Source organism: Pipistrellus kuhlii, unplaced genomic scaffold, assembly GCF_014108245.1.
Source record: "Pipistrellus kuhlii isolate mPipKuh1 unplaced genomic scaffold, mPipKuh1.p scaffold_m20_p_40, whole genome shotgun sequence".
NCBI lineage: Eukaryota > Metazoa > Chordata > Mammalia > Chiroptera > Vespertilionidae > Pipistrellus > Pipistrellus kuhlii.
Genome location: NW_023425541.1, coordinates 1,383,903 through 2,530,335, shown reverse-complemented (window position 1 = coordinate 2,530,335; position 1,146,433 = coordinate 1,383,903). Strand labels below are relative to the sequence as shown.

General features: G+C 40.6%; 9 protein-coding genes, 4 long non-coding RNA genes and 8 pseudogenes across 27 annotated transcripts; 10 read left to right on the top strand and 11 right to left on the bottom strand.

The window, feature by feature from the left end:
* The first annotated feature begins 25,185 nt into the window (after positions 1–25,185).
* P2RY4 (pyrimidinergic receptor P2Y4) lies at positions 25,186–30,048 on the top strand. The gene is given in 3 exon segments (XM_036411561.2): positions 25,186–25,273; positions 25,791–26,849; positions 26,852–30,048. Coding segments are annotated over 2 exon segments (1,095 nt in total). The 5' UTR covers positions 25,186–25,273; positions 25,791–25,798; the 3' UTR covers positions 26,896–30,048.
* Positions 30,049–46,308: 16,260 nt separating this feature from the next.
* Positions 46,309–52,513, bottom strand: AWAT1 (acyl-CoA wax alcohol acyltransferase 1). Its single transcript, XM_036411563.2, has 7 exons — positions 52,327–52,513; positions 51,319–51,426; positions 50,986–51,056; positions 49,931–50,135; positions 49,041–49,212; positions 47,118–47,317; positions 46,309–46,906 (listed from the first exon to the last, which is right to left on the bottom strand). Exons 1-7 carry the CDS (start codon positions 52,400–52,402, stop codon positions 46,752–46,754), a joined length of 987 nt encoding a protein of 328 aa, XP_036267456.1. The 5' UTR covers positions 52,403–52,513; the 3' UTR covers positions 46,309–46,751.
* A 24,218-nt stretch (positions 52,514–76,731) lies between these two features.
* DGAT2L6 (diacylglycerol O-acyltransferase 2 like 6) lies at positions 76,732–110,442 on the bottom strand. The gene is made up of 7 exons (XM_036411567.2): positions 110,258–110,442; positions 86,268–86,378; positions 85,517–85,587; positions 84,973–85,177; positions 83,375–83,549; positions 77,866–78,077; positions 76,732–77,439 (listed from the first exon to the last, which is right to left on the bottom strand). The coding sequence occupies exons 1-7, from the start codon at positions 110,340–110,342 to the stop codon at positions 77,285–77,287; spliced, it is 1,014 nt and encodes a 337-aa protein (XP_036267460.1). The 5' UTR covers positions 110,343–110,442; the 3' UTR covers positions 76,732–77,284.
* Positions 77,821–94,119, top strand: LOC118704180. Its single transcript, XR_004983319.1, has 3 exons — positions 77,821–77,936; positions 78,054–78,143; positions 93,767–94,119. It is a non-coding gene; the product is annotated as an uncharacterized LOC118704180 (long non-coding RNA).
* A 14,110-nt stretch (positions 110,443–124,552) lies between the features above and the next one.
* LOC118704129 (60S ribosomal protein L38-like) lies at positions 124,553–124,840 on the top strand. Its single transcript, XM_036411469.2, has one exon. It carries the CDS (start codon positions 124,593–124,595, stop codon positions 124,803–124,805), a length of 213 nt encoding a protein of 70 aa, XP_036267362.1. The 5' UTR covers positions 124,553–124,592; the 3' UTR covers positions 124,806–124,840.
* An 8,032-nt stretch (positions 124,841–132,872) lies between these two features.
* On the bottom strand, positions 132,873–173,332 carry IGBP1 (immunoglobulin binding protein 1). 5 transcript variants are annotated; one of them, XM_036411464.2, is made up of 7 exons: positions 172,713–173,332; positions 172,055–172,348; positions 163,709–163,904; positions 161,640–161,719; positions 160,635–160,747; positions 152,973–152,975; positions 144,434–144,483 (listed from the first exon to the last, which is right to left on the bottom strand). In XM_036411464.2, exons 1-7 carry the CDS (start codon positions 172,904–172,906, stop codon positions 144,449–144,451), a joined length of 915 nt encoding a protein of 304 aa, XP_036267357.1. In that variant the 5' UTR covers positions 172,907–173,332; the 3' UTR covers positions 144,434–144,448. The 5 variants fall into 5 exon arrangements, with proteins under 5 accessions (XP_036267355.1, XP_036267360.1, XP_036267358.1 ...); XM_036411462.2 differs by lacking the exons at positions 144,434–144,483; positions 152,973–152,975 and adding an exon at positions 132,873–133,167; XM_036411463.2 differs by lacking the exons at positions 144,434–144,483; positions 152,973–152,975 and adding an exon at positions 160,453–160,547.
* Positions 144,359–170,031, top strand: LOC118704131. The gene is made up of 3 exons (XR_004983300.2): positions 144,359–144,472; positions 156,617–156,637; positions 170,021–170,031. It is a non-coding gene; the product is annotated as an uncharacterized LOC118704131 (long non-coding RNA).
* Positions 173,333–178,266: 4,934 nt separating the features above from the next.
* On the bottom strand, positions 178,267–179,157 carry OTUD6A (OTU deubiquitinase 6A). The gene has a single exon (XM_036411468.2). It carries the CDS (start codon positions 179,155–179,157, stop codon positions 178,267–178,269), a length of 891 nt encoding a protein of 296 aa, XP_036267361.1.
* A 21,436-nt stretch (positions 179,158–200,593) lies between these two features.
* EDA (ectodysplasin A) lies at positions 200,594–685,274 on the bottom strand. 11 transcript variants are annotated; one of them, XR_006739840.1, is made up of 9 exons: positions 684,635–685,268; positions 271,658–271,763; positions 229,945–229,968; positions 224,447–224,626; positions 222,857–222,891; positions 221,894–221,945; positions 219,247–219,377; positions 215,593–217,514; positions 200,594–200,604 (listed from the first exon to the last, which is right to left on the bottom strand). XR_006739840.1 is itself a non-coding variant. In XM_036411452.2 (8 exons), exons 1-8 carry the CDS (start codon positions 685,028–685,030, stop codon positions 217,263–217,265), a joined length of 1,176 nt encoding a protein of 391 aa, XP_036267345.1. In that variant the 5' UTR covers positions 685,031–685,274; the 3' UTR covers positions 213,572–217,262. The 11 variants fall into 11 exon arrangements, 10 of the variants coding, with proteins under 10 accessions (XP_036267345.1, XP_036267346.1, XP_036267350.1 ...); XM_036411452.2 differs by lacking the exon at positions 200,594–200,604 and having other exon boundaries at positions 213,572–217,514; positions 684,635–685,274; XM_036411453.2 differs by lacking the exon at positions 200,594–200,604 and having other exon boundaries at positions 213,572–217,514; positions 219,253–219,377.
* Positions 204,458–211,591, top strand: LOC118704101 (acyl-CoA wax alcohol acyltransferase 2-like). Its single transcript, XM_036411407.1, is given in 9 exon segments — positions 204,458–204,542; positions 206,999–207,059; positions 207,990–208,068; positions 209,917–210,112; positions 210,354–210,484; positions 210,486–210,538; positions 211,094–211,200; positions 211,203–211,289; positions 211,464–211,591. Coding segments are annotated over 9 exon segments (927 nt in total).
* LOC118704127 lies at positions 334,872–335,670 on the top strand (annotated as a pseudogene).
* On the top strand, positions 656,276–657,102 carry LOC118704125 (annotated as a pseudogene).
* A 32,947-nt stretch (positions 685,275–718,221) lies between the features above and the next one.
* LOC118704128 lies at positions 718,222–718,731 on the bottom strand (annotated as a pseudogene).
* Positions 718,732–723,614: 4,883 nt separating this feature from the next.
* LOC118704126 lies at positions 723,615–724,847 on the bottom strand (annotated as a pseudogene).
* Positions 724,848–746,640: 21,793 nt separating this feature from the next.
* LOC123651249 lies at positions 746,641–753,592 on the top strand. The gene is made up of 3 exons (XR_006739839.1): positions 746,641–746,654; positions 747,074–747,075; positions 753,225–753,592. It is a non-coding gene; the product is annotated as an uncharacterized LOC123651249 (long non-coding RNA).
* A 2,738-nt stretch (positions 753,593–756,330) lies between these two features.
* On the bottom strand, positions 756,331–757,191 carry LOC118704100 (annotated as a pseudogene).
* Positions 757,192–770,245: 13,054 nt separating this feature from the next.
* On the top strand, positions 770,246–809,832 carry LOC118704099 (annotated as a pseudogene).
* Positions 809,833–837,325: 27,493 nt separating this feature from the next.
* On the bottom strand, positions 837,326–874,700 carry NALF2 (NALCN channel auxiliary factor 2). Its single transcript, XM_036411451.2, has 3 exons — positions 872,975–874,700; positions 840,625–840,796; positions 837,326–840,212 (listed from the first exon to the last, which is right to left on the bottom strand). Exons 1-3 carry the CDS (start codon positions 873,827–873,829, stop codon positions 839,827–839,829), a joined length of 1,413 nt encoding a protein of 470 aa, XP_036267344.1. The 5' UTR covers positions 873,830–874,700; the 3' UTR covers positions 837,326–839,826.
* A 62,820-nt stretch (positions 874,701–937,520) lies between these two features.
* On the top strand, positions 937,521–946,494 carry LOC118704098 (annotated as a pseudogene).
* Positions 946,495–1,053,718: 107,224 nt separating this feature from the next.
* On the bottom strand, positions 1,053,719–1,054,859 carry LOC123651247. Its single transcript, XR_006739837.1, has 2 exons — positions 1,054,147–1,054,859; positions 1,053,719–1,053,902 (listed from the first exon to the last, which is right to left on the bottom strand). It is a non-coding gene; the product is annotated as an uncharacterized LOC123651247 (long non-coding RNA).
* A 4-nt stretch (positions 1,054,860–1,054,863) lies between these two features.
* On the bottom strand, positions 1,054,864–1,058,254 carry LOC118704097 (annotated as a pseudogene).
* Between the last annotated feature and the right edge of the window lie 88,179 nt (positions 1,058,255–1,146,433).

The window sequence follows — 1,146,433 nt, the reverse complement described above, 5'->3', positions numbered from 1 at the left end:
ATGCAGTTGAACCTGCATAAAACAAAGGTGGAGAAAGATAGACAAGAAACTAGCCCTTTAAAGGGTAGGACTTAAAGGCAAAATAAAAAGAGTCAAGGAATCTCGGTCCCTTAATACTGGCTACTATGGCCACAAACCAAGTGACCTACCATTCTAGGACAGATCCAATGTTAATACTGTTTTGATTAAGGAAAACCCTGTAGAGCAGCAGATTAAGACTTCAAGGCCTCTTGGATTTTGTCTGTGTTACTGTTGAAGTTTAAATAAGGACAGAGAACAAGAAACAGAACAGGGCTGCTTCATGCTTTCCCCTTTATCCATAAATAATCTGGGGTAATGAGAAATTATGTAAGGGACCAAGTAGTGATAAGACTACCCCATTGTGACCCATATGCCCAAGTGATTGAGGTATAGGGTTAATGATATGAGGGTGAACATTCACTATTTAGTCCTCCAAGTACATTATCTTAGAAAGTCAATCCAATGGTTGCCTGTAAATAGAGATACTTTGTACTCCTCTCCCCCAATACCAGACAGCCTTAGAACTATAGTGGAGAATGGCCCTTGAAAAGGTTGTCCTGCTCAACTTCTCAACACTTACAATAGATCACTTTGAGCAGAATGCCTGGGTGAAAGGGCCAAGAAAGGGGGCAAAAATGTACCTCATGATGCCTTGGTGGAGGGCTCACTTGACCAGTGCAGTTGAAGCTTAATCATTGAAGCAAGTGGTGATTGATGTCTTCCCCACTGTGAGATAGAGGAGTAAGCCATTTGTCACCATGGGCGAACCAGAGCAGCTTCTACCCAATTCCATACTGTCACACCTCCTTATCCCCCAAGCCCAACACAAACCTCCATCACTCTGCTCTCCCAGGAACAGGAGTTTGGCTTTACGCAGAGACCTGTACTGGGGTCTCTCCTAGGTTTCCAGGCGGAAGACTCTCAGAGCTCTCAGTCCAACTGCTATTCAAAACATCAGTGGACATGCATAGCACTGTCCACTGGCAGGCAGCTCTAGCTGTTCCTTTCTCTGTGGCAATGGGTGATCACGGTGGGAGTAGGGATGGGGGCGGTGGGGGCGAGGATAGACAGTATCTGAGGGAAAGTTGAAGGACTCACCAAGGGAACAGTGTGCCAGAAGGAAGTCAGGGGATCATTTAGGGGGAAAACACCTGCTATATGGTAATATAATCACTAATGGGGAAGGGAGTGCTCCTTCTGGTAGTTCCATTACCCTCCCGGAGGAGGAAATATCAAAGAGAATGCCAGCCATGTCTGGACAAGCTGATTTATTAGAGCATTACAATGAGGCTCACACACAAGCGCCAGAGCCAGCTGCTCAGCTCCCCTTGTCCCCCTCCATGGACAAAGCCTTCTGACTCTCCTTGATGCAGCCACTGCTGAGGCTCCTGCCAGGTAAACTCCTGGATGACTATGTACTCAGAGCGTGCAGAAGCAGCAAAGGGGACTGGAGGGTTAGGAACAAGGTTCTGGGCATCCTCTACATTCCCTCTTCCTAATCCCAGAGAAGTAATCCCTTTCCTGTCTCCTGGCTCAGATCCTTGGCCGCCTCTGGGTAGCCCCCCTGCACTCCCAGATCAACCATGTGAGATTGTTTCCCTTCACTCACCCCTTCCTTAACCACTAAAACACAAATGTTGCTTGAGTACCGAAAGGGAAATTAGAATGGAGGGATGGATGGAGGAAAGGGATCGAAGAATGAAAGAGGGAAGTAAAGGCAAGAGGGCAGGCTAGAATGGAAGAGAAGGGGGGGGATCCCTAGAGGAGCAGGGGTGGTGAGTGAGGGGTGCAGGAAGGGAAAGGAGAGTGGCTGAAAAGCATTGAACTATTACAGGAAGCTAAACCATAAGTCTTCACTATAAATGTATTGAAAGCAACATTCCTAGGAGTTTTTTTTTTACATTTCCACTGTCAAAAAATGGAGGATGGCAGTGGGAAAAGGAGGATGGGACTCCCAGGCTTCTCATTTCCTTACCTAGTGGCCTCTGGGGCAAGCCAGGAGAGGGAGGAAAAATGAAGCTGAAGCTAATTAGGAGCTCTTTGGTTTCTGAAGAAATGTCTTCCCCCTTTTTATTTATTTATTTTTTTCTTTTTAAAAATTTATCTTGCCCTAGCCAGTTTGGCTCAGTGGATAGAACGTTGGCCTGTGAACTGAAAGGTCCCAGGTTCAATTCTGGTCAAAGGCACATGCCTGGGTTGTGGGCTCCATCCCTTATGGGAGACTTGCAGGAGGCAACCGATCCATGATTCTCTCTCATCATGGATGTTTCTATCTCTCTCTTCCTCTTCCTTCCTCTCTGAAATAAATTTAAAAAATTATTTTAAAAAGTTATCTTTATTGTTGAAAGTGTGACAGATGTCCCTTTTTTCCCCCCATTTACCTCTTCCGCCCCCAATCCCTCCCCATTCTGTGTCCATGAGCTATGCATATAAGTTTCCCCTTCCTTTTTAACCTTCTCCCTCTCACACAACACACACACACACACACACACACACACACACACACACACACTACCTCCCCTGAAAACCTAGACACTTAACCTGCCTATTGTTGTCTCCACCCAAACTGCTAGTCCCCATCCATGAGATCAGAACTGTTTGGTCCCCAACAGGAAGACCCACCATTCCTGTGAGTCCCACCTGGTCACTCACCATGAGATGGCTTTGGATGCATCAGGATCAGGGGCAGCTCCACACCAACATCATTTAAGAATTCCAAGGCAAAATAACAGATTTCCCTCCAAATCCACTGTTGAGCCTCTCTCCCTCAGTTTTCCTGTCCTGGGATGGCCTCAGACTCCCTCATTACTCTTTTGGTCTCCTTATCTTCTCATCCTCCTCTCTTGTCCTGGTCCTCCACTCTCTTATGTGGCTGTCAGGTTGCATAGGATGCTAAGGGTAGAATGACGCCATAAAATTAGCAGCTGGAAATGGAAAAAGGTAATCTATTTTTACTGGGGGATGAGGGAATCCTAAAACCAAGTTAGCCCCAGAACGGTTTTTGTTTTTTTTTTGAAGGAAAGGTGGTTTTCTTACTGAGCTCACAGGGAACCTGATCTGGGAGAATGGTAAGGGAACAGCTTGATTGGCTCAGTCAAACTGGGAGGAAAACAGAAGTTTTAGGAAAAGACCTATGGATTCAGGAACAGGTGCAGGGGGGTAGGAAAAGAAGTTAACCTGAAATCTTGATTTTTTTTTTTTTATGATCTTGCTTGGTGGAGTTGTTGATAGAAACATTGACAGAGATGGGTTGGCCATGATAGTGAATATGAAGTTGAAAGAGAGAGGTCCATCATAAGGTTGGAGGGAGAATGCCAACATCAAGACCTAAAATTCCTGTTTCCTTAGCACTGTTGCAACCCGGCTTCCATCCCTGTCTACCCAAGTAGTAAATCAGTGAAGGAAGGGTTTCAGAGGGACTGTGGTGTAGAGGGCAAGAAGTGGGGTCACAAACCTCTCTCTCCATCCAGGCCTGAAGTTGTAGGGGCTGAGCTGACAGAAGAAAGTTGCAGATGGTTTGAGTTCAGGGACCATGGCCTGGTTCCAGGGGTGCAAACTGTATTTTCCAACTCACCAGCTTCAGAGTCTGAGTAGAGACCAAAGGATTAGGCAGAGCCTTTCCTTTGTGACCCACAGATGTTTCCCATGACAATCCTATACCCCAGTCCTTGCTTGGACAGTGGATCTGGGTGAAGGCATGCCTCAGAAAACTCCTTTATGTCCTTGATGTGGGCATCTAGACCAGTGGTTGGCAGACTGTGGCTCTTTGGCCCCTTGAGTATGGCTCTTCCACAAAATACCACATGTGGGCGCGCACATACAGTGCGATTGTAACTTCATGGCCCATGCCCAGAAGTCTGTTTTCGGCTCTCAAAAGAAATTTCAATCATTGTATTGTTTATATTTGGCTCTGTTGACTAATGAGTTTGCCGACTACTGATCTAGACCATCGGTCAGCAAAATATTGCTCACTGGCCAAATCTGGCCTGCTACCTGTTTTCTATCGCCCAGAAGCTAAGAATGATTATTATGTTTCTCAATGTTTGAAAAAAAATAAAAGAACAATAATATTTCATGACATGTGAGGATTATATAAAATTCAAATTTAGTATCCGTAAATAAAGTTGTATTGGAACACAGTCATGCTCATTCATTTTTGTGCTATCACACTACAGTGGAACAGTTGAGTAGTTGCAAGAGAAAATAAATGGTTCGCAAAGGCTAGCTGTTTTTTGGCCCTTTACATGAAAGTTTGCTGACCCTTGCCTTGTTTAGAGCAAAGCAGAGAATTCAGAGGGGAATCAGAACCAGGAGATACATATGAAAATACCCATTGTCTCAATGTTTGTCATAGCATAAAATTGGAAATAATTTAAATATCTGCCAATGGGTAATACAGTTGTGCTATATTTATATAATGGAATACTAAACTGAGATTCAAATAAATGAACTAGAACTTCATGTGTTAATATGGTTAAATATTAAAAAAATGAGTAAAACAAGCTAGCTGCAGAATGATGTGCTTATAAAAGTTTATGTTTATAAAATTTAAAGACATATATCAATATAATAATACCAAGGTTGCTCAAAGATATATAAATATAAAATAGGAATGTAGAAACATCATGGGAATGCCGTATTTTTCGGACCATAAGACGCACCGGACCATAAGACGCACCAGTTTTTAGAGAAGGGAAATGAAGAAAAACAGATTCTGAAACAAATAGTGTCCTAAAATAGTTTATGTGCATTAAAACCTAACATCACAGTCATCAACACATGTAATCAAACCTGTAAAGTAAACAGCAGCATTTAGAACCATTTTAGAGCCGGGCAAGCACACAGAGACCACACAGAGCCGGGCAAGTAAAAAAACTTTTTTTTTAAAGTATATGTGTAGGCTATATTTGGACCATAAGACGCAGGGACTTTTTCCCCCGACTTCTGGGGGGAAAAAAGTGCGTCTTATGATCCGAAAAATACGGTAATAAACAAATTTGGGCTAGTGGACGGAAGTGGGGTGGGGTGAGGAGAGAAGGAAGAGGGAGGGAGGAAGGGAATGGGATCAGGGAACTACACATGGGAGACTTCAGTTGTTTCTGTAATTGTGTTTATGTGTGTGTGTGTGTGTGTGTAAAAGTCTTATTTTATTTCTCTATAAGACTAAATTAGCTCTTTTTAATTTATTAATTTATTATTTTTATTATTGACAGTATTAGAGATGACCCCCATTTCTCCCTCCATTGGCCCACCTCTGCCCTACCCATGCCCCATCCTAGGCCTTTACCACACTATTGTCTGTGTACAGGGCTATGTATATATGTATACAAGTTCTTTGGTTAATCTCTTCCAGTCCCCCCAACCTCTCCCCCTCTGAGATCTGTCAGTCTGTTCCATGAATCAATACCTTTGGACATACTTTGTTCATCAGTTTATTTTGTTCATTAGATTCCACATATAAGTGAGATGATATGGCACTTATCTTTCTCTGACTGGCTTATTTTCCTTAGCATAATACTCTCCAGGTCCCTCCATGCTCTGCAAAGCTAGTTGGTATTTGTTACAGAATTCTCTAGGGTCAGAATACCTGGGCTTGAATATGACTTATAGAAATCCCTCTAGTTATCTAAGCCTATTATTTCACCTGTCAATAACGGGACTGCATTAGGAATTCTACATATGTTTTTAAGACATCACAGCATTCCTCTGAAATAGTATCCCCACTTTACAGGCAGAGAAAATGAGCTCACAGTAGTTAAGTGATGGCCCAGGATTTCAAGCCAGGCCTGTCTGACTCCAAAACCCAGACTTATACATGCCCAACCTTAACGCATAAGACAGTTGTGAGGAGTTGATGTATAGAAAATTATAAAGTAATTATAGATGGGGATGATGATGATGATGATGATGGGAATATTGGCAGAAATGGAACAGTTAGAGGTGAACTCATACTTTGCAGTTGTTACCTAAGATTAGTGGCAAATAGAAAGCGGCTAGAATGTACTAATGGAGTGTGGGATGAGGTACAGAGGGATAACTGTCCAACAACATTCCAAATCACCAGCGTCACAGAGTCTGAGGAACATAGTGACACAGATTGAGGAAAGGAAGGCTGTAGAACAGAGGTGGGCAATCTTAATTCTATCAGGAACCCTGAGCCACAGAAAATTACTGATAGCCCCACACTAGTATAGAGCAACTTAATTCAGTATTTTTGAGAGAAACAAAATATGGAACAGCCAGATTATCTGCTTTTAAAATGAAGAACAAAGAAAATGAACCTACATTCAAAATACACAGCAAAGACTGAAAGTAGTGATAATGGTTGTGCTTATAAGAACTGGGGCAATGGGAAGCCTCACACATTGCGAGAGGAAGAGTTAATTGGTAAACCACTTCGGAGGGCAATTTGACAAAAGAAAGCTTAATACACGTAGAATGCCCTTTGACCATTCGTTCCTTTTCTAGGCATTTAGTCTAAAGAAATAATGGGGGTGGGGGGAGATGGCAACTGGTAGGAAGGTAGGGAGGTAGGGTGTGTGAGATAGTGAGCGAGTGATAGAGCTGTGTGTGGACCTGAGTGGGTGTGTGTGTGAGTGAAAAAGGGACAATTAGACTCTGCAGGTCCTCCAAGGGGCTGCCAATCTGGGCAGCCTTAGATGGCAAAGCCCCACTGCTGCTGCAGACACTCCGGGGAGAACACTGGCGGCACAGAGACCACGCCATCTTGAAGAACAGAACTGCTTGAGAATAGGATCCTAGCCTTGCCACCACCCAATTTGGTCTCAGAAGCAAGCCGGGACCCTACAGCCACTCTGGTAGAAGACCTAAGACCACAGCTGCAGACACCAAGGCTCCAGGCACCCCGGCTGCAGATTTCTGTGAGTCACAAAGCCAATCCCCTTCACCACCGCCCCACTGTGGCAGAGGATAGGAACTCCCGGATAGGAACGGCAGCACAATAGGGTTTTCTGTGCACACACACAGCAGTGACAGCTCTATCTGACTTTAAGCCTTGGTTTCTGACATGGGAAGTTTGTTTCCCATGAGCAGAGTCTGTGCCAAGGCAAGGAGGCTGCTGAATTTGACCCTAAGTGCGAATCTTTGGACAGATTGTTTGCTGTGACCAGAACCCACGCCCACGCAGGGCAGGGAGACAGCGCTGAATTTGAGCCTGAATGCACAGAATAGGGGAATTTGTCTCCCACAACTAGGCTCCATACCCAGGTAGGAAGGCTGTGCTGAATTTGAGCATAGGTGCCCAACTTTGGGGAGGTTGTTTGCTGCGACCAGATCCTGCACCCATGTGGGGAGACATCACTGAATTTGAGCCTGGGGGTGCAAACCCAGAGAGTTTGTTTCCCACGACCAAACCCTGCACCCTAGAAGAGACGCTGCACTGAATTTGAACCTGGACATGTGAACCCAGAGAGTTTGTTTCCCTCACCCAGGCTCCATGGCCAGGCAGGGAGGATGTGCTGAATTTGAGCTGTGGTACACAACCTTGGGGGAGTTGTTTTCCATGACCAAATCCCGCACCCACGTGGGGAGACAGCGCTGAATTTGAGCCTGGGGGTGCGAACCTGGGGAGTTTGTTTCCCAAGATCAGACCCTGCACCCAAGCAGGGAGGCTGCACTGAATTTGAACCTGAATGTGAGAACTCGGGGAGGTTGATCCCCAAGACCAGACCCCATGCACACACTTTTAAGATTCTTACTTTGTTGTTGGTGTTTGCCAATTTAACTATAATGTGCCTTGGCATCGATCTTTTGAGGTTCATTTTGCTTGGGACTCTGCGAGCTTCTTGGATTTGTGTGGGTTTTTTCTTCCCTTTATTAGGAAAGTTTTCTGTCATTATTTCTTCAAACAGGTTATTTATTCCTTGCTCAGTTTCCTCTCCTTCTGGAATCCCTATTTTTCAAATGTTGTTTTGTTTCTTGTTGTCCCAAAGTCCCCTTAGGCTCTCCACCTGCTTTTTAATTTAATTTAATTTAATTTAATTTAATTTAATTTAATTTAATTTTTTTGAGAAGCTGCTCTACTTGGGTATTTTTTTTTCCCATCTTGTCTTCTAGCTCACTGATGTGGTCTTCTGCTTCTTCTAGTCTACTCTTGATGCTTTCTATTGAGTTCTTTACAGTAGCGATGTCATTTTTCATTCCTTCTTGGTTCTTCTTCATTTCCTCTTGGTTCTTACTCATGTTGTCAAATTTGTCTTCCATTCTTTTTAGCCACCTTATGACAATTTCTCTGAATTCTTGCTCTTATAGGTTGCTTGCCTCTAATTTGTTTACTTCCTTTTCTGGTGATACCTGCTTTTCTTTCAAATGTGGGCTATTTCTTTGTCTTCCCATTGTCTCTCTCCTCAAGATGTCTGGTATGTAGTTCTCTCTCTCCTGTGTTGATTTAAAGGCACAAAATACAATACAACCAGGTACAACACACAAGGCACTGAACAGAAATGTATTCACAATATTAATAACCTCCAATAAAAGTGACCACTGGAGAAAGCCAAATTAGAAGATAAGAGAGAAAGAAGAAGAAAAAGAAAAGAAAAAAAAAAGGAGTGTCAAAATGAAATTGGGAAATGGAAAAAAGAAAAATAAGAGAGACAAGAACGAGACTAAGAGAGAAAGGGGGAACAAACTATATATCAATATATGGAGAGACAATTCCAATAGAACAACCACCAATCCCAGCAAATGCCAGCAACAAGTACATGGAGATTAATACAAACTACAACACCAACTAATATCAAGCGAGGCAAGGGAAAACAGAAGTAAAAAACAAAGAAAAACAGAGCAAATAAAAAAATATCAAACACAAAAAAGAATAAGCAAAACAATCTCACAAAAAGCATAACAATTTGATATAATCAACATTCAAGCAAACAACAACAAAAGGACAGAGAGAAAAACAATTTTTGATAGTTAAGACAGTGAAGAGAGTGGTGTGTATGCACTTGGAGCAGGGGATTGGAAATTATATATATAAGTAGAGTGAAATTTTAGCAAGGGGTAAACAGAAAGAATAGGGAAAATCTGAAGTAGGAAAGGGTTAAGATAAACAGGACACCAAAAGGGGAAAGGTTAGGAATAGAGTAATGGCATAAAGGTCATGTTGAGTAGGGCAAAATGATGCTAAAGGAAAGATGAAAATAGAATGTAGAACACTAATCCCAAAGTAAAATAAAGAGAAAATAAAGTGACACTTTTTTAAAAAAGGAAGAAAAGGTAAAATATCAGTAGTAATCTGATTGAAAATAAAAATGTAATAATTAAAAAGGTAAAATCAAGTGAGGAAAAAAGAAAAAAATTCATTTCTTAAGTAAAAAAATGCAAAAAATGAAAATAAAAAAATGAAAATAAAAAAAGTGTGTAATACTGAAGGTCATTCACTTCCTCTATTGTTCTGTTTGGCGTGCCTGTTTCTCAGTCTGGACAGTATTGCAGTTCCCTGTGTTCCACTGCTCCTCAGTGTTGTAAGCCAGTCTTGATTTTTTAGTAGGCAGTAATAATTTCTTGTATTCCTTTATTTTTTATTAAATAAAAAAATAATTTAAAAAGTCAGTTTGTGATTCAGCCCCTAGGTGGCAGTGTTTCTGGATTGGCTTCCCAGTCTCTTTGGCTGCTCTCGCCTTTTTCTGTGGCACTCAATACCGGTTTGTGGAGGTGGGCTGCCTCAGAGCTGGGTCTCTGATGGTCTCTCCCTACTCTGGTCCCCAGTTTCCAGAAAAACAACTTCCCCCTGCAGTCTCCCAGAGTATGCCAAACTGGGTGATCCTTGCTTATTAATCAGAAGCAAGGGAATGAAGAGGAAAAAGCCCAAGTGTGCGAATGATGGGTCTGCACACAAGTTTAAACAGCCTGCACACCTTTCAAATTCTTATGCTCTCCCTTCGTGTCAGATCGAAAGGGGTTGCTTTTTAGAGATCCCTCTGTTAGCAGCTTTGAGGACCCCCTTCCACATTCACGGATCACACTAGCCCCAACAGCCATCGACTTTTCTAGGCCCAGACTTCCCCGGTCCTCCAGGTCCCGCAGTGCACGTATTTCTCTCTCTCGCAGCCAGGACCCAGATACCTCACCTTATCTCTGGCGAAATCTGACCTTTCCCTGGTGGAGTGAAGAGTTCCCTTGAATCCCCGTGTTTGCACTGATTGGGGACTGTTGTTCTGAGGATCACAGCTGTTTGGTGGTCACCACAGTTGTGGATTTTCAGGCTTCTGGTAAGATCCACTTTTTCTTGCAAGATGGCACAGTTTTCTATCTGAGCCCATAGCTCCAGAAGAGGACCCAGCACTGCTTGGTCAGGGAACCCCATCTAGCAGTCCCCGCCTTCTCCTAGAGTTTTGCTGTCCCTTAGCTTGCCAACAAACACTCCACGTGTGACCCTCAGCAGTTCCTTCTATCTGCTCTGGGACAAGGCTCAGAACACATCTGTCTATTCTGCCACCATTTTCTCCTCCAGATGATTTGTTCTTAAATCCCGCTGTTTGCATGTGGAGAGGGCATCACTTTGTCCCTTAAGATCTTATTGGCTCTCAAGCAGTTTAGAATTATCTTTTGTTTGTGCTAGGACATATCTTGTTTTTATTTTTTTTTTAATTCAACATCTACTCTAAAGTTAGTAATTTATATATGTGTTTATTATGCTAATAATACATATTGTGTGAAAATGAGAAAATACAAACAAAAAGATAACTCAAACTCTGCCATCATATATCATATTTCAGAAATAACTTCTGTTTATAATTGTTGAATTTGTTTCTCAACTTTGTTTCTATAATTAAGCTTAAGATCACTTTAGACATTTATGACTTCCCTCTCACTGCCTTTTTTAAATTAAACTTTTTATTTTGAGACCATTGTAGTTTCACATGCAGTTGTAAGAAATAATAGAAATCCTGGATAGATTTTTAATAGACAATATTTCACTCACACAACCACATATACTGCCCAAGAACTGGCCTTTAATTTCTTAATGGTCTAGAATAAGCATATTTTACATCAACAAATGCACCTTGATAGAAGAAAAACATTTTATAAAATATGATGCAAATAAGATTATCTTCATAAAAGTAACAAAACAAAATAGCTAAGGAATTCACTTAAGAAATGTACTCAACTTAAGTGAATAACAATATCAAACTCTACTAAGGGACATACAAATGATGAGAATAAAAGGAAAAATATATTCCTGGACCAACATGCATTTTTTTAAACTAAAGATTTCTTTCTGTAGGTTATTCTGAAGATTTTGTAGGAATGCAAAAAATGATTTAAGCTTTAGAAATAAAGAGCAATTGAGAATCTTAAATAAGTTGCTTAATTTACTGGCTATACCCCAATATTTCTCTGATATTTAAAACTGGCTGGTCTGCTTATTCATACTGCTTAATCTGACAGATTAAGACAGTTTTATTCTGCAATATCTAAAGGTTACATCTGAATTAGTATTTATTAATCTGTTCTGAGCCTTCTGTTTTTTAAAAATATATATTTCTTTATTAATTTCAGAGAGGAAGGGGGATGGAGAGAGAGATAGAAACATCAATGATAGAAAGAATCCTGCATGCCCCTAGTGGGGATGAAGCCTGCAACCCAGGCATGTGTCCTTGGCCAGAATCAAACCTGGGACCACAGGCTGACGCTCTATCCACTGAGTCAAGCTGGCTAGGGCTGTTCTGAGCCTTTTTCAAAATCAAATAGAATTTTCAATCAAGTAAGATCACAGAGTAAGAATTAAAAGAAAATAAAAAGCAGTGAAAAAATATTTCAGTGTAATTTTGATTTCTAGTACTGTAGCCAAAGTATTGTTTCTTGATGCTATTTACTGTGGCTATTGTTTTGTTTACTTATTTGTTTGGGATTTTTTTTTAATGGAAAAAATAGGAGGTTTCTCAACACAAAAGGAGAGACAGAAAGACATACCACAGGTTTCAAAATGGCAACCTTAAGGTCACAGCCAGCTTATGGAAAAATAGTTTTCAAAAATGTGTCCAGGCCTTAAAAAATCTTTTAATTAGTTGCCAACATTTGAAAATCAGGAATTTTGTATAAAGAGATGGATTTCTGACATATTAAATCTTTCCATAGGCAGTCTAAACCCATGTTCTGATAAGCAGTGAAGCAGGGGCACCACCAACAGTAATGGAAAAAATCAGAAATTTTAGAAACTATTTAAATTTTAGCATGCATTCAAATTGTGTGTAATTTTGAAAAATAACATTTTATTTTTGCTTTAAAATTATATCTATTTTTAAATATTATTTGGGGAAGTGGCACCATAATCTTTCAGATTTGGGGCCTCTAAAGGTCTTATTCTGAGCTTCATTTCCCGTTTCTCTTTAACAATCAGAAAATTTGGCCCCACTGGGCTGGAATTCCCAGTTGTTAGCCCCCACCAGACAAGGCATTCATAGTTGCGACCACTAATTTGGCTTTTTTTATATCCCTCTGGTCCACTTGTCTAGTCCACTCATTCAGGTTACTTGTCTGACATGTGTGACATTTCAGTTTGAGGCCCTTGACACAAAGACCAACAGGATTTTTTCTTACTCTTTAGAACAAGCATGTCAAACTTGTGGCCTGCCAGCTGCGAGTTTAACATGCTTGCTTTAGAGCAGTGGTCGGCACATTCATTAGTCAACAGAGCCAAATATCAACAGTACAACGATTGAAATTTCTTTTGAGAGCCAAATTTTTTAAACTTAAACTTCTAACGCCACTTCTTCAAAATAGACTCGCCCAGGCCGTGGTACTTTGTGGAAGAGCAACACTCAAGGGGCCAAAGAGCCACATGTGGTTTGAAAGCCGCAGTTTGCCGACCTCGGCTTTAGACCTTTTAAATAATCAGGGTCAACAAGGACTACACTATCTATGGAGAGAAGGAGCAAAGGCATACCTGGTCAGAAAAAGCTCTCACACCATGAAGCAGAAGTGGATATGTGAAATGGTTCCTCTCATTTCCCCCTTTAATTGCCCTTCTCATTTGCATGGTCCTTTCTTTTATTTATTTATTTTAAATTTAATAAAACTTTATTGTTTAGATTATTACAATTGTTTCTCCTTTCCCCCCATAACTCTCCTCCACCGGGTTCCCACCCCACCCTCTGCCCTTACCCACCCCCCCACTATCGTCATCCATAGATGTACGATTTTTGTCCAGTATCTTCCCGAACCTCCCACACCCTTTCCCCCCTGAGAATTATCAATCCACTCCCATTCTATGCCCCTGATTCTATTATATTCATGTTTATTCTGTTTCTCAGATTTTTAATTCACTTGAATTTTAGATTCACTTGTTGATAGATATGTATTTGTTGTTCATAATTTTTATCTTTACTTTTTTTCTTCTTTCTCTTCTTAAAGAATACCTTTCAGCATTTCATGTAATATCGGTTTGGTGGTGATGAACTCTTTTAGCTTTTTCTTATCTGCGAAGCTCTTTATCTGACCTTCAATTCTGAATTACAGCTTTGCTGGGTCAAATAATCTTGGTTGTAGGTTTTTGCTATTCATCACTTTGAATATTTCTTGCCACTCCCTTCTGGCCTGCATAGTTTCTGTTGAGAAATCAGCTGACAATTGTATGGGTGCTCCCTTGTAGGTAATTAACTGTTTTTCTCTTGCTGCTTTTAATATTCTCTCTTTGTCTTTTGCCCTTGGCATTTTAATGATGATGTGTCTTGGTGTGATCCTCTTTGGATTCCTTTTGTTTGGGGTTCCGTATGCTTCCTGGACTTGTATTTCTTTCACCAGGTGGGGGAAGTTTTCAGTCATTATTTCTTCAAATAGGTTTTCAGTATCTTGCTCTTTGTCTTCTTCTGGCACCCCCATAATTCTGATGTTGGTATGCTTGAAGTTGTCCCAGAGGCTTCTTACACTATCTTCAAATTTTTGGGTTCTTTTTTTCTTTTTTCTTTCCCAGTTGAGTGTTTTTTGCTTCTTTGTATTTCAAATCATTGACTTGATTCTTGCATTCCTCTAGTCTGCTGTTGGGTCTCTGTATAATATTTTTTATTTCAGTCAGTGTATGTTTAAATTTCTAGTTGGTCTTTTTTCATATCCTTGAGGGTTTCACTAAATTTATCGGCCTTTTCTAGGAAATTCTTGAAAAACCTCATAACCGTGGTTTTGAACTCTATATGCAGTCTTTTGTTCTCCTCCATTTCTTTCATTTGTGATCTGTTTCTTTGTCTCCACATTTTCGCTGCTTCCCTGAGTTGTTAGGGTGGCTTTGTGTGGTACATGTCCTATATGGCCCAGTGGGTCGGCCTCCCAGTTACCTGAGGTGGACACTTATGGTGCTCCCCTTTGTGGAATGTGTGTACAGCCTTGTTGTAGTTAAGTCTTGATTGTTGTTGGTGTCACTGGGAGGAATTGACCTCCAGGCCAATTGGCTGTGAGTACTCACTCTGTCTATAATGGAAGAACTGCTATGCTGGAGACATGCTTATGGGGCAGGACTTGTTTCAGGGGGGCTTTGTTGCTTACTGAGTCTTCCTCTTGAATGTGTCACTTATGAATGTGAGGAGTTGAAATCTAGTGTCATCTCACATTGACCACTAGATACACTAGCTTCTGGATCTCCAATGGGGTGCAGGTCAGCTACTGTCTGAGTCCACCCAGCAAGAGCTACAGCAAGAACTACAGTTTTCTTCTCTTTACTTGGGGTTTGGAGGTTTTGGAGATGTCTGACCAGAGCTGCAGTTTGTTAGGTTAAGCTGCGATAGGGCAGGACATTTATATGCAAAAGCCACTGCTTGGAGCTTGGGTGGGTTTGTAGATTGTGTGTGTGTGTGTGGAGGGGGGGTCTCAGGGAGTCACTAGGCTAGGGTGTGGCAAAGAGTGATGGCTGCCATTCAGCCATCTCTGCATTTCAGCATTTTCAAGTCCTCGCATCCTATGCCCCAGCGCAATAAACAAGGATTGCTGGGGGCACCTCTGCAAGAAAGTCACCCTCACTTTCTGACCCGATGGCAGACAGTCCAGCTTCTCCCTGTAGGAGTTTGTATCCCCATCATCTCCCCAGAAACTAGAGTTCAGAGTAATCGGGAGCTTGTCTTCCTTCAGGTTGAAAAAAAGCAGCGTGCCCAGTTGCCTGCTGCCAGCCTGATTCGAGCGCCTCCGTACCTCAGCTTTTCAGTGCTTGTGCACGTCTTAATGCTCTTTTCTCTTTCCTTCTAGTTGAAGAACTTCCACTCAGCCAGTTTTCCTGTGGTTGTGGGTGACAGATATTTTGTCTTTTAGTTGTAGTTTTAAAATTGTTGTGTGAGGCAGCAGTTTAGTTGTTTACCTATGCTGTCATCTTGGTTTCTCTCCATGGTCCTTTCTTAGCTCCCCCCCCCCCCCCCCCCCCACTCCCTGGCTTCCATTCCCTTCTCCCCAGGCTCTTTCCCTTTTTGGACTCAAATGGTCCATGAAGTCCTATTTCCCCAGGTAGATGGAAAGTTGTTGTGGAACAACCTCCTATATTATTATCATAATCATTTTTAACATAGTCATCTGAATCCTTCAACCCAAAACACTGAGACCTTGAAGGATGTACCCAACTATCCTTTTTTCCCTCTCTTCTCTTCTCTTCCCATTGGAGCAGATCTTCCTAAACACCCTATGAGGAGAAAACCAGAAAGAGGATAGAGTGGAAGATTGGAAGAGAATGGAAGAGGAGAGGAAGGGAGAGGAAAGAGATTAAGTGGTGAGAAAAGGAAATATTCCTAGGATTAAAACAGGCATAGGAGCATGAATGGTGAAAAGATGGAGGTTGGAAACCCCTATGCCCCAAAGGTAAGTGCTTGGATTTGGGTAGGGGAAAAGTCACAGAATCATAGAATTAGAAGTTCTTACTTACCTGGAAATGTTGGCCATGGAGTTGATGTAGAGCCTTTTCTGGGAGAGGGGAAGATGGAGGAAGGCTCAAGAATTTGGCCACTAGTTTTAATCCTTTTTACTATATCATCCAGGCACACCTGTATAATGTAACCTTCCTTCTCCCTTTAGATAGACAATCTTCTCCCCCATGAAATGATTTTTCTATTTCCTCTCTTGCTAAAGATACTTATTCAGCCATATTTTCACCCATCCAGTACATGGGGGGAAATCCTCCCTATTTTTATTTTTTACAAATTGTTGGCTAACTACACTGTTTATTCTTCAGAAAGTGCTGGCTTCCCTGGAGTAGCTGGGGAACTCTTGAAAGCCTTAGAGCCAAGAAACTTGTCTAATGGGGCAATAGATAAGCCTCTATCCAGCAAAGTGTGAGGAAAATTGAACTGGATGAGACTGGACATCAAATACCACACAGCGGGCTCTACATCATGTTTGGTAGCTACCCAATTGAATGAAAAAACAAAAACAGATGCTTTTGCACCTACAGTGGATTCTGAGCCTGATTTAACTTCACAGTGGCCTTATCCCTCAGCTAAGAAAGGAGAACTGAGGGGGAAAGATGGTTGGTGCCCTCATGCTCTTTGTTGTTGGTGGCAGATACCTCTATGGAGGTTGAAAACATTTCTTGAACCTTTTCATCACTCTTATCACTCTCTCCAGATTTCCCCGTCATTTTCTTTATCCATATCTTAGGTGCTAGGCCTCAGAGAAGGGTAGCATTAAAGAGAGAAAGATATCTCTGTAGTGCTTCTCATTGATTCATATTAGGTCTGACCCTAGGGTGAGATTAGGGGAGCTTCCAGTGGTCTCTTGCAGTGTCTCTCAGCCTGAGTGCATGCTGGATGTGCCAGGAAAGGTGCCCCTCAACTATTATTAAGAAGAATTCTAAAGGCAAGTGGTGTGGGTCATTTTTGGGGCTATAAATAGAGGAGTTTGAACTATTACCTGGAGAGAAAGATGACGCTCACATCAGTCTCCAGCTCTGGTTGCTATGCCTCTCTCCCCAGTCTCTTATACCCAAGGTCCTCTGAGTGCTCAGATTGGTGGAGGTCAGGGGAAAAGAATAGGCTTATGATGGGGGATAGGGAAGTTAGCATGAAATGCTGCTTTATAAATAGCTCTGGTGCCAAGAATTTGGAAAGCAGGTTAGTGTCTATAAGATTAGTGGCTAAAAGATTAGCAGGCTCTTCATAGTGTGAAGAGGGTGGGGCAGTGGTTTGAATCTGATAATGTTAAAGGCAGGGGAGCTTGAGAAGGGGAAATATAGGGCTTTGGCCATGTGAGGCTTTGAAAGTGTGGACTGGAATCAAAGGGAATCAGAGGCCTTAAAGGAAAAGCATGGTGAGGGATAGAAATAGGAGGACTTAAAGTATAATATAAGCGTTTGTGTTTCTGAAAAGAGCTTTGAATCACTCTCCTCTTTCTATATCTCTTGATTAGCTCTTACAAGCCACAACAAAGCCAAGGATATGGAAAAGAATATTCTTTCCTCAGCCCCCCACCACTTGAGACTTGAGACTCATGAAGCAGAAGTTTAGAAGCACTGATTATCTCAACTTATGTGCACAGCAGAAATCAGTCTCTGGTAAGACGGAGTGGAGGTAGAGGAGGGGGCAATGAGTGCATTGAGCTGTACGTGTACAAGTCTGTGAGCCTGAACTTCTTTTCTTGTTGGAAAGAAGGTAACAAAGGATTCTTGGCCCAAGAACAGGTTCTCCTGGCATAATTTTGCATGTGGAGAGAATAGGCAGTTGACATATGCATCACCTTCACTTAGAGTAAACCCTTCCTATCCCCCCACCCAAGCTCTCGACTCTCCAATCCCTAAAACTAAGTCCATGCTATAGCATATGTCTGTTCTACAGTCGCCAGTACCCCCTATAAATATTTCTCTCTTTTCTGTGCCTAATGTGGCTAGAGTGGTCTGGTTCCTGAGTAAATCTGCGGGGGATTGAGAAAATGAAAGAAAGAGATAGACACAGAGATAGAAGGAAAAAGCTGGGGCCAGGTAAGTCAGCTGTCCGCTGATGGAGAGACAGTGACCCAGAGCTGATACAGTGCATCTATTTTATACAGCAAAATGCCAGGAAGTTTTACTAAAGCCCAAGACACAGGAGATTATGTGCATTCTGTGGCTTCTTTGTAATTGTCACTTCTGGGTGGGCCCAGATAATTGTGTTTGTTCCTGGTGCTTGGCTGGATTTAAATAATGAATCCCACCCCCTGACACCTGAGCTAAAGGTCAGGCTGACAACACACCTGCCTCTGGCAAGGCATGTTTCCAGGACATGTCTCTGCCAATGCCACTGGATTCAGCTGACAATAATTAAAGAAACGCTCATGTGCCTTTCCAGGTGCTCTCTACAACCCCCATAATGGCAGCAACAAAATTAATCTTCCTTACTTGACTGTCTTTTCCACAAGGCCCACGCCTAGACTTCCTAGACAGGAAGAATGTAGAAACAGAATCTCCAAGATCTGGGGATATAGGACCCTACCCTCCTCATCTCCTCTTAGAGCTGGCTGGTCTTTAGTATCTATCCACAGATGCAGTGTTCAATCCTCCACAATCATATGTTCTTTCCTCAGAGGGTGGCTCAGAGGGCTGGTTAAGGCCTTCCCTACTTCCTGCTCCCCACTGTAAGTACTGAATAGCTGTCCTGTATTCCCTTTGCACAGCTAGCTCTGTTAGCCCTTGTCATTCCTTGCCAGCATGCATCCCAGAGCCTTGTCTTTTAGTGGCTGTAACTCTCTCCTTCTCAGGGATTTTCAGGTAGAGCTAGAAGCCCAGGCTCTACAGGGATCATAGAGTGATTGAAACAAATGCTGGACATACAGAAAAGAGTCACATAACACAATATAGTGTACAGATGGTGTGTTGTGGAATTGTGCAACTGAAACTTGTATAATTTTGTTAACCCGTGTCACCCCAATAAATTCAATAAAAAGAAAAGAGTCATATACTTGCCACAGTTGATGTCTGTGGGGAGGGTGAAAAGTCCAGTATACTTTTGGACTAGCCTTCAGCCCATTTTTTTGTCTTCAGAGCCATACTTGAGGCTCATTACTCTTTCAACTTAGGTCTATGGTACTCTCAGCAGGAGTAGATCTGGCAGGTCTTTAATTCATTATTATGCTTGAACTTAAACCATCATGTCTTTTCCAGGAGTGTATGCATTTCTTGACTGGGGTATAATTTACAAACAGCAAAATGCAGTAATCTTAATTGCACAGCTTGATGAATTTTGACCTACTGTGGAAGGCATAACAATGGCCCTCAAAGATGTTAGGACCTAATCCCTGGAACCTATGAATGTTACCTTGTATGGCAAAAGGGACCTTGCAGGTATGATTAAACTAAGAATCTTGACATGGGGAAATTATTCTGGATCATCTGGGTGGGCCCTAAATATAATCACTGATCTCTTTATGAGAGGGAGGCAGAGGGCGATAGGAAAAAAAGTTAACTACAGAGCCAAAAGGATATGTGAGGACTGAAACAAGCTGTTATGCTGCTGGCTTTGAAGATGGAGAAAGGGTCAACAGTAGAGGAATGTAGCTCTAGAAGTTGGAAAAGTCAAGGAAACAGGTTCTCCCCTATGGTTTCTCATGGCTGCAAGTTTGTAGTTCAGGTGCAGTCCTGCTGACACATTGATTTTGTCCCAGTGAAAGTGTTTTTGATCATTTTCAGGTCCTTACTCCCACTTACTCTGCACAACTCAATAATATTCCCAACCAGTCCTTCCAGTTAGGAAGTGATCACATCTCTAAGTGAGGAAAAGATCTGTTATTCAGTAAGGGATTGTAGCAGACAGGATTATTTATCAAATTATTAGCCATATCCCCTTCCTTTTTGTGGGCAGAACCCCCATTTTGGGGGTACTCCATCTTCTACTTGGTGTTCTGCTCTTCTAAGCTAGTCATGGTCATTTCATCCTTCTTTCCAGTGATAGATTTAATTATATGCTAATTATAGGCATGATAGGATTCAGGCCACTGAGATGTGAGGGAAGTATGCTGGGGATATTTTGGGAAAGATTTACTGAGTGATAAAAATAAGTGCACAGAATAGAGGCTTTCCTCTCCTACCTCTAAATATTACCATGTTTGGATGTAATGCCTGAGCTGCAGTAGTCACCTTGTGACCATGAGAGTTACTAAACAACATGTTGAGGGTTGCAGATCAGAAATATGGAAAGAAAGAAGAATTTTTTTTATAACAGTGTTGAACTAGCCAACTCCAAAGTTGCCCACTCCTGGGCTTAGATGCAATATAATGCATTTCCTTATTTTAAAGCCAGAAGAGTTTGAATTTTCTGTTATTGCAACGGAAGGCATACCAGAAAACTTAAGTGGGTTCTGGATCAGGGCATTGGCTCAGTGAGGGAGAATGGAAAGGAGACAGATGAATCAAATGGTAGAAAGAGAGACTTCCCATGCTGTCCTAGTTGCTGGACACAGCAGTACTGATCACTACCCTAAAGTTGTTAATAGCCTTGCTGGAGAGAAAGAATAAAGATTTAGAAAGCTACAGAAAAGACACTGGAACAAAACTAACTTTAATACAATCATACTAGTGGCCTGGTGCATGAAATTTGTGCAATTAAAAAGGGATTAATTAGAGGATATATTTTAATATTGCTATTTGCCCTTTCTCTATAATAAAAGTGTCAGAGATGAGAGAAAATTAGTAAAATGTATATGAACATCTTCCTCTTGTCAGAGTCTGAGGCATGCCACGGAACAGAGTCAAGTCCCCACCTACCTGCGGCACCTCAAAATTACAGGAGACCCAGACCCTGCTGACCCCACCCCATTGGGTGAGATCCAGACCCAGCTGGCCCCACCCTTGTGGGGGGGCACAGCCTCAGGGCCCGTGACAAGCCCTGCAGGTTTGGGGGGCGCAGCCTCAGGTTCCCGTAAGGCCCCGCTGGGTGAGGGGTGCAACCTTAGGTCCACTGTCAAACCCTGCCTGGCCAGGAGGCACAGCCTCAGGTCCCCCGGACCAGCACCCGGCAGGGGGTGCGGCCTTGGGACCCCCAGCACACCCTTAGGTCCCCTGGTTTGGCGCCAGGGCAGGGGGTGCTGCTTGAGGTCCCTTGGCCTGGCGCCAGAGTGGGTGGCACAACCTGAAGTCCCACAGCTTGGGCCGGGGTGAGGGGTGTGCTTTTGAGGGCCCCTGTCAAGCTCTGCCGGGTGGAGGACATGGTCTGAAATCCCCTGTCTAGCCCCACCGGGCAGGGAGCATGGTCTGAGGTCCTCCATTAAGCCCTGATGGGTGGGGGCCTTGGTCTGAGGTCCCCCATCAAGCCCCACCTGCTGAGGGGCCTAGGCTCAGGTCCCCCAGCCCCGGGGTGGGGGAATGCGGCCTGAGATCCCCCAGCCCAGGGCGGGGAGTGCACCTTGAGGTCCCCCATCAAGCCCTGCCCCTGCCTCCACCTCAGAAAAAGAGATTAGAAATCATGCCTTTCCCTTCTTTATGCCCCAAGGAAATAGCAACTATTGCAGAGAATTTGAGGGGCAAAGAGGGAAGGACTGGAAAAGACTAGAGAGTAGGAGAATGGAAGGATACCAACAATAATAGTATTTATACACTTATTTATCTTAGTAAGGGGAAAAAAGGTAATACACTTTGCCTGATATACTAAATTCTAGATATCAATGAGATAGCCAAGTGGATATGTCCCACAACAAACAATATATGGGAATCATTCAATTCAACAAACTATTAGTGAGTCATTCATTCACTTAACAGACACTTAATTGAACACCTAATATGTGAAAGATATCTGTTTTGTTATCTGTAAGCTAGAAGGAACATTTTTGAACCACAAGATATATAAATTTGGAGGGAAATACCTGGAAAATGCTTGAAAGACTTTGGAAAAGACAGAGGTAAAACCAGTTGTTTGTCCTCAAGGAGCTCTGGGTCTGGTGTGGGAAGAAATGAACAAAAACACTAGTGGGTATAATTCTAGGTAGTTTATGGTAAGTTTCATAATTTCAGTAGAAATCTTATTTAATAAAGAGGGAATATGCTAATTGACTGCCACACCCTCAAAGATGGTGGCTCCCACAGTCACAAGATGGCAGCGCCCAGTACCCCAGCCCGCCAGCCACCCAGGGCTGGCCCAAGATACAGGCAAGCCTCCGATGGTGGCTGCCCAGTCGCCCAGAGCCAATCCAAGGTTCAGGTAACCAGGGCTGGCAAAGGCATGTCAGCAGATGTGTGATGGGGCGTTGCCTTCCCCTGATCGCCTGGTCGCCACCTGTCCCTGAGGGCTCCTGGACTATGAGAGGGGGCAGGCTGGGCTGAGGAATCCCCCCTCCAGTGCATGAATTTTCATGTGCCAGGCCTCTAGTAAAATATAATACGAATATGAGATTAATTTTGATTATAGAGAGATCTGTATGTTGGTGCCTCATATGTCAATATAATTATTCATAACTTCTAAGTTAAATCTTGAGAGTGGATGTTGAGAGGGGGAGATAGATGAGAGGGCGTGGCAAAAGGGGAAGAGAGAAGAGGGGGAGGAGATTAGAAAAGGGGAGTGGAGGCTTTCGGAATAAGCCTTGGGGAAGGGTCCCACTTGGGGAAAGGAGGACAATAAGGAACCAGGGAAGGAGTCTGAAAGAATATCCACAGGAACAGGAGAACCAGAGTAATCCCTAAATCACAGTTACAAAAGTGAGGAAGAGCTTTGTAGAAGAGAGCAAGTCTGGACATCAGCATTGCATAAGGCACAAATAATTTCTTCTGGCCTCTGTAGCTTTAGCAGAAGCTGATTGGGGAACTTTGGAAGAGATCTTTTCCTGAAGTAGCCACTGGATGGTAGTGGCGGCAGCAGTGGCAGCTGTAGCTGTTTCCAGTAGAAACCTAGCAGAGTTAAGCCAGCTTGAAGCAGTGGGAACCAGGAGCTGGCTTAGTCTAGGGCTTTCCTAGTGTAGCTGATATTGGACTGACCCTTTGGGTCTATGCCATGCCTCAAATCACACTTGTCCACTGAAGTGGCCACCTCCATCCCTGGGAGCAAAGTAATGATACAAAATACTTTATGGATTAAGCAGCATTTTATGGTTTACAAAGTGCTTTCACACCTATTAACCAATTCAATATTCAGGAAACCCTAAATGGTTGGTATTATTATCCCCATTTCACTGGTGAGGACACTGAGTTAAAAGTGGTGTTCAGGGTCACACAACTCAAACAAGGAAGAACAAGAATTTGAATTCAACTCCATCTGGCTCCAAACACCTGATGCAGTATCACCATCTTCTATGTATCAAAGCTGTCAGCTGTTCAGGACTCAGGCTATAACTGCTTCCTCCATGCCTACCTTTTATTTGCCCCATACTGTGACACAGAGCAAAGAACTCCACATTTCCCCCATCCAGGTTTTCGGGCCTTCCAGGAGTTCTGAATTCTATATTCTAGAGTCTCTCTTGTAGGCCTGCCTCCTCCTCTCACTTGTAGGATCCAGCTGGGCAGCATTCTTAGGACTTGAAGATCAGGTTCAGAGTCCCCATTGTTTGCCAGTTCCCTTCAGAGTAGATCCTGCTCTAGCCTGCTCCCTTTCCCCAAGCACTACCCACTTTATCCTCAAAGGCCTACAGGCCCAGAGCTTGCCTCCTGTGCTTAAGACCTCCATAATCACTAAAACTGTAGATAGCCCCAAGAGCCCTGGGGTCCAGAACTCCTGACAATTAGGCATTCCTGGACACATGACTCTCAAACATTTAGGCTTTATCTGCTATATTTAGACCAGTATTGCCTGTAGTGATAGAGAGAGATGAGTTGATGTGTAGAAAGGGATGGAATCTGTAAGGGAGTTGGCTAGCATACGTGGAGAAGAGAAAACTGCCTCCTGGCCATCTCCTCTGACATAAAGTAATAAACATCTTGAAATATTGACAGGCTGAACATTGAACTCCCGATCCTTCCTCTTATAGTCGTCAATAACTCCATCTCTGTCAACATTAACTCATTCTTCCAGTTGCTCAGGCCAGAAATCTTGTAGTCATTCTTGACTCATCATCCCTTTTTTCACACACCCCACATCAGGAAATCTGGTATCTACTTTGAAAATCTCGCCATAATCTGACCACTTCACACCACTTTCACCAGCCTGGTCCACCATCATCTCTATTGGAAACAGCCTTGGAATTATTCTGCTTCCTGTGTCCCCAGCCCTGCAATCTATTCTCAACCTGGAGCTAGCCAGTGATTCTTCTGAAGTGTACATCAGTTTTCTCTTCTAAGCCCTACATGGCTTCCTATTCACTGAAAGTAAATGCCAAGAAGTCCTCACAATGGCTTCCAAGGACCTTCTAGATCTGGCCCCTGCCAAAGTCTCTGTCCTCATTTCTATGTTTCCTCTTCCTCACAACTTTTTATTCAAAAGTCACCTTAATATTTAAAACAGCAATCCTCTCTTCCTTCAGCATTCCCCTTTCCTCCTTTATTTTTTCTCTATAATAATGATCAAAATCTATTTTTACTTTGTTAATTTTATCTTTTCTCTTCCGCTAGTGTGTAAGCTTCATTAAAGTAGGAGTTTTTGTCTGTTCTGTTTACTAGAGTTGGGCCAAGTACATAGTTATCTCTCAGGATATATTTGCTTATCCATCAGTGGTTTATGGCCAGTGACTTAGAGAAGTGACTAAGCATAGTAATTAAGTACATGGATGCTAGAGCTTGGTTCAAGGGAAGGCCTGCTTGGGTTCAAATCTTAGTTCTATCACTAATTAACAAAATACTTAAACTCTCTGTGCCTTAGTTTTCTCATCAGCAAAATAGGAACAATAATATTACCCACTTCAATAGAGATCCTGGGGGCCATTAATAAGTGTAAAGCACTTAGTGCCTTGCACAGAGAAGGTGCTACATAAGCATTTGCTATAATCATATGTACATGGAGTTAAGATTTATATGAGAAGCTTAGATTTTATAAAATCTTTCAGTGTGTTATCTTGTAGTTGCCCATGTTAACATTTATTTCTCCTGTTCCTTCTCACACAGATTTTATGATCATCTTGTAGTTTTATTTAACTCAAGTAGCCTGGCTCTTTATCTGTTAACTTAGACGTTTCCTTGTGTACTCTCTCCCACAGTCATTTAGAAGCTGTTAAATAGTAATCTCGCTGGGCCTCTTTTGCAATCTATACAATGAGTGGGTTGGACTAGATAATCTTGATGGGCCCTTCTGGCTCTGACAGCCGCCCAGGACAGGAAGAGGGACAGGCCCCACCCCAACCCCGCCCCCAGGAATAGGCCCTCTGCCTGCTGAGGAGGAGGGTGACAGAGTCAGCTGGGCTCAGCTTCAAGGGGACAAGGTAGGAGACCTGCCAAATTTCTTGGGTAAGAGTGGTGATGGGGTTCCTGGGCTGGAGCAGGCATCAGAAGTAACTGTAGTACAAAGATTCTGGGAGCAGGGTGAGAGGAGAGGTGAAGTTCCCTAAAGGAGAGATGTTCTCTTCACAGGGACACAGCTGCTGTGATAGCTAGGAGGTAATTTGAGAGGTTGGGCATCTTCTCACGTTAGAGAGTCCTAGTAGGCCTCTACTCCCTTCAGCTAGCCAAGATCTGGAAGACAGAGTCAGCCCTAGAATAAGAATAACCAAAAAAAAAAATAAAATACTGACTGTCTTCCCAGCACTGCCTGCTACTCACCACTCCCCTGGCTGAACCAAGGGAATTTGGCCAGGGGCACAGCTGGCCTGGGTTACACCCAGATTTACTCCTCTCAGCTCAGCTCCTACTAATGCTTCAACCATTGCCCTCCCTGTTCTCCCCCCACCCCACCCCCCTGATCAGGACTGGGGGTAGGAGGGACAGGGAAGTCCAGTACCCTCACTTCTGCCTTTTTCACCTCTAGGAGGGACCATGGCCAGTGCAGAATCCTCACTGCTCACAACCCCAGGGCCCAACTCAGATCCTGGCAACAGTGAGGTGGAGCTGGACTGCTGGTTTGATGAAGAGTTCAAGTTCATCCTGCTGCCTGTGAGCTACGCAATTGTCTTCGTGCTGGGTCTAGTCCTCAATGCTCCAACTCTCTGGCTCTTCCTCTTTCACCTCCGACCCTGGGATGCAACGACCACCTACATGTTCCACTTGGCTTTGTCAGACACTTTGTATGTGCTGTCACTGCCCACCCTCGTCTACTATTATGCAGCCAGAAACCACTGGCCCTTTGGCACTGAGCTCTGCAAGTTCATCCGCTTCCTCTTCTACTGGAACCTCTACTGCAGTGTCCTTTTCCTCACCTGCATCAGTGTGCACCGCTACCTTGGAATCTGCCACCCCCTGAGAGCAATACGTTGGGGCCGCCCAAGACTTGCAGGCCTTCTCTGCCTGGCAGTTTGGTTGGTTGTAGCCAGCTGTCTTGTACCCAATCTGTTCTTTGTCACAACCAGCTCCAGGGGGGATACCATCCTGTGCCATGACACCACTCGGCCTGAGGAGTTTGACCATTATGTCCACTTCAGCTCAATAATCATGGTGCTGCTCTTTGGCATACCCTGCGTGGTCACTCTTGTCTGCTATGGGCTCATGGCCCGGCGCCTGTATCGGCCTTTGCCAGGGGCTGCCCAGTCATCTTCTCGTCTGCGTTCTCTCCGCACCATTGCAGTGGTTCTGACTGTCTTTGCTGTATGCTTTGTGCCTTTCCACATCACCCGCACCATTTATTACATGGCAAGGCTGTTGGAAGCTGATTGCCAGGTGCTGAACATTGTCAATGTGGTATACAAAGTGACCCGGCCTCTGGCCAGCGCCAATAGCTGCCTGGATCCTGTGCTCTACTTGCTCACTGGGGACAAGTATCGTAGGCAGCTCTGGAGGCTCTGTAGTGGTGGTACCTCCCAGCCCCCCAGGGCTGCCTCCTCCCTGGCACTAGTGTCCCTGCCTGAGAGTAGCAGCTACAGGAGGACAACAGCTTCCAGGACAGTGGCTGCGCTACCCCTAGGGCAGAAAAATTGTAGCACTGGAAGCCTGGAAGGAAGAGAAAAGGGGGTGAGTGCAGGGCAGAGGTGAGGGATCCTCATGGTGACAACTCAAATTGTTGCCTCCTCTTCATTCCCAGGTTCTGGTGAGAGACCCTCCCTCTGAGGGTTAGGGGGAGCCAGGAAAATCATGTGTGATCCCCATCTCTCATAAATCCTTCAGTTGTCCTCTACTTTTTAGCCAAAGGCAGTAGCAGCCACTCTTTCTCCTCTACATCTTCCTCTAAGTTTCCTTGGGCCATTGGTCCTGTTTCTTGATCCTAGGAGACTTCCTGGAACCCTTCCCCAGCTTTCCTTTCTCCCACATCCTTGTATAGCATGCTTTACTCCAGTCAGACCAGAGCATTCAAGTGGAAGAGTGGAGAAGCTGGAGTAATCTCAGGGTTGGCCTGATTTATCTGACAGTGACAGCCAGAACCAGGAGGTAGGGGCACTAGCATGTCACAAATGCCAAGGATCTGACATATGTAGCTCCCATAACCACTTCCTGGTTTCCCTGTGAGGACAAGATAGTCTGGCCTACTTAGATGCTGAAATAGGGCACAATCCAAGACAGCCTGCAGGGTCTCCACATGCAGCTGGAGGCATGGCACTGTTGAACTGGTGTGTAGCTGTAGGTAGAGAGGGAACCCTGAGTCTTACCATGGGCTGGGAATTTTGAAGAGCTTCGAGGGCAGGGCCCAATCTGATAAAAGACTTTGGAACAGGAATGTGACAGGACCTCCTTTATGAAGTTTGCTGAGAGCATATTTGACACTTCTGTATGTAATGAAAGGAGGAGGGGAATGGCTCAGAATGGGAGGGAAGATCTTTCATGTCTATGGCTGTAAGTTCCAGCATCAAGGGTAGAGCAGGTTTGTGCAGAGGTTGGGGGTGGTGACAGGGATTGACGTCAGTGTTCACTGGTTTCTTCCATTTCTCTAGCTCCTGCCCTAGATAAAAAATAAACCTGTCACCAGTTATTTCAGATCAGGATTTAGTGTTTTGAGGCCAGAGAAGGGCACTGGACCAGGACAGCTCCCCCTCAGAGTCTCCCATTTAGTCACCCACCCTCTCCCAGCTGCGTCTTAGTGCTTAAGGGCTTATGGATATGGGGCGGGGGGAGGTTATGGAACTTGGGGAGCTAATTCCCAAGCATTGGGAAGTAAGAGTTTCTGGGCAGGCTTTCATGAGAAGGGTGGAATCACATTTCTAGGAAACCCCTTCTGAAATGGCCTTCCAGCCCATTGGTCTCCTGAGTCTTCAGCTTTCCTTTTCTTTTGCCCCACCCTTGCTGACCTGCCTCTGATCTTCACTTATCTATTAGCTTACTCAGTCTTACTAGTTCTCTCTGGAAAGGAAGGTTGGGACTGGTCTGGAGAAATAAAATGACTTCAATGCCCCCGAGTTCCCTTTTCCATTCCTTTTAAGTGTGCTCTTTTCCTCCCTAGATATCCAGGACCCTGCTGCTACCTGAGACCCTTTCTTTTAGGAGTAAATGAACTGGCCTTCTTACTAGTCTCCCAGTCTCATAGCCACTGCCTAAACTGTTACACAACCTGCTCCTCATCTGTACTCACTTCCTTTTATCCCTATGACCACAGCCTCCTTGTCCATTACCTCTCCTACCCACAATCTCCACCCATGAAAGCTGCTCTTTCCATTATAACAGACCCAGCCTCCTCCATTTCACCATTTCATTTAACTCCCATATGCTTAATTGAGACTAAATCCCCAGACTTTGTGGTCTGCTAGTTTAAGACTACCTTTCCTCTTACTCCAACCTTAGTTAAATATCTTGATTTTCACCGTGTGCCAACCTTCTCCTCTCTCCTAGACTGTAGGATACTGCATATGAAGCCAGAACACAAGTATGGCTTAACCCACTAAAACTTTTTGTCTTGGAATTTCATCTAAACCTCCATCCTTTTTAGTCTGCTGAGTTCCTAATGAACATTCCAGAGAGATTGTTTCCTATCTTTCCCACTTTCTCAAGACACCAATTTCATCCTACCCTATGATCTCTTAAGATTTACTTGCCTCCTGGGCCATTGGTTCTGTTTCTTGAGGCTTCCTAGAATTGAGAAACTAATACCTCAACTTCTTTCTGCTTCATTTAGGATAACTCTAGTTCTATATCCATCCCATCTTTCTCCCTTTCTTCCCTGAAGTCTCAGAATAAGAGATGGCCTCTTGTTTTTTTCTTTTGTGTATATCTTTCTTCATCATTTTTCATTTCTTCCATAACTAATTTTGTTCTGTCTTAAAATACACAAACACACACACACCAAAAGGCAACCAAATGAAAATAAAGCATTACCACTGACATCTTAATTCTGCCGTCTCTTCTAGCTATCATTCTATTTATCTTATTCATTTCACTGTCATTTCTAGAAAGAGTACCATAAAGCTTGTTTCCTCACCACAAAGTCACCTCTTAACTCTCTTAATTTGGTTTCCTTTCTATACTTTTTTTTTTTGTATCTAGAACACAAATTACCTTATAAGATCTTTAATGATCTTTTTTTCTACCATTATTGTTTTTGACTTCTCTATGATGTCCTTTTGCATATTCCCTTTAAATTTTTTTGTGTATTTTATTTTTAAAATTTATCTTTATTGCTGAAAGTATTACAGATGTCCTCTTTTCCCTCCTATTGATTCCCTCCACCTCACTCCCTCCCCCCCCCCCCAGGCCTTCACCGCACTATTGTCTGAATCCATGGGTTATGCACATGTAAATTCTCTGGTTAATCTCTTCCTGCATAAAAACAGCACTAAAAATTCCACTATGACAACATCAAAGGAAATTTTTAAAGAAAATAATCACCTGTATTTTGAAGCTCTCAACAATTGCTTTCATTTTTTCATGTCCATGCTTTTTCAGTTTGTATAATACATACATATTTTATATAAGTATAATCATAGTGGACATATTTTTTGAAATTCTGCAAAAATATTTTATTGTAAATAGTCTCTTTATGCTGCAGTCTTTCCTGTTCATCATTTTCAATGACTGCATAAAATTGTACCTATCAGTAGATTATACTTTATTAGACTATTCCCCTATTATTGGACATTTAGGTGACTCTCAATTTTTCTGTGCTTTGAATATCTTAATGCATATGGCTTTTTTCTTCTTTGTAATTCTATTCCTAGGACAAGTTCCCAGGAGTGGAACTGCCAGATCCAAGAACATGAACATTTTCAAAAGGACTGCACAAATCTGCAACACCACAATGATACATGAGTTTTTCCAGTTTTCTTACAGCTCTAGCATTGGACTTGATAATAAATCTTTTGGAGTGATTTAAACATTAATTTGTTAATTTCACTGCTTTGGCTACTCATGGGATTGAACACTTTCCCATGTGTTTACCATTTGCATTTCCTCTTGTGTTAACTATTTGTTCACATCCTTCTTCAATGGGCATTTTAGTGGTATTCTTGTGTATCTAAATATATTCTTTAACATACATATTAACCCTTATCATATTTGAGATATATAATTTCTTCCATTTATTGTAGTACTTTTAATTTTAGTTTCTTATTTTATCCCCCTGGTTTAAAATTTATCTACTTCTACTTTTATCTCTCTCATTACTTCCTCTCTCTTTGCTGGATTCTCTTTATCCTTTACTCCCTAAAGTGGACAAAATTACAAGCTCTGTCATAGTAATAGCATTTGGGGATTATTTAACCCCACCCCCTATCAGATCCTTGATTTTTTTTTTTTGGAGAAAAAAAAAATATATATATATATACACACACAGGAATACAACTTAATTGACTCATAATCCTTGAATACTGTAAAAATCTTTCAGGGCCTGAGCACTCCCTCATTTTAAAGAGGACAAAACAGGCCCATAGATATGACTTGCCAGTGACTTATCAAATTAGTGGCAGAGCAGGGACTAAGTTTCAGGTTTCCTGATTCCCAGAGATCCTTCCATAAGCTTGAAAACTTTCAGGCAACTTAATCTGTTCTCCCTGTTCCATGAGATTCTGGAATTTCTTTCTTCATCATGTCAATTACAATTTTATTATCTCAGCGCTATCATTCTAATATTGGCTCTTGTCACTTTATCCTTGACTGACAGTCTCAGCCTCCTAATTGATCTTACTCACCTCCAGTCTCTTCTCACAAGATTGCATCATATACAATGCATAATGCCAGATGAATTGGCCCAAACACTGCTTTCACTCTATTACTCAATAGTCTTTCATGGTTCACCTATGTCTACAAGACAAATTGAAATTCTTTAGTCAGAAATTCAAGAGGGCTTTTTTCAATCTTATTTTCCATTCTTCCCAAATACAAATTTATTTTCTTCCACTCATTTGATCTCCTCATTCTTTCTCCAAATAAAACTTGCACTTTCCTACCTCTGTACCTTTATTCTTCCTAGACTAGAATGCTTTACCTTTATGCCTCCCCACACTAGAATGCCTTCCTTTCCTTCTCCCACTGTCTTTTTTTCTACTTCGTTACCAAGGCCACTTCCTCTTTGAGACCTTCTCTGCAGAATCTCACCCAGTGAACTTTCTAGTCACTCCTATGGTTATTATATCTATAAGTCATTTGTCACTTTTATTGTCTTTTGCTATCTTTTTTTTTTTTTTTTCTTCTTCTTCTTCTTCTTCTTTGGGGAGAGATGTCTGTGACGGATCCTGGTGAGGGGTCTATCTTTTGCTATCTTATATAATAAAAGGGTAATATGCAAATTGATTGAATTGTGGAATGACCGGTAACTAGGATGCACACTGACCACCAGGGGCAGACGTTCAATGCAGGAACTGCCCCCTGGTGGTCAGTGTACTCCCACAGGGAGAGCGCTGCTCAGCCCAAAGCTGGGATGATGACTGGTGATTGCAGCAGAAGTGGTGGGAGTCGGACATTCCCCAAGGGCTCCCAGGCTGCGAAAGGGCACAGGCTGGCCTGAGGGACCCCCACACCAGAGTGCATGAATGTGGTGCACCGGGTCTTTAGTTATTTATACTATTATCATGTTAAATAGCAATTTAACTCTTGATGCATGTCTGTTTGGGTTCCCACCTGTAAACACCTTGATTTACTGTGATAGAAAGAAAAGAGCATAGGACGGAAAGTCAGAAGACCCAAGTTTGAGCCCTGGTTATGAAGTGGGACTCGTGTGTGTGACTGGGACGAGTCGCTCAGACTCTCTGAGCCACAATTTGATCATCTGTAAAATGAGGATCATGTCAGCTTTAAGTATTTCAAATTGTGGCCATCTCTGCAAATTTAGAGATTTAAGCAAATATAAGTAGTTGTTATTATATCATCTCATTTGCTTAATAAATGATGCTTAATAAATATTTGTTGAATGATTACATGTCAATAATTCAGTTTAATGTTTCTTCTCGGGTATATTCCCATGTTAAAGGGCCGCAGGAACCCTAAGTGCATCTTTAGTAACAGTGGGAGTAGGGAGGGCATTGTATTTGAAGAAAAGTAGGAACTGTTCAGGATCTCTCACATCCCACTACATGGCTATTCACTACTTGGTCCATCGGTAAGGCTAGATCTGAAGTGAAGAATAGGAGAAGGTGGTACACCTGAACTTTCACTTTCCCCACATTTTCTACTTTTTACTTATTTATTTTTTAAATATATTTTATTGATTTTTTTACAGAGACGAAGAGAGAGGGATAGAGAGTTGGAAATATCGATCAGCTGCCTCCTGCCCACCCCCTACTGGGGATGTGCCCGCAACCAAGGCACATGCCCCTGACGGGAATTGAACCCGGGACCCTTCAGTCCACAGACCGAAGCTCCACCACTGAGCCAAACCGGTTTCGGCACATTTTCTACTTTTTAATCCTACAATCCCTAACTACCATGTTTTCCCGAAAATAAGACCTACTTACAGGTTTCCTTCTGAGTGAAATATAAGGCATCCCCCCGAAAATAAGGACCCCCCTAGGCTAAACATGAGAGATTTGGTCCACTGATTCTGAAAGAAATGGAGTCACAAGAAATTCACCAGGAAATTCAGGAATTGGATTGTTATGATGATGTTCCAGAAGATGATGACATGATTGTCATTGAATAAATGAGTAAATTCTTGATACTATAGGATTCACAGTTTGTCTGATTTGTGTTGACAACTATCGTATTACCGTACCATATACAGGTAATAAATTTCCTTTATTTTCATTTAACAATAAATGTGTTCCGTATTCTTCTTCATGGAAAAATAAGACATCCCCTGAAAATAAGACCTAGCACATCTTTGGGAGCAAAAATTAATATAAGACACTGTCTTATTTTTGGGGAAACAGGGTAGTTAGGCTAAATGCTTCACCTGAGACTGTTCTCCTTCATTGATGGGATGAAAGCTAGCATTTTGGTGAAGGAAGTGATGAGTAGTAGAGATAATAAGCAATTGTAGTCAGACAACCAGACTTGGCTTTGAATCATTGATGTTCAGTTTCTTAATCTCTCTGGGATTCAGTTTTCTCATTGGTAAATTGGGGATAGTAATAGGTCTTTGGCAGGGCTGTTGTGAAGTGTTAATGGAATAATAAAATAAATAAACATTACTTATAGTGCCTGTGCATAGAAACCTCCTTTCACCAGTTCTCAACTTTAGTGTAGCTGGACAAGGAATCAGAATTCTAGATTTTGATTTGGTGCTGCTTAGTAGTGATAGTCAAGATCATGATAAAGAATGAACCCTTGAGTGTGAGAAGCTGAAGGCTAATAATTGATCACTGAGAGATGACCACAGTGATGGATAGGGAGGAGATAGCATTGTACCAAGGGATAAGAGAGTTTCAAAAAAGAAGGACTTATATAAGTTTTTTTTTTAATCTCTTTGAACAAAAGAAAAATATTAAGAAATCAAGCAAAGGGAATGGAGGAGGCAGGTGTTTGATATTTCTCTCTCTCCCTCTCCTTTTCACTCTCTAAAATAAATGAAAACATACTTAGAAAAAGAAAGCAAGCAACAATATCAAATGCCTAAAAGAATTTTGGGAGGATGAGACACTCAGAAAGATAATGAAAAATACTTGATTTCCTGCCAACCTGAATCTATACATACAAAGGATATTAGCCAATGGCATTATCTAAAGAGGCTAATCTCAACTTTTGTAACCAAGATCTGTTCACATGTGTTTATATTCCTCTTTCCCTTTGAGTTCCCTAGGTGCCTTTACCTCTTTCCATAGATGTAAGAATAACCCACTTGAATGGTGACTTGCTGAAACCTACAGAGCTAATATTCCCAGTATGAGCTGAGTTGTGGTTTGTCACTAAAAGAAAGTGCAACCAAAAACCGAGTCTGTCTATGAGGGCACTCTTATGTATTTGATTGCAAGAGCTTATGTATTTAGGTCACAAAGAACGAAGAAGACAAATTATTTCTCCTGAATTAAACTGTAAATTATTAAAATATGACAACTCTTCAAGAGAAGTAGAGAGATGAAATCTTTTCTGGGGCTGGCTGGTTATTACTGTAAAATTTGTACCACAATTTGAGGCCATACCCATACTCTTATATCTACAGTTGGAAAGAAGAAATCAAATGTACTTGGAAAACTCAAGAGAAAAATCAACTCATGCTCTCTCAGAAGACATCATGCTGCTGGCACCTGGTCAATTTGTGTATTTCATTAATATTTAACTCACTGCTCATTGTAAGCCTCATTCTCTTTACTACCAATAGTCCTTTACCTACAATGTTAATAAAACATTTCTTTTTACTCATTCAGACTTGCAAGATTCCTTTCCAGAAGATAGCAATGGTTCTTTGAGGATTTGATCTAAGTTTTTTGTCTTTATTTATAAGTTTTTTTTTGGTCTTTATTCATTTCTCTAATACACTCTCTCAAAACACACATTCCAGGATGGTAATTGGTATTACTAAGTTTTTAAAGGATTGGGTTAAGCAATAAGAAGAATTCTTTAGAGCACATGTGTCAAACACAAGGCCCGTGGGCCAAATCCGTCCCGCCAGGCCTTGCAATGTGGCCCACACCGCGCTGTCATCACTGCACTCCGCTGCGTTTCCATCACAATGACAGTTTATGACTGTTCAGTAAACCATTCGGCCCACGATTTAGGCTGGATTTTAGATTTTGGCCCCTTCTCTGATTGAGTTCGACACCCCTACTTTAGAGCCTTTAACTTCATAATATCCATGGTGACTTTCTAAGAGGAAGGGTTTCTATATGTGATATCTACCAAACTTACTGACCAATGGAACTTTACTTCTTCTTTCCTGAGGTTCATCTCAAGTACTTACTGCTCTAGAAATGGAAATCTAATATTTTGATCCTACTTGATCAAAGGACAGGAGTTACCTTATGTTTCCTGTTCTCCTAGATTTCTTGCTCTCCACCATGGGCAGATACAGAACTGGAAAAGAAAAGTACTTTCTTGCCCAGCTGGTGTGCTTCAGTAGTTGAGCAGCATCCTATGAACCAGGAAGTCACAGTTTGATTCTTGGTCAGAGCACATGTCTGGGTTGTAGGCTTGATCCCCAGTAGGGAGTGTACAGAAGTCATCACTGGTGTTTCCATCTCTTGCTCCCTCTCACTTCCTCTCTGAAATCAATAAAAATATTTTTTTAAAAAGAGAAAATACTTATTCTTTTAAATTTAATAAATATTTATTGCTCAGATTATTACAATTGTTTCTCCTTCCCTCTACCCAGTTCTCACCCCACCCTCTGGCCTTATCTCCCCCTCCTTTGTCCTCATCCATAGGTGTATGATTTTAGTCCAGTCTCTTCCTGTACCCCCCACACCCCTTTCCCCTGATAATTATCAATACATTCCCTTTCCTTGCCCCCGATTCTATTCACCAGTTTATTCTGTTCCTCAGATTTTTAATTCACTTGATTTTTAGATTCACTTGTTGGTAGGTATGTATTTGTTGATCATAATTTTTATCTTTACTTTCTTCTTCTTCTTCCTCTTCTTAAAGAATACCTTTCAGCATTTCATGTAATACTGGTTTGGTGGTGATGAACTCCTTTAGCTTTTTCTTATCTGTGAAGCTCTTTATCTGACCTTCAATTCTGAATGATAACTTTGCTGGGTAGAGTAATCTTGGTTGTAGGTTCTTGCTATTCAACACTTTGAATATTTCTTGCCACTTCCATCTGGCCTGCATAGTTTCTGTTGAGAAATCAGCTGACAGTCTTATGGGTGCTCCCTTGTAGGTAATTAACTTTTTCTCTTGCTGTTTGTAAGATTCTCTCTTTGTCTTTTGCCCTTGGCATTTTAATGATGATGTGTCTTGGTGTGATCCTCTTTGGATTCCTTTTGTTTGGGGTTCCGTGTGCTTCCTGGACTTGTAAGTCTATTTCTTTCACCAGCTGGGGGAAGTTTTTGCTCATTATTTCTTCAAATAGGTTTTTAGTATCTTGCTCTCTGTCTTCTTCTGGCACCCCCATAATTCTGATGTTGGAATGCTTGAAGTTGTCCCAGAGGCTTCTTACACTATCTTCAACTTTCTGGATTATCTTCTCTTTTTGCTTCTCTGGAGGAGTGCCCTTTGTCTCTTTGTATTTCAAATCTTTGACTTGATTCTTGCATTCCTCTAGTCTGCTATTGGGTCTCTGTATATTTTTTATTTCAGTCAGTGTATGTTTAATTTCTAGTTGGTCTTTTTTTTCATATCCTCGAGGGTCTCCTTAAATTTATTGGTCTTTTCTAGGAAATTCTTGAAAAACCTTATAACCGTGGTTTTGAACTCTATATCCAGTCTTTTGTTCTCCTCCATTTCTTTCATTTGTGATCTGTTTCCTTGTCTCCTCTTTTTCGCTACTTCCTTGAGTTGGTAGGGTGGCTTTGTGTGCTTGGTGTCTTATATGGCCCAGTGGGTCAGCCTCCCAGTTACCTGAGGTGGACACTCTTAGTGCACCCCTTTGTGGACTGTGTGTACAGCCTTGTTGTACAATAGTTAAGTCTTGATTGTTGTTGGTATCACTGGGAGGAATTGACCTCCAGGCCAATTGGATGTGAGTATCAGCTGTGTCTATGCTGAGATACCTTCTGTATTGGAAACAGTTTTATAGGACCAGACTTGCAAAATTGCAAAAGTTTTTGTGCTCAGCTTGGATAAGGCAGAGTCTCAGGGCTGAGCTGACAGTCTTGGCTACCCATCAGCCCTGCCCTTGTGCATGCGCCTCAGACCTCTGCCTTCCATGGATCCCCTGAGTTTCTGCCTAAGAGTCCAGGTTCCCCCTGTAAGAGTGTGGGTCCCACAGGGGCTCACCTGGAACTGGGTTTCAGTGTAGTTGGAACTGGGATTCAGTGCAGTCAGGAGCTTCTGACTCCTTCCGCTACGGAGGGGCTGTGGCAACCTCCACAGTCAGACCTCTCTGTGTGCACTTAACGCATGTGTGTGTGCCTCTAGAGCCTGCCTTCTGTGTCTCCCGGCTCTCCTGAATCTCCCAGTCTCTGAGTCTCCAGGTGCCTTTCTCTACAGTCCAGACTCCACCCGTACGAGCCTGGGTCCACAGGGTTTGGGCTGGAACTGGGGTTCAATGCAGTCAGAACTGAGGTTCAGTGCAGTTGGGGGATTCCTTTCCCCTCTTGCCAGCCAGGCACTTGTCCACCCTTTCTTTCTGCTCTTGAGCTCGCATCTCCCTAACTCAGCACTTTGTGGCTCTTCTGATTCGTGAGCCTTTCTCTTTCTTTCTCGTTATAGAGTTTCTACTCAGCCAGCTTTCCTGTGATTTTGGATGATGTCCTTTCTGTCTTTTAGTTGTTGTTTTGAAATCGTTGTGCAAGGTGGCAGTTTAGGTGCTTACCTAGGCCGCCATCTTGGTTTCTCCAAAAATACTTCTTTTTGCAGGAAATACCCTTGCTTTTCAAATCCAAAGAAAGACTCCTTCTTCTCCTAACAAAACATAAAATATTTTTCCTGCAAATCTTTCTCTTTTCTCTCTCTTTTGTTAATCCTCACTTGAAGATCTCTCTCTCTTTCTCTCTCCCTCTCCAAAGACAACCAATAACATATCTGTAGTTGAACAAATTGTGTTTATTACTCATTTCTGTGTGGGAGAACACATGTCATGGGAACCATGGGATGTTTCAGTGAGAGGGTTTGGGGGAGGCTCTAAGGAGGTGAGGGTTCACTCTAGATTGAATACTGTGAAAAACTGGGGAAAATTCAATGATTAGTTATCTCAATGAATCTTATTTACAGAGAGGAGAACAAGGATAAAGATTTTATAATTTTTAAAATTGATTTTAGAGGGTGTCCCAGATAAGGGTGGGGTTCCCTTGGGGCAGGGGGCGGACTGAGCAAGGGGCCTATGGTGGTTTGCAGGCTGGCCACGCCCCCCAGCTACCCAAGTGGAGACCCTGGTATCTGGGATATAGTTATTTTCTACAATTGAAACTTTGTAGCCTTGAGCAGAGCCAAGCCTCCTGCTTGCTCCATGGCAACCAGCCCTTTCTGTTTGGATTTGTTTACCTTCTATAATTGAAACTTTGTAGCCTTGATAGGAGGCTTAGGCCAGCAAGGGCAGGTGGAAATCTTGGCTTCCTCCATTGCCTGGGAAATGCCTCTCTCCTGCTCTCTGTGGTTATAGCCATCTTGGTTGGTTTTATTTGCATACTCGCTCTGATTGGCTTGTGGGCGTGGCTTGTGGGCATGGCGGTGGAGCGGATTGATGGTTAATTTATATATTACTCTTTTATTACCCTGCTTCCCCCAAAATAAGACAGTGTCTTATATTAATTTTTTCTCTCAAAGTTGCGGTAGGTCTTATTTTCAGGGGATGTCTTATCTTTCCATGCACGAGGTCTTATTTTCAGAGGATGTCTTATTTTCGGGGAAACACGATAGATAGAATATAAACTATAATTTATTTTTTCTATTTTTTTCTTTATTGATTAAGGTATTACAAAAGTGTCCTTATTGCCCATTGTTCCCCCATCCCTCCAGTCCTGCCCTCACCCTCACCCCCTGTTGTCTGCATCCATCGCTTATGCTTATTTGCATTCATACAAGTCTTTTGGTTGATCTCTCCCCCTTACCCCAACCCTCCCCTACCTTTCCTCTGAGGTTTAAGCATATGATCAATGTTTCTCTGTCTCTAGATCTGTTTTTGTTCATTGTTTTTTGATGAGTGAGATCATGTGATATTTATATTTCTCTGACTGACTTATTTCTCTTAACATAATGCTCTCCAGCTCCATCTATGCTGTTGCAAATGGTAGGAGTTCCTTCCTTTTTAAAAAAAATATATATTATTGATGTTTTACAGAGAGGAAGAGAGAGGGATAGAGAGTTAGAAACATCAATGAGAGGGAATCATTGATCACTGCCTCTTGCACACCCCCTACTGGGGATGTGCCTGCAACCAAGGTACATGCCCTTGACTGGAATCGAACCCAGGACCCTTCAGTCTGCAGGCTGATGCTCTATCCACTGAGCTAAACCCGTTTCAGCAGGAGTTCCTTCCTTTTAATAGAAGCATAGTATTCCGTTGTGTAGATGTACCAAAGTATTTTAATCCACTCATCTGCACATGGGCACTTAGGCTGTTTCCAAATCTTATCTATGGTAAATTGTGCTTCTATGAACATAGGGGTGCATATGTCCTTTCTGATTGGTGTTTCTAGTTTCTTGGGATATATTCCTAGAAGTGGTATCACTGGATCAAATGGGAGTTCCATTTTTAGTTTTATGAAGAAACTCCATACTGTTCTCCATAGTGGCTGCACCAGTCTGCATTCCTACCAGTAGTGCACAAGGGTTTCTTTTTCTCTGCATCCTCAACAGCATTTGTTATTTGTTGATTTGTTGATGATAGCCATTCTGACAAGCTTGAGATGGTACCACATTGTTGTTTTGATTTGCATCTTTCAGATGATTAGTGACTTTGAATATGTTTTTATATTCTCTTGGCCTTCCTTATGTCTTCTTTTGAAAAGTATCTATTTAGGTCTGTTGCTCATTTTTTGATTTTTTTTTCCTTTTGTTAAGTTGTATGAGTTCCCTGTAAATATTGGAGATTAAACCCTTATCAGAGATATCGTTAGCAAATATGTTCTCCCATGCAGTGGGTTGTCTTGTTATTTTGGTGATGGTTTCTTTTGCTGTGCAGAAGCTTTTTATTTTAATGTAGTCCCATTTGTTTATTTTCTATTTAGTTTCCATTGCCCTAGGAGCTGTGTTGGTGAAGATATTGCTTCAGCAGATATCTTAGATTTTGCTGCTTGTGTATTCCTATAATATTTTTATGGTTCCCTATCTTATGTTTAGGTCCTGTATCCATTTTCAGTTTATTTTTGTTTATGGTGTAAGTTGGCGGTCTAGTTTCATTTTTTTGCATGTGTCTGACCAAATTTTGTAGCACCATTTATCGAAGAAACTGTATTGACTCCATTTTATGTTCTTGCCTCCTTTGTCAAATATTAATTGAGCATAGTGGTTTGGGTCGATTTCTGGGTTCTCTATTCTATTCCATTGGTCTATATGTCTGTTTTTGTGCCAGTACCAGGCAGTTTGGTATTGAGATCCCTCCTACTTTTTTCTTTCTCAGGATCATTGCAGCTATTTGGGGTTTTTATAAACAGTAATTTAAATAAAATTAAAATATATAATAAAAAAAAGAAAAAGTTCAACACTGACTATTATAGGAATAAGAACATTTACTCTTCTAGAAAAATAGATGTTGGGTTCTTTTTTTAAAAGAAATTCTACAACGTTATTTTTATTTATTTTTATTTTTTATTTTTATTTTTTAAAATATATTTTATTGATTTTTCACAGAGAGGAAGGGAGAGTGATAGAGAGCCAGAAACGTCGATGAGAGAGAATCATCGATCAGCTGCTTCTTGCACACTCCCTACTGGGGATGTGCCCTCAACCAAGGTATATGCCCTTGACTGGAACCTTTCAGTCTGCAGGCCGATGCTCTATCCACTGAGCCAAACCAGTGCTAGCCGATGTCACTTTTATTGGTTACATAATATTCCACTACATAGATGTACTTAAATTCACCTTTTATTTATTTAACCTTTTCCCTATTGGTGCACATTTAAATGGTTTCCATCAATTTGCTATTGTACACCTGACAGCGTAAACTCTACTGGTTGAAAACCAATAAAAGTCTAGATTCTGACATGGAATATTTCTTAGTTCTGAAAGCAATCTTTTTATGCTCTGGGTGTGACATGGGGTCTGTTATGAATTAAATTTTATGTTCTCAGAAAATTCATGTGTTCAAGCACTAACCCCCAGTGTAGATGTATGGAGATGGGGCCTGTAAGAAAGTAATAAAAGTTAAATGAGATCCTAAGGTTGGAGCCTGATCCAATAGGATAGTGTCCTTAGAAAAAGAAACATCAGAGTGTGAGCTCTCTTGCACACAATGAGGAAAGACAATATGAAGACAGAGAGATTACTGTCTATGAGCCAGGAAGATAGCTTTTGCCAGGAACCAAATTTGTCAGCAACTTTATCTTGTATTTATCAGACTCCAGAACTATGGGGAAATAAATTCCAGTTGTTTCAGCCACCCAGTCTATAGTATTTTCTTATAGTAGCTTCAGCAGACTACAGTGTTCATTGGCCAAATTCTAAAAATCTATCTGAGATTTATTTTATATATTTATATTTAACAATTACACATTTACAGCATATAAATATCCTATATAATAAAAAGGTAATATGCAAATCGATCATCACTCTAACACACAAGATGCCCGCCCCCATGTGGTCAAAGAGGCTGCCCCCATGTGGACATAAGATAGCTGCCACAAGATGGCCAGCAGGGGAGGGCAGTTTGAGGGACCGGGTCTGCAAGGGAAGGCAGTTGGGGGCAATGAGCACTTCAGAGGAGGGCAGTTAGGGATGACTGGGCTGGCAGAGGAGGGCAGTTTAGGGCAACAAGGTCTGCAGTTGGGGTGAACCAGGCCTGCAGTTGGGAGGAACCAGGCCTGCAGGAGAGAGCAGTTGGGGGCCACCAGGCTGGCAGGGGAGGGCCGTTAGGGGTAACTGGGCCAGCAGAGGAGGGCATTTGGGGGTGACTGGGCCATCAGGGGAGCTGTTAGGCATTGATCAGGTTGGCAGGAGAGTGGTTAGGGAGCAATTAGGCAGGCAGGCAGACTAGCGATTGGGAGCCAGCAGTCCTGTATTGTGAGAGGGATGTCTGACTGCCTGTTTATGCCTGATCCCACTGGACATCCCTCAAGGGGTCCCAGATTGAAGAGGGTACAGGGTGGGCTGTAGACAACACCCCTCGCCCTGTGCATGAATTTTGTGCACCAGGCCTCTAAAATATATATATATTGTATTATATATATCTCTCTATCTATCTATCTATCTATCTATATTTATTATATCTATCTATATATATAGATATAGATATATATAGATATTTTTTATTTATTTATACACACAAACTTGTATTCATTTTCTATATATTCTAATTTATATACAGGGGTTGGAAAATGTATGTATATAGTTGTGAGTATAGGAAACACAAAATTTATTCTTGAATTATCATTTATTAATTATTGTATTATTTTCTACATGAACAACTATTAATTTTGTCCACTCCTGTATTCTAATTAATTAGTGAACTTTCCTTTCACTTTTTAAACTTTTCAGGTAGGAGTATAATTAATTGCTCTCTCTACTTTTATTATTAATGTAAACATTTAAAAGTTTCCTCTCAGTATTAGTTTGGCATCAACTCACACATTTTTAATATTTTTATTGACTTTTATAGAGAGAGGAAGACAGAGGGAGAGAGAAATAGTAACATTTATGTGAGAACAGATGATCCATCTGCTGCTTCCTGAACACCCCCTACCAGGGATCGAGCCCACAACCCAGGGATATGCCCTGACCAGGAATTGAACATATTTGTCCTGATGGCCTGATTGCCACATAGTGCACAGGACTATGTCCAACCAACTGAGTCACACCAGTCAGGGCAACTCATACATTTTAAAAAATAAACTTTATTTTGAAATGATTTTACACTTACAGAGAAAACTGCAAAGATCATATACAGTTCCCATATAACCCTCACTCGGTTTCTCCTAATGTTAATATCTTCTATAACCACAGTAAATTTGTCAAAACTAAGAAATTGGCATTGGTACATTACTATTAATTAAACTCCACACTTTACTGGGATGTCACCATTTTTTTTCACTAACATTTAGGATACCGCATTGCATTTAGTCATCATGTCTTTTTAGTTTTCTAGTGTGTGATTTCCTTTTCTTGTTTCCATGACTTCAATGATTTTCATGAGTACTGATTAGGTATTTTATAAAGTATTCTCTACTTGGGCTTTTATGATGTTTTTCTCATAGTTAGACTGGGTTTGTGGGATTGGAAAAGAATACTATAGAGGTGAATGCCTTTTTCATTACATGATATCAACATGGCTTGTGTGTTCACCTTGACTGGCTAGTTTAGTCTGTGTTTGCCTCATTTTTTCCACTGGAAAGATTTTTCCTTTCCACACTCTATTCTTTGGAATTGAATCACTAAGTCTAGTGCAAGCTTGGAGGTGGCATGAGGATCAAGCTCCATCTACTGGAAGGGAGAGTATCTACATATATTTTTTGTAATTCTGTAAGGAATTACAGAATTGCCATTTATCTATTTATTCAATCATTTATTTAGGTCAGTATAAACCTGTGTATATTTATTTTATTCTTTGTTTTTAAAATACTTTTATTGACTTTTAGAGAGAGAAGAAGAGAGATAGGGAGATAGACACATGGATGAAAAACATCATCAATCAGCTGTCTCCTGCACGCCCCCTACTGGGGATCAGCTTGCAACCAGGGTATGTGCCCTGACTGGGAATAGAATCAATGACTTCTTGGTTCATGGCTCAATGTTCAACTACTGAGCCACATGAGCAGGGTTATTTTATACTTTCAATAATAATCCAATACTACATTATTTATCTTGTTGCTCCAATTGTTCCAGCTTTGGCCATTGAGAGCTCTTCTTGGTTGCTCCTATATATCCTTTTAACATGGCTCCATCATTTTATATTTTGAGCACTTCCTTGCTGTATTTATATTTTGTTTGTTTCTCCTAACATATTATATTAAGGGCCTAGTGCATGAATTCATGAACCTTGAAAGGAACTGTGGGCCTCAAGGCTGCAGTAGGCACAGGGATGGGTCTCAGCCCATCCTCTGAACCCCTGCCTGGCCCCTATCCCCTTTCTGCCAGCAGCCACATGCACTGACAGCACCAGCCCTGCTTTCATATGGTGACAGTGTGGAGTGATTTGGGCCAGCGCCAGCAGCGGGTGTTAGTGGGGCCAGTGCCGAAAGCGGGTGTGAGCAGTGGCACTGGGAGTGGATGTGAGCAGCAGCTCCAGCGCCAGCAGTGGGTGCAAGCAGGCTGTCCCCAGCAATGGGTGCAAAAGGCGACTGCCGGCCTTTATCGCCCCTCAGGAGTAGGGGAGGTGGAGAGCCCTCAGGGGTCATCAGGACAAGCAGCTGCCGCTCGCACCCACTGATGGTGCGGAGTGATCAGCACTAGTGCTGGGCACTCGCAGTAGGTGCAAGCACTGGGCAGGACTGATGCGCATGGGAGCAAAGAATTTTCAGTAACCACCAGAGACTTGCCCCAATGACAGAGACGGGTGCCCCGCCTTGGTTTGGTGCCCCCTTTCACCTGTTCCACCATCCTGCTGGCCAATGCCTGCCATGTTCAGCACTCTGCCACCTGCTGCTGTTGCCCACTATGTTTTTCATGTGCCCCCTGGTGGTCAGTGTATGTCATAGTGACCAGTTGTTCGGTTGTTCCTCTGTTCTGTCTATTTGCATATTAGGATTATATATACACACACACACACACACACACACACACACATACATATACACTAGAGGTCCAGTGGATGAAATTCGTGAATGGAGGAGGGGTGTCCCTCAGCCCAGCCTGCACCCTCTCCAATCTGGGACATCCTTCTCACAATCCAGGAATGCTGGTTTACAATTGCTTACCTGCCTGCCTTCCTGATTGCCCCTAACTGCTTCTGCCTGCCAGCCTGATCACCCCTAACCACTCCCCTGCCAGCCTGATTGACACCTAACTGCTCCCCTGAAGGCCTGATTGCCCCTAACTGCTATCCCTTGCAGGCCTGGTTTCCCCCCCCCCCCAACTGCCCTTCCCTGTTGGCCTGGTCACCCCCAGGCGAGCAGTTGGGAGCCAGCAGTCCTGAATTGTGAGAGGGATATCCGACTGCTCATTTAAACCAGATCTCACCAGGATCGGGTCTAAACGGGCAGTCAGACATCCCTTGATGGGTCCCAGATTGAAGAGGGTGCAGGCTGGGCTGAGGGACACCCCCCTCCCCGTGCATGAATTTTGTGCACTGGGCCTCTAGTAAAGATATAAAGTGGATCCCCTGTAATAAACTCCTAGGAAAGAGGCAAATACCTTGTGATTATGGTGTTAGAACAAAATGAGGACAAAGTGGCCTATGTAAAATACCTCTGATAACTGAAAAAAACAAACAAACCCTAAATAAGATGCCTTTGATCTACCGTGTTTCCCTGAAAATAAGACCTACTTACAGGTTTCCTTCTGAGTGAAATATAAGGCATCCCTTCGAAAATAAGGCCACCCTCCCCAGGCTAAACATGAGAGATTTGGTCCACTGATTCTGAAAGAAATGGAGTCACAAGAAATTCACCAGGAAATTCAGGAATTGGATTGTTATGATGATGTTCCAGAAGATGATGACATGATTGTCATTGAACAAATGAGTAAATTCTTGATACTGTAGGATTCACAGTTTGTCTGGTTTGTGTTGACAACTACCGTACTACCGTACCGTATTCAGGTAATAAATTTCCTGTATTTTTATTTAAAAATAAATGTGTACGTATTCTTCATGGAAAAATAAGACATCCCCTGAAAATAAGACCTAGTGCATCTTTGGGAGCAAAAATTAATATAAGACACTGTCTTATTTTTGGGGAAACAGGGTATCTAAAGGCTTGCTTGTTGCTCAGTGGTATGGACATAAGGTAAGCTTTGGTATTTGGAGACAGCAGTTTACCTCACAAATGTACAGGAATGTTTATAGCAGCATTATTCATAATAGCCCCAAACTGAAAACAACTCAAAAAGTCCATCAGCCAATGAATGGAGAAAAAATGTGGTGTATATGTACAATGAAATATTATTACTCAGCCACAAAAAGAAATGAATTACTGATACTTGCTACAACAATGGTGAACCTGGAAAACATTATGATAAATGAAAGAAGCCAGACATAAAAGACCACATATTTTATGATTCCATTATATGGCATGTCCAAAATTGACAAATCCAGAGACAGAAAGTGGATTAGTGGTTGCCAGTGTATGGGTGAGATGCAGGAATGAGGAGTGACAGGTAATGTGAACTGGATTTCTTTTTTAGGGGGTCTAAAATCAGATAGTGGTAGCAGTTGCACAATTCTGTGAATATAATAAATACTGAATTTCATACTTAAACAGATTAAATTTATGGGATGCAAAATATATGTCAATTTTTAAAATGCACAAAGACAACAATAGCAACTAGAGTGGTGGCTACTCAGGCTGCTTGGCAGTCACTTGAGCCCTCCAGGCCCTGAGAGGTTGGCCTCAGAGAGGAAAGCCAGTAGGAAGCCCAGCAGGGAGCATGCGTGTCTGGGTCTGAAGGGCCTCAGGATGTCTTCATCTGAATAACAACTGGGTGAAGCAACTCAGGGATAGCAATTACAAGGACTCTGTGCCAAGAAAGGAATTCCTGATACCCTCCCTGACCACACATAGTCCTTCTTCATCTTCCTTTTCCCACTTTTGGGAAGTAGCAAATGAGTCTCCTCTTCAAGGCACAGTCTCTTCAGTCATAGGAAAAGCAGCTTTTGAGTCTTTGAGCTGCCCAACAGGGTCTTGTGCTGGTCAAACAGTTTGTGCAGGGCTTCCATATAGAGTGTGTGGAATTTGTCCACCACCTCCTGGCTCGGCTTCTCAATCTTGGGCACTGGCAGAGGCTCCCCAACTGCCAAGAGACATGAGAAAAAGTTAAGTGTTAGAATCTTGTGTTCCATAAACCTCCTTCTTTCTACCTGGGCCTGATCCTCTCACATCTCAAATTAACTCCCAGCTTTTCCCCATCTACTGCCCTCTTCTTTGGTGGGAGCAGGACGGTCAGGGTTCAGGTGGAAGTTGAGAAAGAGCTGAGGTGCCCTTGGGCTGAGACCAGCACTTACCCACGGTGGTGATAGGCAGCGGGTATGGCAGGAGCCCAGTAGAGCCTCTGCTGAAGCCTAGTCCGTAGAAGACACAACAATAGAAACCAAAGAGACGGCGGAAACAGCTCTGAAACTTATACATCCAGCTGTCCTTATCATACAACACCTGCTCATACACCTCAGTTTCTCCAAAAGTAAAGGTAGGGATCAGATGAGCCCTGTAAGAAAATCCCAATTTATTTCTCAGACACAGTCTAGAGTGGAAACCACCCAGGAAAAACACTTGTTCGTGGCCAGGCCCCCATCCATTATGAAATCCCTGTGGCATAAAGTATATCTTCTTGCACTAAACAGGGCTCCCACACTTAGTGTCAATTATCCTGGAATTTTCAAGGCCAGTGAAAGTGCTACCCTGTTTCCCCAAAAATAAGACAGTGTCTTATATTAATTTTTTTCTCCCAAAGTTGCACTAGGTCTTATTTTCAGGGGATGTCTTATCTTTCCATGCGCTAGGTCTTATTTTCGGAGGATGTCTTATTTTCAGGGAAACACGGTATATCTGGGCCAGGATTACAAGGGCAAAATATGGGGAGTGCAGGGAAGAAATTATAGTTTAGGCAGAGATCCCTAGAGACCCACATAATGCAAAGAAAAGCTTCCAGAAGGGGTCTGGTGGGGTTGGGGGGAGGAAGAGCTGACTCTGTTTCTACTAGTAGGATGCACAGAGATGACATTAATTTTGCACATACATGTCTGTACAATATGCCTCTCACCCACAGGGACTATGCATAACATATTCTGTCCTTGGGTCTTTGGATTAGTGCAGAGAAAAGTTATTCCCTTCTCATAGGCCATGGGAATCCACCCTGACAGTGTCCCAGGTTGAGAATCAGGCTCCTTAAGTCTTCTTGTGAGAGAAATGTAAAGAGAACACAATCTCTCTTATACAAATCTTTGTGAGTTACTAATGGTAATCTCTCAGCACTCTGACCTGTGTTACCTTACTGGCTCTTCATAGCAGAGACAGTGAAGGACACAGTGGGGGGTTATTTTCGTTACCTTCCAGATCCAGAAGCCCAGGTTCAGAAGTGGGAAGGTCATCAGGTAGTCAGTGAGTGGCAGGACTTGGACTAGGACCCCAAGACTCCTTCCTCTGAGCTCAGAAAACTATCCACCTACATTTGCTCTAAACTAATCAACAGAGCACTCAGGCAAGGTCATTAGAACAAATGCTTCCCTCTTTTCTGAGTCTGTAGTAGGACAATTGTTCCTGTGTTCAGTGCAACTGCCTGCTGATCTGGTGGGACACTCCACAGTTCCAGCCTTGGGCTCCAGCTCCTTATCTCCTCTGTTTTCTCCTATGTCAGTGTGACTAATGTGTATCCATTGCTTACTGTGTGCCAGGCACATAGTCAGTGTTTTATGAACATGAATTCATTCAAACCCCACAAGAATCCAATGAAGTACATACAATTATTAGTAGCCACTTTATAAAGATGAAAGCATGAAGGCTCAGAATAGTTAAGTAAGCTATTCCAGAGTGGAGGGTAAGTCATGGATGCTAGGACTTTCAATCAGGCCCCTGACTCCAGATCCTGGTGTATACGGACCATACTGTACTACCTCTTGCACTTAACATTAAGGGAAAATGTAGATATTGAGGTTGATAGAGATAATGTAGGAGTCCTCTATATACCAGGGCAGCTCTAGCTAACTCCCATCATAATGAATCTGGGTTTGTGCTTTGGCTTGCTGGGACAATATCCTGTTAGCTCAGAAGGAGTATCTGACTTGAATCTTTTTGAAATTCTATAACCATCTCCCCTACTCACTAGTAAATTCAATGAGAGCAAGAGTCATGTCTCATTTATCTTGGCATTGCTTACCAGGACATGCTGCTCAGAGAAGGCCACCCACCCTTGCCCTGGGAAGAACACCTACCCATGCTGAAGGGCAGTACGCACAAACCCTTTGCGCTTCTGGAGGATGAGGGTGGTGGTGTTGGGCACACTTTGCAAGGCCTCACCCACACCTCCCACTACAATGCCCACAAGGTTGCCAGTGCCATGGCTCAGCAGGTAGTCGATGGCTGGCTGACTCACGGAGCACACACCTGAAAGAATCAAGGAGCACAGACAAGAGCAAAATGATCAGGAGAGGAGAAAAGGCTGAGAGGGAGCACTCTCTGCTCTTCTCATCACTGGCTTGTTTGTGTGCCCTTTATTCCCGGGTGTCCCAGGAGGAGAGGTAATGAGATGGGACAAAAGTTGTGGAGAAGAAAAGGCTGTGGGCAAACAAGACATTTCACTTTGAGGCAATATCTCCACTTCTGTAGGAGGCACTGGGTCAAAACTGTAGCAGGAGGGTTTTCAGTGGGACAACCAGGACTTTCTGAATTCTATTATAATTCTACTATTTTCCTTCATCACAATTAATTTCAACAACGATTATTTATGGAGCACATATTCTTTGGCAGACACTATATTGCACACTTGATTTGTATTGTCACATTTAGTCATCATACCACATCTGAGGTCAGACAATCAACAGCAGCACCACTTTACATATGAGGAAACTGAGACCAATAGAGATTTGGTAGATTGCCCTCCAAGCATGTCAACTTTGCGGCCTTAAGGCATGTGGCCTACTGGCCACGAGTTTGACATGCTTGCAAGACCACAGTTAAGCTACAGAACATATACTTTTAACTACTATGCTATAATGACAGGGGAGAAGATGAGAGGTGGTTGAGAGACAGGCTATTGGAGGCTTAAAAAGGTTCATCTCCAAGCAGAGAAATGGGTGAGAAGATCTAGTATGGTCAGAAGCACCTTTAGCCATGAGGTAGTCCCTAATCAAGGGGATCTTGAAGAACCAGGACAGCGTGGCCAAGTGGGGAGTAATGCCTGGGAAGATCTTCGAGAAGCCTGTGGCCTCAGTGCAGAAGTTGCAGAAGGCGCCAAAGGTCAAGAGGCCATGGGGATGAACCCCCATGAGGTAGTTGTGCTCAGGTGACAGGTCTTTAGTCTTCAGGATCTGAAGTCAAGGAGAGAAATTACAGAGATGGTGGGATGATATCACATGGGAAGCAAAGGTGGAGACACTTCAGGGATCAGGGCACTCTCTAAACCAGAGCTTTCAAACACATAGGCCATGAGTGGGTTTCAGGGGTTGAAGTATTGGTCTCTGAAGTCCTTGAGAAACCAAGTAGAATCTGGGGCAGCTGAACTGCTGGGTCTCTTGCCTATGGCTGCAAGGAGTCTCGACCATTTATGTCAGTGCACTTCATGAATGGTATCATTTTCTGAGTGCTCTTAAGTGGAAAAGATCAGCAAGCTCTGCTCTAAAAATCAGGGAAGTGTTTGTTGTCTGTTCCAAAGTGTGCTCAGAGGATCAGTGTAGCAGTATATTTATAGAACCTCTTCCTGGTATTTTCTTCCCATTTCAGTGCCCACCTAAGTAACTTTTATTGAGTGCCTTTCCTTATCCATCACTTGAACTACTTGTGTACCTTGTACTAAACCATAAATATACAATCTGTCCTCCCCATTAGATGTGAGCACCTTGATGGCAGAGGATGGTATTCCACTTACTTCTATGTACCCCAAACATGTGGCACAAAGTAGGCTTTCAATCAATGTTTGTTAAACCGAACTGAACTGCATTTCCATTTCTGCCTATGTCATCTAGTAGGCCATGCCAAGGGCATCCAAAGTGTCCTAGCAGAATAATGAGCACTTGGCAGCAATGTTGGATCATAAAGTATGTCTAGCCTGGACTGAGATTTGTGTGGGGTGCTCATTTCCCCTATGGACAACAATAATCATTTGACATAAATGCCTAGTATTTGGGTAACTGTGAAGGGTGCTAAGGAAGAGACACTTACCGTGATGGGGAAATAGTCCCTGATCTGGGTCCAGACATACCAGTTCCTTACCCAGGTGGATCGCCTGCCACCTGAGACAGAAATATCAGCAGGGATAATGTCTGTGTATGTAAATCCAACCATTCCCAGGGCTTTTCCTAGCAGCATAAAGGGACTGTGGCTTTGCTAGAGAGCTGGAAAAGAAAGAAACCCCAGGATGGTCCTGGCTGACCCAGTTCCTACAGCTCTGAGAACTGTGATGAAAGGCCTTTGGTATGGTGCATGGGACTCCCTAGTTACAGGTTAAGATGGAACATTCTTAGGTCCTGTTCTTTCTAAGCCCATGAGTCTTACCTTGTTCTGGGGTCTTCCAGTCCAGGAAAAACCAGACAAAGTAAAGGGCTGGTAGCGGCCACAAGGATGTAAACAACAGGTAAATGAATAATGGCTGCACGATCCAAACTGATGAGAGAGCAAGTAAGACTAAATTTGTGCTGCTAGCAGAACTTGACCACGTTCAGCCCCATAAAGAAACTACACAAGCCTCTGGTCCTGCCCTTATGCACAATTCAGCTCATTCCCATCCACTATCCATGTCTACTTGTCTTTCAAATATTCCCTCTATCATCTAGCACACATCAGCCCTATTTCTTTGCTTACCTGTCACTGCAGTCTACCTGCCTTCCTGCCGATCCACCATCCCACTACTCCTTCTCCCTGTCTGCACCAGCTTTTACGCAGCTCCCATTTGCCCACCATCTTGCTTTTCTTGTCTCCCTCCCTACCCATTATCCCTGAACCCTATTAAACCACTATCCCACCCTCCCTTGCTCATATTCTGTCCATATCTCCCCACATCCCACCCAAATAACATCTGTATCTCATCCACTATTCTTGTCTTCTGGTGCTTAACCATTACTTCCACTATCTCTATTCTCTATATCCCTCCCCCCATATTCATTCAAACACAGGCTATATACTTCTCTTAAGTCTGTAATGCTAATGCTTCCTCTTTCTCACTCCCCATGCTTCCTTATGATCATAAACTTATGCCTATTTCCTGGACCTCCTTTCCCTTCTCCAGATAGCAAGGGTTAGGAAGTGGCTGAAAGGAGCTAAAGCTACTCATATCCATCATGAACCTTGTTCTACCCCCTTCCTGTCTTTACAGTCCCTGGGGTTCTATCTTTTCCTTCTCCGGGGCACCCATGAAACTCCAGACTCCTTGCCTTTACTCTGCCGTACCATCTGAGATGATGAAAGGCCAGAGATGAAATTTTTTATGAACTTAAAAATCACCCCAGATCTGGCCCTGACCCCTGACTCTGGCTTCTTGCCATGCATTCTTAGATTAGTACTCACATAAGGCAAGGTAGCTCAAGGGCCAATGCAGAAGTATGAGACTCTGGAAATGTTTAGGCTGCTTAAAACAAGGCATGATGCCCAGGAGCCTGACAGAGGTAAAGATCCCAGAACAGTGTTCCAAACAAAGGTGCCACCAGCCTCTGGAAGCTCACTCAGTAGTGACTATGAGGCTTTTTACCTGCTGTCTTCCCTTCTTGTGCTGTCCCACACCTACCACCCGCTTCAGGGGCAGGCTCTGGAGTACTAAGGATTGCCCTATCAGATCTGAGCCCTGGCCTCTGCAAATTTGCCCTTTGGCTCTTCCTTCTGCGATTATTGGGAAATCAGGATAGAGAAAATTGAGGACTGCAATCTAGTCCTACTGACCCAGAAATCTAGAGAAGAAAAACACCTTTCACAGGCCACTTCGAGAGTACAGAGTTTGTGACCTCAGGAAGATGGAGGTGGGAGGGGAGATCTGGAGGTTTGTTGGGGTTGGGAGCACCTGGGATTAGGTCTCTGTTGCAACTGACTGTTGACCTGAGGCAGCCTGTTTTGGGGCTGTTCCCTCTTTTAACTTTCTATTATAAAAATTTCCAAACACACACAAAACTAGAGAAAGCAACAAATTTTCATCTTTGTGTTCATATTTATACTCTTAATATTTTGCCATACTTGTTTCATTTATCTCCTCACTTTCTTTTTTTTCTTGGAGGGTTTTTAAGAGATTCTAAGGCATGTCATTTCACCCCTAAATACTTCACTATGCATTAACAAAAATATGGATTTTTCTTCCATAATAACACTGCCACTATCAGCCTGAACAAATTTACTAATTCTGTAATAACATCTAATAGCCAGTTCATATTCAAATATATTTTTTACTAGAGGCTTGGTGCACAAAATTTGTGCAAAGGGAGGGTAGTCCCCTCAGCCCAGCCTGCACCCTCTCCAATCTGGACCCCTCAGGCGATGTCCAACTGCCGGTTTAGGCCCAATCCCTGCTCACAATCCAGGACCGCTGGCTCCTAGCTGCTCACCTGCCTGCCTGATTGCCCCTAACTGCTCCTCCTGCAAGCCTGATTACCCCTAACTGCCTCTGCCTGCCAGCCTGGTCACCCCCAACTGCCCTCCCCTGCTGACCATCTTGTGGTGGCCATCTTGTGATGATGTGGGGGTGGCCATCTAGTGATGATGTGAGAGCATCACGTGAAGGTGTGAGGGCAACCTAGGCTTTTATTAGTATAAATAGTTGGTTCATTTGAATCAGGATCCTAATAAGATCCACTGATTATATTTAGATGCTGTATCTCTTAAGTTTTTTTCACTCTCTACTTTTTTTTATTGTGAAATAAAACTCAAATAACAAAAAACTACCTAAAACAAATGTATAGCTTAATGAATTATTATACAATAAGATAAACACCTTGCAGCCACCACTAGGTCAAGAAAGAAAACATTTCCACCCACTCCAGAAGCCTCCTCCTGTGCCCCATTTCAATGATAACCCTCTTTCTTTTCCCAAACTAACAATTATCTTGCCATTTAGAGTAATTTTTCCTTGCATTTCTATAGTTTTATTACTCAAATGTACTTCCCTAAGGACTATGGTTTAGTCTTTCCCATAAAAATAGATATGTCCCTTAAATTTTTTGATTTAATTTTTTAAATTTCAGAATAATTTTAGATGTATGGGAGAGTTCAAAGATAATACAGAGAGTTCCCTATCCCTTCATCTAGCTTCCCCTTGTTAACATCTTAAATAACCGTCATATAGCTATCACAGATTATTTATCCCTATACAGATTATCTGTTGAAGAACCCTTGACATTTGATCTAGAGCAGTGGTCTGAAAACTGTGGCTCTCGAGCCACATGCGGCTCTTTCGTCCCTTGAGTGTGGCTCTTCCACAAAATACCACATGCGGGTACACACATACAGTGCGATTGAAACTTCATGGCCCATGTGCAGAAGTCGGTTTTCAGCTCTCAAAAGAAATTTCAGTCACTGTACTGTTGATATTTGGCTCTGTTGACTAATGAGTTTGCCGACCACTGCTCTAGGTCAAATGCCATGGGTTCTTCAATAAATAAATTCTCTAGGTCCTAGAGAATTGCCCACAGCCTGGATTTTGTTTACTGCATGCTTATGGTGCTTTTCAGCAGGTTCCTAGGGATTTCCAGTAGAATGGCAGTTGGATTCAAAGACTAAATTGGACTCAGGTGTCAGCCCTTTAGTACGATCTTTATTTGCCTTCTTTTCTTTTTCTTTTTTTTCTTTTCTTTTTTTTCTTGTGTGTGTGTGTGTGTGTGTGTGTGTGTGTGTGTGTGTGTGTTAGCTCTCACCTGAAGACTTTTTTCCCATTGATTTTTAGAGAGAGTAGAGGGAGGGGACAGAGAGAAAGCATCAATGTGAGAGAGACACATCGATCAGTTGCCTCCCGTACTTGCCCCAATTGGGGTCAGGGATCTAATCTGCAATCCAGGTACATGCCCTTGACTTGGAATTGAACACACAACCATTCGGTGCATGGGCTGGTGCTCTAACCACTGAGCAACAAGGGCCAGTGCTTTATTTGCTTTTAATACAAAACAATCCCCCTTCCTACCAGCTATTTTTTTTTTTTCATCATGCCATTGACCTATTGAAAACTGTTCTCACTTGGAGTAAGCCAGTTTTCCAAACATTAGCACCAGCTCTCATCAGTGTGAGTGTGGAACCTGGTTCCTGGGTGAGTAGTTCCAAATACAGGCCAAAGTGGGAGGGGGAAAAGGAAACCCCACATCTTTCTCTGACTCCTCTTACCTTGTAACTTTATGCTCACTGAAGCAAGTAGGGTTGTGGGGTTGTTTTATGTTTATGTTGTTTTTAAATATACTTTTATTAATTTCAGAGAGGAAGGGAGAGGGAGAGAGAGATAGAAACATCAATGATGAGAGAGAATCATTGATTGGCTGCCTCCTGCATGCCCTGCACTGGGGATCGAGCCCAAAGCCTGGGCATGTGCCCTTGACCGGAATCTAACCCAGAACACCTCAGTCCTCAGGCCAAAGTTCTATCCACTGAGCCAAACCAGCTAGGGCTTCTGTTTATGTTTTTGGTGAAGCTATTTTGTTTGTTTGCTTTTGCTTTTCACACCTGAAGACTATGCTTCTAAAGTTGTAGATTTTATTATCAGTGCATCTGCCCCCAATGCCTGGAAAGTCTAGGTCCTCACTAAGTATCTTAGTTTGAGGTCAGTGATCAGGATGGTTTCTTATGGGTAATGTGATTACAGGAGTTCTTTGGAGAAGTATGTCCTAGAGACTTTGAGTAGGGGAGAAGAGGCTGCCCAGAAATAGAGGGCAAAGGACACATTACAAAAGGAAAGAAGAATGAGAGAAAGGAAGGCAGGTGCTAACCTTTGAGTCGGTTTGGCAAAAGACAAAATTCTGCTTACTTTGCCTCCTCTACACCTGGGGGCCTGCCCCACTCCAGGTGATTTTGCTGATTGTATACTAGCCTGGCCCTCCAGCAAATGTCAGCTCTTGGGTATTGCAGCACCTCCGCTCTACTTAACTGTTGACAATCCCTGTGGTTGAGGTTGGAAACTAGCCCATGGCTATACAGGGGAGATTAGAATTCTGTCTTTACATGATAGAATTTTCTGGGCCTACATCAACTCCTTCTCTATTCTCTCTCATCCTTGTAAATTGTCTTCTCCAGGACTTCTCCTGGATTAAGTTTCAATAATGTGTGCTTTTTCAGTTTTCCCCTCTATTTCTTCCTGTCCCCACTCCATAAAAAGGAAGTAAGATGTTGATAACACACTCAAACTACAGAAAGTTGATCTATACATACACTTTCCCTCTTAGCAGCAGGTCCCCATCCCTTGCTTTTGTATTTTAATGCTTAAAATGTCACAGACTTCCACATGATAATGGTTGTATTTTTAATATCTATTGATTGATAAATTTATAATTAACTCAAGGACTATAGGTGCACATTATGGCAGTATACATCATGACATTTGAAAAAGACCTATGTAGAAGCACATTATGTATTCCTTCTAGATAGTGCTTGGGCCATGTAGGAATTTCCAAAAACCTTGTAATAAAGTTACTTCCCCCATTTGCCACCAGTCTGCTGCCTACAGATTGGAAACAATGGCTTGTTTGCTTTATTCAAAATGGAAATTGATTTATTGTTTTTCCTGATTATAAAAATAATCCATGTAAATCATGAAAATGTCAGACTACTCAGGAAAGCATAAAGGGAACCAAAGTCACTCATAATCTTGCTACCCAGAAATAACCAGTTAACTGTCAACATCATGGTGTCTTTCTTCACTTTTTTTCTGTACAAATATAGACATAGATAGAGTTAATTGTGAAGAGTTTGGGCTCTTGACTTCAACATATCTGCCACTTAAGTGAACGATGGCAAATTAATTTTTATTGCCTCAGTTTTCTCACCTGTAGAAGAATGAATATAATACCTATGTACACCATAAAGTAATTAATGTAAAACATTACTTAGTACCTTGTATGTATGTATGTATGTGTATATATATATATATATATATATATATATATATATAATTGCTCATATTTTATTAGTTATTATGAAGCATCCATCTTATATGAAAACTGCTGTTTGAAATTTTAACCCTGCTAATTGGCTTCTGTAAATTCTTACTTGCTATGACTACTCCCACTTTATAGGCCATTAAACTTTCCCTAGACAAGGTTATCAGTGCTGGCGCCAGGCTAGGCCTTTGGTTGAGGTCTCAAGACCCAGCACATACGGGCTCTTTAAGAACTTGCAGAAGGGGCCGGAAACACTCCATATTTAGGAGACAAAGAAAGTAAAATCATATAAATAGGGAGAATTCCTGCATTTTGGGGCCCAGAATTTGAGAGACATTTTCCTCTGTACCCGTGCATAATAAATATAACTCCATCTCTCTGGTATTGCTTTGTTCTTCTTCGGTTTTCTGTATCAATTATGTATAATTTATTAACCAAACTAGAATCACATTATAATGTTATGTGTCCTGCTTTTTCACCTAATGGTACATCTTAGATATTTTTTATGTCAATATTCTTCTATAACATTACACAGAGCATTTCATTGTATGGATATGCCATGGTTCATTTAACCAATCTCCTGTTATGGAGGAAGCACTAATTTTTAGGCATGCCTGTTCCACCAACTGGTCAGATTTCTAGGTCTTTTAATGGTAGGTGAAAAGTCACTGATCAAAAACCCTCTTACCCACAGCCCTTTCTGTGGCACTGCTCAGTTTCCTCTCTCCCAGAAGGTTTTAGGATTTACTGGTGCAGAAGGTACCACTTCTTCAAGCCTCCATTAACCTGAGTAAGGTCTAGGAACCAGATAGCCTGGTCAGTAGAATTGGCCTCTCCCCCAGAGGAGATAACTGGGTCTAAAGAAAGAGATTGAACCTCTTATTCAAACAGGTCTGGCAACAAATTTCTTCATGAAGACCCCTCCAAATCCTACTAGACCTGGCAAGGCTGCTGCATAGATTCACCTCAGCTCAAGTTGAGAGAATGTTCAAATGCAAGTTAAGTCCAAGACTGACTGAAGTGTGGAAAATGAGATTTGTTAGCTTTAGATCATTGAAATCTGCCTGTACCCTGGAAAAACTAAGGTAAAAACTCTGTTCTATCACTATGTTGGTTTTTATACTTTCATATTGTTTTCTTTTTTGAGAAAAAAAAAAGAGTCAGTTCTCACCTGAACTAAAGGTGAGAGTGATTGGAATTTCCTAGGCTAGAGTCTTTCTTGGTATGTGGGTGGTCCTGGCCACCCTACACTGTCAAAGAAAATTGAATGGTAGCCAAAGAAATGAGGAAACCTGGGAATGTGAGAACCTGTTGTTAGTAAGTACACTGGTCCTTACTTTTTTTTTTTTAACGTGATCTCACAGAATTGTATTAATCATACTCCTTGGTTGATGACACACTCGCATCATTGTTTTATAGATGTCCTCTTCTCTATCTATCTTTATTTATCCACATTTTACAATAGGGACTTTCCTCTTTAGCGCTATACATGAGAAGTATTGTGCTTGCCCTGGGTCACAATTTAGCAGCTAATTGTCTGATCTTGGACTTCACTTCCTTCCCAGAGGCCTGCAGGTATCTTCTTGATACTACAGCTTTGGAGTTCTTCTTTCCCTTATCTTTAGCCCCTGACCTGGTAAGGATTTATCTGAGCAGCATCAAAACCTCAAGTGAATTCTGTCACAATAGGATGTGGGCAGCAAATAACTAAAGCAGGTCACAGAGAAATATTAACAGGCATCAATATTATGCCTAAGCAAAAATAAATGCCTGGTCATATGGAGATCTAGGTATCAGAAACAAATTGAAATTCTAAGATCTGGGAGGTCAGCAAGGTGTGGAGATCAAATCACCAAAGAAAAAACCAAAAAAGAATAAATCAAAAAGGCAAGACCATTCTCAAAGGTTACACAGCCAGTGAAAACCACCCAGGTCTAGTCTTAGGTCAAGGGTGAGTAGAGATGAAAGGTAAGTGATCTTGATCTCTTAGTTCAGGTGATTAGAACAATCAGACATGGGTCTTGCCATTTCCCCACCTGCTTCAGCCTGCTGGTCCAGCCTGTCATGCAGTGTCACTGACCAACCTCAGATTATCCCCCAATGGACACTGCCTGCCTCTGGCTATCAGCCTGTCCATTCTAAGCCTGTTTTGCCTACTAAACAATTAGATGAATTCATGCTGTACGATGTGTACAGAAATAACCAAGCTGGGGGTGATAGGGATCAAGGATTTGTTTAGTGCAATGTGATAACTGTGGGAGTGAAAACCAGAGTTTGCAAAGAAAGCACATGTCATATCACTGAACATGGCTAGAAAAATGCTAACTGGGAAGCTGCTTCGGGTTCCCTAATGTCATTGGACTCTGAGAAATAAGAAATGATCAGTCTGTAGAGGAATGGTTTCTTGCCTTAAAATGCTGTGCCTGTGCATCCTCAATGAATTATTTTCACTCCTAAGTCCAAGCAGAGGTAACAGTAATTTATCTCATCCACTAGAGGCCCAGGTGCATGAAATTTGTGCACTCAGTGGTGGGGTGGAGGGTGGGGGCTCCCTCAGCCCAGCCTGTGCCCTGTTGCAGTCCAGGAGCCCTCAGGAGATGTCCAACTGCCTAATCTGGCAGTCAGACATCCTTAGCCTTGCTGCAGAGGCAGGAAAGGCTCCCGCCACCGCCCCTGCACTCGCCAGTCATGAGCCCAGCTTCTGGCTGAGCAGCACTTCCCCTGTGGGAGTGCACTGACCACCAGCGGGCAGCTCCCGCATTGAGCTTCTGCCCCCGGGTGGTCAGTTCGCATCATAGCAAGCAGTCGTTCTGCTATTTGGTCGATTGTATATTAGTTTTTTATTATATAGGACTAGAGGCCTGGTGCATGAAAATTCATGCACTGGGGGGAGAGGTCCCTCAGTCCAGCCTGCACCCTCTCACAGTCCAGAGTTTTTCTTTCTGTTTTCTTTGTGTTACTGAGAAATATATTCTATGTAATAAAAGGGTAATATGCAAATTGACCATCACTCCAACACACAAGATGGCCACCCCCATGTGAGATAGATACATTGATCAATTGCCTCCCATACACACCCTGACTGGATACTAAGCCCATAATCTAGGTATGTGCCCTGACTGGGAATCAAACCTTCGACCTTTCTTGCACAGGAAGACACTCCAACCAATTGAGCCACACTGGCCAGGGCTCAGGGATGAGTTTTCCATTCTAGCCCTCCCTTCTTCACCTCTGTTGACTCATACTTTTCTTCAGTCAACACTCCTTAAGGTACTGGTAAAAGGATTTAAGTGAAATCTATTTAATATCTCATTCATTCATTCAACAAATACTTATTGTGTGGCAGCTATGTTTTATGCAGTGTTTTAGGTGTTGGAGTTATACTTACATGTTGATGCTTTTAGTGTAGGGAGGGAAAACAACAAAAATCAAGTTAACATATAATATAATGTAAAATGGTGATACGTTTTGTGAAGTAAAATAAATCCAAGTAAGGGAAATGGGCAATGGGTTGCCATTTTAGGTAGATTGGTTAGGGAAGGCATTTGGCTATCTAGAGGAAGAATCATTTCAGACAGAGGAAACACCAAGTACAAAGGCCCTCCAGGCAGGAGCATACTTGTTCAAGGAATTATTTAAGGAACAGCAAGCTGGAGTGGAGTTGGCAAAATGTAGAGAATATAGTAAGAAGTGGGGTTTGAGAGTTAGTCATGGTAAGTAATTGAGAAAATAAGTTCTCTTGGGTCATCAGTGACTACCTGTTGGATAGAAACAAGGCATAAACCTGGGTTCCTATTTTGGTCTCCTGGTCTCTGGTTTATCTTCCTTTCTGTACTATCACTCACTTAATCTTTTGAAAATTCCTATTATCACCTTCAGGGGCTCTCTATTGCTTATAAATTAGAGGCTAAATTACACAGCCTCTGAAACCTCATCTAGAATATTCCCTCTACCGGGAACACCTTCTCAGCTCTTCTTTGCTTAAGGTCATATTATCAATAGAATCAAGTTGTTTTGACTTCCAGTCATGGAATTTAGAACTAGAATGATTTGCACTAAGTAGGATGTAGGTTTAGTGCATGTGACAGAGATACAAAATAAAATGTAGCTTAAATAAGATAAAATATATATTTCTCTCTCTTTCAGACATTGTGAGATGTCTGAGCTGTTGTGCAGGTCTACTTAGTGAAGTTGACAGGATCCCAGGCCCTTTCATCCCTAGGGTGTTGGGATGATTCAAGATGTCTCATCACATTTTCCTAAATAATTGTAGCGCCTCTTAATGATCTCTATGCTTTGGCATTTGCTCTTTTTAAATCTATTTTTTTATAAGCCAGTCAGAGGAAGACTCTAAACTATAAGTCAGATTTTGCCATTCTCTTGCTCAAAACCAATAACGAGGAAGCTCTTCCTCCAACAATGAAGAAGATCTAGAGATACAGATATAGAGTGATTTCCAGGATGTAGTTAAGTTGAAAAAGGAAGATGCAGAATAGCATGTATAGTAATGCAACTTTTGTCAAAAACGAGAGGTAGAAATACAAATATATATGTATATATGCTAATGTATATAATACAAATGCTTCTAATTGCAAAAAGAACTCTAGTAGGGGGAAAATCCTCAAATTAATAAAAATGCTTACCTATAGGGAGAGGGGAGGGAGATTAGAAGGGGTAGAGTTGGAAGTGAGACTTGTCAATATATGGCATTATGGCTCTGACTGGGTAGCTCAGTTGGTTAGAATGTAGTCCTGATAAGCCAAGGTTGTAGGTTGGATCCCCAGTCAGGGCACATGCAAGAATTGACCAATGAATGCATAAATAAGTGGAACAACAACTGATGTTTCTCTTGCTTACTTTCTTTCCCTCCTTTTCTCTAAAAATCGATAAAACATATATTTTAAAAATGCATTAAGTGAGCTAATAAGTGTGGATGAAATGATAGAATAGAAAATATTGTAAAACCTCTTATGAAAGAATTGTGTCATGCAATGATTATCATTGATTGCTAAAACCATGAGGTGAAAGGTTGATGTGGAATGTCACAATGAAAAAGATCAGGCTATTACCATCCACACTTTCAATCAATCTTACAAGTACTAAAAGGGGGATAGCCCCAGTATAAATATATATAGTACCTATATCTACCTATAATGTATTCTTTCTTTTAAAGTTGATTGTGAATCTAAACAAGACTCTGGCTAACTTCCAGTTTACATGAAATAGGAGGAATAAAGAAACAAGTTAGACACCATAAGAAGGCTAACAGACAAACACAGAATATGGGACTTTTACAAGATTCCTCAATAAGATATTGATATTTTAAAAATGGGGGAAGGGAAAGGGAGGATTGTTCTACATTAAAATAATTATAGAATGCCATAAGCCAACTGTAAAAAAAAACATTTTGAAGGCAATGAGGGAAATTTGACTATGGACTGAATATCGGATGACACTAGGGAGCTATAGCCATTTTTTAAGGTGTGATATTGGCTTTATTGTTATGTAAGAAAATGGTCAATTTTTAAGATGTGAGATACATAGAGTAAAATTTGTTTTAAAACATTTCTGCTAAAAAAAAGGAAAAGTTGGAATAGATGAAATAAATGGCAGTATCTTGATAATTGTTGAACCCATGTGACATTTATGCAGGTTCATTATACTATTTTCTCTAGTTTTGTTTATCTTTAAAATGTTTCATTAAAAAAAATTTTTTTTAAACATTCCAACAACTCCTTACCTCACTTAATGGAAAATCCAAAGCCATCACATTGGCTTATGAGGGTCTACTTGATCTTTACCTCTCTCACCTTGACACTGGGTGGCACCCAGGGAGGCAAAGGGAGGTCTGAACCCCATCTAACTTTCTGTCATGGCCCAAGAAGGAATTCGAGAGTGTGACAGAAAAATTTAGTAAAGCACAGCAAAATTATTAAAGTGATACTATGAATTTAAGAAGTGAGGGTGGTTGACATCAGAGAATCAGATGTCTGATGGGGTCTGGGTATAGGGTTTTTATTATATGTGGGAAGGATGGGTTAGGGTGGTCCTCTGCTTCTCACGCTGGTGGGGTGACTGCCCATGAAGCTGGTCCTTGTCTCTCTTCTTCAGATAGAGATTTCTTTTTGATCTCCCAATTAGAGGTAATTGGGGAAGGGGAAGGGGGGAACTGGTGGTCAGTGAAGGTCTGGTCTATGATTGTTCCATCCAAGACGGAGAAAGGGAGGGTTAGAGCTTGAGGTCTTGGCTCCCTCATATAACTTTCCTGCCTCCATCTCATCTTCCATTCTCCCAGTTCACTCCACTCTAACAAGTTACCAGGCAATCTTGCTGTTGGTTGAGTCTGCCAAGTAGATTTCCTCTTACGCTTTTTGTCCTCGCTGGTCTACCCCCAGTGTTAACATGACTGGCTGCCTCACTTCATTCAGATGTTTGTTCAAATAGAACCTTTCCAAGGAAGTTCTCCCTTACAACCCTTGCTGAAATAGGACTCCTCATCACACACTGATCCTTTTATCGACTTTCTTTTTCTTCATGGCACTTCTCAGTATCTGGTGGCGTTGCTTGCTTGATAAGTGTTGTGAGGGCAGGGTCTTTGTTTTATTCACTGCTACATCTAAAATAGTGCCTGTCACATTGTAAGAATGCCATAAGCATTTATTAAAATAGTGAAAAAATCATGTTGTGATAGCTTGAAAGCATTGAGTGAGGTGGGACAGAAAGCAATTCAGCTTCACACATTTGCTGAACTACTAATCCTCTACAAACAGCAGGTGCTGTAATGACCCATATATGTCATATGGTGTGAGAGATCTTGGGGATAAGGAGTGAGGCATCTCCCAGACTCTGCTTGTGTTCAGGGAGGACTTGTTTGCACAGATGCTTTTGGCCTGTGGCCCCTGGCTTACCTCCAGGCAGTTGGGTTTGCCAAGAGGGTGGAGTCCCCCTCCAGCTATCATCTTAACTGCTGTTTTCTGACTCACCAATTCCCAGTCCCACGCCATCCTTAAGTTCAATTTGCCTCCAGTTACTGGGGGAAAGGACACTGGTTATTGAGAAAAGCTCCACCAGGTCCTGAGATACTGAGATTAGGCTCTAAAAGCATCTTAGTTTTTCCTCAGACATTATGTCTTGAAACTGTCCTGTGGTGGTTTCTTTGTGGATACCCCAAAAGAGTGAGTTCCCTATGATAGTCTTGGGCATGGGAGCTCTTTCCTCCCCCACCTTCACAATAAGGAAACCTCCTCTTTATTTTCCCTCTAACCTCTCTCCATTGGACCTCTTGATGCTCTCTTGTTATGTTATGCAGCCACAAGACAGAAATGAGCTTGGGCTTGTGGCACTTGAGGAAAGCCTGTTCAGGGATGCCTGTGCAGAGCCCCAATTCAGTTCTTCAGCTCAACAAATTCTGAGGGACCTTGGGCACTGATTTTATTGCACACTGAGACAACAGTGTTTTGCATTGGGTTTGGCTCTTGCTTTTGCCTAGAAAACACCAAGGCCAAGGAAAAGCTTCTTGAGGGAAGAGAACTATAACAGAGAGATTAAACCCTGAGCCCATTTCCTGAGGTTCCCACATTTTCTTCTGCTATTTTTATGGTTTAAAGCTATAAATTAAATTCTTAAATCTAATTAGAGTATAAAGGGTGGGGCAAAAGCAGTTTTGCAGTTGTTCATATGAAAAATAATATAATAATTAATAATACAAAAATAAACTGTGTTTTGTAAACCTACTTTTGCCCCACCCTGTATTTAGGTACATTATCAAGTGACATTATAGCTCATTCCTCAGATACATATTTCTACTATAATACCATTTATTGAACAATCCATCCCTTCCCATTTATTAGTGAGGCCTTCTTTATCTTGTGTCCAGTCTACGCATACCTTGTTTTATTGCACTTTGCAGATACTGCATTTTCATCAACATTGAAGCAAGAATATTATACCTTGCTGAAGACTCAGATAATGGTTGGCATTGTTTAGCAATAAAATATTTTAATTAAATTAGATACATTTTTAGGCATAATGCTATTGCATACTTAATAGACTACCATATAGAGTGAACATAATTTTTATATGCACTAGGAAATAAAAAAATGTGTAATACCCTTTATTGTGAACCTGTAATATTTCCAAGATATGGCATGATAGACTAATATGATATATAGTAAATCTATCTGTCTCTCTCTGTTTCTGTGTTCTATTTCATTGACATATGTATCTATTATTGTACCAATACTATTTTGTTTTAATGTTTGAATATTTATAATGTGTTTTAACATCTAGATGTGCTAGTTCCTCCTCATTACCCTTCATTTCCGAAAATTGTCTGGGTATTTTTAAAATATATTTTATTGATTTTTTACAGAGAGGAAGGGATAGGGATAGAAGGTTAGAAACATCGATGAGAGAGAATCATCAATCAGCAGCCTCTTGCACACCCCGTACTGGGGATGTGCCCGCAACAAAGGTACATGCCCTTGACCAGAATTGAACCTGAAATCCTTCAGTTCTCAGGCCGACCCTCTATCCACTGAGCCAAACCGGTTTCGGCTGTTGGGGTATTTTGGATGAATTTTAGAATAACTTCAAGTGCCAAAACCCTATTAGAATTTTAATTGGCAGTGCATTAAACATTCAATTTAATTTGGAAATAATATCTTCACAATACTGGGTTTTCTTATCTGGGAACATGGTATATCTCCCCATTTATTTACCCATTCCTTTATATGTCACAATAAAATTTTGTAATATCTTTCTTAGTCTATTTGTTCCTATTTTTATTAAGGTATTACATGTGTACATATCTTCCTATTGCCCCCACCAACTCCCATGCATGTCCTCCCTCCGCCCAGTGTCTTGTGTTCATTGGTTATGCTTATATGCATGCATACAAGTCCTTCAGTTGATCTCTTAAAAAAAATAAATCTTTATTGTTCAGATTATTACAGGTGTTCCTCTCCCCCCCCCCCCCCACATAGCTTCCCTTCACCTGATTCCCCACCCCACCCATTCCCTTATTTCCAGCCACTGACTTTATCCATAGGTGTAAGATTTTAGTCCAGTCTCTTACTGCACCCCTCATACCCCTTACCCCCTGACATTTGTCAGTCCACTCCCTTTCTATGTCCCTGATTCTATAATATTCATCAGTCCATTCTGTTCATCAGATTTTTTATTCACTTGATTTTTAGATTCACTTGTTGGTAGGTATGTATTTGTTGTCATTTTGTTGTTCATAATTTTTATTTTAACTTTTTTCTTCTTCTTCATCTTCTTAAAGAATACCCTTCAGCATTTCATATAATCCTGGTTTGCTGGTGATGAACTCCTTTAGCTTTTTCTTATCTGTGAAGCTCTTTATCTGACCTTCAATTCTGAATGATAACTTTGCTGAGTAGAGTAATCTTGGTTGTAGGTTCTTGCTGTTCATCACTTTGAATATTTCTTGCTACTCCCTTCTGGCCTGCATAGTTTCTGTTGAGAAATCAGCTGACAGTCATATGGGTACTCCCTTCTAGGTAACTAACTGTTTTTCTCTTGCTGCTTTCAATATTCTTTCTTTGTCTTTTGCCCTTGGCATTTTAATGATTATGTGTCTTGCTGTGATCCTCTTTGGATTCCTTTTGTTTGGGGTTCTGTGCACTTCCTGGACTTGTAAGTCTATTTCTTTCACCAGGTAGGGAAATTTTTCTGTCATTATTTCTTCAAATAAGTTTTCAATATTTTGCTCTCTCTCTTCTTCTGGCACCCCAATAATTTGGATGTTGATATGCTTAAAGTTGTTCCAGAGGCTCCTTACACTAACTTCATATTTTTGGATTCTTTTTTCTTTTCTTTTCTTTTATTTCTTTTTTTTTTTTCTTTTGGTTGGGTGTTTTTTGTTTCCTCATATTTCAGATCTTTGGTTTGATTCTTGGGGTCCTTTGATCTACAGTTGAATTTCTGTATATTCTTTATTTCAGACAGTGTATACTTAATTTCTGACTGGTCCTTTTCCATTTTTTTGGCATTCTCATTAAGGTCCCTGAAGGTCTCACTAAGCTCCTCTGAGGTCTCATCAGGTTTCTCGGCAGTTTTTAGAAGATTCTTGAGTAACCTTATAAATGTGGTTTTGAACTCTATGTCCAGTAGTTTGATTTCCTCTCTTTCTTTCATTCATGACATATTTCTTTGTCTCCACATTTTGGATGCTTCCCTGTGTTGATGGAGTATCTTTGTGTGGTAGGTGACCTATAGGGGCCAGTGGCTCAGCCTCCCCAATCACCTTAGGTGGACATTCTTGGTGCACACCTTTGCGGGATGAGTGCAAAGTCTTGGTGTAGTTAATCCTTGATTGCTGTTGGTACACTGGAAGGAATTGACCTCTAGGCCAATTGGCTTTGAGGACACGCTGTGTCTATAATGGAAGAACTGCTATGCTGGAGACATGCTTATGGGGCAGGACTTGTTTCAGGGGGGCTTTGGTGCTCACTGAGTATACCTCTTGAATGTGTCACTTATGGATGTGAGGAGTTGAAATCTGGTGTCATCTCACACTGATCCCTGGGTACACTGGCTCCTGGAACTCCAATGGGGTGCAGGTCAGCTACGGTCTGAGGCTTCCCCAGCAGAAGCTACAGTGAGAACTACAGTTTTCTCTTATTTGCTTGGGATTTGGAGATTTTGGAGATGTCTGATCACAGCTGTAGTTTGTTAGGTTAAGCTGTGATAGGGCAGGCCATTCATATGCAAAAGCTGCTCACTGGAGCTCATGTGGGTTTGTAAATTGTGTGGGGAGTCACTAGACTAGGGTGTGGCAAACAACAATGGCTACCAGTCAGCTGTCTCTGCATCTCCAAATTTCCAAGTCCCCATGTCTCACACCCCAGTGCAGTAAACAATGATTCCTGTGTGCAGTTCTGCATGCAAACCCCCTCACTTTCAGACCCAATGTCAGACAGTCCAGCTTCTCCCTGTAGGAGTTTGGGTCCCCAGTGTCTCCCCAGAAACTGGAGTTCAGAATAATCAAGATCTTGTCTCCCTTCGGGTAGAAAAAAGTAATGCCTACTGCCAGCCCAGTTTGCATGCCTCATAATTTAGCTTTTCAGTACTTATTTATGTCTCAATGCTCATTTCTCTTTCCTTCTAGTTGTGGAACTTCCACTCAGCCAGCTTTTCCATGGTTCTGGGTGATAGACATTTTGTCTTTTAGTTGTAGTTTTGAAATTGTTGTGTGAGGAAGCAGTTTAGGTATTACCTATGCCTCTATCTTCCTGATGAGTCTTGTTTGATCTCTTATCTCCTCCACCTCTTCCTAACCTTCCCACTGTAATTGGACAGTCTATTTGATGCTTTACTGCCTCTGCATCTATTTTTTTGTTTATCAGTCTATAATGTTCTTTATTATCCACAAATGAGTGAGATCATGTGGTATTTTTCTTACATTGACTGGCTTATTTCACTTAACATAATGTTCTTAGTTCCATCCAGGTTGCTGCAAAAGGTAAGAATTACTTCTTTTTTATGGCAGCATAGTATTCCATTGTGTAGATATACCATAGTTTTCTGATCCAGTCATCTGCTGACGGGCACCTAGGCTGCTTCCAAATCTTAGCTACTGTAAATTGTGCTGCTATGAACGTAGGGGTGCATGTATCCTTTCTGATTGATATTTCCAATTTCTTAGGATATACTTCTAAGAGTGAGATTACTGGGTCAAAGACAGGAAACCATAAAAATACTAGAGGAATTCACAGGCAGCAAAATCTCAGACATATGCCGAGAGAACTTCTTCACTGATACTGCCCCTAGGTCAATGGAAGCTAAAGAGAAAATAAACAAATGGGACTACATCAAAATAAAAAGCTTTTTTAGAGCAAAAGAAACCATCAACAAAACAACAAGAAAGCCCACTGTATGGGAGAACATATTTGCAAATATTATCACTAATAAAGGTTTAATCTACAACATCTACAGACAACTTATACAACTTAATAAAAGGAAGATAAATGATCCAATAAAAAAATGCACAACGGACCTAAATAGAATCTTTTCAAAAGAAGACAGAAGGAAGGCCCAGAGACACATGAAAACATGCTCAAAGTCACTAATTATCTGAGAGATGCAAACCAAGAAGAGCGGTACCATCTCACACCTGTCAGAATGGCTATCATCAACAAATCAGCAAACGACAAGTGCTGGTGGAGAAAAAGGAACCCTCATGCACTCCTGGTGGGAATACAGACTGATGCAGCCACTGTGGAGAACAGTATGGAGTTTCTTAGTCTATTTTAATTGCTTATTATTAGTTACAGGAAAATTGATTTTTGTATATATTATGTATTTAGCTATACTGCACTGAACTCATCAATTCTAACAATTTCTCAGTTTATTCTCTTGAGTTTTTAAATAATCATAGTTTGCAAGTAACTTGTAGACTCTTGGTTCCTGGACCAAGTTCAGTAATCAAGTTCTTATAAGATAAACTCATATTCTATATTCCAGTATAATACAGGCATAATTTGAGACTTCGAAGGTTGAATTCTAAGACCACTGTGATAAAGGGAGTATCACAATAAATCAAGTTGTGATCTTTTTGCTGGTGGTGGGCCGGTCTTGCCTTTGATTTATAAAAGATGTACCGTATTTTCCGGCATATAAGACAACCCCCTAATTTTACAGTTAAAACATAGGTTTAGGCCTATATTCGCTGTATAAGACTACCCCCCATTTCCGAGGCAACACCAGTTCTTTTTTAATTAAATTTTTAATGAATGACATTTTTTGAACATACCGTAATATACCATACATTGATACGATAAATGGAAGGTCTCTTCACAAATGGCAATGCCATGAACTTGACCGAGAAATAAGAAATCCAAAAGAGAACATTAACTATGATATACTTGGTGTATAAGACGACCCCCATTTTTCGCTTGACTTTTTTTCAATTTCAAAGTCGTCTTATACTCCGGAAAATACGGTGACATTGTTACCAAACCAAAGTCCATGTGCCCATGCTTGAAAGGCCAAAACTCAAAACATCAGAGTTTGGAATAAGGAAAGGTTTATTGATCAAGAAGGTGCCAATAAAGAAGATAGGAGACTTAATGATGCCTCAAATCCTTGTTCCAGGTCAAGGACTGAGGGAACAGGTCTGTGGAAGTGCTGGTGGGGCGATTTTTAATTGGAAGACCTTGGAACTTGGCCATTTAAAGTAAAGGGGCATCAACACTAGATCTTCCTGTACAATAGACCCTGTTAGCTTCTGAAAGGGTTCCAGTGTTCAAATTCCAGTTATTTCCAGGCCCCTTGGTTCTCAGTGTGGGGGTGGGGAATGGGGGTGGGAGGCAAGAGATTTTGGTTCTGGATGCAGCTGGAGGCCAATGTTCTCTCCTCTGCACATACTGCAGCTGTGACTTTTGGTTTTGTTCTGTTGTCTCTGGACCACTCAGCACCTCATCAAGTAGGATAGGACCATTTTGATCTGGTTTTGTAGATGCAACATCTGTGAAGTCCAAGAATGCAAAACACAATAAAAAGAGGGATGCTTGTTCATAAAAACTCATTTCACACTATAAAAATACCAAAATTGATAATGAAAAGAAAATACAAATATGTTTTTTTATACCTTTATTAACTATGCAAAGAAAAACACTACTAGAAATGATGTATCATAAATACTTCTTTTGGAGGTTATTTTCCTTCATGGGCTGGTTTGTCTAAAATGTCCATTGTAATTATGTTGGGGGGGGAACCCCACACTTGATTGTATACTTTTGAAAGGTGAATTATATGGCCTGTGAATTATGTTTCAATTTTTAAAAGAAAGAATATTGAAGTTTGGAATTAAGGTGTCACATTTTTCTGCTAAATATTCCTTGAATAAGCATAGGTATTCTTTATTACTCTCAAGACTTTCCAAGTGCATTTTATTTTTATTTTTTAAAATATATTTTATTGATTTTTTACAGAGAGGAAGAGAGAGGGATAGAGAGTTAGAAACATCGATCAGCTGCCTCTTGCACATCCCCTACTGGGGATGTGCCCACAACCAAGGTACATGCCCTTGACCGGAATCAAACCTGCGACCTTTCAGTCCGCAGGCTGATGCTCTATCCACTGAGCCAAACCGGTTTCGGCTCCAAGTGCATTTTAGAATAGGTTCATCTTTCTGGAAAGTTTTTGTTGATGACATGTGTATTGATACATGATTAATATATAGAGTAGGCTCATTTTTATGGCAACTCTAACAGTGACCTCTTGCTCTGCCATTTCAATAAAATCTTTATAGCCGAGATCTTTTGAAAATCTACCAATTCAAAGCCCTCTGCTTTGTACCCAGGCCTTGATTTGTATTTCTTTGGATTATGGATTTGTGATAACATTAGATTACACAAAGTCCTGTTTCATTGATATTAGACACCTATTTGGATATAGTTGCCTTCCTCTTCAATGACTTCAGTTAACTGTGCCAGGAACTTTTTCAATGCTTCTTTGATGGGACCTGCAGATACCCCTTCTCCCAATTCTGATGTTACAACAAACAGTTCTCTTCTTGTCCCTGATAAATCAGAAGTACACTTTGCTCAGGATAAAAGTTTTCCTTGGAGAGCTCATGCTGGTTGTTTTGTGTGTTCTTTAAGCAAGATGGTGTGTTTTTTTGTTGGGTGGTTTTTTTGTTTTGTTTGTTTTTGGCTCATTGTTGCTTGGCTCATTATGCATTAATGGAGTCAAAATACAATATTTTAATTTCAAGTTATAGCTTTTCTTTCTTACTGATTTATTTTTTCATATATTGGGAAGAGTAAAAAAAATTAAAGAAAGGTGACCAAACTATAATTGAAGAGTATTTTTTAAAAATGGATCAAATATTTTATTTCCCTATACAAAACTTTTCAGTGGTTTTCCATATAACTCAGAATAGCATCCAAAGTACTTACCATGACCTCCAACACCTTGTATAATTTGATTCCTGCTTATCTCTCCTACCCTGTTCTTATTCTTCTCCCATACTTCAGCTTATTATCAATTGATGTTGTATCAGTATACATAAGGATTTGGATATTACTGTGAGGACTTTAGTTTTGATAATAAAGGAATAACTTCTAAACATAATTTTGGTGCCTTCCTTCCTATATGTATTCCTCTCAACTGTTTCATTTTATGAAAGAGAAAAACATAGGCCCAAAATGGTATCACTTATGTTAAAGCTTATGACACCAAACCTGGATTTAATATCTGACTTAATTGCTGTTTCAACTTCTCCCAGACACAAAACCTTAAATCAACCAGTCTGGAATTTTCTGGTCAACACCAATGAAGTAATTTATCGAGACTAGTATTCTCCAACCCCTCCCCATAAAAAGAAGAGGCAATCTGCATGTAAAAACAAACAAACAAAAACCTTTGCCTGTTTGTTTCCCTCTCCCCCAAAAGAAAATGTTCTGATTAGAAAATAATCCTTGCCGAAACCGGTTTGGCTCAGTGGATAGAGCGTCAGTCTGCGGACTGAAAGGTCCCAGGTTCGATTCCGGTCAAGGGCATTCCAGTAGGGAGTGTGCAAGAGGCAGCTGATCGATGATTCTCTCTCATCAATGTTTCTAACTCTCTATCCCTCTATCTTTCTCTCTGTAAAAAAATCAATTATATATATATATATATATATATATATATATATATATATATATATATATACATATATATATATGATCTTTTTCTTTTGTTAATAGCTCTCTTGCCCTACTCTTCTTCCTATAAAAACCTTCCATTTTGTACAACCCCTTGAACACTCATCTAGTTGCTAGGTGGGATGCTACCTGATTCATGAATTGATTAATAAATTGCTTAAGTAGGTCTTTAAATGTACTCATTTGAATTTTATTTTATTTTTTAAAAATATATTTTATTGATTTTTTACAGAGAGGAAGGAGAGGGATAGAGAGTTAGAAACGTCTATGAGAGAGAAACATTGACCAGCTGCCTCGTGCACACCCCATCAGGGATGTGCCCACAACCAATGTACATGCCCTTGATCGGAACTGAACCTGGGACCTTTCAGTCCGCGGACCGACGCTCTATCCACTGAGCCAAACCGGTTTCAGATAAATTTTATTTTTAATGACTTGTTACTTTGGCCAGAAATTTATAAAGAGTGATGAATAACTATATTGGTAAGGGACATTTTTTGGTCTGTTTCTGATTTTAATAGAAATATCTATAGGGTTTCATTATTATATTATCTTGGCTATTGATTTGAGATGCATACCATTTATAATATTATAGAAGTATCTTCTATTTGTATATTTTAGAGTTTTTGTTCAAGAATGGGCATTTATTTTATGTGTTTTAATATGTATTAAGGTAATTGCACAGTTTTTCTTTGTTGACCCATTGTTATGTCATAGGAATAGATTTTCTAATATTTAATCATATTTGAATTCTTAGGATAAATCCTTCTTGATAGTGAACCTTTTGTTAAGATAATTTTGATTCAGATTTATTCTTATTTTATTTAAGAGATTTACATCTTTGTTTATAAGTAATATTATTCTATAGTTTCTTTTTTGGCATGTGTGTTGTCTCTGTTTTGTATCAGGTACTGTCAATGAAAACACTTGAAGGAAATGAACCATCTTTGTGGTATTCTCTGAGGGAGGTACAGTGGTTCCATTTGCTCTGGATTACACTTTGTACATAATGAAAAATTTATTATTTCCTTATCATTTATATAAAAGTTAATTCAAAATGAACCATGAGCTTAAATGTAAAAACATGAAACTAAAAAATTTTAGAAAAACACATGGAAGAAAATCATGGGGACCTAGGGCTTGGAGAAGTGTTCTTAGACATTACACCAAAACAAGAGCTATGTTGTAGGCTGAAGAATGGTTTCCCCCACCAAATGCCCACATCCTAATTCCTGGAATTTAAAATTTTCACCTTACATGGCTAAAGGGACTTTGCAGATATGGTTGAAAGATGGGGAGATTATCCTGAATAATTTATGTGGGCCCAATGTAATTACCGGGGTCCTTATAAGAGGGAGCCAAGAAGGTAAGAGGCAGAGAAGATGTGACAATAAAAGCAGAGCTCAGAATGATGCCTTTGCTGGAAGAGGGTCATGAATCTGACACAATAGGGACTTGGGTCTGAGAATGAAACAATACTGAATGTCTAGGAAGCAAAGTTAAGACCAGGTAGCCAGAAAATGTTAAAACCACTCTTCCACATGCACAGTTGATTAAGGATTGGCCACTATATGACTTTCCTGGGGTGGTGGTAATGAGCAACACCACCATCTTCTCTTTTCTCTCTTTGTTTTGTTTCTTTGTTTGGTTGCTATTGTTTTAATTTTAAAATATTTTTTATTGATTTCAGAGAGGAAGGGAGAGGGAGAGAGAGAGATAGAAACATCAGTGATGAGAAAGAATCATTGATTGGCCGCCTCCTGCACTCCCCCTACTGGAGATTGAGTTTGTAACCCGGTCATGTGCACTTGACTGGAATGGAACCCAGGACCCTTCAATCTGCAGGCTGACACTCTATTCACTGAGCCAAACCAGAGGGCTATTGTTTTAATTTTTTAAAAATTTATCTTTATTGCTGAAAGTATTACCGATGTCCCCTTTTTTCCCAGTTGACTCCCTCCACCCCACTCCTGCCCATCCCCAGGTCTTCTCCACACTATTGTCTGTTCATGGGCTATACATATATGCATATAAACTCATTGGTTAATCTTCTTCTGTCCCCTTCTCCCTTCTGAAATGCATTAGTCTATTGCATGCTTCAATGTTTCTGACCTTTTTTGTTCATCAGTTATTTTGTTCATTAAATTCCACATATGGGTGAGATCGTGTGATACTGTCTTTCTCTGACTGGCTTATTTCACTTAGATAATACTCTCCAGGTCCCTCCATACTGTTTCCAGGGATAAGAGATCCTAATTTTTTTTTTTTTTTTTTTTTTTTTTTTTTTTTTTTTTACAGCTGCTTCGTATTCCATTGGCAACACCACCATCTTGTCCCAACAGTGCAGGTGTGGAGATGCGGATATAGATGCCAAGCACCTTTACAGAAGGAGAAAGTAACCCCACTGTGGCATGGAAAATTTCACTCCTGAACCCTACACAAGCCTGCCTTTTAGAGCAACCCCACTTTGTCCCCAGCTTATAAAAACAGCCTAGTAGAAGCGGCCCCCAAGCCAGTTCAGAGGGACTTCCTTTCCTCTGTGCTGCCTCCCTTGTGCTCAAGCATAAATTTAATAAAATCTGTCTGGGGTTTCTCTGGGGTTTCCTCTTTATTTCTATCTTGGGTAATCTAAGAACACCAACACAAGTGACAAAGTGAGGAATATGGACAGTTTTTAAAAGCAGAATTTTAAGATAATAAATTTGTTGTTTTAAGTAGCTAAGTTTGTGGTAATTTGTTATAGCTCCAATGTAAACTGATACATTAACAAAATAAAAAATTGAGTGGGAATTAAAGCATGGGAGGGAGAAGCAGGGTCACTCAAAAACTCAGTTACTAGGTCACCCTGGACTTTCTAAAAGGGAAATTTCTTGGATGGAGTGGCCTGGCTCTTTATCTGATTAAGTAGCTTCCAATATGTTTATTTGAGATGAATGTCTCTGAAATGAATGCCTTGGCAATCAAAAAAGATACATTTTTGACACTTACATTACAATTAAAAAAGCTAATTATCAGGCACTTTTACTACAATCTTCCTAATAGCTAATGATATTGAACATCTTTTTGTGTGCTTATTTGCTGTCTATAAATCCTCTTCAGTGAAATGTCTCTTCATGTCTTTTGCTCATTTTCTAATTGGATTGATTAGATTTTTGTTTATTTGTTTGTTTTACTGCTGAGGGTTATTTATATAGTCTAGACACTAGTCCTTTGTTGAATATATGGTTTGCAGATGCTTTCTCCCAGTGTATAGCTTGCTTTTTCACCCTCCTTAACAGGGTCTTTTGCAGATAAAATATTTTTAGTTTTGGTGAAGTTCAATTTATCAAATTTTCCTTTTGTTAATGTGAATATATAATTGCTCCTGCATCATTTATTGAAAAGAGTATTCTTTCCCTCCATTGAACTGTCTTGGAACCCTTGGCAAAAAGCAGTTGAGCATGAATGTATGGGTTTGCTTCTGGACTCTCAATTCATTCTATTGATGTAGAAATGTTTGTGTGTTTCTTTCATTAATGTTATTTTTTTCTGAGGGGGACCACTCTGAGTAGAATCCATGTCATCCCTCCCCCCCCACACACACACTTATGAGCTAATTTAAGTGGGGTGCCATGCAACCTCATTGAGGAAAATTAAGCTGATTAATAGGTCTCCAGGAAATGAGAAATAGAAAGTGTGGTGATTGGTGCATTAGAAAGAATTTTGGATTGGAATTAACAAGACCTGTATTTGGATGACAGTTCTATCCAGAGCTACAGACAAGTTACTTAACCTCTATGAGTTTTAGCTACTGTGAAATGGAGATGGTGGCAATCTTGCAGGGTTGGTGTTTGCATTAAGAGACAAAGGTTTGGAAAATGATGGCATAGTTCTTGGTACACAGTAAGTACTTTACATAAAGCAGATTCACAGCTGGTGGATGGTCTGTGGCTCCCTTCTTTGTGACCCAGGATAGTTATGTGGGATCAGGAGGGATGGGCTCCTCAGTGTCAGTCCCCGCCATTCTGCTCCTATCTCCTGCACTGTGCAGCAGTTATGGTTCCATTCCCTCACATTTTCTGTCAGGAGCAGTATAAAGGGCAGATGAAGAGGAAAATGGCTCTTCACAGACCAGCTTTCTGGCTAGATTACAGGGAAGTACAATAGTGAACTGCAAAGTAAGTAGGAAATAGTCATATCTGGTTTTACATATCTAGAGCTTTATTTTAATAAAAGAAACAGCATAACTGCATGCAACACAGTTCTTGTTAATGTGGAATTGTGTCACAACTGAGGGAATCTTCCCTGCTTGGGTCAAGAAACCACAGTGTAAGTTCCCAGTTTATCTTGTGGTGGTCTCAGATTGTAAGGAAGAGGTTTAGGAGGAAACAAACCATCCCTGTTTTCAATAAGTCTAAGTATAAACCCAAATAGTGATGGTGTCACTAAGGCTCAGGAGAAAGGAGCATTGTGTTCTTTGGCTTCTCATTCTTCTGATTAGAGAGTTGGTTGAAGTCATGGGGCAAAAAAGATCTGTTGACTCACAAGACTGCTTGCTCAACTGGGTTGTTGCCCAGTCTTCTCCTGTTCCTCTAATTCCTTTCCCCAAATCTGATTCATTGAGCACTTTCTGGCTTGGTTAGCTCCTATCTCACACCTGAGATCCTCTACTCTCTCCAAATTCTTCCTTCCATGTGACCTTACTTGGACCCCTCAATGCTTTGAGAGTTCAATAATAAGGATATCCAGCTCTTGTTATATGATTGTCAGCTCCTGGGTCTCAGGAAGGCCATACTGAACTTTGTGCTGGTCAAACAACTTGCGCACAGCATTGATGTAGAGTGTGTGGTATTTGTCCACGGTCTTCTTGTCTGGACTCTTAATCATGGGGATTGGCAGGGGCTCCCCAACTGTGGGGAAGAAGAGACAAGCATCAGAACTCCCTCCCAACTCAAATTACCCATCCCTCAAAGGGGACCACATACTGAAACTCAATGTCTGGGTCCCCTTCCCTTTCTTTTTTTTTTGCTTTTTTTTTTTTTTTGCTTTTTTTCTGCCCAAACCTTATCCTTTGCCATGATTTCCAAATACCTAACCTCACACATGCTCAAGAGAATGAGAATAAGCTCAGGAGAGTGCTGATGGAATAATTATGCTCTCATGATAGCTGTTGAACTCTGTCTTACTGTGAATGGCCATAACTCTTATCTGTTCAGTTGTTCTACCCACCCAGCTCTCAACCACACCCAATGGACTTTCCATTGTCCATCAAAGCTGTGTTCCAGGTTCCCTGGGAATCAAGGACCAGGGTAGTTGAGAGATAGTAGAAATCTTACCAACAGTGGTAATGGGCCGATTGAAAGGCAGGAAGCCCCAAGATTCTTGAGTGAAGCCTCGGCCATGGAAGGTACAGAAATTTAGTCCCAGGATTTTTTTGAATGTGTCCTGGAAGCCTTTTTGAAAGAACCTTAACCATGTGCCCTCAGGGAAGGTCTCTTGATTGTACACCTCATTCTCTCCAAAGGAATAAGAAGGGACAAGGTGTGCTCTGCAAAGAAAAGGACAAAAGTGTAAGTTCTCCCAGGAAACTTCCTCTAGTGAAATCCTAGCCAAGGTGGGAAACCTGTAAATCTCTCCATTATAGGACAAGAACCCAAATATCTTCAGCCTGTGTCTCATTCTTGCCATCCCCCATTCTCCCAACTGAACCTTTTGTGGGTAGCTGCTACACATTTCCCCATGATTGGAAGAAACTAATATCAGGCAACCTAATTGCCTTTATTGCACCTAGCACCCAGAGGGATCTTCCTAAACTACATAGCTGGACCCCTCACTTTAAAACTCTTCCAGAGCAACCAACTTTACCCCAATTGCTTAACATGGCCTCTTTTCTGTAGCCCTACCTACCTGGCTAGCTTCCCCTCTCCCCACCTCTTTTTTGCAATCTGCTAAGCCATACTACGTGTGCCAAGCTCTTTGTCTGTGCGTCTTTGTATTCTGCTCCCTCTGATGGAAATGTCTTCCATCTGTCTTCACTTGGTTAATTATATTTTGCCTTTCAATACTCAGTTCTGATTTCATCCCCTGAAGAAACTTTGACCACCTCCAATTCCTTTCCCCACAATGTGGATTAGGTACTCCTTGCCTAATGCTTACCTTTTTCCTGCACCAACAGTGTCTTAACTCTAATATAGTCATCTTCTTATCTGTCTGACTCCCCAGTTATCTGTCAAACTAATTAAAGTTGGGAACTGTATCCTTTACCTATGAATTCCTAGGGCCTGGCATAGTGCCTGATATTAAAAATTCCCAAGTTCTTTCTCTCTTTTGGTCTGACCAGCAAATCCTACTGATATTTCAATTCACAATTCAGATATCACCCATTAATGAAACTTTTACTTTGGGTGAAAATCTTTCCTTCAACCAGTACTTTCATGACACTTTGTACATATATCCATTATAACACATCATTCATTCAATACATATTTATTAAATTCTTTCTATGTGCCAGTACTGTTTTAAGCCCTGAAGATACATCATTGAACACAATGGATTAAAAAAAAAAATCTCTGTCATCATGGAGTTTATCTTTTATTTAGGGAAGATAGATAATAAACAATAATAACAAATAAATAAAAGCTGATATATAAATCAAAGTGGTACTATATAAGCAAATGATAAGTGCAATGGGGAAAAGAAAGCAGGATAGTAGGGATAGACTTTACTGAGAAGACAGCCAGCTATAGCACAGGCTCTAAGGCAGGAGCGTATAGCTTGTTAGAGGGACAGCAAGGAAGCCAGTATAGCTCTAATGGAGTGAACAAGGGGGAGATCAGTAGGTGATGAGATCAGAGAGGTGGCCAATGGTAAGATTATTTAAGGCACATGTGTCAAACACAAGGCCCGCGGGCCAAATCTGTCCCGCCAGGCCTTGCAATGTGGCCCGCACCTCGCTGTCATCACTGCACTCCGCTGCGTTTCCATCACAATGACAGTTTATGACTGTTCAGTAAACCATTCGGCCCGCGATTTAGGCTGGATTTTAGATTTTGGCCCCTTCTCTGATTGAGTTCGACACCCCTAATTTAAGGTCTTGCAGGATTTTGGAAAGACTTTGGCTTTTGCTTGTAGTGAAATGGGAGTTGTTGGGACATTTGGAATAGTGACATGATTTGGCTTATGTTAATAGGATCATCCTGATAGAGGGAGCATACTTCAACATAATGAAGACCATATATGATAAACCCACAGCCAGCATCATACTCGATGGGCAAAAACTAAAAGTGTTTCCCTTGAGATCAAGAACAAAACAGTGATGTCCACTTCACCAGTCTATTCAACATAGTACTGGAAGTCCTAGCCACAGTAATCAGACAAGAAGAAGAAACAAAAGGCAACTAAGCTGAAACCGGTTTGGCTCAGTGTAGAGCGTCGGTCTGCGGACTGAAAGGTCCCAGGTTCGATTCTGGTCAAGGGCATGTACCTTGGTTACAGGCACATCCCCGGAAGGGGGTGTGCAGGAGGCAGCTGGTCTATGTTTCTCTCTCATCAACATTTCTAGCTCTCTATTTCTCTCCCTTCCTCTCTGTAAAAAAATCAATAAAATATATATTTTTTTAAAAAGGCAACTAAATTGGAAAGGAATAAAACTGTCATTATTTTCAGATTACATGATATGTATATATAAAACCTTAAAGATTCCACCAAAAAAATACTAGATTTAATAAATGAATTTAGCAAAGTAGCAGGACACAAAATTAATATTCAGAAATTGTATATACCAATAGTGAACTATCAGAAAGAGAAATGAAGAAAACAATCCCATGTGCTATTGCAACACAAAAAGGTACCTAGGAATAAATTTAACCAAGGAGGTAAAAGATTCATACTTGGAAAATTATAAGATACCGAAGAAAGAAATTAAAGAAGATACAAATAAGTGGAAGCATATACCATGTTCATGGATAGAAAAATTAACATAATTAAAATGTCTATGTTATCCCAAACAATCTACAGATTCAACACAATTACTATTCAAATAGCAGTGCCATATCTCACAGATATAGAACAAATATTCCAAAAATTTCTATGAATTCACAAAAGACCCCAAATAGCATAGCAATCTTGAGAAAAAAAAACAAGGTTGGAGGGATCACACTACTCGGTATCAAACTATACTACAAATCCATAGTAATCAAAACAGCATGGCATTGGCATGATAACAGGCATATAAAGCAGTGTAACATAATAGAAAGCACAGAAATAAACTCAAGCCTTTATGGTCTATTAATATTTTACAGTCTCTTCAATAAATGGCACTAGGAAAATTAGAAACATGCAAAAAAGGGAAACTAGACTACCTTTTTACACCATACACAACAACAAACTTCAAATGGATTAAAGACTTACATGTACAGCATGAAACCATAAAAATCTTAGAAGAAAGCGTAGGCAGTAAAATTTCAGATATTTATTATAGTAATGTTTTTGCCAATATATCTCCTTAGACAAGGGAAACAAAGAAAAAGTAAACAAATAAAACTAAAAACTTTTTTTCACAGCAAAGGAAACCATCAACAGAATGAAAAAACAACTTACTGAATAGAAGAACATGTTCCCTAATGACACATCTAATAAGGAGTTTGTATAAAAAATTTATAAATAACATACAGCTCAACACCAAGAAACATAAACAATCCAATTAAAAAATAGGCAAAAGACCTTCCAAAGAGGACATGTGGATGGCCAGCAGAAAAGATGTTCAATGTCATTAATCATCAGAGAGATGCAAATTAAAACAGCAATGAGATCTCACCTCACACCTATCAGAATGGTGATCATAAATAAATTCACAAGGGTGTAGGGAGAAGGGAACCCTCGTGCATCATTGGTAGGAATGCATATTAGTATAACCACTGTAGAAAACAGTATTAAGTTTCCTCAAAAAATAAAAAAATGGAACTGCCTTTGACCTGTGATCCCATTTCTGGAAATATATCCCAAGAAACCCAAAACACTAATTCAAAAGAATATATGCACCCATGTGTTCATTGCAGCATTATTTACAACTAGAGGCCCGAAACATGAAATTCATGCAAGAGAAGGCCTTCCTTCTCCCCTTGCCCCAGCAGTGGCTTCCCTTGAAGTCCCGGCTTCATCCAGAAGGTCATCCAGAAGGACATCTGGTCTAATTAGCATATTATGCTTTTATTATTATAGATAGCCAAGATTTGGAAACAGTCCAACTGCCCATCAGCAAATGAGTGGATAAATAAGCTGTGGTACATCTACACAATGAAATACTGCCTGGCTATAAAAGAGAATGAACTCTTACCTTTTGTAACAGCATGGATGGACCTGGAGATTATTATGCTAAGTGAAATAAGCCAGTCAGAGAAAGGCAAGTGCCATATGATCTCAGTTATATGTGAAATCCAATGAACAAAATAAACTGATGAACAAAATAGAAACAGAGGCATGGAACAAACTGACAGCTGTGAGAGCAGAGGGGGTTGAGGGCTGGATGAAAGAAGATGAATATATATATATATATATATATATATATATATTTCACAAATATATATATATTTCACAAATATATATATATTTCACAAATATATATATATTTCACAAATATATATATATTTCACAAATATATATATATTTCACAAATATATATATATTTCAAAAATATATATATATTTCACAAATATATATATATTTCACAAATATATATATATTTCACAAATATATATATATTTCACATAGACACAGACAACAGACAACAATGTGGTGATAACCAGAGGGGGAAAGGGGGTAGGTAGAGGTAGGAAAAGGGGTATACATGGATATGAAAAGAGACTTTGCTTGAGGCTAAGGGTGCATGGTGCAATGTGCTGATGGCATTTTGCTGAGTGGTACAATTGAAACCTATATGGTTTTGTGAATCAATGTCACCCTAATAAATTCAATTAAAAATAGGACCATCCTAGCTACAGTTGGGAGTAGACTTTCGGATATGGGGGAGACAAAGATGGAAAGTGGTTGGCTTTTGGATGTATTTTGTAATTATATGTGCATACCAGTATGTCTGTCTTCCCTATTGGACTGAGTTCCTTAAAGGCAAGGACTATGTCTTTTTTATTTTTATATAGTCAATGCATTGCACTATGTCTAGCAGAGATCAGGTGTTCAATAACTACTGAATAAATTTATTCTATTTCTCAAACCAGATTATATGCTCTTTGGTGGTGAAGGCAGTAATCACATCTTTGTAAAATAAATGTTATTGAGGTAACATTGGTGAATAAAATTATATAGTTTTCAGGTATTCAATTCTTACAATATTATATATTATCGGTATATTGTATTGTGGGTTTACAACCCCTACTCAAGTCTCCTTTCATCAGCATTTATACCCTCTTTGTCCTCTTTTACCTCCTCCCATCCTGCCTTCCCTTAGTAAACATGTCTTATTCATTTTTGCAATCTCTACAACATTAAGCCTAGTGTCTTCCTTGCCCTGAGTAAGATCTCTCTGCCTCTCAGATAATAGGTTGATATAGAGTAAATCTGCATTTTCCACATCCCCAGCCAGAAGGCTAATGAATAGAAGATAAAAGTATCCTTCTATTGTTCTTTCTCCAACTTCAAGTAAAATAGTGCCCACTGAAACCTGTCTGGAGGCTAAAACACCTTTAAGATACAATGTGAAGAAGTAGAATAATTAATCAGAGTGAAGAGGGAGTCCCCTTTAATAGGTTTCCAAGGAAAAACACGTTCTGGAGATGTGCTACAGAGGATCTATGGCACCCAGACAATAGGACACAGAACTTAAGGACCCACCCTGTCTTCAGTGCCAATTTCACAAAACCTTTACGATGTTTAAGGAAGATGGTAGAAACTCCTGGCCGGCATAAAAGGGCTTCAGCAGCTCCGCCCACCACGATAACCACGGCATTGCCTGAGCCTTTCTGAGACAGCAAATACTTCACGGCCAATTCACTCACGGGGCACACACCTGTGAAACCAAAGAGTCAACAAACTTGATGTCTGAGGATGGGGTAAAGGGATTCCTCTCTGCTATTAATGATGGAGACAGTTCTGTTTCCTGACTACTGTTTCACTCTTCTGTTTTTAATCTCCACATCTTGGGTTACCTTTAGTCTGAGGTTGGTTCTTAGGGTCAGTTGCTTGTGTTGGGAGTCTATGCTACTACAGTTTAGGAGACATTGAGTTCCTCTGCCCACTTCCTCTTACTTCAATATAAATGTTATTGAAGTAAGTATTTATACTAGACTATCCCTTATCTCTCTACTCATGAACCACTCTCCCCAGAGTGACAACACTGGAGACTCACCAGAGTTCTTTCTACTAGGGTGATCAGGACTAGCCACCACCAACCTACTTCCTTCCTAGAGCACCTGCTGAAGGGGAGCCATTGAGTGGGGTTTCTTGAGAGTAGGCAGGCCCAGGAGCCTGCCCAAACCAAATTGAAATGTAAATGAACCATGGAATTAGGATGACACCCTATTGTTCATTCAACAACAGTCACAGAGTCTTTCTTCACTCCTGCTTCCCATCTTTGCCCTGAACTTACCTTCTATTCTCTCCTAGGATGGCAGAAATTACCTCCAGGCCTCAGTGATTGAGAGAAACTGCTGCTCCAGGTTCATGCCAACTTCAGAGGAGAGTAGAACCATCCTCTGGGAATCTAGTGTTCCCACTTGATCCCTCCAGATAAATGTATCTTACCTTTTAATATTTGGCTTTAGTTGTTTTCTGGTTTCCAGAGGATGGATATTTATCCAGAGAGAAGGACATTTGTCACAGTACCCTGGCTTGAAGCCTGGCATGGGGAGGTTGTCCTTGATTCTGATGGATGTTTATTCTTTATCGATTGATGTCTTATGCAAGTTTGAAGGGGTTCCCAGGAAATGAAGGTCATGTGCCAGGAAAATGCCAGCTAATATGAAAGACTTAAAAATGTCTTTAAGACTCCATGGGATGAGAGCTGCTTTATAAATGACTGCCATGAGAAGCTAATTGATGACCCAGAAAGAATCTGGCAAAATTCATCTGAGTTACCACTTTCATGACCAATTTTCCCAGACATTTGGGTGTGATATTTGGCATTTGCCTCCTGCTTTCCACTTGGGCTTTGTTCCTCAACTCCATCCTTCTCTTTCCTCCTCCTAATGTATTCATGATAAATCTTATGAATGCCAGTAATTTATCTTGTTGCCTAATCAAACCCTGCCTCCCAGATCTTGGACAGAATCTGATGCTTAGCCATATACTCCCCTTACTGGTCCAGTGGGTTCTGGACTCATTTTCTACTAAGTCCTCTTCCAGCAGGGAGTAAGAATTAGACTGACTCTCAGAGCTTAGTGGTGCTGGAGCCCTGAGATAGGTCAGAGAATGGAATGATTTCTTATACTCACCCAAAGACATCACATATTCTCTCACAATTGGGATCCAGAAGATCCATTCCAAGGTTGCTACAGAAGGAGTGATGTCTGGGAAAATCCGAGCAACGTCAGTGGCTTCAGTGGCAAAGTTGATGAAGACACCGTATGAGACAATACCATGGGGGTGGTTGACAATGATATAGTTGTGTTTAGGAGAAAGGTCATGAGTCTTCACCAGCTGTCAAAGGGAGATTAAGTCAGAACAGTGGATAGGAAGAAGGAAAAGAGGACATGCAGATTCACCCCATCAGGTAACCTGTGTTTCCCCTAAGGAGTCCAAATTCCTGTTCATTGGGATGTCACCAGGGGTTATGGTGCTCAGAGAGACTGACTTAGGTTTGTCACTGTTAGGAAAGGCTGCTATCCTGCCATTTCCTCACCTGCCCATCCATTTTGGGCCCAGCCTCTGAGCTTTGACCTTCAACTACTAGCCACCAAACCCTTTGAAAACATGAAGCTGAGTGGAAAGGGAGAATCTGAGCAACAGGGTCCAAATGCACCCAGAAGGGGTAGTCACCTTTATTGGGAAGTAATTTCGGAAATATTTCCAGAGGGTCCATTTTCGTACCCAAGCTGAACGCCTACCACCTGTGGGTACAGAAGAAAAGGGAAGAGCAGGTGAGATACTGCCAATTCTTCTACCTTTCCCAGAGGTGGATGATTCTTCCTATAGTCCTCAGGTCAAAAAAAAGGGGGCCTTCCATATTTCTAGGGCACAGAGCTGTAGTTACTGTTCCTGGATCCAACCATGGGAAGCCCCTGCATCTGTCCCAAAACCTCAACTTTTTTTGTTTGTTTTGTTAACCCTCACATTTTCCATTGATTTTTAAAGAGAGTGGAAAAAGAGAGACACACACAGAAAAAAAATCTATATGAGACACTTCAATTGGTTGCCTCCGCATGTGGTCCCTGACCTAGGATCAAACCTGCAACTGAGGTAGGTGCCCTTGACTGGAATCGAACCCAGGACCCTTAAATCCTTGTGCTGTATTGACTGAGCTAAATCTCAACCTTTTAATTCTTCCTGGGAAACCTGGCAGAGACCTCTGTTCTCTACCGACCTTGCTGCCCTCTCTCCCTCCCCTTCTGCTCTCTCTAACCCCCTGTTGCACCTCTCCCCTTTCCATCACCCTCTCCTTTCCTTTCCCTTTCTTTCCTCTCCCCAGTCTTTCTCCCTCTGCCTCTCCTATTCTTTCCCTCCACCTCCCTCCATGTAGTTAAACCCTTGTCATAGACAGACAAGGACCACCACTCTTCCGGTCTCTTACCTTGACTGTGGGTGTTCCAATCATAGGCGAGCCAGGCTAAGGTGAGCACGGGCAAGGTCCAGAAATTAGTGAACACCAGAAAGTAGGGTATAAAGACAATGGGAATAATTCCTGAGGGGACACAAAGGGTTCATGCTCTTCAGTTCTCTTCAATTTTAATATGCCTCTCAAAACTCTGATCTTTGCTCTATACTGAAGGAGCAGGTCAAGACTAGTGTGAGACCCATCTCTCCTCCCCCAATCTCCATCTAGTTCTTCTGTGGTCCGGGCTGGCTGCTGAGTCCCTGGATCTGGGTCCCCTTGATGGGTGAGATCTTAATTGAGGAAACAGCAGAACCAACTTAGCACATTCCAGTGGAGAGGGGCTGCCTGTGGTGCACAGGCTGTTTGTTGCTGAGAGAAAAACTTTTTAGAAACTGCTTTTTACTAAGTTCAATTTTGGATCATTAAAAATGTCTCAAAGGTTCATTGGGGGAGGGGGGACTGTGACCTCTATTAGCAAAGGGCCACAGAATGCTGTGAAATGCAAATGTGGTACATCTTATAGCAGTTGGAATTGAACTCCATTTTAAAATCTGCATTCATGAGAAAGGGGCTAAGTACACATCTACATACTAAAAGCATAATATGCAAACAGAGGAATGGCCTGTCACTATGATGCTCAATGCAGGAGCTACACCCTAGTGGTCAGTGCACTTCTCAGCCAGAAATTGGGCTCATGGCTGGCAAGTGCTGGGGCGGTAGCTGGTAGCAGGAGCCTCTCCTGCCTCTCCTGCAGGCAGACATCCCCTGATGGGTCCCGGACTGCCCATGAGAGGGCACAGGCGGGGCTGAGCCTCCCCCAGCGCCCCCCCCCCCACAGTGCACGAATCTCATGCACTGGGCCCCTCTGGTATTGTGAATAAAAAAAGAGCCAGCTAAGGGAATGACTTCTTTGACCAGGAAACTACATTGTGGTAGAAATATTTCAGAGAAGAAGAAAATCAAGAATTACTTACCCATAGGTTTGTCTCTTACCTTTTGAGATAAAAATAAAACAAAACAAAATGACATAATGGGCATTTCTTTAAAAAATCATGTTGCCAAAACAGGTTTGGCTCAGTGGAGAGCATTGATCTGCGGACTGAAGGGTCCCAGGTTCGATTCCAGTCAAGGGCATGTTCCTTGGTTGGGGGCACATCCCCAGAAGGGGGTGTGCAAGAGGCAGCTGGTTGGTGTTTCTCTCCCATTGATGTTTCTAGCTCTCTATCCCTCTCCCTCTCTGTGGAAAATCAATAAAATAGAGAACTTCTTCACTGATACTGCCCCTAGGGCAATGGAAGCTAAAGAGAAAATAAACAAATGGGACTTCATCAAAATAAAAAGCTTTTTTACAGCAAAAGAAATCATCAACAAAACAACAAGAAAACCCACTGTATGGGAGAACATATTTGCAAATGTTATCACTGATAAAGGTTTAATCTCCAACATCTACAGACAGCTTATACAACTAAATAAAAGAAAAATGAATGATCCAATTAAAAAATGGGCAATGGACCTAAATAGAATATTTTCAAAAGAAGACAGGAGGAAGGCCAAGAGGCACATGAAAACATGCTCAAAGTCACTAATTATCTGAGAGATGCAAATCAAAACAACAATGCCATACCATCTCACACCTGTCAGAATGGCCAACATCAACAAATCAACAAACGACAAGTGCTGGTGAGGTTGCGAGGTTGCGGAGAAAAAGGAACCCTTGTGCACTGCTGGTGGGAATGCAGACTGGTGCAACCACTGTGGAGAACAGTATGGAGTTTCCTCAAAAAACTGAAAATGGAACTCGCATTTGACCCAGTATTTCCACTCCTAAGATTATATCCCAAGAAACTTGAAACACCAATCAGAAAGGATATATGTACCCCTATGTTCATAGCAGCACAATCTACAATAGCTAGGATTTGGAAACAGCCCAGGTGCCCGTCAGCAGATGATTGGATCAAAAAACTATGGTATATCTATACAATGGAATACTATGCTGCCATAAAAAAGAAGGAATTCTCATCATTTGCAGCAACCTGGATGGAATTGGAGAACATCATGCTGAGTGAAATAAGCCAGTCAATGAAAGAGAAACATCACATGACTTCACTCATTTATGGATAATAAAGAACATTATAAAATGATGAACCAAAAGATAGATATAGAGACAGTAAAGCAACAAGCAGACTTTCAAATTACAGCGGGGAGGGGAGGGAGATCTGGGGGAGATAAGAGATCAACCGAAGGACTTGTATATATGCATGTAAGTACAACCAATGGACACAAAACTCTGGGGAGGGTGGGTATGTATGAAAGGGGGGGCAATGTTAAAATATGTACACAGATAATAATTTAATAAAAAAATAAAATTAAAAAAAGAGAGAGAGATACATCAACCAGCTGCCTCTTGCACACCCCCCACTGAGGATGTGCCTGCAACCAAGGTATGTGCCCTTTGACTGGAATTGAACCCGGGACCTTTCAGTCTGCAGGCCGACGCTCTATCCACTGAGCCAAACGGGTTTCGGCTGAACTGAATTAATTTTCTTTTTTTTTTTTTTTTTTTTTTTTTTTTTTTTTTTAAATATATTTTATTGATTTTTGTACAGAGAGGAAGGGAGAGAGATAGAGAGTTAGAAACATCAATGAGAGAGAGTCATTGATCAGCTGCCTCTTGCACACCCCCTACTGGGGATATGCCCACAACCAAGGTACATGCCCTTGACCGGAATCGAACCTGGGGCCCTTCAGTCCCCAAGCCGACGCTCTATCCATTGAGCCAAACCGGTCCCGGCTGAATTAATTTTCTTTACCATCTTCCATCTCTCTCCATGTATGAGTGATTTAAATTTTATAAAATAAAACCAGAGTGCAAATATTAAAAAAAGAAAATCAATAATATATATATTAAAAAGTAATGTTATGGAATAGAAGAAACCTTAGTGATGGGCTGAATTCCCTTTGTAAGAGCTGGCTGAGATGGTTGTTGTAAGCATGCTGATTAAATAGGAGATAGTGGTGGGAGGGATTTTATGAGAAACTTGTCATGGATGAGAGTCTTAACACCTCTGACCCTCCTGAAATATGAGAGTTAATTTGCTGGATAAGCTTCAGAAAAAAACTTGATAAAATTTAATAAGAATGATTATTAATTAAAGGTAGTCTAAGTGTATCCTTTCTTTGATATCTTTCTTCAAATAAATTTACTTTGTATCCCTAACATTTAAAATGAGCCTTACACACAGGTGTTTAACAAATATCTGTAGATGACTGAAGGATAAATGTTTTCTCTTTTCAAGAGTAGGTGAACTTAAATGATTAGTGTTTAGTAAGCATTTATGTTATTTAAGTGATCTGTTGTTTTTTAAAAGCATAGATGGATTAATTGTGTGTCTTATATCCAATCTCTTTCAACTACCCACAAGTCCCAAAGGTAATCTAAAAGAGCCATACCTGGAGAAATATCACCCCCCCTTGTGGAATCTATTTGAACTGCAGGTGTGGCATCTCAGGAGACCATAAGTGTCTATGAGGGCAAGCCTGCCAGACCCAGCCTGTGTGAATGTGTAACCATTGTCACTCAAGGTGACAGAAGTGGGATTTAAAGAAGTAGGAGGAACAGAAGCCAAACATGGAAGAGCTAAAGCTCATGGAATGAGAAGTTCCTTCACAAAAAGTGAGGGAATCTGAGGCAAGAATGATGAAGAACAACCATTTGTATGTATGTATGTATGTATGTGTGACCTTTCCTTAGATATTATGGCCTTGATACCAGGAGATGCTTCCAGAATCTTGTCCACGTTCAAGGGAGAACTCTTGGAGTGGATTATCAATGAGAAAGTTCACAAAGAATAAGCTCCTAATTTAGTTTTTACTAAATATAGTTAAGCAGTTCTACTAGATATGTACTGTGGTATCTCATCATAATTGTAGCTTGTCTTTTCCTAATATAGTTAAACTCTATTCTAGAGGATTCATTCCAAAAGGTTGTTCAAAAACGATTTGTTTGAAAACTAAATTACCTTTCCCATTGGAAATAATGTAATTTGAATTAATCCATTCCAGACCCCCCAAATGATTCCCTGTTTTAACCATTATTATATAGAGTACATGTCTAATGTACTGTTTAATCTATAAACACTTCTTTCCTTAAATTTATCAAACTACCACTACTAGCCTTAAATGAATTTTTCTATTTAAAAAAATAAATCTTTATTGTTCAGATTATTACAGTTGTTCCTCCCACACCTCATAATTCCCCTCCACCCAGTTCCCATCCCACCCTTTGCCCTTACCCCCCTCCACTCTCTTCATCCTTAGGTGTACAATTTTTGTCCAATCTCTTCCTGAACCCTCCACACCCCTTTCCCCCTGAGAATTATCAGTCCACTCTCTTTCAATGCCTATGATTCTATTATATTCACCAGTTTTTTCAGTTCATCAGATTTTTTATTCACTTGATTTTTAGATTCACTTGATAGATATGTATTTGTTGTTCATTATTTTTATTTTAACCTTTTTCTTCTTCCTCTTCTTAAAGAATACCTTTCAGCATTTCATATTATACTGGTTTGGCAATGCTGAACTCTTTTAGCTTTTTCTTATCTGTGAAGCTCTTTATCTGACCTTCAATTCTGAATTATAGCTTTGCTGGGTCAAATAATCTTGGTTGTAGGTTCTTGCTATTCATCACTTTGAATATTTCTTGCCACTCCCTTCTGGCCTGCATAGTTTCTGTTGAGAAATCAGCTGACAGTCATATGGGTACTCCCTTGTAGGTAATTAACTGTTTTTCTCTTGCTGCTTTCTCTTTGTCTTTTGCTCTTGGCATTTTAATTTTAATATTTTCTCTTTGTCTTTTGCTCTTGGCATTTTAATTATGATGTGTCTTGGTGTAGTCCTCTTTGGATTCATTTTGTTTGGGGTTCTGTGCACTTCCTGGACTTGTAAGTCTATTTCTTTCACCAGGTAGGGGAAGTTTTATGTCATTATTTCTTCAAATAGGTTTTCAATATTTTGCTCTCTTTATTCTTCTGGCATCCCCATAATTCGGATGTTGGTATGCTTGAAGTTGTCCTAGAGGCTCCTTACACTATCTTCATATTTTTGGATTCTTTTTTCTTTTTTCTTTTCTGGTTGGGTATTTTTTTGCTTCTTCGTATTTCAAATCTTTGACTTGATTCTTGTGATCCTCTCATATGCTGTTGGATCTCTGTATATTATTCTTTATTTCAGCCAGTGTATTCTTAATTTCTAGTTGGTCCCTTTTCATATCCTTGAGGGTCTCACTAAATTTATTGGCCATTTATAGAAAATTCTTGAAAAATCTTTAACCGTGGTTTTGAACTCTATATCCAGAAGTTTGCTTTTCTCTATTTCTTTCTTTTGTGACCTGTTTCTTTGTCTTCACATTTTGGCTGCTTCCCTGAGTTGATAGAGTGGCTTTGTGTGCTAGGGTGTTCTATGGGGCCCAGTGGTTCAGCCTCCCTAGTTACCTGAGGTGGACACTTTTGGTGCACCCCTTTGTGGGTTGTGTGCACAGTCTTGTTGTAGTTAAGCCTTGATTGTTGGTATCACTGGGAGGAATTGGCTGTGAGAATCAGCTGTGTCTATTATGGGAGAACTTCTGTGCTGGAGACACCATTATGGGGCAAGACCTGGTTCAGTGGGCTTGGTGCTCACTGAGTCTGCCCCCTGAGGGTGTCCCTTATGGATCTGAGGAATTGTAATCTGGATAGTTCCACTCTGACCACTGGGTACACTGGCTCTTGGGTCTTTAAGGAGGTGCTAATTTAGCCTCTGCCTGAGGCCACCCAGCAGGAGCTGCAGAGAGATCTGCAGATTCCTCTTTTTTGTTTGGGGTTTGGAGATGCCCAGATGAGGCCCAGCTGTGAAGCAATGCAAGCTTCTGTGAGGCCTTGGCCCTTTTTTTGAATATTCTGGGTGCCTTAAATGAATTTTTTCATATATTAATGCCTCCAAAATGCTATCACCAGTTAACTGCTTTTCATTTATCCAATCAACAACAGTTTTTCTACCTATTCAATTGCCTGTGGTTGTTGTTTTGTGAGCACTTTCACACCCTTAGAAATATTGTCATTCTTGATGGTCTCTTTGTTTTAAAATTGTGCTAATCTTTGACTTCTTCAGCAACAAAAGCATTCTCTCATTTGTTGCCTCAGAGACTCTTTTTGTCTTGCTGAGGTATCAGCATGAAAGGGTTATCAGGTCAAAAACTGAAGTTTTGGTCCACAACCGAAACATTTTTTCCCCCCGTGAACAACTTGATGGAGAATTGAATTGTTCAAGGTGGGAGACACTGGAGAACTGAAGTTTGAGTGTATTTAATGATGCTTAACACATTTTCATGTGCTTATCTGCCTTCTGTATACCCTCTTTGGTAAAGTGTTTGTTCAAATATTTGGCCAATTTTTCAATCAGCTTGTTTGTTTTCTCACTGTGAGGTTTTGAAAGTTCTTTATATATTCTGGATACAAGTTCTTTGTTGGATATGTGCTTTGCAAACATTTTATCCCAGCCTGTGCTTTTCTTTTCATTCTTCTAACAATGTCGTTCTTAAAGCAACACCTTTAAAATTTGATGAAGTCCAATTTATCATTTTTTGATTTGTTTTTGTTTTTACATATTGTGCGTTTGATGTTAAATCCAAGAACTCTTTAAAAAATATATATATATATTGTTATTGTTATTTTATTTCAGAGAGGGAGAGAGATAGAAACATCAATGATGAGAGAGAATCGTTGATTGCTGCCTCCTGCACTTCCCCAACTGGGGACTGAGTCTGCAACCCGGGCATGTGCCCTTGATCAGAATCAAACCTGGGACCCTTCAGTCCACAGACCAACGCTCTATCCACTGAGCCAAGCCAGCTAGGGCAATCTAAGAACTCTTTACCTAGTCACGGGTCATAAAAGGTTTCTCCTATGTTTTTTACTAAAAGTTTTACAGTTTTGTGTTTTACATTTAGATCTGTAATCTAATTAGTTAGTTTTGAGTTAATTTCTTAATTAAATATGAGGTTTTCGTCAATGTTTTTTTTATTATATATGAATATTCAATTGTTTCAACATCATTTGTTAAAAAGACAATCCCTCCTCCATTGAATTGATTTGCATCTTTGTCAAAAATGATATGGCCAGGACTTCCAGTCAAGCTGCTGGCATAGGTAAAATGCAATACTTGCATCCTTCCATAACCATATCAAAATTAAACTAAACTACAGAACAACTGTCATTCAAACTAAGGTAGACAAACAGACATAAGCAGAGCAAGGATGATGGGTCAGACAGAGAAGTTCACCAGGTGGAAAGCCCCGGGTGCCTAGCAAAATTCAATTGTAGGATGGGACCTTGCCCCTAGGGTGACTTTTCCTCCCCTAGCATATTGTTGGTCATGGGGTTTGGACCTCCTGACCTTTCCTCTCTAGAGATAATATCTAAGCCTCAGTTTTATTTCAGCTCCAGGACCAGATAAGCAACAAAAGCAGCCACAGCTGACCTCAGGACCAGCTCCATTGGATAATGACCCCACCTCCCGCCTCTGGTGCCAGCCAATCAATCAGTGGAGACCACTACCCTGAAAGGACACACCTGGAAAACTGCTGAACAGTCTGAGACCTCCCCTAGAATCTCCACTCTTAAAACTCTTAGGACAGAGTACCCAGTGCTCTCTCCTTTTTGGGAACATGCCTGCCCCTTTCCCTATCCTGCTCCCCAACCACAGGCACATTACCATTACCTTCCTCATCCCCAAGCTCCAATTTATAAATTTTTTCCTAAGCCTACCTATTCTACAAATTACTTGTTCCAGTTCTGTGATTTTTATAAATAAATTTTCATTTATAGTTTGAGTCTTGGCTCTGAATTCTTTCCCAGCCAGAATGCAAGCTCTGAGGTTGCTGAACCCAGGTCTGTTCTAAATACACAAGCCTATTGCTATTCCTGCTGCCTACAACAAAACTGTCTGAAATATAGTTGCATAGAAGTCCTACAACTAGGAATATAAAGAAGCCACATTGAGACTGGTAGGAGGAGCGGAGATATGGCCTCACACCCGCATGTGGTGGGTAAAAATCAGGAGTGATATCTCAACTGCAGAGGTTCCCCCTGAGAAGTGATGAATCCCAGTCCCACATCAGGCCCCCAAGCCTAGGGTTCCAGTGCTGGGAAGAGAAGTCCCCATAACTTCTGGCTTTAAAAACCAGTGGGAATTGAGGCTGAGTGAGATGAAGGGCTGCTGAAATACCAGGCAATTTCTCTTAAAGGACCCATCACAGACTTAGACTCACTCAATCTGAGCTCCAGCACTGGGGCAGCAGTTCAAAAGGCACCAGGGACATATGGGAGAAACTGAACTGTCTGGCATCAGGGTGAGAGCTCAGGGGACAGCTTTCTTCCAGACAGAAGTGCAGGCAGAGGTCATTGTTCCTTTGATGAGATGACCCCTCTCCCCCACAGAGCCAGCAGGTGGGCACTATATCTAGACTCAATCAACGTATCACTGTTTGCCCAGCCCTGGTGATTCTCTGAGACCACAGCCCACCCAACTTGTGAGCCCACCAAAGCACTATCCAATGCCTTTACCATGTGAATTACCTGTCTTGGTTCACACTTCAGACTTTCCTAAAAGCTCTCAAACAAGCAGCATCTGGCCTCAGCTTACCCTGTACCTTTGGCTAACTGCCCCCATACCTGGCACAAGCAGCAGCTTGCTGTGTTTTGTAACTTGGCATCTTCATCTTCAAGCCCAGCACAAGTGGCAGGCAGTTGCAGGCTGCTTTGTAGCTCAAGCCCGGTGGCCATGGCAGAACATAAACAGCACTGACATTGTCCTACACTTCCTGGAAGGCTCCAGAGTCAGCACACTTGGTGGGCAGCTTCAGACAATGTCCACGCACCACCCAACCATCTTCACAAGTGACATATTCAAGGGGTGGACTCAGCGGGAACCAGGCCCTGCTGAAGTAAGTCTCACTCCATAGGGTGGGACCCTGCATAGCTGGTTTTCCATGGTGATACAGTCAGTCCTTGCAGTGGATCAGCCTGTGGATAATAACTGCAACTAATATGCCAACAGAAATCAATGCTCACTGCAATAGGAGGGTGTACACAGCCCACATGGGGTGAGGGGAGAAACAAGAGTGCCCAGCTTGGGTGATCAGAGAGGCTGTGCCACTGGAACCTACAGTACACCTACTGCACAAGACTACTCTACCAATCTTGGAAGACGTAGCAGTTCTACCCAATATACAGAAACAAACACAGAAGCTGCCAAAATGAGGATGCAAAGAAACACAACCTTAAGAAAAAAACAAACAAACAAAATGGAGACAACCAATATACTAGATACAGAGTTTAAAACACTGGTTATAAAGATGCTCAATGAATTTAGCGGAAGAATAGATGAATGCGTGAGGACTTCAACAAAGAGATAGGAAACATAAAAATGAAAATAGGAAACATAAAAAGAGCAAGTCAGAAATAAAGGATACACTACATGAAATGATGAATGGTTTGCAGGGAATCAACAGTAGAGTAGATTAAGCTAAGAATCAAATCAGTGATTTGGAATATAAGGAAGCAAAAAACACCCAATCAGAACATAAAAATTTTCAAAAAATGAAGATGATATAAGGAGCCTTTGGAACATCTTCAAGTGTACCAACATTTGCATCATGGAGTGCTGGAATAAGAAGAGAGAGAACAAGAAATTGAAAGCCTATTTGAAAAAATAACAGAAATTTTCCCTAAACTGGTGAAGGAAATAAACATGGAAGTGCATAATGTCCCAATTAAGATGAACTCAAAGAGGCTCACACCAAGACACATTAGGATTAGAATGCCAAATTTTAATGACTAAGAGAGAAACTTAAAAGCGGTAAGAGAAAAAGCAGTTAGTTACCTGCAAGGAAGCTCCCATAAGACTGTCAGCTGATTTCTCAGCAGAAACTTTTCAGGCCAAAAGGGATTTTCAAGAAATAAAGTGATGAAAAGCAAGGAACTATAAACAAGGTTATGCTACCCAGCAAAGCTGTCATTTAGAATTGAAGATTAGATAAAGAACTTTCCAGACAAGAAAAAGCTAAAGGAATTTATCACCACCAAACCAGTATTACATGCAAAGTTAAAAAGTCTTCTTTAAGAAAAAAAAAAAAAAAAAGGAAAAGAAGATAAAAAATATGAACAATAAAATGGCAATAAATGCATATCTATCAACACTTTAATTTTAAAAACAAAATGAATGAAAAGGCAGAACAGAAACAGATTTATAAATACAGAGAACATTTTTTAAAAAAATCCTCGCCAGAGGATATTTTTTCCCATTGTTTTTTTTTTTTAATTTTTTATTTTTTTTAGAGAAAAGGGAAGGAAAGGAGAGAAGGGGGAGAGAAAGAAAGAGAAACATTAACATGAGAGACACATATTGATTGGTTGCCTCCCACTCATGCCACAAAAAGGGCTGGGGATGAACCTGCAACCTAGGTATGTGCCCTTGGCCTGGAATTGAACCCATGACCTTTTGGTCCACAGGCTGACACTCTAACCACTGAGAAAACTGGCCAGGGCACAAAGAACATTAAAAAAAGATTTTTATTGACTTTTAGAATGAGAAGGGGAGAGGGGGGGAGGGTCAGAGAGTAACATCAATCGGCTGCCTCCTGCATGCCCTCTGTTAGGGATTGAGCCTAAAACCTGGGCATGTGACCTGACTGGGAATTAAACCTTAACTGTTCCGTGCATGGGACAATTTTTATCCAGCTAAGCTACACAGACCAGGGCTATACAGAGAACGTTTTGACAGTTGTCAGATGGGAGAGTATTGGGGGATGAGTGAAAAGGGTGAAGGGATTAAGTACAAATTGGTAGTTACAGAATAGTCATGGGATATAAAGTATAGCATAGGAAATATAGTCAGCAATCCTATATAATAAAAGCCTAATATGCTAAATGTCTGGTCAACCAGTCAGCCATTCAACCAATCAAAGCGTAATATGATAATGATATGTTAAGGCCACTCAACTGCTGGCTAGGACATGCACTGACCACCAAGGGGCAGACACTCTGACCTGTAGGTTACCTTGCTGCTGGGGTCCAGCTGATAGGGACTAGGTGAGACAGGCCAGACATGCCCTGGAGCCCTCCTGCAGTCCCTCCCCAGCTGGCCAACCTCCGCATCTTTCCCCTGCCTCGATTGTGTACTGGTGGGGTCTCTTGGCCTGGCTTGCACCCTATCACAATCTGGGACCCCTCAGGGGATGTTTGAGAGCCAGTTTGGGAGGATCAGGCATCAGCTAGCAAGCAGACATCTCCTGAGGGGTTCCAGACTGTGAGAGGGCACAGGCTGGGCTGAGGGGAACCTGCCCTCCCAGTGCACAAATTTCGTGCACTGGGCCTCTAGTATTCTAATAACTCTGTATGGTGTCAGATGGGTACTATATTTTTGGGGATGATCACTTTGTAAGTTGTATAAATATCTAATCATTGGGGTGTACACCAGAAACTAATATAATATTGTATGTCAACTATAATTGAAAAAATGTTTAATTATTTAAAATTTTAAAAATACAGTAAAATAAAATAATAAAGCCAGGTTGGCATAGCTCAGAGGTTGAGTGTTGACCTATGAACCAAGATGTCACAGTTTAATTCCCAGTCAGGGCACATGCCTGGGTTGTGGACTCAATCCCCATTAAGGAGTATACAGGAGGTAGCTGACCAATGATTCTCTCTCTCATCAATGATGTTTCTATCTCTCCCTTCCTCTCTCTTAAATCAATAAAAATATATTAAAAAATAAAATTAAGAGGTATGCTTGACACAATAAAACAAATAATCTTGAGCTTAAAATAATCAATTGGCTCTGTTCATGTGGATCTATTTCTGCACTCTACATTCTGTCTATCCCTTCACCAACAATAACTATCTTGATTACTGTAGTGTTATACTGTCTTAAGATCAGATAGTATGATTTTTCAATTTATTATTTTTCAAAAATTTTAGTTGTAGTTCTTTTCTTTTTTCTACATCAATTTTGTCTATGTCTACAAAAACTCCTGATGGGAATTTTTAAATTAAACGTTTTTGTTTTTTTTAAACTTTAGATCAACAGAAAATTTTCAAGAATCTATATATATATATATAAGGCTAATATGCTAAGTGTCCACCAGGGTAATGATGTCACATAGCAACACCCTGCTTCCTCTCTCTAGTGACTAGCCTCCTTGGAGTTTCTTCAGCCCTGGAACATGACTTGCTTTATAGCCAGGTGGAAACATTTTACACTGGAACCAAATGTCTATGAAATGTTTTCCTGTGTCTCATGTCATTTGATCCTCACAGAAGTCCTGGAATAAGTAGATAGGAGACTCGGTGGAATCCTATTTTCTTTTCATTAGCTGGAAAACGAAGATTTAGAAAGCTTAGAAACTTGACCCAACTGAAAAGAGGTAAGAAGTGGTGGACCTTAAAAATGACTTCAGGTTTTCTCACTGTGAAAAAAAATATAGTCAAAGACTGCTGCAGTTAAATATTTTACCCTTTATTCTCCCTGCATGATCTACAATAATAATCTGCTTTGTGTTGATATTTACTTCTGTGTTGCTGACAATTACCTGAAAGAGAAGTTGGGGTGCTTCGCTGGGCTGGAAAAAGTTCAGCTACATCAGAGAGCAGGTCTAATTAAGCAAGTTTTTTCTATATATATATATAAAAGGCTAAGTTGAATCACACATGCACGATACATATAAAGCTCTCACTGACGACAATCACATACATGTGTTTCTATCTGTCATTGTTGATCGTGAATTTAGTTGACACTTCTGCTATAGAGAAAGGGCAAATAGTGATATTAAAATATTTCTTCTAATTAATTTCCTTTCAATGTGCATGAATTCATGCACTAGGCCACTAATATTTTGATAAAATCCCATATAACCTTCACCTATATCTACCTCTTGTTAACATTTTACATTTGATTTATCTCTAAATATAAATAAACTAGAGGCCCAGTACACAAAATTTGTGCAGTGGAGGGGGGGGGAGTGTCCCTCAGCCCAGCCTGAACCCTCTCCAACCTGGGACCGCTGACTCCCAACTGCTTGCCTGCCTTCCAGCCTGATCACCCTCTAACCACTCCCCTTTCGCCTGATCAACACCTAACTGCTCCTCTGCTGGCCTGGTAAACCCCAACTGCCCTCCCCTGCTGTCTCAGTCACCCCTAATTGCCCTCCCCTGCAGGTCTGGTCACCCCCAACTGCCCTCCCCTGCTGGCCTGGTTGCCTCTAACTGCCATCTCCTGCTGGCCTGATCACCCACAATTACCCACCCCTGTTGGCCATCTTGTGGTGGCCATCTTTGACCACATGGGGGGGGGTGGCCATCTTGTGTGAGGGTTTGAGGGTCAATTTGCAGATTACCTCTTTATTATATAGGATATAAATATATATCTTTGTATTTGAGAGTACATTGCAGAAATGACAACACTTTGCCTCTAAATACCTAAGTGCCTATTTTCTAAAAATAGACTTTCTCTTCCCTTATAACACTCATAGTGTTTTATTAAATTTGGAAGTTTTAATATTTATGCAAAATTCTTATCTAATACACTCTGCTTGGATTTTCACTTGAATTGTATTACATTTATAGATCAATTAAGGGAGAATTGACATCTTTACTATACTGAGTTTTGCAATCTATGAACACAGTATAACTCTAACTGTTTAGGTCTTTGATTGTTTTCATTAATATTTGATAGATTTCAGCCTACAAATACTGTAAAGGTTTTGTTAAATCTATTCATACATATTTCATTTTTTGGAAGTATTGAAACGGTATTATTTTTTAAGTTTCTAATTTAAATTTTCAATTGTTCTCTACTAGTATATAGAAATGTAGTTAATTTTGTCTCCATTATTTAAATTCTTTATTGTTTGAAGTATTAAATATCCTCCTTTTCCCCCATTGACCTCTACCTGGCCACTCCCATCCCCCAGCACATGCCCTCACCCCCCTACTGTCTGTGTCCATTGGGTATGCTATAAGCATTGCATAAAAATCCTTTGGTTGATCTCCCCCCATACACCCTCCCCTGCCTTTCCTCTGAGGTTTGATCTCCCCCCAAATACCCCCCTCTAGTGTACTTATATTTAGAGATAAGTCTGTTTAATGTTTCTGTGTCTCTGGATCTATTTTTGTTCATCAGTTTATGTTCTTTATTATATTACACAAATACATGAGATCGTGTGATATTTCTCTTTCTCCACTGGCTTATTTTGCTTAGCATAATACTCCCCTGGTCCATCCATGCTGATGTGAATGAGTACTTTCTTTTTACAGCATCATAGTATTCCATCAAGTAGATGTACCACAGGTTTCTAATTCACTCATCTGCTGATGGGCACTTAGGCTGCTTCCAAGTCTTAGTTATTGTAAATTGTACTGCTGTGAACATAGTGGTACATATATCTTTTCTGATTGGTGTTTTTGATTTCTTTTTTATATGTGACTTGTATCCTGTCATTTTGCTAACCTGATTTGTTAGTTCTTGGCAGGGATTTTGTTTTTGTTTTTAGTAAATTCCTTGGGATTTTCTACATAATAATATCATCTATGAATTAGGACAGTCATAGATCTTTTTTTTTTTTCAATCTGCATGCTTTTTTTTTTTCTTGCCCTATTGCCATTGCTAGTGTGATGTTGAATGTATATGGTAAGAGTGGATGTCTTGCTTTGCTCCCAATCTGAGGAAGAAAGCTTTAAGTCTTTCACCATTAGCATAACATTAACTTTAGGGGTTTTTTTTGTTTGTGTTTTTTTTTTTTTTTTTTTTTTTTTTTTTTTGTAGATGGTCTTTATCAAGTTGAGGAAGTTTTCTACTATTCCTAGTTTACTGAGAGTGCTTATCATGATTGCAGTTGATGTCTGTCAACTGTTTTTTCTACATCATAATGTGTTTTTTTTCTTTCTTGGATGGTTAATAGTTTACATTGATTAATTTTCAAGTATTTACACTTGCATTCCTGGAATAAAACTCACTTGGTTGTGTCATATTATGCTTTGTAATATATTGCTGGATTTAATTTGCTGGGATTTTGTTGAGAATTTTTGGATTTTTATTCATGAGGAATAGTGGTCTATAGGTTTTTTGTGTACTGTTTTTGTCTGGCCTTGGCATCACAGATTTGCCTCATAAGAGAGTTGGCAAGTATTCCTCTTCTATTTTCTGGATAAGATTGTGTAGAATCTGTGCTATATATCCTTTAAATTGTTTGGTGAAATCCATTTAGGCCTGCAGATTACTATTTTGAAAAGTTTTTATTTTTTTGTATTTTTTATTTATTATTTTTTTAATTAAATTATTATCTGTGTACATATCTTACCATTGCCCCCTCCATTTTGAAAAGTTTTTAAACTTCCATAATTAATATTTAATTTAATTAATAGTTGTAGATTACCTATCTTATCTAGAGTGGGTTTTGGTTGTTTGTAGTTTTTGAGAAAGTCTCCAAATACCATTGCTGATTTGTCTGTTTTTCTTTTCAGTTCTGTCAGTTGTTGTTTCATATATTTTGAAGCTCTATTGTTAGGTGCATACAGTTAGGATACCTATGTCTTCTTGGTAAATTGACCCTTTTATCATTATGTAATATATCTCTGGTGCTGACTTTCTTAAACCTGTACAGCCTCAAATTACAAAAGATTACTTAAAGATAGTACCAATATGATGCTAAGTTTGTCCTCTCTTCAAGTCATCTTTGATTCATCTCACTTGCTCACTTTCCCCATATAGTAATAGCCACTATTTACTATATACTCATTATGTAAAACTGTTTTACATGCATATTTTATTTAATATTTGTACATACCTCATTAGGACAGTAATTCTCATTTTGTGGATGAGAAACTCAGGCTAAGAGAGGTTAAATAACCATCTGAGGTCACATAGCTAGCTTGTAGGGAAGCCAGGGTTGAGAACACAATGTGTCTTATTCCAGAGACTGTACCTTTAACCATTAACCTGTTGTTATTGCTTCCTGTCAGTTCTGTCTTCCAAACATCTTTCAAATTATCCTATTCCCTGTCTCCATGTTACTACCTTGTTCAAACTTTTATCACCTATCTCCTGGATGACTGCCACTATTCCTAAGTAGGCCCTTTGCTTCTTTGAGCCATGACACAGTAGCAAGCTGAATAAAAATTAGAGTCTGTCCCTCTGCCACATATAACCAAAAATGGCTGGCTTATCAAAGAGGCATTTCTTTGGCTTTGTGATTACTTAGTAGATCTAAATTAACTATAGACATCATAAGCTGTGGGAATAAATGCTGATTTAAAAAAATCAACAACTAACATGTCTTCCCATCACTCTTAGGATCAAGTCCAGTCTTGTAATCTCGGTTTCAAAGGCCATCCATGATGGAGCCCCAGCCACCCCTTTGTTCTCTGCATGTCACCATCCTGTTCTGTCTGTTTTCAACTCTGCAAGTTTTTTTTTCCTAGAAGATGCTTTCCTCAGCTTTTTGCCTGACTAGTTGCTATTCATTTTTCAGACCTCGGGGAAAAAAATCTCAGTTTCAATATTTTGGAGCTGTTGTTGACTTTACTTAAAAAAAAAAAAAAAAAAAAAAAAAAAAAAAAAAAAAATCTCTCCAATTCACCCTCCTGCCTCTGTCTCCATTGCTACTTCTTTGGTCCAGGACTTGAAATCCTCTGGTCTAGATTGCAGTCGTGTGTCTATTCTTTGTCTTCTAATCTCTTCCTCTCAAGTCCATTTTACATACTACTTACAGATAATTTTTTAAAGAACAGTCATAATGTCCTTTGCTTCCTCAGAAACCTTCAATATTTTCCTACTGCTGACGAAATAAAGTCTGAACATGTTATATTGGCATTTAAGGCTGTCTATGGACTGCCCCTCGCCCCCCCCCCCCCCCCGCCACTTTCCTAGCCTCATTTCTCAGTACCTGCATTCAAGCCCTTTATGCTTTAGCCGAGTATTCCTCAAAGTGTGGTCCCATACCACTGAAAGGACACTGGATGATGTGAGTTGCTGTATGGATAAAAAGTTATTTTAATGTGTAATGAATAAAAGTGAATTCATGGCAGTGATATGAAGTTTCTGGTTGAAATACATAAATTTAGTTTACATAAATGAACCAATTTGTTCAGTAATAATAACATAGGAGGTATTCAGCCATGGATAGAGCCATAAGGTGGGATGTAAATGGCTGAAGTATGGGAAACAGGGGTTTAACTACCTTAGTTTACTCCTATTTCCTCAGTCCATCATGTAATTTTATATCTTTATGCCTTTGGGAATGCTATTCTTATTCTGATTACCCTATCCTCAACATTCTACCTATCAAAATTCTTCCAACTTTTAAGGCTTAGCTCACATGATACCTCTTTGGTGATATGTTTGCTGCTTCTCTAGTCAGAATTAAGGGCTTCCTCTTCCACATACCCACAGCACATTATTTATGCTTCTACTTGCCCTGTTTGATTTTGCTGCTTGTGTAGTTAGTAGCTTACATGTATGACCCTTTCCCTGCCAGACAGTAAGATTCCTGAAAACTGCTATTAGCACAGCGCCAAGCAGGGGCAAGATGACCCATAATAAAATGTTACATTAAATTGTACCACTGGTAGAAGTTTAATTTCAAAATTCTCCAGGAATAGGTGAAAGCTAAGAGTAAGAGAAACCACCAATACCCATATTCCAAACAAGGAAAGGCCTTCTGAGGTTCCAGGGTGTGCATGTGTGTATAAGGCTATAGGCAATCAGTTATTTCCAGTGTAAAGCAAAGATCCAGTATTCTAATCAAAGCCTTAAAAAAATCTAAAAACGTGGCTGATGTGTCCAAGATGAGTATCTGTGGTTTTGTGGTTACTTTTTGGATCCAAATTAATTATAGATCTAAGAATCTGTGGGAATCAAAGGTAATCTAATAATTCAACAAATATTGAATGAGCACACCTCATGTAAAATCTCTGTCCGAGAGGCTGTGCAGACAGGGTTGGGGACTAGAAGGAGGAAGGCAAATATGAAAATTATGAAAATAATTTAAGTACAGTCATTGATACCATGTACCCAGCATTTTAAATTAAGAAACACTTAAGGTACATTATCTCATTTAATCCTCTCATGACCCTGAGAGTAGTTAATTTTATCATCCCTATTTTACATATGAAGAAGCTGAGGCTCAGAGAGGTCATGTACCTTCACTCCTTCAAGCTTTGGGGGAGAAAGTGTAGTGTTTGTTGAGTCTTTATTATGTGCCAAGAGCTATTTTAAGCACAATGTGTGTGTTAACTTATATTAACACATGTAGAAAATAAATTTCTTGCTTTTCAGAAATTCATGGTCTAGTGGGGGAGACTGAACCATAAATACATCCCAGAGAGTAAGAACTATGTAGTCAGAGCTCCAATGTCATTTTATGAGAACCTAAGGAAAAGACTATTCATTATTAATGGAGAATCAAGAAAAACTTTACGTAGAAGGGGAGATTTAAGTTGAATTTTTGGAAGAAGAATATAATTTTCACATATAGATTAGTGAAGGAAGAGCCTTCCATGCACAAGGAAGAAAGTTAGCAAAGATCTTGAGGTAGAGGAGTCTAAAGCCCATGAGCAGCCCCATAACCTCCAAACTCAGGAAGCCATGGATAGTTGATGAAGCTGGGAAGGAAGCTGGGTAGATTAGGCCTGGTGCTGAAGGGAATGAGACACCAGTAAAGGTTATTAAGCAGCGGAGTAGTATGATCATATCTGTGTATCAGGAAGGTATTTTGGCTAACTGGGAACAAGAGAAACCGTAGGCAGGGAGATAAGCTAAGAGTTGCAACAATTTAGGTGAGAGGCAATGGGAACCTAAAATGGGTTGCTAGTGACCAAATCATTTTGAAAGATAATATGGTGGTAGAATTTTCAGGGTTTGGTGATTGATTGTATGTATAGGGTGAAGGAAAAGGATTAGTGAATAATGCTTTGAAGGGGCCTGTGAGAATGCTGGCAATGTATCAAAGTCTCTATTTCCCTAATTTTCTAAGATCTAGTTAATGCCAACTTCTATAACAGAAGGAAAGAAAATAAATATCTATTAAGGATTTTCTTGCTTCTTTGATTTTTGGAATGGTCTTCAAAGGCAGGTATTATGCTCTGTTTCTACAGTGGTGGAGGGTGAATGACTTGCTCAAAGTCACATAGAAAATAATAGTGACTTATATATACGGGGTCACATAGCAAGTAAGTGGCAGACCTGGTCTGTGTGACTTCCAAGACAATGATCTGTTTTTGTAGTATCAGAAACTAGAAACATAAGTAATGCATATTTATAAAAATGATTTAAAAAAAAGGAACTAGAGAAAGAAGACACACACACACACATGCACAGATGTTCAGGAGAGAGAGAAAAAAAAGAAGAAGAGATGGACTTAAAAGTCTCTACTGAGGAAGCAGAAATCTGGAAGAATTGTCAATTTAGTGTCAAGTCTGATCTTAGGAGAAATATAATAATGACAAGGCATGGCTGGCTCCTGTTCTCATGGAGCTTATTGGGTATAAGGGGACAACAAATATAAAGGCTGCTACCCAACCTGTTTGTACAAAATGCTCTGGATTTGCAGAATTGATGTAGTCTGGCTGACTGGGAAACATTGTAGAGAAGCTGTGACTTAAGCAATATCTGAAAGGAAGGGTTGTCTGTGGATAATCCAGGAAGAATGGAGGAAATAGAGCAGAGATGAGGCAGTGGGAGAGTACCATTAGTGTTTGTTTTGTGAATAGATTGCCTGGAAGACAAGCTTCATATAGGGGGAGAATAGGAGGATGAGCTGGTAAAGAGAGCCAGGGAGTAAAGGAGAGCCTTGAATGTCCAAGCTAACACATTTATGCTTCATTTATAGGAAACCACTGACTATTTTTGAGCAAGAGAGGGCTGTAATTAAAAAATATATATATTTTTTTAATTGGTTTTTTTTTTTTTACAGAGAGGAAGAGAGAGGGATAGAGAATTAGAAACATTGATGAGAGAGAATCATCGATCAGCTGCCTCTTGCACACCCCCTACTGGGGATGTGCCTGCAACCAATGTACATGCCCTTGACCGGAATCGAACCAGGGACCTTTCAGTCTGCAGGCCAACGCTCTATCCACTGAGCCAAACCGGTTTCAGCAAGAAAGGGCTGTAATTAAAGATGCTTTTGAAAGATTCTTCTGGGAGCAGGCAGTGGAGTAGATTGGAGAGGGTAGAGAGTAGAGAATAGAGGGCTAGGAAAGAAGATGCTGTAACATTTTAGGTAGATCATGATATATTAGTAAGCCCAGAAAAGAAGAGACAGATTGAAAGCCATCTTCTATATAGGAGCTGGCTTTCAGAGGGCTCTCAGGACTGTTGCCTAATTCTAAGGGTCATGGGCATTTATATTCCACATCTCCCTCAAACAGTTTTTTAATTCCTTTCTTCTCACTTCTTCCTTTCCTCCTTCTTGTCTCTTTGCCTTTTTCTTCCCCTTTTCCATTTTTCCTCTCCCATCACTTTCAGTAATTAGCCATGATTCTGAACATCATTTGGGAAGGAGAAACACTGAGAGATGCTCTGAGCAAGACAGAAGAATAAAGGAAAGAGGGTGAGAAAGAGAAAGAAGGAAATTGGAAGGAAGGAAGGAAGGAAGGAAGGAAGGAAGGAAGGAAGGAAGGAAGGAAGGAAGAAAGGAAGGAAGGAAGAGAGAAAGGAAGGGGAGGAGGAAGGGAGGAGAGGGGGGAGGAAGGACATTTTTTTTTTTTTTTTTTGGTATGGAGCATTTACTGTGGACCAGGCTAGAGGATGGAGATACTGAGGTATCAAGAGGTTATAGTACTTGTCTGAAGTCACACAGTTAATTGTTTTATATCCAAGTCTGACAAACTCCAGAACCCACATCCTGTTCATCATGCCACACTGCTTTTCTTTTCTGCCTTCCCTGATCCTCTCAACTTAGTGTAATAATTTCTTTTTTGAAACCCTAATATCAATTTGTTGTGGCTCTTTCTTTCACTTACTACAGTCTGTCCTACATTGTAGTGACCTATGCATATATCTAGCATGACATAAAATGAACAATGGTGAACAATGGTGGAATGAGTTTATCTTTGTTACTAGATAGTAAGAGCATGGACAGCCAAGATCTTATAATAAGTATTTTCTCTATTACTGCTGATACATCTGTGCACATCACAACTGTTAGATGCTTGATAACCTCCAACATTCAGGATTCGTGTTGTAATTTCCAGCATAATCACTAAAATAATAGAAACAGAATGTATAATACCTAAACCAGTAGAGGAAGACAAATGGAATGATAAAGATAATCAAACTGAAAAAATTCAAGACAAATGGCCAACAAGCATATGAAAAGATAAAAACACTGATCATTAGGAAAATGCAAATTAAAATGAGAAGGAGATGTCATCTCACATCCATTAAGATGGTTACTATAACAAAGAAAATAAAGAAATGTTGGCAAGGATGTGGAGAAATTCAAACTCTGTGCACTGTTGGTGGGAATGTAAAATGGTGCAACTGCTATGGAAAACAGTATAGCAGTTTTTAAATTTTTTTAATGGAATTACCATATGATCCAGCAATTTCACTTCTGGGTATATACCCAAAATAATTGAAATCATGTCTCAAAGAGATAGTTGAACACCCATCTTCACAGCAGCACTATTCACAATAGCCAAGAGATGGAAGCAACCCAAACATCCATCTATAGAAGAATGGATAAACAAAATGTGATATTTACAGACATTGGAATATTATTCAGGCTTAAAAAGGAAAGAAATCCTGTCACATACTTTAACATGGATGAGTCTTGAAGACATTATGCTAAATGAAATAAGCCAGTCACAAAAGAACAAATAGTGTATGAGTCCACTTATATGAAGTACTCAGTGTAGATAAATTCACAGAGACAGAAAGTAGAAGGCTGGTTGCCACCGGCTGGGAGGAGGTGAGAATGGAGATGGTTGTTTAATGGGTACAGAGTTTCAGATTTGCATGATGAAAGAGTTCTGGTGATGGATGGTGGTGATAGTAGCACAACACTGTGAATGTACCTAATGTCACTGAATTGTACACTTAAAAATGGTTAAGTTGGTAGATTTTATGTTATGTATATTTTAGCACGATTTTTAAAAACTTTAAAAAATGCAGGTGAAAGAAAACATTCACATTTATATTAGTGTTTTTACATAAGACACATCAATGCCATCATTTGTCCCTGACATCCTCAGTCCACTTCTCCAGCTCTTTCAGGATTACTATAAGCTGATAAGATTGGGGGTGGGCATTACCAGGAAGTGAGCTCTCACCTTCTTGGACCCTTACATATTCAGTGTTAGATATGCCTTCTACCTTATCCTTGTCCAGAAACAGTATCCTTTGAGAGGAGAAAGGAAGAGAAAAAAATGTTTAAGAATAAACTTTTTTTCTGGGAGAAAAGTGAGAACATTTTTTGAAGACTGCTCCCCAGAAGAGCCAGAACAATATGAGCCCTTGTGTCAAGTACCATACAAAAGCTTTCTGTGGTGGGATAAACCCAACACCTAAAGAGGACAGCTCACATAGCTCTTTCTCTTTTGACCTTCTCTTCCTGCTCTCTTTGCTCCATCTTTCTGGGATCCAGACTTGAAATGGTGGCTGCCATCACAATGACAAGTCTCTTAGGACATTCCTGTGCCCCTCACTTCCCTAGCTCAGGGCTGGAACTTATCAAAGGGGTCTTTTAGAGGAAGTTAAGATGAATACAAAGGAAAACAGGAAGAAAATATGAAACAATAGAAACAAATACATTTATAGAAAAAGTGCTTCCTTCTATTATTACCAGAGTCAAGCCTATGATGGACTTGATTTGACTTCAATAAAGCTCAATAAATTTTTATCTTTTGGGGGGTGATGGGCCCCTTTGGCAGTCCAGTGAAGCCTATGGACCCTTTCCTGAATAATATTTTAATTCACAAAATAAAATACAGATTTATAAATGAAACTCAACATATTAAAGCACAGTTATTGAAACATTACAAAAAAGTGATATAGTAACATGGGGGTTCATGATTTATGCATTAAATAACCATACTTAATGGTAGTTCAAATATCTATAAGAATTTTTAAACAGTCATGAGCATAAATGAAATATCTGCAGCAACTGGCATATGATGTGCACATCTCTGCGATGTCTATTACTAACACATTCACAGGTACTGCTAACACTTCTGTGGTTTGCTGTCTACACTCATCAATTCTATTTGAAAATAGTGATAATAAAGAGGCATTTTTCCCCCCATCCAAATTCAAAGTGACCCAACCCCCAATTCGAGGCCCTGGTTAAGAACCTCTGCTCTAAGGGGTCATACAGCCAACTGCCCATGGATTGGAATAGGCTGCCTCCTACTTGTCTCATCCTTGGGGATGACATTTCTCCCTGTCCAGTTTTAAGTTTGCCCCTTAATTGGCTACCCACAAAGTCCTGGTTTCTGACTGGGAGTCCACTGAACAACTGGTCTTTTATCAAAATTCTGTCTAATGAGTTACTCAGGAAGCCCTGAGATTTTTCAGAATTCTCTCACCATTACCTTATATTGGGAAATCACTTTACACCCACCTAAGTAACACCAATGCTGCAAGCCACCAACACCTTTGCCCCAGTCCGTAAATCTGACTCTGAGCTTGAGGGGGCAGTCTTGAAAAGGCTGGGTGATCTTTAAACTAGAACAACTACAGCCTCATTCCTGGCCTTCACATCCCTCAGTTGGAAGGAGAGAAATCCAGTGAATTCAACAAGTAGCCATATCTTGAGTGAGGAGGCACAGTCCTTCCCAGAGGGAGGGTACCAACCAAATGATCTTTTTGTAGCCCTCCTCATTTGTAGATTCCTGGCCTCTTTCTTGGCCTGTTTCCATGTGTTCACTCACCTAAAAATATGTAGACTGGGAGCCACTGCAGAACTGAGATGGTTTGAAGGATCTCCTGAAGATTCTGTCGGGAGAGGAAGGCCATGACCTTGGTGCTGTTCTGTTGTGGCAAGAAGCCCAAACGGAAGGCCAGCGTCTCTAAAGCTGAGGTGCTTACAGGTGCTTTGCTTTAATCAGTTTTCACTGAGTCCCTTTAGCTGCTGGAGATTTTAGGGTTGACCTAAACTTTCCTCCAGTCTTCTCTGTTTCTCTGCCCCGCCCCAACTTCCTACACACATCAGATTTCATATCCTACGATCTAATCTCCCTAATATACACATATCCTTTCTCCATGGGTGCTCAGTTGCAATTAAGCAGAAATGGCCTTGGGGTGGTTCTAGCTACATGTGTGTGGGGAGGGAGTCCCTGATAAATTTGTGCAGAGAAAAGAATGGCGTAAGCCCCAAATAGGACTTCTGAAAGCAACCTGTTACCTTTCACTTCTTAAGAAAGGGGACCTAGAAACTACATTTGTTTCTGCCCTAGTAGCTACTCTTTGCCCCCTCCTGTCTCCTGGTCTTTTTCTGCACTGATATCTATACTTCTCAAATCCCTCTTTGTGCCTCTATTTACAGGGTTTCTGTATCAGTGGTCAGACACCATATGATAGAGTGGGAAAAACATTTCACAGAGAGCAGACCTAAGTTCCAGTCCTAGCTCCACTATGTTTTTCCTACTACACCTTTGGAAATTGCTCATCTCTCTACAACTTAGTTTGACCATTCATTGTTGGGAGGCAGTGTACTGGTTAGGGACATGGACTTCAGAGCCAGATAGCTGGGGTTCAAATATCAGTTCTGACACTTACAAATTGGTAAGACTTTGTGTTTTGATTTCCCTTATCTATAAAATGGCAATAATAATAATAATAATAATAATAATAATACCTACTTCATAGGGTTGTTCTGAGAATTAAGTGAGTGAATAAATGAATATGAAGTGCTTAGCACAGGGCCTGTACACAATAGGCATTAAGTGTATCCTGTTACTATAATTTGTCTATTGACTATCTACTAGGTTCCAGGGTAAGAGGCTTTCTCCTGCATACCAGCCTTTGCAAAATTAAAGATTGTCCCCAGGTCCCAGACTGCTGGACTCATTTTTTAAAATTATTTATTGAGTGACTGTTCTTTGCTGTACACTATTTCTGGTGTTGAGGATTCAGTGGGGAAGAAGATGGACATGATTCATGTCTTCACTGAATATACAGTCTAGTTAAGGAGACTGTACAAACAAAAATCATGAAAATGTCTATACACTTGAATTTGTGATTGTGTCATAAAAAAAAGACTAGTATTCTCAGCATAAGGCCTTGTGTGTGCAAGGTGTTAAAAAAACAACAACACTTTTGAATGTCACTAAAAGGGTTGCTAGGAAAATCAAATACAAAAATACTATCAAGTGTCCTACAAGTGCAAGGAAATATTGAGTCCTTATCTTTCTCTAGGGAGGTAAGCAGAACTCTGCCTTTCCTCCTCCCAACCCCCCAACTCTGGCTTGGGTCTCCTGATTAGACTGACTAATACTACTCTTCAGAGTTGGGCTTAGACAACTTTTCTTGGTATGTTTGGGCAGGGGAATGCTTTCATTCTCCAATGTACCCTAGATGGCCATATGACATGTTGCCCCTTTTTCCTCCTCCTCCTCCTCCTCCTCCTCCTCCTCCTCCTCCTTCTCTTCTTCTTCTTCTTCTTCTTCTTCTTCTTCTTCTTCTTCTTCTTCTTCTTCTTCTTCTTCTTCTTCCTTTCCCATAGCTGCAGTTCTTATGCTTCTTCTTGGGGCTACTTGACTACATACACGATGAGATGTATTGGAGCATGTCTACTCAGAATTTTCAGGGGAGGAGGAAGAAAGGTAAGAGAGGCAAGCCTGCCTCTTCTAACGAAAGCACAGATGTGAAGAGGGGTGGAGTATTCAGGATAAACAAGATGTCCGATGTTGATAGCTCTAAGTCTCCTTATAGATCAGGCCTCTACCCACTTCACTTTCATCCTAGAAAGGACTCAAGATCATATAGGGCACCAGAGGCAGTGCAAGTATAGACCAATTTTTATTTCTGTTCCCCCAAAAGTGTGACTCATAGCCTGATACAAAGTAGACACCGAATTAAATGCTTGTGGAACAAATGAAGAAGATCTGGTCTCCTGGTTCTGTGAGTAAGAGTGACTGGCAGGGCTTGGCCCAGACTCTGATTGGCCACCTTTTCCTCCACTGAGCAGAGAGTGCCATTTGAGCTGCAGTCCTCTCTTTAAATTTTTTTTTTTTTATTGATTGCAGAGAGGAAGGAGAGGGAGAGGAAGACAGAAACATAAATAATAAGAGAGAATCATTGAATGGCTTCCTACAGCACATCCCACACTGAGAATTGAGCCTGCAACCCGGGAATGTGCCCTGACCAGGAATTGAACCATGACCTCCTGGTTCATAGGTCGGGGCTCAACTGCTGAGCCATGCTGGCCAGGTGAGCTGCAATTCTCTTGAGCCAAATGGACAAGTGTAAAGAACCAGGGAGTATACAAAAAGCAAGAAGAAGATAAGTAAGCTAGCAGAAAAACCCTGAACAGCCAGCACTCATATGTCCCAATTACAATTCAACCAACCAGAAAGCAAAAATTTAGCTGCCTCAGAGAAAGCAGTACCAAGGGAATGGTGGCCCCAAAGTACAAAAGATCTTCCAATTCCATTCGCAAAAAGTTAGGGCTGACATGATTGTAACCCTGGAGAAATTCACACTCCAGTGTCCAAGGTAGACAGACACAAGCCCAGACACCTGTATGGGGAACCATGGGGTGAGCAGGTGAAAAGCAGCCACTAGCCCAAGGTGATCTGGCAAGGCTTGATGGAGCAAGGGCTGCTGCAATGAACAGAAATGGATTGGACACAAAAGAGCAGTCCAGGGTAGACTGCAATAGTCTGCCCAACCAGAAAGAATGGGGAGTCTGGGATAAGCTGTGAAGCTAAGAAGCTCCTAGGGAGCAAGACATGAGAGAGAGAAAGAGAGAAAGAAAGAGAGAGAGAGAGAGAGAGAGAGAGAGAGAGAGAGAGAGAGAGAGAGAGAGAGAAAGAGAGAGAGAGAGAACAAGAATAAAAGGAAAAGAAGGTGAAGGGGACCAGGCAGCTCAGAAGGAGTGGTGGAAGTGAGGGTAGCTGAGGGGAAAAACAAACAAACAAACAAACAAACAACAGTCCCAGGATTATTCTTCTCAGGTTCAAAGGTTCAACCTCATCATTTAGAATGATTCATTTCCTGAAAGCTTTGGGTAGCTGAAGTTTTGCCACAGTGTGTTTTCTTCTGATATTCCTCCTCTGACATACTCTTATTTGGTCAGATGTTGCAACTACAGCTCAATTAAAAGAATTTTGTGGTGAATCTATTTAATGCCAGGCACCAGGCTACATAGTCCTTTCATTCACCAAATTTCTATTGTGGTCCTACTAGTCATAGTAAGTATTATTCTAGGTAGTCTAGTTTTGTTCTAGGTTGGCAATTGTGTGTGTGATTGGTTCTGGGGGCAGGTAGAGAGTGAAAGAAGTGCATACATCATCAATACAAAGATTGGGGCCACTGTTACGGAGCGAATCCCCAAGAGATGGACCACCGAAGCCAATTTGATTAAGCCAGCAAGAATTTATTACAGATTCGAATCTGGGCTCAAACCGTGGCTGACGCAGCAGCCGGCAAACACCCAGATAAGAGCCCTGATGGAGGGGCAGTCCCTCCAGAGCGCTCACACAAAAACACAGACAAACACACACCTACCGCGGCCAATCAGACTCTCCGGATCGGGGTCCCTCATGGTCCTGGCTGGGGATCCCAGACAAATTCCTGATCCCCAAGGACCACCAGGGAGCCGAGTCCGATGCAATAAACAAAAGAGCCTTTTCCATGCTAGCATGGGCTCTGTCCCACTCAAGCCGGCAGCATGGCAGAAGGGGGCAAATTTCGCCCAGTCCAGGGGTTTTACTCAGGTCGGTGGTGAGGTCACTGCCTCGGCTAACCCTGATTGGCCCCTCAGGACAAAGAACTGGCCGTCCTTATCTGTTCCTAAATCCTAAAGACTAAATTCTAAAGACTGGGGATAGCCTGCAGGGTTGGTTCCCAGTCACACCCTGCTGGACATTGGAATGTGGCCCTATCTTGCCCATAATACAAAAGCAGAACTGAAGGTTATCTATAGTTTCTACCCCTCAAGCTACTGAGTCAGTGGGAGTCAATCTCCTGTAACTACCCTATTGTTTAAGCAAGTAATCGAAGGTCGAAGTCAGATAGCAAGGTTAAAATTCAAACAGCAGTTTTTACCCAAGTATGACTGCTACCATATTTCAGCCACCAGAGAATTACAAAGAAGACAGAGGGGAAGGCTAGTAGTTGTGTGACCTTAAACAAGACACTTCCCCTCTCTGAGTCTCAGTTTCCTTATGTGGAAAAAGGGACTAGTCACATTTATTTGCTGTGAGGATTAGTGGTAATTTTTGAGATGCTCCTCTGGAGATATCTAACACCCAGACACTGCTCTACAGAACTGGTATTGACTTGTGGGGAGGTGGTATTTGCTACAGGCTCCAGCAGACAGAGAAATAGAGAACATGACCTTTCCTGTAGTGGCTCAATGGACACAAAAGTCTAAAGGTTTGTTTTGGCACAGAAACTAGTTGAGTTTAACTGGAGCCTCAGTTTTGTGGAGGGAAATAGGAAAAAAGGCTAGAAATTAGTAAGTGGCGATATTTTTCTCAAAAATCTCTTATGTCTAGAGGTCAATGGGTTTAGAATCAGTTAAAATCAACCCAGGAGTGGTGGTTCAAGGAAGGGCCTATAATGGTAGAGGGTAGGGTGTAATTGGGTGGGTATTTCATAGTCTCCTGGAAGTCACTGGGTCACTTCTCAGGGTAGGTAGGCCTGCAGTAGCAGGTTAGGGTGACCAATCATCTCTGTTTGCTAGGGACTGAGTAGTTGACCAGGATAGCTGGTTCTCTAGTTCTGTCCTTGCCACTGTGTCCTGGACATCAACAGGCTATTCCCCAGGGGCTCCCTTCCTTTGGTCCCCATGTTGCTGCTAGAGGATCACTGTCACACACAGCTCTTTGAAAATTCCCTATTTCAAAACCTCCAAACTCTCCCATTGCCTCCACAATTAAGTTCAGACCCAAGAGCCTGGCACCCACATCTGTGACTACACTGATTTCTGTCTTCCTTTAAAGTCTCATTTTTAATCATTGTCACCCCACATTAGATATAGCATCCTTCCCCAAACAGAAAATGCCCTTTCCTATCCTGGGTCTCTTCCCACAATGGTCTCTTACCAGTTGGACCAACTCCTACCCAAGCTTCAAGGTTCAGTGAAAATGTCATTCCCTGCCCACTTTTCTCCTCTGGGTTCCTAAGGCACATTAGATATTCTTTTGGGACAGCCCTTATGAGGGAGTTAGCTTGGAACATAGACCACAGCTCTAAATCCAGCTTCCAGGGCACTGCTTAGTAACAATTGGTATCTGTATTTTGAAAAGTCAGACTATTCATATAACTCAAAATTCAAGAGGAATGATAGGGAATTCTGTGGAAAGTTTCCTTCCCACTCCTGGCCTCTAACAGCCAACACCGCTCCTTCTCCAGGGATATTTTATATACACACAAGCAAATAATGTAATTTGCTTTGTTAAATGAATAAAGGAACAAATAGTAAAAACCTAGAAATAATCCAAATCTTCAAACTCTGTGGCTGGCTAAGAAATCCATTATATAGCAACATCATAAACTAACCTGCAGTCATTAAAATGATTGTAAAGCAGACTCTAGTATATGATATGTTAAAAGCAAAATATAAAGCAGTCCCCACTTTATATATCCATTGATTGCACTTTGTAAAAATGTGTTCTCTTCATTGTTAACATGAAAGGCCTGAGAGAGAAAGGATTGCTGCTTTAAGGGGAGGGATTCTGGGTATCCTTTATGTAAAATTGAATTTGTAAAGAAAAGGGTAGATTATTGTGAACCTGCATGATGAAGAAGTGTGATTCATGATGAGACTCATTCATTCAGTAATTCATTCCACAAACATTGAATGCTTGCTTTGTCAAAAGGAAGAAGGCAAAAATAATGCTAAGCTTTTCAGGATAGACACTGAATACGCAATGGGGGCATAAGAACCTCTGATGGAAAGAGGGGTGGGGAATGTGATGAGCTCATTTTAAGACTTGATTTTGAGTTATGTTTCTTCACCACAAAGAGCTGCGTAGCAGATGGTAGGATACAGGTGCGAGAGCTGAGCAGGAAGGTCAGGGCTAGTGCTTGCCCACTGTGCACATGTGGTCAGGAAGCCGGAGGTGGGCTGGAACTTACCCAGGGAGAAGGTAGACAAAGAAGAGAAAAGACAGTAAAGCTGGAGAGAAGTCTTTCTGTAACTGTCTCTGAACCAGAGTCAATGGCACCAAGGTAGCAGATGTAGTATATGTCAGTGTTGAAGGGTCTCATAGTTCAGGTAGAAACTCTTAATCCCACCTTCTGACCCCCAAGGCTCATGCACTCATGGCCTGTGTCTGGTTTTAGTCACCTGTGAAAGCCTGGTGGACCAAGGGGGCTTCCACTGGCTTAGAAACTTATAGGAACCCTTAAGTGAGAGACTGTCATAAAGGGTTTAAAATATTTACTTATACAAGAGATTTAAAATGGCAGTGAAGTAAGTGGATGCTGCATAAACATGTTTTCAGGACCAAACTGGAATTACAACTAAAACACAGAAAAACTCTCTAAATAATCAACTGAAGACTCATTGGAGAGAACCATGATAACCAAGGACAGAAAGTGGAGACTGCTTAGAGACTTATAGGAGGGGCAGAGATGTGAAAGGGCTGGTAGGCCCCCACAGACAGCAACTGAAGTTCTGGAGAGATATCTCAGCTGTGGGGGGTTGCCACTGAGAATTCTAGGATCTAATCCCCAAGCTGTGCCCTCAAACCAGAACTTAAAGGTATCCATAACATCTGGGTGACAAAAGCAGCAGGTTTGCTATCTGCCAGGGAGAGATGGCTGTAGATGCAGGCACCCATGTAAAGAGCCAATGCACAAAATTCCCTGTGGAACCACTCACATTGTGCTCCAGCAGACAGAGGGCAGAGTGGACTGGAGCTGTGTGAGCAGAAGCCAGGGTTGGGGGCTCTGGGATTCGAGCTCAGAAGGGAGGCACACTGGATTCCTGTGGTAAGTCATTCCCTCGTGGTGAGAAAATGCAGATAATTGCTATCCAGGCAGTTTTGCCTGGGATGAAGATAGTTGACTCACCCTATTGGAAAACACCTGGACCCATGGTGCAGAGCTTCTGAGGCCCATTTAGAGACTGAGAATAACAATCAGCAGCCTTGAGGCAGAAACAATATCCCCACCCTGTTGAGAAAAACTCATAGCACGCTGATGGACAGTTGTCTGAGGGCTACTCAAGACTGAATCAAATCAGTCGGCAGGCAGATGTGGTTTCTGGACATTTTGAAACTTTGCCTGACCTAATGAGTTGGAATCAGCATTTGACACTGTCTTGCACTAGAGATTGAATGGCATAGCAGATCTGCCTAGTACATCATCACAGACCCAAATAGGCACCAAAATGGGGAGACAAAGACACAACACCCAATGAAAGAACAAAAGAATTCAGCAGAAGAAGAGATAAATAAAATGGAGATAAGAAATTTATCTGATATAGAATTCAGAATAGTGATGGTAAAGATACTCAACAGCATGAGAAAAGATACAGTGACCATGAAAACGGAAATAAAAAAAAGACATAGCACAAATATAGAACACACTGGACGAAATACATAGCAGATTAGGGGAAATTGAGGATCGTATCAGTGAATTAGAAGACAGGGTAGAAAGAAATCCCTCAATCAGAGAACCAAAAAGAAAAAAAAACAATTAAAAAATAAGAGGACAGCTTAAGGGAGCTAAGGGACAACATGAAACATAACAATATTCATATAGTAAGTGTGTCAGAAGAGGCAGAAAGGGAAGAAGGGATAGAGAATGTGTTTGGGGGAAAAAATGGCAGGAACCATTCCTAACATGTGAAGGAAAAAGGTCACACAAGTTCAGGAGGCACAGAGAGTCCCAAGCAAGAAGATTCTAAACAGGGTCATACCCAGACACATCATAATTGAAATGCCAAAATTAAAGAAAAAGAATCTTAAAGGCAGCAAGACAAAAAGCAAACTATTACCTACAAAAGAGCTCCAATAAGGATAACACCTGACTTCTTTTTTAAAAAATATATTTTATTGATTTTTTACAGAGAGGAAGGGAGAGAGATAGATAGCTAGAAATATTGATGAGAGAGAAACATCTATCAGCTGCCTCTTGCACACCCTCCACTGGGGATGTGCCTGCAACCAATGTACGTGCCCTTGACAGGAATCGAACCTGGGGCCTTTCAGTCCACAGGCCGACGCTCTACCACTGAGCCAAACCGGTTTTGGCAACACCTGACTTCTTATCAAAAACTCTACAGACCATAATAAAATGGCATGAAATATTCAAGGTAATGGAAAGCAAGGATCTGAAACCAAGATTACTATGTCCAGCAAGGTTATTATACAAAATGCATGGTGAAATAAGAAGCTTCATGGACAAAAAAAAAAAAAAAAAAAAAAAAAAAAAAAAAAAAAAAAAAAAAAAAGGCGGGGGGGGGGGGGGTTATAAAGGTGTATATCACCACCAAGCCAACATTATAAGAAATGCTAAAGGTGAGAAGAAGAAATAGAGAAACCTAGCCATACAGAATTAAAGTGGCAATAAATAAGTACCTATTAATAATAACCTTAAATGTAAATAGATTAAATGCTCCAATCAAGAGGCATAGGGTAGCTGAATGGATATAAAAACATGACCCAACTGTAAGCTGTCTACAAAAGACCTACTTCAGAATAAAAGACTCACCTAGGATGAGAGTGAAGGGATGAAAAAATTTTTTCCATGCAAATGGAAAAGAAAAAAAAAGCTGGGGTAGCAATATTTATATCTGACAAAATAGATTTCAAAATGAAGGCCATCATAAGGGAAAACAAAGGTCACTACTAATACTAAAGGGATTGATACAACAAGAGGATATAATCCTGATAACCATATATGTACCCAATATAGAAGCATCTAAATATATTTAAAAAAAAAAAAAAAAAAAAAAAAAGCAAAAGTTCTGTAGGACTTTAAGGGAGAGATCGACAACAATATAGTCTGGGACTCTAGCACCCCGCTGACTTTACTGGATAGATCTTCCAGATGAAAAATTAACAAGGATACAGTGCCTTTAAATGATACACTGGATCAGATGGATTTTATTGACATTTATAGACCATTTCACCCCAAAGCTTCTCAAGTCCACATGGGTCATTCACAAAGATAGACCACATATTAGGACACAAAACAAGTCTCTAGAAGTTCAAGAAGGTTTAAATCACATCGAGCATCATCTCAGGTCACAGTGGAATAAAGTTAAAAATCAACTACAGCAAAAACACCCCAGAAAACATTCAAACACATGGATGACACATAGTATGTTATTAAACATACTATAAAAAATGGTTTATCAACAAGATCAAGGGGGAAAAAAATTTAAAAACTCTCTGGAAACAAAAGAAAAGGAACACACAACAACATAAAATCTATGAAAAATAGCAAAAACAGTCCTGAGAGGGAAGTTCATAGTATTACAGGCTACCTCAAAACAACAACAGCAAAAACAAATAAAGTTAATAACAAACTATTTATCCTGCAACTTAAACAATTAGAAAGAGAACAAGAACAGCCCAGAGTAAGTAAAAAGAAAATAGTAAAGATTAGAGCAGAAATAAATGACATAGAGATTACAAAAACAATACAAAAAATAAATGTAACCAAGAGCAGGGTCTTTGAAAGGATAAACAAAATTGATGAACTGTTAGCCAGACTCATCAAGAAACAGAGAGGACCCAAATAAAATAAAAAATGAATGTGGGGAAGTAACCACTGACACCACAGAAATACAAAGGATTTTAAGAAAATAGTATGAACAACTACTGTGTTTCCCCGAAAATAAGACCTACTTACAGGCTTCCTTCTGAGTGAAATATAAGGCATCCCTTCGAAAATAAGGCCACCCTCCCCAGGCTAACCATGAGAGATTTGGTCCACTGATTCTGAAAGAAATGGAGTCACAAGAAATTCACCAGGAAATTCAGGAATTGGATTGTTATGATGATGTTCCAGAAGATGATGACACAATTGTCATTGAATAAATGAGTAAATTCTTGATACTGTAGGATTCACAGTTTGTCTGGTTTGTGTTGACAACTACCGTACTACCATACCGTATACAGGTAATAAATTTCCTTTATTTTCATTTAACAATAAATGTGTATCGTATTCTTCTTCATGGAAAAATAAGACATCCCCTGAAAATAAGACCTAGCGCATCTTTAGGAGCAAAAATTAATATAAGACACTGTCTTATTTTCGGGGAAACAGGGTATATGTGGATGAAATGGACAAATTCCTGGAAAAATACAATTTCCCAGAAATGAACAAGAAGAATCAGAAAACCTGAATAGGCCAATAATAACTGATGAAATAGAAGCAGTAATAATAATAATTTAAAAAAAAAAAAACTCCCAGCAAACAAAAGCCTGTGTCTGGATGACTTTACCAAACATTCAAAGAAGAACTAACATCTTTACTTCTCAAACTTTTTTAAAACCCAAGAGGAAGGAGCACTTCCAAGCTCTCTTTATGAGGCCAGCATTATCCTAATTCCAAAACCAGATAAACACTGCAAAGAAAAAAAAATTACAGGCCAATATCCCTAATGAACATAGATGCTAAAATTCTCAACAAGGCTGAACAGAAGATGGTGACCAGCAGGAAGAAAGGGAGGAAGGGAGTGTTAGAGAGTGCGGGAGTGATAGAGGAGTGTGTGGACATGTGCGGTGTGTGTGTGTGTGTGTGTGTGTGTGTGTGTGTGTGTGTGTGAGCTAGGGGCAGTTATATTCTGTAGGTCTTCCTAGAGGCTGCCAAACTGGGCAATCTTATAGAGTGGTGTTTTGTGCACAATGCAGACACTTCTGGGCAGCCATCGCAGGCACAGAGACCATGCCATCTTGAGAAACAGAGCTGCTTGAGATTAGGATCCTGGCCTCAGCACCATCTAATCTGGTCTCAGATGCAAACCAGGACCCTGCTGCCACCAGGGACAAAGACCTGTGACCATAACTGCAGACCAACAGACAACAAGAATCCAGACATCCTAGCAGCAGATTTCTGTGAGTCAAGGAGCCTATCCCCCTCCCTGTAGGCTCATGGGCAATGCCATAGTAACTGATAGACCTGCCTCTTGCATGGGTGCAGTGCCGCTATAGGAATTTGAGCCTGTGCACGCATGGACACTGGGAATCTACTCCCCACAACATAATCGGGTGACCAAACCCGAAGCCCACGCAGGGCGGCAGTAACACCTGACTTCGATTCTGGGCAAGTGCACATGGAAGTCTGTTTTCCTCAGCACAAGAGCAGACCTTTGGCCAACACAGCGCTTCTGTGCAACTCAGTTCCTCAAGCTGACCAGGACCCCAATTCTCTGAGCGGGAGGCAGCACTGAGAATCACTGACTTGACTCTGTTTCTTACCATGTGTGCCTGGGATCTCTGACTCCCAGTGCACTCCCACTAAGAGGCAGTATCTCCAATTCTTGGTGCATGTACACACAGGGACCCTGATTCTCAGTGAGAGGCTGCATGAACCAACAGAGATTCTGATACTCTATTCTTGGTGTAGACATAGGGAAACTTTGACTCCTGGCATGTGCTAGGGGACTCTAATTTCGGCACATTTCAGCACGTGCAGTGCAGGAGGGTCCCTGATTCTAGGTGCGCTCACAAGAACACACTGAGTGCTGGTAACAATGACCCTGGGTGAGCATGGTTCCCACCAACCCATGGCAGCTTCATGTCTTAGTGCTGAAGCACTTTAGTGACACTCAGGTGGTGTGAAGCTCCCACTGCGCACGGCCCAGGTCCACACAACTAGAAGTTTGAACCTTTTGGTGATAGTCAGAATGGGGACATGACACAATCCCCAGAGGAAAGAAAATGAGGAGTAACCAAGAAAGGAAATTGGTGAAATTGAAGCATGCAACATGACCAAAAAAAATTCAGAGTAAGAGTTGTGCAATTCATACATCGGATGGATAAGAAAATCAACAATCTATGCAAGAATCAGAAAGAAATTAAAAGTGATATAGCTACAATCAAAAGCACCATGGAAAGTTTCAACAGTAGACTGGAAGAAGCAGAGGACTGAATTAGTGAGTTAGAAGATAAGGAAGAGAAACAAGCTCAATCTGAACAGCAACTGGAGAAAAAAATTAAAAAGCAGAAGGAGAGCCTAAGGGGGCTTTGGGACAACATGAAACGAAGTAACATATGTATAATAGGGCTTCCAGAAGGACAAGAAGAGCAGCAAAGATTAGAAAACCTAATGAAGAAATAATGACAGAAAACTTCCAGGATATGAGGAAGAAAAAAGTTAAAGTACAGAGAGACCCAAACAAGATGAATCCCAAAAGACCCACACCAAGTCCCACCATAATTACAATGGCAAATGTTAATGACAAAGATAGAATCCTAAAGGCTGCAAGAGAGAGACAGAGAGTTACCTACAAAGGATCCCCCATCAGATTACCAAATTATTTCTCAACAGAAACACATCAAGCTAGAAGGGAATTGAAGGAGGTATACAAAGTGTTGCACAGCAAAGGACTGAATCCAAGAATATTCTATCCAGCAAAACTGTCAATCAAAATTGAAGGGGAAATCAGGAGGCTCACAAAAAAAAAAAAAAAAAGGCTAAGGGAGTTAATCACCACCAAACCAGAAATGCAAGAAATGCTAAAGGGAATGCTATAAAGAGAAGAAGTAAAAAGGTAAGAAGGAACACAGGCACAAAAATAGAAATGACTACAAACAAGTACATTTCAGTAATAACTAAACGTAAATGAACAAATGCTCCAATCAAAAGACATCGAGTGGCTGAATGGATAAAAACACCAAAATGACCCATATATATGCTGTCTATAAAGAGACCCATTTTAGAACAAGGGACTCACACAGACTGAAAGTGAAGGGATAAAAAAATATCTTTCAGGCAAATGGAAATGAAAAAAAGCTGAGGTAGCAATATTTCTGACAAAATAGACCTCAAAGTGAAGGACATAACAAGAGATAATGAAGGCCACTTCATAATACTAAAGGGATCGATACAACAACAGGATATATCCCTGATAAACACATATGCACCAGATTCAGGAGCATCCAAATACATAACAAAACTTCTGGAAGATATCAAGGGAGAGGTCGAGAACAATACAATCATAGTAGGGGACTTTAATACACTATTGACATAAATGGTTACATTCTCTAGATAAAAAATCAGCAAAGATACAGCAATCCTAAATGACTCACTAGATCAGACTGACTTAACTGACATCTTCAGAACATTTCACCCCAAAGCCACAGAATATGCATCTTCTCAAGTGCACATGGGATGTTTTAAAAAATAGACCACATATTGGGTCACAAGCAAAGTCTCCCCAAATTCAAGAAGATAGAAATCATACAAACATCTTCTCATACCACAATGGGATAAAATTAGAAATAAACTACAATCCAAACAACTCAAACACTTGGAAGCTGAATAGCATGCTATTAAAAACGATTGTGTTACCAAGGAGATCAAAGAAGAAATTAAAAACATCCTGGAAACTAATGACAATAAAAACACCACATCTAAAATCTATGGGATACAATAAAAGCAGACCTGAGAGGGAAGTTTATAGCTCTACAGGCCTACCTAAAACAAACAAACACAAACGGAAAAAAAAAAAAAAAAAAAAAAAAACCCAAGAAAAAAATGGTATATAAATCATCTAACTCTACAACGCAAGGAATTAGAGAGCAACAAGAAAATCCCATAGTGAGCAGAAGGAAGGAGATAATAAAGATCAGAGCAGTAATAAATTACATAGAGACCACACACACACACACAAAAAGAAATAATACAAAAGATCAATGAAACCAGGAGCTGGTTCTTTGAAAGGATAAACAAGGTTGATGAACCTCTAGAAGCAAAGAGAGAGAACTCAAACAAAATCAGAAATGAGAGAGGCAAAATAACAACAAACCCCACAGAAATAAAAGGATTTAAAAAAAAATACTATGAACTGGGCGGTACACAGGGAATAGTGGGGACAATCCGAGGCACCAGCCGCACGCTCTGTGCCTCGAAGCCATGCCTCGCAAGATTGAGGAGATTAAGGACTTCCTGCGCACAGCCCAGTGGAAGGACGCCAAATCCGTCAAGATCAAGAAGAATAAGGATAATGTGAAGTTCAAAGTCCGACGCAGCAGGTATCTGTACACCTTGGTCATCACGGACAAAGAGAAGGCTGAGAAGCTGAAGCAGTCCCTGCCCCCTGGTTTGGTGGTGAAGGAGCTGAAATGAACCCAACATGCTGACCTGTATTAAAACGTTAAAAACTCTAAAAGAAAAAAAATACTATGAACAACTCTACTCCCACAAACTAGACAACCTGGAGGAATAGGACATATTCCTAGGAAAATACAACCTTCCAAAACTCAATCAGGAAGATTCTAAAAATCTCAAAAGGCCAATAACTATGGTATAAATTGAAGCAGGAATCAAAAAGCTTCCAGCACACAAAAGCCCAGGGCCAGACAGCTTCACAGTGGAGTTATATCAAACACTCAAGGAAGAATTAAAACCTATACTCCTCAAAAAATTCAAGAGGAACACCAAGTTTCTTTTATGAAGCCAGCATCACCCTAATACCAAAACTAAATAAAGACAACACAATGAAAGAGAATGACCCAAACCACTATGCCCAATTAATATTTGACAAAGGAGGCATGAACATAAAATGGAGTCAAGACTGTCTCTTCAACAAATGGTGTTGGGAAAATTGGACAGATACATGCAAAAAAAAAAAAATGAAACTAGACCACCAACTTACACCATACACAAAAATAAGCTCAAATTGGATAAATGACTTAAACATCAGACAAGAAACCATAAAAATACTAGAGGAATCCACAGACAGCGGAATCTCAGACATATGCCAAAGCAATTTCTTCACTAATACTGCTCCTAGGGCAATGGATACTAAAGAGAAAATAAACAAATGGGACTACATCAAAATAAAAAGCTTTTTCACAGCAAAAGAAACCATCAACAAAACAACAAAGAAACCCACTGCATGGGAGAACATATTTGTCAATGTCATCACTGATAAGAGTGTAATCTCCATCATTTAGAGGGAACTCATACAACTTAACAAAAGGAAGATAAACAATTCAATCAAAAAATGGACAACAGACCTAAATAGAATCTTTTTGAAAGAAGACAGGCCAAGAGACACATGAAAACGTGTTTAAAAGTCACTAATTATCCAAGAGATGCAACTCAAAATGTCAATGAGGTATCATCTCACATCTGTCAGAATGGCTATCATCAACAAACCATCAAATGACAAGTGTTAGCGATGATATGAAGAAAAAGGTATTCTTTTGCATTGCTGGTGGGGAAGGCAGACTGCTGCAGCTACTGTGTAGAACAGTATGGAGTTTCCTCAAAAAACTAAAAATGGAACTCCCATTTGACCCAGTAATCCCACTCCTAGGAATATATCCTAAGAATCTAGAAACACCAATCAGAAAGGATATATGCAGCCCTATGTTCATAGCAGCACATTTTACAATAGTTGATTTGGAAACAGCTTAGGTGACTGTCAGCAGATGACTGGATCAGAAAACTATGGTATCTACACAATGGAATACTATGCTGCCATAAAAAAGAAAGAATTCTTATCATTTGCAGCAACCTGGATGGAATTGGAGAATATTATGCTGAGTGAAATAAGCCAGTCATAAAAGAAAAACACCACATGATCTCACTCATTTATGGATAACAAAGAACATTATAAACTGATGAACAAAAAGATAAATACAGAGATAGTAAAACAACAAACAGACTGTCAAATTACAGTGGGGAGGGGAGGGAGATATGGGGAAGATAAGAGTTCAACCAAAGGACTTGTATGCATGCATATAAGCATAACCAATGGACACAAACACCAAGGGGGTGAGGTCATGAGTGGTGGGGTGGTTTGGGGTTTAATTGAGGGATTAGGACACATATGTAATACTTTAATCAATAAAGACATTTTTAAAAATAAAATTCTCAACAAAATACAAGCATATCGGATCAAGCAATATATTAAAAAGATCATACTCTATGACCAAGTGGGATTTATTCCAAGTGCGAAAGGCTGGTACAATATTTTCAAATAAAAAAAATGATATATCATATAAACAAATTTAAAAATAAAAATCATATGATCGTATCAATAGACACAGAAAAAGCTTTTGACAAAATCCAACACCCATTTTTGATAAAAACTCTCAGCAAAGTGGGAATTGAAGGAGCATATCTCAGCATGATCAAGGCTATACATGACAAACCTACAGCCAACATTATACTTAATGAGCAAAAAGCTAAAACCATTTCCCCTAAGAACAGGAACAAGACAGGGATGTCCATTTTCACCACTCCTGTTCAACAATAGTACTGGAAGTCTTAGCCACAGCATTGAAACAAGAAGAAATAAAAATTATCCAAATTGAAAAGGAGGAAGTAAAACTCTCATTATTTGCAGATGACATGATATTGTACATAGAAAACCCTAAAGACTCCACCAAAAATGTACTAGAATTAATAAATCAATTTGGCAATGTAGGAAGATACAAAATGAACATCCAAAAATCAATAGCTTTTTTTATACACCAACTAGAGGCCCAGTGCACGAATTCATGCACATGTGGGGTCCCTCAGCCTGGCTGGTGATCAGAGCCAGTGGGCGGGGTAGGGGTAAGGGACAATGGGAGGTTGGCCAGCCGTGGGAGGTTGGCTGTGGAAGTGCACTGACCACTAGGGGGCAGCTCCTCTATTGAGTGTCTGCCCCTGGTGGTCAGTGCATGTCATAGCTATCTGCTGGTCATCTGGTCATCTGGTTGTTCAGTCCTAAGGATCACTTAGGCTTTTATATATATAGATAATGAATTCTCAGAAATGGAAACTAAACAAAAACTCCATTTACTATTGCCACAAAAAAATTAAAATTCTTAGGAATAAACTTAACCAAGTCAAATTTATAGAAAATATTCCTTTATTAACTTTTGGTCTAGAATATGTTTGTATATTTTCAGAAAACAACTCTGAGACCATGTGGATTCTGGCAACAGAGAGGAATTGACAGGACTACTCCAGCCATGAAGACAGAAGAGAAACAGTCCAGAGATTGAAGACGCTGATGATGCCTTGCCATAATAACAGTCAGCAGCTGTGTATCACTGCAGGTTGCCCAGGACCAAACCAAAAAGGGTTGGACCTGCATTGCCACCATTTGCCCACCATCCAGAAATGAAATATTGCTGACATGTACACATAAGGAACTGTTTGACATTGAAATTGGGTCTCAAAAGAACTGGGGGCCCAGAAAAAAACTCACTACAGACTGATTCATATGCCTTTCAGCATAAGGATTATTGCTTGTCTCATTTTTTATTCTAAGTATATTTCCAGTAGGACATGATCTTACTCATCTAGGGGAAATAGTGAACAACATAGACTGATGAACAAGAACAGACCCAGAGATAAGGAGCCATGGGTCAGACTGTTGGACCTCAAAGGGAGGGTGGGGATAAAAGGGAGAGATCAAAGTACTTATGTGCACACATATGAGCCTAACCAGTGGTTGAGGACAATAGGGGGGTGGAGGTATAAGTGGGGGAGGAGGGGGATTGGAATGGGGGGTTGAGGACAAATATGTGATACCTTAATGAATAAAGAAATTAAAAAAAATAAAATAAAATAAAAATTACATATATGTTTTGCTACATCAAGTCAAACAACCGGAAAATGCAAGCTCATTAAGCATATTTTAATCATCTCGCTACTTCTGTGGCATGGGTGGATATAAATAATTTTAATTGTTCTACAGTTTAAGTAAAGCATTTGAAAAGAAAAAGAATATATATAAAGTAAAATATTTACTTGTACAAAGATCAGCTAGGTCTGAAAGGGCAGAGGTGGGCCTGGCACTGGGAGCAGGAAGGTTCCCTTGTGGCTTGCAGGATTGGGGGATGTGAGGTCCCAGGAAGGGGAAATTTCAAAGGAGTGGGGATTCCCCTGGTGAGCAGGTCTCACAAGTGCCCTTGAAGGCCTAGCAGGCAAAGCTGATGAACTGTTGCTCAAAACTTAGAGAAAGGGGAGAGGTTGTCTTTAGAGCAGTGTGCTACCAATGTTGCCCCCTTCCTGTGTCCCCTGTACTTTGTGCTTCCTAGAGAAGCAGTTTAGTAGACCTTGGAATCAGGCCAACTAGTAATCACTCTTTCGAGTCTCACTTTCCTCATATACTAGTATAAATTGAGGCTACAACACCATCGACCTTGGGTTGTTGTGAGGATTAGGAATAATGCAAAGCTCCTAATATACAGTGGGTGCTCAATAGATGACCACAAGGATGTACCTGCATGGCTACTATTTTTATTTGTGCTACCACCAAGAATAGGCAGGCCCAAGTTATTGCTGAGCTGTACTCTCTTTGAGAGATGCTCATCGCCAGCTGGGACAAAACACTGAATTCTAAGACTGTTCACCACCCTTTCACATATATTTGTCAAAGGTGTCTTGGCAGGCAGATATATAAAAACTTGTTCCTGGTGCCCATTGCACGTAATAATTCTCTTTGTTGCTTGTTTCAGCACACAAAGAAAAGTATTTCACAAACCTTCTGCTGCTGGTGATATATAGTAGATAGATTGAGAAATCATTAGAGGGGCAGGGATTAAATAACGTTGTGAAACAGTGATGAAGAAAAAACTGCATTTGCTCTCTGTCCCCCTAGCCTATCAACAGTCTGCTACTCTCACTCCTTGTTCCTGTGCCCCATTTTAGAACCGTTCAAAAAGGCTTCCAAGTATGAATTTCATTTGCTGCTCACTCTAGTCTGTGAGGTAAGTAGGGCATTTGTTGCCTGCAACAGAGGAGCTAAGGTAATGACAGAATTGGGATTTGGAGCCAGGTCTCCTTGTTACAGAACATGAGTGAACTGTACCAGGTTCAACTGTACCTTGGATGAATGGGTTCAAAGCAACCTGTGGGGAAATGATGTTTTGCAAGGAGATAGTGATAACAACAGCACCTTGCTGTAGAGTGTCCAAAAGAGATAGTGACAACACATCTGTTCTATTGATGAGCAAACTAGAGGCCCAGGGGAAGCAGAGGACAACTTTGGAGTTCAGATGACACAGAAAGGTGGATTTATTTCAAACGTTTCACTTTTTCAAGTTTTAAATGACATAAGTGATGCAGGTGACTTGGATGCTCCAGGGTCACCCAGCTAGGGAGTGGCAGAGCCCCCAGGATTAAGACTCTAACTCAGGGCTCTTAATTGCTTCTGGGGCTTGGAATCAGCTCCTTCAGTCCCTCGGCCTTTCTCACAAGGGTGTTGAGAGGGAACAAGAGTGGAAAGGACAAAGCACTGCATAATAGTATTAAAAGAAATACTGCTCCAAGTTCACCTTTCCTAGTCAAATGGGCCTCCAGGTGAGAGCTATTGAGAACAAATGTGGCTACACTGATATGCTTGCACTGTCTACTTACCATGTTTCCCCGAAAATAAGACATCCTCCGAAAATAAGACCTAGCGCAACTTTGGGAGAAAAAAATTAATATAAGACACTGTCTTATTTTCAGGGAAACAGGGTACTAGCTGTGTGACTGAAGTAAGTTACCCACTTCATTTTCCAGCGCTAGCTTCCTTCTCTGTAAGATGAAGACATCAATTCCTGTCTGACAGATTGTGGAAATGAAATAAGCAGCATATGTGAAAGCATTTTGTAAACTATGGAGCAGTATTATTATCTAGCTGAAAGCGTTGTATCCTCACTTCCCAGAGTCCCCCAAACCCAGCTCACTCTAGGTCCCTGAAAGGCCTGCCTCTGGTGGGAGTAGAGAAGGTGGTTCTATTTTGGTCTCTCCAGCCTGTAGACCAGAGAGGAAAATGGGGCTGCTCACAGCCTGTCTTCTTATCCCCCAGCTGAGGGGGGAAAACAAGGGAGCTGGCGTAACTTCTTTGGTGAGTCAGCTAAGAAAGAATTTCTAGAGCTCCAATTATGTATAAGTTTTGGTTTAGGTTTGGATTTTTAAAGCTGCTTCCACCTTTAAAGCAGCTTTAAGACATAACTAAAAGCACAAGTAATTGGCAAACATGGAAAATGATAGAAGCACAGCTTCTTACTAGTGTGAACTTGAGAAAATTATTCAGCTTCTCTGGGCCTGTTTTCTCATCTGTAAAATGGGGGACACTGCAGGGTCATTGTATTAATAGAATGTGAAAGTGCTGGGTCCAATGCCTGGCACACAATCGAGGCCCAATACCTGTCCATTTTCTTTCCCTTCCTAGTGGACAGACTGTGGTCATTGAGCTCAGAGGAACAGAAAGCGCTTACTCTTCAGTTGCTTGATTCTATTATAGTGGCTGCCATTACTCATTTAATTTTCACAACCCCATGAGATAGCTCATCTACAGACATCAGGAGAGATCAGAGTTTTATTGCCCAAGATCACACACCTTGTGAAATTTTTATTGACTTTGAGAGAAACTGATATATTGTTCCACTTACTTATGCATTCATTGGTTGATTCTTATATGTACCCTGACTGGGAACCAAACCCACAACCTTGACATGTTGGCTGAAGCTCTAACCAAGTGAACTACCTAGCCAGCGCCAGCTTGCAATTTTAAATCCTCACCCGAGGATATTTTTTCATTGATTTTTAGAGAAGGAAAGAGAGAAATATCCATGTGAAAGAAACACATCAATTAGTTGCCTCCTGCGTGTGCCCCTACCAGGGCCTGGGCTGGGGAGGAGCCTGCAACCCAGGTACATGCCCTTGACTGGAATTGAACCTGGGACCCTTTGGTAGCAGGCCAAACTCTATCCACTGAGACAGACTAGCTAGGGCCAGTTTGCAATTTTTAAAGGCAGGATCCACCATGTCTGGTTTGCTTTTTTGATAAAATGTACGAGGGGGTTTAATCATGCTGGATCTTCTGGAAGGCTCATCTTTAGAGTTGGATCAATAGGGTAACCCCAAACTGGCCCATTTTGAGAATAAATTCAAAGTAGAGCTTCAAGGACAGGAAACAGGCCATTGCCAGAGGCAGTCTGGCAGTAATTGAAAGAGCTAAAAACCGAGTGTTTTCTTCCCAAATTCTGGGGAATTTAATGTGTTCTATCAGTTTCAGGAGCTTATGTTGTGAGGGTGAGATGAGTCCTTTATTAAGCAGTATACAAATATATAATCGGTAGTCTTCTGTCATCTCCCACTAAACACAACCTCCTACTCATCACTTGACAGCCCTCCATTTCCCTCCCTAAAAATAAGAGGGAACTGAGTCTCCTCTTCAAACCCCTCTCCTAAGCTAGACTGCAGAAGTGAGAATAGGAAGGTTGAGTCATCCTCCTCTTAGAAAATTTAAGTGTACCAAAGGCACTAGAACAAAGTGTTTTTTATACATATCTTTAACACATGGCTGCTTTTTAAAGCTATCAACCCAAGGGCTGAGGACATGTCTTCTTTCTACTGCATAAAGTAGGTACTTCTCCGTGTCATCTGTACCAGCAGTAGCCAACCTTTTGGACCCCATGTACCACCAGTTGGAAACCGCTAATCTGCCCCACACCCAGTCAACCGCCCCTTATTCATCAGCAAAATGACTGCCTTGGCACAAGTATCACTTCAGACTGTGTCAGGTATTGCACATCACAGGTAAGAAGGGCCAAAATGCTCCATGGCGGCCCATTCAAGAGCTACGTTATAGCCTGAGGTGCTCTTCTCCCTAAGTAAGAGTTATGGCAAATAGTTCCACGAGGGTAAAGACCCCAGCCTCATATGCATACCAAAGATGGCTCTCATAACACTTGATCTATTTATCTCATTTCTCCTGGCCAAGGCAAGGAAGACCAGTTAGGATTGTTAAGATCCATTCATTTACATCTCTAATTCCTGAAAAAAAGTGTGTGGCAGAGCAAGTCCTGGGTTTTGTACTCACCCCTTGTAGAGCGGTATTAAGTTATTTCACAGTGCTAGGTTGGAAGAGTGAAAGCCCCAGCTCTGCAGATCTGAGGTTGGGAAACTCACTGCCCAGTTCAAAGGCAGACAACCAGGATCTCTCCATAAGCCCAGGGACCCACTCCTGACCCCCGTCCCCTCTACAAGCACACACAAAACCAGCTGACACCAGTATTGCTGTATAGTTATAATAGAAAGGACTTTATTTTTAAGGAAAATTCATTCAGCCACTGATTATAGAGTCATTTCTCAGTACTCCTTATCTTCCTATGTAAGAATCTGAAATACAACATGATTACGATAATGCAAAAATAAGAATCACTGGTTCATCACCTAGGGAACAAAACATACTTAATTGCTTGACACTTTATTGAACGCAAAGCAAGATTAGGTGTCTTTGCCTTCCTGGTAGAGCTGAAGCAGGAGCCCAGAGAGGGGAAGACTGCGCAGTTTTCCTTTGTGGGGAAGATGTGTGCCCCCTGTCGTCTCATCTTGTTGTGGAAAGACTAACCCATGTTCTTTCGGTTGCCATAGCCCCTAGGATGGGTGTCCTTCCAGTCATCCCACTCCCGAGCTCGGTGGAGTGTTTGCTCATCCTCCTCTTCCTCCCTTTGTTCTTGATCTTCTTGTTGATCCGCTCTTTTGGCCTCTGCCAAAGTAGAAAAATGAGAAAGTGACAGAATGTCAGGAACCTCAGAGCCATTCTAAACACAATCACATTAAATGAGAACAAGGCATATGGCTGTCCGCCTGCCTGGGGCCAGCAGAAGCAGGGAGAGCACTTAGATACCTAACAGAGGACATGTTCAACAGTAAGAAAGGGTGCTCTGAGTACTTTTCATAAGAAAGCTAAAACATAAAAGTTGTCCCTCAGGAGGAATTCTATTTTGGGAAAGAATTATTACTAAAATGGCTAAATATCCCTGTCAGCCCCCCAAAAAGAAAAAGACCCCCAAAAAAGCAAACTACCAAGTGACCAACAAAATCTCAGCAAGCCAAAACACTAAAGTAAAAAAATATGTATTTTATAATTTGTGATATGCTAAGGAGCAGGAACTATATATAAGTGACTTCCCCTCCTGCATCCATTTCCTGTTACCGTGTTTCCCCGAAAATAAGACATCCACCGAAAATAAGACCTAGCGCATGGAAAGATAAGACATCCCCTGAAAATAAGACCTCGCACAACTTTGGGAGAAAAATTAATATAAGACACTGTCTTTATTTTTGGGGAAACAGGGTAGTCACACAATTTTGCTTGTGTGTAAAATTGGAAATCACAGGGCAGTTGAACCTACCAGAAGAGAATATTTGTGTTATTCTGCACATGACTGGAACAGGGTCTAAGGTCCAAATGGCACTTGTCAAGCAGTGTACACCCAAAAGAAATTGAACCAACTGCTATATCTCTTTGGCACTAATTGTTTTCTCTTCCAAGGTAAAAAACATATCCTGTTGACTCTGAGTTTGCTTATGAGAAACAGTTTCATGACTATGATAAAGAATGAAATGTGTGGGGATCTGATCTACTCTAATAGTTTAGGAGCCTTGTGTTCTTTAAAAACACTTTTATTGTAAAATAAAGAATACTACTGTAAATCATATATATTTAACTTTCATTTTCACAAGGAGGCTATATCTATATAGCCTCCATCTGGATCAAAACATCTTCTGTACTCATCCCAAAGCTTCTCCATGAGCATCTTCCAAATTACAACACTCTCTCCCCTCTGCCCCAAAGGTAACCACTGTACCACCTTTTATAGAAATAACTTTCTGGACTTCATTACAGCTTTATAATCCAAATGTGCATCCCAAGACACCAGTTGTCCATTTGTACATTCACATTTTACTCAATGACTTCTAGTATGGAGTTGGGACTTCATCACCACAATCTAATTAGAAAATTATATTACCCCGAAAAGACCCCTTGTGCCCATTTACAGTTAATTCACATTCCCTCCCTTCTTCCAGCCCCTGGAAATCACTATTCTGCGTTCTTTCTCTATAGATTTGTCTATTACTAGTGGCCTGGTGCACGAAGTTCGTGAACAGAGGGGAAGGGTTCCCTTAGCCCAGCCTGCATCCTTTCCAATCTGGGACCCCTCAGGGGATGTCTGACTGCCGGACAAGGATTGGGCCTAAACTGGCAGTTGGACATCCCTCTTACAACCCGGGACCACTGACTCCTAACTGCTCACCTGCCTGCCTGATCTCACCCCCAACTGCTCTCCCTTGCCAGCCTGATCTCACCCCCAACTGCTTTCCCTTGCCAGCCTGATCTCACACCCAACTGCCTCTGCCTTCCTGATCACCCCTAATTGCCCTCTCTTGCTGGCCTGATATCACCCACAAGTAATACCCCCCCACCTCCCCGCCTGCCTGATCACACCCCCAACTGCCCTCCCCTGCTGGCCTGGCTGCCCCCAATTGCCCTTTCCTGCTGGCCTGATCTCGCCCCAACGGCTCTCCCCTGCCAGGCAATTTGGTTCTGATTGGTCAGTTTCTATGCCAGTCAGCATCAAAAGCTCTACCTACTAGGTAGCCATTGGCCCCTCAAAGTTCACACAGATTTGGTTCTGACTGGTCAGTTTCTATGCCAGTCAGTGTATCCGGGCCTCTCTCCAGGCCTGATCAGAGAGGCGGGGTTGATCAGCAGCCCCCATGGAGGCCTGGAGGAGAGCAATGGTGGGGGGGAAAGGAACATTTGTAATAATATGAACAATAAAAATTTATTAAAAAAAAGAAAGAAAGAAAGAGGTGTAGCTGCTGGTGAAGAGAGGCAAAGGCTAATCAACAGTCCCCTCAGCAGCCAGAGCTGGGTTACCTCGCCCGCACTGGCAGTAGTTAGTGCTTGGTCTCCACGGCAACCCAGCACTGACTGCAGGACTGACTTCCAGTGTTCAGTCGAGCTTTTGGTCGGTCATTATGGACTCTGGGTTTTTATAGTGTAGGATGGGCATTTCAAAGAAACAGAATCAAGTAATATATAGTCTTGTATTTCATTTCTTTTACTTAGCCAACTATTTCTTAGTTTACTCTTGCCCATTTAAAATATTTTGGTATCTTTTTGTTTTTTGTTGTTAATCCTCACCTAAGGATATTTTTCTACTGATTTTTATTTATGATGTATTTATTTATTTATTTATTTATTTTGGTTAATCCTCACCCAAGGATATTTTTCCATTGATTTTTAGAGAGAGTGGAAGGGAGGAGGAGAGACAGAGAGAAACATCAATTTGAGAGATACACATCGATTGGCTGCCTCCTGCACATGCTCCAATCAGGACCAGGGATTGTGCCAGGGATGTGCCCTTGATCAGAATCAAGCCTGGTACCCTTCAGTCCTCGGGTAAATACCCTATCCACTGAGCCAAACCAGCTAGAGCTATTTTGTTATCTTTTTAATCTAGAGCACGTGTGTCAAACACAAGGCCCGCGGGCCAAATCCGTCCCGCCAGGCCTTGCAATGTGGCCCGCACCGCGCTGTCATCACTGCACTCCGCTGCGTTTCCATCACAATGACAGTTTATGACTGTTCAGTAAACCATTCGGCCCGCGATTTAGGCTGGATTTTAGATTTTGGCTCCTTCTCTGATTGAGTTTGACACCCCTAATCTAGAGGTTCCTCTTCCATTCTTTCCTTTCTTTAAATGTTGTCTTGAAGAAGCTGGGGGTATCAGATCTGTAGAGTTTCCTCAAATCTTGGATTTTGTTAATTGAATAGTCATGATGCAGTCCAACATATTCTTTTGAAATTCTGTAGATTAGCAAGTTCATACAGAGGCTTGATCTGATTCAGGTTGATCCCTTCATCATGATTATAGGAGGTGCTGCCTTCCCTCATCAGGTGGCACAGCTGTTGATGCACAATGTCTAGATTCATTAATTTCCCATATGTTTCAAAAAGGTAACACACTTACTTTTAACATTTCCTTTTTATTAACTAGAATACATTTATAAAGAGAGGTTTACCCTCATCTACTACTATTTGATTACCCAGGAGAAAAACAAAATAAATGTTTGATACTTTCACATTATTTACCACTTTTCAAGATAATTGGTTCCTCCAGAACTACTACTCCCAGAATTCCTGGTGCTCCCCGTGCTCTGGGTGTTCCCTTCTTGCTCTGTCTCTGTCCCATGGCATTCTGCTCTGCCAAGTCCTCCACACAACCAGCTCTCCCCCTCTGCTCTCTGCCTGGTGCTTGTGTATACAAATTAACCCACCATCTTTGGTTAATTTGCATACTCACTCCTGATTGGCTGGTGAGAGTAGCAGAGGTATGGTCAATTTACATGTTTTTCTTATATAGGATGCTTGCCACCAGTCCTCATGTTAATGTCTCTCTCATCACTTTGGTTGTCTGAAGCTCATTCTCTAGCAATTTCCTCAGAAAGAAATCATGGGAACAGTAGCTCTTAAGTTACTGCATACTGATAAATCTCTGTACCCTTCACTTAAAAGACAGTTTTAGCAGGTATATGTCCTTGGCTCACATTTCCCTCCTTGAATATTGTAATATCTGTTACTCCACTTTTTTTTGGCATGAAATGTTAGTGTCAAAGTTTCAGGGTGATCTAATTTTCTTCCCTTTATAAACCACCTGTTTTGTTTGTTTGTTTGTTTGTTTGTTTTGGCTGAAATTTCCACAGTAGTTTTTCTTCTTTCCAGCCTAGTACTTTTATTATCATTTGTTGGTCATTTTGGGTCAGAATTCTCAGGTACACAGTACACTTTTTATTTATTTTTATTTATTTATTTATTATTTTTAGAAATACATATTTTATTGATATTTTACAGAGAGAAAGAGAGAGGGATAGAGAGTTAGAAAGATCGATGAGAGAGAATCATCGATTAGCTGCCTCTTGCACACCCCCTACCGGGGATGTGCCCGCAACCAAGGTACATGCCCTTGACCGGAATCGAACCTGGGACCTTTCAGTCCGCTGGTCAATGCTCTATCCACTGAGCCAAACCGGTCTCAGCTCACAGTACACTTTTTATAATAAAATCTTTTTCTTTAAGATTCAGGAAAATCTCCTATTAGTTTTTAGCATTTATTCTTTTTTCTTGCTTTGGTTTTCTTCTTCAGTTAATCCTATCCTATGCCAGGTCTTCCTGACTTCCTTTGATATGTCAAATCTTTTTAAAACATGTTCCTTTTTACTTTAGTAGGGCATTTCCTATCACTTTCCTCTGCTGCAGCCTTCATTTCTGAAACATTTTTTAAAAAAATTATCTTTATTGTTGAAAGTATTACAAATGTCTCCTTTGTTTTTTTCCATTGGGCCCCTCCACCCTGCGCTTGCCCCTCCAGACCTTCACCACTCTATTGTCTGTGTCCATGGGCTATTCATATCCTATATAATAAAAGCCTAATATGCAAACTGTCTCGTTGGGCGGTTGACCACTTGCTATGACATGTGTTGACCACCAGGAGGTGGCACAGAACATAATGGGTGTTGGATGATGCGCTGCAACCTCTCACTGGCTATCTGGGAGCAGGGGTGAAGGGGATGGAGGTGCACTGAGAATGCAGGGTGTCTAAGCTTGCTCTCACTCCCCCTACTACTTTCAATTAGAACACCAGGGCTTGCATACTGGGGAAGTCACCACACTCAGGTGCTGGGTGCCCGTGAGGAACCAACACTGCATTTGCGCAGCTTCTTCTGGATAAGCTAGGCTGCAACCAAGAGGACTGTAGGGACCAGTTGGGTTCCCCATGGGTTTGTGCAGGAGCTGGTCTGTGAGGCCAGCTGGGAGAGAGCGTGCTGCATGTCCAGCTTCCATGTGGCACTGCTGGGCAGCCCAGAGGCCCATGCTGAGCCCCGGCCTGCAGCATCCAGCCAAGCTGACCACCATCTTTGTTTGGAGGCTTGGTCACCATGACTGAGGTGGAGGGGGTTGTGGGGGCTCAGGATCCCAGGTGCTGCCCAGAGGTCAGCTGGGACCCGTCTTTTCATGCCAGATGCTCACACTTCGATTGCCAGCAAGGCATCAGGACTGCACCTGTGCAAAAATATTGTGCACTGGGCCTCTAATATGCATATAAGTTCCCTGATTAATCACTCCCTACCCATCCTCTCATTCCCACCTTCCCTCTAAAATTTCTCAGTCTGTTCCATGATTCTATGTCTCTGCACCTACTTTGTTTATGTTTATTTTGTTCATTAGATTCCACATATGAGTGAGATCATACGATACTTATCTTTCTCTGACTGACTCATTCTGCTTAGCATAGTATTCTCCAGGTCCATTCATGTTGTTGCAAATGGCAAGAATTTTCCATTGTGTAGATGTACTATAGTTTTCTGATCCAGTCATCTGCTGACGGGCACCTACGCTGTTTCCAAACCTTAGCTATTGCAAATTGTGCTGCTATGAACATAGGGGTGCATATATCCTTTCTGATTAGTGTTTTTTGGTTTCTTGGGATATATTCCCAGAAGTGGGATCACTGGGTCAAATGGGAGTCCTATTTTTAATTTTCTGAGGAAATGCCATATTGTTTTGAACAGTGGCTGCCCCAGTCTGCATCCTCCACCAGCAGTGTACTAAAATTCCCTTTTTTTTAAAGTATGTTTTATTAATTTCAGAGAAGAGAGGAGAGAGGAATAGAAAAATCGATAAGAGAAACATCACCAATTAGCTACCCCCCAAATGCCCCCATTGGTGATCGAGCCTGCAACCAGGCATGTGTCCTGACTGGGAATCGAACTGTGATCTCTTGGCTCATAGGTCCTAAGCCACACTCTCCAGGCAAAATTATTCTTTCTTTTTTAATTTCCCTAAGTTGTCACCACATTTTCGAGTTCTTCTAACCTGGCTTAATACTATTCTTCCATGTCTTATATAATTTTCTTAATGTCTTTCAACTTATTTTTAAAAAGTATATTTTAGATTTGCTGTTTTTTGAAATGCTCTTGATTCTTTTTCCCCTTATAGTAATTTTGTGTGAACTTTGGCCTTGATAATCTTGTTCACTTTCTAACAGCTTTATTGTATACATTTCACATACTATAAAATAAAATTCACCGATTTAAAGTGTACAGATCAGCAAGGTTTTTTGTTTGTTTGTTTGTTTTGTATATTCAGAGCTGTGCAACAATCACTGCAGCCTATTATTAATTCTGATGTGTGGTTAAGTCGTCCTTTACTTTTAGAAAGAAGTAGGTTCAGGGTGGCTTTTCTAACTTCACAGAAGTTGTCTTTCTGTTGTTAAAGAAATAGGCCTTGTTTAATTAGTTCTTGATTCTGGTCCTTTCTTACACTTTTATCTCGACTTTCTCTTTCCTTCTTTTCGTTATTGTTTCAATTCTATTCTCAGCAATTTCTCCTCAGAGGAGAACCCTGTCCTGGAAGGGAGATCTGGTGGGTCATTTTCAAAAGTTCACTAAGGACTAGACTACTCCACCCCTATCAGACCTTCTAACGAAAGCCCTTTATATTTACCCAGGTGTTTTTTTAATCTTCACCTGAGGATATGCTTTTTAACATTGACTTTAGAGAAAAAGGGAGAGGGAGAGAAAAAATCAATGTGAGAGTGAAACATCACACAAGCCCTGACTGGGATTCAAACCCAAACCCTTTCAGTGCACAGGATAACACGTCAGTGTGAGCACGCTGGACTCAACCAGTTTTTATTGGTGGCAAAAACTGCTCCTATTTCAAGTGTTGTTCTTAAATGGACTGCCATGCTTTTTAGTGAATACCTGTTTGCTGTTTGGAATTCTTGTGTTTGTCCAGTTGTTCATATGGTCTGTCTGTCAATTCTTCTGCTTCCTTCCACACAGATGCCAATCACCTATTGATCTTGTACTGAGGGTGATTTCCCTTACCTGCTTAGTGTGAGAGTCATGGGAATAAATTGTCACCTAGTTCTGTTGTGAATATTATCTGTCAGTTGTCTTTTGTATTTTTATTAAAGTACTAGAGGCCCGGTGCATGAAATTCATGCATGGGTGGGGCCCCTAGGTCTGGCTGGTGATCAGAGACGATAGGAGCCAGGCCGATCAGGGTCAGGCTGGAGAGGAGGCGACAGCTGCTGGGCCGGATGCAGAAGGAACAGATGCTGGATATGGATGCCACTATAGTCAGCGCTCCATCACCATGCGGTTCCCTACCTCCTTCCCTCACTGCCACACTGCCACCACAGTGGGAAGGCAGCAGGGTCTGTCAGCTGGAGAGGGGGGGGGTGGACAGGGCAAAGGAAGTTGGCCACTGGCCTAGAGGAGGAAACCAGCCCTTGGCCCCCCTGGGAAAAGAACCGCATCTGCCCCCACCCACCCCTGGCTCCCCATCCCAGCCCAGGGCGGCTGGGTTGGGAGAGGAAGTGACAGTTGCTGGGCTGGGCGTGGAAGGAACAGATGCCAGATGCCTACACCACCGTCAGTGCTCTGCCATCACACAGTTCTCCACCTCCCCCACTCCTCTTTCTCTTGCCACCACACTGTCACTGTGGTGGGTGGATGGCAGGCTGATTGGAACGTGCAGGTGGGGGGAGGAACAGGGTACTGGAGGTTGGTTGCCAGTCCCAAGGAGAAAGCCAGCTCTCAGCCACCATGGGAAAAGAACCTCATCTACTGCCACCCATCCCAGCCCAGGGGCTAGCCCCAATCAGGCAATTAGGGCCTCCCGGCTGGGGAAAGGGACACAGGGGGTTGGCCAGCTGGGGGAGGATGGCTGTGGGAGCACACTGACCAGCAGGGGACAGATCCTGCGTTGAGTGCCTGCCTCCTGGTGGTCAGTGCATGTCATAGCAACCGGTCGTTCTGGTCATTCTGGTCACTTAGGCTTTTATATATATAGGTAACATATCAGGTCTAGTAATACTTAATGTCGTTTTTTAACATTCGTTTAAAATCTTGCTTGGCTTTGACTTGTATTGACATAACCTTCAAACACGTGGTATCTACAGAACGTGTGAAGTGCAATTAACAAGTTTTGCTTGAAAAAGTTAGTGTTTGGTTTGGTTTTTGTTGCAAAACTAGGGCTAAGAAGATGGCGGATGAAGAGCATATTCGGCACTGCATGCTTTACGAGTTCCAATTAGAAAGAAAAGCAAGTGAGGCTGCAAAAAACATCTGTAGTGCTCTTGGTCAAGATGCAGTTAGCGCCAGAAAATGCCAGCGTTGGTTTGAGAAATTTCTCAAGGGAAATTTTTCGTTAGATGACAAGAGTGGTCGAGGCCGTGTGTCCAATTTTGATCAAGAAGCTCTTCAAGCTCTTTTGATGCAAAATCCTCAAATTACCCAACAAGAGCTTGCGACAACTTTAAATTGTTCACAAAAAACAATTTCCAATCAATTGCGCACTTGGCAAAGTCCAAAAGTTTGGAAAATGGGTTCCTCATGAGTTGACCGACAACAACCGTAATCATAGTCACAATTTGCAGTTCGCTCCTCTCTCGTCAAAACCGTTTGCCATTTTTAGAGCAAATTGTTACCGGAGATGAAAAATGGGTGCTGTATGTTAATTTGAAAAGGCGGCCTCAATGGTTGGACAAAAATGAGGCTCCGCAGCCCACGCCAAAACCTGACTTGCATGCGAAAAAAGTGATGTTGTGTGTTTGGTGGAATTTTAAAGGAATTCTTCATTATGAACTTTTACCATCTAACCAAACCATTACAAGTGCAGTGTATAGTGCCCAATTGGAAAGGTTAGCCCAAGCTTTAAGAGAAAAAGAACCCGCGCTGATTAATCGGAAGGGCGTAATTCTTCACCACGATAACGCACGACCGCATACTGCAAGAATCACTGCTGAAAAACTGCGCCAGTTGGAATGGGAAGTTCTCCCTCAACCTGCATATTCTCCTGATATTGCCCCTTCCGATGACCATTTGTTTCGTTCTTTGCAAAACTTTCTTCTTGGAAAAAAAGTTGATAATGAAGAATGCCTCAAAAATGCATTGACCGAATTTTTTGCATCAAAATCACAAGAATTTTACAACAGAGGGATTAAAATGCTTCCTGAGCGTTGGGCACAAGTAGTAGAAAACAACAGCAACTATATTGTTGATTAAATTTTGTTGTATTGTTTAAATAAATTCGATTTTAAAAAAGTATTAGAAAACGACATTAATTATTACTAGACCTAACACATGTAGAAAAAACATAGTATATAGCTCAATAAAATTTTATATCTGAACATATCTATGTAATCAGTACCCAGATCAAGATAGAAAACAGTACTCATTCCTTAGAAGTCCTCTTAAGGTCCCATTCCATTCATAAGCCCCCACTAAGGATGAACACCATACAGGCTTTTAATCAGCAAATAGAATCTTCATCTGTTTAAACTCTATACAAATGGAATCATACAGTATATACTCTTTTGTGTCCGGCTTTCTTCACTCATAAATATGTTTACAAAATTCAGCTATATTTGTTTCTTATGGCTGAAAAACTACCATTAGTATAAATGTTTTGCTAAGTAGAATTTTATTGTGTGAATATAGCAACAATTATTTATTTATTCTATTATGTATGTGCATTTGAGTAGTGTCCAGTTTGGGGTATTAGAAGCAATGCTGCTAGGAACATTATTGTGCAAGTCTTTTGTGAATGTATAGTCTCACACTCTTAACTATATATCTAACAGTGAAACTGCCAGGTCATAGGGTTGTACATTATGTTCAACTTTTTTGCATCACTATCACTACCACACCACTAGACTCTATTTTTGTTCCCTTATTCTATGTACTTTGAGATTATTCTGTTCTTGTTTCCCTCAAATTCTTAAGGTAGGGCCTCAGATAATTGATTTTTTATATTTTTTTCTAATGTAAGTACTGAGGAAGAAACTGGTCTTGCAAGGCATGTCAGGCCATAAAAACTGTGAACAATGCACTGTCCTGGGGGAGGGGGGTTGTTACCGCTGGCCCCAGAACAGATCACTGGATATGGCCTGGGGACCTCCAACACCTGGGGGCCTTCCTATAAGCCGAGGAAGGGGGGCAGAAACATATCTGCAAGACAAAAAACCCAGAAGGTTATAAAAAGTGAAGCCCTCTGCGTGTTTCTTCACTCTGATTTGGAAATTATTCCGAGTCCACTAGTGTTAATAAACGGGATCCCTCCCTTTCTCTAGGAAGCATGCGTGTTATTTCTTTGGTGTCCTGCAACATTTGTTTCCTGACCAGGTACCTATTGAACTGGGGGGGGGGGGGGGGGGGGGGAAACAGAACCTCCAGGCGCTCCCAGACCTCAGCCCAGGACCCGGCTGGCATCTGGAGAAAGTGTACGGACACCTCTGGACTTGTCTACAGAATCGGTAAGGTTGGGGCCCCAGTCAGTCTGGCGTACTCCAAGTGAGAGGAAGGGGGAGCTTGATTATTTCCCCAGAAGTCATAGGACTTCATCAGGTAAATCAGGAATCAGAACTATGGAGGTGAGTGAATTCAGATTCAATTAAGGAATTATGGGTTCAATCTTGTTTGTTTTTGTGTGGGACTAGCCCATTTGTTACCGAGAAGGAAGGCTGGATGCAGTCTTAACTCATCTGGCAGGTTCTCACTGAGACATTGGTTGAGAATTCTGTTCTGGGGCGTAGGTGCCGGGAGTGCCCCCATGCCCATCTGGGGAGTTGGGCATTATCTGCACAGCTCCAGGCTGGACTAGTTTACTGAGAGAGTGTGAGTACAGATGTTTGTCTGTCTGCAGCAGATTAACTGGTCTGTGTGAAAGGGAAAGCTACTTTGATTTTGTTTGTTCATCTGGTTAAAACGTTTGATTTACTAAAGGCTGAACTTGTGACAATCTGCAAAAGTCTCAAGCAGCACTGTTGAGTTAGTTTTCTCAGAGATGTTTGCTCTCTATCATGGAGAGATAGATGATAAAAATTTTGTCTATGTTTGTGTACTAGGGGCTTTGATTTGCTCTGTGATTTTGTTTTGTTGGGTTGAAATTTTAGAATTCTGGGGTAGATTTAAAGGTATTTGCAGCTTTTCTTGTCTCTTTTGGCTGACTGAAACTTTCAGGGGCAGGGCTCCCAGCTCCACAGGGTGAGAGATTTTACTTGCCCTGGTCCTGCCTGTGCTGATTAAGGATCTTTTCTTTAAGGAGACCTTCCAGGCTTGTAGCTTTGGGTCCGGTTCTGTAAGTATTTTTTTTAGTATTAGAAGAAAAGAAACAGGTCTCTCAGAAGGGAACCCAACCCCTTGTTCTGCCAGGATCCCCTGAGGAAGTCCCGCAAGTTTTGCCATCTCCATATGTGCCACAGGCAGCACCAAGTGCTTCCCCAGCTGGTCTGAAAGGTCCAGAAACACTGCCCCCTTCCGTTTCTCCTCAACCAGGGTCTCCAGAGCCAGTTGGGCAGCGCTTGTGTTAAGCCGATCAAGGGCCCAGGTCACAACCAGCACGTAAGATGCCTCTAAAAGAGATTCGGGTGCCAAAGTAGTTGGTAGAGATGGGACCTTGCATGAGGGAGGGCCAGTCTATTATTATCAGCCCTTTACCACCAGTGACATGTTGGAAACATCACACCCCAGCTTATTCTGAAAAGCCTCAGGCCATGATAGACCTCCTAGAAACAATCTTCTCCTAGAAGCCCACCTGGGTGGACTGCAAGCAGCTCCTTTTCACGTTCTTTAACACTGAGGAGCGCATGAGAGTAGTAACAGAGGCTCGGAAGTGGCTCCAGACCCAGTCCCCAGCAGGAATATTAGATACAGACAGATGGGCCAGGGAGGCCTTCTCAGATGAGGAACCCGATTGGAACCTGAACTCAGAAGATGGAAGGACCGGGCTAGAAAGATATTATCTATCTGGTCTTCCTCCAGGGGGTCAGGGCCAGAGCCAAGAAGCCCACCAACATGGTTAAAATCTCTGAGGTTTTCCAGAAGCCTGATGAAAGTCCAGCAGCTTTCTGTGAGAGACTATGGGAGGCATACCGGATATACACCCCCTTTAGACCTGAGGCTCCAGAAAATTAAACCATGGTAAATGCCGTCTTTGTAGGCCAAGCTCAACCTGACATCAGGAGAAAATTATAGAAACTGGAAGGGATTGAAGGAAAGAATGCTACCAGATAACTAACAAGGTTTTCATCGATCGGCGAGACAGTGCAGCAAGGAAGGAGGAAGAAAAGAGAATACAAAGAAAGGCCAAGATAATAGCAGCAGCTTTTAGAGGCTCAGGCTTCCAGACAGATCAGCAAGGATACAGACCTGGGGGAAAAGAAAGAGCGAGCCTGAGACGAGACAGACCAGTGTGCCTATTGTAAGGAGACAGGGCACTGGAAGAATGAATGTCCCAAACGACAAAGTAAAAAGACTGGGCCCCTTTTTCCGCCCAGTTGCTATCAATCAGAGTCACCAGAAGCAGATCTCATTGGGCTAGCAATGGCTGATTCCGACTAGGACAGACGGGGCTCACTTCAGCTAGGACCCCAGGAACCCACGGACAGAATGAAAACAGGGGGCCATATTGTGGACTTTATGGTTGATACTAGAGCTAAGCACTCAGTAGTCACTCAGAAAGTAGTGCCTCTCTCAGGAAAGGGGGTCACCATTATTGAAGCTACTGGGGACCAGACCCATCAGCCATTCTGCCGCCCTCACCAATGCCAACTTGGCGGTCAAGTAATTCATGAATTCCTGTACTTGCCAGACTGTCCAGTGCCTCTAATAAGCAGATACCTTTTAGCCAAAATGGAGGCAGAAATCACTTTTGCCCCAGATGGCTCAGCACAGCTTCACCTAGGTGAGGAGACCTCCCCAATGATCCTGTCCCTAGAAGTGCCGAGGGAGGAAGAATGGAGACTTTATACCCCCCAGACAAAGGCCTCACCATTAGAACCTGAATTAGAGAAGGAATTTCCACTGGTCTGGGCAGAATAAAATTCTCCAGGCCTGGCTAAGGACCATGCGCAGTGCTAAATGAGTTAAAGCCTGGGGCACAGCCTGTCAAAATCTGCCAATATCCAATTCTGAGAGAAGCATGCCTACGAATCCAGGTCCACTCAGACCAGCTGCTTCAGTGGGGACTTGTTAAACGATGCAGGTCTCCATGGAACACACCTCTTTTGCCTGTCAAAAAGCCTGGGACTAATGACTACGGCCCAGTGCAGGATCTACGGGCTATTAATGAGGCTGTTATAACCCTGCATTCAGCACTGCCAAACCCCTACATTCTTCTGGGACTCATCCCATCAGAGGCAGAATAGTTTACATGCCTAGATCTGAAAGATGCCTTTTTCTATCTTCGACTAGCACCTTCCAGTCAGAGTCTCTTCGCTTTTGAATGGGAAAACCCAATTACAGAGGCCAAGGAGCAGTTCACCTGGACTAGACTGCCATAAGGGTTTAAGAATTCCCCTACTCTTTTTAGTGGAGCACTAGCATCTGAGGTCTTGGGGGTGTGTTCTACTCCAGTATGTAGACGACCTCCTACTGGCCAGCTCTACATGAGCTCAGTGCTGGGAGGGAACACGAGCCCTTCTGAGATTACTAACTGAAACAGGTTATTGGGTGTCTAAGAAAAAGACACTGATTTGTCAGAAAGAAGTCAAGTATCTATGCTTCCAGATCACCCAAGGGAAATGAAGGCTAGGGACTGAAAGGAAGCGGGCAGCATGTGCCATCCCAGTCCCTAGCACCCAGCAGCAGATTCGGGAATTCCTGGGAGCGGCAGGATTCTGTCAAATTTGGACCCTAGGGTTTTCAGGCCTGGCCAAGCCTCTCTATGAAGCTTTAAAAGAAGAAAAGGCACCCATCAACTGGGGTCCCAAACAGGAGAAAGCCTTCATCACCATAAAGGCAAAGCTCACTGAGGCCCCGGCACTAGGGCTACCAGACTTTAATCTTTTTGTTCTTGAGAACAGCGGGGTAGCCCTAGGAGTTCTAACCCAGGAGTTTGGACCCTGGCAAAGTCCACTAGCCTCTCTCCAAGCGGATTGACCCAGTTGCCTCCGGGTGGCCCCCGTCCTCTGGGCCCTTGCAGCCAAGGCATTATTAGTCAAGGAAGAGGATAAGCTTACCTTAGGAAAAAACTTAAATGTAAAAGTACCTCATGCTGTTGTCACCCTGATGGAAGCAAGGGGGAAACACTGGCTGACTCGTGTTCGAAAGACTCAGCATCAAGTGCTGTTATATGAGAATCCGCAGGTAAGGTATTAGAAGCAATGAGAACACTTAATCTTGCCACCTTTCTACCCATCACTGAGGGGGCTCATGAGCATGATTGCCTGGCAGTCCTAGAGGAGGTTTATTCCAGCCGGCCAGATCTAACGAATAGGCCCCTGCCAAACCCGGACTTGGTATTGTTCAGAGATGGCAGCAGCTTCTTAGATGAAGGAGAAGACGAACCGGATATGCAGTGGTATCAAACTTTGAGACAACTGAAACACAGGCTCTACCTGAAGGATGGACAGTGCAGAGGGCAGAACTCTGGGCCCTAGTAAGAGCCCTAGAACTCAGTAAGAATAAGCATACCAACATCTACACTGACTCATGCTATGCCTTTGCAACCCTGCATGTCCATGGGGCCATATATAAGGAAAGGGGGCTCTTGACAGCAGGAGGAAAAGGAATAAACAATCAGAATGAGATTTTAAAGTTACTAGAAGCAGTCTGGGAGCCTAAGGAAATAAATAGCCATCTGAATTGCATTCATTGCAAAGGTCACCAGAAATGGAAAGACTCAGTATCAGAAGGAAACCAACGTGCTGATGCCACAGCCAAGCTGGCTGCTAAAGAACAAGCAACACCGTCACGAATCATGTTGGCCTCCAAAATACACTCCTCCTGAACCTCCAAAATACACTCCTCAGGAAGAGAAATGGGCCCAGAAAGAAGGGGGCAAGAGAACGAAGGAAGGCTGGTGGATGCTCCCAGATCATAGGGCCCATGTTCCAGAACAGTTAGCCCGTAAGGTAGTCCTCCAGCAGCATGAACTCACTCATTTAGAAAAGGCTGCCCTAGAAACTTTGTTAGGCAGGTACTACCTAATTGCCCATCTACCCTCCTTGTGTAACTTAGTCTCTCAGCGTTGCCTCCTCTGTGCTCAGAACAATGCTAAACAGGATCCTGTGGGACCAATAGGAAGGAGTTCAGCGATGGGCAAGCTCCTTTTGAGAACTTAGAAATAGATTTTACAGAAATAGGGCCACCAGAGGGAATAAATACCTGCTAGTCTTTGTTTGTATCTTTTCAGGTTGGATAGAGGTATATCCCACTCGCACTGAAAAGGCGAGAGAAGTCAATAAGGCATTGCTGAAGGATATAATTCGACGGTATGGAATGCCTCTGACCATAGGATCTAATAATGGCCCAGCCTTTGTAGCAGAAAGAGTACAAGTAGCCAAGGCTTTAAGAATTAAATGAAATCTACATACAGCCTACAGGCCTCAGAGTTCAGGGGAAATGGAGTGCATGAACCACTCTCTAAAGCAGGTTATGGCTAAGCTGTGCCAAGAGACAACCTTACCCTGGACAGATATCTTGCCTCTTGTACTCCTGGGGGTATGCTGTGCCCCGAGGGCCAGGGTGGGTTTCTCTCCCTTTGAAATTCCATAAGGTATATATACTGCCTCCCTTAATTCGGCCAAAGGGAGATTTGGGGGAAATAGGGAACTTAGAAATCCAGAAACAACTACAAGGATTTGGAAAAACTGTCTTTGAGTGGGTTACTGACTATCCATCTCTCTAGAAACAGCTATGCATCCTTATAAACCAGGAGACCAGGTTTGGGTAAAGGAAGGGACCCTTTCCAGTCATATTAACCATCCCCACAGCTCTCAAGATTGCAGGACTAAACACCTGGATCCACCACTCCCAGGTGAAGGCAACCCACCAGCCGAGTGACATCCAGTCTGACCTCTGACCAGAAACACCCCCTTCGGATCACTCTCAATAAGACAGCAGACCTGGCCGAGCAACCTGCTCCAAGGAATTCAGATAATACTCTGCTGAATTCTCCATAATACTAATCTTTCTTTCTTATCTCCTCCTAATATAATATGCTCTAGTATTTCTGGATAATCACTGGTTTTATCTAGTAATTTTTATTTTGTCTTTTTATGAGTGCCAACGGAATCTGAGACTAGTACCAGGAGAACTCATCTGCTCTTGCTGGGACACAGAAGCACCATAAAATTACTGTTCCTCACACAGCAAGGAAATAAAGGCCTTATCATAAATTATTAGATCTCTGTCAAGGTCACATACGTTGGTTGCAGGTTTGATCCCAGGTCCTGGTTGGGGTGCATGCAGGAGGCAACAAGTCAATGTGTCTCTCTCACATTGATGTTTCTGTCTTTCCCCCTCCCTTCCTCTCTCTCTAAAAATCAATAGAAAAATAGCCTCCGGTGAGGATTAATAGCAACAAAAAATTTAAGGATTTCGTAAAGTGTTATTGATTGCTAATTGAATTCCATTGTGGTCAGAGAACATTTTCAGTGTGATTTCAATCTTTGAAAGTTTATTGAGACTTAATAGATGGCCCAGAATATGGCTTGGTAATTGTACAATCATGTGTTTGAAAAAAGGTACATTTTGCAATTGTTGGATATATTTTCTATAAATGTCAATAGGTAAGGTGGCTGCTAGTGTTGTAGAGATGTTATGTCTTTATTAATTTTCTGTCTAGTAATTGTATCAGTTACTAAAAGAGAAGTGTTAAAATCTCCAACTAGGATTGTATATTTGTCTATTTCTTCATTTAATTCTGTTAACTTTTTCTTCATGTAATTTGAAGCTTATTAGGCACAAACATGTTTATGATTGCTATGTCTTCCTAATAAAGTGCCCCTTTTATCAGTATGAAATGTCTTTTTTTATATCTAGTAATATCTTTTGTCTTGAAGTCTACTTTTATCTGATCTAACTGTACCTACTAATGCTTTTTGTTAGCACAATATATTTTTTATAATTTTTTACTATCCACCAATTTGTGTCCTTATACTTAAAATGCATCTTGTACCTCATGTAGCAATATGTTTTCAGATAAACCCCCTGCAGGCGTCTTCAAACTTTTTAAAGTGGGGGCCAGATCACGGTCCCTCAGAGAGCTGGAGGGCCGGACTATATGAACTACTAATTCCTACTGTAACACCTCGGCTGCACTCACTGCCCAAAAAACCTGGCGGGCCGGATCAGACTCCTCTGCGTGCCGCATGTGGCCCGCGGGCCGTAGTTTGAAGACGCCTGTCTAGGGCAAAGGAAACTAAGGAGAAAATAAACAAATGGGACTACATCAAAATAAACAGCTTCTGCACAGCAAAAGAAACTACCATCAAAATGAAAAGAGAACCCACTGAATGGGAGAACATATTTGCCAATGATATATCTGATAAAGGTTAATATCCAAAATATATGAAGTACTCATACAACTCAACAAAAAGGAAGACAAACAATACAATTAAAAAATGGGCAGGGGACCTGAATAGACATTTCTCCAAAGAGGACATACAAATGGCCAAGAGACACATGAAAAAATGATCAAAGTCACTAATCATCAGAAAAATGCAAATTAAAACCACAATGAGATATCACTTCACATCTGTCAGATGGCTATCATCAACAAACAAGTGCTGGCGAGGATGTTGAGAAAAGGGAACCCTAGTTCACTGCTGGTGGGAATGCAAATTGATGCAGCCACTATGGAAAACAATATGGAGTTTCCTCAAAAAAATAAAAATGGAATTTCCATTTGACCCAGAGATCCCACTTCTGGGAATATATCCCAAAAACACCAAAACACCAATCAGAAAGCATATATGTACCCTATGTTCATGACAGCATTATTTATAATAGCTAAGATTTGGAAACAGCCCAAGTGCCCATCAGATGAAAACATAAAAAAGTTGTGTGACATTTACACTACGGAATACAATGAGCTGTGAAAAAGAGGGATCTGACATTTACACTACGGAATACAATGAGCTGTGAAAAAGAGGGATTTGACATTTACACTACGGAATATATACAATGAGCTGTGAAAAAGAGGGATCTCTTACCCTGTGCGACAGCATGGATAGATCTGGAAAATATTATGCTAAGTAATATAAATCTCACTTATTTGTGGAATCTAATGAACAAAATGAATCGACCAACAAAATAACACCCAAAGCATAGAACAGACTGATATACTTTAATGTAGGGTTTGGGGATAAAAAGAGATAAATCACAGAACTTATATACTTACTAGAGGCCTGGTGCACAAATTCGTGCACAGGTGGGGTCTCTCGGCCTGGCCTACCATCAGGGCCAATTAGGGGGCCTGGCTGGCCGGGGGAGGAACCACAGGAGGTTGGCTGACCAGACCCCCCCCCCCCCCAACAGAGCCAATGGGGGGGCGAAGGGGTGGCCAGCTGCGGGGGAGGAACCATGGGAGGTTGGCCCCAGCAGCAAGCTAACCAGTAGCCAATTCTGCGAGGAATCGAGCTCCTTCCTCTCTCCTGTCTGGGTCTGGGGTGCAGGTGAACCAGATTCGGGGCTGTCAGGGCCCCAGCAGCAAGCTAAGGCATGGCCAATTCCATGAGGAATCGGGCTGCCTCCTCCCTCCTGGTGTGGATCCGAAGTGCAGGTGAACCATATTTATATATGACAAATTAGATCTCAAAGTGAAGGACATAAAAAGAGGTAAGGAAGGCTACTTCATAATACTAAAGGGAGAAATCCATCAAGAAGAAATAACTGGTAAACATACATGCACCCAATAAAGGAGCACCCAAATACATAAAAACAAACAAACAAACAAAAAAAAAAACTCCTTGGAAACTATCAAGGGAGAGATTGACAGCAATACAATCATAGTAGGAGACTTTAATACCCCACTATCATCATTTGACAAATCCTCTAAATAAAAAATCAGCAAAAAAACAACAATCCTAAATGACTCACTAGACCAGATGGAATTAATTGACATTTCAGAACATTTTACCCCAAAGCCACATTTTATACATTCTTCTCAAGTGCACATGGGTCATTTTCAAAGATAGACCATATATTGGGTCACAGGCAAAGTCTCTTCAAATTTAAGAAGATAGAAATCATATCAAGCATTTTCTCATATCACAATGGCATAAAACTAGAAATCAACTACAATAAAAACAATCCAAAAAATCCAACACAGAAATACTAAATAGCATGCTATTAAACAATGACTGGGTTACCAGAGAGATCAAAGTAGAAATTAAAAACATGGCAACAAAAGAAAATAAAAACACAACAATCCAAAATCTATGGGACACAGCGAAAGCTGTCGTGAGAGGCAAGTTCATAGCTCTACAAGCCTACTGCAAGAAAACAAGAAACAATGGTAATAAACTACCTAACCCTACAACTCAAAGAGAAAGAGAGCAGCAAGAAAAGCCTAGTATAAGCAGAAGGAAGAAAATAATAAAAATCAGAGTGGAGATAAATGATATAGAGATTAAAAAAAAAAAACAATACAAAAGATCAACAAAACCAAGAGTTGGTTCTCTGAAAAGGATAAACAAGATTGATGACCCTCTAGTCAGGCTCATGAAGAAGCAAAGAGAGAAGACCCAAATAGCAAAATCAGAAATGAAAGAGATGATAAAACAACAGAATTCGCTGAAATACAAAGGATTGTTACAAAATACTACAAACAACTCTATTCCAACAAACTGGACAACCAAGAGGAAATGGACATATTCTCAAAAAAATACAACCTTCCAAAACTGAATCAGGAAGAATATAAACAACCCAATAGGCCAATAACTATGGAATAAATTGAAGCAGTCATCAAAAAGCTTCCAGCACACAAAAGCCCGGGACCAGGCAGCTTCACAGGAGAGTTTTACCAAACATTCAAGAAAGAACTAAAACCTATCCTCCTCAGATTATTCCAAAAAATTCAAGAGGAAGGAACACTTCCAAGTTCTTTCTATGAAGCCAGCATCAACCTAATACCAAAACTAGATAAAAAGACAACACAATGAAAGAGAATTACAGGCCAATATCCCTCATGAACATAGATGCCAAAATCCTCAACAAAATTCTAGCAAATCGGCTCCAACAGTACATCAGAAAGATCAAACACCATGACCAAGTAGAATTTATATCAGAAATGCAAGGTACAATATCCGCAAATCAATAAAAATGATACATCACATAAACAAATTGAGAGATTAAAATGACACAGTCATATCAATTGATGCTGAAAAAGCATTTGACAAAATCCAACACCTTTTCTTGATAAAAACTCTCAACAAGGTGGGGATAGAAGGATCATATCTCAACAGCATAAAAGCCATATATGACAAACCCACAGCCAACATCATACTCAATGGACAAAAAACTAAACCATTTCCCCTAAGAACAGGAATAAGACAGGGATGCCCACTCTCACCACTCCTGTTCGACATAGTACTGGAAGTATTAGCTATTGCAGTTAGACAAGAAGAAGAAATAAAAGGCATCCAAATTGGAAAAGAAGTAAAACTGTCCTTATCTGCAGATGACATGATACTGTACATAAAAACCCTTAAAGACTCCATCAAAAAACTATTAAACTTAATAAATGAATTCGGCAATGAAGCAGGTTACAAAATTAATGCCAAGAAATCTATGGCATTTCTTTACACCACTAGTGAACTTACAGAGACTAAGAAGGCAATCCCATTTACCATCGTACCAAAAAAGTTAAGATACCTTGGAATAAACTTAACTAAGGAGGTAAAAGACCTATACGTGGAAAACTACAGGACACTGAAAAAAGAGATAGAGGAAGACATAAACAGATAGAAGAACATACCATGTTCACGGATTGGTAGAATCAACATAATTTAAAATGTTCATACTACCCAAAGCAATTTATAGATTCAACGCACTCCCCATTAAAATAGCAATGGCATAATTCATAGACCTAGAAAGAGTTCTCCAAAAATTCATCTGAAATAAAAAAAAGACCCCGAATAGCTAGAGCAATCCTGAGAAAGAAGAACAAAATAGGTGGTATCTCAATATCAGATTTTAAGCTATATTACAAAGCCACTATTCTCAAAACAGCCTGGTACTGGCACAAGAACAGACGTATAGACCAATGGAATAGAGAACCCAGATATCGACCCAAACCACTATGCTCCATTAATATTTGACAAAGGAGGCATGAACATACAATGGAGTCAAGACAGTCTCTTTAGTAAATAGTGTTGGGAAAATTGGAAGAGATACGTGCAAAAAAATGAAACTAGACCACCAATTTACACCATAATAAAGATAAACTCAAAATGGATAAAGGACTTATAAATGGGAAACCATAAAAATACTAGAGGAATCCATAGGCAGCGAAATCTCAGACATACACCGAAGCAATTTATTCACTGATACTGCTCCTAAGGGCAGTGGTCGGCAAACTCATTAGTCAACAGAGCTAAATATCAACACTACGATTGAAATTTGTTTTGAGAGTCAAATTTTTTAGTAAACTTAAATTTCTTCTAACACCAGTTTTTCAAAATAGACTTGCCCAGGCTGTGGAATTTTGTGGAAGAGCCATACTCAAGAGGACAAAGCCGCATGTGGCTCTCAAGCCACAGTTTGCCAACCACAGTCCTAGGGCAATGGAAATTCAAGAGAAAATAAACAAATGGGACTACATCAAAATAAAAAGCTTTTGCACAGCAAAATTAACAATCAACAAAACAACAAGAAAGCCCACTGTATGGAAGAACATACAAGCAAATGTTATCACTGATAAAGGTTTACTCTCCAACATTTACAGGGGACTCATACAACTTAATAAAAGGAAGATAAATGATCCAATAAAAAAAATGGGCAACAGACCTAAATAGAAACTTTTTTGGGGAAAAAAATAGAAGGCCAAGAGACACATGAAAACACACTCAGAGTCACTAATTATCTGAGAGATGCAAATCAAAACGACAATGCGGTACCATCTCACACCTGTCAGAATGGCAATTATCAAGAAATCAACAAACGACAAGTGCTGGAGAGGGTGTTGAGAAAAAGGAACTCTCGTGCACTGCTGTTGGGAATGCAGACTGGTGCATCCATTGTGGAGGACAGTATAGTTTCCCCAAAAAACTAAAAATGGAACTCCCATTAGACCCAGTAATCCCACTTCTAGGAATATATTCCAAGAAACTAGAAACACCAACCAGAAAGGACACATGCATCCCCGTGTTCATAGCGGCACAATTCACCATAGCTAAGATTTGGAAACAGCCTAAGTGCCCATCATCAGATGACTGGATCAGAAAACTATGGTACATCTACACAATGGAATACTATGCTGCTATAAAAAAGAAGGAAATCTTACCATTTGCAGCAGCATGGATGGATTGGAAAGCATTATGTTAAGTGAAATAAGCCAGTCCATGAAAGAAAAATACCACATGATCTCACACATTTATAGAAAATAAAGAACACTACAACCTGATGAACAAAAAGATAGATACAGAGGCAGTAAAGCATCACAGACTGTCAAATTACAGCAGGTAGGCTGGGGAGTGTTGGGGAAAAGGGGAAAGAGATCAACCGAAGGGCTTGTATTCATTCATATAAGCACAGCCAATGGACACAAGACACTGGTGAGTGGGGGTGGGGTGAGGGCATGAGACAGTGGGTAGGGGAGGCTGGCGGAATGTCAATGGGGAGATAAAGGATATATATGTACTACTATATGTAATAGTTTGAACAATAAAAAATACTTATGAATAAAACAATAAAAAGGCTGCCTTTTAAAAATGTAAAAATTTTAGGTTCACAGCAAAATTGAATGGAAAATACACAGTATTCCCATATACTCCTGCCTCCCCACCATAAATATCCTGATCAGAGTGATAATACATTTGTCACAACAGATGAACTTAGATTGACATCATCACCCAAAGTCCCTAGTTTACATTAGAGTTCACTCTTGGTATTGTTCATTCTATGGGTTTGAACAAATGTATGACATGTATCCACCATTATAGTATCATACATGTATCCACCTATATAGTATCATACAGATACACTGCCCTAAATCTCCTCTGTGCTCCACATCTTCATATCTCCTTATCCTCTAGCTCTTGACAACCACTGGTCCTTTTATTGCCTCCACTAGATGCCTGGTGCACAAAATTCATGCATGGGTAGGGTCTCTAGGCCTGGCCAGGGATCAGGGCTGATTGGGGCCTTCCTTCGTTCTGCATCACCCCCAGTGGTCAGCACACATTATAGTGAGCAATCTAACTCCCAGTCTCCTGGCTGAACTCCTGGGGGACACTTTGCATATTAGCCTTTTATATATATATATATGTTTTGCCTTTTCCAGAATATCATATAGGTGGAATCATATAGTATGTAGCCTTTTCAGATTGGCTCCTTTTGCATGTTAATGTGCGTTTAAGCTTCTTCCATGTATTTTTATGAATAGCTTCTTCTTTTTTTTTTTTTTTTTTTAAAGCAATGAATACTACTATTTCACTCTCTGGATGTACCACTCAGTTTATCCATTCTCCCACTGAGGACATTTTGGTTGTTTTCCAAGTTTTGGCAATTATCAGTAGAACTGCCATAACCCTTTGTGTGCAGGTTTTTGCCTGGACATGTTTTCAAGGAGCATAATTACTGGACTATTTGAAATGAGTATGGTTAGTTTTGTAAGAAGCTAAGAAACTGTCTTCTAAAGTGGTTGTACCATTTTGCATTTCCACCAACACTGGATAAGAATCCCTGTTGTGGCTTGATCCTCAGTGGGGGGCGTGCGGGAGACAGTCAATTAGTGATTCTTTCTCATTGATGTTTCTCTCTCTCTTTCTCTCCCTCTCCCTTCCTCTCTGAAATCAATAAAAATATATTTAACAAAAAGAATCCCTGTTACTCCATACCTTTACCAACATCTGCTGTTCTCAGTGTTTTGGATTTCAGTCATCTTTATAGGAGTGTAGTGTTATCACTGTTGTTTTACTTTGCAATTCCCTAATGATACATGATGTTGAGTAACTTTTCATGGGCTTATTTATTCCTGTATATTTTCTTTGGGGAGGTGCCTGTTCAGGTATTTTGCCCATTGTTTTAAATTGGGGTGTTCATTTCCTTATTGTTGAGTTTAAGAATTCTTTCTACAGTTTGGATTAACAGTCTTTTATCAGTTGGGTCTTTTGCAAATAATTTCCACTAGTCTAGAGCTTGTCTTCATATTTTCTTGATGCATTATTTAAGGGTTGATCTAAGGCAGTAATTTTCAACCTTTTCATTTTTGTGGCACACATAAACTAATTACTAAAATTCTGTGGTACACTAGAATGTTATGTTTTGCTGATCTGATAAAAATGAGTATATATATATTTTTTCTTTTTAAAAATATTTTTATTGATTTTAGAGAGGAAGGGAGAAGGTGATAGAAACATCCATGATGAGAGAGACTCATCAATTGGCTGCCTCCTGCACTGGAGATGGAGCCCACAACCCGGGCATGTAACCTGACTGGTAATCAAACCATGACTTCCTGGTTCATAAGTTGATGCTCAACCACTGAGCCACACTGACCAGGCATGTATAACTTTGATTCATTTACACAGGATGGCTATTGTTGTGTTGGTTATTGTCATTCTTTATTTGACAATCTAAGGGAAAAGAGGTCAGTGCCCCTGACTAGTCAGGTATTGCATGTCTTAAAATTCTTGTGGCACACTAGTTGAAAATTACTGCTCTAAAAAATACAATCATCACTAACCTCCCTGTCTACCTGTCATTAATATTATACCATGAGACAGCCTCAAAGACTGACCCCAGGTATTCATGCTCTTATGTAATCCATTCACACTGTATTGGGGTTGGCGACCAATGGAATGTGGCAGAAGTCATGGTTTGCAACTTCCAACATTAGGTTTTAAAAGATGAGGATTCTCACCCTGGCCAGTATGGCTCAGTTCAGTGGTTGGCAAACTCATTAGTCAACAGAGCCAAATATCAACAGTACAACGATTGAAATTTATTCTGAGTGCAGAAAACCAACTGCTGCGCATGGGCCACAAAGTTTCAATCGCACTGTGTGTGCCTGCATGTGTTTTTTTGTGGAAGAGCCACACTCAAGGGGCAAAAGAGCCGCATGTGGCTTGCGAGCCACAGTTTGCTAACCACTGTCTCAGTTGGTTGGGTATTGTTCCATGTCCCACAATGTTGCTGGTTCGTTTGATTCCTGGTCAGGGCACATTCCCTAGTTATGGACTTGATCCTCAGTAGGGGGCTGCAGGAGGCAGCCAACTGATGTTCCTCCCTCCCTCCTTCCCTCTTTCTCTAAAAAGCCATGGAAATAATATCCTCAGGTGAGAATTAACAAAACAAATAAAAAAATGCTTTTAAAAAAGAAACTTGGTTGTTTCCTCTTGAATCATTCACTGAGGAAATGAAGCTGTGAGCAAACCTGAGACTCTCACATGGGAAGGCTTCTTGCCAACAGTCACATGGATGAGTGAATGAGCTGGAAGAAGATCTTCCAGACTGAGTCAAGCTTTCAGAAGACTGCAGCCCCAGCTGACAACCTCAGGAGAACCTAATCAAGAGCCAACTAGGTAAGTTGCTCCTGGAATCCTCACCCTCAGAAAATATGCATGAAAATAAATGTTTCATTCCACTAAAGAGTATTGATTTTTCATTTTAGCAGGAAGTTAATGTATTTAAAACCAAATTCCAAATTCATTTCCTCTGCATTGGGCAGTAGCTGCTTTTTCCATTCAGTTATTGTAGACCCTCCCTAGGGTGCTTGGAATTTATCCTATGCATGTGAAGCTTGAGTCAGCCAGAGATGTGGGCAGGTTTATGTAGAGAATTAGATATTCATCTTACCTTTCAGTTATATTTCTGGGATATTCTTCTTACCTTTCAGTTCCTATAGTCACCCGAACTCAATTCTCCCATTGCACAACCAAAAAAGACTGTAAGTTTGCCCTAACTGGTTTGGCTCAGTGGATAGAGCGTTGGCCTGTGGACTAAAGGGTCCCAGGTTCGATTCTGGTCAAGGGCATGTACCTTGGTTGTGGGCACATCCCAAGTAGGCGGTTTGCAAGAGGCAGCTGATCGATGTTTTTCTCTCTCATCGATATTTCTAACTTTATCCCTCTCCCCTCCTCTCTGTAAAAAAAAAATTTAAAAATCAATAAAATATATATATATTTTTAAAAAAGACTAAGTTTCTATCCAAGTTTTACCTACTCTCATCACAGCATCTGCAGCCAGTCCATGGGTGAAAAGCCATAAAAAAAACACACAGAAAAGCCTTTCAAATTGACTACTTTTCTTTCCTTTGTGCTATAATTAAAACAGCCCTAGAATTTGGAATATTAAGGCCTGAATTAAAATCCTAACCTAGCCACTTTTTAGCTATGTTGACTTTGCATATGTCAGTTCTCAGACACCATTTCCTCATATTAAAACGTGGTTAAAATGTCTGCTTTATGGGTTAAGACGAAATGAGATAATACATGAGATAAGGAAACAGAGGCCTAGAGGGGCATAGGAGTAATAGGCTCAGAGGGGTATAGGAGCAATAGGAGTAATTGGTTAACTAAGCTCTGTCTGTGTTTTTTCTGCTAAAACCATATCGCTTTCATCTATCTAATGACCACCCTTCACCTTTCCCTCCCAAAGACACCTTCAAGTATCTCTATTATCTAATTACCAATTTGGGCACCAAAAATACAGTAAGTCAAAATTCCTGCCCTCAAGAAGTTCTATGTACCACTCTTATCTTATAAGTGTTGACTGACCTCCAGTCTATGCCTGCTTTTGGTCACTCTCCAGTGCCTTTACATAGTTCTTTCGTTATAACTTTTCCAGTTTGTAACTGTTAACTATAGGAGGTGTTGGACTAATACAACCTGTTCTGCTAATACCAGAAGCGGAACTGCTATCAGTGGATTTTTGGTTTTACTATCTTATTGCTCAGTTTGTCTTTATGCCATAATAATATTCGCAGAGGTTCAAAACCTATACTTCTCCACTGCCCTGATACTGCGAGAATCTTGGCTATTTATTTTACTATTAAATGAAATAAAATACTGCCTAGAATCTTTATGTTACTCAGAATCTTTGTCCAGATTACTTCTGCTCCTAAAGGATAGCAATACTTGGTCAGAATTTTCATTGCTGGAGAATAAGGAACCATACTGTAACTACTTTCCTCCCAGCCCTTCATACCTGACGTTGTTCTGGCTATTCCCCGATCTGGTAAAGCTCCCAACTTCCGATGCTGCTCATACCAGTCATTCACTGTCATGGTTGCCAGACTTGGATAACCAGCTCCAAATACTCTGCAAAAATCACATTGTATTTAGAAAACTAAACATAAATAGCATTTTAAAAAGCCTCTTCTCTTTAGTGGCAAAACCTATGTCTGTTTTATCCTCCCTCCCCTAACCAGGCATCTTCTGAGGAGTTGTGCAAACTCCTGTGAGGATATGTAAAAAGAGGCATCTAGGAAGGGGCACTGAAGTCTTTCATGAGATGACAAATAGCCCAGGCCAGTGGTCGGCAAACTCATTAGTAAACAGAGCCAAATATCAACAGTACAATGATTGAAATTTCTTTTGAGAGCCACATTTTTTAAACTTGAACTTCTAACTCACCCAGGCTGTGGTATTTTGTGGAAGAGCCACATTCAAAGGGCCAGAGAGCCGCATGTGGCTCCTGAACTGCAGTTTGCCGACCACGGGCCCAGGATAATCTCCCAATAAGCAATTCCAGAGGCCAATGCCCCACAGAGCAGTGATGATACTATGAAAAGGGTACTTATACTTGGTGAGTCTAAAAGGTATGCAGACTCTCCCGCACCTATGGGAAAGCATCTCAAGAACTCAGATAGGCAAACATGTCGTTTTGAGAACTGTAGCTGAAGGCAATGGGAAAAAATTTTAAAGTGTACAATTCTCTATTCGATTCCTTTCTTGTTTTTAATTAATTAACAGATTATTTTTATTGGTTTCCTTTGGAGATCCTTTTAAGGTCAGGTTTGTGAGGGAAATGTCTGCTGAAGGCCAAAGACAGAAATTATTAGAAGACATAACATCCCTTTGATGAAAGAATAGCCTCTAAGGCAAAGCTATACCCTCTTAATAATGCCTATTCTGCTTGGCACCATGCACTGCAAATGAACCACAAAAGCAAGGGGCTTGCAAAGGCACCCCACGTTTTAGTACTACCTACTTGGCTTGGGCTGCATCCCGAGTGAGAATGAAGGGTTTCATGGGAGGCCTGGACGGGCGAGATGAGTGAGAAGTTGATGCCTAAAAAGGAAATTAACTATCAGAAGTGTATTTGCCTTTGCCCACCCCACTGTGCAGTCTCTAAGGTCTTCAGGTGCTCGAAAGCCCTGGGTTCAAAATTCAGTTATTCCCTGCATATCAGTCTCTGAAACATATCAGCAGATATTAATGATGGAGGTTGCTTAGTTTTCTTGAGGACACCCGAGTACCTTGCTGAAGAGAGAGAAAGAGAAAGCTCACTCAGGAATCATCTCACCACAAGTAAAAAATTGTTTGGCTTTAAAATGTCACCCCTCCAGCTGAAACCAGTTTGACTCAGTGGATAGAGCTTCGGCCTGGTGACTGAAAGGTCCTGGGTTCAATTCCAGTCAAAGGCATGTTCCCTGGTTGCGGGCACATCCCCAGTAGCGGGTGTGCAAGAGGCAGCTGATCGATGACTCTCTCTCATTGATGTTCCTAACTATCTCTCTCCCTTCCTCTCTGTAAAAAAATCAATAAAATATATTAAAAAAATAGAAAATAAAATAAAATGTCCCCCCTCCAAAGGAGATGGCAAAGGCTTTTTGAATGATCCATTTTAATCCCTTGAGATAAATTTTAAGTTCCTTTCCTTAGCCTGGCCTTTAGTGCTAAAGTTCAATTATGACCCAGTAATTATGCTATTAACCGTCAAGAACCCCTTAGGGTACTTTAGAAGTGGATACTCCTAAATGCAAGGGGGAGAATGGGTTGGCAGTTTTCATGTATAGCTATATAGAAATGCTTCAAGGAACCCTGGCTATCCAGGTGCACAAAGAAACAAAACCTGGTCAATGAAAAGGCATTCACTTGGTTCAAGCTCCATCACTCCCAGAGCCAATCTCAATACTAAACGAGAGAGCATGCAAAAAGAAAAAAAACAGCCCTAACTGGTTTGGCTCAGTGGATAGTGTCGGCCTGCAGACTGAAGGGTCCCAGGATCAATTCTGGTCAAGAGCATGTACCTTGGATGCGGGCACATCCTCAGTAGGAGGTGTGCAGGAGGCAGCTGATCGATGTTTCTCTCTCATTGATGTTTCTAACACCTTATCCCTTCCTCTCTGTAAAAAAAAAAAAAATCAATAAAATATATTTTTAAAAAGAAAAAGAAAAAAACAGCAGCAAAGTAAGGGGCAGGGGAGGACCGAGAAGAGTCCAGTCTCATACTGTTTAAAACCACTCTAGATATGCTCAAGGGGCCTCATAATTGTTCATTCTTTAATCCTTTAACATGAGGGACTAGGTTGGTATTACCTGAGGCAAAAGCTCCTGGGCTAATTACTACAAATCAAATTAAGAAAAGGTTTCTCTGAGGACTTAAGTAAATGCCTGTGGCCAGCTGATAAATTCAACTCAATTTCTCTTATATCAGAACCAAAAAGTAAGTGGCAGCAGAGCCTAATCTTTTGAAGCAGCAGCTCCAAAACAGGATCATGATGTTCAAAGACAGCCAAAGCTGTAAGACACCAGGTGTTCTTCATCAGTATGCTCAACATTTTGCTGTGTCTCATACTAGGATCAAAAGGGGTGAGTGTGCATCACTATGTATGGTTAAACTGGGATTCATCTCCTTTCTACTCTTTTCTCTCTCTCTTATTCAATTTTTCTTCTCTATTTCCATCCAATTCCTCTTTCCCTTTGTTTATTATAGTCAACCAGATTTTAAAAGCTGATCTCCCTATGCCTCCTTCAGCAGATATGACTTTTCCATAGCCAAAACCAATTTTTACTTCAGGGAAATCTCCCTCCCCTGAGGCATGTCACAAAATTATAAATGACTAAAAGTGTGTTACGGGTTAGTAGGCACTGGGGAACGAAACTGTAAACCAGAGAGAAAGCTACCCTAGTGAACCTTCAGCCTTTTTCCACTGAACTTAATAACAACAATGATTTTATGAAGACTTAAAAGCGTTTAAATTGATTATTGTCCTATAGAACATTCAAATCTCTGATAGCAGTTTTTAAAAATTATATAGCAGTGAACAGACTTACCTCTTTTGAAGAGTCTTTTCCTCTCAGGATATTTATCTCCTGGTCAATGCTCTCAATCTCTTCTAAGCAGATACCAATCCACCTTCGAAGGTGAAGGAGGTAATACTCACGAACATGCTCATCATCTGCTTCACCACTTTCCACAGCAGATTTCATTTCAGACAACCTATGCTCCATCTCCTTCTTCTGCTTGTATCTGTTCCACAGGAAAGCATTACCGGTGAACTTAAAAACAAAGAGGTTTTCCTTCAAAAGAAGGCCACAGTAAGATTTTACCTTTGCAAGTGACCAGGAAGTCAGCACGCCAATTTCCACTTTGGCAACAGTATAGATTCTATACTTCAGAACTTGCCAACAGTTCTCTCAAGACTATAAGGCAAGGAAGGGATCAGCAACAGCTGAGAAATACATCTGACGCCAGAGAAGTACAGATATAACTTGATTTGAGCAACTCCTCCCATCCTCTTTAGAGATAAGAGTGCCTTAATCATTTTATATCAACCTTTACTAGGTTGGGTGTTTAGTACCACATAATATCCACTTGGGAATTACAACTTCAAAGAATCATAGAATCTTAGGGGTCATTTACCTGCCACTGATGTAGAAATTCCTGTGAAACAGCCTAAAGAAATGATCTTTTCTTTTTTGCTGAGCAAAACATTCCCAGCTCTTCTGATGCATCTAAATAAAATTTAAAGTCTTATAATCACCTTGCCCACCTTTCTGAGGATGCACTCTCATCTATCATTCATTTAAAAAAATATTTACTGAGAACCTATTGTATGACAGGCAATGTTCTCAGTACTGGAGATACAGCTGTGTATACAAGTCCTTACTCTACTGAAGCTTTCATTCTAGTGGGAGAAGACAAAAAGAAATAGAAGAGGAGTCAGGTGGAGGTAAGTGCTATGAAGAAGCAAAGTATAATGGATAGACCGATGGTGTGAAGGTAGGGGTGCTATTATATACAAGATGATCAGGAGAGACCTCTCTGAAGAAATGACATTTGAGCAAAGATTTCAAAGAAATTGGTAAGCAAGCCATGTCAATATCTGGAAGGGTGTTGTTGTTTTTTCAGGAGAAAATCAAGTTTTAATACATGCACATGGGGAACTCACATAAGTGTAAATTTCAAAAGACAGTGAGGCAACATTGGGTATATAAGACAATTTTGGACAAAGGAGAAAGGAGTGGGGTTGGGGTATTAGATTTCAGAAGTGAGAATGGGCGATTTACTGATAGTTCAGGAAGAGTGGAACATGGCATAGCAAGTAAGTTCTTGCTAGGTGACTCAGAGACAATGGGACACGGGGTATCTAACTAACAAGAGCCTGCCGGAAGCCCTCTGATTTACCACACTTAATTTAAATAGGGCTAAAGCTGCATCCTAAGATCTCTGTCTGAATCTCTTGGGCAGGAAAGGGAGGGTCAAAGGTTCTAAGTCTTGTTTCTTAATAAACAGCTTAAAATCAATATCTCAAAAAGGCAGCTTCATGGTGGCAAAACTTTGGTTCCCTCTGAGTATTTGTTCTAAGGGGGAAAAGTAAATCGAAAGGTCCTGGCTAGAAGAGTAACTGGCCAAACATGTTTGAGAAATAACAAGGAGGCCAATGCGCTAGTGTCAAGTGAAGAATGACAGGAAATAGGGTCAGATACATAGGCAGGGCCATAATTTGCAGAATCCTGTAGGGAATAAGACCCAGCATATCAAATGCCATGATATTTCAAGTGAGATGGAAAAGCCACTGAAGGCTTTTGGATAGAATACAGGACAGGAATAGAGTGACATGAAAACTTTTATATAGATCACTCTGGCTGTGTGTGTGGACTCTAGACTAGCGTTTGCCAACCTTTTGGACCTCACTGACCACCAGTGGTCAGCAGAAGATTCTAAAATTTTATATAGAATTCTACAGACATGCACTTTTCTTGTAATAGTAAGCCATTACATGAATACACCCCCTTATCACCCTAGGAACCCCAATGCCTATCACCCTTTTGACTCTGGACAACTTGCACTGTTCCCTTTTCCAGTTCCCAAGCTGCTGAAGAGAGCTAATGAATTATAAATTTGTCAGCTATCCTTTTGTTCATCTTTTGTGGATCCCGTGCCACCATCACACCAGATGGCCTGCAATCAACTTCCCTTTTTACCTTAAAATCTCTTGCCCACCCGGTGTGGCTCAGTAGTTGAGCATCGGCCCATGAACCAGGATATCATGGTTTGATTTCAGGTCAGGGCATATGCCCAGGTTGCAGGCTCGATCCCCAGTGGGGGCTGTGCAGGAGGCAGCTGATCAAAGATTTGCTCTCATCATTGATGCTTCTATCTCTCTCTCCCCCTTTCCCTTCCTCTCTGAAATCAATATAAACATAGTTTTAAAAAATCTCTGTAGCTTCACCTTTCCTCTCATCCATAAGGGGCTAATGCTATCTTTAGGAGTCAAGGCCATCTCTTTACCATTTCACTCTTGCTACAAATCCTACCCCCACCCACATTCTTCCAGGCCTCACTCTATCAATTACCCTCCATCATTAGCAGTTACAATTTTTCACTCTACTGGTGCCTTTCCCCTTTCCTAGACACACCTTCCCCCAAACATATTCTATCTCTTTGTTCTATGCTATAGTGGAAATGGCACCAGAACTGGGAAGTTGAAGACCTAGGTTTAAATCCTAGCCTACACTTAATAGCTATGTAACTTGGACATGTCAATTCTCAGAGCCAAATTCCTTATCTCTAACATGGGGATATTTGCTTTGTGGAGTCGTTAAGAGAGGATCAAATGAAACAACACACATGTACGTGCTTTGTAAACAGCAATGTAATATGAATATTGTTAGCTAATAAAAAAATTTGAGTCTAGGAAGGGCTAGATGATGCCCAACCAATTAAGTGGTAGAAGTTGGTCACCCCAGGTTTGTCGGACTAAACAGCCCAGGCTTTTTCTGCTATACCACATTGCTTCCATCTTTGTAAAGACCACTCTGTCTCTCCCAAAGACAACTCCAGTACTTACTACAATCCAGTTACTGGGCACCAAGAATACAGTGATACAATTGGGATACAAAAGATACAAATAGTCAGACTCTGACATTTAGGAATTTCAAGTCTAGAGAATAATATCTTATCTAATAAAAGAGTAATGTTCAAATTGACCATACCTCTGCTACGCCCACCAGCCAATCAGGAGTAAGTATGCAAATTAACCCAACTAAGATGGTTGTGGTTACAGAGTGAACAGGAGGCTTGGGCTTCCCTAGCAATGGAGGAAGCCAAGCTTTCTGCACACCCTGGCCAGCCCTAGACTCCACTCAAGGCTACAAAGTTTCAATTATAGAAGATATATCAATGCCAACAAAAATGGCAGCAGCCATGGAGCTGGCGAGAGCAGGTGGCTTGAGTTGCCCCTGGCAATGGAGGAAGGCAAGCTTCTCACTCGCCCTGGCCTGCTCTGCCCTCTGCTCAAGGTTACAAAGTTTCCATTATAGAAGATAAATAAATCCCAGATACTAGGGCCTCCACTTGGGTTGTCAGGGGTCATGACTGGCCTGCAAACCATCAGAGGCCCCTCACCCAGGCCACCCCACTCCCCAAAGGAACCCCCACCCTGATCTGGGACACCCTTCAGGGCAAATCAGCTGGCCCCCACCCATGCACCAGGCCTCTATCCTATCTCATAAGAGTAATATGCAGCCGAGACTGGTTTGGCTCAATGGATAGAGCGTCGGCTTGGGGACTGAAGGGACCCAGGTTTGATTCCGGTCAAGGGCATGTACCTTGGCTGCGGGCATATCCCCAGTAGGGGGTGTGCAAGAGGCAGCTGATCGATGACTCTCTCTCATCGATGTTTCTAGCTCTCTATCTCTCTCCCTTCCTCTCTGTACAAAATCAATAAAATATATTTTTTTTTAAAAAGAGTAATATGCAAATTGAACATCACTCCAACATACAAGATGGCTGCCCCCATGTGGTCAAAGATGGCTGCTCTCCTATGGATACAAAATGGCCACCATAAGATAGCCAGCAGGGGAGGGACCGGGCCTGCAAGGGAGGGCAGTTGGAGGTGATCAAGCCTGCAGGGGAGGGTAATTAGGGGTGACCAGGCTGGCAGTGTAGGGAAGTTGGGGGCGACCAGCTGGATAGAGGCCTGGTGCATGGGTGGGGACCAGCTGATTTGCAGGGAAGGGCAATTGGGAGGGACCCAGGCCTGCAGGGGAGAGCATTTGGGGGGAACAGGCCTGCAGGGGCAAACAGGCTGGCAGGGGAGTGGTTAGGGGGTGATCAGGATGGCAGGTAGCAGCAGTTAGGGGCAATCAGGAAAACAGGCAAGCAAGCAGTTGGGAGCCAGCAGTCCTGGATTGTGAGAGGGATCCAAGATTGGAGAGGGTGCAGGCTGGGCTGAGGGACATTAGAATAGAGAGAATACGTGAAGAAAAAGGGTTTGAGAGAGAGAGGTGTTTTATGTAGCATGGCCTCAGTATGTAAAGTTGTGGGGTAAGGGAGGGAGGACCTACAAAAAGTAACTAAGGATCTGAACAATTTTTCTATTCATGGAAATGCTTCTTGCAAAAGTAATGTCTCTGATAGCTGTAACTTCATTTTTATTACCTCTTCCAGGTTTAAGTACTACTACAGCATGTTAACTTTTCTTTCTGCCTCTCTCTTCCATTTCCATATTCTATATACATCACTTTCGTATGAAGACCTCTGAGCTTCTGCCAAATCAGACTACTCTCCATTCCTTGTACATACTTCAAATTGCCTTGGGCTTTTGCTCATGTTGTTCCTCCTACTTGTTAACAACAAATATTTCTGGAGCACCTTCTATGGCAGACTCTGTAGTCAACATACCACAGTGAACAAGAGAAATGGCCCCTGATCTCCTGGAGCATACATTCTAACAGGGTAGAAAGACAAATCAATGAAGAGCATTCCATGCAAAGACAACATGAACAAAGACTCTTTAGAAGGAGCTGGGACTGTTCAAAGAATGAAAGGCTACTGAGCAAAAGGAGTGTGATACACAATGAGATTGGAGAGAGGCAGGCACCAGATCATGCAGGGCCTTGTAGCTGTTAGTGGCTTGGTTATTTCAGGTGAGAGATACTGGTGGTCTAGACTAAGGTATGAGATAATGGAGATGGAGAGAAGCAGGACATGATAGGTAGAATTGGCAGGCCTTGAAGACTGACTGGAGGTGGATATTTAGAAGGGACGAACTGAAGTTAATTTCTAGGTTTTTGGATTAAACACCTGGTGAATGATGTTAAAACTATTAAGATGGTTAAGTCTTGGGTGTGGGGGGATATTTGCAGGTTAAGCAGCCAAGGGTTCAATTAAGAGCATGTTAAGTTTGAGATGTCTATGAAACATTCATGTAGGACAGAGATTTTCAATTGATGTGCTTCAATAATTTTTAAAACATGAAATACCTGACTATTTAGTCAGGAGTACTGACATCTTTTCCCTTAGATTGTGAAATAAAAAAATTAGACAATAGCCAATACAACAATAGCCACCTGGTGTGAACGAATCAAAATTAGACATTTTTTTTGTCAGATCCGCAAAAAGTATATTTTTTGATGTGTCGCAGAATTTTAATAATTATTTTATGTATGCCACGAGATGAAAAAGGTTGAAAATCACTGATGTAGGATGTTGGAAGTATGAGTCTGAAAGTAGAACATGTTGATATCTCATCTGTCAGGCATGTATAAAAAATGTTCAAAGATCAAGCTTTCTAGCTAAAGAAATGCAAATCAAAACAATGAAATACTTTTATTTGCCCAGTTGGATTTTCCAAGTGTTAACGTCCAATATCAGTGCAGTGGGACACACTCTGCAATTTGTTATTGTGGAAAGCAACACACTGTTACCAGCAAGAGTCTTAAAATATCCAGGCATGGCTCAGTGGTTGAGCATTGACCTATGAACCGGGAGGTCATTGTTTAATTCCTGGTCAGGGCATATGCCCAAGCTGCGAGCTTGATCCCCATCATACAGGAGGCATTTGATCAATAATTCTCTCTCATCATTGATGTATCCATCTCCCTCTCCCTCTCCCTTCCTCTCTGAAATCAATTAAAAATACTTTTAAAAAGAGTCTTAAAATATTTAAAACCTTTGATCTAGTCACTGGTTCTTCTAGAAATCTATCCTAACAATAAATATTTGTGTGACAGATGTAGTTAAAGATGCTTGAGCAAAAAAGAAAAAAAAGAGAATTCATGGACATGGACAAGTATGGTGATGGCAGGAGAGGGGGATGTGAGGTTAAGCGGGTAGAGAGTGGGGGCTGGAGGTGGAAGAGGGCACAGAGGAGATAAATGGTGATGGAAAAATTAAAAAGTTTTAAAAAATATATGTTTGGCCTGGCCAGTATGGCTCAGTGCTTGAGTGATGACCCATGCACCAAGAGGTTGCTGATTTGATTCTGGGCTTAATCCCCAGTAGGGTGCACGCAAAAGGCAGCTTATCAATGTTTCTCCCCCCCTCCCTTTCTCTTTCTCTAAAATTAATAAAAACATATAAAATAATAACAGGTGTTTGTTCTTAACATTATTTAGAATATCAAAAATAAAAGCCCAAACCATAAACAGTCTAAGTATTTGACAATAAAAGATTAGTTTAAATACTTATGGTATGTCTATGGGCTGAAATGTTATGTAGCCATTAAATATCATGGTTTCAAAAGACACAGGGAAATGATCACAACATAATGTTAGGTTAGAAAAGATGAAAAACTATATATACAGTTATTATTCCAAATTTATTAACTAAAATAACTACATCATATCTAAAAGGAAACATTCAGAAAGTTAACAAAATTCATCTCTGAGTGTTAGGATTAAGGATTACTTTAATTTAAAAAATATTCTCTATTTTTCCAACTTTCTACTATGGGTATTATCTTTACATTCAGGAAAACCTGTAATCTCTATTTGTAACCATCCTTCAAAGCTTGTGGCAAATGCTGTTACCTTCTGAAACCTTCCCAATCGCTCCAACCAGATCTGAGCCCTCCCTGTTCTTTCTCACAAAGCTGTGTGAATGAAAAGGGGCCACTCACTAATCTGACTAATTCAGAGAAAGCCTGCATGACAGCCTTGCAAACTAAGAGACCTAAAGTAACTACAAAGGATGGTCTGAAATTAAAACTTCTTAATTAAAAAGCAGCTTATAGTGGGTAGTCATGTCCTAGGCCAGTATCTTCTCTGACAAAGATCAACTCTTTACTAAATCTCTTGTCTTTCTGCATCTAAGATAATATAACTGTAGAATGTCAGGGTAACTTGTAACTTCCTTTTGTCTGGACCCCTCAGGGTATGACAAATGGCACCAGGGTGAAGACCACACATTCCCTCATTATTGTTCCATTAATCATTGATTGAGGTTGTACCTTCAACTTCCTCACACTCCAAGCTCCCCTAAGTCTGAATGCTCCATTCTTGAGCATCATTCCTTCCCCCTATCCACAACCCTCTTTGCATTCTAACACCACCTAATTGATTACAGTTATACACACCTCCAACCTGGCTCAGCTCTTTAATGCCCCTATATCTTAGTAATGCTATCTGTGCTGCCTAATGCCCTCCTTTCATCTTCTAGATAATATTCCTATTCATCCTTAAACAACTCATCATACGAGTAACCTGTTCCAGGGAGCCTTCTCCTCTTTTTGCTTTCTCTTTGGTTCCCGTAGGTGCCTCTCCAGTCTGCTCTCATGGTACCTTGTACATCTTTCTATCACATCATTTTATGTTGATACTGTTTCTATGCCTTTTTTCCTCACCAGACTGTATGCATAGTTCCTAGACACTGTGAGCATTCTTTAAATACGTTAAAAAAAAAAAAAAAAAAACTAAACTGAGAGCAAGCAACTTGTTCAAGGTTACACGATGAAGCTATGCCAGGGATAAGATTAGTTCAGGATATTACACACCGGATCCAGTACTGTTAGAACAAATTCTCAATCAACGGATTGTAAATGGACTACAAGTACAAGATATTGTGCCCTTCAGAGATATTTGCCCCACAGTCCTATACAAATATTACCATGTTGTGATCTGGGAGAGACTGGGAGACAATCTGCTAAACTACATTGCTGTTGCTGGCAACCATAAGGAGTCCAATGGTTAGGAATGATCATCTCAACAAAGGTAGAGGGTTCTTGAAAAACTCAGTAGAGTTTGCTATCACCAGTGCCTATGCTCAATAAAAATGAAAAGAGTGACATATATCATTGTCCACCCGCTCCCCCCAAAAAAACAAACAAAAAAACATGCACCCTCTGCAACAGCACTTGCCATTGGGCAGTTTTCAAATTATAATTACTGACCCACCTCTCTATTTTAGCCTGTCTTTGAGATGCCATAGCAACGAGGCTAGGTTGGGCCATGGAGGAACTAGCTGTGTTATTTTCAGCTGAGTTGTTCTTGGTTTTGGGCAACTCAAACTCTGCCACGTGATAGTGCTGGCACTGAGATAAGTAGTTTAAAAAGTGTTCTCGAGCCCATTGCAAATGATCTAAGCGCTTGCTGGAGTTGCCTTGTTTCATGGCGAGGGCTCCTTGAAATGCTGGCACCATCAGGTACTTCAGGTCGGTGGAAGCAATCTCTTCCAAATCTTCATTTCGGCTGGAAAAAGCAAAGAGGAGGCTGTGAAGCCTGGTTGGGCATTAAAACTATGGCCCTCGCTTCCTGAGGATGGGAAAGGTTGGGGTGGGAATGAGGCAAAGGGAGGAGGCAGGGGAACAGTGGCCTGGTTTCTTCCAAGTGGCTGAGCGCTCACACCCGCCAACAGCATATACTATGAAACAAAATCGTGGGACATTGACTACTTGGGAAGAGAGGTGGCGACTGTAAACAATGTAGAGGAGAAACAATATAGGGAGGTAGGCACGAAAGGCCCTTAGTCTTAGTCTCTTCCACCCAGGCCCAATGGCTCCACCGCTGGTAACCATTATTACCTACGTTGTCAGCTATTACCCTCTCCCCATACCTGAACAAGTCGAGCTGCGCTAACATTTCGGCGGCCTGCTTAAGGTGCTGGAGTCCTTTCGAGACCTTCTCTTGGACTTCCCGGGAGCCGGTGGGCTCCGTCGCTACTTCCACTTCGTCCAGAAGCTGTCGGCTGATATCAAACAGCTCGGGTAGCCGGGGCAGCGGTAACTCTTCTTCTTCGGCCGCAGCCATCTTGAGGGAGGGCGAAACCCGGAAGACCTCATTTCCGGGGTTAGACACAGCTGCGGGGCTCCGGGGAAGCCTACGAAACCGGAAGGGGCGCTCCTTCGGGCCAGCGGTCCCATTGTTGCCTAAGCGCCCGAGAACCTTCGGAACCAGCTGTCGGCTGCCCTGGCAACCGTTGCCACGGGCTCATTGGACCAGGCTGTCGTTCCTCGTAGGAGGCCTCGGAGAGAAACAAGCGCTCGAGCAAAACGCTCAGCCCTGTTGATTGGCTCCTCCTCGCGGAGGCTGAGCTGGGAAGCTCCGTGGGCGCAGAGACGCGGCTCTCGCGAGGCTGAGTACTGAGCGCGAGCGGCGCGCTGCCCGGAGCCGGGCTGCCGCGCGCCGACCCGCCCGGCGAGGGGCGGGGCTGCGCACAGCTGGAGCTCCAGGATCCTCCCACCCAATCCTCTGTCGCCCACTTCCGCCTCAGGTCACCCTTCCTCCCAAACACTGCGTTTCAAAAGGTTTCCTCTGTGAAACCTTCCTGGATACCCCCCAACCCCCGCCCCAGCCAAGCACAGTTCTGTGCATCTACAGATCGGTGTATATCCATCTCTAGAACGAGTCATTCATTTTTGCTACCCTCTGGCTAGCCCAGTGGGTACTTAGGAAGTAAGTGCTCAGTGTCAATACATAGCCACTAGCCACATGGGATTATTGAGTACTTTAAAGTCTGTTTTTGAGATGTGTTGTAACTGTGACACAGACACCGGAGTTTGAAAAGTTATTACTAAACAAGAATATATCAGTAATTTTTACACTGGCTATGTTGTTGAAATGCTGTTATTTTATATAAATTGGGTTAAATGTATTAAAATGAATTTCACTTGTCTTTTCACGTGTCTACTAGAAAACTTAAATTTACATGTTGGGCTCACATTTGTGGCTTACATTATATTTCTACTGGACAGTGCTGATGTAAAAAAATAATTTGGGGGTGTCATTGCTTTGAACAAATCATTATAAATATATACTGGTTACCTTAGGATACAACCCGAGTTGTCCTAGGAGACAACCTGGAAAATAAGGTTTTAAACTAAATATAGTTGAAAAGAAAAAATTTTCATGTAAAAACAACTAGAGGGCAATATAGGACAGTATATAACTAGGTGATATGTAACATTGCACAGGCTGTTAGAAAACTAAGAAGTGACAAGTCATTGTATGCTAAGAATTCAGAAAGCTTCTTAGACATGATATGCTATCATAGAATTTCAAAGTTGGAAGGGGACCTCAAAAATCAGAGGAAAAACTGACACCAGAAAGGTTAAGTGACTTGCCCAGCTAGTTGTGACAAAGCCAGTGTCTTCCAAATTCAATTGTTTTTACTCCATCAATCTTAAATTGAGCTGGATTTAAAAAGATGAACAGCCCTAGCCGGTTTGGCTCAGTGGATAGAGCGTCGGCTTTTGGACTGAAGGGTCCCAGGTTCAATTCTGGCTAGGGCACATGCCCAAGGTTGCACGCTTGACCCCCAGTGGGGGACGTGCAGGAAGAAGCAAATTGATGATTCTCTCATCATTGATGTGTCTATCTCTCCCTTCCTCTCTGAAATCAATGGGGGGGGGGGGGAAAGATGGACAGGGCCTTTTATGTAAGGCAGAATGGAGTCCTTGGCTAAAACAATGCTTTGCAAGAGTGAGAGGAGAATGGGACCTAACTATAGGTTGGAAAAGCTTCCCAGATGATTCTAATAAACCTCCCCTTGAGACCCCTCACTTTAGCTGAGAGGAAGGGAGACTGGCAAATTATCTAGTGTTTTATTTGTCTGGCACTTCTAATAACTCTAATAAATTTAACTTTTAGGGTCAGCCTTGGGCAGGAATACAGAGTAATAAGGTAGTACTTGTAGAGGAGACTTGGAAGCTCAGTAATTGTGAGACTAAAGAAAATTTGTTCATGTGCATTTGCTTGGATTAAGGTATAGCTTTACTGTTGTCTAAGAGAGAAAAAAAAGGCAGGATTTGAATTTGGTCCTGAACTTTGTGAACCATTTTTTTCTTATGGCTTCCAAAATGACAGTCTTTATGGAAGTTGCCAATTACTTTCAGAGTACATATTAAATTGTCATTATAAGCATTGCATCTTATTTTGAGATACCAAGATTAATAAGTAAAAAATAATATACATTAGTTGTTTATTGTGTTTCTGTATGTAAACACTTTCACATTAAATCCCTATTGTGTATAGAAAATTTTTTAAAATTTTAAATATATTTTTATTAATTTCAGAGAGGAAATGAAAAGGAGAGAGAGAGAGAAACATCAATGATGAGAGAGAATCAATGATCGGCTGCCTCCTGCATACCCCACACTGGAGATCCAGCCCACAATCCAGGCATGTGCCCTTGACTAGAATCGAACCCAGGACAGGCTGATTTTCTATCCACTGAGCCAAAAAAAGCTAGGGCTATATAGGTTTTTATAAAATCTTAATTTAGAAGAACTGGAAGGACCATTAGAAATCATCTATAATAATAAAGCATAATATGCTAATTAGACTGGACATCCTTCTGGAGGAAGCCAGGCCTGCAAAGGAAAAACCTGGGTCCCAGGTGCCTGCCAACAGCCGGAGGGAAGCCCGGGTCCTCGGTGTTGGAGGGAAGCCAGTGCCCAGAGCGGGGGGGGGGGGGGGGGGGGGGGGGGGGGGGGGGGGGGGGGGGAGGGGTGGGGGGGGGGTGGGGGGGGGTGGGGGGGGAAGGAAGGTCTACTCTTGCACGAATTTCGTGCATCAGGCCTCTAGTGTAAGCATAATTGTACTTAAAACTTTTTGTTGTAGCAGAACTCTTTTTCCAAACCAAGTTTTAGACAGGCCATGATTTCAAAAGGGCTGCTGTGCTAGAGATGGATACCCCTGCCATGCCAACTCAGCCCATCTTTTCCCTAACCTCTTAGTGGCACCCACAACACCAAGGCTGGGTGTCTGAGGGACTCAAGGGCTCTAAGTAACAATATAAAAAGCACTCATCTGGCACAACCTCCTCCTTTAGCAGTTGAGGAAACATACCCTGAGAAGTTAAGTGACTTGCCCAAGGTAGCACAGCTAAGATAAACTGGGCAACAGTATTTAGAGTGAGTTTGGATGGGAAAAAACTAGAGTCCAGAATGTAGAAGCCATTTTAATCTACTCATGACCATGGAAATGAGATGACCTTTCAAATATTTCCTGATGTGAGTTCACTGGTAGAGATGATAGATGTTCTTTTGTTCCGTAAGGATCTTAACACAGATTTGTTATCTTGGATAATTGTCTGATTCATGAAAGAAATGTTAAAGTAGTCCTTTTCCTGCCCATCTGAATTGAGGTGCTTAGCTGGCAGTTGAGGCATTCTTTGGTTGGCTTTAGTGGATCTACTGCTGTTTTACCTTGAGTAACATTCTACTGTCATTTGTATTTGTAATGCCAGCAATAACACCAGATGAGATCAAATTGTGTATAGTGTAATTTGCCAAAACTTTATGGAATAATTACTTAATCCATAAGTGTTCAAACTATCTTTACAAAGTATTTTTGATATTTGAATTTACCTGGTAGTGTCAAGTTTTCATTAAGCCATGAAAGGAAAAACTCCAATATAATAATGCTCGCATTAAATGAAAGATTTAAATTCTTCTATAGCCAACTCTGAGAAATGTGGTATACCGTACGGTATATAGGTAATAAATTTCCTTTATTTTCATTTAACAATAAATGTGTACCGTATTCTTCTTCATGGAAAAATAAGACATCCCCTGAAAATAAGACCTAGCGCATCTTTGGGAGCAAAAATTAATATAAGACACTGTCTTATTTTCGGGGGAACAGGGTAGTTACCTAGGATTTGACTCAAGGAACACTTCCTCCAGGAAGCATTTCCTAGCTTTTACCTGCAGGTGAAACACCCTCCTCTTAACTGTTACAACACTTTATTCTGCTCCCTATGTTAGTATTGGACTATGATTTTCTTTATTCACAGCTGTCTCTCACTAGACTGAGAACTGCTTGAAGCCAAGGAGAGTGGTTTATATGTCTTTATTTATAGCATGTTAGGTAGGGACTCAATGTTAAATGAATAAAGTTGCATAATAATAATACCTAGCCTTCTCTGAGTACTCACTTCCTGCCAGGAGACTAGTCTAGTTTACATGGATTTTCTCAATCTTCACAAGTGCCCTAAGAATAGTTGTTATATATGTCTTTGTTTTACAGGTGAGAAATTGTGGTTTAGAGACGTTAAAGTAACTGGTCTAACAGTCTTCCCTTATACTGGGATTTGGACCCAACTCCATTGAATCTAATTTCCAGAGCCCAACCGCTAAGCTATATTACAAAAGAGGGGGAAAAAAAAGACCTACTGAAGAACAAAAGAGGAAATGGACATGTACCAGACTTGTGCTAATAAGTAAAAAGAAGCAAGATTTAATCAGTAGGCTGGCCTACCTTAGGGAGGATGTACATACAGTCAGCCAGAAGAGTGCAGACTTGATTCTCCATAAGCAAGCAGGAGGCATTTGATTCAACGAAACGTTTATTGAGAACCTATTATGTGCCAGCCACTGTGCTAGCTGCTGGGATATAAATATGCATACTCTGCTCCAAAGGCTCTACCAACTCCCTGAGGGAGAGAAACAACACATGTTATGGTGATACACACAGGGCTTGACAGAAACACCCAGGAGTGAAGCCTCTCCGGGGAATTGATAGAAGTCTTCTTAAAGGAGATGATCTCAAATGTCAGTAGTGAATGGTAATACATATGTAGACAACCTGAAGCACTTTCAAAATTACTGAAACTTACAGTTGGAGACAAAAGATAGGTCAACATGTACAGTAATTTGGAAAAAAGTAACCCCTAACAGCCCACGATACAACGCCCCCCCCCCCCCCCAAGAACTAGGCAAAAGGCATTCACAAGACATTTCGAGTACATAAACACCAAGTTTATCGAAGTAATCCAGTATATTCGTGGACAATCTGAAGATTCTGAGCTAAGTTAAGAACGCCATCAAACCCAGTTGCCATTTTAACCCCCAAATTATTTATAATATAACCAATTCTCCTCGGCCAGGGAGGCAAAACCCCTTAAGGGCAAGATGTGGTTGGAACTTTCAAACAGGACGCCCCTCAAGCGGTACAATACAGACCCCGTTCCCTGTACCGAGTCCCTGTTCCCCACCCTGCGAAGGAGGCACCGAGGAAAAGGGGGAGGAGGAAGAACAACCAGGGGGAAAAGCGGTTCAATTTTGAATAAAACCAAGAACAGAAAAACCAGAGCAAGGCAAAGGAAACAACAGAGCCTACCGAGGAGACCAGGCGGCGGCTCAGGCGGCAGCGGCATAGGCGACGGCCTACAGGAACCGCGGGGAGAAGCCCCCCACGGCGCCGGCTTCGGCTTCCAGTGGCTTCACCGAGCTGTAGTGCTCCCCGCCTAAGCTGGACGTGTAGCGCCTGTAGACGAGGGTGAGCGGCTTCTTGGTGTACTCCTCCCCGACGAGGAGGACGGGCGACTCCGTCTGGATCACCTCGATAGGGCGCTGCAGGACGTGCGACAGGGCCCTCAGCTCGAGCTGGCCTCCCCACGAAGCGCTGCGCACGATGCGGTCGCAGTAGCTGAAGAAGTCGTCGCGGGTGTAGACATCGCCGGTTTCGGGGTCGCTGAAGAAGGGCAGGAAGTCGTCGACGTGCTTCTTCATGTAGGCGGCCGTGCGGCTCCGCAGGCTCTCCAGGGTCACAGAGAACGGCAGCTGGTCTTGGATGGCGCGGTACAGGCAGTGGCTGTCGGCCGGGATCTCCTTCAGCTCCAGGTTCCTGGCCCCCAGGATGACCGCCAGCTTCTCCTCCTCATCGCGGCGACAGGCGGCCAGGTACCCCACCTCCTCGGCGTCGGCGGCCGCCATTTTCTGGCGCTCTCTCTGGAGCGCCGCCCTTCTTTCGCGCCTTCGCTGGGCTCTCGAGAGGCAAGGAGGCTGGTTCTCAAGATCCATCTTGGCCAGGCCCGCGGCGACAGAATCGATGTCGCTATCGGCAGGGGGACGCTCTGTGAACATCTCCAGCTCCTGCTGATGTTTCTGCTCCATTTCAGCCTCGAGGCGGGCCACGTCGAGGAGCAACTGCTTTCGTTTCTTCTTGTCGTTCTTCGGGACCGAATTCTTCATGGCCACGATGCGATCCTGCAGCTCTTTTCTCTCGCGGAGGTGGCGACGTTTGAGCCGCTGATACTCAAGCTGCAGATCTTCCATGGTGGTTACCGTTCGGTCGGCGAGAACCGAAGTTTGGTGCCGAGAGAGGACCCGCTCAGGTTCAGTCCAACGGCTCTAACCGTCCAACCTCCAACGGTCTCCAGTGGCGGGCTGCTCTGTTCGTTTAAGACCCGGGTTGCCCGCCCACTATTCATTGTCCTCTCTGCCATTGGCCACTGTCTCAACATGGCCACGCCCCCAAGACGCTGGCACTGGGATTGGCTGTTGGGGCCCTAGACCTGCCCCTATTAGACACCATAGCAACAGGTGTTTCCGCTTCGGAGCTCGGTTTGAAACGAGGCCGGTAAGATCCAACCTTCGCAGGTTTCGTGCGGGATTCTGCCTTTGCGGGTTTTACGCAGCAACTGGGCTTGTAGAATTTTTTCATAGACTCCTACTCCCGACTTTATTTCCAAGCTTAAACACAATGCAGACATTTGTCGTGTTTGAGAATTACATAACAAATATTAGACCAACAACTGAAGGTGCTCTGCCATGGGACTTCCTGTAACTCCTAATGTCCAGGAGGCAATGTGGCTTTTTCCAATTTTTCAGGTCTCTTGACCAGCGAACCATTAAGTTTGTGTATTAGAACAAAGGCATTTTCTTACATTTCTGGAAACAGAGAGTCCTTTCACTTTCGGTCTCAAATCCACCCTGTCCCATCTCACTTTAAAAAGGCCACAACCGCCGGGACCAGTTTGGCTCAGTGGATAGAGCGTCGGCTTGGGGACTGAAGGGCCCCGGGTTCGATTCCCGTCAAGGGCATGTACCTTGGTTGCGGGCATATCCCCAGTAGGGGGTGTGCAAGAGGCAGCTGATCGATGACTCTCTCTCATTGATGTTTCTAGCTATCTCTCTCCCTTCCTCTCTGTACAAAAATCAATAAAATATATATATAAAAAAAAGTAAAAAAAATAATAATAATAAAATAAAAAGGCCACAACCGCTCTCCTTAAAGTCATTCACTACAACTAGCAGAGCTCTTGGTTTGTACCAACTGAATGTACCTTCCCTAAACTTCTTTCTCACCTTCTAAAATGGGCTCTATTGAATTCCCAAGAAGCATTTCTTTATGTTTGTTCTTGAGTCTCTAAAAGTTCTAAAATTTTTACATTAAAAATTTTAAAGCTCTAGCTCTTTCAAATACCTTCTCATCCTGTCCTACCCTGATCATCTGTATCTTGAATTCCCGAAATGGAAGGCCCTTGAGACAATCTCCCCCTTGGGACAAATGAAGAAAGTGGAAATTTGTCCAAGTTGTTGTATATATTAATATTTCATTCTTTTTATTGCTAAATAGTATTCTATGATATTGATGTTCTGTACTTTAACCATGCACCTGTTGAAGGACATCTGGGTTGTTTCCAGTTTGGTGTTATTATGAATAAATCTGCTATAAACATCCATATATAGATTTTTATGTGACCATAAGTCTTTGTTTCTCTAGGAGAGAATGTCCAAGAGTGCAATTGCCCATAATGCCCATAAAGTGTATGTGTACTTTTTTAAGAAACTTATTTTCCAGAGTTGGCTGTGTATGAGGATTACAGTTTCTCTGCATCCTTACCAGCATTTGGTATTATCATTTCCTTTTTTTTTTTTGTATTTTAGCCATTCTGTAGGGACATCTCACTGTGGTCTTAATTTGCATTTCCCTAGTGGGTAATGATGTTCATCTTTGCATGTGTTCATTTACCCTCTGTGCCATAACCTCTTGGGTAAAATGCTTATGTCATTTGCCCATTTTACTGTTGTTTTGAGATTAATATATATATATATATATATACATATACATATATATGCTAGATAATAGTTCTTTGTTGGATAGGTGGTTTGCAAATATTTTCTCCCACTCCCTGACTTGTCATTTATCTCTTTACCTGATGTTTCTCAGAGTAAAAGTTTTAAATCTTTGATGAAGTCCAATTTATCCATTTTTCCTTCTATGGGTTCAGTTTATTATGGCAAATGTCTTTCTGTTACCCAACAATTTTCAGTCTTTTTCATCTAATGGTACACATAAACTAATTGCTAAAATTCTGCAACCACCAAAAACATATTAATATATATTTTGCCGATCTGACAAAAATATGTGTAACTTTGATTCATAATACCGGACAGCTATTGTTGTGTTAGCTATTGTCATTTTTTATTTGACAATCTAAGGGAAAAGAGGTCAGTGCCCCTGACTAAATAGTTGGGTATTGCATGTTTTAGAAACTCCTGCAGCACACTGGTTGCAAATCCCTGTTCTAACGTTAGATTCCAAAGATTTTGTGCTGTTTTTTAGGAAAAAAATGTTTTGCATTATGTTATAAATTCAAATCTGTGATCCATTTTGTCTTACTGTATTTTTATGTAAAGTTTATTTTTGTGTAAGGCTTAGGTCAAAGTTCAGTTTTTAACCTACGGTTGTCCAATTGCTTCAGCACCATTTGTTGGAAAGTCTATGCTTCTTTCATTGAATTGGTTTGTACCTTTGTAAAAAATTAGTTCGGCATATTTGTGTGAGTCTATTTCTGGATTCTCTGCTCTGTTCCATTGATCTATGTGTCTATTCTTTCACCAACACCATACAGTCTCAATTACTATATCTTTGTAATAAGTCTTGAGATTAAGTAGACCCTTTCCTTCAATTGTATTCTTCTTTTTCAAATTGCTTTTCTATATAAATTTCTGGCTAATCTTGTTTATATCTATCAAAAAGTCTTGCTGTGATTTTCATAGGAATTGTGTTAAAGCCGTGTATCAATTTGGGGAGAATTGACACCTGGATATGTATCACCATTTATTTAGATTTTCCTTGTGTTACTTCCTGAGTGTTTCATTATTTTCAGCATATAAATGTGCCTTATATTTTGTTAGATTTACATGTAAGCATTTCAATTTTTGAGGTATTGTTCATGGTGTTATATTTTTAATTACAGTATTATATTTTTAATTTCTAGTATATAGAAATACAGTAGACTTTTATATGATTATCATGCATTAGATGACCTTGTTCAACTGACTTACTATTTCTGGAAATACTATTTTGTGTGTAGATTTTTTGGAATTTTATACCTAGAGAATCATGTTATCTATGAATAGAGACATTTTTATTTTATCTTTTCCAATCTGTATCCTTTTATTTCCCTTTTTTGCCTCATTACATTGGTTTTAACTTTCAGCACTATGTTGAATAATAGTGGTGAGGACAGGCAGCCTTGCTTCGTTCTGGATCTTGGGGGAAAGCATTTCAGTTTCACCATTAAGTATCATAATAGTTATAGGTTTTTTGTAGGTGCTCTTTATCAAGTTGAGGAAGTTCTCCTCTGTTTCTATTTTTTCTGAGAGATTTTAACATGAATGGTCTTGAATTTTGTCATTTTTTCTGCATCAATTGAACTGTTTATTTTTCTTATTTATCAGGTCGATATGGTGGATTACATTGATTTATGGTCAATATTTGAGCTAGTCTTATACTTGATCATGGTTTAAAATTCTTTTTATACATTGATATATTCTATTTGCTAGTATTTTAAATCTACATTAATGACAGACATTGGTCTGTAGTTTTCTTTTTTGTTACTTTTTTGTTTGGTTTTGGTATCAGGGTAATTCTAGCGTTATCAAAAGAATTTAGAAGTATTCCCTCCTCTTTAGTTTTTCTGGAAAAGACATTTTAAAACCAATATTAATTCTTTCAATGTTTGATAAAAACCCCTGGGTCAAAAGATTCCATTTTGGGGAATTTTAAAATAAGAAAATGTTTTCCTGCTTGGCCAGCTCAGCTCAGTGATTCAGGGTTGACCTATGAACCAGGAGGTTGAGGTTCCATTCTGGTCAGGTCACATGCCTGTGTTGAGGGCCCAATCCTCAGTCGGGGCCATAAAAGAGACAGCCAATCAATAATTCTTTCTTATCATTGATGTTTCTATGTATCTTGCCCTTCCTCTTTGTAATCAAAATATATTTTAAAAATGGTTTCCTTGTCAGTTATAGGGCTAATCATACTGTATTTCATAATGAATAAATTTTGGTTGTGTTTTTTGAAGAATTTTTTCATTTCATATAAGTAGTCAACCTTTTGTGTGTGGAGTTGTTTGTAGTATTGCATTATTAGTGTTTTATGTCTGCAAGATTTGTAGTGATATTTCCTGCTTTATTCCTGATATTAGTAATTTGTGTTTTTTCTTTTTTATTTGTTTGGTTTTTTGTTTGTTTGTTTGTTTTTGTTTTTGTCAGTCTTGTTATATATTTGTCAATTTTATTGGTCTTTTCAAGGAACCAGCTTGTTTAATTGATTTTTCCCTATTTCTTTTTTGTTTTCAATTTCATTGATTTCTGCTCTGTTTTTCTTTCTTCTGCCTGCTTTGGTTGTAGGTCACTCTTCTGGTTCTTGAGGTGGGAGCTTTGATGATTGATTTCAGACTTTTCGTCTTTTTCTAATGTGTGCATTCAGAGCCGTGAATCTGCTTTTTCTTATTACTTTGACTGTATCTCATATGTTTTCATATATTGTATTTTTGTTCTCATTCTGTTTAATATATACTTTTAGATTTCTTTGAGATTCTTTGGCTCATGAATTATTGATAAGTGAATGAATTATTGGTTTCCAAGTGTTTCGTTTCCAACAGATTGTCCTGCTACCTTTCTGTTACTGAATTCTACTTTGATTCCTTTGTGGTTGTAGAATACACTCCATCTGATTTCAATTCCTTTAAATGTATTGGGGTTTGTTTATGGTCTAGAATCTATTCTATCTTGACATATGTTCCATGGCCACTTGAAAAGAATGTTTATACTGTTGTGGTTGGGTGATGTGTTCTATAAATGTTGTTTAGATTCCCCTGATAGCTGATAGTGTTATTAACTTGTCTATATTTTTTCTGTCCAATTCTTCTATTTATTGTTAACAGAAGAGTATTGATGTGTCCAACTGCAATTCTCACTTTTTCTGTTTCTTCTTTCAGTTTTATCAGGTTTTTCTTTACGTATTTTGCTCCTCTATTGCAAATCAGCAATTAGGATCACTTTGTATTTTTGGTGAATTCACCCTTTTATCATTATGCCATGCCCCTCTCTGTCTCCAGTAATTTTCTTTGCTCTAACATATACTTTATTTGATATAAATATAACCACTACTTCTTCTTTATTAATGTTTGCATTGTGTGTGTGTGTGTGTGTGTGTGTGTGTGTGTGTGTGTATTTCTATCCTTTTACTTCCAACATCATTATATTTTGAGATTTTACCTCTAATTGGGTCATATTTTTAAATCTACTCTGCCAGTCTCTGTTTTTTAATTGACATACTGGTATATACTAGAAGATACTTTACTTTTAAAGTGATTATCAATATGTTAGGGCTTAAGTTTGCCATTTAATTTTTTTTGTTTTCTGTTTGTTCTTTCTGTGTTAATTTCTGTTTCTTTGTCCTACCTTCCTTTGGGTTACTTGAACATTTTTTAGAATTCCATTATGATTTATCTGTAGTGTGTGAGAATGTATTTCTGTATAACTTTTTTAATGATTATTCTTGGTACATTTGTGTCTGTGTGTGCAGGCAGGAGCACACATGCTAAAATCTATTACGTTGCCCTTTTACCAGTTTGAGTGAAGCATAAAAACCTTATCTCCTTTTTCACCCCTTTACCCTCACCCATTTCACAATACAGTTCTCTTAAATGTCCTCTATATGAATTCAGAACCACATTATTTTTCTAATGTTTGCTTCAACCTTCAAACATAACAGACAATGCAAAATGCAATAGGACAAAGAAAGTCTATTGTATTTCCCCATAGTTTTGCTTATTATGTACTTCCTTCCTGATTTTTCCAGTATGTGCCTTTGACTGGAATTGAACCCGAGACCCTCCAGTGTGCAGGCAGAAGCTCTAACCACTTAGCACACCAGCCAGGGCTTGTCTTCATTAGTTTTTTTTTTTTTTTTCATTTTTTAAAAATTGATTTCAGAGAGGAAGGGAGAGGGAGAAAGAGAAACATCAATGATGAGAGGGAAACGTCAATCAGCTGCCTCCTACACACCCCTTACGTGGGATCAAGCCCAAAACCCAGGCATGTGCCTTGGCCAGGAATTGATCCATGACCTCCTGGTTCATGGATCAACCCTCAATCACTGAACCACACTGAGCCAGGCTTTGTGTTGTGGGGTTGAACCCTGTGTTCAAAATAAGACCACCGGAGGCTGATAATTTATTTAAAAAAAAAAAAAAGCAGGCAAAGAATTTATTGAACTGGCCAGGGCAGCCGCAAGAGCACCACACGCAGGCAGACTCCAAACGACTGCGAGGCTTTAGGGGCAGGTAGTTATTTTTAAAGGTTCTGAGAAGGGCTGGGACCGGTTTGGCTCAGTGGATAGAGCGTCGGCCTGCGGACTGAAAGGTCCCGGGTTCGATTCCGAGCAAGGGCATGTACCTTGGTTGTGGGCACATCCCCGGTAGGGGGTGTGCAGGAGGCAGCTGATCAATGATTCTCTCTCATTGATGTTTCTAGCTCTCTATGCCTCCTCTCTTCCTCTCTGTAAAAAATTCAATAAAAAATATATTTAAAAAAATAAAATAAAATAAAGGTTCTGAGAAGGAAAACCCCCATTCTACAACAAACTATTGTTTAGAATTTTCTGCTGTTCTTCCTAGATAAAATGTTGCTTTCTAGTTTGCTTTAGCCTGTTTGAAGAATGATGAAGATAAACTTAGCTGTCTGACCTTGCAGGCCAGAGACCAGATATACTCACAGTCTCAATACCATGCCAAGTGTATTTTTTTTAATTGGATAGAACAGCATTGTTTTTGAGGCCAGCATCGAGATAACCACTAAGTGTACATAGGGCTGGCTCTTTAATGAAAAAGAAAGTTCTGCCTGTAACCTTGCCCAGAACTTGAACTCATCCTCCCTAAGCCCATTGCGCGATGAACAAAGCAAGTAAGTGAAGGTCGAAGTCAGAATAGTAGGGTTAAAATTCCAACAGTAGTTTTTACCCAAGTATGATTGCTACCATATTTCACTTTGAATACTTTTTCGATCACATTAGATCCTCTGTTGTTGTTTTATAGGTCCCTGAGTTTCTGTTCAATTAAAAAACATTTTTAATAGATTACATTTGGCAGGGGTTCTTTTTTTTCAAATTCTATTTTTGAATTACAGTTAACATTTAATATTATTTTGTATTAGTTTCAGGTGTACAGCATAGTGGTTAGACAATCATATACTTTACAACAAGCATGTCAAAATCATGGGCGTGGGCCACATGTGGCGCACAACGAATATTTTTGCGGCCCAGCTAATATAATGATATGTAAGAAATGTTTTGATAAAAATTTCATAACTTAATTTTTAACAATATCCTGTTAGATATAATTATTAAGAACAAGCTATAATGTTTGCTAATGACTCATTACTATAATCATGTTGCATTCATTTCCTATATACACCTTACATGCAGGTGCACCATTTCTCTCCACTAATAATAGCAGCAAATATTTTAGCAACCGATTGCCATGTAATTAGCCTTAGACTAACTTGTTTCCCTCGATATGTCCAGTGCCCACCTGGCACCATACATAGTTATTACAATTCCATTATATTCCCTATGCTGTACTTTACATCCCCATGTAACTACCAATTTGTATTTCTTTTTAAAAATATATATATTTTATTGATTTTTTACAGAGAGGAAGAGAGAGGGATAGAGAGTCAGAAACATCGATGAGAGAGAAACATTGATTAGCTGCCTCCTGCACACCCCCTACTGGGCATGTGCCCACAACCAAGGTACGTGCCCTAGACCAGAATCGAACCCGGGACCTTTCAGTCTGCAGGCCGACGCTCTATCCACTGAGCCAAACCGGTTTCAGCCAATTTGTATTTCTTAATCCCTTCATTTTTTTTTTTTTTTAACCCAGTCCCCCAAATACCCTTCCCTCTGGCAACCATCAGTCTGTTTTCTGCATTTATGAGTCTGTTTCAATTTTGTTTGTTCATTTATCTTTATTCTTTAGATTCTACATATAAGTGAAATCCTATTTTCTTTCTGTAACTGGCTTATTTCACTTAGCTTAATACCTTCCAGGTCCATCCATGCTGTAGCAAAAGGTAAGATTTCATTCTTTTTTTAAAAATCCTCACCCGAGGATGTTTTTAGAAAAAGGAAGGGAGCCCTAGCGAGTTTGTTCAGTGGGTAGAGTGTCAGCATGAGGACTGAAGGGTCCCAGGTTTGATTCTGGTCAAGGGCATGTGCCCGGGTGGGGGGCGTGCAAGAGGCAGCCAATCAATGATTTTTTCTCATCATTGATATTTCTCTTTCTCTCTTCCTCTCCTTTCCTCTCTGAAATCAATAAACATATGTTTTAAAAAAAGAAAGAGGAAGAGTGGGAGAAAGGGAGTGAGATATACTGTGTTTCCCCGAAAATAAGACATCCTCCAAAAATAAGACCTACTTACAGGTTTCCTTCTGAGTGAAATATAAGGCATCCCCCTGAAAATAAGGCCCCCCCTAGGCTCTGTCTCAGAATGCTATTGCTAACCATGAGAGATTTGGTCCACTGATTCTGAAAGAAACGGAGTCACAAGAAATTCACCAGGAAATTCAGGAATTGGATTGTTACGATGATGTTCCAGAAGATGATGACATGATTGTCATTGAATAAATGAGTAAATTCTTGATACTGTAGGATTCACAGTTTGTCTGGTTTGTGTTGACAACTACCGTACTACCGTACCGTATACAGGTAATAAATTTCCTTTATTTTCATTTAACAATAAAGGTGTACGTATTCTTCTTCATGGAAAAATAAGACATCCCCTGAAAATAAGACCTAGCACATCTTTGGGAGCAAAAATTAATATAAGACACTGTCTTATTTTCGGGGAAACAGGGTAGATGTGAGAAACATCTGTTGGTTTCCTCCCATTCACACCCTGACCAGTGATAGAACCTGAAACCGAGGTATGTGCCATGATCGGGAATCAAACCCACAACCTTTTGGTATATGGGATGGTGCTCCAGCCAACTAAGTCACCTTGCCAGAGCAGGAGTTCATTCTTTTTTACGACAGAGTAGTATTCTATTCTGTATGTGTACCACAGCCTTTTTTTTTTTTTTTTTTTTTAATCTACTAGTCTATTGATAGATGGTTGGGTTGCTTCCATATCTTGGCTATTATAAATAAATGCTGCAATGAATGCAGGGGTGCATTTTTCTTTCAAATTAGTGTTTTGGGTTTCTTTGAATACATACCCAGAAATGAAATTGATGGTACATAAGGCTGTTTCATTTTTAATTTTTTGAGGATGCTCCATACTATTTTTCACAGTGGCTGCACCATTTTGCATTCCCACAAACAGTGCACAAAGGTTCTCTTTTCTCCACATCCTCACCAGCACTTCTTGTTTGTTGATTTAGTGATGATCACCATTCTGATAGGTATGAGATGATATCTCATTTTAGGTTTTTTTCCCCCCCTCACTGTAGTTTTAATTTGTATTTCTCTGATGATTACTAATGTTGAGCATCTTTTCATATGTCTATTGGCCATCTATATGTCCTTTTTGGAAAAATGGTTATTTAGATCCTTTGCCTATTTTTTTAACTGGATTTTTTTTTTTTTTTTTTTTTTGGTGTTGAGTTGTATGAGTTCTGTATAAATTTTGGATAATAACCTCTTATCAAGTGTATATTGGCGAATATGTTCTCCCATTCACTAGGTTGTTTTTGCATTTTGTTAATGGTTTTCCTTGCTGTGCAAAAATGTTTTAGTTTTTTGTTTGTATAATATATTTTATTGATTTCAGACAGGAAGAGAGAGAGGGGGATATAGAAGCATCAATGATGACAGAGAATCATTGGTTGACTGCCTCCTGCATGTGGGATCCAGCCCACAACCCCGACACGTGCCCTTGACCAGAATTGTATCCGGGACCCTTGAGTTCACAGGCCAATGCTCTATCCACTGAGCCAAACTGGCTAGGGCTATTTTAGTTTTATGTATGTTTATTTTTCTTTTGTCTTCCTTGCTGAGGAGATGTATCAGAAAAAGTATTGCTAAAAGATGTCAGAGAGTTTACTGTCTATGTTTTCTTCTGGGGGTTTTATGGTTTTGAGTCTTGCAATAAAGTCTTTAATCCACTTTGAGTTTTATTCTTGTATACTAGTATGGTTTAAGAAAATGGTCTAGTTTTATTTTTTTTCATGTATCTTAGACTTTATTTTTAAGAGCAGTTTTAGGTCCACAGCAAATTGAATGGAAAGTACATAGTGTTTCCATATACCCCTACCTCCACACAGCAACAGCCTCTCCCACCATCAGTATCCTGATCAGAGTGATAGATACATTTGTCACAATAGATGAACTTAGACTTATCATCATCACCCAAAGTCCCTAGTTTACTAGTACATTAGAGTTCACTCCTGGCACTGTACAGATGTTAGCCATCTGTATCAAACCTCAGCTGCTATCAGGGAAAGTCTTGTGATGGTCACAGATCAGAGGCTCCATGTTTGGAAGTTCAAGTACATCTTGGGTTCCATGTATCTATTTGGCTACACCCCTGGCTGAGTTGCCAGGGGTGTAGCTAAATAGACATCTTTTGGGCTTCAATAGCAATAGTAATGGTCACATAAAGTCTGCTTGTTTGCTGAAATCAAGATTGCCCCTTTGAATGTCAAGGCCCATTGCATGGGTTTATTTTTGTGGCCTGAAGTGTAGAAAAACAAGCTTTGCAAATGTTGAGCGTTATTGTCTGTAGTTTGTAAACCATAGTTATTATAATAAATGTGCCTTTTCCAGCTCTGTACTAAAGTCTACCCTCCTCTCTACCTCCACCCACCTCATCCCCATCCTTTGCCCAAAACACACTCTCCCATCTGGAGATTATGATCCAACCTCCAGGTAACACACCCTACCTTATAGAACCACACATCTTTTCAGGCAATTCTCTATGAGTATCTTTTTTCACAACTCAGCTTTTATCAAAAGGATAAATGGCCAGGAGTTCAAGGTTACCTTTTCCAATAACAAGCACTGGGAATGGCAATAGGCTGTCTTGTAGATTAATACCATATGCTTTTCCAGTCACTGAGGAGGGCGGGGCAAAAGAATTGTTTCCAAGGTTGCAGGGAGCTGTGATGATCAAATGTATGTCAAGCCCAAACCCAGTGCCTGGCACCAAAGAAGACAGTAATGAACGGCAGGTCCTTCCCTCTACTATACCAGAGTCCCTATCTCCTGCTCACATTCCTTTACTTCCATATATCCTCTTTCCACTTCATCTCACCCATTCCTCCTCCCTTCAGAGGCCACCAGAGATAGTAGTTTCCATGGTAATCAGTGTCCTCATTAGTTTGGAGTTTAATGGTCCCCAAGTGTCTGTCTGGGCTGGGTTCGTAGTTCACATCAGAGGGAGCTTTCCAGTGATCTCAGAGGTTGTTGAGAAATTGTCAAACACAAGCCATTTTGTTCAAGTCAACCTAATTACACACAATAACACACAATATTTTGGTGTAACGAGGGAGTATGTGAAGAATTCATGTCATCTTGTCCAGAGCTCACAGCTCCTGGGCATTTAGAGAATCACTCTCTATCCTATACTCACTAATAAGGGATTACATCACTGAGCTAGAGGTGTTGGAATGTGAGTAAGGGGGTATGGGAGACTGGGCAACAAGGAGCCAACCTCACTAAAGGTTTTTTTTTTAATATTTATTTATAAAATATTTTTATTGATTTCAGAGAGGAAGGGAGAGGGAGATGGAAACATCAATGATGAGAGAGAATCACTGATCAGCTGCCTCCTGCACGCCCCCTACTGGGGATTGAGCCCACAACCTGGGCATGTGCCCTTGACTGGGATTGAATCTGGGACTCTATCCACTGAGCCAAACTGGTTTGGGCATCACTAAAGGCTTTTTAGTACATCACTGAGGATTTGCTCTTTCCTTATCCTCCCACTTGTCCCTTAAGGGTCTATGATCATGGAGTTTTGTGCTTTGTTCATGCTTACTTTCTGTACCAACCCCAACCTTGTTCCTGACCTTGCTCCTACCCTGACCTGTTTCGTTCGTTCGTTCGTTCGTTCATTCATTCATTCATATATTCAGCCCCAATTTATCAGGCCTTCTATATGCCAGGCCATGTTCCAGGCACTGTGGATAAAATAAACAATGAATAAAATAAAGGTCCCTCAAGGAGCTTATAGCCAAACAAGAGAAGACAGACAAAAAACAACTACAGAATGATATGCAAACTTGAAGCTGAGTTTTGCAACAGAGGTTCACAATCTCCCTCTTGACTAGTGGCCTAGCCCTGTTCCTCTGTTCCTCCTCATCGATGGTTTTTATACTCAGAGTAACTTCTCCGTCCCTTCCACATCTGCTAAGGGACCACATGAGTGCACATGGGAGAGTGTGAGACCCAATGACAATGGCAAGATGTTAGAGATGGGAGTGAGTCTTCTGAGAGAAATGGCCATATGAGACCCCCAAATCCTGGGGCCCTTTGGAAATAGGAAAGTTCCCCATTGACCAGCAGGGCAGAGGAGAGTAGCCTTCTCCAATCCTTTGAGGCATTTGAGGCCTGCTCTGGCACCTTCCAGCTGAGTAAGTCTTGGCTTTTCCTGTCCCCCAATTACTTAGCTTCAGTTTTGGTTTCTTGGTCAGGCCTCCATCCCCTGATTATTTATGTTTTGCCAGATGAGAGATAGAGAAAATTGGCATGTGAGCCAGATGGCCTAAAAGCCCACCCCAGCAAGCAGAAAAGATGGATGGGATGGGGCAGTGTGAGGTGAGCAGGAAGAACCCCCTAGCACAATGAGAATACTCCTGAGAGAATTGGATTAAAACATTAAGTGCAGAGTATAGGAACTAGCCTGATCTCTGGGACAGCTGAGAAATTGAGGGTGACACAGAGACTTCTTGAGGCGCTGAGTATTGTCTGCGGTCTAGATGTGATAAACAAGGCTTGGCTTTGGCTGCCACAGTGTGCCAACTACTGACTATGTGATCCTGGGCCTTAGGGTTGATAGATTGAGCAAATAAAGGCAAAGGACTCCATTAAATTGGAATTTCAGATGAACAATGAATAATTATAAGTATATCCATGAGATATTTGGTACATACTTATATTAAAACACCATTGATTGTTTATGTGAAACTCAAATTTAACTGGTGTCCTGTGTTTTATCAGGCAACCCTGTTAACAAAGGCAACTGATAGTCTGAGCATGGGCATGGTTGGCCACTTCGGGGGCTGCAGAGAGGACACTAGCATACTGGGGTCCAGGGGATACCAGATCCATTGGTGCCTTGGTGCTGGCCCCTGGAAGTGTCCCTTGGCCCACGGGAACCCCAAGCGACTCCCCCAGTTGTAAGGGTGTTGTGTCCAGCTTCAGGAGACAGGCTGAGGGCTTCAGCATCTCCAGGCTTCCAGATAACAGGTCCTGCAGCGCTCCCCAACCCCTCCACCAATGACCTGGCAATGACCCTCAGGGAGCAGCGGGAATCTCCCCCATTGACCAAGATGGCACATGGGGTGGTTCTTACACCAACTGCACCAAAAGATGAATGGACAGGGCCCAAGCGTGCCAAAAGCTAGTAAGGTAACTTCATAGAAAAAAAAAAAAAAAGCCCTCCCCTCCCTACCCCTATAGCAACTGTGGGCTTAAGCAGGAAGAAGAGATGGTCTTTGAGACAATAGCCCACCAATTTCCTAGGTCATGGCAGGTGAATAAACCTCTTCCCTTTTGTACCAGGACCTGCCTCAGGAATCTGGCTTTTGCTTTGGCAAGCAGTTGAACCAGTGTTTTTGGTTACAACCCTTCCTGAGTGTGGTAAAAACTGCTATGTGCCCTAGCCATTTTGGCTCAGTGGATATAGCGTTGCCTGAAGACTGAAGGGTCCCAGGTCTGATTCTGGTCAAGGGCACATGCCCAGATTATGGGCTAGATCCCCAGTAGGGGGCATGCAGGAGGCAACCGATCAATGATTCTCTCTCCCTCTTCCTTCCTCTCTGAAATCAATAAAAATATATTTTAAAAAGAACTGCTATGTAAGGGAAGGATTAGCTTTATTTTTTGTCTGTTTCCAGGAGCCTAGAGTAGGACCACTGAGGAGTGGACCTGAGTCTGAGGGCAGGAAGAAGGATTTCACTGGCAGGGGGCTCAGTGAAGGCCATGAGGAACCCTCCCTACATAGTGTGGGATTAGAAACCTCAGAGAGCCTTTCCTGCTCTGACAGTCTCTGAGCCTCAGAATCTCCAGGGATTTTGAGAGGATGAGGTGAGGAGATAATGAAGTGAGATAGGAATGAAGACTGTGAAGCCCCCCCAACAGCCTTGACCATTTCTCCATTTAGTGTTAGGATAGTGGGATGTATGCAGATACATCAGCTAGGCATATGCAGATGGGGAGTCAGAGCTTGTAGAATATTTCAAATGCTCATGCTGTCATCGATTTTGCTCTTGAGTTTCTGACACCCTTTCTCCAAGGTAGCACTCTTTGCAGGGAAGCCCGTCTCAGGACAGGCCCATTTGAACTCTGGGCTTTCTTTCCTTAGTGCCTTGCCCTATCCTCCCAACTCCTTCTCTTAATGATAGCAACAGCAGCAATTTACATGTGGATACCATTTCACAGTTCAAAAAGTGATTGGCCATCTTATACATGTTTGGATTCTCACAAGTCTGAGAAGAAGGTACTCATCTCCTATTGACATTTGAGGAAAACAAGCCCCAGAGGTTTGCCCAGTAATAGTTACCAGGTTGGGCCTCCACCCACTCAGGCATTTTTATAACAAATGTCAGTATGTGCCCTATGGTAGGGGCTGGGCATATGACAGCAGTATGATCCAGTATCACTCAGTTTCTACTCCTGAGAGTTCCCAGACCAGAGTGGGCGGTGACAAGTCAAGGTTGGTGAACAGATGAACAGGCAGAAATAACAAAATATAGTCCTCTGGATGGCTGAATATGAATGAGGACACCCTCAGGGCTGGCTCAGTGGAGGGCATGTCCACTCACCCCCAGGCTTTCTTCCTTTTCAGTAGCAGCTCTTTCTCTTTTTTTTCAGGCTGGCCACTGGCTCCATTGCTGCCTTGATGCTGGCCCCTGGAAGTGTCTCTTGGCCCACAGCCCACTATGACAGCTTTTTGTTGGTGGGGAAGTGGAGATCCTTTCCCTGCTAGGCTCCCCCAGGGTCTTGCAGAACCTTCTCCTCCCCCTACGTGGCCACTTTCTTAAATACAATCTTTGGTGAAATTTCTATTGGAAACATTAAAGGAGAGCTGGTGCTCTGTTTTGAATGGGAGCTGGCAAGCCAGAGTCTTCTGCTCAGCCCCCCACCCCATAGTTGCCCCTGGAGCACTGAAAGCTCAGGGTCAGCACAAACACTTTACAAGCAGCAGCTAGTTTTACTAGCCATCACAGAGCCTGCTGGTCTTGCAGGCCCCTCTCACAAATGGTGACCCAAACTAAGTTGATAATTTGCTCTAGCCAGGAGCAGAAGTGCTCCTCCTCCCATCTTTCCCATCCTCATGACCCAAGCCAAAATCTTGGCTGTGGCTCCTCTCCCCCATACCTCCACACCAGATAGCCAAACAGGACTATTTCATGTCTGCCAGAGTCTTTTCTATCTCTTGCTATTCACCTGTGTCCAGTGTTTATGGAGTTTTGTTCCCCAGTAGGAGATAGTCTCAGAAAGTTTCCCCAACAAAACCCTGGATTAGGAGTATGCTACCCCACCCCCAAGCTATCAAGTCTGTCTAGTGGGGAGAGACAGCAAGTCAGTAGGCTTTTCTGTGTTGGGGCAAGTCCCATAAGCTCATCCACTTACTTTTTATGGAGGTGGAGTTGGTCTTGCAAATAGGTATCAGAGAGGAGAAAAGGTGAGCCTGTGTGTCAATCATGGGAGGAAGCTGGGCCCTTGGGCCCTGACAATCACCCTGTGTCTAAAAGTCATCCTCACCTAACTGGTTTGGCTCAGTGGATAGGACATCAGCCTGTGGACTGAAAGGTCCCAGGTTTGATTCTGGTCAAGGGCATGTACCTTGGTTGCATGCATTCCCCAATAGGTGTGTGCAGGAGGCAGCTGATCAATGTTTCTCTCTCATCGATGTTTCTAACTCTCCCTCTCCCTTCCTCTCTGTAAAAAAATAAATAAAATATATTAAAAAAAATAAAATTCACCCTGGTGTAACATTTGGCACAAGTCACAATCCATGCTCAGAAGTTCTCACCTCCTCAGTGTCCACAGGATTAAGCCCACACTCCTTGTCCAGTGTCCAGACTCTTTCAGAGATTGACTCTGCTGCCATTTCAGCCTCACTTTCCACCAGCCCCTTCATAGAACCACAATTCCACCCAACACTCTCCACAGGTTCCCTGAAGAACTGTATGGGACCAGGCTGAATGCAAGGAAGGTAGGTACCCAGGCCAAGGCAGGACCCAAGGTGGCTGTGTGATATAGGACAGGGGTCTCAAGACTAGGCAGTTCTAAATGTTATTTCTTATTATGAGGCGTAATGCTTTATAGATTAAGCTGTAAGTAGGATGAGCTGACAAGCTAAAATGGGTGACAATAGCCAACTGCAAATAAGAAGTCAACATGAAACTGACCAAATATTGGTAGAGTATGTGAACAATGGCTAAGCCTCCCTTACCCAGGCAGAGCTTTTGATATTAATCCTGTCTCCTTTCCTTGGTACAAGTAATGAAACTATCTTGCAACAACCACATTTGTGAATAGAGAATCTCAAAATGTGAATCCCTTGAGTTTGGTAATGGGCACTCACTAATGGGACACCTCTGTAGAGGCATCTGAGGTTCAGAGAGGAAAGGGCCTGTGTGGGGCCGCTGCTTTGGGGGACATATCCAGATGTTGACCACTTGCCACCATCCTGCCAACAGTCTGGCCTGAGCCACCATCATCTTTCACCCAGATTACTGTTATAACCTCTCCAAAGTCTCCCCCTTCTTCCTTGGCTCTTCAAAACCACAAATTAATCCTGTCTCTTACGTGTTCAAAATCCTACAAAGGCTCAGTCACAGTCACGAAGGCCTTATCCCATCTGGCCCCACCAAGCTCTCTGACCTCACCTTCTTAGTTCCTCTCACTCACTTGGCTCAAATCTTCTGTTCCTCAAAAACTGCCAGGCCCACCGTACCTTACAGCCTGTGCACTCTGACCTCCGACCCACCTCCGACCCACCAACCTTCCCCTGCCTTCCCTCCAAAATTCCACCCTCTGCTCGATGCTTCATGTCTCAGGATACACTCCATTCATCAGTTTATTTTGTTCATTAGATTCCACATATGAGTGTGATCATGTGATTCTTGTCTTTCTCTGACTGACTTATTTCATTTAGCATGATTCTCTCCAGGTCCTCCATGCTGTCTCAAAGGATAAGAGTTTCTTCTTTTTCACTGCTGTATAGTATTCCATGGAATAAATGTACCACAGCTTTTTTATTCACTCATCTATTGATGGGCACGGGGACTGTTTCAAGATCTTAGCTATTGTAAATTATGCTGCTATGAACATAGGGGTGCATACATTCTTTCTGATTGGTGCTTCAGGATTCTTAGGATATATTCCTAGAAGTAGGATCACTTGGTCAAATGGCAGTTCCTTTTTTAATTTTTTGAGGAAACTCCATACTGTTTTCTATAATGGCTGCACCAGTCTGCATTTGTACCAGCAGTGTATTAGGGTTCCCTTTTCTCTACATTCTTTTTCTAGCACTTGCCATTTATTGATTTGTTGATGGTAGACATTCTGACAGGTATGAGGAGATACCTCAGTCTCAGTGTTATTTTAATTTGCATCTCTTTGATGATAAGTAACTTTGAGCATCCTATATAATAAAACCCTAATACGTAAATCGACCAAACAGCAGAGTGGTTGGTGGAATGACAGGCTGCTATGATGCGCACTGACCACCAGTGGGGAGACGCTCAATGCAGGAGCTGCCCCCTGGTTGTCAGTGCACTCCCACAGCAGGAGCATTGCTCAGCCAGAAGCCAGGATCATGGCTGGCAAGTGCAGTGGTGGCACGAGCCTCTTCCACCTCCATGCAGGCAGGAGGTAAGAAGTGAGGGGTCTTGGACTGTGAGGGCTCTGAACTGCAAGAGGGATGTCTACCTGCTGGCTTAGGCCCAATCCCCAGGTGGACATCCCCCAAGGGGTCCTGGACTGTGAGAGTGCATGCTGGACTGAGGGCTGCCCCCCTCAGTGCATTGATTTTGTGCGTTGGGCCTCTAGTTGTTTTCATATATTCCTTGGCCATCTGTATGTCCACTTTGGAGATGTGTCTATTTAGGTCCTTTGCCCATTTTTAAAATTAGATTGTATGTCTTCCTTTTGTTAAGTTGTATGAGTTCCTTATATATTTTGGATATTAACCCGTTATCAGATGTATCATTGCCAAAAATGTTCTCCCACACAATGGACTCCATTTAGCTTTGTTGATGGTTTCTTTTGCTGTGCAAAAGCTTTTTATTTTGATGCAGTCCTGTTTGTTTATTTTCTCCTTAGTTTTCTTTGTCCTAGGACAGTGGTCAGCAAATTCATGAGTCAACAGAGCCAAATATCAACAGTATAATGATTGAAATTTCTTTTGAGAGTCAAATTTTTTAAACTTAAACTTTTTTTCTAACGCCACTTCTTCCAAATAGACTTGCCCAGGCCCTGGTATTTTGTGGAAGAGCCACACTCAAGGGGCCAAACAGCTGCATGTGGCTTGCAAGTCGCAATTTGCCAACCACAGCCCTAGGAGATGTATCCATAAACATATTGCTATGGGAGATGTCTGAGGTTTTTCTGCCTATGATTTCTTCTAGGATTTTTATAGTTTCATAACTTACATTTAAGTCCTTTATCCATTTTGAGTTTATTTTCGTTTATGGTGTAATTTGGTGGTCTAATTTCAATTTTTGCATGTATCTGTCCAAATTTCCCAACACCATTTATTGAAGAGACTATCTTTAGTCCATTTTATGCTCTTGCCTCATTTGTCAAATATTAATTGAGTGTAATGGCTTAGGTTTGCTTCTGGGGTTCTCTGTTCTGTTTCATTGATCTATATACCTGTTCTTGTGACAATACCAGGCTGTTTTGATTATGGTGGCTTTGTAGTGTAACTTGAAATCAGGTATTGTGATTCCTCCAACTTTGTTTTTCTTTCTCAAGATTGCTGCAGCTATTCAGGGTCTTTTTATATTCCATATAAATTTTTGGAGTATTTGTTCTAGATCTGTGAAATGTGCTGTTGGTACTAGGGATTACCTTGAATCTGTAGATTTGCAAATATTGTGCCAGCCTTGCATCCTGGAATAAATATCACTTGGTCATGGTGTATGATCTTTTTAATATATTGCTGGATCTAATTTGCTAATGTTTTGTTGAGGATTGTAGCATCTATGTTCATCAGGGATATTGGCCTGTAATTCTCTTTCTTTGTAGTGTCTTTATCTGGTTTTGGAATAAGGTAATGCTAGCCTCATAAAAAGAGCTTCGAAGTGTTTCTTCCTCTTGGATTTTTTGGAATAGTTTGAGGAGTATAGATGTTAGTTCATTGAATATTTGCTATAACTCCCCTGTGAAGCCATCCGGACCTGGGCTTTTGTTTCCTGGGATTAAAAAAAAAAAATCCTGCTTCTATTTCATCTGTTGTTATTGGCATATTCAGGTTTTCTGATTCTTCCTGATTCAGTTTTGGGAGATTGTATTTTTCTAGGAATTTTTCCATTTCATCCACATTATCCAGCTCATTGGCATATAGTTGTTCATAGTATTTTCTTACAATCCATTGTATTTCTATGATTTCAGTGGCTACTTCTCCACTCTTGCTTCTGATTTTATTTATTTGGGTCCTCTCTCTTTGTTTCTTGTTAAGTCTGGCTAATGGTTCATCAATTTTGTTTATTCTTTCAACGAATAAGCTCTTGGTTTCATTGATTTTTTTTTGGTATTTTTTTATTCACTGTTATTTGTTTCTGTTCTAATCTTTATTATTTCCTTCCTTCTACTTACTCTGGGTTGTTCATGTTTATTTTTTTTCTAATTATGTAAGTTGTAGGGTAATAGTTTATTATTAACTTTTCTTGTTTTTTTGAGGTAGGCCTGTAATGCTATGAGCTTCCGTCTCAGGACTGCTTTTGCTATATCCCAGGGATTTTTGGGTTGTTGTATATTCATTTTCATTTGTTTCCAGGAAGTTTTATAATTTTTTTCTTGATCTCATTGATAAACCATTCATTGTTTAATAACATACTATTTAGCCTCCGTGTATTTGAATTTTTGGGGGGTATTTTTACTGTAGTTTATTTCTAGTTTCATTTCACTGTGCTCTGAGAAGATTCTTGATATGATTTCTATTTTCTTGAACTTGTAGAGACTTGTTTTGTGTCCTAAGATGTGGTCTATCTTTGTGAATAACCCATGTGCACTTGAGAAGAATGTATATTCTGCTATGTTGAGGTGAAATGTTCTATAAATGTCAATTAAATCCACTTGATCCAGTGTGTCCTTTAGAGTCACTGTTCCGTTGTTAAGGTTTTGTCTGAAAGATCTATCCACTGAAGTCAGTGGGGTGTTAAAGTTCAAACTGTGACTGAATTGTTGTTTATCTTTCCTTAAAGTCCTACAGAAGATTTTTTTATATTTTAGGTGCTCCTATATTGGGTGCTTATATGTTTACCAGGATTATATCCTCTTGTTGGATTGATTCCTTAGTATTATGTAATGACCTTTGTACTTAATTTTTTGTTGCAATGGTAAATGGGATTTTTTGTGTGTTTCACTTTCTGAGAGACCATTATTGGCATATAAAAATGCCTTAGACTTATGGGTATTAATTTTGTATCCTGCTACATTGCCAAATTCATTTATTAAATCTGGTAGTTTTTTTGGTGGAGTCTTTAGGGTTTTCTATTTATGCTATGATGTCATCTACAAATAATGACAATTTTACTTCCTTCTTTCCAATTTGGATGCCTTTTACATTTTCTTGTGTTCTGATCACTGTGGCTAGGACTTCCAGTACTATCTCTCTATATAAAATCCTAATATGCAAATAGACTGAATAATGGAACAACTGAACCGGTTGTTATGAAGTATGCTGACCACCAGGGGGCCCATGTGGGACATGGCAGGTGTTGGCCACTGTGGGATGGTGGAGCAGATGAGCAGGGGCACCAAACCAAGGAGGGGCGCTGGTTGCTGTCATCGGGGTGAGCCTCTGGTGGTTACTGAAAATTCTTTGTTCCCACACGCTGCATCTGCTGCTGGTGCCAGAGCTACCACTTACATCCATTCCCAGTGCCCAGCGCCGGCCCCAATCGCTCCTCAGGCTTCTCCACCTCCCCTGCTCCTGAGGGGACAATCAGGCTGGCATCCACCTCTCATATCCACTGCTGGCGAGGGCCCCGCTCACCTCCACTGCTTGCACCGGCTTGCATGGCTGCAGGTGCCCAGCTCTAGTCCCAAACGCTTGGCACTGTCATCACCCCTAGGGGCTTTTCCACCTCCTCCTGCTCTTAAGGGGCAATGCCACCACTCGCATCCACTGATGGTTCCAGCCCCACTCGCATCTTCTGCTGGCACGGGCCTCAATCACTTATCAGCAGATGTGAGCGAGGTTGGCACTGTCAGCTCATGGGAGCAGTGGCGGCAGCAGGAGCAGAGTCCAAAGCAGGAGAGGCTGGGCAGGGGCATGGAGGATGTTCCAAGACCTGCCCCTGTGTCCACCGTAGCCTTGTGGTCCACAGTTCCTTTCAAGGTGCATAAATTCGTGCACAGGGCCCCTAGGGTTCAATAAGACTGGTAAAAGCAGACATTCCTGTCTTGTTCTGAGGGGGAGTGCTTTTTTTCCCCCCCACTGAGAATGATGTTGGCTATAGGTTTGTCATATATGGCCTTTATTATATTGAGGTATGATCCCTCTATTCCCACTTTGCTGAGAGTTTTTATAAAAAATGGTCTTTGGTCCGAGAGATGCAAATCAAAATGACAATGAAGTACCATCTTACACCTGTCAGAATGGCTATCATCAACAAATTACCAAACGACAAGTGCTGGAAAAGATGCAGAGATAAAGGAACCCACGTGCACTGCTGGTGGGAATGCAGCCTGGTACAGCCACTGTGGAAAATGGTATGGAATTTCCTCAAAAATTAAAAATGGAACTCCCATTTGACCCAGTAATCCCACTTCTAGGAATATATCCCAAGAAATCAGAAATACCAATCAGAAAAGATATGTGCACTCCTATGTTCATAACAGCACAATTTACCATAGCTAAGATTTGGAAACAGCCTAAGTGTCCATCATCAGATGAGTGGATTAAAACCTGTGGTACATCTACACAATGGAATACTACACTGCTATAAAAAAGAAGGAATTCTTACCATTCACAACAGCATGGATGGACCTGAAGAGCATTATGCTAAGCAATATAAGCCAGTCAGAGAAGGATAAACATCACATAATCTCACTCATTTGTGGAATATAATCCTATATAATAAAACCCTAATATGCAAATTGACTGAATGGCGGAATGACCAGCGGAATGACTGATCACTATGACGCACACTGACTACCAGGGTCAGGCGCTCAATGCAGGAACTGCCCCCTGGTTGTCAGTGTGCTCCCATAGCAGAAGTGCTGCTCAGCCAGAAGCTGGGCTCAGGGCTGGTGAGTGCAGTGGCAGTGAAAGAAGCATCTTCTGCCTCTGTTGTAAGTGGGTAATAAGGATTGAGTGCAAGAGCCTCGGACTGTGAGAGGGATGTCTTACTGCCAGCTTAAGCCCAATTCCCTGGGGGGATCAGGCCTAAGCTGGCAGGCAGATATCCCCTGAGAGGTCCCAGACTGTGAGAGGGTACAGGCCAGGATGAGGGACCCCTCCCCCCCCCGACCCCAAGTGCACAAATTTTATACACTGGACCTTTAGTGAACATCCTAAACTGATGAACAAAAATAGATCCAGAGACATAGAAGCATCGAACAGACTGTCAAACCTCAGAGGGAAGACAATGGAGGGTGGGGAGTGGTGGTAAGAGATCAACCAAAGGACTTGTATGCATCCATATAAGCATAACCAATGGACACAGTTGGGGGGGGGTGAGGCATGTGTTAGGGGGTGAGAGCAGCTGGGGAGAAGTCAATGGGGGGGGGCAAAGAAGACATATGTAATACTTTAAACAATAAAGAATTAAAATTAAAAAATGGTTTTTAGATTTTGTGGAATGCTTTTTCGGTGTATGCTGATATGATCATGTGGTTTTTTTTATCTCCCAATTTGTTTATGTAATGTATCACATTTATTGATTTACAAATATTGTACCAGCCTTGCATCCCTGGAATAAATCCTGCTTTTAATATATTGCTGGATCCAATTTGCAAATATATATTAAAAATATATTTTATTGATTTCAGAAAGGAAGGAAAAGGCAGAGAGAGAAACATCAATGATGAGAAAGAATCATTGATTGGCTGTCCCTTGCAGGCCCCCTACTGGGGTTGGAGTTCATAACCTAGGCATGTGCCCTGACCAGGAATTAAACTGTGACCTCCTGGTTCATAGGTCTATGCTCAACCTCTGAGTCATGCCAGCTGTTCTGATTTGCCAATATTTTGTTAAGGATTTTAGCATATGTGTTCATCAGGTATATTGGCCTATAATTCTCTTTATTTGTTGTATCTTTATCTGGTTTTGAAATTAGGATATTGCTGGTCTCATAAAAGGAGCTTGGAAGTGTTCCTTCCTCTTTGATATTTTGGAATAGTTTGAGGAGGATAGGTGTTTGTTCTTCTTTGAATGGAGAAACCATTTTAAAAATGTATTTTTACTATGACCTTGAGGGACCTATTTCCTCTCAAAGTCCTACTGTAAGTAATTTCAAGCCCACAGAAGAGTTGAAAAAATTGTAGTGAACACCCACTACCTAGATTGTTCAGGTATTTTGTTAAATGGATTTATCACACACCCCCACTCCCACTCGATTCATCCATTAATACATAATATATGCATTTCAAAATTAATTGCAGCCATCAGTACTCTTCACCTCTAAACACTTCAGCACTGAGTTCAATATTTGTTTACTTTATAGGTAAATTTTACATGCAGAGAAATACACAAATCTTAGGTGCATATTTGCTGAGTTTTACCTGTCCTAGAATTTCATGTACACCGAATAATTTTATAAGTGCTCACATTTGTTTCTTCAATAAAATTTTTTATTTAGCACCTACTATACACTTATAGACCATATCTGATGTCAGTTCATGGAACACAGTGATTTCTGGACTGACCAAAAAGCCAAAGGTATTTCTTGGCCTGGCCTGTGACCTCTCTCCTCCCCTCCAATCACAGTGTCACTGAGAGACCATAGATAGCTGTGTTATAAAACTCAAGGGGTTTGCAGCTTTGGGTGGTTTATTAAAAAATGAGAGGTGCTTGTCCCAAGGTAGTTTTATTTATGTGCAGCAAGTAAAGGAGACAGGGGATTAATATCTAAAACTGCCTCCCTGAATGGAGGCTTACTAGTCTTCCTTGCAGTTGGCTACTTTCATGGGTTGAGTTCTTAGCTCATCCTGTATACAGCTTCATCTACAAAATACTCTGCTACATTTTACCCTTTGCACTCCGCTGTCCCCTCTCAGGGGACATCGGAATTCTAGCATATCACTCGGATGTCATCTCTCAGGGGACATTGCAGTTTATTAGTGATTACAGGGAATTGAGTTATTTCAACGCACGTTTCCGCCGCAAAGTAGCGTCGAGTAGCTGGTAGCCAATGTCCAGAATGGTTCGGGGTGCAAGGGGTTTAACATTTAATTAGAAATAACATTTAGAACTACCCAGACTATGAGACCCTTGTTTAATCTTAGAACTGAGCCTCAAAAATAAATGCAGACCTGTGTGCCCTGGGCTCCTCACTGCCCCCCAACTCCTATCCACACTGGCTCTGAAGGCCTCTCATCAGCTCCACCCCCACTCCCACTCACTTCCCACATCAGAGTTTTACTCTCAGTTCTCTATGCAGGTGTGCAAGAGAGTGTCATAATCTTACCCCATGCCATTCCAGGTGGGTGAAAGTGCAGGTGGTTAGAGAGGTGAAAGGAACTGGACAAGTAGAGACAGCACGCAGTACTATGATCCAGTGAAGGGAAGGGGACAGGGGGGAATGAGGGCATGGAGACTAGGCAGGGGCTGGAGAAGAAAGCGTGAAGAGAGGAAACATGGCAGGCCCCTGAGCATTAGGATCTGAGCATCTGAACAGCACTTACTTGGAGCCACTAGAACCCTAGGCATAATGCTCTTGCCCTCTAAGAAGGACCTCAAGATTGCCCCGGAGTTCTTTGCTATTTTCCACTGGGCCCTCAGTATCTTAGTTTTTGGTGAGACTTTAGCCTTTGGTAGGGTGACCATCTGTATTTGCCTAGGACTGAGGGGTTTTAGGTTCAGCAGGATTTTTAATGTTAAAACCTGGATGGTCCCCAGCACATCAAGATGGTTGGTCCTCTGCCTGTAGGCTGACATACCTGGGCATGATACTCGTGGAGTCTGTGAATGTGCATGTGGGGATGTGTGTGCATATGGGTATGTGCCTATGTAGGGGTATGTGTGCACATGTGTGAGATAGGGTCTTGCTGCAAATGTGCATGTTGAAACTTCCTGGGTTTACATTGGGGCACAGAGAGCATGTTTTGGGAAAGTGGGAATAGCCAAGGAAAAGGTTTCAGCTGCAATCTTAAGAACCTGAGTGGACCATCATTAGGAGACAATTGACTTAGTGACAGAGGGAGGCTGTGAAAACCTTTGGTATGGAAGAATTCATTCATCTATCCGTCTGCTTTTTCCACCTTCTCCATCACAGACACATTGTGAAAGTTATCTGCTGGCCACTGTGTTCTAGGTGTTAAAGCAAACCATCCATATCGGGGGGGGGGGGGGGTCTGTGGAAAATACTCTTTTGTCAGGTGGTTTAGGTGAGTACTGACTGGAGGCAGGGGCATGAACTAAATGAACTTGTAAGGTATCTGGGAAGGAAAACGCAGATGGGCTCTGTGAGCCCAGGACTTGCCCATGACTGGAGAGAATGAACTAGAGGACAGGGAATGGGGCTTAGAGGAGGCCTGCCTAAGGTGGGCACCTGGAGCCCCAATACTGAAAAGAACAGTGTTGATCTAGGAAAGACAGGCAATCAGGAGAACTGGAAGCGACCAGGGGAAATAAATTCTTGTGTTAGGTACTTACAGTGTTCACATGCCAACTTTATGAGGTAGAAGCTATTTCTATGTATAATAATACATCCTAATAGTTGCTGTAGAGGGCCAAATGGGAAGACACCTGGACATTCTGTAGATTGTTGCTGTCTGGGCCGGGATATTGACAGAATCATGTCAGTTGCACTCCCACCCTGGGAGTGCTGAAATGTTCTTAGTTCCTGACTAATGTGTTTGTTCAGGAGGAAGGAGTAGGTGGAACCTGGGCTCTCCCAGGCTCCTTGTTTTCCTGTGAAACCCCTTGTTGGATTGGAGTATAAATAGATGTGCTGCATGGCTTAGGAGGTTGTCAGTCTGTCTCTCCAGCAGAGGAGGTCAGCGGCCCTCCCAGCTCCCAGCTAGAAATCTGTTTCTATGTCTTCTCTCTTTATTTCTAATATTTCTCAATCCCTGGGCACCTCCACTTAGAACCGGTTCATTCATTTCTCTTTCCGTGCATGACGCGGAAAAGGGAGATCCCCGCAGCTTCAGGCCCCCGCAGTTACACACTACTAATGATAGCTAATGCTCACATTTATTGCACCCCCTTTTCATGCAGCCACCGTTCGAAGCACCATATGTGCCTAATAATCTTCATTGTATAGCTGAGGAAGCTGAGGTTCATGTAGTGAGTGGTCTGGTCAAGATCACATAGATCCAAAGTAGAGGAGGTGACCCACAGGACCTGATTCTAACCTATGGGTTTCTCTCATTACGTCTTCCATCTCTTCACTCACTGCTAATTAGGAGGTTCAGTGGATCTGTGCCTGGAGTACATTTGTGACCTTTTCCCATTTCTCTGTTGACTCTGAGTTTACTCTTGAAGGACAAATAAGAAATAGGTGAAGAAGAAGGAGTGTTCAGGGCAAAGGGTGGACAACATATGACAAGGTTAGTGTGAGAGGAGAGCATAAACCATTCGGGGAGCTGCTAGTGGTAAGTGAGATGAGGAGGTGAGAGGCACAGAATTGATGCTTCATACATATCAAATGAATGAATGAATCAGAGAGAGAAAGGAAAGGAGACTGTATATGCAGGCAGGGGACAGATAGTATAGGGCATTGTAAACCATGGAAAATAGTTTGGACTGTTTCCTGAGAGCCATGTAAAGCATGATAAGGTTTGGCACAGGGCAGTGTCATCAGATTTGTGTTTTTGAGAGATTGCTATAGCTCTGTGTAGCAAAGCAATGACAAGAAGTGGCTGTAGTAATAGCCCAGGTGAGAGGTGGTGGTGATTAGGCCAGATCAGTAGTAGTCAGGACAGAGAGAAGAGGAAAGAAGAGAGATTCAAATAATTGGAGTATAATTAATAAGATTTGATCACAGAAGATGTAGGAGAAAGGCAGGAGGCAAGACTGAGGGTTCAGGTCCCAGTGTGAGCTGGCAGAAGGGTCAGAAGAGCAGAGAATGGTGAGGAAGGAGAGTGGCAGAAAAGGAGATGTATATGGGGAGGAGACTGTAACTTCATTTGAGTTGGACTTAGCACATACAGAGATGCAGTGTGGAGCAGGCAGGAGAGCTCATCCCTCCCTCACTAGCTCATATGGGCACATGGTGTCTTTGAGCCTTTCGAGTTGTTTGCTCTAGGAGTCTGTGAGTGGAATCATATCCATTTGGACCCTAAATGCCTTAAGTGGAGACCTTTACTGTAAGTCTCTGGGGAAGATAAGACAGACATTGGTATTGGAAGACATTGGTCCCCAACACTGTCTGGGGTGGAATAAAACCTCAGGGAACCAGGGTGGTCTTTTCCAGACTAGACCCATGCTTTCTTTTACTTCTTGGAAAACTCAGATAGTTTGTTTTTTTGTTTGTTTGTTTGTTTAACCTTACCAGAGGCAGCTACATTTATTTATTTGGGAGAGAGGGGGGGGGAGAGAAAAACAGAAACATCAACTGGTTGTCTCTTGTAATGCCCCCACTAGAAACAAACCCACAACCCAAGTATGTGCCCTGATTGGGAATTGAACCCACAACCTTTTGGTGCATGTGACAATGCTCCAGTCAACTAGGTAGGGCAAGTCAAATAGTTTTATAAATAGTATGTAAAAAATCTAAAAAAAAATCTAAATTTCTGGCCTCCCTCTACTTAGATCTGTTCCCCAGAGACAGACATTTTCAACATTGTTAGCTCTTTTTTTCCCTCTCTGGAATTTACCTCTATATGTCTCAATTTTACTATTTAAAATGTTGAAATATTACTACTTCCTGATTTAACAATTAGACACTGTCACTAACTCCCCAATATGAAGATGAGATTTGGCCCTGTAACTGTCACTAGATTTTTCCTCTTTCCCCTTCTCCCCATATTGTTATAGCACAGGCTTTAGTTAAATGCCTAACTAGAACTAGGAAACTATTACTCACAATTGAGCTATTTAGTGCACTAAAATTATTTTTCTTTCTTGTGCACTTTCTTTTCCCCTTCAGAACTCATAATTGCCTCATTTGAAATTTCTTTAGCTATCTGTTAGATATGTATTACTTATCACTAATTCTCCACAGACATGTGAATCTCTCAATGTGTGCAAACACTTCAGGAATCTCTAAGTCTCCTTCTCTCCCCTGCCACTTTTAGTTTCCTGGAGGACATTGGTGCTGCAGAGTGCAACAATCTCCTGTTACAGTCTAGTCTCATGCACAGCTGCATCCCTATGGTGCCCTCGAGGCACCATGAAAGCATAATTTAGGAAGGTGCTTCCTCTCAGGGTTATGCAACCATTGAGTCAGTACTTGGCTGACCCTGAGAGCAATGTCTCCTTGAAGTTTGTGCCCTAGCCACCTAGTTTGCCTCACCCTGGTCCTCACCGTGTTTACTTCCTTCTCTAGTTGGGTCCTTTTTTTTTTTTTTTCTTGGGCCTCATGCCTTTCTTGGTTTACTTCCTCATTTCGGTGGAACACATCCTCCAGGAGTTTCTTGAGAAAGGGATGCCTAAGGCAAACTCTCTGAGACTGTATGCCTGAGATGGTCTTTATTCGACTTCATACTTGATTAAGAATTGGGCTGCAGATAGAATATCTCCGCTGCATTTAGTGCGAGTATCCCAATCTAGAGTTTCTTTGGTTCAGTTTTCCAGAAAGTAACCTTTTCATTGTCCAGTTGTGTGTGTGTGTGTGGGGGGGTGGTAGAGGGGTTGAGGTTCTACCTAATTCTCTGTTAGACTTTCAACCAAGCCCTATGACTCACCCACTTTCAGTGACACCTGGTGGCTCCAAATTCTGAGTCTTTCCCAGATTCTCCAGTGCAGATGGATTGCTTGCTCTTGTACACATTGCCTGGTCAGCTTTCCTCAATCCATTTGCCAGTGTGCAAATATTTTGCTGACATCTTCAACCCACCGCTGGCATCTAATTCTCTTTTTCCTTGTCATCTATATCTTTTTTAAATTCTTTTTTTTTAATTTTATTGATTTTTTTACAGAGAGGAAGGGGGAGAGAGAGAGGGAGGGAGAGAGCGAGCTAGAAACGTCGATGAGAGAGAAATATCGACCAGCTGCCTCCTGCACACCCCCTACTGGGGATGTGCCTGCAACCAATGTACATGCCCTTGACCGGAATCCAACCTGGGACCTTTCAGTCCGCAGACCGACGCTCTACCACTGAGCCAAACTGGCTTCGGCCTTTTTTAAATTCTTAAAATTGATTTCAGAGAGGGAGGGAGGGAGGGAGGGAGGGAGGGAGGGAGGGAGAGAGAGAGAGAGAGAGAGAGAGAGAGAGAGAGAGAGAGAGAGAGAGAGAAACATCAATGATCAATTGGTTGCCTCCTGCACAACCCGCAATGGGGATCGAGCCCGCAACCTGGGCATGTGCGGTTGACCAGAATCAAACCCGAAATCCTTTAGTCTCCAGGCCGATGCTCCATCCATTGTGCCCAACCAGCTAGGGCTGTGGATCTATATCTTTAAAAACATTCTTATGGTAATTTTCATGAGGCACCAGGGAGGAGTCAAAATAAAAACTTGTGTTCACTCTGCCATGTTCAATTAAAAGTGTTTTTTATCTTTTCTCACCTTTATTTTGACCCTCCCCCCCCCCCCCCAGTCTTATTTACAGCTGTTTAAAAACCGAGCCCAGTAATAATTCTGAGTATGGCTCCCTATGGGTCATCTCCATTAGGTCTGTCCTAACTATTCTAACCTAGCTGAAGGTGGGTCTTCTCTTTCCCTAGTATTCCCTCTGCTGATGCTTCCCAGACATGTGGGCAGGAACGTGGTGGTTTGAGGAGAACTGTTCCTGCTCTGTCTTTCCAGAATTCCAAATCTCTGGTGGCCAGATTGGTATGGCCCACCACTGACTCTCGGCCATTGAATGCAGCCCAGAGCAGTGCTGGGGCAGATCCTGGGGCTTACTGCCTGGCACACAGCTGGAGAGGAAAACACCTTCCTGGAGTTGTGCATTGCCCAGCTTGCATGGCCCTTGCCCTTCCAGGTCTATGACCGGAAGAGTCATTTTCTCTCCCCATCCCATACCTGTTCTGACTGCTCTTTCTTCCACACCTTTGGAAGACTCGTGGCATCGCCCCCCACCACAACTACATCCTTGTCTGCCACCCTCCTGGGTTCATGTCTCATTCATGCTTTGGCAACTTTGTCACCAAGGCCTTAGGCTTCATCAAGATCTTTCCTGGCATCTCCCTTTATGTACTCACCCTGGGAACCTTTTTCTGGGTGCCTTTCCTCAGAGACTATGCCATATTGTCAGGTGAGTTGGCTCCTAGGACATAAAAGCCGAAATAAAAATGGCTTCCTGAGGAAAAAGTGTTGGGGGAGTAGGTAAGAGCAGGATCAGAGGGGATCAACTGTGTGATCCTCTCTGGTCCTAAACAGTAGCCCTAGGCTCGCCTGCCTGGGATGAAGCTCTCCCCTCCTGTGAAGAGGTAGGGATGGAGGCTAGGAGGTTTGGGAAGTGGCCAATGATCTTCTGAATTTTTCTGCCTGCCCAGGGGCCTGCTCTGTGAGCCAGTTCTCCATGGACTATCTGCTTGCCAAAAAGGGTACAGGCAACATGCTGGTTGTGGTAGTCAGTGGCCTGGTGGAGTGCAGATAACACACACTCTATAGGGAAGCCCTTACCCATGTTGTTCTTGAGGAACTGGACTGAGTTTGTATGCAAGACCCTGCAGCATGGGTAAGGAAAGTCCTGGTCCCTATTAGGGAGAGCTTTTCCAAAAGTCCAGCAGGGAAGGAGGAAGGGATTTGGAGGAAATTATATATAAACGGGAATGGCAAAGCTTTTGTATTGGAGTAGAGCCTGGGCCACCTCCCAGAGGCATTTCTGCTTCTGAAGAAATACTAGAGGGCCAGTCCTGAGCCTGCTGTTCCTCACTTTAGCTTTTCATCTGGTCCAGACCCTCTATGAAAGGTGAGTGGCTGAAACTCCCTCTCAGAGAAAGCCAAACTTGCCACGTGGGTAAAAGAGAAGAAAGGTAAATGAAATGTTTCTTAAAATTTTCCTTCCTGTTTCAGACCTGTGGGTTCACAGGAGAGTTAGGACTTGCTTTGTCCCCACAGGAAGCCTGGGGTAGGCCACAAGGCCCTCACACTTGGCCTGGACATAGGCCCAGCTAAGATAGCGGCTGCGGAACGTATAGGCAGACCCCAAGACCACTGGTGGTTAGCATGTCTGGCTTTCAACGGGGTCCCTACCTTTCTGGCTTTCAAAGGACATGCCTTTGCTCCAAAGGGTGGCTCTAATCCCTGCCTCTGCCTTTGAGGTAGACCTTTACCATCAGCACATTTTCACTGCTGGAGGTTTGGTCAATCACTTCCAGAAGTGGTTCCAGAGTGTGCTCTCATTTACCCTTGTGCTTTCAATGAGCATGGCTTCATTGAGAACTCCTGGGGCCTTCTGCCCTTTGCCCAGCCTGTAACCACCACTGGTGAGTGGGCCCTTCTGTTGGCAGCCTTGTCTGGGATGTAGATCCAGTTCTGAGGCTGAGTCTTGGCTTTGACTGTGTCTAGAGGTGTGGAGGCTGGCCAGGGTGGGTGGTTTTGGGGTGGTAAGGGTGAGCTGGAGTGTTGAGGCCCATTTTGAGGAGTGTCTTCTCTGGCAGTCAGGGAGCCTCTGCCAGTGCCCAAAACTGAGAAAACGAGCCAGAAAGTGGTGGACAAATACCGTGCACCCTGTAGGGAAGCCCTGCATAAGACCCTGTTGTCTTCTCAGAGACCCAGGAGCTGGTGATAGTCTCACAGATATCCCTGAAAACTACTTAGCCTGGCTGGAAAAGTGTGGAACTGCAAATGGGCCAGAAGTCACCTATGGGGCTTCTGCTCCTGATTTGGCCAGTCCTTATTGTGGGGGGGGGGGGGGGCTGTCCATTTGGTTGTTTTCTAAATCCCACTTCCCCCTTCATTTCTGTCCTCCTTCCAGTGCTTCTCCGTGTTTTCCTTGGGGCTATAAGGGAGATGGTTTTAAGAGACCGTCAAGGCCCTGGGGAGAGGTGCCCTTTTAGGTGCCCATTTGTCAGCATTGAGGTAAACAATGGACAGAATAAAAATCCAGCCTTCTGATACTGCTTGTGCTCTAACTAGTATGTTTGAGGGTCCAGGATCCCTGGACACCTTTCTTTCTTTCCTTCCTTCCTTCCTTCCTTCCTTCCTTCCTTCCTTCCTCCCTCCCTCCCTCCCTCCCTCCCTCCCTCCCTCCCTCCCTCCCTCTCTCTCTCTCTTTCTTTCTTTCTTTCTTTCTTTCTTTCTTTTAAAAATATATTTTATTGATTTTTTTTTACAGAGAGGAAGAGAGAGGGATAGAGAGTTAGAAACATCAATGAGAGAGAATTATCAGTCAGCTGCCTCTTGCACACCCCCTACTGGGGATGAGCCCGCAACCAAGGTACACACACCCTTGACCAGAATTGAACCTGGGACCTTTCAGTCCGCAGGCCGACACTCTATCCACTGAGCCAAACCGGTTTCGGCCCCTGGACACCTTTCTATCAGTAACTCTCAAGCAGCCCCATCTCCTGTTATCGAGACTCCTGCAGGACTGGATGCCTTGAGATCCAGTGGGCTTTGAGTGTAAGATCCACCACCTTCAAGCCATGTGAGTCAGAGCCTCAGTTTCCTCATCTGTAAAATGGGAATAATGATCCCTTATATGCTTACCTCAAAGGCTGTTGGGACGATCAAATGATATTGAATGCGATTGAACTTTGTAAAATTGGAAGCTACACAAAGTGATTCTCCTGCAACCATTTTCCCCATTTCCTATCCTTGAGCAAAAGTGCCCTAAAGCTGGCACCTCAATGTTTAAAAGAAAGTGTATAGTGGAATATCTTATCAGCAGTCCTTTGAAAATTTAAGCAACTGTTACCCTCTACTAGCCCTGGTCCACACTCAGCTTCCACCTCATAATGCTATAATAGAAGGGTCAGGTCTGGTTTAATTTCCTGTCTTCTCCCCTGCCCCCCACCCCCAGCAACTTGCTTAACCTTGTCTGGTTCTCTCACTCTGCCCTTTGTCTAAGTCAGCCATCTTGCTTCAGATGGAAGTGAGTGCCTGGCTTCCAGCCACCATAAAGCTCATCTCCTGGATGGTGAGGCTCTCAGACTCTTAGCCCAATAATTGTTGGCAATGGCAGGCTACACAATTTGGCCTTCAGCCTGCTGTTCCATTCCTCTTGGGTGGGTTCCTTTTGGTCCTAATGATTTATCCACATCAACCTGTCAGTTTGGCCTAGGACAGTGGTCGGCAAACTCATTAGACAACAGAGCCACATGTCAACAGTACAACAATTGAAATTTCTTTTGAGAGCCAATTTTTTTAAACTTACAACTTCTTCTAACGCCATTTCTTAAAAATAAACTCACCCAGGCCATGGTATTTTGTGGAAGAGCCACACTCAAGGAGCCAGAGAGCCGCATGTGACTTGCGAGCCACAGTTTGCCGACCATGGGTCTAGGACATCCTGTATAGTTACCAGTGTGACCTGCTGCCTCTGCCCTGGGTGCCTGCCTCATGTAATGACTGTACATAGTGCAAAGACCTAAGGTAAAGGGGACAGGGCATGTGGTCTGGGGCAGAGAGAAGGTGAGGTACCTGCCAGGAAGTTCAGACTACATTCCTTCTGCTGCCCCTCTGAAATGGGTGCCTTGGGCTTTCTTCTGGCTCATAGGCAGCACCTGCATAAAAGCATCTAGTGTGTAGGAATTGCTCAAGCTGATTTCAAAAACAGAGGGGGGTGGGAAAGCTTTATTTGCAAAGAATAAACCATTAATTTATACAAACTTACATCCCAGTTTATATACATTATGTATAGTTTATATACACAGTATTTCACACTGGATGCTGACCCCCAAAGCAGCACTTGGCCTGCTCCTGGCCACTCTCACAACAAAGTCCACACCTACACCGCAGCTGGAAGCTTTTTAAATAAAGAAATGATACACCCTGACTCCCCTTGGAGTGATCTCTGACACAGAATAAAAGAAAAAAATCTAGTTCCTTCTTTGTGCTCACATTGCCTAGGGGAGACTCCAGGAAGGAGCAGGCCGGAGGCAGTGCCAAGGTGGCCTCAGGACTTTCAGGTATTGGGCCAGTCCAGAGGCAGGAGCTGGGAGAGCACCTTAAGAGGAGCAAGAGTTCTGATGAAGGCTGTAGCTTCTCTCTCCCTGCCTGCCCAGGCTCCTCAAGGGGGCTTTCACTTTTAGCCTCAAGTCTGGGAGTGAAAGAATGAAGGGGGCTGTGTGGGACAGGGACTGCTCCACCCCCTCACTCTGCTGAGTCTTGAGTCGTGGCTCATTCATTGTGGGCAGGCCCCTTCTCTCTCTGGGCCTCAGTCTCCACATGAGTAACATGGGGTAGAATGTAGGTTGGGCTAGATTTCCTCTCAGGTCCTTTCTAGCACTCAATTTCTCTGAATCGATTTGCATCCATCAGAACTTACATAAAATGCACATAATCTCGTGTGGATCAAAATCTTTTTCTCTTGCAGGGTTTCTAGTCCTTTCCTGCTCAGCAAAAGAAATTTGGTTCTGGATGGATGAAGGGGAAATAAGGCAAAGACTACATTTTCCAGGGAACCAGTAACTGAGCAGCCCCGACAGCTGATTTTTGTGTCAGTTTTGGTTGTTGAAGCCCAAGCAACTGGCAGAGGCTCCTGCCATGCAATTCTCCTTCAAACCTATTATCTACCTGCTCACAAATGCCCTTGTCCTGTTCTCCATGCAAGACTTGGCCTTCTGGTAAACTCATGTCAGCATAAATTCAAATGCTTAATCTATGTCCATATTCTCTTATTAGTAAATTGCTTCACTACTTTGTCAATAACTTCACTTCAGCAAGGCTCCCCAGCTACCAATTGCTTCCCCCCTCCCCTCCCTCAGTCTCGGGTTCCCTTTGAGGGTTCCTAATGAATAAAGGGTTTATGGGAATCCTGTCTCCCCTATCATCTGGAGAATAGGATAGGTATCAGAATGTCCTTTAGGGCCACAATTAGGAAACCTTTTTCTTTCCTCTTATCACAGCTTTTTGGAACCAGTCCTCCCTCTTCCCTCCATCCCTGGGAGTACAAAGACCTGTATGGTTTGGTGAAAGAGATAAGGAGTCACTTAGCTATGGGGAGTGGCCAGCTCCTGCAGCCCATCCGTAGGGTAACAAAGGAGGACCTCACTTGCAGTAGGGGCTCCATATGTAATGGTTGCTTGGTTTATTTGGTGGGTGAAAGAACATAAGGGGTTTAAGTTCTGTGGGTACCGGTACCTGCTGCTTGGACCTGGTGTCAAGACAGTTATTCTGGACACAAAAGCTCTAAGTCTGATGTCTGTTTCCCAAGGAAATGCCCTACTCTTTTGCCACAGAGCCTCTGACAATCAAGACAACTTGAAAATGAGCATCTCAGGGTCCCTCCCTAGAACCCACATGGATTTAGGGTCTATATTACCATTTTTATTGGATTCCCTCAGGACCCCAGATTCAACACAAAGCTGAGGTGCAATGGAATAGTGTTGGAGTCAAACTGGCTGGATGAAGCCCCAGCCTGTGACTTCAGTGGGTGAGATCCTGGTCAAAGCACTTAAACTCTCTTGAGCCTCCTCAAAACAATAGGATTTATAATATCAAAGGAGATAATAAAGTACTCTCCAAGTTTTAAGGAGAAATTCTCATCTGTTCCTGCTACACCTGAGGACTGTCCAAGGCACTCTGTAAGAGCCCGGCCAAACCCGTTCCTCATGTTCGCTTCACCTGACATTAGCAACCAGACAATGGCTGTGCCTCCTGCCCTGATCCTTGAAGGGCCCAGCAGTGTAGTGGCTTAGAAAGAGAAAGCACAACTTCGGAACCTGTTTTTCCTGGTAAACTTCAGCTGCCCAAAGAAGCCTATTCCCCACCTCCTCAAAAGTAACTTGTTTCTTATTTCATAAGCAAGAGTAGCAGACTATATAAGACAGGCCTTCCCAGCTTCGGGTTGGACCATGTACCCAAGGAGCCAGGTTGGGCCCAGGCACTTAGAAATAAGGCTCTTGTATGGTCCCACCATATGATCTCTGGGAAGCTTGGGGAGGTGGTAATGGTATCTTTGGGCCTGACTAGAGGGCAGAACCCTGCCAGAATGCCTAGACCCCAGCTTTTCCCAAGCCTTGATTCAGGGAAGCAGCACTGGAATCCATACTGACCATGCTGTTATGTGGCTTTCTGAAGCCAGAGAACAGGACAGGAGGTAAGCAGGGCATCAGCTGCTACCCTTTCAGATAAGGCTTCGGTGACTGGCCGCTTGGCTTCAAGATAGGGAAGCCACTTGAAAAACCCCTGTCCTATCCCCACCTCTTCTCCTTTCTAGGTCTAATAGAAAAGCTCTGCCTTGCTGAGGCCCAGGGGCAGGTGAGGGTTGGGGATTTTAGTAGGCTATTAAAGGAGGTGCCTAAATATTGGGATTTGAAGGGACTTCTGGAGGTCACCCAGTCCAACACTTTGATGCTAGACACAAATCAACTAGATAAATATTGTGTTGCTTATTAAATGGAAGAAGATTCTCTTTGTGCCCAGTTAATCTCAAGAGTATCCCAGAATCACATAAGCGCAGGTCCCAGATTAGGCACCTGTCTCAGACAGAGGTAAGCTCTGTGGAGAAAGACATAGGAGGTCTAGTCAGGCTGGGAAAGGGGGCAATTGGGAGGGATCCCAGGGAGTTTTCTGAGCCTACAGCTGTAAACAAAGTGAAAGACATGTGGCCCCAAGCCTGGCTTCAGGTTCCTATGTAGGCAGGTTTGTGGTCATTGCCTGTAATCACTCCAAGGAAGAGCAAACCTCCTGTCCCCGAAGCCTGGAGAGTTGCTGCACTGGCTCTACCTATGTGGGAGGAGCTCTGACCTGCTGGCTGGCTGCAGGCAGAGCAGCAGGAATGCTTCCACTTCCCAGGTCACCTGCTCAGCAGGTTTATTTTTTGGTCTCTGCCACAAGCACAGACATTTCCCCTCTGATCCCACTCCCACCTCACATCACCCTACCCCACCCCACCCCAAAGAGGGTTCACTCCCCAGTCTGGAGGATACCTCTGCTTTCTCTTTCTGCTTCCCAGGACCCTCACTTTAGTGCAACAAATGACAACTTTGATATCAGGGGCCTTGAGATTGAAGAGTCATGCCATTAAGCCAGTCAACACGGAGACAGGGAAGCCACTTCTGCTTCATGTAAACCCTGGGGCTTCAGCAACTGTCTTGATAACTCAAGGTCATTCGGGAAAGGCAAGCAGGCCTTGTTGTCCTAGAGTCACTGGGGAATAAATAGCCTTGGGGCCTTTCTCTCTGCAGCTGCATCACACCCATGCCTCACTCCACAGCAGCACTTCGAGGTTCTGGGGATCCTGGCTCCCAAACCTAGGGCAGGGGCACAGGCAGGGACCAAATAGGGGGAATCTAGGATGCAGGGGCCTCGCCCAGCCTGATGGCCCCAAAGAAAGTGGTGTGCTTGCTCATGTTGATAGAGATGTCGGCATGCACCATCTTCACAGCGATCTTCTGCCGGGCTTTGAGGAGGCAGACGCCTGCGGTGTAGCAAGTGTTGTAGTTGGTCTTGCCTGTCTCGATGCTGCGGGTACACTGCAGAAAGGGCTTCTCATCCACCACCACCTCATAGCTGGCAAAGTCAGTGAAGTTGATGTAATATACCTGGGTGAGAGGCAACAAGAAGGGATTGGGGGAGAGGGAAAGAGGGTGGATGGGGCCCTCCCCTGTCATGACAAACTGCCAGTAGACCTCATGGAAGGACAATACCACCTGAAGGCATGCTAGCTAGCTGATAGGAAAGGAGGGGTGATGGGCTTATACTCTGTCTTTCCCCTACTCTTTTGGGCTCAGGTGCCTGAGCAAATCTTTCTTTCAACAGCACAACAGTTGTAAACTCTGAGGGCAAGAACCCTGCCTTATTTATCTCTTTACCTCTCCCAAGCACCCCTACGCCTTACCCACCCTCCTCTACCCTGGCTATGGACACAAATGAATGCAAACTAACTTCTAGTTGCAAGCCCCAAAGACTATTTGCAGATAAAGTTAGAAGTCACTGATTTTCCAGAGAGGGAACAGTGATGACTTGCCATTTCTTCAGCTCTTTCGAAGCCCGTCCCTGCCCCTGCTGCATTTCTCTCACTCATTCTCAGTGTCTCTTAGCCCCCTCATTTGACAATTGAGGAAACAGATCCAGAGAGATGGAGAGCTATCCACTACAAATGAGATCAAGAATTTGGAAGGGCAAAACCCAGGCACCTAACTTTATTTTGTGGCCAGGAGGAAGTTCGAACCTATGTTCAATGGCCTGGTGTTAAGGGGATTTTCCCAGTTTGCATGGTGTCCAAAGCCTGAGGCTTCTCCCAATTATCTCCTAGACCCAGAAAATTAATTCATCTTTCATTACCAAGCTTTGATCCCCTACCAAATGGAGCTTAAGACAAATGCTCCATAGGACACTGGAATTATAATACATTTATGTACCCCCTGGGGATTGGGACCCTCATCTCTCACCCTAAATCACTATCAAAGGTTGCTTCCTCCATGGGCTCTAGAGGAGGGATCAGAGCATTCTGGTGCCATATACTTTCTTGGGTCAGCACTCAATCTCTGCCAGGATGCTTGATGGACTTAGCAAATACCTATTAACCCACCTTCTCTGGCCACTCCCCTGTGAGGCCCTTCTGCTGGCTCCACAGACCTGCTATAATCTGCCTGCTTGTTGCCCATCCCATAGAAGCCCCAAACTCAAGGCTCATCTACCTCCTAGGTCATAGAAGCCATCCAGTGGAGGCAACCAACAGGGGTGGAAGCAGATAGGCAGTATGCCTGGGCAGGACAAGGACAAAAACAGAGGGAGAAGAGGGCTGGGAGAATGATAACAGGAAGGAGGCAAGAATAACAGAGAAACAGAAGGTAGAGAAATAAATGGGAGGAAGAACAAGGAAAGATAGTCAGAATTTTTTTTGAGGTTGAGAGCAAGTCCACAGGAGCATTCTTCATTGCAGACCCAGCAACATTGGGGAATGGGTTCTCAGCATCCCTGGAACTAACTTTCAAAGAATGTACTGAGATAGAGTTCAAGTTTGGCAGTAGAACCAAATAACCTGGGGGTGGGGTGGGATGGGGAAGAGCAAGGGCCTGGTGCCCTGCAGGAGGGAATCAATGCCAGGGTGTGAGAGGGACTTCTTTTCAGTTTTTCAATGATATATGGCTAGGAAAAAATCTAAACATTCCCTTCTCTCTTTCCTCTTTTCAACTCCCTCCCAATATGGTTCCCCCAGCCCTTCACCCACCAAAGCAGGCTGGTCTTGGCTGGCTCCACAGGACCCCTAAGTGGCCTGCACGGGATCTGCATTCTGTATATAAGAAGAGTTAGGCCTAAGACCGTACTCACTTCTACCTGACTATAGATGAAGTAGGTGCCGTCCACCAGTACCTCCAGCTCCCCGCTGCGGGGATGTAGCTTAAACACCTTGGGGTTCATAGTGATGCGAGACCAGTCATTGAGCACTCCACCTGAAAGATCTCAGTATGAGAGAAGGGCAGTCACTCAGTACATGTCAGAATAATCTGGGCAATAGAAACAAGAATTATAAAGTTGTACACAACCTCCACCCCATCCCTATGCAACCAGAGTAGCCCAGGAGGCCAAGCTTTAAGAAGAGCATTTGCAAGCTCAGGGGGTCTGCCTGTTTTGTCTTCCTCTTTTTCCCTGACTCCTCCATCCAGTAGGAGGAGGAGTCAGGGAAACACCTTGTAGTTAGAATTGTAGGTGGGGAGTAAGAAGAGAGTGGGCACACAGACCAATTTTCTTTGTTGTTCTGGGGCCTGCACAGGCAAAATTCAGACACCGAGTGGCAGGCTAGCTCTTATAATGCCAGTTGATTTCACCAGCCATAATTCCTCAATCTCTTTCCTGTCATAGGTTCATGGATTTTGTCCTCCATAAGAGATTCCTCCACACCCACTCCTTTCTGAAAAGCCTCTCTGGGCCCCCAGGAAACCACTGAGCCCAAGAATTGTCGACCTGGAGAACCTTAGGGATTAGGGGTGTAACTTCATGGCAGCCAGAGAGTGTAACTACCAGTAATAAGGCCCATGGGGGAGAAGGGTATTTATGAGAGGGAAGGGAAGACTGCCAGGCAGCATTAGAACCAGTCAAGAGGATGGCAACGGTGTCTAGGAGCTGACGCACCCCTGGCAAAGCTTCTGTCTCTCAGTCCCACCCCATTTGGGGTGGAGGGGCTACCATACTGCCTTGTCCTTGGCCCAACACAGAACCAGCATGTGAGGATGAAGAGCTCCTTTTCCATCCTGCGGGGGGAGGGGTGCCCTCCCACCACAAGAGAAGGAAGTCCAAGCCTATGGGGCCTTTCCCCCGAAAAGCCATCTGTTCTCTACCCAAGAAGTTATGTTTTGAACATCCATCCTTGGCTAGTCTCAGGATGCCTGCCTCTTTAAGGCATGAGGAAACTGGCCTTCTGGAAAAGGTGACCATCTTCCCCTGAGGTGATGATGGGATAGGAGTTAGGAAGAGATTCCTTGGTTCAACCCCTTCAAATACACTCTGCTTATGTCCTACTACCCTTAGCTCCTCACTTCTGCTCCTGGTACAAGTGAAGATTAGCAGAGACTGCTACTGGGATCTAGCCTAGAGGGGCTGGGACTAGTCTTGTGATGTGCTAATGGGAGCAAAATCAGTAGATTCTGGCACAGAATAAATACAGAGGCCACCCATCCAGACACCCAAACATGTCTATTTCTTGTCTGTTTCACTCCTCCTGGACAGATGGTGGTCATGGGTCACCCAGAGTCCTAGGGCCTAAGGCACCTGGTTCCAGCAGGACTGCTTGGGTTTTGATGCCATTCTGCTTCTACTTACACTTCTGAGGCACGCATCCAGATGGTAGTCCCAGATGTAGCTAAGCCCAGTCATTAAGAAAGCTGAGCCCAGCCAGATCGAAACTGACTGGCTTCTTCAAAGCTGTCCCCATGTAGTAGGTTCCTTAACATTTATTTACTGTGTCCATACTCTCAGCCCAGCCCTTCCCTTCCCCTCCAAGCTCCGTACGCATCTGGCATCTTGACTGGCTTGCTGCTTCCCAAGGCTCCTGGGGGTTCATGCATTTAAGGCTCTGTGCATCTTGGGGATTGGACATTATTTCAAACATTTTTATTTAGTGAATGTCTCTTTGGGGAAGAAAATTAACCTAATCACTTAGTGGTGTGTACACATACATTACTGAAGTAGCATAGTGCAGTGGAAAGAGTCAGCCAGATGTGGTTTTGAATCCAAGCTTCTACACTTAACTGAAATCTTGGGTGAATTAATTAACCTCTCTGAGCTTCAGTTTCTGGCTCTGTAAGAAGGAGCTAATACCTACCTCATAGGGTTGTTGTGAAGATCGAATAAAATAAAAAAAGAAAACATGTTGAAAACTGTGAAGTACCATACAAATATAAGGCACTATGATTTATTATGGTATTGTCCAATCTCTCTGGGACTCTGTTTCCCCATCTCCTAAAAGCAGGAATTACATTAAATTGGTGTTTCTTAACCTCATTACACCTGTTCTCCCTTTTTATAGACACTATCATGGCATACTTCCTGGAGAATCTAACATGCCCCCTCCGCCCTTCATCACCTCCCTGTATAGACCTACCAGACAATTATTTGAAGTCATGTAGTTTTTCCCTTCTCTGATTTGTATTGTGAGAATGTTGATCAAACTACACATATCCCATGGTGACTCTGACAGCACTTCCATCTCCTAACATTTCCATTTCATCTAAATGAAGTCTCAAGTCCCTTTCAGCTTCCTCACCAGTGTTTCTAATTGCAATTTGGGTGTTGCAGCTGGTCGTGGTGCAAGCAATTACCCAGGACAGACAGCAGAGGGCAAAATGGAATAGAGAATGGCCCCCTAGTGCCCAGGGTATCTCAGGGGTCTGGGAGTAACTAGTCTGGGTGATTATTTGGAAGCTGGGAGTAAAGAGGAGGAGCAGCTCCTCTTATCTACAGAGCTGACTCTGACTCTTACCATTCTTGACTTGAATTGCTGACCCTTGGCCCTGCAGATGCACCACAGCTGGCTGGGAGGATGACAAGGATAGAGAGAAGAACCACTGTGAGAAATGACTGCTCACTTAGCCACCAGTTTCCACCTCTGACTTCTAGTCTCCTTTCTGATTCCAATTCGGATCCTTCTCCCCATCCTAGGATGCTAGTGACCACAGTGTGACAAGAGGATAATATGATTTTGTAGTTTGGCCACTTCCTAGCTATGTGACCGCTACCAAATATGATGCATCTGAGCCTTGTTTTCCTTACTGTAATGTGGGGATTAGGAAATTTCTGGCTTCTCTCACAGAATGTTTGAAGATCAAATGAGGTGATGGATACAAAATTGCCCTGGAAGCCATCACGCTCTATGCAGCTGCTATGTGGGTTTAATTGTGGCCAAACAGCTGTAGTGAGGGAGGCTAAGATGAAACAAGGCCAGGCAGCAGAACCTGCCAATAAAGACAGATTAGGAAGCTCAAAGACTAGGGAGGTGCCCTTCAGGCAATTAAGGCTGGGGATGGCCTGGAGCTGGTTGGCTGAGGACATAGGTACTCTTAACCCTCTAAGCTCCTGATCCCAGGTGGTCTGGTGCTGACATGGTGTCTGGAGTGGCCTGTGGAGTTGGAGGCCAAGGTGAATAGGGCCTGCCAGTAGCTCATTTTACCTGTCTACCATGTGTGGATATGGTAACCCTCAGTCTCCTGTGGAATGGGGAAAATGGCCAAGGGAGAACTCAGTTCCCTGAGTTAAAGACAGACCCTGGGGCAAAGCTTTTGTATTCAGAGAGATAGGAGTGGCTCTGAGGGGGAAAAAAAAAACTCAGAACCTCCAGGGTATCCTCACAAAATAAAGCCTGAGCAAATTTAATAGGTGGCAAAGTCAAAGGTGGCTCTAGTCTGTGGCCTTCCCTCCTCCCCAGGGAGAGCAATGCCCAGCCAACCTGGTTCTCTCGAGTTCCAGCTTTATCTGCAGCACCTGTGAAAGAGGACAGGCCAATTAGAAGACTGACTCTTCCTACTTCCCTTTCTCCTCACCCAGGGAGCCAATGGCAGGGAGCTGTGATCCCTGCAGCCAAGCCTTGCAATGGGAGAGGACACCCTTTTCGTCTGTCACTTGTCCCTGACTAGCAAGTCCTACTGACACCCACAGAGACAGATGAAAGAGCATTCCTGTCACTGTGTAACCCTGAGACAAGTCTTTAGCCTTTTGCTTGATTTCTATTAATTTTCTTCATAGAGTGCATTGCCATTTGTAAGTATCCTGCTTCTTTAATCATCTCTTTCTGCCTCTAGGACATAAACTACATGAGAACAAGAATAACTCTTACACATAGAAAGTGCTCGATTAATATTCATGGAAAGATTAAATGGGAAAAAATCCAACTCCATCTCCTGTGGCCACGGTAACACTGATCATTCCTGTTTGAACTATGAATCAAAGAATCTGAGTCCTGCTGCAGAATTTGTTGACCTAGAGAAGTCGGATGTAAAGAGTTCATTTCTTTAAAACCTCAGGATACAGAAAGAGAGCAGGAGAGGGAAATAACAACTGGCCCAAGCCCAGGCAATTTGACTCCTGTCAAATCCAGTTAGGTAGTTTTGGATCTGCATCTATATTTCTTGGATGCCCTTCTGGGCCTACAGGGAAAGATGCCAAGAGACGGAATGCTATTCGAACGGGTAATGCGGTTGGCTAAGGATGTAGTACAAGGAGCACTTGATTCCTCGACAGGATGGTCTTGATGCCTGGTTTTGTTTCTCCCATAGCCTGAGTGATTCATAAGTTTTCAACTCCTTGACTCTCAGCAACTACTTATCTACCTCTCAGAAGGTGATCTTAGAATTTATGGGATAAGACTATTGTAGGGCTGGTATCTTGCCCAGTCCTGAACATTCCTCCCCATATCAACATCAGCACAGGAATTAGATGCTGGCAATCAGAGCAGACCCAATCCATCTCCTACAGGAAGTTCAGTGAATCCTCAGGGCCTCTGTCTCAGGCTCATATGAGTCTACTAGCCCATTATAGGGAGGCCTAGAGCCGTGGTCAGCAAACTGCAGCTCGAGAGCCACATGCAGCTCTTTGGCCCCTTGAGTGTGGCTCTTTCACAAAATACCACGCGGCTTGGGCAAGTCTATTTTAAAGAAGTGGCGTTAGAAGTTTAAGTTTAAAAAATTTGGCTCTCAAAAGAAATTTCAATCGTTGTACTATTGATTTTTGGCTCTGTTGACCAATGAACTTGTTGACCACTGGCCTAAAGTAAAGGAGAACTTGTAATAGAAGGGTTGAGACAGGTCAAGAACGGGTGTCTCCTGGACAGGTTGGTATAAACAAGAAGTTAGAGCAGGTCAGATCCTACTGGCTTGTTTAATCTCTAATTTTACACTGAGCTAGGAGACCTGTATTTTTTATTGCACAGCCATACCACCAGAAGCATTTGAAACTGCTCCCAGGATAACCCATCCCTGTTCTATTAAAGTACTGGTAAAGAAGCCTTTGGGGGTGGGGGGGAGAGAAAATAGGAACTCACCAGAAGGCCCTTGGAGGCCAGGAGGTCCTTGAGGACCAGGAGGACCTGGAGGGCCAGGAGGGCCCATAACAGTTGTTCCTGGAATTCCAGGAATCCCTGGAATCCCTGGGGGTCCCTGGGGTCCTGGTGGTCCTGGAGGTCCTGGGGGGCCATTTGGCCCAGGAGGTCCTGCCTTCTTTCCTGAAAAACAAGAGTCAGTGTTCTATTTGTAGTTATTGAGTGAGGATATACTATCAGTTCAATGGACTTGCAATGACAAATAGTCAGCACTCTGAGAATTCCTGCTATTAAAGAGGTGAACACCTTTGTCACACATTTCTCTCCCCCTGCCCCCCATTCCTTTCATGAATAATCATTTATGGAATTGGGTTTGAAGATAATAGAAATAAATGGTCCTCAAGGAGCTCAGTCTAGTGAGGAGACAGACACAGTCACAGGAAAGCAGAAGTGCCATATTCATGGTGGGGACAAAATACTGAAGAGGTCAGGAAGGGCTTCATAAAAGATGTTATATTTCAGCTGAGTCCAAAGGATCTGAATTACCAAGTGGCCAGTTTTCAGAATACTGAGAATTGGGCTATTGTCAAAGAGAGTGGCTTTCATGTTTACTTTCCTGTTTGGTGGATTGATGCAGATGGAAGAGAAAGCTAGGAGGACAGCCTGCCCTTAGGAGTAACATCAGCTGCAGGAAGGTTTCCTATGGGAGGCAGGATGTGCAGGAACTGGTGTCATCGAGGAAGTGCTTGCTGGGAATGAGGAATGGGAGGGAGGGAGAAAGAGAGGAAGGGGAAGGAGAGGCTAGGAGTAGAAAGAGCTGAGGAGGAGGCAGCAGACTTTACTTTCTCAGCTGATCTCTCAGTATTATTTTTAAAGATCTCTGGGGAAGGAAATTCTGCACACTCTCATGTCCCAACATTCATTACCCCTCACTGTTAGGAAGTTTTTCTGTATATTTAATTGAAATCCCTTCTACAACAGTTTAAGGTCTTTGTGTAGATAGAGAAGAATAGTTACCATCATACAATCCTTGTATTCTCAAAGACACTGTCACCTATTAACCTCTATTTTATAGATAATCCAGTTTCCCAGTCTTTCTTCAGAGGCCCTATTCTCCTATTCTTGAATGTATTATTAATCAAGCCCACCCAATCCTCCCCTTTTTGTCCTCACTATCCTTTCAGACAGTCCTGATCTTCCTATTTCAAGTTCCAGTCCTCCTGACAACCCCAAGAGCATACTGCAGTACTGAACCCAAACCTGCAGCTCATCCTGCTTGGTTCCTCTGCTCTGTGCAGCCCATTCAAGCACTGTAGGTAGTCACAGGTGGCTGTCTCCTTCCTCCCTTTCCCATTTTCTCAGTTTGGTGGAAGTCCCAGGAATGGAAACCTTTTATCAGACTCCACCACAATGTCTTCACTGGTGGTACTTTCTTAGTTTTAAATACAACCCTCGAGTCTCACATACCGTATTTTCCAGCGTATAAGACGACCCCCTAATTTTACAGTTAAAACATAGGTTTAGGTCTATATTTGCTGTATAAGACTACCTCCCACTTCCGAGGCAACACCAGTTCTTTTTTTAATAGACCGCCTCTCTGATTCTGGCCAATCTGAGCAGGCTTTTTACTAGAACACAGTGTAGCTTCGGCTATAGAACATGTATAATTTGCATGCATAAAAAGCCTGCTTGGATTGGCTGAGTTAGAGAGGCGGTCCGAGCAGCCTTGCAGTGATTGGTGCGGGATCGAGTTGGAAAATTCGTTTAGCGGCATATGGATACGTTTTTCGGTATATACTCGGCGTATAAGACGACCTCCCGATATATTTTTTTTTCCGTTGACTGTTTTTCATTTCAAAAGTCGTCTTATATGCCGGAAAATACGGTACCTCCTTACTGCTCCCCAATTCCCTGCTCTGCAGCCTTATAGACAGAAAAATCTTGTCTGATTTAGCATGTTCTCCTTTAAGAATAATGCTGCATGCTTAAGAAACCAAATTCCCATGGCAACATATTCAAAAGGCCAGTTGTCCATGTCTAAGCATACAATGGGGTCATTGTGGGGCCCCTTGCCAGGAGAAGGAAGGTCCTGAGAGCCTCTCTCCCAGGGAAGCCCCTGTTGCCATAAAGACCTAGAGGTAGGAGCTTCAGCATTTTCACTGCACTTAGAAGCAAAAGATTGTATCTTCCCAGTTTCTAGATCTAGCCAATTTGAAGATGCTGAACAAGAAAGCCATTTTCTTTCAGATTCGGGCAGCTTCCAAGTAAGTCTCATTCAGCGCCCGTTTCAATCCCAACTAGTGTCGTGGAAAGAACATGTAGTCAGGAGATAAAGCCATAGCTCCCAAATCCGCCATGGACACATTTTGGGCAAATTGCTTCCTCTTGGGGAGCCTTAGTTTCTTCATCAGTGACTTCTCTAAATTTCCTCCCAAGACTGAGGTTCCTTAAGGAGCACTGACTTCCCACTGGTAGTCAGGAAACTACCCTAGTCTGAATGTAAGGGTTGCTTCTCCTTCACTGTTCTCTGGGCTGTGTAGACACAGAAGATGGTGCACATTGGGCTGTTCTATGTTCCAGAATTCGCAGGCCTCACAGTAATTTTTAAAGCTAGAGGGTTTTCTGTGGGTAGTACAACTTTGGTGTTAATACTGTGATTCTCTTGTGATTACTAATGTAATTTTGGAGGAATTATAGCCAGAAACTCCTCCAGTCAAAGAGAATAATGGTTGCAGTGTAAACAAAGAATGTTCACTTATGAAAATGATAGAAGGCATTTAGGGAAAAGCTCTTGCTGTGATCTAGTTCTGCAGCTGGCCCTCTTTGCTCCTCAGCACCAAGTTTTAGTCAAGAGTGCTTGCATACTGGCAGAAAGTAGGTCCAAAGAGGAGCATGACCCTTGGCCAAGAAGATGGCTTTAGAGGATTGAATTTGTTCTCCGGATTTCCTTATTTTAACAGAGCACTTCCGATACAAAAGTCCAGAGACTTTTGTACTTAGAAAGTTATCCTTTGTAGTCTTAGATGAAAGTATACATTCTTTTTAAATATAGCCTTTACAAAAGGGTATTTTGCTAACCTATTAGCAAAGTCCAAGTAGTTGAAAGAACAACTAAAAGCAAGTGAGTGAAAATGTGTGTGTGTGTGTGTGTGTGTGTGTGTGTGTGTGAGAGAGAGAGAGAGAGAGAGAGAGAGAGAGAGAGAGAGAGAGAGAGAGAGAGAAAGAGAGATTTCATTCAAGAATGGAAATTAACTAAATTTAAATGAACTCTTCAGGCATGTGCCTATTCACTGTGTCCATAGAAATTTGTATTAAATGGCTTCTAAATCACTTTCAGCCAAAGTAGATGTTTAAGTCCTCTATGCATCTCCTCCCAGTAATGGCCCATACACAGGTAGCAGTGTGAGGCAGTGACTCAAGTCCTTGGCAGAGGTATTGAAATCTGAATGTAATTCCAGAGCTTCTGGCCTAGATAGCTGTCTTCTATTGCCATTCTCAGGGCTCACCCATCAGATAACACCGAGATTGGGAGCTGCTTTCAACCACACACATGCCATACCCTCTGGGAAATCACTAGCCTACTTGCTTCTCCCTAAACATGCCATGCTCTTTCATGTTTTTGTGAGAACTGAGTATGCTATTCCCTTTGATGGAGTGTCATCCCCTCTCTTTTTTCTCCCTCATCCTTCAAGTACAGGTCAAATACTCTTTTTTTCTGAGTTTGGTCTCTCACTCTCCCAAGGAGAACTACTAGTACTTGCGCCTTCTTGGTGCTCCCATAGCATGCTGTTCATTCCTTGATGACAGCATTTTTAGATTAGATAGTAATTATTTATGTGTGTACTTCCCATGATTCCAACTGCACTGGGATATTTTTGAGGAAAGGCACCATTTTTTTCATCTCTGTATCTCTACTTTTGACAAACATAAGATGCTTATTCACTGTCTAGTGAACAAGCAAGTAGAAAAAAAATACTAGTAGCTGTGATTAGAAATTGCTCTCAAGTCTACTTATTAGAAACACAAGTCATCCCCAGGCTTGTGTTAGGAGCAGAGGGTGTCCTTCTTCAAGCCAGGTGAGCATTCTGGGTTTGTTAAAATGTCTGTCTTAAAGGAATATGACAAGTGTTAAAAACTGCATGTTTGAAAGTCAAATTTACTTTCTTGGTGAATGCCCAGGCTCCACAGAAAAAGGTTTTTTCTCTAGCTCCAGCTCTCTGGCTGGTTTCCAGCTTTGTTCAGCTTAGGTCCACAGGAGGCCAGGTTTTTTCATGTGGCCACCACACCTCAACCCACCAGAGCACTCTTGTGCTCAGAGAAATGATAGGCAGCAGCTGAAGTCAGTCTTTGTGGCTAGTCTGGGGATGATAATGTACTCTATAAAGCTCCAGAAATCTTAACAGACAGAATCATTTCACTTAAAACATTTTAATGAAAAGTGATTAATTTCACTCTATTTTCTTCCTAGGTCAGAACATATAAACAAATAGATATTTAGATCTGCTTTTGCAATAGTTCTTTAGTCCCAAGGAGTGAACCATATTGCCTGATCTTGTAAACTATTTTGGAACTTGTTCTGTCTTTGGGTTCTCCTTAAATAAGCAAGCACTTGGGCTAGTCCTATGGCAAGCACACCACAGACTTACTGACCCAACAATGGCATAATGGATCTGCTCAACTAGAGCTTCTTTGAAAAGCTAAAAGATCAGGGTATTGCCAAAACCGGTTTGGCTCAGTGGCTAGAGCATCGGTCTGCGGATTAAAAGATCCTAGGTTCGATTCTAATCAAGGGCATGTACTTTGGTTGCGGGCACATCCCCAGTGGGGGCTGTGCAGGAGGCAGCTGATCAATGTTTCTCTCTCATTGATGTTTCTAACTCTCTGTCCCTCTCCCTTCCTCTCTGTTAAAAATCAATAAAATATATTTTAAAAAAAGATCAGGGTATTACTCAAGCCTAGTTTTTCCATTACAGAGAAAATTATATTGAAACCCCAAAGCAAGAAATACCTTCCCTGACTATCTGAAATATACGATAGGGATAACTTTGAGGCCAAGAAATAGGGTACTGACATCCCTCAGGAGGTAGTATATATACCTACTCCCTACTGGCTGTCTCAGGATTTGATTAATACCTGATCACTGACTTAATAAAGGAAGGGGGGGGGTGAAGAAGAGAAAGAAAAAGGGCAGGGGAAAGGGGCCAGTAAAAATAAATGAAAGATAAACTGAATTGTATGGATGAAGGAGCAAGAAAGAAAAACAAAATCAACATTCATATGTTGCCAGAGAAGCAATTCTATGTTTTGTGGATAACCACTGGAAACAATCTCTTTTCCCCCCCCCCCCCCCCCTTTGGAATCTATAACACTCAAGAAGATCCCATGTGAATGAATAAAATAACAGACAACCAGACTATAGAAATCCCACTGCCAGGATTCTTTTTCTTCTAATTTTAGAAAAGACAGGACATGACAGCAATTTAATCAAACCAGGAACTTACCCTTTTTCTTGTTTTTAACTGGACCTGTAACACAAATAAAATGGAAAATTAAATCACTGAAAATTAATAGAAAGTGTTTATTGTCCAAGACAGTCATAGGAGGGACCCCAAGACACTGCAAATTTGAGGAAGCCGCATGCCAAGGTCAGGTTATTGACAAGGTATCTCCCAACTATCAAACTTCCCAAGTCTTTTTATGATTGTTTTGCTCCTGTTGTAACAAGAAAGTTACAAGGAAGCTTCTTTCCTAGGGATAAAATCATTCAGGCTGCCTTGGGAGTAAGGGAATGGCTGCTTCTCTATAGAGCCAAAATGTCCATAAATGCAGAACTCCACAACCTTAGGACGGCATTCCAATAATTCTGCAAGTCCTGAGACTGAAGAGTTATGCATTCAGGCGAGGAGCTGATATGAAGTGTCATGTGCTGAATCTGGAAGGAAAAAAGGGTTATTTTCATGGAAGAAGCAGAGCAGCGGTAGTTAATATTTTAGTCACTTCCTTGTCATAATTTAATTAGTAATTAAAACAGTGCAACCACGGTATATGTGGGGGCCACATGAACTCTTACTGTAATTTACCATAAGTTAACAGACAATTTAAGGAAGTGTCAATAGTTTTATTGACAACTAGCTGTACCCGGCCATGCGTTGCTGTGGCTCAGTCTGGTTAAATGGAAAAGAAAGAAAAGAGAAAGCACATGTTTCTAATGTGTTTAATTTCACAATGCTTGTGGGTATACAATATTTTTTGTTGTTCCATTGTCTGTGCAGATATAGAAATTATCTGGTTTGCCGATTCTAGATATGCAATATATAATTATATGAACATAGATGCCAAAATCCTCAACAAAATTCCAGCAAATCGGCTTCAGCAGTACATTAGGAAGACCATACACCATGACCAAGAAGGATTTATCCCAGGGATGCAAGGATGGTACAATATCTGCAAATCAATAAACTTGATACATTATATAATCAAATTGAGAGATAAAAATCATATAGTCATATCAACTGATGCAGAAAAAGCATTTGAGAAAATCCAACACCCTTTCTTGATAAAAACTCTCAGCAAGGTAGGAATAGAAGGATCATACCTCCACATAATAAAAGCCATATACGACAAACCCATCGCCAACATCACACTCAATAGGCAAGAACTAAAACCGTTTCCCCTAAGAAGAGGAACAAGACAGGGATGTCCACTCTCACCACTCCTGTTCAACATAGTACTGGAAGTACTAGCCATTGCGATCAGAGAAGACGACGACATAAAAGGCATCCTAATTGGAAAAGAAAAAGTAAACTATCCTTATTAACAGATGACATGATATTTACATTGAAAACTCTAAAGACTCCATCAAAAAATTATTAGACTTAATAAATGAATTTGACAATGTAGCAGGATACAAAATTAATGCCAAGAAATATATGGCATTTCTTTACACCACTAGTGAACTTACAGAAAAAGAGACTAAGAAGGCAATCACATTTATCATCACAGCAAAAAAATTAAGATACCTAGGAATAAACTTAACCAAAGAGGTAAAAGACCTATATGCGAAAAACTATTGGACACTGAAAAAAGAGATAGAGGAAGACATAAACAGATGGAAGAACATACCATGTCCATGGATTGGTAGAATCGACATCATCAAAATGTCTATACTACCCAAAACAATCTATAGATTTAATGCAATCAATTAAAATACCAACAGCATATTTCACAGACCTAGAACAAACTCTGCAAAAATTCATCTAGAATATAAAACAACCCTGAATAGCTGTAGCAATTCTGAGAAAGAAAAAGAAAGTAGGTGGGATGTCAATACCAGATATCAAGCTGTATTACAAAACCACTGTTCTTAAAACAGCCCAGAAATGGCACAAGAACAGACATATAGATCAATGGAATAGAATAGAGAACCCAGGAATCTACTCAAACCGCTCTGCCCAATTAATATTTGATAAAAGAGGCATGAGCATACAATGGAGTAAAGATAGTCTCTCCAATAAATGGTGTTGGGAAAACTGTACAGATATATGGAAAAAAATGAAATTAGATCACCAACTTACACCATACACAAAAATAAACTGAAAATGGATAAAGGACTTAAACATAAGATGGGAAACCATAAAAATACTAGAAGAATCCACAGGCAGCAAAATCTCACAAATATGCTAAAGCAATTTCTTCACTGATACTGCTCTTAGGGCAATGGAAACTAAAGATAAAATAAACAAATTGGAATACATAAGAATAAAAAGCTTCTGGACAGTAAAGGAAACCATCAACAAAACAACAAGAGAGGAGAAAACAAGATGGCGGCATAGATAAGCACCTAAACTGCTGCCTTGCACAACAATTTCAAAACAGCAACTCAAAGACAGAACAGACATCACCCAGAACAACAGGAAACCTGGCTGAGTGGAAATTCTACACCTAGAAGGAAAGAGAAAAGCTCACAGAGAATCAGAGGAGTCGCAAAGGGCTGAGGTACGGAGACACACCCACAGAGAGGAAGGGCAGCAGAGTGTCTGGCTCGTTTCTCTGGCATGGGGGGGGGGGGGGGGGGAGGCTGGTAAAGGAAGCCCTCTACTGCACTAAACTCCAGTTCTGAATGCACTGAACTCCAGTTCTGGCTGAAACCCTGTGGATTCAGGCTCATAAAGGGGAAGTCTGGACTGTCAGGTAGAGAGAAAGGCACATGGAGCCTCGGAGACTCAGGGGAGCCATAGCAGGCAGAGTTATAGAGGCTCAGGCAAGCATGCATAGAGAAGTCTGTCTGCAGAGGTTGCCATAGCCTTTCCCTGCCATAGACTTTCCTTTCGATAGCACAAGGCAATCAAAAGCCCCTGACTGCAATGAACCCCAGTTCCAACTGCACTGAAACTCAGTTCCGGGCGAGCCCCAGGGGACCCACACTCTTATGGGGGAAATCTGGACTGTCAGGTGGAAACTCAAGGGAGCCACAAAAAGCAGATGTCTAGAGGCGCATGCGCAAGTATGCTCAGACAAGACTGCTGACTTTGCCACTGGCTGCAGGGAACCTGAATCCTGACTGCGCTGAACTCCAGTGCTGGGTGAGAATCTGAGAAACCAGATTCATTCAGGGAGAAACTGGACTGTGTGACAGCAGACGAAACTCGAGGGTGGCTTTCTCTCAGAGGTGCTTGCAGCGATTACTGAGGGACACTGAGACCCAGGGTCCTCATAGGGCAGGGCTGACAGGAGGCAAAGATTGTCTGCTCCTCCCTGAGACTCCAACCCATCCAAGCTGAGCACAGAGGCTTTTGCAAGTCTTCTTCCATAAGGGTGTCTCCAGCACAGAAGTTCTTCCTGTGTAGACACAGCTGATCCTCACAGCCAATTGGCCTGGAGGTCAATTCCTCCTAGTGATACCAACAATAGTCAAGACTTAACTACAACAAGGCTGTACACACAATCCACAAAGGGCTGCACTAAAAGTGTCCACCTCAGGTAACTGGGGGAGTCTGAGCCATTGGGCCATATAAGACACCTACAACACAAATCTACTCTACCAACTTAGAGAAGCAGCGGAAATGTGGAGGCAAACATCACAAATGAAAGAAATGGAGAACAAATGACTGGATATAGAATTCAAAACCATGGTTATAAGGTTTTTCAATAATTTACTAGAAAAGGCTGATAAATTTAGCGAGACCTTTGAGGATATGAAAAAGGACCAACTAGAAATTAAACATACACTGACTGAAATAAAAAATATACAGAGATCCAACAGCAGATTAGAGGAACACAAGAATCAAGTCAAAGATTTGAAATACAAAGAAGGAAAAAACACTCAACTGGGAAAGAAAAAAGAAAAGAGAATCCAGAAAGTTGAAGATAGTGTAAGAAGCCTCTGGGACAACTTCAAGCATACAAACATCATAATTATGGGGGTGCCAGAGGAAGAGAGAGAGCAAGATACTGAAAACCTATTTGAAAAAATAATGACAGAAAACTTCCCCCACCTGGTGAAAGAAATAGAATTACAAGTCCCAATCTGTGAGCCTCTCTCCTTCTTTCTAGTTGTAGATTTCCCACTCCGCCAGCTTTCCTGTGTTTTTGGATGAAGTCCGTTCTGATTTTAGTTGTTTTTGAAATTTTTGAGCGAGGCGGCAGCTTAGGTACTTACCTAGGCCACCATCTTGGTTCTCTCTCCCCTTCATTACACTGTTAACAATAAAGTATTTACAACACCCTTCAATAACTTAGTTTTAAATCACTGGGGCAATAACTCAGACTTTGATTTTGCATTTAGGGACCTAGGTTCAAGTTGCAGGTCTGCTACTTATTTGCTATATTCAGTGTTTACCAAGGTATGCAGGGAAGTGTGAACCCCCACATGAACAGTCCCAAATGATTTCACTTTTCTAGTTTTCTGTTTTTAGACTTTTGCTGTTATTTACACTGCTAATTGTGCCTTCTGAGGGTATTGGTGTTCTTACAGCTAGTAGACCCCTCCTCCCATTCTAATTACCATGTTTCCCCGAAAACAAGACAGTGTCTTATATTAATTTTTGCTTCCAAAGATGTGCTAGGTCTTATTTTCAGAGGATGTCTTATTTTTCCATGAAGAAGAATATGGTACACATTTATTGTTAAATAAAAATAAAGGAAATTTATTACCTGTATACAGTACGGTAGTACGGTAGTTGTCAACACAAACCAGACAAATTGTGAATTCTACAGTATCAAGAATTTACTCATTTATTCAATGACAATCATGTCATCATCTTCTGGAACATCATCATAACAATTCAATTCCTGAATTTCCTGGTGAATTTCTTGTGACTCTGTTTCTTTCAGAATCAGTGGACCAAATCTCTCATGTTTAGCAATAGCACTGTCTTTAAATGAGTACTTCTTGTCAAGGTGGCCTACTGACAGTGCATTTGCAATGCAACTGTCAGTGATTTTCTCCCATGAATTCTTCAACCAAGTCACAACTTCTTGCAGTTTAGGTTTCACAAAATTTCCATGCTGATTTCTCTCCACTCTATTTTCAATGTAGTCATTAATTTCCATGCGCAAATTGTCTTTGAATGGCTTCTTTATTGCAATATCAAGAGTCTGGAGATAGGCCGTCATTCCTGTGGGAATCATTATCTGATCTATTTTTCTTTCCTGAAGAAATGTCTTCATGTCTTTAGTTCAGGGAGTGCTGGCTGCATCCCAGACTAGCAGACCTCTTTGGCTCCCTTGCATAACAAGCGGCAGCATTAAATCAACCCACTTCCTTATAACTGCTTGTGTGGCCCAGGCTTTTTCAGTTTCAAGAATAAAAACGCCCAAAACACGTTCAATCTTTTCCTTCTTGCCCTTAGAAATGATTTTAGTGCCATCCAGACGAATTGCCAAAATATAGGAAACACGTGCACTTCTGTAAGCAGTGGAGGGAATGTACACTAAGGAGGCACCCCACTGTTCAATTGTTGTTTGAGATGATTGGCCCATAAACACTGCAGTTTCATCCATAGCAATCATGTTGGAAAGATTGTATTTAGAGAAGTCAGCATCACCAATAAAGGACTTGAATGCAAGTGCTTGCTTAATAACTTGAGTATCTTCCAACCTAAACAATGTTGTAGATCTTCTTAAAGACAGTTCACTTCACTGAAGGAAATTATCCAGCCAGTGTTGTGATGCTTTGAAGTCTTCGGGGGCTATGTCAAACTTTGGTGCCATTGCAAGGGCAAATTCTTGAATCTGAGCCCTATTCACAACCAAAGCCTTTGCTCTCCTGTCAACAGCCCATTCACAGATCAGGTCTTCCAGCTCGGAAAATAATGGTTGCCGACCTGATCCACACTTGCGCTTTTTAGCATTTCCCTTGTTCACTTGTTCAATGAGGTTACCATACTCTGCTCACCATTTTCGGATCAATCCGATACTCAACATCTCTCTGCAGAAAGAAGTAAGATTTTGGCCCCAAGAGTCTTCCACGATTCCTTTCTTGTACTCCATGGAGTAGCTTTTTCTTTTTGCACTCATTTCTAGGGGTAAAAAAAGGAATTGGGTATAAAGGTGGGGGGAGGGGGATCACTTAAAGTGACACAGGGGGGATCAGAGGGGGGAATCAAAATGGCACAGGAGAATCAGAGGGCGGATTACCATTTTAGTAACCCCTTTTGATCCTCCTTTGTCATTTTGATTGCCCCCTCTGAGCCTCCTGTGTCATTTTAAGTGATCCCTCTCTCCCCACCCCTATGCCACTGAACACCTTCACCAGACATCCCCACTACCCCTTTATCAGACATTTACCCCCTGGGGCCTGCCTGGGGCCTGTCACTGGGCTTGCTGGGGCCTGGATCTGGGCTGGAGCAGGGTCTGCCACTGACTTAGAATCTTCAGTCATCATGAGGGCAGCTGCGAGCATCAGGTAGTGTCATCAGAGACAGACCAGCTCTCACCACCTTCGCTGCGTCCCATCAGCTCTAATCCTCCTGTTCTTCTACATGCATCTTTGAAAGTCTCCTCTTCTCTCCATCCCCGCGCTCACCGCTCACTCTGACCTCCACTCCGCCTCCACACAGCAGTGAGGTCAGGACTCCGCATAACATCACTTGTTGCTAGACGCCAGTCGGGGCGGCCTAGCGACCAGTTTATGGTAAATTAATTTTCATTTTGAGACAGAGCCTGGGGGGGGGGCTTATTTTTGGGGGATACCTTATATTTCACTCAGAAGGAAACCTGTAAGTAGGTCTTATTTTCGGAGGATGTTTTATTTTCGGGGAAACACGGTAGTTGTCTTCCAACTAAACTAATTTCACTAGTAAGTTACATTTAGTTTATAAACAACATTAAGACTAGAGGCTTAGTGAGGCTGACGCCAAGCCTCTCTTACAGGTGTAGAGTGAGAGGCCTCAGTGGATTGAGATTTTGCTCCCAGGTCATAAGTTTTCTATCCTCCTTCCTTTTGGGGGATTGTTTTCTAGATGTTTGAGGTTGTGTTCTAGATGTTTGAGGTTGCTAAATAAAAGACCTCAGAATAATTGGGTTGTAACAAGAATAATTATATTTTGTTTACAAAACTCACATTCTGTATGTTTCTGAAAGATGGAAGAAAATTAGATGAAATGATTAAACTATCAAAGCAATACCAGTTTGTGATATTCAATTTTTTATTCTTTAATTTTAAAGCCATTGATGGGAGAAGAAAAAAGAACGCTTAAAACATGCCTTTTTTTAAAAATATTTTATCTTAATCTTTAATAGTATTGTACTTTCTATTTTTCTAAGTGCTTTAGTGTGTATTATCTCTTTTGATTATCGAACTCCTGTGAAAGAAGCAGGATAGCTTCTTCTTCTTTAAAAAAAATATATATATTTTATTGATTTTTTTACAGAGAGGAAGGGAGAGAGATAGAGAGCTAGAAACATCGATGAGAGACATTGACAAGCTGCCTCCTGCATACCCCCTACTGGGGATGTGCCTGCAACCAATTTATGTGCCCTTAAGTGGAATTGAACCTGAGACGTTTCAGTCTGCAGGCCGACACTCTATCCACTGAGCCAAACCATTTTCAGCAGGACAGCTTCTTTTCTCAACTATTAAAGTGGCCACATGGTTGTGGTATTTAAGAAAAGACATTCTTATTTGTTGTACTTATATCCTGAGAAGTACTAGATGGATTAGTATTATTTTCAGTTTACAGTTGATACTAATAATTAGCAATTATTGAGTACCTGTTATGTGCCTATATTGAATTAAGCATTTTATATTATCTCTAATCCTTATAATAATTTATCAAAGGAAGCATCGTTATGGTTTTTAAACAATGAGAAAATTTATGCTGAGAGAGAATATTAAGACTTGGCCAAGGCCACAAAGGTAAAAGCTAGGATTTGAAATTTGGTCTATGTGATTTTAAATTTGAAATCAGGCCTATGTGGCATTAAATTATATGCTTGTTATCTCAAGCTGTCTGAGCTAGAAACCAAGGGCTTCTTGTTATCAACTGAATTTTGAATATTAGAGGCCCGGTACATGAAATTTGTACATGGGGGATAGGGGGGTCCCCTCAGCCCACTTTGCACCCTTTCCAATCAAGGACCCCTTGGGGATGTCCAACTGCCTAAACCATGTCCCCGGGATCAGGCCTAAACCAGCAGGGCCTAAACCAGCAGTCAGACATCCCTCTCACAATCCAGGACTGCTGGCTCCTAACTGCTCACCTGCCTGTCTGCCTGATTGCCTCTAACTTCCCTGCCACTGTCCTGGTCATCCTTAACTACCCCCTGCTGATGGCCAGGTAGCCCCCAACTGCCCTCTCCCTGCTGGCCTGGTTGCTCCTAACTGTCCCCACCTGCCTGGTCATCCCTATTGTGCCTCCTGATGGCCTGGTCACCACCAAATGCCTCCTTCTGCTGGCCTGATTGCTCCTAATTGTCCCCCCCACCTGCCTTGTCATCCCTTACTGCCTCTGCTATCACCCTGGTTGCCCCAACTGCCCCCTCTGCCAGCCTGGTCACCCCCAAATGCCCCCCCTGCTGGCCTGGTCACCCCCAACTGCCCCCCCCCTGCTGGCCTGGTCACCCCAACTGCCCCCTCCACCAGCCTAGTCGCCCCATGCAGCCTGCTTGTTCAGTTGTTTGGTCATCCCTCACTAACCACCCTCCCAGTTTGGTCATAGACAGCCATCTTTTGAGGGCATGACAATCTTTATTATATAGGATATGTGTGTGTGTGTGTGTGTGTGTGTGTGTGTGTGTGTGTATATATATATATATACACACACACACACACACACACACACACATATATATTTCCATGTACTGGGAACTTAACCACACTAAATGAGGGCCTTGTTCCTGAAAGCTTCTGGATTTTTCATGCTATGCTAGGGGGTAGGAAAAACAAATAGCTTCAAATTACTGAAATAAAACTTGAAAATAGCCTCTGAGATAAAATATTTGTACCACAAATATATCCTTTTCCTTTAAATTGGTTATAATGTAAACCTATGTTTTTAAAGTGCTGTGGAGATAACTTGTAAAGATAATATACTATACAAACCAATGACTTTATGACTCATGTTAAGAACTTTGCTTTTTCTTTTGAACAAAATAGAGATTTAAATGTGTAACTTAAAATATAAAATTTCATTTTTGGAAGCACATGATTCATACTTTAAAGTTTGATAATTTCAATGTAGAGATGAAATATATTAGAAAATCACGGAGAGAATAAAATTGCTATATTTATAATAACTGAACATCTTCTCGAGAGATACTGTGAAACTATCATGAAAAACACATTATTTTCCTATTTCCATTTTAAGAAATAATATTTCTAAACAGATTAGGATCAAAACAGCAAATTACCAAGTAAATCTCATTCTTCGGGCACAAAGTAAGATAACATACTGAATTTCATCTATAAAGGTAGTTTTGTTATAAGGAGAATATATCTGCACAAAGCCACATTCTTTCTAGTTCACCATGTGGCAAACAGCCTAGATTGGTTAGACCCCTGGCATGGGGTACAAATAATTCCAGTGAGGCTAAATACTAAACAACTAACCTAATGTACAACAGTACTAGGGGCCGGATACTGGATGCAGTGGTAAAATGCAGCTGATATTCATAGGCTTACAGCAAAGTATCCTCCATATACTACCATTTCATAAATAGCTCTCCCTATATTTCTATACATGTTAATGGCATTGGACCTATGTTTTCTAAGTCAACTTGGAGTCCATTTCTGAAGTGTAGTGAAGTGGGGAAGATGCAAAGTTAATTTGGATTAAAATGCCATTTATCAAATGCCTCAGTGGGCATTTGAAAGCCCCTCAGGTGGTTTTGGGCTCTTGTCAACTTTTCTTCACCCAATAATTCTGGACTTCCTCAGTCCTTCCTCTAAGCCTTCTATGTTATATATTAGATTTCTTTCCTTTCTTTTTAAAAAATATATTTTTATTTATTTCAGAGAGAAATAAAAACACAAATGATGAAATATAATCATCCTGCATGTCCCCTACTGGTGATCAAGCCCATAATCTAGGCATGTGCCCTGACCAGGAATCGAACCATGACCTTCTGGTTCATAGACTGATACTCAAGCACTGAACTACACTGGCTGAGCTCTTTCTTTTTTTTAATCCTCACCCAAGGGCATATTTATCCTTGATTTTTTTTTTTTTTAGAAAGAGAGGTAAGAAAAGAGAGAGAGAGAGAGAGAGAGAGAGAGAGAGAGAGAGAGAGAGAGAGAGAGAGAGAGAGAGAGAGATTCGCAAGAGAGATTTATCAGTTGCCTCCTATATGTGCCCTGACTGGGGACTGAATCTGCAACCCAGGTATGTGTCTAACTGGCAATTGAATCCACAACCTTTGGTGTATACCTGGCCAGGCACATAAATATTAGATTTCTTAAGCCAAGAGGAGCGCCAACAAATCTAGGGGATTGGTTAGCCTTTGCGCTTGCAATTCCCTTTGTCAGAAACACACTTTCAACTTTTCTTAATTAATGTCTCAGTCATTCTCCAAAATCCAATTCAATTATTACCACATCAATTCGCATATGCATGCCTGGTATGTGTCATTTATTGTCCACTTCTTGGAAATGTATTTAATGTATTTGATCAGCCATTCAGTGGCTTCCTTTTCTATGCTTCCACGACAATCTCCCCTACCTCTATATTGGTACTTATCACCTCTGGGAATCATTTACAAGATTCTCTCTTTTATGAAGGCCACTAGAGGCCTAATGCATGAAATTTGCGTGGGGGGCGGGGGAGAAGGGGCGGTCCCTCAGCATAGGCTGCATTCTCTCGCAATCCAGGATCCCTCGGAAGCTAGGGGTCTTGCAATCCGGGACCCCTAGCTCCTAAGCACCCACCTGTTCATTCCTTACTGCTTGGCTTGCTGCTCCTTAGTGCTGCCCTGGAGGCGGGAGAGGCTCTTGCCACCATCGCTTGAGATCACCAGCCATGAGCCCGGCTTCTGGCTGAGCAGTGCTCCAGTTGTGGGAGTACACTGACCACCAGTGGGCAGCTCCTGCATTGAGTATACTTCCCCTGGTGGCCAGTGTGCATCATAGCAACTAGTCGCTCCATGGGTCAGTCCACCGTTTGATCGATTTATTTTTAGGGTTATGTTATATAGGATAGGACTCCAGAACTAAGGAACCTTATCTTACATATTTTTGTATCCCTAGGTGTAATATGACACAGCACTTTAGAAATAGTAGATGGTTAATAAATCTGTAGGTATTACTTTGTTCTCCCCCTCCCTTTCATTTACATTTGTTATTTTCGATTTATTCATTTGACTTGATTCTGAACCCTTCTGTCCCTATTGCTGTATTAAAATTGCTCTCACCGCCGAAGCGGGTTTGGCTCAGTGGTAGAGCGTCGGTCTGCAGACTGAAAGGTCCCAGGTTCGATTCCGGTCAAGGGCATGTATTGTACATTGGTTGCGGGCACATCCTCGGTAGGGGGTGTGCAAGAGGCAGCCAGTCGCGACATTTCTAGCTCTCTGTCTCTCTCCCTTCCTTTCTGTAAAAAAATCAATAAAATATATTTAAAAAAATAAAAATAAAATAAAAATAAAAATTGCTCTCACCAATGTTGCCAACAACATCCTTCTTACTGAATCCAATGGATGGGTAAGGCATCTTCCTTATATTGTGCCTGCTAAATTGGTAAGATGTAAGCATAGAGATGCTGGTAGCTATTTTTGCCACCTCATGGGTAGGACCTGCCTGAAAAATGAGGCCAATAGAAAGGAAAGCTGAGAGAGTACTGATGACATCATTTGAGCTCTAGGGTTATACTATGCTTTAGGCCAACTTTATTAGGGACTTTATAGTTAAATGAGCCTATAAACCTCATTCCCATCCCCCTTTTAAATCTTAATCCAGTTTAGGCCAGATATTTGTCACTTATAACCAAGAGAGTTCTAATATAGCTAGTGACCTCCATACCTATATTTCCAGGCCAAGTATTTTTCCTGAGTTTCAGCCGCATATCTCCAACTGCTTACAGGTTTTCTCCTCTTGAATTTCTCACCGGTACCTGAAACTCAATCTGCCTAAAACCACACTTCCTCCTCTGATCATTATCTCAGTGAATAGTCTAGCACCTTGCCAGAAACCTGGGTGGATTCCCTAATTCCTCTTTTTCTCCTTTCAGTAAAATCATTAAGTCCTATGTTTTCTACTTACTAACTAAATCTGTCTACTCCTGTCTGCATTGCTACTATGCTAATTCAGCCACCATCATTCCTTATGTATATCATGGAAGTAGCCTCATAACTGCCTTCTTCATCTCCCTCATGCCCCACAAGTTCATTTTTCTCACCAATGTCTCTACTTTTTATTACATTTTTAATAAATTACAGTAACACATTCTGTAATGCAACAGAATTACACAGGGTGGGGCAAAATTAGGTTTACAGTTGTTAGTATAAAAATAATACAATAATATATATGTGTATATATCCCTAATATGCAAATAGATTGAACTGCAGAACAACTGAACAACCAATCAACTGGTTGCTATGATGTGTGCTGACCACCAGAGGGTGTGCGCAGAACACGCTGGCATCAGCAGCAGGCAGCAGAGAGTGGAACATGGTGGGCATCAGCCGCAGCAGGATGGTGGAGCAGGTGAGCAGAATCATGAGACCAAGGTGGGGTGCCAGTCGCTGTCATTGAGGTTGAGCCTCTGGTGGTTACTGAAAATTCTTTGCTCCTGCCTGTTGTAATCCTGCTTGGCACTCCACCTGCTGCCAGCACCAGGTGCATGCCAGAGCTGCTGCTCACACCCACTAACAGTGTCTGGTGCTGGCCCCAATCCCTCAGCGCTGTTAGTGGGTGTGAGCAGTGATTGCCAGCCCCAATTGTCCCTCAGGACTTCTCCACCTCCCCCTGCTCCTGAGGGGTGATCATTGAAGCTGCTGCCTCTCGCACCCATTGCTGGTGATGGCCCCACTTGCACCTGCTGCCGACACCAGCCCCAATCATTCCTTGCCATCAGCCCATGGGAGCAGAGGTGGTGGAAGCAGGGCTACTGGCAGAAAAGGGACTGGGACTGTGGTGGGAGGGACTGGGTGGGGACATGGAGGATGGGCCAAAACCCGCCCCTGTGCCCACCAAAGCCTCGAGGCCCACAGTTCCTTTCAACGTTCACGAAGTAATGTACTGGGCCCCTAGTTAATAAATAATAATACAAGTATAAACTGTTCCACATACTCACAACTGTAAACATACTTTCCCCCCACTCTGTATAAAGAACCACTTAACACAAGCATGTCAAACTTGTGGCCAGCTAGTTGATAGCTTGATTAACAGCTATCCCTTTCCCATCCAACCTCCTTCCACCTAAGGTAATCAATAATTCAGTTTGGTGCCTCTGCTTCCCACATCTGCTTCTACGTTCATGTCTCTCTCTCTCTCTCTCTCTCTCTCTCTCTCTCTCTCTCTCTATATATATATATATATATATATATATATATATATATATATATATAACATTTTTAGGGCTTTAATCCTTCTCTCTCTCTCTCTCTCTCTCTTTTTTTAAATGAAAATGGGGCCATATTACTACACTCATTGCTCGGAAACTTGATTTTTACTACCTAGCAAAGGAACATGGCTATTCTTTCAGGTGAATACATAAAACTCTAGCTTATTCCTATTAAACTGCACAATATTCAATAGTTTGGCTATGTTATAATTCAATCATTTCCTTATTTATAGCTACTAGGGTTATACCTGTATTGCCACTAAAATTGTGCTATAGTAAACATACTGACCTATGATTTGGTATCCTTATTTCTGAAGGATATATTCCCAAAACTGTAAATCCTGGATCAAAGATATCTTAATGTTTAATTTTACTAGAGAGTTGGATAAATATCCCAAAATGGTGTAACAGTTTGTATTCTCAAATGTGACATACCACAATGTGACACAAATGAAGGAGAAAAATCATATAATCATCTCAATAGATGCAAAAAAAATAAAAATAAAAGCATTTGAAAAAATTCACCATCCTAAACACTGATGAAAGAAATTGAAAAAGACATGAAAAAATGGAAAGATATCCCGTGTCCTTTGATTTGGAGAGTTGATATTCTTAAAACGTCCATATTTCTCAAAGCCATGCAATACAATTTCTACCAAAATTCCAATGGAATTTTCAACTGGAAGACAAAAATACAATATTAAAATTCATATAAAGCCACAAAAGTTTCAGAATAACTCCAGTTATTATAAGGAAAGAGAGAGAGAGAGAGAGAGAGAGAGAGAGAGAGAGCGAGCTTATTTAAAAATATATTACAAAGGTACAGTAATCAAAATAGTATGGAAGTGTCACAATAAAAGGCATATAGAGGAATGGAACAGAATAAAGAGCCTAGAAACAAATACATGCATTGATGGGCTACTGATCTTTAACAAGGATGCCAAGAATACACAATGCGGAAAGGATAGTCTCTTATGTTGGGAAAACTGGATAGTTCCATGTGTATACAAAAATAAACTCAAGGAGGAACCAAGATGGTGGCATAGGTAAACACATAGACTTGCTGCCTCTCACAACCACATCAAAACCACAACTAAACAGCAGAACAATTACCAACCAGAACCACGGGAAGGCTGACTGAGTGGAAGTTCCACAACTAGAGGTGAAGAAAGTGCATTGAGATTGGTAAGAGGTGTGGAAGCCCGGAAAGTGCTGCACCTGGATGTGCTGCTCTTTTAATCGGGAGAGAGATACAAGCTCCCTCTTGCTCTGAACTCCAGTTCCGGACAAGATGCTGGGGGACCCAGACACATAGGGAAAGAAACTGAAATTTCTAGCAGTGGAACAGGGACACAAGGGCAGCTTTCTCTTAGAACGACTTGCAACGGTTATTGTTCCTGCATGGGGGCAGGGGATGTGGAGAATCAGGGACTTCTCTGGTGCAGGGCTGACTGGCAGCCATTGCTGTTTGCTTCGCCCTGGTGATTTCCAGAGACCCTGCCCTACCCAATTTACAACCCCACCCAAGCTGTATGCATTGGCTTTTGCATATAAATGGCCTATCCTTCTGCTTAAAACCTGTCAAACTGCAGCTGGGTCAGAGAGCCCCAGAGCTTCCAAAAGAAAGCCAAGGCCCAGCCAGCATTGCTTCACAGATGGGCCTCATATGGGCACTTTCAACCCAGATACAAAGACGAGGAATCTTCAGATGTCTCTGTAGCTCCTGCTTGGCAGTCCCAGACAGTAGCTGACTATGCACCTTCTTGGAGATCCAAGAGCCAGTGTACCCAGAGGACAGAGTGAGACCATACCAGATTACAACTCTTCACATCCATAAGAGACACACTCAAGGGGTAGACTCAGTGAGCACCAAAGCGCCACTGAAGCAAGTCCTCCCCATAAGGGTGTCTCCTATTTTTATCTCCTACACTAGATTTTCCAGTGTAGACAGAGCTGGTCATCACAGTCCATTGGCCTGGAGGACAATTTCTCCCAGGGATACCAACAGCGATCTAGGATTAACTACAACAGAACTCTGCATACGGCCCACAAAGGGGTGCACCAAGAGTGTCCACCTCAGGTGACTGGGGAGGCTGAGACACTGAGCCCAATAGGACACCAACCACATAATACAATCATAGTAGGGGATTTTAATACCCCATTATCACCATTGGAAAATCCTCTAAACAAAAAATCAGCAAAGATACATCAATCCTAAATGACTCAGTAGACAAGTTGGAATTAATTGACATCTTCAGAACATTTCACCCAAAAGCCACAGAATACACATTCTTCTCAAGTGCACATGGGTTATTTTCAAAGACAGACCACATGTTGGGACATAGGCAAAGTCTCTTCAAATTCAAGAAGATAGAAATCATATCAAGCATTCTTCTCAGATCACAGTGGCATAAAACTGGAAACCAACTACAATAAAAACAACCCAAAGAAATCAAACACATGGGTACTAAACAGCATGCTACCCTGTTTCCCTGAAAATAAGACAGTGTCTTATATTAATTTTTGCTCCCAAAGATGCGCTAGGTCTTATTTTCAGGGATGTCTTATTTTTCCATGAAGAAGAATACGGTACACATTTATTGTTAAATGAAAATAAAGGAAATTTATTACCTGTATATGGTACGGTAGTACGGTAGTTGTCAACACAAACCAGACAAACTGTGAATCCTACAGTATCAAGAATTTACTCATTTATTCAATGACAATCATGTCATCATCTTCTGGAACATCATCATAACAATTCAATTCCTGAATTTCCTGGTGAATTTCTTGTGACTCTGTTTCTTTCAGAATCAGTGGACCAAATCTCTCATGTTTAGCCTAGGGGGGCCTTATTTTCGGGGGGATGCCTTATATTTCACTCAGAAGGAAACCTGTAAGTAGGTCTTATTTTTGGAGGATGTCTTATTTTCGGGGAAACATGATATTAAACAATGACTGTGTTATCAAAGATCAAAGAACAAATAAGAAACATCATGGCAACAAATGACAATGAAAAGACAACAATCCAAAATCTATGGGACACATTGAAAGAAGTCTTGAGAGGGAAGTTCATAGCTCTACAAGCCTATTGTAAAAACAACAAGAAACAATGGTAATAAATTACCTAACCTTATAACTCAAAGAGTTAGAAAGAGAGCAACAAGAATAGCCCAGTGTAAGTAGACGGAAGGAAATAATAAAGATCAGAGCAGAGATAAATGACGTAGAGACCAAAGAAACAATACAAAAGATCAACAAAACTAAGAGCTGGTTATTTGAAAGGATAAACAAGATTGATGAACCTCTAGCCAGGCTCACCAAGAAGCAAAGAGAAAGGACCCAAATGAGCAAAATTAGAAATGAAAGAAGTGAAATAACAATAGATCCAGCCAAAATACAAGGTCTGTCACAAAATACTACAAACAACTCTATTCCAAAAAACTGGACAACCTGGACAAAATGGACATATTCCTAGAAAAATATAACCTTCCAAAACTCAATCAGGAAGAATCTAAACAGCTCAATAGGCCAGTAACTATGGAACAAATTGAAGCAGTCATCAAAAGGCTTCAGGCAAACAAAAGCCCAGAACCAGATGGCTTCACAGGAGAGTTTTGCCAAACATTCAAGGAAGAACTAAAACCTATCCTCCTCAGAATATTCCAAAACATTCAAGAGGAAGGAACACTTCCACGCTCTTTCTATGAAGCCAGCATTACCCTAATACCAAAACCAGATAAAGACAACACAGTGAAAGAGAACTACAGGCCATATCCCTCATGAACATAGACGCCAAAATCCTCAACAAATTTCTAGCAAATTGGATCCAGCAATACATCAGAAACATCACAACATGATCAAATAGGATTTATCCCAGGGATGCAAGGATGGTTCAATATGTGCAAATCAATAACCATGATACATCACATAAACAAACTGAGAGATAAAAATCATAGTCATGTTAATTGATGCAGAAAAAACATTTGAGAAAATCCAACACCCTTTCTTGATAAAACTCTCAGCAAAGTGGAAATAGAAGGGTCATACCACAAAATAATAAAAAGCTCTATATGATAAACCAACAGCAAACATCATACTCAATGGGCAAAAACTAAAACCATTTCCCCTAAGAACAGGAACAAGACAGGGATGCCCACTGTCACCACTCCTGTTTGACATATAGTACTGGAAGTACTAGCCATTGCAATTAGACAATAAGAAGAAATAAAAGGCATCCAAATTTAAAAGAAGAAGAGAAGTTGTCCTTATTTGCAGAAGACATGATATTGTAAATAGAAAACCCGAAAGACTCCATCAAAAAACTAATACACTTAATAAATGAATTCGACAATGTAGCAGGATACAAAATTAACACCAAGAAATCTATGGCCTTTTTATACACCAATTGTGAACTTACAGAAAGAGAGACAAAAAAGCAATCCCATTTACCATCACATCAAAAAAAATTAAGATACCTAGGAATAAACTTAACTAAGGAGGTAAAAGACATATGTAGAAAACTACAGGATACTGAAAAAAGAGATAGAGGAAGACGTAAACAGATGGAAGAACATACCATGTTCATGGATTGGTAGAATCAACATTATTAAAATGTCTATACTACCCAAAGCAATCTATAGATCCAATTCACTCCACATTAAAATACCAATGGCATATTTCACAGACCTAGAAAGAATTCTCCAAAAATTCATCTAGAATAAAAAAAAAACAAAAAACCTGAATAGCCACAGAAATCCTGAGAAAGAAGATTGAAGTAGGAGGGATCTCAATATCAGATTTCAAGCTGTATTACAAAGCCACTGTTCTGAAAACAGCATGGTACTGGCACAAAAACAGACATATAGATCAATGGAATAGAATAGAGAATCCAGATATCAACCCAAACCACTATGCTCAATTAGTATTTGACAAAGGAGGCATGAACATACAATGGAGTCAAGACATTTCTCTTCAGCAAATGGTTTTGGAAAAATTGGACAGATACATGAAAGAAAGAAAGAAAGAAAGAAGGGAAGAAAGGAAAGGAAAGGAAAGGAAAGGAAAGGAAAGGAAAGGAAAGGAGAAAGGAAAGGAGAAAGGAAAGGAGAAAAGGAAAGGAGAAAGGAAAGGAGAAAGGAAGGAGAAAGGAAAGGAGAAAGGAAAGGAGAAAAGGAAAGGAGAAAGGAAAGGAGAAAGGAAGGAGAAAGGAAAGGAAAGGAAAGGAAAGGAAAGGAAAGGAAAGGAAAGAAGGAAGGAAGGAAGGAGAAGGAAGGAAGGAAGGAAGAAAGAAAGAAAGAAACTACATCACCAACTTACACCATACACAAAAATAAACTCAAAATGGATACAGGACTTAAACATAAGATGGGAAACCATAAAAATACTAGAGGAATCCACAGGCAGAGAAATCTCAGACATATGTCAAAAGAACTTCTTCATTGATACTGCTCTTAGAGCACACATGTCCAACACAAGGCCCGCGGGCCAAATCCGGCCCGCCAGGCCTTGCAATGTGGCCCGCACTGCGCTGTCATCACTGCACTCTGCTGCGTTCCATTACAATGACGCTTGGTGACATAGGAGGCTTGTGATCTCGCCGGCCGCCGAACTTGCTATCTATTACGCATGCGCATAGATAACAAGTCACAAGAGATTCAGGAGGCGTGACCTATAGTCTGGCATCCGATGTGGTTGTGCGGGTGGCAGAGCAGAGGAGAGAGTGAGTGTGCGGGCATAAAAAATACACAGCAGAAGCTGCCAGTTCCTGGCATAAAGTGCAGGCATAAAAATCGCAACAGAATCTGCTATCTGTACCCAGCCAGGCATTTATTGACTGACTTTTTTTTTCTCCACTCCATCTGCCAAATCAAGCTATCCCTGTGCAGTTTTCAACTTTTTCCTTCTAACGCAGATTTCCAATAAACTACATCTTTTACTGCCAATATTGATCCCAAAATGTCCAGGAAAAGAAAAGTTGACGGTGAAGACAGACAATTTAATGACAAATGGGAAAATGAATACATGTTTGTGCTTAGAGAGGGCAAACCAGTGTGTATATTGTGTTATGAGACAGTGTTGGTGATGAAAGAGTACAATATACGTCGTCATTTTGACACCAAACATAATGTTAAGTATGGCAAATATACTTTGGAAGAAAAGCATAAAATTGTTAAAGAACTAAAAGGCAAACTACAATCACAGCAGCAAATGTTTACAAAGGCTACAGCGAAAAATGATGCTGCAGTGAAAGCAAGCTTTATAGTGGCTGAAGAAATTGCCCGTACTTCAAGGTGTTTTTCAGAGGGTGCCTTTTTGAAGCAATGCATGCTAAAAGTGTGTGAGCAAGTATGCCCAGACCAGATACAGAGTTTTCAAAATGTCAGTTTGTCAAGAAACACCATTGCAGATAGAGTTCAAGAACTCTCAGGAAATCTATCATCACAGCTGGCCGAACAGGCATGCAGTTATCTCGCTTTTTCACTTGCTATTGATGAAAGCACAGACAACACTGATACAGCGCAGCTGTCCATCTTTATATGTGCTACGAAGACTGACCTCTCTGTCACTGAGGAACTTTTGGATGTAGCTGCCATGCATGGGACGACGACTGGTAGAGATATATTTGAGGCTGTGGAGAAATCTATAAATAATTTTAAATTACCCTGGGAAAAGTTGGTGGGGCTAACTACCGATGGTGCACCTTCAATGTGTGGAGAAAAGAAAGGCTTGGTTGGACTAATGAAGGAAAGAATGCAAAAAAGTCACTGCCACACACCCTTGATTACTTATCATTGCATTATCCACCAAGAGGCTATGTGTGGAAAAGTTCTGGACATGAATGACATAATGACCACAGTCATTAAAACTATTAACTTTATACGGGCACGTGGCCTGAATCATCGCCAGTTCCAGCAGTTTTTACAGGAGGTGGGTGCAGAGCATGGAGACGTGCCATACCACACAGAAGTAAGATGGCTGAGCAAGAGCGCAGTCCTCAAAAGATTTTTTGAGCTCAGAGAACAAATTGCTCTTTTCATGGAAAGTAAAGGAAAGCCCTTGCCTGAACTGTCGGATCCCGCCTGGCTATGTGATTTTGCTATGATGTGTGACATATTCGAGCATCTCGCCCAACTGAATCTGAAGCTGCAGGGACGCAAACAAGTCATCACGAAGATGTCTGACATGATCACAGCATTCCAGCGTAAACTTCAACTATGGAAGTCCCAACTGGAACAGAACAATCTTGCCCACTTTCCCGTTTGTTTGAGTATCGCAACCACTATTTCTGGTACTTTTCCTTGCAGTCGGCTGGCTACCAAAGTTAGCCGTTTACTAAGTGAATTTGAGCGGCGCTTCTCTGACTTTAGAACACAGCACTCAGGCTTTGACATCTTTGCCAATCCTTTTACAGTTATGTCAACAATGTGCCCCATCACCTTCAGATGGAGATAATCGAGCTTCAGTCTGACAGTGGCCTGAAATCAAGGTTTCAGGATGTTGAAATTGAGGACTTCTACCCTTTACTGCCCCCTGACTCAATGCCAGAGCTCCGACTTCATGCTGCCTGTATTCTATCCATGTTCGGGAGCACCTATCTTTGTGAACAGATGTTTTCAATAATGAATCTGAACAAAAACAAGCACAGATCACGCATTACCGATGACAACCTCCATGCTGTTTTGCGGGTTGCTACAGCCCAAGAAATAAAACCGAACATTGACTCATTGATCCGGGGAAAACAGTGTCAGACATCTAGCCAGAAAACAAAACAATGAGCATTTTAGGTACATTCCAATATTACTGTTTTGCTTGATAGCATGTGAGTTGGTTAACAGCACTGTTAAGGAAAAGATTGTTCCACTCATTTTAAATTCACATTTCTGGTTAAAATTGTCAGTTTATGACTGTTCAGTAAACCATTCGGCCCGCGATTTAGGCTGGATTTTAGATTTTGGCCCCTTCTCTGATTGAGTTCGACACCCCTGATCTAATAAAAGGAAGATAAATGATCCAATAATAAAAAAAGGGCAATGGACCTAAAAAGAATCTTTTCAAAAGAAGACAGAAGGAAGGCCAAGAGGCACATGCTCAAAGTCACTAATTATCCAAGAGATGCAAATCGGTACCATCTCACACCTGCCAGAATGCTATCATCAACAAATCAACAAATGACAAGTGTTGGCGAGGTTGCGGAGAAAAAGGAACCCTCGTGCACTACTGGTGGGAATGCAGATTGGTGCAACCACTGTGGAGAACAGTATGGAGTTTCCTTAAAAAACTGAAAATGGAACTCCCATTTGACCCAGTAATCCCACTCCTAGGAATATATCCCAAGAAACTAGAAACACCAATCAGAAAGGATATATGTACCCCTATGTTCATAGCAGCACAATCTACAATAGCCAGAATTTGGAAACAGCCTAAGTGCCCGTCAGCAGATGATTGGATCCAAAAACGATGGTACATCTATACAATGGAATACTATGCTGCCATAAAAAAAAGGAATTCTCATCATTTGTAGCAACCTGGATGGAATTGGAGAACATCATGCTGAGTGAAATAAGCCAGTCAATGAAAGAGAAACACCACATGACCTCACTCATTTATGGATAATAAAGAACATTAAAAACTGATGAACCAAAAGATAGATATAAAGACAGTAAAGCAACAAGCAGACTGTCAAATTATAGCAGGTAGGGTAGGGAGATCTGGGGGAGATAATAGATCAACCGAAGGACTTGAATACATGCATATAAGTACAACCAATGGACATAAAACTCTGGGGAGGGAGGGTATGTATGGGGGGGCACTGTTAAAATATGTACACAGATTATAATTTAATAATAAAAAAAGAGGTCAACCGAAGTACTTGTATGCATGCATATAAGCATAACTAATGGATGCAAATCTCTGGGTGAGGGCATTTAAGGGAGTGGAGAGGGGCAATGGTAAGATATATGCACATATAATACCTTAATAAAAAATGGGAAAAAATAAAATAATAAAACTTAAGCTAAAAAAAATCTTCCTGTTTATTCCAGAAAAAGAAAAAACTTTGACTGCTACATTATTATTTTGGAGTTCACTAGAACTTTCACTAAAGCATTTTTCCTTTACATAGTTCTTATAAACTGAAATTTTTTTAAAAAAATATTTAAAACATATTTTACATGTGAAAAAAAAAAGAATCTTCTAGAAACCTCTGAGAAATTTAGTAAGACCCTCAAGGTTATGAAAAAGTACCAATTAGAAATTAAGCATACACAGCCTGAAATGAAGAATAATATACAGAGATCTAACAGCAGACTAGAGGATCCAAAAAATCAAGTCATACATTTAAAATACAAAGAAGCAAAAAACACTCAAATGGAAAAGCAAAAAGCAAAAAGAATCCAAAAAGTTAAAGATGGTGTAAGAAGTCTCTGGCAAAACTTGAAATGTACTAACATCCGAATTATGGGGGTTCCAGAAGAGAGAGAGCGAGAGCAAGACATTGAAAACCTATTTTAAATAATAATAACAGAAAACTTCCCATACCTGGTGAAAGAAATAGACTTACAAGTCTAGGAAATGCAGAAAACCCCAAACAAGAGGAATCCAAGAGGACCACACCAAGACACATCATAATTAAATGCCAAGGGCAAAAGACAAAGAGAATATTAAAAGCAGCAAGAGAAAAACTGTTAGTTACTTTCAAGATAGTTCCCATACAACTGTCAGCTGATTTCTCAACAGATACTATGCAGGCCAGGCAGGAATGGCAAGAAATATTCAAAGTGATGAATAGAAAGAACCTACAAACAACATTACTCTAACCAGGATTATATAAAATGCTGAATGGTATTCTTTAAAAAGAGGAAGAAGAAAAAGTTAAAGATAAAAATTATGAACAACAAAGTGACAAAAATACATATCTATCAACGAGTGAATCTAAAAATCAACTGAATAAAAAATCTGAGGAACAGAATAAACTGGTGAATATAATAAAATCTGGGGCATATAAAGGAAGTAGACTAGCATATTTAATGCATAGTATGGTGACCATCTATCTATCTATCTATCTATATATATATATATATATATATATATATGCCTAATATGCTCAGTGCCCAACCGTTCTACCATTCAACCAGTCACTATGATGTGCACTGATCACCAGGATGCAGACGAGTAGGTTAGCTTGCTGCTTGGATCTGACCAATCAGTACTGGGCGAGATGGGCTGGACATGCCCTGGATCCAACCTCCTGCAGGCCCTCCCCAGCCTCTAAAATATTTCTTCTAATTAATTTCCTTTCACTGAGCATGAATATGTACACCAGGCCTCTAGTAGTTAATAATACTGTATACTATACTTGAGATTTTCTAAGAGAGTAGATCTTAAGTATTCTTACCACAAAAAAGGTAACTATGTGAGGTGACGAAATGTTAATTACCTTGATTGTAGTAATCATTTCACAATGTATAAAATATCACATTTTATACCTTGAATATGTACAATTTTTTTGTCAAGTATACCTCAGTAAAGCTGGGAAAAACAATTTATATCCTTTTCAAAATTATATGGGTTTCACTTTTTCATTAGCATGAGATGGTATCATAATATAAAATTATTGATAATAGATTTCAGTGATAGGGAAATGGCATAGTTTAAAAAGTTAAACTCATTTATTTTAAATTAGTAGTACTTGTAGATGTTTTAAAGAAAACCTCAAAAGATACACAATCTTGTAAATTAAGTTAACTCCCTCCCCACTCCACCTCAAATACTCAGTTTTCATCCCCAGAGTTACCAATTATAGATTGATCATAATTTATTTAATCATTTTCTAAATAATGGATATTTAGGTTATTTCCACTTCTTTGCTATTACAAATGATACAGCAAAGAACCTCATTGGTAAATGATTTCCCACATGTGAATATATCTAGCAGTAAAAGTAGAATTGCTCAATCAGAGTATATGTATTTATAATAGCATGTTAAGGTATTTGCCATATAATCTATTCTTTTAAAAAATATATATTTTATTGATTCTTACACAGAGAAGAATTGAGAGGGATAGAGAGTTAGAAACATCGATGAGAGAGATATATTGACCAGCTGCCTCTTGCACATCCCCCACTGGGGATGCGCCCGCAACCAAGGTACGTGCCCTTGACTGGAATCGAACCCGGGACCTTTCAGTCTGCAGGCCGATGCTCTATCCACTGAGCCAAACTGGTTTCGGCCATATAATCTATTCTTGACATTGATCCTATGCTTGCTTACCCATTGCATTTAGAAAAGTTTCTATGTTCCATAGACTGGATTCCTGCATGATTTGGACTCTGTTTGCCAACTCATTTACTGTCACCTCCCCTTTATAAATCCATACTAACTATACAAACTTCTTTTGGTTCCTCAAATGAGCCAAGCTCTCCTTTATTCTAAGCCTTCCAACATGATGTTCTCTCTGCCTAGTTTACCTTTCCCTTGAATCTTCATTTGGCTAATGCTTCAGCACTGGTCAAGTTGCAACTCAGATGCTACCCCAATTAGGAGACCTTCCCTTAACTCCAAGGTCTAGATCAGGTGCTGACATGTCCCATAGAATCCTGTGTTTACTCTGTTATACCACTTACTATACTATGTTGAACAAACTGAATTTAATGAGGTTAGGGACTAATCTTGTTCACCACTGTGTCCATAGTGTTCTTAGCAGTGATCAATAAACATTTATTCAACAACTAGTTGGTATTTAATAAACATTTATTAAATGAATGAATGGGAAAAAAGAAGCTGCAGTAGTTTCCCACCTGTGAGACAGAGGAAGCCCTATAGGTTGAGGTGTAGAATCTAGAATAAGGGAGGGTTGCATAAGTAATACACTACAGTGTCAACAGGAACTGTCTGCCTACACATCTACATCTGCCTGTGATATTTTAAGGAGCAATACACAATGAAGCAATCTGGAAGTTCACTGCTTATCCAACACTTCTTAGTGTTCACTTTTGGAAGCAATAGGCGTGTTCTTAATCCTTATTGAGCCTCTTCATGAACACTAATGAAAAGGCTCATCTGAACATCCAAATGGAAACTCTGAGTATTTAATCATACAGACTACATGTAAGTGGCTAAAACCACTTACTTATATTCTTATATTACTAGAGGCCTGATGCACAAAATTTATGCACAGGAGTGTGTGCCCCTCAGCCCAGTCTGAACCCTCTCCAATCTGGGACCCCTCGAAGGATGCCTGACTTCTCATTTAGGCCCGATCCCGGTAAAATTGGGCCTAAATGGACAGTCGAACATCCGTCTCACAATCCAGGACTGCTAGCTCCCAACTGCTCGCCTGCCTGCCTTCCTGATTGCCCCTAATCTCTTCTGCCTGCCAACCTGTTCACCCCTAAACACTCCCCTGCCAGCCTGATTGACTCCTAACTGCTCTTCTGCCAGCCTGTTTGCCCCTCACTGCCTCCCCTTCAGGCCTGATCATCCCTAACTGCCCTCCCCTCCAGGCCTAGTCCACCATCCTTCCCCCCCCCCCCAACTGCTCTCCCCTGTAGACTTGGGTCTCACCCAACTGCCCTTCCCTGTAGGCATGGTCACCCCCAACTTCTCTCCTCTGCCAGCCTGGTCACCACTAACTGCCCTTACCTGCAGGCTTGATTGCCCCCAACTACGCTCCCTTGCAGGCCTGGTCCCTCCCAAATGCCCTCTCCTGCTGGCCTGATCACCCACAACTGCCCTCCCTTGGAGGCCTGGTTCCTCCTAACTGCCCTCTCCTGCTGGCCATCTTGTGGCGGCTATCTTGTGTCCACATGGGGGCAGCCACCTTGTGTGTTGGAGTGATGGTCAATCTGCATATTACTCTTTTATTAGATAGGATAGAGGCCTGGTGCCCAGGTGGGGGCCAGCTGGTTTGCCCTGAAGGGTGTCCCGGATCAGGGTGGGGGTTCCCTTAGGGCATGGGATGGCCTGGGTGAAGGACCTGTGGTATTTTGCAGGCCGGCCACACCCCCCGGCGACCCAAGTGGAGGCCCTGGTATCTGGAATTTATGTATTTTCTATAATTGAAACTTTGTAGCCTGGAATGGAGGCCTAGGCCAGCCAGGGTTGCAGAAGCTTAGCTTCCTCCATCGCAGGGGGAAACCCTAGCCTCCTGCTCTTCCAGCTTCGTGGCTGCCACCATTTCTGTTGGAATTTATTTACCTTCTATAATTGAAACTTTGTAGCATTGAGTGGAAAACTAAGCAAGCAAGGGCAGGTGGAAAGCTTGGCTTCCTCCATTGCTGGGGAAACCCAAGCCTCCCTCCTGCTCTCTGTGGTCACAGCCATCTTGGTTGGGTTTCTTTGCATATTTGCTCCTGATTGGCTGTTGGGTGTGGCTTGTGCTGTAGCGGAGATTCGGTCAATTTGCATATTACTCTTTTATTAGATAGGACTAGAGGCCTGGTGCATGAAATTGGTGTACAGGGGGAGGTCCCTCAGCCCAGCCTGTACCCTCTCCAGTACAGGACCACTGTCTGGCTGCCAATTTAGGCCCGATTCCTGTGGGATCACAATCCACTACCACTGGCTCCTATCTGCTCACCTGCCTGCCTGCCTAATTGCTCCTAACTGCCTCTGCCTGCCTGCCTGATCGCCCCTAACTGCTCTCCCCTGCCTTTCTGGTCACTCCAAACTGCCCTTCCCTGCCAGCCTGGTCACCCCTAACTGACCTCCCTTGACAGTCTGATCACCCCTAACCACTTATGCTTTGGCTCCTACCACTATGGCTTTGTCCAAAAGGATGTCTGGAAGACAACTGATCTAATTAGCATATTACCCTTTTTATTAGTATAGACAGAAATCAAGAATAATTAGGAGCAATTATAACGGAATTGGAAAGAAACAATTAGACGATCTATTTCTTACCCTTATATATATGAGATACCCTAACTGTTGTGTTTCCCAGAAAATAAAACATCCTCCGAAAATAAGACCTAATTACAGGTTTCCTTATGAGTGAAATATAAGGCATCCCCCGAAAATAAACCCCCGCTAAGGCTCTGTCTCAGAATGAAAATTAATTTACTGTAAACTGGTCGCTAGGGCCGCCCCGTCTGGCGTCTAGCAACCAGTGACGTTACGCGGAGTCCTGACCTCACTGCTGTGTGGAGGCGGAGCAGAGGTCAAGTGGGAGTGAGCAGTGAGCTCTGGGAGGGAGAGAGGAGACTTTCTCAGATGCATGTAGAACAGGAGGATTAGAGCAGACAGGACTAGGTGAAGATGGTGAGTGCTGGTCTGTCTCTGATGACACTACCTGATGCTCGCAGCTGCCCTCATGATGACTGAAGGTTCTAAGTCAGTGGCAGACCCTGCTCCAGCCCAGATCCAGGCCCCAGAATACCCAGTGACAGTCTCCAGGCAGGCCCCAGGGGGTAAATGTCTGATAAAGTGGTAGGGGGGATATCTGGTGAAGGTGTTCAGTGGCACAGGGGTGGGGGGAGGGGGATCACTTAAAGTGACACAGGAGGATCAGAGGGGGCAATCAAAATGACACAGGAGGATCAAAAGGGGTTACTAAAATGGTAATCCGCCCTCTGATTCTCCTGTGCCATTTTGATTCCCCCCTCTAATCCCCCCTGTGTCATTTTAAGTGACCCCCCTCCCCCCACCTTGATACCACAATTCCTTTTTTTCACCCCTAGAAATGAGCGCAAAAAGAAAAAGCTACTCCATGGAGTACAAGAAAGGAATCGTGGAAGACCCTTGGGGCCAAAAGCTTACTTCTTTCTGCAAAGAGAAGATGGTGAGTATCCGATTGATCCGAAAATGGTGAGCAGAGTATGGTAACCTCATTGAACAAGTGGACAAGGGAAATGCTAAAAAGCGCAAGTGTGGATCAGGTCGGCAACCATTATTTTCCGAGCTGGAAGACCTGATCTGTGAATGGGTTGTTGACAGGAGAGCAAAGGCTTTGGTTGTGAATAGGGCTCAGATTCAAGAATTTGCCCTTGCAATGGCACCACAGTTTGACATAGCCCCCGAAGACTTCAAAGCATCACAACACTGGATGGATAATTTCCTTCAGTGAAGTGAACTGTCTTTAAGAAGATCTACAACATTGTTTAGGTTGGAAGATACTCAAGTTATTAAGCAAGCACTTGCATTCAAGTCCTTTATTGGTGATGCTGACTTCTCTAAATACAATCTTTCCAACATGATTGCTATGGATGAAACTTCAATGTTTATGGGCCAATCATCTCAAACAACAATTGAACAGTGGGGTGCTTCCTTAGTGTACATTCCCTCCACTGCTTACAGAAGTGCACGTGTTTCCTGTATTTTGGCAATTCGTCTGGATGGCACTAAAATCATTTCTAAGGGCAAGAAGGAAAAGATTGAACGTGTTTTGGGCGTTTTTATTCTTGAAACTGAAAAAGCCTGGGCCACACAAGCAGTTATAAGGAAGTGGGTTGATTTAATGCTGCCGCTTGTTATGCGAGGGAGCCAAAGAGGTCTGCTAGTCTGGGACGCAGCCAGCACTCCCTGAACTAAAGACATGAAGACATTTCTTCAGGAAAGAAAAATAGGTCAGATAATGATTCCCGCATGAATGATGGCCTATTTTCAGACTCTTGATATTGCAATAAAGAAGCCATTCAAAGACAATTTGCGCATGGAAATTAATGACTACATTGAAAATAGAATGGAGAGAAATCAGCGTGGAAACTTTGTGAAACCTAAACTGCAAGAAGTTGTGACTTGGGTGAAGAATTCATGGGAGAAAATCACTGACAGTTGCATTGCAAATGCACTGCGAGCAGGCTACCTTGACAAGAAGTACTCATTTAAAGACAGTGCTATTGCTAAACATGAGAGATTTGGTCCACTGATTCTGAAAGAAATGGAATCACAAGAAATTCACCAGGAAATTCAGGAATTGGATTGTTCTGATGATGTTCCAGAAGATGATGACATGATTGTCATTGAATAAATGAGTACATTCTTGATACTGTAGGACTCACAGTTTGTCTGGTTTGTGTTGACAACTACCATACTACCATACTCTATACAGGTAATAAATTTCCTTTATTTTCATTTAACAATAAATGTGTGCCATATTCTTCTTCATAGAAAAATAAGACATCCCCAGAAAATAAGACCTAGCGCATCTTTGGGAGCAAAAATTAATATAAGACTCTTTCTTATTTTTAGGGAAACAGGGTAATAAAAGGGTCTTATGCAAATTAATTGTCACTCTGTCACAAAGATGGTAGCACCCATAGCCACAGGATGACAGCACCCATTCCTCTTAGCCCCGCTGGAGTCCCCCAGTCCCAGGGGTGGGGGGTGGGGGTGGGGCCGCTGAGAACAGGAAGCATGAGTGACCTGGCAGAATGTTTCTTCGTTGCCACAGTGACAAGGCAAGCTTTTCGTGCCTGGTTGTGGATGGGCCTCTGGGCTGCAAAGAGCCTCTGGGCAGTGTGTGTGGAGTGGCCAGGTCCCACAGAGAGCTACTGGTGCACAGATTTTTGCGCAGGGCTATTAGTATGACATAATCATCTCAGCAATAGTACCTCATTATAGATTTCTTCATAGTGTGCAAAATGGTCAGAATTTCCAGGGGTGTGTACAAAAACCCTGAAATGATTTTGAATCTCTTATGTTTGAGTTGAGAATGAGCTATTCCAGTCTAACCTTTAGAAATAACTATGAGCAGAGAAGGAGGTTTAAGTAAAGATTTGCCCAACATCATGCTGCTAGTATCTATATATATAAAAGCCTAATCAACTGTTACGATGGAATGACCAGAATGACTGGTCGCTATGACGCACAGTGACCCACCAGGGGGTAGATGCTCAATGTAGGAGCTGCCCCCAGCCCGCATGCCCCAATAAGGAATGGAGCCTGCCAGCCAACCTCCTGGTCCCTGCCTCTGGCCAGCTCTATCCACTGAGAAAAAAGGTTAGGGCAAATGAAAATATACTTTTAAAGGACATTTTGGAGTATGAGCAAGCTAAGACACTTTAGCTTACTTAATGTCTTATTTGATATAAAGCTACTTTTTAGAGTGTTTTGCTTTGGGCACCGAGGGCATTCTTTTCATGATCAGCAGGCAACCTCGAGGAATCTGCCTTTGAAATCAACAATCCTTTTCCAGTCTACACACATTGACAACTCTCAAAAGCCTTTAATTTTGTCTTGTGAACAAGCCCTTGAGACTTTATCAGCTCTCAAAATTATTTTAGTTCTCTCTCATTTGATAATAGCACAGTGATGGCTCACCGACAAGCAATAAATAGTAGAGCAATACTAGAATGAGGGCACATCTTAATTCTAGCTAACATTTGTACAGGCAGAAAGTCTGTTTTTTTGAGGCCATAGCCTTTCATGTTCATCTGTACCAATTTAATGGTAGGTATGCTCTCTTCCATTATTATTTTTAAGAAATAAAGAACAAAGAATATATTCCAATCTTATTTGTTTTTTTCCCCTTTACTATTTTATAATAACAAAAAAAGAATGCTAACTTAAAAAAAATTTTTATTAAGGTATATGTGTACATATCTTACCATTGCCCTCCCCCCCCAGAGTTTTTTGTCCATTGATTTTGTTTATATGCATGCATACAAGTCCTTCTGTTGATCTCTTATCTCTCCCATATCTCCCTACCCTCCCTGCTGTAATTTGACAGTCTGTTTGTTGCTTTACTGTCTCTGTATCTATCTTTTTGTTCATCAGTTCTTTATTATGTTCTTTATTATCCACAAATGAGTGAGATCATGTTGTGTTTTTCTTTCATTGACTGGCTTATTTCACTCACCATAATGTTCTCCAATTCCATCCAGGTTGCTGCAAATGATAAGAATTCCTTTTTTATGGCAGCATAGTATTCCATTGTATAGATGTATCATCGTTTTTTGATCCAATCATCTGCTGCTGGGAATCTAGGCTGTTTCCAAATCCTAGCTATTGTAAATTGTGCTGCTATGAACATAGGGGTGCATATTTCCTTTTTGATTGGTGTTTCTGGTTTCTTAGGATATATTTCTAGGAGTGGGATTACTGGGTCAAATGGGAGTCCCATTTTCAGTTTTTTGAAGAAACTCCATACTGTTCTCCACAGTGGTTGCACCAGTCTGCATTCCCACCAGCAGTGCACGAGGGTTCCTTTTTCTCCACAACCTTGCCAACACTTGTCATTTATTGATTTGTTGATGTTAGCCATTCTGACAGATGTAAGAAGGTACCGCATTGTTGTTTTGAATTGCATCTCTTGGATAATTAGTGACTTTGAGTATGTTTTCATGTGTCTCTTGGCCTTCCCTCTGTCTTCTTTTGAAAATATTCTATTTAGGTCCATTGCCCATTTTTTAATTGGACCATTTATCATCCTTTTATTTAGTTGTATAAACTGTCTGTAGATGTTGGAGATTAAACCTTTATCAGTGATAACATTTGCAAATATGTTATCCCATGCAGTGGGCTTTCTTGTTGTTTTGTTGATGGTTTCTGTTGCTTTAAAAAAAGCTTTTTATTTAGATGTAGTCCTATTTGTTTATTTCGTCTTTACCTTCCATTGCTCTAGGGGCAGTATCAATGAAGTTCTTTTGACATATGTTGAGATTTCTCTGCCTGTGGATTCCTCTAGTATTTTTATGTTTTCCCGTCTTACGTTTAAGTCCTGTATCCATTTTGAGTTTATTTTTGTGTATGGTGTAAGTTGGTGATCTAGTATCATTTTTTTGCAAGTATCTGTCCAATTTTCCCAACACCATTTATTGAAGAGACTGTCTTGACTCCATTGTATGTTCATACCTCCTTTGTCAAATATTAATTGAGTATAGAGGTTTGGGTCAATATCCGGATTCTCTATTCTATTCCATTGATCTATATGCCTGTTCTTGTGCCGGTACCAAGCTGTTTTGAGAACAGTGGCTTTATAATACAGCTTGAAGTCTGGTAGTATTGAGATCCCTCTTACTTTATTCTTCTTTCTCAGGACTGCTGTGGCTATTTGGGGTCTTTTTTTTTTATTCCAGATGAATTTTTGGAGAGTTCTTTCTAGGTCTGTGAAGTATGCCATTGGTATTTTAATGGGGAATGCATTGAACCTATAAATTGCTTTGGGAAGTATGGACATTTTGATGATGTTGATTCTACCAATCCATGAACACGGTATGCTCTTTCATCTGTTTATGTCTTCCTCTATGTCTCTTTTTTTTTTTTTTCCAGTGTCTTATAATTTTCTTAGTACAGGTCTTTTACCTCCTTAGTTAAGTTTACTCCTAGGTATCTTAGTTTTTTTGGTGCGATGGTAAATGGGATTGCTTTTTTAGTCTCTGTTTCTGTAAGTTCACTGTTGGTGTATAGAAATGCTATAGATTTCTCGGTGTTAATTTGTATCCTGCTACATTGTTGAATTCATTTATTAATTCTATTAGTTTTTTGATGGAGTCTCGCATTTTTTATGTATAGGGTCATGTCATCTGCAAATAAGGATAACTTTACTTCTTCTTTTAAATTTGGATGCCTTTTATTTCTTCTTCTTGTCTAATTGCAATGGCTAGTACTTCCAGTACTATGTCAAATAGGACTGGTGAGAGTGGTCATCCCTGTCTTGTTCCTGTTCTTAGAGAAAATGGTTTTAGTTTTTGCCCATTGTGTATGATGTTTGCTATGGGTTTATCATATATAGCTTTTATTATGTTGTGGTATGATCCTTTTATTTCCACCTTGCTGAGAGTTTTTATCAGGAAAGGGTGTTGGATTTTATCAAATGCTTTTTCTGCATCAATTGATATGACTATATGATTTTTATCTCTCAAATTGTTTATGTGATGTATCATGTTTACTGATTTGCAGATATTGTACCATCCTTGCAAGAATGCTAGCTTTTTTAATTTGACTAAAAGTAAAGATAACTACAAAGAAGAGATACTAACAATAGGGGATGAAGTCAGCCACCCAGCCAAACTGCACAGCTGTGATCATTTGTTATGATGAGGTGGGTCATAGTTTGAGGCTTGGAGTATTCTTCCTATGGGTTTGGATAACATCCTATCTATCATAATAAAGAGGGAATATGCAAATTGACCATCACACCATCACAAAGATGGCTGCACCCACAGTGGAGGCAGAGTTTCCATAACACAATATGGCTGGACCCACAGTAGAGGCTGAGTCCCCATAATGAACCTTAAGGTGCAAAGAGCAGGGACCTGAGGCTGCATGGCACTGGGCCAGGGCAGGGGACCTGAATCTGCACCCCCTACTCAGTGGTGCTTGACAGGGGACCTCAGGCCACACCCTCCATTCGGTGGGGTTTGAAAGGGGACCTCAGTCCGCACCCCCACCCATCAGGGATTGATGCAGGACCTCAATGTATGCCCCCTGCTCTGGTGCTGGGCTGGGAGACCTTAGGCTGTTCCCCAACCCCAAGGACGGGGAACCTCAGGCTGCACCCCTCACCCTGGGGGACATGAAGCTGCACCCCCCCTGCCTGGCGCTGGGCTGTGGACCTGAGGCTGCACCCCCAACCCTGCAGGGCTTGATGGTGCCCTGAGGTTGCGCCCCCTGCTCAGCACCGGGCCGGGGGACCAGATGGTGTGGCTCTCACCTTGAAGCACTTGTCAAGGGCCCTGAGGCCATGCCCCCCACCTGGCAGGGCTTGATGCAGGACCTGAGGCTGTGTCCCCCTCAAGGTGGGGTTTGATAGGAATGGGGCCGGTGAGGTCTGGATCTCACCCAATGGGGGTGGGGCCGGCTGGGTCTGAGTCTTATATGATTTTGAGGTGCTGCGGGTGGGCAAGGACTTGACTCTGGATCCTGCGGCGTTCCCCAGACTCTGACAGGAGGAAGATTTTCATATACATTTTACTAATTTTCTTCCATCTCTTACACTTCTATTATAGAGAAAGGGCAAATAGCAATATTAAAATATTTTCTCTAACTCCCTTTTAATGTGTATGAATTTTGTGCACTGGGCCACTAGTTAGTGAGTATAAAAAAGGACAATCTTACTGAAAGGGAGTATCTTTACAGGAATAATAATGGTTATCCAGAAATTAATGAATGAGTGCTTAAAATGCCTGGGAGATAATATTTTTATGTTCATTTCCTAGAGATAATGGAGTATTAGCAATAAATTTCTGAAGCATTTTTTTTCATACATTAATGCTTCTGATCACAACAAATACACGAGGCAAGCAGGGATAATTATCTCTATTTTATAGCTAAGGAAATTGAAGCTCAGAGGGATGTCACTCCTCCAAGGTCACATGACTGGTAAAATGGCAGTGATTTCAGGATTGGGATCCAAAAATTTTTGTTGTTGGTGTTGATTTTGGGATCTAGAAATTTTGACTCAGTCTAGTATCCTTTCTGTTATACTATACTGCACTTTTATTTTTATTGTCCTACTAGGACAGAAACATGGAAAGAAAGTGAATGTGGAAAGATAGTAATATTTTTATTGATTCCTAAAAATGCTCCTACAGGAAGAGAACAAATGATTTTATAATATTTTTAAAATATGGAAATTAGCTCCATGGGAATTTTGGATTCATCTTATCTGAATCTAAGATCTCCTGACTCTCCGAATATATTCCATATTTCATTCTCACTAGAAAATAAAGTTCTGAAGATTTTGTAGAGTACCCTGTGAGAGATGACCAAGCAAGCCACCTAGAGCTATTATTACTTCAGAAATACATCACAAGGATGGGTCTCAGCAGGAAATCCTGGCACAGGTTTCTGGGACCCACAGCACCTACAATGGAGGGATCGTGTTTTCCTTGAAGGACAACAACTGTATAGTTAGCAAAAAATTAACTTCAAATCTGTATCAAAGACTTTTGGCCAACTCAAAACAGGAACAGTGAATTTAAGGCCAAGGTGTAGTAAAGAAAAAGACTTCACTTATTTCCTAAGAGTTGAAGTTATCAAGTGCCAAGATTTATATTAGAGGGGACCTAGCCCTGTGTTTGGAACTCCTGCTTCCTAGGCAAAGCCTTCATTTATGGAATAATTCAAATGAAAAAAAACTGAGACAAATGCAATTGTTTCTTGAATAGTGGGTCAGAAAATTTGGATATGCTCTGGATATAGCCACTGACATTTTAAAGGCAAAATAGACTATCCCTGTTATATCTTAATTATCTAGTGTAGTAGCCAAGGATATTTTTTTTCCCTGAAGAGAGAAAGATAGACTTCTGTATTCTGATTTATTCCTAGTGAACTTATGCATGCTTCTAAAAATTGCTACCACATCCCTTGCATTTCCTCATTTTTTGGAAAAAAAATGTTTTCTCACACAGGGATTAGTGAAGAACAACAAAATCAATATCTGTAGTTCTTAGATAAAAATATAGTTTCCCCTCCTCCATTTTTTTTGCTCAATCATTCATGTACAAAATGTTTGAGTGCTTTCTATGTACTGATGCCATGTAAGGTGAAACTCCAGGATGTACTTCCCCCACCCTATCTTTGCTTCATTTAAAAAAAATATTTTTTATTGATTTCTGAGAGGAAGGGAGAGGGAGAGAGAAACAGAATCATCAACAATGAGAGAGAATCATTGATTGGCTGCTTCCTGCGCTCCCCACACTGGGGATCGAGCCCGCAAGCCAGGTACATGCCTGGACCAGGAATCTAACTGTGACCTCTGGTTCATAGGTCAACGCTCAAACACTGAGCCCCACCAGCCAGGCCTGTGGTTCATTTTTTACCTGTTTATTATCAATGTATGTGCTACCTCATTAAAGTTCTTTGAGTGTCTTATTTATCTTTACACTCCTTCTTGCAGTGCCTAGAAGGCTTGTTCAGTAATGAGAAAATGTTGTGAACTGAATTGAAATTAAAGGATAGTAATAGGTCACAAAATTTTACAAGGAGCTAGAACCAATTTTTTCCTGCTCTGATTTTAAACTTATCCCCATTTTTTACTTTAGAGAAATGCTTTCTTACTGAAATCTCTGTCATGGTCTACGTAAATTGCTTTTTCTTTGATGCTTGGGAAGCAAACCTGAGCTGGATAACTAATTTTTTAAATATATCAAATAACTTGTGAATTTAGAATCAACATGTGCTTGTTTTTATTTTTGGCCTTAACTCACCTCACTTTGACCAACCTTTCCCATACTACTTCTTGCTCTGTTCAGATGGTTTCTAGATTGACTCAGTTCTTCAATGAGTTCTTTACTTTTATAGAACAAAGTCAGATCATTGTCTTGAGACACAGTGATACAGGGTGTAGACTTACACATATGGCTACTTTGTTTTGTTTTGTTAATCCTCACTGAGGAGATTTTTTCCCCATTAATTTTTTGAGAGAGAGAAAGAGAGAGAGAGAGAGAGAGAGAGAGAGAGAGAGAGAGAGAGAGAGAGAGAGAGAGAGAGAGAAGATGAAGAAGGAGAAGGAGAAGGAGAAGGAGGAGGAGGAGGAGGAGGAGGAGGGGAGAAGGACAAAGATGAAGAGGAAGAGGAAGAAGGAGAAGGAGGAGGAGGAGAAGGAGAAGGAGAAGAAGGAAAAGAATGAGGAAGAGGAGGAGGAGGAGGAGGAGGAGGGCAGGAGGAGGGCGAAACATCAACATCAATGTGAGAGTGACACTTTGAATAATCGCCTTCTTCCTGCACTTTACCTAACCAGGCTGGGGATTGAGTCTGTAATCCAGGTATGTGCCCTTGATAGGGAATTGAATCCGAAATCCTTCAGTGGGCGGGCCACTGAGCAATTCCAGCCAGTCTCTGGATGCCTGGTTGTCTATCAGGTCCCTCAAACTTAGCATGCCTAATTGAATTGTTGATTCCTTCTCTACATCCCTTTACTCTGTTCTTCTCCTGTTGTTCTCATCTCAGAAATGGAAATTCCCTTATGCCCAAAACTTTGGGGTTCTCCTTGGCTATTCTCTGTCTCTCATGCACTTTATTTAATCAACTCCAAAATCCTGTCAGCTATTGCTTCAAAATCTCTCCAGAATCTTACCACTTAATACCCATATGGCCTCCATCCTGGTCTAAAATACCATCATCTCTTGCCTAAATTATTGTTATCATCCCTTAACAGGTCTTCTTGCTTCTGTCCTTCTTCCTGGACCTATTTTCAATATAGCAGGCAGAGGGATTCTGTTAAAACTTAAGTCAAATCCTGTCATTTCTCTGCTTAAAATCTTCCAATGGTTCTCTCTCAGGCAGTGTAAAAGTTGGAGTCCTTACCTTGGCCTACAAGGTTCTAGATTGAATTTTGCTCTCTGATCTACTTCCCTCTTCCTCTTGCTCACTCTGCTCCTAGCCACACTTATCTTTCAGAAAATGCCAAATATTCTTCTGCTTCAGAACATTTGTATTGTTTATTCTCTTCTCCTCTGCCCATCCCCAAATGTTTGCATGACTCATACCTTTATTTTATTCAGATTTTTTTCTCAATTGTTCCTTTATTAGAGGAACCATCCCTGACCACATTATAAGATACCCCATTACTTTCTCTCCCTCTTTCCCTGCTATATTTTCTCCACAACCAATTTTGTTTACTGCCTGTCTCTTTACATTGGAAGTTAAGGTCTTGAGGACAATATGGCATGTTTACTGGGGATATACTATGTGCCAGGTTCTTTTCTAGGCACTGGGAATATAAAAGTAAACAAAACAGATAGATGATACTAGTCTTATGGTATTTCCATTCTGGTATTACACAAATATTTTCTCAGTAAATATTTGATAAATGCATTTAATAAATATAGCATACACTTAACAGAGTGACAGGAATGGTTCCAAAATAAAGGAGACATATTGGCTTGTCACTCTTTAACTCACTGGAGAATCCAGCACATCTAAAGAAATGGTTGTATAGCCTCCCAGATGAAAGGCTGGAAACCTAATAAAATCCCAGGACTCTCAGACATTCCATATTACTAACTATCAGGGGCTCTTAGATTCCTCCCAGTTTACTGCTTCATGAAAAATATCTGTGATTGGCATAAAGTGACTAGAATCTAGGGACTGACTAGAGTAGCAGATCAGGAGGAAATTAGAAGTGCTAAAAACTAGTGAGAGGCTTTAGATTTTGCCAGAAAAAAAAAACACAAAACTAGTTTGTATCAAAACAGAATAAACATTCTAAGAAAGATCAGAAGCAAAGATGTTGGTATCCAGATCCAGATAAAGTGGTTTAGGAAAGTAGAAGATGCTGCCTTCTTTAACAGAACAATGGGAGGCCAAGGGAAGAGGTAAACTTTAAAAACAATTGGACTTCCCACTTGGAGAGGAAGGTCATATTATTCTTACCATCTCTCTCTCCTCTCCTTCTTAGCAATTAGGGAATATGAAAGATTTCATGGTATTGGTGAACAGCCTTAAAGGGAAAGTCAAAAGTGGAAAGACCCACATTCATCAAAGGTGAGGTAACTGGGAGAGGAAAGGGCCCATGGCTGTCAGTTCTCAGCTTCAACATAGCCTTCTAAAGACTTCCAGGAAACTGGTTGCAAGTGAATAATAGTTGACTTTTACTTCCTGGACCACATTTCCTAGGCTTAAACTTGGTCATCAATTGTATGCAAAGTATCTGCTCTAGAGAATAGCCCCACTGGTCCAGTTCTGCATTCAAGGGCTCAATGCTGCTGCCACCTCCATTGACTAGACCCGTGGTTGGCAAACTGCGACACTCGAGCCACATGAGGCTCTTGGGCCCCTTGAGTGTGGCTCTTACACAAAATACCACAATCTGGGCAAGTCTATTTTGAAGAAGTAGCGTTAGAAGAAGTTTATGTTTTAAAAAATTGGCTCTCAAAAGAAATTTCAATTGTTGTATTGTTGATATTTGGCTCTGTTGACTAATGAGTTTGCCGACCACTGGACTGGACTATTAAACTTATCTTATTTCTCTGACTTTTTTTATTTTTTATTATAGGGTCCCTGTTCTGAGCTCTTTTTCAGATTTCATTCTGTTCTGTTTCTTCTGGCCCCTATAGACAAAGTCCTGGCCCCATTTGTTAAATAGCACATGCCTCCTGGAATTGCTTCCATTATTGGCCCTTACTCACATTAACAAATGTCAACTTAAAAATCTCATTTTCATCTTTATAAAGTTATAGTTCTTTGTAACCCTCAGATATATATCTTTGGCAGAGGTAGCCAGCACTAGATATCTCTGAATCCAGATGTCTTTGCAGCAGCCACGAGCTATGCATTCTACAAACTACTGTGCCAAAGAAGTAGTGTTCTATCAATTGACAGAGCAATATTGAAATAGGGTGATTCAAAGACTCTGCCCAGGAGCTAGCTCAACATCTTGTTATGCCCCACAAAATGCATTGCTAGTTGACTCAAATCTATTTTACCCTTAATATTAGGTCTAGTAATAATTAATGTCGTTTTCTAATACTTTTTTAAATCGAATTTATTTAAACAATACAACAAAATTTAATCAACAATATAGTTGCCGTTGTTTTCTACTACTTGTGCCCAACGCTCAGGAAGCATTTTAATCGCTCTGTTGTAAAATTCTTGTGATTTTGATGCAAAAAATTCGGTCAATGCATTTTTGAGGCATTCTTCATTATTAACTTTTTTTCCAAGAAGAAAGTTTTGCAAAGAACGAAACAAATGGTAATCGGAAGGGGCAATATCAGGAGAATATGCAGGTTGAGGGAGAACTTCCCATTCCAACTGGCGCAGTTTTTCAGCAGTGATTCTTGCAGAATGCGGTCGTGCGTTATCGTGGTGAAGAATTACGCCCTTCCAATTAATCAGCGCGGGTTCTTTTTCTCTTAAAGCTTGGGCTAACCTTTCCAATTGGGCACTATACACTGCACTTGTAATGGTTTGGTTAGATGGTAAAAGTTCATAATGAAGAATTCCTTTAAAATTCCACCAAACACACAACATCACTTTTTTCGCATGCAAGTCAGGTTTTGGAGTGGGCTGTGGAGCCTCATTTTTGTCCAACCATTGAGGCCGCCTTTTCAAATTAACATACAGCACCCATTCTTGTTACCATCTCCGGTAACAATTTGCTCTAAAAACGGCAAACGGTTTTGACGAGAGAGGAGCGAACTGCAAATTGTGACTCTTTGATTAAGGTTGTTGTCGGTCAACTCATGAGGAACCCATTTTCCAAACTTTTGGACTTTGCCAAGTGCACGCAATTGATTGGAAATTGTTTTTTGTGAACAATTTAAAGTTGTCGCAAGCTCTTGTTGGGTAATTTGAGGATTTTGCACCAAAAGAGCTTGAAGAGCTTTCTTGATCAAAATTGGACACACGGCCTCGACCACACTTGTCATCTAACGAAAAATTTCCCTCGCGAAATTTCTCAAACCAACGCTGGCATTTTCTGGCGCTAACTGCATCTTGACCAAGAGTACTACAGATGTTTTTTGCAGCCTCACTTGCTTTTCTTCCTAATTGGAACTCGTAAAGCATGCAGTGCTGAATATGCTCTTCATCCGCCATCTTCTTAGCCCTAGTTTTGCAACAAAAACCAAACCAAACACAAACTTTTTCAAGCAAAACTTGTTGATTGCACTTCACACGTTCTGTAGATACCACGTGTTTGAAGGTTATGTCAATACAAGTCAACGCCAAGCAAGATTTTAAACGAATGTTTAAAAACGACATTAATTATTACTAGACCCGATAGGAATCATTTTCATCGCACATCATAACCTAACTGAAGGGGCAATAAACACCATCAACTTACATTATAAATACCAACAATTTGCCAAATACTAGTGTAGATTCTCTGGCTATACAAAAAGAAATAAATTCCTGCCCTTAAGTTACTTACAAACAAGACCTAGAAGCTCTAGTTAATCTTTGAGCATGGTAGCTGATATTAATATTAACATGCTTATCATTGGAATTAATATATCATGTAAGTGCCTCCATGGCACAACACTACATCAATTCCAAGAATAGCACTGAATCCTCTTGGTGGCCTTAGTAGATATGTTATGTCCCCAGATAGGTGAGGTCCATATGGAGGGTGCTCTTGAGATATACAAATGCTGCTATGGGTTTTAGACATACTGTGAAAGAACTGAAGCTATCTGGAGTTGCAGGTGAGAGGATTCTGTTTAATTAATTCTATATAAAATGACTGATGGGTAGGCTAGGCTAAAAAAAACTTCTTCTGTGACTCTGAGTCTGTGAACAATCTATTAGATGGTAAAGCACACTTGTGAAGCTAATTATCAGAATGGTACTCAACATTAACTGAGATATGATAAAAGATCACCCAAGTAGACTTACCATCTGCTCCTTCACTGCTTTTGCTTCTTTTATTGCGACGGACACGCCTACTTTCTGCTTCAGTGTATGACTTTTCTTCAGGGAAGAAAAAATTCATCAGGGCCATCTGTAAAAACAACAAATAGATGAATAAGAGATTGACCCCAATCAACCATAGCTGACATAAAAAACTAGTTTCCTGTAGACATTCTAGTTTCACCTTAAATTCAACATGTCTAAAACCTGAGACCATCTTCCCTTCCACTGTAGAAATCCTTTTATTTTTGTTACCATTATTATTCCAGTCTTGTAGACATTGAATTTTGGCTAAGCTCTGAATCCCTTCTCTTCTGTCCTGAATGTTTAATGACTAATCCTCTGACTCCCATTTCCCCATATAGTTCTGGGATTCAGAGAGCCCAGTTGTGGATTTCTAACTTCCCTCATGTACTACTGATGTCTGCCCAGAATTAGACTTGAGTTTGCAACTCCCTCTTGAACTTCATTAATATACAGTCATAAACTTCCCACATTCTTATTTATACTAAACTTTTGGTTTATTACCATAATGCTCTGCATCCAATTATGATTGAAAGATGCTATTTATATAAACATTTTTCTGGAAGTTAATTATGACAAAACACATTTTCTCTGTTTCCTAGACTCCTACAGAACTCCTATAGCAGTTGGGTGTAAGACTCATTTTGGTACTTGATCCTTTACTCTCTTATGATTATCTCTCATAATAATACAATATGTTTCATATGTGAATGGGCCTGGTTTCACTAATGATAATCACAGCTTAAATATGTACTTGCCAAAATGAATCATAATATTTCAGCGTAAGTGCCTCTTTGTGGTTAAAAATATGCTTGAGCTAAATAGTGGACAGAGAAGTAGGAATGAGAGTGATTCTAATTCGACTTTGCCAATTATAGCTGTGTACCTTGGGCAAATTACTTGAGTTTTAATTTCCTCATCTGTAAATAGAGATAATAAATAGTACTTTGCTCATAAAGTAGTTAAATGGTTAGCACAGTACCCAGCAAGTAATATGTACTCAATAAGTGTCAGTTATTACTGTTATTAAAAATCAAACTTCCAATCAATCTCTAGACTGGTTAGAGAGTTTGGGGGTTAAAAAATAAGTGAATCTGCATTTTCACCCTAGTGTTAATGTTTAAAAAAAAAACAATTTCAGCATTCTTATGTCTGCTGCATCTCTCATTAATTGAAAACAAAAATTTGGTACAACTCACGAAAGCATTAGCATTCTATACTAAATCTCTTCAAAACGCTATGGTTTACTGTTTACATAGGACAATTATACCCAACAGCCTTAACAGCATCTTGCATAATATATTCGTGTGTTAAATAAATATAAAGTTAATAAATGCAAGCTTAGGTAATTTCCAACTTGTCATAAGATTAATTTAAAAAATTTAAGTTGAACAATATGAAACTGTCATTTTTGTAAGTAAAAAATGGTAGAATATTAGCAATTTCAGATGGTTCAACTGAGCAGTATTTTTGAATCACTTGATTGGAATGTAAAATGCATTTTCCCATAAAATCAACATAATAAACTCTGGCTAGGTTTCCAGACAAAGCTCATAGAAAGTTACTTAACCCATAACATAAATAAGCTATTATACTACTGGAAATATAAAACCAAGCTGTTATTTACAATAAAAGCTCAATAATTTGAAACTCCAAAAGAACAAGTCTATCTAGATTGAATAGTTTTCTTGGTGATAACTTATTTAAGCTATTCTTAATAGAAATTACTCCACAATATATTGTTTAATTCAGGGCTTATTAGAAGAGGTGTTACCTCTGTGAGTCCTGAATGATGTCAATGATTTAGTGACAGAAAACAAAAAAGAGCCCTAACTGATTTGGCTCAGTGGATAGAGTGTCAGCCTGAGTTCTAAAAGGTCCTGTGTTTAATTCTGGTCAAGGGCACCTGCCTGGGTTGTGGGCTCCATCCCCAGTGGAGGGCGTGGAGGAGGCAATTGATCAATGATTCTCATCATTAATGTTTCTATCTCTCTTCCTCTCCCTTCTTCCCTGAAATCAATAAAAATATATTAAAAACAATAAAACAACAAATAAATTCCAGGCGAAATGAGCATTGTGTTTAAATGTTCAGAGGAAAGAGAGAGAATAACAGTTTTTAGAAATATAAATAAATTAGAATAAGTGATAGGAAATTGGGAATAATGTTAAAGAATGAGCCAAAAGACATTAAATAAGGGCTAGATCATGTTAAGGAATTAGTTTCACTGTGGCTGCTTTTTGAAATCTTAAGCTTTTTTTAATGCTTTTTTGTCTCTTACCTTGCTGTCAACTACCAGATTTCATTTTACTAACCTGTAACATCTTTTCTAGTCCCTTCAAATTTGTTACTTATAATATTATAGGCTTGACATCTTGATAAAACTAATTAGAATAAGTGGGTAGTCAATGAGTTTTTGAATAGTTTTTCCAATAAATAAGATGCACATTCTTTGGCAGCTTAGAGGCCATTTGTTTATTGCTTAATTCCTGGCTGTGGTCTGGATAGGTGAATTTGTCAGAAAACTGAGTTTTACATGATGTGTTATTATAGTATAATGCTATTTCTGGGGGAAAATTTTTTGAAGTCCAAATGAAGAATTTCCCCACCATCACAACTACAATTCCAGAATTCCCTTCACACTCTTTTGTGTTCTGGCAGGGCCTCCAGCACCTTCTTGTGCCCTGATGGCAGCAGTAGAATGTGCTTACATATTAATTGTTCCAAGGGGTCTGGTGGGAACTTGTAAGAACTGAAGAATGATACAAAATCCTGTAGATAGCAGATACAACTTCGGTTTCCATGGATACTAGGGATAGCTTAAAATCCCTTAAGAGAGGCTATGGATGAGTATGGGACATTCATAAATCAAGTGCTTATTAGATGAGGACTATCTATATATGAAAATGCTTCGAATATAGTTTCTATTTTCTCAATGAAAATTGGAAGTAAACAACACAAAGCACAGTTTAAACTGAAAGAGGATCCCTATTCACAGTGCCCTTAGTTGAGTCTCAATTAGATGAAAGAGGGAAAACTATCCTCTGTGTAGTACAATGGTAAGGACAAAAATCAGTGGCTGCTCATACAAAAAGTCTGGAATTCTATCTTGAGTTTTGCATTCATTACCATGGCCTTCTAAGGCAAGTTGCAAAATATGAACAAAACAGCTTTCTCTCTTCAAATATTGCTTTCTTATTACAGAAGGGGGGAAGCATTATGAATGTTGGCTACAGTCAGGCATTTTGCTCAAGGGAAGAAAAGTCTAATTCTTTACACTTTATTAACTGATTACTCCCTTGTTCCCTATGGTAAAATTACATGGTAAATAGCACCTGCAGATTACAGAGATCTTAGCTGGAAACACTTCGTTAACAGTGAGACATGAGAGATGCATCCATTAGTCCTAGTGACTCTCCAGATATTGTACTACATTTCCCCCTAATACATAAACCCACAAAATTTTATAAGGTACTTTTTTCTTTTTACCATGACACAGAATAAATTTAATTCATTTCATGGCTAATATATTTGATTGAATTAGCTCTGGGCCTCAGCCACAGTAGAGGTCTCTAATAAGTATCTATCTGTTGAAAAGATAATAGGACTATCAATAATCCATTCATTAACCAGTTAACTGCCACCATGTTTTAAATTTAATTTAAAAAGGTCCACCCCTTATGTCTATAGACGCTATGGCATTCAAATGTTAAAGACAGGATTTTATTTTACCCTAATTGGACCTCATTTCTTAGGGTACCATGGAGAGGTAAATTAAGGACTCATTACACTACTGGAAGTAATAAGTCAAAGGGGTTTAAGAATGAGATTCTCTATAGGTCAGTGGCTCTCCAAATTTGGTGTGCATCACAATCACAAGACATGAGTGTGAAAATGTAGAATCCAGGGCATTCCCCTCCCCAAATTTAGCTTGAGTAGGCCCCCAGAATCTGACTTTTTAACTTCCTCCCTACAGGATTCTGATGTAGGTCATCTTTGAACCACATTTTGAGAAATTGTTTTATGTTCATTCCTCAACCTGTCCATTATCTGGAGACTGAAAAGGCTAAATCTCTCTTGCCACTGGTAAAACGGAGCTCTCACATAGACAGTGTTTTTCACTTTTATCAGTCATTCCTAGAGTTAATCTTTTTATAGGAATTGATACTTCATTTGTCTCAAGAGGAGGCAGGTACCTACCAAGCTTTTTAAAATTGATGAATCACCTATTTTTAAAAGAAATATTTCTTTTCCAGTGTTCTTGAATAAGTCAATTTTTCTTATTACAACTACTGCTATCATTACCACCACCCATTGGTAATCACCTGGAACCTTGAAATAAAATAAAACAAAATAAAAGTATTTATACTCTGAGATGTTTAACAAAATCTTCAAGTGATTCCACAATGTCAAAAAAAATGAGCATTTTATCTCAGTACCAATTAGTGAAGTAGGATTGCCCAAGCATGGGTATGCCATAGATAGAAAATGGATACAGAAGCTGGTGTTGAGTACACTTCTAATTATAAAAACCCTTAATTCAACATGCTCTGATTTTCTTTTTAAAATTATTTTCACTTATTTTTAGTATACTCCTTTCATTTCCTTATGCTATTGGTTGAATAATGTATGCCCAAAATTGATTTGCTGAAGCTCTAATCTCCAATAACTCAGAAAGTTACTGTATTTAGAGATAAATCCTTAAAGAAGTAATTAATTTAAAATAAAACTGTTAGTATGGTCATAATCCAATCTAAATGATGTCATAATAATAAGAAAAAATGTGGACATGCAAATACCAGGGATGCATATACACAAAGGAAAGACCATGTGAGGACATAACAAGAAAGTGATCATCTACAAACTAAGGAGAGTGGCATCAGGAAAAAAGTCTGTCGACACCTTGATCTTGGATACCTTATCTCCAGAACAGTGAGAGAATAAATTTATATTGTTTAATGCCACCCCCCCCTGTATTATTTTGTTATGACAGTCTTACCAAATAAATCCTCTTTATATAATGTCTTCATGCTGCTATACTGGTATATAGATAATGATGGTTTTGAATGACCAAATGACATTTCATTGAGTTGCTATAGTTTATACAACTCCATTGAATATTTGACAGTATTGCAGATGTCTCCCATCTGAACTGATCCCCCACTCACCCCCAGGTCTTCAATATCCTATTGTCCATGTCCATGGGCTATGCATATATAAGTATATAAGTTGGTCTAAAGAAGGTAGATACCATATGGAGGGCACTGAACTAGACACAATCTTTAACATTACACAAACAACATGCAAATAATCCTGAGTTGCTTTGTAGTACATTGATAGCACTACATAAGAGGAGGTAGTAAGGGTTATTTTTTTTTTTAATTCTCACCCATGGATATTTTCCCATTGATTTTAGAGAGAGTGGAAGAGAGAGCGAAAGACATAGAGAAACATCGATGTCAGAGAAACACATCGATTGGTTGCCTCTTGCACGAGCCCTCACCAGGGCCCAGGCTGGGGGAAGAGCCTGCAACCAAGGTACATGCACTTGATTGGAATCGAACCCTTTGGTCCATAGGCCAATACTCTATCTGCTGAGCAAAACCAGCTAGGGCAGTAGTAAGGTTTTAAAAGCAGTGTGACAAGAGGAGAAACACAGAATGTGCTGGTTGCTGAACACAGCATGCAAGCTCCAAGACAGCAAGCAAATACTAGTAAGAGCACTCAAATTGATCACAGAATCTCATGGGATCTTTCACCAGCAGGGTGTGTGGGGAGATGTGGCAGCAATCAACCCAAATGCTAAAGAAATTTGGCACCTTTGCCATCTCTGGTATGAGTGTCAAGAATTTCCATCCCATTGTAAAAATGTCTAACAATGACTGAAATTATGCAGCAAATCTGAACATGGAAGCTAAATACAACCAACCTTTTCCACACAGAGCCAAAAGCAGTCACTGAATTTGTCTCCCTAGGAACTTTGGCTTAAAAATCACTGCCCAACCCCATTGGTGTGGCTCAGTAGTTGAGTGTTGACCTATGAAGCAGGAGGTCATAGGTTCCATTCCCCATCAGGGAACATGCTTGGGTTGTGGGCTCAATCCCCAGAGGGGCATGTGTGAGTGGAAGCTGATCAATGATTCTCTCATCATTGATGTCTCTATCTCTATCTCCCTCTCCCTTTCTCTTGGAAATCAAGAAAAAAATATTTTAAAAAATCACTGCCCAACAATGCAAGTAACTGTAAAACAGAAAGCAAAATAAAGAACAGTATCTCATTTCAGGATATTATCATAGTGTGGTATCAGCAAGAAATTATAATACAGACCAGTTCAATCTCTAATTTTCTTGCCTCCTATTTTTGGGCTATATGAGTCATCTAACACTTATCAAGCAATGCCTACTATATCTTTAACATTAATTTTTCTTCCCCACATTGGAGTATGCCCCTCAAAGGTATCTATGTATGTAGGTTCACAACCTGTGTGGACTTATCTTCTGAACAAGGTGAAATCTGTTTGATATGCACATTAAGGGGGGAAATGAGTTATTTAAAAAACACAACTACTGACACAAAGGGGGAGATTGACTTCTACTCTGATCATCTGTTTCCTAGGTTCGGCTTTGTGCCTAGCATCCAAAACAGAACTGGAAAAAAATAGAAGCTTAATGAATTGATTATCATCAATGGACAATGCAAGTTAAACCCAGCTTTTGTATAACTTTGAAATTCACACACCCATCATAAATGTCATATCTACCTCACTGAGCTATTTTATTGCCAGAGTCCTGCTTAAAGAAAAATGGCAAAAGAGGACCACCAAAACTGAGATTCTGGAAGTCATCTGGTCTATGTGCATGAAAACAATGTTCATTTATGATATATGCAGAGATGTCAATGACAGACAGGTACCCAAGTATGTTTGGTATGATGAGCTTTCTGGCATAACCATAAGCAGGGGTAGCAAAAAAAAAATACTCCAAAGGATGCACTAAAGCATAGCTTCAAAAAACATGACATAACTGTGGTCTCTTTGGGAAAACATCAGCAAAGACCAGCTTGGAATGCAATGATATGGAATTTGAAAACTCTTTTTAAGCAAGGCTTTTAGCTGACCACAAGTTGAACACAGAAATACAGACAGTGACAGGCTCTACAAATAGCAGCTGCAGCCACAGTTCAAAGAGCAGTTTGTATGTATGTCATATACAAAGAATGTGTAGTTAAAGATTTACTTTTTGCTCCCTACAAGTGTGGGTGAAATCAGTAGTGATATCTTTAAATTAAGAAGGACAACAATATATACTGGATGTCACTGCCTTCCCTTAGGAGTATCTGCTTATTTAATTTGTAATTCTTTATACTTCTAAAGTGATAGTCACTTCGACACATAAAGAGAAAAACATACACTTCCACTTGTAAAACCTGGAAATCACTAAGGGCTATCATTTTTTAAAAGAACATATATATATATATATATATATATATATATATATATATATATATATATATATGTATATATATATGGCTAATATGCTAAATGTCCAACCATCCAACCAGTCGATATGATGTGCACTGACCAACAGCGGAGGGGGGGGGGGGGAAGGAGATGCTCAACGCAGGAGTTGTTGAGCTGCAGTGATACAAAAACCAGAGAGGAGGGAGCCCGGTTCCTCAGGGGGCTGTATGACTCCATCTTTGGCAGTGGGTTATGTTGTTGCTGCGGCACTATTGGCCCCAAATCTGATTTACTGCACATTTGGATTTGCATTCCACACCCTGTACGGACAGCAACTTTGCAGAATGCCTCCTTGCCCACTGGGACCCTCGGAGGATATTGGAGAGAAGGTTTTGGTCTGATCCCCACAGGCCAGGCAGAGGGACCCCACCTACCAGAGGGACCCCACTCAGTCTGCAGATGCCCTTCAAGCCACTGTGACACTCCAGGTGCAGCCAACTGGGGAGGAACTGCAGGAGGTTGGCTTCAGGGCATGCCTGGCCCATCTTGCCCAGTCCCACCACACCAGCCATCTTCTAATTAATTTCCTTTCAATGTACATGAATCCATGCACTGGGTCACTAGTAAGTTTATAAATCAGAATGTTATCTATATTATGAGTTCAGCCAATCCTGAACTCTGGATTCAGAAAAACTTAGCTAAAATACATCCTCTTAATTATGAATTCTTAAATGGATCTTGAAAATTTTATAACAATGTGGCAGTTTACCTTTATAGAGTTGGACTAAGGAGGTTTAGAGTCGTAGCATTATGACCAAAAATGAAATAGCCTGTGCAATCCAATTGGTTTACAGTAGGATTTTTCCCCTTGTCCAAAATGTCCCTATCATTATCTTTATACATAATCCATTCTGATTCCTAATTGCAATTTAAATTATATAAATTACATCTAAGCCGTATTTAACTATAATATTAAAGATTAAGTATGGAGGAGAAATTAAGAATGGCAGTGGAATAAGTGGATACTGCACATACATGCTCCTAGGAATTAAAACAAAGAATTAAAAGTAAAATATGGAAAAACTTCCTGAATAATCAACAGAAGACTCACTGGAGAGAACCCTGATAACCAAGGACTGAAAGTGAAGACTGTACAGAGATTGGTAGGAGGGATAGAGTCATGAAAGGGCTTGCCGGGCTCCCACAGATAGCAACTTAAGTTCCGGAGAGATACCGTATTTTTTGGACCACAAGACGCACTTTTCCCCCCCCAGAAGTCGGGGGGAAAAGTCCCTGCGTCTTATGGTCCAAATATAGCCTACACATATACTTTTAAAAAAAAGTTTTTTTACTTGCCCGGCTCTGTGTGGTCTCTGTGTGCTTGCCCGGCTCTAAAATGGTTCTAAATGCTGCTGTTTACTTTACAGGGTTGATTACATGTGTTTATGACTGTGATGTTGGGTTTTAATGCACATAAAATATTTTAGGACACTATTTGTTTCAGAATCTTTTTTTCTTCATTTCCCTTCTCTAAAAACTGGTGCGTCTTATGGTCCGGTGCGTCTTATGGTCCGAAAAATACGGTATTTAGTGTGTGGGGGGTTGCCACTGAGAACTTTCAATCTAATTCCCAAGCAGGTTACCCAAGCAGAGAGTGCCAGAACTGAAAAGGGTACCCATATAACATCTGGCTTTGAAAAGCAACAGGACTGCTATCTGCCAGGGAGAGACTGCTGGAAATTCAGGCCAATGCACATAATTCCATCTGGAGCTACTCACCTTGTGCTACAACAGAAGGAGAGTAGAGTGGATGGAGCTGTGTGAGCAGAAGCCAGGATCAAGGGCTCTGGGATTAGAGCTCAGACAAGCAGACACCCTGGTTTCCTGTGCTGAATCATTCCCTCATGCTGCAGAGGTCATATTTCTCACCAGACATTTGCTACCGTGTTTCCCGAAAATAATATATCCTCTGAAAATAAGACCTACTTAAAGGTTTCCTTCTGAGTGAAATATAAGGCATCCCCCCAAAATAAGCCCCCCCCTAGGCTAAACATGAGAGATTTGGTCCATTGATTCTGAAAGAAATGGAGTCACAAGAAATTCACCAGGAAATTCAGGAATTGGATTGTTATGATGATGTTCCAGAAGATGATGACATGACTGTCATTGAATAAATGAGTAAATTCTTGATACTGTAGGATTCACAGTTTGTCTGGTTTGTGTTGACAACTACCGTACTACCGTACCATATACAGGTAATAAATTTCCTTTATTTTCATTTAACAATAAATGTGTACCGTATTCTTCTTCGTGGAAAAATAAGACATCCCCTGAAAATAAAGACCTAGCGCATCTTTGGGAGCAAAAATTAATATAAGACACTGTCTTATTTTTGGGGAAACAGGGTATAAGCATAAGCAATGGACACAAGACACAGTGGGGGTGGGGTGAAGGAATGTGCGGGGAAGTTGTAGGGGAGATTTGTAATACTTTAAACAATAAAATAAAAAAAGACTAAGTATGGAGGAAGAGTAAAAGGAAGGTAGCTAATGAAAGCAGAATTATGATAGGCAGAAGTTGAGGGGCAAGGCAATAGGTCACAGGTACGAAGCAAATTAAGAAACAAATGACTATTGATTCTAAGAGGGTAAAGTGTTTTAAACATTGTAGAAAAAATAAGCAGTGGAAAAGTTTTTAAGGGAAGATGTGTTAAGTTCAGTTTATATGTTGTAGACAAAGATTCCACAATTATAACTAGGGATGATGGAGGGTTGATGGAAGGTTAGAAACAATGGTCCCAACATATCCATGGGGCTGAGTAGATAATAACGATAACACAAATATGTGGCCAGTGGACTATTAATCTAGAACTGGCTTACAGGAAGATGAATATAGTAAAGGAATTTCAGAGATCAGTACAAAAGGTAATGTCAGGCAGGATGGGGTAAGTACAGAAAATTGAATTCAAAGGAGAGTCTAAAATACAAGTACCTTAAGGGCAGGTAGGTTAATCAGTGGTGATATAATCAGCATAGAATCACCTGCAATAGGATCCTATGGAACACAACCCCAAGGACTGAAAAACAACAAAGGCCTGTGCACAGCTTCTGAATTTTAAACACTGTAAAACTAGAATCACCAAGGGCACAAAAGGACTGGTAAGAAAACTGTGAGGCCAGGAAAGCCATTTCATTGTGGATTTAGATAAACCTAAACTTGCAATGCTGTTCTCAGATAACTTGGTATTTCAGTGCTTCTTGTATGCAAGTATGGCCAGGGTCTCACTTGAGATAAACATAAAACTGGTTATGTGACTTAAAGGCACAGCCATACTGTATCAATAGTTACAGACTGCCGAAACCGGTTTGGCTCAGTGAATAGAGCGTTGGCCTGCAGACTGAAAGGTCCTGGGTTCGATTCCGGTCAAGGGCATGTACCTTGGATGCGGGCACATCCCCAGTAGAGGGTGTGCAAGAGGCAGCTGATCGATGATTCTCTCTCATCGATGTTTCTAACTCTCTATCCCTCTCTCTTCCTGTCTGTAAAGAATCAATAAAATATATTAAAAAATAAATAAAAATTAAAAAATAGTTATAGACAGAGAGAATTTTCCTCAATATAGCCAGAATTAGGGTGTTTCTATGGAAATCCTCCTTTTCCCCCTCAGAATAAAATTTCTGACTCTTGCTTATGATTACAACAATGAGTGAAGAAAGCCTCATGCGGAGTATTACCTCATAAATCTTTTCCACAGCATCTCAACAGAGCTACTCACTCAAAAAGAAATTAGGATAAAATATAAACAAATGAAATGAAGTATAGCAAAATAATCTATTCATTATATTCAATTTTATATATGTCCATTGTTTGATTTTTAGTTCAAGGACTGAAGCCAGCTTTCCAATGAAACAATGGATAATTAGATTTCATTGCTGCCTATTAATCTCTTTCACAGAGCCTTACCCCTAATGAATCCTTTAATTTCTACTAATGGGTAAACAATGTAGATTTCTCCAGTTTATAGCTAATTGCTCCTATTTAAAATATATTTCAACATTTTCACAAAAAGCTTATAAATTTTAAAATTTGACAAGTATCTAGACATCTGGATCAATGTGGCAGAGCAAACAATTTTAGCTCCTTTCTATCTCTCAATATCCCATTAAACAAATAAAAATATAATAAAGAGAATACAGGGATCCAACAGAAAAGAGATTTTTCAGTATGTTTCTGAAAGACAGAAAGTAGATAGGATCCTGACTGATAAAGAAGGGCAGAAAAGTGACAGAAGGGACTTATATAGCCTGGGAGTATGCTGGTCTGCACTGTAGGACCCCAGAGAAGTTTGCAATTTGCAAATGCCAAATAAAGAAGAGGGTGAAAATGAAGTGTCAGGAATTCATTGAAAGCCTGTGTACTGAATCATCATCCCCCCACCCTGCCCCACCCCATACAGAACCTATGTTTCAGGCATTTATTCCCAAGGCAAAAACATAAAATAAAAACAAAACAAAACAAAACAGAATGTTCTTCTCTAAAGAGGTTAAGTCATCTAAAAATAGAAGTAGCACTTGTGAGCATTGGTGCCCCAGGACAAAGACATTTACATGCTGGACTTTAGAGATCCCCCAGCATAATGGCTTTATGCACATGGGTAGAGCTTACCAACATCCTGTTTGGAGTAACCAGCCATTTTGCTCAACCCCTAGACATATTATAAAATGTCAGGACATCAAAGATAAAAGAGAAGACCCTAAAAATATGCAGAGAGGAAAGTAATTAACAGTGGAAGGAACAAGAATTGGAATAGATTGGTCACCTCATCAACAATATTGGGTGTTAGAGAGAAAAATGGAGAAATACCTTCAAGTTCGAAGGAAAATTATTTTTGAACCTATAGTTTTATTCCTGGCCAGCTATATATTGAGCTTGATAAATCCCCCCTCCCCCCCCAGATTCCAAAAATTCAAAGTTCACCTCTCACCTCTTTCCTAGGAAGTTATTTAGGAATATACTCCAACAAAGGGAGTAAAGAGAAACAGAGATACATACTGGATTCTGGAAACAGTGGACTGAAAACCAGACACTAATCAAAGTCCAAGGATGACAGCTACACTACAGGTCTGAGGAGCATTCAATCCAATAGAAGCAAGGAGGGGCTCCAGAAGAGAGGCATCAAAAAAAAAAAAAAAAAAAAAAAAAAAAAAAAAAAAAAGAGGAGGGGTGCAGCTCACAGTTTTATCCACCTTTAAGAAATTAGAGAAACTATGGACGCTGCAGACAATGTGAGAAAAAAGAAAGGCAATTATAGAGGTTAAGTAATGTTCTCATTACACTTGACAGAAGACAAAAAATTCCAATAGCCACAATAATATAAACACTGTATACTTAATTTTTAAATTTCAGAAATAACCAATATATAAAAGCATGATGCTTAGTTATAGAGCTACTTAATTATAGATAAAGAGTAAAGCATAAATGTTATCCCTCTTGGAAATGTGAAAAGTAAAAGTACAAATGACAAGAGTTAGTAGGTAAAAGAGATGAGCAATAAGGGAAAGAACAGGGAACTAATGGCCTCATCTTACAAATGGAGTTAAGAGATATTGTCTATAGTTTACAGAACAAGAAATAGTTAGGTCTAAGTATATTCCTAAAACAAATGAACAGAAAAAAATGTAAAGCATGATAACTACATTGAAATGAGAGGTAGAATAATTGAGGCAAAGCCTCATTTATGACAATGGAAAATTAATAAAGTTTAAAATAGATAAATCAAATAATGGCAGTATATAGAGAAGCAATCACCAGAAGGACTAAACAGAAATAGTTAATAGACTTAAAGATAATAATCTTAGAGGATTAGAAATGGGGATAGGAAGAGTTAGAATAGTGAAATGTTGCTTACATTATAAGCCTTTATGTACATAGTTTACATTTTTGAAATTTTAATTTTTAATTTTTATTGATTCAAAGAGGGAGTGGGAAAGAGAGAGAGAAACATCAATGAGAGTGAATCATTGATCTGTTGCCTCCTGCATGCCTCCTACTGGGGATTGAGCCTGCACCCTGGGCATGTGCCTTTGACCTGAATTGAACCTGGGACCCTTCAGTCTCCAGGCTGATGCTCAATCCATTAAGCTAAACCAGCTAGGGCCATAGTTCATATTTTGTAATGCATGTATTACTTGGCTACTTCAAAACCAACCAGGAAACTTGAAACAAAAATATTTTGCCACTACTAAACTCAAACCAGCCTCTGCGAATCCTCACCTGAAAAAGAATGCTGGCAGCGGGTCATCTAGGTATAGCCTCTAGTTTTATTATTCAACCTGCCTCTTTCCCCCAAGCCCTGCCCCAAAGCCCATGTTCTTTCTCTTAGAACCATGGAAATTTAACACAAACCTTGCATTAAGCTATGACCAGTTTCATTCTCAGTTATAGAGAACTTTTCATGGTTTTATAGGGATAAAATAAACTGCACCTATTTAAGTGCTCATCTTGTTAAATTTTGACATATGTGTATGCATATATGTATACCTCTGAAACCGTAATTACAATAAAAAATGAAGATATTCATCATCCCCCAAAGTTTACTCAGACCACTTTGTAATACAGGACGACTTGGCCCAGTATCTGTTGCCCTTTGCATCTCAGGTGAGCCCTGATCTACTTTTTGTCACTTTTAACTATTAATAGAATTTCATTTTCTAGAATTTTATATAAATAGAATCATACAATGTATAGTTATTTATTTATTTTTTTGGACTGGCTTCTTTCACTCACTCAGCATAATTACTTTGATATTTATCCATTTTATAACATCTATCAGCAGTTTATTTTTTTTCTTTTTAAAAAGCTCTTACTTGTTGAGAGTATTACTGATGCCCTCCCCCTTTTCTCCCTTACCCCAAACCCCTTGGTTCTTGCCCCATCTCAGGCCTTCACCCACCCTATTATCTGTGTTCTTGAACAATGCATATCATATATAATAAAAAGCTAATATGCAAATTAACCCTTACGCCCTCACAAGATGGCTGCCTAAACGAGGCTGGCAGGGATGTTAGTGAGGGACAACCAAGAGACTGAACAAGCAGGCTATGTGGGGCTGCAGGCCAGCAGGGGAGGGCAGTTAGGGGCAACCAGGTCAGCAGGGGAGGGCAGTTAGAGGCAATTCGGCTGGCAGGGGAGCAGTTAGGCATTGATCAGGCTGGCAGGCAGGTGAGCAGTTGGGAGCCAGTAGTCCTGGATTGAGAGAGGGATGTCCAATTGCCAGTTTAGGCCCGATCCCCCAAGAGGTCCCAGATTGGAGAGGGTGAAGGCTGGGCTGAGGGACACCGCCCCCTCTGTACATGAATTTCATGCACTGGGCCTCTAGTTGAAAAATACAATTTAAAAATTGATTTGTTTCTTATTATTGAGTTTTAAAAATTCATTATATATACTGGGTATAAGATAGATCACTGACAAATATTTTTCTTCCAGTCTGTCTTGTCTTTTGTCTTAACAGTGTCTTATAAAGAACAGAGTTTTTCATTTTGATAAAGTTTAATTTATAATTTTTTTTCTTTTATGAATCATCTTGGTGTCATACCTAAAAAAAATATTTGCCTGATAGTTCAGAATTTATATTTAGGTCAACAACCCCTTTTGAAGTTTTTATTTGTTTGTTTTGCATGGAGTATAAAGTATTAATTAAGGTTGATTTTGTTGCTGTTGTTAATCTTTACTCAAGGATAATTTTTTCCATTGAGTTTTAGAGAGAGTGGAAGGGAGGGAGGGAGAGAGGAGGAAGCCAGAGAGAGAAAGAAACATTGATGTGAGAGAGACACATTGATTCGTTGCCTCCCACACATGCTGGACTGTGCTAGCCATTGAACCTGCAACCCAGGTTCTTGCCATTGACTGGGAATTAAACCCATAACCCATGGTGCTCAAGTCAATGTTCTAACCACAGAACCACACTGGTCATGGCATCAAGGCTGATTTTTTAAATGATGTCCAAATGTTTCCAGCACAATTTCTATTAGAAAGACTATGCTTTCTCCATTGAATTGTTGTACACTTGAACACATATAAATGTGTGGGTCTATTTCTGGGCTCACTCTTCTTCTCCTTGATCTACATCTGTCCTTATAACAAGAGCACTGTTTTGATTGTTGTTGTTTTCTAATAAGCCTTGGGATCAGATAGCATAAGTCCTCCAAGTTTGTTCTTTTTCAAAATTGTTTTGAATATTCTAGGCCCTTTTTCTTCCTAGATAAATGTTCAAATCACATGATCAACTTCTACGAAAAAATTAGAACATATCAAGTTGGAGAAAATGGACATGTGAACATTATTTCATATTTTGATGCTACTATAAGTTACTTTTTAAATGTAATTTCTGATTATTTATTGCTAGCATCTATCTATCTATCTATCTATCTATCTATCTATCTCTCTATCTCTCTGTCATCTATCTATCTATCTATCTATCTATCTATCTATCTATCTATCTAAAAGGCTAAGCGAGTGTCTGACCATCCAACTTGTAGCTTTGATGCACAATGACCATCAGGGGGCAGATGCTCTGACTGGTAGCTGTGATGTACACTGACCACAAGGGGGCAGACACACAACAAAGGAGTTAAGGAGCTGAGGTGACTTGGCAGCAGTAGTTCTCCAGTGATGCATGCCAGAACTAGAGAGGAGGAAGCCCAATTCCAGGTTGTGTCACCCGAGAACTGCCCTCTCACAATATGGGACTCCTTGGGGGATGTCAGAGAGCTGGTTTCTGCCCCATTCCTAAAGGCCAGGGGGATCCTGCTCACTCTGCAGACACCCTTCCAGCTGCGCTGCCCCAGGTGCAGCCAGTCCGATTAGGGAGGGGCCATGAGAGGTTGGCTCCAGGGCATGTCAGACCTGTCTTGCCCAATCCCACCCCACCCCACCAGCCACCTTTTAATTAATTTCCTTTCAATGTGCATGAATCTGTGCACTGGGGCACTAGTATAGGAATATAATTGATTTTTAAATAGTCCATGTTCTGTGAACTTGTCATATTCACTTACTAGTTCTAATTGTTTTGTAGATTTCATGTCATTTTTTCAACGGAGATGGTCTGCATATAATAACAGTTGTTGTTTTTTCAAATCTGGTTGCCTCCTATTTATTTTTTCCTGTCCTTATTGCACTGGCTAGAACCTCCTGCACAATGTTGACTAGAAACGATGAGAGCAGACATCCTTAGCTTGTTCCTAATCTTAGGAGAAAAGCAGTCAGTCTTTTACCATAAAGTATGATGTTGGCTATAGTATTTTTATAGATGTCCTTTACCAGGTTGAGGAAGCTCCCCTCTATTTCTAATTAACTTACTCAGAGTTTTTTTCTTTTTTCTTTCATAAACTGGTATTAGATTTATTAAAAATTGTTCAATATTATGATTTTCCTTCTTGAGTCTTTCAGTAGGATGAATCACATTGATTCCTGCCTCCTTATTTAAAAAAAAATGAAGGCATGCAAGTTAAAAGCAACCCAATGAACACCTAGTTCTATATTCAGAAGCTTCAACAAGCACATTAGGAGAGGAGCTCAAGAGTCTAGGTAGAGTTTAGGGAGAAGGGCATTCCAGAACAGTGGCCATAACTTAGGGCAGTGTTTTAGAAGTTTTTCCATACTCCCCAATGTCTTCCCTATCCATTTTAGAGGAATTTTGCATTATATTAAAATACATATTTGTTTAAGTATAACGAAGTGATTTTCTTAAACCCTAAGTAGAATCCATGATACAGAAAAACACAGCCCAGAAAAACAGCCCAGACCCTCACAGATCACTGCCAGTTTGTGAAGCACAGCTCTGTGTGGAGGAGCTGAAAGTCACTGGTAAATAATCAGAAATCAGGAGCAGCTTCTTGGGATAGTTGGCTAATCTCAGAATCATGTCAATCAAGTATTAGGTATGCAATTGGAACTACTCTAGCTTCAAAGCTTGTATGTTTGCCTAAGGACCTAACTTATCATTTGCTCACTCTGTGATTACCCCAACTCCATGATGAGCCAAGTTCTACCTAGTCAAAAATGATTAAGAATGCTTCTAATAGCTTTAAAAAAGTTTTCAAATTTCTTTGGCAATTAAGTCAGCTGTACAGCATCTTGCTGGAGTTTTGAATTGACATTGAACTGGGACCATAAAGAGCCCAGTTCTTGGCAATAAATAACATGAAGAATTATGTTAGTATTAAGATCCTTGAGCAATTTTCATTTTGACTTGTACTAATGCAACTTGAATAGTAATCAAGGACCTCATTGCTGATCAGCTGATACCTAGTTGTGTGGAAAATGCTGCCCTATCTTGCCCTATTCTGTTTGAGAACTGATTAGAAATGTTTTATATTATTTGTTTTTAAAATTATTTTTATTGTTGACAGTACTACAGATGTCCCCAATTCCCCTTCCTCATGCTTATCCCCTTTCTCCCATCCCTACCCAACCCCAGGCCTTCATCACACTATGGCCATTCGTTATGTATATATGTATATAAGTTCTTTGGTTAATCTCTTCCCATCTCACCCCTCCTACTTCCCCCATCCAAGATATGTCAGCCTGTTCCATGCATCCATGCCTCTGGGCCTGTTTTGTTTGTCAGTATATTTATATTATTTCTTGCCAATAAAGTATAATTCTGTTCAAGACATACCTTTATCATATAATAGAAGTTTTTGTAGAATGAATAAAGTTCTAAGTGTAAGTGGTGGCACATTTATTTGCAGCCATATTCAATTAAAAATACAGCTCATAGCCCTAACTGGTTTGGCTCAGTGGATAGTGTTGGAGTACAGACTGAAGGGTCCTGGGTTCGATTCTAGTCATGGGCACATGCCTAGGTTGTGGGCGTGCAGAAGGCAGCCAATCAATGATTCTCTCTCATCATTATGTTTCAATCTCTCTCCCTCTCCCATCCTCTCTGAAATAAATAAAAATATCTATAATAATAAAAGTGTAATATGCTAATTAGACCAGTCATCCTTCCAGACGACCTTCTGAAGGAAGCTGGGGCTGTGAGGGAAGCCCAGATCCTAAGGTGCCTACTGGCAGCCAGAGGGAAGCCCAGGTCCCAGGTGCAAGAGGGAAGCCAGTGCTGGCAGCCGGGAGAAGAAAGATCTACTCTTGCACGAATTTCGTGCATCGGGCCTCCAGTATACTAGTGTGTGTGTGTGTGTGTGTGTGTGTGTGTGTGTGTGTGTGTATATATATATATATATATATATATATATATATATATATATATCGCTTGCCTTGGCAGATGTGGCTCAGTTGGTTGGAGTGTTCTCACAGACACCAAAAGGACACTGGTTTAATCCCAGTTGGGGCTTGTGTGGGAGGTAACAAACATATTTCTCTCTTCTTCTCTCTTCTCTCTCTCTCTCTCTCTCTCTCTCTAAAATCAATGAAGTCCTTTAAAATATTTTTTAAATACAGTTCAAAGCAACCTAAGGAGTTAAATCACCAAAATTTTTGTGTTTTGTAAAGGGTATAAGGTTAGCAAAAATTTTCTGACTCCCTACTATAGTGTTTCTCAATTATTTAAAAATGTAATCTATGCCCACTTTAATAAATATTTAAAACATTTTATGCAGTTCCTCTTTCTGATGGCAACCCATTTCCCAAGGAAGTATCCCTGGTTTATAATTATCTGCTGTATATCTGCATCAGCTAAATAGACTGTATCAGACTTTACTTTTTGTAATTTGCATTATGATAACAGTAGATAGTTAAGAGTAAAAATATGATAAACATTTCAAAAATAATTTCTACTGCTTCTCAAAGACTTATTAGCTATCTAAATAAATTTACTCAAATGGTTCCAAATCTACCCATCCACAATACACAAAAGAATAACTGCATTTCCATAAAAACTCAACTCATTCACTTAATAAACACTGACTCATAAGATACTGTGGAATTCAAAAGATACTATGAAATGTAGTAGGAAAAACCACACAAAGACATTGGTGAATTTAAAATATATATTACTAAGTTAAAAAAGCCAGTTAGAAACGCTACATACTACATCATTCCATTTATATAATATTTTGGAACAGACAAAACTATAGAGATGTTATATAGATGGCTGGTGTTTGTCAGAGGTTAGAGGAGGGGGATGCAATCTTGAATAGGAAAGGCACAGGGTATCTTTAGGGTGGGGATAACACTATGCATTTTTCAAAACCCATAGAACCTTACAGCACAAAGAGCAAATCTTTCATTTTGCTGTTGTTGTTAATCCTCACTTGAGGATATTTTCCCATTGATATTTAGAGAGAATAGAAGGGTGGGAGGGAGAGAGAGAAAGACAGAAGCATCAATTTGAAAGAGACACATTGATTGGTTGCCTCCTGCATCCATCCCAACTGGGGCTGGCAATTAAACTTGCAACCAAGTATATGCCCTTGACCAGAAATGGAACCCCTGACCCTACATTGCAGGGTTGACACTCTAACCACTGTGCACACCAATCAGGATACAAAGAGCAAATCTTTTTAAATATATTTTATTGATTTTTTACAGAGAGGAAGGGAAAGAGATAGAGAGCTAGAGACATCGATGAGAGAGAAACATCAACCAGCTGCCTCTTGCACACCCCCTACTGGGGACGTGCCCGCAACCAATGTACATGTCCTTGGCAGGAATTGAACCTGGGACCTTTCAGTCCACAGACCCACGCTCTACCACTGAGCCAAACCGGTCTCGGCACAAAGAGCAAATCTTAATTAATGCAAAGTTTAAAAATTCAAGAAGTCTTGTATACATGCATATAAGTACAACCAATGGACACAAAACTCTGGGGAGGGAGAGTATGTATAGGAGGGGGGGCGATTGTAAGATATGTACATAGATAATAATTTAATAAAAAAATAAATAAGTCATCAAAGAATTGATCTCAGGATGGAATGCAGAATGTGAAAGAAGAATCTAATTATATTACATACATATGAAAAACCTCACTGAAGGGGGTGGGAAGAAACAGGGCTGACTTAAGAAACTTTGGAAATTAGTAAAGTTTGTCAGACTAAATACAAAAGAAGCTATAGATAAGCATGTACTGCATTTGGTAAAATTGTCCAATGGAGCTATGGGTTAACAATTCTGAAATCATTATACATGTGTATTAGAGTTGGATAATTAAGTGGCTGATGGATGGGATTGGGAGATTATAGGCAAATGGGGGAGAAGGCTAGAATGATCCAGATAGTAAAGGATTAGAGTTAGACATCACTATGAACTCACGTTTAGTTTAATATAGATACAGTTACATATAGAAGTACTTATAAATATGTATATAAATGTGAGGCAGTACATAAATAGTACATATATTTTCTTCCTCTGTCAGCTGAGAAAACCTAGAAGTTATGACACCTCAGTAGCAATAAGCACATCTAGCACTCAGGTCTTGATTTTTATTCTTATTTTTTAAATATATATATTTTATTGATTTTTTTTACAGAGAGGAAGGAGAGGGAAAGTTAGAAACATTGATGAGAGAGAAACATTGATCAGCTGTCTCCTGCACACCCCCTACTGGGAATGTGCCCACAACCAAGGTACATGCCCTTGACTGGAATTGAACCCAGGACCCTTCAGTCTGCAGGGCCAACACTCTATCCGCTGAGCCAAACCGGTTAGGGCAGGTCTTGTTTTTTAATACCATTCTCCAATAAAAAGGAGCAAGGATCCTTGGAGAAGTGGTTAACAATATGACTAACTGAGGAAGAAATATGCATGAGTCTGCAGCATCTTGTAGTGCCATAAAAGAAAGAAATATTCAGCAAACGTCCCCATGGATGGGAGTATGTAAAAGGAACACAGAAGTCAACTGAAAGAGCTACCAATGGCCAAAGCCAGAAAAATTTGAACATTAGTAGTACTGAATTATAACCCAAAGTATAAAATAAATATTCTTATGTCTATACTTTTAGAAATAAATGAGTAAAACAAACAAATGGGGGAGAATAGGTAAATTAAACATGAAGGAAATCCCAATTAATTTACATAAACATTTCACCTTCAAGAAGGTGGAGCATAACTGCTTATTCCTTACTAGTAAGTGTGGATTGCTCATCATGACAAAGAGGCCAGCATGAAAAGGGAAAAATAAATAATTTCACAGTGAAAAAACCTAATGAACACTACCTCAGATAGTGATCAAGCTTAATATCAACAGTGAAGAATTCACCTTTGATTTGAGGTACAGAATATGACATTTACCGAAACTGGTTTGGCTTAGTGGCTAGAGCTTTGGCCTGCAGACTGAAAGGTTCCGGGTTTGATTCTGGTCAAGGGCATGTACCTTGGTTGCGGGCACATCCCCAGTAGGGGGTGTGCAAGAGGCAACTGGCCAATGCTTCTCTCTCATCAATGTCTTTAACTATATGTTCCTCTCTGTAAAAAAAAAATCAATAAAATATATTTTAAAAAAAGAGAGAGAAAAACTTAAGAGAAATTCCAATGAAAGGACATTCTATAAAATACCCGACCAATACACCTCAAAACTGTGAAGGTCATTAAAAACAACAAAAGTCTAAGAAACCTCAGAGGTAAGGCAGGGTAGGGTAGGGGTGGGGGTAAGAGATCAACCATGAACACAGACACTAGGTTTGAGGGCATGTGCTGGGGGTGAAAGTCATCAGGGAGAGGTCAATGGGGGAAAATGAGACATATGTAATCAATAAAGAATAATAATTTAAAAAATTGTCATAGTCAAGAGACATGACAATTAAATGTACTGTGGTATCCTGGATGGGATCTTGAAAGAGAAAAATGACATTAGGTAAAAACAAAGGAAAAATGAATAAAGCATGAATTTATTTAATAATATCAGAATTAGTTAACTTGATGTGACAAACATACTATACTAATATAATAGGATACCGAACATGGAGTATATGGAAACTATATTATTTATGCAACTTTTCTAAAAATCTAAAACTACTATAAAATAAAAAAGTTTATTTAAAATATTGTTTTAAGATACTATTTACCTAGAAAAAAAACTGGATAAAAATTGAGATAAAACCAAAAGAACTTGTAAAAACAATGGTGAAGGAGAAAGAGAAGGAGAAGAAAAGGATATTTCCAGAGTGGGATCACCCTATTATGATTCCCAACACAAAGGAAAAGAAGGAGAAAAGTATGCATAAATAAGAAGCTGCTTTCACTGCAAAATCTTATCTGGCAAGGTTAAATAGCAATGCTCTGGAATGTCATGATAGCACAATAGGAAATAGCCAAATAATTTAGCCTGCAGTAACCCACAGATCAATTTGTTTTCTGAAGAACTACATTCCAAAGTTTACACAAATCATGAAGCCTACAAGATTTATTTTTTAGTGTCCTTTTATTCTTCAGATAATGCTCAAATTGAACTTGTAAAGATATGAAATTCAATTTGAAAGTTCATTAGAGATTCCAAATCTCTATGATTTCTGATATGTTTACAGTTCCATGCAGAATCCAAAATTTTCTCACCTCCAGATTTGGTCCCTTATTTTTGGTGCTTTACAATTGAATTCGTAGTAACTCCAAAAAGAAGGGCTCTTCTATGGCCACTATTGGAATTAAACTTTGAAAGACTCACAAGTACCAAGAAAGGCAAAATTATGTAGGCCTGTGTACTAAGTTGGACTTGAAATATGCCATAATAACATAAAATGCAAGACTGTTGGAATGGGTGTGGGGAGGAGGGAGCTCAATGGCATCAGATGATTATTTCATACCACATACTTGTTAATCTGGATGAGACTAGGGTTATAAGTGTCTGCCACTGTCTCCTTGAGAAACAAGTTGGCAGTCTTATGGTTCTGAATTTCCCTGAAACATTTATTCTGTTATTCCTTTGGGTAATTACAGCTTATTAGCCCTAGTTATATTCTCATGTTGCATAGTAAATTATTCTCCTCTCTCCTTGGTGTTTACACCCTTAGACAGTTGTTCTCCCACCTCTCCCCCTTAGTCATCACTTAGCTAAATTGTATAGAAAAAATTCTTTTAATCTTTGCTCATAAATCAATCCCTCTGGCCCCTTAATAATTTTTGTTACTCTTCTCTGAACTCTCTCCAATTAATATCTTTTCAGTTAATGAGTTTAGAGAAGCTGAATAACCCAGGTGTGATTCAAGTTTTGTTTGGTGTCTACTAGTATGTGTTCATAAATGCACCCATGGGATGAAAAATGTAACAAATCAACAGTGGCTTTTTTGGCCACATTTTATAGTATCCCAAGTGGTTAATTATTTTTTAGCTATGGGTTTCATCATCAATGGCCATTTCTCAAGTTTCAACTCCTGCTAGACTATGAAATCAATTATAGTTACTGTGATTAACTAGTCACAAACACTTCAGGGATCTGTCAAAAAGCAATGTATTTAAGCTGATCCATCTAGTTACTTTCAAAAAAATCATATGCTTAATTTTTCCAGCTTTTGTTTTCAAGCCAGTCTTGTGTATAGATACCATCACAGTTGACTGTCTTCACTGGAGAAACTAAGATGAAGTTAAGAAATGGTTTTAAAAAACTCAAAATGTCATACATTTTTTGGAGAACTGTCACTATACTAAGGCAGATTATTTCAGAATAATTACTTTTTTTTCTAGAAAGTGCAATTTACCTTTCACTTTCAATAGGTATTCAGCTTCCATTAGCAGAAATGATGTGCTATGCTACACTTAACTATGGTAAATAATTCAGTTTGAGGGTAATTCATCCCCAGGAGTACTTACCATCATCAATTCCCTTCAATTTCCTTACTGCTGATATTACTTTGTCCTGTTCATTTTACTTACACCCATGAGTAGGTATCTACATCGTGCAATATTTGTAAATTACTGCAAATTACAGAATAAACTATATATATAAAAAGAGAATCTCAAAATACATTTCATACTTAATACTTGCATAGTGATCTTTTCAGGCATAGAAAAATCTGAGACTGACTTACAACACACTGCATAGAAATGTTATTATTTAAAAAATTTAAAATCGAAATGGCAGGGAAATTAGGAGTAAAGGGCTGATTAGCATAAAATAGAGTTAAGCTAGGATGACGATGAAAAAAATGAAAAGTGGATTGGACAATTTTCCTCCTTTGGCATGTAGGTGGTTTTTTTTTTTATTATTGTTTTTTTTTTTTGTTTTGTTTTCTACTTTTTTTTTTCTTTTTGTCATTCCTAACCTGAGGATACTTTTTTCCCATTGATTAAAAAAAAAAATCTTTATTGTTGGAAGTATTACAAATATCCTTCTTTTCTCCCCTCCATTGTCCCCCTCCACCCAGTTCCAACTCCACCCCAGGCCTTTGCCACCCTATTATCTGTGTCCATAGGTAATGCACATATGCATAAAAGATCTTTGTTTAATCTCTTCCCATCCCTCTGCCCCCTTCCCTCTGAGAATTATCATTCTGTTCCATTTCTATACCTCTGATTCTATTTTATTCACCAGTTTATTCTGTTCATTGGATTTATTATTTATTTTGTTTTTAGATTAAATTATTGGTAGATATGTATTTATTGCCATTTTATTGTTCATATTTTTAATCTTTTTTTTTCTTTTCTTCTTCCTCTTCTTAAAGACTACCCTTCAACATTTCATGTAATACTGTTTTAGTGGTGATGAATTCCTTTAGTTTTTTCTTGTCTGGAAAGTTCTTTATCTCACCTTCAATTCTAAATAATGGCTTTTCTGGGAAGAGTAATTTGGTTGTAGGTTCTTGTTTTTCATCACTTTGAATATTTCTTGCCATTCCCTTCTGGCCTGCATAGTTTCTATTGAGAATTCAGCTGACAGTCATATGGGCACTCCCTTGAAGGTAACTAAATGCGTTTCTCTTGCTGCTTTTAAAATCCTCTCTTTGTCTTTAATTATGATGTGTCTTAAAGTGGCCCTCTTTGGGTTCCTCTTATTTGGGATTCTCTGTGCTTCCTGGAAATGTAATCTATTTTTTTCCGCCAGGTGGGAGAATTTTTCTGTCATTATTTCTTCAAATAGGTTTCAATATACTGCTCTCTCTCCTTGCACCCTCATAATGTGAATGTTGGTATGACTGAAGTTGTCCCAGCTGTTCCTTACACTATCTTCATATTTTTTGCATTTTTATGGTCTTCTGATTGGGTGTTATTCCCCTTCTTCATAGTTCAAAACATTGTTTTGTTCCTCAGAATTCTTAGTCTACTTTTGAATTCCTGTATATTATTTTTTATTTCAGTCAGTGTATGCTTAATTTTAGATTGGTCTTTATCCACGTGTTTGGCATTCTCTCTAAGATTCTTGAAAGTTTCACTAAGTTCCTTGCAGGTCTCATGAAGATTCTTGAGTAACCTTATAACCGTGGTTTTGAACTCTGTATCCAGTAGTTTGCTTTTTTTTCATTTCTTCCATTTGTGACATGTTTCTTTGTCTCCCCATTTTAGCTACTTCCCTGTGTTTGTTTCTATGTGTTAGGTAGAGCTGTTATGTTTCCTGGAACTGGTAGAGTGACCTTTTGTAGAAGGTGTCCTGTAGGGCTCAGTGGCTCAATCTCCCCAGCAGGGCACCCAAGGCATGATCCTTTGTGGGCTGTCAGCACAATCTTGTTGTAGTTGAGACTTGATTGCTGTTGATGTCACTGGGAGGAATTGACCTCCAGGCCAATTGGCTGTGAGGACCAGCTGTGATTACAGTGGGATAACTGCTGTTCAGGAGACACCCCTATGGAGCATGACTTGTCTCAATGGAGCTTTGGTGATCACTGAGTCTGACACTTGAGTATGTTGTTTATGTATGAGTAGAGTTATAATCTGGTATGGTCTGATGCTCTCCACGAGGTGCACTGGTTCTTGGGCCTTCCAGGAGGTGCAAATCAGCCACTGCCTTGGGACACATGGCAGAAGCCACAGAGAGATCTGTAGATTCCTCCTATTTGTATCGGGTTTGCAAGTGCCCAGAAAAGGCCTAAATGTGAAGCAAGGCCGGCTGGTGCTGATGCTGGGTATTGGGCCTTTTATTGATAAGTTTGGGGCATGCTGACTCCAACTGCAGTTAGTTTAAGAGATTTCAGCAAAGTTTGAAGCCTGAGCCAGGGCAGGCTATTCATATGCAAAAGTTGGTGCACACAGGTTAGGTGGGGCTACAGATTGGAGTTGGGTCTCAGGGAGGAGCAAACAGAAATGGCTGCCAGTCAGCCCTGTGTCCAGGGAGGTTCCTGCACAGGAACAGTGATCCCTGTGTGCACCTCCATCTGGATGAAAGCCTCCTGAGAGTTCCTGCCCTGATGTCAGACAATCCAGTCACTCCTCATATGTATCTGGGTCCCCCAATGCCTCCTGGTGCTGGAGCTCAGAGGAAGAGAGACCTTGTAAGCTCAGTTCCTGTGCTGACCCTTTAAGAAGAATACATGTGTCTTCAGCAACCTCTGTGTCCCTGAGCTTCAATCCCTGCTGGTTTTTATAGCCCATAGTGAGGGAGACTTATTTTCCCAGGTTTGGGAGCCTGGGATGGAGGTCTCCTTTGGGGCTGGGACCCTTTGCTCCTCAAGGAAGGCCTCCATAGAGATGATCTCCCTCCTGATTAAAAAAGTGGCACGTGGCTCTTCAGGGAAAATGAATGCTTAGGTCCAGCATGTCAGGTATACCTCTGTGCCAGACTCCTGGCCACTTCCCTGATTTGCTCTTCACCCCAGCCTCTCCCCAGACTCCACAAGTTCCCACCTTTACCTTCACCTCAGCCACAGGACATCTTAAGAACACTTTGTACAGCCCACCCCTGTCCAAGGAGTAGCAGCCGCATGAGCAGACCACACCCATCCAAGGAACAGTAGCTCATGAGCAGCCTGCCCCCACCCACCCAAGAAGCAGCAGCATTGCAAGCAGCCCATCCCCATCTGAGGAGCAGCAGCTGCATGAACAACCTTCCCCGTTCAAGGAGCAGAAGCTACATGACCAGTCCATCCTTGTCTGAGGGCCAGCAGCCACGTGAAGCCCATCCCCATCTGGGGAGCAGCAGTTGCGCCAGCTGTCCACCCCAGTTCGACCAGCAGCAGCTGTGTGAGAAGCAAGTCCCCATTAGGGGACACTACTGCTGTGGGCAGCCACACCAGCAGCACCTACCAGAGGAGCCACTACCAACTGAGGAGCAGCCATTGCCTTGACCATCTGAGAAGCAGCCACCACCCAAGGAGCTGCCTAACACAACTCAAAACCTAGATCCTTAATAAGAGCAAAAATGAGGAAACAAATAAACCCCCAAAGGAAAGAAAAGGAGGAATCGCCAGAAAAGAAGCTTCATAAAACTGAGGTATGCAATATATCAGAAAAAGAATTCAGAATAAGGGTCATACATTTCATAAACAAGATGGATGAAAAAAACAAAACACCCACAACTGAAATACAAATCAAGAGTGGTATAGCTTCAATAAAAAATAAAAAAACATGGAAAATTTCAATAGTAGACTAGGATAAGCAGGAGAATGAATTAGCAAATTAGAAGACAGGAAACAAAAAACACCCAAACTGAATTGCAATTGGAGAAAAATATTAAAAGACAGGAGGAAAGCCTAAGGGATTTTTGTGACAACATGAAACAAAGCAACATATGAAAAATAAGGGTGCCAGAATGACAGGAAGAGGAAATAGGGTTAGAAAATCTATTTGAAGAAATAATGTCAGAAAACTTCCCTGATGTGGGAAAGAAAAAGGTCACATAAGCACAGGAGTCACAAACCAGATGAACTCATAAAGACCCACACCAAGACATGTCATAATTATGAAGGCAAATGTTCTGGACAAAAAGACAATCTTAAAGGCTGCAAGAGAGAGACAGAAAGTTACGTACATGGGATCTCCTATTAGATTATCAAATGATTTCCCAATAGAAACACCTCAGGCCAGAAAGGAGTGGAAGGAAATTTACAACGTGATGCAAAGCAAGGGACTGAATCCAAGAATCTCTATCCAGCAAGTTTATCATTCAAAATTGAAGGGGAAATAAGGAGCTTCACAGACAAAAAAGGCTAAGGGAGTTTATCACCACCAAGCCAGCAATGCAAGAAATGCTAATGGGACTGGTGTAAAAGGAAGAAACTAAAAGTGAAGAAGGAACACAGGCACAAAAAAAATAAAAATGGCTATAAACAAGTCCCTGTCAATAATAACTTTAAATATAAATGGACTAAATGCTCAAATCAAAAGACATCAAATGGATAAGAAAACATGATATATATATAAAACCACCTCAGAACAAGGGACTCACACAGACAGAGAGTGAAGAGATGAAAAAATATCTTCCAGGCATATGGAAATGAAAAAAAAAATCTGGGGTAGCAATACATATATTTGACAAAATAGACCTCAAAGTGACGGCCATAACAAGAGATAAGGAAGGACACTTCATAATACTAAAGGGATTGATACAACAGGAGAATATAACACTGGTAAACATATATGCCCCCAATGCCGGAGAACCCAAATACATACAAAAAACACCTGGAAGATATTAAAGGAGATACAGACAACAATACAATCATGGTAGGAGACTTTAATACCCCACTGACATCACTGGGTAAATCCCTACCAAAAATTCAGCAAAGAAACAGCAATCCTAAGTGACTAACAGATCAGATGGATTTAATGGACATCTTCAGAACATTTCACTCAAAAGTTACAGAATATACATTCTTCTCAAGTGCACATGAGACATTTTCAAAGACAGCTCACATATTGGGTCACAGGTGAAGTCTCTCCAAATTCAAGAAGAATGAAACCATACCAAGCACCTTCTTAGACCACAATGGCATAATATTACAAATAAACTACAATAGAAACAATAAAAAAAATTCAAACACTTGGAAACTGAATAGCATGCTATTAAACAATGATTGGGCTACCAAAGAGATAAAAGAAGAAATTTTTTAAAATCCTAGAAACTAATGTCAATGAAAACACAACAATCCAAAATCTATGGGACACAGTGAAAGCAGTCCTGAGAGGGAAGTTTATAGCTCTACAGGCCTACCTAAAAAAACAAGAAAAAAATGGTGAAAAAAAATCACTAACTCAACAACTTAAAGAATGATAAAGAGAGCAACCAGAAAAGCTAGAGTGAGCAGAAGGAAAGATATAATAAAGATCAACACAGAAATAAATGATGAATAGACCAAAAAAAAATAAATAAATACAAAAGATAAATGAAGCCAAGAGCTCGTTCTTTGAAAGGATAAACAAGATTGATGAACCTTTAGCCAGGCTCACCAAGAAGCAAAGAGAGAGGACTCAAATAAACATAATCAGGAATGAAAGAGGAGAAATAACAATATGCCCCACAGAAATAAGTGGGATTGTTAAAAAACACTATGAACAACTCTATTCCAATAAACTAGACAATCTAGAAAAAAATGGACATATGCCTAGATAAATGCAATCTTCCAAAACTCAGTAAGGGAGAATCTAAAAATATCAATAGTACAATTACTCTGGATGAAATGAAGCAGTCATCAGAAAGCTCCCAGCACACTAAAGCCGAGGCCAGAGAGCTTCACAGGAGTTTTACCAAACATTCAAAGAAGAATTAATACCTATCCTCCTCAGATTATTCCAAAAAATTCAAGAGGAAGGAACACTTCCAAGCTCATTCTATGAAGCTATCATTACCCTAATACCAAAACCAGATAAAGACAACACAAAGAAAGATAATTGCTGGAGGCAAACACCAACAGTAGTTAGCATAATAAATAAGAGAAGTCCCTCAGAAGACTGATGGACTTCTATATTCAGCAGGGCTGAAAATTTGCATATTATTACTTGCTGCTAGTTGAACAGCTGAAGGCAATTCCCCTAACCTGATAATCCTTTCTTGTTTACCAAACCTTACCATTGATGTGTGTTTGCTTTGCTAAAGTGCATATATATATTCAAGTAAATAAGAGCAAAGGGAATGGAAAAGTCAGGGAGTTTCTACACTAGAAAAAAGTGATCTTCCTGGTTCCCAATATCTTCCAAATTTATATTTCTTGTATAGTCTCTTCATTTATGTTGCAGCCCCTTCTACAGATTCCTGAACCCGTGCTGCGAAAAGACTGTGGCTGAGAATTACAGGCCAGTATCCCTCATATACATAGATACTAAAATCCTCAACAATATTCTAGCAAATTGGATCCAGCATTACATCAGAAAGATCATACACCAGGACCAATTAGGGTTTATCCTGGGGACGCAAGTATGGTACAATAGCCACAAATGAATAAATGTGATACATCACATAAACAAAATGAGTGCTCAATAGCACATAGTCATATCAATTGATATAGAAAGAGCATTTAACATAATCCAATACCCTTTCTTGATAAAAACCCTCAGAAAAGTGGGAATAGAGGGATCATACCTCAACATAATAAAAGTCTTATATGACAAACCTAAAGCCAACATCATACTCAATTGGCAAAAAATTATTTCACCTAAGAACAGAAACAAGACAAGGATGCCCACTTTTTCTATTCCTGCTTGACATAGTACTGGGAGTGTTAGCAATAGCAATTAGACAAGAAAAAGAAATAAAATGTATTCAAATTCGAAAAGAAGACTTAAAACTGTCATTATTCGCAGATGACATAATACTGTACATACAAAACCATAAAGACTACATCAAAAAATTATTAGACTTAATAAATGAATTTGGCAATGTAGCAGGATACAAAATCAACACAAAGGAATCCATGGTAATTTTATACACCAATAGTGAACTTACAGAAAGAGAGATTAAAGAAACAATCCTAATTACCATTACACACACACAAAAAAAAATTAAGATAGTCCACAGGCAGCAAAATCTCAGACATATGCCAAAGCAATATCTTCACCGATGCAGCTCCTAGGAATAAACTTAACTAAGGAGGTAAAAGACCTGTACTCAGAAAACTATAAAACACTGGGGAAAAAAAAAGATAGAGGAAGACATAAACAGATGAAAGAACATACTGTGTTCATGGATTGGTAGAATCAACATCATTAAAATGTCCATACTACCCAAAGCAATATATAGATTTAATGCACTCCCCATTAAAATACTAATGGCATATTTCACAGATCTAGAATGAACTTTCCAAAAATTCATCTGGAATAAAAAAAGACCCCAAATAGCCACATCAATCATGAGAAAGAAGAACAAGTAGGAGGGATCTCAATATCACATTTCAAACTGTATTACAAAGCCACTGTTATCAAAACAGTCTGCTACTGGCATAAGAACAGACATAAAGACCAATGGAATAGAATAGAGAATCCATAAATCGAGCTAAACCACTATGCTCAATTAGTATTTGACAAAGGAGGCAAGAGCATGCATTGGAGTCAAGACAGTCTCTAGATGGAAAATAAAAGTAAAGTAAAAAAGAAAAAGAAAAGAAAGAAAGAAAGAAACTAGACCACCAAATTACACCATACATTAAAATAAACTCAAAGTGGATAAAGGACTTAAATGTAAGATGGGAAACCATAAAAATCTTAAAGAAGTCCACAGGCAGCAAAATCTCAGACATATGCCAAAGCAATATCTTCACCGATGCAGCTCCTAGGGCAATAAAAACTAAAGAGAAAATAATCAAATGGGACTACATCAAAATAAAAAGATTCTGCACAGCAAAAGAAACCATCGACAAAACAACAAGAAAGCCCACTGCATGGGAGAACATATTTGCCAATGTTATCTCCGATAAGGGTTTAATCTTCAACATTTATAGGGAATTCATACAACTTAAAAAAGGAAGATAAACAACCCTATCAAAAAATGGCCAACAGACCCAAGTAAATAGATACTTTTTGAAAGAGGACATAAGGAAGGCCAGGAGACATGAAATATGCTCAGTTACAAATCATTGGAGAGATGCAAATGAAAATGACAATGAGGTACCATCTCACACCTGTCAGAATGGCTCTCATCAACAAATCAACAAATAACAAGTGTTGGTGAGGATGCAGAGAAAAAGGAACCCTTGTGCACTGCTGGTGGGAATACAGACTTGTGGAGAACAGTATGGAGTTTCCTCGAAAAACTAAAATGGAACTCCCATTTAATCCAGTGATCCCACTTCTAGGAATATATCCCAAGAAAGTAGAAACACCAATCTGAAAAGATATATGCACCCCTATGTTCACAGCAGCACAACTTACAATAACTAAGATTTGGAAACAGCCTAAGTTCCCGTCATCAGATGAGTGGATTAAAAAACTCTGGTACATCAACACAATGGAAGGAACTCGTGTGCTTCAGCATGATGGACCTGGAAAGCATTATTATAAGCATTATTATATTATAATATAAGCACTATTATAATAAGTCAGTTACAGAAAGATAAATATCACATGACCCCACTCATTTGTGGATTATAATGAACAACATAAACTGATGAACAAAAACAGATTTAGAAACAGAGAAGCATCAATGGGACCGTCAAACCTCAGAGGGAAGATAGGGAAAAGTGGAGGTAAGAGGGAGAGATCAACCTAAGGACTTGTATACATGCTATATAAGCATAACCAATTTACACAGACACCAGGAGGTGAGTGTTTAGCGGGGGGATAGGGGAACAAAAAGGGGTTAAGGACACATATGTAATACCTTAATCCACAATGAAAAAAAAGTGTCACATGTGGGTTCAAATCTAGCCTATTCTGCGCCTCTATCTCTCCTACCAGTCTCAACATGCTCTTATTTACTTCTCTAGTTATAGAACTTCCATTCAGCCAGCTGCCAGGTGGTTCTGGATGATGGTTGTTCTGTATTTTAGTTGTAATTTTGATGTGGTTGTGGGAGGCAGAGAGTACAGGCATTTACTACACTGCCATCTTGGTTCTCCTCCATTGATATTTTTGACATGTAATCTTTGATGAGAAAATGTGTTCAAACAAGAGCTAAAAGCAGGTTTGAGGATTATCTGTAGATAATATTTATCCATGTAATGATATCCCTTTGCATAATATCGTAAACACTAGGAGTTGGTCTTCATAAGCATACTTGGTTCTGATATATTCTTTTAGTTTTGAGTTCAAATACCTTAATCTATATGAGATCAAATATGCAAATGGAAATATAACCCAGTGGGGGAAAGACAACGTATTTATTCTAAGTAGAAATCATGTCTTGATTCATTTTTAAGAGTTCTTTGAGGAAGTAAATAAGGATGTAACCAATGGGAAACCATTGGATACAATTTATCTGGAATTTCAATAAGTTCACACACAGAAGACTGTTTGAAAAAAATGAATTAACACAGAATTTGTGGGGTCAAGAGAACAATTTTAAGGATAGTAAACAAAGAAAAGTGCTCTGGATGAAAAATGTAAATGATGGGGCACTCCCCAGATCTGTGTTGGTATTGATACTCTAGTTTATTGAGTTCCTATTATGTACCAGGTTCCATATTCAGTATTTTCATACTGTGCTTCTCATTTTTTTTCTATGAAAGTAGCCATAAGAGCAGAAGAGATAATATCTGGGAGCATGCACCAAAATAGAAAATTCTCTTGGGTTATCTTAGAAATTCAGATAAACTTTGTATTCTACTTCATAATAAATAAGTTTTTTTGTAAAAATAGTACATTGAATCAGTTATCATTTATTAAAATAGTCAGAGGGAAAAAAAGTCATAAAAGGACAATGGTACATGTTTATCATATGACGTTTCTGTAGTCCCAGCCTTGCATATCTGACCTCATTTAATTCTCATACCAGCTCCCTGAAATGGTTATTATTCCCATTTTTGTAGATGTGGAGCTTGTGGTTCAGATAAGGTATATAACTCAGGTGTATTAGCATTCAAATCTGAGCTTTTGGTATCATGCATATATCAACAGTGAGACTGAAGAATTAACTAGTTAAAAAAAATGTTGAAGACTATCTTGACCAACAATTTCATTTTACTCATAGGAAAACTGAAGCCAAAAGGAGAGATGACAAGGAAGCCACACAAAGTAGTGGCATAACTGGGATCACAATCTAAGTCTTCATTTGGAGGACCTTCTCTACTCTTGCCCCTCCCAGACAGGTAAGGTGCTACTATTATGAACTCCCATAGCACCCTGCATTTACAATCATATTCATATATTCAATAATTGCTTATTTAGTTGTCTGACTTTTCTACTAGACTATAGAAGCCCTAGGAGGGCAAAGACTATGTCTGTTTTGCTAATTATTGTATCTTCTTGACTCAGCGAAGTAACAGCTGCAGAGTAAGCACTCAGAAAATAGTGTGTACATGCATGTACACTTGTTATGATATTTTATTTGTTTAATCCTCACATGAGAATATTTTTTTCATTGACTTTTAGAGAGAGTAGGAGGTAGAGGGAGAGAGGGAGGGAGAAAAACACCTACGTGAGAGAGACACATAGATTGGTTGCCTTCCACACAGTCCCCAACCAGGGTGAGGATGAACCAACAACTGAGGTATCTGCCCTTGACCAGGAATCGAACTCTCAAATCAGTCTGTGGGCTGATGCTCTAACCAGTAAACCAAACCAGCTAGGTCTCTGATGCTCTTTTTGTTCATTATATCACGAAGAAGCCCAATGCATGAAGGTTCATGCAAGAATAAGCCTTCCTTCCCCTGGCTGCTGGAGCTGCCTTCACTCCAGCTGGAGCTGCATTTCTGCCTTCACTCCTCCTGGAGCCACCTTTCCAACTTCCCATGCTGCCCAGTGGCTGGAACTGCTGGGTCTGTGCAGAACACCTGCGTCACCAACATGGCAATGACACAAGTGTCCCACCCTGCACCCGGCTGCTCAAGTGCCTGCATATGCAAAAATAACCCATCTTTGTTGGGTTGATTTACATACTCACTCCTGATTGTCTGGTGGGCATTGCAAACGTACGATCAATTTGCATCTTTCTCTTTTATTAGTGTAAATGGTCTACTTTAACATTGTTGCTAATGATATAGAAGAGAGTGGGCTTAATATGGTAGGTGACATAAAGTTATGTCCATAAGATGCTAAAACTACAGGAAAACATTGCAAATACTAGGCCTACTGAGATTCAGGAAAGAATAGAAAAGGTAAAATTTCCTCATGAGGGTGAGTAGAGTAACATATGTAGGAGGAAGGATAATAATTTGAATTATGTATGATTACAGTCTCTGAATTTCTACTTTTCACACAGAAATTATATATATATATATATATATATATATATATATATATATATATATATATATATATATATTACTAGAAGCCTGGTGCACGAAATTTGTGCACAGGGGAGGGGGTGGTGGTGTTCCTCAACCCACCCTGCACCCTCTCCAATCTGGGACCCATCAAAGGTGAGATGAGGCCTAAATGGGCAGTCAACATCCCTCTCACAATCCAGGTCTGCTGGCTCCCAACTGCTCGCCTGCCTGCCTTCCTGATTGCCCCTAAAATTGATGTCTAACTGCTCCCCTGCCAGCCTGTTTGTCCCCAACTTCCCTCCTCTGCTGGCCTGCCCACCCCTAACTGCCCTCCCCTGCAGGGTTGATTGTCTCCAACTGCCCTCCCTTACAGGCCTGGTGCCTCCCAACTGCTCTCCCTTGCTTGCCTGATCACCCACACCTATCCTCCCTTGCAGGCCTGGTCCCTCCCAACTGCCCTGCCCTGCTGGCCATCTTGTGTCCACATGGGGGCAGGATATTTGACCACATGGGGGCAGCTATCTTGTGAGTTGGAGTAATGGTCAATCTGCATATTACTCTTTTATTAGATAGGATAGAGGCCTGGTGCACAAGTGGGGGCCAGCTGGTTTGCCCTGAAGGTATCCCAGATCAGGGTGGGGATTCCCTTGAAGCATGAGGTGGCCTGAACGAGGAGCCTGTGGTGGTTTGCAGGCCAGTCATGCACCCTGACGACCCAAGACGAGGCCCTGGTATCTGGAATTTATTTACCTTCTACAATTGAAACTTTGTAGCCTGGAGTGGAGCCAAGCCTCCTGCTTGCTCTGGGGCCAGCAGCAACTTCAGTTTGGATTTGTTTACCTTCTATAATTGAAACTTTGTAGCCTTGAGTGGAGGCTTAGGCCAGCAAGGGCAGGCAGAAAGCTTGGCTTCTTCTTTTACCTGGGAAACCCAAGCCTCCCTTCTACTCTCTGTGGCTGTAGCCGTCTTGGTTTGGTTGATTAGTATACTTGCTCTGATTGGCTGGTGGGCATGCTTGGTGGGCATGGCATGTGGGTGTATCGGAGTGATGATTAATTTGCATATTACTCTTTTATTAGGTAGGACTAGAGGCACAGTGCACAAAATTTGTACATGGGTGTGTGTGTGTGTTCCTCAGCCCAGCCTGCACCATCTTCAATCTGGGATCCCTCTCACAATCCAGGACTGCTGGCTCCTAACTGCTCACCTGCCTGCCTGATTGTCCCTAACCACTTTTGCCTGCCAGTCTGATGACACCCTAACCACTCCTCTGCCAGCCTGACCAATGCATAACTGCTCCCCTGCTGGCCCAATTGCCCCTAACTGCCCTCTCCTACTGGCCCGATCCTCCCTAACTGCCCTCTGCTGTCAGCCTGGTCACCCCTAACTGCTCTCCCCTGCAGGCCTGGTCCCCTGCAACTGCCCTCCCTGTTGATCTGGGTCCCCCCTCCAACTGTCCTCCCCAGCATGCCTGGTCACCCCCAACTGCCCTCCCCTGCTGGTCATCTTGTGTCCACCTGAGGGAAGTCATCTTGTGTGTTGGAGTGATGGTCAATTTGCATATTACACTTTATTATCTATACTAATCATAGACATATATGTAAATTGACCATACCTCCCCAACACCCCATAGCCAATCAAGAGCAAGCATGCGAATTAACCTGACAAAGATGGCGGGACTGTGGGTGTCGCGGAGGTACATAGGTGCTGAGTGGCCAGGGGCAGGGTGGGGTGGGCATTCTCACCCCCTGGATGCTCGGGGACTACGCATGTAGGTGCCATGCGGTCTGGTCTGTCAGCCCAGCCTGGGGACTGCTGGAGTTCATAGTCCTTTTTGTTTGTGCTGTGTCCAAACATGAAGTGGGAACTAAGAGTGTGGGAAGCACCAGGAATTCTGGGAATCGTAGTTCTGGTGGCAGACATTTTGTGGGATATCCTAGACACTAGAGCAAAGTGATCCTGGAGCATGTTACTGTTGCAGGTGGGGGAAGTAGGGAAATCAAAGTTGAAAGACATTAGTAAAGTCTCAGTGTCGAGGAAAAATTAAAGGGAAGAGATCCTGCAACCGGTAGGAAATCTCCACCAATGGAGAAAAAAAAAAAAAAAAAAAAGACCTCTATTATTCTGTGAGCACCAAACTAAATTGGTATGGAGTCTCATATGATTGCAAAGACAGACAGAAACTCCTGGGTTGGGGAGGGCTCTCCTGAGGACTCCCAGATTGGAGAGGGTGCACATCAGGCTTAGGGACCCACCTCCCCTGCACAAATCTTTGTGCACCAGGTCCCTAGTATAGGATAAGCCCCAACAACTATTCCTAAAAAATGTTGCTGGGGCTTCATTTAGAAAAGTCATTAGAAAAGAAAGGTGAAAGCAACTCTCATCCTCTTATGTCATGAAACCCACTGCTGGATTATGGTAGGAACTTAAAAGAGATTAATAGGCAGTAGTGAAAGGCTTAATGGGCATCTATAGGAAAAAGTAATTAAGATGATGGGAGTAATAGGTATTATATGAGCTGAGAAAAAAGAGTCAGGACTCATATTCCATTTCATTTGCATTACTCTATAAAGTATCTGGATTATATAAGTTCTGGCAGGAAAAATCAGGAGAAACTAAAATTTTATTATGGGGCTGAATGAATGGAAAATATATAGTTTTTGTAACTTTTGTTGAAAGTATTGCTGATTCTTAAACTTTCTGTTTTTCAGATAAGGAAGCATTTTTAAAGCAATTTGGTAAATTATATATTTTTCTCACTACCTGTCCCTCCAGCATTTGGCAATTCTTAGTAAGTGGAAATATGTTTCTTTGAATTAATTCAATAAAACTTGTTTCCAATTGTAGCTATATTAACCAAGAGAAACTGATAATGGGCCTGCTTATAGCAGCCTTGGCTCCATTGCCTTTTGTAGAACTTGGTCCATCCTGCATTCCATGGTCAATCCAAAAGGGCAGGCCAACATTGAACATGCTCATGATAACAAAAAAGGGGAAATATGGGACTCAAGGACCCTGATATACTATTATCTAAAACATTCTTTCCTCAATGACCCCATCTCAGAAACCACAAGTCTTGTGGTGAGATGTGAACACTAATAACTGGATGGGACCCAATGAATTATTAACATGGAGGAGAGGATATGCATGTATTTCTACCCCCACAGGGCTGCTATAGATTCCAGCTCACTGGATTAAACCCTATAATGGAATGGCATGGGACCAATCCTCTTCCAGAAATGAAGATTCTGAGCCTGGGGACTCCACAGCACCAAATGTTATGCCTTTGCTGAATCCAGAAGCCCCCTGGAATAACCTGGGGAATGATGAAGAAGCTGACTGCAGAAACTGAGCAATTGTTGGAACATACTTGTATTCCATGCATACCAGATAATCTTTTTCTTGTTATGACTTCTTTGATTCATCTCAACTCTTGTGCAGTATGGTTTGGTATTACAAATCAAAATATCACCTCATTAAACATAAACACCTTTATAATATTGAGGAGACAGGCTGAGGTCTTATTACCCATTAACCTCATAAGGGAGTGGCAAGAATCGTCACCCATTGAAATTTTAGAAAGAGCATTAAGTCATTTATGGTCTAAAAGATTTTGGGGGATGCTCATTAAAGCCATCAGCTCAGCTATTGTTATTCTTATTATTGCCAATGTAGCTGTGGTGGCCCTTTCTGAGTCTATGCAGACTGCAGACAGTATGGCCAAGAATGTGACTAAAGAATTTACTATGCAAGAGCAAAATGATAAAAAAAATTTTTGGCTAGGTTACAGACTGTAGAAGCAGCCATAGAATATTTTGGGGAAAGACAGGATGCCTTAGAATAGAGATAAATGATTAATTGCAGTTGGGGACATAAGCACATATGTGTCACCTCCTTAAAATGGAACAGCAGTCACCATCAGTGGGTTGACATTAAGAAGCATTTGTGGGGAGTATTTCATGACAATCTTACTGAAGAAGTGAATGCTTTACAAAAACAAATCAAAGACTCTACTTGCTATTTTTTAAAAAAATATATTTTATTGATTTTTTACAGAGAGGAAAGGAGAAGGATAGAGAGCTAGAAACATCGATGAGAGAGAAACATTGACCATCTGCCTCTTGAACACCCCCTACTGGGGATGTGCCCACAACCAATGTACATGCTCTTGGCAGGAATTGAACCTGGGACCTTTCAGTCCACAGACCAACGCTCTATCCACTGACCCAAACCAGTTTTGGCTCTACTTGCAATTAATGAGCACAAACAGGAAACTATTGCTTGGAATGCAGTAAAGGAGCATTTAAACTGGATAACCCTCACCATAAGGTTTCCTGGAATCAATTGGCACCTGATCAAACTAACTATTGCCATCATTGTAATTCTTTTTGTTTTTCTTATAGTCTGTAGAATTGGAACTTGAGCAGTGAACAAGCTTCATAGAACCCAACATTCACAGGCAACAAGTTCACTGCAGCCCTCTCTTTTCTATACCTGGCAAAATAAAAAAGGGGGAGATAAGGGGAAGCATGAGACTTGGTTGGAAAGTTGGTAAGGAGGATATTCTGAGAAAAGGGAAGTGTGCAGATGGCTGCCCACCCTGTTTATTGGAATTCCAACTTAGGGGAGTGCCAAAGGTGGTGCCCCTAATTATTCCTTGACATTTCCAAACAAGTCTGAGAAAAAGCAGACCTCCAGGTGTTTACTGGAATCCTTATATTTAATATTTGGGTGTCCTTGCTTAGAGGACACTACAAACGCAGGTGTCCTCCCAATATTACTTACCCTACTGATTATATCTAAAAGATAAATGTTTTCTCAAACTGTTGCCAGAGAAAAAGCCTAATGAGGCAGACAATTGAGGCTGTCTGGTTCCTTTAGCCAGGCAGTCCCTTAGCCCTCTCTTACATAGCAAACATTGTGTCAGAGTAATCATTCATCCATTGCTCATGAGCTGCTGGTCAGCCCTGGCAGGAACCCACTGTATGGGAGAATATATTTGCCAATGATACATCTGATAAAGGGTTAATCTCCAAAATACATAAAATACTCATACAACTCAACAAAAGGAAGACAAAAATCCAATTAAAAACTAGGCAGAAAACCTGAATAGACACTTCCCCAAAGAGGACATGCAAATGGCCAAGGGACATATGAAAAAATGCTCAATTATCAGAAAGATGCAAATCAAAACCACATTATGACCTGTCATAATGGCTATCATCAATAAACCAACAAATGACAAGTGCTGGCGATAATGTGGAGAAAAGGGAACCCTAGTACACTGTTAGTAGGAATGCAGACTGGTATAATCACTATGGAAGTTTCTTCAAAAAATTAAAAATGGAACTTCCATTTGACCCAGTGATCCCACTTCTAGGAATATATCCTAACACGTCTGAAAACACCAATCAGAAAGAATATATGCACTCTTATGTTCATATCATCATTATTTACAATAGCTAAGATCTGGAAACAGCCCAAGTGCCTATTAGTAGATGAGTGGATAAAAAGATGTAGTACATTTATACAATGAAATACTATGCAGCCATAAAAAAGAAGGGTCTCTTACCCTTTGAGACAGCATGGAGGGACCTGGACAGCATTATACTAAGTGAAATAAGCCCATCAGAGAAAGACACGTATCACATGATCTCAAATAAACTGATGAACAAAACAGACCCAGAGACATTGAAGCATGTGACAGAGTGACAATTCTCAGAGGGAAGTCGTGGTGGTGGGGAGAGAGCTTAACACAAGAATTTATATGCATACTAGAGGCCTGGTGCATGGATTCATTCACTGGTGGGGGTGTGTGGCCTGTGGGGATCAGCCCACTGTGGGAGCACTGTACATCCTGGTCAACTGACTGGCTGTGGATCCATCCTCTGAGTGGCTGCTGAATGAGGAAATTAGTCTGAGCTGATATTTCGGGTAATGTCTTGGGTAAAGGCATGTTCTATGTCCCAGAGGAACCTGGTGGAGAGCTTTGCATCCCAAAGCCACTCAGTGAATGTCCTTGATATGTGATGCCAGATTGATGGCACCATTGCAGATGTTTAGGGCAGCCGTGCTCCAGGACAGCCTCCCCAGGGGGTCCACAGTCATGTCCCCTCTTGTCATCTGCCTATGTCAGCTCCCCACATTTTTCTAGAACATACCTTAGAGGACCTGCATCAGCTGGTGGGGTCAGGACAGATCTGGATTATCTCAGGTATTTGATAGGTGCAGAGACTCGGACTCACCCTGGGCCTGCTATCAGCTGCTTCTGCTGTGGGAGCAGCTACTCATCTCAGTCAGCTGAGCGAGCAGCATATCCATTGTGGGAGCGGACTGACCATCAGGGGGCAGCTCCTACATTGAGCGTCTGCCCCCTGGTGGTCAGTGCACATTATAGTGACTTATAGACTGGTCATTGTGGTTGTTCCACTGGTCGGTCACTGGGCTTTTATATATATAGATATGCATAGCCCATGGACACAGACAATAATGTGGTGAAGGCCTAGAGAAGATGGGGGAGTGGGTGGAATGGTCAATGGGGAGAAAGTGGGATATCTGTAATACTTTCAACAATAAAGTTACATTAAAAAAATAGAGCAAAGGGAGAAGGCTTAGAGAAATAAAAAGGTATGCAACAATACTCAACATTTGTGCCAAAGAAAATACATACTACTTTACCCAAGGTTTGTGAATTTATTATCATTATACTAAGAAATGATTTGGACCGGATATAGAAATGTATAAAATTTTTTAAATAAAAGTTATATACATTTGTGGACAAGAGATAAATTCATGATATTTAAAGAGAAGATAATGGAATACTTGGACTATATTCTTAATCTTTTTGGGTGACAACTAAACTACAAAACAATCCTTGAAACATCTATTGACAATATATCACTGTGTGAAAGGTAGAGAAGAGCAGTATACACTCCTTCTACAAAATAATTATTGACTTATTCCTTTTAAAATGTGATTGTGAGGATTCCCCCCTCAAACATGTAGATATAAAATAAAACAGCAATTATATTTATAGTTAATTCTAATGATACAGTCTTCTATACAAAGTATAAACAAGTAGGACTTTATCACTATGAGTGCATTACTAATTTATTATATCTTTAAATGGATTTTTGTGAAGAGAAGAAAGGAGAAAAGGTATAAAAAGGAGGAAAAACATTTGGGGAGAAAAGCTTTGTAGATATCTGTTTTGTTTCAGTTTCTGACCCCTTTCCATCTTCAGATGCAGTAATTTCCAAAGATTCTCAAAGTGTCGTATCTAGTCTTGGTGAGTAGCAGGCTGGCCAATGAAGAGAATATGGTATCTGTGACTCTAACCTTGTTGGCTAAAATTCAAAGCTTTCTTATTTCTTTGCGTCCTGATTTTGTCATGCATATATTAGCTATAATTTCTAGCTTTATATGATCTAAAGATTTAATATTCTTAACTTCAATATCTTTGTCCAAGTTATTACTTAAAATGCAAGCCACTGTATAATTCTCTCAAGGTTGAAATAAATACACAGAGTTTAACTAATTATAAATCCCTCTACCTGCTATCAAACTCCTCTTTTGCACAGGATAACACAAGATATAGGATTGTCTGACTGGATCCCTATTATGCTGTTTCTTTCTTAAAGTTTAATTTAGTAATTCTATCAAGAAATGACACATAGTTTTTCTTTTATTTTTTTATTTTTTATTTTTTTAAAATATATTTTATTGATTTTGTACAGAGAGGAAGGGAGAGAGATAGAGAGTTAGAAACATCGATGAGAGAGAGTCATCGATCAGCTGCCTCTTGCACACCCCCTACTGGGGATATGCCTGCAACCAAGGTACATGCCCTTGACCGGAATCGAACCCGGGACCCTTTAGTCCCCAAGCCGACGGTCTATCCATTGAGCCAAACTGGTTTCGGCTAGTTTTTCTTTTATTACTGACTTATTCTTATAGAACCAACTTAGAGATCTTGATGACCATTATTTTCTTTAATGAATGTTTATAAACTATGTGATTGAAAATCTATTTTTAGAATTATGCTTGGAGTAATTGTTATATTTACAGATCCATAGTTTTAGCATATCACTGCCCTCTCCCTTATAACCCTCTCCTCTGTCCTTTGAGAAAACCAGGGCATTTGTCCATCTAATTTTATGGAACTTTTTTAATGAGGTCTCAAAAACTGGTAATAGTAGTTTTGTGATTACCTGTGAAGCTTTTTTTTTTTCAATGCTCTTAGACCCAGTTATTCTATGCCTAGACACTTAAGATACTCAAAGGGAATAGATATATGCTTTCTAATTTTTCATTTACATTGAATTTCAAATTCTTTCTTAGCCATATTTCATCTACCCTTTTCTATTTGAAGATCATTTCCATTGACAAAGAAGTCTGGGTGAATGGTTCTGTCAGCTTTTATTTTTAATAGCATAGCAAGCAGACCTACTTCCTCCTTGTTCTTGCTCTAAATGAAACTAAATATATACACAAACTCAGTGGTTCTTAAAATTTTAACAAGGCTCTGACCTTCCTGACACTATTTTTAAAATTATTATGTCCTTCTCTGCAATGTGTACTTGGTTCTATGGTTTTCCAATTATTGCGTCACTTATGAGTGTATCAAAGAATATCCTGGAAAGTCACACTTGTCATTGATGCTTTGGGTCTAGGGAAGAAAGAATGTCCCTTTGGGTGGGTTTCAAATACATATTCTCTACAAAATGTGACATGTGTTCTTGTAGCTTCTTGAGTGAGCACTATCATTAGGTATGTGTGGTGTTCCTTCTGTCATGTATTCCTTCTGGTGTGTTGGGACCTACGAAGGTTGAGTATAGCTGTTTTAGATACTCCCTTCCCTCTCTATCACCCAGAAATTCGGAGTATTTGATTTTGAGAAGCTTTCATAATTGAAAAAAATGTAATATGTCAGGACAAGTAGGACATATCTTTCAATCCATTAATTTTTGGAATAAAGCCTATAATAGATGTGGGACCATAAACAACAGCTCTTCCTTCCTTTATTACTACAAACTCTAAGATGACACATTCACTTTCTCCCAAGATTCCTATCACCATTATCTCACTAACCAGCTCTTCCTTCTTGCACAGAAGTATGATTACAGTAGCAATTCTTCCTTGAATTATTCTACATTCTGAGAAGTGAAATTGTCATCAAGGCAACAATTTTAACTTTACCATATACTTAATGAATATCTTCTATGTTCCCAGCTAAGTGTGGTAATAAAGAGAAGATATTATCTTTAGCTGAAGATATTTCTTTTTCCTTCTACATAAATACTGTAGAACTCATACTCTTAACAATCTGTGGGACTTTTTTTTTTTTTGCCAATAAACCTGATTTTATGGTGCTGCTGTCAATTTGCACAGATCATTTGGAATACAGACCACACACACCACTGTAATATATCCCATCATCCTGGCTCGCATGAGGGAACAATAGAAAGACATAGAAAAAGTCACAGCATTCTATGTCACAACTCCCAATTCAAAAGCTTCACAAAATCCAATTCAAATGAAAGATGTGTCAGTGTGACATCCAGAGGAGAGAAGAGGAAGACAGTTGCAAATTTAACTTTGGGAAAATACATTCACACCACCACCTCAATGTGATATTTTAAAAATTACTTTAAAATGGAATTACCATGCTTCGTGATGTCCTTATGCTCAGAAGATCCTCCCCACTGTTTGGGGCTTGAGCAGCCTCTCTGGAGGATAGAAAGTTGTTCCTTATGCAACTAAAAGTATAAATGAACATTTGTGCTCTGTAGGAGATCAAGCAAGAGACTGACTACAAGGACAGTACTCTGCGTGAGATATTTTGAACCCAGGCAATCTTGAGAAAACAGTGCACAATAAAAAAAGTAAAAAATGAGTCTAAAATGAAGGAGGGTGGTCAGTTAGGAGAGAGGTTCGGTGTGACAAGAGGGCACTTGGAAAGTTTCAAGAGTTGGTTATCACAGAAATATTGCCACTAGAATTAGAAAAGTAGTTGGGGGATGCTGGAGTGAATTCTATACACAAAGGTAAACAGAGGGCCGTAGAGGACATTGTCTAATGAATAACCAAGTAGAATTCAGCCAGAGGACTCACACTATCTAGGCTGGTGGTAGAAGCAAATATGGGAACTAGGATAAGACTATCAACTGATTAATTCAGTCAATAAATATTGACTGAGTACTTTCTGTGTGCCAAGTACTGTGTTCGGCATATGAGATACACAGATTTATACCAGTGAATAAAACAGGCAGGATAACCTCCTTCCTCGTGGAGTTTATAGTCTAGTGAAGTCAAGGGAAAAAAGAACACTTGGGTTTTTGTCAACAGTAACAGAAAGTGAAAGACTCAGTGAAATGGGTCCAGGCAAGAACAGGTTCCAACATTATACTGTGTACATATAGTTTTCTAACTACTATAGTTTATATTCTGAAAATTCCTCGCACTGTAGCAGTCTCTTAAATTTTCAGTGGCCGAGTGCTATCTATTGGAAAGAAGAAAATAGTCCAGAGATATAATAATAAAGTCACAGCCCAGAAAAGGGATTGAGCTTAATCCTAGTGAAGTGGCACAAGAAATGACCAGTAGAAAAAGTCAGGAGTTTCATTAAGAAGTTTCTGAGTTTTAAGCACTTTCCTTTTTATTTCAGAGGAGGAACTAGAAGGCTAGTGATTATTGATAGTATTGTTTAAGTGTAAAGTACCTAAATATAAAGTCTTAAGCCTTTTTTATTTTTTATTTTTAGAGAGAAAGTAAAAGAAAGGGAAGGAGAGTGAGGGGGAGAGAGAAACATTGATGTGAGAGAGATATTTTGAGTGTGACTCATGCATGTGCCCCAACCTGTAATTCAAGTTTGTGCCCTTGATGGGGAATCAAACCTGAGACCTTTAATGCATAGGGCGATGCTCTAACCATTGAACAACACTGACCAGGGCGAAAGTCTTAAAACCTAAGTCTAAAGTCTGACAGTCCTAATGTTAGAGAGGATAAAGGCAGGAAAAAAAATAAAGGGCAACTGAAATAATACAACTGGTGCTTCAGATCACTTTTCCCAGCCAAGCCAGCCAGTGCCCAAGTCATCACTCAGTTGGCTGGTCCTTTAATTTAACCCTTGATTGTCCCTGACGAGGATAAAGCAAAAGGAAGCCTCTTCTCACAGCGCTTTTTTAAAGCAGAAAAATAAATGTTTAGGATATTTGGCTTGGTTGGCATGGCTCAGTGGTTGAGTGTCGACCTATAAATCAGTAGATCATGGTTCAATTCCTGGTTGGGGCACATGCCTAAGTTGTGGGCTTGATCCCCAGTGTAGGGTGTACAGGAGGCAGCTAATCAATGATTCTCTCTCATCATTGTTGTTTCTCTCTCTCTCTCTCTCTGAAATCGATAAAAATGATCAGACTGTCAAACCTCAGAGGGAAGGTAGGGGAGGGTGGGAGCAAGGGGGAGAGATCAACCAAAGGACTTGTATGCATGCATATAAGCCTAACCAGTGGTCATGGACAACAGCCAGGGGCATATGTGGGGAGGAGTTTGGGATGGGAATGGGGAATGAGGACAATTATCAATTGATACCATAATCAGTAAAGAAATTTTAAGAAATGCTTACGATATTTGTTTTTATTTTTTCAAAATGTATGCATGTGGTGGTGGTGGTGGTGGTAAGGGAGTGCAGATAAATTGCAGAGAGAAAATGTGCAAGCTACTATGTAGTAAATCAGTGGCATTGTTTGTAGCATGTAAGCTACAAAACTCCAAGAACCATGTCTTCTGAAGCAAAATGTTTCAAATTGGGTTAATCATGTAAGCATAAAGTGTTAATGGAAAGAATTCAAAGAATATATAACCCAAGAGTGAAGATGGGAGATTAATCAGCCCTCTTTTTACTAAAGAATACAAGGGGGCTAGACGAGATGATCTCAGAAGACCCTTTCATCTCTAAAGAGCTTTGAATTGAATGTGAATAATTTTGTTCAGAGAATTCAAGTGGCTCAAGGAGCATGCCAAGAGAGAATTCTATTTGGTCCTGGGAGAATGTGAATAGACAAATAAAAATGAAGCTAGAGCCTATGAGATTATACGCTCACTAAGTCTTTCAGCTAGCATATGTTACAATTGTATATTTGTCTGAGTTAAGAGTGATTTAAAATTCCCTTTTAAGAATAGAATGACCTCAATCTCTTCCAAAGGAACATAGAAAGCTGATCTTGAAAGTACAATACCCGCTTAAAATTGGTTTAGAATAATAAATAATTGCTAGTTGCATGGGAAGAGATGTCTCCTTAGGAAAAGGAAAACTGCCAAGTTTTTTAGCACGTTCTGAAGTTACAAGTTCCAGTAATTACTGGATTTTATTCCCAGATCCTGCAATGTAACTTACTGGGCAAAGCGATAGCTAATATTGACATTCCTTCAAAGTAAAATAAAAATAAACCTAGAAATGTAGATGAAATTCTTTAAAGAAGCAATTAAAACATCAACAGTTATTAAACTGCCAGATCAAATAACTCTAAATATCAAACAGAACTTTTTTTTAAAAAAAAACATTATAGCTTTAGAGGAAAAGGAACTTTGCCTTTGTCCCAACATGCAATATTTAAAATTGGGAGCAGCTTGTTATTTCATTAGACTGTTCCCCATGGTTCAGCATGTGGCTTTGCCTTCAGCAGGAATGAATCAGGCAGGCGGTCAAACAGAATGAAAGGAAAAGGGAAGACAAATAATCAATAGTCAAACTCTGTACAACCTCTTTGGAACCAGCATGCTGCTATGCGTTTCTGAGGGAAGCTATAAAATACGTATCTCCAGAGAGCCTTGTCAATCAGGGAGCCTCCAAAGCTCCACATAAAGAGTATTTGCAGACTCTGTTTGACCAAACACTGCTCCAAGACAGGAAGATAGAAAAAAAGGGGCTGAGTAAAAGGTGTCACCCATGAAATGGGAAGAAGAGAATGTCTGTGACCAGACAGAAACTTCATAATGGTTTCTTTTTTAAAATATGTTTTTATTGATTTTAGAGAAAGAGGAAGGGAGAGGAAGAGAGAGAAGGTGAGGAAGGAAGGGAGGCAGGGACGAAGGGAGGGAGGAAAGGGGAAGAGGGGAAGAAGGGGAGGGAGGGGGAGAGAGAAGGAGGGGGAAATGAAAGGAGGGGTACAGGGCAGGAGGGGGAGAGGGGGAGAGGGAAAGGAGGAAGGGGGAGGGAGGGGGAGAGGGCGGGAGGGGGAGAGGGAAAGGGGGGGAGGAGAAGGAAAGGGGGAGAAGGCGGGAAGGGGAGAGGGGGAGAGGGAAAAAGGGGAGGGGGAGGGAGGGGGAGAGGGGGAGGGGGAGAGGACAGGATGGGGAGAGGGAGAGAGGGCAAGAAGGGGAGAGGGAGAGAGGGCAGGAGGGGGAGAGGGAGAGAGGGGGGAGGGGGACAGGGGGAGAGAGGAAGAGAGGGGGGAGGGAGAGAGAGAGAGAGAGAGAGAGAGAGAGAGAAACCAATTAAAAATATCAACTGGCTGCCTCCAGTGGCTTGAACCTGCATTCAGGGCATGTGCCCTGGCCAGGAATCGAATCAGTGACCTTTCAGTGCACAGGATGTCACTCAATTAACTGAGCCACAGCAGCCAGGCATGAATGTATTCTTAATTCTCTATTTGGGATATTACAATTCTGAATTCAACTGTGGCAAATACTAGTATTATGTACTTCATGGTAGCTGAAGACACAATTTTAGAGATTTTAATGCCCTGGCCAAAAAAAGCAAATTGATTCAGTTATGAGATCATGCCTGATTTCATTTCAACATATAGTGTGTTCTATACCTACTATATGCTAGGTATTGTTGGAAGCAGATGGATGAATAAGAAATCATTTCTGCCCTACAAGAGGTTGCTTAGCAGGGGAGAGAGGACACACACGAAGAACTGCAGTATAGGAAGAATGTGTGAATAGAAGTTTAACAGGTGCTGGGATATCACAGAAAATTAACTGTCTTTCCTCTAGGAGCCTGTACAGAAGTTGTGCTCCCTCGTCTCTCATCACTCACTGTGGCTTGTTAACTACACCTTAAGGAATCACATATGCTCACATTGGACCCATATTGCCTTTTTATTTTTTTTATTTTTTTTTTAAATATATTTTATTGATTTTGTACAGAGAGGAAGGAGGAAGGGAGAGAGATAGAGAGCTAGAAACATCGATGAGAGAGAGAGTCATCGACCAGCTGCCTCTTGCACACCCCCTACTGGGGATGTGCCCGCAACCAAGGTACATGCCCTTGACCGGAATCGAACCCGGGACCTTTCAGTCCCCAAGCCGACGCTCTATCCATTGAGCCAAACCGGTCTCGGCCATATTGCCTTTTTAAACCATTCTTTCTTCCCCCTTTTCTTGCCCAGTTACTTCAAAGATAACCTGTCTTTCAGTTTCTTTGTTCTATTCATGAACCCTAAATTACCATAGTCATGACTAATAGCTATACTGGTAAGAGTACCATTAGTGAGATACCTGTATTAAGGAAAAGGAAAGCCATCCTTTCTGAAGAGAAACTAGACATAAAACCTGTTCCAAATTCTAATGTCCTCTGAAAATACCCAGAAGTGCTCTTCAGAGAAAATATCTCAAAACCTCTATCTACATCCTTAACATGTAATTTACCCTGCTATTCTCATGCTTTAGCATTCAATGTGCTGCTTCTTATTCAATTACATATATTTTTAAATGTTTTTTTATTGATTTTGTACAGAGAGGAAGGGAGAGAGATAGAGAGTTAGAAACATCGATGAGAGAGAGTCATCGATCAGCTGCCTCTTGCACACCCCCTACTGGGGATATGCCCGCAACCAAGGTACATGCTCTTGACCGGAATCGAACCAGGGACTCTTCAGTCCCCAACCCGACGCTCTATCCACTGAGCTAAACCGGTCTCGGCCTTATTTTTGTTTTAATTACTACTACTCAGACACATGTACAGTATTTTAGTACTAGCACAGATTAAATCTAATTTTTTGGACTAACCTGGGGTCTTCCCCATCACAGTAACATTGTTTCTACAATAAAACATGCAATTGCCAAACAACCAATGTAAAAATAATATTTTGGAATAAACTGAGGGTTGCCTACGAAGCTGTGCAGAGGATCCCCTTAATAAATGGGGTCTAATAAAGTTACTTATAAAGTAATTATGTAAACATAATTTTTCAGTTAACTTTTATATACTGGAAAAAAACTTGAAACTAGAAACGCTTTTTATCCCTAAATATAATATATCACAAGTGTAGGCCCATGGCACTATACACTGAAAACTTCATAGCATGAACAATAAAGAGAAAAGTGTGACTAGGAAGTTATTATTTCTTACTTTTGCTAAAATAATTTTTCTAGTCTCCATAAATTCACTTGAAAGGCCACTCAGCAATGGAATTGGCTCTGCAGTGAAGGCTCATTTTACCACACCACATTGATTGACTGAAAATAACTTTTTTATATGACAAATACATTCCTTCCGAAGAACTACCATGACAACCAAACCACTGGCTTGTGTGATTAGACTATAGAAGACTGATGAATTACATATGCCATATACATTACACAACTGCCATACAGATACTTTGTGGGTTTCAGTTTGCAGTCAAGATGTTAGGAATAAGGCAAGTGGGGATTCTATGCATCAAGCATTTGGCTAAGCATGTTATGTGGATTAACTCATTTAATAGTCACAGCAACCTTCTGTGTGTGACTAGTACTTTATTTATGAGGAAACGGAGGCACAGAGGGTTGAAGGAACTTGTCCAGGGTCACACAGTTAGTCAGTGGTAGAGTCTGGATTTGAATCCAGGCAATAAGCATTAAGTGACTTTGCGATCTTAACCACATGCTATGCAATAATGCCCCTGCTGATTATAAGAAGGATGATAATAATATAATAATGGCAACAAACACTAATATAATGTTGACTACTTAAGGTGCTGTTCCAAATACCTTCCACATATCAAATCATTTAATCTTTACAACAATACCTATGAAGTAGGTACTATTATTATTCTCATTTTTCAAATGGGAATAGTTTAGCATGGAGAGGTTTAACAATTTAGCTAAGTTATACTACTAGGAAGTAAAAGATATGTTATTCAAATCCAGGCAGCCTGGCTCCATTATGATACACTGCCTGTGTAACAAATAAAGCTGGGTTGTAATATGCAAAAGTAGTGGGCTAGGAACTTAGAAAAATAATTCAGGCCCAACTATTTCTTAGCTCTAAAATCTTACCTCCAGTTGAAAAGCCAAACCCCATGCCCCAATCAGAAATTTCTATAATCTTTACCTATAAAATAGAGAAAAAAACTTAAACTCACAGGGATAGTGTAAGGATTAAACAAGAATGTTATGTGAAAGTACTTTGGAGAATATAAAGTGTTATATAATTGTATGGAATTAACGAAAAGAGTGATAGAGAGGATAGGAACGGTGGTGTCCCTCACTGGCTCTCCAACATCACCCAAGGGGTCCCAGATTGTGAGAGGGCACAGGCCAGGCCCAGGGACCCCCACCAGTGCACAATTGGGGCCGAGGAGGGACCACAGGAGGGCTCCAGGGCATGTCTGGCCTGACTCACCCAGTCCTGATTGGCCAGACCCCAGAAGCAAGCTAACCTACCAGTGGGAGTGTCTATCCCCTGGTAGTCAGTATGTGTCATGGTGACTGGTTGAATGGTCAGAGGGACAATTAGCATATTAGGCTTTTATATATGTAGTTGTAAAGTGTGATAATTGGAACCTAATACTCAGACAGGAATTATGACCTTCCTCCTATTTGCAACATGGTCTTTTAAAATTTTGGGCTATGCTATTCAGAATAGTATAATGTCTCAGGTAAACAGACCTGAGGTCTACAGTAGGCTAAGGAAAGTTCATTATGAAACAGTTAAAGACTGCTGCAAATTGCAACCTGGAGCAATGATAAAGCAATTGCTGGTTGGTATGATTAATATAGACCACTTGACAAATCCATTGCAGCAAATCTAGCCCACCAGATAGTGTGTCTTTCACAAAACTAGTTTAATCCCTAAGATGAGCAGTAGTGCTGGAGAAGAATAGAAGTGGCTCTCAAATATCTCCTTTCAATACATCTCTCTGTGGCTTATTGGATAGCATGATTTCATAAATGGATCATCTATTAAAACTCAACAGTTCTATCCCCACTACACAATAGGTATTCTTTAGGACTATACTAAATAATAAAGGAAAATACTTAAAAATCATAGTAAGAGTCATAGCCACCAACTTATGTACAATTGCCTACTCAAAGCCTTAGAAACTGCAAAGAGAAGAAATCAAGATATCTGTCTCTATGAGAATCTGGCGCTAGACACATCAAACAATACAGTGGCACTTGCTATACTGACCCCTAAAAACAAGGCTGGAGAAAAGCTGACAATGCCCATGAATTGTCACTATGCGAAGGAAAATTATTTGATAAGTACAGGGCAGTTCCAATTTTATTATTTTCAATAAAAATTATATAAATATAGCACTACTTATTTTTACTTTATGTACCTAAGATTTTTATATAACTATATGCACAAATCAAGAAGAAATTCTTCCTCATACACTTTAGAACATTTTTAGAAGGTGAGAAACTTTTTGTTAAAATAAAATAATAAATAAAAACTAAAATTTTAAAACATAAAAGTTATACTAGAGGCCTGGTGCACAGATTCGTGCACTGGTGTGGTCCCTCAGCCTGGCCTGTGCCCTCTCACAATCCTGGATCCCTCATCTTGCTCATCACGGCCTTGCTGCACCTGCTGCCTGCCACCGCTATTTCATAAGTGTGCTGTGGTGGAGGCTGGAGAGGCCTGTGCCGCTGCAGCCATGCTTACCAGCTGTGAGCCTGGTATCTGATGCCGATGGGTCAGCTGAGTGTTGCTCCTGCTGTAGGAGCGCACTGAGCACCAGGGGGCAGCTCTTGCATTGAGCGCCTGCCCCTGGTGGTCAGTGTGCATCATAGCGACCTGTTGACCAGTTGTTTGGTCATTCGGTCATTCAGTTGCTTAGGCTTTTATAAGATTATTTTAACCATATTCTAAATGGAACTTCCAGTTGAAAAGCCAAATCCCCTGCCCCAATCAGAAATTTCTATAATCTTAAAAAAGAAATCACTGTTTTATTATCTGATGTTGTCCAAATTATGGATTAAATAATATAATATAGTCCTGTACTTATTTTCATCCCCACATTCAAATCCAGTCTGAGATCATGCCAATCAAATTTAATCTATGTTCTTATCTCTTGGAGAGTTAAAAGTCATTAAGATTATGGTACTGTACATATCTGCTCGGATTTAATTGCCTTTGTACCTCAATGGCACAGACATCTATACTATTTTAATGCCTCTCAGTATTTTTGTCTGTACTGAATATGTGGGCCAACAAGATCAAGCTGTGATACATTGCACTAGAGGCAATATGGGAGGAACCCTGCCCTGTTAGGTTTTCACACGGGGGATGACTTAACCAGAAGGATCTCTTAGTAATCAGCAGGGTAAGAGTAGGCAGCATGGGGGCTATGCTACTCAAAGGGACTAATTTAAAGAAAGAATTTTTGTCATTAAACCCCTTTCTTAAGAAGCAAACACCTGGGAATTTAGATAAAGGAAAGTGTTCCCTGGTCTACAGAGATAACTGACTGTTGAGTAAAAATAGCTTATGCCAATAGTTGAAGTAAAAGTAAACCCTCAAGGATTAAATGGAAGAGTACTAATTTTAATAAATCTTTTCAGTGTTTACATTCTACACTTTATAATCTCAAATGACTTCCATTTCTATGTTGATTTACACTCTAAAAAGGCAGAATTGAGAAGATTTAAAAGTGAAGGAAAGAAACATTTGCGTTCAGAATTTTCTTTCCTTTCAGGTTCCAAGGTTTGAGCTTAAATACCTCTGGGTAAGAAATAACATTCAAGCAGTTTCTCACCACCAGTTCAATACTCATATTTACTGTCGTGGAGGGAGTGATGGGGAATCCCAGGATGAGTGGAGAGGAGGGGTGTATATCAAAGTTTCTAGAAGCCTTGACTTCCTACTGTAAGGAGAGGGTAGGTCTGTACAAAGGGGAGAAGTATAGGTTTGAGCTAATTTTTTTTCACCTTGGATTCTGAGAAGGTGGAAAAAAGCCAAGGTTTCTTTGATTTTATAGTCCTTTGTCTATCTAGGTAAGGACAAGTTCAGTCATCTTAGAAAGATCTGTTATTTTCAAAGCAAGAATAAAAAATGTATGTATAAAATGGAAAACTATTAAGAAGTTAAGCAGAAAATTGCTTTTTTTTTCCTTTCAAAATCTGAGTTGCAGAGAAGAATGAGTATAGGAAAATAAAAATACAGTTTTAATACAGCTATTTTTTCAAATATAACCCAAATGAGAGAGACAGAGATTAAAGACATGAATAAATCAGCTAAAGTTGCAACACGCCATGGTGGAAAGGGTATGGAACTTGAAACCAGGGGACCTGTTTTCTAGTTCTCCTCTGCCACTAACTCTTTGTGGCTTGCCTTAGGAAGTGTCTTAACCTTGCTATGCCTCAGTGTCTACCTTCTGTAAAATGAGGGGCTTTTACTAAAGTTTGCAAAGTCCCTTCTAATTGTAGTAACTCAAAATGTGTAAAATAATAAGTAGATGGTATGGACTGAATTGTGCCTACCCCATCCCCAATTCACATGCTGAAGTCCTAACTCCCAGTTCTCTATCTTGAGATAGGACCTTTAAAGAAGTAAATAAGTTAAAATGTGGCTGTCAGGGTAGACTTTAATCCAATCTGACTGCTGTCCTTATAAAAAGAGAAGATTATGATACACATAAATACACCAGGTATATAAACACAGAGAGAAAACTCTAAAGAGATAGCAAGAAAGTGGTCATCTGCAAGTCAAGCAAAGAGGCCTCAAAAGATACCTTGATCTCCCACTCCCAGACTCTAAAACTGTGAGAAAGAAACCACTGTTATTTAAGCAAGCCAGTTTGTGCTATTTCAAATGGCAGCAATAGCAAACTAATATATTGCATCATTTGAGTAAAAACTCTATTTCAAAGGGAATGAACTTTTACATCTTAGCTAATGAACTGTACTCAAGATTATTTTTCTGGAGGTTCAAATTTCTTGGTTCCTCATTTCAGAACTTGTAAGCTTCCCAAACTAGCCACAGAACAAATAATAATTGCTGTTGTGGAAAGTTGTAGCCTATAAAGCCTAATATCAAGGGGATTGAAACCATAGAGCACAATAAAGAGAAACCATGGGTGGTGATTCTGGGGGAAGTGGAGGGGGCGCAAAATGAGGGAATGGAGATGGAGAGAATGTAGAGGGATAAATGGTGATGGGAAAATAAAATACAATAAAACATTGTATCACTCTGGGGAGGGAGGGCATGTATGGGAGTTGGGGGGGCAATGGTAAGATATGTATACATATAATACCTTAATAAAATAAAAATAAAAACATTGTATCAAACCAACTAAACCGAAGTATTATTAGAACAACTAGAGGCCTGGTGCATGAAATTCGTGCACTGGGGGAGGGGGTGATTGTCCTTCAGCCCAGCCTGTACCCTCTCCAATCTGGGACATCCCTCTCACAATCTGGGACTGTTGGCTCCCAAACGCTTGCCTGCCTGCCTGCCTGATTGCCCCTAACCACTCCCCTGCCAGCCTGATTGATGCCTAATTGCTCCCCTGCCAGCCCGATTGCCTCCAACTGCCCTCCCCTGCCAGCCCAATCACTTCCAACTGCCTTTTCCCGCTAGCCCGGTCACTCCCAACTGCCCTCTTCTGCCAACCTGGTCACCCCAACTGCCCTCCCATGCTAGCCTGGTCACCCCTAACTTCCCTTTCCTGTTGGTCTGATCACCCACAATTACTCTCCCCTGCTGGCCATCTTGTGGCTGCCATCTTTGACCACATGGGGTGACCATCTTGTGCAAGGGTGAGAGGGTCAATTTGCATATTACCTCTTTATTATATAGGATAGTAGCTGGGGGTCAAAAATGAATATGACATTTTTGTTAGTAATCACCCTTTCTAAAGGAGAAAGCATGCATACACTTCTTTTCTGGGATTATTTAAAATAGATAGGTCAGAAATTTTTCCTATTAAAATAAACACTTGGTTGACTGGCTGGTGTGGTTCAGTGGTTGATCATTGACCTATGAACCAGAAGGGCTGGATCCCCAGTGTGGGGTGTGCAGGAGGCAGTCAATCAATGATTCTCTTCCATCATTGATGTTTTTATCTCTCTTACTTCTTTCTGAAACTAATAAAAACATATTTTAAAAAACACACTTGGTCTCTGTCTGAATCTTTTTCATTTATGTTACTTATTCATATGAAAGAGAATGTAGTATTAATTCACATCTAGCAAGCAAGACACCTTCACCTAAACCTATGCTGTTCAGGAGAAAAGGCATTTAAAAACTCAGTTAACTTTCCATATTTTCACATTTTTAAGTATTTGTCCAAGAAGCACACATATGGCTTATATTTGCAAATGGTAAAGTTAAACACTTTCTGAAAATGTGATATATATCTTCCAATACTTTGTAATGAAACAGTATGTTAATAAGTTCGTTATCATATTGCATTAATGAGAAATATGAAGCTTTAACAACCTTAAAGTTTAGCTTCTAAAGATCACCACCACATAAGTCCTAGCCAGTGTGGCTTAGGTGGTTGGACTATTTTACAATACACCGAAAGGTTGCAGTTTCAATTCCCAGTCGGGCACATACCAGGTTGCAGATTGGATCCCCTGTCTGGGCGAGTATAGGAGGCAACCAATCTCTCTCACATTGATATTTCTTTCCCCCTTTTCCTTCCTCTCTCTTTAAAATCAATAAAAAGCATGTTCTCAAGTAAGAATTTAAACAAACAAATAAATAAATACTACTACATAAGGTTTTCTTGTCATTTTCTAACAATCCATATACCTCATGCACTCACTTTGTGTGTTTTTTAAATGTTATTTTTTCAATTATAGTTTACATTCAATATACTAGTTTCAAGTATACAGCACAGTGGTTAGACAATATACTTTACAAAATGTTCCCCTGAATATTTCATTTTAAAAAATATTTTATTGTGTTTTTTTTTACAGAGAGGAAGGGAGAAGGATAGAGAGTTAGAAACATCAATGAGAGAGAAACATCAACCAGCTGCCTCCTGCACACTCCTACTGGGGATGTGCCTGCAACCAGTGTACATGCCCTTGACTGGAATTGAACCTGGGACACTTCAGTCCACAGTCTGACGCTCTATCCACTAAGCTAGGGGTGTCGAACTCAATCAGAGAAGGGGCCAAAATCTAAAATCCAGCCTAAATCGCGGGCCGAATGGTTTACTGAACAGAAATAAACTGACAATGTTAACCAGAAATGTGAATTTAAAATGAGTGGAACAATCTTTTCCTTAACAGTGCTGTTAACCAACTCACATGCTATCAAGGATTTGGCCCGCGGGCCTTGTGTTTGACACATGTGCACTAAGCTAATCCAGTTTCGGCTCCCTTGATATCTCTACCACCATTTATAGTTATTATTGACTATATTTTCTATGCTGTATTTTATATGCCCATGATTATTTTGTAACTACCATTTCTTACTTCTTTTTAAAAAAATGTATTTTATTGATTTTTTACAGAGAGGAAGGGAGAGGGATAGAGAGCTAGAAACACAGATAAGAGAGAAACAGCGACCAGCTGCCTTCTACACACCCTCCACGGGGGATGCTCCCGCAACCAATGTACATGCCCTTGACCGAAAGAAACCTGGGACCCTTGAGTCTGCAGACCGACACTCTAGCCACTGAGCCAAACCGGTTTCACCTTCTTAATCCCTTCACCTTTCTTATTCAGCCCCCTAACCTTGCTCCTTTATGGTAACTGTCAGCCTATTCTATGTATCTGAATCGGTTTCTATGTTGTTTGTTTTAGATTCCACATATAATTGAAATCATATGGTATCTGTCTTTCTTTGTTTGACTTATTTCACTTAGCATAATACCCTCTAGGTGCATTCATGCTGTCACAAGTGGTTAATCTTTCATGTTTTATGGCCAAGTCATATTCCGTTATATATATGTACCACATATTCTTTATCCAATTGTCTATTGATGAACACTTAGGTTGCTTCCATATCTTGGCTATTGCAAATAACACTGCATTATACATGGGGATGCATATATCTTTTCAAGTTAGTGTTTTGGGTTTCTTTGTATATATAGCCAGAAGTGGAATTGCTGAGTCATAAGGTAGTTCCATTTCTAATTTTCTGAGGAGCCTCCATACTATGTTCCACAGTGGCTGCTCCAATTTGCATTCCCACCAACAGTACCAAGGGCACGCTTTTCTTCACATCCTTGTCAAAACTTTTTGTTTCTTTATTTATTGATGGGAGCCATTCTAACAGGTGTGAGGAGATATCTCATTGTGGTTTTAATTTTGTGCACTCATTTTGAATTAAAGAAAGGGGAAGAGGATGTCAAGATTAATAAATGAAGAAAGAACAGTCAACAAATGGTACTGTGGCAACTAAATATCCACATGCAAAAGAATGAAGTTGGATTCCTATGCCATACCATAAACAAAAATTAACTCAAAGTAGATTATAAAGACGTAAAGTAGATCATAGAGACTGAAATTAAAGTACTAAAACAAGAAAACTTCTAAAAGAAAACAAATAAATCTTTATCCTTCAGCTAGGAAATGGATTTTTAGGTATAATACTAAAAGTACAAGCAACAAAAATAAAATGTAGATAAATTTCATCAGAAGTAAATTTTTTTTTGTATTTTAAGGTAAAATGAAAAGAATCAGAGAAAATATATACAGTCATGTATTTGACAGGGGACTTGTATACAAAACATATAAAGACGTCTTAAAATCAATAAAAAAGACATAAAACAAAAATTGGGCAAAGGATTTGAATAGCTATTTCTCCAAAGAATATATACAAACAAGCAATAAAAGCCCACGAACAAGCTGAACATCACTAATCATTAAGGAATTACAGAACAAAACTATGAGATACCACTGTTCACAATAGCCAAAAGGTGGAAAATGCCCTTCAAACAATCAATGGATAAATAAATGTGGAATATTCATACACTAGATTATTGTTTTCCAATAAAATAGAATAAAGTTTTGAGTCATAATATGACCTGGGCAAACCTTGAAGATATTATGCTACATCAAAGAAGCCAATCACAAAAGACAATATTTTATATGATTCAATTTTTATATGAAATATCCAGAATAGGAAAATCTATAGAGATAGAAAGTAGATTAATGTTTGTCTAGGGCTTAGGAAGGTGTGGGAATATGGAATAACAGCTATCAGCTAGCTATAACTCACTTGTTCGGGAGATGAGAATATTTTAAAATTAGATTATGGCAATTCACAACTCAGTGAATATACTAAAAACCCATGAACTGTACACCTTAAACAGGTGAATTATATAGTAAGTGAATTATTTTCCATTTTAAAAGAGCTAAGAATAGAAAGTGAAATATTTCATGTATACATCCCTCAATTTACTAGTTTTTTTTTTTTTAAACTTTTTCTGTTTTAAATGTTAAATATACTAGGAAAGGCCAATCAACTATCTTAGCAAAGATGTCACTTTGAATTTAGTTACTCCTTGCTATAGCTACTATTATCTTTATTAATATATCTAAAATATCTATTTTGACACAGTAAGTCCTGTGATGAATTATATTGAAGTGAAATAAATATGAAAAGGTCATAATTATTTAAGGGTAGTCAAGCACAGCACAGCAATAATATTCTTCAATAAAAGTAGTTCTATTTACTTTAACAACAATTTAAATAGTTAATTGCTATGGGCAATAGTAAACATAGAGATGACTGTTCCCTTTTAAGATGATGATTGTCGAACCCTATTGTCCTACACACAAGGTCTGCAATCAAATATTGATTGTGATATGCAAACAAACATCCACACTTAGGGAGGTAAACAACCCATTATCAGGAGACAGAACAATTGGCCTAACTGGTTTGGTTCAGTGGATAGCACATTGACCTGTAGACTGAAGGGTCCCAGGTTTGATTCTGGTGAAGGGCATGTACCTTGGTTGTGGGCACATCCCCAGTAGGGGGTGTGCAGGAGGTAGCTGATCAATGTTTTTCTTTCATTGATGTTTCTAACTCTCTATCCCTATCTCTTCCTCTCTGTAAGAATAATCAATAAAATATATTTAAGAAAGGGAGAGAGAACAATTAATAAAACCAGGCTCTGATGTGGAAACATAAAACAACCAAAGTTAATATGTCAGACAGTATTAAAATGGTGGACAACATGAAAAGATATATGGGCAATTTCAGCAAAGAGACTTAAACTACAAGAAAGAATGGATATGCTATTTTAAAAAAAGTAACATACATGTCCTTTATTGGTTTGATCAGATATTCTATTTCTCCATGAGTCAGTTTGGTAGGTTGTATCTAGAAATTTTTAAATTTCTTTAAGGTATCCAATTAGTTGGCATATAACTGTTCATAGTAGTCACTCATAATTTCTGTGGCATCAGTTGCAATGTCTCTTCTTTCAGTTTTGATTTTGCTGTGTCTTCTTTCCTTTTTTCTTATTTAGACTAACAAAGGGCTTGTTTATTTATCATTTCAAAAGAACTGAGTTTTATTGATTTTTTCTAATATATTTCTATTTTGTATTTAATTTATCTAATCTTTTAAAAAATATATTTTATTGATTTTGTACAGAGAGGAAGGGAGAGAGATAGTTAGAAACATGGATGAGAGAGAATCATCGACCAGCTGCCTCTTGCACACCCCCTACTGGGGATATGCCCGCAACCAAGGTACATTCCCTTGACCGGAATCGAACCTGGGACCTTTCAGTCCCCAAGCTGAGGCTCTATCCATTGAACCAAACCGGTTTCAGCTAATTTATCTAATCTTTATTTACTTGCTTCTCATAACTTTGGAATTAGTTTGTTTTTCTTTTTCTAGTTTCTTGAGATGTAAAGTTACTTTGCTTATTTAAGATCTTTCTTAATGTAGGCATTTATTGTGATAAACTTCCAGTTAGTACTGCTTTTGCTACATCCTATAGATTTTGGTATGTTGTGTTTTCCTTTCCATTTGTCTCAATAAATTATAATAAAGGTCATATAAGAAAAACCCAAAACTAACATAATACTCAGTGGTGAAAAAATTTAAGTACTTATTTTAAGATCAGGAACAAAGCAAAGATTCCCACTCTCATCATTTATATTAAACATTTGTACTTGAAGTTCTAGCCAAAACCATTAGCAAGAAAATAAAAATAAGTAAAAGATATCCAAATTTGAAAGGAAGAAGTAAAATGATCTGATTTCAGATGAGATGATCATGTGTGTAGCAAACTCTGAAGAATCCACAAAAAAATCTGTTATATAACATAAATTCAATAAAGTTATAGGATACAAAATGAACATATAAAAATCAGTTATTTTACTATAGACTTATGAGCTAACTGAAAAGGAAATTATGAAAATAGTCCCATTTACAATAGTAAAAAAAATAATAAAATACTTAGGAATAAACTTAGGAGGTGAAAGATTTCTATGGCTGAAAACCATAAAACATTGATGAAAATTAAAGAAAGTACAAATAAATGGAAAATTATCCCATGTTTATAGATTTGAAGACTTATCATAAGTGTCTATTCTACCTGATGCAATTATAGAGTCAATGCAATCAATATCAAAATCACAAAGGCAATTTTTTACAGAAATAGAATAAAAAGCAATTCATATGGAACTATAAGGAGCTTAAATAGCCAAAGTAATCTTGATAAGGAAGAACAATGATGAAACCATCATACTTCCTCATTTAAAAATATATTACAAAGCTATAGTGATTTAAATTGTATAGTATTACCCCAAACAACAAAACCCAATGATATAGACATGGAATAGAACAGAAAGCTCAGAAATAAACCCATGCATATATGGTCAACTCATCTTTGACCAAGGTGTCGAGAATGTACAATTGGGAAAGAATACACTCTTCAACAAATGATACTGGGAAACCTGGATATCCATATGCATAAGAATGATATTGGACCCTTATCATATATAAAAATCAACTCAAAATGGATTAAAGACTTAAATGTAAGACTTGAAATTATAAAACTTAAAACATAGAGACAAAGTTTCATGATATTGGCCAAAACCAGTTTGGCTCAGTGGATAGAACGTTGGCCTGTGGACTGAAGCGTCCTGGGTTCGATTCCAGTCAAGGGCATGTACCTTGGTTGCGGGCACGGTGTGCAAGAGGCAGCTGGTTGATGTTTCTCTCTCATTGATGTTTCTAACTCTCTATTCCTCTCTCTTCCTCTCTGTGAAAAATCAATAAAATTACCCCCCCCCAAAACAAACAAACAAAAAAACACCCACAAAGCTTCATGATACTGGCTTAAAGCAGCAATTTTCAACCTTTTCCATCTCATAGCAAACATAAACTAATTATTATCCTTTTCATGGTGCAGGGCAGCAAGATGGCTATGAAAATTTCCAAGAAGAGGAAGTTTGTTGCTGATGGCATTGTCAAAGCTGAACTGAATGAATTTCTCATTCAGGAGCTGGCTAAGATGGCTACTCTGGAGTTAAGGTCCATGTTACACCAACCAATACAGAAATTATTATTTGGGCCACCAGGATGCAGAATGTTCTTTGTGAAACAGGCCAAATATGGGAATTGACTGTCATGGCTCAGAAGAAGTTTGGTCATCCTGAAGGCAGTGTAGATTTTTATGATGAAACTGGCTACAAGAGGTCTATGTGCCATTGCCCAGGCAGAATCTCTGCATTACAAACTTTCTAGGAGGCTTTGCTGGGTGGTGGGCCTGCTATGGCATGCTACAGTTCATCATGGAGAGTAGGGCCAAAGGCTGTGAGGTCAGGGTGTCTGGGAAACACTGAGGATAGAGAGCTAAATCCATGAAATTTGTTAATGGTCTGATGGGGACCCTGTTAACTACTATGTTGACACTGCTGTACACCATGTGCTGCTCACGCAGTGTGTGCTGGGTATTAAAAAGACCATGCTTCCTTGGAACCCAAATGGTAAGAGAGGCCCTAAGAACCTCCTGCCTGACCATGTGAGCACTGTGGAACCCAAAGATGAGATACTGCTCACCCCAATCTCAGAACAGAGGAGTGGGAAGCTAGAGCCTCTTGCCATGCCCAAGCCAGTAACCACAGCATAACAGGGTGTCCTTCACAGTTCGATCTGGAGTCTGCATGTTATTCTATAAAGACCTTTAATAAAAATATTTTTTAAAAGAAAAAGAAAAAGTCCCATAAACTAATTACTAATATTCTGCACTATACCAACAAACATATCTTTTGCTGATATGACTAAAAATATAGGGATAGTTTTGACTAATTTACTAAAAAAAATAATAGTAATTACCTACCCAAAGTGACTGTTAAAAAAATTAGGTGCCTATACTTGTGTGAAAGGATTTCTGGTACCAAAAATTAAACTAATTAGATGCAACCTTATTATATGACCTATATATTTATGGTTCAAAATAGGGCATTCATATCAGATTATAGCTGTTGTGTTGATTGTTTTCACTTTTTTATTTGACAATCTAAGGGAAAAGAGGTCAGTGCCCCTGACTAAACAGTCAGGCATTGCACGTTTTAAAAATTCTTGCAGCTCACTGGGTAAAAATCTTTAGTCAAAAGCAATGGTTTCTTGGATTTGACACCAAAAACACAAGCATCAAAAGGAAAAAGAGACAAATGGAACTACATCAAGTTAAATACTTTCTGCACAGGAAAGGAAAGCAACCTACAAAATGGGAGAAGATATTTGCAAATCCTATCATTTATAAGGGATTAATATTCAAAATATATAAGGAACTATTACAGCAAAAACACAACCCAATTTAAAAATGGACAAAGGACTTGAATAGACATTTCTCAAAAGAAGATATACAAATGGGCAACAAATAAGATAAAAGATGTTCAAAATCACTAATCATCAGTGAAATGCAGATCAAAACCACATTAAGATGTTATCTTATACCTAAGATGACAATTATTAAACAAAAAACAAGAGGTAACTCCCTGATTCCTGATCACGGCACATACCCAGGTTTCAGGTTTGGTCCCTGTTTAAGGTGCGTGTGAGAGGCAACTGATTAATGTTCCTCCCACCCCTCCCCTGCCCTTCTCTCCCCCTTTCCCTCCCCTCCCCTTCCTTCCCCTCCCTTCTCTCTCTCTCTGGAATCACTGAAAAATATATCCTCAGTTGGGGATTAAAAACAAAAACAAAAACAAAAACAAGAGATGAGTGTTGGTGAGAATATTCTCATGGTCATTATAATCTTATCTAATAAAAGAGTGATATGCAAATTGACCATACCTCTGCTACACACACCAGCCATGCTCACCGGCCAATCAGAGCGAGTATGCAAATTAACCCAACCAAGATGGCTACGGCCAAAGAGAGCAAGAGGGAGGCTTGGGTTTCCCAGGCAACAGAAGAAGCTAAGCTTTCCGCCTGCCCTAGCCGGCCTAAGCCTCCACTCAAGGCTACAAAGTTTCAATTATAGAAAGTAAACAAATTCAAACAGAAATGGCAGCAGCCATGGAGCAAGCAGAAGGCTTGGCTCCACTCCAGGCTACAAAGTTTCAATTGTAGAAGGTAAATAAATTTCAGATCCCAGGGCCTCCCTTTGGGTCGCCAGGGGGTGTTGCTGGCCTGCAAACCACCACAGGCCCCTCACTCAGGCTACCCCACTCCCCAAGGGAACTCCCACCCTGATCCAGGACACCCTTCAAGGCAAACCAGCCAGCTCCAACCCATGCACCAGGCCTCTATCCTACCTAATAAAAGAGTAATAGGCAGATTGACCATTACTTCAACACACAAGATGGCCACCACAAGATGGCCAGCAGAGGAGGGTAGTTGGGAGGGACTGGGCCTGCAAGGGAGGGCAGTTGGGGGTGATCAACCATGCAGGAAAGGCAGTTATGGGCGACCAGGCTGGCAGAGGAGAGAAGTTGGGGGCAAACAGGCTGGCAGGGAAGCAGTTAGACATCAATCAGACTGGCATAGGAGTGGTTAGGGGGTGATCAGGCTGGCAGGTGAGCAGTTGGGAGCCAGCAGTCCTGGATTGTGACAGAGATGTCCGACTGCCCATATAGGCCCAATAGGACATCCCTCGAAAGGTCCCAGATTGAAGAAGTTGCAGGCTGGGATAAGGGACACCATCCTCTCCCCCACACCCCTGCATGAATTTTGTGCACCAGGCCTCTAGTATTATTCATAATAGCTAAGGTGTGAAAACAACCTAAATGCATTTCAACAGATAGATTTTTAAAATGTAGTATATAGATACAGTGGAATATGATTAGCCTTAAAAGTAAAAGAAATCCTGCTATTTGGGACAATGTGGGTGAATCTGGAGGGTATTATGCTAAGTGAAATAGCCAGATATAGAATGACAAATACTGCATGACCCCACTTATTTGAGGCATCTAAAGTAGTCAGATTCATAGAATCAGAAAGTAGCCAGTTGATTTTTAGGTGATGGTGGGAGGGGGAATATGACTTGTTCTTCAATGCATATAAAGTTTCAGTTATACAAGATGATTAAGTTCTAGAGATCAGCTCTATAACATTGTACCTACAGATAATAATACACTTAAAATTTTGTTAAGAGGTAGATTCCATATGAAGTGTTCTTACAATAAAAAAAACAGGTAGTAAAAATACATAGTAAAAAGTATTATAGAAGTATGATAAACTTTTAATTAATTATATATGTTGTAATATATTCATAATAGTATATAATATTTATACATTACTGCTCCAGATTTTGGGATGTTTTGGTGTCAGTGGGGGTGCCCACTGGAGGGCAGGGCTGGCTGGGGTGAAGGGCTACCAGTGATCTGGTCATTCAGCCATTCAGTCTATATGCATATTACTCTTTTATTATATAGTATGCTTGAAAAGACAAAACTACAGTGACAGCACATATCAGTGATTGCTAGTGATAAGTGGAAAGAGGTAGCTATGAATAGAAACAGGTACTATAAAAGAGGTTTTTTTTTGAGTGATAGAACTGTTCTGAATCTTGACTGTGGTGGTAGTTAAATGAATCTATCTATACATGTATTAAAACTCAAAGAATGGTACAACTCTCCTCCTCCCCCCAAAAGTACATTGTACTGTATGTTAATTTTAAAAGTTAAATAATAGGCATTAATTTATCAGTTCTCCCAATATTTTGGAAACCTTGCTTGTCCAAATATCTGGTATATCTAACACAGGTCACTGAGGGTTAAATGTCCTTAAGAACCTTGCTCATTGATGCTAAAAAGGTACTTGCATTACTTCTATATTGGATATCTCAATAAACATCAATAATTCTTTTCACAGCCCTGGGTTCCACTTCATTTTTCCAAATTCCATTCCACAGGATGATTTTTATATCAACCAACTATTTAAAAGTACCAGTCCTCTACTCTCATTAACATCTGAACAAGCTGCTAAAGTCTCTTCTACTTTTACATACTCATAATTTTCTTCTCACTTCATTCAATTATGCAGTGAAGATTATTAGGTATAAGTGAAGGACAATCAAGTATGGGTATAGATAGTATCAGTGGGTTCCAAAGCACATCTTCCCCCCCCCCCCCAATCTGAAGAGATTATGATTTTTTTTCAGGCCCATCTGGTATTGCTCAGTGGTTGAGCATCAACCTATAAACCAAGAGGCCATGGTTCGATTCATGGTCAGGGCACATGCTCAAGTTGCAGGCTTGATCCCAGTGTGGGGCATGCAAGAGGCAGCTGATCAATGATTCTCTCTCATCATTGATGTTTCTTTCTCTTTCTCCTTCTCCCTTCCTCTCAGAAATTAATAAAAATATATTTTAAAATTTTTCTTTTGAAGTATAGTAATCTCCATCTCATATAAAATTACTGTTTGAATTCTCTGCTACTGTTAGATAGTCACTAGTCCTGTAAACTCTGTCACTTTAAGACAGTCGGTTATTCTATAAAATGACTTTGTTTTTAGATCTAATAATAGAAAAAGATAAACTTAACTGCCTGACCTTGCAAGCTAGCCATCCAGTGTAATAGACTAATACTGATAATAATTATGCCAAGTACAAACTCATTATGTATTCAAGGTTACAACTGTCTATAACAATAACTCATAGAGCCCTTTGTAATTCAAACAAAGAGGCTTGAAGAGTATAAATACGAACAAACTTCCTGTATGGGTTGCTCAGAGATTTGGAAAAAGACACCTCCCTCTGGGCCATGAGCAATAAGTGACTCCTAATTAATTGGCTCATTAAGGCATCTTGTATTTCATTTGATGATTTACAATACAACACTTTCAGGACTTCTCAGGAATTAATTGGATAAATGTTTCTGTGGATTTCCCAGGTGCTCAGAATTTCCAAAATATTTCTGGAGTTATATATTTGGTAATATGGGAACAAATATGTATTCCTTCTCAATACTAATAAGTCAAATTGATGAAGGTAGGGACCACATTGTTATTGTTTTCTAACAGAGGCAGTCCCTTCTCAACTCTTTTATTTCTTTTTGGTACTTGGTGGAATTAATAACACAAACAATAGCATGAAGAAAAAAAGTATAACTTTCATGAGTTCTATTTCTCTATCCCTGTTTTAAAAAATAATTGTTTCTTTGAAAACTAATTCCTTGATCATAACAAACATTGACTCCTGTATTAGCCATCTATTGCTATTTATTCAATGACCCCAAAACTTAAGTGTCCTAAAACAAAAAATAATTATTATTTCACACTTTTTCTGGGATCTGAAATTCAGGAGCAGCTTAGCTAATTAGTTCTGTCCTAATGGTCTCTCATAAGGGTGTAATCAAGATGTCAGCTAAGGCTACAGTCCTCCAAAGACTTGACTGAAAGCGGAGAATTCTTCTAAAATGGTGAACTTACAGAAGACCTCAGCTATTTTCTGGTTATTCATAGGAGGCTTCAATTCCAGGCTCTCTATAGTATGCTTGAGTAGCCTCACAATAGGGCATTGGCTTTCTCCAGAACAAGTGTCCAAGAGGCAGTTTTTTGTTGTTGTAGTTGTTATTTCAATAAATATTTTTATTGATTTCAAAGAGGAAGGGAGAGGGAGAGACAGATAGAAACATCAATGATGAGAGAGACTCATTGATTGGCTGCCTCTTTCATGCCCCACAATGGGGATTGTTTCTGCAACCTGAGCATGTGGCGTGAACGGTAATCAAATCATGATCTCCTAGTTCATAGGCTAACACTCAAACCTTGAGCAACTCCAGCCAAGTTCAATGTTTTTTCTGACATAGCCTTGAAAGTCACACAGTGTACAACACAGATAAGTCCTAGTCCTTGGGGGAACAAAAACAATTATGTGAACATACCAGGAAAATTGGATAAATAAGGGCCATCTTAGAGGTTTTCTATTACCATTCCAGACCAAGGAAAGACTTTTATAACTTCTCAAACTAAGGTTTGATCAAGGCCAAAGGCTAACCAATTAAACCTGGCAAATGAAGGCAAACACAGAAATGATACCTAACATTGTTAATTGTACATTCTCCTTAGGATGTCAAGTATTTGACAAATAAAGTATTGTACAGGTAAGGCTGAAGCTATAATTAGGCACTGGGAGACAAAAGCACATCAAAGAGAAAAATGAAAAATAAGTATTCTGAAAAGCCACAAAGGAACAGAGACCAATTTCACTGATGTTCCAATTAGAAAAATGTATGAAAAATATATCCAAGGGGAAAGAAAAAATGGATGCCAAATAGGCAGACATGTAGTACACCTGGTCCCAAGGGCCAGACTGGAAAATCTAGAGAACATCCATCCAGAATTAACAAATTAGACCCAGTTGAGGAGACAACGTACAACACCCACACCCAACTGTGAAAAGGAAAAGCCACAGGACTGCAGGCAGCCATGGGGTCTGAACCCAAGACCACAGCCTCAAAATGCTGTCCTGTGAAAGGTGGCCCCCTGCAAGGCAAAAGCAGCATAGTGCTGGGGGGAGAGAAAACATCAGTTTCATTGTTGTTTTTGTCTTGTTTAGTCTTTGTTTTTATTCTCTAAACTCAGAACACAGAATTTGTCAATTGAAATCACTCACCTAAGTCTTTGGTGCTGGGAGGGAGGCACGGATTTGAGGTACCTGAGGAGGGAAGCAGGGCAGGGAGACATGGCCAGGAATCCTGCATTGAGACCTTCTTAAGTTTCCAAACCTAAGTGGCTATTTCTCCCTAGAAGAGTCAGCCCCTGCCAGTAGCCTCAAGGCAGGAGATACAACCTGCCACACCTTGCATTTTGAGCTTTACAGAGGAAACAAAGGCAGAGGCCAAAGTTAAGGGTCTGAATACTCACAAGGAACCCTCAGTGATTAGATTGAAAGATGGGCAAACCACACCACTATTTTGGGTACCAGACTGATAAAAACTACAGGTTGCTAGCAATCCCATTGGTCTCCATACAAGGATTGCTGACTGACCAATGACAGAGTAATATTTTGGGCCATTCATGGAGGAGTAGCTCTGAGCCAGGGAAAAAACACACACCCATCTTATTCCCTGAAAGCAGAACAACACCAATGCACCTCAATCCCTCTCAGAAACAGACACTTGAGTGATTAAGATTGACAAATAGTAGACAGGCAGAGAACAGACTGGCCTTGCCTGTTTGCAGCCAAGGCCTGTGGAGACAGATAAAACCAGAGGACAGGTGGATCACTTGGAGCTTCAAACAGGGTGCTGAAAGCCAAAAGACAGTACCTGACAGTGGTCAGCACCTAAGTACCCAACAGGAAGCCCAGAATTGGCAGACAGAACAGAACAATGGTGTCCTAAACCAGTTCCTATGGGGCATTAAAACTCAGCTGAGGCAAACAACACTTCAATTTTTAAAAAATATGGATCTTTATCTGCTTTATTCAATGTGTTATTATTCTAGTCTCTGTTGGTTTATTCATATATCTAATTTCCAATTCCCTGCTCCTACTCTATTCCCCTTCTCCTTTCTTTTTATTCACTACTCAATTTTTCTCTCTTTTCTTGATCTTTTCCTCTTCTAATTTTTAAACTTGTTTTACTTCCTAAATTTAGGCCTATCTGCTCTCTCCATTATTCACATTTTTTAATGTATTTATTTTATCTTTCCTTCTTGTTTTCCCATTTCTTTTCTCCCTCCTCTGTTCAGGGAGTTAGAAGACAAGGTAGAAAAAGCAAAACAAAACACCCAAACAGAGCAGCAACTGAAAAAAAAATTTAAAGCACGAAGTGAGTCCAAGGGAGCTTTGGGACAATGTGAAAAGAAACAACATCTGCATAATAGGGGTGCCAGAAGGAGAGAAATGTGAGCAAGGAATAGAAAACCTGTTGGAAAAAATAATGACAAAAAATTGTGTGACTGTTTTCTTCTGACTTGCGGAAGAAAACAGTCACACAAGTCCAAGAAGCACAGAATCCCCAAAACAATGAATCCAAAAAGACCATCACCAAGACTCATCAAAATTATAATACAGTGGCAAATGTCAATAACAAAGTTAGAATCTTAAAGGCTTCCAGAGACAGAAAGTTAACCATAACACTACCAACAAATTTCTTAACAGAAACACATTAGGCCAGAAGGAAATAGCATGAAGTATACAAAGAGATGAAAAGCAAGGGATGGAATCCAAGAATACTCTTTCCATCAAGGCTATCATTCATAATTTAAGGTGAAATCAGGAGCTTCACAGACTAAAAAAGGCTAAAGGAGTTTATCATTACCAACCCAGCAATGCAATAAATGCAAAAGGGACTATTATAAAAAGAAGTAGAAAAAGAATAAGGAACACAGGCATAAAGAATATAAATGGGTACAAACAAGTACCTATCCTATATAATAATTGATTGAATGGCGGAATGATGGATGTAACAACTGGTCGCTATGATGCATACTAACCCCCAGGGGTAGACACTCAATGCAGGAGCTGCCCCTAGCCTGTAGGCATCAGGCCAGACAAGCAGATTCCAGCAGGGGGCCCCCCAATTGCCCCGCCAGTTTCCCTGCAGAGGGTGGTGACCAGTGGTGGTGGTAGAGGGCGGGGAGGACAGGTGAGTGCATGGTGGTGGTGGGGGGGGTTAAGGGGGGCAAGACTGGCCAGTAAGTGGGCTGGCGCTGTCCCACAGATCGGCCCTGATCACTGGCCAGGCCTAGGGACCCTACCCATACATGAATTTTGTGCATTAGGCTTCTAGTCAATAATAACCTTAAACATAAGTGGATTAAATTCTCCAATAAAAATACATAGAGTAGCTGAATGGATAAGAAAACATGACCCATATATATGCTGTCTACAAGGATCCACCTCAGAACAAAGGACTCACATAGACTGAAAGGAATGGATAGAAAATATTTTTTGCAGTCAAATGGAAATGAGAAAAAAGCTCGGGTAGTGATACATATATCTGACAGAATAGACCTTAAAATGAAGGCCATAACAAGAGATAAAGAAGGCCACTACATAATACTAAAGTGATCTATACAATAAGAGGACATAACTCTGATAAACATATATGCACACAATACAGGAGAATCTAAATATATAAAAAACCTTCTGGAGGATGTCAAGGGAGAGATTGACAGCAACATAACCATAGTAAGGTACTTTAATACCCACTTACATCAATGGATAAATCTTCTAGACAAAAAATCAACAAGGAAACAGCAATCCTAAATGAAACTCTAGAATTGATGAAACTACCTGATATCTTCAGAGCATTCCACCCCAAACCTATCAAATATACATTCTTCTCACATGAACATGGGACATTTTCAAAGATAGACCACATGTTAGGACACAAGCTAAGTCTCTATAAATTCAAGGAGACTGAAATCATATCAAGCATCTTCTCAGACCACAATGGCATGAAATTAGAAATCAGCTACAATAAAAACACTAAAAAACAATCACATACATAGAGGCTAAAAAGCATACTATTAAACAATGACTGGGTTACCAAAGATATCAAAGAAGAAATAAACAAAATATCCTGGAAACAAATGAAAATGAACACACAACAATTCAAAACTTATGGGACATATTGAAAGCAGTACTGAGAGGGAAGTTCATAGCACTACAAGCCAATCTCAAAAAAACAAACAAGAAAACCTGGTAATATTTACCTAGCACTACAAATTAAACAATTAGAAAAAGAACAACAATCAATGCCCAGAACAAGTAGAAGGAAGAAAATAATAAAGATCAGGGTGTTAATAAATTATATAGAGACAAAAAAGAAAACAATATAAAAGATCAATAAAACCAAGAGCTGGTTCTTCAAAAGGATAAACAAGATTGATGGTGCTCTAGCCAAGCTCACTTGCAAACAAAAAGAGAGGACCCAAATAAACAAAATCAGCAACAAAAGAAGTGAAGTAACAACTGACCCCACAGAAATAGAAAGGATTGTAAAAAGATACTATGAACGACTTTATTCCAACAAACAGGACAACCTGGAAGAAATGCACGTATTCCTAGAAAAATATGAACTGCCAAAACTCAATCAGGAAGAATTAGAAAACCTGAATGGGCTGATAACTACTGATGAAATTTAAGCAATAATAATAATAATAATAATAATTACAACAACTACAATAAACCTTCCAGGAAACAAAGGCCCTGGTCCAGATGGATTCACAGGGCAGTTTTACCAAATAGTCAAAGAATTAACCCCTCTACTCCTCAAACTATAACAAAAATTCAAGAGGAAGGAATACTTTCAAACTCTTTCTATGAGGCCAGCATCACCCTAATTCCAAAACCAGATAAAGACATGACAGAAAAAGAGAACTACAGGCCAATTAACCTAATGAACACAGATGCTAAAACCCTCAACAAAATTTTAGCAAACAGGATCCAGCAATAGATTAAAAATATTATACATCATAGCCAAGTGAGATTTATTCAAGTGATACAAGACTGGTACAACATTCACAAATAAATAAATGTGATACAGCACATAAACAGATTGTAAGACAAAAATAACATGATCATATCAATCGATGAAGAAAAAGCATTCAGCCGAAACCGGTTTGGCTCAATGGATAGAGCGTCGGCTTGGGAACTGAAGGGTCCCGGGTTCGATTCCAGTCAAGGACATGTACCTTGGTTGCGGGCATATCCCCAGTAGGGGGTGTGCAAGAGGCAGCTGATCGATGACTCTCTCTCATCGATGTTTCTAACTATCTCTCTCCCTTCCTCTCTGTAAAAAAATTAATAAAATATATTAAAAAAAAGCATTCAACAAAATCCAACACTTCTATATATATATATATATATATAAAACTGTCAGCAAAGTGAGAATAGAGGGATCATACATCAACATAATAAAAGCCTTATATGACAAACATACAGCCAACATCATACTTAATGGGCAAACATACAGCCAACATCATACTTAATGGGCAACAACTTAAAATCACTTTTAAGAACAGGAACAAGATAAGGATGCAATCTTTCACCACTCTTGTTCAACATATTTCTGGAAGTCCTGACTATAGCAATCAGACAAGAAGAAGAAATAAAAATGCATCCAAATAGGAAAGGAGGAAGTAAAATTCTCATTATTGCAGATTACATGATACTGTACAAAGAAAACCCTGAAGACTTCAAAAAAAACACACATTAGATTTATTAAATAAATTAAAAAAACAGCAGCATTCAAAGTTAACACCCCAAAATCCAAAGCATTTTTATACACAAATAGTGAACTTTCAGAAAGAGAAATACCCCCCCCCCCAAAAAAAAACACCACAATCCCATTTATCATTGCAACAAAAAACTTAAGATAGCTTAGGAATACACTTAAACAAGGAGGTAAAAGATCTGTACTCTGAAAACTACAGATGTTGACAAGAGATATAGAGGAAAATATAAACAAGTAGAAGAATATACTTTGTTCATGGATTGGTAAAAATCAATAGCATTAAAATGTCCATACTACCCGAAGCAATCTAGATTCAATGCAATCCCTATTAAAATACCAATGGTATATTTCATAGACCTAGAAGCAACACTCCAAAAATTTATATGAAACCAAAAAGGACCCAAATAGCTGCAGCAATCTTGAGAAAGCAGAACAAGTTGGAGGAATCACAATACCACATATCAAGGTATACTACAAAGCCACTGTTCTCAAAACTACATGGTACTGGCACAAGAATAGGCATATAGATCAATGGAACAAAACAGAGAATCCAGAAATTGACCCAACCCACTATGATCAATTAATATTTGACAAAGGAGGGAAGTATATACAATGGAGTAAAGACAGTCTCTTCAATAAATGATGCTGGGAAAATTGGACAGGGACATGCAAAAAAATGAAAGACCACTAACTTATACCATACACAAAAATAAACTAAAAATGGACAAAAGACTTAAATGTAAGTCATGAGACTATAAAAGTCCTAGAAAAAGCCATAGAAAGCAAAATCTCAGATATCTCTCATAGCAATATGTTTATTGAAACATTTCCTAAGACTATGGAAACCAAGGAGTAAATAAACAAATGGGACTACATCAAAACAAAAAGTTTCTGCACTGCAAAAGAAACTACCAGCATAATAATAAGTGAGCCCACTGCATGGGAGAACATATGTTTATTTGCTAATGATACATCCAATAAGGGGTTAATCTCCAAAATATATAGGGAACTCATACAACTTAACAAAGGAAAACAAACAATCCAATTAAAAAATAGGAAAAGGATCTAAATGGACACTTCTCCAAAGCAAACATACAGGAATCTAAGACACATATGAAAAAATGCTCAAAGTTACTAATTATCCTAGAGATGTAAATCAAAAGAACAATAAGATATTACCTCACACCTCTCAGAATGGCTATCATCAACAAATCAACCAATGACAAGTGTTGGTGAGGTTGCAGAGAAAAGGGAAATCCTAGTACACTGCTGGTGGGAATGCAGACTGATGCAACCACTGTGGAAAACAGTATGGAGTTTCCTCAAAAAACTAAATTGGAACGCCCATTTGACCCAGTGATCCCACTTCTAGGAATATATCCCAAGAAACCAGAAACACCAATCAAAAGGATATATGCACCCCTATGTTCATAGCAGCACAATTTACAATAGCTAAGATCAGGAAACAGCCTAAGTGCCCATCAGCAGATGAGTAGATAACAACAGCTATGGTACATTTACAAAATGGAATAGTACATGGCAATTAAAAACAAAAAAAGAACTCTTATCATTTGCAATAGCATGGATGGATTTGGAGAGTATTATGCTGAATGAAATAAGCCAGTCAGAAAAAGATAAGTATCACAGAATCTCACTGATATGTGAAATCCATTAAATGAAATAAAGTGATGATAAAAAATAGATCCAGAGTTATAGAAGCATGAATAGACTGTTGAACCTCAGAGTGAAGGCAGGGGAGGATTTCTGGGGAGAGATTAACCAATGAACTTGTATGCATATATGTATAACCTGTGGACACAGTCAATGGGGTGGTGAGGTCCTGAGGTTGCGGGGAGAATGGTAGTGGGCTGGAAGAGGTTAATGGGGGGAAAGGAGGACCTATATAATAATTTCAACAATAAAGATTTAAATATCCTATCTACTAAAAGAGTAATATGCAAATTAACCATCACTCAGCCACACCCACAAGCCATGCCCACCAGCCAATCAGGAGCGATCATGCAAATAAACCCAACCAAGATGGCTATGGCCACAGAGAGCAGGATGAAGGCTTGGATTTCCCTGGCAATGGAGGAAGCCAAGCTTTCCGCCTGCCCGTGTTAGGCCTAGGCCTCCATTCAAGGCTACAAAGTTTCAATGATAGAAGATACATAAATCCAAATAGATATGGTGGCAGCCATGGAGATGGAAAGATCAGGGGCTAGGGATGCCCCTGGCAATACAGAAAGCCAAGCTTTCCACACACCCTGGCCGGCCCAGGCCTCCACTTTAAGGCTACAAAGTTTCAATTGTAGAAGATAAGTAAACCCCAGATACCAGGGCCTCCACTTGGGTTACCAGGGGGCATGGCCAGCCTGAAAACCACCACAGGCCCTCGCCCAGGCCACCCCACACCCTACGGGAAATACCACCCTGATCCAGGACACCCTTCAGGGCAAACCAGCTGGCCCCCACCCATGCACTAGGCCTCTGACCTATCTAATAAAAGAGTAATATGCAGATTGACCTTCACTCCAACATACAAGATGGCTGCCCCCATGTGGTCAAAGATCCTGCCCCCATGTTCACACAAGATGGCCAGCATGGGAGGGCAGTTGGGAGGGACCAGGCCTGCAAGGGAGGGCAGTTTGGGGTGATCAAGCCTGCAGGGGAGGGCAGTTAGGGTTGACCAAGCCAGCAGAGGAGGGAAGTTGGACGACCAGGCCTGTAGGGAAGGAAAGTTGGGAGGGACCCAGGCCTGCAGGGGAGGGCAGTTAGGGGCAATCAGGATGGTAGGGGAGCAGTTAGGCATCAATCAGGCTGGCAGAGGAGTGGTTAAGGAGTGATCAGGTTGGCAGGCAGAAGCAGTTAGGGGCAATCAGGAAGATATTCAAGCGAGCAGTTGGGAGCTAGCAGTTCTGGATTGTGTCCCAGATTGGAGAGGGTTCAGGCTAGGCTGAGGGACACCCCCACCCCCATGCACGAATTTCAAGCACTGGGCCTCTATTATCTAATAAAAGAGTAACATTCACATTGACTGTACCTCTACTATACCCACAAGCCATGCCCACCAACCAATCAGGAGCAAATATGCAAATAAACCCAACCAAGATGGCTGCAGACACAGAGAGCAGGAGGGAGGCTTGGGTTTCCCCAGCAATGAAGGAAGCCAAGCTTTCCGCCTGCCCTTGCTGGCCTAGGTCTCCACTCAAGGCTACAAAGTTTCAATGATAGAAGATAAATTAATCCAACAGAAATGGCAGCAGCCATGGAGCTGGAAAGAGCAGGAGGCTAGGGTTTCCCCCAGCGATGGAGGAAGCCAAGCTTCTGAAGCCCTGGACTGCCTTGGCCTCAGCTCCATGCTACAAAATTTCAATTATAGAAGGTAAACAAATCCCAACAGAAATGGCTACAGCTACAGAGCAAGCAGGAGGCTTGGCTCTGTTCCAGGCTACAAAGTTTCAATTATAGAAGATAAATAAATCCCAGATACCAGGGCCTCCACTTAGGTCGCTTGGGGGTGTGGCCGGCCCGCAAACCACTATAGGCCCCTTGCCCAGGCCACCCCACACCCCAAGGGAGGGGGTGGTGGTATCCCTCAACCCAGCCTGCATCCTCTCCAATCTGGGACCCATCAAGGGTGGGATCGGGTCTAAACGGGCAGTCGGACATCCCTCTCTCAATTCAGGACTGCTGGCTCCCAACTGCTTGCCTACCTGCCTTCCTGATTATCCCTAACTGCTTCTGCCTGCCAGCCTGATCACCCCCTAACCATTCTCCTGCCAGCCTGATTTATGCCTAACTGTATATATCCATCCAAGATTCAGACAGATCTCTGTGTTAAAAAAAAAGCCATCCCTAAAACCAACTGAAAAAAAAACTAGATGTGAATGGTTATCCATAAACTTACATATAACCAAAGTCTTTGTGTCAAATTAAGTATGTAAAATGAAATGTTTTCCCCCCCTGTTGAACTATGTTTAAACTAGAACTACTCTATCATATGAACATGCTTGAATATATTTAGAGTTTCTAGAAGAATAACTATAGTTAATACACTCTGCATGCTATTTTATGAGTCCTATGAAAAACTAAGTTTATTAGTTTATCAACCAGTGATAATTACTTATTTTCCTTTCCCTCATTTCATTCTTCTCCACTAACCAAGACTTTAATTACACATTCCATGAGAATCAAATTTAAGCCTGAAGAGGTGAAAAGTACACTCCTTGGAAATAATGAGTGGAACTAGGCTATAGCTGATGTCAATTATGTAGGTGGCAGTGGGAAAGAATGCATTGGTCACCGTTACAGTAGGTTTCATCATCCTCATTGCATGGCATTTATTTTATAGGATTGAATGAATTATGCTTATGGTACTTTGGATACAAAAGCAGATGTGGAGTGTTCTAAACTAATGTCTGCAGAGGGGAAACATATGCAAGTGGTGACCAAAGTTGCAGAGACACAATCTAAAACTATTGTGAAAAGGAGATCTGCATTACAGAATTTATTCCGCCAAGTCTAGGAGGACTGGGTTTATGATAATTTGGTAGGCTGATAAATTTTGTCCAATGCTCCTCCAGGCTGAGGTATAAGGGATAGGCACACACACTCTGAGAGTACAGGATGGCTCTGCCAAGGCAGAGAAAACTAACATGTTTGGGAGCATAACTCTGTACCAGAAATTAAAACACCTTGATTTCTATGAGATCAACATAACAGCAGCCTAGGGGGAGGTACTTTATTTCTCACCATTTAATAAAAGGAGGTAATCAAAAGTCCATTTGGATTTTTTCTGAAGTCAGAAAATAGTGATCCCAATCAATAAGTTTTTCAATATCTATTATTAAAAGACATGAGAATATTTAAGGTTTTCTCATCCTGTCTTCAAATTTTCCATCTCAATTGGGTCATAATTGTCAAAATTCCATTCTTGATGCTTACAAACCATAAAAAGGAGGTTATAAATACACTATAAACTACATTTATTTCTCATTATATTTTTCTTCTCTACATATTTTTTGAAAGGGGTTTTTCTCATTTACTAGTATATTCTGCATAATTTTAATCAAGTCTCATTAGATTTATCATATTCCATATATATGGTACTTTATAGTTTAGAAAGTATGTCTATAAGGTAAGTACAGCAAATCTTATGATCCTATTTCACAGATAAAGCAACTGACTTATTCAGCTAATGTAGATCAAAGTTGGGATAGAAAAAACTGATCTCTTTTTAAAAAAATTATCTTTATTGTTGAAAGTTATACAGATGTACTCTTTCTTTACCCCAAATGACCCATCCTAACCTGCACTCTCCTCCTGCACTAGGCCTTTACCACAATATTGTGTGTGTCCATTGATTATGCATATATGTATTTAAGTTCTTTGGTTAATCTATTCCCACTTGCCCATCTACACCCCTCTTCCGTCAAAGATTTGACAGTGTATTGCATGATTATGTATCTCTTGATCTATTTTGTGCATCAGTTTATTTTGTGCATTAGATTCCAAATATGAGTGAGATCATGTGATACTGGTCTTACTCTGATTGGCTTATTTCACTTAGAATAATATTCTCCAGGTCCCTCTATGCTTTCTCAAAGGGCAAGAGATCAACCTTTTTTACTGCTACATAGTATTACATTGGGTAAATGCACCACAGCTTATTTATCCAATCATCTACTGATGGACACTTGGGCTTTTTCCAGATTCTAGCTATTTTAAATTGCACTGCTATGAACATAGGGGTGCATACACTCTTTCTGATTTGTGTTTTGGGTTTCTTAGGATATATATGTCATGAAACCATAAAAATACTAGAAGAGAACATGCAGCAAAATCTCAGACATCTCTCATAGCAATGTTTGCCAATACATCTCCTAGGGCAAGGGAACTAAAGGAGAAAATAAACAAATAGGACTATATCAAAATAAAAAGCTTCTGTACAGCAAAAGAAACCACTCTTTCAGTTTTAGAGGCAATCAGGAAGATATTCAAGCGAGCAGTTGGGAACCGGCAGTTCTGGATTGTGTCCCAGATTGGAGAGGGTTCAGGCTAGGCTGAGGGACACCCCCACCCCCCATGTACGAATTTCAAGCACTGGGCCTCTATTATAAAATAAAAATGAAAAGGGATCCCACTGTAGGGGAGAACATATTTGCCAATGATACAACTGATAAAGGGCTAATATGCTAAATATATAAGGAATTCATACGACTTAACAAAAGGAAAGAAGACAAAAAAAATCCAATATAAAAGTGTCTTTTTAGGGCAAAGAACTTAAATAGAAACTTCTCTAAAGTGGACATAAAGTGGATATATAGACATGAAAAAATGCTCAATGTCACTAATCATCAGGTAAATGCAAATTAAAACCACAATGAGATATCACCTCACCTGGTAGAATGGCTATCATCAATAAATCAACAAGCAAGTGTTGGTGAGGATTTGGAGAAAAAGAAACCCTTATTTACTACTGGAGGAAATGCAGATTGCTGCAGCCTCCATGAAAAACAATATGAAGGATCCTCAAAAATTTAAAAATGCCACTGTCTTACGACCCAGTGATTACACTTCTGGGAATAGATCAGAAGAAATCCAAACCACTAATTTGAAAGACTAGCCCTAGCTGCTTTGGATTGGTAGAAAGAGTGTTGGCCTGCAGACTAAAGAAACCTAGGTTCAATTTCAGTCAAGGGCATGTACCTTGGTTGCCAGCTCATTCCCAGCCCAGATTCCTCATTCTCCACAATACAATACACAGATGATGGTTTATAGAATCATACCCCTGAAACATACATAATTTTATTAACTAACTTGGTTGGGCGTGTGCAGGAGGCAACCAATCAATGTGTTTGTCTCACATCAATATTTTTCTCTGTCTTTCCCACTCGCCACTCTCCAAAAATCAATGGAAAAAATATCCTTGGATGAGGATTAAAAAAAATGAAAGAAAGAATATATGCACCCCTATATTCAATGCATTGTTATTTACAAGAGCCAAGATCTGGAAGCAGCTCAAGAGTCCATCAGTAGATAAGTGGATAAAAAAGCTGTGGAACATTTAAACAATGGAATACCATGCAACTGTAAAAAAATAGAAGTTTTACGTTTTCCAATAGCATAGGTGGACTGGAGAGTATTATGCTAAGTGAAATAAGCCAGTCAGAGAAAGATAAGTACCGTATGATTTCATGTATAAATGAACAAAATAAAGTAACAAACAAAATATAAATAGACCCATATATACAGAGAACAGATTGAAAGCTGTCACATGGTAGGGGGACTGGGTAAAAAAGTAAAGAGATTAAGCAAAAAACAAAACAAAACAAAAAAACCTACAACAAACAAACTCATAGACACAAACAATAGTATGGTGATTATCAAAAGGAAAGGGTGGAGGATAGAGATAGAAGAGGGTGTAGGGTGGATAAATGGTCATGGAAGGAGGCTTGACATGGGGTGGTGACCCCACAATACAATACACAGATGATGGTTTATAGAATTATACCCCTGAAACATATATAATTTTATTAACTAACTTGAGGCGTGGTGCATGAAATTCATGCACTGGAGGGAGGGGGCGGGTCCCTCAGCCTGGCTTGTGCCCTCTCACCGTCTGGGAGCCCCACGGATGATTGCCCCAAAGAGGTAAGCCCTGCCCACCTGGCCAGGGCTCCTTGATGGATTGCCCCCGTAGAGGGAGGCCCGTCCACCAGCCAAAGCACCACCATAGGGTAGCTTGGGCCTCTCTGATTGTGCCCTGTGGAGGGAGGCCCTGCCCACCCGTCGAAGCCCACTGGTCAGTGGCCTGGGATTCCTCTTTGGGGTGACCTTGGAGCCCCCAAACTGATCAATTGCCCCACTTGCCGGTGGCCTGGCCATCCCTCCAAAGTGCCATCATGGGGCAAAGGCCAGATCCTGACCAATTGCATTGCACCCACTTTGGCTGGCCTGGCACCAGTGGGTTTTCCATGCGTGGTTGTCTGGAAGGTTGTAATGCTGTTCGGTTGTTTTGTCGATTTACATATTGTCCTTTTATTATTATAGATGTCACTTCAATAAATTCATTCACAATTTTTTAAAAAGGAAAACTATTTTTCTGTCTTCTCAAAGTCAGAGAAGCAAAATGACAAAACTGAAAGAGTGGTGTAGAAACCGTATCTTTTCCATTACCTTTAGGTGGGACAATACTCAGATGAAAAAAAAAAACAAAAAACACACACACACACACAAAAAAACCCCAACAAAAAAAAACAAACAAACAAACAAACAAAAACAAAACCACAAAAAATCCCGCTATTATCCAGATCTCATACTAAGAGCTCTCATGGGTGGAATAATTCATTGCTTTTAAAATACTCATCTACTGTACAAAAGTTCATTTCCATAACACTATAATCTATCTATCTATCTATCTATCTATCTATCTATAAAAGCCTAAGTGAATGTTAGGAGCGATCATTCGTGGGGCTCCCAGGAGCTATTGAAGAAATTTTGGCAAGGAAGTGATAAGTAAGTAAAGCAGGTTAAATGACCTCACATCTCTCTTCTTTTGTGTAACACATGTTAACATATTGCAGCAGAGTTTGGGGAAAATTGTTACAAAATTCAGCCAATTCTAACTTTTAGTTTTAGGCTCATAATAATTATAATGACACTAGAGGCCTGGTGCATGAAATTTGTGCACTGGGCGTTTTTTTTTTTTTTTTTTTTTTTTTTTTTTTTTTTTTTTTTTTTTTTTTGTGTGTGTGTGTGTGTGTGTGTGTGTGTGTGTGTGTGTGTGTGTGAGTGTGTGTGTCCCTCAGCCCAGCCTGCACCCTCTCCAATCTGGGACCACTTGAGGGATGTCTGACTGCCTGCTTAGGCTAAGTGGGCAGTCAGACATTCCTCTCACAATCCAGGACTGCTGGCTCCCAACTCCTCGCCTGTCTGCCTGCCTTCCTCATTGCCCCTAACTGCTTCTGCCTGCCAGCCTGATCATCCCTTAACCACTCCTCTGCCAGCCTGATTGATGCCTAACTGCTCCCCTGCCAGCCTGTTGGCCTCTAACTGCCCTCCCCTGCAGGTCTGATCACCCCTAACTGTCTTCTCCTGCAGGCCTGGTACCCCCCAAACTGCTCTCCCCTACAGGCCTGGGTCCCCCCTAACTGCCCTTCCCTGCAGGTCCTGTTGCCCCTAATTTCCCTCCTCTGCCAGCCTGGTCACCCATAATTGCGTTCCCCTACACACCTAATTGCCCCAACTGCCCTCCCTTACAGGCCTGGTCCCTCCAAATTGCCCTTCCCTGCTGGCCTGATAGCTCACAACTGCCCTCTCTTGCAGGCCTGGTCCCTCTCAACTGCCCTCTCCTCATCTTGTGGTGGCCATCTTATGTCCACATGGGGGCAGGATCTTTGACCACATGGGGGCAGCCATCTTGTGTGTTGAAGTAATGGTCAATCTGCATATTACCCTTTTATTAGATAGGATAGAGGCATGGTACATGGGTGGGGGCTAGCTGGTTTGCCTTGAAGGGTGTCCTGGATCAGGGTGGGGTTTCCCTTGGGATGTGGGGTGACCTGGATGAGTGTCTGGTGGTCGTTTTCATGCTGGCCATGCCTTCCGGCAACCCAAGTGGAGGACCTGGTATCTGGGATTTATTTTTCTTCTACAATTGAAACTTTGTAGCCTGGAGTGAAGCCAAGCCTCCTGATTGCTCCGTGGCAGCAGCCATTTCTGTTAGGATTTATTTATCTTCTATAATGGAAATTTGGAGCCTTAATCAAAGGCCTGGGTTGGCCAGGGTGTGTGGAAAGCTTGGCTTCCTCCATCACCGGGGGCAACCCTACCCTCCTGCTCTCTCCAGCTCTGTGGCTGCCGCCTTTTCTGTTGGGTTTTATTTATCTTCTGTAATTGAAACTTTGTAGTCTAGAGTGGAGGCCTTGGCTAGCCAGGGTGTACAGAAAACTTGGCTTCCTCCATTGCCGGGGAAACCCAAACCTCCCTCCTGCTCACTCAGTGGTTGCAGCCATATTGGTTTGGGTTAATTTGCATACTTGCTCGTGATTGGCTGGTGGGTGTGGCTTGTGGGTACAGTGAAGTGATGGTTAATTTGCACATTACTCTTTTATTAGATAGGATATTGCACCCCACCCCTAGCTGATAATGCCATTCTTAATTTTTTTTTTTAACTAAGGTATTATATGTGTATATATCTTACCATTGGCCCCCTACCCCACTCCCATACATATCCTCACCCCCCAGTGTTTTGCATCCAATGGTTATGCTTATATGTATGCATACAAGTCCTTCGGTTGGTCTCTTATAATATTTCCCCCACCTCTCCCTACCTTTCCCACTGTAATTTGACAGTCTGTTTGATTCTTTACTGTCTCTGTATCTCTCTTTTTGTTCATCAGTTTATACTGTTCTTTATTATCCATAAATTTGTGAGATCATGTGGTATTTTTCTTTGCATTGACTGGCTTATTTCACTTAGCATAATGTTCTCTATTTGCTGCAAATGGTAAGAATCCCTTCTTTTTTATGGCAGCATAGTATTCCATTGTGTAGATGTATCATAGTTTTCTGATCCAATCATCTGCTGATGGGCACCTAAGTTGTTTCCAAATCTTAGCTACTGTAAACTGTGCTTCTATGAACATAGGGATGCATATATCAATTCTGATTGGTGTTTCCAGTTTCTTAGGATATTTTCTTAGGAGTGGAACTACTGGGTCAAATGGGAGTTCCATTTTTAGTTTTTTGAGCTCCATTACATTATTAATTCACCACCTAATTGATAATCTTTCTTCCTCTCCTCAACCTTACCCTCACTCTCCATCTTATACAGTTCTTCAGTATTTGTGAGATAGTTTCTACAAATTAAGGGGAATCCCTGGCCAATGTTACTTAGTGGTTAGAGTGCCAGCCCATGTACCAACAGGTCATGGGTTTGATTCCCAGTCAAAGGCTTGTAAGTGGGTTGCAGGTTTGACCCCCAGCTCCTGGTCAGGGTGCGTGCAGGAGGCAACCAATTGATGTGTCCCTCTCACATTGTTTCTCTCTCTCTCTCTCTCTCTCTCTCTCTCTCTCTCTCTCTCTCTCTCTCTCTCTCTCTTTCTCTCTCTCTCTCTCTCTCTCTCTCTCTTCCTCCCTTCTTCCCTCTCCCTCTCTCTTGGAAGATATCAAAGGAGAGATCAAAAGCAATGCAATCATAGTAGGGTACTTTAATACTCCGTTGACATCATTGAATAAATCTTCTAGACAAAATATCAACAAGGAAACAGCAATCCTAAGTGACTCACTACATCAGATGGAACTAATTGATATCTTCAGAACATTTCATTCCAAAGTTATGGAATATACATTCTTCTCAAATGCAAATGGACATTTTCAAAGATAGACCACATGTTAGAGTAAAAGCTAAGTCTCTACAAATTCAAGAAGACTGAAATTATATCAAGCATCTTCTCAAATCACAATGGCATAAAATTAGAAATCAACTACAATAAAAACAATCAAATATATGGAGGCTAAATAGCATGCTATTAAACAATGAATGGGTTACTAAAGATATCAAAGAAGAAATAAAAAAAAAACATCCTGGAAACAAATGAAAATGAAAACATCCTGGAAACAAATGACAATGAAAACACAACAATTCAAAATCTATGGGTCACAATGAAAGCAGTCCTGAGAGGGAAGTTCATAGTACTAGACTTTCCTGAAAATACAAACAAAAAACTTGTAATAAGTTATCTAACCCTACAGCTTAAATAATTAGAAAGAGAGTAACAAGAAAAGCCCAGAGTAAGTAGAAAGAAGGAAATAATAAAGAGTGGAAATACATGACATAAAGACCAAACAACAACACAAAAGATCTACAAAATCAAAAGCTGATTTTTTGAAAGGAAAAATAGATGGATGAACCTCTTGCCAGACTCATCCAGAAACAAAGAGAGAGTATCCAAATAAACAAAATTGGAAAAGAATTAGGTGAAATAAAAATTGAAGAGTACCAAGGATCTTAAAAAATACTATGAATAACTCTATTCCAATAAATTGGGAAAAGTTGACCAAATGGACATATTCCTAAAAAATACAATCTTCCGAAACTCAATCAGGAAAAATCAGAAAATCAGAACAGTCCAATAACTACTGATGAAACTGAAACAGTAATAATAATAAAAACAACAACAACAACAACCAGAAAACAAAAGTCCTGGTCCTGATGGCTTCACAGGGGTGTTTTACCAAACATTCAAGGAAGAACTAACACCTATCCTCTTCCAACTATTCCAAAAAAATACAAGAGGAAGGAAACTCCCAAGCTCTTTCTATGAGGTCAGAATTACCTTAATCCCACAAACAGATAAAGACATAGGCCAATATACCTGATGAGCCTAGATACTAAAATCCTCAATAAAATTCTAACAAATCAGATACAGCAATACATTAGAAAGATCATACACCATGACCAAGTGGGCTTTATTCTAGGTCTGCAAGGCTGGTACAATATCCAAAAATCTATAAATGTGATAAACCACATAAACAGACTAAAAGGTTTAAAAAAAAATCACATGATCCTATCAATTGATGCAGAAAAAGTTTTCAAAACACAACACCCATTTTTTAAAAAAAATAGAGGGATGATACCTAAACACAATAAAACCCTTATATGACAAACCTACAGCCAACATCATACTCAATGGGCAAAAACTAAAATCATTTCCCCTAAGAACAGGAACAAGTCAGGGATGCCCACTCTCACCACTCCTGTTCGACACAGTACTGGAAATGCTAGCCATAGCGTTCAGACAAGAAGAAAAAATAAAAGGCATCCAAATCGGAAAAGAAGAAGTAAAACTGTAATTCACAAATGACATGATACTGTACATAGAAAACCCTAAAGACTATATAAAAAAAACTACTTGATTTAATAAATAAATTTGGAAATGTAGCAGAATATAAAATTAATGCCCAGAAATCTATGGCAATTTTATACACCAAAAATGAACTCTCAGAAAGGGAAACTAAAAAGAAATCCCATTTACCATTGCAATTAAAAAGTTAAGATACTTAGGAATAAACTTCACCAAAGATATAAAAGACCTGTACTCTGATAACTAGAGGATGTTGAAAAAAGCGATAGAGGAAGACATACACAAGTGGAAGAATATACTATGTTCATGGATTGGTAGAAAAAAAAAATCATTAAGATGGCCATACTACCCAAAGCAATGAATAGATTCAATGCAATCCTTATTAAAATATCAATGGCATATTTCACACACCTAGAGAAAATATGGAATAAAAAAAATATTCTGGATAGCCACAGCATTATTTAGAAAGAAGAACAAAGTTGGAAGGATCACAGATACCAAGCTATACTACAAAGGCACTATACTCAGAACAGTCTGGTACTGGCACAACAACAGACATATAGATCAATAGAATAGAACAGAGAACCCAGAAATAGATCCAAGCCATTAATATTTGACAAAGGAGGCATCAAAGCAGGTGACAGTAACACTCTACTGACATTATTGGATAGATCTTCTAGAGAAAATATCAAGAATGAAACAGCAATCCTAAACAATACACTAAACCAAATGGATTTAAATTACATTTGTAGAACATTTCATCCCCAAACTGCAGAATATACATTCTTCTCAAGAGCACATGGGACAGTCTCAAAGATAGATCACATATTAGGACACAAAACAAGACTCTACAACTTCAAGAAGACTGAGCACTGCTTTGTGGGTCAGATTAGCAGGTGTAGACATGTACAACTTTTTGTCTTTCAAAGGTAACAAGGAGCCATTCTGGCCTTAAATAATTCAGTTAAAATTTTCAGTAAATTCCATAAATCATTTATTGATAGAAACTATTTTGTAAATGATAATTTATGGTATATCAAATAATAAAACTTTTAAGATAAATTTAAAAAAAGTATTGGGAAGAAACAAAATAAAAAGATGGGAACAAAGAATATAGGGGTAAATGAAGTAGGAAGACTAGGAATAATCAAAATTGTTGACTGTTAATGTCAGTAAGGAAGTGATCAAAACGCTTGTCTAACATACATTAGATAATACTTTATAATATAGAAAATAGTCATAGTAAACTATAATATGTCCTTGGAAACTAACATGTTTTGCTAAAAAGACGTGCTTTTAGAAAATTTATGAAAAGAGAAATATGACTTGATGTTAGTAGCACTCACATATAACTGATGAAATTATCTTTAAAAGTCAGTAATGTTAGGAGGAAAAATAGAAACATGACTAGTGAGCATTAACATAAGGAAATGGGTAGTTTCAGAAGGTCCTGGGCAGGGGGAATGCCACAAAGAGCATTTTCTTACTGTTTTCAGAAGCAGGTTCTCCTGTAATGTCTCAGGTGTTTCTATGTCTGATTCCATCAGTTAAGTAATTAAGTTATAGCAAATCACCTGGATAAAGCCCAAATAACCAAGCATTCACATATATCTTCGCAAACAACCATCTGTTATGGCCATCATTTATTGTTAAATATAGCACACAAAATTTTAATCTTAATAACTGTATTTTCCATGACTGCTCCAGTTCTTATATTTGTATTTTAGAAAACCTATAATTGAAAGCAGTGTCAGAAAATGGGCCACAATACACTTATACTAAACACTATCAGTGATGATAATTTTGGTTGAGGTGGGTCAGTTCATTAACTCACACAATAATATTTGCAGAACAACTACCAGGTACTAGGACCATGATGCTGAACTAGACTCAGTTCCCTCCTTCCTGGCACTTAGAATATGATCAAGAAGACAGGCAGGTTAGAGTGGATGTTGTGGGAAGCCTGAAAATCTACAACCACAGCACCCAGCAAACAGCTGCGAACCCGAGAACACCAGTTCCTAAGTGGCATGAGCACCATGTATTCAGAGGAGCTGTCAGATTTCTCCTGGGATAAGGTGATGTTTGTAGTGTGGGCAGGAGAGAGAAACGTGCACTGCGGGAGCTGGAGGTCCTGGGGAACTCTGCACCCAGAAAAATCCGTGGCCATTGGGGCGGCATGATCTGTGAATGTGGAAGGGGGTCTGCAGAGCTGCTAACAGAAGGGAACTCTAAAAAGGAACCCATAGCTGAACTGGCGTAAAAGGACAGTCTAAAAAGTTTAAAAGTGTGCCAGGTGCTTAGCCCAAGGGGAAAAAAGACTGCACAGACCTGTGCACAGCGCCAGAGGTAGCGCATTTTTTCTGGCTCTTCTCTCTCTCTCTCTCTCTCTCTCTCTCTCTCTCTCTCTCTCTCTCTCTCTCTCTCTCTCTCTCTCTCTCTCTCTCTCTCTCTCTCTCTATCCTTGCTTTTGATTACTAAGCCCAATATATAGGATCACCCAATTGGGGACACTCTAAGAGACTTCAGGGGAGAGTTGTTGTTGTGGAACCTAGGGCTCAGAGTGGGGAGTAATGATCAGAGAACCAGCTCTGGAGCAACCCATTCCCCCAAACTAGTATTAAGGGAAAACAAAATGTAAACACTAGCTGGCAAGGACCTTTAGACCTGGAGGTCAATCCAGAAACACTGTCATCCAGGGGTTGAATCACAAATTGACTCTTGTGTAAACACAAATAAATAAGTATCTACACTAATAGAAGAGAAACGTGCAAATCACATCACTCCGCTACGCCCAACAGCCAATCAGAGTGAGTATACAAATTGAACCAAAAACATGGCTGCAGCCGCGCCCCACAGCTGCTCCCAGCCTGTGTGAGTCTGAGAAGTCAGGCACCAGCGCCTGAGGCTGGCTCCAGCCACGGAGACAAAGAAGCCACCTGCCCCGTGATCCCAGGCCTCAACCAGCCTCAGAAGCCTCAGGTCCTCCTGCCCCACGTCCTGGGGAAGACTGAGAAACCTGGCCCCAGCCCTGGCTCCAGCGGCCTCGGAGACAAAGAAGCTGCCTGCTCCGTGATCCCAGGCTACGGCTAGCTGGAGAAGCTGTCCACTCCAAGTCCGCCCGCCCATGTCTGCCTGATCCACATCCTGAGGGAGATGGAGAAACCGGGTTCCAGTACCTGAGGCTAGCTGCAGCCCTGAAGATGAAGAAGCCGCCTGCCCTGTGATCCCAGGCCACAGCCAGCAGCAGAAACGTCACGTCCGCCAGCCCCACGTCCTGGGGGAGACGGAGAAACCCTGCCCCAGCTACTGAGGCCGGATGAGACCTGGGAGATGAAGAAGCTGCCTGCCCCATGAACCCAGGCCACAGCCATCTGGAGAAGCTGCCCATCCCATGTCCTGGGGGAGACAAGAAACCGGGTGCCAGTGCCTGAAGCTGGCTGCAGCCCGGGAGATGAAGAAGCCACGTGTCCTGTGATCCCAGGCTGCAGCCAGCTGGAGAAGTTGTCCCCACTGCATCTGAAGGAAGATGGAGAAGCTGCCTGCCTGTGGTCCAGGCACCAGCACCTACAGCTGGCTACAGCCTGGTAGACTGAGAAGCCGCACAATATCCACAAATCTATAAAGGTGATACATCACACAAACAAGTTGAGAGATAAAAATCACATAGTCATATCAATTGATGTAGAAAAAGCATTTGACAAAAATCCAACACCATTTCTTAATAAAAACTCTCAGCAAGGGGGGGATTAGAAGGATCATTCCTCAACATAACAAAAACCATATATGATAAACCCACAGCCAACATCATACTCAATGGGCAAAAACTAAAACAATTTCTCCAAAAACAGGAACAAGACAGGGATGCCCACTCTCACCACTCCTGTTCAACATAGTACTGGAAGTATTAGCCATTGCGATTAGATAAGAAGAAATAAAAGGCATCCAAATTGGAAAAGAAGAAGTAAAACTATCCTTACTTGCAGATGACATGATACTGTACATAAAAAAACCCTAAAGACTCCATCAAAATCTATTAGACTTAATAAATGAATTTGGCAATGTAGCAGGATGCAAAATCAATGCCAAGAAATCTATGGCATTTCTATACACCAATAGTGAACTTGTAGAAAGAGAGACTAAAAAAGCAATCCCATTTACCATCACACCAAAAAAATTAATATACCTAGGAATAAACTTAACTAAAGAGGTAAAAGACGCTGAAAACTACAGGACACTGAAAAAAGAGATATAGAGGAAGACGTACATAGATGGAAGAACACACCATGTTCATGAATTGGTAGAATCAACATCACTAAAATGACCATACTACTCAAAGCAATCTATAGATTCAATGCACTTCTTGTTAAAAAGAAACCCTCATGCACTGCTGGTGGGAATACAGACTGGTGCAGCCACTGTGGAGAACAGTATGGAGTTTCTTCAAAAAACTAAAATGGAACACCCATTTGACCCAGGAATATATCCCAAGAAACTGGAAACACCAATCCGAAAGGATATATGCACCCCTATGTTCATAGCAGCACAATTCACCATAGCTAAGATTTGGAAACAGCCTAGGTGCCCGTCAGCAGATGAGTGGATTAGAAAACTATGTCACATCTACACAATGGAATACTATGCTGCTATAAAAAAGAAGTAATTCTTACCATTTGCAGCAGCATGGATGGATCTGGAGAGCATTATGTTAAGTGATATAAGCCAGTCAGTGACAAAAAAATACCACATGATCTCACTCATTTATGGAAAATAAAAAACATTATAACCTTATGAACAAAAAGATAGATACAGAGGCAGAGAAGCATCAAACAGACTATCAAATTACAGCGGGAATGCTGGAGAGGGGGGTGAGGTACGAGATTAACCAAAGGACTTGTATGCATGCATATAAGCACAACCAATGGACACAAGACACTGGGGGAGTGGGGGTGGGATGAGGGCATGTGACAGGGGGTAGGGGGGGCTGGGAGAAGGTCAATGGGGAAAAAAGGAGATATATGTACTACTATGTGTAATACTTAAAACAATAAAATAAAAATTAAAAAAAGAAAGAAAATGTGCCACTTGTTGGCACATAGTACAAATGGAAAAATTTTCAATCTTGGACATCCAAATCCCTTATTTTTGGTAGCAGTACAAAATGTCTTTAAGCAAGGACCTTCCAGCCCCCTAATGGCTTTAACATAACAGAAAACCCAACATGTGGGAGCGGGTCTTCTAGACATACATCAAATACTTACCAAGTTCCTAGTTTATGCAAGACACTGTCCTGGGAACTAGGGATTTAACTGCGAATAAGACAGACAAGCTTCATGCATGTTCACATGGAGCTTAAATTTGATTAGCGAAAGATAGGAAAAAAACAAACATAAAAATTACAGATTATAATAATTTATCTGAAGGAAATAAACAAGGTGATAAGATAGAGAGTAATAGGAGATGGAGGTCAGTGTAGGGGTGAACTATTTTAAAAAGGATGCTCAGGGAAGGCCTTTCTGAAATAATGGCATTTGAGCTGAGATATGAATGATAAAAATGGCACTGTTATTTGAAGCTCTAGCTAGGGAAAGAATACTCTAGGGCAGTGGTCGGCAAAATCATTAGTCAATAGAGCCAAATATCAACAGTACAACAATTGAGATTTCTTTTGAGAGCCAAATTTTTTATACTTGAATTTCTTCTAATGCCACTTCTTCAAAACAGACTCGAAGAGGCTATGGTATTTTGTGGAAGAGCCACACCTCAAGGGGCCAAAGAGCTGCATGCAGCTCGCGAGCCGCAGTTTGCCGACCACGGAGCTAAGGGAACACTGCCATTGAATAAGATAGTATAACAATTTTTAAAGGTGAATACTTTTCATTGGTCAGCTAATGAAAAGTAAGATGTAACAAGAAACATGACTATCACTCAATGCCTTTTCCGCTTTTATAGAATGGAAGGATGACAGAATTTACTTAGCCTAATCTCCCACATAATGTCTTCCACATAGTCATCCCTGTACTGCTTAAATTGTATTTAAGGCATTCTACTCAATTGTGAGGCATCTCAGACACTAGAATTTTTTTTCTTAATCTAAGCAGATATTATCTTTTCAGAAATTCCCCCCATTAACTCTAGTTCTGCCCTTTCTTATATTCAAAGGCAAGTATTTCTTGCATTCAGTACTCTGCTCTAAGACCCAGGTCATTCAACTGTTGCTTAGGGTGTCTAGATCATCTAGACATTATGCTTCCTCTGGACACACTATTGTTTCTTAGTAAGTTACTTTAAAGCTATATTACCTCTGGGAACACCTACAAAATTTGGAAGGTAAAGAGTTAGGGCCCCAATTCTAAATTACAGTGTTGTGGCATACTCACCAAGTACACCGAGTGGCCAGATTATTACAATCTCTGAATGCATAATAATCTGGCCACTCAGTGAATATTCTATATAATAAAAGGCTAATATGCAAATTGTCCCCTTGACCAGGAGTTCGACCAGCAGGCAGCCTGGCCAACTGTCCATGTATGTTTCCACCCCCTGGCCAGGTTGGCCAGAGCCACCCATGCACGAATTCATAAACCGAGCCTCAAATATACATATATATGTATGCCAGTTTATTATGTGTTCAGAGATCATAATAATCTGGTCACTCAGTGTATGCTTGGACAATCATCTGATAATAACTTGATTTATACAAAACATGATGCTAGATGCTATTGAGATTTAAAATTGAATTCAAAATAGTCCTCTTACTCTGGCCAGCATGGCTCAGTTGGTTGGGTGTTGTCTTGTGCACTGAAAGGTTGCCAGTTTGATCCCCGGGTAGGATGCATGTCTGGGTTATGGGCTGGATCCCCAGTAGGGGGTATCATGCAGGAGGCAGTGGATTGAATCAATGTTTCACTCTCTCCCTTCCTCTCTCTCTAAATATCAATGATTTAAAAATCTTTAAAATGGTCCTCTCAAGAAGATTTCATTTTAATGGGAGCAAGAATCATGGTATAGTCTTAAGTGCCCTATAATAGTGCCCTTAAGCGCTGGCTTATTAGAATCCCATTTGTATGCTTACTCCTATCTACACACACACTCACACACACACATACATCAGGATCTTGGGACTGAAATATGAACTGCTGTTATTTCTGCATTTAATTCAAGTTAAGCTAATGAAGGGCATTACTAAATTCATAAATTCCATTTAAATTATTAGTGATGCTAACCATTTAAGAAGTATTTTATTCCTTGATTGCAGAATGTAACATAAATGAAATTGGAGGAACCTGGATCACAGTTATAAAATCTGAGATATATGGTAGGTATTTGAATGCAATTTTGGAAATTCAAACACTATCATTACTGATAGCTCCTCTCAGCTTTATTAAAGGCAGAACCCTAGAAATAGACCATCTGTGTGTGCATGTGGTGCTCATCACAGTAATTAAGAAAATATTTATCAGGATTGGTCTGTATAAATAGGTTAGAGGAGACTGACCAAGAAGGGTTTAGTATAATTAGATAGCACTGCAGATGCACAAAATTTCATTTATTTCAAGTCTTTTTTTTTTTTAAATGGAAATAGTCTTCGAGGTAGTTCCATATCAGGGAAATAAAAAAAAGGGTGTTTGGAATATACATTGATTATTTTGTTTGAAGAGAAACTTGTCTACAGTATAGGTTATTGCCTAACAGCATAAATATGTGAGTACATATGTACACACTCCTCTGGATTAATCACTTACTTTACTGTTATGTTGTAATTTACTACAAAAACATTTTTATGGCCAAAATGTACCAACATGCTAATACTTTTTAAAACTTCATTGAGGTGCACAAACAAAAAGAAACTTCACAGTTTAGAGTGACAAGCTGTATACATTATCATGTTAAAGCAGGACAATGCAAGGCACATTTGTAGAATACTAATCACCACCAGTTTGGGAAACTCATTTAGTACAGAGCTTCTATTCTCAAGTAGCCAGATGTTTTTACCCAGGCCTGAAAGCACAGATGGTGTACAGCTTTCAGACAGCTGCCTCTGTGAAGTACTTTAAAAACAAATTTCAGCATCTATTAAATGGAAAAAAAATTCTAAAAGGTCGAGAGAAAAAGGAAACAGGGATATACCACTGAAAATTAACTTAGAAGTTTGAAAGTAATAACAATGTGGTTTTGTGTTCTTAAAGAAGCTCTATAGTTCTAATATTTACGTAATTTCATTCCCCTTTCTCCCTCATAAATATTTATGTTTCTGCCAGGCACTATACTAGGAGCTAGGGATTCAAAAATAAATGAGAGAGTCCCGGCTCTCTAGGACTTCACAGTTTATTAGAAGATAGTTATAAAAGAAAACAGTGCAACACAATATAAAACATTCTAAAGTAGCAGAAAATACTCTATCTAGTGGTGATGTACAAGAAGGAGTGGCCAGCTATGCCTGGGCTGTCAAAGAAGGTTCACAGGGTATAGATATGTGAAATGAGTCTTGAAAAAAGTAGAAGTTTGATAAGTTTGGTATAAGAGGTGGACTCCAGGTAGAGAAATAGCAAGAGCAAAAGTACAGATACCTAAAGGAATGTAGCCCACTCAATAGTTAGATAGGGATGGAGCCTAACTGTGTCTTGGAGAATGATGGAGGTAAGACTGATGGAACTGGTAGGGGTTGTATTAAGGAGAATGCATGGAGTAATAGCTGTGAGAAAGGCGGTAAAGGGTTGCAATGGCAACCACTGCCAACAGGAGAGGGAAATAATGAAGGATAGACAAGGACTGTTAAATGGTGTGTTAAGGGCCCAGTTGAGGGCTTTAGAACCCATAATTTTATAGTATTAACAATCTCCACAGTTGTGTCATTTGCTGCACCAGCATTCAGTCTTTATGGTAAGAGGAACACACAACTCTATAATCTGGAGAATAGGACCATTCAAACTAAAATTGTATCTTAATTAGAAATATATTAAATACTGCCCCAAAGTAATTCAAATGCCAGAAATATACTTCAAAGAGTATCAAAAGTTCTAAGCTCAAAATGAAGTAGACAAAAGGCAGCAGGGTATTTACTTATACTTTTATTTTGCTTTATACATTTCAAAGTAATTTAATATAAGGAAAATGGTAAAAATATTGTCCATATAATTATCATTCCCAGCACCATGTGCCCACTTTTCACATGACATACCATATTGCAGTTGCAGACATGTATGCCCCACCATGCTGCAAGCTCTTTGAGAGCAGGAACGATGTCTTGCTTAGCTTTGTACCCTCAGCACCTTCTTCAATATCTATCTGATAGAAAATACTTCAAAACCTTTTGCTGGATAGATCAATTTATAGATGAAGATTATGAAGCAGAGAATAAAAGATTTTCCTAACACAGCACAACTAGTTTGTGATATAGAATGCAGTCCATTGATGCAGACCAGAGGTCTCAGCTACTAGGAAGCAATATTTAGCTTTAAATAACAGGTAAGAAATCTTACAAATAAAACTATGTATTTTCAAAGTAAAGCATAATATAAATTCTATATAAGCCTCCAAAAATAGATTATATAGTAAAAGGGACATAAATATCACTGCTATATTTTAATTGTCTATATAATGGCAAAAAGAAGGGTGATGAATTTAATAAGATATTTCAAATTATTAATATCACTACTTTAAAATAATAGTTATTTTTAAAAAAGTTGAACATGTTTTTCTTTTCATTCTAGCCTTCTTGTTTAGCTGGCAAGCTTCTCTGTCTTCTACTGGTGGCACTGAAATTTATTTTTAGAGATGAATATTATACTAAAGTTTCTGGTTCCATTTTTGATGTATAACCAATGATAGCTTTCAAGTCCCACCCTCTTTCTTTCCCTTTTTGCCCCATATCAGGGCAAACTGACAAGAAAGGTCCAGGGACTCTTAATGGTGTTGGAAGGGAAGTTTAAGTAATGTAAGCCACAGCGAGCACGTAAACCTTATTTTGGCCCTATAACCTAAAAACCATAAAAACAAAGCCACTCACCCTCTCTTCACTCACACTATTTCAGACTGACTTAGGAGATAGCCTTGCTTTCCCTAGAAAACCCTATTATGTAAGTAATAAATCTTTTCATTCTTTTTTAGCATATTCAAACAGCATTTTAGGTGAGGGATTTATCCCATATCTTGCAGGATAACTATAAGAAAATTGGCACTGTGAGAGGATGTTAAGGCAATAACCATCACCATCTGGGGGTCTTTCTTCTCTTGGTTTTGGCTTGCTGTCTGCTGCCCAGGGTGCACTTCGAGTCATGCTGCTTCCTACTGAACAGCTTTTACTATGAGTGGCCCTGCACTGTACTGTTTGCTATGTCCTACTGAGCCTCTATTATGGATTTAGCCAACCTAATTCAGAAGTTTCACTAGATGATGTTTAAGGATAGGTATCTGAGATTGAGGCCTTCCTTAAAGTTGTCCTGGGCTGTGTATATCAGCTGGGGCCTATCTGTGAGTTTCATATGATTATACTAGAGGCCCAGTGCACGAAATTTGTGCACTGGTATGGTCCCTAGGCCTGGCCTATGATCAGGGCCATCTTCCCTGGCTGCCCACAGCTGGCCCCGCTCCCCCGCCACCACCCACCTCTGGTTCCTCTTTCACCATAGGGTGATCAGTGCCTGATGGCTGGGGGAAGGGACTGAGAAGTTTGTTGTTACTGCCCACTCACCGGCCCTGCCCCCACCACAGGTTGTCCTCTGTGTGTGGGGTGACTGGCAGGGCAGGGGCCTTGGCCTGGTGCTGCCCACATCCCCTACCACCCATCCCCTAATCCCCATTTGCCATCAGGGGATCAGAGCCTGTAGGCTGGGCAAAGGAACCAAAAGGTGGTCAGTGTGCCTCATAGCGATTGGTCCAGCGGTCCTTCTGATCATTCCACCTTTATGTTCAATTTGCATATTACCCTTTTATTATATAGGATAAATTATATAGGATAGAGGCCTGGTGCACAGGTGGGGCCGGCTGTTGAGGGGGGATTCCTGATGGGGGCCCCGGATCTGGGTGGGGGATTCCCACTGGAGGGTGAGGCTGGCTGGGGAAAGGGACTGTGGTGATTTGCAGGCCAGCCATAACCCCATAGGGGTGGGGGTCCTGGCTGGGGGATGGAGCCCGCGGACTGGGCAAGGGGCCATGGGTGGTTTGCAGGCTGCCATGCCCCTGATCAGGTGGAGGAGCCTGGGTGAGGGGCCACACCCCTGATCAGGGTGGGGGCCCCTGCTGGGGGTGGGGCCTGCCTGAGTGAGGGGCCACGCTCTAGATCAGGGTGGGGGGGTCCTCATTTGGGTGAGGCCAGACTGGGCAAGAGGCTGTGGGCAGTTTGCAGGCCAGCCACGCCCCCATCAGTGTGGGGCCAGCCTGGGCAAGGGTCGATGGGCAGGTAGCAAGCTGCCCAGTTCTCAATCGGGGTGGGAGAGGCTGATCAGAGTGGGGCATGGGGGGGCAGGGGGCTGTGTTTGCTGGCCACAGTGGGCATCATAGCGACTGGTTGATTGGTTATTATGGCATTATGTTCACTGGTTTTATACAGTCATCTATATATATCATAATGTAAATATCTGTGTTTTTCGATGGTCCTAGGCTCTACAGCAGTGGTTGAGAACCACTAGCAGGGTCACCTAAGAGCATCAGAAATCACAGATATTTACATTATGATTCATAACAGTAGCAAAATTACAGTTATGAAGTAGCAACAAAAATAATTTTATGGTTGGGGGTCACCACAACATGAGGAACTGTATTAAAGGGTTGCAGCATTAGAAAGGTTAAGAACCACTGTTCTAGAGGAAGGCACTTAAAAATGTGAGCAGGGAAGAACCTCCTCCCTGCAAAATATGTCCAATAAATATTAAGACAAGAGGAAAATTTCCCAATAAAAAGAGAGGAAAGAAAAAATAAGAGAGGTCCATGATTTTACCCCAAGTAGAAACCCAAAATTTTTGGGAACTAGAATTTTTGGGAACATATAGGTAAAATTGTATACTTAGTGCTCTACAATTTTACCTATATGTTCCCAAAAATTCTAGTTTAGCGCTTTTTAGTTGGGATTCAGGAATCTGTATTTTAACAACTCCACCAGGTGATTCTCATCATGAGAGAAGTTTGGGAAACACTGCACCGATACTGAACCTCCAGTTATAATTATACCCAAGAATATCACAAATTTAAAAAGTTACTTTCTATATTTTTAAAGGACTTACCAAACATAAAATACATGGGAAACAGGTATACTCCACTTTCACAATTGAAACTATTGTATTACCTTGCCTAAATTCCCCATGGCCATAGTGTTCATGGACAGAAAATATCCCATAATGGGCATTTGATGCTTTGACTCAACAAGTAACAGACTGAAATAAAATTAAGTATTTGACATGTAAAATAAGCTTGACAAATAGTACCCTAAGGTTTCTTTCTCATTCTGACACACTTAAAATAATTAATATGGCCCAATATGATTCAAACAAGGTCTACGGGAATTAAGGCCCATTACATAAGACCTTCTGAAGAAAGAGGCCCATTTACCCACTGAATTTCCTTTGAACACCCCAATTTGGTCAGTGCCTAAACCTGACATATAGATGATGTCTAACAGTGAATTATCGCAACCTTAATGCCCCCAAACACAATAATATTAAAATTAATGACTCTAGTCCTGGCCAGTGTGGCTCAGTTGGTCAAATGTTGTCCCATGAACTGAAAAGTCACCAGTTCAATTCCCGGTCAGGGCACACATTCAGGTTGTGGGTTCGTCAATGTTTCTCTCTCACATCAATGTTACTGTCTCCCTCTCCTTTCCATTCTAAAATTACTAAAATAAATAAATACACATTATAAAATGACTGATTCCATCAAATCAACAACTGAAAAATATTTTTCTTTATAGATTTCATTAATATTTGGTGCCTATTTCAATATCCTCTCAGCTATAGTTTGCCTTTACCTTCATAGGGATTCAAAATACATTTACCTGGCTTTACTCATGGGGTACCTCAACAGCACTCTTGTCAAACACAATATTTGCCAGCAAGATGTTAACTGCATCCAACTTTACTCAGGAGTGCAGGGATGATATTTTGCACCTGAGAATATTATAGTGGGGGCTGGTCATGCAAAAAAAAAAAACAAAAAAAAACACACAAAAAAACCCCAACCATTATCACTTAGGATGGGGACTTTAGATCAGTCAACCTAAAGATGGAGTTCATCAAGTGGGCTAAAAATCAATCATACCTGTGTAATGAAGCCTCAATAAAAAATCTGGACACTGAAGCTAAGGTGAGCTTCCTGAGTTGGCAATACTCAATATGCTGTGTACTGACACATACTGATGCCAGGATGACAATGGAAGTTTCATATTTGAAACCCTCCCTGATGCTGTCTATGGGTTTTTTTCCTTAGGCTGGTTGTAATCTGCAACCTTTCCATATAATTAATGACATAATAAATATACTATATACCAATAATAAAATTAACAAAATAGAGATAAAATCAGAAGAAGCTAAAACACAACTCTAAAGTCAGTACAGTTGCTGTCATTGGTTATATAACTTGGTTTGGTATATCCTGTAACATTGATACTTGCATAAGGTTTCATAATTTACAAAGTATTTTTACTACAAAAATGTTTACTCATATTGTAATATCATTTATCCCCTCATACCTACTTATAGAGGAAGTATTTTTCTGAGCCCCATTTTATACTTGAGGAAATTTAAGTTCAAAGCAGGACCAGGACTGTAAAGCCAGGTCTTCTGATTCCAAAATTCATATTCTTTTCACTGACACACTCAGGTCTTCTCCTACCTACCCCACTTCTTTCTTAAATAATATCTCTCCTAGTATTCCCTGTTAGTTATCAGATGGGTAGACACTGGTAGCTCTGAACCAATGTATGACAGGAGCCTACTTCCTAATCTATCTATACTAATAAAAGGGTAATATGCTAATTAGACTGGGAGACCTTCTGGACATACTTCCAGACAAAGCCATGGTGGTGGGCCCGAGACAGAGGTGGTTAGGGGCGATCAGGCAGGCAGGCAGGTAAGCAATTAGGAGCCAGAGGTCCTGGATTGCGAGAAGAATGTCCAAATGCCAGTTTAGGTCCACAGGAATCAGGCCTAAACCAGCAGTCGGACATCCCTTGAGGGGTCCCAGATTGGAGAGGGTGCAGGCTGGGCTGAGGGACACCCCCTTTCGTGCATGAATTTTGTGCACTGGGCCACTAGTCCTACATAATAAAAGAGTAATATGCAAATTAACCATCACCCTGCTACACCCACCAGTCACTCCCACAAGCCAATCAGAGCAAGTATGCAAATAAACCCAACCAAGATGGCTACCAGAAGGGAGGCTTGGGTTTCCCAGGCAACGGAGGAAGCCACGCTTTCCACAAACCCTGGCAGGCCCAGGCCTCCACTCAAGGATACAAAGTTTCAATTATAGGAGGTAAGCAAATCCAAACAGAAATGGCGGCAGCCACGGATCAAGCAGGAGGCTTGGCTCCGCTCCAGGCTACAGTTTCAGTTGTAGAAGGTAAATAAATTCCAGATACCAGGGCCTACCCTTGGGTCACCAGGGGGTGTGGCTGGCCTGCAAACCACTACAGGCCCCTCACTCAGACCGCCCCACACCCCAAGGGAACCCCCATCCTGATCCGGGACTCCATCAGAGCAAACCAGCCGGCCCCCACTCATGTACCAGGCCTGTATCCTATCTAATAAGAGAGTAATATGCAGATTGACCATCACTCCAACACACAAGATGGCTGCCCCCATAGGTCAAAGATCCTGCCCCCATGTGGACACAAGATGGCCACCACAAGCTGGGCAGCAGGGGAGGGCAGTTGGGAGGGACCAGACCTGCAAGGAAGGGCAGTTGGGGGCAATCAAGCCTGCAAGGGAGGGAAATCAGGGGTGACCAGGCTGGCAGAGGAGGAAAGTTGGGGGCAAACAGGCTGGCAGGGGAGCAGTTAGACATCAATCAGTCTGGCATGGGAGTGGTTAGGGGGTGATCAGGCTGGCAGGCAGAAGCAGTTAGGGGCAATCGAGAAGGGAGGCAAGACAGCAGTTGGGAACAAGCAGTCCTGGATTGTGAGAGGGCAGTCGGACATCCCTCAAGGGGTCCCAGATTGGAGAGGGTGCAGGCTGGGCTGAGGGACACCCCCCCCCCACCCCCATGCACGAATTTCATGCACCGGGCCTCTAGTATTCAATAAAGTAAGTGGACCAGATGGTCTCTAGGGTACTATTATACTTTGAAAGTGCATGTCATTAGAAGTGGTTGCTAGGTAGACACACACAGGATCCAGTCTAGGAAACAATTCTGCAACTTGTCTTTAGCAGAGACAAAGGTTAAGAAATCAATTTCCTCCTTTCAGTCCTTGAGAATCTGAAATTATTATTTTGTGTTTTTGAGACACAGTGGTGTGTCTATATATGCCTTTGTCCAGTAATCCATATCTTACCCAGTATCCAAGGATGAATTCAATTCCAATCATCTTCATAATGTTTTCCCAGACTATCCTAGCTCACAGCCATTTCTATTTCTCATCAGCACTCACTATAGGTCCTACTCAAAAACAGCATTATTTTTCTTATTTAGCAGTATCTCATACTATAACTGTTCAAAAATATGATTTATATATTAAATTTTTGCCTACTTAGTGGACTGAATCTACTATGTGTCAGATTTTAATTCTTACTTTTAGAATTTTCTTCTTAGTTCCTATTCATAACTGTATGTCACTCATCACTTAGTCACATTTCTAACTATTGTTTACTCTTCTTAATTGGTTGAGGTATGCAGAGCATATAACCACATAATTCCTTTGTAAAAACACTGGGTAAACGTAAGTATACCATGTAAAATTATACCATTCCTTTTTTGAAAAGTAAAAATCAAGCTGTATTTAACCAAAATGCAACCAAGTTTTTAACATGGCAAATGAGCCTTGGCATGATTTAGTGTCTACCTATCCTTTAAGCTTCATTTTGCTTCACTCTCTTCCACTCTGATCCAGCTATACTTGAATCCTTTCATTTGTTAAAAATCACACAGGACCCTGCATGTGTCATTACCTCTGCTTGGAAATCACTTACCTATTCCCCTATCTATCCATTTAACTCCTATTCTTCCTTTGGATCGCAGCCTTAGCATCATTTCTTCAGTAAAGCCTCCCTCGTTGTCATGACTGAATCAAGGAACTCTATCCTATGCTTTCATGGCATCATATTTTTCTCTTTTGTAACATGTAACACAATTATAAATTTTATATTTTTTGGTGGATTTCTGGTGTCTATCTCGATCCCACTAAATTACTGTAAGCTCTTTAAAGGTAGTATTCACTATCTTAACTATCTTCTTCTTTTTTTTTTTTTTTTTTGTCTCCCTATCCCATTTTATCTCCAGCATGTGGCAAAGGGCCTTGAATATTTTAAGTACTTAAATATTTGTTGGATGAATAGATATGCACCTCCAACAAAATACAAAAACCTACCTTGGCTGTATTGATAATCACAATATTAAACATTCTCTCCTGTTCACAGAATGCATTTATGAAATACTGTCAACACAGGCATACCCTAACATTGACAATAAATGATCTTTCTCCATTATACAAATCGAAAAATTGCAGTCTAGCATGATTAGGTGACTTCCCCAAGGCAAAACAAGATCTAAATTCCAGATATCCTGATTACCTATCCTGTGTTCCTTCTACTTTATATTACAAAAGGTATATGGTATAATAAAAGTACCAAAAATTATTAATAAAATATATAAAGAAAAAATAGAGCCCTCACCATAATGCTTGGCACATAATAGTCAATAAATGTAGACATACTGCAATGTAAACCTTGGTTTGTTCATTTTAATATTCAAATTTTTATATTGCATTTTCCTATATCAGAGCATATTATCTATCAAGTAAAACACAAGCATATAAACATCAAGAGACCCATTTGCCATTTGTACAGCTTTGAGTCCTTTTTACACATATAGCATATCCTGATTGTATTGACTGAGTTAGAGTACAAACAGGGCCCCAAGATGTATAACTTCCACCAGCAACTAGGCATGTGATTGTTTAATTAAAGCATTTTGTGTTGGTGCTGAGTTTAACAGCAGGACATGTCAATAATAAAGATTCTATAATAACAGAGTATTCTAGATTTCTATGTTAAATTGGTAGATACTTACTATAAACAATTCTACCTATTAAAAACTACATTATTCATTTTGGTAACAAGATTTAATTAAATTATTTTTACAAAATTCAAAGTTTGAAAGGAGTCCTAAGAGACCATTTTGTTACATGAAGATCATTCCTAGTAGCCAATCATGTTAGATAATTGCATATCCTATTTCATAAGGTTTTTCTCAGGCACGAAATTCAGCTATTGCCCTTGGTTGATTCTTTTAGCTTTGTTCTCATATGAGAAATGATGGTTAACACCATCTTGTAATAGTAAGTCACAGATGTGGAGACAATGATTAAGTCACAACCTCAGCATTCTAGGCAGACTAAAGAATTTTACTGCAAAACAGGTCCCCACACTTTAGGACCCTATGTGCCAATACTCTGCATGCCCAGACCCAGTGCTTCAGGTCACACACCCGGACTCAGTGTGCCCGGTCATGATGCCACAACCTGGCGTCACCGCCCCCCTTGTCAGGACACCATTTGCCAGCCCCCCATGCTCCAAGTCCCTGCACTTCAGGACCATGCACTCCCATATCCTGCGCTTCAGGACCCCATGCTGTGAGTGCTGGCAGAGGGACCCTGAGCCCCTCCCTGCCTTGGCCCCAGGACCAACTGTGCCAATGGGTGTGAACTGGAGACACATGGTCTGAACAGCCTCCATGACTGTTCAGACAGTGCAAGCCAAAGGGTCCTAGAATGCTACCGTGTCACAGGCACCAGGGCCATGCAGTGAATTGCATGCCAGAGGGCTCTGGGATCTCACAGGGAGTCACACACTAGAGGAAATGTGCACCTGCCTCCACTGAACACAAGCACCTGTAGAAAACAACTGCAGAACCAGATACACAGAGGAATGGAATACAACTCAGAGCAAAGACAATAAAGGTGTGAAAATTAAGGAAGACCCAGCCTTTGGGATATGGAGTCCTAAACTATTGGATGGCTAGGGACTTCAACTTCTCAGACCTCAAGTAGGTTTCCCAGGACCAGAAAGTGACAGCAACTCACATTACATACAAAGAAATACAAAGAGACAGTAAAATGGGAAGACAAAAAAAAAATCCCAAAAGGAAAGAAAAGTAGGAATATCCAGATAAGCAAATAGATTAAATAGATGCAAGCAATTTGTCAGAGAAAGAATTAAGAGTAATGGTTACAAAGATGCACAGACATCTAGATAGGATATTCACCAACATTTGTAAGAATTAAGAGGAAATGAAGAATAACAGAGCTGCAATAAAGAATATAATGGAACACTTCAGCAGTAGACTAGAAGAAGCTGAGGACCTAATCAGCAAATTATAAGACAGGGTAGGAAAAAACACCCAGTCTGAACAGCAACAAGAAAAAAATTAAAAAGTAGGAGGAGAGTTAAAGGGAGCTATGGGACAACATGAAGCAACGCAACATCAACATAACAGCAGTGCCAGGAGGAGTAGAAGTTGAGGAAGAAATAAAAAACCTATTTGAAGAAATAATAACAGAAAACTTCATTGATCTGAGGGGGAGAAAAAGTCACAAGAGCACAGAGTCCCAAAGAAGAGGAACCCAAGAAGACAAGACACATTGTATTTACAATGGAAAAGGTTAATGACAAAAGAAAAAAAAAGTATCTCAAGGGCTTCAAGAGAAGAGACAGGAAATTACTTACAAAGGATGTCCCATTACAGTATCAAATGATTTCTCAACAGAAACACCAGGCCAGAAGGGAATGGAATAAAGTACACAGAGTAATGATAAGCAAGGAACTGAATTCAGGAATACTCTATCCAGCAAGGCTATCATTCAAAATTGAAAGGGAAATCAGTAGCCTCACTAATAAATAAATAAATAAATAAATAAATAAATAAATAAATAAATAAAATAAAGACTAATGAAGTTTATTATCACAAAGCTAGCAATGCAAGAAATGCTAAAAGGACTGGTGTAAGAAGGAGGAATACAAAGAGAAGGAGAAACACAGACATAAAGGATAAAAATGGCAACAAAAAAGTACCTATAAATAATAACCTTAAATGTAAATGAATTAAATGCTTCCCACAAAAGCAAAGAAAGAGAATCCAAATAAACAAAATCTGAAATGAAAGAGGTGAAGTAACAACTGACCCTACAGAAACACAAATGATTGTAAAAAAAAAAAAAAATCTACGAACAACGCTATTCCAACAAACTTAACAACCTAGATGAAATGGACATATTCCTAGAAAAATACAATCTTACAAAACTCAATCAGGAAGAATCAGAATCAGAAACCTGAATAGGCCAATAACTATGGAACAAATTAAAGCAGTGATCAAAAACTTCCAGCAAACAAAATGCCTTGTCCAGATGGCTTTACAGGGGAGTTTTACCAAACATTCAAAGAAGAACTAAAAGTTACCCTCCTCAGACTATAACAAAAAATTCCAAAGGAAAGAATATCAGGTCTAGTAATAATTAATGTCGTTTTTAAACATTCGTTTAAAATCTTGCTTGGCGTTGACTTGTATTGACATAACCTTCAAACACATGGTATCTACAGAACGTGTGAAGTGCAATTAATAAGTTTTGCTTGAAAAAGTTTGTGTTTGGTTTGGTTTTTGTTGCAAAACTAGGGCTAAGAAGATGGCGGATGAAGAGCATATTCTGCACTGCATGCTTTACGAGTTCCAATTAGGAAGAAAAGCAAGTGAGGCTGCAAAAAACATCTGTAGTGCTCTTGGTCAAGATGCAGTTAGCGCCAGAAAATGCCAGCGTTGGTTTGAGAAATTTCGCGAGGGAAATTTTTCGTTAGATGACAAGAGTGGTCGAGGCCGTGTGTCCAATTTTGATCAAGAAGCTCTTCAAGCTCTTTTGGTGCAAAATCCTCAAATTACCCAACAAGAGCTTGCGACAACTTTAAATTGTTCACAAAAAATAATTTCCAATCAATTGCGTGCACTTGGCAAAGTCCAAAAGTTTGGAAAATGGGTTCCTCATGAGTTGACCGACAACAACCTTAATCAAAGAGTCACAATTTGCAGTTCGCTCCTCTCTCGTCAAAACCGTTTGCCGTTTTTAGAGCAAATTGTTACCGGAGATGAACAATGGGTGCTGTATGTTAATTTGAAAAGGCGGCCTCAATGGTTGGACAAAAATGAGGCTCCGCAGCCCACGCCAAAACCTGACTTGCATGCGAAAAAAGTGATGTTGTGTGTTTGGTGGAATTTTAAAGGAATTCTTCATTATGAACTTTTACCATCTAACCAAACCATTACAAGTGCAGTGTATAGTGCCCAATTGGAAAGGTTAGCCCAAGCTTTAAGAGAAAAAGAACCCGCGCTGATTAATCGGAAGGGCGTAATTCTTCACCACGATAACGCACGACCGCATACTGCAAGAATCACTGCTGAAAAACTGCGCCAGTTGGAATGGGAAGTTCTCCCTCAACCTGCATATTCTCCTGATATTGCCCCTTCTGATTACCACTTGTTTCGTTCTTTGCAAAACTTTCTTCTTGGAAAAAAAGTTAATAATGAAGAATGCCTCAAAAATGCATTGACCGAATTTTTTGCATCAAAATCACAAGCATTTTACAACAGAGGGATTAAAATGCTTCCTGAGCGTTGGGCACAAGTAGTAGAAAACAACGGCAACTATATTGTTGATTAAATTTTGGTCTAATATTATACTTACAAGCTCTTTCCATGAAGCCAATATTACCCTAATCCCCAAACCAGATAAAGACACCACAAAGAGAGAGAACTACAGGCCAATAACCCTTATGAACATAGACGCTAAAATCTTCAACAAAATATTAGCAAATGAGATCCAGCAATCTATTTAAAAAATCATACTCTGTAAGCAGGTGGGATTTATTCCAGGGATACAAGGCTGGTACAGTATTTGCAAATCAATAAATGTGATACATCACATAAAGAAACTGAGAGATAAAAATCCCATAGTCATATCAATTGATGCAGAAAAAGCATTTGACAAAATCCAGCACCCATTCTTGATAAAAACCCTTAGCAAAGCGGGAATAGAGGGATCATATCTCAACATAATAAAAGCCTTATATTAGGTCTAGTAACAACTAATGTCGTTTTCTAATACTTTTTAAAATCGAATTTATTTAAACAATACAACAAAATTTAATCAACAATATAGTTGCCTCATGGCTGGTGAGTGCAGAGGCAGTGTCTGGAGCCTCTTCTGCCTCTGCTGCAGGAGGGTGGTAAGGAGCGAGGAGTCACAGATTGCAAGAACCCTGGACTGAGAGAGGGACGTCTGTCAGTTGGTAGGCAGACATCCCCCGAGGTGTCCCGGACTGAGAGAGAGTGCACGCTGAGCTGAGGGACACTCCTCCACCACACACACACACACACACACACACACACACACACACACACACACACATGCACCAGTGCACGAATCTTGTGCCCTGGGCCTCTAGTATAAGATAATTTACTTACCTATTCTCCGATCATGGAGGCTCAAATTATCTCCAATATCCTGCTATTAGAAACAATATGCCTCTAAAAATATATTCATGTGCATGTCTCCTGAGTTATCATGAGAGAATTTCTCTAGGAATTCACCTATAAGGTCTACCTGTAATATCTACCTAATAGATATTGCCATATTTTTCTCCAAAGTGGCTCTACCTATTTACACTCCTGCCAATAGTATCTCAATGTCCTCTATCCTGGCCCAAAACTAGAACTGTCAGACTTTTAACTTTTGCAAATTTGATAGGTGTGAAATGTTAAATCAGTGGTGTTAACTTGCATTTTCCTGATTACTAGTGAGAATAGTCTTTTCATGTTTGCTGATCATACATATTTTCTCTTCTGTGAACCACCTAGTCAAACCATTTTTTAATGGCTATCATTTTTGTAACTGATTTGAGAAATTCTTTATATAGTCTAGTAACAATCCTTTGTTACATGTGTTACAAATATTTTCTCCCAATTTGTAATTATATTTTCACATCTTAATGTTGCCTTTTGATGAACAGAAATAAAATATTTTAATAATGTGTCAAGTTTATCAATTCTTTATGTTTTAGCTTATCATAAGAATTTCTCTACCCCAAGGCCATAATTATAGTTTCCTATAGTTTTACCAAAATTTTTTAAAGTATTGTCTTAATGATCTTTCCATTACACAATTATGTGTTTCAAAGAATGTACTGTACACAAGAAATATTCTTCATTCTACTTAAATGTCAGGCTCTGCTCTGGTCAACAAGGAACACATCACAAATGTGGCTGAATAAGGCACTCCCTGGATCAGATTTGGAACTATGGAAAGAGTCTCCATAATGTTCTTAAGTGCAACACAGTTCTGATATTAGTAAATGTGCAGATGTTATGCAAAATATGACACTTTATTTACGAGTCTCTAATGATAACTTTTCAAATATGCTTAGCTTTAAGAAACAGCAAAAATTTGATGTGGAATGAATTCTATAGAAACAATTTACTTTCCTAAAAAGTAGAAAAATTATCTAATATTTTAAATAAAAAATGTATAGTAAGAAATGGATAAAGATGATTACTATCACAACATACTCTATCAGTGACTGACAGAACTTCAGACACTGCTTTTCCTTTGCATAATTTTCTTACCTCCTTCCATTATTGTCCAGCAACCAACCTCTCTTAGAATATGGAACTTTGTTCCATTCCTGGGAACTCAATGATTCCACAGATAGCACCACAAACTTTTTTGACTGGTTACAGTGTTTCTTGGTGCTTAACAGCAATATTATAGTCTACCAGAAGGCTTCAAGACCTTCCATATCAAGTACTCTAGCTTAAAATCCACAAAGGAAGTATCAGATTATGTTTTTAATGATTTAGAATAGCAATAAAAATAAAATGTACATGTTCTTTAGTTCAGAAATTACACTTCTGGAAATTTATTCTGAGAAAATAATCAAGAAAGTTAAAAGTTTAGCTACAATTATGTTTACTACACCATTGTTTGTAAAATGAAAAACTTGAGCCCTAGCTGGTTTGGCTCGGTGTATAGAGAGTCGGCCTATGGACTCAAGGGTCCCAGGTTCGATTCCGGTCAAGGGCATGTGCCTGGGGTTGCAGGCTTGGTCCCCAAAGGGGGGCATGCAGGAGGCAGCCAATCGATGATTCCCTCTCATCATTGATGTTTCTATCTCTCTCTTTCTCTCCCTTCCTCTCTGAAATCAATAAAAATATATTATTTAAAAAGGAAAAACTTGAAAAACAATTTTGATGTCTAACAGGAATGTTAAATGTCGTAGTGAACCCATGCATAGAATGTTAAGTAGCTCCTCTTCTAAGCTTCAGAGACTCTTCTGAGTTTCACATCCAACTGCCGACTCAACAGTTCTACAAGGTGGGAGCTTCTGATTTCCCTCCTAAAAACCTAGTCCTTATCTCAGTGAATAGCACCACCTTCTACCCTGTTTCCCCAAAAATAAGACAGCGTCTTATATTAATTTTTGCTCCCAAAGATGCGCTAGGTCTTATTTTCAGGGGATGTCTTATTTTTCCATGAAGAAGAATACAGTACACATTTATTGTTAAATGAAAATAAAGGAAATATATTACCTGTATACGGTACAGTAGTATGGTAGTTGTCAACACAAACCAGACAAACTGTGAATCCTACAGTATCAAGAATTTACTCAATGACAATCATGTCATCATCTTCTGGAACATCATCATAACAATCCAATTCCTGAATTTCCTGGTGAATTTCTTGTGACTCCATTTCTTTCAGAATCAGTGGACCAAATTTCTCATGTTTAGCCTAGGGGGCCTTATTTTTGGGGGATGCCTTATATTTCACTCAGAAGGAAACCTGTAAGTAGGTCTTATTTTTGGACGATGTCTTATTTTCGGGGAAACACGGTATTTAGTTCTCCAAGCCAGAAACCTAGAGTCACTTTTAACTTTTCTCCTCTCAACATTCCATTAATTGATTCACCTAGTCTCTTTTATTTCATCTCCTAAATATCTACTGAATCCAATTTTTAGCATCTTCACTGCCAACAACCTCGTCACCATCTCCTCATCTTACCAGTTTCAATAGCCTCCTCAGTGGTCTTGCCACACCCACTCTGGTTATTCAAAGCATTCTTTATAGTGCAGCCAAAGTGATCTTTAAAGTACATACAGCTAAATGGTGAAATACAAAAAAAGGTCTGTAACTTATTAGTAGTATATCAATGTCAATTTCCTGGTTTTGATAATTATACTATGGTTACTGAAGATGTTATCATTGAGCAAATTAGATAAGGAATACACTGGAACTCCCTCAACTATTTTTGAAACTTCTTATGAGTCTAAATTATTTTCAAATAAAAAGTTCAAAAAACTTTAATGTGAAGCTGATCACAGCATTCCTTAAAGCCCTTCAATAGTTTCTCATTATAGGCGGGACCGGTTTGGCTCAGTGGATAGAGCGTTGGCCTGCAAACTGAAAGGTCCTGGGTTCGATTCCGGACAAGGGCAAGTACCTTGGTTGCAGGCACATTCCCGATGGAGGGTGTTCAAGAGGCAGCTGATCGATGACTCTCTCTCATCGATGTTTCTGACTCTCTATCTCTCTCTCTTCCTCTCTGTGAAAAATCAATAAAATATATTAAAAAAATAAACAGATAAAATTATGTATACGTATATTTAAAAAAAATAGTTTCTCATTACTATTACGCTAATGGCTAAAACCCTCACTATGGCTTACAATGCCCTACAGAGACTGACCACTACCTCCATCTCAAACTTAGGGTTTTTACATGTTTTTATTGATTTTAGAGAGAGGAAGGGAGAGGGAGAGTGGGAAAGAAACATCAATGATGAGAATCATTGATCACCTGCTTCTTGCACTCCCCCCATAGGGCATGTGCCCTGATCAGGAATTGAACCATGACATCCTGGTTCATGGGTCTAAACTCAATCACTGAGTCAGACCAGCTGGGCTAGTTTGATGTTTTTTTAAACACTCTTTCCTTTGTTCTTTGTGCCTGACACACTAGTTTCCTTTCAGTTCCTTGAATATACATAGCACAATTCCATGATTTTTTTTTTATGTTACTGAGTCTTGGCATAGGGTATTTCTCCTATCCAGAATCTCCCCTAGTCACTCTTTTAATTGCCTAGTTAACTCCTATTCATCTTTTAGATTTCAATTCAAGCATTTATGAATAAAAAGAATTTACTAAATATTTGTTCAGAAAATAAATACAGGAAGAACAGGTGCTAACAGTGAGCCTCTTACCAAGATATATGTGAAAATATTTTGTTTTGTCAAAGCCCCTTGGATTTGGATTTTCTGTAACTTGCAATTAAAGGGATCTTAATTGATAAATAAGATATGATATGATAGAATACAGACTACAAAATAAAACTTGTATCAGAGGGTTTCTGTCATATTAATTGGGTTCTCTTTAAATACACTGGCATGACTTTACTTTGTCAAAGTTGAGTTAATCAAATGTTTATAAAATTAGAATTTATCTATTGGCATACATTATAATTTCATACAATACAGCTTTCATTTTTGATTGACCTTCAATAGGATATCACATTTATTTTCTCCATCTTATCCCTTTTGTGTTGGTTAAGAACAAAGTGTTTTGAGGCAGGTTTCTTAGATCAAATCCCAATTCTTTCACTTATAGGTGGGATTCCCTAGACACATTCCTTCACTTTTCTGGGCCTCAGATAATTTTTTTTTTACCTGTAAAATTGTAATAATATAGTTTCCACAAAATGGGGCTTTGTTAGGATTAGGCATTTAATACAAGCAAATCACATAAAAAGAGGCTTTGTATCAATATATACTAGTATCTATTTTTATTATTATATCCAAATTATCTCTAAATTCTATCAAGTTCTTAGATATAAACAAAAAAATCTATAATTCATTTTCCAATTTTATAAAATCAAATTTTGTTTTTGAAAAATGACCAGGGAGGATTGCCTAATAGTTGTTGAAGGTGGGTGATGTATTTTACATGAGGAGTCCATTATATAATTCTATACGTTATATGTTTGGATTTTCCATAATAAAGGGTCAAAAAGCTTCAAGGAGGTACATTTTCCCTGTCATAAATTACATACAAGCATATAGGCCATTCAAAGAGCAATATTTTATTCCAATGAAAAGCAAACACTGTATTTGACTTACCATAGACTTCAATTGCCTGTGGGTTGTTTTTTTTTTAGTTTTTTTTTAGGGGGTGTATGTGTGCAAACATCACACGAATAAGTAAGAAGAAAATTACTGGCTGCCACAATTTATAAATCATCCAATAACTTCTATAAGGCAACCTGCACTATGGGTGAACAGCTGGTACCAGTGGTATATTTAACTATATTATAGTGTGGAACAGACTGTCCAGAAACTTTGCTCTACTTACTCCAAGACGGTCAAACACTGGTTCATATTAAACATACTATTCTGTAATACCACACAAAGTGAGTAAAATAACAATGAATTGGTTACCAGGTATTTCATCCTTGGTTCTGCTATACTAACAGGCCTAAAATGTCTTACTGATATACATGTGTACTACGTATATTAAGGGAATCCTGACAGCAGGCTATTTCAATAATTGAGTTGGTCACAAATGGAGATATATATATTACAGAAAGGAAGGGAGAGGGATAGAGAGTTAGAGACATTTATGTGAGAGAAACATCAATCAGCTGCCTCTTGCACACCCCCTACTGGGGATGTGCCCGCAACCAAGGTACATGCCCTTGAATGGATTTGAACCCAGGACTTTTAAGTCCGCAGGCTGACACTCTATCCTTTGAGTCAAACCAGTTTTCTCTGGATATTGTTTTTTATCAATGTGCTATCAACTGAACTAGGATTAAATAAACTATGTAGCTAAGCAACATAACAGGAAAAAGTATGATCTGATTCTCTCTCTCTCTCTCTCTCTCACAAACACACACACACACACACACACACACACACACACACACACACACACCCCTAGGCAAAAGAGGACTTAAAAGGCCTTCTCATGGTATAGTTCTTATTCACTTACTAAGTTTCCTTTATATATTTTCATTCACCAAAATCATTCAAATACAAGTCAGAGCTACTAGGATTTGTTAAGGATTGGATCATTCAGTTAAGCAGCAATTGTACTGTTAAGCAAAAAGTACTCAAGATACTCAAGATGTGCTGATAGAATAAAAGTGAAAAAACATCTTCTAAAGGGCTCATAAATAGGTCCTGGAATCAAAAACCTTATGTTCAAGTTAGATCCACTATTAATATGTATTTTAACACTTACAAAATTACAAAGTATCTCTCTGCCTCAATTCCCCCCATCTTCATTCAGGAAAGCTTTGCAATTGGCTACCTGGGATGTTAAATTATATTAATAGACCACCTGCCAGCTTTCTAAAGCTATGACAAGAGACTACTATATTAACTGCAACTTAAAAGATAGTCTTACAAGAGAATGAATACAGAAAAGGAGGGAAAAGAGACAAGGAGGGATACAGAAGGAACATTTAAAAAATATTTTGATTTTTACAGAGAGGAAGGGAGAGGGATAGTTAGAAACATCAATAGGATGAGAGAGAAACATCGATCAGCTGCCTCCTGCACACCCCCTACTGGGGATGTGCCCTCAACCAAGGTACATGCATGCCCTTGACTGGAATCAAACCTGGGACCCTTGAGTCTGCAGGCAGATGCTCTATCCACTGAGCCAAACCAGTAAGGGTGAAGGAACATTTTTAAAAAGCAGAAGGAAAGCTAGGATGACACAGTATTACTGAGACCAATGAATACTTTTGAGAAGGTGCTTCAATTATGGCAAATAAACCATGAAGAATGAAGATTGAGGAAAGGCCAATAGGTATGAGAATTTAGTTTGAAATTCCATTGACAGTGGTTTTAACAGAATGTTGAAAGTGGATGAATGCTATACTGTAGGGTATTAAGGAAGAGCATAGAGAGAAAATATAGTGTTCCAGAGAAGTTATTTGAAAAAAATGTGCCTAAAGGAATCTGAAATGATTTCTCCACCCAATATCCCCGTTTATTTGGCCATTTTGCTGTTACCTTTGGTTCTGCTAAAAAAAATAAGGCCTGATTGTATTCCTTATTGTGGAGCTCATCAAACATCTCTTCTGTCATTCAGACTGTTCCAAGAATTTTCAGATCCTCTATGAAAATACCCTTATTTCATGCAATGAGAAATATTTCACTGCTCTGTTTGACTTTTAAGCTCTAAGGATACTATTGCACCCATCTCCAGCCCTGCTATGTTTAATTTTAACTAAATTTATTTCCGATATAACAGAAGTTAATTCCTTATTCTATAATTCGTTATTAATCTACAGATATATTTATATTCACACCTATGCCACAAGTCTGAAATTCTGAAGAATATGACTATTTCTGTGTCCTGGTGAATGATGCACAGAAAATAATTTGGTGATGTGAATTCAATTCATTCTATACAAGAAGTAATTCTGCAGTACAAGTGAAGAAAGATGAAAATGTACTATATCTGTCACTCAAATCTCTTTTCATTTCGGGTGTGTGTGTGCATCTTGTTTTGCTTCAGTAATAGTTTGAGAGTTTAGACAGGTTATAGTACAGATGCTTTGTCAAGTCTCCCAGTTCTGAGTTGGCATCATCAAAAATCTTTTCACCTGTTTATTCACAAAAGAGAAGCCAGACATCATATGCTTTATTGGTTTATTCCTTAGACCAGGCCTGTGATTTCTTACACTATATTTAAAATAGAACTCCATCATTGGGACATGGTGGTTAATAAATCCTCTAGGAATTAGGCTCCTTCACAACAAAAGCAGATGTTTCAAATGAGTGTCACTTCATAATCACACAAAGCACCACTAGTGTGTCTCACAGTTGAACACAATTGCTAAGCTACACATTTGTGTGGCCACAGAAAAAGACCAAAATAATTTTGGGCAAGGTTCCTTAACTTCCCCCACTTCACTCCAGCACTCCTTGATGGCTGTTCAATGTTTATTTGTTCTATTATTATTATTATTATTATTATTATTATTATTATTATTATTTTAGCACATTCAATGTTATCTGTGTATACACAATTGAAAGTAAACAAAACTGTTCAGTGGCCAACAAATCAAATTTTCTTTGTGACTGATTCAACTTTCTCCTTTTCTCCCTGCCATCCCCATCCCCGTAGCCCTTCTCATTTATACTCTTTTTTCCCTTATACAAACTAGAAATATCTGGATAGCCAACCCAATCTATCCAGATCCCTTTAGTGGAAAACAAGCCAGGAGGAACTTGGCTATAGATGCTTCTGGAAACTAACTGAGCACTGAAGATTTTTCCAAGTTTTAAAATCTGCCTTACCTTTAAAAGTTGGTCCAATATATCTTATCTCTGAAAATCCCTCCCACACTATTTCTGCCTTACAAACTTAACCTTTTCCTCCCCATTCTATGATACTCGAAGATTTATAATTCCTATGGTGTGAGACATGTTTACTGCTATTTAATATTTTGGTACTATACTTACATTTTTCTGGCATTTTTACAATTTAACACAAAGTTTTTTGTTTTGTTTTGTTTTGTTTTCTCTTACCTTCTCATCAGCATCCTTTCTTCTTTTTTCTTTTTTATTATTTAAAGTATTACTTATGTCTCCTTTTTCCAGATTGACCCCTCCCAGGCCACTGCCACCCACCAGGACAAACCCCCAGTGACCTTCTCTACTGGTTATGCTAATATTCATGCATACGAGTCCTTTGGTTGATCTCTTGCCATCCCCTCCCTGCCTCCTCCAATGCCTTCCTTTTGAGGTTGGAAGGTCTGTTCTGTGTTCTTTGTCTCTGGACCTATTTTTGTTCATCAGTTTATGTTATTTAGAATATTCCACAAATGAGTGAGATAATGTGATATTTATTTTTCTCTTACTGGCTTATTTAACTTAGTATAATGCTCTCCAGGTCCATCCATGCTGTAGCAAATGGTAAACATTCCTTCCTTTTTATAGCAGCATAGTATTCCATTGTGTAAATGTAATACAGTTTTCCAATCTACTCATCTGCTGATGGGCACTTAGGGTGTTTCTGAATCTTAGCTATTGTAAATTGTGCTGCTATGAACACAGGGGTGCATATATCTTTTCTGATTCATGTTTCTTTTTTTTAAAATATATTTTATTGATTTTGTACAGAGAGGAAGGGAGAGAGAGAGAGAGTTGGAAACATCAATGAGAGAGAGTCATCAATCAGCTGCCTCTTGCACCCCCCCCCCACCGGGGACATGCCTGCAACCAAGGTACATGCCCTTGACCGGAATCGAACCCGGGACCTTTCAGTTCCCAAGCTGACGCTCTATCCATTGAGCCAAACCGGTTTTGGCTGATTCATGTTTCTGATTTCTTGGGATATATTCCTATAAGTGGGATCACTGGGTCCAATGGGAGTTCCATTTTTAACTTTTTAAAGAAACTCCATACTGTTCTCCACAGTGGCTGCACCAGTCTGCATTCCCACCAGCAGTGCACAAGGGTTCCTTTTTCTCCACATCTTCGCCAGCACTTGTCTTTGTTGCTTTGTTGATAGCCATTCTGACAGGTGTGAAGTAGTTCCTAATTGTTGTTTTGATTTTCATCTTTCGGATGGTTAGTGACTTTGAGTATGTTCTCATATGTCTCTTGGCCTTCTGTATGTTCTCTTTCAAAAAGTGTCTGTTTAGGTCCTTTGCCCATTTTTTTAACTGGAATGTTTATCTCCTTTTGTTAGTTGTGTGAGTTCCCTGTAATTTGGAAGATTAAACACTTATCAGAGATAGCATTAGGAAATATGTTCTCCCATGCAGTGGGCTTTCTTGTTATTTTGTTGGTTTCTTTTTCTGTGCAGAAGCTTTTTATTTTGATACTAGAGGCCAGGTGCATGAATTTGTGCACAGGTGGGGTCCCTCAGCCTGGCCAGCGATGGGGGCTGAAAAGGGCCAGCCCACTGGGGAGGTTGGCTATGGGAATGCACTTACCACTAGGGGGCCAGTTCCTGCACGAAACATCTGCCTCCTCTTGGTCAGTATGCATCATAGAGACCATTTGACCGGTCAGTTGTTTGGTCACTTAGGCTTTTATATATATATATAGATAGTCCCATTTTTAAAAAAATTTTCCCTTAGTTTCCATTGTCCAAGGAGCTGTATCAATAAAAGATATTGTCTGATATTTTGCTGCCTATAGTGTCTTCTAAGATTTGCATGGTTTCCCGTCTTACGTTTAAGTCCTTTATCCATTTATACAATTCATTTTTATGTATGCTGTAAATTGATGGTCTGGTTTCATTCTTTTGCATGTATCTGTCAATTTTCCCAACACCATTTATTGAAGAGACTGTCTTGACTCCTTTGTATGCTCTTGCCTCCTTTGTCAAATATTAACTGAGCATACTGGCTTTAGTCAATTTCTGGGTTCTTTGTTCTGTTCCATTGGTCTATGTCTATTCTTGAGCCAGTATCAGGCTGTCTTGAGAACAGTGGCTATGTATTATAGCTTGATATCTGGTATTGTGATCCCTCCAACATTATTCTTTCTCAATATTGCTGCAGCTATTTAGAGTCTTTTTTTTTTTTTTTAATTCCAGATGAATTTTTTGAGAGTTTTTTCTAGGTATTTGAAATATGCCATTGACATTTTAATGGAGATTGCATTGAATCTATAGATTGCTTTGGATAGTATGTACATTTAAATGATGTTGATTCTACCAATCCAAGAACACGGTATATTCTTCCATTTGTTTATGTCTTCCTCTATCTCTTTTTTCAATGTCCTGTAGTTTTCAGAGGACTGGTCTTTTACCTCCTTATATAAGTTTATTCCTAGGTATCTTAATTTTTTGGGTGCAATGGTAAATGGGATTTTTTTCTCTTTGAGTTCATTATCTATATATATATATAAGTTTAAGCAACCATTACAATGGAATGACTGGAACAACTTGAATGACTGGAATGATCAGTTGCTATGATATGCACTGATCACCAGGGGGCACATGCTCAACTCAGGAGCTGCCCCAAGCCCACAGGTCCTGATCACCAAAGGGGCCATCGGACTAAACCCCCAGTCCCTCCCCATAACTGGTAGGTCCCACTCTCCTGATTTGGGCCAGGACGCTTGGTTGGGACAGGGAACCGGGGGTGGGTGGCAGATGCGGCCTCTTTCCCACAGGGCCAATGGCCAGCTCCTGCATTAGGGCCAGTGACTAAATTCCCAGGTCCTTCCCCTAGACACCTCTGCTGGCAAAACTTCTGGTCCCCCTCCCAACCCCCACAGGCCAGCAGGCTGAGATTGCCCTATCTGGGCTGGGACCCAGGCAGAGATGGGGAATTGGGGGTGAGTGGTGGCAGAGGTGGGTAGTGAGGGATGAAGAGGGGAAGTGAGGATGCAGAGAGGTGGGGAACCACAGGGTGGTGACATGTGTGCAGCAAAGGAAGGAGGCAAGGGAGCTGGGGAGGCAGGGAGTGGGGAACCTCATTGGCCCTGATCGCCGGCCAGGCCTAGGGATCCCACGATATTCGTGCACCAGGTCTTTGGTTGGTTTATAAAAAAAGCCACAGATTTCTGGGTGTTAATTTTGTATCCTGCTATACTTCCAAATTAATTTATTAAGTCTAGTAGTTTTTTGATGGAGTGTTTAGGTTTTTTTAATGTACAATATCATGTCATCTAGGAATAATGACAGTTTTACTTCTTTTCCAATTTGAGTGCCATTTATTTCTTCTTCTTGTTTGATTGCTAATAATAGAAATAATTAAAATTTGCTAATGGAAATTTAATAATTGCCAAAAGATAGAAATAACATAAATGTTCAGGAACTGGTGAGCAGATAAATACTTCCAGTACTATGTGAAACAGGAGTGGTGAAAGTGGGCATCCATGTCTTATTCCTGTTCTTAGGGGAAATGGTTTTAGATTTTGCCTGTTGAGTATGATGTTGGCTGTAGCTTTGTCATATATGGCTTTTATTATGTTGAGGTATGATTGCTCTCTTCCCACTTTATTGAGAGTTTTTAATGAAGAAATGGTGTTGGATTATGTCAAATGCTTTTTCTGCATCAATTTATATGATTATGCGACATTTGTCTCTCAGTTTGTTTATGTGATTTATCACGTTTATTTATTTACAGATATTGTACCAGCCTTGCATCCCAACAAATTTTTTTAACCATTTAATTTCTATCTAACATATAACCTGAAAGCTGGTTTTACAGTTTACTTTGTTTTAAGCAACTATAGGTTTCCATAGACCACTTAAGAGAGTCACACAAAGAAATGTACTAGAGAATTTATCTAATTAGCAGACTTCACTACAGTATTCAAAACATGACTACTTTCAACTTCAAGAGAATACCTCTATATCAGGAATTGGCACATTTTTTTTCTGTAAAGGGCCACATAGTAAACATTTTGTCTTTGCGTGTCATATAGTGTGAATCACATAGTGTGAGTCACAACTACTGAACTCTGCTATTACCCTGGGAAAATAGTCATAGAAAATATGTAAATGAATGAGTGTGATGGTGTTCTGATAAAGCTTTATTAACAGCTGATAATAATGAATGTTTGTGAGTGTAGATAAGTTGGAACCTTCATAGACTACTGGTATTTATGTAAAATGGTGCAGCTGCCTTGGAGAACAATCAGGCAGTCCTCAACAGGTTAAACCCAGTTAAAATATGGTCCAGTAATTCTACTCCAAGGTATATATCCAAAAAATGAAAGACTAAGTCTACACAAGAATTTGTACACAAATTTTCATAGAAGCATTTTAATAATTGCCAAAAGACAGAAATAACATAAATGTTTAGGAACTGGTGAGCAGATAAATAAAATGTATTTTCATACAATGGTATATTCTTCAGCTATAGAAAAGAATTAAGTACTGATACATGGGTTAAACATTGTAAATACTTTGCTAAGGGAAAGAAGTCAGTGACTAAGGACCACATATTACATGATTCCATTTATATGAAAAGTCCATTATTGACAAATTTATAGAAATATAAAGAATAGTGGTTTCAAGGACTGTGAATATTAGGGGAAAATAGGAAATGACTACTAATGGGTAAAGAGTTTCTTGTAGGGGTGTTGAAAATATTCTAAAGTTGATTGTGGCAAAACTGTGAATACACTAATTGCTAAGTGATATAATTTATTTTTCTTTTTAAAAAATATACTTTATTGATTTTTTACAGAGGGGAAGAGAGAGGGATAAAGAGTTAGAAACATCGATGAGAGAGAATCATCAACCAGCTGCCTCCTGCACACCCCCTATTGGGGATGTGCCAACAACCAAGGTACATGTCTTTGACCGGAATCAAACCTGGGACCTTTCAGTCCACAGACTGATGCTCTATCCAGTGAGCCAAACTGGTTTCGGCTAAGTGATATAATTTAAATGGGAAAAGTGCATTGTATAGTATGTGAATCTTATCTCAATAAAGCTGCTATCTAAAAACATTTATTTTAAAAAAAATAGGTACCCTGTTTCTCCAAAAATAAGACAGTGTCTTATATTAAATTTTTCTCCCAAAGTTGCGCTAGGTCTTATTTTCAGGGGATGTCTTATCTTTCCATGCACTAGGTCTCATTTTCAGAGGATGTCTTATTTTCGGGGAAACATGGTAGTAGCTTAGATATGGCCTGACCACCATTGTTTGCCAACCCTTGACATCTATATCTATATCTATATCTATATCTATATCTATATCTATATCTAATCATCTATATATATTTATATATCTATATATCTATTTATATATCTATATATCTATGTATATATGGCTAATATGCGCTTAGATGTGTACTGACCAACAGGGGTCAGACACTGAACAAAGGAGCTGCCATGACCCACACTGGCCATTTACAAAGAAACAGCACTGCAGACCTGGTGCCCACAAAGCAACACTCGGCTTGCCCCACTGGGACACAGGCCCCACCACCAACCCTGAGCGACACTCCACCAAATTGCAGCTGATGCTGCTGAGACTCCATGGAGCAAAATGCAGCCCACAGCCCACCCCAACCCAGAAATGGTGGCTGTGGGTGACAGGTAATGTCACGTAGTAATGCCTGGCTTCCTCTACCTAGCAACTAGCCTCCTTAGACTTTTTTTTTTTTTTAGCCCAGAAACATGACCTGGTTTAATACCCAGGTGGAAACACTTTTTACACTGTAACCTAATGTCTGTGAAGTATTCTCCCATGCCTCATCTCATTTGATCCTCACAAGAGTACTGGAGTAGGTGATAGGAGATTTGATGGAATCCTACTTTCTTCTCATTAGCCAGAAAATGGATGTTTAGAAAGCTTAAGAAACTTGACCTGACTGAAAAAAAGTAAGCAATGGTGAACCTTAAAAATGACTTCAGGTTTTCTCACTGTGCAGAATATAGTCAAACACTGCTGCAGTTAAATATTTTACCCTTTGTTCTCCCTGCGTGATCTACAATAATATCCTGATTCATGTTGATATTTACTGCTGTGTTGCTGACAATTACCTGAAAGAGAAGTTGGGGTGCTTCACTGGGATAAAAAAAAGTTTAGCTACATAAGAGGCATGTCTAATTAAGAAACTTTATTTTATATATATATATATATATATATATATATATATATATATATATGCCAATAGCACACATGTGTTTCAATCTGTCATTGTTGATCATGAATTTGGTTGATACTTCTATTATAGAGAAAGGATGAATAGCGGTATTAAAATATTTATTCTAATTAATTTCCTTTCAATATAGATGAATTCGTGCACTGGGCACTAGTGTGTGTGTGTGTGTATATATATATATATATATATATATATATATATATATATATATCTCCCTAATATGCAAATAGACTGAATGGTGGAACCGAACAACTGAACAACAGGTTGCTATGACGTGCACTGACCACCAGGGGCATGCATGGAACATGGCAGGTGTTGGCAGCAGGCGGCAGAGCATGGAAGATGGTGGGTGTTGGCCACAGCGGGATGGTGGAGCAAGTAAACAGGGTCGTCAGACCAAGGCAGAGCATTGGTCACTGTCATTGGGGCTAGTCTCTAGTGCTTACTGAAAATTATTTACTCCCATGCGCTGCGATCCAGCAAGGCATTTGCACCTACTGCCGGTTCTGGTCCCGCTTGCACCCACTGCTGGCACCTGAGCCACTGCTCACGCCTGCTGTCAGTGCCTGGCCAAATCGCTTGGCACCATCAATGAGTGGGAGTGGTGACTAATGGCCCTGATCGCCCCTCAGGGCTTCTCCACTTACCCCTGCTCCTGAGGGGCAAATGGGGCTGGCAGCTGCCACATACACCTGATGGTGCCAGCTCCACTTATAGCTACTGTTGGTGCCAGCCCCAATTGCTCTGTGCCATCAGTGGGTGTGAGTGGGGCCAGCGCCATCAGCACATGGGAGCAGTGGCAGTGGGAGCGGAGCTGCCAGTGGACAGGGGAAGGGGGTTTTGGTTGGAGGGGCCAGGTGGGGGCACAGAGGATGGGTTGATACCCACCACTATGCTCACCACAGCCTCTTGGCCCAAGTTCCCTTCAAGGTGCATGTATTTGTGCTCTGGGACCCTCGTATAAGATAAAGATCTATGAACTTTAAATATTATTTAAATTATAGGGATACAGTGTTCATATATGTACCTATAGAGGACTTCACCTGTCTATGCTCTATTAATGTCTGTGTCTCCTATTATAAACTAGTGGCCTAGTGCATGAAATTCATGCACATTAAAAACGGATTAGAGGAAATATTTTTATATTGCTATCTGCCCTTTCTCTATAATAGAAGTGTCAGAGATGAAAGAAAATTAGTAAAACATACATGAAAATCTTCCTCCTGTCAGAGTCAGGAGCACACCATGGACCTAGAGTCAAGTCCCTGCCCACCCATGTGCACCTCAAAACTGCACGAGACCCAGACCTGGCCAGCGCCCCCATTGGGCTAGATCCAGATCCAGCTGGTCCCACTATTGTCAAGCCCCGCTGGCAGGGGACACAGCCTCAGGTCTCCAGGCCAGGTGCCCGGGTGGGGGTGCAGCCTGAGGTCTCCCATGCCAGGCTGGGGTGGGTGTGTGGCTTGAGGTTCCCTGTCAAGCCCCACCGGAAGGTGGGCAGAAGTCATGGCCTGAGGTCCCCCGTCAAGCCCTACTGAGTAGGGGGTGCAGCGTCAGGTCCTCAGGCCCGGTACCGGGAGGGGACCTTAGGTTCCCCGTCAAGCCCCACCAGGAGAGGGGTGTGGCCTGAGGTCCCACAGCAAGCCCTGCTGGGTGGGGAGCATGGCCTAAGGTCCTCCAGCAAGCACTGCCAGGCAGAGGGCATGGCCTGAGGTCCCCTGTCTAGCCCTGCTGGGTGGGGGATGTGGCCTGAGGTTCCGCGGCCTGGTGCCAGGGTGGGGGTGCAGCCTGAGGTCCCCTGTCAAGCTCCATGGGGTTAAGGGATGCATCCTCAGGTCCCTGCTGATTGCTCATTAAGGCTCGTTGGGGAACTTGGCCTCTGCTGTGGGTGTAGCCATCTTGTGTTATGGAAAACCCTGCCTCTGCTGTGGGTGCTGCCATCTTTGTGGCGGAGTGATGAACAATTTGCATATTCTCTCTTTATTATATAGGATGTTCCAGAGGCTAAGGGTCAGGTATAGTATTCTTGAGCAGTGTACATATATAGGTAGTTTAACAAAATTTTGTTTTATTACAACTAGGGCCCTCAAGTTGTTGTTGTTGTTGTTGTGTGTGTGTGTTTATCCTCATTAGAGGATATTATTTCATTGATTTTTACAGAGAAAGAAAGGGAAATGGAGAGACCCACAGAGAGAAACATCAATGTGAGATACATATCAATTGTTTGCCTCTTACATGCACTCCAACTGGGGCTGGGAATTGAACCTGCAATTGTGAAATGTGTCCTTGACCGAATCGAACCCAGGGCTCTTTAGTCCAAGGGTTGATGCCTTATCCACTGAGAAAAACTGGTTGGTATAGTACCTACAAGATTTGTTTCTCTCTTTAAATCACAAATAATGAGTTTTGGTCAAGATGGTAGCATAGATAAACATGGTACTTGCCCCTCCCACAGCCACATAAAAATTTACAACTAAAATACAGAACAACCATCATTTAGAACCACTAGAAATCTAGCTGATCCAAAGTCCTACAACTAGGGAATTAATGAAGAAACACATGTAGACTAGCAGAAGGGGTGGAAACGTGGGGCAGAACTGTGTAACTGGCTGGTTCCACACTCACCTATGGCAGTTTAAAATAGGAAGGGATATCTTGGCTGTGGAGGTTTCCCTAAGGAGCAAGGGGTCCATGCCCCCTTCCAGGCACACAGCCCAGAGTTCCAGTGACAGGAAGAGAAGTCTCCACAACTTTTGGCTGTAAAAAAAAAACAGTGAGTATTGTGGCTGAGCGACACAGAAGCTGTCCAAGTCCCAAGCAGTTTCTCTTAAAGGGCACTTACTCGGACTCACTCCCTCTTAGCTCCAGTACTGAGGCATCAGACTGAAAGTAACCTGGGACATTCTAGGAAGAACTAACTTGTCTGGAATCAGGGCAAGAGCTGGAGGGGAAGCTTTCTCCCAGACAGAAGTACTGGCAGAGGCCATGGTTCCTTTGCTGAACCCTCTCTGCCACAGAGCTGACAGGCTGCATCATATCTTAATCTCCATCAACTTGGCTCACAGTGCATGTCCTGCCCTATTGATTCATTAAGATCATCCTCCTCCCTAGTTGCAGGCTCATTCAAGGCATTCCCAGTAGCTTTTTTATACAATTGACCTCCTTTGCCTTGGACTTTCCTAAAATCTCTCAAACAAGCAGCAGCTTGCATCAGCACTTGGGCAGCCTGCCTAGGTTCACAGATTGGTCTCTCCTTGGCTCCTCCAATCTCAACACAAGTAGCACCCATCTGAAGATTGCATTGGAGATCATGCTGGGTGGCCCAAGTCAGGGCACAAACAGAGACTAACTTTGTATCACCCAGGGAGCCCCACGGCCAGTGCACCTAGTGATAAATTTCAAACACACAAGAATATAACGCAACAACCTCCATGAATGACACACAAGGGGCATACTTAGTTGGGCCGCATCAGCACAGCCAGATTCGGTGAGTCTGTGAGGGGGCAGTGAAGGATTAAGAAAAGACAGACAAGAGAATAAAGCTGGGACTGGGTGGGATGCTGCCCTCTCTGTTGGAGAGGCAGTGTAACAGCCTGCAATCTGAGTCTTTATTTTATAGCCAGATTCCACAAGGCAAAGTAAGGTGTGGTTACAACATTCTAATGGATTTTGAATCTACTCAATTAAATGCACCTGATCAATCTTTGTTTACTTACTGCACCTCCCACAGCTTCTGTCACTTAGCCACGTGGGACCACAGGTTCGGACAATAATCTGTCCAAACACTGTAGCCACTCTGCACACTCAATGAGCAGCAAAGCCCCACTGAAGCAAGTTCTGCTCCATATGGTCAAGTACTATATAGCAGCTCTTCCACTGCAGTTGCAGCTGATCTTCACAACTGATTGGCCTGGGTGTCATTCTCTCACAGTGATGCCAATGTAAATAAAGGCTCAACTATAATAGTACAGTGTACACAGGGGTGCAAATACCTTGGAATGCTGAGCCACTGTGCCTTACAGGACACCCACTACACAAGGTGACTCTACCAAGTCTAGGAGACATAGCAAATCTACTTAATAAAAATAGAAACAAAGGGAAGAAGCAAAAATGCAGAGACATAGAAACATGTCACAAATAAAAGAACAGGAGACATCGCCAGAAAAAATAACTAAATGAAACAAGAGCAAGAAACTACAAGATACAGAGTTCAAAACAAAGATTATAAGGATGCTCCAGGAACTTACTGAGAATTTCAAGGAACTCAGTGAGAACATCAACATAAAAAAGGACCAGTCAGAAATGAAGCATATGCAACTGAAATAAAGAATAATTTACAGAAGAGGAGAACAAAATTGTGGCCAAATAGGCAGATGTGTCCTGTTCCTTGTCCTAAAGCAGATAGAAAGAGCAACTAAATCAAATAATATCCACCCAGAATTATCGAAGTAGACACAGTTGGTGAGACAATTTGCAGCCAGAAAGGGGACGCCTGGACAATGGTAAAATAAGAGATTTGGGCTGGAGAGAATTATAAGACCTCCAAGCCCAGAAAGTCAGAAGGAAGCCATATGGCACCAAGTCCATGTCTCTTGGGGACAGATGTAACATCTGACGGTGAAAAGGAAGTCCAGAGGGCTGATGGTGGCAGGGGATTCTAGATCTATGCCCACATCCACAAGAGGCTGAGCTCAGAGGGGGCAGCCTGAACAACTGCCCAAGCCATGCTGTGCCAGGGGGAGAGGGGTTTGCAGTGGTGCAGATTTCCCCCCTCTTTTTGGTCTGTTTTTATTTGCTAAACCCATTTCCCAGGACCTTTCAAATACAATCACCTGTGGCTGAGGTGCAGGTGGAGGTGCAGACTGTGGAATTTGGGGAGAGGCTGTGGAGATGAGCAGTCTCCAGGCAGCCAATACAGCCACACACAGGCTACACCTGGAGTGGTACAAAGGACAGAAAAATATCTGAATATCTCCTAAGAATCCTCAGGGACTGGGTTGAAGAGAGCCCATTCAGTCACAGAAAGTGATACAGCTATCTCTGTAACTATGGAACTGTCAGAAACAGCCACTTGAGATATTAAATTGACAGAGGGCAGACAGGATAAGTGGGCATATTGGACTCACCTGCTGGCAGTCAAGGCAGTGGAGAAAGACACAAAAAGGAGGACTGGTGAATCGCTTGGAACTTCAACATGGTGCTGACTACCTAATAGGAAACTGAGAAGTAGCAGACAGTACAGTAGAATGGGATCTTAAACCAGGCACCCTGGGACATGAAAGCTTGGCTGTAATGAACAACACTTCACTTTTTCATTTTTATTTAAAACAAAAACAAAAACACAAAAACCACATTTTCCCTTTACTTTCTTTATTTTTTTACATTATTTTTTCTTCATTTAATTTTTAATTTTTATTTTACTTATTTTGTTAATTTTAAAAATTATTTTACTTTCTCTTTCTTTTCTTTTAATCCACTCATCATCTTTCTACCTCCTCTTTATGGAATTGAGGTCCTCCCCATATTCATTCAATTCCTTAACCTTATTTTCTATATATAAGCTCTGCTTCTACAGATTCTGTCCCTACCCTCTTTCTGGATGTTTATTGTTTGAATTTTTTGGTTTATCTATTCATTCTGTGGTGTTCTCTCTCTCTCTCTCTCTCTCTCTCTCTCTCTCTCTCTCTCTCTCTCTCTAGTATATATATATATATCTTCCTTTTCTGGGCTGTTTTACCATTTTGTCTTTCATCAATATCATTTTTTCTCTCTTTTCTCTCCATTAACTCTTTTCTCCAGTGGTCACTTATATTGAGATTATCAGTGTCATGAGCACATTTCCTGTTTTGTTCTCTTTGTGTCATGTCTTGTCGAATTATATTTTGTGCTATTTGGTCAGCATGGTAGAAAGTGAGCCACATAACCAAGCACCCTGAAAGGAGACTCCATTCACAAATGGGACAATCACACTCAAGATCCAAAAACAAGAGAACAGAAATATCCTACGTTAAGAGGCATTCCTAGATTGCTCAGCCCAGAAGAATGGAGAGAGTGAATTTCTGGGTCCCACAAAACATCTACTATATAAGACAAATTAAAAAAATCTTAGTGGCATTGCAGTTTAATCTGATACATAGAAAAAAAAAATCACAAAGAACAGTAAAAATGTGGAGTCAAAGAAACAAAACCCATTTGAAAGAAATGGAGGAATCACTGGAAAAGGAAATAAATGAAATGGAGATAAGCAAGTTGTCAGACAAAGAATTCTGAGAAATGGTTATAAGGACACTGAAAATGATAGAAGGCAAATTCAACATGTATAAGAATGAAGGGGAAATGAAGAAGAATCAAGAGGAAATAAAGAATGACATAGCCAAAATAAAGAGCACAATGGAAAGTTTCAACAGTAGACTAGAAGAAGCTGGAGACCACATCCATGATTTAGATGACAATGTACAAAAACCAACCAAGCACAGCAGCAACTGGAAAGAAAACTTAAAGAGCAGGAGGAGAACCTAAGGGAGCTTTGGGAGAACATGAAAGAAAACAACATCTACATACAGGGGATCCAGTAGGAAAAGAAGTGGAGCATGGAATAGAAAACCTATTTGAAGAAATAATGACATAAAACTTCCCTGATGTTGGGTAGAAAAATCCATACAAGTCCAAGAAGCCCATAGAGTCCCAAACCAGATGAACCAAAAAAGACTGACACCAAGATACATCATAATTAAATTGGCAAACATCAACAACAAAGTAAGAATCTTAAAGGCTGCCAGAGAGAGATAAAAAGTTAGCTACCAGGAATCTCCCATTAGAATATCAACTGATTTCTCAAAAGAAACACCTCAGGCCAGAAGGGAATTGAATGAAATATACAAAGTGATGCAAAGCAAGGGAATGAGTCCAAGAATATTAAATCCAGCAAAGCTATCATTCAAAATTGAAATCAGGAGCTTTGTAGACAAAAACAGGCTAAGGGACTTTATTACCACCAGGCCAGTAATGCAATAAATTCTAAAGGGACTGCCATTAAAAAAAAAAATAGAAAGGAAAGAAGGAATACAGGCATACAGAATAAAAATGGCAACCAACAAGTACTTACCAATAATACCCTTAAACATAAATGGATTAAATGCTCCAATCAAAAGACAGCCAACTTGAATGGATAAGGAAACATGACCTATTTATTTGCTATTATCAAGAGACCCACCTGAGAACAAAGGACTCATAGAGACTGATAGTGAAGGGATGAAAAAAAAATATTTTCCAGGCAAATTGAAATGAAAAAAAAAAAAAAAGCTGGGGTAGCAATACTTATATTTGACAAAAGAGACCTCAAAGTGAAGGCTGTAACAAGAGATAAGGGGGCCACTTCATAATATTAAAGGGAGTAATTCAACAAACGGTTATAACTCTGGTAAACATATATGTACCCAATACAGGAGCACCCATATACATAAAACAAAACAAAACAACAACAACAACAAAAAACTTCTGGGAGATAATCAAGGGAGCAATACAATAATAGTAAGTGACTTTAATACCCCATTGACATCACGGGATAAATCTTCTTGACAAAAAAAGTAAATAAAAATAAAAAAGAAACAGCAATCCTAAATGACTCACTAGATCAGATGGACTTAATTGATATCTTCAGAACATTTCACCCCAAAGCTACAGAATATACATTCTTCTCAATTGAACATGGACATTTTAAAAGATAGATCACGTATTAGGACATAGGCAAAGTGTCTTCAAATTCAAGAAGACAAAAATCATATCAAGCATCATCTCAGATCACAATGGCATAAAATTAGAAATCAATTACAATAAAAACAATGAAAAAATAAAACACTGGGAGGATAAATAGCATATCAAACAATGACAGAGTTACCTAAGAGATCAAAGAAGAAATAAAAAGCATCCTGGAAACAAATAGCAATGAAAACACAACAATCCACAATCTAAGGGACACACTGAAAGCAATCCTGAAGAGGAAGTTCATAGCTCTACAGGCCTATCTCAAAAAACAGTAAAAATTATAATAAATTATCTAACCCTACAACTTAAATAATTAGAAAGAGATCAACAAGAAAAGCCCAGAGTAAGCAGAAGGAAGGAAATAATAAAAATCAGAATGGAATAAATGACAGAGACCCAAAAAACAATACAAAAGATCAACCAAATCAAGAGCTGGTTCTTTGAAAGGATAAACAATATTGATGAACATTTAGCCACAATCACCAAGAAGCAAAGGGAGAGGATGCGAAAAATAAAACCAGATGCTGAAACCGGTTTGGCTCAGTGGTAGAGTGTCGGTCTGCGGACTGAAAGGTCCCGGGTTCGATTCCGGTCAAGGGCATGTACATTGGTTGCGGGCACATCCCCGGTGGGGGCTGTGCAAGAGGCAGCTGGTCGTTTCTCTCTCATCGACATTTCTAGCTCTCTATCTCTCTCCCTTCCTCTCTGTAAAAAATCAATAAAATATATTAAAAATAAATAAATAAATAAATAAATAAATAAATAAATAAAACCAGAAATGAAAGAAGTGAAGTAACAACTGACCACACCGACATACAAAGCATTGTAAAAAAATACTACGAAGATACTCCAACAAAATGGACAACCTTGATGAAATGGACATATTCCTATAAAAATACAAGCTTCTGAAACTCAGTCAGGAAGAATTAAATAAAAATCTGTATAGGCTTATAACTACTGATGAAATTGAAACAGTAATCAAAAAAATTCTAGCAAATAAAAGCCCTGGACTGGATGGCTTCATAGGGGAGTTTAACCAAACAATCAAACAATAACTAAAACCTATACATCTCAGAATATTCCAAAAAATTCAAGAGGAAGAAACACTTCTAAGCTCTTTCTATGAAGCCAACATTACCCTGATCCCAAAATCAGATAAAGACACTACAAAGAAAGAGAATTACAGGCCAATATCACTGATGAACACAGCTGTGAAAATCCTCAATAAAATTCTAGCAAAGGAGATGAAGTATTACATTACAAAGATCAAACAGCATGACCAATTTGGATTTATTCTAGTCATGCAAGGCTTTTATAATATCCGCAAATCAATAAACATGATACATCACATAAATAAATTGAGAGAGAAAAATCACATAATCCTATCAATTGATGCAGGAAAGACATTTGACAAAGTCCAACACCCTTTCCTGATAAAAACGCTCAACAAAATGGGAATAGAGGGATCATACCTCAACATAATAAAAGCCTTATATGACAAACTTGCAGCCAACATCATACTCAATGGGCAAAAGATAAAACCATTTCCCCTAAGAACAGGAACAACACAGGCATGCCCACTTTCACCACTCCTGTCCATCATAGACTGGAAGTGCTAGCCATAGTGATCAAACAAGAAGAAATAAAAGGCATTCAATTTGGGGGAAAAAGAAGTAAAACTGTCATTATTTTCAGATAACATGATATTGTACACAGGAAACTAAAGACTTCATAAAAAACTCATACAACTTAACAAAAGGAAGATAAAAAAATCCAATAAAAATTGGCAAAGAACCTAAATGAGTACTTTTCAACATAGGAAATATAGAAAGCCAAGAGATATATGAAAACATGCTCAAAGTCACTAATTATCTGAGATAAGGAAATCAAAACAATAAGGTACCATCTCATGCCTGTCAGAATGGTTGTCATCAACAAATGAACAAATGACAAGTGCTGGCGAGGTAGCAGAGAAAAAGGAACCCTTCTTCACTACTGGTGGGAATGCAGATCGGTGCAGCCATTGTGGGGAACAGTATGGAGTTTCCTCAAAATATTGAAAAATGGGGGGGGGGGGGCAAAAGAGGGACATCTATAATTCTCTCAACATTAAAGGCTTTAAAAAATAAATCACAAATACTAACTAAAGCGACAAAATCCTCAGAGAAAATTTTGGTTACAGGCTTTGTCATTTCTTGGTAGTTAAGTCGCATTGTGGTCATAAAAGCTTTTTCTACTACTTCAAAATAAAGGAACCAAAATGACATCAGGTAAGAAGATATTTCACAGAGATAGAAAGGGGAATTTACTCTTGCATTGTGTAGAACAGGAGTCAGCAATCTATGGCCAATCAGGGTGGCTACCTTTTTTTTTATTTTTCACTTTTTAAATGAGGTGAAATTCACATAACTTAAAATTAACCATTTTATAGTATCCAATTAAGTGGCATTTAGTATATTCACAATGCTATCCAGCTGTCACTTCTAATTAGTTCTAAAACATTTTTATCATCCCCAAAGGAGACCTCATGCAACATTCCTGCATCTTCATAGCTCCCAGCAACAACTAATTTGCTTTCTGCCTTTCTGGATTTATCTCTTCTGGATATTACCTGTAAACAAAATCATATATGACGTTTTGTGTCTGGTTTCTTTCACTTGGCATAACATTTTCAAGGTTCATTCCTTTTTATGGCTGAATAATATTCCTTTATATGAATATGCCACTATTTAATTATCTTTTTGTCCACTGGTGGACATTTGAGTAGTTTCCACCTTTTGGCTATTGTGAATAGTAATTCCATAAACACTTGTGCACATGTATTTGAATATTTGTCTTCATTTCTTTTCTTTCTTTCTTTCTTTTTTAAATCTTCAACCGAGAATATTTTTTCATTGATTTATAGGGAGAGTGGAAGACAGAAATATTGATGTGAGAGAAACATATCAACTGGTTGCCTCTTGTCCAGGGCAATTGTCCAGGTTTAATACACCAAGTTTATTGAGTGTATTAAATGAAATACCACTGGACCAGGGCCTGAGCAAGGGAGGAGCCCGCAACCAAGGTATGTGCCCTTGACCAGAATCCAACCTGGGACCCTTTGGTCCATAGGCCGATGCTCTATCCATAGAGCCAAACCAGCTAGGGCTATCTGTTTTCATTTCTTGCAGGTATATACCTAGTAGAACTGCTGGATCATATGGTAACGCTATGTTTAACTTTTTGAGGAACCAAATGCCTTTGACAGTGGCTGCACAATTTCATGTTCACATCAGCAATTTCTCCACATTCTCACCAACACTTGTTAGTTTCCATTTTTTCTTAAATTATAGCAATGCTAGTGAGGTACAAAGTGTTTTGTTTTGCATTTATCTACTGATTAATAATGATGAGCATATTTTCATGTGCTTGTTTACCATTTGTATATACTCTTTGAAGGAATGCTGCCACCTGTTTTTGTAAATACAGTTTTATTGAAACACAGATGTGTTCATTTTTACATACTGGTGACTCAGTGCACAGATTCGTGCACATTGAAAGGAAATCTATTAGAAGGGTGGGGCAGGACTGGGCAAGATGGGCTAAACAAGCCCTGGAGCCAACTTCCCTCAGTCCCTCGCCATTTGGCCGCACCTTCCCTTGAAGGGCCTCTGCAGAGTGAGTGGGGTCCCTTTGGCAGGAGGGGTCCCTCGGTCTGGCCAGCAGGGATCAAGTCCAAACCAGTTCTCTGACATTCCCTAAGGGGTCCTGGAGTGCGAGAGGGAACTCTGCAAAGTTGCTGTCACACAGGGTGTGCAACGCAAATGCAACTGTGCAGTAAACCAGATTTGGGGATGACAGTGCTCCAACAACAACATAACCCATGGCCAAAGGTGGAATCATATGACCCCACAAAGAATTAGGCTCCTTCCTCTCTGGTTTCAGGGTACATCACCCAAGAACCAATCCTGCCTAGTCACTGCAGCTTGGTAGTTCCTATGTTGAGCATCTGCCCCCTGGTGGTCAGTGCGTGTCATAGCTTCTGGTGGGAAGGACACTTAGCATATTAGACTTTTATTTTATATATATACTAGAGGCCCGGTATACGAAATTTGTGCACAGGAAGGGGTCTCCTTCAACCCAACCTGCACCTTCTCCAATCTGGGACCCCTTTCCAGGAAGTTGGACATCCCTTTTACAATCTAGGACTGCTGGCTCCCAACTATTCGCGTGCCTACCTTCCTGATTGCCCCTAACTGCTTCTGCCTGCCAGCCTGATCACCCCCTAACCATGCCCCTGCCAGTCTGATCACCCCCTAACCATGCCCCTGCCAGCCTGATCGATGCTTAACTGCTCCCTGGCCAGTCTGATATTCCCCAACTGCCCTTCCCTGACACCTTGGTCACCCCCAAATGCCCTCCCTTGAATATTCGCTTTTAGTTAGGGTTTTTTCTTTAGCATATTGGACAGTCCTAACTGGTTTGGCTCAGTGGATGGAGCATTGGCCAGGTTCGATTCTGGTCAAGGGCATGTATGTGGGTTGGGGGCACATACCCAGTGGGGAGTGTGTAGGAGGCAGCTGATCGATGTTTCTCTCTCATAGATGTTTCTAGCTCTCTATTCTTTTCCCTTCTTCTCTGTAAAAAAAAAAATCAATGATATATATATTTAAAAAGAAACATTTAAAATTCTTCCATATCTACCTGGCTGGTGGACTCAATGGTTGAGACCCCAGGCTGCCACCACTGGAAGGGGATCGCACCCTGACCAGGCTGAGACCTCAGCCCAGGTTGCCATCTCAGCCTGGCTTGGGATGATGAGGCAGGGGGAGCACATCCCAGCTGGGCTGCGACACTAGTCCAGGCTGCCTCTGGGGCCAGGGGATCCTACAGCTTGGGTGCAAGGCCCGGCCTGAGATCCCAGCCTATGCTGCTGCTGAGGCCGGAGGATCACGGTTTGGGTGCCAGGCCCTACTGTTCTGAGACCCCAGCCCACGCTGTTGCTGCAGCCGGGGGATCCTGTAGTGGGGGTGTGCGGCCCTGCCAGCCTGAGACCACAGCCCTGGCTGCCGCTTTGGCCAGGGGATCGCGTGGCCTTGGTGCGAGGCCTTACTGGTCTGAGACCCCAGTCCAAGCTGTTGCCGCGGCCAGGAGATCGCGTGGTGCTGGTGCTTGGCCCCAGCCCAGGCTGCTGTCGCTGGCCTGAAGATATCGGCGGAGGGGGTGCTGGTCAGGTGATCACATAGTGGGGGTGCATGGCCATGCCAGCCCGAGAACTCAGCCCAGGCTGGCACCACGGCCAGGGTATCGTACAGCTTGGATGCTAAGCCTTACTTGCCTGAGACCCCAGCCCTGTCTGCCATCACCGGCCTGAAGATCCCTCACTGGGGGTGTGTGGCCCTGCTGGTCTGAGATCCCAGCCCATGCTGCCTCAGTGGCTTTGGTGCAAGGCCCTGCAGGTCAGAGAACCCCGCCCAAGCTGCCACAGCTGGCCAAGATGGCACGGGTGCTGGCACCTCCCAGCCTGACACCCTGGGCTGCCACCACTGGTCAGGGATCGCTGAGTGGGGGGTGGGTGCCTCCCAGCTAGACACCCTGGACTTCCCCTACTAGGCAGACTTGGGAACTCCGGCAGGCTAAGAGGATTGGGCGCTGCCATCTTGTGGCTATGGATGCTGCCATTTTTGTTGCGGAGTGATGGTTAATTTGCATATTACTCTTTTATTAGATAGGATATAGATTGCCTGTTTATTACTTATTCTCTAGAACAGAATTGAGTACTTATGACAGAGGTTTTACAGCCCATAAAGCTCAAAATATTTATCTGGTCCTTCACAGAGAATGTTTTCTGACCCCTGAGATAAAAGTTTGGGTCACAAAATTATACAGTGTTTTTACTATGCATTCTAAAGGTGTCATTTACAGTTTGCTCAGTTTTATACTAAGAAAACTTGAAATAGAAGATTCAAGCTCAAACAGAAGGTTGCTTTAACTCCAATTTAAAAGTAAAGGGAACACTGGCCAGTGTGGCTCAGTTGGTTGGGCGTCATTCTGTGCATTGAAAAACTGCCAGTTCTCAGGTTCTATCCCTAGTATGGGGCATGCAAGCGGCAGCCTATGGATGTTTTTCTCTCTCTCCCTCCCTCTCTCTCCCTCTTCCTTTCTATAACTCTCTAAATATTAAAAAAAAATTAAAGGAAGATAGACAACCACACCTCTTACACTTTGTATGAACTAATGATTATTGTACTTAACAGCCAGAAAAAAATCCAATCAATTGTCATACCATAGGATGTAATCATAGTTTACCACAAGAAGTTTTAGAAGTTCACTTTGCAAGCTCTCAAAGAAGGTAAAATGAAGGAATACTCAAAAGCCAGAAATGTGTAAATAGATCACGGGGAGACATTTTACAATTACTGCCTGGCATTCTGACTCTTAAACCACTAGTAGTAGGAATTTCAGTTCACTATCACTGTTTAGGAGTCTGCCTTACCTCCTGCCTCCAGTGATTTTTCCTAAATCAGTAATATTAGGGACCAATAACAAAACCATACTTCCTTTCATTTATCTGATATAGGTACGAAGAGTCTTGCTTTGGCCTGGCCAGTGTGGTTCAGTGTTTGAGCATTGACCTATAAACAGTTCGATTCCCATCAGGGCACAGCCTAGGTTGCAGGCTCGATCCCCAGTGTGGGGCATTCAGGAGGCAACCAATTGACAGTTCTTTCTCATCATTGATGTTTCTATCTTTCTCTTCCTCTCCCTTACTCTCTTAAATTAACAAAAATGTTTTAAAAATATTTTTTAAAATATTCTTATTTTGACTCATCAGTTTGAATTTACACTAAATGTTTAATGAAAGTCTCAATTATATTTAGGGGAGCTTCTACTTGTTAGCATTTCTAAAATCCTAGCACATTAGCTTTGACTTTTGTATCACACTGATATAATCAAATGTAAATACTGCTGAGAAAAACTTATACATTTAAAATTAAACGAAAGGTGTGAATTAAATTATAAACCTCAGAAACTCAACTAAATGCAGCCACTATAAATTCAACAAGAATATAAATTTAGACTTTGTTACAGAAACCCAGCAGTGTTTACTTTTATTTTTTAAAAATATATTTCTTTATTGGTTTCAGAGAGGAAGAGAGAAGGAGAGATAGAAACATCAATGATGAGAGAGAATCATCAATCAGCTGCCTCCTGCATGCCCCCTACCTGGGACCGAGCCCGCAACCTAGGCAGGGGCCCTTGGCCAGAATCGAACCTGGGACCCTTCAGTCCACAGGCTGATGCTCTATCCACCGAGCCAAGCCGGCCAGGGCCCCAGCAGTGTTTTATGACAGGAGTTATAAATCACATGAAGAGGAACCAATCTACAAGAATGCTTATTTACTGGAGACCCATGTAAAAAGCATGCCATAAACAAGAAATGGTATAAGCTTGTTTTCATATGCTGCATATTCAACATTCCCATGCACTATTAGCAAAATTGTTTCACAAATGCTAATTTATCTTCAATGTCATAAAACTATGTTTTGTGTGTGTGTGTAGAAATGACTTCTGCTTAGTTTGAGGAAACTTATAAAACTCCTCCTTCTCCATAAAACTCATAAAACATCACAAGTAAAATAATGTAGTCTAGCTCAGTTCATGGCTTTGATCGTACCATGTGACATACAAGAAAGTGACAGGGCTACTTGAAGATCATAGTAAAAAGGGTACTGTCAATAATGAAAAGGCCTAGCACAGAGATTAAAGAAATCCTGTCAGACATTACTACCCTAGAGCAGTGTTTACCAAAGTGTGGTACATGTACCTGCAGGGGCACAGGAAGAGTTTGGTGGAGGTACTCGTTGCACCGGAGTTTGGTGGGGATATGCACTGCACCGTACTTAGCTGCGCCTAATACATCCATTTATTTATTTGTTTGTTTGTTTATTTATTTGTTTGTTTATTTTTACGAGGGGTACTCAGTGTTACGAAAATTATAGAAGGGGTACACATATGTCAAAAGTTTGGGAAACACTGCCCTAGAGGATATTAGGTAGTCATCTATTCTCAAAATAGAGGCTTGGTGAACAAAATTCGTGCATAGGTAGGGTCCCTAGGCCTGGCTGGCAATCAGGGCTGATTGGGGCCTACCAGCTGCTGGCTGAGGCTTCCCTTCCTTGGCTGCCGGCTGCTGGCCAGGGCCTTCATTCCATGCCACCCCTGGTGGTCAGCACATGCCATAGCGAGCGATCAAATTCTCAATCTCCTGGTTGAACTACCAAGGGGACAATTTGCATATTAGGCTTTAATATATATAGTAGAGGCCTGATGCATGAAAATTTATGGAAGAGTAGATTCTCCTTCCTCCAGCTGCTGCCACCAGCTTCCCCCTGGCACTTGGGACCTGGCCTTCCATCCCTCAGTCACTGAGGACCTGGGCTACTTCCTTCCTCCAGATGCCAGCAGGCACCTAGGATCCAGGCCTGGTTTCCCTCAGACTGCCAGTAGATACCTGGAACATGGGCTGGCTTCCCTCTGGCCCTGGCTTTGTCGGGAAGGATGTTCAGTCTAGTTAGCATATTACCCTTTTATTATTATAGACTAGAGGCCCGGTGCACAAAATTCGTGCACGTGGCCGCGGGGGTGTTCCTAAGCCCAATCTGTGCCCTCTGCAATCTGGGACCCCTCAAGGATGTCCCATTCCTGTTTAGACCCGATCCCAGGGGGATCAGGCCTAAACCAGCAGTTGGACATCCCTCTCACAATCCAGGACTGCTGGCTCCCAACTGCTGTTTGCCTGCTTTCCTGATTGTCCCCTAACTACTCCCATGCCAGCCTGATTGTGCCTAACTGCTCTCCCCTGCAGGGTTGATTGCCTTCAACTACCCTCCCTTGCAGGCCTCCCAATTGCCCTCCCCTGCTGGCCATCTTGTGTCCACATGGGGGCAGCCATCTTTGACTACATGGGGGCAGCTTTTGTGTGTTGGAGTGATGGTCAATCTGCATATTACTCTTTTATTAGATAGGACAGAGGCCTGGTGCATGGGTGGGGGCCAGCTGGTTTGCCCTGAAGGGTGTCCCAGATCAGGATGGGGGTTTCCTTGGGGCATGGGGCAGCCTGAGTGAGGGGCCTGTGGTGGTTTTCAGGCCAGCCATGCCCCCTGGTGACCAAAGTGGAGGCCCTGGTATCTGGAATTTATTTATCTTCTACAATTGAAACTTTGTAGCCTGGAGCGGAGCCAAGCCTTCGGCTTGCTCCTTGGCTGCAGCCATTTCTGTTGGAATTTATTTACCTTTTTTTTTTTTTTACTGAATTTTCATTTTATTTTATTTTATTTTTTATTTTTTAAAATTAAATTATTATCTGTGTACATATTTTAACATTGGCCCCCCCTCCCATACATACCCTCCCTCCCCAGAGTTTTGTGTCCATTGGTTGTACTTATATGTATGTATACAAGTCCTTCTATAATTGAAACTTTGTAGCCTTGAGTGGAGGCTTAGGCCTCCATTGCCTGGGAAACCCAAGCCTCCCTCCTGCTCTCTGTGGCTGTAGCTATCTTGGTTGGATTTATTTCCATACTCGTTCTGACTGCCTGTTGGGTGTGACTGGTGGGCATGACTTGTGGATGTAGCAGAGTGCTGGTTAATTTGCATATTACTATTTTTTTAATTAGGATAGGTTGGTTTATGAAACACATGTTAGATGTACTAAATTCACTGATGGTAACTCCAAACCCTAAAATGACAAACTGTATATAATTACATTAATTGGGTTCTCATTCATTCAAGATTTTTAAAAAAACACAAGTGAGAAATCAAAATTAACATTTTTAAAGATAAAACTGACTATGATTTATGGTCATCAAATCAAAGAGCTAAGAAACTGTCAACAAAATCCCAACATGCCCATCCCCAACATTCATTAGAGATTTCTACATAAGGACACTCTAGCAAATTTAACTGCAATGCTGGGCAAGTTTATAAACCTGTCTGGAAAACAAAAAACAAAACAGTATCAAAAGAAACCATTGCCATAAGCTACTGGAGAAAAGGCTCAAGAGTTTTTATAAAGGAAAATAATCCCTGACAAAGCATTTTAATTTTTTTTTGAAAAAAAAATAAGTCAGCCAATGGATAATAATATTGAAATTTTTAATGGTTTTAAAACTAGTGTCAAAAAGTCTAGAATACAGAGGTTCTTTACGAGTTTTGCCAATACTTAATTTTAAAGTCATTTAAATTTTTTTAGCTCTTTTCCTACTTTTAGCTATTTTAAAAGCTGTAATAGAAATTACAAACTATCGCCAAAGCTGGTTTGGCTCAATGGTAGAGCATCGGTCTGCGGACTGAAAGGTCCCAGGTTTGATTCCAGTTAAGGGCATGGACCTTGGTTGCGGGCACATCCCTGGTAGGGGGTGTGCAAGAGGCAGCTGGTCGATGTTTCTCTCTCATTGACATTTCTAGCTCTCTATCTCTCTCCCTTTCTCTCTGTTAAAAATCAATAAAATATATATTAAAAAAATTACAAACTATCAAAACAAATACTGGATTATATTACTAGTATATACCAAATATATAATTGTTGAAGACTACCTACTCACTAACTTGTTTTAGCAAGTCAATTAGTATTTGTTCAAACTTCAGAACAAATCTTGTCCTGACATTTCTGTGCATTTATTAAAATTCTTCTGGATAGGTCTATGATTAGGAAGGTCATAGCTTCCCTTTTATTCAGGTCTGTGCATTTCTGCTCATAGAAAATTTTAAAGCAAGTACAATACTATGGCATGTGTACCTAAGACTTGCCTGGCATCAAATTAAGCCTCTTCAAATCTGTTCAAAATATTCCTTTGTCACCCTAACCGGTTTGGTTCAGTGGATAGAGCATTGGCATGCAGATTCAAGGGTCCCAGGCTCAATTCCAGTCAAGGGCATGTATCTTGGTTGCGGGCACATCCCCAGTCGGGGGATGTGCAGGAGGCAGCTGATTAATGTTTCCCTCTCCATGATGTTTCCAGCTCTCTATCCCTTACCCTTCCTCTCTGTAAAAAATCAATAAAATATATATTTTAAAAATATATGCCTTTGTCATGTTATAAGAATCAGTTGTAAAATAACAAGTGAAGATGTTTTTAGATTGTTTTACCCTGTATGCACTTATTCATGAGTTTTTAAAATATTTTTACTAGAGGGGGGGGGTTGTCCCTCAGCCCAGCCTGCACTCTCTCCAATCTGGGACCTCTTGGAGAATGTCCAACTATGGCATTGGACCTAAACCAGCGGTTGGACATCCCTCTCACAATCCAGGACTCCTGGCTCCTAACCACTCATCTGCCTGCGGCCTCCCTCATTGCCCCTAATCACTTCTGCCTGCCAGCCTGATCACCCCTTAATCACTCCTCCACTGGCCTGATTGACACCTAACTGCTCCCCTGCTGGCCTGATTGTGCCAAACTTCCCTCCCCTGCCAGCCTGATCACCCACAACCGCCCTCCCCTGCTGGCTTGATCGCCCCCAATTGCCCTCGCCTGCCAGCCTGATCACCCAAAACTGCCATCCCCTTCCAGCCATCTTGTGGTGGCCATATTGTGACAACATGGAGATGACCATCTTGTGATGACCTGAGGGCATCAATTGAGGGCCACCTAGGCTTTTATTAGTATAGATTGATTTCAGAGAGGAAGAGAAAGGAAGAGAGAAACATCAATGATGACAGGGAATCATTGATTGGCGGCCTCCTGCATGTCTCCTGCAGAAGATCTAGCCTACAACCCAGGCATGTGCCCTAACCTGGAATCAAACCACAATCTCCTGGTTCATAGGTTGAAGGTCAACCACCTGAGCCACACCAGTTAGGCTCTTTGTGAGTTTTGAATGTAACTCATATGTTTTTGTTAAAGAGCATGAGTACTTGTCAGATAGTTAATGATTCAACTTTAAAATAAAGGTTTCCTACTATACTTTTTTAGGTTTCAGGATCAATTAATTCTTTTAGGCTTCAGGATCTGTTAATTGAATAATAAGTTATGAATGCAAGATGAGCTATTAAAATTTGTTGGAGTTTAGAATAATTTTTCTGTATGAATTAGGATTTTCTCAATATTATGCATAAAAACCAAAATTATGAAAATAAGAAATATACACTGAGTGGCCAGATTATTATGATCTCTGAATGCATAATAATATGGCCACAAAGTGTATATCCTATATAATAAAAGAATAATATGCAAATTGTTCTCATGGCCAGAAGTTCTACCAGCAGGCAGGCCGGCCAGACCTCACCCATGCATGAATTCATGCACCAGGTCTCTAATACATACACACACACACACACACACACACACACACACACACACTGAGTGGCCAGATTATGATGCATTCAGAGATCGTAATAATCTGGCCACTCTGTGTAGAATGTAACTATCTTCTACAGCTTCCTTACTTCAAATTTGGCTTTCATTAAATCAATGTTAATTTAATTTGTTTTATTTATAACAAATGATAAAAAATTGAGATTATAAAACAATTTATACCAATTAGGTGAGTTTTTATATAGATAATGGAAAAATTTGGTAATGATTAAAGTTTCTTACAATGCGATGTACTCCAAGTTAATTGTATAAATAAAAAAAGAAATATGGGATATTTCCAGAAGATATAGAATCAATGTGATAACTTTCCAACTTTAAATTTTTTTAAATGCTGGGAATTTTCAAGAAAGGAAAAAGAAGAATATTATGCTTCACCATCGTACTATGATATAAATATTTTAGATATAATATAGAATACTAGGGGCCCAGTGCATGAATTCATGTACCCTGAAGGAACTGTGGGCTGTGATGTAGTGGGAACAGGAGTGGGTCTCAGCTCATCCTCCACACCCCCACCCTAACCCTCCCACCATGGCCCCTGGTCCCATTGGCTGGCAGCCCTGTTCCTGCCACCATCTCTCCCACATGCTGACGGCTGTCCCTGCTCGCACCCGCTGACAACTCAGAGCAATTGGGGCCAGTGCCAGCAATGGGTATGAGCAGCAGCTGCTGCCCTGATTGCCTGTCAGGAGCAGGGGGAGGTGGAGAACCCTCAGGGATGATTGGGGCCTGCAATTGCCACTCACACCCACTTATGGCTTTGAGTGATTGGGACTGGTGCCAGGCACAGGCAGCTGGTGTGAGCACTGGCTGCAGCTCTGGCAGTGGGAGCGAAAGGCAACTGCTGGCCACAACTGCCCCTCAGGAACAGGGGGAGGTGTAGAAGCGTTGAGGGGCAAATGGGGTCAGCAGCCACTGCTCACATCTGCCGAGTGATCAGGGTGCAAGCAGGGCTGGTGCTGGCAGCAGATGCAAGCACCAGACAGGACCCTTGCATACAGGAGCAAAGAAATTTCAGTAACTCCAGAGGCTTGCCCCGATGACGGCACCCGAACTCATCTGCTCCACCATCCTGTATGGCTGACAGCTGCCATATTCTGTGCTCTGCCTACTGCTGCTGAGGCCTGCCATGTTCCATATGTACCCCCTGGTGGTCAGTGCACATCATAGCAATTGGTTGTTTGGTTCTACTGTTTGGTCTATTTGCATATTAGGAATATATATATATATATATATATATATATATATATATATATATATAATATGTAGCTCTGGGGCCTATATGTTAAGATAGAATAGAAATAGATAAATGAATGAAGGGTACAGAAGCAAAGTTTTCTATATGATAAGTTAAAAAGATGAATGGGGTCTCTTTAGATTTAAATGACAATGAAATGGGATATTATCATAGCAATACCAAACCATGAACTGCATACAGGAGATGAACCCAAACATGTCTGTCAAAAGTAGTAGAGAAATGGAGTTCTCTTTGAAATTTCAGGGGTTTGAATTGAGAAAAAAACTATGTTTTAGGTACACATGCCAAAACAAAAGGAATAGTTCCCATGGTAGGCAATAAAAAAGATGGATTAGAATATAAATTATATTTTTAAAAGCTTAGGTTCATGGATAATGGAGCCATAATATTTTATTGGGAGAACCAGGATGCATAGATCTAAAGTCTTTTTTAAACGTTTTTTAATTATTATTATTATTTTTAATTTAAAAATTGACGAGAGAGAGAGAGAGCGAGTGAGAGAGGGAGGGAGGGAGATCAATTTGTTGTTCCACTTATTTATATATTCATGGGTTGATTCTTGTATGTGCCCTGACTGGGGATGGAACCCACAACCTTGGCATATCAGGATGACACACTGTGCTACCCCACCAAAACAAAATCTAATGTCTTCTCATTCTCCTTTCACATTAGCCACTGTAACCACTAATTTACTTTATATCCTTATGAATTTTCATATTCTGACCATTTCATAAAAATATTGAATAATAATTTAATAAAATGTTGAATTATACAGAATATGGCCTTTTGAATCTAGTGCTTTCATTTAGCATGTTTTCAAGATTTACACAAGTTGTATCATGTATAAACACATCATTATTTTTTATGACGCAATTGATTTTTAAAAAAAATATATTTTATTGATATTCTACAGAGAGGTAGGGAGAGAGATAGAGAGCCAGAAACATCAATGAGAGAGAAACATTGACCAGCTGCCTCTTGCACACCCCCTACCGGGGATGTGCCCACAACCAACGTACATGCCCTTGGCCAGAATCGAACCTGGGACCTTTCAGTCCGCAGACCGACGCTCTACCACTGAGCCAAACTGGTTTCGGCCGCAATTGATTTTTGATGAAGAAGCAAAAGCAGGTCAATGTAACAAATGATGCTAAAACAATTGACTATCCATAGATTTTTTTTAAAATCCAATTTTAACTAAATCTCATCCTTATATATAACTAAGTCAACATGGATTATGAACTTAAGTGCAACACAACTATGAAATTTTTAGAAAAACAAAAACATAGGGACAAATCTTTAAAATCTAGCACTAGGCAATAAGTTCTTAGAATTGGCACAAAAAACACAATCCATTTTTAAAAAGTGGCAAATTGGACCTCATCCAAATTAAATCTTTTGCATTACAAAAGAACCTCTTAAAAGGATACAAATATAAGCTCTATGGACTAGAAGAAAAATATTTGCAAATATATACCTAATACAAGGCTAGTGTGTTGAATATACAATGGGGCAAAATTAGGTATACAATTGTTTGTATGGAAAACAATACAATAATTAATAAGAAATAATACAAGAATAAACTCTGGCCCAGGTCAATGTGGCTCAGTTAGTTGGAGCATTGTCCCCTACACCAAAAGGTGATGGGTTTGATCCCCAGCCAGGGCGCATACAGGATGTAACCAATGATATCTCTCTCTCTCTCTCCCCCTCTCTCTCTCTCTCTCTCTCTCTCTCTCTCTCTCTCTCTCTCTCTCAAAAAAGAATTAATTCTGTATTGCCTGTACTTAAAAATCAAATTAGAAAATGAGAAAAATACATAATGAGAAATACATTTTACCAAAGAGGATGTACAGAAGGCAAATAAGCACATCAAAAGATGTTTCACCTCATTAGCCATTAGAAAAATGCAACTTCAAACTACACCTATCCAAATGGTTAAAATAAAAATTATCAATAATACCAAATTCTGGTAAGGATGTGCTAAAACAGAATCACTCACATATTGCTAGTGGGAAAACTAGGCAAGCAATAACCAGACAATCCAGCAATCGTACTCTTGAGCAATAATTCCAGAGATATGAAAACACATACTAGTATTCATGCAAACCCTATACGAAATATTCCTATCAGTTTAATTTATTACAGTCATAAATTGGAAACAGATCAGATATTCTTCAACATGTGAATGGTTAAGCTTCAGCAATAAAAGGAATGAACCATTGATACACATGAACTTGGAACTGTGCTGAATGAGAAAGAGCCAACCTCAAAAGCACATATACTATTTTATTTCTTTTATATAACATTCTAGAAATGTAGAAATTATAGATAAAGAAAAAAATAGCGGATGTCATGATTTGGGCATAGAGAAAAGGTAATAATTGTGACTAATAAAAGGGCAAAGGAGGGATTCTCATGGCAATGAATTTTTTTGTTATCATTATCATATCAGTGTCAACATACTGGTTGTTACATTGTTTGACAGTCTTGAATGATTTACTATTGGGGGAAACTGGGAGACGGGTACACAGGATCTCTCTGTATTATTTCTCACATATACACACACCAATCTAATGTTACCTCAAAACTAAAAAAATGATTTTAACTTAAAAACTTGTAATAAACACTTTCTCAAAAATATAAAAGCTGAAAAGGGATTCATCACCAAAATACCCACAATATAAGAAATGTTACAACACATCCTTCATAAAAAAGTAAATTGACAGCAGGCAGAAATATGATTCAAGAGTACCATAAATGGCCCTAGCCAGTTTGACTAAGTGGATAGAGCATTGGCATGTGGACTGGAGGGTCCCAAGTTCGAATGCAGTCAAGGGCACATGCCCCGGTTAGGGGCTCAACCCCCCGTCAGGGGTGTGCAGGAGGCAGCTGATCAATGATTCTCTCTCATCATTGATGTTTCAATCTCCCTCTCCCTCCCCCTTCCTCTCTGAAATCAATAAAAATGTATTTTTAAAAAAGGGTACCATAAATGGGCCCAGCCAGTGTTGCTCAGTGGTGGAGCACTGACCTATGAACAAGGAAGTCACGGTTGATTAACAGTCATGTCACATGTCCAGGTTGTTTGCTCAATCCCCAATAGGGGGCATGCACGAGGAAGCCAATCAATGATTCTCTTTCATCATTGCTGTTTCTATGTTTCTCTTTCTTTCTCTGAAATCAATTTTAAAAACCCCACAAAAATGGTAATTACAACGATAAATATATTTTTTTCTTACTGTGTATACTATAAATCCAATGCAATCACTAAAGTAACAAGACAGAATTATAGCTAATCACCTAACAAAGATCATGCAATCAAATATCAACTATATTCACTTAATCCAAAAGAAAGCAGAAAAAAAATGGAAAAGGGTACAAAGAATAGATGGGAGAAACAGAAAACAAATGTTAAGATGGAAGACTGAAGCTTAATTATACCAATGGTCCCATTAAATATAAGTGGTCTAAATACCCCAATTAAATGGTAGAAGGGTCATGCTTCAGATTTTCCTAAAATATCTCAAACAAGCAGCATCTTGCTTCAGCATGCCCTGTACCTCTTTCTAAGTGGCCCAAGGCAGCAGCTTGCTTTGGTTCACAGATTGGCTTTGCTGGGTCAATTCTAAAATCTAACTCAAATAGGAGACATCGGAAGATCACTTTATAGTTCATGGTGGATAGCCCTGGGCAGAACACAGGTGACAGCTGACCTTGGCTGGCACCTCCCAGGAGGTCACAGAATCAGCACGCCTGATAGACATCTTCTGACCACATCGAAGCACCACCCAACCGCCATAAGCAACATACACAATGGGCAGAATCAACAGGTACCAGAGCTTTGTTGAAATCAGCTCTGAGATCAAAGATGGCTGCTGACATGATGGCAGGCTGCAAGATAGTGTGAGAGTGAAAGAACAAAAGGAGAGTGTGTGGATGTACAGGGAGTGTCTATTTGTGAGTGAAGGACAGCTATATTCCAAGGGACTGTTGGGGACTTCTGGACTTGGCTTCCCTGACCGGAGAACCTCCACTGCTGCTAAAATCCCTCCTGGAAGGACGAGCTCTGCTGCAGAGACTGCACCATCTTGAAGGGGAGAGTGGCTATGATTGGGAGCCTCTTCCAACTTCCAATCAGGAAGAATCGGATACCTCCCAGTACCCTACAACCACAACACCCTGGGACCAACTGCAAACTCAAAAACACTGGGTCTCAAGCAGCCCGAATACATAGACTCAGATGAGCTCTGCATCTTCTCATAGAAAGGTCAGATTCCGCCCAGAGAAAGATGATATTTGTGATCCAGGCTGAAGGGAAAAGGCGCACAACTGGGTCTAGAGGTTCAAAGGAAGTCTGCAACCCACAAAATCTGCAGATGTTGAGGCCAGCATAGCACTTGAATGAGGAAGGGGGTTCACAGGGCTGCCAACATAAAGGAACTCTAGAAACCAACCCATAGCTGGGCTGGGCACAAAAAGGCAGCCTGAAGCTTTACCAGTAAACTGGCTGCACTGTGCCAGGGGAAAAAGACTTTCACAGAGACATGAACAGAGTCTCACACAGTGCCAGGGATAAAATGTTGGGAGTTAGCGTACTTACTCTGGCTTTTTTTTTTTCTCTTTAAATCCTTGCTTTTGATTACTAAGCCCAGTACATAGGATCATCCAATTAAAAACACTCTCAGAGACTGCAGAGGAAAATTGTTTTTGTGGAACCTGGGGATCAGAGTGGGGAGAAATGAGCAGAAAACCAGCTCTGGGGCAGTCCATAACCCCAAATGAGGAGCAGGGAAAACAAATTCTAAATACTGGATAGAAAGGACTTATAGACCCGGATGTCAATACAGAAACACTGCCACCTAGGGGTTGAATTGCAAACTTACTCTTGTGTAAATACAAACACAAGCAAGCTGAGTAAAAAAGAAATATTGCCTGCTTAAAAACAAGATTGTGGCTTACAACACAGAGGAGCTGTGGAACACAGGGAACTTCAATACTGTCCTAATTACCTGACAGGAAACAGGCATACCAGAAATAACAGTAGAGGAAGTGAATGACCTTTACTACTGCACATTTTTATTTTTTATCTTTTACTTAAGAAACTAAACGTTTTTCTTTTTTTCTCACTTGATTTTACCTTCTTAATTATTATATTTTTAATCAGTATTATTACTGTTATTTTACCTTTTTCTAAGTTTCATCTTATTTTCCCTTTATTTTATTTTGAGATTAGTGTTCTAAATTCTACTTTCATTTTCCCTTTAGCATCATTTTACTCTATCTCAACTTTACCTTTATGCCAACACTCTCTTCCACACTTTCCCCCTATTGTTGTCCTGTTTTTCTTACCCTGTTCTGTTTTATATTTTCTGTTCTGCTTGATATTTGGTGCAGAAATAGATACCCCTATGCAAAAAATAAATAAATATACCTTCACTCCTATCACAAACTGTATACAAAATTAAGTCAATATGAATCACAGACCTAAATGTAAGGCCTAAAACTGTAAAATTTCTACATGAAAACATGGGAGAAAGCCTCAGTGTCCTATAATTTGGCATAAATGTTTTAAAAATGACAGAAACCCACAAACTGTAATAGGAAAAATTATTAAATTGAATTTCATCAATTAAAAATGTTTGCCCTTCAAATGAAACCACTGTGAAAATTTAAAGGCAAGCCACAGACTGGGTGAAATACAATAAACTGCCATTTTGTGGAGCTCTATTTAAATGACTTTAGATTTAATGGACAAAATTCCTGGTCTGTATGTCATATGTGAAAATTAACAGCCTGTTAATTTTGAAATGGTTTTTAATGAATATTTGCTTATAATCAAATTAACAGGTTATTTCTGTTATTAAATCACTGTTATTTTTTTTTAAACAAATTTTAGCAAATAGGCCATATGTTGGAAAAACCACTGTAGTAATTTTGCCGACATAAATATTTCCACAACTATAGTCTACATTTTTAAAACCAAGAGTTACCACTCATAAACGATGTTCGGCAAATCATTAGAATATGATCACACCACATCTCAAGTAGTAACTGGTTCTATTGTCACATCGAGTGATTTTCTGCTGCAGTTTTAATGTGTACTGGCCAATGTTCCCATGTGCAGTAAGTCAAGTCCCAGCCATCTGCATTTGTTTCTTCCCTGGGACTGGTAAATGGACCCATTTTCTAGACCTATTTTATATAAATTTAATATTACAGTAATATAGATAGAAAACTTTTCTGTGAAACCAAACTATTCATACATAGTTAACTGAATTACATAAATGTGTCTATATAAGTAAAAATATGTGAACAAATTTCTCAATTTTTTAACATACACATTAGGAAAATTGGAAAACCTACTTTATTATATAAGAGACTCAGCTTTAACGGACTCCTGCTCATCAGAATTAGTTTGTTATATCAAGGTATTACTGTATTTACAAAACATATATCTGACAAAAGACTATGTAAGGAACCCTTACAACTCAATAAGATGACAAATCTACAATAATAAAAGAGAAACATGCAAATTGACCATTGCTACGCCCACCAATCAGAGCAAATATGCAAATTAACCCAGCAAAGATGGCGGCTGCCAGGGACCTGGAGAGAGCAGGAGGCTTGGGTTACTCCTAGTGATGGCGGAGCTGAAGGTTTGGGTTGCCTGCGGTGATGGAGTAAGCCAAGCTTCCCACCTGCCCTGGCCTGACCTGGCCTCTGCTAGAGGCTACAAAGTTTCAATTATAGAAGATAAATAAACCCCAGCCTATGCTTGGATCCCTGGGAGTGTGGCTTGCCTGCAAACCACCACAGGCCAGGCTGCACCACGCTCCAAGGAAACCCCCACCCTGATCCGGGACACCCTTCAGGGCAAACCAGCCGGCCCCCATCCGTGCACCAGGCCTCTATCCTATATAATAAAAGAGTAATATGAAAATTGACTGTCACTCTAACATACAAGATGGCTGCCCCCATGTGGTCAATGATGGCTGCCCCCATGTGGACACAAGATGGCTGCCAAAAGATGGCCAACAGGGGAGGGCAGCTGGGGGCAATCAAGTCTTCAGGGGAGGGCAGTTAGGGGTGACCAGGCTGGCAGAGTAGGGTAGTTGGGGGTGACCGGGCCTGCATGGAAGGGCAGTTAGGCGAGGGGGGGGGTGTCACCCAGGCCTGCAGGGAAGAGCAGTTAGGGGGGGGGGACCAGGCCTGCAAGGAAGGGAAGTGGGGGCAATCAAGCTTGCAGGGGAGGGCAGTTAGATGAGATCAGGCTAGCATAGAAGGGAAGTTGGGGGCGACCGGGCCTGCAGGTTAGGGCAGTTGGGAGGGGTGGACCCAGGCCTGCAGGGGAGAGCAGTTGGGAGGAACAGATCAGCAGGGGGGAGCAGTTAGGGGCAATGAGTCTGGCAGGGGAGGGCATTATGGGTGACCAGGCCTGCAGGGGAGGGCAGTTGGAGGGGACCCGGCTGGCAGGGGAAGGCAGTTAGGGGCAATCAGGCTGGCAGGGGAGTGGTTAGGGGGTGATCAGGCTGGCAGGCAGAAGCAGTTAGGGGCAATCAGGAAGGCAGGCAAGCGAGCAGTTGGGAGCCAGCAGTCCTGGGTTGTGAGAGGGATGTCCGATTGCCCATTTAGGCCTGATCCGACTGGGATCGGGCCTAAACAGGAAGTTGGACATCTCTGGAGGGGTCCAGATTGGAGACGGTGCAGGCAGGCTGAAGGACACACACACATCTGTGCTTGAATTTTGTGCATTGTGCCTCTAGTAACTTAATAAAAATAGGCAATATACTTAAACACTTCACCAAAGAGTATATTTGGATGGCAAATAAACACATGAAAAGATGTTCAATGTCACTAGCCATCAAGGAAATACAAATTAAAATCACTATGAGATAATACTATTCAATATATACCTACTAGAATGTGTACAATTAAAAAAAAATCTTGTTATTCCATATCTTTTGAAGGATGTAGAACAACTGGAATTCCCATGCATTCCTAAAATTTGGAAGTTTGAAAAAAACTTAAAGGTAAATATATACCTACTCTATGCCCCAAATATTCCACTATCCATTTAACTAAGAGAAATGAAAACATATGTAACCAGAAACACTTTAACACAAATGCTCATAGCAGCTTTATTTGTAATAGCTAAAAAGTGAATACAAGTCTAATAGTTGAAAGTAAAAACAAATTATATACTTATACAATGTAATACTACTTAACAGTAAAAGCAGAATAAACTATTAATATATAAAGGAACAAATATGAAAATATTTATGCTGGGTGGAAGGTAGAATTCATATTGTATAAATCCATTTATTAAAAAATTATGGAATCTATACTGATGGCTAAAAATTCTGGAAGTAGCCGAAACCGGTTTGACTCAGTGGATAGAGTGCCGGCCTGCGGAGTGAAAGGTCCAGGGTTCGATTCTGGTCAAGGGCATGTACATTGGTTGTGGGCACATCCCCAGTGGGGAGTGTACAGGAGGCAGCTGATCCATGATTCTCTCTCATTGATGTTTCTAAATCTCTGTCCCTCTCTCTTCCTCTCTGTAAAAAATAACTAAAATATATTTTAAAAAATTCTGGAAGTAGATAAGTAGTTGCCTGGGAGAGGAGGAGGCAAGTAGGTAGAGAAAAGAAGAAATATAAAGGAGCACCAGGAAATCTGGGAGGGGGGGTGATGGATATATTCGTTATCTTGATTGTGGTGATGGATGCATGCATCAGATTGTACACTTTAATGTGCTTTATTCTATTCCAATTATACCTCAACAAAAGTATTATGAAAGTGTAAAAAATATTATTTGTAATTATGTTACTACTTTTAAGGATTTCTAAGTGTTTAATTAACATCAGGCCCCACGAAAATCCAGCTCTTTCAAGCCAAAGGCTCAGGAAAATGGCAGTTCCTAGAAAGACAAAACTTTTGGACAATCACCTCCCTACCCTACCCAAACACCATAGATAAAACTGTGGCCCAACACACTTCAGCTTCCGCAAAGGCCAAGTGGGAAACTTAGACCTCCACTTTATTACACCTATAAGTAAATGCCCCTACTACTCCCATTGGGGAGATGTCAGAGAATACTGAGTGGGGATCTGGGGCTTTTATCCTCACCTGAAAGTAATGAGGTTTCCCCTCCTTAGTGTCAGGAACCTATACCTGGCCTTCTAGACCCACCTAATGGTAAAGAGGCATTCCTCCCCGTCCCTGCCAGGGTGCTACCCTGTTTTCCCAAAAATAAGACAGTGTCTTATATTAATTTTTGCTCCCAAAGATGTGCTAGGTCTTATTTTCAGGGGATGTCTTATTTTTCCATGAAGAAGAATACGGTACAGGTTTATTGTTAAATGAAAATAAAGGAAATTTATTACCTGTATACGGTACAGTAGTACGGTAGTTGTCAACACAAACCAGACAAACTGTGAATCCTACAGTATCAAGAATTTACTCATTTATTCAATGACAATCATGTCATCATCTTCTGGAACATCATCACAATAATCCAATTCCTGAATTTCCTGGTGAATTTCTTATGACTCCATTTCTTTCAGAATCAGTGGACCAAATCTCTCATATTTAGCCCAGTGGGCCTTATTTTCGGGGGATGCCTTATATTTCACTCAGAAGGAAACCTGTAAGTAGGTCTTATTTTCAGAGGATGTCTTATTTTTGGGGAAACACGGTATTAGTGGAGGCCTTTTGGGAAGCCTGAACTCCCAACTCTGCCTATCAATAATGAGGCATCCTCTCCCTAATGCAGTGGTTCTCAACCTTTCTAATGCTGCCACCCTTTAATAAAGTTCGTCATGTGGTGACTCTCAACCATAAAATTATTTTCGTCGCTATTTCATAACTTTAATTTTGCTACTGTTATGAATAGTAATGTAAATATGTGTTTTCCGATGGTCTTAGGCTCTACACCAGCAGTTCTCAACCTGTGAGTTGCAACAGATATTTATATTATGATTCATAACAGTAGCAAAATTACAGTTATGAAGTAACAACAAAAATAATTTTATGGTTGGGGGTCACCACAACATGAGGAACTGTATTAAAGGGTCCCAGCATTAGAAAGGTTGAGAACCACTGCCCTAATGAAAATGTCAAAGAAGGTTGAGTGGGAAACCTAGACATCCATACCCACCTGTCAGGAAACAGTCTCCTATTCCCCACAGGTGCAATTTAGAGGCAGCCTACTAAAACAGATTTAAATAAGAACCAGAAGTTATAGCATAATACTCAAAATGTCTAGAATTTAATTGAAAATTATTCACCATACTAAAAACCAGGAAAGCCTCAACTGAAAAAGAAAGGATAATCAATAGACCCCAATATTGACAAGAGATGAGAATTATCTGACTAGGATTTTAAATCAGATATCATAATTCTTCAAGAGGCAATTATGAACACAATTGAACCAAATCTACAATAATAAAAGCATAATATGTTAATTAGACTGGATGTTATTCTGGACATCCTTCCAGGTGTCCTTCCAGATGAAGCCAGGGCTGCGAGGGAAGCCTGATCCCAGGTGCCAGAGGGAAGCCAGTGCTGGCAGTCGGGGGAAGGAAGGCCTATCTTACATGAATTTCATGCATCAGGCCTCAAGTGAAAAAAATAGTCTCAGCAAAGAAAAAGAAGATATAGAGAATCAAGTGGAAATTTTAGAAATAAAAAAATACAATAGTCAAATTAAAAATTCAGTGGATGGCATCAACAGGAGAAGGCAGAGAACATATGAAAGAATCAGTGAATTTGGAAGTACACTAAAATGGGCGAAAGATTAAACAAACTATGGAGCATTCAAAAAAGGAAATACTACTCAGCAATAAAAAGGAAAACAAAACAAAACAAAAAAAAACTATTGATACAGGCAACAAATTGGATGTATCCCGACGGTATTTTGCTCAGCAAAAGAAAAAGTCAATCTCAAAAGGTTACATAGTATAGTATGTTTTCTTTTCTATAATATTACAGAGTTGACAATGATTTACAGATCGAAAACAAATTAATGGTTGCAGAGGTTAATATTGGGAGGACTTTCAAGGGGTAGGAAGCAACAGGGCGATCTTTGTGGAGTTAAAATAGCTCTGTATCTTGATTGGCCATACAAATCTTCACATGTGGTAAAATGACATAGAACTATACACATACATTGCACCCAGGTCAGTTTCCTAGTTTTAACATTGCACTCTAGGTAATATAAATGTAACCATGGGGGAAAATGGATGAATAATGGTATATTAGACCTCTCTACTATTTTTGCAATTTCTTGTAAATATTTTAAAGTATTTTAATATTATAATAAAGTTTATATTAGTTTTTTACTTTTTAATTTTATATCTATAATTTTATATCATTTTTAGAATTTATGTTAAACTATATTGATGATAATAATTATTTTAACATAAAATGTTTTAAAAACTAAATCAAAACATTGGAAGTAACTACAAGCACAATTCATCAAACATGAATGATGGTTATACATTACAGGTAAGATTCTACAGGCAAGGGAGACATCCTACAGTGGAACAAAAGCACTACACTTCGTAATCTTCTAAACTACATAGTACTAATTCACTGACTATGAAAGAGAAATAGAATTGAGGGTTTTTCTAATTCAATCATAGGTTATTCATCATTAGAGAATGGGCATTCCCCAACTAGGGAACATTATGTTTTGGACAAAGCTGATAGAACAATGCTGGCAATATTTATTTGTGGAAGAACTGAATGGTTAAGCCAGTCGCCTTATTATCTATGTCACTATTGTTGCATTCTTTCACAGCTTTAGAATCATTTGGGGGGGGAGGGGTAAGAGACTAGGGGAGTACAGAATTTTGGCTATTTGGTGATAAATTATTGTTCCTCTCCTTAGGGTAGAATTTTGTTTCCACTAGAAAGTAAATAGTTTAAAACCCACTCTTCCAAAGCAGCAATTTCTAATTGTTAGGCTGTACCATCCTTATGACAATTTAATTTAGGGATCTTATCTAAATCATTTTAAGTTAAAGTGACTTTAAATTAATTTGGATTTGAAAATTTCATGCTAACCACTGATAACATTATAAATACCTAGGAGGCCAACCTACATGACAAGATGTCAAAGTGATTGAGATGCCATCCAGAGAATGCTGTTCCTTGAGTACACAAAATGACCTCAGCACTAGTCATTCATAATAGTGTCTCTTTATAAAAATATGGGAGAAGAGATTATCTGACAAAGGTTTTATTTGAGTAGCATCAATAAAGAAAGGTATGGAGGAAAAATAGAAAGTATTTTGCAAAAATACAACAAAAACAAAGAAAACCTGTTAGTTTTTCTTAGTGTCTCTCTTATGTAAGAGAAAGTATTATGTAATATACCATAATAGGACATTTCCATTAGGACAGAGGGTCTCAAGAGTAAGGAATGAATGCGGGTGGTAGTGATGGAAGAAAAGTAAAATAAGAAGGGATAAGGAGCGATATACCAGCAAGGTTCACTACTAGACCAAGACAGTAGTGGCAGAGAGGAAGGGAAAGGATGGTTTAAACCACATGTGTCAAACACAAGGCCCGGGGGCCAAATCCGTCCCGCCAGGCCTTGCAATGTGGCCCGCACCGCGCTGTCATCACTGCACTCCGCTGCGTTTCCATCACAATGACAGTTTATGACTGTTCAGTAAACCATTCGGCCTGCGATTTAGGCTGGATTTTAGATTTTGGCCCCTTCTCTGATTGAGTTCGACACCCCTAGTTTAAACTTTATTTTGGTCTTATATCATTATTCCCCTTCTCAGCCCCCCAAAATGTTCATTCCATTTCTGGCTAGCTCATCACATGTTCCTATCATATCTACTGGTACGTAATCAAGTCTTAGAGCAATCTCCCCATAGACTTGGGCAGGTAAATTTACTCTGGTTTTCTAAAGGAAAGTTCAATGCAGCTGACAGATGAAATGCAATTAAAGTCTAAAGCCTCAAATCTCATTGGCCTATCATCAACAAATAAACAAACAAATGTTGATAATGGTGTGGAGAAAAAGTAACCCTAGTACACTGTAGATGGGAGTACAGACTAATGCAACCACTATAGAAAACAGTATAAAGTTTCCTCAAAAATTAAATATGAAACTGCCATTTGACCCAGTGATCCCACTTCTAGGAATAATATCCTAAGAAACCTGAAACACCAATCAGAAAGAATGTATGCACCCCTATGTTAAATAGCAGCACAATTTATAATAGCTAAGATCTGAAAACAGCCAAGTGCCCATCAGTAGATGACTGGATAAAAAAGTTGTGGTACATTTATACCATGAAATACTATGCAGCAGTAAAATGCAATAATCTCTTTACCCTTTGCTACAGCATGGATGGACCTGGAGAAGATTATGCGAAGTGAAATTAGTCAGTCAGAGAAAGACAAGTATCACATGATTTACTTATATGTGGAATGTAATAAACAAAATAAATTGACAAATAAAATAGATCCAGAGAAATGAAAACATGGAACAGACTAATGAACCTCAGGGGAAAGGGGATAGGAAGGGGGCAGGAAATTATTAACAAAGAACTTATATGCATATATGCATAACCCATGGACACAGACAATAGTGAAGTAGGCCTGGGGGTGCAGGTGTAGGACAGAGGAATTAAAGGGGGGAAGGGTGACATCTGTAATACTTTCAACAATAAAGATACATTTAAAAATAAAAATTAAAAAAATAAATCTTGCTGCATAATACTCACCCATCATCATATCCTATTTAGCCAGAGAATTTCTAACCATGCTGTTGTGGGAAAATTTGCATAATGTCCCTCAAATACCAGGGCTGGCCTCAGTGCTTACAAGCACTATAACAAGTAAAGCCTCTCTAGTGCTAGGTCCAAACATAACACATCAAGCCACTGATTAGTTTAATTCAGTAAGTGAGGCTATTTAAACCTTTAATAGCTTACCTTCATTATATTGCCAAAGTTGAGGTCACATAAGATAGCAGTTGCAGCATTCTGTAGGCATAATTTATAGCTTTCAATTCGATCGAGATACTTTAGTTGCACTGTCATATTTTCAAACTGATAAATCAAATTATCTTTAAAGAGCATACCACTTGCTCCCTTAGAAAACATTTATCATTCACCAATAAACATCTCATCAGAGAAATGTGAATGCCCACCAAATGTATGTTCCTATAATAGACACTTAGACACAAAAGCAAAAACATGAAATTTTTTCCTTCTGAAAGGTCAGTCAAAAATGGATATACTGGCATGCAAAGCAGGACAACTATTAAAGTTCAAGGGCTTCTAGGAAATCTCACTAACTCTCCTCAAGGCTTAGATGCTGTGCCTATTTCTAAAATACTTTCATGCCTTACAAACATTCATATAAAGACATCAGATGTATTCTAATAATCAATTTTGTAAATCTTAACTTCAGTTATGGTTGCAAACAGCATCAAACCGGAGACTTTCTGCCAAAGCCCATTTCAGAGTCCCAGACTACAGCTAATCCAAAATCATTCCCATGTTTCTGGGCACAAGGTAATACAAGGTATTTCTAGCTGACAGTAAAAGCAGCTCATTTGTTCCAAACTACCTGTGCCAAGAAATAAATAACTTCCCTCCCCAGCACTATGAAGAATATTATCTTACCTATCATGAAAGAGTTTTAGACTTTGCTGAGTTCTAATGATATCAACTGTTATTAATTTCATCCTTCAGCAATGGGTAAAGGGCAATCACCTTACCCCTTCCTCTCTTTCATTTCCACCAAGTTATGGTTGCTTACTGAATGTACTGATTAGTCACCAATACTCCATCATTTAAAAAAAGTAATGTGAAAAGTAGATTTGGAAAAAATATCATTTGAGATTAAAAAATGGCGGTAGAGTAAGTGGATGCTGCACAGACATGCTCCCAGGACCAAACTGGAGTTACAACTAAAATACAGGGGGAAAAAATCCTGAATAATCAATAGAAGACTCACTGGAGAGAATTCTGATAACCCAGGAATGAAAGTGGAGACAGCCTAGAATCAGGTAGGAGGGGCAGAGGCACAAAAAGGCTAGCTGGGCTCCCACTGACAGCAACGGAAGTTCCGGACAGATATATAAGTGTGGGGAGGTTGCCACTGAAAACTTGAGGTCTAATTCCCAAGCTGGGCCCCCCAGCAGCAAGCACCAACATGACATCTGGCCGTGAAAAGCAGCAGGGTTGCTGTCTGCCAGAGAGAGACAGCTGGAGACTCAGGCACCCTCTTAGGGCCAACACACACAATTCCCTGTGGAGCCACCCACTTTATGTTTCAGCAGGGAGGGCAGAGTGGACTGGAGCTGTGTGTGAGCAGATGCCAGGATTGGGGGCTTTGGGGTTAGAGCTCAGAAGGCAGACATCCCAGTTTCCTGTATTGAGTCATTCCCTTTTGCTATGGAGGTCATCTTTCTCACACAGACATTTGCTATACAGGCAACCTTACCTGGGGGAAAAACAGTTGATCCACCTCATTGGAAAACACCTTGACCCACAGTTTCAGAGTTGATCAGGCACATTAAGAGACTGAGAATAACAATTGTCCTCCAGGCCAGTGATTCTCAACCTTTCTACAGTTCCTCATGTTGTAATGACCCCCAATCATGAAATTATTTTTGTTGCTACTTCATAACTGTAATTTTGCTACTGTTATGAATTGTAATGTAAATATCTGTGTTTTTTGATGGTCTTAGGCGACCCTGCTAGCGGTTCTCAGGTCACTACCCACATGTTGAGAATCATTGCTGTAGAGCCTAAGACCATTTGAAAACACAGATATTTACATTACGATTCATTAACAGTAGAAAAATTATAGTTATGAAGTAGCAATGAAAATAATTTCATGGTTGAGGGTCACCACAACATGAGGAACTATATTAAAGGGTTGTGGCATTAGAAAGGTTGAGAACAACTGCTCTAGGCAGAACCCTATTGGGAAAAAAAAACCCCACAAAAACAACTCTTGCCACAACTGTGGACAATTTCCTGAGGGAAATTAAAGACAAAATCCTACCAGTTTGTAGATAAAGGAAGTCTCTGGGGCTTTGAATCTCTGACTGATAAAATTAGTCAGAAATAGCATTTGACACTGTCCTTCACTAGAGATTGAAAGGTGTAACAGATCTATTTAATGCACAGTCACAAATACAAACAGGCAGCCAAAATAAGCAGACAAAGAAAAAAATCCTTAAATGAAAGAACAAGAGAATTTTCCAGAACCAGAAATAAATGAAATAGAGATAAGAAATTCATCTGATACAGAGTTTAGAATAATGATGGTACAGATGCTCAACAGCATGATAAAAGGTATAGTAACTATGAAAACAGAAATAATGAGATAGAATAACTAAACAATACATTGGAAGCAATGCACAGCAGATTAGGGGACACTGAGGATCAAATCACTGAATTAATACAGGGTTGAAAACAATCACTCAATTGGAGAACCAAAAAAACAAACACAAACACACAAAAATACCACAAGAGGATAGCTTAAGGAAGCTGTAGGACAATGTGAAATGTAACAATAGTCGAATAGTAGGTGAGCCAGAAGAGGCATAAAGAGAGAAAGGAATAGAGAAAGGAATAGAGAACGTATTTAAAGAAATGACGGCAGAAAAGTTCCCAAAACTGGTAAAGAAAAAAAGTCACAGAAGTCCCAGAGGCACAGAGAACCCCAAGCAAGAAGAACCCAAACAGGCCCATGCCCAGACACATCATAATTAAAATGCCAAAAATTAAAGACAAAAAGAGAATTTTAAAGGCAGCAAGAGAAAAGCAAACTGTTACCTACATAGGAGCTCCAATAAGGCTGACACCTGATTTTTCAATAGAAACGCTACAGGCTAGAAGGGAATGACATGAAGTACTCAAGGTAGCGGAAAGCAAGGATCTGAAACCAAGATTACTATATCAAACAAGGCTATCATTTGAAATGGAAGGTCAAATAAAAAACTTCCCAGACACCCCCCCCCCAAAAAAAAAAAAAAAAAGACTAAAGGAATACTAAAGGAATACATCACCACCAAGCCAGCATTATGAGAAATGCTAAAGGGACTGCTGTAATGAGAAGAAGAAATAGAGACAGAAACTGTGGCATACAGAATTAAAATGGCAATAAATAAGTACCTATCAATAATAACCTCAAATGTAAACTGAACAATTGATTCAATCAAAAGGAATGGAATTGCTGAATTGATTTTTAAAAATGGCCCAAATATATGATGTCTTCAAAAGACCCAACTCAGAACAAAAGATACACACAGGATGAGAGTGAAGGGATGGAAAAATTTTTTCCATGCAAATGGAAAAAACAAAACAAAAGAGCTGAAGTAGCCCTAACTGGTTTGGTGCAGTGGATAGCGTGTTGGCCTGCGGACTCAAGGGCCCCAGGTTCGATTCTGGACAAGGGCATGTACCTTGGTTGCAGGCACATCCCCAGTAGGGGTTGTGCAGGAGGCAGCTGATTGATGTTTTTCTCTCATCTATGTTTCTAACTCTCTCCCCTTCTCCCTTCCTCTCTGTAAAAAATCAATAAAAATATATTTGAAAAAAAGCTGGAGTAGCAATACTCATATCAGACAAAATAGACTTCAAAATGAAGGACATCACAAGAGACAACAAAGGTCATTACATAATAGTAAAGGGATCAATCTAACAAGAGGATAAAACCCTGGTAAACATATATGCATCCAATACAGGAACACCTAAATATATATTTAAAAAAACACACAAAACTTCCAGAGGACTTTAATGGAGAGATCAACAATAATACAGTCATAGTAGGGGCCTTTAACACCACACTGACTTCAGTGGATAGAACTTCCAGCAAAAACTTAATAAGGAAACAACAGTTTTAAGGGACACACTGGATCAGATGGATTGACATTTATAGGGCATTTCACCCCCAAAACAGCAGACTATACATTCTTCTTAAGTGCATACGGATAATTCACAAAGATAGACCACATGTTAGGACAAAAAACAAATCTCTACAAGTTCAAGAAGATGGAAATCATATCAAGCATCTTCTCAGATCACAGTGGAATGAAATTAGAAATCAACTACAGTAAAAACACCAAAACATATTCAAACACATGAAGACTAAATAGCATGTTATTAAATAACTAATAACTAGAAACCTGGTGCACAAAATTCATGCACTGGGAGGGGGGGGAGGTCCGCCAGCCTAGTCTGTGCCCTATCACAGTCTAGGAGCTCTTGGAGCTCTGAATGACAGCTTAGTGCCACTCCAAGTCAGATAAGCCGTGAGCCTGGCTACTCACTGAACGGTGCTCTCCCTGTGGGAGTGCACTGATTACCAGGGGAAACTCCTGTGTTGAGCATTTGCTCCCTGGAGGTTAGTTAGCATCATAGCAACTGGTTGTTCAATTGATTTGCATATTAACCTTTTATTATATAGGATGAATGGGTTAGAACAAGATCAAGAAAGAAATAAAAAAAACTTCCTGGAACAAATGAAAATTAACAAACAACAGGCCCAAATCTCTGGGACATAGCAAAAACAGTCCTGAGAGGGAAGTTCATAGCACTATATACCTCAAAAAACAAACAAACAAAAAAAACCAAGAAAAATTGACAATAAAATATTTAAACCTACAAACTTAAAGAATTAGAAAAAGAACAAAAAGAAGAGCCAAAAGTAGAAGAAAGGAAATAATGAAAATTAGAGCAGAAAGAAATGACTTAGAGACTACTAATAAAAAAGAAAAACAATATAAAAGTCAATGAAAGCAAGAGCTGGTTCTTTGAAAGGATAAACAAAATTAACAAACCATTAGCCAGACTCATCTCTACTAATGAAAGGGTAATATGCTAATTAGACCAGATAGAACGGATGTCTTCTGGACATCCTTCTGGACAAAGCTGCGGCAGCTGCGAGGGCTAAGGGCAGGCAGCCATGGAGGCTGCAGTGGCAGCAGCAGCGTGATCGGGATGGTGCCTTCCCCTGGTTGACCCAGTTACCTCCCATGGAGGGAGGCCAGACTTCGGCTCAAGCCCACTCCGCAGTTGGCAGTAGGACATCCCCTCAGGGCTTCTTGATTGTGAAAGGGAGCAGGGCAGACCAAGGGATCCCCACCAGTGAATGGATTTTCATGCATTGGGCCTCTAGTCATGAAATAAAAAGAGATGACTCAAATAAATAAAATCAGAAACAAAAGCAGGAAGTAACCAGACAACACATAAATACAAGGGATTGTAAGGAAATACTATGAACAATTATATGCCAACAAGCTGGACAGTGTGGATGAAATGAACCAATTCCTAGAAAAATACAATATCCTAAAACAGAATCAGGAAGAATCAGAAAATCTAGATAGGCCAATAACAACTGATGAAATAGGAGCAGTAATAAAAAATTAAATAACTCCCAGAAAACAAAAGGCCAAGTCTACAGGGGAGTTTTACGAAATAATTAAAGAAGAACTAACACTGATACCCCTCAAACTATTTCAAAAGATCCAAGAGGACGGAACACTTCCAACCTCTTTTTATGAGGCCAGTATTACCCTGATTCCAAAACCAGACACATAAAGAGAATTGCAGACCATTATCCCTGATGAACATAGATGCTAAAATCCTCAACAAAATGCTAGCAAATCAGATCCAGGAACATACTAAAAAGATCATACACCATGACCAAGTGGGATTTACTTCAGGAATGCAAGGCTGGTACAATATTCACAAATCAATAAATGTGACACATTACATAAAAATATTGAAAGAAAAATATCAAATGATCATATCAATAGACACAAAATATGCATTTGACAAAATGAAACTCCCATTTATGATAAAAACTCTCAGAAAAGTGGGAATAGAGGGAGCATATTTTAACATGATAAAGGCTATATATGACAAACATACAGCCAATATCATACTCAATGGGCAAAATATAAATCCATTTCCCCTAAGAACAGGAACAAGACAGGGTTGTCCATTTTCACCATTCTTATTCATCATAGTACTTGAAGTCCTAGCCACAGCAATCAAACAACAAGAAGAAATAAAAGGCATCCAAATTGGAAAGGTGGAAGTAAAACTCTCACTATTCTCAGATGACATGATATTGTACACAGAAATCCCTAAAGATTCAACCAAAAAACTACTGAATTTAATAAATGAATTTGGAAATGTAGCAGGATACAAAATGAACACCCAAAAATCTATGGCTTTTTTATTCACCAACAATGAATTCTCAGAAGGAGAAACTAAACAAACAATCCTACTTACCACTGCAACAAAAAATTAAGATACTTAGGAATAAATTTAGCCAAGAAGGTAAAAGGGCTGTACTCAGAAAACTACAGGACCTTGAAAAAAAGACAGAAGAAAATATAAACAAGTGGAAGAATATATTGGGTTTATGGATTGGTAGAATCAACATCATTAAAATGTCCATACTACCCAAAGCAATTTATAGATTCAACGTACTCCCCATTAAAATAACAACAGCATGTTTCACAGACCTAGAAGTCACCAAAAATTTATATGGAACAAAAAAAAAAAAAAAAAAAAAAAAAAAAAAAAAAAAAAAAAAAAAAAAAAAAAAAAAAAAAAAAAAAAAAGACCCCGATTAACTGCAGCAATCTTAAGAAAGAAGAACAAAGTTGGGGGAATTACAATACCAGATTTAAAGTTATAGTACAAAGCCACCATAATCAAAACAGCCTGGTATTGTCACAAGAATAGGCATATAGATCAATTGAATAGAACAAAGAACCCCAGAAATCTACCCAAGTCATTACGCTCAATTAATATTTGACAAAGGCGGCAAGAACATACAATAGAATCAAGACAGTCTCTTCAATAATCGTTTTGGGGAAATTGGGCAGATACATGTAAAAAAATGAAAATAGGCCACCAATTTACACCATACACAAGAATAAACTCCAATGGATAAGAGTTAAATGTAAGTCATGAAACCATTAAAATCCTAAAAGAAACCATAGGCAGAAAAATCTCAGAAATCTCTCACACCAATATGATTACAGGTAACCTAATGTTTGGGAGAACCTATCTGGCAATGACACATCTGATAAAGGGTTAATATCCAAAATATATAATGAACTATATAATAGAAGGAAGACAAAGAATCCAGTTTAAAAATGGGCAAAAGAGCTAAAGAGACATTTCTCCAAAGTGGGCATACCATCGGCCAAGTGACATATGAAAAAATGCTTAAAGTCACTGATAATCAGAGATGCAATTTGAAATGACACTAGAATATCACTTCACACCTGTCAGAATAGCTACCATCAACAAATCAACAAATGATAAGTGCTTGTGACAATATGGAGAAAAAGGAACACTAGTACACTGCTGGTAGGAATGTAGATTGGTGCAGCCATTACAGAAAACAGTATGAAGTTTCCTCAAAAAATTAAATATAGAACTGTCATTTGACCCCGTGATCCCACTTGTAGGAATAGATTCTAAGAAACCCGAAATACCAATTAGAAAGAATGTATGCAACCCTATGTCATAGTAGCACAATTTACCATAGCTAAGATTTAGAAACAGCCCTAGTGCCCATCAGCAGATGAGTGGATTAAAAAACCATGGTACATCTACACAATGGAATACTACACTGTGGTACAAAGAAAGGGATTCTTACCATTTGCAATAGCATGGATGGAACTGGATAGCATTATGCTAAGTGAAATAAGCCAATAAGAGAAAGATAAGTATCACATAATCTCACTCATTTATGGAATATAATGAACAACATAAACTGGTGAACAAAAACAGATCCAGAGACAGAGAAGCATTGATCAGAATGTCAAACCTCAGAGGGAAGGTAGGAGAGGGTGGGAGTAAGGGGGAGAGATCAACCAAAGAACTTGTATGCATGCATATAAGCCTACCTCATGGACACAGACACCAGGGGGGCAAGGGCAGAGTGAGGGGTGGGGGGGCAATAAGGGGATAAGGACTCATATTTAATATCTTAATCAATGAAGAAAAAAAAAAGCTGTGGTACATTTATACCATGGAATACTATTATGTAACAGTAAAAAAGAAGAATCTCTTACCCTTTGAGATAGCATGGAGGGACCTGGAGAGTATTATGCTAAGTGAAATAAGTCAGTCAGAGAAAGACAAGTATCACATAATCTCATGCATATGTGGAATCTAATGAACAAAATAAACTGATGAACAGAATGGATCCAGAGTCATGGAAGGATGGAACAGAGTGCGTGTAGAATCTTGGAGGAAGGCAGAGGAGGGTAGGTCGGTGGAAGGCATTCAACTAAGGACCTTGTATGCATATATGCATGGCCCATGGACACAGATGAGGCCATGCATATATGGGGTGCTGAGGGCCTGAGTGGGGTTGGGGGCAGGTTGGAGGGGGTCAATTGGAGGGTAAAGCAGCCATATATAATACTTCCAACAATAAACATTTATTAAATTAATAAAAAGAAAAAAAAACATAATTTCTGTTTGGAAATAGATGGGATGCTATCCACAGTCCACACATCTGAATTATGAACACACTGTGCCAAGTGTCACAAAATGCTTTATTCGGCCAGCTGGAGACACTGATTTCACACAGAGGAGTGCATTGCTTCCTACAGGAACAATGCCTCTGTATATAGTCAACCAATCTTTAGTAAAAAGCCTTCTCCACAGAGCATAAAGGAAGACACAAGTGAACCAGGGGAGGGCTGGTTCTGTGACTGTTTCTGGAGGGAAGACTTATTGGAGACAAAGGGAATGTCTGCAACATTTCCAGCAGAGGCAGTTGGGGACTGAGAGGAGTCACAAGTTATTCTGGAATAAAGGAGATTAGGCAGCCATTCTAAACCTTTGGTAACTAGATTGCTATTCCCCCAAAATTCACGACCTCTTATTTGTAAAGCATCATCACATTTCCCTGTCACCAACAATAACATCTGATTTTGAAAAGTAAGGGTCATGGTTACATTTTAAATCTATATATCTCACCTTTCTAGGTAAGTTATCCAGCATTTTATACTATCCAGAATTAGCAAACAATCTACAAGACAGAAAAAAATATACATACTAAGGATGACCAAGCACTCAGACTTATGCTCTTTACTCACAAAAACATATAACATAACATTAGGATTTGTTTCTCATAAGAGGATCCCCTACATTAGGGGTGTCGAACTCAATCAGAGAAGGGGCCAAAATCTAAAATCCAGCCTAAATCGCGGGCCGAATGGTTTACTGAACAGTCATAAACTGTCATTGTGATGGAAACGCAGCGGAGTGCAGTGATGACAGCGAGGTGCGGGCCACATTGCAAGGCCTGGCGGGACGGATTTGGCCCGCGGGCCTTGTGTTTGACACATGTGCCCTACATCATCATTTAATGTAAAGTTATTCTTAAAACTGTTTCTAAAAGTAACAAACATATTTATCTAATTTCCAAGGGCACAACTGATTAAGAGTAGGTGAGTTACAAATTACATCAAGTAGTAACAACTATCAGTGATGAAAGAGATTAAAGAACTATAAAAAGCAGATATGAAATTTTAAAAGCATAGCAGTCTGGGGACATTCAGCGTAGGGACAAACAATCTTATTCATATCAGATGTTCTCAGAACAACTAGTAAAGCAAAGCAAAAAAAAAAAAATGAGGTTCATAATGTTGGCAAGACTCTAAACTTGTCCTCATTTTGTCATCTGGTAATATTAACCTAATAGCTCCAAGTAGAAGGCCTTCTTGAGGTGGTGTGATACAGAGAGGAAGTGGGGGTATACAAGGCACTTACTAGTTATATGGCTTTGGATGTATCAGTTAATTACTAAGCCTCAGATTTTTTTATTTGTAAAACGTGGATATTTACTACTTCCCTCTCGGAACTGTCATAATGACAAAATAAAGTACTGTATGTAAAAGCTCTTTATCTATATATATAAAGGCCTAAGCAACCGAATGACTGAACAGCTGGTCAACTGGTCGCTATGACGTGCACTGACCACCAGGGGGCAGATGCTCAATACAGGAGCTGCCCCCTGGTGGTCAGTGCCTCCCATGGGCCCCCATCTCCGGGCCAGCCAGCCAACCTCCCACGGCCCCTCCCCATGGCCGGCCAACCTATCGTGGTCCCTGTAATAAGTCGGCCAGTCCGATGACCCCAACGGGGGCTGCTGGCCAACCTTCTGCGGAGCATCCCCCAAAGACAGCCAGCATTGGTCGGCCCCTCCCCTTGGTTGGCTGGCCCTGAGCAGCCCCTCACCCTGGCTGGCCAGCCAACCTCCCATGGCCCCTCCCCCTGCTGGCCAACCTCCTGTGGCCTCGATCAGCCCCATTTCCCAGAGAGAGTGAGGGACCCCACCTGTGCATGAATCCATGCACTGGGCCTCTAGTTAAGTATAAAATACTAACTAAATAACTGGTAGCTTTCCACTTTCATCGTTCTACTTTCTCCAAAATCCTATCTAATAAAAGAATATGCCGAAGCAGGTTTGGCTCAGTGGTAGAGTGTCAGTCTGTGGACTGAAAGGTCCCAGGTTCGATTCCAGTCAAGGGCATGTACATTGGTTCCGGGCACATCCCCGGTAGGGGGTGTGCAAGAGGCAGTGGTCGATGTTTCTCTCTCATCAACATTTCTATCTCTCTATCTCTCTCTCTTCCTCTCTGTAAAAAAATCAATAAAATAAAATATATCAAAAAAAAGAATAATATGCAAATTGACCATCATCCCAACACACAAGATGGCTGCCCCCATGTGGTCAAAGATCCTGCCCCCATGTAGACACAAGATGGCCAGCAGGGGAGGGCAGTTGGGAGGGACCAGGCCTGCAAGGGAGGGAAGTTGGGGGCAATCAAGCCTACAGGGGAAGGCAGTTAGGGGTGACTAGGCCAGCAGAGTAGGGAAGTTGGGGGTGACTGGGCCTGCAGGGAGGGGCAGTTGTGGGGGAGACCCAGGCCTGCAGGGCTGAACAGTTGGGGGGGACCATGCCTGAGGGGAGAACAGTTGGGGATGACCAGGCCTTCAGAGAAGGGCAGTTACTGGTGACCAGGCCGGCAGGGGGGTGCAGTTAGGGGCAAACAGGCTTGCAGGGGAGCAGTTAGACATCAATCAGGCAGGGAGGGGAGTGGTTAGGGGGTGATCAGGCTGGCAGGCAGAAGTGGTTAGGGAAAATCAGAAGGGCAGGCAGGCGAGCAGTTGGGAGCCAGCAGTCCTGAATTGTGAGAGGGATGACCAACTGCCCATTTAGGCCTGGTCCTACCCTTACAGGGTCCCAGATTGGAGAGGGTTCAGGCTGGGATGAGGGACACCTCCCATGCACAAACTTCATCCACTGGACCTCTAGTATGATTATAACTGTCCACAATGGTTATCTTACATTTTTCCTACCTGTCTGTGCTTTCTAATTTAACACATCTCTCTTCCTCTTATATTTGGGATTATGGTAGCATTACTCTAAGTAGACCTTAATTCTATAGGCATTCTTGACCCTTCCCTTTCCATTCTTATCTAAGCAGTCTTATAGATTTTCCTAACCCCTCTTACAGATTTTCTTTTCTTTACATTCCCTCTGATACATCCTTGTCCAGGCCATTATAGCTCAACTCTAACTGGTTCCCCCAAATCTAGTTTCCCCTCACTCATTCAAGCTTTCCTATACCTGCTCTAAATACAGCTTTGTGTACATCATTCCCTGGATCAAAAGCTTTTGCTGACTTCCCAGTGTCCTTAGGATAAATCCAAACTCACCAAACTGGCATTTATAAAAAACCATGGGAGGAATTTCTCACAGGTCTCAAGAAAAATCTGTGCTTCTGAGAAATTGGTTCATTTAACCTTATGGACACCTGCAAATCTTGAAATATTTCCCTCCTTGATCTGTCTCCTAAGATACTCAGAGTCAAACTTAGAGCATAACCACAAAGTCCCAAATGCTGTTTACTTAACCTGGTCTCATTTTAGTTTCTTTTCTTTTCTTTTTAAAAAAATATTTTTTATTGATTTTTACAGAGAGGAAGGGAAAGGGATAGAGAGTTAGAAACATCGATGAGAAAGAAACATCCATCAGCTGCCTCCTGCACACCCCCCATCGGGGATGCACCCACAACCAAGGTACATGTCCTTGACCGGAATTGAACCCAGGACCCTTCAGTCCACAGGCTGACGCTCTATCCACCTAGCCAAACTGGTTTTGGCTCATTTTAGTTTCTTACATTTATTTTCCTTCACACTCATTTCTCTGCCAATTTATTAATACTGTTATTGCATTAATTTCCCAATAAACTGAATCAAATCCTTGTTACAATGAGGCAGATTTTAAAATTATATATTTTGAGACTAAATAAAATACATGACTATGTGAACAGAGATGGAAGAGAGACTGGGTAGCAAGAGAGGGGGCAGGAATGAGGGTGAGAATGAGGATCTTCATTCATTTGAAGATGAGTATTAGTTCAACTATCAAGAAAGAGAGAGCCCTTTGGGGAATATTTGCAATCAGCTAACATGGAAAACAAAATGAAGTATTTATTTAAAAAAATCTGTTCTATAGACAACATCTATGAAAATACGAAGTTCTAATGTTAACATTTTGTCTTAAAATATTTTACATAACAAAAATTTAATGAAATAAATCATAGCTAAGCAGAATATGATAATGACTTATATTTATATTGCTTTGCTACTTACAAAGCCCTATCATGTACAATAAGTATTGGGTCTAGTATTAATTAATGTCGTTTTTAAACATTCGTTTAAAATCTTGCTTGGCGTTGACTTGTATTGACATAACCTTCAAACACGTGGTATCTACAGAACGTGTGAAGTGCAATTAACAAGTTTTGCTTGAAAAAGTTTGTGTTTGGTTTGGTTTTTGTTGCAAAACTAGGGCTAAGAAGATGGCGGATGAAGAGCATATTCGGCACTGCATGCTTTACGAGTTCCAATTAGGAATAAAAGCAAGTGAGGCTGCAAAAAACATCTGTAGTGCTCTTGGTCAAGATGCAGTTAGCACCAGAAAATGCCAGCGTTGGTTTGAGAAATTTCACGAGGGAAATTTTTCGTTAGATGACAAGAGTGGTCGAGGCCGTGTGTCCAATTTTGATCAAGAAGCTCTTCAAGCTCTTTTGGTGCAAAATCCTCAAATTACCCAACAAGAGCTTGCGACAACTTTAAATTGTTCACAAAAAAACAATTTCCAATCAATTGCGTGCACTTGGCAAAGTCCAAAAGTTTGGAAAATGGGTTCCTCATGAGTTGACCGACAACAACCGTAATCAAAGAGTCACAATTTGCAGTTCGCTCCTCTCTCGTCAAAACCGTTTGCCATTTTTAGAGCAAATTATTACCGGAGATGAACAATGGGTGCTGTATGTTAATTTGAAAAGGCGGCCTCAATGGTTGGACAAAAATGAGGCTCAGCAGCCCACGCCAAAACCTGACTTGCATGCGAAAAAAGTGATGTTGTGTGTTTGGTGGAATTTTAAAGGAATTCTTCATTATGAACTTTTACCATCTAACCAAACTATCACAAGTGCAGTGTATAGTGCCCAATTGGAAAGGTTAGCCCAAGCTTTAAGAGAAAAAGAACCCGCGCTGATTAATTGGAAGGGCGTAATTCTTCACCACGATAAAGCACGACCGCATACTGTAAGGATCACTGCTGAAAAACTGTGCCAGTTGGAATGGGAAGTTCTCCCTCAACCTGCATATTCTCCTGATATTGCCCCTTCCGATTACCATTTGTTTCGTTCTTTGCAAAACTTTCTTCTTGGAAAAAAATTTAATAATGAAGAATGCCTCAAAAATGCATTGACCGAATTTTTTGCATCAAAATCACAAGAATTTTACAACAGAGGGATTAAAATGCTTCCTGAGCGTTGGGCACAAGTAGTAGAAAACAACAGCAACTATATTGTTGATTAAATTTTGTTGTATTGTTTAAATAAATTCGATTTTAAAAAAAGTATTAGAAAACGACATTAATTATTACTAGACCTAATATCTCAGTGGAACCAGTCTGGGCTATTTTTTCTCTGTTGTACCATGTTTCCCTGAAAATAAGACATCCTCTGAAAATAAGACCAACTTACAGGTTTCCTTCTGAGTGAAATATAAGGCATCCCCAAAAATAAGGCCTCCCTAGGCTAAACATGAGAGATTTGGTCCACTGATTCTGAAAGAAATGGAGTCACAAGAAATTCACCAGGAAATTCAGGAATTGGATTGTTATGATGATGTTCCAGAAGATGATGACATGATTGACATTGAATAAATGAGTAAATTCTTGATACTGGAGGATTCACAGTTTGTCTGGTTTGTGTTGACAACTACCATACTACCGTACAGTATACAGGTAATAAATTTCCTTTATTTTCATTTAACAATAAATGTGTACCATATTCTTCTTCATGGAAAAATAAGACATCCCCTGAAAATAAGACCTAGCGCATCTTTGGGAGCAAAAATTAATATAAGACACTGTCTTATTTTCGGGAAAACAGGGTAGAAGCCATTCATACTGGGAAGAAGCTGTTACAAGCAGCTTTCTCCAGATCTGGGTCTTTAAAGATTTGGTATTTCCTGAAATAGAGAGTCGTATGGTATGTCATTTGCTGCCATTGGTAAATCCCAGTCTGCTGGCATTTCCCCTTGTTCTCTAAATCACCAAGCTCTACCATGTCAATGTCAGTCTGATCCCTTTACCTGTTCTTATGTTGAGCCTCTTTTCAGACACAGGATCCAACCTTCCCTCTTCCTACCCCCTCACCCCCAAAGAACAGCCTTCAATTTCTTTGCACACCTGAGCCACTCCTCCACCAATTTCCCTTTCCAAGAATGCACTTGTTTTTGAAGCATTTCAGCTATGAAGACCACCCACCATGGGGCTCACTTATTGTTCTCTTTTCTTATTGTATGGCACCAACTTGTGTCTTTAGATTGCAAGCTCCTCAGAGAAAGGATTTTCTTCTTTGTTTAGTGCAATCAACCTATTATAAAGCACTGTGTATACTTACAGACTATTACTAATGCGGTTCTTCCTGGGTTTCACTGGAATTAGCCATTTGAGTTATGTGATTTCACTTGGGCATAATTTTCCTTCCCCTGAATTATTAGGGGCCCTCTTCCAGGTGTTTTCAAAGTAAAAATGAGCACTTTCTGTTTTCAAGAGTACTGTCAGCTACACATTTTAATGTACATGCTTCATCCTGCTTTATTCTATTTCTTACAGATAACAGTATCAAATTAAATACCTTCCAAGAGGCTGCTCCAAAGGTAAAACACAAAGCCATTTTTCTTCAGGCTAATCTACAGATAATCTTATTCACTCCTGCTGTACAGGAAAAATAACAAGGGTCCACTTGGAAATGAGTATATTCCAGCTACCACTAGTTACAATGTTGGATCAGGGAGACAATGCTGGTTAAGTAAATAGTCATTGTTTTCCCCTAAATAGGAAATCCCATTCTTCAATTAATGCAAATATTTAATGACTGGAAGTAAACTTTAAAAATCATAATGTATAATAAGATAAATAGATCAGACAGTACATTAATTCTTATGTTAAACCATGAGTCAGATATAATGCAAAATCCCCAACATCATCAATTGGTCTCATTAAGTATCAACATAGAAAGAAAAAGACATGGACTCTATCTTTTTTGCAAAATTTTCTCTTTAAGTTTACACTTAAAAATTTACTTTAAAAAAAGTCTTGTTGAATATAAATCTAGTCCCAGGTCTAAGAAACAGAGAAAAGCCCAAATGTGGGCAATGGAAGATGGAAAAGCAAGCACACTAGGATAACCATAAACAGTAATTGTCAAACTAGCTCTTTCTAGACATAGAGGTAATACCTTGATAATGAATTTTCTCTCTCTAGGAAAACTTGCTCTATGTCATAAGAGCATTTCATATAAAATCCCTATTTTGTCCAATTTATGGGCAATAGTCTTACTCCCTACCTTACTGGAAATTTAGGCTTTTGCTTAATTATCTGGATGAATCACAATGCCTAACCCTTGCTCTTTGTGTATAGAGATGAAAATGTACACCTTCTAAACACTGCACCTGATATTTTCAAGTAGTGTTAAAGTTCCAAAGGAAATCATATGGTAGTAGTAGAAATGGAAGAATAGACACATGAGTTATTTGTGTATCCAAAGTACAATTCAGTATAAACCCTACTTCTGAGTGATACACAACCAAAATGAGGCAAATTGCTTTAGAATGATAACTCCTTAGCCAAACTATGCCCTTATGTTCATATCTGTAGCCACATAAAAAGTGAATTCCATGGAGAGACTGGGCCCATACAGAGACATTTGCACCAAATATGTCAAATTCATACTTCCATCAATACCTGGCAATGCAAACATACCAGGACAGGTAGATTCCACTACCACTGCCCCTCAGTGAACATTTCAGAGGCGTGTGACTAATTATAAAAATATAAAAATTAAAATATGATGAGAAAGGTAAAGTCCAGATTATTAAAATTTGGATTATTTAAATAATATCTCGACACAATATCTACAATAGCTTTATTATGAAAGTTCAGTTTTATGTTCATAACTAGAGGTCTGGTGCATGAAATTCATTCAGGTGGAGGTGTGTTTCCCTCAGCCATGCCTGCACCCCCTCCAATCTGGAACCTATTGAGGGATGTCCGTCTGCCCATTTAGGCTAGATCTCACATCTGACTGCCCGTTTAGGCACTGGAAGTTGGACATTCCTCTCATAATCCAGGACTGCTGACTCCCAACCGCTGACCTGCCTGATCACCCCTAACCACTTTTGCCTGCCAGCCTGATCACCCCTTAACCACTCCGTGTCAGCCTGATCAATGCCTAACTGCTCCCCTGCTGGCCCGATTGCCCCTAACTGTCCATCCCTGCCAGCCCTGTCACCCCTAACTGACCTCCCTTGCTGGCCTGGTCTCCCCAAACTTCCCTTCCTTGCAGGCCTGGTCCCCCCCAATTGCCCTCCCCTGCCAACCTGGCCACCCCTAACTGCCCTCCCCTGCTGGCCATCTTGTGGCAGCCATCTTGGGTCCAGAGGGGGTGGCCATCTTTGACCACATGGTGGTGGCCATCTTGTGTGTTGGAATGATGGCCAATTTGTACATTACCTCATTAATATACAAGATGCTTTGCAGTATCCCTCCAGGCAGAATTAAGTAAGATATTCTTCCTGTTGAACATGCTGCTGTTAAGCAACTAACAGTATCTGCTGGAATGGAGTTAGAATATCTTTTCAGTTAAAGAGAAAGAGGTATGCACTATAATAAGTCTTTAATGAAACCAGATGAAAACCTTCTACCTCCTAAAAGAGATACACAGGATTAAGATAATTTAACATTAACTACTTGGGATCATACAATTAACACTATGAAAAAGGAGAGATTTCAACCAATGCTCATTTGGAATTAAGTTGGCTAAACAAATGTTAACTATGAGTTATCAGACTTGACTACTCAAGATTGGTCAGTACCCCCTTTAGTTACTAAATTACTTGCAGCATACGCTTTAATTACTAAAAACAAAACAAAACAAAAAACATAGCTTAACAAGTTTCCTCTTGGACCAGCAGGAGCTACCAGGGCTTTCTTATGGGCTGCATTCAGAAAAATGAGAAAATCAAAAGGACCTTGAGACTAACAAACACTGGAAAAAAGAAACGGTTAACATTAAACATGTTAAATACCAGTTAAAAATGTATTACTAATTGATCTTCTCTCAATCAACCCTTCTGCTTCTTTGGTTTGATAAGAAATTTATTTTATAATTACTATATTGCTAGAAATCACATTTCCAACCCATAGGACCAGAAAATAAGAGAACTCGTCTCATGCTGTTAATGGTGAATTAGTAAGTGACCACAACATAGAAGTAATGAGGAAAGCTTATAAAAGCAAACCTCTCACAGCTCTTCTCCAGTTTTATTCTCTTCCCCTCACAAAGCAGACACAAAAATAGACATTTCTATTATAAACTAACTGTTACTGAATCAGGGCCAGGAAGGAAAAACAAAACAAAACAAACAAAACCACAGGTCTGCTTATATAGGTTTGTAGTAAAGTATATAGTTAGTGCAAGAAAACACCATCACTACTAGTATAGAACCTCCAAGAGAGATTTGAAATATATTTGTTTTTGTAATGGTATTTTACTTGAATAAAAGGAGAAATGTCCTGACAATGAAAGTCCAAAACACAGAAATGACTTAGAAGGTGGTTACAAAATTTCATTCCCAAAGGCCCTTTAAAAATAACATATTCATCTTTCTAGAAAGGTTTAGATAGAGTTGAGCCTAGAGGGAGGAGGATGAATGAGACCTCTCCAAGCCCATGCTGTCCTATAACTCTAAAATGGGCCTCAATTCTGCTACATTATGCAGATGGGATAAGACTAATGTGCTGCTCAGAATTACTAACTCAATCCACCCACTGTTGTGGACTTTCACCATTTGATGCTTATAAATCACTACCTGATAGTTTCACTAACATATAAAGAATCCTATATAATAAAAAGATAATGTGCAAATTGACCTTAACGGTGGAATGACCAGAAACAATCAGTCACTATGATGTGCACTGACCACCAGGGAGCAGATGCTCAATGCAGAAGCTGCCCCCTGGTGGTCAGTGCACTCCCACAGGGGGAGCTCTCCTCAGCCATAAGCCTGCCCTACCTCCTCTGCAGTGCTGAGAATGTCCGGGAAGCAGGCCTAAGCTGGCAAGTAGACATCCCCTGAGGTCTCCTGGGCTGCCATAGGGATGTCTGACTTCCAGCTTAGACCCAATCCCCTGGGGAGCACGCCTAAGCCAGCAGGTGGACATCCCCTTAAAGGTCCCAGACTGCAAGAGGGCACAGGCCAGTCTGAGAGACCCCCCCCCCCCCCCCGAGGACGTGAATTTTCATGCACCAGGCCTCTAGTGTAAATATAAATCTTTTAGATGGCAATACTTCAGAAAAAATGGGGAGGAGAAAGTATACCGATTAATAAGAAAAAATGCACATTACATATGAATAAAGAGTTTAGAGTCACTTCTTTAAGAAAAAGGCAAACTGTAAGAAAAAGACTTTTTTACTTCCCCTAAAAAAAACCCAGTGAGATAGTTTCTAAAAGGACACATTGGAAGTCATATTTAACTTTGGAAAAACAGTGGTTTTCAAGGACTAGTATCCTATTAGACTGTATGTCAACGGGGAGTTAGTTATCTATAGTACCCTGTTTCCCCAAAAATAAGATAGTGTCTTATATTAATTTTTCTCCCAAAGTTGCGCTAGGTCTTATTTTCAGGGGATGTCTTATCTTTCTAAGCGCTAGGTCTTATTTTCGGAGGATGTCTTATTTTCAGGGAAACCTGTCTCTGAGCCTCAAGAAGTTATATCAGCTCCTGTCCTTCAGCTAGGAAAAGACTTATCAGGTCATAAAGGATATCTCTGTTCCTACTTCTAAACCTATATCTCAACTCCCAGTCAATTAGTTTCTCTCTTCTGCCTACTCTTTCCAATGACCTCTTATTCTGGACCAGTCTTAACATCCTTTGATTAGCTTCCTATCCAAGTGCTTATTTATTTTATCTTATTTAACAAACACTACTATAGATACTGCTTTAAGCACTACTTTATGAGGGAGGTTCTATTATCCTCATTTTATAGATGATAAAAACTTAGACTTAGAGAAGGTTAATTAACTGACCCAAAACCATACTGCAAGTAAGTGGTGGAGCAGAGATTAGAACCCAGGCAGTTCAGGAGTCCATGCTTTTAGCCATTATACTGTGCTCTCCTCACAAAGAAGACAGTCAAATGATGGCTATTGGTTTACTGATTATCATAAAGATTCTCTCCTTTTAATTAAAGATACAAGTCTTTAAAGGCAACCAGCCTCACCAATCCTAACTTTCTCTACACTTACAACACATCACTTGACAAACCTTCTTAACACATTCCTTAGTAATAGTTTTGCAGATTCCTGAGGGATGAGCAAATCACTTAATCAATTTTCTTTTACAAGCAGAAAAGTGTGGTTTCATTTCCAAAGATTTCTATTAGAGGTTTAACTGATATACCTCTTGATCCTATTATCCTGAGGGCTAAAATCAAGGTTCATAGCTTGATTTTATGTCTCACAATGAAAGCAAGAAGAGCCGAAGCAGGTTTGGCTCAGTGGTAGAGCGTCGGTCTGTGGACTGAGGGGTTCCGGGTTTGATTCTGGTCAGGGGCATGTACATTGGTTGCGGGCACATCCCCGGTGCGGGGTGTACAGGGGGCGGCTGGTCGATGTTTCTCTCTCATAGAGGTTTCTAGCTCTCTATCTCTCTCCCTTCCTCTCTGTAAAAAGTCAATAAAATATATTTTTAAAAAAAAAGAAAAAGAAAAAAAAAAGAAAGCAAGAAGAAACACCAAACCTATCTCCTCAAATTCTAGAACTTCAGGTTTGCCCATTCTCTCCTAGGCCAGGCAAGGATCTCTTCTGTATCTGTTAACTGCACTAAGCAGCTTCCCACATTCAGTCTCCAAGAAGCTATTCCTCCATACCAGCATGGCAGCAGTTGAATTGACTGTTGCCAGTCTCATTGGACTTTTTCCTTTTTCAAATCACTGTCTTATCTGCTAGTCATAACCACCATCCTACCAATAGTCTATTTTTACTAAAACTAGAAATAGAAGATAGCTTTGATTCTTTCCTTTCCTCTACCTCCGCATCCAATCCGTCAGCAAGCCCTATTTACTCCATTTTCAAAGTACAACCCAATCTTTCCACTTTTCTCATACTCTTTTGTTACTATCTTAATTAAAGACCATATTATCTCTCTGTTGGAGAAAAAACAGTTGTCTCCTAACTATTCTCCCTGCTTCTACTCTTGACCTCCTACCATCCATTGTCCGCTTTACAGACAGTAATTTTGTTAAAATACAAAGTGTTCAATTGTACCAGTACTCCTTAAAATCTTCCAAAGGCATCCCATTGCACTAAAAGTACAAAAAGAAAAATCCCTTACCATGGCCTATAAATCCAACTCTGAGTGATGTGGCCTCTGATGACATCTTATAACATTCATGTTTTCCCTTGTGGGGGGGGGGGGGGGAGGGAGCCAAACTCTTCCTAATCTCAGGGCTTTTGAACTCATTTTTTTCTTTACCTGCAACATCCTTTCTCATCTGGCTCTTCGTGTGGCTATATCCATCTCAGCTATAAGGCTCAGTTTAAATGTCACCTCCTCAGAGAGGCCTTCTAATCATCCAATAATAAGTATCCTTTACTACTTGTCTTACCACCCTGTTGTTTCCTCCTTCATATTTATTACATATAAGAGGCCCACTGCATGAAATCATGCACATTGAAAGGAACTGTGGGCTGCAAGGTTCTGGTGGGCACAGGGGTGGGTCTTGGCCCATCCTTCACACCCCCACCTGGCCCCCCCTGCAGTAGCCCCCAGTTCCCTGTCTGCTGACAGCCCCTCTTGTTGCAACCATTCCCACGTTCTGATGGCACCAGCCCACACACACCCATGAGCTGTCAGCACTGGCCCTGCTTATGGTGCTGGCAGTGGGTGCAAACAGTGACTTCGGCGCCGGCTGCAGGTGCAAGGAAGGCTGGTGCCAGCAGTGGGTGTGAGCGGAGCCAGCTTTGGGCACCAGCAGCAGGTGTGAGCTCCAGACAGAACCACGGCACATGGGAGCAAAGAATTTTCAGTAACCATCAGAGGTTCACACCAATGACAGCAACCAGCAGCCCACCTTGGTCTGGCATCCTGCTCACCTGCTCTACCATCCTGCTGCGGCTGATGCCCACTATGTTCTGAGCTCTGCCACCTGCTGCCAAAGCCAGCTATGTTCTGCACACGCCCCCTGGTGGTCTGTGCATGTCATAGCGACCAGTTGTTTGGTTTATCCACTGTTCAGTCTATTTGCATATTAGGGTTTTTATATATAGACTAGAGGCCTGGTGCATGAAATTTGTACACAGGTTGGGTCCCTAGGCCTGGCAGGCGATCAGGGCCGATCAGGGTCATGCTGATCAGGGCCTGAAGGCCCTGGTGGGGTCAGAAGAGGAGGTGACGGTGGCCAAGAGGGGCGCAGAAGGGACACCAGTTGCTGATGCTGCCCTCAGAGCCCTGCCACCCCATGGTTTCCTGCCTCCCCCTTCTCCTTCCCTCAGTCCTGTGCCACACCGAGGGGCTGCTGGCTAAGGAGAGGGTTAGGGTGAGGGGCCCGGGAAGGTTTCAGTCCCCAGTTTGGAATGCGCAGGAGGCAGACAATCAATGATTCTCTTTCATCACTGATGTTTCTATCTCTATTTCCCTCTCCAAAATCAATCAAATATAACTGAGTGACCATATTATTATGATCTCTGAACACATAATAATCTGGCCACTAAGTGTATATTCTATGTAATAACAGGCTAATATGCAAATTGTCCCCTCAACCAGGAGTTCAACCAGAAGGCAGGCTGGCCAACCTCCCCTGTCCCCTCCCCTGGCCAGGCTGGTCAGACTCATCCATGCACAAATTCATGCACCGGGCCTCTAATATATGCCATCCCCTGCAGTCCTGGTAACCCCTAATAAAATAATAAAAGAGTAATATGCAAATTGACTGTACCTCCACTACACTCACAAGCCATGCCCATCAGCCAATCAAGAGCGAATATGCAAATAAATCCAACCAAGATGGCTATGGCCACAGAGAGCAGGAGGCTGGTGTTGCCCCTGGCGATGTAGGAAGCCAAGCTTCTGAAACCCTGGCCTGTCTTGGCCTCCAGTCCAGGCTACAAAGTTTTAATTATAGAAGATACATAAATCCCAACAAAAATGGATGCCACCACAGAGCAAGGAGGAGGCTTGGCTTTACTCCAGGCTACAAAGTTTCAATTATAGAGGATAAATAAATCCCAGGTACCAGTGCCTCTGCTTGGGTTTCTGGGGGGCATGGCTGGCCTGCAAACCACCATAAGCCCCTTGCCCAGGCCTCCCCATGCCCCAAGGGAACCCCCACCCTTATCCAGGACACCATTCAGGGCATACCAGCCAGCCCCCACCCATGCACCAGGCCTATATCCCATCTAATAAAAGAGTAATATGTAGATTGACCATCACTCCAACACACAAAATGAGTGCCCCCATGTGGTCAAAGATCCTGCCCCCATGTAGACGCAAGATGGCCACCACAAGATGGCCAGCATGGGAGAGTAGTACGGAGAGACAAGGCCTTCAAGGAAGGGCAGTTGGGAGCAATCAAGCCTGCAGGGGAGGGCAGTTAGGAGTAACCAGACTGGAAGAAGAGGGAAGTTAGGGGTGACTGGGCCCGCAGGGAAGGGCAGTTGAGGGGGGGAGGACCCAGACCTGCAGTGGAGAGCATTTGGAGGGGACCAGGCCTACAGGGGAGGGCAGTTAGGAGTGATCAGGTCTGCAGGGGATGGCATTTAGGGGCAAACAGGCTGGCAGGGGGGTGGTTAGGGGGTGATTAGGCTGGTAGGCAGAAACTGTTAGGGACAATCAGGAAGGCAGGCAGTTGGGAGCCAGCAGTCACAGATTGGAGAGGGTGCAGGCTGGGCTGAGAGACACCCCCCCTCCGTGCACAAATTTTGTGGTCTGGGCCTCTAATATGTACATACACACACACACACACACACACACACACACACACACACACACACACACTGAGTGGCCAGATTATTGTGTTCAGAGATCATAATAATCTGGCCACAAGCATATATATATATATATTTATAATCTGGCCACTCAGTGTATATTATTAAAATGCACGGTTTTTAGAGGAAAAAAGGTAAGGTAAGGAAGCTATTGACAGAGGGTGACAGGTGAGGAGTGGCAATGGGTGAAGCAGGGCATTGAGGGCTGAGATACAGGCTGTAATGAATAAGAATGTCTGTGACAGTGACATGGAGCATGTGTTGTAGCCATAGCTGGAATCATTCATCCCCAAGAGGTTTTGATTCTGAATGGGAGGAGAAACATGGAGATCAGCTGGCCTTTCTCAGCCTAGAAGGTGGGAGGCTTCCCTGTTCCCTATAAATCTAAACCTGCAGTGTAACTGCACTTTGATGTCAGTCACATGGCCAAATCAACGCCCAGCCAGGCTGGTGGCTGTATCCTGCTACTCTCTGGCTGTGCTGCACCACTATTGACTGGAGGGGCAAAGCCACGCCCCCAAGCACACATAATATGCGAATGGGTGGGCAGGAAGCCATAAGCTGGAAGCCAGAGATGATGTGATGCTATTGGCCAGGAAGGCCGAAGCCAACCCCTCCCCCCCCCCCCCCAAGCTTGGGCAGTCAAGGAAGTGGCGGGCAGGAAGCTAGTAGAGGAAGTAGCTGCACATCATTGGTGAGTCCCTGCAAGCCCACAGAGCATCAGCCAGGCCAGGCAGGGCCTGGGAAGGCCTTTCCCTTCTAGAGCCATTCTTCCCAGGGTGGCAGCGTTGGCCATTCCCCCCCCCCCCAATATTTTTTATTGGAAAGCAATCTCTGAGCTTGAGGTTCCTGGGATTCTTGGGCCATAGCATGCACCTACAGGCCTTAATGTGCCCCCCCCTTCCCCTCCTGGGTTGAGCTTCTGGCCCCTGGTGGTAACTGCAGTTGTGATGTCCTTAGGGCTTTCATTATATAGGATGACATTTTCTTAGCTGTTTTGGAAATTTGTTATCCCCACCTAGGGCTGTAAGCTCTAGAATGGTAGTTAGTATGTCTATTCATGATATCTTCAGTGCCTAAATTTTTAGAACATATTTTTGGAAGTGAGGAAATAACTGCTTCTTACAGCACATGGAGGAAGCTTCTGATAGTGTTTGACTTCTTAATAAATCCTAAGGTTGCCTCTCTCAACTGCTACATCAATTTCCTTCCCACTTGGGGCCACAGCAGTACCAAGTATTTATTCTCATTCCATTTCTAGAGGCCATGAAAATATGGCCCACCTCTCTTCCCACCACTCAAAGGCTGGTGCCTCTCTTCAACTTCTTTGTCTGATGCCAAGAAGAGGGAGAGAAACCCTCTATTACCTGAGAATGCCTTCATTTTTCATTATCTGCATTCCCTTGCAGAAATTAAGACTGTTCTCATTTCACTTTAAAACACTTCTGCTTCTACTCTAAGTCAGATTTTTTATGCTCAAGACTCCAATTTAAACCTTCATTTCTCAAATGAAAAAGAGCATATTATAAATTACAGATGTTCTGTCTGTGGACTAAAATAAATAAATCATAATAAAGATCTGAATAAAGCCATCCTTTTCCTTAATAAAATTACACCCAAGTCTCCAAGAAGATACAATAGAAGAAAACCATATGTAAGAGAATAGAAATTTTGGTTGGAAGGCTAAATTTCAGAGCACTGAACTGTAATCTTTATGAAGAAACGTTCCCTAAATTATCAACCTTAGAAGATCTGGGTGTGATTTCACTAATGGAGCAGGTGAGTTTCCATAAAAGGCCTACTTGCAACATTTCCATGGCAACCTGGAGCAAACATGACTTCTTGCTTTTTGTTTGCATAAAAGATAGGTAGCTACAATGCAAACCGTAGAGAGTAAAAAATAAGGGGGAAGGAGGGAGGGAGAGGAGGAGTTGAGATAGTGAGAAAGAAAATGAGAGACAACAAAAAAGAGAATATGAGCAAGAGATGATAGAAAACAAGAGAGAATGAAAGAGGGAAGGAAGGGTGAAAGGGGATTAGAATAGAGGATCTTGGTTATCAAAATTTAGCTTTTATGAAAATATGTTTCTGAGGTGCTCAATATTTTAGAACACTGATGAGATAAGTCAACTCTATTAGAGAGGCTTTCAGTATTTTATTTGTGGGGTCTCTTCCTTTTTAATGAGAAGAAAAAAAAAATACTGCTTTGATGCACCAGAGCAAAGTAAAAATAATAATAATAATAATAATAATAATAATAATAAATTAAAGCTCGAAGCAAGCTGTTGGAGATTGGGTGTAAGCTGACAGAGTCCTTGCACCCGAAGGGACTGATAAGATTCAATCCCCTTCCCACAGTGTCCCCTGACTTGTTTGGATGGTGATTTCCAATTGTCAGCAGAATGGGAGCGACTTTTCATGGCTTACCAGAAGTCTGTAACTATTTACTGAGATTTTCTGTACCGAGAATTTGCCCTCCTGCTTTATCTTTCCCTTAGAGATTAAGATGAACAGAGAGTACATTCCTTTTGAACTGACCTCCCAGTCAGTGTTTGTGTATAAAAGGCATTACACAGTTAATAAAGTTGCTGCAGTCTGTCGATGGCTTGCCGTCTTCTCAATCCTGCTTTCCTGTCTTTCTTTTTTTCTCAATTCCCACCTCCTTATCTCAATCCTAATCACCTGTCACTCTGGCTCTGACAATTGGCACCCAAACAGGGACCTGAGGACTTGGGAATCAGATGGTGAGGAACCCCTCAAGGTAAAGAGTATACTCTGAATATTAAGGTAAGTGAGGAGAAATGTCTTGATAGTCGGGAGTAAAGCATAGGACAATTAGAGTCTAGAGAAAATGCCCTCTATGGGCAAATGTTGAAGTCTATGTGATCATAAAATAATGTGGTTTCTTGTTCAAATTAAAATCTTAGTTTGTATTTCGAATTTAAAATCTATAATAAGTGAAACTCCACTGCTGAAACCGCCTCTAGTGTGAAGAAATTCAAAGGTGGCAGGGGAGGCAAGGCTATCTGCTCTTCTGCAATGAGATTACTCAATGCTTTGTTTAAAAATTATAAAAGAACTCACAGGGAAATGCAGATCTTAGCCAAATTGGCTGTGAGTTATTACTTCAGAAAGTGAAAAACAAAGAAAAAATTTGAGATCTGTTTTTTATCTTTTAAGCATAAAAAAATGTGTGGCCAGATCTGTTGCTGATGCTTCCCTCGAAGTAAGCCAGATGTGGGAGAAGGGAGACACATAGGGATCCAATATGGAAGCCCACTCTCCCACTATACTAAGGAATATAGTAATTTGTATTTGAATGGCTATAAATTTCCTCCAAGAACTTATTCTTAAGAAAATAAAATATTGTGTTTTCTCTAGTAATTAGGAATTCAAACTAAGTTGCTTATTATTGGTCTAATTAATAAAGAGGATTAATTTTGTGATCCAAATCAAAATTTTCTATACAAAAACCACTTTAAAATCTAATTAATATATTTTTAAAAAATATATTTTATTGATTTTTTTTTATAGAGAGGAAAGGAGAGGGATAGAGAGTTAGGAACATTGATGTAAGAAAAACATAGATCAGCTGCCTCTTGCACACTCCCTACTGGGGATGTGCCCACAACCAAGGTACATGCCCTTGACTGGAATCAAACCTGGAACCCTTGAGTCCATAGGCTGATGCTCTATCCACTGAGCCAAACCAGTTAGGGCTCTAATTAATATCTTAAGATAATTATAAAAATATTATAATTTTTAAATCATATATATCTTTCCATGTTAAAATATCAAGGCCTTAACAAAGATAATTCTTGGAAAGTGACTAGGGCCCCAAGTAATACAAGAAATTTATACTCTATTCTTAAAGGAAATCTTTTTAAAACAAATCTAATATACTTGAAATTGCATAGAAAGCCTTATCAAATAAAATTAATAAATGTGGAGAAGGGGAAGATGGCAACCAGGTAAACACTTGTACGGGCTGCCTCCCACAACCATATCAGTGCTGCAATGGGGGACCTTGCACGAGACCTGAAAGGACCACAATTGTGGGGCCCCGACCGGCATGGACATGAGGATTCCACAGAAAGGTTGGATTTTGCCTGGGATAACGCGGGGTGTCTGTGTCCCAACAGTGAAAGTGAAAGCGGCAGCCGTGGCAGCTGCAGAAGCTGCGGCCGGCTGCTGGGTCCACAGAGACAAAAGTGCCCGCTAGGACCCCGGAAATCTGCGTCCACAGAAGCCACCCACTGTTGGGTCTGGCATGATTCAAGAGAGTGGACGGGGGTCCCCAAGGTTGCTACTAGTAGGGTTCTCTAGGGAGCAAACCATTCTGATCAGACATGCTGGGGGAACAGAGGAGTTGGAAAGCAGTCTGTTTGTAAGTGCGCGCAGACTCACCCATCCTGCACCTAGGCTGGTTCTCCTGCAACACTTTGCTTCTGATAACAAAGGAGAGATCACCCAGATTGGCTGACCCTAAGAGACAACAGGGGGAAACTGCTTTTCTGGAAACTGAGAAGCAGAGCAGGGAGAAATCATCCAGGATTCAGCTCCAAGGCAAAAAAAAATAATAATAATAAAATAAACAACAATAAAAAAACCAGTATTGGGTGCCACAGAAAAAGAAGGCTAGAGCAGCCAAAAAGACAGAACATCGATCCACATACACTGCCACCTAGGGTCTGGAGTACAAACTGACTGTGTTTATTATTAGTTTTATTTTATCAAAAAACAAGAAACTAAAGAATCACCACTGAGGTGCAGCAGAACGCAGGGAAGTGCAATACGTTCTGGACTGAGAAACAGGCATGTCAAATAGAATAACAGAAGTGAATGGCCCTCACAACTGCACACTTTTTTGCTAAATTTATTTTTAATTTTTATTTTATTTTCATTTTTTGCATCTTTTCCTTAAAAAACAATTTTTTTTCTTTTTTCCTCATTAGATTTTAACTTTTTAATTATTACATTTTTAGGTTCAATAAGCATTTTTACTACTGCTATTTTAATCTTTTTAAGTGCCATTTTATTTTCTCTTTATTTTACATTGGAATTAGTGTTCTTCATTTTATTTTCATTTCTCCTTTAACATTGTTTAACCCTATCTCAACACGACCTTTACACCATCACTCTCTTTCTAACCTTCCCCCTTTTGCTATCCTGTTTATCTTAACCCTTTCCTGCTTTAGATTTCCGTACTCTTTCTGTATCCCCCTGCTAAAATTTCTACCCTACTTACATATCTAATTTCCAATCCCCTGTGCCAAGTGCATACACACCCCTCTCTGAGCTGTATTAACTAGCCAAAAAAAAAAAAAAATGTTTTCCTCACTGTTCTTTTGATGCTGTTTGGGGGAATGATGATTATATTGTATTTTTATGCTTTTTAGTGAGAGTATTTTGCTTATTCTTTTCTTGTTGCTGTTGCGTGGTATTTTCTTATTTGATTGTTTTTTTTCATTGTTATTTTATTACTTCTGTTTCCCCTTCCTGTGCTGGAAATTATGGGGTGTTGTAGATTGTATTATTCTCCAGGTACTGCTGACAGCATTTGTTGGGGTTAGTGATTGTTCGATTGAAATTCTCTCCCCATATAGTTTATTCCCTTTTTATCTATCTCTCTCCCTCTCCCTCTCCCTCTCCCTCTCTTTCTCCCTGTTTCCCAATTTCATTTTGACACTCTTTTTCCTATCTTTTTTTTTTTTTTTTGCTCCCTGCCTCTTCTCTTTTTATTCTTTCTCTTGCTCAACTATTCCCTAATTTGCCTTTCCCTAGTGGTTACCTTTATTGGAGGTTATTAATATTGCAAATACATTTCTGTTCAGTGCCTTGTGTGTTGTACCTGGTTGTGTTGTATTTTGTGCCTTTAAATCACCGCAGGAGAGAGAAATCAATGCAGGAGAGAGACATCCTGAAAACACAGACATGAGAAGACAAAAAAACAGCCCACAAATGAAAGAAAAGCAGGCATCACCAGAAAAGGAAGTAAATGAATTAGAGGCAAGCAACCTACCAGAGCAAGAATTCAGAGTAACAATCATAAGATGGCTAAAAAGAATGGAAGACAAAATTGACAGTATGAGTAAGACCGAAGAGGAAATGAAGAAAAACCAGAGGAAATGAAGATGACTCAAGAAAAAATGAAAAATGATATTGCTACTATGAAGAACTCAATAGAAAGCATCAAGAGCATACTAGAAGATGCAGAGGACCGCATCGGTGAGCTAGAAGACAAGATGGAAAAACATACCCAATTAGAGCAGCTTCTAGAAAAAAAAAATTTTTAAAAAGCAGGAGAGCCTACGGGAGCTTTGGGACAATGCAAAACAAAACAATATCCAAATAATAGGGGTTCGGGAAGGAAAGGAAACTGAGGTAGACATGGAAAACGTATTTCAAGAAATAATGACAAAAAACTTTCCTGAGATTGAGAAGAAAAAGCCCAAACAAATCCAAGATGCTCGCAGAGTCCCAAGCAAAATGAATCCCAAAAGACCGACGCAAGGCACATTATAATTTAATTGGCAAACACCAACGACAAAGTCAGAATCTTAAAAGCAGCCAGAGAGAGACAGAAAGTTATATATAAAAGAACCCCCATCAGACTAACAACTGATTTCTCAACAGAAACTTATCAGACCATCAGGGAATGGGATGAAATATACAAAGTCATGCACAAGAAGGGTCTGAATCCAAGAATACTGTACGTAGCAAGGCTATCAATCAAAATTGAAGGGGAAATCAGGAGCTTCACAGAAAAAAAAAAATACTAAAGGAATTTATCTCCACCAAACCAGCAATGCAAGAAATGCTAAAGGGTCTACTGTAAAAACAAAGAAATAGGAAGCAAAGAAGGAGCACAGGGGTATAGAATAAAAATGGTGTCAAATGAGTACCAATCATTAATAACTTTAAATGTAAATGTTTTAAATGCTCCAATCGAAAGACATAGGGTAACAGATTGGATAAGAAAACAAGACCCATACAACTGTTGTCTACAAGAAACCCACCTCAGAAAAAAAGATGCACACAGAATGAGGGTGAAGGGATACAAAAAAGTATTCCAGGCAAATGGAAATGAAAAAAAAAAAAAAAAAAAAGCTGGGGTAGCAATACTTATATCTGACAAATTAGATCTCAGAGTGAAGGACATAACAAGAGATAATGAAGGCCACTTCATAATACTAAAGGGAGCAATCCAACAAGAAGAAATAACCCTGGTAAATATATGTGCACCCAATACAGGAGCACAAAAATACATTAAAAAAACTGGTGGAGGACATTAAGGGAGAGATTAATAGCAATACAATCATAGTAGGAGATTTTAATACCCCACTGTCATCCTTCGACAAATCATCTAAACAAAAAACCAGCAAAGAAATATCAATCCTAAATGACTCACTAGACCAGATGGAATTAATCGAACATCTTCAGAACATTCCAGCCCAAAGCCACAGAATATACATTCTTCTCAAGTGCACATGGGACATTCTCAAAGATAGACCATATTTTGGGACATAGGCAAAGTCTCTTCAAATTCAAGAAGATAGAAATCATATCAAGCATCTTCTCAGATCATAATGACATAAAACTGGAAATTAACTACAATAAAAATAATCCAAAGAAATCAAACACATGGAGACTAAACGGCATGCTATTAAACAAGGACTGGGTTACCAGAGAAATCAAGGAAAAAATTTAAAACATCCTGGAAACAAATGACAATGAAAACACAACAATCCAAAATCTATGGGACACAGCTAAGCAGTTTTGAGAGGGAAGTTCATATAGCTACAAGCCTATTGCAAAAAATTAGAAAAAATGGTAACAAATGATCTAACTCTACAACTCAAAGTGTTAGAAAAAGAGCAACAAGAAAAGCCCAGTGTAAGCAGAAGGAAGGAAATAATAAAATTCAGAGAGGAGATAAACAACATAGAGACCAAAGAAACAATACATAAGATCAACAAAATCAAGAGCTGGTTCCTTGAAAGGATAAACAAGATAGATGAACCTCTAGCCAGGCTAACCAAGAAACAAAGAGAGAGGACCCAAATAAACAAAATCAGAAACTATAGCAGTGAAATAACAACAGATCCTGCTGAAATACAAAGGATTGTTACAAAATATTACGAACAACTCTATTCCAATAAACTGAACAACCTGGAAGAAATGGACATGTACATAGAGAAATACAACCTTCCAAAACTCAATCAGGAAGAATCTATAAATCTCAATAGAACAGTAACTTGGGAAGAAATTGAAACAGTCATCAAACAGCTTCCAGCAAACAAAAGCCTTGGGCCAGATGGCTTTACAGGAGAGTTTTACCAAACATTCAATGAAGAACAAAACCCAATCTTCCTCAGACTATTCCAAAAAAATCGAAGAGGAAGGAACACTTCCAAACTCCTCCAATGAAGCCAGCATCACCCTAATACCAAAACCAGATAAAAACAACTCAATGAAAGAGAATTACAGGCCAATATTCCTTATGAACATAGATGCCAAAATCCTCAACAAAATTCTAGCAAATCGGCTCCAGCAGAGAGTCACAAAGATCATACACCACGACAAAGTCGGATTTATTCCAGGAATGCAAGGATGGTACAATATCCGCAAATCAATAAACGTTACACAACACATAAACAAATTGTAAGATAAAAATCATATAGTCATATCAATTGATGCAGAAAAAGCATTTGATAAAATCCAACACCCTTTCCTGATAAAAACTCTCAACAAGGTGGGAGTAAAAGGATCACACCTCAACATAATAAAAGCTATATATGATAAACCCACAGCCAACATCATACTCAATGGGCAAAAACTAAAATCATTCCCTCTAAGAACAGGAACAAGACAGGGTTGCCCACTCTCACCACTCCTGTTTGACATAGTAATGGAAGTACTAGCCATTGCTATTAGACAAGAAGAGGATATAAAAGGCATGCAAATTGGAAAAGAAGTAAAGTTATCCTTATTTGCAGATGACATGATATTGTACACAAAAAAAACCAAAAGACTCCATTAAAAAACTAATTGACTTAATAAATGAATTTGGCAATGTAGCAGGATACAAAATTAACACCAAGAAATGTATGGCATTTCTATACACCAATAGTGAACTTGCAGAAACAGAGACTAAAAAGGCCATCCCATTTACCATCACACCAAAAACATTAAGATACCTTGGAATAAACTTAACTAAGGAGGTAAAAGACCTATACACGGAAAACTACACAACACTGAAAAAAGAGATAGAGGAAGATGTAAACAGATGGAAGAACATACCATGTTCATGGATTGGTAGAATCAACATCATCAAAATGTCCATACTTCCCAAAGCAATCCATAGGTTCAATGCACTCCCAATTAAAATACCAACGGCATATTTCACAGACCTAGAAAAAACTCTTCAAAAGTTCATTTGGAACAACAAAAGACCCCGAATAGCCAAAGCAATCCAGAGAAAGAAGAGTAAAGTGGGAGGGATCTCAATACCAGATTTCAAGCTGTATTACAAAGCCACTGTTCTCAAAACAGCCTGGTACTGGCACAAGAACAGACATATAGATCAATGGAATAGAATTGAGAACCCAGATATCAACCGAAATCACTATGCTCAGTTAATATTTGACAAAAGTGGCACGAACATACAATGGAGTCAAGACAGTCTCTTCAATAAATGGTGTTTGGAAAATTGGACAGATACATGCAAAAGAATGAAACTGGATCACCAACTTACACCATACACAAAAATAAACTCAAAATGGATACAGGACTTAAACATAAGACGGGAAACCATAAAAATACTGGAGGCATCCACAGGCAGCAAAATCTCAGAAATATGCCAAAAGAACTTCTTCACTGATACTTCTCCTAGGGCAATGGAAGCTAAGAGAAAATAAACAAATGGGACTACATCAAAATAAAAAGCTTTTTTATAGCAAAGGAAACCATCAACAAAACAAGAAAGCCCACTGTATGGAGAACATACAGTATTTGCAAATGTTATCACTGATAAAGGCTTACCATATTTTTCGGACCATAAGACACACCGGACCATAAGACGCACCAGTTTTTAGAGAAGGGAAATGAAGAAAAAACGATTCTGAAACAAATAGTGTCCTAAAATATTTTATGTGCATTAAAACCCAACATCACAGTCATAAACACATGTAATCAACCCTGTAAAGTAAACAGCAGCATTTAGAACCATTTTAGAGCCGGGCAAGCACACAGAGACCACACAGAGCCGGGCAAGTAAAAAAAACTTTTTTTTTAAAGTGTATGTGTAGGCTATATTTGGACCATAAGACGCAGGGACTTTTCCCCCCCACTTCTGGGGGGGGGGAAAGTGCGTCTTATGGTCTGAAAAATACGGTAATCTCCAAAGTCTACAGACAGCTTATACAACTTAATAAAAGGAAGATAAATGACCCAATTAAAAAATGGGCAATGGATCTAAATAGAATATTTTCAAAAGAAGACAGAAGGAAGGGCAAGAGGCACAGGAAACCATGCTCAAAGTCATTAATTATCCAAGAGATTCAAATCAAAACAACAATGCGGTACCATCTCACACCTGTCAGAATGGCCAACATCAACAAATCAACAAACGACAAGTGTTGGCGAGGTTGCGGAGAAAAAGGAACCCTCGTTCACTGCTGGTGGGAATGTAGACTGGTGCAACCACTGTGGAGAACAGTATGGAGCTTCCTCAAAAAACTGAAAATGGAACTCTCATTTGACCCAGTAATCCCACTCGTAGGAATATATCCCAAGAAGCTAGAATCATCAATGAGAAAGGATATATGCATCCCTGTGTTCATAGCAGCACAATTTACAATACCTAGGATTTGAAAACAGCCTAGGTGCCCATCAGCAGATGATTGGATCCAAAAACTATGGTACATTTACACAATGGAATATTATGCTGCCATAAAAAAGAAAAAATTCGCATCGTTTGCAGCAACCTGGATGGAATTGGAGAACATCATGCTGAGTGAAACAAGCCAGTCAATGAAAGAGAGACACCACATGACCTCACTTATTTATGGATGATAAAGAACATTATAAACTGAAGAACCAAAAGATAGATATAGAGACAGTAAAGCAACAAGCAGACTGTCAAATTACAGCGCGGAGGTTGGGGAGATCTGGGGCAGCATTTCTTTGTATCCTGATAACCTTACAATGATCACCGGTCTTACTGCCTGTGTACCTCCTCTTTATGTCTTCCTTATTAGAATTTTAGATATTATACATAAGGGCAACTTGCATACAATTTCTTGTAATCATTGCAATTTGTCTAACTGTGTATCCAGATACAACTTTGGTTATGAGGTGGTTGTATTACATCAACCTTCCTTTGTCATGCTCCCAGTTAGTATTACTGGACCTTCGTACAGGGATCCCAGGTATTAAAAGAACTGAATGATTTGCTAAGCCGCCCTAGGAGATTCATTGGAATGCTTATTGTTGGCGTTGTGGCTCAAGTCTCCTTCATTGCAACTGCCACTACTGCAGCCATAGCTTTAACCAAGAAATATACACAGTTCATTTTGTGGATGGCTTGGCGAAGAATGTTTCAGATGCCTTAGGAGCTCAAGAGGTCATAGATAAGAAATAGAATAAAGGCTCAATACACTAGAAGAAGCTGTGCTCCTTATAGATCAAATGCACAGCTTGAAAATGTGTTCTACCCTTCGGTGTTAATTTGAGTTTAATTGGATTTGTGTCACCCCTAAGATATATAATGGTACTATGTGGCATTGGGATTGAGTTCGCAACCACCTGTTTGGAGTTTGGGATCAGAATAATTTTACTTTGGATATCAGTAGATTGCATGGAGAGATTCAAGCTATTAATTATGCAGGCACCTCTCTGTTGCCTCCTAGCGAAGTAGCACAGAATATTTTTAATGAAATTCAAAGCCTTATGTCCTTTTATGTGTTACAGTCTTTTATTTGGTCTCTGTTAATAGTTGTTATCCTTGCTCTCACTATTGTCTATTTACTTCCAGTGTGCTTCCAAACCATCAGATCCAGCATCCAATCCCTGCAAATAGGACTACATGAACTCTGCTTGAAATATAGAGAAGGGGGATCTGTTGGAGACTGTGTGTAAGCTGACAGACTTTTTGCACCCACGAGGACTGATAAGATTCAGTCCCTTGTCCAGTGTCTCCTGACTTGTTTGGATGGTGATTTCCAATTGTCAGCGAAATGGGAGCGACTTTTCACGGCTTACCAGAAGTCTGTAACTATTTACTGAGATTTTCTGTACCGAAAATTTGCCCTCCTGCTTTATCTTTCCCTTAGAGTAGGGGTGTCGAACTCAATCAGAGAAGGGGCCAAAATCTAAAATCCAGCCTAAATCGCGGGCCGAATGGTTTACTGAACAGTCATAAACTGTCATTGTGATGGAAACGCAGCAGAGTGCAGTGATGACAGCGCGGTGTGGGCCACATTGCAAGGCCTGGCGGGACGGATTTGGCCTGCGGGCATTGTGTTTGACACATGTGCCTTAGAGATTAAGAGGAACAGAGAGTACATTCCTTTTGAACTGACCTCCCAGTCAGTCTTGTGTATAAAAGGCATTGCACAGTTAATAAAGTTGCTGCAGTCTGTCAATAGCTTGAAGTCCTCCCAATCCCACTTTCCTGTCTTTTTTCTCAATTCCCACTTCCCTACCTCAGTCCGGTTCACCTGTCAGGTTGGCCCTGACAGAAAGCGATGTATTTGTTTTTCCCCCCTTTGTGATAGCTCTGATTAAAGATTGGTTAATGGAAGGCAGAATCATTAGCTTGCAAGATCACCAATCTCAAATAGTATTAACTACAAGAACCACTGCTCTGACCTATTAATGCAGTGGCTTCCAAATCTTTCCACCAAAGGTTCTTTTATTCTATTCTCCCCCCAAAAAAGAACCCCATTTCTGAAAGATTTAATCACCTAGACAAATGTCAATTATTAATTAACCATTCTTTAAATTTTATTATTAAAGACATATCATAAAGCGTAATCAAGATGAGATGATGAGTATTATCTTAAGTTGATAGAATTCCAAGGTAAAGGATAGAAACTGGATATGTTAATTAGTATGTGAGAAATTCTCAAAGACCCTCATCACTGTCCTTCACAGACTCTGGTGGCTTAAATGTGATTTAAAAATTCCACATAGTTCTCCAGTGGAAAAAAAGTAACTGATGAAGAAATATACTTTTCTATCCATTGAAAATAATACAAGTTGGTTGAAGTAGAAGAGGGTAAAGGGGAATAAATGGTAATGGAAGGAGACTTGATACAACACAATATACGGATGATGTGCTATAGAATTATACACCTGAAACCTATATAATGTTATTAACCAATGTCACCTCAATAAATTCACTTAAAAATCAATTAAAAAAGAAAAAGAAAACAGAAATCCAAAGTAGAGATGAAGAGGAGATAGTTGAAGGTTTGGTAAATATCTGAATACCACTTTAGTCAGAGTGAGAGGACATCTGAGCTCTAGAGTAGGCACACCTGGGGGTGAATGAAAAACTCTACGCGTCTAGTAATAATAAATGTCGTTTTTAAACATTCGTTTAAAATCTTGCTTGGCGTTGACTTGTATTGACATAACCTTCAAACACGTGGTATCTACAGAACGTGTGAAGTGCAATTAACAAGTTTTGCTTGAAAAAGTTTGTGTTTGGTTTGGTTTTTGTTGCAAAACTAGGGCTAAGAAGATGGCGGATGAAGAGCATATTCGGCACTGCATGCTTTACGAGTTCCAATTAGGAAGAAAAGCAAGTGAGGCTGCAAAAAACATCTGTAGTGCTCTTGGTCAAGATGCAGTTAGCGCCAGAAAATGCCAGCGTTGGTTTGAGAAATTTCACGAGGGAAATTTTTCGTTAGATGACAAGAGTGGTCGAGGCCGTGTGTCCAATTTTGATCAAGAAGCTCTTCAAGCTCTTTTGGTGCAAAATCCTCAAATTACCCAACAAGAGCGTGCAACAACTTTAAATTGTTCACAAAAAAACAATTTCCAATCAATTGCGTGCACTTGGCAAAGTCCAAAAGTTTGGAAAATGGGTTCCTCATGAGTTGATCAACAACAACCGTAATCAAAGAGTCACAATTTGCAGTTCGCTCCTCTCTCGTCAAAACCGTTTGCCGTTTTTAGAGCAAATTGTTATCGGAGATGAACAATGGGTGCTGTATGTTAATTTGAAAAGGCGGCCTCAATGGTTGGACAAAAATGAGGCTCAGCAGCCCATGCCAAAACCTGACTTGCATGCGAAAAAAGTGATGTTGTGTGTTTGGTGGAATTTTAAAGGAATTCTTCATTATGAATTTTTACCATCTAACCAAACTATCACAAGTGCAGTGTATAGTGCCCAATTGGAAAGGTTAGCCCAAGCTTTAAGAGAAAAAGAACCCGCGCTGATTAACTGGAAGGGCATAATTCTTCACCACGATAACGCACGACCGCATACTGCAAGAATCACTGCTGAAAAACTGCGCCAGTTGGAATGGGAAGTTCTCCCTCAACCTGCATATTCTCCTGATATTGCCCCTTCTGATTACCATTTGTTTCGTTCTTTGCAAAACTTTCTTCTTGGAAAAAAATTTAATAATGAAGAATGCCTCAAAAATGCATTGACCGAATTTTTTGCATCAAAATCACAAGAATTTTACAACAGAGGGATGAAAATGCTTCCTGAGCGTTGGGCACAAGTAGTAGAAAACAACGGCAACTATATTGTTGATTAAATTTTGTTGTATTGTTTAAATAAATTTGATTTAAAAAAGTATTAGAAAACGAAATTAAGTATTACTAGACCTAATAGCTTGTGCCTTTAAGCAAAGTATTAAGTTTCAAGTTCTTAAATGAGGATGGTATCACTTACTTTAAAGCACCTTTATGAAGATTAGATGAGAAGTATATAAAGTACCTAGCAGCACTAACTATCCTGCCCTGTACTCTTATTACTCTACACCAGTGATTTTCAACCTTTCTCAGCTCATGGTACACATAAACTAATTACTAAAATATCACAGCACACCAAAAAATATATTTTTTGCTGACCCGATAAAAATAAGTCTACTTTTGATTCATTCATACCGGATGATTATTGTTGTGTTGGCTATTATAATTTTTAATTTGACAATCTAAGGGAAAAGAGGTCAGTGCCCCTGTCTAAACATTCAGGCACTGAATGTTTAAAAATTCTTGTGACACACCGGTTGAAAATTGCTGCTTTAAACCAGTGTCTTTTTGCTTAGTCTGTAACATCCTCTTTTCTTGAAGATCACCTGCTGGCTAATAAAACCACTGGGTGGATACCATTTAGGGGTCCAGGCCATAATACTTCTCTGGTTTTTTTATTTTTTCACCACACTGTCATCTAACATGCAACCTTTAATTACCTGTTTTCTCTGTTAATTTTCTAGGTACAAAGATATGCTGGAGTATCCTTATAACATCACCTTTAAGATTTCATGCAGCAGAGCCAATTAGAGAGCATTGCTATGACTAAAGAAAGATTACAGTAATTATTACAATGATAAGCTTTATGGGTCAACAAACTGGTCTAGAATTCCATATATACCTCTGGCTTGCTATGTAATCTTGGAAAAGATGCTTCATCTTTTTGAGTTTTAGTTTCCTACTGTTAAATTGGAATATAATACCTACTTCCAAATGTGTTTACCGTATAAGGATTAAATGAGGTAATACATCAAAAGGGCATAGCACAATGCTTGGCATACAAATGTTCAATAACAGATTGCCAGTTTTATGATAATATCATCTTGACATATATTGAAGAATAAAACACCAATGCACTATTTTCCTGAAAGACACATTATTCATACAAGGAAGGCTCTGAGATCTCAAATCAGGGTTTCTAAGTCAACAGAAGACATCCACTTGTTTTCTTCATGAGATATTATTGGTACCACATCACTTGTGCCCAGATAAGTAATTTAACTTCTTTTAGATCACCAAAATAAGATTCTGGGAACATTATGTAAACATCTCTAAATCTGGTATTGTATAAAATGTCTCCATCTCACATAGTACAAAGATTAAGTTCATTGATTCAGAAATGTGTTACATTTCCAACATTAGTCACCTTAACTATTTCCAGATCTTTATAAAATAGAAATATGTCATGGATATTCTGCTAATGCCTGGCTGGGTCTTGGACACATTCACCTATCTAGGTGAATTATCCTAAGACGTTTTGTGGGAAGTAAAAACTATACCTCAGCTTTTTTTTAATCACACAATTTTATAGATGTACCAACACCAATTCCAGTTGCATGGTGGTGGACGAGGGCATTAGTTACAGAAAAGCCAAGTAATGTCATAGTGTGGCCAAGAGCCATACTTAATGGACTCAGTAATTTTTCTTGTATTCTTAGCCCAAGGAATCAGTGGTATAGGTCTTATTTTGTGTGCAAAGGAAGGTGATATTTCCTAGCTCTAAAAGTCTACCATCTTAACTCTTTAAATTAATATAAATAAACTAGAGGCCCAGCACACAAAATCTTGTGGGTAGGATCTCTAGGCCTAGCCTCATGCAATCGGGGCCATTTTCTTCCCGTTTGCCAGTCCTCAGGCTGAATGCCACCTCTGCCACTGGGCTCTCAGGCCTTTGGGCTCACCAACTCATCCCTGGCTACTCCAGGGTTCAGGCCTGTGGGAAAGTGGATGCTGGCGACTTCACTTCCATTCACATGCACCTGGCTAACTGCTAATGGAATGCACTGCTCTCTCAGGCCACTCACATGGGTGCCCCTACTGCTGCCACTGCTGCTGGGGCTTAAGGTAGTGACAGGAGCTGCGGGAGATTCCTGCTGCTGCCCCTGCTGTTGGGCTTGGGGGGCTGAAGGAAGCTGCAGGGTGTGCCTGCGACCTACCTGTTCTAGTGTGAGTGGCCCCAAGCAGGCAGTGTGTTCCATCAGAGGCCGGCGTGGAGCACGTGAATAGAGACGAAGTCACTAAAGCCTGCTTTTCCACAGGCCTGAGACGCCTTGCAGCAGGGGATGAACTGGTGATCCCAACTGCCTGACAACCAGCCCAGACCTCCAGCCACCCACCCCGATTCCCCCATTCACCATTGCTGATCCATTGGAGCTTGTGGGCTGGGGTCAGGGACCAAGAGGTCAGCCATTCAGCCTGCTTGCCAGTTCCTTCCCCCACCGCTGCTTGCAGGCCGGGGGCGGGGGGTGATGGTACCCTGATGTGGTCAATGCCGCCTCATGCTGACCAGTCAATTGATTGTCCTGGTCATGATGAACAATAGCTTTTTATATACTGTGTTTCCCAGAAAATAAGACATCCTCCAAAAATAAGACCTACTTACAGGTTTCCTTCTGAGTGAAATATAAGGCATCCCCCCGAAAATAAGACCCCCCCCCCAGGCTCTGTCTCAGAATGCTATTGCTAAACATGAGAGATTTGGTCCACTGATTCTGAAAGAAATGGAGTCACAAGAAATTCACCAGGAAATTCAGGAATTGGATTGTTATGATGATGTTCCAGAAGATGATTACATAATTGTCATTGAATAAATGAGTAAATTCTTGATTCTGTAGGATTCACAGTTTGTCTGGTTTGTGTTGACAACTACCGTACTACCGTACCATATATAGGTAATAAATTTCCTTTATTTTCATTTAACAATAAATGTGTACCATATTCTTCTTCATGGAAAAATAAGACATCCCCTGAAAATAGGATCTAGTGCATCTTTGTGAGCAAAAATTAATATAAGACACTGTCTTATTTTCGGGGAAACAGCGTAGATAGATGAGTGCTGATACATACAAAAATTCAACTGCTATATATTGTCAACTAGAAGCCCAGTGCATGAATTTGTGCACAGGTGGGGTCCACAGGGGGTGGAGGTGGGACTGGGACATGATCAGCCCTCCAAGTGGGTGGTGGGATGCCCTTGCCGTCCCAGGATCAAGATCCATCCTTCTGCTAAAACCGGTTTGGCTCAGTAGATAGAGCATCAGTCTGCAGACTGAAAGGTCCCAGGTTCTATTCCAGTGAAGGGCATGTACATTGGCTGTGGGCACATCCCCGGTAGAGGGTGTGCAGGAGGCAGCTGGTTGATGTTTCTCTCTCATTGATGTTTCTAGTTCTCTATCCCTCTCTCTTCCTATCTGCAAAAAATCAATAAAATATATTAAAAAAAACAAAACAAAGATTTATCCTTCTGACATTTGTGCTGGTTGTTGGGAGCCACTTGGCAGTCGCTTTTATATCCTTTCTTCCTTGCAGAGCATCTAGGGAGAGGAAGCGGCTGCAGTGCCCAATGCCAACTTCCAGGAGGCTGGCGGCACTGTCAGGATTGTGCCAGCAGTGCTGGTCTGTTGGTGCCTAGCTCGTTCTCTGGAGATTGGACCTGCAGGACTACTGAGGGAGTGAGTGGCTGCTGCCAGGCTTGTGGGCTGCTGGAACAGGTTGGTTAGCTGAGCAGTGCTCCCACTGTGGGAGTACACTGACCAACAGAGGGAAGCTCCTGCATTGAGCATCTTCCCCATGGTGGTCAGTGCATGTCATAGAGACCAGTCGATAGGTTGTTCTGGTCATTATGGTCATTCACTCACTTAGGCTTTTATCGATATATATACTAGAGGCCCAGTGCATGAAATTCGTGTAGTGGGGAGGTCCCATAGCCTGGCTTGCACCCTCTCACAATCCGGGACCCCTCGGGGGATTTCCGACTGCTGATTTAGGCCTGATCCCACAGAGATTCCTGCAGGATTGGGCCTAAACCGGCAGTCAGACATCCCTCTTGCAATCCAGGACCACTGGATCCTAATTGCTCACCTGCCTGCCTATTGCCCTTAACCATTCGCCTGTCTGCCTGATCACCCCTAACTGCCTCCCTCCCTGTCTGATTGTGCCTAACCACTTACCTGCCTGCCTGATAGCCCTTAACTGCCTCTACCTGCCTGATGATTGCCCATAACCATTCACCTACCTGCCTGATCAACCTTAACTGCCTGTCTGCCTGCCTGGTCTCCCCTAACCACCTCTGCCTTGGCCCCCATCGCTATGGCTTTGTCTGGAAGGATGTCTGGAATGACATCTGAAAGATCTTTTGGTTGTCTGGTCTAATTAGCAAATTACGCTTTTATTATTATAGATATGGATATTTAGTAGTAACTACTAGATATTGTGATTCAGTCCTTTTCTATATCCCTATCACAAATGATACCTTAGGCAATTTCCCCATTGATATATCCTTTATAATAAAGAGGTAATATTCAAATTGACCCTCATGCCCTCACAAGATGGCTGCCTATGACCAGGCCAGCAGAGGGGTTAGTGAGGGACAACCAAATGACTGAACAGCAGGCAGAATGGGGTGACTAAGCAGGCGGGGAGGCAACGAGGCCAGTGGGGCAGATAGTTGGGGGTGACCTGGCTGGCAGCAGGGGGCAGTTAGGAGTGACCAGGCCAGCAGGGAGGGGCAGTTGGGGATGACCTGGCTAGCAGCAGGGGGCAGTTAGAGGCAATCAGGCTGGCAATGAGGGGGAGTAGTTAGGGGTGACCAGGCAGGCAGGTGAGCAATTAGGAGCCAGTGGTCCCAGATTGTGAGAGGGATATCCAACTGCCAGTTTAGGTCTGATCCCTGGGACATCCCCCAATGGGTCCTGGATTGGAGAGGGTGCAGGCTGGACTGAGAGGAACTCCTGCTGTGCAAAGTATATGGTGGTATCAGTAGTAGGTAGAACTTATCCAACTTCCTATCGACCATATCCTATTAGAAACATTCAAGAATTAACTCATTTAATCCTCATAACACTAGAAGGGAGGTACTCTTGTTATTTCTACTTTGTAGAAAGGGAAGATGAGGCAAAGTGAAGTGACTTGCTCTAACCATTGGAGGCATAATTCAAACCTAAAGTTTCAGCTCTTAATTACTATACAAAAGATATTAGCAGAAAAGCACTAAACCAGAAATTTTGCATATGGCCAAGATGGACTAAAAGGAACCATATTTACCTTCCTTTCTTAAACAACCAGAAAACATAATATAAAAAAATATATTTTACACAACATGTAGCACAGGATTGTGATCTCCCAAAAGAAATATAAACAGGGTAAGTGCAATTATTGATCAGCTTATTGTGTGGAGGCAGTTTTCAAGCGACAGTGCAAGGAGAGGCAGTTCAAACAGTGCTTAGTAGTCTCACAGAGCTGAAGAGGCAGAGACTGGAGTTCAGAGGGGACAATGTGGTTTGAAATTATGGAGGAGAGTACAGTAGACAAGGGAGCTGCACAGAGTATAAGATCCAAAGAGCTACAAAGAGGTGAGCTTTTGGCTGATTACCAAATTTGCATATGTATGAGATGGAGCTATTCAATGATAGGCACAAAACCTTTGGAAAGGAATAGGGATGGGGAAATGACTTTTAAAATAGTGGCATAAGGAGCTCAACAGATTTCCAAACAAATTAACAAACCATATTAGGTGAAAATATTTTTAAAAGGAACAATTACTAAAATTCTCTGGAAATTATCAAAAGTTTACACAGCAAATGAAGAAACATTTCTTCAAGAACATCTTCTAAATTTTGGTAAGAGTAATGAGGGCATGTAAGATGTGATCCATCCCCTACCACCACCCCCACTTTGAGCTCCCCAGCTTAATGTGACAGAAACTCTACTCTTGTCAGTTGTAGCCAATAAACTCTACTCTGCCCCCTAGTTGACAGCGTAGGATTACAGTGCCATGTGGGGTTCCGTATGGTGCCCACATTGATGATCCACCAACACTGTGATTCAGAAGCTTTAATTTGGATGAGCATGGCTCAAAGCTCTGGGACCCCTTTCCTCTACCCAGCTACCACTGTAGGGCCAAAGCTCTACTCTAGGCAAGGCAGGCCAACAATACTGGGCCTTAAATGCCCTAATCTCAGCTAATTTATGAGATTTCATACCAGAAGAGGAAAATCAAGAAGTTCAGAAACTACCACTTGCACTCATCACACCATGAATAAAACAGGGGTATAACTGATTGAAAAGTAGGCCACTGTCTCAACCTCTAGCTCGGGAGCGGTGGTGTAGACTTTTTCTCCTGGAACACACAAAAAGGCCATAAGGATAGAAGACTGCATAGAGGAATCCTAGGAGTTATGTAGCCCTCTATTCTTACTTTATTTGGAACAGAGCATGAGGAAGTTTAAGGTTCACAGCACTGCAGAAAAAAAAATGGAGATTTTGGTGGTGAGCGCTTAGAAGAGGCTGGTTGCTCCATGACAGCAAACCATACATCAGCTCGAAGCTTAACAGAGAGAACCAGAGAAAGATACAGTCTTTCTGGACAGAATAAATCTTAGTCACTAGTCTCAAAACTATACCTACAAAGAAGCCTGAATTTAATTGTATTAGATGGAGAAATTTATGTCCCAGCACATTAAAACACACACACACACACACACACACACACACACACACTAAAAGAACCAGATGGCAACTAACAGCAGTAACAGCTGACTACCATACCTGTAGAGACAGGCACCTTAACAGAAAGATCAGGGAAATAGTGAAATAGGGCCCTGCTAACTATGCAAATACCAAACTTTGTGCCCACTGAGAAGACATCAGAGATTTCGCAATGTGAGAAAAATAGATTTCAATGAATTAGTATACAAAGAAACAAAGAAACAACAACAATCCTGTGAAGGGGAGGGTTGTCATCAGTATTCATAATGCTACAATATATCATCTAAAATATCCAGTTTTCAATAAAATAATTATAAGACATGCAAAGAAACAGTTAAGTGTAACTCAGGAACAGAAGACCAGGCAATAGAAACTATATTTGAAAGGACCCAGACATTGGATTCAGCAAATAAAATATGCAAACACCATAAATATATTTTAATATAAATTAAGAGATACATATTATTTTTAAAGAGAAACAAATGAAAATTCTAGAGTTGAAAAAATATAATAATTGAAGTGAAAATTTCACCAGAGAAGTCAATTTGACAGGCAGAAGAATCATTACACTTGAAGAAAAATCGACATATTATTGTATATAATGCAAAGAAAAGAAAGAATGAAGAAAAGCAGAGCCTCAGAGCAATTCAGGGTTCAAATAAAGACAGCAACAACTGTAACAGAGTAACAGAAGGAGAGGAAACAGAAAAGAGCAGGAAAATTAGAAGTAATGGCTAAAAACTTTCCAAATTTGGTGAAAAACATTTACCTACTAGTACATACATAAGATGTTCAATAAACTTTAAGTGAGATATAAAGGTAAGGAGCTGCATATATATAGCTCAAAGCTATATCTATATATGGACTTAAATAAATTTTTATTGATTTTTAGAGAGAGAGGAAGGAAGAGACAAAAACATTAACGAGAAACATCAACCATCTGGCCCCTGCCTGCCCCCCACTGGGGACTGAGACCACAACCTGAGCATGTGCCTTGACTTGGAAGCAAATTGGCAACCTCTTGGTTCATAAATTGCCCCTCAGAGGGAGGAAATTGGAGGCGGTGGGGGAGGGGGAGGGCAGGGCTGGCCAGTGGGCAGTGCCAGGCTGCCAGCTAAGGCAAGTGCCAGTGGGCCGCCCCCCTATCACTCCACCTGCCGGTTGCCCCCCCAGATTGGCCCTGATCATTGGCCAGGAATAGGGAACCTACCCTATATATTGGGAATAGTCTCTTAGATTTAAAAATTAAAACCTGGCAAGGCTGCCGAAACCAGTTTGGCTCAATGGATAGAGCGTCGGCTTAGGGACTGAAAGGTCCCGGGTTTGATTCCGGTCAAGGGCATGTACCTTGGTTGCGGGCATATCCCCAGTAGGGGGTGTGCAAGAGGCAGCTGATCGATGACTCTCTCTCACCGATGTTTCTAACTCTCTATCTCTCTCCCTTCCTCTCTGTACAAAATCAATAAAATATATTTAAAAAAAAAAACCTGGCAAGGCTACTCTAACACTGAAAAACAAACAAACAAAAAAAAACAAAACAAAAAACAACAACAACCACAGGATGATGCAGCAATAACATGCATGGACTCTGGCTTGCACATTTTGTGGTTAGCCCTGATTCTGACACTTATAACTGTGTGACAAATCCAATTACTTAACTTCTCTCAGCTTCTGTTTTTCTACCCATAAGACGGGGAAAATGGTACTACTGCCTCAGAAGGATCATGTTATGTACTACTTTTTATAATCAGGGCAAAAAAATTTAGCTGCCTATACAACAGTAAGATGCCTTTCACCTGTATGAAAAGTATGGTCACTGATACATGCAGAGTCCCGAATTGCAAGAGGGATGTATGACTTTCGGTTTAGGCCCAGCATCCGCAGAGGGATCCAGATTGCGAGAGGATGCAGGTCAGGCTGAGGGACACCGTACCCCCCCCCCCCCCCCCCGCCATGCATGAATTTTGTTCGCTGGGCCTCTAGTTAAAATTATGAACTGGATTATGATAAATTAAGATGTATATGGTAAGACCTATAGCAACAATTAGGAATGTAACTCAAACAAATGTAGTGAAAAATAATAAAAGTAATTAAAATGTTCCACTAGAAAATATTCATTTAATGCAAAAGAAAGCATCAAAGTACATATAGAGGGGGAAAAAGACACAAAACAGAAAACCAGAAGTAAAGTGGTAAATGTAAATCCAACTACATCAATAACATTAAATATGAATGGTTTAATATCCAATCTAAAGTCAGATGTTGTCATACTGTATTAAAAAACAAGATTCAACTAAATGCTAGCAGACATACACTTTAGATTGAAATATATAAATTGGTTGAAAGTAGAAGAATGAAAAAAAAACATATAATGAAAATAGCAACAAGAAGAAAGGTGAAATGGCCTTACTAATCCTCCTACATAATAAAGAGGTAATATTCAAATTGACCATCACTCCAACACACAAGATGGTCACCCTCATGTGGTCAAAGATGGCCACCGCCATGTGGGCACAAGATGGCCACCACAAGATGGCCAGCAGGGGAGGGCAGTTGGGAGGGACCAGGCCTGCAGGGGAGGGGAATTGGGGGTGACCAGGCTAGCAAGGGAGGGAAGTTGGGGGTGACCAGGCCAGCAGAGGAGAGCAGTTAGGGGTGACCAGGCTGGCAGGGGATGGCAGTTAGGGGTGACCAGGCCAGCAAGGGAGGGCAGTTGGGAGGGACAAGGCCTGCAGGTGAGGGCAGTTGTGGGGAACCAGGTCTGCAGAGGTGGGCAGTTGGGGGGCACCAGGCCTCCAGGGAAGGGGAGTTAGGGGCAACCAGGCCAGCAGAGGAGAGCAGTTCGGGGTGACCAGGCTGGCAGGAGAGAGCAGTTGGTGATGACCCGGCCAGCAGGGAAGGGCAGTTGAGAGGGACAAGGCCTGCAGGGGAGGGCAGCTTGGGGCGACCAGGCCGGCAGGGGAAGGCAGTTGGTGGGGGCAAAGCCAGCATGGAAAGGCAGTTAGGGGTGACTAGGCCTGCAGGGGAGGGCAGTTGAGGTGATCATGCCTGCCAGGGAGGGTAGTTAGGGTCGACAAGGCCTTCAGGGAGGACAGGTAGGGACGACCAGGTTGGCAGGGGAGTGTAGATAGGGGCAACTGGGCCGGCAGAGGAGTACCGTGTTTCCCCGAAAATAAGACATCCTCTGAAAATAAGACCTAGTGCATGGAAAGATAAGACAACCCCTGAAAATAAGACCTAGCGCAACTTTGGGAGCAAAAATTAATATAAGACACTGTCTTATTTTCGGGGCAACTGGGTAGTTAGGCATTGATCAGGCCGGCAGGAGAGTGGTTAGGGGATGATTAGTCTGGCAGGTAGAAGCGGTTAGGGGCAATCAGGCAGGGAGGCAGGCGAGTGGTTAGGAGCCAGCATTCCTGGATCCAGCAGTGCTGGATCCCACCAGGATTGCACCTAAATGGACAGTCAGACGTCCCTCGAGGGGTCCCAGATTGGAGAGGGTTCAGGCTGGGCTAAGGAACACACACACACACACACACACACACACACACACACACCATGCATGAATTTGGTTCACCAGGCCTCTAGTATAAAATATTTACTAATAAAACAGTTACATTATATAACAATGAAAGGGTCAATCCATCAGAAAAGAATAACAATTATAAAACATATATATAACTAACAGAAAGCCCTAAAATACTTGAAGCAAAATTTGACAGAATTGAAGAAATAAATAGGCAATTCAACAATAATAGCTGGTGACTTCAACACCCCACTTTCAATAATGATTAAAACAACTAGCTGGTTTGGCTCAGTGGATAGAGTGTCAGCCTGCCCAGGATTCTGGGCTCAATTCTGGTCAAGGGCACATGCCTGGGTTGTGGGCTTGATCTCCAGTAAGGGGTGAGCAGGAAGCAAACGACCAATGATTCTCATCATTTATGTTTCTCTCTCTCTCTCTCTCTCACTTCCTCTCTGAAATCAATAAATATTTAAATAAAAAACTAGGCAAAGTGAAAATATAGAACACTTAACAAAACTAACAACCAAACAGACATAAGAGACTCTCCATCTAACAAGAGCAGGACATATATTCTTCTCAAGTATACAAAGAACATCTCCTTGACATTTTTAGACCATCTGCCAGGCCATAAAACAATCCTCAATAAATTTAAAAGGCCATAAACCATATGAAGTATGTTCTATGATTAAAATGAAATAAAACTAGAAATCAATAAATAAATTTGGGAAATTTACAAATATATGTAAATTAAACAATATATTTCAAAATAACTCATGGATCAATGAAGAAACTGCAATAGAAATTATAAAGTATTTTGAGATGTATAAAAATGAAGAGATGACATACCAAATTTATGGGGTGCAGTATCACATTGCTTGAGGAAAATTTTTATCTGTGTCTAAAAAAGAAGGTCACAAATCAAGAACCTTCTACCTTGCCGAAACTGGTTTGGTTCAGTGGATAGAGCATTAGTCTGCGGACTGAAAGGTCCCAGGTTCAATTCCCGTCAAGGCATGTACATTGGTTGCGGGCACATCCCCAGTGTGGGGTGTGCAGGAGGCAGCTGGTCGATGTTTCTTCTCTTCTATGTTTCTAGCTCTCTATCCCTTTCTCTTCCTCTCTGTGAAAAATCAATAAAATATATATTTTTTAAAAAGAACCTTTTACCTTTAGATAGTGCAAAACATGAGTAAACTAAACACAAGGAAAGCAGAAGAAAGGAAATAAATATTAGAAAGCAGGTCAATGAAATCATAAATTAAAAAAATAGAGAAAAATCACTAAAACTAGAATTTAGTTATTTCAAAAGTTCTATAAAATTGAGGAACCATTAGCTAGACTGACAAAGCAAAACAAAGAGAATAATCAAAGTAGTAGAATCAGGAAATAAATGGGGGGCATCACTACTGACCTCATAGAATTTTATTAAAGAAATAGAACTTCTAGAAATAAAAAATATGATATCTAAACTAAAAAAAATAGTAGAATGATTTAACAACATAATACACACTTCAGAAAAAGATCAGTAAACTTAAAGACTAAGCAATGGAAACTATCTCAATTGAAGCACAGAAAGAAAAGTCACTAAAAATAAAAGTACAGATTATTGGACTCCCAGAAATAGATAAAGGCAAAAATTAGCTAACGATTTACTAATTTATTAAAAATGATAAACCTGAAAATTCAAGGTTAACAAATCTCAAGCAACGCAATAAAGAGTATTCACCTAAGGCATCCATAACCTAATTTTTTAAACTACTGAAAAAAAGAAAATGTTAAAAGCAACCAAATGAAAGGCATATTATACAAGCTTACTTTGGTTTATTTTTTTTAAGTTTTAATAACTTTATTGTTCAGATTATTACAATTGTTTCTCTTTTTTCCTCCCATAGCTCCCCTCCACCAGGTTCCTACCCTACTCTCTGCCATTACCTCACCCCCACTGTCCTCATTCATAGGTGTATGCTTTTTGTCCAGTCTCTTCCTGCACCCCCGACTCCCCTTTCCCCCCAAGAATTGTTAGTCCACTCCCTTTCTATGCCTCTGATTCTATTATATTCACTAGTTAATACTGTTCATTAGATTTTTTATTCCCTTGGTTTTTAGATTCACTTATTGATTAATTTTTATCTTTATCTTTTTCTTCTTCCTTTTCTTAAAGAATTCCTTTCAGCATTTCATATAATTCTGATTTGGTGGTAATGAACTCCTTTAGCTTTTTCTTATCTGTGAAACTCTTTATCTGCCCTTCAATTCTGAATGATAGCTTTACTGGGTAGAATAATCTTGGTTGTAGGTTCTTGCTATTCGTCACTTTGAATATTTCTTGCCATTCCCTCCTGGCCTGCATAGTTTCTGTTGAGAAATCAGCTGACAGTCATATGGGTGGTCCCTTGTAGGTAACTGTTTTTCTCTTGCTGGTTTTAATATTCTCTCTTCGTCTTTTGCCCTTGGCATTTTAATTATGATGTATCTTGGTGTGGTCCTCTTTAGATCCTTTTCTTTGGGGGTTCTCTGTGCTTCCTGGACTTGTAAGTCTATTTCTTTCACCAGGTGGGGGGAGTTTTTGTTCACTACTTCTTCAAATAGGTTTTCAATATCTTGCTCTCTCTCTTCTTCTGGCACCCCTATAATTCTGATGTTGGTATGCTTGAAGTTGTCCCAGAGGCTCCTTACACTATCTTCAACTTTTTGGATTCTTTTTGCTTTTTGCTTTTCTGGTTGAGTGTTTTTTGCTTCTTTGTATTCCAAATCTTTGACTTGGCTCTTGCAATCTTCTAGTCTGCTTTTAGGTCTCTGTATAATATTTTTTATTTCAGTCATTGTATGCTTAATTTCTAGTTGGTCCTTTTTTATATCCTCGAGGGTCTCATTAAATTTATTAGCCTTTTCTAGGAAATTCTTGAAGAACCTTATAACCATGGTTTTGAACTCTATATCCAGTTATTTACTTTTCTCCATTTTCTTTATTTGTGACCTGCCTCTTTGTTTCCACATTTTGGCTGATTCCCTGAGTTGATGGACTTGTTTTGTGTGCTAGGTGTCCTAGCAGGATCCAGTGGCTCAGCCTTTACAGTAGGGGTGTCGAACTCAATCAGAGAAGGGGCCAAAATCTAAAATCCAGCCTAAATCGCGGGCCGAATGGTTTACTGAACAGTCATAAACTGTCATTGTGATGGAAACGCAGCGGAGTGCAGTGATGACAGCGCGGTGCGGGCCACATTGCAAGGCCTGGCGGGACCGATTTGGCCCGCGGGCCTTGTGTTTGACACGTGGCCTAGACGGTTGTTAGTATCACTGCACGGAGTTGACTTCCAGTCCAATTGGCTGTGAGGACCAGCTGTGTTTCTGCTGGGTGAGCTTCTGTGTTCAGCTTGGATGAGGCAGAGTCTCGGGGTGGAGCAGACAGCCTTGGTTTCCCATCAGCCCCACCCTACGAGGCCCCTGTGTTTCAGTGTCCCATGGCAATGGCTGCACGTACCTCTGAGAGAAGGCTGCCCTTGAGTTTTGCCCGCTGCCAGACAGTCCAATTTCTTTCCAAATGAGTCTGGATACTCAAAGTCTCACCCAGAAGTGAAGTTCAGTGCAGTCAGAAGGTTTTGTTTCCCTCCCAAAGGAGAAAGCTTGCCATGAGCTTGCTGCCCTCCCCCTCTGTGCACCATGAGTAAGCCAGCCGCATATTCAGCTGCCTGCCCTTTCCACGTGCATGCAGGTCTCCACACCTCTGCCCTCCACAGCTCCTTTGGGTCTCAGTTTCCTTTTATTTTTCCTTCTAGTTGTAGAGTTTCCATTCAGCCAGCTTTCCAGTGGTTCTGGATGATTTCCGCTCTGTCTTCCAGTTGCAGTTATGAAATTGCTGTGTGAGGTAGCAGTATAGGTGATTATCTATGCTTCCATCTTGGTTTCTCCCTCACATCCTTTGCTTTATTGCACTTCACAGAAACTGTATTTTCTGTAATATCCTCTATTGATAAAAAAAAAAGGTTAAAACCCACCTAAGTCTCAGAGGATGGTAAATATTTTTTAGCAATGAAGTACTTTTTAAATTAAGGTACGTACATTGTTTTTCTTTTTAATCCTGATGACATTGTACACTAAGTAGACTACAGTATAATATAAAGATAACTTTTACATGCATTGGGGGGAAAAAGTTGCAATATTTGCTTATTGCATGGTCTGAATACAAACCTACAAGATCTCTAAGGTATGCCTCTATAGAGGAAAAAAAGCAAGAATGATCACAGACATCTCATCAGAAACTGTGCTATTTAGAAGACAGTGGGGTAACATCTCTAAAGTGATGAAAGAAAAGTCTATCAACCTGAAATTCTTTATCCAGTAAAATTGTCTTTTAAAATTGAGCACTAAATAACGATGTTCATGGGCCAACAAAAGCTGATAAAATTCATCACCAGTAGACCTACACTCTAAGAAATTTTAAATGAAGCTCTTCAGGCAAATAAAAAGATGATATCAGAAGAAAACTTTGGTTTATGTAAAGAAATGAAGCATGCCATAAATGGTAAATAGAAAATACCTTTTATAGCCGAAACCGGTTTGGCTCAGTGGATAGAGCGTCGGTCTGTGGACTAAGGGGCCCTGGGTTTGATTCCAGTCAAGGGCAAGTACATTGGTTGCGGGCACATCCTCAATGGGGGGTGTGCAGGAGGCAGCTGGTCGATGTATCTCTCTCATCAATGTTTCTGACTCTCTATCCCTCTCCCTTCCTCTCTGTAAAAAATCAATAAAATATTTTTTAAATACCTTTTATAATTTGAAACATTTCCTTAAAAGATAAATGATAGTTTAAAATAAAAATGATAACAATGCATTATGGGGTTTACATGATGTATAGAAGTAAAATGCATGTATGACAATGGTGCAAAAAATAGAACGGGCAAAATAAAACTATATCTTTGTAAGGTTCTTACATTATATGTGAAGTAGTATAATACTATTTTAAGGAAGACTGTAATAAGGGCAACTAGTGCAATCACTCAAAGACATATAATTAATAAGCCAATAGTGGAGAGAAAATTAAGTTATTAAAAATTCAATTACTCCAAAATAAAGCAAGAACAGAGAGAAAAAGAATTAGAGAACAGATGGAAAAAAAGAATTCAAATAGCAAAATGGTAGATTCAAACCAAATATAACCACAATTACATTAAATGAAAATTACTTAAACATTCTAATTAAAACCCATATATTGTCATATTGGATTAAAAAAAAAAGCACAAGCAAAATCTTTGCTGTCCATAAAAAGCATCTATTTGAAATGCAAATATACAAATAGTTTACAAGTGAAAGACCAATTTCCAGTTTTGGCCAAGATGGAATAAGCCTTCAACAGCCTCTCTCTCTGCTGGTACAACAAAAGTGATAGACAAAATACAAAAATAAAGTACATGAAGACTGAAAAGTAATCAAAAGCAGGAAGATTGGGAAAGGAAGTTAAAACTTGGAGAAAAGAGCTTGCACCAAGGTAGGTGTCCCATATTTGTTTTCTTTTGCAGATTTCCCCTGAGGGTGAATCTCAGTTGCAGAAGTGCACAGCAAAATAGTGGTGTGATTGGTGAAAATTTCCATAAAAACTCTGTTACCAGTCAGGGTAACCATAAATGATTGAGGAGGTAATTCTGTTGGGTTTTTGTCTCGTTTTGAATGAATACATACAAGTCTTATGCTCATCTTTAAACTGTGCATGTGCAGGAAAGACACAAAGGATCATAACAAAAGCTTTTAGGAAAATAACTAAGATTTAAACTACCACCAAACACTCAAACACCTGAGTGATGCTTGTACAGAACACAAATAAAACAGCAAACTACTGACTTGGAAAACTTAACTGAAACTAGAATCCCCATCACAGAAGGCAGGACAGAACTTGTGGTCTGAACCTTAACTGAATGTCTCCTAAAAATTTCTCTAGAGTAGGGGTGTCGAACTCAATCAGAGAAGGGGCCAAAATCTAAAATCCAGCCTAAATCGCGGGCCGAATGGTTTACTGAACAGTCATAAACTGTCATTGTGATGGAAACGCAGCGGAGTGCAGTGATGACAGAGCGGTGCGGGCCACATTGCAAGGCCTGGCGGGATGGATTTGGCCCACGGGCCTTGTGTTTGACACATGTGCTCTAGAGGATTATAATGTGACCCATAGTTTATACATCATTTCACAATGCCCAGGATACAATACAAAATTCCTCAACATGCAAAGAACAATGAAAATGTGACCAATTTCTACGAGAAAAGCCAATGAACTGATGCCATACCTTATATGACCCTGATGTTGGTATTATCAAAGACTTGAAAGCAGCTATACAAGCAAATTTTAAGATGACTTCCCAATGATTTCTTGCCTCATTGAGCACAAGACTTGTGTGGATTCATTCACAGATTTAGGGGATCATTATTTTCCAGCTCTCTTCTGTATAGAATTTCCTTCATGTGCCCACAGCTAGTAGCCCCAGCTTTGTATAATCCTTCCCCCTTTAGTTTGGGATCTATGACTTGTTTTGAAGCAATAGGATATCTCAAAGTGATGGGATTTCATTTCAGTGATTAGCAAACTACAGAGAGAAATTCTTTGTTGGCCTAGAAGATGCTAGTGAGCTGTCTATGAAGAGAACAATGTGGAATGAAACTACAGGCTTCAAAAAATTGAATTCTGCCAACAATTATGTAAGCTCAGAAGAGGACCCCAATTTCAAGTCAGAATGTAGCTCAGGTGATACATTATGATTACAACCTTGTGAGATTACAGTTAGGCCATGCCCAAACTCCTATTGTTAAGCAGCAATAGGAAACTAATACACAACTAATGAAAACACGCTACATTCAGTAAGGGTAAAACACTTTAAATAAATGTAAGGATAGTCGTTTCAGAAGAAAAATTGAAACTAAAAGGACAAAAATGCAAATTTTATGATTTAATAATGTAAGTTCTTCATTTTTTAAAAGTGATTAGGTTGGCTCAGTAGTACAATGGAAATTACAGAGCAAAGAGTCAGTGAATTTCAAGAAAGAGCAACAGAAATGATCTAGTAAGAATAATAAAGAGGAAAAATATTGGCAAAATAACAGCATCAAAAATTCTAACATTCATGTCATTGGAATCCCAGAAGAGAAAGAAATTGGGTATAAAAAATAGATTTGAAGAAATAATGATTGAAAACTTCTCAAACTTGGTGAAAGGCATGTTTTTAAGATGCAAGAAGCTCATCTAATCCCAAACATGATAAATTCAAAGAAAACTATGCCCAGGTACATCATAACCAAATTACTGAAACCAAAGTTGTTATTTTAATCTTAAAAATTAGGGTTTTTTTTTTAAATTATACATCACATATAATAGAAGAGGGCATGGTGGTCATAAATGGTGATGGGAAAAATTAAAATTTAAATTTAAAAAAGCCATAGATTTCATATAAGAAATCATGGAGGTCAGAAGGTAGTAGAAAAGCATATTTAAAGTGCTAAACAAATAGGACTGTAAACTAAGACTTCTATATACAGTGATATAATCTTCAGAAATAAAGGCAAAATAAATATAATTTCAGATGAAGAAAAACTAAGAATTTATCCCTAGCTTATCTCTTCTACAGGAAATTCTTCTCAGGAAGAAAAATAATACCAGATGAAAACTTAGCTGCTCAAAATGATAAAAGAACAACAGAACCAGTTATTATCTGATGAATATTAAAAGTTACACTCAAGCCCTAGATCAGTGGTTCTCAACCTTCCTAATGCAGCGACCCTTTAATACAGTTCCTCATGTTGTGGTGACCTCCAACCTTAAAATTATTTTTGTTGCTACTTCATAACTGTAATTTTTCTACTGTTATGAATCATAATATAAATATCTGTTGCAACCCACAGGTTGAGAACTGTTGCTGTAGATCCTAAGACCATCAGAAAACACAGATATTTATAATACATTATGATTCATTAACAATAGCAAAATTACAGTAATGAAGAAGAAACAAAAATAATTTTATGGTTGGGGGTCACCACAACATGAGGAACTGTATTTAAGGGTCGCAGCATTAGAAAGGTTGAGAACCACTGCCCTAGATGGTTGCTCTTTGGTTAGAGTGTCAGCCTGTGGACTGAAGGGTCATGGGTTGGATTCTGGTCAAGGGCTTATACCTCAGTTGCAAACTCAATCCCAGGCCCCAGTAGGGGTGTGCACAGGAAGCAACCAATCAATGCCTCTCTCTCACACCGATATTTCTCTTTGACTCTCCCCCTCCCTTCCACTCTCAAACACACACACAAAAAATCCTCTGGTGAGAATTTAAAAAAGGTTACATTCAAGTTCTTTAAAATCTGTACAAATATTGGAAGCAAGACTCATAATATGTGAAACTTTCAATGTATATAGATGTAATACATATAACAATGACAGAGATGAGTGGAGTAGGGTAAACAGATCTATATAGTTGTAAGGCATCTCCATTTCACTTGAAGTGGTACAATATTAACTCCAAGTAGAAGGTACAATATAGTATATGAATTGATATCCATCGAACAAGCACCAAAATACTAACATGAGATATAGCAAAACCACCAATAGATAAATTAAAATGGAATATTAAAAACACTCTAATATTTCAAAAGAAAGCAGGAAATGGGAAACAAGGAACAAAGAACAGAGAAAGAGTGTCCTGGACAATTTGACTCAGTGGTTAGAGTCTTGGCCCTTGCCCTGAAGGGTCATGTGTTAGGTTTTTGGTCAAGGGCATGTACCTCGGTTGCAGGTTCTATCCCTAGTCCTGGTTGGGGTGTGTACCGAAGGCAACTATTCGATGTGTCTCTCTCACACCAATGTTTCTCTCCCTCTCTTTCTCTCTCTCTCTCTCTCTTTCACATCCTTCTCTCCCCTACCACCAAAGAACTTATATGCATAATCCACAGACAGTCAATAGTGCTGTGCAGGCCTAGGGAGGGCATGGGGGCAGAGTGGAGGGAGGAAAAGGGGACATCTGTAATACTTTTAACAATAAAGATAAATATTTAAATAAATAAAAAATAAGAGAAAATTATATACAATGTAAACTATACAATGTAAAATATAATTAAAACAAAGTTGAAGTAGCTATCCTACCTAATAAAAGAGTAATATGCAAATTAACCATCACTCTACTACACAAGCCATGCACACAAGCCACGCTCACAAGCCAATCAGAGTGGAAATGCAAATAAAGCCAAGATGGCTACAGGCACAGAGAGCATAAGGGAGGCATTTCCCCGGCAATGGAGGAAGCCAAGCTTTCTGCCTGCCCTTGCCAGGTTAAGCCTCCACTAAAGGCTACAAAGTTTCAATTACAGAAGGTAAACAAATCCAAATAGAAATGGCTGCCACCACAGAGCGACCAAGAGGCTTGGCTCAGCTCAAGGCTACAAAGTTTCAATTGTAGAAAGTAAATATATCCCAGATACCAGGGCCTCTACTTGGGTCACTGGGGGGCGTGGCTGGCCTGCATACCACCACAGGCCCCTTGCTCAGGCCGCCCCACACCCCAAGGGAACCCCCACCCTGATCCAGGACACCCTTCAGGGCAAACCAGCTGGCCCCCACCCGTGCACCAGGCCTCTATCCTATCTAATAAGAGAGTAATATACAGATTGACCATCACTCCAACACACTAGATGGATGCCCCCATGTGGTCACAGATCCTTCCCCCATGTGGACACAAGATGGCCAGCAGGGGAGGGCAGCTGAGATAGACCAGGCCTGCAAGGGAGAGCAGTTGTGGGTGATCAGGCAAGTAGGGGAGGGCAGTTGGGAGGCACCATGCCTTCAAGGGAGGGCAGTTGAGAGGGACCAGGCCTGCAAGGGAGGGCAGTTAAAGGCGATCAACCCTGCAGGGGAGAACAGTTAGGGGTGACCAGGAAGGCAGAGGAGGGAAGTTGGGGGCAAATGGGCTGGCAGGGGAGCAATTAGACATCAATCAGGCTGGCATGGGAGTGGTTAGGGGATGATCAGGCTGGCAGGCAGAAGCGGTTAGGGGCAATCAGGAAGGCAGGCAGGTGAGCAGTTGGAAGCCAGCAGTCCTAGATTGTGAGAGGGATGTCCAACTGCCCGTTTAGGCCCATTTAGGCCTGTTTAGGCCTGATCCGGGTGGACATCCCTGGAGGGGTCCCAGGTTGGAGAGGGTGCAGGCTGGGCTGAGGAACAACCCCTTCCTTCCCCTGTGCACAAATTTCACGCACCAGGCCTCTAGTATTAAAATAAAGACAAAATAGAATTCAGAATAAAAAATATTTCCAGGGATAAGTAGGGTATTACATAGTGTTAAAAGAACCAATTCAGCAGGAAATCATAACAATCATGTATATGTACATAGCTAATAACAGAGTTTCAGAGTACATGAAGCAAAAAGTGATAAAATTGAAGAGACTAAATAAGGAAATAAAAAATTACAGATGGGTATTTTAATACTCCTTTTCTCATCAATCAATAAAACAAGTAAACAGAAAATCAGTAAGGATATGGAACTGCACAACTTTATTAATCAAGTTTTCCTAATTGACATTTATAAAAACACTCCATCCAGCAAGAGTAAAACATGCAGTCTTTACAAGTGAACAAGGAATATTCATCAAGTTAGATAATATTCTGGTTCATAAAAACAAACCCCCAAAAGTCTTTGTTAAAATTATGGTTTTAAAAAAGCACATAGCATAAAATTTGCTATCTTAACTATTTTTATGTCTATAGTTCAGTAGTGTTGAGTGTATTCAGAAGTTTTTCATCTTGTAAACCTGAAACTATACACATTAAACAACTCCCCTTTTTCTTCTCCTCCCCACCCCTGGTATTCACTATTCTATTGTCTTTCTATAATTTCCCTACATTAGATACATCATACAAGTGGAATAATACATTATTTTTCTTTTTATGACTAGCTTATTCTACTTAGCATAATGTTCTCAAGTTTCATCCATGTTATAGCATGTGGCAGCTGGATTCGTTTGTTGTTAAGATTTTACATATCAACTAAATGGATTTGTAGCTAGATTACATGCTCCAGATTTAAAGCATATTTCAGCCATGGGTCCAAATCATGAAATAAAATATAAATGAATGAATGTAAATTCCCACCATTTATGTTTAAATAATACCACCAAATACAACAAGAGCTGCCTTTGTTGGAAACTTACTGTGTACTAGGTTCTATGCTAATAATGACATATACTTTGTTTTGCTTAATACCCTTCTATAAAATAGGTATTCAATTTTTAGTAACTCTATTTAAAACATGGAAACCAAACAAAGCTTATAGGGCAATATCTTCAATGTTGCAATGATAGTAAATATCTGGGCTTAGATTCAAATCTAGCTGGTCTGCTTCCAAGCCTAATTTTTTCATGCTAATGATGCTCAGAAAATCAGTTGAACAAATAAATACAGCATAATGAAATTCTCAAGTAATGTCTACTCTGAAACTTTGAGTTTACCACCATCTTAATGTGAGAATGGGGGCTATAAAACTAACACAAAGTTAGGTGCCATGGGGTTTTCCTTATTTTTTTAAGGCTGAATAATATTCCATGGTACATATTTACCACATTTTGTTTATCCCTTTATCAGCTCATGGATATTTGAGCTGCTTCCACCTGTTGGCTATTGTAAATAGTGCTGCTATGAACATGGGTATGCGAATATCTCTTAGAGATCCTGCTTTCAATTCATTTTGGTTATCTTCTATTTATATAAAACCCTAGGTGTAACAACATCACCTCAGAAGTTCAACCAACCAGAAGGAAGTTAGTCATCCAGGGGCCACTTTGGCAACAGCTGTGCCCTCCCGAAGCTGTTCCCACCAAGGGTGAGGTTTGAGGCAGGAACCACCGCCCCCCCCCCCTTGGAGCTTGGAGGCACTGGGTCCTGGCTGCACCCTCCCTGAGCTGTTTCCCTCAAGGCCTGAGAGAAGAACCCAATTTCAGAGCGCCAGGAGTGCCCAGTGGCAGTCAGTCCTGGGTTACCTAGGTAGAACTCTGGGTCTGGCCCAACAGGGGCCATGACTGGCCTGCAAACCAGACCCTGACAGGAGGTAAGAAGAGAGCCCCATTCCTCACAGAATCCACTGTTGGATAGCTTGCTGTCAGTGGCTTGCCAGGCAGGAAACCCATTCACCTGCACCCCGGACCCTGACAGGAGAGAGGAGGGAGCCCCATTCCTCAAGAAACTGACAGGTGGCCAGCTTGCTGTCAGGAGCCTGCCAGCTAGGAATCCTATTCACCTGCATATCTGTATTTGCCGTTCCAGACTGCCAAGGGTGCCCCTGGGTGGGGGTGGTGAAAGGCTTAGAAAAAACAGACAAGAGAATGAAGGCTTGGTCTCAGTGGGACCCTGCTTCTCCGAGAGACAGTGACTGCATCTACAAGCTGTGTCTATTTTATAGTGGATGCCACGAGGCAAAGTAAGGGAGTGATCAAGATGTTTGCAACATTCTCATGGGTTTCAATCCTACTCAGCTACATGCACCTGAACTCTATCAAGCCCACATCACTTAGGCACGTGTTCAGACCATACGTTCAAGCCCACAACCATAGCTGTTAGCTATAATTGTGCTGGGAGAGCCCTGCTCTCCAAGCTGGGACTTGCACATGGCAATGGGAGGACTGTGCCCTCTCATCAGTCCAAGGCTTGAACCTGTCCAAACACTGTAGCTGCTCCCACATCTGTATAAAGTTTTAATACATTATATTAGAGGTCGTGGTGGTACTGTTTTACCTAGAGCATTTACAGAAATTGCTGCAAAGTTACTTCTTGATGGAAGAATATTTCATTCCTAATATACTGTAAATTACCAATTCCATTAAATGAAACTTCAATTTCTAGATACAATATAAATAGTGAAGTTGCTAAAACTATCAAAAAGGCCCAACTTCTCATTATTGATGAATGGGGGGAAAATAGATGAGGGTAGCAAGGGCAGTGTTTGTTGGTGAGTTAAGGGACAGCTATACTCCAGGAGAAGGTGGGGGACTACTAGACAGGGTTTCCCTGATTGGGCAGCCCCAACTGCTGCTGGGTTCCCTCCCAGAGCCACTGGCTCAGACGCAGAAACCATGCCATCTTGAAGGGGAAAGTGGATATTATTGGAAGCCAGAAAATCTACGACTGCAGAACCCACCAAACAGCAATGAATCCCAGAACACCGGTCCACAATTGGTGCAAACACACAGATTCAGAGGAGCTCTACACTCCACCACAGAAAGGTGAGATTTCGCTGGGGTAATGAGAGAAAGAACTACATAACCAGCCATTTGGAGAAGAGAGACTATGCCATAGTCACTATGGGAAGACAAAGAAGCAGTCCACATATGAAAGAAAAGCAGGCATCACCAGAAAAAGAAGTAAATTAAATGGAGGCAAGTAACCTATCAGAGAGAGAATTCAGAGAAATGGTCATAAGGTCGCTGGAAAGAATGGAAGAAAAATGTGACAATATGAGTAAGAACCAAGAGGAAATGAAGAAGAACCAAAAAGAAATGAAAAATGACATCACTGCTGTAAAGAACTCAACAGAAAGCTTCAAGAGTAGACTAGAAAAGCAGAAGACAAGATCAGTGAGCTAGAAGACAAGGTGGGGAAAAATACCCAAGTAGAGCAGCTTCTAGGGAAAAAAAATTAAAAAGCAGGAGGAGAGCCTGCGTCAGTGGTGGGCAAACTCATTAGTCAATAGAGCCAAATATCAACAGTACAACAATTGAAATTTATTTTGAGAGCCAAATTTTGTAAACTTAAACTTCTTCTAACACCACTTATTCAAAATAGACTTGCCCAGGCTGTGGTATTTTGTGAAAGAGCCACACTCAAGGGGGCAAAGAGCCACATGTGGCTTACGAGCCGCAGTTTGCCAACCATGGACCTAAGGGAACTTTGGGACAACACAAAACAAAACAAAACAAAAACAAAACAAAAACAAAACAAAACAACATCCAAACAGACTGTCAAATTACAGCAGGAAGTTTAGGGAGAGGTGGGGGAGATAAGAGATCCACCAAAGAACTTGTATGCATGCATATAAGCATAACTAATGGACACAAAACATGGGGCAGAGAGTAGGGGAGTAGTGGTAATATATGTACACATATAATACCCTAATAAAAAATGGGAAAAATATTTATCAAACACCTAATACTTCTAGGTACTATGGATATAGCAGTGAGCAAAACAAAATCCTAATGCTATAGTAATACTGTCATTCTAAGGGGAAAACATAAACAATAAATAAATGAAAACTATTTAAAGTAAAGGATAAATGATAGAAATAAAAATAAAGCAGATGTCAAACAAAGAGAATAGGCAGAAGAGTTCTGTGTGGTCTGGGAAGGATAGCTGTGACTTGAAGAAAGACTTGAAAGAAGTAAGGAAGAAAACCAGATGCTGTGGATCTCTGGAGGCTGGAGAGAGACATTCCACACAAAGGGATCAGAAATTGCAAAGGTCCCTTGGTATGCCTAACTGGTACTAAGAATAAGGGATGAAGTGGCAGAAAATGTGGTCAACGAGGTAGCTTTGTGTAGGACATATTAAGGACTGTTAAGTTCAGAGGCCAATTGGAGCAGAAGAGCAACATGATTTGATGTGTGTTTTAAAAGGACCATTAAGGCTGCTGTGTGGAGATTAGAATAAAATAAGGTGAAACGGTGAAGTAGAAACACTTAGGAGGCTATTGAAACAATCTAGTTCAGTGATATCAGGGTGGCAGCAGTGAAGAGGATGTGAAGTAGTTTGGATAAAATTAGATTGTTTAGGTGATATAATTTGGGGATTATTTGGGGAACAAATAGGGGATAATTTGAGAGATGTGAGGGAAAGAGAAGAACTAAGTGTAATTGCTAGAGCAATGTCCTTTTGTAGGCAAGAACTGTAATATAGTGCATAGCTGAAAGGGCTGACTTTAGATGAAAAACATAGGCAGTGTATGGATAGTAACAGGAGAGAAAGAAGATAGAAAAAATAGGCACAGATACAAGTAGATGAGTAGGTGTGGGAGTAAAAACTTTTGGAGGTTTCACAATGGATTGCTTTCTCTTAAAATGGAACTGAAGAGGAAAGTTGTGATGGAGATTAGAGAGAGAAAAGAGTCCAGGAAATATAGCCATCCAAGGATACCACTCTAACCACAATCACCCAGATCCATTTGTTCACTTCACTAAACCCTTAGCACCTCCACATAAATTTCCACCCAGCTAGATTAATTTTCCTTATGTTCATCTATGCTCTGTATTTTCTCTGGCTCCTTCATTTTCCAGCTGAATCTGTCACTCCATTCCTTTCTCTGGTCTCACCATCCTATACTCTAGCCATGCCAAATTACATTTGATCCCTGAATACTAGTACATCAAATCCTTCAATTCCTGTTTCCTTTACCTGAAATGTACATCTGTCCTTTCTCCACAAGATATTTTTTATTAATCATTATACACTTAGGTGACCTATTCAGTAACACCACAGGCAGATGTAATCTCTCTTTTGTGCTCTATGCCTCCCCTATAGCACTTATTTTGCTATTTCAAATGTACTTAGCTATCAAACTTCCCCACTAGCTCTATTACTCATTCTTCATCATGAGCAGACAATGCAATGCTGGGCACGTAGTCTATTGACAAATGTTTATTAAATGAGTTGACACATAGGAATTATGGGGTTAAAAATAATAATACAACAAAAATGTAAATTGACAGGTGAAACAAAAGATTTATTAATGTACCTAAACAAGATATATTTCTATGAAATGGTTTAGGAATGGGGGGGAACAGGGTATCTCAGTAATCTTAACAAAGCAGATTTAACTTTTAACAAATATGGTAAAATGAGACCTGACAGGATAATACACAGCACAGCAAACACCCCTCTTGCCAGCAAGTACATACAGCAACAGATAGAACACGCTTTTAGTTTGAAGTGTTTTTAAGGCAGATATTGACTCTAGAAGAGAAATAAATATGTATCTGTAGATCTCTGATCATAATAGTAGATATATCCCAAGTTACTATATGTTCTATATAATAAAGAACAAATGCTATAATGTGTGTGGATCTGCAATACATAAAGCATTTTCACATGTATTATCTCATTTCATTCCCACAACAACCCTGTTAGATAGGTATTATGTCCTCTTTTTAGACACAAGGAACTACATTTCAGGGAATCACTAATCTAATATCACATAGTCAGTAAGAGACTAAGAGACAGAGCTGGGGTTCTAATCTGGGTCTGTATGACTGTAAATATATTGTTCACTACAGAGGCTAAGTTTATGGATTTTTTTTTTCATGGTTTTCTAGCAGTTAAAATAAATGAAGCCAATAAATTATTGACATGGTTGTATTTGTTTTTGTCTCTTTTTTCTCCCCTGGGTCCTTCACTCTGAATAGAATATTTTCTATTGAATTATCTTTCACTTGACCAATGTTCTCTTGAACTATATCTAATCTGCTGTTCAACTCAACTATTCAATTTTTTTATTTTAGTTGTTACAATGTTCAGTTCCAGAATTTCCTTTCTTTCATGTATTAATAAAATCTAGTTCTCTGCTGAAATTCTCTATAATAATCACCGTTAGGCTGAGTTTCTTAAATCTAATGTCTCAACCACGTGTCAAGGCCCTTCTATTGCCTGTTTTTTTTCTTGTAGTCCTATGACTTAGTATTATTGGTTGAACTGTGTCGTCCCCCCCCCCCAATTCATATGTTGAAGTCCTAACCCCTATTATCTCAGAATATTATCTTATTTGGAAATATAAGATAATACAGAAGTAATCAAGTTAAACTGAGTTAATTAGGGTGGGATCTAATCCAGTATAACTGGTATCCTAATAAAAAGGGATGCGTTTAGACAAAGAAATATACACAGAGGAAAGACAATGTGAAGAGACATAGAGAAAACATGTCTACAAGCCAAGGAGAGAGACCTGAGACAGGTCCTTCCCTTATAGCATTCAGAAAGCAACAGACCTTGTCAATACATTTATTTTTTACTTGTAGCATCAAAAACCATAAATTTTGGTTGTTTAAGCTACAAAGTCTATGATACTTTTGTTATGTTAGCCCTAGAAAACTCATACTTGTAAGCCTAGTAACTTTTGATTAAATGCCAGATACTACATATTAAAAGTCAGAGGAGCTCTGTATGATATTATCTTCCCTCAGAGAAGATTTACTTTTGCTTCTGCCAGGTGATGAAGGACAGATCACTTTAATTCTACCTGAGATTGAGCTGATTCAAAGCTGTGTTTTAGTCTTTATGAGGAATGGTATTTTTCTAGTTCATCATTACTCTTAGAATTTAGCCCTTTGGGGATCCCAACTGAAAACCTGAGGTAATTACCAGGGTCCCTCCTTTTTGGCAGGCTAAATTCCAATTTCTGTCTCTAGCATTGTGAAATTGCAGAAAGCTATTGCTTAGCTACTCAGTTTTATACCTGCCACTTCCTGTTTAACTGCTCAACCTCTTTACTTATACCACTTACAAATCAGCAAATCATGCAAGGGGAAATATAGCATAAAATACTAGACTAAATTCATCGTTTTTTCCTTTTTTTTTTTTTTTGTATCTTGTGCTCTGAAATCCTGATTATAATGGGATTCCTTAACTCTAACTTTTGTCTCTAAAGCCCTATCAGACTGCTGAAATCTCTGTTCAATTTGTCTCTTACTTACTATTTTCATTTTGGCTTTTTAGACTCTCTACCCATAGCAGTTGCATTGGAAAATGCCTTGAAAAGAAATGTAGTACTGAATGTCAGGCTCACCTCAAAACATGACTACCTCTCTAGGATTTTGACTCCTAGTTGTTGTGGTTGCTCTCTGGTGCTTTCAAACAAGTATTTTGTCATTCTATTTAGCTCTTTTAGTTATTCTTGAGGATAATTATAATATAAGTTAATATGTCAAACCCAGAAGCATAAGCCCCCACAGTCATGGTTTCTAATTCCATTGATATGCCAGTCGTTGGTTCATTAATTAATCAATTAATTAATTCATTCATTCGTTTCAGCATGTATTGAGCACATAGTATGTGTCAATAACTCTATAATACTAAGAAACAAAAAGCCCCCATTATAAAGAAACTCACAGTTGCCAAAACCGGATTGGCTCAGTGGATAGAGCGTCAGTCTGTCGACTGAAAGGTCCCAGGTTCAATTCCGGTCAAGGGCATGTACATTGGCTGTGGGCACATTCCCAGGGTGTGCAGGAGGCAACTGGTCGATGTTTCTCTCTCATTAATGTTTCTAGCTCTCTATACCTCTCTGTAAAAAATCAATAAAATATATATATTTTTAAAAACAAACTCACAATGGAATTGTTGGGGGTAGGACCACAAACACAAATGGTGAAAATACAATGCTGATGTGTTTAAAACTAAAGGTGTGTAGAAAATGTGCTATGGAAGAAATGGAACTAACTAACTGTCTGGTGCAGGGGTCAAAAACTGATCATTGGGTCCTGGTCGGTGTGGATAAGTTGGTTGGAGTGTTGTCTATATGTGGAAAGCTTACAAGTCCAATACACTGTCAGCAAACATACCCAGATTCTGGGTTCCATCCCTAGTTGGGGTGTGTACAGGAGGCAACTGATAATTGTTTCTCTCACACACCTCTCTCTCTCTCTCTCTCTCTCTCTCTCTCTCTCTCCCTCCCTCCCTCCCTCCCTCCCTCTCTCTCTCTCTCTCTCTCTCTCTCTCTCTCTCTCTCTCTCTCTCTCTCTCTCTCTCTCCTTCCCTTACTCCCTCCCTCTCTCTCTCCCTCTGCCTTCTTCCCTCTCAAATCAATAAAAATATATTCTCAGGTGAGGATAGAAAAAGAAATTTTTAAAAAGTAACCACATGATAGAAGACATTTGAGGTTAAATCAATAAGAATATGCCAGATAAATGAGAAGTTGGAGAAATAGAAGAAAAGAACTACAAGAGGATATAATATTATGTGAGTAAATATATGGCAGTAACCATGGAAAATTATTATTAATTGGTACTGCTGGAGCTAGATGAGTGATAGAGTATGCTAGGACATAAAGAAGAAAATGCAAACAAAGTTCTGATTGAAGAGGGTTCTGTCTCTGTCCTAAAAGTTATTGATCATGTAATGAATGGACAATGATATTCTCAGGGGTAGAAGTCTACTACATGTTCAGTCAGATTCACGGAGAATTTAACAACAGAAATGTAAGACTTCTTGAGCCAATGGTGTGTAAATTCAAAGGCAGCATTATGATATTTACAAAGCAATGTAGTAAGATTACAAAGCAATGAAGTAAAATAATTGGTTCACCTGACTGGTTTATAGGGGAAAGAAATGAAACTTCTAAAATTCTGTAGTAGATATTGTGTGGTCAAGAATTAAAATTACTTGAGTCTCATTTCCTAAGCTTATAAACTCAGCTATATATTATAAAGTTCAACAGCAGCAGAAAAGTTCTAATTATTCGGAAGCTTTTTGTCCATGTTTGCCCTCAATGACATTGCCATCAAAGAGAAATGTATGAAATGCCTACTTACTTGTGAGACTAAATATCCAATAAGACTGATAGGATTTCTCCCTTTTGTGGATTTAAAATATAAAATGGCAAACAATACATAACTATCCCACAAAGAAACCAAGAAAGCAGTATAAACACATTGAACATCTATATAAACTGATAAGAAAAAGTGTTTACATGATCTATGCCTCATGGAGCTATCACTTCTGTGACACTCAGGTCAGCAGAGTTTAATGAAGGAAATGAGATTTCTAGCTCTCTCAATCTGACAGCAGAGTAAGGCTTTGGCCGGCAAAGGAGAGGATATTATTCCAGACATATGGTACAATGTCAAACAGTCTAAGCAAGAGGCTCCTTCACAAAGAAGAAGCCAGAATATGTTTCCCTAAGAAAAGCGAAGTCATGGATTGAGCTAAAGGAAGAGACAAGGAGAGAGCAGTGGGCTACGAAAGCCTAGAGAGGAGTCATCTGCAATTAAGGCCCAAGAGCTCAGTCCCTTAAATCTACTTTTCTCTGGCAAATTATAGTTATGTAATTGAACAAATCCCATCCCCAACCACCACAAATCAGTCCCTTATTCTGGCAAAGGACTTAAGACCATTCTATAAGCATATAAATAAGCCACATCTGGAAATTAATTTATCAGTGAAACATCATTGAGAAAGTACAGTACCTACCTAGCCACTGCACACCACCATTTCATGATACAAAAAAAAAGAAATACTAGATCTTGTGCCATTTCAATTATATTCCTGATAATGGAATCCAAATTACTCAAGTTAGAAATTGTTCATTAATGCCAGTGTTGGCCCTCAAAAATAATCTAAAACATTCAAGAGGTTAGAGTTAGCAAGACCTTAGTTCCAAACATCTCCAAAAGAATAACAACAATTAAGATTCTTATTCTCCCCAGGGGAGGAGGTGAAGAGCTAAGAAAAAAAAATAGGTGGAGGGAAGGAGGAAAGGTTGAATCCCTGAAGAAAACTCACATCCTTAAGATTACATAACACTGCCCAGAACTAACTGAACTACAGCAGAAAATTTCAAACACATTCCAACATGCCTCTAATTAAGATAGTTTTGTGAGTTCCAGAATTATAGGTATCAAACATGAAACCTAAAGAATTCACCAAGATTAAAAAGATTACCAACTCTAACTCAGAGGAAAATACACTGGAAGAAACAGATTAGTTAGAACACATTCATAATGATGTCAATTTGCTGACTTTCATACAATTGCTACATCATTTTAGGTACAATCATTAGTGATAAACATCTGAATGACAATGGTTTGGGCACTGTACAAAACATTAAATTAGATAGGATTCTTGTTCAAAAAGTTCAAATCAAGTGCCTAATAAACTGCATTTTTCACCAGAAAAATATGTTGATATTCTATAAACCATGAACTTAATTTACAACACAGCAAGAAATATAGGTTGGACATATAATAATGTGAAATGTCTAACAAGCTAGAATTTTTGTAGCATGTAGAAGCAAGCTGAGTACCACATTTTGAAATATTTATGGATGGTTAACCAGAAAGGCTAATTTAACACCTACACATCAATTGCATGGAGACAGAACTGTGAAACATTTGCATTCACTACTCAGTGAGAGGGCCATCACAAACACTAGCATAAGAATGCCAGTCACATTACAGCTGTAAGGCATGGGAGTGTTGGAGATGGGGGGAAGAGATCAACCAAAGGACTTGTATGCATGCATATAAACACACTAATGGACACAAGATGCTGGGAGGAGTGGGATGAGGGCATGGGACAGGGGCTAGGGGAGGCAGGGGGAAGGTCAATGGGGGAAAAAGGAGATATATGTACTATTACATATAATACTTTAAACAATAAAAAAGACTTTAAATTGCTCCCAAGAAGTAAAGTCTCTTAAATAAAGCAAAACAAGAATGCCAGTCACAATGAAATTATATGAAATTGCAGTTTAAAATATATACAATCTCATTCCCTGAGAACCGTAATTTACATAAGCTGACTGGAAGGCTCTCAAAAATAAAATTCTGACTATAAAATTACAATAAAGGAGAACAGGATAGGTATCAAGAAATAATTGTAAAAAGTTTTCTAAAATATCAAATTTTAAAAATTAATACCATTTATTGAGTACTTACTCTGTCAGGAACTATGCTACATGCTTAATGCTTATAATCTTATTTAATTAATCCTCATAACAACCCTATGAAGTGTTCCTATTAGTAGTAATATTATTATTTCCATTTTATGGGATTGTTTATTTAATCTTCTGAGCTTCCATTTCCTCAGCCAGGGGTTAAATAACCAATCTAAAATCAGACATCTAGAAAGAGATAGAGGTGAGATTCAAACACATGTCTGCCTGACTCTCAAGTTGGTATACATCACTCTACTGATGTACAAAGGAGATATTGAGAAGGCTAAAAAGAGATAATTCCAATGTAACCTTGATATTTGGGGGCTGGAATCTGAATCCATGCCAGCAAGCTCAGTGTACATTCTTGATAACCTATAATTAAGTCACTACCTCCTTCCCAGATACTGGTCTTGCAGAACCTGTTATAGAGGCCATAAAACTGTGAACAGTGCATTGCCCTGAAGGAAGGGTTATTAACGCTGGTGCCAGGCCAAACCATCAGATATGGCCTGGAGACCCCAAACACGTGGGGGTCTTCTTGCAAGGCCTGCGAAAAGAACCTGAAGCATAATCCATATTTGCAGGACAAAGACCACAGGGAGATATAAAGAGAAGCCTCCTGCATGTTTCTTCACTCAGATTTGGAAAGTTATTCCCTCAGTCCACCAGAGTAAATAAAAAGTATCCCTCCTTTTCTTTTAAAGCATTGCTTGGTTTTCTTTGGTCTTCTGCAACAATATAACCAGTGATAACTACAAAAGAGTGACATGAACCTGTAAAACACTAAAACAGCCAAGATTCAGAATGACCTGAGACTTAGAAAGATATATTGTATATTCTGAAGATAATAAAAGGGGATATCTAATTGCCATCAGCAAGAAGAGGAAATATATTATTAGGTGACAAACAAAAATAACCCAAGTCCTACTTTATTTTCATGTATCCTGAACAAGAAAGGGTATAAGAAACATTAGAAGGAAACAGAAAACAGATGTTATCGGATTCCTCTGTTGCAACCATGAGAGAGGTTCTTGGGGTGCTGCTGAAATGAACACTCTCAGAAGCCCCCATGTGAGAATAAGATGTGATAGGAGACTGTATTTGCATGGAGTTACATTCCTCACATTCCAAAGTCCTATGTCCCTTAATCCAATCCTGAAAAAGGTATAGCTAAGATTCCAGTAGAGCCAAAAGGAGGGCCAGTGTCCAAGCTTCCCTTTCATGTTGTAGCCAGGTCCAGTTCAGCTTCAGGTTAATTAAAGTACATTAGTCCATAGTGTGGAACCCAAATGGCTGTGGGCCACATGGGAGAATGGAGGAGAATGTTGCCCCTGAGATAGGAGTCAAGTGCAAACAGTAAGCAATGGAGCCAAGAGCCAATCAATGAGGAACAGACCTGGAGAGTGCTAAATTAGCAAAGATGTGTAAATGGTATGCGTATATTATCTAGTCTTTCCTTTACTCCTTTCCTGTTAAATAATAATCAGGTTATTACAACAGTATCACAGAGATACAAGAAAAGATAAAGAAACAATTGTCCTGGAATAATCACGTTTCAGGATACGGGAAAGATCTTGGGCTAAAATTTCCAAACTGTTATTTAGGCAGAATTATGAATAATGAGATATGGACAAAAGTCTGGAGAAAAACAAATGGAGTTCTGATTTTCAAAAAGAAAAAAAAAGCAAAAAGAAGAAAATCATGTTTGCAAGCAGGTGAATTTAATCTTAATTCTCAGCAAGTGGTACAGAACATAGTATTTAAGAGAATGGAAAGCTTCTGGTCTGGGCAGAATGATACTTTTCCCTTCTCCTCCCAGCTAAGCACAACTATAAAACCAGGAAATGGCACAATAGACAACTAAAGGAGATCTCTGAAGGGTGGTAAGAAGAATCTGAGCTATTTTGGGGACCCTCGAACTAGAAGAACTACTCAATAACAGGATGTTTTGCCTCCCTGTACCCAATAGAGAAACGTCACCCAGACCCAGTGTTTCTGGAAAAAGAGATCAGCAATCCAAGTAGAATCATTCCTCTCCAGAATCAAACAGGAGGCCCCCTGACAACATTAGGCAAGCAGAGCAACATCAGTATATATAGGATCAATTGGGACTAAAAGGGTTTTGGACCCAATTTCAATGTGTGATTTGGGGGGTTGTTTCCACACCAACAATTCTCCAACATGAGATGGCTCTCAAAGAATTCAACGTAATTCTGACACTATCTACATGGATAGAGCTTAGAGAGAGCAGGAAGGAGGCTTGGGTTTCCCTGGCAAATGAGGAAGCCAAGTTTTTCTTCTGTCCTGGCTGGCCCAGGCCTCCACTTAAGGCTACAAAGTTTTAATTATAGAAGATACATAAATCCCAACAGAAATGGCTGCTGCCACGGAGCAAGCAGAAGGCTTGGCTCCACTCCAGGCTACAAAGTTTCAATTGTAGAAGATAAATAAATCCCAGATACCAGGGCCTCTGATTGGGTGGCTGGGGGGTGTGGCAAGCCTGCAAACCACCACAGGCCCCTTGCCCAGGTCACCCCACACCCCAAGGGAAGCTCCACCCTGATCCAGGACATCCTTCAGGGAAAACAAGCTGGCCCATATCTGTGCACTAGGCCTCTATCCAACCTAATAAAAGAGTAATATGCAGATTGATCATTACTCCAATACACAAGATGGCTGCCCCCATGTGGTCAAAGTTGGCTGCCCCCATGTGGATTCAAGATGGCCACCAAAAGATGGCCAGCAGGGGAGGGCAGTTGGGATAGACCAGGCCTGCAAGGGAGGGCAGTTAGGGGTGACCAAGCCAGCAGAGGAGGGACGTTGGGGGCGACCAGGTCTTCAGGGAAGGGCAGTTGGGAGGGACCCAGGCCTGCAGGGGAGAGCAGTTGGGGGGTACCAGGCCTTCAGGGAAGGGCAGTTAGGGGTGACCAGACCTGTAGGGGAGGGCAGTTAGGGGTAAAAGGCTGGCAGGGGAGCAGTTAGGCATCAATCAGGCTGACAGGGGAGTGGTTAGGGGGTGATCAGGCTGGCAGGTAGAAGCGGTTAGGGGCAATCAGGGAGATAGGCAGGCGAGCAGTTGGGAGCCAGAAGTCCTGGATTGTGAGAGGGATGTCCAACTGCACATTTAGGCCCGATCCCTGTGGGTGGGATTGGGCCTAAATGGGCAGTTGGACATCCCTCGAGGGGTCTGAGATTGGAGAGGGTGCAGGCTGGGTTGAGGGACAGTCCTCCCCTCCCCTGTGTACAAATTTCATGCACCAAGCCTCTAATATATATATATATGACTCAGGAACAGCCAGGTGGAAGAGATAAATAGGGCAAAATATTAGGAAAGAACACAGAGCTTCTATACCCTCTCTGGATGTTCTACTCTCTTCCCAAATCTCCATGTGTTCACCAGCCTGAAAGCTCTCACAATATCATAGTATAGCATAGGTAAAAATAAGTAGCCATGGGTGGTACTATCCTTTGCCACCAGGCCTGAGACTCTCCTTGACCATCTAGAAATACTGAAGTTGGCAGGCAGTGCACACAAAACAGACCCTTCTACAGCAGGCAGCCTGGTCTAGAAAGCTTCTTTGTCCCTATGGTCCCCACTTTCACCTAAAGACACTGGTAGTGGAAGATAGAACCACAAATGGGACTCAAGTCACCACAAACATTCAGTTTCAGGAAGCTTGTTAGTCTCAAGGACCCAACACACTCCTCCTTCTGAGAGAAAACAGGACAGTGTGTGTTGGGGGACACTGGTGGAAAATCTCACTGTGACCCTCCTTCACTCAGAGACAGTGGCAGGTCAGAGCAAATCCTTTCTGACTTATAAGATGCACCAACAGAGAACAGTGGGACCTCAAGCAGATAAACCAAGCAAGCCAAAATGATACCACAAAATCTATAAAAATCAAACTTCCATTTGAACCACAACCAACAAAAGTAGGCCAAGACTCACATGCCAAACCTAAACAATGAAGCTGTCTGCTAAAATACAGATTTAAATAGGACCCAGAGTCTCCTAACATGATAGATAGACATCTATGGTACAGTAAAAAAATTACTCATCATACCAAGAAACAAGAAAATAACAACCTGCAGGAGAAAAGATCATTATTTGAGGCCAACACTAGTATGAATCTGATATTAGAATTATATGACAAGATTTTAAAGCAGCCATCATAAAAATGCTTCAAAAATCAATTATGAATAGAAATAGAATTTATTAAAAAAAACACAAAAAAACAAGTAGAAACTATAGAAATAAAAAATATAATGACGGAGTAAAAAAAGATTGCTGGAGGGAATCAATAGTATAATGGAGATGACAAAGGATGAACTACAGGCAGTCCTCAGGTTAACATCGGTTTATAGTTACGTCGCCATCTCCCATTTATTTATTTTTTTAAAAAAGGTTCCATCATTTTGATATATGTAAATATGTGTTTTATGTTTTTTATTTATTTATTTACCACAAGGAAAGATCAAGAATTATTATCTTTCTTTTATTTTTATTTTTCACTTCATTACTGTTGTGTATATGCTCCATGTGAGTGACGTAGGTGTTTATGTAGACGGGTTCCGACTTACGGCGAGAATCACATTACGTCACAAACAGATCTCTGATGTAGTGACCTTGAGAATAGAACAGTAGAGTTCACCTATTCTGAACAGAGAAAACAGACTGAAAAAAGGTAAACAGGGCCTCAGGTACTATGGGACAATAATAAAAGATACAATACTTATATCATTGCAGTCCAAGAAAGAAAGATGAAATGATGTAGAGATAGAAGAATATTTCAAGAAATAATGGTTGAAACTTCCAAAATTTGGTAAAAGACAAACATATAGGAAGCTCAGTCAACTCCAATCAGAATGAACACAAAAGAAATTCATGCCAAGACACATCATAATTAAAATTTGGGCCGAAACTGGTTTGGCTCAGTGGATAGAGCATTGGCCTGTGAACTGAAAGGTCCCAGGTTCGATTCCGGTCAAGGGCATGTACATTGGTTGCAGGCACATCCCCGGTGGGGGCTGTGCAAGAGGCAGCTGATGGATGATTCTCTCTCATCGATGTTTCTAACACTCTATTCCTCTCTCCTCCTCTCTGTGGAAAATCAATAAAATACATATATTTTAAAAACATAATTAAAATTTGGAAACTGAAGATAAAAAAATTGAAAAGCAGACAAAAGTAAATGACACGTTACCTATAAAAGAACACCAATTCAAAAGACCCAGAATTTCTATTCTGAAACATTGGAGGCCAGTAGAAAATGTAACATTATTTTAAGTTATGAAAGAAAAGGACTGTGAACTATACATTATATATCTGATGAAAAAAATCCTTCGGGAATGAAAGAGAAATAAACACATTCTCAGATAAAGAAAAACTAAAAGATTTTGTTTCTATCAGACCTACCCTGAAAGACTAGCTAAAAGATGTTCTTCAAACACAAAGGAAATGATAAAGGAAGGAACATCAGGAATAAAATAGAAACAATAAAAAGAACAGAAATATAGTTAACAAAGTAGACTATCCTTTTTATCATGAGTTGCATAAATCTTATTTGATGATTCAAACAAAAATTATAATAACATCTGATATTAAAGACAATGATGTGTATTTAAATGTGAGGAAGAACGTAAAGAGTCCTAAATGCAAGTGAAGTTTCCAAACTTCACTCAAGTGGTAAAAATGTTACCAGCAGACTGTTACGTATGTACTGTATATTGTAAAACCCAAAACAACCACTATAAAAATCATATAAGAGATGCACTAAACGACATGTTTTTAAGGAAATACCTCTTTTTATTTATTTTGTTTGTTTTTTGTTTTATGATTTTTCTTCTTTTTTTAAATTAAATTATTATCTGTGTACATATTTTAACCTTGCCCCCCCTCCCTTACACACCCTCCCTCCCCAGAGTTTTGTGTCCATTGGTTGTACTTATATGCATGTATACAAGTCCTTCAGTTGATCTCTTATCTCCCCCAGATCTCCCTACCCTCCCCGCTGTAATTTGACAGTCTGCTTGTTGCTTTACTGTCTTTATATCTGTCTTTTGGTTCATCAGTTTATAATGTTCTTTAATATCCATAAATGAGTGAGGTCATGTGGTACTTCTCTTTCATTGATTGGCTTATTTCACTCAGCATGATGTTCTCTAATTCTATCCAGGTTGCTGCAAATGATGAGAATTCCTTCTTTTTTATGGCAGCATAGTATTCCATTGTGTAGCTGTACCATAGTTTTTGATCCAATCATCTGCTGACGGGCACCTAGGCTGTTTCCAAACGACAAGTGTTGGCGAGGTTGCGGAGAAAAAGAAACCCTCGTGCACTGCTGGTGGGAATGCAGACTGGTGCAACCACTGTGGAGAACAGTGTGGAGTTTCCTCAAAAAACTGAAAATGGAACTCCCCTTTGATCCAGTAATCCCACTCCTAGGAATATATCCCAAGAAACTAGAAACACCAATCAGAAAGGATATATGCAACCCTATGTTCGTAGCAGCACAATCTACAATAGCTAGAATTAGGAAATACCTCTTTTTAAAATAATTTTATTGATTTCAGAGAGGAAGGGAGAAGGACAGTTAGAAACATCAATGATGAGAATTATTGATCTGCTGCCTCCTGTACACCCACTACTGGGAATCAAGCCCACAACCCAGGCATGTGTCCTGAACAGGAATCGAACATTGACCTCCTGGTTCATAGGTCAATGCTCAACCACTAAGACATGCTGGCCAAGCTCAAAGACATTATTAATAAATCAAGCAAAAAATGTCCTACCAACCCATGGGAATACAGGAAAAGAGAAATAGAAGGCAAAACAGTGAAAACAGATTAAATGAATAATAAAATGATGAACTTGCGTACCATCTGTGTGTATATAACCTTAAATGTAATGTTCTAAATATAATAATCAAAAGGCCAAGATTTACAGATTGAATGAAAAAATATATGACCCAATAATATATTCTTTGTAAGAAACTCACTTCAGATTCAACAACACAGGTAAGTTGAAAGTAAAATGATTGAAAAAGATATACCATACACACATCCCTTTTTTAAAGAAAAAGCAAGAGTGACTATATTAATATCAGATAAAGTAGACTTCAGAGCAAGGAAAATTACTACAAATATGGATATTACATAATGATAAAAGATCAATCCACCAGGAAGATGCAGTGATTCTAAATGTGTGTATAGTCATATACTGCATAATGATATGTTGGTGAACTATGGACCTTATGGGACCGTTAGGTTTTCCCGTAAGATTATATAAAAGATCTATATTTCCTGTAAGAAAGGAAAGGAATGTGGTTCAGGAGGAATTTATTTTCTCTAATGGGAGCAATATCTAGAGGGGCTTAGCAATAGATGGACCTCTCATAGCACCTCAGATTTGAGGGCACAGATAACATCCCAATCAGTCAGCAACTGACCTGTTTCATCACAGAGGAGCCTGTGCCCAAGGCACTACATATTTAGAGGACACTGCAGCCCATCCAGATCTAGCCGGATGGTTTTCAGAGTACATTTATATTAGTTCTTTGTTGAGAACCTGAAATCCTGTGCAAGGACAGAAGTTCACAGGAGCTATCTTAACAAGTATTCAGTGCCACTACCACTTTGATTTCTATGGTAGTGTGGGGCCAGCCTGTCCCTACATTTTGGAAATATTTTTTAGGTTATAATGATGTAAATCATAAATAAGTTTTATTTCTTCTATCAATTCAATGCCAGAGAGAATCATTTGTGCCAGATATGGTCAAACACAAATTTCCAAAGTAAAAAACTGAGTCCTCATTTCTACAACCTCTCAATGTTCAACTCCCTCTTTTTAAAATATAAATACTGCAAAGTTCCTTAAAGTGATTAATTGCTCCAACATGGAATAGCCAAAACTACATTTCCATGATAATCCCTTAAGTTTATTAATATGCCCATCTTGATTACTTATTCTTACTAATCCTCAAGCCACCTTTCACTCACTCCTGACAAGTCACTATAATAATGATCTACGCCTTACCCAGCCAGTTTCTCCTTGATATTTCCAATCAATCCAGCCCACATCCCTGTTCATGGAGCAGCATTGACAGCTTCGATGTTTTATTTCTGACCCTGTTGAAAGGAAGCAGGGGGAGGACTTGTGGGACAGTGTTTATAAAGTCTACATTAGTCTACTAGGCCTTCCCATTCAATCACTACTTACTCACTGACTCACCCAAACCAACTTTCAGTCCTACAAGCTCCATTCATGTTAAGTGCTCAATACAGGTTACCATTTTTACCTTTTGCACTAGAGGACTGCTGCACAAAATTTGTGCGCTGGTATAGTCCCTAGGCCTGGCCTAAGATCAGGGCCATCTTCCCTGGCTGCCAGCAGTTGACCCAGCCCCCACTCCCACCCCTGGTTCCCCATTTGCCATCTGTGATCAGAGCCTGAAGGCTGGGGGGAGGGACCAAGAAGTTGGCCATTCTCACCACTCACTGGCCCCATCCCCACCCCCACCCAATTCTGGTTCCTCATTCACCATTGCATTGGGCAATCAAGGCCTGATGGGGGTGGGGGGGACCAAGAGGTCGGCTGTTCCCACCCACTTGCAGGCCCCACCCCCACCACGGGTCCCCTCTGTGTGGGGGCAACCAGCAGGGTGGGGGCCTTGGCCTGGCACCAACTCGACCCCACCCCCCACCCCCGGTTCTCCATTTGCCATTGGGCAATGGGAGCCTACAGGCAGGGAAAGGAACCAAGAGGTAGGTGGTCAATGCTACTCATAGTGACTGGTGGAGAGGTCGTTCTGGTCATTCTGCCATTAGGGTCAACTTGCATATTACCACTTTATTATATAGGATTGTATCTTTACTGTACCTTTTCTATGTTTAGAGATATTTAGTTATACAAAAACCAATGTGCTACTATTGCCTACTATATTCATTATAATAACATGCTGTATATGCTTATTGCCTAGCAGCAATAGTATATACAATCTAGCCTAGGTTTGTAGTAGGTTATACCATTAAGGTTTATGTAAATGCACTCTGTAATGTTTGCACAACTATTAAACTGCCTAACAAGGCATTTCTGAGAATCTGTTCCTGTCATCAAGGGATGAATGACTGCACAACAAACAATACAAGCTCAAAACACATAAAATAGCTAATATAACTAAATGTAGAAATGTAAAAAATTCAGGATTATACTTAGGGACTTAAACATCCCACCCTCAGCAATTGATAGATCTGCAAGAAACTTAATAATATAGAAAATCAGAAAAAGACAACCAATATGATCTAATTTCCATACATAGAACTCTCCATTTAACAACAGAATACAACTTTTTGCAAGTGCTCATGTAACAGGGCACATCCTGGACCATAAAAAAACTTCAGCAAGTTTTAAAAAATTAAAATCATATATATAAAAGCCTAAGAGGAGCTGTTAAAATGTGTATATAGAGGAAGATGGCGACTGGCAGGAAGGTAGGGACGAAGACAGTGTGAGAGAGTGAGGGAGCTATAGAGGGGTGTGTGGATGTGTGTGGTGTCTGTGTGTATGAGCTAGGGACAGTTAGATTCTGCAGGTCTTCCAAGGGGCTACCAAACCAGGCAGTCTTAGATAGCGGAGCCCCACATCCAATTCAGACACTCAGGGGTGGACAGCATGGGCACAGAGACCATGCCATCTTAAGAAACAGAGCTGCTTGAGACTAGTATCCTGGCCTAAGCACCACCCAGTCTAGTCTCAGACGTAAACCAGGACCCTGCAGGCACTGGGGACAGAGACCTGTGACCATAGCTGCAGACCCACAGACACCAAGAATCCAGACATCCTGGCCAAAGATTTCTGTGAGTCACAGAATAGTAACTCGCACAGGCCGCATCACTGATATGCGACTTTAAGCCTGGGAGCATGCAGACACTGGGACTCTGTTCCCCACAATGCAATCGGGCGACCAAACCTGAAGCCCACACAGGGCGGCAGTGTCACCTGACTTTGATTCTGAGCAAGCACACACGGAAGTCTATTTTCCACAGTGCAGGGGTGGACTTCCTACAGACACAGTGCAACTGTGCAACCAAGACCCTCAAGACCCTCAAGCTGACTGAGACCCTGATTCTGGAGGCATCATGGAGCACCAGTGACTTCACTCTATTTCTTATTGTGTGCACCTGGGATTCCTGACTCTCCAGTACATTCACACTAAGATCCAGTGATTCCAATTCTTGGTGCATGCGCACACAGGGAGGCCATATAAAGCAACAGAGACTCTGATACTTTATTCTTGGTGCAGAAACAGAAGGACTCTGACACTTGGCATGCGCTAGGGGACTCAGATTTTCAGAACAGGAGAGAGGGATCTGTTTCAGCGTGGTGCAGGCAGGGTCCCTGATTCTAGGTGTGCACATGTGGCCACACTGAGCACCGGTAACACTGAGCCTCGTTCCCACCAACCTATGGCAACCACATGTCTTAGTGTCAGAGCTGTTCAGTAACATTTGGATATGCAAAGCACCCACTACACAAGGCCCAGGTCCACAAATCTTGATGTTTCATCCTTCTGGTGATATTCAGAATGGGGAAATGACACAATCCCCAGAGGAAAGAAAATGAGGCACCATTAAGAAAGGAAATTAGTGAAATTGAAGCATGCAACTTGACAGAAAAAAAATTCAGAGTAATTGTCATACAATTCATACACTGGATGGATGAGAAAATCATTAACTTATGGAAGAATCAGGAAGAAATGAAAAGTGATATAGCTACATTCAAAAACAACATGGACGGTTTCAACAGTAGACTAGAAGAAGCAAAGGACCAAATTAGTGAGTTTGAAGATAAGGTAGAGAAACAATTCAATCTTAACAGCAAGTGGAGAAAAAAATAAAAAGCAGGAGGAGAGCCTAAGGGAGCTTTGGGACAACATGAAACAAAGTAACATACATATAATGTGGTACCAGGAGGACAAAAAGGGCAGCAAGGATTAGAAAATCTATTTGAAGAAATAATGACAGAGAACTTCTTGGATATGGAGGGGGAAAAAGTTACATAAACACAGAGAGTTCCAAGCAAGATGAATCCCAAAAGACCCAAACCAAGACACATCTTAATTACAATGGCAAGTGATAATGACAAAGAGAGAATCTTAAAGGCTGCAAGAGAGACAGAGAGTTAGCTACAAAGGATCCCCAATCAGATTATCAAATAATTTCTCAACAAAAACACATCAAGATAGAAGGGAATTAAAAGAAGTATAAAAAGTGTTGCAAAGCAAAGAACTGAATCCAAGAATACTCTATCCAGCAAGACTAACAATCAAAAATGAAGGGGAAATCAGGAGCTTCGCAGACAAAAAAAAAAAAAGCTAAGAGAGTTTATCACTAACAAGACAAAATAGAAGAAATGCTAACGGGAATGCTGTAAAAAGAAAAAGAAAAAAGTAAGAAGGAACACAAGCACAAAAATAGAAATGACTACAAACAAGCACCTTTCAATAATAACTTTAAACATAAACTGACTAAATGCAACAATCAAAAGACATTTTGTGGCTGAATGGATCCAAAAACCCGACCCATATATAGGCTGTCTACAAGAGACCCACCTCAGAATAAGAGACTCACACAGACTGAAAGTAAAGGGATGGAAAAATATCTTTCTGGCAAATGGAAATGAAAAAACCACCAAAAAACAGAAACAAAAACAAAAACAAAAAAAAATCTGGGGTAGCAATACTTATATCTGACAAAATAGACCTCAAAGGGAAGGCCATAACAAAATATAAAAAAGGCCACTTCATAATGCTAAAGGGAAAATACAACAAGAGTATATAACCCTGATAAACATCTATGCACCCAATAAAGGAACACCCAAATACATTTTTTTTAAAAAAAGCAAAAAACAAACAAACAAAAAAACACCTCCTGGAAGTTATCAAGAGAGAGATAGACAACAATACAATCACAGTAGGGGAACTTAATACATCACTGACATCACTGGATAAATCCTCTAGACAAAACAATCATCAAAGAAATAGCAATCCTAAGTGACTCACTAGATCAGATGGGACTTAATTGACATCTTCAGAAAATTTCACCTTAATTTCACGCAATATACGTTCTTCTCAAGTGCACATGGGACATTTTCAAAAAATAGACCACATATTGGTTCAGAAGCAAAGTCTCCACCAAATTCAAAATGATTGAAATCATACCAAGTATCTTCTCAGACCACAAAGGCATAAAATTAAAAATAAACTACAATAAAAACAATCCAAAAAACTCAAACACTTGGAAGCCGAATAGCATGCTATTAAATAATGATTGGGTTACCAAGATCAAAGAAAAACTTAAAAACATCCTAGAAACTAATGATAATAAAAACACACCAATCCAAAATCTATGGGATACAATGAAAGCGGTAGTGAGAGGGAAGTTTATAGCTCTACAGGCCTACCTTAAAAAAAAATGGTATTAAATCATCTAACTCTACAACTCAAAGAATTAGAAAGAGAGTAACAAGAAAATCCCCAAGTGAACAGAAGGAAGGAAATAATAAAGATCAGAGCAGAAATAAAATACATAGAGAGAAGAAATAAAAAAAGAAACAATACAAAAAATCAATGAAACCAAGAACTGGTTCTTTGAAAGGATAAACAAGATTGATGAACCTCTAGTAAGGCTCACCAAGAAGCAAAGACAGAGGACTCAAATAAACAAAATAAAAAATGAGAGAGGCGAAATAACAATGGACCCCACAAAAATACAAAGGATTGTTAAAAAAAAAAATACTATGAACAACTCTAATCTAACCAACTAGACAAATGGACACATTACTAGAAAAATACAACCCTCCAAAACTCATTTACGAAGATTCAAAAAATCTAAATAGGCCAATAACTATGGCAGAAATTGAAGCAGTCATCAAAAAGCCCCCAAAAACAAAAGCCAGAGGCAAGATGGTTTCCCAGAGGAGTTACACCAAACATTCAAGAAAGAGCTAAAACCTATTTTCCTTAGACATTCCAAAAAATTCAAGAGGAAGGAATACTTCAATGCTCATTCTATGAAGCCAGCACTACCCTAAAAGCAAAATCAGATAAAGACAACACAATGAAAGAGAACTATAGGCCAATATCCCTATGAACATAGATGCCAAAATCATCCACAAAATTCTAGCAAGTCATATTCAGTAGTACATCAGAAAGATCATACACAATGGCCATGTAGGATTTATTCCAGGGAATCAAGGATAGTACAATACAATATCCACAATTCAATAAATGTGATACATCACATAAATGAGAGATAAAAATCACATAGTCTTATCTATTGAAGCAGAAAAGGCATCTTACAAAATTCAACACCCCTTCTTGATAAAAACTCTCAGCAAGGTGGAAATAAAAGGATCACACCTCAACATAATAAAAGCCATATATGACAAACCCACAGCCAACATCATAATTAATGGGTAAAAACTAAAACCGTTTTCCCTAAGAACAGGAACAAGGCAGGAATGCCCACTCTCACCACACCTGTTTGACATAGTACTGTAAGAACTAGCATTGTGATCAGACAAGAAGGAGAAATAAAAAGCATCCAAATTGGAAAAGAAGAACTAAAACTGTCCTTATTCGCAGATAACATGATAATGTACATAAAAAAAATCTTAAAGACTCCATCAAACAATTAATAGACTTAATAAATGAATTTGGCAATGTAGCAGGATACAAAATTAATGCCAAGAAATATACAGCCTTTTATACACCAATAGTGTATGTGCAGAAAGAGAGACTAAAAAAAGCAAGCCCATTTACCATAAAACCAAAAAAAAATTAATACCTAGAAATAAACTTAACTAAGGAGGTAAAAGACCTATATGCGGGAAACTATAGGACACTGAAAAAAAGAGATAGAGAAAGACGTAAACAGATGGAAGAACATACCATGTTCATGATTGGTAGAATCAACATTATTAAAATGTCCATACTACCCAAAGCAATCTATAGATTCAATGCAATCCCCATTAAAATACCAACAGCATATTTCACAGACCTAAGATGAACTCTCTAAAAATTCATCATGAATAAAAAAAGACCCTGAATAGCCACAGCAATTCTGAGAAAAAAGAATAAAATAGTAGGGACCTCAATACCAGATTTCAAGCTGTATTACAAAGCCACTGTTCTCAAAACAGCCTGGCACTGGCACAAGAACAGACATATAGATCAATGGAATAGGATAAAGAATCCAGATATCAACCTAAACCACTATGCTCAATTAATATTTGACAAAGGAAGCACAAACATACAATGGAGTCAAGACAGTCTCTTCAGTAAATGGTGTTGGGAAAACTGGACAGATACATGCAAATAAATGAAACTAGACAACCAACTTACACCATACACAAAAATAAACTCAAAAAGGATACAGGACTTAAACATAAGACGGGAAACAAACAAACAAACAAACAAAATACTAGAGGCATCCAAGGCAGCAAAATCTCAGACATATACCAAATGAAATCTTCATTGATACTGCCCTTAGGGCAATGGAAGCTAAAGAGAAAATAAACAAATGGGACTACATCAAAATAAAAAGCTTTTTTTACAGCAAGAGAAACTATCAATATCTGCAAAACAACAAGAAAGCCCACTGTATGGAAGAACATATTTGCAAATGTTATCACTGATAAAGGTTTAATCTCCAACATCTACAGGCAGCTTATACAATTTAATAAAAGGAAGATAAATGATCCAATAAAAAAAATGGGCAATGGACCTAAATAGAATCTTTTTGAAAGAAGACAGAAAGAAGGCCAAGAGACACATGAAAACATGCTCAAAGTCACTAATTATCCTAGAGATGCAAATCAAAACATCAATGTGGTACCATTTCACACCTGTCAGAATGGCTATAATCAACAAATCAACAAAGGACAAGTGTTGGCGAGGATGCGGAGAAAAGGGAACACTCATGTGCTGCTGATGGGAATGTAGACTGGTGCAGTCACTGTGGAGAACAGTATGGAGTTTCCTCAAAAAACTAAAAATGGAACTCCCATTTGACCCAGTAATCTCACTCTTAAGAATATATCCTAAGAATCTGGAAACACCAATAAGAAAGAATATATGGCCAAAACTGGTTTGGCTTAGTGGATAGAGCGTTGGTCTGTGGACCGAAAGGTCCCAGGTTTGATTCTGCTCAAAGGCATGTACATTGGTTGTGGGCATATCCTCAGTAGGGGGTGAGCAGGAGGCAGCTGGTCCATGTTTCTCTCTCATCGATGTTTCTAGCTTTCTATCTCTTTCCCCTCCTCTCCGTAAAAAATCAATAAAATATATTATTAAAAAAAAGAAAGGATATATGCACCCCTATGTTCATAGCAGCACAATTTAAAGTAGCTTAGATTTGAAAACAGCCTATGTGCCCATCAGTAGATGACTGGATCACAAAACTATGGTACATCTACACAATGGAATACTATGCTGCCATAAAAAGAAGGAATTCTTATCATTTGCAGCAACCTCGATGGAATTGGAGAACGTTATGATAAGAGAAATAAACCAGTCAGTGAAAGAAAAATACCACATGATCTCACTAATTTATGGATAATAAAGAACATTATAAACCGTTGAACAAAAAGACAAATACAGAGACAGTAAAGCATCAAACAGAATGTCAAATTACAGCGGAAAGGTTAGGGAGAGGTGGGTGAGATAAGTCATCAACCAAAGGACTTGTATGCATGCATATAAGCATAAACAAGGGATGCAAATCTTGGGTGTGAGGGCATGTATGGGAGAAGGGTGTGTGGGGGGCAATGATAATACATGTATACATATAATACCTTAATAAAAAATGAGAATAAATAAATAACCACAATAAACAAAAAGTAATAAAATTGACAAAACTCTAGAAGACTGGGAAAAGTATAAAAATAGAAGACACAAGTTACCATTGTCAAGAATGAAACAGATTATATCATTAAATCCTACAGTCATGAAAAAGATAGTAAGGGAATGTTACAAATAACTTTATGATCATAAATTCGACAACTAGGAAGAAATGGGACAATTCCTTAAGACCCCCAAACTACTAGCTTCAACCAATATGAAGTAGCCTTATAATGAACACAAAAATTCAATTTTAATTAAAGGTTCCTGAAAAAGAAATCTCTATGCTCACCTGAATTCAATGGAGAATTCTGTCAGACATTTGAAAAATTACTTAATGGCAATTTTACAAAATCTATTTTAGAAAATAGAAAGAAGAAGTGACACTACCAAACTCAGTTTAAGAGGCCAATACTAACTTGATACCAAAACCAGGCAAAAGGTAATACAAAAAAAGAAAACTAAGGACCAATATTGTTTATGAACTTAGATGCAGAAGTTCTCATCAAAATGTGAACAAATGCATAAAAAGAATTATACACCATGACCAATTCTTGTTCAACATTAAAAGAATCAATCAATGTAATCTACTATAATCAACATGCTGAAGGAGAAACATATGTTCATATCAAGTGATACAGAAAAAAATATTTGACAAGATCCAATACTCATTCATGAAAATGAAAACAAACCTCGCAGCAATTTGCAATTGAGGGCATGTACCTCAACTTCATAAAAAACATCTACAGAATTCCAACAGCTAACATCATACTTAAAGCTGAAAGTCTGAATATTTTCTCCTGAGATATAAATAAAGCAAGCATATCTGCTCTCAATACTCTTATGCAACATAGTACTGGAAGTTGAAAATAAAAGGACATCGATTAGCAGAAAGAAAACTATTCATGCTTGCAGATGCTATGGGCATGTAGAAAATCTCAATGAAACTACAGAAATAATCTTAAAACCAATAAGCCACCAAAGTTGCAGGGTAGAAGATCAACACACAAATATTAAATTGTTTTTCTATATACTAAAATAATTAACAATACAATACCAAAATTAAAACAACAAAAAAATGAAAAACACAATACCACTTACAATTGCTCTTAAGAAAAAAATACTTAAGTATACACTTAACAAATAATGTATAGGACAGGACATATATGTTAAAAATTGCATGTTGATAAAAGGAATAGAATACTTAAATAGATATACTGTGTCCATGGATTGGAAGATAATAAAGTAAAGATGTCAATTCTCTCCCTGTTGATCCACAATTTTATTCTAATTCCTATCCAAATCCTATCAAGTATGTTTTTAAACATGGGAAAATTTAAAGTTATTTGGAAAATCACAGGTCCTAGAATATTAATAACAATCTTGGAATAGAACAAAAATGTGAGCAGAATCATTCACCCACATATTAAGACTTACTACATAGCTATCACAATCAAAAGAGTTTGGTATTTTTTGGAAGGGTAAATGTAGAGATCCACTATATGTTTATATATATACCACATCCCAGAAACCTATAATAACAAAAGTATAATATGCTAATTAGACTGGACAGCTGAATGACCTTCTGTAAGTCATTCTGGATATCCTTTCAGAAGAAGCTGCGGCAGCAAGGGGCTGAGGCAGAGGCAGTTAGGGGTGATCAGACAGGCAGGTGAGCAGTTGGGGATGACTAGGCAGGCAGGAAGAGTGGTTAGGGGAGATCAGGCAGGCAGACAACTGGTTAGGGATTATCAGGCAGGCAGGCAGGGCTGTTAGGGGCTATCAGGTAGGCGGGAGAGTGGTTAGGAGACAGTGGTCCCAGATTGCGAGAGGGATGTCTTACTGTTAGTTTAGGCCTGATCCCGCAGGACCTAAACTGGCAGTAGGACCTCCCCTGAGGGGTCCCAGATTGTGAAAGGGTGCAGACTGGGCTACAGGACATCCCGCCTCCACCGTGCACTAATTTCATGCACTGGGCCTCTAGTAGAAATACATAAATAGGCTCAAGTGGTATTTGAGGAAGGTCCAAAGTCAACTCAATGAAGGAAGCATACTCTTTTCAACAAGTGGTGCTGGAGCAATGAATATCCATATTTAAGAAAAGGAACCTCAACCTGATCTTCAATCCTTATATAAAAGTTAACTCAAAATAGATCATGCACTTAAAAAAGTAAAATTATAAAAACTTTTGATAAAAACATAGGAGAAAATTCTTCAGACTCTAGGTCTAGATAAAAAATTCTTACCTAGGACACCAAAAGCATGTCCCATAAAATAAAAATGGATTAATTGAACCTCACCAAAATTAAAAACTGTTGCTCTGTGAAAACCTATGCACCCAGATAAGATTACAGACTAGGACGAAATATTTAAACCACATATTTTAAAAAGGACTTTTATCTAGAATGTACACTAATAAGAGAAAGATGCAAATGGACTGTACCTTCGCGACACCCACCAGCCAATCAGGAGTGAGGATGCAAATTAACTAAAAAAGATGGCGGGTTAATTTGCATACACAGGCACTGAGCGGCTGGGGGTGGGACGCAGGCATTCTGCACTGCCCCAGCTGCTCTGGGCCTCTGCATAGCGTGGGAAGGCAGAAAGGCGGCTCCAGGCTGGAGCGAAAGTGGCGCCAGCATCCAGGGGAAGGAAGGTCCATTTTGCAGGAATATTCTTGCATCGGCCTCTAGTATATAAATAATTATCAAAACTCAAGAAAATAAAAAGAATAATCCTATTAGATGATGGACAAAGACATGAAGAGACATTTAACTGAGGATATGGGATAGCCAATAGTACATGAAAATATGTTCAATATCATTAGCCATTAAGAAAGTGAAAATTAAAACCACAATAAGATATCTAAAATAAAATATAATGACAATACCAAATTCTAGCAAGGATATGGATAAAGAGAATAACTCATATATTGCTGGATATGGGAATGTAAAATAGTACAGCCACTCTAGAAAATAGTTTGGCAATTTCTTAAAAAATAAAAATACCACTAAACTACTATATCACCTAGCAACTGTACTCCTGGGCATCTAACCCCCCAAAATGAAAACTTATGTTCATATAAGTCTATATAAATATTCATAGCAGCTTTATTTGCAATTGCCCAAACTGAAATCAGCCTTGATATCCTTCAACAGATGAATATCCTTAAACAAACTATGGTATATCTATACCATGGAATACTAGCCAGAGGCAGATACAGGTTTTGGTGCTCTTGAAGAACATACAAATTGCAAGATTATCTTTTTAAAATATATATACTTTATTGATTTTTTTACAGAGAGGAAGGGAGAAGGACAGAGAGTTAGAAACATTGATTAACTACCTCCTGCACACCCCCTACTAGGGATGTGCCCGCAACCAAAGTACATGCCCTTGACTGGAATCGAACCTGGGACCCCTCAGTCCACAGGCCGATGCTCTATCCACTGAGCCAAACCGGTTTTGGATTGCAAGATCATCTTTAAGAAAAAAAAATACAAAATTAGCTATAGGGCCTTGGGAGGGACCCCTGCAAGTGAGAAGCCTTGAACTTAAGCTTCATAGGAAATCTATTCCTATTCACAGTTGTAGACCATGTTCCTAGCACAGCTCCTTGTGCATGTTAGATGTTCACTAAAAATTTATTGAATTTAATAAATGAACAATATGTAGTGGCATTAAAGGGTTAATCTCACCTGAAGCTATAACAAACAATGTCCAGATGAAGAATGTGATTATGAGGCCTGCTTAGACCATATCTAGAACATTTTTTCTATTTTAACAATAGAAAACAAAAGTCTTCTCTGATCCTAAAAGCCTTAATTGCAAACCATGTACTATGTCCTTCCAGTATTACAGCCTTATTATCTTATTTTGTACTGCCTATTCCGTCCTCTGTATCTGACATTAGATTTTAAGTTCCATGAAGTTGAGGAATATGTTGGTCTCTTTCACTATTATAAAGATCAACCTGCAAATGTCATGGGCTGTCTCTGGTGAGAGCAAATTCTCCATTATTAGTACACTAGAGGCTCGGTGCACAAAATTCATGCACGTGAGGGAGGGAGTAGTGGGGGGCGGGGACAGCCCAGCATGCACACTCTACAATCTGGGAACCCTTGAAGGATGTCCAACCACCTGTGGGATCAAGGTTAAACAGGCAATCAGACATCCCTCTCACAATCCAGGACTGCTGGCTCCCAACCGCTCACCTGCCTCTGCCTGATTGCCCCTAACCACTTCTGCCTGCCAGCCTGATCACCCCCTAACCAGTCTACTGCCAGCCTGTTCGACACCTAACTGCTCCTCAGCTGGCCCGATTGCCCCCAACTGTCCTCTCCTGTAGGCCTGGTACCCGCCCCCCCCCCCCCCCCCCCCCAAACTGTCCTCCCCTGCAGGCCTGATTTCCCACAACTTCCCTATCCTGCAGGCCTGGTCCCCATCCCCCCATCTGCCATTCTCATCAGGCCTGGTCCCTCCCAACAGCCCTCTTCTGCTGGCCCGGTCACCCCTAACTGCCCTCCCTGCTGACCTAATTGCCCACAAACGGCCCTCTCCTGCAGACCTGGTCTCTTACAACTGCCCTCCCCTGCAGGCCTGGGTCCTCCCCAACTGTCCTCCCTGTAGGCTTGGTCACCCCTAACTGCCCTCCCTGCTGGCCTGATTTCCCACAACTGCCCTCCCCTGCTGTCCTGGTCTCCCTCAACTGCCCTCCCTGTCTGACTGATCGCCCACAACTGCCCTCCCCTGCAGACCTGGTCTCCTGTAACTGCCCTCTGCAGGCCTGGTAACCGTTAACTGCCCTCTGTGCTGGCCTGATCACCCACAACTTCCCTCCCTTGCAGGCCTGGTACCCCCTCCCCCAACTGCCATCCTCTTCAGGCCTGGTCCCTCCCAATAGCCCTCTTCTGCTGGCCCAGTCACCCCTAACTGCCCTCCCTGCTGACCTAATTGCCCACAACATCCCTCTCCTGCAGACCTGGTCTCCTCCAACTACCCTCTCCTGCAGGCCTGGGTTCCGCCCCCCCAACTGTCCTCCCCTGCTGGCTTGGTCACCCCTAACTGCCCTCCCTGCTGGCCTGATTTCCCACAACTGCCCTCCCCTGCTGTCCTGGTCTCCCTCAACGGCCCTGCCTGTCTGCCTGATCGCCCACAACTGCCCTCAGACCAGGTCTCCCTCAACTGCCCTCCTCTGTAGGCCTGGTCACCCTTAACTGCCCTCTGTGCTGCTCTGATCGCCCACAACTGCCCTCCCCTGCAGGCCTGGTCCCCCCCAACTGCCCTCCCTTGTAGGCCAGGCCTGCATCCCCCACAACTGTCCTCCCCTCCAGGCCTGGTCCCCCTACCAACTGCCCTCTCCTACAGGCCTGGTCCCCCCAACTGCTCTTCCCTGCAGGCCTGGTCCCACAACTGCTCTCCCATGCAGGCTTGGGTCCCCTACAACTATCCTCCACTGCAGTCCTGGTCCCCCCCTAACTGCCCTCCCTTGCTGGCCTGGTCTCCCCCAACTGCCCTCCTCTGCCAACCTGGTCACCTCCAACTGCCCACATCTGCCCCTGCCATCTTGTGTCTGCCATCTTGTGTCCACATGGGGGCATCTATCTTTGACCACATGAGGGTGGCCATCTTGTTTCTTGGAGTGACAGTCAATTTGCATATTACTCTTTCATTAGACAGGATTTCAAGCCTAGGATGATAACCACTTGGTAGAGACTTACTCTGGATGACCTTTATGTCCATTCTAACCCAGAGATTTTCTGATAATTTGGTCTCTGCTTTAGATAGAGAGAGGGGAAAACATCAATCTTTTCTAACAAGAATTCTATACTAAATAAATCTGTCCAGCTCTGTCTTAAGAAAACAATTGATACTTAATAAAAATTATGTCTCTCTATGTAGTACATATTAGACTTTAATCTCATCCCCCAAATTCCTTGTTTTGTGAGATTTTGAAATATTGCTATCTACCACAAAATATACAAGATGAAGTGAATGGGCTCTTTGAAGTCCCTTCTGCATCACTGTAGAGCTAATGACAAGCTTCCCAATTTTCCTGGACGTGACTAGGAAGAGGTTCCTACATTCCCCAATTAGAATCAGCCACATTAGAGAAAGCACTTGTATTCTCAGGTGTTTTCAGAAAACCCATTCATTCTCCTCTTCCTTGTTCCTACCCTGATTCTGAAACAATGAACCTGAGGCTAATTTATTACTATAAAACTGGTTATTATTTTTCCCAAATAGACTTAACACATTTGTTCCACCTGCTCAGTTATGCTCCTGATTATTTTCTTCTGGTGTTATTGAAATTTTTAATCCAAGCCTCAAAGACAAACACTAAAACATTGCTTCTTTTACATGCTGCTCAAAAGTGTAAGGTTGCGTGGGTGACAATGGAAGTAAGAAAAAAGGTGAATGCTTGTCACATCCTCTGGTAAATAAACTGACTAATGTCAAACCTCTTCCAAGGCAACCGAATGGGGAAAGGGGGATGAGGAGGGAAGAATGTGACAGGGTTGACAATCACTGCTCTGTTTCTCTGGCTGCATAACTATCCTCACTAACAACAAAAATTCTGCACACATTAAAATCAATCATATCTCCAGTGGATGGTGAACTTGGGTTGAAGTGAAGTGTGGACCAAATGGCATACTATGCTGGGAAACATTTTATAAATTAAGTGCTAAATATACAATCATCATCATCATCATCAATTGATAATTCCACCTAATTCCTTCCCAAGTTCATTCTCTTTAATTATCAGTCAGCTAACTTGCACCTTTTTGCTTTCTCCCTGTAAACTTCATGAAGACACAACCAGCAACAACTAATGTTTAAATAATGCTTATAGCATTTCACTGACACACACTTTCTCATCTGATCTTTACAACAATCCTCTGCAGGAGATACTATATTAAACTTATTTAACTGCCCTGACCGGTTTGGCTCAGTGGATAGAGCACTGGCTTGTGAAATGAGGGGTCCCAGGTTCGATTCCGGTCAAGGGCAGTTACCTTGATTGCAGGCACATCCCCGTTGGGGGCTATGCAGGAGGCAGCTGATTGATGATTCTCTCTCATTGATGTTTTTAACTCTCTATCCCTCTCCCTTTCTCTCTGTAAAAAAACCAATAAAATATATATTAAAAAAAAAAAACTTATTTCATAGAAAGGGAAACTGAAGCTAAACAAAAGTAAGTAATTTAGCCAATTTCTTATAATAACAGCTCATAAGGGACAGAGCCAGTGTGTTTGATTACAAAACACTTGCTTTCCTTAAATTCCTCCATACTCAGAGGACTGAGAATTATCACTAATTAACTATTAGAGATAAAAACAGCTATGACTTGACTGCTTCGCACATTGATGATTGACTTCTCATTGCCCCATCTCTTCTAATTTTGCTACTCTCCAACACTGTGACCATGGCTAATCAAGTCAATTTTCACTTATCACTAAGAATATGTCACTTAGTCCTCTCTTTCAGACTTCTCTAAATAGTCATTTATGTTTTCAGCTTAAATTTATACCATACACATAATCTTCCATCCTCTGTGTGCTTACTAACTTGGCTCTTAAGTCAGGTACACTTATTTTGTAATACTTTTTTTAAAATTGCTTATTCATGTTGCTCCACATGCCTAAATAAATTCCCACTATACTATCAGAAAAAGATGAGAAAAAAATCATGACTTAAAAAAGGCAACCAAATTATTATAATAAATACTTAATTATATTGAATATATTGATATTATAATCACTAGACCAGGAATTATAAAGGTCAAATACTTAACCTCCAACATTTACAGGGAACTCATACAACTTAATAAAAGGGAGATAAACAACCCAATCAAAAAATGAGCAACAGACCTAAATAGAATCTTTTCAAAAGAAGACAGAAGTTAAGAAAAAATACTAATTTTTATTAAAAAGTTCTATTATTTTATGTTAATGGTTACTCGTTAATTTCAGCCCTTTGTATTCAGCATGTCTCTATCGAAATAAACCTACATTTCTATGAAAAAACAAACAAAACAACAACAAAAACACACAAAAGAAGACAGAAGGAAGGCCAAGAGTCACATGAAAACATGCTCTAAGTCACTAATTATCCAAGAGATGCAACTCAAAATGTCAATGAGGTACCATCTCACAACTCAAAATGTCAATGAGGTACCATCTCACATCTCACACAAGTGCTGGTGAGGATGCAGAGAAAAAGGAACCCTCGTGCACTGCTGGTGGGAATGCAAACAGGTGCAGCCACTGTGGAGAAATGTATGGAGTTTCCTCAAGAAACTAAAAATGGAACTCCCATTTGACCCAGTGATCCCATTTCTAGGAATATATCCCAAGAAACTAGAAATACCAATTAGAAAGGATATATGCACTCCTATGTTCATAGCAGCACAATTTACAAAAGCTAAGATTTGGAAGCAGCGTAAGTACCCATCAGCAGATGAGTGGATTAAAAACTGTGGTACATCTACACAATGGAATACTACGCTGTGGTAATAAAGGAGTTCTTACCATTTGCAAGAGTATGAATGAAACTGGAGAGCATTATGCCAAGTGAAATAAGCCAGTCAGAGAAAGTTAAATATCACATGATCTCACTCATTTGTGAAATATAATGAACAGCATAAACTGATGAACAAAATTAGATCCAGAGGCTGAGAAACATCAATCAGACCATCAAATCTCAGAGGGAAGGTAGGGAAAGGTGGGGGTAAAGGGGAGAGATCAACCAAAGGACTTGTATGCATGCATATAAGCCTAACCAATGGACACAGGCAACAGGGTGGGTGAGGGATGAGTGGGGAGGATGAAGGCAGAGGGAGATAATTGGGGAATAGGAACACATATGTAACACCTTAATAAATAAGTTTTTAAAAAGACAAAAAGATAAAGGTCAAACACAATGAAAACTCAACCCCTGACCTCAAGAAGATTATAATTTAATAGGAGACATAAAACATGTATATACATGAAACCACAATTTATATGATTATATGTGAGGTACTAAGCATACTTTAAAAGTACTCAAAAAGTGGAAAAACAGAACTTTCTGTATTAGGTGACAGGGAAGCTAGGGAGCATTTTAAGTACTATTATCCTCATTTTATAGATAAGGAAATCAAGGTACCAAGAGTGTAATCTAGGGAACTGAGGTTTCTCAAAGGCAAACATATTTAGTTCAACTGTTGAGCATCAACCTATGAAATAGGAGGACACAGTTTGATTCCCCATCAGGGCATATGCCTGGGTTGTGGGCTCAATCACCAGTAGAGGGAGTGCAGGAGGCAGAGGATCAATGGTTCTCAATACAGATATATATATATGTATTAGAAAAAATATATATATATCCCTTCCTCTCAGAAATCAATAAAAATATTTTTAAAACAAACAAGCAATATTTAAATAGTCCCAGCTAGTTGTGCTCAGTTGGTTGGGCATGATTCTGTACACCAAAAGGTCTCCAGTTCAATTCCCAATCAGGGTTCATGTCTGGGGTTTCAAGCTTGATCCCCAGTAGAGGGTGTGCAGGAGACAGCAAATCAATATTTCATTCTTACATCAATATTTCTCTCTCTCTCTCTCTCTCTCTCTCTCTCTCTCTCTCTCTCTCTCTCTCTCTCTCTCTCTCTCTGTCTCTCCCTCACTCTCCCTCTCTCTAAAAAACAATTTAAAAATCTTTAAATATTTGCAAATGACAGTCCTTCTATATACTACTATAGGTAAGCTTTTGTATCTTAAAACATTAATGTAACAAAATAACTCTGATATCCTATAACATATGTTAAAAGGAGGTTCAGTCCTTAGTGCTTTCCTCCTATTCAAGATTTCTCCTTTAAAAGTCTGTCCTGAATCATCCAAGGACTAGTAAAGGTATCTAAATTCCAATCAAAACTGATCCTCTCTTTTTCTGCAATTTCTTTTTCTTTTAGCAGTATCATTCAGGTCAGCTGCTAGGACTACTGCAACCCCTCCTTTCCTCTTAGAGGGCAGAGAATGAGAACAACACTGAGGAGGTAACACACTCTCAGTATTCAGCTAGGCTATTTTAATTTAACTCTGGCTATCATTAGTTTGGCTTGGGAAAGACAATCTTTCATCACCAAGTCTTCAGAAGGATTGGCTTCACAGTTCCATTCAAAGTCAGTGATCTTATAAGTTAGTCTATCTAAATAAGAATCTAAAAGCAAATGTGGAAAATGTTCATGCTTATAAATCGACCAAACATAGGTATATAGATATAAAAATAAAAGGTCTAATACACAATTATAAATGCCATTTCATTTTTCCAGTAAATCAATTTTAAGCAAATAGATTACTGATGAAAACAGCATGTATATAGATTCTCTTTGAATCAGTGATTTAGAACTATGATTTCAGAAATGCCTCTTGTCTCAAAAATTGTTACTTTGACCTGTTTATAAGTTCATGACACAGTTGCCAAAAAGGAATGTCTACAGAAATCATAGTCTATATTAACAGAAATCTAATAACTGGATTAAAGGAAGGCAAATTTCATTTGGCTGAACAAATAATCTCCAAAGTATTAGGTCCACTTCTGTGTACTCAGTTTTGAAGGAGAAACAAACAAACAAACAAAAAAACCGAGAGCAGGTTCCAATAGGATCCAGAATTATGAAAGCCCTGCAAATCATTCATACAAGGAAACAATGAAAAAATTAGAGATGTTTGGCATATAGGTAAAATTAAGAGGAATCATAAAACCTATCTTAAATAATAAAAACATTGGTCTGAAGTGTATAGAACAGAGTTACTCAGTCAGGCTCCAGAGGACAAAATTTCTAAAAATCCTATGAAATCTTGTTTATGGACCTTCATTAGGTGGAATTTTATCAACTGCAAAATGAAGGGAATAGATGAGACAATCTTCCAGTCCCTTTTCCTCTAATAGTCCATGATTCTGTTGTTACAAAAAATCAGATTTTAGGCCATCTTTCCCTTTGCCACTAAATTTGTCAAAAAATGAAAAGAGCTGCCTCAAGAGAACAGTAAACTGACCAATCTTTAAGACAGTCAAGAAGAATCCTATCTTTAAAAAAAAAAAAAAGTAATATGCAAATTAACATCAATCTGCTACACCCACAAGCCAAGGCCAACAGCCACACCCACCAGCCTATCAGCAGCGAATATGCAAATAAACCCAACCAAGATGGCTACAGCCAGGGAGAGCAGGAGGGAGACTTGGGTTGTCCCCCCCCCCCACCAAGATGGAGGAAGCCAAGCTTTCTGCACACCCTGGCAGGCCCAGGCCTCTGCTTAAGGCTACAAAGTTTCAATTATAGAAGATACATGAATCCCAACAGAAATGGCTGCCGCCAGGGAACAAGCAGAAGGCTTGGCTCTGCTCCAGGCTACAAAGTTTCAATTGTAGAAGATCAATAAACCCCAAATACCAGGGCCTCTGCTTGGGTTGCCAGGGGGCATGACAAGCCTGCAAACCATCACAGGCCCCTTGCCCAGGCTGCCCCACACCCCAAGGGAAGTCCTACCCTGATCCAGGACACCCTTCAGGGAAAACTAGCTTGCCCTCACCCTTGCACTAGGCCTCTATCTTATTAAAAGAGTAATATGAAGATTGATCATCACTCTAACACACAAGATGGCTGCCCTCATGTGGTCAAAGATGTCTGCCCCCATGTGGACAAAAGATGGCCAGCAGGGGAGGGCAGTTGGGAGGAGCCAGGCCTGCAAGGGAGGGCAGTTGGGGGCAATGAAGCCTGCAGAGGAGGGGAGTTAGGAGTGACCAAACTGGCAGAGAAGTGAAGTTGGGGGCAACCAGGCCTACAGGGGAGGGCAGTTGGGGGGTACCAGGCCTTCAGGGAAGGGCAGTTAGGGGTGACCAGGCCTGCAGGGGAGGGCAGTTAGGGGCAATTAGGCTGGCAGGGGAGCAGTTAGGCATCAATCAGGCTGACAGGGGAGTAGTTAGGGTATGATCAGGCTGGCAGGCAGAAGTGGTTAGGGGTAATCAGGAAGGCAGACAGGCGAGCAGTTGGGAGCCAGCAGTCCTGGATTGTGAGAGGGATGTCCAACAATGGGATCAGGCCTAAATAGGCAGTCGGACATCCCTCGAGTGGTTGCAGATTGGGAAGGGTGCAGGCTGGGCTGAGGGACACCCCCCTTCCCCGTGTCATGAATGTCGTACACTGGGCCTCTAGTATAAAATAATCTTTCAGGAATACTGTAGAAGGGATACTTACAGTACAGGCGAGAAATTATGTAGTGTAATGAGGAATATAGTTCTGGAAAACTCAAATTTAAGTTTGAAACCCGGATCTGTTGATTCTTAGACAAGTTAAACCAATCTGTTTCTTCTTTTATAAAAATGCAGATAACAATACGATATTTCTAGGGGATGTTGTGAGGATTAAAAGAAATGATAAAGGTAAACCCTTATCATTGTGCTGGGTATACAATAAAAACTCAATAAATGGCTGCTATCATTATTATTGTATGGAACTAGATAATTTTTGAAGTATCTTCCAATTATGAGAGTCTATGGGGCCTTGTCTAGGTAGTTCAGTTGGTTAGAGCGCTATCCCAATTCGCCAAGGTTGTAGGTTCAATCCCTGGTCAGGGCACATACAAGAAGTAACTAATGAGTGCATAAATAAGTTGAACAACAAAGCCATCTCTCTCTCTCTCTTTTTCTCTCTCTCTCTCTCTCTCTCTCTCTCTCTCTCTCTCTCTCTCTCTTTCTCAAAATCAATCTATAAAAATCATTTTATATAGAGCCTATTCATACTTTGGTAATATCATAAAAGCAAATATATGTCTCCTGCCTATTATGATGCAAGAGGCTCTTCATCTATTGAGATTCACTTAATGTCATTACAATGACGTGTCAGCAAACAAGGTCTACTTTTCCTGGTAAGTTATCATTTGGCCTAGCTGAGTTGGGGGCCTGATCCATCCCAGACAAGTATGGAACACTAGCTGGGACATGGCAGGATTATAAGAGCTGGTGGCAATATATAAGTTAGCACAAGTATGGGCTGAGAAGAAACCAAAATAAGAGACCAGCAATGGCAGAGCTAGTCACAATTATAGGACAGGGTAAACAAGTATAGTTTTCTACCTGTAGTAAGTTAGCTTGTACAAACCTTTAAAAAATTAAACCACATTTAAGGCCAAATATTCCAAAATCCAAAATTTTAAATGCAGTCAGAGAAAGCTTTAATGAACTTGTGCAATACCCAGGTGGGTCATAGAAAATAAGTTACCTTGACAAAGATTCTTTGCAGTTAGCTGAGTACTGTGTTAAGTACTGTACATACATTTTATTACACAATTTTAGAACCACCCTGTTATCACCACCTACATATTATACACATGGAAATGGAATCTCAGAGAAGTTGGATAATTTGCCTAAGATCACTTGCTAGTAAAGTACAGGAGTTAGCTAAGGCAGGTTTCTTAGTGTGAAACCCGGATCTGTTGATTTTTAGACAAGTTAAAGCAATACCTAAGTCTTAGTGAAAATGAGTATCATCTTGGTTCATGGCAAGCAGACAGTGCAGAAAAATATATGAGAAGTCATTTTAAATGCTTACGATATTACATTAGACCTGACAACCAAAGAATAATGCAGGAAAACTAGGGTTAGTATAATGGAGCAAAAGAAAAGGATATGGCCGAAACCGGTTTGGCTCAATGGATAGAGCGTCGGCTTGGGGACTGAAGGGTCCCGGGTTCGATTCCGGTCAAGGGCATGTACCTTGGTTGCGGGCATATCCCCAGTGCAAGAGGCAGCTGATCGATGACTCTCTCTCATCGATGTTTCTAACTCTCTATCTCTGTCCCTTCCTCTCCGTACAAAATCAATAAAATATATTTTTTTAAAAAGAAAAGGATATGAACATTTATTGAAAATATACCATAAATAGGTATTATGCTAGAGATTTTACATATTATTTCATCTAATCAGAGAGAAAAATCTGTGAAGCATATCTCATTACCATATTTCTAAAATGAGCCAAATGAGGCTCCAAAATGTGAAGAAACATATGGCTCAAAACATACTGCCAATTACATAGGGGTTTTGTAGCTGCCTTCTAATTATTAATCTGATACTTTCCTTTTCAAAGGCTATTTTATATTATTCAAAAAGATAAACAAAATTGGCAAAACATTAGCTAGACCGATGAAGCAAAAAATAAATAAGGCTCAAGTTATTAAAATTAATAATGAAAGCAGGGACATTACCACTGACTGTATAGATATAAAAAAGCATATATAAAGAAACAGCTGCATATATACAAAGTAAATAACTTAGCTGAAATGTTCAAATCCTTAGAAAGACAAAAATACCAAGACTGATTGAAGAAGAAATTGAAAATCTTTACAGAACTGTAACATGTAAAGAGATTAAATTAGTAATGAAATAAAACTCCAACAACAACCACAAAAAACACAGGAAAAAAAGAAAAGAAATGTCTAAGCTCAAATGACTCTTCTGGTGAATTTTAATGAAACATTAAAGAAACAATTAACACCCATTGTTTACAAACTCTTCCATGAAACAGAACAGCAAAGAAAACTTCCCCACTTATTCTATGAGGTGAATATTAGCCTGATACCGAAACCAGACAAAGACATCATAAGAAAAGAAATACAGGCCAATATCTCATGGATATAGCATAAAACCCCCAACAAAACACTAACAAACTGAATCCAGCAACACATAGAAAGCAGGACCAAGTTGTACTTACCCCAGCAATATAAGATTTACCAATAATGAAATACACCATATAAAACGAGAATAATACGAATATTTCAAAAGACATAAAACCATGTTGACAAAAATCAAAACCCTTTCATGATAAACACTCAATAAATTAGAAATCCTCAACTCAATACACTGTACTTCAGAAAGACCCAGAGTTAATATAACACTCAATGCTGAATGACTGGAACAAGTCACGGTTATTTGGTCTCACTATTTCTATTCTATATTTTACTAGAGATTCCAACTATGGAATTAGGCAATAAAATAAATAAAAAGCATCAAGACAGGAAAGAAAGAAATAAAACTATCTTAACCTGCAGATGAAATAGCGTATTTTAAAAACCCTAAGGAACACACACACATACAAAAATAAATGAATTAATGAACTTTGCAGGACACAACAACAATATTAAAAAAAATTAGTTGTAGCCCAGCCAGTGTGGCTCAGTGGTTGAGTGTCGAACCATGCACCAAAAGGTTGCCCATTCCTTTTCCCAGTAAAGGTGCATGCCCAGGTTGCAGGCCCCCTCCCAGGTTGGGAACAGAAGTGGGGAGACTGCTAATCAATGTTTCGCTAATTGATGTTTCTATCTCTCCCTCTCCCTTCCTTTCTCTTTAAAATAAATTAAAACCTTTTTAAAAATTAGCTGTAGATCTATACTTATAATAAATTATTGGAAATAAAATTTGAACAATTTCATTGACAATAGCATTAAAAATAAAATAAAAACAAACAACCTGATTTTAAAATGGGCAAAGGAGGATAACAAACAACTACAAGCATCTGTTTTGTGGATAGGAAGAATTAAGATCATTAAAATGTCCATATTACCCAAAGAAATCTACATATTCAATGCAATCCCTATTAAAATACCAAAAGCATATTTCACAGAGCTAGAACAAATACTTCAAAAATGTATATGGAACCATAAAAGACCCCAATAGCCATAGCAATCTTGAGAAAGAAGAACAAAAGTTGGAGGGATCACAATCAACTTATACTACAAAACCACTGTAATAAAAATATCCTGGTACTGGCACAAGAATAGTCATATAGATCAATGTAAGAGAACACAGACCCCAGAAATCCAGCTATGATATTGTGGTCAATTAATATTTGACAAAGGAGGCACGAGCATACAATGGAGTAAAGACAGTCTCTTTAATAAGTGGTGTTGGGAAAATTGGGTAAGTACATGCAAAAACCTGACACTAGGCCACCAACTTACACCATACACAAGATGGATAAAAGACTTAAATGTAAGTCAGGAATCCATAAAAACTTTAGAAGAAAACATAGGCAGTAAAGTCTCAGATATCTCACATAGTTTCTTCCCTAATACATCTCTTAGGGCAACAACAATAACAAACAAACAAACAAACAAAAAACGGGAAAAAACAAATGGGACTACAATCAAACTAAAAAAATTCTGCACAGCAAAAGGAAGCATCAAAAAAATTAAAAGGGAACCCACTGTATGGAAGGACAATGATATATCTGATAGGGGCAATTTCCAAAATATACAAAGAACCTATACAATTCAAGACCAGGATGAAAAACAATCCAATTAAAAATGGGTAAAGGAATTGAATAGACACTTCTCTAAAGAGGACATGCAATAGCCAATTGACATGAAAAAAATGCTTAACTACATTAATCATCAGAGAAATGCAAATTAAAACTACAATGATGTATCACCTCACATCTGTCAGAATGGCTACTATGAATAAATCAACAAACAAGTGCTTGCAAGGCTGTAGAAAAAGAAAAATCTAGTGCACTAATAGTGGGAATGCAGACTGGTGCAGCCACTATGGAAAACAGTATGAAGTTTCCTTTAAAAAGTTAAAAATAGAACTTCTGTTTTACCCAGTGGTCCCATTTCTAGGAATATAATCTAAAACCCCCAAAACACCAATCAGAAAGAATATATGTACCCCTATGCCCATAGCAGCATTATTTAGAACTAGTGGCCCAGTGCATGAATTCATGCACATTGAAAGGAAATTAATTAGAAGAAATATTTTAATATGGCTATTCGCCCTTTATAATAGAAGTGTCAGAGATGAAAGAAAATTAGTAAAATGTATATGAAAATAATATATAAATTCATTGATAAATGAACAATAATATGATATAACAACAACAAAGACACAATATAAAAACAACAAAAACATCATATAAAAAGAGCATTGACAAAAACAATGACTGATAAATTGATTAAACTTATTCTAACACTGAGGCCAGTATCAGATGGGGACAAATCAATTCATGGAATCAGAACAACCTCTCCTCTGCAGATCCTATTAATATTTCAGCTTAGATTATGTTAGGTCACAATCTTTTTTAAAAAATATTTTTTTGATTTTTTACAGAGAAGAAGTAAGAGGGATAGAGAGTTAGAAACATCGATGAGATGGAAACATGGATCAGTTGCCTCTTGAACACCCCCTACTGGGGATGTACCTGCAACCAAGGTACATGCCCTTGACTGGAATCGAACCTGGGACTCTTTAGTCTTAGGCTGATGCTCTATCTACTGAGCCAAACCAGTTAGGGCTAGGTCACAATCTTTTGATAATAAACCTAGTACAATTACAAAGACTCCATTTGCTATTATGATTTCTCAGCAGCATGATGATTGCACCTACTTCCAATTCTAATTTATGACAAGGCATTCCCAAAGGAGGAATACTTTCAAAAAATACAATGGGAGCCGAAATTGGTTTGGCTCAGTGGATGGAGTGTCAGCCTGCGGACTGAAAGGTCCCAGGTTCGACTCCGGTCAAGGGTATGTACTTTGGTTGCGGGCACATCCCCAGTAGGGGGTGTGCAAGAGGCAGCTGATCGATGTTTCTCTCTCATTAATGTTTCTAGCTCTCTATCCCTCTTCCTCTTTGTAAAAAATCAATAAAATATATATTGTTTAAAAAAGAAATACAATGAGAAATTTTTTTAGCATTATCCATTGAATCTATTATAGTGTTATTGTCAATTACACGTTGTCTCTAAATCCTAATGCAATATCCCTTATCCAGTCTTTTTGCACCATACAGAAAAAGAATAGGATACATCATTGCATCTACTGTAGGAAACAGAATACTGATTTGTTACATTTTAGTAGCATTTGGATTATTGAGATCTGCTTTACAACATATGAGCAAATCCTTTTCAAAAGGAGGTGCTCCATCTTCATTTCTGAATATGACGGCAATTTGGTTACATGGGGATAATTATAACTACCAACATCACTATTACGATCATATTTAATAGCCATTGTTACTTTCATGCAATACTGCAGCTTTCTTTCAGCTTCAGAATGTCAACAAAGGTTGTACTATGAGAATTTTATCTCTCTCTCTCTCTCTCTCTCTCTCTCTCTCTCTCTCTCTATATATATATATATATATATATATATATATAAAACTATACATATATATGTATAGCTTATTATATATATACACACACACACATATATATGTATGTATAGTTTGTTTCCCCTTTCTCTCTTAGTCGTCGTAGTTGTCTTCTTCTTCTTCTTCTTCTTCTTCTTCCTCTCTCTCTCTCTCTCTCTCTCTCTCTCTCTCTCTCTCTCTCTCTCTCTCTCGTTTCCCAATTTCATTTTGACACTACTTTTTTCTTTCTATCTCATTATTTATCCCTCTTTTTTTAAAACCTTCCTTATTTCTCCCCTACCCCCTAATTTGCCTTTCTCTAGAGATCAGCTTTCTTAGAGGTTATTAATATCGCAAATACATTCCTGTTCAGTACCTTTTGTGTTGTACCTGGTAGTGTTGTATTTTGTGCCTTTAAATCAACACAGGAGAAAGAAAACCACATAACCAGACATCCTGAAAAGAGAGACCATGGGCAGAAAAAGAAATAGCCCGCACATGAAATAAAAGCAGGCATCACCAGAAAAGGAGGTACATGAGTTAGAAGCAAGCAACCTACTGGAGCAAGAATTCAGAGTAATGATCATAAGATGGCTAAAAAGAATGGAAGAGAAATTTGACAATAACCAAGAAGAAATGAAGAAGAACCAAAAGAAATGAAGAAGAACCAAGAGGAATTGAAGAAGAACCAAGAGGAAATGAAGATGAACCAAGAAAAAATGAAAAATGACATTGCTACCATGAAGAACTCAATAGAAAGCATCAAGAGTAGACTAGAAGGAGCAGAGGACCGCATTAGTGAACTAGAAGACAAGATGGAAAAAAATACCCAATTAGAGCAGCTTCTAGAAAAAAAAAAATTAAAAAGCAGGAGGAGAGCCTACAAGAGATTTGGGACAATACAAAACAAAACAATATTCAAATAGGGGTTCCAGAAGAAAAGGAAACAGAGGTAGACATGGAAAATGTATTTCAAGAAATAATGACAGAAAACTTTTCTGAGATAGAGAAGAAAAACCCCACACAAATCCAAGATGCTAGCAGAGTCCAAAGCAAAATGAATCCCAGAAAACTGATGCCAAGGCACATTATAATTAAAATGACAAACACCAACAACAAAGTAAGAATCTTATTTTTTTAAATATATATTTTATTGATTTTTTACAGAGAGAAAGGGAGAGAGCTAGAAACATCGATGAGAGAGAAACATCGACCAGCTTGCTCTTGCACACCCCCTACTGGGGATGTGCCCACAACCAATATGCATGCCCTTGACCGGAATCGAACCGGAACTTTTCAGTCCGAAGACCGACACACTACCGCTGAGCCAAACCAGTTTTGGAAAAGTAAGAATCTTAAAAGCAGCCAGAGAGAGACAGAAAGTTACATATAAAGGAACCCCCATCAGACTAGCAAATGATTTCTCAACAGAAACTCATCAGGCCAGAAGGGAATGGGATGAAATGTACAAAGTCATGCAAAGGAAGGGTCTGAATCCAAGAATACTGTACCCAGCAAGGCTATCAATCAAAATTGAAAGGGAAATCAGGAGCTTCACAGACAAAAAAAGACTAAAGGAATTTATCTCCACCAAACCAGCAATGCAAGAAATGCTAAAGGGTCTACTGTAAAAATAAAGAATTAGGAAGGGAAGAAGGAACACAGGGATATAGAATAAAATGGCATCAAATGAGTACCTATCAATAGTAACTTTAAATATAAATGGATTAAATGCTCCAATCAAAAGATATAGGGAAACAGATTGGATAAGAAAACAAGACCCATACATCTGTTGTCTACAAGAAACCCACCTCAGAAAAAAAGATGCACACAGTCTGAGGGTTAAGTGATGGAAAAAGGTTTTCCAGGCAAATGGAAATGAAAAAAAAGCTGGGGTAGCAATACTTATATCTGACAAATTAGATCTCAGAGTGAAGGACATAACAAGAGATAATGAAGGCCACTTCATAATACTAAAGGGAACAATCCAACAAGAAGAAATAACCCTGGTAAATATATATGCACCCAATATGGGAGCACACAAATACATAAAACAAAAACAAAAACAAAAAAAAAACTGCTGGAGGACATTAAGGGAAAGATTAATAGCAATATAATCATAGTAGGAGATTTTAATACCCCACTGTCATCCTTCGACAAATCATCTAAACAAAAAATCAGCAAAGAAATATCAATCCTAAATGACTCACTAGACCAGATGGAATTAATCGACATCTTCAGAACATCCATCCCAAAGTCATAGAATTCTTCTCAAGTGCACATGGGGCATTCTCAAAGATAGACCACATTTTGGGACGTAGGCAAAGTCTCTTCAAATTCAAGAAGATAGAAATCATATCAAGCATCTTCTCAGATCATGGTCGCATAAAACTGGAAATTAACTACAATAAAAATAATCCAAAGAAATCAAACACATGGAGACTAAACAGCATGCTATTAAACAAGGACTGGGTTACCAGAGAAATCAAGGAAGAAATTAAAAACATTCTGGAAACAAATGACAATGAAAACACAACAATCCAAAATCTATGGGACACAGCAAAAACAGTTTTGAGAGGGAAGTTCATATCCCTACAAGACTATTGCAAAAAACAAGAAAAAATGGTAACAAATGATCTAACTCTACAACCCAAAGAGTTAGAAAAAGAGCAAAAAGAAAAGCCCAGTGTAAGCAGAAGGAAGGAAATAATAAAATTCAGAGCGGAGATAAACGACCTAGAGACCAAAAAAAAACAATACATAAGATCAACAAAACCAAGAGCTGGTTCCTTGAAAGGATAAACAAGATAGATGAACCTCTAGCCAGGCTAACCAAGAAACAAACGGAGAGGACTCAAATAAACAAAATCAGAAACTAAAGTGGTGAAATAACAACAGACCCTGCCGAAAAACAAAGGATTGTTACCAAATACTACGAACAACTCTATTCCAACAAACTGAACAACCTGGAGGAAGTGGACATATTCCTAGAAAAATACAAACTTCCAAAACTCAATGAGGAAGAATCTATTATAAAAATCTCAATAGACCAGTGACTTGGGAAGAAATTGAAATAGTCATCAAAAACCTTCCAGCAAACAAAAGCCCAGGGCCAGATGGCTTCACAGGAGAGTATTACCAAACATTCAAGGAAGAACGAAAACCTATCCTCCTCAGACTATTCCAAAAAATTCAAGAGGAATGAACACCTCCAAACTCCTTCTGTGAAGCCAGCATCACACTAATACCAAAACCAGATAAAGACAACTCAATGAAAGAGAATTACAGGCCAATATCCCTCATGAACATACATGCCAAAATCCTCAACAAAATTCTAGCAAATTGGCTCCAGCAGAGCATCACAAAGATCATACACCATGACCAAGTAGGATTTATTCTAGGAATGGAAGAATGGTACAATATCTGGAAATCAATAAACGTGATACATGACTTAAGCAAATTGAAAGATAAAAATCATATAGTCATATCAATTGATGCAGAAAAAGCATTTGATAAAATCCAACACCCTTTCCTGATAAAAACTCTCAACAAGGTGGGAGTACAAGGATCATACCTCAACATAATAAAAGCTATATATGATAAACCCACAGCCAACATCATACTCAATGGGCAAAAACTAAAACCATTCCCTCTAAGAACAGGAACAAGACAGGGTTGCCCACTCTCACCACTCCTCTTTGACATAGTACTGGAAGTATTGTACTAGCCATTGCAATTAGACAAGAAGAGGATATAAAAGGCATTTAAATTGGAAAAAAAGAAGTAAAGTTATCCTTATTTGCAGATGACATGATATTGTACATAAAAAAACCAAAAGACTCTATACAAAACTAATTGACTTAATAAATAAATTTGGCAATGTATCGGGATACAAAATTAACGCCAAGAAATCTATGGCATTTCTTTATACCAACAGTGAACTTACAGAAACAGAGACTAAAAAAGCAATTCCATTTACCATCGCACCAAAAAATTAAGATACCTAGGAATAAATTTAACTAAGGAAGTAAAGGACCTATATGCAGAAAACTACATGGCACTGAAAAAAGAGATAGAGGAAGATATAAACAGATGGAAGAACATACCATGTTCATGGATTGGTAGAATCAACACCATCAAAATGTCCATACTTGCTAAAGCAATCTATAGGCTCAATGCACTCCCCATTAAAATCCGAATGGCATATTTCACTGACCTAGAAAGAACTCTCCAAAAGTTCATTTGGAACAATAAAACACCCCGAATAGCCAAAGAAATCCTGAGGAAGAGGAGTAAAGTAGGAGGGATCTCAATAACAGATTTCAAGCTGTATTACAAAGCCACTGTTCTCAAAACAGCCTGGTATTGGCACAAGAACAGACATATAGATCAATGGAATAGAATTGAGAACCCAGATATCAAACCAAATCACTATGCTCAATTAATATTTGACAAAGGAGGCATGAATATAAATGGAGTCAAGACAGTCTCTTCAATAAATGGTGTTGGGAAAATTGGACAGATACATGTAAAAGAATGAAACTGGACCACCAACTTACACCATACACAAAAATAAACTCAAAATGGATACAGGACTTAAACATAAGACGGGAAACCATAAAAATACTAGAGGCATCCACAGGCAGCAAAATATCAGACATATGCCAAAAGAATTTCTTCACTGATACTGTTCCTAGGGCAATGGAAGCTAAAGAGAAAATAAACAAATGGGACTACATCAAAATAAAAAGCTTTTTTACAGCAAAAGAAACCATCAACAAAACAACAAGAAAGCCCACTGTATGGGAGAACATATTTGCAAATGTTATCATTGATAAAGGTTTAATCTCCAACATCTACAGAAAGCTTATACAACTAAATAAAAGGAAGATAAATGACCCAATTAAAAAATGGACAATGGATCTAAATAGAATCTACTCAATAGAAGACAGAAGGAAGGCCAAGAGGCGCATGAAAACATGCTCAAAGTCACTAATTATCCAAGAGATGCAAATCAAAACATCAATGCGGTACCATCTCACACCTGTCAGAATGGCCAACATCAACAAATCAACAAACGACAAGTGTTGGCGAGGTTGCGGAGAAAAAAGAACCCTCGTGCACTGCTGGTGGGAATGCAGACTGGTCCAATCACCGTGGAGTACAGTATGGAGTTTCCTCAAAAAACTGAAAATGGAACTCCTATTTGACCCAGTAATCCCACTCCTAGGAATATATCCCAAGAAACTAGAAACACCAATCAGAAAGGATATATGCATCCCTATGTTCATAGCAGTACAATCTGCAATGGCTAGAATTTGGAAACAGCCTAGGTGCCTGTCAGCAGATGATTGGATCAAAAAACTATGGTACATCTATACAATGGAATACTATGCTGCCATAAAAAGAAGGAATTTTCATCATTTGCAGCAACCTGGATGGAATTGGAGAACATCATGCCGAGTGAAATAAGCCAGTCAATGAAAGAGAAACACCACATGACCACACTCATTTATGGATAATAAAGAACATTATAAACTGATGAAACAAAAGATAGATATAGAGACAGTAAAGCAACAAGCAGACTGTCAAATTACAGCAGGGTGGGTAGAGAGATCTGGGGGAGATAGCAGACCAACCAAAGGACTTGTATACATGCATATAAGTACAACCAATGGACACAAAACTTTGGGGAGGGAGGGTATATATGGGAGGGGGGCAATGTTAAAATATGTACACAGATAATAATTTAATAAAAAAAATTTCCTCTAATTAACCTCCTTTTAATGTGCACAAATTTTGTGCATGAGATCACTAGTTATTGTATATCACACAGGGAAAACAAAGGGTAAAATATTTAACTGCAACAGTGTTTGGCTATATTCTGTGCAGAGAGAAAACCTGAAGTCATTTTCAAGGTCCACCACTTCTTACTGCTTTTCAGTCAGGTCAAGTTTCTAAGCTTTCTAAATCTGTTTTCTGACTAATAAAAAGAAAATAGGATTCCACTGAGTTTCCTATCTACCTACTCCAGGACTTCTGTGAAGATCAAATGAGATGAGGCACGAGAAAATGCTTCACAGACATTTGCTTACAATTTAAAGTGTTTCCACTTGAGGCTAGTCATCGTTGGGGAGAGGTAGCCAGGTTGTCATTACCCTGACACTTAGCATATTAGCCTTTTGTGTAGTTAGATAGCTAAGATCTGGAAACAGCCCGAGTGCCCATCAGTAGATGAATGGATTTTAAAAAACCCACTGTGGTACATTTATACAATGGCCATACTATGCAGCTGTAAAAAAGAAGGATCTATTGCCCTTTTTGACAGCATGGATGGACCTGGAGAGCATTATGCTAAGTGAATAAGCCAGTCAGAGAAAGACAAGTATCATATGATCTCATTTATATGTGGAATGCAATGAACAAAATAAAAGGATGAACAAAATAGGTCCAGAGGCATGGATGCATGGAACAGATTTAGATTTCAAGGAACATATATCCATAGCCCAAGGACACAGACAATAGTCTGGTGAAGGCCTAGTGTAGGTCAGGAGCTGAGTGGAGATGAACAATGGTGGGGAAAATTGGGAACATCTATAATACTGTCAACAATATATATTTTTAAATTTTTCTTTTTTAATATATAATTTTATTGATTTCAGAGAAGAAGAGAGAGGGAGAGAGAAACATCAATAGTGAGAGAGAATCATTTATTGGCTGCCTCCTGCATGCCCCACACAATCCAGGCATGTGCTCTGACCAGGAATCAAACTGTGACCTCTTGGTTCATAGGTCAACACTCAACCACTGGGCCATGCCAGCTCTGAAACAATATTTTTTCCCCAAAAAAGTATGAGCTAAAACCTTAGCTCACAAAGGAATGGCTTAGTTGGCAGATTTTTCATTGTCTTGAACCTAGATGACCATGTACTTGGCCAATGGGTCATCTTGTTCAATTAATTTCCAAGTTGATTTTAAAAATAAGGCAAAATAAAGAAGATATACAAATGTTCAAGAGGTACATGAAAGGTACTCAACATCACCCATCATCAGGGAAAAACAATTCAAAACCACAATGAGATATCAACTCACAACTGTTAGAACGGCTATCATCAAAAAGACAAGAGACCAAGCACTGGTGAAAATGTTCAGAAGAACTCCAGCTGGCATGGCTCAGTGGTTAAGTGCCAATCTATGAATCAGGAGATCATGGTTTGATTTCTGCTCAGGGCATGTGCCCAGGTTGCAGGCTCCATCCATAGTAGGGTGTTGGGAGGAAATGATCAATAATTCTCTCTCATCAATGATGTTTCTATCTCTCTCTCCCTCTCCCTTCCTAAGGGAAGAAAAAAAATGTGGGGAAAATGGAATCCTTGTACACTGTTAGTGGGGATATAAATTATTGCAGCCATTTTGAAAATTGATATGGAGGTTTCTCAAGAAATTAAAAATAGAACTAACTACCCTATAATCCAGCAATTCCACTACTGGGTATATATCTAATGGAAATTAAATAACTATCTCAAATGAATATCTACAACTCCCATGGTTATAGACAAGTCATGGGAAGAACCTCAATAGATAAAGTGTGATATGTTATTCAGCGACAAAATGAAGGAAATCCTGCCTTTTATAACAACATGAATGCACCAGAAGGCATTATCCTAAGTGAAATAAGTCAGACAAAGAAAGACAAACATTGAATGATCTCTCCTATATATGAAATCTAAAAATAATTAAACTTACAGATACTAAGAGTAGATTGCTGGTTTTCAAGGATGGTGAGATATAGGAATGTGTGAAGATGGTCAAGGGTTAAAAACTTCTAGATATAACATAAGCTCTGGAGCTATACTATACTTTATGTTGACTATAGTTAATACTAAATTGTATATTTAGAAGTTACTAAGAAAGTAAATCTTTAAAGTTCTCACCTCATACACCAAAAGAATGGTAAGTATGTAAGGTGATAAATGTATTCACTAACATCACTGTGTTAATCATTTTGCAATATTGTATCATCTGTTATATACATTAAACTGACATAATATTATATGTCTATTATATAACTATAAAGCTAGAACATTTAAAATAAAAATACTTAGGTACACAGATAATAATTTAATAAAAATGTAAAAATAAAATAAAAGTAAATAAATAAAATAAAAATACTTAGAAATATATTTATCAAAAGAAGAACAAAACTTATACCAAGAACTACAAAATATTGTTGAAAGAAAATAAAGACCTAAATAACTAGAAAGACATTCCATGGTCATATATCAAAAGACTTAATATTGTTAAGATGGCATTACTTCTCAAATTGATTTACATATTCAACTTAATCCCTATCAAAATCCCAACAAAATCTTTGCAGAAATTGATGAGCTGATCTTAAAACTCATATGGGCTGACACCAGTTTGGCTCAGTGGATAGAGCATCGGCCTGCGGACTCAAGGGTCCTGGGTTCGATTCTGGTCAAGGGCATGTACCTTGGTTGCGGGCACATCCCCAGTGGGGGGTGTGCAGGAGGCAGCTGATCGATGTTTCTAACTCTCTATCCCTCTTCCTTCCTTTCTGTAAAAAATGAATAAAATATTTTTTAAAAATTCATATGGGACACAGAATAGCAAAAACAATCTCAAAAAAGAAAAAAAAATAGAGGGTTCATACTTCCTGATTACAAACTTACTACAAATCTGCAATGTAATCAAAAGATAGTACTGGTAGAAGAATAGACATACAGGTTAATGGAGTAAAATTGGAAGTTTAAAACCAAACCCTTAATTTACTAAGCGATTTTTCACAAGGATGGCAAGAAAATACAATTCAATAGGGAGAAAAGGGGAGTCAGTCTTTAACAAACGTGCTGAGATAACTGTGTACCCAGGTGCAAAAAAAGTGAAGTTGGATTCCTTCTTTGAAAATCAATATTAACTCAAAATGGATCACGAACTTCAATGTGATATAAAATCCTTAGGGGTAAAAACATGGCGGCTGGCAGGAAAGAGGTGATGAAGAGGAAGTGAGGGGATGAAAGGATAGTGTATGGATGTGTGTGATGAGTGTATGAGTGAGTGAGGGACAGTTAAATGCCTCAGGAGCAGCAGGACTAGGCAGATGAGGCTATCTTGGACAAGGAGAGACTACTACCACTGTGGGCAGTCCCTGGACTGAAGGACCCTGGCACGGAGCCTATGCCATCTTGAAAGGGACAGCACCTTTTCTGGAAACTCATAAGCACCACCAACCAGTTAGGACTTTGACACTTCCCGTCACCCAGCAGCCACTATAGCCAAAATTCTGCTACCCCCGCTACAGTCCCACAGACCCTGGGACCACCACCTCCAAAGGGGCACCATTCCTGCAGCAATAAGTGCATCTTTCCCCCCTTATCAGCAGCAGAATTCCTGACACCACATTCACACATTTCCAGCGCACAGGCATCCAGGGCACACCACTTTGTAAGCAGTGCCTGGGAGCCACTGGGAGCCCGATACACAAAAATAAACTCAAAACTTAAAACATAAGACAGAAAATCATAAAAATTCTAGAAGAATCTACAGGCAGTGAAATCTCAGACATATGCCTAAGCAATTTCTTCACCGATACCGCTCCTAGGGCAATGGAAACTTAAAGAGAAAATAAACAAATGGCACTACATCAAAATAAAAAGCTTTTGCACAGGAAAAAAAAAAAAAAATCAACAAAACAACAAGAGAGCCCACTGTATGGGAGACCATATTTGCCAATGTTATTACCGATAAGGGTTTAATCTCCAACATTTACAGGGAACTCATAAAACTTAATAAAAGGAAGATAAATGTTCCAATAAAAAAATGGACAATGGACCTAAATAGAATCTTTTTAAAAGAAGACAGACAGCCAAGAGACATATGAAAAACATGCTCAAAGTCACTATTTGAGAGATGCAAATCAAAATGGCAATGGAGTACCATCTCACACCTGTCAGAATGGCTATCATCAACAAATGACCAAAAGACAAGTGTTGGGCGAGGATGTGGAGAGAAAGGAACCCTCATGCACTGCTGGCGGGAATGCAGACTGGTGCAGTCACTGTAGAGAACTGTATGGAATTTCCTCAAAAAACTGAAAATGGAACTCCCATTTGACCCAGTGATCCCACTTCTAGGAATATATCCCAAGAAACTAGAATTACCAATCAGAAAGAATATATGCATCCCTATGTTCATAGCAGCACAATTCACCACAGCTAAGATTTAGAAATAGCCTAAGTGCCCATCAGCAGATGAGTGGATTAGAAAACTATGGTACTTTGCTGCTATAAAAAAGAAGCAATTAACTACCATTTGCAGCAGCATGGATGGAACTGGAGAGCACTATGCTAAGTAAAGTAAGCCAGGAAATGAAAGAAAAATATCACATGATCTCACTCATTTATGGAAAATAAAGAACATTATAACCTGATGAACAAAAAGACAGATGCAGAGGCAGTAAAGCATCAAACAGACTGTTAAATTACAGCAGGAAGACTGGAGAGAGTTGGGGAGAGGGGGAAGAGATCAACTGCAGGACTTGTATGTATGAATATAAGCACAACCAATGGACACAAGACATTGGGGGGTGGAGATGAGGGCATGCAATGGGGGGTCAGGGAGGCTGGGGGAAGGTCAATGGTAAAAAAAAAAAAAGGAGATATATATACTACTATATGTAATACTTTAAACAATAAGATATAAATAAGTAAATAAATAAACAAAATCCTTAGAAGAAAACACTGGAGTAAATCCTTGTTAACCTTGGAAAGGCCAGTGATTTTAAACCTTTTTCTTATCATGGCATACATAAACTAATTACTAAAATTCTTTTGCACAACAAAAAAAGTTATATTCTTTGCCGATCTAAAGAAAAAAAAAGTAATTTTCATTCATTCACACTGAATATCTATTCTTATATTGGTTTTTGTCATTTTTTTAATTTGACAATCTAAAGGAAAAGAAGTTTTTGTCCCTAAGTGGTCAGTTATTGAATGTTTTTTAAAAATTCTTGCAGCATACCAGTTAAAAATCACTGGGTTAGGTAATAGTTTCTTAGAAATAACACCAACAACACAAGACACAAAAGCAAAAAAAATAGATAAATTGGATATTATCAAAATTAAAACCTTTTATGTTATGAAAGACACAATTCAAGAAAGTGGGTGAGGGAAAACCCACATAACTTGAAAAAATATTTGCAAGTCATGTATATCTGAAAAGGGACTCTTACCTTGACTATATAAAGAAATTTTATAGCTCAGCAATCCTATCTAATACAATAGTAATATGCAAATTAACCATCACTCCACTACACCCACAAGCCACGCCCACTAGCCAATCAGGAGTGAGTATGAAAATTAACCCAACTAAGATGCCTGCGGCCACATAGAGCAGGAGGGAGGTTTGTGTTTCCCCTGGCAATGGAGGAAGCCAATCTTTCTGCCTGCCCTGGCCTGACTTGGCCTCTTCTTAAGGGTACAAATTTCAATTATAGAAGATGAATCAATCCCAACAAAAATAGTAGCAGCCACGGATGTGGAGAGAGCAGGTGGCTTGAGTTGCCCCTGGTGATGGAGGAAGCCAAGTTTTCCATACACCCTGGCCAGCCTAGGTCTCCACTCAAGGCTACAAAGTTTCAATTACAGAAAATAAATAAATCCCAGATACCAGGGCCTCTAGTTGGGTTGCTGTGGGGTGTGGCCAGCGAGCAAACCACCACAAGCCCCTCGCTCAGGCCACACCATGGCCCAGGGAACCCCCACCCTGATCCGGACACCCTTTAGGGCAAACCAGCCAGTCCCCACCCATGCACCAGGCCTCTATCCTATCTAATAAAAGAGTAATATGCAAATTGACCGTTACTTCAACACACTATTGCTGCCCCCATGTGGACACAAGATGGCTGCCACAAGATGGCCAGCAGGGGAGGGCAGTTGGGAGGGACCAGGCCTGCAAGGGAGGGCAGTTATGGGCGATCAGGCCAGCAGGGGAGGGTAGCTGGAAGGGACTAGGCCTACAAGGGAAAGCAGTTGGGGGCCATAAAGCCTGCAGGAGAAGGCAGTTAAGGATAACCAGGCTGGCAGAGGAGGTAAGTTAGGGGTGGCTGGGCCTGCAGAGAAGGGCAGTTTGGGGGAAGAGGACCCAGGCTTTGAAGGGAAGGCAGTTAGGGGTGACCAGGCCTGCAGGAGGGAGCAGTTAGGCATCAATTAGTTTAGCAGGGTGATTAGGAGGTGATCAGGCTGGCAGGCAGAGGCAGTTAGGGGCAATCAGGAAGGCAGGCAGGCAAGCAGTTGGGAGCCAGCAGTCCTGGATTGTGAGAGGGATGTCTGACTGCCTGTTTAGGCCCGGTCCTACCAGGATCAGGCCTAAATGGGCAGTTAGAAATCCTTTGAGGGGTCCCAGATTGGAGAGGGTGCAGGCTGGGCTGAGGGACACTTCCCCCCCCGTGCATGAATTTTGTTCACCAGGCCTCTAGTAAATATATAATAACTCAATTAAAAATAGGCAAAAAATTTGCACAGACATTTCCCTAAAGGAGAGATACAATTAGCCAATGAGCACATAATAAAGATGCTCAATATCTTCCGGGAAAATCAAACTAAAATCACAAGTGAAATACCTCTTGAGACTCAGTGGGATATATGTAATATTTCAATAAAGAGACAAATAATAACAAGTATAGGTGAGGACATGGAAAAATCGAAATCTTATTATGTTTCTTGTAGAAATTTAAAACAGTATACTCTCTTGGAAACACTCTGGTAGCTCCTCAAAATGTTAAACATAGAGTTGCCATATGACCTAGAAATTCCACTCCTAGGTATATACTGAAGAGAATTAAAGAGAATTAAAGACAGATGTTCACACAAAAGCATGTACACAAATGTTCAAACCAGCATTAGTCATATGAGCCAAAAAGTAGAAACAACCCAAATGTCTACCCCAAAAATGTGGAGTCTATACAATGGAATATTCTTTAACCATAAAAAGAATAAAATACTGATTTATGCTATACCACGAATGAACCTTGAAAATATGCTAAGTGGGGGGAACCCCACACATATGATTCCATTTATATGAAACTAGAGGCCTGGAGCACAAAATTCCTGTACTGGATTGGGGTTCCCTCAGCCCAGCCTGCTCCCTCTTACAGTCTAAGACCCCTCGGGGGATGTCCGCCTGCCAGGGATCAGGCCTAAGCTGACAGTCAGACATCCCTCTTGCAAACCAGGGTCGCCCACTCCTTACACTCAGCTTGCCTCCTTACAACTTGGTTCGCTGCTCCTTAGTGCTGCTGAGGAGGCAGGAGAGACTCCCGCCACCGCCACTGCACTTGGAAGCTGTGAGCCTGACTTCTGGCTGAGCAGCTGTTCTTCCTTGGCAGCTCACTGACCACCAGGGGACAGCTCCTGCATTGAGTGTCTTCCCCTGGTGATCAGTGCGCATCATAGTGACCAGTTGTTCTGGTCATTCCACCATAACAGTTTCTTAGGTTTTTGAACAGATGTCCAGAATATGTGAATCTTTAGAGATTAAGTAGAATAATGTTTTCTAAGGGAACATTTAGCAGGGAATGGGGATTGACTGCTTATAGAGACTGGACTTCTTTTTGTGACTCTAAAGTCCATTTTCATAATGGTTGCATAATTCTGTAATTATATTAAAAACCATTGAATTGCATTTTAAATGGATGAAGTGTATGATATGTGAAACATATTTCAATAAGGCTGTTGTTTAAAATAAAAGAAGTTCTGGATAAAATTGCTGGTACCCTTGGCATGGATTAAGTCAGGGCACCAAACAATATTAGTGGTCATTGTATTTATTACAACCATGCACTTGTGGAAAAAGAAACCATTTAACCACTCACTTTTGTATTGAAAAATGAAAAATGACTCCAATAGAAGAATGTTCTTGATAAAGCAGTAGAAATTATAGTTAGTGTTCATTAAAAATTATATTTATGCTAATGTACACTGTTTATTTTTATTTATAAATATATTTATAAAAATTTTAAAGGCTATTTATAGAAGCTCTAAGAAAGTTGTAGTGCTGCATAACATACTACATTTATATAACATACCATACCATTCTAAACTTACTTCAGTTAGGTTGTTTAGTTTCTAGAGGTTAATAAATCTAGATTTACATGGGCAACAATAAAAATCCTCTTTTTCTTCAAGAGGGTAAAATATATACAAAAATATTTGGATGAGTATTCTAGAAACCTATTTTTATCATTCGTCATAATAAAGTTCTTTAAGAGAGAAGGAGGGGGAGAAAGGAAGAGAGGGAGAGAGAGACAGAGAAACACCCATTAGTTGCCTCTGTATGCACTCCAAACCCACAACCTGGGTATGTGACCTGGCCAGGAATCGAACCTGCCACCTTCTAGTGTATAGGACAACATTCCAACCAAGACATACCAGTCAGGGCAGAAAGTTCTAAAATACATTGTTTAATTTCTCAATTTTTAAAATATGTTTCTCTATATCGTGAATTATATAATATATTGCAAGATGGCCTAAAATGCTAGCTTTAGATGTCATAGTTAATCCATGTTTTAAAATGATTCTTCCAAATTATCTAGGTTCTAAATCTATTCATTCAAGTACTTGGTGTACTTATTTGATATCACAAAGGCCCAGATATTATCAACTGATAAAGTACAACATTTGAATAAATGATCCCATTTGCTGTAATCTTGCTACAACACAAAAGTTATTTGCTAACTGGCTCCAAGGGAAAATAAAAAATTAATTGAATAATTTATTTCAAATATTAGTACTGCAGTACTTTTAAAACTGAATTTTAGTTTTCTCCACTATGCAGAAATATATCAGTTGTACATGGTTTCATTTCAGGAAATTTTCTTGGTTCTCTCTCTCTTCCTGAACAGTTACTGAAAAGACTTTTATGAAGATGCAAGCAAAAAAATAAATAAATAAACAAGAATGAATACTGCCAGACTATTAATCATTTATGTGTTTGGCAGCCATCTAATCTAATGATAGAGGAATATGCAAAATTGTCCGTTACAGCATCACGGATCATGATCGGATCACTAGGCTGCTGCAAGGCCCGGGGTAGGATAGGATACAATAGAAGAAGGTGAAGGAAACTGCATATAAAAAGGGGTAGCAACCATGGGGGGGGAGAGCAGGTACACCCAGAGAGAGGTAGGCAGCATAGAGCGGGGAGCCCCACCCAGACGTGGGAGGAGAGCAGTGGTGGCCATTGGCTGGGAGGTGTCCAGAGTTCTGGGATGGAGTGGAGGATGATCAGAGGCCTTCTGGGCAGAGGCACCCCTGCTTTGTGGTGGCAGCAGCACCTAGGCCACACAGGCCTCGGCCACCCTCACTGGGAATAGGAGGAGGACAGTGCCGAGGAGGCTGTGGAAGGGGGACAGCGAACACCTGGCCAGGGCTGAGCCCTGGGCTGGGGGTTAATGTTCTCCCCAAAGGAAGCTTTAAGAATGGAAGGAGTGAGGGAAGAACTTTATAAAGGAGTCAGTAGAGAGCAGAGTTAAAGAAGGAAAGAGGATGTGTGAGTGAACTGTAGGAGCTATAATGAAAATCAAGTATAATTGTCTACTGGGGACAGATTTTAAAAGTAGGAGTCAGAAAAGATAAATGATAGTGGATAATTAGGCAGGTAGATAGATAAAAATTAAAACAGTGGAAGTAAGTAGAGAAGAGTATATGGGAAAGGTAGGTTGAGAGAGGAGGAGGAAGGGAAATAAAGTTTTAAAGGGGAGCTGGTAGAGCTTAAAGGGAGAATGGGAAGAAGGAAGAAATGGGGGAGGGAGCAAAGAATGTCCAAAGGAGGAAGTGAAGAAAAAATTAAGGTGGGAAGGAAGGAAATGGATAAAGATAAAGGAAAGAAGGAATGCAGGGGAAGGAGGGACAGTAGAAGAAAGACTGGAAGAAGGATGATGGAACAGAAGTAGGAAATAAGGAGGCAAGAAAAGTTGAGTCAGTAGTAAAAAGTATTACATGAAAGAGAGAGAAAAACTATGTGACGGGAAGAAGCTAATAAGGAAGTCAAATACAATTGTGTGTTAAGGGGATAAGATTTAAAAAAAAAAAAAGTTAATGGGGGTGACCAGGCGGGCAAGGGAGGGCAGTTAGGGGGATCAGGCAGACAGGCAGAGTGGTTAGGGCAGGCAGGCAGGTGAGCAATTAGGAGCCAGAGGTCCTGGATTGTGAGAGGGATGTCCAACTGCCAGTTTAGGCCCAATTCCAGATTGGAGAGGGTGCAGATCTGACTGAGGGACTACCCCCCCCCCCCCACCGCCCCGTGTACAAATTTCATGCACTGGGCCTCTAGTATATAAATAAAATAAAACAAAACATAGAGGTTTAAAATTGAAAACCTTCCAAAATAAAGTCTTATTTCCATGTTCACTCCCCCAAGTTAAAAGTTCCAAGTTCTACCTTGGCTGGTTTGGCTCAGTGGATAGAGCATCAACTTGTGGACAGAGGGGTCTCAGGTTCAATTCTGGTCAAGGGCACGTGCCTGGGTTGCGGGCTTGATCCCCATTAGAAGAGGCACAGGAGGCAGCCAATCAATGATTCTCTCTCATCACTGGTGTTTCTTTCCCTCTCCCTTCCTCTTTGAAATCAATAAGGATATTTTTAAAAATTCCAAGTTCTTATCCAATCTCACTGAAGCTCAGATTCTCTCAACATTCTGGTGGGTAGAGATGTACAGCTATAAAGCATCTAATAAAATTCGGGGCCACAGTCATTGAGTAAACAGTCCAAGATAAACAAATGGCATTTCTTATCAAACAAACACTAATATGATTGAGCATACAGCATTTCAGTCAACATCTATTGTACAAACATATTTCCTATGTTATAAATGTAGTGTGAATAGACAATTCATTTTTATGAATTTACTGCCTCATGCTGCCTCATCAGTGTATTTTAATTCTAGTTATAGGGACCTGAACAAGAAAGTATATGCTAAATGAAAGAAAATCTTGATTATCCATAACCATTCAGGAATAAGTTATCCAAGTTGCCCAACTAGTTACATAAGAGCTTAATACTTAAAAAACAAACCCTTTTACAATAATTTAATCTGTTAGACAGAAATCTACACAAAACACTCATTGCATATCTTCATAAGCAGAATATGGTGAATACTCACAATTTGTTTTCTTGATGGATTTGTGTCATTATTATGAACAGCTTTTACTGCACTATGTTATAATGCACTGATGTCCTCAAAGCCTATTTAAGCAAGGTAGAGCTATTCATTCCACACTACTCTGAGTCCTTAGCTTTTTATTGGTTTTCCAATCCTTCCTTACACTATAGTGAGTGTCCCTCCCTCCTACTATCTTCTATGAGCCTTTCTAACATTTTAAATTGCCTCTATAGCTATTGGCTAGAAAATCCGATAATCATGATTTAAGCATGACAAATAAATAAATTATGAATGAGGATTTGAGAAGCTTATCCTATAAAGTATATGAACTTATGGGCATGGATTTTGTGACACATACTTTATCTTCACAAACCTTTTTTATCTTTTCTAATTCTTATATCAGGCTACCAGACCACTGAGTTTTAGCTATATGATACTGTATCTTTACTATCAGAACAATTTATGACCTGATACAAAGTCCTTAGGCAACTAAAACAAAGGTTGATTAAGACAAATTTACTTCTTCTGCAACTACAGATTTTAAAAAGTATAGTTTTCTAAGCTTGAGCATTTAGATTACCTAAGAAATAAATTGCATAGAGATTTAATACTCCAGAAGCATGGCTAAGAATTCTTAAAGTTCATATAAAATAAAGTATATAAAAAAATTCAGCCGGGACTGGTTTGGCTCAGTGGATAGAGCGTTGGCCTGGGGACTGAAAGGTCCTGGGTTCGATTCCGGGCAAGGGCATGTACCTTGGTTGCGGGCACATCCCCAGTGAAGGGTGTGCAAGAGACAGTTGATCGATGATTCTCTCTCGATATTTCTAACAATAAAATTTTATTTCTAAAAATATTTCTAAAAATCAATAAAAAAAATATATATATATAAAAGTTTTAAAAAATTCATATAAAATGAAGTATATAAATTGGAGAACAAGTTCAATCAGAAAATGTTTATTTGGCATTATACTAGATACCACAGGGGATAAAAAAAATGAATAACATACAGTTCTTGCTTTAGGAAATTAATATCTAGAAAGCAAGATTACATGATACAAATGACTAAGAGGAAAAGCAAAGAAAGGTAAGGGATGTAACAAAAGCATAAACAAGGTACCATGAGAGTTCAAAGAAATGAGATTAAATTTAGTTTGGGGAGAAGAATCAGAAAATCAGCGTTCCTTCATGGAATAAATGGGTGAGCCTTATAGATTGGATGGCTTCTTGATGAGAAGTAGAAGGAAGAGGCAGCAGTAGAAGGCAACTCAGGCTAAGGATACTACATTCATTCATTCATTCATTCATTCATTCCACAAATATTTACTAAGTGTTTATTATTTGTCAAATACCATTTTAGTTACTGGGGATAGAGTAGCAAACAAAACTGACAAAAACCCCTGTCCTCATAGAACTTATAGTGGTGGGGTTGAGGGGGTTGGGAGGGCGTGGGGTGAGAGAAGGAAAGGGAGAGAGAGAGGGAGAGGGAGAAGAAGAAGGAGAGGGAGAGGACAAAAATAGTTAACATGTGTCAATCACTGTTTAAGTGCTTTACATATAAATTCCTTTCATCCTCAAAACATCTCTATGAAATAGATTACTATTATTCTATCTTACAGATAGAAAACTGAGTAGAGGTTAGATAAACTGCTCAAAAGCACAAAATGAAAAATGGAACCATGATCCAAATTTCCTGTGGTGTTCAAGCTATGGACTCTGGGCTTTTTTTAAAAAAAAATTCTTTATTGATTAAGGTATAACATGTGTCCTTATTCCCCCATTACCGCCCTTCTACCTCACTCATGCCCTCACCCCCCTGTTGTCTGTGTTCTTAATCCTTATGCTATTATAAATAAGCATAATCTATAACATATTAGATGTTAATTTGTACTCTATATTCAGGGAGCAGTAGTCCCATTTATTTGAAATATATAAGCGAATAGTAAAGGATAGAGCTAAAGAAATACGATGGGCTTATATTATGGATGGACTTCAATGTAAAACAGTGGACTGCCTGCTGAATTAAGTGCAATTGGAAGCCATCAAAGATGATCATATGATTAATGCCTCACTTTATAAAGGATGAACAAGAGTGAGGAGAGAGGCCAAGAGAAGAAATGAGATTTACTACTGAACATTTGTTAAGAATATTGACACAGTCTGGATAATAAGTGATATAATATAGGGTGGGGCAAAAGTAGGTTTACAGTTGTTTGTATGGAAAATAATACAATAATGAACAAATAATAATATATGAATAAACTGTGTTTCATGTACTCACAACTGTAGACCTACATTTTCCTCACCCTGTATATAATATATGATATATGATATGATATGATATATGATATGATATGTTATATAAAATATAATTTAAATTATGGCAATTCCAAGAAATAAGATTCCTCCCTCCCTCCCTCTCTCTCTCTCTCTCTCTCTCTCTCTCTCTCTCTCTCTCTCGCTCACATACACACACACACACACACACACACACACACACACATACACACACACACCAATAACTGAAAAACTCATTCTCCAGTTCAGGCCATTCATTCTCCAGTTCAGGCCAAAACTTTTAAGTCACCCTTCACTTCTCTGTTTCCTCTCACATTCTACATCAATAGCAAATCCAGACTCTAACAATCTTTCACCACTTTTACTGTGACTACCCTAGTCCAAGTCATCAAAACTCTTGGCCAACTTACTGTAATAGCCTTCTTACTCCCTGCTTCTACCCTTGCCCCACCTATTACAATCTTATTCTCAAACCAGTAGCCAGATCCATCTTGCTAATAATAATAAAAAAGACAAGCCAGGTTGTTCCTTTGCTCAAAACTCTCCAATGGCTTCCCATTTTATTCACAGTAAAAAGCTGAAGTCTTACAATAGTCTACGAAGCCCTACATGATCCAGTCCTCTTCCCTTCATCAATCTGAACTCACTTCCTACTACTTTTTCTTTCACTGACTGTGATTCAGTCATACTGCCACTTTGCTCTTTCTGGAACACTTATGTTCTCCCCATATTAGAGTCTTTACACTTGCTTGTCCTTGTTCATGTCTGCCTGACTCTCTCCTAACCTTAAAATCTCTGCTCAAATGTCACATTCTCAGTTAGCTTTTCTGGAGTATACCATTTAAAATTGTACACATATACACACTTTATTCCAATCTTCTCTATCCAATTTTGCCAACTTTTCTCCATATAACTTCTCATTACCTGACATTTATATATTTTACTTAGCTGCTTGTATGTCTTCAACCAAAAGGATATCAGCTCTATGATGGCCAGGATTTTTGTTTGTTGTATTTACTCCTATATCCCCAGTACGTTAAATAGTGTCTGGTACATAGTAGTTCTCAATACATATTTGCTGAATAAATTAATGAATTCAGGAAAAACAAAATGAGATAAACAAGGGATACTGAAAAATCATACTTCATGTAACTGGTAACTGATAGAATAAACAGAGCAAGAAATGAGAAAATATTAAAATGTCTTCATGATGCCCAGACTTTAGAATGAAAGTAGCATTATCAGAAATTGAATAGTTAGGGAAAGTGGAGAGAGGAAATTAGTTAATTTTTAGACATGATGAATATTTGATATGGAAAATTAATGAGAGATCAAGCAATGCAAACCTGAGTCTTAAGAAATCAGGACTAAAGATACAGGTTTGGTGATTATTAATATAGAGATAATAGTGGTAGAGCAGATATGAAATAATTGGGAAAGGCTATATTTAGAGGGGTTCAAGGAAGAAAATCAGTCAGAGAGATAGAAAGAGAACAAAACTAATGCCATGTCATCATACCAAGAGAGGATAAAGTTTCAAGAAGGTGATGGTAAATTAGTATTAAATATCACAAGAGAAGTCAAGAGGGCTCTTAGAACAGGCAGGTTAATTTGGCAATTAGGATGCTATTGTGACCTTTGAGAAGTGTTTCATTGAAGTGGTTGGAACAGAGGTCAAATTCGAAGGCATTTAAGAAAGATACTTTTGAGACAAGCCAGCCACTTATCTAAGTAAACAGCAGTGGGACCCCATGTGCCTGCAGCTGACAGCTGTGGGGCCTTGCACTAGCCACCATAAGGAGCCACTACTACCACCACAGTCACTCCCTGGGTGCAGCTCCAACTTGGAGAGTGTAACATAGGGGTGTCGAACTCAATCAGAGAAGGGGCCAAAATCTAAAACCCAGCCTAAATCGTGGGCCGAATGGTTTACTGAACAGTCATAAACTGTCATTGTGATGGAAACGCAGCGGAGTGCAGTGATGACAGCGCGGTGCGGGCCACATTGCAAGGCCTGGCGGGACGGATTTGGCCCGCGGGCCTTGTGTTTGACACAACATCTTGAAGGGTTTACAAGGTCCTCCTTAGGAAGAGGCTGTTGGGAGCAGCAGCGACTAGGCGCCAAGGCTTGCCATCACTTGGACTCACACAACCTGGGCCTAAATCCATGTGCACCCCACTCCAGACCCCATGCACCTATAGAGGTCACTACCCAGACCCACATACCTGCAACAGACACCAGTGGGTCCCCTGTACGCCCAGAAAGCTCCTCCTGACCAGTGGGAAGGGTCATGCAGTGAAGCTCAGGGCCAGCCTACACTAGACGGGTCTGAAGGACACACTCAACATTGAATATGGAGGAACCCTCCATTTCTTGGAGGAACTCATGCTGGTGAGCAGAAAGGGGGCTGGACAGTAAGTCAGGGAAGGAGATCAGCCCTTCCCACCTGGAAAAGCAGGGGGTTCCCCTCTTTCCCACAAGCAAAACAGCTAGTTTTTACCTGACCTGCAGCAACCTGAGGCAAGTGGGAACAACCTGGAGCAGGACATCTGTGCCCTTACAGGTAATTGAGAGGAGGTGCCAGCAAGACAGAGCTGAGGCATTTAGAAGGAGAGGAATGGCCTGGCCCCCCTCCTACAAGCTACTAACACCACCCCCAATATGAGTCTGAGACCAGGATACCCCACAGAGCCCAGACCCATGGGGAAGGGGAGTAGGGCTTATAACAGGAACAATCATAGCATGGCACCCAGCCTCTGAGCTAAGGAGTCCCTGCCCATTGAACTACTCAGGACTTCAGCCTCTCAACCTCAATCAGGCTACACAGGGCCAGAAAGGGATAGCTACTTACTAGTACAATGACCTGCACCAGAGAAGTTCCCAGGAGGCCCAGGATAGACATACCAAGGGACCAGATTCAACATCAGAAAAAAATTCAGCAAGCTCCACAAATAGTGGGCCCAAAGGTTTTTCAGTGTGTGAGTGTGTGTGGTTTTGTTTTTTGGTCTGTGTGTGTGTGAGTGGATTTGTTTTTGTTTTTGTTTTGGTTTTTTGTTGTGTGTTTGTTTCCCTTTTCTTTCTTTTTTGTGATAGCTCTAACTTCTCTCTTTCCTTTGATTCTATTCAACTTTTGTCTATTCTTGTATTGTTATTAGTTTTTATTTATTTCACTTTTTATAATTTTTTCTTTTACTTTCTATCTATATCTTATATCCATTATGACTATATTTTTAATACATTATTATTATTTAATTAATTTTCTGTTTCATTTTAGTTTTTCCTCCTATACTAGTTCTTTTAGCTTCCTCCTTGTTTCCATATAGTCATTTTTTCATTTTCTTTCTCCCTTTTCCTTATGTCCCCCCTAAGTCTTTGGTCATGTATCTTTTAGTATTCTTTTTTATTTTTTATTTTCTTTGCTATTGTTTCTTTTTCTTTCTTAGTCTTTCCTGTTGTTGATGCATTGAATAGCTTTGATTTTCATGGAATTTTTTATTTGGTCCTATTGTATCTTATTCTGTTCTGTCAGCAGCTGTATAAAACCTGGCAGGATGATGTTGAGGTTGAACCTCACCGGCAACAGATTAGAGGGGAGATCCTTGCCACAAATGGGACTGCAACAATCAAGTCCCAATTACAACAGGAAGAGCCAAATAACACACATAAGGAGCATTCCAGCTCAGGTAAACAAAGAGACTGTACTACTGGAACTCTCAAGACACTTACTACAAAAGGCTATACTACACAAAGACTGTGAGGCATAACAGTTCTATCTAATACATAGGAGCAAATACAAAGAGACAGCTAAAATGGGGAGACAAACAACCCTCAAATGAAGGAAAAAAGGAATTTCCGGAAAAAGAAATCAGTTAAATGGAGGCTAGGAATCTATTATATCAGACATAGAATTCAAAGCAATAGTTATATAGATGCTTAAGGAATTTAGTGCAAATTACAACAGCATGAAAAAGGAAATAGAGGCCATGAATAAGAATCATACAAAGACGAAGAATGATATATCAAGAACACACTGGAAGAGATTTAAAGTAGATTGGATAAAGGAGAGTACAGAATCAGCAATTTGGAAGACAAGGTAGAAATAAATGCCCAATCAGAGCAGCAAGTAGAAAACATAATTAAAAGGCAGGAAGATAGCTTAAGAGAGCTCTGAGTCAACATGAAACACAACAACATCTGTATTATAGGAATACCAGAAGGGGAAGAAGGAGAGCAAGGAACAGAGAACCCGTTAAAAGAAATAATGACAGAAAACTCCCCCAACCTGGTGAAGGAAAACGTCACATAAGTTCAGGAGGCACAATCAAGATGAACCCAAAGAGCCTCACACCTACACACAACATAATTAACCCTTTGTACACCAAAAGCATCTATAGATGAGAACAGCAGACCTTCCCCACATGATACATGCGTCTACTAGTATAGCTTCAAACTTCGCATATCAACTCTGGTCACCCAATTTTAAAATCAGACTTGTTAGTGACATCTCTGGGTTTGTAAAGAAAATTATGGTAACTTAAATTAAAAAATATTCCAGTGCATATGGAAGAAATGGGAATGGTTTATGTTTTGGATGCATGGCAGTTAATTGTTTAAAATGGCAAACATTAAAGACAAAGAAAAAATCTTAAACCCTGCAAGAGTGACAGAAAATTACCTACAAGGGAGTTCCAATTAGAATGTCAGCTTACTTCTCAATGGAAACACTTAGTCCAGAAGGGAGTAGCAGGAAATATTCAAAGTAATGAAAAGCAAGAGCCTAAAGTCAAGAGTACTGTATCCAGCAGGTCTATCATTTAAAATTGAAGGTAAAATAAAAAGCTTTCCAGACACACACACACACAAAAAAAAGGTTAAAGGAGTAAATTACCACCAAACCAGCAATGCAAGAAATGTTAAAAGGGCTGCTTTAAGAAGAAGAAACAGAGAGAGGATCATAGGCATAAAAAATGGCAATAAATAAATACCAATCTATACAAATAGCAGTCTAGGTGGTCATCACTCCCTCATACATCATGCCCTAACTTTGTCACAAGATGGCCATTACAAGATGGCCACATACAGCGGAGGTAAGGCCTGATGGAGAAGGTGGGTTGTGGCAGGACAGGGCAGTTGTGGGTGATCATGCCAGCAGGGGAGGGCAGTTTTGGGCCATCAGGCTGGCAGGGCAGTTGGGGGCCATCAGGCCAGCAGGGGAGGGCAGTAGGGGTTGATCAGGCCAGCAGGGGAGGGTAGAAGGGGCGATCAGGCTGGCAGGAGAGGGAAATTTGGGGCAATCACGCTGGCAGGGGAGGGCAGATTGGGGCCATCAGGCTGGCAGGGAAGGGCAGTTGCAAGGGATGGATTGGGCCTAAATCAGCAGTCAGACATCCCCCAAGAGGTCCCAGATTGGAGGGGTGTAGACTGGGCTGAGGGACATCCCCTCCCACACACAAATTTCATGCACTAGGCCCCTAATCAATAATAACCTTAAATGTAAATAGCTTAAATACTCCAGTCAAAAGACATAGGATGACTGAATGGATAAGAAAACATGACCCAAAACAAAACAAAACAAATAAAACAAACGAACATAAAGAAAACATAACCCATATATATGCTTTTTTACAAGAGACCCACCTCAGAACAAAAGATATACACAGGCTGTGAGTGAAGGGATAGAAAAAGATATTCCATGCAAATGGAAAAGGAAATAAAGCTGGGGTAGCATTATTGATACTAGATAAAACAGACTTGAAAACAAATGCCATAACAAGACTAAGAAGGTCATTACATAATACTAAAGGGAATGATTCAAAAAGAAAATATACCCTTGTGAATATATGCACCCAACATAGGAGCACCCAAGTTCATAAAAAAAATCTTCATGGACTTATTGGAAGAGATTAACAGCAATATAGTCATGATAGGGGACTTTAACACACCAACAACAACACTGGATAGAGCTTCCAGACAAAAATTCAACAAGAAAACTGAGTCCTTGAAGACACACAGGATCAGATAGATCTAACTGATATTTACAGAACAATTCACCCCAAAGCAACAGGACCCACATTCCTTTCAAGTGCACATGGAACATTCTCAAAGACAGACCACATGTTAGGACACACAAAGAAGTCTATACAAATTCAAGAAGATTGATATAATAATATCAAGCATCTTCTCGGATCACCATGGCATGAAGTTAGAAACCAACTTAAAAAAGAAAAACAACAACCCTCAAAAACACTCAACTATATGAAGGCTAAATAACGTCAGTGAGATAAAGGAAGAAATAAAAAATTTCCTGGAAACAAATGAAAATGAACGCACAACCACCCAAAACCTATGGAACAAGGTGAAAGCAGTCCTAAGAGGAAAGATCATAGCATTACAGTCATACTTCAAGAAACAAGAAAAAGCACTAGTAAACTACAATTAATTGAATTAGAAAGAAAACAGCAAAAAAAAAAAAAAAAAAGCTCAGAGGAAGTAGAAGTAGAAGGAAGGAAATAATAAATATCAGAGAGGAAATGAATTACCTCTATAGATAATTTTTAAAAAATATATAAAATATCAATGAAACCAAGAGCTGGTTCTTTGCAAAGATAAGCAAGATTTTCATGGATACCTTTCTGTTAGCGTTTTAAATGAAGGGTTAATTTCCTAAAGTACAAAATTTTTTTTTAGATGTAATTTACTCATAGGATATACACACATGGTGTCAAAACAAGCCAGAGGAAAATCATTTGGGGTGGGGGGAATGAAAAAGGATCCAAAGTCAAATTTATAGAAAATATCCCTTTATTAACTTTTGGTCGAGACTATGTTTGCATATTTTCAGAAAACAACTCTGAGACCATCTGGATTCCTGTAACAGAGAGGAACAGCCATGAAGACAGAAGAGACACAATTCAGAGATGGAAAATGCTGATGACACCTCGCAATACCAGTAGACAGCAGCTGCGTGTTGCTGAAAGATGCCCAAGACCAAACCAGAGACGGTCGGACCTGCATCACCACCATTTGTCCACCAACCAGATCTGAAATATCATGGCTGACATGTACACACAAGGAACTGTTTGACATTGAAATTGGGCCTCAAAAGAACTGTTGGCCCAGAAAGGAACTCACTAGAGACTGATTCATTAGCCTCTCAGCATAACCACTATGGCTTGTCTCAGTGTAGGTTCTTACAAGGGTATTTCTTGGATCACATAATCTCACACATCTAGAGGAAATAATGAACAACATAAACAGATGAACAAAAACAGACCCAGAGAAAGAAGCAGCAATCAGACTCTCAAACCTCAGAGGGAAAGTAGGGGAGGGTGGGGATAAGGGGAAGAGATCAACCAAAGGATTTGTGTGCATGCAAATGGGCCTAGCCAGTGGCCATGGACAGCAGGGGGGTGGGGGCATATGTGGGGAGGGGTTTGGGATGGGAATGGGGGGATGAGGACAATTATGTGATACCATAATCAATAAAATTTTTAAAAAATGCAAAGAAAAGATAAGCAAGATTGATGAACTCCTATCCAGACTCAGAGAAAAACAAAGAAAGAGGACCCAAATAAGTAAAATCAGAAATGAAAGAGGCAACATAACAATGGACAACACAGAAATAAAAAGGATTATAAATAAGTACCATGAACAACAACCAACTATATGCCAACAAACTGGACAACCTGGGTGAAATGGACAAATTTCTACAATCTTCCAAAACTCAATCAGGAAGAATCAGAAAACCTGAGAATGCCAATAACAACTGGTGAAATGGAAGCAGTAATAAAAAAAAACTCGCAGCTTTAGTCAGTTTGGCTCAGTGGGTAGAGCATTGGTCTGCGGACCAAAGGGTCCTGGTTTGATTCTGATCAAGGGCACGTACTTCAGTTGCAGATTCCTCCCAGGCCTGAGCCTTGGTCAGAGCTCATGCCGGAGGAAACCAATTGATGTGTTTCTCTTACATCATTATTCCTCTCTGTCTTTCCCTCTCTCTTGACTCTCTCCAAAAATCAGGTAAGGATTTAAAACACACACACACACAACATTCCAGCAAACAAAAGTCCTGGACTGGATGAATTTACAGAAGAATTTCACCAAACATTCAAAGAAGAATTAACACCTATCCTCCTCAAACTATTACAAAAAACTCTCGATGGTGTGGCTCAGCAATTGAGTGTTGACCTAGGAACTAAAAGGTTGCTGGTTCCATTGCTGCTTTGATTCCCAGTCAGGACACATGCCCGGGTTGTGGACTTAATCCCCAGTACGGGACATGCAGGAGGCAGCCAATCAATGATGTTCTTCTCTTTTCTATGTTTCTATCTCTCTATTCCTCTCCTTCCCTCTGTAAAAATCAATAAAAATATTTTTTTAAAAACTCAAGAAGAAAGAACACTTCCAAGCTCTTTCTATGAACCCAGAATTACCCTTTATTCTAAAACCAGATAAAGACACTACAAAGAGGGAAAATTACAGGCCAATATCCCAGATGAATAAAGATGCTAAAATCCCTCAACAAAATATTAGCAACTCAAATCCAACAATATATTAAAAAGATCATACATCATGATCGAGTGGAATTTATTCTGGGGATTCAAGGCTGGTATAATATTAGCAAATCTATAAATGTGATACATCACATAAAAAATAGAAGAAAAAAATCATGATTTTTCTGCATTAATCGAAATGCAGAAAAGGCATTCAACAAAATCCAGCACTGTTTTTTGATAAAAACTCTCAGGAAAGTGTGAATAGAGGGATCATTCCTCAACATAATAAACACCATTTATGTCAAACCTACAGCCAACGTAAAACTCAATGGACAACTAAAAGCATTTCCCTTAAGAACAGGAACAACACAAGGATGTCCACTTTAACTACTCATATTCAGCATAGTACTAGAAATCCTAGCCATAGCATTCAGACAAGAAGAAGAAATAAAAGGCATCCAAATAGGGAAGAAATAAGCAAAACTGTCATTATTCATAGTTGACATGATATCATACATAGAAAACTCTAAAGACTCCACAAGGGAACTACTAGAGTTAGTAAATTAATTTGTTAAGGTAGCAGGATACAAAATCCATATCCACAAATGGGTGGCATTTTTATATACCAATAATGAACTCCCAGAAAGAGAAACTAAAAAAATAATCCAGTTTTTCATTGCAACAACAACAACAAAAATAAGATACCTAAATAATAAACTTAACTAAAGATGTAAAAGACCTTTACTTGGAAAACTATAGGATATTGAGAAAAGGAAATAGAGAAAGATACAAACAAATGCAAAAGTAAACCATGTTCGTGGACTGGAAGAATTAATATCATGAAAATGTTTATATTGCCCAAAGAATGTGTACATTCATTAAAATACCAATCACATACTTCACAGAACTAGAAAAAATACTCCAAAAATTTATATGGAACCATAAAAGACACCAAATAGTTGCAGCAATCTCGAGGAAGAACAAAGTTGGCAGGATTACAATAACGGATATCAAACTATACTATAAAGCTATTATAACCAAAACAGCCTTGTATGGGCACAAGAACAGGCATATAGACCAACAGATCAGAACAGAGACCCCAGAAATTAATCCACACCATTATGGGCAAATTATATTTGACAAATGAGTTGAGATTATACAATGGAGTAAAGACAACCTTTCAACAAATGGTATTGGGAAAATTGGACAGACAAATGTAAAAAGATGAAATTAGACTACCAACTTCATCATATATAAGAATAAACTCAAAATGGATAAAAGACTTAAATGTAAGGCATGAAACCATAAAAATATTAGAAAACATAGGCAATAAAACCCGAGACATTTCACATAGCAGAATTTTTGCCAATACATGTCCCGGGACTGTGGTTGGCAAACTGCGGCTCGCAAGCCACATGCGGCTCTTTGGCCCCTTCCTTGAGTGTGGCTCTTCCATAAAATACCACGGCCTGAGTGAGTCTATTTTGAAGAAGTGGCATTAGAAGAAGTTTAAAAAATTTGGCTTTCAAAAGAAATTTCAATCGTTGTACTATTAATATATAGCTCTGTTGACTAATGAGTTTGTCAACCACTGGCCTAGGACAAAGGAAATAAAGGTGAAAATAAATAAATGGGATCACATCAAAATAAAAAATGTTCTACACAGCAAAAGAAACCATAATCAACATGAAAAGGGAACTCACTGGATGGAAGAACATATTTGTCAATGATACATCTGATAAATGGTTAATATCCAAAATATATAAAGTACTCATGCAACTCTACAATCCAATTAAAAATGGGAAGAAGACCTGAATATACATTTTTCCAAAGAGGATATAAAAATGACCAATAGACATATGAAAAAATGCTCAAAGTTACTAATTATCAGAGAAATGCACATTAAAACCAAAATGAAATATCACCCCACACCTGTCAGAATGGCTATCATAAAAAAATCAACAAACAAGTGTTGGCGAGGATGTGGAGAAAAGGGAACCCTAGCTCATTGCTGATGGGAATGTTGATTGGTGCAACCACTATGGACAACAGTTGGAGTTTCCTCAAAAAATTAAAAATGGAACTTTCATTTGATCTAGCAATCCCACTTCTGGGAATATATCCTAAAAGCCCTGAAACACCAATCCAAATGAATATATGCAATATATATTCAATAGCTAAGATTTAGAAACAATTCAAGTGACCATCAGTAGATGAGTGGATGAAAAAGCTGTGGTACATTTACACAAAGGAGTACCATGCAGCTTTAAAAACAGGGGCTGGGTCTCTTACCCATTGGGACTGCATGGATGGACCTGGAGAATATTATACTAAGTGAAATAAGCCAATATGAAAAGCCACATATCACATAATCTCACTTATTTGTGGAACGTAATGAACAAAATAAATTAAGCAACAAAATAAGACCTGAAGCATGGAGGCATAGGACAGACTGACATACTTCAATGTGGGGTCAGGGAGACAAGAAGTGATAAACCAAAGAACTTATATACTTACTAGTGGCCTGGTGCACAAAATTTGTGTATGGGGGAAGGTGTTCCTCAGCCCAGCCTGCACCCTCTCCAATCTGGGACCCCTCGAAGATATTCTACTGCCAGTTTATATGGATCGGGCCTAAACCGGCAGTCGGACATCCCTCTCACAATCCAGGACTGCTGGCTCCAGCCACTCAACTGCCTGCCTGCCTGCCTGATTGCCCCTAACCACTCTGCCTGCCAGCCTGCTTGTCCCCAACTGCCCCCTGTCGCTGGCCTGTACACCCCCAAATGCTGCCCTGCCAGTCAGATCACCCCCGACTTCCCCCTGCTGGCCTGCTCACTCCAAACTGCCCCCCCACTGTCCTGATCACTTCCAACTGACCCCCCTGCTGGTCAGCTTACCCCCAAGGACCCCTGCCATCCCATCCTGGCCTGATCACCCTCTGGTGACCCAAGGACCCAGCCCCTCCTTTTTCTCCCTTTCTCCCTTCCTTCCTTCCTTCCTTCCTTCCTTCCTTCCTTCCTTCCTTCCTTCCTCCCTCCCTCCCTCCCTCCCTCCCTCCCATCCTTCCCCTCCCTCTCCCATCCTTCCCCTCCCTCTCCCATCCTTCCCCTCCCCCTCCCATCCTTTCCCTCCCCCTCCCCTCCCCCTCCCCCCCCTCCCCCTCCTCCTTCCCTTCCCTTCCCTTCCCTTCCCTTCCCTCTTTCTTTGAGCAGAGAGGCCAGAGCCGGGTGGAAGCAAGTATCTAGGACTTATTTATCTTCTATAATTGAAACTTTGTAGCCTTGAACAGAGGCCAGGACAGGCAAAAAGCTTGGCTTTCTCCATTGCCAGAGCAACCCAAGCCTCCTGCTCAGCTCTAGCTCCATGGCCGCCACCATTTTTGTTGGGATTTAATTATCTTCTATAATTGAAACTTTGTAGCCTTGAGTGGAGGCCAGGCCTGGCCAGGGCAGGTGGAAAGCTTTGATTCCTCCATTGCTAGGGCAACCCAAGCCTCCTGCTTGCTCCAGCTCTGTGGCCGGCCACCATCTTGGTTGGGTTAATTTGCATGCTCACTCCTGATTGTCTGGTAGGCATTGCTTATGGGCATAGCAGAGTGATGGTTACTTTGCATGTTTCTCTTTTATTAGTGTAGATATGCATAGCCCATGGACATGGGCAATAGGGTAGTGATTACCCGGGGGATAGGTAGGGACTAGGAGGAAGATGAGAAGAGGAAAATGATATTTTAAATAGAAAAATATATATATAAACTTAAAATATATAAAATCCATTCATTTGACATTTAATTATGGAGCCCCTACTATCATGATAGAAACATACTAGTTATACAGTAGCAGTCAAAGCAGACAGTCCTGGCCTCATAAGACAATCTGTGTTTAAGTGTGAAAAAATATATACATATATGCAAACAAAGAAAAGTATACCATCAAATAAAAAAGCTGCATGTTTTGTGGGTTGAATTATGGCTCTATTCCCTCCAATATACTTTAAGAAAAATAGCTCTTTTCAATAAATAAAGAGAAAAATAAATATTTATAGCAATGAATGGAAGAGTATTAAGAGGCTAGCTTAAAGGGGAAGCAGGGTTTGAGAAAATATTTTTTAGAAGAGGAAACCTGAGCAGGTGCCAAGACAAAGGATATAGCAAAGAGGCAGAGATTGAAAATTCACACATCTTTTTTTACTGCAACAGCTAAGTTAGCATATCCATTCTGAGAGTTCTTCAAATTGTTTGGATAATTGAGTTTGAATAGCCTAGAAGAGTTGTCCTAGAGATGACATTTAAACGTATTTGGTGAACACTAATAAAGATCCCATTCTCCTAAAAAATGCTTGATTCAGAAAAAAAAAATCTCATAGTAAAACTGCTAAGCATGGAGGAAACAGTTACTGAACACTATTATCTCTCATGAATTGCCTCAGACTATACAATATGTATTCCATTCACTCTAATAACTTTGCTTCTAAATGATTATTTTTGAACAGAGTAAAAACTGGCTGGGTGTGGGATGTATTTTTATTACCATTTAAAAGAAAGACATTTTATTAGATAATAGATCAACCGAAGGACTTGTATACATGCATATAAGTACAACCAATGGGCATAAAACTCTGGGAAGGGAGGGTATGTATGGGAGGGAGGGGGGCAAAAAAATCAATAAAATATATTTTTTTAAAAAGAAAGACATTTTAATAAGTGTGGTTTAGCATATCTAATACTCTGACTTCTCAGTTCTAAAATTACAAATTCAGACATGGCATACTCTGACCACAACTTTCCAGTTTCTGGTTCAACTACTCCCACTATCTCCATTCTTTCAACTCATCATGATCTCTAGTTCACTGAACCCACCCCTCTACTTTCTTCCTATTTATCATAATTTTCTTCACTTCCTTCCTTATTTAACTTAGATTCCACAATGCATCCTTGAAGTAAAACTATTGCAAAACAACAAATATCTTGCCTCATTCACTCTGATGTTTTCTTGATGAGGATAATGACGCTTTTATACTCATATAGCCAAAGTCCAAACACTGATCATTCCTACTACCCACTTTTATATATATATATATATATATATATATATATATATATATATATATATATATATATATATATTTTATTGATCTTCCACAGAGAGGAAGGGAGAGATATAGTCAGAAACATCGATGAGACAGAAACATTAATCAGCTGCCTCTTGCACACCCCGCACTGGGGATGCACCCGCAACCAAGGCACATGCCCTTGACTGGAATCAACTCAGGACCCTTCAGTCAGAAGGCCGACACTGTATCACTGAGCCAAACCAGTTTCGACCCTACTTCCCACTTTTTGTGCACCAGTTCTCAGTAGCCAATGATGGGGCAAAGTCACATAACAGGCAGATGGGTTTCAAGACAAAGTCAGAATCACTACCTATGGCCAGGCCCTGAACACTGTTCACCAATCCCGCTTTTTCTCTGATCAGTACACTCTTTTTCACACTCTACCACAACTTTTTAGAATTTCCTCTACTCTCCACAAATCTCCAGACCACTATTCTCCAATTCTAGCCCTTTTCAGAAAGTGTCTTTACCTCTTACTTTCTAGAAGAAACAAGCCATTAGCTCCCTAAGGCTGGCACATAGCAGGTACAAATATGTGCCAAATAGGGGGGGAAAAGATAAAAATGTGAAAAGGAAAAAAACTAGTCCTGGTAACCTTAAACAAAGCACTTACTTTTCTTTAGGCCTTAGTTTTCTGATATTTTTTTTCATGATCCCATTTTATTACTCTTTTTTATATCTTATTTCCAATTACAGTTTACATTCAATATTATTTTGTTTAATTTCAGTGTAAAGCTTAGTGGGTTTTCTGATCTTAAAAAAGAGGTAGGTGTATGATATTATCTAAGTAGCCTCCAGCTCTAAATGCTGTGATAATAAAATTTAGGTTCACATATCAGGAGTTCTGAATGCATCCTGTCCAGAGAAAAATCTTCTCAAAAGTCAATAAGCAATAGCCAGAAAATACCATGTTATGCCTGTGTTTCCAATTAGGGAAGATACTATCTCATTGTTCAATAAATATTTACTGAGTTCCTTCTATGTGTAGAGTTACAGTGTAGAATAAAGGCTATGTAAGACCTTCATGGAACTTTCAATCTATTAGAGAAAGAAATACCTTATATAAGCATTTCTAACTAGAGGCCCGGTGCATGAAATTCATGCATGGGGAGGGGTCCCTCAGCCCAGCCTGCAACCTTTTGCAATCTGGGACCGCTGGCTCCTAACCACTCACCTGCCTGCCTGCCTGCCTGCCTGATCACCCCAACCAATCTGCCTGTCTCATCACCTGTAACCACTTGCCTACCTGCCTGATCACTCCTAACCTCTCTGCTTTTCTGCCTAATCACCCCTAACCACTCTGCCTACTTGCCTGATGCCCCTAACTGCATACCTACCTGCCTGATTACCACTAACTGCTTGCCTACCTGCCTGCCTGAAGGCTCCTAAATACTTGCCTGCCTGCCTGCCTGATCACCTCTAACCACTTGCCTGCTTGCCTAATTGCCCCTAAACACTCTGGCTGCCTGCCTGATTGCCCCTAATTATTCTGACTTCCAGCCTGCCTGATCACCCCTAACTGCCTCTGCCTGCCTGCCTGATTGCCCCTAACCACTTGCCTGCCTGCCTAATCACCTCTAACTGCTCCCCTGCCTCCCCGATCACCCCTAACTGTCTCTACCTCAGCCCTCACTGCCACAGCTTACTCTGAAAGGACGTCCAGAATGATATCCAGAAGGTCGTGAGGCTGTCTGGTCTAATTAACATATTACACTTTTATTATTATGGACTTGTGGCTCAGTGCACAAAATTTGTGCACATTAAAAGGGAATTTATTAGAAGAAATATTTGCCCTTTCTCTATAATAGAAGTGTCAGAGATGAAAGAAAATTAGTAAACTGTATATGAAAATCTTCCACCTGTCAAGAGTCTGGGGCATGCCACAGGAAATAGAGTCAAGTCCCCACCCACCCATGTGTACCTAAAAATCACTCAAGACCCAGACCCGGCTGTCCCCACCCCCATCAAGCCCTTCAAAGGGGGGGGGGGGGCATGGCCTCAGGTCACCTTGCTTGGTGCCAGGGCAAGGTGTGTGGCCTGAGGTCCTCTGGCCTGGGTCCCGGTGGGGAGTGCACCTTGAGGTCCCCATCAAACTCTGCAGGTAAAGGTCACGGACTGAGGTCCCTCAACAAGCCCCACATGGCAGGGGTGTGGCCTCAAGTTCCCAGCCTGGCACCAGGGCAGGGGGCGTGGTCTGGGGTTCCTGGTCAAACCCTGCCAGGTGGGAGGCACAACCTGAAGTCCCCCAGAGTGGTGCCAGGGCAGGGGGCATGGCCTGAGGTTCCCTGGCCCAGAACCAAGGTGGAGTGCATGGCCTGAGGTCCCCTGCACCACCCAGTGTCATGCAGCTTCAGGTCCCTGCTAATTGCTCATTAAGGCTCATTATGGGAACTCAACCTTCTGCTATGGGTGCAACCATCTTGTGTTATGGGATCCCCACCTCTGCTGTGGATGCAGCCATCTTGTTTTACAGAATCCCTGCCTCCACTGTGGGTGCAGCCAACTTGATTTGGCATGATGGTTAATTTGAATATTCCCTCTTTATTAGACAGGATAGGTGATGATGTGCAGCAACTGAAAAATACTAGTGATTACTGAGACTTAACAGTTCTTATTCCTTCCCAATCAACTGTGAAGAGCTGATGGATGTCAAAAAACTGTCACTTCCTAAGATGAGATATACCATAACAGCATGTGTTTCTTACAAGTCCTGGGACTATTCACAGCTACAGACAAGAGTGGGTGAGCAGAGAAATGTGAAGTCTTCACTTATTAAAATATTTTTGAAATTTCAACACACTCTTTACTTTTTAAAATGTGTTTCAATGAAGAAACACCTTGGAAATATTTGCTAAACCTATTATCTACACAAATTTTATGGTCAGTGGAATAAATCTAAATGTATCTGCTCAATGAAAAACAAAAAGAGAGAAAAATAGGTATCGACATATTGATGCCTACGGTTCTAAAATTGGCCTTGCATTAAAATCACCTAGGTAATTTATTTTTATTTATGTTGTAAAAAATAGGCAGTGTATTGTGGTGTTCAGTAACAAGCAGTTTACACTTGACTCATTTCTCCAACAAAACCTCCACAAGTTTGTGTGATCTGAAATCCTTGTTTCAGGACTGTTCATTAGTCCTTATTCCCTCCTATTAACACACATGGTCATTAAATTAAGTTCCATATGTATTAATCAAGGTGGTTTTAAATGTTGTAGGAAAAAGAAACCATGAGCAAAATAGGCCTCTGCACTTAAGAAGCTTACCTTACTCAGTTAGGTAGACATAGAGGTTATAGATTCTATGTTAATAAAGACAGTTTTTGTTAACATGGCAGAAAGTAATTTTATTTTTATTTTTTAAAATAATTCATATGTACCTTTTTTTCCCCATTGACTCCCTCCAACCTGCTCCCACCCTCCACCCCAGGTCTTCAATGCCCTATTGTCTGTGTCCATTGGTCATGCATATACGCATACAAGATCTTTCGTTGATTACCTCCCACCCACCCACCCTGCCCACCTTCCCTCTGAGATTCTTAACTCTGTTCCATGTCTCCATGTCTCTGGATATACTATGTTCATCAATTGATTTTGTTAAATAGGTTCCACATGTAATTGAGATCATGTGATACTTGTCTTTCTCTGACTATCTTTTGCACTTAGCATGATATCTTCAGGTCCCTCCATGCTGCCTTAAAAGGTAAGAAATTCTTCTTTTTTACTGCTGCATAGTATTCCATGGTGTAAATGTACCACAGCTTTTTATCCACTCATCTACTGATGGGTAATTGGGCTGGTACCCATTACAAGTAACTATTGTAAATTATGCTGCTATGAACAGAGGTGCATACATTCTATCTGATAGGTGTTTTGAGTTTCTTAGGATATATTCCTAGAAGTGGAAACACTGGGTCAAATGGCAGTTCCATATTAAATTTTTTTTAGGAAACTCCATACTGTTTTCCATAATGGCTGAACCAGTCTGCATTCCACCAGCAGTGTACTACTTTTCCCTTTTCTCTACATCACAACCAGCACTTGACATTTGATGACTTGTCCCTGGTAGCCATTCTGAAAGGTGTGAAGTAACATCTAATTATCTTTTTAATTTGTATCTCTCTGATGATCAGTGACTTTGAGCATTTATTCATGTCTCTTGGCCCTCTGTATGCCCATTTTGGAGAAGTATCTATTTAGGTTCTTTGTACATTTTTAAAATGGATTGTTTGAATTCCTTTTGTTAACTTGGTAGAGTTCCTTATATACATTGGATATTAACTATTTATCAGATGTAGCATTGCCAAATACATTTTCCCATACAGTGGGCTCTCCTTTCATTTTGTTGATGGTTTCTTTTGCCTTGCGGAAGCTTTTTATTTTGATGTAGTCCCATTTGTTTATTTTCTCCTTAGTTTCCTTTGCCTCAGGAGATGTATCTGTAAACATATTGCTACTACAGATGTCTGAGATTTTGGTTCCTATGGTTTCTTCTAGCATTTTTATGGTTTCACAACTTACATTTCAGTCAATTTTGAGTTTATTGTGTATGGTGTAATTTGGTGGTCTAGTTCATTTTTTGCATGTATCTGTGCAATTTTCTCAGCATCATTTATTGAAGAGACTTTCTTGACTCCATTGTATGCTCTTGCCTCCTTTGTAAAAAAATTAATTGAGCATAATGGCTTAGGTAGGTTTCTGGGGTCTCTGTTCCACTCCATTTATCTACATGCCTGTTTTTGTGCCAGTACCAGGCTGTTTTGATTATGGTGTTTTTGTAGCATAAATTTAAATCTGGTATTGTAATTCCTCCAACATTGTTTTCCTTTCTCACAATTGTTGTGGCTATTTGGGGTATTATTTTATTGCATGTAAATTTTGGGAGTTTTTCTTCTAGCTCCATGAAATATGCTGTTGGTATTTTAATAGGGATCGACTTCAATGTGTAGATTTTCTTGGGTAGTATGGATATTTTTTTCCCTTTTTATTAAGGTACTAGAGGCCTGTTGCACGATATTCTTGCAATAGGCCCCTGGCTTCCCTTCCAGCAGCTTAGGAGCCAGCAAGTCCCAGCTCTCCACCCCAGCCACTGGGAGTCAGCAAGTCCCCTCTCCTTGGACACCCCGGGGGCAGGCACGTCCGGCTCCCGGGCCTCCTGGAGCCGGCAAGTACTTGCTTGTGTATGGGGCACCACTCCAGTAGCTTCCTCTGCCATCCTCCTTCCCCTTATAGCAGGCTTCACACCGCTCTGCATGTGCATATACAAATTAACCTCCACCTTTTTTGGGTTAATTTGAAAACTCACTCTGATTGGCTATGGTCATGGTGAAGTGATGGTTAATTTGCTTGTTTCTCTTTTATTAGGTAAGATTATATGAATACACTGAAGGTCCAGTGCATGAAATTTGTGCATGGGGTGGAGGGTAGGGGTCCCTCAGCCCAGCATATACCCTCTCCAATCTGGGACTCATTGATGGATGTTCAATTGCCCCTCTAGATCCGCTCCCACGGGGAGCGGGTCTACACCAGCAGTAGGACATCCCTCTCACAATCCAGGACTGCTGTCTCCCAACTGCTTGCCTACCTGCCTTCCTGATTGACCCCAACCGCTTCTGCCTGCCAGCCTGATCTCCCCCTAACCACTCTCATGTCAGCTTGATTGATGTCTAACTGCTCCACTGACAGCTTGTTTGACCTCAGCTTCCCTCCTCTGCCAGCCTGGTCACCCCTAACTGACCTCCCCTGCAGGGTTGATTGCCTCCAACTGCCGCCCCCTGCAGGCCTGGTCCCTCTCAACTGCCCTCCCTTGCAGGCCTGGTGCCTCCCAACTACCCTCCCCTGCTGGCCATCTTGTGGTGGCCCTCATGGGGGCAGGAATTTAACCACATGGGGGCAGCCATCTTGTTTGTTGGAGTGATGGTCAATTTGCATATTACTCTTTTATTATTTAGGATTAAGATAGAGGCCTGGTACATGGATGGGGGCCAACTGGGTTGCCCTGAAGGGTGTCCCAGATCAGGGTAGGGGTTCCCTTGGGTCATGGGGTGGCATGGGCGAGGGACCTGTGGTGGTTTGCAGACCTACTATGACCCCCTAGCAACCCAAGTGGAGGCCCTGGTATCTGGAATTTATTTAAATTCTACAATTGAAACTTTGTAGACTGGAGTAGAGCCAAGACCCCTGCTCACTCCTTGGCTGCCGCCACTTCTGTTTGGATTTGTTTACCTTCTATAATTGAAACTTTGTAGCTTTCAATGGAGGCTTATGCCCCACGGCTGCAGAAGCTTGGCTGCCTCTATTGTCTGGGAAACTGGCAGCCTCTCTAGTGCTCTCTGTGGTAGCAGCCATCGTGGTTGGGGCTAATTTGCATGCTTGCTCTGATTGGCTGGCAGGCGTGGCCAGTGGGCATACCTTGTGGGTGTAGCAGAGTGATGGTTAATTTGCATATTATTCTTTTATTACCTAAGATATCTTACCATTGCCCCTCCATCCCACTCCCATACATGCCCTCACCCTCCAATGTTTTTCATAGGTTGTTCTTTTATGCATGCATTCAAATCCTTCGGTTGATCTCTTATGTCCCCAACCTCTCCCTAACCTTGCCACTGTAATTTGACAGTCTCTTAGATGCTTTACTGCCTCTGTATCTATCTTTTTGTTCATCAGATTAAAATGTACTTTATTATCCATAAATGAGTGAGATTATGTGATATTTTTCTTTCATTGACTGGCTGATTTCACTTGGCATAATGTAATCTAATTCCATCCAGGTTGCTGCAAATGGTAAGAATTCCTTCTTTTTATGGTATTCCATTGGGTAGATGTACCATAATTTTCTGATCTAGTCATCTGCTCATGGGAACTGAGGCTGTTTCAAATCTTAGCTATTGTAAATTGTGCTGCTATGAACATAGGGGTGCATATATCCTTTATGATTGGTGTTTCTAGTTTATTAGGTTTCGCTATTCTATTTCATTGATCTATATCTCTGTTCTTGTGCCAGTACAAGGCTGTTTAGAGAACAGGGGCTTTGCAATACAGCCTGAAATCTGGTATTGAGATCCCACCTACTTTATTCTTTCTCAGGATTGCTATTTGGGGTCTTTTTTTTTTTTTTTATTCCAGATCAATTTTTGGAGAGTTCTTTCTAGATCTGTGAAATATGCCATTGGTATTTTAATGGGGAGTGCATTGAATCTATAGATTGCTTTGGGTAGTATGGACAATTTAATGATGTTGATTCTACCAATTCATAAACATGGTATGTTCTTCCATCTGTTTATGTCTTCCTCTATCCCTTTTTTCAGTGTTCTCTAGTTTTCTGCGTATAGGTCATCTACCTCCTTGGTTAAGTTTATTCCTAAGTATCTCAATTTTTTTGGTGCGATGGTAAATAGGATTGCTTTCTTAGTCTCACTTTCTGTAACTTCACTATTGGTGTGTAGAAATGCCATAGATTCCTTGGGGATAATTTTGTATCCTGTGACATTGCTGAATTCATTTATTCAGTTTATTAGAGTTTGATGGAGTCTTTTGTTTTTTTTATGTACAATATATGTCATCTGCAAAAAAGGACAGCTTTACTTCTTCTTTTCCAATTTGTATGCCTTTTATTTCTTCTTCTTGTCTGATCTCAATGGCTAATACTTCCAGTACTATGTCAAATAGGAGTGGTGAGAGAGGGCATCCCTGTCTTGTTCCTATTCTTAGGGGAAATGAATTTAGTTTTTGCCCATTGAGTATGATGTTAGCTGTGGGTTTATCATATATAGCTTTTATTATGTTGAGGTATGATCATTCTATTCCCACTTTGTTGAGCGTTTTTATCAAGAAAATGTGTTGTATTTTGTCAAATGCTTTTTCTGCATGAATTGATATGACTATGTAATATTTATCTCTCAATTTATGTGTTGTATCACCATTATTGATTTGCAGATATTGTACTATCCTTGCATTTCTGGGATAAATCCTACTTGGTCATGGTATATGATCTTTCTGATATACTGCTGGATCTTCTTTGTTAGAATTTTGTTGGGCATTTTGGCATCTATGTTCATGAGGAATATTGCCCTGTAATACTCTTTAATTATGTTTTCTTTATCTGGTTTTGGTATTAGGATGATGCTGACTTCATAGAAGGACCTTGGAAGTGATCCTTCCTCTAAGATTTTTTGGAATAGTCTGAGGAGAAGTTTCTTCCTTGAATGTTTGGTAAAACTCTCACTGCTGGTGGGAATGCAGACTGGTGCAACCACTGTGGAGAACAGTGTGGAGTTTCCTCAAAAAACTGAAAATGGAACTCCCATTTGACCCAGTAATCCCACTCCTAGGAATATATCCCAAGAAACTAGAAACACCAATCAGAAAGGATATATGCACCCCTATGTTCATAGCAGCACAATCTACAATAGCCAGAATTTGGAAACAGCCTAGGTGCCCGTCAGCAGATGATTGGATCAAAAAACTATGGTACATCTACACAATGGAATACTATGCTGCCATAAAAAAGAAGGAATTCTCATCATTTGCAGCAACCTGGATGAAATTGGAGAGCATCATGCTGAGTGAAATAAGCCAATCAATGAAAGAAACACCACATGACCTCACTCATTTATGGATAGTAAAGAACATTATAAACTGATGAACCAAAAGATATAGAGACAGTAAAGCAACAAGCAGACTGTCAAATTACAGTGGGGAGGGGAGTGAGATCTGGGGGAGATAATAGATCAACCGAAGGACTTGTATACATGCATATAAGTACAACCAATTGACATAAAACTCTGGGGAGGGAGGGTATGTATAGGAGGGAGGGTGGGGGGCAAAAATAAATAAATAAATAAATAAATAAATAAATAAATAAATAAAATCTATCTTGTTAAAACTCTAAAAAAAAAAAAAAAAAAAAAAAAAAAAAAAAAAAAAAACACCGAAAAACAAACAAACAAACAAACAAAACAAAAAACTCTCCAGTAAAGCCATCTGGCCCCTGGCTTTGGTTTGCCAGAAGGTTTTGATGACTACTTCAATTTCTTCCATAGTTACTGACCTATTGAGCTTTTTAGATTCTTCCTGATGGAGTTTTGGAAGGTTATATTTTTCTAGGAATATGTCTATTTCCTGCAGGTTGTCCACTTTTTTGCAGTAGAGTTGTTCATAATATTTTTTAGCAATCCTTCGTATTTTGGTGGGGCATGTTATTATATTATCTCTTTCTTTTTTTTATGGCTAGTCAAATGCAGTAGTGAGAAGGTATTTCACCTTTTCATTTCTGATTTTGTTTATTTGGGTCCTCTCTCTTTACTTCTTGGTGAGCCTGCCTAGAGGTTTATCAATCTTGTTTATCCTTTCAAAGAAACAGCTTTTGGTTTTGTTGATCTTTTGTATTGTTTCTTTGGTCTCTGTGTTGTTTATCTCCACTCTGATCTTTATTATTTCCTTCCTTCTAATACACTGGGCTATTCTTATTGCTCTCTTTCTAATTCTTTGAATTGTAGGGTTAGGTAATTCTTTTTTTTATAGTAGGATTGTAGAGCTATGAACTTCCCTCTCAATACTGCTTTCATTGTGTCACATGGATTTTGGATTGTTTTGTTTTCATAGTCTTTTGTTGCCATGATGTTTTTTATTTCTTTCTTAATTCTCTGTAGTAACCCAGTCATTGTTTACTAGCATGCTGTTTAGTCTCCATGTGTTTTATTTATTTGGATTGTTTTTATTGTAGTTGATTTCCAGTTTAATGCCACTCTTATCTTAGAAGATGCTTAATATGACTTCTATCTTCTTTAATTTGAAGAGACTCTGCCTATGTCCCAACATACAGTCTATCTTTGAAAATGACCTATGTGCACTTGAGAAGAATGTATATTCTGTGGCTTTGGGGTGAAATGTTTGAAGAGGTCAATTAATTCCATCTGGTCTAGTGAGTCATTTAGGATTAATGTTTCTTTGATGATTTTTAGTTTATAAGATTTGTCCAATGGTGACAGTGGGGTATTGAAGTCTCCTACTATGATTGTATTGTTGTCAATCTCTCCCTTGATATCCTCCAGGAGGTATTTTTTTTTTTTATGTATTTGGGTGCTCCTTTATTGGGTGCATATATGTTTAACAGAGTTATTTCTTCTTGTTGGATTGCTCCCTTTAGTATTATGAATTGGCCTTCCTTATCTCTTGTTATATCCTTCAATTTGAGATCTAATTTGTCAGATATAAGTATTGATACCCCAGGTTTTTTTTCATTTCCATTCGCCTGGAAAACCTTTTTCCATCCCTTCACCCTCAGTCTGTGTGCATCTTTTCTTTCTGAAATGGGTTTCTTGTAAACAGCACATATATGGGTCTTGTTTTCTTATCCAATCCCTTACCCTATGTGTTTTGATTGGGGCATTTAATCCATTTACATTTAAAATTATTATTGATAGTTACTTATTTGTCGCCATTTTTATTCTTTACCCCTATGTTGCTTCTTCACTTCCTATTTCTTTTTTTTCTTTTTTTTTTTTTTTTACAGTAGACCCTTTAGCATTTCTTGCATTGCTTGTTTGGTCGTAATAAATTCCCTTAGTCCTTTTTTGTCTGTGAAGATCCTGATTTCACCTTCAATTTTGATTGATAGCCTTGCTGGGTACAGTATTCTTGGATTCAGACCCTTCCTTTGCATGATTTTGCATATTTAATTCAATTCCCTCCTGGCGTGATGAGTTGCTGTTGAGAAATCAGTTACTAGTCTGATGGAGGTTCTTATGTATGTAACTTTCTTTCTTTCTCTGGCTGCTTTTAAAATTCTTACTTTGTTGTTGGTGTTTGCCAATTTCATTATAATGTGCCTTGGCTTCAGTCTTTTGGGTTTCATTTTGCTTGGCACTCTGTGAGCTTCTTGGATTATGTGTGAGGGTTTTTCTTGCCAATATCAAGAAAATTTTCTGTCATTATTTTTTTCCAACAGGTTTTCTATTCCTTGCTCAGTTTCCTTCCCTTCTATCAATAGCACCTCTATTATTTAGATGTTGTTTTGTTTCATGTTGTCCTAAAGTTCCCTTAGGCTCTCCTTCTGCTTTTTTTTTTCTTCTAGATGCTACTCTACTTGTGTATTTTTTCTCATCTTGTCTTCTAGCTCATTGATGCAGTCGTCTGCTTCTTCTAGTCTACTCTTGATGCTTTCTATTGAGTTCTTTACAGCAGCAATGTCATTTTTCATTTCTTCTTGGTTCTTCTTTATTACCTCTTGGTTTTTACTCATATTGTCGAATTTGTCTTCCATTCTTTTCAACAACCTTATGACCATTCTTTCTTTGATGGGTTGCTTGCCTCAATTTTGTTTACTTTGTTTTCTGGTGATGCCTGCTTTTTTTTTCATATCTGGACTGTTTCTTTGTCTCCCCATGGTCTCTCTTCTCCAGATGTCTGGTTATGTAGTTCTCTCTCTCCTTATCCCAGGCCAAATCTGACCCTTCCTTGGTGGAGTGCAGAGCTCCCCTGAATCCATGTGTAGGTGCCAATTGGGAACAGGTGCTCTGGGGCTTCACGATGTTCGGTGGCTGACGCAGCCTTAGATTTTTCAGGCTTCCAATAAGATCCACTCTCTCCTTGAATATGGTGCTATCTCTGCGTCTGAGTCCATGTTCTGGGAGGGGACCCAGCAGCAGTGGGGGCTGCCTCATCAGGGGAATCCTGTCCAGCAGTCCCTCACTTCTCTTGGAGTCTAGCTGTCCCCTAACTTGCCAACAAACACTCCCCACACGGCCCTCATCTGCTCTTTCTTTCCACTCTGGGACAAGGCTCAGAACACGTCTGTCTATTCTGCCACCGTTTTCTGAATCATCATGGACATTTTAATGATGTTGATTCTACCAATCCATGAACATGGTATATTCTTCCACTTGTTGATATCTTCTTATTTCTCTTTTTTCAATGTCCTGCAGTCTTCTGAGTTCAGGTCTTTTACCTTCTTGGCTAAATTTATTCCTAGATATCTTAATTTTTTTGTTGCAATGGTAAATGGGATTGTTTGAATCATTTCTGTTTCTGAGAACTCATTATTGGTGTATAAGAAAGCCATTGATTTTTGGGTGTTGATTTTGTATCCTGCTACATTGCCAAATTCATTTATTAAATCTAGTAGTTTTTTTGGTGGAGTATTTAGGGTTTTCTACCTACAATATCATGTCATCTGCAAATAATGAGAGTTTTACTTCCATCTTTCCAATTTGGATGTCTTTTATTTCTTATTCTTGTCTGATCACTGTGGCTAGGAGTTCCAGTACTATGTTGAATAAGAGTGGTAAAAGTGGGGGAAAAACAGGTTCTTTTATAAATTGTATATTGCTGCCTGCCCCAGTCAGAATCTCTGGAGTTCAGGCCCAGAGATGTGCATCATTAAAGTTCTTCAGTTGATTGTGATACACTACCAGGTTTGAGAACATTTAGATCATTCACTGTCCCCATCCCCACAAGAATTTTGTATTATAGGATAGCAAAAGAAATTACCAATTTATTTCTAAAATTTATTTCTTTTAAAAAAATAAAATATACTATACCATGTGTTTGTATATTAAGTGTTTTATGCACACTTTGTAATGTATTGATATCCCTTGCATAATGATTGCATATACTATGTTTATATCTATTTTATAGGATTTGGAGAATAATTTTTAACTAATTTCAATGATTTGAGATTTATAGTTCCTACATATTTGCTTTAATGCCACATTATTGATTATATCTATGATTTATTTGATGCTGAGTATTTGGTCAGAAAAACAAACCCCAGTTATAATATTGCTCTTATGGGAAAACATAAACCATTTTATGATGCAGTTCCCAGAAACACCTCAGTGGTGAAAATCAGAGCCTACCTATACAAATGTAGCTCACTTTTCACAAAAGGTATGTTCCTGAAAAGTGGTATAAACTAAATTTCTATCAGTCAATAAATTTAACATCTATCAAAGACCCACTTAAGCTAAAGAAACTCTTTAATAAAAAATACTTCTCAAAAATTAAAGCTTACCCTTATTTTATTTGCTCTAAAATCTAAATTTAATACATGGTATGCTATTAGAACAGGGCACACTAATATTTCAGTAGAAGCTAGTACAGTACAGTAATAAAGTACAGTACTGCAGATGATATACTTCGGAGTAAAAAAAGTAATAACTGTCCCTAGCCAGTTTGGTTCAGTGGTGAGAACATCCATCAGCCTGTGGACTGAAGGGGGGCAGGTTCCATTCCAGTCCAGGACACATACCTTCACCGCAGACTAGATCCAGGGGGCCATGTGCAGGAGGCAACCAATTGATATGTCTCTCTCATACCCATGTTTTTCTCTCTGTCTACCCCCCTCCTTTCCACTCTCTCTGAAAATCAATGGAGAAAATATCCTCAGGTGAGGATTAACAACAACAAAAAAGGTAATCACTGGAGCTCACATCCAAGATATCTTTGCTCACACAAAGTTCCAATGGGTGACTGAAAATAGCAGGTGTGAGGATCCCATTTTTCAGAAAGAGAAATGCAAGCACAGGTTGTAACTGGTGAGGACTTCTGTACTGCAGACAGATAAACTAAATACTACAACCAAGTTAATAATCCAAAGTCATTTGCACTCAAGAACAATGCTACTCAAAGTAGCCATTTCCTAGTGCAGAAGAAAGATGAAGTCAGAAAAGTCATGCAAAAGTACTTTGTAAACTGTAAAGTACTATGCAAATATAGGAGGCAAAGTTCTTAGTTGAGAATGAAGATGGAAATAGATCTGAAGAGAAAGTATGAAAAAATCTAGAAAAGGGAGGGAAGGAATAGATAGGGAGGACAGCAGCATTAGAGGTCTAACTTGAGTTTTGTCGTCAAGAACCAGTGAAACTGATACTGTTGTAATTAACCTGTTATTAATAACAGGAAAGGAGCAAAGGGGGAAGCCAGCTGTTACAGGTAGCTTCACCAGTAAGCTACAACTTTACACTCTCAAGGGGTCCAGCAAAGGTAATATAGACAGATACATATCCAGTAAAGTTGCAGGGGGAGGGCACTAGGTAAAGTGTTTGGTGTCTATCACACCTAAGGACTGAGATGGTTGGCCAGAATAGGCATGGCCACTTCATGTTCACATAAGACTTGGGGTATTTAATTCCCCGAACAAAGGCATTTGTGCTCTTGGGTCCTCTAACTGCCCTTGGGACTCTTGTTGCTTAGCGCGCACACTCTTGCATTTTTCTGTATGGCCCACAACCATGCAGACCAGCCCACACAATGGACTAATAGACTGTAACTAACCTGATGCTAAACTGGACTCAGCTACAATATGGAACAGAAACTCTAAACAGTGGCTCTGATTTTAACTTTACTGAAGGGATAAAATTCCATGCAAATAAAGCTCTCTACCATATCTCATCCTCCTGCATGGGCCACTGGAAATGCTGACTCCAGTGATATCCCAAGAACCTCCCTTTCACCAAGACCCAGACAGTGTGGTCACATAGTTTCTTCCAGCCTCTTTTGCTGCATGGGTACAAAAACCAAGAAGGCAGAAAGTTACCAAGATTGTGATTTTTCCAAATGAATACTGTAAAAGAAGTGAAAGAAGGCAAAGGAGTTAAAGGTATATCCATGCCAGGGGCTTAATTGCAATGGTGTCAGTGGAAAAATAGAAAATGAAAAAACTGTGAGATTTCAAGATCAGATTGATAGGATTTAACTAAGATGGATGAAAGGCTCAAAAATGTGTGAACACCAGTTTTAGGCAATAGTATTTGAATGCTTGTGCACAGAGTACTGAACAGGGATTTTAGAGGTCAGTTATAGTCCTAGATTTCTTCAAGTAGTGCTGAGTTACCTGAGATGTGCAGACAAGACCTAGCAAACAATGGGCTAGGGAAATTAGGAGAGGAAGGCGAAGCTAAGTTTGCCTAAATTGGCAATAGGTTTAATGATGGGCGTGGAGGTCAATGGACAATGGAATTAATAGATTATCACCTAGTGTTGGTGGGATGAAGGTACAGAATGGGCTCCTAGGACAAGATGAGTGATGAAGACTGGAATCATGAGACAGGAGAAGTATTTTGTAGTATGATTATACTTATCCTCTCTCACCCCGTCTAACCTTCTGCAGCATAATTTAAATCATAAAGTTATATATATATATATATATATATATATATATATATATATATTTAGATATATATTCTAATGATATAAATAATGCTGGAGAACCTTCTTAAGCTATACCACACAAAAATATATACAACTGGAATGAATGAATTAAGACACATGGTGAAAGTATATGGTAAAAAGTCCTACCAATTTATCCAAAAGTTAGCACTAAAGGTAGATATTCTTATGCTAATAAGTTCAGAATAGAAGAAAGACAAAACTGGAGGTCTGAAGACCTGGCTCCTAGTCCAAGTTGTATAATTTGAGCTTCATCGCCTATAAAAGTAGGTAATGACACCCTCCCTACACAGTCATAGGTCATAGGAATGAATATAAGATTCATGAGGGGAGAGAACTTAATTGTTCTGTTTGCTAGTATATCTCTAGTACTTAGCTTGACATATAGCAGAAGCTTATGAATATTTAAGTGAATGAGTATAGAAAAGTGGTTTTATATATAAGAGTTCTACACAAGTATCAAGTATGGACTTACTCCTTAAAATGATTATATGAAATAAAAGCTGTTTCTGATTATAGCACTATGAAATGCTCTAACATTTTGATGAACATATTTAAGCAATATATCTTATTTCTTCCTAATGAAATAGTTATGAACTAGCAGTAGCTCAACAGTTGGAAAGTTTAAGCAGTTAATTCTAAAATTATTTCCTGGACTAGCTTGTGGAGGCCAGAAGCAAAAGGTCAAAGACAAGAATGATGAACTTTTTGAACAGTGAAGCTACTTTCTACTGAGAGTGTTTAAGCTGGAAGCCTGCTAAAAAAGGCAAGATGAAAGTCTGTATAGTCACATATGAAATATATTAAGAAGTTTAATTTTTTTTTTTTTGCTACACCGAAAATATGTCCCTACTGTCCCTAAGAATACCTTTACTTTTATCCCTAGTCAGTACCACATATTATGATTTTGTTAGAGGCAGGAATAGAATATTGGGGACTAGCTATAATTATAAGAAATATTAATCATGTTCATTGCATTTTTCTGTATGTCCCACAACCATGAAGACCAGCCCACACAATGGACTAATAGACTGTAACTAACCTGATGCTAAACTGGACTCAGCTATTTTGTTCTGATTAAATAAAATACATTCTAACCTGGCTGAGAGATGTTTGAAGAACCTGGAAGCTAACCTGGAAATGTGATGCATCATCCTCATCCAAGAGCTCCCTATTATGGAAAGATTAACAACCTTGTTGTAGAAACCAAAGAGGCCATCCCTTTGCAAACCTACAACCCAAATTGCTATTCAGGACTTGGGAGCCAACTTTGGACCTGGAAATCTGTAACCATTATACCCATTCTTATTTCCTTTTCCTACTTCCCCAGTAAGCATTTTCCTTGTATCCCATATAAACAGATGGCCTAGGGGGGTGTGTGCAGAGCAGATTTTGCTGGATGATCTGCTGCTTTCCCATACTGCCTGCGGTATTGGAATAAACACTCATATATGATTCAACTCTCTCTGCTGAATTGGCTCAAGTAGTAACAGGCAGCCTGGGCCCATTTGTTGTCTGGTTTCAATTTCTGTCTTCTCTGGTACATTTATAGTTATATGTTTTGCCCTTTACATTTATAGCTATATATTTTGTTTAATTTAAAAATTTTTAATCCTCCACCTGAAGACATGCTTAAAGGTGAGAGGGGGGAGAAGAGAGAAGAGGAAAAGGGGGGAGAGGAAGAAGGAAAAAGCGGGGGAGGAAGGGAGGGAGGGAGGGAGAGGGAGAGGGAGAGGGAGAGGAGAGGAGGGGAGGGGAAGGGGGAGAGGGAGAGGAAGAGGGACGGGGAGAGGGGGAGGGAGGGAGAGAGGGGGGAGAGAGGGGAGAGGGGGGAGGGGGGAGAGAGGGGAGAGAGGGAGGGGGAGAGAGAGGGGGAGAGGGGGGAGGGGGGAGAGAGAGGGAGAGGGAGAGGGAGGGGGGAGGGGGGAGGGGGAGGGGGAGAGGGAGAGGGAGAGGGAGGGAGAGGGAGAGATCTATATGAGAAACATTGATCGATTGCCTTCCATATGTGCAACCCACATATGTGTTCTGACTGCAAATCAAACCAGTAACCTTTCATTGCACAGGACAAGGCTCAACCAACTGAGTCACTGTGGCCAGGCTAACTTTAATAAGCTTTATATTTATATTTAATTTAAATATTCTTCACCTTATAGTGAATATGCTATATTATCTGTTAGGGGCAAAAATAGAATATTAGGGACTAGTTATGGCTATGGGAAATATTAATCATGCTTTGTTAACCATAATTGCCTTGTATTGGTTAAAGAAAGGACATTCTGACCCGGCTCGGAGTTGTTTGCCTCCAGGATTTGGGAGCCAACTTTGGACCTGGGAATCAACCTTGGAACCATCCTCATTTAAAATCTGCCTATCATCATGGAAAGATGAACATAATAACCTTGTTGCCCAAACAATGGAGTCCCACCCCAGCCTCCTACTTCCCCATGCCTATAATCCCAACTTCCCTATCTAATCTTTGTTCTACCCTATATAAGCAGCTGACATACAGGGAGCTCCAGAGCAGATTTTTGTGGATGACTTGCTGCTCTCCCATACTGCCTACATTATTGGAATAAAAGCTCATTTATGATTCAACCCTGTCTTTGCTTAATTGCCTCAAATAGTGACAGGCAGCACAGACCCATTGATTGTCTAGTTACATAAACACTCAAATTCTTTGTTGAATGAATACACGGAAGAACTTTATCTAAACACCAAAGTATTGAGCCTGCCACTTTCACATCTCCTCTTGTCTTCTTTGCCCTCCTATCCAGCATATTTAATGACCTATCATTATGATCTTTTCAGTTCAGTTAGCTCGTCTGACAAATCCTTGATCCTGGATAAATGCAACCATTTACTTACTCTAAATTTGCACCTGAGCAGCTGAATCTTACAACCTTGCTGATGGGTTGCACTTAAAGTCATAATCACAGACCTCAAACAAATACTAAATGCTGTCTGTTTGAAATCCACTACATTTCCCTATTAACCTTAGTTTTCAGGAAATTTATTTTAAATGTTTTTCTCTCAAACCTCTCTTACCACTCTCCTCTACCCACTACCCTGATGATCTTGCCCCACATAGTACTACATTGAGAAGGGTACAATCAGAGATGAACACTCCTCTTTCCACCAACAAATGTTTCAGCTGATCTGTATCTGCAAACATTTTGTCCTCTTTTCTCCTATTACGGTAGATGAACTTATCTTCCCCACCTCACAGGCCAACCCTTCCACTTGTACTATTTCTGTCCCCACACTACGGGTCCTTCATCATCAGTCTCTCCTCCCTAGATTATCCTCAGACATTTATATAAAAAATTCCAAACTCCTAGTCCCTGCCAACCTCCCCTTCAATCAACACTAGGCTTTAGTCATACTGGAATCCCCTTGTACCTTGAACATGCCAAACTTCCCTGTCTTAAAACAGAATCCAAACTCTGCTGTTGACTTTGGCCAGAAAGACATGGGTCCTCCTGCCTTTACAAACTCATCTTGCATAACTTTTGGCAATTTACTACATTCCAGTCATACAACATTCATTTTAGTTTCTGCAACATTACAAGATCTTCCTTGCTTCACAACCTTCACACAATCTTTCTCAGTACTAGGTGTGGAACACCCCAATTCCCTTCTCATTCTACATCTCTCCTCTTAAAGAGGCCTTCTCTATTCATTCTAATTAAAGCAGGCCCTCCCTCCATGTTATTCTCTCACAGCACACTTCATAGCCCTTTGTAAATACATATTTTCTTATATATTGGCTGTCTTTGCCATTAGACTATAATGGCATCAGGGCCTGGACACACTATTTTGTATGCTGTCATATACCCCGCATCTAATTACACTATACCTCGCATAAACTATGAGTAGTTTAATAATATCTTTCAGAGTGTGGACAAAACTGGGTCACATACTAAACTTAACAAGCTCAAGGGAGGTCTGTGTGGTCTTATAAACTCAGAGACCTAAAGTAACCACATAGGATGATCTGAAAATAAAACTTTCTAACAGCAGTTCATGGCCTATAGTCATGTCCTAGACGGGCATCTTTCCTGATAAAAGTCAATCTTTCCTTTAATTGAGCCTTTCTATAGTCTTTTCCATCTACAATAACATACCTTTGGAATGTCAAAGTAACTTCCGTTTTTCTGGACCCCCTCCAGGTACAACCACACCAGAACACAGCCTTAAAACCCCTTATTGTTACTGTTAAGGGCTAATTGATCACTGTTAACTATCCTGTACCCATCCATGTAAAAGAAGTATGTGCTTATCATTTTATTTTTTGTCCAATCCCAGATGTTTCCCTGCTTTATGTTCTTCTGCCTCCCTAATCTATTACCAAGGGATTTCATGTAACCACCTAACTTTCATCTTTCGGTTGTAGTGTATCAAGTGAAGTGCAAAACTGCCATTCTCTATAGCATTTTCTCAGTTCTTTTGAGATCTTGCTTCTGGCAATTGTCCTCAAGTTTGGCTCAAGTAAACTTCACAATTCTCTACAGATTTGAGCATTTCTTATGTTGATAGAAGAAAGAATGAACAAATGCCCATCATTTCCTTTTAATCTTCCTAATATCCTATGAAATAAGACTTTATTAGCCTATCCTATAGGTCAAGAGTCACACAGTAAGTAGTAGAACCCAAGTCTTCTTATTCCAAATCCAACATTATTTTATACTACCTCGCCAGGGAATGTTCTTTGTTGTTATGAACACAAATACTATAATAAATTCATTGAGTCACATTTCCAATAAAGATGTGGCAAATTCAACTACAGCTCTTCTGTTGAAAGAATTTCTGAGAAAAGTACTACCTCTTTCCTCACCATCAGAAAAAGAGACTATATTTCACATTCTACGAGGAGACCAAGGAAACAGGTTAGGGCAGTGGTCTGCAAACCACAGCTCACAAACCACATGTGGCTCTTTGGCCCCTTGAGTGTTCTAATGCCATTTCTTCAAAATAGACTCACCCAGGCTGAAAATTGACTTCTGCACATGGACCATGAAGTTTCAATTGCACTATATGCCCACATATCATATTTTGTGGAAGAGCCACACTCAAGAGGCCAAAGAGCCGCATGTGGCTAGCAAGCCTGGGTTTGCCAACCAATGGATTAGGGTATTCACTTTGCTTATTTATTTCATAGCATATACTGATATCCTACTGGGAAGCTTGCTATAAGCCAATAAAAGTAAAGAAATAATAGCCCTAAGACAGGCCAGCAACCAAAGAAAAGTGTAATAGGAAAACTGAGATAGATAGTTAAGCAGCAGTTTGAAGCCATCTAGAAAAATATAGATTAGTGGTTCCCACCATGGGGCACACACCCCACAGGGGGGCAATTTGATTTTTAAGGGGGGCAATTACAGAATGAGTTATTAACAGTAAATTTATTGTAATTCTTATGGTTATAGGAGCATCATATACACTATATAAATATATATTGTGATATATATTTATGCATTTCAGTTCTCTATTGTGTTTTGAAACTTTATTTGCTGTTTTTCCATATCACTCCATATTATTATTTTTTAAAAATTTCTTAGTGATTTTCCTCAGTACTTCAACTGTCTTTTCTCTTTAATGGATGCCATGTTCTTTGGAAGCTTGTTTAGATCAAGTTAATGGCCTTTTAGGCTTCCACCATGTGAATAGGAGCTCACTTTTTGAATAAGAATTGTGTCACGGGGGGCGGGGGGGGGGGAGCAGGGAGAAAAGCATCAGAATTTTAGAGATGCTTAGGTGGGGCATGGCCAAAAAAAGTTTGGCAACCACTGATCTGGATGCAAAGCAGCTTGCAGCCATCTAGTAAATCCTAACTTCCCTAAACCAGGGACACTTAAAAATAAGTGGTTTGTACTTCTTCTCCCAAACCAGAGGGTAAATAGCTTAAATCACCCTATTCAGAGAGATAGCATAAAACCTTAGTGCCATTTGGCAACCTCACCCAAGGACAGATGAAATTAACAAAATAAACCTAATTTTGGTATATCAGCATAAAACTAATGAATATTCTATTGCTCATTCCCCCCCAAGACCTCCCCTAAATTCCCAGCCTTTAAAATCCCTTAAGATAAAAGACCCAGAGCAAGTGGTTCTACCTCCCAGAACAGCTGTGCCACCCCCACTTTCTTCCTCTTTAATAGGTTTGCATCTCTTAAACTTTAAGGGACCCCAGGAGGCTTGCAACGAGGGCAGCTAAGGGTAGCAGCAATTTGTCCCAAAAAAACCCTGTGAACCTGTCCCCAAGGTCCCTTTTCTCTGACTTAATGAGCGAAAGCAGACCAGCTTAGGTTCATTCCCCAGCCTTCCTTATTTTATATAGTCCCCAGCTTTAATAAACATCCTCTAAAATTCACCTGAACTGGTATCAAATTTTTCCTTCATTAAGTCAAGAACCCACACACTACCAGCTGGCCCTAGGCAGACCCACTCAGGGCCAGGTCCCTTTTCCAGTAACAGCCTTCCTTTATAAATCTGTCAATAAGTAGATTTCCAATATTTAGTCCCTAAATAGATAATACAATTGAATTGTTTATGCGAGTTGATAGAGTTACCATTTTCCTATTGACTCTGACAATTGGACTAAATAGACCAGGTTATAATTTAGTAAGACTCACATTTATATGCACTCAAAATTAACTGAAACCATTTCAGGAACTATCATATGCATTATCTACTATTCCATTTCATAAGAATTCAAATTATGATTAGCTCTTTGCATTGTCATATGCATTTGATACATCTTTATACTAAAAGTAATAGTTATTCATTGTTAAGAGAGCCTATTATATTCTAGGCATTAATTTAGAAACAGGAAATACAACGGTAAAAAGGAATTAGTCCTTGCTTGCACTGAAGTTCATATTCCTTGGCTTCCTCGGGTTATTCACTAGATTATAAATTTTTCACAGTAAAATTTTATTGTGACTTAAAATAGAAGTAGAAAGACATTTATTAAGGATATCTACAAATCTGTCAACAATTCCAGGGGTAGGTTCTTTCTACACACCAAGAAATTACCTGTGACAACAGCTGGGTGTCCTACAATTTAAAATTCTAACACTGTCTGCCTAGAATGATGTCAGATCATACATATTAAGGGCTCAATCCTACAGGAATGTTGTCCCCCCGTTTCATATTCCAAATCTAAGGCTAGGTTGTCATGTGCACTTCTGACCTACCAGCTATACTAGCTGTACCGGTTAATAATGTGGAATTTGTAATTAAAAAAAAAAATGATAATTTTAAGAGAAACATCAAAAGTACTTTATTCAAAGAAATTGCTAGCTTCACATTTCCTAAATCTTTCAGGTAATTTATGGATACCATCCCAATAGAACTTTTCTTGTTTTAAGGCAAACCATTCAGATACCCAATTTGTTTTGAAATGCTGCTCAGAAAGTGCATGTGCCATCAACCAGAACAAGTAGTAATCTGAAGGAGCAAGGTCTGGTGAATGTAGCTGGTGGGTTAATACTTCCCAGCCAAGATCTTTTAACATGTCTTTAACTGGTTTGGAAGTGTGTGATGGTGCATCATCATGAAGCAAAATTAATTTTCCGTGTCTTCTGGAACATTCTGGTGGTTTCATGATCAAAGCATGGTTCAAATTGATTATTTGTTGTAGGTATTGATCAATAATAATGGATTTACCTGGTTTTAGAAGCTCATAATACACCACACCTTCCTGATCCAACCAAATGCAGAGCACTGTCTTCTTTCTGAAGCCGTTTGGCCTTGCAGTCGATGTTGATGGTTGACCTGGATCAACCAATGATTTTGTGCATTTGGGATTCTCAGAATAAATTCACTTTTCATCACCAGTCACAATTCGATGCAAAAAAGACTTTCTGTCATGCAGTTAAAGCAACATTTTACTGATGACTTTTCAGTTTTCCATTTATCTTTCGTTCAATTGATGTGGAGCCCTTTTGCCTTCCTTTAAAATCTTTCCCATTGCTTATAAATGATCGGAAATTGTTTGCTGAGCAATGTTTAAATTTTTCTGCAAGTTGTTTTGAGTTTGACACACATTTTCATCCAATAATGCTTGTAATTGTTGGTCTTCAAACTTTTTTTGTTGAACTGGACATTCTTTGTTTTTCACATAAAAATCATCACTTTTAAAGAGTTTAAACCAGCGTTCACAAATATCTTGAGATGGAGCATGTTCACCATAAGCTTCCCAAAGTATATGATAACTTTTTCTTCAAAATAAAGTAATGAATTAAAACTTTCTGCAAGTGCTCTGCTTTTGGCATGAAATTCAACATTTTTAAACATAAAAATATCTGTGATGTTAACACCTTCAGAAAATTTGACATATGAAGTTATGAAACTTGTCAATACAACAAAATAGCATACATATCAAATCACATATATATATAACATATATGTATCTCCATCTATTGAAAAAAATCTGCATTATTAGCTGGTACACCCAGTAGATTAGAGGTTCCAACAACCTCCTCAGATCAATTGATTTCCCAGAGTGGCTCACAGAACTCAGAGAAACATTTTACATATTAAATTACCATTTTTTTCTTTTCTTTTTTTGTTATTTTTTTAAAATTTTTATCTTTATTGTTCAGGATATACCTCAAGAACAACAAAATAGAAGAAAAGATGCATAGAGCACTGAGCTTCCATGCCCTTGTCCATCTGAAAGGCCTCTAAACCCATCCTTTTTAACTTTTTATGGAGGCCTCATTACATACGCATGACTGAACCTTAAGGGATATTTTATACTTTATTATTGAAAGTATTATTTATGCGTGCCTTTTCCCCATTGTGCTCTCCCAGCCTACCCCTGCCCCCCCCCCCACCTAGCTCCAGACTTCACCCTGCCCCACTGTGTCCATTTGGTATTATGCTTATATGCATACAAGTTCTTTGGTTGATCTTTTATCCCCACCTCTGCCCACCCCACTCCTCACCTTCCTTCCAAGGTTTAATGGTTTGTTTGATGATTCTGTGTCCCTGGATCTGTTTTTGCTCATCAGTTTATGTTGTTCAGTATATTCCTCACATGAATGAGACATGTGATACTTATCTTTCTCTGACTGGCTGACTGGCTTATTTCACTAAGCATAATGCTCCCCAGGACCATCCATGCTGTTGGAAATGATGAGTTCTTTTATATAGCAACTTAGTATTCCATTGTATAGATGTACTACTCATCTGTTGATGGGCACTTAGGCTGTTTCCAAATCTTAGCAATTGTAAATTGTGCATGTATGAATATAGGGATGCATATGTTCTTCCTTATTGATGTTTCTGGTTTTTTTGGATAAATTCCTAGGAGTGGGATCGCTTGGTCCAATGGGAGCTCCATTTTTAATTTTTTGAGGAAACTCCCAAATGTTTTCCACAGAGGCTGCACCAAGTCTGCATTCCCACCAGCAGTGCACATCCTTGCCAGCACTTGTCTTTTGTTGATTTGTTGAGGGTAGTCATTCTGACAGGTGTGAGATGGTACCGCATTGTTGTTTTGATTTGCATTTCCCTGGTGATTAGTGACTTTGAGCATGCTTTCATATCTCTCTTGGCCTTCTGTATGTCCTCTTTCAAAAAGTGTCTATTTAGATCCTTTACTCATTTTTTGATTGGATTATCTTCCTTTTGTTAAGTTGTATGAGTTCCCTATATATTTTGGAGAATAAACCCTTATCAGAGATAACATTGGCAAATACATTCTCCCATGCAGTGAGTTTTTTCCTTGCTGGTTTCTTTTGCTGTGCAGAAGCTTTTTATTTTGATGTAGTCCCATTGGTTTATTTTCTCCTTCATTTCCATTGTCCTTGGAGATGCATGAGTAAAAATATTACTATGAGGTATTTCTAGTATTTTGCTGCCTGTGGATTCTTCTAAGATTTTTACAGTTTCCCATCTTACATTTAAGTCTCTTATCCATTTTGAGTTTATCTTTATGTATGATAAAAGTTGGTGGTCAAGATTTATTTTTTGCAAGTATCTGTCCAATTTTCCCAATATCATTTATTTAAGAGACTGTCTTGACTCCATTGTATACTCATGCACACATGGAGTCAAAACAAGCCAGAGGAAAATCATTTGGGGGGAAAAATGAAAAAGGATCCCAAGTCAAATGTTACAAAAATGTAAAGGCTATTAAGACTACATTATAAAATTTCTAAAAGTACCCTATTATTTAAAGTAAAAAAGGGGGTGACAGTGGGAGAATATCATGTAAGGAAAAATATCCTGAGAATAATTTACATCTAAAAAAATTGTACTTTACAAAATTAACCCTCATTCAAAACGCTAATAGCAAAATACTCATGAAAATACACACATGGTATCAAAACAAGCCAGAGGAAAATTATTTGGGGGGGTTGGGGGGGGGATAAAAAAAGAATCCCAGGTCAAATTTAAAGAAAATATCCCTTTATTAACTTTTGGTCGAGAATATGTTTGTTTATTTTCAGAAAACAACTCCCAGACCAATCTGGAATCCTGTAACAGAGAGGAATAGACAGAAGTGCTCCAGCCATAAAGAAGAGACACAATTCAGAGATGGAAGATGCTGATGATGCCTCACCATACCAGCAGACAGCAGCTGAAGGATTCCCAAGACCAAACCAGAGATGGTCGGACCTGCATTATCACCATTTGTCCACCAATCAGATCTGAAATATCATGGGTGACATGTACACAGAAAGAATTATTTGACGTTGAAATTGGGCCTCAAAAGAACTGTTGGCCCAGAAAGGAACTCACTACAGACTGATTCATTTGGCCTCTCAGCATAACCATTATGGCTTGTCACAGTTTAGGTTCTTACAAGGGTATTTCTTGGATCACATGATTTCACACATCTAGAGGAAATAATGAACAACATAAACTGATGAACAAAAACAGACCCAGAGAAAGAGAAGCAGCGATCAAACTCTCAAACCTCAGAGGGAAAGTAGGGGAGGGTGGGGGTAAGGGAAAGAAATCAACCAAAGGACTTGTGTGCATGCATATGGGTCTAGCCAGTGGCCATGGACAACAGGGGGGTGGGGGCATATGTAGGGAGGAGTTTGGGATGGGAATGGGGGGATAATGACAATTGTGTGATACCATAATCAATAAAAAAAAAATTTAAAAGAAAAGAAAAAGAAATATGCTGTTGGTATTTTAATGGGGATTGCAATGAATCTATAGATTGCTTTGGGTATTATGAACATTTTGATGACATTGATTCTACCAATCAGAAAACCCAGTATATTCTACTTGTTTACCATATTTTCCCATGTATAAGATGCTATTTTTTTTCTAAAATCATTGGACTGAAATCAAGGAGCTTCTTATACACAGATGCTGGCTGAGGAGAGAGCTGCACAGGTGCATAGTTGCCTATACCTTGTCAAACAGGCTTCCTCTATTCACCAGCCTTATTGTTACTGTTGTCAGCTGATGCCTTAATTGGAGGTTGAGGTGGAGAGTGCACAGATGCAACAGGGACCGGTGTATTCTGAGTTCATAAAGATGTCAAAAAAAAAAAAAGATAAATATCAGTAAGCAACTGTTTTATTTGCAAAATTCTAGCTGAATGTAATCAGCTATGCAAAAGAGCATGGAAATAGAGCTTCAGAGCAGACAATTTGGACCTCCTCCCACTGTGTGTATGATCAGACAGTGGAGAAAACAGGAAGATCTCCTTAAGATGCCTAAAGAAGGTCTTAAGAGGAAAACCAGCAAAATTGGCAAACTTGGAGCAGAGACTTAATACATGGATTATGGAGCAGTGCCAGAGTGTCTTATGTGTGTCAACCAAGCTTATTCAAATTGTCAGGCAATAATGTTTGCAAGTGACATTAACATTGTTGATTTTACAGGAAAGACAAAATGGGCTTCAATTTCATGAGGAGAGAAGGGTGGGCCATGAGAACACAAATAAAAGTTAGCTCAGAAAATGCCACCAGTTTATGAGGGTGATCTCACATATATAGACAGAGACTCAGAAGACAGAAATGATACAATACAAGTTGAAGAAATTGATATGTCTGGAAGTAATAGTGAAGCAGAGAGAAGTGATGCAACGGAGGCTGAATGGATTAATATGCTGTATAATATCATAATACTGGTATGTATAATATCATAATACTGGTATGTAAATACTGGTATCCTAAATAATAAAGAGGTAATAGCTTATTAGACCAAACAGCAGAACGACCATCTGGACATCCTTCCAGACATCCACCATCTGGATGACCTTCAGAATGAAGCCAGGACTACGAGGGCCAGCTGGGGCTGCAAGGGCCAAGCCCATTGCACGAATTTCATGCATTGGGCCTCTAGTTACTAAATAAAAATGTCTAGGTCGAACAGAAGTGGTGAAAGTGCACATCCCTGTCTTATTCCTGTTCTTAAGGGAAATGGTTTTAGTTTTTGCTCATTCAATATGTTAGCTGTAGGTTTTCATATAAGGCTTTTATTATGTAGATGTATGATCTTTCTATTACCACTTTGCTGTTTTTATCAAGAAAGGCTTTTGGATTTTGTTGAATGCTTTTTGTGCATCAATTTATATGATTTTGTTATTTTTATATCTCAATTTGTTTATGTGATGTATCTCCTTTATTGATTTGCAGATATTATACCAGCTTTACATCCCTGAAATAAATCCCATTTCATCATGGTGTTGTTGTTTTTTATCTCTATGTCATTTATTTCTGCTCTGATCTTTATTATTTCCTTCCTTCTGCTTACTGAGTCTAGGTTATTCTTATTGCTCTCTTTCTAATTCTTTAAGTTATAGGGTTATAATATAATCTGTTACCATTTTTTCTTTCTTTTTTTTTTTTTTTTTTTTTTGAGGTAGGCTGGTAGTGCTATGAACTTATCTTTGCATAACTTTGTATACTTCATTCCATTCCCTTTTGGCCTGATGTGTTTCTGTTAAAAAATCATTTGATAATATAATAGGAGAACCCTTATAGGTAAGTCTCTGTCTCTCCTGCAGCCCTTAAGATTCTTTTTGTCATTAATGTTTATCATTGTAATTATGGTGTGTCTTGGTGTAGGTCTTTTTGTATTCATCTTGTTTGGGCCTCTCTGTGCTTATGACTGTTTTCTTCCCCAAATCAAGGAAATTTTCTGTCATTACTTTTTCAAATAGGTTTTCTAATCCTTGTTCCTCTTCTTGTCCTTCTGGCACTCCTATTGTATGGATGTTACTTCATTTCATATTGTCCCAAAGCTCCTTTAAGCTCTCGTCTAGCTTTCTAATTATTTTCTCCAATTGCTGTTCATATTAGATAGAGGCCTGGTGCACGAAATTCATGCAAGGGGGGAGGGAGTGATGGTGTCCCTCAGCCCAGCCTGTACCCTCTCCAATCTGGGACCCCTCGAGGGATGTCCAACTGGCAGTTGGACAGTCCTCTCACAAACCTGGACTGCTGGCTCCGAACTACTCACCAGCCTGCCTTCCTGATTGCCCCTAACCACTTCTGCCTGCCAGCCTGATCACCGCCTAACCACTCCCATGCCAGTCTGATACCTAACTGCTCCGCTACCAGCCTGTTTGCCCCCAACTTCCCTCCTCTGCCGGCCTGATCACCCCTAACTGCTCTCCCCTGCCGGGCTGATCACCCCCAACTGCCCACCCTTGCTTGCCTGATCATCCACAACTGCCCTCCCTTGCAGTTCTGGTCCCTCCCAACTGTCCTCCCTTGCTGGCCATCTTGTGGTGGCATCTTATGTCCACATGGGGACAGGATCTTTGACCACATGGGGGAAGCCATATTGTGTGTTGGAGTGATGGTCAATCTTCACGTTACTCCTTTATTAGATAGGATAGAGGCCTGGTGCATGGGTGGGGACCAGCTTATTTGCCCTCAAGATTGTTCCAGATCAGGGTGGGGGTTCCCTTGGGTCATGGGGTGGCCTGGGGAAGGGACCTGTGGTGGTAAGCAGAGGCCCTGGTATCTGGAATTTATTTACCTTCTACAATTAAAACTTTATAGCCTTGAGTGGAGGCTTAGGCCAGCAAAGGCAGATGGAAAGCTTGGCTTCTTCCATTGCCTGGGAAATCCAAGCCTCCCTCCTGCTCTGTGTCCGCAGCCATCTTGGTAGGTTTAATTTGCATGCTTGCTCTGATTGGCTGGTGGGTGTGGCTGGTGGGTGTGGCTTGTAGGTGTAGCAGAGGTATGGCCAATCTGCATATTACTCTTTTATTAGATAAGATGTTTTTCTCTACACTGTCTTATAACTCACTGATTTAGTCCTCCACTTCTAGTTTACTGTTGTAACCTTCCATTGTGTTCTTCATTGTAGCTGTATCATTCTTCATTTCCAGTTGATTCTTACATATGCTGTTAAATTTTTCATCCATATGACCCTTACTCTGAATTCTTTTCTGGCGATTCCTCCTTTCATACCTTTGGGGGCCCTTTGTCTTCCCATTTTTGTTTTCACTTTCTGGCCCTGGGCTCCCTGGTTGGGGTTTGAAGGGTTGGAGCCCCTAGCCGTTCAATGATCTGGGATTCAATAGCCAGGAAGTTGGTTCTGCCTTCTGTTTCACACCTTTTTTTAAAAAAAATATTTTTATTGATTTTTTACAGAGAGGAAGGAAGAGGGATAGAGAGTTAGAAACATCGATGAGAGAGAATCATTGATCAGCTGCCTCTTGCACACCCCCTACTGGGGATGTGCCTGCAACCAAGGTACATGCCCTTGACTGGAATCAAACCCGGGACCTTTCAGTCCATAGGCTGACGCTCTATCCACTGAGCCAAACTGGTTTTGGCATGTTTCACACCTTTATTGTCTCTGTTCTTAGTTGTACCCCCTTCACCCACAGTTCTGATCCCTCAGTTGTCTGCTTCAGATTCTCAGGGTTGGCAGGGATACATGCACAGTTCCTCTGATGTGTGACTCCTTGTGAGGGCCCAGAGCCCTCTGGCATGCAATTCACTGTGCAGTCTGGGCACCCAAGACTGGCTGGTTCTCTAGGTCCCTTTGGCAGTGCACTTACAGTGTGGTCCTGTGATCTGTGGCTGGGCATACCAGGTCATACCAGTAGCTCTGACCTGGACTGGGGGTAGGTTGCATGCTAGGTGACAGCTCTGTCTGTGCTGGGGGAGGAGTGTGCACTAGCCAGAAGGCTATCTGCACCAGGGGTGGAGCTCACACCAGACTGTGGCTCTGTGCTAGGATGGGGGATCAGGTGGGTGTGTGGTAACCCTGGCTTGCACTCACAGCATGGAGACGTGTAGCACAGGATTCTTGAATGGTGGGTTTAGGCTCCAGTGAAGAGGCACAGCTTGGGGATGTCTCTGCCATGAAATCACTGCATATGTCTGGGACTAGCACAGTACCATGCTAGTCACTGCCAGGGCACATTGATGATTCCACAGAGTTATGACTGGGAAGTGGCTCCCTGTGAAGGTCCGGGGCTAATGTCTGAGGTCAGTCTTATTGTTGATATGGTTGCACTTCTGGCCTCCATTGCCCTCCTCTACATGAGTTCCACACTAAAGCCACACCAGGCTGGGAGTGCTGGGTTGGTAGTGGCAACTAAATCTATAAGAGCCCAATCTGCCAATCCCTGGGACTCCTGCAGTGTCTAACTGTCCCTACTCCTCACCCCACTCAGACCACAAGTCCACACATGCCCCTCTCACTCCTTTACTCACTCACACTTTCTCCCTTCCTCCTGTTGGTCACCAAGTTCTATTTCCCCTTAAGGGCTTTTTAAAAGTCACCTCATTAACAAAACAAAAGATACCTTGATGGTTCTCAAAATCCAGATATCTTCAATAATTCTGTATTGTATAGCTTCTACTATATCTCTTATAGTATTTTCCTAAAATCTTTTCACCTGCCACTGCCATCTTCCAATTTCAGTTAAGAGAAGCAGCTTTGGAATTAGGGATAGATTCTAATCTATGTCACTAATTGGCTTTGTGGCAGCTGGCAAATTAATCTCTCTGAACTTCAGTTTCTTCTTCTGTGTCATCTTCAAACTACAGGTATAGTGTGAAGCTATATACCTCGAAACTCAAATTTGATCAAGTTTCTGCCCTACCTGAAAAACCCTTCAATAGCTTCCCACTACTTTTAAAACAAAGACAAAAGCTCTCCTCAAGGTTTCTAAAGGCCCTGCATGGTCTCTTGTCTGCCTACCTCCCTCACATCTTGCCATACCATGTTTCCTTTTACCTTATCTAATACAGTCACTCTAGCCTTCTTTCAGATTTAGCAAATAGAAATATAGAATACCCAGTTAAATTTCAGATAAGCAATAAATATTTTCTAGTAGAAGTATGTGCCCAAATATTATGGGACTTATTTCTACTAAAAAAGTATTCACTGTTTACCTGAAATTGCAATTTAACTAAGCACTCGGTATTTTATCTGCAACTCTATTGAAATGTGCCATCTCTCTCCTGCACCAGGGTCTTCCCACATGTTCTTGCTTCTTAATATGTTATTTCCTCATCTCCACCTTTAAAATGGAAGTTCCCCTTACAAATGTAAATATCATTTACAACAAATAATTACTCCACTTTTTAAATGAGGTAACACTGGTTAATAACACTATATAAATTTCAATGGCACAACATAATAATTCAATATCTGCATGTTCATTACCAAAAGTCTTGTTCCCATTATTACTATGTATTTGACTCCTTTTACCCATTTCACCCTCCCCCACGCTCCTTCTGCTCTATATCCATTGTTTGTTTTTGTTTTGTTACTTCCTTTGCTATTTTTTGTTATATATTCCATATATGAGTGAAATCATACTGTTTTTTGTCCTTTTATGTCTCAGGATTATACAGTAGAGAAAGAGAAGTATTTTCAATAGACGGTGTTAGAAAAACTGGACAGCCATATGTAAAAGTATGAAACAAGATGACTATCTTACACAATACTAAAAAATGAACTCAAAATGACTTAAGACTTGAATGTAGGACCTGAAACAATAAAACACATGGAAGGAAACATAGGTCATAAGAACTAAATACCAGTCTCAGTAGTATTTTTGTAATTTTGACTCTAAAGGCAAGAGAAACATAAACAAATAGGTCTATTTGGTTTTAGAGCTTCCCCCACGTCTCCTATTTATTATTTTTTTTAATTTTATTTTTAAAATATATTTTTATTGATTTCAGAGAGGAAGAAGGGAGGGAGGGAGGGAGGGAGGAAGGGAGAGGGAGAGGGAAACATAAATGATGAGAATCATTGAACTGCTGCCTTCTGAGAGTACTGGAGATCGAACCCGCAACCTGGGCATGTGCCCTTGACCTGAATCAATACTGGGACCTTTCAGTCAGCAGGCCTATCTTCTTAGCCAAACCGGCTAGGGCTCCTATTTTTAAAATGTTTTCATTTTTTTTGTTTTATATAGAGAGAGGGGGAGGGAGAGGTAGAGAAAGAGGAAGAGGGAGAGAAAGAGGGAGAGGGAGAAGGAGATGTGATGGAACCTGGGCATGTGCCCTAGCCAGGAATCCAGCTGGCAACCTTTTGGTGTATGTCACAATGTTCAACCAATTGAGCTACCCAGCTAGGGCCATATCTCCTATTTCTTAAAATTAAATAGCCTAAAGTAATCCTTATGCCAAAGAGACACATTTTGATGTGACAAACTCTGTTCCCCTCCAGTAAACATTAGTAGTATCACCTTATTCATTTTTTAAATGAAAAAAATAGCCAGGCAAATTCCAAGTCACATCTAATAAATAATAAAAGCAGTAATCAAACTCAGGCCTTCCAGCCTAACTGCAAAACCAGCTCAAAATGGTTTCCAAGATACTGAACTGCTTTTCAGAGAGCACAGACCAAAACTACAAGTGATACAGATTAAGCATGCACAGAGGAGAGAACACTGACCTTCATTTGCACCCAGAATCAAAGTCCCTCCCTGCTCCTCCACCTCAGGAAATTAAAGGAAAGGGACATAACTGGAACACATTCAGAATTGAAGGGCCCATTGTCCAGAAAGATCTGGTGCTGAAGCCCCTTACCATAAATGGCCAAGTTCCAAGGTCCTCCAATTATAACTTGCCATGCCAGCACTTTCTCATACCTGTTCCCCCTAATCCTTTTAAACCAGCCCTGAATCCTAGATCAGGAAGACAGTTTTGGGCTTTCTCCCCATCTCCTTGTTTGGCTGCCTCTAAAAATAAACTCCAATTGTATACTCCATGGTCAGTGACTGATCTTACCACACGCAGGGCAAATGAACTTGGGTTCAATTACAGTTTCAAAAGTTGTTATTTTTCAGCTATATGGTATTGTATCTCTCCACCCGTTATCACTATAGTAGATCTAAACTACCCCTAGTACTACTAATAGTAATAGCACTAGTAATCAACAATATCAACCATAACAGCTAACACTTACTGAAAACTTCCTATAAGCCAGTAACTTTTCTATTTGCATGTATTACTTTATTATCATAACCACACTATATGGTAGATAGCCTGTTATTATTCCCATTTTTCATATAAACTTTAAACTTCGGTTTCCTTAGGTAAATTGTTCAAGGTCACAAAGCTAGTGTCAGAACAAAATTTCAAAGCCATGCAGTTCAGCCTTGAAGTCTTAGCTCTTGTCCTCTTATAATCCAGATGGAATGCACTAATGGAAGTCTTAGTATAACTCTTGCTACAACATTAAATATATATATATACATATCCCTACACCCAAGCTACAGTCTATTCTTCTGTGAAAATGATACCAATCACCAAGAAAGGTATCTCTCCATGTCAACGTACGGCAAAATTAATAACAGTTCCATCAGCCAGATACATTTTCTGCCCTTATTACTTTTTAAACCAGGGTGGGGAACATTTGGCCCATGGGTGGTATAAAGCCAGCGAAATCATTTGGTCTGGCTCTGCCAAGGCAACCGCAGGGGGGACTCTAAATTCAATAAATTTAGGAGCTTTTTTCAGAACAACATACTTTTATATTAAGTGAGTTATATTAAGTGAATGATGTTATAAATATCTAAATGATCCTTGGCAGCAAAAAGGTTTCCCACCCTGCTTTAAACAATAGTACGATTTTATAAAAATGACTGGTCTAGGTTGGAAGAAAGTGAAACAAACTGGCCTGAGACTTATTAGCACCAGAATGATATAACGCTTGTTGGGAACTTTTAAAGCTATCTTCCTCAATGTCCATTTTACTGACCCAGATGCTTTCCACTATTGTCCTGTATGTCTGTGTGGATACACACGCATATATAGGGTATCCCCCCCAAAATTTATATAACTTTAACAGCTGATAACTGTAGATTATATTATTATATTACATTTTGAAAATTAAATGTATTTTAATAAACACTGCCTCTATAATGTGTATATATTTTTGGGGGACACCCTGTATATGTATGTATCCACACACACATACACATATACATATCAGTAAACTCTCCCAACCAACAATATCAGCACTGATCTTGCCTAATGCAACCAACTACAAATAGGATAATTGCTTTTGCATTTTATATTTGCTACTTCAAATTGTAAAATGCAAAGTCTGATATTTTAGAAAATTTTATAATCCTCAGGAAAACTTGGCTAGAAGCTTTAAAATCTCCAACTTACCAGTTAAAACAACAGAACATGGTGATAATGCAAAAAGGCTTAGCAGTTTGTGTATCAGAAAAACAACAAAATAAAGCAGTGCATGAGTACAAAATTTGTTTTAGCTGTTCTCACATTTACCAGAGGAGTTGGAATTGGAAAAGAAAACTAAATTGAATTATGTTGCTTCAGATCACAAGCTTTGGAGTCAAAATAGACCTGGGTTTAAATCCAAATTCTGCTATTTATTGTCTGTTATTTAATCTTTGAGAGCTTATTTCCTCATCTGTAAAATGGGGATATGTACTTTGCAAGTAAACTGTGAGGACTGAATTAGAATATATGTAAATCTCATAGACCAATGGTTGGCACTTATCATATGGTGGACCCTCAAGGATCCAAATCCCTCTATTCCTACTGACAGGACTTATGTTAGTACAGAATGATTAGATAATCTTGATGATATTGTCTTTGTTTCTTTCTGGTCCCTACTTCCTTTCCTTTACCATAAACGTCTCATTTTCTTCTTTGGCATTCCAGCAACAATGTTCATCTAGCCTTTTTCACTGGGGTACCAAAAATAAGGGAAGCTAATCTCAGCAATTGAGGAGGAGGAAAATGGTTGTGTTGTTATTATGTATCCCTCAATTGAGGGCCACTTAATTTAAGGTCATTCCACACCCACACCAACTTTTACCTTATATGTGAAGACAGACTGACCTAATTATAGTTTCAATTTAATAGTTACCATTTAATAGTTACCAGTTAATTTATTCATAGGAGCTATACAATTAATATAAGTATTTTAAATAACTATCACTTCTTACATACTTTTCACCAGGCAGAATGACAAATGCTTTACATATATTATTTTTAATTTAAAAATTTTTTATTGATTGATTCTAGAGAGAGAGGAAGAGAGATAGAAACATTGATCCATTATTCTACCCATCTACCCTGTTTCCCCCAAAATAAGACAGTGTCTTATATTAATTTTTTTTCCCAAAGTTGCACTAGGTCTTATTTTCAGAGGATGTCTTATTTTCAGGGAAACACAGCGTGTATTCATTAGTTGATTCTTATGTGTGCCCTGACCAGGGATCGAATCCACAACCTTGGTGTATTAAGATGACACTCTAACCAAATGAGCTACCCAGCCAGGGCCTATATATATTATTTAATTTAAATCTTAAAACAATTTTATGAGGGAAGTTACTGCCAAAATATCCCACAGTGAATATTATTGATTGAAATTAATTTTTAATTGATTGTTGTAAATATTAAGAACAGTAAGCAAAAAGAGAAAAAAATTCCACCCTTTTGGAGTTCATTGTCTTCCATGGAGGAATATCAAAGAAGTTGAATAACCCATAGGTTATTACCTAATAAGTAATAGATGCAATATTCAAAAGCAGGTCTGTAAATTAAATAGAAACCACAGAAGTAAACCCTCATATCTATAGTCAGTTAAATTTTGACAAGGGTACCAAAGTCATCCAAAGAAATAAGGGCACTATTTGCAATAAATAATGCTGGGAAAGCTGGATATACACATGTAAAAGAATAAAGTGGAACCCTTACTTCAAAATGGAGTTGAGTTAAAACTATAAAACTTTTAGAAGAAAACAAGAAAAAAATTTCATGACATTGGATTTGGCAATAATGTCTTGGATATTATACCAAAAGCATCTTCACCAAAGAAAAAATAAGAGAAGGTTTCAAAATGGTGGCCAAGGAGGTAGATGTGTCCTGCATCTTTTCACAGAGCAGATAGAAGGAACAACTAAATCGAATAACATCCACCTGGAATTGGTGAATTAAATAGAACTGGTGAGACAATTTGTACCTGGAAAGGACAGAGGATATCTGGAGAACAGTAAAATCAGGTTCTAGGCTGGAGATAGAGAAGCACAGTAGCCTTCCCAGGCAAGAGGGTCAGAAGGAACTTAACTGCACCAAGTCCACATCCCTTGGGGACACACATAACACTCAAATGAGGAAGGGAGGTCCACAGGGCTGCTGGCAGCCAGGGACTCTAGATATAATTCCACAGATGCAAGAGGCTGTGCCCAGAAAGGCAGCCAAAAGAACTGCCTGAGCCACATGGTACGAGGGGGAGAGAAACTCACTTATGAGCCCCTAGCTATGGGAGGGGAACCCAGCAGCAATGGGGTCTTTTGCCTTTGTATTTTCCTTGCTAAACCCAGTACATAGGACCTTTCAATTACAAACACTGTCTGAGGCTGCGATGCAGTTGGAGGTGCAGTTTCACGGAGGCTGTGGAGAGGCTGTGGAGGGGAGCAGGAAAGGGAGAGGTGACCAGGAATCCAGCCCTGATACATTCCAGACCTTCCTTCCCTAAGCAGACATTCTATCTAATAAAACAGTAATATGCAAATTAACCATCACTCCACTACACCCACAAACCACGCCCACCAGCCAATCAGGAGCAAATATGCAAATAAATCCAACCAAGATGGCTACTGCCACAGAAAGCAGAAGGGAGGCTTGGGTTTCCCTGGCAATGGAGGAAGCCAAGCTTACGGCCTTTCCTTACCTGCCTAGGCCTCCACTCAAGGCTACAAAATTTCAATGATAGAAGATACATAAATCCAAACAGAAATGGTGGTGGTCACGGAGCTACAAAGAGCAGGAGGCTAGGATTGCTCACGGCAATGGTGGAAGCCAAGATTTCCACACACCCTGGCTGGCCCAGGCCTCCACTGAAGTCTACAAAGTTTCATTTATAGAAGATACATAAGTCCCAACAGAAATGGCTGCTGCCACGGAGCAAGCAGGCTTGGCTCTGCTCCAGGCTACAAAGTTTCAATTGTAGATCAATAAACCCCACATACCAGGGTCTCCACTTGGGACACCAGGGGCATTACTGGCCAGCAAACTACCACAGGCCCCTTGCCCAGGCCTCTTTATGCCCCAATGAAACCCCCACCCTGATCTGGAACACCCTTCAGGGCAAACCAACTGGCTCCCACCCACGCACCAGGCCTCTATCCTATCTAATAAAAGAGTAATATGCAGATTGACCATCACTCCAACACACAAGATGGCTGGCCCCATGTAGTCAAAGATGGCTGACCACATGTGGATATAAGATGGCCACCACAAGATGGCCAGCAGGGAAGGGCAGTTGGGAGGGACTAAGCCTGCAAGGGAGGGCAGTTGGGGGTGATCAAGCCTGCAAGGGAGGGCAGTTAGGGGTGACCAAGCCAGCAGAGGAGGGTAGTTGGGGGCAACCAGGCCTGCAGGGAAGGGCAGCTGGCCTGTAGAAAAGAGCAGTTGGGGGAGACCAGGTCTGCAGGGGAGGGCAGTTAGGGGTGATCAGGCCTGCAGGAGAGGGCAGTTAGGCATCAATCAGGCTGGCAGGGAAGCAGTTAGGCATCAATCAGGCTGGCAGGGAAGTGGTTAGGAGGTGATCAGGCTCTCAGGCAAAAAAGGTTAGAGGCAATCAGGAAGGCAGGCATGTGAGAAGATGGGAGCCAGCAATCCTGGATTCTGAGAGGGATCCCAGATTGGAGAGGGTGCAGGATGGACTGAGGGACACCCCAACCCCCATGCATGAATTTCGTGCACCAGGATTCCAGTCTACCTAATAAAAAAGTAACATGCTAATTGACCATACCTTTGTAACGCCCAACAACCAATAAGGAGTATGCAAATTAACCCAAAAAGATGGTGGGTTAGTTTGCATACAGAGGTGCTGAGTGTCCAGGGCAGGGTGGGTTGCTTGCATTGTTGCCATGGCAATGACACAGGCTTTCCGTACTACCCCAACTGCTCTGGGCCTCTGGGCAGCATGGGAAGGTAGAAAGGAGGCTCTGGGCAAGAGTGGAAAGGTAGTTCTGGTGAGAGTGCAGGTGCTGCCGGCAGCCAGGGGAAAGAAGGCCTATTCTTGCATGAATCTTCGTGCATTGGTCCTCAACCGAAGGACTTGTATACATGCATATAAGTACAACCAATGGACACAAAACTCTGGGAAGGGATGGTATGTATGGGGGGGGGGGGGCAATGTTAAAATATGTACACAGATAATAATTTAATAAAAAAAAAAGGGAAAAAAAGAAAAATAATTTTTTAAAAAAAGAAGAAAAAAAAAAGAAAGAAAGAAAAGCCAGCCAATCCCAGCATCTGCAGATCAACTATTGCAGCAGCACCCAACCTTGAGCTTTGAAGAGGAATCAAAAGATTCTGAATAGCCTAAGGGAGCCCCTGGGACTGGCCTGAGGGAATTTTAGCCCTGGAAACAAATTCAGCAACACCCCCCCCCCCTAAATCCCATGTCCAAAATAGATGTTTGCATAATTAAGACTGACAACAGGCAGACAGGAAAAGCGGGCTGTTTGGTCCTGCCTGCTTGCAACCATGGCTGTGGAGAAAGACACTCAGGAGCAGTGGATCACTGGGAACTTCAACACAGTGTTGATTACCTAACAGGAAAGTGAGAAGTGACAGACAAAATAGTATAGTGGGGTCTTAAACCAGCCTCCATGGGACATTAAAACTTGGCTGAAGGACACAACATTTATTTTTATTCTTTATCTTTTATTTTAAAACTATAATTTTTCTTTTATATATTTTATCTTTTGCTTTATTTTTCTTTATTCTGCTTTTATTTTTTATCATTATTTTTTTTCCTTATTCCCATACATTAATTCTTCATTTCTCCCTTTTTCATTCTGTATCTTTTCTCCTGATCCCATTTGTTTTTCTCTCTCCTTTCTATATACCCGCTATTAAAAATTGATCTTCTTTACCTTCTTAATTGACATATTATTGTACTCTCTGTTGGCTTACTCAAATATCTAATTCCTTTTCGCCTACTCCAAGTGAATTCATGCTTCTCTTTTCTCTTTATTCACTAACCAATTTTTTTTATGATTTTGTTTTTCCTCTCCTCTCTTGTTCTCCTCTTCACCTAAATGTTTAATTATTTAGACCCACTAAACTCAAGCCTATCTGCTCTCTCCTCTATTCTACTTTACAAAAATAGTCATTTAAAAAATTGTTTTATCTTCTTATTCTTTTAATTATTGATTACTTTATTTTTTACTTTGCTTCTTATCCACTCATTCTCTGTCAACCTCCTCCATACTGAACTGTGACTCTTCCCCTATTCATTAAATTCCTTAGCCTTATTTTCTGTATATAAGCTCTGCCTCTACATGTTCTATCCCTCTTTTTTTTCTGGGGATTTGTTGTTTGCAATTTTTTTGGTTTATTTGTATGCTTTGTAGTATTTTCTCCCTAAATATATTTCCCCCTATTTTTTCTTCTTTTTCTCTTCTCTCTTACCTTTTGTTTTCTCAATATCAATTTTGCTCTTTTTTTTCTCTCTCCTAATTCTATTTCTCATGTGGTCACTTTTATTGTGATGATCAGTGTCATTCGTGTTTTTTTCACTTTGTGTTGAGTTTTGTCAAGTTGGATTTTGTGCAGTTAGATCAACATGGTAGAGAGTGACAACACAGCCAAGCACCCTGAAAGGGGACTCCATCCAAAAATTGGACAATAACACTCAAGACCCAACTACACCAACAGAACCCCAAAATCCCAATTTGGGGGCCTCCCTAGAATACCGAGTCAAGAAGACCTGAGAAAGGGAAGAAAAATGGCAGCAGAATAGACAAAGGATCCCGAGCCTTGTCCCGAAGGAGAAAGAAAGAACAGTGGAGGGTTACACAGGGAGTATTTGTTGGTGAGTTAAGGAAGAGTTAAAATCCAGAAGAATGTAGAGGACTACTGAACAGGGTTCCCATGACCAGAAAGACCCCATTGCTGCTGGGTTTCCCTCCCATAGTGAGGGGCTCATAAATGGAGACCACGCCATCTTGAAGGAAGAAGAGGATATAATCGGAAGCCTGAAAATCTACAACTGCGGTACCCACCAAACAGCTGGGAGACCCAGAACACTGGACCCCAATTGGCATAAATAGGTGGATTCAGAACAGCTCTACACTCCACCACGAAAAGGTCATATTTTGTCTGGGATAAGGAGAGAGAACTACATAACAAGACATCCTGAGAAGAGAGACCATGGGGAGAAAAAGAAACAGCCCACACATGAAAAAAAAGCAGGCATCACCAGGAAAGGAAGTAAATGAAATAGAGGCAAGCAACCTATCAGAGAAAGAATTCAGAGAAATAGTCATAAGGTGGCTGAGAAGAATGGAAGGTAAACTCAAAAATATGGGTAAGAACCAAGAGGAAATGAAGAAGAACCAAGAAGAAATAAAAAATGACATAGCTGCTGTAAATAACTCAATAGAAAGCATCAAGAGTAGACTAGAAGAAGCAGGGGATCACATCAGTGAGCTAGAAGACAAGGTAGAAAAATATACCCAAGCAGAGAAGCATCTAGAAAAAAAAAAAAAAAACAACAACTTTAAAACACAGGAGGAGAATCTAAGGGAACTTTTGGACAATATGAAACAAAACAAAATTTGCATAATAGGGGTGCCAGAAGGAGAGGAAACTGAGCAAGGAATATAAATCCTGTTGGAAAAAAATAATGAAAGAAAATTTCCCTGATATAAGGGGGGGATGGGGGGGAAACACACACAAATCCAAGAAGCTCACAGAGTCCCAAACAAAATGAACCCCAAAGGACTGATGCTAAGGCACATTATAATTAAACTGGCAAACAACAATGACAAAGTAAGAATCTTAAAAGTGGCCAGAGAGTGAAAGTCATTTACAAAGAATCCCCCATCAGACTAGCAACTGATTTCTAAAAAGAAACCCATCAGGCAAAAAGGAATTGAATGAAATATACAAAGTGATATAAAGGAAGGGTATTTAATCCAAAAATACTGTATCCAGCAAGGCTATCAATCAATCAAAATTAAGGGGGAAATCAGGAGCTTCACAGACAAAAAAAAGGAGGAAAAGAGTTTTTCACCACCAAACTGGTAATGAGTGAAATGCTAAAAGGTCTGCTATAAAAGAAGAAGTAGGAAGTGAAGAAGGAACACAGTCATAAAGAATAAAAATGGTGACAATCAAGTACATATCAATAATAATTTTATGCAAATGGATTAAATGCCCCAATCAAAAGACATGGGGTAACAGATTGGATAAGAAAACATGAACCATATGTCTTCTGTGTACAGGAAACCCACCTCAGAAAAAAGGATGCACACAGACTGATGGTAAAGGACTGGAAAAAGATTTTTCAGGTGAATGAAAATGAAAAAAAAAAAAAAAAGCTGGGGTAGCAATACTTATATCTGACAACTTAGATCTCAAAGTGAAGGACATAACAAGAGGTAAGGAAGGCAATACAGTCATAGTAGGGGACTTTCAAACCCCACTATCACCACTGGTAAAATCCTCAAAATATCAGCAAAGAAATATCAATCCTAAATGACTCACTAGACCAGATGGAATTAATTGACATCTTCAAAACATTCCATCCCAAAGACACAGAATATACATTATTTTCAAGTACACATGGGCCAATTTCAAAGATAGACCATATATTGGGTCACAGGCAAAGTCTCTTCAAATTCAAGCACATGGAAATCATATCAACCATCTTCTCAGATCACAATGGCATAAAACTAGAAACCAAGTACAATAAAAACAATCAAAAGAAATAAAACACCTGGAGACTAAATAACATGCTATTATGCAATGACTCAGTTACCAGAGAGATCAAAGACGAAATAAAAAGCATCTTGGCAACAAATGACAATGAAAACACAACAATCCAAAATCTATGGGACACAATGAAAGCAGTCTTTAGAGGGAAGTTCATAGCTCTACAAGCCAACCTAAAATTTAAAAAAAGAAAGAAAAGAAAGAAAGAAAAAGAAATAATGGTAACAAGTTACCTAACCTTACAACTCAACGAGTTAGAAAGAGAGCAATAAGAAAAGCCCAGCATTAGCAGAAGGAAGAAAATAATAAAGATCAGAGCAGAGATAAATAAAATTAAAGACCCCCCCCAAAACAAAACAAAACAAAATACATAAGATCAACAAAACCAAGACCTGGTTCTTTGAAAGGATAAACAAGATTGATGAACCTCTAGCCAGGTTCACCAAGAAGCCAACAGAGAGGACCCCAAAAAACAAAATCAGAAATGAGAGATGTGAAATAACAACTGATCCCACAGAAATACAAATGATTATGCAAAAATACTACTAACAACTCTATTCCAACAAAATGGACAACTTAGATGAAATGGACATAATCTGAGAAAAATACAAGTTCTCAAACCTCAACCAAGACGAATCAAAAACACCTGAATAGGCCAATAACAACTGAAGAAATTGAAACAGCGATCAAAAATCTTTCAGTAAACTAAACCCCTGGTCCGGATGGCTTTACAGAGGCGTTCTACCAAGCATGCAAAGAAGAATTAAACCAATCATCCTCACCGAAACCGGTTTGGCTCAGTGGTAGAGCGTCAGTCGGCAGACTGAAAGGTCCCAGGTTCGATTCCCGTCAAGGGCATGTACATTGGTTGCGGGCACATCCCCGGTAGGGGGTGTGCAAGAGGCAACTGGTCGATGTTTCTCTCTCATTGACGTTTCTAACTCTCCCTCTCCCTTCCTCTCTGTAAGCCAATCCTCCTCATACTACTCCAAAAAATTCAAGAAGTAGGCACACTTCCAACCTCTTTCTATGAAGCCAGCATTACCCTAATCCCAAAACCAGATAAAGACACCACAAAAAAAGAGAACTACAGGCCAATATCATTGATGAACATAGATGCTAAAACCCTCAACAAAATTTTAACAAGTCAAATTCAGTAATACATTAGAAAGAGCATACACCATGACCAAGTGGGATTTATCCCAGGGATGCAGGGATAGTACAATATCCACAAATCAATAAATGTAATACATCACATAAACAAAATTAGAGACAAAAATCACATAATCATATCAATTGGTGCAGAAAAAGCATTTAACAAAATCCAACACCCTTTCTTGATAAAAACTCTCAGCGAAGTGGGAATAGAGGGAAGATATCTCAACATAATAAAAGCCCTATATGACAAACCAAGAGCCAACATCATACTAAATGGACAAAAACTAACCTAATTTCCTCCAAGAACAGAAACAAGACAAGGATGCCCATTTTCACCACTCCTGTTTGACATAGTATTAGAAGTACTAGAAATGGTTGAAGCCGGTTTCGCTCAGTGATAGAACATCGGTCTGCGGACTGAAAGGTCCCAGGTTCGATTCCGGTCAAGGGCATGTACATTGGTTGCGGGCATATCCCTGGTGGGGGGGGTGCAGGAGGCAGCTGGTTGATGTTTCTCTCTCATTGACGTTTCTAGCTCTCTATCTATCTCCCTTCCTCTCTGTAAAAAATCAATAAAATATATTTATTAAAAAAAAAAAAGAAGTACTAGAAATGGCGACCAGAGAAGATGAAGAAATAAAAGGCATTCAAATTGAAAAAGAAGAAGTAAAACTGTCCTTATTCCCAGATGACATGATACTATAAATGGAAAACCCCAAAGACTCCATGAAGAAACTACTAGACCTAATAAATGAATTTAGCAATGTAGCAGGATACAAAATTAATCCCCAGAAATCTATGGCTTTTTTATAAACCAATAATGAACTCACAGAAAGAGAAATGAAAAAAACAATCCCATTTCCATTGCACCAATAAAAATTAAGGTAGTTAGAAATAAACTTAACCAAGGACGTAAAACACCTAAACTCGGAAATCTACAGGACATTGAAAGAAGAGATAGAGGAAGACATAAGCAAATGGAAGAACATACATGTTCATGGATTGGTAGAATCAACATCATTAAAATGTCCATACTACCTAAATCAATCTATAGATTCAATGCAATACCTATTAAAATACCAATGGCATATTTCAAAGATCTAGAACAAACTCTCCAAAAAATCATCTGGAACTAAAAAAGAGCCCGAAAATAGTGACAGTCATCCTGAGAAAGAAGAACAAAGCAGGAGGTATCACAATACCAGACATAAAACTATATTACCAAGCCACAGTTCTCAAAACTGCCTGGCACTGGCACAAGAAAAGACATATTGACCAATGGAACAGAATAGTGGACCCAGAAATGGACCCAAGCCATGATACTCAATTAATATTTGACAAAGGAGGCAAGAGCATACAATGAAGTCAAAATAGCCTATTTAATAAATGGTACTGGGAAATCTGGTCAGCTACATTGAAAAAATGAAACTATATTACCAACTTACACCATACACAAAAACAAACTCAAAATGGCTAAAGGACTTACATGTAAGACGAGAAACCATAAAAATCCTACAATCCTACAAATCCTAGACAGTACTACCGCAGACATATGTTGCAGCAATATCTTTACAGACATAGATCCTAGGGCAAGAGAGACTAAGGAGAAAATAAACAACTGGGCTTACATAAAAATAAAAAGCTTCTGCACAGCAAGAGAAACCATCAACAAAACAACAAGAAAGCCCACTGCATGGGAGAACATATTTGCCAAATTTATCACTGATAACGGCTTAATCTCCAAAATTTACAGGGAACTCATACAACTTAACAAAAGGAAGATAAACAGTCCAATCTAAAAAAATGGGCAATGGATCTAAATAGATACTTTTCTAAAGAAGACAGGTGGAAGGCCAAGAGGCATATGAAAACATGCTCAAAATCATTAATCATCCGAGTGATGCAAATCAAAATGACAAGGTACCATCTCACACCTGTAAGAATGGCTATCATTGACAAATCAACAAAGGACAAGTGCTGGTGAGGATGCGGAGAAAAAGGAACCCTCATTCACTGCTAGTGGGAATGCAGGCTTGTGCAGCCACTGTGGAGAACAGAATGGAGTTTTCTCAAAAAACTAAAAATGGAACTCGCATTTGACCCAGTAATCTCACTACTAGGAATATATCCCAAGAAACCAGAAACACCAATCAGAGAGGTTATATGCACCCCTATGTTCATAGCAGTACAATTTACAATAGATAAAATTTGGAAGCAGCCTAAGTGTCCATCAGCAGATGAATGGATTAAAAACTGTGGTACTTTTACACTATGGAATACTAAACCGTGGTAAACAAAAAAACAAAACAAAAAAAAAAAACAAAACAAAACAAAAAAAAAAAGGAGTTCTTATTTGCAAGAGCATGGATGGAACTGGAGAGTATTATGCTAAGTGAAATAAGCCAGTCAGAGAAAGATAAATATCACATGATCTCACTCATTTATGGAATACCATGAACAACATAAAATGATTAACAAAAATAGATCCAGAGACAGAGAAAGATCTATCAGACCATTAAACCTCAGAGGGAAGGTAGGAGAGAGTGGGGGCAGGGGGAGAGATCAACCAAAGGACTTGTATGCATGCATACAAGCCTAACCAATGGACACAGACAACAGGGACGTGAGGGCATAAGTGAGTGTGTAGTGGGGGTAACTGGGGAATAAGGACACATATGTAATACCTTAGTCAATAAAGAATTAAATTTAAAAAAACAAACATACATTGCTCTTGACAGCACAGTTTCACTGCAATAACATTTAAAATGAGTGTGACCACCCAGCTGGCCGGTGTGGTTCAGTGGTTGAGTATCAATCCGTGAACCAGGAGGTCACAGTTTGATTCCAGGTCAGGGCACATGCCTGGGTTGTGGGATCAATCCCCAGTAGGAGTTGTACAGAAGGGAGCTGATATCTCTCATTGACATTTATCTGTCCCTCTCCTTTCCACTCTCTAAAATCAATAAAAAACATATTAAAAAAAAATTCAAGAAGACAGAAGTCATATAAAACATCTTCTCAGATCACAATGGCATAAAACTAGAAATCAACCACAATGAAAAAAAGCAATTACTTGGAGGCTAAATAGCATGTTATTTTACAATTATTGGGTTACCAAAGAAATCAAAGAAGAAATAAAAAGCATCCAGGTAAAATATGACAATGAAAACACAACAATCCAAAATCTATGGAACATGGGGAAAACAATCCTGAGAGGAAAGTTCATAGTTCTACAGGCCTACCTAAAAAAAAAACAAAACAAAAAAACAAGAAACAATTGTATTATACAACCCTACAACTTAAAGAATTGTAAAAAGAGAATAAAGAAAAATCCAGAGTGAGCAGAAGGAAGGTGATAATAAAGATAAGCAGAAAAAAATGACATAGATACCAAAAAACAAACAAAATAAGATCAATAAAACCAAGAGCTGTTTCCTTAAAAGGATAAACAAGATTGATGAACCTATAGCCAGGATCCCAAGAAACAGAGAAAGGACCCTAATAAATAAAGTCAGATATGAAAGAGGTCAAGCCAAAACTGATCCCACAGAAATACAAAGGTTTGTTAAAATAAAAAATACTATGAACAACTTTACTCCAAAAAACTGGACAGCCTAGATGACATGGACAGATACTTATGAAAATACAACCTTCCAAAACTCAATCATGAAAAATAAAAAATAAAATTTGCCTGAAGAGGCAAATAACTACCAATGAAATTGAAGCAGTAATCAACAATCTTTCAGTAAACAAAATCCCTGGTCCATATGCTTCCCAGGGGAATTTAACCAAACATTCAAAGAACTAAAACATATCCTCCTCATACTATTCATAAAATTCAAGAGGAAGGCACACTTCCAAGATCTTTCTATGAAGCCAGCATTACCCTAATCTCAAAACTAGATAAAGACACTACAAAGAAAGTAAGTTACAGACTAATATCCCTGATGAACACAGATGATAAAATCCTCAATATTAGCAAACTGGATCCAGCATTACCTTCGAAAGATCATAAGCCATGACCAAGAGGGTTTTATTCCAGGAATGCAAGACTGGTTCAATATCCACAAATCAATAAATGTGATACATAACATAAACAAATTGAGAGACAAAAATCACATTTGATGCAGAAAAAGGTATTTGACAAAATCCAACACCCTTTCCTGATAAAATCGCTCAGCAAAGTGGTAATATAGGGATCATACCTCAATATAATAAAAGCTTTATATGAAAAACCTACAGCTAACATCATATTCAATGCGCAAACACTAAAACCAGTTTCCCTAAGAACAGGAACAAGACAGGGATGCCCAAATTCACCACTCCTATAATGGAAGATGCTAGCAATAGTGATAAGACAAGAAGAAGAAATAAAGGTATCTAATTTTGGAAAGAAGAAGTAAAACTGTCATTATTCACAGATGAAATGACATTGTACATAGAAAACTCTAAAGACTCCATCAAAAAACTACTTGGCTTAATAAATGACTTGGCAATGTAGCAGGATACAAAATTGACACCCAGATATATGGCTTTTTGCTATACACAAATAATGAACTCATGAAAAGAGAAAATTAAAAAAAAATCCTATTTATCATTGCACCAAAAAAGATAAGATACCTAGGAATAAACTAAGTAGACAAAAGACATGTACTTGGAAAACTACAGAACATTGGAAAAAAAAAAAAAAAAGAGAAAGACAAATGGAATATACCATGTTCATAGATTGGTAGAATAAATATCATTAAAATTTCCATAGTACCCAAAGCAATCTATAGATTCAATGCATTCCCCATTAAAATACCAACAGCAGCAAAAAACCAAGATGACAACATAGCTAAACACATATACTGCTTCCTCGCACAACAATTTCAAAACTGCAACTGGAAGACAGAGGGACATCATCCAGAACAGCCAGAAAACTGGCTGCGTGGAAATTCTACAACTAGAAGGAAAGATAAAAGGACACTGGGACCCAGAGGAGCTGTGGAGGACAGAGGTGCAAAGACCCACACACGCATAAAAAGGGTGGACAGCTGAATACGAAGCTGGCTTACTTTCGACTTGCGGAGAGGGCGGCAGCAAGTGTGAGGCAAGCTTTCTTGTTCAGGAGGAAAACAAAACCTCCCAACTGCACTGAAATCCAGTTCCGGGTGAGACTTTGAGTACCCATACGCATTCTGGGAGAAACTGGACTGTCTGGCAGCAGGCAAAACTTGAGGGCAGCCCTCTCTCATGGCTGCATGCAGCCATTACCATGGGACACTGTGACACAGGAACCTTGTAGGGCTGGGATGATGAGAAATGAAGGTTATCTGCTCCACCCTGAGACTCTGCTCCATCCAAGCTGAGCACAGAAGCTCTCCCAGCAGAGATACAGCTGAACCTCACAGCCAATTGGTCTGGAGGTCAACTCCCTCCAGTGATACCAACAACAATCTAGGCTTAACTACAATATCACTTCACACACAACCCACAAAGGGGTGCACCAAGAGTGTCCACCTCAGGTAACTGGGGAGGCTGAGCCACTTGCCCCTGCTAGGACACCTAGCACACAAAGCCACTCCATCAACTCAAGGAAGCAGACAAAATGTGGAAACAAAAAGGCAGGTCACAAATAAAGAAAATGGAGGAAAGTAAATGAATATAGAGTTCAAAACTATGGTTATAAGGTTCTTCAAGAATTTCCTAGAAAAGGCCGATAAATTTAATGAGACCCTAAAGGATATGAAAAAGGATCAACTAGAAATTAAGCATACACTGACTGAAATAAAAAATATTATACAGAGACCTAAAAGCAGACTAGAGGATTGCAAGAATCAAGTCAAAGATTTGGAATACAAAGAAGCAAAAATCACTCAACTAGAAAAGGAAAAATAAAATTAATCCAAAAAGTTTAAAATAGTGTAAGAAGCCTCTGGGTCAACTTCAAGCATACCAATATCAGAATTATTGGGGTTCCAGAAAAAGAGAGAAAGCAAGATACTGAAAACCTATTTGAAGAAATAGTGGCAGAAAACTTCCCCCATGTGGTGAAAGAAATAGACTTACAAGTCCAGGAAGCCCACAGAACCCCAAACAAAAGGAATCCAAAGAGGACTACACCAAGACACATCATAATTAAAATGCCAAGAGCAGCTGAAACTGGTTTGGCTCAGTGGATAGAGCATTGGTCTGTTGATTGAAAGGTCCCAGGTTCAAATTTGGTCAAGGGCATGTACATTGGTTGTGGGCACATCCCCAGTAGGGGGTGTGTAGGAGAAAGCTGGTCAATATTTCTCTCATTGATGTTTCTAGCTGTCTAAACCTCTCCCTTCCACTCTGTAAAAAATCAATAAAATATATTAAAAGAAAATGACAAGAGCAAAAGACAAAGAGAGAATATTAAAAACAGCAAGAGAAAAACAGTTAGTTACCTACAAGGGAGCACCCGTAAGATTGTCAGGTGATTTCTCAATTGAAACTATGCAGGCCATATGGGAGTGGCAAGAAATATTCAAAGTGATGAAAAGCAAGGCACTACAACCAAGATTACTCTACCCAGCAAAGTTATCATTTAGAATTGAAGGTCAGATAAAGGGCTTCACTAATAAGAAAAAGCTAAAGGAATTCATCAACACCAAACCTGAATTATATGAAATGCTGAAAGGTATTCTTTAAGAAGAGGAAGAAGAAATAAAGATAAAAATTATCAACAACAAATACATTATCTATCAACAAATGAATCTAAAAACCAAGGGAATATAAAATGTGAGGAACAGAATAAACTGGTGAAAATAATAGAATCAGGGGCATAGAAAGGAAGTGGACTGTCAATTCTTGGGGGAAGAGTGGAGTGAGAGTGCAGGAAGAGACTGGACAAAAAGTGTATACCTATGGATGAGGACAGTGGAGGGGAGGTAAGGGCAGAAGATGGGGTAGGAACCTGGTGGAGGGGAGCTATGAAAGGGGTGGGGGAGAGAAACAATTGTAATCATCTGAACAATAAAGATTTATTAAATTAAAAATGAATAAATAAACAAATATTTCATAGACTTAGAACAAGCTCTTTAAAAATTCATATGGAATTTTTTTTAAATCGGAATAGCTACAGCAATCTTGAGAAAGCAGAACAAAGTTGGAGGTATCACAATACCAAATATCAAGCAATGTTACAAAACCTGTTCTCAAAACATCCTGGTACCCGGCACAAGAACAGACATATAGACCAATGGAACAGAACAGAGAAACCAGAAATCAACCCAAGCCATTATGCTCAATTAATATTTTACAAAGGAGGCAAGAGCATACAATGGAATCAAGACAGTCTCTTCAATAAATATTGTTGGGAAAATTGGTCAGATATATGCAAAAAAAATTTTAAACTATACCATCAACTTCCACCATACACAAAAATAAACCTAAACTGGATAAAGGACTTAAATGTAAGATGAAAAACCATAAAAATCTTAGAAGACTCTATAGGCAGCAAAATATCAGACATATGTGGTAGCAATATCTTTACTGATACAGCTCCTAGGACAATGGAAACTAAGGGGAAAATAAACAAATTGGACTACATTAAAATAAAAAGTAACCATCAACAAAACAAAAAGACAATGGATGCAGACACCAGGGGAGTGAGGGCATGAATGGGTTTGGGGTGGGGGTATAATGGGAGGATAAGGACACATATGTAATACCTTAATCAATAAATAAAAAATATTCTGTAAAAAAATAAGCAAGAGAAAAAAAAAAGGGGGGGGGGCAAAACAACAAGAAAGCCCACTGCATGGGAGAATATATTTGCCAATGTTACTATCTCCAATAAGGGTTTAATCTCCTAAATCTATAGGGGACTCATACAACTTAACAAAAGGAAGATAAACAATCTAATTAAAAAAAAAGTGGGCAAAGAACCTAAATAGACACTTTTTGAAAGAGGACATACAAAAGGTCAAGGAACATATTAAAACATGCTCAAAGTCGCTAATCATTAGAGATATGCTAATCAAAACAACAATGAGGTACCATCTCACACCTGTCAGAATGGCTATCCTCAACAAATCAACAAGTGACAAGTGTTGGAGAGCATGTGGAGAAAAGGAACCTTCATGCACTGTTGGTGGGAAAGCAGACTGGTACAGCCACTGTGAAAAACAGTATGGAGTTTCCTAAAAAAAATAATAATAGAACTCCCGTTTCCCCAAGTAATCCCTCTTCTAGGGATATATCCCAAGAAACTAGAAACACCAATCAGAAAGACTATATGCACCCCTATGTTCATAGAGCACAATTTATAATAGCTAAGGTTTAGAAACAGCCTAAGTGCCCATCATCAGACGAGTGAATTAAAAAACTGTTACTCCTCTGGCTGTAAAAATGAAAGAACTCTTACCATTTGCAACAGCATAGATGGACATGGAGAGCATTATGAAAATCCAAATAAGCCAATCGGAGAATCATAAATGTCACATGATCTCACTCTTTGTGGAATATAATGAACAACATAAACTGATGAACAAAAATAGATTCAGTGAAAGAGAAGTGTCGAACAAACCGTCGAACCTCAGTAGGGAAGGCAGGGGATATTTGGGAAGGTGGGGAGTTAAGAAATCAACCAAAGACTTGTATGTATGCATATAAGCATATCCAATGGATACAGACACTAGAGTGGTGGTAGCATATCTTGGGGATGGGAGTGGCCAGGGAGGGGTTAATGGGGGAAAAAGACATAAGTAATACTTGAAACAATAAAAAAACATAACACAAAAAAAATAAGTTGAACTATATCAGAATTAAAAATTCTTGTGCATCAAAGGACAACAGAATGAAAATGCAACACATGTCATGGGAGAAAATATTTGAAATCATATTTCTGATAAAAGTTAATATCCAGAATATATAAAGAACTCCTAAAACTAACAACCAAAAACAAAAACAAAAACAAAAAAAATACAGTTCCATTAAAAAATAGCCAAAGTACTTGAATAGATATTTCTTTAAAAAATGTGTGCAAATATCCAAGATAAAGCCACTAATTAAGGAAATTCAAATCAAAACCATAAGGAGATACTACTTCACATCCATTAGGATGACTATTATTAAAAAAAGAAAATAAAAAGTGTTGGCAAGGATGTGGGGAAATTAGAACCTTTGTGCATTGCTAGTAGAAATGTAGAATAGTGTGGCTGCTATGGAAAACATTTTGGTGAGGAATCAAGTAACTAAAAATAGAATTACCATATGACCCAGCAATTCCACTTCTGGATACCCAAAAGAATTGAAAGCAGGGACTCAAACAGATATTTGTACACCATGTTCGTAGCAGCCAAACTGGAAATATTTCAAGTGACCATTGATGGATGAATGAATAAACAAAATGTGATAAATACATTCAGCCTTTAAAATGGATGAAATTTTAACACATGCTACAACATGGATGAACCTTGAGGACAATATCTAAGCTAAATTAAGCCAATCACAAAAGGACAAATACTCCATGATCCCACTGATATGAGGTATGTAAAGTATTCCAACTTATAGAAACAGAAGATAGAATGGTGGATGCAAGGGCTAGGGACAAGGAGACACTGGAGAATTACTATCTAATGGATACAGAGTTTCAATTTGGGAGAATGAAATTATTTGGAAATGGATAGTGGTGATAGTTATAATACACAACACTGTGATTGTATACCTACACTGGTTAAAATAGCAAAATTTATATTATGTATATTTTACTACAATAAAAAAATATAAACCAAATAAAACAAGCAGGTGTGTGACTCTTCAGCTTATAATCTTATCTACTATAGTCAAGTGACAATTAATAGCTGTTTAGACTCCCCTTAGAATGAAAAATCATTTTATAACACTATATTTCAACCTCAGGTTTTATATATTATATACACCAGCTATAGAATTCAAGCTTAATAATTAAGCTACTTGAAGCAGTGATATTATATATCTGTTATGGGTCTTTCCCAAGATATCTGGTTCACTCCTTTAACCCAAATCCTAAGAGCCAATTCAAGAGTCCTTTTTTCTCTCTAATTCCATATTTTCTTTGATTCCACAATAGGAAAACTACTCTGTTCTCTGAGGAATGAAACACACACACCCCCATCTGTTAATAGAAGGCCATAAGAAAGCAGGGTTTTTAATGCAGAGGTGCACCTTAGTCAGTAATTTCCAAATTTATCTATTCTCCATATTAAAAGTACACTTGTAGACTACTTGGCATACATAAAGTACACTTGTAGACTACTTGGCATACAATTTATACACATTCTTTATACTTTTTCTCCCCATCCACGTTTGATATTGAGTGAACATTTGTCATGAATGCATCAAAATTCATCAGCTTGAAAACAGAAGGCCTGGACAAGACAGTCTCTTCAAATTCTCTTCAGCTCTATTCTGTGATATCCCAGGGCAACATTAAAAAAAAAAATGCTGTAAGAAAAGTTTCATTGTACTTTCCTTCCAATCCTTGTCCCACTTGTAACATTGTAATAACCTTGCAATAACCCATTGAAGCAAGATTGAAAAACTGAGATAGCCATGTATAATATATAGCACAATTATTCTTTTTACAAAATATTTTTTATTGATTTCAGAGAGGGAGAAAGAGAAACATCAATGATGACAGAGAATCACTGATCCACTGTGTCCTGCACATCCCACACTAGGAATCAAACCTGCAATCTGGGTATGTGACCTGACAGGGAATCGAACCATGCTCTTCTGGTTCATAGGTCAATGCTCAACTACTGCGCCATACTGGCTGGGCAACAGCATTATTATTCTTTGTCTGTTCACCTCACACAAGCCCAAGTCCCACCAAGAGAAGAATCCTCTCAATCAATAAACAACTATGGTAACAAAACACTACATTCTCAAGAAAGAACAGTTTATCTGAACATTTTTCTGAGTAGGGATGTATGTTATTTGGCCCAAGAATTCATAATAGAATATCACACACTTATTCTTTTCCTAAAAAGTATGAACAACAACAACTAAAAAACAAGCAACAAGTTTTGTACATGTACTGTGTATACAACATCATTCTAGGCACTAGAGCTATAAAGTAATACAAAGATATAAAAGATATAGAGTTTTGTAGAGAATGACTTCAGTTTAGTAGAGAAGAAAGAAAAATTAAATAAAATTCACAGAGTATAGTACAATACATTATAGTTAAGTGAAATAACAGGCATATGCCTAGAATTGTACGAACATAAAAGAGCATCTATTTTAGATTTGGCAGATAGCACTCAGGGAAAATATTTTAGAGTAGATGATATTTGAACTGAGCTTGGGGGTGGGGGAAGAAGTTAAAATTAACTTGGGTGAGGTGGCATTTGAGGTAGTGTACTGGGCCTCCATAACATCTGGTTGTAAAATCCAGGTGGGGGGGGATTGTGTGCAAGAAGGACAATGGTCTTAAAGGAACCATGCACAAACTCACCCACTCAGAGCTAAAGTGCTGGGTCAGCAGCTCAAAAAGTGCCAGGGACATATGGGGAGTAACTGAATTGACTAATTTCAATACAAGGGCTGCAGAGGTAGAGGTCAAGGCAACTTTTTCCAGGTCAGAAGTGCAGGCAAGCAAGCACCATTATTCTTTTATTGAGCCCTGCCCCCTATGCAATCTACCATCAAAGGTGAGCAACAAATCTGCATGCTTTATAAAAATGGCAAACACTGACTGCCCCTCCCTAGCGATTCCCTGAGGTCCTACCCTCACAAATCACATGTCCACCTGAATCTCTTTTAGTGGCTTGTCTAAATAAAAAGCCAGCCTTGGTTCAAGGTGTAAGCTTTCCTAAAATTAACCAGGAGTCCAAAATTACCAAACAACCATCAACTAGACTGGCTGCACCCCATATACTTTTCTAAGTAGTCACAGCCCAGAACTAGTAACAGCCAGCCTCAGTTTGCAGCCTAGCCTCTCCCAGATGTCAAAAAGCCCAGCAGAGCCGAAACTGGTTTGGCTCAATGGATAGAGTGTCGGGAGACTGAAGGGTCCCGAGTTCGATTCCAGTCAAGGGCATGTACCTTGGTTGCGGGCATATCCCTAGTAGGGGGTGTGCAAGAGGCAGCTGATCGATGACTCTCTCTCAGCGATGTTTCTATAATAACTCTCTATCTCTCTCCCTTCCTCTCTGTACAAAATCAATAAAATATATTTTTAAAAATATAAATAAAAAAATAAAAGCCCAGCAGAGATAGCTACCGATTGCAGAGCACAGTATAGCTCCCATCAGGGCATAGGCAGCAGATGACACTGGCCTTTACCTGAGACCCTTCTAAGAAGCACCCAAGAGCAACAAACCTAGTGGTTAGCTTCAGACCACACTAAAGCACCACACAAGCAACTCCACAAAGGACACACCCAAATATCAGAGTAGACACGCACCAGAGTCCCGTTAAAGTGAATCCTTCACCAGAGGGTCAATCTACTCACAACAGCTTGTCCACTGTAGTCATGGCCTGTCCTCACAACCAGTCAGCCTGAAGGTCAATCCCAACCACTGATATACCACCAACAATCAAAGTTCAACTACAACTGGAGGGCACACATAATTATATAAAGGACACCCTTGGAGTACCTCACTCAGGTGACAGGGAGATAGCACCGCTACATAGTGCAGGACACCTCCTACATAAGGCCACTCTGCCAATACTGGGAGATAAAGCAGATCTATATAATACATAAAAACAAACACAGGGACGCAGCCAAACTGAGGAGACAGAGAAATATGTTCCAAATTAAAGAACAAGACAAAACTCCAAAAAAAAGTAAACAAATTGGAGGCAATCACTCTCCAAGATACAGAGTTCAAAACACTGGTTATAATAATGCTCAATGAACTTAGGGGAAGAATAAAGGAACTCAGTGAGAATTTGCAGAAAGTGATAGAAACTATAAAAAAGAACCAGTCAGAAATGAAAACTATAATAATGGAAATGAGGAATATATTAGATACAATCAATAGCAGATTAGGTGATGCAGAAGACTGAATCAGTGATCTGAAAAGACAAGGTAGCATTAAACACATAATCTAAAGAGCAAAGAGAAAAAGAAATTAACCAGGATAGTTTAAAAGACATCTGGCCCTAGCCAGTGTGGCTCAGTTGGTTGACCATCATCCCATGCACTGAAAGGCTGCTGGTTCCATTCCCAGTCAGGGCACATGCTCAGGTTGCAGGCTCAATCTCCGGTAAGGGTACATGCAGGAGGCAGCTGATAATTGTTTTTCTCTCATATCAATGTTTCCCTCTCCATCCCTCTCCTTTCTCCTTAAGTAAATTAATTAATCAATTAATTTAATTAAAGGCATCTTTTAAAAAATAAATAAAATAAAAGACATCTGGAATGTCAAGTGTACCAATATTGGCATTATAGAGGTACCATAAGGAGAAAGGAGAGAAGAAGGGATTGAAAATCTATTTGAAAAAATCAATGACAGAAAATTTACCTAACTTGATGAAAGAAATAGACATATAAGTCCAGAAACAATAAGAGTTCCAAACAAGATGAACCCCAAAAAGCCTAAACCAAGACAAATCATAATTAAAATGCCAAAGATTAAATATAAGGAAAGAATGTTAAAGGTAGCAAGAGAAAAGCAGTTAATTACCTACAAGAGAGCTCCCATGAGTCTATCAGCTTATTTCTCAACAGAAACATTTTAGGACAGTTGGGACTGGCATGAAATATTCAAAGTGATGGAAAGCAATGACCCACAACCTAGGTTACTCTACCCAGCAAAGCTATCATTTAAAATTGAAGGACAGATAAAAGAGTTTTCCAAAGAAGATAAAGCTAAAGAAGTTAATTACATTTAAACCAGTATTAACAAGAAATGTACAGGGATTCTTTAAGAAGAGAATAAATTAAAATTATGAATAAGAAAATATAGCAAAGTAAAATAATTTGGCCAATAAAGACAATGTTGTAGTAAAAATATAGAAATGTTTAAGAATGCTTAAAGAATGTGAGAAAAGTTAAAAAATGTTTGAGCTAACTTCAATGAAAACTTAGTCTAATATTAAAGATACATTCCCCAATGCCCTGAAGTGTGTGCACACCAGAGATAGGATTTGAACTGACGCATAGTGACTTGTGTCAAGATAAACACTTGTGTGAGTGACACATTCTCCTTAGCCCCCTTACCATGTTTAAGATTAACATATGTGCATTGACATAAATCATTGATAGCCACCTGAGCTGCTACGGGTACTAACAAGCTTTAAATATGGACCCCTGCCAGCCAATGATATTCGTCAAGACATTAGAAAGGCCGTCCCTTTGTTGGTCTGATAAGTTAAACTGCTCCACGCTCCTTATCCTGCCGGATGACAGAAGAACAGCCAGTAATCCCTAATTGAGACACGACCAAGCTCTTGGAAGAAGAACGCCAGCCCCCCTGCACCTGGACCAGACCAGTCTAGCTGCCGGACCACAAAGGACACCACCACTGGAATCCCTAACTAAGTTTGTACCCACAGCCACTCAGGAATTTGTGTGTTTAATAAAAAGCTTTGTGATTTGCAACTGCATATGTTTCATGTAGTGTAATTCCTCCGGCAGTTAATTGACTTATTTTGGGTATGCCTAAAATTTAAATTAAAGCCTCTGGTCTTTGTTGGTTCTAAGCCTGCCACTTTGGTCCTGTTGATGCAGAGCAGTCTCTCATCAGCAACTACTTGAATGTCCCAATTCCTGCACGGTTAAAGTTTATCTCAAGGGACACCTTAGATGAACACCCCAGATCCTTTCCCGGGACCTACTTGGGACAGACAAGCACATAATAAAAGCAGTGGATAAATCAACACAAAAGTGGAAAGGCAAAAGTAGGAAGATCATGTGTAATTGTAACAATAAATTTGTAATACACATAAACACACACACACAAACTAATTAAAAGCATAAATGAAGGAGTGATTAAACATATTAGTGATTGTAAAATGTGTTTATCCTCAAGTGACCATAAACAAAAATAGATTATTATAAAAATAGCAGGATATATATGAAGCACATGGTAACCAAAAACCAAAAATTAACAAAAGATACACAAGAAATAAAGAGAAAGATATCCACATACAATATAACAGAATATCATCAACATATAATAGAAGAGAGCAAGAGAATAACACAGGAACAAAGAAAAACCCCAAAAACAACAACTAGAAACTAATAAAGGCAAATAAGTACATATGCATCAATAATTACTTAAAATGTTAATGGAATAAATGCTCCAGTCAAAAGACATAGGGTGACTGAATGGATAAGAAAACAAGATCTATACATATGCTACATACAAGAGGCCCACCTCCGATTAAAGGACATAAACAGACTGAAAATAAAGGGATGGTAAAATATATTTCATGTAAATAAAATCCCCCAAAATCTGGGATAGTAATAATTATATAAGACAAAATAGACTTTTTAAAACAAACCTGGCTTATTTTGCTCAATGGTTAGATGTCAGCCTGTGGACTAAGGGGTCACATGTTTGATTCCTGGTCAAGGGCACATATCTTGGTTGTGGTTTAATTCCCTGGTCCTGGTTGGAGTGCGTGTGGGAAGCAACCAATAGATGTCTCTCATGCTAGATGCTTCTCTCTCTCTCTCTCTCTCTCTCTCTCTCTCTCTCTCTCTCTCTCTCTCTCTCTCTCTCTCTCTCTCTCTCTCTCTTGCTCGCTAGCTCTCGCTTTCTCTCTCCCCTTCTTCCTTTCCTCTTTCTCGATCTCTCCCCTCCACTGTCTCTAAAATCATTGAAAAAACATATCCTAGTGAGGATTAAAAACAACAACAAAGACAAAGGCTTTAATATGAGACAAAGAAAGGCATTTCATAATTATAAAAGGATCAATCCAAAAAGAGTTTATAACTGGTAACATTTATACACCCAATGTATGATAACCTAAATACTAAAGTAAATATTTACAGACATAAAGAGAGATATCCACAGTAATACACTAATAGTTGGAAACTTTAATACCTTATTGATATCAGTGGATAAATCAACAGACAAAAAATGAACATGGAAACAGTGGCCTAAAATGACATATTAGATCAGATGTATTTAATTGATATTTTTAGAACATTTCACCCCCAAGCATGCAGAATATATAATTTTTTCCAAGTACACATGCAACATTTTCAAGGATAGACCATTTGTGAGGCCACAAAACAAGTCTCAATAATTTTAAGAAGACTGAAGTAATGTCAAACATCCTCTCCAATCAAAATGGTATGAAACTAGAAACCACTTACAAGAAGAAAATTGAAAAACACACAAATATATAAAGACTAAATAACATGGTACTGAAAAATAAGTGGGTTAATGAAATCACAGAAGAAATAAAAAGATACCTTACCTTGAGAAAAATAAAAAGGAAAACACAAAGACCCCAAATCTATGGGACATACAAATAAAAGCAATTCTAAGAGGGAAATTAAAAAAATATAGACACCTCAAATAAACAATTTAAAATTACACCTAAAGAAACTGGAAAATAAAAACAAACAAAGCCCAAAGAGAGTAGAAGGAAGGAAATATTTCAATAGTAAATATCAAAGCAGGAATAAGTGAAAAAGAATCTAAAAAGCAATATTAAAGACCAATGAAACCAATAACTGTTTCTCCGTAAAGATAAACAAAATTGATAAACCTTCCACCAAACTTATCAAGAAAAAAAAAGACAGAGGATCCAAATTAACAAAATTGGAAATGAAAGAGTAGATAACAATTGACATCATAGAAATTCAAAGGGTTTAATGAAATACTACAAAAAATTATATGCCAACAAATTGGACAATCTAGAAGAAAAAAATTCCTAGAAACATCCTGACTTCCAAGACTAAATCAAAAAGAGACAGAAAATCTGAACAGACTCAAAAGTGCTAACAAAGTCTAATCAGTAATCAAAAAATTCTCCAAAAATAAAAGCCCCAGATTATATGCCTTCAAAGGTAAATTTTATCAAACATTGAAAAAATTAACATATATCCTTCTCAAACCATTCTAAAAAATTGAAGAGGAGGGAAGACCCCCAAGCTCATATTATGAGGCAAGCATTACCCTGATGCCAAAACTAGACAAAGATATCAACAACAAAGAGAGAGAAAATTATAGGGCAATATCTTTGATGAGCATAGGTACAATACATTAAAATAATTATAAACTCTGATCAAATGGGTTTTATTCTTGAGATAGAAGGTTGGTTCAATACCCACTAATCAACTAACATACTACATATGTTAACAAAATAAAGAATAAAATCATGATAATATGAATAGGTACAGAAAAAGCATTTGACAAAATCCAGTACCCTTATTTGATAAAAACTCTCAGTAAAGTGGTAATAGAAAGATAATAAATCAACATAATAAAGGCCATATATGACAAACCTACAACCAACGTAATACTCAATGGGTAAAAACTAAAATCATTTCCCTTAAGAATAGAAACAAGACAGGGATGTCTATTTTCACCACTCTTGCTCAACATAGTATTGGAAGTCTTAGCCACAGCAATCAGACAAGAAAAGGAGATAAAAGTAATCCAAATTGGAAAGGAGGAAATAAAACTGTCATTATTCACATATTACAGGATATTGTATATATAATAGAAAACCCTAAGGACTCCACCAGGACACTACTAGGCATAATAAATTAATTCAGCAAGGCAGCAGGATACAAAATTAACATCCACAAATAGAAGGCATTTTTATACACCAATAATGAAATCCCAGAAATAGAAACTAAATAAAGCAATCTAATTTACCTTTGAAACAACAACAAAAAAATAAGATATCCAGGAATAAACTTAACTAAGGAGGTAAAAGACCTGCACTTGGAAAACTGTGGGACATTGAAAACAGAAACAGAAAAAGATAGAAACAAAAGGGAGCATATATAATGTTCATGGATTGGAAGAATTAACATCATTAAAGTGTTTATATTGCACAAAGCAATCTACATATTCAATACAATCCCTATTAAAATACCAATGGCATACTTCATAGAACTGGAATACTCAAAAAAATTTATACAAAATTTATACAATTTATAAAAGACCCTGAATAGCTGCAAAAATCTTGAGAAAGAACAAGATCACAATACCACATGTCAAACTATACTACAAAGCCATTATAACCAAGACAGTCTGGAACTGGCACAAGACCAGGTATATAGACTAATATATAAGAACAGAGACCGCAGATATTAACCCACACCATTATAGTCAATTAATATTGGACAAAGGAGGCAAGAATATACAATGGAGTGAAGACGGTCTCTTCAACAAATGGTGCTGGGAAAACTGGACAGGTACATGCAAAAGGAGGAAACCAAACTGCCAACTTACACAAGAATACATTCAAAATAGATAAGAAGCTTAAATATAAAGCCTGAAACCATAAAAATCTTATAGGAGAATATAGGCAGTAAAATCTCAAACATCTCATGTAGCAATATGTTTACAGATACATCTCCTAGGGCCGTGGTCGGCAAACTGCGGCTCATGAGCCACATGTGGCTCTTTGGCCCATTGAGTGTGACTCTTCCACAAAATACCACAACCTGGGCGAGTTTATTTTGAAGAAGTGGCATTAGAAGAAGTTTAAAATATTTGGCTCTCAAAAGAAATTTCAGTCGTTGTACTGTTGATGTTTGGCTCTGTTTACTAAAGAGTTTGCCGACAACTGTCCTAGAGCAAAGAAAACTAAGAAAATAAATAAATGGGACCACATCAAACTAAAAAGCTTCTGCACCATAAAATAAATCATCATTAAAATGAAAAGGGAAGCCACTGTATGGAAGAACATATTTGCCAATGATACATCTGACAAGGGGTTAATATCCAAAATATATAAAGTACTCATACAAGTGAACAAAATGAAGACAATTAAATTTAAAAATGGGAAGAATGCGTGAATAGACATTTTTCCAAAGAGGTCATACAAACGGCCAAGAGCCATATGAAAAAAATGCTCAAAGTCACTATCCAAGAAATGCAAATTAAAATCGCAATTCGATATCACACATGATTCAGAATGGCTTTCATTAAAAAAAAAAAATCAACAAACAACAAGTGCTGGATGTGCAGAAAAGGGAACCATAGTTCATTCCTGGTGGGAATGCATATTGGTGCAGCCTCTATGGAAAACAGTATGAAGTTTCCTTAAAAATATAAAAATAGAACTTCTGATTGATCCAGTCTGGGAATATAGCATAAAAACCCAAATACACCTATCAGAAAGAATATATGCACCCCTATGTTCATAACATAATTATTTATAATAGCTAATACTTGGAAACAGCCCAAGTAACTATCAATAGATGAATGAATAAAAAAGTTATGGGAAAAATTAAGAGACAAAAATCAATTGATGAAGAAAAGGCATTTGACAAAATCCTACACCTTTTCCTGATAAAAATACTTATCAAAATGGGAATAGATGGATCATACCTTAACATAATAAGAGCCTTATATGACAAATTTATAGCCAACATCATACTTAATGGGCAAAAACTAAACTCATTTCCCCTAAGAATGAGAACAAGACAGGGATGCCCCCTTTTGCTACTCCTGTTTGACATAGCACTGGAAGTGCTAGCCACAGCAATCAGACAAGAAGAAAAAAATAAAAGGTATCAAGTTGGAAACAAAGAACTAAAATTGTCATTATTTGGAGATGACATGATATTGCACATGAAAAACCCTAAAGACTTCATCAAAAAAATTACTAGACTTACTAAAGGAATTCATCAATCTAGCAGGATGCAAAATCAACACCAAGAAATCTATGGCTTCTTTATACACCAGTAATGAATTCACAGAAAGAGAAACAAACAAACAAACAAAAATCCCATTTACCATTGAAAAAAAAAAATAAGATACCTAGAAATAAATTTAGCCAAGGAGATAAAGGACCTGTTCTCAGAAAATTATAGGAAGCTGAAAAAAGAGATAGTGGAAGATATAAACAAATGAAAATTATACCGTATTTATGGATTGGGAGAATCAACATTATTAAAATGCCCATAGAACCCAAAGCAATTTATAAAGTGAATGCAATCCCCATTAAAACATCAGCAGGATATTTCAAAGACCTAGAACAAACTCTCCAAAAATTCATCTGGAGTAAAAATAAAACCCTGGTTAGCTGCAGCAACATTGAGAACAAAGAACAATGTTGGAGGGATCACAATACCAGATATGAAGGTATATTACAAAACCACTACTCTCAAAACTGCCTGGCACTGGCAGAAAAAAACACACACAGACAAACTGAATATAACAGAAAATCCAGAGACTGATCAAAGCCATTATTCTCAATTAATATTTGACAAAGGAGGCATGAACATACAGTGGAGTCAAGTCAGTCTTTTCAATAAATGGTGTTGGAAAAATTGGCAGATACTTGCAAAAAAATGAAAATAGATCACTAACTTACACCAGGCACAAAAATAAACTCAAAATGAATAAAGGACTTAAAGGTAAGATGGGAAATCATAAAAATCTTAGAAAAATCCATAGGAAGCAAAATACCAGTATGCCATTGCAATATCTTTACCATATGGCTCCTAGGACAATGGAAACTAAGGAGAAAATAAACAAATGGGATTACATAAAAATAAAAGGCTTCTGCACAGCAAAAGAAAACATCAACAAAACAACAAGAAAGCCCACTGCAAGGGAGAACATATTTGCCAATGTTATCTCTGATAAGGGTTTAATCTCCAAAATTTGCAGGGAACTCATACAACTTAACAAAAGAAAGATAAACAATCCAATTTAAAAAATGGGTAAAGGGACTAAATATACAATTTTTGAAAGAGGACATACAGAAGGCCAAGAAACATATTAAAACATGCTCAAAGTCACTAACCATTAGAGAGATGCAAATGAAAACAATAATGAGGTACCATTTCACACCTGTCAGGATGGCTATCATCAACAAATCAACAAACGATAAGTGCTAGAGAGGATGCAGAGAAAAAGGAACCCTCTTGCACTGCTGGTGGGAATGCGGACTGGTGCAGCCATTGTGGAAAACAGTATGGCGTTTCTTCAAAAAATTAAAAGTGGAACTTCCATTTGACCCAGTAATCCCACTTCTAGGAATGTATCCCAAGAAAACAGAAACACCAATCAGAAAAAATATATACACTCCTATGTTCATAGCAGCCCAATTCACAATAGCTAAGATTTTAAAACAGCCTAAGTGCCCATCATCAGACGAGTGGATTAGAAAACTGTGGTAAATCTTCACAATGGAATTCTACACTACTGTAATAAAGAAGGAATTCTTACCATTTGCAAGGGCATGGATGGAACTAGACAGCATTATGCTAAGTTAAGTCAGTCAGAGAAAGGTAAATATTACATGATCTCACTCATTTGAGGAATATAATGAACAATATAAACTGATGAACAAAAATAGAATCAGAGACATAGAATCATCAAACAGACTGTACAACCTATGAGGGAAGGCAGGGAGTTAGTTAGGTAAGAGATCAATTAAAAGATTTGTAAGCATGCATATGAGCAAAATCAATGGACATAGACAGTATGGGGAGTGAGGGATTGTGCTTGGGGGAGGGGGTGGTAGGGAAGAGGGCAATGGGGGAAAAGGAGTCTCGTATAATATTTTAAACAATAAGGAAATTTTAAAAAGCTATGAGACATTTACACCATGGAATAATATGCATATGTAAAAAAGAAGGATCTCTTACTCTTTGGTACAGCACGTCTTGGCCTGGAAAATATTATGCTAAGTGAAATAAGCAAAAATAAGAAAGACAAATATCACATGATCTCACTTATTTGTGGAATCTAATGAACAAAATGAATTGACCAACACAATGATTTCACAACTCTTTATTGTTTAAAATTTTATACGAGTCTCCTTTTCCCCCATTGACCTCTTCCCTGCCACCCCCTCCCCCAAGCACAAGCTCTTACCTCCCTCCTACTGTCTATGTCCATTGGTTTTGCTCATATGCATGCTTACAAATCTTTTAATTGATCTCTTATCTAACTAACCCCCTGTCTTCCCTCATAGGTTGTACAGTCTGTTCGATGATTCTGTCTCTGATTCTATTTTTGTTTAAAATAAGACCTGAACCATAGAGGCATAGAACAGACTGACATACCTCAATGAGAAGTGATAAACCAAATAACATATACTTATATATAGTCTATAGACACAGGCAATAGAGTAGTAATGACCTGGGAGTACAGTGGGTAGGGGCTGAGAGGAAGGGTGGAAATGGGGGGAAGTGGGAGATATCTATAATACTATCAACAATAAAAAATACATCAAAAAAGAAGTGGGGTACTGATACATACTACAATAAGGATAGAACCTTGAAAATATTAAGAAAAAGAGGCCAGACACATAAGATTCCATTTATATGAAACTAGAAGCCGGCACACGAAATTTCTGCACAGGTAGGGTGCCTAGGCCTGGCAGAAAATCAGGACTAATCAGGGCCTTCTGGCTGCCAGCTGAGGCCTCTCTTCATTGGCTGTCGGTGGCCAGCCAGGGCCTTTCTTTGTTCCGTACCGCCCCCTTGGTGGTCAGCACACATTACAGCGAGTTATCAAACTCCCGTTCTCCCAGTCGAACTCTTGAAAAGACACTCTGCATATAGATATTCAGAAGTGGCAGGTCCATAGAAAGGTTAGTAGTTGATTGAGGCCTGGGGGAACAGGAAATCATGAAATGACAGCTAATAGTACAGGGTATCTTTTTGGGGTAATGAAAATATTCTGGATTTAGACAGTGTTAATGGTTTCACAACTCTGTGAATATACTATGCATTTTTAATTATGTATTTTTAAAAGGGTGAATTTTATGATTTGTGAATTATATCTTAATTACAAGATTTTAAAGCAAAACAAACATTACATTCAATATTCACTGAGGATCATTAATAGAAATAGCTTATCACTAAAGAATTCATAATGTCAAGTGACTTTCTCTGCTTATTACAAATTTTTAAAATAACAAGTGAAATAAGGAATGAAAAACTGGACAATATCAAATATGACATAGAAATGAAAAATGATTACAACAAAAGATTCCCATTGAATTGTGCAATATGGAGAATCTTAGGAAGAACAGATTTAGTGGTGAGTAGGGCATAAAAATCTAACCATAGGAAGATAAATAATCAATCAGTTGTTAATATGCAGACAGCAAGTTTATGCCATGCCTTTCAAAAAGTTTAGTATTAGGTGAAATGGGAAATGGGATAATTTTAGGAAGCTTTTGGGTCAAAGATAGTCTACCCCCCTCCCCAACGTGACATGTGAACATGAGTCTCTCTAATAAAAGAGTAATATGCAAATTTATCATCTCAACTCCCAACACACAATATGGCCACCCCCATGTGGTCAAAGATGGCTGCCCCCATGTGGACACAAGATGGCCACCACAAGATGGTCTGTAGAGGAAGGCAGTTGTGGGTGATCAGGCCAGTAGGGGAGGGCAGTTAGGGGTGACCAGGCCAGCAGGAGAGGGCAGTTAGGGGTGACCAGGCTGGCAGGGGAGGGCAGTTAGGGCAATCGGGCTGACAGGGGAGCAGGTAGGTGTCTATCAGGATGGCAGGGGAGTGGTTAGGGGGTGATCAGGCTGGCAGGCAGAAGTGGTTAAGGGCAATCAGGCAGGCAGGCGGAAGAGTGGTTGGGAGCCAGCAGTCCTGGATTGTGAGAGGGATGTCCGACTGTCCATTTAGGTGGGATTGGGCCTAAGTGGGCAGTTGGACATCTCTCAAGGGGTCCCATATTGGAAAGTGTGCAGACTGGGCTGAGAGACACCCCTCTGTACACAAATTTTGTGCACAGGGCCTCTACTTATATGATAAAAAGATAAAAACATTTGAAAGCGGTCAAAGATATGAGAAAAAAAAAAAAAACTGATTCAAAAAGGACCATGAAGAAATGGGAGAGGAGAGGATCCAACTTCCAGATGAAAGGACTGATCTTGCACCAAAGGTACATACTTCCTCTATACCCATGGTCAGCAAACTGTGGCTCACGAGCTATTGATACATGCGGTTCTTTGGCTCCTTGAGTGTGGCTCTTCCACAAAATACCACAGCCTGGGTGAGTCTATTTTGAAGAAGTGGTGTTAGAAGTTTAAGTTTAAACAATTTGGCTCTCAAAAGAAATTTCAATCACTGTACTTGTTGATATTTGGCTCTGTTGACTAATGAGTTTGCCGACCACTGCTCTATACAGACAGGAGCACAAGAGTGGATGTAAATCAAGTTCAATCTGTAGGTATTCCAGTGAGTGAGGAGAATGGGACACCTACAGTTTTGGAGGTTTTGTTAAGGCAGGGAGAACTGGAGGCAAGGAGTCAAGAGACTTGAGGGTAATTGCCAGAGGGTGATTGAATTGATGGGTAAAAGAATCTAAACTGATAAGAAAGAAATCAAGCAAGTTCAAAGAAATAATGTAAGCTGGTTTACCTTACATCATGTGGCTACTGCTCTATAGTTTTGTTGGGGTAGTAAGGAGAAAGACCTGATCCCTTTGGCTTCTCTTATTGGATACAGGCACTAAGATTTCCCATGCCACCCAAACTAATAATGGAAGAACTACTCCAAAAGAAACCGCAGTATTATTAAGAAAAATAAATGGAAACTGGGTGGCCAATAAATAACAAATGAACCATCATTTCACATTATACCATATGATAGCATACTATCACAAGAACTGTTGTAACACAATATACAGACCAAATAAGTAAGGTCCATGGGCTCTAAGGCTTTACCCAAACACATCTTCCATTCTGCTATCTCCCTCTGCACAAAATGCTCATTTGCAATTTCAGCCTCTCTAAGTTCAGAGACTTATTACATCTTTCTACCTCCTACAATGAGACATGTCATAAATGCTGATTTGAGTTCTGATGAAATAGAAAAAAATCACTAAGGGCTAAGTAATCAGGAAAGGCTTTTTCATAGGAAAGTGTGATGTTTTAGCTTGTCCTTAAAGATGATTATTCTATTGCCCAAAAGAATGTTTTATTTAGTTTATTGGGGTGACAATGGTTAATAAAATTATATAGATTTCAATTATAAAATACATCATCTCTACAATGTATTGTGTGTTTACCACCCCATTTCAAGTCTCTTATCATCACCATTTATCTCCCCTTTACCTTCTTCTACACCCCCCCCCTTCCCTCTGGCAATTACCAAAGTGCTATCTGTGTCCATGAGTATTTCTTTTTTTCTTTATTTAGTTCAAGCCAAGCCCTGGCCAAGTAGCTAAATTGGTTAGAGCATCATTCAGAGACACCAAAGTTGTAGGTTTAATCCCTGGTCTGAGCACATACAGGAATAAACCAATGAATACATAATTAAGTAGAAAAACAAAAATCAATATTTCTCACCCAGCCGGTGTGGCTCAGTGGTTGAGGTCAACCCATGAACCAAAGGTCACAATTAGATCCCTCGTCAGAACACATGTGCTAGTTGTGTGTTCAATCCCCATTAGGGGTACATGCAAGAGGCAGCCATGGATGATTCTCTCTCATCACTGACGTTTCTCTCTCTCTCTCTTCCTCTTTCTAAAATCAATAAAAATATATTTAAAATGATATTTCTCTCTCTTTCTCTCTCTCCCTATTCCCCTCCCTCCCTCTCTCTGTGTAAACTCAATCAATCAATAAAAATAAAGTCAATTAACAATAAGTGACCTGGGTGGGTAGCTCAGTAAAGCATTGTCCCAATACACCAAGGTAGCCAATTTGATCCCTAGTCGGCGCACATACAAAAAGCAACCAATGAATGCATAACTAAGTGGAACAATAAATTATATTGTTCCACTTAGTTATACTCTGATTTCTCTTCTCTTCAGAATGTATAAATCATTCCCCTTTAACCAAAAGAGAATTTTAACAGGAGGAGTGACAATGAGGGCATATGCAGTAAGAAATTCAATCTACATATAACTGGGAGTTTCTATAATGAACAGTAGACAATGCTGGCAAAGCAACATTGATGTGGGTCTTGATTGACTAGCTAAAGCATTTGGACTACTATATTTATTTGGTCAGTGATTCTCAAAGAAAGGGAACAAGATAAGAAAACCTTGGGGTGGGAGGGAAAGATGGAGGTTTTATTAAGCTTCAGGGATAAATTGTTAGTGTAAGAAGAGACCCTATAGATCACTGAGTTCAATTTGCAACATTTTAAAGATGAGGAGATTGAGAGCCAGAAAGGTAAAGTGACCTACCAAAGTGACCCAACTTAACTAGGGAAATATAATTAGATTGACCTGGGATCAGAACTCCTGGATCCTAATTGTCAGTCTTGTTTTCCTTCTATCACCTATGGAAAGAAACTATCACATATCCAGGCTGAAAGAAAGCATTTTCAAATATAAAAAGGAAGTACACATAAAGGCGTATAACTTGAATAATTGTAATAATATCATCAATTCCTGTGAATTTTGTCAACAGACAGGGCAACTATATTGAATATATAAGGTAACAATCAGAATAACAGTTTTACACAATCAAGGAGAAAAAGAGACACATTTATCAATAAGCCCTCTAACAAATAACTATATTCACAAATCATATGCTTCGTGAGTCCTGCTAGATATGGAATAATGCTGAAATTGCTCTTACTGGTATGATGTCAAAAGGCAAAATTATATTACCTACACAGCTGTGATATATAAAACAACATATCCTGGTGGACAGAATACACACACACACACACACACACACACACACACACACACAAAAGTGCACACACACATAACCACAACCCTGGCTTTTCCCTAGGTTTTTATTTTTTGGAATACTGGCATATTTTTTGTTATACAAGATTAAGTGCTTACTCCTATTTACACATTAAATGAGATATTGTTAAAAATGAGAAACAAGACCTAGCTGGTTTGGCTCAATGGATAGAGCATCAGCCTGAGGACTAAAGGGTTCTGGGTTCAATTGTGATCAAGGGAACATGCCCAGGTTGTGGGCCCAATCCCTAGTAGGGGGTGTGCAGAAAGCAGCCAATCAATGATTCTCTCTTAACATTGACTAGCTGCCCAGTGCATGAATTTGTGCACGGTTGGGGTCCCTCTGGGTGGCCTGCAGGGATCGTGCCGAAACCCACAGTCCAATGCTCATGCAGCTCCTACCTGCCAATCCTGCTTATCCTGGCCCCACTGTGCCTGTCACGGGATTGCACCCAATCAGTCATGATTGGCAGAGGCTTGCACTGCCACAGCAGCACTCACCAGCCACGAACCCTGTGGCCTGTGGGATCAGGCTGAAATTGCCTCTCCAACATATCCCAAGGGGTCCCAGATTGCAAGAGGGCACAGGCCAAGCTGAGGGACCCCACCAGTGCATGATTGGGCTGAGGAGGGACCATAGGAGGGCTCTAGGGCACGTCTGGCCCATCTCACTCAGTCCGGATTGGCCAGACCCCAGCAGCAAGCTAACCTACTGGTTGGAGCATTTGTGCCATGGTAGTCAGTGCACATTATAGCGACTGGTCAACCAGTTGACTATCTGCTCCCTGGTGGTCAGTGCATGTCATAGCAAGCAGTCTAGCAGCCTTAGCATATCATTAGCATATTATGCTTTGATTGGTTGTTCAGTTCTGCCATTCAGTCTATTTGCATATTACCCTTTTATTATATCCTGGTGCACGAAATTCATGCATAGGCGGGGAGTCCCACAGCCCAGCCTGCACCATCTCACAATCCGGGACTGCTGGCTCCTAACCACTCACCTGCCTGCCTGCCTAATTACCCCTAACCACCTCTGCCTGCTGGCCTCATGCCCCTAACTGCTCCCCTGCCAACCTGAACACCCCCAACCGCCTCTGCCTGCCAGCTTGATCACCCCCTAAATGCTCCCCTGCTGGCCTGATTACCCCTAACCACCTCTGCCTTCCAGTCTGATGCCTCTAACTGTTCCCCTGCCAGCCTAATAGCCCCTAACCACCTCTGCCTGACAGCCTGATACCTCTAACCACCTCTTCCGCTTGGCCTGATTGCTCCCTAACTGCTTCTTTGCTGGCCTGATCACCCCTAACCACCTACCTCTGCCTGCTGGCCTGATTGTCCCAACTGCTACGCTGCCTGCCAGGATGATTGCCCCCTAATTTCTTCCCTGCCAGCCTGATCAACCCTAACCATCTCTGCCTGCCAGAATGATGTCCCTAACTGCTCCCCTGCTGGCCTGATCACCCCTAACTGCCACTGCCTGCCAACCTGATCACCCCTAACCACCTCTGCCTGCCAGTCTCATCCCCCTGTTCCCCTGTCAGCCTGATGCCCATAACTGATACCCTGCCAATCTGAACGCCCCTAACTTCCCTTCCTACCAGCATAATCACCCCTAACCACTTCTGCCCCCACCCCCACTACCATGGCTTTGTCTGGAAAGACATCTGGAAGATGTCCAGTTTAATTACCATATTATACTTTTATTAATATAGATGTTTCTATTTCTCTCTCTCTCTCTATCCCTTTCTATCTAAAATCAATAAAAATATATTTTTAAAAATGAAAAACAAGAAGTTTAGTGAACTTTGATATGTGATGATGGAGGGCTTTTGACTTGAAAGAAAACTTGGGTAAGGAGCCTCCAGTTAGGATCTAAAGGCCAAGAAATTGAGGTACCAATACTAGCCAATAGGGGAAATTAATTCCAACAGCATCATAAAAGCAAGGGCTTGCAGGGTTGAGGAAATCAAGAAGTACATAGCAGGACAAAGTGAGCTATGAATGTTATACAAAAAGCTTCTAAAGATTTCAAGGAGGGAATGAAATTGAGAATGGGAGGCTCCAGGGTCCAATATGCTTTCTGGAAGGGTGCTTTACCTTAATCAGGGCTCTAAAATGAAACAAGCCTTAGGGACAGACCCCATTAATAATCACAAGGTCCTTAAAATAGCATGGAATTCCAATCAATGAATGTGTTCAACTGTGTTTTAGAGTTCAATATTAGGGAGATTATTTTAGTATCTTAAGATTAACTTTTAAATTTAAAATAGTACAGACTGGGAAGAGGAAGAAGGCGCTGGCAGAACAGAGTTAAGGGAGAGGGATTCAGTGAGTGACAGGATGAAAGGAGTGTGTGTGGATCTGTGTAGTGAGTGTGTGAGTGAGTGTGTGAGTGAGTGAGGGAGAGTTAAATCCCCGTAGGAACAGCAGGGCCAGGCAGACCAGACTCTCGTGGACAAGGAGAGACTACCACTACTGCAGGCACTCCCCAGACTGTCGGACTCTGGCACGGAGCCCACACCATCTTGAAGGGAACAGTGGCCTTTTCTAGGAACTCATTAGCACTACCAATCAGACAGGACTTGGATTTGCCCAGCGACACAACAGCCACTCCAGCCAAAATCCTGCTGCCCCACCCGAAGACACGCGGAACCTGGGACCACCACCTACAAAGGTGCACTGCTCCGCAGCAGTAAGTGCAACTTCCCCCTCCTCAGCGGCAGAACTTCAGACACCACATTCACGCATTTCCAGCGCATAGGCATCCAGGGCACATCACTCTGCAGGCAGTGCCTGAGAGCCACTGGGAGCCCCTGTGGGTGTGATTTTGTACAGACAAGGGCTCACAGTCCTGCAGTAGAAATTCTGAACTTCCTCTTCCTGAATAACTTCCCACAGACACCCCAACTATGCAACTTTAGTGCCAGGGCCCCTCAGAGTGCCTCGGAGCTCTACACCAGCAAAGGCACCTCCACAGATACGCTTTCCAACAGGCAGGCCCCCTGAGCCAATCTATCCACAGCACGCTGAGGGAGCAGCTATGAGAATCTGCTGTGTGATTTTGCACAGACAAGGGCACGCTGCCCAACAGTAGAAATTTTGAATTCTGTCTTCCTGAATAACTACCCACGAACATCCCAAAGGTGCAACTTCAGTGCCAAGGCCCCTCAGTGCCTCAGAGCTCTGTGCTGACAAACACACCTGCACAGTTGCGCATTTTCAACAGGCAGGCACCCTGAGCTCATCTATACACAGGGCACTCGTAGAAGCCACTGTGAACTCTCCCTGGGTGTGATCTTGAACAAACAGGGATGCATTCCTCCCAGGCAGTAGAAATTCTGAATTCACTCATCCTGGATACCTGACTACAGACACCTCAGTTATGTGGCTACACTGTCAAGAGGCCTTTAGAGTGTTTCAGTGTGCCTCCCTGGCAAACATACCGTGGGTGACCCTGTGAACCACCACCTGGGAGCGAGCGCCTATCCACCACAGGTGCAGCAGCAAAAGCTGAGTCTGCCCATGCTACAATTACAGAACTCTGGACACCACAGTCATGCCTTTCCAGAGTAAAGGCCCCCTGAGTCCCATCACCCCAACAGACGGTTCCTGAGAGCCACTGTGAGTCCCCGCTGGATATGCATGATTTCAATCAAGGGTGCAAGACAGCAAAAATTGGGACACCCTCCTCCACGGCTGGTGACTTCTAAACACCACAGTTGTGCCTCTCCAACTTGCAGGCCTACATCAAGAGATCCCAAATGGCTCAAGTAGGGAGCTACACTAGATTACCAAGCCCAGGAGACCTGAGAGATCACACCAGTAGCACTATCCCCAAAAGAACCGGGTAGCAAAGCAATTGAATCTACAATTAAAACATTACAGGAAAACATGGGGAGACAAAAAAGCAATCCACTGAAAAAAGAAAAAGAGGAATCACCAGAAAGGGAGTTAAATGAAATTGAGGCTACCAATATATCTGAGTAAGAATGCAGAATAATGGTTATAAGAATGCTCAAATGGCTGGATGACAAATACATACAACTCAAAAAGTATATACACCACTCAATGAGAATTATAAGAAGCCGAATGAGAATGCTGCCAACATGAAAAGGATCCAAGAGGAGATAAAGAACAACAATGGAAGGCTTAAACAATAAACTACAAGAGGCTGAGAACCACATCAGTGAATTAGAAGACAAGTTGGGGGGAAAAACACACAAACACAGCAGCATCTGGAAAGAAGACTGAAAAAGCAAGAGGACAGCCGAAACCAGTTTGGTTTATTGGATAGAGCATCAGCCTGCAGACTGAAAAGTCCCAGGTTCAATTTCGGTCAAGGGCATGTACCTTGGTTACAGGCACATCCCCAGAAGGGGGAGTGCAAGAAGCAGCTGATCTCTCATCGATGTTTCTCTCTGTCCCTCTCTCTTCCTCTCAGTAAAAGAAATCAATAAAATAAATAAATAAAACCAAGAGGATAGCCTAAGGGAGCTTTGGGAGAATACAAAATGCAACAACATTTGCATAATAGGGGTAGCAGAAGGAGAGGAAGAAAAGCAAGTAAAAGAAAAACTGTTTGAAGAAACAATGACAAAAAACTTAGCTGATATTGGCAAGAAAAAAAAAAAAAAAAAAGAGCCGAAACTAGTTTTGCTCAGTGGATAGAGCGTCAGCCTACAGAATGAAAGGTCCCAGTCAAGGGCATGTACCTTGGTTGCGGGCACATCCCCAGTAGGGGGGGTGCAAGAGGCAGCTGATCGATGATTCTCTCTTATAGATGTTTCTAACCTTCTATCCCTTTCTCTTCTTCTCTGTAAAAAATCAATAAAAATATATATTTTTTAAAAAACATGAAAGTCCAAGAAGCATATAAAACCCCAAACAAGATGAACACTAAAAGAACTCTCTCTCTCCCTCCCTCTCAATCTAAAAAAACATCAATGAAAAATGGCCAGAGGATCTTAATATACATTTCTCCAAAGAGGGCATATGGATGGCCAATAGGCAGATGAAAAGAAGCTCAATGTCACTAATCCTCAGAGAAATGCAAATTAAAACCACAATGAGGTATCACTTCATACCTGCCAGGATAGCTATTATACTATCAATAAATCAACAAACAGCAAGTGCTGATGAGGATGTGGGGGGGGGGGGAAAGGAACTCTAGTACACTGCTGGTGGGAATGGAGACTGGTGCAGCACTATGGAAAACAGTATAAGGGTCCTCAGAAAGTTAAAAATGGACCGTCCAGATGTTTTACTCTAAAATGTTTATAGTTTTGCATTTTATATGATCCACTTTGAGTTAATTTTTTAAAATATATTTTATTGATTTCCACAGAAGAGGGATAGACAGCTAGAAACGTCGATGAAAGAGAAACATTGACCAGCTGCCTCCTGCACACGCCCTACTGAGGATGTGCCCACAACCAATGTACATGCCCTTGACCGGAATCGAACCTGGGACCTTTCAGTCCTCAGACTAACGCTCTATCCACTGAGCCAAACCAATTTAGGCTTGAGTTAATTTTTATGTAAGATTTCATGTAGGTCAAGTTTATTTATTTATTTTTTGCCTACGGATATCCAAATGCAATAGCATAATTTGTTGAAAACTGTTCTTGTCTCTTTTAAGGACTCACCTGATTAAATTAGGCCCAACCAGGATAATCTCCCTTTTGATTATCTCAAAGGCAACTGACTATGGAACAATTATACCACTTAAGCATCCATTTTTCCATATAGTAGCATAATCATGGGAGTGACGTCCCATCATATTTAATGCCAACATTCACACTCAACGGGAGAGCATTATATAAGGGTGTGGATCATTGAGTGGGTGGGTCATCCTAGAATTCTATCAGGATTCTATCAAAATGCTGGGAAAATCCATCCACACCCATTCCCCACCCCTGGGTTTGAGAAAAACTAATTAGCCCTAGGATCTTAATGCAAGTGAGGATTGGCTGTTTTGGAAAGTTCTATAGGGAGCTGAGAGTAGGTATGGGTACTTGTTTGCATGCCAAGCCCCAGGCAAAATATGATTTGCCTTTTCCTTCCCAAAGTTTGGGGTGGGTGGTATCACTCTGGACTAAACAGTTCAGATGGTGAGGTGAAACATGGGATAGATGGGGGAAGGGCATTATTACATGAGTCTTTTCTTTGAGTATAGAGCTTGGATTAACCAAGTCAGAGCAGAAGCTTGTTGTAGGCCCAATAAGAAATACCCATTTCATTGCAATCTATTTTCTAACCTTCATCAAAGTCAGTGTTCTGTCACTGACATTCAGATAATATGCATTGTTTGGGGTCCAAAGGTGAAACTTCTTTTAACAGTGACTTCTTTTGCTATGGGACTCTTTTTGTCCCTCTGCACCTCTCTGAGAGTAAGTGGCTGAGAAGGTTGAGAAAATTTCAGAAAAAACGTGAATTTAGATATATAAGGGGAATGTTATTAGAAGAAACCCACCTGAAATGAATGGAATCCCAAACCTGTTTGCTAACCAGTCCTTCATGAAGCTAAAGAAAAACCTGAAGCAAGAAGAGTGAGGAGAAGCACTGAATTATCATATGGTCACAAACATTCTCTTACTCTCACTCCCATCCTGTTCTGGACTTTCCTCATTAGCAGGCCCATCCTTCTCAATGTCAATGGCATACCTGGAACTAAACAGTGTGGCAGCCCTGATTCCAGCGTGTGCTCTGGAAATACCATTCTGAGGTAAGCAAACTCCCCTACACTCTTAACCTCTTCTCTAAGTGCATCCTATACCTCCTGCACTAACTCTTAAAATCAGGCTTCTTGTGGGCATAATACTTCCTCTACAACCCAACTCCTCTTCCCACATCCTGCCAGCACATTGCCTAAAACTAAGGTCTGCATCACCCAATCCCTGCAGCTGTTTTCATACCATTGCTCATTATCAGGTAAAACCCCTTCCTCTTTTAATACTCTTTCCATCTGATATTATCACCCTCTCTCCTCTTCCTCCCACTATCACTGTCATGCATTCTAACACATTGTTAGAGAATTTCAATCCCCTCTGGTTTATATATTCCTTCTCCATTCAAACTTCTGTCATCACACTGACTGATGTAAACATCCACGTGGATGATTGTATGTATTTCTGTAGCTCAATGGTTCTCAACCTGCAATCACTTGGAAAATTAAAAAAAATATACTGATGCCTGGGATTAACTCATACCAATTGAAACTGAATTTCTGGGGATGTGGCTTTAGCATAGACATAGTTTTAAACATTACAGGTGATTATAGTGTGTCAGTATTGCAATGACACTTTTTTATATTTCTATTGCAAGCCAGGATTGAGGACTACTGTTCTGACCCCAAGTTCCTTGACTTCCTCAGCTCTATTGACTTTATTTCCACTATACTTAAGAATACCAACTTCATGGACATATTCTGGTTTGCCATAACCTAGAATTTTGCTACCTCTGAATTCTCTCATTCCTAGAGACCCTCTACTATCTTTCACTTCCCTACTCTGGTATCCAATTTCAGCTGTTCCTCTTCCCCCCCCCCCCCCATAGCTCCCCTCCACCTGATTCCCCACCCCACTCCATGCCCTTACCCTCTGCCGCTGTCATCCATAGGTGTAAGATTTTTGTCCAATCTCTTACTACACCCCTCACACCTTCTTCCCCATGAGAATTGTTAGTCCACTCCCTTTTTATGTCCCTGATTCTGTTATATTCATCAGACCATTCTATTCTTCAGATTTTTTATTCACTTGAATTTTAGATTCACTTGTTGGTAGGTATGTATAATACAATATTTGATGTCTTTTTGTTGTTCATAATTTTTATCTTTACCTTTTTCTTCTTCTTCCTCCTTTTCTTAAAGAATACCCTTCAGCATTTCATATAATACTGGTTTGGGGGTGATGAATTCCTTTAGCTTTTTTCTTATCTGTGAAGCTCTTTATCTGACCTTCAATTCTGAATGATAGCTTTGCTGGGTAGAGTAATCTTGGTTGTAGGTTCTTGATGTTCATCACTTTAAATATTTCTTGCCACTCCCTTCTGACCTGCATAGTTTCTGTTGAGAAATCAGCTGACAATTGTATGGGTGCTCACTTGTAGGTAACTTTTTCTCTTGCTGCTTTCAAGATTCTCTCTTAGTCTTTTGCTCTTGGCATTTTAATAAAGATGTGTCTTGGAGTATTCCTCTTTGGATTCCTCTTGTTTGGGGTTCCGTGTACTTCCTGTATTTGTAAGTCTATTTCTTTCATCAGGTAGGGAAAGTTTTCTGTCATTATTTCTTCAAATACGTTTTCAATATTTTTCTCTCTTTCTTCTTCTGGCACCCCAAAAATTCGGATGTTGGTAAGCTCAAAGACACTCCTTACATTATCTTCATAATTTTTTATTCTTTTTTCTTTTTGTTTTTCTGGTTGGATGTTTTTTGTTTCCTCATATTTCAGATCTTTGGTTTGATTCTTGGGGTACATTGATCTACAGTTGAGTTTCTTATATTCTTTATTTCAGACAGTGTATGCTTAATTTCTGACTGGTCCTTTCCATTTTCTTGGCATTCTCATTAAGGTCCTTGAAGGTCTCACGAAGCTCCTCAGAGGTCTCATCAAGTTTCTCAGCAGTTTTTAGAAGATTGAGTAACCTTATAAATGTGGTTTTGAACTCTGTCATCTAGTAGTTTGCTTTCCTCCAATTCTTTCATTCGTGACATCTTTCTGTGTCTCTGTATTTTGGCTGCTTCCCTGGGTTGATGGAGTGGCTTTGTGTGGTAGGTGACCTATAGGGGCCAGAAGCTCAGCCTCCCCAATCATCTGAGGTGGACGCCCTTGGTATACCACTTTGTGGGCTGAGTGCAAAGTACTGGTGTAGTTAAGCCTTGATTGCTGTTGGATTCACTGTGAGGAATTGAACTCCAGGCCAATTGGCTGTGAGGAGCCGCTGTGTCTACCCTGTTTCCCCAAAAATAAGACAGTGTCTTATATTAATTTTTGCTCCCAAAGATGCGCTAGGTCTTATTTTCAGGGAATGTCTTATTTTTCCATGAAGAAGAATACAATACACATTTATTGTTAAATGAAAATAAAGGAAATTTATTACCTGTATACGGTACGGTAGTACAGTAGTTGTCAACACAAGCCAGACAAACTGTGAATCCTACAGTATCAAGAATTTACTCATTTATTCAGTGACAATTATTTCATCATCTTCTGGAACATCATCATAACAATCCAATTCCTGAATTTCCTGGTGAATTTCTTGTGACTCCATTTCTTTCAGAATCAGTGGACCAAATCTCTCATGTTTAGCAACAGCACTGTCTTTAAATGAGTACTACTTGTCAAGGTTGCCTTCTCGCAGTGCATTTGCAATGCAACTGTCAGTGATTTTCTCCCATGAATTCTTCACCCAAGTCACAACTTCTTGCAGTTTAGGTTTCACAAAGTTTCCACGCCAATTTCTCTCCATTCTATTTTCAATGTAGTCATTAATTTCCATGTGCAAATTGTCTTTGAGTGGCTTCTTTATTGCAATATCAAGAGTCTGGAGATAGGCCGTCATTCCTGTGGGAATCATTATCTGATCTGTTTTTCTTTCCTGAAGAAGTGTCTTTAGCACGGTGAGTGCTGGCTGCATCCCAGACTAGCAGACCTCTTTGGCTCCCTCGCATAACAAGCGGCAGCATTAAATCGACCCACTTCCTTATAACTGCTTGTGTGGCCCAGGCTTTTTCAGTTTCAAGAATAAAAATGCCCAAAACACATTCAATCTTTTCCTTCTTGCCCTTAGAAATGATTAAAGGTGGGATTTTAGTGCCATCCAGAGGAACTGCCAAAAATACAGGAAACAAGTGCACTTTTGTAAGCAGTGGAGGGAATGTACACTAAGGAGGCACCCCACTGTTCAATTGTCATTTGAGATGATTGGCCCATAAACACTGCAGTTTCATCCATAGCAATCATGTTGGAAAGATTGTATTTAGAGAAGTCAGCATCATCAATAAAGAACTTGAATGCAAGTGCTCACTTAATAACTTGAGTATTTTCCAACCTAAACAATGTTGTACCGGGGGCCTTATTTTCAGGGGGATGCCTTATATTTCACTCAGAAGGAAACTAAGTAGGTCTAATTTTCAGAGGATGTTTTATTTTTGGGGAAACACGGTACAATGGAGGAACTGCTGTGCTGGAGACACACTTATGGTGCAGGACTTGTTTCAGTGGAACTTTGGTACTCACTGAGTCTGCCTCTTGAATGTGTCACTTATGAATGTGAGGAATTGAAATCTGGTGTCTCACACTGACCACTAGGTACACTGGCTTCTGTATCTCCAATGGGGTGCAGGTCAGCTACTGTCTGAGGCCAACCTGCAGGAGCCACAGGGAGAACTACAGTTTTCTCCTCTTTGCTTGGGGTTTGGAGGTTTTGGAGCTGTCTGACCAGGGCTGTAGTTTGCTAGGTTAAGGTGTGATAGGGAAGGCCATTCATATGCAAAAGCCGCTGCTTGGTGCTTGGGAGGGTTTGTAGGTTGTGCAGGATGAGGTCTCAGAGCCTCACCAGGCTGAGGCATGGCAAACAGCGATGGCTGCCAGCCAGCTGACCCCACACCTCCAACCACATCCCTGTGTCCCAAGCCCTAGCGCAGCAAACAATTATTCCTGCACGCAGCTCTGTGAGCAAACCACCCTCACTTTGACCCAATGGCAGACAGTCCTGCTTCTCCCCATAGGAGTTTGAGTCCCCCACATCTCCCCAGAAACTGGATTTCAGAGAAATAGAGAGCTTGTCTCCCTTCGGGCTGAAGAATGCAATGCACATCACCAACCCAGTTTGCGCGCGCCTCCATATCTCAGCTTTTCAGTGCTTGTACACTGAATTCTCTTTTCTCTTTCCTTCTAGTTTTAGAACTTCCACTCAGCCAGCTTTCCTGTGGTTCAGTGTCATAGACGTTTTATCTTTTAGTTCTAGTTTTAAAATTGTGTGAGGCAGCAGTTTAGGTGTTTACCTACGCTGCCATCTTGGCTACCTCCACTTTGCCATGTCTTCTGGAATATTCTTGTAGTTTCATGATCAAAGGGTGGTTCAAATTGATTACTTATTGTAGGTAGTGATCAGTATTAATGAATCCACCTGGTTTTAGATGCACATAATACACCACACTTTCCTAATCCCACCTCCCACCAAATGCAAAGCACTGTCTTCTTTCTGAAGTGATTTGGCCTTGCAGTCGATATTAATGGTTGACCTGAACCAACCCATGATTTTCTGCATTTGGGATTCTGAAAATAAATCCACTTTTCATCGCCAGTCACAATTTGATGCAAAAAAGACTTTCTTTCCTGCAGTTAAAGCAACATTTTACTGATGACTTTTCAGTTTTCCATTTGTCTTTTGTTCATTTCATGTGGCACCCATTTTCCTTCCTTTAAAATCTTTTCCATTGCTTGTAAATAATCAGAAATTGTTTGGTAAGCAACATTAAATCTTTCTGCAAGTTATTTTAGAGTTTGACACACATCTTCATCCAATAATGCTTGTAATTGTTGATCTTCAAACTTTTTCAGTTGACCTGGATGTTCTTTGTCTTTCACACAGAAATCACCACTTTTAAAGCATTTAAACCAGCATTCACAAGCATCTTGAGATGGAACATGTTCACTATAAGCTTCCCAAAGTATTAAGTAGCACTCTTCTTCAAAATAAACTAATTAATTATAACTTCCCACAAATGTTCTTTTCTTGGCATGAAATCTGACATTTTTTAAGTGTAAAAATATCTATGGTAACACCTTCAGCAAAATTGACATGAAGTTTTGATGCTTGTTATCAATACAACAAAATGGTATACATATCAAATCACATATATATCAACATATGTGTAACTCCATCTATTGAAAAAAAAATCCGCATTATTAAATGGTACACCTAGTAATAGGGACTCAATGTAGTGGTGGTGGAGTTGAGAGAACTTCTGAACCCTTCTCCTCTTCCTTCTTTTTTTTCAGTCTTACTAAACATGAGAAGTGTTAAAATTATTCCTTCCATAATAAACTCTCAGTGTTTTCACAACCTAAGCACTTAAACTACATAGCAAAAGAGAGTTAGAGGTCTACAATGCTTCTGGGCACAGAGCCTTGTAGATTGATCGAGAACATTAATAATTTTCAAGCTTTTCTTGCCCTTGTAGGCCATAGGTATGGCAGGATGAAACAAGAATTACAATTCACAACCACACACACACACACACAAAAAAAAATCAGATGTAATCTCATTTTGGAAATCAATTTCATGATGGCTACTTAGTTTCAACCCTTGCTATTCACCATCACTCCAATAAAAATTGCTTTTCATCTCTGAAGTGCAGACCCTCTGACAGGTGGATATGTGTAGAGAATATTACTCAGCAGCCCATTATTTTAAAGTGCTTTCATCAGTTAGCATTAGGAAAGTCCCCATAAAGCTACATTGAGATAGGAAACCACCCTCCTCCCTTGGCTATTCCAAGCACACAGGACTATCATCTGGCTGAGAAACTGTCAACTAAAAACCCTCTCTCCCACAAAGGTAGAGTTTATAAATTGATTTCCCAGATGGTGTTCTTTAAGCATTCACTATCACTCAAACTCATAGTCCACTGGTCTTCAAAGTTAGTCTTAGTATTACAGATGATAAATACTTAATAACCCTTAACAGGAGCTGAGCTTAGGCAAAGGGAACCAAATGTTATATCCTTCATAGTCTTCCTTTATTTCTGTCATTTGAGCATTAGTTCTCAAATGGAATGAGCATGGGCATCACCTTAAAAGTCATTTTTTTCCAAACAATATAGGCATGCTCATGGTCCCACTCTAAAAAATCTGAGTGTAGCCAAGGATATGTGTATTTGGAATAAATTTCCTAGGTAACAGCAATATGCACTCTTAATTAAGAACCACTGCAATACATGATCTGTATTATATATATTTAACCCAACAATCCTAACAGTGGTTAGGGGTGATCAGGCAGGCGAGCAGTTAGGAGTCAGTGGTCCTGGATTGTGAGAGGCAGTTGGACATCCCTCGAGGGGCCCTGGATTGGAGAGGGGGCAGGCCGGGCTGAAGGTACCCTCCCCGTGCACAAATTTCGTGCACTGGGTTGCTAGCCTAAGCAACTCTTTGACCATTCAAACAGTTGTATCGGGACCTCAGGGTTGGCAGCTTGTCTCTCTCCCAGGCCATAGCCTGGCTGGTCCCCATTCCTCTCTTGAGAGCTCATTTGTATCTGGCTGGTCCCTATTCCTCTCTGGCAAGTTCATTGTGCCTGGCTTGTCCCCATTCCTCTTTCATGAGCTTATTTGTGCCTGGCTGATCCCCATACCTCTCTCCCAGTGATGATTGTCTGAGTAGTCCTGGGGCAAAGGCATGAGAGTGTGATGACCATTTGCATAGCAGCTCTTTATTATATAGGATAATTCACATACCATAGAATTTGCCCATTTTAGGTGTACAGTTTAATGATTTTTAGTAACTCAACCAAAATTCTACTACTACCATCCTGGCTGTGGCAAATCCATTCTAGAATATTTGCTTCCCTCCAACAACCTCCCTCAATAAGTTATCTGGTTCACCTTAATCCCCATTCTCTCCATCTATTCAAGGTATTCACTAATCTAATTTTTGTCTGCATATTTGCCTATTTTGGATCCTTCATATAAACTGAATCATACATTATATTTTCTGTACTGGCTTTCACTTAGTGTAATATTTTTTAGTTCATCCATGTTATAGCATGCACCCATACTTTATTCCTTTTTATGGCTGAATAATAATCCATTGTATAGAATATAATGCTACATTTTGTTTACTCATCAGATATTTGGGTTCATTCCACTTTTTGGCTATCATGAATAATGCTATTATGAATATTTGTGTAGAAGTTTTACTGTGAATATTTGCTTTCACTTATCTTGGGTAAATCTAGTAGTATTAATAGTAGTGCTGGTCATGTGATAACTTTGAGTTAAATTATTGAAGAATTACCAAACTGACTTCCAAAACAGCTGTACCATTTTACATTCCCAACAGCAATGTATGAAGGTTTCCATTTCTCTACATCCCCACTTCTTATTGCCTTTTTAATTATGCCATTCTAATAAATGTGAAAGACTCTCCATTGTGCTTTTATTAAAAATATTCTTTTTTTTAATGTTTTATTGATTTATTTGAGAGAAAGAGAGAAGAGAGATTGACCTGAAAGAGAAACATTGGTTGGCTGCCTCCCACACCTACCCCAACAGGGGATCAAGTCCATGACTTTTTGGTGCATAGGATATGATACTTTACCAACTGAGGCACATTGGCCAGAGCTCCATTATGGTTTTTAAATTTTATTACTTTTATTGTAGGGTTCCTGTCTGTCAGGGAGAGGTGAATGGAAATTCAGGCACCTCTTAAAGGGCCAACACACAAAATTCCATCAAGCCACCCACCTTGTGCTCCAGCAGAGAGAGGGCAGAATGGACTGGAGCTGTGTAAGCAGATGCCAGGATCGGGGGCTGTGGGGTCAGAGCTCAGAAGGCAGACACCCTGGTTTCCTGTGCTGAGTCACAACCTCATGCTGCAAAGGTCATCTTTCTCATTCAGACATTTCCTATACAGCTGACCTTACCTGGGGGGAAGAAAGTTGATCCACCTAATTGGAAAATATTTTGCCCCACAGTGCAGAGTTTCTCAGGCCCATTAAGAGAGTGAGAATAGACCTTGCCAGCTTTGCTCAGTGGATAGAGCATTAGCCTTAAGACTGAAAGGTCTCAGGTGCAATTCCAGTCAAGGGCACATGCTTAGGTTCAGGTTTGATCCCCAGTAGGGGGCTTGCTGGAGGCAGCTAATCAATGATTCTCTCTCATCACTGATGTTTCTATTTCTCTCCCTTTCCCTTCCTCTCTGAAATCAATACAAATATATTTTTTAAAAAGAAACTAAGAATAACAATTAGCCTCCAGGAAGAAGCAATTGCCCCACCCAGTTAGGAAAAAAACCTCTTGCCACACCTGTGGACGATTTCCTGCAGGCAATTCAAGACAAAATCCTATCAGTCTATAGAAAGAGGCAGTCTCTGGAGGCTTTGAATATTTGACTGATCTAATTAGTCAGAAACAGTGTTTGATACTGTCCTACATTAGAGATTGAGAGGCATACTAGGTCAACCTAATACATAGTCACAAATCCAAACAGGCAGCCAAAATGAGGAGACAAAGAAACAACCCCAAATGAAAGAACAAGAGAATTTTCCAGAAGAAGAGATAAATGAAACGCAGGTAAGAAATTTATCTGATACAGAGGTCAGAATAATTATGGTAAAGATGCTCAACAGCATGAGAAAAGATATAGTAACTATGAAAACAGAAATAAAGAATGATTTGCACAAATAAAGAACATATTGAAATGAATACACAGCAGATTAGGGAAGCTGAGGATCAAATCAGTGAATTAGAAGGTGGGGTTGAAAAAATATTTGTACATATTGAAAAATAATCACCACAATAAGTCTAGTAAACATGTCACCATACACAGTTATAATTTTTTTTCTTATGAGAACTTTTAAGATCAAATCTCTTAGCAACTTTTAAATATGCAATACAGTATTATTAACTACAGTCACCATTCTGTACACTACATCTCTTTGACATTTATAACTGGAAAATTTTACCTTTTGACTTCCTTCACCCACTTTGCCCATCTCTCACCCTTCTGTTCTAGCTATGAGTTTAGTTTAAAAAAATTTTTTTTTAGATTCTACATATAACTGAGATCACATGGTATTTGTCTTCATCGTGGTTTTAGTTTGCATTTCCCTGATGAATAATGATGCTGAGCACTTTCATATATTTATTTATTCATTTTAATAACTTCTGTGATAAGCTATTTGTTTATATATTTTGCTCATTTTTTGTTCAGGTTGTCTTTTCATTGTGTTCCAAGAGCCCTTTATAAATTCTAAATATAAAATCTGTGTGTGTGTGTGTGTTTTTAATGTATTGATTGAGAGAGAGAGAGAGAGAGAGAGAGAGAGAGAGAGAGATAAAGAAATTTGTTGTTTAACGTATTTATCCATTCATTGGTTGGTTCTTGTATGTGTCCTGACTAGGGATCAAACCAGCAACCCTGGTGCATAGATACAATGATCCAATCAACTGAGCCACCCAGCCTGGGCTGGATATAAATTGTTTATTTAATATGTTTTGCAAATATTTTCCTGTGATCTGTCACATTTATTCCATTTTTAAATATTGTTTGAAAAAAAATTTAGGTCCAGTTTATCAGTTTCATCTTTTTTTTTTTTGGCGGGGGGGAGACTTTGTTTTGTTGTCCTACCTAAGAAGTTCTGTCCAGTCCAAAGTCTTGAAAAGTTTCCATTTTTTCATCTAAAAGTTTTATTGTTTTGACACATTTATGCCTTTCATACATTTTAAAATTTAATTTATTCAGGTAATATGGTCAATAATATTACATAAATTTCCGGTGTACAACAATATAATTCGATATCTGAAATCTCTATTGCATGCTCACCACCAAAATTCCAGTTTCTTTCTATAAATTAATTTTTGGACATGGCATACAGTGAGGGTCTAAGTTGAACTGTTTACATGTGGATATACAAATGTCCCAGCATCATTTGTTGAACAGAGTATCTTTTTGCCCAATGAATTGTCCAGGTACATTTGTCAAAAATCAACTGACCATAAATGTTAGGGTTGTTAATATATAATCAATTCTATTCCACTGATTGATATGCCTAGTCTATGCCAGGATCATACTGTCTTAATAACTGTAGATTTATAAAGTTTTCTGTTCCCTGAATATGCTATGTTCTCTCTCACCTCTTCCAGTTCTTTGTACATGTTATTTCTTCTGCCTAAAATAGTCTTATCTAGACAACTCTTACTTATTTTTCAGGTCTAATGTGAAAAGATGCTTTGTCCAATAACTGTTCCTGATTTTAAAAGTCTGGGTCAGGTATTCCTACTTAGTGCTACAGAACATCCTATAATTATCTTTATCATTGCATTGTCACATTGCATTACATTTGCCTGTAAGCTCCATAATGGCAAAAATCTTCTCTAACCAGTTCAGGAGTTTCAGTTTTATTACTATGTTCAGTGTATGTGCATAGGAAATGATCAATAAATATTTATTGAATAAATGATGTACTGATTCTGCTTCTAGTTAAGGAAGACTAATTCAGACCAAATGCCCTGCTGAAAACAATAAAACTGTGATAAAATATAAATTTTATATATATAAATTTTATATATATATATATAAATTATATATATATTATATATATACATATCAATACATATATATAATATATATAAAGGCATCCAAGAACTAATAAGGCAATAAAGTATTATGGAGCAAAGATCAGGAGGAGAAGAAAACCAAGAGAGGCTGTTTTTCTCATCAGGTTATTACAGAAGAGTCAGCTGAGGGACAGCTGAGCTTATAACAAGTGCAATGAACTAAAATAACAAACATTTGAATTCAGGACCCATCATTGAGGGGAACAATAGATAAACCCTCAGATATTGGGTTCCAACTGAACATGTATACACACTGAAAGGAAGGCTAAATCAGTCTTCAGGTGGCCAGCATTAAAGTACCCCAAACTTGGGCTGATTTTAAGTAATACTGGATTGTTAGTGCCACTAACCACCTGCCTGAAATGAGCATAAATCCTTTCTGGATCAAGATTTTAAAAGCTGAGGCCTCAACCCATCTCTATTACAGTTTTTCGGATACAGAGTCTGCCACTCAACCAAAACAAGGCAAAATAAATTTTAAAATCAAGAGAGATAATAGACAACAAAAAATACCTTAAAGGATTGAGATAGCTTCCAGATGAAGAATTTCAAATAATTGTGCTTAATATGCTCAAGAAAAGACTACATTGTAAATTTTAGCAAAGAAATGAATACTATTTTTCAAATGAACCAAGTGAAAATTCTAGAAGTCTGCCTTGGTGTGGTATATTTAGTGGAAGCCTGAAGTGGGGAGGCTCTAGGAACCAGAAATGACAATGGCTGTGGGGAGTGAGGCTGCACAGGGAAGCAGCTGGAGAACCAGGAAATGGCAACCTCTGAGGGTGGGGCTTAAGGTCCTGGAAATGACAACAGCTGCTGTAACCAGGGGTAACAAAGGAAGCTTTTGTGGTGGTGCTGGCCAGTGGCAGCAGCAGCAGCAGTAGCAGCAGCAGACCAGAGTTTCCCTACAGTGTCAAGTAGGTGTCAGCATAGGAAGAGGAAGTGGTGCTTCAGGAAGTAGCAGGGGAATTTTAGGGGCTTGAGAGGGAGTGTGAGCCAGGGCCAGAAATGAACCACAGAAATGAACCAGCAGAATACAACCCATTTACCTAGTGGGGCCTCTGGATGCACAACATCCCAGAGGTGCCCACCCTGAGGGGCACAAGTGCATCCAACAATGATTTAGCCACTCTTTTTAAATATTCAATCTGCTTTGACTATGCATTACCACCCATATTTCAGTGTCACAGTGGCCATCTTGTGTGTAGCGACTGACACCCAAAGCTCACATGTTGTCCAACCTGCCAGGGCCCATTGGGATCCATTCACAACTTGGCCTTGGAGAAATTGGCCAATTCAGTACTTTTTCCTTGCAAATATGCCCCATATGGATGTGAAACAAGCCATGAAGTGCTATGTGAGTTTAGGCCTTGCCCTTACCCCAGCCCAGGTACTTTCTGTAAATGGCAAGGCACTTTGGATGCTGTCATCCCACATCTGAAGAATCAACACCCATTTGTTGCAACCCTAAAGGGAGAGGATATAATTTTTCCTGCTACAGACATCAATCTTTCTAGGGCTCTAGACTGGGTGATGATCCAGTCCTGTTAATGCTTTCATTTCATGATAGTCTTGGAGAAAAAGGAAAACCATGAGTGGTACCAGCAGTTCTTTTCCACTGTACAGCTGATAGGAACACACAAGCAAGCTGAAAATTTTGCTTACCGACTTGGGCTAACTGATCATAAGCAGCAATTGACTTGGGAAGCCATTTCTCTAACTATACATGAGGAAATTGAAACAGCCATTATAAAGAAGAACTGCCTAGTCTTTGACATAAGCACTGCACAGATTGTTGCAAAAAAATTTGGCAATTTAGGCATCAATTTATCTATTAACAAGTGTTGAAATGACAATAAAAATTGTTCTGGCCAGTGCGTAAAACATTGCATTCAATTTCACAGAGAATAGGTACCCTTTTGCCTGTCAACCTGAAACTTTTGGTATGTAGAAGCTAGTCACATGAAAGTAAATAAAATAAAAGGCTGTTAAAAGGAAACAGGTGCATGTAGTGACATTAATATAGTTACAAATAAGTCAACAGCAAACCACTGAATACACATACACACACACACACACACACACACACACACACACACTCAAGATGGGCATCTTTTGTATTAAGAAAGAAAGCATTGTAAAGTAATTTGGAGGCCTAGCTGGTTTGGCCCAGTGGATAGAATGTCAGCCTGTGGACCAAAGGGTCCTGGGTTCAATTCTGGTTGCAGGCTACTCCCTGGCCCAGGCCTTGGTCAAGGCTTGTGCAAGAGACAACCAATCTATGTGTTTCTCTTACATTGATATTTCTCTCTGCTTTTCCCTCTCTCTTCCACTCTCCCTAAAAATCAATGGAAACATAGCCTTGGATGAAGATTAACAAAATAATAATAATAATAATAATTTGCATTTGTTGTAAAATGAATGTACTGTTGAAAAATACTGGTTTTGCCGGGACCGGTTTGGCTCAGTGGATAGAGCGTCAGCCTGTGGACTGAAAGGTCCCGGGTTCGATTCTGGGCAAGGGCATGTACCTTGGTTGTGGGCACATCCCCGGTGGAGGGTGTGCAAGAGGCAGCTGATCAATGATTCTCTCTCATCGATGTTTCTAACTCTCTATCCCTCTATCTTCCTCTCTGTGAAAAATCAATAAAATATATATATTTTTTAAGAAAAATACTGGGTTTTTTTGTTTGTTTTTTTATTTGTTGCTGTTGCTTTTGTGTGCATGTATGTATGCGCGCATGTGTATTTGGGTGTTATTTTTTTTTGTCCTTTAATGGACAAGCCATGTTGAGTAGTCTTCTCACTGCTTTTCCCTCTTTTTCAAATTAAATTCATTGGGGTGACATTGGTTAATAGTATTATATAGGATACAAGTGTGCAATTCTATGATAGATCATCTTTATATTGCATTGCCCTCCATCCAAACTAAAATCTCCATTTGTTATCATATATTTGACCCCTTTTCCCTCTGGTAACCACCATACTGTTTCTGTGTGAGTTTTTATTTGTTTTTCTTGTTTATTATTTGCTTTCAATTTATATCCCACATATAAGTGAAATCATATGGGTCTTAACTTTTTATGCCTGACTTATTTTGCTTAGCCGGATGTTCCTAAGATCTATCCATGTTGTCACAAATGATAGTATTTCATCTTTTCTGATGGCTGAGTGGTATTCCATTGTAAATATCTATCAAATATTCCTTTTTATTTTTCCCTGAAATACATTTTATTAATTGATTGATTTTTTAACAAAAATAATCATTTTAACAAGCAAGAAAAAATAAATATGTGTGAAAAGTGAAATTAAGAAATCAGTGGATGAGTTTAACAGAAAATAAGGTAAAGCTAAGGAAAGTGAGTTGGAAAGAAAATATTCAGAATAAAATACAGAGAGAAAAAAGGATGGGATATAGAAAAAGTGCATTAGAGGCCTAAGGACTACAAAGAAAATTTCTAAAAGAGGTTGTTACAGAATATTAGAATAGAGCAATAATAATGCAGGGACAACATTTAAAGAACTAATATCCCAGACCAGGGTTGCTCATTTGGTTGGGCATCCATCCCATGCACTGAAAGGTTGCCAGTTTGATTCTGGATCAGGGCACATGCCCAGGTTGCAGGCTCAATCCCCAGTAGTAGGAATGCAGGGGTGGGGGTGGGGGTGGGGGGCAGCTGATAGATGTTTTATTGTCACATGGATGTTTCTCTCTCTCCTTCTTTTGTCTCTCTAAAAAATTAATAAAAAATAAATAATACCTGAGAACATTTCAAAACTGATGGACAACCATAAAACTACAAATTCAAGTACTTTGATCCACAATGAAGATAAACATAATGAAAATTAGTCTAGGCTGTGTTGCTCAGTACTTGAGCTTCGACCTATGAACTAGGCTGTCATGGTTTGATTCCCAGTCAGGACACATGAGTTTCAGGCTCAATCCCCAGAGAGGACATACACAAGGTAGCCAATTAAAGATTCGTTCTCATCATTGATGTTTCTCTGCCTCTCCCTTCATCTTGAAATCAATAAGAATATATTTTTAAAAGTAAGAAAATCACACCTAGCCCTAGCTGGGTGGCTCAGTTGATTGGAGCACCATCCAGTACACCAAAAAGGTTGTGGTTTGATCCTTGTTTGGGAGTGTATGGGAGGAAACTGATCTATCTTTCCTCTCACATCAATTTTTTTCTCTCTCTCTCCCTTCATTTCTCTAAAATCAATTTTTTAAATGGTGTATATTAAATGTAGATTTTTACAAAGACAAGAAAAATCACACCTATGAAGTTCATGGTAATACGGTATTACCAAAATCCAAAAATAAAAAATATCAAAAGACAAAGCAGCACATTCCCTACCAAAGACGCAAAATGTTTTTTCAACTGATTTCCCATTAGAAAAAATGGAAGCCATTAGACAGTGAAGTGGTATCTTCAACATGTTTTAAAAAAATAACTGACTTTGGCCTGAGGAACCAAGATGGTGGCATAGGAAAATACTGGTATTCATCACCTCCCACAACCATATCAAAATTACAACTAAAATACAGACTAACCATTATTCAGATCCACCTGAAAGCTGGCTGAATGTAAGTCCTACAATTAGAAAAATAAAAAAGTAAGCACAATGAAACTGGTAAGAGGGATGAAGGTGTGGAATGGGTTGGTCCAACACCTATGTGTGGTGTTTTGTTAATCAGGATGGATATCTCAAAGGCCTCCTGTGAGAAACAGGGGGTCCCAGTCCCACATCAGACCTCCATCCCAGGATTCCAGAGCTGGAAGAAAAGTTCCCATAACTTCAGGCTATAAAAACCAGTGGGGATTGGGGCTTTGTGACACGGAGGCTGCTGGAGTCCCAGGTATTCCTCTTAAAGGGCCAAAGCATGGATATACACAATCCTGCTTACTTTGAGCTCCACCACTGTGCAGTGACTTTGGAGAGCATATGGGAAGGAAATGAACTGTCTGGCATCAGGAAAGGAACTTGGGAGCAGTTATCTCCCAGAAAAGGGTGCTCACAGGGTCATTGTTCCTGTCCTAGGACCTCCCCTGTCTCAGAAATAACTGGCATCCATATCTGAGTTTCCATCAGTATGGCCTACACTGTTCGTTCCATCCTGGTAATTCCCTGAGACCCCATCACATCCAATTTGCAGACCCATCCAAGTTGTTTTCAGATGCATTTCCATATGAATGGCTTGTCCTGGCTCAGACTTCAGACTTTGCTAAAATCTCTTAAACAAGTAGAAGCTGGAGGCAGCATGCCCCAAACCTCTCAATAAAAGGCCCAAGACCGGGCACCAGCTTGCCTTGATTCACAACCGGGCCTCATCTGGGCACTTACAAGTCCAATACAAGTAAAAGCCACCTAAAGATCTCTCTGTAGATCCTGCCAGGTGGCCCCAGGAGGCTTCAGAGCCAGTGAACCTGGTGAACAGCTTCAGACCACATCAGATTACAACTCTACATATCCATGAATGACACACTCAAGGGACAGACTCAGTGACACCAAAGCCCCATTGAAGTAAGTCCTGCTCCATAGGGGTGTCTCCTGCATAGTAGCTCTTCCATTGTAGGCTCAGTTTGTCCTCACATCCAATTGGCCTGGAGGTTAATTAATGTCAGTGATACCAACAGCAATCAAGTCTGAACTACAACAAGATGTCCACACAGTCCACACAGGGGCACAACTAGAGTGCTCAGCTCAGATGACTAGGGAGGCTGAGCCACTGGGCCCTACAGGAAACATATTACACAAGGCCACTCCACCAATTCCAAGAAACATAGCTCTTCCTAATACATAGAAACAAGCACAGGGAAACAGCCAAAATGCAGAGACAAGGAAACATGTTATAAATGAAAGAAATGGAAGCAAGCAAACTACTGGCTACCGAATTCAAAACAATGGTTATAAGGTTACTCAAGGACCTTAATGAAAGTTTCAAGGGACTTAAGGAGAGCTTCAAAAAACGTAGCAAGACTTAACAAAGAACTAAGTGAGAATGTCAAAGACATAAAAACACTAGTCAGAAATGAAGCATACACTAATTGAAATGAAGAATAACTTATAAGGGATCAACAGTAGAGTAGATAGAGGATGCCGAAGAAGAAGAGAGGGAGCACATAATCAAAAACCGAAATGAAGAATAACTTATAAGGGATCAACAGTAGAGTAGATAGAGGATGCCGAAGAAAAAGAGAGGGAGCACATAATCAAAAACCTATTTGAAAAAATAATGACAAAAAACTTTCCTTACCTGGTGAAATAGACCTACAAGTCCAGGAAGCACAAAGAGTACCAAACAAGAGGAACCCAAAGAGGCCCACACCAAGACACATCATAATTGAAATGCCAGAAGTTGAAGACAAAAATAATCTTAAAAATAGAGAGAAAATCAGTTAGTTACCTATAAGGGAGGGCCCATAGGACTGTCAACTGATTTCTCAACAGAAACTACACAGGCCAGAGGGAGTGGCAAGAAATATTCAGTGATGAAAAGAAAGGACCTACAACCAAGATTACCCCACAAAAATATCACTTAGAATGGAAGGTCAGATAAAGAGCTTCATAAAAAGAAAAAGTTAAAGGAGTTCATCACCACCAAACCGGTATGACATGAAATGTTGAAGGGTATTCTTTAAGAAGAGGAAGAAGAAGAACAAAAAGCTGAAAAATATGAACAATAAAATGGCAATAAATACATATATATCAACAACTGAATCTAAAAATCAAAATAAACAAACAAGAAATCTAATGAACAAAATAAACGGATTAATGAAATAGAACCAGAGATGTGTTAACATGGAACATACTGACGAATTTCCGAGTGAAGGTGGAAGGGAGGATGGGGAGATAAACCAAAGAACTTATATGCATATATGTATTACATATTGACACATACAATAGGGTGGTGAAGGCCTGGGATGGGGCTGTAACCTAGTGGAGGGAAGCAATGGGGGGAAAGAGGGACATTTGTAAAACTCTCAACAATAAAGATTTTTTAAAATAAAAAGAACTTATAACCTACAATTCTAGATCCATTAAAAATGTCCTTTAAAAATGACGATGAAATAAGCACATATTTTCTGAATAAGAATTTTAAAAAATTTACTCCTGATACAAACTAAAGGGAATGCTAAAGGGTTCTATTGCAGAAAGAGTGAGACAGAGGCCTGGAAACAAACAAAAGGAATGAAGAGAAAAGGGTAAACATCAGGGAATCTAAATAAATATTGACTATAAAACAACAACAATGATAATGTCTTGTGTGGTTTAAATTGTGTAGACAATTATTTTATAAAAGAACAATAGCATATTGTTTGAGAAAATGGAGTTTAAGTATTCTAAGGTCTTTGCGCTGAATAGAAAGAAGTGAAAGAACTAACTTCTATCAAACTATAAGTCAAGAATGCATGCTGTAATCTTTAGTAAATACACTAAAACAATAATAAAATAATGTACAACTACAAAGTTAACAAAGGGTAAAAAATGAGACAAAAATAAAAGTAATACGGTTCAAAATAGGCAAGGCAAGTAGAATTTAAAGAGTATTATGTTACATTTAAAGCCACGTATATTACATACATTCTATGAAAATTGATTAAATGTGCTACTTGAAAGAGACAGACTGTTTAAAAATTAAACTGATTTCTGTTTATAAGAGATGCATTTAAAATGTAAAGGTGAGCCTGGCTTGGCATGGCTCAGTGGTTGTGTATTGACCTATGAACCAGGAGGTCATGGTTTGATTCCTGGTCAGGGCACGTGCCTGGGTTGTGGACTTGATCCCTGATGTGGGCATGCAAGAGGCAGCCAATTAATGATTCTCTCTCATCATTAATCTCTCTCTCTCTCTCTCTCTCTCTCTCTCTCTCTCTCTCTCTCTCCCTCCCTCCCTCCCTCCCTCCCTCCCTCCCTCCCTCCCTCCCTCCCTCCTTCCTGCCCCCTTCCTCTCTGAAATCAATCAATGCATATACATATACATATACCTTAAAAATAAATAAGTAAAACTAAAATTTAAAGGTGGCCCCTATGTTCATAGCAGCACAATTTACAGTAGCTGAGATTTGTAATCAGCCTAAGTGCCCATTAGCAGTTGAGTGGATTAAAGACTTTTGGCACATCTACACAATGTAACACTATGCTGCTGTAAAAGGAAGGAACTCCTACCATTTGCAACAATGTGGATGGAGCTGGAGAGCATTATGCTAAGTGAAATAAGTCAGTCAGAGAAAGATAAATATCGCATGATCTCACTCATTTGTGGATTATAATGAACAACATAAACCCATGAATAAAAACAGATCCAGAGACAGAGAAACATTGATCAGATGCTCAAACCTCAGAGGGAACATTGATCAGATGTTCAAATCTCAGAGGAAAAATAATCTTAAAAATAGTGAGAAAATCAGTTAGTTACCTATAAGGGAGGGCCCATAGTTACCTATAAGGGAGGGCTGGGGTTAAGGGGGAGGGAGAGAGATCAACCAAGAGACTTGTATGCATGCATATAAGCATAACCAATGAACACAGACAACAGAGGGTGAGAGTGAGGGCAAGATTGAGGATCTGGAGGGGGCAATGGGGGATAACCACACATTTGCAATACCCTAATCAATAAAAAAATGAAAAAAATAAAATGTAAAGGTGGGTGGGTGGGAAGGGATCAATAAAAGAACTTGCATGCATATATGCATAATCCATGGAAACAGAGGTGAAAAGCCTGAGGTGGAGAGCAGGGGCGGACTAGAAGAGGTCAATGGGGGGAAAAGGAGGGACATATGTAATACTTTCAACAATAAAGATTTTAAAAAATAAAAAGTAAAAGTTGCAAATTTAAAAGATGAAAGATATACCACACACATAACATCCAAAAGAAAGTAGCTGTATTAATATCAAACAATGCAGACTTTAAGGTAAAAAGCATTACTAGGGATAAAGAGGGACATTATACCTAATAACAGAGAAACATGTAAATTGACTGTACCTCCGCTACGCCCACAGCCAATCAGAGTGAGTATGCAAATTAACCCAACAAAGATGGAAATTAATTTGCATACATAGGCACCCAGCAACACCCAGGTGACTCCAAGGTAGGCCCCCCATGGGTCCTGAGCAACCTGGGAAGGGCCTGGGCCAGGGGATTCCTGGGCAGGGGTGGAGCCCAGCAATTGGAAGGAGCTAGGTGTCCCCTGACCAGGCCCGGAGGCTTTAGGCCTTGGCAGGGGTGGAGCTGATGATCAGAGGGAGCTGGGGGTCCCCTGCCCAGGCCCCAAGCCCCCGCCAGAGGCTTGGGCCTTGGGCAGGGGCGGAGCCAAGCAATCTAGCGATTGGAGGGAGCTAGGGAAACAGAGCCAGAGATCAGAGGGAGCTGGGGTCCCCTGCCCAGACCCCTAGGCTTTAGGCCTTGGCAGGGGTGGAGCTGGCGATTGGAGGGAGCTGGGGGTCCCCTGCCCAGGCCCTAAGCCCTGGTCAGAGGCTTGGGGCCTAGGCAGGGGTGGAGCCAGGCAATCAGGCAATGGGAGGTAGCTGGGGGTCCCCTGCCCAGACTCCAAGACCCAGGCAAAGGCTTGGGGCCGGGGAAGGGGAAGAGCAGGATGATCAGTGGGAGCTGGAGGGCCCCTGCCCAGTCCCTGGGGCTTTACACCTTGGCAGGGGTAGAGGTGGCAACTGGAATGAGTTGGGGGGCCACTGCCCAGGCCCTGAGGCTTTAGGCCTTGGCAGGAGTGTAGCCAGAGATCTGAGGCAATCAGTGTGAACTACAGAGGAATTACCTTTTCTGACCACTCATTGGCTAAGCTCCATATATGCCACTGGTAATATTCTTGGGTATAAGAATCCAAAAAGATGATCTAGGGCTTTTCCACCACACTCTTGGAGAGGGGAAAAAAAAAGGTCTGCTGCTGGAGGGCTAAGAAATGTCATAAGCTGCCCTAGCCAGTTTGGCTCAGTGGATAATGCTAGGTTTACTGACCGCACGGTCTGGGTCAATTCTAATCAAGGGCATGTACCTAGGTTGCAGGCTCCTCCCTGGCTGAGGTCCAGGTCAGGGCTCATGCAGGAAGCAACCAAAGTGTTCCTCTAACTTTGAAGTTTCTGTTTTTCTCTTCCACATTCTAATCAATGGAAACATATCCTCAAGTGAGTATATAACAAAAAGAAAGAAAGAAAGAAAGAAATGTCATATACTATGAAAGACACATCTTGAAAATGCCTAAAGAAAGTTGTCATTTTTTCATGGTGAAGGGACTGGAGACCATGTTGATGAAAACACCTTGGTGGCTGCGATGACTGGCAGTGGCTGCAGCAGCAGGATGATGGGGCTGGTGACTTTCCCTGATCAGCCCCATTGCCTCAGTAGGATATCTCCTGAGGGCTCCCAGTATGTAAGAGGGGGCAGGCTGGGCTGAGGGACCCCCAGGAAGAGTAGCCCATATTACACATGGCTATGAAAATCAGTGGTGATTCTGAGGGTCCAGGTGAGATAAAAAGCAGCTTGAAATCCAGGGCTCTTTCAGCTGAAATCAGACTAGGACTGCATTAAAAAAAAAAAAAAAAAAAAAAAAAAAAAAAAAAAGTCTTTCTTAAAAAAAAAAGTAAAAAATAAAAAATAAAAACCTTTCAAGGTATTCTAGTCAGGCTCAGTGGTACCAAAGATATAGAGTGAAATTGAGTTCTGTGGCTTCAGGACAGGAACTAGAAGGACAGTAACCATTGAGCCCACCCCCATAAGGCCAAACTGATTCTGAATTAACCTGAAGAACTCCATTAGCACCACCACCCACAACTCCCTGAGATCCCACCCCACTGCAAAGTACCACAGGCCCCAGGCTCCTGGCAGCAGGCCTACTCATACCCTTTTGCTGAGTGGCCTCAGGCTCAGCACTGGTGCCAAATATGAATCTGCATTAAAACTGGTGAACACCACTCACCCCATCCTGGTGTCTCCCCGAGACCCTACCTCACCCAGCTTACAGATGGCATGGTCCTAAGTATATAGATAGAGAACCCTAAAAATTTTAACAAAAACTACTAGAACTGATCAATAAATTCAGGAAGTAGGATACAAAACTAATATCCAAAAATCATTGCATTTATATACATCAATAATGAACTATCAGAAAAAAATAATAAAATAATTTCATTTATAATTGCATCAAAGAATACCTAGGAATAAATTTAACCAAGGAAGTAAAAGACCTGTACTTGGAAAATTATAAAATATAAGACAACGAATAGCCACATAAATCCTGAGAAAGAATAAAGTAGGAAGGATCTCAATACCAGATTTCAAGCTGTATTACAAAGCCACTGTTCTCAAAACAGCCTGGTACTGGCACAAGAAGAGACATATAGATCAATGGAATAGAATAGAGAACCAAGAAATTGACCCAAACCACTATGCTCAATTAATATTTGACAAAGGAGGCAAGAACATACAATGGAGTCAAGACAGTCTCTTCAATAAATGGTGTTAGAAAAATTGGACACATGCAAAAAAAAAAAAAAAAAAAGAAAAGAAACTAGGCTATCAATTTACACTATACACAAAAATAAACTCAAAATGGATAAAGGACTTAAAAGATGGGAAACCATAAAAATATTAGAGGAATCCACAGACAGTAAAATCTGTGAACTATGCCATTGGTATTTTGATAAGGATTACATTGAATCTATAGATTATTTTGGTATGGACATTATTTTTTTTATTGATTAAGGTATTACATATGTGTCCTTATTCCCCCATAACCCCCCCATCCCCAACTTATGCCCTCAGCCCCCGATGTCTGTGTCCATTAGTTAGGCCAGTGGTCAGCAAACCGCGGCTTGTGAACCACATGCAGCTCTTTGGCCCCTTGAGTGTGGCTCAGCGTTAGAACCACTTCTTCAAAATAGACTCGCCCAGGCTGAAAACCGACTTCTGCACATGGGCCACAAAGTTTCAATTGCACTGTACTTGCATGCCCACACGTGGTATTTTGTGGAAGAGCCACACTCAAGGGGCCAAAGAGCCATATGTGGCTCGCGAGCCACGGTTTGCTGACCACTGGGTTAGGCTTATATACATGCATACAAGTCCTTTGGTTGATCTCTCCCCTTTATCCCCACCCTCCCTTACCATCCCTCTGAAGTTTGACAGTCTGATCGATGCATTATATATTTTGGATATTGGCTCCTTATCAGATATACTAGAGGCCCGGTGCACGAAATTCATGCATTGGGGGGGGGGGGGGGGTCCCTCAGCCCAGCCTGTACCCTCTCCAATCTGGGACCCCTCAAGGGATGTCTAACTGCCCATTTAGGCCTGACCACCCGGTGGGATCAGGCCTAAACAGGCAGTCAGACATTACTCTCACAATCCAGGACTGCTGACTCCCAACTGCTCGCCTGCCTGCCTTCCTGATTTCCCTTAATCGCTTCTGCCTGCCAGTCTGATCACCCCCTAACCACTCCCATGCCAGCCTGATTGATATCTAACTGCTACCCTGCCAGCCTGTTTGCCCCCAACTTCCCTCCTCTGCTGGTCTGGTCACCCCTAATTGCCCTCCCTTTCAGGCTTGATCATCCCCAACTGCCCTCCCTTGCAGGTCGGGTCCCTCCAAACTTCCCTCCCCTGCTGGTCATCTTGTGGTGGCCATCTTGTGTCCACATGGGGGAAGCCATTTTGTGTGTTGGAGTTATGGTCAATCTGCATATTACTCTTTTATTAGATAGGATAGAGGCCTGGTGCTGGGTGGGGGCCAGCTGGTTTGCCCTGAAGGATATCCTGGATCAGGGTGGGTGTTCCCTTGGGGTGTGGGGCGACCTGGGCGAGGGGCCTGTGGCGGTTGCAGGCCATCCACGATCTCCAGCGACCCAAGCGGAGGCTCTGGTATCTGGGATTTATTTTTCTTCTACAATTGAAACTTTGTAGCCTGGAGTGGAGCCAAGCCTTCTGCTCTCTCCCTGGCGACAGCCATTTCTGTTGGAATTTATTTATCTTCTATAATTGAAACTTTATAGCCTTAAGCAGAGGCCTGGGCTGGCCACGGTGTGTGTGCAGAAAGCTTGGCTTCCTCCATCCCAAGGGAAACCCAAGCCTCCCTACTGCTCTCTCAGTGGCTGGAGCCATCTTGGTTGGGTTAATTTGCATACTCACTCCTGATTAGCTAATAGGCATGGCTTGTGGGTATAGTGGAGTGGTGGTTAATTTGCATATTACTCTTTTATTAGATAGGATGGTTTGCAAATATTTTCTCCCATTCTGTAGGTTCCTTTTTCACTCTGTTGATTATTTCCTTTGCTGTGCAAAAGCTTTGTAGTTTGATAGAGTTCCACTTGTTTATATTTGTTTTTGTTGCCTGTGCTTTTGGGGGGGAAAATCTTCACCGAAGGATATGCTTATTGATTTTAGAGTGGAAGGGAAATTGAATCCACAACCTTTATTGCACAGGAAAAAACTCCAACCAACTCAGCGACACTGGCCCGGTGTGGTTTTGGTGTCATACCCATGAAAAAAAATCATTACCAAGGCCAATATTATGAAGTTTTCTTCTTGAAATTTTACAGCTTTAGATCTTAGGTCTATATTTCTAATCCAGTTTGTTGATTTTTGTTATTAATGTTCCAATTTGATTGTTTTACAAGTGACTATCTAGTTTTTTCTAACACTATTTGTTGAAGAGACTATTGTTGCCCATTATGTATTTTTGGCACCTTTTCAAAGATCAGTATATGTGTCAATTTATTTCTAGGCTATTCTGTTTGATTAGTCTCTATTTCTGTCTTTATATAAATACCATAATGTTTTGATTACTATAGCTCTGTAATATAGTTTGATATCAGAAAGTGTGATGCCTAAATATTTGTTCTTTATTTCTCAAAACTGCTTTGGATATTCAGAATCTTTTGAGGTTCCATACAAATTTTTAAATTGTTTGTTCTACTTCTGTGAAAAATGCCATTGACATTTTGAATGTAATTTGCTTTAGGTGGTATGGATATTTTAACAATATTTAATGTGGCAAATCATGAACATTGGATGTCTTTCCATTTGTTTGTCTTTTAAATTTTTTTTTATCAATGTTTTGCAGTTTTCAGTAATAAGTCCTTGCCTTCTTAGTTAAGTTTATTCCCAAATACTATATTATTTTAGGTGTTTTTTCAAATGGGATTGTTTTTCTAACTCCTTTTCAGATAGTTTGCAACTGAATTTTTGTATGCTGCTTTACTAAATTTGTTTATTAGTTCATGTCATTTGCAAACAGAGACAATTTTAATCCTTCCTTTCTGATTGAATGTCTTTTATTTTTTTCTTACCTAATTCCTGTATATAGAACTTCCAGTATTTTGTTGAACAAAAGTGGTGAGAGTGGACATCCCTTCCTTGTTCCCTTAGTGGTAAGTGTTCAGTTTTTCACCATTAAGTATGATATTAGCTTTGGTCATTTCCTATATGGCCTTTATTATATCAAGGTATTTTCCTTCTATTGCTAGTTTAAGAATTTTTACCATGAAGGAGTGTTAAATTTTGTGAAATGCTTTTTATGTTTCTATTGATATGATCATGTAATTTGTCTCTTTTACTGTTAATGTAGTTTATAATATTAGGCCATTCTTGCATTCTAGGAATTCCATTTGATCCTCTTAAAGTTTATAAATTCTACTTGATCCTTTTAATATGCTATTAGACTTAGTTTGTTAGTATTTTGTTGAGGATTTTTTTGCATCTATATTCATAAGAGATATTGGCCTATAGTTTTATTGTCTTTTTGGTGTATTTGTCTTGCTTTAGTATCAGAGTAATGCTTGTCTCATAAAATGAGTTTGGAAGTATTTCCCCACTTCAATTTTTTGGAACAGTTTGAGAAAGATTAGTGTTATAGATTAAATATTTGGTAGAATTCACCAGTGGAGCCACCTTTTTCTGGGCCTTTCTTTGTTGAGAGAGTTTTATTATTATTATTATTATTATTATTATTATTACTGATTCAATAGTCATACAAATTATAGGAGTCTTCAGACTCCTAAGTCTTCATGATTTAGTGAAGTAGATTGTATGTTTCTAGGAATTTATCCATTTGTCTTCTAGGTTATCCACTTTCTTGAATTATAACTGTACATAGTAGTCTCCTAATCATTTTTATTTATGTGCCACCAGTTACAATGTCTCTTCTTTCACTTCTGATGCTATTTGAACAATCTATCTTTTTTAGATTTAGTCAAGTTAATGGTTTGTCACTTTGGCTTATCTTTTCAAAAAACTAACTCAATCTCATTGATTGGTTTAACTTCCATTTTGTTTATTTCTCCTCTAATCTTTGTTATTTTCTACCTTCTTCTAAGTTGGGATTTGGTTTGCTTTTTTTCTAGCCACTAGAGGTGTAGAATTAGGTTGTTCAATTGGGATTTTTCTTCTTCTTTTAAAAAATATACTTTTATTGATATCAGAGAAGAAGGAAGAGAAACAGAGAGGGGAAAATATCAAAAATGAGGGAGAAGCATTGATCAACTGCCTGCTACATGCCCCCTACTAGGGATTGAGCAACCTGAGCATGGGCACTGACTGGGAATCAAACTGTGACCTCCTGGTTCATAGGTCGAAGCTCAACCACTGAACTATACCAGGAGGGCTCTTCTTTTGTAATGTAGACATTTATTGTTATTAACTAGAGGTACTGTGCATGAAGTTCGTGCATGGGAGGGGGTGTCCCTCAGCCCAGCCTGCACCCTCTCCAATCTGGGACCCCTCGGTAGATGTCCAACTGTTGGTTTAGACCTGATCCCACAAGGATCTCTCTCGAAATCCAGGACGAATCCTAAACACTCGCCTGCCTGCCTGCCTGCCTGCCTGCCTGATTGCCCCTAACGACTTCTGCCTGCCAGCCTGATTGCCCCCTAGCCACTCCCCTGCTGGCCCAATCGCCCCCAACTGCCCTCCCCTGATGACCTTGTCACCCCCAACTGCCCTCCCCTGCTGTTCTGATAGTCCCCAGCTGCCCTCCCCTGCAGGCCTGGTAACCCCTAACTGCCCTCCCCTGCAGGCCTAGTCACCCTCAACTGCCTTCCCCTGCCGGCCATCTTATGGTGGCCATCTTTTAGAGGCCATCTTATGATGACATAGAGGCAGCCATCATGTGACTATGTAGGGGCAGCCACCTTTTAATGACATGAGGGCATCGCATGAGGACACAAGGGCCACCTAGGCTTTTATTAGTATAGACTACAGTCCTTCAGCTTGGCCTGCCCTCTCACAGTCCAGGAGGTGACCAGGTGATCAGAGGAAGGCGATGTCCCATCACACCTCTATTGCTGCCACTAAAATGCTGAAAGGTATTCTTTAAGAAGAGAAAGAAGAAAAAAGTAAAGATAAAAATTATGAACAACAAATACAAGTGAACCTAAAAATCAAGTGAATTAAAAATCTGAGGAACATAATAGAATGGTGAATATAATAGAATCAGGGGCATAGAAAGGGAGTGGACTGATAATTCTCAGGGGGAAAAGGATATGGGGGTGCAAGAAGAGACTGCACAAAAATTGTACACCTATGGATGAGGACAGTGGTGGGGAGGTAAGGGCAGAGAGTGGGGCGGGAACCAGGTGGAAGAGAGCTATGGGTGGGGAGGGGGGACAATTATAATAATCTGAACAATAAAGATTAAATTACAAAAAAAAACCAGTGTTTTATTTTTTTTAATATATTTTGTTGATTTTTTTTTTTTTTTTTTTTTTTTTTTTTTTTTACAGAGAGGAAGAGAGAGGGATAGAGAGTTAGAAACTTCAATGAGAGAGAATCATCAATCAGCTGCCTCTTGCACACCCCTGTGTAATGTGCCCGCAACAACGGTACAGGCCCTTGACCGGGATCGAACCTGGGACCTTTCAGTCTGCAGTCCAACACTCTATCCATTGAACCAAACCGGTTTCGACTACTTTAAATTATCTTATATTTGTTAAGATTGGTTTTATGACTTGACATGTTATCTTTCCTGGAGAAAGATGTGTGTGCTTGTGAAGACTGTGTATTCTGCTGCTGTTGGATGGGATGTTCTATACATGTTTAATACATTCATCTACAATATGTTATTCCTGAAGTCCTCTGTTTCCTAATTTTTCTGACTAGGTGCTTATCCATTATTGAAAGTGGGATATTGGAGTCACCCACTATTATTCAATTGCTATCTATTTATCCCTTAAGTTCTGCCAATGTTTGTTTTACATATATACAAAGATACTCTGAGGCTGATACATATGTAATTGTCATATCTTCCTGTTAGATTGACTCTTTTATCATTATATAATGTCCCTCTTTGTCTCTTCTGACAGTTTTTTACTTAAAAGTCCATTTTATCTGACATAAGTATAGGCATCCCTGCCCTCTTTAAATATATATATATATATTAGAGGCTTGGTGCACAGATTTGTGCAACAGTGGGGTCCCTCAGTCTGGCCTGTGGAGATTGGGCTGAAACAGGCTCTCTGACATCCCCTGAGGGGTTCTAGATTGAGAGAGGGATGAGGCCAGGCCAAGGGACCTCATAGGTGCACAAAAGGGCTGGGGAGGGACTACAGGAGGGCTCCAGGGCATATCTGGCCCTTCTCCCCCAGTCTTGATCAGCCAGACCACAGCAATATGCTAACCTACTGGTCAGAGCATCTGTCCCCTAGTGGTCATGTGTGTCATAGAGACTGGTCAAAGGGTGGAACAAATGGTCAGACACTTAGCATACTAGGCTTTTGTTATATAGAATATTTTTATGGATTTCATAAAGGAAGGAAAAGAAAGAGAACTAGAAACATCAATGAGAGAGAATCATTGATTGGCTGCCTCCTGCATGCCCCTTACTGGGGTTCGATCCTGCAACCTGGGCATGTGCCCTGACCAAAAATTGAACAGTGACCTTCTGGTTCATAGGTCGACACTCAACCACTGAGCGACACCAGCCAGGTTAACCCTGCTCTCTTTTGATTACCATTTGCATAAACTCTCTTTTTCCATTCCTTCATGTTCAGCCTATGTTTTCTTAAATCTAAATTCAGTATCTTATAGAAAACATATGACTGGGTCTTGCTTTTATCAATTCAGTTACAATATTTCTTTGGGGAAGTTTTAACTATTTACATTTGAAGTAATTATTGATAGGGAAGAATTTATTATTGCCATCTTGTAAGTTGTTTCCTGGTGGTCTTAATATTCTTTTATTTTCATTTTCTCTCTTCCTGTCTAATTTTGGGCTTTTTGATTTTTTTGTATTAATATGCTTTTATTCTTTTCTCTTTTTCTTTTGTGTAATTTCTCTGGGTATTTTTGTAGTTATCTTGAAGTTTACATAAAATACCTTTCAACAGTCTATTTTATGCTAATAACAACTGAAGTCCAATTGCATACAAAACTCTACATTCTAAGTTCTTCCCCAAAAATACTGTTATTGTTGTCACAATATTATCTATTCATATTATATATATTTTACCATATTTTACCATATAGTTATTCTAATACATTTGTAATTTAACTTTTTTTAAAATATACTTTTATTGATTTCAGAGAAGAAGGGAGAGGGAGAGAGAGATAGAAACATAAATGATAAGAGAGAATCATTGGATCGGATGCCTCCTGCACACCCCCTACTGGGGATCGAGCCCACAACCCAGGCGTGTACTCTTGATTGGAACTGAACCTGGGAACCTTCAGTCTGCAGGCCAACACTTTACCCACTGAACCAAGCCTATTAGGCATAATTTAACTTTTTACACTAGAAATAAAAGTTATATACTAAAAAAAATTACAGAAATAAAGTATCCTATATATGTCTATATATTTACTTTTACAGAGTTTCATACTTCTTTATGTAGCTGTTTAGTTTTCTTTCAAGTAGATAAACGCCCTTTAGCATTTCATGTAAGATAGGTCTAGCTGTGATAAACTTCCTCAGATTTCATTTGTCTAGGAATGTCCTTATCTGTTCTTATTTTTAAAGGACAGTTTTGGCAGGTATAGTAGTCTTTATTGACAGGGTGTTTTGTTTTGTTTTGTTTCTTTCAGAAGTTTCAATATGTCATACTACTTTCTGTCACCTGAAAGGTTTTTGCTGTAATTTTTTCTGATAGTCATATGGGGGTCCCCTTGTATATGACAAGTCACTTTTCTCTTGATGCTTTCAAAATTCTCTTTGGCTTTCACTTTGATAATTTGATTATAATGTGCCTTGATCTGGATTTCTACAAGTTCATTTAGTTAGTATCCCTTAGGCTTCTTAAATCTGGTTGTCCATTTCTTTCCCCAGACTTGGAATGTTTCCAGCCATTCTCTCTTTAAATAAGCTTTCTAGTCCCCTCCCCCCGCCTCTCTCTCCCTCTTCTCCTTCTAAGTTTCCCCTAATGCCTATATTGATCCACTTGATATCTAAGCTTCTTTATTATTTTTTATTATTTTTCTTTCTGCTCCTCTGGCAGAATTATTTCCCTAATCCTTTATTCTGTTTTATCTAGTCTTATGTTAAATCCCTCGTATGAATTTTTCAGTTATTGTGCCTTTAGTCCTATGATTTATGTTTGGTACTTTTAAAAAATCTTCATCTAAGGATATGTGTTCATTGATTCTAGAGACAGGGAGGGAGGGGGGGAGAAAGAGAGAGGGGGGGAGGAGAGGAGAGAGCGGGGGGGGGGGGAGGGAGAGAGGGAAGAAAAGGGGGAGATTAGAGAGGGGGGAGGGGACGGGAAGGGAGAGAGGAAGGGAGAGGGGGAGGGAGAGGGGGAGAGAGGGGAAGGGGGAGGGAGGGAGAGAGAGAGAAACATCAATTGGTTGCCTCCCATACATGCCCCTACTGGGGACCAAGCCCACAACCTGGTTATGTGCCCTGAGAAGTGAACCCATGACCCTTAGGTGCATGGGACAATGCTCTAATCAAGTGAGTCACACCAGCCAGGGCTGTTCTGTACTTTTTAATAATGTCTGTTTCTTTGTTAATTTAGTTAGTATCCTTAGGCTTCTTGAATCTGGTTGTCCATTTCCTTCTCCAGACTTAGAAATTCTCACTTTGTTCATAACATTGTTCTACAGATCTTGATGAGCATCTTTATATTTTGAATTCTCTGAATCTTATAATTTTGTCTCATTAGGGTTAGATTCTGGAGATTTAATGTGTTCCTTTTTTGTAACATCTTTGCTGATTCTTCATTTTCCTTGACTGTCTGTGTTGGTATTTGCACATATCACAAAACAAACACTCCTCCCAGTCTTCACAGGCTGGCCTTGTATAGGAGAAGACATGTGCCAATCAGCTATGTCAGTGATTATTGGGGTTTCTATCAACTCTTTCTCCCAGCCCCCAGGAAGAAACAAGCAACTGTGTTTTTGTATAATCATTCTGTTGAATGTGTATGGAGAGCAAACTATAGCATTTGCAGTCTAAACTACCATCTCCATTCCCCTCCATGTAGTTACACTGCCAGACCCATCAGAGTTCCAAGACTGGCAAGATAGATGCCAATTCTTTGGACATCTTCAGAGAGGTTGTTACACTGAATGTATAGATCAATTCTTCTATCTCTAGGAGTAAGCTGACTTCTGGTATGTTTCATCCATTCACGCTGTGTGAGCAGTGGGGAGGATCTATGGCATATGCCAGTCCCAATCTCTATTCTCCTCCAGGAAGTTATACTATGCTATACCTAGACTGGCAAGTCAGGTGCCATTTCTTTGGTCAGCCCTGGAGGAACTGGAGCAAAGAATGCACAGATGAATTCTTTTCTTCCTAAGGTGAGTACTGAGAGCTGTAATATTTTATCTTCTTATTCTTTGCTCAGAAAGAGGAAGGATCTATGGTATTTACCAGCCCAACCCACCAATCTCCACTGTCTCCTAGGCAGACCCCCCCGAGTTCCAAACCTGGCAAAACAGAAGCCAGTCATTAGAAAACGTGATCTGGACATGTGAACCAACCTCCCCCCTCAACTACGAGAAGCTGGCAGATATAGAAGGGAATCCCTTCTATATCATATGGTGCTGTGCTGGTGGCAGGAAGTCTCGATAAAAGGTGTCCCAAATATCTCTACCAGCTTCATTGAGTCTGCTTTTATCTTTGACATCCAAATAGCTCCTTGATTTCTCACAAAGGGAATTAGTTTATGAATTGTTGCTGAATTTTGTATATTTGTTGTGGGGGAAGGGTCCAAGACTTCCTAATGCACCATCTTGCTAACATAATTCTCCACAGCTACTCTTTTTTGTGTGTATGACATGTGACAGGCTGATTCTAAAATATATAGAAAAATGTGGAGAGCCAAGAACATCCAAGGTACTATTGAAGAAAATGAAAAAGATGAAAAAACTTGCTTTACCAGATATAAATAGCTTGTTATAAAATCCAATAATTACGACTATGGAATTAGTGTAATGAGAAATAGACTAATATTACAGAACGAAATGCACAAAAACAATTTCATACTTATGCAGACACTTGATTTATGACAAAGGTGACACAGTAATGAAGTTGAGAAAAAGACAGTCATTATAATAAATGGTAGTGGGCAATTAAATATCTACATGGAAAAGGTAAAGCTTGACCCCTATATTTTGCCATACACAAAAATCAGTTCCAGATGGATTATTGAACTAAATGTGAATGGCAAAAGCATAAAACTTCTAGGAGATGAGATAATGTGGGAGAACATCTACGTGACTTCAAGGTAAGAAAATACTTCTTAAATGGAACACAAAAAATACTAGTCATAAAGGAAAATATTTAAAAACTAGACACATTAAAATTAAAAACTTCTGTTCATCCAAGAATATTATAGAGATTTGGGAAAGATTTGTAACATAAAATATACAAAAATGATCCATAACCAGAGTATATAAAAATTCCTATAAATCTATAGGGAAAAGACAAGTAACTCAATTTTTTAAATGGAGACAAAATATTTGTATAGGTATTTCATAGAGGAAGACAACCAAACAGATAATACACATATGAAAAAGAGTACAACTTCACTAGTTTTCTGAGAAATGCCAATTAAAATCACGAGATATTACTATAAACTCACCCACTGGAATGGCTACAATTAAAAAGAGAGATGGTAAGAAGTATTAACAACTATAATTTCCACACATTACTGGTAAAAGTGTAAATTGGTACAATCACTTATAAAAACTATTATAATGAACTAGAGGCCCGGTGCATGAAATTCTTGCACTTGGGATCAGGGGAAGAGGAGAGGGTCCCTCAGCCCAGCCCACGTCCTCTCGCAGTCTGGGACCCCCCAGGGGATGTCTGCCTGATAGCTTAGGCCTGCTCTCCACGCTAAGCCAGCAGTTGGACATTCCTCTCACAGTCCAGGGCCCCTTGTTCCTTACCACCCACCTGCTCGCTACTCCTTAGCACCTTCATGGAGATGGGAGAAGTTCCCACCATGACTGCTGCATTCACCAGCCATGAGACCAGCTTACAACAGAGTGTCGCTCCCCCTTTGTTGAATTCTGCCTCCTGCTGGTCCTTATACCAGTTGGTCGATTTGCATATTAGGCTCTTATTATATAGGATAAGTTTGAAAATATACATTCCCTGTGACCCAGATATTTGAATACTAGGTATAGTATATATGCAATAGAAATTAAAGTACATATATTGAAAAACCATGTATGATATTATTCATAGCATCATTTTTATAATAACCATAATCAAGGAACAATCTAAATATTCATTGTCAGTAGAATGAATAAATAAACTGTGGTATATTCAAATAAGGGAATACAAATATAAAACTACAACTTCAACTGCAATAATATGATGAATATCACAAACATACTGTAGTATTGAACAAAATAACAAACAAAAAACAAACAAAATCCAGACTCCCAAAACACATACTGTTTGATTTTATTTATATCAAGTTCAAAATGGGCAAAACTAATATATGATGTTATAAGTCAGGATAATCATTAACTTTGGAGAAGGAGAATGGTATAAAAATAGGGATGGAGCATAAGGTGAGGGTTGTGATATACTAGTTCTATTTATTAACCTAGATTCTTCTAATATTAGTACATTCACTTTATAAAAATCCATTGGTTTGATTTGTGACCTTTTCTGTATGCATGTTATTCTTTAACTGGAGGCCCGGTGCATGAAATTCGTGCATGGGATGGAGGTTGTCCCTCAGCCCAGCCTGCATCCTCTCTAAACTGGGACCCCTCAAGGGATATCATCCTCACAATCTGGGACTGTTGGCTCCTAACCACTCACTTGCCTGGCAGCCTGATCCCCCTAACTGCTCTCCCCTGCCAGCCTGATCCCCCTAACTGCTCTCCCCTGCTGGCCTGATCCCTCTAACTGCTCTCCCCTGCCAGCTTGATCACCCCTAACTGCCTCTGCCTTGGCCCCGTGGTGGCTTTGTCTGGTAGGATGTCCAGTCTAATTAACATATTACCCTTTTATTAGTATAGATAAAGGCCTGGTACATGGATGGAAGCCGGCTGGTCTGCCCTGAGGGGATCCCGGATCAGGGTGAGGGTCCTTTTGGAGGGCGGGATCAGCCTGGTTGAGGAGCAGGGCCAGTTTGTAGGCTGGCCATGCCCCCATCGGGGTAGGGGGGTCTCTGCTGGAGATGGAGCTAGCCTGAGTGAGGGGCTGAGAGCTGTTTTCAGGCTAGCCATGCCTCCATCGGGGTGGGGGGGTCCCCACTAGGGAGTGTGGCCAGCCTGGGCAAGGAGCTGAGGGCTGTTTGCAGGCCAGTTACACGCCCTCTCATTGGGGTAGGGATCTCCACTGGGGAGCAGGTGGCCTGGGCGAGGAGCCTGGGGTGGCCAGCCAGCCCTGATGGGGAGGGAGGTCCCTGCTGGGGGTGGGGCAGCCTGGAATGGGGAGACCTGGGCAAGGGCCTGGGTGTGGTTTGCAGGCTAGCCAAGCCCTCGGCTTTGTCCAGAAAGACATCCAGAAGGTCTCCAGAAAGACTCCCAGTCTAATTAGCATATTACTCTTTTATTAGTATAGATAGAATTTCTATTTTCAAAAAAGAAAACAAAGAGCTAAGTGATGAGTATTTATAGAGTAGAACAAAGATGGTCCTTTAGGCCTTGGCCAGTGTGGCTCAGTTGGTTGGGCATTGTCCCATGCATAGAAAGGTTGTGGGTCAATTCCTGGTCAGGGCACAGGCCTGGGTGGTGGGCTCTATCCCTAGTAGGCCATATGGAGGAGGCAGCTGATTAATATCTCGCTCTCCCACTCCTCCCATCAATGTTTCTCTCTCCCTCTCCCTTTATCTCTTTCTAAAAGTCAAAAAAAAATCTTTAAAAAAACGACACAGATCTTCTATAAGGGCAACCCTACAAAAATGGCAAGGTAATGTTCTTGGGGATTAAATGGATTCAAAAGTTCTCTAATATAGAGACCTCTATAAGGTAATTATAGATCAATTACATATTATTTTCACAAGATCTAAAACATGAGAACTGAAACAAAACATCAAATGATACATTACGGAAAGCTTTTGCGCCATCTTAAAGGTAATATGGTTAGGACTCTTCTCCATTTCGCTTTCTACTGATTCTAGAAAACAGTGAAACATTGCCAAAGGAACTGCTTACTCACTTAAGCATAGCTGACAATTCACAGGGTTAGCAAGACCTGAGGAAAACAGGCCTGTTACATAAAGAGAAAATGTATTTGTTTTACATAAACATCTCTAAAAGGCCCCAAATAATGTTCAACTCAACAAGTATCTAAGTACTCTAAACATAACAAGTAGTACATCAGGTACTGTGGAAAAAGACAAAAAAAAAAAAAAAAAAAAAAAGTCGGATGTCGGATTTCTGAGTTCTATTATAGTATAAAGACATAAGATATAGTAAACAAAATCAACAGGCATAACAACTACACAATCATCCCAAGACAGGGTATAGTGGGTGGGTTGCAAGAGTAGAGTTATTGAGGGGGGCGGAGAGGGGGAATGGGGCAATAGGACACATATTTATTATAATACCTTAATCAATAATTAAAAAAACAACTAAAACCACCTACCGTATTTTCCAGCTTATAAGACGACCCCTAATTTTACAGTTAAAACATAGGTTTAGGCCTATATTCACTGTATAAGACTACCCCTCACTTCAAAGAAAAGACTTACTTTGCCATCAAGATCTGCAGGTAATTTTTGTGCAATTTTGGTCTTTTGCCCCTGATTTTCAGTTGACTTTTTTTCGTTTCAAGAGTCGTCTTATACGCCGGAAAATATGGGGTAATTGACCTATACATTTAAACTATATTCATTTTATTGTATGTAAATTATATATCAATAAAGCTGATTATTAAAAAAGAGTAGAGTTATTGAGAGAGAAAATGGGATAGGTATAATAGAGCCAGTTAGTAAAAAACCTGGAATGTCATACTTAAAATTCTAGATTTAAATCTATGGGAAACTATTTTACCTAGATCCCATTCCCCTAAAGTAGTGTTTCCCAAACTTCTCTCGTGATGAGAATCACCTGGTGGAGTTGTTAAACTACAGATTCCTGAATCTCAACTAAGAAGTACTAAACTAGAATTTTTGGGAACATATAGGTAAAATTGTATACTTAGAGCACTAAGTTAAGTATACAATTTTACCTACGGTACATGTTCCCAAAAATTCTAGTTTAGCACTTCTTAGTTGGGATTCAGGAATCTGTATTTTAACAACTCCACCAGGTAATTCTCATCATGAGAGAAGTTTTGGAAACACTGCCCTAAAGAATAGTTTTTGATTTAATGATTCCTAGTTATTTTCAATCTTAATGAATAATGTTGAAATCTGGATAACTGAAATTCTATGTAGTAAAAACAAGAGATGTTCTGTGAAAAGTTAAATTCGAATTCTGTAACATCACCTCAAATAATTAAGAACATATTCCAAATATCCCCAACAACCCCGAATAAACCCTTATTAAGTTACACATATATATTTTTTAAATACTTCGTACACCTTAGCGTTTAATTCATATTATCTCTTGGGGGGATCATTTTAATAAAATACTACTCTTATTTACCTCCTCACCCAAATAATCTTTCAGGCATTAAAATATATTTAGTAGCTATTATAGTGTCTGGCTCATATCAGGCTTTCTATTCATTGACCTAAATAAATTACCACAATATATTAAACTTAGTCATATCTCTCATGGCTTAGTAGGCTTTCATTATATTCCTCCTTCAACCTTTCTCTTTCTTGATTGAAAAAAATAACCAGAAAGTCCCTCCAACCTTTTGATTAATTTAATTGGGTTTCTGGGGACTTACATCAGCTGTTAGGTTTTTCTTAAGGAGCAACCACCAGAATTTCCTACATGATTGTGAATCTAAATTTTCAATCTTTTGATCTTTTACATGGAAAAGATAAAGGTTTTATTTTGTCATTGTTTTCAACACTCTTCCTTTATGATGCCTACCATATTCTTGGCTTTGAGGACCACAATCAAAAGTAGGCCAACTTCACAGACTGATCAATAGTGATTTTTATTTTTTACTCTAACAATAATGTTGTATATTTTATAACTCAGAGACTGATATTTCTCTTGAGATTATCACAACTATCCAGACAAATCTACAGGTACTCAGCTACTCCAGCTGAAAGAGAGTTATGATTCCAGGTCCAAAAGGACCCTCTCACTTTTTATGATCAGCAGCTGTGTCCCCACTGGGGAGGCTTTCCTATAACAATTCCCTTGGAGAACTTTGCTGATTTATGTATCCTGATTGCCCTAATTTCCTTGTGTATCCTGTTTTAAAAGTGTGTGTGTGTGTGTGTGTGTTTTTAATTGAGAGATGACATACATATACCTTCAGTGATTTCTAGATCCCTTTCTTGGGTTATAACTGAGTCTATCATATCATAAACATGGATAGGTTTGAAAAGCCTTATAAAAATGAAGTGCCTCTGACAGTTCTGCCCATTTGGTCTCAAGAGATCATCCTGCAATTTATTCTCATCAGTTTGCCTTGACTCCTTGCAAATAAACTAGTGAGAAACCTGAATGTTCTGCCCATTGAAGGGTGTATTATTTTATCTTTCTCTCCACCTAAGAGTTGCTATAACAACAACTGTCTGTGTTAGAAAATTAAATTATAAAAATGTAACCTACGTGGCCAAATCCCATAAGGCTGTTTACTTCCTTATTTATGAATCAGAATCTGTCAGCACAACTTAGAATCTTGACTGTCAGCAGATACTGCAATTAAATGTCCCTGCAAAGCCAGCAGATGGTGCACCAGGGCACTAGAAATTTTACCCAAAATGTAGCAGTATCAACTAACTCTAATAGTCAATCACCTTTTTTTTTCTTTTTGGTATACTAAAACTATCCTCAAGATAAACAAGTTGAATCTGGGTTAAAATTCCTTCAAAGCATATTCCAATTCTCCTGAAAGTGGAGTTCAGCAAGAAATACATAGTTAAGGGTGGCCAAAACATAGATGGAGTAGAACTGATCCATCTATTTTGGAAAAATTCTACTGTGAAGATCCACTCCACTTCCTCCCAAAAGGCTTGAGGAGGTAGTATGATGGGGAATGGACACTTAACTGGGAGTCAAGAGACCAACACCTAGGACAAGTCACTACCCCCTCAGAGCCTATGTGTTCTCAAAGAGAATAAAACAAAATTGACTCATGGCCATTCACAACTCTAAAAAAACTGACTAAAATTGTTGTCAGCAAATGTAAAGAGCCAGTGTGCATACTTCTGCTCAAAAACATTAAAACAGAAAGAATAAAGGACAGAAGATAGGGAGCTGTATTTAAACCTAGGGAGGACTATTTGAAGTTCCATGCAAATAACAGGCAACTAAATGCCATTATAGACCTGCGAGAGTCCCACATCATCACAGAAGCCCTAGAGTACAGCTGTCCTGCCAATCCTCCTGGGTCTGTCTATTCTGAATGCCAAAAAGCCTTGGCTACCAATTGACTAAAAAAGTTGAATTCCTTCATCTTTTCACATGATATCAATGTTTAGCTGCTAAGTATTTCTACTGGGCATTAGAGAGGGTGGTGGATAAAGGGAGTCAGAATTCTAGTTAATTATCATTTAGCTACAGTGTTTAAAGTCTCAAGTATGAGAAGCATGTCTACTGATTCTGTTATTTGATAAGCTGTAATATAAATTGGAGCGTGCTAGCAATATATTTTAAGGCTCAGGGCAACTTTACAATTCACATCATAGAAAAATGTGTCAGTCCTAACATTACAATATTATTATCAATGTGATGCCAGCACAAATAACATTTATAGAGTATAGCAATGACTCTGATGTTGTAGTTAATATATTATAGAAGGCCTGGGTCTCCCCCCTCAGGAAACTTATTAGCAAAACTTGCCCTCTTCTCCAAGAGGAACAAACTCACTGTAACTCTTTAACCATCTCAAAAGGATTTTTGGATGCTTCTCTTAAGTTTCGCATAAGACAAAATTTGGAGGTCAAGAGGATACTAATTTTAAGTGCACTAAACTTACTTGAATAAAGACTAGAAAACAAACACCAAAGCTGCTAACAAGGGCAAAAACACCATAAAGATTGCGAAACACACACACAAATACACACAACTGCTCTTAAGAGATTACTCTGGAGTATTTATTCCATCAGTAGACTCCTGTTCTCAAACTAGCAGCAGCAAGACACTTCACACACACACACCCCTCTCCACCACACTCTCCCAAAAGGAGTCCGAATGGGAGTTTCATTTCCATAGATTTTTTAAAATTGCTCTTCAGAAGTTGTCTAGCAAAATGGCATATTTCTACCAGAATTCCTCAGGGGCGCTGATCCTCACTACAACGCCCAGGACAATCAGTCTCAAATTGCAGGTAAGTGTGATCAAGCCCACGATCTGGTCAGCGCACAAGGATCCGCTCTGGGAATATCATTAAAAGTTGTTTCAACGGCCCTAGAGCGGTTATTACAGCTGTTTACAGCTCCAATTCCAAATGAGAGCCTGCTAGTGCTGGCATCAACTTTGGACACGAAAAAACAAGCACCGCAGGCGGAGAATCTAATCTCACCAAGAGGAGAGGGGCCAAGCTGCAGCCGCTAGTCCGCCAGAAGGGCAGCACCCGCACCTCCTCACGGGCGGCCCAGCCGGGAGCTCAGCCAACTTTCCCCGAGGCAGCCTGCAGCCGGGGGCGGCGGACGCGGGCCAGGGCTTCCAAGTCCCGGGTCTCAAGGGAGTCTGGGAGCTGGGCGAGGGAAAGGGGACAACCTGCCCCAGGGCAGCCGACCTCCCTCCAGTTGCCTGCTCCCTCCCAGTCCAGCCCTCCTACGTGGCTGGCGATAGCTGAGTCGCCCAAGGGGCCGGCGGGGGAGGGCCCCCGTCCTACCCATAAAGGGAGGGAGCCTCTGCAGCCGCCGCCCCAGCCAAGTGACTCACCTGGTGCCCGTCCTGAGAGTCTGGTGTGAGAGTTGTTTCTCCGGGTTCTAGCGGCTGCTGCTGAAGTGAAGGCTGCCTGAAGTGGCGGGTGATGGGACCGTCGGGGTCCAGGCCACCGGGTCTACTCAGGGTGCCAGAGGTGCTAGGGGTGCCGAGGCCGCCAAAGCGGGACTCGGCTCCCCGTTCCCGCCGCAACTCGGAGCGCAACTCTAGGTAGCAGCATAATGTCAGCAGGTGGAGGGCCAGCGAGAGGCCGAAGAAGCCCAGGAAGAGCCGGCAGCTGTTCCCTTCACCCGCCCGGGCACGGGCCCCGCGACAGCCACAGCCCTGACTCCCCTGCTCCCTTGGCGCTGCTGCAGGCAGGGGCTCCCTGCTCTCTACCTCGGGGTAGCCCATGGCCTCCGGAGACGCCCACTCTCTGAGGCCCGGGAGGCGCCGCGTCTGCCTCAGCCTTTCAGGACCCCTGACAGGCGGCTACTGTCCTGCCATGGGCTGGGGGCTGCAGGGACCCGTTCCTGCGCGAAGGAGGCTGGGCGGGACAGAGCGGGGAGAAGCCGCATGTGCAGCTCCACTCAGAGGGGTGGGAAAGGGAGGAGGAGGAGGGGCGAGAGAGAGGGGCCGCTGGGCCGGCGGAGGGAATGAAGGAGGAGGCTAGAGACAGCCCCGCCCCATCCCTCAAACAGCTGCCCAGGCGTCCAACCACCTGGCTCGCCAAGCCTGGGTGCCCCGCCCCTTGCTGTTCCACCCGGGGCCTCCGGCCTCGAGGCGGAGCCTGGGGGTGTGTGAGTTGCCTCAGCCTGATGGCCCCACCCAGCTCTTCCCGCTTGCTCCATTCCAGTTGGCGATTGCTGCTGTCCTTCATCACCGGGCTCCGCCCCAATTTAACCCTTCAGCGCCAGCACGGGGGAAGGGAAGAGGGGGAGGCTGAGAAGAATTTGGGAACCTTGGAAAGTAGAGCAAGTAAAAGGAGGCAGAAACTAGTATTAATAGAAATGTTTGCAATTAACTGCAGTTGCTAATAACATCATCCAGTACTTATCTGTTGCTTTCAATCTTCAAAGCGTTTAACAGACGTTAAACTAATTAAAATAGTTCTGGTTTTGGAATGAAACCATGCCTGCTGTGTTTTCAATCCAATAGTGCGCCAAAAGAAAAGGAAACTCGGGAACCAGGGAGCCAAAGGGTGAGAATGAGGAGGGATACGGGCAGCCCCACTCCTGGAGTAAGTCTGCAGCCTCAATGTAAGTGATGAAGTCCACCTATGAAGTGCTGTTGCCCTATGCAGGGTAAAACGATCCCCTAGGGTGTCTTGATATATTAATTCATTCAACAAATATATATTGATCCCTTTAAAATGGAGAAAGTGCTGCCCGGCTGGTGTGGCTCAATGGTTCAGCGTCACCATATGGACCAGGTAGTCAAGGTCCAATTCTCAGTTAAGGGCACTTCCCCAGGTTGCTGGCTTGATCCCCAGTGGGGGACAGCATGCAAGAGGCAGCCTATGCAGGATTTTTTCTCCTCAGTGATGTTTCTATCTCTCTCTCCCTATCCCTTCTCTCTGAAATCAATAAAAACATATTTTAAAAAATAAAACAATGTTGAAAGTGCAGTATGAGAGAACCCATAGCCAATATAGCTTCTCTTCTTCCACCGCAGCAAGAGTTTTGAGTGGAGAACATGTGTCTACAAAGAGCAAATGAGGAAACTGAGAGCCAGAATGAGGTGAATTTTTACAAGGGTGGTCCGCAGAATGGCCAGACAATATTGGCATCTCTATTTGCAGGCAACTGTTCTGGCCTCTCCACCCCTCCCCTCTTCTCCCTGGAGTAGTCCCTGGGGAAGGTTCAACAAGTCAGCCAAATGTTGCAGATGCACACTGCTGTGACTGCAGCATCTTCAACAGCTGCACCAATCAGAAAAGGGTTTAGAACCAAAAAACAAACAAAAACAGGAGTGCAAATGTCAGAACAACAGATCCTGAAATGAACGATGGAAAGGATTGAGTTGCCATTGACAGTAGTTACTTGTCCGAGATTGTAGAGAGCTAAATGACTATAGCAGGGGGGAATGTGTATGCTTCTTGGCCACTGTGCACTCCCATTCCCATATTATGAGTAATTAGCAGTTTTATTGACTTGAAGATGGTAGGCCTAGATCCCAGGCTGAAGGATTAAAAAAAGAAAAGGGGAATACAAAAGAAGAGAAACAATGAAACAAAAATAAAGCATATGGGGGGGAGGGTCAGTCCAGAGAACACAAAGGTCAAAATCCTTAAATATATCAGCCACAGCCAACTTTTTTTTCACTCTGTGAATGGTTTTGGTGCTTTAGAAACATCTTTGTGTCTCCCTATTGGCCCTTACCCATGAAATATCAAGTTTGTAAAGAATATCATCACCATGCAGATAAAATAATTTAAAAGTGCATACGCTGCTTGTCTAGACTAGGAATTCTAGATGCTAGGGGAACTGCCAGGCTGATTTTATCTTCATTATCACAGCTCAGAACTATTAGAAAGAATGCTAGTGTAAGAGTCAGTAGAACTGCCCTGTCACTGTGTTTGCTGGCTCATGCTGAGAAAAGTGTTATACTTTTTGGGACCTTTGCTTTTCTCATTGTATTATAAAATGAATAGTGTGAACTTTAACAGCTGAAACTTTGTCTTTTATCTATTTTATTACTGGCTGTGCTGACTTGGTTACAAACACAGTTCAAAGAGGCTGCCCCTTGTTCCCCCAAAATGAAAAGGAAACAAATAACAGTCATCTTCTGGTAGTAGGGCTCAGGAGTCTTACTGGACTCAGTTTACCATGTTCTTTCTACCCGGTTTTTAGCAGCTTAATGGAGGAACTGAGTTGTACCATTGCCCTCAGAAGACTACAATTGCTTTTGATCTGGTACCTCACATTGGTTCCCCAGAGGAAAAACACATGGCTTCATATGCAGTAGAAATGTTGAAATGGATAATCCACTGAGGGATGTACATGGTTATTTTTATTTATTGTTGAAATATTCACATGTTTCCTTGTTTGTTTGTTTGTTTGTTTTTCCCATTGACCACCTGTACCCTGCACCCACCCCTCTCTGACCTTCACCACTCATTTGTTTATGTCCATATAAGCATATGAGTTACCCTACTAATCACTCCCCACCCCATCTCCTATCCCCCTCTTCCCTCTGAAATTCGCCACTCTGTTCCATGATCCTATGTCTCTGGATCAATTAATTTCATTTGTCTGTTTCTTTTGTTCATTAGATTCTACATATGAGTGAGATCAAATGATACTTGTCTTTCTCTGACTTATTTTGCTTAACATAATACTCCCCAGGTCCATCCATGCTGTTGCAAATGATAAGAGTTCTTTCTGTTTTTTTACAACTGTATAGTATTTCATTGTGTAAATGTACAATCATTTTTTTAAAATATATTTTATTGATTTTTTACAGAGAGGAAGGGAGAGGGAGAGAGAGTTAGAAACATCCTGCCCACAACCAACCTACATGCCCTTGACAGGAATCGAACCTGGGACCCTTGAGTCTGCAGGCCCACACTCTTATCCACTGAGCCAAAGTTGTACCATCATTTTTAATCAACTCATCTGCTGATGGACACTTGGGCTGTTTCCAGATCTTTACAATCTCAGCTATTGTAAGTTGAGCTGCTATGAACATAGGGGTGTGTATATTATTTCTGATTGGTGCTTCTGGTTTCTTAGGATATATTCTTGGAAGTGGGATTACTGGTTCAAATAGGAGTGCCATTATTAATTTTTTTAAGGAAACTCCATATTGTTTTCCATAGTGGCTGCACCAGACTCCATTCTCACCAGCAGTATACTAGGGTTCCCTTTTTTCCACATCCTCATCAACATTTGCCTTTTGTTGATTTCTTAATGAAAATCATTCTAACAGGTGTGAGGTAATACCTCTTTCTTCTTTCAATTTGCAACTCTCAGATGATCAGTGACTTTGAGCATTTTTTCATATATCTTTTGGCCTTCTGTATGTCTACGTTGGAGGAGTGTCTATTTAGGTCCTTTGCCCATTTTTTAAATTAGATTGTTTGTCTTCCTTTTATTAACATGTATGAGTTCTTTATGTATTTTGGAAATTAATACTTTATAGGCTGTATCATTTGTAAATATGTTCTCCCATGCAGTGGGCTCTTTTTTTATTTTTTATTTTGTTGATGGTTTCTTTTGCTGTGCAGAAGCATTTTATTTTCATGTAGTCTCATTTGTTTATTTTCTCCATTGTTTCTTTTGGCCTAGGACTGTGGTCAGCAAACTGCGGCTAGCAAGCCACATGTGGCTCTTTGACCCCTTGAGTGTGACTCTTCCACAAAATACCATGGCCTGAGCAAGTCTATTTTGAAGAAGTGGCGTTAGAAGAAGTTTACGTTTAAAAAATTTGGCTCTCAAAAGAAATTTCAAACATTATACTGTTGATATTTGGCTCTTTTAACTAATGAGTTTGCCGACCAGTGGCCTAGGAATTGTATACATAAACATATTGCTACAAGAGATGTCTGAGATTTAACTGCTTATGTTTTCTTCAAGGATTTTTATGGTTCCCTGACTTACATTAACTCTTTTATCCATTTTGACTTTATTCTTGTGTATGGTGTAAGTTGATGGTCTAGTTTCATTATTTTGGATGTACCTATCCAATTTTCCCAACACCATTTATTGAAGAAATTGTCTTTACTCCATGTATGCTCCTATCTCCTTTGTCAAATATTAATTGAGCATAATGGCTTGGGTTGATTTCTACGTTCTCTGTTCTGTTCCATTGAACTGTATGCCTGTTCTTGTGCCAGTACCATGCTATTTTGAGTAACATGCCTTTGTAGTATAACTTCATATTTAGTATTGCAATTCCTTCAAATTTGTTCTTTTTCAAGATTATTGCATCTATTTGAAGTCTTTTTTGGTTCCATATAAAATTGTGTAGTATTTGTTCTAGATCTATGAAATATGCCATTGGTATTTTAATAGCGATTGTATTGAATCTATAGATTGCTTTGGGTAATATGAACATTGTAATGATGTTAATTCTACCAATCCATAAACAAGTTATATACTTCCACTTGTTTATATCTTCCTCCAACTCTTTCTTCAACATCCTATAGTTTTCTGAGTATAGGTATTTTACCTCTCTGGTTGTAGGGAGAAGTTATAGAGTTAAGCCTCTGACTGACCTGTTGGCAAAGCCACAAACAAGTCCCAGCTTAGAGGGCACAGCCCTCTTAGCATAATTAGATTTGATCTTGTGAAGCTCCCTAGATCTTTCCTTGGTAGCTAATGGGCTGTGGGAGGTACAGAAAGTGCTGCCAAAACAAGTGAAACTTACAAGAATATTGTAAATTACCTTGTTTACCTCTGACTATAAAATAAAGGATCAGCTTGCAGTCTGGATCTTGCAGTCAGGCACAGAAGATCCACCTACCTAACTGCCCCTAACTGCCCTCCCAAGCTGGCAAGGGAGGGCAGTTAGGGGCAGTTAGACCCAGCATATTCTCTGTCTGTCCTTTCCTAATCCTTCGCTGGCGCCCCTCAGGCTTGGCGAAACCTTGGCTGTGCTGGCTCGGCAAACCTGGTTAAGTTTATTCCTAAGTATCTTTTTTTTTTTTCTTGCAAAGTTAAATGGGATTGTTTTTGTTTGTTTCTCTTTCTGAGTATTCATTATTTGTCTATAAAAATGCTATTGATTTCTGGGTATTAATTTTGTATATTATTAAGTTGCCAAATTCATTTATTAAATCTAATAATTTTTTTGACAGAGCCTTTAGGATTTTCTATGTACAATATTATGTCATCTGCGAATGATGACAGTTTTACTTCATCCTTTCCAATTTGGGTGCCTTCTATTTTTCTTCTTATCTAATCACTATGAGTAGGAATTCCAGTACTATCTATACTAATAAAAGGATAACATGCTACTGTGTTTCCCCGAAAATAAGACATCCTCCGAAAATAAGACCTACTTACAGGTTTCCTTCTGAGTGAAATATAAGGCATCCCCCTAAAATAAGCCCACACCCAGGCTAAACTTGAGAGATTTGGTCCACTGATTCTGAAAGAAATGGAGTCACAAGAAATTCACCAGGAAATTCAGGAATTGGATTGTTATGATGATGTTCCAGAAGATGATGGCATGATTGTCATTGAATAAATTAGTAAATTCTTGATACTGTAGGATTCACAGTTTGTCTGGTTTGTGTTGACAACTACTGTACTACCGTACCGTATACAGGTAATAAATTTTCCTTTATTTTCACTTAACAATAAGTGTGTACTGTATTCTTCTTCATGGAAAAATAAGACACCCCTGAAAATAAGACCTAGCGCATCTTTGGGAGCAAAAATTAATATGACACTGTCTTATTTTCAGGGAAACAGGGTAATTAGGCCAGATTGACCAGCCATCTTCCAGATGTCCAACTTCTTTCCAGACAAAGTCATGGTGATAGGGGCCAAGGCAATTAGGGGCAATCAGGCCAGTAGGGGAGGGCATTAGGGGGCGAAATCAGACTGGCAGGGGAGGGCAGTTGGGGGCAACCAAGCTGGCAAGGGAGGGCAGTTAGGGGCAATCAGGCAGGCAGAGGGGTTAGAGGCAATCAGGCAGGCAGGCAGGTGAGTGGTTAGGAGCCAGTTGTCCCAGATTGGAGAGGGTACAGGCTGGGCTGAGGAACTCCCCTCCATGCATAAATTTTGTGCACCGGGGCTCTAGTATTAAATAAGAGTGGTTAAAGTGGACATTTCTGTCTTAATCTTGTTCTTAGGAGAAATGGGTTTTAAATTTTACCACTGAGCATGAGATTGGCTATAGGTTTGTCATATATGTCCTTTATTATGTTGAGGCATGATCCCTCTATTCCCACTTTGCTGAGTGTTTTTATTTAAAAAAAAAAAAGAGGTTGTTGCATTTTGTCAAATGTTTTTTCTGCATCAATTGACATGATCATATGATTTTTGTCTTCCAGTCTGTTTATGCGATATGTCACATTTATTGATTTGCTAATATTGTACTACTAGCCTTGTATTCCTGAATAAATCCCACTTGATCATGGTGTATGATCTTTTAAATGTATCTGTGGATTCAATTTGCTACTATTTTGTTGAGGATTTTTTAGCATATATTTCATTAGAGATATTGGCCTGCAATTATCTTTCTTTGTAGTGTCTTTATCTCGTTTTGGAATTAGGGTAATGCTGGCATCATAAGCAGATCTTGTAAGTGTTCCTTCCTCTTGAATTCTTTGGAACAGTTTGGGGAGGATGGGTATCAGTTCTTCTTTGAATGTTTGGTTAAACAATTCTGTGAAGCCGTCCAGACTAACGCTTGTGTTTGCTGGGTGTTTTTTTTTTTTATTATTATTATTACTGATTTTATTCCATCAGTAATTATTGACCTATGCAGGCTTTCTGGTTTTTCCTGATTGAGATTTGGAATATGTTTATTTCATCCACATTGTCCAGTTTGTTTGAATATTGTCATTAATAGTTGTTTTTTTGTTTGTTTATTTGTTTTTTACAATCCCTTGCCTATCTGTGGGGTCAGATGTTACATCATCTCTTTCATTTCTGATATTGTTTGTTTGGGTCCTCTATCTTCATTTGATCTGGAGTCTAGCTAGAAGTGCATCAATCTTGTTTCTCTTTTCAAAGAAATATCTCTTGGTTTTATTGATTTTTGTATTGCTCTTTCTCCTCCTCCTCCTTCTTTTTTGTCTCTATGTCATATATTTCTGTTCTGATCTTTATTATTTCCTTCCTTCTTATTCTGGGCTTTTATTGTTATACTCTTTCTAATTCTTTAAGTTGTAGGGGTACCTAGCTTATTAAAAGTTTTTGTTTGTTTGTTTGTTTTTTGAAATAGGCCTGTAATGCTATAAACTTCTCCATCAGAACTACTTTCACTGTGTCCCATAGATATTGGGTTGTTGTGTGTTCGTTTTCATGTGTTCCCAGGATATTTTTTATTTCTTCCTTGATATATTTAGTAACTCATTCATTGTTTAATAACATGCTATTTACTAGTAGCCCCTATGAGTTTCAATGTTTTTGAGATTTTTATTACAGTTGATTTCTAATTTCATGAAATTTTTATCCAAGAAGATGTTTGATATGTTCTCAATCTTCTTGAAATTGAAGACACGTAGTCTGTGTCCTAACATGTGGTCTATCTTTGAAAATGTCCCATGTGGAATAATGACAGCAGAGTAAGTGGAAGCTATACTGACACTATCCCAGGACACATATGTAAATAAAACTAAAATACAGAGAAAACACTCTGAAAAATCAAATGAGGATGAACTGGAGAGAACCCTGAGAACCAAAGACAGAAAGTGGATACTGCATAGGGACTGGTCAGAAGTACAGAGATGCAGAGGAGTGGTTGGGCTCCCACAGACAGCAGATGAAATCCTAGAGGGATATCTCAGCTATTGGGGATTCCCACTGAGAACTTAGGTCTAAACTCCAAGTTTGGATACCCACCCCAGAGCATCAGAACTGAGAAAGAAGCCCGCATAACATCTGCTGTGAAAAGGAGGAGGGTTGCTGTATGCCAGAGAGAAATGGTTTTAATGCAGGCATCCTCTTAAAGGGCCAATGCATAAAATTTTATGTGCAGCCTCTCACCTTGAGCTCTGGAAGAGGGAGGGCAGAGTGGACTAGAGTTGTGTTAGGAGGGTCAAAGGTTGGGGGAGAAGGGGACTGCCACCCCGGTTTCCTGTGCACAGTCATTCCCTCAAGCAGCAGAGGACATTTTTATCCAAAGGACCTTTGCTTTCCAGGTGGTTTTGGACTGGGGAGGGGGCGAGTGGGAAGGCTGTTGCTACACCCTGTTGGAAGAACTCTCAGCCCAAACCTATGGTCAATTGAATGAGACCAATCAAGGCTGACAACAATGAGAGTGCAGGCAGATGTGCGTCTTTGGAGGTGTTGAGCCTTTGTCTGATCTCCTTCTGGGACCAGGGCTACGAAAAGTAGAGCCTGGTGCACAGCTTGGTCCTGTCCAAAGGAACACAGCCCCAGCAGAGGGAGCCACAATCTGTGGATTTGTGATATTTTCAAATAGAGTACTCGGGGACAGTCAGAAACAGTGTCTGACATTATACTGCACTAGAGATTAGGAGTGGTGGCAGATCTACCTAATACACAGACACAAAGCTAAACAGGCAGCCAAAATGGGAAGACAAAAAAAAAATACCCACAAATGAAAGAACAAGAGAATACTCCAGAATAAGAGCTAAATGAAATGGAGATAATAAATTTATCTGATTTAGACTTTAGGATAATAACTACAAAGATGCTCAGCAGCATGAGAAAAAGCATAACTATGAAAAAAGACCAGTCCAAAAAAAATGACATAGCTTTAATAAAGAACACACTGGAAGGAATACATAGCACATTAGGAAAAGCTGAGGATTGGATCAGTGAATTAGAAGACAGGATGGGGGAAAAACAAAAACAAAACAACAACAAAAAAACAAAAACAAAACACTCAATCAGAGAACCAAAAAGAAGGGGGAAAAATTAAAAACAGAAGGACAGTGTAAGTGAGCTATGGGACAAAATGAAATATAACAATCTGAGGAGAAACCAAGATGGTAGCAAAGATAAACACCTGAACTTGCTGCTTTGCACAACCACACTAAAACTACAACTAAAAGACAAAACAGACACCATTCAGAACCACGGGAAGGCTGGCTAAGTGGAAATTCTACAACTAGAAAGGAAGAGAAAAGCACACTGAGCCTCAAAGTAACTGTGAAAGTAAAGTGCAGAGGTATGGAGGTGCATGCATGGAGAGGGCTGGCAACTGAGTATGTGACTGTCTTTTTCAGGTAGGAGGGAGACACAAGCTCCCAACTGCTCTGAACTTCAGTTCTGGGTGAGACTCTCAGGACCCAGACTCATACAGGGAGAAACTGGACTGTCTGGCAGTGGGCAAAACTTGAGGGTGGATTTCTCTCAGAGGTCCTTGCAGCAATTACCAAGGGACACTGAGTCTCAGGGGCATCTTATGGCAGGGCTGACAGGAAGCCATTGATGTTTGCTCTGTCCTGAGACTCCTCCCAATCCAAGCTGTGTTCAGAGGCTTTTGCATATAAATGGCCTGGTCCTTTGAAATTTAAACTTACCTAACAAACTGCAGCTGAGTCAGAGAGTCCCAGAACATCCAAAAGAAATCCCAAGGCCCCACAGCAGCTTGCATTGCTTCACAGCTGGGCCTCATCTGGGCACCTCCAAAACCCAAACATAGAAGAGGAATCTGCAGATCTCTCCATATCTTCTGCTTGGTGGCCTCAGGACAAGGCTACATTATCACCTCCTTGGAGATCCAAGAGCCAGTGTACCCAGTGGTCAGAGTAGGACCATCCAGATTACAACTCCTCGGATCCATAAGGGACACACTCAAGGGGCAGACCCAGTGAGCACCAAAGCCCCACTGAAGCAAGTCTTGCCTCATAAGGGTGTCTCCAGCACAGAAGTTCTCCCATCATAGACACAGTTGATCCTTACAGCCAATTGGCCTGGAGGTCAATTCCCTCCAGTGGTACAAAAAACAATCAAGGCTTAACTACAACAAGACTGTGCACACAGCCCACAAAGGGGTGCACCAAAAGTGTACTCCTCAGGTAACTAGGGAGGCTGAACCACTGGGCCCTATAGAACATCTAGCACACAAAGACACACTATCAACTCAGGGAAGCAGCCACAATGTGGATACAAAGAAATAGATCACAAAAGAAAGAAATAGAGGGAAGCAAACTTCTGGTTATAGAGTTCACAACCATGATTATAAAGTTTTTCAAGAATTTTCTAGAAAAGGCTGATAAATTTAGTGAGTCCCTTGAGGATATGAAAAAGGACCAAATAGAAATTAAGCATACACTGACTAAAATAAGGAATAATATACAGAGATCCAACAGCAGACTAGAGGAATGTGAGAATCAAGTCAAATATTTGAAATAAGAAGAAGCAAAAAACCCCAATTGGAAAAGTAAGAAGAAAAAAGAATCCAAAAAGTGGAAGATAGTGTAAGGAGACTCTAGGACAAATTCAAGTGTACCAACATCAGAATTATGAGAGTGCCTGAAGAAGAGAGAGCAAGATACTAAAAACCTATTTGAAGAAATAATGATAGAAAACTTTCCCTACCTGGTGAAAGAAATAGACTTACAAGTCCAGGAAGTGAACAGAAACCCAAACAAAAGGAATCCAAAGGGGACCACACCAAGATATATCATAATTAAAATGCCAAGAGCAAAAGACAGAGAGAGAATCTTAAAAGCAGAAAGAGAAAAAAAGTTAATTGCCTACAAGGGAGCATCCAAAATATTGTCAGCTGATTTCTCAACAGAAACTATGCAGGCCAGTAGGGAGTGGCAAGAAATATTCAAAGTGATGAATAGCAAGAATCCACAACCAAGATTACTCTACCCAGCAAAGCTGTCATTCAGAATTGAATGTCAGATAAAGAGCTTTACAGATAAGAAAAAGCTAAAGGAGCTCATCACCACACCAAACCAGTATTATATGAAATGCTTAAAGGTATTCTTTAAGAAGAGGAAGAAGAAAAAGGTAAAGATAAAAATTATGAACAACAAATACATATCTATCAACAAGTGACTCTAAATATCAAGTGAATAAAAATTCTGAAGAACAGAATAAACTGGTGAATATAATAGAATCAAGGGCATAGAACTGGATTGGACTGACAATCCTCAGGGGGAAAGGAGTGTGGGGGGTGCAGGAAGAGACTGGACAAAAATAATACACCTATGGATGAGGACAGTGAGGCGGGGGGTAAGGGCATAGGGTAGGGTGTGTGAGAACCAGGTGGAGGGGAGCTTGAAAGGAAAAAAGAGGAGCAACTGTAATAATCTGACAATAAAGATTTTAAAATAAATGAATAAAGAAATAATTCCCCAAAAAGAAATATAACTCTCTCTCTCTCTCTCTCTCTCTCTCTCTCTCTCTCTCTATATATATATATATATATATATATATATATATATATATATATATATATGTAATATGCTAATCAGTCCTAATGGTGTCCCAGTCACAGCTGGTCAACGAGGTGGGTGTGACTCTGGGGCCTTGGGGTGGTACTCTGCCAATCCCCCTGTATGGACACTCTATCCCAGCCTCTGCACCCCCAGGGGGACTTGGAAGCTGACAGGACCTGGAGAAGACCCAGCCTCAGGGGTAGCTGCAGCCCACACCTCCAGCTCCCAATCTCTCCCCCCTGCCACCCTTGCAAGTGGTGCCCACAACAATAGCATGCCAGTGATGACCCATCAGCACCCTGATGCACCTGGGGCCCATGGACCTCCACTGCCAGGCCCCTTCCATTGCAGGTGGGCACACCTCTCCTCCCTACAACTCCAGACCAGGATGGAGGCAGGCCTGAGCAGCCCCCCAGGGTCAGACCCCACCCTTCCCCCCAAAGTGCACGGAACCTTGCTGGGGGCCTTGGCTAAAACCATTCCCCTGTTTACAAGAAACCCACCTCTGAAAAAAAGATGTACAGAGACTGAGGGTGAAGGGATGTAAAAGTTTTTCCAGGCGAATGGAAATAAAAAAAATATGGAGTAGCAATATTTATATCTGACAAATTAGATATCAAAGTGAAGGACATGGCAAGAGATAATGAAGGCCACTTCATAATACTAAAGGGAGCAATCCAACAAGAAGTTATAACTGGTAAAAATATACACACTCAATAGAGGAGCACCAAAATACATACAAAAACTCACGGAGGATATCAAGGGAGACATTGACACAATACACACATAGTAGGAGACTTTAATACCCCACTATCACCATTGGACAAATACTCTAAACAAAATATTAGCAAAGAAGCATCAATCCTAAGTGACTTACTAGACCAGTTGGAATTGACATCTTCAGAACATTTCACCCCAAAGCCACAGAATATACATTCTTCTCAAGTGCACATGGGTCATTTTCAAAGATAGACCACATGTGGGACATAGGCAGACTCTCTTTAAATTTCATGAAGATGGAAATCATATCAAGCATCTTCAGTGGCATAAAACTGGAAATCAACTACAATAAAAACAATCCAAAAATATCAAACATATGTAGACTAAACAGCATGCTATTAAACAATGACTAGGTTACCAGAAAGATCAAGAAAGTAATAAATAAAAAAAAACATCATGGCAACAAATGACATTGAAAACAAAACAATCCAAAATCTAGGGGACACAGCAAAAGCAGTCTTGAGAGGGAAGTTCATAGCTCTATAAGCCTACTGCAAAAAACAAGAAACAATGGTAATAAACTACCAAACCCTACAACTCAAAGAGTTAGGAAGAGAGCAATAAGAAAAGCCCAGTGTAAGCAGAAGGAAGTAAATATTAAAGATCAAAGCGGAGATAAATGACATAGAGACCAAAGAAACAATATAAAAGATCAACAAAACCAAGAGCTGGTTCTTTGAAAGGATAAACAAGATTGATGCACCTGTAGCCAGGCTCACCAAGAAGCAAAGAGGACCCAAATAAAGAAAATCAGAAATGGAAGAGGTGAAATAACAACAGACCCTGTGGAAATACAAAGGATTTTGAAAAAATATGAACAACTCTATTCAAACCAACTGGACAATCTTGAGGAAATGGACATATTCCTAGAAAAATATAACCTTCCAAAACTAAATCAGGAAAGAACCCAAGATGGCAGCATAGGTAAACATCTAAACTGCAGCCTCACACAAGAATTTCAAAAATACAACTAAAAGATAAAACGGACATCATTCAGAACCACAGGAAAGCTGACTGACAGGAAATTCTACAAGGACAATCAGAGGAACTGTAAAAATCTGAGGTACAAAGACACGAGCATGTGTATAAATGTGTAGGGAGGGCAGAGCTAGACAGGATAGGGCAACTGAATGCCTGGCATGTGTTCTCTAGTGGGAAGGAGTTAAAAGCTCTGGACTGCCCTGAACCCTAGTTCTTACTGCACTGAACACCAGTTCTGGGCGAGACCCTAGGAACCCAAGCTCACACAGGGAGAATCTGGGCTGTCAGGCAGAAACTCAGGGTAGTGGCGAAAGGCAGAACTCCAGAGGCATGCACATGAATGCACGCAGAGAGGACTGTTGACTATGCCGCTGGATTGCCCTAATGGGAAGGAGACAAAAGTTCCAGACTGTGCTGAACCCCAGTTCCAAGCAAGAATCTGGAAATCCAGATTCATTGATATAGAGACTACACTGTCTGGCAGCAGGCGAAACTCGAGGGCACCTATCTCTCAAAGGTGCTTGCAATGATAGAGTGGGGTTGACAGGAAGCCAAGGCTGTTGGCTCTACCCTGAAACTCCGCCCCATCCAAGCTGACCATAGTGGCTTTTGTAATTTTGCAAGTCTAGTTGAATAAGGCTGTCTTCCGGCATAAACACAGCTGATCCTCACAGCCAATTGGCCTGGAGGTCAACTCCTCCCACTGATATCAACAATAATCAAGACTTAACTACAACAAAGCTGTACACACAGTCCACAAAGAGGTGAACCAAGAGTGTCCACCTCAGGTAACTGGAGAGGCCAAGCCACTGGCCCATGTAGGACACCTAGCACACAAAGATACCCTACCAACTCAGGGAAGCAGTGAAAATGCAGAGACAAAAAAACAGATCACAAATGAAAAAATGGAGGAAAACAAACAACTGGATATAGAGTTGAAAATCATGGTTATGAGGTTTTTCAATAGTTTCCTAGAAAAGGCCAATAAATTTAGGGAGACCCTTGAGGATATCAGAGAGCCTTGAGGATATGGAAAAGGACCAACTAGAAATTAAACATACACTGACTGAGATAAAAAATATTATACAGACACCCAACAGCAAACTAGAGGAACACAAGAATCAAGTCAAAGATTTGAAATACAAAGAAGCAAAAATCACTCAACTGGAAAAGCTAAAAAAGAATCCAAAAATTTAAAGATAGTGTAAGAAGCCTCTGGGACAACTTCAAGTGTACCAACATCAGAATTATGGGGGTGCCAGAAGATGAGAGAGAGCAAGATACTGAAAACCTATTTGAAGAAATAATGACTGAAAACTTTCCTCACCTGGTGAAAGAAATAGACTTACAAGTCCAGGAAGTGAACAGAACCCCAAACAAAAGAAATCCAAAGAGGATCATACCAAAACACGTCATAATTAAAATGCCAAGAGCAAAAAGACAAAGAGAGAATATTAAAAGCAGCAAGAGAAAAACACTTAATTACCTACAACAGAGCACCCATAGAAGTCACCTGACTTCTCAACAGAAACTATGCAGGCCAGAGGGGAGTGGCAAGAAATAGTCAATGTGATGATTAGCAAGAACCTACAACCAAGATTACTCTACCCAGCAAAACTATCATTCAGAATTGAAGGTCAGATAAAGAGCTTTACAGATGAGAAAAAGATAAAGGAGTTCATCAACACCAAACCAGTATTATATGAAATCCTGAAAGGTATTCTTTAAGAGGAAGAAGAAGAAAAAGGTAAAGATAAAAATTATGAACAACAAATGCATATCTATCAACAAGTGAATCTAAAAATCAAGTGAATAAAAAATCTGAGGAACAGAATAAACTGGTGAATATAATTGAATCAGGGACGTAGAAAGAGAGTGGACTGACAAATCTCAGGGGGAAAAGGGTGTGGGAGGTGAGGGAACTGACTGGACAAAAATTGTACATCTATGGATGAGGACAGTTGGGGGAAAGGTAAAGGAAGAGGGTAGTATGGGAACCAGATGGAGAGGAGCTATGGGGGGGAAAAGAGCAACAACTGTAATAATATGAGCAATAAAGATTTCTTTAAAAAACACTAAATCAGGAAGAATATAAACAGCACAATAGGCCAGAAACTATGGAAGAAATTGAAGCAATCATAAAAAAGCTTCTGGCAAACAAAAGCCCAGGGCCAGATGGCTTCACAAAGGAGTTTTAACAAACATTAAAGAAAGAATTAAACTGATCCTCCTCCGACTATTCAAAAAAATTTAAGAGGCAGAACACTTCCAAGCTCCTTCTATGAAGCCAGCATAAAGACAACACAATGAAAGAGAATTACAGGCCAATATCCCTCATGAACATAGATGCCAACATCCTCAACAAAATTCTAGCAAATTGGTTCCAGCAGAACATCAGAAAGATCATACACCATGACCAATTAGGATTTATCCCATGAATGCAAGGATGGTACAATATTTGCAAATCAACAAACGTGATACATCACATAAACAATTTGAAAGATAAAAATCACATAGTCATATCAATTGATGCAGAAAAAGCATTTGACAAAATCCAACACCGTTTTTTGATTAAAAACTTTCAACAAGGTGGGAATAGAAGGATCATACCTAAACATAATAAAAGCTGTATATGATAAACCCACAGATATTGTTCTTTCTCAGGACAGCTGTGGCTATTTGGGGTCTTTTTAATTCCAGATGAAGTTTTGTAGAGTGTGTTCTAAATCTTTGAAATATTCCACTGGTATTTTAATAGGTATTGCATTGAATCTATATATTGCTTTAGGTAGTGTGAATATTTTAATGTTGATTCTACCAATCCATGAACACGGTATATTCTTCCATTTGTATATGTTTTCCTCTATCTCTTTTTTCAATGTCTTGTAGTTTTCTGAGTACAGGTCTTTTACATCCTTAGTTAATTTTATTTCTAGGTATCTTAATTTTTTTGGTGCAATGGTAAATGGGATTTTTTTTTTCATTTATCTTTCTGTGAGTTCATTATTGGGGTATAAAAATGCCATAGATTTCTGGGTGTTAATTATGTATCATTCTTCATTGCCAAATTCATTTATTAGATCTAGTAATTTTTTGGTGGAGTCTTTGGTGTTTTCTCTATATAGTATCATGTCATCTGCGAATAAAGACAGTTTTACTTCTTTTCCAATTTGGATACCTTTTATTTCTTCTTCTTGTCTGATTGCTATGGCTAATACTTCAAGTACTATATCAAACAAGAGTGGTTAAAGTGGGCATCCTTGTCTTGTTCCTGTTCTTGGGGGGAAATGAGTTTAGTTATTGCCCATTGAGTATGATGTTGGATGTAGGTTTCTCATAAAGGGTTTTTATTATGTTGAGGTATGATCCCTCTATTCCCATTTTGCTGAAAGTTTTTTTTAATATATTTTATTGATTTTTTACAGAGAGGAGGAGAGAGGGATAGAGAGTTAGAAACATCGATGAGAGAGAATCATTGATCAGCTGCCTCTTGCACACCCACTACTGGGGATGTGCCTGCAACCAAAGTGCATGCCCTTGACCGGAATTGAACCTGGGACATTTCAGTCCTCAGGCTGATGCTCTATCCCACATGTGTCAAACACAAGGCCCGAGGGCCAAATCCGTCCCGCCAGGCCTTGCAATGTGGCCCGCACCGCGCTGTCATCACTGCACTCTGCTGCGTTTCCATCACAATGACAGTTTATGACTGTTCAGTAAACCATTCGGCCCGCGATTTAGGCTGGATTTTAGATTTTGGCCCCTTCTCTGATTGAGTTCGACACCCCTACATCCACTGAGCTAAACCAGTTTCAGCTGCTGAGAGCTTTTGATAAACAAATGGGTGTTGGTTTTTGTCAAATTTTTTGCTGCATCAATTGATATTATGTGATTTTTGTCTCTCAGTTTGTTTATGTGATGTATCACATTTACTGATTTGCTGATATTGTACCATCCTTGCATCCCTGGGATAAATCCCACTTTGTCATGGTGTTTGCTTTTTCTAATATACTGCTGAATCTGACTTACTAGAATTTTCTTGAGGATTTTAGCATCTATGTTCATCAAGGATATTGGCCTGTAGTTCTCTCTCTCTCTCTTTTTTTTTTTTTTTTGTATGTGTGTGTGTGTGTGGTGTCTTTATCTGGGTTTGTGACTAGGGTAATGTTGGCTTCATAGAAAAAGCTTGAAAGTGTTCCTTCCTCTTGAATTGTTTGGAAAGTCTGAGGAGGATAGGTTTTTGTTCTTCTTTGGATGCTTGGTAGAACTCCCCTGTAAAGTGGTTTGGACCAGGGCTCTAGTTTGCTGGAAGAGTTTTGGTTGCTGTTTCAATTTCTTCAGTAGTTATCAGCCTATTCAATTTTTATTTTATTCTTCTTGGTTGAGTTTTGGGAGCTTCTATCAATATTTTTCCAAGAATAGGTCCATTTCATCTGGTTGTCCATTTTGTTGACATAGAGTTGTTCTTAGTATTTTTTCATAATCATTTGTGTTAATTTTTTAAAATTATTTTTTCTAAATAGGCAAGCAAAGTGTTTTCTTTTTTTAAAATTTAATAAATCTTTATTGTTCAGATTATTACAATAGTTTCTCCCTTTCCCCTCTATAGCTCCCATCCACCTGGTTCCCATACCACCCTCTACCCTTACCTCTCTCCCCCCTCACACTGTCCTCATCCGTAGGTATACAATTTTTGTCCAGTCTCTTTCTGCACCCACCATACCCCTTTTCCCCTGAGAATTATCAGTCCACTCACTTTCTATGCGGCTGATTCTATTATATTCACAAATTTATTCTGTTCCTCAGATTTTTAATTCACTTGGTTTTTAGTTTCACTTGTTCATAGATATGTATTTGTTGTTCATAATTTTTATATTTACTTTTTCTTCTTCTTCTTAATACCTTTCTAATGGGGGAATAGGGACATATATGTAAAAAAATAAAAATTAATAAATTAATAAATAAAAATTTTATAAGGGGGAAAAAAAGAATACTCTTCAGCATTTTATATAATAATAATAGTTTGGTGATAATGAACTCCTTTAGCTTTTTCTTATCTGTGAAGCTCTTTGTCTGACCTTGCAATCTGAATGATAACTTTGGTGGGTAGTGTAATCTTGGTTGTAGGTCCTTGCTATTCATCATTTTGAATACTACTTGCCACTCCCTTCTGGCCTGAATATTTTCTGTTTTGAAATCAGCTGACAATCGTATGGGTGCACCCTTGTAGGTAATTAAGTGTTTTTCTCTTGCTGCTTTTAATATTCTCTCTTTGTCTTTTGCTCTTGGCATTTTAATTATGATGTGTGTTGGTGTGGTTCTCTTTGGATTCCTTTTGTTTGGGGTTCTGTGCATTTCCTGGACTTATAAGTTTATTTCTTTCACCAGGTGGGAAAAATTTTCAGTCATTATTCCTTCAAATAGGTTTTCAGTATTTTGCTCTCTCTCTTCTTCTGGCACCCCCATAATCCTGATGTTCATACACTTGAAGTTGTCCCAGAGCTTCTTACACTATCTTCAACTTTTTGGATTCTTTTTTTTTTTCTTTTTGTTTTCCAGTTGAGTGTTTATTGGTGTGTTGTTTTTTGTTTTTGTTTTTGTTTTTTTTGGGGGGTGTTATTATTATTATTATTTTTTTGTATTTCAAATCTTTGACTTGATTCTTGCATTTCTCTGGTTTGCTGTTGGGTCTCTGTATAATGTTTTTTATATGTTTAATTTCTTGTTGGTCCTTTTTCATATCCTTGAGGGTTTGGATGAATTTATTGGCCTTTCCTAGGAAATTCTTGAAAAACCTTATAACTGTGGTTTTGAATTCTGTATCCAGTCATTTTCCCCCCTTCATTTCTCTAGTTTGTGATCTGTTACTTTTTCTCCAAATTTTTGCTGCTTCCCAGAGTTGGTAGGGTAGCTTGTGTGTCAGATTTTTTTATATGGCCCAGTGGGTCAGCCTCCCCAGTCACCTGAGGTGAACACTCTTGGTGCACCCCTTTGTGGTCTGTGTGTACAACCCTGTTATAGTTAAGTCTTGATTGTTGTTGGTATCACTGGGAGGAATTGACCTCCAGGCCAATTGGTTATGTCTATCGGCTGTGTCTACACCAAGAGACCTGTGCTGGAGCCAGCCTTATAGGACCATACTTAAAAAATTACTAAAGCCTCTGTGCTCAGCTTGGATGGGGTGGAGTCTCAGGGCTGAGCAGATATTCTTGGCTTCCTGTCAGCCCTGTCCTTGTGCGTGCACGTCCAGATCTCTGCCTTCCTTGGCTCCCCTGAGTGTCCGCCTTCCCAGATTCCCACAGGCTTTCATGGAACTGGGGTTCAGTGCAGTCAGGATCTTCTGACTCCCTTCTGCTAGGGAGAGCTAGTGGAAACCTCAGCAATCAGTCTTCTCTTCATGCACTTGTATGCGTGCCTCCAAATCCCTGCCTGCAGCAGCTTTCCTGAGTCTCTGAGCTTGTTCCTTTCTTTCTACCTGACAGTTCAGACTCCTCCTGTATGAGCCTGCATCCACATGGTTTCACCCAGAACTGGGGTTCAGTGCAATCAGGGGCTACCTTCCCTCTCCTGCCAGAGAAAGCCAGCCAGGTACTCAGCTGCCCTTCTTCTCTGTACCTCAGTCCTTTGCAGCTCCTCTGAGTCTCAGTGTGCTTTTCTCTTTCCTTCTAGTTGTAGAATTTCCACTCAGCCAGCTTTCCTGTGGTTCTGGATGATGTCCATTCTTTCTTTTAGCTGTAGTTTTGAAATTGTTGTGTGAGGCAGCAGTTTAGGTGTTTACCTATGCTTCCATCTTGGTTTCTCCCATAATCATTTGTATTTTTGTGGCATCAGTTGTTACTTCACTTCTTTCATTTCTGATTTTGTTTATTTGGATCCTCTCTCTTTGCTTTTTGGTGAGCCTGGCTAGAGTTTTTTTTTTTATACTTTCAACGTAGCAGCTCTTGATTTTGTTGATCTTTTGTATTGTTTTTGGTCTCTATATTGTTTATCTCCACTCTAATCTTTAATATTTCCTTCCTTCTGCTTATGCTGAGCTTTTCTTGTTGCACTATTTCTAACACTTTTAGTTGTAGGGTTAGGTAGTTTATTACCATTGTTTCTTGTTTTTTGAGGTAGGCCTGTAGAGATAGGAACTTCCCTCTCAAGACTGCTTTTACTGCATCCCATAGATTTTGAATTATTGTGTTTTCATTGTCGTTTGTTGTCATGATGCTTTTTATTTCTTTTTTGATCTCTCTCGTAGCCCAGTCATTGTTTAATTGCATGCTATTTATTATCCAGGTGTTTGATTTTTTAAATTGTTTTTATTGTAATTGATTTCCAGTTTTATGCCACTGTGATCTGAGAAGATTCTTGATATTATTTCTATCTTCTTGAATTTGAAGCAACTTTATCCAAGTCCCAAGATACGGTCTATCTTTTAAAATTATTTATGGATGATAAAGAACATTATAAACTGAAGAACCAAAACATAGATATAGAGACAGTAAAGAAACAAGCAGACTGTCAAATTACAGCTGGGAGGTTGGGGAGATCTGGGGGAGATAATAGATCAACTGAAGGACATGTATACAGGCATATAAGTACAACCAATGGACACAAAACTCTGGGGAGGGAGGGTATGTATGGGAGGGGGGGCATTGGTATATGTACAAAAATAATAATTTAATTAAAAAAATAAAAAAATAAAATGACCCATGTGCACTTGAGAAGAATATATATTCTGTGGCTTTGGGGTGAAATGTTCTGAAGATGTCAGTTAATTCCATCTGATCTAGTGTACCATTTAGGATTGATGTTTATTTGCTGATTTTTTATTTATAGGATTTGTCTAGTAGTTTTAGTGGGGTATTAAAGTCCCCTACTATGACTGTATTGCTGTCAATCTCTGCCTTGATATTCTCTAGGAGTATTTTTTTTTAATATGTATATATTTAGTTGCTCCTCAATTGGGTGTGTATATTTTTACCAGAGTTATTTCTTGCTGTTGGAGTGCTCCCTTTAGTATTATAGGCATTATAAAGGCATTTCTTATCTCTTGCTATGTCCTTCACTTTGAGGTCTAATTTGTCAGATATAATTATTGCTATCTCAGCTTTTTTTAATTTTAATTTTTTTTTTCATTTCCATTCTCCTGAAATGTCTTTTTCCATCATCATTCTGTGTGAGTACTTTTTTTCTGAGATGGGTTTCTTGTAGAAAGCATATACATTCGTCATTTTTTTAAATTTAATTAATTAATTTATTTATTTATTTTTACATATTTTATTGATTTCCCCCCCTCCCTCCCACACATCCCCTCCCTCCCCAGAGCTTTATGTCCATTGGTTGTACTTATATGCATGTATACAAGTCCTTCAGTTGATCTATTATCTCCCCCAATTCCTCCTCCCCTCCCCGCTGAAATTTGACAATCTGCTTGTTGCTTTACTATCTCTGTATCTATCTTTTGGTTCATCAGTTTATAATGATCTTTATTATCCACAAATGACTGAGGTCATGTGGTGTTTCTCTTTCATTGATTGGCTTATTTCACTCAGCATGATATTCTCCAATTCCATCCAGGTTGCTGCAAATGATGAGAATTCCTTCTTTTTTATGGCAGCATAGTATTCCATTGTGTAGATGTACCATAGTTTTTGGATCCAATCATCTGATGACGGGCACCTAGGCTGTTTCCAAATTCTGGCTATTGTAGATTGTGCTGCTATGAACATAGGGGTGCATATATCCTTTCTGATTGGTGTTTCTAGTTTCTTGGGATATATTCCTAGGAGTTGGATTACTGGATCAAATGGGAGTTCCATTTTCAGTTTTTTGAGGAAATTCTACACTGTTCTCCACAGTGATTGCACCAGTCTGCATTCCCACCAGCAGTGCACGAGGGTTCCTTTCTCTCCGCAACCTCGCCAACACTTGTTGTTTGTTGATTTGTTGATGTTGGCCATTCTGACAGGTGTGAGATGGTACCGCATTGTTGTTTTGATTTGCATCTCTCGGATAATTAGTGACTTTGAGCATGTTTTCATGTGCCTTTTGGCCTTCCTTCTGTTTTCTTTTGAAAATATTCTATTTAGATCCATTGCCCATTTCTTAATTGGATCATTCACCTTCCTTTTATTTAGTTGTATCAGCTGTCTGTAGATGTTGGAGATTAAACCTTTATCAGTGGTGTTATTAGCAAATATGTTCTCCCACACCATGGGCTTTCTTGTTGTTTTGTTGATGGTTTCTTTTGCTGTAAAAAAGCTTTTTATTTTGATGTAGTCCCATTTGTTAATTTTCTCTTTAGCTTCCATTGCCCTAGGGGCAGTATCAGTGAAGAAGTTCTTTTCGCATACGTCTGAGATTTTGCTGCGTGTGTATGCTTCTAGTATTTTTATGGTTTCCCATCTGATGTTTAAGTCCTGCATCCATTTTGAGTTTATTTTTGTGTATGGTGTAAGTTGGTGATCTAGTTTCATTCTTTTTCATGTGTCTCCCCAATTTTCCCAACACCATTTATTGAAGAAACTGTCTTGACTCCATTGTATATTCGTGCCTCCTTTGTCAAATATTAATTGAGCATAGTGATTTGGGTTGATATCTGGGTTCTCAATTCTATTCCATTGATCTATATGTCTGTTCTTGTGCCAGTACCAGGCTGTTTTGAGAACAGTGGCTTTGTAAGACAGTTTGAAGTCTGGTATTGAGATCCCTCCTACTTTACCCTTCTTTCTCAGGATTGCTGTGGCTATTCGGGGTCTTTTATTGTTCCAAATGAACTTTTGGAGAGTTTTTTCTAGGTCAGTGAAATATGCCGTTGGTATTTTAATGGGGAGTGCATTGCACCTATAGATTGCTTTAGGAAGTATGGACATTTTGATGATGTTGATTCTACCAATCCATGAACATGGTACGTTCTTCCATCTCCTTACATCTTCCTCTATCTCTTTTTTCAGTGTCGTGTAGTTTTCTGCATATAGGTCCTTTACTTCCTTAGTTAAATTCATTCCTAGGCATATTAATTTTTTTGGTGCTATGGTAAATGGAATTGCTTTTTTAGTCTCTGTTTCTGTAGTTTCACTGTTGGTGTATAGAAATGCCATGGATTTCTTGGCATTAATTTTGTATCCTGCTACATTGCCAAATTCATTTATTAAGTCAATTAGTTTTTTAATGGAGTCTTTTGGGTTTTTTATGTACAATATCATGTCATCTGCAAATAAGGATAACTTTACTTCTTCATTTCCAATTTGGATGCCTTTTATTTCCTCCTCTTGTCTAATTGCAATGGCTAGTACTTCCAGTACTATGTCAAACAGGAGTGGCGAGAGTGGGCATCCCTGTCTTGTTCCTGTTCTTAGAGGGAATGGTTTTAGTTTTGCCCATTGAGTATAATGTTGGCCGTGGGTTTATCATATATGGCTTTTATTATTTTGAGGTATGTTCCTTGTACTCCCACCTTGTTAAGAGTTTTTATCAGGAAAGGGTGTTGGATTTTATCAAATGCTTTTTCTGCATCAATTGATATGACTATATGATTTTTATCTTTCAAGTTGTTTATGAGATGTATCACATTTATTGATTTGCGGATATTGTACCATCCTTGCATTCCTGGAATAAATCCTACTTGGTCATGGTGTATGATCTTTGTGATGTTCTTCTGGAGACGATTTGCTAGAATTTTGTTGAGGATTTTGGCATCTATGTTCATGAGGGATATTGGCCTGTAATTCTCTTTCATTGAGTTGTCTTTATCTGGTTTTGGTATTAGGGTGATGCTGGCTTCATAGAAGGAGTTTGGAAGTGTTCCTTCCTCTTGGATTTTTTGGAATAGTCTGAGGAGGATAGGTTTTATTTCTTCCTTGAATGTTTGGTAAAACTCTCCTGTGAAGCCATCTGGCCCTGGGCTTTTGTTTGCTGGAAGCTTTTTGATGACTGTTTCAATTTCTTCCCAAGACACTGGTCTATTGAGATTTTTAGATTCTTCCTGATTGAGTTTTGGAAGTTTGTATTTTTCTAGGAATATGTCCATTTCCTCCAGGTTGTTTAGTTTGTTGGCATAGAGTTGTTCATAGTATTTTGTAACAATCTGTTGTATTTTGGTGGGGTCTGTTGTTATTTTACCTCTTTCATTTCTGATTTTGTTTATTTGGGTCCTCTCTCTTTGTTTCTTGGTTAGCCAGGCTAGAGGTCCATCTATCTTGTTTATTCTTTCAAAGAACCAGCTCTTGGTTTTGTTGATCTTATGTATTGTTTCTTTGGTCTCTATGTCGTTTATCTGTGCTCTGATTTTTGTTATTTCCTTCCTTCTGCTTACACTGGGCTTTTCTTGTTGCTCCTTTTCTAACTCTTTGAGTTGTAGAGTTAGATCATCTGTTACCCTTTTTTCTATTGATAGTTTTTTGCAATAGGCTTGTAAAGATATGAACTTCCCTCTCAAAACTGCTTTTGCTGTGTCCCATAGATTTTGGATTGTTGTGTTTTCATTGTCATTTGTTTCCAGGATGTTTTTAATTTCTTCCTTGATTTCTCTGGTAACCCAATCCTTGTTTAATAGCATGCTGTTTAGTCTCCATGTGTTTGATTTCTTTGGATTATTTTTATTGTAGTTAATTTCCAGTTTTATGCCATTATGGTCTGAGAAGATACTTGATATGATTTCTATCTTCTTGAATTTGAAGAGACTTTGCCTATGTCCCAAAATGTGGTCTATCTTTGAGAATGTCCCATGTGCACTTGATAAGAATGTATATTCTGTGGCTTTGGGGTGCAGTGTTCTGAAGATGTCAATTAATTCCATCTGGTCTAGTGAGTCATTTAGGATTGATATTTCTTTGCTGATTTTTTGTTTAGATGATTTGTTGAAGGGTGACTGTGGGGTATTAAAATCTCCTACTATGATTGTATTGCTATTAATCTCTCTCTTATTGTCCTCCAGCAGTTTTTTAATGTATTTGGTTGCTCCTGTATTGGGTGCATATATATTTACCAGGGTTATTTCTTCTTGTTGGATTGTTCCCTTTAGTATTATGAAGTGGCCTTCATTATCTCTTATTATGTCCTTCACTCTGAGATCTAATTTGTCAGATATAAGTATTGCTACCCCAGCTTTTTTTTTATTTCCATTTGCCTGGAAAACTTTTTTCCATCCCTTCACCCTCAGTCTGTGTGCATCTCTTTTTCTGAGGTGGGTTTCTTATAGACAACAGATGTATGGGTCTTGTTTTCTTATCCAATCTGTTACCCTATGTCTTTTGATTGGAGCATTTAATCCATTTACATTTAAGGTTATTATTGATAGGTACTCATTTGACGCCATTTTTATTCTATACCCGTGTTCCTTCTTCACTTCTTATTTCTTTATTTTTACAGTAGACCCTTTAGCATTTCTTGCATTGCTGGTTTGGTGGAGATAAATTCCTTCAGTCTTTTTTTGTCTGTGAAGCTCCTGATTTCCCCTTCAATCTTGATTGATAACCTTGCTGGGTACAGTATTTTTGGATTCAGACCCTTACTTTGCATGACTTTGCATATTTCATCCCATTCCCTTCTGGCCTGATAAGTTTCTGTTGAGAAATCAGTTGCTAGTCTGATGGGGGTTCCCTTGTATGTAACTTTCTGTCTCTCTCTGGCTGCTTTTAAGATTCTTACTTTGTCGATGTTGTTTGCCAATTTAATTATAATGTGCCTTGGAGACTGTCTTCTGGGATTCATTTTGCTTGGGACTCTGCGAGCATCTTGGATTTGTGTGATTTTTTTCTTCTTTATTTCAGGAAAGTTTTCTGTCATTATTTCTTGAAATACTTTTTCCATGTCTACCTCAGTTTCCTTTCCTTCTGGAACCCCTATTATTCGAATATTATTTTGTTTTGTATTGTCCCAAAGCTCCCGTAGGCTCTCCTCCTGCTTTTTAATCTTTTTTTCTAGAAGTTGCTCTACTTGGGTATTTTTTTCCATCTTATCTTCTAGCTCACTGATGCGGTCCTCTGCTTCATCTAGTCTACTCTTGATGCTTTCTATTGAGTTCTTCATGGTAGCGATGTCATTTTTCATTTCCTCTTGGTTCTTCTTCAGTTCCTCATGGCTCTTCTTCAGTTCCTCATGGTTCTTCCTCATTTCTTCTTGGCTATTGTCAAATTTCTCTTCCATTCTTTTTAGCCATCCTACGATCATTACTCTGAATTCTTGCTCTGGTAGGCTGCTTGCCTCTGACTCGTTTACTTCCTTTTCTGGTGATGCCTGCTTTTCTTTCACGTGCGGACTATGTTTTTGTCTCCCCATGGCCTCTCTTTTCAGGATGTCTGGTTATGTGGTGTTCCTTCTCCTTTCCGTGGGTGACCGAAGAGCTCCCTTGAATCCACGGGTCTGCGCCGATTCGGGCTTCTCAGCTGCTTGATGGACCTCTCCGTTGGTGTTTTCCAGGCCTCAGAGAAGCTACTCCTTTCCTGGTAAGGTGGCGGAGCCTCCGAGCCGCAGCCCTCAGCTCGCCGCCACCTCCGCCGCCGCCGCGGCAGTGCTGGCCACCAGGCCAGGAAATCCTGTCCAGCGGACAGCTCCCTACCTTCCTTGAGAACTCCGCTGCCCCTCAGCTGCCAATCAACATTCCCTGAGCTGCTCAGAGGCTACTTTTGTCTGTTCTGGGACCAGAGTCAGAACAAGTCCGACTGTTCAGTCGCCATCTTCAAGCTCCGCCTCCTGGTCATTTTTTTCTTATCCATTCAGCTACCCTGTCTTTTCATTGGGGCATTTAATTAATTTAATTTAAAGTTATTATTGATAGGTACTTGTTTGTCTCTAATTTTATTTTCTATGCCGTGTTCCTTCTTCATTTCCTATTTGTTCTTTTTACAACATACCCTTTAGCACTTCTTGCATTGCTGGTTTGGTGGTGATAAACTTCCTTCTTCCTTTTTCGTTTGTGAAGCTCCTGATTTCACCCTCAATTTTTAGTTATAGCCTCGTTGGGTACAGTATTCTTGGATTCAGTCCCTTCCTTTGCATGACTTTTTATATTTCATTCCATTCCCTTCTGTCCTGATGTGTTTCTTTTGAGGAATCAGTCGCTATCTGATGGGGGATCCTTTGTAGATAACTTTCTGTCTCTCTCTGGCCGCTTTTAAGATTCTCACTTTGTCCATGGTGTTTTCCAATTTATTAGTAATATATTGTGCTTTGGCCTTGAGCTTTTGAGGTTCATTTTGTTTAGGTCTCTGTGAGCTTCTTGGATTTATGTGGGTTTTTCCTTCCCTATATCAGGGTAGTTTTCTGTCATTATTTCTTCAAACAGGTTTTCTATTCCTTTCTCAGTTTCCTCTCCTTCTGGCACCTCTATTTTGCAGATATTGTTTCATTTCATGGTCTCCCAAAGTTCCTTTTGGATCTCCTCTTGTTTCTTTTAAGCTTTTTTTCTAGACACTTCTCTACTTGGGTATTTTTTCCTGCCTTGTCTTCTAGATCACTGATGCGGTCCTCTACTTCTTCTAGTCTACTGTTGATGTTTTCTATTGAGTTTTTATACCATTGATGTCTTTTTTCATTTCTTCTTTGTTCTTCCTCATTTCTCTTGGTTCTTACACAGTGTTGAATTTGTGTTCCAACCTTTTTAGCAACCTTATGACCATTTATCTGAATTCTTTCTCTGACATGTTTCTTGCCTCCATTTCATTTATTTCCTTTTCTGGTGATGCCTCCCTTTCTTCCCTATGGGGGTCATTTCTTTGTCTCCCCATGATCTCTACTCTCCAGGTTTCTGGTTATATATTAGGTCTAGTAATAATTAATGTCGTTTTATAATACTTTTTAAAATCGAATTTATTTAAACAATACAACAAAATTTAATCAACAATATAGTTGTCGTTGTTTTCTAATACTTGTGCCCAAACGCTCAGGAAGCATTTTAATCCCTCTGTTGTAAAATTCTTGTGATTTTGATGCAAAAAATTCGGTCAATGCATTTTTGAGGCACTCTTCATTATTAACTTTTTTTCCAAGAAGAAGGTTTTGCAAAGAACGAAACAAATGGTAATCAGAAGGGGCAATATCAGGAGAATATGCAGGTTGAGGGAGAACTTCCCATTCCAACTGGCGCAATTTTTCAGCAGTGATTCTTACAGTATGCGGTCGTGCGTTATCGTGGTGAAGAATTACGCCCTTCCGATTAATCAGCGCGGGTTCTTTTTCTCTTAAAGCTTGGGCTAACCTTTCCAATTGGGCACTATACACTGCACTTGTAATGGTTTGGTTAGATGGTAAAAGTTCATAATGAAGAATTCCTTTAAAATTCCACCAAACACACAACATCACTTATTTTGCATGCAAATCAGGTTTTGACGTGGGCTGCGGAGCTTCATTTTTGTCCAAACATTGAGGCCGCCTTTTCAAATGAACATACAGCACCCATTGTTCATCTCCGGTAACAATTTGCTCTAAAAACGGCAAATGGTTTTGACGAGAGAGGAGCGAACTGCAAATTGTGACTCTTTGATTACGGTTGTTGTTGGTCAACTCATGAGGAACCCATTTTCCAAACTTTTGGACTTTGCCAAGTGCACGCAATTGATTGGAAATTGTCTTTTGTGAACAATTTAAAGTTGTCGCAAGCTCTTGTTGGGTAATTTGAGGATTTTGCACCAAAAGAGCTTGAAGAGCTTCTTGATCAAAATTGGACACACGGCCTCGACCACTCTTGTCATCTAACGAAAAATTTCCCTCGCGAAATTTCTCAAACCAACGCTGGCATTTTCTGGTGCTAACTGCATCTTGACCAAGAGCACTACAGATGTTTTTTGCAGCCTCACTTGCTTTTCTTCCTAATTGGAACTCGTAAAGCATGCAGTGCCGAATATGCTCTTCATCCGCCATCTTCTTAGCCCTAGTTTTGCAACAAAAACCAAACCAAACACAAACTTTTTCAAGCAAAACTTGTTAATTGCACTTCACACATTCTGTAGATACCACGTGTTTGAAGGTTATGTCAATACAAGTCAACGCCAAGCAAGATTTTAAACGAATGTTGAAAAACGACATTAATTATTACTAGACCCGATAGCTCTCTCTCCTGTGTTGAATTAAAGGCATAAAATACAAAACAACAAGGCACAATGCACAAGGAGCTGAACACAAATGTTTTAATGATACTAATAACCCCAAATAAAGGTGACCACCAGAAAAAGAGAATTAGGGTATTAAAAAGAAACAGTGCAAAAATGATATTTAGAAAAGAAAAAAATGTAAGACAAAAGAAAGTGTATGAAAAAGGAAGAAAGAACTATTTATACGGCTAGAAAACTCCAATGTAACAACAACTAATCCAAAAAAAAAAATGCAAGCAACTAACACTCAGATATGAATGCAACCTACAAACAACAACTGATAGCAAGCAAGGAGAGGAAAATCCAAAGCAGAGAGGGAGAGAGAGAGAGAGAGAGAGAGAGAGAGAGAGAGAGAGAGAGAGAGAGGGAGAGAGAGAGAAACAATCACACAAACAAACAAAAACACCAATCTGATCAACAATTAAACTAACAATAACAATAGGACACAATGAAAGAAGGCCAAAAGAAAATAAAAAAAATTAAAAACAAAACAAAAAAACAAACATAAAATGGAAGGAGAAAATATTTGGATAGTGAAGAGAAGAGAGAAGTGTATATGGATTTGGAGGAGGGGTTGGAAATCCTATATAATAAAGAGGTAATATGCAAATTGACTATTACGCCCTTGCACAAGATGGCTGCCCCATGTGGTTACAAGATGGCCACTCCAGTGTGGTCACAATATGGCCACACCCATGTGGTCACAAGATGGCCACCACAAGATGGCTGGCAGGGAAGGGAAATTGTGGGCAATCAGGCCAACAGGGGAGGGCTCTTAGTGGTGACCAAGTTGGCAGGGGAGGGCAGTTGGGGGTAACTGGGCTGGCAGAGGAATGGTTAGGGGGTGATCAGGCTGGTAGGCAGGTGAGCAGTTGGTCACCAGAAATCTCTCTTGTGAGAGGGATGTCCAACTGCTGGATTATGCCCTATTAAAGGGTCCCATATTGGAGAGGGTGCTGGCTGGACTGAAAGACAACTCCCCACTTTATGAATGTTGTGCACCAGATGCCTAGTTAGATATATAATAGGATGAATTTTTAACAGGGGTAAAAAGAAGGAATAGAAAAAATCTAAAGCAGGATTAGGATAAGAGACACAATACAACAAAAGGGGAAAAGTGAGCAAGAGTGTCTTGGCATAAAGGAGAGTTGAGATATAGTAAAATGATGCTAAAGGAAAAATGAAAATAGAATGTAGAACACTAATTCCAAAATAATATAAAGACAAAATAAAATGAAACTTTAAAAAAAGGTGAAATAATAGTAGTAATGATACTGATTAAAAATAAAAATATAATAATTAAAAAAGTAAAATCAACTAGAAAAAAATTACTTTCTTAAGTAAACGACAAAAAATAAAAATGTGCAGTAGTGAAGGTCATTCACTTCCTCTACTCTTCTATTTTGTACACCTGTTTCCTGTCAGGTAGTAAGGACAGTATTAAAGTTCCCTGTATTCCACAGCTTCTCTGTGTCGTAAGCCACAATCTTGTTTTCAAGCAGGCAGTATTTCTTTGTTACTCAGTGTGCCTGTGTTTGTATTTACACAAGAATCAGTTTGTGATCAACCCCTGGATGGCATTATTTCTGTATTGACATCCGGGGTTATAAGTCCTCTCTATCCAGTATTAAGAATTTGTTTTCTCTGCTGCATTCAATATTGGTTTGGGGGTATGGACTGCCCCAGAGCTGGTTTTCTGATAATTTCTCCCCATTTTGATCCCCAGGTTCCAAAAAAAAACTTTTCCCAGCAGTCTCTGAGAGTGTTTTTAATTGGGCGATCCTATGTATTGGGCTTAGTAATCAAAAGCAATAATTTAAAGAGAAAAAAAAGAGACCGTGTAAGTGCACAAACTTGCAACTTTTTATCTCTGGCACTGGGCGCAACTGTGTTCATGTCTCTGTGCAAGTGTTTTTCCCCTGGCACAGTGCAGCTGATTTACTGGTAAAGCTTTAGGCTGCCTTTTTGTGCTCAGCCCAGCTATGGGTTGATTTCTAGAGTTCCCTTCTGTAGGCAGCCCTGTGGACCCCCTTCCTCATTCACACACTATTCTGGCCCCAATGTCCACAGATTTTGTGGGGCACAGTCTTCCTTTTAACCTCTAGATCCTGGTGAATTCATTTCTCCCTTCAGCCTGGATCACAGACCTCACCTTTCTCTGGGCAAAATATGACCTCTATGTGAGGCAGTGCAGAGCTTGTCTGGTTCAACATATTTGTGCTGCTTGAGTCCTTGTGTTTGTGAGTTTGCTGCTGATTCCTGGGTGTTGTGGTTATAGGGTCCCAAGAGGCACCTGATTCTTACCGATTGAAGGTAAGGCTAGGCTTCTGATCACAGCCACTATCCCCTTTAAGATGGCATTTTCTCTGAGGCAGAACCGGTCGCTCCAGGAGAGATTTCACCAACAGTGGAGACTGCATGGTCAGGGGAACCCATCTGGGAGTCCCTAACATTCCCTTGGAATATAGTGGTCCCTCACTCACAAATAGACACTCCCGCTACGTCCACCCACTCTCCTTTCATTCCCTCACTCACACACTATCTTGCAGCCTGCCTTCCTGTCAGCAGCCATCTTCATATTTCTAAGTCAGAGATTATTCTCCCACCAGCTTGGCTGATGCTGCCATCACCTTTTTTATCCAACTCCAAGGCCACTGGGCATATTGTGGTTAGATGAACATGCTTCAATTTGGGTCCCATCAGGCGATTCTTTTGTGCAGTAACCCTTAATAAGTTCCCACTGAATACAGAACAGTAACCCAACTCTTAGCTTGACACTCGAGGTCCTCCAGTCTGGCCCTAAACTCCCATTTCAGCTGAGTTGTTGCTAGAGCTTGACAAAACTCTGCCTCTGCATAACTGCAGCTCTCATTGTCTAGAATAAACACCTACATTCTTGTCTCTTTGCCTTTTGCTGATGTTACTTCCCTTTCTCTTCCCCTTTGCCTATTTACTAGTAAAATCAGCACATTCTTCAAGGCCCAGCTCAAGTTCCTTCTCCTGATCCTGCCTTCCCACAATTCTCCCACCAGGACACTGCCTATACAAGTCCTCTGGAACTCAATATATGGCACTCACAATTGCTAATTATTCCCCCATTCTGTGCAAGGGTCACATTTTCCTCAGATTATAGCCAGTTCTCAAAGAAAGGAGAGACCTGTCTTAGCCCCAATGGGGCCTACCTCAAGTAAGTGCTTAGCAAATCTTTGTTAATGGATTAAAGACACTCCAAAGATGAATTTTAAGCAGGGTTTTGAAGGCATAAAGGGTCTGAATTTAATGGCTGGCAAAGAAATATTTGCATAAATCCATGAAGCAATAATAAGAAGATAAAAATTCTTCTTGCTGTAAGGGAGCAAGATGGCACAACATTAACATGGAATATTCATTTTTGCAGTTAAAGTATTTGGCTACTGATGGATGGATGAGCATATGGGGAGGCTCTCACTTCATGAGAGGAATTTTTAATTCAAATATAGAAAACCTTGTTGCTTTTAGAATGTCATTTGTATCTATCCCTTGCAATGATGTCAGTTCCACCACTCAAGCTACCAAGTAGACTAGAAACAGACTGCATATTCCATAGAATCATTGCTACATGCCACATCAGGAGCACAGTGTAGTCAGAGATGCAGTTTTGGGAAGAGGAGAATATAAAAGAGGAGGATGGAGACAGAAAGAGACTTTGCTTGGGGCAATGGGCACATGATGCAGTGGGCAGATGATTTTTTTTTTTTCACTTTAAGTTTTTAATGAAAGTTGCATATAAGATTACTTTATTCCTGCATCTTCTCAATTGTTTCTTCCTGGTATTTTCCCTTTTCCTTTCCTACTTGGCAAGATTTGGCTTTACGTTCAAGGATCTTTTTTCGGTCTTCCAGCTTTAGTCTAGTGATAACGACCTTGCTGGGTGAATGCCCACATGAACAGTTGTACCATTAGCTTTCTCCCGTTGCACTCGTTCAATGTAGATGACCTATTTCTTCCTGTAAACCTGGACTACTTTGCCAATTTGCTGCCCTTTGTAATGTCCTCGAACAACCTGAACTTCATCATCCTTTCGGATGGGCATGGACCGAACATTGTACTTCTGTGTCAGCTCTTTGGAAAGAGGAGACAACATAATCTTCCCTCGAATGTGGGAAGGTGCATTGAATTGCCTTTTACGGTTCTTGCTCCTGTTAGAAGTCACAAAGGGATTGAACTTCATTTTGAATGCTGGTGTTCCTACGATGGCCGCAAGAGGGAAGAGCCAGAGATGATGTTTTATAGAGCTGTACACTTGAAATCTGTATGGTTTTGTGAACCAATGCCACTCCAATAAACTCAATAAATAAACAAAATAAATATATTAAAAAGAGAAAAACTTTCGTAGTGTCTTTACAAGTTCTCATATTTTGGAAACAGCTATGTGTGATAGAGTGGCCATTTGCCTTTATTAAGCAGGGAAGGAGACTGAAGCTCAGAGTGATAGAATGACTTATCCAAGGTAACACAGTCAGGGCCTAGGGTTCTTTTTTATTACTAAACTGCCATATTTGTCCATCACACTTGTGTTTTCCATTTGATCTAACTTCTAGCCAAACAGTTTATTGACTGTGCCCATATCTGCATTTCCTCGTCAGAATTAGAGGACAAATGTAAGGATCTGAGCCTGGGAGAGTCTGGCACTTTTAGTATTTAATCTTGGCTTTTGGAAAAGCAAACTGAGACAGGATTTGGAACACTATAAAGTTATAATAACTTTCCCAAACTAGCTCCAGCTATCCCCACACTCCACACCACTAGATTACATTGAGGGAATACTATTGGTTTTGGCTTATTTAAGTATTACATCCATTCAACAAATATTCATAGAGTTCCTGATATGTGCCAGGCACTAGTCTAAGTGCTGGAGATACAACAGTTAACAAAAACCAAGAATTAATACTATCTATAATTAGAACACCATTTTGAGAAATAAGAGCTCTGTTTTTTTTGTTTGTTTGTTTGTTTTGTTTTGTTTTTACAAATGCAATATAACAGCAAAGTGCCATTAAATGGCCTTATCCCTCCTCCTCAGAGCTGGGCCAGACTTACAGGCATACTCCTAGGTATTGGATAGTGTAATGTCCTAAGAGTTTCAGAGTCTTCAAATATTGAGAAAAGCTACAAATTACCCAATTTCAAAGACTTTCCTCTAAATAACTTAGGAAAACTAGTCCTGGGCTAAAAAATAAAAAGTAAACAGCCTATTGTTAGAATTTAAGCACCTCTCTTACCTGTTTAGCACTTGCTAAGTAAAAACCCAGGAAACGAATCTATAGAAGAACAGACTGACTTCTCAAAGGATAGGAAGCATGGAAGCAAGGCTAGGTTCAAGATGAATAGTCAGTGCCTAAATATAAGTACCAAGTTGAGCAGTTTAACCTGAGTCTTAGGGCACCAATGTCTAATATATACATATGGATCTATCTATCTATATCTATATGTATATGTATATCTATATCTATATCTATATGTATATCTATATCTATATAAAGAGAGAGGGAGAGAGAGAGGAGGAGGCTTTTTAAAATGAGAAGTTTTACACAAATGTAAGATATTAAGATAATAGCTACTCTGCATTGAATACCTATGTGCCAGGCACTATTCTAGGCAAAGTTACATATGTTTATCTTTTAATCTTAGAATTTTTTAGGTTAATTGCTAATTTTCTTACATGCTAAAAAACAAAACAATCAAAAAGCAAACAAAACAAAAGAACACAGCCCAGAGAAAAGTGAAGTAACATGCCTAATGTCCCCTAGCTAGTAAATAGTAGTGCTAGGATTCCAGTCCTTATTGAAAGGTCCACATTCCTGGAATCTAATAAATGAAATGAACTAATAGGCAAAATAGTGACACAATCACAGATAGAGAACAAGATGAAAGCTGTTGGGACAGGGGAGGGCTGCTGCATGTGAGGGAGGGCGAATGAGGGGGGGGAAAAGGTCCACATTCTTTCCATTAGGCAACAATGAATTATTTATTTTGTGCATGCATAAGCTCCCAAAATAAGGAGTTTTCTGTAATTTCCAAGATAAAATCTACTAGATATTAAATGGTTGGTACCCTACCCTCATCCCAATATGATCTTACAGTCTAATGAGAAGGTATGATACTGTATGTAGCCAAGCCAAAGTAGATCTTGAAAATAACAAAATTAAATAAGAAAATTCTATCAGCAGAAAATAGAGACCTAGGAGATTACAGGCGCTATGGAACAAGTATATCAGTGCTATTTTTCCAACATTGTTTGCTGTCTTCATGTCTCTGTATCACATTTTAGTAATTTTCACAATATTTCAAACTTTATCATTATTATTATATTTGTCATGGTGATTTGTGAAAAGTGATCTTTGATGTTATTATTGTAATTATTTTGAGGAGCCTTGAACCATATTCATATAATATAGCAAACTTAATTCATAAATGTTTTATGTGTTCTGACTGCTCCACCAACTGGCTGTTCCAATCCTCTTCTCCTTGGGACTTTCTATTCCCTGAGACACAACAATTTTGGAATTAGGCCAATTAATAAACCAACCGTGGCTTCTAAATGTTCAAGCAAAAGAAAGAGTCACACTTTAAATAAAAATCTATAAATTATTACTGAGGAAAGCATGCTGAAAGTCGAGATAGGCTAAAAGTTAGGCTTCTTGTACCAATTACTTAAGTTAAAAACTCAAAGGAAACATTGTTGAAGGAAATTAAGAATGCTACTCTAGTGGACACACTCCAGTGATAATAAAATAAAACAGCCTTATTGTTGATATGCAGAAAGTTATAATAGTCTGGATAGATGATCAAACCAGCTACGACACTCCTTTAAGCCAAAGCCTAATCCAGAGTAAGGCCTCAACTCTCTTCAATTCTATGAGTGCTGAGAGAATGAAGAAGCTGCCAGAGAAAAGTCTAACAGAGGCTGGGTCGTGAAGTTTAAAAAAGAAGCTAGTTCATGGGGTTTAAGATGAAGCAGCAAGTGATGATTTAGAAGCTGGAGCAAGTTATCAAGAAGATTTGCTAAGATAGTAAGTGAAGGTAGTTACACTAAATGACAGTATTTCAATGTAGATGAAACAGCCTTATATCAGAAGAAGATGGCATCTAGGACTTTCATAACTGGTAGGAGAAGCCAATGCTTGGCTTCAAATCTTCAAAGGACAGGCTAACACTTGTTAGGGGCTGGTGACTTTAGTTGAAGCCAGTGTTCATTTATGATTCTGAATATTTTAAGGGTCTTAAAATTATGCTAAATTTACTCTGTTTGTGCTCTACAAATAGAATAAAACCTGTATAATGGTACATCGGTTTAAAACATGGTTAACTGAATATTTTATGCCTAGTGTTGAGAACTACTGATTAGGACAAAAAAGATATCTTTCCAAATACTATTGCTCATTGTTAAGAGCACTAGTAGAGATGTACAATGAGATAATGTTGTTTTCATGCCTGCTAGCTCAACATTCACTCTGCAACCCATGAACCAAGGCGTAACTTTGACTTTAAAATCTCATTACTTAAAGAATACATTTGATTCCTCTGATGGATCTGGGTAAAGTAAATTGAAAACCTTCTGGAAAGGACTGATCATTCTAGATGCCATTAAGAACATTCATGATTCATAGGAAGATGTAAAAAATATCAGCATTAACAAGAGTTTGGAAGAAATTAATTCCAACCTTCGTGGATGACTTTGAGACTTCAGTGGAGGAAGGAACTATAAATATGGTAGAAATAGCAAGATAACTAGAATTAGAAGTGAAACTGAAGAAGTGATTGAATTGCTGCAATCTCATGATAAAATGTATGGATGAGGAGTTACTTCTTATGGATGAGCACAGAAACGAATTTTAAAATTTTATCTTTATTGTTCAAAATGTTACAGATGTTTCCCTTTTGTTATCCATTTATCCCTTGCCACCCTCAGGAGTTGCTATACTATTGTCTGTGTCCAAGGGTTATGCATATCTATAAACAAAAAGCTAATATGCCATTGACACAATGGCAGGACTACAGGAGCTATGACGCACACTGACCACCAGGGGAAAGACGCTTAGCCAGAGTGTCCCCATAGTTCCTTCTGGTGGTCAGTGCACTCCCACAGGGGGAATACTGTTCAGCTAGAAGCCGAGCTCATGCTGGAGCCACTCCTGCCTCCACAGCAGCTCTAAGGATGTCTGACTGATGGTTTAGGCCTGCTCCTCAAGGGCTCCAGGACTGCAAGAGGGCACAGGCTGGGCTGAGGCACCCTCCCCCTCTGCAAGTGTACGAATTTCATGCACCAGGCCTCTATTTTGCATACAAGTTATTTAGTTACTTTTTTCCCACACCCCACTCCCCTTCCCTCTGCAATTTGTCAGTCTGTTCCATGCATCTATGACTCTAGATTAGGGGTGTCGAACTCAATCAGAGAAGGGGCCAAAATCTAAAATCCAGCCTAAATCGCGGGCCGAATGGTTTACTGAACAGTCATAAACTGTCATTGTGATGGAAACGCAGCGGAGTGCAGTGATGACAGCGCCGTGCGGGCCACATTGCAAGGCCTGGCGGGATGGATTTGGCCCGCGGGCCTTGTGTTTGACACATGTGCTCTAGATCTATTTTATCAGTTAATTTTGTTCATTAGATTCCACAGTTAAAGACAAGTATCATATGAACATTTAGCACAATCCTCTCCCAGTAATACTCAGCTGTCCCAAAGGGTAAGAGATTCTTCTGTTTTATAGCTGCATAGATTTCCATCATGTAAATATATCAAATCTTTTTTTATCCACTCATCTACTGATGGGCATTTGGGCTATTTCCAGATCTTAGCTATTGTAAACAAAACTGCTATGAACATAGTGATGCATATATTCTTTCTGAGTGGTGGTTTGGTTTCTTAGGATATATTCCTAGAAGTGGGATCATTAGGTCAAATGGAAGTTCCATTTTCTTTACTCATTTAATTTAATCATGTATTAAGTTTTATAAAGATGCTTGAAGTAATGTGAACATCTGTTTCTCCTATACTTGAATCACAGAGTACAAACCTGTTTTAATTAAGAGAGAGAGAGAGAGAGAGAGAGAGAGAGAGAGAGAGAGAGAGAGAGAGAATCTATTCAAGAGTTTTAAGACTGAAAGCAAACTGTTAAGTATTTGAAGACAAATATCCAGCCAGTATTCTGAAGACATTCTAGTCAGGTAGCATACTTGTTCTAATAAACACACACATCAATCTGAATACTCTGGAGCTTACTCTTGTGTGGCAAAATGACAGCTGGTAAAGAAAGTATGGACAGAACCACATTCTAGATGGAGTTCCTTGTATAAAAGATCCACAGAAGCAAGTGCTGCCAGAAATATACCAACCTCCCTCTCTTTCCACAATGACCATCACCAAATTCCTCCATAGGAGGACTGGGCAGAATGGTAGGGAATTTCTAGGATATAAGTTCAGGTTGAGAGACTCTGTTTTACATACTCAATCTGAATAGTTTAGGTAGAAAAGAGTTTTTCTCAAGGGTTGAATTGACTTTTGTCTTTGGATCTTGACTTTACATTTCCTTCAATGGCATTAATTAACCCCTAATGACCTTTGAAGAGAAAATTCCATTATTTCTTTTCTTTATTAAGAGATAATATTTTTCCCTCCTTGTTTGGAAGGTTTGCAGTTCTTTGCTTCCATCTGAGCCAGAAAATTGTCCATTTCTTTTTGCCAATCCTTCTGTCTGTTCTGAATGAGTGCTTTCAAATTATCTTCTTCATTAAGTCCTAACTCCTTCCTGCTCATTTCTCCTTCTTTAGCCTCTTCCTGGGCACTCCTTTTCCTAGCATTTATCTTTTGCTTTGATTCTTTGACAAAGGGACTTCTCCAGCATCAATGGCTTTCTGAATAATGTTCCTTATCCTGGGTTCCTCTGTGTACTGCATGCACAGCACAGACTCCATGATCTTACCCATGTCCCCTTTGGAGTCCAGATAAGCCTGTTTAATATCAGCCAGCTCTTCTTCATTTCATTTGTATGTATTTTTAAAAAATGCCTTCTAGAGATATATTTTTAAAGAGTAACCTACAATAAGTTTCCCAGTCCCCATCTTGGTTGAGAACATCAGAATCCTCATCCACTGTCCCCTGCTCATCATATACTGCTTTCTGCTCCTTGTCACTCAGAAGGGAGTAGACTTTCCTCGAGGATCTGGAAGCAGCAGGTAGCACCCTCCTTGTCAGCCTCGCCCTCCCGGACCAGGTGCACTTGCAGGGACACCTCCTCGAACCACACACCCAGCTCTAAAGGTAAAGGTTAGAGATGTGAAACACCTGCTTGCATAGCTCCAGCAGCCCCATGACTGACCTGGAGCAGACTCTGTGAAAACAGTGGGTCCCAGCAGCACCAGCTAGTTACGAACTGCTCCATTAAAAAAAAATAATAATACATCTTTATTGTTCAGATTATTACAATTGTTTCTCCTTCCCCTCATAGCTCCCCTCCACCAGGTTCCCACCCCATCCTCTGCCCTTACCTCTTCCCACTGTCCTCATCCATAGATGTACGATTTTTAAAATATATATATATATATATATATATATATATATATATATGTGTGTATATATATATATATATATATATATATATATATATATATATTATTGATTTTTTTACAGAGAGGAAGAGAGAGGGATAGAGAGTTAGAAACATTGATGAAAGAGAATCATCGATCAGCTGCCTCTTGCACACCCCCTACTGGAGATGTGCCAGCAACCAAGGTACATGTCCTTGACAGGAATTGAACCTGGGACCTTTCAGTCCGCAGGCCGACGCTCTATCCACTGAGCCAAACAGGATTCAGCTAGGTTTACGATTTTTGTCCAGTCTCTTCCCACACTCCTTACACCTCTTTACCCCCTGAGAATTATCAATCCACTCCCATTCTATGCCCCTGATTCTATTTATTCACCAATTTATTCTGTTCCTCAGATTTTTAATTCACTTGATTTTTAGATTCACTTGTTGATAGATATGTATTTGTTGTTCATATTTTTAAAATATATTTTATTGATTTTTACAGAGAGGAAGGGAGAGGGATAGAGTTAGAAACATCGATGAGAGAGAAACATCAACCAGCTGCCTCCTGCACACTCCCACTGGGGATGTGCCCGAATCCAAGGTACATGCCCTTGACCGGAATCAAACCCGGGACCCTTCAGTCCACAGGCCGACGCTCTATCCACTGAGCCAAACCGGTTTCGGCTGTTGTTCATAATTTTTATCTTTACTTTTTTCTTCTTCCTCTTCTTTCTTGAGAATAACTTTCAGCATTTCATATAATACTGGTTTGGTGGTGATGAACTCCTTTAGCTTTCTGTTGAGAAATCAATTGACAATCGTATGGGTGCTCCCTTGTAGGTAATTAGCTGTTTTTCTCTTGCTGCTTTTAATATTCTCTCTTTGTCTTTTGCTCTTGGCATTTTAATTATGATGTGTCTTGGTGTGCTCCTCTTTGAATTCCTTTTGTTTGGGGTTCTGTTCACTTCCTGGACTTGTAAGTCTATTTCTTTCACCAGGTGGGGGAAGTTTTCAGTCATTATTTCCTCAAATAGGTTTTCAGTATTTTGCTCTCTCTCTTCTTCTGGCACCCCCATAATTCTAATGTTGGTACACTTGAAGTTGTCCGAGAGGCTTTTTACACTATCTTCAAATATTTGGATTCTTTTTTCTTTTTGCTTTCCCATTTGAGTGTTTTTTGCTTCTTTGTATTTCAAATCTTTGACTTGATTCTTGTGTTCCCCTAATCTGCTGTTGGGTCTCAAAATAATATTTTTTATATATTTAATTTCTAGTTGATTCTTTTTCATATCCTCGAGGGTCTGGCTAAATTTATTGGCCTTTTCTAGGAAATTCCTGAAAAAACATTATAACCTTGGTATTGAACTCTATATCCAGTCATTTGTTTTCCTCCATTTCTTTCGTTTGTGATCTGTTTCTTTGTCTCTGCATTTTTGTTGCTTCCCTGAGTTGGTAGGGTGGTTTTGTGTGCTAGATGTCCTAAGTGGCCCAATGGGTCAGCCTCCCAGTTACTTGAGGTGAACACTCTTGGTGCATCCCTTTGTGGACTGTGTGTACAGCCATGTTGTAGGTAAGTCTTGATTGTTGTTGGTGTCACTGGGAGGAATTGACCTCCAAGCCAATTGACTGTGAGCACCTGCTGAGTCTATAATAGAAGAACTTTTGTGCTGGAGACATGCTTATGGGGCAGGACTTGTTTCAGTGAAGCTTTGGTGCTCGCTGAGTCTGCCTCTTGAATGTGTCACTATGGATGGGAGTAGTTGAAATCTGGTGTCATCTCACACTGACCACTGGATACATTATCTTCTGGATCTCCAATAGCGTGCAGGTCAGCTACTGCCTGAGGTCACCCAGCAGGAGCTACAGTGAGAACTACAGTTTTCTCTCCTGTGCTTGAGGTTTGGAGGTTTTGGAGCTGTCTGAACAGAGCTGCAGTTTGTTAGGTTAAGCTGCCATAGGGCAGGACATTTATATGCAAAAGTTGCTGTGTGGAGATTGGGTGTGTTTGTAGATTGTGAGGGTTGGGTTTCAGAGAGTCACTAGGCTAGGGCATGGCAAACAGTGATGGCTGCCAGTCAGCCATCTCTGTGTCTCTGCATTTCCAAGGCCCTGCATCTTACGCCCCAGTGCAGTAAATAATGATTGCTGGGCACACCTCTACAAGAAAGTCACCTTCAGTTTCCAACCTGATGGGAAACAGTCCAGCTTCTCATCGTAGGAGTTTGGGTCTCCAGAGTCTTCTCAGAAACTGGAGTTTAGAGTAATTGAGAGTTTGTCTCCCTTCGGGTTGAAAACAGCATCCAATCACCCTCTACCAGCCCAATTCACATACCTCTGAACCTCAGCTTTTCAGTGCTTGTGCACGTCTCAATGATCTTTTCTCTTTCCTTCTAGTTGTAGAACTTCCACTCAGCTTTCCCGTTCTGGGTGATAGAAGTTTTGTCTTTTAGTTGTAATTTTGAAATTGTTGTGTGAGGCAGCAGTTTAAGTGTTTACATATGCCGCCATATTGGTTTCTCTTGAACTGTTCCATTTTTTATTTTTTGAAGAAACTCCATCATACTGTTTTTCATAGTGGCTGCACCAGTCTGCATTCCTACCAGCAGTGTACTAGGGCTCCCTTTTCTCTGCATCCTCGCCAGCACTTGCTGTTTGTTGATTTGTTAATAATAGCCATTCTGACAGGTGTGAGATGGTATATCCTTGATGTTTTAATTTGCATCTCTCCGATGATTAGTGACTTTGAGCATTGTTCATATGTCTATTGGCGCTCTCTATGTCCCCTTTGGAGAAGAGTCTATTTTGGTGCTTTGTCCATTTTTTATTAGATTTTTTGTCTTCCTTTTGTTAATTTGTATAAATTATTTAAATGTTTTGAAAGTAACCCTTTATCAGATGTGTCATTAGCAAATATGTTCTCCCATACAATAGACTCCCTTTTCATTTTGTTGATGGTTTCTTTTGCTGTGCAGAAGCTTTTTATTTTGATGTAGTTCCATTTATTTGTTTTCTCCATTGTGTCCCTTACTCTAGGAGATATAAGGGCAAACACATTGCTGAGAAATGTCTGAAATTTTTATGTCTTTTGGTTTCTTCTAGGATTTTTATAGTTTCATGAGTTACATTTAACTACTTTACTCATTTTGAGTTTATTCTTGTGTATGGTGTAAGTTGGTGGTCTAGTTTAATCTTTTTGAATGCGTCTGTCCAATTTTCCCATCATCATTTTTTGAAGAGACTGTCTTGACTTCATCATATATTTATGCCTCCTTTGTCAAATATTAATTGAGTGTAAAGGTGTTGATCAATTTCTGAGGTTTCTGTTCTGATCCATTGGTCTGTAGGCCTGCTCTTGTGCCAGTACCAGACTATTTTTATTACAGTGGCTTTGTAGTATAATTTGATATCTGGTACTGTGACCCTCCTCCAACTTTGTTTTTGTTTCTCAAGATTGCTGCAGCTATTTTGGGTATTTTTTTGTTTCATATAAAATTTTGGAGTATGTGTATCAGATCTGTGAAATATGCCATTGGTATTTTAATAATAATTGCATTGAATGAATCTATATATTGCTTTGATGGTATGGATATTTTAATAATGTTGATTCTATGAACAGAGTATATTCTCTCACTTGTTTATTTCTTGTTTCATCTCTTTTTTCAATGATCTGTTGTTTTCTCAGTAGAAATTTTTAGTGCCTTGGTTAAGTTTATTTCTAAGTATACCTTTTGTTGCTAAGGTAAATGGGATTGTTTTTTAAGTTTCTTTTTCTGAGAATTCATTATTGGTGTATAAAAATGCCATCAATTTCTGGGTGTTAATTTTGTATCCTGATACATTGCCAAATTTTTTTATTAAATCTAGTATTTTTTGGTGGAATATTTAGGGTTTTCTATGTACAATATCATGTCACTTGTGAATAATGACAGTTTTATTTCCTCCTTTCTAATTTGGATGCCATGCCTTTTATTTTTTCTTCTTTTCTGATTGCTGTGTATAAGACTTTCAGTACATTGTTGAATGAGAATGGGTAAGTGGACATTCCTGTCTTGTTCTTGTATTTAAGAGAATGGTTTTAGTTTTTTCTTATTGAGTGTGAATTTCCATGCAAATGGAAATAAAAAGAGTTGGGATGGCAATACTCATATATAACAAAGTATACTTCAAAATGAAGGTCATAACAATTGAAAGAGATCGATCCAACAAGAGGACATAACCCTAGTAAACATGTATATACCCCATATAGGAGTACCTAAACATTATATATATATATATATATATATATATATATATATATATATATATATATGACTTTAAGAGGGAAATCAACAGCAACACGGTTTTAGTATGGGACTTTAGCACTCTGTTGACTACACTGGATAGATCTTCCATACCAAATATTGAGATATATATATATATATTTTTTGAAACAGTGACTCTAAATGACACACTAGATCATATAGAATTGGCATTTACAGAACATTTCACCCCAAATCTGCAGAATATACATTCTTCTGAAGTGCACATGGGACATTCTTAAAGATAGTCCACATTTTAGGACACAAAACGAGTTTCTACAAGGTCAACAAGATTGAAATCATTTCAAGCATCTGGCTCACAATGGCATGAAACTGAAAATCAACTACAATAAAAACACTCAGAAACATTCAAACACATGGAGGCTAAATAGCATGTTATTAGACAATGAATGGGTTACCAATCATATCAAGGAAAAAATAAAAAACTTCCTGGACGCAAATGAAATTGAACACACAAAATCCAAAAACCCATGGGACACAGTGAAATCAATTCTGAGAGGGAAGTTCATAGCATTACAAGCCTACCTCAAGAAACAAGAAAAAGCACTAATAAACTATCTAACCCTGCAATTTAAAGAACTAGACAAAAAACTATAAGAAAAGCCCAGAGTAAATAGAAGGAAAGAAATAATAAAGGTCAGAGCAGAAAGAAATGCATAGAGAGAAAAAACAACACAAAAGATCAATGAAACTAAGAGCTGGTTCTTTGAAAAGATAAACAAGATTGATGAAACTTTAGCTAGATTCATCAAGAAACAAAGACAGAGAATCAAAATACATAAAATCAGAAGTGAAAGAGGTGCAGTAACAAATGACACCACAGAAATAAAAAAGACTGTAAGAAGAATACTATGAACAACTATATGACAAGAATCTGTACCACCTGGACAAAATGAGCAAAGTCCTAGAATAATACAATCTTTCAAACCTCAATCAGGAAAAATCAGAAAACATGAATGGGGTGATAACAACTGATGAAATTGAAGCAGTAATAATAATAATAACAACAACAACAACAACAACAACTCCAAGCAAACAAAAGCCCTGATCTGCAAGACTTCTCAGTGGAGTTTTTAAAAAAATATATATTTCTTTATTGATTTAGAGAGGAAGGGAGAGGGATAGAGAGATAGAAACATTAATGATGAGAGCGAATCATTGATTGGCTCCCTCCTGCAGGTACCCCACTGGGGATAGAACCCACAACTTGAGCATGCTCCCCTGGCCAGAATCAAACCTGGGACTTCCCCCAGTCTGCAGGCCGATGCACCATCCACTGAGCCAAACTGGCCAGGGCCAAGTGAAGTTTTACCAAACATTCAAAGAAGAACTAACATCTAGCTTCCTCAAACTATTCCAAAAAATCCAAGAGGAAGGAACATTTCCAAGCTCTTTTAATGAGGCCAACATTATCCTATCCCAAAACTGGATAAAGATACTATTATACAAAGAAAGAGAATTACAGGCCAATATCTCTGATGAAAATAAAATACTCAATAAAATATTAGCAAATTGGATTCAACAATATATTTAAAAGATCATACAGCCTGCCCAAGTATGATTTATTCAAGAGATGCCAGGCTGCTACAATATTCGAAAATCATTAAGTGTAATCAACCACATAAGCAAATTGAAAGACAAAAATCACATGATCATATCAACAGACACAGACAAAACCTTGAACAAAATCCAACACCCATCCTATATAATAAAAGGGTAATATGCAAATTAACCATTACTCTGCAACAAAATGGCAGCACCCATAGCCACTAGATGATGGTGCCCAGTCTTCTTAGCCCTCTGAAGTCCCCCAGTCCGGCTGGAAGGCACCTGTTCCCCATGCAGTGATCCCTGCCCAGCGGAGGCAGCCCAGGGTATCCTGCTGGGAGGTGCCAGTGCCTGATGTGATCCCTGGCCACAGCCTGGGCTGGGGTCTCAGGCCGGCAGGGCTGCACACCCCTGCTGCATGATATTCTGGCCAGTGGCGGCAGCTTGGGCTGGAGCTACACCCCCCCACACACACACACACACTGCGTGATCCCCCAGCCAACAGCAGCAGCCTAGGCTGGGGTCTCAGCCGGGCCTGGCTGAGGAGGCTGCCTGGACTGGGGTCTGTCTGTCCGGGGAGCACACCCCCTGTGGCACCATCCCTGGCCAGAGGCTGTAGCCTGGCTGGGGTCTCAGCTTAGCTGGGCTGAGGTGGCAGCCCAGGCTGGGGTTTCAGCCTTGACAGGGAGCACCCCTCCCCATGGTGCCATCCCCTGTCAGGGTTGGCAGCCTGGGCTGGCGTCTCAGCCTGGCCATGACACACACCACCCATGGTGCCATCCCCCAGCCAGGTTGAGATAGCAGCCTGGGCTGGGGTCTCAGCCTGGCCTGGGTGTGATCCCCTTCCAATGGTGGCAGCCTGAGGTCTCAACCACTAGGTCACACCAGCCAGGCAGATATGGAGGAATATTAAATGTTTCATATATATATATATATATATATATATATATATATATATATATATATATTATTGATTTTTTTACAGAGAGGACGGGAAAGGGATAGAGAACTAGAAACATCTATGATATGAGAAACATTGATCAGCTGCCTCCTGCACACTCCCCACTGGGTATGTACCCCCAACCAAGGTACATGCCCTTGACCAGAATTGAACCTGGGACCCTTGAGTCTGCAGGCTGATGCTCCATCCACAAACCAGTTAGGGCAGTCCAATATGTTAAAGAAAAAACCCTATCTAATAAAGAGGGAATATGCAGGGGAGAGCATTTGGGGGTGACCGGGTTGTCAGGGGAGGGCAGTTGAGGATGATCAGGCTGGCAGGGAAGTGGTTAGGGGGTGGTCAGGCTGGCAGGCAGAAGCAGTTAGGGACAACCAGGTGAGCAGTTGGGAGCAAACAGTCCTAGATTGTGAAAGGGATGTCTGACTGCCTGGATCGGGCCTAAACATCAGACTCAGTGAGAGAAAATGATTTATTTTGTTTGTTTTAAATATATTTTTATTACTATCAGAGAAGCAGGAAGGAGAGAGAGATAGAAATATCAATGATGAGAAAAAATCATTTATTGGCAACTTGGGCATGTGTCCTTGACCAGAATTGAACCTGGGACCCTTCAATCCATAGACCAACACTCTATCCACTGAGCCAAATGAACTAGGGCAAATTTTTTTTTTTAACAGATGGAATCTGGTTGATGATGTGCAGATTGTTAAAATGACAACAAAAGATTTATAAAATTACATAAACTTAGCTGATAAAGTAATGGCAGGGTTAGAGAAAACTGGCTCTAATTTTGGAAGACGTTCTTTCTATTTTAGGTCAAATGCGATCTAACAGTATTATGTATATGCTATAGAGAAATTATTTATGAAAGCAAGAGTCAATTGATACAGAAAACTTCTTGTCTTTTTTTCTTTATTGATTAAAGGAATACATATGCATCCTTTTCCCCTCATAGCACCCCCCCCCATTACCTACTCATGCCCTCAACCCTCTGGTGTCTGTGTCCATTGATTAGGCTTATATGCGTGCATACAAGTCCTTTGGTTGATCTCTCCCCCTTTAAGAAATTACTGCAGCCACCCCAAACTTCAGCAAACACCACCCTGATCAGTCATGAGCCATCAACATTGAGGCAAGAGCCTCCAGCAGTGAAAGAATTAGGACTCACAGAAGGCTCAGAAGATGCTTAGTATTTTTAAAATTAAATTTATTGATGTGATCAGTTAATAAAATTATATAAGTCTTCAAATATACAATTCTATAATACATCATCTGTATATTTTATTACAGCAAAAGAAACCATCAACAAAACAACAAGAAAGCCCACTGTATGGAGAACATATTTGCAAATGTTATCACTGATAAAGGCTTAATCTCCATCAACTACAGACAGCTTATACAACTTCCCTCCCCAAGTCAAGTCTTTGTCCAATACAATTTATCTGTCCTTTGTCCTCTTCTACCTCCCCTCACTTCCTTTCCTTTTTCCTCTGGTAACCACCATACTGTTGTCTGAGTTGATGTGGTTTATTTTTGTTGTTGTTTAATCCCTTCACCTTTCTCACCCACCCACCCATCCCCACATACCGAAACAGCTGTCAGTCTGTGCTCTGTATCTTTGAGTCTGTTTCAATTTTGTTCGCTAATTTATTAGGTTCCACGTATAAGTGCAATCATGGAATTTGTCTTTCTCTAACTGATTTATTTTACTTAGCATAATACTCTACAGATAATACTCTTCAGGTTCATCCATACTGGTGATAATGGTAACGATGTCCTTCGTTTTTTACAGTAGGCAAGTATTACATTGTGGAGATGTACCACCGTTTTTTAACAACTCATTTACTGATGGTCACTTCGTATTTCCAGATCTTGGCTGTTGTAAATAACGCTGCCATAAATATCAGGGTGCATATATTCTTTCAAATTAGTGTTTTTTTGTTTGTTTTTTTTTTTAATATATTCCCTGAAGTGGAATCACTAGGTCATAAGGAAGTTCCATATTTAATTTTTTGAGGAAATGCCATAATGTTTTTCACAGTGGCTGCACCAATCTACATTCCAACCAACAATGCACCCGGATTCTCTTTTCTTTACATCTTCGTCAAAACTTGTTTGTTGATTTATTTACGGTAGCCATTCTGATAGGTGATATCACATTGTGTTTTATTTTATGTTTTATTTTTTTCTCATTTTTTTAAATTAATGTATTATATGTGTAATATGTGCACATACCTTACCAATCCCCACACCACCCCCACTCCCATACATGCCCTCCCTCCCCAGAGTTTTGTGTCCATTGGTTAGGCTTATATGCATGCATACATGTCCTTCGGTTGATCTCTTATCTCCCCCATATCTCCCTACCCTCCCCACTGTAATTTGACAGTTTCTTATACTGTTTTCTGTATCTATCTTTTTGTTCATCAGTTTATAATGTTCCTTATTATCCATAAAAAAGTGAGATCATGTGGTGTTTTTCTTTCATTGACTGGCTTATTTCACTCAGCATAATGTTCTCCAATTCCATTCAGGTTGCTGCAAATGATGAGAATTCCTTCTTTTTTATGGCAGCATAGTATTCCATTGTGTAGATGTACCATAGTTTTTTGATCCAATCATCTGCTGACAGGCACCTAGGCTGTTTCCAAATCCTAGCTATTGTAGATTGTGCTGCTATGAACATAGGGGTGGATATATCCTTTTTGATTGGTGTTTCTAGTTTTTTGATGGAGTCTTTTGGTTTTTTTATGTGCAATATTATGTAATCTGCAAATAAGGACAATTTTATTTCTTCTTTTCTAATTTTGAAGCCTTTTATTTCTTCTTCCTGTCTAATTGCAATGGCTAGTACTTCCAGTACTATGTCAAACAGGAGTGGTGAGAGTGGGCATCCCTGTCTTCTTCCTGTTCTTAGAAGGAATGGTTTTAGTTTTTGACCATTAAGTATGATGTTTGCTATGGGTTTATCATATATAGCTTTTATTATGCTGAGGTATGATCCTTCTATTCCCACCTTGTTGAGAGTTTTTATCAGGAAAAGGTGTTGGATTTTATGAAATGCTTTTTCTGCATCAATTGATATGACTATATGATTTTTATCTCTCAATTTGTTTATGTGATGTATCACGTTTACTGATTTGCAGATATTGTACCATCCTTGAATTCCCGGGATAAATCCTACTTGGTCATGGTGTATGATCTTTCTGATGTACTGCTGGAGCCGATTTGCTAAAATTTTTTGAGGATTTTGCCATCTATGTTCATGAGGGATATTGGCCTATAATTCTCTTTCATTGTGTTGTCTTTATCTGGTTTTGGTATTAGTGTGATGCTGGCTTCATAGAAGGAGTTTGGAAGTGTTTCTTCCTTTTGAATTTTTTGGAATAGTCTGAGGAGGATAGGTTTTAGTTCTTCTTTGCATGTTTGGTAAAACTCTCCTGTGAAGCCATCTGACCCTGGGCTTTTGTTTGCTCAAAGCTTTTTGATGGCTGTTTCAATACTTCCAAAGTCACTGGTCTATTGAGATTATTAGATTCTTCCTGATTGAGTTTTGGAAGGTTATATTTTTCTAGGAATATGTCCATTTCCTCCAGGTTGTCCAGTTTGTTGGAAAAGAGTTGTTCGTAGTATTTTGTAGCAATCCTTTGTATATTGGCAGGGTCTGTTGTTATTTCACCTCTTTCATTTCTAATTTTGTTTATTTGGGTCCTCTGTCTGTTTCTTGGTTAGCCTGGCTAGAGGTTCATCAATCTTGTTTATTGTTTCAAAGACCCAGCTCTTGGTTTTGTTGATCTTTTGTATTGTTTGTTTTTTTTTTTTTTTTAATCTGTATGTCATTCATCTCCACTCTGATTTTTATTATTTCATTCCTTCTGCTTACACTGGGCTTTTCTTGTTGCTCTTTTTCTAACTCTTTGAGTTGTAATATTAGGTAATTTATTAATGTTGTTTCTTGTTTTTTGCAATAGGCTTGTAGAGATATGAACTTCCCTCTCAAAACTGCTTTTGTTGTGTCCCTTAGATTTTGGATTGTTGTGTTTTCATTGCCATTTGTTGCCAGGATGTTTTTAATTTCTTTCTTGATTTCTCTGGTAACCCAGTCCTTGTTCAATAGCATGCTGTTTAGTCTCCATGTGTTTAATTTCTTTGGGTTATTTTTATTGTATTTGATTTCCAGTTTTATGCTACTCTTATCTGAGAAGATGCTTGATATGATTCTATCTTCTTGAATTTGAAGAGACTTTGCCTATGTCCCAACATGTGGCCTATCTTTGAAAATGACACATGTGCACTTGAGAACAATGTATATTCTGTGGCTTTGGAGTGAAATGTTCTGAAGAGATCAATTAATTCTATCTGGTCTAGTGAGTCATTTGAAATTGATGTTTCTTTGCTGATTTTTTGTTTTAGATGATTTGTCCAAAGGTGACAGTGGTGTATTAAAATCTCCTACTATGATTGTATTGCTATTAATCTCTCCCTTAATGTCCTCTAGCAGTACTTTTTTTTACGTATTTGGGTGCTCCTGCATATATGTTTACCAGGGTTATTTCTTGTTGGATTGCTCTCTTTAGTATTATTAAGTGGTCTTCATTATCTCTTGTTATGTCTTTCATTTTGAAATCTAATTTGTCAGATATAAGTATTGCTACCCCAGCTTTTTTTTTTTCATTTCCCTTCGCTTGGAAAACCTTTTTCCCTCCCTTCACCCTCAGTCTGTGTGCATCTTTTTTTTCTGAAATGGGCTGCTTGTAGACAGCATATATTATGGGTCTTGTTTTCTTATCCAATCTGTTACCCTATGTCTTTTGATTAGGGCAGTTAATCCATTTACATTTAAAGTTATTATTGATAGGTACTTATTTGTTGCCATTTTTATTCTATACCCCTGGGTTCTTTTTTCGCTTCCTATTTCTTTATTTTTACAGAAGATCCTTTAGCATTTCTTGCATTGCTGGTTTGGTGGTGATAAATTCCCTTAGTCTGTTTTTGTCTGTGAACCTCCTTATTTCACCTTCAATTTTAATTGATAGCCTTGCTGGGTATAGTATTCTTGGATTCAGACCCTTCCTTTGCATGACTTGGTATATTTCATTCCATTCCCTTGTGGCCTGATGAGTTTCTGATGAGAAATCAGTTGCTAGTCTGATGGGGGTTCCTTTATATGTAACTTTCTGTCTCTCTCTGGCTGCTTTTAAGGTTCTTAGTTTGTCATTAGTGTTTACCAATTTAATTACGGTGTGCCTTGGTGTCGGTCTTTTGAGATTTATTTTGCTTGGGACTCTGTGAGCTTCTAGGATTTGTGTGGGTTTTTTCTTCTCTATCTCAGGAAAGTTTTCTGTCATTATTTCTTCAAACATTTTTTCTATGCCTTCCTCATTTCCATTTCCTTCTGGAACCCTTATTATTCTAATATTGTTTTGTTTTGTATTGTCCCAAAATTCCCTTAGGCTCTCCTCCTGCTTTTTAATTCCCCCCCCCCCAGAAGCTGCTCTAATTGGGTATTGTTTACCTAGCTCACTTATGCAGTCCTCTGCTTCTTCTAGTCTACTCTTGATGCTTTCTATTCAGTTCTTTACAGTAATGATGTCACTTTACATTTATTCTTTGTTCTTCTTCATTTCCTCTTGGTTCTCACTCATATTGTCAAATTTGTCTTCCATTCTTTTTAGCCATATTATGATCATTACTCTGAATTCTTGCTCTTGTAGGTTGCTTGCCTCTAACTCATTTACTTCTTTTTCTGGTGATGCCTGCTTTTCCTTATATATGGGGGCTGTTTCTTTGTCTCCCCATGATCTCTCTTTTCAGGATGTCTGGTTATGTAGTTCCCTCTCTCCTGCATTGACTTAAAGGCACAAAATACAACACAACCAGGTATAACACACAAGGTACCGAATAGAGATGTGTTTTTTATATTAATAACCTCCAATAATGGTGACCATTAGAGAAAGGCAAATTAGGGGGTAGGAGAGATAGAAGAGGAAAAAAAAAGGAGTGGCAAAATGACATTGGGAGAAGGAGAAAGAAAAAAAGAGAGAGAGAAACTAGAATGATACTAAGAGAGGAACTAACTATATATATGGGAAGGAAACTCCAATTGAACAACCCTTTATCACAGCAAATGCCAGCAACAAGTGTCTGGAGATTAATACAACTTACACCACCAACTAATATCAAGCGAGAAAAGGGAAAGCAGAAGGAAAAAGTAACTAAAACACAGCTAACAAAACATATAATCAAACAAAAAGAATAAGCAAAACAATCTCACAAAAAAGCATAAGACTTCAATATAGTGAACATTCAACATACAACTACAAAAGGATAGAAAAACTTTTTTGTTGTGTTTTTTTGTTTTGTTTTGTTTTGTTTTTTGATAGGGAAAAGGGAATTGTGTGTGGGCTTGGAGCAGGGGGTTGGAAATTAGATATACCCAAGTAGGGTGAACTTTTAGCAGTAGGTAAACAGAAAGAATAGGGAAAATCTAGAGCATGAAAGGGTTAAGATAAACAGGACACCAAAGGGGAAAAGGTTAGGAAGAGAGTGATGTCATAAAGGTAGGGTTGAGATAGAATAAAGCTTTGGTGAAGGAAAGGTAAAAATAGACTGTAAAACACTAATCCCAAAGTAAAATAAAGAGCAAATAATATGACACTTAAAAAAATAATAAAAATAAACAGAAGTAAATAATATAGAAAAAGGTAAAATAGTAGTAGTAATAATGCTGATTACAAATAAAAATGTATTAATTAAAAAGGTAAAATCAGCCAAAACCGGTTTGGCTCAGTGGATAGAGCATCGGCCTGCAGATGGAAGGGTCCTGGGTTTGATTCCGGTCAAGGACATGTACCTTGGTTGCAGGCACATCCCCAGTGGGGGGCTGTGCAAGAGGCAGCTGATTGATGATTCTCTCTCATCATTTTTTCTAACTCTCTCTCCCTCTCTCTTCCGCTCTGTAAAAAAATCAATAAAAAATATATTTTTTTAAAAAGGTAAAATCAAGTGAGCACAAAAGAAAAAAAAATAGTTTCTTGAGTAGATGATGCAAATAATGAAAATAAAAACAAAAAATAAAATAAAATTAAATAAAACGTGCAGTAGTAAAAGTCATTCACTTCCTCTATCGTTCTGTTTGGCACGCCTATTTCCCAGTCCAGACAGTATTGCAGTTCCCTGTGTTTCACTGCTCCTCAGTGTTGTAATCCGGTTCTGATTTTTAACCGGGCCTTGCTTTGATTTTTTATTACACTAGGGTCAATTTGTGATTTAGCCTCTGAGTGGCTGTGTTTCTGGGTTGACTTCCAGGGCTCTAAATCCTCTCTAGCTTCTCTCTCTCTCTCTCTCCTCTCTCTCTCTCTCTGCAACACTGATCTGTGGAGGCTGCGGGACAAGTCTGAGCCGACTGCACTCCCCTGTAATTCTCCGAATATTCCTCCGCTTCAGATAAAAACGTGGTTTTTTTGTTTTGTTTTGTTTTGTTTTTTAGAAATCTCCCCTATTAGGAGCCCCTTCCACAATAAGGGGACACACCAGCCCAACAGCCCAGGGCTTCTCCTTGTAAACACTGCCCGTCTTCCAGTTCCCGCGCACAGTGTGCGAGGGCTTCTATCTTCACGGGGACTCACCCTATCCCCGCAAAATCTGACCTTTTCATCCTGCGATGGTGCACTCCTTTGAGTTCAAGTGTTCCCGCCGCCTGGGACCAGCATTCTGGGGCCCACAGCTGCTCGGTGGTTGCTGCGGCTGTGGATATTCAGGCCTCTGACGAGATCCACTTTTCCTTTAAAGATGGCGAGATTTCCCCGTCCAAGCCCGTAGGTACCGTGTTTCCCCGAAAATAAGACATCCTCCAAAAATAAGACTTACAGGTTTCCTTCTGAGTGAAATATAAGGCATCCCCCAAAAATAAGGCCCCCCTAGGCTAAACATGAGAGATTTGGTCTACTGATTCTGAAAGAAATGGAGTCATAAGAAATTCACCAGGAAATCCAGGAATTGGATTGTTATGATGATGTTCAGAAGATGATGACATGATTGTCATTGAATAAATGAGTAAATTCTTGATACTGTAGGATTCACAGTTTGTCTGGTTTGTGTTGACAACTACCGTACTACTGTACCGTATAAGACACTGTCTTATTTTCAGGGAAACAGGGTAGCTCCGGCAGGGGACGGAGCCCCACCGAGGGTGCTTCCCTGTCATTGGCACCCTGATCAGCAGCTCCCCACCTTCTCCTGGAGTTTGTCTTTCTCTTAGCTTGATAACAATACTTCCAGCATGACCCTCAGCTGCTCTCTCTGCTTTGGAACAAGGCTCAGAACCCGTCTCAGAACCCGTCCATCTAGTCTTCTGCCATTTTGTCTTCCTCTCATTGTGTTTTAATTTGCATTTCTCTGATGATTAGTGACTTTGATTATTTTTTTCCCATATGTCTGTTGTACCACTGTTTGTTCTTTTTTTTTTTTTTTAATATATTTTATTGATTTTTGTACAGAGTGGAAGGGAGAGAGATAGAGAGTTTGAAACATCAATGAGAGAGAGTCATTGATCAGCTGCCTCTTGCACGCCCCCTACTGGGGATATGCCCTCAACCAAGGCACATGCCCCTGACCGGAATCGCACCCGGGGCCCTTCAGTCCCCAAGCCGACGCTCTATCCATTGAGCCAAACCGGTCCCGGCTGTTTGTTCTTTTTGGAGAAGTGTCTATTCAGGTCCTTTGACCATTTTTTTTTTTAATTTAAATTGTCTTTGTCTTGTTTTGCTTTTGATGTTGAGTTGTATTAGTTCTTTATAAATCTTGGATATTGACCACATATCAGATGAATCATTAGTGAACATATTCTCTGATTCTTTGATTTATTGAAGGTAGTTATTCTGACAAGTGTGAGGTTTCCTTTTTATTTTGTTGTTTTCCTTTGGTGTACAAAAATTTTTCAGTTTGATGTAGTCTCATTTGTTTATTTTTATTTTTGTTTCCATTGCCTGAGGAGATATATCAGAAAAATGTTATTAAGAGAAATGCCCAAGATTTTACTGCCTATGTTTTCTTCTACGATCTTTATGGTTTTGAGTCTTACATTTAAGTATGTATAGTATTTTGATTTTATTCTTGTGTAAGAAGATGGTATAGTTTCAGTTTGTTGCAGGTATTTGTCCAATTTTTCCAATACCCTTTATTGAATAGACAATATTTACCCCCTTGTATATTCATCCCTTCTTAGTTAAATATTAATTTACTATATATGCATGGCTTGATTTTTTGGCCTCTTTATTCCATTCTGTTGATCTATAAGTCTGATTTTATGCCAGAACCGAGCTGTTTTGATTAATCTGACCTTGTAGTAATTTATTATCAGGTAGTATAATTCTTCCAACTTTGTTCTTCTTTCTCTTTTAGATATATTTTTATTGATTTCAGAGAGAAAGGGAAATGGAGAGCGAGATAGAAACATCAATGATGAGAGAGAATCATTGATTGGCTGCCTCCTGAATGCCCCCTATGGGAGATTGAGACCACAACCCAGGCATGTGCCCATGACCGGAATGAAACCCAGGGATGTTCTATCCTGAGCCAAACTGGCTAGGGCTGGGTTTTTTTTGTTGTTTTTTTTTTTTAAATAGACTTTATTTTTTAAAGTAATTTTACATTTACAGAGAACTTAAGATAGTACAGAGCTGTCATGTACCTGGCATCAGTTTCACCAATTACTACCATCCTACAGTGGTATGGTGTATTTGTTACATTTAACAAACCAATATTAATAAATTGTTATTAACTAAAATCTGTATTTGCATTTCAATTATAATTACATAAAGTCAAAACAAAACTCCTAATCTTGCTAGAAACCTACAAACTCAAATATATGTTGAAAATACCGTACATCAGAGTAATTGCCTATGCAAATATGAGATAGGAAGTAAGAAATGTGACTAAAAGGGAATAAACAAATTTTGTGAGAGCTTTTCAGGAGCAGATAGTTGGTTATAAACTGAAAAGTACAACGAACGAACTTAGGTATATTAAAAAAGGAAGAGGTTGAAATGAGAATGACTTTGGGTAAAGGACTGTCATACTATTTAGCTGTTAAGTCCCACAGGAAAAGAGAATGAAATTTAAGTTATGAATTATTAGTGGGCATGTTCATTTCCCCTATCCCCCCACCCCCTCCCCCATGCTGCATTATCTTTAAGTGAAAGATTCTTCTAATGTCACATCAGCTCATTTCACCAACTGTTAGGGCTGTTTTTATTTCTTGAAATTGCTGTGGCTATTTGGGATCATTTGTAGTTCCAAATAAATTTTTGGAAGATTTGTTCTAGTTCTGTGAAATATGTCATTGGTATCTTCATAGGAATTGCATTGAAATAGAATGCTTTGGGTTGTATGGTTATTTTGATTATGTTAATTGTTCCTATATATGAAGACAATGTGTGCTTCTACTTATTTGTATCATATTCCATTTCTTCAATGTCTTATAATTTTCTGAGCACAGGTCTTTTACATTTGTGGTTAACTTTATTCCTAGGTCTTTCTTTCTTTCCTTTTTTTTAAATTTTTTTTTTTTAGCAATTGTGAATGGAAATCTTTTTCTTAGTTTCCCTTTCTGATAGTTCATTATTGGTAAAAATGAAACTGATTTCTGGATATTTATTTTGTATCCTACCATTTTACTGAATTCATTTATTAGTTCTAGAAGTTTTTTCATGAAATATGTAGGGTTCTATATATACCGTATCATGTCATCTGCAATTAATGACAGTTTTATTTATTTATTTATTTATTTCCAATTTGGATGCCTTTTATTTTTTCCTCTTGTCTGATTGCTGTGGCTAGGAGTTCCAGAATTATGTTAAATAAGAGTGATGAAAGTGAGCATTCCTATCTTGGTCCCAATTTTAAGAGAAACACTTTTAATTTTGGTCTGTTGTGTATAATGTTGGCTGTGGCTTTCTCACAGATGTCCTTTATTATGTTGAGGTATGTTCCATCTATTCTCACTTTTCTGAGAGTTTTTTTTTTTTTTAAATCATAAATGGGTGCTGGGTTTTTATCAAATGCTTTTTGTGCATCTATTGATATGATCATGTGATATATATCCTTCATTTGGTTTGTGTGGTGTATTACATTTATTGATTTGGGTATATTGTACCAACTTTTCATCCCCAGAATTAATCCCACTTGGTTATGCTGTATAACACTTTTAATGTGTTGCTGAATTCCATTTGCTAATATTTTTAAAGGATTTTTAGCATCTATGTTCATCAGGGATATTGGCCTATAATTTTTGTTCTTTGTAGTGTCTTTACCTGATTTTAGAATTAAAATAACTTTAGCCTTGTAAAATGAGCTCAAGAGTCCTCCCTTCTCTTGAATTTTTTGGAATAGTTTGAGAAGAATATGTGTTAGTTCTTCTCTGAATGTTTTTATATAGTTCTCCTGTGAAGCCATACAGTCTAGGACTTGTTTGTTGAAAGTTTTTTTATTCTTAACTAGTGACCCGGTGCACAGAATTCATGCACATTAAAAGGGAATTAATTAGAGGAAATATTTATATTGCTATTTGCCCTTTCTCTATAATAGAAATGTCGGAGATGAAAAAAAAAATAGTAAAATGTATATGAAAATCTCCCTCCTATCAGAGTCTGGGGCACACCATGGGACCCAGAGTCAAGTCCCTGCCCACCCGCGTGAGCCTCAAAATCTCGTGAGACCCAGACCTGGCAGGCCCCACCCCCGCCAAGCCCTGCATGGTGGGGGGCACAGCCTCAGGTCCCTCAGCCCAGTGCCAGGGTGGGGAGTTCAGCCTCAGGTCCCCCATCAAGCCCCACCAGTCAGGGGACACAGTCTCAGGTCCCCTGTTATTCCCTGGATGAGGTGTGTGGCCTCAGGTCCCCCAACCCTGGCACTGGGGCAGAGGACGTGGCCTCAGGTCCCCCAGCCTGGCCTTAGGTCCCCTGGCCCCAGTGTGAGGGTGCAAGGGTGCGAGGGCGTGATGACCATTTGCATATTAGCTCTTTATTATATAGAATGCTTCAATTGTATTAGTTGTAATAAATCTATTCATATTTTTCTGATTGTTCCTGATTCAGTTTTGGAAGGCTGTATTTTTCTAGGAATTTTTTTTCCATTTTGTTCAGGTGATCCAGATTCTTGGCATATAGTTGTTCATAGTATTTTTTACACTTTTGTATTGCTGTGGTGTCAATTGTTACTTTACCTCTTTCATTTCTAATTTTATGTATTTGGGTTCTCTCTGTTTCTTGATGAGTCTGGCTAAAAGTTCATCAATACTGTTTATCTTTTCAAAGAACCAGCCCTTGGTTTTAATAATTATATATATATATAATAATTATATATATAGATAGATAGATAGATAGATAGATTATTATGTATATATGTATATTAGTTTGTATGTCATTTATTTCCACTCTAATCTTTATTATTTCCTTCATTCTACTCACTTTGGGCTATGTTTGCTGTTCCTCCTCTAGTTCCTTTATGTGTAAATTTAGGTTATTTACTTGAGATTTTTCTTTCTTATTGAGATATGCCTGTATTGGTGTGAATTTCCCTTTTAGGACAGCTTTCACTGTGTCTTATAAGTTTTGGATTGTGTGTTCATTTTCATTTGTCTCAAGATATCTTTTGATTTTTTTCCTTTATCTCATTATTGACCCATTAATTTTTTTAATAAGATGTTATTTAGCCTCTATGTGTTTGTATGTTGTTCAGTTTTTTTTTCTTGTATTTGATTTCTAGTTTCATACCATTGTGGTCAGAGAAGATGCTTGATAAGATTTTGATCTTCAGAAATTTATTGAAGTTTGTTGTATGTCTTAATATGTGATCTATTCTAGAAAATGTCTCATGTACACCTAAAAATAATGTATATACTGCTGCTATGGGTTAAAACATTATGAAGACATCAATTAAATTCTTCTGATCTAGTATGTCATTTAAGGTTACTGTTTCATTATTTTCTGTGTGAAAGATCTATCTAGTAATGTCAATGGTATGTTAAAATCCTCTAGTGTGAATGCATTAATGTCTATCTTTCCCTTTATGTCCATCAACATTTGGTTTATTTATTTAGGTGCTTCTTTGTTGGGTGCATAAATGTTTACAAGGATTATATCATTTTGTTGGATTTCTCCCTTTATCTTTATGTAGTATCCTTTGTCTCTTATTTTGCCTTTGTTTTAAAGTCTATTTTGCCTGATATAATTATTCCTAATGACCCTTTATAACATTTCTGTTTGCATAATTTTTTTTTCATTCCTTTACTTGCAGTCTGTATCTGTTGCTCTGAGGTGGGTCCCTTGTATTAGTAGATGGCTTATATGTGGGTCTTGTTTTCTTATCAATAAGCTACCCTATGCTTTTTTATTGGAGTAGTTAAGTCATTTATATTTAGAGTGATTATTGATAGGTGTGTAATTATTGCCATTTTATTCTTTTATCTCTGTTCCTCTGTTTTCTTTTAACCTTCTTTTCTTCCTCCTCCACTTCTTCCTCCTTTTTTAAAAAACAGGTTTTTATTGATTTCAGAGAGGAAAAGAGAGGAAGAAAGAGATAATAATATCAATGATGGGAGAGAATCATTGACCGGCTGTCTCCTGCACACCCCCTACTGGGGATTTAGTTTGCAACCCAAGCATGTGCCCTGTCTAGAAATGGAATCATGACCTCTTGGCTCATAGGTCATTGTGCAATTATGGAGCCACACCAGCTGGGCTGTATGTCCTTTCTCATGTCATTGAAGCTCTCACTACATTTCATGAAGGGTTCACTTAGTTCCTTGAGCATCCATGTAACCAATTTTTTGAACTCTGTATCTGGTAAATTGCTGGCCTCCATTTCATTTAGCTTTTTTTCTGAATATTTCTTCTGTTCTTTCATTTGTGGCATATTCTTTGTCTCCCCATTTTGGCTGCCTCTTTGTGTTTGTTTCTATGTATTAAGTACATCTGCTGTTCTCTCATTCTTGGTAGGTTGGCCTTATGTAGTAGGTATCCTGAGGGACCCAGTGGCACAGTCTCCTTGATCACTTGAGCAGGGTGCTTTAGGAATGTCCCTTGCGTGGATTATGTGAGCTTTCATTATGTAATTTAATATTTTAAATATTTTATTTTATTTTTTCCATCATCATTTATCCCCTTATGCCTCCACTTATCTCTCCTCACCCCCACAATTACCAGGTTGTTGCCCATGTCCATGAGTTCTCCCTCTTTGTAATTGAATCTTGATTGGCCTATTCATGCATGGAATTGAGCTTAAGGCTGACTGACTGTGAAAACTGAACTTAACAACAGTACACGAACTTTTGTGCAGGCGCTAGACGACCCAAAGCCCAATTCACCTCAACAGAGTATGTTATCTCCCAAGACTTCCCTTTAGATATGCCACTTATGAAGCTAATTTGAACCTGCTCTGATGTTATCTGAATCTGGACACTTGATATTTATGTTCTGGAACTTTTTGTTAGGGACTTTGGTGCAGGTCAGTGTCAGATAGCACTGCCTGTGACTTGTCCTGGGCACACTGGGTGGAGTTACAAAGAGATCCACAGTTTGTGTTTGCCTCTTCTGGGCCTTGGTGTGTGGGGGACGTACCCAGCTGTGTGCCAAAGTTGGCTTCCACCAGCACTAAGCTCGGGGACAGGTCAACAAAAGGCCCAAGACACCCCAAGGTCTACCTCCACTTGCTGGCTTCCTATTAGGCTCAGTCACTGAAAGAGCCTCTGGAGGACTTGAGTTACATGAGTAGGTTCTTAGTGAGTGATCCAGGTAACTGTAAGTGGTGTTCAAAAGAGTGGAACAGGTTCAAACTTGGTTCTAGTTCTGGGTCTGAGGTGATTCAACAAAAGTCTCAGTGTATAACAAGTCTAGCTGATCCCTCCTGGGTGATCTCAGATTTTTATGGTAGGGTGAGACCAGCAGAGTTTATCAGGCAAAAAGAGACCAAGATTTGGTTGTGTGAAAGGAAGGTTCTTTACTGGTTGGGCATGTAAGGGGAAAAATGGCCCTTATCTTGGAGCTACACAACTTAGTCCACCCCAGATTCTAACAGGAGCCCAAGCCCAGCAGGGTGGTGCTGCCAGGAGCCTGGAAGGTGAGGTTAGTGGATCTCCTGTGAGTGGAAGGCACCAGTCAGGTTCATTGGAAAGTGAGAGAAGTAGCCTTCACCCCAAAGCCATCCAAGTTAGTCACTGACAACCCCTGAGTTTGCTTAGACCTCTACACCCTGGCCCAGGCAGCTGACTCCTCAGCAGGGCATGAACTCTGTAGGGTTTGGCAATAGGGAGTGAAGAGGGTGGAGCTATTGAATTTCCCTAGGCTGATGCCATAAGGGAAGGGGAGTGCTACAACCACAAAAGATGGTTTCTGTGGTGTGGGAGAGGGATTCAGTACAGGGATTCTGGCAGTTTTCTCTTTTCCTCCCCAGAGCCACAAACCCCAGTATTTCCTCATACAACTATAGTTTGGTCCACCCTCTCTCTGCTAGAGTCCATAAGTGGCTGTGAACTAGATTTCATGCACTGTCCCTTTTAGAGGGTGCCTGTTTCTCTAGTAGACTACCATCTCTCTCTGGCCAATTGAATTTCCACTGATTTTCATAGTCAGATGTTAAGTGAGCACCTCTTCCTGGCTCTGGTATTCTGGGCTGAGGAGCCTTGAATGGGATTGAGCCCCATACACACCTATAGGGGAATGTTTGCAACTGAGATTTCTGGAATTTCTCCTTCTACCCTTAGAAGCAGAGCCAGTCCTTTTTAGTTTCTGCTAGTTCCACTAGTCTCTGTGTAACTCTTTCTGTAAATCTTTGATTATAAGACATATTCAGCTAGTCTTAAATTGGTTATTCAAGTTGATTGTTCTATAATTTAGTTGTAATTCCAGTTTGGTCCTGGGAGTAGGTGAGTGGACCTTGCTCTTACTCTGCTGCCATCTTAGATCTCTAGTTTGCATTTTTAGTAATAAATATTTCTAAATTAAGGCATGCACATTTTTTAGACATAATGCTATTGTACACTTATGAGACTACAGTATATTGTACACACAAGATTTATATGCACTGGAAAACCAAAAAGTTCATGTTACTCACTTTATTGCAATGTTTGCTTTATTGTGGTGGTCTGGAATCTAACTTACAATATCTTGAAGATATGACTGTATATGCAATAGCACCAAAAATAAATGATGTTATTGCAAAGGAACAGTCTCAGTGAAAACTTCCGAAAAGGTCTTGTATTAATTATTTCAGTTGTTGATTTGTAACTTCATTCATTTATCTTTCTACCTTTCAAAAAGTTATTGAGCCCTCATCAGCAAATATGTGGATTAAAAAACTATGGCACATTTACACAGTGAAATACTGCACAGCTGTAAAAAAAGAAAGAATTATTATCATTTGCAACAGCATGGATGTACCTGGAGAGCATTATGCTAAGTGAAATAAGCCAGTTAGAGAAAGATAAGTATCATATGATCTTACTCATTTGTGGAATATAATGAACAACATAAACTGATGAATAGAAATAAATCCAGAGACATAGAAACATTGAATAGACTGTCAAACCTCAGAGGGAAGGTAGGGGAGGCGGGTAGAGATCAACCAAAGAACTTGTATGCATTAAAGCATAACCAATGGACACATAGCAGGGTAAACTCCTGGGCTGGGGGGCAAGGACAGGCTGGGAGAGGTCAATGGGAGGGAAAGGGGACATATGTAATACTTTCAACAATAAAGAATTAAAAAAAAAATAGTGGGCACTGGCCCTAGGTACTCAGAGCTCACATATCTTTCATTAACTCTGAACTAATGAATGCTTAGGAGTCCAAATCCAGTAGGCAAACCTGACAAACATCTTAACCTTTCTTTTTATATAGTTCAACTGTGTCAGTTTAGGACTGTTGTTTTTCCTGTATGAACATATCTCAAATTAATTGTAGGAATATAGGCTTGGATTGACTTAAATATTCTTTATTGCAATGGGCACTGAAATACAAGCTTCCACAAAGGACTCCTTTGCAAATCTCTAAAATTTATAGAAATAATAGTTGAGACACTAAGTCCATGCCTGAGCAAAATAAGCTGCCCTTAGCAATGTGGCAAATTACTATTAAAAAACTGGCTACTAAGAGGAAAGAAACTGGTAGTCCAGAGGAGCTACATGACCTAAGTGTCACTACTACCCACTAGAACTTTATACCAAAGGCCTTAGTCCTATAACACCTGGTGTGATACTCCTAATTTAGCAGAGCTCCATTTGGTTTAATCCCCAGTCTTCGGAAAGTTGTGGAGATTATCTTTTCTCAGCTTCTATAGCTGACTCAAAAGGTCAGAACTAGAAGACAGTTTTGAGAATACCTAGTTCAACCTATTCATTTTTCAGAAGAAAAAACTAAAGTCCAGAAAGGCTAATTATCATGCCCATCAAGTTATGAATTAATTAGACTAGAACAAATTCTGCTTCCCTTCTTTCACCACAATATACATTAGTATGAATACTAATGTATATCTATAGATACTAATAATATACATTAGTATAGATACACTAACTTATGTACCTATACTTGACAATCAAAAGCATTTTCAAAACATAAATTACTTTTCTTTTACTTCTGCTGAACCAAAAGCAGAAAATAGGAAATTAGAAATCACTGACTTTGCTTCTGACATCTAGTTCAATTTTAAACCAATCCCCAATAATTTTCCTAGTTTGTACTCTGTCTTTAGGTAGCCCTCCATTTTCCCCCCAGTTTCACTCCAGTATTCAACTAGCTGATTATAAATCCTCACCTTACATTGACTGTTTCAGAATCCCATCACCAAAAGGATCTGTATAACTGATTTTAATTCTTCAATTAGTAACATTTATTTCTAAAGAACCATCTGCTAACCTGTCCCTTAAATGCACTTAATAATTTTGAAATTTGATGGAGAAATGAAAAATTTCTAGTACAAATAATTTCTACATAAAGCTACTGATTAAGGTCAAAACCCACTGGCAGAACTACCACTTGACTTCTGAGGACCACACCAACCTCTGAGGAGATGATCAGTCCTATTCTGGCCAATTCAGGGCTTTCTTTTTGCAGATTCTAGTGGGACCAAAAACTTGTTATCAAAGTAATTTGTTCCTCCAAAAATGTATTTTGGGGAAGCTAGAGAACAAAATTCTGAGAAGAGCTTGCTGGAGGAATAATTGGTTTAAGTTATGGCTAATATAATTGCTGTTTTGAATTCCTCTCCTTAAAATATCATGGTAGAGATTTTAAAATCCTCAAGAAGAGGAGAAACCAAGATGGCAGCATAGGTAAATGCATGTACTCATCTATAATGAGAGAAATAAAGAAGAAAGTATATCACAACTGGTAGAAGGGGTAGAAGTGTGGAACAAGCTGGTCCAACACCCAAGTGTGCCATTTTTCTTTAATCAGAAGGGATATTTCTGCAGCAGAATCTCCAAAACTCTCCACAATGAAGTACAAGGGGTCCCAATCCCACACAGACCCTCAGCTCAGGGTTCCACAACTGGGAAGAGAAGTCACCATAACTTTGGACTTTAAAAAGCAGCAGGGATTGAGGCTGAGGGACACAGAGGCTGCTGGAGACTCAGGTGGTCCTCTTAAAAGGCCAGTGCACAAACTTACTTGAACTTGATCCCTCTGACATCCAGCGCTGGGGCAGCAACTTGAAAGGAACCAAGGACATTCAGGCAGCATAGAGGGCTGCCTGGGAAGGCACATGGGCAATTTTCCTTAATTATTGTCAGCTGAACTCAAGGCGTAGGCAGAGCCACACCTTGGGAACATGTTTCCCCAAGATGGTGGACATGTCGTCATCTTGGCCTTCATATCAGCCCAGGTGTCAGCAGGGATGGGACTAGATATGTAAATCCAGGCATTATAGGGCCTACTTAAGAATGCAAATAAGTTGGTGTTACTTCCTGGTATTGAGGGTATAAAATAAATGCATTGGGAGGGGTTGTCATTGTCTTCTTGCCTCCCCAGCAGACAATATGGCGGCTCACTCAGCTCCCAGATTGAAATCTATCTCTGTGCCTTCTCTCTTTATTTCTAATATTTCTCAACCCCCGGCCACCTTCACTTAGAACCGGTTTGTTTATCTCTCTTTCTGTGCGGGATGCAGAAAAGAGATCCCCACCATGTCTGGCCCCCACCACATCAGGCCCCCGCAATGCAGGAACTAGATTTTCTGGCATTGGAGCAAGAATTTAGGGGTGGATTTATCACAGACAAGAGTGCTTACAGGGTTCATTGTTTCTCTGATGAGACCTCCCCATTTTCAGAACTGACTGGCAGCCATCTCTGAGTCTCCATCAGCCTGCTCTAGTGATTCCCTGAGACCCCTCTCTATCCAATTTGAAGACCCACCCAACCTGTGTGCAGTGGCTTTTCCATATGAATGGCCTGTCCATGTTCAGGCTCCAGACTTTGTTAAAATCTCTCAAACAAGCTGAAGCTGGGTCAGGGGCCCCCAAACCTATCAATAAAAGGCCCAAGATCAAGCACTAGCAAGGCCCTGCCTTGCTTCACAGCTGGGCTTTGCCTGAGCACTTCCAAACCTGAAACAAATAGGAGGAATCTGAAGATCTCACCATAGCTCCTGCTGGGTGGCCCCAGGAAGTGGCTGATTATGCACCCTCCCCACCCCTGGAGACCCAAGAGTCAGATCACCTGCTGGACAGCTTCAAACCATATCAGATTACAACTTTACATATCCACAATTGACACTCTCAAGGGGCATACTTGAACACCAAAGACCCACTGAAGCCAGTCCTGCTCCATAGGGGTGTCCCCTGCACAGCTGCTCTTCCACTGTAGTCACAGCTGATCCTTACAGCCAATTGGCCTGGAGGTCAATTCCTCCCAGTGACAACAACGGCAATCAAGTCTCAACTACAACAAGGTTGTGCACACAGCCCACATAGGGGCACACCGAGAGTGCCCAGCTCAGGTGACTAGGGAGGCTGAACCACTGGACCCTATAAGATGCCTACTACACAAAGTCACTCTAACAACTCCAGGAAACATAGCAGCTCTTCTTAATACATAAAAACAAACACAGGGAAGCAGCCAAAATGGGGAGACTGAAACATGTCACAAATGAAAGAAATGAAAACAAGGAAACTACTGGATACAGAGTTCAAAACAATGGTTATAAAGTTACTCAAGGATTTTAAAGAGAGCTTCAAGGGACATAATAAGAAATTCAAGGGACTCAGGGAGACTTTCAGGAACTTTGCAAGGGAACCAAGATGATAGCATAGGAAAATGCATGCACTTTCCACTTCCCACAACCACATCAAAATTACAATTAAAATACAAAATAAGCATCCTCCAGAACCACCTGAAATCTGGCTGACTTGAAGTTCTACAACCAGAGAAATAAATAATAAAGCACATTGGGAGTGGTAGGAGAGTGTGGAAGCATGGAATGGGCTGGAATGACACTCACGTGTGCCATTTTCTTAAACGGGAGGAACATCATCTCTACAGAGGCCACTGTTGAGGAGCAAGGGATCCCAGCCCACATCAGATCCCAAGCCCAGGCTCCCCGATCTAGGAAGAGTAAGTACACAACTATGGGCTATAAATATGAAACTATGGGCTGTAAAAACCAGCAGGTATTGGGATCCAGTGACATAGAGGCTTCTAGAGATTCAGCTTTTCCTCTTAAAGGGCGAGAACATGAACTCAGATTACAAGGTCCTGCTTACTCTGAGCTCAAGCACCAGGATGAGGCTCTGGGGGACCCAGACATATATGAGGAACTGGATTGTATGGCATCAGGGAAGTAACTTGGGGGTGACTTTTTCACAGATGGAGGTGCTAGCAGAGGTCATTGTTCTTATGCCTCATGACTGACTGGCAGCCAATTCTGTTTGCTCTATCCTGGTTATTCCCTGAGACCCTGCCCAATCCAATTTGCAGCAGCTTTTGAATATGAATAGCATGACCAAGCTCAGGCTTCAGACTTTGCTAAAATCTTTCAAACAAACTGCACCTAGGTCAGGGAGGCCCAAACTTATCAATAAAAGGCCACTTTACTACACAAAGCTACTGTACCAACTCAAGGAAACAGAAGCTGTATGCAATACATAGAAACAAACACAGGGAAGCAATCAAAATGTGGAGACAAAGACACATGTCACAATTGAAAGAAATGGAAGAAAGCAAACTACTGGTATAGAGTTCAAAACTACTGTTATAAGGTTACTTAAGAATCTTCATGAGGCCTACATGGAACTTAGTGAGACTTTCAAGGATCTTAGTAAGAATGCCAAAGACCTGGAGAAGGACCTGTCAGAAATTAAGCATACACTGACTGAAATAAAGACTAATTTACAAAGATCCAGCAGTAGATGAGAGGATTCTGAGAATCAAATCAATGATTTGAAATATAAAACAAAAAACACCAAATCAGAAGAATAAAAATAAAAAATAAAAATATGAAGATAGTATAAGGAGCTTCTGAGACAACTTCAAGCATACCAATATTTGCACTATGGGTATGCCAAAAGAAGAAGATAGAGAGCAAGACATTGAAAACCTGTCTGAATAACTAATGACATAATACTTCCCCTCTCTGGTGAAAGAAATAGACTTACAAGTCCAGGTAGCACAGAGTCCCAAACAAGAGGAACACAAAGAGAACCTCACCACTATACATCATAATGAAAATGTCAAGGGCTAACCACAAAGAGAGAATCTTAAAAATATCAAGAGAAAAGCAGTTAGTTATCTACAAGGGATCACCCATAAGATCATTAGCTGATATCTCAACAGAAACTATGCAGGCCGAAAGGGAGTGGCAAGAAATGTTCAAAGTTATGAAAACCTAGGACTTATAACCAAGATTACTTTAACCAGCAAAGCTATCATTTATAATTGAAGGTCAGATAAAGACCTTCACAGATGAGAACAAGCTAAAGGAGTTCATCACCACCAAACCAATATTATATAAAAAAAATATATAGGCATTCTTTAAGAAGAGAAAGAAGAAGAAAAAAAAGATTAAAAATATGAACAATTTGCCTGACTGGTTTGGCTTAGTCATAGAGCATTGGCCTGCAGACTGAAAGGTCCTGGGTTCAATTCCAGTCAAGTGCATGTACCTTGGTTGCAGGCACATCCACAGTAGGAGGTATTAGGAGGCAGCTGATCGATGTTTCTCTCTCATCAATGTTTCTAACTTTCTATCTATTTCCCGTCCTCTCTGTAAAAAAATCAATAAAATATATATTTTAAAATATGAATAATAAAAAGGCAGTAAATACATATCTATCAATAATTGAATCCAAAAATCAAAATAAATGAATAAGAAACCTAATGAACAATAAATTGGTGAATAAAATAGAATCAGAGGTATGGAAATGGAACAGACTGATAATTGTTAGAGGGAAGGGGGTGGGGGACAGGAAGAAATTAAACAAAGATCTTATATGCATATATGCATTACCTATGGACACAGACTTTTAGGTGGTTAAGGCCTGCAGTGGGGCAGGAACTGGTTGGAGTGGGAAAATTGGGAGAAAAAAAGAGGGACATCTGTAATACTCTCAACAATAATTTTTTTTTAAAGGATCTTAACGAGAATTTCAAAGACACAAAAAAAGAACAGTCAGAGATTAAGCATACACTAACTGAAATAAGTAATACTTTATAAAGATTCATCAGTAGAGGAGAGAATTCTGAGAATCAAATCAATGACTTAGAATATTAGGAAGCAAGAAACAGAAGATAAAAAAGAAGAAAGAATCAAAAAATATGAAGATAGTGTAAGGAGCCTCTGGGACAACTTTAAGCACATAAACATTCACATTATGTGGGTGCCAGAAGAAGAAGAAAGAGAGCAAAATATTGGAAACCTATTACTTGGTAAAAGAAATAGACTTACAAGTCCAGAAAGTGCAGACAGTCTCAAACAAGAGGAATCCAAAGGCATATCAAAATTAAAATGCCAAGTGTTAAAGACAAAGAGAAATTCTTTAGAGCAGTTAGTTACCTACAAGGGAGCGCCCAGAACAAACCAAGATGGCGGCATAGGTAAACACCAAAACTGCTGCCTCGAACAATTTCAAAACTACAACTAAAAGACAGAACAAACATCATCCAGAACCACAGGAAATCTGGCTAAGTGGAAATTCTACAACTAAAAGGAAAGAGAAAAGCTCACAGAGAATCAGAGGATCTGCAAGGGGCTGAGATACAGAGACATGCACACATAGAGGAAGGGTTGCTGAGTGCCTGGCTGGCTTTCTCTGGCAGGAGAGGGAAAGAAGCTCCCGACTGCACTGAACCCCAGTTCTAACTGCATTGAACCCCGTTCCGGGCAAAACCCTGTGGATCCAGGCTCATACGAGGGGAGTCTGTACTGTCAGGTAGAAAGAAAGGCACAAGGAGACTCAGAGACTCAGAGACCCAGAGACTTAGAGACTCAAAGATTCGGGAAAGCTATTGCGGGCAGGGATCAGGAGGCATATGCAAAAGTGCATTCAGAGAAGACTGACTGATCGTTGCCATTAGCTCTCCCTAGTGGAAGGGAGCTGGAAGCTCCTGACTGCACTGAACCCCAGTTCTGACTGCACTGAACCTTAGTTCCATGCAAGCCTGGGGGAATATGTACTGTCAGGTGGAAACTCAGGGAAGCCAAGGAAAGCAGAGGTCTGGATGCACACGTGCAAGGGCAGGGCTGACAGGAAGCTAAGAATGTCTGCTCAGCCCTGAGACTCTGCCCCATCTAAGCTGAGCACAGAGGCTTTTGAAATTTTGCAAGTCTGGTCCTATAAGGCTGTCTCCAGTACATAAGGTCTCCCAGTATAAACACAGCTGATATACATAGCCAATTGGCCTGGAGGTCAATTCCTCCCAGTAATACCAACAACAATCAAGACTTAACTATAACAGGGCTGTACACACAGACCACAAAGGGGTGCACCAAGAGTGTCCACCTAAGGTGACTTGGGGGGCTGACCCAGTGGGCCATTTAAGAAACCTAGCTCACAAAACTATCATACCAACTCAGGAAAGCAGCAAAAATGCAGAGAGAGAGAGAGAGAGAGGGAAAGAGAGAGAAAGAGAGAGAGATAACATGGATTAGTTGCCTCCCATACTCACCAAACCACAAATTGGGCATGTGCCCTGTATGGAATCAAACCTCAACACAACGGTCAACCCACTGAGAAACACTCTCTGTCTAGAGCACATGTGTCAAACACAAGGCCCGCGGGCCAAATCCATCCCGCCAGGCCTTGCAATGTGGCCCGCACCGCGCTGTCATCACTGCACTCCGCTGCATTTCCATCACAGTGACAGTTTATGACTGTTCAGTAAACCATTAGGCCCGCGATTTAGGCTGGATTTTAGATTTTGGCCCCTTCTCTGATTGAGTTCGACACCCCTAGTCTAGAGCTTGCTGATCCTTTTGTTTGCACTGAATGACTGCCTTCAAGTTACCTACTCCTTTATCAAATCCCAACTCCTTTCTGCTCATTTCTGCTGCTTTAGCCTCTTCCTGAGCCCTCCTTGTCCTTACATTCATCTTCTGCTTTGATTCTTTGGCCAGGGTATTATATGTCAAAATATCAATGGCTTATTGAATAATGGTTCTTATCCTGGGTTCCTCTGTATATGCACTCACAGCACAAGCTCCAGGAAAGGATCCATGTCCCCTTGAAGTCCAGATAAGCCTGTTTAACATCAGCCAATTCTTCCTCAGAACCTTTGTATATCTTTGCTTGAATGTCTTCTAGATGTATCTTTTTAAAGAGTGTGTACCAATATCCCTCCCAGTCATAATCTTGGTTGAGCACATGAGAATCCTAGTCCACTGTTCCTCATATCCTGCTCTCTGCTCTTTGTCACTCAGAATGGAATAGACTTTCCCGAGGACCTGAATGTGTTGGCAGGCATCCTCCACATACTGTTTGGATGCTCTTGCAGGGACACCTTGTGGTAGCCTCATGGAACCTTGCTATCAGGGAACTCTCCCTGAAAGCCCAATATTCAGGTGGAGTGCTGTAGAACACTTTCTTGCATAGCTCCATCAGCCCCTTGTCAAGCAGAAGTGTAGAGCAGGTGGCAGCCTCAACAGAAAACAACAGGTACCAGCGATACTGGATAGATCTCCCGCGGGTCTTTCCATTGGTGATTTTCTCCATTCTTAGGTAGTACTCATCAGTTTGCCTTTTTTATCCTCCCTTCATAATCAACTTGTATATATCTGGCATCCTGATATTTCTTTTCTAGTACAAAAGAGCAACATGCAGCATGGCTCAATGGTTGAGAGTTGACCTATGAACCAAGAGGTCATGGTCTTTTATTTGGGTCATGACACTTGCCTGGTTTGTGGGCTTGATCCCAGCAGATCAATGATCCTCTGTTATCATTGATGTTTCTATCTCCCTTTTCCTTCCTCTCTGAAATCAATAAAAAATATATTTTAAAAAAAGAGAAACATGTGGCATGGAATAACTTGAATGTTTTTATAGTTGTCTCTTTCCCCTCCCCACTCTCCAGCAACCGATATGATTAAACAGCTGGAAAAGGTATGAAACAGACAATATATACAGAAAAATAGGGGGGTAGGGAGCACTGGAATAAGGTTAAGGGATGACCCAGATTTAAACCCAGATCTAAGATTCCTTCTGGTTTTTGGATGATTTGATTCAGAACATTCAATCACACTGGTACTGAAGAACAATAGTCATTTTATACTTATTAAAGTAGCAAATATTATCAAACACAATGCTGGTTTGGCTTGGAGGGAAAGGATAAAGAAACTATCTTCATACTGTTCCTGCAGCAAGATAAATTAGGACAATTCTTTTGAAGGGGAATTTGGCAATATATATCAGAAATCATAAAACATATTCATGCCTTTTCACATAGTAATTCCACTCTTGGTAATTTATCACTAAGGTAATTATTCAAAGGAAGGGAAAAACTATATATACAAATACATTGTACATGCCATTAAGCATAATCTCAAAAAATGTTATTAGCGAAAAGGAGCTAGAGTAGTTAAGTTTAGTAAGAAAAAAAGACACATAGATTGAATAGAATATTATGTAGACAAGCCATTAAGCATAATCTCAAAAAATGTTATTAGCGAAAAGGAGCTAGAGTAGTTAAGTTTAGTAAGAAAAAAAGACACATAGATTGAATAGAATATTATGTAGACAATAAAAATCACAATTCTGAGAACTGCAATAAACTTAGAAAAGCCTAAATACAATAAAGTTAAGAAGTTAAAGGGCAAAAATAGAATACACAATTGTATAGACATTTTAATTATAACTCTGTAAAAACATATCACCAGAAAAAATTGTGTTGGGATTACAGATAAATATGATTTTGTTTTTTCCTTTTATGAAGTGCACTTTCTAGAATAAGTTAAAAATAAAGTTAAAGTGATAAATAAAACAAGTGCTGGCCCAACACCAAGGAGCCTAATATGAGAGTATCTTCTCTCTCTGGGCTACCCTTTAAAATCTACTAGCTCTTGCCATCTGCTTCTAATGCTGAAGGAGGGAAAAAGAAAAAAAGGGTATTGCTAAAGGAGAGGTACCAAGAAAACCTGCCTGTAAAAATCAGAAGATATGTTGCTGCTGAATGCCTCTGCTTACTATGCTAAAGAAGTTGAGCATTTCATTGGATTAGGTTCCCTTCCTTGCCTTTATATAAATTAACCTAACAATAGAAAACATTTATTTTCAGCAACTGTGAAAATAAGTATTTCTTTTCTAGAAGATATATTATTTATTTAATCAATGTTTATTTTGATAGATGTTAGAACAATAATAAATAATATTTAAAAATTATAATATTTATAATTCCATCACATGAACAAGTTTCCCTTTCTGAATGTTATCATCAATGAACACAAGTAATGTTTAAATATTGCAATTATGGTGTAATGCCATTTTTAATTCCATGTTTTTATAAGCACATTTTTATTCCCATAATCTTAATAGTTATCATTTTAATGACTGTATAATAGTCCCTACTGCTGATGGATCATCACCTATTAAACCATGTCCCTAGTGTTTGTCATCCTAGGCCATTTCCAATTTTTTTGCTAGCCTCCATTTCATTTTTATTAAAAGCAAAGAAGCTCTTTTGAGGAACATTGTCTAGATGATTAAGGTAAAAGACTTCCAACCTTTATCTGAAATCCTATACTTGGCTTTTCAGTATTCTAGACCAGGGACTGCCCTCTGAGAGAGGGCAGCTAGCATGCAGATTTTGAAGCATGCTGGCAGCTGGAATAAAACTGCTGCTGGGTTTTGCTCTGTTCTATTTCAAGCTACACAGGGGGAAGTCCCTCCTATGGAATAGATCAGAAGGAAATTATTAAACTTGTTTTCCTGAGTTGGACGGTGGTTGGAAGGCCCAGGTTCATGTCCCAGCTTTGCTCTTACTAGCTGTATAATTGACACACCTGTCTTAAACTGATCCTCAACTCCCCATCTGTAAACGAGGAACTGGACTAGTTATCCATTAGTTTGTCCTACAATCTTGTTGACTTCTTGCCTTAATCAAAACATTATTCACTTCCGAAAGTCCCTGCTCCACTTTAATATCCCTCACTCTCAGGAAATAATCTTGACTTCACTTTCTACTTTAATTGGTAGATCCTCTAGTTATCTTCCAGCATGATTTACTTTAACTTCCTCCCTTACCCCGTCTCTTCTCTTTCTCTCCTATGTCATAGAAAAAAAATGTCTTGCTTCCAGCTTTTAATCCCAACCCCTCCTACTTCTATAAAGACTGTGCTCCATGAATTATATCCTGTCAACATGTTCAATTTCTCCCTCTTTTCTTCCTTCCTCTGTCTATAAACATACACAATATTTCTCATTCTAAAAACCTTCCCTGGATCCAATAAACACTTTGAGATTCTGTTCTTCTCCTTCCTTTTGTCACCAAGCTAAAAGCTGGTCATCTGTACACATGTCTGTATTTTTACAAGGCCAACAATAACAGTCTAATGTCACTTATCCCCTTAAATTATTCTCCTCTGCTAATTACTTCTTCTGTTGCCTTTGCTGGGGCCTCTTCTCCCACTTCTAATAGTAGGTTATTCTGAAATATCAAATATACTGTTAAGTGAGGAAGTAGGATATAAGATAATATGTGTTATACTTAAAAGATGTATATGAAAAGCCTAGAAGGAAAAAAATATTTCCAAATGAAAATATGGTTGATTTAGGAAGTAAGATTTAAAATATATATATATATATATATTATTGATTTTTTACAGAGGGGAAGTGAGGGGGATAGAGAGTTAGAAACATCAACGAGAGAGAAACATCGATCAGCTGTCTCTTGCACACCCCCTACTGGGGATGTACCCGCAACCAACGTACGTACCCTTGACCGGAATCGAACCTGGGGCCTTTCAGTCCGCAGGCCAGTGCTCTAGCCACTGAGCCAAACCAGTTTTGGCGAGGTAGTAAGATTTTTAATACACTTTAATTTAATATATTGGGGTGACATCTATATATATAAAAGGCTAAGTGACCAATTGTACATCCGGCCATCCATCCAACCAACCATTTGGTTGGTACATATGATGCACACTGGCAATTTAAAAATAAATGTTGACTTGTGCATGCACAATACATATAAAGCTCTTGCTGATGCCAATTGCACACGTGTTTCAATCTGCCATTGTTGATTGTGAATTTGGTTGTTTTTGTTGCATTTGGTGGGAAAGTTCTCCTTCTTGGAGGGGATTCTCGCAAATGTCTCAGTGTTGTGTTGCAATGCTATGTGATCAGCCATAGTACAAATGAGTTTAAAGTACTGTAGTGTTTGGGGATGTTTCAAACAGTTGTCTCTTAAAACAAATATGAGATCAGAGGATTCTGCTTATAGCAAATGGTTAGTAAAACTTGGAGATGGCAAGCTTGATAGTCATTTTCATTCAGGAATGGATATTATTAAAATCCCCCATGAAATAATTTGTAATGGACTTATTATTGAAGCTACCTTTGCAAATAGTATATCTATAGATAATATTAAAAACATATCTATGTGTGATTCTTTGTCCTAAAAATGAGCACATTCATAGATTAAATGAAAAAATTTTGGATATACTTGATGGAGATTTTCACACCTATTTGAGTGATGATTCCATTGATTCAATGGATGATGCCAAAAAAATTTTTTCCCATCGAATTTTTAAATAGTATTATTCCTTCAGGAATGTTGTATCATAAGTTAAAATTGAAAGTAGGCAAAGTAGGTGCAATAGCCATGCTCCTGATGAATCATAATAGTAAATATGGTTTACTAATGGTACTAGGTTTATTATTAAAAGATTGTGACCTAGCATAATCGAAGCTAAAGTATTAGCAGGATCAGTGGAAGGAGAGGTTGTTCTGATTCCATGAATTGATTTGCCCCATCTGACACTGGCCTCCCATTTAAATGGATTCGTGATGTCAGCATTTGCAATGAGTATTAATAAATCACAAGTACAAACTCTAGACAGAGTAGGAATATTTGGACATGGTCAGTTATATGTTGCTTTCTCTCAAGTTCAAAGAGCATGTGACATTAAAGTTAAAGTTGTAAATACTTCCTCACCCGGAAAATTAGTTAAGCACTCTGAAAGTGTTTTTACTCTTACTATGGTGTACAGGGAGATATTAGAATAAGTATAATCAATTTATCAGTCATTGTTTTTATCAATATTTTTATATCATGCCTTTGTTTTTATATAATGCTGTTATTGTTTATTTATTAATAAATTTACATATTATTTTCATATACATCTTACTAATTATCTTTCATCTTTCTATTATAAAGAAAGGGCAAATAGTAATATTAAAATATTTCTTCTAATTAATTTCCTTTCAATGTGCATGAATCCATGCTCCAGGCCACTAGTAATTAATAATAATGCATATTTGAAACCTGCTAAGAGAATAAATATTAAGTGTTCTCACCATCAGAAAATGTAACTGAGGGGTTATGCATATGTTTATTAGCTTGATTGTGATAATCATTTAACAATGTACACATATATCAAATCATCCTGTTGTTCACCTTAAATATGTACTTTTAGTTTTCAAAAAAAATTTGTTAAAAATTAAATTTCATGTTGTGTTCTTACCACATTCAAATTTATAAAAAAGAAATGCAAGCTCTAAAGGGTAAACACAAACACACACACACACACACACACACACACACACACACACACACACAAAATCAACCTAATAAGAATATCTAATAATCATAGTAAGTAAACAATAGTATTGTTTAAAAACATTAGAAATAGTAATCACAATTGGGTTTTGCTATTTTATCCAACCTGACATTCTCTACCTTGTGATTGGAGTGCTTCAAACATTTATATATATAAAAGGCTAATATGCTACCCTGTTTCCCCGAAAATTAGACAGTATCTTATATTAATTTTTTCTCCCAAAGTTGCGCTAGGTCTTATTTTCAGGGGATGTCTTATCTTTCCATGCGCTAGGTCTTATTTTCGGAGGATGTCTTATTTTGGGGGAAACACGGTAAGTGTTGAACCATGCTACCAGTCGCTATAATGTACATTGACTACCAGGGGGCAGATGTTCAATGCAGGAGCTGCTGTGACATGCACTGGCCATTTACAGAGAAATGGCACTGCGAACCTGGCACCCACCAAGCAACACTTGGTGTTCCCCAAGTTGGACACAGGCTCCACTACTACCCCTGAGTGACACCTCACTAAATCGCAGCTGATGCTGCCCACAGCCCAGCCCAGCCCGGAAATAGTAATAGTAATGATGTCATGTAGCAATGCCTGGCTTCCTCTCCCTAGAGACTAGCCTCCTTGGAGTTTCTTCAGCCTAGGAACACGACTTGCTTTATAGCCAGGTGGAAACATTTTACACTTTAACCAAATGTCTGTGAAGTGTTTTCCTGTGCCTCATCTCATTGAAGTCCTGGAGTAGGTAGATAGGAGACTCAGTGGAATCCTATTTTCTTTTCATTAGCTGGAAAATGGAGATTTAGAAACTTGACCTGACTGAAAAGAAGTAAGCAATGGTGGACTTGAAAATGACTTCAGGTTTTCTCATTGCACAGAATATAGTCAAACACTGCTGCAATTAAATATTTTACCCTTTGTTCTCCCTGCGTAATCTACAATAATAATCTGTTCCATGTTGATATTTACTATTGTGTTGCTGACAATTACCTGAAAGAGAAGTTGGGGTGTTTCACTAGGCTGGAAAAAGTTTAGCTACATCAGAAAGCAGGTCTGATAAACAAGTTTGTTCTATATTCATAAAAGTCGCATGTGTGATACATATAAGCTCTCATTGGCACCAATTGCACGAGTGTGTTTGATCTGTCATTGTCGATAGTGAATTTGGTTGACACTTCTATTATAGAGAAAGGGTGAATAGCGATATTAAAATATTTCTTCTAATTAATTTTCTTTCAATGTGCATAAATTTGTGCACTGGTCCACTAGTTTATAATAATAAAAGAATAATATGCTAATTAGATCTGATAGCTGAATTACTTTCTGGATGTTCTTATGGATGACTTTCTGGATAAAGCTGGGGCTGTGAGGGCTGAGGCAGTTGCTACAGCTTCAAGGGCCGAGGCAAGCCGCTGTGGCTGCAAGGATGTGCCCCTCGCATAAATTATGTGCATTGGGGTCTCTAGCATACATATAATATGAATACTGGCATAGACAGGCTTAAATGTTTCTTTTAAAAAGATTTTTATAATTTATTTTTAGAGAGAGAGGAAAGGAGGGGAAGAAAGAGACAAACATAAATCTCCTGCCTCCTGCATGCCCCCTGCTGGGAACCAAACCTCAACCTAGTAATGTGCCCTGACTAGGAATCAAATTGGCAACCTTTCAGTGCACAGGGCAATGCACAAATAAGACACACCAGCCAGGGCTTAAATCTATTATCCTGTTATTTGTTTTCTATTTGTTCTATCTAGTTTTTGTCCCCACCTTTTTATCTGATTTCTTTTGGAGTGAGTATTTTTTTATGATTCCATTTAACTGTTTTTGCTAGATTATTAGCTAGAACTCTGTTTTGTTATTTTACTGGCTGTTTGAGGGTTTATAATATACATCTTTAACTTATCACAACATACCTTTTAGTGATATTGCACCACCTCCTAAATACTTTAAGAACCTTAAAATAGTATATTTTATTTCTCCCCTTTTGACATTTGTGTTATTGTCATATATTTTACTTTTCTTAAAATCCTCAACCAAGGGTATGGTTTTTATTGATTTTAGAGAGAGAAGGGAGAGAGAGAGCGAACCATCAATGTAAGAGAGAAACATCATCAATTGGTTGCCTCCCATATGTGCCCTGGCTCGAGACTGAACCCATGACCTTCTTGGTGCACAGCATAATGCTGAACCACTTGGCTATAACATTTTACTTTTAAGTATGTTAGAAATCCCACAATACATTTTTATTTTAAATACTCAATTATCTTTTCATTAGAATTAAATGATGAAATATTATATATTAATGCATGTAATTACCATTTTTGGTGCTATTTATTTCTTCTGGTTCATTTCATATTTCTATTTGGTATCATTTTACTTCTTCCTAAAAGATTTATTTTAGTATTTCTTGTAGTGAGGGTCTGTAGGTGATGAATTAGTTTGGCTTTTGTATATCTGAAAAGTTTTTATTTCATTTTCATTTTTGAAAGATATTTTTATTGGACAAAGAATTCTAGATTGACAGATTTTTTTTTCTTTTGGTACTTTAGTTATGTTGCTCCACAGACTATTTGCTTGCATATTTATGATAACTAGTCTGTTCTCATTCTTTGTTTCTTTGAATTTAATGTGTTCTTTTCCCTTTGGCTGTTAAAAATTTTCTGCATTTATTGTATTCATTTTCCCCCTCTGACCGTTTTTAATATTTTCTCTTTATCAATTGCTTTGAGCAAGTTAATTGTGATGAGTCTTGGCTTGTTTTTCTTTTCTCTCTATATTTATTTAGTTTTTTTGAGCTTATGAATCTGGAGGTTTATATTTTTCATCAAATTTAGAAAATTTTGGCCATTAATTTTTCAAATATTTTTCTAGGCTCCACCCCTACTTTCAAGGATTCCAATTATACCTGTATCATATTGCTTAAAGTTGTCCCAAAGTTCACTCATGCTCTTTTAACTTTTCAAAATTATCTTTTTTCTATGTGTTTAATTTTGGATAGTTTCTATTGTGCCTTGAAGTTTACTAATCTTTTTTTTCTGCAATGTGTAATTTGTTGTTAACTCATGAAGTATATTTTTCATCTAACAATTACAGTTTTTTTTATTTTTAGAAGTTCAATTAGGGTATTTTTATATCTTTTATATCTCTAGTTCATTCTTTGAACATATGTAATACAGTTATAATATCTTCATGTGTCCTTCTTTACTAATTACAACATCTGTGTCAGTTCTAAGCTCCTTTCAATAGACCAATTATTCTCATTATGGGTTGTGTTTTCCTGCTTCTTTGCATACCCAGTAAGCTTTGATTGGATGCCAGATATTGTGAATTTTATTATGTTGTGTGCTGGGTATATTTGTATTCTTACATAAAATCTTTGTATTCTTATATAAAATCTTCTTGAAGTTTGCTCTGGGATGCAGTTATGTTATTTGGGAAAAGTTTGACTCTTAGAGCTCTTGGTTTTATGATTTAATATGTGAGTCTGAAATACTACTCAAGCTAAGGCTAATTATTTCCCATTACTGAGATAAAACCTTCCTGAGTACTATACCTAAAGCATTGTGAATTATGAGTTATTCCATTCTGGCTGGTGGGAACAGACATTGTTCATGACCTCATATGAATGTTCCATTCTGTTTAATCCATTCATAGGGCCTTTTCCCTGGCTTTGAGTAATTTTCTCACTTGCATGTACTATTAGCATTCTGCTGAATACTCAAGGAAGACCATCTGCAGATCTCTAAGTGTCTTTTTTGTGCAACTCTTACCTCCTCAGTACTGTGACCTATGAACTCTAGCCACTGTAGTGTCCTTGGACTCTCAGCTTCATCTGCTCAACTTGGAATGCAGGGATCTCATAGCAGCAAGCTGGGCAATGTTAGGATTCATTTTGTTTGTTTCTCACTTTCCGAGAATTATGATTTTTCATTGCCTGATAGCTAGTGTGTTAAAAATGCTTGTTTAATACATTTTGTTTGGATTTCTTAGGGCCAGGGATGTCTTAAGTGGGAGTATAAATTTGGTACCTCTGACATTGTCTTGGCTGGAAGCAGAAATATTATCTTATTTAGTATTTTTATACAAGGGTTCTGTTGATATGTACTCCCTTTACAATTTATCTATTTAAAGTGCATAAATCAATGGTTTTCAATATCACAGAGTTGTGCAACCATTCCATCATCAACTTTTCATTTTTATCACACCAAAAGAAATCTTTTACCCATTAGAAATCACTCTGAATTTCTCCCTACTCTCTCTTTCCAAGCCCTAGGCAACCATTAATCTACTTTCTGTCTCTATAGATGTACTTATTCTGGTCATTACATATATATGGTATTTAATGATTGGCTTCTTTACATGGTATAATATTTTCAAGATTCATCTCTGTTGTATCATATATCAATATTCATTATTTTTTATGACCTGGAGAATATTATGCTAAGTGAAATAAGCCAGTCAGAGAAAGACAAGTATCACATGATCTCACTCATATGTGGAATCTCAAGAACAAAATAAATTGATAAACAAAATAGATCCAGAGACATAGAAATCTGGAATAGACTGATGAATTTCAGAGTGAAGGCAGGGGTTGGTGGGAAGAGATTAATTAAGAACTTAAATGCATATATGGGTAATAGTGTGGTGAACAAAAGCCTAGAGCAGTGGGGGAAGGCTAGAAGGGATCAATGGGGGAAAAGGGGGAGATACCTGTAATACTTTCAACAATAAAGATAAATTTTTAAAAAATAAAAGGCTAATTGGGTTATAAAGCAGGTTGTGAACAAACAGTTGAGAAAATTGTCTCAGAAAAAAAGAAACCTTCATTTAATTGTAATAGAAACTGATAAAAGAGGGATTAGAGTAAGTTAAAACTGGAAAGTCTGGTTGCCAGAGCAACCTTTTCCTGATTGGAAGGAACTGTTCACTGGAAAGGAGCTGCTGATGCTGGCACTGCTGCCTCCATCATCTTTGTTTTCATTTAGCTTTGATTATCAGACAATGAGCAAGCAAACTAGAAGCAGTTTTGGGAGTCAGTGCCATAACCACAGTAACAGGCATGCTGGAAACTTTACAGGAGAAAAGATAGGTCCTAGCTGGTTTGGCTCAGTGGATAGGGTGTTAGCCTGCAGACTAAAGGGTCCTGGGTTTGATTCAGGTCAAGGGCACATGCCGGATTGCAGGCTCGATCCCCAGTAAGAGGCATGCAGGAGATAGTCAATCAATGATTCTCTTTCATCATTGATGTTTCTCTCTCTCCCTCTCCCTTCCTCTCTGAAATCAATTATATATATGTATAATTAAAAAAAATTTAAAGACAGTAGATTGGCAGGCAGTGGTGGTAGAAGGGAATCTCTGGGGTATAGGGTTCAACCTGAAGAAGGGAGAGGATCAAAAATCTAAGTTGCAAACAGAATCCAAGGGGATGGGGTTAATTCAGATTTTATTTGCACTACTTTTGAGAGTCAATTTGTAGTCTTGGGACTGGAAATATTATTTGTACAGTGGTAATAATCACAGAATTTTGGGTGGACGTTTCAAACTAGCAAATGCCATAGAAGACACTAGAAGCTCCATGAGAGCTAGGGTCTTTCTTATTCACTGATGATTTCCAGTGCCTACAATAATTCTTGACACAGGTATATATCCCATAAATCTGTGTCAAATGAATGAAGCCCATTTCTTCATACTAGATATTCCCTCACACGATCTAGATCACATCCTTAGGGCAGCTGGTTAATTCTGAACTTCAGCTCCTTATGCTTTCAGGCTTGACAGGAGCTGGGTGAAGCTGACCATGAAGGCTAAAGAGACTTTATGTTTCTTCAGTTTCTACAAATGGGCACATTTCTAGTAGGTAGTCTCCTTTAATCTGATCTCAACACAAATGTTACCTCCTCAGAAAGGCCTTCTCTGACCACGATAGCTAAAATGTCCCTCAATACTTAGTAAGTCATTCTGTATCGCATTACTTTGTTTTAGTTTCTTCATCATCTGAAAGATTGTGAGGTATTTGTCTATAGGCTCAGTGTCTGTGTCCTTCCAGTAGAGAATATAAACTCCAAAAAGCAGGAACTTTGTCTCATTCATCACCGTATTTCTAAAAAGTGTTCAATACTAACAGGTATTCAGTAAATATCCCTTGAATCTCAAGCTGGGGGAACCAGTTTAATAAAGAGTTAATATGAATGTAAGAACCACTTCCTACTTTTTCTCAGAGGAGAAAGAAAAGCTCAGGTTTAGTTTATACAGTGATTAAACAACTTAGCATAGTAACAAGGTATGAGTTTATTCTTATGTATCTATTTCTTTTCATTTTACTCTAGCCAGTACATAAGTTTATCTTATATGTTGCTTAGAGTGAGTGGGTATTTTCTATTTTAATGGTTTCTTTTAAAAGAACCAGAAAATTTGTCAATGGAGCTCACATGCAATCTATGATTACCTCTGTTAATGAGATATGGAAGTGTTGTCTTCTGTCCATAGTCAAATCTAAGTGAGCATAATCCTGAAGATGGTGTTCCTCAAGGAAGATCTAAGGACCTCCAACATCAAAATCACTTATCAAAAAATGCATTTTACTGGGCCTCATTCTAGAACTATCAAATAATACTCTAAGGGAAGTCATAGGAACCTACATTTTAAACAAAGTCTCTAGGTGATTCTTGTCAATAACTATGAAGGATTAGAGATTCTACTAACTTGCAAGTTAACAAGTTAGTTTGACATGGCTTCATGGATATTGGAGAAATTCCTGGGTCAGAGACAGGAATTATTATTATTATTTTATTATATAGTTATTATTATTATTACTTAACAATACCAGTGGTCAGAATATTAGCATGTGTGTCACTTTCCCATATCCTAATTCTCACAGTATGACATAGAGAGGGACAAGTGATGAAGGCACATGCATTGTGTTATGTTACAGAAGAACACCAAGGTCAGAGCACCTGAATCTTTTATAATGGAAAGTCAGTATGCCTGTTATTTACTCTAGAAGGAAAGGTTATCTTTATTATATGAGACAGAAATAAACCTGTTCCTTTTTCTGGAGAGAGGTACTATCTCTATCTTCGAAGTCTGTTCACTTGAAAAGATAGTCTGGAGCATAGGCAGTCAGGTCCTATACTCATAAGATATGCAGAGACCCATTTAGAATTCTTTCCTAAAAATCTTGACACTCAAGTTTAGGAATCATTGCCCCAGATATACTTAGTCATATCTATAGAGCGACCTTTACATACTCAAGCCTGTTAGATGCTGGCAAATATTTTACCCTTCTCTGCTTTTCTCAGCTTCATCCAGCCTCTCTTCTCTAGCTATGTTTCCCTAAGTAATGCTATTCCCTTCAAAGTAAATCTTTAGTTTATAAAATAGATGCATAAGCTGGCTCATAGACACTGGTGACTCCCACTAAAATATCTGTTTGAATAAGTAGGAAAATACCTAGAAAGAAAGCACATAGCAGTGAGAAAGGGGCTTAAGCATTTATTTGTTAACTAAACAAATATTTATTGAACACCTGCTGTGTCCCAGTACTGTGCAAGGCACTGGGCTATTAAAATTCATGCAATCAACACATATTTCAGAAGTCCTATTATGTGATAGGTACAAGTTAGAATAAACTTTATTTTTTATTTACTTATTTTTTTTAAACAAGTCCTCCCAACGCGAAGGGCAAACTCCTGGCTGGGAGGACTAGTTCCCGGGGTGCTCTCTGGTACTTGACCTTGCCATGGTCTCTTCTCGGAACTTTTTTTAAATTTTTATTTTATTATTGATTTTGTACAGAGAGGAAGGGAGAGAGAGAGAGGAAGGGAGAGAGATAGTTAGAAACATCGATGAGAGAGTCATCGATCAGCTGCCTCTTGCACACCCCCTACTGGGGATATGCCCGCAACTAAGGTACATGCCCTTGACCAGAATCAAACCCGGGACCTTTCAGTCCCCAAGCCGACGCTCTATCCATTGAGCCAAACCGGTTTCGGCTAGAATAAACTTTAAAGAGATAAAGATACTGTCATTCCCCACAAGTAGGTTACTGAAGGAGACAGCTGTGTTAAAAAAAAAAAAATTGTTCAGTGGTGTGATAAATGCTACAATGGAGAGAGAAAGGAAGGAAAAGGAAGGGCATAGAAAGGAAGACTTCACCACAGAGAAGATGATTGCACTGAGTATTGAAGCATATGCAGAAATCCTTCAGGTAAGCAGGAGATTCCAATCAGAAGGAAAAATGTGGACAAAAATGTAGAAGCTTGAAACCGAATGGTGTGTTTAGGAAACTCCAAGTCATTTGATATGGGTGTCATGTGAATTGTGAAGTGTAAAATGAAAAGATACTAGTAGGGTAGACAGGGGCTGGATCTTACAGGGTCTTGTCTACTGTGCTGAGAAAGCTGAGTATATCTTATAGGCAATGGGGTCTCACTTCAGGGCAAACCAGGAATTACAAAAATATATTTGCACTTTAGCAAACAACAATAAACAGCAGGGGGGAAAATGATGAACAGGAGTTTACCAAGAAGGTATAGCAGAGGGTAGTGAGAGTGGTCCATGGGAAGAATAACATGTGAAAAGGGACAGAGGTGTGTTTAGGGAACATCAAATAGTTTGATGTGGCCAAAATGTCAGTGTTTGGGTGGAGATGAGAAAATAATAAGGCTACAAAGGTCATTCAGATGGCAGATGATGAAGAATACTATGGAGGCAATGTTATAAGGTGATTTAAGACCATGGCACTAGAGCCATGCAGCTAGCATTTTAATCCCATATCTTGAGTTCACAAGCTGTGTGGCTTTAGAAAAATTATCCAACGTCCCTTGCCTCAGTTTCCTCATATATAAAATAAGGATAATTTATAACGACGTCAAAGGTTTGAGGATGTAATTATTAAAGATGGAAAAATAAATTAGAATGTTCTTGGTATCATATAAGTGGTAGCTTCTATTAATAATGTAAACCATGTTAAGAAGTCTGAACTTAATATTTTGTTGTTTTTGCAATAGGGTGGTCTTCGATAGCCTTTAAATGGAGAGGATATACACGAAGTGATGTTTTAGAAAAACTACTCACTGCATTGATATACCTAGCTTTCTCAGCAGAGTAGATAAGACGGGGCAAGATCCAGCCCCTCCCTGGATCCACCATGGCAGTGGGGAGGACGGCCATTATGGGACAGAAACTGGAGGCATGCAGCCTGTTAGGAGAATGTTTGAGAAATCCAGGGGAAAATGAGAGTTTGACTAAAGGTAGTAACAGTAAGATAGACAGGAAGGGACACACATAATAAAGAATTTGGAGGCAAATTGACAGAATTTGAATAGTTAGGCAAGGGAATGAAAGACAGGGAGGTTCCTTTTCAGTTATGGGTCCCAGGTCAGTTTCATATTTGGGAGTGCCATGCCAACCTTTCCCAATGTATGTCCTCCTTTCCTGGTCCTGGACATAGTGACTACCCAACTCTACTATACTTCCTTGCTTTCCTAAAAGTGCTGTCCTTCTCTAGCCTCAGGCTCTTCAGAACAAAAGTGGTATTAAAAAATAAAAACACATATGAGACTTCCTGAAAACACTGATAGAATGAATCTGACCTACAGACTCTTACTCAGTTCCTTACCACTGCTGCCAAATACCTAACAAAATGAACAAAAATAAATCATAGTAAAAACTAACAATTTTATCATCCATAAACAAGCAAGAAAAATAGTAAAGCTCCACAATATAAATTTCAAAAAGTGGCAGCCAAGGAAGGAAGTTAAAGATCTTAGGGCAGTATTACAAGGCTTCTAACTCTGTTCCCACTCCCAGAAACAGCACTTAGGGGAAAAGGCAAGTCAACAAAATCCTATCAGTTATCACTAAACCCCACCAATTTGGAGCATAGTCAACAGGGATTTGGAATGAGTGGAAGGAGGGGGTGAGAAATAGACCATTCGGGAAAGAGTACAGAAAATACCTTCAAAAGGAGAAGCCCCAACATATTACTGCAGGATCTCAGCCAAGGCAGGGGGTGCTGTCAGGGCTTGCTTGTCATTTTCTGGAGGTTCGTTACTTCCCTATTTCTTAGGAATATTGAGCCAACGCTTTGGGAGTGGGACATACCTCTGGCAGGTGGAAATAAGCCATGTATGGACATTTAATAAGATGGAAACCAGAGTCCATGTCCCTCAGCAAGAGAGGCACAACTTTAGTTGAGTGTCCCTTCCCACAATTTACCTGCATACTACAGAATAAAGGCTTGAACAGAACATTCTGCTTGCAAACAAGACCTTGGAGGGGTATACAAAAAAAGAATAGATAAAATTATCCCTAAAATGAAAGAACCAAATCTATAGACAGAAAGGATATACTGTGCTTCACAAAAAAAAACACAAAAAAACAAAAACATTAAAAAGCATAACTGATATTGAGACCTGTTGTTAGTAAGCTTTTGAACATCAAGATGTGATTCTCCAGGTGTATATACAGAAAAAAACTAGCTGTTTATATGAATGAAAAATCAGCTTGGCTCCAGACTTTACAGCACTATTCAACACCAGAAGACAATGGAACAAGTCTGTAAAATGTTGAGAGAAAGTTTATGTGAGACTGAAATATATCATACCCAGCAAACAACTTTTTCAAATAAAAACACTACAGGCAGAACTTGGGGAATACAGCAGTCATAAAACCTTCTTCAAAATCCAGCCAACCAAGATAAAAATCAAACTTAAAAATCTGGGAATAGCCGAAACCGATTTGGCTCAGTGGATAGAGCTTCAGCCTGTGACTGAAGGGTCCCTGGTTTGATTCCGGTCAAGGGCATGTACCTTGGTTGCGGGCATATGCCAGGTAGGGGGCGTGCAAGAGGCAGCTGATCGATGACTCTCATCCATGTTTCTAACTCTCTATTTCTCTCCCTTCCTCTCTGTAAAAAATCAATAAAAAAAAATCTGGAAATAGATAAACCATGGCAAAACAATACAGGTGGGACACTGATTTCATTTAAGTAAATAAATATTTATACTACATATACACCTCCTATATAATTTGAAGTGATGTTGGTTAAAAAAAAAAAAAAGCACCATGTAATAGTTAACAGTATTTACAAAGTAATGATATAACTAATAAAAACCTGGAGCTTTGGGGAGAACAGATGAGAGGAGATATAACAATGTAATCTTATCTTTCATAGTGTGGAGTCAGTATCTTTTGAGGTGAAATAATATTTATCAAAAAGTTAGAAATTCCTTTGATTTCACTTCAGTCTCCTGTTAAATTCAAGTACAATTAGATTGAATACTTTTTAATAAAACTGGCTTGCACATTATGATCCTATTTTCATAAAATCATTGTTATCTACACAGTCATCCATCTCTTTTCTGAATAAGTACATACAGAGGTGCCTGAAATGATGTTCACTAAATATTAACACTGATCATTTCTGGATTGTAGGATTTGGGGTGATCTGTTGCTTTTTTATTTTAATAAAAACAGTAAGATCTTTTTTTTTTTTCAGAAGAAAACTATATTTGTTCTTTGGTTTTATTGGAATCAAATTTTATCTGATAGGGCATGGCATTGACAGACCATATCAGAACCTCATATATTTAGCTCACACAGAAATGTTCTTTTTGATGTGGAATGACATTTCTCTATTGTGGGCAAATATGCATCAATCAATTAAATATGCAATTAGTACCCACATGGAATCCAACACTGTGCTAGGCCGTATAGGAGACACATAGCTTCCACCCTTAAAAGAACTTCCAATTATGTTGAAAACAAATATTCATTTTAGCGCTGGCTGGTGTGGCACAGTTGGTTGAAGCATCGTCCTATACACCAAAAATTTGGAGGTTCAATTCCTGGTCAGAGCACATACCCAGGTTTTGTATCCAATGCCTTGGTGCATGGGAGAGTCAACTGATTGATGTTTTTCTTTGGCACTTTCTCTCACTTCCTTCCTCTATAATATATATATATATATATATATATATATATATATATATATATTTTAAGTAGGAGTTTTTCACAAAAGGTATGTCAAAGTAGGTGAAATAGCTAAACTATTTTTTTTTTAAAAATCTAATGGGTAGATTATATGCCAAGAATTATTCTAGGTATAGAAGATATAAATGCATAAGGCACATTCTCTGCATTCAAGGAATTTATAATCCAGTTGGGATGACAAATGTAAATATTATATGAAAAATTCCAGGATATAAATATGCCAGTGGTGCAATGTGAACAAAAAGTGAAGAAAAGACATAGCACAGATTCAGTAAAGATAGAAATGATGAATTGGACACGGCTTGTATTTAACTCTGCAAATGCTTTTGTGCCAGCCTTCTCTTTCTGTTTCCTGTTTTACATCATGTCAGCGTAACTGAGCCTTTGCCTAACATCATCTCCCAGTGTGACCATGGTTCTTTGACAGTTCAACTTGGCAAACATTTGAGGCCCACTGCATGCCAAGCTCCATGCTGGAGATCCAAAAATAAATAAATAATATACAGTTCCTTCCTTAAAGGAGAAGAGGGAGTCAACTGACTTGTCAAAAGCCCACTTTTGTCAGGCAGTGAGCTGAAAGATTTCTTATATTATCTCATTTGATCCTTGCAACAACCTTGGAAGTTAATTTTAGATTTATAGGGCAATCCAAGCACAGAGGCAGGCAGTTTTTCCGGGTACTAGTTTCTAGAATATAGGAAGCAAGGAAGAGGAGTATAAAATCTCAATTTGCTTTCTCCACTCCAAATCTTCTAGAGAGCCTCAGAAGATAAACACTAGGAAGATTCCATTTTTCCCAGATCTTGGTGCGGCAATGCCTAACGTTCTGCCCATCATGGACTGTGACCTTTAACAAAGTCACAAGAAAAAGACAAGAAAATAGAGCAGACATATCCAAAGGAACATTTTACTGAAACATTAAGGGCTCTAACTAGTGGTCAAAAAAATACTATGGTTGGTATCAGAGCTGTTTTTATAATATGAGGTGATCATAAACAGGGGAAAATACTTAAATAACAACACTTAAAGTAATGAAATGAAAATTTTGACTGCTTTCCATAGGAATCTGAGAAGGGCAAAAAGTAAATGAGATTTTATTAGCTATATTCTATCCATGAAATCATTAAAAATATAATTAGATTATTATAAAGTTCTGGCTATTTTCTCACCTCTATACAATTCTCCTCCATGCAATAGCTTCAAAGCTTGTCATATCCCCTCCCCAAAGTAAGGTCTTGAAAATATTAACTTATATCTTGACACCCCCCCCCCAATCCCCCAGAAGATTTAGCTGGAGGATATTAATCCCAGTGACTGGCAAAGCACAACAAGGATTTTCTGTGCCAATTCACCCTGACACCCTAGCTGGAAATTTTGTTCAGTGGCTAATCACTCTCCTCTGGGTCTATAGAATACTCCAGATCAACTCTACTAAGACAAGTAAACAAAGCCTCCTCTCTCCTAGCCCTTTATTATAGACTTCTCCAGAGTGTTTGAGCTAAGTGTTTATTTTCTTTTTCTCTAGATTCTGAAAAGTTTCCAAAGCAAGCATGTCCATTCACCCACCCAGCCATCACTCATCCAAGTCCCAATCCATATCCCACTAACCTACCCTCCTGAACTCAACATCCAATATGTAATACTTTCAAAAATAAAGATTTAAACATACATTATTCAAAACTTTTCCCAATTCAGGCATAATACTAGATATCTGGGATAGGGATAAGACACAGACTCTACTCTAGAGGGACCAACCATTATGAATTGCCATGGGCTGTGTGTGTTAAGGGTAGGGGAGGGACGGGGATCCTGGGATATGATACTTTCAGAGCCAAATCCTGGAAAGCCCTTGGAAAACTGGGATGAGTTGGAAGACTCATCCTTCTCTCGAGGGAACTGAAACACTGGCAATTATGATAAAAAGGACAGTGTTTCATTTATCACTAACTCCAGTATACAGAATAGTAGCTAGCATTTAAGGAGAACTAAATACCTGCTGACTGATAAATCACATGAATGACTGAGAAAAGTGCTACAAGAGAGGATTATTTAGGAAGGCAGATTTGTTCATTCAACTAATATTTATCAAGGACCTACTATGTTATGGGCACAGTGCTAATCACTAGAGATACAATGATGAGTAAAAGTAGATATGGTCCCTCACCTGATGGTATTACAGCATAAGAAGAAAGATAGGCATTTAGATAGTTACAACAAAAACAGTGGATACTATAAGATCACATAGCAGGATAACCTCCCCTAGTCTATTAATCTGGTAAGATTCTTTAGAGGAAATGACATTTAAACAGAGACTTTCTGGATGAATGGGAAAGAAGAAGGTTTGTGGGGTGGAGGAAAGTTAAATGATCTAAGCCAAATGAGTTCTGGAAAGAGACTTTTCAGATGGAAAGACATGGCTGTAATAGCAACCCCAACTTCATCCTCTAGTAGGGGTGTCGAACTCAATCAGAGAAGGGGCCAAAATCTAAAATCCAGCCTAAATCGCGGGCCGAATGGTTTACTGAACAGTCATAAACTGTCATTGTGATGGAAACGCAGCGGAGTGCAGTGATGACAGCACGGTGCGGGCCACATTGCAAGGCCTGGAGGGACGGATTTGGCCCGCGGGCCTTGTGTTTGACACATGTGCTAGGGGTTTCATTTTCTTCATAGCATTATTTCACTCTAATTCCCAATACCTACTTCTCTTTCGATATTCTTCAAGAGTCATCTCCTATATGAAGCCTTTCCTGCCTCTTCCAGGTAGTCATGATCATTCCATCTGGGGGAGTCTAGCTACCTATTCACTGAACACTGTTTTCAAATATTCTCCTCAGCCCTCTTGCATTTATATGGTGCCATATAACCACATGCTATGTCACTTTGGGGATAAAATAACTATGAGAAGGCATATTTTTCCCACTTTGGCTCTCCCCATGTCAGCGAGGTAATGCTTAGTAATCTTTGATAGAAGATAGAACAGGCCTGGATCTCTAAATAACTTTGTGGAGGACAGCATGTCTTCCCACGCTTGCTTACAATAAATTTCGATGTGAGCAAGAAATAGATTTTCGTTGTATTAAGTCCTTTATATTTGGGAGTTGATATGTTACCGCAACTTACTTACTTACCTTAAGTATTACATCATTCTCTACTCTGATTATATTTATATCTCTGCACCATTTTTACCTTAATTTTTAAAACATTTTTATTAATACCAGAGTAGAAGGGAAAGGGAGTGAGAGATAGAAGCATCAATGATGAGAATCATTGATCAGCTGCCTCCTGCATGCCCCCTACTGGAGATAGAGCCAGCAACCTAGGCATGTGCCTGACCAGGAATTGAACCACAATCTCCTAGTTCATAGGTTGATTCTCAACCACTGAGCCACGCTAGCCAGGCTTTTTACACCATTTTTTAATAATTTAGTATACCTATTGTTTACCCCAATGTCTCATCTATTAGAATCTAAGTTCCTTGATGTGTCTTAGTCCTTTTTGAATCTTCAGCATCTAGCACATGGAAGTAATTAAATGTTTGAGAAATGAATGAATAAATGAATGCATGATGCACAAACCTTTGGGATATTCGACTTGCCCTTTAAAAATTGAGCCCACGCTGGAAAAAAAAAAAGTCAAATTTTATGGGTTTTGTTCATGTAGCTTACATTCTTTAAAGGGATTTTACTAAATCTGAAAAGAAAACAGAAAATAATTATAGAAAACAGTAACAACACAAAGATTTCTATACAAGTTTTGAGTTCTACAATCCCAGTTAAAACAGTAAAAAAAAACTTTCTTTACTGAGTCCCTAACTCTCTCCCTTGAGACCAATTTACTGTTTAGGCTAGTGGTTCTCAAAGTTTTCCCCTTGCCTCAACAATTTCCCCATGTACAACACACTTCAATAAAAACATCTCTCTTTATACCCATATGCATTGAGCAAATGTGATTTGGCAGGGAGCTTCACCTGATTTTCTTTTCACTCCACCCCATACCCTGACTCTTGCTTGGTTATGAGGTCCTCTGGATGTCTCAGCTCCCAAACTCACTCATCTCCACATCCCCACTTCCATTTATTAGCTGTTAAAATCCTCACTCTGCCATTGCCAATTTCCCAGGCCTTGAAAGGGTTCACTTTTAATTTTGATGTTCTGGCCTGTGGTGATTACCTATTTTATAGCCAACTTTCTAGAGAGGACTGATTGGCAAACTTGAGTCCCCATAACTGGCCCTGGAGGCTTCTATAAGTGTTCAGGTGAGGCCTCTTTGTCACTCACTTCAGGTCTGCAATATAAGAAGACCTTCACCACCCAATACTCAGAACAGTCTTTCAGTGACTATTAGAAGCAATACCGAATAGAAAGATGATGGGTGTAGTAGAAATAAGAGATGGACACAAAACAAGCTTGTAACATTTGCTATGTAAGAAAAGGGATATTAGACTTGCTAACTATGCTTATATAGTTACAAGTTTTTATAAGAGTAAGCAGCTCTTTTTTTTTCTGGGCTCACCAGGCCAGTAAATACAGCATAAGCTAAGGTTAAAAAAATAGAACCATATCACAAAAAACACACCCTTACTGTATGCTAATGCCTTTGAGTTAAATCTGGATATTACCCATGCTTTGTGGATAAAGATGGCCATGATTCCTTTCAACATGGAACTCAAAGTCTGGAATCAACTCTTTTAGTTCAAATAAAAGAATTCTGTGACTGAGTGAACAATCATATATTTTATATGGAACCCATAGGGGCTAGTTTTAATTATTGGTATGTAGTACATATTCAGTCAATGCTTGATCAGTGGCTAAATTTTCATAAAAATATTCATTCTCTCATTAAGACCATATCCTGTAGGAGTGAAGAGTGGCCAATACACAATTAGTTGCCAATTCATGATGCACGACATCCCATCATCACACGCAGGGATTCAGATTACCAGGGACTGGTGAAAACAAAAGGGTCAGGATGACAAATATAAGGCACATGTACTACATCTCTTTTCTCCTTCATCCATGGCACTCTACCACTGAACCCACTTGCAGACTCAGACTCCTCAATATATCACCCTAAGCAATCCCAACCATTTAGGTGGAGTGCAACATGAAATGTATTTACCATTCTAAATCTAGGCTCCCTTTGTTATGGAGAGAGCCATGAATACAGGTCTAACAGGAAACCAAGACACCTGTATAGTAAATCAGAAAATCTGCACTGAGTACACCATGACTTTTTTTCATACTCATGGAAAAGATTTATTACAGGGATTTATTAAAGATACCACAGCCAGATTATAAGGGGAAAATACACAGGTAGAATCTAGAGGAATCCAGGTACAAAGGCTAGGACTTTTTTGTTTTTGAACCTTTGAACATGCTTTTTATTCTTGAAATGAAATTTTCCTTCCTTGTCTTCCCAGTGCACTTGTAGTCATCCTTCGCAATTTAGCTCAGCCTGACCTCCTTTCTGAAGCCTTGTCTCTTTTTTTATTTTTATAAATATATTTTATTGATTTTTCACAGAGAGGAAGGAAGAGAGATAGACAGCTAGAAACGTAGATGAGAGAGAAACATCGACCAGCTGCCTCTTGCACACCCCCTACCGGGGATGTGCCCACAACCAACGTACATGCCCTTGACCGGAATCGAACCTGGGACCTTTCAGTCTGCAGACCGATGCTCTACCGCTGAGCCAAACCGGTTTTGGCAAGCCTTGTCTCTTTTTTTTCCCCCATTCCAAAAAGGTTTAATTATTTTTAGCCTTTTTTTAAGTCTCCCTTCACTCCTTTAGCAACACTTATTATGCATTTACTATGGGACAAATTCTGTGTTCTTATCTTGCCTCACTTTTTAAACACGGGTTCCTCAAGGCTCTGTCCTCAGCCCCTTTCCTCATTTCTATTTTTATCTATACTCTTTTTTTGGGCCATTCCATTCAACTGCATAGCTTCAATGATCAGTTGATTCCACATTCGCTCTCTGTGTCTGACTCCCCCTCTCCTGCTGTTCAGCTCTGCACATCCACAAATCTGTTTGAATGTTTTGTGGACACTTTAAAATGAATATGTCAAAACTAAATTAACTAATTTATTATGCCATGCCCCTTCTCCAGTGTTTCCTATCCCAATATATGGCATTGCTGTCCACTCAGATGACTAGAAATCTTATCAAATCACCAAGAAAATCCTGTCAATATTACCACTTAAATCTCTATTACATTGCTGCAACTTGCTCCGTCCCCATTGTAAACAACCTATCTGAGTCACCATATTCTCTCATCTGGATCCCTGCATGGGACTCCCAACTGGTCTCCTTGATCCATTTCTTTCTTCCATCCCATCTGTTCCCTATAAAACAATGAGAATAATTTTTTTAATGCAGATATACTTGGCAACTCATCAGTGGCTTCCCATTTCCCTGCAATTTAAGTAAAAACATGGTTTTGAATCTGGACCAGTACAGGCTGCTGCCTCTCTCTCCTGCCTCATCCTCCATTGCTCACCATTCACCAGCTTCCTCCTCACACTCCACACTAAACCTTTTTTTAAATTCCTCCAGAATAGATGCTATTCCCTCTGAATGGAATTTTTCCCCCCAACTCACCTAATTTCTACTCCTCTTTCTTCCGGCCTGGTCAGCAACTGCACCTCCATTTCTCTCCAGGTCTTCTCCAGGCCTCCTGATCAGCCCCACCTTTCTGATCAGGCCCCATTGATAGGCCCAGAGATGCTGACTGGCAATATAAACCAATCAGAACCAAATTGGGGTGAAGTGTGAGGAGCCAATAGCTGCCTAGGAGGAGGAGCTTTTGATGCTGACTGACATAGAAACTGACCAATCAGAACCAAATCTGGGTCAACAGTGAGGATCCAATGGCTGCCTAGGAGGCAAAGCATTTGATGCTGACTGGCATAGAAACCAACCAATCAGAACCAAATTGGCTGGCAGGGGAGGGCAGTTAGGGGTGATCAGGCAGGAAGAAGTAGTTAGGGGTGACCAGGCCTGCAGGGGAGGGCAGTTGGGGGCCATCAACCTGGCAGGGGAAGGGAGTTTGGGGGGACCAGGCTTTCAGGGGAGGACAATAGAGGGCAACCAGGCTGGCAGGGAGGGCAGTTGGGGGTCGTCAGGCCAGCAGGGGAGGGCAGTTGGGGACAACATCAAGCTGGCAGGGAAGGGCAGTTGGGGGTGAGATCAGGCTGGCAGGGGAGGGTAGTTGGGGGTGATCAAGCCAGCAGGGAAGCAGTCAGTGGGTCATCAGGCTGGCAGGGGAGCAGTTAGGGGGTGATCAGGCTGGCAGGCAGAGGTAGTTAGGGGCAATCAGGCAGGCAGGCAGGCAGGAGAGCAGTTAGGAGCTAGCAGTCCTGGATTTTGAGAGGGATATCCGAATACTGGTTTAGGCCCATCCCACAGGTATCAGACATCCCCCAAGCAGTCTCAGATTGGAGAGGGTGTAGGCTGGGCTCAGGGACACCACTCCCAGTGCATGAATTTCATGCACCAGGCCTCTAGTATGCATATAAGTTCTTTGGTTAATCTCTTCCCAGACCTACTCCTACAGTTTCCTCTGAGATTTGTCAGTCTGTTCCATGTTTCCATGTGTCTGTTTCTATTTTATTCACTAGTTTTATTTTGTTCATTAGATTCCTAGCTTGTTTATTTTGATTTTTAGATTCAATTGTTGTTGTTTTAGTTTTTTTAAAAAAATATATTTTATTGATTTTCTTACAGAGAGGAAGGGAGAAGGATTGATAGCTAGAAACATCGATAAGAGAGAAACATCCATCAGCTGCCTCCTGCACACCCCCTCCCAGGGATGTGCCTGCAATCAATATAAATGCCCTTGACAGGAATCAAATCTGGGACCTTTCAGTCCGCAGACCAATGCTCTATCCACTGAGCCAAACTGGTTTCAGCTAGATTCAATTGTTAATAGATTGAATGTATTTATAGATAGAATATATTTATTGCCATTTTATTGTTCATATTTTAATTTTTTATTCCTCCTCCTTCTCCTCCCCTTCCCCCTCCTTCTCTTCTTCTTCTTCTTCTTCCTCTTCTTCTTCCTCTTCCTCTTCTTCCTCTCCTCCTCCTCCTTCTTCTTCTTCTCCTCCTCCTCCTCCTCCTCCTCCTCTTCCTCCTCCTCCTCCTCTTCCTCCTCCTCCTCCTCCTCCTCCTCCTCCTCCTCCTCCTCCTCCTCCTCTTTCTTTCTTCTTCTTCTTCTTCTTCTTCTTCTTCTTCTTCTTCTTCTTCTTCTTCTTCTTCTTCTTCAGGAAGACCTTTGAACATTTCATGTAATATTGGTTTAGTGGTGATGAATTCCTTTACCTTTTCCTTGTCTAGGAAGCTCTTTATCTGACCTTGAATTCTAAGTGATAGATTTGCAGGGTAGAGAAACCTTGGTTGTAGGTCCTTGCTTTTTGTCACTGAATATTTCTTGCAACTCCCTTCTGGCCTGCATAGTTTCTGTTGAGAAATCAGCTGACAGTTGTATGGGTACTCCATTGTAGGCAACTAACTGATTTTCTCTTGCTGCTTTTAAGATTCTCTTTTCTTTAACCTCTGGCATTTTAATTATGATGTGTCTTGGTGTGGGCATATTTGGGTTCATCTGGTTTGGGACTCTGTGCTTTCTTTATTTTTAATTTTTTAAATTAAATCTTTATTGTTCATATTATTACAAATGTTCCTCTTTTCCCCCCCCTCCATTGCTCCCCTCCACCAGGTTCCGACCCCACCCTCTGCTCTTTCCCCACCCCCATTATCCTCATCCATAGGTGCACAGTTTATGTTCAGTCTCTTACTGCACCCCCACAGCCCTTTTCTCTGAGAATCCTCAGTCCACTCCCCTTCCATACCTCTGATTCTATTATATTCAACAGTTAATATTGTTCATCAGATTTTTTAATTCCTTTAGTTTTTAGGTTCACTTGTTGATAGTTATGTATTTGTTGTTCATAATTTTTATCTTTATTTTCTTCCTCTTCCTAAAGAATCCCCTTCAGCAATTTATATAATTCTGGTTTGGCGGTGATGAACTCCTTTAGCTTTTTTTTTTTATTTGTGAAGCTCTTTAACTGGCCTTCGATTCTGAGTGATAGCTTTGCTGGGTAGAGTAATTTTGGCTGTAGGTTCTTGTTATTCATCACTTTGAATATTTCTTGCCATTCCCGTCTGGCCTGCATGGTTTCTGTTGAAAATCAGCTGACAATCGTATGGGTGCTCCTTTATAGGTAACTACCTGATTTTCTCTTGCTGCTTTTAATATTCTCTCTTTGTCTTTTGCTCTTGGAAATTAATTATCGATATGATGTGTCTTGGTGTGGTCCTTTTTGGATTCCTTTTGTTTGGGGTTCTGTTCACTTCCTGGACTTGTAAGTCTATTTCTGTCACTATTTCTTCCAATATGTTTTTGGTATCTTGCTCTCTCTCTCTCTTCTTCTGGGATCCCCATAATTCTGATGTTGGTTCCCTTGAAGTTGTCTCAGAGGCGTCTTACACTATCTCAACTTTCTGGATTCTCTTCTTTTCTTGCTTCTGCAGAGGACTGTCCTCTGGTTCTTTGTGTTCCAAATCTTTGAATTGATTCTTGCATTCCTCTAGCTTGCTGTTGGGTGTCTATAATATTTTTATTCCAGTCAGTGTATATTTAATTTCTAGTTGGTCTTTTTCCATATCCTCGAGGGTCTCTCTCATATGCTCAAGGGTCTCACTAAATTTATTGGCCTTTTCTAGGAAATTCTTTTTTTTATAATATATTTTATTGATTTTGTACAAAGAAGAAGGGAGAGAGATAGAGAGTTAGAAACATCGATGAGAGAGAGTCAGCTGCCTCTTGCACACCCCCTACTGGGGATATGCCCGCAACCAAGGTACATGCCCTTGACTGGAATCGAACCCGGGACCCTTCAGTCCTCAAGCCAACACTCTATCCATTGAGCCAAACTGGTCTTGGCTCTAGGAAATTCTTGAAAAACCTTATAAGCATGGTTTTGAACTCTATATCCAGTTGCTTGTTGTCCTCCATTTCTTTTGTTTGTAACCTGTTTCCTTGTCTTGGCATTTTTGCTGCTTCCCTGAGTTGGTAGGGTGGCTTTGTGTGCTAAGGTGTCCTATATGGTTCAGTGGGTCAGCCTCCCAGTTACCTGAAGTGGACACTCTTGGTGCACCCCTTTGTGAACTGTGTGTACAACCTTGTTGTAGTTAAGTCTTGATTGTTTTGGTATTACTGGGAGGAACTGACCTCCAGGCCAATTGGCTGTGAGGATCAGCTGTCTATGCCTGGAGACAGCCTTATCCGACTAGACTTGCAAAATTGCAAAAGCCTCTGTGCTCAGCTTGGATGGGGCGGAGTTTTAGGATGGAGCCTACAGCCTTGACTTCCCATCAGCCCCTCCCTATGAGGTTCCTGAGTCTCAGTGTTCCTCAATGTCCTTTGGTACTCGCTGCAAGCACCTCTGAGAGAAAGGTGCCCTCAAGTTTCGCCCACTGCCAGACAGTCTACTCTCTCCCCCAGTGAACCCGGAACTGGGGTTCAGTGCAGTTGGAAGTGGGGTTCAGTGCAGTCCGGAGCTTTTGTCTCCTTCCCGCTAGGGCAATCCAGTGGCACAGTCAACAGTCCATCCTCTGTGAGCATTCACATGCATGCCTCTGGGGCTCTGCTTTTCATCACTCCCCTGAGTTTCCGCCTTATAGCTCAGATTCCCTCCGTATGAGCCTGGGTCCCCAAGGTCTGGCCAAGAACTTGGGCTCAGTGCAATTAGAAGTGGGGTTCACACAGTCCGAAGCTTTTGTATCCTTCCCACTAGGGCAATCCAGTGGCACAGTCAACAGTCCATCCTCTGTGAGCATTCACATGCATGCCTCATGGGCTCTGCCTTTCGCCGCTCCCCTGAGTTTCCACCTTACAGCCTAGATTTCCTCTGTATGAGCCTGGGTCCCCAGGTCTTTCCCGGAACTGGGGTTCAGTGCAGTCAGAACTGGGGTTCAGTGCAACCTGGAGCTTTTATCTCCTTCCCACTAGGGAACACCAGCCAGGCACTCGACTGCCCCTCTTCTCCGGCTCCATCCCCTCCATACACATGCACCGTGTCTCTGTACCTTAGGCTTTTACAGCTCCTCTGATTTTCCTTCTGGTTTTCTCTTTCCTTCTAGTTGTAGAATTTCCAGTCAGTAACTTTCTATAGTTCTGGATAATTTCCATTTTGTATTTTAGTTGTATTTTTGAAATTGTTGTGTGAGGCTGCAGTTAGGCGTTTATCTATTCCGCCATCTTGGTTTCTCCCTCACTCTGGGCTTTCTTTACTTGTTTGTTTTCTGTCACTATTTTTTTTCCAAATAGTTTTTTTCAGTAACTTGCTCCCTCTGTTCTCATTTTGGCACCCCATGATGCAAATGTTGGTATGCTTGAAGTTGTATCTCGGACTCCTTACACTATCTTCATTTTTTTCTCTTCTGATTGGGTGTTTGTTGCTTCCTTATATCCCAAAATCCTGATGTGATTATCAGCATCCTCTACTATTGATCTTCTGTAAATTATTCTTTATTTCAGTTAGTGTATGCTTCATTTATGACTGGTCCTTTTATATGTTGTTGATTTTCTCACTAAGTTCCTTGAAATTCTCAGTAAGTTTCTTGAAGTTCTTCTTTAGTTCCTTATAACCATTGTTTTGAATCCTGTATCTGGTAGTTTTCTTGTTTCCATTTCATTTCATTCTTTTTCTGGAGATTTCTCCTGTTCTTTCATTTATGATATGTCTCTTTGTTTCTGCATTTTGGCTGCTTCTCTATGTTTTTTTTTTTTTCTATGTATTAGGTAGAACTGCTATGTCTCCCAGACTTTGTAGAGTTGCCTTGTGTAGTAGGTGTCCTGTAGGGCCCAGTGGTTCAGCCTCCCCAGTCATCTGAGCTGGGCACTCTAGGTGTACCCCTCTATGAGCTGTCCTATTATAGTTGAGTCTTGATTTATGTTGGTGTCACTGGGAGGAATTGGCACCCAGGCTAATTAGTTGCTGTGGAAAAGCTGTTGTGCAGGAGCTTATCCTATGTAGCAAGACTTGCTTCAGTGGGCTTTAGTGCTCACTTAGTCCATCCCTTGAGTGTATCATTCATGGAGGTGCTAGGGTTGTAATCTGGTGTGGTTGAAGTTAACCACCAGGTACATTGGATTTGGGGCCTTCTGGGAGGTACAAAGTCATCCTCTGCCTATGCCCAGCTCAGGGCCACCCAGCATGAGCTACAAAACAATCTGCAGATGGCTGCTACTTGTGTTGAGCTTAGAGGTGCCCAGAAGAGGCTAAACTGAACCAGGGAGGAATGACAATAGTGCCAGGCCAGGGCCTGCTTATTGAAAGGTATGGGGCATGCTGCTGCTAGCTGCTGCTTGTTTGAGAGATTTTAGGAAGGTCCATAACATGAGGCAAGAGGGGGCAGTTGTATGGAAAAGCCATTGGAAATGGCTTGGATGAGCCTGCAAGTAGGGAGGGGCAGGGTCTCAGGGCAGGGCAAAAAGTATGATCCAGGTTGATGGAGATTCAGATATGGTGCAGCTTGGCAGGGAGAGATCAACAAAGGAACTCTGACTTCTGCCAACACTGTCTGAGAGAAAGATGCCTCTGCAACTCTTGCCTTGATTCCAGACAAGTTAGTTCCTCCTAGAATGCCACCAGGTTCTTTGCAGGCTGCTTCCCAGTGCTAGAGCTCAGAGGGAGTGAGAATGAGTAAGTTTGTGAATGGGTCCTTTAAGAGGAGCTGCCTGAGACTCCAGCAGCCTCTGTGTCACTCAGCCACAATCCCCACTGGTTTTTATAGTCAGAAATTGTGGGGACTTCTCTTCCTGGCACTGGAACCCTAGGCTGGGGTCTTGGTATGGGGCAGGGACCCCTTGCTCCTCAGGAAAGTCTCCACAGCCATGATATCATTCCCAATGTTAAACTGCCACATGTGGGTGTGGGACCAGCTGGCTCTGCAATTCCACCCTGTATCTCCACCCCTCCTACCAGTATAGATGTGCTTCTTTTTTAATTCCCTAATTGTAGAACTGTACAGCTACATTTCAAGTGGTTCTGAATGATGGTTGTTCTGTATTTTAGTTGTAAATGTTGATGTGATTGTGGGAGGTGGCAAGTACCAAGTTTACTTACACTGCCATCTTCTGAAATAAATCTCTCACAAATGAACATTCTGGTCAAGTTGGGAAACATAGTAATAGCTATAATGATGATGATAACAGTAATGATAACATTAGCTATATAAGCATTGTCATTTATAAAAGCCTTGATATGCATTATATTCCACTTAATCCTCACAACAACCTTTTAAATTAATGATGGTTAGCACCATTTTAGATTATCAAACTGAGACTCAGAGATATTAATAAGCTTGCCCAAAAGATCAGAGTTAGGCCCTACCAGGTTTGGACCTGAGGACCAAAGGGTCCCGGGTTTGATTCCAGTCAAGGGCACATACCTTGGGTGCAGGCTCCTCCCCAGCCCGGATACTGGTTGAGGCTTGTGCAGGAGGCAACCAATTGATGTGTTTCTCTCACATTGATGTTTCTCTCTGTCTTTACCTTTCTCTTCCACTCTCCCTAAAAACCAATGGAAAAATATCCTCGCTGAACATTAACAACAACAATAACAACAACAGATCAGAGTTAGTAAACAGGAGAACTTCAGTCTTCTGATTTCAAATTCTTTACTCTCTTGATTCCAACACAGGTACAAGTTGCCCAGGCCACAGATTTGCATAAGTAGAAGCAGGCAGACAATAACCATGTACATCTCTGAAACTCATACCTTATTTTCCATGCCAGGAGTCTCAGCCTCAGCCCTCTTTCACTTTGGCACCATCTCTGGCACATTTTTAAGGTCATGGTTTAATTTATCTCCCACCTATCAACTTTATTTTCCCCCCGTAATAATGATATAAATGACATCACATAAATAGAAAGAAACGAAGAAAAATGCTTTACTGATAATACTGCCATGGTAATGAATCATGTGCTCTCATTTTATTTTATTTTTCCCTCTCCAGGATTTTTCCATATGCATACATCATTTTACATATTTGTAATCATAGCATAGATGCAATTTCATATTCTACATGTGTCACTTATCATCCTATCTAATAAAAGAGTAATACGCAAATTAACCATCACTCCACTACACCCACAAGCCACACCCACTCAATCTGGAGCGAGTATACCCAATCAAGATGGCTGAATCCACAGAGCAAACAGGAAGCTTGGGTTTCCCCTCGGCAATGGAGGAAGCCAAGCTTTCCCCACACCCTGGATGGCCCAGGTCTTCACTCAAGGCTACAAAGTTTCAATTATATAAGATAAATAAATCCCAACAAAAATGGTGGCAGCCACAGAGCTGGAGAGAGCAGGAGGTTTGAGTTGACCCCGGTGATGGAGGAAGCCAAGCTTCTGCATCCCTGGCCTGACTTGGCCTCCGCTGAAGGCTACAAAGTTTCAATTATAGAAGATAAATGAATCCCAACAAAAATGGCTGTGGCCATGGAGCAAACAGGAGGCTTGACTCCACTCAAGGCTACAAAGTTTCAATTATAGAAGATAAATAAATCCCAGATTCCAAGGGCCTCTGCTTGGTTCACTGAGGGGCATGGCCAGCCTGCAAACCACCACAGGTTCCTTGCCCAGGCCACCCCATGCCCTAAGGTAACCCTCACCCTGATTCAGGACACCCTTCAGGGCAAACCTGCTGGCCTCCACCTGTGCACCAGGCCTCTGGCCTATCTAATAAAAGAGTAATATGCAAATTGACCATCACTCCAAAACACAAAATGGCTGCCCCCATGGGGTCAAAGATGGCTGCCCCCATATGGACACAATATGGCTGCCACAAGATGGCCAGTAGGGGAAGGCAGTTGGGAGGGCCTAGGATTGCAAGTGAGGGCAGTTGGGCAATCAAGCCTGCAGGGGAGGGAATTTAGGGGTGGCCAGGCTGGCAGAGGAGGGGAGTTGAGAGCGACTGGGCCTGCAGGGGAGGGAAGTTAGGGGTGTCCAGGCCTGCAGGGGAGGGCAGTTAGGGGCAAACAGGCTGACAAATGAGCAGTTAGGCATCTATCAAGGGAGTGATTAGGGAGTGATCAGGCTGGCAGGCAGAAGTAGTTAGGGGCAATCAGGAAGGCAGGCAGGTGAGCAATAGGAAACCAGCAGTCCTGGATTTTGAGAGGGATGTCCTGCTGCCCATTTAGGCCTGATCCCAGTAGGTCCCAGATTGGAGAGAGGTGCAGGCTGGGCTGAGGGACACACACCCACCCATGCACAAATTTTGTGCATCAGGCCTCTAGTCCTATATAATAAAAGCCTAATATGCAAACCAACCGAATGGTGGAATGACTGGTCACTATGACACACACTGACCACCAAGGGGTAGACATTCAACACAGGAGCTTTCCCTAGTCCACAGTGGCAGCAGGGGGTGGGGCAGGCAAGCAGGTGATACCAGATTAGCAAAAGTGGGTGCCAGCAGGGGCCCCACAATTGCCCTACCAGTTGCTCCACAGATTGGTCCTGATTGGCAGCCAGGTGTAAGGACCCTACCCATGCACCAATTTGAGCACCAGACCTCTAGTTATATCATAATCATTTGTTGTGTTGTTATAGTGTCTTCATAATTATCATTTTTAATGGCCACATAATATTCCATTGAGCAAATGCACCTTCATTTACTTAAGTATTTCCAATTTTTAACTATTGTATATAATACTACAATAACAGTCCTTACACAGAGAGCTCTTTTTTTCTCTTGAACAGTTTCCTAAACATATATCACCTTAAATACATTTCTTTTATATTGATTAAGTTATTATATATGTGTCCTTATCCCCCCATTGCCCTCACTCCCCCATTCATGTCCTCACAACCCTGTTGTCTGTGTCCATTGGTTATGCTTTTATGTATAAGTAAAAATTCCTACTCCTCCACCTTCCCTCTGATGTTTAAGCATCTGATCAATACTTCTCTGTTTCTGGATCTGTTTTTGTTTGTCAGTTTATGTTGTTCATTGTAATCCACAAATGAGTGATATCATGTGATATTTATCTTTCACTGACTGACTTATTTCACTTAGCTTAAATGCATTTTTTTTATTCAGTTATCCATTTACCCACCCATCATTCAGTCTGCAGAATTGTTAGGGCATCGGGGCACATACTCAGAACAATCCAATGTGGACCATGTGCTCAGTCTGGTGGTAATACAAGCATTTCAGCAAATAACTGTGACATTGTGCTATAAGTGTTATCAGAGTCCAGTGTAGGGAGTGAAAAATTCTATCTTTTTCCTAAGGTGACTTTTCATGGTCCTTTTACTGGTACTTTGTCTCCTATTTCATAGCTTCAACTAACCTCATTTCTCTAGTCTCTTTCTCTCTTGGCTGGACTTTTAAGTGTCCCTAAATCCCCTTTCTCTGAACAACCTGCCCCAAATTGACCCACAACTTACAAGTTTTCTTTCGTAATTCAAACACCTGATTACCACCTCCTCTTAAGAAGTCTTCCGATAGCTGCAGCAGCCACTGAACAGCTGCAAGCCCCAGAGCACTGGTCCCCAATTGGCGCAAACATGTGGATTCTGGGGATCTCTGTGGATCTCTGAACTCCACCATGGAAGAGTCAGATTTCACCTGGAATAAGGTGAGGTCTCTGGTCTTGGTGGGGAGAGAAAAATGTGTGCTTTGCGAGAGCTGGAGGACCAGGGAAGTCAGTGCCAGGAAAAATCCATTGTGGTTGGAGCTGGCAAGATCCATGAATGTGAAAGGGGGTCCTCAGAGCTTCTAACAGAGGGGATCTCTAAAGAGCAACCCATTTTGATCTGATGCCTAGGGGAATCAAAAGTGTGCCGGCTGCTTAGACCCAAGGGGGAATAGGGGACTGGGAAACTTGTGTGCAGAACCATTGTTCACACACTTGGGCTTTTTCCTCTTCAAATTCTTGCTTCAGATTACTAAGCCTAGTGTATAAGATAACCCAGGTGGGGACACCCTGGGAGACTGCAGGGGAAGGTTTTTTTTCTGGAACCTGGTGATAAGAGTGCTGAGCGACCATCAGAGAGCCAGCTCTGAGACAGCCCACTCCTACAAACTAGTATTGAGTGCCACAGGGAAAGAAGGATCTAAACACAGGCTAGAGAGGCCAAATAGATGCAGAAGTCAATTCAGAAACACTGCCACTCAGGGGCTGAATCACAAATTGATTCTTGTGGAATAAAAAATAAAGGAATACAAAAAATTAAGACACTATCTGCTTAAAAATCAGGACTGGCTTACAACACTGAGGAGCAATGTAATGCAGGGAACTACAATACTGTCCAGACTGGGAAACAGGTGTGCCAAACAGAACAATAGAGGAAGTGAATGACCACTACTGCACATTTTATTTTTTTATTTTCATTTTTTGTATCTTTTACCTACCATAAGAAAATACTTTTTTCTTTTTTCCTCACTTGATTTTACCTTTTTAACAATTACCTTTTTATTTTCAAACAGTATTACTACTACTACTACTACTACTACTACTATTTTACTTTGTTTTAAGTGTCATTATATTTTCTCTTTATTTTACCTTGGGATTAGTGTTCCACATTCTATTTTCATCTTTTCTTTAGCATTGTTTTACTCTATCTCAACTCTACCTTTATGCCATCACACTATTTCTAACCTTTCCACTTTGGTGTCCTGTTTCTCTTTCCCATTTCCTGCTTTAGATGTTCCCCATTCTTTCTGTTTACACTTTGTTAAAATTTCAGTCAACTTATATATCTAATTACCAATCCCCTGCTCCAAGTCTGTACACACTTTACTCTTCACTGTCTTAACTGTCCAACAAATTTCTCATTGTCCTTTTATTATTGTTTGCTTGAATGTTGATTATATAGAATTTTTATGCTTTTTTAGACTGTTTTGCTTATTCTTTTTGTTTGTTTGTTTTGCTTTGTTTGCTTTGTTTTTGTTTGTTTTTTGCTTCAGTTTCCCCTCCCTCACTTGATATTAGTTGGTGTTGTAGTTTGTATTAATCTCCAGGTTCTCATTGCTGGAATTTGCTGGGATTAGTGGCTATTCTCTTGGAGTTTACTCTCCATATATATAGTTTGTTCCCCTTTTCTTTCTTAGACTCTTTCTTGTCTCTCTTACTTTTTTTCCCTTTTCCAAATATCATTTAAACACTCCTTCTTCCTTCTTTCTTTTTCCTATTCTTTTCCTCTCCTATCCCCTAATTTGTCTTTCTTTGGTGGTGATCTTTATTAGAGATTATTAATATAGTGAATACATTTCTGTTCAGTGTCTTGTGGATTGTACCTGGTTTTGTTGTATTTTGTGCCTTTAAATCAACACAGGAGAGAGAGAGAACTACATAACCAGACATCCAGATAAGAAAGACCATATGGAGACAAAGAAACAGAGCACATATGAAAGAAAAGCAGGCATCACCAGAAAAGGAAGTAAATGAAATAGAGGCAAGCAACCTATCAGAGAAAGAATTCAGAGAAATGGTCATAAGGAGGCTGAAAAGAATGGAAGACAAATTTGACGATATGAGTATGAACCAAGAGGAAATGAAGAAGAACCAAAAAGAAATGAAAAATGACATCGCTGCTGTAATAACTCGATAGTAAACATCAACAGTAGACTAGAAGAAGCAGAGAAGCACATCAGGGAGCTAGAAGACAAGATGGTAAAAAATGCCCAATTAGAACAGCTTCTAGAAAAAAAATTAAAAAGCAGGAGGAGAACCTAAGGGAACTTTGGGACAACAGAAAACAACATCCACATAATATGGGTGCCAGTAGGAGAGGAAACAAAGCAAGGAATAGAAAACCTGTTTCAATAAATAATGACAGAAAACTTCCCTGATGTAGGGAAGAAAAAACCCCACACAAATCCAAGAAGCTCTCTGAGTCCCAAGCAAAATGAACCCCAAAAGACCAGTGCCAAGGCACATTATAATTAAATTGGCAACAACTAAGTAAGAATCTTAAAAGCAGCCAAAGTTACATACAAAGGAACCCCCATCAGACTATCAAAACTGATTTCTCAACTGAAACTCATCAGGCCAGAAGAGAATGCAATGAAATATAGAAAGACATGAAAAGGAAGGGTCTGAATCCAAGAATACTGTACCAAGCAAGGCTATCAGTCAAAATTGAAAGTGAAATCAGGAGCTTCACAGAAAAAAAAAAAAACAAAAAAAAAACGACTAAGGGAATTTATTACCACCAAACCTGCAATGCAAGAAATGCTGTAGGGTCTGCTGGAAAGGAAAGGAAAGGAAAGGAAAGGAAAGGAAAGAAAGAAAGAAAGAAAGAAAGAAAGAAAGAAAGAAAGAAAGAAAGAAAGGAAGGAAGGAAGGAAGGAAGGAAGGAAGGAAGGAAGGAAGGAAGGAAGGAAGGAAAGAAAGAGGAAGCGAAGAAAGAACACAGGGGTAAAGAATAAAAATGGTGACAAATAAGAACCTATCAATAATAACTTTAAATGTGAATGGATTAAATGCCCCAATCAAAAGACATAGGGTAATGGATTGGATAAGAAAACATAACCCATATATCTGCAGTCTACAAGAAACGCATCTCAGAAAAAAAGACGCACACAGACTGAGTATGAATGGATGAAAAAAGTTTTTCCGGGTGAATAGAAATGGAAAAAAAAAAAAAAAAGCTGGGGTAGCAATTCTTATATCTTAAAAATTAGATCTCAAAGTGAAGGACATAACAAGAGATGAGAAGGCCACTTCATAATACTCAAGGGAGCAATCCAAGAAGATGAAATAATGCTGGTAAACATATACACACCCAATACAGGAGCACACAAATACACACACACTCACACAAAAAACTAAAAACAAAAACAAAAAATCTCCTGGGGAATATCAAGGGAGACACTGACAGCAATTAACTCATAGTAGAAAACTTTAATACCCCACTATCATCATTGGACAAATCATCTAAACAAAAAAATCAGCAAAGAAACATCAATCTCAAATGACTTACTAGACCAGATGAAACTAATTGATATCTTCAGAACATTTCACCCCAAAGCCACAAAATATACATTCTTCTCAAGTGCACATGGATGGTTTTCAAAGATCGACCATATGTTGTGACACAGGCAAAGTCTCTTCAATTTCAAAGAGATAGAAATCATATCAAGCATCTCAGATCACAGTGGCATAAAACTGGAAATCAACTACAATAAAAACAATCCAAAGAAATCAAACATATGGAGACTAAACAGCTAAACAATGACTGGGTAACCAGAAAGATCAATGGAGAAATAAAATACATCATGACAACAAACAATAACGAAAACACAACAATCCGAAATCTATGGGACACAGTGAAAGCAGTCTTGAGAGGGAAGTTCATAGCTCTACAAACCTACTACAAAAACCAGGAAACAATGGTAATAAATTACCTAACCATACAACTCAAAGATTTAGAAATAGTGCAACAAGAAAAGCCCAGTATAAGAAGGAAGAAAGGAAATAATAAAGATCAAAATGGAGATACAGTAAATGACATAGAGACCAAAGAAACAAAACAAAAGATCAACAAATCCAAGAGCTGGTTCTTTGAAAGGATTAACAAAATTGATGAACCTCTAGCCAGGATCAGCCAGAAGCAAAGTGAGAGGACCCAAATAAACAAAATGAGATATAAAAGAGGTAAAATAACAACAGACTCCACCAAAATACAAAGATTTTGAAAAAATACTATTAACAACTCTATCCAACAAACTGGACAACCTGGGGGAAAGGGACGTATTCCTAGAAAAATATAACCTTCCAAAACTCAATCAGGAAGAATCTAAACAGCTCAATAGGCCAGTAATTATGGAAGAAATTGAAGCAGTCATAAAAAAGCTTCTAGCAAACAAAAAACTCAGGGCCAGACAGCTTCATAGGGGAGTTTTACCAAACATTCAAGGAAGAACTAAAATCTATCCTCCTCAGACTATTCCAAAAAAATTCAAGAGGAAGGAATACTTCCAATTGCCTTCCATGAAGCCAGCATCACCCTAATACCAAAACTAGATTAAGATAACACAATGAAAGAGAATTATAGGCCAATATCCCTCATAAATATAGATGCCAAAATCCTCAACAAAATTCTAGCAAATTGGATACAGCAGTACATCAGAAAGATCATACACCATGACCAAGTAGGATTTATCCCAGGAATGCAAACTTGGTACAATATCTGCAAATCAATAAACGTGATACATCACATAAACAAATTGAGAGATAAAAATCACATAGTTATATCAATTGATGCAGAAAAAGCATTTGATAAAATCCAACACCCTTTCCTGATAAAAACTCTCAACAAGGTGGGAATAGAATGATCATACCTTAACATAATAAAAGCTATATGATAAACCCACAGCTAACATCATACTCAATGGGCAAAAACTAAAACCATTTCCCCTAAGAACAGGAACAAGACACAGATGCCCACCATCACCACTCCTGTTTGACATAGTACTGGAAGTATTAGCCATTGAAAATTAGACAATAAGAAGAAATAAAAGGCACCCAAATTGGAAAAGAAAAAGTAAAGCTGCCCTTGTTTGCAGATGACATGATATTGTACATAAAAAATCTAAAAGATTTCATTAAAAAAAAAAACTAGTAGACTTAATAAATGAATTCTGCAAGGTAGCAGGATACAAAATTAAGGACAAGAAATTTATGGCATTTGTATACACCAATAGTGAACTTACAGAAAGAGGTTTGAAATGGGATTGAAAAAGCAATCCCATTTACCATCGCACCAAAAAATTAAAATATCTAGGAATTAACTAAGGAGGTAAAAGACATATACATGGAAAACTACTGGACACTGAAAAAAGAGATAGAGGCAGATGTAAACAGAAGGTAGAACATACCATATCCATGGATTGGTAGAATCAAATCATGAAAATTTCCATACTACCCAAAGCAATCTATAGATTCAATGCAGACCCTAGTAAAATACCAACAGCATATTTCACAGACCTAGAAGGAACTTTGCAAAAATTCATCTGGAATAAAAAAAGACCCTGAATACCTGCACCAATCCTGAGAAAGAAGAATAAAGTAGGAAGGATCTCAATACCAGATTTCAAGCTGTATTATAAAGCCACTGTTCTCAAAACAGCCTGGTACTGGTACAAGAACAGACATATAGACAAATGGAATAGAATAGAGAATCCGGATAGCAACCCAAATCATTATGCTCAATTAATATTTGACAATGGAGGCATGAACATACAATGGAGTCAAGATAGTCTCTTCAACAAATGGTGTTGGGAAAATTGGACAGATACATGCAAAAAATGTAACTAGACCACCAATTTACACCATACATAAAAATAAACTCAAAATGAATACAAGTCTTAAAGATAAGATGGGAAACCATAAAAATACTAAGGAATCCACAGGCAGCAAAATCTCAGGCATATGCCAAAAGAACTTCTTCACTTATACTGCTCCTAGGGCAATGGAAACTAAAGGGAAAATAAACAAACAGAACTACATCAAAATAAAAAGCTTTTTCACAGCAAAAGAAACCATCAACAAAACAAAAAGAAAGCCCACTGTATGGGAGGTCATATTTGCAAATGTTATTACTGACAAAGGTTTATTCTCCAACATCTACAAGCAGCTTATACAACTTAATAAAAGGAAGATAAATGATCCAATAAAAAAAAAATGGGCAAGGCACCTAAATAGAATCTTTTCAAAAGAAGACAAGAGGAAGGCCAAGTGACACATGAAAACATGCTCAAAGTCACTAATTATCTGAGCGATGCAAATCAAAACGACAATGTGGTATCATCTCTCACCTGTCAGAATGGCTATTATCAACAAATCAACAAACGATAAGTGTTGGTGAGGATGCGGAGAAAAAGGAACCCTTGTGCACTGCTGGTGGGGATGCAGACTGGTTCAGGCACTGTGAACAGTATGGGGTTTCCTCAAAAAACTGAAAATGGAACTCCCATTTGACTCAGTAATCCCACTCCTTGGAATATATCCTAAGAAACTAGAAACACCAATCAGAAAGGATATATGCACCCCTATGTTCCTAAAAGCACAATTTACAATAGCTAAGATTTGGAAACATCCTATGTGCCTGTCAGCAGATGTCTGGATCAGAAAACTATGGTACATCTACACAGTGGAACACTATGCTGCCATAAAAAGAAGGAATTCTTACCATTTGCAGCAACCTGGATGGAATTGGAGAACATCATGCTAAGTGAAATAAGCCAATAAATGAAAGAAAAATACCATATGATCTCACTCATTTGTGGATAATAAAGAACATTATAATCTAATGAACAAAACAGATAGATACAGAGGCAGTAAAACATCAAACAGACTGTCAAATTACAGTGAGAAGGTTAGGGAGACATAGGGGATATAAGAAATCAACCTAAGGACTTGAATGAATGCATATAAGAATAACCAACTGAAGCAAAACATTGGTGGGGTGGGGCGTGAGGGCATGTATGGGAGTGGAGTGGGTGGGGCAGTGGGATGATGTGTACACATATAATACCTTAATAAAAAGAAAATCCAAATTTTCAAGCTACTATATATTGATATATAAAGAAGTCTTCCTAAACTTAATAAACTAGGCCTTTAGGCCCAATTGGGCCTGCAGATTTATTTGTTTGGCATAGGGCTCTCAAAGGTTGAAACTAGAGTGCTTGTGGCATATCTCTTTGCTTCCCCCTCATCACTCCTTACCTCCTCATTTTAGGTCAGCTCCACTCAAGAATTTCACTGCCTGGTGTGAACTGGTAAGGCAAACTAGGATCCCCTCAACTAAACCTTTAACTTTTATTATCTTCTCTCACTTAGCCCTATACCATAGGAATTTAATTTCTTCTATCTTTCAACCTTTACACAGGTTACAATTTCATTAATATATCTCCATTTGTTTCATTCAGTCAGTTATTCAAACAACTTGTCAGTTATGGAATCCTTACTGAGCACCTGTATTGTGTCAGGTCCCCTGTGGAGTCCTGGGCATACAGAAAAGAATGACCAGTGATCTGAGAAAGAACTACTAGCAGTACTCATGGTCCAGCATAAACATGTCCTTCATGGATTTGGGTTGTAAACTCCTTTAAGGAAGAATTAAAGGCAGTGCTCTTTGATGAGGGCTTTGCCAAAATAAAAGTTATTCAAGGGCCATTCTACTTCATTATATCATGCTCTACTTGTGTTCAGTTCTGCAGAACCAGCACCTGACAAAAATCAATGTTTCTTCTGGAGAAAAAAAACAAAACTGGTCATCTAGAAGAAATTGGGTGATTAGTCCAAGATTTCTCTGTGTGGCTCTTTCCCCTTTCTCTCATTTGGCCCCTGCCTTTGTCTAAACAAGTTTATATTGTGCTTATATACTCATAGCTTTTTGTATTGGCATAGAGGGCTCAGACCCTCCTGTCTTCTTGGGACCACAGCAGAGATGTATTTTTATCCAGATAGAAGAAAAAAGAGGAAGAAGGATGGTCTTAATCTTACATGGATTGTCCATAGCATTTGATTCTGGTTTTGGAATACTCTCTTGACCTGCTCTTATTGTCCAAGTATCTGCCTTATCTCTGACTCTAGGTTACCCTACCTCTGGAACTTTTCCTGTGCAGTTTCTTCTGAGGGTCTTTCTCTGCCTGTCTTTAAAAAAATCTAGTTACAGCTTTATTGAGATATAATTCACATACCATACAACTCATTCATTTAAAATATACAGTTCAGTGGCTGTTAGTGTATACACCAAATAGAGCAACCTTCATTATTATTTAATTCCAGAACATTTCCATTATCCCCAAAAGAAACCTCATACTCCTTAGCCACAACCTCCTAATTTCTCAATCCTCACCAGCTTTAGGCAACCACTAATCTGTAACTCTGAATTTATCTATTCTGGACACTTCATATACTTGGAATTATACAATATGTGGCTTTTTGTGTCTGTATTTTTTCACTTAGCATAATTGTTAAAATATATCTATATGTGTCAGTAAACTTCATTCCTTTTAATGGTTGAATAATATTCCATTATATGCATATACCACAATTTGTTTAACATTCATCCATTGATGGACTTTTAAGTTGTTTTCAACTTTTGGCCATTGTGAATAACGCTTCTATGAACATGCATATACAAACCTTTATATGGCTATGTGTTTTCCTTTCTAAGAGCAGAGTTTCTGAGTCAGACAATAACTCTATGTTTAAGCTTTTGAAGAACTACCAGACTATCTTCTAAGGGTCTCTCTTCACCTACTTTTTAAAGTTTTATTAAAGTACAGTTGTCATACTATAGTATACGAGAGGCCCGGTGCATGAAAACTTATGCACTGGAGGGGGTGTCCTTCAGCCTGCCTACTCACCTCACAATCTGGGAACCCTCTGGGGCAGGAGGCGACCCGGTGATTAGGGGAAGGTGACTCCCCATCACTCCTCTGCTGCTTCCACTGCTGACAGTGAAGTCTAAGCCAGCCCTGGTTACCTGAGCCTCAGATGGCCCTGGGCAACTAGGCAGCCACCATCTAAGGCTTGCCTGTGCCTCAGGCCAGCCTTGGATACCTGTGAGGCTGAGTGGTCTGGGGGACCCCGGAGGCAGGTGCCCCGGTGGGGCTGAGGGACTGGGCGCTGCCATCTTGTGGCTGTGAGCACTGCCATCTTTGAGGGTATGGCAGTTAATTAGCATATTCCCTCCTTATTGGTTGTGGGTGCCGTCATATTGCAATGGTGTGAGGGTCAATTAGCATATTCCCTCTTTATTAGATAGGATTAGTTTCAGTTGTACAACATAGAGATTAGATAAACTGTCCACCTTTTAATGTTGCTGTTCCTCTCCTCCTCTTAACTATTACTAATATCAATTTCCGTTCAGATTTCTCTCCTGAGCTGCCTACAAACATCTCCACCTGGACATCCCACAGGCTCTTCAACCTAATGTTTCAAAACAGAACTCATGTCCTCCCTTCCCCATATTATGTTTCCTCTTCCTCCTGTGTTGCCTGGCCCAGTTCATGTTCTCATAATCTACATAGCTGCCCAAACATCAGACAAATCCTAGACTCCTTTTCTCTCTCATTCTCCACATCCAATTCATCACCAACTTCTAAAGATTCTATATGTTCAATAACTCTCCAATTCATCTCCTCCTCTACATCCCTTTTTGCAAATGCACCAATTAAGGTCCCATCTAACATCTGATCATCTTTTTCTCTATTCCTCTAAATTAGGGGTGTCGAACTCAATCAGAGAAGGGGCCAAAATCTAAAATCCAGCCTAAATTGCAGGCCGAATGGTTTACTGAACAGTCATAAACTGTCATTGTGATGGAAATGCAGCGGAGTGCAGTGATGACAGCGCGGTGCGGGCCACATTGCAAGGCCTGGCGGGACGGATTTGGCCCGCGGGCCTTGTGTTGACACATGTGCTCTAAATCATCCTTAATATCACTGCTAATATGATAAGCCACTTTCTGCTTAGAATCCTTTAGCAAGATGCTCCAGATTATACAATCAAATTTACCTTCTTTGCCTGGTATGGTAACAGGTATTGCACCAACAATACTGAATTAAGTATGCTCTCTCATACATTTGTGCTTTGCACATGCTGTTTCCTCTGCATTGAAGACTCTCCCCAATGCTTTTCCACTGAACACATTTCTACTCATCCTTCTGAGCCCAAATTAAATGGTACCTCGTCTGTGAAACTCTCCCTGAATTCTTCAGGTAGCCTTTGGTCTCACTTCTCACCTATTTCCACTGATATATATACTAATAAAAACCTAGGTGGTCCTTGCGCCCTTGCACCACACGCTCATGTCATCACAAGAGGGCTACCACAAGATGACCACCATAAGATGGCTGCAGGGGAGGGCAGTTGGGGGAGAGATCAAACCAGCAGAGGAGGGACCAGGCCTGCAGGGGAGGGCAGTTGGGGACAAGATCAGGCTGGCAGGGGAGCAGTTAGGCATCCATCAGGCCAGCAGTGGAGCAGTTAGGGGTAGATCAGGCTGGCAGGCAGAAGTGGTTAGGGGCAATCAGGCAGGCAGGCAGGTGAGCTGTTAGGAGCCAGCAGTCCAGGATTGTGAAAGGGATGTTTGACTGCCACTTTAGGCCCAATTTCCCAAGAGGTTCCAGATTGGAGAAGGTGCAGGCCAGGCTGAGGGACATCCCCTCTCATGCACAAATTTCATGTACTGGGCCTATAATATATATGTCTTTGCTAGAAATATCACTGTAAGTAATATTTCCTTACTTATCTTATTTTTCAGACTGAAAGGTACTTGAGGAAAGGGACTGTATAATTTCATCTCTGAATGCCAAGCCCTTAGGTGAGTGTCCAGTGTCTAGCACAAATGCGCGCACGCACGCGCACACGCGCGCACACACACACACACACACACACACACATTACATTAAGATAAGGAGAAAAGAAAGTATGCTTTATTGACTTTATTGTCTCTTTGACCATCTGTTCTGGGCCAAGAATGTCAAATACTTTGTGTATTACCTTATTTAACACTCACAGCATTCTTACCTGGTATCTCTATCTGAAAATGAAGAAATTGAGGCTATCTGAGATTTGGTACCCTGCACAAATTCACATTCAAAGCAGAGCAATATTTCCTCTGCTTTGAATGTGAATTTCAACCTGAATCCTTACCAACTCCATCTTGCCTTCAGACCCAAAGCCCTCAAATATTGTCCTATCTACATACCACAGTCATCTATATCCCCTCTTCCTGAGAAAAAACATCTAGGAAGGGCCTTTAAGTCTCATAGAAATTCTACCCCTCTCTCTAACTTGGTTTCATCTCATTCCAAGACTTCAAGTGGCTCCTCGCAACCACCTCAATTCATCTCTTTTGGGATTTTGATAATCTTCCTGTCTATCTTGACCCATCTGTGGCCAAATGCCTTTTCACTTGAATTGATCTGTGACAAGATGAAAATTTTCAAAAGGAACTTTCTTCAGAAGCTAAGGAGAACACAATATATATATTTTTAATTATGAAACTTTAGAAATAAATGAGTTTACAGAAGACTGATTCCTTTTCCTTATGGAACTCAGATCTTTCCATTAATGGTCTTGGCTGGCACAGTTTAGAGGGCACTTAATCCCCATTCCTATTCTTTGCCTCAATTCTGTCTCAATTGCATGTTCAACAGCCACTACTGAGACTCATTGCCTGGAAAGTTTGGTTTGGTGTCACCAATAGGGCTGGTGGGATTCTCTGTTCTTTCTAGAACCACCTGCTTTATTAATTTAACTTTGATGGGAGGGTGAGGTGAGGTACATTTACAGATTACCTCCTGGTCCTAAAAACTCTGTATTTGTCCTGAGAGAACTACCTTGGTTCCTGGTCCCATGAGTGAAGTAAGAACTTCCTCATCTAGCCCTAGAAAGGTCTTTCTTGTACTTCTCCTTACAGGACTCTATGGCTCTGGCCTCTGAAAAGCCCACATTCACTCCAACCTGATTTTTTTGGTTTCCTCTAGTTGTCCTGAAGCATATCTGGGGTAGACACTTCTTAGAGCAGGGGTTCAGCTCACAATAACACCCCTGTGACAGCTACTATTGATTGTCTATCCATTAGTTATTTCCTCACTTTATTTTTCTAACAGGTCCTTGATGATAAATTAAGCAATCCCAGAACTGCATATCTCTGGACATCATATTAACAAGACAATGACTTTCCCTAATAGTCACTTTTTAATGTGTTCCCTATTTACTGCAGCTGAAAGTTTCTCTGGGAATACCTTAATTCACAGACCCAATGGTCAAATCTGCCCTATGCTATATGACCCTCTCCTCTGTCCATCACTTACTGTTCCAGGGTTTTAAAATATTTTTCCAGTTTATCCAATCAACTTCACTCTCTGGGGACTTTAAAACTGGTAATGGGAGACATAAAGTATGGGAGGCAGTCATTGGCAATAACTCTCACAGGTGGCATTGCTCTAATGAGAAAGAATTAAGAAGTTAAGTAGACTACTTAACTATGAGTGAAGTAGGCTTCAACTACTGTTCTGGTTCCTGCCTTTCCTAAAGGCAACCTTTCTGCTATTGCTTTCAACTAAAAGAGCCTTAGATAATGACTTCTAACCAATTCCACATTAGACCAACTTCTGTCCTTTTATGACACACAGCTGTTTATTCTAGGCCTGACATTGTTTTCATTTCCATGTCAGTGCAGATCCATTGGTAGTAGCTGTATACTCAGTTAAGAATGACTTTGATGTAGAGTCACACTGAAGTTGGGGTGTGGTTACCAATTAGCAATATCCACCATAGGCACATGAGTGGCTAAGTGGCACCAAGATTATAGACCTTATCTAGGCTAATACCTGGGGCTGTTCTTTCTAGTAGTCAATGTGGCATCTTTCTATAGCCTGCTAATCTTTTTAGCTCAGAACACAACTTTCTGACCTTGGAGAAATAATTTTCCTTCTCTGAGCTCCAGTTCCTTAAGTGTAAAATAAAGAAATTGGATCAAATGATCACAAGGTCATTTCTAGTTCTTTGTAGGTCAATAGAAGACTGTCTCTTCCTGGCTCATCTTTCACTCTCCTCCCCCTCTTATAGCACTCACTGAATTTCAGTGTCTTGTCTGAGGAATGCCTCCAGTTCTCAGTCTATTGGCAGAAAAGAGAGGATGGACAGGTCTTGAACACAATGAATTCTCAGGTCTTTTCAGTTCAGGTTACAAACTCCACCTACTTCCCCAGGGTTTCTCTGATGATTCATTCAGGTGTTTCTCTCCTAACCTTGGGAATGATCTTCCAGAATTTTATCTCTTCAGTTTTGCAATATAGAATTGCTTCACATGCTGGTTATGATAATAGACAATATTCATCAATAGTAAAAAGGGTTTCTCTCTCATGCCCTCTCTTCTCTGACCCCTTTATCATCTCCACCATGTACCTCATCAATCAGGCCTTCACTCCATTCCTTAGCTGCCACTGTACCTTCCCTTCCTCTCTCCCTTTAGATATAGCCCTGCATTCCTGAGGATTTACATTCTGAGACCCCAACGGCATGAACCTCTCCCCTTTCCTCAAACTAGGCTCTGGCCTTCAGTGGCAAAGCAGCCTTTACCTTTTCCCCACCCTGACACCTAGCTCTGGTCTCATTGTTCCCCTCACAGGGCCTCTCCCTCTGCAGCTGCCATAGCCTGAATAAGCACAACAGAAAAAGCATCACATGTATTAAAGTAAAATTCTTGTTGGACAACTGTGGATTTCCCTGGGCAGGACTTCAGTTTGAGTTTTTCAAGGTTCCTATGGATCCCTGCCCCCACCCCAGATGTCTGGGCTTGTAGGTAACCAGAGCCCTGGCCAGTCCTAGCGATCAGCACCCCCCCAGAACTTCCCTGTCCACCAGTAAGGGGCCAAAGGAACAGAGAGGGCAGGAGAAAGTCAGCCAAACAGGGCAGGGAGCAGCCCAGTAGGGAAGTTTAACACAGAACTAGGGGCCCAGAGGGCAGAGAGCCAAGCTTCTCTTTACTAAAGCAGAAACCAATCTTGCAAATAAACACATACCGTAAACAGATTGCCAGTGAGTCAGGAAAGGCTGCTGAAGGGCTGGAGAGCTGAGCTCTCCACAAGCCCCACCCCTGGTACTTCCCTGAAAGCTTAGGCCCTTTAGTCTCCAAAGCCTAGGCTCACCCAGCATCTCAGTTGCTGAGGGAAGCCCTGAGCTTGGCCAGGCTTGGGCCTCTCTTCACTGTTGACTCTTTCTCCTTGGCTTCTTCACCCAGAATCCCCTCAAATTCCTTTTGCTTAGCAAGACTGGGCTCTTGTCCATGTCCTTCTGGCACTTCTGCCATTTCTTGCCAGTTTTTTTACTGTTCATAGTCACTTTCCCAACATCCTTCAAGCACATTTACCACCATGTGTCTCCTCTTCTCGGCCTCCTTTTCAAATATCCACCATGAACCTTGAAAATGGTCATAGATATAACCCTCATTTCATCCTCTCCCTTCCGCCCTACACTTATTCTTTCAGAAACCTAGGGAGAATCTTCAGTTTAAGTTGTTTGGGCTTCAGTCTATCCCAATATGCTGAAATCCCTGCCCACCTCCCACAAGCATCCCCAAGGAATGTCTACATACAATGGGGCAGAATAGAAGTAACAAGGCTCTAGGATTTTTCTGGCCTTTCTGTCAACACCCTTTTCTGTCATTCCCATCACAATTGCGGAATAGCACCAAACATGCAGGTGCTCAGAGGACCCAAGAGGATTTTGAGACAGGTCAGAATACATGCCTCCATATTTGGCCAAAGGGAGGGATACTTGCCCATGGTCTAGGCTGGAAGTTCTATAGCTCTATTTATGCTAATTACTGTATCCTCAAGGCCTAGCACAGTGTCTGACATATAAAAAGCACTCAACAAATATGTACAAAAGTGCATGCATAAATATCTAAATAAATAAAGCTTACAGCATCAAACTTCTAGGGCAAGCATGTCATACTGGCGGTTGGTGGGCCATATGCCTCCTTTAACATGCATGTTAGGGCCTGGGGTGGTGCCTCTTCATATGACTAATATCTCAAGGCTTCTGTATTAGTTTTCTATGGCTTCCATAACACATTAATACAAACTTAGCAGCTTAAAATAATACCTATTTATTAGCTCACAGTTTTGTTGGTTAGAAGGTCAGATGGGCTCCACTGAGTTCCCTGCTCAGGGTCTCATAGGCCAAGATCAAGGTTTCTGCTGGACTCCTTTCTGAGGCTTGGAGTCAGAACCTCCACTTCCACATTTATTTAGGTTGTTGGCAGAATATCTACTTCACAAGGGTCCATTTCCATGTGAGCTGCCAGCTGAGGGCCTGCTTACTGCTTTGAGAGAGGTCACCTGCATTTTTTTTTTCATGTGTCCCCCATCTTCAAACTAGCAACAGTGTTTTGACTTTCCCTTCTGCCTTCCTCTTCTGCCTCCAGCAGGAGAATGTTCTCTGCTTTCAGGGGTGCATGTGATTAGATTGGGCTCATTCACCTTTCTCTCTCTCTCTCTCTCTCTCTCTCTCTCAACTTCCAGAACTGTGGGGAAATCAATTTCTGTTGCTTAAGATACTTGATCTGTAGTATTTGTTATGGCAGCCTGAGTACACTAAGACAGTGACCATGATATACAACAGCATAAAGCAAGATGGGAAAATAGCTCCCAGCCCACTTGTGTAACCCTACTCTATGTCTTTGACCTTTCTGACATTCACTGAGAGCTAGCATTGGTGTCCTGTAAACCCCAGTCCTGAGGCCTAGAAGAAAGGGGGAAAGAGCCAGTGTTTTAGGCTTAGGCCAGCTTGGTGCAGCTGTGAACTGGATAGGAGGACCTGGGTGTGAGGCCACCTTCCCAGGCAGGTCCAGTAACACTGCAAGAGGAATTAGCTGCAGATGAAAATCTGCAGCAGGAAGCAGGGCAAGTGCAGAGTTCCCTCCATGTGCAATTGATTTGTGACTGTGAACAGCAGATTTGGGATGTGACAGCCGACTGCAGGGTCAAGCAGCCAACAGAGCTGTGTTGGTTTGGAGGCATTTCAAGCCTCTAAGCTGAAAAGCCACAGTTTTGGGGAACTACCATGAGCATCTGTTTCAATTCTGAGACTGGCTCCTCCCCACTGATGTTGCTGGTTTCTTTTGTCAGAATATGTAGACCCCAACTATGGCCCCTGGAAACAAAACTCCCAGTTATTCAAAAGGGCTGTGCTTTAGTTATCTATTGCTGTGTAAGACCATACAAGTTTACTACCTCATGGTTTCCACACATCAGAAATCTGGGCACAGTTTAGCTGAATTCTCTGCTCAGGGTCTCGGTTGAAATCAAGGTGCTCAAAGGGCTGAGACCTGGCCTGAAGCTTGGGTTTCTCTACTAAGCTAACTGGTTTTGGCAGAATTCAGTTCCTTGAAATTGTAGAATTTAAGTCCCAATTTTTTTGGTGGCTGTTGGTCAGGGATTACTCTCAGCTCCTAGAGAGGCCACCCTCAGGGCCTGGCCACATGTCCCTTTCCATGTGTCTGCAATGATCCCACCCCCTCTCATTTTAACTTTTCATTTTGAAATAATTATAGAATCACGGGAAGTTGTAAAAATAGTACAGAGAGGTCCAACGTATCCTTTATCAAGTGTTCCCCAATGGCTACATCTTATATAATTCTAGTAAAATCTCAAATCCAGCCAATTGACGTTGGTGCATGTGTGTATATAGTTCCATGCCATTTTATCACATGTATAGGTTTTTGTAATCACAAGATTCAGAACTGTTTCATCACTTCAAAAGTTCCCCCTTTATAATCATACCCACCTCTTTCTCTCCCACTACCTTTAAGCTCTGGCAACTACTAATCTGCTCCCCAACTCTGTAATTTTGTAATTTTGAGAATGCTTTATAATATGCAATATGTGACCTTTTGAGAATGGCTTCTCCCCCACTCCCAGTCAGAATAATGCCCTTGAAAGCCATCCAAGCTTTTGCATGTATCAATAGTTCATTCCTTTTTTTAAAGCTTAGTAGTATTCCATGGTATGACTGTACTATTGATTATTTAATCACTCACCTTGTGAGAGACATCTTAGTTGTTTTCAATTCTGGCTATCTCTATAAAAAAGAGCCAGGGTATAACACCTTTACTACTGAAGCTGGACCAGACCAGAAGTCAGTGCTGGGTTGCTTCTGTTGCAGGCATGGTGCCCCAGCACTGACTGCTGAGGGGGCTGCGAATCAGGGCCAGAAGAGAGAAGCAGGGACTGATCTGTTGTCTCTGTGGTAGCTTTTGACCAGCACTTTCCTCTCCCTTTCTCTCCCAGTCTGGCCAGCAGTTGTGTCTCCATTTCTCTCCAGGACTCCACCAGAGCTGCAGATCAGCCCCACCTTTCTGATCAGAGCCCGTTGATAGGCCCAGAGACAGTGACTGGCATAGAAACTGACCAGTTAGAACCAAGTCTGGGTAAATGGTGAGAAACCAATGGCTGCCTAGGAGGCAGAGCTTTTGACACTTGACTGGCATAAAAACCGACCAATCAGAACCAAATCTGGGGGCTTAGAGGTGTTTCTATCCAGGGAGAGTAGTCAATCCCGAGGCCGAATCCAGCAACAGCCTTCGCAAATCTACAGAAAGTGCTCATCAGTGACAGCCTGGACCCTTGCTGTCAGATCCTGAAAGGTGGAGGGCTGCAGGTGGTGGAGAAGCAGAACCTTAGCAAAGAGGAGCTGATAGCTGAGCTGAAGGACCGCGAAGGCCTTATCCTCCTCTCAGCCACCAAGGTGACCATGGGATGTCATCAATGCAGCAGTGAAGCTGCAGGTGGTGGGCAGGGCCAGCACCGGCGTGGACAATGTGGATTTGGAGGCCACCATGAGGAAAGGCATCCTGGTCATGAACTCCCCCAATGGGAACAGTCTCAGTGCTGCGGAGCTCACCTGTGGGATGTTAATGTGTCTGGCCAGGCAGATTCCCCAGGCGATGGCTTCGATGAATGGGACCGAAAGAAGTTCATGGGAACCGAGTTGAATGGAAAGACCCTGGAATTCTTGGCCTGAGGAGGATTGGGAGAGAGGTGTCTGTCCAGATGCCGTTTTCAGGATGAAGACTGTAGGGTACGACCCCGTCATCTCACCAGAGGTTTGGGTCTCCTTCAGCATTCAGCAGCTGCCCCTGGATGAGATCTGGCCCCTCTGTGACTTCATCACTGTGCACACTTCTCTCCTGCCCTCCACGACAGGCCTGCTTAATGACAGCACCTTCGTCCTGTGCAAGAAGGGTGTGGACGTGGTGAACTGTGCTGCAGAAGGATCTTGGACGAGGGTGCAGCACTGGACGTGTTCATGGAGAGGCAGCCTCGGGACCGCTCCTTGGTGGACCAGGAGAACGTCATTAGCTGTCCCCACCTGGGCACCAGCACCAAGAAGGCCCAGAGCTGCTGCAGGGAGGAGATCGCTGTCCAGTTCGTGGACATGGTGAAGGGGAGAGTCCTGGCAGGGGTCGTGAATGCCCAGGCCCTTACCAATGCCTTCTCTCCACACACCAAACCTTGGATCGGTCTGGCAGAAGCTCTGGGGAATCTGATGTGTCTGGGCAGGGTCCCCCAAAGGGACCATCCAGGTGGTAATGCAGGGCTTATCCCTGAAGAATGCCAGGAACTGCCTGAGCCCCGCAATCATTGTCGGCCTCCTCAATGATGCTTATAATCATGCGGATATAAACTTGGTGAATACCAAACTGCTGGTGAAGGAGGCCGGCCTCAATGTAACCACATCCCATAACCCCACTGTGCCAGGAGAGCAAGGATTCTGGGAAGGCCTCCTGAGCGTGGCCCTGGCAGGTGCTCCCTACAAGGCTGTGGACTTTGTCCAGGGCATCCCACCTATGCTGCAGGCACTAAAAAGAGCTGCCTTCAGACCAGAAGTGCCTCTCTGCAGGGGTCTGCCCCTGCATTTATAACAGGGTCAGCCCTCCAAACCTGCCATGCTGCTTACCATGACTGGGCTCCTGGAAGAGGCAGGTATGCAGCTGCTTTCCTATCAGACCTTGGTGGTGCCCAATGGGGAGACCTGGCATGTCATGGGCATGTCCTCCCTGCTGCCCAGCCTGGACGTCTGGAAGTAACATGTGACCGAGGCCTTTCAGTTTCATTTCTGACCTTGGGGCTCACCAGAACCAGCCCTGGGGGCTTTGTGAGCAACATTGACAGGTCATATTCCCAGGGCTCACACCACTTATGTGGTCTGACCTTTGTAATAACCACTTAATAAACAGCCCCCCCACCCCCACCCCACCCCAAAAAAGAACCAAATCTGGGTCAACAGTGAGAAGCAAATGGCTGCCTAAGAGGAGGAGCTTTTGACATTGGCATAGAAACTGACCAATCAGAATAAAATTGGCTGGCAGAGGAGGGCAGTTGGGGGCTATAGGGCCTAAACCAGCAGTCGGACAGCCCACAAGGGGTCCCCCATTGGAGAAGGTGCAGGCTGGGCTGAGGGAACCCTCCTCCATGCACAAATTTCGTGCACTGGGCCACTAGTTACAAGTAAAGCTGTTATGAATAATTGTGCACACATTTTTTGTCAACATAGGTCTTCATTTTTTCTGGGATAAATGTATAAGAGTGCAATTGCTAAGTTATATGGTTAAGCATATATATAGTTTTTAAAAGACACTGTCATATTCTTTTCCAGAGTGGCTGTAGTATCTTATATCCCCACCAGCAATGTATGAGTTTCTCACATCCTCACCAGAATTTGGTGGTGTTCCTTTTTTTGTATGTGCCTGTTTTAGCATTTTGGATTGGTAGCTTTAATTAGCAATTCCCTAATGGCTAATGGTGTTAAACATCTTTTCAAGTGCTTACTTACCATGTTTATATTCTCTTCATTGGAATGTATCTTCACATTTTTGCGTCCTTTATAATAGGATTGTTTGTTTGTTTTTTACTGTTTACTTTTGAGAGTTCTTTATACATTCTAGATACCTTAACTTTATCAAATATATGGTTGCAAATATTTTCTCCCAATCTGTAGCTTGTCTTTTCTTCTTATTAACTAGGTATTTCACCAAGCAAAGGTTTTTAATTTGGATGAAGTTAAAATTATTATTATTTTTATGGATTATGCTTTCCATGTCAAATCTAAGCACTATTCACCAATTCTTAGGTCCCAAAGATTTTCTCTTATGTTTTACTCTAAAATGTTTATAGTTTTGCATTTTATATAATCCACTTTGAGTTAATTTTTTAAAATATATTTTATTGATTTCCACAGAGAGGAAGGAAGAGAGATAGACAGCTAGAAACGTAGATGAGAGAGAAACATCGACCAGCTGCCTCTTGCACACCCCCTACCGGGGATGTGCCCACAACCAATGTACTACATACCCTTGACCGGAATCGAACCTGGGACCTTTCAGTCCTCAGACCAACGCTCTATCCACTGAGCCAAACCGGTTTAGGCTTGAGTTACTTTTTATGTAAGATTTCATGTAGGTCAAGTTTATTTATTTTTTGCCTATGGATATCCAAATGCAATAGCATAATTTGTTGAAAACTGTTCTTGTCTCTTTTAAGGACTCACCTGATTAAATCAGGCCCAACCAGGATAATCTCCCTTTTGATTATCACAAAGGCAACTGACTATGGGACAATTATACCACTTAAGCATCCATTTTTCCATATAGTAGCATAATCATGGGAGTGACAGCCCATCATATTTAATGCCCCCATTCACACTCAAGGGGAGAGCATTATATAAGGGTGTGGATCATTGAGTGGGTGGGTCATCCTAGAATTCTATCAGGATTCTATCAAAATGCTGGGAAAACCCATCCACACCCATTCCCCACCCCTGGGTTTGAGAAAAACTAATTAGCCCTAGGATCTTATACAAGTGAGGATTGGCTGTTTTGGAAAGTTCTATAGGGAGCTGAGAGTAGGTATGGGTACTTGTTTACATGCCAAGCCCCATGCAAAATATGATTTGCCTTTTCCTTCCCCAAGTTTGGGGTGGGTGGTATCACTCAGGACTAAACGGTTCAGATGGTGAGGTGAAACATGGGGTAGATGGGGGAAAGGGCATTATTACATGAGTCTTTTCTTTGAATATAGAGCTTGGATTAACCAAGTCAGAGCAGAAGCTTGTTGTAGGCCCAATAAGAAATACCCATTCCATTGCAATCTATTTTCTAACCTTCATCAAAGTCAGTGTTCGTCACTGACATTCAGCTAATATGCATTGTTTGGGGTATAAAGGTGAAACTTCTTTTAACAGTGACTTCTTTTGCTATGGGACTCTTTTTGTCCCTCTGCACCTCTCTGAGAGTAAGTGGCTGAGAAGGTTGAGAAAATTTCAGAAAAATAGTGAATTTAGATATATAAGGGGAATGTTATTAGAAGAAACCCACCTGAAATGAATGGAATCCCAAACCTGTTTGCTAACCAGTCCTTCATGAAGCCAAAGAAAAACCTGAAGCAAGAAGAGTGAGGAGAAGCACTGAATTATCATATGGTCACAAACATTCTCTTACTCTCACTCCCATCCTGTTCTGGACTTTCCTCATTAGTAGGCCCATCCTTCCCAATGACAATGGCACACCTGGAACTAAACAGTGTGGCAGCCCTGATTCCAGTGTGTGCTCTGGAAATACCATTCTAAGGTAAGCAAACTCCCCTACACTCTTAACCTCTTCTCTAAGTGCATCCTATACCTCCTGCTCTAATTCTTAAAATCAGGCTTCTTGTGGGCATAATACTTCCTCTACAACCCAACTCCTCTTCCCACATCCTGCCAGCACATTGCCTAAAACTAAGGTCTGCATCACCCAATCCCTGCAGCTGTTTTCATACCATTGCTCATTATCAGGTAAAACCCCTTCCTCTTTTAATACTCTTTCCATCTGATATTATCACCCTCTCTCCTCTTCCTCCCACTATCACTGTCATGCATTCTAACACATTGTTAGAGAATTTCAATCCCCTCTGGTTTATATATTCCTTCTCCATTCAAACTTCTGTCATCACACTGACTGATGTAAACATCCATGTGGATGATTGTATGTATTTCTGTAGCTCAATGGTTCTCAACCTGCAATCACTTGGAAAATTAAAAAAAAATACTGATGCCTGGGATTAACTCATACCAATTGAAACTGAATTTCTGGGGATGTGGCTTTAGCATAGACATAGTTTTAAACATTACAGGTGATTATAGTGTGTCAGTATTGCAATGACACTTTTTTATATTTCTATTGCAAGCCAGGATTGAGGACTACTGTTCTGACCTCAAAGTTCCTTGACTTCCTCAGCTCTATTGACTTTTATTTCCACTATACTTAAGAATACCAACTTCATGGACATATTCTGGTTTGCCATAACCTAGAATCTTGCTACCTCTGAACTCTCTCATTCCTAGAGACTATCCACTATCTTGCACTTCCCTACTCTGGTATCTTTTCCTTATAATTACAATTTCAGACCCTGATCCCATATTTTTTTTCCTAATTTATTAACAGCCCCTCATCATTGCTTCTTTCCCTACACATCCTGGCTCACAGGGTGGATCATTGTCACAAGTATAACTTCACCCAAGCACTGTTGCCCATCTATTGCACTTACCTTACAAACCCCAGACCCTAAATCAACTGGAAAAATCTGCCTCCTCTGTTCTTTTGCTGGAATTTCTGGAGAAAAACTGAATGCCAGTCAGATGAATACCACTACAAATGTATGATTTCTAATTTAATTGTTTTATAAACACTGTTGATCTTTTCATTTCTGCTCAACACTCTCCCCTATTTCCCTATTTTCACTATCCTAAACCTTTGTCCCCTTTTTAATATATGACATGGGTGTGAACTCCTCTTTCACAACTATAAGCTTACTTGCATCTCCTAGTGTCCTTTCTTATTCCCTTTTGCTCTGGGAGGAGTGTTCCTTTTCCTGACAATTATTCTCTATTCTATCACCATGACTCTTCTTTATTGAATCTTCAATTTCTGCTGGCTTACTACCCTAAGACAGCTCACCTTCTAAAACTCTGAGTTCATATTTTTCATCAGTTTCTATTTTCATTTGTTTGATATCAGCTAAGCTTCTAGAAAGAGCAATCTAATTTAGTGTCTTAATGCCTCACCTCTTCGTTATTCCTCAACCACATCTACCAGGCTTTCACTATTCCACTAACTGCAATGGTCAAGGCAGAGTACATAAGAACATTTACAGATATTTCTACCCCTTCCTCCCTAGACATTTCTTTTTATTAGAACTGTTTTTTCCATACCACCCGTGCAAACCACTTCTGTCTTTTTAAAAATATATTTTATTCATTTTTTACAGAGAGGGAGAGAGAGTTAGAAACATCGATGAGAATCATTGATCAGCTGCCTCTTGCAAACCCCCTACTGGGGATGTGCCCGCAACCAAGGTACATGCCCTTGACCAGAATCGAACCCGAGACCTTTCAGTCTGTAGGCTGACACTCTATCCACTGAGCCAAACCGGTTTTGGCACACTTCTGTCTTTTGGAAACCTACTTTGGCTCTTATGATTTTCCTCTACCATGGCTCACGTCCTAGATGTCAGGCTGACTCCTTCATATGTATTTTATATGTATTTTATATGCATTTTAAAAGTTGGCATATTTGAAGTTTCTGTCCTTAGCAGGCATTGTTTCTCCCTAGATAGTCTTATACTAAGGTGGCTATCTAGCCTCCTCCCCCTCCTTTACCTCCTGTCCTCTCCTTCTTCCCCCTCCTCTGCTCTTACTCTTCATTTTCCTATTCTCCCTTCTCTCCCTCCTCCTCCTTCTCCTCCTCCAATTTTACAAGTTCTAAACCAAGCTCATTATGTTCCTAAGTCCTCTTGCATCAAACTACGAAACTCAAGCCAGGTGTTTTCATTTTTATTGATGGCACCATTATTCATTCAGTCTCTCTCAACAGAAACCTGGGTGTAGCTAGCGTGTCCTCTCTCCATGAACAGCCACATCTGATTAATCATCAAGTCCTAATAATTCTACTTCCTAAATAGCTCTCCAGTGTGTCTGCTTCTCTCCATTGCAACTGCCTTCATTCAGGTTTTTATCTCTCAATACCAGTGATATAATCTCCTAACTTGTTTCCTTGTCTGCACTCTTGCTCCTCAGCGATTGCTTCACATAGCAACCAGTGATGGAAAGTCTTTAGTACAATATCTGGGACATAGTTGGTATTCAGTAAGATGATATTGAATGAATGGATGTCCAAATGCTCTCTGGGCTGATATACAAAGCCTGTTCCTATTTTCCAGCCTCATTTTCTCTCTTGTAATTTAGGTTCTAACTAGGGAGTATAAGAACAGATCTCATAACAAGTCTTCTGATTCCAAGTTTGAGTGCTCTTTCAACTGTTTCCCTTTCTGCCTAGTTTTTTTTTTCTTCTTTCAATCTTTATTTTTTATTTTTAAATATATTTTATTTATTTTGTACAGAGAGGAAGGGAGAGAGAGAGAGCTAGAAACATCGATGAGAGAGAGTCATTGATCAGCTGCCTCTTGCACACCCCCTACTGGGGATATGCCCGCAACCACGGTACATGCCCTTGACCGGAATCGAACCCGGGACCCGTCAGTCCCCAAGCCGACACTCTATCCATTGAGCTAAACCGGTTTCGGCTTCTTTCAATCTTTAATTTCTTTACCTTCCTGCCTAGTTTTATGAAAGTCTTGGAAACCTTCTGATTGGGGGCATTTGGATGCAGTCCTGACTGGAGGCAAGAGAATAGACAATATGACCTCCCCTTGTCAGTCCCCACGAGGGAATGCTATACTCTTAGACCCATAAGGGAAGCAAGGAGATAAATCTGTACAGGTCTAAAGCATGGAAGAATTCAGGTAATAATTATAAAATTCATTAATTCATTAATTTACTCAATAGACATTTACTCTGTACCAGGCTCCATGCCAGGCCTTGAGGGTATGATGGTGAGCTCCGCTGCCTTCAGGTGTATTGATAGACAGTGACAGGAGCTTTTGACAAAATGGGAACTAGAAAAGGATAAGCCTGTGGAGAATGACTTTGATGGGGGCAGGGAGAGAGCAACTCCCTTGTCCAGGGATAATGGGCAAAAAGCTGCTCCAGGACATGTTCTGGCCCACTGGAGTACCAGAGCAATGAGATGTCATGAGATGGTGGCCAAAGAGGGAGTCCTGAGTCTGTAGCAAAATCTCTTTCTTTAACCCCTTACTCCTTGCTCTAACCACTCCTTAGAGCAAAAATTATCTCCATCTCACTGAATAACTTAGATGTAGCCAAGTCAACATGCCTGGCAGTGCTCAGGATGGGTGCAACATAAACTTTCTGAGAAGATGTTATTGTGTGGAATGGAACATGTTCACGATAAGTTGCCCTGGATTTTCCTCAGTCTGTTTCCCTTCAATAAGCCTCTATCTTTTCTTCACTGATGACGCATTCAGGTGTCCTCCAAAAGTGGGCCTTTTAACCAGAGTCCTAGAACTTCTCAGATACTATTTGCAAAATATCTTATATACTAGACTAGGGGTGTCGAACTCAATCAGAGAAGGGGCCAAAATCTAAAATCCAGCCTAAATCGCGGGCCGAATGGTTTACTGAACAGTCATAAACTGTCATGGTGATGGAAACGCAGCGGAGTGCAGTGATGACAGCACGGTGCGGGCCACATTGCAAGGCCTGGAGGGACGGATTTGGCCCGCGGGCCTTGTGTTTGACACATGTGTACTAGACAATTGCTTTCAACGTTGGTGGAGAAGGGTTGGCTCCTCACACAGTTGCTGACCTGTGAGGACCAGGGAAGATAGCAGGGACCAAGGCTGCAAAGCTTAGCTGATGGAGAATGAATGTCTTCACTGTAACCCTGTGCCTTCTCCCTAGGGGTCTGAACCAGATGGCCTGCTTGTGCCCCTCCCCTCATCACCCCCCTTTCTGGGCAGGGCTATTCCAGACCAAGAAGACACTGCCCCAGGGGCTCATAACCTGAGTGAGACAGTCCAATTATCCTCAATTTATGGAGCTCAGTTGGAGAGAGTTCAAAAAAGAGCAACCTGAACAATTAAGGGACCCAAGGGCTCAACTTCTGGGGCAAGATAAAAGGCAGGAGGTCTGAGGCCAAAGTAGTGGTTTTAAGGGGAGTGATGGCTAAGGGGGATGGGCCACAAGAGTGTTTGCCAGCAAGTGGGTGTTGAAGGGGGCAAACATGTGGGAGGAGGGGTGCAGAATGAGGGTTAGAACTCAGACCCAACCTTCGGGAGTCAAGCTATATTGAGCATGTAATACATTCTGGCTTTCTCAGCCCAGGCCCTGGCTTGAGGGAATACCTGGAATCCCCAGAGAACAGAGCAATCAGGTCCCTCTGACAGAAAGAAGCCTAAATTTGGGGCCTATTGCAAGCTTAGGCCCCCATAAAAAGGTCATGTGATGGGGGGGAAAAAGTGATTTGCTGGGCTGGTTGAGCTCCAAAGTATCTTGGGATATCTGTTCCAGCCCTGGGTAGGATGCTCCTAACCCAACTCAATTCTTAATTCAGATTTTCTATTCAATACATAATATGTATAGGTTGGCAGGGGCCCTACTGGACCAGGCTCTACTTTAAAAAAATTAATAAATCTTTATTGTTCATATTATTATAATTGTTTCTCCCCCACCATAGCTTCCCTCCACCTCGTTCCCACCCCATCCTCTGTCCTTACCTCCCCCCTACTGTTCTCATTCATAGGTGTACAGTTTTTGTCCAGTCTCTTCCCGTAACCTCCACACCTCTTTACCCTGAGAATTATCAATCCACTCCCATTCTATGCCTCTGATTCTATTATATTCACCAGTTTATTCTGTTCCTCAGATTTTTAATTCACTTGATTTTTGGGTTGACTTGTTGATAGATATGTGTTTGTTGTTCATAATTTTTATCTTTACCTTCTTCTTCTTCTTCTTCTTCTTCTTCTTCTTCTTCTCCTCCTCCTCCTCCTCCTCCTCCTCCTCCTCCTCCTCCTCCTCCTCCTCCTCCTCCCTCCTCCTCCTTCTTCTTCTTCTTCTTCTTCTTCTTCTTCTTCTTCTTCTTCTTCTTCTTCTTCTTCTTCTTCTAAGAATACCTTTCAGCATTTCATATAATACTGGTTTGGTGGTGATGAACTCCTTTAGCTTTTTCTTATCTGTGAAGCTCTTTATCTGACCTTCAATTCTGAATGATAACTTTGCTGGGTAGAGTAATCTTGGTTGTAGGTTCTTGCTATTCATCACTTTGAATATTTCTTGGCATTCCCGTCTGGCCTGCATAGTTTCTGTTGAGAAATCAGCTGACAATCATATGGGTGCTCCCTTGTAATTAAGTGTTTTTCTCTTGCTGCTTTTAATATTCTCTCTTTGTCTTTTGCTCTTGGCATTTTAATTATGATGTGTCTTAGTGTGGTCTTCTTTAGATTCTTTTTGTTTGGGGTACTGCTCACTTCCTGGACTTATAAGTCTATTTCTTTCACCAGGTGGGGGAAGTGTTCAGTCATTATTTCTTCAAATAGGTTTTCAGTATCTTGCTGTCTGTCTTCTTCTGGCACACCCCATAATTCTGATGTTGGTACGCTTGAAGTTGTTCCAGAGGCTTCTTACACTCTTATACCATCTTCAAATTTTTTGGACTTTTTTTGTTTTTTTCTTGCTTTCCCGATTGAGTGTTTTTTGCTTCTTTGTATTTCAAATCTTTGACTGGATTCTATCATTTCTCTAGTCTGCTGTTGGGTCTCTGTATAATATTTCTTATTTCAGTCAGTGTAAACTTAATTTCTAGTTGGTCCTTTTTATATCCTTGAGGGTCTCATTAAATTTATTGGCCTTTTCTAGGAAATTCTTCAAAAACCTTATAACCATGGTTTTTAACTCTATATCCAGTTGTTTTTTTTCCCCTTCATTTCTTTCATTTGTGATTTGTTTCTTTGTCTCCACATTTTTGTTGCTTCCCTGAGTTGGTGGGGTGGCTTTGTGTGCTAGGTGTCCTATATGGCCCAATAGGTCAGCTTCCCAGTTACCTGAGGTGGACACTCTTGGTGCACCCCTTTGTGGATGTGTGTACAGCCTTGTTGTAGTTAAGTCTTGATTGTTGTTGGTGTCACTGGGAGGAATTGACCTCCAGGCCAATTGGCTGTGAGGATGTGCTGTGACTATAATGGAAGAACTGCTGTGTTGGAGACACACTTATGGGGTAGGACTTGTTTCAGTGGGGCTTTGGTGCTCACTGAGTCTGCCTCTTGAATGTGTCACTTATGAATGTGAATAGTTGAAATCTGCTGTTGTCTCACATTGACCACTAGATACACTAGCTTCTTGATCTCCAGTGCGATGCAGGTCAGCTACTATCTGAGGCTACCCAGCAGGAGCTGCAGTGAGAACTACAGTTTTCTCCTCTTTGCTTGGGGTTTGGAGGTTTTGGAGCTGTCTGACCAGAGCTGCAGTTTGTTAAGTTAAGCTGCCATAGGGCAGGACATTTATATGCAAAAGCTGCTGCGTGGAGCTCAGGTGGTTTGTAGATTGTGCAGGGTGGGGTCTCAGGGAGTTACTAGGCTAGGATGTGGCAAACAGTGATGGCTGCCAGTCAGCTGTTTCTGCATTTCCACATTTCCAAGCCCCTGTATCCTGTGCCCTAGCACAGTAAACAATGATTTCTGGGTGCACCTCTGCAAGAAAGTCACCTTCACTTTCTGACCCGATGGCAGACAGTCCAGCTTCTCCCCATAGGAGTTTGGGTCCCCAGTGTCTCCCCAGAAACTGGAGTTCAAAGTAATTGGGAGCTTGTCTCTCTTCAAGTTGAAAAAGCCACGCAGCCAGTAGCCTGCTGCCAGCCCAATTTGCACACCTTCGTACCTCAGATTTTCAGCGCTTGTGCACATCTCAATGCTCTTTTCTCTTTCCTTCTAGTTGTAGAACTTCCACTCAGCCAGCTTTCCTGTGGTTGGTTTCCCATCCACTTATTCTTCTCAGTCCCTACTGGAAGGGCCTGGCTTTTCTTCATTACTGGGGCTCTGTGAAGTCAATCTGAGGCCCAGAAATGGGGTCTGCCTCTGCTGGTGTACAGACCTTTCACAGTTCAATGGCCACAGGCTGATGTGGTGGATTGTCACTGTATATATCGTCCACATTTTCTTCTAAAACTGCATTCACATCAGTCCAATTGTTTTCTCAGAAATTGAATCCTTAAGCAGCCTGAGCCAGGTCCACATTGAAGGCTCTCAGGCAAAAGCAGAGCTTCTGGGAGAAAACCAAGATGGCGGCATAGGTAACTGCCTAACTGCAGCCTTACACAACAATTTCAGATGAGATCAGGTGCGTTCAGGGTGGTATGGCCGTAGACCTTACAGCACAATTTCAAAAAATACAACTAAAATATAAAGTGGACATTATCCAGAGCTACAGGAAAGTTGACTGACTGGAAATCCTACAATGAGAAGGAAAGAGAAAACCAGAAGGAAAATCAGAGGAGCTGTAAAAGCCTAAGGTACGGAGACACGTTGCGTGTGCAGAGAGGATGGAGCCAGAGAGGAGGGGCGGCTGAGTGCCTGGCTGGTGTTCCCTAGCAGGAAGGAGATAAAAGCTTCGGACTGTGCTGAACCCCAGTTCCGACAGCACTGAACCCCAGTTCTGAGTGAGACCCTGGGGACCCAGACACGTACAGAGGGAATCTGGGCTGTAAGGCAGAAGCTCAGGGGAGCAGTGAAAGGCAGAGCCCCTGAGTCGCACACATTTCTTGCAGAGGACAGAGTGTTGATTGAGCCACTGGATTGCCCTAGCGCACATGTGTCAAACACAAGGCCCACGGGCCAAATCCGTCCCGCCAGGCTTTGCAATGTGGCCCGCACTGCGCTGTCATCACTGCACTCCGCTGCGTTTCCATCACAATGACAGTTTATGACTGTTCAGTAAACCATTCGGCCTGTGATTTAGGCTGGATTTTAGATTTTGGCCCCTTCTCTGATTGAGTTCGACACCCCTACCCTAGTGGGAAGGAGATATAAGCTCCAGACTGCTCTTAACCCCACTTCCAACTGCACTGAATCCCAGTTGCAGGCTCGTTGGGGAAGAGACTAGACTGTCTGGTAGCAGGCGAAACTCTAGGGCACCTTTCTCTCAGAGGTGCTTGCAATGAGTACCAAAGGACACTGAGGAACACTGAGGCTCAGGAACCTCATATGGTGGGGCTAACCAGAAGCCAAGGCTGTAGGCTCCACCCTGAAACTCTGCCCCATCCAAGCTGAGCACAGAGGCTCTTAAGTTTTCCAAGTCTAGTCGAATAACGCTGTCTCCTGCCATAGATACAGCTGATCCTCCCACCCTACCAACTCAGGGAAGCAGTGAAAATGCTGAGACAAGAAAACAGATCACAAACGAAAGAAATGGAGGACAAAAAGCAAATGGATATAGAGTTCAAAACCATGCTTATAAGGTTTTTCAAAAATCCCCTAGAAAAGGCCGATAAAATAAACAAGACCTATGAAGATATGAAAAGGGATCAACTAGAAATAATAAAGGATCAACTAGAAATAAAGAATACATTCTCTGAAATAAAAAATATTATACAGAGTCCTAAAAATAGAATGGAAGATCGCAAGAATCAAGTCAAAGATTTGGAACACAAAGAGCCAGAGGGCACTCCACAGAAGCAAGAAGACAAGAGAATCCAGAAAGTTGAAGATAGTGTAAGAAACCTCTGGGACAACTTCAAGTGAACCAACATCAGAATTATGGGCATCCCAGAAGATGAGAGAGAGCAAGATACCGAAAACATATTGAAAGAAATAGTGACAGAAAACTTCCCCCACCTTGTGAAAGAATTAGACTTACAAGTCCAGGAAGTGAACAGAACCCCAAACAAAAGGAATCCAAAGAGGACCACACCAAGACAAATCATAATTAAAATTCCAAGAGCAAAAGACAAAGAGAGAATATTAAAAGCAGCAAGAGAAAAGCAGGTAGTTACCTATAAAGGAGCACCCATACGATTGTCAGCTGATTTCTCAACAGAAACTATGCAGGCCAGACGGGAATGGCAAGAAATATTCAAGGTGATGAATAACAAGAACCTACAGCCCAAAATACTCTACCCAGCAAAGCTATCACTCAGAATTGAAGGCCAGATAAAGAGCTTCACAAATTTAAAAAAAGCTAAAGGAGTTAATCACCGCCAAACCAGAATTATATGAATTGCTGAAGGGGGTTCTTTAGGAAGAGGAAAAAAATAAAGATAAAAATTATGAACAACAAATATGTAACTATCAACAAGTGAATCTAAAAACCAAGGGAATTAAAAAATCTGATGAACAATATTAACTGTTGAATATAATAGAATCAGAGGTACAGAAGGAGAGTGGACTGACAGTTCTCAGGGAAAAGAGGAGTGGGGGGTGCGGGAAGAGACTGAACATAAACTGTGCACCTATGGATGAGGACAGTGGGGGGTGGGGAAAGGGCAGAGGGTGGGGTGGGAACCTAGTGAAGGGGGGAAAATGAATAACTTTTGTAATAATATGAACAATATTTTTTTTTTAAAAAAAAGAGCTTCTGGATTCTGTAGGAAGCAGCAGGGAGCATAAATAGCCTTCATAATCTCGTTTCTGTAGCAGCTCCAGACAGTAGAGGTCAGCGGCTGTGCTGCTGGGTCCGCTGGCTGCACCCACACTCTGCCCGAGCCCACAGGTCTCAGGAGCCGCCCACATGCCCACACACGCCAGGCATGCCCCAGGCTCTACTTCTGCAAGGGTGTATGACCCTGGGCAAGTCCCTTTGTTTCCTCTGAGTCTATTTCTGAGAACCTTTTAAAGCAGCGGGAACCCCTCTCCCCTTTTAATGAAATCTTACACAGAACCCTACTTATATACAATAGAACAGATTAACGCAATTCTTGTTAATAAAAATGTGTTTACTGAGTTCAAATTTATGTCATTTACCTTATATCAAGTGAATCAATTAGAATCATGAGACAATTTTGATCAAATCAATGATTTAAGCTGTCTGAAATCTGCCAACACATTTAATGTTTGCAGAACTCCTGAAGCTCCTCTATACAGCTCAAGGGTGCCCATCATCTGGTCATGTGGGTGAAAACCATCACCTCAGTCATCTCCCCAGATTCCTTCTAATTCAGACCTTTTCAGAATCTAGATATGTGTCCCTAGAAAGCAGGTACTCTGTGCCCTTACTTTGTGTCCCTAGCACCTTGGGAACTTTATACCTGGCCCATGACTTTGTAGATCTTTTTTAAAGGTTTAAAAAGTCTGTTGGATTGAATTGGGGACCTTTGGTCAGGTAACAGAGGTAGGCCTTGGTTGGGAGGGTACCTAACCCAAATATAAGAGCTCTGCCCCCTATGGAGCTCTCTTTCAGATAACTGGGAGAAGCACTTTTGGAGAAGGGGGAGTTAAGTCCTGGTCTTCAGGTGTATCACTCTTGTCAAACCCCATTTCCATTTTAGCCTCCATTTCCAGAAGGCTTCACTTTTGGGTGCCCAGGAGGCAGTCCAACCAGGATTTTTTTAGAGATTGAGTAAAAGCCAAGCTGACCAGAATAGAGGAAGTAGCCTTGGCAAGAAGGACCAGAGTGAAACTGCTTTAAGTACACTTGGACATGGAATGATGACTGTGGAAATGATTTTGCAAAGCAGCTTACTAAGCAAGGATTTGGGTGCCACAGGATGCAGGTTGTTTCCCATGCAACCATCCTTGACTGGCAGGTGACTTCAGTTTGTCTCTTGAGAAACTGTGAAGTTAGTTTTTTTGTGTTTGTTTGTTTGTTTGTTTGCTCATTGTAGTTTTCCTTTTGTATCTACTGCAGAATTTCTTTAAATAAGATATTTGTTATTAGCTTCATGGTGCAAACTTTAAAAAAGAATAAAAAGATATATCTTGGGGGGAAAAGGTCTGTCTTCTTCTTTCCCAAGTCACACAATGCCTTTTCCCAGAGACAACTATGGCCACCAATTTCTTGATGTAACCTTCCACAGATATTTTATGCCTATATTATATTCATATACCTTCCAGAGATATTCTAGGCCACATGTGTCAAACACAAGGCCCGCGGGCCAAATCCGTCCCTCCAGGCCTTGCAATGTGGCCCGCACGGCGCTGTCATCACTGCACTCCGCTGCGTTTCCATCACAATGACAGTTTATGACTGTTCAGTAAACCATTCGGCCCGCGATTTAGGCTGGATTTTAGATTTTGGCCCCTTCTCTGATTGAGTTCGACACCCCTATTCTAGGCAAATATAGGCAAATATGTATATTTCTATTTTCCTTCCCACAAAAAATGGAAGTATTCTGTACATACTGCTCATGTTCTTTTTAATGGCTGTATAGTATTCCATTATATGTATGCATCAAAATTTATTTAACTAGCCGAAACCAGTTTGGCTCAGTGGAGAGAACATTAGGCTGCAGGATGAAGGGTCCTAGGTTCAATTCCGGTCAAGGGTATGTACATTGGTTGCGGGCACAGCCCCAGTCGGGGGTGTGCAGGAGGCAGCTGGTCAATGTTTCTCTCTCATCGATGTTTCTGGCTGTCTGTCCCTCTCTCTTCCTCTTTGTAAAAAATCAAAAATATATATTTTAAAATATTTTTATTTAACTAGTCTTTTATTGATGGCATTTGGTTTCCTCCTAATCATTTTATTATTCACAATGTTGCAAAAATGAATCATGAACATACATAATTTGGCATATATGTGTGTATATCTTACTATCTTTGAACCGAATTTTAAACCCAACTGTGAGGCTGCAGGAGGGAATGTTCTGGAATGTTATAGCTTAATTTTGCCTTCCTTTACCACTTTGCTTCTTTTCTTGATCTTCAAGCAGATGCATTTAAGTGCCATTCTGGGACATTAGAAGAAGTCAAAGCCTGGTAGGGGTCTAACCCAAATTGGCTAACAATGTCCCCATTGGCTAATAAGTTATACTTGGTCACATTTTTTTTCTCTTGAACCACTTAAGCAGCAGTGGGATGATAGACTGATTTTAGAAACCAGATAGAAAATGGAAACCCACAAAACGACCTGCATGTAATATGATAAAAAGCAACTGACACCTCTCTTCAGTGTCAGAGACCAAATGGGGAGTTGTGGGGTTGATGCTGACCAGGAGAGAACACACCAGCTACAGAGGGAAGATTCAGTTCCAGCTGGCAATGGTGGCCTTGACTGTCAGATCTTCTAAATTGCTAAGAAGCTAGAAATGTGAATTATATGCAAACTCTCCTCAATTTATATAATAATAATAATAATAATAAAAATAATAATATTAACATATACTCATACAGCACTATGTGTCAGGCACCATTCTAAGTGCTTTAAATATCATAATTTAATATTCATTGTAACTCTATAAGGTAGAGTGGTATGATTTATCTCAATTTTACAGATAAGCAAAGTGAGGCACAGAGAATTTAAGTAACCTCAAAATCACACAGAATAAGTAGCAAAGTCAGGATGCAAACCAAGGTCATGCTGTTAATGACTATACTTTCATTGAACTTTTATTAAACTGAATGTCTTATTGAGGAAATATAAGTCAAATTTAAGCACTGCACAAACAGACACTGTCAAGCCAAACAAAATGCTTCTGAAAGCTTCTAGCTGGAGACCTTGGTTTTGTGAGGCACGTGGCTGGAGGCTGGCTGTTGCTCTGCTGGTTCTACAAACTTCAACTGAGTTCCCCTGCCATCATTTAGACCCAGGCCAGGTGTCAACACAAGTCAGGAGGCAGGTTAAAGCCCCTTCTGCTGCTTCAGTTACACTGCCTGCATTTATATTCACTCTTGAGAACAGAGTGAGGGTACAGGGATGTTTGGCCCAGCTTTGACTTCTCAACAGGTCATGAAATTGTGGGTGAAAAGACACTGGCACTGATCTTGGAGTTGGAATTCTTGGATTCTAGTCCTGGCCTTTTGTGCTGAGGTTTTTTTTTGTTTTGTGTTTTTTTTTTTGTTTTTTGTTTTTTTTTTTTTTTGTGTGTGTGTGTGTGTGTGTGTGTGTGTGTGTGTTTAAGTTTTTCTCTTTTTGGAGAGGGGTAAAGGGAGGGGAAGGGAATCTTTTGGCCTCATTAGCCTCAGTTTGTTCATCTGATAACACAAAATAATAATCCATACAGCACAGGGTTATTTCGAGGAGCAGTGAGGCACTGTATCCATGTGTAGTACACATGGAAAATGAGTAGTCTTAGCAGTAGAATTTGTTTGGGGGACAGGAAACTGTAATTTCCCAAGGAAAGCTACCCCAAGATGGAGACAGGGAAGATGAGCTGTCTCTTCTTTGCCCATCCTTCTTATGGTTATGTGTTTTATCACTAAATCTTTGTCCACCATAACTTCTATGACCATAACTGAGCCATATTTAACTAGGCACAGATTCCTGGAGTCCAGGGGTGCAGGGCAGCCTTAAGTTGACCACCAGTGCTTTGTTTGCCAATAAATCTGCCTTTGCCAATTTTCCTGTTCACTTATATGCTTTTCCATATTAACTTACATGTTTGTGCTCTGGAGTCAACAAGGCTAAATTTAATTCAGGCGTCTCCAACCTTTCCTCACAAAGAGCTACCTATAGTCTTAGCATCTGTGAATATTAGGCTGCTCAAGAAAAAAAAAAAATAACCCTGCTGAAACTGAAACTCAGCATTATGGAGAAACCTGGTCATGCATGTAATCAACCACTTTGTGAAATAATGGTCTGTCTTTGTTGAGAAAAAGCCTCATGCACCAGCAGGAGGGCTAAAGGAGGGTGGGCAACATGGATTGGAGGGGGACATGACAATTGCAGGAGAGCAGAATAGATCCAGGGGACAGGGAGACAAAAGCAGGGGGCAAAAGAATAAATATGGATGCACTCCTGTGCTGTAGGGGAGGCAGGCACTTTGTTTTCTGCATCTCTGCAGTCTGTGATCATGAGTTAGGGCTGTCCAAATAGATGCCTGTGGAGCCCTGTACTGTGTTCAGTTCCTGTTCTAGCTCTTTTACTCAAGCAACCTACCAGGGGTAGGACTTTTACTCCATATTTGAGTAGAAGTGAGGCCAAAATGGTGAGGTCAGCGTATGCAGGGTCTTGAATGCCAGCTTTAGATTTTTGTAAGCAATTGGAGACATTGCTGGAGAATGAAGCCAGGCCAGTGCTCCAGGAAGCTGCCCACACTGTAAGATGAAGTCTGGGGCTGGAGGCTGAAGGCAGGAAGGCCAGGATCTGGGAAGTTACGATGGAGGGATCAGCTTAGGATATGTATTATATATAGAGAGTTAGGATTATCAGGGTCATATGGTAGGGGAGTGGAAGGGAACAAAGGGCGGGGGGTCCCAGACGACTGGCTTCTTGTTCTAGAGGCCAAGAAGAAAGACAGTGGTACTAACACAAATGGTAAGTTGGCCCTTAATGGCTCAGGCCCCTTTTCATCAAAAGGCTGTCCCTGTAGCCCTCACCTCCCTTTAGTTCGGGCCTGGCTGGATCCAGCGTATCCTTGGAGTCTAGGGAGGTCTGAGGCCTGGATAAGTTGAAAAGACGAGAGCCATATGGCCCCAGCAGCTCCTGCGTTCTGTTTGGGCCCCCATCTCAGGCCCCACTTTGGTCTGGAGGGTCAGAAAGCCAAGGATCGCCAAAGAGAGGGGGAAGCAGGCAATGGGGATGGGGTGGAGATGGGGTTGAGCAGGGGCTGAAAGGGCTTGAAACGCCTGGCAGCACGGAAATGGGAGAAAGAGGCCAACAAGAAAGAGCCTGCTTGGCAGGCACACCAGAGGACACTGCGCCAGATCCTGTTAGGCGGCTGCTCCTCAGCCTGCCCGATGTCTCCAACCTGGGTAAGAGGAGCCACAGCGCCACCCAGCGGCCGGTGGTGGGGAACAGCAGTCAGGGTTCTTGTGTGGCCCCAGATTGAGGGAGCTGAATGGATCCTCTCTGGAAAGCCTGGAGGCAAGTGAATGTGAAGGTGGAGCACATAGTAGTTGATGGACTCTTACAGCAAGCTGTCCATTCATTTCACCCACCAATCCATCTGGCACATGACGCTAGATGAATCTTACTCCAGATCAACTGATAATATTCCTCTTAAACTCAACAATCTTCCATGGCTCCCAGTGGGTCTCTGTATAAAGCACAAATTCCCTAGTTTGACATTAAAGGCCTTCATGTTTTGACTTCAAGCCATCTGTCAAGTTTCATTTCTTGCCAACACTCCACATCCTGCCACCACTCACTTCTGCCCAAATAAACCTCTACTTCCCTGCATCCCCATCCATTCAGTCAGTGAACCTTTACTAAAGCACTGGAGAGACAAGGGACACACAGATCTTTGTCTGCTCAGAGCTTATATTCAAATAAAGAGGCAATTAACAAGAAAACCAATGTATAAACAAGCTCATTTCAAATAGTTAACAGCACTAGATCCTATAAAAAGCTGGACAATATGATGGAGTGTCCAGACCAAGAAGGGCACTACCATACATACCTAGAATAGTCAGGAATGGCCTTTCTGAGAAAGTAACATGTGAGCTGAGATCTGATAATAAGGAGTGAGCCTTGGAAAAATGGGAGGGGGGTACATTTCAGGCTTAGCAAGGGCACATACAAAAGTCTTGAGAGGAGAGAAAACCTACATCAGAAGAAAATAAGGTGGGGTGGCTCGAGGATAGTGTAAAGGATGTACTGGGTGAGATTAGAGAGCAACAAGTCATGTAGGGAAGTGTGGACCATAGTAAGGACTGCAGATTTTATTCCGATCAAGATGGGAAGTTACTGGAGGATTTTAGCAGAGGAGGGGCAGGATTTGATTTGCAATTTTTAGAGATAACTCTGGGTAGACTGTTGGGTTGTTGTTGTTGGGGGGGGGGGGGAATGGAAGCAGAGAGACCAGTTAGGAGGCCATTGCAGTGCTCCAGGAGAGAGTTGATGATGGCCTCGTTTAGATAATGACAATGGAGTTGGGGAAAACTATCAGATTCTAGAGGTATTTTAAACAAATTATGTTCATGTGTTTTCTTCCCAACCAACCCAGGACCTTACTGAGGGCAGATTCCCTGTCTGAGTGATCTTTGGATTTTCCACACCTATGCAGTTAGTCTAATAGGTGCTTGGTGTTTGGTGCATTTCCACAGAAAATATAAGAGGAAATGGCAATAAGACAGGAACTTTAGCTTGGGGCAGAAATCCTAGGTCTTCTTTCTAGTTACACTGCTGCACTTCTCCATTTTTCATTCTTTGTCCTTAGTGTCATCTAAAAGAATGTAAAAATGTTTGGGGAGAGAAGGAAAAGCAGGAATTATGAGTTTTCCCTCTGTGCTAGGAATTGTGCTTAACACTTTCACTTATATTATTTCATTTAACTTAATTTATATAATCTTTATAATATCTAATCATATCCCTTCATTTTATAGAGAAGCTGATAAAAATCCACAAAGGAAAGGAGGCTTTATGAAAGGCCAAACTTGTCATAGCACAAGGTATTTTGCATACTCCATAAGTCCCTCCCTTCATATCACAACTTACTACTGTTTATCTATACCCATTATTTCAGCATTTTGTTAATTGTTAACATTGAACAATACAATAAATTTCAGAATGAAACTGCAGATTTTTAAATAGATCTAGGGTTTCATGAAGTCAATGAAAGTGATGCTGTAGAAGAGGGTATAGGGGAGATAAATGGTGATGGAAAAAATATTGTAGTCTCAAAAAAAGTGATGTTGAAGGCCAGCTCTAATGTCATGTAAAGTCCTTGATAACTGAGAATTTGGCAGAGATAGACCAGTTACCACTGGCAGAAGAGAAAACTGACCTGGGTAATGACAGGATCAAGGCTTCAAAGCTAATGATTCAACTCTTAAAAGATAATAAGAGGTCCTTGGAATAGTTGAAGAAGCTCTCTAATTTTGGAAAAACAAAGCAAGACTGTTTAAGATTGAGTTACAACCAACACTGCAGAAATTCAAAGAATCATTAAAGAATACTATGAACAACAAATTCAATAATCTATTGTAGAAGAATGGAGAAACTTCTAGAGGCGTGTAACCCCCCAAGGAACCAGGAAGAAGTAAGAAAATCTAAACAGATGAATTATTAGCAATGAAAGTGAACCAGTAATAAACAAACAAACAAACACCTGATTATGTGGTTATGATTGTGTGTCAAAAGTCAGCGTTGTGTTCTCAAACACTTTGGTCAGGAAAATTATGTTATTTCCCCAATGCTTGATTCATTTTTGTTCATTCTAAGAATTAGTGTATATTTGCAATTATTCATTTTAAATTTAAACAGAAATATTTTCCACATTTTCAATTTTATTTCTCAAGGCAAAATCCCAATCATACCCTTTCCTCTTTCTTTCCTTTATTCTGTTGTGAAATGTCGATCAAGTGGATTCATGGCAAGTAGCCTTTTTCTAACACCACTTATCCTCAAATAACAAGAACTTCATGTCGCTCCAGCCTTCTCTTCATCCATGATTGGCAAGCCTGGCTGCACATTAGAATCACTGTGGAGTTTGTTAAGCAATACTGAAGCTGGGACTCCAACCTAGACTAATTAAATCCAAATCTCTGCTGGTAGGGCTAGAGTGAAAACTCTCCAGGTGACACTGTTGCACTTGCAGGATTGTGAGCCACTGAGACTATCTGCAGTTAGATGGAACTGAAGGGAGAACACTAAGGCCTGGGCCTGGGTAGAAGGGGTTTCTCAGAGGGGTGGCTGCAAGGGTAAAAGGACATGTGGCTGGTAGGGATACTTCCTTGGCACAGCCATTGTGCCCTTTACTGCCTTAGCACTATGGGTATGCAGCCGCCTCCAATCACATCTCTTTTCCATCCCCAAGACAAAGAAAGCTTGGATTTCCTCATATATAATACATTTGGTGAGATAAAAACTTCATTGTTCTAGTAAGCATATCATGATTGCCAAATGTATAACATCATGTTATTTTATGAATCCACAATATGTTCGTCTTTTACTGCTGTATTCCAAGCACCCAGCACAGTGCTTCACACACAGTAATTGTTGAATAGTTATATTATAAATGAATGAATAAGTTGAATACAGGCAGGATGTAATAAGTACCATGATCAAGGCACAAAGTGTTATATTAATAGTAGTACAGAAGAGGATGAGGTTGTTCTCAGCTTGGGAGAGGGGGAAGGTGTAAGTTTTCATAGCAGAGTGGTCATTTGAGCTGGACTTTGACAACTGGGTAAGGCAGTGATAGGCAAAGATGGAAAGAAGGCATTAATGGCAGAGGAAACAATGTGAACAAAGGACAGATGAGAAGGTGCAGAGCTCATTCAGTGAATGACCAGCAGTGAAATTTGGCTGGGACAAATGTGTGTGATAGCCTGTGGTGGAAGATCAGCTGGGGCAAATAGGAAGTATTTTGGATTATGCTCCTGATCCTTCATGGGTAAGACCCCCTACATGGGCTGATCCCCCACCTAATGTAGTCACCAATAATACCAAACACCTTGGTCAACCAGGAGGACCATGGGTGGGTCAAGAAAGTATAAGTACACAGGGGTCTCCACCTAGCTCCCCTTTTGTATGACACAAAATCAAACCACTGCCTCTTTGTGTGTAAAATTAAAGAGAGTTTTCTGGCTTGTGCAGACACCAAAGAAAGGGACTATCACTACTTGCCCCTGAGAGAGGTGCAAAAATTGTAACTAAGACCTTGTCTATACACAAAGAAATTGACAGCCAGTTTGAAATGGAATTGCCATGGCCTAGAGCAGTGATTCCCAAATTATTGACATATGTGTACCCCTTCTATAATTTTCGTAATGCAGAGTCCCCCTCGTACTCATGAGAACGTAGAATTAGGCGCAGCTAAGCATGGTGCAGTGCATATCCCCACCAAACTCCGGTGCAATGAGTACCCCCACCAAACTCTTTCTGTACCCCTGGAGGTACACGTACCACACTTTGGGAAACACTGACCTAGAGCAAAGAATATCCTTACATGATATTATTCTACAATGTCATTAAAAAATTTTCCCAGATTTTTGTTATCCCCATTACTTATAATAGTACCTTGCACCCTTGGGGATCAATTAAAAAAATCATCTTTTTGGTGCTTGGAGACAAAGGTAACACATCTCTTGATATTTTAGAATTACAATAGCATAATATACAATTAACCCAAGCAAACTTACAAACTAATTATTTGAATGTCTGTCAACAATTTAAAAGGACATGAAAGTTTTAATCCCTTCCATTGTATAGACGGCCCCCTGGGAAGGCACCTGAGCATTCTATATTGGTCTCTCTTGCCCTTTTGGCCAAGAGAAACCCTCTTCTCACAATCCAATTGCCCAAAACTGTTGCCTGAGCTTTCTGTTCATGCTGAGGTTGAAGCCTCGTGATGACTGGTACCATGGATCTGTCTCTAGCCCAGTGGGGTAAGCTGAGCTCTCCTGGAGAAGAAACCCAGGTTCCCCAAGATATGTGATCAGAGCTGGGGCCCCACCAGCAGGCAAGGGGACCCCAAGGCAGGTGCTGGGCATGGAGGCTATTGGGGCATAGGCTACCAAGGAGACAGAACTGAACCTCACATCACCCTGCTTGGCCTCAGAGGATGGCTGGTTAGCCAGTGTCGGGTAAGATTCCTCAGGGAAGGAACAACCTAAGACAGGCACAGTCACAGAGGGGCCATTAGGAGAGAACTTGGGGGTTAACAGAAGTGGGGCACAGACCCTCACCCCCAACTTTGCAGGGGCCTGAACCTTCACCTCTTCTGAGGGAGATTTCCTTCCCCCATGGCTGCTTAATTTCCCATGCACAGCTCACATCTGGACCCAGGTAACAGACAGAGACTTGGCTGACAGCAGCTGCCCTCTCACTGCAATAAGACTTGTTTGACTTGTCTTGTATCCATGGTGTGAGGGAGTGGTTTTTTTATATCAAAATCCAGCCTACTACCAGGAATGCTAAGGGCCTACTCAAGAAGGCAAATAATCCTTTCCACTAATATTTACAGGGCAAAATAAGATTTTTGTTAGAGTATTAAATTTTATAGTAAAATAGTAGTCAAGTTTTCAGGCTAATTGAAATTGGCTAATTGAAATAAGTGAATATTCTAGAAAAATTAATTGTACTGGACAAAAAGCTGTTCCTAAAGTGTTATCTACAATTTTTATTGGTCATTCATCTCATGATAAAATTGTGTAACATGTAATGAACCTAAAGCAGTCATATTATAGTGCAAAAATATTAAAATTTAAAAGCTATCAAGACTACATTATAAACATTTCAAAAGCCTCCTAATATTTAAATAAAAAAGGGGGGATAGTAGAAGAATATAATGTAAGGAAAAATATCCTGTAAGTAAATTACATCTAGAAAATGTTTACTTTAGAAAATTAACTTTCATTTGCAATGCTAACAGCAAGACACCCATGAAAAACATACATGGGGTCAAAACAAGCCAGAGGAAAATCATTTGGACACAAAATGAAAATGGATCCCAAGTCAAATTTATAGAAAATATTCCTTTATTAACTTTTGGTTGAGAATATGTTTGTATATTTTTAGAAAACAACTCAGAGACCATGTGGATTCCGGCAACAGAGAGGAATTGACAGGAGTACTCCTGCCATGAAGACAAAAGAGAAGCAGTCCAGAGATGGAAGATGCTGAGGACGCCTTGCCATACTAGCAGTCATTAGCTGTGCATCACTGCAGGTTGCCCAGGACCAAACCAGAGAGGGTCGGACTTGCATTACCACCATTTGTCCACCATCCAGAACTGAAATATCATTGCTGACATGTACACATAAGGAACTGTTTGACATTGAAATTGGGACTGAAAGGAACTATTAGCGCAAAAAGAAACTCACTACAGACTGGTTCATTTGCCTTTCAGCATAACTATTATTGCTTATCTCATTTTTGGTTCTTATACGTGTATTTCTAGTAGCATATGATCTCACTCATCTAGGGGAAATGATGAACAACATAGACTGATGAACAAGAACAGACCCAGAGACAAGGAAGCATAGTTCAGACTGTCGGACCTCAGAGGGAAGGTAGGGGAGGGTGGGGATAAAGGGGAGATCAACCAAAGGACTTGTGTGCATCCATATGAGCCTAACCAGTGGTCATGGACAACAGGAGGGAGGGGGCATGCGTGGGGAGGGGTTAGGGATGGGAATGGTGGGTTGAAGACAAATATGTGATACCTTAATCAATAAAAATTTTAAAAAGAAACCTTTAAAACAGTGGTTTTGAACTCTATATCCAGTTGTTTGTTTTCCTCCATTTATTTTGTTTGTGATCTGTTTCTTTGTGTCCTCATTTTTGCTGCTTTCCTGAGTTGGTAGGGTAGCTTTGTGTGCTAGGTGTCCTATATGGCCCAGTGTCTCAGCCTCACCTGTTACCTGAGGTAGACACTCTTGGTGCACCCATTGTGGACTGTGTATACAACCTTGTTGTAGTTAAGTCTTGATTGCTGTTGATATCACTGGGAAGAATTGACCTCCAGGCCAATTGGCTGTGAGATCAGCTGTGTCTACACCAGGAGAACTTCTGTGTTGGCAGTCTTGTCTTTGTGCACTTGTGCGTGTTTGCGCCTCCAGACTTCTGCCTTTTGGGGCTCCCCTGAGTTTCCACTTTACATCCAGATTCTCCCTGTATAAGCCTGGGTCCCTAGGGTCTCACCAGAAACTGGGGTTCAGTGCAGTCAGGAGCTTTTGTCTCCTTCCCGCTAGAGAAAGTCAGTGGCACACTCTGTTTGCGCACTCAGGTGCGAACCTCCAGACCTCTGCCTTTCGTGGCTCCCTTGAGTTTCTGTCTGACAGTCCAGAATCCCCCCATATAAGCCTGGGTCCCCAGGGTCTCTCTTGGAACTGGGGTTTAGTGCAGTAGGAACTGGGGTTCAGCGCAGTCGGGAGTTTTTTCTCCATCTGCTAGAGAAAGCCAACCAGGCATTCAGCCGCCCTCGAGCACGTCTCTGTACCTCAGCCTTTTGCAGCTCCTCTGATTCTCCATGTGCTTTCCTCTTTCCTTCTAGTTGTAGAATTCCCACTCAGCCAGCTTTCCTATGGTTCTGGATGATGTTCGCTTTGTCTTTTAGTTGTAGTTTTGAAATTGTTGTGCAAGGCAGCTGTTTAGGTGCTTACCTATGCTGCCATCTTGGTTTCTCTAGAAGTTTACTCTTGAATGTACAGGCCATGTGGAGCCATCTGATGTTCTTGATCATTGGAGTAATGCATTTGCTTTAGGAAGATGAGATGTATACTTTATGACAGCAGTTCTTTCAACAAAATATTTGTAAAGTGTCTCCTAATAGCCTAAGTGTACTGTGCTGGGAGAAGGTGGATTGGAGCCAAGTAATTAAACAAGAGATTACTTGATAGGTCATTGCAATAGTCCAGGCAGGGGCTACTGAGAGCCTAAAGTGGCTTAGTGGGAGTGGTGGTAGAAAAGAGGACTGACCCTATTACAGAGATGGAATTGATAGGACTTGGTGACCATTTTAGGTGGAGGTGAAGGAAAGAGAAGACATATTATCTACATATATATATATATATATATATATATATATATATATGAAGAGATAATACGCAAATTAGCTGGGATGCTATAACAGCAACAACCACTCAGGATGAGGCTGCACATGCAGATGGGCAGGAGGGGACTGCTGTGCGGTGAGGCAAGCCATGGATGGTGCAGGCCTGCAGAGAGTAGGGCGAAGCAGGGCCCGCAAAATGCAGGGAGCAGCAGGCCCACAGAGAGCAGGGAGCAGGGCCTGCCTGCCAGATGTGGTGGCAGCAAGTAGGTAGGCCAGCAGAGAGCAGACAGCAGGGCCGGCTTGTCAGCCAGGGTGTGCTGGCAGTCCTGCCTCTGTGCATGAGCTGCAGAAGAAACACCTTTTCTGACAGCTCATAGTCTAAGCTCCCGGTATGTCACTTGCAGTGTTCTTGGTAACTTGTGTAATAAGAATACAAGTTACTTGCATAACTTGCGTGATTTAGGGTTTTTCCACCTCACTCCTGGAGGAAAAAAATGAAGGTCTGCTGTTGAAGGGGCTAAGAAATGTCATATCGTGCCCTAGCTTGTTTGGCTCAGTGGATAGAGCCTCGGCCTGCTGACTGCAGGTTCCGGGTTTGATTCTGATCAAGGTCATGTACCTAGGTTGCAGGCTCCTTCCTGGCCAGGGCCAAGGTCAGGGCTCATGCAGTAGGCAACCAATCAAAATGTCCCTCTCACATTGATGTTTCTCTCTGTCTTTCCCTCTCTCTTTCCACGCTCTTTAAAAATCAATGGAAAAATATCCTCAGGTGAGGGAGGAAGGAAGGAAAGAAGGAAGGAAGGAAGGAAGGAAGGAAGGAAGGAAGGAAGGAAGGAAATAAAGAAATGTCATACTCTATAAAAGACTTTAAAAATGCCTAAAGAAAGTTGTAATTTTTTTTTAATTTTTTTTTTGTGGTGAAGGGACTAGAGTCCATGTTGATGAAAACACCTTGGTAGCTGCAGCAGCCAGCAGTGGCAGCAGAAGTGGGGTGATGGGGGCGATGCCTTCCCCTGATCATCCCAGTTGCCTCTTGCAGAGGTAGGTCAGACTGTGGCTTAGGCCTGCTCCCTGAGGTGTGTGGGCATAAGCTGTCAGTAGGACATCCCCTGAGGGCTCCTGGATTGGAGAGGGTGATCAAGCTGAAGGACACCCCCTCTTGCATGAATTTTGTGAACTGTGCCTCTAGCTATGATAATAATAACCATCAGTATTTGAATAACCAACCATTGTGCAAAGTATTTTGTGTATGTATATCATCTGATTTTCACAATAACCCTTTTGATATATGAGGACATTAAGGCTCAAAGAAGCCAAGGAACTTGTGCAAAGTCATACTAACAGGAGATGGTGGTACTAGACAGTGAACTCATACACTCTGGTTGTATAGACCAGTACCTAACCTCCATGCTATGCTGACTTCGGAAAGCTGAGAAACTTGTTTTCTTGGCAAAGGAATTTGGCAGTTCAGTGGGGAGACTGGTTTCCCGCTGAACTCAGGCTCTTCCTTTCCCTGTTTATGTGAAGAGGTGGTAGTTGTGAAGGGCTCTGCCTGCTGCTCTTCCATTAGTTCTTCCTGAGCCCCTTTCACTCCTGTGGTGGGAAGATGGACCTGGTGAAGCAGTATAGGAGTTGAGGCTGGTAGACTAGAACCAAAGGCTGCAACAAATATACAAAACTGCTCATCCCCAGGCTATGTGGGGCCTGTAGATTTGTTTAGTACCCACAGAGGTTTGTTTGTTTTTTACTCGAGCCAACATTTAGAAATTAGAGGGCTTCACATAAAATTCCTGCATCATGATTTCCCCTAAAGAATGAGATCTGGCAACATTGGGCCCACATTCCAAAAGACAACCTTGAGCTTCAGCTGCTATGTAGCCTGCAGTGCCCTGTATTCATCACCACTCACAATGTTGGGGTCTGCACTTCACCCCTGGCTGGGCTACCTGATCCCTGCAGGAGGTTGAGTTTGTGATTCCTTGTCTATAATGGCCTACTACAGAGTCTGTCTCCCTGCTCGGCCCCTCACATGATCCATCAAGGAGCCAGGCACAGTGTCAGCAACCTCTTGTCCCACATCCTCTCCAAGCCATAGACTTTTTCCTCTGGTAGCACTTGATTCCACAGAACACAGCCATGAAGGGGGGAAGGGTTATCATCAAGTCTTACAATTTATTTCTTTATGGGGTTAAACAAGAGCAGAGAGGCCTCTGCCCCACAATGCAACAAAACAGAAAGCAGTACACATACAGAGACTCTCACTGAAACACAGAGGTAGGGGAAGGGAGACAACTGAATCATAGCCAGGTGAGGGAGGAAGGGACAGGGGACTACCAGGAATCCAGCTTGGAGACTCAAGTCATAGAAACTAGTGCAAGAAAGTCCTACTCATGAAGCACAGTGTAGAAAATGGCGTAAGAAAGCTGTCCAGCTCTGCTGCCTGTGGCGGAGGGCAGGGCAGCTTGAGGGGTAGTGTAAGATCTGGGTGGTGGGGTGGATAGGGACAATCAAATGACTTTGAGGTGGAGTGAGGTGCCCCTTTCCCCTGCCACCGGGCAAGGCCCTGGGCTGGTCTGAGCCAGGGGTCTCCTGGGCACTTGGTGAGGGGGAAGAGAGGATGGGAGTCTCCAAGGGTCCATTCCCAAGGGTCCATTCCCTAGGGCCCTAAAGTCCCCCTTTACTTCCCAGTCCCCTTTTCCCCTCCTGAGGATGCAGGAGTTAGAAGGCAGTACCTAGGGTCTCTCATGTCTATATAAGCATTTCTGGAAAGGAGCCAGCACCTCTTTTCCTCCCCAGCTGAAAAGAGCACTCTAGGGATGGGGTATGTGGCTAGGCCCAAAGTGCTGAGGGCCAAACAGAGGAGTGTGTGGGCAGGGCATATGAGTGGGGGGAGGGGGCACGCTATGAGAAATGAAAAAACTGGTAGAGAAGGACTTCCCAATCTCATGAAGTCTATATGGGACACAGCTGAGGCTCTTGAATGATTCCTTCTCTACAAGGGAAGTTTCCCATTTATCCCCCAGCCAACCAATTTCAGCTGTCCCCTCGATTCCTTCCTTGGTTTTACCTAATGTGGCTCCACGGCTACCCACCCCCTTAATTCACTAGCATCACATCCTAGGACACAGGTTCTTCTGGCATCAAAGCTGCTGGGCTTGTTCCGGACAGTTCTGGTTTCTTGTTGGCTTTGAGATGTCCCAGGCCATGTGGTCTCCCACTCCCAAGAGATCAGCACAAGGCTAATGGCCCCCAAAGGGTTCTTGATGCCTCTTCTTTCACTCAGCCCTATAACCTGGCTAAATAGTTCCAATTCTGTCAGCCAACAGATGACAGCACATTCTCTTTATTCAGTGGGTCCTTTTTGCCAGTTTCTAGATGTTCTCTAGCAAGGAGCAAGGGTGGCTGGATCAGAGGACCCGCCACAGAGTGAGGAGGAGTCTGGTTGTTTCACTGTTGGAATAGTATATCATTGGGTCAGGTATGAGAAGAGATGAATACTCTTTGGTAGGCTGGGAATGAGGACAGGGTAGGGATGGGGCTCATCTCTGGAGAGCTCTGGGGCAACGCCACCAGATTCTCCTTCATGGAGGCCTGGGCTAGGGCAAGATGGGGAAGTATGGGGACCCAGGCCAGGCCTGACCCACTTGGGCTTAAGTCCCTCCTTCCCATGGAGATCAAAAATGGAAATGTCTTTGTCCCCAAGGCCAAGATCTCCAGGGCAAGAGCGGCCCTTGGGAGTATGTGCACCTTCTGTAAGATATGGCCCTCCAGACAGCGGCAGTCTGACCATGTGACCTCAGCCTTCTTCTTCAAGGCCCAACAACCCATTTCCTGCACTTTAGCCCCACAGGGCTCCTAATACTACCCTTTTTGATTTGGGGAGCTGTCCTTGAGCCTGCCTCAACACTGATCATCCACCTATCCAAAGCCTGATAGCAATATCCCATTTAGCCATCTCTCTAAGCCCTCTGCCTAAACTCTCCTCTCCTTCTTCCCTATCTCCACTCTCTCACCAATAAATTCTGCACCCTATTCCTATCCCTTATTGCCTAGTGTGGTGGGGCAGTTACACTGGGGTCCTGACCCAGCTGTGACTGTGCACACCTCATCTCCCAGCCTGGCACTTTGCTACTGTGGTCTCATGTGGGCCAAGGTGCACTGGAGGAGGGCCACTGCACCATCTGCATCTGCCGTTGCCTGTAGGGGTATGGGCAGAAGGGAATTAAGGATCTTGGCAACAAAAGGAATGTGAAGGGGGGAAAGGGCTTTTCCCTTCTGGGCCCCCCAACATTCCCTGCAGGGCCAAGGCTGGGCTAGCAGCCTCCTTCCCTGGGGTCAGGGCTCTCAGCAGGGGTGGACAATGCCAGCCCCCCTTTTTTGTTTGCTGAACCCCATAAATGGGGCCTAGGATGGGCCGCCTGCTGCTCCGGCCTTCATCTCCTGGATGAGTTTTGTAGCACTCGGGGCCCTCTGGCCATTCTGATGGAGCTGCTCTTGGAGTGGGAGTAGGCTGGGGACCATGTGTAGTCCCTCATTTCCCCCAACCCTCCACCTGGTCCTATATCTCCCATGGGAGGAGCCCCATCCCCCTGACCCTGGGGGAGCTGGAGCTTATGTCAGTGTGTGGTGGAGGTCTGTCCTCCCTCCCTGCTGTCACTCTTCCAGAGTCAGGCCCTCATCTAGGGCAGGCAGTGCCTCCAGCCCCAGTCCCCCACCACTCTGGTTGCTGGAGAAGGACACCATGGTATGGAGGAGCATGAGAACAAAGACATAGAGCCGGATCCTGCTGGGGCTGAGGCGGGAGCCCCCAGAGACCGGCAGCAGGGAGGGCTTGTGGCTGATACGGCCTGGGGGGTCATGGCGGGGATGGTAGTGGCGGTACTGTTGGTGGTAGTGGTGGAAATAGGAGTGGTGGAATTGCTGGTGGTGAGTTTTGGGGGCCTCAGACTCCTTGAACTTCTTCTTTTCCGACTCACAGGAGACCCACTGCACGTCACAGCACTTGCTTTCCAGCCGCTTTGGTGAAGTATCCAGCAACCCTGCCAATGGATAAGGAAGGTGTGGTGGAGTGCTCAAGGGGCTAAGGCCTAGGCCTTTCCTAGAGATGAGCTTTTCAAAGCTGGGACTGACTGCTCAGGTAGCCATGCTCAAGACACCTTTCCTCCTGCCCGTTACCACTTTCCTTTTCTAGAGTCTTTTCTCCCAGGAACTCCAGATCATTTCTCTGGGATAGCTCCCTGGATGGGCATGATTTGGATAAAGAGGACTACTCTACTCTCTGCCCCTATTCCACTCGCCCTTATACCAACTTGGGGACCTCATTGCTTGCTCCTCCAGCCACTTACCTTCTTCTATCCTGTCTTCCCTGTTGTTCTCCCTGCTACCACTCCCCAGACCTGGTGCTTCCCTGGGCCCCAGCCTCCTCCCTCCTCTACAGTGCCCTGCCTTTACCTGTACAGATAAAGCCAGGGAGCCCTCCATACACCATTTCTTCATTGTCAGGGAGCATAAAGGGGCACCGGGTCTGCACCTCCAGGCAGTACTGCTTGCAGGGCACCCAACGCTGGCATTCCTGCTGGGTCACGCTGAAGTATTCTGAGCACAGCCAGGCCTTGTAGACAGCCTGTGGGGAAAGGAAAGAGTGTCAGCCCAGGCGTCAGCCCCTTCCCACCTCAGACAAAAAAGATGAGGAGGGTATACTTGAACTTTGGGTGTGTGTGTGTGTGCGCTCACCAACCCAACCCCAGGAACCAGAAAAAGAAGGGTTTGGGTCAAGACCACTACATCCTACCCTAAGATCTACCATCTTATAGCCAGGACTCCTGAGTCCTGAGTCTGCAATCATCCAAGACTTCGAATTTTTTCACTGGTAAAATCACAAGATGACTCCAATTTCTGAACAGGAAGAGGCCTTCCCAATCATCCTATCCAACCCTACCATTTTACAGTTGGCCCAAAGAGGTGTCCTGACTTGTCTGAGGTTACCTACAATGGGCTCAATTTGAGTTCAATTCAGCAAACATTTATTTGGCTGTTGATGGTTAACTTTCTAAATTTAAGGAAGAGATACAATAATCTTTGCTCTATCTCATTAGGGTGTTATGTGGATCAAATAATATGACACAGCCCAGCTGGTTTGGCACAGTATTTGATCATTGATTCATGAACCAGGATGCCATGATTCCTAGTCAGGGTACATGCCAATTGACGGCTCCATCCCCAGTAGAGGGTGTGCCAGAGGTAGCTAATCAATGATTCTCTCTCATCATTGATGTTTCTCTCTCTCTCCTTCTTCCTTCCCCTTTCTCTGAAATCAATAAAATATATTAAAAAATAATATGATGGAGGTCAGAAGATGGTGACCAGCAGGAAGGTAGGGAGGGAGATAGTGTGAGAGAGTGAGGAAGCAATAGAGGAGTGTGTGTACATGGTGTGTGTGTGTGTGTGTGTGTGTGGGTGTGTGTGTGTATGTGTGTATGTATGTGTGTGTATGAGCTAGGGACAGTAAGATTCTGCAGGTCTTCCAAGGGCTGCCAAACTGGGCAGTCTAAGATGGTGAAGTCCCGTTCCCAACGCGGACACTCTAGGGCGGCAAGTGCGGGAACAGAGACCAAGCCATCTTGAGAAACAGAGCTGCTTGAGATTAGGATCCTGGCTTCAGAATCACCCAGTCTGGTCTCAGACGCAAACCAGGACCCTGCAGCCACTGGGGAGAGAGACCTGCGACCACAGCTGCAGACCCACAGACACCAGGAATCCAGACATCCTGGACACAGATTTCTGTGAGTCACAGAGCCCATCCCCCTCCCTGCAGGCTTCCAGCAGCACCATAGGAACTGCTAGATCCGCCCCTCACACAGGGCCTGCAGAGCCCCTGTAGGAATTTGAGCCTGGGCATGCACAGACTGGGAATCTGTTCCCTGGAACGCAATTGGGTGACCAAACCCAAAGCCCAAGTAGGGCAGCAGTGCTACCTGACTTTGATTCAGGGCAAGCGCACATGGAAGTCTGTTTTCTGCAGCGCAGGGGCGGACCTCCTGCTGACAGTGTTACTGTGAAATCCAGTCCCCCAAGCTGACCTGGACCCCGATTCTCTGGGCGGGGGGCAGCACTGAGCACCAGTGACTTGATTCTGTTTCTTATTGAGTGCACCTGTAATCCCTGACTCCCAGTGCACTCACACTAAGAGCTAGTGACTCCAATTCTTGGTGCATGCACCTACAGGGACCCTGATACTCAGCACGAGGTTGCATGAAACAACACTCTGATAGTTGATTCTTGGTACAGGCACAGGGGACTCTGACTCTTGGCACTCGCTAGGGGACCTGATTTTCAGCACACATCAGCGGGGTCCTGATTTTCAGCACACATCAGCGGGGTCTCTGTTTCAGTGCAGTGCAAATAGGGTCCCTTATTCTAGGTGCACACATGGGCCATGCTGAATGCCGATAACATAGACCCTGGTTCCCACTAACAAATGGCAGTCACACATCTTAGTGTCAGAGCTCTTCAGTTACACTTGGGTGGTGTGAAGCCCCCAAAGCACATGGCCCAGGCCCATGCAAGTTGACATTTGAACCTTCTGATGATAGTCAGAATTGGGAGATGACACAATCCCCAGAGGAAAGAAAATGAGGAATTGCTAAGAAATGAAATAAGTGAAAGAGAAGCATGCAACATGACAGAAAAAGAATTCAGTGTTATGGTCCTACAATTCATATACTGGATGGATGAGAAAACCAACAACCTATGCAAAATTAGGAAGAAATGAAAAGTGATATAGCTACAATAAAAAATACCATTTAAGGTTTCAACAGGAGACTATAAGAAGCAGATGACCAAATTAGTGAGTTAGAAGATAAAATAGAGAAACAACTCAATCTGAACAGCAACTGGAGAAAAAATTATAAAACAGGAGGAGAGTCTAAGGGAGCTTTAGGACAAAACAAAATGAAGTACAAGAAGAGCAAAAAGAATTAGAAAAGCTATTTGAAGAAATAATGACAGAAAACTTCCTGGATATGGGGAAGAAAAAAGGTATACAAGTACAGAGAGTACCCAAGCAAGAAGAATCCTAAAAGACCCACATCAAGACACATCATAATTACAATGGCAAATGTTAATGACAAAGAGAAAATCTTAAAGGCTGCAAGAGTGAGACGAGAGTTACCTACAAAGGATTCCTATAAAATTATCAAATGATTTCTCAAAAGATACACATCAAGCTAGAAGGGAATTGAAGGAGGTATACAAAGTGTTGCAAAGCAAGAAACCGAATCCAAGAATACTCTATCCAGCAAGACTATCGATCAAAATTGAAGGGGAAATAAGGAGCTTCGCAGACAAAAAAAGGCTAAGGGAGTTTATCACTACCAAGCAAGCAATGCAAGAAATGCTAAAGGGAATGCTGTAAAAAGAAGAAATAAAAAGGTAAGAAGGAACACAGGCACAAAAATAGAAATGACTATAAACAAGTACCTTTCAGTAATAACTTTAAACATAAACAAACTAAATGTTCCCATAAAAAGACATCGAGTGGCTAAATGGATAAAAAAATACAACCTATAAATATGCTGTCTACAGGAGACCCACCCCAGAACAAGGGACTCACACAGACTGAAAGTGAAGGGATGGAAAATTATCTTTCAGGCAAATGGAAATGAAAAACAACAACAATAACAACAACAACACACACACACACAGAAAAAAACAACAACAACAAAAACTGGGGTAGCAATTCTTATATCTGACAAAATAGACCTCAAAGGAAAGGCCATAACAAAAGATAAGGAAGGCTACTTCATAATGCTAAAGGGATCAATACAAGAGGATATAACCCTGATAAACATCTATGCACCCAATGCAAGAGCACCCAAATGCATAACAAACTCCTGGAAGGTATCAAGGGAGAGATCAACAACAATATAATCATAGTAGGGGACATCACTGGATAAGTACTATAGACAAAAAATCAGCAAAGAAAGAGCAATCTTAATGATTCAATAGATCAGATGGACTTCATTGACATCTTCAGAACATTTCACCTCAAGTGCACATGGGACATTTTAAAAAATAGACCAGATATTGGGTCACAAGCAAAGTCTCCCCAAATTCAAGAAGATTGAAATCATACCAAGAATCTTCTCAGACCACAATGGCATAATATTAGAAATAAATTACAATAAAAACAATCCAAAAAACTCAAACACTTGGAAGCTGAATAACATGCTATTAAATAATGATTGGATTAACAATGAGATCAAAGAAGAAATTAAAAACATTCTGGAAACCAATGACAATAAAAACATAACAATGAAAGCAGTCCTGAGAGGGAATTTTATAGCTCTACAGGCCTACCTCAAAAAACAAGAAAAAATGGTAGTAAGTCATCTAACTCTGAAACTCAAAGAATTAGAAAGAGAGCAACTAGAGAAGCCCAGAATAAAGATCAGAGCAGAAATAAATTACATAGAGACCAAAAAAAAAATACAAAAAATCAATGAAACCAAGAGTTGGTTCTTTGAAAAGATAAAAAAGATTGATGAACCTATAGCCAGGCTCACCAAGAAGCAAAGAGAGAGGACCCAAATAATCAAAATCAGAAATGAAAGAGGCAAAATAACAACAGACCCCACAAAAATACAAAAGATTGTTAAAAAATACGACGAACAACTCTACTCCAACAAACTAGACAACCTGGAGGAAATGGACATATTGCTAGAAAAACACAACCTTCCAAAACGCAATCAGGAAGATTCTAAAAATTTCAATAGGCCGATTAACTATAGAAAAAGCTGCCAGCAAACAAAAGCCTGGGGCCAGAAGGCTTCACAGTGGAGTTATACCAAACATTCAAGAAAGAACTAAAACCTATCCTCCTCAGACTATTCCAAAAAATTCAAGAGGAAGGAACACTTCCAAGCTCATTCTATGAAGCCAGCATTACCCTAATACCAAAACCAGATAAAGTCAACATAATGAAAGGGAATTATAGACGAACTAAAGGCTCAGTGCACGAAATCCGTGTATGGGGTTGGGGGGGGGGGGGTTGTCCCTCAGCCCAGCCTGCACCTTCTCCAATCTGGGACCCCTCGAGGGATGTTCAACTGCCCGTTTAGACCCAGTCCCAGTGGAATTGGGTCTAAACGGGCAGTTGGACATCCCTCTCACAACCCAGGACTGCCGGCTCCCAACTGCTTACCTGCCTGTCTTCCTGATTGCCCCTAACTGCTTCTGCCTGCCAGCCTGATCACCCCCTAACCAATCCCATGCCAGCCTGATTAATTTCAAACTGCTCCCTTGCTAGCCTATTTGCCCCCAACTTCCCTCATCTGCTGGCCTGGTGCCTCCCAACTGCCCTCCCCTGCTGGCCATATTGTGGTGGCCATCTTGTGTCCACATGGGGGCAGGATCTTTAACCACATGGGGGCAGCCATCTTGTGTGTTGGAGTGATGGTCAATCTGCATATTACTCCTTTATTAGATAGGATAGAGGCATGGTGCATGGGTGGGGGCCAGCTGGTTTGCCCTGAAGGGTGTCCTGGATCAGGGTGGGGGTTCCCTTGGGCTGTGGGGTGGCCTGGGCGAGGGGTCTGTGGTTGTTTGCAGGTCAACCATGCCCCCTAGCAACCCAAGCAGAGGCCCTGGTATCTGAAATTTATTTACCTCCTACAATTGAAACTTTGTAGTGTGGAGCAAAGCCAAGCCCCCTGCTTGCTCTGTGGCTGCTGCCATTTCTGTTTGGATTTGTTTACTTTCTATAATTGAAACTTCGTATCCTTGAATGGAGGCCCAAGTGGCCAGGGCAGGTGGAAAACTTGACTTCCTCTGTTGCCAGGGGCAACCCTATCCTGTTCCCTTCATCTCCGTGGCTGTAGTCATTTTTCTTGGGGTTTACCTGAAATTTGTATCCTTGAGTGGAGGCCTAGGCTGGCCAGGGTATGTGGAAAGCTTGGCTTCCTCTATTGCCAGAGAAACTTAAGCCTCTCAACTGCTCTCTGTGGTGGAAGCCATCTTGGTGGGTTTAATTTGCATACTTGCTCTATTGGCTGGTGGGCGTGGCTGGTGGGCATGCCTTGTAGCGGAATGATGGTTAATTTGCATATTACTCTTTTATTAGGCAGGATATCCCTCATGAACATAGATGCCAAAATCCTCAACAAAATTCTAGCAAATAGGACTTAGTAGTACATCAGAAAGATCATATACCATGACCAAGTAGGATTTATTCCAGGGATGCAAGGATGGTACAATATCTGGAAATCAATAAATGTGATATATCACATAAACAAATTGAGAGATAAAAATAACAATCATATCAATCAATGTAGAAAAAGCATTTGATAAAATCCAACACCCTTTCTTGATAAAAACTCTCAACAATCTGGGAATAGAATGATCATACCTCAACATAGTAAAAGCTATATATGATAAACCCACAGCCAACTTCATACTCAATGGGCAAAAACTAAAACAATTTCCCCTAAGAACAGGAATAAGACAGGGATGCCCATTCTCACTACTACTGTTTGACATAGTACTGGAAGTACTAGCCATTGCGATCAAACAAGAAGAAATAAATGGCATCCAAATTAGAAAAGAAGTAAAACTGTCCTTATTCACAGATTACATGATACTGTACATAGAAAACCCTAAACACTCCAACAAAAAATTATTAGACTTAATAAATTAATTCAACAATGTAGTAGGATACAAAATTAATGTCAAGAAATCTATTGCATTTCTTTATACCAATAATGAACTTACAGAAAGAGAGACTAAAAAAGCAATCCCATTCACCATTGCACCAAAAAATTAATATACTTAGGAATAAACTTAACTAAGGAGGTAAAAGAGCTATATGTGGAAAACTACAGGACACTGAAAAAAAGAGATAGAGGAAGATATTAACAGATGGAAGAACATACTGTGTTCATGGATTGGTAGAATCAACATCATCAAAATGTCCATACTACCCAAAGCAATCTATAGATTCAATGCAATTCCCATTAAAATACCAACGGCATATTTCACAGACCTAGAAGGAACTTTGCAAAAATTCATCTGGAATAAAAAAGACCCCAAATAGCCACATAAATCCTGAGAAAGAAGAACAAAGTAGGTGGGATCTTAATACCAGCTTTCAAGCTGTATTACAAAACCACTGTTCTCAAAATGCCTGGTACTGGCATGAGAACAGACATATAGATCAATGGAATAGAATAGAGAACCCAGAAATCGACCCAAACCACCATGCCCAATTAATATTCAACAAAGAAGGCATGAACATACAATGGAGTCAAGACAGTCTCTTCAATAAATGGTGCTGGGAAAATTGGACAGATACATGCAAAAAAAATGTAACTTGACCTCCAAATTATACCATACACAAAAATAAACTCAAAAAGGATAAAGAACTTAAACATAAGATGGTAAACCATAAAAATACTACAGGAATCCACAGGCAGCAAAATCTCAAACATAAGCCGAAGCAATTTCTTCACTGATACTGCTCCTAGGGCAATGGAACCTGAAGAGAAAATAAACAAATGGAACTATGTCAAAATAGAAAGCTTTTTTCACAGCAAAAGAAACCATCAACAAAACAACAAGAAAACCCATTGCATGGGAGAACATATTTGCAAATGTTATCACCAATAAGGGTTTAATCTCTAACATTTACAGGGAACTCATACAACTTAACAAAAGGGAGATAAATAATCCAATCAAAAAATGGGCAACGGACCTAAATAGATGCTTTTCTAAAGAAGACAGAATGAAGGCCAAGAGACATATGAAAACATGCTCAAAGTCACTAAGTATCTGAGAGATGCAAATCAAAACAACAATGTCGTATCATCTCACACCTGTCAGAATGGGTATCATCAACAAATCAACAAACAACAAGTGTTGGGCGAGGATGCGGAAAAAAAGGAACCCTCACACACTGCTGGTGGGAATGCAGACTGGTACAGCCCCTGTGGAGAACAGTATGGAGTGTCCTCAAAAAAAATTAAAAATGAAACTTCCATTTGACCCAGTGATCCCACTTCTAGGAATATATCCCAAGACAGAAACTAGAAACACCAATCAGAAAGGATATATGCACCCCTATGTTCACAGCATTACAATTTACAATAGCTTAAGATTTGGAAAAAGCCTAAGTGCCCATCAGCAGATGAGTGAATTAAAAACTGTGGGACATCTACACAATGGAATACTATGCTGCGGTAAAAAGAAGGAATTCTTGCCGAAACTGGTTTGGCTCAGTGGTAGAGCATCGGTCTGCGGACTGAAGGGTCCCGGGTTCGATTCTGGTCAAGGGCATGTACATTGGTTGCGGGCACATCCCCGGTGGGGGGTGTGCAAGAGGCAGCTGGTCGATGTTTCTCTCTCATCGACGTTTCTAGCTCTCTCTCTCTCTCCCTTCCTCTCTGTAAAAAATCAATAAAATATATTAAAAAAAAAAAAAAAAAAAGGAATTCTTACCATTTGCAGCAGCATAGATGGACCTGAAGAGCTCTATGCTAAGTGAAATAAGCCATTCGGAGAAAGATCAATACCACATGATCTCACTCATTTATGGAATATAATGAACATAAACTGATAAACAAAAACAAATCAGAGACAGAGAAGTATTGATCAGACTGTCAAACCTCAGAGGGAAAGTAGGGAGGGTGGGGTTAAGGAGGATAGATCAACCACAGGACTTGTATGCATGCATATAAGCCTAACTAATAGACACAGGCAACAGGGGGGTGAGGGCCTGAGTGGGGGGGTTGGGTGTTAATGGGGGGATGAGGACATATATATAATACCTTAATCAATAAAGAAATTAAAACAATAATATGTTGCATGAAAATGCTTGGTAAATTCCAAAGTGCAATACAAATGTGAGGGGTTATTTTTAATAAAAACAGGAATCTGCCTTACCAGGCACTACTTGTGCCTTCAAGCTCTATTTAATCCAATGCTAAACCCTGGTATGAGGCAGACACCATGCTTCATTTGGAAACTCGGCTCTGCAGTTTCACTTCATGGGTATATTTCCTGTCCCTTATCTAGCCCACTCCTATTAGGTGCTAGGTCCTAGCCAAGAGAGTTCCCTGCTCTATACTCTTTGGCTATCATCAAGCCTAGTTTCTCAACAGCAACACTCAAATAATTATCTCAGCTAAATTATCCCATTTTAGCTGGGATAATTCTTTGTAGTAGGGACTGTTTTGTGCACTGCAGGATATTGAGTAGCTTCCTTTGCCTTTATCTACTAGTTTCCAGTTGCAACGCCCAATTGTAATGACCAAAAAATATCTCCAGCCATTGTCAAATGTCCCTTGAAAGGCGGGAGGAGGATGGCAAAATCATCTCCCATTGATAATCACTTGCTACTGAAACTGTGGAGCCAGACCAGCAGCAATACGATCACCTATCTAGAAGCTTGTAAGAAGTGCAGAATCCATAGTCCTTCCCTAGACTCAAGTCAGCATCTGCAACTCAAGCTTGGGGTTAGAGCCTTGCCCACACTCAGTCATCTCTTCAGCACTTTCTCATAGCAATGGTTGCTCCTCACAGCAATGGTTCCCAGATTTCAGTGTGCCCGAGAATCCATGGGGCTCTTGTCAATATGCAACTAGCCCCTCCAATTAACCTTCAAAAGGACTGAGGTGGGTTCAGGGATATGCATTTTTTTAATATATATTTTATTGATTTTTTACAGAGAGGAAGAGAGAGGGATAGAGAGTTAGAAACATTGATGAGAGAGAATCATCGATCAATTGCCTCTTGCACACCCCCTACTGGGAATGTGCCCGCAACCAAGGTACATGCCCTTGACATGAATTGAACCTGGGACCTTTCAGTCCACAGGCCGACACTCTACCACTGAGCCAAGCCGGTTTCGGCAGGGATCTGCATTTTGATAAGGACTCAGGTCATTCTGCTGCCGAAGGCCTTTCACCCACACTCTGAACAACATGGTCAGAGCTTCTCACACCAATTTCAAACATTTACACTAAAATACAAATAATTCCACTGTGAACATCGACTCTGGCAATGTAATTTCACATTGGTCTTTTCCAAAGCCATCATTGATGGGTAGTAGTGGGTTATGGTGCAAATCAACCCTGGGAAGAAGAAAGCATTGCTTGGGACTTTGATATTTCACTGGCATCTGAAATTTAACATGCTCTAAATCTTAAGATGAAGTTCTCAATTTTTTTTTTCCCACTCCAAATCTCTCTCACCCCAAAGTCTTGGCCATTTCAGGTAAGTGCCACAACCATCCACTCAGATGTCCAAGCTGGAAACCTAGGTGTCAGCCTTCATTCCTCTTTCCCTGAGTCCCCACTTGCAATCCATCCTCTTCTACAGCTTTATGTAGGCCACTGTCTATTGTCACCTGGATGATAGTTTCCTATCTGGCCTTCCTGCTTCCACTCTTGGTCTTTCCAATCCACCGCTCACATAGGATTAAGAGTGATCTCAAAATGTCATCGCATCATGTTACTCCCTTGCTTCAAATCTTCAAAGCATTTAGAATAAAACTCAAACTTTTTACCACAGACCTCAAACTCCTGCAAAACATGACCCCTCTGTCTCTCCAACCTCATTTTCTACCTCTTCCTTCAAGCTCATCATGCTCCACATACAGAGATTTTCTTTTTCTTGAACATAACCTAATTCTTCCCAACTCAGGGCCTTGGCACATACTGTTTTCTTGGCCTGGAATGCTCTTCCCTCCTGCTTTTGGCATAGCTAGGTCCTTCTCATCTTTCAGGCCTCAGTTCAAATATCACCTCCTCAAAGGGGGTCTCCCTGATTAGTCTAGCTAGAGGATGCCCCCTCATCATTCTCCCTTTTTCTTAACTGTTTACCACAAGTATGTCTTTGGCTGCATCTTGTTTTTGTGTGTGTGTGTGTTTTTTTTTCCTGTCAACCTCACTAAAATGTGAGATGCATGAAAACAGACATAGGTTTGTCTTATTGACCATTGTGTACTTAGCATAATATATGTAAAAAAATGTCTGTTCATGGAATGAACAGGACAAGTAAAAGAGGACAGGTCCCTACTCTCAGAAATTCCATTTTCATGGGTATACACATCTAACTTGAATCTCAGGCATATGATTAATACTATAGGAGAGGTTAAACATTGAAGGGAAGCAAATAGAAAAGTTGGGGAAGATTTTAGCTTGAAATTTTTTTTTTTAATTTTAAACATTTTTTTAAAGTATAAAAAACAGAAAAGAAAACAAAAAAGAAAAAATAGAAAGAAAAAAAACACAAAACATTTCAGCCAGAGGATAATAGCTAAACAAGTGCTCACAGTAGTATTTTAGATGGTTGGGTAGAGATAAGACAAAAGGGCATTTCAGGCAGAGGCAACAGCTTTAACAAAGCAATGGAGGTGAGTAAACACATGATATGCTAAAAGAACAGAGAATGATTTTGTATGAATGGAGTGAAAATGGTACCAATCTCCTGTGGATGGACATTAAAGTTATTACTAAGTGTTCACTATTATAAACAATGCTTTAGTACATGTCTTTGTATTCATGTTTCTTGCATACCTATGTTACATTTTATTTATGAACGAAAAGTGAAATTATTGGAATAAAAGATATTTACAAAGGAATGAGAAGGGAATGAAAGGAAGGTGGAAAAGAACACGTGAATGTAAGAGGCAAGGAAAGAGAGCTGGAGGCATCAGAAATGGGGCCAAGGGGTAGGAGAGAGTGGCAGTGAGGTAAGGGAGTACAAGGGTGTGTAAGAAAGAGAGAATAGGAAAGAGTATAAAGTTGGAGGGTAGAAATAGTGGTGATAACAGGGGTAGGAAAAAACAGGGTTAAGGAGAAAGAACATGGGAATAAGAGATGGAGAGTGTATGGAAAATAAAGAGGTATGGTGAGGTGAAAGAAGATAAAGATAAGAAAGCAGGGGTAAGAGGATGGGGTTAAGAGGGAGGCTGTGAAGATGAGGGCCAAGAAAGAGGGAGTAAGAAAGATGAGGGTAAGAGTGTACAAGGAAAAAAAAAAAGGTGGATGAGGAAGATGGGAGTACAAGAAAGCAGGGGTAAGAGAGAGAAATACAAGATCCGAAGGCGACTAGGAGAAAGTCATAAAAGTAAGACATAAAAGGAAACCCCTAGAGCTAAGGGCCCCAGTATCTCAGAGACTCCTGCCACCTTTGGGGCCCCAGTATACCAAGATGCAGCTGTTTCCACAGTCTCTGCCACAATCTCTACAGCCTGGAACCAGAGTCCACCTCAAGCCTCACCCCAAACTCTGTGGAATCACCCCCTCTTCCACCAGAGGGGTTCAGAGACCCCTAAGGGATTCTCCCTCAGCTCTTCCAATTCAACATATCTTCACCTAGGTGAGGAGGTTCCAGCCCTCCTCCCAGAAAACGGCAATTAGCCTAATGGCAGGCTGTGGTGGCTGGGCTCTCCCCTCATTTGCTAGGGGAAAGAGGGAGGAATGAAAAGTGAAATCATTGAAATAAAAGGTATTTACAAAAGAATGTAGGGAGAAAGGTGGGAGGAGAAAATGGGTGGCTTGACCGTGGGAGTGCGACCTTTCTCCTTAATTAGAGGACCCTCCATCAAGCCCCACACCCCCCAGCCAGAATCACCATGGCAACAAGTCAGCGAGCAGATTGCCTGAGGAGGACACCAGGCTTGTGGGTGGTGAGGCAGGAACAGGCAAGGAGCTAATGAGGGGAATGGAAGAAGATCCACAAGGGGCTGAGAGGTAATTCAATTCCTTGGTCCCATAGACAGCCAGCTGCTTCAGGGATGGCCTGGGGTCCTTCTCAGATGAAAAGTCTGGCTCTCAGTGCTACCACATGGGCAGCCTGCCTTAGTCTCTGCAGCCCTCTTCTCTAGACGGGCCTAAGTAGCTTGCCCTGTCTCATCAGTGTTAGGACTGAGCCACAGGGGGCTGGCTGACTTGTTTCTACAGGCACAGAGACCCTGGGCACTTATCCATAAGGACGGAGAAGAGCCAGGTTAGGAGAGCTGTGGTGCTTGTTGGAGTTGGGGCATGCAAGGAAAAGAAAATGTTTTAGAACCAGGCAATAGGCAGTTGAGAGACCCACTGAGGCAAGACTCAGGGCCAGAGGGTTGGATATTTTTTTGCTCTAAGATACAACTTTGGCTGCATATTAGAATCGCTCAGACAGTCTTTTTAAAATGCTCCTGGTTGGTCCACATCACACTCCAGACCAACTAAGTCAGAATCCTTGTGGGTGGGGCCCACACATCTATAGTTTCTCAAAACATCTCGGGTAATTTCAGTATGCAGAGAACTATCAGTTTAGCCCTAGTACACCATTTTAGAGATGAGGAAACAAAGGCCTAGGAAAAGGGGGAGGACTTGTCTACAGTCACATAAAATAATGGCAGAGGGATAAACTTGAAACCTGGTTTCCCGACTCCAGCTCCAGAGTTCCTTCTACTGGGCAATCCTGCCAGTAACTTTGAAGTCTAAACTCAGGGGGCAGGACACAAGGGCATGAGTAGGGAGGAAGAATTAAAAACCAGACCTGCCTGGATTTTCCAGCTCTTCAAACTCCAGCTGTGGCAGACAAGGCTTCTCATCATGCCTTGTCCTCTGAGCTTACCCATCCTGGATCCTCGAGGTAGTGGCAGAGGATGGGGTAAGGTAGGAAGCCTTGGCTTGGCAGTGCCCTCCTTTCCCTATAGAACCCCTTTTCCCACTTCAGTCAGACCACCCCTGAGCTCAATAAAGTTCTGACAGCTACAGACAAGTTGCTATGGGAACTGGGAAGGGAAGGAAGCAGAGAGTAACTAGAGGGAACACCAATTAACCCAAAAAGGAAGCTGGAAAGGCTGTCCCACCATTCCTCCCAGTTGGGCTGTTAAGCCACTTTTGAAATGAGAGCAGGCAAGATGAAGGGGATCCCTACCCCTCCTGGGCTTTGTAGCTGCCAGTTTAGGGAGGAGCAGGGTACCTGGAGAGCCTCACCTTTCTGCTCCCTATCTCAAAGCCCTGATCAGGGCATTCTCATTCCTATCCTCCTCTGGAAAGAAGTACCTGACTTCTGGCTCCCAGGGTGCTGCATGAATGCACACAAGTGCATGTGTACACACACAGCCCAAAGCCACGACTCAGGGCCAGAGAGTTTAGAAAGAGGAGGCCATCCTGGACTCCTCGGTTTGGAGTCTGGAAAAGCCTGTAGAGAGGAGAGCTTCAGTTCTTGCCAACAAGGAAGTTGGCAGTTTCCTTCTTGGATTCCAATGGGCTCCCCTCCTTAAGGCCTGTTTCCCCATCCAAATCCTCCCTACAGACCTTCCCTTCACAGCTGCTTGGTTTCTTAATGCACCTCTGGGATCTTTGGCCAAGAGCTGCAGCTGCAGAGCTTGTGGAGGCAGAGAAGCAATCTGGTCTGGGTTTGGGAATGAAACTCACTGTTCAGAGCACAGAAGTAACCACCACACTCTCAGATTTTATCTAGGGGGAAACTGAAGCCCAGAAAAAACAGGGCTGGAATAGAAGTACTCTGATGTCTCTTTGCACTGCATCCATCAGCACACCTAGAATTGTGCACCTACTTCTGATTCTGGACTTTCAAAGAGTTGGATCAGAACAAGGTAAAGTCAAAGTCAGTCTCTCCAATCCAGCGGAAATCATGGACATAACTCTGGTGACAGCAGTTCAATGGAATTGGCAGAGTCATACTGGGATTAGAAGCATTATGAGGCAAATCCAGGTGCATGACATGGCTTTACTTAAGTGGTACAAAAAAGAGCAACAGCTTTCCTGCTTTTGAGAATGAGCAGTCATGAGTCAAAGTGGCCTGGCCTGGCTTAGAGGAAAGATGGGGGAGATGGCTTGAAAGGTGGGTGAGAACCTAAAGCAAGTATAGTTCCAGAGATCCCTGGTGCCTCCAAGCCCCTTATTCCATCTGTTCAAAGGCCAGTAGCTGGGTGGGCCTGGCTTGGCCAGTGTCAGCTTGGTTAATGGAGATGCAGTGTCCCTAACGCAGGGGCAGCTCTTAAGGAACCTAGATGATCCATCCTATCTAGTCCTATCTAATAAAAAAGTAATATGCAAATTGACCATCACTCCAACACACAAGATGGCTGCCCCCATGTGGTAAAGATGGCTGCCCCCATGTAGACACAAGATGGCCACCACAAGATGGCCAGCAGGGGAGGGCAGTTGGGAGAGATCAGGCCTGCAGGGGAAGGCAGTTGGGAGGGACCAGGCCTGCAAGGGAGGGCAGTTGGGGGCAATCAAGCATGAAAGAGAGTGCAGTTAGGGGTGACCAGGCTGGCAGAGGAGGGAAGTTGGGGGCCACCGGGCCTTCAGGGAAGGGCAGTTGGGGAGGACCCAGGCCTGCAGGGGAGAGCAGTTGGAAGAAGGGGAGGACAGTTGCGGGGGACCAGGACAGCAGGGGAGGGCAGTTAGGGGGGACCAGGCCTGCAGAGGAGAGTAGTTAGGGATGACCAGGCCTGCAGGGAGGGCAGTTAAGGGCAAACAGGCTGGTAGGGGAGCAGTTAGTCGCTGGCAGGGGAGTGATTAGGGGGCGATCAGGCTGGCAGGCAGAAGTGGTTAGGGGCAATCAGGAAGGCAGGCAGGTGAGCAGTTGGGAGCCAGCAGTCCTGGATTGTGAGAGGGATGTTTGACTGCCCGTTAGGCCCGATCTTTGAGGGTCCCAGATTGGAGAGGGTGCAGGCTGGGCTGAGGGACACACTCCCACCCCATGCACGAATTTCGTACATCAGGCCTCTAGTATCAATCATATGAGCAGAGCAGGCAGGTTCATGACCACTCCAGAATGGAAGGGACTGTGACAGGCATCACTCCACTTTCCTATCTTCTTTTGAAATTTCCACTCCAACATCACCACAAAGCTCTATCTAGCTACTTATGAATTTCTTGTCACAGTGCACTCAATGTCTCCTAGGGCAGCCCATAGTTTCAGACAACTCTAGCAGTTAAATAAATTCTTTTCTCCTTCTGAGTTTAAAGAATGCCTCTATGGCTTTACATATGGCTCCCACTAGCTCTTCTAGGACCATAGAGAATAGTTGACTTCTTGTCCACCATGCCAGCCCTGTAGGTATTTGTAAACTTCAATGAAACAGGTTTTCCCATCCATTTGTCCATGCAATGATCACTTTCCGAACAGCTTCTGAGTACCTGACACTGCTTGGGAGCTACAGATCACAGAGATGAGTAAGACAAGATTGCCATCTTCAAGGAGCAGGAGGGACAACCATGTGAATCTATCATTCATTATAAGTCATAGTAATAAGTAGAGGAAGGATATTCCCATAATATAATATGCCCTGGATGATGAGGAAGAGCTGGGTTTCTCCCTTATAGGCAAGGGGGAGCCTTTAACAAGTTTTACATAATGCTTCTTAAAGACTGCTTACTACTCCTGTAACTAACTTTTCAGACTATATAGGGACTATAGGCATCAAGACCAGTTAGGAGATGATTGCAACTATCTGAGGGATAGGTGATGGGGATCTTAATGAAGGCAGCAGCAGAATTCAGAAATTGAAAGAAGAGGGTGGATATAAGGAGAAATGTCAAGGAGGTGTAATCAACAGGATAACTTCTAGATGTGGGGAGTGAGGGAGAAAGAGGGGTCTGGGATGACTACCAGGTTTCTGGCTTCGGTGGCAGGATGAATAGTAGTTTTACTCATTAAGGCTAGGAGGCTAGGTAGATAAATAGATTTAGGAGTGAAGAAGATGAATTCCATTTTGGTCATTTTGACTTTGAAGCATATGTGGGTCAGCTAAGAAGAGATGTCAAGGAGGCCGTTGGACATACTGGTGTGAGCTCAGGAGGAGTGTTTGAACTAGACATCAAAGTTTGGGAGTCATCAAGAGTTAAGGGGGAGAACAATCAAGAGGGCAGCATAAGTAAACACCTGTACTTGCTGCCTCTGACAACCACATCAAAACTCCAACTAAAAGACAAAACAAATATCATCCAGAACCATGGGAAACCTGGTTGAGTGGAAGTTCTACAACTAGAAGGGAAGAAAAAAGTGCATTGAGATGGGTAGGAGGTGCGGAGGTGCAGAAGTGCAGAGGTATGGAGGCATGCGCGAAACAGGCTGGCAACTGGGTACTCTGTTGTTTTTTTTCAATTGGGAGAGAGATATAAGCTCTTGATTGCTCCGAAATCCAGTTCCAGGCGAGATTCTGGGGACCCAGACTCATACTGGGAGAAACTGGACTGTCTGACATCGGGCAGGAACCTAAGGGCAGCTTTTTCTCAGAGTTAATCACAGCGATCATTGTTCCTGCACAGGGCTGCGGGACACAGAGACCCGGGTACCTCTCTAGGGCAGGGCTGACTGACATCCATTGCTGTTTGCTCCTCCCTGGTGATTCCCTGAGACCCCACCCCACCCAATTTACAACCCATCCAAGCTGTGCAGCAGCAGCTTTTGCATATGGATGGCCTGTCCCTCTTGCAACCTAAAACCTAACAAATTGCAGCTGGGTTAGAGAGCTCCAAAGCTTGCAAAGAAGGCCTAAGGCAGGCGTCTTCAAACTATGGCCCGTGGGCCACATGCGGCCCGCAGAGGAGTCTGATCCGGCCCGCCAGGTTTTTTGGGCAGTGAGCGCAGCCGAGGTGTTACAGTAGGAATTAGTAGTTCATACAGTCCGGCCCTCCAGCTCTCTGAGGGACCGTGATCTGGCCCCCACTTTAAAAAGTTTGAGGACGCCTGGCCTAAGGTCTTCAGCAACAGACTGCATTGCTTCACAGCTGGGCCTCATCTGGGCACTTCCAAACCCCAAACAAAGAGGAGGAATCTGCAGATCTCTCTGTAGTTCCTGCTGGGTGGCCTCAGGCAGTGGCTGACTTTGCACTCCTTGGAGATCCAAGAGCCAGAGTACCCATTGGTCAGTGTGAGACCATACCAGATCACAAGTCCTCAGATCCATAAGGGACACACACTTAAGGGACAGCCTCAGTGAGCGCCAAAGTCCCACTGAAGCAAGTCTTGCCCCATAAGAATGTCTCCTGCACAGCAGTTCTTCCATTGTAGACACAGCTAGTCCTCACAGCCAATTGGCTTGGACGTCAATTCCTCTTGGTGATACCAACAGCAATCAAGGCTTAACTACAACAAGAATGTGCACACAGCCCACCAAGGGATTCACCAAGAGTATCCACCTCAGGTAATTGGGGAGGCTGAGCCACTGAGCCCTATAGGACACCTACTACTCAAGGACACTCAATCAAGTCAGGAAAACAGCCAAAATGCAGAGACAAATATGTTACAAATGAAAGAAATAGAGGAAAGCAAACTCCTGGATATAGAGTTCAAAACCATGGTTATAAGGCTACTCAAGAATCTTCTAGAAACTCTGAGAAATTTAGTGAGACTCTCAAGGATATGAAATAGGACCAATCAGAAATTAAGCATACACTGACTGAAAGAAAGAATAATATACAGAGATCCAACAGCAGACTAGAGGATCCCAAGAATAAAGTCAAAGATTTGAAATACAAAGAAGCAAAAAACACCCAACCAGAAAAACAAAAAGCAAAAAGAATCCAAAAAATATGAAGATAGTGTAAGGAGCCTCTGGGACAACCTCAAGCATACCAACATCTGAATTACGGGGGTGCCAGAAGACAGAGAGCAAGATATTGAAAACCTATTTGAAGAAATAATGACTGAAAACTTATCCCACCTGGGTGAAGAAATAGACTTACAAGTCCAGGAAGCAAAGAGAACCCCAAACTAGAAGAATCCAAAGAGGACTATACCAAGACATATTATAATTAAAATGCCAAGGGTAAAAGACAAAGAGAGACTCTTAAAAGCAGCAAGAGAAAAACAGTTACCTACAAGGGAGCACCCATATGATTGTCAGCTGATTTCTCAACAGAAACTATATAGGCAAGAAGGGAGTGGCAAGAAATATTCAAAGTGATGAATAGCAAGAACCTACAACCAAGATTACTCTACCCAGCAAAGCTATCATTTAGAATTGAAGTTCAGATAAAGAGCTTCACAATTAAGAAAAAGCTAAAGGAGTTCATCACCACCAAACCAGTATTATATGAAATGCTGAAGGGTGTTCTTTAAGAAGAGGAAGAAGAAGAAAAAAGTAAAGATAAAAATTATGAACAACAAAGTGACAACAAACACATATCTATCAACAAGTGAATCTAAAAATCAAATGAATAAAAATCTGATGAACAGAATAAACTGGTGAATATAATAGAATCAGTGGCACACAAAGGTAGTGGTCTGACAATTCTCTTGGGGAAGGGGGTGTGTGAGTGCAGGAAGAGATTGGACAAAAATCTTACACCTATCGATGAGGACAATGGTGGTGGGTAACGGCATGGGTGAGAACCGGGTGGAGAGGAGTTATGGGGGGGGGGGGGAGGAGAGGAACAACTGTAATAATATGAACAATAAAGATTAAATTTTAAAAAAAGAGTTAAGGGGTTAATCATTACAAACACAGTAGGCTATACTTTCCCACACTCTTTGAAGTAGGCATGACAATGAAATGTAAATTGAAGTAACATGAATAACTCTTGGGAGAAGCTTTAAGATGTGGTATATAATTTGTCACATTCTTTTCCCTCTGCTGCTGACTGTGTAAGTGGTGTTGAAATGAATCCTTTACTAGCCTGGGTCTTTTGGTGACTATCATGAGCACTGGTCCCTGCTGACCTCTTTTGGACATGTATTGTGAGCAAGCAATAACTGTTTGCTGTGTTAAGCCTCTGATATTTGGGAGTTGTTACCAGAGCATGAACTAGCCTCTCTACAGCCCCACCCCTGACTGATAAAGCAATAGTGAAGGCCAAGGAAGTGATTATATTGTCTAGGAATAGTGAGCAGAGAGAGAAATAGGATCAACAGTGGGTCCCTGGGAAACACTAACATTTAAGGGGCAGATAGAGGAAGGCAATCTGATGAAGATGGAAGAGTGGTTTAAGAGGTTGGAAGATAAGCAGAAGAGAGTGACATTCTGTAAATGAGGGGAAGAGTTTCAAAGAATAGGGAATGGTCAACATATTAGGACTTAGACAGTATCATGTTGGCATTCTCACCATGGTGAGATTAGTTTCAGTGGAGCAATGGGGACAGAAACTGGACTAGCCAATATAAAAGGGAGCATGTGGGAAGAAAAATGGATATAACTATATGTAGATTACTCTTCCAAGAGGCCAAAGATTTCCATTCCACCCCCCCCCCCCCAACTTTTTCATGTAATGTGGTTTTCAGTTCTCTCTACACTGGTTGTTCATAGTCCTTTGTCCTGTGTCCCTTGCAACTATGTCCCCAGATAGAGTTTATCAACACAGACTCAATTAAATTTTCAACCCTCCTATTCATGGTATTGTTTTCTTCTGGTATTCATTGGAGATGGAGAGGGGAAGACCTCCCTAGAGTGTGGGATCAAAGACAGTTTGGATCAAAGTCCCTGCAAGGAGTCCAAGCATTCTGATGAGATATCTGTATAAATTAAACATTCTTGAGACTGTAGGATCCCTGAAGACAGGGATTGTACCTTATTTATCTGTGCCTTGCCCTCAGCATTTCACATGGAGCTGGGTATAAAGATGATGTGTCCATTATGTACTTGAAATCCACGTACTTAAGAACCAAGCCTCTAGCACTGAGCTCACATTGGAGCAAGGTGAAGAGTTACAAGAGAATGGTGGAAGTAATGGGTCATTTAATGTGTTTGTGTGGATTTTTATAGCTCTGATGAAGACACTGGGGATGCACTAGCAAAACATCATAGAAAACAAAATAAACAAACAAAAAAAAGAGGCAATTATTAACTCCAGGAAAATAAGTTGACCCAGGAAGGAAATGTAATGACTCGGCTGCAAACAATATTTATAATCTTAATAATGTAAACATGGACTACTGTTAAAAAAATAAACTGTGATACATCCAATACCGGATGTCTAAGGGGAGGCAAAGTATGTGTGCACATATAATTCTGCTTGTAAGACAGCTAAATACTTTTAATAAAATAAAGTCAACAGATATTTAAAACAAAAAATTAAAAAATTAGCATGCCATTTTGAGTTGTTGAGGTAAATATCAGAAGATACCGCTAACAGATTTGGAAGTATTTAACTCTGAAGAGTGAGGCTCAGGGGTAGAGCATGGAGCTTTTGTTTTAATTATCAGCATTGAGATCTATATCCATTATTTAAAAGACAGGTATAAGCTACAAGGATACACAGCTGTCCCCAAAAATGTACACATACTTGAAGGATTATAAAGTCAGTGTTTATTAACATACAGTTTGTTTTTCAAAACTTAAAAGAATCTACAGAAATAAATACTTTTGTTGTCAAGCCTGTTTTCAAACTAATGACCATTCTGGTCTAAGCTGATACTGTGAAACAATGAAATAAAAAAACATCAAGAATAATTTAATTCGTTTTTTGGGTGCCCTCAATTCATCGGCTGTTCTGGGTTTGTACCATAAACTTTATCTTTTAAGTATTCCCATAAAAAAGTCTAGTGGCACTTTAGGATATATTTTCTAATTTGTTTAAAGCTTAGTCTGGCTTCACTAATTATTTCAAATCAGTTAAATCTGAAAAGGAGTGAAAATTAAGTGAGTTATTAGCTGTTAAAGTGTGTATACATTTTTGGGGACACCTTATGTGTCACATATATTAGCACATATATATGCTAATAAGGATATATATATATATATATATATATATATATATATATATAGGATAGATATACACATGTGTATACATGTATGTGTGCATACACACCCACACATACACACACCGATATTTAAAATAGAAAAGTCAAGAAATAGCAGTACTGGTATAACATTAGAAACATTGAGATAAATATCAAAAGAAAAAGCTAAGGGAGTTTCAAGTGCTTACTCTGGAGTGATTATATATATGTAGCTTATACATATCTTATAAAATTATGAAAATATATTACTCTGATAAAATAAAAATATAAACTGATTAACAGCCATGAACTTCAAAAACAATAAAACAAAATCCCTAAGACTTGACCTCACTAATCTCACCAGACTCAGCTCCAAAATCCTAAAGCCGAATGTCCTGTACTGCCCTGGGCTGGATCATTGATCCATCACCACTCTCTGGCCACAGGTTTGGGTCAGAAAGCTTAACACACCAAGAGAATGCATGAGTGATCCAATAGCCAAAGAAAGGAAGTAACATGAGGGAAGGGGAGCTTTGGGGGCGTCTGTCCAATGGCTGTGTAGGCCACCGCAGGAATGGTGCCTTTGTGACAACCATCACTTCCTTTGAGCTGCAATAGATGTGCCTGGCATAAAATCCAAATGCCCCTCGCAATAAAAAAAAAAGAGAGATCAGCATGTTGTATGTCATTTAAGCTTTGTAAATGGCCCTATTTCTTGGCTTTGAATACAGAGTAAGGGAGTTTTCAAGAGAGACAAAAGAATATATTCAAGGTGTTGACAACTATTTTGTGGAGAACACAGATTTGAAAGTGGAATTTGAAGCCAGGTTTACCTGGACTTCAATGCCCAAGCTCTTATTTGTCATATCGCTCCTCGGATGGTTCCTTCAATTTCACTATCACCATGGAAGTAATTAGCTTGTTACAAAAACAAATAATTTTGATGAAATTTCAGGTCAAGTTAGGGAGAAATTCCTAGGACTGGATGGGAGAGTACTTTTCTAAAATCAGTATATTCAGCCCATTCCCTGTATGAGTAACGGTGTCTTTGTAAAGGTGTGTGTTTAGGGGAGAACATTTGGATACTAGGGAATACAAACGATCATTTCCTCCATCAAAGCACACCCTTCCCTCTTCCTCTAAACATACACACACACACACACACACACACACACACACACACACACACACACACAAGAGATAGAGATGTTGAAAAGCGCCAACTGCTGCTTTGTTTCTTCCAAACCCACCAGCTTCCTACTCAGAGCCCCAGGCTCACTATTCCTGCTATCACCTTTGGCAACTGGTGAAGGAAAGGCAGCTATCTCTTTGTGGGAAGATTTTCTTGCCTTTGAATTTGAGTTCTCGTTTCAGGTCCTATCATTTAGGGGCTTCTGGAACTGCCTTGCTTTGGAACTCCAATGCCAGAGTCTGTTCAGAAAGGTCTTAGGGCAGCTGCATACTCTACCTAATTGCTCCTTCTTTCCAGCCTGTCCCATAAATATTCTTCACTGCAAATCTTTTACTCCAGTTAAGATGGAGAGTTAGCTAGAGCTGGACTCTGCCACTAACTAGCTGGGCTTGCCACCAACTAGCTGTGTGATCTTGGACAAATCACCAATAAAGAGGCAGGTACTTAGCCACTAATTTGCTGTCTGGCTGTAAGAAAAATACTTTCCCTCTCTGGTGCTCAATTTGGAACCAAAATGATGATCCCTAGGGTGGCAGCATGTATGGAAAGAAGACAGGGTCAAACATTTTAAAACTCAAACAGTCCAGCAGGCAAACAGTCTGCTCTTACCAGTTACGAAACCTCAAGCAAGTTACTTAAATACTCTGGATCTACACTTTCCTTATCTGTAGAATGGAGATAATAAAAGCACTTATCCTTACCTTTCTGTAAATGATGCCTGTAAATCAACTAGCACAAGGCTTTACCTATAGTATAATTACACTGACACAGATTGGGTAGTACCTTTGCTTTCTGGCAATCAAATCCCTGGGTTTGACCTGGATTCAAATCCCAGCTCCAAATCTTACTAGCTGAATGAACTTGGGCTAGTTATTTAACCTCTCTGAGCCTGTCTTCCTATGTTATATGGAGAGAAATACATATGCACAGCACAAGGCACATGTAAGAATTGAGATGTAATATATAAAAAGTGGCTGGGATAGTTCCTTTCCCCTTTTCCCCATTCCTTCCTTTCATCTCTATAATAAATAACAAATGAAAAAAAAAAAAACTACCACAAATGTGATCAGAAAAGGTTAAAACCATTATCACACATAAGAGTACATAGAAATCAATAAGAAAAACACAAGACATGAACAGACAATTTATAAAACAGACAATAGAAATGGACTATAAGCAAGAAAAATGAATGTATGACCAAAGGAATGCAAATTGAAAGCTAGTGCTATTCCATTTTCAACTCCAAATTGGTAAAACTTCAAAATTATAATAATGTTGAAAAAGAGTGGTAAATTAGTCTCACATTTTTGGCCAGGGCATAAACTAGAATAATCCTTCTAGAAAGAAATTGGGTAAGAAAGCAATCTGCATGACAAAAGCTTTAAAAAAGGTTAAATCTTGGATTCTCTAAAATTAGTCCCAAATGTTCATCCTGTAGAATTAATGTTTATGATCCCATTTGTATGCAAAACAAAGGAAAGGAAAAGGCGTTTTGTGTGCAAATGTTTCTATAGCTCTGAGAGAGGGGTTCCAAATTTTGTTAACATCAGTCACCTCAGGGCAGTGAGACTGTGAGGGGAGGGACTGGAGGATTATTAATGTTTTCTTTATTCGCCTCTGTATTGTTAGGTCTGGTACAATGAGTATGCATTACTTTGTGATTTATGAAACTCAGCTAAGTAGAGAAATAAGAAAAAAATAATTTGAGATAGTATTTAAAAAAAGGAAACAGGTCTAAGACTTACGAACAAAAATATTCATCACAGAATTCTTTATAATAGTAAAAGTTGGCAGTAAATATCTAACAACAGAGAACTATATTGCAATATATAAATTCCATTATATTCATGTGATGAAATATTGTACACTCATTAAGGATGATGTTCATGACCCTGGCCAGATGGCTGGAGCGTCCGTCATCCATACACCAAAAGATTGTGGGTTTGATTCCCAGTCAGGGCACTTACCTAGGTTATAGGTTCCATCCGGGCCAGGGCATGTACAGGAAGCAACCAATCAGGTTTCTCTCTTATATCGATGTTTCTGTTTCTCTCTCTCACTCAAATAAATAAAAACATATCCTCGGATGAGGATTTAAAAAAAAAATGATGTTTAAAATATTTAATTACATGGAAATATACTCAGTATAACTTTTAATGCAATGTTAAAAAGACCAGAGTAAAAAACTGTGATTTCAACTTGTAAAAATATAGTGTCACACCTATTTGGAGGGCTATTACCAAAAATGAAAAATAGCTAGTGTTGATGAGGATGTGGAGACATTGGAATCCTCTTGCATTGCTGGTAAGAATGTATAATGATGGAGCCAATGTGGAAAACAGTGCTGCAGTTCCTCAAAGAGTTAAATATAGAATTATCATGTGATCCAACAAGTCCACATCTAGGTATATACCCAAAAGGATTGAGAATAGGGAATCAAACAAATATTTGTATACCAATGTTCATAACAACCTCATTTACAATAGAAAGAGGTAGAAGGAAATGAAAACATATGTCCACACAAAAACTTGTTCATGAATGTTCATGGCAGCTTTATTCTTAATTGCCCCAAAGTAGAAACAACCCAAGTGTCCACAGAGATGAATGGATAAACAAAATGTGGTATATCCAGACAATGTAGTATTATTCAACCGTAAAGAGGAATGAAGTACTAATCCATGCTATAAAATGGGGTCACCTTGAAAACATATTAAATGAAATAAGCCAGACATAAAAGGACAAATGCTGTATGATTCCACTTATATGAGGTACCTAGAGTGGTCAAATTCATAGAGAAAGAAAGTAGAATAGAGGCTACCAAGAGCTGGGGGAAGAGAGGATGGGGAGTTATTGCTTCATGGGTATAGAGTTTCTGATTAGAATAATAAATATGTTTTAGAAATGGATAGTGGTGATGATTGTACAACAGTGCAAATGTACTTCATGCTACTGGATTTGTACACTTAAGAGTGGTTAAAGTGGTAAATTTTATACGTATATTTTACCACAATAAAAATATATATCTATATCTATGTATCTTTCATATGTACCACAAAATACATATCAATACACTATAATATTAAGAGTGTTTCTGTGACCTTTTTTCTGTTATCCTTCTATTTTCCAAATTTTCTCAAAGACCTTTTTTAATTGTAAAAAAAGATTCCGAGACTATAATAATTCTGAAGGATTAACATGGAAATTTTAGTTGGGTTCAATACTAAGCATATAGGCTCACCTTTCACAAACCAGCCAGATGGCCATACTATCTTCTGAACACCAAACAAAAAGACAGGAAATAATGGTATCCCTACCACTACCACATGTCCCCTCTAGGCAAAACTTGGTGAGTTGGCACTTCCTTCTATCCCCAAGAGAAGTCTAGCTATCCCAGATCAGGGACCTAAACCCTAGCATGGGAACTAGGCCAGGCAAAGACCAGGCCAGGCCTAATCAGGCTGTGGAGTGACAAATGTCACTTTTCCCCTTTCAGCTCTCCCACCCAGCAGGTGGATGGGGCTCAGGCTTGCACTAGGCCTGCCTAGGGGACCTTCTGTCCTCCTGCCCCAGTTGATCTTTCCAGCAGATTGAAGTTGAGACTATAACAGATACCTTCTCTCTAAGCCAAGAGGAGCCCAGCTCCTCCTATCTCATTTGCAGAGCCTACAGAAAAAAGGAGAGAGTAAATATCCCCCTTCCTCATGCCTTCCTCCATCACTATCCTAGAAGGATACTGGTGATTGGCACTGAGTCTCAGGGACATGAGACTAGGGTATTGAACAAAGAGGATGTTGCTCTCGACACCTACATGCCCCCAGGGGCCCCTACAAGCTACCAAAAGGCCCTGCTGGATGGCACCTGCCGACAGTTCAGCTTCTTGCCCCAGTCTTTCAGCAGCCAGCTGGGCATTGGTTGCCTTTGACAATTAGAGGAGATTATTAACATTTTATACACCTGTGCACTGGGGAAAGAACAGACAGACCTGGTTGTGTATCCCAGTCTCCCACCTTTTAGCTATGTGGCCTGGGTAGGTCACATTTCCTCAATAAGCCTCAGTTTCCTCACTTGCAACATGGGGATAATTATAGGGCCATTATCAGAATAAAATTATTTCATGGACACATGCAAGGGCCCTGACATCTCCTAGGCACTCTGTGGGTCAAAAGCTTGCTGTTTCCTTTTCCCCTTCCACTTTCTTACCCCAATCTTCTCTGGCGCCAACCTGCCCAGCCTTCTGGCCCAGAGAGTTGTGGTTTAGATTCCAGCTCCTTTCTCCAGAATCCATTCAAGCAGCCCTGGAAGCCCATAACTCCATAATAACTACTTCCCTTTCCAAGGCCAGCTGCAGCTCACCTGCTGCCCTTGCTCTCTCTTCTAAGCACCTGCCTGGCTCAAGGTGTCAAAAATTCTATGCCCATGGAGAAAAGCCTAGTCCAGTGTTGCTGTCTGCCTGCACAGACACTAGTCTGCATAACCACAGGAACATGCCTGACATGCCTATTCCCCAGAGATCTTCCAGGTCAGCATCAGAGTATGGTGCTTCTGAAAGCCCATATTTGTCTAGATCCCTACATGGCTTATAATGCACTCTCTCCTGCTCATGATGAGTTGGAGATCCCTGACTCTCCTTTAATTTCACCCCCACCCACTGTCTTCCCTTTCCTTACTCCCTACCTCCACAGTGGTCAGTAGTCTTCCAGCCAGACCATGAGATTCGGTGGGAGGCTGCTAGGCTCCCTTCCTCCATTCAATTCCCCTACCCCCACCCCCACCTCCAGGAGATACCAGTGTATCCTTCTCAGAAGTTCCCATTGCTATGGTGACTATAGTAGTCAAGAACCAGCCTGTGGGAAGGATGGGAAGTAGCCACAAAGAAGACTGCGTGTCTGTATGAGTCTATGTGGCTAAGTGTTATGTGTGTGCGTGCATGCATGCATGTCTGCCCTAAGTGGGGAAGGGAGAAGGGAGGGAGGAAAAAAAAGCAGAGAGATGGAGGAGGGATAAAGGGGACAGGAGGAGGGATGGGGAAAGAGAGGTCAAGCCTGAGTGGGATGAGGGATGCCAGGGGTGAGGAGGCATGTAGGTGTCGAGAGCAAGAGGTGCAGTGCCAGGAGGACTGGGGGTAAGGGCTTGTGGTAAAGGTTTTGAGGGGTGTGAGGAAAAAGAGTGAAGATGGGAAATGGGAAAGGGTCAAGAGGAGTGGTGCAGGGAGGGGGGAAGGGAGGAATAACTATTGTGAAAAGTGGGGGTAGGACGGGTGTAGGTGTAGGTGTAGGGGTAAAGACTAGAGAGTGAGATGTAGGAAGTAGTTTGGATTTAAACAAGGCATGTGGCCCACTGGCTGTGAGTTTGACATGCTTGGCTAGGGTGATCTTCAAGTAGAAGATTGGGAAGGTTGTGGGGTCACTGGTACGTGGATGTGAGGTGTTGAGTGTGGATGAAAATTTAAGAGGAATATGAGGTGTAATAGTGGGGGGTCAAGACTGGGTCAGAGGGCATGGAGAGGCATGGGTAGCATGGGGCAACTTTCCCAGCCCCTTGTTTGACCCACCGTATGGGTCCTGTCTGAGCTATAAACATTCTCTTTTCTGTCCTTGCACCTTCTAGAAAACCCAAGGCTCAAGTTCCTGGGCAGTAGGCTCCTGTGAGTCTGGAGGCCCTGCCCCAGAGGAGGCTTTGCCATGGTCCCCAGGAGGCAGCTTCTTGACTGCCGCCCCCTTCCCCCATGCCCAAACAGGGACCAGGGCTCCTCCTCTGCCCACAAGAATCCTGGATTGGGGAGGCTGACTGTGGGCACTGCTCCCGGCCGGTGAGCTTGGGATTCCAGCACTTGGCCAGAGCCCTGAGCTCCCTGTTCTCAGCGCCAGCGTTAGTCCAGAAGTCTTGCTTGGCACTTCAGAGGAGAGAGGAAGGCAGCGAGGCAGAAACAGCTGCCAGCCAGAGTGGAGGAAGAGCAGGACCCCAACGGGTATGGACAGAAGGCAAGACACTGGATCTGGCAGACACTCCCTACTGTGTGTGGGTGTTAGGCTTCCTGTCCCAGCCTTTCCCATTTAGTGCTGGTATTCATGGGAGCAGGCTGGGCTCATGGGCCTTGACTCTGGCCTGAAAGAGACCTCAGAGGTCACTTAGTCCAACTCTCCCCATAATCTGGAATTAGAGTTATCTCCACAGCATTTCTTCCAGGGGGTCTGCCTGAATTAGGCTAGACATTTCCTGGAGAATAGGAGCTCACCTCCCCCTAAGGCAGTCTGGTCCCTCTTTGGAAGAAAAAATACCTGTTAACTGAGCAACTCTGCTGTGCATAGGTACTTCTGTGCATGTGGACTTCTCATTAATAATGACCTCACAGGGTTGAGGTTCATTTTACAGATGAGAAAAGTGAGGCTTTGAGGGGAAAAAAAGTCCCTAGCTCAAGGTCACATAGATAATAAATGGAAGAGCAGGGTCTGAACCCAGGACTTTCTAACTATTAAGTGCCCCTGGGGCTAAGGAGGACATGCCTATTATTTTGCACCATGACAATTCTTCAGAGGTCTGGAAGCAGAAACCACAGCCTTCTGAGTGTCCTCTTCTCCAGGTGAAACAGTTCAACTCTGTCCAGGAAAATCTGGGTTCCAGCCTCCTGCAGACCTGCTCAGTGTATGACCCAGAACCAAACACATGGTCTTTCAGGTGGGTTTGGGCCAGTTCAGAGCAGAGTAGAACTATCACATCCTCCCTTGGAACTAACCTTTACTGTTGTGGTCCAATGACTGGTAAGAAAGCTAAGAACTATCCTTCTCTTGAGTCTCAAGCCCTTTTGGGATAAGAGCTATGAGAGAAGAGGCCAAAGATTTGTTCCTATCTCCACCAGTCCCCTTAACCTCAGAATTAGATAAGGGAAGGGCAGAGATGGGGAAGAGGCCATCAAAACCAGGCAGGGGCATGACAGGGCTGGGAGGATGGAAAGCTGAGGGAAGTGAGGTGGCTGTCCAATAACCCTAGGCAGGGCCAGGAAGGCCAAGGAGATGAGGAGGTAAGTGTTTTGGGGTAGGCATAAGGAGATTAGGGGAGTGGAGCATGGTCCCTGGGGTTGGGAGAGGCCAGGGTGGGGATAGGCATGGCCTGCCTCAGTTAACATCGCCCTGCTGTGTGAGAGAAAGTAAGTCTCACATTAAGAAAATGTTGCAACTGGTACTAAATTGGGAGGTGTCACAGGCAGCAGCAGTGAGAACAGGTATGATTTGTGGGGCCCTGTGGGGCCCAAAACAGGGGCAGACATTGTAAAGGGAGAGAACAGGGTTTCTGGGGCTTCCCAAGAAAGAGCTGACTGAGACACTTAAGACAGGGTCCCAGGGATGGGGGTCACCTGGCTTCCAGAAGTAGAGGAAGCCCCCTCACTCTGGCCGGGGGCTGTGAGCCCTCCATCCAGGAGAAGCTTTAAGGATGGTCATCATCTCCAAGGGATTCCATTTGGGGTAGGAGCTGAACACGTAGGCTCAGAGCCTGGGGGTAGGATCAGGGATCGGCAGAAAAGACCTGGGATACAAGTGGTGTAATAGGGTGAAGAGAGAGGGGCTGCAGGAAAGAGGAGAGAGGGATGTCTTTTCCCTTAGTGCCCATAATACAGCTGGAATCAAGAGCCCTGTAGGTCTATGCCTCAGCTGAGGGAAAGAGCACTAGAGAGGGGTGGGAAAGACAGGAAGAAAGCTATAGAGCTGGCACTGCCCTTCTGCTGGCATAGCAGGCAGCAAGGGAGCAGGCAGAGTTCGTTTGAGAGGGAGAGTGAGAGAAGGAAAGCTATAGTGACGGAGAAGAAGACATAGCAGAGGAGGGAGCACCCTGGCCACTGGGAACTTGATGGGAGACACTGGAAAACACATGGGCTTTGCTACAGAGCATGTGAGTTGGAGGCCTGGCACTCCTGCACCTCAGTGTCCTCATCTGTGAAATGGAGATAATGGTGCTGGTATAACCAGTCTCCTTGGGAAGTTGTGATCTCATAATATATGGGAGAACAATGTTGGATGTTCTATTATTATTTTAAAATACCATCAGCTACCACTCTTCCTACTTGAATCTCACACAAAAGGCTCAGAATGTGGGCAGAATAAGGACTATTATCCCTGTTTTATAACTGAGCAAATGAAAGCTTAAAGTGAAGTGACATGCCCAAGGTCATTCTGTTAACAAGTGGTAGAGGCTGATAAGGCCTAAATCCTGGAGATCAGCGGTCTTTCTCCTATACCAAATTGCCTGGTAAAAATAACCAACATGAGTGATTTTTATTTACTGTGAGATCAGACACCGCTGGAAGCCAACTATAACATGGGGAAAACCTATGGAAAAGTTGTGGCATGGTCTCTCATTCATCCTGGTGATTGAAGAAAAGAAAAAGTTGGGGCCACGGGATTGAATTGAGGGCCACAAAAGACACACATTCTATATTCCTTCTACTATTGGATCATGTCCATCTATTCCCATTGAGTGTATATATGTGTCTCTATCTCTTTATGACAAAATGTGTCCTTCTTCATGTGACAGGCCTTCTGCCTTTGTGTCTCTAACATGGTGGGGAGATGTACGTGTGGGTGTCTGCTTCCATGGCACTGTTTGGTGTGACAATCTCTCTATATCTGTATAGTGGTGGTGGTTTATGACTATGTGTGTAAGTGTGTGTGAGTGTGTGTGTGTGTGTGTGTGTACACCTTTAAGAAATGAAATATCTCATTTGGTAGTGTGAGTGAGGCAGTGAGTCAGCTGAGGCTGAGGGAGGCGGGAGAAAGACAGGTAGGTTACAAGAAAAGGGAAAAGGAGAATGAGAAAGTGAAGTCAGAAGCAAGGAGCTACCCCTTACCTACCCAACCATGTAAGGAGCCCACCAAGAGCATGGAATTCTACTGAAGTATTATGGGGGTCACACTGGATGGAAAGGGGCACTTTCTGCTCCTCTCTAAAGCCTTGATGGGAGACGAGCTAGTCTAGGAGGCAACCATCCCCCTTTCCAGCTCCCAATATCTCCCCCATTTCCCCCACCCAGTCCCTGCTTGAGGATGAGTGAGGCCACCAGCCCACCCTATCTCCTTGTCACTTGACCCTTTGACCTTGCTGTTCTCTTTCCTCCCAAAGGCAGGCCACCTGGCCAGGCTGAGCCAACAAGGCAGTAGCATGATGTCACAAATGTGTCCAGTCCCATACACCTACTGCCCAGAACTATCCTGCTGAGGGTCAAGAAGTTTCTCAACTCAGCTCTGTCCTAGGCAGGCCCATTCTGCAGCAGCGTTGCCTCTACTCTGGATTCCTGTTCCCATAAGCCAGAAATCCAGCTGTCCTCCCACTGCCACTCCAGGGTGCTGGGAAAGCACTGGGAGCTTGTGCTCTGTTCCCAGCTCCTTTTGTCAGGGAAGAGTTGTTGGCAAGGAGCTTCTCCTTGGGAGATGACAGGCTCCACCTATCTAGGTTCTGACCGGCCACCTCAGGTCACATAAGGTCAACAGTGTAGTGTGCCCCACAACCAGGGGTGCCCCTCCTCTAGCCCATTTCCGGGACCAAAGGATGAGGGCTAGGCTTCTTTCCGCCTTTGGCCTTCCCCCAGCACCAGCCACTCTCAAGACTTTCAATTACAGCCTAGGAAAGAGGGTACCTATGGCTGAAGATGGAGGCCAGATCCCTCTTTTCACCCCTTTGCCAGCCAAGGGCCCCAAGATCCCTCCCTCCTCAAGCGGGGTGGGGCGCCAGGAGGCCCCAGTCAGACTATGCCCAAACCTGGAATGAATAGAAGTTGGCCAGGTGGTGACCTGACCTAGACGGGTTCCAAAGCAGCGCTCGGATGGTGGGGGTATTGGGAGAAGGTGTGGTGGGCAGAGGGGGAGACCTCCTTTTTCCCCCCCTAGGGACCACCGCCACTACTTCTGCCTCGTGGCCACGGATGCCAGTCCCTACCTTACAGCCTTTTGTGCAGGACCGGATTGAGTACTCTTCCGCCTGTAAGTATTTATGCAGCACGAGGTCGAACTCGTCATATTTTTCCTGAGCATGTCGGTCGAGCCGCTGGTATGCCTCAATACAGTTGCTACACACCTCCCAGGCCCCGGAGCCCGGGCTGGCCACCACGGCCAGCAGGTCCCCCAGCAGGGTGTCCAGGCTGCAGTCCAGGCTGTCGGGGCGGTCCATGCCCAGCAGCAAGTCCCAGACCGTGTAGGTGTCGCAAAAGGAGAGAGTGAAGTTCCGAAAGTGGCCTTTGAGCAAGTTTTTTTGGGCGGAGGGGAACTCGGCCGGAGCACGGGAAGGGGAATCGGGGGGCCGCAGAGGTGGGGCTGGGGTAGTCGGTTCGAAAAGTCTCTGCAAAGATTGCAATTTGGTGCAAGCTGCATCCAGCCCCGTGGGCTCTGGGATGCCGCCGCAGTCCAGTCCGGGACCAGCGGCGGGAGCGGCTTTGGTCAGATTGCCGGATCTGGGACCGCAGGTGCCCGGGGGCGCACTGGGCTCGCCGGACGGCGGCGGCAGCGGCGGCACCGCACGAGGAGGCACCGGCTGCCGCTCACGGTTGGTCCCCCAGGGTGGCCGCATGGCGCTGCTCAGCTCCCTGGCCCGGGGCCGGGCCCCTGCGCACAGCCACAGATGGTCAGCGAGGAGCACGGTGAAGAAGAGCAGGGACGCCAGGGACAGTCGCCATCGCTGTGCCCGCTCGGAGTCGGCGCAAGGTTTGTCGCTCGGCCTGGGAGCCCAGCAGCAGCAGCAGCAGATAGTCAGCGCAGCGGCGTCTTTTCCGGGCCACATCCAAGCGCCCCTGAACATATTTCAGGGGGTCCGGGCCGGAGAAAGCAGGCGGGCGCGAGGCCGTCTCCGGCGAGCGAGCGGGCTGCCCGCCGCTCCGCGTTCCTCGGCGCCGTCCAGGTTCTACCTCGGGGGCCGCATGGCGAGGCAGGCCGGCCCCGGGCCCCACTCAGGCCGGAGTCGCGGAGCGCTCTCGCGTCGTCCCCGCGCCCCTCCCGCACTCCCTCGCTCGGAGCCCGGGCGCGGCCGCCCGGCCCGCTAGGCGCTGCCCGGCGTCCCGGCGGGGGGCGGTGCGGGGCGCTGGGGCGGTGGCGGCTGCGGCGGCAGCGCCGCGCTCTTCATACTGTCGGGCCCCTCAGCTGCCCTCCGCTCCGAGACACTCCGCTCGGCGCCGGTGGCCGCCCTCCTGGCACTCCGCTCCGGCCGTCTTGGCGGGGCTCGGCGCACCTCTGCGCCCCTCAGCGCCGCCCGCGGGCCCTGCCGCCGCTAAGCTCCGCTCGCTCGCCCCGCGCCGCTCCGCTCCCGCCCGTCCGCCCGCCCGCGCCGCTCCCTGCCTCTCGCGCTTCTTTCTCGCTCCAGCCGTTCGCCGGGGCCGGTGCGGGGCCGGCTCCGCTCGGGCTCCTCGCCGATCGCTCCGGGAGTTCCGGCTCGGGCGGGCCACCTGGCTCCGGCTGCGCCGCGGGCGCCGGACGCGGACGCCGGGCTTCACTTGGTGCGCTCCTCGCTTCCGCTTCTCGTTCGCCCCGCTGAGGCGGCCGCAGGGCGGCACGGCCCGTGGCTCCCGCTGGCCATACCCCCTCAGTCTGTCGCCATCTTCCGCTGTGAGAACACCTTGAGAGCCCCCGTGCGAGTGTGTTTGGTGGGGAGCGGGGCGGAGAAAGAGGCACGGAGAGGAGGAGGGAACAGGACCGGGGCCCCGACTGCGCCTGCGCCTGCGGACTCTTTCCTCTCCCCCCCCCCCCCCTCCACCCCCGCCGCCCGGCCCCCCCAGTCCCCGCCGGCCACAGTCTGTGCTGTTTGGGGATGTTTCCAGTCCACCCCCCAACTCCATTCACTTCAGCGCCTCCGTTCATCCACCCGCTCCCCGCCTGCACGCGCCACACGCTGAGTCCCAGGTCCTGGCGCCCCCCCACCCCGCCGACCCAAGCGCCCTTTCCTCCTCAGGGCGGCTGCTCACTGCCCCCGAGGGTTCGGGGGCTTTCTGGGGGTGATTCTGGAGGCGGGAGGCATCTCCGTAGCGTCTCGCTGCCTCCCCTGTCCCCGTGACTAGGCGAAGCTGGAGCTGGCTGCGGATCGGACCAGTCCCTTGTTCCTAACTCTGCTGTCCTGCCTGAGGCCAAGGCGGACCCTGGTGCTGAGTGACAGCTCCCAGCATAGCAGCTGTGCAGGACAGCTTGGAGTGCGTCCTTGAGGGTGCAAGACAGTGGGCTAAGATGGTTATTAGTGGTGGGGTGTCATTTCTGCCCTCAGTAAGATTTCCAGCAACCTCTTCCCCGTCTTAGCTTCCTGGCTCCCCCTATAGGCTGCTGAGAATAGCTGAATGATAGTTAGGGAAGCAGTGCCGCCCAGATGGATCCATGTGCTTGGGGCCCTCACAGAGTCACATGGCACTGAGAACTCTGATGAACAAACGTCCTGCTGTGCCACTAACCTTGTTTGGATTTCACCAAATCTCAGCGTGGTCCGGTTGTCTACTTCCTTTTCTCACTTCGGCCCACTTCCAGTATCTCCCACATTCTAATTTTTAATCAAGCATTACCAGGAAGGATATTGAAAATAATATTGAAAATAATAACAATAAAAAATACTGTTTATTGCATGTATGCTAGGTGTTTGGTTACCGCTCTAGGCACTTTACACACATTATTTCATCTAATCTTCATAACTTACGACCACTGTTATCTTCATTTACATATGAGGAAGCTGAGTTTAGAGTGGTTAAGTTGCCTCAGGTTACACAGCTAGGTAATAACAAATGAAGCCAAGATAGAAACCCAAGCAGTCTGGCTCTAGAGTCTAGAGCTCTCTTAATACTCCAGCAAACCCTGGAAAAAACGAAGGGGTGGAAGATACAGTCCTTCCTGTCATACAGGAAATTATAGTCTAGATGAGGAAACAAGGCATATATGCTGGCTAGGGCTTTCCTGGAGACTTGGGTCCTGGTAATAGTTCTACCACTGAACATGCTATGTGCCCTTGAGAGAGTCCTTTCTCTCACTGAATCTTAGTTTTCCACTGAGTAACATGAGGAAATGACAATGGCTAAATAAAATGGATGTGGATCATTAGCACTATTCAGAGGTGGGCCAGGGTGGGTTGGGGCGGATGCAGGAAGAGTTTCTGGAAGAGGGAGAGTTTGAGTTGGTTCCTAAAAAAGTAGTGGAATTCACTCTAGCTGGTTTTGCTCAGTGGATAGAGTGTTGGCCTGCAGACTGGAGAGTTCTGGGTTCAATTCTGGTCAAGGGCAAGTACCTTGGTTAAGGCTCTATCCCTGGCCCTGGTCAGAGTGCATTTAGGAGCCCACCAATCAATGTGTCTCTCTCATATCTATGTTTCTCTCTGTGTGTCTCTTTCCCTCCCTCCCACTCTCTCTGAAGATCAATTGTGAATTAGGGATGCAGACATTTTAAAGGAGGCATTGCAATCCATTGAAAGAAGAATGATATGAATGAGAGGGAGGAGAGGGTTTCCTTTCATAGAGGTGGGCACTGATCAACTCTGTCAGCTTCCCTCAGAGATGATTTTGCACATAGCCTCTTGAGTTGGGGGTGGGGCATCCATTCATTTATTTATTCAGCAAATGTCTATTGACGATTTATTAGGCATATTATATTAGGCATCCAAGATATAGAAATGAATAAAATACCTGTCTTGGGCTAAAGAAGCTTAGTTGAATTCTTAAGGGCTGAGTAAGAATTGCCTAGACTAAGGGTGTCGAACTCAATCAGAGAAGGGGCCAAATTCTAAAATCCAGCCTAAATCGCGGGCCGAATGGTTTACTGAACAGTCATAAATTGTCATTGTGATGGAAACGCAGCGGAGTGCAGTGATGACAGCGTGGTGCGGGCCACATTGCAAGGCCTGGCGGGACGGATTTGGCCCGCGGGCCTTGTGTTTGACACATGTGGCCTAGACAATAGAGAAGGTGGTGTGTGAAGGATGTCCCAAGCAGAGGGAATGTCATGTGTAAAGGCCGGAAGCCAAGCCAAGAATGGCATGTATCGGGTCTAGTAATAATTAATGTCGTTTTTAAACATTCGTTTAAAATCTTGCTTGGCGTTGACTTGTATTGACATAACCTTCAAACACGTGGTATCTACAGAACGTGTGAAGTGCAATTAACAAGTTTTGCTTGAAAAAGTTTGTGTTTGGTTTGGTTTTTGTTGCAAAACTAGGGCTAAGAAGATGGCGGATGAAGAGCATATTCGGCACTGCATGCTTTACGAGTTCCAATTAGGAAGAAAAGCAAGTGAGGCTGCAAAAAAACATCTGTAGTGCTCTTGGTCAAGATGCAGTTAGCGCCAGAAAATGCCAGCGTTGGTTTGAGAAATTTCGTGAGGGAAATTTTTCGTTAGATGACAAGAGTGGTCGAGGCCGTGTGTCCAGTTTTGATCAAGAAGCTCTTCAAGCTCTTTTGGTGCAAAATCCTCAAATGACCCAACAAGAGCTTGCGACAACTTTAAATTGTTCACAAAAAATAATTTCCAATCAATTGCGTGCACTTGGCAAAATCCAAAAGTTTGGAAAATGGGTTCCTCATGAGTGGACCGACAACAACCGTAATCAAAGAGTCACAATTTGCAGTTCGCTCCTCTCTCGTCAAAACCGTTTGCCGTTTTAGAGCAAATTGTTACCGGAGATGAAGAACGGGTGCTGTATTTTAATTTGAAAAGGCGGCCTCAATGGTTGGACAAAAATGAGGCTCAGCAGCCCACGCCAAAACCTGACTTGCATGCGAAAAAAGTGATGTTGTGTGTTTGGTGGAATTTAAAAGGAATTCTTCATTATGAACTTTTACCATCTAACCAAACCATTACAAGTGCAGTGTATAGTGCCCAATTGGAAAGGTTAGTCCAAGCTTTAAGAGAAAAAGAACCCGCGCTGATTAATCGGAAGGGCATAATTCTTCACCACGATAACGCACGACCACATACTGCAAGAATCACTGCTGAAAAACTGCGCCAGTTGGAATGGGAAGTTCTCCCTCAACCTGCATATTCTCCTGATATTGCCCCTTCCGATTACCATTTGTTTCGTTCTTTACAAAACTTTCTTCTTGGAAAAAAATTTAATAATGAAGAATGCCTCAAAAATGCATTGACCGAATTTTTTGCATCAAAATCACAAGAATTTTACAACAGAGGGATTAAAATGCTTCCTGAGCATTGGGCACAAGTAGTAGAAAACAATGGCAACTATATTGTTGATTAAATTTTGTTGTATTGTTTAAATAAATTCGATTTAAAAAAGTATTAGAAAACGACATTAATTATTACTAGACCAAATACACAAACCTGCAAAGTAATTAATTGTGACTAGTTGTGAAAGGGGAGCACTTTAAAAAATGAGGGTGAGGATTTAGCATGAACCAATAACAAAAGGCCCTGGGTGCCATGCTAAGAAGCAGTTTGGACTTTATCCCAAGGGTAATAAGAGCCACAGAAGAGGTTGAAAGATGTTCGGCAGATTTGTATTTCTAATCTAGAAGGTTGATTTGGCTGCAGGATGGAGACTGGATTGGATTGGGGGGGTGGGGGTGGGAGGAGACTTGAGGCAAGAAAACTGGTTAGGAGAGTGGTTAGAGTAGTCCAGGTGAGAGGTGTTAAGGGCTGAACAAAGAATGCAGCATTAGGGGTGGGGAGAGGAAATGCACATGGAGGGAAATGATAGAGATAAAATGGAAAGGACCTAGGATGAGTCTAAATGTAAGACATAAAGTAGAGACAGGGCCTGAATAAGGAGGATGAAACCAAAGGGTTTGATTTAGTGACATTGGCACAACTGCCCCTGCCCCTGCCCACCTAGCAACTGTTTCTTTCTAGGGTGACTCTTTATTCTGTCTTTGGAGGGTTCAGGGTTCTGTATAACAAAGAAGGCTAGTCGCTTAGAGATCTCTAGTTCAGAGCTGATAGGCACAGCCACAGTGATTGACAGCCTTGTGTGCCAATGAAAGAGCAGTCTGAAAAGCCTAAGCTATCAGCTCTGAGCACTCAGGCAAGACCCCCTTCCTTCTCCCCAGCACACACAGGGCAAAAAGTGTCTCAGCAAAGGTCAATTTCTCCCAGGAGCACAATATAGCAACAACTTACCCACACAGTACCTGTTGTACACAAAAGAAAAAAGGTAGCACACCAGTGGTCAGAAGCTCTAGATGACACAAGAAATTGGGCTGGGGGGAGGGAAGGCATTTGCTCTAGGCTTCGGAAGCAAAATAACCAGGTAGGAATAGGGTTGTTGCTCCCCAGAACTGGTGGGTCCTGGCCAGCCTTCTTCCCAGCTCTTTCTCTACACCCACTTGCAAGTCAACAGAGGCTAAAGGCAGAGGATAAAGGTGGGTCACTTCCCAGGGCACCCAGAGTGCTCTTAATCCAGGCAGGGGGGAGACTTCTTGGAATATAGGGGAGAAGGGAAGGTTTTCCACAGCGAAATTCTGACAATTAAGAAGAATAAAAAGTGGTAGCCATTTAGAGAGACAACATAGTTACACATTTGTTAACTTTCTGTTAAGCTCAGATCTTAAAAGGTCATGGGCAAAAAATGGAAACAAGAAATTAAGGATGAATTTAAGAACCTGTAAAAAGAGTGTCAGGATGGCTAAAGCATAGCTTGAACTGATGCTTGTTAGGCTTTGCCTGGAACTCACCCTCTGTTCTCCTCCTCCCTTCATAGTTGGAGCAATATTCCCCCAGCTGCATACTGCTGGGGGATTGAAATAACCCCACCCTACATACTGGAACTCGGCATCAAGTAGTTCCTTTGCCAACAATCTGATTCTGACCTCAAGTTTCCAATGAGCCTCTATCATATTGCCCATTTATGATCCCTGGCCATATGTCTCATGTCCTATGTCTGAGTCCCCCAGTCAGAGATGCTGCCTGACCACCAGTCCCCTGTCAAGGCCTAGACCCAGTCATGCTCTTTTGCTCTATCATCCTGACCCTGACCCTTACCTCGTGACTGAGGCCTGATAGCCTAGTGACTTCTCTGATCCTAACTTTTCATTTGTATTTCTTAATGGCTAAATTCCTGTAGTTATGTTTACCCTCTGATTGGATCCCCAGTTTTCCTATGTTGTAACCCTATTTCAGTTAGGTATACTTTTTTTGCCACAAAAACAAAACAAAACAAAACAAAAACAGACAACTCTGCAGTAGTGTCTTAAATAGAGGTTTATTTGTCTTATGCAACAAAAATTCCCTGGCATGGTCCAGAGCTGATAAGGCAGTTCAATATGTCATCAAGACCCTGGCTTTTCATCTCCACCATTCTGAGAGAAGGCTTTCATCTATTTGCTTTTTGTCTCATGGTCACAAGATAGCTGCTGCAGCTCCCGGCCATATGTCTGTATTATAGATAGGGAAACAGCTACAGGACAGAAAGGCTAAGGATAAATCATCTTCTAGAGAGGCTTTACCTTTTGTCCAGAATGGAACATTCTCTCCAGTGTCACCCACCTACATATCCCTGATTAGAATTGTGTCATACGGACACTTCTAGTTGCAAAGGAAGCTGGGAAAACTAATGCTTTTAGCTGGGCACATCGTTGCTCTGAATAAAGTTGGGATTCTATAAGTAAGGAAGAAGAGGGAAATCCTTATTGGGCAAGCAACTGGTAGCATCTGTCATGAACCCAACCACCAACTACTTGTTTAGACCACATTTCCTTTCTTTTTTTTAAATATATTTTATTGATTTTGTACAGAGAGGAGGGGAGAGAGATAGAGAGTTAGGAACATCAATGAGAGAGGGTCATCGATCAGCTGCCTCTTGCATACCCCCTACTGGGGATATGCCCGCAACCAAGGTACATGCCCTTGACCGGAATCGAACCCGGGTCCCTTCAGTCCCCAAGCCGATGCTCTATTCATTGAGCCAAACCGGTTTCGGCCCACATTTCTTTTCTTACTAAACCCCTCAGTTACTGGGCTTTGGCTGCTGAACTGACTTTCTCCAAGCAACTGGTTATTCTTCTAGTACAGGATAGAATAGACCTGCCTGATTTAACAACAACATATATGAAAAAGACCTTGATTTTATTGTAAAGTCAATATGAGCCAACAGAGTGTTGATGATGCCAAATTAGGTAATTAGATTTTTAGACTGCATTAATAGAAGTATAGAACCAGAACAAGAGAAAAGATGGTTCTACCCTTCTCTATGTTTGTCACATCCCACTCAGAGAGCATTGTGCTCCATTTAAACAGGGATACAATGACAGAGTGCAGTGTCCAAATGTGAATCTCTAGGCTGGTACACGAGCAGCCAAATCATATGAGAAACACTTCAAGGACCTAGACTTATTTGGTTTGAGGTAAACAGGGAAGAGCCCCACAGAGTATCAAAATCCATTATTGAAGTTGGGATTTCAGCAAGCAGGTACTATCAAGTGATTAAGTAGAAGAATGGGACAGTTAATAACAATAACAACAATCACTTATACTAGTATAGTTGTTGGTATGTACCAGGTACTGTTCTAAGCAATTAAATATCAATACATTAAGTCACTTAATACTCCATAACAATAATTCTGTGAGATAGGAACTGTTATTGTCTCCATTTTCCAGATGAGGAAAGTAAGGGGCAGACAGGTTAAGTCTCTTGTCTAAGGTCACAGTTAGCAAGTGGCAGAGGAAGAATTTGAACACAAGAGTTCATATTCTTTTTACCTCCGCTCAGAAGAGGTTAGTGATTCTGTATAATTGCCTGAATTTATACAAAATAGCATTTGCAGCTTGCTTGATTGCTTGGCTAGGGTGGGTGAGTTGGCAAATATAGGGCAGAGAGCTAGAGGGCCCCATTTTAAGACCTACAACCTAAGGGATTCCTCTTAGATATTTCAACACCTTCTCAGTCAAAACCAAGAGAAGTAACTGGCCATATTTTAGCCCACACTGGGCTTTTCCTCTCACGTCCAATTTGTAGTGTGAGGAATCAATTCAGCCTCATCCCTAGGTAATTGAAGCAGAGACTTCATCCCAGACGTCACCCAACTCTAGGTCACAAAGGTACAGAGGTAACCCATTGGGCCACCATTATTCTAGAGCTTATAGTATGAAAAGTCTGTGTCTCCTGAAGCTGCTACCAACCCAGGCTGAGAGAGACACTAACAACTTATCAAAGATACTAGGACTAAATCCACACTACCCCACATCTCCCAAAGTCATTATTTCACTCCCCCATTGTAAGCCTCACCTCTACCCTCACATTAATTATGATACTACTCTGATTTTTTTCTTGACCCAATCCATCCCTCCAGTTTTGCTCCATCTCCCCAATTCTTCCATAAGAGCCTTCTGGACCAGCTGCTTGCTTAGCAGCATTCTCAACCATTTTACCCAACAGAAAGCTAGTTTTACCCAAAGGCTCTCTTTCCTCTGCTGCCTTCCTAGGTGAGGCTGCTTGTTTTCTTTTCTAGTACCATAGGGTCAGGAGGTGGAGTAAGTGTTTTTTGTTTGTTTGTTTGTTTTTCTCCTCATTACTTTCAGACCACTTGTTTTTCTCCAACTTGCAAAAATTACAGCTCTTTTAAGGCTTACATTGTTTTGATTCAACACTCACTCCTCATTGTTGTCAGGTACAGACTTCCTAGTCATATCCTCTGTAATTTGAATTGTGTCTCCCCAAAAGATATGTTAAAATCCTATCCCCCAGCACCTGTGAAGGTCACCTTATTTGAAAATAGGGTCTTTGTAGATGTAATCAAGTTAAGATCATACTGGATTTGAGTGGGCTCCTGACTGGTGTCATGTCCTTACAAATAGAGAGAAATTTGGACACAGAGGCACACATAGAGGGAAGATGGCCATGTCATGACAGAACCTGTGATTGGAGCAATGAGACCACAAGCTAAGCCAAGGAATGACAAGGATTGGTGTCAACCACCAGAAACCAGTAGAGATGCATGAAATAGATCTTTATCAGAGCCCATATAATGAGCCAATCCTTTAAACTAATCTTTCCAGCACCTTGATTTAGTACTTCTGGCCTCCAGAACTGCTATAAAATACATTTCTCTTGCTATAAGCAACCCAGTTCGTGGCAATTTGTTATAGCAGTTCTAGGAAACAAATACACTCTCTCAATGAAGACTTTAGTTTCTGTCTCACTAGCTTTCCCACCCACCGCTGTGAGTCCTGCCATCATTATTGGGCACTTCATTGTCGATGTTGATGATTCAGCCATTATTTGTACCTCCTGGTTCCTAAAATCTTCATCTCTTCCACTTCACCTCTGCCAACTACCTACATTGTCACAAACTGGATCTGCTCCACTATAAATCACCAGTTTCAATTGAGCCCTCAACACTGCTTCACAATCCTACCAGGTATTAAATTGTTTCAGGACATCTCACTTTCCAGGATGACTATTTCAAATCTTCTTCATTGTTTGTTTAAGTCTCAAGCCCCTGGGTCCACATTCACTCTTTTTCATAACAGAAAACTTCATTGTTTACTTCATTGGGAAGACTGAAGCATCAGGAAAGGTACTTCCCACATTACCTTATCCCTCTGTAGGACTTTCCTCCCTCTTGTAATAGAGCAGAACGTGTCCTTTCTTCTCATAGGCCCATTCCACTAGTGTTTCGTAGTTTATCTTTTCCTACCTGTTTACACTATCAACTATGTATTCAACCTCTTTCTCTCAACTGGGCCCTTCTCAGTAGTAAAAAAACAAAACAAAACAAAACAAAACAAACAAACAAAAAAACACAGTCTTTTCCATCTTAAAATAATGTCTCTCTCAACTCCACAACCCCCTCCAGTTATCATTCATTCTTCAGCCCTTCCAAATAAATTATCAAAAGAGTTTTCTATGTTCACTCCCAGCCATCTTCCATCATGCTTCTGTCTCTACCTTGAAAGTGTTTTCTCTCAGGCAGGTCATTAACAACCTTCATGCTATTAAATCCAAAATATATTTTCTTTTTCTTTCTTTCTTTTTTTAATCAATCTTTATTGTTCATATTATTACAAAGGTTCCTCATTTCTTCCCCCCTCCACCAGGTTCCCACCCCACCCTCCAACCCCTCCCCATCCCCCATTGTCCTCATCCATAGGTGCACAGTTTATGTTCAGTCTCTTCCTCCCTCCCTTTCCCCGATAGTATTATAAATCCCTTTTCAGATAGTAAATCAGTTACTTAGAATTTTCTCATATCAATAATACCTCCACATGCCCAATGATACACTTCACACAAAAGACATTTCCAAATAGGTCAACCAGCCTCATCCAGGCCCCACCCAAGGCACTCACAGATCAACACCCCAGCACTATACTATCAGTAACTCAACACATCCAGATCTAAGCCTTCATCACTTGATTCAGCAGACCCTCAAGTTCCAGCAAAAGTTTCCAGCCATGTCTGAGAGGCAGCCGTGGGGCAGGGGCAGGAGAGGAGCGAGCTGTTCTGGGCCTGGCTGTTCCGGGCCTGGCCTCTGTTGCTCTGATCTGATTCGTTCCACAACCAGCTGCTCCAGGTCTGGTCACTGCCACTCCCGACCTAGTTGCTCTGGACTTGGCTGCTGCTGCTCCAGGCCTGGCCGCACCCGACCCGGCTGCTCCGGGCCCGGCCACTCCTGGCCTGGCAGCCGCTGCTCCAGGCCTGGCCGCTCCGGGCCTGGCTGCCCCAGGCCCAGCCGTTCCGAATCTGGCCGCTCCCGGCCTGGATGCTCCAGGCTTGGCTACTGCTGTTCTGGGCCTGGCTGCTCCCAACCTGGCTGCTCTGAGCCCGGCTTCCCAGGCCCGGCCACTCCGGGCCTGGGTGTTCCTGGACTGGCCAACCTGGGCTTGGCCGCCTCCGCCTCAGGCCTGGCTGCCACTGCCCCAGGTCTGGCTGCTCCAGTGCTGGCTGTTGATGCTCTGGTTCTGGCTGCTGCTGCTCTGGGGCCTGGCCGTTGCTGCTCCAGGCCCAGCTGCATTGCTTTGTGCCTGGCCACTCTAGGCCTGGCCGCCGCTGTTCCAACATTCTGTCCTTTTTTTTTTCTTCTTTTTTTTAAAAAAAACAAAAACAAACAAAGAAAAAAACGCATTTATGTTGCAATGTTGGCTGGTGAGTTGAGTTCTGACTTAGTCTTTGATTTTTTCAAGATCTTCTTTGTATTCTTTCTTAAGTAATTTTACTATCTTTTGCTCTCACTTGATTTCTTCACATTGAGAACTTCTTTGGTTTCTTCCTCCTTGTCCTGGGAGCTCAGCAGGTTGGCCTGTGGCACCCCTTTGTTCTCTGCGGGCTCCCACACTGCTTCAGCCTGTTGCCGGAGTCGGCGCCGCCCAGGAAGCAGCCCCCAGCCTTGGCTCCGTTGCCCTCGCTCAGCAGTCGAGGGCTCAGGGGCACCCCCCCCCTCCGGGGACCCCGTCCCTTGGCTCCTTGCTGGTGCCTGGCTGGCCAGTGTCCAGCAGGGGCTCCTGCTCCTTGTCGTGTTCCTCCAGTCTGGAGCTTTTTTTTCTCCTTCCTTCTAGGGGAGTCTAGGATCAGAGTCAACAGACTATCCTCTGCGCGCAGTATGCGCGACTCTGGGGGCTCTGCTTTTCACCGCTCCCCTGGGATTCCGCCTCACAGCCCCGTCTCCCCCTGCCTGAGCCTGGGTCCCCAGGGTCTGGCCTAGGACTGGGGTTCAGAGCAGTTGAAGCTGGGGCCCAACATAGCCGGGGCTCCTGTTTCCTTCCCTCCAGGGCAATCCCGCATCAGAGTCAACATTCCTTCCCTTGCAAGCAATGTGCGTGACTCCGGGGGCTCAGCCTTTCACCGCTCTCCCAGGACTCCACCTCACAGCCCCATCTCCCTCTGCTTGAGCTTGGGTCCCCAGGGATTGGCCTAGATCTGGGGTTCAGAGCAGTCCGGACTGAGGCTCAGCGCCGCCAGAGGCTTTGTTTCTTCCGGCTAGGGTAATCCAGCATCAGAGTCAACATTCAGTCCTCTGCGCACAATGTGCGCGCGACTCCGGGGGCCCTGCTTTTTGCTGCTCCCCTGGGATTCTGCCTCACAGTCCCTTCTCCCTCTGCTGGAGCCTGGGTCCCCAGGGTCTGGCCCATAACTGGGGCTCAGCGCTGCCGGTTCGGGGGTTCAGCCCAGGCTGGGGGTTTTATTTCCTTCCTGCTAGGGAACGCCAGGCAGCACCCAGTCCTCTCCTCCTGTTCGGCTGACACCTCTCCGCGCATGCGTGCTGGCGCGCAGCATGTCTCCATACCTTAGGCTTTTTTTCAGCTCCTCTGATTTTCCTTCTGGTTTTCTCTTTCCTTCTTGTTGTAGAATTTTCAGTCAGTCGACTACCTGTAGCTCTGGGCAATGTCCACTCTACATTTTAGTTGTATTCCATTGAAACCGCAGCAGTTTCTATCTATCTTTTGGTTCTTCAGTTTATAATGTTCTTTATTATCCATAAATGAGTGAGGTCATAGGGTGTTTCTCTTTCATTGACTGGCTTATTTCACTCAGCATGATGTTCTCCAATTCCATCCAGGTTGCTGCAAATGATGAGAATTTCTTCTTTTTTATGGCAGCATAATATTCCATTGTGTAGATATACCATAGCTTTTGGATCCAATCATCTGCTCATGGGCATCTAGGCTGTTTCCAAATCCTAGCTATTGTAAATTGTGCTGCTATGAACATAGGGGTGCATATATCCTTTCTGATTGGTGTTTCTAGTTTCTTGGGATATATTCCTAGGAGTGGGATTACTGGGTAAAATGGGAGTTCCATTTTCAGTTTTTTGAGGAAGCTCCATACTGTTCTCCACAGTGGCTGCACCAGTCTACATTCCCACCAGCAGTGCACGAGGGTTCCTTTTTCTCCGCAACCTCGCCAACACTTGTAGTTTGTTGATTTGTTGATGTTGGCCATTCTGACAGGTGTGAGATGGTACTGCGTTGTTGTTTTGATTTGCATCTCTCAGATAATTAGTGACTTTGAGCATGTTTTCATGTGCTTCTTGGCTTCCTTCTGTCTTCTTTTGAGAAGATTGTATTTAGATCCATTGCTCATTTTTTAATTGGGTCATTTGCTGTCTGTAGATGTTGGAGATTAAACCTTTATCAGTGATAACATTTGCAAATATGTTCTCCCATACAGTGGACTTTCTAGTTGTTTTGTTGATGGTTTCTTTTGCTGTAAAAAAGCTTTTTATTTTGATGTAGTCCCATTTGTTTATTTCCTCTTTAACGAAGAAACAAAGAGAGAGAACACAAATAAACAAAATCAGAAATGAAAGAGGTGAAATAACAACAGACCCCTCTGAAATACAAAGGATTGTAACAAAATACTATGAACAACTCTATTCCAACAAACTGGACAACCTAGAGGAAATGGACATATTCCTAGAAAAATACAACCTTCCAAAACTCAATGAGGAAGAATCTAAAAACCTCAATAGACCAGTGACTTGGGAAGAAATTGAAACAGTCATCAAAAGATTCCAGCAAACAAAAGCCCAGGGCCAGATGGCTTCACATGAGAGTTTTACCAAACACTCAAGGAAGAACTAAAACCTGTCCTCCTCAGACTATTCCAAAAAATTCAAGAGGAAAGCATACTTCCAAACTTCTTCTATGAAGCCAGCATCACCCTAATACCAAAACCAGATAAAGACAACTCAATGAAAGAGAATTACAAGCCAATATCCCACATGAACTTAGATGCCAAAATACTCAACAAAATTCTAGCAAATCGGCTCCAGCAGAACATCACAAAGATCATACATCATGACTAAGTAGGATTTATTCCGCGAATGCAAGGATGGTACAATATCCGCAAATCAATAAATGTGATACATCTCACAAACAACTTGAGAGATAAAAATCATATAGTCATATCAATTGATGCAGAAAAAGCATTTGATAAAATCCAACACCCTTTCCTGATAAAAACTCTCAACAAGGTGGGAGTACAAGGATCATACCTCAACATAATAAAAGCTATATATGATAAACCCACAGCCAACATCATACTGAATGGGCAAAAACTAAAACCATTCCGTCTAAGAACAGGAACAAGACAGGGATGCCCACTCTCACCACTCCTGTTTGACATAGTACTGGAAGTACTAGCCATTGCAATTAGACAAAAAGAGGAAATAAAAGGCATCCAAATTGCAAAAGAAGAAGTAAAGTAATCCTTATTTGCAGACTACATGATATTGTACATAAAAAAACCAAAAGACTCCATAAAAAAACTAATAGACTTAATAAATGAATTTGGCAATGTAGCAGGATACAAAATTAAAGCCAAGAAATCTATGGCATTTCTATACACTAATAGTGAACTTGCAGAAACAGAGACTAAAAAGGCAATCCCATTTACCATCACACCACAAAAATTAAGATACCTAGGAATAAACTTAACTAAGGAGATAAAAGACCTATATGCGGAAAACTACACGACACTGAAAAAAGAGATAGAGGAAGATGTAAACAGGTGGAAGAACATACTATGTTCATGGATTGGTAGAATCAACATCATTAAAATGTCCATACTTCCCAAAGCAATTTATAGGTTCAATGCACTCCCCATTAAAATACCAATGGCATATTTCACTGACCTTCAAAGAACTCTCCAAAAGTTCATTTGGAACAATAAAAGACCCTGAATAGCCACAGCAATCCTGAGAAAGAAGAGTAAAATAGGAGGGATCTCAATACCAGATTTCAAGCTGTATTGTAAAGCCAATGTTCTCAAAACAGCCTGGTACTGGCACAAGAACATACATATAGATCAATGGAATCGAATCGAGAACCCAGATATCAACCCAAATCACTTTGCTCAATTAATATTTGACAAGGGAGACATGAACATACAATGGAGTCAAGGCAGTCTCTTCAATAAATGGTGTTGGGAAAATTGGACAGACACATGCAAAAGAATGAAACTAGATCACCAACTTACACCATACACAAAAATAAACTCAAAATGGATATAGGACTTAAACATACGATAGGAAATCATAAAAATACTAGAGGCATCCACAGGCAGCAAAATCTCAGACATATGCCAAAAGAACTTCTTCACTGATACTGCCCCTAGGGCAATGGAATCTAACTAGCTTTTAAATGTTAGGGATCCTCAAAGCCGCATTATCTTCTCACTATATACTCTCTCATGAGGAAATCTCATCCATGCCCATGGTCTGGATCTCATATTTATATCTCTAATGAGATTACTGAAACATGACTCAAATGCAATACATCCAAGACCAAACCCATGGTCTCCTCCTCAAGATCTGGTTCTCTACCAGTTTCCCCCTTTTCAGTGACTAGTACCCCCAACTAGCCAGTTATGCAATTTAGAAACCCAGGAGTCATTCTCTCTCATACCAAATAATCACTAAAGTATGTAAGTTCTATCTATTTTACCTCTTAACAGTTACTTGGATCAGATATTATCGATATGTACATGTTTTCAAGATAAATAATTTGTTCTGAGGAACCAAGATGGCAATTTAGGTAAACACTGGTACATGCCACCACACACAACCATATCAAAATTACAACTAAAATACAGAACAACTATTGTTCAGAACCACTTGAAAGCTGCCTGAATGTAAGTCCTACAACTAGAGAAGTAAAGAAGAAAGTTAATTGAGACCGGTAGAAAGGGCAGAGGGGCAGAATGGGCTGGTCTGACACCCACATATACTATTTTTATAATCCAGAGGGAGATCGCAGTGGGTCCCAGATGCACACCAGACCCTCAATACAGAGTTCCAGAGCTGTGAAGACAAGTCCCCATAACTTTGGGCAGTAAAAAGCAGCTGAGATTATGGCTGAGTGATACTGAGGCTGCCAGAGATTTAGGTGTTCCTTTTAAAGGGCTGGTGCACGAACTTACTTGGTCTCAAGTCCTCTTTGCTCCAGCACTAGGTGGCTTTGGGAGATCCAGACAAATACATGAAAGAACTGGACTGTCTGGCATCAGGGCAGAAACTTGGGGGCAGCTTTCTCCTAGCAGGATGCTCATAGGAGTCATTGTTCCTATTCTAGGACTTCTCTCATTGCAGGCCTGGCTGGAAGCCATATCTGAGGCTCCATCAGCCTGGCTCACACCGTTCACTCAGCCCTGGTGATTCCCTGAGACCCCACCCCATCCAATTTTACACCCATCTAAGCTGTTTCCAGTGGCTTTTCCATAGGAATGATCTGTCCTGGCCCAGCTTCAGACTTTGCTAAAACCTATCAAACAAACTGCAGCTGGCATTGGTGGGCCCAAAACTTATCAGTAAAAGGCCCAAGACCCAGCACTAGCACCAGCCTGCCTTGCTTCATAACTGGACTTGGTCTGGGCACTTCCTAGCCCAATACAAATAACAGCTACCTGTGGATCTCTCTGTAGCTCCTTCTGGGTGGCCCAATGCAGTGGCTGACTTTGCACCTCCCAGGAGGTCCTAGAGCCAGTGGACAGCTTTAGACCAACCATACCAGATCACAACTCTACACATCCACGAGTGACACACTCAAGGGACAGGCTTAGTGAAGTAAGTCTCACTAAAGTAAGTTCTGCTGCATAGGGGTATCTCCTGAACAACAGCTCTTCCATTATAGATGCAGCTGGTCCTCACAGACAATTGGCCTGGAGGACAATTCCTCCCAGTGACACCCACAGCAATCAAGGTTCAACTATAACAAGACTGTGCACATAGCCCACAAAGGGGCACACCTAAAGTGCCCAGCTCAGATGACTGGGCCCTATAGGACACCTACTACACACACCTATTATTATACCCTATAAGACACCTACTACACCACTGAGTCATATAGGACACAAAGCCATTCTAAGAATTCCAGGAAACATTGCAGCTCTACATAATACATAGAAACAAACATAGGGAAGCAGCCAAAATGTGGAGACAAATAAACATATTACAAATGAAGGAAATGGAAGCAAGGAAACTATGGGATACAAAGTTTAAAACAATGGTTACAAGGTTACTCAAGGATCTTAATGAGAGCTTCAAAGGGACTCAAACAAAGCTTCAAGGAACTTAGAAGGACTTTCAGGGATCTAAGTGAGAATGTCAAAGACATAAAAAAGACCAGTTAGAAATGAAGCATACACTAACCAAAATAAAGAATAATTTTCAGGGGTTCAACAATAGAGGAGAGGATTCTGATAATCAAATCAGCAATTTGGAATATGAGGAAGAAAAAAAAAATCCAATCCAAAGAGCAAAAAGAAAAAAAGACTCTAAATATCTATCCTAACATATAAAAAGCCAAGGGCCATCATGACCAAAACAACTGGATGAATGACCGAACACAGGCTGCATAGGGAGACCAGACCAGTGGGGGTGTTAGTGAGGGACGACCAAACGACTGAATAGCAGGCTTCATGGGGTAACCAGGCCAGCAGGGATGAGGGCGTGAGGAGCAACCAGGCTGGCAGGGGGCAGTTAAGGGTGACCAGGCCAGCAGAGGGAGGCAGTTGGGGATGACCAGGCCAGCAGGGAGGCAGTAAGGGGGGGCCAATTAGGGGTAAACAGGATGGCAAAGGGGTGCAGTTGGGGGCAACCAGGCTGGCAGGAGGGGCAGTTCAGGGTGATTAGGCTGGCAGAAGTTAAATGACTGCTTGTGGTTAAATAGCCACAAGAGAAATAGATGATTTCTAAAGTCATTGCCATCCAAGGATTTGTTATTCTAGGGTTTGATACATATATATAGAGAGTGGCTAGAGCAAAAAGGATTCAGATACCCTCTGGGATGGAAAATGGAAAGACATGAAAGAAAGTAGTCTAGGATCCTAGGCCCACTGAAATCACCTTATTCATTTTCTTCCCTCCCCAAAGAAGTCATATGCTAGTTCATATTTTGGAGGGCTGTTATTTTTCCTACATTGAAGATTGGCATGGATTAGAGGCTCTTCAGTTTCCAAAGTTCCTCTCTGACAAATTGCATTATTTACTGTCAATCTTGCTTCCAATTTTTATCTTTCCTGCTTAAATTTAAAGCTATTTCTTCATACTTCCCAAAGCAAGGATGAAAGTATCCTGCCCAGTTGTATCAAAATATTTTTAAACAAAGGTTATTATTTTGGGATGAGTTTAAGTCCCCACATTTCACATTACAGAAAATTGCTGTAGAGTTCTGAGGATCACCTGAGAAATGTATTTGTCAGAGGAAACCAGGGCTGAGGAGGAGGCCTCTTGGAAGTCTGGGACTGAGGTGTTTTTAGTATTGGCTGAGGAGGGAACTTAGTCCTCAAATACTTAATCACTGAGGTTTGAGGTAAGTGGTGCCTCCCTTATGAACACGGGCCAAGGGTAGACAGGAAAGGAGACCAGGCCCTGCCACTTTGGAGTTGGAAGACCACAACAGCCTCTTCTCCAATGGAGATTATCTTTTCAATGCAATGGATTCTCCTAACAAGAGAAGCAGTTTCTTTAGTCACCAGGTACTTTCTCATGGGTTAAGATGATACCTACCAATAGAGACAGAGGTCGATTTTCCAGCTGGCAGATGTGGCCCTTCCAGCACTGCTCTTTAGATTCTCTCTGGAGCCAGCCCCCTTTGGAAAGGCCTTGGACAAAAGGCTCCTGGCCTGTGACCTGGTGCAGGTTGTTTGTAAAGGCCAGGAAGCAGCTGCCCACCTCTCTGTGCTATACGGCATTGTCTAGTGAAGTTGGTGAAAGGTAGGCCCAGGGGATAAGGAAGGGTCTCCATCTCTAGGACTCAATACCAATTTATTGTCTGCCTCCTCCTCTGCTGATATAGAAGGGAACCAATTGGAGGTCTTAAAGCACAGAACTGATGAGCACTAGTCCAAATCACCATGGGTGATGGCCCATGCATGACCTGGGACGTTAACCCAAGGAAGTCCTGTATTGCCTAGACTGGAGCTTCTCTCTCAGTCACTCCCATAGCCTATTCCTATACTGCTTCTGAGTGGGAGGCCCATGATCTGACACGTGCTACACTTTGGCTCTGTGGCTGCCCTGTTCCCTGGAGGGTCTGTGGTTCCCTTCCTGAGATTGGGGCATGGTACCAGGACTTATAAGTTGTCTCCTTCAGCTGGCCTTGTGGGCTCTAGTCTGTGGCTCCCACCCTGTTCTGGATGCAGCACATTGGTAGTGGAAATATCACAGACTGACGTCAGGCAGGCCTGGGTTTGCATCCCATCCCAGCATTTCTGAGCAAAAGAAGTTAGAGCCTACCAGTTTCTCTACTAGCAAAATAGTAAAAATAGCTCCTTCATAAGGTTATCTAAATGAAATGTCATGATGGTTTTAAAGAGCCTCATACATGGCCCTTAGTACATGAGTCCACCCAAAGTGTTCTTTGCACAGAAAGATATGCATTTCCTTTTTCTCTCTCATAGTTTCTTTCTATTCTGTTCTGATGTTTAAGACACACATACCCACAGATTATTAAGTCTGGTTCTATGGTAGGAGGAAATTCCCAGAGGGGAAAATTTCTGTGAAAAGCAGAGGCTTGTGCACTGAGTGCTCATTTTCATTCCTCAGGGCAAACATCCTCAGAGATAACCCATACAGAAAAAGGGGCCTACATGACCTTGCTTCTCAAGTATGAGTGGGGAGGAACATGTTGGGAGTGTTGGGAGAAGTGATCTCCATGCTCAGGAGAAGGAATATACAGGGCAAAGCTTCACAGAAGGGAATCAGGAGATAGAGCTCGATCTCTTCACTCTCAGCCTCCTCTGGGGACTGTGGAAGAGGGTGCCTTTTATATTCATTTTACTGTAATAACTCACAAAACCTAGTATGTGCAATGTGTTGCTTTTATTACCTTTGTTCTGTTTTGCCTTGCCAGCGGCTGGTAGAACTCTTTACCTGAGGGTTGTCTTTAGATTTATCTTTAGTGGAGTGTCATGATGACTTTACCTCACTCTAGAGCCAGCATAATGGAGAGCTGTACCCCACTCAGGGATGAGTGTCAAGGGCAGCTTTAAAGAGGAAAAAAAAAAAAAAGGCTGAATTCCTAGGCCTTCAGGAAAGAAGCCAGTAGAATTCTTGGAGTTGGTCTGAATCTGACACATGGTCTGGAGGCTTAGGAGTAAAAGCATGTGAGACTTCCCCAGGGTAACCCTCAGGGAAGCTCAACACATTCACGGTTCCTCCATACCTAGGCCTGTTTATTCTATCAGCTATGTGGTTGCCTGAGTAAATGCCTTCTTGGGCTCTGATATGTCAGTTAACAGGCCTTCTCTTTCTGTCCTACAGTCTGAGCTCTTCCAGTAAGAACCTGAACTTTTCCAGTAAGAACCTGGCTTTCGGGAGTGCTTCTGCCTTTTAGCTCATTTGTAGATGTGGCTGTCCAATGTCTTCTGAGTTTAGTCATTATTCCAGCTAACACCGATCATTGGACTCACACTCTTCCCTAAGAAATCACTGATGACTCACCCTTTTGGTGTGTGAAGGGTGTGAAACTCTTCCTACAGTCCCTGAATTGCATTCTTGTAAAAGTTGTGTTCCCTAAATTTATGGACCATAGAAATCAGAAAGTGTCTCTTCCAGGCCAAAGAGGCCAGCATGAAAGTCGTTGCTAGAGTGATCTGGGAGAGAAGTTGAGACAGCTGTTCTGAGCAGGATTCTTCTAGGCTGGGTAAGCTCAGCCTAGAATATCAAAAGTGGGGAAAGAATATTCCATGTGAAAGTCAGTTGGGGAGCGAGATTATTTCTATGCACAGGCTAAATTAAATTATATGCAAATGTTCTTCCCTGGCAATATTTTGGACTTCTCTATTGTGGCGTTTTGAGACCGCAAGGCTGCTTACACTGTCCTGAGGCCTTCCTCTTCTCTGAATTCTCTAGTTACTCTTTGGACTGTCCTCACCCTTACATTGGGTCAGGTTTGATGGCCTGAAAGGTGGTGATTCAGCCTGGAATTGAGCTGAGCTGGGCTGTAACTCCTGCACAGATGCAAAGAACTCCTAACCCAGGAGTTCTGAGTCTAAGCAAAGTGTACTGTAAATTGGCCTCTGCTGCCTGCCTCCATGGTAATTGAGGTTACTTTTCTTCACCTGAGGTGACTTCCCCAAAAAGGCTGTCAGACCTCCAAATTAATAGCCACTTTCTCCAGCTACTTCTAGCCAGCCTTGCCTTCTCTGCAATGTTGTCAGAAACATGGCCCTTTCTTGGGATAGTGGCAGGAAACAACTCGACCAAGTCCTGAGACTGGCGAGGTTCATACCATGACTGGGAGATTCTGCTACTCACTTTGGCCTATATCCATTGTCCTTACCTCAGATCTCTTCTAGGGGTATGAGAAATGGAGAAAGAGGGCATTCAAGACACTTGGAACAGGATGATTTCTCTCAGAGTGTGCTCAGCCTTGAAATTACCAGCCTGAAGCCTCCTAGGATCCCCTAAGCACCCATCTCAAAAGGTCTAAGAGCATGATCCTTCCCATGAATGCCTCAAAGTTAGCTCAGGAGTGATGACTCAGATTCTACTGCTCTTTGCCAGGTAGTTCTGGCAGGTCAAATCCCAGAGTCTAGTCAGTCCACCTCCCACCTTCTGGACTCTGTATACCTTTGGGCATCAAGACATGGATAGAAGAGGAAGCAGAGTCTTAATCTGATTCAAAAGATGTAGGCTCCAGCCCTAACCAGTTTGGCTCAGTGGATAGAGCATCGACCTGTGGACCGAGGGTCTCAGATTCGATTCTGATCAAGGGCATGTACCTTGGAGGTGGGCACATCCCAGTAGGGATTGTGCAGGAGGCAGCTGATTGATGTTTCTAGCTCTCTCTCCCTCTCCCTTCCTCTCTGTAAAAAAAAAAAAAAAAAAAAAAAAAAATATATATATATATATATATATATATATATATATATATATATATATATATATATATATAAAGATGTAGGCTCCCCCACAGATCTCAAGGAAATGTCCCATTGTTCTCATAGAGAGTACCTAAAGAGCTATAAAATGGATTGAAGGCCAAATATGACCATCCATGCAGAGGTAAGAAGACAATTTTGGAGGGTCTATGCTTCTCAGAGTGTCAAGGGCAGCTTTAGAGAGGAAAAAATTGCTAGAAGGCCAAATATGACCACCCATGCAGAGGTAAGAAGAGAGTTTTGGAGGGTTTATGCCTCTCTGAGTATGAGCTGGCAGAATGAAGATACCACCAGTAGCCCACCTCCCAGCTTGAGAATTGGGTGGGAAGAGGGCTCCTCAAAATAGATCTAGCAACCTTTGTCTTGGTCTTCAAGTATACCATCAAGAATGCTGGAAAACTGCTGCTCATCCCAAGTTATGGCTCTTTTATTTGGGTATTCCTTGTAGAACACTTCCCTGTATCTGAGACCCTATCCCATCTCAAAAACAGAGCTGGACCTATTTAGGGGCAATATTAGAAATGTGGAGTCATAATAATAAAGCCACCTAGGTACTTTACATGTATTATTTCATCAATTTTCATAAAATATATGTGAAAGAGGGATCATTATTATTTTTTACAGATGAATAAACCAAGGCTCTGACAGGTGAGATGATTGCTAAAGAGTTCTACAGCTAGCTAGGTCTTGGAGGAATCTCTTCCACATTTATGTGGCTTTAAAGTCGGGACTCTTATAGACTATTACTCTGCCACATTTTGTTATTTTAGATCCCTTCCTCTTTCTGGTCCTTTGTATCCTATCAAATACCAAATTTATAGATTCTACCTTATAAATGGATCCTATATATTATCCTTCCCCTTTCCCTTTCTCTCCCTCTTTCTTTTCATTTCTTCTATCTCCTATATACTCTTTTAATTGAAATAAAATGTATATATAGTGAAATGCACATATCTTAAATGTACAACTCAATAAGTTTTCATGAATGAGTATACTGTATGCCTATCATTCTAAATCAAGATATAAAACATTTCCATCACACTTGATAGTTCTCTCATTTCCATTTTCTGTTAATCCTTGTCCTCCATAGACAGCTATGTCTATATTTTCTTTTTTTAATTTATTGATTAAGGTATTAGATATGTGTTCTCATCCCTCCATTAACTCCCCAACCCCCCCCCCCCCACTCATGCCCTCACCCCCCTGGTGTTCGTGTCCATTGGTTAGGCTTATATGAATGTATACAAATCCTTTGGTTGATTTCACCCCCTGCTTACCCACACCCTCCCTACCTTCTCTCTGAAGTTTGACAATCTGATCAATGCTTCTCTGTCTCTGGATCTATTTTTGTTCATCAGTTTATGTTGTTCATTATATTCCACAAATGAGTGAGATCATGTGATATTTATCTTTCTCTGCCTGGCTTATTTCACTTAGCATAATGCTCTCCAGCTCCATTCATGTTGTTGCAAATGGTAAGAACTCCTTTATTACTGCAGTGTAGTATTCCATTGTGTAGATGTACCATAGTTTTCTAATCCACTCATCTGCTGATGGGAACTTAGGCTGTTTCCAAATCTTAGCTCTGGTTAATTGTGCTGCTATGAACATAGGGGTACATATATCCTTTCTGATTGGTGTTTCTAGCTTCTTGGGGTATATTCCTAAAAGTGGGATCACAGGGTCAAATGGGAGTTTCATTTTTAGTTTTTTGAGGAAACTTCATAATATTCTCCACATAGTTGGCTTCACCAACTATGACTATATTATCTGCTACCAAAGATTAGTTTTCCTGTTCTGAAATAATATATAAATGGAATAACAGTATACTCTTAGGTTTTACTTATTTGGCTCATAAAGTGTTTATGTTCTATATATTGTTGTTGGGTATATCAGAAATGTTATTCCTCTTTTTAAGTAACAGCTCTATCCTATCTAATAAAAAAGTAATGTGCAAATTGACTGTCACTCCAACACACAAGATGGCTGTCCCCATGTAGTCAAAGATGGTTGCCCCCATGTGGACACAAGATGACTGCCACAAGATGGCCAGCAGGGGAGGGCAGTTGGGAGGAACCAGGCCTGCAAGGGAGGGCAATTGTGGTACATCAGGTCAGTGGGGAAGGGCAGTTGGGAGGGACAAGACCTGCAAGGGAGGACAGTTGGGGGCAATCAAGCCTGTAGGGGAGGGCAGTTAGGGGTGGCAGGGCTGGCAGAGGAGGGAAGTTGGGGGCGACCAGGCCTGCAGGGAAGGGCATTTGGGGTGGGGGGATGTCCCAGGCCTGCAGGGGAGAGCAGTTGGAGGGGACCAGACTTTCAGGAGAGGGAAGTTAGGGGTGGCCAGGCCTGCAGGGGAGGACAGTTAGGGGCAATCTGGCTGGCAGAGGTGCAGTTAGGCATCAATCAGGCTGGTAGGGGAGTGATTAGGGGTTCATCAGGCTGGGAGGGAGAAGTGGTTAGGAGCAATCAGGAAGGCAGGCAGGCGAGCAGTTGGGTACCAGCAGTTCTGGATTGTGAGAGGAATGTCCTACTGCCCTCTAGGGGTTCCAGATTGGAGAGGGTGCAGGTTGGGCTGAGAGACACTCCCCTCCCCGTGCACGAATTTCATGCACCGGTCCTCTAGTTAATATATAATTTGTATAATATACAATTTACCCATATAAATGTATAATTCACTGGTTTTTAGTATACACACATAGTCATGTGAACATCATTAGCCCTCAAAGAAACCCTGCAACCTCTAAGTCCTCACTACCCCAGCCCTGAACAACCATTAATCTATTTTATGTCTCTCTATATCCTATCTAATAAAGAGGGAAAATGCTAATTGACCCTCATGCTGTCACAAAGACGGCAGCACCCATAGCCAATAAGGAGGGAATATGCTAATTGACTGCCACACCCTCAAAGATGGTGATGCTTACAGCCACAAGATGGCAATGCCCAGTCCCCTCAAACCTGTCAGGGCGCCTGCCCCTGGACTCCCCAAGTCCCCTCAGCCCCCCAGTTGCTGAGGTGCAGGCAAGCCTCAGATGGCAGCTTCCCAGCCTCCCAGAGCTTCCCAAGATTCAGGTAACCAGGGCCAGCTGAGGTTTGCATTGCCAGCAGTAGAGCAGAAGAGGTGTGATGGGGGCATCACCTTCCCCTGATCACCAGGTTGTCTCCCACCCTTGAGGGCTTTTGGACTGTGAGAGGGGGCAGGCTGGGCTGAGGGACCCCACCTTCAGTGCATGAATTTTCATGCACCAGGTCTCTAGTATAGACATAAATGATATAATCAAATACATGCTTTTATTGTGACTTTCTTTTACTTAACATATGTTTTTAATGCTCATCCATATAGTGGCATGCATCAGTATTTTATTTCTTTTTTATGGACAAGATACTATTCATTGTATGATTATAAACATTTTATTTATCCGTTCATCAATTGATATTGGAGTTTTCCCCATCTTTTGACTAATATGAATAATGCTGCTATGAATATTCATGTACAAATCTTATTGTGGACATATGTTTTAATTTTTCTTGGGTATATAGCTAGGAGTGGAATTTCTGTTTTATATGCTAATTCTATGTTTTCATTTAGAGTAACTAACAAATTGGGAATGTCTCAATTTTTCCACTTCTTCTATTTTTGTTAATCCTCACCCAAGGATTTTTTTCCATTAATTCTTTTTTCAAGAGAGAGAGAGTAGAAGGGAAGGGGAGAAACCACAGAGAGAGAAGCATTGATGTGAAAGATACATGGATTGATTGCCTCCTGCACATGCCACAACCTGAGCCAGGGATCAATAGAGCCTGCAACCAAGATATGTGTTATTGACTGGAATTGAACCTACAACCCTTCAATCTGAAAGCCAATGCTCTTAACCACTAAACCAAACCAGCTAGGGCTTTTCTTCATTTATGCCATCACCATAATGGCGACCTATGACCTCCATGATGTCTCACCCCAGGCACTCCTCCTGGGGATCAGTCACAGAAGGAAACAGTGGTTCTACTACAACAGCTCTTGCTTTACAGATAATATACTCCTGGACCCAACTTCAAGGTCAATGAGAGGTGAGTTTTGAGAGTCAAAGCAGTGGCAGGTCTGTGTGGTTCCATTTCTTTGAAACACCACTGCCAGCCTGACAGTGGAGAGCCCCACAACAAAAACCCCTTGTCTTCCATGCATGTTAAATCAGACACTATTTGCTTCCTTGATGGCTGTTCACCCAGCTGGGCTGCCACCCTATAGCTCTTTGTTCCTCCCAGCCAAAGGAAGCGCCTACTACCATAGGCTTCCTCCCCTCTCCAGTCCAACCTTTTTTTAATACATTTTATTGATTTTTAACAGAGAGAAAGGGAGAGAGATAGAGAGCTAGAAATGTCGATGAGAGAGAAACATCGACCAGCTACCGGGGGATGTGCCCGCAACCAAGGTACATGCCCTTGACCAGAATCGAACCCCGGACCTTTCAGTCCGCAGACCGACGCTCTACCACTGAGCCAAACCGGCTTCGGCTATGCTCCCTTCTTAAGTGTAGAGTATCTACATAAATTATTTGGATTTTTTCTGCTTGAGAAATTTGTTTCTTTTTTCCATCTATTAATTTATTTAGTTATTTGCTTATACACTATGGACTATGAAAATTAATTTTATACTTTGGTTTATAATCCAATGCCACTTATTTTGTTGCTCAAATTGTTCTAACTTTAGCCACTAGGAGCACTTTCAGTTGGCTTCTGTGCTCCTTTGATATATCCCCATCAATGTGTGTTTTTTAAAATCACTTATTTCATTTTTGTCAGATGCCAGGCTCATCTTGCATATTCCAGTCCTAGAATCAGCTCTTTATCTAAGGCGCCCTCATTCCTTTTATTGTAGAACTAGAGGTTCCAGCACACAAAATTCATGCTCAGGTATGGTCCCTAGGTCTGGCCTGGATCAGGGCCATCTTCCCCAGCTGCCCGCAGCTGGCCCCACCCCGTGCTACCACCCACCCTTGGTTCCCCGTTCACTATCGGGTGATAGGTGCCTGACAGCTGGGGAAAGGGACCAAGAGGTGGTTGGTGCACCTCATTATGACTGGTCCAGCAGTCGTTCTGGCCATTCTACAATTAGGGTCAATTTGCATATTACCCTTTTATTATCTAGGATAGAGGCTTGGTGCACTGGTGGGGGCTGGCTGGCCTGCCTTGAAGGGGTCCCTGGATCAGGGTGGGGTGTCCCCGATGGGAGAAAGGGTCAGCCAGGGCAAGAGGCTGTGGTTCTTGCAGGCCAGCCATGCCCCCAGCTTTGTCAGGAAGGACATCTGGAATGATATCCAGAAGACTTCTGGTTATCCAGTCTAATTAGTATATTACCTTTTTATTAGTATAGATGGTATTAGAAACCAAGATCTGGATGCTAGATGTGCTCTTTGCTCCTGTGGTCTTATTGCTTCTAGGCTCTCTTAGCTGAAAGAGCAAAGAAATATATGTGTATATATTAACCCATTCATATACACATATCTATAATACTCTGTGTGTAACTATATTAAGTGAAGCATGAGTTCATAGTGATGTCTATCTATTACAACATGGATCATTTTTAGCACATTCCCCTTGCTTATCTATAAACTAGAGGCCCAGTGCATGAAATTCCTACACTGGTAGGGTCCCTAGTGGCTGCCAGGTGCTGGCTGGGGCAGCCCTCTATTCCCTTGGCCAGCCCCACCCCTACCCTCACCCCATGGTTAAACTCCCAGAAGAAATCTAGTCCGGGGGGGGGCAATTTGCATACTATGCTTTTATTATATAGTAGGTCCTCAGGATACCGTTGGAGATCCATTATTATGGTGTGACATAACACGATTTTCACCGTAAGTCAGAAACCACCTACATAAGCACCTTTGTCACTCGCATGGAGCACATACACAGCAGTAATGAAAAGAAACAGTAAAAAAAAAAAAATTAAAGAATGATAACAATTCCTGATCTTTACTGGTGGTAAATAAATAATAAAAAACATAAAGCATATATGTACATACATTGAAATGACATAACTTTTTTATTTATAAATAAACTAGAGGGCTGATGCACAAAATTTGTGCAAAGGGCTCAATCCTCACAGCCATGGCAGCTTGTCTCAGCCCTCAAAGCCCAGGCTTTGTATGGAAGGTTGTTTGGCTGTCCAGTCTAATTATCATATTATGCTTTTATTATTATAGACTAGAGACCTGGTGCACGAAATTCATGTGCGGGGGGGGGGGGGGGGGAGCGGGGGAGGGAGGAAGGGTGGTGTCCCTCAGCCCAGCCTGCACCCTCTCCAATCTGGGACCCCTCGAGGGATGTTCAACTGCTTGTTTGGGCCTGATCACGGTGGAATTGGGTCTAAATGGGCAATTGGACATCCCTCTCACAATCCAGAACTGCTGGCTCCCAACTACTCACCTGCCTTCTTTCCTGATTTCCCCTAACCGCTTCTGCTTGCCAGCCTGATCACCCCCTAACCACTCCCATGCCAGCCTGACTGATGTCTCACTGCTCCCCTGCCAGCCTGTGAGTGCGCATAGAGAGCTCTGACCTCGGAGGTTGCCGAGGCCTCTCTATAGTGGAAGGAGTCAGAGGCTTCAGACTGAAGAGACCCAACCCAATTCCAGGCAAGCCCCTGGGAATCTGAGATGGTCAGGCGCAAACTCAGGGGATCCTTGGAAGGCAGAGGTTAGGCAGAAACTCAGGCGAGTACACAAGGGAAGGGCTGACAGGAAGCCAGCCCTGAGACTCCGCCCCATCTAAGCTGAGCACAGAGGCTTTTGCAATTTTGCAAGTCTGATCCTATAAGACTGTCTCCAATACAGAAGTTATCCTGGAGAAGGCACAGCTGATACTCACATCCTATTTGCCTGAAGGTCAATTCCTCCCAGAGATACCAACAACAATTAAGACTTAACTACAACAAGACTGTACATGTAGTCCACAAAGGGGAGCACCAAGAGTGTCCACCTCAGGTAACTGGGGAGGCTGACCCACTGGGCCATATAGTATACCAAACACACAAAGCCATCCTACAAACTCTGGGAAGCAGCGAAAATGCCTAGACAAAGGAACAGATCTCAAACGAAATAGATGGAGGATATAGAGCTCAAAACCATGGTTATAAGGGTTTTCAAGAATTTCCTAGAAAAGGCTGATAAATTTAATGAGACCCAACTAAAAATTAAACATAAACTGACTGAAATGTAAAATATTATGCAGAGATCCAACAGCAGAATAGAGGAACACAAGAATCGGGTCAAAGATTTGGAATACAAAGAGCCAAAAGCCACTTCTCTGGAGAAGCAAGAAAAAAAGAGAATCCAGAAAGTTGAAGATAGTGTAAGGAGCCTCTGGGACAACTTCAAGTGTACCAACTTCAGAATTATGGGGGTGCCAGAAGAAGAGACAGTGCAAGATACTGAAAACATATTTGAAGAAATAATATCAGAAAACTTCCCCCACCTGGTGAAAGAAATAGACTTACTAGTACAGGAAGCACACAGAACCCCAAACAAGAGGAATCCAAAGAGGACCACACCAAGACACATCATAATTAAAATGCCAAGGGCAAAAGACAAAGGGAGAATCTTAAAAGCAGCAAGAGAAAAACAGTTGGTTACCTGTAAGGGAGAACCCATATGACTATCAGCTGATTTCTCAACAGAAACTATGCAGGCCAGAGGGAGTGGCAAGAAATATTCAAAGTGATGAATAGCGACAACCTACAACCAAGATTACTGTATCCAGCAAAGTTTATCATTCAGAATTGAAAGGCAGATAAAAAGCTTCACAGATGCCGGGACCGGTTTTGCTCAAAGGATAGAGCGTCGGCTTGGGGACTGAAGGGTCCCGGGTTCAGTTCCGGTCAAGGGCATGTACCTTGGTTACGGGCATATCCCCAGTAGGGGGTGTGCAAGAGGCAGCTGATCAATGACTCTCTCTCATCGATGTTTCTGGCTCTCTATCTCTCTCCCTTCCTCTCTGTACAAAATCAATAAAATATATTAAAAAAAAAAAAAAAGCTTCACAGATAAGAAAAGGATAAAGGAGTTCATCACCACCAAACCAGTATTATATGAAATGCTGAAAGGTATTCTTTAAGAAGAGGAAGAAGAAGAAAAAAGATAAAAATTATGATCAACAAATGCATATATATCAAGTGAATCCAAAAATCAAGTGAATTAAAAATATGAGGAACAGAATAAACTGGTGAATATAATAGAATAAGGCTCAAAGAAAGGGGGTAGATTGATAATTATCGGGGGGAAAGGGGTGTGGGAGTGCAGGAAGAGACTGGATTAAAATCGTACACCTATGGATGAGGACAATGGCGGGGGATGGGGGGGTAATGGCAGAAGGTGGGGCGGTAACCGGGTGGAAGGGAGCTATGGAGGGAAAAAGGAGAAACAATAGTAATAATCTGAGCAATAAAGATTTTATTTTAAAGGAATGTCAAACCTCCCGGAAGAAATTGTGAGGTAACCAGAAACCCAAGAATTCCTGCGAACGCCTTTCTTGCCATACTAGCAATCATCAGATGTACAGTAATATTACGTGGGGTAAATGGGGAAGTATTTTGGACTTATGCTCCTGACCCTTCATGGGTAATACCCCTTACATGGGCTGATCCTTGGCCTCATGTGTCATCAATAATACCAAACAACTTGATCACCAGGAAGACCACGGGTGGGCAAGAAAGTATAATTACACAAGGGTCTCCACCCAGCTTCTCTTTTGTATGACAAAAAAATCAAAACACTGCCCCTTTGTGTGTAAAATTAAAGAGATGTTTCTGGCTTATGCGGACATCACTACTAGCACTACTTGCCTCTGGGAGAGGTGCAAAAAATGTAACTAAGACTTTGTCTATACAAAAATAAATTGGCAGCCAGATTGAAATAGAATTGCCATGACCTAGAGCAAAGAATATCCTTACATGATATTATTCTACAATGTCATTAAAATTTTCCCCCCAGATTTTTGTTACCCCCATTACTTATAATAGTACCTCGCACCCTGGGGGATAAATAAAAAGTCATCTTTTTGGTGCTTTGAGACAAAGGTAACACATCTCTTGATATTTTAGAATTACAACAGCATAATATACAATTATCTCCATCAAAATTACAAACTATTTCTTTGAATGTCTGTCAGCAATTTAAAAAGGACATGAAATTATTTAATCCCTTCCATTGTATAGAGGGCCTCCTGGGAAGGCACCTGAGCATTCTATATTTGCCCCCATTGCCCTTTTGGCCAAGAGGGACTGGATCCTCTTCTCACAATCCAATTGCCCATGGCTATTGCCTGAGCTTTCAGTTCATGCCAAGGTTGAAGCCTTATGGTGGCTGTTACCATGGATCTGTCTCTTGCCCAGTGAGGCTAACTGGGCCCTCCCTGGAAAAGAAATCCAGGTTCCTCAAGATATGTGATCAGTGATGTGGCCCAGCCAGCAGACGAGGGGATCCCAAAGCAGGTGCTGGGCATGGAGGCCATGGGGGCATAGGCTACCAAGGAGACAGAACTGAACCTCACATCACCCTGCTTGGCCTCGTAGGATGGCTGGTTAGCCAGAGATGGGTAAGATTACTAGGGAAGGAACAACCTAAGACAGGCACAGTTGCAGAGGGACTATCGGGAGAGAACTTGGGGGTCAACAGAGGTGGGGAACAGACCATCACCCCTTCTAATGAAAGTCTCCTGCCCCCATGCCTGCTGTACTTCCCATGCCCAGCTCAAATTGGGACCCAGGTAACAGAGAGACTTGGCCGACAGCAGCTGCCCTCTCACTGTAACAAGACTTGTTTGAGTTGTCTTGTTCCCGTGGTGTGGGGAAGTGGGTTTTTGACATCTAAATCCAGCCTACCACCAGGAATGCTCAAGGCCTACTCAAGAAGGTAAATAATCCTTTCTGCTAATATTTACAGGGTAAAATATTTACAGAGTGATAAATTTAACAGTAAAATAGTAGTCAAGTTTTCAGGCTAATTTAAATTGGCTAATTGAAATAAGCAAATATTCTAGAAAAATTAATTGTACTGGACAAAAAGCTGCTTCTAAAGTGTTAACTAAACTTCTTATTGGTCGTTCATCTCATGATAAAATTGTGTAACATGTAATGAATCTAAAGCAGTCATATTATAGTGCAAAAAATTAAAATTTAAAAGCTATCAAGACTACATTATAAACATTTCAAAAGCCTCCTAATATTTAAATAAAAATGGGGGAATAGTAGAAGAATATCATGTAAGGGAAAATATCCTGTAAGTAAATTACATCTAGAAACTTTTTACTTTAGAAAATTAACTTTCATTTGGAATGCTAACAGCAAGACACCCATGAAAAACACACATGGTGTCAAAACAAGCCAGAGGAAAATCATTTGGACACAAAATGAAAAAGGATCCCAAGTCAAATTTATAGAAAACATTCCTTTATTAACTTTTGGTTGTGAATATGTTTGTATATTTTTAGAAAACAACTCAGAGACCATGTGGATTCTGGCAACAGAGAGGAATTGACAAGAATACTCCAGTCATGAAGACAGAAGAGAAGTAGTCCAGAGATGGAAGATGCTGACGTCATCTTGCCATACTAGCAGTCAGCTGTGTGTGGCTGAAGGATACCCAGGACCAAACCAGAGAGGGTTGGACTTGCATTACCACCATTTGTCCACCATCCAGAACTGAAATATCATTGCTGACGTGTACACATAAGGAACTGTTTGACATTGAAACTGGGTCTCAAAATAACTGTTGGCCCAGAAAGAAACTCACTACAGACTGATTCATTTGCCTTTCAGCATAACCATTATTGCTTGTCTCATTTTCGGTTCTTGTAAGTGTATTTCTAGTAGGTCATGATCTCACTCATTTAGGGGAAATGATGAACAACATAGGCTGATGAACAAGAACAGACCCAGAGACAAGGAGTCATAGATCAGACTGTCAGACCTCAGAAGGAGCATTTGGGAGGGGAGGGATAAAGGGGAGAGATCAACCAAAGGGCTTGTGTGCATACATATGAGCCCAACCTGTGGTCAAGGACAACAGGGGGTGAGGGCATGCATGGGGAGTGGTTTGGGATGTGAATGGAGGGATGAGGACAAATATGTGACACTATAGTCAATAAAGAAATTAGAACACACACACCAAAAAACAAAAACAAACAAACAAACAAAAAACATAGGTACCACGTCGATTTGCATCTTTTCCCCCTGGCACTGCACAGCCAGTATAGAACTGCAGGCTGCCTTTCTGGGTCCAGCCCAGTTGTGGGCTAATATCTAGACTCCCTTTCTTCCAGCATCCCTGTGGACCCCTTTCCACATTTGAGGGCTACAGTGGGAGGCAAAAATCCCAATGGCTCAGGATTTTGTGGGGCGCAGTCCCTCTCTAAGACTCTAGTCCCTGCTGAGCACATTTCTCCCTCCAGCCTGGATCCCATAGCTCACTTTCCTGTAGGCGATATCTAACATTTCCTTCCACAGATTGCCTCATCAGTTGTGTTTAATTCACCAATTCAATTGTTTTGCAATTCAGCTGTTACTTCTATCTGCTCTGTGAGAAGGCACAAGGTCCGTCCACATGTTCAGCGCCGCTTTTCTCCCCTTAGATTTTTAGGTGCCTGCGGTCAGGAAGGCTGGAGTGTAGGTGTTCTTGGATTTGCAGCTGAGGCAGCTGGTCCCTGAGCATTGTGGTTTCAGGGTTGTGGGAGGTATTCGAGGTCTTCTCAGTTGAAGGTAAGGCTGGGCTTCCAATCACAGCCAGTATCCCCTTCAAGATGGCACATTCTTCGTGGCAGAGATGGCCACTGGGAGAGGTTTTAGTGGTAGTAGAGGCTGCCCAGGCAAGGGAGCCTGGTCCACCAGTCCCCAACAGTCCTGTGGAATATACCTGTCCCTCACTCACAAATACACAAACTCCCCACACATCCACGCATGCTCTTTTCATTATCTGACTTATACACTATCTTGCAGCTTGCTTTCCCATCAGCTGCCATCTTTGATCCCTCTCTAGAATAGATACTTTTTGTCAAGTTGCAGAAGTTCTCTTCTAGTCCCAGTTTGCTAGGGTTTTTGTCATCACTAGACTTTGATTTTTGTGAAATGTTTTTTCTGCATTGATTATTATGATCATACTAGAGGCCTGATGCATGAAATTTGTGCATGGGGTGTGGGGGTTGTCCTTCAGCCCAGCTTGCACCCTTTCCAATCTGGGACCCCTCTCACAATCCAGGACTGCTGGCTCCCAACTGCTCGCCTGCCTCCCTTCCTGATTGCCTCTAACAGCTTCTGCCTGCCAGCCTGATCACCCCCTAACCACTCCCATGCCAGCCTGAATGATGTCTAACTGCTCCCCTGCCAGCCTGTTTGCCCCCAACTTCCCTCCTCTGCCAGCCTGGTCATGCCTAACTTCCCTCCCCTGCAGGGTTGATTGCCTCCAACTGCTCTCCCTTGCAGACCTGGTCCCTCTCAACTGCCTTCCCTTGCAAGCCATCTTGTGGTGGCTATCTTGTGTCCACATGGGGGCAGGATCTTTGACCACATGGGGGCAGCCATCTTGTGTGTTGGCATGATGGTCATACTGCATATTACTCTTTTATTAGATAAGATAGAGGCCTGGTGCATGGGTGGGGGCCAGCTGGTTTTCCCTGAAGGATGTCTTGGATCAGGGTGGGCCTTCCCTTGGGGTGTGGGGGTTCCCTTGGTGCATGGGCCAGCCTGAGAGTGGAGCCTGTGGTGGTTTGCAGGCCAGCCACGCCTCATGGCGACCCAAGTGGAGGCCCCGGTATCTGGAATTTATTTACCTTCTACAATTGAAAATTTGTTGCCTAGGGTGGAGCCAAGCCTCCTGCTTGCTCTGTGGCCAGCAGCCATTTCTATTGGGACTTATGTATCTTCTATAATTGAAACTTTGTATCCCTGAGTGGAGGCCTAGGTTGGCAAGAGCAGGCAGAAAGCTTGGCTTCTTCCATTGCAGGGGAAAGCCAAGCCCCTCAACTGCTCTCTGTGGCTGCAGCCATCTTTGTTGGGGTTAATTTGCATAGTCATTCTGATTGGCTGGTGGGTGTGGCTTGTGGATGTAGCAGAGTGATGTTTAATTTGCATAGCACTCTTTTATTAGGTAGATTATGCTTCTTTAGCTTATCAATGTGATTAATTACATTAATTGACTTTCAAATGTTGAACCAGCTTTGCATACCTGGTATAAATCTCACTTGTTTGTGGTGTATAATTCATTTTATACTTTGTTATATTCAATTTTCAAATATTTTGTAGATGACTTCTGCATCTGTGTTCATGAAAGATACTGAGCTGCAGTTTTCTTTTTTTTGTAATGTGTTTATCTGGTTTTATTATTAGGGTAATAAGCCCTGGCCTCATTATATGAGTTAGGAAATGTTACCTTTGTTTTATTTTCCAAAAGAGAATGTAGAGAATTGATATTATTTCTTCCTGAAGTATTTGGTGGAAGAAACCCGTAAAGCCATCTGGTCCTTTTTTTCTATAATGCCATTAATTATTGATTCAATTTCTCCAATAGTTATTGGCTTATTCAGATTATTTCTCCCTGTGTGATTTTTGTAGTTTGTCTGTTTGAAGGAGTTAATCCTTTGAATCTAAGTTATCACATTATGTACATACAAATATTCACATTATTAATTTATTAGCTTTTTAATGTCCATGGATCAGTAGTGATAATTCCTTTTCATATTGGAAATTTGTATTGTCTCTTTTTTTTCTTTATCAGTTTGGCTATAGGTTTATTGATCTTATTTACCTTTTCAAAATGAAACCAACTTTAGTTTTGTTGATGTTTTGTATGTATTGTTTTTCTGTTTTTAATTTTATTGGTTTCTGCTTTAATTTTTATTACATTTTTCCTCCTTACTTTAGACTGAAATTGCTCTACTTTTTTGTTGTGTAGGTGGAAACTCAGATTATTGATTTTAGATAGTTTCTAATATATGCATGCAATGATACAAATTTCCTTCTAAGTTTCCCTGCATGTAACACTTTTTGATAAGGAGTATATTTTTATTTAGTTTTAAATTGTTTTAAAATTTCTCTTGAGACTTCTTTGATTCATATGTGATTTTTCCAGCTATCTTTATGTTACTGATCCTTATTTAATTATACTTGGGCTTGAGAATATACGTTGTATGCTTTCTAAATTTTAATATTTTTTCATGTGTGTTTTATGGCTCATAATGTGGTCTTTATTGGTGAATGTTCCATGTGAAAATAATGTGTGTTCTGCAGTTGTTGGATGAAGTATTTTATAAATCTCAATTAGACCCAGTTGATTGATTGTGCTGTTTTGTTCAACTATATCTTTACTGATTTTCTGCCTGCTTGGTCTATCAATTACTAAAAGAAGTTTGTTGAAGCTTGCACCTATTATAGTGGATTTGTCTATTTCCCTATGCAGTTCTATCAGTTTTTACTCTTGTATTTGACACATACATATTAAGGATTGTTATGTGTTTTTGGAGAATTGACTCTTTTATCACAATTTAATGCTCATCTTTATCCCTCATATGTTTTTTTGTTGTTGTTGTTCTGAAGTCTTTTTCTGAAATTAATACAAGTACTACAGCTTTCTTAGATTAGTGTAAACAAGTTATACAGGCATACCTTGGAGATACAATGTGTTTGGTTCCAGATCACCACAATAAAGCAAATATTGCAGTAAAATGAGACATGAATTTTCTGATTTACCAGTGCATATAAAAGTTGTTTGCACTATACTGTAGTCTGTTAAGTGGGTAATTGCATTATGTCTAAAAAGAAGCAGTGTGCATACCTTAATTAAAATGCTAAAAATATTAACCATTATTTGAGCCTTCAGCAAGTCATAATCTTTTTGCACAATATCGCCCTGCTTTTGGCCAAATGGTTGAAGGCAAGTCTCTAACCTGATAATCCTTTTACTGTTTACCTAACTTTACCTTTGATATGACTTTTTGCTTTGCTAAAGGGAAAATGTGTATTCAAGTAAATAAAAGCAAAGGAGATCTAGAAGTCAGAGAGCCTCTGTGCTAGAGAGTAAGGTCTCTGCCTGGCTCCCCATGCCTTCTAAATTTATATTTCTTGTCTAGTGTATTTGTTTGTGCACACCCCCTTCTCCAGACTTTGAACCCTAACCACAAATGGATGCACTGTTACATTCATCCTGTATAATAAAAGCCCAATATGCAAATTGTTCCCTTGACCAGGAGTTTGACCACTCGCTATGATGTGTGCTGACCACCATGGGGTGGTGTGGAACATGGGGGCATCAAGCAATGTGGCACAGGCAGCAGTTGAGGTGCTGCTAGCCATAATGGAACCTGAGGAGAGTGGGACCATGGTGGGATGGCAGAGCAGATGAGAGGGTAGCGTAGGCAAAGCAATTGCGAGTGGGGGCCCCATTCATCCTGCAGTTGGTGACCAGCAGCCAGCAGGCCCTGATTTCCCAATCGGGGCTGGGCCCCAAGCTGGGACAAAGAACTGGGGGTGGGTGGCAGTAACCAAAATCCTGCGGTAGCTGGGAGGGGAGCTGTGGCCGCTCCGTTAGCTACCTGGGGGCAGGAGGGATAAGGACAAAGGTGCCGTGAGAATGCAGGGTGTCTGCCAAGCTGGCTCTCACTCCCCCTGCTACCCTCCTCTGAGATGCCAGGGCTCATGTGCCAGAGAACCCCCCTTTGTTCAGGTGCTGAACACCTGTGAGGAGTCTGCCCCAAACCTATGTGGTGTCCTCTGGGTGAGCTGGGCCTCAGCTGCCCGGATCTCAGGGGCCAGCTGGGCTCCCCATGGGTTCATGCAGGAGCCAGCTGATCTGCAAGGCTTGCTGGGAGAGAGCGTGCTGCCCACCTGGATTCCATGCAGAACCACTGGACTACCCATAGGCCCACACTGCACCCCAGCAGACATCATCAGGCCGCATTCACTGCATCTCTACGTGGGGACTCAGGTGCCCTGACTAAGGTGGAGGGGGGGGGGGAGCGTGGAGGCTCAGGGTCCCAGATACTGCCCAGGGCCCAGAGGTCCCCTGCACTTCCATTCCAGATGCTCACTCTTTGAGCACTGGCCAGGCCTAGGGACCACACCCTATTTACTGATTTAGTGCACTGGGTCTCTAGTTAAATAATAATTCCTTATTACTCCCTTTTCCTGGCTCCTGGTAACCTCTGTTCTACTTTCTGTTTCTATAAATTTGCCTACTCTAAGCACCTCATACAATATTTGTCCTTTTATATTTGGCTTACTTCAGTTAGTATGTTTTCAATATTCATCTGTGTTGTAACATGAATTTTATTCATTGTAACACTGTATAATATTCCATTGCATGTATTTACCACATTTTGTTTATCCATTTATTTATTGACAGACACCTGGGTTATTTGTACATTTTGCCTATTGTTAATAATGTGGTTATAAACAGTGGCATACAAGTATCTGTCTGAGTCCTTCATATATATATATATATATATATATATATATATATATGCACACACAGTGGTGCCTCACACAACGAACTTAATTTGTTCCAGGAGCAAGTCTGTTATGCGAAAAGTTCGTTATGTGAAACGCGTTTTCCCATAACAATACATGTTAAAAAAAAATAATTCGTTCTGTAGCATAAAATATGCTAAGATGACATAAAAAAAGATAAATTTTTTGTTATTATTTTTATTTAGATACATCTAAAAACATAATTAAAAAAAAACACACACACACATTTTTTTAATTTTAAGACAGACTAAGTAGAGTCTACCGAATCTTGCACATCTTCATCCATTTTCTGCTTTTTGGCCGATGGTTTCATGAAAAACCTGTCCAAAGTCGTTTGTTTTTCTCTTTTCTCCAACATCTGCCGGAAATAACGGACAAGAGTATCGGAGTAAAGATCGTTGATCCTGTTTGCTTCAGCTGAATCCGGATAGTGGGCATTGGTAAACTCCTGAACTGCTTTCCATTTGACCAGGATGTTCTTGATGTCAGCAGTTGGGATTGGTTGATTGTTTGATTGTTGCTCCTCATTATCAGATGACGCTTCCCTTTGAGCATTGTCCTGTTGCTGGACCAGAAGTGCTTGGAGCTCTTCAGTTGTCAGCTCTTCTTCGTGTTCCTCAATAAGCTCCTCTACATCCTCTTCCTCTACGTACCTCTAATTTCAACCTTTGGGCCACTGTGATGATGTCCTTCACCACTTCTGTGTCATCAACTACTGCTTCTTCCTGGGTCCACGAAGGCACAAGCATCTTCCAAGCAGAAATGAGGGTCCTTTGTGACACTTCTTCCCAGGCCTTCTGTATAAGTCGTATTGCCATAAGGACATCAAATTTCTCCTTCCAAAACTTTCGGACAGTCATATTGTCTCCACCAAACTCGCATTCTTCAAACACCTTATTAAAGAGGGCTCTAGTGTAGAGTTTTTTAAAGTTCGCAATAACTTGCTGATCCATTGGCTGAAGAATGGATGTGGTGTTTGGTGGCAAATACTGCACCTTGATAAAAGGATAATTTTCCTGCAATATTTCCTCTAGGTCTTTTGGGTGAGAAGGGGCATTGTCAAGTATCAGAAGGGCTTTGAGCGGCAGTTCTTTTTCCAGCAAGAATTTCTTCACGGCAGGAGCAAAGGTTTCCAGAACCCATTCGTTGAAGATAACTTGGGTCACCCAGGCTTTTTGATTGGACTTCCAATGGACGGACAGTTTGGACTTAATAACGTTATTTTTCTTGAAAATTCTTGGATTTTCAGAGTGATAAACCAATAGAGGTTTGATCTTGAGGTCTCCGCTGGCATTAGACGAAAACATAAGGGTAAGTCTGTCCTTCATGGCTTTGTGTCCTGGCAATTTCTTCTCCTCTTTTGTAATGAAGGTTCTGCTCGGCATTCTTTTCCAGAAAAGACCCGTTTCATCGGCATTGAACACTTGTTGTGGGCAGTATCCTTCATCCTTAATACATTTTTGAAAGTTAATAGAGAACTTTTCTGCTTCTTTCTTGTCAGCACTGCCAGCCTCACCATGCATAGTAACGCTGTGGATTCCACACCTTTTCTTAAATCTAAAAAACCACCCCCTGCTGGCTTTGAATTCTTCTTCATTATCTTGATTGCTGCTACTTCCAGGGACGTTTTTCTTTAGATCGTCATAAATTCTCTTGGCTTTGTGACAGATACATAATATCTTGGGTTGTTACGTCACCTTTCACCTGCCTGTCCTTAATCCAAATCACTAATAGCCTCTCCATTTCCTCGTGGATTGAAGACCTATGTTTTTCATGAAATAGTTTTGATACTCCTTTGGCTACTTTGGCTGATTTGATTGCATCCTTATTTGTCAAAATGGTGAAAATGGTGGTTTTGCTGAGGCCAAACTCTTTGACGAGGTCACACTGTCTTACCCCACATTCACTCCTTCTAATTATTTCCTGTTTCATTTCAACAGAAATCACCTTCCTGCTTTTTTTAGAAGCCATGATATAAAAAAATATTGAGTTTAACTTAAAAGGACGACTGCCGTGATACGTGAGTGATTTAATTCGTAATGAAGAACGATTGCCGCGATACGTGCTTAAGTTAAGCGCAGTGACTAACGACTGCCTGCAGTGCCTGCGCGGAAGGATGCAATACATCGGCAGCGATCGTGGAAGCTCGGGCAAAGCGGTCGTGGAAGCTCAGGCGACTTCGTTGTGTGAAACGAAGTTCGTTGTATGAATCATAAAATGAAGTTCGTTGTGTGCAGCGTTTGCTGTGTGAGGCATTCTTTATGCGAGGCACCACTGTATCCAGGAATGGTATTGCTGAATTACATGGTCATTCTATGAACCACCAAACTGTTTTCCACAACTGTTTCATCATTTTACTTTTCCATCAATAATTCATAAGGATTCTAATTTCTCCACATCCTTTCCAACACTTGTTATACCCTGTTTTTTCGTAATAGCCATTCTAAGGGGTGTGACGTACTAGCTCATTGTGGATTTGATTTGTATTTTTCTAATGACTAGTGGACTCGAGCATCTTTTCATGTGGTTTTTGGCCATTTATATATATTCTTTGGGGAAGCCGAAACTTGTTTGGCTTAGTGTAGGGGTGTCGAACTCAATCAGAGAAGGGGCCAAAATCTAAAATCCAGCCTAAATCGCAGGCCGAATGGTTTACTGAACAGTCATAAACTGTCATTGTGATGGAAACGCAGCGGAGTGCAGTGATGACAGCGCGGTGCGGGCCACATTGCAAGGCCTGGCGGGACGGATTTGGCCCGAGGGCCTTGTGTTTGACACATGTGGCTTAGTGGATAGAGCGTCAGCCTGCGTTGCGGGCACGTCCCTAGTGAGGGGTGTGCAAGAGGCAGCTGATCGATGATTCTCTCTCATTGATGTTTCTGACTCTCTATCCCTCTCCCCTCCTCTCTGTAAAATGATCAATATATTCTTTGGGGAAAAAATGTCTACTCATGCTAGCTTCTTTTGTTGTTTAATTGTAGGAGTTCTTTATATATTCTGAATATTAATCTATTCTGAATATTAATCCCTGATCAGATATGTGATTATAAATATTTTCTCTAATTTTATGGGTTATCTTCTTACTGTCTTTTAAATATTTTATATGTTTTTATAAATTTCAGAGAGAGGAAGGGAGAGAGAGAGATAGAAACATCAATGATAAGACATCGATTGACTGTCTCCTACACATCCCCTGCTGGGGATCAAGCCTGCAACCCGGGCATGTGCCCTGACTAAGAACTGAACAGTGGCCTCCTAGTTCATGGATGGATACTCAACCACTGATCCACACTGGCAATCTCTTTTTACTTTATTAATGGTGCCTTTTAATGCACAAAAGTTTTAGCATTTGAACTTTCATCTATCTATTTTTCCTTTGTTGCCTGTGGTTTTGGTGTCATAGCAAGAAATCATTACCAAATCCAATATTATGAAGACTTTATATCTGACTCTAAGAGTTTTATAGTTTTAGGTTTTACATTTAAGTCTCTTATCCATTTTGAGATAATTTTTGTATATGGTGTAAGGTAATTTCATTCTGTATATGGGTAACTAGGTTTTTAACATCTTCTTTTTTTAAAGACTGTACTTTCCCCCATTGAATAGTCTTGGTACCTGAGTTGAAAATGAAATGTTGACCATATATATGAGGTTTTATTTGTGAGCTTTCTATTCTATTAAATTTGTCTGTCTGACTGTCTTTGTGTCAATAGAACACTGTTTTAATTACTGCAGATTTGTAGTAAATTTGAGATCAGGAAGTGTAATTCCTGCCTTTTTTCCCCCTTTAGTGTGTTTTGACTATTTGGATCCCCTTGAGATTGCATATAAATTTTAGGATGAGTTGTTCTGTTTTTATATGATTTTATTGATTTTTAGAGAGAGGGGAAGAGAGAGATAGAAACACCAATGAGAGAGAAACATCATCCATTGGCTGCTCCTGCACACCCCCCTACTGGATATTAAGCCTGCAACCAGGGCATGTGCTCTGACTAGGAATCAAACAGATGACCTCTTGGTTCTTGAGTCAATACTCAACCACTGAATCACACTGACTGGACAAGTTGTTTTATTTTTGCAAAAAGAACTCTTGAGATTTTTACAGGGATTGTATTGAATGTTAGATTAGTTTAGCTATTATTTTCATATTAACAATCCATGAATACAATATGTATTTCCATATATTTATGCTTTCTCTAATTTCTTTCAGTAATGTTTTGTAATTTTCAATGTATATATTTTTTTGCCTCTGGTTAATTTTGTCTTCAACTATTTTATTATTTTAATGCTGTTGCAAATGGAATTGTTGCTTAATTTCATTTTTGATTATCCATTGCCAGTGTATAAAATACAACTGAATTTTGTATATTGATTTTGTATACTGCAACTTTGCTGAATTATTTCTTATCCCTAACAGGTGTGTGTGTGTGTGTGTGTGTGTGTGTGTGTGTGTGTGTGTAATCCTTTGGGTTTTCTATACATAAGATCATGTCATCAGCAAACAGAGGTAATTTTACAAATCCTTTTCAATTTGGATGCCTTTTTATTTCTTTTTCTTGTCTAATTTCTCTGGCTATAAGTTCCAGTACATTGTTGAACAGAAGTGGTAAAAGCAGGCCTCTTTATCTTGTTTCTGATCTTAGGGGAAAACTTTCAGTCTTTCTCAATTGAATATAATGTGAGCTGTAAGTTTTGTTGTTGTTGTTCAATTATTATTATTTTTTTAATTTTATTGATTATGGTATCATGTAATTGTCCTCATCCTCCCATTCCCATCCCAAAACCCCTCCCCCCATACACCCTTACCCCCCTATTGTCCACGGCCACTGGCTAGGCCCATATGCATGCACACAAATCCTTTGGTTGATCTCTCCCCCTTATCCCCACTCTCCTCTACTTTCCCTCTGAGGTTTGAGAGTCTGATCACTGCTTCTCTTTCTCTGGGTCTGTTTTTGTTCATTAGTTTATGTTGTTCATTACTTCCTCTAGAAGTGTGAGATCATGTGATCCAAGAAATACCCTAAGAACCAACACTGAGACAAGCCATAATGGTTATGTTGAGAGGCCAATGAATCAGTCTGTAGTGAGTTCCTTTCTGGGCCAACAGTTCTTTTGAGTCTCAGTTTCAATGTCAAACAGTTCCTTATGTGTACATGTCAGCCATTATATTTCATATCTGGTTGGTGGACAAATTCTGGTGATGCAGGTCCGACCGTCTTTGGTTTGGACCTGGGCATCCTTCAGCAACACACAGCTGCTGTCTGCTGGTATGGCGAGGTGTCGTCAGCGTCTTCCATCTCTGAACTGTTTCTCTTCTGTCTTCATGGCTGGAACATTTCTGTCTATTCCTCTCTGTTATAGGAATCCAGATGGTCTCGGAGTTGTTTTCTGAAAATATACAAACATATTATCAACCAAAAGTTAATAAAGGGATATTTTCTATAAATTTGACTTGGGATCGTTTTTCTTTTTCTTTTTTCCCCAAATGATTTTCCACTGGCTTGTTTTGACAGCATGTGTATTTTCTTTTTCTTTTTTTAATATATATTTTATTGATTTTTTTACAGAGAGGAAGAGAAAGGGATAAAGAGTTAGAAACATCAATGAGAGAGAATCATCGATTAGCTGCCTCTTGCACACCCCCCACTGAGGATGTGCCCACAACCAAGGTACATGCCCTTGACCAGAATCAAACCCAGTCCACAAGCAGACGCTCTATCCATTGAGCCAAACCGATTTCAGCAGCATGTGTGTATTTTCATGGGTATCTTGCTGTTAAAGAAAAATTCTTATTGGCAGAGTGTCTCATGGTAAAATTGCATAACCTGTAATGAACCTAAAGCAGTCATAGTTTAGCGCAAATAATTAAAATGTAAAAGCTATCAAGACTACATTATAAAATTTACAAAAACCTCCTATTATTTAAATTAAAAAAGGGGAAGACAGTGGAAGAATATCATGTAAGAAAAAATAGCCTGCAAGTAAATTACATCTAAAAAATTTGTACTTTAGGAAATTAACCTTCATTTGAAACGCTAACAGTGAGCTGTAAGTTTTTATATATGGCCTTTATCATGTTGAGAAAGACAAGATTAGTGGTCAGCAGAGTAAAGAAATATTTATTACACACATGTTTCAGGCACTCTTCTAGGTACGTTATTGCATAATTAAGTCATTCAACAAATATTTATTGCATGTCTACTATGTGCTAAGCACTGCAGATACATTGGAGAGCAAAAGATTTATGATCTATATATCATGAAGACTAAAGTCAAATGAATGGGACAGATACTACATATAAGCAAATAAATAAGATTGAGGCTGCAGAATAAAGAAACAGGGTATTGAAAAAGAAGAGTAATTAGAGGAATCTATTTTTGATTGGTAGTCATGGAATACTCATCTGAGGAGTTGGTATTTAAGCTGAAGCCTGAAATATGTCAAGCAAGTGGGGTGATTCTAATTAAGGAAAGAGGATGTCAAATAGAGGAAACAATAGCAAAGGCCTAGAGGTGGGTAAGGACTTAGCAGGTTGCATGAACACAGAGGGGGTCAGTATGGCTAGAACATAGTAAGTGATAATGAAACCATACGATTTGAGATAGCAAGATTTATACTACAAAAGGCTTTGAAATGACATGATAATGAATTTAGACTTAATTTCCTGAGGGATGGGAAGTCTTTTGGGGGCATGAAGTAGAAGAATAGCATGATTTGAGTTACACATTTAAAAAGTCACTCTGGTTGTGGAGCTAGGGGTGGAGTGGAGGATGGACTGAAAAGGAGAGAAGGAATCTTTGGAATGATGATGAATTTTTTAATCTTGATTATAGTTATGGCTTTATGGGTGCATGCATCTATCAAAACTCACAAAATTGTACCATGAAATTGTTTTTAAATTGAGTCATTTATTGTATATAAATTACAACCAAATAAAGTTAAATTTTAAATTTCTGCCTAAATGCATCCATTTCTAGGGAATGAATGGTAAGGGGCAAGAATAGCAAGGATATTCATTAGAAAGTTATTGCAGTCACCTGAACACCTCAATAGGTATTGATGTTGTTATTTACTCCTCAAAGATAACTTTGAAGGGTACATTCCTCATCTGATAGTTAGAGAGCCTGAGACTCAGAGAAGTGAAGCAGTTTCTTTCAGGGCCACCCATCTAGAAGGTGGTAGGGATTGAACTGGAAAATAGATCTACTTGGTTCCAAAAATCCTGTTATTTGTGCTTTACCACATTGCCTCTTCAAAACCAGAGTATGAAGTCAGAGACTATAGACAGGATTATATTAGATCACAGCTATCTTTTCTCCTCATTCAATCTTTGTGTACTTTTAATGACCATGGTCCTTAATGGTGTCATATGAGACTTCTGATACCAAGTCCTGGACTATTTTTAGGAAGCCCAAATAAAGGAAAATCTTGAAAAGATCTAGAATAGGGGTGTCGAACTCAATCAGAGAAGGGGCCAAAATCTAAAATCCAGCCTAAATCGTGGGCCGAATGGTTTACTGAACAGTCATAAACTGTCATTGTGATGGAAACGCAGCGGAGTGCAGTGATGACAGCGCGGTGCGGGCCACATTGCAAGGCCTGGCGGGACGGATTTGGCCCGCAGGCCTTGTGTTTGACACATGTGATCTAGAAGAAGAAAAGGGAGTGTCTTTCAGATCAGATGCAGGCAATACAAAAAGGTTTGGCCTCTGTAATTTACCTGTGGTCTTCTAGCAATGTATGAATTGTGGTAAGAAGGGCAGAGAGGGGCAAAAAGTTATAATCTTCTTTAATCACTTTTTCATAAGTTCTGTAACTTCATAAATTAGCATGACCATATCTAAATTTCTTTGGCCTATTTGCATTAATATGTCCCTAAGGTGAAATTTAAAAAGTAAGAGTTTGAATTGCAAGTGACAGAAGGCCACCCAAAAGTGTTATAAGACAGAAGGAAAAGTATAGCAATACAACTGGCTTCAGTTTTAGCTGGACCCAGGCCTTCAAATTATATCACCAAGTATCTGTGTCTTTCTGTCTCTTGGCTCTGTTTCTTTTATTTGATGGCTTTTATTCTTGGGTTTGTGGTGGTAAAGACATCTTCTGTCAGCTGCAGGCTTAGATGGTATATAAGTATATTTGATCTCAGGGAGTAATACTGCATCTTTCCCAATAGTTCCAGGAAAAATATCAAGGAGGAATTTCACTCATCAGACTTTTATTAACCCATCCTGGACTAATTACTGTAGCCAAGGAAGGACTCTAATTAGCCAAGCCTAGGTAATTTCCCAACCCTGTGATTGTGGCTAATCGGATAGTTCTCCACATCCAAATAACATGAATTAAGAATTCAGGAGGGATGATACCTTAAAGCACATGTGTCAAACACAAGGCCGGCAGGCCAAATCCGTCCCGCCAGGCCCTGCAATGTGGCCCACAGCACGCTGTCATCACTGCACTCCGCTGTGTTTCCATCACAATGACAGTTTATGACTGTTCAGTAAACCATTCGGCCCGCGATTTAGGGTGGATTTTAGATTTTGGCCCCTTCTCTGATTGAGTTCGACACCCCTACCTTAAAGAGATGCTGGACAAAACAAAAACAAAAACATGTAACCATTATATTTAAGGTTGAATTTCCTCTTTCCACAGGTGTCTTAGATGCATGCCTCCCACCAATTATTATCCAAATCATAGGGTTTGTAAAACATAGTGGTTTACCATCCATGGCAACCTGTGGAAAGATGGCCAAGTACCATAGACAGGCTAAACCAAAAGGGTGGGTGGGATGAGGAGTCAAAAAAGCAGCTAAAGACAGCATAGCTTGAGCAAGAGTCTAGATTGTGGTTAATGAAGAAATAAAAATGTTGAAGCCAGAGAAATCAGGAGTATGGCCAATTAAAAGCAATGAAGGAGACCAGTAGTGAGATCAGTACTCAGGATAATAAGAAACAGATCAAGAAGTGTGAGATAGGAAAATGAGAAAAATGGCGGTTAAATAGGCAGTTGTTTACTGAGTCTTATCCCTGAGCAGATAGAGGGAGCACCTAAATCAAATAACATCCTTCTGGAATTGGGGAAGTAGATACAGCTAGTGAGACATTTCGCAGCTGGGAAGGGTGGAGGACACCTGAAGAATGGTAGGATGGGGATATGGACTGGTGATAGATGTGTGACCCACCAATTATTATCCAAATCATAGGGTTTGTAAACATAATGGTGAGAGGGTTAGAAGGAAGCTGCATGGTACCAAGTCCACAACCCTTGCGGAAAGGCATAATAACTGACTGTGGAAGGGAGATTCACAAAGCTGTTGGCAGCAGGGGATTCTATATCTAAGTCCACAGCCACAAGAGGCTGCACTCAGAAAAATAGTCTGAAGAGCTGCTTGAGCAGTGCGGTGCAGGGGTGAGGGAGGGGGAGAAACTCAGAAATGTGTGGTTTCTTTGCCTCTCTTTTGTCTTTGCCTTTATTTGCTAAACCCATTTAATAATACCTCTCAAATACAAACACTCACCTGTGGCTGTGGTGCAGGTTAAGGTGCAGATTTGTGTAGTCTGGGGAGAGGCTGTGGAGGAGAGTGGGTCGGGGAGAGGGAACCAAGAAGCCTGCACTGAATCATTCCTGACTCTCCAAACCTAAGCAGCCATTTGTCTCCGGATGAGCCAGCTCCTCCCAGCAGCCTCAAGGCAACTAATACAGTCACAGGCAGCCTACACTAGGAGCTGTACAAAGGAAACAAACTCTGAATAGCCCTAAAGATCCCTTAGGGCAGGGGTCTGCAATCTTTAAGACATAAAGAGCCACTTGGACCCGTTTCCGAAGGAAAAAAAAAACACCTGGGAGCCACAAAACCATTGCGACATTTAAAACAAATATAACACTGCATATATTGTTTCTTTCCTTAATGCTATATATCGGATCGTGCAGTTAGCTGTCAATCTGAAGGAAAAAAAGAACTTTTTCACTTAACAATGTAAAATATATTTTTGCAAATTAATAGCTAATTAAAATATTTAATTTACCTGGTTAATGGGATTTTTGCTCCTGAACCTCAGTGCACAGTGTCTGCACATCAGGGCTGTAAGGCCTTACCTTCATTTTCACACAGGCTTGCAAGTTGTCATCTGTGAGGCGTGATGGATGTTTGTTTTTAATATAGTTCATGTTGGAGAAGACCTGCTCACATACATATGTGGAGCCGAAGATCGACAGGACTCCAAATGCATACTTTTTCTATGTTTATATAAGTGTTGGGGATGGCATTCCATGTTTCGAATACAAGTTTGTCCTGTTTGGGAAGGTTTTCAATATCACTCCATTTAAGATTCTGAGCCAGAATGGCCTTCTGACGGGCAACATCCTCAAGAGTAGTGGTCAAGCATTTGAACTTGGACACCCATATATCTTTGTCGGCTATATCAGCCAGTTCCATCTTAAGATCAGGTTGACTTACACCTGCAAATGCAGTCATATTCAATAGGAATGGATCGATCGCCAGGGGAGTGGCAGGAAAGGATAATGTGGTTTTTTCCTCTCTGAACTCACAGAATCGTTTCCCAAATGAGCTTTGCATTGTGGTGATTGCAGACTTTAAATATTCCAAATTTATCATATCATGACTTTGTTTGAACTCTCTCAAAGAGGGAAAGTGAGACAGTGTACCTCTCTGTAAATCTTTGACAAACACTGTCAACTTGCACTCGAATGCCAAAACCTCCTCCAGCATGTGCAGGGCTGTGCCTCCTTTCCCCTGAAGGGTTGTATTTAGTGTGTTTAGATGTGGTGTCATGTCTACCATAAAATGTGATTTTTCCAGCCACTCTGGTTGTTCCAGCTCAGCAAAGGTGAGCTCTTTGCTGGCCAGGAAAGTTTTTACTTCTTCCAAACATGCGACAAAGCGTTTTAGCACCTGGCCTCTGGACAGCCACAGGACCTTGTTGTGGAGCAGGAGGTCAGAATATATGCTTTCCATCTCATCCAATAGCAAATGGAACTGGCAGTGGTTTAAACCCTTTGCCATTATCTTATTAACAATCTGAATGACCACATCCATCACTTTTTAGATTATCCACGTTTGTAGATATGGCATTAATTTATTTTCCATTGATTTTTAGTGAGAGTGGAAGGAGGCTGGGCCAGGGCAGGGACGCTGTGGTTGCCTAGCTACGCTAAGTCACCCACAACCTGCCACACAGAGTGCTGGGAGCGCTGGAGGCGGACGAAGGTAAGTGATACAGCTCCCTGCCCGCCCCCTGCTATTGGCCCTGCTAGTGTCGGCCCTGCTGGGAGCCGCAGCAATGCTTCAAAAGAGTCGCATGCGGCTCTGGAGCTGCAGGTTGCTGACACCTGCCTTAGGGACTGAGTTGAAAAGGGGATGTAAAGTCCCAGAAAGTGATACAACACATAAAGCCCTGTCAAAAACAATCACTTGAGAGATGAAGATTCACAGCAAGCAGACAGGCAAAGTGGGAAGATTAGTCCTGCCTGCTTGCAGCCAAGGCTGTGGAGATAGGCACAAACAGAGGAGGATTGGATATCTTGGAACTTCAACACAGTGCTGAATACCTAACAGGAAACTGAGAAGTAGCAGTGAGAACAGAAGACTGGGGTCTTAAACCAGCCCACATGGGGCATTAAAACTTGGCTGAAGTGAATGACACTTCACTTTTTTATTTTTCTACCTTTTATTAAATATATATATATATATATATATATATATATATATATATATATATAATTTTTTGTATTATTTTTTCTTTGTTCTATTTTATTTTTATTGATATTTTATTTTATCTTATTATTTCCCCACCTTTTTCTCCCTCACTTCTTCCTCTTTTATCTTCTTTTCCCTTCTGCTATCACCAATTTAGTTTTTCTCTTTACTTTTTTACCCATTCTTAAAAATTGATCTTCTTTATCTGCTTTATTGAAATGTGACATTATTATTGTAGTCTCTGTTGGCTTATTCATATATCTAATTTCTTCTTCCCTGCTCCAAATCCATGCACCCTTCTCCTTTCTATTTCTTTACTAGTCATTTGTATGCTTGTTTTTCCTCTCCTCCCTTGCTCTCTTCTTCTCCTAATTGTTTAATTAGTTTCATTCAATAAACTCAAGCTACCTGCTTTCCCCTCTATTTTCCTTTTCAAAACAATTGAATAAATGAATGGATAAATTAAACATAATATATGTATTTATTTTTCTTCTCTTCCTATCCACTCATTCTCTACTTCCTCTATACTGAACTGTGGTCCTTCCCATATTCATTCAGTTCCTAAACCTTACTTTCTATATCTAAGCTCTGCCTCCACAGATTCTGTCCCCCTCTTTGTCTGGGTGTTTGTTATTTGTATTTTTTGTTTATCTGTTTGTTTGGTGGTATTTTCTCCTCATATTTTTTTCTTTTTCTTTTTTCTTCTTTTTCTTTTCTCTCTTACTTTTTTTTCTTTTCTAAATATAGTTTTTACTCTCTTTTTTTTTTCTCTCCTAATACTGTTTTCTCTGGTGGTCACTTTTATTTTGGTTAGTGGTGTCATGAGTACATTTGTGTTTTGTTCCCTCTGTGTCGTGTCTTCTTGAGTTGTATTTTGTGCTGTTTGGTCAGTATGGTAGAGAGTTAACCACATAACCAGACACCCTGAGAACAGATTCTATTCATAAATGGGATAAAGCACACAAAATCCAACTACAATAGAACCTAAATATCCCAAGTAGGAGGCATCCCTAAAATACCCAGCTCAGAAGACTGGAGAGATTACACCACTGGGTACCACAAAACATCTACTATATAAGACAAACTAAAAAAAAAAACTGAGTGGCATAGCAGTTTGATCTAATACATAGAAAAAAATCACAAAGGAACAGAAAAAAATGTAAAGACAAAGAAACAACCTCCATATGAAAGGAGGAATCACCAGAATAGGAAATAAATGAAATAGAATCAAGCAATTTATCAGAGAAATAATTCAAAGCAATGGTTATAAAGATGCTGAAAAGATTGGGAGACAAATTCAACAACATGAGGAAGAATCAAAAGGAAATAGAGAAGAATCAAGAGGAAATAAAGAATAACTTAGATACAATAAAGAAAACACTGGAAAGTTTCAACAGTAGACTAGAAGAAGCTGAGAACCTCGTCATAAACTTAGAAGACAAGGTAGAAAAAGCACCAAGCAGAGCAGTAACTGGAAAAAATCTTAAAAAGCAGGATGAGAGTGACATCACAGGAATGGTGGCATAAGGCACATGTGTTCTCTCCCCCTAACATTTCAACAACATAGCCACCTATAATTCAACAAAGAAGTTCGTGCTTAACATGGCTACATGCCTGAGAGACCTGCATACTGGAACAAGGAAGGTGGGTTCCTCAGAATAAGCGGGGATATGAGAAGGGAGGGAAGCAAACACAGCTGTAGTGCAGCAGTGTGTATGCAGTGCAGCTGGGAACCGACAGCAGCAATTATGGGCAGTTTCCTCAGCTGGTCTGGACAAACAGCGAGCTAACCCAGCAAGTGGCTGGCTGTTGGAATAGCCACTGGCGTGCCAGCATTGTGTGGTCACACACACAAACAGTGAGAGAGTGTCTGAACTGTGGGGGCACATTGTGAATGGGATCTGAGTTGCATATGTGAGCTGTGAGTCAGCACACACCCTTCCTACAGAATTGCTTCCCATGGATAAACCTGGTTGCAGGCTTTCAGGGAAAAAAAATTGCAGTCCCCAGCAACTGATTAGACTCCCAAATCTTGCTTCCCATTTGCCCTTAGAGTTGGCTACAGAAGTGCATTATTTGTAGGCCAAAGAGCTCTTACAATAAAAACACAGTTTTCCTCTGTGACTGAACACCAGGAGGGGTTCTTAGGCTAGAACTTTGGAAGTTGGGGTCACCATTATTGTGAGGGGAAAACAAACCTCACCCCCAAGCATCAGAGGCAGTATAGCCCTATGTAACTTGTAGAGGTTCAAAACTGTAAGGCCACCAAAGATAAAATCTTGCAATCCAGCGCCAAGTACTGGAACAGAGTAGAAATACCTTCCCAGAGATAAATTGGGGGGGAGGGGGGGGGGGAAGAAGAGCAAACACCATGAACAACCACCACAACAAAAATGAGCAGAAAGAAAATGAAAAATCCCCAGAAAACAGGCTGGAACACATGGAATTATGCAAGATGGATAACAGCGTTTTCAAGATTGCAGTTTTGAAAACATTCAATAAGAGGGACTCTTTCCCCATCCCCACGTGGGAGTCCATTCTGTGGGATTCTTTCCCTCTCTCCATGTGGGAGTCTGTACTTGTTCCTCAATAAAGCTTCACACTTGCTATACTAAAAAAAAAAAAAAAAAAAATTCAATAAGATACGAGAAAATACTGACAGGTAATTCAGCTCACTTAGAAAACAAATAAAAACAAATCAATAAATAATTATTTCTCCAAAGAAATTGAATTTTTAAAAAAAGGATATAGCAGAAATTCTGGAAATGAAGCAAGAAATTAAGAGTGAACTGATGAGCATAGAAAAGAGAACCAACCAGTTAGAGTAAAGAACTAGTGATAATGAAGATAGGAATCAAGAAATGATGCTGAGGAAAGAAGAGAGAGACCTGAGAATAAAGAAATATGAAATAGCCATATAAGACCTCTCTGATTCCATAAAAAATAACATTAGAATCATAGGCATAGTGTAGAAGGAAGAGAGAGAGAGAGAGTATGGAATGGAGAGCCTATTAAAGCAAATAGTGAATGAGAACTTCCCAAATCTATGGAAAGAAATAGATCTTCAAATCGAAGAAGCAAACAGAAAACCTAGTTACCTCAATCAAAATAGGCCCTTTCCAAGGCATTTGGTAATGAAGCTGTCAAAAATTAGTGGCAAAGAAAAAGTCCTCAAAACATCCAGGGAAATGAAGAAAATTACCTACGAAGGAAAATCCATCAAAATGTCATCTGACTTCTTAGTAGAAACTCTATAAGCCAGACAAGAGTGGAAACAAATACTCAAATGTCTGAACAAGAGGAATTGCCAGTCACACATATTATATTCAGCAAAAGTGTTACTTAAATATGAAGAAGAAATAATAACATTCTCAGACATACAGAAGCTGAGGGATTTTAACACTAGAAAACGTGCATTTCAGGAAATACTCAAGGGACTTATTTTACATGAAACAAAGATCATAAAGTCATAGCACTACTATTAGTAGAATTGCCAAAAACTCAAAGCATAAATAGGGATAATTTGTGACAATAAAAACATACAAGTGGAAGAGGGATAGCCATGAACAGGCAAAAGAAGATGAATATCAGATGCACTCAGAAGGGGGAAAAACAACAACTATGATATATGTGCAACTTCACTTAAAAAAAACTAATGGCAACTACACAGAGAAATTCCCCAAACAAGACATATAGCTTGAAAAAGAGGAAACAGATGAAAGATGTATGGAATACCACCAAACCAAAACAACAGAAGCATAAAGGAAAAGAACCAATGGAAGTGCCAGAAAACAAAAGATAAAATGGCTATAGGAAATCCTAATACAAAAATAATTACCTTAAATGTAAATGGTATAAATTCACCAGTAAAGAGGCACAGAGTAGCAGAGTGGATCAAAAAAACCAAAACCCAATTTTACGTTACCTATAAGAGACACATCTAAACAGCAGGGACAGAGATAGATTCAAAGTAAAAGGGTGGAAAATGATTTTCCAAGCAAATAATATCCACAAAAAAGCAGGTGTAGCCATACTAATATCTGACAAAATAGGTCTCAAGATAACAAAGATAACAAGAGGCAGATAATGATAAAGGGAACACTATGTCAAGAAAACACAACACTTCTTAATATATATTCACCCAATTAAGGAGCGACAAAATATATTAAACAGCTATTCACAGAACTAAAAAGAGAAACAGATCAAAACACAATTATAGTTGGAGACCTTAACACTCCATTGATAGCTCTAGACAGATCAACCAAACAAAAATCAATAAATATCAGCTTTAAATGAAACACTAGGCCAAAAGGATATAATCAACACTTATAGAACGTTTCATCCCAGAACATCAGACTATACATTATTTTCCAGTGCATATGGAATATTCTCAAGCATAGACCATATGATGGGTTACAGAACAAGCATCAACAAATTAAAAAAAGATTGAAATTATTCCAAGTACATTTGCTGGTCATGATGCCATGAAATTAGAAATCAACTGCAAAAATGAGGTAAAAAACAAAACAAAACAACACAAACTAACACCCTACAAATATATAGAGATTAAACAACATAATACTAAAAATGACTTGGTCAAAGAAGAAATAAAATATGAGATAAAAGATATATAGAGACAAATGAGAATGGTAACACAACATATAAAAACCTCTGGGATGTAGTAAAAGCTATAATAAGAGGGAAGTTTATGTCACTATAGCCCTACCTCAAGAAACAAGAGAAATTACAAGTAAACAACCTAACATCACACCTTAAAAAAACAGAGAAATAAGAACTAAAACAACCCAAAGTTAGAAGAAGAAAGGAAATAATAAAAATCAGAGCAGAATTAAATGAAATTGAGAACAAAAAGACTGTACAAAAAAAATCAATAAAACAAAGACCTGGTTCTTGAAAATATTAATAAAATTGATAAACCCTTGGCTAGGCTCATTAAGGAAAAAGAAAAAAAGATCCACATAAACACAATCAGAAATAAGAGAGGAGAAATCACCACAGACATCACAAGTATACAAAGGATCATACTAGAATATCATAAAAGCCACAAAATTCAATAACCTAGAAGAAAATGTATAAGTTCCTAGAAATATATAACGTTCCTACACTAAATTATGAAGAACTGGAAAATCTAAATAGACTTATCAGAGTGATGAAATTGAAACAACCATCAAAAACCTCCCAAAAAACAAAAGTCCAGGACCAGATGGCTTCACCAGTGAATTCTACCAAATGCTCAAAGAAGAATTAAAGCCTATTCTTTGCAAACTCTTCCAAAAATTGAAGAAGAGACAATATTTCCTAACATATTCTATGAGGACAATATAACCATGATACCAAAACCTGGCAAAGATAAAACGAAAAAGGAAATTATAGGCCAATATCCCTGATGAATACAGACACAAAATTCCTAACCAAATACTAGCTAATGGAATAAAGCAATACATCCAAAAATAATACATCATGATCAAGTGGGATTCATTCCAGGGCACAAGGATGGCTCAACATTCACAAATCAATCAATGTAATACACCATATTAACAAAAGAAAGGATAAAAATCATATGATCTTGCAGATTTGATAAGATATTGTACAACATCCATTTATGATTAAAATGCTAAAGCAAGTACCTCAACTTAATAATGGCCATATATAACAATCCTTCAGTCAATATCATATTCAGTTGTGAAAAACTGAAATATTTTCCCTAAGATCAGGAACAAGACAAGGATGTCCACTTTCACCACTCTTATTCAATATAGTACTGGAATTACTAACCAGAGCAATAAGGCATGAGAAAGAAACAAAAGACATCCAAATAGGGAAGGAAGAAGTCAAACTGTCACTTTTTGTGGATGACATGTTGCTATATATAGAAACTCTAAAGACTCTACAAGTTGCAGGATACAAAATCAATGGGTAAATATCAATTGGCTTCCTGTATACTAACAACAAAACTTCAACAACAACAACAACAACAACAACAAAAATAGAACAATTTCTTTTGCAATAGTAACCAAAAAATAAAATACCTAGGAATAAACTTAAAGAATGTGAAAGACCTATATACTGAAAACTACAAAATATTATTATTTTTTTAATATATTTTATTGATTTTGTACAGAGAGGAAGGGAGAGAGATAGAGAGTTAGAAACATCGATGAGAGAGAGTCATCGATCAGCTGCCTCTTGCACACCACCTACTGGGGATATGCCTGCAACCAAGGTACATGCCCTTGACCAGAATCGAACCCGGGACCCTTCAGTCCTCAAGCCGACGCTCTATCCATTGAGCCAAACTGGCTACAAAACATTATTAAAACATATTGAAAAAGACACAATGGAGTGGAAAAATATCCCATGTTCATGGATTGGAAAAATCAACAAAGTTAAAATGGCCATTTTATCTAAAGCAGTATATAGATTTATTGCAATCCCCATTAAAATCCCAATGTCATTTTTTAAATAAATAGAACAAGAAATTATATTATTTGTATGGAACCACAAAAGACCCAGAATAGCCAAAGCAATCCTGAAAAGAAAGAACAATGCTGGAGGTATCATACTAACTGACTTAAAAATATACTACAGAGCTATGATAATAAAAACATCATATTTTTAGCAGAGAAGCATATACACAGAACAATAGAATGGAATAGAGAGCCCAGCTATAAAACTACATGTACTATATGGACAAATAATTTTTTACAAAGGAGCCAGAAATGCACACTGGAGTAAAGATAGTCTCTTCAATAAATGGTGCTGGGAAAACTGGAAAACCACATGCAAATGAATGAAACTGGATTGCAGTTTGGTCCTATGTAAAAAATCAATTCAAAATAGATAAAAGACTTAAGCATAAGACCCAAAACTATAAGTCATATAGAAAAATAAAATTTAGGTACAAAACTTATGGTGGTAGAGAATATTTTATGGACTTGACCCCAAAGGCAAGGGGGTAAAGAAAAAAAATATCAATATATGAATGAGGCTATATCAAACAAGAGCTTCTGCAGAACAAACGAAATGGACAACAAAACAAACAGGTAGCCAACCAGATGGGAGATGATATTTGAAAACAGTAGCTCTGAAAAAAGTTTCATTTCTAAAATATATAAAGAACCCATACAACTCAACACCAAACAAATAAACAATCCAATCAAAAAGTGGGCTGAGTTCCTGAAAATACACCTCTCCCAAGAAAACATACAATCAGCCAATAGATATATGAAAAGGTGTTCAATCTCACTTGCTGTCAGGGAAATGCAAATTAAAACTACAATGAGATACCATCTTATACCAGTTAGAGTAGACATTATCAAGACAAGCAACAACAGGTGTTTCAGAGAATGTGGAAAAAAGAGAACCCTCATTCACTTCTGGTGGAATGAAAACTAGTATAACCACTAAGGAAAGCAGTCTGGTGATTCCTCAAAAAATTAAAAATAGAGCTACCATACAACCCAACATTCCCACTCCTGGGTATATACCCCCCCAAAACTAGAAATTACTTATATGCAAAGATATATGCATCCTATGTTCATAGCAACATTATTCATGGTAGCCAAGAGTTGGAAAAATCCAAAGTGCCCTATCACAGAGGACTAGATAAAGAAGATGTGGCATATAGTATATACAATGGAATACTATTCAGCCATAAGAAAGGATGAAATAGTGTAATTTACAACAACATGGACAGATCTTGAGAACATTATGCAAAGTGAAATAAGCCAAACAGAAAAAGCCAAGAACTATATGATCTAAATCAATCCTATCTAATAAAAGAGTAATATGCAAATTGATCATACCTCTGCTACAACAATAAGCCATTCCCACCAGCCAATCAGGAGCAAGTATGCAAATTAACCCAACCAAGATGACTGCAACCACTGAGAGAGCAGGAGGTTTGGGTTTTCCCAGCAATGGAGGAAGGCAAGCTTTCCACCTACCCTGGCCTGCCTTGGCTTCTGATTAAGGCTACAAAGTTTCAATTATAGAAGATAAATAAATCCCAACAAAAATGGTGACAGACATGGAGCTGGAGAGAGCAGGAGGTTTGTTGCCCCCAGCAATGGAGGAAGCCTAGTTTCCACAGCCCTGGACTGCCTTGGACTCTGCTGAAGGCTACAAAGTTTCAGTTATAGAAGATAAATAAATCTCATATACCAGGGCTTCTGCTTGGGTCACTGGGGGCCATGGCCAGCCTGCAAACCACTGCAGGCCCCTCACCCATGCTGTCTTATGCCCCAAGGGAACCCCCAACCTGATCTGGGACATCCTTCAGGGAAAACCAGCTGGCCCCCACCCATGCACTAGACCTCTATCTTATCGAATCCTCCTATCTACTAAAAGAATAATATGCAAATTGACTGTCACTGAAACACACAAGATGGTTGCCTCCACGTGGTCAAAGATGACTGACATCATGTGGACACAAGATGGCCACCACAAGATGTACAGCAGGGGTAGGCAGTTGGTAAGGACCAGGCCTACAAGGGAGGGCAGTTGGGGGTGATCAAGCCTACAAGGAAGGGCAGTTGGGGGGGACCCAGGCCTTCAGGGGAGGGCAGTTAGGATTGACCAGGTCTGCAGGGGAGGGCAGTTAGGGGAAACTGGGTTGGCAGGGTAGCAGTTAAGTATAAATCAGGCTGTCAAGGGATTGGTTAAGGCATGATGAGGCTGGCATGCAGAAGTGGTTAAGGGCAATCAGAAAGGCAGGCAGGCGAGCAGTTAGGAGCCAGCAGTCCTGGATTGTGAGAGGGATCCCAGATTGGAGAGGGTGTAGGCTGGGCTGAGGAACACAAGCAAATTTTGTGCACTGTGCTCTAGTGTGGAATATAAAACTGAAATTGATGAATATAAACAGCATTGTGGTGGTTGCCAGAGGGGGGGTATGGAGGAATAAAGGGGTCCTAATATGAGGTGACAGAAGATTTGAATTTGAGTGGTGGGCACATAGTCCTATATACAGATGTTGTAAATTAGTAATCTACACATGAAACCTATATGTTCATGTTGAGTAATGTCGCCCAATAAAATTTAAAAAATAAAATGTAAAAAAACAAACAAGCAAAAAAAAACGGGAGGTGAGCATAAGAGAGCTTTGAGGCAATATGAAATGAAACAACATCTGCATAATAGGGGTGCCAGAAAGAGAGGAAGCTGAGCAAGGAATAGAAAACCTGTTTGGAGAAATAATAACAGAAAACTTTCCTGGTTTGGGGGAGAAAAAAGTCAAATAAATCCAAGAAGCACCCAGACTCTCAAACAAGATGAACCCAAAAAGACTGACACCAAGACACATTATAATTAAATTGGCAAACATCAATGACAAAGTAAGAATCTTAAAGGCTACCAGAGAGAGGCAGAAAGTTACCTATAAGGGATCTCCTATTAGACTATCCAATGGTTTCTCAACAGAAACACACCAGGCCAGAAGTGAATACAATGAAATATAGAAAGTGATGCAAAGGAAGGCACTGAATCCAATAATATGATACCCAGCATAGCTATCATTCAAAATTGAAGGTGAAATTGAAGACAAAAAAAAAGTTAAAGTAGTTTATTACCACCAAGCCAGCAATCCAAGAAATGAGGGATTCAAAAGATGCAGCAGGAAGAATGGAGGAGAGGGAGAGTGTGTGAGTGAGTGAGGGGGTGAAAGGAGAGTGGTGAATCTGTGTGGTGTGTGTCTTTGTGAGTGAGGGACAGTTAAATCTGCATGGGCTGACAGACCAGGCTCTCCTGGACAGGGAGACATATCACTGCTGCGGGCATTCCATGGGCTACAGGACTTGGGCACGGAGTTCATGCCACCTAGAAGGGGAGAGCAGCCTCTTCTAGGAATTCATCAACCCCACCACTCAAACAGACCTTAGACACTGCCTGTGACCCTGCAGCCACTCCAGCCAAAATCCTGCTGCCCCACCCAAAGGTTCTGTAGACTCTAGAACCTCCACCTTCAAGAGCACATGCTTCTACAGTGTGATTTCCCCCCCCCCCTCCAGCAGCTGACAACCAGATGCCACAGTAATGCTTTTCCAGTGCCATAGACACACTTTTCAAGCACACAGGCCTCCTGAGCCCACCACCCTACAGGCCACTTTTCAATGCCACCAATGGGTATGCTCCTATCCAAACAAGGACTCACTGCCCCTGCAGTATAAATTCTGAATTATCCCCTCTCACAGACACCTGGGTCACACGGCTTCAGTGCCAGGGCCCCTCTGAGTGCATGAACGCACCACCACTGGGCGCACACAAACCCAACCAAGGACACAAGGGCCCCAGCAAAAGAAATTCAGACTTCCTCCACTTCTGGCTGCCTGCCAACAGACACCTCAGTCACATGGCTTCAGCACAAGGGTCTATCTGAATGCACCACTTGGCAATCTGCCCTGGTGTACCTCTGTGATCCACCACTGGGCTTGCATGAATTCAACCCAGGGCTCAGCAGAAAAAATTGAGTTTTCCCACTTCACAGTTGTCAACCTTTGGACACCACAGTCATGCTTTTCCAGTGTGCAGGCCTCCTGAGCTTAAGGACGCATAGGAGGCTCTTGGGTGCCTCTGTGAGCCCCCACTGGGCACGATCTTATCCAAACAAGGTGCACTGCCCCAGCAATGGAAATTCTGAAATCCCTCTTTCCAGATATCTTCCCACAGAAACCTTGGTCATGAGGCTTTAGCTTCAGGGCCCCTCTGAGTGCAAGAGTGCTAACGAACCCCAGGCGCCTCTTTGAGCTATGACTTGGTGTGTGCAAACAGAACTAATGGCACAAGGCCCTCGGCAGTAGACATTTGGACTTCCCCCACTCCTGGCTGCCTGTCCACAGACACCTCAGTCACAAGGCTTCAGTGAAAGGGCCTCTCTGAGTGCACTACCCTGGCAAATGGCCATGGGGTACTCCTGTGAGCCACCACTGGGTGTGCGGGAATTCAACCAAGGGCACAGCGGCAAAAACTGAGTCTTCCCAGTTTACAGCTGCTGACCTCAGGACACCACAATTATGCTTTTCCAGCACACAGCGCTCCTGAGCCCACCACCCCAAAGGCAGCTCTTGGGTGCCTCTATGAGCCACAACTGGGTGCACTCATATCCAAACAAGGGTGCACAGCTCTGGCAATAAAAGTTCGGACTTTGCCCCTTTTGGCTGCCTGCCCACAGATGCCTTGGTCAAGCAGCTTCAACATGAATGCCATACTGAGTGTGCTGCCCTGGCAAACAGCTCCCAGGTGCCTCTGTGAGCCATCACTGGTCATGCACGAATTCAACCAAGGGTGCAAGGCCTGGCAGCAAAAACTGAATCTTCCCACTCCACAGCTACCAACCTCCAGACACTATAATCATGCCTTTCCAGAGCGCAGGCCTCCTGAGCCCCATCAACCTACCAGATGGCTTCTGAGTGCCTCTGTGAACCCCCACTGAGCATGCATGATTTCAACCATGGGCACAATGCAGCAAAAATTGGGACATCTCCCTCCCCAGCTGCTGACCTGTGGACACTGCAGTTGTGCCTTTCCAACACGCAGGCCTACTGAGCTTGCTGCTTCTCTAGGCAGCTCCTGGGTGCCTCCTTGAGTCCCAGTTGGGCATGCACATATCCAAACAAGGGTGCATGACCCCAGAAGTAATTTGAACTCCCCCCCTCCTTCAAGCCTACCTACCCACAGGCATCACAGTCACATGGTTTTTAGCATGCACCACCCTAGCAGGCGACTCCCGGTTGCCTCAGTGAGCTGTCACTAGGTGCACTCATATCCAACCAGGAGCTCAAAGCCCAGACAGCAGAAAATCAGACTTCCCCCTCATTAGCTGCCAACCTCCAGTCACTGCAGGCACACAGACCCAGCATGCTAGCCCCCTGAGCCCGCTGCCCTTGACAGGCAGGCCCTGGGTGCTTCTCTGAACTGTCACAAGGCACAACCCTGGCCACTGGCTTCCAGTCATCATGGTAGTTCCATCCTGCCACAAGGGCCCCCTAAGCCAACTGCCCCAGCAGACCTCTCGAGGGTGCCTCTGTAAGCAGCCATTGGGCATGCATATTCAACAAAGCGTACACAACCCCTAAAGCAGAAACTGGGACTTCTCCCTCCACGAGGCCAGTGGCACACCATGATCACTCTGATCCAGCATGTGGGCCACACGAGTCCACAACCCTTGAAGACGTTCCTAGCCCCTCAATGTGTTGCAACTGGGTGTGTGCCTCTCCAACCAAGGATGCATGGCTCCTTCAGTAGAATCCACGACATCCTTTTCCTGGCTGCCTACCTCTAGACACCTTGATGAATTACTGAGGACTTGCCTCCCTGGACAAGGCCACATTGTTTCAGCAACAGATGCTGAGATTTCTACATCCCAGCTATGGGATCCTGAATTCCTTCGTGATTCAGCTCCTGGTTGGATCACTTTGGCCAGAATTTCACTGCCTCAACCTCAGAATATGAGACACCCACCCCCAATGTCCCAGGCTCTGGGCCCCTCATAAGTAGTTGCAGGGTGATGTTAATCTAGCAACAGTCACACCACCCTGGCCAAAACTACAGTATCTGAGCCTTAGGCCCTGAGACTCCTTCCTCCCAGGCCATGGATTATTGAAACCCACAGTGAGCACATACCAGTGAGGCGTCAGATGATCTTTCTCACAAGAACCAGAACCACAATATCATCCAAAACATCTTTCACAATGAAGCCAGGGGTGAGTCACATTGCCAACCCATGATGAGAATTCATCTGCAATTAAGAAACGAACATTCAAGATCCAATTACATCAAGAGAACCCAAATAGCTCAAGTAGAGAGCTCTGCTAGATCACCAAGCCTAGGAGTCCTGAGAGACCGCACTTCTAGCACCACCCCCAAAAGAACGTGGGTTGCAAAGCCATTGGATTGGATTTAAGAAACAAACAATTAAAACATTACAACAAAAAATGGGAAGACAAAAAAAAAAAAAGAAAAAAGAAAAAGAAAGAAAGAAAGAAAGAAAGAAAGAAAGAAAGAAAGAAAGAAAGAAAGGAAAAGAGGTATTGCCAAGACCGGTTTGGCTCAGTGGATAGAGCGTTGGCCTGCAGACTGAAAGGTCCCAGGTTCAATTCTAGTCAAGAGCATGTACTGTGGTTGTGGGCACATCTCCAGTAGGGGGTGTGCAAGAGGCAGCTGATCGATGATTCTCTCTCATCGATGTTTCTAACTCTCTATCCCTCTCTCTTCCTCTCTGTAAAAAAATCAATAAAAAAAAAAAAATATATATATATATATATATATAAAGAAAAAGAAGTATCACCAGAAAAGTAACTAAATGAAATGGAGGCAAGCAACATATCAGAGAAATAATTTAGAGTAATGGTTATAAGGATGGTCAAATGGCTGGATAACAAATACACACAACTCAATGAGAACTCTAAGGAGCTGAATGAGAATGTCACCAACATGAAAAGAAACCAAGAGGATATGAAGTTGCAATAAAGAACACAATGAAAGGATTAAACAGTAGACTGGAAGAAACTGAGGACCTCATCAGTGAATTAGAAGACAAGGTAGGAAAAAACACAAAAACACAGAAACAACTGGAAAGAAAATGTAAAAAGCAAGAGTAGAGCCTTAGGGAGTTTTGGGACAACACAAAATGAAAAAACATCCACATAATAGGGGTATCAGAAGGAGAGGAAACTGAACTAGGAAGAGAAAACCTGTTTGTAGGAATAATGACAGAAAACTTCCCGGATATTGGCAAGAAAAAACCATGGTAGTCCATGAAGCACAGAGAGTCCCAAATAAGATGAATCCAAAAAGACTGACACCAAGAAACATGGTAATGAAATTGGCAAACATCAACAATAAAGTAAGGATTTTAAAGGCTACCAAAGAGAGACAGAAAGTTACCTCTAAGGGATCTCCTATTACAATATGAACTGATTTCTCAAAAGAAACACACTTGGTCAGAAGTGAATATAATGAAATATACAAAGTCATGCAAAGCAAGGGACTGAATCTGAGAATACTATACCCAGGAAGGCTATCATTCAAAATTGAAGGTGGAATCAGGAGCTTCACAGACAACAAAGGGCTAAGAGAGTTTATTTCCACCAAGTCAGAAATGCAAGAAATGCTAAAGGGAATGATGTAAAAAGAAGAAATAGAAAGGCAAGAAGGAACACAAACATTAAGAATAAAAATGATGACAAACAAGTACTTCTCAATAATAACATTAAATGTAAATGCAATAAATGCTACAATAAAAAGACATAGGGTATCTGAATGAATAAGAAAACATGACCCATATATTTACTGTCTGCAAGAGACCCACCTCAGAACAAAGAATTCATACAGACTTATAGTGAAGGGATGGAAAATTTTTTTTTCAGGCAAATGGAAAGGAGAAAAAAGCTGGGGTGGTTGCAATACTTATATCAGTAAAAATAGATTTCAAAGTAAAGGCTATAAAAAAAGATAAGGAAGTCCACTTCATAATACTAAAGGGAGCAATTTAATCAAGAGGCTATAACCCTGGTAAACATTACCGGTATGTGTGTGTGTGTGTGTGTGTGTGTGTGTGTGTGTGTGTGTGTGTGTATCTCCAATACAGGACCACCCAAATACATAAAACAACTTCTGAAAGATATCAAGGGAGATATTGATAGCAGTACAATCATAGTAGGGGACTTTAATACCCCACTGACAGAACTAGATAAATTCTATAAACAAAAAAATCACCAAATATAGTTTTCCAAGTACAGGTCTTTTACCTCCTTGGTTAAGTTTATTCCTAGGTATCTTATTTTTTGTTGTTGCAATGGCAAATGGGATTGCTATTTTAGTTTCTCTTTCTTAGAGTTCATTATTGCTGCATAAAAATGCCATTGATTTCTGGATGTTTACTTTCTATTCTGCTACTTTGCCAAATTTATTTATTAAGTATAGTAGTTTCCTGCTTGAGTCTAAAGGGTTTTCTAGGTACAATATCTTGTCATCTGTAAATAATTATAGGTTTACTTCAACCTTTCCAATTTGGATGCCTTTTATCTCCTCTTGTCTGACTGTAGTGGCTAAGACTTCTATTCATTTTAGAATTGGAATGTAGTGTTTGGGCCAAGAACTCCTCCCATATGCGTTAGTCCTGGCTTCTGTGTTTTCACTTTCATAAGGCATATGTCTTAAAAACAAGAATATTTTCCCGGAACAAGTTAATACTGATGATGTTGTTTGAACTAACTCTTTAGAAAACTATTGAGATACAAATATGGTCTCTTGATAGCATGGCAGCTCCTTTGTCAGAGGTCAGTTAAGGGGGTCACTGTGGTATTAAAATCTAGAAATGTTCATAGTGTAAGAGAAATCATTGCCTACTTTGAGTTTCAGAAGGGTGATGTCTTTAATATCACGTGGCACTGTACAACAAATTTAAAGTTTCCTATTTGCTTCTGTGTCCTACAGCAGGCACCACAGAAAAACAGGTCTCATCCCATTACTGAAAGCCTTCATTTGAACTACTTTCCTTATCCCACACTTATTTTTTTTCTCATTTCAATGTGCACTTTAATTTATTTATTTTTGTAGATCTGGTTTTTTTTACTTTATATTTTAAATAAAAAAATGAAACTAGACCACCAATTTACACCATACAGAGAATAAACTCAAGATGGATAAAAGATTTATATGTATGACATGAAACCATAAAAATCTTAGAGAGCATAGGCAGTAAAATTACAGACATCTCACATAACAATATATTTACAGATACATCTCCTAGGGCAAATGAAACTAAGATGAAAATAAATAAATGGGACTACGACAACACAAAAAGCTTCTGAATAGCAAAGGAAACCAGTATCAAAATGAAAAGGGAACCCACTGTATGGGAGAACATATTTCTTAGTGATATATCTGATAAGGTGTTAATATCCAAAATATATAAAGTACTCATACAGCTCAACAAAAGGAAGACCAACAATCCAGTTAAAAATGGGCAGAAGACCCGAATAGATATTTCTCCAAAGAGGACATACAAATAGCCAAGAGACACATAAAAAAATGCTCAAAGTCACTAATCATCAGAGACATGCAAATTAAAACCACAGTGAGATATCATCTCACACCTGTCAGAATGGCTATAAAAAATTAACAAACAACAAATGCTCTCAAAGATGTGGAGAAAAGGGAACACTAGTTTACTGCTGGCAGGAAAGCAACCTGGTGCTGCCACTATAGAACACCATGGCTTTTTCTAAAAAAAAATAAAAAATGGAACTTTCACTTGACTGAGTGATCCTGCTTTTGGGAATATATCCTAAAAATACCAATCAGCCGAAACCAGTTTGGCTCAGCAGTAGAGCGTCAGTCTGCAGACTGAAAAGTCCCAGGTTCGATTCCGATCAAGGGCATGTACATTGGTTGCAGGCACATCCCCGATAGGGGGTGTGCAAGAGGCAGCTGGTGGATGTTTCTCTCTCATTGACGTTTCTAGCTCTCTATCTCTCTCCCTTCCTCTCTGTAAAAAAAACATCAATTATATATATATATATATATATATATATATATATATATATACACCAATCAGAAAGAGTATATGTACTCCTATGTTCATAGCAGTGCAATTTACAATAGCTAAGATTTGGAAACAGCCCAAGTGTGTATCAGCAGATGAGTGAATAAAAAAAAAGCTGTGGGACATTTACACAATGGAATACTATGCAGTTGTAAAAAATAGGGATCTCTTACCCCTTGGGTCAGCATCGATGGACCTAGAATATATGCTAAGCGAAATAAGCCAATCTGAGAAAGACAAATATAACATGATCTCACTTATTTGTGGGTTCTAATGAACATAATGAATTGACCAACAAAATAAGACTTGAAGCATAGAGGCATGGAACATACTGACATACGTCGATGTGGTGTTGGGGGGTGACAAGAAGAGAAAAACCAAAGAACTTATGCTAGTACTAGAGGCCCAGTACATGAAATTTGTGCATGGGGCTGCCCCTTCAGCCCAGCCTGCACTCTCCAATCTGGGACCCCTCGAGGGATGTCCAACTGCCTGTTAGGCCACCCTAAACAGGCAGTCGGATATCCCTTTCACAATTCAGGACTGCTGGCTCCCAATTGCTAGCTGCCTGCCTTCCTGATTGCCCCTAACCACCCCCATGCCAGCCTGATTGATGGCTAACTGCTCCCATGCTAGCATGTTTGCCCCCAACTTCCCTCCTCTGCCAACCTGGTCACCTCTAACTGCCCTCCCCTGCAGGATTTATCACCCCCAACTGCCCTCCCCTGCAGACCTGGTCCCTCTCAACTGCCTTCCCTTGGTGGCCATCTTGTGGTGGCAATCTTATGTCTACATAGGGGCAGAATCTTTGACCACATGGGGACAACCATCTTGTGTGTTGAAGTGATGGTCAATCTGCATATTATTCTTTCATTAGATAGGATAAATGCCTGGTGCATGGGTGGGGGCCATCTGGTTTTCCCTGAAGGATGTCTCAGATCAGGGTGGGATTCCCTTGGGGCATGGGGAGCCTGGGCTAGGGGCCTGTGGTGGTTTTCAGGCCAGCCAAGCACTCCAGTGACCCAAGCGGAGGCCCTGGTATATGGAATTTGTTTATCTTCTACAATTGAAACTTTGTATCCTTGAACGGAGCCAAGCTTCCTGCTCGCTCCATGGTGGCAGCCATTTCTGTTGGAATTTATGTATCTTCTATAATTGAAACTTTGTAGCCTGGAGTGAAGGCCTGAGCTGGCCAGGGCTGCAGAAGCTTGGCTTTCTCCATTGTCAGGGAAACCCAAGCCTCCCTCATGCTCTGTGTGGCCACAGCCATCTTGGTTGGGGCTTATTTGCATACTTGTTATGATTGGCTGGTGGGAGTGGCTGGTGGGAGTGGCTTTTGGTGTAGCAGAGTGATGGTTAATTTGCATATCACTCTTTTATTAGATAGGATACTTAAAGGCATAGCCCATGGACACAGGTGATAGGGTAGTGAAGACATAGTTGAGGGGCTGAGAGGAGGCAAGAGAAGGGATGGAAAGGGAGATAGCTGCAATACTACCAACAACAGAAAGTATATGAAATTAAATAAATAAATAAATTAATTAATTAATTAATAATTCTAAAATTATTTTTGGAAGTGTGTAGCATCAGTCACAGCCAAGCCAATGTAGCTACTGGTATCAGTCACAAAATAAATAAATAAATAAATAAATAAATAAATAAATAAACAAACTACTCTACTTACATAAATCAGAGGAAATTTAATATAGGGAATTGGTAGCACAGATGGAAGGGCTGAGAAGCTAAACAAAAAATAGCAAAGCAAAGTTTCTATGTTCTCTAGTGCTGGAGGAACGCAAGGAAAGAGGTAAAGGCCAGCTGATGGAATCTGAGGTTGTGATGGAGCTATCCAATGGGGAGATGAAACTATGAAGGAGGACATAGCCTTTTCCAGAAAATATCCTCTGAAAGAGAGGGATAAATACACTAACTTACACTTTATTCCATACCCAATCTCTGATTAGTGTTTCCTATTAGTCAAAGCCAGTTGGCAAGGTTGATTTGCATAATTTCATCTATAGGAAAAGAATATGGAATGAAACTAAAAGTAAACAGGTAATATACCAGCATGTCATTATTACCAGGATGCTCAACTTGTATTCCTCTGTACTTCCTCTTAACTAACTTTATTTAATACCCTCTTTGCATCTAGCCTAAACCCTTCTACCTTACCCTCTGGAACTCCCACTGTGTGATAAGCCACATCTCCTCAAATTCTTCTTGAAACATTCAATCAATATCCTGTCATAACTATAGTCTATGCACATCAATTTCCTGCCATAACTATAGTTCCTTAGCTACAGTGCCATAACTATCACCCCTTTTTCTATGGGTGGTTTTTCTTTCATACTACACACATCAGGAATGTGAGGCAGGTATCCTACTTGTTCCCTATTTCTCCTTTCAAGTAATTATTCTAGATCTTTGTGTAAATATCCATGCTTATGAGTCTCATGCCATTAGCAATATCACTCTCCCCTTCCTCACTGGTATCATTAACCAACACCTCAGTAATTCCCTCCTCCTCATGAAAGACTTTGGCATCTGCATCACTCTATAAGTTGGGTTGCTGTTGGCATCATATAACAGAATATGACAAATCAACTGATATAAACAATAAAGAATGTGTACTTTCTCACCGACACAAGAGCTCTAGTGACAAATAAGGTTCCAGGCTGCTTTATTCAGTGTCTCTGTAATATCATGTAGGACCCAGGATACGTTTTCCTTCTTCTCTGCCATCCTAAGCATGATACTGTTCTCAGCATGTTCTCTTAGTCTGGGTCCCTTCATGTTTGCAAGACATACATGTAAACCTTACCTGTAGGCAAGGAGTAAAAGAAGTAAAGTTATAATAAGAAGCTTGTCTAGTGAGCTTGAAATAAAAGTGAAGGAAACTAGTCTTATGATTTAAATATATAAAAATATTTGGTCAAGAAACTTGAAAGTTTCCCTCTCCACATTAAGTATGCTGGTTATCAGAATTAGATTCTGAGACTAAGATACTATATTCTTTGGAAAATATCTAGAGGGAGTTGCTCATGTTTGTCTCTGTATTTTTTCTGTGTATGCTTCTGAAGTTGGTCAGCTGCCCTTCAATTTGACACATTATTTCCTTAGATATGTCAACAACTTCCATCAGGTTACAGTCAAGCCTTGCTGTCAAGGGAACCATTCTGTTTTATTAAGATGTCATTGCATATCCTATTAATATTCATTTTATGTTAATTCAACATTTTAGCTCTCAAGGGTGATTCTTAGTTCTTTCATTTGCAAGTCCCATAAGTACACTTTGCTTGAGTGAGAGACAGCATAGTCTGATTCTAGACTCTTGCTCCACCATTTACCATCTCTGAGCCAGTGTTATCACTTGTAAAATGAGAATTACAAGGTAATTAAGTAGTAAGGCTGTTATTAAAAAAATATTTCAAAATCTCCTACCACAGCACTTGGCACATAGAATGCATTCAATATATGTTGTCTATTATCATTATTAATAGAGGTCTACTGCACAAAATTTGTTCATGGGTAGAGTCCCTAACAGCTGCCAGCTGCCCCTGATGGTTAGTGCATGTTATAGTGAGTGATTGAACTCCCAGTTGATAGAACTCCCAAGTGGATATTTTGCATATTAGTCATATATATATATATATATATTCAGTATATCTTATTCAATTTTTTTTGTTTTTATATCAGGAAGAGGGAAGGATGCAAAGCCCCTAAAACAAGATAGTGGGGTATAATAGAAAAACTGCAAGTAATTCAGTGTGGTTAGAGCATAGATGTCAAGGGGGATGAGAAGTTGTCCAAATATAAAGCTGAAAAAATAGGCAAGAACTTGGCCATGCTAAGGAATTTTGAATGTATTCTGTGTATGTTGGAGGGTGAAAGATACTGAAGAATTATAATCAGAGGATACTAGAGTCATATTTTTATGTGTAAAAATCATTCCAGCAGTAGTTCATAGCATGAATTACAAAAGCAACTGGAGGCCAGTGAAGAATTCTATATAATAAAATCCTAATATGCAAATAGATTGAATGGCAAAATGACCAGTTGCTATGTTGCACACTGACCATTCAATTTCAATGCAGGAGCTGCCCCCTAGCGGTCAGTGCACTCCCACAGGGGAGCACCACTCAGCCAGAAGCTGGGTTCTCAGCTGGTGAGCACAGCAGCAGTGGCAGGAGCCTCTTCCGCATTCACGGAAGCATAAAGGAGCAGAAAGCCCTGCTTCTGGCTGAGCAGTGCTCCCACAAGGGGAGTGCCACTCAGCCAGAAGCAAGGCTCATGGCTGGTGAGTGCAGTGGCAGTGGTGTGAGCATCTCCTGCCTTTACAGCAGCACTAACAAGCAGCGAGCCAAGTGTGAAGGAGCAGCAAGCAAGTGGTCAGTAAGAAGCAAAGGATCCTGAACTGTGAGAGGGATCCTGGACTGCAAGAGGGATGTCTGACTTCCAGATGTCTGACCTGGGAGGTCCTGAACTGTGAGAGGGCCCAGACCAGGCTGAGGGACCACCTCCAGTGCACAAATTTCATGCATCAGGTCTCTAGTCTATTATAATAGCCTGCATCAGATATAATGAGGCTTTGAGTTAAAAGAGAAGGTGAGGGAGAGTTCTGGTTATAGTAATGGCAGAATAGCTTTTATCTGATTACCTTTTCACAGATAACATGTGAAGTTTTCAGAGACAAATATTTTGTAAACTACTATTTGCAAAACCACCAACCATTAGAATGCATTAAAGATTGAGTGAATGAAATGAGGTAGAAAATGGGAGAGATTTGACCCTTAAAAAGAAGAGAATCTCACTGCATGAGGTCCAAAAATATGTCTCTTCCCCCCTGAGAACATTCCCCAGTTTTTGTATCACAGGATGGCTTAAATTCAAGCAGAAAGTCATATTATTTTGGATTGAAGTATCAGAAGAGAGTTTGGAATTGCCAGAGCAGCATAAAATTGCAGAGGGAAGTCTGGAGAAAAGGCAACTGTGAAGGAGTCCCTAAATTCCTTGGCTGAATCTGAACTTTACATGCATGGGGTTACTCCAAGGACCTGGAAGAAAGCCGGAGCTAAAAATCTCAAAGTCCTGAGCATAGATTTCAGCTGTTGCCCATTGCAGTAAATGTAGAGTTTAGAGTCTGAGTGCTAACTAGTAAAAGGGATAAATAGCTTTTGGTAAATACCCCAAACTTTTCATTGAAATACCCGAAGGCTCTTGACTTTGGGGTAAAGACTATGTCTAAAGATAAAGGGGCTTATCCTAAGACTAAGGGAAAAACTGAAACAGATCCACCCTTAAAAAAAGTGTAAAACCATGTCCCTGAAGTTCAATGTTATCAACCAGTAATTTATTTGCCAACTAGAATGAAAATCAACACCCTTCAGAGGCCAAGACAAAATTTGCAGTCTTGCTTTTCAATCCGCCATCTGCGGTGGAATCTCTGCCAAAATGCAGTTTTTCTGTGAAAATCCTCACAGGGAAGACCATCACCCTCGAGGTTGGACCCTTGGATTCAATAAAAAATGTAAAGGCCAAGATCCAGGATAAGGAAGAAATTCCTCCTGATCAGCAAAGACTGATCTTTTCTGACAAGCAACTGGAAGACAGACATACTCTGTCTGACTACAACATTCAAAAGGAGTCCACTCTTCATCTTGTGTTGAGACTTCGTGGTGGTACTAAGAAAAGGAAGAAGTCTTACACCATTCCCAAGAATAATGAGCATAAGAGAAAGAAGATTAATTTGGTTGTCCTGAAATACTACAAAGTGGATGAGAATGACAAAATCAGCTGCCTTCTTCTGGAGTGTCCTTCAGATACATGTGGTGCTGGAGTTTTTATGGTCAGCCACTTTGACAGACACTATTGTGGCAAATGTTGTCTGACCTATTGCTTCAACACACCAGAAGACAAGTAATTGTATTTGGGTTAATAAAAAACGTGAACTAAAAACAACAACAAACAAACAAACAAACAAACAAACTAGTTTCTACAATATATAATCTATAAGGCAAAAATAAAATAAAAATTAATACAGATATGAAGAAACAAGAAGGTGTTACCTAATATGAATAGAAACAGAAGTCAATATTAACCAATATGAGATAGCCATATGTTGAATTTGGTAAACAAGAACTTTAAAGATTTTTAAAAAAATTATCTTTATTGATGAAAGGATTACATATTTACCCCTTCCCCCACAGTGATCCCCTTCCTCCTCACTTCCATGCCTTCCCCAGGCCTTCACCCAACTATTGTCTGTGTCCATGGGTTATTCATATCTAAAAAAATAAAAGTGTGATATGCTAATTAGACCGGATGTCTTTCTCACAAAATTTCGGACACAGCCGGGTCTGAGAGGGAAGCCTGGGTCCTGGGTGCCAGAGGAAAGCTAGTACCAGCAGGTGGGGGGGATAGGAAGGCCTACGCTTGCACAAATTAATTTCATGCATCAAGCCTCTAGTATGCATGTAAGTTCTTTGGTTGATCTCTTCCCTCCCCTCCTTCCCTCTGAAGATCCTCAGTCTGTTGCATGCTTCCATGTCTCTGGCTCTATTTTGCTTATTTATTTTGTTTATCAGATTCCACATATAAGTTAGAACATGTGACACTTTTTTTCTCTGATTGACTAATTTCACTTAGCACAGTACTCTCCAGGTCCCTCTATCCTGTCTCAAAGGCTCCCTCTTATCCTTTTTTGTAGTTGCATAGTATTCCATTATGTAAATGTACCACAGTTTTCTATCCAGTCATCTACTGGGCAGTTTTCAGATCTTAGCTATGCTAAATAACACTGCTATGAACATTGGTGTGCATATATTCTTTCCCTTTTTTTAGGTAGTGGTGGTAGCATTTACATTTTTAAATATGTTTTTTTGTTGTTAATGGTATTACAGATATCTCACATTTCCCCCCACTTTCCCCCTCCTTGAAGCCCCTACCCCTCCCACCATATATTTTTTTCTGATTGATGTTTAAGGCTTTTAAGGATTTATTCCTAGAAGTGGGATCAGTGGGTCAAATGGCAGTTCCATTTTTAATTTTTTGAGGAAACTCCACACTCTTTTCCATAGTGGCTATACCAGTCTGCCTTCCCACCTACAGTGTGCTAGGGTACCTTTTTCTCCAAATTCTCGCCAGCATTTGTTCTTTGCTGATTTATTGATGGTAGCCATTCTGGAAGGTGTGAAGTGGTACCTCACTGTTTTTTTTATTTGCATCACTCTGGTGATTGGTGACATTGAGCACTTTTTCATAGGTCTCTTGGCCATTTGTATGTTGTCTTTGGAGAAGTGTCTATTTAGGTCTTATGCCCAGCTTTTTATTGGGTTGTTAATCTTAATTTTGTTGAATTGTATGAGTACTGTATGCACTTGTGTTACGTTGGAGATCCGTTCCTATGGCACGACAACTCGATTTTCACTGCAAGTCAGAACCCACTTACATAAACATCTACATCACTCACATGGAGCACATACACAGCAGTAATGAAATGAAACAGTAAAAAAAGAAAAAGAAAAGAAAAGAAAACAATTCCTGACCTTTTCTTGTGGTAAGTAAATAATAAAAATCATAAAGCACATATGTACATAAGTCTAAATGATGGAACTTATTTTTTTTTATAAATAAATGGGAGATGGCGACGTGACCAGGAAACAACTTACATCGAGTCGATGTAAGCGAGGACTGCCTATACTTTATATATTTTGGATATTAACCCCTATCAGATGTATCATTGGCAAATATGTTCTCCCATGTAGTGGGTTCCCTTTTCGTTATTTTTGCCAGTTTCTTTTGCTGTGCAGAAGGTTGTTGGTTTTTAATGTAGTCCCATTTTTTCGTTTCTTTTTCCCTAGGCATTGTATCAGTGAAAATTTTACTACATGAGATGTCTGATATTTTGCTGCCTATGTTTTCTTTAAGGTTTTTTTTTTCCAGGAAGCCATTGCATACCAACACTATCATGAACTTGCACCAAAGAATGCGGGAGGTCGGTGGACCTTGAGTATTGCAGGGCTTACACCAGGCACTGATTGTTCGTGCTGAGATCATGGTGACTTGAAGCAATTTCCTGACCTAATACACTTCAAGAAAATGTTTAGTGGAACTTACTGTTCTTTACTGACCTTTGAGACAGCCTGTCTGTTATGTGCTTGCCGTGCTTTATTGAGGGCAAGATGGTATGTAAAACTGAATAAAAGTGGACTAGGCCAGGACTCAGTGTGCCGCTTCAAGAAAGAGGCTCCATCTGGTCCCAATCCCTTAATAATTCATGTTTTTGTCTAGCTTTTTCATTTGTGCATCGCCCCTCCTCCAGATCCTGAAACTCGCTGTGTAGGTTGCGGGAGGTTTTTATGGTTTTATGACTTACATTTTAATTATTTTTTTATCCATTTTCAGTTTATTCTTTTTTTTAATATATTTTATTGATTTTTTACAGAGAGGAAGAGAGAGGGATAGAGAGTTAGAAACATTGATGAGAGAGAAACATTGATCAGCTGCCCCTTGCACACCCCCTACTGGGGATGTGCCCGCAACCAAGGTACATGCCCTTGACTGGAATCGAACTTGGGACCTTTCAGTCTGCAGGCCAACGCTCTATCCACTGAGCCAAACCAGTTTCAGCAGTTTATTCTTATGTATAGTGTAATTTGGTGGCCTAGTTTCATTTATTTTACTGTCCAATAATCTCAATATCATTTATTTACTCCATTGTATTCTTGCCTCCTTTATCAAAGATTAATTGAGCATAAAGGCTTGGGTCCATTTCTTGGTTCTCTATTCTGTTCCATTAGTCTATATACCTGTTCTTGTGCCAGTACCTTGCTGTTTTGATTACAGTGGCTTTATAGTACAGCTTGATATCTGATATTGGTATTCCTCCAACTTTGTTCTTCTTTATTAAGATTGTTGCAGTTATTGGGGGTCTTTTTTGATTCCACATAAATTTTTGGAGTGTTTGTTGTAGATCTGTGAAAAATACCATTGATATTTTAATAGGGATTGCATTGAATCTATATATTGCTTTTGGTACTATGGACATTTAAAAAATATATTTATATTGATTTCAGAGAGGGAGGGACAGGGAGAGAGAGACAGAAACATCAGTGATAAGAGGGAATCATTGATTGGCTGCCTCTTGCAGTCCCCATGCTAGGAATCTAGCCCATAATCCAGTCATGTGCACTGACCAGAAATTGAACTCTGATCTCTGTTCATAGTTCAACACTCAACCATTGAGCCACGCTGGCCAGGCAGTAGTATGAACATTTTAATAATGTTAATTCCACAAATTCATGAACACAGAATATCCTTCCAATTGTTTATATTTTATTGGTGCATAAAAACGCCAACAATTTCTGGGTGTTAATTTTGTATTCTGCTACATTGCCAAATTCATTTATTAAATATAGTAGTTTTTTGGTGTAGTCTTTAGGGTTTTCTATGTACAGTATCATGCCATCTGTGAATAAGGACAGTTTTATATCCTCCTTTCCACTTTGAATGCCTTTTCTTTTTCTTTCTTCTCTGATCACTGTGGCTAGGACTTTAAGTATTATGTTGAACATAAGTGGTGAATGTGGATGACCCTGTCTTGTTCCTGTTCTTAGGGGAAATGGTTTCAGATTTGCCCATTGAGTATGTTGTTGGCTGTGGGTTTGTCATTTATTGCTTTTATTATGCTGAGGTATGATCCTTCTATTCCCACTTTGCTGAGAGTGTTTATAAAAAATAGTTGCTGGATTTTGTAAAATGCTTTTTTCTGCATCAATTGATATGACTATGTGATTTTTTATATTTCAAATTTTTATGTAATGTATCACATTTATTGATTTGAAAATATTGTACCATCCTTGAATCCCTGGGATAAATCCCATTTGGTCATGAGGTATGATTTTTAAAATGTGTTCCTGGATCTGATTTGCTAGATTTTTGTTGAGGATTTTAGCATCTCTGTTAATCAGATAATTGGCCTAAAATTCTCTTTCTTTGTAGTTTCTTTATTTGTCTTTGTATTAGGATAATGATTGACTCTTGAAAAGAGCTTGGGAGTGTTCCTTACTCTGCAAGTTTTTGGAATTGTTTGAGGAGGATAGGTGTTAGTTCTTCTTTGATTATTTGGTTAATCCAAAAAAAACCAAACACTTGGAGACTAAAAGCATGCAATTAAACAAGGACTGGGTTACCAGAGAGATCAAGGAAGAAAACAAAACAAAACAAAACAAAAAAACATAATGGCAACAAACAACAATGAAAACACAGCAATCCAAAATCTATGGGACATAGTGAAAGCAGTCTTGAGAGAGAAATTCATAGCTCTACAAGCCTACTACAAAATACAAAAAAACAATGGTAATAAATTACCTAACCCTACAACTGAAAAGAGTGAGAAAGAGAGCAACAAGAAAAACCCAGTGTATAAAAGCAAAAACAAAAACAAACAAAACAAAACAAACAAAAAAGAAAGCCCAGTATAAGCAGAAGGAAAGAAATAATAAAGATCAGAATGGAGATAAATGACATAGAGACCAAAGAAATAATACAAAAGATCAACAAAACCAAGAGCTGGTTCTTTTAAAGTAGGGGTGTCGAACTCAATCAGAGAAGGGGCCAAAATCTAAAATCCAGCCTAAATTGCGGGCCAAATGGTTTACTGAACAGTCATAAACTGTCATTGTGATGGAAACGCAGCGGAGTGCAGTGATGACAGCGCGTTGCGGGCCACATTGCAAGGCCTGGCAGGACGGATTTGGCCCACGGGCCTTGTGTTTGACACATGTGTTTTAAAGGATAAACAAGATTGATGAACCTCTAGGAGGGCTCATCACGAAGCAAAGAGAGGGATCCAAATAAACAAAATCAGAATTAAAAGAGGTGAAATAACAACAGACTCCACCAAAATACAAGGGATTCTTAAAAAAGCAAACACTATGAAACATCTCTATTCCAACAACCTGGACAACCTGGAGGAAATAGATATATACTTAGAAAAATACAACCTTCCAAAAATCAATCAGGAAGAATCTAAACATCTCAATAGGCCAGTAACTATGGAAGAAATTGAAGCAGTCATCAAAAAGCTTCTAGCAAGCAAAAGCCTGAGGCCAGACGGCTTCTTGAGGGAGTTTGACCAAACAATCAAGGAAGAACTAAAACCTATCCTCCTTAGACTATTCCAAAAATTCAATAGGAAGGAACAGTTCCAAGATCCTTCTATGAAGCCAGCATCACCAAACCAGAAAAAGACAACACAATGAAAGATAATTATAGGCCATTATCCCTCATGAATATAGATACCAGAATCTTCAAGAAAATTCTAGCAAATCACATTCAGCACTACATCAGAAAAATCATACACCATGACCAAGTATAATTTATCCCAGTAATGCAAGGATGATACAATATCCACAATCAATAAATGTGATACATCACATAAACAAATTGAGAGATAAAAACTACATGGTCATATCAATTGATGCAGAAAAAACATTTGACAAAACCCAACACCCTTTCTTGATTAAAACTCTTAACAAGGTGGGAATAGAATGATCATACCTCAACATAGTAAAAGCGATATATGATAAACCCACAGCAAACATCGTACTCAATGGACAAAAACTAAAACCATTTCCCTTAAGAACAGGAACAAGACAGGGATGCCCACTCTCACCACTCCTGTTTGACATAGTACTGAAAGTATTAGCCATTGCAATCAGACAAACGGAATAAATAAAAGGCATCCAAAATGGAAAATAAGAAATAAAGCAGTGTTTATTTGCAGATGACATCATATTGTGCATAAAAAAACCCAAAAGACTCCATTAAAAAAACCTAATAGACTTAATAAATGAATTTGGCAATGTAGCAGGATACAAAATTAATGCCAAGAGATCTATGGTATTTTTATTCTCCAATACTGAACTTACAAAAAGAGAGACTAAAAAAGCAATCCCATTTACCATAGCACCAAAAAATAATAATAATAAGATACCTAGAAATAAACTTAACTATGGAGGTAAAGATCTATATGCAGAAAACTACAGGCACTGAAAAAATGATAGAGGAAGACATAAACCGATGGAATCTATGCATGCATTGGGAGAATCAGCCTCATTAAAATGTCCATACTACCCAAAGCAATCTATGGATTCAATGCACTCCCCATTAAAATACCAATGGCATATTTCACAGACCTAGAAAGAACTCTCCAAAAATTTATCTGGAATAAAAAATCCCAAATACCCACAGCAATCCTGAGAAAGAAGAACAAGTAAGAGGGATCTCAATAGCAGATTTCAAGCTGTATTACAAAGCCACTGTTCTCAAAACTTCCCGGTACTGGCACAAGAATAGCCATATAGATCAATGGAATAGAATAGAGAATCCAGAAAGTGACCCAAATCACTATACTCAATTAATATTTGACAAAGGAGGCATGAACATACAATGGAGTAAAGACAGTCTCTTCAGTAAATGGTGTTGGGAAAATTGGACAGATATATATATAAAAAGAAACTAGACCACCATCTTACACAACACACAAAAATAAACTCAAAATGGATAAAGGACATTAACATACTATGAGAAACCATAAAAATACTAGAGGAATCCACAGGTAGAAAAATCTCTGACATGTGGAAGCAAATTCTTCCCTGATACTACTCCTAGGGCAATGGAAAGTAAAGAGAAAATAAACGAATGGGACTACATCAAAATAAAAATAAAAAGCTTTTGCAAAACAAAGGAGATCATCAATGAAACAATGAGAAAGCCCGCTGCATAGTAAAACATATTTGCCAATGATATCAATGATAGGGTTTAATCTCCAACGTTTATAAGGAACTCATGCAGCTTAACAAAATGAAGATAAACATCCCTATCAAAAAGTGGGCAACTGATCTAAATAGACACTTTTTGGAAAATAGATAGAAGGAAGCCAAGAGACATATGAAAACCTGCTCAAAGTCACTAATGATCCTAGAGATGCAAATCAAAACAACAATGCGGTACCATCTCACACCTGTCAGAATGATATCATCAGCAAATCAACAAATGACAAGTGCTGGTAAGGATGCGGAGAAAAAAGGAACACTCATGCATTGCTGGTGGGAATGCAGATTGGTGCAGCCACTGTGGAGAACAGTATGGAGTTTCCTCAAAAAACTAAAAAATGGAACTCCCATATGACCCATTCATCTCACTTCTAGGAATATATCCCAAGAAACTAGAAACACCAATCAGAAAGGATATATGCAACCCTATGTTCATAGCAGCACAATTTATCATAGCTAAGATTTGGAAACAGCCTAAGTGCCCATCAGCAGATGAGTGGATTAGAAAACTGTGGTACATCTACACTAGGGGTGTCGAACTCAATCAGAGAAGGGGCCAAAATCTAAAATCCAGCCTAAATCGCGGGCCGAATGGTTTACTGAACAGTCATAAACTGTCATTGTGATGGAAACGCAGCGGAGTGCAGTGATGACAGCGAGGTGCGGGCCACATTGCAAGGCCTGGCAGGACGGATTTGGCCCGCACGCCTTGTGTTTGACACATGTGATCTACACAATGGAATACTACGCTGTGGTAAAAAAAAAAAAAAAAAAAAAAAAAAAAAAAAAAAAAAAAAAGGATCTCCTACCATTTGCATCATTATGAATGAAGATGGAGAGCATTATGCTAAGTGAAACAAGCCAGGCAGAGAAAGATAAATATCACATGATCTCACTCATCCAGGGAAATAATGAACAACATAAATTGATTAACAAAAACAGATCTAGAGATAGGGAAGCATCGATCAGACTGTCAAACTTCAGAGGGAAGGTAGGAGAGGGTGGGGGTAAGGAGAGAGATCAATCAAAGGACTTGTATGCATTCATATATGCCTAATCAATGGACCCAGAAAACAGGGGGTGGGGGCATGAATGGGAGGTGGGGGTAATGATGGGATAAGGACACATGCAATACCTTAATCAATAAAGAAACTTTTTTAAAAAAAAAGAATAAACCAATCATATCTAAGAAAAGCATAAAAAATGTTCTGGATCTAAAAAATAAAAAAAGGGCAACATGAGAAATCCTTATGGTAATGAAAATTAATTTTGTCCTAACTGTGATGTTGCATACATTAAATTATAAATGTGATAAAATTTGCATTGAATTAAAACATCACATACACACAAGTATAAGTAAAACAGGAAATTTAAATAAGGTCAGTGTATTGTTTCCAATTCTTGGGGAAAAGGGGAGAGGGGGGTGTGGGAAGAGACTGAACATAAACTGTGCACCTATGGATGAGGACAATGGGGGGTGGGGAAAGGGCAGAGGGTGGGGTGGGAACCTGGTGGAGGAGAGCAACGGATTGGGGGGGGGGAGGAACATTTGTAATAATATGAACAATAAAGATTTATTTAAAAAAAAGGAGAAGGAGAAGGAGAAGGAGAAGGAGAAGGAGAAGGAGAAGGAGAAGAAGAAGAAGAAGAAGAAGAAGAAGAAGAAGAAGAAGAAGAAGAAGAAGAAGAAGAAGAAGAAGAAGAAGAAGAAGAAGGAGAATAGAAGTATAGATGGATTGGTTTGTCTTTGGTAATCCAACCCATCTATTGTAGCTGAGCTCCAGGTGGAACAGAATCTAGTAGTATAGACTTCCAGATTTCTCTTTTGATGAATAAAAGTCCTCTATTTACCTCATCCCAAATGTTCATCTATAATAAATGTAAAAATGTTTCCCACCTCCTTACTTCCAAGTTTATTTATAACTTTCATGGTATAGATTACTCAAGATATATTAAATGTGATCTTTAGAATTGTTTATACATTAGTTTTAAAATAACCACACTGATATTTTTGATTGGTCAACTAAATAATTTCTAAACTTGGTAAAAATTGAGGTGCTTTTTTATGGTAGAGAATGTTTGTATTAGTACTATCACTAAACATTAATACTAAGTAAAACTCAACCCAATGTGTATATATTTTCATCCCATATTTTAACATTAAAGAATTATATGTGGTAATAAAAGGATTCATTACCATTGTTTGCAAAGAATTTAATGACCAAGTCTTATCTATTTCTAGTTTTCAAAAGGTATCAAAGAATGATTTAAGTTTCCACAATATTGCATCATAATTATAACAATAAACATGTGTACTTAATTACAGGGAAAAAATAATAAATAAATAAATAAGGTCAGTGTATTGTTTCAATATTAATATCATAGGTATAGTATTGTACTACTAGAGGCCTGGTGCACCCTGTAGTGACTGATCAAGCAGTTGTTCTGCTGTTAGGGTCAATTTGCATATCACCCTTTTATTATATAGGATAAGAGGCCCAGTGCACAAAATTCATGCATGGGGTTTGTCCCTCAGCCCAGCCTGCACCCTCTCCAATCTTGGACTCCTCAGGGGATGTCATCCTAAACTGACAGTCAGACATCCCCCTCACAATCTGGGACTGCTGGCTCCTAACTGCTCACCTGCCTGCCGGCCTGATCTCCCTAACTATGTCTACCTTGGTCCCACTTTCGTGGCTTTGTCCATTTAGTATATTACCCTTTTATTAGTATAGATAGAGGCCTGGTGCATGGGTGGAGGCCAGCTGGTCTGCCCTGAAGGGGATCCCAGATCAGAATGGGGGCTCCCTTTGAGGGTGGGGCCAGCTGGGCAAGGGGTCTGGGGGAGTTTGCAGGCTGGCCACTCTCCAATCAGGGTGGGAGGACCCCAATGGTGTACAGGGCAGGCCTGGGTGAGGGGCCGCTGGGGGTTTGCAGGCTGGGCAGCCCCCTGATTGGGTGGGGACCTCTTATAGGGGTGGGACTGCCAGGGCCACGTGGTGGGGGTGGTCTGGCTGAGGGCCTAGAGGTGGTTTGCAGGCTGGCCAAGCCCCTGGCTTTGTCCAGAAGGACATCCAGAAGGTCTCCTGGTCTAATTAGCATATTACTCTTTTATTAGTATAGATAGTTACCATTGGGGGAAGCTGAGTAACAGATACACAGAATCTTCCTGTATTATTTCTTATAAATGTATGTGAATAAAAAATTATCTCAAAATTTTTATTTAAAAAATATATTTTTCAAATAATGTATTACTCCTTTAATTTCTTTTTCATTCTCACTTTTATTTTGTTAACCATATGAAACACACCTATTCTGTATATCATAATTTTATTACATAGATTTCATAGGGGTATAATTCTGTTGTTTGTTATTTTTGCCAAGTCTCACTCAATGTTACTAGTGAATTTTATTCTTTTGTGAGCTCAGTTTTATAAGGTTTTTTGTTTGCTTGCTTGTTTGTTTGTTGTAGTTCTCTATGGCCTGAGTTGAAGCTTCATCCTTCCAGAGATAATCTACCTTTTCTTCTGCTAAGCACTCCAGGGCACTACCAAGCTGGGAACCCCCTTTTTTTGGTTGTGGATTTTTTGGACACACAAATAGTATGAATTTGAGTCATAACTCTTTGTGCTTATGAATTCTTAGCAGTAACCTTACCTATTAATGTATACACAGTAATGCTAAAACTGAAACAGCTAAGTTTGCTTGTTTTCTCATTTTATTTTCAAGTGGAATTTTTTCCTACTCTATACTTTGCTAAGGGTGTGGTCTTTTTGGGATTCTTATTTTTGTGTGTGATCGTCTTAATTCTTATTCCTCCTTTTACAAAGTCTGAAGGCCTTGTCTACTACATTTATATGTCCATTAAAGTGCAAGATATCATCCTATATAATAAAAGTCTAATATGCTAAGTGTCCAGTCATCTGTTTGGCCGTTCAACCAATCAAAGCATAATATGCTAATTATATGCTAAGGCTACTCAACTGCTCGCTATGATGTGCACTGACCACCAGGGGGCAGACACTCTGACTTGTAGGTTAGCTTGCTACTGAGATCCAGCCACTTGGGACTGAGTGAGACAGGCTGGACATGCTCTGGAGCCCTTCTGCAGACTCTCCCCTGCTCGCCAATCTCCCATGTCCCTCCCTGGCCCCAATCATGCACCAGTGAGGTCCCTTGGCCTGTCCTACACCCTCTCACAATCCCTCAGATGTCAGAGAGCCGGTTTCAGATCAATGGTGAAACAACTGGTCGCTATAATGCACACTGACCACCAAGGGGCAGATGCTCAATGCAGGAGCTGCCCCCTGGTGGGTTAGTGCACTCCCACACACTGCTCAGCCAGAAGCCGGGCTCACAGCTAGTGAGCATACCGTGTTTCCCCGAAAATAAGACATCCTCCGAAAATAAGACCTACTTACAGGTTTCCTTCTGAGTGAAATATAAGGCATCCCCCGAAAATAAGGCCCCCCTCCTAGGCTAAACATGAGAGATTTGGTCCACTGATTCTGAAAGAAATGGAGTCACAAGAAATTCACCAGGAAATTCAGGAATTGGATTGTTATGATGATGTTCCAGAAGATGATGACATGATTGTCATTGAATAAATGAGTAAATTCTTGATACTGTAAGATTCACAGTTTGTCTGGTTTGTGTTGACAACTACCGTACTACCGTACTCTATACAGGTAATAAATTTCCTTTATTTTCATTTAACAATAAATGTGTACCGTATTCTTCATGGAAAAATAAAACATCCCCTGAAAATTAGACCTAGCGCATCTTTGGGAGCAAAAATTAATATAAGACACTGTCTTATTTTCGGGAAAACAGGGTAGTAGTAGAGGCGGGAGCTTCTCCTGCCTCTGTGGCATTGCTAAGGATGTCCAACTGATGGTTTAAGGAAATGGGCCTAAGCCATCAGTTGGACATCCCCCAAGGGCTCCTGGACTGTGAGAGGGTGTAGGCTTGGCTGAAAGGCCCCTCAGAGTGCACAAATTTTGTTAACAAATAAAAAGACAAGTGTCTGAGTGAGTAAAAAGATTTTATATTATTTATATTCAACAAAAGATTTGTATAATATTTCAAACCAATAAGAAAAAGGAAGGTAACCTGAAAGAGAAATGAAGATATTAAAATAACTAGTAAACACAAACTCAACTTTATTAATCATCAGGGAAATGTGAATTAAAATCACAGTGTGATAGTTCTACCTCCTAGATTGGCAAAACTGTAAAAAAAATAATAATAAAATTAAATGTTAATGATTATGAACTTAAATAGTGCAGTTATAACTCTTATACACTGCTAGTGGGAGGGTAAATTTGTACAAAGTGTATAACACTTTGGAAGACTATTTGGCAGTGTCTGTTAAAGCTCAATATACTGGTATACATATCTTAACATCTAGCAGTTCCACTTCTACGTATATGCCCAATAGAAATTATATATATATATATATATATATATATATATATATATATACACACACACACACACACACACACACACACACACACTGTATTTTCCGGAGTATAAGACAACTCTTGAAACGAAAAAAAGTCAACCGAAAATCGGGGGCAGAAGACCAAAATTGCACAAAAATTACCTGCAGATCTTGACGGCAAAGTAAGTCTTTTCTTTGAAGTGGGTGGGGCGGGTAGTCTTATACAGCGAATATAGGCCTAAACCTATGTTTTAACTGTAAAATTAGGGGGTCGTCTTATAAGCCAGAAAATATGGTATATATTCATTAATAGATATTATAAGACAAAAAACACAATATTTATAGAAGCACTATTGGAATATCCTCAACTGGAAACAATCCAACTGTACATCAACAGAAGAAAGCAAATATTTTTTTTATTAAGACAAGAGTGCTAAGCAGCAATGAGAATAAATTCTATTGCTAGACACTACAACACAGATAGATGAATCTCACAAACACAGTATTAGGTGAAAGAGGCCAGACATAAAAGAGTACATACCATATGACTTCCTTCTATAAAGTTCTGAAACAGAAAAAAAAATAATCTATGATAGAAATTAGAATGGAGTATGGGAATCAGTGACCAGGAACAAGATGTAAGTGGGGGATTTGGGGGTAATGTTCTGTTTCTTGATCTGGTTGTGCTCACTTTAAGAAAATTTATCAAGTCATACACTTAAGATATAAGTATGTACTTTTCTGTTTATGATGTATTTCAATAAAATTTTACTTTAGAAATGGATTGGAAAATAAAAAATGAATGTGCTCCAGGATTGATTATGGAAAAATAAGTTATGAGAGGACATTGGTATCTTAATAATAAATTATTTGTTGTTTTTTATTTTGTTAATGTGCTACTTAAAAATTAGTTAATTGTTTAATAGCTTAAATATAGATAATATTAAAAGTAAATCCAAAAGACAAAACTGCATAGGGTATTTTGTTTGTTTTAATCCTTACATGAGAATATGTTTTTATTGATTTGAGAGAGAAAGAAGGTGAGAGGGAGAGAGAGAAACATCATTCAGTTGCCTCCCATGAGTACCCCGACCAGAGATGGAATCCACAATCTGAGTATGTGCCCTGACTGGGAATAAAATCCACCACATTTGGGACGATACTCCAAAAAATGTCAGGCTATGGCATTTTTAATGATAAATGTGATGTTTGGTGGTGTGCCTTTCCTTCAACGAGAGAGAGAGAGAGAGAGAGAGAGAGAGAGAGAGAGAGAGAGAGAGAGAGAGAGAGAGAGAGAGAGAGAAGATAAAAGAAACAAAACCAAAATCCTCCAACATCTACTTGCTTAGTAGTTCATAGTTGCCTCCAGAGCATTTATAAAGTAGCATCAGCCCAGGGCTCTTCTTTAAAAATAAAACAAACAAACGAAACAAGAGAAAACTTTGTGCCAACCAAATCAAGCACCTCAGCTACTATTTTCAACTAACCTTGGCTCTAGGTGGTCTGGGCCCTGCTTAACACTCCAGAAGGCCCTTTTTCTGATTCTGTTCCAGGCTTACTACAGTAGCAGACACTGTCAATACTTACTTATATCCCTTAGCTCTGTCATTTCAATGCACTCTCACTTTCCCATGGCCACTGTCCGCATCTTTGTGCCTGGCTACTTTTTCTGACGTCTTAGAAGATCCCTCTGCTCATGAAGAACTGCCATCAACCAATAACTCTGGGAGTTGGAGGTAAGTACTTCAATTCTCTTACTCCTTAAGTAGGGTAATTTTGAGATGTGTTTTTTCCCATTTCCAAGAGTTTTCTTGAAATATTAGGACTGTTACCCACAGGCAAACATGTTTCTGCTACAAGTCCCTTGCCTTTGCTGTTTATTCTGCTTGCATGCTCTTCCTTCATATGTTTGCATGATTCATTCTCCTCTTTGTTTTATATTTTTCTCAATAAATTATCGTCCGCCAATAACTTATCATCTATGTACTGCATCATCAAATCTCTCCTTGTCCCCATATATCACCCTTTAGCCACTTCTAACTCCCCCAAACTTTCTTTCTCTCTGACTATCTCCAACTATTATCTGTGTCTCTGTGACTCATATATATATTTTCCTTAATCCTTTCACCTCTTTGTTTTGATCTCAGGTCAAAAGTCACTTCTGCAGATAGGCCATTCAAGACCACCCAAACTATTATAGTTCCTCTCTCTCTTTCACTATCAGTTTTATTTTCTCCATAGCCTTTTTACTAACTGAATTTATATTGTTATTTCCCTCAATATCAAATCCATGAGAGCAGAAATCCTGCCTAGTTCCCTGCCCTATTAGGAGTACAAAGTACTAAATAAATTCTTGGAGTTGGTGTTCATTTCCAGAGTCCTTCCACCCTTGATTTTCTGTTCTTAACCTGACCTCCAGGATGCCACAAAGTTGTTGCAGGTGAGCAAAGGCCATCTTTCTACTGGCGGATTACACAAATTCTTCTATCAGAATTATATCTTTACAAGTAGTGCTGAGCACGAATCCGTGCGCCAGTAGCTCTCTGAGGGGCCTGGCCACTCCGCACCCACTGCCCAAAGGCCCATCCATGCCCTGGCCTGGCCAGAAGCCCATCCGCGGCCAGGCATGGAATGCTTGTCTTGTCGCTGTGGTGATGAAACAAGCATTCCGCCAGGCTGCTCATGCTGCCTGCTCTCAGTGGCCACCCCTTGGGCCTGGGGGACTCTGGTGGGGCTGAGAGGGCTGGGTGCCACCATCTTGTGGCTATGGACACAGCCACCTTTGTGATGGAGTGATGGTTAATTTGCATATTACCTTTTATTAGATAGGATAAGTACCCATAAGTATATTTCAATTATGAAGTTTTAGTGATCTCTTTGGGCTTTTTCTTCTTTGTATTAAAAATCCCAATTTGCTTTGTTTTCTGCTCTTATTCTTCACACTGGCATATTGATAGTTGATGCTGAAACTGCCATGGCCAATTTCCTTTCCAGTCACTTCCTGCAAATCCCCACAGTGTCTCTCTCACTATTATTTTTCTGTCAAGGACATGCAGTATGTGGTCTATAGTATCTAGCCTTACAGTCTGATATTGGGCATGTTTCGCACTCCCACCCTCATTTCCAGTTAAAGTCATCTTGATCCGATCGGCAAGTCTCCAGGCAGCCACATTCTTCCCGAGTGAGATGAACTGGATCCTTAGCCAAAAGCCTATAATTAAAAAAAAAAAAAAAAAAAAAAAAAAAAAAAGTCTTCACAGCTCCAACTGTTCCCTGCCTCTCCAGCTGTGCTGGCTGTAGTAGCCCCCACACCTAGACTCAGGGGGCTTCTGACCTCCCAAGATAGCTCTGCAGCAGCTGAAATATACACAAACCTATTTCTCTATTTCAGATGAGACAATATTGGAATTTCTTAAGAGGAAATTTGCTAAGAAACCAAGTGAAAAACAAAACCAGGGAGTGGGGCAGACATCAGAAAAAGAATAAAAAAGCTTAGGAAAAGATGCATTACAGTGTCCTGATTCCTTATCCTGAGATAACTATAGTCTGACTGCATATTGGCTTGGCTGGAACAGCTAACTGGTCACACAGGATATGAGAATATCATCTTTCAACCTTTCCACAAAGGAGGGATGGGAATGCGGCTGGGGAGTGGCTTGCAAGAAGGCAGAAAGAATGTTTGTATATCTGGACTGTTTCATTCCATGGAAATGGTAGCAAGGAAATGTGTGGGGGCTACTCCATCACCTCTGGGAGGAGCAGGAAACCCCCCTCTACTAGCCCTTGTTTCCCTGGAAGCTGCCTGCTACTTTGCCCACCTTGTTTATTGGTTCTGATAGTTTTTTTTTATTTCTTTATTGATTATTACATGGTTCTGATAGTTTTAGTGTATCCTTTAGGGCAGTGGTTCTCAACCTGTGGGTCTCAGCCCCTTTGGGGGTCGAACGACCCTTTCACAGGGGTCACCTAAGACCATGGAAAAACACAGATATTTACATTACGATTCATAACAGTAGAAAAATTATAGTTATAAAGTAGCAACGAAAATAATTTTATGGTTGGGGGTCACCACAAGATGAGGAACTGTATTAAAGGGTTGTGGCATTAGGAAGGTTGAGAACCATTGCTTTAAGGTTTTCTACATATAAGATTATGTCATCTGCAAATAGAGGTAGTTTTACTTCTTTTCTACTCTGCATGTTTTTATTCCATTTTATAGCCTAATTGCCTTAGAACTTCCAATACAATGTTGACTAGAAATGATGAGAGCAGACATCCTTACCTTGTTCTTGATCTTAGAAGGAAAGCATTCAGTCTTTCATCATAAAGTTGATGTTAGCTGTGTTTTTTGCTAACTTTTTTAGGGACCCATGCTTTATTGTAAAGTTCTGATATATTTGTTGCATTTTTATCCTCTTTTACCTTTTGTACATTTTCTCTTAAAAAAAAAAAAAAAAAAAAAAAAAAAAAAAAAAAAAAAAAAAAAGGTCTAACCAGTCTTAAGTGGTAGGGAAATCAAGGGGGAAAGGATTGATTTTCTTTTTTTAAATTTCTTTATTGATTAAGGTATTACATATGTATTCTCATCCCTCCATTAAACCCCCAACACCTCCCCCCACTCATGCCCTCACTCCCTTGCTGTCTCTGTCCATTGGTTATGCTTATATGCATGCATACAAGTCTTTTAGTTGATCTCTCTTCATTGCTACCATTCTCCCCTACATTCCCTCTGAGGTTTGAGCATCTGATCAATGCTTCTCTATCTCTATATCTGTTTTTGTTCATCAGTTTATGTTGTTCATTATAATCCACAAATTAATGAGATCATGTGATATTTATCTTTCTCTGACTGACTTATTTCACTTAACATAATGCTCTCCATCTCCATCCATGTTGTTGCAAATGGTAGGAGATCCTTTTTTTTTTTTTTTTTTTTTTTTTTTTTTTTTTTTTTTTTTACCACAGCGTAGTATTCCATTGTGTAGATGTACTACAGTTTTCTAATCCACTCATCTGCTGATGGGCACTTAGGCTGTTTCCAAATCTTAGCTATGATAAATTGTGCTGCTATGAACATAGGGTTGCATATATCCTTTCTGATTGGTGTTTCTAGTTTCTTGGGATATATTCCTAGAAGTGGGATGACTGGGTCAAATGGGAGTTTCATTTTTAGTTTTTTGAGGAAACTCCAAACTGTTCTCTACAGTGGCTGCACCAGTCTGACAAAGGAAGCAAGAGCATACAATGAAATCAAGAAGTCTCTTCAATAAATGTTGTTGGAAAAATTGGACAGGTACATGCAAAAAAAAAATGAAAGTACACCACCAAATTACACCATACACAAAAATAAACTCAAAATGAATAAAGGAGTTAAATGTAAGATAGGAAACCATAAAAATATTAGACGAATCCACAGGCAGCAAAATCTCAGACATATGCCAAAGCAATATCTTCACTGTTACAGCTCCTATGGCAATAAAAACTAAAGAGAAAATAAACAAATGAGACTACATCAAAATAAAAATCTTCTGCATAAGCAGAAGAAACCATCAATAAAACAACAAGAAAGCCCGCTGCTTGGGAGAACATGCTTGCCAATGTTATCTTCAAGAAGGGTTTAATCTCCAACATTTACAGGGAACTCATACAACTTAACAAAAGGAAGCTAAACAACCCAATCAAAAAATGGGCAATGGACCTAAATAGATACTTTTCAAAAGAGGATATATGGAAGGCCAAGAGACATATGAAAGCATGCTCAAAGTCACTAATAATCCGAGATGCAAATCAAAACAACAATGCGGTACCATCTCACACCTGTCAGAATGGCTATCATCAACAAATCAACAAATGACAAGTGCTGGCGAGGATGCAGAGAAAAAGGAATCCTCTTATACTGCTGGTGAGAAAGGAAAAAGCTTGATTTTCATTCCTGTGTTTAGCAAGTATTTATTAAATACTTAGTATGTGCCAACAGTGTCCTAGGTTCTTGGGGATATAACACTGAATAAAATTAAGTCCCTATCCTCATAGAGCTCAAATTCTAGTGATGAACTTAGACAATAAGTAAATAGACAATATAATTACAAAGGGATGTAGGTTCTGAGATGTAAGAATGTTGGGTGCTGTGGGAAGGAAGGCCTACTTTATAGTGAGAGGTCAGAGAAGGCTTCTCTGGAAAGTTGCCATTTTGACTGAGATCATGTCATCAGGAGAACTTGGACAAGAGTGTTCCAACAGAAGGAACAAGTCCAAAGGCCTTAAGGCAGGAATACACCTGATGATTGTGGTACAAAGGCAACTAGGAGGCAGCCCAATGTGGCTGGAGCAGAGGGAGGAAAGGGGAGAGTGAGAGATGATGAGGACAAAGAAGCTACAGGTAAGGATATTGGAGTTTCCAGAGTGTGATGGGAAGATATTAGAGCGTCTTAAAATGGATACTGTGGTTTAGTTTAAGTTAAGAGAAAAAGCCTCTGGATTTTTATAACTGCACATACCATGGCTCTCAGGCTTTGTGAAGTCCAGGGTTCCTTGGAGTTGGTACAGAAGGTCTCCTACTCACCTCTGCAGCCTCCCCTCACACAGCAGTCAGAAGGATTCTTCTAAAACATCAGTCCAATCATGCCCCACTTCTTAAAACTCACCTAGTGCTCCTTATTTCTCTAAAAGTAAATATTCTCTCAGCACCCTTTAGGACCCTACAAAATCTGACCTTTCCCATGCCTCTCTGCCCTTCTCACCTACCACTCTCACCTTCACTCTCCTGCAGCCATATCAGCTTCCTTGGCTTTTCCTCAAACAACTCAAACATGCTTGCACCACAGAGCCTCTGTCCTGGCTACTCCTTTGTCTGGAATGCACTCCTCCAGACATCTGCTCAAATACTGCCTTATCAGGGAGGCTTTCTTTAATGCCATTTTCTCTCTGATCTAATCCACCACTCTCACTCTGCTTACTGTGCTCCAGCCACATTGGCTTACTTGCTGTTGTTGCTTGACTCAGAAAGTATACTCTCATCTGAGAGCCTTTGCTACCACCTCCTTTGCTCCAGGAAAAATGGCATTCATTTAGATACAATACCGGTGGGACAGAAACTAGGGATCAGACAAAAAGAAAGGTGTGAAGAAGGTTGCAGGCTGAGCCTGTGTCATCTACCATATGGTTATAGAAGCTTTTGTGCTTTCTTTTCTCTATTGTTAAATTTTAAGTTTTATGATCATAAAAGCAATGATATTTATAATTAAAGTTTAAAAAATGAAGAATATAATAGTCTGGAAGTTTCTCAAAAAGTTAAAACTAGAGTTAGCATATAACCCAACAATCTCTAGGTATCTACCCAAGAGATATAAAAACAAAGTCTCTACACTAATATTATAATATAATTATTCATAATTACCAAATAGTAGAAACAACTCAAATGTCCATCAACAGATGAATGGATAAAAAATGTGGCATAGTCATGAAATTGAATATTATTCAGCCATAAAGTGGAATGAAGTGCTGACACATGCTATGTCATGTGAACTTTGAAAGAGTCAAGTCATATAAAGTTTTGTATGATATGACCTGTTCATATGATTGTACAGAGACAAATTCAGAGATGAGTTAGAAAGTTGATTAGGGATTGACTGCTAATGAGAATGGTTCATTTTGTGTTCACAGTTCTGATGATTTCAGGATTTAGGGTAATGCCCTTGGCTTCCAATACCAGGTTTTGTCTATGTTGCTATAGGTTGTCATGTAAATTTTGGATTAGTGGCATTCCTAATGTATCTCCTAATTTCCTAAAGGAAGGAAGGCAGTTAGGTAATGGAAAGATAGTTTCTTCCTTACATATAGGCTGGCAGTCCCTTCAGGAAATATTACATGCTATTTATGGTCACATTACATCTGTATCCTGATAGAAGAGGCCAACACCACTACTTTCTGACTCTACCAGAAAAGTCAGTAAGTTATGATTCCATCACATTATCATAATACTTCTTCATAGATAAACAATCTCACCCAGAGACCATAATTCCAAAAGGGACTCTAATCTGAGACAAACTAGCTCAGACCATTGAACCAGCCAAAGTCCTAGAGACCCTATACTTAAGAGCCTGCTAGTCATTATATACAAGGACTAGCGTAGACTGCACCTGAGGCAGGTGAGAAGGATCCAGGGTTGGAGAGAGAGAGAGAGAGAGAGAGAGAGAGAGAGAGAGCGAGCGCTATTCCTAGATGATAGTAGTTTAGTGAGCAACTTACAAGAAGGGAATATGCTACATGGCCTGAACAAAAACTGGAAAAGATTGACCTACTACCGGTAGTGACAGGAAAATGGGGTAGGCTCAGGCATAACGCTCATTTTATCTGAGCCTCAAATTGAGTCAGAAGATGTACTGGTTATCAGAGAAACTGTGGAGAGGGTGGTGGTATTTAGTTAAAAATAAATGAATTGATGGTCTTTGGAATATTTGGGAACTAGATCTATTCCAATAGTAGGCCCAGCTATTGACCTGGCCCAGGCCTGCCCTAATCCTGGCAGAGTTTATTACAGAACTTCCCAATCTTTCCCATGCCAAACTGCACACAGAAAATGATAACATTTCTATGGTGCAGTGGGGTAAATGAAGATGACTTATAGTCAGAGGTGACTGGTCCAGGCTCCAGTTGCCTCAGATTCTGCCTATCTACCTAAGGCTGAGGAAATTAAAAGCTGCATTGCATCACACAGGCTTGGGTAAGCTTTGCTTTATGGAAGGGCATTTTCTTCTGATAGTACCTATATCCTTAAAGCTAGAATTAAATAATATATACCACTGCTTCCTGGCCCTGTGCCTGCTTGACCTTAGACATACCTATCTTGAGACTTTCCAGCTTATTATTTTCTGAAGCAATTGAGACCCCAAACTTCACCTATAAGCGCTGCCAATGTTATCTTTGGGCCAAGCTTGTGGCCATAAAATCCACTTTGCCAACTAAGTTGTCACCTACTTGAATGGTATTTACAGAACAGGAGATGGTAATTCTAGTTCTATATTAAACCTTCAAGGGATTTTGCGGTCTTACAGTCAGGATGCCCATTTCAAAAAATGAATGTACTCACTCACACTCTGATTCAGGAGTCCACGCTCAAGGACTCCACATATAAAACCTATGGCAGAGGTTTATTAAATCTTCAAATTTATCTACTTGGGCACTAGTTGTTGTTTTGTTGTTTTGTTGTTTTGTTTTGCTTTTTGTAAAAGATTAAGAGAGATTTCAGGTGATGGCAAGTCTCCAGTGGTTAAGGCACTGGTATTGTGAGATGAGCGCAGGTATTTTATAAACCTCCACCTGCTGGTTTATTACCTCATTTGAATTAGAAGGGTGAAAAATGTCATTTCAGAACCACTGAGGGGATAGGGAGTAATATATGTTATTAGTAATATAATTGGTATGAATTAACCTTTATTGTTTTTTTTCATTAAAACAATTGAATCTTTTGTTCTTGTTGGATCTAGGGCCCTAAATTTATATTTATTTCCTCTCTAAACCAGTTTCTCCCATTTAGTTCTTGGTTTGAGTTACATTCCACTACTACAGCAGCACCACCTGCAGGTCACAACAGAAAAATGATATTGATGGTTTAGGATTTGAAAATTAGAATTCTGGCTAAGAGATCTAGACTTTTTTTCTTTGCATCCTCACCAACATTCATCATTTGTTGATTATTGATGATAGCCATTCTAATAAAGAAAGCCAAATGAAAGGAAAAAAAATTCTCAGGCCTAACAAGATCTCCTAAATCAGAAATGCTGGGGATCAGGGCTGGAATTAATTTTTTAAAATTAGTTCTAATACTGACTTTTGGGACTCACTGGTTTGGTTGACAGTGAAAACGTGTCTGCAGTATTTGAATAGCAAACCCCCAAGTGATCAAGGACATACAAGCTAGGGGCTTACAGGCTACACTGCAAGTTTATAACCAATGTCTCAAACCTGAATCATGATTCTCATGATTTGCATGAGGCAAGGAGACATCATTTGGACTATGGGTGCAGCTGATAATTTTTTTCTCTTAAAAATTTTATATTTTGAATTAACACATAAAACTTCTAGTTACGGTCCAATTTATAAGGAGCTCAAAAGTCACCACATCACCCTAGCAATAAGTTAAAAGATGAACAAACTGAAAAGTCAACAACTCTTTTCACTTTGGTCAGAGAAGTGAGATCAGTCACAGAGCAAACTGCTGCCACCCAAATTGGACAGACAGACAGGCAGATAAAGAGAATCACAACTTTACTACGGTAGAGCAGAAACTTATGAACAGGAACCTTTGTGGGAATAACATAACTGTAATTGATGAATTTCTGAAAGCTCAGAGTGACAAGTCCAAGAGTCAAAACTTCCAAGGGGATTCAGTCATAATTGAGCACAAATGTTTTTGAGAATTTTAGTTCCAGGAGTTCTACCAGGTTCTCATAGTGAAGATTGGAGAAAATTCCCTCATGCTTCCAACAGAGCGAGATGAAAAGGAATCATTTTGAAATATGCCAGACCATTCCATTCTTCTAAACAAGGCCTGCCTTCAGGACACACTATTTAACCAGAGGCTAACCTGTGCTGGGATATTAGCAGAGTTTAACCTTCATAGAGAAGGGAAATATCTATGTGCAGCCCCTTGTAGCCCTCCTGTCCCACTTAAGGGAGTGGGAGGACTGAGAATCACTAGTGAACTTCACATTCCAGAAGCATAGGTTCACCAAAAGATTGAGACCTAATTATAGGACCACGGAAGACTTCCTATCCCCCTATACCTTACCACTACATTACTAAAGGCCTATTTACAACATTTCCTTTTACTCAGTACATCATGCCCACCTTTCAAACAAAAAATTATAAGGCACAATGAGAGGCAAAAACACAGTTTGAAGAGACTGAACAAGCATCAGAAGTAGATTCAGATATGGTAGGAATGTTGGAATTATCAGACCAAGAATTTTTTCAAAACTAGGATTGATATGCTAAAGGCTTTAATGGAAAAAGTACTAGTAGATAGCATGCAAGGATAGATAGATAATATAAGCAGAAATATGAAAATTCTTTTTTTCTTTATTTTACATATTTTCTTTCCCCTCATCATTATCTCCCCTCTATCCTTTCCTACCTCCATCCACCCCCTGCAACTTGTAATTACCACACTATTGTCCATGTCCATGGATTCATTCCCTTTTTTCATTTTGCTCAATCACTCCACCCTCCTAAATACAGCCCCCCACCAGAGCTGTCTCCCTGTTTTCTATCTATGAGTCTGTCTCTATTTTACTTGTTAGTCTAGTTTGTTCATTGCATTCCACAGGAGTGAAATCATACGGTACTGTCTTTCTCTGACTGGATTATTTTACATCCATGCAATCACAAAGGGTAATTTCCCCCCCCCCTTTTTATGGTCATTTAGTATTCCATTACATTGTGTAAATGTACCACAGCTCTTTTATTTACTCATCTCATGGTTATTGTAAATAAGGCTGATTATATGAATTAGTTTTTTGGGTTTCTTAGGATAAATTCCTGGAAGTGAAATTGCTCAGTCATAATGCAGTTCAATTTTTAATTTTTCCAGGTAACTCCATACTGCTTTCCACAGTGGCTTCACCAGTCTTCATTCCCAATAGTGCACAAGGGTTCCCTTTTCCCACATCTTCGCCAGCACTTGTTGTTTATTGATTTCTTGATGTTAGTCATTCTGATAGATACTAGGTGATATCTCATTGTGGTTTTAGAGTGCATGTCTCTGATGATTAGTGACATATGTTTTTATATGTCTATTGGCCATCTGTATGTCTTATTTGGAGAAGTGTTTATTCAGGTCCTTTGCCTATTTTTTAGTTGGATTATTTGTCGATTTTTTTGGTGTTGAGTTTTATAAGTTCTTTATAAATTTTTGTTAGTAACCCTTTATCAGATGTATCATTGAACATGTTCTCTCATTCAGTCTTTTCATTTTGTTGATGGTTTCCTTTTTAGTTTGATGTAGTCCTATTTTTTTTGTTTCACTCGTCTGAGAATATATATCAGAAAAAATATTGCTATGAGAAATTTTCAAGATTTTACTGCCTATGTTTTCTTCTAGGATTTTTATGATTTTGAGTCAATTCCATTTACCATCGCACCAAAAAAATTAAGATACCTAGGAATAAACTTAACAAAGGAAGTAAAGGACCTATATGCAGAAAACTACACAACACTGAAAAAAGAGATAGAGGAAGATATAAACAGATGGAAGAACATACCATGTTCATGGATTGGTAGAATCAACATTATTAAAATGTCCATACTTCCCAAAGCAATCTATAGATTCAATGCACTCCCCATTAAAATACCAATAGCATATTTCACTGACCTAGGAAGAACTCTCCAAAAGTTCATTTGGAACAATAAAAGACCCCAAATAGCCACAGCAATCCTGAGAAAGAAGAGTAAAGTAGGAGGGATCTCAATATTAGATCTCAAGCTGTATTACAAAGCCACTGTTCTCAAAACAGCCTGGTATTGGCACAAGAACAGACATATAGATCAATGGAATCGAATCGAGAACCCAGATATCAACCCAAATCACTATGCTCAATTAATATTTGACAGAGAAGGCATGAATATATAATGGAGTCAAGACAGTCTCTTCAATAAATGGTGTTGGGAAAATTGGACAGATACATGCAAAAGAATGAAACTAGATCACCAACTTACACTATACACAAAAATAAACTAAAAATGGATACAGGACTTAAACATAAGACGGGAAACCACAAAAATACTAGAGGCATCCACAGGCAGCAAAATCTCAGACATATGACAAAAGAACTTCTTCACTGATACTGCCCCTAGGGCAATGGAAGCTAAAGAGAAAATAAACAAATGTGACTACATCAAAATAACTTTTGAGTTTTTAATCCACTTTTAGTTTATTCTTCTGTGTGGTGTAAGAAAGTGTTATTTTTTCATATGGTGTGTTTTTTCACAGAGAAATGGAAATTCTAAGAAAAATAAAAAGAAATTCTAGAGATCAAAAACAGTGTAACAGAAAAGAAGTATACTAATAATTAGTGCTGTTGAACATCTTTTCTTGTACCTGTTGGCCATCTGTATATCTTCTTTGGAAAAATCTCTTCAGATTCTCTGCCCAATTTTTTAAATCAAGTTTTTGCTTTTTTTGTTTTGTTTGTTTGTTTGTTGTTGAGTTGTATGAGTTTTTATATTTTTTGGATATTAACCCCTTATTGGATGTATGATTTGCAAATATCTTTTTCTATTTTGTAGGTTATCTTTTTATTTTGTTGATGTTTTCCTTTGCTGTGCAAAAGGAAATAAGCCTATTTTGAAAAGACTGCATACTGTATGATTCCATCTATTTGACATTCTGGAAAAGAGATTATGTAGATAGCAAAAAGATTAGTTGCCAGGAGATGAAGTGAGGGATGAATAGGCAGATCACAAAGGATTTTTAGAGCAGTGAACTATTCTGTGCAAACCCATAGAACATACATCACCAAGAGTGAACCCTAATGTAAGCTATGGAGTTTGGGTGGTAATATATGTGATAATATAGATTCATTGCTTGAAAAAATATACTACTGTAATTAGAGATGCTGATAGCGGGGGAGTTTGTGTGTGTTGGTACAGGGGTATATGGGAACTCTATGTTTCCAATAAATTTTGCCGTGATCCTAAAACTGTTCTAAAAATATATTAATTTTTAAAAGTAACATGTAGTAAAATTGACCTTTTTAATACAGCTCTAAGAAATTTAACATATATAAATTTGTATGACCACCCCCCAAAATCAGGAAGCAGTTGTTTCATATTTTTTAAAAAACCTGCCTTATATTGTCCTTTTGTAGTAATAAGTATAAATCTGTTCACCACTATAGTTTTGATTTTTAAGAATATTATATAAATGGATTATTCAGTATGTATCCTTTTGATATTGATTTATTTTTAATATGTTTTCATTGATTTTAGAGAGAAGAAGTGAGAGGGAGAAAGAGATAGAGACACTGATGAGAGAGAGAGACATCGATCAGCTGCCTCCTACACTGGGGATCGAGCCTGAAAACCGGGCCCGTGCCCTGACTAGGAATTGAACTGGGGATTTCTTGGTACATGGGTCAAAACTCAACTACTGAACCATACTGACTGGGTGAGACTGATTTCTTTCATTCAGGAAAACTACATATGATGGCAAGTTGTGTACTCGGAACTTGAATACTCAATAGTGTACTCATAGTTTGTTTCATTTCATTTCTGAGTAGCTCTTCATGTCATGATGTACCAAATTTATTTAACCATTCATCTGTTTGGGTTGTTTCCACTTTAAAAAATATATATATATATTATTGATTTTTTACAGAGATGAAGAGAGGGACAGTGAGAGCTAGAAACGTTGATGAGAGAAACATCGACCAGCTGCCTCTTGCACACCCCCTACCAAGGATGTGCCCGCAACCAATGTACATGCCCTTGACCGGAATCAAACCTGGGACCTTTCAGTCTGCAGGCCGACGCTCTACCACTGAGCCAAACCGGCTTCGGCGGTTGTTTCCACTTTTTGACTATTATAAATAAGGCTACTTTGAACACTCCTATACCAATTTTTGTGTGGATGTATGTTTTCATTTTGCTGGGGGATATACGTATTCAGGAGAGGGGTTACTGAGAGTTATAGACTGAATGTTTGTATTCCCCAAATTCATATGTTGAAATCTAACCCCCAATGTGATGGTATTTGGAGGTGGGGCCTTTGGAAGGTTATTGGATCATGAGGGTGGGGCCTTCATAAATGGGGTTACTGCATTTACAAAAGAGACCACAGAGAGCTCCCTTACATATGAGCACACATTGGAGAAGACAGCATTCTATAAACCAGGAAACAGGCCCTCACCAGACACCAAATGTGCTGGCACTTTGATGCAAGACACCAAACACCAAATATGACATGCAAGCACACATTGGAAAAGAACATTCTATAAACCAGGAAATAGGCTCTCACCAGACACCAAATGTGCTGGCACTTTGATCATTGATTCCCAGCCTCCAGAACTACAAGAAATAAATATTTATTGTTTAAACCACCCATTCTATGCTATTTTATAGCAGCCTAAATGAACTTAGATGCTGGGTAAGTATAAGTGTATGTTTAACTTTGTGGAAAACTGCCACACTGTTTTTAAGAGTGACTGTACCATTTTGCATTCTCATCAGCAATATATGTTTTAGTCCTCCATATCCTCGTGAGTTCTTGATACATTTAATGGGTATATTGTGACATCTAATCATTTTTTTTTTTACTTTTCTACAATTTTATTTATTTTTTAATTTTATTTTATTGATTATGGTATCACATAATTGTCCTCACCCCCCCCCATTCCCATCCCAAAACCCCTCCCCACATATTCCCCCACCCCCTGTTGTCCATGGCCACTGGCTAGGCCCATTTGCATGCACACAAATCCTTTGGTTGATCTCTCCACCTTACCCCCACCCTCCCCTACTTTCCCTCTGAGGTTTGAGAGTCTGATCGCTGCTTCTCTTTCTCTGGGTCTGTTTTTGTTCATCAGTTTATGTTGTTCATTATTTCCTCTAGATGTGTGAGATCATATGACCCAAGAAATACCCTTGTAAGAACCAACACTGAGACAAGCCATAATGGTTATGCTGAAAGGCCAATGAATCAGTCTGTAGTGAGTTCCTTTCTGGGCCAACAGTTCTTTTGAGTCCTAATTTCGTTATGTGTACATGTCAGCAATGATATTTCAGATCTGGTTGGTGGAAAAATGGTGATGATGCAGGTCCGACCCTTTCTGGTTTGGACCTGGGCATCCTTCAGCAACACACAGCTGCTGTCTGCTGGTATGGCGAGGTGTTGTCAGCGTCTTCCATCTCTGAACTGTTTCTCTTCTGTCTTCATGGCTGGAGCACTTCTGTCTATTCCTCTCTGTTACAGGAATCCAGATGGTCTCGGAGTTGTTTTATGAAAATATACAAACATATTATCGACCAAAAGTTAATAAAGGGATATTTTCTATAAATTTGACTTGGAATCCTTTTTCATTTTTTCCCCCCAAATGATTTTCCTCTGGCTTGTTTTGACTCCATGTGTGCATTTTCATGAGCATCTTGCTATTAGCATTTCAAATGAAGGTTAATTTCCTAATGTACAAATTTTTTAGATGTAATTTACTCACAGGATATTTTTCCTTACATGATATTCTTCCACTGTCACCCCCTTTTATAATTTAAATAATAGGAGGCTTTTGTAAATTTTATAATGTAGTCTTGATAGCTTTTACATTTTAATTATTTGCGCTAAACTATGATTGCTTTAGGTTCATTACATGTTATGCAAATTTACCACGAGACACTCTGCCAATAAGAATTAATGTTAACACTTTAGGAACAGCTTTTTGTACAGTACAATCAGTTTTTCTAGAATATTCGTTTATTTCCATTAGCTGTATATTTGTTTACCATGTGTGTATTAGTGGAATTGATTATTTCTCTTCTTGAGAAGGGCCTGAGAATTCCTGCTACTAGGCTGGACTTGGATATTAAAAACCCACTTGCCCACACCATGGGTATGAGACCTCTCAAACAAGTCTTATTGCAGTGAGAGGGCAGCTACTGTCAGCCAAGTCTCTGTCTGTTACCTGGGTCCCAATTTGAGCTGTGCATGGGAAGTGAAGCAGCCATGGAGGCAGGAAACCTCCCTCAGGAGGGGAGAAAGTTCAGGCACCTGCCAAGTTGCAGGGGGGGGGGGGCGGGCAGGGAAGTGGTGGTAAATGTCTGTGGCCCACCCCTGATGACCCCCAAGTTCTCTCCTGATGGCCCCTCTGCGACTGTGCCTGTCTTAGGTTGTTCCTTCTCTGAGGAATCTTACCCATCTCTGGCTAACTAGCCATCCTCTAGGGCCAACCAGGGTGATGTGGGGTTTAGTTCTGTCTCCTATGCCCACATGGGCTCCATGCCCAGCACCTGCCTCTGGAACCCCTCACCTGCTGGTGAGGCCCGGGCACTGATCTCATATTTTGGGTAACCCATGTTTCTTCTCCAGAGAGGGCCCAGCTCTCCCCGCTGGGTGAGAGACAGACCCATGGTACCAGTCACATGGTGTTTAAGCCTCGGCATGAACTGAAAGGTCAGGCAACAGCTGTGGGCACCTGGACCACAAGAAGAGGGTCATTTTTGGTCAAAAGGGCAAAAGGGCCAATATATAATGCTCAGGTGCCTTCCCAGGGGATCTTCTACACAGTGGAAGGGATTAAGACCTTTCATGTCATTTTTAAATTGCTGCCAGACATTCAAAGGATTGATTTGTAAGTTTGTTGAGATAATTGTACAATATGCTGTTGTAATTCTAAAATATCTATAGATGTATTACCTTTGTCTCCAAGCACCAACAACAAAAAAGTAAAAATAAAATAAAATAATGATTTTTTATTGATACCCCATGGTGCGAGGTACTATTGTTATAGGTAATGGGGATAACGCAAATCTGGGAAAAATTATAATGACCTTGTAGAATAATATCATGTAAGTTTATTATTTGCTCTAGGCCATGGCAATTCCATTTAAACTGGCTGTCAATTTCTTTTTGTATAGACAAGGTCTTTGTTACATTTTCTGCACCTCTCCCAGGAGGAAGTAGTGATGATCCCTTCCTTTGGTGTCCTCACAAGCCAGAAACCTCTCTTTAATTTTACACACAAAGGAATAGTGGTTTGATTTTGAGTCATACAGAAGGGCAGCTGGGTGGTGACCCCTATGTAATTATACTTCCTTGTCCCACCCGTGGTCCTCCTGGACGACCAAGGTGTTTGGTATCATCAGTGACTATTTTGGGCAGGAGGATCAGCCCAGTTAAGGGCTCCCACCTGTGAAGGATTAGGAACATAAGTCCAGAAATACTTACCCAATAGCCCCAGGTTATATTACCATAGAGCTGATGACTGCTAGCATGGTAGTAAAGGCATTCTCAGGTGTTCTTGGGGTTCTAGTTACCTCACACTTTCTTCACTCTCTCTTTTAAAAAATATTATTATTATTATTATTATTATTATTATTATTATTATTATTTTACATATGTGTTCTTATCCCCCCCTTATCCCCTACCGTCCACCCCCCTGTTATCTGTGTCCATTCATGAGGCTCATATGTATGCACACAAGTCCCTTGGTTGATTTCTCCCCCTTACTCCCAGCGATCCCCTCCTTCCCTGGGGTTTAAGGTTCAGATCAATGTTACTCAGTCTCTGGGTCTGTTCTTATTCATCAGTCTATGCCGTTCATTATATTCCACAAATGAGTGGAATGTGATGTTTATCTTTGTCTGGCTTATTTCACTTAGCATAATGCTCTCCAGTTCCATCCATGCTGTTGCAAATGGTAGGAACTCCTTCTTTTATACTGCAGCATAGTATTCCATTGAGTAGATGTACCACAGTTTTTTAATCCATTCATCTGCTGATGGGCATTTAGGCTGTTTCCAAATCTTAGCTATGGTGAATTCAGTTGCTATGAACATAGGGGTGCATATATCCTTTCTGACTTGTGTTTCTAGTTTCTTGGGATATATTCCTAGAAGTGGGATCATTGAATCAAATGGGAGTTCCATTTTTTAGTTTTTTAAGGAAACTCCATACTGTTCTCCACAGTGGCTGCACCAGTCTGCATTCCCACCAGCAGTGTAAAAGAGTTCCTTTTTCTCCACATCCTTGCCAACACTTGTCGTTTGCTGATTTGTTGATGATAGCCATTCTGACAGGTGTGAGATGGTACCACATTGTTCTTTGGATTTGCATCTCTCTGATGATAAATGACTTAGAGCGTGTTTTCATATGTCTCTTGGCCTTCCTTCTGTCTTGTTTTGAAAAGTGTCTATTTAGATCAGTTGCCCAATTTTTTAAAATATATTTTATCGATTTTCTCACAGAGAGGAAGGGAGAGGGATAGATATTGCTAGAAACATCGATGAAAGAGAATCATCGACCAGCTGCCTCCTGCACACCCCCTACTGGGATGTGCCTGCAATCAATGTACATGCTCTTAACCGGAATCGCACCTGGGACCCTTCAGTCCGCAGACCGACACTCTATCCACTGAGCCAAACTGGTTTTGGCCAGTTGCCCATATTTTTATTGGGTTGTTTATCTCCTTTTTGTTAAGTTATATGAGTTCTTTGTAAATGTTGGCAATTAAACCCTTATCATTGATATCGTTGGTAAATATGTTCTCCCATGCAGTGGGGTTTCTTGTTTTATTGATGGTTTCCTTTGCTGTGAAAAAGCTTTTTATTTTGATGTACTCCCATTTGTTTATTTTCTCTCTATCTTCCATTGCCCTAGGAGCAGTGTCAGTGAAGAAGTTCTTTCGGCATATGTCTGAGATTTTCCTGCCTGTGGATTCCTCTAGTATTTTTGTGGTTTCCCGTCTTACGTTTAAGTCCTATATCCACTTTGAGTTTATTTTTGTGTATGGTATAAGTTGGTGATCTAGTTTCATTCTTTTGCATGTATCTGTCTAATTTTCCCAGCACCATTTGTTGAAGGGACTGTCTTGACTCTATTGTATGTTCATGCCTCCTTTGTCAAATGTTAATTGAGCATAGTGGTTTGAGTTGATATCTGGATTCTCTATTATATTCCATTGGTCTGTATGTCTGTTCTTGTGCCAGTACCAGGCTGTGTTGAGAACAGTGGCTTTGTAATACAGCTTGAAATCTGGTATTGAGATCCCTCCTACTTTATTCTTCTTTGTCAGGACTGTTGTCACTATTTGGGGTCTTTTTTTTTTATTCCAGATGAATTTTTGGAGTGTTCTTTCTAGGTCTGTGAAATATGCTGTTGATATTTTAATGGGGAGTGCATTGAATCTATAGATTACTTTGGGTAATATGAACATTTTAATGATGTTGATTCTACCAATCCATGAACATGGTATGTTCTTCCATCTGTTTACATCTTCTTCTATCTCTTTTTTCAGTGTTGTACAGTTTTCCTCGTATAGGTCTTTTAACTCGTTAAGTTTATTCCTAAGTATCTTAATTTTTTGGTGTGGTGGTAAATGGGATTGCTTTTTTTGTCTCTCTTTCTGTAAGTTTATTATTGGTGTATAGGAATGATATAGATTTCTTGGTGTTGATTTTGTATTCTGCTACCTTGCCAAATTCATTTATTAAGTCTAATAATTTTTAATGGAGTCTATAGGGTTTTCTATGTACAGTATCATGTCATCTGCAAATAAAGACAGTTTTACTTCTTTTCTAATTTGGATGCCTTTTATTTCTTCTTCTTGTCTGATTGCTATGGCTAGTACTTCCAGCACTATATTGAACAGGAGTGGTGAGAGTGGGCATCCCTGTCTTGTTCCTGTTCTTAGAGGAAATGGTTTTAGTTTTTGCTTATTGAGTATGATGTTGGCTGTGGGATTGTCATATATTGCTTTTATTATGTTGATGTATGATCCTTCTATTCTTACCTTGCTGAGAGTTTTTATCAAGAAAGGGTGTTAGGCCGAAACTGGTTTGGCTCAATGGATAGTGTGTCGGTTTGGAGACTGAAGGGTCCCGGGTTCGATTCCAGTCAAGGGCATGTACCTTGGTTGTGGGCATATCCCCAGTAAGGGGTGTGCAAGAGGCAGCTGATCCATGACTCTCTCTCATCGATGTTTTTAACTGTCTATCTCTCTCCCTTCCTCTCTGTACAAAATCAATAAAATATATATTTTTTAAAACGGGGTGTTGCATTTTGTCAAATGCTTTTTCTGCATCAATAGATATGACTATATGCTTTTTATCTCTCAATTTGTTTATGTGATGTATCACATTTATTGATGTGCGGATATTGTACCATCCTTGCATCCCCAGGATAAATTCTACTTGGTCATGGTGTATGATCTTTCTTATGTACTGCTGAATCCAATTTGTTAGAATTTTGTTGAGGATTTTGGCATCTATGTTCATGATGGATATTGGCCTGTAATTCTCTTTCATTGTGTTATCTTAATCTGGTTTTGGCATTAGGGTGATGCTGGCTTCATAGCAGGAGCTTAGAACCAACCTCAACAAATAGAATTAACACCAATGAAATATATACCAGAAAAAATAAGATAAGACGAAATAATTAATATTGTCAGAGTGTTAAAGGAGGTTATTGAGTTTATAAATCACAAATAGGATTCTATGAAAAAAAGAAAGTTTAAATATTTTGGAAAGTAAATAATTGAAAAAGTATCTAAAACTCAGTCAATGAACTGTGTAGCACAATTGGCATAAATGAAGAGTTAATTGGCAAGCTGAAGATACGGCCAAAATTTTGCCCTATAAAATGCATCACAAAATACAGAGAAATGGAAAGTGCAAAAGAAAAATTGGGTTATGGAAGTTAAATTCATTAGTTTTAATAACCATATAATACAACTTCCAAAAAATAATAGTGTACTTGGAATGAAGAAGCTATTTAAGGAAACACCATACGGAAAACTTTTCTTAGCTGAAGAAAGACCAAAAATGCAGATTGAAAGGTTCCACAGAGTCCTGAATTTTGTGCCGTTAGATTATTCTTTTCCATCTTGTCTTATGCACCTGGAGGCTGAACACTACGGTTTGTATCATCAGGGATCCCTTTCTTTCCGGCTGCTTTCTGTGTTTGGACACTTAGAAGCAGTGGCAGGAGACTGAGGGGCATGGGGATGAAGTGATCAGAATGATTATCCCAAGGTGAGCCACGGTTTAACAATGGCTTCATTATGTTACAGCTCCTGACAGGAAACCTCTCTCACCAGTTTCAAAAGTTCTCTCCCTGTATCCCTGCAGGCCTATGGTTGATACAATTGTCTTACTGTTTCTAGTCTCTAGAACACATGTGTCAAACACAAGGCCCGCGGGCCAAATCCGTCCCGCCAGGCCTTGCAATGTGGCCCGCACCGCGCTGTCATCACTGCACTCCGCTGCGTTTCCATCACAATGACAGTTTATGACTGTTCAGTAAACCATTCGGCCCGCGATTTAGGCTGGATTTTAGATTTTGGCCCCTTCTCTGATTGAGTTCGACACCCCTACTCTAGAAGCTACACAACTCTTTGTTGTTACCCCTAAATCAGTTCATACCCTTGCGAATTAACCTATCATTAATTTTCTTGAGTTATTCTTTTGAATGTTCCATCTAGTTCCTGGTAGGGTATTATCTAATACAAATATTATGGTAATATTTTTAGAATTTAAAGAACTAACAACCTTAATACATTCCAGAAAACACACAGATTGAACACAAAGAAATGAGACTGAGAGTAACACTAGACTTCTCGTTGATAATACTGGGTGTGAGAATACTGTTGAGAAATATCTTCCATGTTCTGAAATAAACAAAAATACAAAACAACAACAAAATATATCTGAAAGTTTAAAAACTAAGAAACTCTTTTTTAAAAAACATATTTTATTGATTTTTTTTTTTTTTACAGAGAGGATGGGAGAGGGATAGAGAGCTAGAAATATCAATGAGAGAGAATCATCGACCAGGTGCCTCTTGCACACCCCCTACTAGGGATGTGCCCGCAACCAATGTACATGCCCTTGACCAGAATCGAACCTGGGACCCTTCAGTCCGCAGACCGACGCTCTATCCACTGAGCCAAACCGGTTTTGGCTAAAACTAAGTAACTCTTGAGTTAAAGATGAAATCTAACAGAAATATGTTAACTATTTAGAAACAAATAATGGCAGCATTGCATTTCAAATGTTTTAATATATGATTAAAAGCATTACTTAAAAGGAAAATTATAGTGTTTTGAAGAGGTATGTTAATTAAAATTGTGTGTAATTGGTGTGGAAATAGTTGAAGATACTAAGGTGGAACAGACTAAACATTCAATTCAGAGGTGCTGCAGCCATAAAATTAAAATACTAGCAGCCTGACAGCCAGCGGAGATATCTGACCTCTTTTATAGTTCCTTAAAAGCCCATGCCCAGAGCATAGTCAATATTTTGATCCAACTAGCAGCTACATAGGAAAAATCTTCATCCATAAGGTATTGTGGCTATTTGATTTGACTCTGAGAACAGCACTGTGACCAAAGTAATATATCCATCATATTAAAAAAAAAAAACCTTGGTCAAAATTTAAAAAAAAAGAACTTTTAAGCTACACTATAGGGAACTTTGAAAAAAATCTTGAGGATTTAGAAGGCTGAAAAATGAGAAGGCCACAGTCACCCAATTGTCTGGTCTTGGCAAGCAGAAGCTGAAAGGTAAGGCTGACTTGTAAACTGCATGAAGTTTGAAGGTATGCTTTCATACATTACTGATTTTAGAGAGGGAGGTAGAAGGTAAGGAGAGAGAGAAAAAGAGAGAGGGGGGAGAGTAGAGAGAGAGATCATTTTCCTTCTATACACTCCGTGACTAGGGATCAAACCTGAAATCTGGGTACGTGCCCTGATGGGGAATCAAACCTGTGACCCTCTGCTGCATAGGACGACACTCCAACCAATTGAGCCACATGGGGCAGAGCCATATATGGGTTTTCTTGATAAAGAGTGGAAAACTTACTTGCTCAAGCATTTAAGGAGATCTTTTGATTGATCATTGGCTGAACATAAACCAAGGTGTGATCTTTAGGAAACTAGGCTTAAAAATAAAAACAAAGACTTAAAAATACTATTAAAGAACTCAAGGTCCCCATAACACAGAGAATACAAAAATCTACAGAATTAACCCAGGAATGTCCCAAAACAAATAAGTAGTAACAACACCCAGAACAATAACATTTAAAAAAACAGTAATAAAAATTCCTGGGGGTAGGGGAATCTGATACTAAAGTTGTTACAACATATTATCTGAAATTATTAGTCACACACAGAACAGGAAAATACGGGACATATAGAAAAAAAGCAGCCATTAGAAACACTCTGAATGAGCTCAAAGATTGGACTTACTATGGAGGTATTTCTCTCTTTCTGCATCCAGAGTGGCTAGAAAGCGGGTCCAGTTCCTGAGTAGGGGTGGCTGGGGATCCCATCTAATAAAAGAGTGATATGCAAATTTACCACACCTCTGCTACACACACAATTCACACCTACCAGCCAATCAGGAGTGAAGATGCAAATAAACCCAACCAAGATGGCTACAGCCACAGAGAACCGGAGGGAGGCTTGGGTTTCCCCAGCAATGGAGGAAGCCAAGCTTTCTGCCTGCCCTTCCTGGCTTAAGCCTCCAGTCTAGGCTACAAATTTTCCATGATAGAAGATAAATAAATCCAAACAGAAATGGTAGCAGCCATGGAGCTGGAAAGAGCAGGAGGCTAGGGTTGCCCCCGGCAATGGAAGAAGCCAATTTTCTGAAGCCCTGGTCTGCCTTGGCCTCTTCTGGCTACAGAGTTTCAATTATAGAAGATACATAAGTCCCAACAGAAATGGCTGCTGCCATGGAGCAAGCAGGAGGCTTGGCTCCACTCCAGGCTACAAAGTTTCTATTGTAGAAGATAAATCCAAGATACCAGGGCCTCCACTTGGGTCGCCAGGGGGTATGTCCAGCGTGTAAACCACCACAAGACCATCACCCAGGCTGCCACAAACCCCAAGGGAACCCCACCCTGATCTGGGACACCCTTCAGGGCAAACAAGCTGGCCCCCAGCCATGCACCAGGCCTCTATCCTATCTAATAAAAGAGTAATATGCAGATTGACCATCACTCCAACACACAAGATTGCCACCTTCATGTAGTCAAAGATCCCACCCCCATGTGGCCACCACAAGATGGCCAGCAGAGGAGGGCAGTTGGGAGGCACCAGGCCTGGAAGGGAGGGCAGTTGGGGGTGATCAACCCTGCAGGGGAGGGAAGTTATGGGTGACCAGGCTGGCAGAGGAGGAAAGTTGGAGGCAAACAGGTTGGCAGGGGAGCAGTTAGACACCAATCAGGCTGGCATAGGAGTGGTTAGGGGGTGATCAGTCCGGCAGGCAGAAGTGGTTAGGAGCAATTAGGAAGGCAGGCAGGCAAGCAGTTGGGAGCCAGCAGTGCTGGATTGTGAGAGGGATGTCCGACTGCCCATTTAGGTTCGATCCCACAGGGATCCTACCCAGTGGCATCAGGCCTAAACGGGCCTCTAGGGGTCCCAGATTGGAGAGGATGCAGGCTAAGCTGAGGGACATCCCCACCCCCTCCATCATTCCCTCAGCCCCCATGCACAAATTTCATGTACCAGGCCTCTAGTATATATGTATTTGAAAACTCATACAACTTAATGGCAAAAAACAAAAACAAAACAAACAAACAAACAAAAAAAAACAACCATCCAAATAAAAAAGGGCAGAGGATGTGAATAGTCTTTTTTTTTTTTCAAAGAAGATAAATAGATGGTCAACAGGTATATGAAAAGATTCTCAGCATCATTAACCATTAATAACATGCAAACCAAAACCACAATGAGTTATCACCTTACATTTATTATAATGGCTATTATAAAAAAGACAAGAAATAACAAGTTGATGAGGATGTGGGGGGAAATGGAACTCTTGTTCACTGTTGGCAGGAATGTAAATTGGTATATTATAGATACTACAAAATAGTATGGCAGTTTTTCGAAATAATAAAAAGAGAAGTACCATGTGATCTAGCAATTCCACTTCTAGGTATTTATCCCAAGAAAACAAAAATATTATGATACAGAGATCCAAGATAGCAGCTGATAGGACAACAGGCTACAAGATAGTGTGTGGGTGAGAGAGCAAAAGAAGAGTGCATGGACATGTGGGGAGTGTCTGTATTGGTGAGTGAAAAATAATTATATTTTACAGGACTATTGGGGAGTAGCAGACCAGGTTCCCCTGGCCTGGCAGCCCATACTACCACTGAAATCTCTCCCAGAGTAGCCAACTCTGCCGCAGAGACTGCACCATCTTGAAGGGAGAGAGCAGCTGTGATCAGAAGCTCAGCCTTACCTTCACTTGGGGATACCTCAGATACCTCCCAGGACCCTACAGCCACAATGCCCATGGACCAGCTGCCTCAGCTGTGAACCCACAAACACCAAAACTCCAGTCTCCCTGGCTTCAGGAGCCTAAAAGTTTGTCCAGGGGGAGACAAGGTAGCAGCTGAATACATGGATGGGTCCTGCACCTTCTGATAGAGAAGATAGAAGGAACAGCTGAATCAAATAACATCCATGCAGAATTGGCAAATTAAACACAGCTGGTGAGGCAATCCATAAATGGAAAGGCCAGAGATCACCTGGAGAGAGGTGGAATATGGGCTCTGGGCTGGAGGGTGAAATGCATGCAGTGGGGACTAGAGTCTCAGGGGGAAACTGTGCTACACCAAATTAGTGGACCGTGGGGTCAGTGTAGCCCTCAAATGTGAAAGGGGGTCCACAGAGATGCTGGCAGAGGAGGACTCTAGATCTAAGCCCACAGCCATGGGAGACTGCCCAGAAAGGCAGCATGAAGCTCTATACCAGCCTCATAGTGCCGGGGGCGGGGGAGAAGACACAAGGTGGTAGGGTTGCTTTGTCTTTTTTACTTCCTTGCTTTTGCTTGCTAAGTCCAGTGTATAAGAACTTGCAATTAAAAACACTCACCAAGACTGCAGGGGAAGGTGGTTTTTATGGAAACTGTGGAGCAGAATAGGGAGAGATGAGCAAGAAATCAGTTCTAGGACAGTCCATCTCTTCAACCCAGTCTTGAGTTCAGCAGGGAAAGGAAGAGTAAACACTGGGTTGAGAGGCCATTTGGTCCCAGAAACTAATACAGAAATACTTCCATCCAGGTGCTGTGTCAGAAGTAGATGCTTATGTAAATATAATTGAAGGCAGGCCAACAAACAAAGTAAGCAGAGTGATCCCACTGCTTGAAACCAAGGTTGTGCCTTATGACACAGAGGAGTGGTGGATCTTGGGGAACTTCAACACTGTGTTGACTACCTGACAGGAAATAGATGTGCCAGGCAGAACAGTAGAGAGGGGTCTTAAAAGATTCCCCATGGGACAATGAAGACCTGCTAAAGCGAATGACACTAATATTCACTACTTCACTTTTTAACTTTTTATCTCTTAAGAAACTAAATTTTTTCTCACTTTATTTTACTTTTTTATTATTATACTAGAGGCCTGGTGCACAAAATTCATGCACGGGAAGGGGTGTCCCTTAGCCCAACCTACACCCTTTCCAATCTGGAATCCCTTGGGGGATTGTCCGACTGCCTGTTTAGGCCCAATCTGTGGGATCAGGCCTAAACAGGCAGTCAGACATCCCTTTAACAATCTAGGACTGCTCGCTCCAACTCTTGCCTGCCTGCCTTCCTAATTTCCCCTAACCACTTCTGCTTGCCAGCCTGATCAACCCCTAACCACTCCCCTGCCAGCCCGATTGTCTCCAACTGCCCTCCCCTGACACTCTGGTCATCCCCTTGCATATTCCCTCTTTATTAGATAGGGTTTTTTCTTTAGCATATTGAACAGTCATAACTGGTTTGGCTCAGTGGATGGAGCATTGGCCTGCAGACTCAAGGATCACAGGTTCTATTCCAGTCAAGGGCATGTACCTTGGTTGGGGGCACATACCCAGTTGGGAGTGTGCAGGAGGCAGCTGATCAATGTTTCTCTCTCATAGATGTTTCTAGATCTCTATTCCTTTCCCTTCCTCTTTGTAAAAAAATCAAAATATATATTTTTAAAAAAACATTTAAAATTCCTCCATATCTGCCTGGCTGGTGTGACTCAATGGTTGAGATCCCAGGCTGCCACCACTGAAGGGGATCGCACCCTTGCCAGGCTGAGACCCCAGCCCAGGCTATCACTGCAGCCAGGGAATTGCGCAAGGGGGTGCGCGGCTGTGCAGGCCTGAGACCCCAGCTCTGGATGCCACTGTGGCCAGGGGATTGAGCAGTGGGGTTGACCTGCCCTACTGGGATGAGACCCCAGCCCAGGCTGCCGCCATGGCCAGGGGGGTGACCTGCCCTACTGGGATGAGACCCCAGCCCAGGCTGCCGCCATGGCCAGGGGGGTGACCTGCCCTACTGGGATGAGACCCCAGCCCAGGCTGCCGCCATGGCCAGGGGATCACGTGGCTTTGGTGAGAGGCCCTGCTGGTCTAAGACCCCATCCCTGGCTGCCACTGCTGGCCTGAAGATCCTGCAGTGAGAGTGCATGGCCCTGCCAGCCTGAGACTCTAGCCCTGGATGCCACCATGGCAGGAGGATTGTGCAGTGGGGGTGCCTGGCCCTGCTGGCATGAGACCCTAGCCCATGTTGCCACTGTGGCTTTGGAGCAAGGCCCTGCAGGTCTGAGACTCCAGCCCAAGCTGCCACCACTGGCCAGGATTGCACCTGGTGCTGGTGCCTCCCAGCTGGACACCCTGGACTACCGCCACTGGGCAGGGACACCCGGGACTGCTGCCGCTGGGAGGACTTGTGGACTCTGGCAGGACTAAAAGGACTGGGTGCTGCCACCTTGTGCCCGTGGATGTCACCATTTTTGTCAGGGAGTAATGGTTAATTTGCATATTACTATTTTATTAGATAGAATTTTTATTTATTATTATTATTATTATTATTATTATTATTATTACTAGAGGCCCAGTGCATGAAATTCATGCATGGGGGTTTGGGTGATGGTCCTCAGCCAAGCCTGCATCCTCTCCAATCTGGGACCCCTTGAGGGATGTCCAACTGAGGAAGTGGGCCTAAGGCAGCAGTTGGACATCCACCTCACAATCTGGGACTGCTAGCTCCTAACCACTAGCTTGCCTGCCTACCTGATTGCCCCTAACCACTCTGTCTGCCTGCCTTATAGACCCCTAACTGCTCCCCTGCCAGCCTGATTGCCTCCAACTGCCCTCCCCTGCCAGCCTGATTGCCCCCAACTGCCTTTCCCTGTGGGGCTAAGGGGACTGGGCACTACCATCTTGTGAGAGCATGGCAGTCAATTAGCATATTACCTCTTTATTGGCTGTGAGTGCTGCTATCTTGTGAGTTCATGATGGACAATTAGCATATTCCCTCTTAATTAGATAAGATTACTATTATTTTACATTTTAAGTTTTATTTTTCTTTATTTTATTTTTTGGATTAGTGCTCTATATTCTATTTTTATTTTAGTATTATTTTACTCTATCTCAATTTTTCCTTTATGCCAACACTTTCTTCCTCAATTTTCCCCCTTTTATCCTGTATCTCTTACCCTGTTCCTGCTTTAGTTTTTCTCTATCCTTTCTTTTCACTCCCTGTTAAAATTTATCTTACTCATATATTTAATTTCCTTTCCCTTAGTCCAAGTCCATGCACACTTCTCTTTCTTTACTATTCAATTTTTCCTTTTCTTTCTTTCTGTCATGTTGTTGATATTTGTTTGATTGTTTGTTAGCTTGTCTTTTTTTCTATTTCTGTTTTTGCTTCTGTTTCTCCTCTCTTGTTCTTTTCTTCAACCAATTAATTTTAATCATCATCTCAGGCCTATCTACTCTCTATTTTCCTTTCCCTAAAACAGATGAACACATAGATAGATTAAAGAAAGGAAAAAAAATGTATATATATATATATTTTTTCCTTTTATTAGTTTTTGTTTTTTACTTTTCTTCTTATACACTCATTCTCTTTCTACATCTTCTATACTGAATCATAGCCATTTCCCCATTCATTTAATTCCTTGGCCTTACCTTCTGTAAATAAGCTCTGCCTCTTCAGGTTCATCTTCCCTCCTTTTTTTCTGAGTGTTTGCATTTTTTAATTAGTTGTTGTTGTTTGTTGTTTTTTGTTTGTTTTTTAGTTTTATCCCCATAAATATATATTTCCCCCTTTTATCTTTTCTCCCCTACATTTTATCCTTTTCTCAATATAATTTTGCATTCTTTTCTCTCCCCTAATTCTCTTTTCTCTGGTAGTCACCTTTATTTGGGGTTACTGGTATTGAGAATACATTCATGTTTGATGCCCTGTCTTTTATCTTATTTTATGACTTTAAGTCAACATGGTAGAGAGTGAGCTACATAACCAGACACCCTGAGATGAGTGAACACAGCCCCCATATGAAGTAAAAGAGGTATCACTAGAAAAGGAAGTAAACAAAATGGAGGCAAGCAATTTTTCAGAGAAAGAATTAAGAGAAACAACATGTGTAAGAACCAATAGGAAAATGAAGAAGAACCAAGAAGAAATGAAGAATAACATAGTTGCAATAAAGAACACAAAAGAAAGTATCAACACTAGACTAGGAGAAGTGGAGGACCACATCAGTGAGCTAGAAATCAAGGTAGGAAAAAATACCCAAGCAGAGCAGCAACTGGAAAAAAAAAAAACACTTAAAAAACTGGAGGAGAGCCTAAGACAACTTTGGGACAATATACACTTTTCGAAAGAGGACATTCAGAAATCCAAGAGACACATGAAAATATGCTCAAGGTCACTAATCATCTGAGAGATGCAAATCAAAACAATAATAAAGTACCACCTCACACCTGTCAGAATATCTATCATTAACAAATCAACAAATGACAAGGGCTGGAGAGGATGGGGAGAAAAAGGAATCTTTCTTCACTGCTGGTGGGAATGTGAGGCTGCCAGACTCCTGAGGGAACCCACAAAGCACCAAGCCACGTCCCTGAGGACAGGCAAGCTGACTGTGGAAAGAAGAGCCACGGGACTGCTGGACCGCAGAAGAGTCTAGAACTGGGTCCACAGTCACAAAAGGCTGAACCCAGAGGGTGCAGCCTGAAGGACTGGCCAGACAATGCAATACCAGCATGAGAGGAGCTCACAGAGACCCAATCTCTCCCAACTCTGTGGCCTGAGCCTTTATTCACTGAACCTAGTTCACAGACCTTTTGGATACAGTCACTTACCTGTGGGTGAGGTGAGGGAGAAGGTGCAGACTCTTGGAGTCTGGGGAGAGTGGGAGGTCAAGAAGAAGTGGCAGCAAGTCTGAAACTGAGTCATACCTGAGCCGGGGACCTGGGCAGCCATTTTGTCCTGATGAGATATCCCCTCCCTCCAGTTTCCAGGCAACCAATACAGCCACACCCAGATTCCACTCTGAAGAGCAAAAAGAATTTGAGAAAAAGAAAAAATTCAAATAATCCCCGAGATTCCAAAGGGACAGTACAGAAGACTGGAATCTTAAGCCAGCCAAAGGAATGACACTTCACTTTTTCATTTTTTAACATTATTATTATTTTATCTCTTTTCTTCTTTTTTTCTAAGTTTCCCTGTTTTCATTTTCTATTTTTTTTCTTTATTTTCTATTTCATTTTGCATTATTTTTCCAAAACTCTATTTTGTTTTATTTTTATTTACTATTTTTATACCAATTTTGAAATCAAATTTTTTTGTAAATTTATTATCATTATTATTTTCTTCTCATTCAATTTCTTCTTATCCACCCATTCCCTTTCTACTTCCTCTACACTAAACTGAGGACATCCCATATTATATACAGAAAATAAGGTTAAATTTTTAACCTTATTTTCTGTATATAAGTTCAACCTCTACAGATTCTGCCCCCACCCTCTTTGCTGGGTGTTTGGAGGTGTTTTGTTTTGTTTTGTTTTGTGTGTGCGTGTGCGAGTATGTTTTGTTTATCTATTGGTTCTGTGTGACATTTTCCCATATATATATTCTCCTTTTTCTTTTCTCTCTCTCTTTGATATCATCTGTGCTCTCTTTTTTCTTCCCTAATTCTCTTCTCAGGTGGTTACTTATAGTGGGGTCATTGGTGTTGTGAGCATATTCGTGCTTTGTTCACTTTGTCTTGTGTCTTGTCAAGGTGAGTTTTACCCTGTCATGCCAGGAGCTAGAGAACAAGCCACATTAACCAGACACCTGGAGAGAAAACTCCATCCGTGAAGGGACAATAACACCACAGACACAGCTACAGAGGCAGGAAGAAGGTGGCAGTGAGGGAGAGAGTGTGAGTGACGAAGAGAGCAAAAGAGGAATGTGTGGTCATGTGGGATGTGTATGTGTGTGAGTGAAGGAGGCACAGTTAGATCCTGCAGTACCTTCGGGGGCAGGCTAACCAGGCTCGCCTAACTAGGTAGCGTTTGCTACCAGTGCAAACAGTACCAGGAGGTTGGCTTATCCTCAGAGGCCTAGCCTTTTTGAAGGGGAGAACGGCTGTAACTGGGTGCCCAGCCTCACCTCCATCCAGAGTGTACTCAGAGAACACCTGGGACTCTACAGCCACCCCTGCCAGGGTTCTGCTACCTCAGCTGTGGTCCCACGGTCAATGAGTCTCCACTATCCTGGGCACAGGCTTTGTGAGTTCTGAAGCAAGTTCCCCTCTGACCAGCCCAACACTTTAGTCCTGGGCACTGCAACCACACGAGCAGCAGACACATGAGCAGCCCACTCCTGTCAAAAGAGCAGCAGCCCCAATAGCAGTCTACCCCAGGCCTAAGAGCAGCAGCCTCACGTGGCCTGCCCCTGTTTAAGGAGCAGCAGCTGTGAGAGTGGCCCAACCCCCATCCAAGGAGCAGCACTCACGCAAGCAGCCCAACCCCTGTCCAAGGAGCAGCAGCTGTGTGAAAGCCTGGCCCTGTACAAGGAACAGCAGTGCCTCAAGAAGCTCACCCACATTCAAGGAGCATAAGCTGTCTGGTCTCCTCATCCCAGACCAAGGAACAGCAGCCACTCGATCAAACTGCCCACGTCCAAGGAGCAGCAGTCCTAAACTGCCTGCAATGGTATGAGGAGCAGCAGCCACACCCAACCTGCACATGTACAATGAGCAACAGCTGGGTGAGTGGCCTGCCCTGGTCCGAAGAGCAGCAGCTGCACATGCAGCTCATTCCCACCTGAGGAGCAACAGCCAAGCAAGCAACCCATCCCCCGTTTGAGGAGCAGCAGCTGCACGAGGAGCATGCACCCGTCTGAGAAGCACCAGCCTGGAAAGCAACCTGGCTCCGTCTGAGGAGCAGCAGCCACACAAGCAGCCCACCCCCCATCTAAGGAACAGCAGCTGTGCAAACAGCCTTCTCCATCAGCCAGAGGAGATACCACTGCTTCAAACAGCACCCACCTGAGGCACTGCTGCCAACTGAGGAGCAGCCACTTCAGCAACTGCCTGAGGAGCAACCACAGCCCAGGGAGCCACTGCCACTTAAGAAGCAGCCCCTGCATGGCTCTACATCTAGATCAATCAATGAGACCAAAAACAGGTATAAAAAGAAACCCCCAAAGGAAAGAAAAGGAGGAATTGCCAGAAAAGCAGTTAAGCAAAACAGAGGCAAGCAATATGTCAGAAAAAGAATTCAGAATAAGGATCATATAGTTCATAAACTGGATGGAGGAAAAAATCAACTACTTAGGTAAGATCAGGAATAAATGAAGAGTGATACAGATGCTATAAAAAAAAAAACATGGAAAGTTTCAACAGACTAGGAGAAGCAAAGGACTGAATTAGCAAATTAGAAGACAGGGAAGCAAAACACGCCCAAAATGAACTGCAATTGAAAAAAAAAAAAAAAAAAAAAAAAGACAGGAGGAAATCCCAAGGTACCTATGGGACAACATGAAATGAAGCAACACATGAATAATAGGGGTGCCAGAACAACAGGAAGAGGAACAAGGGTTAGAAAACCTATGTGAAGAAATAATGTCAGAAAACTTCCCAGATTGGGGGGGGTGGGGGGGAAGTAACACAAAGTCAGAGAGTCCCAAATAAGATGGAACCGAAAAGACCCACACTAAGACACATCATAATTATGATGGAAAATGTTCAGTACAAAGAGAGAATCCTAAGGGCTACAAGAGAGAGACAGAAAGTTAGATACAAGGGAGCTCCCATTAGATTATCAAATTATTTCTCAACAGAAACACATCAGGCCAGAAAAAGAATAGAAGGAAATTTACAAAGTGATGCAAATCAAGGGCTGAATCCAAGAATACTCTATCCAGCAAGGCTATCATTCAAAATTGATGGGGAAATAAGGAGCTTCACTGACAAAAAAAATAAAAGCTAAGGAAATTTATCACTACCAAGCCAGCAATGCAAGAAATGCTAAAGGGACTGGTATAAAAAGAAGAAATAAAAAAGTAAGAACCAACACAGGCACAAAAACTAAAAATGGCTATAAACAGTTACCTTTCAATAATAACTTTAAACATAAATGGACTAAATGCTCCAATGAAAAGATAATGGATAAAAAAATGACCCATACATATGCTATCTACAAGAAACCCGCCTTAGAACAAGGGACTCACAGAGATTGAAAGTGAAAGGATGGAAAAATATCTTTTATGCAAATGGAAATTTTTTTAAAAGCTGGGGTAGCAATACTTATATCTGACAAAATAGACCTCAAAATAAAGGCCATAACAAGAGATATCAAAGGCCATTTCATAATACTAAAGGGATTGCTACAAAAAGGGATTATAACCCTGATAAACATATATACACCCAATGCAGGAGCACCCAAATACATAAAAAACTCCTGGAAGATATCAAGGGAGAGACTGACAACAATACAATCACAGTAAGGGACTTTAAGACACCACTGACATCAATGGATAAATCTTCTAGACAAAAAAATCAGCAAAGACACAGCAATTCTAAATAACTCACTAGATTAGAAGGACTTAATTGATATCTTCAGAACATTTCACCTCAAAGCCATGGAATATACATTCTTCTCAAGTGCACTTGGGACATTTTCAAAAATAGGCCACATATTGGGTCACAAGCAAAGTCTCCCCAAATTCAAGAAGATTGAAATCATACCAAGCATTCTCTAAGATGTCAATGGCATAATATTAGAAATAAACTACAATAAAAACCACCCCAAAAATGTAAACACTTGGAAGCTGAATAGCATGCTATTAAATAATGACTGGGTTATCAAAGAGATCAAAGAAAAAATTTAAAACACCCTGGAAACTAATGACAATAAAAACACAATCCAAAATTTATGGGACACAATGAAAGCAGTCTTGAGAGGGAAGTTTATGGTGCTACAGGCCTACATTAAAAAAAAAAAAAGATATTCTTACCTAATAATAGAGAAATATGTAAATTGACCATACCTTCACTATGCTCATAGGCAATCAGAGTATGAAAATTAACCCACCAAAGATGGTGATTAATTTGCATACATACCTGGATACCTGGGTCCGGGAAACCTCCTATGCACCCAGGTCACTTCCAGCCAACCATCAAGCAGATGCTTTAGGCTTGGGAAGGGGCTGAGCCTGCTATCAGAGGGGTGGGGGGTCCCCTTCCCAAGCCTAAAGCCTGGGATGGAGGCTTAAGGCTTGGGAAGGGACCGAGCGTGTGATTGCAGATGCGGGTCAGAGAACCCCTTCCAAGCCTAAAGCGTGCGGTGGAGGCTTTAAGCTTGGGGAGGGACCGAACTTGTGATCAGAGATTCCAGGCTGGGGTGGAAGGGATGACCCCTCTAAAGCCTAAACCTGGGGAGGAGGCTTTAGGCTTGGGAAGGGACTGAGCCTGTTATCGGAAGTGCAAGGGGGGGGGGGACCATTCCCAATCCTAAAACATAGGGAAGAGGCTTTAGGCTTGGGGAGGTGCCAGGGAAACCCCTTCCTATGCCTAAAGCCTATGGTGGAGGCTGTAAGCTTGGGGAGGTGCTGGGGGAACCCCTTCCCAAGCCTAAAGCTTTAGGATTAAGGGGCCAAGCCTGCAATCAGAGATGGGGGGGGGGGCTTCCCAAGCCTAAACCTTCAGAGCAGACTTTTGGCTTGGGAAGGGGCTGAGCTTGGGATCAGAGGGAAGGGGAAAAATTCAATGGAAACATATCCTCAGTTGAGGGTAAATAGAAAAATAAAGAAAGAAATGTCATAACATATGAGACATATCTTGAAAATGCTTAAAGAAAGTTGTTTTTTCATGGTGAAGGGACTAGAGTCCATGTTGATGAAAATATCTTGGCAGCTTCAGTGACTGGCAGTGGCTGCAGCAGTGGGGTGATGGGGCTGGCGCCTTCCCATGATCAACCTGGTTTCCTCAAGCAAAGGGAGGCTAGACTGTGACTTAGGCCCACTCCCAATGGGGAGCGGGCCTAACGTATCAGTAGGACATCGCCTGAGGGCTCCCAGTATGTGAGAGGGGGCAGGCTGGGCTGAGGGACCCCTCCCCAGTGCACAAATTTTGTGTACCAGGCCCCTAGTAAATAATATAATTCTGCAACTCAAAGAATTAGAAAAAGAGCAACAAGAAAAATGCAGAATGAGTAGAATGAAGGAGATAATAAAGAACAGAGTAGAAATAAATTACACAGAGACCAAAAGAACAATACAAATGTTCAATGAAACCAAGAGCTGGTTCTTTTAAAGGATACACAAGATTGATGAACCTTTATCCAGGCTCACCAAGAAGCAAAGAGAGAGGACCCAAATAAACAAAATCAGAAATGGAAGAGGAGAAATAATAACAAACCCCACAGAAATACAAAGGATTATTTAAAAAAAAAATACTATGAACAACTCTATTCCAACAAAGTAGACAACCTGTAGGAAATGGACATATTCCTAGAAAAATACAACCTTCCAAAACTCAATAGGGAAGATTCTAAAAGTCTCAATAGGCCAAGAAATTGAAGCAGTCATCAAAAAGTTTCCAGCAAACAAAAGCCCAGGCCAGATGGCTTCACGGGTGAGTTTTACCAAACATTCAAGGAAGAACTAAAACCTATCCTCCTAAGACTTTCCAAAAAATCCAAGAGGAAGGAACACTTCAAAACTCTTTCTATGAAGTTAGCATCACCCTCATACCAAAACCAGATAAAGACAACATAATGAAAGAGAATTATAGGCCAATATTCCTCATGAACATAGATGACAAAATTCTAGCAAATCAGATCCAGCAGAACATCGGAAAGATCATACACCATGACCAAATAAGATTTATCCCGGGAATACAAGGATAGTACAATATCTGTAAATCAATAAACATGATACACCACATAAACAAATTGAGAGATAAAAACCACATAGTCATATCTATTGATGCAGAAAAAGCATTTGACAAAATCCAACACCCTTTCTTGATTAAAAACTCTCAGCAAGGTGGGAATAGAAGGATCATACCTAACATAATAAAAGCCACGTATGAAAAGCCCACAGCCAACATCACACTCAATGGACATAAACTAAAACTATTTCCCCTAAGAACACGAATAAGACAAGGATGCCCACTCTCACCACTCCTGCTCAATATAGTACTGTAAATACTAGACATTGTGATCACATAAGAAGAAGAAATAAAATGCAGCCAAATTGGAAAAGAAGTAAAACTGTTCTTATTCACAGATGACATGATACTGTACATAGAAAACCCTAAACACTCCATCAAAAATTATTAGGCTTAATAAATGAATTCAGCAATGTAGCGGGATACAAAATTAATGCCAAGAAATCTGTGGCATTTCTATACACCAATAATCAATCCCATTTGTCATTGCACCAAAAAAAATTAAGGTACTTAGGAATAAACTTAACTAATAAGGTAAAAGACCTATACATGGAAAACTGTAGGACAATGAAAAAGAGATAGAGGAAGACATAAACAGATGGAAGAACATACCATGTTCATGGACTGGTAGAATCAACATATTAAAATGTCCATACTACCGAAAGCAATCTATAAATTAAATGCACTCCCCATTAAAACACCAACAGCATATTTCTCAGGCCTAGAAACAACTTTCCAAAAATTCATCTGGAATAAAAAACAAACAAAAACAAGTAGTGGCAGCAATCCTGAGAAAGAACAAAGTAGGTGAGATCTCAATACCAGATATCAAGCTGTATTACATAGCCACTGTTCTCAAAACAGTCTGGTACTGGCACAAGAACAGACATATAGAGTAATGGAATAGAATAGAGAACCCAGAAATTGACTCAAACCACTATGACCAATTAATATTCAACAAAGGAGGTATGAATATACAATGGAGCAAAGACAGTCTCTTCAATAAATGGTGTTGTGAAAATTGGACAGGTACATGCCAATAAATGAAATTAGACCACCAAATTACACAATCCACAAAAATAAACTCAAAATGGATATAGGATTTAAACATAAGATGGAAAACCATAAAAATACTAGAGGAATCCATAGGCTGCAAAATCTCAGACATATGCTGAAGCAATTTCTTCATTTATATTGCTCCTAGGATAATGGAAACAAAAGAGAAAATAAACAAATGGGACTCATAGAAATAAAAAGGGTTTTCACAGCAAAAGAAACCATCAACAAAACAACAAGAAAGCCCACTGCATAGGAGCACATATTTACCAATGGTATCACTGATAAGGGCCTAATCTCTAAAATCTTCAGGGAACTCATACAACTCAACAAAAGGAAGATAAACAACCCAATCAAAAAAATAGGCAATGGACCTAAATATATACTTTTCGAAAGAAGACAGAAAGAAGGCCAAGAGGCATATGAAAACATGCTCAAATTCACTAATCATCAAAGAGATGCAAATAAAAATGACAATGCGGTACCATCTCACACCTGTCTGAATGTCTATCATCAACAAATAAACAAATGAAAAGTGCTGGAGAGGATATGGAGAAACGAAACCCTCATGTACTGCTAGAAGGTATACAGACGGGTGCAGCCACTGTGGAGAACAGTATGGAGTTTCCTCAAAAAACTAAAAATGCAACTCTCATTTGAGCCAGTAGTTCTATTTCTAGGAATATATCCCAAGAAACAAGAAACACCAATTATAAAGGACATATGTACCCCTGTGCCGCACCAGTGGTTTTGGCAAGCCTGAGGGAGGGCTGGTGAAGGATGAAGAAAAAAGCAGATAAGAGAATAAGCTGGGTCTAGATGGATCTTCCGTGCCTGGCTGAGGCCACACAACAGATCCAGACTGCAAAGCTGATGCTTTATTTATAGTCAGGGGTAAACAAGGTAATTTACAATGTTCCTGTAAGTTTCACTTGTTCTGGCAACTCTTGCTGTCTCTCCCACAGCCCATTAGCTACCCAGGAAATATCTAGGGAGCAGTCACAGGATTAAGTTTAATTATGCTTAGAGGGCTGTGCCCTCCAAGCTGGGAATTGTTTGTTACTTTGCCAGCAGGTCAGCCCCAGGCTTAAACTTATAACCGCTCCCTACATACCCCTATGTTCATAACAGCACAATTTATAATAGCTAAGATTTGGAAACAGCCTAAGTTCCCATCAGCAGATGAGTGGATTAAAAAACTAGTACACCTACACATGGAATACTACATTGCGTTAAAAAAAATGAGTTCTTACCATGTGCGACAGCATGGATGGAACTGGAAAGCATTATGCTAAGTGAAATAAGCCAGACAGAGAAAGATAAATATCACATGATCTCACTCATTTATGGAATACAATGAACAACATAAATTAATGAACAAAAATAGATCCATAGACAGAGTAACATGGATCAGACCATTAAACCTCAGAGAGAAGGTAGGGGAGAATGGGGGTAAAGGGGGTAGATCAACCAAAGGAATTGTATGCATGCATATAAGCTTAACCAATGAACACAGACAGCAGGAGGGTGAGGGCATGAGGGGCCATGGGGGGTAATGGGGAAATAAGGACACATATGTAATATCTTAATCAATAAAAAATTTAAAAAAAAAGAATGGGTAAGTGGGCTTTTGAGTCCATGTACATGAGGGGTATGCCACTGGTCTCCCACCTACCTTCCTGATATGTGTAAGGAAGCCCTATCTGACATTGGCATCTATTTAGGATCAGTGGCAAAGGACCAGATGACTAGATAAAGGCCCAGTTCACAAATAAGCTGGCCTGGTTGTTCACAACTGCTCCCCCTGCTGGCCTGGTCACCCCTCACAGCCATCATTTACATCCGTTGATTGGCAGGTGATGGTGACAACAGAGTAACCCAGACATAAAGGAACAACACTGTGACACCTATGTTAGGCACCCAAATCACTGCTCAAGATCAAGTTTTGCTGCAGCATGTGAAAGCTACTGTACTGTTGGATAGAAATTCTGTCTCTGGTAGTGAACTGGTTAGAATGCTTGCCACTTTACAAAGTCCAGCTGGAAGGGGGAATAGAAGCTGGGCCCATAATGCAATGATTTTCAATACTCAAGCAGCATCAGCATTGCCTGGAGGAATTGTTAAAACACAGATGGCTGAAGCCTACTCCAGAATTTCTGATTGAGTAGGACCGGGGTAAGGCCAAGAATTTGCATTTGCAGCAAGTTCCCAGGTGATGCTTACACTGGTAGCCTGCAGACCACACTTTGAGAATCACTGACAATGCAACATAACAACCTCTACTCATTGAGGAAGTAATTAGGATAGGGGATACTCCCAACTCATAGGCATAATGATGATGATATCAGTTTAGATGTCTATTCTCACACCTTATGGGGACATATAGCAGGATGTACATGATTATAAAATTATCATGACATATATGATTACCTCAATATTTACTAGGATTGCTCTTTCCAAAGCACCAGGATTTAGCAGGCCTTCTACAAAAAGCATTATCTAGACACCTCAGAGTTTGAGATTTTAAAACTGGGAGATATTTCTGTGACAGGAATGTAGCTAGTGTTCTTGAGAGTGCTCTTAGTGTCTAACTGAAGGATATAGGAACAGTCTTCCCCCACCAGAGCATGTTGTTGTGAAATCCAACATGATGATAAACCTGAAGTTAGACTAGAATGACCAGGGAAGAGTTATCTCATCTCACCAACTTCTGTTTGGTGTGCTGAGACCCCTGCTATTTCCCAGGCGCTCCTAATTCACTAAAGGGGGTGGCAGTACTCTTTGAAAGGATGAAAAGGGTTTCCCTAGGCTGTTTGTTTCTCACCATCCTTATACTGGTTAGAAGGAAGGGGATATTTTGTATCACAGGTCATCCAGCTATTCCTCTCCATCTTTATCTCAGGTAAGGAGGGGACCATTTATCACAATAGTGCATTGACATTTTTTCAAGAGAGGGAATGTATATAAATAATTGAGAAACTTGTTAGTCTGGAGCATACTTTATCTGAAAAATGGGAGGTTCCTCTTTCCTCCCACAGCCAGAGCCTTTCCTGCTGGTCTTGGCCACAAAGAGCCAAAGGATCTTCCTATCCTTGACCACAATAAGTAGTTGCAGGATAGGTCCAGGACAGTGAGGGTGGAAGTAAGGGCAAGGAGTAACAGAGGAAAGAAGGAGGGGGGCCCAAGGATGAGAGCCTTACAGATACCCATCTGAAATAGACCTTATGGACTACAGGACTATTAGCTGGCAACCATGAAGAAATGATTTGCACCATTTTCTAAATTTCAAATGTATTTGGATTGGCTATAAGTGAAAGATTTTAAAAAAATTTATAGTTGATTCTACTCTTGAAAGACATATGAAGCATATGTGCAGTATTGCATAAACAAAGTTCCAAATACAGGACTGGCACAAAAAGTCACAAAAGCTATAGTTTGTTAAGCTCTGACTCTGTACCAGGCATATTGCTAAGCACTTTATTTGCATTGTTTCATTTCATCCTCCCAACAATCCTCTGAAATAGGCCCTAGCATTTTATAAATTGGGAACTACAGCTCTGAGAGATGGAGTGACTTACCCAGGATGAAACAGCATGAAAATCAGCAGTGCTTGCTGTAATAAAATAACAAACTAAATCTAAAGTAAGGAGAAGGAAGGGAATAATAAATATTAGAACAGAAATAAATAAAACAGAAAGAAGAAAAACGATGGAGAAAAGCAATAAAACCAAAAGTTGGTTCTTTGAAAAGATCAACAAAATTGACAAATCTTTGGCTAGATTGAATAAGAAATGAACAGAGAGTACTCAAATTAATAAAATCTGTAACAAAAGAGGGAACATAGCTATTGATGTTATGGATATAAAAAGGAGTATGAGGAATACTACAGACAACTGCATGACAACAAATAATAAGATAACTTAGATGAAACGGACAAATTCCTAGAAAGATACAACCTACTGAAATCGACCCAGGAAGAAGTTGATCATCTAAATAGATCTATAACAAATAAAGAGAATAAATTAGTAACAACAACAATAACATTACCCACAAAGAAAAAGACCCAAATGGCTCCACTGGTGAAGTGTCCCAAATGTTAAAGAAAAATAGCACCAAACCTTTGCAAACTCTTCCAAAAAGTAGAAGAGTAGAGAATACTTCCTAACTCATTCTATGAAGACAATATTGACCTGATAACAAAAACGGACAAGAGCATCAGAACAAAAGAAAACTATACACTAATATCTTTTAATGAATATATAGTTACCAAAAAATCATAAATTTATAAAACACTAGCAAATCTAATCTGGCAGCACTTAAAAATGATTAACCACCATGATCCAGTGGGAATTAACTTAGGAGTTCAAGGTTGGTTTAACATATGAAAACTAATCAATGTATTGCACCATGTTGGTAGAATAAAGGGAAATATCCACATGATTATGTCAATAGATGCAGAAATGTTATTTCACAACACCATTTCATGATAAAAATATGAAACAAACTAGGAATAAGGGAACTTTCTCAACCAGATAAAGGGTATATATGAGAAATCCACAGTGAATATCATACTTAATAGTAAAAAGAACAATAGCTATTTTCCTAAGATCAGGAACAACAAGAATGTCTACTCTCACCACTTCTATTCAACACTATACTGGAAGTCTAAGCCACAGAAATTATATAAAAAATGAAATTAAAAGTACTCATATTAGAAACAAATTAGTAAAACAGTCTTTACTTACAGGTAACATGCTCTTGTATATAGAAAATCCTATGAAATCCATACACACAATGCTATTAAAGTTAATATGTTCAGCAAAGATTCAGGATACAAGTCAATATACAAAAGTAGTATTTCTTTTCACTTGTAATAAATGATCTAAAATGAAATTAAGAAACAACTCTATAATAGTATAATATAAATTCTTAGGTATAAATTTAACAAAAGAAGTGTAAGACTTGTTCCTGAAAACTATAAAACATTGCTAAGAGAAATTGAAGATATAATAAATAGAATCACATCCCACATTCAAGAAATTGGAGATCTTGAAGAATCCAAGATAGCTGCCAATGAGACAGCAGGCTGCAAGATAGTGTGTGAGTGGGAGAATTAAAGAAAAGTGTGTGGACATGTGGTGATTGCCTGTATTTGTGAGTGAGGGACAGCTATATTTCATAGGACTGTTGGGGGATGGTGGATCAGGCTCCCTGGCCAGGCAGCCTTTAATATTGCTGAAGTCACTCCTGGAGCAGCTGGCTCTGCCACAAAGACCATGCCATCTTGAAGTGGAAACCAGCTATGATCAGAAGCCCAGCCTTACCTTCAACAGGTGGAGGACCTAGGATACCTCCCAGAACCCTACAATCCCAACCCCCAGGGACCAACTGCCTCAGCAGCAAACCCACCAATACTGATACCTCAGCCTCCCTGAATGTGGGCACCTAAAAAGTCTGTCCAGGGGAAGACAAAGTGTGGCCAAGTACACAGACGGGTCTTGCACCTTCTCACAGAGAAATAGAAGGAATGAATAGCTGAAATGAACAACACCCACCCAGAATTGGCGAATTAAACACATAAGGTGAGTCAATCAATGGACAGAAAGGTCAGATATCAACAAGAGAAAGTCAACGCAGGAGAGAGAGAGGTATATAACCAGACACCCTGAGAGGAGTGATCATAGGGAGAAAAAGAAACATTCCACATATGAAAGAAAAGGAGGAATCACCAGAAAAGAAAGTAAATGAAATAGAGGCAAGCAATATGTCAGGGAAATAATTCAGAGCAATGGTCATAAGGATGCTTAAAAGGATGGAAGACAAATTCAACAATTTGTGTAAGAACCAAGATGAAATGAAGAAGAACCAAGAAGAAATAAAGAACTCAATAGAAAGCATCAACAATAGACTAGAAGAAGTGGAGGATCACATCAGTGAGCTAGAAGATAAGGTAGGAAAAAATATCCAAGCAGGGCAGGATCTAGAAAACAAAACTTGCCGAAACTGGTTTGGCTCAATGGATAGAGCGTTGGCCTGTGGACTGAAAGGTCCCAGGTTCGATTCCATTCAAGGGCATGTACCGTGGTTGTGGGCACATCCCCAGTAGGGGGTGTGCAAGAAGCAGCTGATAGATGATTCTCTCTCATTGATGTTTCTCTCTATCCCTCTTCCTTCATCTCTAAAATATCAATAAATATATTAAAAAAAAAAAAAAAACAAAGGAAAAAAAAAACACAGGAGGAGAGCCTAAGGGAACTTTGGGATAACACGAAACAAAGCAACATCACATAATAGGGGTGCCAGAATGAGAGTAAACTGATCAAGGAATAGAAAACCTGTTTGAAGAAATAATGACAGAAAACTTCCCTATATTGGAAAGAAAAAATTCACACAAGTCCAAGAAGCTCACAGGGTCCCAACCAAGATGAACCCCCAAAGACCAACACCAAGACACATTATAATTAAATTGGAACACACCAATGACAAAATAAGAATCTTAAAAGCTGCTAGAGAGAGACAGAAAGTTACCTATAGGGATCTCCCATCAGACTATCAAATGATTTCTCAACAGAAACACATCTAGGCAGAAAGTAATGGAATGAAATATACAAAGTCATGCAAATCAAGGGACTGAACCCAAGAATAATGTACCCAGCAAGGCTATCAATCAAAGTTGAGCGTAAAATTAGGAGCTTCACACACAAAAAAGGACCAAGGGAGTTTATTATCACCAAACCAGCAATGCAAGAAATGCTAAAGGGTCTGCTGTAAAAATAAGAAATGGGAAGGGAAGAAGGAACACAGGCATAAAGAATAAAATGGTGACAAACAAGTAGCTATTGATAATAACTTTAAATGTAAATGGATTAAATGCCCCAATCAAAAGACATAGGGTAGCCCTAACCAGTTTAGCTCAGTGGATAGAGCATTGGTCTGTGGACTGAAAGGTCCCAGGTTCAATTTCAGTCAAGGGCATGTACAGTAGGGAGTGTGCAGGAGGCAGCTGATTGATGTTTCTCTCTCATCAATGTTTCTAACTCTCTATCCCTCTCCCTTCCTCTTTGTAAAAAATAAAATATATTTTTTAAACAAGAAGAAAAAAAGACATAGGGTAGCTGAATGGATAATAAAACATGACTCATATATCTGCTGTCTAAATGAGACTCACCTCAGAGCAAAGGACTCTCACAGACTGATGGTGAAGGTATGGGGAAAAATTTTTTTTAGGCGAATGGAATGAAAAAACAAAACAAAAACTTCCATCTGACAAATTAGACCTCAAAGTGAAGGCCATGACAAAAGATAAAGGCCAATTCATAATATTGTACTAAAGCGAGCAATTCAACAAGAAGATATAACTCTGGTAAACACACATGCACCCAATAAAGGAGCACCCAAATACAAAAAAAAATAATAATTCTGAAAGATATCAAGGGAGAGATTGACAGCAATACATTGTAGGGGAGTTTTATACCTCACTAACACAACTGTAAAAAAAAATAAAAAACAAACACCTCTAAACAAAAAATCAGCAAAGAAACACCAATCCTAAATGATTCACTGTATCAGACGGAATTCATTGAAATCTTCAGAACATTTCACCTTCAAAGCCACAGAATATACATTTTTCTCAAGTGCACATGGATCATTTTCAAAGATAGACCACATATTGGGACACAGGCAAAGTCTCTTCAAATTCAAGAAGATAGAAATCTTATTAAGTATGTTCTCAGATCACAATGGCATAAAATTAGAAATCAACTACAATAAAAGCAATAAAAAATGAAATACCAGGAAGTTAAATAGCATGCTATTAAACAATGATTGGGTTACCAAGGAGCTCAAAGGAGAAATAAAAAGCATCCTGACAATAAATGACAATGAAAACACAACAATTCAAAATCTATGGGACATAGTGAAAGCAGTCTTGAGAGCAAGGCTCTACAGACCTACCTAAAAAAAATGATTATAAATTATATAAACCTAGAAATCAAAGAATTAGAAAGACAGCAACAAGAAAAGCCCAGCATAAGCAGAAAGAAGGAAATAATAAAGACCTGAGTGGAAATAAATAACATACACACACACACACACACACACACACACACACACAAACAAACAAAACAAAACAACAACAAAAAGATCAACAAAACGAAGAGCTGGTTCTTTGAAAGGATAAACAAAATTGATGAACTTCTAGCCAGACTCACCAAGAAGCAAAAAGAGAGGACCCAAATAAACAAAATCAGAAATGAAAGACGTAAAGTAACAACCGATCAAACAGAAATACAAACAATTATGAAAAAAATACTATGAACAACACTATTCCAATAATATGAACAACCTAGACAAAAGTGACATATTCTTAGAAAAATACAAGCTCCCAAAACTCAATTAGAAAGAATAAAAAAAAAAAAAAACCTGAATATGCTCATAATTACCGAAGAAATTGAAGCAATAATCAAAATTTTCCAGCAAACAAAAACCCTGGTCTGGACAGCTTTACAGGGGAGTTCTACCAAGCAGTCAAAGAAGAACTAAAACCTATCCTCCTCAGACTATTCCAAAAAACTCAAGAAGAAGGCACACTTCTAAGCTCATTCTATAAAGCCAACATTGCCCTAATCCCAAAACCAGATAAATACACCAGAAAAAAAGAGAACTACAGGCCAATATCTTTGATGAACATAGGTGCTAAAATCTTCAACATAATTCTAGCAAATCGGATTCAGCATTACAATAGAAAGATCATACACCATGACCAAGTGGGATTTGTACTCCAGGGATGCAAAGATGTTACAATATGTACAAATCAATAAATGTGATACATCACATAAACAAACTGAGAATAAAAATTGATATAATCATATCAATCAATGTAGAAAAAGCATTTGACAAAATCCAACACCTTATCTTGATAAAAAAAAAAAAAAACAATAAAAAAACCAAACTCTTAGCAAAGTGGGAATAGATGGGATAATACCTCAACATAATAAAAGCCTTATATGACAAACCTACACTTAACATCATACTCAATGGGCAAAAACTAAACTCCTTTTCCCTAAGAACAGAAACAAGACAGGTATGTCCACTTTTATCACTCCCGTTTGATATAGTACTGGAAGTGCTAACCATAGCAATGAGACAAGAAGAAGAAATAGAAAGTATCCAAATGGGAAAAGAAGTAAAACTGTCCTTATTCAAAGACGACATGATACTATACATAGAAAGCCCCAAAGACTCCATCAGAAAACTACTAGACCTAATAAATGACTTTGGCAATGTAGCAGGATACAAAAATAACACCTGAAATCTATGGTCTTTTTATATGCCAATAATAAACTCACAGAAAGAGAAACGGGGGCAGGGCGGGGGGGGGGGGGGAACGAATCTCATTTACCACTGCAACAACAAAAACAAAATTAAGAGTCCTGGGAATAAAGTTAACTATGGATGTAAAATACCTATACTAAGAAAACTTCATGACATTGAAAAGAGATATAGGAAGACATAAACAAATGGAGGAACATACCATGTTCATGAATTGGTAGAATCAATGTTATTAAAATGTCCATACTAACCAAAGCAATCTATAGATTCAATGCAATCCCCTTTAAAATACCAATGGCATATTTCAAAGATCTATAACAAACTCTCCAGAAATTCATCTGGAATAAAAAAAAAGACCCTGAGAAAGAAGAACAAAATTGGAGGGATCACAATACCAGATATCAAGCTATATTACCAAAATGGTTCTCAAAACTGCCTGCTACTAGCATAAGAACAGACATATAGACCAATGGAACAGAACATAAAAAAAATAAAACAGAAATGGACCTAAGCCATTATGCTCAATTAATATTTGATAAAGGAGGCACGAGCAAACAATGGAGTCAAGACAGTTTCTTCTATAAATGGTGCTGGGAAATTTGGACAGATACATGCAAAAAAATGAAACTAGATCACCAACTTTCACCATACACAAAAACAAACTCAAGATGGCTAAAGAACTTAAATGTAAAATGGGAAACCATAAAAATCCAACAAGACTCCTTAGGCAGAAAAATAGAAGACATATGTCATAGCAATATCTTTAAAGACACAGCTCCCAGAGCAATGGTGCCTAAGAAGAAAATAAACAAATAAGACTACTAGTAGGTACCTGGTCAGAGAGACAAATGCTAGAGAAGTGGCTGAAGCCAGACTGCCAGATATCAAAGTCCAATTCTCCCACATCCCTAAGTTATGCAAACTTAGGCAAGGTACTTAACCTCTTGTGTCTTAGGTTTCTTATCTGCAACATGTGGTCATCTGTCTCTGATGATGGCGTGGAAGATTCGATGAGATAATAGTCATAAGAATTTAGCACAGTATCTGGCACATAGTAAGCACTGAATCAATAGTAGCTCTTGTTTCAAGGGACCCAAGGTCAAGGGGATCCTGTATTGGGAATGGGAAGGATCATTTTTGCAGAAAGGTTGTCTTGTAAGAATGGTGAAATGGTTTGAGGGGAAGGGGACAAGTTTTTATTTTTTTGTTTGTTTGTTTTTTTTTGCATAGCATGTGTTCCTGGTTGCTCAGAAGCAGCTTTTTCTCTTTCCCTTGGCCTCATAGGAGCTGGCCTGCATCTGGTCCTGATAGGCTTGTTGTTGTTATTTTTTGTTTGTTTGTTTTGTTTTTAATATATTTTATTGATTTTTTTACAGAGAGGAAAGGAGAGGGATAGAGAGTTAGAAATATCGATGAGAGAGAATCATCAATCAGCTGCCTCCTGCCCACCTCTGACTGGGGATGTGCCCGCAACCCAGGTACATGCCCTTTACCGGAATTGAACCTGGGGCCATTCAGTCTGCAGGCTGAAGCTCTATCCTATAGGCCTGTAAACTACAGACCAAATCCAGTGGTGTTTCCCAGGTCCCAAAATGGGAAGTCACTGGAAAGCTCTGTGTCCCCCAGGCTGATGGGTGTCAGTCAGCAGTCCTGGCTTCCTCTTGTAGTTAGAATCTGACAGTAGAATCCCTGGGGATACAGGCCTGCTTTGGGGCAGTCTAAAACTGCTTCAGGCTGTGGTGGTTGCTGCTCAAGGCCATGAACTTCCGAGTGTTTCCAAGGTGTCCTTCTTAGGCATAAACTCTTCCCCCACTAAGTAATCAGAACAGTAGCCTTAATGATAGCAGTTCATTTATCAATCACCTCCTGAGAGTTAGCTAGACCTGGGTTCAAATCCAGACACTGCCAATTTGTTAGCATTTATATATATTAGATATAATGTACATACTAGACAATTCATCTATTTAAAGTATACTATTAAATGATTTTTAGTGTGTACACAGAGTTTTGCAACAATCGTCACCATCAATTCTACAATATTTTCATCCCCATAAAAAAAACCCTCCATACCCACTAGCAATCACTCGCCATTCTCACCTCAAACCATGTTAAAGAAAAACAGAGCCTGAAAGCAGTTAAAGTGGTAAAAACAGATTTTATTCAGGAACTATTGCAATAGGGAAGAGATCTCATTATAGAACTTGGATCAATTCCAAATATAGCAAGAATAGTGGGGATTTACAGCCAAAGAGCGGGTTGGGGAGGGGTTTGGTTTACTGAAAATTACTAAGAGGAGACATCAGAGGAAGGGAAATTCTTTTTTTTTATAAGTCTTTATTGTTAAGATTATTCCTCTTTTTTCCCCCCATAGCTCCCCTCCATCTGATTCCTCACCTCACCCCATGCCCTTACCCTCTGCCACTGTCTTTATCCATATGTGTAAGATTTTTATCCAATCTCTTCCAGCACCCCTAAAATTCCATTCCCCCTGAGAATTGTCAGTCCACTCCCTTTCTATATCCCTGATTCTATTATATTCATCAGTCCATTCTGTTCATCAGCTTATTTATTCATTTTATTTTTAGATTCACTTGTTGGTAGGTATATATTTGTTGTCATTTTGTTCATAATTTTTATCTTTACCTTTTTTTCTTCTTCCTCTTCTTAAAGAATGCCCTTCAGCATTTCATATAATCCTCATTTGGTGGTGATGAACTCCTTTAGTTTCTTCATATCTGTGAAGCTCTTTATCTGACCTTCAATTCTGAATGCTAGCTTTACTGGGTAGAGTAATCTTGGTTATAGGTTCTTACTGTTCATCACTTTGAATATTTCATGGCACTCCCTTCTAGCCTGCATATTTTCTGTTGAGAAATCAGCCAAACAGTTGTATGGGCACTCCCTTGTAGGTAACTAATTGTTTTTCTCTTGCTGCTTTTAAGAGTCTCTCTTTGTCTTTTGCCCTTGGCATTTTAATTATGATGTGTCTTGGTGTGGTCCTCTTTGGATTACTCTTGTTTGGGGTTTTCTGTGCTTCCTGAGACTTGTAAGTCTATTTATTTCATCAGGCGGGGAAAGTTTTTTGTCATAATTTTTTTCTAATAGGTTTTCAATATTTTGCTCTCTCTCTTCTTCTAGCACCCCAATAATTTGGATGTTGGTATGCTTAAAGTTGTTCCAGAGGCTCCTTACACTGCCTTCATATTTTTGGATTCTTTTTTCTTTTTGTTTGGCTCAGTGAGCACCAAAGCCCCACTGAAGCAAGTCCTGCCCCATAAGTGTGTCTCCAGCACAGCAGTTTTTCCACTCCATCAACACAGGGAAGCAGCAAAATGCAGAGACAAAGAAACATGTGACGAATGAAAGAAGTGAAGAAAAGCAAACTAATGGATATAGAGTTCAAAACCACATTTATAAGGTTACTCAAGAATCTTCTAAAAACCGCCAAGAAATTTGATGAGACCTCTGAAGAGCTTAGTGAGACCTTTAAGGACCTTAATGAGAATGCCAAACAAATGGAAAAGGACCAGTCAGAAATGAAGCATACACTGTCTGAAATAAAGAATATACAGAAACTCAACTGTAGATCAAAGGACCCCAAGAATCAAACCAAAGATCTGAAATATGAGGAAATAAAAATCACCCAACCAGAAAAACAAAAGGAAGGGGATTCTTGCTAAACTGCCCTAACAGGGTTCTTGCTGAAGATAGGCTAGGGTAGTGGTCAGCAAACCACAGCTCTCTAGCCATGTGTGGCTCTTTGGCCCCTTGAGTGTGGCTCTTTCACAAAATACCACATGTCAGCATACAGTGTAATTGAAACTTTGTGGCCCATGTGCAGAAGTCGCTTTTCAGCTTGAGCAAATCTATTTTGAAGAAGTGGTTCTAATGCTGAGCCATACTCAAGGGGCCAAAGAGTTGCATGTGGCATGTGAGACTGGTTTGCTAACCACTGGGCTAAGGCAATCAGATATCACCTAGGGAATGGAAGGAGATAAAGAATTTGATATGGAGGTGATCAGATATTGAGAGTGGGGGATTCTTGTAAAAACTGGGCTCTGCAGTCTTGACAACAGGGCCCATGGACAAGGCCTACTCTAGAAAGGGGCTTAGAGGAGTGTGACTAAAGTTTGGTAATGGAGAGGGTTCTTGTTACCCCTCCAGCCCTAGGCAATAACAAATCTATTCTGGAAATTTTATATAACTGGAAGTTTCATATACAGGGTGTCCCAATAAATGTATATAAACTAACAGCTGACAGCTCAATTTTGAAAATGAAATGTATTTTAATAAACACTGCCTTTATAATTATTAAAGTTGTGTATATACATTTTTTGGGGGAACACCATATATACATGACCTTTTATGCCTAGCTTCTTTCACTTAACATGTTTTCAAGGTTCTTTCATTTTGTAGTATCTATCAGTATTTTGTTCCTTTTTATGGCAAGACTAGAGGCCTGGTATACAAAATTCATGCATGGGAGTGGGGGTGTCCCTCAGCCCATCCTGCACCCTCTCCAATGGGGAACATCCCTCTCACAATCCAGGACTGCTGGCTCCCAACTGCTTGCCTTCCTGCCTTCCTGATTGCTCCTAACCACTTCTGCCTGCCAGCCTGATCACCCCCTAACCACTCCTATGCAAGCCTGATTGGTGTCTAACTGCTCCCCTGCCAGCCTGTTTGCCCTCAACTTTCCTCCTCTGCCAACCTGGTAACTCCTAACTGCCAACCTGGTAACTCCTAACTGCCCTCTTCTGCAGGGTTGACCAACTGCCCTCCCTTGCAGGCCTGGTGCCTCCCAACTGCCCTACTCTGCTGGCCATATTGTGGTGGCCATCTTTTGTCCACGTGGAGGCAGGATCTTTGACCACATGGGGGCAGCCATCTTGTGTGTTGGAGTGATGGTCATTCTGCATATTACTCTTTTATTAGATAGGATAGAGGCCTGGTGCACAGGTGGGGGCCAGCTTGTTTGCCCTGAAGGGTGTCCAAGATCAGGGTGGGTGTTACCTTGGGGAGTAGGGCAGTCTGGGAGAGGGGCCTATCATGGTTTGCACGCCAGCCATGCCCCCAGGCAACCCAAGCGGAGGCCCTGGTATCTGGAATTTATTTAGCTTCTACAATTGAAACTTTGTAGCCTGGAGCAGAGCCAAGCCTCCTGCTTGCTCCCGGGCAGCAGCCATTTCTTTTGGAATTCATTTATCTTCTATAATTGAAACTTTGTAGCCTGGAGTGGAGGCCTAGGCTGGCTAGGGCAGGTGGAAAGCTTGGCTTCCTCCATTGCCTGGGAAACCCAAGCCTCCCTCTTCCTCTCTGTGGCTGTAGCCATCTTGGTTGGGTTTATTTGCATATTCTCTCTGATTGGCTGGTGGGAGTGGCTGGTGGCTGTACTGGAATGATGGTTAATTTGCGTATTACTCTTTTATTAGGTAAGATGATATTCCATGCCTTATGTATCCCTTCATCAATTATTAAACATTTTGATTGTTTACTTTTTGGGTTATTGTGAATACTGCTGTATGAACATTTGCATACAAGTTTTTTTTGTGGATATATGTTTCCATTTCTCTTGTGTATATAGCTAGGATTGGAATTGCTAGGTTATATAGTAACTCTTTGTTGAATTGCTTGAGAAACCACCAGAATGTTTTCCACAGTAGGGCTACCTTTTACATCCCAAATAGCTGTGGGTGAGTATTCCAATTTTTCCACATCCTCACCAACAGTTATCTGTCTTTTTTATTATAACCATCTTATGAAGTGGTATCTCATTGTGGTTTTGATTTGCATATCCATGGTGGCAAATATATTGAGCAGTTTTTACATTGACCATCTGTGAATATTCTTTGGAAATTATTTTATTCAAATCATTTGCTAAATTTGATTTTTATTGTTGAGTTGTAAGAATTCTTTATATATTCTAGATAAAGTCCCTTAAAGATTTGCAAATATTTTTTCTCACTCTGTATCTTTTCATATTCTTAATGATATACTTTGAAGCAAGAGTGTTTAATTTTCATGAAGTCCAACTTATCTGTTTTATTTTATCACTTTTGTCTTTGGTGTCATATCAAAGAAGGCTTTGTCTAATGTGAGGCTAGAGATCAACTCTTAGGTTTTCTTATAAGAGTTTATTTACAGTTTTTGCTCTTACATTCAGGTTACTGATCCATCTGGAATAAATTTGTGTATATGTTGTGAAGTAGGGGTCCAACTTCATTCTTCTGTATGTGGATTTCTAGTTGAACCAGCATCATTTGTTGAAATCACTCTTCTTTCCCACGACTGATTAGTCTTGGCACTGTTGTTGAAAATCAATTGATGATAAGTGCAAAGGATTGTTTCTGGACTTTCAGTTCTATCCCATTGATCTCAATGTCTATCCTACCACACTTCCATGATTATTATAGATTTTTAGTAAGTTTTGAAATCATTAACTGTGAGTCCTCCAACATTTTTTTTTTTTATCATTCACGATTGTTTTTATCAGATCAAGATGGCGACTGACAAGAAGGTAGGGAAGGAGAGAGTGTGCAAAAGTGAGGAACCCATAAAGAAGAGTGTAGACATGTGTGGTGTGTGTGTGTGTATAAGCTAGGGACAGTTAGATTCTGCAGGTCCTCCAAGGGACTGCCAAACAGGGCAGTCTTAGATGGCAGAGCTTCGCGCACAAAGCAAATACTTCTGGGAGGCTGGTGCGGGCATGGAGACCATGCCATCTTGAGAAACAGAGCTGCTTGAGACTAGGATCCTGGTCTCAGACACAAACCAGGATCCTGCAGCCACTGGGGACAGAGAACTGCGACCACAGCTTCAGACCAACAGACAACAAGAATCCAGACTTCCCGACAGCAGATTACTGTGAGTCAAAGAGCCTATCTCCTCTCCCCTCACCCCCCCCCCCAACCCCGCAGGCTCAGGATAACACCATAGTAACGGATAGACCCGCCTCTCACCCAAGCTGCAATGCCTCTTTGGGGAATTTGAGGGCACTGTACGCAGCTCCCCTTTGGGGAATTTGAGAGTGCATGAAGCCCTAGCCAGTTTGGCTCAGTAAAGAGAGTGAGCACAGACCCCAATGAAGCTACTGGAATTTGAGAGACTGGAATCTGCTCCCCGCAATGCAATTAGGTGACCAAACCTGAACCCCACACAGGTTAGCAGTGCCACCTGAGTTTAATTCTGGACAAGCGCACATGGAAGTCAGCTTTCCCCAATGCAAGCACACCACAGAGCTATTGTGCAACCCAGTACCCCATGGTAACTGGGACCCAAATTCTCCCCACAAGAGATAGCAATGAGCACCACCAACTTGACTCTGTTTCTTACCTGGGATCTCTGACTGGGATCTCTGACTCACAGCGCATTCACCCTAGGAGCCGGTGACTCCAATTCTTGGTACATGCACGCACAGGGACCCTGATTCTCAGCAAGAAGCCACACAAGGCAAGAGAGACTTGGACACTCGATTCCTGGTGCAGACACATGGGAACTCTGACTCCTGGCATGCAGTAGGGAAATCATTTTCAGCACATGCCAACAGTGTGGTGCAGGCAGGGTGCCTGATTCAAAGTGTGTACATGAAACCATACTGAACACTGAGAACACTGACATCTGGGCAAGCCTGGTTCCCACCAACCCACGGCAGCCACATGTCCTAGTATAAGAACACATCAGTGAAACTTGAGTAATGCTAAGTTCCCATGGCACATGGCCCAGGTCCATGCAAATTGAAGCTTGAACCTTCTGGTGATAGTCAGAATGGGGAGACGACACAATCCCTAGAGGAAAGAAAATGAAGAGTCACCAAGAAAGGAAATTAGTGAAATTGAAGCATGCAACATGACTGAAAAAGAGTTCAGAGTAATGGTCGTGGAATTTATACATCGGATGGATGAGAAAAAAAATCAAAACACATATAACAATCAGGAAGAAATGAAAAGTGATATAGCTATGATCAAAAACACCATGGAAAGTTTCAACAGTAGACTGACTAGAAGAAGCAGAGGACCAAATTAGTGAGTTAGAAGATCAGGTGCAGAAACAAGGATAATTTGAGCAGGAATTGGAGAAAAAAAATAAAAAACAGAATGAAAGCCTAAGAGAGCTTTGGGACAACATGAAACGAAGTAACATGCATATTAGGGCTGCAAGAAGAGCAAGAAGAGCAGCAAGGATTAGAAAATCTATTTGAAGAAATGATGACAGAAAACTCTCCGGATATGGGGAAGAAAAAAGTTACACAAGTACAGAGAGTACCCAAGCAAGAGGAATCCTAAAAGATACACACCAAGACACTTCAAAATTACAATGGCAAATGTTAATGACAAAGAGAAAATCTTAAAGGCTGCAAGAGTGAGACAGAGAGTTACCTACAAAGGACCCCCATCAGATTATCAAATGATTTCTCAACAGAAACACAAGCTAGAAGGGAATGGAAGGTGGTATACAAAGTGTCGGAAAGCAAAGGACTGAGTCCAAGAATACTCTATCCAACAAGACCATCAATCAAAATTGAAGGGGAAAGCAGGAGCTTTGCAGACAAAAACAAACAAACACACACACACAAAAAAACAAAACAAAAAAACAAAAAAACTAAGGGAGTGTATTACCACCAAACCAGTTATGTAAGAAATGCTAAAGGGAATACTGTAAAAAGAAGAAATAAACAGGTAAGAAGGAACACAGACACAAAAATAGATGCGACTACAAATGAATACCTTTCAGTAATAACTTTAAACATATACAGACTACAAGATCCAATAAAAAGACATCGAGTGGCTGAATGGATATAAAAACATGACCATATATATGCTGTCTACAAGAGACCCACCTCAGAACAAGAAACTAAAACAGATTTAAAGTGAAAGGATGGAAAAATATCTTTCAGGCAAATAGAAATGAAAAAAAAAAGCTGGGGTAGCAATACTTATATCTGACAAAATGGAACTCAAACTGAAGGCCATAACAAGAGATAAGGAAGGCCACTTCATAATACTAAAAAGATCGATACAACAAGAGGATATAACCCTGATAAATATATATGCACCCAACACAGGAGCACCCAAATACATAACAAAACTCCGGGGAGATATTGACAACAATACAATCACAGTAGGGGACTTTAATACACCATTGACATCACTGGGTAAATCCTCTATACAAAAAAATCACCAAAGACACAGCAATCCTAAATGACTCACTAGATCAGATGGACTTAACTGACATCTTCAGAACATTTCACACCAAAGCCACAGAATACACAATCTTCTCAAGTGCACATGGGACATTTTCAAAAATAGACCATATATTGGGCCACAAGCAAAGTCTTGCCAAATTCAAGAATATTGAAATCATACCAAGCATCTTCTCAGACCACAATGCCATAAAATTAGAAATAAACTACAATAAAAACAATCCAAAAATCTCAAACAATGGTAAGCTGAATAGCATGCTATTAAATAATGACTGGGTTACCAAAGAGGTCAAAGAAGAAATTAAAAGCATACTGGAAACTAATGACAACAAAAACACAACAATCCAAAATCTAGAGGACACAATGAAAGCAGTCCTAAAAAGAAAGTTTATAGCTCTACAAGCCTACCTCAAAAAAAAAAAAAAAAAAAGGTAGTAAATCATCTAACTCTACAACTCAAAGAATTAGAAAGAGAGCAACAAGAAAAGCCAAAAGTGAGCAGAAGTAAGCAAATACTAAAGATCAGAGCAGAAATAACTGTCACAGAGACAAAAACAAAAGATCAATGAAACCAAGAGCTGGTTCTTTGACAGGATAAACAAAATTGATGAACCTCTAGTCAGGCTCACCAAGAAGCAACGAGAGAGGACTCAAATACATAAAATCAGAAATGAAATAGGTGAAATAACAACAGACCCCACAGAAATACAAAGAATTGTTAAAAAAAAAAATACTATGAACAACTCTACTCCTACAAAATTTAAAAAAACTAGAGGAAGTGGACATATTCCTAGAAAAATACAACCTTCCAAAACTCAATTGGGAAGATTGTAAAAATCTCAATAGGCTAATAACCATGGAAGAAATTGAAGCAGTCATCAAAAAGCTTCCAGCAAACAAAAGCCTGAGCCAGACAGCTTCACAGGAGAGTTATACAAAAATTCAAAAATGAACTCAAACCTATCCTCCTCAGACTATTCCAAAAAATCCAAGAGGAAGGAAAACTTACAAGCTCATTCTATGATGTCAGCATCACTCTAATACCAAAATCAGATAAAGACAACACAATGAAAGAGAATTATAGGTCAATATCCCTCATGAACATAGATGCCAAAATCCTCGACAAAATTCTAGCAAATAGGATCCAGCAATACATCAGAAAGATCATACACTATGACCAAGTAGGATTTACCCCAGGGGTGCAAGGATGGTATAATATCCACAAATCAATAAACGCGATATATCACATAAACAAATTGAGAGATAAAAATCACATAATCATATCTATTGATGGAGAAAAAGCATTTGACAAGATTCAACATCCCTTCTTGATCAAAACACTCAACAAGGTGGGAATAGAAGGATCATACCTCAACAAAATAAAAGCTATATATGATAAACCCACAGCTAACATCATATTCAATGGGAAAAACGTAAAAACATTTCCCCTAAGAACAGGAACAAGACAGGGATGCCCACTCTCACCACTCCGGTTCAACATAGTATTGTAAGTACTAGCCATTGGGATCAGACAAGAAGAAGAAATAAAAGGCATCCAAATAGGAAAAGAAGAAGTAAAACTGTCTTTATTTGTAGATGACATCATATTGTACATAGAAAACCCTAAAGACTCCATCAAAAATTATTAGACTTAATAAATAAATTTGGCAATGTGGCAGGATACAAAATTAATGCCAAGAAATTTATGGCATTTCTTTACACCAATAATGAACTTATAGAAAGAGAGACTAAAAAAGCAATCCAATTTACCATTGCACCAAAAAAATTTAGAAACCTAGGAATAAACTTAACTAAGGAGGTAAAAGACCTATATGTGAAAAACAATAGGACACTGAAGAAAGAGATAGAGGAAGGCATAAAAAGATGGAAGAACATATCGTGTTTATGGATTGGTAGAATCAACATCATCAAAATGTCCGTACTACCCAAAGCAATCTACAGATTCAATGCAATCCCCAGTAAAATACTAATGGCATATTTCACAGACCTAGAAAGAACTTTCCAAAAATTCATCTGAAATAAAAAAGACCCGGGCTGAAACCGGTTTGGCTCAGTGGTAGAGTGTCGGTCTGAGGACTGAAAGGTCCCGGGTTCGATTCCGGTCATGGGCATGAACATTGGTTGCCGGCACATCCCCGGTTGGGGGGGAGGGTGCAAGAGGCAGCTGGTGGATGTTTCTTTCTCATCGACGTTTCTAGCTCTCTATCTCTCTCCCTTCCTCTCTATAAAAAAAAACACAATAATATATATATATATTTTTAAAAAGACCCGGGAGGTGGAGGACAAGATGGCGACCGAACAGACGGACTTGTTCTGACCCTGGTCCCAGAACAGATAGAAGCAGCCTCTGAGTAGCTCGGGGAATGCTGATTGGCAGCTAAGGGGCAGTAGAACTCTAAAGGAAGGTAAGGAAGGGTCCTCTGGACAGGATTTCCTGACCAAGCAGCCAGCACTGCTGCGGCGGCTCTCCCTGAGCTGCGGCTAGGAGGGAAGGCTGCGCCATCTTACCAGGAAAGGAGGATCTTCTCTGAGGCCTGGAAAACCCACAGCAGAAGAGACCATTGAGCAGCTGTGACGCCCCAATCGGTGCAAACACGTGGATTCAAGGGAGTTCTTCAATCACCCATGGAAAGGTCAGAGTTTGCAGGGATAACTTGAGGGTTCTGGGGCCCCGCGGCGCCAGCAGCAACTGCAGCCACTGCATGCCCCACGCTGAGCAGCACCAAAAGAAGGCTGCACTGCAGCGAGTAGCCTGCCTGGGGAGACCCAGTGCCGGGTCTGGCGTAATCTTCCCCAGTAGCGGGACTCTTTTTAAAACGCCAAGGGACACGGAACAGATTGTTAAAAATCGGGGCTATCCGACAGGTGCGGACACGTGCATTCCACAGAAAGGTTGGATTTTGCCTGGGATAAAGCGGGGTGTGTGTCCCAACCGTGAAAGCGGCAGCTGCAGCGACTGCGCTGCCGCTGGGACCCTGGAAATCTGAGTCCACAGAAGCCCCCCACTGTTGGGTCTGGCGTGATTCGAGAGAATGGGTGGGGGTCCCCAAGGTTGCTACTAGTGAGGTTCTCTAGGGAGCAACTCATTCTGATCTGACACAGTGGGAGAACAGAGGAGTTAGAAAGCAGTCTGTTTGTAAGTGCGCACAGACTTGCCCATTGAGCACCTACGCTGGTTCCCCTGCAACACTTTGCTTCTGATTACAAAGGAGAGATCACCCAGATTGACTGACCCTAAGAGACAGCAGGGGGAAACTGCTTTTCTGGAAACTGAGAAGCAGAGCAGGGAGAAATCATCCAGGATTCAGCTCCGAGGCAAAAAATAAAAATAAAAATAAATAAATAAACAAACAAACAAACAAACAAAAACCCCCGGCATTGAGTGCCACAGAAAAAGAAGGCTAGAGCAACCAAAAAGACTGGACATCAATCCACAAACACTGCCACCTAGGGTCTGGAGTACAAACTGACGATGTTTATTATTAGTTTTATTTGATTAAAAACCAAGAAACTAAGGAATCGCCACTGAGGTGCAGCAGAACGCAGGGAACTGCAATATGGTCTGGACTCAGAAACGGGCATGTCAAATAGAATAACAGAAGTGAATGGCCTTCACAACAGCACATTTTTTTTGCTAAATTTCTTTTTTTCTTTTTTTTATTTTCATTTTTTGCATCTTTTACTTAAGAAACATTCTTTTTCCTTTTTTTCTCACTAGATTTTAACTTTTTAATTATTACAATTTTAGGTTCAATAAGCATTTTTACTACTGCGATTTTAATTTTTTTTAAGTGCCATTTTATTTTTTCTTTATTTAACATTGGAATTAGTTTTCTTCATTTTATTTTCATTTCTCCTTTAACATTGTTTAACCCTAACTCAACACGACTTTTACACCATCATTCTCTTTCTACCCTCCCCCCTTTTGCTATCCTGTGTATCTTAACCCTTTCCTGCTTCAGATTTCCTTATTCTCTCTGTATCCCCCCAGCTAAAATTTCTACCTACTTATATATCTAATTTGCAATCCCCTGTGCGAAGTACACACACACCCCTCTCTGAGCTGTGTTAACTAGCAAAAAAAAAAAATTGTTTCCTCATGGTTCTTTTGAGATGCTGTTTGGGGGAATGATGATTATATTGTATTTTTATGCTTTTTAGTGAGAGTATTTTGCTTATTCTTTTGCTGTTGCTGTTGCTCGGTATTTTCTTTTTTGATTGGTTTTTGTTCGTTGTTATTTTATTACTTCTGTTTTCCATTCCGGTGCTGAAAATTAGGGGATGTTGTAGATTGTATTATTCTCCAGGTACTGCTGACAGCATTTGTTGGGGTTAGTGGTTGTTCAATTGAAATTCTCTCCCCAAATATATAGTTTATTCCCCTTTGATCTCTCTCTCTCTCTCTCTCTCTCTCTCTCTCTCTCTCTCTCACTCTCTCTCTTTCTTTTCCCTGTTTCCCAAATTCATTTTGACACTCTTTTTCCTACCTTTTTCTTTTGCTCCCACCCTCTTCTCTTTTTACTCTTCCTCTTTCTCTCCTATTCCCTAATTTGCCTTTCCCTAGTGGTTACTTTTATTGGAAGTTACTAATATTGCAAACACATTTCTGTTCAGTGCCTTGTGTGTTGTACCTGGTTGTGTTGTACTTTGTGCCTTTAAATCAACACAGGAGAGAGACATCCTATAAAGAGAGACCATGGGGAGACAAAGAAACAGCCCACAAATGAAAGAAAAGCAGGCATCACCAGAAAAGGAAGTAAACGAGTTAGAGGCAAGCAACCTACCAGAGCAAGAATTCAGAGTAACTATCATAAGATGGCTAAAAAGAATGGAGGAAAATTTGACAATATGAGGAAATGAAGAAAAACCCAAGAGGAAATGAAGAAAAACCAAGAGGAAATGAAGATGTCTCAGGAAAAATGAAAAATGACATCGCTACTATGAAGAACTCAATAGAAAGCATCAAGAGCAGACTAGAAGAAGCAGAGGACCGCATCAGTGAGCTAGAAGACAAGATGGAAAAAAATACCCAATTAGAGCAGCTTCTAGAAAAAAAAAAATTAAAAAGTAGGAGGAAAGCCTACTGAAGCTTTGGGACAATGCAAAACAAAACAATATTCGAATAATAGGGGTTCCAGAAGGTAAAAAGAACTGAGGTACACATGGAAATCATATTTCAATAAATAATGACAGAAAATTTTCCCGAGATAGAGAAGAAAAAACCCACAGAAATCCAAGATGCTCGCAGAGTCCCAAGCAAAATGGATCTCAGAAGACCGATGCCAAGACAAATTATAAATAAATTGGCAAATACCAATGACAAAGTAAGACTCTTAAAAGCCGCCAGAGAGAGACAGAAAGTTACATATAAAGGAACCCCCATCAGACTAACAACTGATATCTCAACAGAAACTTATCAGGCCAGAAGGGAATGGGATGAAATATACAAAGTCATGCAAAGGAAGGGTCTGAATCCAAGAATACTGTACCCAGCAAGGCTATCAATCAAAATTGAAGGGGAAATCAGGAGCTTCACAGACAAAAAAAGACTAAAGGAATTTATCTCCACCAAACCAGCAATGCAAGAAATGCTAAAGGGTCTACTGTAAAAATAAAGAAATAGGAAGCGATGAAGGAACACAGGGGTATAGAATAAAAATGGCGTCAAATGAGTACCTATCATTAATAACATTAAATGTAAATGGTTTAAATTCTCCAATCAAAAGACATAGGGTAACAGATTGGATAAGAAAACAAGACCCATACATCTGTTGTCTACAAGAAACCCACCTCAGAAAAAGAGATGCACACAGACTGAGGGTTAAGGGATGGAAAAAGGTTTTCCAGGCAAATGGAATTGAAAAAAAAGCTGGGGTAGCAATACTTATATTTGACAAATTAGATCTCAGAGTGAAGGACATAACAAGAGATAATGAAGGCCACTTCATAATACTAAAGGGAGCAATCCAACAGGAAGAAATAACCCTGGTAAATATATATGCACCCAATACAGGAGCACCCAAATACATAAAAAAAAAACTGCTGGAGGACATTAAGGGAGAGATTAATAGCAATACAATCATAGTAGGAGATTTTAATACCCCACTGTCATCCTTTGACAAATCATCTAAACAAAAAATCAGCAAAGAAATATCAATCCTAAATGACTAACTAGACCAGATGGAATTAATCAACACCTTCAGAACATTCCACCCCAAAGCCACAGAATATACATTCTTCTCAAGTGCACATGGGACATTCTCAAAGATAGATCACATTTTGAGACTTAGGCAAAGTCTCTTCAAATTCAAGAAGATAGAAATCATATCAAGCATCTTCTCAGATCATAATGGCATAAAACTGGAAATGAACTATAATAAAAATAACCCAAAGAAATCAAACACATGGAGACTAAACAGCATGCTATTAAACAAGGACTGGGTTACCAGAGAAATCAAGGAAGAAATTAAAAACATCCTGGAAACAAATGACAATGAAAACACAACAATCCAAAATCTATGGGACACAGCAAAAGCAGTTTTGAGAGGGAAGTTCATATCCTTACAAGCCTACTGCAAAAAACTAGAAAAAATGGTAACAAATGATCTAACTCTACAACTCAAAGAGTTAGAAAAAGAGCAACAAGAAAAGCCCAGTGTAAGCAGAAGGAAGGAAATAACAAAAATCAGAGCATAGATAAACGACATAGAGACCAAAGAAACAATACATAAGATCAACAAAACCAAGAGCTGGTTCTTTGCAAGGATAAACAAGATAGATGGACCTCTAACCAGGCTAACCAAGAAACAAAGAGAGAGTACCCAAATAAACAAAATCAGAAATGAAAGAGGTGAAATAACAACAGACCCCACCAAAATACAATGGATTGTTACAAAATACTACGAACAACTCTATTCCAACAAACTGAACAACCTGGAGAAAATGGACATATTCCTAGAAAAATACAAACTTCCAAAACTCAATCAGGAAGAATCTAAAAATCTCAATAGACCAGTGACTTGGGAAGAAATTGAAACATTCATCAAAAAGCTTCCAGCAAACAAAAGCCCAGGGCCAGATGGCTTCACAGGAGAGTTTTACCAAACATTCAAGGAAGAACTAAAACCTATCCTCCTCAGACTATTCCAAAAAATACAAGAGGAAGAGACACTTCCAAATTCCTTCTATGAAGCTAGCATCACCCTAATACCAAAACTAGATAAAGACAACTCAATGAAAGAGAATTACAGGCCAATATCTCTTATGAACATAGATGCCAAAATCCTCAAAAAAATTCTAGCAAATCGGCTCCAGCAGAGCATCACAAAGATCATACACCATGACCAAGTAGGATTTATTCCAGGAATGCAAGGATGGTACAATATCCGCAAATCAATAAATGTGATACATCACATAAACAAATTGAAAGATAAAAATCATATAGTCATATCAATTGATGCAGAAAAAGCATTTGATAAAATCCAATACCCTTTCCTGATAAAAACCCTCAACAAGGTGGGAGTACAAGGATCATACCTCAACATAATAAAAGCTATATATGATAAACCCACAGCCAACATCATACTCAATGGGAAAAAACTAAAACCATTCCCTCTAAGAATAGGAACAAGACAGGGTTGCCCACTCTCACCACTCCTTTTTGACATAGTACTGGAAGTACTAGCCATTGCAATTAGACAAGAAGAGGATATAAAAGGCATCCAAATTGGAAAAGAAGTAAAATTATCCTTATTTGCAGATGACATGATATTGTACATAAAAAACCCAAAAGACTCCATCAAAAAACTAATAGACTTAATAAATGAATTTGGCAATGTAGCAGGATACAAAATTAAAGCCAAGAAATCTATGGCATTTCTATACACAAATAGTGAACTTGCAGAAACAGAGACTAAAAAGGCAATCCCATTTACCATCGCACCAAAAAAATTAAGATACCTTGGAATAAACTTAACTAAGGAGGTAAAAGACCTATACACGGAAAACTACATGACACTGAAAAAAGAGATAGAGGAAGATGTAAACAGATGGAAGAACATACCATGTTCATGGATTGGTAGAATCAACATCATCAAAATGTCCATACTTTCTAAAGCAATCTATATGTTCAATGCACTCCCCATTAAAATACCCACGGCATATTTCACTGACCTAGAAAAAACTCTTCAAAAGTTCATTTGGAACAACAAAAGACCCCGAATAGCCAAAGCAATCCTGAGAAAGAAGAGTAAAGTAGGAGGGATATCAATACCAGATTTAAAACTGTATTACAAAGCCACTGTTCTCAAAACAGCCTGGTACTGGCAAAGGAACAGAAATATAGATCAATGGAATAGAATTGAGAACCCAGATATCAACCCAAATCACTATGCTCAGTTAATATTTGACAAAGGAGGCATGAACATACAATGGAGTCATGACAGTCTCTTCAATAAATGGTGTTGAGAAAATTGGACAGATACATGCCAAAGAATGAAACTGGATCACCAACTTACACCATACACAAAAATAAACTCAAAATGGATACAGGATTTAAACATAAGATGGGAAACCATAAAAATACTAGAGGCATCCACAGGCCGCAAAATCTCAGACATATGCCAAAAGAACTTCTTCAATGATACTTCCCCTAGGGCAATGGAAGCTAAAGAGAAAATAAACAAATGGGACTTCATCAAAATAAAAAGCTTTTTTACAGCAAAGGAAACTATCAACAAAACAACAAGAAAGCCCTCTGTATGGGAGAACATATTTGCAAATGTTATCTCTGATAAAGGTTTAATCTCCAGCATCTACAGACAGCTTACACAACTTAATAAAAGGAAGATAAATGACCCAATTAAAAAATGGGCAATGGATCTAAATAGAATCTTCTCAAAAGAAGACACAATGAAGGCCAAGAGGCACATGAAAACATGCTCAAAGTCACTAATTATCCGAAAAATGCAAATCAAAACAACAATGGGGTACCATCTCACACCTGTCAGAATGGCCAACATCAACAAATCAACAAACGACAAGTGTTGGCGAGGTTGCGGAGAAAAAGGAACCCTCGTGCATTGCTGGTGGGAATGTAGACTGGTGCAACCACTGTGGAGAACAGTATGGAGCTTCCTCAACAAACTGAAAATGGAACTACCATTTGACCCAGTAATCCCACTCCTAAGAATATATCCCAAGAAGCTAGAAACATCAACCAGAAAGAATATATGCACCCCTATGTTCATAGCAGCACAATTTACAATAGCTAGGATTTGGAAACAGCCTAGGTACCCATCAGCAGATGATTGGATCCAAAAACTATGGTACATTTACACAATGGAATATTATGCAGCCATAAAAAAGAAAACATTCTCATCGTTTGCAGCAACCTGGACGGAATTGGAGAACATCATGCTGAGTGAAACAAGCCAGTCAATGAAAGAGAGACACCACATGACCTCACTTATTTATGGATGATAAAGAACATTATAAACTGAAGAACCAAAAGATAGATATAGAGATAGTAAAGCAACAAGCAGACTGTCAAATTACAGCGGGGAGGCTGGGGAGATCTGGGGGAGATAAGAGATCAACTGAAGGACTTGTATACATGCATATACGTACAACCAATGGACACACAACTCTGGGGAGGGAGGGTATGTATGAGGGGGCATTGGTATATGTACAAAAATAATAACTTAATAAAAATATATTAATAAATAAATAAATAAATAAAGACCCGGAATAGCTGCTGCAATCCTGAGAAAGAAGAACAAAGTAGGATACTAGACATCAAGTTGTATTACAAAGCCACTGTTCTTAAAACAGCCTGGTACTGGCATAAGACATATAGATTAATGGAATAGAATAGAGAACCCAGAAATCAACCCAAACCAGTATGCCCAATTAATAGTTGACAAAGGAGGCATGAACATAAAATGCAGTCAAGATAGTCTCTTCAACAAATGGTGTTGGGAAAATTGGACAGATACATGCAAAAAAATGAAACTAGACCACCAAGTTACACAGTACACAAAAATAAACTTAAAATAGATAAAGGACTTAAACATAAGATGGGAAACCATGAAAATGCTAGAGGAATCCACAGGCAGAAAAATATCAGACATATGCCTAAGGAACTTCTTCAATGATACTTCCCCTAGGGCAATGAGAATATAAAGAGAAAATAAACAAATGGGACTACATCAAAAGAAAAAGCTTTTGCACATCAAAAGAAACAATCAACGAAACAACAAGAAAGCCCACTACAGCGGAGAACATATTTGCCAATGACATCACCGATAAGGGTTTAATCTCCAACATTTACTGGGAACTCATACAACTTAACAAGAGGAAGATAAACAATATGATCAAGAATTGGGCAACAGACCTAAATAGACACTTTTTGAAGGAGGACAGAAGGAAGACTAAGAGACATATGAAAACATGCTCAAAGTCACTAATTATCCGAGAGATGCAAATCAAAAGAACAATGTGGTATCATCTCACACCCATGAGAATGGCTATCATGAACAAATTAACAAATGACAAATGTTGGCAAGGATGCAGAGAAAAAGGAACTCTTTTGTACTGCTGGTGAGAATGCAGACTGGTGCAGCCACTGTGGAGAACAGTATGGAGTTTCCTCAAATAAATAAAAATGGAACTCCCATTTGACCCAGTGATCCCACTTCTAGGAATATATCCCAAGAAACTAAAAACATGAATCAGAAATGATATATGCACCCTTATGTTCATATTAGCACAATTCACTATAGCTAAGATTTGGAAACAGCCTAAGTGCTCATCAGCAGATGAGTGGATTAAAAAACTGGTACATATACACAATGGAGTACTATGCTGCAGTAAAAAAAAGGAGTTCTTAGCATTTGCAACAGCATGGATGGAACTGGAAAGCATTATGCTAAGTGAAATAAGCCAGTCAGAGAAAGACAAATACCACATGATCTCACTTATTTGTGGAATATAATGAACAACATAAACTGACGAACAGGGATAGATACAGAGGCAGAGAAGGTTTGATCAGACTGCCAGACCTCAGAGGGAAGCTAGGGGAGGGTGGGCAAAAGGAGGAGAGATCAACCAAATGACTTGTATGCATGAATATAAGCCTAACCAATGGACATGAACACCAGGGGGGTGAGGACATGAAGGGAGGGGTTGGGGGTTAATGGAGGGATAAGGACACATATATAATACTTTAATCAATAAAGAAATTTTTTAAAAAAGGTTGTTTTCATTATTCTGAGTCCCTTGCATTCCCATTTGATTTTTAAAGACAAGCTAGTCTAGTTCTGCAACCAAAAAAAAGAAAAAGAAAAAACACAGTAGGAACATATATGGGGATTGGGTGGACTCTATAGATTAGTATTGAAGTACCCTCATCTTAACATCAAGATACCCAATTCTTTTTTTAATTATCATTCTCTAAAGTTTTACATATGTATCCTTTTTCCACAATTGCCCCCCCTCCAGCCATTCTCACCCTAGGCAAGCCCTCACCATCCCAGTGTCTGTGTCCATTGGTCATGATAATATGCATGTGTACAAGTCCTGTGATTGCTCTCTAAACCACACCCCTTCCCTGCCATTTGTCTCTGGATCTATTCTTGTTCATCAGATTATGTTGATTATTGTATCCCACATATGATTAAGGTAAAATCATATGATATTTATCTTTCTCTGCCTGGCTTATTTCACTTAGCATAATGCTCTTTAGTTCCGTCCATCCATGCTGTTGCAAATGGTAAAAGTTCCTTCTTTTTTATAGCGGCTTGGTATTCTATTGTGTAGATGTACCACAGTTTTTTAATCCATTCATCTGCTGATGGGCACTTAGGCTGTTTCCAAATCTTAGCTATTGTAAATTGTGCTGCTATGAGCATAGGGATGCATGTATCCTTTCTGATTGGTGTTTCTGGTTTCTTTGGATATAGTCCTAGAAACCAGGATTACTGGGTCAAATGGGAGTTCCATGTTTAACTTTTGAGGAAATGCCATACTGTCTTCCACAGTGGCTGCACCAGTTTGCATTCCCACCAGCAGTGCAGGAGAGTTCCTTTTTCTCCAAATCCTTGTCATTTGTTGATTTTTTGATGATAGACATTCTGACAGGTGTGAGATGGTATCTCATTGTTGTTTTGATTTGCGCCTCTTGAATGACTAGTGACTTTGAGCATGTTTTCGTAAGTCTTTGGGCCTTCTGTATGTCCTCTTTCAAAGAACATCTATTTAGATCTTTTGCCCATTTTTTTATTGGGTTGGTTATCTTCCTTTTGTTAAGTTGTATAAGTTCTCTGTTAATTTTGGAGATTAAACCCTTATCTGAAATATTGTTAGCAAATATGTTTTCCTATGCAGTGGGCTTTCTTGTTGTTTTGTTGATGGTTTCTTTTGCTGTGCAGAAGCTTTTTATTTTGATGTACTGAGTGTACTGGTTAATAATGGCAGATTTTGTAATAAAAGAAAACAGGATAATTTCAAGAGAAAGATCAAAAGTGCTTTATTCAAAGTAATGTCCATTGCTAGCTACACATTTCCCCCATCTTTCAGGTTATTTGTGGATAACATCCCAATAGAGCTTTTCTGGTTTTGAGGCAAACCATTCAGGGACCCAATTTTTCACTTCTTCATATATTTTGAAGTGCTGCTCAGAAAGTGCGTGCTGTCAATCAAAATAAGTGGTAATCTGAAGGAGCAAGGTCTGGTGAATTGGCAGGTCAGTTAATACTTCTCAGGCAAGATCTTTTAACGTGTCTTTAACTGGTTTTGAAGTGTGTGTTGGTGCATCATCATGAAACAAAATTACTTTGCCGGGTCTTCTGGAATATTCACAATCAAAGCATGGTTCAAATTGATTATTTGGTTTTGGTAGTGATCAGTATTAACGGTTTCACCTGGTTTTACAAGCTCATAATACGGTATGTAGTGGCCCCTTTGGAAAGGAGCTTCAAAAGAATTGCAAATGTCCCTTGATACTACTCATTAAGCCTAAACATAAAGCCAACCAGAGGGTGAAACAGGACATTGGAGGCAACCTCAGGGATTTCTCCACCAACAAGGAGGACACTGACTCATCCACCTTCCCATAGCTTATATTGACTTAGAGCAGAGCAGTCTATTCCCACAGCTCTTATCTGCTGTAATTACAATCTTCTGTCCCTGCTACCATCCCACCCGGCTCTGTTGTGAAGCAAGCTGCAGCAGGTCAGAACTCAGAATAATAAATATCATATGCCAGTCCTCTAGGCCTGATCATCACAAAGCAATAGGCACATCAGTCCTGGGGCCCTCACAGCCCACCAGAGGGCACTCTGGTTATTTGACAGATGTACTACCAAGCTTGTGAAGGGGGTGAGTCCCCAGAGGTTTTAGCCTTCCTCAAAACTAGTTTCACCAGACATGCAAACCCAGAGAAACTCTGCCTTTTCTTTCCCCCACTCCCACCCACACAGAAACCCACAGGCAAGCACCTAAGGACTGAAGGCCCAGGATAACTCTTTTTAGTAGCTGCTTTACTGTTACACTGACAAGCACAGGTGTGCAATATGTAGCCAATTTCTTATTTTCATTAAATCAACCCAAATTTGATTTTTATTTTCACCTTCTGGCCTCTTGGGAAATTTAATGTCAGTTATTACCAAGTCTTTTCTCCCACCACCAAGTTAGGTGAATCCTGGGTTCAAAAGTGGAGCAAAAGCTTTGGTGAGTTTCCTCCTCTCTCCAGTCAGTGGTCCATGAGGCAGTTTACAGTCAACCTCTGTTCTGATTGGTCATTCCTTCATTTTTGACCAGCACCCTTGGGTTACAGTAGCCAGATGAAAGCTTCCTTAGTTTGGTCCACGTTTACCTGAGCCTGCTTCCTGCAAATTTTCTCAGCCCTATGTCTTGCCACTCTCCCCTTGCACTCTCTGTTCCAAAACCACTAAATCACAAATTTGCTTGCCTGAAACACGCTCCTTTCATCCCACCTCAGGCCTGCCTTTACCCTAGCTATTACCTTTGCCTGGATTGCACCTTATACTTTTATGCTTCTGCTCAGGTGTCTTTTCTGCACCAGTCTGCATGTGGTGATCCTTCTCCAGGTTCCCACAATCTCCTTTGTTTCCTTCTGTCATGGCCCTGATTGCAGCATACTGTATTTGTGTCTCTTCTAGAGCCATGGAAGGAAATGGAGAGTGAAGGCTGCATCCTATTTGTCTCTATACCCCCAATGCCTGGCTTAGAATCTAGCACAGTGAGATTTGATAAATAAGTGAATGAATGATTGAATAAAATAAATGAGGGAGATGGGGCAGAGTTGAAGTCTCAGAAGTTTTGATGAAATCCATATTAATACCCCATGAATTGAGTTGCCCATTGTAGGTAGAAGGGATTTTTCCCACTGCACCCTTTCTGGGACCTGAACATACATACCAAACTGGGATAACATGACCTTTTGTGATTCAACTCAAAGGGGAGAAGATCAATATGAGATTCTTTCAGTGGCATTACACACAGGGGGCATACTAAGAGGTGGGCACCCTTGTTAGTGTGAAATGCCAGATTATCTTGTAATTGTTTGGCCCTGAAGCCAGACCAGTGAGGAATGCTTTTCTTCATCTCTCTTTGTACCTGTAAGGGTCCAAAGCCCTTTCTAGCTCCACTCAGGAGAAACTAGATATACCAGTATGAATGGCAGCCCAAGCCTAAGGCCAAAGAGGAAAAGATTCAGGATCCTGAGAGATAGAGAGCTTAAGAGGCCAAGGATCCTGGGTTGAGGAAGGGGCAGAGGGAGTGCCAGAAGAGAGGCTCCTTGAAGCACCAAGAGAGGGTAACTCTGTGGGTGGCCCTGAAAGAGGAAAAAACAAAGGCCTGCTGAGGCCACTGATTAAGACTGAAAAGCTAATCCCAGAGTGGGTGGAGGGAGGGAGGACTCTCCAGATTGCAATAAGCAACCAGAGCTGGAAATAAAGATCTATTTTTTACATTGTTCTGTACTGTGTGTGCGATTGAGCTAGTTGTAGTAAGACTTTTTCCATCAGTAAAATGCAATACTAGCACACTCCTCTGATCTTAAAAGGCATAATAATGAGGTTACATGGTGTGCATGGTGGGGGTTGGGGGTTAGAAAATGAGCCAGGATTGTTGAAGTGCATCACAGCCTCTAGCTGAATCTGAAACAAAACATGCTGAATAATTAAGTCTAGGAGTAGCTCCTGTGTTCCCTGAATTGTTGGCAGAATGGGCCTGTTACTGAGGAGAAAAAATAGACAGAGCACAGGTAGCAATGGTGCTGGGGAGCCCCTCCCAGTAGGAGATGGTTGTACTTGAGACAGCTGTGACCTCAGCACTAAAATTCCTAGAGGATGGTCACGTTTGGAATAGCTGCTTCATCAAGGAACTAGGAGTGTATGTGTGTTGGAAATTTTCTAGGTTGATTCAAGAGTAAGATTTCCCTCAGGAAATCAGAAATAGACATAAGATTTGTACAAACAATTGGTTTGCTTGTGGATAGATGAATATTCCTTCACATTCTGCAAGGGATATGGTAGAATTGATTGGAGGAGCTGCCAGAAGCCAGTTCCAGCATGTCATAATTGCAAGAGATTCATTGAAAGGTTGATGGAACTTGGGGACTCAACAAGGGCTGAGTTGCCTGTTGGGAATGGCTAAAGGCATTTCCCCAAACCTGAAAAGGATGATTGCTTGCTGCCAGACAGCTCATGGCATCTTAATCTATATGTTATTGCCTCCTCCTCGCCAAACATCTGAACAGCTGAAGGTAATTCCCCAATCTGACAATGGATTCTGTACCTAACTCTACCCTTTGATGTGTATATCTCCACCTCACCTTAGGACAATTTGTGTTAATAAAAAACAAGGGGTCCTGAGACGAGTAGAACTTGGTTTCTTCAGCCAAGCTCCCCTGCCCCCGCCCCCCCTCCATATGCCTTTCAAAATTATGTTTTGTCTCTGGCCTCTCATTTAATTTACACACAGCCCTTTCTCCAGGTTTCCTGAACCCTTCTAGATGCTGGATCAAGACCACTGGCATTAAAGAGCCAAGCAAACTTTGGAGCCTGTGGGACACAGAGGCCTGAAATTGCTGATAGAACTAAAACAATGGATTCAGCTTATGTTGGATGCTACCAGGTACCAAAAGCTCTGGAGTTTGGGGTGAGTTTGTTGTAGGAGCCAGGGGCAGCAGACCATCTCCTGAGAAAGGAGTTTGAGGAATGACTCAGGTGTGCTAGTTTTAAAAAGAAATGTCTCAGAGACCATGTCAAGGAGGCACGTTAGAAAGCTTTCAGGGTATTATTCATGAGGAGTACAGGGGTTGAAAGCACAAAATCCTTCATCAATGGTTGGTAGTTGATTTTAATGTAAGTTCTTTGGAGGAGTGAAAGTTCTGGGGTAACATACATTAAATCCTTGGCCACTTGGCAGAAAGGATCCAAATTCTATTTCTTTGGATGAGATTATACACATAAGGCAGTGGTTCGGCGAGCTTAAAAGCCTTGCAAAGAATCAACCATGTATCAAAACTGCTGACCAGAGCCTCTCAGAGCCAGGTTACTGGAGATGACACTAGGCTGCATGGTTGGCTTAAGGTATTTCACTGCTGTAGCACTAACCCTGAAATCTCAAAGGCTTGACATAGTAAAAGTTTAATGCCAGCTCATGTCAGTACAATGTGGTATGCAGGTGTGGGGGTGCTCTGCTCCTTTTTGTTGTTCAGTGATCCAGCTTTATCCATCGTGCAATGCCACCATCTTCAACATAGGTCCCGATGAAATGGAATTTTTGGACTGGAACCGGGATTCTTTGTCCGCCAGAGTCAAAGAATGAATCCACGGACAGAGGGTAGTATAGCAAAGGTGGAGATTTATTGAAGAATAAATACAGTCTCCCACCTGGGGAGGGGGAAAGAGTCCCACTGACTTCCTGTTTTTATGGTTTATTAAGGCTGCAAATCCCTGTGTCCTGATATCCCCTCTAATTGGTCAATATTCCCTTTCGAATTGGTTACTATAGTGACTCTTGAGGCCCTCCTCCCTCATTGTCTTCCTATTCTTTCTTCTTTATTTTGTAAATATAGATCTTTTTGGCTATTTCCAGCTCCCTTGTCATATGTAAATGCAACTGCACCTGGCTTCCTTGTATTATGGAGATGTATCTTCTCCCAATCTGTAGCCCTGTGTTTTTCCATGAACCCCAATTCTAGAAATTCCCTGAGCCTGTCTACAGTCCCCTAAAATTCCTGTTTAATCAAGATTGCAAGAGAGGGAAGAGAGTGTTGAAGCATCCATCTTATATAAAAACTACTGTTTGAAATTTTAACCCTGCTTTTTGGCTTCTGTAAATTCTTGCTTGCTAAGACTACTCCCACTTCAGAGAGGCCATTAAACCTTCCCCAGACAAGGTTATCAGTGCTGGTGCCAGGCCAGGCCTCTGGTTGAGGTCTCAAGGCCCCAGTACATACTGGCTCTTTAAGAACTTGCAAAAGGAACCAGAAACACTCCACATTTGGGAGACAAAGAAGGTAAAATCATATAATAGGGAAAATTACTGCATGTTGGGGCCCAGAATTTGAGAGACATTTTCCTCTGGACCTGTGCGTAATAAATGTCACTCCATCTCTCTAAGTATTGCTTTGTTCTTCTTCAGTTTTCTGTAACAGTGTGAGGAAGGCACATTAACTATCTTAGCTTGTAAGTGACATCTATTGTTTCCACTCTCTTCTTATTGTCACAAAATCCATTTCATGGCCTAACTTTGATGCAAGGACTCTTGGAAATGTAATTCCTAGCTGGACAGTTGGTTCCCAACAAAAACTTTATACTGTGGAAGAGGAGTACAAATATTTGCTTTATACCTGACTATCTCTGCCATAATCCACTGGAATTTTTCCTGTTGATACAATTATCTGGCATTGTGAGATTGATGTTGAGGTTGTTCTGAGTGATTAGAGATGAGCTGGGGCAACTGAGCCCACGTTTTAGGCCCAAATTTCAGTTTTGGTGGTTGATGCAGTAGCAGCTATTAGGCATACTGGGTGGTTGGCATCTACAGCAAGTAGGGTGGGGGTTAGGGAGCTCCAAGCCTTTTTTTAGTTGGAGATAAAACTCCAGTCAGACTGAAGGAGCCCCTGGAATCAGATGAATTCTGGGCAGCACAGAAATCACTCTGATGTGGCTTCTCCAAAACCTTCTAAAATAGAATCCTAGCAAGTTCAGGCACTTTTTCCCAAGGCAAATAAGGCTGCAAATAAATGTATAATAAATAGAGATAGAGTCATGATAATCACTGTATAAGTAACATCTGACCCAAGTAGAGATAGCCATCTACCCAAAAACACCTCTATCACCACATGTCCTTCCTGACAGATCTGTCTGCACTGGTGATAACCTGGTAGTGGAAGTGAAGTATCACTGGGACTCCAGGTTGATTTATAAAGGAGATGGACCTATGCATTGGGTGGGAGGCTCTCTGTACTTGCTATGTGTAGAGTGGAGTTTTACCAAAAGCAGCATGAAATAGCATTGCTGGGATAGAGTCTTTGAAACATTTACAAGCTACAGGTTGGAAAATACCAAAAACTGTCATAGCAAAGGAAAAGGTGAAGTTGAAAAGAGGAGAATAAACAATGATGACTTTAGCCTTGAGAGTCAGAGGTAGGACAAGGTGGGGTGCAAAGCTTGGATGAAGGTGCGTTATTCCAGACTGAGGATGATCGGGGATTATTAGTTTCATTGTTCTACTTGGGGGCTTCTCTGAGATAGGAGCAATGTCTTGTTGTGCAGCAAGTATGAGGGACTGACCACAGCTATGTGGTATGTAACAGTTGTGTAGGCAGGAGCCTGAGATAACACTTAAAATCCTCTGTGAACACCTACATCAAAGTCAGAGATTAAAAATGGTGGCAGAGTAAGTGGATGCTGTATGGATATGCTTCTAGGAACAAACTGGAATTACAACTAAAATCCAGAAAAACTTTCTGAATAATCAATGGAAGACTTGTTAGACAGAACCCTGTTACCAAAAGTGGAGGCACATAGAGACTGGTAGGAGGAGTGGAGAAGCAAAAGGGCTGGCAGGGTGCCCACAGACAGCAACTGAAGTTCCAGAGAGATATCTCAACTTTGGGAATTGCCACTGAGAACTCTGGGATCTAATCCCCAAGCTGGAGCCCTAGCAGAGAGCACCATAACTGAGAAGGGTACTCATATAACATCTGTCTGTGTAAAGCAGCAGGGTTGCTGTCTACCAGGGAGAGACAGCTGTCTTAAAGGGCCAACACACAAAATTCCCTGTCAAGCCACCCACCTTGTGCTCCAGCAGAGGGATGGCTGAATGGACTGCAGCTGTGTAAGCAGAAGCCAGTATCAAGGACTAGGGGGTTAGAGCTCAGAAGGCAGACACCCCTGGTTTCCTGTGCTGAGTCATTCCTTCTTGTAGTGGAGGACATCTTTTCCACAAAGGCATTTGCTATACAGGAGGCCTTGCTGGGGGGAAGACAGTTGACCCACCCTATTGGAAAACACCTGGCCCTGAGACCACTTAAAAGACTAAAAATAGCAATGAGCCTCCAGGCAGAAGCAAATGCCCCACCATGTTAAGAAACACACACACACACACACACACACACACACACACACACACACAAAACAAAACAAAACAAAACAAAAAACAACAACAACAACAACAACAACAAAAAAAAACCTCTCACCACACCTGTGGACGATTGCCTAGGTGCAATTCAAATCAGAATTCTATCAGACTGTAGGCAGAGGCAGTCTCTGGAAGCTTTGAATTTTTGCCTGATCTAATTAATAGAAACAGCATTTGACATTGTCCTGCACTAGAGATTGAAAGGTGTAGCAGATCTACCTATACATAGTCAAAAACCCATACAGAAAGCCAAAATGATGAGACAAAGAAACAACTCCCAAATTAAATAAAAGAGAATTCTCCAGAGGAGACAAATGAAGTAGAGATAATAAATTTATCTGACACAGAGTTCAGAATAATGATGGTAAAGATGCTCAACAGCCTAAGAAAATATATAGTAACTATGAAAACAGAAATAAAGAATGACATAGCACAAATAAAGGACACATTGGAAGGAATACACAGCAGAATAGGGGAAGCTGATGATTGAATCAGTGAATTAGAAGACAGGGTTGAAAAAAATCACTCAATCAAGAACCAAAAAGAAAAAAAAATTAAAAAACAAGAAGACAGATTAAGGGAGCTGTGGGGCAACCAGAAAAATGTAACATTAGAATAACAAGTATGCAAGAAAAGGCAAAAATGGAGAAAGGGGTAGAGAACTTGTTTGAAGAAATAATGGCAGAAAACTTCCTTAACTTGGAAACGGAAAAAGTTATACAAGTTCAGGAGGCACAAAGAACCCCAAGCAAGAACCCAAACAGTCCTATGCTCAGACACATCATAATTAAAATGCTAATCCCTAGTGGGTTTGGCTCAGTGGATAGAGTGTTGGCCTGCAGACTGATGATCCTGGGTTCCATTTCAGTAAAGGGCACATGCCTGGGTTGCAGGCTCAATCCCCAGTAGGGGGCATGCAGGAGGCAATGATTTTCTCTCATCATTGATGTTTTTATCTCTCTCTGCCTTTTCCTTCCTCTCTGAAATAAATAAAAATATATTTTAAAAGTAAAATAAAAATAATTACAATGCCAAAAATTAAAGAAAGAGAATCTTAAAGGCAGCAAGAGAAAAGCAAACTGTTACCTACAAAGCAGATCCTATAAGGCTGACACCTGATTTCTCATTAGAAACTTGATAGGCCAGAAGGAAATGACATGAAGTACTTAAGGTAATAGAAAGCAATGATCTGAAACCAAGATTACTATATCCAGCAAGGCTATCATTCAAAATAAACAGTGAAATAAAGAGCTTCTAGGAAAAAGAGAGAGAGAGAGAGAGAGAGAGAGAGAGAGAGAGAGAGAGAGAGAGAGAGAGAGAGAGAGAGAGAGAAAGGCTAAAAGAGTACATCACCACCAAGCCAGCAGTACAAAAAAATGCTAAAGGGACTGCTGTAATAATAAGAAGAAACACAGAGATAAACTGAGGCATACAGAATTAAAATGGCAATAAATAAGTACCTATTCATAATAACTGTAAATGTAAATGGACTAAATGCTCCAATCAAAAGGCATATGGTATCTGAATGGATTCAAAAACATGACCCAACTATATGCTGTCTACAAGAAACCCACCTCAGAACAAAAGACACACACAGGATGAGAGTGAAGGGATGGAAAAAATTTCCATGCAAATGAAGAAAAAAAGCTGGAGTAGCAATACTCATAGCCAACAAAATAGACTTTAAAATGAAGACTATCGCAAGAGATAACAAATGTCACTACATGATACTAAAGGGATTGATCCAACAAGAGGATATAACCCTGGTAAACATACCTATTGTATTATATATGCACCCAATATAGAAGTACCTAAGTATATAAAATAATTTTAATGGAGAGATCGACAACAATACAATCATAGTAGGGGACCTTAACATCCCACTGACTTCATTATATAGATCTTCCAGACAAACCTTAACAAGGAAACAGTGACTGTAAAGGACACACTGGATCAGATGAATTAAATTGACATTTATAGAACATTTCACCCCAAAGCACAGAATATATATTCTTTTCAAGGTCACATGGATAATTACAAAGATAGACCACATGTTAAGACTCAAAACAAGTCCCTACAAGTTCAAGAAGATTGAAATCATATCAAACATCTTTTCAGATCACAGTGCAATAAAATTAGAAATCAACTACAGTAAAAACACCTGAAAACATTCAAACACCTGGAGGATAAATACCATATTATTAAACAATGAATGCGGTAGCAATAAGGTCAAGAAAGAAATAAAAATTTTCCTAGAAACAAACGCAAATGAACACACAACAACCCCAAATCCCTGAGCACAGCAAAAGCAGTCCCAAGAGGGAAGTTCATAGCACTATAGGCTTACCTTAAAAAAAAAAAAATAAAATAAAAATAAAAGTAATAATAAATTATTTAACCTTACAACTTAAAGAACTATAAAGACAGCAACAAGAAAAGCCCAGAGTAAGTTGAAGGAAGGAAATAATAAAGATTAAAGCAGAAATAAATAACATTGAGATTAAAATTATATATATCAATGAAACCAAGAGCTGGTTCTTTGAAAGGATAAACAAAATTGATGAAGCATTAGCCAGACTCATCAAGAAACAAAGGGAGAAGATCCAAATAAATAAAATAAAAAATGAAAGTGGAGAAGTAACCCCTGACACCACATAAATACAAAGGATTATAAGTAAATACTATGAACAAATATATGCCAACAAGCTAGACAATGTGGATGAAATAGACAAATTCCTAGAAAAATACAATTTCCCAAAACTGAATCAGGAAGAATCAGAAAATCTGAATAGGCCAATAGGAACTAATAAAATAGAAGCAGTAATAAAAAAATAAATAAATAAATAAACTGATGGTGAATAAAACACGAGGTTCAGATGACTTCAAAGGGGAGTTTTACCAAACATTCAAAGAACTAACAGCTGTACTCCTCAAACTATTTCAGAATATCCAAGAGAAAGTAACTCTTTCAAACTTTTTATGAGGCCATCATTATCTTAATTCCAAAATAAGATAAAGTCACTACAGTGAAAGAGAATTACAGACCAATATCCCTGATGAACATAGATGCTAAAATTCTCAGCAAAATATTAGCAAATTGGATGCAACAGTATATAAAAAAAGATCATACACCATGACCAAGTGAGATTTATTTCAGGGATTCAAGGCTTGTACAATATTCACAAATCAATTAACATGATATATCACAAACAAATTGAAAGACAAAAATCACATGATGATATCAATAGACACACATAAAAAAGCATTTGACAAAATTCAACACATATCCTATCTAATAAAAAAATAGTATGTAAATTAACCATCACTCTGCTACAAAGATGCCCAGCGTCCCACTCCCAGGCCTCAGAGGGAGGAAGGGCTGCAGACAGAACCGGGCTGCTGGGCCTGGGTATGCTCCAAGCTGCCCCTGGGCGGCTTGGAACATGCCCCTGGCCCAGCATATAGAAGCCCAGCAGGCGCTGGGTGGGGGTGAGCTCTGAGCCTACGCTGCAGCTTGGGACATGCCCCTGGCCCAGCAGACAGAACTCCAGCTGACAGAAAGCAGGGCCGCTGGGCTGGGGGCATGCCCCCGGCAGCCCTCCAGCAGTGTGACTCGGGGCATGCCCCCAGCCCAGTGAACAGAAACCCTGCAGACACACTACAGGGGGTCCTCTGTGCATGAGCTGCAGAGGAAACACCTTTTCTTTTCTTTTCTTTTTTAAATATATTTTATTGAGTTTTCACAGAGAGGAAGGGAGAGGAATAGAGAGCTAGAAACATTGATGAGAGAGAAACATCAATCAGCCATTTCCTGCACACCTTCTACTGGGGATGTGCCCACAACCAAGGTATGTGCCCTTGACCGGAATCAAACCTGGGATCCTTTAGTCCGCAGGCCGATGCTCTATCCACTGAGCCAGATTGGTTAGGGTGGAAACACCTTTTCTGAAGGCTCATTGGCTAAGTTCCCTGTAAGCTGCCTCTCACAGTGTTCTTGGTAACTTGAGTAATAAGAATACAAGAAGGTGATCTAGGGTTTTTCCACCACACTCCTGGAGGAAAAACTAAGGTCTGCTGCTAGAGGAGCTAAGAAATTTCATATCTTGCCCTAGCCAGTTTGGCTCAGTGGCTAGAGCCTTGGCCTGCCCATCTCAGGGTCTGAGTTTGATTCTGATGAAGGGCATGTACCTAGGTTTCAGGGTCCTCCCTGGCCAGGGCCCAGGTCAGATCTCATGCAGGAGGCAACCAATCTAAGTGTCCCTCTCACACTGATGTTTCTCTCTGTCTTTCTCTCTCTTCCAAGCTCTCTAAAATTCAATGGAAACATATTCTCAGGTGAGAATAAAAAAAGCAAGAAAGAAATGTCATATCCTATGAAAGACACATCTTGAAAGTGCCTAAAAAAAACTTGTCATCTTTTCATGGTGAAAGGACTGGAGTCCATGTTAATGAGAACACCTTGGCAGCTGTGATAGTGTCAGCAGCAGTGGAGTGATGGGGCTGGTGCTTCCCCTGATCAGCCCAGTCACCTCCCACAGAGGAAGGCCAAACTGCAGCTTAGGTTCGCTTCCCATCAGTAAGACATTTCCTGAGGGCTCTCAGTCTGTGAGAGGGGGGCAGGCTTGGCTGAGGGACCCTCCCCACACACACACACACACACACACAAGTGCATGAATTTCATGCACCGGGCCTCTAGTTTTTTATAAAAACTCTCAGCAAAGTGGGAATAGAAGGAGCATATCTCAACATGATAAAGGCCATATATAACAAACCTACAGCAAACATACTTAATGGGCAAAAACTAAAACCATTTCCCCTAAGAACAGGAACAAGACAGAGATGTCTGCTTTCACCACTTTTATTCAACATAGTACTGGAAGTCCTAGCCACAGCAATCAGACAAGAAAAAGAAATAAAAGGCATCCAAATTGAAATTTTAATATATTTTATTGATTTTTTACAGAGAGGAAGGGAGAGTGATAGAGAGCTAGAAACGTCAATGAGAGAGAAACATTGACCAGATGCCTCTTGCACACTCCCTACCGGGGATGTGCCCGCAACCAATGTACATGCCCTTGACCGGAATCAAACCTGGGACCTTTTAGTCCGCAGACTGACGCTCTACCACTGAGCCAAACTGGCTTTGGCAAAGGCATCTAAATTGAAAAGGAGGAAGTGAAACTATCATTATTCCCAGATGACATGATATTGTACATAGAAAACCCAAAAGACTCCACTAAAAACTACTAGATTTAATAAATGAATTTGGCAATGTAGCAAGATGAAAAATCAACACCCAAAATTTGACGGCTTTTTCATACAGAAATAATTAATTATCAGAAAGAGAAACTAAACAAACTATCAATCCCATTTATTATTGCAACAACAAAAAATGAACACACTTAGGAATAAACTTAACCAAAGATGCAAAAGACCTATAATTGGAAAATTGCAGAACATTGGAAAAAAAGATAGAAGATATAAAAAGTGAAAGAGTATACTGTATCCATGGATCAGTAGAATCAACATCATTAAAATATCCATACTACCCAAGGCAATCTACAGATTTAATGTAATCATTATTAAAATACCAATGGCATATTTCACAGAACTAGAACAAATACTCCAAACATTTAAATGGAATCAAAAGGGACCCCAAATAACTGCAGTAATTTTGAGAAAGAAAAGCAAAGTTGGAGGAATCTCAATACTACATTTCAAGTGATATATACTACAAAGCCACCACAATCAAAACAGCCTGGTACTGGCACAAGAACAGGCATATAGATCAATGAAACAGAATAGAGAACCACTAAATAGACCCAAGCCATTATGCTCAATTAATATTTGACAAAGGAGGCAAAAGCATACAATGAAGTCAAGACAGTCTGTTCAATAAATTGTGTTGGAAAAATTGGACAAATACATGCAAAAATTAAACTAGACCACCAACTTACACCATACATAAGTATAAGCTCAAAATTAATAAAAGACTTAAATGTAAGTAATGAAACCATAAAAATCCTAAAAGAAACCATAAGCAGCAACATCTCAGACATCTCTAGTAACAATGTGCTTACAGATACATCACCTTAGGGCCTAAGGGTTAGGCAAAAGAAACTAAGGAGAAAATAAACAAATTGGACTACATCAAAATAAAAGGCTTCTGCACAGCAAAACAAACCACCGACAAAATGAAAAGGGAGCACACTGTATGGGAGAACATATTTGGCAATGATGCATCTGAAAAGGGTTAATATCCAAAATGTACAAGGAACTCATACAATTTAACAAGAGGAAGACAAACAATCCAATTTAAAAATGGGCAAAGGACCTAAATAGACACTTCTCTAAAGAGGACATAGAGATGGCCAAGAGACATATGAAAAGTTGCTTTGTCACTGATCATCAGAGAGATGCAAATTAAAATGACAATAAGGTATCACCTCACACCTGTCAGAATGTCTACCAGCAGTAAACCAAGAAATGACAAAGGCTGGCAAGGATGTGGAGAAAAGGGAACCATAGTACACTGTTGGTGGTAATGTAGACTGGTTCAACCATTATGGAAAACAGTATGGAGTTTCCTCAAAAAATTAAATATAGATCTGCCCATTTGACCCAGTGATTCAACTTCTAAGAATATATCCTAAGTAAACTGAAACACCAATCAAAAAGAATGTATGCACCCCTATGTTCATAGCAGCACAATTTACAATAGCTAAGATCTGGAAACAGACCAAGTGTCCATCAGTAGATGAATGGTTAAAAAATGTGGTACATTTATACTATGGGTTACTACTCAGCAGTAAAAAAGAAATGTCTCTTACCCTTTGAGACGCATGGAAGGACCTGGACAGTATCATGCTAAGTAAAATGAGTCAGTCAGAGAAAGATAAGTATCACATGATCACACTCATATGTGGAATCTAAATAACAAAATAAACTGATGAACAGAGTGGATCCAGAGACATGGACACATGGAATAAAGTGCAGAATCTCAGAGGGAAGGCAGAGGAGAGTGGGTGGTTGGGAGGTAATCACCCAAAAACCGTATGCAGACATACACAACCCATGGGCACAGACTATAGGATGCTGAAGGTCTGGGGCAGGGAGGCGCAGAGGCGGCTTGGAGGGAGTCAATGGAGGGACATATATAATATTAATATTTTCTACAATAAAGAATTATATATATTTTTAAAAGTCAGCCCCCAACTATTCAATGACTGCTATAGCACTAGGTGGGAGAGGGTAGTGGTGACTGACCCATTCCTGAACACCTTGGCTGTTTGGAGAAGACTCTCAGGATAGGTTGGAAACAGTTCAGAAGCCAAAACTGATAGTTCTTCCAGTTACCTGTAATAGAAAAACCCGAAAGACTTCACCAAAAAACTACTAGGTTTAATAAATGAATTTGGCAATGTAGCAGGGTACAAATACTTGTATTTGTCAGACATTGTCATATGGCCTAAGTGCAGCCAATTAGATGTGCTCAATGATGGCAAAAGATTACTTGTAGTGGCTACAGGAGAACCAAGAATCACTTGGCAGGAACAAGTGTCCAGATATTGCAGTGTCTACTCCTAAGGGATGATCACAACTGGACCTCACCTCCCTTGTTTTATGATGAGATCGAAATTCTCTGGTAGATTCTGTGAGCTATATCCCCCATATGAAGAAGTTAACTAGAACTGTTCCTCGTGTGTGTAATCCAGGACTCTGACTGATATGATGCTCAGCCTGCTCAGGATGAGTAGGAGCTAGTCCTGGCCCTCATGGAGCTTGCCGTCTACCTTCTGCTTTGAATACTTTTTGGAACAGAGTGTGTGATGAAGAACTAAGTATGGTCTAGATGGGGAGAAAGAAAAGCGACCTCGAATGTATTTAGGAACAGTTCAAGATTCAGTAGAGAAACAGTAGATAATTGAATCATTAGTGAATTATACAAATGTCACTGTCTGCCACAGATCAGGACAGAGAAAGAAGGAGGTTGGTAAGGTCAGGGAGGTAGTAGATGGGATCTCAGCCAGCTTTTGGGAGCTGGGAAGGTTTGGGGAAAGCAGAAGGAATGCTGAGAGGCTACCTGCTCCATCAACAGCACAAGCCACACTCGTGGTCGGGAAGCAGTGACACTCCAAATCATTATTTCATAGCAATTGTTTATACAGCATACCTTCTAGGCCTCACAATACCACTGTAAGGGAGGCAAGACAAGACTTTTCATTTTCATTATTCCCTCTTCCCATATGAGGAACTTAAGATTCAGATTCGTCAATTGATTTGTCTAAGGTCACAGAGCCACAGAACCAGAATGATGATATGAGTGTTCAGTATGTCGTTTCAACAACATCCTGTGGGTTAGATAAGCCCATGCTGTTCACATACCTCTAGTACAGGAGTTCACTATTTCCCTTTTGGTCAGCTCAGACTTCCATAAAGTTGTTCCTTAATGTTGAACTGAAATGTGTGTGCTGTTAACCCATGAGCATCAGGGAAATGATCCACAGAAGATCCAGGACTAGTACTCCTATCTCTTGACTTCATGATCTTTCAATTGTCTTTGACTGCAAACTAACCATGGCCGTGTCCCCTACTTTGTTGCCCCTCTTTCTGCCTTTGCCAGGGGGAGGTAAGTGGAAAAGACCAAAAGTTGGTAGGACAGGTTGGGATGGGGAGCAAGGTGGTCAGCAGGGAGGTATGGCCTCTGATTGGCTTCATTGCTCTGAAACAATTGCTCGTCTGACATTCTAACTTGTTCTGCTTTTCCTTATTAATTATATTGTTTTGTACCAGCCTGTGAGCTTCAAATGTGTTATTATGACTTAAGTTATGTGAGATTCCAGGGCTTCTTTGCAGCCAAAGTCTGTTTCTCTTAGCAAGACTATAGAAAAGAGATTCCCACTTTCTCCACCCAGAGTGTCTGAGGCTTCATCCCTGTGGATGAATGGGCCTCTTTAGGTAAGGTTCAAAAGGAGGAAGAGAAGGAAACTCCACCCCCCTCCAAAATATATACCTACCCCTTCCAGGAGTGCAGGAAGACAGCAGTGACAGGCACAGTGGGGATGAAGTGACCAACCCTGAAAGATATGAGAAAGCAGCCCCCAAACTCACTTCCACTTGTCAGCAAAACGATGAGGGTTTGAATGGAAATGGAGTGCCTTCCAATTGCAAAAAGAACTTAATAGGAACCAGCTCAAAATCCTGTGAGTCTACTGAGGGCCGTTTCTTTATAAAAAGCCAGACATGGTCTATTATTTTTAAATGTCAACTAGATAAAGGTTATAGTAGGGAGAAGGATGAGGCGCCTCTTTCTGAAAGCCCAGATGAGGTCCAGCATGTTCAGGGGAAGGTACCCCTGTCCCCAGTCCTCTTGGCTCCTTCCTGCCTTTCTGTAAGGTGCCTACCAGGAATGTCCTAGTGTTAGCAGCCAGATCAGGTCCTCCGCCTGAGTCCTCTCACTGACGCAGGTCAGCAGTACATCTGGTTTTCATTAGCCCTTCTTTCCCACCACCTCTTCCCTACTTCCCAGTGTCTCATTATGTCTCATTGGTGACAGGCTGCTAGAGGTGTCTTGACAAAGCTTGCTGAGGGATTCTCAGTATGTGTTGTCCCTCTGCTTTTGTCCTGGTTTCCCTGAATTCTCTGGGGTCTTTCCATAGTTAGTCAGTCTGTCAGTTCATCTGTCTGTCAGTCAGTTTGTCCATCAACTGTCAGTTTCTATTAGCCAGCTAGACAGCCTGTTAGTCAGTCAGTCAGTCAGTCAGTCAGACAGCCAGAAAGTCCATGGGTCTATTAACCAGTCCTGGACAGCTAGGTAGTCATCTAGTCAACTTGTCCATCTATTAATCAGTCAATTGTTTTAGAAGGGCAGATGAGACAAAGACCACAGGAAGGGCACATGCCACACCACATGGCAGAGGGGAAGCAGGGTCACCCTCATTAGCTTAGTGTCCTATGAAGTATAAATGCTGAGGATAGAGCAGTGGAGACTTAACAGAACCAAGGTAGGGCTAATTTGGAAAGGCTTCCTAAAGGAAAAGCATTTGCAGGGGCCCAGAGATCCTTGACTGGACTGGGGTTTTTAGCCCTATTCTTGATTCCAAACAGAGCAGCTCAAGGTTTGACCCTGAATAAGGGATAAGGGGCTAGGAACAGAGGATTTGGTGGTGCTGTGGAGAGAGCTCTACTCCCAGCTCTGTATCTGATCAACTGTGGGACTATTAACAAGTTTTCTTAGTTACGGCTCCCCATCTGTACCACTAGGGTACCAGAGTATCCATAAAGGCTCTCACAGCACTCATGTCCCTGGTTCTTTCTTTGGTTTATGTCTGGGAGAAGAAAAGATTGTAGTCCTGAAGCCAGACTTAGGCTCTCAAGACTTATGACCTGGGTCACTTTTCCAGACACAGATCCTCCAAATGGAGGACACCAATCCTAAGAAAAATATGGACAGGCATACAGACACCAGGTTCATAAGTGAGTATCCCTCAGCTAAACAACAAGCTGTCTGAGGGTAAGTTTATGGGAGGCAGTCATTCCTGGGTTAGAGTGTTGTGGAATGAGTGAGCCATTTCTGAACTGGTTAGAGGAGCAGGAAAGACTTTTGGAGGAAGTGGATTTTCAAGAAGCTTATGAGAGAAAAGGGAGAGACTTGGCAGGGAGAAAGGGAGCAGTTGTGTTGGGACTCAGGATCCTGCTCCTTCTTCCCAAGCCATCTATTTTTTTCGCCTGCACACTGAATGGCCAGATTATTATGATCTCTGAACGGATAATAATCTGGTCACTCAGTGTATATCTTATACAATAAAAGACTAATATGCAAATTGTCCCCTCGACCAGGAATTTGACCAGCAGGCAGGCCGGCCAACTGCCCATGTCCCCTTCCCCTGGCCAGGTTGACCAGACCCCACCCATGCATGAATTCATGCACCAGGTCTCTAATATATATATATTAGAGTATAAACATTGAATGTATATACTCAAGCACTGACCTTCAGGCCATAGGAAGGCAAGTCTGGAAGGGCCCTTAAAACTGTCCACCAGAGATGATGAAGCTAAGACAGGGGATCAGACTTGCCCCTTAGAATACAGAGTAAAAAGCACAGTAGTAGATACATGGGCAAAATGCTGTGGGTGCACAGAGAAAGAATCAGCTATGTGGAAAGGCCCTACACGAGACAGTTGGCCTCAATCTTGAACAATGAATAGGATAATAGCAGGCATACAAGAGAGTCCAGATGGAAAAAAACTGCAAGGTACACAAGCACAAAACAGCTAATGAAATGAGAAGAAATGGCCAGTGTTGTAAAAAAAGAACTAGAGCAAAGGGGACAGGGTAAAGGTCAAATATTAAACTGCAACTAGACACTGAAGGCCAGGTTAGAAATTTGAACTTTGACTTATAAGTATTGAGGATCTATTGATTTTTAAGCAGAGACATCTTATTAATATTTTAAATAATAATACAGATTACATTAGTTTCTATTAATGGAATCATTCTTGTCTGAAGACTCAAGTGTCAGCCAGCCTTGTTCATTTCTTAGCTCCACCCCTTACTAGCTGTGTGACCTTGAACATGTTATGCAAATTTTCAGTGGCTCAGTTTCATCATTTGTAAAAATGGAGGCAATAATACTTTTTTTCATAGTTTTTTTTTTTTCTAAGGTAAGACATGTAAAGTGCTTAAAACAGAGCCTGGCCCAGAGTAAGCATTCAATAAATGTCAGCTGAAAATAATGACTGTGGTAAATTCATTTCAGGCAGGAAGATTTTTAAGGATCAGAGAAGTGAAATCACTTGTCCAGGACCACACAGCCAGTCTGTGGCAGAGCTAGGTTTCAAAAACAAAGTCTAGGCTTAGATTTGTGTCTTAAAAAATATCTCCAGATGCCCCTTGAGCGATCACCTAAAGTGAGACTGGAGCCCAAGTCACCACTTAGGTATTGTAGCTCTAGGGCATGGAACCCAGGAGAGCCACTTTACCCCGCCAGGCTGACATTTGGGAACCTCTGAGGAGCTGGCCTGGCCCAGGGAGGAGCTGTTCTTTCCATCATTGAGGCTGGGGAGGTTAATGGCATTCCCAGGAAAGGCCAGGGATTAGGGGAGCCTGAGCTGCAGAGCCAAATTCTTTCACCTCTAGTGAGTTTTCCAGAGTTGCTCCCCTCCCCCCAGTGCCTGGTCCCAGGAAAAAGGAGGGTGAGTGGGCTGAGACATCCAGTTCCCCAGCTTTATGGACCAGGCTGGAGGAAAGTGTTCCCCCCCTCCCCTGCAATTGGCTGACCCTGGTCCTGGTTATGGCTGTTCCAGCACAAGCTGTGGAAAAGGAGGAAGGGCCCAGCATACTCACCGGGGTACAGTAGAGGCCCACAAAGAGGAGAGGGCCAGGACCTTTCAGGGGCTGGACAATTAGAGAGAAGGCACATTCCAGGGGAATCCACATCTGGGATGAGCCTGAGCTGGGGCCAGCCCTGTAATCCATTGCAGATGTGATGGCCAGCAGCAGATGCGGGCGGGACCTCCCTCATGGGCAGATGGGGGTGGGGAGCTGGCAGGGGCAGGGAGATGAGGAACAGCTCTCAGACACCACCAGCCATATCCTGTTGAGAGGCTACTACCTGGCAGCTATTTTATGCACAATACTTTGAAGTTGGCATTGTAGCCAGACTGAGAGGCCACAGCTGGTCTAGGGACACTGGCCTCAGCTAAGTGTTTCTGGGAGCAGAGTTTGAGCTAGGAGTCAACCAGCCCCTGGGCTGAGCTTCTTCACACCCTAGTAAGACCTTGTTTTCAGATGCCATTTTCAGGGCAGCGGTGGCTTTAATGACCTCAAACTTGAGGGGGCAGAAATTTGGGATACTGGTTCTGAGTTAGACAAGCTCCGGCCCATTCATCTTCCAGGGCTGGCATTGACAGGAGGAAGTCTAAAGGACTTGTCAGTGCTAGGAACTGCTGATCTATAACTTCTAGTCCTGTTTGCCAGCCATGTGATCTGACAGTTGGCACCAGAATACTGCCCTGTGGGAAGAAAGGGGAACTCAGCAAAGGCTTCCTTGTTGGTTGGTTTTTCAAAACCCAGACAGAGGTCTAGGGGGTGGATGAAGGGAGTCTGAGATATATGAGCTAGGATATCCCCCATCTCTGAGTGGAGCTGTGTAATTGCTCAATCACCCAGCATGTTTGGCAAAGCACATGCAAGCAGAGAATCATAATTCTATAATGTCATAAGAAGGACTTCTGGTCTATTCCAAACCTTTTCATGTCACAGAGGAGAGAATGGAAGCTCAGAGAGAGGTACAAGCTTGCTCCACATTAGGGAGCCAGTGGCATAGCTGAGCTGGCAGGGCAGGGCTCCTGATTCTCAGCTGAGTGCTGTTTTCTACATTCCTGGGCTGCTTGGTGGCATGAATGGGTGAAAAAGTAAGTGAGTGTATGAGTGAATGCAAAGGCTTGGCTGCTCAGATGGATCTGCAGACTGGCCAAGGTTTGTATCAATAGATCCAGTGGATATATTCAAATCCAGCTTCTCAGCTATGTAGTGCTTGCCTGAAATAGACAGGAATCCATCTTCTCTTTTCTCTTAACCATGTCTCTCCAAAGGCTCCAAAGAAAGGAAAGGATTCACCCCCAGGTCACCCACCAAGCCAAGGGCAGGGGCAGGCTACAAAGCCAGGTGTCCCTGAACCCCTTCTCCTCACTTTTCTCTGCAAGAGCTGAAGACAACTTCCATCCATTTCACAAGCAAGGAAACCAGAGAGAGGCCCAGAGGGGACACAAGACAGATTACAGGATGAGCTTTAAATCAGGCCTGGCAGGACACTGTATATAATGGATTCCTGTTGGCGGGAACAACATTCCTGGCCCCTGTTCTTCTAGGCAGCCTCCAGAGCGATGTCACTCCAAACTAACGACAGGTGGCAGCAGAGGACCATGGTAGGCAGCCTAGGCCTTGTCTATAAGGCTTGCCCAACCTCCCTTCTCAGTGGGAAAGTTGGCTAGATTGGTACCACGAGGAGGTGTGGCTGTGGCAGAGCAGCCATACTGAGGGACCTGGGGCACCTGGAGCTGGGATAAGTGGGTGTTTACTGAAGAGGTAATGGTGAAGGGCAGGGCAGAACATCTGAGAGGGAGGAGGTAGGGGTGGAGGAACTGAACAGAGCCTATAGGGGTGGGGGTGGGGAAGGCAGAGAAATAGGCTGAGAGTTCAGAGAAAAACAAAGATGTACAGAGACTCTGGGATACACACACACACACACACACACACACACACACACTCTGAAATCATGGAACTTTCCAACTGTAAGGACCTTTACAAGCCAATGTCCCAAACCTTCCATCTTACATGTGGGGACACTGAGACTCAGAGAAGATCTGATTTACTTGAGATCACAGAAGCAAATTTCTGATAAGCAGGAACTAGTCCCAGTCTGGCTCCTCACCTGATTCCCAGACTCCAGTTCTTTTGTCCAAAGGCCACCTTGGACAGTATGCATGGTAACTGCCTGAGGATCTACTCAATCTTTGCCCCAGAGTCAGGGAGACATAGAAACTGAGACAGATACTCAGACAGAAGCAGATGGAAACAGTGTAGGAAGAGAAAGTGAGGGGGAACAGGAGGGAGCAGAGTCCTCAAAGGCTAGCCCAACCCTAATCTATCTTAGAGCAGAGGACCAGGTACATGGAAAAGAGGCCCAGGTGGGATCCAGGAGCTGGAGAGAAGGCCTTGATTTCTTCTACCTCTGCTGCCTGCTCGCCATGAGATCACTGCCTGATTTCACCACAAGCATGGACAGACACATTGCTTCCTGACCAGGACCCAAGCTCTGCCATCTCAAACTTGCTGGCCCAACATAGGATATGTGTGCAATGCCATTATCAACTCTAGTGACCATATTTTCAAACTAAAAAATGAGGCCAGATTGTCTAATGTATCAGCTGATCATAGAACAGAATATTTAAAATTAAGCTTGTCCCCGGAAATCTGGACCATCTGGTTACTGTCCTGTTACTCCACCCATTGGCTTCCCCTTCACACACAGGCCTGAAGATGCCCCCAGCTGTTAGCCAGGCCCTGGGGCTGAGAAATGAGGAAGGGGAATGAAAGCTAACATTTACTGAGCTCTTGCCATGTGTCAGGCATTTTCTGTCCATTATCTCATTTATTTTCCATGACAGCCATATGAAGTAGGTACTTTTATAATCCTCAATTCACAGATGAGGAAACAAGTTCAGACAGCTGGACTCACTTCACCCAAGAAGGTCACACAAGTATACCAAGCCAGTCAAAGACCATGCTCCATAACCCCACTATGATAAGCTGACATCCCCAGCAGAGAAAGCCCTTCTAAGGAGTGAAAGAAAGCACTGAGAAGAATTGCCACCCTAAAAGCTACTGTGAATTTGGGATGTATCAACAGAGGTAAAGAGACCAAATGAAGTAGATCATAGTCTTACTCTTCTCTGATCTCTGGAATATGTTCCTGTTCTGGGCCCTATATATTGAGGCCATACTGGTACATGTCTATAGGGCAGTGAGGAGGTTGAGGAGAGGCTTGGAACCCATATTCTTGAGGAGCAGTTGGAGGAATGAGGGCTGTTAGGCCTGGAAGTGTGATTTCAGATACTTCAGACAACATAATGAGAAGGCATAATGCTGTGTGGCCCGAGGGGATCAAGACATATAGGAGGGGCATATATGTACTCAGCACAAGAAAGAACTTTCTGAGTCCTAGATACCCTGTCATAAAACTGGCTGCCTTGAGAGAGAGTGAGTTCTCCTTCACTTGTGGGGCGCAAACCTGTTTGAACTGAACACTTAATGGAAATGCTGCAGACAAGCTTTGAGTTCTAGATCAGAGTTTGGATTGGTTGCCTCCTAGGTTCATGACAGCTCTGAGATTCCATGAATCTGTTATTTTTGTGAGAGTTGGCATGCTCTGAGGCCACCCCATGGAGATTTAACAACTTTTTTTTCTCTGCTTTTTTCCAGTGCCTCACATGTTTAAAAGCCAGAAAGTCATTCCTTAGGTCTCACCTAAATTCCTCTTAATAGAGTCAGTTCCATGAAGGAGGACCAAAGAAAGCAGAAAGGCAAGCCCTAGAAACCTAGAGAAAAATTGTTCTCAAGTAGCAAAATTTAGACAGACAAATGGCCAATGACAAATGGGAGAAGGAGCATTGAGAAAACATTACAGTTGAGATGTAAAGTAACTTTCCTTTAATGATATTATCTTTCCCAATTGATTTTGTGATTCAAGTTACTCATACTTAAACGATGGGGTGATGAGGTGCTCATGTCATTATTTGGACTATGACATTAACCAATCACTTTAGGCAATGCTGCTAATGTCATGAAATCATTCTTAGGACTAATCTAGATGTCAATTACAGCACCACCAATCCACTGTTAAACATTACATTTGCATAACAATCTGTTGAGTGAGAGGTGCAGGTTGTCAAGTGACTGGAAGGAGTGAGAGACTGATGATAGTCCAGGTTTGTCCTGACAAGACCACAGAGATGTTCTGGATTGAGAAAGTTTGGAGGAATGACCATGACCCATCTCTGATGAATCAAATCTTGTTTCTCTCCATCCTCTCATATCATCAATACTTAGGTTGACATTGATTTATCAGAGATGTGTGCAGCACCCCCATGAGGCTGGCCTAAGGAGCTATTATCCCTCTGACCAGCTCTAAATATTTCTTTCCTCCATCACCTTAAAAATCTGCTTTCTCCATCTACGTTATCAGCTGTCCTCAGGAGAGTGCCCTGGCTTTGACACCTTTACCTGGAGAGTTTATCCAACTGTGGGAAGCCTAGGGCCTGGAGAGTAGTGTGAAGAAAGGCTTCCTTTCTTTCTGCAGGTTGCATGCATGTCTTGCTAACAACAACTAAGGCTAGGTTCAATTTTAGATCTGGAACTATATATTTCTCTAAGAGATGTTCTTGTTTTGACTAAAGAAAGGGGGATTGGCTCTAGTGAATGTTTATACAAATTCCAGCTGTGGGGGAGTATGGAACCCAAATCAGGGATTGGGGCACATGAATAACTGAGGTCGTGCCTTTGTGGAAAAATCTGAAAGTGAGGCAGAAAAGCAAGATAGGGATGAGGTAGCCAGGGAGGATTTGATCTCTCTGATAAATCCTAGCTTTGACCTGATCTAGAGTGGATGTGGGAATTTCGGAGCATAAATCACACTACAGAGTTGTACCATATTGAGGAGAGGGACTGGACTTTTGTATTCCTGTAGCAGTAACTTATTCTCCTCTCCAAATCAATCCTGTGGATGACAGGTATAACCACCCACACAACTCTGTATTAGATGGCTTCTATCAGCCAAGAGCAAGTCTCTGAGTTATTGCCACTAGCCACAGCACGCACAATACTGAGGAAGAGGGGATCTAGCCCTGGCACAAGCACCATCTACTGCAAAAGGGATGCCATCTTAGAGGTCTGAAGCCATCCCCCTTCTATGAAGCACACAGACTTCAATCACTGTGGCTCTGACATTCACCTGTGAGCTAGTTGTATCTCATGGATCAGAGCTATTGGAAGGTAAATGGAAGGGTTAGGAAGTTGTCACTTGTGAAAGAATGAGACATGAGTCAAGCACCTGGGTCAAGAAAGCCACATAGCTGAAACAGACATGGATCTGGTGGGGGAAAACACCAGGCAAAGGTGACTCCAGGATTGTGTCAGGTCATCAGGACTGTAGTGCTATCACTTCAAGAGACAGGGGCTTTGAGGGTACACCAAGCTATACACTGAGACAAACTAGAATTAATCCACATGGATTGTTTTTATGCTGCATGTAGTTTTATAAATTACAGTATTTCCTTTTTCTTCTTGTTAATTTTCTTTGTGAAAATATGCTTAGGGGGATCATGGAAATAGCTTGGAGCCCATCCTGGGGCTGATATGTTGCCTAAGAATGACAGCAGCTACCACCTATTGAGCACTTAATATGTACCAAGAACCCACTGAGCACTTATTTTCAGCCATTATTAGCTTATTGAGTCCTGATAGGACTTGGACTCTCCTATATATGGGGATGGTTGGTGAGAAAAGGAGGTGTCAAAGATAACTCTTGGTTTCTGAATGGATGTTTTGTACCATTATCTGAGATGAATACTGTAGAAAGAACTCTTCTCTGGCCTCAGATCTCTTTTCTGTAGGCTGAACAACTCCAGTTTCTGTAAATGTTTCCTTGTGAGGCTTGTTTTGAAAACTCTAGGACTTCTTAGAGATCCATTAGGTCCTGACTAGGAAGTTTCTAGATCTCAGAAGACTTGCACTTTTCTTTACTGCTTTAATCCCTTTTCATGGATATAGCTTGTGTGAGAAAACAAAACAAAACAAAACACAAACAGGTTGCACTCAGTTAATCGGATTCCTTAGATGAACACCAAGGTTCGGTCCCTCTACCAACCCCAGTAAAATTATAATCAAGAAGATGTAAAGGAAGATGTATATTTGCTACCGTGTCCAGTCCCTGGAAAAGAACCACAAGAAAACCCCATTTTTGGCAGCAAATAAGCAAGTGTTTCTTTTCTTTTTTTTTTTTTTAAATTTCTAAGTATTTAAAGGCAATACATATTGAGTGCTAAGATTAAGTTCTTTATACAAGGATTATCTTTTTTTTTTTTTAGTTCTACAAATAATTTTATTGAAACTAAACCAATTAGCACAACAGCCTTCCTAGACTGGGGGCCACCCTCCCCACACCACTTCCCATACTCTGGAAGCACAGAGCTTGCACAGTAAGGAATTAAAAAACAAAAGTCATTTTTATGTAGAAATCAGACTTTGCCCCAACAATGTGATGGACTAGACCAGGGGTAGGCAACCTTTAAGAGATAAAGAGCCACTTGGACCTGTTTTCGAAGGAAAAAAAAAAAAACAACAACCGGGAACCGCAAAACCATTGCAACATTTAAAACAAATATAACACTGCATATACTGCATATATTGTTTCTTACCTTAATGCTATATACCAGATCGTCCAGAAAAAGGATTTTTTCACTTAACAAAAAGAGCCGCATGCGGCTCAGGAGCCGCAGGTTGCCGACACCTGGACTAGACTATTTACAAACTTTCACATTTTATGCCTTTTATGGTTGTTCTCTGTACCTACCCAGGGGCTCCAATACTTTCCCCTGATTGATCCTGAAGGGATGGGCATACTATATGGGAAGGGGTGGTGGGCTCAGAGCTATTGGCACCACAGGGTGTTGTCCTCCAATGTGGGTGGGTGGGGACACTCGTGCAAAAGGCAAGGGAGATCACATGCACTATGTGGGTAGGGGCACCTCCCCAGAGGCACAGGCACCAGAGCCCTACCTGATACCCACCCTATGGGGGGAGGGGAGAGGACGACTCCAGAGGCAACTAGTTGCAGTGGGGAGAGATCAGCCCAGTCCTGGGCAGAGGGAGAAGCCTCCCACACCAGTCCTTCCTCCTGCTAACAGCCAGCAACTGTCCCTTCCTCTGGGGGTGGGAACACAAAGGCAGGTAGGTAGGAAAAATCAGGTTTGTGTTGCCCCCAGCCTCTGTCCAACAGAGGAGGAATCAAGGTAGCAAATGGCTTAAATGCTCCAAGGAACGGGTATAGGAAGTGAGAGAAGGGACATCCCCACTTGTATACAGCTCCCATAGCCCAGGGCTGGAAGAAAGACCTTATTTGTAAAGTTCTGTAGCCCTGGGAGGGTTGGGCCCCAGGCAAGCTTGGAAGCAAGCAGGCCAAGCCGGGGCGCAGGAACCACACATCCCCTTCCCCCGCCACCCCCCCTTCCATTGGCATCTGCCCCCCAGGCTCCTTATCTGGATGGCTGGGGAATGTAGGCTGGTAAAGCCGCTGTCAGCCCTCACCAGCCACCTCTCATCCGAAGACAAACCAACCAACACTGCAGGACTTCCAGGCTCACAGCGGCGGTGTCCAGGCCTGTGGAGTTTAATCAGGATAGTGGCTGCACCCTAGCACCTGAGTGGAAGCCAGGCCTTGAGCCTGAGGGTTTCTTGCTGGGGCAGGAGGTGCTTAGGCCTGAAACCCCCAGGCTCACATCTCATAGAGGATCACAGGGAAATCCACATGGATGCGGGGGGTGTCCAGCTTCACGGTGCCCTGAGGAATCAGGTTCTTGTGCACCTGCTTTAGCTTGGCCCGCTTCTGCCTGTTGTTGGTGACGTTCATCTCCTCATAGAACTCGTGAGCGAGATCTTCATCCTCGTCATAGAACATGGAGCCTCGGGGCGTGAATACGAAGGGGGGCACAACTCGGCCTTGGCTTCATGGCCACCGCCGCCCCGCCGCCAAGGCGATGGGCCACAGTTCCCGAGCTTCCAGCACATGGCGGAACCCCGGCCACTTTGCTCTCACTGTGCAGTCCAAGCCATCATTCCTGCCCTGGCCCTGCTCTCAGGGGTTGCAGCCCTCTTCCACAGGGTAGGCTGTCTCCACGGAAACCATATACAAGGATTATCTTATTTAATTCTAAAATCTGTGAAATCGTTATTTGTGTCCATTGCAATGCATTTAGCAGAAATTAAAATAAGCCATGATTCAAACTGGCTTAAACAAATAGGAAATTTGTTTTCTCAAATAAAAGGATGTCCAGAGGCTTCAGGCCTAGCAAAATCAGTGACTCATCAGTGTTCTCTGGAACTAGAATATTTTCACCACTTGGTTCTGCCTTCCTCAGAAAAACTTCTGCATAAGGTAGTTCAAAACACCACTTCCATGCTGAAAGGAAAAAAAAAAAATGTATCTTTTTGTCTCCCTAGGAATAAGGGAATCTTTCCCAGAGGTCCCCAGTTAGACTTCCCATCATGCATAGTTCATTGGCCAGGATTGAAACACATGCTCTTTCCTGAACCAATCATTAACAAGGGCAATGGAAAGGAATGAGTGGATTAGCTTGCTTATTTGAAGTGGAAGAAAGGACACGAAAATACTACCATGTTCTCATTTTACAGAAGAGAAAACTAAGGCTCGCTCAGATTGAGTAACAAAGTAACTTTCCCAAAGTAACAAATGCAACCAGTAAATGACAGAGCTAAGATATAAACCCAGTACTTTCCTATTCACTGAACTTATTCATTACTAAATACTTGTTAATTGCTAAGAGCTTATGAGGTAGTAGAAGAGGCAATCATTATTCAAGTACAGTAAACCTTCCATTTTGTAGACCTCTATTTAACAGACTTCAGATTTAATAGACAAAATTTCCAGTCCATATATCATATGTGCAAGTTAACACCGTGTAAATTTAAAAATACTTTCAAACAAGATTTGCTTATAATTAAATTAATAGGTTTTTTATTAATCCACTGTTATTTATTTTTTAAAAATTCTTTATTGATTAAGGTATCACATATCTGTCCTCAACCCCCCATTCCAATCCCCCACCCCTCTCCACTCATGGCCCCACCCCCCTATTGTCCTTGAGCACTGGTTAGGCTCATATGTATGCACATAAATCCTTTGGTTGATCTCTCCCTTTTATCCCCACCCTCAACTTTGAGGTCCAAGAGTCTGACCCGTGGCTCCTTATCTCTGGGTCTGTTCTTGTTCATCAGTCTATGTTGTTCACCATTTCCCCCAGATGAGTGAGAACATGTCATACTGGAAATATAAGAATGAAAAATGAGACAAGGTATAATTGTTATGCTGAAGGCATATGAATCAGTCTGTAGTGAGTTTCTTTCTGGGCCAACAGTTCTTTTGAGACCCAATTTCAATGTCAAACAGTTCCTTATGTATACACATCAGCAATGATATTTCACTTCTGGATGGTGGACAAATGGTGGTAATGCAGGTCCAACCCTCTCTGTTTGGTCCTGGGTAACCTGCAGTGATGAACAGCTGCTGACTGCTATTATGGCAAGGCTTTCTCGGCGTCTTCCATCTCTGGACTGCTTCTCTTCTGTCTTCATGGCTGGAGTAGTCCTGTCAATTCCTCTCTGTTGCCAGAATCCATCTGGTCTCAGAGGTGTTTTCTGAAAATATACAAACATATTCTTGACCAAAAGTTAATAAAGGAATATTTTCTATAAATTTGACTTGGGATCCTTTTTTATCTCTTGCCCAAATGATTTTCCTCTGGCTAGTTTTGACACCATGTGTGTTTTTCATGGGTTTCTTGCTGTTAGCATTACAACTAATTTTCTAAAGTACAAATTTTCTAGATGTGATTTACTTACAGGATAATTTTCCTTACATGATATTCTTCTACTTTCCCCCTTTTTAATTTAAATATTAGGAGGCTTTTGAAATTTTTGTAATGTAGTCTTGATAGCTTTTAAATTTTAATTTTTTGCACTATAATATGACTGCTTTAGTTTCATTTCCTGTTGTGAGATTTTTATCCTGAGATGAACTACCAATAAAAATTTTAGTTAACACTTTTAGGAACAGATTTTTTGTCCAGTGCAATTAGTTTTTCTAGAATATTCACTTATTTCAATTAGCCAATTTAAATTAGCCTGAAAAATTGTCTACTACTTTACTGTCAAATTTATTACTCTCAAACAATCTTATTTTACTGTGTAAATATTAGGGGAAAGGATTATTTGCCTTCTTGAGTAGGCCCTGAGCATTCCTGGTGGTAGGATGGATTTAGATATCAAAAACCCACTTCCCCACACAGTTGTTTACAAGACGACTCAAACAAGTCTTGTTGTAGTGCAAGGGAAGCTGCTGTCAGTCAAGTCTCTGTCTTTTACCCAGGTACCGATTTGAGCTGGGCATGGGACGTTAAACAGCCATGGGGGCAGGAGACTCCCTCAGAAGGGATGAGGTTTCAGTCCCCTGCAAAGGTGGGGGATGAGGGTCTGTGCTCCACCTCAGTTGATCCCCAAGTTTTCTCCTGATGGTCCCTCTTCCACTGTGCCTGTCTTAGGTTGTTCCTTCCCTGAGGAATCTTACCCGTCACTGGCTAACCAGCCATTCTCTGGGGCCAAGAAGGGTGATGTGAGGTTCAGTTCTATCTCCTTGGTATCCTATGCCCCTGTGGCCTCCCCACCTAGCTCCTGCCTTAGGATCCCCTCGCCTGCTGGTGGGGCCCCAGCACTGATCACATATCTTGGGGAACCTGGTCTCTTCTCCAGGGAGGGCCCATCTTACCCACTGGGTGAGAGACAGATCCACGGTACCAGTCATCACGAGGCTTCAACCTCGACATGAACAGAAAGCTCAGGCAGCAGCTGTGGGCAATTGGATTGTGAGAAGAGGGTCCCTCTTGGCCAAAAGAGCAAGAGGGGCCAATATAGAATGCTCAGGTGCCTTCCCAGGAGGCCCTATACACAATGGAAGAGATTAAATCTTTTCATGTCCTTTTTAAATTGCTGCCAGATATTCAAAGAGTTAATTTGTAAGTTTGCTTGGGATAATTGTATATTATGCTGTTGTAATTTTAGAATATCAAGATATGTGTTATCTTTGTCTCCAAGCACCAAAAAGATGATTTTTTATTGATCCCCAAGGGTTCAAGGTACCTAAGGTACCCCTGCATAAGTAATTGGTGTAACACAAATCTGGAAAAAATTTTAATGGCATTGTAGAATAATATCATGTAAGGATATTCTTTGTTCTAGGCCATGGCAATTCCATTTCATACTGGCTGTCCATTTCTTTTTCTATGGACCAGGTCTTAGTTACATTTTCTGCACCTTTCCCAGGGACTAGTAGTGACAGTAGTGACACCCTTTCTTTGGTATTCACACAAGCCAGAAACCTCTCTTTAATTTTACACACAAAAGGGCAGTGTTTTGATTTTGTGTCATACAAAAGGGAAGCTGGATGGAGACCCCTGTGTAATTGTACTTTCTTTCCCCTCCCATTGTCCTCCTGGATGACCAAGGTGTTTGATATTTTTGGTGACTACATTAGGTGGGGGATTAGCCCATGTAAGGGGTCTTACCTGTGAAGTGTCAGGAGCATAAGTACAAAATACTTCCCCATTTGACCCAGGTAATATTACCGAACATCTGATGATTGCTAGTGTTCTCAGGCATTCTTGAGTTTCTGGTGACCTCACAATTTCTTCCCTGAGGTTATCCATTCTGATTGGCATATCCCAAAGTTTATATTGTTCATTATATTCCACAAATGAGTGAGATCATGTGATATTTATCTTTCTCTATCTGGCTTATTTCACTTAGCATAATGTTCTCCATCTCCATCCATGTTGCTGCAAATGGTGAGAGCTCCTTCTTTTTTACTGCAGCGTAGTATTCTCTTGTGTAGATGTACCACAGTTTTTTAATCCACTCATCTGCTGATGGGCACTTAGTCTGTTTCCAAATCTTAGCTATCGTGAATTGTGCTGCTATGAACATAGGATTGCATATATCCTTTTTGATTGATGTTTCTAGTTTCTTGGAATATGTTCCTACAAGTGGGATCACTGGGTCAAATGGGAGTTCCATTTTTAGTTTTTTGAGGAAACTCCATACTGTTCTCCACAGTGGCTGCACCAGTCTGCGTTCCCACCAGCAGTGCACAAAGGTTCCTTTTTCTCCTCATCCTCACCATCACTTGTCATTTGTTGACTTGTGAATAATAGCCATTCTGATAGGTGTGAGATTGTACCACATTGTTGTTTTGATTTGCATCTCTCTGTCGATTAGAGACTTTAAGCAGGTTTTCATATGTCTCTTGGCCTTTCTTCTATCTTCTTTCAAAAAGTATCTATTTAGATCAGTTGCCCATTTTTTGATTGGGTTGCTAATCTTTTTGTTGAGCTGCATGAATTTCCTATAAATGTTGGAGATTAAACCCTTATCATTGATATCATTGGCAAATATGTTCTCCCATGTAGTGGGCTGTCTTGTTTCATTGATTGTTTCCTTTGCTGTGCAAAAGTTTTTTATTTTGTGTAGTCCCATTTGTTTATTTTCTCTTTAGCTTCCATTGCCCTAGGAGCAGTATCAGTGAAGAAGTTCTTTTGGCATATGTCAGAGATTTTTCTGACTATAGATTCCTCTAGTATTTTTATGGTTTCCCTTCATATGTTTAAGTCCTTGATCCATTTTGAGTTTATTTTTGTGTATGGTGTAAGTTGGTGATCTAGTTTCTTTTTCTTTTTCTTTTTTTTCATGTATCTGTCCAATTTTCCCTAGACCATTTATTGAAGAGACTGTCTTGTATCCATTCTATGTTCATGCCTCCTTTGTCAAATATTAATTGAGCATAGCGATTTGGATAGATTTCTGGGTTCTGTATTCTATTCTATTGATCTATAGAATGTCTGTTCTTGTGCCAGTACCAGGATTTTTTTTTAGAACAGTGGCTTTGTATTACAGCTTGAAATCTGGTATTGAGATCCCTCTACTTTGTTTTCTTTTCTCAGGATTGCTGTAGCTATTTGGAATCTTTTTTTTATTCCAGATGAATTTTTGGAAAGTTCATTCTAGGTTTGTGAAATATGCTATTGGTATTTTAATGGGAAGTGCATTAAATTCATAGATTGCTTTGCGTAGTATGGACATTTTGATGATGTTGATTCTACCAATCCATGAACACAGTATGTTCTTCCATCTATTTATGTCTTCCGCTATGTCTTTTTTCAATGTTGTGTAGTTTTTCATGTATAGGTTTTTTAACTCCTTAGTTAACTTTATTCTTAGGTATCTTAATTTTTTTTTTTTTTTTTGGTGTGATGGTAAATGGGATTGTTTTAATAGTCTCTGTTTCTGTAAGTTCATTATTGGTGTATAAAAATGCCATAAATTTTTTAGTGTTGATTTAGTATCCTGCTACCTTGCTGAATTCATTTATTAAGTCTAAAATTTTTTTGATAGAGCCTTTAGGGTTTTCTACATACAACATCATGTCATTTGCGAATAAGGAGAGTTTTACTTCTTCTTTTCCAATTTTGATGTCTTTTATTTCTTCTTCTTGTCTTATTGCTATGGCTAGTACTTCCAGCACTATGTTGAACAGGAGTGGTGAGAGTGGGCATCCCTGTCTTGTTCCTGTTCTTAGAGTAAATGGTTTTAGTTTTTGCCCAATGAGTATGATGTTGGCTGTGGGTTTATCATATATTGCTTTTATTATGTTGAGGTATGATCCTTCTATTCCTACCTTGCTGAGAGTTTTTACCAAGAAAGGGTGGTAGATTTTGTCAAATGATTTTTCTGCATCAATAGATATGACTATGTGATTTTTATCTCTCAAATTATTTATGTGATGTATCACGTTTATTGATTTTCGAATATTGTACCATCCTTGCATCCTCAGGAATAATCCTACTTGGTCATGCTGTATGCTCTTTCTTATGTACTGTTGGATCCAATTTGCTAGAATTTTGTTGAAGATTTGGCATCTATGTTCGTGAGGGATATTAGCCTGTAATTCTCTTTCATTGTGTTATCTTTATCTGGTTTTGATATTAGTGTGATGCTGGCTTCCTAGAAGGAGCTTGTAACTGTTTCTTCCTCTTGAATTTCCTGGAATAATCTGAGGAGGATAGGTTTTAGTTCTTCCTTGAATGTTTGGTAAAACTCCCCTGTGAAGCCATCTGGCCCTGGGCTGTCATTTGCTGGAAGCTTTTTGATGACTGCTTCAATTTCTTCCATTGTTATCAGCTAATGAGATTTTTACTATCTTTTTGAGTATGTTTTTGAAAGTTGTATTTTTCTAGGAATGTGACCATTTCCTCCAGGTTGTCTAGTTTGTTAGAATAGAGTTGTTCATAGTATTTTTAAATTATCCTTTGTATTTCCGTGGGGTCTGTTGTTATTTCACCTCTTTCATTTCTGATTTTGTTAATTTGGGTACTCATTGCTTTTTGGTAAGCTTGGCTAGAGGTTCATCAGTCTTATTTATCCTTTCAAAGAACCAGCCCTTGGTTTTATTGATCTTTTGTATTGTTTTTTTGTATTGTTGTTGTTCGTTGTTTTTTTTTGTCTCTATGTCATTTATTTCTGCTCTGATCTTTATTATTTCCTTTCTTCTGCTCCCTGTGGGCTTTTTTGTTGCTCTATTTCTAATTCTTTGAGTTATTGTGTTAGATTATTTATTAACCCTTTTTATTGCTTTTTGAGGTAGGCCTGTAGAGCTATGAATTTTCCTGTCAGGACTGCTTTCATTGTGTCCCATAGTATTTGTATTGTTGTGTTTTTATTGTCATTAGTCTCCAGGAATTTTTTAAATTTCTTCTTTGATCTAATTGTTAACCCAATCATTGTTTAATAGCATGCTATTCAGCTTCCAAGTGTTTGAATTTTTTGGAGTGTTTTTATTATTGTTTATTTCTAATATTATGCCATTGTGGTCTGAGAAAATGCTTGATATGATTTCAATATTTTTGAATTTGGGGAGACTTTGTTTGTGACCCAATATGTGGTCTATTTTTGAAAATGTCCCATGTGCACTTGAGAAGAATGTATTTTCATGGCTTTGGGGTGAAATGCTTTGAAGATGTCAATTAAGTCCATTTGATCTAGTGTGTCACTTATAATTGCTATTTCTTTGCTGTTTTTTTTTTTTTTTTTTTTTTTTTTTTTTTTTTTTTGTCTAGTTGATTTATCCATTGATGTCAGTGGTGTGCTAAAGTCTCCTATTATGATTGTATTGTTGTCGATGTCTCCCTTGATATCTTCTGAGAGATTTTTTATGTATTTGGGTGATCTTGCAATGTGGGCATATATGTTTATTAGGGTTATATCCTCTTGTATCGATCCCTTTATTATTATGAAGTGGCCTTCTTTATCTTTTGTTATGGCCTTTACTTTGAGGTCTATTTTGTCAGAAATAAGTACTGTTACCCCAGCTTTTTTTTCATTTCCATTTGCCTGAAAATGTTTTTCTATCCCTTCATTTTCAATCTGTATGAGTCCTTTTTTCAGAGGTGGGTCTCTTGTGGACAGCATATATATGGGTTGTGTTTTTTTTATCCATTCAGCCACTCAATGTCTTTTGAATGGAGCATTTAGTACATTTATATTTAAGGTTATTATTGAAAGGTACTTGCTTGTAGCCATTTTTATTTTTTGAGACTGTGCTCCTTATTACCTTTTCTTTTTACACAAGTCCCTTTAGCATTTCTTGCATTGCTGGCTTGGTAGTGATAAACTCCGTTAGCAGTTTTGTCTGTGAAGCTCCTTATTTGCCCTTCAATTTTGAATGATAACTTTGCTGGATAGTGTATTCTTGGATTCAGTCCCTTGGTTTGCATCACTTTTAGATTTCCTTCCATTTTTTTCTGGCCTGATGTGTTTCTGTTGAGAAATCATTTGATAATCTAATGGGGTTTCCCTTGTATGTAACTTTCTGTCTCTCTCTTGAAGCCTTTAAAATTCTCTCTTTGTCCTGAATATTTGCCATAGTAATTATGATGTGTCTTGGTGTGGGTCTATTCAGGTTCATCCTGTTTGGGACTCTCTGAGCTTGTATGACTTTTTTCTTTGCTACATCAGGGAAGTTTTCTGACATTATTTCTTCAAATATTTCCTCTAATTGTTGTTCTTTTTCATGCTGTTCTGGCACTCCTATTATTCTTGTGTTGCTTCAATTCATGTTGTTCCATAGCTCCCTTAGGCTCTCCTCATGTATTTTAATTTTTTTCTCCAGTTGTAATTCAATTTGGCTCTGTTTTGCTTCCCTTTCTTCTAGTTCACTAATTCAGTCCTCCACTTCTCCTAGTTTACTTTTGAAGCTTTCCATGGTGTATTTTATTGCAGCTGTGTAACTCTTCATTTCTTCTTCTTACATAAGTTGTTGATTTTTTTCATCCATTTCTTCTTACCTCTTGCATAAGGTGTCAATTTTTTCTTCCATCCAATTTATGAACTCTATGACCCTTCTTCTGAATTATTTTTCTGATATATTGCATGCCTCTGTTTCACTTAGCTACTTTTCTGGTGTTTTCCTCCTTTTCTTTCCTTTGTTGACATCTTTGTTTACCCATTTTTAGTCTCACCAACTGATCTAGATATTGAGCTATGTAGGGGCTACTCCTTGGGTGACAGTAGCTTCTCTGGCTGCAATTGCTCTATGGTAGCAGCTGCTTCTCAGTTGGCAGCAGTTCCTCTGGCGGGTGCTGTTCGCAGTAATGGTGCCTCCTCTGGCTGGTGGGGAGGCTGCTCATATAGCTTCTGTTCCTTGAATGGGGTTGGGCTGATTATGAGGTTGCTGTGGAACTGGCTGCTCCCTCAGCTGCTGCTCCTTGGACAGGGGCAGGCCACATGAAGCTGCTGTTCTTAGTTCAGTGGCAGCTTGTTCTCAGTCTGCTGTTCCTTGTACAGGAGCAGGCTGCTCACATGTCTGCTGTTCATGTAGTTGCAGTTCCCTGGGCTAAACGTTGGGCCGGTCAGAGGGCAACCTGCTTCTGAACTCACAGGAGCCTGTGCCCTGGGCAACTGGAGCCTCGTTGACTGTGGGATCGCAGCGTAGGTAGCATGCCCCTGACAGGGGTGACTGTAGAGTCCCAGGTGTTATCTGAGGACACTCTATAGCCACCCCTGTCAGGGGCATGCTACCTGGAGTAGAGGTTGGGAACTCAGTTACAGCAGCTCTCCCCTTCAAAAAGGCTAGGCCCCATTAGGACATGCTGGCCTTCCGGCACTGTTTGCAATGGGGACAGAAGCTGCCTAGTTAGGTGAGCCTGATTAGCCTGCCCCTGAAGGTCCCGTGGGATCTAACTGTGCCTCACTCACTCACACACATATACCCCACCTGACCACATGCTCTTCTTTTACTCCCTCACTCACTCATGCTCTTTCCCTCACTGCTGAATTCTTCCTGCCTCTATAGTTGGTTCTGGGTGTTGTTGACCCTTTCATGGATGAAGTTTCCTCTCCAGGTGTCTGGCTATGTGGCTTGATCTCAAGCCCGTTGGCCTGACCAGATAAAATTCATCTCAACAAGACTCAACACTGAGGGAACTTAGCACAGATGTACTCACACCCTCCAAAACCCCAGTATAATTGATCCCCTTAGAAAAGAGATAGAGGGCAGAAAAAAGAGAGCACAAATGATATGGAAGAGAGAGAAAAAGATATGGGATAAAAGACAAAGGAATAAGAGGATTGGAGCAGAATCTGTAGAGGTTAAGCTTATATAGTGAAAATAAGGTTGAGAATTGGATGAATATGGGGAGGACCTCAATTTAGTATTGAGGAAGTAGAAAGGGAATAAGTGGATGAGAGGAAAGAGAATGAGAAGAAAAATAATTAATTTACAAAAAGAAATTGATTTAAAAATGGTATAAAAATTAAAAATAGTAAATAAAATATAGTGATGAAAAATAATGCTAAAAGAAATAAAAGCAACAAACAAGAACAGGAAAACAAAGAAGAAAAGAAGAAAGAAAGAAAGAAAGAAAGAAAGAAAGAAAGAAAGACCAAAAAAAATTTAAAAATAAAAATAAAAGTGAAGCGGAAACCAGTTTGGCTCCATAGTAGAGCGTCGGTCTGCCGACTGAAAGGTCCCAGGTTCGATTCCAGTCAAGGGCATGTACATTGGTTGTGAGCACATCTCCACTGGGGGTGTGCAAGAGGCAGCTGGTCGATGTTTCTCTCTCATCAACGTTTCTAGCTTTCTATCCCTCTCTCCTCCTCTCTGTAAAAAAAAAAAAAAAAAAAAAAAAAAAAAAAAAAAAAAAAAAAAATCAATAAAATATATTTTTTAAAAAATAATAAAAAAAATAAAAGTGAAAAAAAGTAGAGTGTCTTCCTTTGGCTGGCTTATGATTCCATTTGTCTGTACTGTTCTGTTTGTCAGTTTCTTGGTTGCTGGGGCTAAAGATTAGTCTTTAGGCCCTTCCTATATCCTCAGGGAGTATTCAGATTCCTTGTTTTACTCAAGGTGTGATCTGGGTGTGGCTATGTTGGTTGCCTGAAGACTGGACGGAGGGACTATCTCTCAGGAGAAAATGGAGACTGGGCTTAGATGACTCAGCAACAGACCCACCACCACCTCGCCTGGATCACCACCCACTCTTCCCTGATTCCACAAGCCCACAGCTCCCACACCTCAGCCACGGGTAAGTGCCTGTATCCAAAAGGTCGCAAGAACCAGTTTCAGTGGGAGGAGGCACAGGCCCCAGCATGATCCAGCTAACCTTTCAGAGCTGCCTTTCAGAGTTTGCTCAAATCTAAAATCCAGACTCCAAGGTTCAAAATGCCCGACCTCCCGCAGTCCCTTGGTCCCCCTGCCCTTTTATTTTCTCACAGACTGATGCTTAGCCTGTCCTCAGGGATGCGGCCCAGAACCCTGTAGATTCCCCCTGCCTCTTTAGACACAGAGGCTTGGCAGATTGTCCCGCTTAGATCCTTGATTTTACCTTACTTCCAGGGACTTCTGCCCTTCCTTGGTGCAAACTATCTCACCAGCTGTGTCTCCTCGCCAAATTTGGGCTGAATTCCACTCGTTTCAGCTGCTCCCTTCACCCACTCAGCGACAAGGCTCAGGACACGTCTGTCTATTCCGTTGCTATCTTCCCTCTCCAACCTACCTTCACTGTTATTTTAAACAAATGAAAGTGAATAGGCCATATGTTGAAAAAACACTGTAGTAATTTTACTGACATAAATAAATATTACATATCTACAACTATAGTCTACATATTTAAATCCAAGAGTTACCATTCATAAACAATGTTCAGCAAATAATTAGCATGTGATTACACCACATTGTGAATGGTAATTGATTCTGTTGTTGGGTGCATGACTTTCTGCAGCAGTTTTTTTTTTTTAAATATCTGTATTGACTTCAGAGAGGAAGATTATATATATATATATAAATGATGAGAGAGAATAATTGATTGGCTGCCTCCTGCATCCTCCATTGGGGATCAAGCCCACAACTTAGAGGCACATGTCCTGACCAGAAATCAAACCATGACCTCCTGAAACAGTGAATCTGGGATCATAGGTTGATGCTCAACCACTGAGACATGCCAGTCGAGCTCTGAAGCAGTTTTAATGTAATGCCGATGGGTCTTGATCTGACATCTAGAAGGGTTCAGCAATCTGGACAAGGGGCTGTACGTAAATTGAATAAGAGTCCAGTAATGAAACATAATTTTGAAATGCATTGTGGGGAGAGTGGAGCAGAGGAGCATGGCTGAAGAAACCAAGTTCTCCTTGTCTCAGGACCCCTTGCTTTTTAACACAATTTGTCCCAAGGCAAGGTGGAGATATACACTTCAAAGGGTATGGTTAGGTACAGAATCCATTGTCAGATTGGGGAACTACCTCTGGCTGTTCAGATGTTTGGTCAACAGGAGGCAATAACAGGTAGATTAAGATGCCCTGAGTTGTCTGAAATCAAATAATCAATTTATGTATCCTTTTGAGGTTTGGGGAAATGCCTGTAGCCATTTCCAACAGGTGATAACATATGTGACTCAGCCCTGGTTGAGTCCCCAAGTTCCATCAACTTTTTGGTGAAACTCTTGCAATTATGACATGCTGGACCAGGCTTTTGGCATCTCACCCTTTTTCATTCTTTAAATTTAACAAGAATGTATGTTTTAAGATTTTTTAATTCAATGGAAAGGATAGGGTTTTATCAAGTCCCTTTAAATTGCTGTCAGGCATTAAAGGAATTAGTTTGCAGTCAGTTTATTTCTGTGCCAACAGTTTTTTGAGTCCTAATTTCAATGTCCAACAGTTCTTTATGTGTATATGCCAGCAATGATATTTCAGTTTGGATGGTGGACAAATGGTGGTAATTCTGGTCCAACCTTTTCTGGTTTGGTCCTAGGTAACCTGCAGCAACACACAGCTGCTGACTGCTAGTATGACAAGGCGTCTTTGCTATCTTCATTTCTGGACTGTTTTCCCTCTGTTCTTGGGGGCCACTACTATTGTATTTATGTGGTTGGAGCAGTCCAGTCAGTTCCTCTCTGAATTTCTTGATGCAGGAATCCACAAGGGTTTGGAGGAGTTTTCTGGAAATATACAAACATATTATCAACCAAAGGTTAATAAAGGAATCTTTCCTATAAATTAGACTTGGGGTCCTTTTCATTTTTGCCCAAATGATTTCTTTGGCTTATTTTGACACCATGTGTGTTTTCATGGGTGTCTTGCTATCAGCATTACAAATGGAAAATAATTTTCAAAGTAAAAAATTTAAAGCCATTAAGGCTTGATGTAATTTTACTACAGAATATTTTTTTCACTATCCTCCATTTTTTATTTAAATATTAGGAGGCTTTTGGAAATTTTACAATGCAGTCTTGATAACTTTAATTTTCTGCACAGAAAATATATAACATCTTTTGATTGATTGCATGTTAAGCAATTTTACTATCAGATGAATCATTAGTAAAAAATTTAGTTAAGCCAAAACCGATTTGGCTCAGTGGAAAGAGCATCAGTCTGCGGACTGAAAGGTCCCAGGTTCCATTCCGGTCAAGGGCATGTACATTGGTTGTGGGCACATGCCCAATAGGGGGTGTGCAAGAGGCAGCTGGTCAATGTTCCTCTCTCATCGATGTTTATAACTCTCTATCCCTCTCCCTTCCTCTCTGTAAAAAAATCAATAAGATATATTTTTTAAAAATTTAGTTAATACTTCAAGAATAGATTTTTCCCCCAGTACATTTAAGTTTTGTTATGAATATTTATTTATTTCAATTAGTAAATTTAAATAATCTGAAATAAGATTTATTTTTTAACTTTACTTGTCTTAGGTTATAGACAGTAAATGAAATTAATTAAATTTTTGCTATTAGTCTTTCAGTAATTATAAATAACCTTTGTTTAGAGAGGTAAAAACACAAATTATTTACTTTTCTTTTGGTGGCCGAACATATATACTTTCAATTATATTTTACCAGACATTTAAAGGAAATTTCTCTTTATTTTCCTTACAGAATAATTTTCAGGCCTGCTTTTAGAAAGCCTTTCATCTTTTTTTTCCTTTTTCTTTTACACCAAGCAACCTACAGGGCTGCTACTTGGATACTGAGTCATGTGGCCAAATAGCTATATTACAATGACTCTCATTGCATTATGTTGACTACTATTTATTGTCAGATTTATTACTTTAACAACAATCTTTAGTTTACCCTGTAAATATTCATGAAAAAGATTTCAAAATTTTCAAATTTCTCCTTTTTATTAAACTTAGAATTATATTTTTAAAGAGTATCTCCTTAGGCTTATTTGTATATACAGAAGAATTATAGGTAGTCCCAGTAACTGTCAGAGAGCTTTACTAGGATTTTTAACTTCTTATAAAAATATTGGCTTCTCATATAACTTAATTTATATTAGACCTTGATTATATTTTAAAAAGCTAATTTATTAAATAATTAAAGTAGGCATTTTTATTGAAAAAGTAAAGCAAGTAAATTTAGTAAACTTTCACAAGGCACAAATGCTGCCCCACCTCCAGCCTATTTAAAATGCAGGTGGTGCCCTGACCAGTTTGGCTCAGTGGATAGAACATCAGCCTGTGGACTGAAGTGTCCCAGGTTCAATTCTGGTTAAGGGCATATACCTTCCTTTAGGACAGGATCCCTGTGAGATCCTCCCTCCCCCCAACTGGTGGGCGGAGTTATGACATTACTGGCATCTGCCACAGAGGCATCCCCAAGACATTGAACCACCAATCAGCGTTTGCTGAAGTGCCCTTGAGCCCACCCCTTCCTGTTCCACCCTGGGTCCAACCCTTTCTTGTTCCTCCCCTCAAAAGGCTCCACCAGCCCTCCATGTGCTGTTCTCTCCATCTCCATCTATGGAGGCACCCCAGCTGGGTCCTTTCTCCTCTCCCCCTCCTTTAATTCTGATTTCTCTACCTTCCTAATGAGTCCTGCTCATTACCGGGGAATAAACCTTACTTTAATATGTCTTGGTGGTCAGTTTCCTGCGCCTCAAACCTTACAATCCCCAGTAAAGGATTTTCAGGGGGCAGCTGATCGATGTTTCTCTATAATTGATATTCTTAACTCTCTGTAAAAAATCAATAAAATATATTAAAAATAAATAAATAAATAAAATGCAGGTGGCTAGAGGCCTTTGTTATTAAAATTCTGCTGTTGGGTTTTAAGAAATATTTTGTTACTTTATTTTGCCCTCCTTAGAGGCCGAAACCTTGGTAATATTTAAAATATATGTATATAAGTAAAATATAGTTATTAATTTTTTATTTGATTAAAGTTTTCCATGTGATCTTAAGTATATTAGATTGGTTTAGTTAAAAAATATTTCCTTTAAGAGAGAACAAATTCTTTGAAAACATTTCAAAGCCCTTGCAGTTTTCCAAAAATCATCCCATGGTTATAGCATTGAAATTTAACTTGTAAAGACCATTATATATATATACATATATTTATATATCTTAAAGATTATATATTTATAATTATCTTAAGATATCAATTAAATTTAAAACTGGTTCTAGTATTAAAAATCTGGTTCAGATCACAGAATTAATCTTTTTTTTTTATTAGACCAATAAGCAACCTATTTCGAAGTCCTAATTTTTTCAGAGGAAACACAAGATTTTATTTTCTCAAAAATAAATTTCTATACTTTAGGCATTAGTTACCACAACTATATAATTTCTTCCAATTAAATTTGAACCTTAAATTTTTAGAGCTGGTAAGTAAAATATTTAGCATTTCTAGATTAGTATATTTTTAAAAATAAATTTAAAAATGTAAGACATAATTAATAGATTCCATTCTGCCCTCTAGATTTCATACGAGGCATACTCAGATTAATATTTCAGTATTATGTTATTTCAAAATACCTAGATATTTAATAAGTTTTATTATTTATATTGATATAATTAAGCAAACTTCCAAAGTTTTAAGGTTCCAATACCACATTTCTGGATGCTGAAACAGGCTTGGTCTATTCAAATGTAAATTACCACATTCTTCCTCAGAAGTTTCTGTGGGAAGCCTTGGCCTACCTGTTTGACTTCAAAATGAACTATTTATTTATTTATTTATTTATTTATTTTGCTGGTTATTTTTGCGGGACAAAGCCTGGTTTCAAATGAGCCACATTTGTGTGTGTGTGTGTGTGTGTGTGATTATTTATATATTTTTCTTTTTTTTTCTTTTCATGAATTTATTTTTAAACTTTTATCAAATAAATACAGAAATAGCTTTTTAAAAAAAGTTATTAGCTCCATCTAAGTATGAATCTAAGCTACACCCAACTAGCCACTTATTTTTTTATTTTTTAATTAAATTATTATCTGTGTACATATTTTAACATTGTTCTTCCCCTCCCTCCCCAGAGTTTTGTGTCTATTGGTTGTACTTATATGCATGTATACATTTTTTCTTTAAGAGTTTGCCACTGTGGGAAAAAGTGTTTTTGGCTGGCAAGGGCCTAGCCGCTTGACTTTTAAAACGGCCATTTTATTTTTCTTCTTGGGGAAGTTGAGAAGCAAACTTGTAGGTATCAAATACAAAATTCTCACATTCCTTCCTTAAAGATGGCTCTGGGAAGTCAGACTTCTTAATAAAGGGAATAGCCAGTTTTTACCTGGGCTATTAGATCTTTATAATTCATTAAAAAAAAAAAAAAATGAGTGGCCAGCCGAAACCGGTTTGGCTCAGTGGATAGAGCATCGGCCTGTGGACTGAAGGGTTCCAGGTTTGATTCTAGTCAAGGGCATGTACCCTAGTTGCGGGCACATTCCCAGTGGGGGTGTGTGCAAGAGGCAGCTGATTGATGTTTCTCTCTCATCGATGTTTCTAGCTCTCTATCCCTCTCCTTTCCTCTCTGTAAAAAATCAATAAAGTATATTTTTAAAAAATGAGTGGCCAGATTATTATGATCTCTGAACACATAATAATCTGGCCACTTGGTGTATATCCTATATAATAAAAGGCTAATATGCAAATTATTCCCTTGACCGGGAGTTCGACCGGCAGGCGGGCCGGCCAGCCACTCATGTCCCCTCCCTCTGGCCAGGCTGGCTGGACCCCATTGATGCACGAATTCATGCACAGGGCCTCTAGTTTCCCTCAAAACTCTATCTAAATGTCCAAAAATCAGTTGTGCACATTTGTTTTAAGGTAGCTTTTCTCTTTACACATACACAGAAATCCCAGACACATTTCTAAATTTTGTAAATCTTTTCACAGCAAGAAGGAGACTTTATATTAGCATACTCGGGGTGTCATTTTGGATTGCCACGTGTCTCCCTTCCCTCACATCCTTCTTGCTTTGATTCATCTGAGTTTCTTTTCCCAATTAAAGACATGCTTAATAGATAATGACAGATTTTAAATTTTTTCCTATTTTGCTTTCCAAAGTAATAACTAGCACTTAAGGTGATTTTTTGCCAAATTTTGGTTTTCCCAACGCATTCTCTGGTAGTTTTTAAACAAAGCTTTAAGTAGTCTTTTTGCGGTAGAACTGACAGCTCTGCCCTATTCAGCTGTCTTTGAATCTCTCTGCTCCAGAGGTGGAGTTAGCAGCAGGGCTTTGTTTCTTATTATAGATTTTCAATTCTCAAAACAAATTAGGTATTTAAATTTGAACAAGAAACCACATTTTTTAAAAAAGTATCTTTTGATATTCCAATTTGTTTATAATTTTGCCTTTTAACCAAATTGCTCCCCATTATAATCTGACTTAAACAAAAAATATCACCCATGCTCTTCTGGATCCATGGGCTTCTGAAGCTGACATGGGCTCTATGCACAGTTAATCTTACCACCATCACTGGTGTTATTTTATTCACTCAGGGGACAACTTCATCTCCAAATTGTCCATATTTTGGGTGCCAATTAATGCCGAACATTGGGCGCCATTTAACGCCTGTGGGTCTTGATCTGGCATCTACAAGGGTTCAGGAAACCTGGAGAAAAGGCTGTGTGTAAATTAAATAAGAGTCCAGAGATGAAACATAATTTTGAAAGACATTGGGCGGTTGGGGGCGGGGGGGGGGAGCTTGGCTGAAGAAACCAAGTTCTCCTTGTCTCAGGACCCCTTGCTTTTTATTAACACAATTTGTCCTAAGGCAAGGTGGAGATATACATTTCAAAGGGAACGTTAGGTACAGAATCCATTGTCAGATTGGGGAATTACCTCTGGTTGTTCAGGTATTTGGCCAACAGAAGGCAATAACATGTAGATTAAGATGCCCTGAGCTGTCTAGCAGCAAACAATCAATTTATGTATCCTTTTGAGGTTTAGGGAAATGCCTGTAGCCATTCCCAACAGGTGATAACATATGTGACTCAGCCCTGGTTGAGTTCCCATGTTTCATCAACCTTTTGATGAAACTCTTGCAATTATGACATGCTGGAACTGGCTTCTGGAATTAATGTGTGTGGCCCAATGTTTCCATGTTTGCTAAGCCACACCCTAGCTGTGTGCATTTGTTTATGTGTAGTGACTGGTGAATGCACCCATTTACTAGATCTATTCCATTTAAATGTAAAATTACTGAAATATAGAAAACTTTTCTGTGAAATTAAACTTTTCATACATACTTAATTTTAATAACACAAATGTGTCTACATAAGTAAAAGCAGGTAAACTAATTTGTTAATTTTGTAACAAATGCATTTGGAAAATCTACTTTATTATATAACAGACTTTCAGCCTTAACACACATCCCCTTTCCTGGATTAATCCATTATATTTCGATTTTACTGTATATATTTTCCAACTCCCTGGGTAGCAAAACAAGAGATCATTAAGATATTTACTAGTGAATCGGCCAATTATAAAATTACTCTGGTATCACTCCCAGATTAACATTAGCATCTAGATCAGTCTTTCCTGATATGTTGTATGTTATAAACATCAGAGAATAAAGAGCCAATTAGTTTGCTAAGTGAAACTGCAAATATGAGAAGAGATTCAGCAGTGTGTGAAATTAGCAAAAGTGATATTGGAAAACTGCTGGAACCTCACAAGCCATGGACATATGAGAGCCTGAAAGAATTAGCTCAGTTAACTATGAAGAAGAGCAAGTCAACTAGGATAAGAACAAGCTAAAGGCATCAAAGAATAAGGATTTGACTCTCAAATTATTAAGAGATATTCTGGGGGACAACCAGTATTCAGATTTTTAAAATAAAATTATATTCTTTAGGATCATGCTATGAAAAGCAAAGTAAAAATGTGATGCCATGCTATCATCCAGCTTTGTCAGAAAAATCATACCACAGAGCAACTAATGGTTGAATCATTTTTTGCTTGCTCTTAGAAGCAGAAGAGAATTGCAATACCAGCCTAAATTTGTGAGGCATAAACTACTTGTCATTATTTTTGGTTCTGTTGTTTTTTGCAATGACTTAAATTATTATTATTTTTTTTTTTTTACTATTTACTATGACAGTTTAAACACTCATTGCAAGTGTAATTTTCCCCCTTAGTATCATTTGTAGGTAAAGAGGATCTCCTGTAGAATGCTAAGATCACCACGGTATCAAATCAGTCTGGCCGAGCCACTCACTAGATTTTTTATTTTAGACAAAATTTTTTAGCTTTTTAAAGCCCCAGTTACTTCTATTCTGTAAAATGAGAAGGATTCATAGGGTTATTATAAAGATTAAATGACATTGCTCATATAAAACACTTACCATAGTCCATCACACATAGTACTCGTTTAATAATATTAGCTAATATTGTTGTTAAAGTGGCTGTAGGAAATGATCCCAAGAGCATGAGCTCCAGAGTCAATCAGACCAAGAGTTCTAATCCTGCTTTGGTCATTTCCTTATTATGTGACCTAGGACAATCCACTTCACCTCTCTGGGCCTCAGTGATCTCATCTAGAAATTGGAGCACATAGGATTGCTATGACAGTAGAGATAACTTACACCCATTCACTGTCAATAAATAATTGTTTTTATTTATCTGTGCTGAATATTGTGTCCAGCTTTGTGTGCAAGTGCATATTGATGTGCAAGGAGGAGGGGCATGCATAAGAAATGTAAGGGGGGCATGGCTCCCATCCTCAAAGGACTTAGATTGCATGAAGAAAACCACTAATGCACTGTGTGACCACTACATGCCTTTTCTGGGCCTCAGCTTTCCTTTCTGTAGTATTAAGTCCTTAAACTAATGATCTCCAAGGTTCTCAAATTATGGGAATCTCTATACTCAGCTGAACATCTGGAACAAGTATAGAGCAAACCAAAGCAACTTAGTTCCAAGTGTGAGATACTGAATTTCATAAAGAACATCCTTCAGAAGCTCAGAGGAGGGGAGGAGAGTCCATTGGAATGAGTTCTGGCTTTGGAGCCAGGCAGATCTGAATTTAAATCTGAGCTCTTCCATTCTCTAGTTTTATCAGCTTGAGCCCCTAATTTTTACTTTCTGAGCTTGAGTTCCTCCGCTGTAAAATGGTTAAACATGCCTGCCTTCTAAGGATATGTGATAAATAATCAAGCCGGCAAATTGGAAAATGTCTCATATACAGTAGGTTCTGTGCTTCTTGCTTAAGCAGGTTTCCTGGAGACTTGGAGACTTGATTCAGGAGTTTTGGATGGGGAGAAAGCTGCTGAAGAACTGGGTATAGTTGGGAAGAATAGCATAGAATGGCCTTTTGGCAGATGACTTTATCTGGAGGGCAAAGTGCCAGGCTCTGAAAGGGCAAGCCTACTGCCCTGAGGTCCATAAAGAGGCCATCCCCTTGCCAGCATTTGCCTTGGATTCTCATCAAGGCCTAGAGAGGAAAAAATGAAACTAAAATGAAATATATATTTATAACAATAATAATAATTATTCTTTCACCAATTTTCTCTTCCTAGGATGGAGTCTGGCAAGGACTACAGAGAAGGAAAACTGCTCAAGTTGAGAGTAATGGTGCCCCCAGGACAAATAAAGAGGGAACTTCAAACCAGCAGATGCTGCTGAAAACTCCAACACAGGAAATATCTGCAGAATGAATTGAGAATTTATGGGGGTTTGAGTTTTCAGGATTTTTAAGTAAGTTCCATGAGCAGAGAAGGGAGATGGAGGAGACAGCATAACAGGGCGAGAGAAGTGGACTGATGGCAAAGGCCAGCTATTCTCCCACCTCCCACCAGACTCAGAGGCAGATCTGGCATCAGTGGGGTGCTGCAGGGGCAACAGTGACCTGGGAAGGCTGAACTATGCTGAGGTGATTCTGTTGTTTCCCTTAGCACTGGTGTCACTCTCAGGGTAAGCTGGCAGATGGATAGAAGCAGGCATATATGGCTACAGATAAACATGCTTGGGTAGAAAAGGCCAACTGATAATGATGGTGATAATCACTTGACCCACCATCAGCAGGGCCTTCCAGGAAATGAGCTTTCCCTAGTCTTTTCTCAGAGTATGCAAGTAGCTGGGGCTCAGAAGAGTGGGAGTGAGTGAGGATGGCATTTCTGCAGGCTTGTGGAATTCCTGAACCCACACATCTGCAGTAGCACAACCCCTCTGGGGTCCTCAATTTTCCTACTTATAAAATACTGTAGACAGTAGGCCTTATGATTGAAGTATTTGTAAAGGAAGGTGGAGGAGTAGAGAAAGTGGAATATTAGGCTGCCAGAGTTGGAGCAGGAAAAGAGTAGATAGGGACCCTTCTCTAAGCAAAGCAGGGCTCTGGGGGTGCTGATGAATTTAAAAGCTTCAGGGTTCTGGATCACCTTTTTGCCATCAGTCTACATGGGGGACTATGAGTTACAAATGCATTTAGGCCACCCTGGCTGCAGGCCCTTTAAATATCCCAAAGGACCCTGAAAATTTACCATTTCTGGTCTCTACCCAAAGAGGGATTTGGGAGGAAAGCCATTTGGCCGCATTTTAGAAGTTAGTGATGCTCGGAAAGTATATCTTGAGCAAGCTTTTGCTTCTTTACTAGACCATAATCCCAACCACAATTAAGAGGTGCTCAGAGGAGGGAGAGAAGGAAGTAAAGTGAGGGCTACTGGGAGGCAAGACTTCCTCAGGTCTCCTTGGAGGGATACCATGAGATAGGTCTTACCTTGGTCATTTGGGACTTACTGAACAGGAGGGAAACTTTCTCAATCAACTCATTTTTCCTCAGGGGATAAGAAACACAGGTCAGCCTTGGGAGGAAGGGAGCACCCAGTCTTTGAAGGTGTTTAAGCCTCAGCCTGACAATCACCTGCCATTGGGAAAGCTGTTGACAGCATGTCTGCATTAAATTGGGAAGGTTGGTGGGAAATCAAGGGTACATTTAAGATATCTTTCAGCCCAATAGTGCTGTTATTCACTGAGTTCAACTGTTGTGTAACTTTGGGTCACTCCTTTCCCATTGATAGAGATCAGTCTTCCATCTGTAAAATGCAGTTGGGTGTACTTTGGTCTCTAAAGGCCTTTCTGGTTATAGTATTCGCCTACTACATGACAGTAACTTTTGGAGGGCAAGAGGGGAAAGGTTCACAGAGCAGAGACTGGTGCCATTCTCATTATCTTGCCTAACCCTGACTCCAACCTGCTTTTCTGAGTTTCTCTGTGGCCATCTCATTATTTCCTCATAAAACTATAGAGCAGCAAATGTTCCCAGTTGGAGGCCAGGCAGCTGCCAATGTCAGCCTTAAAAAGTGAGGAAATGAAGAGGAACTGGCGAGTTCTCTGAAGGAGAGAATAAATCTGAGGAGCCTGGGAGCCTAGGGTCCTTCCCCAGTCTTAGTGGCTGCCTCCCCAGCCTAGAGATTACTATGGCTTTGTAGTAAGTTTTGAAATTAGATAGTGTGAGTCCTCCAACTTTGTTCTTCTTTTCCAAGATTGTTAAGCTACATGGGGTCCCTTGCAATTCCATATAATGTTTTTGAGGATTGTATTTTCTATTTTTGAAAAAAATGTAACTGGAATTTGATAGACAGTGCATTGAATTTGTATTGATAGATTGCTTTGGGTAGTATCAACATCTTAATATTAAGTCTTATAATTAATGAAAACTGGACAGTTCTCATTTATCTATGTCTTCCTTAATTACTTTCAATAATGATTTGTAATTTCAGTGCACAAGTCTTTCGCCTCCTTGTTTAAATTTATTTCAAGGTATTTTATTCTTTTGGATGCTATTATGAATGGAATTGTTTTCTTAATTTCCTTTTCAGATTGTTCATTGTTATATATGCTATAGCATATACATAATGGATATTGATCTGTAATTTACTTATGATATTTTTATCTGGCTTTAGTATCAGAGTAATGCTGGCCTCATAGGATGAGTTGGGAAGTATTACTTTCTCTTCGATTTTTGGAAGAATTTTATAAGTATTGGTATTAAATATTCTTAAAATATTTGGTAGAATTTATCAATGAAGCTATGTGGTCCTGTACTTTTTTGTTGTTGTTGGGAGGTGCTTTTTAAAAATTACTGATTCTATCTCTTGTTATAGGTCTTTTGAGAATTTTTACTTCTTCAGTCAGTTTTGGTAATTTGTGTATTTCTAGAATTTTTTTCATTTCCTCTAGATCAGAGATTTTCAACTGATGTGCCATAGCACACTTATATGCCACAAGAATTTTTAAAACATACAATTTAGACAGGGGCACTGACCCCTTTTCCCTTAGATTGTCAAATTTTAAAAAATGACAACAGCTAAAACTAGTTTGGCTCAGTGGATAGAGCATTGGCCTGCAGAATGAAAGGTCCTAGGTTCGATTCCGGTCAAGGGCATGTACCTTGGTTGCGGGCACATCTCCAGTCAGGGGTGTGCAGGAGGCAGCTGATCTATGTTTCTCTCTCTATTCCTCTCCTTTCCTTTCTGTAAAAAAATCAATAAAATATATATTTTTTAAAAATGACAACAGTCAACACAACAATGGCCTTCTTGTGAATTAATGAAAAATATATATTTTGTGGTGACCACAGAATTTTAGTACTTAGTTTATGTGCACCATAAGATGAAAAAGATTGAAAATTGCTGCTCTAGATTATCTAATTTGTCAACATATAGCTGTTCATAGTATTCCCTTTTAATATATCATTCCACTGCCTTCTGGTCTCCATGGTTTTTGTTTATTGTTGTTGTTGTTTGTTTGTTTGTTTTTAATGAGAAATGGGCTGATAATCTTTTTTGTAATATATTTTATTGATTTTTTACAGAGAGGAAGGGAGAGGGATAGAGAGCTAGAAACATCGATGAGAGAGAAACATCGACCAATTGCCTCCTGCACAAACCCCACTGGGGATGTGCCCGCAACCAAGGTACATGCCCTTGACCGGAATCGAACCTGGGACATTTCAGTCTGCAGGCTGATGCTCTATCCACTGAGCCAAACCTGTTTTGGCTGGGCTGATAATCTTATCGAAGATCTCTTGTATATTGTGAATCAATTTTCTCTTGCTACTTTCAGGGTGTTTGTCTTAGGCTTTCAACAGTTTGGACTTCATTGAGCTTCTTGGATGTGTAGACATGAATCTTTCATCAAGTTTAAGATGTTTCCAGTCATTATACCTTCAAATATTATTCTTTCTCCCTTCTCCTTCTAGGACTCCTATAGTGTGCATGCTGCTCTGCTCAATGGTGTCCCACGGGGCTTTTAGGCTTTGTTTACTTCATTTTTTTTTTCTTTCTACTCCATAGAATGGGTAATTTCAATTGTTCTGTTTTCAAATTTACCGTTTTTTACTTCTGTCTGCTTAAATTTGTCATTGACCCCATCCCCATGAATTTTTAATTGCAATTATACCTTTCAGGTGCTAAATTTCCATTGGTTTCTTTTTTTATAATTCCTGACTTCCTTTAGTTCTTTGTTCATGGCTTTAATGAACTATTTGAGCATATTTAAGAAAGTTGATTTAAAGTCTTTATCTAGTAAATCCAAAATGAGGTTCTTTACTTGTTTTGAATAGGCCATATTTTCATCTTCTTTATATTCAATTTGTGATTTTTATTGAAAAGTGGACATTTGAATATTATAATGTTGAAAGCTTGGGAACCAGATTCTCCACCTTCCCCAGGGTTTGCTGTTCTTGATTGTTGAAGATTGCAGTCATTCATTTGTTTGGTAAGTTTTCCAAGCTATTTTTTCAAAAGTTGGATTTCTTGTCATGTGGAGCCACTAAAGTCTCTCTTTACCTTGTGTTCAACTAGTGTTTTGACAGAGAGTTCCCTTAAAAGCCAGGATAATATTAAAGTGAACTTTTTCTACATTCAATGTTTACTTAGTTGTCATATACCATTGGCTCTTTTCCAAAGTTGATACAGACAGTTTTTGTGTGCTTTTTGATGCTTCTGTGGAGGGATAGGCATTTAGAGTTGCCAACTATGCCATTTTGTTGATGTCACTTGGTTGTTTACTTCTTGCCATTAGGCTCCAGACAATGGGAGCGTTATCTCCAGCCTGGATCTCCTTGGCCATAGGGGAACATGGTGACCTTTTGTTCTGTAAGTACAAAACATCCATGTGCTGAAGTTAGTCTGAAGTTGGAATGGATTCTCTGGCAAAGGGGGTTTATAGGATTTGAGCCAGACCTTTAGAGAATTGTTAGAATGCAGAGCTGCCTAGAGTCAGGGATGGATGAGATCATGATAATACTTTTAATAATAGCTACTATTAAGGGAGTGCTGACCACATGCCATACAATGTACTGGTTTAAGAACATTGTATGCAACTATCTCATTTCTTCCTCCTGGCAGACTATTAGGATCACCATTGCTGAGGCCAGGGAAGGGAAGCCACTTCCTAAAGTTATGCAGTAGAGCTGGGATTGGACCCTATGTCTGTCTGACTCTAAACCTGTTATTGGTAATGGAATGCCTCATCCTGGAACCTCGTGGGATCTAGACCTCAAACTCAGAGACCCTGACCAATCACTCCTCGGTAGAGGAAAGTTGGCATCTGTGGCTCACACTCACTTCTGTTATTGTTTAGTTATGGAATTTCTACTTTTATAATTCATATCTATTGATATTTTCCTTCATACGTAATTTTTGTTACTTTTAATTCTTTGTGATTTTCTTTACCTCTTTTAGCACATTTAAGAGTTGATTTAAAGTCTCTGTGGCTCACTCCTGCTCTGGGTGGATTTCACGAAGTTAGCAGCTTAGTTCTATGTTCCTTTACCACCACTCCCATTCAGCCCCTGCCTCTTAGAACATAATGTTTAATATCACAAAATGAAGAGCATTGGGGTTATTCAACCTGGTGAGGGTGTATAGCTGCTCTCTACTCCTACTGAAGATGGAACTAGAAAAATCAGGTAAAAATTGCATTAAATATTTTAATAATTGGTAACTTCTAGTGCTAGACACTATTGTCATTACATTTGTTATCTCACCCTCACAACAGCTGACAGAGTAGGTTTAATTATTACCATCTTAGAGATAAGGAAATTTAAACTCAGAAAAGTTAAGTAAAGTATACAAAGTCACATAGCCTATAAGCAAAAGGATTTCATTCATCCATTCAGCCATCATTGGGTACATACCACATGCTAGTCACTGTTCTAGGAACTGGGTGAACAGTGATGGAGGCAACCCATAATCAAATAAATATTAAATATAATGCCAAGCAATGATAGGTGTTTTACATTTATAAATTATACAAAATGTCTAACTGCTATGCTGTACACCTGAAACTAATCCTATCTAATAAAAGAGTAATATGCAAATTAATCATAACTCCGCCACACCCACCAGCCAATCAAGAGTGAGTATGCAAATTAACCCCAACCAAGATGGCTGCAGCCACTGAGCTAGCAGGAGGGAGGCTTGGGTTTCCCTGGCAATAGAGGAAACCAAGCTTTCCACACACCCTGGCCAGCCCAGGCCTCCACTTAAGGATACAAAGTTCAATTATAGAAGATAAATACTAAGAGAAATTGCTGCAGCCATGGAACAAGCAGGAGGCTTGGCTTCACTCCAGGATACAAAGTTTCAATTGAAGAAGAAAATCCCAAATACCAGGGCCTCTGCTAGGGCAACTGGAGGGGGAAGGGGTCAATGAAAAGCCTGAAAACCACTAGAGGCCCCTCACCCAGGCCACCCAACGCCCCAAGGGAACCCCTACTGTGATCTGAGACACCCTTTGGAGCAAACCACCTGGCCTCCACCCATGCACCAGGCCTCTATCCTATCTAATAAAAGAGTAATATGCAGATTGACCATTATGTGTACTGGGCCTCTAGTATAAAATAATATTGAATGTAAAGTGTAATTGAAAAATAAAAAAATTAATAAAGGTGAGTTGTAGACTAGAGGCTGCTGTGGGGGAAGAGCTGAGGCAGGGGCTATTTTAGTTAGGATGGCCAGAGCAGGCCTCTTAGAGATCAGAATGAAGAGAGAGAGGAACCATGTGCAGGTCTGCAGTAAGAACAACCTAAGCAGAAAGGATTGCAAGGGCAAAATCCCTGAGAGTTAGCGAGCTCAGTATTTTCAAGGAATAGCAAGGGAGTAGTGTGGCTAGATTGGAGTGGGTGATGGTGAGCATGCCATTAGAAGGCATAGGTTTTGCAAGGGTACTCTGGGCTCAAGGAAGGACCTGGACCTCTGAGCCATATACCTGTTCCAGTATGTTTGAATATTTGCTGTTTGGTGTGATGAGATGTCAAAGGAGGGTTCTGAGTAGAGGAACAGCATTATCTGAATGACATGAACTTTTAACATATCTTGCCAGCTTCTCGGGAGAATGAAGTGCAAGGACAAAAGTGGAGGCACAGAGACCAGTGAGGAGGTCTGCAGTCATTCAGAAAGACACAATGGAGGGTTTTGGCCCATGGTGGTAAGTATTATTGTTGTGCAAAGAGTCTGATTGGGAATGAAGTTGAGAGTTGGAGTTGTCACGATTGTTGATGGATTGAAGAAGGAGTTAAGGGGAAGGAGGATATCCAGCCTTTGGCCTGTGCATCTGGCACCAGGCACTGAGATGTAGAAGACTGAGGGGGGAAATTTGGGGTTAGGATGAAAGTTTGGATCCCAATATGAGTGACTTTGGTGGTCTGGGTTCTCCCTTAAACTTTTTCACACTGTAAAGACACATTCCCAAAACAAGATACTGGGGAAAGATGCGGACAAATCTCTGGCCTGTGTTCTTGAAACATGGAAAGGCAGAAATTGTCTTGGCTTTTTGGGACCTAACCTGTTCTGAGTTGTGGCCAAGCCAGATGGCCCCTTGAAGTCCCTTGTGGCTTGAAGATTCTCTTCTGTGATCTGTGACCTGGAGGTGGGAGTGGGAATTTTCTCTTTCAACTAACTTCCCCGCCCCCCTTTTCACAGCCTGATCTCTTTTAGATCCAGTCTAATTTCTTACAGGCCTCAGGCTAATTTGCACAGCTGGGTTTTACATCTGGGAGACTGCCATCTGCACCAATTGCCTTGCTGGATGCAGGCAGGATGAGACTGCAGTCCCAGGGCAAGCCACAAGCTACTAGGACTGGTTTTGTGAGGGTGCCCTGGGCTCAATGATAGACCTGGACCTCTGAGCCAGATGCCTGTTCCAGTTTGTTCTGTTCTGCCAGCTACCCATCAGGGTACCCTGAGCCTCAGCCTCAGGTTAGTCTTATGGATAGCAGCATCCTGGGAGGTCAGGAAACAGACACACACACACACACACACACACACACACACACACACACTCTTGAAGAAAGATAGAGAGGCAAACAAACAGATATAGACAGAGGGCAAAATACAGATACATAGAAGGCATGAATGACAATGAAATGAGACAGAGAACACTTTGAGACAGGGATGGACAGAGACAATGTGTGAAACAATGAGAGGCAGAAACAGAGGTAAGGATGAAAACATGTTGAAGCAGATAGAGTAAGACAGAAAAAAAGCTTGAGAGTCAGACCTTGGGGAACTTGAGGGAATGATGTGTTTGGAGACATGAATCTAGTCTTAACATAATATAAGGAATTAATAAACAATGGCTATTAGTATTGTATTATCAGTATTAAAAGAAAGAGAGGAATTCACCGTATTTATAGATCAAAATAGTTGACTATTAGTTCATATGGTTCTATCTTAATGTTATTATTTTATCCCATGAGACCCTAATAGGAAGTGGGGGCATGGTAGGATCTTGAGTGAAGTAATGCCATGATCGGAGCTGAGTTTGAAAAAGATAGCTCTTGAAGCCTATATGTATTTGAATAAATAAGACTGGAGGCAAGGAGGCCAGGGAGAAAGAGGCTGGGCAAAGAGCCCAGGCCAGAGACGGGGGGAAATCTGCAGTTTGGCGGTGATAGGAGGGTTAGAATGGGAGAGCAGGAATGATTAGACATTTCCAATGAAGCATCCATAGAACTCCATGACAGATGAGATAGAGGGTGAAAGGTAATTGGCTCAATCCTCTTTAGTTTTCAAGTTCAGGCCCATCATCCCACCAGGAAGCCTTCTATGGCCCTTGCCCCCTGCCCAGGGCTCTTCCTAATCAGCCTCTGAGCTCTTGCACTCAGCAGGCTTGGGACAGAATTTCCTTTAAACTCTTAAGGGACTCCCTCACTAAGTGACCCCTGCCTAGCACAGCATGCACAACTCCATACAGGCTCTGGAGCCTGAGCCCTTCTTCTGGATAGAGCTCTCACCCTAACTTCTACCTTCTGCTAGGTAAGTTAATTTTCTACCTGCATGAGAAGCTAGTGTGAGCATTAAATGGAGTAACACATGTGATATGCTCAGTAAATGCTAGGTATTTTTATTATCTTTGGCCATTAAAATCTGGAGCACACTAACTACATCCAATTACATTTGTTTATCCATCCTGTCCTCTCCAGAACTTAGCTCACAACCAGTCACAGCAAATACTGGGCAATTGTCTAGAGTCTTGTTCACTTCCCTTCCATTCAGCAAACACTACAGAAGCAACTCACAGCTTCTCTGCTGACCCTGAAGTACATACACAAATGACAAATACCTGTCCTCAGCCTATGAACTTTACAATCTAAAAGTAATAATAAAATAGTTATTGTTCACTGTGTCTGTTCAGGTTTGATCAGGGAAACAGAACTACTGTGAGTGATCTGGAATAAGGCATTTATTATGGGGATTAGAATTTCCACCATCTTGGGTATGAATGAAGAAGCCTATGGAAGGCTGTAGCCTTTACACTTAGTGGTGGAACTGACATCACTGTAGGTGAGCCAGATCAACAGTCAGAAAAAAAAAATCTGGACATGAAGTTGGAGAGAGTGAGGACCAATCAGAACTTACATCTGACTCTCACCACCTCCAGCCTTGGCTGTGTGGGTGACTTGTGGAAGGTGGTGTCTGTCCTTCACAACAGAGCTGCAGGCACTCTTAGCCTAAGACTCACTGAGGCTCAAGAATATCTGGTGAGCTGGAAGGACTGCAGGGCCAACTGTGTCCATGCCAGTGAGGTGAGCCAGCAGAGTGGTAATGATATAGGCTAGCTTCAGCAGCTACTACACGAACCTGCAGAGTGAGCACAATGCTGCTGCTGCATATTTGCTTTCCAAATCTTGTGTGAAGTCATTTTGTATCCACCCCTGTCCTGGTATTGTGCAGAGAGGGGAACTCCAAGGAGGGGAGACTGCTGAGCTAAGTGAAACTGGATTTTGGGTCTCCCTTACCTTCTCCTCATCCACAGAGAGACAAGGGAACTTCTCCCTCTGGTGGCACCTGTGAGGTGACCTTGCCAGTACTAGGTGGTGGGTGGGCATGGAGGAATGGTGGTAAAGAACAGAGGCTGAGGAAGTAATCCCTGCAGAGGATCACTTGGAAAACTCTGGCGCCCAGCCCATCTGAGATAAATGTGGTTTGGGGGTTCATAATACATAAAATCACTTCAATTCTCCATCTTACCTGTATGCAGTTTTACAATTCCTGATTCTCTGTGGACTTTCTGGGCACTTCTCCCCTGGCCCCCTTAAATAAAGAATGATATGGTTTCCATTAATTTTTCAGTGAAATCAGGCTCAAATTAATTTTGTTTAGAGACTTATAGGAGAGTTTCATGGTACCTCTTATTATTCCCCCTGGAGTATCACTGGGTCGTCACCAATCCAAGGCCAGGATCTTGTAAAGGAAGGCAGAGCAGCAGCTACCTAAAGGGTGCAGGTGGCAAGGCCTCAGTTTTGATTTAACTCTTGTTTGCTTTTATTAGACCTCATGGATACCACACTAAAACCATTCACTCCTTGGGGCCAAGAAAAAAAAGAAGAAGAAGAAGAAAATAATACCCCTTAGGCCAGATGGTCAAAGGCTTCATTTAGAGAAAGAGAAGCATCTACATCTACCTGTCCCTACAAACTATTTGCTTTTTAAAACAAACCATCTGTAATTTGGAACAAATGCAATCTCTGGTGGAAGGGCTGGGTTGGGGTAAATTCTGGAGCTGACACTGCAGCTTCTTCTCCTAGAGAATTCAGTCCTGAGGAAGCTCTGGAGGGAGGGCAAGAGTGGACGAGAGCTGGGGCTATGGCGGACTGCCTGTTTTTTTCAATCTTGGCTTCACCACTTGCTAGCTATGTGCCCTTGAGCAGGTTTCTAAAATTCTGAGTCTGGTTCTCCATCTGTAAAGTAGGCATAACAATACTATAATAGTGTCTACGTTACAGGGTTATTGTTCAGATACATAGAAAGCCTCTGACACTTTTTGCTAGTATTACTATTGTTGTTAATAATAACAGTATTATTTTTTTAATCCTCACCAAGGACATGTTTTTATTGATTTTAGGAAGAGGGAAAGAGAAAAAAAAAATCAATGTGAGAGAGAAACATCCATTAGTTGTCTCCTGCATGCACCCTGACCAGGGATTGAACCCACAACTTGGGCATGTGCCCTGACTGGGAATTGAACCCATGGCCCTTCAGTGCATAAGACAATGCTCCAAACAAATGAGTCGTACTGGCCAGGGTAACAATATTATTATTAAACTAGTGGCCTGGTGCACGAAATTTGTGCACTTAAAAGGGGATTAATAAGAGGAAATATTTTAATACTAGGGTCCTGGTGCATGAAATTTGTGCACTGGGGGGTCCCTTAGCCCAGTCTGACCCCTCTCACAGACTCTCTCACAGACTGGGAGCCCTCAAGAGATGTCCTACTAAGCCATAGTCTGGCCTCCCTCTGCATGAGATGACTGGGCTGATCAGGAGAAGGTGCCAGTCCCCATCCCACTGCTGCAGCCACTGCCAGTCACTGCAGCCATCAAGGTGTTTTCATCAACATGGACTCCAGTTTCTTCACCAAGAAAAAAATGACAACTTTCTTTAGGCATTTTCAAGATGTGTCTTTCATAGAATATGACATTTCTTTCTTTCTTTCTTTCTTTTTTTATCCTCACCTGAGGATATGTTTCCATTGATTTTTAGAGACAGTGGAAGAGAGAGGGAAAGACAGAGAGAAACATCAATGTGAGAGGGACACTTTGATTGGTTGCCTCCTGCATGAGCACTGACCTGGGCCCCGGCCAGTGAGGAGCCTGCAACCTAGGTACATGCCCTTGATCAGAATCAACCCAGACCCTATGGTTGGCAGGCCCAGGCATTATCCACTGAGCCAAACCAGCTAGGGCAGGATATGACATTTCTTAGCCCTCCAGCAGTGAACCTTCATTTTTCCCTCCAGGAGTGTGGTAGAAAAACCCTAGATCAACTTTTTGGATTCTTATTACCCAAGTTACCAAGAACATTACCAGTGGCATATAGGGAGATTAGCCAATGAGCAGTCAGAAAAGGTCTTTCCTCTGAAGCGCATGCTTAGAGGCAGGACTGCTGGCAAGCCGAGGCTGGTACACACCCCTGTCTCTGGGCCTGCTCAAGCCTCACCACAGCTTGGGCAGGGCCCCCCACTCCACTCAAGCCTCTGCTATGCTTGGGCAGGGGCCCCCAGTTCTGCTCAAGCCTCTGCTTGGGCAAGTTCCAGGCTCCACTCTGGCCCTGCTCAAGCCTCTGCAGTGATTTGGACAGGTCCCCCTGGCTCCAATCAAGCCTCTGCCATGGCTTGGGCAGGACCCTACAGCTCTAATCAGGCCCTGCTTAAGCCTCTGCTGCAGCTTGAACAGGTCCCCCCGGTTCTGCTCAGGCCCTGCCCTAGCTTGTGTTGTGGCTCGGGCAGGGCCCCTCAGATCCACTCTAACCCTGCTCAAGCCTCTGCTGCCCTGCTCCCGGCTTGTTGGTGCCAAGGCCCATAGAAACCCTGGCTGCTCAGGGCCTATAGGCTCAGAGAGGCCCCGGTCCTAAGCTAGGACCCAGGCTGCTCTGCACCTGCATATGCAAATTAACCCAACATCTTTGTTGGGTTAATTTGCATACTCACTTCTAATTGACTGATGGGCGTCATGAAGGTATGGTCAATTTGCATCTTTCTCTTTTATTAGTGTAGATTGCTATTTGCCATTTCTCTATAATAGAAGTGTCAGAGATTAAAGGAAGTTAGTAAAATGTATATGAAAGTCTTCCTCCTGTCAGAGTCTGGGGCATACTATGGGACCCAGAGTCAAGTCCCCACTGATCTGTGGTGCTTCAAAATTGCATGAGACCCAGACCCAGCTGGTCCCACCCCCATTAGGTGAGATCCAGACCCAGTTGGCCCCACCCTTGTCAAGCCCTGCGGGGTTCCATCAAGCCACATAGGAGATGGGGGGGGGCACAGCCTCAGGTCCCACAGCACATGCTGGGCAGCAGACACAGCCTCAGGTCCCCCAGCAAACCCTCATGTCTCCTGGCCCAGCACTGGGGCAGAAGGCAGGGGGCTAGGCGTGAGGTTCCCCATCAAGCCCCACCAGGTGGGGGCCATGGCCTGAGGTCTCCCAGTTCAGGCTGGGGAGGGGGACATGCCTTGAAGTCCCCCATCAAGCCCTGTCAGGCAGGGAGCGCAGCCTCAGGTGCCCAGTTAAGCCCTGCTGGGTCGGAGGGCACAGTCTCAGGACCCTTGTCAAGCCCCACCAGGTGGGGGTCATGGCCTGAGGTTCCCTGTCAAGCCCTGCTGGGTGGAGGGCATGGCCTCAGGTTCCCTTGCCTGGCACCAGGACAGGAGGTGTGGCCTCAAGTCCTCTGGTCTGGTGCCTGGGTGTGGGGGCATGGCCTGAGGTCCCCTGTTAAGCCCCACCAGGCTGGGGGTGCAGCCTAAGGTCCCCGGCCCCAGCCCAGAGCCAAGGAGCTTCAGGTCCCTGCTGATTGCTCATTAAGGCTCATTACAGGAACTCAGCCTCCACTGTGGGCATAGCCATCTTTGGTATGGTGTGATGGTCAATTTGCATATTCCCTCTTTATTAGATAGGATACACTTAGCACTAAGCTAACTCATTTAATGGATGGTACAGCTCTATCATGTAGGTATAACATGCTCAAAGAAGTGAATTACTAGTCAAGATTACACAGTAACTGGCAGAAAGATACTATTCCAAGTATATTGACACCTCCTGCTACATCACAAAAAGTGAGAGAGCCTTAAGGAAACTCTTAATAACTACACAGAGTCCAGAAGGAGAAGTCACTGCTAGCTGTGGTGTTTAGGGGACACTTCATAGAGGAAATAGCATTTTGAGTTAGGTCTTGAAAATGGGCTGAATTTGAAAATAAGAATATTAGAAGAAGGAAACCCCAGGCTGTGGGGACAGCACAGGATATACAAGGGGAACCAAAAATTGTTCCATTGGGCTGAGTATATAGGCATTAGGCTTGGAGTGTCTGGAAGCTAGATCGTGAAGAACCTTGAATCCATTTATTTAGTAATTCATACAGCCATTACTTGTTAAATCTCTACTTTATCTGAGCCCTTTCCTGAGTGCTGTAAACATAGCAGTGAACAGAACAGAACACTTGATCTTAGCCAAAAGGCAGAGAAGTGATTAACAGAACAAACCCTTGCCCTTGGGGAGCTGGTATGCTGGCAAAAAAGAATTCCTCAACAGGGCCTGAGCACTTTTCCCTAGTCTGAAGGCACTGAAGGCTGTCAGTACACCAAGGCCCAGAAAGCCTGTGGGCACATTGGGGGCCAGAAGGAGAGGGTCTATATGAAGGAGTCCTAAGAAAACAGAACAAGAGCGGGGGAGCTTTGAGGCTCTGGAAGCTGAGCTATTTGAAGCAAAAACAATGAGCAATAGAGAAACAGGGAGTTTGTTGAGCACCACAGTTATGCTTTATGGAGGCTGCTCAGGAACATGTACAGGACAGACTTTGGGAAAAAGAGTAGGCACCAGGAGGCATGAGGGGAACATTGTTCTAATACTTAGGAATTCCAGTCATAGAATGCCAGTATCAAATTACAATGCAGAACTCTTGTTCAAAAATTATTAAGAATTTAAGATGGTGACACCAGAGCATTAAGCCATATCCATGAATCTGGTGCTCCTAACATGTAGCTGGTGCTCACAATTCTGTACAGCCTCACAGGACCTGAACAAAACTGAGTTTAGCATCATCCACCCCACAGATACATCCTTCCAATCTAGATGTCTCTAGCTGCCACTTGAGACCAACCTGTTGCTAGGACAGATATTTCATTTCAGGCCCTCCAAGAGTTGCCTGTCTTTGTTCATTCATTCATTCATTCATTCATTCTTTTTTTTCCCACTTTCAATCAAACATTTAACAGGGAATATAGCAAAAAGGTTATGGACCTTGGAATGTGACAGAACTTGTTTTAAAATTAAGCCTTATTTCTCACTAGCTGAGCAAGTCCTTTAACCATTTCTGAGCCTCAGTTTCCTAAGTTATAAAATAGGGACAATAATACCTACCTACCTTGTAAAGCTTAATGTTCAAATTAGACAACGAGTGCAAAGTGCATACTACACAGTATATGCTCAGTCTGTAGTTGGTAGAGTCATGGATCAGGAGTCAGAAGTCATTTTCTGGATATTCCATTTCCTAGCTGTGATCCTGGACAAGGCATTTCAAGTCTCCATTTTAATTTGATCATTTATAAAATGGGAATAAATCATGCATATTTCATAGGTATATGACAAAAAAACACAGACAATGTGTCTAATAGAATGGTTGGTGATATTAAATGGAAGTTCTCTATACTCTTTATGATATACATCCACTCAGTTCTCTCTGCCCACAGTGTGAGCCACAGTGATCCTAGTTACCCAAGGCAGATTTCCCCTTCTGTGTGGGCCCTTGACTTGGTTGTCAGGTTATACCTTAGGTCCAGATACTGCTCAAGAATAGAGTTACTGAGCCATAAACTCTTGGACATCTTGCTCTCTTCCACCCTGGGCCTCTCGCTGACAAGTCCCATGGTGGTTGCTTCCCTCAAGGCTTTCTCTGTACCTCTGAAGCCAGGTCTTTGACCTATTCCTTCCCTACAATATCACCTCCAATTCAGCACACCATTGACCTGCCTATGGTGATAAGAGCTACTTCCTTCTAGAGCTCAGCATTCTAGGATCAATTTCACCTAGGGAGGCTCAGACAACATAAATTCCAAATCCTCTCTCAACTCTCTTCTCTCAAGTTCTTGGGGTGCTTTCTGGGCAACTCATTAGGTTGGTGTGGCATGGGTGGTGGCAGCATGCAAAGTGTGCCTGATTGCCAAGTATTGTACTAAGCCTGAGAGTCCAATGAGCCAGGAGGTGCCTGGCCAAGGTTCGGAGTCTCACAAATGATGATGCCTAAGATTAGATGTGGCTGGCAAGAAAGATCACGCAGGCAGAAAGCAGGTACCAGGAGGACAGAAAGGTGAAGCTAGAGTGTTAGTTAAGGTAGTGTGTCAGCTTCCACAGGTGGAGTCAGTCAGGCTGAGCCCAGTACCCTGCAAGTCAGTAACATTAGAAAACAGGAAGTATGGAAGGGAGGTCCACTGTAGGGGTGGAAACAGTTAGTTGGCTTTCTATCCTGTTTTGTGGGCTCACAGGAGTGTGATTTGAACAACTCATTCATTCAATATTTATTGAGTACTTACTATATGCCAGGCACTATTCTAGATTTTGAGGATACAGCAGAGAACAAAAGATCCTGACTTATATTCTAGTGGCAAACTAAAGGTCACACAGGAATAAATGTACACACAATGAGAAGTGCTACGAAGAAAGGAAAGGCAGATGAGAGGGGTAAGGAGAGCTGGGTAGGAGAGGGAAGTGGAGTTGCTATTTTACAGCATGTGGTAAAAGAAAAGGCCTTTGCAATAAGGTGATATTGAAGCAGAGGTTGAAGGGCGTCAGGGTATGTTATTCAAGTTATATGGAAAGTATGTCTTCAGTAGAGGGAAGAGCAAAGGTGTAGAGGTGGATGTATGTTCAGTGGGTTTGGGGAATGAGCATTAAAGAGAGTACTGGGTGATGTCAGAGAGGTGGCCTGGGAGACTGATATTGTAGGACCTTGTAAGTCATTTAGCTTTTGTTCTGAGGGGAATTGAGGTATTGGAGGGTTTTAAGCAGATGAGTGACAGGATCTGACTTATGTCTTAACAGAGAAATACAATGGCTGCTGTGAGGTGAATGGATAGAATTGAGGGAAGAGTAAGGAGGCTTTTGAAACTATCCCAATGGGAGATGAGGGTGCCTTGGACCAAAGTGGAAGTGGCAAGGTGGGGAAAAAAAGTTCAGATTCTTCATCTCTTTAGAAGGAAGAGATAGCAGGAACTTAGTAGGACTATCTAGGAGGAAAATTTGCCTGTGTGAAGAGAGGGATGGAGGCACCAGACCTCCAGTGAGACACCTTTTTCATCCAGGCTTCCAACCACATCTTCCCCAACATACTCTTTTGTGCCTGGCAGAATTATTAAGCAGTCAGTGAAGCAGTGCCCTACATAGGCATGGAGTATCAAATAAACCTGTAAAGCACAATTGAAGATAGTCAAATTTATCCATGAGAATCTCTTCAATTGTCCACAAAGTTGGAACCAACCAGTACCTCATAAGTTAAGCCCCACATATTGCTGTTAAGGAGTCATGTGATGTGGGGGAAAAATGTATAATTAAACATGCCAACTATGCTCATTGTGGTGAGATCTGATGTCAGGAGAGGCTGAAGGCCTGTGGGGAAGATCATGAGAGAACATCAGAACAACATGATAGCCGAAACCGGTTTGGCTCAGTGGTAGAGCGTCGGTCTGCGGAATGAAAGGTCCCGGGTTCGATTCCGGTCAAGGGCATGTACGTTGGTTGCGGGCGCATCCCCAGTGGGGGGTGTGCAAGAGGCAGCTGGTCGATGTTTCTCTCTCATCGACGTTTCTAGCTCTCTACCTCTCTCCCTTCCTCTCTGTAAAAAATCAATAAAATATATTTTTAAAAAAAGAACCACATGATAAATGAACCTATGATACTACTCCACTGAACTAGATATCTGGGATGTGCAGGCTCACGTCAGTCGCTCAGAGAAATTAAGAAGTGAGTGTTAGAATCTTTGTTAGACTGTCTCACACAGATAACCCATCTAGTTTATGAAGCTAGAGATTCTCATGACAGGGTGGCCAGAAGTGCCAAGGGACCATCTTCATATACTCTTTGACTTTCCACAAAGTGGCCATCCATCCCTTGATCACACACCTCCAGTGATGGGGCACTCACTATCTACCACCTTCCCATTTTTGAGCATTGACAGCTGTTGAGAAAATTATTTCTTAGACTAAACTGTAAAACTCTGTTTCCTTGTAGTTTTCCTCCAGGAGTCTCTGCTTCCTGAGGCCACCCAGACAACTGTCTAGTCTAGGGGTGTCGAACTCAATCAGAGAAGGGGCCAAAATCTAAAATCCAGCCTAAATCGTGGGCTGAATGGTTTACTGAACAGTCATAAACTGTCATTGTGATGGAAATGCAGCGGAGTGCAGTGATGACAGCGCGGTGCGGGCCACATTGCAAGGCCTGGCGGGACGGATTTGGCCCGCGGGCCTTGTGTTTGACACATGTGGTCTAGTCCCTCTGGTCCCTCTACCAATGATAGCCCTCCAGAGCTCTGAGAATAGAGATCATCTTCCCTGGTCTTTTCTGCTCCAGGCCATGAAGCTTTAGTTCCTTCAGCTCTTCATGGGACCTGAGCTTCAGCCCCTTGTCAGTCCTCCTTGACTGCATTATGCACTCTGCCTTTCCTGCTCTGCACTGCAGACCTACTCAAAAGATTGTCCATAAGGACTGGATCTTCCCACATTGGATCTTACTAGCTTCCTGGCCTACCAACCTCTCTGTATAAGGAGGGAACAAAACCATCTAAAACCTTTCCTGCCACATGCTGCTACCCCTGGAACCCATGGATTTCGGGGCGGGTGCTCTTCCCCAGCACCTGCTTTTCAGACTGGTTCTCAGAAAGCTTTGAGGCCAAGTCAACTGAGGATGGCTGCTTTCCTGAAGCTGCCTTGCTGGCTCCTTCCTTTTCTTCTGACTCATCCATCTTCATACTTTTCACTCACCCACTAAATATTCCATGTCTCATCCCCATACAGCTCCTTCCCTCCCCCACTTCTGATAGTGAGGTCCAGAGCTGTCCATTCTGGGGGTTCCCTCTTCTCCCCGTGAGGTCATAGTAAGCTTGATTGCATCCAGACAGTCTGCCACTGCTGCCTCCTGGCCCATGGCCCTTGGAGGAGCCCCAGCACCTCCTTGGCTTGGCATCTGTGTTCATCCAGGCCCAAATTTCCTACCTTGCCAATAAAAAGTATGTCTCATTTCTACATTTCCTGACACCCCAAGGCTGTGATGGGTTCTTTTTCATCAGCCAGGATACTCTTAGCAGTAGATCGCCTTTTGCTAAAACCTCCTGACAGGGCAGCAGGGTAAGGGTAGGGGCAGAAGTAGTGGGTTGGCACAGGGAGGCATGTATGAGTTGCAGTTTCCTCAGGATTCTGCAGATCCAGGGACAAGGAAGTCAGGGATGGTCAGCACTAGGTCTGAGAATAGGACTGGCTTCTACATCTGGCCCATGGAGGTATGGTGTCAGGGGTCAGGCCTAGTGAGCTCCTCTGGCCTCCCTGCCTTCCTATGCATCAGAAACTCCCCCACCCACCTCAAAACCCAGGCAGCATGTGGCAAGCAGCTGGCTGGAGATTTCTGTGCAAAGCTAGGGCTCATCAGAGTCAAGTCTGAAAATGAATGAGCCTTGGTATGCAGCTGAGGGAGGTGGTCCTAGTGGGTATAGTTCCAGTCCCAGAGGATGGGCTGCTTTCCTTTCTGTAGGCTAACTCTGGGCCAAAGTTGAAAGGACTACAGGAACTGCTGAGCTTGTGGCCCAATAACCATTCTTTGGTTCTTACTCAGTATATCTTTGCTGCTTCTCACTACCAGTGTTAGACTCCTCTGAGACCTCCCCAGAAAGCCCATTTTCATACAAAGGCCCAGCACAGTCCCTTTGTGCAGGGCCCATCCAGGGTGGTTGCTTCTGTAGCCCAATCAAGGACTCCAGAAAGCTGCCAGGCCTTCTCCCAATACCAGTCTGTCCTGAAATAAGAATAAGAATGAAAATAATGAGAAGAATATATGCTGCCTAATGAGGAGTACCAATGAGGTAGGTATTATTATTAAATCCATTTTATAGTTAAGCAAACTGAGACTCAGAGAGGGACTTTACTTGCCACAGAGCTAGGAAGCAGGGAAGATGTGATTTAAGCATGCATCTGTGATTCCAGAAAGAGGTTCCAGTTCTAGTACTTCCAGCTTCTCTGCATTCACAGTTTTGCTTTTCCTCCTTCCCACTTTCTCACATTATTTCCTCTCTCCCATCCCCTCTTATGCCCCTGATGCCCATCCCTATTTCTGCTGTGTGTCCTCCCTCCATCTCTTACCTTTGCCCCCACCCCAGGCTGCATGCAAGCCAGCCATCGGCAGCTCACCCCCTTGACTGAAACGTGGAGCTCAGCTGCTCCCGACACACATTTTTACCAGACCAGATAAGGTTTCACCATTGGGGCAGTGAGTAATTTATTTCTGAGTCTGAAGTGGGGGAAGGGAGGGAGCAAAAGGAAGCGAGGAAGCATGTGTCAGTTGTGTGTGTGTGTGTGTGTGTGTGTGTGTGTGTGTGTGTGTGTGTGTAAAGGAATGGGGGTAGGGAAAATCAAACATTGGTATAGTGGAAAGCAATAGAAGCTTGCTGTCTCCTCTTCACTCCTAAACAGAGAACACAATTAAAGAGAGTCGAATGTGGCAGGATTTAGGGCAGAAATATTCGGCTTTCCCTACCTTTTTAAATACTACAGTCCAGTGACCATGCACATCCCTGCTGAAAAATGCTGTTATGAAAGTCACCAAGGACCTTCTAATCACTGATCTGTTGGACTCTTTTCCTTCCTCATATTTGACTTCATCTTTCACACAATTCATCATTATTTCTTTTTGGCAATACTCTCTTTTCTTGGTTTTTCTGCCACTCTACTCTCTAGATGTCCTTCTTGCCTCTGACATAATCCTGCTTAGTCTCCTTGACAGACTTTGTCTTGCTCTACTATTCCTGAGAGTCTCCCCAGACCCTAACATTAGCCCTCTCCTCATGCTATATTCTTGCTTTTGACCACCTCACCTATTCCCATGGCTTCAGTGCCTGTCTTTTTGCTGGTTATCTCCTATCTCTTTCTCCACTCCAGACCTACCCTCTGACCTCCAGGATCTGCTACTGCTTGATCACTAGCTCAATCTCAATGGCCTATGAACACTTCAGATCCCACATGGCCAAGCCAGAACTCAACTGGTCTCCAATCTGTTCCTTCTTTTGTGATTTCTGTGCTGATAACAGGCATCACTAGCCAACCAATTGTGAAAGCCATTATCTGCTTTCACACCTCCCTCTCCACCATGCCTATAACTAATTAACAATCAAGCCCCATTACTCCTACATCTAAAACATCAGAAAATTTCCACTTCCTTTCATAGGCACTGCCACTACCCTAGTTCAAGCCTCCATCATCTCTCACCTGGACTACATCAACAGCCTTTTCAACAATCTCTCTGCTTCTATTCTTGTCTATCTAATAAAAGAGTATAATGCAAATTGACCGTCACTCCAACACACAAGATGGCCACCCCATATGGTCAAAGGTGGCTGCTCCCATGTGGACACAAGATGGCTACCATAAGATGGCCAGCAGGGGAGGGCAGTTGTGGGTGATCAGGCCAGTAGAGGAGGGCAGTTGGGGGTGACCAGGCCTGCAGGGAAAGACAGTTTTGGGGGACCCAGGCCCGCAGGGGAGGGAAGTTGAGGGGAACAAGGCCTGCATGAGATGGCAGTTGGTGAGGACCAGGCCTGCAGGGGAGGGCAGTTGCAGGGGACCAGGCCTGAAGGGGAGGGTAGTTGTGGTGGACCAGGGTTGCAGGGGATGGCAATTGGGGGGAACCAGGCCTGCAAGGGAGGGCAGTTGGAGGTGACCAGGCCTGAAGGGGAGGGCATTTGGGAGGGACCCAGGCCTTCAGAGGATGATATTTGGGAGGGAACAAGCCTACAGGGAGGGCAGTTGCAGGGGACCAGGCCTGTAAAGGATGGCAGTTAGGAGGTACCAGGCCTGCAGGGGAGGGCAGTTAGGGGTGACCAGGCTGGCAGGGGAGGTCAGTTAGGAGCAATGGGGCCAGCAGGGGAGCAGTTATGTGTTGATTGGGCTGGCAGGGGAGTGGTTAGGGGGGGGTGATCAGGCAGGCAGGCAGGCGAGCAGTTGGGAGCCAGCAGTTCTGGATTGTGAGAGGGATGTCTGACTGCCCATTTAGGCCTAATCCCATCTAAAAGGGCAGTCATACATCCCTTGAGGGGTCCCAGATTGGAGAGTGTGCAGGTTGTGCTGAGGGACACCCCCCATGCATGAATTTTGTGCACCAGGCCTCTAGTTTGTCTATAATCCAGTATCCACCCAGAGGCCAGAGTGATATTGTAAATTACAGATAGATCATTTTCCTTTTTCTGATGAACAATTTTCACTATCTCCCAATCAGCCTTAAGTTAAAGTCCAAACTTCCCACCTGGTCTGGCTCCAATGTGCCTCCCCAGTCGTATCCTCTGACATCTTCTCCACCACTACCCCAAGTAGCCATCCCACACTCTAGACTCCAGCAATATTAAGCTTCTTTCTGCTTCTTCAAGAGCAAGCATCAAGCTCTTACAGAATGAGGATGAGTCCAGAACCAAAGTGAGTGCCCAAGGGGAGGAGTGACCTTCACATATGGACAAGGAGTGGCCATGGTGGAGCTGGATGCAAAGACAGGGCTTCTTAAGTGTTATTGACTCATTATTGAGGCCTCCATGTTTTGAGATGACCATGAGCTATAGGAAGCAGAAGATAGTACTTCCTCCTTTTGGGAGAGAAGTTGCAGGACTCAGGGTTTCTTCCAGTTTCCCAGGGGCCAAGATTATCTTGCTCAAATGTAGTCTCCAAGTATCAACTGCCACAGAGGTCAAAGCCTTAGACTGGAGAAACACAAGACATAGTTGATTCCTGTGTAGAAAACAGAGGAAGGAAGGTTGTGTCAAATAGAGCAGATCCTTAGTCAGGAGAGGATCTAAAAGTGGGGGAGGGGGGGTGATTGGGGCAGGAGAATCAGGGGCAGAGAAATGGAGAAAGATAGAAAAATGAGAGGGAAGTGGGAAGAAGAATAAAGTGGGATCCTGTAAAAGTGGAACAGATGGAGAACTAAGCAAAAGAGAGAGAAATAAGTATGAGAAAGGGAATGGAGGGAGGGACAGCCTGGAATCTAGGGAAGGAAGACAGAAACATAAAAGCAGAAATCAAGGTGGAGAGAAAGGGGAGGTAAAAATAAACAAAGAAAGATAATAAAAACTAAAATTAATCAGAAAAATTAAAAATAAAAGACGGACTGAGTGAGAGAGATAAAGAATAGGAAATAAGAGGCCAAGTACAAAACCTGTGAACAATAATAGAAGGGCTCACATAGAAAAAATGAATACCTAAGCCAATGGCAATAACTGGAAGGATTCCCAGCTTGGACAACCATTCCTTCCCCCCCCCCTCCCTTCCCTCCTCCACCACCCAATGTCTGGGACCAAGCAGCAGGCCCTACCCATCCATCCCTGGACAGCTGTATTAGAAAGTTCTTTCTTCTTGTCAAATCAGGAGGGCAAGGATGGACAGGGTGGGAGCACGGGGCAAACTACCCAAGCTGGATTCACTTCTGAGAAATCCAAAGTGAGGAAAGTCTAGGGCCAAGTCCATTTGGGAGAATGAGTGTCACTCCCAGGCTGATAGGAATGTCAGAGGCTGAGGCATAGGCCAGAGGTCTATAGCAGGGTCAAGGGTGAAGAAGAGATGGAGTTGAACAGGGGGCAGGTTCCATGCTGATTACAGTCTGGGATGTGCTCAGCTTGGCCTCTATGGTGGTGCATTAAGTGGGGCTGGGCTGCTAGTTGGGATGGTTTCAAAGTACCACTTACACTGAACCCAATGCTGCCTACTTGTTGTCTTTGTGCATTGGTCAGTTCAGAGCAGCAGGATTTGGAAAATGTTAGGTTTGATGCTAGATGACCTGACTTTGAAAGGTGGTCTCACCACTTCCAATATGTGTGGACCTGGGCCTCAGTTTCCTCATCTGAAAACGGGGACAATACTCCTCACCTCAAATTGTTGTTGGGATTATTTCATATGATAATAGTGAAAATGCCAGCAGGGGCCTGGTTTAGCTTTACTGCTGGGACCATACAGAACACATCCCCTTTCTCTGCTCCAAAACAATCCTTCAAAGGACTGAACACAAAGACTCCGGCTCTTTCATTCTACTCTTTTCCAGTTCCTCTACTATTTATTCTTCAGGGGACATGGTATCTCTTGAACTAGTAGAAGGTACTACAAGGAGGATGTTGGGAGGCAGGCAGTGGGAGAACTTGCACTAAATTTAAAGAGACTATTTAAAGATTCTAGCCCTGAAAGAGACTATTTGGTCCTAAATACTTTCCTTTTGCTAAATTAAAACCTCCCAAAAAGCCACAAAGAAAACTGCCTAGAGCAGGCCCTCCCCAAGCAGGCATTTTTTGTTTTTTTTTCTTCTTCCTCTAACCAAGTCTTAATGCCAAATAGTTTCAGTTCATGTGTTTAACTATGCATTCAGAATAGATAAGAAAAATACAAAAGAATGGTTTATGTTCATGTTCTCTTTGATGGTGTTAAATTCAGTGCAATGTCAAAGATGTGTATTTGATGTGGTCTTAGCTTAATATTAAAGTGTCTAAGCAGGATGTTTATGAGGTAGAGTGTGGGGGCCATAACCATCATTGCTCCTCCATACCAGAGACAGAGCTATAGGGCAGGACACTCCCAAGAAAGCCTCATAGAGGTGGAGCAACACTGCCTTGGGGTCAGGTCCAAGCACCAGCCCTGTAGGGTGTTGGGCAGGAAGGCTCTCCAGATAGATAGGTAGGGCTAGGGATAATGGGAGGTGTGGGAAAGGGCACACTCATGTGTAAGGACCAGGGGACCTGCCAACAGATTGAGCCAGGGGCAGAGAAAGACTTGACTCAGAAATGGCAAGACCAAGGCTCCTCATTTGGGATAATGGTAGGGAAATACGAGCCACTGTGCAACATTAATTTTGTAGTCCCATGAACACCTGCAATGTGCCCTATCCATGTCCCTCTACTTGCCAAGGCCTGCTTCATGTTTTGGCATAAGAAACTCAAATTTTCCTAGGAGCTGGGGCCTATGGGAAGGAGAGGAAAAGAGCTGAGTGGGGAAGCTGTTCTGAAGGGGAGGAGGGAGGCAGTGGGAAGCAAGGCAGACTGGTGAAGCCCTTCCCCCAGCTGGCACTTCAATAATCTGATTTCCATAAAGAGAACTTTCCCGGCCATAAAGATTTTATTGAAACTCCCAGCAGCCTGATAAAAGCATAATTCCACTGACCACAATCTACCTAGGAATAGCTCCAGGATATTAGGCTGAAATTCAGCAAAGCTATCCTTTCTAGAAGGCTGCTCTGCCCCCCTTCCCCCTTTTCACTCTCCTCCCATGGGTGAGAGGGAGGGACTTACATTTGGTTCAACTATGGGCTATCCACTCTCTGTGGGGAAAACATTCATCCAGCCTTGAATATAAGCCCAGCTCTACAAGCAAGGGACAGAGAAAAAGGAGGCTGTGGGCCAGGCACTATAGGAGTGTGCTGACAGTCCTCCTGGAGCTCTGGGCCTATTCCAGACCTGCTGTTCCTACAGGATATGTAAAGGTCTGGAAGAGGTACCTTCAGCTCTGAGCCTCTCACTGGAACCCTGTCTAGTGTTGGAATCCTCAGAGAGCTAACTAGAGCTATAACACCAGGGAAAGACTCCAGACCACTGGCCAACAGACCTGGATCTGCATCTTTGTTCCTCTACTAACTGGCTATATGGTCTTAGGAAAGTCATTTTTCTGCTCTTTGCTTCAGCTTCCTTACCTGTAAAATGAGGACAATAATACTTATTCAAAGTGTTAAGGATAATGAGCAAACATGAAATATATAAAATGCTTAATGTGATGTCTGGCACAAAGCAGGTATTCAATCCATGCTATTTCTCACCACCTTATTACCACCGTACTCACCTAATCCCTCCCTTCTCCACATGACCAGAATTTCTCTCCCCCCTCTCGCCCCCATCCCCAAACAAGAACCAGAGAGCAGGCCACTCCCAAAAAACTCCCATAGAGCTGGAGCAACTGCCTTGGGGTTAGACCTTACCCAGCTCCTGACATGTGGGGTGGGAAGGCTCTCCAGACACATGGGCAGGGGGCCTCAGCTGTGTATTTCCTTGTAGGAAGGAAAGGACTTCATTGCAGGAGAAGATGGGACCCAAGAAAACAGCCTACAGGATACCTGATTCTATGGGTTACATTGATAGTTTCTAACTAAACTAACTCCTTCTGTGACTTTGGCAAGTCCTTTTCCTTATTTGAACCTGTCTTCTCACCTGTCAAATGAGAGTGGGCAGTTAGATGAAGTGGTCTAAGTAACTTCATGGCTCTAATTTGTCATGATTAAAAGTCTGTCCAAAATTCTGATTATTCAAGATTATTTATTAATTCAACAAATATTTATTGAGCACCTACTATGTACCAGACATTGTTCTAAGATAGGGGTGTCGAACTCAATCAGAGAAGGGGCCAAAATCTAAAATCCAGCCTAAATCGCGGGCCAAATGGTTTACTGAATAGTCATAAACTGTCATTGTGATGGAAACGCAGCAGAGTGCAGTGATGACAGTGCGGTGTGGGCCACATTGCAAAGCCTGGCGGGACGGATTTGGCCCGCGGGCCTTGTGTTTGACACATGTGTTCTAAGAGCTGAGAATAAAGCATTTGGTGGGGGGAGAGGGACTGGCAAATAAAGATTAGCCTGGAGATCAGTGTGCTGGAGAAAAATGAGGGAGGAAGAGAGTAATAGATGAGGTTGGAGATTTTATATGGACTAGCTTGTGAGGGTTTTTGTAGGACAGTATGAGGACTTCAGATTTTATTCTAAGTGACATGGGAAGCTTGTGGGAGAGCTTTTAGCAAAGGAGAGATATGGTTCAAATTCTGTTTTAACGAGGCCCCCCTGGCTTCAGTTTATAGAATAGACTGAAAGTAGGAGGAAAACTGGAATAGACTGAGTAGAAGCAGAGAACAGTCAACATGCAACTTCAGTGATCCAGGCAAGAGGTAATGGTGGAACAGAGAGGCTGCAGATAGAACTAGAGAAAAAGGATCAGCAGAGAGTAGCTTCCAGGAAGGGAAAGTTATCATGGGGCTGTGGGTCAAAGAAGTGGACCAGGAAAGAGCCAGAGCTTTCTGAGTGCATGCCCTGCCCCAGAGCATGCCCAAATGACCTCACTAAGAAGTAGGCCAGGAGAGATACAGGTTCTAAGGAAAACAGCCAGTTTGTTCAGGTGATTTCCAGGGTGTTTCTGTGACCTATTTTGTACCTCTCTTTCTTGGTTAGGCGGGAGTGAGAAGAATGACAACTCTGCCCATCAGGTAGCCTCCACTGGGATATGGATCAGAGGAATTTCCATGCTCCCCACAGTGAGATGTGACCAACACTATTTGGCTCACATTACCTATATCTGAGTGCTGCCTTTGTGGTCTGCCCACTGTGTCCCATGTAAAAGTACTTTTTGCATGGGATAAATGTATCTTATTGGCTAGCAAGAGAAGGTGGGACAGGACACCTAAAAGTCTAGAGACAGGAGGCAGGCATATTGGACAGAAGACAAGGCAATAGAGGAAATAATTCAATGCTGAGCCCAAAGAAAGGGTTAATAAGAGTCAACCCAAGGGCAACTAGCATTTTGTTGGGAGGTAAAAGCAGGGTAGAATTATTATGGGAAGCCTCTCCTCCATAGATGGGCTGGAAAGACAACTAGAAGAATGAATGTGGTAGCTTATAGAGGCCAACCTGGTTCTAGTTCCAGCTCTGCCACTGATTTGCTTTGTGACAGTGGTAAGGTTCCTAAGCCCCCCCCCCCCCCCCCCCCGAGCACCAATTTTCTAGTCTGGGCAACTAAAGATTTAGATAAAACGAGCTGTTGGGAAAGTCTCAGCAAGGAAGTTGTAGGTTGAGCGTGTCTAAAATTAGATTAGAGCTTTCTTGAGGTTTGGTATCCCAGTAATCTGCACAGACCATGGCAGAGAGAAGGTTCTCAATCAATATTTGTTGAGTGGTTTTCAGGACTGTGGGATCATGCCCAATATGGCAAAATCTCTCCAGAGCTGGCACTTTCTAGTCTCAGCTTCTACCACTCTTCCTAGGGAGAATATTTATTGTTTTTGCTTGATAAGCACTTATTATTCAACTTCTGGAAAGATAATTTATATATTCCTTAATAAACTACCTCTCTTCCATGCTCACTCTCTGTGGTTCAGTTAGGCACTAACTCTACTCTTTGTTCCAAGGAAGAGCATGTGATTCTTGCCTGGCTCCATCTCTCCTTACTGTGATCAATTTAGAGATTGGCACAATGAGGCTTAGTTCTGGAACTTTTGACAGAATTGCTGGGAAGAGATCATTTCTCTTTACATTGGATTTAGACCTTTGAGAATATTAATTGGGATCTGTTGTTTGCCATATTGCAACCATAAGGAAAGAAGCTTCTAAAGAGTGGTGCCAATACATTAAAGAGCAGAACTGAGAAGGAGGGCACAAAACTGAGTCTTAGTGATTGTATGAGGTTCTAGATAAATCTGTAGCTAAAGCTAGACCTGCCCACGATCTATCAACTTTGTGAGCCAATGAATATTTTTTAAAAGAAAAATCCCGATGGCTACTTAAGTTGAATTTTAGGTACTTGTAACGGGAAAATTCCCGAGTAATATAGACTATATTCAGCTTCTATATGATCCAGTCATTCAAAGTCACTTACCAGCATTTAATAAACCACAAACTTTTATATCTCCATCTTTTGTACATGCTATTGCTTCTGTATGGGACCCACCCCTTAGTTTTGTTCATAGATGTCTGTCAAGCCTATAAGCATCACTCAGAACAGGACATCAGAAATGGTAGGACAAGGATCTCCAAAATTTTGCTTCATCTTAAAAACAATAAGAACTCCAGCACAAATGGTCAAAATCAACTTTTACAAAGCTCTGCAAACTAACTAAAAGTTTGTAACAATCCAAGGAGCATTGTTAAAAAAAAGCACCAATTCTTAGTAAGAACAGTGAGCTTTGTGAGGTTTGGACTTCCTCTTTTCCTAGTTCTTTCTACCCAACTCCATGGTAACCTTGAAAGCCAGCATTCCAGCAGCAATCAGAAGAAGCAGACCAGGTTTGGAGATCCGTAAAAATCCCAATTCCCAAACAATTGTCACTATTTGACCTGTCCAGCAGCTCCTTAGAAGAGCATCATTTATAGAACTTTTATTTGACCTAGGAGTTTACCCAAAGGGAAAAGTCTTATCCCTAGAGCACTTATTAAAAACAATCAGTACAATTGTTTCATATCACAGCAGCAGTACCAATTGGTGAAAAACAAGAGGATATCTGGTCAAGAATCTTAAAAGGAAGATCTAGGGAATGAGAAGTTTAGAGGAGACTTTGAAATGCTCTCTGACATATCATGTTCCTGAGACTCTAGGAAGTCACTTGCATATACAAAGCTAAGTGCATGCACCAAATATACCTGAGATGGCCTTAAGTGTTCACTTCAGGCTGACATTGGGCTTGGTAGAAGTAGAAAGTGATGGCTAAGGCAGAGTTGCAAACTATTGGAGAATTGAAGGGGTGCACAAACACACATACACAGACACACACACACACAACTTCTCATCAATGGGTGAATGATTGCTGCTTCAAGGCATTTAGAGAAATTTCTGTCCAATTGTCCAATTGTTAGTTGACCATTAAGCTGAACAAGCACACACTACAGTAGCCACATGTGACAGGGGATGCACTTTGCACAATTAATTAGGAAAAAATCACTAGACAGACAAACAGCAACAACTGAAAAAAAGCAATAACAAAAACTAATATTGAGGAGGGAAGGGAAATTGATTTCCAGAGTTGTCACATTATGTTATTTGAAAGGTTAAGTTTATGACAAAAAAAAAATGTTGGTACATGAAAAGAAACAAAGTATGGCCCATACACAGGGAAAACAGTATCAATAGAAGATGTGCCAAATAAAGCAAAGAGGTTGAACTTACTAGACAAAGACTTTAAATTATGTATTACAAATATGTTTTTTAAAAATCAACTAAGGTACTGCATTCCGTATTTTTATCAACAGGTTAAAGAAGACAAATTATATGATAATATCCATGTATATAGAAAATGTACTTGACCACTTAATGATAAAAACACCCTTGATAAAAAAGATTTACAGAAAAAAAATTAAAGTAAGATTATAATTAATGGTGAAAACTAGATGTTTTCCTGCTAAAATCAAGATTGGAAAGATGTCTGCTCTCATCATTTGTGTTCAATATTGTATGGGAAGGCCTAACTAAAGCAATAAGACAAAAAAGGAAAGAAAAGGTATAAATATTGGAAAGAAAAAAATGTCTTAGTTTACAAATGTTTTGATTGTCTATGTAAAAAATCTTAAAGAATCAATAAAATCTTCTGGAACTAAGAAAAAATTATAGCATGATTGCACAATACAAGGGTTAATATGGTTGTTTTTAAATATATATATATATAGGGCAGGACTGGTTTGGCTCAGTGGATAGAGCGTCGGCCTGCGGACTGAAAGGTCCCGGGTTCGATTGCCGTCAAGGGCATGTACCTTGGTTGCGGGCACATCCCCAATAGGGGGTGTGCAAGAGGCAGCTGATCGATGATTCTCTCTCATCGATGTTTCTAACTCTCTATCCTTCTCTCTTCCTCTCTGTGAAAAACCAATAAAAATATATTGATTACTATATATATATATATATATATATATATATATATATATATATATATATGGAGAATCAAGATGGCGGCATAGGTAAACACATATACTTGCTGTCTCTCACAATAACATCAAAACCACAACTAAATGGCAGAACAACTAGCACCCAGAACCGTGGGAAAGCTGGCTGAGTGGAAGTTCCACAAATACAGAGGTGAAGAAAGCACATTGAGACTGGTAAGAGGTGTGGAGGCACTGAAAGTGCTGGCACCTGGATGTGCTGCTCTTTTAATAGAGTGGGAGATACAAGCTCCTGCTTGCTCTGAACTCCAGTTCCAGGCAAAAATCTAGGGGACCCAGGCACATACATGGAGAAACTGGACAATGGGACAGAAACTTCAGGGTGGATGTCTCTTAGGGGGGTTCACAGTGATCATTGTTCCTGAACAGGGGTGTCAGGTCCGGAGAACCAGGACTTCTCTGGTTCAGGGATGACTGGAAGTCATTGCTATTTGCTCAACCCTGGTGAATCCCAGAGACCCTGTCCCACCCAATTTAAAACCACACCCAAGCTGTGTGCATCAGCTTTTGCTCATGAATGGCCTGTCCTTTCACCTAAAACAAAGTGCAGCTGCATCAGAATAATGGGGGTGCCAGAAGAGTGCAAGATACTGAAAACCTATGTGAAGAAATAATGACTGAAAACTTCCCCCACCTGGTGAAAGAAATAGACTTACAAGTCCAGGAAGCACACAGAACCCCAAACAAAAGGAATCCAAAGAGGACCACACCAAGATACATCATAATTAAAATGCTGAGGGCTAAAAACAAAGAGAGAATATTAAAAGCAGCAAGAGAAAAACAGTTAGTTACCCTACAAGGGAGCACTCATATGATTGTCAGCTGATTTCTCAACAGAAACTATGCAGGCCATATGGGAGTGGCAAGAAATATTCAAAGTGATGAATAGCAAGAACCTACAACCAAGATTACTCTACCCAGTAAAGCTATCATTTAGGATTTAAAGACAGATAAAGAGCTTCACAGAAAAAGCTAAAGGAGTTCATCACCACTAAACCAGTATTATATGAAATGCTAAGGGGTATTCTCTAAGAAGAGGAAGACAAAGGTAAAGATAAAAATTAGGAACAACAAAGGGACAACAAGTACATATCTATCCATGGGTGAATCTAAAAATCAAGTGAATAGGTGAGAGGTAAGATGATGGCCAGCAAGAAGGTAGGGAGGGAGAATGTGTGAAAGAGTGAGGGAGTGATAGAGGTATGTGTGGACGTGTGTGTGTGTGTGTGTGTGTGTGTGTGTGTGTGTGTGAAATAGGGACAGTTAGATCCTGCAGATCTTCCAAGGGGTGGTCAATCTGGGAAGTCTTAGGTGGCAAAACACTGCTGCCGCCGCAAAAACTCCAGGAAGGACACTGATGGCACAGACACCATGCCATCTTGAAGAACAGAACTGCTTGAGACTAGGATCCTAGCCTCACTACCACCCAGTCTGGTCTCAGTAGCAAACCAGCAATCTACAGCCACTCTGTTAAAAGATACCTGTGATCACAGTTGCAGACCAGGGACACCAAAACTCCAGGCACTCTGGCCATAGATTTCTGTGAGTCACAGAGCCCTTCCACCTCCCCTGTCACCTCTATGGCAGTGACATAGGAACTACCAGACCCCAGATGCACAATAAGGATTTCTGCACAAACAGCAGTGGCAGCTGTACCTGACATTGAGCCTTGGTGTTGAACACAGGAAGTTTGTTTCTCTTGACTAGGCTCCCTGCCCAGGCAGGGAGACAGCACTGAATTTGAGCCTGGGTATATGGACATGGGAAGTTTGTTTTCTACAGTGCATACCCATGTCACCAGACCCCAAACCCACACTAAGTGGCAGTGCCACCTGATTTTGACTCAGAGCAAGCACACACAGTAGGCTGTTTACCGCAGGCAGAAGTAGACCTCCTGCCAACAGTGTGACTGTGCAACCTGGTCCCCTAAGCAGATTGGGAACCCTGAATCTCCACGCAAGAGGCATAAATGGGCACCAACGACTATATTCTATTCCTCATTGTGTGCACATGGGATCCCTGATTACTAGTATATTCACACTATGAGCTAGTGACTCCAATTCTTGGCACATGCGCACACAGGGACCCTGATTCTCATTGTGAGGTAGCACCAAACAACAGAGACTCTGATAATTCATTCTCAACACAGACACAGGGAGCCTCTGACTCCTGAAATGCACTAGGGAACTTTGATTTTTGGCACATGCCAGTGGGTTCTCTGTTTCATTGTTGCGTAGGCAAGGTCCCTGATTCTAGGTGCACACATGAAGCCATACTAAGTGCCTGTGACTCTGACCCAGGGCAAGCATGGCTCCCACTAACCCACATCTTGATGTCAGATCTCTTTAGTGACAATTGGGAGTTGCAAAAGTCTCACTCACTGCCCATGACTCAGGCCCCCACAACTCAATATTTGAACCTTCTGGTGATAGGTTGGGGAGACAACAAAACAATACCCAGAGAAAAGAAAATGAGGAATCACCAAGAAAGGAAATAAGTGAAATGGAAGCATACAACATGACAGAAAAAGAATTCAGAGTAATGGTCATACAGTTCATACACCAGATGAAAGAGAAAATCAACAACCTAGGCAAAAATCAGGAAGAAATGAAAAATGATATAGCTACAATCAAAAACAGTATGGAAGGCATCAACAGTAGACTAAAAGAAGCAGAGGACCGAATTGGTGAGTTAGAAGATAAAGTACAGAAACAAGTTCAATCTGAACCACAACTAGAGAAAAAGTTAAAAAGCAGGAAGAGACGCTAAGGAAACTTTGGGACAATGCAAAATGAAATAACATACTTGTAATAGGGCTTCCAGAAGGACAAGAAGAGCAGCAAGGTTTTAAAATTTATTTGAAGAAATAATGACAGAAAACTTCCCTGATATGGGGAAGAAAAACTTACACAAGTAGAGAGAGTCCCAAGCAAGATGAATCCCAAAAGACCCTCACCAAGACATGCCATAATTAAAATGGCAAATGTTAACAACAAAGACAGAATCTTAAAGGCAGAGAGAGAGAGAGAGAGAGAGAGAGAGAGAGAGAGAGAGAGAGAGAGAGAGAGATGCCTACTAAGGATCTATCAAAGATTATCAAATGATTTCTCAACAAAAACACATCAAGATAGAAGGGAATGGAAGGAGATATACAAAGTGATGCAAATCAAGGGACTGTATCCAAGAATACTCTATCCAGCAAGACAATTAAAATTGAAGGGGAAATCAGGAGCTCTGCAGACAAAAAAAAGGCTAAGGGAGTTTATCACGACCAAGCCCTCAATACAAGGTAATGCTATAAAATGAAACAATAAAAAGGTAAGAAGGAACACAGGCTCAAAAAATAATAATGGCTACAAACATGTACCTTTCAATAATAAATTTAAACATAAACAGACTAAATGCTCCAATCCAAAGAAATTGAGTGGCTGAATTGATATAAAAACAAATGACCCATATATATATATATGCTCTCTACAAGAGACCCACCTCAGAACAAGGGACTCACACGGACTGAAAGTGAAGGGATGGAAAAATATCTTTGAGGCAAATGGGAATGGGAAAAAAGCTGGGGTAGCAATACTTATATCTGACAAAATAGACCTTAAAGTAAAGGCCATAACAAGACATAAGGAAGGCCACTTCATAATACTAAAGGGATCAATACAACAAGAGGATATAAATCTGATAAACATATATGCACCCAATGCAGGAGCACCCAAATACATAAAAAACACCTTCTGGAAGATAATATCAAATCCTCAAGACAAAAAATCAGCAAAGAAACACCAATCCTAAATGATTCACAAGATTAGATGGACTTAATTGACGTCTTCAGAACATTTCACCCCAAAGCCACGGAATATATGTTCTTCTCAATTGCACATGAGACATTTTTAAAAATATACCACATGTTGGGTCACAAGCAAAATATCCCCAAATTCAAGAACATTGAAATCATATCAAGCATCTTATTAGACCACAATCTCATAATATTAGAAATAAACTACAATAAAAAAATACAAAACACTCAAACACTTGGAAGCTAAATAGTATGTTATTAAATATTGATTGGGTTACCAATGAGATCCAAGAAAAAATTAAAAACATCCTGAAAACTAATGAAATAAAAACACATCAATCCAAAACCTATGGGACATAATGAAAGCAGTCCTGAGAGGCAATTTTATAGCTCTACATTCCTAACTCAAAAAAAAAAAAAAAAGATAGTAAAGCTTTTAACTCTACAACTCAAAGAATTAAGAAGAAAGCAACAAGAAAAGCCCAGAGTGAGCAGAAGGAAGGAGATAATAAAGATCAGAGCTGAAATAAATGACATAGATACCAAAAGTATCTATATTAAAGATCAATGAATCCAAGAGCTGGTTCTTTGAAAGGATAAACAAGATTGGTGAACCTCTAGCCAGGCTCACCAAGAAGCAGAGAGAGAGGACCAAATAAACAAAATCAGAAATGATAGATGTGAAATAACAACAGACCCCACAGAAATAGAAAGGATTGTTAAAATATAATATGAACAACTCTATTCCAACAAACTAGACAACCTTGAGGAAATGTACATATTCCTAGAAAAATACAACATTCTAAAACCCAATCAGGAAGATTCTAAAAATCTCAGTAGGTAGGTAACTATGAAAGAAATTGAAGCAGTCATCAAAAAGCTTCCAGCAAACAAAATCCTGGGCCAGACGGCTTCATAGGAGAATTATACCAAACATTCAAGGAAGAACTAAAACTTATCCTCTCCAGACTATTCCAAAATTTCAAGAGAAAGGAACACTTCCAAGCTCATTCTACGAAGCCAGCATCACCCTAATACCAAAACCAGATAAAGACAACACAGTGAAAAGGAATTACAGGTCAATATCCCTCATGAACATAGATGCCAAAATCCTCAATAAAATTCCAGAAAATCGGATCCAGCAGTACCATGAACAAGTAGGATTTATCCCGGGGATGCAAGGATGGTACAATATCCGCAAATGAATAAACGTGATACATCACATAAACAAATTGAAGGAGAAAAATCACATAGTCATGTCAATTGATGCAGGAAAAAAAGACATTTGACAAAACCCAACACCATTTCTTGATAAAAAGTCGCAGCAAGTTGGGAATAGAAGGATCATACCTCAACATCATAAAAGCCATATATGACAAACCCACAGCCAGCATCACACTCAATGAACAAAACCTAAAATAACTTCCCCTAAGAACAGGAACAAGACAGGGATGCCCACTCTCACCACTCCTGGTCGACATAGTACTGGAAGTACTAGCCATTGCTATAAGACAAGAAGAAGAAATAAAAGTCATCCAAATTAGTAAAAAAGAAGTAAAATTGTCCTAATTCACAGATGGCATGATCCTATACATAGAAAACCCTAAAGATTCCATCAAAAATTTTAGACTTAATAAATGAATTCGGCAAAGTAGCAGGATACAAAATCAATGCCAAGAAATCTATGGCATTTCTATTTGCCAATAGTGAACTTACAGAAAGAGAGACTAAAAAATCAATCCCATTTACCATCATACCAAAAAAAAAAAAATTTAAGATACCTAGGAATAAACTTAACTAAAGAGGTAAAGGCTTATATGCAAAAAAACTATAGGACACTGAAAAAAGAGATAGAGGAAGACACAAAAAGATGGAACAACATATCGTGTTCATGGATTGGTAAAATCAATATCATCAAAATATCCATACTACCCAAAGCAATCTATAGATTCAATGCAATCCCCATTAAAATATCAATGCTTTATTTCACAGACCTAGAAAGAATTCTCCAAAAATTCATCTGAAATAGAAACAGATCCTGAATAGCTGCAGCAATCCTGAGAAAGAAGAACAAAGTAGGTGGGATCTCAATACCAAATTTCAAGTTGTATTACGAAGCCACTGTTCTCAAAACAGCCTGGTAGTGGCACAAGAACAGACATATAGATCAATGGAATAGAATAGAGAACCCAGAAATTGATCCAAAACGCTATACTCAATTAATATTTGACAAATGAGGCATGAACATACAATGGAGATAAGACAGTCTCTTCAATAAATGGTGTTGGAAAAATTGGACAGATGCATGCAAAAAAATGAAACTAGACCACCAACTTACACAATACACAAAAATAAACTCAGAATGAATCAAGTACCTAAATATAAGGTGGGAAACCATAAAAATACTAGAGGAATCCACAGGCAGCAAAATCTCAGATATATGCTGAAGGAACTTCTTCACTGATACTGCTCCTGGGACAATGGAAAACAAAGAGAAAATAAACAAATGGGACTACATCAAAATAAAAAGCTTTTTCACAGCAAAAGAAACCATCAATAAAACAACAAAGCCCACTACATAGAGAACATATTTGCCAATGTTATCACCGATAAGCATTTAATCTCCAATATTTACAGGGAACTCAGACAACTTAACAAAAGGAAGATAAACAATCCAATCAAGAAATGGGAAACAGACCTAAATAGAAACTTTTCCAAAGAAGAAGGAAGTCCAAGAAACATATGAAAACATGCTCAAAGTCACTAATTATCTGAGAGATGCAAATCAAAACGACAATGTGGTACCGTCTCATACCTGTCAGAATGGCTATATTCAACAAATCAATAAATGACAAGTCTTTGTGAGGATTCAGGAAAAAGGAACCCTTGTGCACTGCTGGTGGGAATGCAAACTGGTACAGCCACTGTGGAGAACAGTATGGAGTTTCCTCAAAAAACTAAAAATTGAATTCCCATTTGACCCAGTGATCCCACTTCTAGGAATATATCCCTAGAAGCTAGAAACATCAATCAGAAAGGATATATGCACCCTTATGTTCACAGCAGCACAATTTACCATAGCTAAGATTTGGAAACAGCCTAAGTGCCCATTAGAAGATAAGTGGATTAAAAAACTGTGGTACATCTACACAATGGAATACTATGCTGCGTTAATAAAAAGAAGGAATTCCTACCATTTGCAATAACTTGAATGGAACTGGAGAGCATTTTGCTAAGTAAAGTAAGCCAGGCAGAGAAAGATAAATAGCACATGATCTCACTCATCTAGGGAAATAATGAATAATGTAAACTGATGAACAAAAACAGATCCAGAGACAGGGAAGCACCAATCAGACTCTCAAAGCTCAGAGGGAAGATAGGGGAGGGTGGGGGTAAAGGGGTAGAGAACAATCATATAAGCATAACCAGTGAACACAGACAACAGGGGAATGAGAGCATGAGTGTGTGTGTGGGGGGGGGGTGTTGGGAAGGTAATGGGTGTATTAGGATAAATATGAAATACCTTAATCAATAAAGAAATTAAAATGAAAAAAATAAATAGAAATTAAAAAATCAAGTGAATAAAAAATCTGATGAAGATAATAAACTGGTGTATATAATAGAATCAGGGGCATAGAAAGGAAATGGATTGACAGTTCTTAGGGGGGAAAAAGAAGCGGGGTGTGGGAAGAGATTGGACAAAAATCTTATACTTATGGAAGAGAACAGTGTGGAGGTAAGGGTAGGGGGTGGGGTGGGAACCCGGTGGAGGGGAGTTAAGGGGTGGGGGGGGAGAGGAACAATTGTAATAATCTGAAAAATAAAGATTAAAAAAAACTATAGGAAACCATATCTAAAGAATTAAAGGGCATCCAAATTGAAATGGAAGAAATTAAATTATCTCTGATCATAGATGACATGATCTTCTATGTAGAAAATTCTAAAGAGTCCACAAAAAGCTGTTAGAATTAATAAACAAATTTAGCAAAGTTGCAGATATAAAATCATCACATGAAAGTCAATTGTGTAACTATACACTGATGATAAACAATCTGAAAATGAAATTAAGAGAACTACCCCATTTATACTAGCAACAAAAAGGACAAAATACTTAAAAATAATCTTAACCAATGATGCAAAAAGACCTATACACTTAAAACTACTAATTGTTGCTGAAAGAAATAAAAGACGATATATGAAGTGGAAAGACTTGATTTTTAAAGATGATAATATTGCCTTAAGGGTTCTACAGATTCAACACAATTTGTATCAAAATCCCAACAGTGGTTTTTTTTGCAGAAATAGAAAACCACCTTAAAATCCATATATATCTCAAGGGAGCCCAAACATTTTTTTAAAAAGTGTTGGGGTACTTCACTGATTTCATAATTTAATACAAATCTTCAGCAAACAAAACCGTGGGAGTAAGGACAGACATTTAGATCAATGATATAAAATATAAATAAACCTTTGTGTATAGGCCAAAAATTATTTTTCACAAGGATGCCAAAACCATTAAATGGGGACAGGACAGTCTTTTCAACAAACAGTGATGGGGGAAAAAACACACACAACAGATATCCACATGCAAAAGAATAAAGTTGGACACTTGCCTAACATCATACATAAAAATTAACTCAAAATTGATCAAAGGCCTAAACATAAGAGCTAAAACTATAAGATTCTTAGAAGAAATCAAGGGAGGAAATCTTCATGACATTGCATTTGGCAATTATTTCCTGTGTATGACATCAAAAGCACAGGCAACAAAAGAAAAAATAGACAAATTGGACTTTATCAAAATTTTAATATTTTGTGCACAATAGGATACTACCAACAGGGTGAAAGGGCAACCCAGGGAATGAGAAAAATTTTCAAATTACATATCTGAAAAGGGACTAATATTCAAGATATAAGAAGAATTCCTAAGACTCAACAGCAAAACAACAACCCAACTTAAAATGGGCAAAGGACTTGAATTGACATTTCTTCAAAGAAGATAATAAATGGCCAATAAGCACATGAAAAAATAGATACTCAACATCATTAATAATTAGAGAAACACAAATCAAAACCACAATAAGACACCACTTCACATTCATTAGGATGGTTATTATGTGGGGAAAAGAAATAAAACAATAAATGTTGACCAGGATGAGAGAAATTAGAACTCTTATGCACTACTGGTGGGAATGCAAAATGGCACAACCACTATGGAAATCAGTATGACAAAAATTGAAAATAGAATTACTATATGACCCAATAATTCTATTTCTGGGTATATACCTCAAAGAATTGAAAACAGGGATCAAACAGATTTTTATATGCCCATGTTTATAGCAGCATTATACCCAATAGCCAAAAGGCAAACACGCCTCAAATGTCCATAGATGGATGAATACATAAATAGAATGTACATACAATGAAATATTATTCAGTCTTAAAAGGGAAGGAAATTCTAACATGGATGAAGCTTGAAGACATTATTAAGTGAAATATGCCAAACACAAAAGGACAAATGATTCCACTTGTAGGAGATACATAGAGTAGTCAAATCCACAGAGACTGAAAATAGAAGAGAGGGAGTAATGGAGTAATGGAGAGTTATTGTTTAATGGGAAAATTTTAGTTCAGAAGATGAAAAGTTCTGAATATAGATGGTAATCATTGCACAACAATGTGAATGCACATAATGCCAATAAAGTTTAAACATAAAATGGTTAAAATAGTAAATTTTGTTATGTATATTTTATCACAATAAAAGCTAAAATTTTAATATACAGATTAAATATTGTTATTTGGAATTTTTCCAATTTTATTGAAAAATAATTGACATACATCACTGTATAAGTTTAAACTATACAGCATAATGGTTTGATTTACATATATTTTGAAATGATTAGTTCCATCATCTCATATAGATACAATAAAAAGAAAAGAAAAAAATTTTCTTCATTTTTTGAGAACTTTTAGGATATACTCTCAACAATTTTGTATGTATCATATAATAGTGTTAATTATAGTCACTATGTTGTACATTATATCCCAACTATTTATTTGTTTTATAACTGTAATTTTGTACCTTTGACTACCTTCCTACAAGTGATCCCACCCCTACTTCCTGCCTCTCCTAACTCCAAATCTGATTTCTCTTTCTATGAATTCTGTGTTTTATTTTTGGTGTTGGGGTATTTTTTGTTTTATTTTTTAGATTCCATACTTAAGACAGATTAAAAAAATTTTTAATGTTTTGTTGACAGTATTACAGATGTCCCCCACTTTGCCCCCCTCCACTCAGCCCTTGCTAGGCAAAAAAAAAAACCAACAACAACAACCCATAAATATATATGATAAATCTACTTACTACTACAAAAATGGTTAGGATGGTAAATTTTATGTTATGTATATTCTAACACAAGCACATGAACCAATTAGAAATTCTGGAATTTAAAAGTATAAACTAAAATGAAAAATTCACTAGAGGGACTCAGTAGATTTGAGCTCGCAGAAGAAAAAAAATCAGCAAACCTAAAATTGAATTGAGATTTTCAGTCAGAAGAATAAAAAGAAAAAACGATGATAAATGAACAGAGCCTCAGAGACACATGGTACATGTGCACAATGGTAGTTCCAGAAGGAGAGAAAGTGGCAGAAAGTACACTTGGAGAAAAAAAATGACCAAAAAGTCCAAAATTTTATTTTAGAAATCCAACAATACTTATTTAAATTTTCAAAAAGCTCAACAAATTCCAAATAGAATAAATGCAATATAATGCACATATAGACATGTCATAGTCAATTGATAAAAGTCAAAAACAGAGAAGCTTGAAAGCAGTAAGAGAAAAATTGCATATAAGTGATCAGCAATAATATTAATAAGGTATTAAGAAGTTAGCTTCTTATCAAAAACCATGAAGGCCAAAAGACGGTGCGATGACATAATCAAAGTGCTGGGAAAAATGATTATTAAGCAAGAATTCTTTGTCAGCAAAACTCTCTTTCATAAATGAAGGAGAGCCTGGCTGGCATGGCTCAGTGGTTGAGCGTTGGCTTATGAAACAGGATGTCATGGTTCGATTCCCAGTCAGGGCACATTCCTGGGTTATGGGCAAGATTCCCAGTGTGGGGCGTGCAAGAGACAGCTGATTGATGATTCTCTATCATTATTGATGCTTCTACCTCTCTCTCCTTCTCCCTTCCTCTCTGAAATCAATAAAATAAAAAAAGTATTTTTTAAAGAATGGGGAAATTAAGAAATTCTAAGATAAATGGTGATGGGGGAAAATCTTGACTTTGGGTGGTGAAAACACAATATAATTTTCTTCATTTTTTGAGAACTTTTAGGATATATGGATGATGTATTATAGAAGTGTACACTTGAGACCTATATAAACTTTATTAACCAATGTTACCCCAATAAATCCAATTAAAAAATATAAGAAAAAAGACAGAGAATTCAGAATAGATTTAAAAAACTATGATAAACTATAGTATACATTTTTCTACAGGAGACATACTAGTATATCAGATTTAAAGGCACAAATGGGTTGGGAATAAATGGATGGAAAAATTATATCATGCAAACAGTAACCAAGAGCTGGAGAAGCTATACTAATATCAACAAAATGGACATTAAGACAAAATTGTTAATAAAAAATAATAATGTTTTATAATTATAAAATAGTCAATTCAGCAGGAAGACAAAAACTACAAATGTATATATACTGGTACCTAACACAAATACTCCAAATTATATGAAACACTGACATAATTAAATAAAGAAATAAACAATTTGCCTGGCCAGCATAGCTCAGTGTTTGAGTGTCAACCCATAAACCATGAGATCATGGTTTGATTCCCAGTCAAGGCACATGCCTAGGTTGTGGGCTCAATCCCCAGTTTGGGGCATGCAGGAGGCAGCAGATCAATAATTCTCTCTCATTATTGATGTTTCTATCTCTTTCTCCCTCTCCCTTTCTCTCTGAAATCAATAAAAATATATTTAAAAAATAAACAATTCAACAATAATTATTGAAGACTTCAATACGCCACATTTTTAATAATGGATAGAACAAGTAGGAAGAAGAGCAAGGAGGGGCTACAAGACTTGAAAATTACTTTCAACTGAACTAACACAAATCTATAGATACTTAACCCAGTAACAGCTCTATACAAACTATTTTCAAGTGTACATGGAACATTCTTTAGGGTAGACCATATGTTAGATCATAAAACAAGCCTCAGTAAATGTAAAAGGACTGAACTAATATAAAGTATGTTCTCCACTTGTGAGAATAAACAAATCATCTTTTCTGTCAAAGAACAGTTTAGAACACATGTGTCAAACACAAGGCCCACGGGCCAAATCCGTCCCGCCAGGCCTTGCAATGTGGCCCGCACCACGCTGTCATCACTGCACTCCGCTGCGTTTCCATCACAATGACAGTTTATGACTGTTCAGTAAACCATTCGGCCCGCGATTTAGGCTGGATTTTAGATTTTGGCCCCTTCTCTGATTGAGTTCGACACCCCTAGAACTTTAGACAGTTGCCATTTTGGACTGTGTGACTTGGCAGCTCCCCTGTGGGCCACCATCTTGAAACAGAAAAGGGCAGCCCCTCCCTTTGAATTAGCCAATTGTGAAAGACTGTGCATCTGAGCTCCAATTAAGAGCAAAGGACAGGTCACGTGCATCAGGGATTATAAACCATGCTTTATAATGTGTGCATGCTTCCAGACCACGTGTGTACACCCTTCTATGAAGAAGTAAAGATGTTTGCCTTGCTGCCTGGCTCCCAAGAATGTTTTGTGGTTTTGTGTTCTACAAGGACCCCTGACTTGTGTATGTGTGTGTGTGGGGGGGCGGGGGGCTCGCCTTATTTCTAGCACACTCAAAATGGAAATAAATTTAAAGTCAACAAAACAAGAAAATTTGGAAGATTCTCAAATATGTGGAAATTAAACAACACATTTCTAAATAATCAGCGGGTCAAATAAGAAATAACAAGGGAAATCAGAAAATACTTTGAGATGAATGAAACCAGAAGCACAACATACAAAAACTTAATGGATGCAACTAAAGCAATACTCAGAGAGATATGTAGGAGCTATAAATGCTCATATTAAAAAAAAAAAAAAAAAGAACAAAAAGAAGAAGAAGAAGAGCCCTAGCTGGTTTGGCTCAGTGGATACAGCATCAGCCTGAGGACGTAAGGGTCCAATGTCTGGGTTGTGGGCTCAAATCTCAGTGTGGTGTGCTGGAGACAGCCAATCAATGATTCTTTTTCATCATTGATGTTTCTATCTCTCTCTCCCTCTGCCTTTCTCTCTGAGAGATATATATAATTGTTATTAAAAAATAAAATAAAGGCCAATTCCGTAAAGTCCATCTTTATATATTAATTAAAAAACAATTCAAACAAAAACCCCACCTTCCACCTTCAAAAACTAAATTAACTAATAAGTAATAGAAAAACAATGAAGAGAATGAACAAAATCAAGAGTTGTTTCTTTGAAATTAGTGAAAAAATTGAGAAGCCATTAACCAGGCTGAGGAGGAGAGAGGAGAGAGAGCCCAAATTGCCAAAATAAGAAATGAAAGCAGGGCATGACTAACATCCTTACAGAAATAATATTATTAACAACTGCATGCCAATAAGCTAAATAAAGCAGAGGTAAATGGTACATTTCTAGAGAGAGAGAGAGAGAGAGAAGACTGAAACCTATGCAAAAATAAAAATAAAAATTTGTGTAGACTATAAGTAAATAGACTACAAGTAGAATAGATTATAAGCATTAAAAACAAATCCCATAGAGAAAAGCTCAGACTCAGATGACTGATGAATTTTACCAAACATGTAAAAATAATATCAATTCTTCACATTCTCTTCCCCAAAAATGTAATAGTAGGGAACACTTCCAAACTCATTCTATGAGGCCAGTGTTACCTTGATATGAAAGCCAAAAATATCACAAGAAATTCAATCTAGCAACTTTCCACTAATATTTACAGCATAAAATAAGATTGCTGTTAAAGTATTACATTTGACAGTAAAATAGTAGTCAAGTTTTTGGGCAATTTAAATTGGCTAATTGAAATAAGCTAATATTCTAGAAAAATTAATTGTACTGGACACAAAACTGTTCTTAAAGTATTAACTAAAATTTTTATTGGTAGTTCATCTCATGGTAAAATTGTATAACATGTAATAAACCTAAAGAAGTCATATTATAGTGCAAAAAATTAAAATTTAAAAGCTATCAAGACTACATTGTAAAATTTTACAAAACCTCCTAATATTTAAATTAAAAAATGAGAATAGTAGAAGAATATCATGTAAGGAAAAATATCCTGTAAGTAAATTACATCTAGAAAATTTTTACTTTCAAAAATTAACTTTCATTTGTAATGCTAACAGCAAGACGCCCATGAAAAACACACATGGTGTCAAAACAAGCCAGAGGAAAATCATTTGGGCAAAAAATGAAAAAGGATCCTTTTATAGAAAAGGATCTTTTATAGAAAAGATTCCTTTATGAATTTTTGGTCAATAATATCTTTGTATATTTTTAGAAAACAACTCAGAGACCATGTAGATTCTTGCAACAGAGAGGAATTGACAGGACTACTCCAGCCATGAAGACAGAAGAGAAACAGTCCAGAGATGGAAGATGCCGAGAAAGCCTTGCCATACTAGCAGTCAGCAGCTGTTCATCACTGCAGGTTGCCCAGGACCAAACAGAGAGGGTCGGACCTGCATTACCACCATTTGTCCACCATCCAGAACTGAAATATCATTGCTGACATGTACACATAAGGAACTGTTTGACATTGAAATTGGGTCTCAAAAGAACGGTTGGCCCAAAAAGAAACTCTCTACAGACTGATTCATTTGCCTTTCAGCATAATCATTATTGATGGTCTCATTTTTGGTTCTTATAAGTGTATCTCTAGTAGCACATGATCTCACTCATCTAGGGGAAATGATGAAAAACATAGACTGATGAGCAAGAACAGACCCTGAGACAAGGAGGCATGGATCAGACTGTTGGACCTTAGAGTAAGGGTTGGACCTCAGAGTAAGAATAAGGGAGGGTGGGGAGAAAGGGGAGAAATCAACCAAAGGACTTGTGTGCATCCATATGAGCCTAACCAGTGGTCAAGGACAACAGGGGGGTAAGGGAATACATGGGGATGGGTTTGGGATGGGAATGGGGGGGATGAGGACAAATATGTTATACCTTAATCAATAAAAAAAAATTTAATTAAATATATATATATATATATATATATATATATATATATATATATATATATATATATATATAAAACAATTATGTCTACAATAGCATCTAAAAGAATTAAACACCTAGGAATATATTTAATTAGTGAAGTGTAATACTTGTATATTGAAAACTGTAAAATATTGCTGAAATAAATTAAATAGCTAAATATATAGGAAGGCATCCTATATTCATGTATCAGAAGGCTTGGTGTTAAGATGGCAATCAACTGCAAATCAGTCTGCAGACTCAATGCAATTCCCATAAAAATATTCAGCTAGATGTATTGTTTTTTCTGAAATGGATAAAATGATCCTAAAATTCATGTGGATTTACTAGGAAACAATCTTGAAAAGAAAGAACAAAATTAGAACTCATTCTTCCCAATTTTAAAACTTACCACAAAGCTACAGTAACCAAGGAAGCATCATACTGGCATAAGGATAGATGTGGAAATCAATGGAACAGAATTTAGAGTCCAGTAATAATCCCTTGCATATACAGTCAATTATTTTTCAACAAGAATGCCAAGGCAATTCAGGAGGGAGAAAAATAGTCTTTTTAACAAATTGTGCTGGGAAAATTGGATATCCACAGGCAAAAGAATAAAGTTAGACCCCTCATACTATATTTAAAATTAACTCATACTATATTTAAAATTAACTGAAAATATATTAGGTGGCCCCCCAAAAATGTATATAAACACTTTGAATAATTATAAAGGCAGTGTTCATTAAAGTATATTTCATTTTCAAAATTGAGCTGTCAGTTGTTAAAGTGTCTATACATTTTGGGGGGACACCCTGTATTAGATGTAAGAGCTAAAACTATAAAGCTCTTTAGAGGAAAATAGTGACTTTGGATTAGGTTCTTATGATTTATTAAACACAACACCAAAAACACAAATGACCCCCCAAAAAGAACAGATAGCCCTAGCCGGTTTGTCTCAGTGGATAGAGTGTCAGCTTATGGGCTAAAGTGTCTCAGATTTGATTCTGGTCAAGGGCATGTACCTCGGTTGCAAGCTCAATCCCTGACCAGGGCAAGAGGCAACCAATCACAATATTTCTCTCTCTCTGTCTCTCCTCCTCCCTTCCACTCTTTCTAAAAATCAATGGAAAATATCCTCAGGTGAGGATTTTAAAAAAATGATAAATTGGACTTCATCAAAATTTAAAACTTTTGTGTTTCAAAGTACACCATTAATAAAATGAAGACAAATACACATCACAAAATGGGAGAAAATATTTGCCAGTCTTAGCTCTGATAAAGGATTTTTATTCAGAATAAAAAACTTATAGCTCAACAATAAAAAGACAAACAATCTAATTTAAAAATGGATAAATGATCTAAATAGATATTTCTCCAGGACAGATATACAATTGTCTAACAACACAGGAAAAGATTCTCAACATTATTACCCATCATAAAAATATACAATTGGTATAGCTCAGCAGTTGAGTGTCAACCCATGAACCAAAAGGTCACTGGTTTGATTCCTGCTCAGGGCACATACCCGAGTTGCAGTGACATCCCCAGTAGGGGATGTGTAGGAGGCAGCTGATTGATGATGTTTTTGTCTCATAGATGTTTCTATCTCTATCCCTCTGGCTTCCTCTCTCTGTAAAATAAATTTTAAAAAAAATTTGAAAAAGGAAAATATACATCAAAACACAATGAGATATCAGTTCACATACACTAGAATTGTTATAATAAAAAAGACAATTAAAAAGTGTTGGAAAGGATGTGAAGGAATTGTAACTATCATCCACTGCTGGTGGAAATGTAAAATGGTGCAGCTGCTTTAGAAAATAACTTGTCAGTTCCTCAAAAAGCTAAACATGTAGTTACTCTGTGATTCAAAAATTCCACTCTCATAATCTACCCAAGAAAAATGAAAATATATGTCCACATAAAAATCTGTACATGAATGTTCATAGCAGCAGTATTCATAATAGTAAAAAAGTGGAAACCACCCAAATGTCTCTCAACTAATGAATGGATAAACATAGTGTGATTTATCCATATGATGGAACATTACTCAGACATGAAAAAGAATAAAGTACTATTACAACTACGACATGAATAAAGCTTGAAAACAGCATGTTAAATAGGAGAAACCAAATGCAAAAAGCCACATATTGTATGATTTCATTTATATGAAACTTCCAGAAAAGGCAAATCCATAGATACAGAAAGTAAATTAGTAGTTGTCAGAGGCATAGGGTGGGGAGACGGGAAAGGGGAGTGACTGTTAATGGGTATGGGGCTTCTTTTTTGGGTTGATTAAAATGTTCTAAAATTAGATAATAGTGGTGGCGCACAACTCTGTGAATATATTATAATCCACTGGTTGTGTACTTTAAAAGAGTGAATTTTATGGTTTGTTAATGATATATAAATAAAAGGTCTATTTTTTAAAGAGTCACTCAGGTTCATTTGTTTGTGAAATGGTCATGTGTTTCACAGCAAGGACAGGGGGACAGAAGGGATAATTAGGAAGTCCTGAGCTGCCATTTACTAAGTGCCTCTTCTTGGTAAGCAGTGTGCTGGGCACTTTATATACTTTCATTCATTTGACTCTAAGACTAACTTCTGAGGAAGAAATTATCTCCTTTTTACAACTGGGGAAACTAGGTCACTTGCAGGAAGTGGTGAAGGCAGGATTTAAACCCAGGTCTGTGCTCCATCTTCTCTTTCCAGGGGCCTGGCTACAAGAGCTTCTGCCATAGGTGATCTTGCTCCTTTGATGCCTTTCTGTGCAGGAACAGAGTGGAGGAGATGGTGGGCATAAATTGGTTTCTGTCTCTGATGTCCTGTTCAGAGCTCTTCCTGAGGGCTGGGGCAGAGGTAGGGCAGATGAGCTCAGCCCTGGATGGTGAAAACCTGTCTGGAGTTCAAGGTTCACAGACTAGCTGTATTTTTTTTTTTATCACAGATCACAGGGAATTTCCTGGCCAGGAGATCAATACCAGTTCATTATTCATTGTGGGGGCGGGAGTGGAGTCGGGCTGGCAGCTGGTGGCAGCTGTGCTTAAGGACTCCTTCAGGAATTTCCTTCACAGGACAGGGCCCCCACCCTCCTTCGCCCTAGCTCTGTTCCAGCTCTACTGGGTGCTTTACAAAGATTCACCTTATTTATTCCCATGGTCTCAAAAGTAACATTGATCTAATGTCTGGTTTACTGAGGTGCAGGAGGGTTGAGACTTGCCCAGGGTCACTAGCTAATAAGTGGCCAGAATGGGTTTCAAATGGAAGTGGTAGAAGGGCATCAGAGAGGACCACTCTAAGGAAGTGACATCACCTTTCCAGACTCAGCTTTCCTCCCTCTCCTTGTCCTACACCTCCATTCCAGCCTCCCCACCTGCCTGAGCTCTCTGATGACACTTCCAAACGATGTCAGCTGAATCAGTAAGGCAGGCAGCAATTCTCACTTGACAGATGAGGAAACTGAGGCCCATGAATGGAGAAACCACAAAGCAGAACATCAGTGGTTGGGCCCTGACCAGAACCCAGGTCTCTCCTTTCTAGTTGAGCGCTTTACCACAGCACACAGGTAGACACACCAGCTTTCTAGCCCAGCCTAGAAAGTTTGGGATGAAGGCTTTTAACCACATCCTCTTCACAAGGTCCCAAGACCCAGTCAGGAGTCTAGGCTGTAGCAGCTTCCAAAAGTAAGAAGATGCCCTGAGGTCTCACTGCCCTTCCCCATTGTGGGAAGCTGTTGCAGCCTAGACTCCTGACTGGGAGTTGGGAGCACCAGTTCCCAGGTGGGCAGTAAGAGCAGCTCTAGATGCTGGCCTTTGGCCTCAGGTGTACCAAGTTTACCGTATGCCTGCAGGCCTGGGCTTCTCCAGCAGCCACAGGCACCTTGCTCCTCCTCCCCCAGCCGCCCTCAGGACCCAGGCTGCTGCCTGGAGCCAGGAAGTTCATGGAATCCCCATCTTCTGTCCCCAGAGACATCTCAAATGACCATTAAGCTTTGAGCAGATGCAGGCAATGGTAGGCAAGGGCCCAGAGCAGGAAGCATTTTGTTCTCACTAATTGGCCTCCTATGGTCACCAGAGAGTGTTTGGGGCCTATACGGGGAAACAGCCACATCAGTTCTCATGGCTGCTCCTCTGTGATCACAAACCTCAGTGCTTTGGGCCTGGTGGGCAGGCAGATGTCTGAAAAACCAGCACGCACTCCATGGCAGGGAAGGTGAGAAATGGCTTTGACATATGATTTCAGCCCCATGGAGTCCAGTACAAAAGGCCTCTCTGGGAGAGGTGGGAGGGCCAAGCACCTTCTGGGCTCAGGCAGAGCTTCCCAGCTTTGTTTACTCTGAGACCCTGGACTCTGCTCCTGTCCTTGTATGACTACTGAGCCCCCTTCACCAATTCAGACTCTTAGGCCCTTAAAAAGCATCTATTTCTCCACTTTTTCCCATTGTTCTAATGAGGAAGATGAGGCTCAGAGAGGGGGAAAGCTATTATGCAAATAGGTGGCACAACTGAGATGAAGTTCTGCCTCCACCCCCATATCTCACCCTGCCTGTGCCCTACTGTTTTAGCTTAGAGATACCAATTTGTCAGAAGGTGAAGCCTGGGGATTCACCTGTTTTCCCAGCTTTGGTGTCTGGTGTGTGTGTGTGTGTGTGTGTGTGTGTGTGTGTGTGTGTGTTTGTAAGGACTTAATACATGTTTTTACACTGATGACTTTCTGATCTGAGCAGCTCATTAGAGATGAGATGAGTTTTGGAGAACCCTGATATCTGGATGGAGTAGGCTGACCCCTGCCTTCAAGCCTCTCTCAGCTTTTGCCTCCCCCCCCCCCCCAAGACCTCTGGTCCTTCCTTGTTCTAGGACATTTCACATCAAACAGACTCTGGTTCCCTGTTTTACCCAGTTCCAGTCTCAGAACCTGCCATGTCCTGAATCCCATCTGGAGAGAGTTCACCCAAGTCAATCCAAGTTTTCAGGCACCAGGAAACTTTTAGGCAGGTCTTGGCCACAGAGAGGGCCTGCCCTTTGGAATACCTTTGACCCTTTGTCTCCAGACTGCAACTTCATGGCTTTCAGGATAATTAGAATGTTATTAGTATTCTCAACCACTATCTTTCCAGGGCCACCCAAAGAAATCCATACCTTCCCAAGCATCCTCTCTCCATGTTCCTTCTTGTAGGCTAGAGTCCTTCAGGGAACATCCCCTAGGCCTGCTGAAGGACCAGGTCTGCAGACCTTGCATCATGGCTTCTGCCTGGCCCAGAAGTTAGATCAGCACTCCTGTCAGTGCCCACTGCATGTTTCTTGTCAGCACTCCTATCAGTGCCCACTGCATGTGTCTTGCCTAAGCTTGCTCTGCCCTTCAGGCACTGCCTTGGTGAGTTTGGCTACCTTACCAGGGCCTCCCTGATATCTCTGTCAGTTTTCCAAGCCATACTCCTCCCTTTGTACTCACCCGATCCCCAGGCTCAAACCAAACTGTCCTCATACCCAAGCTCCATGGATGTGGAAAGAAAAATATTTACTATATGACAAGCATTGTGATAGATACTTACATGGGCACCAGCTCATTTGATCTTCACATCAATCTGTTTAGGTGGGCATTTACAGTTGCAGTTTATAGATAAATTGAGTCTCAGAGAAATACTTAGAGTTAGAAGGTGTAACAAGAAGTGAAACCAGGTCTGTCTGATTCCACAGACAGAATTGGGGCAGTAGGAATAAGATGAATTGCGGCTAGGAGGAAAATCTGGAGATGTGGCATCAACAGTGTGGGCTTAGAGATATGCTGGATGGACTTCTGAGAAGGCTGGGAAATAATAGCTGGAATTTATTGAGCAATTATACTAGACACTGTGCTAAGTGCTTCATATGCATTGTCTCCTTGAATCCACACAAGAACTCTGTAACATAGATAATATTGTTCTTCCCATTTTATAGAAACTAAAGCATAGAGAACTGAAGAACTTACTTAAAGCTATCCAATAAATAAGTGGAATGAAGACCTGAATGCCATACATTGAACTTACTCTTTCTACTTGTAGACAGGGAGAGTGACAAACTCAGAGGCTAGATGACAGAACACTGGACTGAAGGAGCTGCCTGCTCACGTGTTCCAGCTGGAGAAAGAGGCCAAGGAACCAGTCAGGTGAATTTTGTTGGAAACAGCAAAAGGGAATAGGAGTTAAGGGCAAGGTACTTCCAGGTGTAGCCAGGAGAACCCGAAGCTGGCCTTAAAGGCTGGCAGGACTTTGGCAGAGGGATATATAGGGAAGCATTCCTGGCTGGGGGCACAGCAGGCACAAAGGCCTGGCACAGAGACCTCATCTGTAAGTACCTTTTAAAAAATGTTTGTTTTTTTCAATTACATTCAATATTATTTTGTATTAGTTTCAGGTGTACAGCATACCCGTGTTTCCCCCAAAATAAGACATCCTCCAAAAATAAGACCTAGCGCATGGAAAGATAAGACATCCCCTGAAAATAATACCTAGCACAACTTTGGGAGAAAAAATTAATATAAGACACTGTCTTATTTTCGGGGAAACAGGGTAGTAGTTAGACATTTACATAACTTAGAAAGTGATTCTCTCAATAAGTCTAGTACCACCTGGCACCATACATAGTTATTACAGTATTATTTACTATATTCTCTATGCTGTACTTTACATCCCTGTGACTCTTTTGTAACTGCCAATTTGTATTTCTCAGTCCCTTTACCTTTTTCACCTAGTCCTCCAACCCTCCACCTCTCTGGCAACTACTCTGTATCTATGAGTCTGTTTCTGTTTTGTTTGTTTGTTTATATTGTTCTGTAAGTACCTACTGATTGGCATCCACATCCCCAGTGGTATGAACATAGATAGCCCCTCCCTCCTTTGTTATACACAAACTCCTCTGGCATCACAGAACTGGATTTTGATTACTTACCTATTGGCCTTGCTCACCCATCAGTCATGCCAGACACACTCCAACCTCCAAGCATTTGTGTTTTTTGTTTCCTTTGCCCCATATCCTCCAGCTGACTCTCTCAATGCCTTTAGGTTTCTGCTGAAATGGCCACCCCATTTAATTTCCACACATAATTCTCCTACCTATCTTACTCCCATCTCTCTTCCCTTTTAATTTTTCTTCTTTTTTTTTCTTTTTAAAATTTTTTAAATATATATTTTATTGATTTTTTACAGAGAGAAAGAGAGAGGGATAGAAAGTTAGAAACATCGATGAGAGAGAATCATCAATCAGCTGCCTCCTGCACACCCTCTACTGGGGATGTGCCCGCAACCAAGGTACATGCCCTTGACCAGAATCGAACCTGGGACCCTTCAATCTGCAGGCCAATGCTCTATCCACTGAGCCAAACCGGTTTCGGCTTAATTTTTTTTTCTTATATGTTTTTATTGATTTTAGAGAGATAGAAACATCGATGAGAGAAAAACATCAACATCAATTAGCTGCCTCCTGCACATGCCCCCCCCCCCCCCCCCCCCCCCAGGGACCAAGCCACAATCCAGGCATATGCCCTAAACAGGAATTGAACTCATTGACCTCCTGGTGCATAGGTCGACTCTTAACCACTAAGCAACACTGGCCAGGCTATTTTTCTTATTACTTATCACCTTCTAACATAGCCTAAAATTGACTTAAATATCTTGGTCATTGTCTATCACCTCCCACTAGAATGTAAGCTCAATAAAGGCAGGGATCTTTGATTTGTTCACTGCTGTGTCTCCAGTGCCTAAAACAGTGCTCGATAATAAATAAATGTTTATTGAATGAATGAAATAGTTCAGGGACTCTTCCAGTTCAAGCTTGTATTCATTTTTCTGCTCAAGCTAGACATCTTTTCTAGAAGGAAAATCTTGCTCTGTGTTTGGTTGTCTATTTATTCATTCATTTAACATTTATTCACTGTGTGTGTGTGTGTGTGTGTGTGTGTGTGTGTGTGCCATGCACTGTTCTAGGTGCTGAGGTTATAGCAAAAAACTAGCTAAACATGGTCCCTGACCTTAATGAGCTTTAATTTTGAGGGGTAGGGAAGACAATAAACAAGCAAGCTGATTTGAAAGCATGCCCAATTCCATGAAGAACAGAAAATGGTGTGATGGGCTACAGCAAGCATGTCAAACTCAAAGGGTAACACAGGCCAAATAAATAAGGTTTAAGTTTATGTGGGCTGCAAAAACCCAAAAGCTTCAATTTTCATGGAAATTTTGATTTTTCAAGTTTATTTTGATAGATATGCTGAATGCAAAGGGCTGAAATAAATGAGTAATCATTAACATAAAATAATAGAACATTTTAATAAAAATTAATATTTTTTCTTGAACATTAACTTAACAAACACTGAATAAGTGCACAAATTAATAAGCACAACACAAATAAACTCCTTTTTTTTTGTTGTTCTCCAAAGCTAAATATTTCCTGTTGCACACAGCAAACAAGTCAGTATAAGACTAATGACATGGCAATCGCTGCTAAAATATTAGCTGCTAGTATTAGTGGAGAGAATTGGTGCACCTGTACATAAGGTGCATAAGGGAAATGAATGCAACATGATTATAGTAATCAGTCATTAGCCAACATTGTAGTTCATTAGTAATAATTATGTATAACAGAATATTGTAAAAGTTAAGTTACAAAATGTTTATTAAAATGCTTCTTACATACTGTTCTATTGGCTGGGTCGAAAAAATATTCATTGTGGGCTGCATCCATCCCACAGGCCATGACATGCTTGGGCTAGAGTGACTAGGTAGTCAGGGAAGGCTTCTCAGAAGAACAACATTGGAATTGATACCCTCATGAAAAGATGAAGCCAGCTTGGCCCTGTTCTGGAGGGCAGAGCATTCCAGGTGGAGGGGCCAGCAAGGGCAAAGGCTTAGACCAGAGTGCCAATCATGAGTGAGGGGTGCTAGGCCTGATCTGCATTTCATGTGTCACCCTTTTGGAAGGCAATTTTGTCTTGAAAATTCAAATGAACATCCCACCTGGAAACTCACGTGTGTGTCAGTTACCTGCACTCATGTGCAAGTGTGTTTATCTATGTGTGGTTTATGGGTGTGTATTTGGGGAGGGGTTACTGCAGAAGTGGTGGCATGTGTCCCAGGGTATATGGCAGGGTGCAGTCTGGGCAGCAGCTCACTCAGTTCCTGAAAGTGAAAGGTATGGTGGAAGAAGTACAAAACTTGGAGTCCAGCCCTGGCCTGGCAGCTCACTTGGTTCGAGTGTCATCCTGATACACCAAAGCTGTGGTTTCAATCCCTGGTCAGTGGGGCAAAATAGCAGTCACATACAATAAAGCAACTAATGAATGCATAAATAAGTGGAACAACAGATAAATGTTTCTCTTTTCCTCTAAAATTAATAAATAAGCCTTAGCTGGTTTGGCTCAGTGGATAGAGCGTCGGCCTACAGACTAAAGCGTCCCAGGTTCCATTCCTGTCAAGGGCATATGTCCGGGTTGTGGGCTCGATTCCCAGTAGGGGGCATGCAGGAGGCAGCCAATCAATAATTCTCATCATTGATGTCTCTCTCTTCCTCTCTCTCTCCTTTCCTCTCTAAATCAATAAAAATGTTTTTAAAAATAAAATAAAAATAAGTAAATTTGCCATGCTGGCGTGGCTCAGTAGTTGAACATCGACCTATGAACCTGGAGGTCATAATTTGATTCCCAGTTAGGGCACATGCCCCAGTTGTGGGCTCAATCCGTAATGTGGGGCACGCAGGAGACAGCAGTGATTCTCTTTCATCACTTGATGTTTCTGTCTCTCCCTCTCTCTTCCTCTCTGAAATCAATAAAAGCACATTCTAATATATAAAAACCCTGGGTCCATCATGATCAGAGGCTCAACCAACCGGAAGTCAGTCCTGCAGTCAGTACTGGGTTGCTGTGGTGACCCAGTGCTGACTGCTGAGGAGGCTGCAAATCAGGCCCAGAGAGAGGCCTGAAGAGAGAAGCAGGGTCTAATACATAACCTCTGCAGCAGCTGTTGATCTGAACTTGCCTCTTTCTTTCTCTCCAGTAGCTGCGCCTCCATTTCTCTTCAGGCCTCCTAAGGGACTGCTGATCAGCCCTGCCTTTCTGATCAGGCCCCATTGATAGGCCAGGTGACCCAGGCATAAGCTAGCACAGAACCTAGTCATGCTGACTGGCATAGAAACCAACCAATCAGAACCAAATTTGGATGAAATGTGAGGAACTAATAGCTTCCTAGGAGGTGGAGCTTTTGACACTGACTGGCATAGAAACTGACCAATCAGAACCAAATCTGGGTCAACTGTGAGGAGGGCGGTTGGGGGTGAGATCAGAACCAAATTGGAAGCAGAGGAGGGCAATTGGGGGTGATAAGGCAGGCAGAAGCAGTTAGGGGCAATCAGGCCAGCAGGGAAAGGCAGTTGGGGGTGATCAAGCTGGCAGGGGAGCAATTAGGTTAATCAGGCCAGCAGGGGAGCAGTTAGGGGACAATCAGGCAGGCGAGTGGTTAGGAGCCAGCCGTCCAGGATTGTGAGAGGGATGTCTGACTGGCCTGATCCCTGTGGGGTCTCAGATTGGAGAGGGTGCAGGCTGGGCTGGGGGACACCCTTCCCCCCAATGCACCAATTTCATGCACCAGGACTCTAGTTTAATAAATAAAATTTTAAAGAAACAAAAGCAAAAACTTGAAGTCTAGAGGTCCTAAGTTCCTGCTCAGACTGTACTATGGCTGGTAGCTAATGTAAATTGTATTTATACTTTTGTCCAAGGTCCTTTACCACCCTAGACCAGTGTTCCCATCAATAAGATGAGAGGGGGTGAGGTTCTGGTGTTATAGCAGAAAACCATCCTCTTCTCTTTGCTTCTTATATACCAGCCTCTTCTTTTTGCTTTCCACTCCAAGGAAGTATATCTCCTGACTCACAAAGGTAGCTGCAGAGGTGGGAACTGGTGGGATGCTATTTGAAGGCTGATGACTGGGTTCTGTACTGCTTATGCCTGGGTCACCTGTGCTGTGATGAAGAGGAGTCCCTTTCCCTCTATCTTCCCACCGAGCTCATTTATTCCCTTACTGGGAAGGCCCTTCTCCAGATGCTGGAACACAGATGCTGTGTTTATCAGGTTCCCTGCTGGGCCTGGCTGAGCCAAGTGCCTGAACCTAGGCCTGGACTGCTCCCCTCCCCCTGCCACCAGTGTCTGCACCAGGCCCCCTTAATATCCCCCCCACACACACACACACATTGTTCTCACTGCTTTTCTCTGAACTGCCTCCAGCTTGGCTGCATCACTGTGATAATGAGGTGTCTGCGACTAAACGCAGTGGGCTCAGCGGGGCAAAACAGCAGGCCAGAGGCTCAGGAGACAGGCTAGAACAAGGGCAGAGGCTGCCCCAACTGTCCCTGGAATCCACTAGGTGCTCCCACGGGGCAACCAACCCCAGTGTCATTATATGACCCACTGCCTAGATCCCAAGGGCAAAGGCTTAAGATAAGAGAGGTCCTCTTGCGAAAAATCCAGCTCCATCCTGGTGATGATAGGAAGAATCTTGAGTTTCAAAGCGATGCCCTGATAATAACCCCTCATATCTGGACAACATGTTAGTGTTTATGAGGCACTTTCACTCATTCTGCAAACTTTTACTGAGCGCAAACTCAGTGCCAGGCCCCATGCTGGTCAGGGGGAAACGAGGAACAAGATGGTGAGCTGGCTGCCCACTGAGGAGACAGACACAGAACCTGACCATGATGGTATGTGGTAGTGAACTCAGACAGGGGCGCAATAAGCCAGGGGATGGGGTGTCAAAGCTAGTCTGAGAGTACAGTGGGGGTTGGGGGAAAGTTGCTCAGCAGAGGAAACCTTTGGAGCCATCATGAAGAAAAAGCTAATATTAGTCAGGCCAGGGAAAGTGAGGGTGGGAAAGGGGTGTCCTGTATACAGGGAACAGCCTAAGAATCCCAGAGGACACCTTAATCCTCAAAACAAGCCCAGAAGTCAGGCATTCTACTTTCCATTTTATAGATAGTAAAACAAAGGCCCAGGTGCAATCATAATGCTTTGCTTTTGAAGCAATGTTAGTTTGGGGGGGAAAATGGTTTCTCACTTTTCTGATAACCCTATGATGTAGGGATTTTATCTACATTCTGTAGATGGGAAAGGAGAAGGAAAGAAGCTAGAGAGACAAGTGCTCAACGTTCCCAAGTTGGAGATCAGCATTTGGAGAGACAAAGGGCTTTAAGGGAGATAGTATTATAAAGCCATACCCCTGAGCTTTCTTTCTACCTTTGGGCATCCCTACCCTCTTTCCTACCCCATGCTGTCCCTCTCCCTAGGCTGATCTCCTCATAGATAGGTGAGAGTTTGGGTGAACAACAATTTTCCCAGAGTCTCCATTTAATCAGGGGATGACTGAAGTATTAATACTTATGTGAATCATTTAGGAGGTGTGGCAGGCAGGATGGGAGCTGAGAAGAGGATGGGAGCTACAGAGGAAGTGACCCCAGATGGCATACTCTCATCAGCTGCTTGGCCTCTCTCTCTCTCTCTCTCTATCCCAAGATAAATGGAGAAATTGCAAGCCCGTGGTGTAGAGGAGAGGAAACTAACAATAGGGCACAGTTCCTGAGCACTTCTAATACAGTACACATCAGCTCCTTTACTCCTCACAATAACTCTGCTCTTATTGTCACTGTACAAATGAGGAGAGAGCTGAAGTAACTTGCATAGAGCCTATAATGGCCCCAACATTTGTGTGTCCCCAGAATTCATATGTTGAAGTCATAACCCTCAATGTCATGGTATTAGGAGGTGGGGCTTTGGGGGAGTAATTAGGTTTAGATGAGATCATGAGGGAAGGGTTTTCAGAATGGCATTGGTGCCCTTAGACTAGGGGTGTCGAACTCAATCAGAGAAGGGGCCAAAATCTAAAATCCAGCCTAAATCGCGGGCCGAATGGTTTACTGAACAGTCATAAACTGTCATTGTGATGGAAACGCAGCGGAGTGCAGTGATGACAGCGCGGTGCGGGCCACATTGCAAGGCCTGGCGGGACGGATTTGGCCCGCGGGCCTTGTGTTTGACACATGTGCCTTAGACAAAGAGAGCAGAGAGCTTGTTTTCTCTTCACTCTTGTTCCCTCAACAAGTCCCTGCCCCCTACCTCTGCCATGTGGGGACATAGCAAGAAGATGGCCACATATAAGCCTTGATCTTGGATTTCCTAGCCTTCAAAATTGGGGGAAAATATATGTCTGTTTTCATAGCCAGGTAGCTCAGTTGGTTAGATGTTGTCCCAATATGCAAAGGTTGCAGGTTTGATCCCCGGTCAGGGCACATACCAGAAGCAACCAATGAATGCATGAATAAGTAAATGGATGTTTCTCTCGCTCTCGCTCTCGCTCTCCCTTTCCCTCTCCCTCTCACTCTCACTCTCACTCTCACTCTCTCTTTCACTCTTTCTCTCTCTTCCTTCCTCCCTCACATTCTTTAAATCAATAAATAAAAATAACAATAATGTTTATTGTTTAAAGCATCCAGTTTATGATATTTTTGTTGTTAATCCTCACCCGAGGATATTCTCCGTTGATTTTTAGAGAGAGAAGAAGGGAGGGGGAGAAACAGAGAAAGAAAAAGAGAAACATTGATGTGAGAGAGACATGTCAATTGGTTGCCTCCCACGTGTGCCCTGACCAGGGCCAGGGGTCAAGCCTGCAACCTAGGTAAGTGCCCACCTAGGTAAGTGCCCTTGACCAGAATTGAACCCGGACCCTTTAGTCCGCAGGCTGAACTATGGTATTTTTTGAGCCAAACTATGGTATTTTTAAAATAGCAGCTTGAACTGCTAAGACAGGTCATACCACAAATAAATGGCAGCTCCAGTATTCAAATCCAGGTTTGCACACTCCAGAATGAGCATACCCTTTCGTCTGTTCCACTCCTTACCCTTGGGACTCAAGCCTCTGGGATTTAGGCCCCTGGGGATAGCCTGCTCCTCTAGCAATTCCTTTGCAATGACTCCATGGCTGCTCAGGGCCCCACTAATATCTAAGATCCAACTCTCCCTCTATTAATAAGCACAATTACCAGGTGTGGAATTTCAGGTTGGTGGGAGAGTTTGGGGTCCCGGGTAGGGAGAGAAAGCCCCAACCACTTTCTCAGAGGCCTTAGAGTGTGGCTAGGGAGCAGGGGTTGTGAGGGAGGGTGGGGATAAAAGGGAGAGATCAACCAAAGGACTTATGTGCATACATATGAGCCTAACCAGTGGTCGAGGACAATAGGGGGGTGGGGGCATGAGTGGGGAGGATTGGAATGGGGGGTTGAGGACAAATATGTGATACCTTAATCAATAAAGAAATTTTAAAAAATTCAGCCATTGGAGTTAGACTTGCTGAATCTAGAGTAAACAACAATAATACCCAGTTGAGTTTGAATTGCAGACAATGAATACTTTTTAGCATAGGTATGTCATTTTTGGTTTCAGTGTATACTAAAAAAGTATTTGTTGTTCATCTGAAATTCAAATCTAACTCAAGTGGCCTGTATTTTATCTGGCAAACTTAACTGGAGTCAAGTCGCCTGGGCTTGGATACCAAGTCTCCTAAGCACCTAGCTGTTCGACCTTGGGCAAGTTAGTAACTTCTCAGTGCCTCAATTTCTTCATCTGTAAAGGATTGCCGAGGTGTTTAAATGAAGTGATAAAGACTGCAAAGCACTCCACAGCTGTTTATACTTTTTTATTCTTCTTTCTCTATGAATTTCCCACATGGATTCCCCTCAGATGCTCCTCTAGATCCTTACTTTTTCTAGTTTGTGCCCCCACCCACCCAGGCCATACACTGCGGGGAGGAGTGATGGGGGTTCATATTGCAGAAGAGGGGAAAAATAGCCCACATATTTTATGTTCTTACAATATGCTTATCACTGCTAGGCCTTCTCCTTCACTCCCTGGGCCACCACAAGCCTGCAGGAAGCTCACTATTCTTTTACAGATGGGGAAAGGAAGCAGAGGATGATGAATGCACTTACCTCAATTTGCCCAGATAGGTAACCCAGGCCGATCTGACCCTCCCCACCTGGCTCTGCTCCCCCCACCTGCATTCCTCTCACCCAGGCCCCAGTTACTGAGGGAAATTTCCTGCTTGGATTTGGGGAGCATATGCAGGGAACTGAGCAGCCTGAGAGAGGAGGCCTGGGGCCCTCCTGGCTTATGGGCTGGCTCCCTGAATCCAGCCACAGCACCACCTCTGGGTCCCCTTCCTCTGCTGCTCTCCCTGGCCCAGACCACGCTTATAGCTCTATCTTGCTGAAAAATGCACTTCCCTTCGATATGCCCAGCTGCACGTCCACTATGCATGCTAATCAGCAGCCAACACTTGCCAGCAATTTTCTCCAGTTCTGGGTTTATTTATTTTTTATATTTATACCTTGTGTGTATAGATGGCTGACTTGGAGTGGGAGCAGAGTCTATAGAAGAGGCCTAACAGAAATGGGAGGAGTAAAGAAGCCAAAAGCTAGAAGCTGGAAAGAATTCAGGAGTCACCTTTGCCATTTCTATGCCTCCTGACAAACCTGCACCTAAAGGAGAATACTACTGAAAAGGATAACCGAAACCCTTCTAGAGTATTCCTGGCAACCTTGGGAGATGGGTCCAGCTGGGCTTAGCAAGCCCATGTTAAAAAGGAGAAAATCAAGGCTCCAGAGGTTATGTGATACATTGATTCTTCCAACTCAAATATTTTGACTACACACAGTAAAGACTGAGACTTCATATTGGAAAGAAACTTGGGCCCAGAGAGGGGAAGGCACCTGGCCAAGGTCACACAATGAATATGAAGCAGAACCAGGACCAACACTTGGGTATACTAACTGCCACCTCTCATGATTACATCCCTTCAGAAGCTGGCCAGGAGGCATGCATATGTTTTCCCTCACCCACCATGTCTAGACAGCCTGAAAGCTCTTCCCAGAGAGTTCTTCATAAGTTCATGGAAATTGACTACTTACATCTCCTCAAGTCCTTTCTAACTATCTTACCCCTTTCCCTCTGCTTCTCACTTTTAAAGCAATGGCTCCTTCTGCTTTGCTCTCATACCAGGGCTTGGCACATAGTAAATGCTCAGTAAACATTCCTATGAACATACAAATGAATAGGGCAATTTGGCAATATCCTATAAGGATGAGCACACACCCCAGACCAAACAAGATACTAGAGACATGAACACATGAGTGTTCACCTGAAGACATGTTCATAGCAGCACACTCTTGGTTATGATAAGATGTGCAAAACTACCTAAATGTTCATGGTTAGTAGAACAGATAAATAAGTTGTAACATATTTAGACAATAGAATACCGTGTGGCAATGAAAATGAATGAGCTATAGCTACATGTGTTAGTAAGGATGCATCTCAGTCATGATGGGGAGTGATAAAGCTAGTGACTAAGTGTACATAGAGTACCATTAGTGCAAGGCTTTTCACGTATCAAGATTGGGAAAGGGGCTACCTTGGGGCAGGTTAAAAAGGTAATTAGGACCTGAACGTGTACACAGAAAGCTCCAACTATATCTGTGATGTTTTGTGTCTGAAGATGAATGATGGGATGTTATACTATTATTGAGACCTTTTCATGCGCCTGACATATTTTATTATAAAAACAAATGGACAGAAGAACTAGATGAATAAATAAATGAATTAAAGCTGCTTCCCCTCAGTCAGAGGGCTGATTCTCTTGACTTTTCTTTGTTTTATGTGTGTGTATGAGCTCACGCACCTGGGATGCATGTGAGCTTTGCAATCCAAATAACCTGGGCTGGAATCCTGGCTCTGCCCATGCTGCCTTGTGACCTGAGGACCTTATTACTTCCCTGCCCTATCAACCTCAGAAAACAATTTGTGAGCATTTACTAAGATAACAAAAATGCACAGCTAGCATGGCTCAATGTCAACCTATGATCTGGAGGTCTCCGTTTGATTCCCGGTCAAGGCACATGCCCCAGTTGTGGGCTCAATCCCCAGTGTGGGGCATGTGAGAGGCAACTGATCAATGATTCTCTCTCATCATTGATGTTTCTATCTATCTCTCTTCCTCTCCCTTATTCTCTGAAATCAATAAAATATACTATATACATTTAAAACATGATAAAATGTCTTGGAGTTTATCTAGTCCCGTGGTGGGCAAACTGTGGCTCGTGAGCCACATGCGGCTCTTTGGCTCCTTGAGTGTGGCTCTTCCACAAAACACCACAGCCTAGGTGAGTCTATTTTGAAGAAGTGGCATTAGAAGAAATTTAAGTTTAAAAAATTTTGCTCTCAAAAGAAATTTCAATCTTTGTACTGTTGATATTTGGCTCTATTGATTAATGAGTTTGCCAACCACTGATCTAGTCCAACCTCCCATTTCACAAATGGCTAAAGTGAGGCTCAAATGGGAACCTCAGTCCCCACTGTGGGAGCTAATAATTGCCCCTTACCCCACCACTGATCAAACAGTGCCAGGGAAGGAAGCAGATCAGATGGTGACCAGGACTTTAAGACAGCAGCTCCAGTGAGGGAGGGAGAGGAAGTGCAGTGCTGAGGCTGGGTCACATCTGAAGGGCCAGACCCTAGTCTGAACCTCTATTAGGTGGGGATCTGCCCTGATCAGAAGGGCACCTTGGCTCAACCTCTAAGGCTTGTGTCAAGAGTGGCCTATCCTGAGATGAGGAGCAGAACTCATACCTGTGTATAGGGGTGAGGAAGGGAAGAGAGAGGAGTTGTTTCATAAGCTCAAATTTAGATCCCATTAGAATTCTTGACAAATGCCATAGGAGAAAGGACAGTCTTTCTAGAGAGAGAAGGAAACAGTCTGGCCTCTCCTACTCCGGACTCAATGGTATAATGATTGCCCAGGTGCCATTGCTCAGTGGTTGAGCATCGACCTATGAACCAGGAGTCATGGTTTGATTCCCAGTCAGGGCACATATCTGAGTTTCAGGCTTGTTCCCCAGTGGGGAGCATGAAGACGCCAGCCAATCAATGAATCTCTTTCATCACTAATGTTTCTACCTTTCTCCCCCTCCCTTACTCTCTGAAATAAATAAAAATATATCTATAGTTTTTTAAATGATATTCTGATTGTCAGAGTTTGGGAAAAGTCTAAGGTGGGCAGAATGAAAGCTAATTATTCAGAAGGATGAAAAGTAATAAGGAATCAAGCTTCATCCCAGAACAGAGCAAGGAAGAAGGTCTTTATGGGGCACTGTGGCATAATGTTAGACACTGACACAGGGCTTGTTCCTCCTCCAACACTCTAATAGGTGTATTACCATACCCATTTTCCAGATGAGGAAACTGAAGCCCAGAGAGGCCCAGTGAAGCAAAGATTGAAATTGAAAGCTTGGGCTCTTTGGACTTTGTGTTGACTTCATTGCCCCTTGGCTCTCTTTCCTATCTGCCTGGTACTGGTAGAACAGTGGTGGTTGGTCTAGTCAGTTATTACTAAGAGAGGAGGCCAGAGAGGCCACTGTGGTGGTCCTGCAGCCCAGCCACTGACCTCTGTGCTTTTTGGGCCCCAGCCAGGTGCTCCTCAGGTGGGTGGTGGGGCATTGGAGCTGGAATCCTCTGCAAGCCCAGGGCTTCTTGTGGAGAACCCCTTCAATGACAGCCCTTGTCCCTGTTCTAATTATACAAACAATTTCTCGGCTTCTCCAAATAAACAGTGCACAGTCTGCAGACCATGGCATGCTGGGAAATCTGAAATGAGAAGTCACTGCTAATGGGTTTCTTAGCTGCAGGGCTAAACAGATTGTTTAAAAGACTGGGACTGACCAGCTTCTGCTGCCTTCCTGACCAGCCTCTTACACACTGAATTGTGCACCCCACTCCACCCATTTCTGGGCCCCCATGCCCTGCTGATGCCCACCAGTCTACAGTCCCCACATCACAGAATGATTAGCTGGGCTGTATAAGAACCAGATTTCTGAGTCCTGTGGACAGGGCTCCTGCAGACAAGGTTTCAAGGTAGTGGCTGTGTACATAGGGATGGGTACATGTGTGCAAGGATAGGGTTGTGCATGTGCACAGGAGTGTGTGTGTCTACAGGGAGAGGTGTGTGCATGTCTATAAGTAATGTTTTTTCTTCAGGTGTAGTGGAGTTGCTGGGGGCTGTTGGCTTAGGAGATATAAGTTCACACTGGGTTAAGCACACAGACAGGTGTACACAGGGTGTCCCAAAAAAACATGTATACACACTTTGGCTGCTATTATTAATTCCAATGGGTTAATCTGAAAAGAAAAAAAATACATCAATTGAACTATCAGCTGTTAAAGTATGTATTTTGGGGGGATACGCTATATATTGGAGGGTGAGGAACAGAACATGGGGCTTGTGAGCTAGTGGCTATAAAAGACTCCCTCCCCCAGCTCTGTAGGGGTTACTAGGCACTTTCATATATGGATCAATGCAACAGGCCTGTGATTTAGGGTCTGACTTTATCTGTGGTCAAGTAACCTGCCCAAGGTCACACAGCTCAGAACTGGAATGGGAGTTCCCTGACTCACTGAGTTGTTTACTTGACATCATCTGCTAGCCTGAAAGGTAGCTTCTTATTGTCACAAGCTTTCCACTCTGAGGGAAGGGCCCATTTTGTTTATCTCTGCATAGCACAGTGTTGAAGTTCACCGACTCTGAAGCCAATCTGCCAAGTTTAAACCCATCTCTGTTACTTGCTGCATGATCTTGGGCAAGTTATTTAACTAGTTTGGGCCTCAGTTTTCTCATCTGAAAAATGTATTGTTTTCCCTTTTTATTGAATTTATTAGAAGCCTTATGCATGAAATTTGTGTGGAGGAGGAGGGTTGGAGGGGGTCCCTCAGCCCGCCCTGCACCCTCTCCAATGTGGGTCCCCTCGGAGTATGTCCAACAATGATCGGGCCTAAAACAACAGTCAGACATCCCTCTCTCAAACTAGGACCACTGGCTCCTAACCACTCATCTGCCTGCTTGCCTGATCACCCCTAACCACTTTGCCTGCCTACTTGTTTGCCCCTAACCCCTCTGCCTGCCTGATTCCTAGAGACACATCGATTGGTTGCCTATCATACTCACTCCCACCAGGTACACGTCCTTAACCAGGAATCGAACCTGTGACTCTCTGATGCACAGGCCGAGGCTCTAACCACTGAGCAAAGGTGGCCAGGGCTGTAATATATAATTTTAGAGGTAAATCATAAACTCTCATATATAATGTTACTGACTGGAGCTAATGCATTCACATATTCCTTTTCCAGGTGACACTTTAGCCATTTAATAGGATCTTTCACTACTCAATGCTTCCTGAATCCCTTGAAAAGTTGGTCCCTATCTGGTGTGTGTGTGTGTGTGTGTGTGTGTGTGTGTGTGTGTGTGTGTTTTGGAGGAGGGGCATGAGTTGGTATAGATTTGATGGGCATTCTGGGCCTCTTGAGCTTGGCTGTCTGCGAGTCCCCAGGTGTAGACTCCTCATTCAGGGATCTCCTGGTTTAGCCCTGGCCAGCAGTATCCCCTCCCCTCAGCTCATGCCCTTGATCTCCAAACCCTTCACCCCTGTGTCCCTACCACACCATCAGCCCTATCACCATCCCCCAAACTCAGCCCTCACTATAAGCATCAGAGAAATTATCGCTTCAGGCTGAACTTTCCATCATCTCCTCCTTGAAGGAGACTATTTGAGGGGAGTTTTATTTAAATCTATTCAGTTTTGAGTTACCAGAGGGAACTGAAAATGGAGAAAGACTATGGAGCCAGTGAGAGCCATCTTCAAAGAGTACATAGAGAATTTAAAAAATAATAATAAAAGAGCCTTAGAAAGAATGAGAATTCCTTTTCTGCTTTTCCCATGAACACTGGGAGACAGAAAATTGCCAATGACCTGGCCATACAAGTTTTTAATGTTCTTTGTGAGTGGAGAGGACTACATGAGCCATAGGAAAACAAGCTTTGTGCTGGAGCCTTTGTTAGACCACCCAGGAGACCTGGGTTTTGTCCAAGTTCTGCCTTGAACTCATTGTGTGACCTTGGGTGAGTCTCTCCCCCCACCTCCACTTTATGCCTTGGCTTCCTGACTTACAGTGTTGGAGGTTGCAGGGTCTTGGAAAGGAAGGACTAGCTTCATTAGTGCCCATGAAGCAAATACTATTGTACTATTAGTGTCCCTGTTTTAAGGATGAGGAAACTGAGGTACAGAAAAGGAAGTTATTCAACTTCACACAGCTAAAGTGATAAAGCCAGAATTTGAACTCAGGGCAGTCTGGCTCCATAGGGTTCACACTTAAGAACTATACCACCTCCCACCCTACTAGAATGATATTTAAGGATCTTTCTATGGCTACTATCAAATCAACAAACAACAAGTGCTGGTGAAGAAGTGGAGAAAAGGGAACCCTCGTGTACTGCTGGTGGGAACGTAGACTGATGCAGCCACTATGGAAAACAGTATGGAGTTTCCTCAAAGAATTAAAAATGGAACTGCCTTTTGACCCAGAGGTCCCACTTCTGGGAATATATACTAAGAATTCCTGAACACCAATCAGAAAGAATATATGCACCCCTAAGTTCATTAACAGTGTTATTTACAATAGCCAAATCTGGAAACAGCCCAAGTGCCCATCAATAAATGAGTGGATAAAAAAGCTATGGTACAATTACACAATGGAATACTATGAAGCTATAAAAAAGAAGATTCTTTTTTACCATTTTCAACTACATGAATGGACCTGGAGATTATCATGCTAAGTGAAATAAGCCAGTCAGAGAAAGACAAATACCAAATGATCTTACCAATATGTGGAATCTAATGAACAAAATAAATTGACAAACTAAATAGAAACAGAGGTGTGGAAACATAGAACAGACTAGCCAGTGCCTGAGGTGAAGGAGATGGGGATGACTGGATAAAGAAGGTGAAGACTTTAGCTGAAGAACATATATGCATATCCCATGGACACAGATAATACTTTTTGGTGAAGGCCAAGGGAGGGAGAGGCAAGAGTGGGTGGAGGTTGGCAAAGGGAACGGAAAAGGGGGACACCTGCAATTATGGCAACATTAAAAATTTTAATAATAAAAAATATAGACTCAATTACTGCCTCCTGCATGTGCCTGGATTAAACCTGCATGCCAGGTATGTGCCATTGATCAAGAATCAAAACTATGACTGGGATATTAAAATTGGTGTCAGAATAAATAGATGCTACACAGACAGGCTCCCAGGACCAAACTGGAATTACAACTAAAATATTTTTTTAAAATTCCTAAATAATCAAATAAAGACTAGCTGGAGAGAGCCCTGATAACCAAGAATGGAAAGTAGAGACCACACAGAGACTGTAGGAGGAATGGAGGCATGAAAGGGCTGGCCAGGCTTCCACAGATAGGAGCTAAAGTTCAGGAGAAATATCTTAGATATGGAGGGTTGCCACTGAGAACTCTGAGATGTAATTCCTAAGCTGGGCCCCCCAGCAGAGCACCAAAACTGAGAAAGGCACCCACATAACATCTGGCTGTGAAAAGCAGCAGGGTTGCTGTTTGTCAGGTAGAGATGGCTTGAAATGTAGGCACCCTCTTATAGGACCAACACACAAAATTTCCTGTGTAGCCACTCACCTCGTGCTCCAGCAGAGGTAAGACAGAGTGGACTGGAGCTGTGTGAGCAGAAGCCTGTGCTGGGGGCTCCGCAGTTAGAGCTCAAAAGGAAGATAGCCAGGATTCCTGTGCTGAGTCATTCCCTACACTGTGGAGGTCATATTTCTCAGGCAGACCTTTGCTATCCCTTTGGCTTTGCCTGGAAGTAAGACAGTGGACTCACCCTATTGGACTTTCTGTGGCCCATTAAGAGACTGAGAATAGCAATTAGCCTCCAGGCAGAAGCAATTGTCCCACCCTGTTGGAAAAACTCTCACCACATCTGTGGATGATTGCCAAAGGGCTACTCAAGATTGAATACAATCAGTATACAGGCAGAGGTGGTCTCTGGAGGCTTTGAGTCTTTACTTGGTCTAAGTAGATAGAAACAGCATTTGACACTGTACTGCACTAGAGATTGAGAGGCATAGTAGATTCACCTAATACATACTTCACAAACCCAAATAGGCATCAAAATGAGGAGACAAATAAACAATCTCCAAATAAAACAAACAAACAAAATCTTCCAGAAGAAGAAATAAAATAAATTGACATAAGAAATTTATTTGATAGAGTTCAGAATAATGATAATAATGATGCTCAACATCATGAGAAAAGATACAGTAACTATAAAAAAGAATAGTCAGAAATAAAAAATGGCATAGCACAAATAAAGAATACATTTGAGGGAATACACAGAAGATTAGGAGAAGCTGAGAATAAGAACAATGAATTAGAAGACAGGGTAGAAAAACTCAATCAGAGAACAAAACAAAACAAAAAAGAATTAAAAACCAGGAGGACCACTTAAGTGAGCTGTAGGGCAACATGAAATGTAACAATATTCGCATAGTAAGTATGCCAGAAGGGGAAGAAAAGGAGCAAGGAATAGAGAATGTTTGAAGAAATAGTGGCAGAAAACTTCCCTAACCTGGTGAAGAAAAAGTCACACGAGTTCAGGAATCACATGAGTTTGGCAATGTAACAGGATACAAAATCAACACCTAAAAATCTATAGCTTTTTTATACACCAAAAATAAATTCTCAGAGAGAGAAACTAAACAAACAATCCCGTTTACCATTGCAACAAAAAATTAAGATACTTAGGAATAAATTTAACCAAGAAGTTAAAAGACTTATACTCAGAAAAGTACAGGAACTTGAAAAAAAGAGATAGAGGAATATATAAACAAGTGGAAGAATATACTGTCTTCACAAATTGGTAAAATTAGCATCATACTACACAAGGATTCAATGCACTCCTTATTAAAATACCAATGGCATTTTTTACAGATCTAGAACAAATACTCCAAAAATTTATATGAAACCAAAAAAGACCCCGAATAGCTGCAGCAATCTTGAGAAAAAAACAAAGTTGGAAGAATCACAATACCATATATCAAGTTTTACTACAAAGAAAATGTAATCAAAACAGCCTAGTACTGGCACAAGAATAGGCATAGTAGATCAATGGGACAGAACAGCGAACCCAGAAATCGACCTAAGACATTACATTCAATTAATATTTGACAAAGAAGTCAGGAACATACAAGGAGTCATTGTCTCTTCAGTAAATGGTGTTGGGAAAATTGGACAAATACATGCCAAAAAAAAAAAAAAAAAAAAAAAAAAAAGGAGAAAGAAAGGAACTAAACCACCAACTGACACCATACACAAGAATAAACTCAAAATGGATAAAAGACTTAGATGTAAGTCATGAAACCATAAAAATCCTAGAACAAACCATAGGCAGCCAAATCTCAGACATCTCTTGTAGTAATATATTTATGTTTACAACTCATAGGGCAAAGGAAACTAAGAAGAAAATAAACAAATGGGACTACATTAAAATAAAAAGCTTCTGCACAACAAAAGAAACCATCAACCAAGCAAAAAGGGAGCCCACTGCATGGAAGAACATATTTGGCAATGATACATCTGATAAAGGGTTAATATTCAAAATATATATAAGGAACTTAAAAAGAAGACAAATAATCCAATTAAAAATGGGCAAAGGGACTAAATAGACACTTCTACAAAGTGAACATAGAGGTATCCAAGAGACATATGAAAAATTGCTTAAAGTCACTGATCATCAGAGAGATGCAAATTAAAACAAATGGCTACTATCAACAAATCAATAAATGACAAATGCTGGCATGGATGTGGAGAAAAGGGAGCCCTAGTACACTGCTGAGGTAAATGCAAACTGGTATAGCCACTATGGAAAACACCATGGGGTTTCCTTAAAAAATTAAAAATGGTACTGCCATTTGACCCAGTGATCCAACTTCTAGGAATATAACCTAAGAAACTTGAAACATCAATCAGAAAGAATGTATGCACCCACAATTTACAATAGCTAACATCTGGAAACAGCCCAAGTGCCCATCAATAGGCAAGTGGATACAAAAGCTGTTGTATATTTATACCACGGAATACTATGCAGCAGTAAAAAAACAAGGATCTCTTACCATTTGAGACAGTATGGAGGGACTTGGAGAGTATTATGCTAAGTGAAATAAGTCAGTCAAAGAAAGACAAGTATAACATGATCGCACTCATATGTGGAATCTAAGTAACAAGATAAACTGATGAACAGAGTGGAT

Coding starts and splice junctions, on each gene's coding strand:
- LOC118704129 (XM_036411469.2), top strand. CDS start 124,593: ATGCCTCGCAAGATTGAGGAGATTAAGGACTTCCTGCGCACAGCCCAG.
- IGBP1 (XM_036411462.2), bottom strand. CDS start 172,906: ATGGCTGCGGCCGAAGAAGAAGAGTTACCGCTGCCCCGGCTACCCGAG. Junction 161,720..163,708: donor GAAAAGACTCTTCAAAAGAG/GTAAGTCTGTTC, acceptor TTTCCTTTTTAG/GCATCAACTTCTCACTCATC. Junction 160,748..161,639: donor CGGGATGCAGCCCAAGCCAA/GTAGGTAGTACT, acceptor TGATTTTTGCAG/AGTATTTGGAGCTGGTTATC.
- NALF2 (XM_036411451.2), bottom strand. CDS start 873,829: ATGTTCAGGGGCGCTTGGATGTGGCCCGGAAAAGACGCCGCTGCGCTG. Junction 840,797..872,974: donor CCTGCACAAAAGGCTGTAAG/GTAGGGACTGGC, acceptor CTTTCCCCACAG/GCTGTCTACAAGGCCTGGCT. Junction 840,213..840,624: donor CCCTGGCTTTATCTGTACAG/GTAAAGGCAGGG, acceptor ATCCATTGGCAG/GGTTGCTGGATACTTCACCA.
- EDA (XM_036411452.2), bottom strand. CDS start 685,030: ATGGGCTACCCCGAGGTAGAGAGCAGGGAGCCCCTGCCTGCAGCAGCG. Junction 271,764..684,634: donor ACTCTCAGGACGGGCACCAG/GTGAGTCACTTG, acceptor TTGTTTTTACAG/ATGGCCCTGATGAATTTTTT. Junction 217,515..219,246: donor TCATCTATAGTCAGGTAGAA/GTGAGTACGGTC, acceptor CCTCTCACCCAG/GTATATTACATCAACTTCAC.
- DGAT2L6 (XM_036411567.2), bottom strand. CDS start 110,342: ATGGCCTTCCTCTCCCGACAGAATCTTCAGGAGATCCTTCAAACCATC. Junction 83,550..84,972: donor AGAATATGTGATGTCTTTGG/GTGAGTATAAGA, acceptor TTGGTTTCACAG/GTGTGTGCCCCGTGAGTGAA. Junction 77,440..77,865: donor TCGGCCCATTACCACTGTTG/GTAAGATTTCTA, acceptor TCTTCCCCACAG/TTGGGGAGCCCCTGCCAATC.
- OTUD6A (XM_036411468.2), bottom strand. CDS start 179,157: ATGGAAGATCTGCAGCTTGAGTATCAGCGGCTCAAACGTCGCCACCTC.
- AWAT1 (XM_036411563.2), bottom strand. CDS start 52,402: ATGCCTTGTTTTAAGCAGCCTAAACATTTCCAGAGTCTCATACTTCTG. Junction 51,057..51,318: donor CTGGAAGACCCCAGAACAAG/GTAAGACTCATG, acceptor TTTCTGTCTCAG/GTGGCAGGCGATCCACCTGG. Junction 49,213..49,930: donor GGACTACCTCATGGCTAAAG/GTGCTTCTGACC, acceptor TGATTCTTTCAG/GTGTGTGCTCCGTGAGTCAG.